Raw genomic sequence first — 1,153,433 nt, 5'->3', positions numbered from 1 at the left:
TGGAGAGGCACAGGACTAGATGCCTGTTTGACACGGGCAGCACTGAGAGTTTTATTCACCCGGACACAGTGCAACGCTGCGGACTTGCAACGCGGCCGGTCAGTCGGAGGTTCCATTTGGCCTCTGGGTCGCAGTCCACAGACATCCGGGCGGGTTGTGTAGCGACATTGGTGGTGCAGGGCAAAGAATATCGGAACTTTGCGCTACTGGTCATGCCTAAACTGTGCGCACCTGTGCTATTGGGGCTGGACTTCCAGAGCCATCTCGAAAGTGTGACTATGGTATATGACGGGCCTCTCCCACCACTCATGGTCCGGAATCCTCAGTTTTGTGAGACTTCATCACTACTGACCACACACACACACGAGCCCACACATCCCACCCAGCACCATGCCGACAGCTGCGCTACTGACACCACTTGCAGCATCTCCACCCTCAAGATCCCTCCCCCACTGCTGTTCGCCAACCTGACCCCCGACTGTAAACCTGTGGCAACTAAAAGCAGGAGGTACAGCGCGGGGGACAGGGCCTTCATTCAGTCGGAGGTGCAGCGGCTGCTCAGGGAGGGGATCATTGACCAAGCACAAGCCCTTGGCGGTCACAGGTGGTTGTTGTTCGGACCGGGCAGAAAAATAGGATGGTCGTGGACTATAGTCAAACCATCAATAGGTTCACGCAGCTTGACGCGTACCCCCTAAACCCGCATCACGGATATGGTCAACCAGATAGCTCAGTACAAGGTGTACTCGACAATAGATCTGAAATCCGCTTATCACCAGCTCCCCATCTGCCCAGAGGACCGCCCCGACACCGCCTTCGAGGCAGGCAGCAGGCTCTATCACTTCCTGCGCATCCCTTTCGGTGTCACGAATGGTGTCTCTGTCTTCCAGAGGGAAATGGACCGGATAGTGGACCAGTACCAACTGCAGGCCACATTTCCCTATCTGGATAACATCACCATCTGTGGTCACGACTGGCCAGATCACGACGCCAACCTCCAACGATTTCTCCAAGTGACCGCAGCTCTGAATCTTACTTATAACAGGGACAAGCGTGTGTTCGGAACCACCCGCCTTGCTATCCTTGGGTATGTCATGGAAAACGGGGTCATTGGCCCTGATCCCGACCGTATGCGCCCCCTGTTAGAACTCCCTCGTCCCACCACTCTCAAAGCCCTCAGACAGTGCCTGGGCTTCTTTTCCTATTACGCCCAATGGGTCCCCCATTACGCAGACAAGGCCCACCCCCTGGTCAAGTCTACCACGTTTCCCCTCTCTGCTGAGGCCTGCGCGGCCTTCAGCTGCATTAAAGGGGACATTGCCAAAGCTACGATGCATGCCGTGGACGAGACCGTTCCCTTCCAAGTGGAGTGTGATGCCTCCGATTTCGCTCTGGCTGCTACCCTCAATCAGGAAGGCAGGCCTGTAGCATTCTTTTCTCGCACCCTCCAAGGCTCTGAAATTCGGCACTCCGCGGTGGAGAAAGAAGCCCAGGCCATAGTGGAAGCTATTAGGCACTGGAGGCACTATCCCGCTGGCAAAAGGTTCACCTTGCTGACTGACCAGCGCTCGGTTGCGTTCATGTTCAGCAACCAACAGCGGGGCAAAATCAAAAATGATAAGATTTTGCAGTGGAGAATAGAACTCTCCACCTACAACTATGATATCCTGTACCGGCCTGGCAGACTCAATGAGCCCCCCGACGCCCTATCCCAGGGAACATGTGCTAGCACACAGCTCGACCAGCTGTACGCCCTTCATGCACAACTTTGCCATCCAGGGGTCACCCGATTTTACCATTTTGTGAAAGCTCGGAACCTGCCGTACTCCCTGGAGGACATCAGGACGATGACCAAGGACTGCCAAATTTGCGCTGAGTGCAAACCGTACTTCTACCGTCCTGACACGGCGCAACTTGTCAAGGCCACCCGCCCTTTTGAGCGACTGAGTGTTGACTTTAAGGGCCCCCTTCCCTCCACTGACCGCAATATCTATTTCCTCAGTGCTATCGACGAGTACTCACGGTTCCCCTTTGCCATTCCCTGCCCCGACACCACTGCCATGTCTGTCATAAAAGCCCTGTGCCAGCTCTACACTCTGTTTGGGTATCCCTGCTATATCCACAGTGATAGAGGGTCCTCCTTTATGAGTGACCAGCTGCGCCAGTACCTGCTAGCTAGGGGCATTGCTACTAGTCGGACCACGAGTTATAATCCCCGGGGTAATGGACAGGTGGAGCAGGAGAATGCCACGGTGTGGAAGGCCACACTTTTAGCCCTTAAGTCAAAAGGGTTGCCGGTCCCTCGATGGCAGGAGATCCTCCCTGAGGCACTCCACTCTATCCGCTCTCTGTTATGTACGTCCACCAATGCCACCCCTCACGAATGCCTATTCTCTTTTCTCAGGAAGTCTGTCACTGGGACCACCCTACCAGTTTGGCTGACGTCCCCGGGGCCAGTGCTGCTCCGGAAACATGTGAGGAGCAATAAGTACTCCCCGCTGGTCGAGAGGGTTCACCTTCTACATGCAAACCCCTAGTATGCCTACGTGGTCTTACCAGATGGGCGGGAGGACACAGTCTCCATCCGTGACCTGACACCCGCAGGTGCAGCAGACCACTACCTTGAAGACTCTCCGGTAACTATGAACCCTGCACCTGAGGTGACACCGTGCTCACCAGGCCCTACACAGACTCCTCACGACACTTGTATACCGGGCGTTTCATACGCATTTATACCAGGCGCCTCGCACATGCGTGAGGGATCACTGGCGCCTAGTGGGCTGGAACAAGCACAACCTCCGTCTCCTGTGCAATCACCAATGTTGCCGGCATCTGTGCGATCACAGCCGGTGCTACGTAGATCGCAGTGACAGATTCGACCACCTGATAGACTTGACTTGTAAGAAACTTCACCACATGGGGACTCTTTTAAACAAAGGGGGGGTGAATGTGGTGAACTATGTGCCTGTCTGGACACGCCCCCTGCTGACTGCTCCTGTGGCTCCTCCCACAGGCCCCAGTATAAAGGCGATCTAAGGCCTGATGCTCGGCCTCAGTCTCCTGGACGTAGTATGATGGTCACTCACTTCTGGTTCCTTCTTCCAGTCAATAAAAGCCGATATCTCGCCTTACGTCTCAGAGTGAGTTATTGATGGTGCATCACTCCACCACCCCGTTTTCTTCAGGCAAATCAATTCTGAATCTAAACTACAAAGTCACCAAAGACCCAGCATCTTAATCTTCTAGATCTGATAGCAAAACTGTGCCTCTACACTCTTGGAAAGGTTATATTTCATTAGGATTTCAAAGAGATTTGATTTGTTAACTAAAACACTTGAAGATTTCTGTAGATGTGCTGTGGAGAGCATTCTGGCAAGCTGCATCACTGTCTGGTATGGGGGGGGGGCCTAATGCACAGGGCCAAAAGCAACTATAGAAAGGTGTAAAATTAGTCAGCTCCATCTTGGGCGCTGGCCCTCCTTAGTATCTAAGACATCTTCAAGGAGAAGAGTCTCAGAAGGTGACATCCATTATTAAGGACCTCCATCACCCAGGGCATGCCCTTGTCTCATTGTTATCATCAGGAAGGAGGTACAGAAGCCTGAAGGCGCACACTCAGTGATTCAGGAACAGCTTCTTCCCCTCTGCCATTCGATTCCTAAAAGAAGGACATTGAACCCATGAACATTACCTCATTTTTTAAAATATATATTATTTCTGTTTTTAATCTTCTATATATATATACCAACAGTAATTGATGATACTGTGAGGGATTTTTTTTTTCAATACTATCTGGTATTGCATTGAACTGCTGCTGTGAAGTTAACAAATTTCACAACACATGCCTGTGAAAATAAACCTGATTTTGATTCTTGGTCATGTATAATGAAGAATCAGAGTACATTCTTTGCACTTACCAATTTTGGAGCTTTTTTCAACTGTTGTGCAACATGAAGTGTTCACTTACCAGTCAGCAGAGGGTGAGGGCCAAAGAATGTTTCCTGACCAGCTTTGATCTGACGTCATGGGACTTGAATTTGAAGCTGTGGATTTCTAGTGCTTTCCCTGCTGCTTGTATAGTTCTGTGTCACAGCTGCTCGTGGATCAAATCGGCCACCATGGGGAGGTCTGGCATATTGTCAGAAAGATAGGATTCTCTGAGAACAATTGTGATAGGATGTTGTGTGACTAGTTCATGGAACATCTTTCTGACCTCATATACCAAAGTCCCCAGCTGTTTGTGACAACTCAGCTGGACTGGGAGTGACTGCCATGTTCAAATTTGACAGATGGATTCATTTACAATATCGGCCATTTAAAAGTCAACCAATTGTGGGTCTGGAACCATAGAAGCCAAGCCAGGTAAAGATGTGTTCTCCCTTACCAACCCAACCCCCATCCGTTTGGATGGCATTAGCAAAGCAGAAACACTTTGACTACAAGCCGATAATTTTGTGATCAATAATGAGTTTTTGTTTTAAATTCCATATTATTAATCTGAATTTACAATCCAAATTTGCCTTCGGAATTGAGTTGTATGTAGGATTGTTATTCCAGGTCTTAGGAATACCAAACTAGACTTTTGTGTGACTGCATCTACTCCATTTACACTGGGAAGTTCCTATATGAGATGATAGCTCAGTTTAAGAGCAGAGACTGCCTTTAAATTTTATGGGTCAAGTTACAAAATTGAACCAGCTGCCTATCTATGAAGCAAATCACAGTGCCATCAATGCTAGCTGGACACAGAAATTATTCAGATGAACAGGCTGGCAAGTGCCACCAAGACCTTTTCTCATACTGCTCGATGCATGGTAGATTGGCGGAAAATCTTGTTATGACAGCTTGGTGAAAGGAGGTGACGTGTGAAATCTTACACAGAAGAAGAAACTTAAGTGGCAAAATAGGCCCTGCTGCCCCTGTACAGCAGTCACTTGGGATGTTATCTGAATGTCAGGAAATACAGTCCACACACTTTAGCCATGCCTCATAACACCCCATACAATCTGTTCAGGTGCACTGAAATCCACGAAAAGACACTCCTTGATATGCTAAATCACTGTTCCTGGCATGTGAATTGGTCTGATGACAGCAAGATATATTGGCTTGAAAGGGGTGGGGGGGTGGTACAATGGCACAGCACTGCCATTGCAGGAGTTGTCAACATGTTACTCATCAGTGATCAGTACATTCTAGTGTTAGAGTAACCAAGGAAGGACAGTAACATCAGCCAAGTGAATGCTAGAAAGAATCAACACAGCAACTGATTGATGGCTTCCTCCCCTGTGCTTCTGCATCAGGGCCTTTGCCATATGTTGACTTTAATGATGTGTATCCTATCTGCTTGTCCACTGTTATATTGTATTGTCCCAGTTGCTCATGGGTGTGCTGTCATCCCTTCATATTCACAGAGCAGGCAGAGGCAGTATGACATTTTAATTAGTAGCAACATTTACTTAACACTAATGTGCATTACTGTGCAGACGCCTGTGTGTTGTGATGTTCTTATATCTTTAGCAGAGAATATATTGTGATCATGATCTGCAAAGCAGTTTGTTTCTGTGCAACAGTTTGTTTATAAGGTACTGGAAATAGATGCAACTAAGCGAGCAGGAGTCAGATATTTCTCAAACTATGCATCTTCTGAATTAAGTCATTGGATGTAATGACTTCAGGAGGAGGAAACCAGAAGTCCATGAGACAGTTCTTAACTGAGGATGAGAGGTGGAGAGGGTCAGCAACTTTATATTCCTCAGTGTTATTAGTTCGGAAGACCTGTCCTGGGCACAGCACGTGAGTGTGATTACAATCAAAGCACTGTACTGCCTCTACTTCCTTCAGAGTTTGCAAAGATTCAGCAGGACAGCTAAAACTTCTATAGATGTTTAGTGGAGAGTATACTGACACAGCCTAGAATGGAAACACCAATGCCTTTGAAGGGGAAATCCTACAAAATATATTGGATACAGCCCAGTTCATCACAGGTAAAGCCCTTCCCACCACTAAGCACATCTACATGAAGCATTGACACAGGAAAGCAGCATCCATCATCAGGGACCCCCAACACCGAGAACATGTACTCTTCTCACTGCTGCCCTCACACACACCAGGACGCACACCACCAGGTTCAAAACCAGTTATTACTCCTCAACCATCAGGTTTTTGAACCAAAGGGGATGACTTAACTCTACTTCACTTGCCCCAAAATTGAAATATTCCCACAACCTAAGGACTCACTTTCAAGGACATTTCATCTCATGTTCTCAATATTTAATGCTTATTTATTATTATTTCTTTCTTTTTGTATTTTCACAGTTTGTTTTGTTGTCTTTTGCACACTGATTGAATGCCCAAGTTGGTGTGGTCTTTCATTGATTCTGTTATGGTTATTATTTTATTAAGGATTTAAATTGAGTGTTCCCACTAGAAAATGAATCTCAAGGTTGTATATGTGAAAGGTATGTACTTGGATAATAAATTTACTTTGAACAAAATGAAATATATATGAAGAACAACTCTCCAAATGATAGTTTTACTGCTTGGAGTTTCTGATCACATCTGACTGTGACCAAATGGGACAAACAAATGGACTAGTTGGGCTGAAGAGACTGTTCCTATGATTCTGTGTCAGGGTATCATAATGGCCACATGCGATAAGCAGATTGCATATTTGTGATTTCCCTGCAGTCAATGCTTCAACTTTTTTTTAAAAAAATCACAGCTTGTAGGTAATAGCAGCACAATCAGATTCATTGTCCTTCCCAATTCACTCTTCTTCTGCCCTGATCGTGTGGTTCTTGCTATTGGAGATAGGATGTTTGATGGGCGACGATGATACTGGTGGTTTGTTGCAAGTGATCTGATCATTCCTTCTTGAGGTTGTCTAATACTGATGTTGCACAGATGGTGCCTGTCACATGCCTATATATTACTGCGAACTTGCATTAAGCTAGCAGTCTGCTTAGTTATTACAGAGCTGAGTGGTACTTTTTCTCTTACACCCCTGACATGAGTTTGGTGCAGAGTATCTGAGGTGGTCATATACAACATTAATCTTATGGCAGCCATCAGGTAGTCTCACAGTGGAACACATAGGTAGATAGCGAAACAAGTCAGAGAGGCACAATTAGACTGTTAGTGATAAAGTATGTAGGAGTACACATTGACCAGTATTCCAGAACATTATTTTCATGTTAATTTTACCAATCAGAAAAGTGTACACTTACAGCAATACAAATCCCCTAAGCTGCAAATAATAAAAGAGAGCAAACACAAAGTGCACTGCAGATGCTGTGGTCAAATCAAGATGTACAAAAAAGCTGGATGGACTCAGGAGGTCGGGCAGCATCCGTTGAAAGAAACAGTCAACGTTTCGGGTCGAAAACCCTTCATCAGGACTAAAGGAGGAGGGGGCAGGGGCAACGTTTTGGGTCGAAACCCTTCGTCAGAACTAAAGGAGGGCCCCTCCTTTAGTCCTGATGAAGAGTTTCGACCCAAAACATTGACTGCTTCTTTCAACGGATGCTGCCAGACCTGCTGAGTTCGTCCAGCCGTTTTGAACATGTTAATAAAAGAAAGCGAGTTTCTGGAGTTACTCCTCTGGTCCAACAATTTCTTTAAAGCAAAAGAAGAGAATAACCAGGGTTTAGAAATTCTTCCTACAGAGCAACTTCTTTTTGTGAGTGTGCTATATGGACTAAAGGATGATCTGTAATGATCACAAATTCAGTATATTGTTTACAGCTCCTCGAGACTGGCATTGACAGAAGCTACGTGCAAGTGTATGCCACAACCATGGGCTCGGCAGTGCAACAGATTCGGCAATTGTGAATATGCACATGTCAGCTAATTATTATTTAATTGTGACAGTATTTACAGGTAACTCCCTTTTCCTTGTAGCACTTGTTGAGACTTGAGCCAAGTACAGCAATGTCTGCTTCCATTCAGCCTTGCCCAAGAAAGATGACTACCGAGTTGACTGATGCTAAACACTAACAGTTTTATATTTAGATATTCCCTTTCAGCTGCAGTATTGGCATCTGTCTGAGTTTTAGTTAATGGCCTGCTGAAGGATCTCGGCCTGAAATGTCGACTGTACTTTTCTCCATGGATGCTGCCTGGCCTGCTGAGATCCTCCAACATATTGTGTGTGTTGCTTGGATTTCCGGCATCTACAGATTTTCCCTTGTTTGTTATTTAATGGTCTGTTTGGCTTAGTATTTATTGTTCTCTTTTCCCTTAAAATACTGTTCACATTAAAGTCCGTGATCTATCGACCTGCTTCAGTGTCTCTCTCTCTCCAGACTTGGGCCATGGCCTAACGTACTGACAGCAAGTCTGGACCACCCACAAGATGAACCCAGCAGAGAGAGAGCAGCTGACCTTGGCCCTGAGATTCATTGGTCAGGTAGGAGTCAATTGGTCAGGCATTTGAATCTATTCTGGGTGAAGTTACTGAAACAATGAGGCAGATAATCTCATGCTGTCAGGTCTCATCTAGAGGAACAAGTATCATCCCTCAGAACCACTGTTCAGCAGCTCACTGTCAACAATCGGAGTCCGACTTCTGTGATCTCCACTTTCACAGCCACCATCCACAAACTCACTGCAGACAGCCAGCATCAGCTGACAGCAAGTAGCATTCTTGCCAATGCAATTCAGCAGCCTCTAGCCACCTCAGTCCCACTCCCAGAATCTCACAGGTCCTCCTTTCCTGCTGCCCCGATAACCTCTGCCACTACCGATCCCGCTCCCACTCATGATACAGAGCTGACTCCCACTTTCGGATCATCTCAGACTCGTGCCTCCATACAAGAACCGAGAATTCCACTGTTGGGCCGATACTTTGGAGATCCCGATGGCTACTGTAATTTCATTATCCAATGTGAGCTGACATTCCAAGCCCAGCCTGGTCGTTTAGGTGATGATGCGTGAAAACTGGCGTATGTGGTCGATTTCCTGGAGGGACCTCCACTCAGCCTTTTCAACACCTTACAGGAGCAAGGATTCTGACAGTTCATTGCAGGGCTTTTGACCTGCCAGCATGGGGTCAGGAGTCTGTCCACCGACTCCTAGACCCGTGCCAAGGCCAAGGAATGGTGAGGACCAATGCAATCAAATTCCACGCGCTTGCAGCAGCGACGGGATGGAATGTGATATCTCTCATCACTGCCTTCCAGTGTGGACTGACCGCAGGGGTTTGGCACGAGATCACGAGCAGGATAGCCTGGATGACCTGATTAATCTGGCTATTTCAGTTGACGACCGGGTAACTGAGCGGTGCAGGGAAAGAATGTCTTGAGGTGCCCTCTAATCACCATCTTTCCTCACCCTCTCCCTCATCACCCCGTCCATGGAGGAGCGTGTGCAAGTGAAGTGCATGCACCTCAGGAGGAATGAGAGCTTCACAGAAGAACAGGTTCCTGCCTCGGTTGTGGTGATCACATGGCCATAGTGTCCGGTGAAAGTGGATGCTCATCAGCAGGGAGAGGAGTCCTGATGTGTCGGTTCTCTCTGCTATCAGCTTTCCCTGACTGTGGTCTGTTTGCAGCTTCCTTGTCATGGGGGGTCTCAAACCCATGAAATTAAAGTGATTATCGACTCTGGTGCAGCCGGGAATCTCATGGACATCTCTTTAGCTCAAAGATGGGGAGTTCCGACTCAGGAATTGAGAGAAAAGATCAACGTCAAGGCCCTGGATGGTCAACCTTTTGGCAGCAGCCAGATCCACCTATCGAACCCCTCAAATTTGTGCTCAAAGACAACCATAGTGACGAACTCTCCGTCCATCTGGTTGATTCGCCTGAACTGCCACTTGTGCTTGGTCTCTTAAAGCGCTCCAAGTACAGGGACTGGAATGCTTGTCTACCTGTCGGAGTCCAAGCTCCATTCCATGAATCCCCTCCTGTGTCAGCTGAGGATGTGGACCCGTCTGGGATTTCGGCCGAATATGCAGATCTCCTTGAGGTTTTCGGTAAAAGGAAGGCTACCTTCCTGCCCCCACACAGCCCGTACAACTGCACCATAGACCTTCTACCTGGCACTAGTCCTCCCCGGGCATGTTCTTTTCCCTCTCTCATCCAGAGACAGCGGCCTTGGAGGAATACATCAAGGAGGCTTTGACCACTAACCGCACCGGCAGGAGTAGGCTTCCTTTTTGTAAGCAAGGATGGGAAGCTGCCGTGTTGATTATCGGTCCCCGAACAACATCGCTGAAGAACCGCTGCCCTCTTCCCCTGCAAGCTCCTGCATTCGAACAGCTAGAGGGAGCAACCATATTTTTCAAAATTACTCTGCACAACGCTTATAATCTGGTTCATCAGAGGGAAAGGGATGAGTGAGATACTGCTTTCAACACCTTTAATGGACACTGTGAGTACCTTGTGATAGCTTTTGATCTGGCCAGCACCCCCACTATTTTCCAAGCCTTAGTTAATGATGTTCTCAGTGACATGTTGAACCAGTTTGTTTGTGTGTATTTAGACGACACCCTTAACTATTCCTGCCCTCATCAGGAACGTGTCCAGCATGTTCAAAATGTCCTCAGATAGCTCTTCAAAAGTAACCCATACACCAAGCCCACAAAATGCGAGTTCCAGAAAGACCAGATTTCATTTTTGGGCTACAAAATTACCCCATCCGGTGTTCAAAAGTTCAGACAGTTACAGAGTAGCCCACACCATCCACTGTCAACAACTATGGCAAGTCATGGGTTTTGTGAATTTTTACCACCGCTTCATCAGGAATTTCAGCTCTATCGCAGCTGCCATAAATGCACTCGGCAGGATTCCAGTGGACTGATGATGCCAGCCAAGCATTTTCGGAGTTAAAGCGACGTTTCACCACTGCCCCCGTGCTGCAACACCCAGACCCGTCACAGCCATTTATAGTCGAGGCGGATGCATCCGATGTCAGAGAAATGGCAACACTGGCTGGAGGGAGCAGAGCATCTTTTTCTTGGTTTGGACAGATCACAAGAACTTCTCCTACATTCAGGATGCGAGGAGACTCAATTCTTGTTAAGGCTGGCAGGCTCGTTTCTTCACCCAGTTTATTTTCATCCTCACCTGTTGTCCCTGACAGCATGAATTCCAAGGCTAACATTCTCGCCTGGCAGTTTGACAGATCTGAACACAATGCCGATCCAGAGCCCACCCTTCCTCGCTCAAGTATCGCTGCTCCAGTGATCCAGGGAATAGAGGCGGAGGTGAGGGCTGCCCAGCCATTGGATCCAGGCCCAGATGGGGGACCTCCCAACTGGCTGTTTGTCCCTGCTGTTGTGCACTCCAAAGTGTTGGAATGGAATCACTCCCCCCATCTGGCTGGACATCCTGGAATTCAGTGGATCCAGGAGTTTATGAGGAGACAATTTTGGTGGCTATGTCCCAGCATGTCCAGGACTTTGTATCTGCCTGTCCCATCTGCGCTCAGAACAAGACATCACACCAGCATCCTGTGGGTCTGCCATGTCCACTGCCAGAGCCCCACCGACCCTTGTCCCACCTCTCAGTAGATTTCATTTCTGGGCTGACCCCATGTGATGGATATGCCACCATTTTGATCGTTGTGGATTGATTCTCCAAGGCTGCTCACCTCATTGCCCTCCCCAAGCTCCCATCAGCTTGTGAGTGCCAAACTCATGGTTCAACATGTGTTCAGGCTCCACAGCTTTCCTTAAGGCATAGTATCTGATCAGGGACCACAGTACACTTTTCACTTTTGAAAGGCTTTCTGGCCTCTTGTAGGAGCAACAGCCAGCCTCTCTTCTGGTTTCCACCCCCAATATAATGGCCAGACAGAGAGAGAACCAGGAGTTGGAGACAACCCTGCACTGCCTTGCCTTTTCCAACTCCATGTCCTGGAGTTCCCAATAGGTCTGGGCAGAGATCGCCCACAATTCCCTCCAGTCATCCTCCACAGATATGTCCCCCTTTGAATGCCAGAAGGGTTTTCAGCCACTGCTCTTCCCTGACTAGGAGATTGATGTAGGAGATCCTGCTGAACCAGCACTACAAGTGCACCTGGAGATGAGCCAAAGCTTCTCTGCTACATACCCAGAAACAACATGTTTGGCAGGGTTAGGGTGCCAGACCCTAACCTTAATCAACTCCACCAATAGTTAAGGCCATTTAAACCACGAGAAGAGATCTGGTTGGCATCAAGGGATCTTTCCCTGAAAGTTGAGAGCCACATATTGGCTCTGCACTATGTGGGACCATTTGTAGTGGAAAAGGCTCTCAGGTCTCCTAGAGATTGCATCTACCAGCATCAATGAAGATCCACCCAGTGTTTCACGTTTCCCAGCTCATGTGAGTTACTACCTCCCCCCTCCTCCCTGCTTGGTAGATGGGTCCCTGGTCTATAAAGTGCAGCACCACCTGACATCTCACTGGGTACACAGTAAGGTCCACGAAGATTGGGAAGGGTATGGTCCTGAAGAACATTCTTGGATCCCGGTGAAGGACATCTTGGACAAGTTGCTCAACTCCACAATCTTACCTCTTCCAGCCCCACATATACATCTGCCATTCCCACCCTCAAACCTAATCCTAAGGTCCAAGGGGGCACATATCCCCACTAACCCAAGGCACACCCTGATTAACCCTGGCCACACCCCCACAAACCCTAACCTACACCACCACCCCATCCACTAGAGCCCCACATGCTCACCACACAAAACTCCACAACCTGATCTCTCCCAACCCAGCCCTACCCTCAAACCTAATCCTAATGTCCAAGGGGGCACACACCACAACTAACCCAAGGCACAACCCAACTAACTGCGGCCACACCCTCACAAACCCGATGATTTGTGTAACAAGGGTCAAAATCCAGTAAAGGGAAGTGTTGGACCTGGTTGATGAAGGCGTGGGCCAGATCAAAATGGCAGGATTGCATGACACTGAATCTCAAGTGATGAGATCGACAAGCACAAGAGGGCCGATTCGCCCACTGCCCAAATAATCTCTTGTGAAAAATCACTAAGCAATTACCATCAACAGATCACTTGCAATTCCAAAAGAAACAGCACACTGGACTATTGTTACACCACCATCAAGAACGCCTACCGTACTATTCCACACCTTCACTTCGGGAAGTCTGATCACCTGGCTGTACTTCTACTCCCTGAGTGTAGGCAGAGACTGAAGACTGCAGCACCAGTAGTAAAAACCAAGAAGGTTTGGACTAGGGAAGCACAGAAGCACCTACAGGACTGCTTTGAATGGGTGGACTAGACGAGGGGTCACCAACTTTTTTTAGACCGCGGACCGGCCGACAGGGGGCGGGGTTGGCGGTGATATACACGACTGGAATACAGTGATACTCGAAGGACGTTCCTTATGTCCAGTCTATTCCACAATTTAGTTTATGTGGCCATCAGCACTTGCTTCTGTCCCATTTGCTCATGTTTTCTTCCCCACTCAAAAAACTCACCTGCACCCTGCACTGAAGCAGTTTTGAGGGCTTCATTGCCTCATTTGAGGGCCTCCGGGCCTGAACGCCAGCTTCCCGCCCGCCCGTCGCCTTGACCAGGCGCAGCTGGTTGTGGGTGGGGTGAGAGGACAAGGTACGGACTGGAGGTCCCCATGCCAGGGCCGTGGCAGTCGCAGTCCGGAGAGAGCGACCGAGTGAGGAGTGCAACAGGGCACGCGCCCGTCCCTCTTGTAGGATCTATCGGCTGATAAGTTTGTTTTGGGGGATGACTTTCAGTCGATCACAGTGAGGTAACTGCTCTGCTACTTACGAAACCCTGAGCTGGAATTAGGTAGTCTGAATATTTTAGCACTGAGTTGCCCATGAACACGCGGTGATATAAACAGGCTTAGAGGCGGTGTCAATCTGTCTGTGCTCCAGGCCAGTAACAACAGCACTTCTCAGCGGCCGCGCAAGGTGACCGGTTACCCGAGGCCAACCAGTGATACCTGGCATGAGGGTATCACTGTGTTTAGGCAATTGATGACTTCATGTGGGCATTGACTTCACGTGTGTAATGACCTTGCGTGCATTCAGGTTCAACAGCGGGCATTACAGGGAATGACGAAAGGTGCAGCTGACTCACATCATTTCCTCGTGACCCAGTAGCACATACTTTGTGGCCCGGTGGTTGGAGACCACTGGACTAGACTGTATTCAGGGATTCATCTTCAAATCTGGATGAGTATGTTGCTGTTGTTACCGACTTCAGTAAAACCTGGGTGGATGAGTGTGTGCCTACTAAGACTTACTGTACATTCCCAAACCAAAAGCCATGGATGAACCAGGAGGCACATCATCTGCTGAAGGCTAGATCTGTGGCATTCAAGTCTGGCAACCCAAGCCTGTACCAGAAAACCAGGTATGATTTTCAGAGGGCTATTTCAAGGGCAAAGGGACAATTTCGAACGAGGTTGGAGGTGATATCAGATGCACAGCAACTTTGGCAGGGACTGCAAGTATTTCTTCCTACAAAGCGATAGGAATGGCAGTGATGCTTCACTACCGGATGAACTCATCGCCTTCTTTGCATGCTTTGCAAGAGAGAACACAGCTACAGCTGTGAAGATCCCTGCTACACCTGATGACTCTGTAATCTATTTCTCAGAGGCCAATGTTAGACTGTCTGTAAAGAGAGTAAACCCTCGCAATGCTGAAGGTCCCGATGGAGTACGTGGTAAGGCTCTGAAAACCTGTGCCAACCAACTAGCAGGAGTATTCAAGGACATTTTCAACCTCTCACTGCTACAGGCAAAAGTTCCCATTTGCTTCAAAAAAAAAAGGCAACAATTATACCAGTGCCAAAGAAGAATGTGGGCTGCCTTAGTGACTATCACCCAGCAGCGCTCACATCGATAGTGATAAAATGCTTTGAGAGGTTGGTCATGGCTAGACTGAACTCCTGCCTCAGCAAGGACCTGGACCCATTGCAATTTACCTATTGTCACAACAGGTCAACGGCAAATGCAATTTCCGTGGCTCTTCATACAGCTTTAGACCACCTAGACAACACAAACACCTATGTCAGGATGCTGTTCATCGTCTATAGCTCAGTGTTTAATACCATCATTCCCACAATCCTGATTGAGAAGTTGCAGAACCTGGGCCTCTGTACTTCCCTCTGTAATTGGATCCTCGACTTCCTAACCGGAAGACCACAGTCTGTGCAGATTGGTGATAACATATCCTCCTCGCTGACGATCAACACTGGCGCACCTCAGGGTTGTGTGCTTAGCCCACTGCTCTACTCTCTATACACATGACTGTGTGGCTAAGCATAGCTCAAATACCATCTATAAATTTGCTGATGATACAACCATTCTTGGTAGAATCTCAGGTGGGGACTAAAGGGCATACAGGAGCGAGATATGGCAACTAGCAGAGTGGTGTCACAGCAACAACCTGGCACTCAATGTCAATAAGACGAAAGAGCTGATTGTGGACTTCAGGAAGAGAAAGCTGAAGGAACACATACCAATCCACAGAGGGATCAGAAGTGGAGAGAGTGAGCAGCTTCAAGTTTCTGGCTGTCAAGATTGCTGAGGATCTAAACTGGTCCCAACATATTGATGTACTTATAAAGAAGGCAAGACAGCAGTTATACTTTATTAGGAGTTAGAAGCGATTTGGCATGTCAACAAATACACTCAAAAACTTCTATAGTTGTAACGTGGAGAGCATTCTGACAGGCTGCATCACTGTCTGGTATGGGGGGGTGGGCTACTGCACAGGACTGAAAAAAGCTGCAGAAGGGTGTAAATCTAGTCAGCTCCATTACGAGCACTAGCCTATGTAGTACCCAGGACACCTTCAGGGAGCAGTGTCTCAGAAAGGCAGTGTTCTTTATTAAGGACCTCCAGCACCCAGGGTGTGCGTGCGTCTCTCTCTATCTATATATCTATATAAAATTAACCAGATTCCGATTCTGAGACTTCCAGCAGGCAGAGGTCTGTGGTGCCGGGGGTGGGGGGGGGGGGGGGGCACCCCAGCACATCCATGGACTCGGCTGCACAGTAGATTCATCAACTGCGCTCATGAATATGCACATGTTAGCTAATTATTCTTTCGTTATGGCAGTATTTAACTCCCTTCTTTTCATTATAGCACTTGTTGAGACCTCAGCAAAGCACAGCAGCATCATGGGGCTGCCTGCATTCTGCCCTGCCTGGGAAAGTGGACCATCAAATCGACAGACGCTGAAGACTAGCAGTATTCATTTTAAATTCAGACACACCTTTTAGTCACTGTGTTGGCATCTAGTTTTCCATTTGAGAAGTTTCATTAACGGCCCTGTTAGGCCTAGTGTTTATTGTTTTCTTTCCCCTTAAAATATTGTTTGCTTTAAAGTCTGTGAACTATCCCACTTCAGTGTCTCTGTCACCACACTTAGGCAATTTCCCAATGTATTGACAGGGTGAGTCTTCACATGACAAGTGAAGAATACTTCAGTTCAATTTAAAGAAAATCTGCCAGTGCATGGGATCCTCCATGGCTCTCTCCCCATTGTTCTTTTTAAATAGAACTTTCCCCCCACTCCCAATTCTCCCTCCTCACACTATAATTATCCCTCCATCACTTCCCACCATTATACTTCAGCCTAATGATATACCTGGCCACATCCCCAGCAGCTGACAGTGACTAACTTTCCAAACTTAATTCTCAAATGGCAATGACAATGACACTGTGGTCCTGATTCAAGTCACATACCTGTATTGTAGCTCAAGCATTTCTGTCCACTGTTCTTTCTCAATAGCACTTGAATTGAATTGACTTTACTTTTTACATCCTTCACCTACATGAGGAGTAAAATTCTTTACGTTAGGTCTCCATCTAAATGTACGATGTGCAATCACAGTAATTTATAATAAATAGAACAGTCAATGTAGAATAGAGTACACTCAAGTCAGTGTGAATTCATCAGTCTGATGGCCTGGTAGAAGAAGCTGTCCTGGAGCCTGGTGGTCCTGACTTTTAGGCTGCGGTACCACTTCCTGGATGGTAGCAGCTGGAATAGATTGTGTTTGGGATGATTTTGGTCCCTAATGATCCTACAGGCCCTTTTTACACACCTGTCCTTGTAAATGTCTTGAATCATGGGAAGTTCACAGATGTGCTTGGGCTGTCTGCACCACTCTCTGCAGAGACCTGCAATTAAAGGAGGTACAGTTTCCATACCAGGCAGTGATGCAGCAGTCAGGATGCTTTCAATTGTGCCCCTGCAGAAAGTTCTTATGATTTGGTGGCCCATACCAAACTTGCTCAACTATCTGCAGTGAAAGAGGTGCTGTTGTGCCTTCTTCATCACACAGCTGGTGTGTACAGACCACGTGAGGTCCTCGGTGACATGTATGCCGAGGAACTTAAAGCTGTTCACCCTCTCAACCCCAGATCCATTGATGTCAATAGGGGGTTAACCTGTCTCCATTCCTTCTGTAATCCACAACCAGCTCCTTTGTTTTTGTGACATTGAGGGAGAGGTTGTTTTCTTGACATCACTGTGTTAGAGAGATGTCTTCTTCCCTGTAGGCCACCTCATTATTGTTTGAGATAATGCCAATCAATGTACTGTCATCGGCAAATTTCATTTGCAGATTGGAGCTGTGGGTGGCAGGGATATACAGGGAGTAAAAGAGGGGACTCAGTACACAACCCCGAGGAGCTCCTGTATTGCAAGTCCAAGGGTTGGAAATAAGGGAGCCCACTCTTACAACCTGCTGGTGATTTGACAGGAAGTCCAGGATCCAGCTGCACAAGCCAAAGTCAAGGCTGAGGTCTCTGAGCTTCTTGTTGAGCCTGGATGGAACTATGATGTTGAATGCTAAACTGTAGTCCAAGAACAACATTCTCACATAAGCATCCTTCCTCTCCAGGTGCGCAAGGACAGTATGTAGAGCAGTGGCTATTGCATCATCTATGGATCGAATGTGTGGGAAGGCAAATTGTTGGGGTCCATTTTGGGTGGTAGCAAGCAAGGTAAAAACCTTTCAAAGCATTTGTTTATCATTGATGTGAGTGCGACAGGACCAGTCATTCAGACATGTTACCTTGGCCTTTTTTGGTACAGTGACAATGGTGAATAATTTCAAGCAGGAGGGCACTCTACACTGGAAGAGGGAGAGATTAAAAATGTCTGTAAACACACCTGCCAGTTGTGCTGCACACATCCCGAGTACTCGCCCGGGGATGCCTCCAGTCCCACAGCCTTGCAACTGTCCACTCATTGGAAACATCTGCGTACCTCAGCTTCAGAGACGACCGGGTTGTAGTGGTGGCTCTCAGAGGCTCAGAGTTAGCGACATCAAACCAAGCGTAAAAGCGATTGAGCTCATCTGGGAGAGAGGCCCTGATTTTGGCAGCACCACTAACTTTGGCTTTGAAGTCTGTGATGGTATGTAACCCTCACCACAAGTCACGTGTGCTATTCATTGTGAATCTTAACTCAATCTTCTCCCTATATTGCTTCACAGCCTTGATAGGTTTGTGCAGATCATAGCTGCTTTTCCTGAGCTCTAGTTGATCTCCAATGACATAAAGCTCGATGTCACGCTGTAAGTGCTGGTCGCATGGAACTATTGTTTCCACATGCAATCAGATATCCAAGGTCCCCAGCAAGCTATTCTGTGGAAGAAAGTGGACTTCTGTGTGCCTTTAGACAAGCAAGGGCTGTTCTCCTGCAAACAGAATGTCAGGCCTTAAGCACAATAGAAAATTGCTGGGACCACATGCAAAGCTTGTGGCACCTCACTGGTTTGAAGATTCTTCTGAGGGTCAGAGTAAGTACCAGAGACAGAACTTGAGATAAGATGTAATTTGAAACCAAATGGAGAGCATAAGCAGCAAATAAATGTTGAGACAGAAATGCAGATTTGTCAGAGACAAATAGTTTAGGGTTTAATGTAAAATAAACAAGATTGATGGAGGTATTTTCCAAAGATCTATCCAATTTTTTTTCTTTTGAAAATGTGAACAAACACATCCCTCTTAGGAAAACAGCTTCTAATCTCCAATTTGATTTGAAAGTAATTAATTTTAAATATGACTTTCTTGTAGTCTGATCAACGTCCAAGTCAAACAGGCTTCTGCAATTTATTTTAGTTGGTCCTCTTGGCAATATAAAGATATGGATATTTTTTCCCTCTCAATCTTTATATTTATCTACATAAAATGAGTTCAGTCTTCTTCCATCCATTAATTCTTTCTTGTAACCACTCAGCAATGTTTGCCACAAACATTGACATGGTATCTCTCACCATTTGATTCCCCTAATCCAAGCTGGTTCTTCACCAAGATGCTCCACTACTATACTTTACCAAGTTGCATTAGAAATATTGCATTGTTTTCCTTTAATTATTTTTTTTTCACGTATGCAATCTGCTTGTTAGCATACTTTTTTGATTTAAATTCAGTTCAGGATAAACACGTTCACATGCTACAAGAGACGTTAACATTGGTCAACAATCATTTCATCACACAGCTTTCATAAGTTGGCCTGCCAACCCTATTTTCTCAATTAAAGACTACACGTCAAATTTTATCCAAGGTTGCAGAAAGTAACAGATGCTGCTGAAAATTTCAAAGAATTTGTCAATTGACCCAATATCTTTTAAAGTGTAATTTTTAAATCCTCTGGCTTCTAACTGTATAATAAAATGGTATCTGGACAATACCCAACTGTAGCAGGCAATAATTTTAATATAAAATGATATAATGACTCAGCAATGATGGTATTCCCAAAATAGTTGGAGGAAGGGCTGAATTACTTGACCAATTTCCCTCTTCCAATTAATGTCGTTTGCAGGAAAGCAATTGTCATGGTTTTAGGTCCGTATGAAGGGCTTTAGGATAAAGTCAATATTAAATAGGAGTTTCCCCAAACCACATGTTCAGAAGAGGATATTAAAGGGACAACTTTCTAAAGGAGGTTAATGGGTATGCTCCTCTCTTGCTTTGTCCCAAGATCCACCTGACTACTTACTCTGGAGCTGTGACAGCAGCACAAGTGGAGAATATTCTCAGTAGCAGAAATTCCTCTGGCATCCAACTGACTCATTTCATGATTCAGAACTGGCTCTGAGCCTAAAATCAAGGAGAAGCTCCTCCCTGCCACTTTACTCTGCCCAGAGAATAGCTCTGTTATGAATTCTGACAGTCAGAAAAATTACTACATTGCAACTTAACATTTTAACAAAGATTTAGAGATCAGCTTTATTTTTCATATTTACACAGAAACATCAAAACAGTGAAATGAGTTGTTTTGCATCAACATCCAACATAGCCCAAATGTTCTGGGAGCAGCCCACAAGTGTCACCATAATTCCAGCACCAATGTAGCATGCCCACAACTTACTAACCCTAGCTCGTATATATTTGGAATGAGAGAGGAAACCAGAGCATCTGGAGGAATCCCATGTGGTCACAAGGAGAACATATAAACTCCTTACAGATAGCAGCCAAAATTGAACCCCAATCTTACAGCTGGTGCTGTAAACCATTACTCTAGCCACTATGCCATCTCTTTATCAGAGATTGATAAAGATCCAAAATAACAGAACTACAAATTTTGGCCGAGAACTAAATTCAAAGCATTTTAAGTGTTGAAAGCTGGCTATCTACTTTAAAAAAAATAGGCAGTCCCCGAACGGCCACATTTGAAGTGCTATATTTGGTGCCCTCATGTGGTTGAATAAATAAATTATACAAAATATTGAGCCAAATGATTTCATAATCTGGAAAAGTTTAATAACTTAGTGAATTTATCAGTAGTTTGAACATCAAAAACATCTAGTTAACAATTGAAAGTTAAGTTAATGAGATATAAAGTAAACATTATGTGATACATTTGGTATAGTAAATAGACATAGTAAAGTGCAGGCTTGTGGCGTAACTCTCAACTAATATTCTCCTATTAACATGGTCCCCTCAAAACTCCTTATTATAATGGTCTGCTATAACATATTCCAGAGATGCCCATCCCCTTTATAATTACTGAGCACATATGGATCAATAATTCCTCTGATTTGTCATTTCAGCTTCATAAAAATGCCAAAACCTACTGTTGATGCATACAAACTCAGCCCATATTTTCTACCCACATTAGGACAAATCTGATGTGGATTCAGCTAATTTTCTGTCCTCTCCAACTAGCTTGGTTCATCAATACATTAGGATGCTTGCATCAGGTCCAGAATAACAGTGTTACATAAATGTATTCACCACCCCACCCCCAGATGTTTTCTTGTTTATTGTTTTATAACATTGAATCAGTGAATTTAATTTGGCTTTTTTGACACAGATCAACAGAAAGTGTTTTGTATCAATGTGAAAACTGATCAATGTTTTAACATAGTTATGTTCCACTGAGGCAGGGAAAGGCAGTAGGGTTTAAGAACTATGGTGGACGAAGGATGCAGAATCTCAGGTTAAGGAGAAAAGCTTACGAAAGTTTCAAGAAACTAGGTACAGTTAGAGCGCCAGAAAATTACAAGTTTTCTAGGAAGGAGCTCAAGAATGGAATTAGGAGAGCCAGAAGAGGCCATGAGAAGGCGGTGAGCTGGATTAAGGAAAACCTCAAGACGTTCTACAAGTATGTGAAGAGCAAGAGGATGAGCAGTTTGAGAATAAGATCAGGTGTTATAGTGGAAATGTGTGCATGGAGTCGGAGGAGGTAGCAGAGGTACCTAATAAATACTTTGCTTTAGTATTCCCCAGGGAATAAGACCTTCACAATTGTGGGGGTGGCCTACAGTGGATTGAAACACTTGAGCATATAGGTATTAAGAAAGAGGATGCGCTGAAGCTTTTGAAAAGCATTAAGTTAGATAAATCAGGGACAGGATGAGATATACCCCAGGCTACTGTGGGAAGTGAGGGAGGAGATTGCTGAGCCTCTTGTGATGATCTTTGCATCATCAGTAGGGACAGGGAAAGTACTGGAGGATTGGATGGTTGCAAATGTTGTTCCCTGGTTTAAGATAGGGGGTGGAGATAACCCAGGAAGTTATAGACCAGTGATTTTGACTTGAGTGGTGGGCAAGTTGTTGGAGAAGATCCTGAAAGGCAGGATTATGAGCATTTGGAGAGACATAATCTGATTAGGGATAGTCAGCTTGGCTTTGTCAAGGGCAGGTTGTACCTTATGAGCCCGATTGAATTATTTGAGGATGTAACAAAACACATTGATGAAGATAGAGCAGTGGATGTAGTGTATATTGATTTCAGTAAGGTATCTGATAAGGTTCCCCATGCAAGGCTCCTTCAGAAAGTGAGGAGGCAAGGCATCCAAGGAGAACTTGCTTTGTGAATCCAGAATTGATTCCAGAACAAAACAAAAGAGATGGTTGTTGACTTCAGGAGGGCATGGAACAACCACTCCCCGCTGAACATTAATGGCTCCTCAGTAGAGATCGTTAAGAGCACCAAATTTCTTGGTGTTGACCTGGTGGAGAATCTCACCTGGTCCCTCAACACCAGCTCCATAACAAAAAAAGGCCAGCACCATCTCTCCTTTCTGCGAAGGCTGAGGAAAGTCCATCTCCCCACCCCCCCCCCCCCCCCCCAATCCCCATTGCATTCTACAGGGGTTATACTGAGAATATCCTGAGCAGCTGCATCACTGCCTGGTTCATAAATTACACCACCTCAGATTGCAAGACACTGCAGTGGATAGAGAGGTCAGCAGAGATCATTGGGATCTCTCTTCCCACCATTACAGACACTTAGACTACATGCTGCATCCACAAGGGAAAAAGCATTATGAAGGACCCCATGCACCCCTCATACAAACTCTTCTCCCTCCTGCCATCTGGGAAAAGGCACCGAAGCATTCAGGCTCTCACAACCAGACTATGTAACAGTTTCTTCCTCCAAGCTATCAGACTCCAGAGACTGGACTGACACCAACTTACTGCCTTCTACAGTGCCTATTGTCTTGTCTATTATTTATTGTAATACCAGCACTGTTTTGTGCACTTTATGCAGTCCTTGGTAGGTATGTAGTCTAGTGTAGTTTCTTTTTCCTGTGTTGTTTTCACATAGTTCAGTGTAATTGTTGTACTGTTTCATGTAGCACCATGGTACTGAAAACATTGTCTCATTTTTACTGTGTACTGTACCAGCAGTTATGGTCAAAATGACAATAAAAAGTGACTTGACTTGTCCACAGAAGGCAAAAGGTGGTTGACCTCCTCATGGAGGTCAGTGACCACAGGGATGTTCTGGGACCCTACTCATTGTGATTTTTATAAATTACTTGGATGAAGGAGTAGAAGGGTGGGCTAGAAAATTTACTAATGACACAAATGTTGGGGGTGTTGTGGATAGTGCAGAGGGTTGTCTGAGGTTACAGTGGGGTATTGATAGGATGCAGAACTGGGCTGAGAAATAGCAAATGGACTTCAACCTAGATAAGTGTGAAGTGATTCATTTTGGTAGGTCCAATTTGAAGACATTATTAATAATAAGTCCCTTGGCAGTGCGGAGGATCTGAGAGATCTTGGAGTCCACACCCGTAGGACATTCAAAGCTGTTGTGCAGATTGACAATGTTGTTAAGAAGGCATATGTTGTGTTGGCCTTCATCAACCATGGGATTGAGTTCAAGAGCCATGAGCTAATGTTGGAGCTGTACAAAACCTTCGTCAGACCCCACTTGGAGTACTGTGTTCAGTTCTGGTCACCTCACTACAAGGAGGATGTAATATTATTGAGAGAGTACAGAGGATATTTACAAGGATGTTACCTGGATTGGAGGGCATACCTTATGGGAATAGTTGAGTGAACTTGGCCTTTTCTCTTTAGCGTGAAAGAGGATGAGAGGTGACTTGATAGAAGTGTATAAACGATGTGGATAACCAGAGGCTTTTTCCCCCCAGGGATGAAATGGCTAACACAAGGAGGCATAGTTTTAAGGTGCTTGGAAATAGGTACAGAGAGTGGTGGGTGCATGGAATGCACTGCCAGTGGCAGTGATTGAAGCAGATAAAATAGGGTCTTTTAAGAACCTCTTAGATAGGTACATGGAGCTTAGAAAAATGGAGGGCTATGCGCTAGAGAAATTCTAGGCAGTTTCTAGAGTAGGTTACATGGTTGGCACAACATTATGGGCCGAAGGGCCTGTAATATGCTGTAGATTTCTATGTTCTATCTCTACGAAGTGATCTAATTTAATTTCAAATATAAAACACAAAATAATTGCCTTTCATATGACACACCAAATCACCACTGGTGCAGCATTAGTTTTCGAAGTCATGTAATTAGTTAAATGGAGATCTGTTTTTGGAGACCTGTGTGCAGTCAAGGTGTTTTAATGGATTGTAGTAAAAATACACCAGTATCTGGAAGGTCCAACTGCTGGTGAGTCAATATCCTGGTGAAAACTACAACATGAAGACAAAGGAACACTCCAAGCAACACCACGAAAAGGTTATTGAAAAGTACATGTCAAGATATGGATACAAGAAAATCTCCAAGTCACTGAATACCCCTTGGAGTCAATTATCAAGAAATGGAAAGACTATGACACAGTTGTAAATCTGCATGGAGCAGGCTGTCCTCAAAAAGAGTGACCACACAAGGAGAGGACTAATGAGAGGCCACCAAGAGACAACTCTGGAGGAGTTGCAAGCTTCAGTGGCTGAGATGGGAGAGACTCTGCATACAACAACTGTTGTCCGGGTGCTTCACTAGTCGCAGCTTTATGAGAAAGTAGCAAAGAGAAGGCCACTGTTGAAAAAAAAACTCACATGAAATCTCAGCTAGAATTTGCCAAAAGGCATGTGGGAGACTGGTCAACTGGAAGGAGGTTCTATGGTCAGATGAAACCAAAAGAGCTTTTTGACCACTAGACTAAATACTATGCACATCATCAAAAACACACCATCCCTACCGTGAAGCATGATGTTGGTTGCATCACGCTGTGGGGTTGCTTCATTGCAGCAGACCCTGGAAGGCCTGTGAAGGTTGAGGGTAAAATGAATGCAGCAAAATACAGGGAAATCCTGGAGGAAAACATGATGCAGTTTGCAAGAGAACTGGCTTGGGAGAAGATTTGTTTCCCAGCAAGCATAAAGCCAAACCTACACCAGAATGGCTTAAAAACAATGTTAAAGTACTAGAGTGCCCAAGATAAAGTCCAGACCTCAATCCAAATGAGAATTTGTGGCTGGACTTGAAAAGGGCAGATCCCCTTGCAATCTGACAGAGCTTGAGCAGATATGTAAAGTAGAATGGAGAAAAATTGCAGTGCCCAGATGTACAAAACTGTTAGAGACTTATCCACGCAGACACAGGCTGTATTTGCTGCCAAAGGTGCATCTACTAAATACTAACTTGATGGGAGAGAATACTTATGCAATCAATTATTTTGTGTTTTATACTTGTAATTTAGATATCTTTGTAGAAGATATGTATTCACTTTGACATAAGACTTCGCTGATCTGAGTCAAAAACAAATTAAATCCACTGTGATTGTTGTAGAACACTAAAACATGAAAACTTCCACTGTATTTACCTTAAATTGACCAATACAGCAGAATGTTCTCTCAAGGGAGCTGGAGGCATGAAAGCTGAGGGGAATGAAGGCCTGGACTGCTTTGACTGTTTTTTCCTGCCACAAGTGCAGAGATGTTTGCAGCAGATGGCATAATTCTATCATCGTTTTCTGTGAATCTGAGCTTAAATTGTGAAGACAATTTCCCACTAGCATTATCAGACCTGTGCCCACAGCAGTAGAAAGGTTCATGAGGAATTGGCATTTTGCAGCAATCATCACTGGTTCAATGGGATCTTCTCTTTTTTAATCCTTTTCTTCCAATTCAAACAAATTGAGGAAGAATTGTCTAAACCTGTCCCGATAACTTTCACATTCAACTGCAAAAGCAATATGCAATATGATCCAACTTCAACAATTGACACTGAACTCAGAATGCAACTGGCCTTTATATCTGGAGTAGTTGGGGGCACTCCATTCACAATTTGAAACCCTGGGATTCGAACACACTGCAGCTATTCATGCTTTTGCCTACACTGAACTATTTAAAAGAGACCTATCCACTCTGTATTAAAGTAGTAATCACCACTAGCACACCAATTGTAGACTTAAGGCAACCACTGACTAACAGCAAATTCAGAAACTGTCTCTTCTGCTGCTCCAAGTTTTACAGACTGAAAATTTAGACAGTTGTCTTGTATGACATGGACCGGGAGGGGCAGATGTGAGTCTGTCCGTTCAGGAGCCAGGGTTGGATCAATCATTGTCTGACATCTCATCCACAGCTGTTCCAACATAGGTGGCCCTAAACTGACATTGCCTGATGAAGTCATTGAAGCACACAAGCCTCCACATGATGTCAACATGTTGATCCAGGTCATGGAGGAATTAGACAGTAATATTAAGTTACCAATAATAAAAATTGTAAAATCAATGTACGAGGTTTATCATTTACTGGTTTAGCCACATAGGGCCTAGTGATCTGCAAGACCAGCCATTGAGAAGAATTGCTCGTAAAAGCACAAGTCATCACTTTCAAAACTGAAATATCATGGCCGTTGTGAATTTTGCTTTCTGACAGTAGGCAAAGTCCTCAGCAGCTCCATTCATTAAGTGGTATTGTTATAATACCTCTCAAAATTACTCTAAAATTCCTCCCATTTGGTTAAAACAGTGATAGGAGAATTTGGTAAGGGTCTTCTGTCTTAGTACATGGAAAACTGGTTTTAAATTTTGTTTGTTTACAAGACCATATGGGATAGGAGCAGAATTAGACCATCTGGCCTAATAATTTGGCTCCACATTTGATAAGAACATTGTATCAATTCTGTCATCCAGCTCATTAACATATAATGTGAAAATTAGTGGACCCAACACCAACTCCTAAGGAAGATCATTAGTCACTAGCTGCCAACTAGAAAATTCACCTTTATTTCCATTCTTTATTTTCTGCCAGTCAGTCAATCTTTTATCCATTTGAGAATCTTTCCTGAAAACCATGGGCTCTTATCCTCTTTAGCAGCCTCAAATACAGCACATTGTCAAAGGCCTTCTGAAAATCCATGTAAACCCATATTGTTCTGATAGATATTCACTTCTGTCTTATGCTTGAGATGCTTACTTTCAAAACTGCTGCCATTTGAAAGATTAAAGCCTGATGTAAGTAAACTTCCAACTTTTGGTTGTAAAAGGAAGTCGGAGTTCAATTCATAAAATGTAAATGGGTAGCAGTAATCAGCTTGAAGTTGGAAACACAGCTTTGCAAATAAGCTCTATATAAAGCACAGACTGTGAGAAAGCAGATGCTTTATTATTGAACAAGAGTAGAGTATAAAACAGAGTTATTTAACTTGGTTTGTTTCAAACAGGCTGACTCTTAACACAAACAGGAGAAAATCTGTAGATGCTGGAAATCCAAGCAAATAAAGTCCTGCTGAAGGGTCACAGCCCAAAACATTGACTGTAGATGCTGCCTGGCCTGCTGAGCTCCTCCAGCATTTTGTGTGAAGCTAATAATTCCAACAGATTTGTCAGACAAGATTTTCCTTTTGGGAAACCATACTGACTTCAGCTTATTTCACTGTGGCTCCAAGTACCCCAGCAACTTTAATGGACTCCAACATCTTACTAAGAGCTATAGTCAGGCCATCTGGCCTATAATTTCCTTTCTTCTACCTCATTCCCTTCTTAAAGAGTGGAGAGAAATTTGCAATTTTCCTGTCATCTGCAACTATTCCAGAATCTAATGATTCTTGAACGATCACTACACAATCTCTTCTGCTACCTCTTTTAGATACCTCAGGTGAACACACCTGGTCCAGGTGATTTATATTTTTCAGACCTTTCGGCTACCCAAGGACCTGCTCCTTAGTATTAGTGAGTACATTCACTTTTGCCCCCTGACACTCTTGACTTCCTGGAATGTTGCAGGTGTCTTCCATAGTGAAGACAAACATAATATACTTACTCAGTTTGTCCTCCATTTCTTCTTCCCCCCCCCCCCCCATACTACCTTTCTAATGTCATTTTCCAGCAGTCTGATAAATGCTGCCATCTTCTCTTTTACTCTTTATATATCTGAAAATAAGTTTTGATATCATCTCATATTATTGGGAAGCGTATCTCCGGTTTCACCTTTTCTGGCGAAATCTACCTTCTAATGGTTTTTAAAAGCTTTGCAATCCACTAACTTCCCATTATGTTTTGTTATATTATATGCCCTCTCTTTCTTGTACGCTGTCTTTGACTTCACTTGTCAGCCACAGTTGCATCATCTTCCATTTAAAATGGATCTTCTTTTTTGGGATGAACTGATCCTGCATCATCCGAATGTCTCCTAGAAACTCCAGTTTTGCTGCTCTACTCATGTCCCCTTTTAATCGACTCTGGCCAGCTCCCTGCTCATACCTCTGTAGCTACCTTTTCACAACTGTGATACTGATACATCCAACTTTAGCTTCTCCCTACTGAACTGTAGGGTGAATTCTATCATTTGACTACTGTCTCCTCAGCATCCTTTGCCAGTTTTAATTTTATTTTGATGATACAGCATGGAGTCGGCCCTTCCAGCAGCTTGAGCCATGCCACCCCAGCAACTCCCAAAAAACTTGATTAACCCTAACCTAATCATTGGACACTTTACAATGACCAATTAACCTACCTGGTACATCTTGACAGCCTGATTTTTATAACCTCTTATTCAGAATGATACATTAATCAGCAATTATCTGAAAGTTGTTACTTTAATGTAGAACAATCATGCAATACAAATGTAGACATTTACTACAGAAAAATTTCAAAACAGACGAATGTAATTAGCAGACTTCAGTATACATGGTGTTTGGCAATTGGCAGTATGGATTTTAAAATCAATCTTCAGTGAAAAACTGATGCTATCAGCCATGTTACAGTGCATTTGATTTTTACTGTTAATGATTTTATTGTGTTAAGGTAGAAAATAGCTAATACCATGTAACAAGTATACAGAAAAAGAATATAAAGATAATGCTGCCTATTTAAACTCTTGTATTTCAGTTAGTCTGCTTGATTCAAATACAAGATCCAAGTATTTTCCTTTTACAACTCCTGATATCATGTCTTTCAGTTTCAATAAGTCTAGCCTTCTTGATTACCACAATCCTTTGGGATGAAGAATTACAAATTTCAACAAGTTTGAAGAGATTGCTTCCCGAGTTCCCTCCCAAATAGTCCAATTCCAATCTTTGGATACATCTACAAGAGGATTTTTGTCTGAAATGTTAATTGTTTTGCCTCCAAAGTTGCTGCCTGACTCACTGAGTTTGTCCAACAGTTACCTTTTTGCCCCAGTGTTCAGATACATTACTGATCCAGAATTGAGCATCCCATTAAGTGTGCAGTGAGCTTTCACATGCAAGACCAGAAACAGCAGTACCTAGCCAGATTAGCAAACTAGAGCCCCAGTCTAGTGATATGGAGCCACAAGTTCAAATTCTAATTCAGCAACTTCAAAAATTTAATTTTTTAAAAAATAACATTAATACTGGTGAAAATGAAACAACTTGAATGAACAACTTGAAAATGAAACAACATGAGGTTTAACAAAGTTCTTCACAGAATAAAATCTGCTGTCCTCACCTGATCTGGTCAATATGGTTAATTCTCAACTATCCTTCAAAATGGTCTAGCAAACCACTCAGTAATGAAATATATTCTTGACCATCTCCTCCAGGGCACCAAAGCATTGCCTCACTAGTGATGTCCTCAAACTGTGAACTAACAGATATGGCCTATTTATTAATTTATTAACTAAAAATCCAAGAAAATCCAGGAAAAGATAAATATTTGGAAATACTTCTGTTATATTTACTTTGTACTAATAGCATATCAGAAACCACTCTTCCTTTCTTGTTCAGAAAAAACTCAGGTAATTAATTGTGAAGTATAATTGAAAAGTTAGCAGTTATAATTTTCTGTCACTGAGTTTAAAGCTAAAGCAGATTTGCTAGATGTACTTCAATACTGATGAAAACATGAATGCAGTGTCCATTATTTAGTATCTTAAAATACAGGAAGGGAAAAATTAACTTCTGCTTTATCTGTCACATGCAGTTGAAACATGACAAATGGAGACAGAATGAGAGTGCAAACCGTGAAAAGACTGTCTGCAATATCCAGCTTGCAGCAGGATCCAAAGTAATATACAGAAATAAACTTTAAGACTGTAAGAAAACAGCTAGAAAATTTCAGTAGATCAAACAGCATGTGTGAAGCATTAACTTTTCAAGTCATATCTTTACTGATTTCACAGTTTATCAGTACACAAACTCATTCAATTGTATTTCATTTTGAAGAACGAGAGTGAAATATATTTTTACCCACAGAATGGCCATGTCTAAAGCATTCCAAATGGTCTCATAAAACCAATACAGATTACAACACTAACTGGATTACATCGCCAATGCCTTTGTAGAATCCATTGTCTTTAATTATCAGAATCAGGTTTACTATCACGTGTTCTGAAATTTGTCAACTTAGCAGTAGCAGTTCATTGCAATACATAATATAGAAAATAATAAATTACAGTCTACATATATTGAATAGATTAAAAATCATGTAAAGACAGAAAAAATATGAAAAAAGTGAGGTTCAAGGGTTCAATGTCCATTTAGGAATTGGGTGGCAAAGGGGAAGAAGCTGTTCCTGAATCACTGAGTGTGTGCCTTCAGGCTTCTGTACCTCCTGCCTGATGGTAGCAGTGAGAAAAGGACAAGCCCTGGATGGAGGGCATGACCCTAATAATGGATGCCGTCTTTCTGAATCACTGCTCCTTAAAGATGGCCTGGGTACTTTGTAACTAGTACCCAAGATGGAGCCAACTGAATTTACAACCCTCTGCAGATTCTCTCAGTCCAGAGCAGTAGCACCCCCCACCCCCATACTAGACAGTGATGGGGCCTGTCAGAATGCTCTTCATGGTACATCTATAGAAGTTTGAGTGTATTTGTTGATATACCAAATCCCTAATGAAGTATAGTGCTGTTTTGGTTTCTTTATCACTACATCGATATGTTGGGATAAGGTTGGATCCTCAGAGATCTTGACACCCAGGAGCTTGAAGCTGCTCACTGTCTCCACTTCTGATCCTTCTATGAGGATTGGTATGTGTTCCTTTGTCTTATCCTTTCTGAAGTCCACAATCAGTTCTTTCATCTTACTGACATTGAGTGCCAGGCTGTTGCTGCAACACCACTCCACTAGTTGGCATATCTCACTCTTGTACACCCTCTCATCACCAACTGAGATTCTACCAATAATGGTTGTAACATCAGCATAGGTGGTTTTTGAGCTATGCCTAACCACACAATCATGGGTATAGGGAGAGTAAAGCAGTGGGCTAAGTACACACCCCTGAGGTGCACCAGTGTTGATCATCAGCGAAGGGGAGATATTATCACCAATCTGCACAGATCGTGGTCTTCCGGTTAGGAAGTCAAGGGTCTAAGTCAAGTCACTTTTTATTGTCAGTTCAACCATAGCTGCTGGTACAGTACATAATAAAAATGAGAATGTTTTTTTCCAGGATCATGGTGTTACATGATAGTACAAAAACTAGACTGAACTACGTAAAAAACAGGAATAAAGAAAACACACTAGACTACAGACCTACACAGGACTGTGTAAAGTGCACAAAACAGTGCAGGCATTACAATAAATAATAAACAGGACAATAGGGCAGTAAGTTGGTGTCATTCCAGACTCTGGGTATAGAGGAGTCTGATAGCTTGGGTGAAGAAACTGTTAAGTAGCCTGGTCATGAGAGCCTGAATGCTTAGGTGCCTTTTCCCCCAGACAGCAGGAGGGTCAAGAGTTTGTATGAGGGGTGCGTGGGGTCCATCATAATGCTGTTTGCTTTGCGGATGCAGTGTGTAGTGTAAATGTCCGTGATGGCGGGAAGAGAGACCCCGATGATCTTCTCAACTGAACCTCACTATCTGCTGCAGGGTCTTGCGATCCGAGTTGGTGCAATTTCCGAACCAGGCAGTGATGCAGCTGCTCAGGATGCTCTCAATACAACCCCTGTTGAATGTGATGAGGATGGGGTTGGGAGATGGACTTTCCTCGGTCTTCACAGAAGAAAGGGATGCTGCTGGGCTTTCTTTGCAATGGAGCTGTTGTTAAGGGACTAGGTAAGATTCTCCGCCAGCTGAACACCAAGAAATTTGGTGCTCTTAATGATCTCCACCGAGGAGCCATCGATCTTTAGTGGGGAGTGGTCGCTCCATGCCCTCCTGAAGTCACCATCTCTTTTGTTCACATTCAGAGACAGGTTGTTGTCTCTGCACCAGTCCGTTAGCCGCTACACCTCTTCTCTGTAAGCTGACTCATCGTTCTTGCTGATGAGACCCACCACAGTCGTGTCGTCGGTGAACTTGATGATGTGGTTTGAGCTGTGTGTTGCAACACAGTCGTGGGTCAGCAGACTGAACAGCAATTGCAGAGGGAGGTAAAGAGGCCCAGGTTCTGTAACTACTCAATCAGGATTTTGGGAATAATGGTATTAAATGCTGAGCCATAGTTGATGAACAGCATCCTGACATAGGTGTTTGTGTTGTCCAGGTGGTCTAAAGCTGTGTGAAGAGCCATTGACATTGCATCTGCCATTGACCTATTGTGGCAATAGGCAAATTGCATTGGGTCCAGGTCCTTGCTGAGGCAGGAGTTCAGTCTAGTCACAACCAACCTCTCAAAGCATTTCATCACTGTAGATGCAAGGGCTACCAGACGATTATTACACCATCAGGTCTTTCCAGTAATCTGTAGTCAGCTGATTTGCTGAAGTGACATGTTTCACTTTATGTCCATGAAGCTTCAACTTCGTGGAAAAATGGGTGAAGGGGAAAGCTATTTTAGGAGTGAAAAATAATTCCAATTGAAGCTAGAGATGGAATTGGATGCACGTCAGCTCAGGCAGGGGTTGCAGGCCATTACTTCCTACAAAGCAAAAATCGAACATCATGAGTGACCATGATGCTTCACTCCCAGATGAGTTCAATGTCTTTTATCCATGCTTTGAGAGGGAGAATTAACCTACATCTCTGAAGCCCTACAGTATCTGTTAATCCTGTGATGTCTCAGAGGATGAGGTCAGAACATCTTTCAGGAGGGTGAACCCTGGCAAGGTGTCAGGCTCTGATGGTGTATCTGGTAGACCACTGAAAACCTGTGCCAACCGACTGGGAGGAGTATTCAAGGACATCTTCAATCTCTCACTGCTATAGTCGGAGAAGTTGGTCATGTCCAGAATCAGCTCCTGCCAAACTAAGCATGTAGCTGGACCTGCTGCAATATGCCCATCACCACAATAGGTCTACAGCAGATGCAATCTCACTGGCTCTCCACTCAGCCTTGGATCACCCGGATAATAGGATTACCCAAGTCAGGATGGTGTTCATTGAACTCTAAGCTGTAATCAACACAGTTGTACCCTCGCTACTAATCAACAAGCTCCAAAACCTGAGCTGCTGTACCTCCTACATCTGAATCCTCGACATCCACATCAGGACAGCACAGTCAGTGCAGATCTCCCCCTCGCTGACAATCAAAACCAGCATACCGAGGATGCATGCTTAGCCCACTGCTCCACTCTCTCTACAGCCATGACTGTGGGGGTAGGCACAGCTCAAATGTCAGATGGTGACAAGGAGGCTGAAAGGAGTGATATAGATCAGTTGGTTGAGTGGTGTCACAACAGCCTTGCACTCAACATTAGTGAAAACAAGGAATTGCTTGTGGATTTTAAGAAGGTGAAGTGAAGACACAATCTGTCAAGTCATCAGCAGTTCCAATTTCTTGGGTGTCAATATCTTTGAAGATCTATCCTTGGCCCAACATATTGATGCAATTATGAAGAAAGCATTACAGCAGCAATATCTCATTAAGAGCTTGAGGAGTCTTGGTATATTACCCAAGACTCTTGCAAATTTCTACAGATATACTATAGAGAGCACCCTAACTGGCTGCATCACCATCTAGTATGAAAGGACCACTGCACAGGAGAGAAAAAAGTTTCAGGAAGTTCCAAACTCAGTCATTTTTATCATGGGCAGGAGCCTCCTCAGCATCAAGGACATGTTCAAAAGGTGATGCCTCAAAGATGGCAATGTTTATTAAGAACCCCCATCACCCAGGACATACCAAGGAGAATTGAAAGCATTTTTGGGCCCTTTACCTAGGAAAGGATGTACTAGTATTGGGAAGGGTCCAAAAGAGGCTCAGGAGAATGATCCTGGGAATGAAGATTATTTGATGGCTCTGGGCCTGTGCTTGCTGGAGTTTAGAAGAATGAGGGGAGATCTCATTGAACACTGAAATATTGAAAGGCTTAGAGTGGTTGGAGAAAGAATGCTTGCTATAGTAAGGGGAGTCTAGGACCAGAGGGCCATCTTGTATCCATCTCCTAACCTGTGCATTTCAATTACCATTTTCCAGAGTTATGGTGATAAGCAAAACTGCAATTCAAGCTGACATCTGCATCCAAAACAACAAGATCGAACAAGTGTCCTCCTTTATATCCCTTGGGATAGAATTAAATGACAGAAACGTAAGGAAATAAGGCGAAGGCTAGCAATGGCACGCACAAGCACTACCAAACTCTGGAACTTCTGGAAAGATAGATCTGTGAACACTGATACCAAGATACAGCACCTTAATAGTCTCATCCAGCCGGTGGCCATATTATGGCTGTGAAACATGGACCCTAAAAGCAGCCGATGAAAAGTTGACAGCATTTGAGATGCGGACATACAGACGGATCCTCACCGTATTATATATTGAAAGGAGACCAAACAATTTCATCCTAGAAAAGATTGGCACAAAACCAATACTTCAGTATCCAAAACCGTTATCCAAAGGAAACTTTGCTATTTTAGATACATCTCAAGAACTGATGACACACTGGAACACACTGTGCTTGAAGGCAGAGTAGAAGGAAGCCACTTGTGAGGCAGAGGACGACTTGGATCAACAACATCAAGAAGTGGACCAGCCTTACCGCCAGAGATGCAAGAGGTTTGACTGCCGACAGATCGCAGTGGAAGAAAGTAGTCACTGAGGCTCTGGTAGAGTGTGGCATATGATGATGATTCCCCCCCCCCCCCAGAGTTGCTTGGAGTGTTATTTGTCTTCATATTGTAATTTTTGCCAGGATGCTGTCTCACCAGCAGTTGGACCTTCCAGATACAGGTATATGTTTACTACGATCAATTGAAACACCTTGATTGCATGCAGGTGATTTCCATTGAACAAATTATATGACTTCTAAAACCAACTGGCTGCACCAGTGATGATTTGGTGTCTCATATTAAGTGGGGTAGGGAGGGTTGAATACGTATACAATCAATTATTTTGTGTTTTATATTTGTAATCAACTTAGATCACTTTGCAGAGATGTTTTCACTTTGACACGAAAGTCTTTTTCTGTTGATCAGTGTCAAAAAAGCCAAATTAAATCCACTGTAATTCAATAAAGCATGAAAGCTTCCAAGGGAGTGACTACTTTTTATAGGCACTATACACTTGGGTTGCAAGCAGTCTGAAAGACTAGTTTTTTTTCCATCAGGAGAATGTAAGCAATAGTCATTATTTGCCATTGTTAATAAACATTTGGCTGACCATGTTGCAATGAACACTGCTTTCAGCTCTACTGTGCTGCACCATTTGTCCCTGCCCACACTGGAAATGCTTGGACAGAAATTAATCTGATGGGTGGTATGGAATGCCTTGGAGACCTTGTGGAAGAAAGAAATATTTAAAGCATTCCCTGTCAAGTCAGTTTGTAGAATGCTTCATCATCAGAACTTTCAAGCACCAGCCTTTGCTCGGCTAGTGATGAGATAGGCAGCACAACAGCTCTATGGGAAAAGACCACAGTACAGGGTCACACCTATCATTGAACACAGAGGCTGGGCACTGTAATCTTTCTTACTTACCATGGATAGAATGCTTGGAATGAAAAAAAGTTGCCATTTTGACATAATGTAAATAGTGCAAGTAACTGTAATGACATAGCCCACCTACAAAATCCTGAGAAACTTCGACAGAAGGCAAAACTCTGCCATCAAATTATTCAATATTTTGACTAGGATCAACTGAAAATTCTCAAAATTCCTTTTTAAATAATTAAAAATACACAAGACAGATAGTTAAATGTAATATAACATACCTTCTACTTGCATACCCACAGCACCAGAATCACCAGAGAATGACTGGCAGTGCCAGACAGCACATGAGAATGTTACAGAAGTGTAGATGAGAAATTGCACTGAATCAGAACCATCAGGTTGAATATCACAGGCACATGTCGTGAAATTTGTTGTTTTGCTCAACAGTACATTGCAACACAATACAAAAACTATAAACTAAAACAAGGAACATATATTAAAATTTAAAATTAATAAAGCAAAAAGATAGCAAAAAGAAAAATTAGGCAGTTCACATGGGTTAATTGTCCATTCAGAGAATGTGATGAAGGGGACGAAACTGTTCCTGAAGCATGGAGTGTATATCTTCAGACTCCTGTAACTCCTCTGATGTAATGAGAAAAGGGCATGCCTTGGGTGATGGGATTTATTTAATATTGGATGCTACTTTTTTGAGGCATTGCCTATTGCAGATAAAATCAGAATCAGGCTATTTGGCCCATTGCATCTGCTCTGGCATTCTATCATGGCTGATTTATTATCCCTCTCAACCCCATTCTCCTGCCTTCTTCCAGTCACCTTTGATGCCCTTACTAATCAAGAACTTATTTTAAATACTATTAAATACTCCACTTTAAATACTGAACCCAATGACTTGGCCACCATAGCTGACTGATGTAGTAAATTCTACAGATTCATATTCTCTGACTACATAAATACCTTCTCATCTGTTTGAAAGGAACATTCTTCTATTGTGAGGCTGTGTCCTCTGGTCCAGATTCCCTTACTATCCACTATCACAGACTTACAATATTCAAGCAACACACACAAAATGCTGGTGGAACACAGCAGGCATTTTAATTCACAAAAATTTTCATTCCTTCAGATAATTTATTTTTTTGAGGCATTGTAAGTGTTGTTACTTCAATGTACTTGTACTATTTTTGAATAATAATAACAAGATTTGGAAAAAAAATAGGTCTATGTCATAAGGTGGGCACACTGGGAGCAGACCCAAATGCAAGACACAGACACTGAAGTACTAGGAACTGGACTGGCCTAGAGTTAGGGATGGGACAGGAACACAGACTTGGGCTAGGACTTTGACTAAGAAAGCAGGCCCAGGACAAAGAACTGGGAACTAGGAGCCTGAGTTTGGATTCCAAGCCAGAGACTGGACAAGGACCCAGAACCTGGGTCTTGACTCAGGCTCAGACCACAGAACTAGGTGATGACATGACATGGCTACAGGACTGGACATGGCTTGGGTTCTTCAAGACTTGGCTACAGGACAAGGTACATGGACAGGACAAGAACCCAAAGCCTTGACTCAATCTTGGGACACCTAAACACAGAGCCTTGGTCTTGACAGAGACAGGAACAGGACTTGGGGCCAGGGCTCTACATAGAGTCAGGACCCCTCCTAGGGAGCAGGACATAGGGCTGGGACCCATACACAGAAATGGTAGCAGCAAACAACCAGACCTACCTAGCAAAAGCATGGACACAGAGACAGTACCTTATCTAGACACAGCAATGCAGGCAAAGGCTTCAGGATGAAATTAAAGGGATGGGAACAATCCAGCAAATGAAGCTTCTTTCTTGAGTTTTTACAACAGTTAGCATCCATACTGTTATATTATTGCCAGCAAATGAAGCTGAACCCAAGAGTTATTTATGTAGCCAGCCCAAAAAAAAAGTCAGGTGCCTCAATTAGAGCACCCAACAGAACAAGGGAAATCCAGAAAACCTGGAATAAGGATCGATGGACCAGACTGTTAACCAGAATACAGATTTCACGGACCGGACCATGACAGTCTAGAGGAATTGTGTCTCTGGCTTGAGGGGGGCAAGAACCTATCATATGGACAGACCACAAGAGCCTAGCTTATATTCAGGAGGCCAAGAAACTAAATTCTAGATAGGCCAGGTGGTCTCTTTAACCACTTTAATTTTCTCCTGACCTATAGACTGAGGTCAAAGAACAAGAAGTCAGAAACCTTGTCCCATCAGTTTGATGAACCAGAACAAGAAGAGCAGCCTATGACCATTTTGGCTCAAGCCACGATGATAGCACTGATTCTTTGGGGGTTCAACACACTTGTTTGTGAGGCCCAAGCACAAGGGGCGATTCCTAAAAATGGTCTTCCAGGTTGGCTTTTCATCCTAGGTTCCATATGGTCTCAGATAGTCCAATGGGGACATGCATCAAGAATGACCACTCATCCTACCACTGTCAGGACCTTCGAGTTCATTAAGAGAAGCTATTGGTGGCCTGGAATAGTGAGGGTGGTCTGTCAATACGTGCAGGCATGTGAGGTGTGTGCCCAGAACAAAGAACTCTGCACCCAACCTCAAGGGATCCTTCACCCTCTGCCTGTTCCAGACAGGCATGGATGCACATCTCCATGTATTTTGTCATAGGTCTTCCTCCTTCCAAGAGGAAGACCATCATGAAGGTAATTGTAGATAATTTTTGGAAGGCCTGCAAATTCATTGCCTTGGATAATCTACCATCTGCAGTGAATACGGCTGAGATTGTCCTGCACCCATCTTCAGATTTTCTGGTAGACATTGTGTCGAATTGCAGTCTACAATTTGCAGTGTATTTTTGGAGGGCATCTGTAAGCTGACTGAGGAAACAGCAAGTCTTTCCAATGGGTTTCAAATGGCTAGATGGAGAGGGTGAACTAAGATATGGAATGAACTCTAAGAGGCCTGACCTCAGAAAAAGATGAGTAGCGTGACAGTTTGATGTGGGCAGAGGTTTACCACAATACTTTACAGCATTCAGCACATGGGATGTCTCCACTGAAATGCAAATTTGTTTTTTCTCCTCCTCAATCTCAGGAAGCCAAGGTTGGAGGTCCTGCAGCCGAAGATCTCATCCAACACTGCAAGGAGAGATGGACTAGGGCAATGGAGATTTTGGTGACCTCTACCTGGAAGACTGAAATAAAGGCTAACCACAAGAGAAGGCAGGGACCAGTCTTGCAGCTTGGGCAATGGGTCCGGCTGTCGCTACACAATTTTCTTCATGGTGTAGTCTAGGAATTTGGCACTTAAGTTCATTGGACCCTTCAAGACTCTCAAGAAAGTAAAACCAGTGGCCTACACCTTGCAGCTCCCCAAGACCCTCAAGATCAATCTCACTTTCCACATTTCCAAATTAAAACCCATGAACACCAGCCCCTTAGCCCCACCACCATCAGTCCTGCTGCCACCCAGGCTTGCCATTGGGGAACAGGTCTTCACCATCAAAAGAATTTTGGATTCACAAACTGTGCAAGGTGTTTGACAGTTCCTTGTGAACAGGGAACGATTCAGACCTGAGGAATGGTGCTGTGTTCCTGCGAGGGACATCTTGGATCTGGCGCTCATCCATCATCGTCTCTCCATGTAGTCAGCACTGTCAAGAGTCATCCATAGGGGACAGGGTCCTGTTTTGATATACTTTAGGGATTTAGATGCTCCGACTTTCCAGAATATGGATAGCTGCAATGACCCCTTTAAGGATTTAGGTCTGCTCCATTAATTGGCAACCATGTTTTGTTGCCAGGATTTCAATATTTAAGAACAGCTGAACTGAGGTCCGGTCTCAATTGTCAACTTTACTTTGGATTCTTGACTAGTGTCTAGTTTTGTACCCTGACCTCCTTTAGTGTTGACTCTAGTCTCGACTAATCCAGCACCGGGGTCCTGACCATCCTCACCAAGGTTCTTGTCACAATATAACTATTGGGAAACCCATGGCCTCATTAGGCAGCGTCAGTTTGGATTTAAGCATGGCAGCTCATGCCTTACTAACTTCATTGAGTTCTTTGACAAGGTGACATATAGGGCAGTGGATGTTGTCTAAGTGGATTTTAGTGAAGCATTTGGATGCATGGGGTCCACAGTGAATTAGCTGTTTGGATTCAGAACTGGCTTGCACATAGAAGACAGAGGTTAGTGGTTGAAGGGACTTATTTGAGCTGGCGGTCTGTAATTAGTGGTGTTCCACAGGGATCTGTGCTGGGACCTTTGTTGTTTGTGATGTATATAAAGGACCTGGATGAAATGTAGATGGGTGGTTTAGTAAGTTGGCAGATGATGCTAAGGTTGGTGGAGTTGTGGAAAGTGTAGACTGACAAAGAATACAACACGATATGAATCAGTTGCAGATATGGACAGAGAAATGGCAGATGGAGTTTAACCCAGATAAATGAGGTGTTGCACTTTGTAAGGGCAAATGCAAGGAGACAGTACACTGTTAAGGGTAAGATCCTTAAAAGTGTTGCTGAACAGAGAGAATGTTGGATTCAAGTTCATAACTCTTTGAAAGTGGCTACACAGGTCGAAAAAGGTGGGTAAGAAGACTTAGTCAAGGCATTGAGTTCAAAAGTTGAGAGGTTATGTTGCAAATTTATAAAAATCTGATTTGGCCACATCTGGAATATTGCAACACACACACAAAATGTTGAAGGAACTCAGCTGGCCAGGCAGCATTTATGGGAAAAAAATGCAGTTGATGTTTCAACAGCATTTTGTGTGTGTTACCCGGATTTCAAGCATCTGCAGGTTTTCTCCTGTCTGGAGTATTACATCCAGTTCTGGTGACCCAACTACAAAAAGGATGTTGAGGTGTTGGAGAGGATGCTGCCTGGTTTAGAGGGCATTTGCTACCATGAGAGGCTGGATAAACTTGAGTTATTTTCTCTGGAGCGCCAGAGGTTGAGGAATGATCTGATAGCGGTTGACAAGATTATGAGAGGCATAGATAGAGTGGACAGGGGGTATCTGTTTCCCAGGGTCGAAATGTCTAATACCAGAGGGCATGCATTGAAGGTGAAAGGGGTAGGTTCAAAGTAAACATGAGGGGTGTTTTCTACTCAGACAGTTGTGGATGCCTGGAATGCATTGCCTGGTATGGTGTTAGAGGCAAATACCCCACAGGTTTTTAAGAGATGTTTGGACAGGCATGTGGATGTAAGGAAGATCGAGTTTATAGGGACATGGTGTAGGTGGAGGTTTTATATGCTTTTTAGCTGGTTCAATGCAATATTGTGGGCTGAATGGCCTGTTCCTGTGCTGTACTGTACTGTTCTATTTTCTACCCCCCACCGCCCCAAGCCTCTTCATTAATAATGGACTTCAACATCTTAACAACCTCTGAAGTCAGGCCTCCTGGCCTATAATTTCCTTTTCTTTTACCTGCCTCCCCTCTTAAAGAGTGGAGTGAGATTTGCAATTTTCTAGTACTCTGGAACCAATCCATATATTGGAGATTCTTGGAAAGATCATTAGTAATGATCCACACATTCCACACATTCATTAGCTACCTCTTTCAGAACTGTCGGGTTTAGTCCTCCTGGTCCAGGTGACTTAACTACCTTCAGACCTTTCAGCTTCCCAAGCACCTTCTCCTTAGTAATACGAACCACATTCATTTGTTCCCCTGCCACTTTTGAATTGCTGACATACTGCTGGTATCTTCCACCGTGAAGGCCTGTTGCAAAATGGTTATTGAATTCAACTGCCATTTCTTTATCCTCTGGGACTACCTCTTTAACATCAATTTCCAGCAGCACGATATCCACTCTTGCCTCTTATTGACACTTCATATATCTGGAAAACTTTTGGGATCATCTTTTCTACTATTGATTAGCTTGGCTTCATATTTAATCTCTTCTCTCCTTATTGGTTTTTCAGTTGCCTTCTGCTGATCTTTAAAAGCTTCCAAATCCTCTAGCTTCCCACGTATTTTTGGTGTATTATATGCCCTCATTTTTGCTTTTATGTTGCGTTTGACTTCCCTTGTCAGCCACAGTTGACTCATGTGCCTTTTAGAATACTTCTTCTTTGTGATGTAGGTTGAGCATGGTGGGTCTGATGTTCTGAGCTACATATATTTCAATGTAGTATTATAGGAAAGGCAGATGAGCTTAGGGCATCGATCAACACATGGAATTATGATATTGTAGCCATTAGCAAAACTTGTTTACAGGAGGGGCAGGACTGACAATATTCCAGGGTTCCATTGTTTTAGATGCAACAGAGTGGGAGGGATTAAAGGGGGAGGGATGTCATTACTAGTCATGAAAAATATCATGACAATACTCAGTCAGGACAGACTGGAGAGCTTGTGTAATGAGGCTTTATGCTTAGAACTGAGGAAAAATAAAGGTATGAACATGTTAACTATGTTTTATTACAGATCACCCAATGGTCAGCAGAGGTAGAGGAACACATTTGTAGAGAAATTGCAGACTTGCAAGAAACATAAGGTTGTGATTTGAGCTTTCCACATATTGACTGGGACTCTCAAACTGTAAAAGGACTAGATGGGATAAAGCTTGACAAATGTGTTCAGAAGTATGTCCAAGGGAATGGTTTGCCTCTAGTGATCATAATGCCATCAGTTTTAACATGAATGTGGAAAAGGATAGGTCTGGTCCACAGGTTGAGATCCTAAATTGGAGAAAGTCCAGTTCTGATGGTGTCAGAAAGGATCTGGTAAGTGTGGATTGTTTTCTCACAAAGGTGTACTTGTTAAGTGGGGGAGCCTTCAAAGGTGAAATTGTGAGAGTACAAATCATGTACGTGCATGTCAGAATAAAAGATAAAGATAACAAGTTTAGAAAACCTCGGTTTTTAAAAGATATTGAGCCCTTGGGTAAAGAGAAAAGGGAGGTGCTTTGCAGGTATAGGCAGGTAGGAAGGCATGAGGTACTTACGGTGAATAAGAAATGCAAGAAAACACTTAAGAAAGAAATCAGGAGGAATAAAAGAAGGCATGAGATTGCTCCAACAGACAAGATCAGGAATATCCTAAGGGATTAGAACCAGAATCAGAATCAGATTTAATATCACTAGTGTATGTCATGAAATTTGTTAACTTTATGGCAGCAGTACAATGAAATACATGAGTAATAAATATAGAGAACAAAGAAAAAATCTGAGTTACATTAAAGATATATATATATGTGTGTATGTCTATTAAATAATTGTTAAAGTAAGTGGTGCAAAAAATAAAAATTAAAAAGTAGTGAGGCTGTGTACAAGGTCCAGGTACAAGTTGATGGAACTATGCTGTTTAAATGGTTTGGCATGGGCTTGATGGGCCATTGAGCCCATTTCTGTGTAGTACTTTCCTGTGGTTCAATGACCCTGTCTATCATGCACCTTCTGAATTGTTCCCAGAAACTCCAGCCATTGCTGTCACTGCTTGGGTCTCCTTCCATTCAAGTTTAGCCAGCCACTCTCTCATGCCTCTCTAATTCCTGTAACAGCACTGTGTCACTGATACTTCTGATTTTGACTTCTCTCTCTCAAACTGCAGGGTGAATTCTGTCATATTATGATCATTGCCTCCTAAGGGTTCCTTTACCATGAACTCCCTTAACAAATCTGATTCATTACACAACGAACAATCCAGAAAGCCATCTCACTGGCATTCTACAAATTCAAAGGATCCAGCACCAGCCGAATTTTCCCACTCTACCTGCATATTGAAGCTACCATAACATTGCCCTTTTCACATGCCTTTTCTAAGTTCCATTGTGATTTGTACCCCCAGTAAGATCCCTATTCTTCTGAATCCCAGCTAGTATAGGCCCAGAGCAATCAAACCCTTTCCATATGTTAACCCTTTCATTCCAGGGATACTCCCAATATAGGGGATGCTAGTGTGCATGATGGAGCTGACTGAGTTTACAACTTTCTGCAGCTTTTTCTGGTCCTGTGCCAGGGCCCCTTTATACAAGATGGTAATGCAACTAGTTAGAATGCTCTCCACAGAAAACATTTGAGAATTTCATGAGAATACCAACTCTAATTCCAACTCCTAATAAAGTATAGCTGTTGTTGTGCCTTCTTTGTAATTGCATCAATATGATATGATAGATCTTCAGAGATGTCGTGTCTTCAGGAATTTGAGACTGCTCTTCTTTCCATTGTTGATCCATTGATGAGGACTTCCCCTTCCCGAAGTCCACGTTTGCTCTGGAGTCCAAAGTTGCTGGGTTATTGTTGTTACACCACTCAATCAGCTGATCTATCTCACTCCTGTATGCCTCCTCATCACCATCTGAAAGTCTGCAACAATAGTTGTGTCATCAGCAAATTTATAGATGACATTTGAACTGTGCCTAGCTACATAGTCATGAGTATAGAAGAGTAGAGCAGTGGGCTAAGCACATGTTCTTACGGAGTTCCAGCATTGATTCTTAGCGAGGAGATGTTATTTTTGGTCTGCACTGACTATGGTCTCCCAATGAGGAAGTCAAGGATTCAGTTGCAGAGAGAGGTATTGGAGCTTGTTGATTAGTATTGAGTGTATGATTGTGTTGAATGCTGGACTGTAATCAATAAACAGCAGTCTGATACAGATATTGCTATTGTCTAGGTGATCCAATGCCATATGGAGAGCCAGTGAGGCTGCATCTGCTGTAGACCTATTGTGATGACCAACAAATTACAGTGAATCCAGGTTCTTGCTTAGACAAGTGTTTTGGCCATGACCATCCTTTCAAAGGATTTACTCATTGTAAATATGAGTGCAACTGGGCGATGGTTGTACAGGCAGCTCACCATGCTTTTCTTGTACACTGATATGACTAACACCCATTTAAAGCACATGGGACTGCAGCAATGAGAGTTTAAATATGCCCTTGGACAATCCCACCATTTGGTTGGTACAGATATTCAGTGTCCTACCAGGTACAGCATCAGCCCCTGATACACTGCGATGGTTCTCCCTCTTGAAAGACGTTCTGATGACAGCTTCCAAGACAGAGGTCACAGGGTAACCAGATGCTGCAGGATTTTGCAGAGGTGTAGTTTTATTCCCCCTTTCGAAGCATGCATAAAAGCATTGAGCTCATCGTGGAGTTAAGCATCACAGCCATTCGTAATGCTAGGTTTCATCTTATGTGAAGTAATGACCTGCAAACCCTGCCAGAGCTGACATGCATCCGATTCCATCTCTAACTTTAATCAGAATTGTTTCCCCGCTCTTAAAAAATAGCCTTTTATATGTTGTAGCTGGGCTTCTTGATGGGTTAGTGGGGCTGGCTTTGACATGATAGGCTGAATGGCTTTGTTCTATTTTGATTTAAGTAAGTAAATTCCTCCTTATTTCCATATGATCATGGTGACCACTGGTTGAGCTTTTAAATTGGACAAATTGGAAACTATGTGGTTAGTTAAAGATACACCCTAATTAAGGAAGCAACCTCAGTGTTCAACCTCTCAATGCCATTCTGAATCTTAAATCCTTCAATAAGATCACCTTTCATTCTGCTAAATTCCAATGTGTAAATGCCAAATCTACTCACTCTCTTCAAGAATCTACACTTTTGTCACAGACATTACTTCACTGAATTATCTCTAGAATCCAAAGCAAGCACAGCATTCTTGAAATACAGACACCACGACAACACACATTACACTTGGTGCAGTCTCACCAACATCCTGCGAATTTGCATCAAAACTTTTCTCCTTTTATACTTGATACATTTTGACATTAAATCTAACATTGCCTTTGCCCCTTTATTTTTTGAGGCACCTGCATGTTTAACTTTTTGTACTGCTCTTTAGGTTACCTCACTCCATTTAAAGATAAAATTTCCCATTCTTGCTTTCCAAGTGGTTAACCACTTACTTTCCTACGTTATACCTTATTTGTCAACTCCATCCCAGAGATAGTTTCTTAAACTAATATCCATTCAAAGCCCCTGGACTCCCGTACATTTCTACCGTCTGTAAGGTCTCTATTCCATTCTCGCAATTTCTACAACTGCATCAAATTTGCTCAAATGATGAAACTTGCAATATCTAATGCCCCTCAATCAAGGCTTCCCCCTCCCATGGATGACAGGGCTCTCACTGCATCTCCTGCATTTCTGATCTCACTCCCTCTCCTCCCAGCCAGAAAAGTAAGACACCAGCTTTAATGTTCAATTAGACATCATCATTAATTTTTTCTACCTTCCACCATGGAACACACCTTCCCTCTTCTTTCATCATCGCAAAGGAACTTTGAGACTCTCTGACTTGCTCTTTAATGTCCACCCGATCCCTGCACTTTACTTTACCTTATCTCATCATCCTAGCACACAAATAGCCTGCCCAGGTAAAAAAGTAATTCCACACAAGCTATTGTTGGAAAGTCTGTGTTCTCAGTGTGGTCTCCTCTGTATCAGACTGGGTAAAAATGCTTTACCGAACACTGTTTTCATTGCACACATGGTTATCCTGTATTTCCAGTCGCTTATCACTTTAGTTCTGCCTCCCACTCCCACTCGTACCTGTTTTGTCCTCTGATGCTGTTCCAGCAAATCCTAATGTAACTGCAAGGAACAGCACCTCACTCTCAGTCCAGTAATGTTGCGGTGCTTGGGATTCAATACTAAATTCCACAAATCCAGATAATCCTGCTTGTTCCAAAACAGTGCTTGCTTGTCGCCACTGATGCTGCTTGATCTATATGGTATTTCCAGCATTTTCCATTGTTTCTGATTTCTAGCAAATGCTCATTTCTGTCTCAATGTTTCAACACAGATTAGTGCTTTTCATTCACTTTCCAACTATCTCATTCATCTCCTTAGCAAATGACTTGTCCCTTGGACAAGTTCATCACCCCATCACAGACAATGTCTCCTGGACAGCAAAAGTCTCCACCCCAAGAAAAATGTTTTAAGAAAAATCCCAGAGCATTTTATGTTTATTCAGTTTACATTGCCACAATACAGCCACGCTGACTATTATTTGCCATCCACGCAATTGCAACAGCCACTGCAGACCCTACCAGTGGCCTGGAAATTAGCAAAATATACTCTTGTTATACCTTTGTGAATAAAATAACTTCAGATTCTTGCAGTCAAATCACAGTATGTAATGTTAGTCACTTGATCTAACAATTGCAAATCCTTTGCTCCCATAACAACTATAACTGTCAGCAAAGAATTCCAGCAATGGGGGGTCTATCAACACATATATTAAAAGCTGGATTGTTTTTGCATAGCTCAGATGTTGAAACTGAGGCTTGGAATTTCCTGAAGCATGACTTTGCTCTGTCCCCAAAATAATTGCTGGATTTATCTGGGGTATGCAGTAACAATAGTGTGGGAAAGATTTTGAAAGTAAAGTACACATAGTTTATGCTATGGAAAATGATAAGCTGTCAACAACATACTGAGAAAAATGGAGACACTTTAAATTATGTAATTGATCTGGCATCATATTATCTGCCTTCAGTCATGTTTTGCAAATGCTTGGTGTAGTTTGGCTGAGGTTGTTTGATGTTTATTCCATATGTCAGAATGTTCCCAAGATTCATTGATCTCTCAGTTAATTTGATGCAATTTTACAAAGTTTTTTTGTACAGCTTTTCATTCTGAGGGAATTTTGTCAATCATATTGTACTCATTTCATAACTTTAATTAGTATTCCTCAAGACATACAAAGAATACTAATCTTAATAGCCAAATTATTTCACCTGCATAAATGAAAATAAAAAGAGGTTAAATATTAGAGGCAAAAACTCAGTTCCACTGTTTAAGTTTACACAATGTAATAGGCACAGGAGTACAGTTACTAAAATGGCAGCCTGTAGATACAGAGGACTGCGTTCAAAGCAAATTTGAGTTAAAATAACTGAAACAAAATGTGGATTTTCAACGAAAGTTAGTATCACCAACAGTACTCATGCAACTACTGGACTGTAATTTAAAACCTAATATCATCTAGTCAGGTAAATTTGGCATCAAGGCCAAATCTGTCTTGCACATGGCTCTAGAATTATCAATAAGCTTTATTGTTGGTATTGCCAGGACATTGTTAAAACCATTGAAGAACAGCTCTGGCAAATCATGTGGTGAACCAAAGACTCTGCAAATTTCTACAGATGTGCAGTGAAGAGCCATAACATGCAAGATTGAAAGAGGCTGCAGAGCGTTGGATACTCAGCCAGTTCCATCACGGCATAACCTTCCCTGCCATTGAGGACATCTTCAAGAGGTGGTGCCTCAAAATGGTGGTGTCTATTATTAAGGAGCTTGGCCATTTGGGACTTGCTCTCTTCTCATTGAGGAAGAGGTACAGCAGCCTGAAAACCCATTCTCAACATTTTAGGATCAGCTTCTTTCACTCTGAAATCAGATTTCTGAATTTTTCTTGAACCCAAGAACACTATGTTACCATTCCTCTTTTGCGTTATTTAATTACTTGCTATGGTTTATAGTAATTTTTATATCTTGCACTGTATTTTTCGCAATGTCAGTCAGTAACAATAAACCTGATTCTGAGAGCTTAATGCAGTCTCCGTTAGAATATCCATTTCAATGCCTCTGATGGTGCTTATTCATTGCATCAAAGGTTGTAATGACTCCTGCTACAGGTGTAGCTGAAGTCAGGTCTTTATATCTAGACTGCTCACGGTTGGCCTCCAACCCCATACTCAATGTCTTTCACTGAAAGTCAGCTGTCTTCCAACAGCTGTGCAATAACCTTTAGAATAGTATTACCTTATACTAAGTATCTCAAAGCACTGGAGACATACCACCATATGTCTACAAAATCCTCCAGATCCACTGACAATCTAAATCAACCAATATCAGCATCTTCTCTTGGGCCAACAAACTCAGTGTTAACTCCCTAATTACATAGACTTCAATATGGAGGTCATATTAACCACATACCCAATATCAGACCTTTGAAATAGACAGGCTGTTCCATCCTCTGTCATATCAAGAGATTACAAGGTGGAGAGGGGAATAACTTCAATGATATTCTCAAAGCCTTCCTCCAAAATTGTAACATCCTCCCCAACTTGTGGGACCCTCTGGCACATAACTTCTCAAAATTAAGGAGAAACATTCACAATGACTTTGAAGTCCATGCATCTGGAGTACAGAGAAGCACAGCATAAAAATGGCCTAATCTCATGGACTACCAACCCACCTCATCCAGCATCTCTTATACCCTGTGGCAGAGTCTGCAGGTCCAACATAAGGCTCATCAGTCACCTCTGAACCCACAAAACAGGAACTGAAGGAAGTCATCCTCAGTCTACGGTCAATGAAATGCAAATGGAAAATGGATGGCGGCAGGAGGAAGGCACAATAACATCTGAAAGTGTACGGGACATTGATATGCATAACATACTGCCGGTAGTCTCTGAATTGCTCTATAGTAACAGTGAAATTCTTCCAGGTTGAAATGGTTTGATAACAAGTGGCTAATTAATATGCAGGCATTCAATGGCACACTGTATCGTTGTGTGGCTGAAATTCCATCACAATCAGCAACATAAATATATAGGGTGATGAAGAAAGCATATGGCTTACTTGACTTCACCATTCAGCGCACTTAGTATAAAAGTCAGAAAGTCGTGTTACAGTGTATAATATTTTGGTTGGAGCACATTTGTAATGTATTGTTATGGGTGCTGCATTACAGGAAGGATGTGAAGGTTTTGCAAAGGGTGCAGGAGTGGTTCACCTGGATTAACAATAAGGAGAGAATGGACAAAATTTTACTTGTTTTCTCTGGAGCGTCAGAGGTTGAGGAGTGACCTGAAAGAAGCATGGATGGGGTAGATATTCAGAATTTTTTGCACAGGGTGCAAATATCAAATACTAGAGGGTGCAATTTTAAGGTGGGAAGGAACATATTAAAAGGAGCTAAGCAGGGTAAATTTTTAATACAGATATTGGGGGGTCCCAAAGATGCACTACCAAGGAAATTGGTGAAAACAGATATAATAGCAACACTTAAGAGGTTTTTAGACAGGAACATGATCGGGCAGGGAGCCGGGCAGATGGAATTAGTGTGCATTGGCATCATAGTTGCCACAGATACCATTGGTCGAAAAGCCTGATTCTATGTTGTATGTTCTAGCTTCATTATCAAATATTGAAAGCCTAGATAGAGTGAATATGGAGAGAACATGTTCTTTAGTGGGGGAGACTTGGACCAGAGGGCACAGCCTCAGAATACAAGGTGTGATAGTATTGAGTTTGCTCTCTGCGAAGTTCTAAACTCATATGAAGCCCTTAAGCTGTATCGGATATAAATAGCCACAAGTATTTTCAATAAAGGGAAATAATACTGTAACTATCCAATCTTCAAAGACTAGTTTGCTTCCCTTCTCCATGGTGAGCTTAGCTGCTAATTCCCACTATCCAAGCAGTGAGTATCCTGTACCTACCAAGAAGATACTACCAGATAACAAAGTAGATTAAATCTATTTATTTATTTACAATGATACTCATTTAAATCCACACATTCCTGAAATACATTTAAAACTCACAGGGTATTTCTATTTTAAACAGTTACAATTACAAACTATTTCCAAAGCACAAAGTACAAAGCATTTCTCAAACATAGAGGATTACAGATTTGTAAAACACAATTACAATTCCTATAAATTAAAAAAATACCACAATGTAGACAAATAAGATGCCCATCACAGAAACCAAAGCTGAAGGATTGGGTTCTAGTTTTTCCACGTTTATTGATATTCTTGGCCCCATTCCTAACAAGCCTGAACTGCTCTGTCCATTTTACACCCTTTTCACATGCCACAAGCATGTGATATTTCCTCAGTTATCCTTTTAACACAGATGGTCTAAAAGCATTTTTGGAGACATAGATCTTAGCTGGTCACCAGTAATGCTGTAAAGCTAACTCTGAGTACATTAACCTCTCAACAATAAGCACACTAGCTGTTGATATGCTGAACAATATTATCCATCTGGTTCTGCAGCTTCCTTGATCTAAGCAACTTAAGAGTCAGCTTGTCAGTTTGAAGCACCCCATTGACTTATACTCTACCTTTGAGCAATTATAAAGCAGATTCAGTGACTCTTTACAAACAGAGAATCTACAAAATACAGAGCCTAATGGAAAGCTGTTCTATAAAAAGTGCCATTTTAACATCAGGTTGATTAGTACTTTCCATTTCCATTTTAAGAACTGAAGACTGACTTCCATTTATGACCAGAAGTTAAACAAGCTGGTAGTTGGAGGTTTACTTACAACTCTTTGTGACATTTCAAGTGACAGCTGCTATTTAAAAAGCAAGCTTAGCAAACTTGGGATACAAGTGAAAATCTGTCACAACGGAAATCTATATCGAACAAAGATAAGGAGGAATTTTGTTTTAGCCACAGATGGTTGTGGAGGCCAAGTCATTGGGCTTTAGTGAAAGTGGAGGGTTGATATGTTCTTGATTAGTAAAGGTGGCAAAGATTAATGAGAGAAGGCAGGAGAATGGGGTTGAGAGGGATAATAACTTAGCCATGATGAAATTGCGGAGCAGACATGATGAGCTGAATGGCCTAATACTGCACCTTTGTCTTATAGTCTTAGGGTTTTCATCAACTGTTCTCTGGCAAGGAAAAATGTAATATCATCAGCTCTATTTGCCTAAAATCATAGAACTCCTATAGTTAACAAATGGGAACTAGCTCTAGTATGTTGCGAGCTTTAATTTGGTAGGATCGAATGGTAACATCAACAATATTGACAATGTGTCCTTCCCCTGCTTTGGTATTATCCCTGTAGTAAGAGCAAGAGGCATATTTCAATAAGTGCCTTTACTGCAAGAGTGGTCATGCAAATTATCTCTTTAGACCATAAGACATTGGAGCAGAGTTCAGCCATTTGGCTCATCATATCTGCTTGATGGATGAGTTATTATCCTTCAACTCCATTCTTCTGTCTTTTTTCCATAACCTTTGATGCCCTGACTAACCAAGAACCTATCAACCTCTACTTTAAATATGCTCAATTTCTTTGCCTCCACAATCACTGTGGCAATGAGTTCCACAGATTTACTATGCTCTAGCTAAAGAAATTCCTCTTTATCTCTGTTCTAAATGGAGATCTGGTTTCTGGCCATGTCTCCAATGGTCCTAGACTCACTGACTATAGGAAACATCCTCCCTACATCCATTCTATACAGACCTTTCAATATTCGATAGGCTTCAATGAGATCCCCCCTTATTCCCTAAACTCCAGCAAGCAGAGGCCCAGAGCTATCAAACATATGGCATATGTTAACCCTTTCATTCCCAGAATCATTCTTGTGAACCTCCTCTGGACCCTCTCCAATGCCAGTACATCTTCTCTTAGATAAGGGGTGCAAGGTTGCTCATAACATTCCATGGTATGTGCTAGGTGAAGGGGGTCCTGAATGAAGGATGCCACCTTTTCAAGATATCCTCCATGCTGGGGAGGCTCATACCCATGATGGAGTTGGCTGAGTTTGTAGCTTCCTTCAGCTCCTCCCAGTCCTGTGCAGTGGTCCCTCCATACCAGATGGTGATGCAACCATGGTGCATCTGTAGACATACTAAGTCTCCTCAAACTCCTAATGGAATATAGCTACAGTAGTGCTTTCTTTCTAATCGCATCACTACCTTAAAAGTGTGTCCTCTGCTGTTTAATACTTCTACCTTGAGGAAAAGAGTCTGACTGTCTACCTTATCTCTATGCCTTTCATAATCTTAAAAAAACTCTCTCACGTCTCCCCTCAGGCACTTAAGGGAGAATTACTCAAACTGTCCAATCTTTTCTTAAAGCTTTTATCTTCTAATCTAGGCAACATCCTGGTAAAACGCTTCAGCCCCCTTTCCACAGTTGCTGTATCTTTCCTATAGTGGGACAACTGGAATAGCACACAATACTCCAAGTGCACTCTGACTATAGATTTATATACTATTACTGTAGTATGACCTCCTTACTTTTGTACTCAACACCCCTGATAATGAAGGCAAACATGCCATACCAACACACACAAAATGCCAGAGGAACTCAGCAGGCCAGGCAGCATCTATGGGCAAGAGTACAGTCAACATTTTGGGTCGAGACTCTTCAGCAGAACTGGAGAAAAAAAAGATGAGGAGTCAGATTTAGAAGGTGGGGGGGGGGGTGGTGAAGTGGAATAAACACAAGGTGATTGGTGAAAGTAGAAGAGGGAGAGGTGAAGTAAAGAGCTGGGAAGTTGATTGGTGAAAAAGATAGAGGGCAGAAGAAGGGGGAATCTAACAGGAGAGGGCAGAAAGTCCATGGAAGAAAGAAAAGGTGGAGGAGCACCAGAAGGAGGCAATGAGCAGTCAAGGAGGTGAGGTGAGAGAGGGAAAAGGGGATGGAGAATGGTGAAGTGGGAGGTCATTATCAGAAGTTCAAGAAATCGATGTTCATGCCATCAGTTTGGAGGCTACTCAGAAGCAACATAAGGTGTTGTTCCTCCAACCTGAGTGTGGCCTCATCATAACAGTAGAGGAATCCATGGATTGACATGTTGGAATGGGAATGGGAAGTGGAATTAAAATGGATGGCGACTGGGAAATCCCGCTTTTTCTGGCAGACGAAGCATAGGTGCTTGGCGAAACAGTCTTCAAATCTACATCGGGTCTCATGGATATACAGTAGGTCACACCCAAAGCACCAGATACAGTAGATGACCCCAGCAGACTCACAGGTGAAGTGTTGACTCACCTGGAAGGACTGTTTGAGGTCCTGAATGGTAATGAGGGAGGAGGTGCAGGGACAGCTGTAGCGCTTGTTCCATTTGCAAGGATAAGTGCCAGGAAGAAGATCAATAGGGGTTGGGCATAAGGCCAGCAACCGTACCCTGTAACATCTTTACCGCTACAGAATCCGATACAAAGAAATTTATTGATGCTGGTGAGAGGAGTGATGCAGAAATGGGAACAGAAATTATGATGGACGGAGATCAAAGCCACAAGGGCATCTCTGGATTGAGAGCTAAACTTCTTTCACCAAAGGAAACTTTCCATATTGGATGCTGGAATGTTCGAACTTTATATCAAACTGGAAAGCTTGCACAGACTATCAAAGAGATGCATAACTACCGACTGCAGCTGCTTGGAATACAGGATACACATTGGACAGATTCTGGAAAGTGACCCCCAGCATCTGGCGATACAATTATATGATCAGGCCACAAGGACAACCACCATTTACAAGGTGTGGCACTCATCATGGACAAGGATGCCTCGAGGGCCTTATTAGAATGGAACCCCATCTATGAAAGACTCCTGTGTGCTCGTTTAAACTCTAAGTTCGCTAAACTGTCCATAATTGTGGTATATGCACCTACTGTGGAGGCAGAAGAAGAAACTAAAGATGTGTTTTATAACAGCCTTCAAGATGCTGTGGAAAAGATCCCAAAACACGATGTGCTCGTTATAATGGGGGACCTTAATGCAAGAGCTGGGAGTGAAAACAGCAATTGTGAAAGTACTGTTGGAAGGCATACTGTTGGAATGACAATGGTGAAAGACTTTGTGACTTTTGTAAAAAGAACCATCTTACAGTAGGAGGCACCATTTTCCAGCATAGAGATATCCATAAACTCACGTGGAAATCCCCAGATGGGAAAACAGAGAGTCAGATTGACCGTATCATTATCAACAACAAATGGAAGAGATCACTCAACGATGTTCGGGTAAAAAGGCGAGCAGATGTTGGCAGCGATCACCATCTCCTTGTTGCAAAAGTGGAACTAAAATTGAGGAAAGTGAGAATGGGCTTAGGCAGAGGCTGAGGCTTCGATTCTAGCAAACTTCAAAACTTCGAGATACAGAGAGAATTTACATTCAAACTTACAAACAGATTTAGCACACTTGGCAAAGATACTGACGTGACAATCCACGACTTTAATAATGTGATGAAGGAGACTAGTAAAGAGATCCTGGGTTACCAAAAGAAACAGAAAGAAGAATGGATTAGTGAGACAACCTGGATGAAAATAACGAAAAGGAAAGAAACCAAGAAAAGAATGTTGTGTACAACTTACCGTCGTCTGAAGGAGAGACTTGCTGCTGAATATGCCGAGAATAACAAGGATGTTAAACGAAGCTGCAGAAAGGACAAGTGACAGTATTTTGAGACATTTACCTCAAAAGCTGAAGAAGCTGCAAAAAATATGGATATGAGAACATTATACAAAATAACCAAGTGCATGAAGGGGAGCTATGGAAACAAGCATGATATTGCTATAAGAGTAAAGAATGGCAATATTATCAAAAACGAGAAAGGAATAACCACCAGATGGAAAGAACATTTTGAAGCAGTTTTGAATAGACCAACACCTTGAGAAACCCTTGAGATTTGTGAGAGTATTGAAGATCTTGATATCTTCACAGAACCACCCACAGTTGAAGAAGACCAACAAGCCATTAAGAAAATGAAATCAGGAAAGGCATCCAGAGAAGATGAGGTAAGTGCAGAAATGCTTAAGGGAAGTGGCAGAGAAATGTGCTGTGTGCTGTGTCAAATCTTTAACACCATCTGGAAAAATGAAGAAATACCCGAGGAGTGGAAAACTGGACTTATTGTAAAACTGCCAAAGAAAGGAGATATAAGTACATGCGACAACTGGAGAGGTGTTATACTCCTCACAATTACAAGCAAAGTTTTCAGTCACATCTTATTAAATCAGCTCTCAGAGGTTGTGAAAGATACCATCAGGAAAGAAAAAGCTGGCTTTAGAAAAGGTCGATCTTGCATAGACCATGTATTCATACTAAGACAAATTCTCAAACAATCTGCAGAGTGAAATAGCAATCTTTATGTACTATTTGTGGACTTCAAAAAAGCATTTGACAGTATCCATTGAGAAACACTCTGGAAAATTTTAAGAAGATATGGATTTCCCCAAAAAATTGTAAACATTATCCAAATGATGTACAGCGACTTTCAGTGCAAGGTGATTTGTGGAAAGCAATTGACAGAAAGCTTCGGGGTATGCACAGGAGTTAAACAGGGATGTATCCTATAACCTTTTCTCTTCATTTCAGCAATGGATTGGCTCATGAGGGAAACAATCACAGAAAAGAAATGGGGTATTCAACACTTAAGGACCTAGTTTTTGCTGACAATATCAGTCTGGTCTGCTAGCGAGTCATCATTGTGACATTCAAGAAAAATCAGATAGACTTACATCATATGCATTGCATATGATCACATTGGGATGAACATTCAAGTGAGAAAAACAAAGATCATGAAGATGAATACTTCCAACCTCCAACCAGTAATCATCAATAATCAGCAAGTGGAAGAGGGAGATGATATCACGTACCTTGGGAGTAAAGTCAGTACTGATGGAGATGGTGGTAAGGACGTATTAGCAAGACTATCTAAAGCAAATCAAGCTTTTGGCACCCACAATGCAGTTTGGAAATCCACACAACTCAAACTTAACACCAAAATCAGAATTTTTACAAGCAACGTCCTAAGCATCCTACTTTATGGAAGTGAATGTTGGAAGACGACAAAAGACATTAGCAAGAAACTTGACACGTTCCAGACAAAATGTCTACGATGTATCAAGAAGATCTTCTGGCCTGAGAATTATCAGAAACCAAGACTTGCTTACATCTTGCAATATGCAGTCAATCTCAGTTTGTGTGAAAAGAAGATGATGGAGATGGCTGGGCCATGTAATGAGAATGCCAAATGATCAACTAGCAAAAGTAGCACTAAGGTGGACCCCACAGGGAAAGTGAAGTAGGGGCAGGCCCAAAATGACGTGGCGAAGATCTGTGGAAGCAGAACTGAAAGAAGTAGGCATGAACTGGGTAACGGCGAGCAGCAGAAATGGAAAGACCCTTGTGGAGGCCCCATGTGCCACCTAGGCATGAAGGGTTCAGACAACGACTGTGACAGTACCCCCTCCCCCTCAACAGGAGGCTCCAGGTGAACCACCACCAGGCTTGTCTGGATTGTCTTGATGGAAATCACGGAGGAGGGAAGGGTCCAAGATGAAGGGGCGGGGAATCCAGGTGCGCTCCTCAGGACCGTATCCCTCCCAATCGACCAAGTACTGGAGACCCCTGCCTCGGCGGCGCACATCCAATATTCGCCGGCTGGTGTACGCTGGGTGGTCATCAATTATCTGGGCGGGTGGAGGAGGTTCAGCAGATGGGCTGACAGACACAGATTTCAATCGGGAGACATGGAACGTGGGATGAATGTGCATGGATCCGGGCAGTCTGAGTCTGACCACCGAGGGGTTGATAATGCTCTCAATCTCGAATGGCCCAAGGTAGCGAGAGGCGAGTTCCTTGGATTCGTTCTTGAGAGGAATGTCTTTAGAAGAGAGCCAAACACTTCTGACCAGCCCGATAATTGGGTGCAGGAATTCGATGGCGATCGGCAATCCTCCGGTTGCGGTCAGCTGAGCGGAGCAGGGCCGCGCGTGCACCCCTCCAGACCTTGCGACACCGGTGGAGATGGGCCTGAACTGAAGGCACAGCAATATCATCTTCATGGGCAGGAAACAAAGGAAGTTGGTAACCGAGGGAGCGTTCGAAGGGAGACATTCTGGTGGCGATGCTGACCATGGAGTTGTGGGCGTACTCTACACAAGCGAGAAGGGTGCTCCAGGATGATGAGTTGTTGGCGGTTATGCAGCGCAGTGCTTCTTCCAAATCCTGGTTTGCTCATTCTGTTTGACCACTAGTCTGAGAATGGAAGCTGGAAGACAGGCTTACTGAGGCTCCAAGGGCTTGACAAAAGGATCTCCAGACTTGAGAGATGAGTTGAAGGCCCCGGTCAGAAATGATGTTAGAGGAAATTCCATGAAGGTGGAAGACATGATGGACAAAGATATCAGCTGTCTCACGGGCTGTAGGGAGTTTGGGAAGGGCTACGAAGTGCATGGCTTTGGAGAAGCGGTCCACCATGGTGAGTACAGCAGTGTCACCATGTGAAGGGGGTAGTCCAGTAACAAAGTCCAGCGCAATGTGGGACCAAGGGCGGCTAGGGACAGGTAGGGGACGAAGCAATCCAGCAGGTGGCCGATGGGAGGCTTTTCTATGGGCACAAACAGAACAGGCAGAGACGAAGGAGTGAGTGTCAGCATCCATGGAGGGCCACCAGAAATGTCTCTTCAGAAGGGACAGAGCTCAGTAGATTCTGGGATGGCAGGCAAAACGAGAAGTATGCCCCCACTGGAGAACCTGAGACTGAACAGAGTCAGGCACGAAGAGTCAATGGGGGAAGGGGGGGTCCATTCCCTGGGTCAGGTTAAGTCCATTGGGCTTCTTTTGCTATGGATTTGATCTCCCAGGCGAGGGCAGCCACCACACAGGATGGTGGAAGGATGGTCTTGGGGTTGGGAAGACCCTCCTCAGAGACATATTGACCAGGGCATGGGGCTTCCCATTGTTGGAGCCAGGACAATAGGTGAGTGTGAATCTGAAATGGCCAAACAATAATGCCCAACGTGCTTGGCGGGAATTCAGGCATTTGGCTGTTTGGATGTATGCAAGGTTCTTGTGGTCTGTCCAGACGATGAATGGATGCTCAGCTCCCTCCAGCCAGTGCCTCCACTCCTCCAGAGCAAGTTTGACAGCCAGTAACTCCTGGTTCCCAACGTTGTAGTTCTGTTCGGCGGGGGATAGATGACAAGAGAAGAAGGCACAGGGATGGAGCTTTTGGTCTGAGCTGGAGCGTTGGGAGAGGATGGCTCCCATCCCAGAGTTGGAGGCGTCAACTTTCACAATGATTTGGCGAGAGGGGTCTGGTTGGACCAGGATGGGAGCAGAGGTGAAATGCCTCTTTAGCTTCGAGAAGGCGAGTCCCCTTTGGGGTCCCAGTGAAAAGGGGTCACAGGAGAGTTGAGTCAAGTAAGGGGCACTGCCACACTGCTGTAATCCCTGATGAGGTGACGGTAGAAATTTGCGAACCCCAGAAATCGCTGGAGTTACTTGAGCATCGTGGGTTTTGGCCACTCCGCCACCGCCCGGATCTTTTTGGGATCTGCCCTCACTTGCCCACTCTCAGGAAACTGACAGAAGGGACATGGAACTTGCACTTCTCTGTCTTAATGAATAGCTTGTTCTCCAAAAGCCTCTGAAGAACCTGACGGACATGGTGGGTGTGCTCCTGAAGACTGTGAGAAAAGATTAGGACGTCGTCCAAATAAACAAAAAGGAAATGGTTAATGAAGTGCCTAAGAACATTGCTTACCAGGGCTTGGAAGACGGCAGGGGCATTGGTGAGATCAAATGGCATAACCAGATATTTGAAATGACCAAGGGGGGTGTTAAAAGCCGTTTTCCACTCATCTCCCTCCCTTATCCTGACCAGGTGATAGGCACTCCGCAGGTCCAACTTTAAGAAAATTGTGGCTCCATGAAGGGGCTGGAAAGCAGAGTTGATAAGGGGCAGGAGATACTTATTCTTTATGGTGATGCTATTCAGGCCACAGTAGTCAACGCAGGGGCGCAGTGAGCCATCTTTCTTCCCCACAAAGAAGAAACCTGCGCCTACAGGGGAAGATGAGGGTTGGATAATACCAGCCATGAGAGAGTCATTTAGGTGAGCCGCCATTGCCTCCCTTTCTGGCCGGGACAGGTTATTCAGCCGACTGGTGGGTCGAGGGGCTCCGGGGGAAGGTCAGTTGCGCAATCGTAAGGGCAGTGTGGAGGCAGGGAAAGAGCCCATTGTTCTCCCAGATTGTGATACTCTACTGGATCCTTGGATAAGTCGGGGGTTCAGAGGCAGACGAGGTTGCGGTGACTTCCGATGGGGAAAGGGCTGGTTGTAGGCAAGTGGAGTGACAGAACAAACTTCGGCCGACTATCCTCCCGGTGGACCAGTCAATATGGGGGTTATGACAGCTTAACCAGGGGTACCCAAGAACTATAGGAGCTTGAGGGGAGGAAACTAAATTGAGTCGTACCTGTTCCCAATGGTTCCCGGAGAGAGTAAGAGACAGGGGTTCTGTGCAGCGTGTGACTCGGGCCATTAGTCTACCGTCCAGTGCCCAGGCTTCCAGAGGGGTACTCAATGGCTCCTGAGGGATTCCGGCCTGGGAAGCTAAGTCTTCATCCAAAAGGTTTCCCTCAGCGCCGGAGTCTACTAGTGCTGAAAGAGGCAGGGACTGTTGGTTGTAACGTAAAGTAGCTTGAAGCTGCATCTGGGTTCAGGGAAAGAAAGGGAATGTTATCTGGCTTACCAGAATCCTCCTTTCTACTGGTGAGCCTTCCCTTTTGGCTGAAGGAGACAGCTAGCACGGAAGTGGCCAGACTGGCTGCAATATAGACACTCACCCGCTCTCAATCTCTGGAGTCGTTCTGTGGAGGAAAGGCAGTTTCATTCCAGCTGTATGGGTTCCTCTCCTGGGGCAGTGGAAATGGCTGGGCTGGAAGATACTCGAGGAACAGGAGGAGGAGAGAGGCTTGGTCTTACAAGAGGCGGAAATGAGCGCCGTGGAGTGGCCACAGGTGGTGGATGACCAGTTCTTTCTCTATGGCGTTCTCAGTGACGATTGTCCAACCTGATGGCTAGGCAGATCAAGGAATCCAGGCTGTCGGTGTTGTCTCTTGCAGCCAACTTGTCTTTTACCATGTCGCTGACACCATTCCGAAATACCCCTTGGAGTGCCTTATCATTCCACCCTGAGTCGGCCGCTAACGTCCAGAACTCCACGGAATATTCGGCAACACTGCGTAAGCCCTGACTGAAAGTGAGTAGACACTTGGCGGCGTCTTTACCATGGATGGGGTGGTCAAAGACCTTTCTCATTTCTGTGATAAAGGTGGCGAAACAAGAGCAGATATCTGGTTGATTATTCCAAACAGCTGTGGCCCACGCTAAGGTACTTCCCCGCAACGACTCCATGATATAAGCAATCTTTGACTTATCCATGGAGTAGGAGGACAACTGCTGTTCGAACACCAAGGAGCACTGAAGAAGGAAGGCCTGGCACTGCCCCAAATCCCCAGCATAGTGCTCACTTGGCAGGGGTGGTGCTACAGTTTGTCTGGGCTGGTTAGACAGGGTCCCAGGAGTGGGTTGAGCAAAATGAGTGGATACACGGTCCACCTGGTCACCGATCTACGTTACATCAGCAGACAGGGAATGGAGGTTCTCCATGACCTCCTGGAGGAGTTGGTCGTGCTGTCCCAGTAGGGAACCCTGGCTGGCTAGGCCTTGTTGAAGGGTATTCGTGTCCGCTGGGTCCATAGTGGCCAGATCATTCTGTTGTAACGAACGAGGCAAACCCAAACACAGGACACAGGCACGGAGTTTTAGTTAGGATGCAGACGTGGCCGTGAGCATTGAATGGCAAACAGGAGAGAGAGCAGGGAGGCAGGAGACAGGCAGAATTTATCTTGACTTGGAGAGACTGAGTTTCACAGGTAAATCTCGGTACTGAAGCAAAACTCAGAACACACAATCCTAAGTGGCCGGGAAGCGTTAATGAGCACTCTGGCAAAACCAATGGTCTGGCAACTAGTGGGTGCAAAGCCGGGGTTCTTATGCTGCAGGTCTTGATGAAAACCAGGTGTGCCAGGACTGCGACATCCCCTGCCAAAAGATTGCAAAGTGTATATCTGCTGGAAATAACTCAGAAGATGTGAAGTTCAGGAGATTGATGGTTAGGTTGAGTTGTTCTCCAATCTTGGCAATTTAATTGTAAACAATCAACTGCCCATTGATGATGTCTTCTCACATTGTTTATTCAAGCATTTGCAAGTGAATTGCCAAGATCAGTATAACTGTTACTGAGGGAAATGGACACAGGAGAATCCTGCACTGTCTACCTATTCCTTTTACTTCTCCTGGAGGTAAGTCACTCATCTTTCTGTAGCCTCTACCTGAGATATGACCACCTCACTAAGACTCTTAACTAAAATGTCCTTGGTCTCCCTGATGACTCGATGTAAATCTACATGCATCTCCAGTTCCTTAGTGTTTTTCCTTGTTCAACCTTGTAGCATGTCGGGTGGCATTTTTGCTGTTTCCATAGCATTTGACTATTTCTTACGAGGCTGAGTTGCTCGCTTGATGCTCAACGGAGCATGGATGGAACGTGTGCAAGGAGCCAGCCGGATTCAAACTCGGGACCATTTGCCTTGAAGTCTGGTGCTGATGTCATTACATGACCAGCCAGCTTCCAGTTCCTTGACCTGATCTGTAAGGAGCTGTAGGTCGGTGTACTTCTGACCAATGTAGTCATCAGGGAGACCATGAGGGTCCCTAACTTCCCACATCTTGCAGGAGGAGTATTCTATTTTGTCTGCACTAAGTCCTTTGTGCCATGTTTCTCCTTTGGAATCTCCTTTGTACCAATTTTGTACAATTTATGCATATCAAAAATTAATCAAATCCAGGTGGCTCCTGCATTATGGTCATTTGGCTAATAGAAATTTGCTCTTACAAATTTCATAAATCACTACCCAAATATCTGAGATACAGAATAAAATTAACTCCTATTGAACTTGCATGAAAAAAGATAAATAAGTAAACATTATATTGTTTTTTTTGTCAACTTATGTTTCTTTACACACACTCACATGTGCACAGACGATGTGGCTTTGCGTTATAGAAAATTGCAATAAGGATAGTGTTCTATTGACTCGCTATTCTTGGTAAAGGTGCCAGTGATTTACCTCGAAAATCTCTCGTTAAAATTGGAGATTTTGATGTTGTGGTAATGTTATGATTGTCATCGCCCACTCGTATTCTAAAAGTGGAAGTGACTCCTGGAGCCTTTTGTTGCATAATTAATTCCAGAAGCCGTAATCAATGTTACCTTGCTCTTTCACAGAAGGAGTTGTTAGAATTCTCACAGAAACTATATTCTCTTTGAAAGATTTTGATAAGATTAAGATTTACTGAGTAAGCTTTAAATGAGTTTTATCAATGTGCCCAGCATAGTTAAGTGCTGATTAAGATTATAAATCCTGCAAAAATGTATATAATGTTGCATTTTTCTATTCCACAATAAAGTTTCACAACAATTTTTTAAAATACATAATCTTTTTACAATTGCTTTATGACTTTATAGTGTTTATTTTTAACCCACGTGTATGGAGTTAAAATTTCAATCTGCAAGTTTGCTAGAATGCACGTAACATCTGGAAAAGTGGATTCAATGTACTTGAGATCACTCAATTTTTGAGGACAACTTTCTTCAAGGTCAGCAGCAAACATTGTCACCTCGCTGCTGACTACGATTTTCAGCCTGTGTCATACCCTGAGAATGATGTATGAACTGGCCCTTTCGTTGAGCTCTTACACACAGAGTCACTGACCCCACTTTGAAAGAGGAGGTTATCTGCAGTAAATGCTTGCTTCCATATCTTCTGCAGTATTTCAATGGTATTTGTGTGGTATAAATGTAGAGCTCCATCTGGAAATACATATTGCCTCAGGTGTAACATTAGGAAAGTAATTAGTAGACATTAGGCTGTAGTAACTTCCTGAAGAATTATTATAATACATGTAGAATTGTTTCAGAACAAAGCTAAGGGCACATAGAGGGAAAAATCCCCCAGTCCCCTCAATTAAAAGCAACTTCTATATTATATCCTTTAATTAAAATGATGAACATAGATTAAGTATCAATTATATCATTGTTCTTATGGTGTGACCCTGGGGAAATAACTACACTTTATGTAAAATACTCTTAAACAAAAGAAAGCATATGGGATTAATAAATCACTCATCCCCTTAAATTAAACCAATGTGTGTGCTGGTACATATAAAAATCTCTCTGGAAAAGCTTGCCTAAAGGTAGTTCACATTCTGCTTAGCGACATTTATTTATTTAAATTTTGATGCAAGATAGTAACTGGAACTCCTGACTTGTTGAAGAACCTAAATCAAAATTACACTGTCTTTTGGTAAAGATGGATGAGAAATTTTGCTAGTTTCAAACAGAAAAGCACCTTAAATAAATCCCACTTATTTTGGGATATTCTGAATAACAACAATTCTCTCAGTGAGAATTGTGTACAAATTAGAGGGATAAAACAGACCATCGTTTTCACATTCCTACAAGTGCCTGAAAATGTTCTCCATTGTTTAATAGAAGTAGTTAGATGTTAGATACACCAAGATTTTTTTTTTGTGTGGAGACTTTTATCAATATAAGGACGTTAGCAAGGCCTTTGCCAAAGTCCTGCATGGTAGACCAGTCTGTAAGGTTAAAATAAGAGATCCAGGGTGAGCTGGTCAACCAGATGCAAAATATTCTTTGTGAAAAGAGTCAAATGATTGTAGCGGAGGGTTGTGTTTCAGATTGGACACTATTTCCAGTGGTGTGTCCCAGTAATTGGAGCTAGGTTGTTTATCATCTGTATCAACAATTTGGATGAAAATGCAGCTGGCATGGCAAGTATGCAAATGACAATGAAATTGGTGGTATAGTGGATTATCTTAGAATTCAACAGGATCTATAGTAGATTAATTAGTAAAGTGTCCAAGGAATGGTGAATGGAATTTAAGTTTGACAAGTGCAAAGTGTTACATTTTGGTAAGCTAAGTCTGGTGAGGACTTAGCAGTAAATGGCAGGGACCTGAAGCATGATGTAGGACAAAGAAACATAGAGATACTAGTACATAGTTCCAAGAGGTGACACTGGCAGAGAGGGTGGCGAAGAAGGCGTATGGCACATCTGTTTTCATTAGTCAGGACACTGAGTCAACCGAGTCATCGATGAGGCCTCTCAAAGTATTGTGTTTAGTTCTGCTAACAGAACAATAAAAAGGATGCCATTAAGATGTACAGTGTGTAAAAAAGCCTGACAAGTTTGTTATCGTGACTAGAGGGTTTTCTCCTTGTAGAGCAAGAGGTGAAGGGGTGACCTTGCAGAGATATATTGAAAAAACATGAAGGGCATAAATAAGATGAACAAGATATATGGGGAGGCTAAAACTAAAGGGGATAGATTAAAGGTGCAAGGGGAAACATTCAAAGGAGACATGAAGGGCAATGTTTTCGCTGTGGTTGGTAGATATGTGAAAATGAACTGCCAGTGGAAGTGGTACACATGGGTGCTAATAATGCATTTAAAAGACGTTTGGACAGGCTTGTCAATAGAAAAGACTTAAAGGGATGTGAGCAATTGCAGGCATAAGGGACTAGACAAGCAAGGGAACTTGGACGATAAGGCCCTACTGTACATCTGTGCTCTATAGCTCTGTCACTCTATATTTTGCTGCTGAAGATAGTGGAGAAGAAAAGTTTTGTTTTTAGAGAGGATTTTTTTTTGTTTTGTTTTAGAAAAATTTTCTTATATTCTACATAATATTTGCAGAACCTTTTACTTAAAATGAATTACGGAGCTCATATCTCAGGGTAGTAGAAAATTCTGTCCAATGAATATCCTTACATTATGTGAAGAGAAAGGAGAAACAGGAATAAAAAATGAACAGATTAACCAGCCATTTCAGAAGAGAGACAGATCATCTTACCTATTCAGCAGGTTGTATGGAACAAAAACTACAAATTGCAATACCATTTTCTGAGAATTCTGCCTTAGCATGAAAGTTTTGGATGACCTATACTTGCAGACAGAGCAGTAATCAGAGAAAATAACCGGAGTTCTTAACACCACAGGCCCTTTTCAGGAAGCTATAGGGAGCATTGCCAGATGAAACAAATTTCTCTGCATGCTTCTATAACACAGGCCATCCATGCCATCTTTGGTCTGCAGAGCTCAATCAATTCAACTTGGCACTGCCCAACAGAGATGACAGGAATTTCATAACAACTTGTAATAATTGCTGAGTTCCCCATGATTGCGGGTACCGTTAGTTACACTGGTAGGACACTGTGCCCCAGATGTAAACAGCCCACCTGACCAATAACTCCCAACCCCACGTCGACAGCGCTTCTCCCTATAGATGCTGCCTGGCCTGCCATGTTCCACCAGCATTTTGTGTGTCGTTGTTTGAATTTCCAGCATCTGCAGATTTCCTCATGTTAACTCCCAACCCCATATCTGTATGAAGAACAGTCTTCCTTCCCTAATTACATTGCCTATTTATTTTATTTAGAGATACAGTGTTTCACAGGTGCTTCTGGCCCAATGAGCCACACTGCCTAGCAACCCACCTAACTAGCCCAATCACAGGACAATTTACAATGATCAATTAACCTAATAACCGATATGTCTTGGACAGTGGGAGGAAACCGGAGCACCTGGAGGAAACCCACACGGTCACATTGAGAATATACTGTACAGGCCCTTTACAAACAGCACCCGAATTGAACTCCGAGCTCTAGAACACCTCGAGCTGTAACAGCATGAGACTAACTCTTAACGTCAGGTGGAGTTTCTTACACGTGGATTCTGGATATACTGAGAAGTAACTTCATTCAGTTCTGCATCCCTGCTCCACTTCAGTCAGATGGCCAAGAGACACTGGTGACTGTTAGGGCAATAGGTAACACAGAAGTTACTCTTGGTAGGAAGCAAGCACTTAGGAAAAATGTAACAATGCACTTCAGATGAGATAAGCACGTGGATCCTGATTACACAGACAACAAAGAACAGATCAATCAAACAGATCAACATTAGAAGGCTTGGGCTACAAGAGTACTGAGAAAGAGGGCAGAGGTTGGACTTACAACAATACACACAGGATGCTGGTGGAACACAGCACGCCAGGCAGCATCTATAGGAGAAGTACTGTCGACGTTTCAGGCCGAGACCCTTCGTCAGGACTTTACCCTTTTTCTTTCCAGCCCTGATGAAGGGGCCTAACCTGAAATGTCAATTATTCCTTTCCCTCCATAGATGCTGCTGGACCACCTGTGTTCCTCCTCCATTTTGTGCACATCACTCCAAATCTCCTTCATCTGCAGCCTCTCTTATGTCGAAAGGAATATACAATAAAGGCCCCTGATGAAGGATCTTGGCCCGAAACATCGACTGTTTACTCTTTTCCATGGATGCTACCTAGCCTGCTGAGTTCCTCCAGCCTCTTGTGTGAGTTGATACAATAAAGGGACTACATTGAATGCAAAGGAAAAACAGAGAAACACAAGTCCAAGCATTCTTCAAGACATCAAGATAGTTAAGGTAAACAAAAATGCATAAAGCAAGCTTTCCTTCATTGGCAAACCATAGAATATAAGAGAAGAGAGTTCATGACAGGACTGCAAAGTTGATCAACACTTTGAATATACCATTCAGGTCTAATCTTACAGAAAAGGCTGCAGAGTCGAGAAGATGAGGAATTTGTATGTAAAAGAAAGGATGAATAATCTGGGTTGTTTTATTCATAGCAGGTAATGCTAAAGGGAGAATTAATTTCATAAAATACAGTATGAGGGGGCCAAGACAACATATTTAGTAAGAACATAGTAGAGGGATTAAAAGTGATTAAAGTAATTACTATAAGGATTAGCCGAGAGAGGAGGTGGTAAAGTCGGGAATTTTCTGTGTGACAGGGTGGTGGAGACAGGAGTTTTTATCACACTGAAATAATCTTTGGCTGTGTGCCTGAAGAGTTATGACTTGCAGGATATACAAATTAAATGTTGGAAAGCAGGTTAAAGTTAGTCATTTTTTTTCCAAGTGGTAGAAGCACAATGGGCTTAATGGCCTTTTTCTGTGCCGTAAATTTTCTAGAAGTCTACAATAAGTTTCCATAACATTGCTGCAACTGGAGGTTCCCATCTGCTTCAAACGGGCATCAATCATACCAGTAGCCAAGAATAGCAGGGTGAGCTGTCTGAACAGCTATCACCCAATGGCACTACCATGTACTGAGTTGAAATATTTTGAGAGGTTGGTCATGGCTAGAATTAATTCCTTACCTGAGCTGCACGTTGCCTCCTGCCACAACATGTCTGTAACGTTCTCCTTCGGGTGTAACGAAACGCCGAATTTAACGTCCGGATAAACCACAGTTAATGCAAACCAGATCGCAGTAAGATTAACCATTTACTGTTCACTCTTCACATTAACATATGGTGAAAACTGTTGATAAAACAATACAAGATTGATACAGTATTTGTTCCTTCCTTAATATCACATTTCAAGTGTAAATACTTGCAAAGGTGACTATAACTACATTACACTAAGGTGCAGTATACAGGGAGAGTTTACCTGCTCCATTGACTACTTTAAATACACTTCCATGCAAACTATCCGTGACTCTTTAACTAACGAAAGCATAAACATTATCTACCGTCGTTACCTCTAACAGGATCAGCATTAACATCTTAGTTCAATATATCGATTATCTATTAACTTACAGCGTTGCTCTCACTGTGATTTCTCATGCCTGCAAAACTGCTTGTGCTCAGGTGAGCCTCGTGGAAAGCCCCCACCCTCGCGCTAATTTCAAACCGGTGTTTTCCCACAAGACGCGGCGAAACCGGATGTGACGTCATCGCATGCCGATATATTTTACATGCAATGAATACACTTTAAACACTTCTAATTCTAACTAGAAAATACTATTGAATGAATTACTAAGCGAAAATATTATAAACTAAATAACTGTCGTAAAGACAGCACAATGTCTATAGCAGATGTAGCTCATTGGTTCTCCATTAGACTACCTGGATACCAGCAATACATAAATCAGGCTGCTGTTTGTCAAATACAGTTCAGTGTTCAACACCATAATCCCCACAGTACTAATCAACATGCTTCAAAACCTGGGCCTCTCAAACTCCCTCTGCAACTGGATCCTTGACTTCCTTATCGGGAGACTACACTCAGTATGGATTGATACTGACATCTCCTCACTGACAGTCAACACAGATGCACCTCAGTGATGCATGTTTTGCTTACTGCTCTACTCTCATGACACTCATGACATTATGGCTAGGCACTGTGCTACCACCACTGTTTTCAACAAGACCACTACTGTTGGCAGAATCTTAAATGGCAATAAGGAGGGATATAGGACCGAAATAAACTGTCTGAATGAGAGGTGGGAACAATAACTTTGCACTTGACATTAGCATGACCAAAGGTTGGATCAATGTGTTGGGCCCAATCTTTGATGCAAAACAAAGGCAAAGTTTCTGCACCCATGCTGAGCTCATCAAGTTAATCAGCTTTACTTCCAACTTCCACCCTGCCCTCAAATACTTGGCCCAATCTGACAACTCTCTCCCCTTTATCAATTTCTCTGTCTCCATCTCAGGATACAGAAAATCTGCTGTTGCATTTTACAAACTTCCAGACTCTCACAGCTATCTTGACTATACTGTACTTCTTTACATGCTGTCTCTTGTAAAAATGCTATGCCATTTTCTCAGTTCCACCATCCCCACTGCATCTGTTCTCAAAATGTGGCTTTCCATTCTAGAATATATGAGATGTTCTCCTTCATCAAAGAATGGGGTTTCCTGTCTTGTGAGGGCAATTAAATGTTGTCTTCCTGTCTTCCTGTCATCAATGTTGCCCTCACTATCATCTATTCCATTTCCACACATCTGCCCTCAACCCATCCTCCCACTGCCATAAGGGGGACAGGATTCCCTTGTCTTTACCTATCACCCTGCAAACTTTCCTATCCAGCACATTATTCTCCATAACTTCCACTATCTACATCAGGGATCCTACCACTAAGCACATATTTTCTTCATCATCCCCCACTATCTGCTTTACATTGGGATCACTCTCTACGCTACCCCCTTGTCCGGTTATCCCACCCCATGGATCTACTTACTGGCTCTCATCCTTGCCCCTATACTCTTCTGTCACCACCATTCAGGGACCCAAACAGCCCTTCCTAGTGAGGCAACACTTCATCTAAGCAGCCAGGAAACAAAGTTATCACACAGGAATAAACCAACAAACTGACAACTAGTGGTTGTGATGTAGAGGTTCTTATACCGAGTCTTTGATGGAAAACAGGTGTGCTATCATGAAAGAGAATTGGAAGCAATTAGGGAAATTAATGATCCGGACCATGGCATAATTAAAGAAAATTAGGAGCAAGATAAGGAATTAATGATCGGGACCATGACAGAAACGTTAACTGTTTATTCATTTCCATTGATGCTGCATGACTTCTGTGTTTCTCCAGCATTTTATATGTGTAGAATTATCTTGTGTTTAGCTTTTTATCAAGTCTGAGGACTATCTTCAAAGACAGTTTTCCTCACACAGTCAATGGTTGTGAGGGTGAACTGAAAAAATGTTAAGTTTCATATGTTGTGTCTGTCTGCACAGAGAAATGGCCCCTGGGATATGGTAAGTAGTTCCTGTTTTCCAGCTAGTCATTGTCAATGATAGTGTTGCACAGTGGGGGCAGGTTCGTATCAGGCACTGGCACCTTCCACTGCCAGTCGTGACCCAGGCTGTCAGGACCTTTATGGATGCAGCAATAGATTAGGAGGCTGCTCTGAAACAAAGATGCTCTGAACTGACTTTGTAGCCCTGAGTCATGCACAACGTGTAGGATGTGGTAAACTCGAGCAAAATTAGGGATACGCATTCTTCAGGAAGAGCCAGTCTACCAACTCTGCAATTTTCTCGTTTTGGATTAAGCAAACATCTCACGATCTTCCACTTCATTCCAACACAGAATCAGCATGTTATGACTGTAAGAACATATGAGGGGTGATTAATACGTTCATGGCCTAAGGTAGGAGTCAATTTTAGAAAACCTAGCACATTTATTTTTCAACGTAGTCCCCTCCTACATTTACACACTTAGTCCAGCGGTCGTGGAGCATACGGATCTTGGACCTTCAGATAGTGCCCACAGACGGGTGATTGATTAGTTCGTGGCCTAAGGTAGAAGGAGATGAGTTATACAGCTCTTGTTACATGCACATGCAGGTCAACCGTATGAGTGATTATGCAGAAAGTTTGAAGTTAATAACTCATCTCCTTCTACCTTAGGCCACAAACTTATCAATCACCCCCAATAAGTTATAGTCTGTGGACACTATCTGAAGGTCCAAGATCCGTATGCTCCACGACCGCTGGACAAGTGTGTAAATGTAGGAGGGGACAATGTTAAAAAATAAATGTGCTAGTTTTCTAAAATTGATTCCTTCTACCTTAGGCCATGAACTTATCAATCACCCCTCGTATAACCCTATCTTACAAGCTATGGATAAGACATAGCTTCTGTTGCAATCTTATAAATATTCTAACCTCCAACCCAGAAAGAAACAAACAGATCCTCCTAGTTGATGCACACTTTGAGGTTGCAATGCAGCACTGGCCATGAAGACTACCCCGGGTGAGCAGTCTATAACAGTAGCAGGTGTGAGAAGGACTCTGCAGAGAGTTAACCACTGTAACATGGTTGGGTCAGACAACATCCCAGGCTGAGTGCTCACTGAGTCTGACAATAACAGTTCACTGACATCTTCAACACTTCACTCAACCAGGCTGCTGTCCCCATGTGCTTCAAATCAGCCATTATCATCCCTGTACCATAGAAAAAGTTCAAAGTAAATTTATTATAAATGTATATATATATCATCATTTTCAACCCTAAGATTAATTTTCTTGTGGGCATACTCAATAAATGCATAAAATAATAACCAAAACAGAATCAATGAAAGACCTTACCAACTTAAGCATTCAGCTAGTGTGCAAAAGACAACAAACTGCAAATACAAGAAAGAATAACAATAAATAAATAAACAATAAGTATCAAGAACATGAGATGAAGAGTCATTGAAAGTGAATCCATAGTTTGCTGGAATGGTTCAATGATGAACCAAGCAAAGAAGTTGAGTGAAGTTATCCCCTTTGGTCCAAGAGGCTGATGGTTGATCTGTTCCTGAAGCTGGTAGTGTGAGTCCTGAGTCTCCTGTACCTTTTTCCTGATGGTGGCAGTGAGAAGTGAGCATGTCCTGGGTGCTGATGATGGATGCTGCTTCCCTGTGACAGCATTTTGTGTAGATGAGCTCAATGATGGGCAGGGCTTTACCCCTGAAAGACTAGGCTATATCCATTACATTTTGTAGGATTTTCATTCAAGGACATTGGTGTTTCCATACCAGGCTGAGATGCAGTGAGTCAATGTACTCTCAACTACACACCTATATATGTTTGTCAACGTATTAGATGACATGCCGAATCTTCACAAACTCCTAAGGAAGTAGAGGCACCATGGTGCTTTCTTTGTAATTGCACTTGCATGAAGTGTCCAGGACAGTTTCTGCAAAATAATAACTCTGAGGAATTTAAAGTTGCTGAGCCTCTCTACCTCTGATCCTCCAATGATTGTTCACACATGGACCTCTGGTTTCCTTCTCCTGAAATCAACAATCATCTCCTTGGTCTTGCTGACATTGAGTAAAAGGTTGATGTTATGGCACCACTCAGACAGATTTTCAATCTCCCTCCTTTATGCTGATTCATCACTACCTTTGATTTGGCCTATGACAGTGGTGTCATTAACAAATTTGAATATGCATTGGAGCTGTGCTTAGCCTCACAGTCATAAGTGCAAAGCAAGCAGAACAGGGGCTAATCACACAGACTTGTGGTGCTCTAGTGCTGTTGGAGATTGGGGAGGAGATGCTGTTGCGAATCCAAACTGACAGGGATCTGTTAGTGAGGAAATCGAGAACCCAATTGCACAAGGATGTCTTGAGGCTAAGGTCTTGGAGCTTATTGATAAGCTTTGAGGGGATGATGGTATTGAATGTTGAGCTGCAGTCAATAAGGAGCATCCTGTTGTATGCTGATTGGCACTTATCAGAAACTCCCTACTGTCACATTATTCTTACTGACAGAACCACTCCATAACAGAAACACCTGGAAAATAAGGACACATGCCAGAATGCTGTGTCTGGATTTCAGTTCAGCATTCAACACTCTTGTTCCATGGACCTTGGCGAACAAACTCCTACCCCTCTGTCTAAATGCACCACATGTGCAGCTGACTATTGGACTTGCTACCCACCAGATCTCAGATAGTCAGGATGCACAACTGCTCCTTCCTCCCCATCATCCTCAACGTTGGTGCCCCCCAGGGCTGTGTGCTGAGCCCATTGCTGTACACTCTGCTCACGCATGTCTGCATGGCCAAACACCAGAGTAATCACATGGTCAAGTTCGCTGATGACAGGACAGTGATGAGACACGTCACCAACAATGATGAGATGGCCTACAGAGAGAAGGTGGAAGACCTTGATGCCAGGAAAATAGCCTCTTCTTTGGTGTCAACAAGGCAAAGAAATTGGTTATTGACTTCAGGGGAACTCACAACATCAAACCCCTCTTTACGTTGGTGGTACAGCAGTAGAAACTATGAGCAGTTTCGAACTCCTGGGAGTGCATATGTTAACCAACCTCTCATGGCCCCAGAGCATATCTTACACAATCAGGAAAGCTCTCCAAAGCTTGCACTTCTGAAGAGACTGAACAGAGCCGGACGATTCACACCCATACTCACGTCATTATACAGATGCGCAATAGAGAGCTTCCTAACAAGCTGATCACTACTTGGTTCGGTAAGTGCGCAGCAGTGGACAGGAAGCTCTACAATGGGTAATAAAAACTGCCCAACATATCACCAACACCAGCCTAGCAGCCACCTGGGACATATATAAAGAAAGGTGCTAGAAAAGGGCCAGTCACTTCATGTAGGATCCTACCCACCCTGCTCATAGACTGCTTTTCCCACTCCTGTCAGGGAGAAGGCTACATAGCATCCTCTCCAGAACCACCAGACTCAAAAACAGTTACTTTTCCCAAGCACTATGGCTGATTAACACCTCCACCCACCAAACCAACCCTCCATGTCCCCAAACACCACTACTTTATTATTTCCTGTCAGTCACCTTATATATAGATACTCCTGTGCTGAGCATCACTTTATGGGCATAAAATCAATCTACTTATGTAAGCTATCTTAAGAATTTATAGTTATTGTGCTTTTTATTATTATTATTGTGTTCATTATCGTTTGTGCTTTTCTTGTGCTGCAACAGATCAGGAGTAACAATTATTCCATTCTCCTTTACACTTGTGTACAGAAAATGACATTAAGCCATCTTGAATCTTGAATTACCAGTATACAAATGGATGCAAATTGAGAAACACATGTGAGTACTGCACATTTCAGGGAGTAACAAGTGTGAGTACTGCACATTTCAGGGATTAACAAGTGTGAGTACTGCACATTTCAGGGAGTAACAAGTGTGAGTACTGCACATTTCAGGGAGTAACAAGTGTGAGTACTGCACATTTCAGGGAGTAACATGTGTGAGTTCTGCATGTTTCAGGGATTAACAAGTGTGAGTACTGCACATTTCAGGGAGTAACAAGTGTGAGTACTGCACATTTCAGGGAGTAACATGTGTGAGTTCTGCATGTTTCAGGGATTAACAAGTGTGAGTACTGCACATTTCAGGGAGTAACAAGTGTGAGTACTGCACATTTCAGGGAGTAACAAGTGTGAGTACTGCACATTTCAGTGCACAGCATGTGATATATCAATTTAAAAAAGAATTATGAAAATCTACACTAAAATTCTGATTATTCCTTAAGCTTTTGCAAAAATACGATATCATAATATAACCAACCGAAAAGGAGCTAACAAAGAAGAAAACAAAAAAGGAAGAAAAGTGAAAAGATAACCTTGCTTTATTAAATCAGTATTGTTTCAGGAAGAGGGAAAACAAACAAGTATAGGCCAGACAGCTCAAAATTCATTGTTAACAAGTTAGTAGAGATAATGATTAAGGAAAAAGTGATTGGACAGATTGATGTTTTTCAGTTGATCAGTGAGGATGCATATAGACTTATAAATATTAGGCCAAGCTCAACAAAATAGCTTCTTTTAAAGGGAATGTATGAGTGAAGAGAAGTAAAGAAATATCCCACTGGATTCTGAATTCTTTACACACTAGAAATAATGATCTATTTAGAGAAGCCAATAATATGTATAAAATAAGCAGAAAGTACTTGCTGTTACGCGAGAGGAAAAATGTCAGCAAAATACACTTTCTGTGATTTGATATGATTCAAGCAACTAAGCCACTGTTTAAGGAGAACAACAGTCATTGGCTGTACAGCACAGAAGTAAGCCACCATGTCCATGCCAATAGTTTTGCCCATCTAAGATAACCCCATTTACTCAGATTAGAACTGTATTATTGTGCATCTTGTACAGTTAAGTGCCGAAATGTATCGTGAATGTAATAATTGTATCTGATTCTACCTTCTCCTCTGGTGGCACATTCAAGTAATCAACCACTCTCTATGTAAAAAAAAAACTACCCCTCAGGTTCTGTTTAAAGATCCATCCTTTCATTTTAAATCTTGTTTACCATATCATGGAAAAAATATATCTACCCTATGTCTGCTTATCAGGTCACCTCCTCAGCCCCCTGAGAAAGAAAATAAATCCATTTTATCCAATCTCTCCCCATAACTAAAGTCTCCCATTCCAAGCAACATCATAGTTAATCTCATCTGTACTCACTCCAGCACAATTACATCCTTACTAAAGAGTGCTGAGCAAAAATAACACAATATTCCACTTTAAGCTTAAACCCATCACCCTTTTTGGGCTAGGCTGCTGACAGCAGCTCACTAGTGGCTTCAGTCCTGGGCCAGTCATCCAAGTTATTCCAGGTGTAGCTTTCCTCTCCCAGGAATGAGGTCTTTGGAGCTTCCGTTGGCATTTCTGTAGCACTGGGTTTTTACGAGATGGGGTTGCTAGCCCCATGCCCAACCCTCCTTCTTTTGCACCTGGACATGAGACTATGCATGGTGGAAATAGTATTCCAAGTGTGGCCTAAATAGTTTTTCCAGAAGAAGCAGTGATTCACTTGTACTTCTTCCAATCTAGTGTTCACAGCATAGTGTCCACAACATTTGAGAAACCCTACACAGATTGAGTAATAACTTTGGGGAACACCAATTGTATATGCAGTCCATATTATCCTGTTAAAGTCATCTGTCTCCCCTACTCAAATTGCTTCAAATTGCTTCTCAGATCGGAGTTCTGAGAGGCAGGACTGCGCAGGCGCGTGAAGGAGGCCTGGGAAGGAGGGAAGATATAAAAAGGAAAAAAAGAGTGAGGTAGTTCTCTTTTGGAAGAAGACAGCGAGGCTTTGAGAAGAAGTGCGGCGGTGGCCATTTTCAAATTGCTTCTCAGATTGGAGTTGGGAGAGGCGGAACTGCGCAGGCGTGCGAAGGAGGCCTGGGAAGGAGGGAAGATATAAAAAGAATGCAGCCTTAAGCAGCGGGCAGCTTGTTTGCGGGCAGCAGAGTGAGCCGGGAGCAGAGTGTAGGGCTTGGGCTCAGAGGGATTAGGCGGAAGAGGGCACAGTAGGCTTATCTTTTAGTTCTCCTTGTTATTTTCAGTTATTCGGGAAGTATGAGTGTGAGGACAGCTTGTTGTTCTCGGTGTCGGATGTGGGAGATCCTGGAGTCTCCGAGCCTCCCGGACGTCCACATCTGCGCCAGGTGCGCCGTACTGCAGCTCCTGAGGGACCGAGTTAGGGAACTGGAGCTGCAGCTCAATGACCTTTGCCTGGTCAGGGAGAGTGAGGAGGTGATAGAGAGGAGTTACAGGCAGGTGGTCACTCTGGGGCTACAGGAGGCAGATAGGTGGGTCACGGTCAAGGAGGGGAAGATGCAGGTACTAGAGAGTACCCCGGTGGCTGTACCCCTTGACAATAAGTACTCATGTTTGAGTACTGTTGGGGGGGACAGCCTACCTGGAGGAAGTGACAGTGGCCAGGCCTCTGGCACAGAGGACGGTCCTGTAGCTCAGAAGGGTAGGGATAGAAGAAAGAGGACCATAGTAATAGGGGACTCAATAGTCAGGGGCTCAGACAGGCGTTTCTGTGGAGGTGATCGGGAGTCCCAGATGGTAGTTTTCCTCCCTGGTGCCAGGGTTCGGGACGTTTCTGATCGCGTCCAAGATATCCTGAAGTGGGAGGGTGAGGAGCCCGAGGTCGTGGTACATGTAGGTACCAATGACATAGGTAGGAAAGGGGAAGAGGTCCTGAAACGAGAGTACAGGGAGTTAGGAAGGCAGTTAAGAAGAAGGACCGCAAAGGTAGTAAGCTCTCACACGACAGTGAGAGTAGGAATAGAATTAGGTGGAGGATAAATGCGTGGTTGAGGGATTGGAGCAGGGGGCAGGGATTCAAGTTTCTGGATCATTGGGACCTCTTCTGGGGCAGGCGTGACCTGTTCAAGAAGGACAGGTTACACTTGAATCCTGGGAGGACCAATATCCTAGCGGGGAGGTTTGCTGGGGCTACAGGGCAGACTATAAACTAGTAAGATGGGGGGGGGGCAGGAATCAATTTGAGGAAAATATGGGAGAGGAGGTTAGTTCACCAGTAGAGCAAGTAAGTAGACTGTGTGTGAGGGAGGAAAGGCAGGTGATGGAGAAGGGATGTGCTCAGCCTGAAGATGTAGGGGAGAAGAAAGAAAAGGATAATAAATTTGAATGCATTGTTAGGGATGAAAAGAGAGGAGGAGGTGGAGAATATCTTAAATGTATCTATTTTAATGCTAGGAGCATTGTAAGAAAGGTGAATGAGCTTAAAGTGTGGATTGTTACCTGGAATTATGATGTTGTAGCTATTAGTGAAAAATGGTTGCAGGAAGGGTGTGATTGGCAACTAAATATTCCTGGATTTAGTTGCTTCAGGTGTGATAGAGTAGGAGGGGCCAGAGGAGGAGGTGTTGCATTGCTTGTCCGAGAAAATCTTATGGCGGTGCTTTGGAAGGATAGATTAGAGAGCACCTCTAGGGAGGCTATTTAGGTGGAATTGAGGAACGGGAAAGGTGTAGTAATGCTGATAGGAGTGTTTTATAGGCCACCTAATGGGGAGCATGAGTTGGAAGAGCAAATGTGTAAGGAGATAGCAGATATTTGTAGTAAACACAAGGTGGTAATTGTGGGAGATTTTAATTTTCCACACAGATTGGGAAGCTCATTCTGTAAAAGGGCTGGATGGTTTAGAGTTTGTGAAATGTTTGTAGGATAGTTTTTTGCAACAATACATAGAAGTACCGACTAGAGATGGGGCAGTGTTGGATCTCCTGTTAGGGAATGCGATAGGTCAGCTGACAGATGTATGTGTTGGGGAGCACTTCGGGTCCAGTGATCACAATAGCATTAGCTTCAATATAATTATGGAGAAGGACAGGACTGGACCTAGAGTTGAGATTTTTGATTGGAGAAAGGCTAACTTTGAGGAGATGCGAAGGGATTTAGAGAGAGTGGATTGGGTCAAGTTGTTTTATGGGAAGGATGTAATAGAGAAATGGAGGTCATTTAAGGGTGAAATTATGAGGGTACAGAATCTTTATGTTCCTGTTAGGTTGAAAGGAAAGGTTAAAGGTTTGAAAGCACCATGGTTTTCAAGGGATATTAGAAACTTGGTTCGAAAAAGAGGGATGTCTACAATAGATATTGGCAGCATGGAGTAAAGGAATTGCTCGAGGAGTATAAAGAATGTAAAAGGAATCTTAAGAAAGAGATTAGAAAAGCTAAAAGAAGATACGAGGTTGGTTAGGCAAATAAGGTGAAAGTAAATCCGAAAGGTTTCTACAGTTATTTTAAAAGCAAGAGGATAGTGAGGGATAAAATTGGTCCCTTAGAGAATCAGGGTGGTCAGCTATGTGTGGAGCCGAGGAAGATGGGAGAGATTTTGAATGATTTCTTCTCTTCGGTATTCACTAAGGAGAAGGATATTAAATTGTGTAAGGTGTGGGAAACAAGTAAGGAAGTTATGGAACCTATGACAATTAAAGAGGTGGAAGTGCTGGCGCTTTTAAGAAATTTAAAAGTGGATAAATCTCCGGGTCCTGACAGGATTTCCCCAGGACCTTGAGAGAAGTTTGTGTAGAGATAGCAGGAGCTCTGACGGAGATCTTTCAGATGTCATTAGAAACAGGGTTTGTGCCGGAGGATTGGCGTATTGCTCATGTAGTTCCATTGTTTAAAAAGGGTTCTAGAAGTAAGCCTAGCAATTATAGACCTGTCAGTTTGACATCAGTGGTGGGTAAATTAATGGAAAGTATTCTTAGAGATAGTATTTATAATTATCTGGATAGACAGGATCTAATTAGGAGTAGCCAGCATGGATTTGTGCATGGAAGGTCATGTTTGACAAACCTTATTGAATTTTTTGAAGAAGTTACGAGGAATGTTGACGAGGGTAAGGTAGTGGATGTAGTCTATATGGACTTCAGCAAGGCCTTTGACAAAGTTCCACATGAAAGGTTGGTTAAGAAGGTTCAGTCATTAGGTATTAATGCTGGAGTAATAAAATGGATTCAACAGTGGCTAGATGGGAGATGCCAGAGAGTAGTGGTGGATAATTGTTTATCGGGATGGAGGCCAGTAACTAGCGGAATGCCTCAGGGATCTGTTTTGGGCCCACTGTTGTTCGTAATATACATAAATGATCTGGATGATGGGGTGGTAAATTGGATTAGTAAGTATGCCGATGATACTAAGGTAGGAGGTGTTGTGGATAATGAGGTGGGTTTTCAAAGCTTGCAGGGAGATTTATGCCGGTTAGAAGAATGGGCTGAACGTTGGCAGATGGAGTTTAATGCTGAGAAGTGTGAGGTTCTACATTTTGGCAGGAATAATCCAAATAGAACATACAGGGTAAATGGTAGGGCATTGAGGAATGCAGTGGAACAGAGAGATCTAGGAATAACAGTGCATAGATCCCTGAAGGTGGAGTCTCATGTAGATAGGGTGGTGAAGAAGGCTTTTGGAACGCTGGCCTTTATAAATCAGAGCACTGAGTATAGAAGTTGGGATGTAATGTTAAAATTGTACAAGGCATTGGTAAGGCCAAATTTGGAATATTGTGTACAGTTCTGGTCACCGAATTATAGGAAAGATATCAATAAATTAGAGAGAGTGCAGCGACGATTTACTAGGATGTTACCTGGGTTTCAGCACTTAAGTTACAGAGAGAGGTTGAACAAGTTAGGTCTCTATTCATTGGAGCATAGAAGGTTGAGGGGGGATTTGATCGAGGTATTTAAAATTTTGAAAGGGATAGATAGAGTTGATGTGAATAGGCTATTTCCATTGAGAGTAGGGGAGATTCAAACGAGAGGACATGATTTGAGAGTTAGGGGGCAGAAGTTTAAGGGAAACACGAGGGGGTATTTCTTTACTCAGAGAGTGATAGCTGTGTAGAATGAACTTTCTGTAGAAGTAGTAGAGGCCAGTTCAGTTGTGTCATTTAAGGTAAAATTGGATAGGTATATGGACAGGAAAGGAGTGGAGGTTTACGTGCTGAGTGCGGGTAGGTGGGACTAAGAGTTTGGCACGGACTAGGAGGGCCGAGATGGCCTGTTTCCGTGCTGTGATTGTTATACGGTTATATGGTTACTCTCCCTGTAGTTTTAAAACATTCTTTGTTTCCATTTCAGTTCTAATGAAGGATTCAACTTGAAATGTTGAATCCAGATGTCTTTCCATGAATGTGGCCTGATCTGCTGAGCATTTCAATTACTTTTTGTTTCTGTTTTAGCCTAACTTATGTTTGTGATAATAAGACCATCATATGGCAAAATATAAATATTGTAAGTATTATTATCTGACCCATATATTTTGATGTTTGATTGCCTAGGAACTGCAGATGTAAATACCTCTAGGCAGAAATACGCTTTCCTCATTATCACTTGCTCTTAGAAACTGAGCGTTATCAGAATCAGAATCAGGTTTAATATCACTGGCATGTGAAGTTAAATTTGTTGCTTTGTGGCAGCATTACATTACAATATATAATAATAATTTAAAAATCTATAAATAACAATAAGTATATACAATATTAAATTGAATAAAATGTGCAAAAAGAGAGCAAGAAAAAAGTAGTGAGGCGGTGTTCATGAGTTAATTGTCCTTTCAGTAATCTGATGGCAGAGGGGAAGAAGCTGTTCCTGAAACATTGAGTGTGTGCCTTCAGGCTCCTGTATCTCCTTCCTGAAGGTAACAGTTCTTATTGTGTCCATGGACAGTCTATACAAGGCCCAGATAAAACTGGACATATTTTTGTGCCTTATTGATGAATTCGGCAAGATCTGCAACAGTACAGGGTTCCTCTAGTGATGGGCATTGCAGGAGATGTTGCATAGGTAGCAGTGAGGAGGAGGCATGTCCAGGGTAATGGGGGTCCTTGATGATAAATATCAGCTTTTTGAGACATAGCCTTTTGAAGCTGTCCTCAATGCTGAAGAAGCTGGTGCCCACGATAGAGCTGGCTGAGTTTACAAGTTTCTGCATTTTTTTTTCAATCCTGTGCAGCGGCCCCTTTATACTAGAGGGATATACAATAATAGATTTCCCTCCATGATACATCTGTAGAGAACGTTGCATTAGTAGTGAACCAATACAGATTTCTGGTTTAAAGAAACATTGCATCAATAGTACAGTAGCTTCCAATTATTTAAATTGACTCTATGAAGTAAAACAATTTTGACCACACTGCCGTGTTTATGTGTTTAGAAAGGGCATTTCTTCCTGGAAGAAATAACGAGGGGATTAGATGATAAAGATCAACACTAATGAGATGAGGAACTAGTCCTAAAGCACATTAAATTACCATATTTCCACATAATTAGTTTGTTCTCCACTTGAAATCAGAAAGTGGTTTGACGTTGCAGTCAATGCCTCCGGTTGATGGATTCAGTAGGATTCTCTTGCTAGTGTTTCATCTGTTGAATAATTAGAGAGAATAATCTGTCTGAATCAGATTTCTATTTGCTGTAAACATCTTTCAGCTCATGAATACTGAATGTAACAAACAAGCAAATTAAACCAAAATAAAACAAAACTAAGTGTCTAGAGAAATCAGGTGACTCCTCACAACATTTATTTAATCACCATCTTCCCACCACAGGAGAGAATGCAAATTTTAGCATACATTATCAGTAATGAGTATTTAAAAGAATATAATCAATTATGTAATTATGCTATACCTGCTCAGAGAAATAATCATTGCCTGGAGAATCCATTCAAAAAGCTTTTTCATAAAGAAATGTGTATATAGGCACTGGATTCCACAGTGTAGATTCCATTGTGTAGTTAAAGAAAGAAATTGTATGGTCTTGACAAAGCATAAATTTAACCCTCATGTGTGCAGATCAGAAAAATACAGTTTAACTTCACAATTTGTGAAGTTAAATGATTTCAATTCATACAGATTTGATTGCTGTTGTCTTCCTTTATTTATTCAAGAGATGTGGATGTTGTTTGCACCCCATCACTTCCTGAAGGACACAGTGAACTAGATAGCTATTACAACGATTCAATGGTTTCATGGTTACCATTACTGGGAATAGTGTGTAAACATCCATATTTTCACACAATTACTTGCTTAGGTTTCTCCCGTGATGTGGTGAGATTTTACTTCATGTATGTGTATCAACCACATATTTCATTCAAGGCAACACACACAAAATGCTGGAGGAACTGAGCAGGTCAGCCAGCATCCATGGAAATGAATAAACAGTCAACATTTCAGGTTGAGACTCTTCATCATGAGCCTTTCAACTCTCCCCCTAATGCTTCCGATTAGCACCTTCTAATCACAACAGATTCCATCACCATAGCCTTGTGTTCCTGTTTATCAGCCTCCAGAGGCTGCCATTTTTATTATTTCCCCCCTACCTGCACTATCTGCCTAATTTTCTTTGACTTTCCACCCATAATCCATCGCCCTTTTCCATTAGCTGGCTCGATCTGCCTATCAACCGCCACCATCTCCCGGTCCACCAATCACATCTGTTCTGTCTGACCACTCACCCTCTCCTCCACATTCTGGCTATCTTCCCTTTCCACACTTCAATACAGATCTTTAACCCAAAATATTGACAACTCCACCTCCCCTTGCCCACACTTCCATGGATGCTGCTCAACCCCACTGAGTTGAATCTGTAGATTATTTCTTGCTGAAATGTTCTTTATAACAAAAATGTGAATTATATTAGAAAATGGAGAAAAATGATAGAACAAAAAAATTCTTGAAAACTTCTGTCAGTTCTGCAAGAGGTTCATATCAGGTAAATGAAAACTGAAATATGTCAACTCTGGTTAGCATGGGAAAGCTGCTGTGATTTTTTTTGGTTCCTGTCTTACACTCAAGCCACTGGGCTGACAAGTAGGTTGACCTGCTTGCACCTAAGAGCATCATCCATGCTCATTCATTCTTGCTCAAGTTTTCTTTCTTTTTAATACCAGGGCAACATAGAACATAGACTGGTACAGCACATAATTCACTCGGGTTTGCCAATTCAGCGTTAAAGGCAGCAACTGATGGCAGTTTTTTGAAACTTTGAGCAGTGGCCAATCAGGGTTCAGGATTGATTAGTAAGAACACATTAAAGTAAGGCAGGGAGGCCAGCATTGCAGTGGCCTTTGATGGAGTAGACAGAGTTTTGAAGCTTTAGCTCTTCGAGGCTTCAGCAAGGAAGGCTCCAGGCAGAGAAGGAAAAGTACCTGTATATGGAGTTTTTATTCCTCTCCCCCCGCCCCCGGCTTCTTTAGATTTGCTCAGTTAGAACAGTAGAGATGCCATGCAGGATAGTGGAATGCTCCTTTTGTGGGATGTGGGAAGGCAGGGAGACCTCCAGTATCCTTGACGACTACACCTGCACGAGGTGCATCCAGCTGTAGATTCTAATAATCCACATTAAGGGCAAGGGACAGGTGACAGAGAAGGAGATCCAGAACGGAGGAGCAGTGTGAGTGCAGACATAGTAAGCCTTGAGACAGCAAGCAAGGTCACTTAATTTCAAACCATTGGTTTATTGATTATTACAGAATGACTCTCTGGGGTTTCCCACTCCCTCCCCCCTTCCTTCCCCTTTTCTCAAACATGATTTCCCACTTATTGCCTCCTTTTCACACTTGGACTATTTTTGTGGCAGCAGTACAGCGTAATACATAAAATTACTACAGTCTTGTGTAAACGTCTTAAGCACCCTAGCTATATATATGTGCCTATGACATCTGCACAGCACTGTACCAGTACTCTTTGCAATTGGTCTTTAAACACTCTCCTCATATCAGATGTGGACTTGCCCAAAAATAGCTGTTCCCAATTTACTCTCCCTAGTTCCTGCCTAATGCTCTCGTAATTTGCCTTGCTCCTATTTAATACGCTTCTGCAAGTTCCACATTTATCCTGAGCAACAGACTCAAAATACTGGAGAAACTTAGCAGGTCAGAAAGCACCTAGAGAAATGGATAAATATCAACATTTCAGGTTAAGACCCTTCTTCCAGACTGGAATAGAAGGGGGAGGACTCTAGAATGAAAAAGTGGCGAGAGGGGAAGGAGGACTTGCTAAAAGGTGATGGGAGAAGCCAGGTGAGTGGGGAAGGTAAAGGGCTGGAGAATAAAGAATCTGGTAGGAGAGGAGAGTGGACCATAGGAGAAAGAGAAGGAAGAGGGGCACCTGCGGAAGGTGATTGGCAGGTGATGAGAAGAGGCAAGAGGCCAGAGTGGGAAAAAGAAGAGAGAAGGGTGATGAAAAAAATTACCAGAAGGAGAAATTGATGTTCATGCCATTAGGTTGGAGGTTACCTAAGTGGAGTATGAGGTGTTGCTCCTCCACCCTGAGGGTGGCATGGACCAACATGTTGGAACACAAATAGGCATAGGAATTAAAACAGTTGGCCATCAGAGAATTCCACTTTTGGCAGATGGAGTGGACGTAATTGACAAGGCAGTCCACCAATTTACGTCGGGTCACACTAATTTAGAGAAGACCACAACAGGAGCTCCAGATACCTCTTCTCCTCACCTGCTTATCACCTCCTTCTGGTGCCCCTCCTTTCTCCCTTTTTCCCATGGTCAGCTGTCTCTCCTCTCGTATCACATACATTTTGCACCATCCCTTTATCTTCCCCACCAACCTGGCTTCATTGATCACTTTCTAGCTAGTCCTCCTTCCTCAACCCCATCCTTTAAATTCCAGCATCTTCCCCTTCCTTTTCTGAAAGAAGATGTCAGCCTGAAACGTTGACTGTCTATTCATTTTCAAAGTTGCTGTCTGACCTGCTGAGTTGCTCCAGCATTTTGTTGTTTGTTGCTCTAGAGTTCCAGCATCAGTAGAATTTATTGTGTTTATCTATACTTAGCCATCCTAAAACTTAAGGAGTTGTGGTCACTGTTCCCCTTTTCACCCACTAAGTGGTCAGTCACCTGGCCAGGATCATTGCCCAACACCAGGACCAGTACAGCCACTTGTCTTGTTGGACTATCTACATATTGATTTAAGAAATCCTCCTGGAAATTCTGCCCCATCTAAACCTCTTGCACTTAGAAAGTCCCAATTTATATGAGGGAAGTTGAAGTGTCCCATGTCAACAGTTCTAATGCTTTTATACCTGTCCTTATTCTGATTGCATATCCGTTTGCACAGTGGGAATGTGGAACCAGCAATGTATAGCATGGGCTTTCTCCACAAATGGCCATCCAATGCAAAATTGGTTATGTTAGATGCAGCAGATGAGAATCATGAAAACATTGCAGTTCACTGTAATGTGCAGAGATGTTGATATGTAAATATGCTAATGAGTTATGAAATGTCAAATTTGCATACTTAACTGCTCTGCACTGTTCTTTTACCTTAGAGCAAAGTAACATATTCGTGACCACTGAAGAACTTCTGAAGAAAGGCCTTGCATACATAAGGATAGCTATGTCACAAAAATTTATTTTATAATTACTTGAAAAAACAGGGAATGATCAGAGCTGTCAGTAAGCCATCTTGAACCTGATCTGATTTGACAAATGATGTTGGTTTTGAAAGGGTCAGTAGTTGTTAAGGCTCTTATGGACAAATAATGCCTTGCAGCACAACTGAGATCTGAATACTTAAACAGTTCTTTATGTAAATTCGGCCTCTACCTGTCACTTATCTTTTTTATAACCTGGGACCGTATGAACAAGTATAAGGTCATCGTATGATTTAATTGGGAAACTCAAATAATGAAGGGATTTGCAGGGTCTAATCTGCAGTATGGAGAAACAACATTATAAACTGCAGTTATTTGCCTTTACAACAAAAATAACAAACTGGGTGCCCAAGGCTTAATTCAGACATGTCATGGTTGTTAAACACTATGTAATGAATACCAAGATTTATTAATTGCATATAATTGAAAGACAGGACTCACTTGAAAGAAATACCGTAGAAACTTGAGACTGGGTAGTTTTGTTGTTAATCATCTAAAATGCTTTTGATTCTTTTTGCAATCTAATGTGAATAGGACACTGGAAGTAATATTATTTTCCCCTCACTACCAAATGCCATGCTTTTATCCTACCACTTCAGATGTGGAAAAGACAAATTAGAATTAATTTGACAGTACCTTTCCAGTTTTCCACATTCTCACTGGTATGCTTCCTTGAATGGTTAATAAAAGACTGTCTTGAATCCAAATAAGGACATCTGGATTTGTATCACTTTAACAGAGTATAATTTTCCAATATACTTTCAAACCATTGTAAATGTTTTTTAACCAAAAATAATCTATGTGTATCCATCCATTTTCCATCTATTTTTAAATAAAGGTTGGACAAAAAGTTTGTGCTGTAGTGAGCCCAAGAGAAGTTCTATGAGTCTCAGGGGTAGATTTTGTCAATGCAATCATGGGTAATTTATACTTCTGGTGTGTAAGAGGGTCGATGCAACTGAACAGGAGATCTCTGATCTCTAATACTTATATTCTTGTCCTTTTCAAAGTCCATCACCCATCATAAATGTCACACTGATCTTTGATAACTTCTGATTTTTTGATATCTTAGCTTTAAATTTCTCATTTGCATACTTAGTTTCTTCTATGTATCCTTACACATCTGGAGAAGAAGGATGCTTATGTGAGAATGCTGTTCTTGGACTACAGTTCAGCATTCAACACTATAGTTCCATCCAGGCTCTTCAAGAAGCTCAGAGACCTCAGCCTTTACCCTACCTTGTGCAGCTGGATCCCGGACTTCTTGTCAGATCGCCAGCAGGTTGTAAGAGTGGGCTCCAACAAAAACAAATTGAGAAAATTGCCAGGAATCCCATCACTTATTTGGGACACTACGCCACTTAATTGGGGCAGGAGACTTGCTGAACCAATGTCACTTGCATGTTTTTACAACCAAAAACAGAGATTATGTTAATAAAGACGTATACTAAGCAGTAAGAAAATTCCAATTTGCTGAGGTCACTGCAGTGTCAAACACTTAGGCTTGGAGATGCCAGAAATAGACGGAAGTGAAAATGAAATGATTTCACCACTTCAACAAGTTAGAAACTATGGAGAATTTGAAGGTATTGACAATCATCTTGAATGTTACAAAAAAATGAAGACCATAAGAAAGACCATAATGGGAGTTATCTACAGGCCCCCCCCCCCCCCAAACAGCAGTCTGGATGTAGGTTGTAAGTTGAATGAGGAGTTAAAATTGTCATGTCGCAAAGGTAATGATACAGTTGTCATGGGGGATTTCAACATGCAGGTAGACTGGGAGAATCAGAATGGTACTGGACCCCAAGAAAGGGAGTTTGTGGAGTGCCTCCGAGATGGATTCTTAGAACAGCTTGTAGTGGAGAAGGCAATTCTAGATTTAATGTTGTGCAATGAACCGGATTTGATCAGGGACCTCGAGGTAAAGGAACCATTAGGAAGTAGTGACCATAATATGATATGTTTTAACCTACAATTTGAGAAGGAGAAGGGAAAATCGGATGTGTCAGTATTACAAAAACAAAGGGAACTATGGAGCTATGAGGGAGGAGCTGGCCAAAGTTCAATGGAACAATACCCTAGCAGGGAAGGCAGTGGAACAACAATGGCAGGTATTTCTGGGAATAATGCAGAAGGTGCAGGATCGGTTCATTCCAAAGAGGAAGAAAGATCCTAACGGGAGTAAGGGGCAGCTGTGGCTGAGGAGGGAAGTAAAGGGCAGTATAAAAATAAAAGAGAAGAAGTATAACATAGCAAAGATGAGTGGGAAACCAGAGGACTGGGAAGCTTTTAAAGAGCAACAGAAGATAACAAAAAAAGGCAATACGCCAAGAAAAAATGAGGTACAAAGTTAAACTAGCCAAGAATATAAAGGAGGATAGTAAAAGCTTTTTTAGGTATGTGAATAGCAAAAAAATAGGTAAGACCAAAATTAGGCCATTGAAGACAGAAATGGGTGAATTTATTATGGGGAACAAGGAAATGGCAGACGAGTTGAACAGGTACTTTGAATCTGTCTTCACAGGGGAAGACACAAACAATCTCCCAAATGAAATAGTGACCAAAAGAACTAGGGTAAAGGATGAACTGAAGGAAATTTATTTTAGGCAAGAAACAGTGTTGGATAGACTGTTGAGTCTGAAGGCTGATAAGTCCCCGGGACCTGATGGTCTGCATCCCAGGGTACTTAAAGAGGTGGCTCTAGAAATCGTGGATGCATTGGTAATCATTTTCCAATGTTCTATAGATTCAGGAACAGTTGCTGCTGATTGGAGGGTGGCTAATGTTGTCCCACTTTTCAAGAAAGGAGGGATAGAAAAAACAGGGAATTATAGACCGGTTAGCCTGATGTCAGTGGTGGGAAAGGTGCTGGAGTCAATTATAAAAGAGGAAAATACGACACATTTGGATAGCAGTAGAAGGATCAGTCCGAGTCAGCATGGATTTATGAAGAGAAAATCATACTTGACTAATCTTCTGGAGTTTTTTGAGGATGTAACTATGAAAATGGACAAGGGAGAGCCAGTGGATGTAGTGTACCTGAACTTCCAGAAAGCTTTTGATAAAGTCCCAAATAGGAGATTAGTGGGCAAAATTAGGGCACATGGTATTGGGGGCAGATTACTGACATGGATTGAAAATTGGCTGGCCGACAGGAAACAAAGAGTAGCGATTAACGGGTCCCTTTCGGAATGGCAGGCTGTGACCAGTGGGGTACCACAAGGTTCGGTGCTGGGACCGCAGCTGATTACAATATACATTAATGATTTAGATGAAGGGATTAAAAATAACATTAGCAAATTTGCTGATGACACAAAGCTGGGTGGCAGTGTGAAATGTCAGGAGGATGTCATGAGAATACAGGATGACTTGGACAGGTTGGGTGAGTGGGCAAATGTATGGCAGATGCAGTTTAATGTGGATAAATGTGAGGTTATCCACTTTGGTGGCAAGAACAGGAAGGCAGATTACCGTCTAAATGAAGTCAAGTTAGCAAAAGGGGATGTACAACGAGATCTAGGTGTTCTTGTACATCAGTCAATGAAAGCAAGCATGCAGGTACAGCAGGCAGTGAAGAAAGCTAATGGCATGCTGGCGTTTATAACAAGAGGAATTGAGTATAGGAGTAAAGAGGTCCTTCTGCAGCTGTACAGGGCCCTGGTGAGACCCCACCTGGAGTATTGTGTGCAGTTTTGGTCTCCAAATTTGAGGAAGGATATTCTTGCTTTTGAGGGAGTGCAGCGTAGGTTCACAAGGTTAATTCCCGGAATGGCAGGACTGTCATATGTTGAAAGATTGGAGCGACTGGACTTGTATACACTGGAATTTAGAAGGATGAGAGGGGATCTGATTGAAACATATAAGATTATTAAGGGATTGGACACGCTGGAGGCAGGAAGCATTTTCCCGCTGATGGGTGAGTCCAGAACTAAAGGCCAAAGTTTAAGAATAAGGGGTAGGCCATTTAAAACAGAGATGCGGAAAAACTTTTTCACCCAGAGAGTGGTGGATATGTGGAATGCTCTGCCCCAGAAGGCAGTGGAGGCCAAGTCTCTGGATGCATTCAAGAGAGAGTTAGATAGAGCTCTTATAGATAGCGGGGTCAAGGGATATGTGGAGAGGGCAGGAACTGGGTACTAATTGTGTATGATCAGCCATGATCACAGTGAATGGTGGGGCTGGCTAGAAGGGCCGAATGGCCTACTCCTGCACCTACTGTCTATTGTCTACTGTCTAAGACCATAAGACAAAAGAGCAGAACTCAACCATTCGGCCCATTGAGTCTGCTCCGCTATTTTATCATGAGCTGATCCATTCTCCCATTTAGTCCCACTCCCCCACCTTCTCACCATTACCTTTGATGCCCTGGCTACTCAGATACCTACCAATCTCTGCCTTAAATATACTCAATGACTTGGCCTCCACTGCCACCTGTGGCAACAAATTCCACAGATTCACCACCCTCTGGCTAAAAAAATTTCTTCGCATCTCTGTTCTGAATGGGTGCCCTTCAATCCTTAAGTTATGCCCTTTCGTACTAGACTCACCCACCATGGGAAACAACTTTGCCACATCCTCTCTGTCTTTGCCTTTTAATATTCAAAATGTTTCTATGAGGTCCCCCCTCATTCTTCTAAACTCCAAGACATGGAGGATGCAATCATCGATAGACTTGTATGAAGGCAGTCCATTATCAGCTCTAAATGTCTGCATTGTTTTTGTTCATTGTGAACACCGGATGAATTCCTCCATTGATAACCATTAGAACTAATACAAGCTTTATAGTACTGTACTGCAGAGTGGCAGGGTGGAGATATGTCTCTACCAAAGGAGGTATAAGTTGCTCCTTCCCTTTGTAACCTACAGGTCACCCTTGGGCAAGGTGTAGCGTCTTTGTAGCTGCTCAATCAGGGTCATGTGAAGCCATGGGAGCAGGTGGTGAATGGCCGTATGAGCAGCTGGTGCATATCACAAGTCCTGGTTATGCGATCTCTGACACCAGGCACTCAATATCTGAAGAGTATTGATAACTGCTGGTGTCATCTGTCTTGTAAAGACACTGCTCAGAAGAAGACAATGCCAAACCACTTCTGTAAAAAAAAATTGCGAAGAACAATAACAGTCATGGAAAGACCATGATCACTTACAGCATACGACACCGCACATAATGAATGTACAAGTGTTATTCATAGTGTTCTAATTTGTTCTGTATCTCATTTAAATATATAATTTGTTACTCAGTTTGTTATTTTTAAACCTTTGTAACTATTTCCATGAAACTTTGGCTAATCAGACAGGGGCTTAATTGGGCCAAAATGCACTGGTCCTGATGTGTCCCAATTGACTGATACACTGTATTAGAGGAGAAAAGCTTAGAAAAGTAAGATCAACAAAAATATATTTAATTATGGCAATACAGTGTTGACAGTGCTTCGGTGAGTTTTCCAAAGCTCCTTCTGTAATTAGCAGTAACTAAAAAGAAATCATGCCAAACAAAATCATCGCATAAGCAGTTATTTGAATATATCTGCAAACATAAAAAATTTGGAACAGTAGCAGATGATATGACCCTTTGAGTTTGTGCAACTATCCGAACCTAGTTGATCTTTCTTTCTTTCTTTTTCAATTTTTTTTATTGATTTTCATATATACATATAAAAAACCTAGTTGATCTAATCACACCTCACGCAAATGTCCCACCTCCCAGGAATCAGTTTACTGGCATTTTGTAGCACTCGCTTTATAAACCTTCAGAGCTAGAGAGATCAAAATCACACATAATACTCTAGGTGTGGTCTCACCACAGCCCAGTATTTACATCTATAAATCTTCACCTGCTGAATACATTAAGTGCCTATATACAATCTACTGATATCTATTACAAAGATTCTGATTCTGAATATTCAATCCTAACTCATTTTATGTAGTTTGTTAAATACTGTGTTTGTGTGTAATACACCAAGTTAAAATCAAATGAAAATGCAATAAAGACAAACAGGCAGTCACCTTGATCATAACCATATGTCAGTTATTCGTTGATGTTATAATTAGTCTAAGTGCTGCCTATTATATGGATGCAGTAATAGTTCTTATGGCTTCCAAATGACTTTCACAGCATGCATGATGGCATCTTGGTGAACAGGAAAGCATATATGCATTTAATACCTTACATAGGTAAATAGAAAAAAGTTTATGATGGCTGCCCTGGTGAAGGGTTTCAGCCAAAATATTGACCGTGCTCTTTTCCTTGATGCTGCCTGGCCTGCTGAGTTCCTCCAGCATTTTGTGTATGTTGCTCAGATTTCCAGCATCAACAGATGTTCTCTTGTTTATGATGTCATTCAGTTTATCAATTCAGCAACTGATACCACCAATGATGCTTTAAAGATCCAAGCTTCAATTGTCAGTGTCTATAACCTGAGCACACACTAAACCATCCATATAAACCAACACTCCCTCTGGTGACTCTATCTACACTTCCTGCTACCTTGTGGAAGCAACTGAGATGATCAAGGACCCCTTCTATCCCAGTCATTCTCTCTTCTCCCCTTCCTGTTGGCAGAAGGTTCAAAAACCTGACAGTATTAACCACCAAACTCAAGAACAGCTTCTATCCTTCTGTTAGCAGATTCATGAACAGACCTTTCTTATGCTAAAAGTTAGAGCCAGTCATAACGCACTACAGCACGGAAATAGGCCCATTTAGTCCATGTCAAACAAGTATTCTGCCCTCCATACACTTCCCATCAATGTACTTAACAAAGCTTCTTTTAAATGTTGAAATCAAACCCGCAACCGCCACTTCCACTGGAACTTTGCTCCATGTGCTCACCACCATCTGAGTGAAATTCCACCTCATGTTTCCCCTTAAATATTTCATCCTTAACCTACGACCTAAAGTTTTACACTCACTCAAACTCGATGGAATAAGACTGCTTGCATTTCCCCCATCAAATCACCCTTCATTCTCCTAAGCTCTAAGGAATAAAGTCCTAACCTATTAAACCTTTCCATATAACTCAGGTCCTTAAGTGCTGGAAATATCCTCTGCACCCTTTCAATCTTATTGATACCTTTCCTGTAGGTAAATTACCAGAGCTGCAAGCAATACTCCAAATTAGGCCTCAGTAACATCTTATACAACTTCAACATAACATTCTAGCTCTTATACTCAGTACCTTGATTTATAAAGGCCAATGTACTGAAAGGTCTCTTTACCACCCTGTCTACCTGTGTTGGCACTTTCAATCAGTTATTCCCAGATCACTCTGTTCTGCTGCACTGCTCAGTGCCTTACCATTCACTGTGCAATTCTTCCCCTGTTTGTCCTTGAAAAGAGCAACTCCTTACACTTGTCTGCATTAAATTTCACCTGCAATTTTAAAGCCCATTTTTTCAGCTAGTCCAAATCACATTGCAGGCTTTGATAGCCTTCCTCACTGTCCACTATGCCCCCATTCTTGGCATCATTCACTAATTTGCTGATCCAGTTTACCACATTATGAGTCCATAAAACCATAAGATATAGGAGCAGGATTAGGCCATATGGCCTATTGAGTTTGCTCCATCATTCCATCATAGAACCATAGAATGCTACAGCGCAGTAAGGCCCTTCAGCCCTCCATGTTGTGCCGACCCATATAATCCTTAAAAAAAAGTACTAAACCCACACTACCCCATAACCCTCCATTTTTCTTTCATCCATGTGCCTGTCCAAGAGGCTCTTAAATACCCCTAATGATTTGGCCTCCAACACCATCCCTGGCAAGTCATTCCAGGCATTCATGATGATCCATTTCCCTCTTATCCCTAATCTCCTACCTCCCCCCTATGACCTTTCATGCCCTGACTAATCCAGAATCTATCAATTTCTGTCTTAAATATACTCAGTGACCTGGCCTCCGCAGTCACCTGTGGCAATGAATTCCACAGATTTGTCACTCTCTGGCAAAGAAATTCCCTCTTATCTCCGTTCTAAGTCAATATCCCTCTATTCTGATGCTGTGTCCTCTGGACATAGACTCCCAAACGGTAGGAAACATCCTCTCCAAATCTACACTATAAAGGCCTTTCAACATTCAATAGGTTTCAATGAGATCCTTCTGAATTCCAGTGAGTACAGGCCCAGCAAATGTCCCTCATATGATAAGCCTTTCAATCCTGGAATTAATTTTGTAAACCTTCTTTGAACCCTCTCCAATGGCAGCACATCCTTTCTTAGATAAGGGGCCCAGAACTGCTAACTTCATACTTCAAATGAGACGTCACCAGAACCTCATAAAGCCTTAACATTACATCCTTGTTTTTATATTCTAATCCTCTCAAAATGAATGCTAATATTACATTTGCCCACCTCACCCACTGCTGACTCACTCTGCAAATTAACCTTCAGAGAGTCCTCCACAAGGACTCCCAAATTCCTTTGTTCCTCAGATTTTTGATTTTCCCTGTTTAAAAAATAGTCTATGCTTTTATTTTTAATTCCAAAGTGTATGGTCATACTCTTCCTGACACTGTATTCTATCTGCCAATTCTTCACCCATTCTTCTAATCTGTCAAAGTCCTTCTATAGCCTCATTACTTCCTCAAACTACCAACCCTTACACCTATCTTCATATCATCTGCAAACTTTGCAACAGGGCCATCAATCCATCATCCAAATCACTGATATATTACGTAAAAATAATCAGTTCCAACACAGACCCCTGTGGAACACCACTAATCAGTTAAAGCCAAACAGAAAATAGACCCTTCATTCTCATTCTTTGTCTTCTGCCAATCAGCCATTGCTTTATCCATGCTAGAATCTTTGCCATAATACCACGGGCTCATAGCTGGTTAAGCAGCCTCATGTGTAGCATCTTGTCAAAGGCTTTCTGAAAATCCAAGTACACAATATCCGCTGATTCTACCTTGTCTATCCTGCTTGTCATTTCTTCAAAGAATTCCAACAGATTTGTCAGAAAGATTTTCCCTTGTGGAAATCATGCTGACTGTGACATATTTTTATCATGTGCCTCCAAGTAACCTGAAACCTCATCCTTAATAATCAACTCCAACTTCTTCCCAACCACTGAGGTCAGACTAACTGGCCTATAGTTCCCTTTTTTCTGCCTCTCTCCCTTCTTGAAAAGTGGAGTGAGATTTGCAATTTTCCAGTCTTCCAGAACTATTCCAGAATTTCGAGATTTTTGAAAGATCAATACTAATGCCTCCATAATCTCATGAGCCACCTCTTTCTCTTAGCTATGAGTGTGTCATCTTTCCTTTAGAATGCTTCTTCCTCTTTGGGATGTATATATCCTGTGCATTCCAATTTTCTTCCAGAAATTCCATCCATTGCTTTTCTGCCATCATCCCTGCCAATGTTCTTTTCCATCAATTCTGGCCAACTCCTCTCTCATGCCTCTAGTATTCCCTTTACTCCACTGTAATACTGACACATTTGACCTTAGCCTCTTCACAAATATCAGGGTTAATTTGATCATATTATGATCACTTGCCCCTAAGGGTTCTTCTACCTTATGGTCTCTAATCAATTTTGATTCATTGCACAACACCCAATCCAGAATAGCTGGTACCTTGGTAGACTCAAACACAAGCTGCTCTGAAAAGCCAACTCATGGGCACTCTAGAAAAACCTCTCTTCTGGAAGCCAGCACCAACATGATTTTCCCAATCTACCTGCATATTGAAGTTCCCATGACTATTGTAATATTTCCCTTTTAGCATGCATTTTCTATCTCCCATTGTAAATTGTAGACCACATCTTTTCTACTGTTTGGGGGTCTGTATATAACTCTCATCTTTTTACCCTTGCAGTTCCTTAGCTCTATTCACAATGAATGAACACCTTCTGACCATATGTCACTCTTTCTAAAGAATTGATTTCATTTTTTACCAACGGAGCACGGCCACCCCCTCTGCCTTCCTGCCAGTCCTTTCTTTGCACAATGTTTATCCTTGGACACTCAGCTCCCAGCTATAATCTTCTTTCAGCCATGACGTCAGGGATGCCTACAACATCATACTTGCCAATCTGCAACTGTGCTACAAGTTCATCTATCTTATTTCATGTACTGCACACATTTAAATACAACTCCCTCAGTCCTGTATTCACCTTTATTGTTTTTGTCCCCCTCTTACGTTGCAACTCATCTTGTTGACTGAAATTTTACCCTATCAATAGCCCCTCTTCACTACACATTGCCTCCATTTATAAACCAGCTACCTCATCTTCAGCACTATTATCCACCTCTCCTATGATACTTCTTGAATCGAAATATACTGTAGGCAGCTCAGGACACTAGTCACATGATTCTCAACCTTTTGATTCCTAACCATGTCCGAGGTCTTACCAACAACATCTCCACAAACTGATCTGGCACTCTGGTTCCCATCCCCCTGTACCTCTAGATTAAACCCCACTATGCAGCATGAGGAAACCTTCCTGCTAGAATATTAGTCCCACTCCAGCTCAGGTGCAAACCGTCCCTTCTGTACATCTTCCCTAGAAGAAAGCACAATGATCCAAAACTCTTATGCCCTCTCTCCTCCACCAACTCCTTAGCCACAAATTAAACTGTATAATCTTCCTAGCTCTGGTCTCACTAGCATGTGGCATGGGTATCAATCCTGAGGTCACAACCCTGGAGATCCTGCCCTTTAACTTTGCATTTAACTCCCTGAACTCCCTATGGAGAAAATCATCACTTGTCATGCCCATGACATTGCTACCTGCATGGACCATGACCTCCCACTTAAGAATGCTAAGGACTTGATCCGAGATATCCCGGACCTTGGGAATCTTGTTCTCACCCACAGAACCTCCTGTCTGTTCCCCTATCACCACAACTCACCTCTTCTCCCTCTTTCCCTTCTGAGTCACAGAGGCAGACTCAGTGCCAGAGACCCAACCACTTTCCTCTATTAGGTCATTCCCACCCCCCACTCTGCCCTGATGGTATCATACCTATTGTTGATGGGGATTGCCACAGATGTACTCTGCACTGGCTTCCTAACACTTTTCCCCTGCCCATCCATGCCCGTGCATGTAGACTGGAAAGCTGGCAACTTCAAATGCTGAGCTTGGCAACATGGAAATATTTGGCATTGTACGCTGATCAAATAGTCCCTGGCTTCCCCCTCCATATGGCCCCCAAGTATGATAGTGGTTGACACCCATGTGGTAATTAAAGATGCCATAATGAGGCCACCAACCCCCATCGTTACCCAGTCCCACACATGCAAGATTTTTCAGCATGTTTTAGCACATATGGGCTCCCTTGGTGTATTGTACCTCAGTTGAGAACTCTAATATGTAGGCCAAATGGTGTTGCTGTCATGCAGACTAAGGGGATCATATTTTGGCCATTGCATGCATACGGGTTGGTGCTCAATGAACACTGTGAAATGGTGACCCTCTAGAAGAAAACGAAAATGGCAGACAGCCAGACAGAGACTGAGAAGCTCACGATCAAACATGCTGTTCTTCCTTTTGGGGCGATGGAGCTGCCGGTTGAAGAAGGTAAACAGCTGCCACACATCTCCAACCAACTATTTGTACACAGTATCCACAGCAAAGGCTGAAACATCAGTAATAATGGCTATAAGTGCATTGAGGAGGGGGTACACACATAGAGTTGCGTTAGAAATAGCTCATTCAGTATCATCAAATGCCCTGGTCATGTTCACTGCCCAGACCAGCACATGACCAAGAGTATTGCCTTTAAGTGCACTAAAAGGAGAAGCATAATTTCTCTGTCTGCCAGAGAAAGCAGGATCTCCCAGCGGCCATACATTTTAATGCCACATCCTGTTCTCATGCTGATATGTCTATCCATGGCCTCCTCTACTATCAAGATGAAGCCACACTCAGGCTGGAGGAACAACACCTTATATTCCATCTAAGTAGCTTCTAACCTGATGGCATGAACATTGATTTCTCTAACTTCCGTTAATGCCCCTCCTCCCCTTCTCACCCCATCCCTGATTTATTTATTTCCCCCCTCCTTTTTTTTCTCTCTCTGCCCATCACTCTTTGCCTGTTCTCCATCTCCCTCTGGTGCTCTCCTCCCCCTTTCTCTCTCCCTAGGCCTCTCGTCCCATGATCCTTTCCCTTCTCCAGCTCTGTATCCCTTTTGCCAATCACCTTTCCAGCTCTTAGCTTCACCCCACCCCCTCCGGTCTTCTCCTATCATTTCGGATTTCTCCCTCCCCCTCCTACTTTCAAATCTCTTACTGTCTTTTCTTTCAGTTAGTTCTGACAAACATCGACAGTGCTTCTTCCTATAGATACGAACATCGAATTCTCCAACTTCCAGTAATTCCCTCCCCCTCCCTTCCCCATCCCACTTTCACTCTGCCTCCTCTTCCAGCTGCCTATCACTTCTCTCATGATTCTGCCTTACATTCCTTCTTCACCTTTCCTGTCTATCCTCTCCCTGCTTCCCCTCCCCCACCCCTTGATCTGATTGGTTTTTCACCTGGCACCTTCCAGCCTTCTCCTTCCCACCTTTCCCCCACCTTCTTTATGGGGCCCCTGGCCCCTCCTTCTTCAGTCCTGATGAAGGGTCCCGGCCCGAAACAGCATTTCCACAGATGCTGCCTGGTCTGCTGTGTTCCACCAGCATTTTGTGTGTGTGTTGCTTGAATTTCCAGTATCTGCAGATTTCCTCATGTTTGTGAGCATAAGTTCAGCAGCTTGCAGAATGAAGCAATGATAGAAATTTACATGCCTAAAAATTCCTGTAGTTTTTTAGTAGTGCAGGGTGATGGAATAAAACAACAGGTCTGAAAGTAGGTAAGTCACCTATGTGGTGATATCACTTGCAATGATGTGCAATGACTTGCAATGAAAGACGAGAGAATCAAGAATCGAAGATAATCAAGAAAAAATGAAGAGAAAAAGTTTGAACTGTAAATGGTAAAATGGAAGGGTTATAACCTTCATCAAAACTTCAGCTTGATGGAGATAATTTCAATTTAAAGTCAATAATGGACAGATTTGAAGTATTTTGTATACCTAGCCATAATTCAACATATGAGCAATGTAAGTTCTTCACATGTGCGCAGAGAGCTACTGAAACAATTGATCAGTATGTTACAGAGTTAAGAAAGTGTAGTAGAATGTGAGAGTTTGGATTGCTCACGGACTCTCTCATTAAAGATAGAATTGTTTGTGGCATTCGAGATAATGCACTGAGAGAAAGGCTGTTGAGAGAGCAAGATATAAATTATGAAAAAGGTTCGGCGCTTTGCAAAGCTTCTGAGACCGTGACATTGCAGGCTGAAGAGATTTTTGTTGAAAACTGCAATGTAAACGCTGTTAAAAGCGCGAATATATCAAGAAATATAATAATACGTCAACAAAACTGACAGAGAAAGACAGTATTTGAAAGAAAAAAGTCATGTGATGGCTGTGCGCGGGAACATCGCCCAAATCAGTGTATTGCATATGGCAAAATTTGCAATGGCTACGGTAAGATTGATCATTTTTCATGCTGTTGTAAAAGTAGAAAGAAGGAAAATATAATGAAACAATAAGTGCAGTGATTGAAGAGGAATGTGAGGAATTTTACATAGATGCGCTTTGTGAAAATGCTGACATGGAGAATGTAAAAGCAGTAGCTGCAGTGTCAGAGAGGACCAAACAGGAGGCAATTGATGATGTGAAAAAGCAATGGCAGGAGGAGGTTGCATCAATGCAAGTAATAATGAAGGAGATGCTGAGAGAATATGAGAATCAGTCTAATCACCGTCTAGAGCAAGAATGCTCACAGTGAGCACAGCATAAGGAAGACTTGAAAGCACAAGTAATGGAATTGATAAGTTTTATTGAAATGATGAAGTCTCAGCAGAAAAAAGAGATTACATGGTTATTAATTAATAAGATGAAGAAAAGAAGATTCGTATTTCATTACAAATGGAAGTGGAAGGAATTAAGAAAGCTACCGTACTTGAAGAAGTACGACCCAGGTCATACATGATCCAAAGAAAGGAAGGAGCAGTGTTAAAAAGAAATCGCAAAGAAAAGAAGAAGAAGCCAACTTCAGAGTTTCATTTGTCTTGGATTTTTCAAGATGGTGGTGCGACGCAGCTTGCAGTGGCCACTCTGGAGCTGATTATCTGTTATTTGTGAAGCGGGGTACCGTGCGCAATCATAATCGATTGAAAATGGACGTGGGAGCACAGAGGAACATCGGGAAATCTCCAGGAAGACCTTCTTCATTGCTGCTGCTGCTGCTGCTGTGAGGTCCGGGACTCTGCTGGGAAGAACAGGCCCCCAGTCCTCGGGGTCGCGTTGCCGATGGCCATTGGCAGGGCCATCTTAATACGCTTGGCAGAGGATGGTGCTCGGAGAAGCTGTGCCGGAGGGGATGGTCGTCGGCTCGGAGGTTCGTCAGACTCGGAGTCTGCTGCGGTCAGGTCGCTTTCGGTTTGTGCTGCATCTGCGAGGCTGAGTCGGGCGGCGCCGTGGAAGTCCATAGCGGGGGTATTCCCTTCTGCTGCTGACATGGGATGGTGAGTCTGTCAGGACCCTGGGGACTTGTGGAAACTGTGTGGTGATTTCTTTTGAACTTATAGTCCTTTAACATCTTTGGACTATTTTTATTGTGCCCATAGTCTGTTTTTTATCAATTTTGCTATTGTTTGCACTGTTGTAACTATGTGGTTTTGTGCAGGTCTTGTAGCTTTACTTTGGTCTTGTTTTTATCTGGTGGATTTGGAGCTCCTTTCCAGGGAACGCACTAAGACGGTAGCGTGATATTAATATGCAGCAACCTCTCCGGACTCTGGATTGGGGATTGCCAAATGTTATGTGGATTTTCTAGGGTAGTCTGTTTTGTCATATGCTTTTGTGATATCATTCTGGAGGAATGTTGTCTCATTTTTTAATTGCATTGCATTTGTGGTTTCTAAATGACACTAAACTGAATCTGAATCTGAGATGCAGGTTTGTTTTATGGTTAAATAATGTATTTGCTTTGATTAACATTTTTAATTGATTTTCTTTTTAAGGAAAAGAAGATGTGGTGATATCATGTGCAATGATGTGCCAGTACGTGATTGGACAGAGCACTGAGCATGCGCGGAATTGCTAGAATGTTCCAACAAGTGGCTGAGTTAAGACGTGTTTGTTTATTACTGTAAATAAAAGTTTTCTAATTCTTCCAGATTATGATTTGTCACTGTTAACCCACAGTACGTTTAAACAGAAGTAACATAACAGCCTGAACCAGATGGTGTACACCCCAGGGTTCTGAAAGAGGTGATTGAAAACATGACGGAGGTATTAATAATGATTTTTCAAGAATAACTAGATTCCTGAATGGTTTTGGAAGACTGGGAAATTGCAAATGTTACTCCACTCTTCAAGAAGGAAGAGAGCCAGATGATAGAAAGCTATAGGCCAGATAGTCTGAGCTCAGTAGCTGAAAAGAAGTTGGAGTCGATTATTAAGGAGGAGGACTCAGGGTACTTGGAGACGCATAATAAAATAGACTGTTGTCAGCATGGTTTCCTCAAGAGAAAATCTTGCCTGACAAATCTGTTGGAATTCTTTGAAGAAATTACAAGCAGGATAGACGAAGAAGAATCGGTTAATGTTGTGTACTTGGATTTTCAGAAGACCTTTGACAAGGTGCCACACAAGAAGTTGCTTAACAAGCTGTGAGTCCATGGTATTTCAAGAAATATTCTAGCATGAATAAAGCAGTGGGTGGTTGGGAGGAGGCAAAGAGTGTGAATAAAGGGAGCCTTTTCTGGTTGGCTTCTAGTGATTAGTGGTGTTCCACAGGGATCCATGTTGAGCCCGATTCTTTTTATGTTATTTGTCAATGATTTGGATGATGGAATTAATGGCTTTGCAGATGATATAGATATGTGGACAGTAGGTAGTTTTGAGGAAGTAGCGAGGTTACAGAAGGACTTTGACAGATTAGGAGAATGAGCAAAGAAATGGCAGATGGAAAACTGTGTTGGAAAATGTATGGGCATACACTTTGGTAGAAGAAATGAAAGGGTTGACTATTTTCTAAATGGAGAGAAAAGGACGTAATGTTGAAACTTTATAAAGCACTGGTGAGGCCTCACTTGGAGTATTGTGAATAGTTTTGGGCCCTTTATATTAGAAAAGATGTGTTGAAACTGGATGGGGATTCAAAGGAGGTTCACAAAAATGATTCCAGGAAGGTTTTCAAAGCTTGCAGAGGGATTTGGACCAGTTGGAGCAATGGGCTGAAAAATGGCAGATGGAGTTTAATGCAGACAAGTGTGAGTTATTGTACTTCGGAAGGTCAAACCAAGGTAGAACATACAAGTAAATGGTAGGACACTGAGGAGTGCAATAGAGCAGAGGGATTTGGGAGTACAGATACATAATTCCCTAAAAGTGGCATCACAGGTGGATAGGGTCGTAAAGAGAGCTTTTGGTACATTGGCTTTTATAGATCAAAGTATTGAGTATAAGAGTTGGAATGTAATGGTGAAGTTGTATAAGACATTGGTGAGACCGAATTTGGAGTATTGTGTGCAGTTTTGGTCACCTAATTACAGGAAGGATATTAATACAGTTGAAAGAATGCAGAGAAGGTTTACAAGGATGTTGCCAGGACTTGAGAAACTGAGTTACAGAGAAAGGTTGAATAGGTTAGGACTTAATTCCCTAGAGCATAGGAAAATGAGGGGTGATTTGCTAGAGATGTATAAAATTACGATGGGTATAGATAGAATGAATGCAAGCAGGCTTTTTCCACTGAGGCCAGGGGAGAAAAAAAACATAGGTTAAGGGTGAAGGGGGAAAAGTTTAAAGGGAACATTGGGGGGCTTCATCATGCAGAGAGTGGTGGGAGTGTGGAATGAGCTGCCAGATGAAGTGGTGAATGCAGGCTCACTTTTGACATTTAAGAAAAACGGACAGGTATATGGATGAGAGGGGTTTGGAGGGATATGGCCCAGGTGCAGGTCAGTGGGACTGGGCAGAAAAAATGTTTCGGCACAGCCAAGAGCCTGTTTCTGTGCTGTAATGTTCTATTGAAAGGCTTGTTATATGAAGTGTGTTTGATTGCTCTGGGCCTGTATTCCTTGTAGTTCAGAAGAATGAGGAGTGACCTCATTGAAACCTATTAACTGGTGAAAGCCCTTGATAGAGTGGAGGTGTAAAGGATGATTCCTATGCTGAAAGAGTCTAAGACCAGAGGACACAGCCTCAGAATAGAGGGGCATCCTTTTAGAATGGAAATGAGGAGGAATTTCTTTAGCCAGTGAGTGGTGAATTTGTGAAATTCTTTGCCACAAGCAGTTGTGGGTGCCAAGTCTTTATGTGACCATTGCTTTTCACATTGTTTGTTGATGATTTAGTTGATGGAATTGATGGCTTTGTGGCAAAGTTTGTGGATGATACAAAGATAGGTGAAAGGGTAGGTAGTGCTGACGAAGCAATGTGATTACAGCAGGAATCAGACAAATTGGAAGAATGAGCAAAATGTGGCAAACAAAATACAGTGTTGGGAAATGTATGATAATGCATTTTGGTAAAAGGAACAATAGTGTGGAATGTTATCTAAATGGGGAGAAGGATCAAACATTAGAGGTGCGGAGGGACTTAGGAGTCCTCGTGCAGCACTACCAGAAGGTTAATTTACATGCTGAGTCTGGGGTAAAGAAGGCAAATGCAATGTTGGCATTGATTTCAAGGGGAATAGAATATAAATGCAAGGAGATAATGCTGAGTCCTTATAAGACACTAGTTAGGCTGCACAGAGTATTGTCAACAGTTTTCTTAGAAAGGATGTGTTGTCATTGGAGAGAATCCTGAGGAAGTTCACAATTATGATTCTGGGAACGAAGGGGTTAAGATATGAGGAGCATTTGGCAGCTTTGGGCCTGTACTCACTGGAATGTAGAAGAATGCGGTGGAGGGGGGGGGGGATGGGGGGGAATCTCAGTGAAACCTACCAAATGTTGAAAGGACTAGATGGAGTAGATGTGGAAAGAATGTTTCCTTTGGTGGGGGTATCCAGAATTAGGGAGCACAGCCTCAAAATTGAAGAGTGACCCTTTAGAACAGACGTAAGGAAATATTTTTAGCCAGAGAGCAGTAAATCTGTGGAATGCTCTGACTCAGACTGTGATGGAGGCCTGATCAGTCAGGGCATCGAAGGATATGGCAAAGAGGCAGGTGTTTGGGGTCGATTGGGATCCAGACCCAATGAGCTGAACGCCTAATTCCGCTCCCATGTCTTACGGTCTTCTGGTGTAGAGGTTGATAGATTCTTGACTGGTCAGGTCCTGAAGAGATATGGGGAGAAGGGAAGAGATTTGGGCTGAGAGGAAAATTGGAATGGCCATGATGAAATGGTGGAGCAGATGCAATGGGCCAAATGACCTAATTCTGCTCCAAAATCTTCTGGTCTTATGGAGTATATCCATAATAGCAGCTGTTTTGGTGGGAGGTGTTTCGCACATTCTGTGGAGATGCAATGGTTGACAACCCAGACTGGCATTTAGCAGGGTTAATAATCAACCCTTGTTGGCTTCAGCACTCATAAATTGTGTGGAGATGAGATACTTGTTTGGATTTGGATGCACTGACAACAAGTATGTCAACCAGGCCAACAAAAAGAAAACCTAAGTCTTTTAATATAGTCGAGTCAATCAGCTGTTGGAAAGTCTGTGCTGCATTTTTCAGCCCAAATGATGTGCACAGAAACTCAAAAAGGCCAAACGGAGTTATCACAGCCATTTTGGGAATGATCTCCGAGCATGCAGGCACCTGATGGTAGCCCCTAATTAGATCAACTTTGGAAAATACTAACTCTCCAGCTAACCATGACAAAAAGTCTTGGATGTATGGGACCAGGTAACAATCGGGAGTGGTGGCCTTGTTAAGGTGTCTGTAATCACCACAAGTGGGGCAACCACCATCAGGCTTAGGGACCATATGCAAGGGGAAGCCCAGGGACTTATTGACCAGTGTACAATGCCAAGTCTTGCCACATTGGCAAACTCAGCCTTGGTGGTTGCCAGCTTTCCTGGGTCCAGTCAACGTGTGCGGAATGTCCAGTGGAGAATGTGGGCTTTGTGTGGTTTGGGAAAATTGCCCAGTAGTCAAGTAAACTCACATGCAGTGGTGCATGTGCCTGACAGCATCATTGTGGGGAACTTACTGAGAGAGCAGAGCAGCAACACAAAGTCCTTGACATTCATAAGCTGGCTTTACTTAAGATCAGCTAATAGTCATTGGGCACACAGGAAAACTGCACCAAACAGTGGTCTAGTCACTTTAGTCAGGACGAAGTCCCATTCCCATAGCTGCCTGTAAGGAGACTGTACGTTCTCCGTGTGACTGTGTGGGTTTCCTCCGGGTGCTCCGGTTTCCTCCCACAGTCCAAAGATGAACCAGTTAGTAGTTTAATTGGTCATTGTAAATTGTGCCTCGATTAGGCTAGAATTAAACCGGGGGGTTACTGGGTGGTGTGGCTCAAAGGGCCGGAAGGGCCTATACCATGCTGTACGCCAATAAATCAATAAATGAATAAAAGTGTAATGTTGCCCCCTGAAGCAGAACATCACCTGTCATGGTCCGTAAGTGTGCATCTGCTTCCATTGCTGTGCTCCAGCAAGTTTTGTCACTCTTTGCCTTCTCATCAATAAGCGATGCTGGCAGCACACTCACCTGAGCACTCTTGACACAGAGGAAGCCTCGCCCTGCAAGGGTGACCGTAATGAACAGGAGATGGCCCTGGCAAGTGGAATCCATGGTGTTCACAGACCTCTGATGTCCAGATGCGCTGGCGCTGTCGAAGCTGCAAGGCAATCGGTACACTTAGCGTTCGTACCAAAGCCAATATGGTATAAACACAGGCTCAGCGATGTCTGTTTCATAGCTGCGGGTGTCTTTAGGTTGAGGGCCTTGCTGACCAGGCTTATTGAAGCGGGGGAAAGAGGAGGAATTATGCACCTCCTTCTGGCCAAGTGCAGATCGTCAGCCATTTTAGCAAGCTCCCTGTCATCTTTCACCATTCATTAGTGAGGGCTGTGCAAGTTTGAACAGGCATTTACTGCATGAAGAGTTCTTTAAAAATAAAACAAGGATGGTGATTTCCCAGGAGAGACAGCAATTGGACCGTTAGCTCCAATGGCTTAGCATTGCTGAAGCTGAGCATGGAGAGCAACTGTTTGGCACACACTGACTCCGATAGTCCACAGGTCTGAAATAGGTGAGTTTTCAGCAATCAGTATTTATCGTGTTCAGACAGGTGTTCTAGTTGCCTCACCACTCTCGCTGTCATGGAATTACAAAGTGATGCTGATATATAAAAATATTTGGTACTGTCGGCGGAGGTTTCTCAAAGCACAAATTGGGGCTCAGTTTGTACAAACTGAGCAATGATATTTTGCTCCCTAAACTCTGGCAGTTTCAAAGTAACTGCATTAGCCAACATGTTCAATAACTGGAATTATCCTAGAGCATCAGGGTCACCAATAAATAGAATGGAGTGAGGCATTTTATGTTTAAGAAAAACCATAACATATTTTATTGAACTCCAAAACCTGAACACAAAAGCTCGTTAAAAACCCTTTATGAAATTATGTCATCACATCAGACCAGCCTCTTAAAGTGAATCCCAACTGGTTGTGAATTATGTACATTTATGTTACCTTACACCTTGTGGTGACTTCCAGCTCTATGCAGTAAAGCTGAATATGGGTGAAGTAGTGAGCCTTCCTTTGAGACTCATGCAAAATAACCCATCTGCAGGAAGAAAGAAGATGAGGCTGGAGAGTGGGACAGTTAGCAGGAAGTCACACCTACCCATGGTGCTCAAGCAGCATTTCTCCTCAGTGTTGAATCAGGTACTTGACTCATCTTTGTTACATCATTGACATTTACCGAACTCTGTACCACTACTCCAACAATCACATACAAAGTGCTAGTCAGCTCAGCAGACCAGGCAGCAGTTACGGAAAAACATATGGTTGACGTTTCAGGCCAAGTCCCTTCATCGGGACTGGTGTAATAAGCTTTCAAATTCAAAATGATCAGTTATATGCCATTAGTTGCTTCCAGCCTGATGCTCAAAATATGAGCAACATCGAGCCATGTGCAATACAGTCTCAGAATTGAAGGAGGTCTCTTTAGAACAGAGGTGAGGAGGAACTCTCTTGCCAGAGGGTGGTGAATCTGTGGAATTCATTGACACAGATGGCTATGGAGGCCACATCATTGGATATATTTAAAGTTGAGTTTGATAGGTTCTTGATTAGTAAGGGCATCAAAGGCTACAGGGAGAAGGCAGGAGAAAGGGGTTGAGAGGGATAATAGATCAACTATGATGGAATGGCAGAGCAGACACAATGAGCCGAATGGCCAAATTCTGTTCCTACATCTTATATCTTACAGTTTAAAACTATACAACAAAATTAATTTCAGAGTTCTGAGAATTTCTAGGCTATTAAGGCTGCAAAGGAAAATACATAATTCCACAAAACTTAGAATTAAAAAAATAGAAGGAAATTCAAAGGATCAATAGCACAAATAAACCAACAGCAAGATAAAAACGAATCATCAAGGACACCTGGATAATGAAAGTAAAAGTTTGATTCACTGCTTAATGTTATCAGGTGCACAGCAAATCCAAGATGGATACCTAAAGTTCAGCTTTATACTCAGCGCCTCTTCATTAACCAGCACCACTTTCACCTTGATGTTTCAATTGCCCTCATCAGTTTAATTAGCGAACAATGGAAGCTGTAATCGGCGAAATGGGATCAAACATCAGCTTACATGCCATCCTACAGCCTTTTCGCCACAAGGTTCATTCAAGCTGCCTCTGTCTCCCAGAATCCACTTCTGGAGACTGCAGAGTGCTAAAACACCTGATCCACCATCAATAACTCACTCTGAGATGTAAAGGCGAGATATTGGCTTTATTGACTGGAAGAAGGAACAAGCAATGAGTGACCACCATACTACATCCTGGAGACTGAGAAGCCGGGCTCAGGCCTCAATCGCCTTTATACCGGGGTCTGTGGGAGGAGCCACAGGAGCAGTCAGCGGGGGCATGTCCAGACAGGTATATGTAGTTCACCACAACACCCAAATAATCTCCAACCAGCACAAGACTGGTTCCAACAGTACCAGAATCACATTCAAGTCAAAGGACAGATGTAAAAGACATAAGTGAAGAAGATAGTTTCAGGATCTAACAAGAAGATGTCAACCAAAGTTTTTACACAGGTGCCACTTTGAACAGAATGATCAATTCGATTTTGACTAAAACAAACTACTAAGCCACTGTCTCATTTTCATTTGTAGGTGCTTGCAGTGCACAATTTCACCGCTGTCAAACTACATTACCAAGGCAAACGTTTTGCTAAAATATTTCATTAATTTTGGAACATCCTGGTATTGTGAAAGCTATTACACAAATGTAAAGCTTCCTTTTCTTTCTAAAACTTCCTTCCAGGTTTATAATTTCTGAGTTGTAGGCTAAGATTAGGAACTTTGCATGCAGAAATTATACATGTCACATCAATTCCAGAGAAGGCACAATGAAGAATCCAATTTCCAATTAGATCTACCCAGTGCACACATATTGAAGCATTTAAGGAAGCTTTCCATTCTGTTTTTCCATAGCCTCTATGCACTCATGTACATCTGGTATGATTCTGGAAGCCAAGTGCTGCAATTAATTATTAGCTAATAAAGCTGACAATTTATCTTAGGGGATGTACATCATAAGTTGAAACATTTTCATCACTGCTTGATGAAATCATCCAAGGAAATGATGGACCAGCAGATGTTTCAGTTAACTGATGAATAAGAGCTACTTGAACTTAGTTCATCAAGCAGAACAAGGCCTAGCTGTCCTTGATTTGTATACATACCCTTGATTTAGAGAGTATGTTTAGGACTATAAATAATTTAGTTATGGTGGTATGTGAGAAATGTCCTTGAAAATTTTCAAGATTCAAAATTGTTTAATGTCATTTCCAGTATATAAGTGTAAAGTCAATGAAATAACTGTTAGACCAGATCCAACACAGCACAAAAAAACAACACAATAAGATAAAAAACAAAAAAATTAAAAATACAATAAATACAAATACAAAAGATAACTTCTATACATAGGTTGATTGTATGTGCATAAAGTAATGGTAGGCACAGGAGTGTCTGTACATAATGTGGCACTGACAGGAAATGATGAAGTAGTGGAAGTGGGGGAGGGGGTTATGGATGGGTGAGTTAGTGGGTGGAGGTCTTGATCAGCCTTATTGCTCCAGGAAAGTAATGTTTTTTGAGTATGATGGGTCCTGACGTGGATGCTATGTAGCTTCCTACCTGATGGGAGTAGGAGAAACAGTGCATGAGCAGATTGGGTAAGATCCTTTATGTTGTTACTGGTCCTTTACTGGCACCTGTCTCTATAATGTATCCTTGATGGCAGCTAGGCTGGTGCTGGTAATGGGTTTGACAGCTTTGGGTACCCATTGTAGAGCCTTTTTGTCTGCTGCAGTGCAGTTTCCATACCATGCGGTGATGTAGCATGTTAGGATGCTCTCTACTGAGTGACATGAGTATAGATGTGCGTATTCTAGATCTCTTCAGCCTCCTCAGACAGTAAAGGCATTGGTGAGCCTCCTTGATTGTGTGGTCCAATTACAAACAAGAGAAAATTTGCAGATGCTGGAAATCCAAGCAATACACACAAGATGCTGGAGGACCTCAGCAGGCCAGGCATCATCAATGGAAAAGAGTTAGCAGTTGATATTTTGAGCCGAGACCCTTCATCAGAACTGGATGTGTAGGATGAGTTCTGGGATCATGAGAGTTTGTGCGAGATATGCACTCCCAGGAGTTTAAAACTGCTTGTAGTTTCCACTGCTGTATCACCAATGTGAAGAGGGATATGAAAGGTACGAGTTCTCTTGAAGCAGATAACCATCTCCTTTGTCTTGTTGACAACAGACACTGAGCTCTTCCACCTCCTCTCTGTAGGCCATCTAATTATTGTGTTTATTGTGGCAAGAATGGAGTTTTTGACATCATGATTGGCATAAGTGCCACTGGACAGCATTCATTTAGTTCTGAAGGTGCAGAGTTCTTTGGTACAGGGCTAATGGTGGCTAATTTGAATCATGTTGGGACAGCAGCCTGGATGAGTGAAATGTTGGAGATGTTCATAAAAAAAATCACTGAGCTGGTGTGCACACTGCCTGTGTACTCAGCCTGGGATGTTGTCCACCTTACTGGTGTTGACTCTCTGCAGAGTCCTTCTCACACCTGCTGCTGTTACTTTCGCTGGCTGTTCACCTAGGAGCATGGTAGCTTCTGTACCTGGCATTGAATTGCATGCATCACAGCTGCCTAAAGCATCGGGGAGGGAGGCGTCACTGGTACAGTCAACTCTGTTTTTCTTTGCATAGTCAATAATACCCTTGAGGCCTTGCACCTCAGCGTTTAACCAGGGATCCTGGTGGGCATCAAAAATGTGACACAGAGATTCTGCAGAATGCATTTCAGATTTTTTTTCCACATACTTTAAATGCAGTTGTTACATTTTCAGTAATGACAATTGATTCTAGCTTCAGTAGTTGAACATATGAACTAATCATAGTCAGTAAGCACATTGTCTTTAAAATTCTCAGATATATTGTAAGATAATCAAGTTAGTGAGGAGAATGTACATTCCCTGCAAGTTTGTTAAGTTGTTTCTTTTTTATCAGCATCCCAAGCATGTTAGATATATAGGTAAGAAGAACCAATAAAACTTTTATATTTATAAGGACAGAGAAGGGGATCGTTCGGTATTTCAGTTCTATGCCTGTTCCAGAGAAGTTATTACATTAGTCCTTTCCAGAGGGCCTTGTAAACTTGCTTCATTTCAGACATTGCAGCAATATCGCACTGTCAGCATGAAAGAAACAAAATGAAGGATTGTGATGCCCTTTCAAAAATCCATAGGACATGGCTTGACTGACAGCTTTGAGCAATTGAAGCTGCCAGATGCTCAAGCTGATTCCAGACCTTAAACCCCCAAGTATCACCTTTGTATTATCAGCTCTTAAAACACTGTCCAGTTTATTTAGCTTTTGTAAAAAAGCAAAATGTTGCAGATCTAAAATAATATGTTCAAATACTCAGCAGGTTAGGCAGCTTGTGTGGAGAAAAAGATTTAACATTAATTGTAGGGGCTATGAAAGGCTATGGTCCCAGTGCAGGTTGATGGGAGTACACAGTTTAAAGGGTTTCAGCATGGATTAGATGGGCCAAAGGGCCTGTTTCTTTGCTGTACTTTTCTATGACTCTGTGACTATTTCAAATTGATAATGTGTCATCAGAAATTAGCAGACACCAATGTGTTTCTTTCTATGTTCATCAAATTTGAGGTCCAATAAAATTTATAGACTGCTTTGCTTATCAAGGGAGAGGAGAATGTAGTTTGTATTTTGGGGAATTTCACCAGACGACTGAAATATTTCCTCATTCACTTGTTTTCACACAAAAAAAATGAAGAACTTCTCCTTGGAAAGTAGTATGTGCTGCTTCTTTGATGATCAATGGGGATTATCAAGATGCTGCACAAAAGGAATGAATTGCCTGGTTCAGGTTGATCGACTCTAGAAATAGAATGAAGGCAAGTTTTCTTGTGATTGTAGCCTTCTAAGATACATTTCTCCAATAATGAAAGTCCATATAAATGTATAGTTAAGGAGAGGAAGATGTAAAGTACATCTGAGATTTTCTTGCACCCAATACTCATCTTCAATATACAAAGTTAGGAAAAAAGAAGGGAATACCCAATGGTATACATTACCAGAGCAACACACACAAAAATGCTGGAGAAACTCAGCAGGTCAGACAGGAATAAACAGTTGATATTTTAGGCTCAGACTCTTGATCAGAACTTAATCGACATTTCAGGCTGAGATCCTTCATCCTTGCATAGATGTTCCCTGACCTGCCAAGTTCCTCCCACATTTTGTTGCTTTGGATTTCCAGCATCTTCAGAATCTCATGTGTTTATGTTTTGAGTATATCCAGTGCCTACAAAAAGTATTCTAACCCCCCACCCCCCAATATCTTTTCATGTTTTATTATTTTACAACATTGAATCACAGTGGATTTAATTTGGCTTTTTTTGACACTGATCAATAGAAAAACTCTTTCGGGTCGAAGTGAAAACAAATTTCTATAAATTGGTCTAAATTTTTTACAGTTATAAAGCACAAAATAATTGGTTGCATAATTTCTCATCCCCTTCAAGTCAGCATTTAGTCGATGCACCAATTACAGCCTTGATATGTGTCAGCTTTATACATCTGGACACTACAATTTTTCCCCACTCTTCTTTAAAAAACTGCTCAAGCTCTGTCAGATTGCATGGGGATCTTAAGTGAACAACCCTTTTCAAGTCCAGTCACAAATTCTCAATTGGACTGAGGTCTGGACTCGGACTTGGCCACTCCAGGATATTAACTCTGTTGTTTATGAACCATTCCTGTGCAGCTTTGGCTTTATACTTGGTTCACTGTCTTGCTGGAAAGCAAATCTTCTCCCAAGTTACAGCTCTCTTGCACACTACATCAGATTCTGCTGCATTGATTTTACCCTCTTTCTTCCCAAGCCTTCTAGGGCCTGATGCAGTGAAGCATCTCCACAGCATGATGTAGTTACCACTATGCTTCATGGTAGGGTTGGTATGTTTTTGATGATGTGCTTTGTTTGGTTTACATCAAACATAGCATTTCGACTGATGGCCAAAAAGTTCCATTTTGGTTTCATTCGACCATAGAACCTTCTTCCATCTGACTTCAGAGTCTCCCACATGCCTTCTGGCAAACTCTCGCCGAGATTTCATGTGAGTTTTTTTTCAGCAGTGGCTTTCTCTTTGCCACTCTCCCATAAAGCTGTAACTGGTGAAGCACCCGGGCATCAGTTGTATGCAGAGTCTCTCCCATCCCAGCCACTGAGGCTTGTAATTTCTCGAGAGCTGTCAGAAGTCTCCCTCACTAGTCCCATTCTTGCACAGTCACTCAGTTTTTGAGGAAGGCCTGCCCGAGGCAGATTTACAGCTGTGCCATATTCTTTCCATTTCTTGATGATTGACTTAAGGAATATTCCAAGGAATATTCAGTGACTTGCAAATTTTCTTGTATCTATCTGCTGACTTGTGCTTTTCAATAAACGTTTCATGGAGTTTGGAGTGTTCCTTTCACTTTGTGGTGTAGTTTTTGCCAGAATACGGACTCACCATCCGATGGACCTTTCAGATAGAGGCGTATTTTTACTACGATCAATTGAGACACCTTGACTGCTCAAATGTGATCTCCATCTAACTAATTATGTTACTTCTAAAACCAGTTAGCTGCACCAGCGATGATTTGGTGTGTCATATTAAAGGGGGCAAATACTTATGCAATCAATTATTTTGTGTTTTATATGTGTAATTAATTTAGATAATTTTGTAGAGATCTGCTTTCATTTTGACATAAAAGTCTTTTTCTGTTGATTAGTCATAAAAAGCCAAATTAAAGCCACTGTGATTCAATGTTGTAAAACAATAAAATATGAAAACTTCCAAGGGGTTTGAATACATTTTATAGGCACTGTACTACTATTTGCATCACTATTCATATCATTTACTCTTTCAGTACTGCATCTACAGGATAATCACAAACACCTCAGATGAAACAATTACCCTTTGAAAACAAATGAATAAAGTCAATGCATTAAAACCAAATGCTAAACCTGTAAAATTGCAGTGCCTGCTGACCAATGAGACCACTTCCTAACTTCGGCACAGTAGTGTACCAGGTAGTGCTGCTGCCTCACAGATTCGGGGACTTGCAACTTTACATGCTGTCTGAGTGCAGCTCATGTATTCTCTCCAGTTATGTATAGATTTTCTCCAGATGCCCTCATTTTCCTCCCATACCTCTAAGGTTTGCTGGCAGGTTTACCATCACAAAGTAGCAAAAGAATCAAAGGAGAGTTGATGAGCATGTGAGGAAATAAGGATACATGGGAAAATAAGGAAAGGAGGAGTGCAACAAATGAACTTCCACTGCTTTGAGCCTGCATGCATCCTGATGGGCCAAATGGTTTCCTGTATTATAGTAACTCTTCACCTCTCAAGTTTACATTTGATCATCCTGTGATAAGGTGAGTCAAGCATTGTGGAAAGATTAAGGATCGGGACCAGGATGCAGTAGGTCACCATCTCCTGTAGATTCCACACCGTCTGAATCACATTTTAGCAATCTTCAGGCCAACATGTAATAGGATAAAGACCTCATTTGTAGGTTGATTTCTATTTTTGGAATCCTGCCACTCTGTTATTTATTCAATATTGTGAGTTGGTAAAGTCTTTTACTGATTCAGTTCTTGTTAATCTTCAGAAGACTTTTCAATTACTTAGAATAATTTATTAACATCAACCATTTCATTTACAAATTAGCTAATTAACTCCATTGCTACATTTAGCACTCAGCATGTAAATTGTTAATTCATAGTATTGCAATTAGTATCTCAGAGGTATTGTTATGAATATTTCTGTTTCAAACAATCCACTGCGACTACTTTCAAATTAGCAGAGTCAGTTATCTCTTTTTTTTCAAATTTATGATAATTACATTAATGTTGAATATAAATTTTTTAAATAGATACCTGTAAAGTAACTTTAGGCATACTGTCTCAATAGGATTTTGTGGCAATTCTAACCTAGATGACTCATCTCCAGACAGGACTTCAGCTCCAGTCAAACCTCTTCATTTCCTTCCTCATCTCTTCTGTTACCATGCCCCTCAGTTCAATTTCTGCCCCCCCCACCACATCCTCTGCCCCTCCCTAATTGCTAATCTGGTAATTCCTTGGAGATATTACTCCCTATAAATACATTCTGTGTTATACTTCCTTTCTCCCTCAGAATCGATGGATGTCCTTTCAGAATAGAGATGAGGATTTTCTTTATCCAGAGGGTGGTGAATCTGTGGAATTCCTTGCCATAGACTGTTGTGGAGGTTAAGTCATTGGGTATATACAAAGCAGATTTTTGATTAGTAAGGGTATCAAAGATTATAGGGTGAAGGTAGGAGAATGGAGTTCAGGCTGTTAATGAATCAGCCATAATGACTGATGGAGCAGATTTGATGGACCAAATGGTCTAATTATGCTCCTATGTCATATAAAATCCCTTGTTTTATTCCTTGGTGATTTTATTAATTGATCATCTCTAGTTTAATTCATCTCTCAAGTGGAGCAAGTGTACAGTCTTGCAAGATATCTCATGGTGTTAAATGTTCTCCACTTAGTCATCTCCTTTCAGCCTTACCCTTTCAGGAAAAAAAGCAACCCACCCAACTCAGCCCAATACATTACTGGCACATCTCTTCCCACTATCAGTAATATCTACGTGAGGCACTGCCTGAAGAAGTTGACACTTGTTATCAAAGATCCCAACCACCTGGGCCATGCCATCTTCTCATAGCCACCATCAGGAAGGAGATGCTGAAGCCTGAAGTCTCACAGCACTCAGTTCAAAAACAGCTACTTCCCTTCATCTGCTCAGTTCTTGAACCATCCTACATAATTCTAATTGTTACTTCATTATAACAACTTAGTATGGCATCTTTGCACTACAATGGACTTTGAACTTTTTGATCTATTCATGTTCTTTCTTGAATAGTTCATGTTTATACCTGTGAACATTGTTGTCTCTAATACTATCTACCTGCAATGCTGCTGCAAATAAGTTTTTCTTTGCAATTCTGCATACATATATTTGTGCATATGAAGATAAACTCATTTTCAACTTTACTATTCATAGCTCCTGGTTAGGTATAATCATATACACTTATTCGTCTCCTCATCCTGACAGCTTTCTTTCCATTTCTTGTTCTTCCCTGAAGGGCCAGATGGCTTATTTCTTCTCCAACATTTGTATTTTTTTATGACAATGCAAAATCAAGGGAGGATATAGTTTCATAATTTTTGTTTCCCCTCAGGTTCCTTGCCCTTGTCATGCAATTTGTCATGTGACAATTGGCAGTGATATTCAACACCATGGGCATGCTGTATCCCTATGTTAGATCCTAAGAGAGCTTAACAGCATGGGAATTGCCACTTGAAGAGTCACAAGCAAGGGGACATATTTACAAAATAAGGAACAATAATTTAAACTGAGGTGGATAGCAATTTCTTCACACTGGTGGTAGTGAATCTCTGGAATTCTCTCCTCCTGTAAATGGTGAAGATAGATGAATATGTACAAGATCAGTAACTTGAGGGTTAAAGGGAATTGGCACAGAAGAGCAGTTGAAACTAGCATAGCTCACCTTGAATAGTGGGGGGAAACTTGAGGGCGTGACTGAGCTATTCCTGTTTTCTTGAATTCTTATGTACACATGCATCTCTGATCAGTGATCAGCAGTAAGAACCATGGCTCTCTTTATTTTCACTTCCACTTTGCAAACATTACTAATTCCAATTTTAGCCTCGAAAACAACATTCAGACTGACACCACATAAGTTATCATTGACCCTGTTGGGAACTGGGCAGTATGTGGTACAGCTTAACAATGATTACTTAGACATAATAAGGCACTGAAGAAGGTTTTTGTTTAAATACAAACATGGAAACATTTGTTATTTTCAAATTCAGAAGTAAAATACTGCAGATGCTAGATATTAGCAGTTCTATTTTTTTATTCATTTTTCAAATATTGTTTTTGAAGAGGAAGTAAAGAAATTATACAAAGCCAGTTGACCAAACCTGGAACTGAACTTTACTAAGAAGAAAGACTCTAATCAAGTAGCTGTAGGTGTAGACCAACATCAGAAAAGAATGGAAATGTATGCATTACTGAGTTTGAAAGGAATGATACCAGTATGTATTATGACCCTACTGTGTTAATTTAAATAAAAACCTAATCTGAATATATACCCCACAGTCCTGTACTTTAGCTGAATGAGTAGATAAATAAGAGATTAGTACAATTGTAATCCCCTGATCATAACTAACCCTATGATTTATTGCTAAACATGAGAAAGAAGAAAGCACCGGGAAGACCACACACAGTTACCTAGCTTCCAGCTATAAAAGTGGTAGAAAATCAATTTTGTTTAATCCCACATTTACTTAGAAGTGTTTGTCGTACAGGTTCCTTGAAAATTTAAAATGTGTAATGAAGTGTGCTGACATATGCATTTGTTAATGTGGATCCAGCCAAGCTGGGCTCGTTCTAACCAGGCTCATGCCAATTAATTACCATATCAAGGATATACACCAAACGGGAGACAGACAGCAATATGAAAAGGTTCTTAGTCTTTAGTTTATATAAAAACTAAGTACCACATTTTCATTTTACTCTGTAATATTGTGTGCAGAATTCTAGATCATGACTCGTGTATGTGCCAAGCATGAGTTCAGTATTCTGGCAAACAACTCTGATGTAGCCAAGAGTCTCAGAAAAACTGACAATGCAGAAAACATGGTGAATCCAAAAACAAGGGACCAAGACCTTTAATGAACATTAGGTCATGCAATTGCCTTACAACTGCAATAGCCAATAGAGTCAATAACAGTATTCCAGTATGGTGGCAATAACCACATTTTAAGCTCTATATAAGCTGTGGTTGTGCCATGTACTGACCTCACTTATAAGTTATGATTTGTACAGAAATTCATCATTCTCACACATTCATCAAGCAGAACAGGCTGGAATGCAGGAAAGTCACATCAAAATAAATTTAAGATCTTTCATGAAGTTAGCCTCTGATACCACATGTTGTTATTTCAAGCAGGTGACCATAGCTACAGGCTTTATACTGTCTAATGTTGTATTGAGAGCCATAATCCATTTACTTTAAGTAGGCTAATTTTTTTTTAAATTGAATAGTATTCAGAGAAAGTCTGGTATTGCTAGCGTACGAACATAAGTGTTATGACATAAAATTAAAAAAAAATATTATACCCTCCAGCTCTGTTTGGAGAAATATAGGTTCCAAAATCCCATAACTTTATATTCTCAGAATCTCTAATGGTGTGCTGCCACATTTACACCAAATAAAAGATATACCCTGTCAGCTGTTCACCAGGTCCAAGGATTGCAAGAACCACAATATTCTGAACACACAAGTCTATTTCCCCGTTGTATAATTACCCATTGAAGAGGCTTGTGACGGCTTTGCTGGTACAAACTCTTAAAATCCAATAGCTGTTAATTTGTCCTGTTGAATATATGGCAAGAGTCCACCAGAAGAACAAGTAATTTTGGCTAATGCTTGCACAGTCACAATAATGAATGCCTAATTTTAAAATGGCCTCCTTAATATGCTAAAATACATTGATTAACATATTTAATACCTGATATGATATCTGAATTTACAATTGGTAATGTTTTCATGAAGTACAGCTGTATAGTAATTTGGTTAGGCAAGATTTGGAGTATTGTGTATAGTCTGGTGACTGCATTACAGGTAGGATGTGGACGCTATGGACAGAATGCAGAAAAAGTTTACTAGGAAGTTGGTTGGGTTAGAAAGTACTAGCTAATAGGGGAGGCTGGACAAAAATAGATTGTTTTCTCTGGAGTGTTAGAGGCTGAGGGGAGAACGGATAGATGCTAATAAAATTATGAAAGTCATAATTGGCTAACTAGACTGACTCTTTTCCCCCCCAGGACAGAAAAGTGAAATACGAGTAGGGAATAAGATTATGGAGAGAATGTGATTGTTCAAAGATGAGCAAGGACTTTATTTTAAACAGAGAATGGTAGATGTCTGGGATACACTGCCATTGAGAGTGGTGGAAGCAGATACTGTACATTAGTGATGTTTAAGAGGCACTTTGATGAATACATAAATATGCAGGGTATGGATCACTTGCAGGCAGATGGGATTACTGTAGTCTGGCATCATTGACAACACAGGCATCATGAGTTGAAAGGCCTGTTTCCATGCTGTGTGATGCACCATCAATAACTCTCAGATACATGAGGCGAGATATAGGCTTTTATTGGCTGGAAGAAAGAACAAGCAGCAATTGACCACCACACTGCATCCTGGAGACTGAGGGCCGGGCTCAGTCTCCAATCGCCTTTATACCGGGGTCCGTGGGAGGAACCACAGGAGCAGTCAGCAGGGGGGGCATGTTCAGACAGGTATATGTAATTCACCACACTGTGATTTTCTTTATGTTCCTATAAGTGCCTTGGATATATTATTGTATTAAAGCTCATATATAAAAACAAACTTTTCTTTTCAATTAAGATTTATGTTTCTATCCTGCAGTTTTGGCTCCGACCTGTTGATTTGGGTTCAGATTCAGATAAATTTATTGGACTGTACACCAACGTGCAACAAAATTCCATGCTTGCGGGAAGCTCATAGTACACACCTATACATGGTGATAATAAATACAACAATAAATATAGCAACAATCACAAAACAAATGTTGCAAAGATAGTAATGCAATCTGAAGTAGTGAACAAAGCGGTGTGAAATTGATAATAACAAATAACTAAGAGGTAGAATTAAGAGTCTAAGAATGGGAAGGCATCACTGGGAAGGGATGTTAAAAAGATAGTTGGTTCAGAAGTCTGTTAGCAGTGGAGAAAAAGCTTTTCTTAAATCTGGTCATCCAGCCCTTCAAGCTCCTGGATCTTGTCCCAGAAGATAGATGAGAGAAATATGAATGGGTACTTGGTATGCATCCTTGATGATACAATTAGCCTTGTGAAGCAATACATTGTGAGGATGGATTGGGTGGAAGGAGGTGATAAACCTGTGATGGACTGAGTGCTGTTTAGCATTCTCTGCAGGTTCTGTCACTGTAAAGCAGAACAGTTGCCATACCAGGCTGAGATGCCACACATAAGATAATTTCTATTGCACATCCCCAGATGTTTGAGAGAATCCTTATGGATATGCCAAATCTTTTCAGACACCTAAGAAAGTACATACTCTGACACGCTTCCCTGATCACCAAATCAGTGTTGGTGTCCAGGAGAGATTACTGGTTCAAGGAACTAAACGTTTGTGATTATAACAATAGGCACTCAAGAATAATCAAATTAAGTACAGAAATTGTAGATAAATACTAAGAATGAATGAATTGATCTTGTAGCTTACCTCAAGAATAACTGCCCACAATGTCCTTCCCACTGGTCTCTGTAGTATGGACCTTATCATTCTAATGTCACTTTCCAATTGCATCCTTCCATAGGGGATGTTCTGCACCCTGCAGTGATAGGCAATCATAAAACTGGTCAAGTAATCTAGGTATCTTCAGAAATGATAAACCAAGAAATTTTAAAGAAATTTCAGTGCTGAATAAAAGAAAAACATTGAAGTCAGTTGCCCCTATGCATGCCTTTCTTAATTCCCCTGGGTTAAGGGAGAAATTATTATTTTTAAATGCTCTATTTCAGTCATTCTCCAAAGAGATGAACAAACCTACAAAATTACTTTTTTTAGCAGCAGCATAATTATGATTTACTGTTTATTAAAGAACCCTATTTAAACACGGCTTAAATTTTACTTAGGTACTTACTGTAAGAAGAAAGCAATTGTCTACCTTGTGAAGGAGTTGGGTTGCCTCTGAACACAAGTTCTAGCTGTTCTATGCCACAACAGGAATATATGGACTTTCAATTTCAATGGCAGTGTTGTTTGATCATTTCTGAGACTATGACACTTAATCACTAGTAGTCCCTTGCTAAGTCCACATGAGACCAACCGTCCCTGTGGCTATCAGTTCTACCCAATAATATCAACAAGCACTGCCAACCTCGCAGTCTTAACGATCATGAATTCCAGGATTGGCAATTTTTTTAAAACAACAAAATTGTTTGAGTTGAACCAAAATTAAGCCAGAAAAATAAATCAGCTGGCATAAATTCTCAGTATTGGGGAGGAGGGAGTTTGTGGAATGCAACTTTGTTTTGGGAGGCAGGAGAAAATCTGCAGATGCTGGATATCCAAGCAACACACACAAAATGCTGAAGGAACTCAGCAGGCCAGGCAGCACCTATGGAAAAGAGCAACCGATGTTCCAGGTCGAGACCCTTCATCAGGCCCGAGACATTGACTGTACTCTTTTCCATAGATGCTGCCTGGCCTCCTGACTTCCTCCAGCATTTTGTATGAGGTTCTTTCTCTTGAAGTTAATGGAGGTCTCATTGATGGGGTCTGTGTTTTCTTAATATCGACTTGATTCTCCCTTTTCAGTGAAAATGAATATTGCTGGTTCTGAGTGGTGGAGTCAGAGAGGTTCTGTATATTGGGGCCAGTGGGGTTTTTTGATCCTGGTGTCAGTGTGGTCTCACTCACATCATCCACAGGATTCTCCCTGTTAGAGAACAGCAAGGATTTCAATGTTGGGTTCAATGACTTTCTCAATATTGGTGGACAGCACAGTTCTCCATTTTTGGATCAGTATGATCCTCAGTGTTGGAGGTCAGAGGGATTCTCTTTGGGTCATTGGGGTTCTTGGTGTAGGTGCTCAGTGAGGTTCTGAGGGCTGTGGACTGGCATGGTCCTCACTGTTGGGTTTAGTGGTTTCCTCATTGTTTTATTTAGATGGCATTCTTCCTTTTAGGGGTGAGTGGACTTTCACAACTAGAATCAATTAAACCGGGTGGGGCCCTCACAGTTGTGGTTCAATAAGGTCCTTGCTTTTGAGGGTTTATGGAATCCTTTTTACTCGGACTGAGCAGACTTCTTGCTGTTGAGTAGTAGTTGTGTTCTGATAGTTTTCAGTGCTGAAGTTAAATATCAACATTAGTCACCCTCAGCAAGGTGCTTCCAGCAACACTTGGGGAGAAAACATCCTTTTAGTTGTGTGTCATATATTACAGCATTACTCTTTCAGTCACCTCATTGCCAGTGGCAATATGTACTCTAATATAAATGCATCTCATCACTTGTAATGTACTCATCTTCTATCAATATCCAAGAGATCTGAGTTGCTGAAATTCTCCCTACATTATAAAGCATTAACATTATAGGATAATAAGTTAACCACATCATACCTGCAGTTTCTGGTACAAACCAAAATATGCTAAACTGAACTATGTTAATAAATTTTACTATCAGCATGAGCATGAGAGCATGTTTCGGTTCCTTCATGTAATTACCACTGTTGAATCATTTTAGTTTGGAAATTATATTTATTAATTATAAATAGCTATCTAGAAACAGTTACTATTCTTAATAGGAGGATCCTTAATCAATTAATTGATGTTCTTGGTTGCAAAAAATTGAAGTCTGACAGTATAGTTATATGAATAAATTGATATTTAGACTTGGTTAAATTGATTCCTACCTGAATAATTTAGTAAGTTTTTTTCATAATTATTTTATTTATGCTTAAAAGGTCTGCTGCTTTTCATCCCAACCCACCCCCATATGGCAAGTTCTGGTACAGTCCCTGAGCCATATGGTTATAGACTATTTTGGCATTGTTCCCATCCATTTGCATTACTCAGAATGGTCTTATAATTATTTTTCTTTAATTCTGATTTGAGATTATCCTCTGATTTGAAATATACTAAAAGTGCATCACAGTTTAATATTCATCCTCAAGCTGATTTTGGTAGGTTGAATTTAAGTAACCACAAAAAAAACTGGAAAAAGTTTCAAAATTAATATGTTGTGAATTTGCCAATTTAAAATTTTAAAAAACACTATAATGGCAATATTAATGGTTTCTTCCACACAAGCTAATTGAAGCTGGAAGCGGAAGGTCAAATGCTTTTATTATACAGTACAGCTCTGCTGTTACAGGCAGCCCTGACTATTGCAATACTATAGTACGATTGAGGAAGGGCTGTTGTCGTCTCAGAGTGTAGCTCCTCTAGACACAGTGTTTTGGCTGAGATCAGGTATAAAAGCTGAATCTTGCTCGTTGGACTGGGGGCAACATCAGCTGAAACCACAACAAGGGCACAAGCTGCGAAACTGAATATTCATTGATTTCAAGCTAGAAATCTGAAATAGCTTTCAAGTTTACACAAAATGAAGCTTATTTTAATCTCCCCTTAGTTGTAACTCATCTGGATGATTTTTCGCTGTGAGTCGCAAAAGCCCCCTAGACCAATACAATGCTAGAGTAAAGGGCTGCAGCATTGTTAAAGGTGCCCCTTTCAATAAAACATTAAACCAAAACCCCATTTGTATTCTTAGGTTAGCTAAAAGATGCTCAACATCCTTTGAAGATGACATCACAAACAATATTGATCCCTCAATCCTTAGGGAAAACCCTAAGCTCGTGAAAGGTACTATATAAATGCAAGTTTTGTTTGGTGTTTTACTGTCTATTGGAATTGTTGGACCTCTGGTGTCTGTTCTTGCTTTGGAGCTGTTTCCTTCTGTCCTACTCCTGAGCTGTAGAAGCACCAGTGCACTAGAGAATAAAGAAACCTGCATTGCCAAAAGGGGAAAAGCTTGTCTGCATAATTCCGATTTGTTGGGTAAACTGCTGTCAACATCAAATACTGCAATACTATCTAGCTCTTAACACCTGTTTTCCCAAATAGCACCATTTTATTGCATTTGGGAGTATTCTAAATTTAAGAATCTGAAGAAATATGTAACCGATTAGTTTTTGTTCCCCCCCCCCCCCCCAGTTGAATTCATGAGATCTGCTAAGCTGAATTCAATAGCTAGGAATTCAAAAAGAACTATTAAATACGTAACATAAAATATCAATGTAATCTTTTCCATAATAAAGGAAAGTTAAAAGACATTGTTACCTTTTTGGAAATAGAATTGCCATGGTTTAGTTCTTCCTATCCTATGCCATAATACCATCAAACAAAAGCTACACAGTAATGAATAATAATGAATAATTTTTTTTCAAGGATTGGCATAATTATAAAATCACAAAAACATCAAGTATCTCTGTCTAACAAAACTACACAAACAAAAGAGGTTTTAGTTTTGACATAACCATAATGTAACAAATAGTAATATAATCCAGGACTGAACATAGAAAAATATCATTTGGATAATTTACAGTTTATTGTTTATTAATAATAAGTGACGCTGAAATTATGCTCAAATTAGAAGTCATAAATATTTATTGGTTTTCAGTCTTAGTTTTCTGACAGTATATGTTTCATATCCTTCCTTCTGCTCATTAAGATCCCAGGTGAGGTTGGCATACTTACCTGTGTGGGCTCAGTTATCAGCTGATGTATCACTAGAGGGGGTTCTTATGTTTGGATTTTGAGCTTCCAACACACCAATCTAATTTCTTTCAAAGGAGGTTCACCTTTTACCTGCCAGTGCATAAGTACAAGCAGCCCTGTGATTGGAGCTAATTATTTTCATGTACACTCTCAATTCATGCTATTGGTTGAAGGTTTAATGTGAGAACCATTTAGAATAAAGTATTAGAAGGAACATTTGTTAAATGGTGATGTTCTGTTCTGTACTGAAAGGTAATCACAGTCACTCTTTCTCAATGACATCACACTGCATAATCGTCTTATTCAAGTAATTAATTTCTTTTCCAGTAAATCAACCTTTGATCTTAGTGTTGTTTAAAAATATCACTTTGTAATATGAAGATTTTCAGTCCCATCATCAAGACCTTTTGTGTGGGATGAAGTTGGGAAGAAAGGGATATTTCTTTAGCACACTGCATCAAAAACATGAGAGTACGTAATTTTAAAAGCTTAAGATATTGTACGAGCAAATTTTATTTTATTTTATAAAAATGCACACATACTTACATAAATAGTTAAATTTCATTTCTGAAGGAGTAAGCATCTGGTTTTGTGGCAACAGAATGGTGACTTCCAGCTCTGTAGCAGCTGCTGTCACATTCTACATGAGAGCATATTTGCAGCATCTTGTCTCAGCCACACATCAGTGCCCACTCCTGCTGCCTTTATCCCAGAGGATAGCCCAACACCTGCTACTGGCAACAGGCCCTACCTTGAGGGAACAAACGTTCCATTGCTGCTGGGTGATGGAACAGGACAGACTCTACCTTTCACGTGCACTGGCTAAAGACACCTTGGGGCTTCATGCACCCTCTACTCTCCGCATATGGCTGTCATTTCAGGTAGAATAGGTTTTATTAGTGAGTTGCATGCACAGCTTATATCAACTGGGATGTATATTGATTTGCAGATGTGTGTGGAATTGAGGCACCTGCATATGCATAGTCATAATGAAATAATGATATAATATTCTACAATGTTAAAATGCACTTTAATAACACCATTCAATACATTAAAACAGTCTTTGGAAGATTGCTCACAATTTATTTTGAATATCCAAGATATTAAATAATGTATTTAATATTATTCACTCATTCATATTATTCACAAAATACAATATATTAATACAAACTCCATGTTTGTCAATAACTGGTGGCTACTATTATTTCCATGAAAATATGGGTAAAAATTTGACCATGATATCAATTGTTAATCGATTTTCAGAAACACTGTTATGAACACAATACACCTGAAGAAAAACAATTGATCAGTAAAGCTCTTAAAATAGAAAAAAACAATGCAACTGTAGATACTTCAGAGTTATTTCAAGCCTGTATTGGCTGTAACACCTACCTAGATTCTGATGTTTCATTTCCTCAATCAGATCACTGGAATACAATACCAAGTCAAACTTCATGCCCACACAAAGCAGCTCCCTACATTGGTGTTCACGTGCTTCCAATTTCTGTTTATTAATTTCCACTTGTGATAGTATGCTACTTTGCCACATTCAAAGTTGCAGGAATATTTTAAACTCCTCTAATCTATGAGTTACTAATGACTGAGACATTCATGCACAGCTGACCTTTTTATAAAGCCTGTTCAATGTCAAATATCTGTATGTGAACCATTAATTATAGAAATGAAAATGTCAAGTACCTGAAGATGTACTTTATGTAAATGCAGATAGTTTTTTAATCATTGTTAGCATTTTTCTATAGACTAAAATTTGTTACTATAATAATACAGGTTAAATTAAGCGGAATTTTTAAATTTTAAATGTATTGAATTAGTGACCTGTCCCAGGAATATCCAGACTACATTATGCTTTGAACTAAAATCAGAGTGGCAATAAAATCAATCTGAATCAAAATTATGAATCAAAGGACAGTTTAGCAGCCTATATACTTACTTATTAGATTATGCTAATTACAATCCTAATGAGTTTTTAAATGCTGCACAACATAAATCTTCAGGTGAATGACAGCTTTCAGGACAAAAGTACAGCACAAATAAGAATTGACAATATCCTACATAAATGGTGAAAATTATAGTCACAAATGTGCAGACAGATTAAAAGTAAAAATGAAAATCCAAAAACCTCAATAGGCTATATTGACAGAAATACTCACTAGGTCACTCAGAATCAATGCAGATAAACAAATAAATATCATTAAAAATGGGATAAACAAACAGAAGGAGACATGCAGAGTTCTTCAGCACAAAATTAGGAAGATGTTAGATGATTTAAATTATGTTAAAGTGTATGCAAATATATTTATACTTTATATATTTATGTAACCCTCTCATTGCAAACTTGACTTAATCACTAACTCGGCTAAAAACCATGGGTCTCAACAGCGAGAAGATCACCTTTATAACAATATACATCTAGGGTCGTTATGATTTGGGGTTCATCCAAACAAGAATGTTGTGATGTTCTGATTAAAGAAACCTTGATTTGACCAAATTCTGTTTAAACACTGCCCATACACAATTATCAGTTGGGAAGAAATGTTATACCGCATAAAATTATAAAGTATATTTGCTAATTTCAGCTGTATCAAACAGTTATTAGGAAAAAGAAAAGAAGAGGGTCTATTAAAATAAATCTGTCCAATGTGCACTTAGCTGCTGCAGCTCACACTGGAGTACTCAGGCATGTATCTCTTTCTCACCCGCTAGACCAAAAGTGTATGTGAAGACACCTGCCACATTTTTGAACTTCCCTTAAAGACCGTTTCAAGCAACTGGCTCTCTCTTAGGAGTATTGTCCTTCCTCCTTGGAGCCATTCATCCGCACAAAGCGCTTCTTGCAAAACAGCATCTTTCCTTCTGCCCCGCTCCACAGCTTCCACCAAAGGACCTTGAACCAGATTACCATTCTTTTCTTCTTTTCTCCTCAGTTTGATTAACAGCTGACTTATTTTTCAAAGATTTTCCTGTCCTTCACAGTCTCACTTGAAACGTCCATCTTCTCCACAGTTGTAACAGAAAATACCGGTCACCTCTTTGGTCAAGGAGCCCTTTCCAGCAGAGTTCCTCTGCATCATAAGTCCTACAGGTTAGTCAGGTTTCTCAGTCACGTTGAGCTGAAACATTAGCATACATCCATCGAATCAGCTCAGCTCGAAGGTTTTCCACCTCATTCCTCAAAAGCTCTGTCTCTGTGACAGCAGGAGTAACTTTAGTAGCAGAGATTACCATTGAAGACACTACTCAGCTTTTAGAAATGTTTCGCTTCTCAATCACGTTTTCCTCCTCTCTAGCTTCTCTGAGTAACCAGGTAAAAGATGGAGGAGGGCGCATCTTGCAGGTTATTCGAATACGTACAGCAATCATGTCACATGACAACATGTCCTTTACAACATGTTCCAAACTCAAGCAATTTCTTTCAGACAGTTGAATACTTTCTTTGTGGCACAAATAATGCAGCAGTTTCTCCAACCTGAAAAGGTAGGCAAACCCTTCTCTCCTTCCTCCTGGAATGTGTACCTAAACTTCATCCTAAGATCGGCTGCACTTTCAACAATGCCAAAAGCGTTTCCAGTGCTTGCAAATAATTAGCTGATATGGCTAAAGGGTTTTATGCCTGTAGGAACCTCACTGCATCAGCTGCTAGAATCTTTAAACTCTCTACTGGCCTCTGTGTTTTTTTCATATTATCTGAGCACTGCCATTCATCCATTAACTGAGATATCTGCTAGACACAAACCTCATACTCTTCTTCCCCATCAGGTATGGGCTTGACTCCAGAGAACACTCCCAGCCTATGATAACTTTGGCATTTATCAACCAGTGATGTAATTACTGAAACCAGTTCAGAATTTCCGTCATCCGTTGAAGGACCCATTAGACTTTTCACATCAGATAACTCCTTTCCCTCACTCTGCAGAAATGAGAATAACTTGTCTTTAAAGTGTTCGCCATCCTTCCACCCTTCTCTGAAGGTATGGATTTCCCACAGCCACACCTCTCCAGGGTCTCCTAATGTATGGGGCAATGCAGCTTCAGTTACATCACTGCTAACATCCTTACCAGCTGATTGGTCAGAATACTATTCAATCAACGTAACCTTTACTGAACGCAGCACTCTGAGAAACAGTTCATTGGGACTTCAAATATCTACCCTGCTCAGAATACAGTAAAAGCATTACTTGTGGATAATCTCTTCAAATCGCACCAAACTTAATTCCTGTGACGTCCGTAATAAAGTACATTAGTCACTTTTCTTCGCACTAGTTTAAACACGGGATTAAATACACAAACCGCTTAGTCAATCCTAAAAGAGCATTCAGTCTCCAGATGAAGACCCAATAAAATGCAACCCTTTCACTGAGCTTGTATGCAAACTTGGCTTGATAGCTAACTCCACTAACAGCCACGGGACACAGCAGTGAGAAGAGTTGGTATAATTTAGGGTTCAACCAAACAGCAAAGTTGGGATGTTCTAATTAATGGGACCTCGATTTGAGCAAATGCTGTGTAAATACTGCCCATACAAAATTATCAGTTGGCAAGAAATAACACATCATACACTGCACAAAATTATAAAGAAAGTATATTTTCCAATTTCAACTTTATCAAACAGTTAATAGGAAAACGAAAAGAAAAGAAAAGAAAAGGGCCCATTACAGTTAAACCAGTACAATGTGCACATAACCGTTGAGCTCATCCTAGAGTATTCGTGAAAGTATCTCTTTACTCACGTGCTGGACCCACGGTTTGCATGAAAACACCTGCCATATTTTTGAACCCTCCTTGAAGACCATCTTGAGAAAACCGGCTCTCTCTCTCAGGAGCATTGCTTTTCATCCTTGGAGTCATTCATCTGCACAAAGCACTTATTGCAATGCGGACTCTCCTTCCGATGGCATTCTGTGGCATCTTCTCTTCTGTCCTGCTCTGCAAGTCCTGCCAAAAGACCCTGAACCAGTCCTTCAGCAACCTCTTCCCCACAGCTCTCTAGAACCTTTTCTCATATCCCACAATCTTGATTGGCTGACTCGCATTCCTAAGTTGGACAACATGGCACCTTATCGTAGCTGATGCCAAAATACACTTTCCAGCCTGGCACATTGCTTTTACAGAAAACTGGTAAATTAAACTACCTCACAGCATAGCAGTATAAATCTTAACCAGGACATTACATTTATATATACATTTGCACAGTCTGTTGTTCATTAATCTTGTTTAGTTACTGTTTTATAGACATGCTAAGTATGCTCACAGGAAAAGAATCTCAGGGTTATATGTGATGACAATCATGTATTCTGATATTATATTGTACTTTGAACATTGGGGTATAACATAAACCATTAAAATAATGTAAAAATACACATCTAAAGTAATGAGTAGATAAACCCTTTTAGTGCACATTGATATTGGGTTCATTTTTTTTAAGCTGCAGTCTTCTGGGATTAAAGATAACTTGATTTAATTCCAGTTCTGTAGACTATGAGATGGTTGAAGAATCTTACTTCGGATCTGCAAACACTGATGTAAGTGGAGCAGGTGATAATTGATGGGACCAGTGGAAATTATCCTTGGGTTGTTGTTCACTCAACTTCTTTTTTGCAGTTGGTCTCTGCCCATTTTTGTCTTTGAGATTCAAAGTGAATAGTGGCTTCCTGGCTGTTTATTCTTTATTTTGATTGGACACATGTCAGGAATACTCAAAAGCAAGTTGAGTTATTAGATTTTATTCTGAGAATATCCTTGAAGGGTCTCCTTTATTTCTGAGCAATCACCGTTCTGGAGCTCAGAGTACAGTGCCTGTTTCAGGTGTCTAATGTCAGGTGTAGCACAATGTAGGCATGGAATAGGCCCTTCTGGCACTTCGAACTGTGCTGCCAGCAATCCACCAATCGAACCCTAGGGGAATTATGGAACAATTTACAATGACCAATTAAGCTACATCTTTGGACTGTGGGGGGGGGGGGGGGGGGAACCAGGACAGCTGGAGGAAACCCATGTATTCACAGGGAGGATATTCACACTCTTTACAGATGACATCAGAATTGAACTCCAAACTCCAATGTCCCGAACTCCAATGGCATTGAGCTAACCAGTATGTGACCATGGTGCCCAACATGACAGCATTTCAAGTTCAAGAATACCTATGTTTATGATTAATTAGTTCCTGCACCTCTTTTCATGTAACATTTGAACTTGCTGATGTACTAAGGTTAGAGTCAGAAACAGAAACAGAAAAACTACAGCATAATTTTGGCCCTTTGGCCCTCAATGCTGTGCTGAACATTTACTTACTTCAGAAATTACCTCGGGTTACCCATAGCCCTCTGTTTTTCCAAGCTTCATGTAGCTATCCAGGAGTCTCATAAAAGACCCTGTCATCTCTACCTCCACCACTGTGACCACCGGCCCATTCCACACACTCACCACCCTCTGTGTAAAAACTTACCCCTGACATCTCCTCTGTACCTGCTTCCCAGCACCTTAAAAATGGGCCTCTCATGCTAGCCATTTCAGCCCTGGGGAAAAAGCTTCTGACTATCCACACAATCAATGCCTCTCATCATCTTATACACCTCTATCTCTGACAATCCACCGCTCCAAGTGTGAGGACCAAAAACTCAATTCAGGATTAGTAGAAAATGTGAACTCTCTGTTAGAGCCTCATACAATAGCTGGAATCACCAACGAAGTTATAGATTAGGCATTGAAACACTAAGGATATCATGTACCCACTACTTAACTGGAATAAACAATGTCTCATTCAAGAGCAAATATCAGCCTAACGGTGTGGAGGGACAAAGACAAGATTGGAAAAGTAGGGCTGCCTACTTTCAATATACCTGTAAAATCTGATCTCATGTATGAAATTGTGTTGTGAATGAGCAAAACATAAATTAGAATCATAGATTGTAGACTTCAATTGTAACAATAGATAAAAAGTGAAGCACATTCACAAGATGTTTTGTCTGCAAATAGAAAGAAAGCTAAAAGTGGAACTAACTGATGAAAACAGAGAAAAAGTATTGATGGTGGGTAATGTTGCTAACCATGTCATTTGACAGCAGAAGGGAGTGCTGGAGGTGGGCTGGTAGAGTAATGTAGGCTGGAATGTACTTCGGCCTCTTTGAGGAGCTGCTTGATGACAGTGGTTCTAAACGAGAGAATAATAGTGTGAGGAGTGGTGGGTATTTGAAACCTTAATTAGTAGGAGGATGTGAAAAGAAGAGCAGGGTGGAGATTAAGACTAGATATTAGAAAGGCAACTGTTGTGTTGGAATAGAATTGAGCTGATTGCAGATGACTCTCAAGTGCAAGAGTGCTGAAGGACAGAAAACGAGCAAGTTCAGGGCTGAGGTTGGTGGGGACCTGCTGAGAAATTTGTAACTCAGAGATGGAACTGAAGTAGCAGTTGAATGGATAGCCCTGAACTTAACGACAGAAACCCACAAGCTCTTTCACCCTGTGGAACCTGAGAATGGAGGGTATGGTGGGAGTGTTTGAACATGATGATAGATGGAAGAGAAAAGAGCTAGGGCAAGAAGGTGGAACTATTTTTGCTCTGGTGAGTCATACTAATGAACCTTAGCAATGGAGAATAAAGACTATATGCTTCTTTGTGGTCTGTGGTGAAGCATAATTCAACCAGTTGCTAGTGGTCTGCAGGCAGTCCCTTTATAGATCATTTCTTTGGCCATTCTATATTTAGTAATATTGGATATTCTCTGCTACTAAAGTATCAAAATTACAACATACTTTTCCATAGATGAAATAACTGTGAGAGGCTGAAATCTAGAACTTGATAACATAACAGAATCATAAGGAACCTGAAAATGATATGAATTAATTATACAAGAGAGAAAGGAATAATCGGAAATGCAGGTACAATAAGATGAGGTAGGATTGTAAGGGGTTCCTCGAACACATAAAATTTGCAGCCTTTAGTGAGCCAACCACACTTACCATTGACCTACAGAGTATGATTGCCCTTTCCTATTACATAGTTCCTGAGGGAACCTTGCTGTGCCTGTCTCTTTTTATGAACACCTTAGGTCACTGCAGGGCCCTCCATCATGAACCCCTTCATGTCAGAAGAGAGAAAAAGCTCTAGCCATGAAAGTATATTGTCTGGCCATCAACCTGTTAGATCATGAGGAGCTTTTATATATTTCTACAGGGGGGAATAGTAAAATCAAAATGCTCAAAAGAAACAATTCTTTAAACAAGTATTTAAATTCAAATATTTTTAATTTAAGGAGTCCAGTATCATAACATAGACCTTCTCCTGCCTAAGCAGATCCTTAGGATCAACAATGATTTAATTCCACTTCTATTTTCTTCTCCATTTTGGGAAGTCATAGTCAAGAGATTGCCTAGAGTCAATGGTTGGTTACATCTTCTCATGGAGGCTTTAAGCATGTCCTTAAATTTGGCCATCAGTTTGTCCAGTAACTCCTTCCCATGATAGAGACTGGAATTAAACATCTGTTCTGGAAGTCCACTGTTGATGTTACAAATTACAGAGCCAGATTAACGTTGCTGACTGACTGTAACTGGGAATGTTAACCTGGAAGAGGTCACTGACAATGTAGTCACAGCAAGCATTCATGAAAATTCAGAATTTACAGAAAAGTGTGAATTCCACAGGGCCACGCAGGGAATTTCTTGCATTTCTCTGTAAGATGCTTGCCTTGCTACACATTTCCAACAGGCTCAATAGGATGATATATTCGGAAGGACACTTAAAAATTTGCACCACTCCCTACTTGTCACCAGTCATAGAAGGTTGGACTTAGAACAAAAACAAATTCCTATTAAATAAAAACTGAAAGAATGTCAGTTTTTATTTAATAGAGCAGTGGAGCAGAATTTTGATGGAACAAGTACTACTAATAGTCAGATAATGGTAATTGCAGTTAATACTTTACTGACCTGAATAGAGTAATTAATACAACAGATCACTATTTAAATTATTAGAAAAAAATTAATGTTGCTCTCCTCCCCAAAATGTGGACTTTATTGCTACTGGAATTGCTGTGGGTAGTGCTCATTAGGTTGTACATTAATGGGTTAATTCTCTAATTGGAATGCAGTACCAAATGCAGATTTGTAGCTTTCAGAACGCCTGAAGCCAAAATTAAAGTCACCTTCCATATGCCTCATAATGCAATGTTGAGACATCGCAAAAGATTCTTGATTTGTCTCCCAAGACTAATTTCTTCAATGCCAGTGATCATTTCAAGAATCCAGGGACAAAAAACTGTTCCACATTATCATTTTTTTTTTCTTTCTATATCTGCAGAAAGTTGGCTTTTTATCTGGTCCGGTCATTTATACAGTAAGTTTCTTAAATCAAAATAGCAATCAATCATAAAATAGTTGATGTGTCAGAGCAATGACAGGACTTTCATTGGAAATGTGATGTATTTCTTTGACAGAAAAACCAAAAAAGATGTCAAGCCACGCATAAATCAGGGAAGGTATTGCCTCTGATCATTTATTTTAACTGGTGATAATGTTGTACTCTCTCAGTGCAGCACCATTCAGAGTAATATTCCAAGACATGATATGATTCTATCATATTCAGTCAAGTTCTTGCCATGGATTGGAAGTGATATAATCGACAGACAAGCCCAGACCTATGATCCTTTTCTTATACTTGAAATGATACATGAAAAGGCCATACATCACATTGATTCTTGCCACCTTCCAAACTGGCATTCCCATTAGTCCATAAGACCATAATATATAGGAGCAGAGTTAGGCCATTCGGCCCATTGAGTGTGCTTTGGCATTCCATCATGGCTGATCCCGGATCCTGCTCAGCCCCATACACCTGCCTTCTCACCATATCCTTTGATGCCCTGACTGATCAGGAAATGATTAACTTCCGATTAGACTTCACCTTATTTCCCAGTACCCTAATAACTTATTGTCTCATGTATGCCCTTTGCTTTTTTTCATCATTCCATGCACCAAGGATTAACTTACAGTCGTCAATTAAGCAATAAGCATACATTTGGTGCAAAATCCCCTTAGACAGCACTTGAGGTCTCAAGTGACCCTGGCCTCTGGAGCTGAGAAACATTAGTACTGATTGCTGTTCTACTATGCCACCCATCCGACAGACATTTTAACAGTTAAATGATTGTCATTCTCCAAGTTGGACTTGCAACTTATCAGAGTTAAGGAAATCTGAAACAACTGAAGCATCACTTGAGAGTAATGAACTGAATCACTTCTAAGCTTGTGCTTCAGGGAGCGTTATTGGAACTACAGAAGAGCTACTTTCTTGATGATTGTCAGAAGTGGTCATGTCCTGTCAGCTTGAGACAATGTGATATGCAGAGAAAAGGTTCACCGCCACATATTAAGAGGTTTTGAGACTAGTTGTTTTCCTTGTTTGAAAAATCAGTGAAATTGAAATACTGCATCCTTTTTATGTTCCATGTCTCCATAGATGTCTTGCCCTTTTGCACTATCAACTTGAATTAACACTTTAAAGGTGCCACAGAAACAACCAGGAGCCACCAAGCAGACAAACAATATAGTTGCCTTAGTCTTGTCAAGTGCACAGTGGTTACCTACAACTCTTCCTCCTACTACTTCTGTCAGCATCATTTCCATGGCCCCTTCTGCATTTTTCATATGGAAGGTGCTTTCACCTTGCACTAGTGCGTATGTGAATTAGCTGACTTCACAATCTATATGGTGGAAGATGACTGGAGATAGTCGAGACTGAAGAGAACATTTGGAGAGGAAATTTGAAGGGAATTATCATGGACAATGCTAATATGAGCTTTTAAGGACCTCAGATTTAAAGTCCAGCAGTTTGATCGAAGCTCTCTACCTCGTACGTATGAGCTTTGGAAATGCTGTCAAGGAGTTCCATCACTATGGTTGAAAAGGCAAAGAATTCCACTTGTGCAATGCGATGGAATTTGCCACAACTATAGAACTGCTGTTTGCCTTGGGGCATGGGGTTACTATGAGTTAGGACGTGGTAACTTTGATACACATTCAAATATTTGATATAGATTCAGGGCTCAATTCTGTGTTTGATCTTAAATACCTTGGAAGAAGTTCACCAATTAATAGTTGCTTCCACAAATAAAGACTTCTGTATTCTGCTCTATGAGAGACAATGAAACTCAGCTCCATGTTACAGTGGCACTGTGCCTTCATTAGGATCTCAGCACATTACAATTCCTGCAGCTAATTACCAGTATCCTGTCTCTATTACTGCTGGACTCCATGTCCCAGCTGGAAGATGAAGCACAGTGATCTATATCCAATTTGTTGAATACCTGTTCATCGGCTGCAATGAACTCGTGGTTTCATAAGAGGCAACATTGGCAGTGTTCCTTGTGGCTGTAAAAAATCAAAAAAATCTAATAATAAATTTACTATCCACTGAGTTGTTGGAAGCTACTGACATGATGCAGGAAGCCCTGAACTCTACCAGAGTTGGAAGACCTTCATTGTTGTCCTAAATGCAAATGGTATAATGGGCAGTAGAGAGAGATACAAAGTTGTTAGATGTCAACTTAATTTTTTAGTTTATTTTTCAGTTTGTAATTAAAATCGTCTTCTTCACATTCTGAAATTTGGTGGTTAGCATCTTTACATTGATATTGGTGGATGGATATTGTCAAAAAGATGCTGAAATGGAGATTGGATAAATGGTTTAACTGTCCTTTAAAGCAGGGTTATGTAGTAATGGAAATAATGCTCATTCACAACTTTCAGGATGTTGATGGGAAATTCAGTGAGAAGAATTCTTCATCAATTGATCCCAAGGGTCCCTAGTCTTTCTGGATGGCACTTCTTTAGGCTCAGCTGCTAATTTGCAGACACAAGAGATGGCAGATGAAGAAATCTGGCACAGATGCTGGAGGTGAGACAGCATCTGTGGTAGGAAATGGGTAGTAGATGTTTCAAGTCACGATCCTTCACTTGCAGCATGGCTCTCAAAGTCCAATGAAGGGTCTCGGCTGTCCATTTGCCTCCACAGGTGCTGGCTGACCCATTAAGTTCCATCAGCATAATTTCTTTCTTCAGCTGCACAGCAGCTTGGCTATTTTGGCTCTTTTGGCTCTTTTTCCAATAGTCCCTTCAATCTTTCATGAAAAGCAGAATGTGTTCATATAAGCTGTATGAAGTCAAAAGAAGAAAGAATAAATTATATGTAGGGATTCGGAATACCAATAAACACTCCAACATAAGATTCATATTAAACTTTTGCTTCAAGGAAACTCCTCTGTTAAATTTTTACAGAACCTCTGGCAGTGATTATTTGAAGCCAGTTCCTTAAAGCTCTGCTAAATAGGTTCTCTATTGGACCTAAATTTGGTTTTGCATTGCAACCAGCAACAAGTCCCACATGATTTGAAACTATTCACTGCGCACTCATCTGTTGTAGCAGATACTTTATTTAAAGTGATAACCAAAGGAGTTAAAATTAGGACAGTTAAATTCAAAAGGTACATTATCATGTGCATTGGATTTGGGAACAAACTTGACTGGAGGATTAGAAAGGGTCTGATTGGATCTGAAAGTCCCTAAAGCAGATTTTGAAATAAAAGGGCTACATCCAATGATCACTGTGCTATCTGTCAGTATTGAAGCAACACACACAAATGTTGGTCGAACACAGCAGGCCACGCAGCATCTATAGGAAGAAGTACAGTTGACGTTTCTGTCCGAGACCCTTTGTCAGGACTAACTGAAAGAAGAGATAGTAAGAGATTTGACAGTGGGAGGGGGAGGGATGAAGCTAAGAGCTGGAAAGTTGACTGGCAGCTGGAGAAGGAAGAGGATCATGGGACTGGAAGCCTAGGAAGAAAGAAAGGGGGAAGGGAGCACGAGGGAGATGGAGAGCAGGCAAGGAGTGATTGTGAGAGGGACAGAGAAAGAAAAGAGAGAGAGTGAAAAAGAAAAAAAGGGGGGAAATAATAAATAAATAAATATTTGTTTCATTCCATTCCAGGATGTCTTCCTTTTTTAAAGAAAGGGGCTTCCCTTCCTCCACCATCAACTCTGCTCTCAAATGTATTGTCCCATTTCACGCACATCTGCTCTCACCCCATCTTCCTGCCACCCCACTAGGGATTGGGTTCTCCTCATCCTCACCTACCACCCCACCAGCCTCCGGGTCCAACATATAATTCTCTGTAACTTCCGCCACCTCCAACAGGATCCCACCACCAAGCACATCTTTCCCTCCCCCTACTTTCAGCTTTCTGCAGGGATCGCTCCCTACGCGATTCCCTTGTCCATTCATCTCCCCATCCCTTCCCACCAATCTCCCTCCCTGCACTTACCCTTGTAAGTGGAACAAGTGCTACACCTGCCCTTACACTTCCTCCCTCACCACCATTCAGGGCCCCAGACAGTCCTTCCAGGTGAGGTGACACTTCAGCTGTGAGTCGGTTGGTGTGGTATACTGTGTCCGGTGCTCCCGGTGTGGCCTTTTATATATTGGTGAGACCCGACGCAGACTGGGAGACCGTTTCGCTGAACACCGACGCTCGGTCCACCAGAGAAAGCAGGATCTCCCAGTGGCCACAAATTTTACTGCCACGTCCCATTCCCATTCTGATATGTCTATCCATGGCCTCTTCTACTGTCAAGATGAATCCATACTCAGGTTGGAGGAACAACGCCTGATATTCTGTCTGGGTAGCCTCCAACCTGATGGCACGAACATCGATTTCTCTAACTTCCATTAATACCCCTCCTCCCCTTCTTCCCCCATCCCTTATTTATTTGCTTGTTTGTTTGTTTATTATTTTTTCCTTTTTTTCTTTTTCTCTCTTTTTTCTCTATCCCTCTCACAGTCACTCCTTGCCTGCTCTCCATCTCCCTCTCGCGCTCCCCTCCCCCTTTCTTTCTCACTAGGCCTCCAGTCCCATGATCCTCTCCATTCTCCAGCTCTGTTTCTCTTTTGCCAATCAAATTTCCAGCTCTTAGCTTCATCCCTCCCCCTCCTGTCTTGTATCATTTTGGATTTCTCCCTCCCCCTCCCACTTTCAAATCTCTTACTATCTCTTCTTTCGGTTAGTCCTGACAAAGGATCTCGACCCAAAACGTCGACTGTACTTCTTCCTATAGATGCTGCCTGGCCTGCTGTGTTCCACCAGCATTCTGTGTTTGTTGCTTGATTTTCCAGCACCTGCATATTTCCTCGTGTGTTTGTGTCAGTATTGAAGGTGAGATTGTATAGACTTATTCATGAGTCGCAGAACAATTGAAGGTTATGGCAAGAGCTACAATAAATTGTCCTGAGTCTCTGCGGATCTCCTGGAATATGAGCTCTACTAAAAGTCCAATTTCTATCCCCATTTCAAATATTAAACTGCTATACATTTGTATATATGAGCCCAGGAGGTACATCTATAGTCCAGACCATAATTTCTTACCTCAGTTGTTACTGAAATACATTTTGGAGCAAAGTTATTGGAACTTGATGACAGATGTCAAGTAAATCTTGGAAATTAGATCCTTGAACCTTCTTGCTTTTAAATGTTGTAGAGATTTACGTCCGTGTACAATTGTATACACAGGCTTAATCATTAGACTATCTTTTGTAAGAATTATGGGAAACTCTGTGAAGAGTTATGAAAAGATTCTTTGTAAGCAATGAAGAAATAAAAGACTAACTTGGGTAGGATTGATCTTCCATAAATCCTACTCCCAAAGGAACATCCCTAAAAAAACCACATTCATTCAGAGCAGCAACTAAAGGACATTTGTTATATATATAATGCTTTGAAATAAAACAATGAATACAATGGAATTCTCACATGCAGTGGAAAAGCTGAAGGCTGATAAACTGAAGCAGAAATGATTTACTTACTGAAATGATTGATATACAATGCCTGAATGAAGTAACAGTACTCTTTCATAGGAAACATTTATTCCTTTTTGACTGAGACCAATAAGATGAAATCCAATGCACTGACAAATGATGTTAAAAACGAAGGTCACAAAAATATTACTTACTCTTGCAAGCTTTAAGTTTGAACAGATATTATTGTTCTAGTTAAATTTCCCATGAATCTTCACCCGACTACTAATTCGTAAAGGACGGCTTGACTACATGCACCTGCTCAAGCAGGTAGATGTATTCTGCAGGCTGAGGTTGAAAGGAAAATAATTCTTTATAGGATAGTGAAATGAATTGTTCTAACCTGCCGTTATTTAATATCTATATTGCTGTATTTTCCAGTAAAAGGCCTTGATTAGAAATAGTGATTTGGAATTGAAGTAATTGTATTCTGAACACTATGGGTTAACAAGAGCTGACTCAGAACTTCTCCACTACTAACACAAATCAAGAAACACACAGCTTATTTTTCAAATTATCCTTTTTGCACCTCCTATTGAATACTTCTAATATTTGATTAAATCAGAAAGTCAAGTGATTACAGTTGTTAAACCTGGGCAGAGGTAATCAGCAAATTCAATTGTGTACTAAAAAAGATACACAGTATTTAAAAAGATGAGGAAAAAGTTGAGAAAATATATCAGAGAAATAGAATTCAATGTAAAATCTAAATGAAGAGATACAGACTGATTACACCTTATCCCAAAATTCAAAAAACTCGGAAATTCGAAATTTTTTTGAGCGCTGACATGGCATCACAAAAGGAAAACTCCACAAGGCACTGGGAAGGTTTCCAGGCCAGGTGCAGGTCCCTACACACCATAGACAATTCTAAGAAATGACCTCAAATATGTAATGAAGAGTAGTTAATGAAAAATAGAAAAAACACTGTATAAAGCAAAAAATGAATACCTCGATTGAAAGAGTGGATTTGTCAGCGTCAGAGTGAACATATGCCACTTAATAGTATACTGACCACGAAACAAGCAAAGATCTATCATGACAAACTGAAAACTGAAGGTAATTATCACTATTTAGCAGGCTGGTTGCAGAAATTTAAGAAAAGGCATGGCATTATTTTTTTTTTAAATTTGTAGTGATAAAGCATTTGCTGTTCAAGATTCAGCAGAGAAATTCATTGATGAGTTTGCCAAGATCATCGTTGATGAAAATCTAACACCAGAACAGTCGACAATGCAGACTGTTTTTATTCCTATATAAAATCTAAGAAAAAAGTAAAATACAAATACAGTTCAAATCAAATCAACACAAATCAAATCACAACATTGTAAATGGAGACTGAAAGCCTGCTATTGTTTAGAATCATGGAATCATAAAAAACTGCAGCACAGAAACAGGCCCATCGCCCATCCAGTCTGTGCTAAACCACTTAAACTGACTAGACCTATCGACCTACATTGAAACTGAAATCACATAAAATCTATTTCCCCAATTTTTGAAGCACAGAAACAGGCCCGTCAGCTCATCTAGTCCATGCATAACTATTTAAACTGCCTACTCCCATCAATCTCCACAAAAAGAACAGCAATAGAGTTCCTTTAGGCCTGACTTGTTCACCCCACCATCCTTTGCAAACAAAATATTCTATTCAACCATCTCCAGTACAGTCCCACCACTAATCACATTTTAGTCTCTTCTATTGATTCTATCTATTGAAAAGGAATTTTGAAGGCAGAGTAGTATGTGCTTGTGTGACTACTTGTGTCTATGCACAACTACATTTGATGAAATTAAAGCACACATGCAGCAGATGGCTTTAACTGGTGTATTCACATCGCAACAAGAGAGAGAGAAAACAATGCAGATGCATACACAACAGCACATGTGCAGACAATGGATCAGTATGCATGTGTAGACAACAAGCCATAAGTAGTGCTAATGGGGTGGGGGGGCGGTTATTGCTTTAAAAGAAATAGATCCATACATTACACTTCCTCCCCTTTTAGATTAATGCAGCAAAACATTCAATTTCTCTTTCATAAACCCGATTTCCAAATAAACATGGTTTCAAAATAACAGTCCATAACTAACTCCATGGTTCTAAAGATTCAGTCTTTTGGGTGGCAGTCTGTTTCTTTCCAGGTAGTGTCTCTGGACCTGTAGAGTGGCTTTAGATTTGGCAGGTGTCTTGTCCAAGAAAACATTGGAAGTTGTCCATCTTGTGCTGTAGAGAAATGTCTTCCTTGTCCATCACTTTAATGGGCCTCTTGAAGGTTTGGATAAACCTTTCAGCTATCCCATTCGTTGCTGGGTAGTGAGGAGATGACATGAAAGGTCTGGTGCCATTTTTCTTCATGAACTGTTGGAATTTTTCGAGAGTGTATTGTAGTCCGTTGCCACTCACAATTTGTTCCTGTAAGCCATTTCTGGTGAAGATAGTCCTCAGAGAGGAGACAGTCTTTGCTGAGGCGTTTGACTTCATTGGTGTAACCTACAGCCACTTCAAATGAGCATCCACTGGAATCAGGATCACGGAGTCCATGACTAGGCCAGCAAAGACAATACGTATTCTTTGCCATGGTGAGAACAGTCACCGCCAAGGGTGTAATAGTGCCTGTGAGGGACATTTTTAAGAGCTTTTAGCCAAATGTCCAATCTGTTTATCTATTCCTGGCCACCATGCATAGCTCCCAGCGAGACTCTTCATCTTGACTATACCCAGGTGTCCATCATGCAGATTTTCTAACACTCTGGTGCACAGTTTCAAGGGAACCACAACACGAGATCCACACATCAGTGTTCTTTGACGTACCAACAGATAGTCTCATCTCGTTGAGCACTTTGGAAACATAGGGTTACTGTGAGCTGGCCATCCTTGCCTTTCATAGTCTTTTGACAATGTCAGGTTATTTTTTTTGTTTCTCTTTGTATTTCAGAATTTGTTACCATCCACTGCTACACCAATGTGATATGGAATATTTCTACTGGGTCACAGTATGAAGACTTTTCTTCTTCAGTCACCAATAGTGGAATATGTGACAAGCCATCAGTGTTGCCGTGTTGTTTGGTGCCCTTGAAATCTGCATCATAAGAGTGCACTCCTAGGACTAGTGCCCAGTGTTGTAACTGGGTAGCAGTCATCACTGAAATTCCCTTCCTGGGATTTAAAATGGATGCAAGGGGCTTGTGATCTGTCAGTAGCATCTTTAAGGTCTTTTGACTGTAGAAGTAGTGATGGAACTTCTTTATTCCCCATACTAGACTAAGGGCCTCTCAGTCAATCTGTGCGTATCTGTGTCCACAATGTGAGATTTCATTCTTTAAAAACTCACATTTCTTTCTCTTTGCACACAGACCATACTCACTCAGCCCTGCAAGCACTTTATCATAGTTCTGGAGGTGTGCCTCATCATTCTTGCCAGTCACAATGATTTCATCAAAGTAATACTGTGTTCCTGGGATATCTTGGAGCACTTGCTTGATTGCTCTTTGCCAAATTGCTGGAGCTAATGCAACAGCAAAGATGAGGCTATTGTACTGGAACAGTCTCTTGTGAGTGTCGATTGTGAGGAATTTCCTGCTTGATTGCTCAGTCTCCAGTTGCAGATGGGCTTGTGACAAGTCAATATTTGAAAACCTCTCCCTACCTGCCAAAGATGTAAAATTGTTTTCTATTCACAGCAGAGGACACTGCACAGTATGCAGCACCAGGTTGATGTTCACCTTGAAATCCCCACATATACAAACGGCTCTGGTCTTCCCTTTCTTGGTTACAAGGACAATGGATCTATTCAACCTTGGAGAGAATTCCAGACATCTCCAAGTTTTGCAGTTCAGCATCTACTTTAGGACATGGTGTGTGATATATCACCATCAATAACTCTCTGAGACGTGAGGCAAAATATTGGCTTTTATTGACTGGAAGGAAGAACAAGCAGTTGTTGACCACCATACTACATACTGGAGACTGAGGGCAGGGCTCAGGCCTCAATTGCCTTTATACCGGGGTCTGTGGGAGGAGCCACAGTCAGTGGTCAGCCGGGGGGGGCGGGGGGCATGTCCAGACAGGTATATGTAGTTCACCACAGTGTGTAAGGCACGGGACATACTTTACGGAATCTTGGTGTTGCTGCTTCATCCAGTTCAATTCTGACATTCATGCCTTTGAGGTTACTAATCCTCTTCTCACATACCTTCTCATGAGTATTAATCAGCTGTGACTGTCTCTGGTTAGTGCTACCATTTGGGCTGCCATTGCCTGTTGATGTCACACTTAAAGCTTTAATTGAGTGCAGGTCTCGTTGGATTTTTCTTAACCATTTATGTCTGAAAAGTACTGGCCCTCCACTTTTCAATATATAAAGCCCTAACTGTTGTGTTCGGCCTCCATATGTCACATTTACTTTCAGTTTGCATTTGGGAGACACTTTTCCACCTGTGCAAGTCTTTAGCATTACTGAGGTCTCTGTTATGGCATCTTTGAAAACAGTCTGTTGTTGTCATCAGCCTCTGGAAATATGGACAAAGCTGACCCTGTATCTTGCTCCATTTCCGGTTTTACACCGGGCAGATCTATTGTAATATAAATGCTTTTGTGATCTACTTCAGTTAAAACCATGCAATTCTATGCACAACAATTCGCCTTTTTCAGACTCTATTTGTCTGATTCTGTTTTATATTCAGTAACTTTATGCATTTGCTCAGTTTTGTGTTTGAGACTTTTCACTCAGTTGTGCTTTTTGTCTGCTTTGCACACTCTCTCTGTGACCTGGTCGGTGACTCTTTCTGCAGACTTTTTCTTTGAAGCAATATTCATTTGGAACATGAGAGGATCGATAACACCTTTGGTTTTTTTGCACCATTCAGGGACATTTTGTGCATTTCATATTCTTTTCTGTAGTTCTGCTGCATCCTTTGCTGTAATCTCTAATGATTTTGCAATGATCAATGCCCGTTCTAAGGTTAGGTCTCTTTCAGATAGTAGCCTCTTTTGAGTGCTTTGACTATGCATGCCACATATAAGGGCTATCCCTTAATGCGTCAGAAAGTCCATCTCTAAAGTCACAGTACTGGGAAAGTTTGCGCAGTTCTGCAATGTGTTCAGAACTGCTTTCATTCTTTGAGTGGTTCCTTTGGTAAAATCTAAATCTCTCAGCTATTACCTACAGTTTAGGGCTCACATGATTTTGTAAAATTGTAACAATTTCGTTGAACATCTTGCTGCTGGCTTTGCAGGGATTATGAAGTTGCATAAGAGACTGTAGTTCTTGTACCCATTAAGTGTAGGGACTTTTTTTTCTCCTCCACATTGTTCATGTTACAATACAGTTCTACTCTCTTGATTTACAACTCAGCCTTCATTAGCACTTTCAAATTAATCAACTTTCCTGACTGAAGCCAGTGCCACGTTATTTTCACTTTAAGTTCAACGCGTCTTTCACTGTTAGAATGCACTGTACACACGCCTTTGTTAGTGTCCATGACAGCCTTCTCTGTACTGTTTAACTCTCGCTGTTTTCTCCCGTAATCATGCTGTAACTTTCAGTGCAGCTCATGATATTTTCTGACATTCAGGTTTGTACTTGTCCCCAATTTGTTGTGTCTGTGCACAACTACATATCGATTAAATAAAAGTACACATGTGGGAGATGGCATTAATCAGTACATGCACATTTCAACAAGAGAGAACAATACACATGTGTAGACAACAGATCAATACACATGCAGAGACACAAATTAATGCACATCTGTAGACAACAATCCATACGTAGTGCTAAGGTGAATCATTGCTCTAAAAATAGATCCATACATTACACAGTGGATGAATCATAATCTGCAGAATTTTGTGTTTGAATATATAAATACTCCACGTTATAACACTTTCATCAAAATTCTTCCAGAACTTCAATGATATAGTTAGATTATTTGAGCCTTTTATGTGGATTGCTTCTTAAACTCAATCATTAATGATTGATGAAAGGGATTAAATTTTGTTAATTAAGCAATTTGATTTTTGTTTTCTTAAACAACACATTCAAAATGCTGCAGGAACTCAGCAAGTCAGGTATCATCGAGGGAAATGAATAGATGGTTGATGTTTCAGGACAAGACCCTTCTTCAGAATTGAGAAGGAAGGAGAAGGTGCCAGAATAAAAAGCTTGAGGGAGGGGAAAGAGGCTAGCTTGAATGAGATAGGTGGAACCACGTGGGTGGGAAAGGTCAAGGGCTGGAAAAGAAGGAATCTGATATGAGAGGAGAGTGAACAATGGGAGAAAGTGAAGGAGGAAAGGATCCAGGAGGAAGTGATAGGCAGGTGAGAAGAGATAAAAAGTCAGAGTGGGGAATAGGAGAATGCGGGGGTGAGGGGGAATTTATTTACCAGAAGAAGAAATCGATATTCATGCCATCAGGTTGGAGGCTACTGAGATTGGATATAAGGCGTTGCTCCTCCACCCTGAGGGTGACCTCATTTTGGCTCAAGAGGAGACCATGGACTGACTCATCAAAATGGGAATGGGAATCAGAATTAAAATGTTTGGCCACCAGGAAGTTTCACTTGTGGTGGAAGGCGCAGAGGTGCTCAACGAAGCAGTTCCCCAATTTACAACAGGTCTCACCAATGTAGAGGAGGACACATCACGAGCACCGGCGGCAATAAACGGCCCCAGCAGCTTCACAGGTGAAGTGTTGCCTCACCTGGAAGGACCAGCTGGGGCTCTGAATGGAGGTGAGGGAGGGGGTGTATGAGCAGATGTAGCACTTAGCCACTTGCAGGGATAAGTGCTTGGAGGGAGATTACTGGGCAGGGTCCAATGGACAAAGGAATCGCAGAGGAAGCAAACCCTTCACTATTAAGGTAGCGAGAAGGTGAGGTGAGCTCAGTCAATGGGGGTAAATAAATGAAGTTTCATGTGCATTTAGTATAGGTATGGATTAAAACAAGCTCAAACAGAAAAGCTTTTTCTGCTGATTTTTTTCCCACATGGGAGATTTGATGGAGTGAAATTAAATAATGAGGTGTGTAGATAGGGTAAACGCAAGCAGACTTTTCTCACCGAGTTTGGCTAAGTCTACAACTAGAGGTTATGGGTTAAGGGTGAAAGGTGAAAAGCTTAAGGGGAACATAAGGGGAAACTTTATCATTCAGAGGGTTGTGAGAGTGTGGAATGAGCTGGTGGTGAATGCAAGCTCAATTTCAATACTTAAGAGAAGTTTGGATAGGTACGTGGATAATAGGGATATGGAGGGCTATGGTCCCAGTGCAGGTCGATGGGAATAGTCAGTTTAAACGGTTCTGCATGGACTAGATGAGCTGACAGGCCTGTTTCTGTGCTGTACTTTTCTATGACTATGTAAAGTGATTCTCGAAATAGAAGACATAGCTTCAAAATTTGGGGGAATAGATTTAGAGATAAGAGAAATTGCTTTTCCTAGAAAGTAGTGAATCAGTGGAATTCTCTGCTCAGGCTGACTGATTAAATATACTTAAGGCATAGATAGATCTTTGCACAGCAGGGGAATTAAGGGTGATGGGGAAAAGGCAGGTAGGTGGAGATGAGTCCATGGCGAGATCAGCCATTATCTTCTTTAATGATGGAGCAGACTCGATTGGCCAGATGGCCGACTCCTGCTCCTATTTCTTATGTTCTTATGTTAACTAATCTTTTGTTGTATTCCTTCTGACTATGATTGCTGCAATCGGTAAACAGATGCTACTACTAAGTGTCTAAATGAGATAATTAATGATGCCTGCCTCATGGATTCATTTGATTCCATTAACAGCACACAGTCAGAATTTACTGTTTAATCCCAGTAGATATTTTTTTCCACAAATGGAATGTTTCTTCTATTGTTCAAACCTGTTACTCATCCCATTGAATGACGACAAACCATTTTGAGATTTTAAACCTTCAGCACTGATTGCATCAGGTCTGATCACATATGAAGGAATCTGAAAGTTTAATGTGATAATTCTTCAATTTAAATTTAGTTTTTAATTGAGTAATTATCCATGTAAGAATTTGTTCTAATCCAGATTATTTTGTTACGACTGAAAGCGTTTCCAACAGTGGTGCAGAGTAAATACCACACAGCTCCAGTAACCCAGATTCAATATGAACTATTATGCTTTCAAAGTGGAGCTTGCATGGTCTGCCTGTGATTGTGTGTACTTTGTGCGGTAGGTTATTTGATTACTATAAATTACTCATAGTGTAGTCGAAGAATTTTGTGGGAGTGGGCGGTGTTGATTGGAATATGTGAGAAAACAGGTTGCAGGGAAATAGGTGGGGGAATTGGCCTGATGGAGAGACATCAATAGATGTGATTGGTCAAATGGCCTCCTTTCTAAACTGTGAGATATACATTCACTAGGCTGTACATGGTGAGCAACTCAGCATTTCACACTGGCAATTTGCCAGTAGAACTGTCTTTTGTTCCATGCCAGAAAATGGAGCTGTTGATAGAAAATCATTTTTCTTTGATGTTAAGATTTTTTTAGGTGGAATAAATTGCCAGCTGGTTGAAATACCAGCTACTTAAATGGGAAATTTTAAAAAGTAACCAGAAGCAGTCACTGGTATAATTGAAAAAAATCACTTGGTTTATAAATGTCTTTTAGTAATGGAAATCTACCCTGCTTACGTTGATAAATCTGAATTATATTCAGTGTTCCTTACAGCAGTATGCTTGATTCTTAGTTACTCTCTGACATGGCATAGAAACCAGTTAGACCAAAAGCTGCAAACTAAAGAGAATAAAATAGATCAGATTACTTAGCATGGAATTAGGTGCCTTGCATGACAAAGACACTCCATGCAGTAAACCCTACAAGATCTTCCTCAATGTGCTGCACTTGGATTCCCACCAAAGCCCATTATCCATCAGAAGTGAAACATTGTCTGTAAATGTTTCCCGAGCTAGCTGAGTGCTCAAGGACTCAGCCATGTTGCTGGATTAAGTTTGTGGCAGATAGTAAGAGGATTGATGCAAGGGACAATCAGCCTCACCTGTCCATCAGTCAGAGATGTACCACACAATCCTTGTGAAGGAAAAGTTACCACTTCCCATTTGATGACACTGCTTGGCACATTATACGACACTGAACTCAGCAACTCAAGGGTTAACTCTACTTTAAAGAAATTCCAGGAGTATGTCTATTAAAAAAAGGAGACGCCAACATTCAGTTAATTTCAGTCTCAGCTGGTTCCTGAGGTTTTCACCGTCAAAGTCGTTTACCTTTTAATTAATTTTCAGGATATAAAAAAGGCTGAGTGCAACAGGTAGATAAATTACTGTACACATCAACATCCTCTTAATGCAATGAAAGCATATGCCAGATCTAGTTGTGGCTTTTACATTCCAGGACCGTTATTTCAATACAGCTACAATGTTAGCCTTAACAGCAAGGTGTATTTCAACCAAGTGTGACATCAGGAAGCCCAAGTAATAATGAAGCCAATTGGAACAAAGAGGAAGATAGTCCACTGACAGGGGTCATTCCTGACACAAAGGAAAAATGTTATTGTTATTGGACATCGACTTTAGCAGCTCTGGTGTTACTGAGTGCAGTGTTCAATGATCAAACCAGCTGCTTCATCAATGATTTTCTCTCCAACGTAAGTTAATGGATGAGAAGATTTGAAGATACTGCATAGCCTTCAGTTAGTGAAGAAATCCCTCACCAAAGGCAAATGGTAACTTTCAGACTTGCATATTTAGGAACAAGTGCTAGTAATTGACCATTCCCCAAAATTAATTTCTAAGCAATTCATATTGATACTTAACAGGATTGCCATTGTCTAATTCCCTTTCTTCAAGTTCTGGGAAGTTGGAGGAGGTGGCAGAATTGACCAAAAAAAATCACGCTCTTTCACCAGGCACATAAATGCAATGAAAACCAGAGTAGGTCAGTAGCTCTATGTTCTATAGAGACACCCACATTTTAACGCCTTTCCTTCATTGATTTGTGGAGGAGTTGATGAGGAAGAGTTTTGATGTCCATCCACCTAGCCCAGGTTTGAAGTTGGATTCCTCCAAATGCTAAGCCGATTTGGTGAGATTGAAAAAGGCTTTGTGGTCCATGTGTTGCTGTGCCAGGGCCCAGGTCCTAGAGTAAGGCACTACTCAGTGTTTGGACAACTTAATCGTTGGCCCAGATAGACTGGAAAGTCCAAGTGTTGGGACTAGAGTCAAGGGTCAGGATGGCTTTGTTCACTCTCCTATGATGCTCATTCCTCTCTCCAGCAGCTGTCATCTCGGCGAGTTTCACAATGTTTGTACCCTGCTAATATGGCAAACTGAGATTGAGGCTTGGGGAGCGGATCTAATGACTCAGTCTGGTTCGGAATGCTGACCTTTGCATCTATGTTTGCATGGTGTTTGTCTTGTCCCCTCTTTCTCTGTGTAGTGGTTATGGTCTTTCTTTGTTTTAATTGAGTTCTTCGGGATTCTTGCTTTGTGGCTGCCTGTAACAATAAGTGATGATAAATGTACTTTGATTCTTTTAATCTGGTTGAGGACAGTTCTACTGGTGTCTACTAGTATGTAAGAAGTATCTAGTAGTATGTAAGAAGTTTGATAGAAAGAACCAACCTGTTTAGTAGGGACTCCATCAAATTATCATTGACTTTTCCCAACATGTGTACACTGGTCACAGATTTTACCAACCTCAAACATACAACCGCAATTTGCCAAGAGGTCTTCAACAGTACCTCCCAATCTCACAATTTCCACCACTTCGAAAGGCAATGACATCGGCGACACACCTCTCAATTGACTTGAAAGTATATCATTTTTTTCATTCTAGATGTGTCAAAATGCTAAAAACATAACCAGAAATACCTTCACCACTCAGACTGGGTGATTGAATAGAATAGTTCATCATCACCTCATTCAGGCTAACGAGGCTGGATGGACACTTTCTGTTGGCCTTTCTCGTGAGATCCAGATCCAATGTATGAGTAAAATAAAAGTCAACTGAAGTGATTAATGATTCTTCTCCACCTTTTTAGCATATTTTCCTCATTAATCTATTTTTGCTCACAGCTTTCATAATCCTCTGGCTCCAGGTTTCAGCACTACAAAGCAAGACTTTGGTCTTGGCACTGTGCTTTAGTTAGTATCCTTTCATATTGTTGCAAATCACAAAATTCTGCCAAGGCTAGTTTAGTCTGTGGTTTTATCTCCACTAAACAGTTGTTGTTTGTCTATTTGAAAACACTGCCCAACCAATTGAATTCTGACACATTTCCGTACTGTTTGCTTTGCATAAAAAAACAGTGCTTCTCTGTGACACCTTAGCAAAAACTATTGTCTGGATCTTCTCTGCATCGGTGCCCAATTTTTCATTTACTGGCCTTCACAACTCTGTCTTTTAACTCCTTTACTGCCTTCGACATAAAATTAATGTTATCAACAAATGCGAAGTTGTTAATAATTCAGTCTTTCACTCCCTCCTTGGCACTCTTTAAGAGCATCAGTCGTGATCTTTCCAAGTATAAGTCAAACAGATGGAAAGAAAGTAAAGTGCCTTGTCTGCATCCTACTGTTGTATAAAGCTCATCTGCTGAGACCTGATTCTCCAAAAGCCTGATTGTATAATTGTTGCAAAAAGCTCTTTGTTTCCATTGAAGCATCATATGGCTTTAAGACTGCCACCATTTAGGGCTTTCTAGGCTAATTCAAGGTTACATTGGTATAAAACATTTACGTTAATTTTGCCAGTCGTCTGCCTTCATTGTCGAGTCGAAATCCTATTCACATTCACTGGTTCCTGATTGAAATTAGCTTATTCATCTCAAATGCAAGTGGGAAGCTTATTTCCAGCCTTCAAAACGTATCAAGGCTGATTTCCATATTGATCCAGGATTTGCTTTTGGATTTACTGTTTTATTATTATCGGTGTAATTTCTCTTTCTTTTGGAAAAGTCATGCTGAGTTAGTCAGATTGATTTTAGTTATCCCTCAAAACATCAACTTGGCTCTGCATCAGTTTTGTCAGACTGGAGTGCCTTGGGATGTTTCACTTTATTGAAGGTGCAATATAAATACAAATTGTTGTTGCATATTAGAGAGAACAGATTGTGCATTAAACTCACTGATAGAGGTCGCTTTTATTTCTTTTAGAGATTAAGCTCAGTAACAGGCCCTTCTGGATCGATGAGCACACATCACCCATTTACACCATGGGACCAATTAACCTACTAACCCATATAGCATGCCTTTGTAATGTGAGGGGAAACCAGTGCATCCGGAAGAAAACGACACAGTCACAGGGAGAACTTACAAACTCCTTACGGACAATGTTGGAATTGAATGCAGGTCACTGGTGCTGTAATAGTGTTGCACTAACCTCGATGCTACCTTGCCACTTCAAATGTTCCATGTTCTGAGAATGTATTATTTAACTAATTTCGTAGGATATTGTTGACAGGAAATAAGAACTGGATACTTAATAGCACTGACATTACATTTATCTTTAGCTTCCTTTCATTTTCTACTTTTCTTTTTTTCAAATATGTCTGAGAACATGAAATGAACAAATTCCAAAGCATTAGCTCAGAAACACTTAGTATGTTAGAAAAGGATCTAGTGCCTTCCCGGTGTATATGATGAATAAACTCTCCTTGGGCTCCCAGCTGGGTACAGGTATCATCCCTGATGAAGATGGCTGAGTTTGTCATCAAAATGTCATCTATAACCGATACTTGCACCCAGCTGGAAGCCCAAGAAGAGTTTATTCATATAGTCTGTTGTTGGGTGACCTCACTGTTCCTCCAATTGCATGTGTGCATGAAAAAAAAGGAAATGTGGAACTATATTAAATAAATCTGACATTTCCTGGCATCTCTGAGATTCTGTATCAAAACGGCCATCAGTCTGTTTGATAAAAATCAAAAATCCCATTGAATTCTCAAAGATCTGCAGAATTACTCATTTTGCATTAACCAAATACAAACTAGACATTATTTGTAGGACAGTTCCAATAAAACTGTATTTAGACGTGGCTTGGTTTGCAGCTGCACCTTCAGCTCAATAATTTGAAATGTGAATTATTGAAACAGTGCCAACAGGTAAGCCGTGCATCTGGGACACGATTAGTTAGAGCCATGTATATCCATAACAAATAAGCATGAAGGACAGAAAAGCGAGTGAGAAAAACTATAAAGTAATATGTAAGTATGTAATCAAACCAGGAGTGGAGCAGAGTGATGATAAAGAGTAAGAAATTTTAATTTTAGAGATAAAGAAAAAAGTGGCAGGAAAAAAGTTAAACTGAGCATCCATCAACAATTAATACCTGAAGGAAGTTTGGTACTTCATTTGTTATAGTTAATTTTCAATGTCAGAGCAGTTGATTGATGTTTATTTTCATATGACACGGTGTTGAGTTGAAATTAATAGAATTGACTTTATTTCTTACATCCTTCACATACATGAAGAGTAAAAATCTTTACATTACATCTACATCTAAATGTGCAATGCGCAATTTATAGTAATTTATATTAAATAGTATGTACAACAGGAATGTCCATATAACATAAAAGCACAATTGTATCAGCATGACTTAATCAGTCTGCTGTCCTGGTGGAAGAAGCTGTCCCAGAGCCCGGTGGTCCTGGCTTTTATGCTGTGGTACCACTTTCCGGATGGTAGCAGCTGGAACAGTTTGTGATTGGGGTGACTCGGGTGCCCAATGATGTTTTGGGTTCTTTTTATACACCTGTCTTAGTAAATGTCCTGAACAATGGGAAGTTCACATCTACAGATGTGCTGGGCTGTCTGCACCACTCTCTGCAGAGTCCTGCGATTGAGGGAAGTACAGTTCCCATACCAGGCAGTGATGCAGCCAGTCAGGATGCTCTCAATTGCGCCCCTGTAGAAAGTTCTTAGGATTTGTGGACCCATACCAAACTTCTTCAACCGCCTGAGGTGAAAGAGGGTATTTACTGCTTGTGGTAAAAAGACTGCAATGTCTGCAGTAGTTTAATTTATATCCACAGCATAGTTAATATCTAGATATTATTTGGGTAACTCATTACACCAAGGTACAACTACAATAGGATATTTGTTTTCTAATTGCTTTTCAGTCTCTTTTGAAAGCAGCCCCATTAGCCCCAATCCTACTTTCTCTCTGAACTTATACTTATCATACACACTCTCTCCCATCCAATACTGACCATGTAGTGTCAGCCAGTAGATCAACTTTTACTGCCCCTCTCTATATATCTCTCCAGAACACCCAATGACTGATGAGCACTTGCTATCCATGAGCTTACTGTGCGTAATCATACTGACACCGTTCCCTTGAAACCTTTACATGTGGTTAGAACTAGCACAACAGCCCTGTGCAGCTTGCCATTGAGGCACTTTACACCATACCTAACTCTCTGTTTCTCCAGCACTTTCCTTTCTTCTAACCATTTCACCTCTCATGCCTCTTACTTTTCACCTCATACTCAAGTATCAGAAAAAAAAATTCTTACAGGATAAGCTCACAATTTTTCTCTGAGTGGACACATTACAACTTTCAGTACTGAACATCAAATATAATTTCAGTTAACCTCGTATTTTTTTCTCTCCTGGTTTTTCAGATTTCATTTCTCTCTTCTTTAGTTTTCCTCTGTCAGCCTTTTTCTTCAACCATAAATGGTCTCTCATAGTTTTCCCACACCATCAAAGACATAGCTCCTGCTGAGTACAAAATCACTCTCCTATCATTCTCTCTTCTCTTCAACTTGTTTCATTTCCATTTTCCCCACTTTCTGATATAAGATTACTGGGCTGAGATGCTGCCTCTCTTCCTCTTCACAGAAACTCAGTTATAGGCTGAGTACTTCTGCTCTTATGAAGTTATTATTTTTGAGCACAGCTAAACTTTCTAGTTTTTCTTAATTTTTCCAACATCCAGCAATTCAACAAAACCTTTATATAACTATTGCAGCATCCTCTGTCTTGTTATAACCCAAAAATAAGTAGCCATTTGTTATCCCATGCATGCCTTCTGCCTCCTTAACTGCAGATTCCTATCTTTATGATCCATGACCAGTGCCATCTCCCTTTCTATTACTTTTATGCTTACGGGATAGTGTTGGATTGCTTTATCTTCCTTTTAATATACAACGAATAGTTCTTTCTCCTCAGACACCAAACTAATGCACAATCTAGGCAAGATATTGTTCCTTTGTGCCTGATGTCATTGTTGCTTTAGGCTATAAATATTAGGGATTTAGAAGATGTTGCCAGCTAAGCCTTGTAAACTTGCTGCCTTGTGTATTGTGTTGCACAAGCAAGGTAGTTACCGTGCTTCAGTATTGGAGGAAGTGATTGTTTTGGACTTATAGATGATGTAGCAATTAAGTAGGTTTCTTTGCTTTACATTGGTTATGGACCATCTTGAGTGTTGTTCAAACTGTTCTCATCTGAGCAAATAGACTATATCCATTATTCGCCTTAAGGATAGTAGCAAGGTTTAAGATCTGAGTCAGTTGCGATAGAATAATCTGCCATCTTCTAATTTATTAATTTATGTATTTAGTGTATGTGCATTTGCCTTATGTTTGTGGTTAATTGTGATGATGAGAAATACAGTGATGATAATATTTCCAAATATCCAAGGGAATTCACTAGACCCTCCCTTGCAGAAGGTAACATTGACTGAAACTTATTATCTGCAATTTATCACTTCAAATCTGTATGTTGTCTGGGTGTTACTGCACACAGATAAAGGTTGTTTCATTATCTGAGGAATTAAACACGTACAATCATTGGTAAGCATAGTTATTTCTGGCATTTTGATGGAAAGAAGATTACTGATTGAGTTTTTGAAGGTGTGTAAGCCTTGACCTTTGTCCGAAGAAAATTCTGCTGCAAAGCCCTATGCAATGACGATTGATCTATGACATCATCATGTACGGACTATCGCCCCTTTATCCCTGTTAGCCTATTTTATTCAAGAACATTGATGCTACAATCAGAGATTAAGCAAGGGTTGGGTTAGGCAATTGGGCAGACATTGTTCAGTTGATGGATGGTTGTCAGGTAGAAGATGGAGGATACCTTGGGTTGTGCAGATGATCAAGGTAAGGTCAAGCCTGGGGCAGGGGCAGATTAACCAGGTTGGGCTGATGATATGATCAGCCTCGAATGCAAGGGGGTAGTCAGGCAAAGGTTTCTTAAGGTTGTTAATAGCTGGGGATGGTGGTGGGAATAAGCTCCTACTACCTATTAAATTACAAACAAGGGGAAATCTGCAGATGCTGGAAATCCAAGCAACACACACAAAATGCTGGAGGAACTCAGCAAGCCAGGCAGCATATATGGAAAAAAGTACAGATTTGGGCCAAGACCGTTCAGCAGGACTAACTGGTTACAACATATTAAATGCTCCCAATTGGGTGTGTCTCAAATAGCCTCTGATAACCATGTCCAACTCTTGGCCTTCACCTGTGGCTTAGTTATTAAGCCCGGTGGAAATGCTTCTACTGACAGGAAAAGGGGCAAAGGTGGTTACTGGTGCCTTGAAACCACTTGCTTCATGCAGATGGGGTCATCAGCGACGGTTGGTAGCTCACCTACAAGAAGGAAATCTCTGCTCTCAAACCTCTGCTGTCTTGCTCATGGTGAAGGTTTTGGGAGTTAACACCAAGGAAAAAATCCAGAGCTGGATTCTCTAAGGCAGTCCTGTGTTGAGTTAAACGCTACCTGGCAATTCCTGCAATGCTGCTGGTGCCAAACTATATCAGTCCCTGCCGTTCATTTGCGTTCATCAGTTGCATGGAGAGGGTAAGTGTACTACATGACCAACAATTTGTTCTCCATATTGTACTACCCTGATTTGCGAATCATGCAGACAGCTGGACACAGCATCCATTGTTGACTCCAACCAACGGAGGGTCTCATTAGTCAGGCAAATAATGATTGCACTGGGCAGCCAATGTCACTGGATGTTGAGGACCAGCAGCGAGGTTAATAGGCGAGTGTGGAGAATGGTCGCGACAGAAAGTTAATGTAGGCACTTACTTGGAGGAAGTTTAATGCCTCATTTTCCCTGACTGTGACCGAGTTGGAGGAGAGGTCATTTAACTCCACAGAGGTAGACTTTGACCCACTGATTGAGATCAGCCAGAACTTTTCAGGAATTTGTTCAGAAGTGGAATTTTGCACAAGTGAAATAAGCATTGTGTACCAATTGACAGCAACACACCTGAATACAGGGCTCTGCGTGACTGCACATCACAAAAATGAAAGTACCTGCAGAAGTTTCAGCCGCTCATCTTTTACTCAACCCTAAAAACAACAAACTCAGAAATAACATTTGCTCACTCCTGTTCAATGGCATCACCAAATGAGCTCTCTCAATGTTCTATCATCACCAAATTAATGACTTATTCTATCCTACAGGGGATGGGTAAGTCTCAGACAGGACATCCTGCTTACTTAAGAAAGGTGAAGGGTCTCTCACAGCTGCTGCTTTCCAGGTGTAGTGCAGCCACTGTTTGGCTTCCTATGCAGGAGGTCACTTGCTTATGACCTTTTCTATACTACTGTGCCCATAGTAACGCCTTCACGCGGCATTCCTGTTTTTACTGAGTTTGCTATCTCATGGTAGGACCAAGTGTCCAGTGGTATAACGGGGCGGACAGGCTGGACTCATCAGTCTTGGTTGGCACCCGGTCTGAGAAAAGGACAACTGCAATTCCAAACCCAGGTAGATGGGACTTGTTGGCCTAGACAGTCTGCCTAGGAGAAGGAAAACTCCGATACTCAACCTACAGTCTTGCGGTCGCCACAGTCGTCAAGCTCACTCTGCCATTCTGGACATCCCCCTGCCTGAAGAGTGGAGTCGGTCTGTGTGCACCAATCCTCAGTATAAACCTACACAATGCAGGCAGGAAGAAAAATTCCTACAGCAATGGAGAAGGGCGCCTCTACGGTCACTGATGATCGTGCCATTGCCCCTGAGGACTCTTTTTCCCCGCTGATCTTCTCAGATGAAGAACTAGCCATCATCATCATGATCTGTCATACGGCATCATCTTTTGGCATCTTCTTTGAAGCAGGATTGGTTCCCTGTCTTAAGAATAATGAAATACTGTATTATGATGCAATAAAATTCTGTTGCTTCTGATGGCTCAAACTGCCTGAAGGATTCTCAGTTTTGGTTAGTCGGTTCTGTTGTGAATCAAAATGAGAACACAGAATTAAAAATGTAAAAGAGTCTGTATTTCATGGTGGTGACCATTTGTCGGCACTGAACAGGAGACAGCAGAAAACTAAGGTAATCCTGGGGCATCAGAGACATCCTGCCATCCTCTGCTCCCTGTGGCTTTGTAAGTTTGTTTTTCTCCTTCTCAGTTCTGACGACACCTCCGACCTGAAATATTCACTCTGCTTATTTTCCCATAAATGTGGCCTGACCTGCTGAGTATCTCCAGTAATTTCTGCTTTTGTTTTGTCTTAGATTTCCAGCATCAGTAGATTTTTTTGACTTTTATTGTTCAGGATCTTTAACCTTAGATGTGTTGAGTATAGGAAGCAGATAATTTAGCAACATGGCGTTATGACAAAATCCTTTCCCTCAATTTCAGCAAAACTAGCGAGCTGGTCATTAACTTCAGGAAGGTGGGGAAGGGGACAGCTCACATGTTTCTGTCTACATCAATGGTGCTGAGGTCAAGAGGGTAGAGTTTCAAGTACTTAGGAGAGAAAAGTGTCCTAGTCTAACAACATACCAGTAGATGCCATGGCCAAGAAAGTTGACCAATGCCTCTACTTGCTCAGGAAGCTACATGTCCCTATTGACCCTTTGCCAGTGTTTTTATTGATGCATCATAGGAAGCAGCCCACTTGGATGAATCACATCTTGGAATGGCAACCGTTCTGCCACGACTACAAGAAAATCCAGACAGATGGGAGCTTAGCTCAGCACATTACAGAAACATGTCTTCCATCCAAGAACTCTGTTTATACTTCTTACTGCCTCCATAAGGCAGCCAGCATGATGAAGGACCTTGCCCACCCTGGACATTCCTTCTTCCCCCTCCCCTATCAGACAGAAGAGACAAGATCCTGAAAACACGTACCACCAGGCTCAAGAAAAGCTTCTATCCCACTGTTAAAAGAATATTGAATGCTTCCTTAGTATGGACTCTTGACTGTTGGATTCTTGACCTGACAATCTGTTTTGTTATGATCTTGCACCTATTGTCAACCTGCACGGAAATTTCTTTATAACTGGTATACTTCCTGATATTGTTTTACCTTATCCCACCTCAATTCATAGTGTAGGACAATTCATAATGATTTGTGTATGAACAATATGCAATCAAGCATTTCACTGTACCTCCGTACATTTGACAATAATAAACTAATTCCAAATCCAGTTAGTATAGTGACAAACTCATACCACACAGTGAAGAGTGCCCAGAATATGAAGATGGGATTTTATCTCAAGAAAGGCTATATAACAGTCACTCTCACAAATACTGGGTAATAAGAAGATTAAAAACTGATTAAAAACTGCTCCTGCCACTGGCCCAGCCTGGTGTATCAGTCTATCAGCATAGATTCAGTCTTCCTGTTGATTATTCAGTTCCTCTCCCAGGTAGAATGACAAGAATGTTTATTATGCCTTTCAAAACCCCATGAAGCCCCAAATTGATATACAAGCAATGAGGTGCTTTTTTGAAGTGTCATTACACCATGAGGTGTACAGTCAATAAGACCCTGAAATTAGTATAAGCTGCAATTTAGGTGAACCATAGGTATTTACGGGAGAACTTATGAATGGCTGCATGCTTGGTACCATGCACCAGCTGCCCGCTGAATAAACGGAGGAATTGTAAATTGAATGATGTTTTCTGATATTCCATGTGACAGGCAGAAAATGACCAGAGGCAAAGAAGCTCAGGACTGCAATGACATTACCTGTAGCAGCACAAGCATTGGTATAGAAGCAGAGTGATATCGTTAGTAATCCAGTAAACCTCAGGAGGTGAATTCAAAATCCCACCACAGCAGTTGTGGAGTCTATTTTCAAGTCATTTAGAACAAACTTTGAATTAAAGGTTACTGCTAATTGTAAAACTACTAGACTATTATAAAACATGTCTGGTTCACTAATGTCCTTTTCGGAAAGGAAATCTGCCATCCTTACCCGATGAGCCCATTTGCTATCTGACCAACAGCAATGTTCCTGACTTTGAGCAGTCTGATGATCATACAACTAAGAATGGCCAGTAAAAGCTGACCTGCCAACATTGTCCATCTCCTTTGAATGAATGTAATAAATGCAGATCCTTTGGCAGGTGGTCACACAATTCTGTATTTGTTTTCCTGAAGGAGCATGGTTTTTCTCTTCACAGTTTCATAGGTATGTGTTTCCGGGCATATCCACTCTTTTGGCAGAGTGAGGATTTCTGTGAGCCTGTCTCCTTCCATTTGGTTTCTCTGCAGCTGTAATTCCATTTGCTACAGTTTCCTGCTGTTTCCTCCTCCACCTGCCAGAGTGGGACGATCTCCGTCTGGACCACCGGAGGTGCTACTTCCTCTTTTGGCTGGCTTGACTGTTTTTACCCAGTGAGAGCCAAGGATGTGGGAACTCCTGAATTGGCAAGTCTCTGGGATTGGTCTTGCTTTGCTCCCACAGTGGTCGCATAAATCCACTGGTATGCATAAATGCAACACAGGGCAACAAATGACCCTTTGCTGCCTACCAACTTATCTTTGAGACCAGCCATGAGGTATAGCAGGAGGGTGTCACAACAACCCCAAACTTACTGCCTTGATATATTACAAATCCTCCCATAGTAATTCATTCATTTATTGGAATGAACATTCTATTGCCGTTTTACAGTATGAACAATATTATGGATTAATAATACACCTGTAAAAATCAATAGGGTTTATGATGTCTATTAATTTTTGAGAGAAACAAAATAAATGTTGTGATGACAGTTCACTTCCCTCTGTAAAAATCAACTCTTTAAGGATTTTAGTAGACTGCTCCCATTCTGCATGGGGACTTTTCAGTTGGCATCAAAGAAATAGGATGAACATTTGGTTTAAATTTTTGGCTCAGTAAATCCAATATGGTGGCAGGTTGCAAACTTGTCACATGTGCATCTGAATTAACATATGGGGCAAGGTGCTTATGCACAGAAATGACATGCAGTGTCACACATAGCAATTAATAGAGGAACAGATCTCAGGAAGTTAGTCAAAACTGTGCTATGATCCACAAGTTTAATGCTTGTGCAGGCAATAGAAATTGCTAATATTTCCAGATGGGAAAGAGATTAACCAGTCTCTTAAATATCTTATTTCCTGGCCTTTTGTTAAGCAAAACCGTAGCAAGCTTGTCCTTTGTTTGTATTTCAGCAGTTGTTCCCTTGTTTGTATTTGGTGAAGTAAGCTGATTTAAACTGTGTTGCATTATCTGTTGCGACATATTCTTAAAAGTCATTGATTAATTTCAATTTAGAAATTTGGTAAGCAAAATAGTAATTGGAAACTTGAACTCTTGGGGTAATAAGTGATTATGTATCCAGTTTTTATTCTTTTTTTAAAACAAATACCTGCATCTCACACATATGTGACGAAGTCTTCTAGCCCCAACTGGCAGATATACAGCACATCATCAGCATGAACTCCATTCTGTCCAGTTCAGCAGGGCTCTTACCCAGCAGCAGATCACAGCAGAATGGTTGGGGGGGGGGGGGGGAGAGAGTGGGGGTAAGGAAGGGGTAAGAGGGGAGGGATGGGTGACTTCTCTGTATTGCCTGAAAATCTGTTTTTTTTAAGCATAACATTCTTTTCAGCAGAGCTTTCAACAACAGTTAAATGTGTTTATCAACATTGAAAATGTTCTGGTATTTAGATTCCTTGTTTTTTTTTGCTGTGTAATTTACCACATCATCCGATTGAACACACATTTTTACATTTGGGTTTATTTGTAGGGGTGAAGTATTTTCTTTGTTTTTTTGCCATGTTTTGTTTTACATGGAAATCAAGTAAGATGAAACAGACAAAAAGAAATCACTACTTAAGTTGTTTGCCTTCTTTCACAATTATCACTTGAGGTAAAGTGACCATTGATTATAAATGACACATTTAAAGTCAAAGTCAGGTTTATTGTTGTATGCACAAGTGCATATATACGTACTTACATTGAAAATCTCACTTGCCGCAGCATCACAGGTGCAAGGACACAACATTCACAAGAAAACATAAATTATACAAAATTACTCAATTGGAACAAAACTTATAATCAAATATCATTGTCAAAATTGTGCATGATATCATAATGATTGCTTCAGGAAAAAAAATCTTGTTACTTTAATGTACTTATTCCTAGGTAAGTCTGTGTCTACTTCTAAATATTTGTCTCACAGTATGCCTAGGTTATTTGCTAGTTTATATGATTGCAGGCATCATATGACATGGGTATTCATTTAGAAAGAGTTGTCACTGTGGGTACAGGAAGGAAGATTCAGGCACTGTCTGGATAGACAACTATAGAAAGACGTAGGAGGTGATTCAAAGCTGAATACGTCTGTTGCGCTTTGACCTGGCATACTGTCAGCAAGCTGCTTGTAGATTTTGGTCTAGCTCAGCAATCAGAAGGGCAAAATTTAGCATCCCCAACCCAGAGCCTGAAGTACAAGCAGGTGTAAAAGGCGAAGTATCTCAGGAAATGGCCACTGATGCTGATGTTTGTGGGTTTCATCCTTATGTCTCTGTCCACAGTTAGATAAAAGTTTATCTTTTTAGTGTTCTGCAGAGGTTTTATCAGGCCGGGTAGCTGAGCCAATCAATACCTGATTCCAGCAGGTACAGAGTGTGCAAGTAGTGCTCAAAAATTGAATCAGAATCCTTCCTTCAACATTAACAGTAATGTAAGACCAAAATCCGTTTCATGTAGACCAGTGTATCACTCGGTCCTGGCATGTTTGAAATTTTAATTTACTGACTGTCATGATTTTAGAAACATAGAAACACAGAAAACCTACAGCACAATACAGGCCCTTCAGCCTACAATGCAGTACCGAGCACGTACTTACTTTTAACATTACCTTGGGTTACCCATAGCCCTCTATTTTTCAAAGTTCCATGTATCTATCCAGGAGTCTCTTAAAAGTCATTATCATACCTGCCTCCACCATCACCAGCAGCCCATTCCACACACTCACCTCTCTGCATAAATAACTTACCCCTGACATTTCCTCTGTACCTACTTCCAAGCACCTTAAAACTGTGCCCTCCCATGCTAGCCATCTCAGCCCTGGGGAAAAAACCTCTGACTATCCACACGATCAATGCCTCTCATCACCTTATACACCTCTATCAGGTCACCTCTAATCCTCCGCCACTCCAAGGAGAAAGGCCGAGTTCACTCAACCTAATCTCATGAGGCATACTCCCCAATCCAGGCAACATCCTTGTAAATCTCCTCTGCACCCTTTCTATGGTTTCCACATCCTTCCTGTAGTGAGCCGACCAGAACTGAGCACAGTACTCCAAATGGGGACCTTCAGTGTGAACAGCTTGGCAAGTGACACTATCCATCTGAAAGACATCCACTGCCAGGCCACAGTGTTGCATATTGAAATATTTACTTTAGTACATAGCTACCTAAATTGAATTTCTAATTTCCACGGAGTTGCACTCGTCTCTTTTTTAATTACAGAATTCATTCTAATTTCTAGTGTCTATAGAAATGCTTAGCAAATCTTTGCAATAATTACATTTAGAACATCATTTTGTGATGCCTAAAATAGGAATAGCATAATCCTGAATTGTTTATAATGATTTTAACTATTATTTTGTAATCTTCTAGAAGCTGTTCAAGGATTATTTTAAATAATCTTTTTGCCTCTTAGGGACAAACATTTTACATTTTTCCTATTGTTTAGGTGCCAAGGCCAGCAAAAATCCCAATTTGGTAGTGAAATAGTTTGCACTCAACTGTAGGAACAAATTGTTTCAATGAGAAATATTGCATTGAACTTAGGCATGTGCAGATGTGGATAAATACAAATACTAAATAACAAATTAAACCTCAAAGTAAAATATAGCCAGATCAAATCCAGAAGTATAGTATCTACTGATCCTCTTGTTAATCTTTTGATCTAAAAATATGTGTCCAATAGAATCTGATAATAAATTACATAATTTTACATATAATTGTGGAATAAGACAGATTTGATATTGCAAAGGATATACGCCAGTGCTTATGCATAATGGTGTTTTTCCCATTTTTAACAATACATTAGGCATTGTGCATAGCAGTGAGAGGGAAAAACTAAGAAGATTACACGTTGATTACCTGTGTTTCTCTGAAACAAAAGTCAAAAATCAATTTAAAACTACATTCCCACATAATGGATATTTATATTGCTGGCATCGCCGTAACATCATGTAGAATTCAATTCAGAATCATGATGAGAATACTTTTTGAGTGTTTAAATTGAAATTCACAGTTCTTAAGTGTTAGTTGCTTGCTATGAATGTAACTTTAAGTAGGAGAAACAAAGGAAGCACTTTGGAAAGGAACGAGGAAGAGCTGGATTAAAAGCACATTTATACAGATTGTTTTTAATAACCGTGAATAAGTGGATTTTACAAAAAAAAATGCAATCCTTACTCTTGGCTAGGTGTGACTGGTTTGGTTAGCTGTTAGCTTTTAAATAAAGTTGAATGCCAGCTTTTATGACTAATGTGACCAGAATTAATCTATTAGTAATCTAGGCCATCCTTTCTAAACATTGTTTCTTTCAACCTACAGAGTTACAGTTTGTTGTCTCTAATCTAAATCTGTAATTCTCTATATTGCTCCAGAACACTGCTCAAGCACGGTATTATGGAGAGGACGATAGAGTACCTCTAACCATAATAACAAATGCCACTAATTTTCATGATTGAAAATTGACAACTTGGAAGACTTCCCTGGTGTATATTTACAATATTTATTTTCATGATTTTCCAGCCGCAAAACTGGAAAGATAGTAGGTGTTTTGTTTGATTGTTTCCTTATTGGAAAAATGGTTTTCATTAAAACTAAGATCTGTCTCTATTGTTACATTCCTGACAGAATTCACAAGTCATAGCCAAAGGAAATAATTGTTTTTGCCAAGTTGCTACTCTAAGACCTGATGCCTTGGTTAGGAATATAGATGCCACAGCGAACTGACATATAAATTGCGATGGTTGTCGGAAACCTGCAGACAGGTTTACATGATGAGCTGTATGAGTTCGCAAATCAAATGTTCAAGAAACTCAGGAAGAGAAATCACTTTTTATAGGCAATGTTCCAGGCTATTGGTGAGGCTCACACAGGGAATTCGCACATCAACAATGAAGCTAATTCAGACAATGGAACCTGTGAATAACTTCCACTGTAATTGGGAAAAACCTTCACTGTGATGAATGTCAAGTGTTCTCTCACCTACCAGGTTCTATCTGTGAAGATTCAAGTTTCAAGATTGTTTATTGTCATTCTTCAGTGCACAAGTGTAAAGGAGAACAAAACAATTGTTACTCTGGATCCAAATGCAGCATTAGTAAAACACTATAAGTGTAACAAACACAATTAAAATGTGTACACACACAATAAATATAAAAACACAATATTAGCTTATATACATAAAGTGGCACAAGGTACAGGAGCATGTATACAGTGACTGACAAGAACTGATAGAATAGCAAAGGGAAAAATGCTGTTGCAATCTGGAACAGCTCCATGAGGCAAAATTAATAGTATGTTCTGAGCTGCATCACAAAACTCAATCTGCACTTCGTGAATACATTAGACAGCTTACTGCCTTGCTTTTTGTTTATAAATTTCTTTCATAAACAAATTTATGAGATTTTCCTGTGGATAATAAATAGAAACAGGGTACCAGTGTTTCTGTTTTCAAAGTTGCAAAACTTTTCAAAGCTCACAATGTATTGGATCACCAACACATTGGCCAGCATTATCCAAGGAAAAACAAACATAATTAACTACTGAGTGTTCATATAGTTATACACAGGAATGTGTAAATCAATGATCACTTCCCCCTGCAGATGGTCTGCCAATTTTCAACTTGAATAAAACATTTTTAGACCAAAGTTTCCCCAACATTTTGGTTCATTGCACTTATGTGACAGCTGCTGAGGACAGCATCCTAGTCGAAGCATCTTCGGCTGTTTCATTAATAACCTTTTTCCCACCATAGGCTCAGAATTGGGGATATCTACCGATGATTGCACATTATTCATCTCCTCGGCAAATGATGCTCACTATGCCTGCCTGTCACTACACGAAGGCAACGGTCAGGCATGTATGGAGAAATAACACTTGTACCACAGAACTGCAGTAGAGTAATCTCCAACAAGAGATTGCTTCGTCATCGAGCATCAGCAGTAAATGGCATAAACTTTGTTCGATCTCCAGAATCAACTTTCTCTGAGTTACCATTGACTCTAAACTCAACTGGAGCAGCTGCACAAGAACCATGACTATAAAATCAGGTCAATGGGTAGCCATGCCATTAATGCACACTTCACCCCTGACATCGCAATGGTAACCAACCAAAGCAGCACCTGAGGAGAGGAACTCCCTGCCTAAAAGCTCTGTAGAAGCACCTTCACCAGAAGGACTACAATGGATAAAGGCTGTGGCTCACCCTTCTCAGTCAGAGATGGGCAATAACTGCTAGCTTTCCTAGCAGCTGGACCAGAGAAGTATTGAAATCCTGCTAAGTACAGGCTTAATGCAGCGCATGCTTATTTGAAAGCTAATGCTGGCATTTACTGTCATTGATATGGAGAAGCAAATATTTCATCACAGTATAAGGAACTACTTCTGATGCAAATTCATCTAACCTATGCTGAACCATCCATAATATTCATTAGTGATGGCTGAGTTAACTTCTGTCAACTGAACTTAGTGGCCACTTTATTAGCTACACCTGCACATCTGCTTGTTAATACAAATACAATATCTAATCAGACTATCATGTGGTAGGAACTCAATGCATAGGAGCACATAGACATGGTCAAGCGACTCAGATGTTGTTCAAACCAGACATCAGAACGAGGAAGAAATGTGATCTAAGTGTCTTTATAATTGTTGGTGCCAGAAGAATGGTTTGAGTATTTCAGAAACTGCTGACTTTTGGGATTTTCACACACAGGTCTCCAGAGATTACAGAGAGTGGCGTGTGTAAAAAAAATCATCTAGCGAGTGGCGATTCTGTCATAACCAAATTCTCTCATAAACAAATTACTTGGGCCAGACTGATTCAAGCTGACAGGAAGGCAACGGTAATTCAAATAATCATGAATTACAACAGTAGTGTTCAGAAGAGCATCTCTAAACACACAGCACATTGAATCTTGAAGTAATGGTCTACAGCAGTAGAAAACTACATTGGGTTCCACTCCTGAACTAAGTAAAGTACCCACTGATTGTAAACTAAAGAGAGTTAACTCTTTCTATTACTACTGTTACAAAATCCCATAACTGGATCACTTACCAGCAAAGATAGAGAGGTCCATTGAAGTCTGATGGTACTATTTTTAAAAAATCTTTATTTATGAAGGGGCACAAAATATGATTAATACAAACATTCAGATAATATACGACATCACTACTCAATCTAAAAGCTCGGGTCTAATAATGACCATCAATAAGAAACAGCTCGATCGGTTATCTAGGGGATAATATATTGTCCGATGGAAATATAAAAGTCACTCAGGTCCTGCAGGCTTCAGCCTTTTGGGGGACTGCTGGGTTTTCACTTGTTGGAGAGAGAGAGAGATTGGTGAGAAAAGAAGCTTGCCCGGGTCTTTTATGAAGCAAATCCGTTGAATCAGGGGAGCGGGCTTCCCCGTTGTTAGCTAAAAGCTGGTTTCTGTGGTTCCAGTCACCGATTCCAGCAACGGAATCAAACACACGTGGCTTCCTTCAAATGGCTTCCCGCTACTACGGGATTGTTAGCGTTTCTTCTGGTGCGTCTGAAGGGGTTGTTCCCCCAGACCCTCTTTTATACTTCCTCACGGGGTCTCAGATGTCAATCAGGTTGGGATGATGCAATCTCTCTCTCAACCAGCCCACTTTGCCCGAGGGCTTGCACGTAGCATAGTCCCCAATCCACAAACGTGGTCTCCAGGAGACAATGGTCAATGTCGCATTATTTTGCATCGCGGTGGAACGAGGTATTCGGCACGTCTCTCTCTCCCATTTCCTGGGTCTCCTGAACGGACTCAATAGTGATCTTGCGATTCTCACAAAGGAGGGGGCTACCCCGCACCCTTCGGCCCCTCAGAGCTGTGGTACATTCATAACACAACTAATATTGCAGAATTCCCGTTAAGCATAAAGAAAAGTAGCTTACAGGTTAGAAGGAATCTTAATATTTAAATATAATTGGTTTCTTTTTTTTTAAGATAACTCTGTGCAAGGTATCAACCTTGAATATTCAGAGAGGATGGGAATTAATGTCAGCACAGAGACAATGTTCAGGAATAATGCAACACACCTCCTTTACCAGCCATTTGCTAAGCTCTGATTGAAGATATTTTCCCAAAGTTATTCCATTAAAAATGTGTAGATTGATTTTAGTTCCAATTGTGCTATCAGGCATTCTGTTTATACCACCTGCTGTTGTATTATTCATCACTAAAGTGAGTGTTTTGGACTCCCTGCAACTCTGGGTGATAAAATAAATATGGGCAAAATAGAAATCAAGGGTGCAGTCACACTTTATTAGTACATTCATAAAAGAAACTTAAGTCAGCAGAACTGTTCAAGTTTTACTTAATTTCAAAAATCTGGATAAAGGCCAAACCCATATGCAGGACAACAGCAATTTGAAAAGAATAGGTGGCAACATGAACCTTGTTTGTCTCACTTTTCCTACATTAACTCAGAGTTAGCAATCCCTCCTACTCCCAACACCATTGAAAAATAGTTACCAATAAAAAATGACAAGATTGATTTGCATCAATTCAGAACAACAGTACAAACTTCTGTTTCCTTCCTGTTGCACCATCCTGTTTCAACAATAGCAGGTCTAACTTTCTATTTTTGTTGCTCCTTTCATTCCAGTTCTGACCCCAGGAATTAGCCCTTTAATGGATCAAATAACAATCCGATCAGCTACCTTTCGTTTTCACAAGGAGTGAATGATTACTTGCCTCACTTTTGGGAGTGAGACCTCTCAGGAGGCCATTTGCTATGGAAAGGGCACATAGCAGGAAGTTGTCAGGGAAGTAACTGTATTGCTGTTAGTAGCCTCTGTGATGGCCTGCATTTTTGCAAGCTTGTAGTTTAGTCAAATGCTCCTTCAAAGTGTGGATGCAAAAGTTGTATTAATTGAATAGAGTTTGGAAGAGAGATAACATTCATAACATAGACAATGTGGACCTCTTTTCCCAAAGAAAAAAATTATAATGGCATAAGTATTGGATTGGGCCCAAAAGCCAGGACACAGGCCGAGATGTAGATTAGGTTGCTATCCAATAAGAAAGAGAGTAATATATATACTACTTACAAATTAAAGTTATTCACACAATTAGGCAATGTCACTCTTTTGCTATTGGCTCATGTCTAGCAGGGGTGGGGCAGTCTTGAGACTCTATTACATGTCTTAAAAACAGCCAGTGCTTGTTAATATTAGGAAACATTCTAACTGTACAGCGTATAGAACTGTTGAGAGAAATTGTTGGGGAAGGATTAAGGAGGCAGCAAGGTTCTCTGACACTGCTCTAAAGGTCTAAGGGCAGGATATTGAGTGAACAAAATTCTACAATTCATATTTCACTCTTATTTTCAGCTGTTCCCCTAGCTGGACCCTTCAACTACCAGGCACTTCACAAGACCTTCAGTCCCATGGAAGGTTTTCTGGCAAGAGGAGATCTTATCTGCCTTTTGAGAAGTAAGGGCCAATCTACTCATAATTATTCCTGCTCTCTCCTCCCCACCCACCACCACCCTCCCGGACTCTCCAGGCAATCATTAGAGAGAGAGTGCAGAAAACATGCCTCTACTGATGCGAGAGGAAAGAAATGACTGGTTTCTATTTCATACTTCACTCTCCCTTACTCTAAGACGCTTGCATGATAAGCTGCAGGAACTTTCATAGCTATATTTTCTTCTCTGTTCTGCAGACACCACATGCTGGCCTCTTATGTTTAACTTCAGATGCTGGTAATGGCAATGAAAATCTGGATCAAGAAGAACAGAGAGTCCCTGAAGATGAAACTAATCTGATGGAAAGCAGAAGAAATGCAAACAGTGATACCACACAGTCTATGAAACTGAAGTTACACAGGACTACTCGTGGGGACTTACTGGTGAGAAAAACATGGGGTCAATAAGATGTCACAGATATTTGGAGCCAAATAAGCAGATGGATGAAATTAAAAACAGAAATAGACAACACTAGAAGAAATGTTAAGCTAAAATGTCAAATTTGTTACTCTGCCTAATGTTGCTGAGTTCCTCCAGTCTTTCTGCTTTTTGTTTAATATGTCACAGGTACCTTCTTATCCAATGCAATATTAGTGAAAGGCTTTGCAGCAAATGTTGGCCTACTTTACAACGATTCTCTTGACTTATCTTTGGTGCATTTAGCACCCTGTCAGAGAGTTCATGAGCACTGTTACTCTGCTATGTTATTCTTTTCTTGTAACTCATGTTAGAACATCAATGAGAAAAACACCTTTCTTGTGGAGGTTAGGTTTTGAAATATTGCTATGACTGCAGACTCAGGTTGTGAGTTCAATTCCCCTTTCAAAAACAGAAGCGGGCAAAGTGCACCTGTAGGTACCATTGAAATGCAGAGGCCTTGAACTCTCCACTCCTGACTATCCTGCTGGCAAACGTATAGTCTCTGGAAAATAAAATTGAAGACTACAGAGTAAGATGCTGTACAAGAGGGACATCAGGAACTGCTATGTACTTTGCTTCATGGAAAAATGGCCATCCTCTGCCATTTTGAACTCTGAAACATTGCATCCTGATGTTTTCACCATTCTCCGAGAAGACAGGACAGCTTTTAAAGGCAAAGGAGGTGGAGTATGTATTATGATTGACATCATGCCATGTGGTGGGTCTGTCTCAGTCCTTGTCAACCGACCTGGAATATCTGATGGTCAAATGTCATCCTTTTTTTCTGCCGAAGGTGTTTTCCATTATCGTCTTGGCAGCTGTGTATATTCTACCTCAGGCCATTGTCAGGCAGACACTGAAGGGGCCTAGCACCATAGTCAGCAGGCATGAACTAGCACACCCTGATGCCTTTCCTATCATTGTGCGGGATTTCAACCAAGCCAGCTTGATGAAATCTCTGAACAACCATCACCAGCCAATCACCTGTGGAACCAGAGAAGCCAATACACTTCAACACTGTTAAGCCACCATTAAGAATGCTGTATCTTGTCACCCCATGCCCATACATTGAAAACTCCATTCATCTGGCTGTATTTCTCCCGCCGCATAAGCAGAGACTGAAGACCACAGCACCAGTGGTGAGAAATATAAAAGTATTGTCAAGGGAGGCAGAGGAGTGCCTACGGGACTGCTTTGAGTTGATGGACTGGGCAATATTCAGGGATTCATCTTTGGATCTGAATGAAAACGCCACAGTTGTCATCAGTTTCATCAAGATCTATGTGAATGATTGTGTGCCTCCAAACATACCCAAATCAAAAGCCATGGATGAACCAGCAGATTCATAGTCTGCTGAGGGCTAGAACTGTGACATTCAAGAGCAGTGATCCAGTGCTGTACAAGTCCAACTACAACCTATGGAAAGCCACCATAAGAGTGAAAACACAATTCTGATTGAGATTAGAGATGGAATGAGATGCATATCAGCTCAGACAGGGTTTACAGGCCATTACTGTGGTGTTCATTAAGTATTCATTAAGGAGAAGGATATTGAATTGTGTAAGGTAAGGGAAACAAGTAGGGAAGCTATGGAAACTATGATGATTAAAGAGGAGGAAGTACTGGTGCTTTTAAGGAATATAAAAGTGGATAAATCTCCAGATCCTGACAGGATATACCTTAAGACCTTGAGGAAGGTTAGTGTAGAAAAAACAGGGGCTCTGACAGAAATATTTCAAATGTCATCAGAAACAGGGATGGTGCCGGAGGATTGGCATATTTCTTTTGTGGTTCCATTGTTTAAAAATAGTAAACCTAGCAATTATAGGCCTGTCAGTTTGATGTCAGTGATGGGTAAATTAATGGAAAGTATTCTTAAAGATGGTATATATAATTATCTGGATATACAGGGTCTGATTAGGAACAGTCAACATGGATTTGTGCATGGAAGGTCATGTTTGACAAATCTTACTGAATTTTTTGAAGAGGTTAAGAGGAAAGTTGACGAGGGTAAAACAGTGGATGTTGTCTATATGGACTTCAGTAAGGCCTTTGACAAGGTTCTGCATGGAAGGTTAGTTAGGAAGGTTCAATCGTTAGGTATTAATGTTGAAGTAGTAAAATGGATTCAATAGTGGCTAGATGGGAGATGCTAGAGAGTACTGGTGGATAACTGTTTGTCAGGTTGGAGGCTGCTGACTAGTGCTGTGCCTCAGGGATCTGTACTGGGTCCAATGTTGTTTGTCATATACATTAATGATCTGGATGATGGGGTGGTAAATTGGATTAGAAAGTCTGCAGATGATACTAAGGTAGGTGGCATTGTGGATAATGAAATTGGTTTTCAAAGTTTGCAGAGAGATTTAGGCCAGTTAGAAGAGTGGGCTGAACGATGGCAGATGGAGTTTAATGCTAATAAGTGTGAGGTGCTACATTTTGGTAGGAATATTCCAAATAGGACATACATGGTAAATGGTAGGGCATTGAAGAATGCAGTAGAACAGAGTGATCTAGGAATAATGGTGCATAGTTCCCTGAAGGTGGAATCTCATGTGGATAGGGTGGTGAAGAAAGCTTTTGGTATGTTGGCCTTTATAAATCAGAGCATTGAGTATAGGAGTTGGGATGTAGTGTTAAAATTGTACAAGGCATTGGTGAGGCCAAATTTGGAGTATTGTGTACAGTTCTGGTCACCGAATTATAGGAAGATGTCAACAAAATAGACAGAGTACAGAGAAGATTAACTAGAATGTTACCTGGGTTTCAGCACCTAAGTTATACAGAAAGGTTGAACAATTCTTTGGAGCATGGAAGGTTGAGGAGGGACTTGATAGAGGTATTTAAAATTATGAGGGGGATAGATAAAGTTGACGTGGATAGGCTTTTTCCATTGAGAGTAGGAGACATTCAAACAAGAGGACATGAGTTGAGAGGGGGCAAAAGTTTAAGGGTAACACAAGGGGGAATTTCTTTACTTAGAGAGTGGTAGGGGTGTGGAATGAGCTTCCAGTAGAAGTGTTAGAGGCAGGTTCAGTATTGTCATTTAAAGTAAAATTGACTGAGAGTAAGCATTCGGCATGGACTAGAAGGGCCGAGATGGCCTGTTTCTGTGCTGTAATTGTTATATGATTTATATGGTTTCATTCCCAGATGAGCTCAACACCTTTTATATATGCTTTGAAAGGGAGAACCCCTGCGGCATCTGGTGACACTACGATCTCTGTCTTGGAGCCCAAAGTCAGAACATCTTTCATGAGAGTAAACCCTTGCAAAATATCAGGCCCTGGTGAGGGCTGTGAAAACCTGTGCCATCTGACTAGTGCCAGTCTTCAGGGATATCTTCAAATTCTCGCTGATGCTGTGTCCAGGAGGAAATACTGGAACCTAAAGACACACACTCGGCTTTTCAGGAACAGCTTCTTCCCCTCTGCCATTAGATTTCTGAATGGACAATAAACCCATGAACTCTACCTCACTATTTTTCTCTCTTTTTGTACTGCTAATTTAATTTAATTATTTTATATTCCTTTTATTGTGATTTGATTTTTTATTATTATGTATTGCAATGTATTGCTGCCACAAAACAACAAATTTCATGACATATACCAGTGATATTAAATCTGATTCTGATTCTGATTAACATTTAACACAAGAGATTCTGCACATGTTGGAAATTCAGAGCAACACACACAAAATGCTGAAGGTACTAAGCAGGTCATGAAGCATCCATGAAAATGATGAAGAAGTTAAAGTTTCAATCGCTTCTGCTGAATTCATCCTGCATTTTGTTTCTGTTGCTCTAGGTTAACATCTGATATAGCTTCAGAAACCCACCAACCTTAAAGTAACTTCTATACATAATAGCTTGTATATGTTAGCTGAAAACAAAAATTTATACATCACAGTCATGAAGTACTGGAATATCTAACTCTAAGTTACATCAAAACTTAGTGCTGAACATTAACATCGCTTGCTTCAACATAGCCCAAGTTGTTAAAACCATTATCGCCTTCATAAAAGCCATCATGATCGACCTTCTTACGGTGTTGCTGAGTTTGTGCTGGCACTGTCTGCTATGGTTGTGTGCACTGCTGTGCAACAGACTTCTGAATCAGTGTCTCTGCTTTTACACTACCAACCCAAGTGAAAATGTTCTTCCATTGTGTTCCAACCGTTTAGTAGTTCGCCAACCGAAATCTCTGAAGTATCAAGCAATACCTAATGTTCACCTTTGGAAAGGCTGATCTTCATTGTTCCTGAAGAGACTCAAATGACAAGTATGTTTGGGAGGGAAGCGTATTTTCAAGATACCACTGACTTTTGCACTGCAATATAAACTTTGTTCAGTTCTGAATTGGAGTTTAGTTAACAAAATCATGTTGTGTCGAACTAAAATTCTCAACTTTGAAGTAATTGATTAGCACTGTCACCAGTGAAATAGTAAGTGCAGAATTTCAAACAACTCTGAAGTTAATTATCTTCTCAACAGCTAGACCATCAGAGTGCTGGAGAGAGTAGTATTCTTGGTCCTGATGCTGTATGTATCTTGTCAATGACATGGCCTCCACAGCTACTGGTGGCAACAAATTCCGCAGATTTACCACACTCTGACTGAAGTAATTTCTCCGCATCTCAGTTCTAAATGGACATCCTTCAATCCTGAAGTTGTGCCCTCTTGTCCTAGAATCCCCTACCAGGGGAAATAACTTTGCCATACCTAATCTGTTCAGGTCTTTTACCATTTGGAATGTTTCTATGAGATTCCTCCACCCCCCATTCTCCTGAACGCCAGGGAATACAGCCCAAGAGCTGCCAGATGTTCCTCATACGGTAACCCTTTCATTCCTGGAATCATTCTTGTGAATCTTCTCTGAACCCTCTCCAATATCAGCATATCCTTTCTAAAATAAGGAGCCCAGTACACCAAGTACAGTCTCATGAGTACCTTAAAGAGCCTCAACATCACATCCCTGCTCTTATATTGTCTGCCTCTAGAAATGAATGCCAACATTGCATTCGCCTTCTTCACAATCGACTGAACCTGGAGGTTAACCTTTATGGTATCATCCACAATGACATCCAAGTCCCTTTGCATCTCCGCATTTTGAATTCTCTCCCTATCTAAATAATAGTCTGCCCATTCATTTCTTCCATCAAACTGCATGACCATACACTTTCCAACATTGTATTTCATTTGCCACTTCTTTACCCATTCCCCTAAACTATCTAAGTCTCTCTGCAGGCTGTGTTTCCTCAACACTACCCGCTCCTCCACCTATCTTTGTATAAACGGCAAACAGCAATCCCAACTCCGACTTCTAAGAAATTCCACTGGTAACTGGCAGCCAGCAAGAATAGGTTCCCTTTATTCCCACTGTCTGTTTTCTGCCGACCAGCTAATGCTCCACCCATGCTGGTAACTTCCCTGTAATTCCATGAGCTCTTTTCTTGCTAAGCAGCCTCATATGCAGCAGATTATCAAAGGCCTTCTGAAAATCCAAGCACACCACATCTACTGCATCTCCTTTGTCTACTCTGCCTGTAATCTCCTCAAAGAATTGCAATAGTTTGTCAGGCAGAATTTTCCTTTCAGGAAACCATGCTGGCTTTGGCCTATCTTGACACGTGCCTCTAGGTGCTCTGTAATCTCATCCTTATCAATCGATTCCAACAACTTCCTAAGCACTGATGTCAGGCTAACAGGTCTATAGTTTCCTTTCTGCTGCCTCCCACCCTTCTTAAATAGCAGAGTAACATTTGCAACTTTCCAGTCATCCAGTACAATGCCAGAATCTATGGATTCTTCAAAGATCATCGTTAATGCCTCCGCAATCTTTCCAGCCACTTCCTTCAGAACCCAAGGGTGCATTCCATCAAGTCCTGGAGATTTGTCCACCCTCAGACCATTAAGCTTCCTGAGCACCTTCTCAGTTGTAATTTTCACTGCACAAACTTCACTTCCCTGACACTCTTGAATGTCCGGTATACTGCTGATGTCCTCCACTGTGAAGACTGATACAAAATGCTCACTCAGTTCCTCTGCCATCTCTGCATCTCTCATTACAATATCTCCAGCAACAATTTGCATTGGTCCTATGTCTATCCTTGACTCTCTTTTACCCTTTATATACTTAAAAAAAGCTTTTAGTATCTTCTTCGATATTAGTCACTAGCTTTCTTCCATAATTCATCTTTTCCTTCCAATGACCTTCTTAGTTTCCTTCTGCAAGTTCTTAAAAGATTCCCAGTTCTCTATCTTCCCACTGGTTCTGGCTTCTTTGTATGCCCTTTCTTTTGCTTTTACTTTTGGCTCTGACTTCACTTATCAGCCACAGTAGTGTCCAACTTCCCTTTGAAAGTTTCTTCTTATCTGGAATATATCTGTTTTTCACTTCCCTCTTTTTTCACAGAAACTCCGACCATTGCTGCTCTGCTCTCCTTCCTGCAAATGTCCCTTTCCAGTCAACTTCCGTCGGTTCCCCTCTCATGTAATTTCCTTTATTCCACTGAAATGTTGACACATTGGATTTTATTTTCTCCCTCTCAAATTTCAATGTGACCGCGATCACATTGTGATCACTGTTCCCTAAGGGTTCCTTAACCTTAAGCTCTCTTATTACCTCTGGATAATTGCACAACACCCAATCTAGAGCAGCCAGTCCCCTAGTGGGCTCAACAACAAGCCGTTTGAAAAAGTTGTTCTGAACATCCGTATGCTTATCTGGTAATTTTGGAATATAGTTGGTAACTTGTCACGAACACTGTCTTCAGACAGTGACCTTTGCCATGGCTATGGAGAGGGATAGGAGCAGATGGTATGGGAAAGTATTTAATTGGGGTGGGGGAATTATGGTATCAGGCAGAAACTTGGGAGCGTAATATGGGAACAAATGTACTCAGGGAAATGCACAATGGAAATCTGGAGATTGTTTAGGGAGTACTTGCATTGAGTTCACATTGAGGTTTTTCACATTGAGGCCGAGAAAGAATAATAGGGTGAAGGAATCCTGGATGACAAGAGATGAGGAACATCTTGTCATGAGGAAGAAAGAAACATACTTAAAGTTTAGGAAGCAAGGGTCAGACAAGCCTCTAGAGAATTACAAGTTAGCCAGGAAGGCATTTAAAGATGGCCTTAGGAGAGCTGGAAGGGAAAATTAGAATGCCCTGGTGAGTAGTATTAACCATAAGGTGTTCTACATGTATATGAAGAGCAAAAAGATTTCCAGAGTACTAGTAGCACTGAACTATGAATCAAGAGGTTGCATAGAAATGGAGTCAAAGGAAGCAGGGGAGGTCTGTAATGAATACTTTGCTTAAGTATTCGTCCATTGAGAGGGACCTTGACAAATATGAGAACAGCATAGAACATACTGATATGCTGGAACATGATGACATTAAGAAAGAGGACTTACTGGAACATCTGAAAAACATTAGGATTGTTAAGTCACTGGAGCTAGATAGGATATTCCTCAAGTTACTACTGGAAGCCAGGGAAGAGGTTGCCACACCATTGGTGATGATTGTTGCATCCTTACTGGCCACTGGATTGGAGTGTGACAAATGTTATTCCTTTTTTTGACAAAGGTAACGGGGATAATCTTGGAAATTATTGACCAGTGAGTCATATGTCAGTGGTAGGAAAACTACTGGAGAGGATTTTTAGAGACAGAATTCACAAGCATTTAGAGAAGCATAGTCTTACTAGGAATAGACCAGCATGGCTTTGTGAGGAACATGTCATGTCTCACGAACCTGATAGAATTCTTTGAGGAAGTGTCAAAGCAAATTAATGAAGGTAGAGCGGAGGACGTGGTTATATGGAATTTAGTAAGGTGTTTAACAAAATTCCCTATAGTTTGCTCATTCAAAAAGGCATAGAATCAGGATTAGCTTGCCCTCGGAAGGCGGAGGATGGTAGTAGATGGAGCAAATTCTGTCTGGAGTTTGGTGACCAGTGGTGCTCCACAGGGACCTCTGCTTTTTGTCATTTTTATAAATTACCTGGATGAGGAAGTCGAAGGGTGGATTAGTAAGTTTGCAGATGGCATGAAGGTAGGTGCTGTTATGGACAGCATAGAAGGTTGCTGAGGTTACAACAGGATAATGATAGGACATAGAGCTGGGCTGAACAGTGGTAGATGGAGCTTACTTGAGAAAAATTTGAAGAGATACACTTTGCAATGTTGAACTTGAAGCCGAAGTGCAGGGTTAATGGCAGAATTCTTAGCTATGTGGAGGCATAGAGGGTTCTTGGGGTCCAGAGATCCCTCAAATTTGCAGCGTAAGTTGATTGGGTGGTTAAGAAGGTATATGTTGTGTTGGCCTTTATTAGTCAGGGGGTTGCTTTCAGCAGCCTCAAGGTGATGCTGCAGCTCTGGTTAGACCAGACTTGGAATATTGTTTTCATTTCTGGTCACCTCATTACAGGAAGAATGTTGAAGTTTTAGAGAGAGTGCAGAGGAGATGTATCAGGACGCTTCCTGGATTGGAGAGCATGTCTTATAAGGATGGTTTGAGTGGGCTAGGGCTTTTCTCTTTGGAGCAGGGGGTAGTAGGCAATTTGATAGAGGTATAAAAGATGATAAGGAATAGAGTAAAGTGGACAGCCACACCCTTTTCCCCCAAGTGCAGAAATGACTAATATGAGGGGGTCATGATTCTAAGATGATCGTAAGACAGTATAGGAAAGATGTTTGAGGTAATTTTTTTTATATACACAGAGAGTAATGGGTGCTTGCAATGTGCTGCCAGGAGTAGCAGAAACATTAGGGACATATAAGTGTTTCTTAGAGAGGCTCATAAATAGAAGAAAAATTGGGATCCACGAGGAAAGAATGGTTAGATAGATCTCAGAGTAGGTTAAAAGTTCAGCATAACATCATGGGCTGAAGGACCTGTACCCCTATGCACTATAGAAACATAGAAAACCTACAGCACAGCACAGGCCCTTCCCGCCCACAATGATGTGCTGAACATGTCCCTACCTTAGAAATTACTAGGCTTACCCATAGCCCTCTATTCTACTAAGCTCCATGTACCTTTCTAAAAGTCTCTTAAAAGACCCTATCGAATCCGCCTCCACCACCATTGCCGGCAGCCCATTCCACGCACTCACAACTCTCTGCGTAAAAAACTTACCCCTGACATCTCCTCTGTACCTACTTCCAAGCACCTTAAACCTGTGTCCCCTTGTGGCAACCATTTCAGCCCTAGGAAAAAGCCTCTGACTATCCACACAATCAATGCCTCTCATCATCTTATACACCTCTATCAGATCACCTCTCATCCTCTGTCACTCCAAGGAAAAAAGGCCAAGTTCACTCAACCTACTCTCATAAGGTATGCTCCCCAATCCAATCAACATCCTTGTAAGTCTCCTCTGCACCCTTTCTATGGCCTCCATATCCTTCCTGTAGTGAGGCGACCAGAACTGAGCACAGTACTCCAGGTGGGGTCTGAGCAGGGTCCTATATAGCTCAACATTAGCTCTCGGCTCCTAAATTCAGTTCCACGATTGATGAAGGCCAATACACCGTACGCCTTCTTAACCACAGAGTCAAACTGCACAGCTGTTAAGAGCGTCCTATGGACTTAGACCTCCAGATCCCTCTGATCCTCCACACTGCCAAGAGTCTTACCATTAATATCATATTCTGCCATCATATTTGACCTACCAAAATGAACCACTTCATGCTTATCTGGGTTGAAATCTATATGCCAATTCTTAGCCCAGTTTTGCATCCTATCAATGTCCCACTGTAAACTCTGACAGCCCTCCACACTATCCACAACACCCCCAACTTTTGTGTCATCAGAAAACTTACAAACCCATCCCACCACTTCCTCATCCAGGTCATTTATAATAATCACGAAGGGTCCCAGAACAGATCCCTGAGGCACCTCACTGGTGCCCGACCTCCATGCAGAATATGACCCGTCTGCAACCACTCTTTGCCTTCTGTGGACAAGCCAGTTCTGGATCCACAAAGCAATGTCCTCTTGGATCCCATGCCTCTTTACTTTCTCAATAAGTCTTGCATGGGGTTCCTTATCAAATGCCTTGAGCACTATTCTATTTTCTAACACAGTAGTATCTGACTAACTAAGTTCAGTCAGATACATAAAGATTGGTAGCTTTGGTTGACTTTCTAGATAGCAACAGTAAATGTGGAAACATATGACCAGTTCAAAAGATTCAGACTAAGAAACAAGTTTATTAACATTGAAATGCATCATGAAATTTGTTGTTATGTGGCAGCAATTAAGTTCGAGATATAAAAATTACTATATGGTGCAGAAATAAGTGAGAGTGCAGAAGAGAAATAGTAAGGTAGTGTTCATGGACCATTCAGAAATACGATGGCAGAGGTGAAGGAGCCGTACTAAAATGTTAAGTGTGGGTCTTCAGGCTGCATGGGCCTCCTCCCTGATTGTGGTGACATGAAGAGGGCATGTTCCAGATGAGAATGTCTTTAATGATGGATAATGCCTTCTTGAGGCACCACCTCTTGAATCTGTCCTTAATGTTTGAGAGGGTTGTGTCCATGATGGAACTGGCAGAGTCTGCAGTCCTCTGCAGCCTCTTGTAATCCTGTGCATTGGGGGCTCCATACCAGGCTATGATGCAACCAGTTAGAATGCTCTCCACTGTACATCTGTAGAAATTTGCAAGAGTCTTTGGTGACATATCAAATCTGCTCAAACTTCTAATGAAGTTAAACTGCAGGCATACTTTCTTTGTGATCATATCAGTCTGTTAGGCCCACAATAGTCTCCTGAGATCTTGATGACCAAGATCTTGAAGCTGCTGACCTAAAGTTAACAAAAAATTTTGATGAAATATGATCGACCCTTAGAATTACCTCTGTTCCTCTTTCCATTATTGCTGCCTGACTTGCTGAATATTTCCTGTATTTTCTTGCTTGTACTTGATGTAACATCAGCAGCATTTTGTTATTTCTTAGGTAAATTCAATACATTTGAGAGAAAGATGATGAAAAACAGGAAAGTAACCTTTAGGGAAATTGAATGGACATCTCAATCATAATAATAATAGCTATAGGAGAACTGTGCTCAGAATGATGAACCAATTGCATTAATTTAGTCATGATGCAAATAATTCAGTATAATTGCAGAAGAAATCCCATGTGACGATATTGATTTCTTTTAACAGGATTGATGAAAGAAGGTAGATTTTCTGGCATTTTGATGAAGAAAAAAGATGTAATGAATGAAGGTTTTCAACATGAGTGGCTTATCCCTGGGGTGAAGAATTTTAACAGGCTCCTGATTTATTTCTTTGTGCAGGATAATACCTCAGGACAGCAGTAAATATGTACTGATGCCTTTCCACCTGCTGTCTTGGAAAACTCTGTTGCTTTTCCAGAGGCTTTAACTGCAATAAATGAGCCAATTTTAAAAAAGCCACATGATAATTTCTACTAATCGTTCATCACTGGGGATTTTACAGCAGCACAGCTGTTCCACTGCAGGCATATCTGCCGAAATAGGAAACTGCTTTCCAGGTGAAAAAATAGGAGGAACAGAAAGAGCTGTTCATAGGTCAAACCATGGCTGCTTCTCCTCCCAGATGATGGATTGGAGAATCAGCAACACAGACTAAGGCACGACTCTTCTATACACCAGAGAAGGTATCGAGTTAAGAACCTCGGACTATATTTTTCCATTTGTCTTGAAGTTACAAAGAATGCAATGAAGCTGATTAAGTGGGAAACTGTTACATATGTTTAATCCTTGTTTTGTCAGATGTGAAATTATAGCAGGGACAAATGGGAAGATGGCAAACACTTTTGATGTTGATACATCACACATGATCTTAAATGCAGGCAGTTCTACTGGCGTTAATGAAAGATTCTGTATAGTGTCATTGCCAAGATGTTTGGCATCTTTCGGGGACCATCTCAATTATAGAGATAGTTTGCTATTGCAATTCAAAATTGATATTGAAGTACAATTACCGAAAAGGAATATTCTTGTAGTGATTAGGGAGAAGGAAGTGAAGGAATTGTTAAGAAATGAAGATTGAAAATTGAGGATTTAGAACCATAGAACATTACAGCATAGAAACAGGCCTTTTGGCCCTTCTTGGCTCTGCCGAACCATTTTTCTGCCTAGTCCCACTGACCTGCACCTGGCCCATATCCCTCCATACACCTCTCATCCATTTTTGATTTTTGATTTTCTTCTTGATGAAAGTTCTCCACATTCTGTTTTTTTTTCAAAACATTAGAGGGAACATTAGGGGTGGCTTCTTCACACAGAGGGTGATGGGAGTGTGGAATGAGCTGCCAGATGAAGTGGTAAATGCGGGCTCACTTTTAACATTTAAGAAATACTTGGACAGGTACATGAATGAGAGGTGTATGGAGGGATATGGTCCAGGTGCAGGTCAGTGGGAATAGGCAGAAAAATGGTTCAGCACAGCCAAGAAGGGCCAAAAGGCCTGTTTCTGTGCTGTAATGTTCTAAGGTTCTATGATTCTATTGCTAATTTCAACCAAACCTTTTAAAGAGGAGCTGCATTATGGGCAAGCACATGTCCATGTATACAAAAGACAATGCAGATGCTGGAATCTGTAGCAGCATATGCCCCTCGTAAACTCCCCACAATAATGAGTAACAAAGATCTCGGAGCAGGTCAGTTGCTGGGGTATTGCTGCATGAACATGGCTGTAATGCAAAATATAAAATTAATGACTTTAGATGGTCATGTGAGGTAAGATTGAAGTATCAGATCTAGAAAACTTAGAAAACCTACAGTACATTACAGGCCCTTTGGCCCACAAAGCTGTGTGGAACATGTCCATACCTTAGAAATTACCTAGGGTTACCCATAGCTTTCTATTTTTCTAAGCTCCATATACGTATCCAGGAGTCTCTTAAAAGACCCTATTGTATCCGCCTCCACCACCCTCACTGGCAGCCCATTCCACGCACTCTGCTTAAAAAACTTACCCCGACATCTCCTCTGTACCTACTTTCAACAACCTTAAAACTATGCCCTCTCGTGCTGGCCATTTCAGCCCTGGGAAAAAGCCTCTGACTATCCACACGATCAATGCCTCTCATGACATTACACCTCTCATATGTCCTATCAGATTCCTTTTTCTTCAGCCCGTCTCCTCTCAGCTTGCTACATTGTTCCCATTAGACCTCTACCCTACATTCCTGCCTTCTCCCTCTCACGTGGATTTATCCATTACCTGATAGCTCAAGTCTTCCTGCACTCCCCCACCCTTTTATTCTGGCTTCTACCACTTTTTTTCTTTCCAGTTCTGATGAACGGTCCCAGCCCACAATATCGATTGTTTATTTTCCTGCACTGGTGTTGGCTGACCTGCTGAGTTCCCCCACCACTCCATGTTTGTTGCTGTAAGATTCAAGTTTATATGTTTCACAGCGTAGTTTTGTAATCTCAGCTCACAAAAGAAGTAAGACTGGACCTGGAGAAGTACATAGAACGTAGAAATCTACAGTACATTATAGGCCCATCTGCCCATAATGTTGTGCCAACCATGTAACCTACTCTAGAAATTGCCTAGAATTTCCCTAATGCATAACCCTCTATTTTTCTAAGCTCTGTGTACCTATCTAAGAGGCAACTAAAAGACCCTATTGTATCCACTTCCACCTCCGCTGCTGGCAGTGCATTCCACGCACCCACCACTTACCCCTGATATCCACTCGGTACCTACTTCCAAGCACCTTAAAACTATGCCCCCTCGTGTTAGCCATAAACTATAAAATTTTGATCTCCCTCTTAAAGAATAATATACTGTACCTCAGATAGACAATTAATTGCTGAAATGGGAAATTGTCTTATAAGAAAGTTTAAACAGGTTTCTCCTGCACTCTTTTGAATTTAGATGAATGAGAGATCATTTCATTAAACCATACAAAATGATTACAGAGCTTTTTAAGACAGATACAGCAATGATGTTTTCCTTGGCTGGATGTATAGACCAGGATTCATAGACTCAAAATTAAGTGTTTGCCATTCAGGATTGAGATCGGAGGACATTACTTTACCCAGACATTTGTGAATTGTTAGAATTCTCTGCCCAGAAGAGCTGTGGGGGATTAGTCACTGAAATTATTCAAGGCAGAGATTGATAGATTCATCCATCAACCTACCACGTACAGAAACTTAATGCAAGAAAATGCTGATTTTGAAAACCTGAAGTCAAAGCATAAAATCCAAGAAATACTTGATATTCAGGTGAGGCAGCATCAATGGAATAAGCAACAGAATTAATGTTTCAGGCAATATTAGTACACATTAGAGATATCAACGTTTTAAGTTGCAAGAATTAAAACAGCAGGAAGGAACGAGTGAAATGGTAAACACAAAGTACACTGCAGATGCTGTGGTCAAATCAAGATGTACAAAAAAGCTGACTGCTCCTTTCAATGGATGCTGCCCGACCTGCTGGGTTCAACCAGCTTTTTTGTACGTCTTAATGAGTGAAATGGAATGTCTGTGTTAGGATAGAACTTCGTAGAGATTAAATAGCAATTAAGATGATGATACAAATCAGAAGAGTTAATAAAGGACAAATAAAGGAGCAGACTATGGCTTGAGAGAAAATATGAATGGAAACAGCAGAATCATTAACAGTAACTGCTGAGCCAAAAAGGTCAGAGCAGCACGGTGAAGCTGATGAACTCATTCAATCTCTCAGGCCTTCCTTGTGCTTCCTTGGTGAAAGTAAGAGAGCAAGGACACTGGGGTCAGAATGAGAATGAATCAGATTTGAAATAGCCAGAGGAAGGAGAATCAGGACAAGAAAATCAAAGGACAACTGAAGCTTGATATCTGAAGGCAAAATCAGAAAATGCTGGAAAAACTCAAAACAGGTCAGGGAGCAGCTGTGGAAAGTGAAAGAGTCTATATTTTGCACCCATGACTTTTTGTCAGGCACATAATGTTGACTATTTCTCTTTCTGTAGATGCTGTCTGATCTGAAGGAAATTCAGGCCTGGCTTGTCTGAATAGTGTGTTCCATATCCCAGTTTCCTTATCTGCATTTGATTGTTCTAATGTAGGAGAGACCACAAAGTGAATAGCATATGCAGTACACTAAATTGTAAAGTGTACAAATAACAGAATTCTGACACGTCACTCCACGGCCTCCCCTGCTGCCACAATGAAGCCACAATCAGGCTGGAGGAATAATGCCTTATATTCCGTCTGGGTAGCTTCCAACTCGATGGCATGAACATTGATTTCTCAACTTCCGATAATTGTTCCCCCTTCTCTTTCACCATTCCCCAATCCTATTTCCCTCTCATATCTCATCTCCTTACCTGCCCATCACCTCCCTCTGATGCCCCTCTCCTTTTCCTCTCTTCCATGGCCTTCTGTCCTCTCCTATCAGATTCCCCCTTCTCTGTCCCTTTATTTCTTTCATCAATCGAACTCCCAGCTCTTTACTTCACCCCCTCCTCTTCTCCCAGGTTCACCTGTCATCTACTACCTTCTATTGAATATTTATCCTCTAATTTGTCTCATCCCATTTCTTCAGAGTCCAACTATAGTCAGTCCCTAATGATTCAGATTCAGTTTATTGTCATTTAGAAACCACAAATGCAATGCAGTTAAAAAATGAGACAACGTTCCTCCAGAATGATATCACAAAACCACATGACAGAACAGAAAATTCACATAACGTTTGGTAATCCAGAGTCTGGAGAGGCTGCTGCATATTAATATCGCGCTACCATCTTAACACATTCCCCAGAAAGGAGCTCCAAATCCACCAGACAAAACAAGACCAAAAACTGAAGCTACAAGACCTGCACAAAACCACATAGTTATAACATATAGTTACAACAGTTCAAACAATAGCACAATAGATTAAAAAAATACAGACCATGGGCACATTAAAAATATTCCAAAGATGTTAAAAGACTATACGTTCGAAAGAAACCACCACGCAGTTTCCACAAGTCCTCAGGGTCCCGACAGACTCTTTATCCCACACAGGCAACAGAAGGGAATACCCCGGCTATGGATGTCCACAGTGCCGCCCGACTCAGCCTCGCAGACACAGCACACACTGAAAGCGCCCCGACCGCAGCAGACTCCGAGTCCGTCGAACCTCCAAGCCTCCGAACATCCCCTTCGGCACAGCTTCTCTGAGCACCATCCTCTGCCGAGTGTATTAAGATGCCTGCCCCCGCCAACGGCCACCGGCAACATGACCCCAAGGACTGGGAGCCTGTTCTTCTCAGCAGGGACCCGGACCTCACAGCCGCCGCAGCAGCAACGAAGAGGAGGTTTCCAGGTGTTCCTCCGTGCTCCCATGTCCGTTATTCATCGGATTAGGATTGCACATGGCACCCCCGCTTAACAAATAATATTTCAGCTCCGGAGTGGCCTCTGCAAGCTGCATCGCACCACCATCTAATGAGTACCACTTCCATGATGAAGCACTTCGTGGGTACCATCAAAAGAATAGACTGTCACACAAGTTTGATAAGTTTTATATCCCAAGTATTCTCTAGGATGAGACTTCAAACTTAGTACAGGCTGATGGCCAAATGTCTTTAGTTGAACTATTCCATATCAATAATACAGTATATCATATAATGCTTTAGCAGCTAACCTACAGATGGGGGTTATTATTGTTTAATTTAAAATCCTACCTCTATACTATCATCTGCAGCGAAGTGTAATTTTTATAATGAATATTGCAAGTTCTGTTTTCACAAGGGCTACTCTTTGTAGTCAAATATTGTTACTTTTAACTCTGAATACTGAAATACTAGACTAGGAATTTCAACAGAATGTAAAACGATAAATTCATCTTTGATTTGCCTTCTAAGTAAGTTCCCCTGCCATATTTCCCAAGCTACGTTCTCCTAAATTGTAAAAATACAGCTGTCAAAACATTTATGTTTTCAGAATGTATGCACATCACAGTATAGTTTTAGCTATATGATTCAAAGTTTACATTACAATTAATTCAGTTAATGAAATTCCTTCACAATTAGTGTATTTGTTTTCATATTCTTAAAAGTGAATAAGTTGCTCATTTATCTCACAGTAAACAATTCCTGCTGCTGGAACACAGTGGCAAATATAACATGATAAACAATACAGTTGAAGAAATCCTACAACCTCATGATGTAGCTTTACGAATATAGATCTCTAATACATTTACAACATAATTTCTTGTCTGTCTGTGGAACTTGAGAACTATTTCATAATAATATTAATCTTTCTGTACTTTTAATTGTGAGACTTAAATGCTAATCACACTGTAATCTGTGAGTTCAATATAGTTCAAGGATTTGTCCTACTGTAATTTTGATGTAAATATTATTCTAATTGAGTCAAAGTAAGTTTCAGCTTTGCTTTCACTGTGATGAAGTGCAAGGCATATAAAGTGAAGATTAGAAGTCCCTATATAATTCTTTTAAAAGTATATTATTTTAGCTCTCCAACACGGAATATACAGTATATGCATTCAGCTCCACTGACTTTCACTTATTATGTAGTTGTAGTATAATATGGATCTCAGAAAGTGATGGTTACAAATTAGTGTTTTATTCTAATAATCAACTGCCCATATTTTGTGTATAAATAAAAAAGATAATTGAATTTTAAGTCTTTAGATATTGAGTCTTTTTGTGCATTACTTTGCCATAACAAATAATCTTGCTACACATACTACACTACTCACTAATAATTTGTTTTCAACCTCCTTTTAAAATAGCCATGAAAATGCACTTAAGGATGATTAAAATTAATTTACCTTATTAAAGTATTTTCTTCAGATGATCATTTTCAAGATACGCTAATGAAAAATTGACATTAAATAATGTACCCGAGGTTTCTCAGTTGAAGTTAACTTTGGATCCTGTTTTGAAGTTAATGTGTGATCCGCCTTACTGTTTGGCAGTGAAGGATAAAAGTAAAAGTAGATTTTGTTGCAAGCTGTGCTGATCAAATTAATTTTTCTAAACAACTCAAAATAGACAAAAATACTGCAAAAAGTGTCCTGCATGGAGTGCCATGGGATTGACCAATGGACCAAGATCACCTCATATTGGTACCCTGATACTTACACACATGTCACACCCTTCAGGCAGTACCCAATGAAACCCAGTACCTATCAATAAAAGTTCAAATACCAGCACAATGATTTAAACATGACAAGTGGGACATGCATGGAAGACAGCTCACAAAAAACATTGGCAAGGGTGATGAAGCACTGGATCCTTCTGCTTGATGTTATACCAAGTGGTGTACAGCAGTGCATGCAATGATTTTTAATTAAGGAACACATTGTCTAGTACTGACTGTGTTTCGCGGCTGCAGCTTTTCATTTTAAGGAAGCAAAACAATAAAAATGAACCCTGTTTTTGAAGATTTATGATCTCTACTTCAGAATCTAGGCTGTCCAATGAAAACAAAGCATTCTTTTTATGAGAAAAAAGGTTTTCAAAAACAGTTAACCTACTCAAACAGAGCAAATATACAAGCTGGATGGTTTCCAATAGTAGTTTACGGTATTTCGCTTGTTCCATTGACTGTTCCTAGTAATTGGGAACTGGTAGTGCACAATAATTGTATAATCCATGGGCATCATTGTATTGCCGTTACCAGTTTGAGATTATTACCTGCTGAGAACAACATGGAGCCAACAGACCTAATTTACACCACAGGCTCCATGACAAGAGCTAGCAAGGAGCTGCAACGCTGCTTTCACTGACCATTGAACAGCTTTAATTTTAATGTAAGCAAACAGCTAACGATCCTACTTAAAACTTTTAAAGCACCTTCTTTGTATTATTGCAGTCAATTTTCAGGATGACGCATAATGAGATGGTCCACTGCAAGTCATTGTGAAACACACACTACAGTCTGTAGTGATGAAAGGCTGAATCTATTTAGCATGTATGTGAACTGACTGCCCTTATTACTTACATTGCAAAAACTAAGACCTAGGGAGCATGCTGCAACTTTAATAATTTTATTTTAGCATATGTACATGCTAAGATTGATCTGATTATTGTTTTCTATAATGCAGTTGTACTTGCATTGAGGAACTTGTAAATTTCCAACATATGTTTTTCTTTACCACTTCGGTATGTACAATGAAATTTCGATGAGATTTTAAAGATATAGTTTTGCCCATGTATACAAAAATCAGTGCAATTGTCAAGAAATTTATTCAAAACATTCCTTAGAATCTTCTCTTAAAGGTCATTATTAAAAGGGAAAAGATGATGGTGTAATTCCAGTTCGGTGCCAGCATTATTGTGGTCTTCAATGATGAACTCAATGGGGATGCATAGCAGTTAAGAATACACGATATGACTGATGCAATTTGATACATCATATGATGATTCTTTATACTTCCTCCCTCCCCCACTTCTCCTGCAACCACCCACTTATCCACGCCCCCACCACAAACATCTCCCACCCTGCCCCCAGTCATCCTCCAGCACAGAGGGAAATCAGACTCCTGATTTTATGCCTGAAACTTAAAATCAGAAGTCTGCATCCCCTCAGTGCTGGAGGTACCTCTCTCCATTCACCTAATGGAGAGATAGGATATCAATGCTTGTTCATAGTTGAAGATACCTTTCATTCACTCTTTAGTAAGAGAATTTGATTAAAATCATTGGTTTTTATTTCCATCCCCTCTTAAATCTGTCTACAAAGCAACCTCTCTACCACTACCTTGCATGATTCTCAACTACTCAAATGAATAAATCTGAGCAGTATAAATGTTATGATTATGTTAATTAAATGTTAATTAAATGTTTTTATTGTCTAATTATCTGGGTATCATATTTTACTCCTTATTAATTTAAGAAAATTGCAATTAAATTGCAGGTTATGAACCTCCTTCTCTTCAAGGTAAAGCTAGTCATGTCTGAACATTATGAACTGGATGGAAATTTAGACTGTTGATATTTATTGGGATTTATGTCTGAGCACATCGCAAGATGTCACACTCATGTTCAATTGAACTGATTGAACAAAGGGAAAAGCTTTATGAATGAATATCCAAACAGAGAATATGCACTAGCCATGGAAGCATTGTGTTACAAAAAATAACTTTATGAAGGAGCAAACACATTCAATCTCATTTTTTTTAGATTTCCACATTGTAAATTCCTATGATGAAAGGCTAAAGTTTTGGCATTGAAAGCTTAATGATTAAAAAATAATGAACTATAAGTAATGGTGTAGTTTCAAAAGCAACAGAATAGTATTTTTAAAATAGAAATCTTAGGTTCTCCTAGTTCAATTTAAATCTCTCGGAAGTAGTTTAGATTTATTTTGATTGATGGACCAGGAAGTTTCAAAGACTGATTGCTCTTCTATGTTTAGCTCTTACAATTAAAATATGACATTGATTAATCCCGCCCTCCTATCCACTGAACTTGAGTGAATCACGGATGACACACTTCATAGTTTAAAAGTACAGCAAGAATCTGAAAATCAGTTTCTGTACAAAGTTTAGTAGAACTTAACCTATCAAAATCCATATCAGCATGCTTAAAATACAGAAGTGTTAGTTAATAATTACTTGCTATTATTAACTTGCTGAATTTATTATTTAGATACTGAAAGATTCAATTCTTGTTGTTATAAATGGCTTATTCATCACAGTAATTTTAATGACAGAATAGTTTCTATTTTGTGTTCGGTCGAGTCAGGGCTGCTTTTAAACCAACAGTACAAATGGAGCTTTTCTGCCTTTTTGTTGAAAATTTTGTTGGGTAATATTTTAAAATCTTGAATGCACAGTTATTATTAATTTAGTATTGTGAATTCATAAAAGGAGAAAACTTTAATCATGTTTGATTTTTGTTGGAAAATCTGTTCTAAGTTCCCTCCAACTACCAAAAGTTTTCCAAAGCAGATACATTAATTCCTTAAGGGACAGGTGATTTCAGCCCTTTGTCACTGAACTAACCACTAGGAGGTGTAAAAGACAACCTGAAAAAAAAACTAGAATTATTTTCTCAAATTAGAAACGTTTATGACCTCCATCAACCCTAACCGTGCCATCGGCAATCAAATGACAATTGCATTCGGTATTATCATGTTAGCCTTAGTAACATTTTGAAAAATTCTATTTCTCATAGAATCACTGATAACTACTGCAGTTACTTTAGCTATACCATCTGCATCAATGTATTCCATTTAGACATATATACTGACATACAATTGTGCAGTTTGAGGATTACTGTTAAATAATTTCATTCTTTGGCAATTCAAATAGTTTTGGAAACCTTTCAGCAGAATAGAGCTTGCCAAATATTTGTGGAAATCAAGATAATTTTATACCCTAGGCTACATCAGTCTGATTACTCATTATTTGCAATTGCTGACAGCTCATGCCAGGCAACTCCAAAATTCCCAGTTCCTTATTTCTTGATCACAAGCAAGGAACTAGAATAATAATTTATGTAAAGAGATCCAAATTGTGGAATTGCTCTGGTTTCAATTAGTAAGTGAGTAAGCACGAGCTCAACTCCATATGTTTGATGGCACGCTGGGACAGGAATCTAAACATTTTTTAAAAAACTTTGTACATTCATCAGTTATTAATCACAAAGATCACCAGCAGGTTTTATTTTGCAAACATGCTGCATATTTTCCGTTGTGTTTCAATGAAAGAGGCAAAGCTTTGTGTTGCAAACTCATTGCCCTCTGTCCACACTGCCACTCAGACTCAATGCACTTTAATTTGAATACAGATTGAAGCATTAAAACCATTTTACTAATTGACTCAGTGATGAAATAATTTCTTTTTAAGTTTATAAAGTAAGTGCAGCTTTCCTGCCCGCTCGAGGTGCATTACACATGCGGATATGCAAAAGCGAACAACACCCCAACAATATAGCACTGTTTAGAGATTACCCTTGGGCATCGTACCGTTTGATCTGAAGGAAGACAGCAAGAGTTGGTTATAGTGCAAAGATGCAACTTGCTAGAAGGTTTCAATCTGATTCTGAATCCCTGAATAAGAGAGGCCAAAGCATTAGAATATAAGAAATGGAAGCAAGAAAAAGCCATGATCTGTGACATCTACCCTGCCATTCAATAGCATCACGCTAACCTTTTACTTAAGTATCATTTTCCTGAAGCAGCACTTAATCCCCCAATTCCATTAATATCCAAAAACTTATTATCTATATTTTGAATGTACACAGTGACCCAACTTTCAAAGCCTTCATCATTGTCTAAACGATGAAATTTCTCCTCAAAACAACACATTTTTTGAAATTGTTACCCCATGCTAATTCTCACATGATAAACCCTCTTTCCAGAATTCAATCCAGTGGATTTTCATTGCATTCCTTCTCTGCAACTCCAACATGTATCAAAATTCCTCTGGTTCTTTCTGTATTTTAGCCAAAATAGATAACCTTGTATTTTTTTTCCACACCATGTTCCATCTACCATGTCTTCACCCATTCGCTTAGATTAACCATATCCCCCTGAAGCTGCCCTACGTCTTTTTTACTATTCTCAGCTTTGTATCATCTGCAACCCTGTATTTACTACAGTTAGTGACCCTATCTAAATTGTTAATACAAGTTGTGAACAGAATCAGAATCAGGTTTGTTATCACCGGCATGTGACACAAAATTTGTTAATTTAGCAGCAGCAGTTCAATGCAACACGTAATCTAGAAGCAAGCAAAAAAATAAACAAAATAATAATAAATAAATAAATTACGGTATACATATTTTGAATAGATTAGAAAACATGCAAAAACAGAAATACTGTATATTAAAAAAGTGAGGTAGTGTCCAAGGGTTCAATGTCCATTTAGAAATCAGATGGCAAAGGGGAAGAAGCTGTTCCTGAATCACTGAGTGTGTGCCTTCAGGCTTCTGTACCTCCTACCTGATGGTAACAGTGAGAAAAGGGCATGCCCTGGGTGCTGGAGGTCCTTAATAATGGACGCTGACTTTCTGAGACACCGCTCCCTGAAGATGTCCTGGGTACTTTGTAGACTGGTACCCAAGATGGAGCTGACTAGTTTACAATGCTCCGCAGCTTCTATCGGTCCTGTGCAGTAGCACCCCACCCATCCCCCCCCCCATACCAGACAGTGATGCAACCTGTCAGAATGCTCTTCATGGTACATGTATATAAGTTTTTGAGTGTATTTGTTGACATGCCAAATGTCAACAAACTCAAATCAAATCAAACTCCTAATGAAGTATAGCAGCTGTCTTGCCTTCTTTATAACTACATCGATATGTTGGGACAAGATTAGTTCCTCGGAGATCTTGACACCCAGGAACTTGAAACTGCTCACACTCTCCATTTCCGACCCCTCTATGAGCAATGGTATGTGTTTCTCCGTCTTACCCTTCCTGAAGTCCACAATCAGCTCTTCCATCTTACTGACGTTGAATGCCGAGTTGTTGCTGCTGCACCACTCCACTGGCTGGCATATCTCACTCCTGTACTCCCTCTCATCACCACCTGAGATTCTACCAACAATGGTTGTATCATCAGCAAATTTATAGGAGCCTCAGCAATGATCACCCTGGCGCCCCACTAGTCACAGACACTCAATCCAAAAAATAACATGTTTATCACTACTCTGTGTTCTGGATGTTATCTAATCCTTAATCCAAGCTGGGATATTGACCCCTAGCCCATGTGCTCTAATGTTGTTTGATAACCTCTTGTGTGACACATAATTTCAGTCGTTCTGAAAATCCAAATGTACCACATCCACTGGTTCTGCCACATTCATCATAGAAGGTGCAACTTCATAAAACATATTCTTCATATGATTTTTCCTTTCATAATTCCATGTCAATTCAGCCCAGTACTTTTGTTATTACAATATTTGATTACTGCTTTTTCAATAACAGATTAATTTACATTTCCATGCTGTTATTGTCAGGCTAATTGGCCTTTTTTTCTCTCTCTTTTTGTTTTTAATCATGGGCTTATATTTACTGCCATCCAATGAATAGAAACTATTCAAGAATCCATGAAACTTTGGAAGATAACAAACAGTGCACTGTCTATGTCCAAGAGCACTTCTTCCAAAATTTGACATGCAGTTCATCTCGTCCTGTGAATTTATTGTTTTCAGTCTCATTAATTTCCCCAATACTATTTCCTCCCACATGCCAGTTTCTTTCTAGTCTTCATTTATTCCAGTCCTTCATTTGTCTTTTATTTTTGTAATGTCATCTTCTGTGAGACAAACAGAAACCATTTCTTCCCTTTCCCTTCATTATCAAAAAGCTGGTGTTTCCATTCTCCATAAAGTGATAGGCACAATGTAGAATCAGGAAGAAACTCACAATTCAGTGGAATAAATTTAATTCACAACAGACCATGATCAAGTGTGAGGCCGTGTTGATGCATATCTTTCCAATCTACACAGAATTGTGCATTTACAAGTTATTTCATTACAAGAGCTTGAAATGAATTGGTATCTATGCTGACTTCCTTGCATTTTAATTGCAATTGCTGTTACACTTAATTAAGATTTTGAATAAAAGTAATTACAGGAAGATACAGGAACATTGCATACAATGTTTTGTTAAAATGATAACTATGAACTTCCTAATATTTGCACATATTTTTAGAATAAAAATTGCCTTTTTCTCAAAGGTATGTGGCATAAGATACAAAACTAAAAAAAATACAATCTAATACTGGGAAATAAATTATTTATTTCACAAACATTTAGGAAAGGGTATTTATTGAAAATATAATGAGGGACAAATTAGGTCGTGGCAATCTAACAGGAAACAGCAGAGTCAGTACTTGCAGATTTAGTGGTGAAGAACTGTGGATGATTAACAATTCTATACTAAAGGGGGAGTCACATTGTCTCATTGGTCCAGTATTCTGGTGAAAGGATTTGCACGATCACCTAACAGCTGTCAGTTGCTTGCAGATCAGACAGATTATGGCCTCAGCCATTTTGTTATGTCATATGTCAATCTTACACAGCTAAAAATGCACGAAAGACCCTCCCCTCCAGATTATTGAAAGGAAGCAAGAAGTACTTAAAGATTTTCTTCTGGATTATTGCATCTAACTGTTGATGGAAGTCAACTCTTTTGTGTTGTATATAATTATAACCATCAGCAGCGTGTGTTACAATTGGTAATGGGCTACTTGATATGTTGATTTGAATATTTGTGCTGAAACAAGTAATTTAGAGCCAGAGCTACAATCCAGTCTAGCCTTACCCTTGGAGTCAGGCCTGATTGGAAGAAAAAAGAGCTGAAGAGGGAGGAGAAGGTCAGAAAGGATCGCAACAAGAAATCATAACCTTGAACTAGACTTCCATCTTGTATCCTTCTGGCTCAATCCAGGCTACTGCAGAATCTTCCTGGTGTCTGTTGAGAGCAGCATCGTTAGAGTGTGGACTTTGATGATTAATAGGCTGTTTATTTCTGTTTTAAATATTCATTGGTTTAATTTAGATTTACAACTAAGTTCTTTACCTTGCATCATCACTTGGAGGGCAGAGCAAAGTCAAAATGTCGCTAAATGGCAACTTCTTTACTTGCATCTTCAGAAACATCTCTATTTCCATATTTCCTATCTCATTTTTTCCATTTTCAAGGTTCTTTTGAAGACCCGGACCTGGAGTTATACTCTGACTTCTGATCTTAGCAGGAATGAGACCCACTCTCAGAGCCTCACAACCGGCCGCTTTTTGACATCACCAGGACGCAGCCCGGAAGACTAGCATGCATTTAGGGTACCAGATTTTCATGGCTCTGGAGGTGGGCTGATTCAAGACCGGTGCCCCTGACCGAGGTGTTGCGGGAGAACACAGAACATCAGGAGCAGTGGGTTAGCTGCTGTAGGCTGTGTGTCCAGAGACCTGAGCTCTCTGGGCCCAGAGCTCGGAAAAAGCAATGCAATGGTCTTTTAACATCATAAATCAGCAAGTCGTGTGTTATGTCTCCCCTCTCGCTGTGAAATGGGGACACCTCTTTTTTCCTTATTAGGGAGAGAGGAAGAGCCTGTGGTATATTGAATTACCGGGCAAACTAGAAGTCCTTGTGATACTGCAAGTCTGTGGCTTTATTGATGCTTTGCTGCACGCTCGAGTGCTCGGTGGAGGGCGCCAGTGCTTTTTTGCTGGTGGGGTTGATTCATTGCCTTGCTGCTGCTTGTGTGTCGGAGGGGGAGCTGGGGGGGCTTTGGGGTTCTAATGTTTAACTGTCATTCATTCTTTGGGCCACTGCTCTGTTTTCGTGGATTGTATACATTTCCCTGACATTAAATGTACCTATTGAACCTATTGAAACTCCAGTAAATAACAAAGTAGCTAAGAAGCCTTAGTCCCTCAGGTAATTGGGTAACCATCTGGAACAGGTTAATTGAAATTAAATGACAAAAATGAAGTGTTATCTGGGAATATATATCTGTCTGGTCAGCAATACACAAAACATGTCCTCCATGCACTGATTGTAGACTTCAATGAAGTTAGTGTGACAGATCATGAATATAGACTGTGGAACAGTACAGCACAAGGACAGGCATGTTGGCCCTGCACATCTATGCGGACCATGATGCCATTTTAAACTAATCCCATCTGCTTACACGTGATCTGTAAGTGTCCATCCGCTGTCTGTTAACTGTCAGGAGACAGACAGATCTAAATGCTTCTCAAACATTCCTACTGCATCTGATTCTACTTGCTCTTCAGACAGTGTGTTCCAGACACCAACTTGCAAAACAAAATCTTGTGTCGTACACCTGCTGTAACTCTTTGCCCATCTCACCTTAAACCTATGTCCTCTAGTAGCAGATGTTTCCATCCTGGAAAAAAGATCCCAATTGTCCGTCCTCTCTTTGGCAGTATTGCAATGAAGTAAATAGACTAATTTAAATAAGCACTGTAAGGCACAGGGAGGTATATCCCTACCAAAGGAAGTGTAAGATGCTCTTTCTCTCTGCTAACCTTTAGGTTTCCCTTGGGCAGGATGTAGCTCCTGCTTAGATGCTCTGATCAGGGTCACGTGAAGCCACAGGAGCATGTAGTGCAGTTGTATGAGCAGCAGGTACGTATGTTATGTGACCACTGACACCAGGCAGACAGTCTCTGAAGAGTATCGATAACTGCTGACTTCAACTGTCTTGTAAAGACACTGCCCAGGAGAAGGCAATGGCAAACCACTTCTGCTGAAAGATTTGCCAAGAACATTCATGATCATGGATAGAGAAAAGAGTAAGAACAACAGATGGAAGACCGTGATTGTCCACGTAATACAGCAAGGCATATTCTGATGATGATGAAGGCAGGTTAGGTCAGCAGAGATAAGGTACTGCAGCCATAGTAGTTCGGAGCTATTGGAATCTTTTGGGATCTATCGCAAAACAAGCAAAACTTAAAATGTGGTAGTATCTCTGAATTACTCTAAAATAATGCACATGTTAATGAAGGGTAGTTAAATTCAGACAATTGGATGTATGGTTAATGTTGGAGAAAGGCATTTCAATTCATGGCTGCTGGGAAAGACAGGTTGAAGTAGACTGGACCAATGTCCTGGCAAATTAAACAAGCAAGGTGCATGCAAAGCTTTAATAAATGTTTTTAAAATTATTTATAAAGTTAAAAATAAAGAACAAAGCAATAGTGTTGTGTAGTAGCATGGGTAATGATTATTTATGGGTTGGTCATGCAAACATAAGAGCACGTGCGATTAAATTCAGAGAAGGGAAATCATTTACTAAGACAAAATTGAATACTTTGTCCAAATGCTCACCACATTTGTAACACCACAGGTAAACCTTTGCCCAAACAAAAATAAATGGATTTGATCTACAGCCAATAGAAACACTGTTGCAAAGTAATCATGGTTGGAAATTAAAATATTCTAGGATAGTTAAATTCTCAGGGTGTTTAATTACTTTATCAATGAATTTCCTTCCATCATAAGCTCGGTATGATGGAAGGAAGTTAATTATTACATAAGTGCGTGTAGGGGAAGGAGTGATCATAATTGCCTTAGTTTCAAGATAATGATAGTAATGGATAGGAATGATCCTCAGGTTGAGATTCCAAATTAAAGAAAAGCCAATTTTGAAAGCATTAGAAAGGAATTAACAGGTGTGGTAAGGGATAGACTGTTCTCTGGCAAAGAAATGCTTAGTAAGTGGGAGGCCTTCAAAAGTGAAATATTAAAAGCACAGCGATTGTATGTTCCTGTTAGAATAAAAAGCAATACTAACAGGTTTAGGGGACATTGATTTGTGAGAGGTACTGAGGCCCTGGTTAAGATGAAGGAGGAGGCACATAGTAGATAAAGGCTGCAAGGAACAATTCAGGTTCTTAAGGAGTATAAGAAACACAAGAGAGCACTTAAGTCAGGAGGGCTAAAAGAAGGCAAAAGTTTCCTCTGGCTGACAGGTCAAGGTGAATCCCAAAGGCTTCTACAGATTTATTAAGGGACAAAACTGGTCCATTTGAAGATCAGTGTGGTTCTCTATGCATGGAGCTGATAGATATTGTGGAGATCTTAACTGGATTTTTGTGCATCTGTATTTACTCTGAAGATGGATGCAGAGCCAATAGAACTGAGACAAAATTGTAGTGATGTCATGGACTTTATCCAGAATACAGAAGAGGGGTGTTTGCTGTCTTGAGACAGATAATGGTGGATAAGTCCCCAGGGCCTGACAAGGTGTCCCCTCAATTGTGGGAGGGTAGTGCAGAAACTGCAGGCAGAGGTTTTTAAAATGTCCATAACTATGGGTGAAGTGTCAAAGGACTGGAGGATAGGTAATGTTATTCCATTGTTCGGGAAAGGCCCTAGGAATGAGTTGGGAAATTGGAGTTGGGTAAGCCTAACAGCAGTGATGAGTAAATTATTTGAAGGTATTCTAAGGGCCAGGATATATAAATATTTGAAGACAGGGCCTGATTAGATAGTGAACATAACTTTGTGCATGGTGAGCTGTGTCTAACCAATCTTATGTTTTTTTTGAAGAAGTTACCAAGAAAGTCAATGAAGGAAAGGCAGTGAATGCTGTCTACATGGACTTTAGCAAGGCCTTTGGTAAAGACCCACATGGAAGGTTTAGTCATTTGGCATTCAGAAATAAGTAGTAAATTGGATTCAATATTGAGTTAGCAGAAGAATCCAGAGAATAGTAGTAGATAGTTGCCTCACTGATTGAAGGTCTGTGACTAACGGTGTGCCACAGGGATCAGTGCTGGGTCTGTTGTTATTTGTCATCTATATTAATGATTTGGATAATAATGTGGTAAATTGGATCAGCAGATTTGCGGGTGATACCAAGATTGGGAACATAGTGGACAGCGAGGGAGGCTATCAAAGTTTGCAATAGGATCTGGACCAGCTGGAAAAGTAGGCTGAAGATCGCGCCAATGGAATTTAAAGCAGACCGGTGTAAGATGTTGCACTTCAGAAGGACAAACCAGGATAGGATATGAACAATAAACAGGAGGGCATTGTGTCTGAAAACAAAAGGGATCTGGGACTACAGATCCATAATTCCTTGAAAGCAACATCTCAAGTAGATAGGTAGGAAAGGATTTCAAGAGAGCTTTTGACACAGACAGTTAAAGAAGTTTGGCATGAGTCCCCAAATCCTAAGGACTTTATACAGGGACACAATTGAGAGCATCCTGATTGGTTGCATCACTGCCTGGTATGGAAACTGTACTTCCCTCAATCGCAGAACTCTGCAGAGAGTGGTGTGGACAGCCCAGCATATCTGTAGATGTGAACCTCCCACTCTTCATAACATCTACAGAGACAGGCATGTAAATAGGGCCCGAAGGATCAATGGGGACCCAAATCACCCCAACCACAAACTGTTCCAGCTGCTGCCATCTGGGAAATGGTACCACAGCATAAAAGCCAGGACCAACAGGTTCCAGGACAGCTTCTTCCACCAGGCCGTCAGACTGATTAATTGACACTGATACAAATGTATTTCTATGCTATATTGACTGTCCTGTTGTACATACCATTTATTATAAATTACTATAAATTGCACATTGCACATTTAGACAGAGGTGTAATGTAAAGACTTTTACTCCTCAAGTATGTGAAGGATGTAAGAAATAAAGTCAATTCATTTCAATTCATAAATCAGAATACTGAGTACAGGAGTTAGGGTGTTTTGTTGAATTTATGTAAGACATTAGTGAGGCCAATTTGGTGTATTATGTTCAGTTCTGATCATCTACCTATAGGAAAGATATCAATACGATTTAAATAGAACAGATAATATTTATGAGGATGTTACCAGAACTTGAGGACCTAATTATAGGGAATGATTGAATAGGTTAAGAATTTATTCCCTGATGCGTAGGAGAATGAAGGGAGATTTGATTGAGGTATACAAAAATATGACAGGTACAAGCAGGCCTTTTTCAATCAAATTAGGTGAGATTGGAACTAGAGGTCATAGGTTGAGGGTGAAAGGTGTACTATTTAAGGGGAACCTGAAAAGGAACTTCTTCACTCTGTGGGTGGCGCAAATGTGGAATGATCTGTCAATGAAAATGGTCGCTGTGGGTTTGGTTGGGAAGTTTAGATATGAACATCAATGGAGGGTTATGGGCCAAGTGCAGGTCAATGGGACTAAGCAGAGTATCAGACTAGATAAGCCATAGGGATTGTTCCTGGGCTGTAGTGCTCTATGACTCATGAACATGACTTCATGCATATTCACTGATGGTTGCGCAATATTAAATTCAATGTGGAACTTCTCAACAAATGAAGTAGTCCATTACTGCATGAAAAAATATTAAGACAACATTCAGGCCTGGACTAGCAAGGGGCAATTAATATCTGCACCACAAAATTAGTAGGCAATAACCATCTCCAGCAAGAGAATTTAAACATATCTGTATGACCTTCAATGGATTAGCAAATTCACCACTATCAACAGGTACCTATCAGAGTTACCTCTGATTGGAATTGCAGCTGGGCCAGTACCTGTGCAGCCTGTCCACATGAATAAGACAGAACAAAGCGTGGCAGTTTCAGATTGAACTGCAGTTCTTAGACCATCATTGGATACTATGTGTACTGCAGTGAAACTCCCTAGCAAAATGTAGTAATGATGGACGTGCCAATGGACTACAGGGTTAAAAAAATATTAAAACACTATTAGATATAGGAAAGTTCAATTCATAGACACTGCTAGATTCAGGAGTGTTCAATTGATAGAACTTGCTGGCACATCGCCATGTAGTGGGAAAAATGTTTCAGCTTATAGGATGTCTCATTTGAAGGTGAACTTAGTGAGCTTGACAAACTGCACGCATTGTTAAATTTCTTCCTACTTTGCAACCAGTTTCTGCCCTATCTTCATTTGTTAATTAATTTCTTCCCCAATTAGTCTAAGGCTTTGCAAGTCACCAATTTTTTGCAATCTAAAGCTGAGTCTTAAGTTTTAGCATTACAAAATCTGTAATATTAAGAACATCATAATTTGAAATATTGTGGAAGAGCTCTGGCAGTGGAAGCAGTATACCATTAGAAATGTAACTTCAAAACGGTCGTGTTGGATATATATCAATTTTGACCTTGTACATTAGTGGAACATTGTGTTCAGTTTCCAGTTCATAATTTTGATGTCCAAAAGATGAATGTGTTGTTCACAATCTCAAAGGTGAGTAAGCGGTTTACTTTAACATGTAAAATCCTGTCAATGGGTAAAGCTCTATGGGTTAAAATCTCCATACTATTACTGCCTGGTCTTCCTTTGCACCATCTTCATACATCTGTGTAAAGGCTATCAGGTGAAGGGCATTAAGAATTCCAATCAACCGTTGACATGAGTTCCAATGAGTTCCAACAAACTCATTGATGAAGGTAGTGTAGTAGATGAAATGTATATGGATTTCAGCAAGGCATTTGATAAGGTACCCCATGCAAGGCTTATTGAGAAAGTACGTGGATCCAGAACAGGCTTGCCCACAGAAGGCAAAGAGTGGTTGTAGATGGGTCATATTCTGCATGGAGGTCGGTGACCAGTGGTGTGCCTCAGAGATCTATTTTAGGATCCCTTCTCTTTATTAAAAAAAAATTATAAATGAACTGGATGAGGGATGGGTTAGTAAATATGCTGATGACACAAAGGTTGGGGGTGTTGTGGATAGTGTGGAGGGCTGTCAGATGTTACAGAGGGACATTGATAGGATGCAAAACTGGGCTGAGAGGTGGCAGATGGAGTTCAACCCAGATAAGTGTGAGGTGGTTCATTTTCGTAGGTCAAATATGATGTCAGAATATACTATTAATGGTCAGACTCTTGGCAGTGTGGAGGATCAGAGGGATCTTGGGGTCCCAGTTCATAGGAAACTCAAAGCTACTGCGTAGGTTGATTCTGTGGTTAAGAAGGCATATGGTACATTGGCCTTCATCAACCATGGGATTGAGTTTAAGAGCCGAGAGGTAATGTTGCTGCTATGTAGGACCCTGGTCAGACCCCACTTGGAGTACTGTGCTCAGATCTGGTCACCTCACTACAGGAAGGAAACTATAGAAGTGTGCAGAGGAGATTTACAAGGATGTTGCCTGGATAGGGGAGCATGCCTTAGGAGAATAGGTTGAGCGAACTTGGCCTTTTCTCCATGGAGCGACGGAGGATGAGAGGTGACCTGATAGAGATGTATAAGATGATGAGTTGTTAAGACTATAAACCGTGCCACCCACATCACCTAAGTGAATACTGCTGGACCCTTACTCCAACTACTCACAGGGTAATTGGCACAAAATTGAAGACAGCAGTAGCAACTGTTGCCTGGATTGGGGAGCATGCCTTATGAGAATATGATGAGTGAACTCAGCCTTTTCTCCTTGGAGTAATGGAGGATGAGAGGTGTCCTGATGGAGGTGTACAAGATGAGGAGAGGCTTTGTTCATGTGGATAGTCAGAGGCTTTTTCCCAGGACTGAACCGGCTAACACGAGAGGGCACAGTTTTAAGTTGCTTGGAAGTAGGTATAGGGGAGATGTCAGGGGCAAGATTTTTATGCTGAGTGGTGAGTGTATGGAATGGGCTGCCAGAAGCAGTGGCAGAGGCAGATACAATAGGGTCTTTTAAGAGACTCCTGGATAGGTACATGAAGTTTAGAAAAATAGAGGGCTATGGGTAATCCTAGGTAATTTTTAGGTAAGGACATGTATGGTACAGCTTTGTGGGCTGAAGGGCCTGTATTGTGCTGGAGGTTTTCTACGTTTCTAGTTTCCAAATCAGTTCTGCACAAAAAAAATGTATTGCAGGCTGGTTAAGCAGAACCTTCAGTGCTTGCTGTCATTTACTGAGTTATTTTCATAATTAAGTTTCTTCTGGCTGATTGGTTCCATTATTTGACAAGTTGTTGAGATGAGATTAATGGGCCTGTAGTCAGTGGGGTTGGTTTCCTTGTTGCTGACTCTGCTATAGTCATACCAGCAATGGGGGGCAGCCATTTCATGACCATCACTTTCAAAAAGTTCTTCTGTTCATCTGAGGCAAATTATTGAATAGGTTAAAAGAAACACATTTCCCCTCTTATTCTTAAGGGTAATAAAACCTTTAGCCTGCAATCATTCCACCATATCTCACGAATATCTCAGAAATGATAACTTGACTGTTTGAACCTCGTGGCATCCTATCACTCATAAACCAACAGAGACTTTAAGGAAGTCTCTTCTAGAACCAATGTACCAGTAAAGACAAATGACAAAAGCAATGTGGTGTACAGGGTCACCTGTGGAGACTGCAACAAGATCAATGTCGGCCAGACAGGATGCAAACTCTCCACTCATTTACAGGAACACAAACTGATGATACGGAGACATGATCCACAGTCGCTAATCCTGGTAGGTGAAAACCAAGAAGGACAGCACTTTAACTGGGATACCACAGAGTTTCTGTCACAGGCAAACAAGAAGCAGGCATGAGAATTTTTAGAAGCGTGGTTCTCTTCTGATAACTCCATAAGCAAACATGTCAGATAGATGCCATCTATGAACCCCTAAGAAACAAAGAAAAGCGGCCCAATAGAAATCAAAGGTCAACTGAACGGGTAGCCAGTCAGGACTGAAGCTAGTGAATGGGGCCACATATAAACACAAGCAGTCCCAGAGACAAACAACAACAACTGTGCACTGAAGATGTGACTTTGACTGGTGATGAAACATCTGCAAGCTAATTGCCAGGTTCAGCAAATACTGCAGCATCACCACTTCACCATGTCCGACCAATCATCCAGTAGAGCTATACAGTGGAGCAGGGGCAGCTCTGAGTGGAGTCCTTCTCTTTGAGTTTCTCTCATCTGCAAAAATAATCCTGACCCCAAAATTCAAAATTCCCTGTCTCCTATAGAAACAGTACAAAAATGAGATTGTATCTTGTTTAATCTATTCTAAGAATTATCCTAAATTGTTGAACTACATCAATGCTCCAGTGGGAAAGGTTCCAGTCATTCTAAAAGACCTTTAAATGCATCACTTTCTTTTCTGGGGAACTCATTATTGGCATATACTTCAGTATTGCCTCAAGCCTTTCAGAAGGAGAATGGAACTGGACAATGGTGTCATTGTCCATTTGACTGACAGAAATTTGATAACTACTTGCTTTATTAAGTTTGGTCATTAGAGTAAAAATGTAGTATAACAATCAAATCTTCAATCTCTGTGCAGCAATTTTCAGAAACTAAGACCTCATACAATGAACTCAGATGGATGAGTTCATTCATCTGCAGCAGGCAAAAAAAGCATCTAAGTTCCCAGTTGATACTGCTAATGCTGAGAGAATATTTTAAGCCCATTAAATGTTTATTCGTTATACATTCAAAGTTAAGAGAGTTTATGACCAGATGGGAATCAAGGGTTATGGAGATCAGGAGGGCAAGTGAAATTGAGGCCAACTATTGGATTAGCCTTGATTTCTTTGAAGGGTCAAGCAGCTGAATGGCCTTCTCCTGCTTCCATTCTTCTGTCCTTTTTACAGTATTTTCATTAAAGAATACTTACCACTTGTAATGCTCATTTTGGATCCTGCCCTGTCAACTGGAGATGTGAAGTCATGGGATCATTTGCTCCAGTGATATGTGATTTCACCTTGTCTCAAATAGCCACCTCAAAAAGGGAGAACCAGCCATCACTGATCTTGGAACATAATTAGAAGTCTGCACCGAAGCTGATAATAAAATGTACTATTTGCAATAGAATTATAAAAAATATATATCCTATAATTAAGATATATATATTACTACCATTTCTAGGTATGTAATGTACTGTGCTGCCGCTGCCAGAATCTACTTTTCATAGTATTTATATCCTCTGTGTGTACACCTATTACAACAATAAACTTATCCCTCCCTCTGGTCCAGTGCATGTAGAGTCAGAGCTTATTCCCTACAGTGTAATACAAGTCTGCAGTTTTGTAAGGATTTGGATCAAACCTAAATTACCATGAAACTGCATAGACAAAATAATACTATGTAAGTCAGAAATATTCCTTCTGTGGGCATTTAAATTATAAATCCAGGCTCTTGGTGGCATTTTTTAAAAAAAGTTAAGAAACAGCAGAATGTCTATTGGACTTCACCGTGATAAACCACAAACAATAACCTTCCCACAACCAACTAACCCTCCCCACAGGTTTCTGCTGAAAACTAGTTAGGATGAATATTTTGGCATCTGTTATTCCTGACACATTGAAAGCTTTTCCTACTTCCACATCACCAGAAAATCTAGGTCAAAACACTTCACTGCAAAGGTTCTGAGCAGAGTTAATATCAAAAGGACAGGTACAAAATGTCTGCTTATCCACATTGTGGATGCCTGCAAAGCCTCAGCTGGTCGACTGAGGTGATTCAAACACAGAACGTGAAACAGTACAGCACAGCAACAGGACCTGCAGCTTACTGTGTCTGTGCTGAACAACTAGCCAAATTAATCTAACTCTCTTCTGCCTATACATGATCTAAATCCCTGCATTCTCTTCATATTTACATGTCTATCCAACACCACCACCCCTAGAAGCCCATTCCAGAGACCTACGACTCTCTGTAGTGAAAACTTGCCATGCACATCCCCTTAAACTTTTCCCTTCTCAGCTTAAATGTATGTTCTCTACTACTTGATTGTGTGGGGGAACTGGATGTTGGTCTTTGCCTTCAACTATGTCTAGATGATGTTGAGATGTGTTCGAAGGTTCTTTCCATGGAATATATCCCTGCTCAGCTTCACAATTCTCTTCTAAGTACAGTATAGTAGATAACAAAGGTTGTTATCATCTGATCTGTATCCTCTATCTATGCAACCTTTTATACATCTGGAAGTTCTCCAAAATCAAATAGACCACTGTTTTGCTCTGTCGGGCAGCACAAATCTTGGAATCACCACTGAAGTTCAGGGTGTTGAACAACTCATTCAATGTGCATAAAATAGTTAAATTGTTCCCTTTCAAAGAAGTGTTCCAGCTAGTTCCTCTGAAGATTGAACTACATCCTTTAAAGAAGCACTGCACAACCTGGTCTCGCTCATCCAGCCAACCAGACAGCAGAATGACTTTACACAGAGGCTTTCCATTGAAATGAGAGGGAGACATAGGATTCTAGAACATAGAAACATAGAAAATAGGTGCAGGAGTAGGCCATTTGGCCCTTCGAGCCTGCACTGGCATTCAGTATGATTATGGCTGATCATCCAACTCAGAACCCTGTACCTGCTTTCTCTCCATACCCCCTGATCCCTTTAGCCACAAGGGCCATATCTAACTTCCTCTTAAGTATAGCCAATGAACCTGCCTCAACTGTTTCCTGTGGCAGAGAATTCCACAGATTCACCACTCTCTGTGTGAAGAAGTTTCTCCTCATCTCGGTCCTAAAGGCCTTTATCCTTATCGTTCTGGACTTCCCCAACATCAGAAACAATCTTCCTGCATCTAGCCTGTCCAATCCCTTTAGAATTTTATACGTTTCAATAAGATCCCCCCCTCAATCTTCTGAGAACTGAGTCAGAAAATTTGTTAAATTAATCTGGGTGCAGAAAAAAAATGAAAGCAATAAAACTTCTGAGGAAAACTTAAATTGCAGAAGACATTAATTAAGAAATGCTGATTTATTAATAATTCTTAATAACATAAGACCATAAGATATAGGAGCAGAGGTAGGCCATTGAGCCCATCAAGAAGGCTCCACCATTCAATCGTGGGCTGATCCAATTCTTTCAGTCATCCTCACTCCCCTGCCTTCTCCCCATATGCTTTGATGCCCTGGCTAATCAAGAACTTATTTATCTCTGCCTTAAATACACCCAATGACTTGACCTCCATAGCTGCTCGTAGCAACAAATTCCACAGATTTACCACCCTCTGACTAAAATAATTTCTCTGCATCTCTGTTCTAAATGGATGTCCTTCAATCCCGAAGACATGCCCTCCTGTTCTAGACAATTTGCTATATCTAATCTGTTCAGGCCTTTTAACATTTGAGATGTTTCTATGAGATCTCCCCTCATTCTCCTGAACTCCAGGCAATATAACACAAGAGCTGCCAAATGTTCCTCATACGGTAATCCTTTCATTCCTGGAATCATTCCCGTGAATCTTCTCTGAACCTTTTCCAATGTCAGTATATCCTTTCTAAAATAAGGAGCCCAAAACTACACACAATACTCCAAGTGTGGTCTCATGAGTGCCTTTTCGAGCCTCAACATCACATATCTGCTCTTATATTCTATACCTCTAGAAATGAATGCCAACATTGATTCACCTTCTTCACCACCAATTCAACCTGGAAGTTAACCTTTAAGATATCCTGTACAAGGACTCCCAAGTCGCTTTGTATCTCTGCAAATTCTTGAATTCTCTCCCCATCTAAATAATTGTCTTCCCATTTATTTTTTCCACCAAAGTGCATGACCATACACTTTCCAACATTGTATTTCATTTGCCACTTTTTTGACCATTCCCCTAAACTATCTAAGTCTCTCTGCAGGCTCTCTGTTTCCTCAACACTAGCCACTCCTCCACCTATCTTTGTATCATCAGCAAGTATAACCACAAATCCATTAATCTCATTGTCCAAAGCATTGACATACATCGTTAAAAACAGCAGTCCCAACACTGAGGAGCTCAACTGGTAATCAGCAGCCAGGCAGAATAGGATCCCTTTATTCCCACTCTCTGTTTTCTGCTGATCAGTCAGAGCTCTACCCATGCTAGTAACTTCCCTGTAATTCCATGAGCTCTTATCTTGCTAAGCAGCCTCATGTGCAGCACCTTGTCAACGACCTTCTTGTTTCTTAATATCATTTTAAAATCTCTCTATTCTTTTTCTTCTGTAAATAAATGTCTTCAGTGATGAAAAAAGTAAAGCTAATTGCCGTAATCAAGCAGTTCCATAGAGCAGAATTGGTACCATGAAGGTGACCCATTATACATTACCAACTGGAACTACCAGGCCCAAGGCTACTTTGAATTTGGCAAACGTCCATAGACATGGCCCAAGTCCAATCACATAAAGCAGTGTCATTAAATATCATTTGACAAATTTCAAACTGAGAAGGTAAGTAAATGAATATTTGAACTAAATAAGCAACAGTCACAAAAGAAGTTATGGTGACACTTCAGTTTCACACGTCGTACAGCATGTTTTCATTCAGTCATTTGGTTTTTCATTCGTAGAGACAGAATTAGTGCACAACAGCTCTTGCGAGGTTTACAGGCCATAACTTCCTACAAAGTGAAACCTAACATCATGAATGGCTGTGAAGCTTCACTCCCTGATGCTTTGCAATAGAGAATAAAACTGCACCTGTGCGATTCCCTGCAGCATCTGGTGACTCTGTGATATCTGACTCAGAGGCTGATGTGTTGGTGAACCTTCACAAGGCATCACGCCCTGATGGTGCACCTGGTAGTGTATGGTAAACCTATGCCAACCATAGCGGGAATGTTCAAAAACATCTTCAGTCTCTCAGTACTGCAGCCAGAGATCCCCGCCTGCTTCAAAAGGGCGAACATCATACTTTTACCCAAGAAGAACAGGGCAAGCTTTCTCAATGACTATCGCCCAGTTGCACTCACATCTACTGTGATGAAGTGCTTTGAGAGGTTGGTCATGGCCAGAATCAACTCCTGCATAATGAAGGACCTGGACCTGCTGCAATTTGCCTGTCTCCACAATAAGTCTACAGCAGATGCAATCCCACTGGCTCTCCATTTGGCCTTGGATCACCTGAACAGTAGCAATACTTACATCAGGCTGCTGTTTACTGATTACAGCTCAGCATTCATCACAGTTATACTCTTAGTTCTTATCAACAAACTCCAAAATCTGGGCCACTGTACCTCCCTCTGCAAATGGATCCTTGACTTCCTCACCAGGAGACCACATCAGTGCAGATTGGAAATGACATCTCCACAGCAACAATTAACACTGGCTTGTGGTGAACTACATATACCTGTCTGTTCACGCACCCCACCCCCCCGCTGACTGCTCCTGTGGCTCCTCCCACAGACCCCGGTATAAAGGTGATTGGAGCCACACACCCTTCCTCAGTCTCCAGGATGTCGAGTGATGGTCACTTGCAGCTTGTGCTTTCTTCCAGCCAATAAAAGCCTACCTTAACCCGCGTCTCAGAGTTATTGATGGTGCATCATGGCTCACACCAAGGATGTGGCCCACTGCTCCACTCTCCCTACACACATGACTGTGTGGCTAAGCGCAGTACAAATGGCATCTCTAAATCTGCTGATGATACAATTTTTGTTGGCTGAATTTCAGATGGTGCCAAGGAGGTCAGTTGAGTGGTATCACAACAACAACCTTGCATTTGATCTTAGTAAGACCAAGGAATTAATTGAGGATGTCAGGAAGGGAAAGTCGAGGAAGCACACAATAGTCCTTATCGAGGGACCAAAAGTAGATTGGTGAGCAGTTTCGAGTTCCTGGGTATCAATATCTCTGAAGATCTATCCCAGGCACAACACATTAATACAATTACAAAGAAGGCATGATAATGGCTTTATTTCATGAGGAGTTTGAGCAGACTTAGAATGTCACCAAAGACACCCACAAATTTCTACAGAATCGCTGCAGAGAGCATTCTAACTGGTTGCATCACCATCTGGTAAACAGAGTCCATTCCACTGGATCAGAAAAAGCTGCACAACACAGCCTGCTCCATCGGGAGAACTAACTTCCCAAGCAGCAACAACACCTTCAAATGGTGATACTTCAAGAAAGAGGCATCCATCATTAAGGACCCTTGTCACTCGGGACATGCCCTCTTCTCAGTGCTACCATCAAGGAGGTGGTAATAGAGCCTGAAGATACGCACAGGAACAGCTTCTTATCCTCTACCATCAGATTTCTGAATGGACAATGAACCTATGAACAGTGAACCTATGATTTATTTTTTGTTCCCTTTTTGCACTACTTTATTTAAATATATTTATCTGATTGTAATTCATAGTTTTTAAAAAATTCTAATGTATTGCAATGTACTGCTTCTGCTAAGCAACAAATTTCATGAAGAGCCAGCATTGTTAAAGCTGATTCTGATTCTGTAACAGAGGCCAAATAACTGAGCCTGCACTTTGTTGAGATCAGGAGGGATACTAGAGCACGCCAATGGCACAGTACCACAGTGGTTAGCACAACACTTTACAGTACCAGCAACCTGAGTTCAATTCCCGCCTCTGCCAGTAAGTTGATTGTACATTCTGCTCCATGCTCCCATGGGTTTCCTCCGGGTGCTCCAGTTTCCTTCCACAGTCCAAAGGTGTACAGGTTGGTAGGGTAGATGGTCATTGTAAATTGTCCCATGATTAGGACAAAGGCTAAATTTGGGGTTGCTGGGTGGCACAGATAGAAGGGCAGGACCACAAAGCCATTGTGGTCATGGAGAAGATGTAAACTCCTAACAGGTACAGCTGGAAGTCAGCTATAATCATGGGGTGTGAGGCAGCAGCTCTACTAATTGCATCATTGTGCCAGCCCACATTTTGAGAAACTTGTCTGCATATTTTTAGCAGAAATTCTGCTGTCCTTAGCACAATATTGTTAATGTTGTTCCAACACTGTTCATGTTGGAATTCTTTGAGGAAATAAACAAAGAAGAGTCTGTGGACATTGTTTACTTCGATTTTCAAAAGGCCTTTGACAAGGTGCTGCATGTGAGGATGCTTAATAAGATAAGGGCCCATGGTATTAAAGGAAAGATACTGGCATGGTTGGAAGATTGGTTGATAGGCAGTAGGCAAAGAGTCAGAATAAAGGCGGCCTTTGCTGGTTGCCTGCTGGTGACAAGTGGTGTTTCATAAGGGTTTGTATTAAGACTGTTTATTTTCGAATTATATGTCAACAATTTGGATGATAGAATAATTGTGCCTTTGTGGCCAAGTTTGCGAACAATACAAAGATAGGTTGAGGGGCAGGTAGTGTTGAGGAAGCAGGGAGTCTGCAGAAGGATAGACTGGGAGGTTGGTCAAAGAGACTGAAGGAATATAGTGTTGGGATGTGTATGGCCATGCACATTGTTAGAAAGAATGAAGGTATAGACTATTTTTAAAATGGGGAGGTGCAAAGGGATTGGTAGTCCTTGTGCCAGATTCCCTAAAGGTTAACATGAGTCAATGGTGAGGAAGGCAAATGCAATGTTAGTGTTCATTTTGAGAGGACTGGAGTATAAGAACAATGCTAAGGCTTTACAAGGCATATATTGGTCAGACCACATGGAGTGTTATGAGCAGTTGTAGGCCTCTTATCTACAAAAAGATGTGCTGGAATTGAAGAAGGTCCAGAGGTGGTTCATATGAATGATTCCAGGAATGAAAGGGTTAACATATTAGGAGAGTTTGATGGCTCTGGGCTTGTACTCACTGGCATTTAGAAGAATGGAGAGGGGAGGGGGGATCTCATTGAAGTCTATCAAAAATTGAAAGGCCTAGATAGAGTGGATATGGAGAGATATTTCATATAGTAGGTGAGTCCAGGACTGGAGGACGTAGCCTCAGACTAGAGGGATGTCAATTTAGAAGACAGATGGGAAGGAATTTCTTCATCCAGAGGATGATGAATCTGTGAAATTCATTGCGAAAGACAGCTGTGGAGGGCAAGTTAATACGTATACTTAAAGTACAGGTTGATAGGTTCTTGGATAATCAAGGTGTCAAAGGTAACAGGGAGAAGGTAGGAGAATGGGATTGAGAAGGAAAATAAATCAGCCATGATAGAATGGTAGAGCAGTCTGGATGGACTGAGTGGCCTAATTCTTCTCCAATGTCATAATTCTTTCAAATAACAAGCACCAAAATTTGAATTCAGTGATACATTTGTGTGAAAATGTCAATCTATTCACAGAACAAGGTTTATAAACCCATTTGTTAGTGAAACCTTTTTTTTAACAAGGCATCTCTAGAGTCACAGCTAGTTAGCCGCTCACTAACAAGCCAATGGACTCAGCGGTGAGAGAACCACCTTTCTCGAACTCCAAACGTCTAGGGTCAATATGATTTGGGTCTCACCAGACTATGAGAACTGGGATGTTTTAACCACCTGCACCCCAATCTGAACGAGCACTGTGTAAATGCTGCCCACTTGCAATTACCCATCAGCAAGAAATAACAGACTGGACACTGCATACGATAAGAAAGGTGTATTTATGAATATCAACTTAATCAAACAGTTGTTAAAGAAGAAAGAAATAAAATGAAAAGGGCCCATTCTAATTAAAACAGTCGAGTGTGCACAAAGCTGGAGCTCAAATATTCCAAAAGCTGGAGGTGTCCTTGTACTCGTGGCACCAACAGCTATTCACCAATCACTGATAGAACTTTCCATCTTGGACTCTATTGAATCACTCATTCCAATTGGATTGAATCCTACCACCAGTTCTGTTGATCTTCTACTCTCTACGTTACCCACCCCCCCCAAAAAAGGACCTCTACCCCTTTGGTGTCCATCACAAAACCTCGCTGCCCAGCTTTCTCTAGAAGCTTCTCCCAATTCCACCAACATCATTGGCTGACCCAACACTCCTAAGCTGAACATCACAACCCCTTATCTTTAACGGTAACCCAAACAAACACACTGCTTCTATAGAAACTGCTATTTGAAATACCCTACGACATTAGCAATAAAAGCTTAACCAGGGCATTACACTCTGCCTCCCCACCAAAAACAGTCATATCCTCATGACTTTGAAATTTACCAGTCTATCATTAATAACACAGTTTTCAAAGTAAATGGTAGTGACATATCTCACTAGGGGGATGCACCCCCGGTGCATTCATAGGCCAACCTACCTGGGTGTTTCCTAACTCTTTGAGAACTCCTTATCCCTTCTTCAGCCTTTAGCACTACTTGGGATCTTTCCTGTCTACTTGGGGATGCCCCTCCCTGTCCATTACTCGTGCCTTCTGACAACTTAGGTCCCACTGAACCTTGACTGTGCTCAGCTACATCCCCAATCACAATGGAGCTTAGCTTCCCTTCATTGTCTAGCATCGAGTATGCCTGCCCACTGCTAGTCCTCAAACCACTCCCCCACCCACCAGTAAACCTGTCACCTGTGGCATCTGATTCTCCACTACTAAGGTGTAGCCACCCAGTAATCAGCCACTTTATCCTTCCTTGGTAGCCCCATATTCCTTCGTAAGACTCTCTCTCCAGGCATCAGCTGGGAGAACCTAATCTTTTGATCATATCTCCTTGTTTCCTTGATTCTGCATGGCAGTAGGATCCTCTGCTAGTTCACAAGTCTTCTGCAGTTCCTTCCTCATATCAGACGCATACTTAAGATAGGTCTTCCATGGCAAGTCTTCCCCACCAGGCCCTAAACAAAGGTCTACAGGGAATCTCGCTTCACGCCCGAACCTCAGATGGTATGGCAAGTATCCAGTAGCTTAATTCTGTGTACATTTGTAGCAGTGAACTAAATGACCAATATGTTGACTCCATTTGTTCTTCTTGCTGATATCCAGGGTCCCAAGCATGACTGGTAATGTCTGGTTGAACCTCTCAGGCTGGGGATCACCCTGATAGTGATAAAGTGGCCCTCGACTACTCGACTCCATGTATACTCTTAAACACCACCAGGAGAACACACTATTTCTACAGAAAAATATTAAATGAAATACCCTCAGCATTAGCAGTAAGAGCTTAACTAGGCTGTTACACTAGGAATGGTACTCTTTATGCAACCAAAATTCAAACTACATCTTTATCCTCAGAGAAATTTTTGTCTTCATGCAGACTTAGAAGAAAACTCATATACGAATCTAAACTGCTTTGCTCGTGGATGTCAAAGTCACGATCATTCTCAGCTTCCTATCTTCAGAATCATTATAGGCTGCTGTTCCCGATCACTGGAAAATGTCACTGGGTTGCTCTTCACTGCTACATTAGGAAGGCTTAGAGGTGTGAGGCAGCTGCTCTCCTAGCTACTGCATCGTGCATTCCAACAGTTGGGGGCTTAATCAACTTTTCCCACAACCTGCATATGCAGACAGAGAAGGCACTGATGCTTGGCTGCAACAGAAGTCTGTCCAAATGGAGGCATTCATAAATTACACTCATGTCCTTGCAGATAGAGCAGAACACAGACTGGCCTGGAAAATGAGCTCTTATGGGATTCAAAACTGGCTTGATGGAAGGAATCAGATTGGTAGCAGTGAGCTGCTTTTCAAATTGCAGACCTGTGGACAGTGGTGTGTCTGCTATATGTCCCCTATGTAAACAATTTAGATGAGGATATCACTGGCATTATTAGTAAGCTTGCAGACGACACAAAATTTGGTGATGTGGTGAAGTTGTCTACGTTTATAACAGGATCTAGATCAACTGGGAAAGTGGGAACAGGAATGGCAGATAAAATTTAGCTCAATCAAGTGCAAAGTGATCTGTGACAAGGCCCTGGGGAGTATTGGAAAACAGAGGAATCTGGGGTACAAGTATATGACTCCTTGAAAGTGGTGATGACACAGACAGACAAAGAGGTGAAGGTGGCTGATGGCATGCTTGCCTTCATTGGACAGGGCACTGAATACAAGAGTTGGGACATCTTATTGCAGCTGTATAAAACATTAGTGAGACTACACTTAAAATATCGTATATAGTTCCTTTTTACTTAGTATAGAAAAGATATGATTACTCTAGAGTGCATGCAGGATGGTAAGGATGGTGTTGGGTTGGAGGGCTTGAATTATAAAGAGAACTAGAGTAGCCTGGAACTGCTTCCCTTTGAATGAAGGAAGCTGAGCAACAACCTTGTAGAGGTTTGTAAAATCATGGAAGTGGATGATCATTGTCTTCTACCAAGGGTAGGGGAGTCTAATGGTTCCCCTCCATGGGTTTAAGATGAGAGGGGAAAGATTTAAAGGGGATTTGAGGGACAACTTTTTCACACACAAGGTGATGATACAGTGGGACTATACTGGGATGTGGGAGTTTTCAGAAGTGCATATTATTGGGTAGATTTATCAGGATCAACAACAGAGATATGCTGGGCTGATAATACTGGGAGAGTGGAAGTGGCATGAAACAACTGAGTTTGTGTAGCACACTGCAAAACCTTAGAACGGTTTTGAGGCATGCACTGAATCTATGAATACAAAGGTAGCAAATCCCATGGTTGGTGAATAAGTCCAGTGAAGAGTTGAATCAAGTGTCCAATGGAAATATCAACTTAAGCACGGGTTGAAGGTAGTGAAGACAACTAAAAGCTCCTCCCTCTCCTCTAGAAAAGCTGTGTTCTTCATCATCACTTTCTGACAGTTGCATTGATACGGTGAACTTATCTTTTAAATGCATTGAAATATACTCAGTGACAATCTTTCCTCCATCCTGCGGGAGATGGTACGTCATTGCTGCCAGAAGCAGCAAAGGAGTAAGATGGGACAAACACAAGTCTTTCAGTTCTGCAGCCTTGAGTGGAGCTATTAGAGCTACCATTACAGAATCTTAGACTGGAGGCTGTCACTGAAGATAATCATATCCTACAATAACCTATTGGCTAACTTACATTCTTTCAGCACCCCCCACAACAACCATCCTTTTCATGTTGTGGGGGGTGCTGAAAGAATGTAAGATCAACATCCTGTGATCTATCAAGATTAATGGAGATTCATTGCTGATCTCTCCAGCTTGCAGCTCTATGAGGCCTGATGTGGGAAGGTTGAGAACCCCTGTGATCGGTCCAGCTGTAGGCATAGTGATCCAGCCATGCTTTCGCAGTTACAGCAAATCTTGGAAGATCTCCATTAATACCTCAGAGGTCAGCTTCCACTCAGGACCTTGCTCTTTATGATCACTTTGCCTGAAGGTTCTGCTCAGATAACCCTTCCTACTTGGAACATGTCCTCCTCCTCCCGCTGGTTGACTATGTCTTCAGGCAGTCTCTTTCCGCTTGCCATGCTACCTCCAAAGAATCAATTCCCTCAGAAGTCCCTTTATCTTTAGCGACCACACTGACATTACAGTTGTCTTACCTGCTCCAACATTCTCAGTCACCATAATTCTTTCTAAGCAGCTCTACTCGCTTTCACTTCCTGAAGAATTTTCATGCCAAAAAGGGTCGCTTTAAGTAGTACATTTTGGCAGGGGTGGGGGATAGTTGGCTACAGACTGAGTTATGATCTCATGCTTCTCCCACTTCTGCAAAATCTTCCAAACTTGCATGATATTAGTCTGAACTTAACATGTAAGAAGAGTTCAATAATTAAAATCCCTCTTCTAACAATTAAAATGCTGCACATCACTCTAAGCACCCAATGATCAATAAAATTGTAAATGTATTGGCGCTACTATTGCAACAGGTTTAGATTGATAACAAGAGTCTTGGCTTGGAGCAATTGTTGATTATGATTTTCACCACTAAGAAATCATAAAACCCAAAGCACTAGCAGCATATATTTCTAAAATGTGCTTTCAGGTCTTTGCAAATGCAATCCAAATACTAATCCCAGAGCCTGCTTCCTCTCCATAGTCCTGTAATATCCGCTATTTCAACTTTTTATCTATAATGTTTCAGCATCAGCCTGTTTTTGTAGATTTAGTCCCCTCATTCCACTGGGATCAGAGATTTCCCCTCGATGATACAATCACTCTTCACCATTAAACCAAAAATGGGAATAAAATGAAAGGAATGTCGAAAATGGACCGAATTCATTTAAAAGGACCCCTGCTGATGATGTGCTCTATTTGAAAGCCCTGCAATTTAATGGCTTTAAAAATCAGATGAGCACAAACATTGGCTTGAGTACAGTGTATTCAGTACTAATTTTATAGTGCAAATCCCTTTTAGACATGTTCAGTGGCAGTTCTGCTTGAGCATTATGAGTTCAATTAAATAAATCTGTTAGCAGGGACTGGTGGGGCTACAATGATTTATGGCAATGATTCAGCAAGTTTCCTACAGAATAGTATTTACAGAGCACTGTATTGGTAGAGGTGTCATCTTTAGCATAAGGTACTTAACAACTGGCCTAATTACTTTCTCAGTGGGATATATTAAGTTGTTGCAGTCTTCTTAAAGACAGAGAATTCTCTCAGTTTCCAGGACTACATTTATCCTACAAGCAGTACCATAAAATAAAAAAAAACACTAACTTGTTATTCATTCTCTGACCTGCAAACCTTTTGGTGTTGAAAGTAGATCCTCCAAATGTGCTTTCACTTTATGGAGACGACCATTTTACTTTATAGACTGAATCATAATTAAACCCTAGTTTGTATGGAAAGCTCTTACCACTAACTTCCTGTTTCTGTGTTAAAATCTAATAAGGGATTGATGACAATCCCATTGATTTCTTAAAACACACATAAAAGTGGCTCAGCCAATGGGCTTCATAGGCTGAGCCACTTATTTTTGCAGCATTAATACAGTGCAAAACACAAAATTATTACAGTAGTGTGCAAAAGACTTAGGCATCCTGGGTGTGTGTGTGTATATATATATATGTATGTATATGTGTGCCGAAGACTTCTGCACAGTACCATAGCAACTTAATGCATTGCACTTATGCTAGATCGTGTTGCTGCCTATTGAAGGCAATGCTGGTTCGAGACGCTTCCCTTGGAGTGGTTGCTGGGTCCCAAAGCTTTCGGAGAGGTTATTGAAATTCTAAGATTCATGGATTGGCCTATAGTTCATATTGGCCTCTTTCAGTTTTCCGTTCTGTTTTTGTCTTCATCTTCTCACCCATTCTTTTTTGTTGCCGATGGGCGGGTGGGGTTTGGGTGAGCTGTTAGTTTTTGTGTGAGGGAGGCGTTGGGGTGGTTTGAGGTTTGCAAGTTTTTTTCTTATTTTTCTCTTCACACAGGGAGGAAATTGATGTCTTTCTTTCAACTACTTCTTGGGTTTTCTGTATTTTGTGGCTATCTGGAGAAGACAAATCTCAGAGATGTATTCTGCATACATACTTAGATAAAAAAAAATGAAACTTTGAGCAAATACTATTTCAATAGCATAGACCAAAGCTCATTATGTGTAGCTTAGCTTCTTAGATGCCACGTTAGTGGTAGGTGCGTAAGACATGCTATCAAGGATTATGGAAGAGACAGATACATTAAAAGCATTTAATAGACTCTTACATAGGCGCGTTATATTATTATTATTATTATGTGCCAATCAGCAACAAGAAAGAATGAGTAACACAAAAAAAAACAGAACTGAAAACTGAAAGAGGCCAATATTATTGACAATCCCACTCATCCATCCAGCATCCTCTTTGATGTCTCAAGTAGGAGACAATGATACATTAAAACAAGAGTGGTTAGGATAAGAAACAGTTTCTTTCCCAGGCCATTAGACTTCTGAACTCCCTACCACATCATATTCAGAGTGTCACTGGTTAATCTGTTCCATATCTTACAATATTTAATATTAATGCACTTTAGTTTGTTATTTCTGTGTGATTCATCTGTAGATTTTATCCTACCTTCACAAGTTATGGTGTGTTATGTATACTACTGTTGTTTATACCCTGGTTTAAAGAAACCTTGTCTCATTTCCATATAGTTTATGTGGTTATATACATCATATACATGTATATAGTTGAATGACAATAAACTTGACTTGATGTAACAGAAGGAAAAATGGAGGGCTATCCGGGAGGTAAGGGTTTGACTGATCTTAGGGGAAGGTTAAAGGATTAGCACAACATTGTAGAGCAAAGGGCATGCACGGTTTTATGTTTCGTGACACTGAGCAATCCGATTAGCTACTCCATTTGATTTGTGGGATATTGGTAAAAAGAAAAGAGATTCATCAACAAAGATTTTTTTTGGCTGCTCAGATTTGAAAGTAAATTTATTATCAAAGTACATACAAGTCACCACATACAACGCTGAGATTCACTTTCTTGTGAGCATACACAACAAATCCAAGAAACACAATAAAACAATGAAAGACCACACCCAACCAGACGGACAAACAACCAATGTGCAAAAGACAACAAATTCCGCAAATACAAAAAGAGAGAAAAAGTGATAAACATCAAGAACTTGATATGAAGAGTGCTTGAAAGTGAGTCCATAAGTTATGGGAACAGATTAGTCGTGGGGCCAGTGACGTTGGGTGAAATTACCCCTTTGGCTCAGGAGCCTGATGGTTGAGTAGCAATAACTGTCCCTGAAATTGGTGGTGTGGGGCCTGAGGCTCCTGTACTTTCCTCCTGGTGGCAGCAACAAGAAGAGGACATGGCCTGGGTGGTCAGGGTCCTTGATAATAGATGCTGTTTTCCTGTGACTGTGTAGATGTGCTCAATGGAGGGCAAAGCTTTACCCATGATAGACTGGATCATATCCACTACTTTTTGTAGTATTTTCCATTCAAAGGCATTGGTGTTTCCATACCAGGTCCTGGTGCAACCAGGACTTTCCACCACATATCTATAGAAGTTTGTCAAAGTAGATTAACACAAAAAACCTCTCAGAATAGCTGCACAGAATTTGAATGTAATCGATGATCAGATTTGACAGGCCTGTGGAGCAGAGTCACCACCTTCCGAGTGAAGACATTTCTCCTCATCTCAGCGCCAAATTGCACATACTCTTTTTCCTTTATCATAGAACTTCTTTCAGAATTGAGAATGACTAACTTATTCTTCAGTTTTGTAGCTTCTGAAGTAGCAACTGAGGCCAGTGTGGAACTTGTACTCTCTGCCTCAGGTGAGAAAGAAAGAGCAGATGAGCAGTTACTTTCTTGGGTGGTGTATTTCTTCAATAGAACTCTGCTGCCAATACACAATCCCAAAGTTCTTTAAGAAAGTTTTGAATCCTTAGATCTTTGGCAGCAACACACAGAAAATGCTGGAGGGACTCAGCAGGTCAGACAGCAACTATGACACTGAATAAACAATTGATGTATCGGGCTGAGACCCTTCATCAACATTAAAAAGGAAGGGAGAAGAAGCCAGAAACCAGACGGTAAGAGGAGGGGAAGGAGTACAAGCTAGCAGGTGATAGGTATACAGGCAGGAAGCAGTGAGAAAGGTCGCATTCATCTCCCACCAAAGAGAAGATTTAAACTTCTTCAGGATAGGAATACCTCGAAGACACCCATTTTCTCATTTGACCAAAAGTTGTGCTGGCACATTGAAGACAGTGCTGAATTCCATTATTGGTATCTGTATCATTAAACTGGAAGTGGTCCACATATTTACTGTCAGGGTATGGTATATCCTTGGCTGGTTGCTAGATCTTTCCCTAAATGAATTTGAGTGTAAGGACCAATCTATGACATAAGGTGGTTCAGGATAATCTAAGTGATGACTTTATGTGGGTTGTGAACATAAAAAGTGGACATCTGGATGACTCAGGTTATGCATCTTGATATGCCATTGAAGCAACATATAAGGTATGTACCAATAATATGGGTAGGACGAATGGCGAGATTCTGCATAGGGAGTTCAGGGAGTTAGCTGCTGAGTTAAAGGGCAGGATGACCAGGGTTGTGATCTCAGGATTGATACCCATGCCACATGCTGGAGAAGCCAGAACTAAGAAGATTATGCAGTTTAAAATGTGGCTTAGGAATTGGTGAAGGAGGAAGGGCATAAGGTTTTTGGATCACTGGGCTCTCCTCTAGGGAAGGTGGGACCTGTACAGAAGGGTTGATTTGCTCCTGAACTGAAAGGGAACTAATATCCTTGAGGGAAGGTTTGTTAGAGTTGCAGGGGGATGGGAACCAGAGTGCAACAGTGAGTGGAGAAGTTGCAGAGGCAGATGCTAGTAAAACCTCAGACAAAGTTAGGAAGCAAAGTTAGGAAGCAGGGTGCAACCAGTATCCCGAGTCAAGTCACTTCTATTGTCATTTCGATCATAACTGCTGGTACGGTACATAGTAAAAATGAGACAACGTTTTTCAGGAGCATAGTGTTACATGACACATTACAAAATCTAGACTGAACTACGTAAAAAAAAACAACACAGAGAAAAAAAACACACAACTACACTAGACTACAGACATACCCAGGACTGCATAAAGTGCACAAAAAAGTTCAGGCATTACAATAAATAATAAACAGGACAATAGGGCAAGGTGTTAGGCCAGGCACTGGGTATAGAGGAGTCTGATAGCTTGGGGGAAGAAACTTACATAGACTGGTCGTGAGAGCCCAAATGCTTCGGTACCTTTTCCCAGACAGCAGGAGGAAGAAGCGATTGTATGAGGGGTGCATGGGGTCCTTCATAATGCTGTTTGTGTTGCAGATGCAGCATGTAGTGTAAATGGCCGTGATGCTGGGAAGAGAGACCCTGATGATCTTTTCAGCTGTCCTCACTATCCACTGCAGAGTCTTGTGATCCAAGATGGTGTAATTTTCAATGCAAGAAGTATCATAGGAAAGGTGGATAATAGTGTTGAAAATGAGGTAGCTGATTTACAACAGAGGCAATGTGTAGTGAGGAGAGGCTGTTGATAGGGCAAAATTGCAGTCAACAGGATGAGTTGCAACGTAAAAGGCAGAAAAAATCTATAAGGGTGAATACAGGACTAAAGGTGTATCTGAATACGCAGAATATACAGAATAAGGTAGTTGAACTTGTAGCACAATTACAGATTGGCAGATATGATGTTGCAGGCATCACTGAACCATGGCTGAACGAAGATTATAGCTGGGAGCTTAATGTCCAAGGATAAACATTGTATTGAAAGGATAGGCAGGAAGGCAGAGGGAGAAGCATTACTCTGTTGGTAAAAAATTAAAATCAAATCTTTAGAAAGAGGTGACAGAGGATCAGAAGGTGTTAAATCATTAAGGGAAGAGCTCAGGAATTTTAGGAGTAAAAACGCCCTAATGGTAATTGTACACAGTAAGGATATGGTCTACAAATTACAATGGGAGATAGAAAATGCAAGCCTAAAGGGCATTATTACAATAGTCATGGGGGACTTCAATATGAAGATTGTGAAAATCAAGTTGGTGCTGGATCCCAAGGAGGGGAATATCTAGAATGCTGACAAGATGGCTTTTTAGAGCAGCCCATGGCTGAGCCCACTAGGGGATCAATTATTCTGGTTTGGGTGTTGTGCAAAGAACCAGAATTGATTAGAGAGCTTAAGGTAAAAGAACCCTTGGGGAGAGTGATCATAATATGATGAAATTCATCCTGAAATTTGAGGAGAATCTTAAGTCAGACAAATCATTATTACAGTGGCATGAGGGAGGAGTTGCCAAAATTGATTGGAAAAGAACACCGGCAGGGATGATAGCAAAGTAGCAGTTGCTGGAATTCCTGGGAGCAATTCAGAAAGCAAAGGACATATACAGACCATCCCAAAGAGGAAGTATTCTAAGGCAAGATGACACAACCATGGCTAACAAGAGAAATCAAAGCCAACATAAAAGCCAAAGAGAGAGTATACAATAGCGCTAAAATTACTGGAAAGCTAAAGGATTGAAAAGCTTTTAAAGACCAATGGAAACCAACTGAAAAAGGTCATTAAGAAGCTAAAGAGGAAATACAGAAGTAAAAGAGAAGTGAAAGTGGATATGGGACCACTGGAAAATAATGCTGGAGAGGTAGTAATGGGGGACAAGGAAATGGCAGACAAACTGAATAAGTTTCAGTCTTCACTGTGGAAGACACTAGTGGTATGGTGGAAGATCCAGTTGTCAGGAGCCAGGCAATGTGTGGTTACCATTTCTAGAGAGAATGTTCTTGGGAAGTTGAAAGTTCTGAAGATAGATAAGTCACCTGGATCAGATGGTGTACCTCCCAAGGTTCTGAATGAGGTGGCTGAAGAAATTGTGGAGACGTTAGTACTGATCTTTCAAGAATTATTAGATTCTGGAATGGTTCCAGAATACTGGAAAATTGGAAATGTCAATCCACTCTGCAAGAAGGGAGAAAAGCAGAAGAAAGGAAACTATAGGCCAGTTAGTCTGACCTTAGTGGTTTGGAAGGTGTTGGAGTTGATTATTAAGGGTTTAGGTCTCAGAAGGGACATGATAAAATAGATCAGAGACAGCATAGTTTCCTCAAGGGAAAATATTCCCTGATAAATCTGTTGGAATTCTTTGAAGAAATTATAAGCAGGATAGACAAAGGAGATTTGGTCGATGTTATGTAGTTGGATGAGGCTGCTTAACAAGCTACAAGCCCATGATATTACAAGAAAGATTCCAGTATGATAAAGCTGTGGCTGATTGGCAGGCAGCGAAGTGCAGGAATAAAGGGAAGATAGGTGGAGGAGCAGGTAGTTTTGAGGAAGTAAAGAGGCTAAAGAAGGACTTAGACAGAATAGACAAAGAAGTGACACATAGTATGCAGTGATGGGAAGTGTAAGTTAATGTACTTTGAAGGGAGAAATGAAAGGGTAGACTATTTTCTGAATGAAGAGAAAATACATAAAAACTGAGCTGTAAAGGGTCTTGGGAGTCCTTGTGTAAGATTTGATTCAATAAAGGCTAATTGGCAGTTTGAGGCAGTAATGAGGAAGGCAAATGCAATGTAAGCATTCATTTCCAGAGGACTAGAATATAAAAGCAAGGTTGTAATGTTGAGGCTCAACTAAGCATTGGTGAGGCTTCACTTGGAGTATTGTGAGCAGTTTTGGGCCCCTTATCTTAGAAAGGAAATGCTGAAACTGGAGAGAGTTCAAAGAAGGTTCATGAAGATGGTTCCAGAATTGAATGGCTAGTCATATGAAGAGTGCACTCTTCATCTGCACTCTCTTTAGCCAGAGACTGGTGAATCTGTGAAATTCTTTGCCACAGTCAGCTTTAAGTATATTTAAGACCTAATTCTGCCCCTATATCATATGGTCTTATGGTCCAAGAAGAATGTGAAAAATAAAAGCAGGAAAAGGTCATTCGACCCCCTTTGTGTCTGTTCTACCACTCAAGAAAATCAATGCTGTTCCACCTTGAATCCTTTTCTCTGCACTATCCCACTATCTTTTGATTGCTCTAATGTGCAGAAAGTTATGTTATGAATGCAGATCCCTGTGGAACACCACTAGTCACAGATCTCCAGCCAGAATAAGTCCCAGCAACTGCTACCCACTGCCATCTCTGGGCAAGCCAATTCTGAAGCCAAACAGCCAATTCACTGTGAATCCCATGCATCATAATCTCTGCTTGAGCATCCCATAAGGAGCCTTGCCTTACTGAAATTCATGTGGGCAACAATCACAGCTGCATTTTCATTAATTACATTTGCCACCTCCTAGAAAAACACATTCAAATTAGTAAGACATTTCTTGCCCCACAGAGAGCAAAGCTGTCTGTCTCTAATCAAGTTATGATTTTTAAAATGGCCATAAAATCTCCTCTCCAGTACCTACCCTACCACTAATGTAAGGCTCACCAGCCTAGAGTTTCCAGGATTATCCCTATTCAAGTTGCAGGTGCAATATGCATATAAAGTAAGGAACTTTGCCAGTGACTGATGAAGTTCAATACTCAATCTTTATGTGGGATGAGTAGCTGATGATAGTCATGTGAGCACTGCCATTTTGCTCCATAAGAATGACTAATGTCTTGCTGTCTGACTTCCTAATAGTAGGAAGAGGAGAAGATGTTGCTGTAGGTTCTTTAGGAGTTTGTCACACCATTGATACCTTCTGGTTCTGTAGGTAGGTGACCTTGAGGGAAAAAGATATCTGCAGTTGGCAACATATTTGTCAAAGGGATATTTTAGCCGCTTAGTTTATACAGTACATTGAAAGGGTTTCATGTCAAAACAAACATATTCACTAAATTTGGTAACAAGATCAACAGCCACAGAAATCGCCCATCCCACTACTAATGTGGTCTCTGTGAAAAATAACACACGTCGCATTTGTCTACAACAGCTATCTCAAAGTTGTTTGATTGCTATTACCTTAAGAAAACTTGCAGCTACAGTTAAAGCTACTGTATATGTGCTTTACTTGATGCACATCTGCTAAGTGTGTTAAAGTAATATGTTTGGTTCAACTTAGAAAATAGAACATAAAACATAGAACATTACAGCACAACACAGGCCCATGATGTTGTGCCAACTTTTAACCTACTCAAAGATTAATCTAACCGTTTCCTCCAACATAGCCCTCCATTTTCCTATCATCCATGTGCATATCTATGAGTTTCTTAAAATTATGTCCCCTTACTTTAGCCATTTCCACCGTAGGAAAAGGTCTCTGGCCACTCACTCTATTTATGCCTCTTATCACTTTGTGCACCTCTATCATGTCACCTCTTATCCTCCTTCACTCCAAAAAGAAGAGCCCTAGCTTGCTCAGCAATTTTCATAAGACATGTCCTCTAGTCCAGTCAGCATCCTGGTAAATCTCCTCTTCATCTTCTCGAAATCTTAGAGTCATAGAGAAGTACAAACTAGAAACATGCCCTTCAGCCCATCTAGTGCATGCTGAAACCATTTAAACTGCATACTCCAATCGACCTGCTCCGGGACCATAGCCCTCCATTCCCCTACCATCCATGTACCTACCTAAAGTTCTCTTAAATGTTGAAATCGAGCTCACGTGCCCTACTTGTGCTGGCAGCACATTCCACACTCTCACAACCCTCTGAGTGACGAAGCTCCCCCTCATCTTCCACAGAGGTGCCCAGATCTAAACACCGTATTCCAATTGTTGTCTAAGTGGGGATTTATAGAGCTGCAACATTATCTTGTGTCTTTTGAAGAATCAACAATATATGACACTGTTAATGAAGCAGGAGATTATGGAGTGCAAGGTTACAAAAGGTAATAGTCAATGCGTCTGTACATTTACAAAGGAATGTTTTCCTCAAAGTCAAAATAAAAATCAGCACATGGAAAAAATGTTCAGAAGACATGTGGGCAAATATAAGGTCTGTACTAGACCCTACCTAGTCTGATATTTGAACCTTCTCACTATTTAGATAATAGTCCAAACTATTTTTCTTTTTACCAAAATGCATTATCATACATTTCCCAACACTATATTAGATCTGCCACATGAGTGAATCTGCAGATGCTGGAAATAAATACCTTTCATTCTAGGACAAAGGAGATGTCTTCCTTTTTTAAAGAAAGGGGCTTCCCTTTGTCCACTATCAACTCTACCCTCCATTGTGTCTCTCGTATTTCATGCACCTCTGCCCTCACCCCATCCCCCCGCCAGCCCATCAGGGATAGAGTCCCCCTGGTCCTCACCCATCACCCTACCAGCCTACAGATCCAACACATAATCCTCCGTAACTTCCGCCACCTCCTACGTGATCCCACCACCAACCACATCTTCCCCTCCCCCCCACTCTCGGCTTTCCATAAGGATCGCTCCCTACGCGACTCTCTTGTCCATTCATCCCCCCCCCCCATCCCTCCCCATGGACCTCCCTCCAGGCACTTATCCCTGCAAACGGAAGAAGTGCTACACCTGCCCCCACACTTCTTCCCTCACCACCATCCCAGGCCCCAGACAATCCTTTCAGGTGAGGCACCACTTCATCTGCAAGTCAACTGGGGTGATATACTGTATCCGGTGCTCCCAATCTGGCCATTTATACACTGGGGAGACCTGCAGCAGACTGGGAGACTGTTGCGCTCAGTCCTCCAGCAGTGGCGGGATGTCCCTGTGGCCACATACTTCAATCCCACAGACCACTCCCACTCCGACATGTCTGTCTATGGCCTCCTCTACCGTCAAGATGAGGCCACACGCAGGTCGATGGAGCAGTACCTTATCTCCCACCTAGGTAGCCTCCTACCTGCCGACATGAGCATCCAACTCACTGAGCTCCGTTGATACCCCTACCCCCCACCCTTACCCCCATCCCTATCTATTATTTTAGTCTGGTTCTCTTTCTCTCTCTTTTTCCCCCATCACTATAATCTCTCTCCCCAGCCCTACCTTTCTTTCTTTTTTATTTCCCATAATTCTCCACCTTCCCCCTAGCCCATTTCCCTCCAGCCTATCACTTCCCAGCTCTCTACTTTATCCCTCCCCCACTTCTTATCCCCCCTCAACCATCCCATGTTACTTCACTCCTGATGAAGGGTTTCGGCCCGAAACATCGGTATTACCTCCTCCCATAGATGCTGTCTGGCCTGCTGAGTTCTGCCAGCATTTTGTGTTTCTTATTCCATCTGCCACTTTTTTTCCATTCTTCCAATTTGTCTAAGTCCAGCTGCAATCGCTTTGTTTCCTCAGCACTACCTACCCCTCCACCTATCTTCGTATCATCCGCAACCTTTGCCACAAAGACATCAATTCCGTTATCTAAGTCATTGACAAACAATGTGAAAAGCAACAGTCCCATCACTGACCCCTGAGGAACACCACTAGACACCTGTGACCAACGAGAAAAGGCTCCTTTTATTCCCACTTGCTACCTCCTGCCTGTCAGCCATTCCTCTATCCATGCCAGTATCTTTCCTGTACCACCATAGGATTTCATCTTGTTAAGCAGCATCATGTATGGCACCTTATCAAACGCCTTCAGAAAATCCAAGTAAATGACCCCACTGCCTCTCCTTTGACCAACTTGCTTGTGATTTCCTCGAAGAACTCTAACAGATTTAGACTATTATACCATAAAATATAGGAGCAGAAATAGGCCATTCGAGTCATCGGGTCTGCACCATCATTCAGTCATTGGCTGATCCAATTCTTCCGGTCATCCTCACCTCTCTGCCTTCAGCCATACCCTTTGATGCCCTGGCTAATCAAGAATCTATCTATCTCTGCCTTAAATACACACAATAACTTGGCCTCCACAGCTGCTCATGGCAGCAGATTCCACAGATTTACCACCATCTAAGTAAAGTAACTTCTCCATATCTCAGTTCTAAATGGACGTCCTTCAATCCTGAAGTCATGCCCTCTTGTCCCAGAATCCCCTACCATGGGAAATAAGTTTACCATAGCTAATTTGTTCAGGCATTTTAACATTCGCAATGTTTCTGTGAGATGCCCTCTCATTCTCCTGAAGTCCAGGGAGTACAGTCCAAATCATTGACATACATCGTAAAAAACAGTGGCCCCAGAAAAGCCCTGTGGAACTCCACTGGTAACGGACAGCCAGCCAGAATAGGATCCCTTTATTTCCAATTTCTGTTTTCTGCTGACCAGCCAATGCTCCACCCATGCTAGTAACTTCCCTATAATTCTATGGGCTCTTGTCTTGTTAAGCAGCCTCACGTGCAGCACCTTGTCAAAGTCTTCTGAAAATATAAGTACACCACATCTACTGCATCTCCTTTGTCTACCCTGCCTGTAATTTCCTCAAAGAATTGCAGTAGGTTTGTCCGGCAGGATATTCCTTTCAGGAAACTGTGCTGGCTTTGGCCTATCTTATCATATGCCTCCACGTACTCCATAATGTCATCTCTAATTATCAATTCCAACAACTTCCCGACCACTGATGTCAGGCTAACAGGTCTATGGTTCCCTTCTGTTGTCTCCCACCCTTCTTAAAGAGTGGAGTAACATTTGCAATTTTCCAGTCATCCAGTACAATGCCAGAATCTAATAATTCTTGGAAGATCATTTTTAATGCCTCCATAATCTCTCAAGCTACTTCCTTCAGAACTTCAGAGTGCATTCCATCAGGCCCAGGACATTTATCCACCCTCAGATCATTAAACTTTCTGAGCACCTTCTCAGTCATAATTTTCACTGCACAAACTTCACTTCCCTGATATTCTTGAATGTCCAGTGTACTGCAAACAAAATCCACTGTGAAGACTGACACAAAATACGCATTCAGTTCCTCTGCCATCTCTGCAACTCTCATTACAGTATCTCCAGCATCATTTTGTACTGGTCCTATATCTACCCGTGACTTTCTTTTACACTTTATATACTTAAAAGTACTTTTAGTATCTTCTTTGGTATTAATTGCCAGCTTCATTTCAAAGGTGGGGTCAGTGGGGTGGAGTGACCGTGGAAATGGGGAGGGATCATGGAATTAGCTTCAAAGTATTTGGGAAAAGTCAGAAACCCTAGAAAAGGTCTCTGGAAAGAAACCAAAGATGAACACTTCAAATCAAAGCTTTGGAGGGGAATGAGTGAAGCAGTGTAGGTGAGACTGAGAATGTGATTATGTATCAGAGTACTGAAGATACAGAAATCCTCCAGACATACGTAGTACAACAAATTAAAGGAGTATGCAGGGTTTTTCAAAAGGATCCAAGAAAGGCAAATGAGCCAGCAAAAATGTCAATCGGTATGTAATTGAAGTGGATTAGGTCACATGAAACATGCTACCATGAGTAGTTTTCAGAAGATTATGTCTTGGTGGCATTTTAAAGACATTGCCAGACATAGGTTATTAAACGTAACTACGTTTACTATTGTTTAACTTACCAATTTTATATATTGTTAATACATTCATTTGTCACATTTACTTTTCTCACAAAAGAAAAGGTACCAGAGTGTTTGTCTTTGTTGCTTCCTAAGGGTTGTAACATCTATGAGGGAATATGGCACTCTGTTGAAAGTTGACAAACGCAGCAATGGTTTTGTTTTACTTGATTTTCCATGTTCAAATATATTAAGGTGATTTTAGAGCAGTTCTGAACTCACAGTGCATTACAGCTAATATTGACAAATGATAACTACTATAGATCTCATAACAATAATTTGATTACTGTTATAAGAAAGTAAGAAATTACACTGGTTATTTTCAGGGAATTCCAGTCATATATATCCAGAACCCTGCCCCCCTCCCCAAAATATATTATTTCACTCCCTGATATACTGACCACTTTTGAGATTATGGACACATGCCTTTCTGAAATCACCGTTATTCTTGTCAGTGATTCTGTCATTATATACGTTACAATTGTGTATTCAATGCTTCTCAATACAGATTCATACAAACTGTCATCAATTAGATACTGATAGATTGCAGCTACCTACATGCCAAAAAAATGAAATACAAATGAGGATATACAATATAATTACATTCATATAGTCACCAAAATTTATAGCATAGAAGGAGCTAGTTTATAATGCAATTTCCAATTTCAATAAACTGGATTTCCATTTTAGTTTGAAAGGGATTGAACAATTTGAAAATTGTTATTGTCCTTGCCAGTGAACAATACAACCGAAGGCAATGTCCTTCAGTCAGTTCACAAAATTACTTCTTTTACTTCCATTTCCTCTTCTTCTTTCAAAATGGTTCAGCTACTATTGGAGCCTGTGATCTACAGTTTGATAGTGTGTTTTTGGGCTGATTAGGTGATGTGGCGCTCTGCTGTCTCTCAGGGTGCTCAGTGAGGTTTCGAGTGAAGTGCAGGTCAAGAAGCCTGGAGACGGGGCACGGGCCCATCATCGACTCCTTTTCTCGCCAATCTTGCCGATTAAAGTGGCGAGGAAGATCGAAATTAACAAGGGTAAGAGCAGAAGTTGAGCAGGTGTTTGGCACTGTCAGCCTGCGAGTGTCTTGTCTCCCTCTGCCTCTGACTTGCTGAGGCTGGAGAAGATGCCTACTTGTGACCAATCTCTATCTCGCGCTTGCTTGCTGCTCTCGAAGAAAGGTGTGTGCGCTTGATTGCTCTCTTGCTCATTGATGCCAGAGCTTGGGCAAGGTTTAATTGACACGGTTTGAGGATTGGACTCTGTAGTTCATGTTATAATGTGCTACTGATTTCTGCTTGCTCCTTTTTTTTGGTGCAATTTTGTGAGATTTTGATCAGGGAGGACTGGTCCTGAAGCCTGCAGTCAACAAACAACACAGCGCTAGATTGAACTGAGCTGAGTGGAAACAGAACATTCAACTGCTTTGTTGACTTTGTGGTTTGATGCTTTATATTCAGAGCTTTTTGTTATTTTTTGTCACTTACATGATTTGTTCTTTCTTTTTGCAGAATGGGGTGAGGGGATTGATGTTTTTCTTTGAATGGGTTCCATGGTTTTCTTTATTTTGTGGTTGTCTGTGGGAGGATAAAACTCAGGGTTGTATATTGCGCACATACTTTGATAATAAATGTACTTTGAATCTTGAATCTTTAATTTTGTTCATTTTGCTTTAATGGGTAAAAAGGATCCCTTGATTGGTAAATCCAGTATAACATAGAATGGAATGGAACAGATCACCAGTTCCTGTGATGTGATAATGGCTGATATTGGGCAATTCCAATTGGTCTTAAGATTCGGTAAGGAGAATTTGCTCCTGATTCTGCTGTCTATTAGTTTCTCCTGGAAGAAAGCACTTGTGGGCAGCAGATGAGGTCGAGATTAGGTTCATCTGCTGTCACCACAACTAAGACTCTTCTGATAATTGTTATCTGACTTATGCTGATGGAGATTCCTTTATTGTGAACATTTACTCAGCTGTCTTCAACATCTTCTGAAAAGACTGGAACACATTGGAGGAGGGTTTGTTGAGTTAGACTTTCAATTGTTTGATTTTAAAATGTTTGATTTACCTGCATAAGTGCAGATGTGAAAGTACTATTTATAATTGATTTGTCAGCTAATTGGTCCTACCAAATTCCCACCAAATGATAGTTATACAAAGCAATAAAATTGTCCCTTTTGAAATTATCTAGCCTTATTAATTGTTCCTACTAAGTGCCTTCTGTTAAGCCCTTTTTGAATACGTGCAATAGTACTACTACTTCCTGGGAGCTACTTTTCCTGCTTGTCATGTACTCAGACAATCCAATAATTGGCATTGCTGCCCTCATGGTTTTGAGTACAATAGTAGGGAAGCCATGTTAGAAAATGTACAAAATGTTGGTGAGATGGCACAAATTATTGTCTGAAGTCCTGAGGCCTAATTATAAGAAGAATGTCATTAAGCTAGAAAGGATGCAGAAAAGTTTTGCAAGAGCAGCAAACAATCTGCTGGGGAAACTCAGTAGCTCAGTCAGCATGTGTGAACGGATAAGGAATTATCCATATTTCAGGTCAAATTACTACTGTGGGGCAGATGCTGGTCAACCCACTGAGGTCTTCCAGCAGATTATTTGTTGCTCCAGATTCCAGCATCTACAGTCTCTTGTGTCTCAATAAGAATGTTTCCTTGACGAGAGGGCTTGAGTTATAAGGAAAGCTTGTATAAGCTGGGGCTTTTGAGAGCTGACCTTATAGAGGTATATAAAATCATGAGGGTCATATATAAGATGAAAAGTTACAGTCTCTTGTTCCAGGGCAGGAGAGTCTACACCTAGAAGGCATAGATTTAAGCTGAGAGGAGAAAATTTTAAAGAAGACTTGAGGGGTGTAATTTTCATCAGAAAACAGTAAGTATTGTATGTTAAACAGGCTGATAGAGGAAATAGTAGAGGCAGTTAAAAGAAATTTGGTACACAGAGCCCATACGTCTAAAACTAAATTACCTCGCATTTACCCAGATGTTAATCCCTGCTGCAACAGATGCAAAAGGGGTGAGGCTTCCCTTATTCACATGTACTGGACATGCTCTAGCTTGGAAAAATACTGGAAAGATGTTTTCCAAACTCTATCCCAAATACTTAATTGCAATCTGGAAATGAACCATTTGATTGCTCTTTTCAGCACTTCCGGAGAGGGAGACATGCACCTAAGTCCAACCAAACGTCACACACTGTCTTTTGCCTCTCCTTTGGCCAGGTGGAGGGATGCTGCCCCGCCCACCCACGCTCAGTGGCTCAGGGACATCATGACCAGTCTACACCTTGAGAAGATCCACTACACAATCCTCAATTTGGACATGGAGTTCCAAAAGGTGTGGGGACCCTTTCTTGAATATTTTCAGAATTTCCAGCCAAACCAAATTTTCATCCTTACTTCCTTCCCTCTGCACGTAACTCTCTGACTTTCAGCATTCTTCGGTAAAATTCTACAAACTCAGACGTGTAAACATACAACAGTTTATGTGTTAGGAAAATACACCTTCTCTATAGCAATACAGCTCTGTGGGGATAAAGGTTCTGTTTAACCCTTTTTGCTGATGCAATGATGGCTTGGAGATGGGAATTGGGAGGGGTAGATCGGGGCAGGGAGGAAACCAAAGCATGATTGTACTATGGGTGCATCTCTTTCATAGATGTGAATTGTACATTTGTTATGTACTGCACAAACCTTCTTTGTACTATGCTTTCTTGATTTAAAAAAAAATAAAAATATTGCAAAGAAAAAAAAGAAATTTAGACATTAAGGAAAGATAGCAACTTGGCTGGCATGGATGAATTGGGCTGATGGACCAGTTTCAATCTACCCTCTATAACTTTATGACCCAGTGAATGAGAAAGAATTTGTCAGTGTTGGCCACCACTGTGGCTCTTCATTGAATGTTTGAAAATTAGCAATATCCATCCTCAACTGATGCAAAAAAATCCATGTCAATATTTTGAAAGTTAAGATACTATTGATTAATAAAGGGAGAAGTTACAGTGTTATAAAAACATCCTCCTTCTCTCTGGTTTATAGTTCCATGCACATCAGCAGCGCAAACAATACTAAAGCTAAATAGTCAGTCTTCTTGCAAGAACATGGAAAACGAACACTTTGATAGACTATTCCACAAAGTAGGACATCACAGAGAAACTACAACCTACACAGTGGGTACAACAGGCACCGGATGATTATTCGGAGTGATTGCCTTTCCTTCTCTCAATTTATGGCACTCAGAGCCATTGTAACAGTTGTAGAGCGATGTCAACTAGACCTGGATCAGACCAGATTTAGGAGGGTGTAGGATGGTTGTAGTTGCCATCACTTTAAATTACAAGATATCTAAGGATGTGAAAAACTGTCAGTGCACTAATCAAAGTATTGTTTTATATTCCCACATTGCTTTTAAATATTCGACTAAATCTCCCCTTATTGTCCAAAATAACCTCGGAATCTTGGTCAACAATTTGCACTTTTTAAAAATGTTCTATATGATAGGTGCCTGAAGTTTATCAATTAGATCAATTTAATTCAAGGTTTTCTTGCTCACTGCTGAAGCTTTTTTTTTGACAAAAAAAAATCTGTTTTTCCAAGCACAATGTGACATTATGGAGGGAGGAGGGGGTGGGGTGGGGAGGAGGATGAAATGAACAGAAGCATATCTTTGTTCTGCAATGAAATCCAGCTACAGAGAAACCATTGAACTTCCTGCAGACTGGAAACGAGCACGCAGGATGAAGTATATAGCGGGTGCTCTGTTGCTTCTGCCTTTAGTGACACGATAAGAACGACATCTTTGTGCTGAAGTGAAAATGATGCTGCTCAGCTTTCCCATGAGGTGACTTACAGCACCCCCACTGTTTGGAGAGATAATTTCACTTGTAACGCTAATAACTTTAGTGGGGTGGCAGGCTGAGCCAGCGAGGACACTTCACTGCACATCTTGGCTCAGTCAGAAATCGGAAGCAGATGGTTCTTTCGGCTGACTTCCCACTCAGGCCTGTTACTGCAAGCCTATGGTTGTTTGCTGGTTGCTGCTGGCAGTTTGTGACTTGAACAATGGTAGGACAGCAGTGAAAAATCAAATCTCTTAGCAGACCAGCACATTGTGATGAAATTTGACAGATCTGATATTCTATACCTGATGCATATTTAGATTATATTAACCTTTGCTTTCTTTCAGCTCTTTCTCCCCACAAGTTGTTAAAATCACTCATTTTCACCTGTGACATTATATGCAATGTTTAAAGAGACAGTGATCAAATTCACTTGCAGGACAGTTCTCTGAGTGAAGATATTACTATTTTTAATATGAAAAAGTTACAAATGAATCGAGGGATGTTGTTTTTCTTTTAAATCATTACAGTTCTCCATCAGTAAAGCTGAAAATTAAGCATGAGGATATTTTCATTTCACACATTTGAAAGAGAAGCTGTCCACAAAAAGATTTTTAGTAAATGTAATAGCAGTGTGGATCTTTGTCATAATATTGGAGATAATGCAGTGATAATTTCTCATGTGTTAGACAAATTAACTATTTTATAATTAAAGGGTTAAAATATTTATTTATAGTTATTGACTTTAATCATTAGAATCTCTTGCACCAATAGTGATGCTTGACAACTGATTTTACAGTAATTACATTGAAAATATGATACTTATTTTGAAAATTTTCACTGCAATGAGGATTATATTAAGAATTACACTGTACTTCATAAAAAATACAGATTTTTAATTCTTTACCTTCCCAAGCAGAATTTGTTTTCAGAATCAATTGTACAGATTCGGAGATTTTTTCTTTCCAGAAAATGTGAAACAAAATGAGATTTTACCTTTATAAAGGTTTTGCTAACCTACAGGAGAATAGAGTTTGTGAGTAGCAGTTACATATTTATGCCAGAATGGTCAATTCCCAGCTGTCATACTTATAAATACTGAACTTTCTCATTTCCTTAATAAACATTTTAATTTCTCATTCTCAAACAGCATCATTTTCTCTGATTCCTAGTGTGTTACTTGAAAGAAGTAAAAGACATCAGCAATTATAACCATAAGGAATTGATTAGACTTTGGATAACTTAAAATGGATGTGCATGATTGATTCTCCTGTTTCAAAGACACCAAGATGATATTGATTTTGATTCAACATATTTTGCCAGTAAAGAAGGGGGAAAATACTGTGGGATTTTTTTTGTTTTGATTGTAGTTAATTCAGCTCCAAGAAAATATTCTGCTTTCAATTCCCGAGCCTCTATGTTGTCTTAAAATTATTCCATCTTTTTGTACTGTCAGTCTTCAAATTTCTCTAAGGGCAAGGAATTTGTAATTAGGGGAAAAGGGGGTTTGATTTTAATAAAACTTGAAGTAACGTAAGCCTGTAAGTGTTCCGGGTGACTTAACACAAGGATGCTGTTTATCATATGCCAATTATGTTTCTAATTGTTGATCAGAATTATACATGAAAATATGTAAAGACTGCATGGCAATTTGGCTTTGTGTTTGGAAAAGTTATGAAATATTTTTTCAGAATTGTAATCATTACAGGTTAATGGATTTTTCATTGTTATTAGCTGTCTGGAGTAAATGACAGATCATTCCCACTTTCTGGTAGATTATTTTTTTTATTTTGAAGATAGTACAATTATACTTTCATTAATATTGGACGCAATAAAAAGCTGACACAGGAATAAAAGGTAAAGGAAAAACAGCGTATTTTTCTTCGTGTTGAAGAAAGTTAGCTCTTTATGCATGCTTTGTAGAAACAGATACTGCATCAGCCTCGAAGTCTGTAAAAACAAAACATTGCATGATACTCTAAACAGTTCCATCTGTCATGCAGAAATTTTCGGCTAATAGCCTATGGCATTCTCAGTCCATAGTCCACTACCTGTGTTTCTCGTATTAATTCCCCATGTTCACCAAAAGCTTGCAGGCTTGAATCATCTCAGTGTTGAAACCCTTATTTTTGCTGCCTCACTTTGATGTTGTGCAGTGGGTTCTTTTTTTCTAAGCGAAGACAGTACTGAACAGATTACTCTTCAGTTCCTGTTCACCTTGCCACTGGGTCTGTGAGATTGGTTCATTGTCAAGGAGACTTTACCCATGATTCCATATGGTATGGATTGGGCTACAATGTTGCCCAACATGCCATTGCAAATGTTTTCTCAATTAGGTGTCTTATCTCCCGTGAGCTGCATCAGATGAAGGTTGTTGACAGCATAATGGCCGGGAAACCCTCCGACAGCTCCATCAAATGGCAGCTGTGCTATGACATCTCAGCCAGGACATGGTGGATGGTGAGTTGGCAGCAAAAGCTGTTTTTTTTTTACTTTCCCTCCCTCTTTGACTGAATGTCCCAGACCTTGCATTCATCAAATTAACATTTGATTTTCACACTATTCAGAGCTGTAATCTCACACTTTCAGTTTCTCCTCTATGCTTTTTGAACAATGACCACTGCACAGTAACCTGCCTATCCTGGAATCGTGCAAGAAAGTACAAGTGATTGACAGGACAAAGTGTTAATTTTGTGTTTTTTTATATAAAGCATGAAATTAGAGCTGTACTATTTAGATGTGTCTGTTGATCACGTAGACTTGCATGCAAGTTGGAGCACGTTTCAAAATGCTAGTGATTAAGTTTTTCAGTGACTTTGAAACTTAAGTTGCATTTATTGCTTTAAAACAGCTGCAAACAAAACTTAAGTATTTTCTTGCAACATTCAGAGTTAACTTGAGATTTGATCAGTAGTATCATGCTCTGCTTCTATTAGTTACTATTTCTACATACGACTGATCTATAGTATTCTGTTTGTTTTCATTATAGTGGGATAATGTGTTCCTGTCAGTTTAAGTCATGTGTTTTGGAGCTTCTTTACATTATGTAGATTGTTAGCAACTTTACCTGTGGTTTGAGTCGTTGAATGGCTCCGGTGTGTAGCGCGGAGAGGTTAACATAAAATTCACAGTCAGTCGGGCCACACAACCTTTGACTTGCTGAATCTAAAAGGATACACGGAGTGCAGGAGGATGCACAATAGTCCATTGTAGCACGAGGTACAAATGAGTTCTGTTGTGTGGGGAGAAGGAGATGTGAAACATAATTGTGTGCTTCAGCCTCTGCATTAGCTTGCGATTCATTAAAAGTGATTATTTATTTTGGTCATTATTATTCTCGAGGCACACACAACTTCTGCCAATGCGAGGAAGGGAGGGGAGGGGTATGAGGGAAGAAAGAGAAAAGGAGAAAATAAGTTTGTTGTTGGGACAATGAATGCATTATTCTTTCACAACTGGACCGTAAACTTACTTGTTCTGCATCAATATCAGGATGGAGCCTGGCAAGAAAATCTGTACAGCAGGTTTTGCTCCTTTCTCTGCTGGGAGGCTGAAATATTGTTGAATTCCTGGACAAGTTTGAGATACACTTTTGGAAATATGTTGTCTCATGGGGGGAATTAATGTGAAGAGTTTCAAGTCAAGGTATTCATGACCTCTCTCTCAGGGCTGGAGTCATGTCCATTTGTGTTCTTTCAAACCTGTGCTTTAAGATTGCTGCTACATCCTGGGTTTTGCCAGGATAGTCAGGAAAATACATGTCTGCTACTATCTTCTTGCTATAATCAAGACGAATGGTAATAATACAAGTTCTGTTATGTCACTGCTAGATAAATTACAATGTGATAGCTATAATTATGGTAGAATTTATTTTCTGTAGGAGCTTTTGCTCCCTCCCCTGACTGCTGCTGTGAAAGGAGAATTTTATTTTTAATGAATCGTAAACATTTCAAAATAGAAAAGGAGGCGTTCCTTTTTTTCCTCTGCATGTGCTTACCATTTCTTATCATTGTATTTCAATGGTGTGTTGTGCAAAAACTTTACAGAGGAGTGAACCATGTGAAGTTAAGGCACAGCTGTTTTAAGGAAGATGTGCATGCAGTATTACTTTCTGGAGCACTTTTAACAACCTGCTTCTCATTTTGCCATTAAATTCAATGGGGGATAAAACTGATAATTATGTTGATTTCCATTGGATGACTGCACCTTTGGATTGAACGAATATTATGCAGTGCCTATATTTATTACTGCATGATTAGTGTTTAATGTCCTGCATATGTTAAATGCTGGGAATGAATGCTGTAATGAATTTTGTTCTTTTAAGGACTCAATAAGGTGCGGTATGCAGACTATTTTCTGTCTCTTAGAGTTTAAACGACATGGAAAAGAATCTAAACATGCTGTGAAAACAAACCTCTTTGCATGAAAAAATTTCTGAATTGATTTTTTTGTGGTCAACGGCAAAATGAGACTAAATTTAATAAGCGCTGCACACCGTTCAAATGACCTGTACGCTCAGCAAGTATCTACACACAGCTGTGTTATTCTTATGAACTTTTTTTCATTCTGTGTTTAAAAATGTGTTTTTAGTTTTGTTAGCAATTGGGAAGCAGTAAAGTTTAAGATGCCTCAGTATTTCTTCCTGTGAGAAAGACTATTGTTTTCAGAATATTACAGTTTGAATTAAAGTCCTGAAAGATTTTCCAAATCATTCTCTGAGTGAGTTATTTGTATTGATGTTACTAGTAGGATGGTGTTGACATTTTCCCTCTTTTCATCTGTTCTCTTCCGCTTCATTGATAAACATGTTGTAGAAGTTATAACAACTAATTTTAACCCATTAAAATATCAAAGTGGTTATTTGTTCCTGAATAGGTTTTAAGTTAACTGCATTATACTTCTGACATTCTGTTTGCTGATGTCTGCCTTCCAAATAATTTCCCGTGAATAGAGATTATTGGTTATTTGATTCTAAATGTATGAAATTGACCTGTGATTTACACACAAATTCAAGCAGAAAAAGGGAGCAACTACAGATTCAGAATGCTAAAGACTTGAAGAATATTTGACTGACTTGCAAAAAATGTAAAATATATTGATTTTATCAGATATGACACATGTAGAAAGGATTAGATGATTATATGCATTACATATTATGATCAATTTGGATGTCCATTATGCCTGTAAAATAGGAACAGAGCCTAATATTCGTAACATAGCTAATAACAAAATTTCTTTCTACGCATGGAGTTAATAGCATGAAGAAGAATGGGCATTCTTGACCATTAAGTAAAATTATTTGTTCTAACATAGGGAACTGTTGCAAGGAAAGCACTTGCCTAACACTAAATATTCATAGAATTATTGTTGCTAATAATTCCAATGTGCACCTTTGTTACAAAATTGTCTAGGTAAGTGTGACTCAGATAATCTGATGTTATCCAGTTATGGCATTACACACAAATATAGCACATTCTAGTGCACAAAGGTATACTTGTGTGAGATAAAAATGATATTTAATTGGTACCAATACTTTACAAATTAAAATTCAGCTACAAACATTTGGAATTATTCATATGCTACTTCTGTATACAAAAAAAATGCAATATTTCCAGCACGATGTAGAGGCAGATCAGGTAATGTATTTGCTCTTGAAAGCATCCACTAACCTTATTGTTCACAACATTGTGTTTTGTTTTCTTTCAGCCTAAGATATGATTTGCTTAAATGATTTCTGTTTTCGTTAGGAGAGCTACGCCTCATCACCAGATTACCTTGCTAGGAGATTCACTATGATAAATATGATTTACTCAGATTTCCTCCGTGATACCGGATGGAACTCAGGCAGATGTATATTGTATGGTCAAAAACGTTTCGAATATAAACGACTGTCAGTTCATTCAATGCAGAAACGAAACAAATTTAAAAATAATTTCCGCTGGAAAAAAAGCAGCGGAACAAAATATTTTCTGCTGTCGTGTTTGTTGTGGGAGCACAATAAAAATGGGGTGAAGGTTCAAACTTAAATGTGGCGCTGACATTTGATCGACGGTAGTAGATTGTCGGACACCACTCTTTATCTGATCTTTTGCAATCATTTTTCCCTCTCTCATTTTCTTTTGCGCTAGACATATTCATTATGATTACCGTCCTCCCAGTACGCTTTCTTTTGTATGTAAACAAACCATTCCGTGTATTGGAACGTTCTCAGTCATTTCTGAGCAAGCTTCATTCATTTTATTACCTGTGATGTTTGTCCCAATAGATAGTGCTAAGCACTGACCCAAGGGTCCAACTGCATATGTGATGAAGCTAGGGATTTCAGCAAATGTTATTTGAATACGGGTAACTTTGGTCTCCGTAATTCAAGTTTTGTGTAGCTTTTCCTTTGAATCTTTCCCGGCAACAATCAGGTATCAGAATTACAGTGTTTTTATCTTTCCATTCTGCTTGGGAATTATTCCATCTCCTTTACTAAGACAATTGTACAATGAGTGGAGATCGTATCCCTGTCCAGAGAAATAATTATATTTCGAGCAATATTTTTTACAAGTTTTAATCTCGCTTGTCCTTCTTCCAATTAAAGTTTCGAGTCTCCATGTTATCACTGAAGGCGCGGTGTTGAACTCTTTGCAATTTACACGAATTTCGTGCAAAACGTCACGAGCAGAGAGAGGGGAGTCTTTGTCTGATACTGAAGTCGCTACACTCCGGGCTTTTCAGATTGTAAGCGAAGACTTAAATTAGACAGCATTCCGACGACCAGTTTCTGAACAAAATACGAGGTCTTTTACCAATAAATTAGGTACAATTTGTTTATTCATCCTTTGACTCAAAGATGTGTAGAAAAATACTTAATAGTTGTCTGAGCTGCTTATGTAAATATTTGGCGGCACGCAGTGCCCTAATATCAATTTGATAACGGTGCATGACAGCTGCATGCAAGGAGTTGCTCTGATGCATTCAGCAGGATGTTCCAGTTATAAGGTTAATAACTACACCGACACTAAGAGATCCACGGGCACAGAGAGGCAATTTCCCGAAGTCTAAAAGAAAACGGTTCTAATTCCGCCCTCCCCCACCTGCTCCAAACTTTTCTTACTTTGCGGATAACCAAGTCTATCCAAGCACGGGATCGCTTCTGCTGTGGTGGGCAATCTGAAGCAGCCATGGGCACAGAGATATAGTCTCATGCACTTTGAAACGCTGTAGGAAGCTAGAGTAAAGGGAAAGAAAATTACCTCTCTCTGATCACCATTGTCACTCCACGTTAAACAGTGGCCCTATCTTAAATCTGTAGATTGCTGTTATTTCCACGCCATTCTACTTTGAAGGGAACTCATACACCGTCATGAAGGTAAATTACTTTAAAATATGAAAACAGTAATTAAATCCGAATATAGAGAATTGTGAAGGAGGCTGATATCCCAGCAGTTAGTTCTTCTGGAGAAAAGTTCTGCATCTAATTGTTGCGTTTAGCTTTGCTTTAACCCCTAGTGTGGTTGCCTACACTAGAAACACATTTCTTTTCAGTTTAATCTATTTGCGAGTTCTGTTTTAAATTCCTACGTTTCTGGCAGGACTGTGGAGCAGCTGTACTTTGTAGCTGGATCTCTCCCTGCCAGTTGTCACAATTTCCTTAAATGCAGTTCGGTCCTCGTCTTTCTTTTCCTGCCTGCTTTTACACTTATTTCCTGATTTTTTTTAACGTGGATTTGTTATTCCAGTTTGCTTTTGTGCCTCAGTACCCGCTTTCCCTGTCTCCCTTTCTGACGGCTTTTGGCTGTGTTTACCTTCGGCCTGAAGCGAAGGTTTTTGCATAAATAAAGAGCTTCAGTCCGGCTTGGTCGGAGGAAATCTTCCTCTTGCGCCAGATAAGCTCTGAATCTAATTTTACATTGTTACTGGGAATTTCCTCAGGGATTCTCCTGATCGAGTACCGTAACCTGAGCGAAACATCGGCGGCAGCTCCTTTTAAACTGGCTTTTCCACCAATCTTCTGCTGCTTACGGTGAGTGATGAGGACATCCTCTTCCCCACCATTCACCCGCATGTATAACTTTGGAATGAAATCAACGCATCGCAATTGCTTCCCACTCATCTAACTGTCTTCTTCGCCCTCTGTTTCAGTGCCTTATTTTTCATTGCTGTCTTTAAAATGGTGTTAACACTCTTCTCCCTTTTGTTGCTCTCTAGCTCTCAAACTTCAGATTTTAAGCTGCCCTCCTCAGTATCTATGCACAGTGCCACGACAATGCTTGTGGCTGTCTTATTCACTTAAGAAATACAAGTTGTCATGACATCGCCAGCTGCTTTGCCAGGCAAGAGTTTACTCCAGATTTGAGGTTAATCAACTGCAAATTCCATTAGCTTCATACAGAGCAAAAACTACCAGGCAGATGGATCCATATGTGAGCCAGCAGTCAGGTGCAAGTGAACAGAGCTGTCCATCAGGTGTGCTCTGCAATCATCGGAACATACACTAACCAGCATGACTAGGAGGATGAGCAGGACTCCATTGAGTTTAGGTATGACAAGTACCCTCACACACAGACTTTCATATGTCTGCATTCACACTGATTTCTTTGCCTCCTTTGATACCTGTGAGCATTATTGTCATATTTGTAATCAGTTATATATCATGAAAAGATTCCAATGTTCCACTGCGAATTCTGCTTTGTCTTATTGCTGGAAATATGTTTCCTGATTGATAGATAGATAAAGAGAGGGTAAGAGATACTATTTGTTGTTAATACCATTGGGATGATTATTGTCCTCCAATATGGATCATATTGTTTTGCACCACTAATTGAGTGTAAATACCGGGCTTAAATTCTGCGTCTTTTCAAGAGTGGCATGGGAGCTATCATAATATTTGCCTGAATGAAGCAGCAAGAACTCAGGATTAATGTACACATCACACAGGTGTAGTCTGGAGCTATACAGCAAGATTTCCTTTGAAACTTAGTACCTTTATAGTCTAACCTGATAAATGTTTTTCATTGCAAGTCACATAAATGAAAGGTTATTAAGAGAATAGGAAGAAACTGCAGATGATATCAGGTTCTAAATTAATTGTAACATGTTAAATAAAATCCCACTTAGAAAATAAAATGATGCCAACATAGAATGCCCACAAGACAAGCTGCCTTGAAAGGACTTTTTAATTTTCACAGCAGTACAATTTTTACTCTCCATTGGCACAGGAAAAAAAATCTTGTTGGAGTGTAATCAAATAAGAAATGGCCTCTGAAAAGGTGATATTGAGGCTGATAACTAAAATGTTGGTCAAAGAGGTAAGCTTCAAGCAGCATGTTAAAAGGGGCAAGGGGGCAGAGAAGCAGTACTGTTCTGAGGGGGAATTCCAGACCTTGCCAGTTTAAAGCACAGCCATCCTGTGATACAGCAATTAAATTTGGGTTAATACAGAGCCAAACCTGAGGAGCACTGATATCCCGGAGAGTGCTATAGAGGAGAGAAGAGGCAAGGTCATAAGAGGGATTTGAATGCAAAGTTTAAAATTAAGTCTTTGATAACCAGATGTCAGTGTTAGTTGGCAGCTTAGGGTGACTTCAAGATATGGAATATGGAATACTGGGGTCCAGTCAGGATTGCATTCGAATTGATGTTAGATCCATTGGGATTAGGTATATAGGCCTAATGTGGGCAAATGTGATTAGCATAGATAGGCATTGTGGTTGGTGTGGGTATGGTGTGTGGAAAGGGCCCAATGTTGATGAATTCAAGGGATAACAGAAAGATGTTTACAGCAGCAAATGAGATGAAACAAGAACATATTTGGGCAGTTAAAGAGATAGAAAGTAGTGATGGGGCCAATATGATATTTAAAGCTCTACCTTAGGTCAATTATTAAGCCACACTTGCAAGCGATCTGATTAATTTTCTGATTGTTGCCAGGGATAAGATATAAATTGGGGCTCAAGGATCTGAGTATGTCATGGGAAATTCAGCTCTGCTATTGCTGTCCCTGCCACCATAGCATCTTTCCACAGGCCTCCCATTGGGCTGATTCAGGTGGTCAGTCCAGTTGAAATACAGAGGATACCTGCCTATCTTTTTTTTTGTAATGTATGAATATGAGCACCTTGGGCTCACTCTGACTGGAGTGCCCTCAACTAGAAAATAAAAAAAATCTTGAATTTTTCTGGGATTGATGAGCTGGGATCATGGTGTATCAATTCACCTTGGAAAATCCTTTCACCTGTACTTTGTTATTGTGTCAACTCAGAAAAATTAAACTTCTGAATCAAGGATAATTTACCTCGTTCTAATTTTGAATTTTATGAAGTACCAAGCAGGTGAATGTAGGAACCCCTGACAGTGCATGAGGTGCCTGGAGGGAGGGTGTGTAATTCCTAAGGTGATGCATTCCTTCCAATACCTACACAGGAACAGGAATTCTCTGTTCTCTGGATGCATGGCCACTATACCATCCTTACTTTGCCCCATAAACTTTAAGAGGTTATGGATCAGAGATTCAAAAGATACTGCATTTTTTTCAAGGAGACTTTGAGCTCATCCTTGGATATTTTCCTCTATCCACCTTCTAGTTTTTGATTCTTTTGATTAGCGAGTGAATGATCGGCATTGTACTGGGGCAGGAGTCATTTGAAAAGAGTAAGTTTCATCGGGAGTGAGCTTTATTTTAGCCAATAAAAACAAAGGAGGTGTAAGCAGGGCGGCCATTGTTGGAGTCCGTCAGTGTTAGAATGGTCAGGCTTTGGCTCAATAGGCTTCTGTGAGAAAAGGCAAGTTCTGTGTGAAACTCAAAGATTTCAGAGGAGAGGCATAGGTAAGAACAGGTGAGCTTTTCTATCTTCTGTAAATCATTAGTCTTTAGTTCAATGTAGGCAAGATAGTTAAGGTGGTGGAATGCTCCTCCTCTGAGATGTGGGATTTCAGAGTACCTGACAATCTCCTTGACATCAAAGGCTGGGATGCACATTGGCATTAATGACGTAAGGGGAAGAGGACCCACCCAGAGCATAGAGAGAATTAGGAAGGAGGATGGAAGATTTGGACCTCCACGGTAGTAATCTCTGAATTACTCCTGGTGCCAGATGCTAGTCAGGGTAGGATTAGGATAATAGTACAGATGAATGAGTGGCTGAGGAACTGATGTAGGGGTCAGGAACAAAAGGGACAGATTGCCCATACATGAGAAAATCTGCAGATGCTGTAAATCCAAAGAAACACACACAAAATGCTGGAGTAACTCAGCAGGTCAGGAAGCATCTATGGTAAAGAGTAAATAGTTGAAGATCCTTCTTCAGGACTGAAAGGAAAAGGGGGAGATGCATGAATTAAAAGGTGATAAGTGAAGCCAGATGGATGGGAAAGGTAAAGGGGGAGAAACATTTGCACTACTAATGAGAAACAATATCATGGCTGTACTCAGAGGGGACATAATGAAAGGCTCATACACAGGGTAGAACTCAAAAACAGGAATGGTGCAATCTCTCTGATAGGATTGTACTATAGACATCCCAGTAGCCACAAGGACACTGAGGAACAAATGTGTAGGCAGATTATGGTGTAAAAGCAATTTCCCTAATATAAGCTGGGACCTTCTTAGTGCAAATGGTTTAGCTGGGGAAGAACTTGTTCGGTGCATTCAGGAAGGATTCTAAAATCAATATATAGATAATCCAACAAGAGGTGGACTGTATTGGAGCTGGTGTTGATTTATGAGCTGTTTCTTTGAGCTGTTAGGGAGCAGTAACCAGGACTCCTTAACCTTTTAAGATAGCTATAGATAAGCTAAGCATAGAGCTTATGAGAGAGTATTAAATTGGAGCAGGGCAAATTACAAAAACGTGAGGTAGGAATTAGGGAAAGTGCATTGGGAACCCTGTTTTTGGGCAAGTGCACGTACAACATGTGGAGAGTGTTTAAAGACCAACTGCACAGGGTATAGGATGGGTATGTTCCAGTCAGAAGGAAGGACAATGATGGTAAGGTAAAAGAAACTTGGATGTTGAGGGAGGTATTGTAATGCAAGGAGTATTATGAATAAGGGTGATGAACTTAAAACATGGATCAGTACATATTAGGATGTTGTAGCTATTACAGACACTTGGTTGAGAGAGGGGCAGGAACGGGTGTTATAAGGATAGGAATGGTCAAGAAGAAAAAGAAGAAGTATGTAAACTTTTGGAAGCTACAATCAAACAGAGTCCTGGAAGATTATACAGAAACCAGAAAGGAACCCAAGAAATGAATTAGGAAAGTCAGGAGAGGTCATAAAAAGTCTTGGCAAGTAGGATTAATGAGAATCCAGAAGTATTCTATATATAAAAGAGCAATAGGATAACTAGGGAGAGGGTGAGCACACTGAACTATAAAAGGTGGAACATTTGCTTGGGTGCGAAAGACATGGATAAGGTCCTTAATAAGTACTTTACATCAGAATTTACCTAGAAGAAGGATGTGGAGGATAAAGAGATCGGTGCTGAGAGTAATAGTGCTGGGGCATTTCAAAGTAAAGGTGAAGGAAATGTTGGGTCTCTTAAAGAGCTTTAAGGTGGATAAATCCCCAGGGCCAGATGGGATATACCCAGCTTATTGAGCAAGGCAAATGAAGAAATTGCTGGAGCTATGACCAGTATCTTTGTGTCCTCTATAGCCACTGGCAAGGTCCCAGAGGAATGGAAATTATCTACTGTTGTTCCATTGTTCAAGAAGGGAAAAGGGGATAATCCTAGAAGCTGTAGACTGGTGAGTCTCATGTCAGTGGAAGGGAAGTTACTGGAGAGAATTCTTAGGGATTTAGCATTTAGAAAACAATGGCCTAATTATGGAGAGCCAGCATGGCATAGTACAGGGCAAGTCATGTCTCACTAAATAGATCGCATTTTTTTGACGATTTAACACAGGCGATTGATGAAAGTAGAGCTAAGGATGTTATCTACATGGATTTTAGTAAGATATTTGACAAGGTCCCTTATCAGAGGTTCAACTAGAAGATTAAGATGAATGGGATTCATGGTAAATTTGCTGTTGGATTAGAATTGGCTTGCCCATAGAAGACAAGGGGCACTGGTTGAAGGGAGGTCTGTGATTAGTGGTGTTCCACAAGCATCTGTACTGGGATCTCTGGTGTTTGTAATGTATATAAATGATCTGGATGAAAATGTACATAGGTGTGTTATTAAGTCTGCAGATGAGATAAAAATTGGTGATGTTGTAGGTTGCACAGATGACTGGCAAAGAATAGAGTAGGATATAGATCAGTTGTAGATATGGGCATAGAAATAACTTAAGCTGGCCAACTGTGAAGTGTTGCACCTTGATAGAAATATTACACTGTTAAGGGTAAGATCCTTAACGGAAACACACAGGAAACACACATGGAAAGAGAAGTCAATATTTATGCCATCAGGCTGGAGGCTTATAACCCAGATGGATTATAAGGTTTTGCTTCTCCACCCAAGGTGTAGCTATCCAAGTAAGACCCTCTGTATATTGACTCAGGAAGCCTTCTTGAACACATTTCACTAATTCCACTCTTAACACTCTGGGTTCCGGACCAGTGGGATTAGTAGGAGATTTAAATTTCACTGGGGAAAATAAAACCCACTAATTACAACCCTGTTATTCTTACAACTGTGAGCAATTTCTCTCTGCACCTGCTTCTCAAGACCTGCTGACTATATTACAGCCCCACTAGAGTGACATTCCCCTTCTTGCTTCTAAGCTCTACCCATTTGACCTCACTGGATATTTCAAATAATTTCATCTCTAAGTACTGCCATTATGTCCTCCCACCTCAAGTAGGCTACACCTCTCCTTGCTTACCTGTACCTCTGTCATGTGTGTAGCATCTGTATCCTGGAATATTGAACTGCCAGCAGTACCTTTCTCTCAACCATTTTTCTGTCTCGGTGAGAATATCCTAGTCCTCAGAGGCAATCCAAGCTCTGAGAGTGTCTATCTAACCCATTAACCTCATCCACTGAAATAAACATAGGTTAAATGAGTATTCCTTTCTCTTCTTTGACTGTGTCCTTAGCTATCATTATTACCAAACTTGCTGCTGCCATGTCCCATGACATACTCCTGCTCAGAGTTCTGCACTCCTACCAATTTAGTTAGTCTCCCTCAAGTAGCACAAGTAAATTTCCTTGCCAGGACACTAGTTCCTCTCTGCTCAAGTGCAAATCATCCTTCTTGTACTGATTGCCTCTCTCCCTGAAGAGATCCCAAAGGTTCTGAATCCTGAATCTCTGCCCCCTCCATCATTTGCTCAGCCACAAGTTCATCTGGCCTATTCTATTTCTGACCTTCCTAGCACTTGGCACTGGGAATAGTCTAGAGGTGGCCATATCAAGTTCCTGCTTCTTAATTTACTACCTAACTCCCTATGTTTTTTTTCTGTAGGACCTCATCCCTGATTCTACCTATGTAGTTTGTACAAACATGTACAGCAACCCTTGGCTAATCACCCTCTCCCCTAGAGAATTTTCTGCAGCTGCTCAGAGACTTCCTTGATCACAGCACCTGAGAACCACACACCATCTTGGCATGGCTTCTACGGCCACAGAATCTTGTGGCTGCATCACTTTCTGTCGAGTTTCCTGTCACTATCACCCTGTCTGAATGCACTCTTTCCCTCTGAGCATCAGAGCCAATCACGGTGCCAGAGGCCTGATTACTGTTGCTAGACTCTGAAAGAGCATCTCCTTTCAGGATATCCAAACTATACTAAACTGTTGACATATATGACAAATTACAGGGGTCCCATTACTGAAACTTGCAGCACACTACTATTCATACAACTCCAAGCCGAAGAACAATCCTCCATACCATCTTTGGGTTCTTTCCATCAAGTCAATTTTGTGTCCATTGGCTTGCTCACCCTGGATACCATTTGATCTAACCTCCCAGATCTACCTATCATGAGAGACTTTGTTGAAAGCTTTGCTATGTAGTTTATTGCTTTGCTATCGTCAATCCCCTAGGTCCTTCAAAAAATTCAATCAAGTTTGTGAGACTCTCTCCCATACACAAAGCCACACTGACAAGGATGGACCGACGCAATTTCAGCCCCACTTTGTAGTCAATTACTCTACCCTTGTTTTCAAAAAGATTTATCTTATTTATAGACGGCTAGAAAGGGAGGCAAGTGCAATATTATCAGTTATTTTGAGAGGATATAAAAGCAAGGATATAATGCTGAGGCTTTATAAGGTATTGGTCCGACCAAACTTGAAATATTGTGAGCAATTTTGGGCTCCTTATCTAAGAAAGGGTAAGCTGGAATTAGAGAGGGTCCAGAGGAGTTCCAGGAGAATGATCCCAGGAATGAAAGAGTTTACTTATGAGGAGCATTTGGTAACTCTGGGCCTATAGTCACTGGACTTTAGAGGAATTTGGGGAGATCTCATTGAAACCTATTGAAAATTGAAAGACCTAGACAGAGTGGTTGTGGGGAGATGTTTCCTACAGGAGATGGAGTCTAGGACCAGAGGGCACAGCATCAGAATGGAGGACATCCCCTTAGAATAGAGATGAGGAGGAATTTTTTTAGCTAGAGGGTGGTGACACTTATTGTGACAGATAGCAGCGGAGGGCAAGTCAATGGGTATATTTAAAGCAGAGGTTGATAGGTTCTTGATTCTTAAGGGTGACAAAGGTTATGGGGAGAAGGCAGGAGAATGTGGTTGAGAGGGATAATAAATCAGCCATAATGGAATGGCAAGGCAGACTCAATAGGTCGACTGGCCTAATTCCACTCCCACGTCGCAGAGCCTTACGCTAAACTTATGAAACTTGATTATGATAGAAATACAGCTGATTAAAGACTAGAATCTCTGCTGGACAGGCGCTGGGCATTGCAAATCTCAAAGTCCACAGCCTGTAGACTTAATGTGATTTATTTACAAATGAGAATTTAGCACAGAAGAACAAACAAAAAAAAACAGAAAACAGAATTTGTGGTTTTGAAGACAGAAAAGATATATAGATATAGAATCTAGGATTTTTTTTTAATAAACTGTACAACGCTGAGGTAGATTTTTGCTTTCAGGGTGAACCAACTGTCCAACCAACTGTCAAGTGCATCGACCAGCTGCCTGATGTGTCAGCTGGAGGCTCAGCCCATTTTGAGCACTAGGCTTCATTAACGTTTATTTCAGGAGACCGTATAAACTCAACGAGTCACTGTGCAGTGTTCTATCTTCAGGCTGCTGCAATAGCACAGGACCCAAATAGCACAGGACCGAACCAGGAAAAGTAGTTTGGAGTTGTGACCATAGTAAAAGATGGGGTTTGTAAACCTGTGCAAATGGCCAAATCCTACTATATTTCTGAACCATGGAGAGGTTATCTCCACTCCTCCTGAGCTCACAAAGCTATAAAGGTACTTTCTATTAATTTGAGTGTTCCACCATGGAAGATGTTCTGTTCAGCAATTCATTAACTTGGCCCTGGAATCTCACATAAACATAGGACGATGGTCTGCACATATTAATGAGGCTTGCTGCTGTGTCATTCCACTCCCTTGTCCTGTGAAGGAAGGCAATTGTTCATGATGTCTACCACTACCACACCTAGAACTGTTCAGTTTTTACTGGATGAAAAGAACTGACCCTCTTTTTAAATACTATACCTTTGTGCCCTGGAGCGAGATTAATTGAGAATCTTCTGATGACTGTAAAATTTCTGCCTTGAAAATTGCGAGCATTGAATCCATGTTTGTCCATGTACAAACTGTAGGTGCTTTGGGATGATTTTGTACAAGTAGGCAATACACTTCAATAAACCAGCAAACTGCTCAGCACAGGGCTGGTTACAATGTAGGTAACCTTCTAAAGCAGGGACTTTGGAGGATTATTAAGTAGCAGGAGAATTGTTTTGCATGTATCATGCATGCAAGATGAATTTTCAAGAATATGAAATTGAAAAACAGCAAAATAAAACAGTGACTGCAGTTCAGTAGCAAAGCAGTTAAGTGCTCTGCGTAGCTCCTGTTAGCCAATGCATCTAGCTAACATTGGCATCCCTTGGTCGGGTAAACAGAGCATCCAGATTCTATGACTACTGCATAATTTAGCAATAACATTGTACCCGTGCAACTCAAGAATACTTCTTACGATTAGAGATGGCATTATGTGTAACCCATCTTTCTTTGTCACACAACAAAAGGCCCCATACAGAGACACTGGCCGCTGAGTGACACTTGTGGTCTGTACCAGACAGTTCCATAGTGCCAGATGCTTCAGCTGGTAGTTAACAAAAAAGAAAACTGGTTGCCAAGATATGCTATACCAAGGCAACTGTGCCAAGAAAAAGTTTCCTTCATGTTCTCCAACCTCTGACCCATCCTCATCACTGCAAGGGGCCCACATTCATAACCTACAAACAATTGCATCATTCATTCTAAGTAAGTAAACTGTCTAGAGTTTAACCATCAAAGGCCTGAATTTACTTTAGTGATTGGTTACAGCAAAACTGTAAATGGGAACTGAAGTCACATGTTTAAACAAAGTAGAGGTGGAAAATTAAATAATTGATTCTTTGACTGGGTAACAGGATGAATCACATAGATGCCATTTCGTAGCAATACTCCAGTAGTGAGCAAGCCAGTGTGGATTTTATAGAGAATGAGATCTGAGAGCCCGAGCAACTAACTGGTTTTAAATACACAGGCAAACTGTGTTCTGAGTAATTAATTATGGCTAATCTATTAATTAATTATGTTACTGTCACAACATCAGCACATTGGTGTTGTATTTGTTTTGGTTCTTTGTTGAACCCTGAAAAATGAGAAGCAGTTCTTAATTCTCAGGTGCTAACCTCAGTGAAGGCAGACATTGCCAATGAAACTCACTGACACTTTCAACATGCAAACATAACTTGTAGACAAATGGAAAAAAATAATTTTGAAGGCAATACACTGACTGAACACAAAACTCATGGGCTACTGGGCAGCAATGATCCCTGTACTTTATGGTCCTAGACCTTGTTTACCTGTAGTAGGCATGGCAAGGCATTCTAAAGACATCAGAAATGCTGTCTCTGCAATATCTCCTAGGTTAATTGGAAGGATAATTGATTCAACATTAGCATTCTCTCACAGGCCAACACCCCCAAGCACTGAGACCCTAATTACATTCATTTGGCTCCACTGGGCAGATCATATTGTTTGCATGCTCAATGTTGGACTCCTGAAACAGAAAATCTATTCCAAGCTCTGTCAGAGGAAGAGATTATAGTACATTGCAGCACAGAAAAGGCCCTTTGGCCCGTAATGAGGTACTAAACCAAATAAATTAGGAATCAAGTGGCCAAATAAGCTAATTCCTTCTGCCTACACAACATCCATATTCATCCATTTCCCTCATATTCATGTGTCTCTCTAACTGTCTGTTAAAAGTCCCTAATGTATCTGCCTCTACCACCATCCCAGGTATCGACCACTCTTTGTAAAAACCCTGCCCCTCATCTCCTTTAGAATTACTTTCTCTCACCTTACGTGCATGCTCATTGAAATTAGACATTTCAACAATGGGGAAAAGACACTGTCTGCCTGCCCTGTCACTGTCTCCCATAAACTGAAAAAACTCCATCAGTTCTCGCCTCAGCCTCCACCGCTCCAGAGAAAATAACCAAAGATGTTTCAGCCTCTCATGATAGCACAAGCCCTCTAATCCAGGCAGCATCCTGGTAAACCTCTTCTGCACCCTCTCCAAAGTGTCAACGTCCTTCCTATAATGAGGTGGCCAGAACTGTATGCACTCCAGATGTGGCTTAATTAGAATTAGACTTTTTAATTCAATGCCTCAACTAATATATGCAAGTGTGCCATATGTCTTCTCAACCACCCTAGCAACTCATGTAGCCACTTTCAGGGAGCTGAGTACTTGGATCCCAAGATCCATCTGCTTATCAACACTGTTAAGGATCTCAAACATGAGAAGGTCTGCAGATGCTGGAAATCAAAAGCATCACACAAAATGCTGGAGGAACTCAGCAGGTCAAGCAGCATCCGTGGAAATGAATAAGCAGTCGACATTTCAGGGCAAGACCCTTCTTTTGGACTGAAAAGGACAGGGGAAAATGCCAGAATAAAGAAGGTGGGGGGGAGGGGAGGAGAACTGCAAGAAGGTGATAGATGAAGCCAGATGGACAGGAAAGATAAAGGGTTGGAGTTGAAGGAATTCAATAGGAATCTGACAGGAGAAAGGGAAAGAGGACGGGATCCAGGTGGTGGTGATAGGCAGATGAGGAGGAAAGATGCCAGCGCAGGAAACAGAAAAAAGATGGGAGGAGGAGGGTGAAGTTGATATTCACACCATTAGACTTGAAGCTATCCAGATGGAATATACTGTGTTGCTTCTTCACTCCGAGGATGCTGTTCCTCCACACCTTGGTACAAGAGGAGGCTCTGGATTGGCACTGAGAATCAGAATCAAAATATCTGGCCACTGGGAAGTTCTGCTTTTGGTGGATGGAGCAGAAGTGCCCAACGAAGCAGGCTGCATCAGGAGCACCGGACGCAATAGACAACTCCAGCATATTCACAGGAGGTGAATGGGCAGGCGTAGCACCTTGACTGTTAGCTTCCTTCATCTCTGCCGCATTTGTTCCCAGGGTGCAGCCTTCTTTTCCAGGACATTAGAGATGTCCACCTTCTTCAGTGAGCAGGGTTTTGTAACAACACAATCTTGATCAGCTGGGAAACGGATGGCAACTGGAATTTAACTCAGAAGCCATGCTATAGGATGGGATTATGCTGAAGGGGGTATAAAAAGATTCACAAGGATGTGCTGGGAATGGAGGGCTTGAGGACAGACTGGGTCAGCTAGACTGTTTATCCTGCAACAAAGGAGGCTGAGATGCTTATAAAATAATGAGGGTCATAGATAGGGTAGATAGTCACAGTCTTTATCCTAGTGTAGGGAAGTCCAAAACTACAGGACACAGCTTTAAGGTGAGTGAGGAAAGGTTTAAAGGAGGCTTAAGGGGCATGTGTTTCATACAAGGTAGTGGGGTCTATGGGATTAGTTGCCATAGGAGCTTACAGAAACAGGTACAATTACAACATTTAAGGAGGTCTGGACAGTATATGAAAAGGAAAGGTAGGAGGATATGGACAAAAAAATGAGGAAATGGGACTAACTCTGTAGACACATCAGTCAGAATGGGTGAGTTGGGCTGAAGGCCTTTATCCATTCTGTATAACTCTATAATACTATAGATGAGTTTCCCTTGAAGGCTGCTCTGGTTATTAGTACCTGACTTGCAATGCCATGGAAGAACAACTGGTGTGTCATCCTTTGTAGATATTGTGACGTTATTACTATGATTGTGATACTGTCTTCTGTATAGTCATTATAATATACAGTATACTTATATTATAATGAAGGTACATAATTGGTCTCACCATTAGAATCATAATACCTACAATGCCTTGTGTTTATAATATATATAATAATTACAGTATGTACTGGTACATTATCATAATGCATGCTGCTATATTGTTACAATTATAAGATGGTATAAAACATCATAATCAGAATTATAATCAGTTTGTATCCTGATATGAATCTATGGGAGCCTTTGTGCAGTTCAAATGAAGAATTCTCGACAGAATTTTGCTGAAATGTTTTAAGGTGATGTATTCCTCAAGTCCAGAGAAAGTGATCAGGCTTCCAGAGCCCTTTGTTCCTATTGAAGTAAAATGTTTGTGTTATAAAATGAATACCATGATTGCAGGTTTATTTAATGTCTGAGCCATTCATTTCAATGCTTCCTACTACAATGTTGTAAAGCTCCCCACGTAACCCACACCACTGGATGGCAGTTCTAGTGCCATTGATGACATCTTGAAAAGCATGAGAAAATAGAGAATTTTGAATATGGCTTGAGTTATAAGGTTTAAAATCATTTTCACAAGCAACAATATTGTCAATTTTTGAAATACATTTCCTAATATATATGCATAAAAATGTGTAATTGGCATCTCATATGTATGAATTAGTACCTAAACCATTTAACATAATAAATCGTAAGCTATGAACACTAACATCTAACTCTATTTACAAACTATAGAAGCCTTGTAAAGCTGTCTTACTTGTCTAAATCAGGATTATATCATTAATTGCTCTAAATATTGAAGCTTTATCATCAGAGATATCAAAACATTCACTATTTGAAACCTTACTAACGTTCTGAGAAATATTGGTGGTGTCATATTTTCGGAGTCAGCTCTGATTTGCTTGAAACTATGTTTGAAAAATTAACACCAGTTTCCATTTAGCTTAGCAAATCTCAGCAACAATGAAAAAAGAGTAGCTTTTTATTTTTTCTTGGCAAAAGAACCCATGAGAATAAGAATCTTCTCTTCCACCTAGTTGTTATCCAAATTGCTTGTTATGCAACACTTAAACTGATTGCTTGCAGCATATTTTCAAAATAAGAAAATTGGTGTAACATGCTCTAAACATTGCAAATTTGTTCATCTTTGTCAAGGCAATATCACAAAAGTGGATTGCCATTGTCCTGGGAAGGCGTACGAGGAGGAGGAGGTTTGGATCTGGAAGCAGGGGGACAAATCACAATATATTAAACACATTGTGTATACATGTGTATGATTACAATATGCATGTACACTTATTAAGCTTCTCTCAAGGTAAATAAATTGAAATCACAGCACATTTGAGAAATTGTGCAACTGGAGATTGCTCGTTATCGCTTTTTTGCACTGGGCAGAGGCTCAAATGACTCAATGGGCTGCAAGAGAACTGACTGAATGAAACTACACATTTCCTGATGTTTCACTTCTCCGAGGGTGTCTTCCAAATCTAGGTATGGAAGAAGCAGGGTCCTCACAACCCTTACCTGATATCTTCTTGTTACAACATCTTCTGCACCACCACATTTGCTAAGCATGCTCTACATCCTTAAAGATTTATTGAATTGATCCACTATACCCTTTCTTCACCACTTGCACAAAAGATTTTTTTTGTTTTAAAAAATAAACTCTTCTGTAGTCTAAACTTCCAGAATCTTTGGCTCTTCAGCTAGACACGGAGGATAAGTCATTTCTGATCTTTTCCTCAGAAGAGTTAGCTATCTACTCATTTCCGTCTTCCCACTTACTGGCATTTCCTCCAATTCTGTCAATTGGGATTGACTGTAATTCACATTGTCCAATCTCTGCCATAATCATCTGGCACTCAATATGCCATATATGTTGGAGATTTGGTCACAGCAGATACAACAAATACTGAGCCTAATATCTTATTTTATTTTAATGCTATTCCTGTAATCTCATGAACTGTACTTGCAGAGTAGAATTTTCTGAGCTTTAGGGCCTGCAGCAAGATTATTATTCCTTTCTCCTCCCAGTACAACAATCCAATTACACCAGCAGACGCAGAGCATACCAACAGAGTACAACAGGATTTCCACTGCAAAAACATGTTGCATTGTAGGTTATGCTTTCTTCCTCTTTCCTCTCAGGCTGGAAAGAACGGTGGTTAAAGGCACAATGAATGAGTCCCATCCTGCTGTGTTTTTAATTGGCCCTTAAAAGGCTAGACAGAAGGGGTCTGTCAAGGATTTATTGTCTTCACTCTCTGTCTTCCCTTATTGTTGTCATTCACTCTCTATCTCTCTCCCTCCCTCTCTTCTCTCTCTGTCTCTTTCTTCTCTTTTCTCGTCGCCCTGTCTCTCCCTGAATCCATCTGCTTCATTAACATGGATTGCTGGCAGGTCTCCTTGGCTTTGCTTTCCACAGCTGCTTGATGAAACAAACACTGGGAACCAAACATTCACAGAGGCCCAATGAACCACGTCCTAAGTACCAGGCTGCTGACCAAATCAACTCCACAAACAAAACCAGAAAGTTCATTTTAAATCCTGCAAAGCTGATTTTGACTTACAAGCTTAACCTGACTGAGCTAAGATCCAGGACACACAGCAGGAAGGAGTAGATTGTTTACTTGAATGATGTGCATTCGTCAAATGAAACAACAGCATTATAAATGTGAATTACAGTGTGAAAATTGCCGTAACATGGTGAATTATGCAAATAAATTATTTGTGAGACAAATGGCATAGCTCAATTGCACTGTTATGCATATCAATCCATAAACCATTATGTCCTGGCACACACAGACAGTAGTGCAGACTGGCAACAATATATTATACAGCAGAAGACTTGTATCTCAATGGCATAGACTATGTTATCTTATGATATTCAGGATTGTTATTTTGCAATTGTTCGAGCGTGCTTCATTCACAGTTTTATTCAAACATGCTCACAGCATGATATAAACAGGGGTATGATCCAATAAAATTTGTTGCTTTTATATTCTGTGTCTTTTCATATTTTTCTCTCTGTCCCTGCTAGAATTAACTAATGTCGGCTTATAATTTCATAGACATTGAGAAAAACTGTGAGGAAAAGAGGGAGCAATGAATTTTAAAAGGTAGTAGTTGAAGGAAATAAAAAAACGAAGGCTCATATTTCTTCTTAAAGCAGTGAGCCATTCTGAAAGAGAACAAGATTTTTTTAAAATTCTTTCGATGATTATCTCACTGAGAGTTAATAAAGGAATTACAATGTGAGCACTGTTTTTCTGGCCATCATTTACTCCAGCAAAATTTGCCACACAGACATCAGAGTGGAGGATTTAATCAGGAGAGAGAATGAGGAATAAAGGAACAAGAGAAATTAACAGAAAGGACACAAGTGAGGAAAATGAATAAAATGAAAGAGAAATGCTGAATCAAAGATAGAGGAGTGTAGTCAAGGAAACCTTGCTGAGTTTTGCAATACTTTTTGCAACATTTCTGAGAGAATCTATTTATCATACCTACTGCAAAAGATATGTGTCATACACACCACTTGAGTGAGAATTGCTATGCCTTATAATTGAATATATACTGTTATTATTTTGTGAAATAGATTTGAAAATGTAGGCTAACAAGCAAACACACACTGATTTTCAAAGTTTTAGTGCATTTGAACAGCTGGAATTTTCATCAGAGACAAAGTTTAAGGGGCTTTATTGCCCCATAATTTGATCAATTCCACTTACCAGGGATTTTTTTATTGTAGCACATGTCCTCTAATCTAGGCAGCATCCCGGTAAAACTCTTCCGCACCCTTTCGAAAGCCGATAATGGGGTGAACAGAAGTGTGCGTGATACTCCAAATGCAGCCTAACTGGAGTTTTGTAAAGCTGCAACATAACTTCCTCACTTTTGAACTCTATGCCTCATCTAATAAAGCCAGGCATGCCATATGCCTTCTAACCACTCTATCAATGTGTGTAGCTGCTTTCAAGGAGCTATGAACTTGCACCACAATATCCCACTGTACATCAACCCTGGTTAGGGTCTTGTCTCTTCACAGTTGCCTTATCAAGGTGCAACACTTTACATTTGAGCAGGTTAAACTCCATCTACCATTTCTCCCACCATACCTGCAACTGCTCTATATCCCGCTGTAATCTTTGCCAGTGATCCACACTATCTACAACAATACTAATCTTTGTATCATCTGCAAACATGCAAACCCATCCATCTACCTTTTCATTCCAGTCAGTTGTATACATCACAAGCAGCAGAGGTTCCAGAACAGATCCCTACAGAACAACATTAACCACAGACCTTCAGCTAGAATAAGTCCCTTCAACCACTACTCTCTATCTTCTATGGGCATTCAGTTCTGAACCAAAACAGCCAAATCACCATGGATCCCTTGCATCTTAATTATCTGGATGAGCCTCCAATGAGGGACCATGTCAAACGTTTAAATCCATGTAGATAGCTCAACCTTCATCAGTCACCTTATTCACCCTGTCAAAAAATACAATCAAAATAGTAAGACACAACTTGCCCCAAACAAAACCATGCTGGCTCCCTCTATTTAAGCCAAGGTTTTCCAAATGCTCATAAATCCTGTCCCTAAGAATTATCTCCAGTAATTTCCCTACCAGTGATGTGAAACTCACTGCTCTATTGTTTCAAAAATTATTCCTGGTTCATGTCTTAAATAATGGAATAGCATTAGTTACTCACCAGTACACTGGGACCTTGTCTTTGGCTAGAGAGGATATGAAAATATTGGTCAAGGTCCCAGAAAATTCATCTCATGCCTCTCTTCATAACCTGGGGTTTATCCCATCAAGCGCTGGGGATTTAGCCACCTTAATGCTCTTTAAGAGACCCAACACTACTTCCTTCTTTACCTTGAAATGCTCTAGCTATTAATACTCTCGACATTGATCTCCCTTTCCTCCACAACTCCTTGATTAATACTGATATAAAGTACTCAATAAGGACCTTACCAATGGTCAATAAGGACCATCCTCCACATTCAAGCAAATGTTCTCCCCTTTATCCTTAAATAATCTCCTCCTCTCCGTAATTGTCCTTTTGCTCCTGATGTATGTATAGATTGCCTTCATATTCTCTTTAATCCTACTTACCATGAACTTCTCATGGCCTCTTCTGATATTCCTACTTCCATTCTTGAATTCTTTTCTGGCTTCTTTATAATCATCCAGGGCTCTGTCTGATTGAAGCTTCCTAAGCTTTCCACATTTCTCCTTTCCTTCTTGACTAAATTCATCAGCTTCCTCAACATCCAAGGCTTTCTTACCTTGCCATCCTTGTCCTTCCTTCTAAGTGGAACGTGACTGTCCTGGAGAGTGTGCATTAGTCTTTAAACACCCTCCACATGTTGGCTATGACTTGCCCAAAAACATCTGTTCCCAGTTAATTCTCCCTAATTCCTGCCTAATGCTCTTGTAATTTGTCCTTCCCCAATTTAATACTCTTATTCAATTCTGTACTTATCTTTATCTGTAACTACCTTAAAACTGAAGGAGTTTGGTCACTGTTCTTTAACTGCTCACCCACAGAAAGGTCAGTCACCAACATCGCGTCCAGTACAGCCTTCCTTCTGTGGACTATCTTCTGTGCGTATTGATTTAAGAAACCCTCCTGGATGCACCTAATTAATTCTGCCCTATCTAAATTTCTTGCACCAAAAAGTCTGAATTTATATTAGGGAAATTGATGTCCCCCATGATAACAGCCCTATTGTTTTTACAGCTTTCCTTAATCTGTCTGCACATGTCTGTTGGGGTGTCTATAGTCAATCGCATCAGTGTGATTGCACCCTTCCTACTTTTGAGTTCTACGCATATAGACTCTGTGGACCAGCCTTCCATTGTGTCCCCTCTGAGTGTATGTGTGATATTGTCCCTGATTAGTAGTGCAACATCCCCCCCATCCCCCATCCACCTTTTTATCTCCCTCTCTAACTTTTTGGAAACATTGAAACACCGAGACATTACGCACCCAATCCTGTCCTTCTTTCAACAAAGTCTCTGTAACAAGCACATTCTAATTCTATGTATTGATATATGCTCTAAGTTAAACATCTTTACCCATAATACCCTTAGCATTAAAATACACACATTTCAAACTATTCATCCTATCATATCTATTGCATTGCTCCTGCCTGTTTTTAGAGGTCCTGACTTCTACCTTCCTCTCCATCCCTCTACTTTCTGACCTGGTGCTTTGATTCCCATCCTCTATCAGCCTAATTTAAACCCTCCGAAGGAGGATTTTATACATTTCACCTCCTCTCCTTCCCTCCTCTACTTAAAACCAACTAAAGTTCTCTCTCACAAATTACTGATCTGAGATTTTAAGTCAGATTTTTGGAACTTAGAAAATAGTCTACCCTTTCATTTCTTCTACCAAAGTGCATGACCATACACTTCCTAACACAATATTTCATCTGGAGTATCTTTGCCCATTCTTCTAACCTGTCCAAGTCTGTCTGTAGCCTCTCTACTTCATCAGAACTATCTGCCCCTCCAACTATCTTCATATCATCTGCAAACTTGGCAGCAAAGCCATCAAATCATTGACATATAACATAAAAAAAATTGGTCCCAACACGACCCTGTGTGGAACACCACTAGTCACCAGCAGCCAGCCAGAAATGGCTCCCTTCATTCCCACTCTTTGCCTCCTGCCAGTCAGCCACTGCTTTATCCATACTAGAATCTTTCCTGTATTACCACAGGCTCGTAGCTTGTTAAGCAGCCTCATCTGTGGCACCTTGTGTCAAAGGCCTTCCAAAATGATATTAAGCATTCTCCTCCCTCACTGCCATTCAGGGCCCCAAACAATACTTCTAGGTGAGGTGACACTTCACCTGTGAGTCTGTTGAGGTAATCCACTGTATCTGGTGCTCACAGTGTGGCCTCCTGTATATTGGAAAAGCAATGTAGATTAGGAGACTGCTTCCCCGAGCACCTACACTCCTTCCGCCAGAAAGCCACCCACTTCAATTCTACTTCCCATTCCCATTCTGACATGTCAGTCCATGCTCCCCTCTTCTGTCATGATGAGGCCACACTCAGTTTGAGGAACAACACCTATAGTTTGTCTGGGTAGCCTCCAACCTGATGGCATGAACATCGATTACTCAAACTTCCAGTAACTGCCTCCCCTTCACCATTCCCCATTCCTGTTTTCTCCTCTCACATTACCTACCCATCATCTCCCTCTGGTGCTCCTCCTCCTTCTCTTTCTTCCATCATCTCCTGTCACTTTCTATAAGATTCCCGCTTCTCCAGTCCTTTATCTCTTTCACCAATCATCTTCCCAGCTCTTTACATCACCCTTCCCGCCTTTCCCGGTTTCACCTATCATCTGCAACCTTGTACTTCTTCCTTCCCTTCCCCCACCTTCTTATTCTGACTTCTCATCTTTTTTCCCAGCCTTAATGAAGCATCTCAGCCCATAACAATGACTGTTTTCTCCTTTCCATAGATGCCGCCTGACCTGCTGAGTTCCTTCAGCATTTTGTGTGTATTGCTTTGAATTTCCCATGTTCGTTAAATATTTGATATATTCTGTGTATTTTACAATATCGATGCTACGTTTCTATCTTCTATTCCAATTTGTATTAAATATTGCAAGTCTATGCTTCACACAGTTATTATTGGAATCAGAGTGCTTTCTGACACAGCCAGGAAATAGGAAGGCTGACTCATTCAATGTACTATGTTCTCTAGTGGTTTATTAAGTTAAGCACTACAAGATGAGACTCTAACATTTGGCCACCATTTCAAGGTGACAAGTTTGATGTCTGCCAATCAGAGTCAAGCCAATAGTTGGCACAACATAAAATAAAAACAGATGTCTTCTGGGAAGTAGATCAGACGGCAACTGTGGAGAGAAGGAAATTATTAAAGTTTTGACTATAAACTTCACAAGAAGTAGAAGATATTACAGAACAGTTTATAACCTGGGGTGACACAACTGGGCTTCACTACGCTTGGGCTGAAGAGGAAGGAATCAGTTACTATTTTGTTATTGCTATCTGGTGACACATACTGGAAGGTACACAAATATGAATAGCAGATTAAAAGACTTGGATAGCATCCACTGTCAAACAATCTGCTGAGACTCACTGCCCCGCCTAGCACAAGGCTGGGCACTTTGATGAGATACTAGAGAGCTGCATCCATCCATGAAATCATGTCCCAGCAAGAGTCTGGGAAACAATGGAGAAAACTGAGCAGGAAATGTTATTCATATGAGAACGTAGATTCAAGTTTTCATGAGGGAAAGCATTTTAAGTATCATGAAAGACAGGAACCTTAGGAACCTTTCATTAATTTGGGCAACTCTGTTTCTCTGCCCATTGGGGTTGGCTTGCCTGCTGTATACTTCCTGCATTTTGTGTTTTTATTACAGATTTCCAACATCTGCAGTTTTGTTTTGTTTCAGTTCATTTTAAGAACATCACATTTATGCCGCACAATGCAGCTTTGAAACTGAGTTCTTCTTTGCAGCCAGGTCACATTTCAGAATGAAACTATAATGTTGATAGGTACATACAATCTCATACATGGTGAGCAAGAAAATTTGTAGAAGTTTCAAAAGTAAAAATATAACAATTTAAAATGCTTCTAGTAAAAGTTATGATTTGAAGGAGGTAATTAGGCTGAAAGTGCAGTAGAACACTAAGAATCAAGCCGTAGAGATCTTCAACATCTTTCAGTATTATATACATGAAATCTTTAAAGGGAGTACACAAGTTGAAGAGATAGTTTTTATTTTCTAATTGAAGCCTGCCTCAACATCATTTTATTTTTCATGCTTTATTTCATCTATAAAGGATGTAACCTTTGCTGAAAAGCTACTTGGCTATAGCTTGTAACTAATCATTTCTGTTTATATTTAAATACATCTGTGTTTCAATTTGAGGAAATAATTGATTGCTGGAAATTTCCTTCTTAATCCTTCTTTTAAAAACTGCATTGTCACAAATGGAAAATTTAAACCCACCAAAATCAAGCAGGTGGTCAGGGTTGTGAGAAGTAAGTGTATTAATCATTATCTCTCCCCATTGTTCAGAACTGGACAAGTGAACCCCTGCAACATGTTAAGAACTGTGGTCTTGATTGTTTGAATATTTCACATTTAATTCTATTTCATTTTTTGATTAAAATTTTAGATTAGATGAAGTTACAATAGTGGCATTTAAAAGGCTGTTAGGCACATTTATATACAGGGAATGGAGAGATAAGGATCACGTACAGGCAGATGAGAATTAGTTTAATTCGGTATCATGTTCAGCACAGATATTGTGAGCTAAAGGGCAAAATTTCCTGTGCTTTACTTTCTACCTCCCATGTACTAAATATAAAATATTGTATTTTTCTTCAATCATTTGTATTTGAAGCTTCACCTACTGTCTATGGTTTTTTTCACAAACTTTTGACTCTTATTGTATTAACTACCTCCCAATTCTTTTACAAAACTATCCCTTGAATTATAACTTTGGCTACCTCCTCTAGTTCCTTCTACCTACCCATGCCCTTATGAACCTCCTTGAGACAATTTGCTTCATTATATATGTCCTAAATTGTGATTGGTGTAGAGCACTTTTGCAATAATCATCACTGCATTGTGTAGTCCATATGAAGCCATCGGAATGAGAATACAGAATATGAAATAATATAACTTTATACATTAATATTTCATATATAGTCACTTTAATTTTAACTCTTTCAATATAAACAAGTGTTCCTTTCAGCACTACGCTTAACCTGTGGTTGGATGCAAGTGAATATCTTCCAGGTCAGAGAGAAATGTAAACCAGACAGTATTACTCCAGATCTGCCAGCACCTACTTAGTAAGTTCCATTGTCATGCTGGTATCTACAGTAAGCTGATGACCTAAGTGATTTGGTTCATCATTATGTATTTACTGGTCTTAAATGAATTCTGGAACACCCTTTTGCATTGCCCTTTGGCATGCTGAAGTATTGGACTTGGCAGTACAAAGTAATAATGCATGAGAGCCAAGGGCAAGAAATCTGCCTGAAACAGGTGGAGAACTAGCATGATACCACTGCACATAATGTCCAAGAGCAGTGCCTCCTGTTAATTGGGTGGTCAAGATTGGTATATCATTAAGGAGTGAAAAGGTTCTTGCTGTCTATGTAGCAATACAGTACAGAATTGTTGAAAATCCTTTCTTTTAAAAATTAGCTGTTTTTCTTCTTTTCTTCTGTTCAACTGCTCACCTGGAAAGCAATATCACTGCATGGTGTATTTGCTCAATTTCCTTTCTGATTGGCCTACCACGACTTCTGGTTCATTGCTGTAACCGATGGCTTCAATTGCCTGAATTGTAAAATACAACAAAATCACAATTAGTTCTTGTTAATATGTACATACTGTGCTCAAAAGTCAAGGGGTAAAACTTGGAGATTGCATAGTTCATTCATGCAAGAACTTTCTTTATTATTAAGTGCTATTTGCCTAATCAGTTTTTAGTCAATGTTAAGTAGGTTGACATTTTGCCTCTTAGAGAGTAGACTTCATGTTCCTGATTTACTTTGTATTTTTACTTTCAGAAGATATGGGTTAGATTCTTTAAAAAATTACAATTACACCTCTATGTCTTGTATTTGATTTTATTAATTAAATTATTTTGATGAGGAACAATTCTGTCTGTTGCTTGGTTTCTGGCCAGTTTTGAGAAAAAACACAAAGATATTAACTGGAGGAATAATATACAGTATATATAGTATTTTTGCTAACAATTTTCATTTCAATAGCCATCAAAGCTCTTTGTGTGTATACTTCTAGATATTTATCTTATAAGCAGTCTTTGCCTTCTACCAACTCTACTTTAGTCATTCTCTGTTGCTTCCATAACTCTCCCAAGCTGAAGCCATGTTGTTCTTCCTCACAACGTATGTCTCTTAATCCAATACTTTAATTTCCCTGGTAACCATGGCTAGATAATTAACTAGAATATCAAAAGTACTACTTTAATATCCAATAGCTAATAAACAATATATATTTCATGACAATCAATGATATATAGGTATAGAGTTGTGTTATGTAATTGTGGGAAAACATACAAGAGGCTTTTTCATTCAAAACACTGCAGTTCTATAACCTATTTAAAATTCTTTTGGCCACATCATTGATGCTCTCTAGCTCTGGTTTCAAAGTGGAGGTTGCAACCCTTATGTGGTTGTGGGATATGAAAAGTTGGTTGTTATCTACACTTCTTTAAATAGACTGAAAAACTTGCTATTATTGGGTCACTTGGGTGAATCATTTGGTTAAAGTCAAATAAAAAACTACTATTCTAGAGTATGGAGTCTGCTGTGGTTGTCCAGCTGTGCATACCATTTTTTTTCTTTCGGTAAGGTCATCCACTGTGTTAGTGGACATTGTAGGGGTTAACAACTTTTATTTCATTTTAACCCTATCATTATTGATGAATCAGTAAATAAAAGATCTGTGCAGTGTTGTACTAAATCATGCAGCTCAAGAATGCATCTGTTTTGATTTACAGTAAACCAGTCTTTACAGTAAAACTTCGGCAATACCTCCTGCATCAATCAAGTTTACTGCTCCTAATTATTAGCTGTTCAATGGTGGAATTTAGTTTCTTAATCACACAATGATGATCCCATAGTTGGAAAATCCTCTTAGATAAGCGTATATATTTATTTCAGTACAGTGCCATAAGGTATCAGGCTTGAACAAAACGTAGTCCTTGCTGGAACTTAACCCTCATTTATAGCTGCTCCATTTTTTGTTGATGGAAGCTCCTCCTCATTATTGAACAGTTCTGTTAAAATGGGATGGCAGTGAAATAGAGACATCATAAGACTCTTTTGTAAAACCAGAACTTTATCAGCCCTCTAGAAAAAATCCAGCCATCCGTATTGCATCAGTAGTGGAAGACTATTTTAGCCATTGAACAGTGCTGTTGCTCATTTCTTCAAACACAATGGTCTGCCTCATTTTCTGTAGTTGCTAAATTGGACTTGTCACAGACTCTTGGGATTGAGCATCCAGTTCATATCCTTGTTAGAATACTTAAAGCATTGGAGAGAAGTACAATTTAAGGGAAGCTACCAAAAAACACCACTCGCTTTTTAATGCTGCTTCCTATATAATTTATAACTCTCTCTCTTTAACTTTCCTTCTCTTTTATATTCTCTTTTCCTTTTCTCCTTCATAATTTCTCTCACTTTCTCTCTCTCTCTTTTCTCTTCCTCTTCCTCTTTCTCTCTTGCTCTGTCCTCCCAGAAGATACAGTGCTGAGACAATTGTTAGCCCATGGCAATTTACTGACAACAATCGAGCAACTAAAAGAAACCCAATTAGATTTGACATCTTGTCACAGGTCATAGCTGTACCTTAATAGTATAGTTCATTTTAGGGCATTGGCTGACAAAAGTTTAATCATTTAGGATAACAATAAATTTGGGGAGATGCGTGAAGTAGTGCGGTTTACAAATTCTGCAACACACAGAGAAAAACTCTGAACTTTTATGAATAAATTGCCCAACCTTATAATCCTATCTCTCCCTTTATTTTTACCCAAACTATTTGGTACAGCTCGATAACAGCTATATATATACTGCACCCTCTCACATCATTATAATTTTATCCAAGGTTCTTCTTGGCTAATTAATTATTTTTGAACTTCACTTATTGCTTATAAGTTGACAAATGACAGCACCCATTATTCATAAACTAGTTTCCCAAATACAGAAAATGAAAACAATTGCTTGGAGTTTCTATAGTAATGATGGTGAAACTATTGGCATTTGGCACTGCTGTCGTTATACTGTGAAACTGGCAGCAGCTTTGATATTCCCATGCATGCATAGGTTAACATGGAAATCCCATAATTCCTGTGGAAGAATCTGTCCTGCACAGGCAGTACTGTTTTACAGCCATTTCCACAACAGTCAAGGAATATAAATTAGCATGAATCTAATGTATTTACAAGCCAGTCTCATTCTGACCCTGAAAAGGATATGCCTTGTTGCATGAAGTAACAATTTTTAAATGAACGTCAAACCATAATTATAGCTTGGCAAACTATTTTACCTAGCTATAATTAATTTTAAACTTATGAATTGTAATTCCCTCAGACAAGCACTTCAAAATATAATAGTTCAAAATAACCATTTTCATAAAGTTATATTTCAGTTTATTACCCAACTCATTTTCCTTCTTTAAAATTACATAAATTTTTCCAAATATTAAATTAAATAGTTCTCTTTCATTCCTAGTTTGCTGTCTGTGAGATATCTTCAATGTGATTGTCTGCTTAGCTAACCAGCCAACAGCAATTTCTGAGTGTTTAGCATACGGTTGAACTGACGACTGATAGTAGAGAGCACTGGAAAAAAAAGGCAAGTTTTCCCATAAAGATCCTAAATCTTTGAGTGTAAAGGTCAGTGCCAGACCTGCCTCCTTGCTACTATCTGCAAAATCCTGGGGTGGGGGATGGGGGTAATATTGGTTCCCAAGGGATTTTGATGCTCATTTTCATATGCTGCCATGGAATCATTTAAACTTAAATTGAACCACTGGAATTAGTAGGTTTGGTTTGATGTTTAAATTATTAACAATTCATGAGGTCTCCACTGAGCTATCAATTTATATTAGAAAACAACATCCTCCTACCTCAGAGGCATGATTGCAACTTGATGTTATGTTACAGGAGGATGATAATTCATTTGCCTAATGACATTAAATGCTACAAATACTTATTAGGACAGGGAGCATCAAAGCAAAGAGAAGAAAAGCAAACATTTCATATCAAATTTTGAACATCATTAGAACAGTGTGGTAGCATACAAACAAACACCATTCAGAAGTGGGCCACTCAGCTTCTCAATGTCTGCACTCCCATGTAACAAGGTCATGCCTGATATGATGTAACGTTGCATTTACATCTACCCTGCAGACTTTACACCTTCCTCTGTCTATCTCTGCCTTAAAAAAATTAGAAACTCCATGTCCACAATCCTTTGAGGGAGAAAGTACCAAAGACTGATGAGCCTCTGAGAGAATAATAAGTTACTTCATTTCTGTTTTAAATGAATGGTCCCCTTAGTTTAAACAGAGGCCCACAATTCTAGCTCCTTCCACAATAGGAAATATTTTCTCCACGACGCTCCTGATAAGATCTATCAGCAAATTTAATCAAGTTCCATCGCAACTCTACAAACCTAGCTTGTCTGATCAGACATTCCACATGTTAGTCTAATAAGTTTCTTAATTGTTTCAAATGCATTCTTTCTTTAAGTAAACCATGTAATACAGTCAACAGTTCTCCATATGTGGTCTCACCAATGTCAAATATAATTAAAGCATAATATCTTTTTTATTGAATTCCTCTTCAAAATATGAGATGCTGTTAGTTTTCCTAACTTTTCCCGAGAGACTGAGGACAAAGTTGACCGGTAATAAATAATTAACACATCAGATCGGAGTAGAATCAGAAGATTCAGGGTGGCATTGGAGGGTGGCATTGTTCAAGAAAGATAATAGAGGTGATCCTAGGGATTATAAACGAGTGAGTCATATGTCAGTAATGGGCAACCCATTGGAGAGGATTCCTACTGATAGGATTCTAAGAACTTTCTATAGGGGCATGATTGAGAACATCCTGACTGCATCACTGCCTGGTACGGGAACTGTACTTCCCTCAATCGCAGGACTCTGCAGAGAGTGGTGCAGATAGCCCAGCATATCTGTAGATGTGAACTTTCCACTATTCAGGACATTTACAAAGGCAGGTATGTAAAAAGGGCCTGAAGGATCATTGGAGACCCAAGTCACCCTAACCACAAACTGTTCCAGCTGCTACCATCCAGGCAACAGTACCGCAGCATAAAAGCCAGGACCAACAGGCTTCTCAATGTCTGCACTCCCATGTAACAAGGTCATGCCTGATATGATGTAACGTTGCATTTGCATCTACCCATCCGGCTGCTTAATTCATGCTGACACAACTATATTTCTATGTTATATGGACTATCCTGTTGTACATGATATTTATTATAAATGACTACAATTGCACATGCACATTTGAACAGAGAGGTAATGTAAAGAGTTTTACTCAATTCAGTTCGGTTCAATTTATGAGCATTTGGAGAAACATAGTCTGATTAGGAATAGTCAGCATGGCTTTGGGAGAGGCAAGTCATGCCTCACAAACTCAATGAAATTCTTCAAGGAAGTGACAAAATAAATTGATGAAGATGTTGTATAAGGAATTTAGTAAGGCATTTGAGATGGTTTCCCATGCTCATTCAGAAAGTCGGGAGGCTAGGAAAATTTGGCTGCATGGATTCAGAATTAAATTGCCCACAGAAGGCAAAGTGTGGCAGTAGATTAAATGTTTTCTACCTGGAGGGCAGTGATCAGTAAGCTGCTATGAGGATCTGTTGTGGGACACCTGCTCTTTGTGATTTTTATAAATGACTTAGGTGAGAAAGTGGAAGGATTGGTTAATAAGTTAACAGATAACATGAAGCTTGGTGGTGTTGAAATAGTGTAAAAAGTTGTTGTAGGTTACAACAGGACATTAATAGGATGCAGAGCTGGACTGAGAAGGGGTAGGTGGAGTTCAGTAGTGGCAAACTTGGAAGATCAAACTAGAAGGTAGAGGAGGGGAATAACGGCAAGATTCTTAGCAGTGTGGAGGAACAGAGGGATCTATAAGTCCACGTCCATAGATCCCTCAGAGTTGCCATGTAAGTTGATAGGGTGTTTATGAAGATGTTTGGTGTGGTGGCCTTAGTTAGTCACGGGAATGAGATTAAGAACCGCAGGGTACTGTTGCAGCTCTTTAACACTGGGTAAACCACGCTTGGAGAATTGTATTAATTTCTGGTTGCCTAATTATAAGTAAGGATGTGGAAGCTTTAGAGATGGTGCAGAGAAAATTTGCTAGGATGCTGTCTGGATCAGAAAGCATGCCCTATGAAAATAGGTTGAGCAAGCTAATGCTTTTCTTTACTGAGGGAGGGAGGATATGAGGTGTCTTGGTAGAGGTGTATAAGATGATAAAAGGCATAAAAAAGAGTGGAGAGCCAGTAACTTAATACAAGAGGGCATAATTTTAAGGTGAAAATATAGGGGAGCTTGTCAAGGGTAGGTTTTTTTATTCAGTGAGTGGTGAGTGCATGGAAGACACTACCAGGAGTGGAGACAGAGGCAGATACATTATGGATACTTAAGAGTCTCTTATGTAGTCACGTAGATGAAATAAAAATGAAGGGTTATGTGGGATGGAAGGATTAGGTTGATCTTGGAGTAGGTTAAACAGTTGGTACAACATCATGGGCTGAAGGGACTGTACTGTTCTACATTCTATGATGGCTGAAAGCTGATGTATCGACATTACACTCACTCATTCTGATCTGTGAAATGCAGTGAACATAATGTGAAAAACTACAAGTTGTCCAAGTAATGCACTGGAAAGAATGCTGAGCAATTGAGAAATGGAAAGGGAGTAGGTAGAATAGCTCAAACACGAGGAAATCTGCAGATGCTGGAAATTCAAGCAACACATATAAAATGCTGGTGGAATCCAGCAGGCCAGGCAGCATCTATAGGGAGAAGTACAGTCGACGTTTTGGGCCGAGACCCTTCGTCAGGACTAACTGAAAGAAAAGATAGTAAGAGGTTTGAAAGTGAGAGGGGGAGCGGGAGATCCAAAATGATAAGAGAAGACAGGAGGGGGAGGGATGAAGCTAAGAGCCAGGAAATTGATTGGCAAAAGGGATACACAGCTGGAGAGAGAGAGGATCATGGGACGAGAGGCCTAGGGAGAAAGAACGAGGGAGGGGAGCACCAGAGGAAGATGGAGAGCAGGCAAGGAGTGATTGTGAGAGGGACAGAGAGAAAAAAGAGAGAAAAGAGAAAAAAGGGGAAAAGAATAAATAAATAAATGAGGGATGGGGTAAGAAGGGGAGGAGAGCATTAACGGAAGTTAAAGAAATCAATGTTCATGCCATCAGGTTGGAGGCTACCCAGACAGAATATAAGGTGTTGTTCCTCCAACCTGAGTGTGGTTTCATCTTGACAGTAGAGGAGGCCATGGATAGACATATCAGAATGGGAATCAGAATATCACCTACCACCCCAGCAGCTTCTGGGTCCAACATATAATACTCCATAACTTCCGCCACTTCCAACGGGATTCCAAAACCAAGCACATCTTTCCCTCCCCCCTTTTTGCTTTCTGCAAGGATCGCTCCCTACACAATTCCCTTGTCCATTCATATCCCCCCATCTCTTCCCATTGATCTCCCACCCAGCACTTACCCTTGTAAGTGGAACAAGTGCTACACCTGCCCTTACACTTCCTCCCTCACCACCATTCAGGGTCCAAGACAGTCCTTCCAGGTGAGGCGACACTTCACCTGTGGGTCGGCTGGTGAGAAATACTGTGTCCTGTGCTCCCGGTGCAGCTTACTAAATATTGGTGAGACCCGACGCAGACTGAGAGACCGTTTCACTGAACGCCTGTGCTCTGTCCACCAGAAAAAGCAGGATCTCCCAGTGGCCACACATTTTAATTCCACATCCCATTCCCATTCTGATATGTCTATCCATGGCCTCCTCTACTGTCAAGATGAAGCCACACTCAGGTTGGAAGAACAACGCCTTATATTCCGTCTGGGTAGCCTCCAACCTGATGGCATGTACATTGATTTCTCTAACTTCTGTTAATGCTCCCTCCCCTTCTTACCCTATCCCTTATTTATTGATTTCCCCCCTTTTTTCTCTTTTCTTTCTCTGTCCCTCTCACAATAACTCCTTGCCTGCTCTCCATCTTCCTCTGGTGCTCCCCCTTCCTCTTGGCCTCCCAACCCATGATCCTCTCCCTCTCCAGCTGTGTATCCCTTTTGCCAATCAACTTCCCAGCTCTTAGCTTCATCCCCCCCCCTCCAGTCTTCTCCTATCATTTTGGATCTCCCACTCCCCCTCCCACTTTCAAATCTCTTACTATCTTTCAGTTAGTCCTGATGAAGGGTCTCAGCCCAAAACATCGACTGTACTTCTTCCTGTAGATGCTGCCTGGCCTGCTGTGTTCCACCAGCATTTTGTGTGTGTAGGTAGGATAGCTCCTGCTTCAGTCATATAGGAACCCTTCATGGAGGAGAGAAGTATCAATGGTGGTTGAGAATATTTGTGTTTCTTAATTCGTCACCTTAGCACATCCTCTTGAAATCCAGCATTTAAACTCTCCTGCTTTCCAAGCCAATACAGTTCTTCTCTTTAGTTGCTCCTTCCAATTGCAATTTTTTTTTTGCATCTTAAAGTATGTTTCTTTTCTCTGTAACTTTTTGCAGTTTTAATAAAAATGATCTTTTATTTACTTGTCTCTTTTGAGGTGGTGTCAGTCCTGCTGAGTATTCCCAACATTTACCGCTTTTATTTCAGATTTTCAATATTTGCATTAGTTTGCATGAAATCTCAAGTGAAAAATAACTGTTTTAATCCATGCTGGGAAAGTATGTTTTTACATCCTTTAAAAATAGAAGGCAGAATATCTTGAGCTCTGAGTGTAAATGCTCTCAATTTGGCTCTCAAAATATGGAGGAAATCTCTTCATAAAAATTGTTTCCAAAAATCACTGGAATATGTTCCTTGTATTTCCAGTTGGACTATGCCTGCAGGTAGTTTTAGCATTGAGCTGTTGCAGTCTGAAAAGCCCATAGTGCTAAAACTAATTCACATAATATCTACAGGTATAGGCACTGATGGAGAATCATATATGAGACACTTATTCGTAGAAAGTGCAGCACTCAAACAGGCCTTTCATCCCCTCTAGTCCAAGCTGAACCATTTAAACAGCCTAGTCCCATTAACTTGCATCTGGGCCCTCCATACACCTGCCAGCCATGTACCTATCCAGACTTCTTTTAAACATTGAAATCGAGCTCATATGCAACTCATCCCATGCTCTCATGACTCTCTGAGTGAAGAAGTTTCCCCACATGTTCCCCTTAAACTTTTCACCTTTCACCCTTAAGCCATGACTCTAGTTGTAGTCTCACCCAGCCTCAGTGGAAATCACTTGCTGTCACTCATTCATACCCCTCATAATTTTGTGTACCTCTATTAAATTACCCCTCAATATTCTATGTTCCAAGGAATAAAGCCCTAACCTTTCCAATCTTTCTTTATAATTTGGGTTCTCCAGTCTCAGTGACATTCTAGTAAGTTTTCCCTGCATTCTTTCACCCTTATTTTCATCTTTCCTGCTAATACGTGACAAAAACTGCACACAATCAGAACTTGAAATACTTGCCATTTAGCCATTTATTTACTGAAGAGAGAGATTACTACAATCATAACAACAGCCACAGCAATCTTGGCCACTGTGGCAAAACATAAAATGTATATTAAAAGACTGCAAGTTCTAACAATGCTATAGACAGCCAGGGTGGAGGTAATTCTTTCATCAGTTAAGTATAATGATCCTATGGCTATAAATGGATTATAATGATTTTAGTAACATAATTTACACATATATATATTCAACACACCACATTTCAATATGGAAAACAATTGTCTTTTTTTGTTTGAAAATTCTCTTAATTGTTTCCTCTGCTTTTTCAACAGACTTTGAGTATTTGACTTTACCTGCTGAAATTTGTCTGTGGGTAATATTCCCTACTTCATATCCCCTACTTTATATCCAATGATCATTACAATATTTATAAATGTCTTTCTCAAAACTCATCCCTTTCTTTAATGGGTCATTGAATTTCTTTGGCTAAGCTCTCAACGAGTGTCCACTTTAGCACATCTGGAAGGCCATGAGCTGTTCTTCAAGATGGCCTCCAGAAGCAACACTAATAATATTAGCTTTGTGAAGGGGCAAATAACTTTTTTGTCCCATACAACATATGTCAGAATTGTCTGGTGCAGGAGCTCTCTGGTATTTTCCTGTGATGCCCTGCTGAAGAAGAAATGGTGGGGGAAACTATCAGATGCCCTACAGAATTTCAGAGTATATTAGTTTTAATAATACAGGTAAATAATTAGAACTGTGATTAATGTACATTAAAAACCACACAATTGAACAGAAATCATAGATTAGAATAGATAAATCAGATCTTTCCTTTCATTCTATCCCCATCCCCAGAATGATGTATAGTCCACATATAACTTCCCTCAAATGCAAATAAAATTATCTATTTCTTTACAAGATAAGTACTGTATATTTTATATAAGGTATATTTTTATTTTAATCTGACAATGCATGCATTAGAATAAATTTACACTTTCATTGAAATGTATCTTCCCTTAGATGACAATACCTTACCATCTTTGTTACCTGTAAGTACTAGGTCCTATAATAAATAGTTCAGTACTTGTAGGGTTAATACAGATGCAAACCTCAGCTCTTTTGTGATCAGACAGAGGCGGAAGAATGCATTAAATACCTCCATCCTGTTGCAATCAACCATTTTGAAAACAACTTATCTGCTTGATGAAAACTGCTTTTCCCGTTTCACTGATCCTACTTCTAAATTATTGTTGCCCTGCTGACAAGCCAATGTATATTATTGGGAGAAGGCAGTATCCACTTACCCAGTATATCCCATTATTTGATTTCCTTTGAATTCCCTTCATAATTAAATTGCCGTGGGGCAATCTAATGGTTGAACATTTGACTCCTGACCAGGAAGTGGATAGTTTGGCCCTAAGGCTACATTTTTCCCTTTTCATTTTGTTCATCTTTGATAAATAAAATTAAAATATATTGTCTCCTTCTGTTTGTATTGTGTTATTTTTGTCCATTCAGGAAAATGAACATACATATAACTTGTGCTTTCCTTTCTGGTAGTTGGGGAAGAAAGATATTTTATGAAAACTCTGTCCTGAACTGTAGCAGTTACAGAATTATAACATTCCAATTGCAATTGCATAGTGCAATATATGATCTGCAAGGAAAGAAAAGTTATTAAGTAGCCAATATATTGGCAGTATGATCTTACCGTAGATGTATCCTGAAACATTGGTTCCAAAACTTTGCCGCCCCTTAGAAAAGAAACAGAGAAAAAATGGATCTTCACTACTGCGAGAATGAGGAGACTTTTCAACATTTCCTGGCAGCCCTTTCATTCTTGAAACTGTGGTAATAATCATGACCTAGAACTGACATTCCAGCATTGTTTTTATATAATGTCTTATTTTATTTGATTTTTCAGCTATTATTTTATCTACATTAACTTCATAGGATACAATACCCATTATATTTTGTGAAGAAAAATATATCTTACAAAATGGTGTGTTATGATACGGCAACAATGAATATAGAATTGAGATAAGTTTTTATAAACAAATAAAACATTTATTAAACACTGCTCATTAAAAATCCAAAAGTAGACAAACAACTAACTTAACTAGAAGTTAACTGCTATACGGCAACTCGAACAGTTCTTAAAGCGAAAAATGCAAAAGTCGAAATCATTTACACAGTCAATTAGGAGACACTTTCCTGAAGTAACAAAATCCTTGATGACTTGACATTACTGCTGATCCCAGCCGAAATATGCCTTGCCCGAAGGACTTATGATGAAGGAAATAAAAAGAGCTTAAAGGCAATGACCTTTCCTTGGCAAATAACCCTGCTCCAGGCCTTTCTGCTCTTATAGCAGGGACTACCTTGGATGCAAGTTACTATCTCTTCTGAATGAGGATTCAATAAGGTTGACCCTGTACTACCGATGACGACACCAATTTTACTCGATCGTTTGGGTTTCCATACTTCCATAAACCTTAACTCTCTGACTGGATTAAACTGGCAGCATTTGGCGAGACTGTCAGCAATAACCTTTGGGACTTAAGATAGAAAGCAAAACTCCACTTTAAAACAAAACTGCATCCTAAGACGAATACACAGCAAAATGGATTCACTGATGAATTAAACCACAAACTGACCTATGTCACAGCAAAGCTTTCCCCCTTTATATCTGTTGAAACAGGCCATCACATGACCTCTCATTGGCAGGAAAATTACATCACTCCACCATCACAAGACCATTACATCATGCCCAGCAGAGACTCAATTTCATCATGGTTATGTGACAGTCACAAGCTACCCATGGGGTATGTGACAGGTGTAATTTGTAAGAATCTTTAAAAATTCTAAAGGCGGAGAACAGAATGTTATATGGAGTTCCAAAAAGCAAGCTTTGGTACCTTTGAGAATTACGTAAGCTCTGTGCCTTCCAATACATTGTTGTTGCAGTCACTGCTGTTAATTGAATGCTTTGAGCTGTCATTCCAGGATGGTTAGCTAGAAACCCTCTTGTTCACTTGCCTTACATTGGCAGGGAACTGGGGATAAAATAAATGAAGTGGGAAAGAAGAGAGGCTTTTTTAGAGAGAAGATGCTCCTGGGAGCAAATTTGTATCATCAAGTCTTTGACCTGAGAACAGAGCAATGCAGCCAATTGCATAAAAAGGAATGCAACACCTCTGCTTCTGATAGCACAAGTAAACTTATTAGCACCTTGAACCGTAAAAGAGATTGCTTAGCAAGTGCTGGTAAGAACTTTGATGGTACATTTAATCCAGTGTCTTCAGATATTTTCATAATTTTCATGAATTACATACTTAGTATGAGCAACCAGGAAACAGAAGAACCTGTGGGTGAGAAGATCATTACAGCTTTTGGACATTGCACATCAATAATATGGAATAATTTGGTACATGGAATGTCAAATAAGGGATCTCAAACAAAGTTGTTATGCTGATACTGCCTTTCAAGAGACCATTGGTATTGAAGTGTTTTTCAGTCACATGGTGGCGATGCGTTTTCAAGGATCAAACTCACAGAGTGGGTAATGGCAGCATATCCCTTTTCTCTGAGGCCAGGTCAAGTAGTTTCCTCAGCAGGAAAGCAGTCAATCACCTGGATGCCAAAGTGAAGTTTGTGAGTCTTATGGGCAGAAAAGGCAGGAAACTTTCATCTGGCTGCTATTGCAATTATTTAGCCCAGTGGAGCATGTTACGTGACATGTAGGTCTTTTCATAATGGCAACTAACTGTCATGGTAGCACTCTTAATCTGCCTTGGCCACAAGCTGATCAGGAAATAGAATGATCTTGATGAAATACCATCTTTGTGCTGAATCAGAGAGCAGAGAACCGTTGGGGTTGTCAGATGGAATTTACTGTATGCATGTAAACGTAGTTATCAATAAACATTAGTGGCCTCCAGATAGTTCAGAGCATTATGATCATTAACACTGCTTTAAGGACCATAGAAAACATCTGTTCTGAGATTATCTGAAGCGCTTTGCATTATGGCAGAGTAAACTGGTGTCAACTTGCCAAAATCAAATAGTTGTGTTCTAAATTGGTAATGACAAAGAGTCGTGTACCTGGAATCATGGGCATTGATTGGATCAAGTTCCTGAGTAGATGATCCTGTGCTCATAATGCTGGAGGAGAAAATCTCAGTTCTATTACATTGGGGTCAAAGTTATGTTTAAGGAGATTATCAAAGCATTGACATAACTTATTATTGCAGTACAATGATAACTATAAGATGTGCTGGGGTAGTCTACACATTTTAGAAATAACAACTTCTAAATTAAAATGTTCCCTTCTGTTTCAACCTTCCATGTACTGTACCTTGTATACTATTCGTCACAAAATATTATGGGTATTGTATAATATAAAGTTAGTTTAGAAACAAGAAGCACAATAAAATGATAGCTGATATGGTGTCTGAGGAAGTGATATAATTTAGGTTATCATGTGAGTGAAATATACTGTACAAGACTTTCTGGAGAGAAGGGAACCATAAAAATCCAGTCAGTGCACACCAACATTATGTGCCAAGGATGGTTTGAAGATACAGCAGTATGGAGCTGGAGCTCTGTGTGACCACACTGAAAGCAGAGCTATAGTGTGAGTTTTGAAAGCTAATGAATAACTATCTTTCTGAGACATTTCAAGACTTTTTTTTTTAAATTGCAGTGATTTACAGTGCTAACTGTTTGGATTTACAGCTAGAAATGCAGAGCAGATTGAAGAATATTGGATGTGGAGAGAACATTTACAACAGTGGGGAGTCTAGGACCAGAGGGCACAAATTCAGAATACAAGGATGTCCCTTTAGAACAGAGATGAGGAGAAATTTATTTAGCCAGTGAGTGGTAAATCTCTGGAAGTTATTGCCACAGATGGTTGTGGACACCAAGTCACTGGGTACACTTAAAGTGGAGGTTGACAGGGTCTTGATTAGTAAGGGTGTCAGTAGTTACAGAGAGATGGCAGGAGAATGGGATAGAGAGGGATAATAAATCAGCCATGATAGAATGGCAGAGCAGATCCAATGGGTTGTATGGTCTGCTCCCATTGTTATGGTCTTCAATGTTTGGCAGTCATAGATGAGTGTCTTGAGTCTGGAGTATGAACAGGACTGTAACCATGATTTTTCTGAGTTCAGATGCAGACTCTGTGATTTAGTTGGATGATACAATGCAATATTATCGGTATCAGGATAGAGGCTGTATTATTTCCAACATGGATAATTTCAGTCAACTCAACATTACAGTGATTCCACAAACAATGGATTCACATTCAAGGACTCTGCAATATATCTATGTATCCATCTATTTATTTTTGATTGATTGATCAATTAATTGATTATTAGTTGTTTATTTTTATATTTTCAGTTTGTCTCCTTTTGCTCATTGGTTGTTAGTCTGTTTTTGTTTGTGTGTAGTTTTTCATTGGTTCTATTGTATTTCTTTGTTCTGTAAATGCCTACAAGAAATTGAAACTCAAGGTAGCATATGGTGACATATAAGTACTTGTATAATAAACTTACTTTGAACTTTTGAACTTTGAAAATCACTACAACACTGGAATATGAAGAGCTGGATCTGGGGTGCTGTGGAAAGGCTATTTCAGCCAAATTGAATAGTTCTATTGTGGTGAAAGATCACTACCCCTTTTGGAAAAGGGTATGCTGTCTACAAGGATTCTGCTGTCACTTAACTGCTCACTGGCCTGGGCCAGTCACACCTAGAGAAAGGTTTGTGTTATTATGAGCAGGGAATATAAGGAATCTAAAGCTCCCATGAATGTTTTCTTGTATTTGTATTTACTGATGTCCACTCAGTACACTAAAGACAATGTATAGCAAGAGAGGCTTAGGAACTGTAACGCTGAACTGCAAGTATTGGAAACTATCCAGTGAGGCATGGAAAGAGATTATGACTTCCTAATTTAAAAGGGTCAGCTGAAAAAAAGTAAAGATCTGTAATGTCCATTGTGAGAGTTGCAATGAGATACAAGGTATGTGTAAAATTGAAACAGTAGGGAGATTTTCAATTTAGAAATGGTTATTACTTTGGTTTGTGATACCTTGAACATCATGTACAATTCAGAATAAGAATCAGATTAGTTGTCACTAACAGAGGTCATAAAATTTATTGTTTTGTGGCAGCAGTACAGGGCAGGGATAACAGATTACTATCAGTTATAATAAATAAAAATAAATAAATAAAGAGTGCGAGAGAGGAATAGTAAAGTAGTATTCGTGGGTACATGGACTATACAGAAGTCAGTTGGCAGAGGGGAAGAAAGTTGAGTTTCAATCTTTAGACTCCTGTATCTCCTCACTGATTGCAGAATTGCATCTCCCATAGTAAATAATGGGATTTTGGTCCAAATTAAGTTTCAAGAGCCACAATTATTATTAATTTATTGTTTTTTATGATTATGTTTAATTAAATAAACTTTTTCATGCAAAATATCAAATTTGATACATGGGAACCATGTTAGATTTATTGGCACTGACAGAATAATTAATTATTTTATCAAGTATTTATTGTAAAACAACATAAAATGGGACAATCGAGTGCAAGCTTATCTTGTACTTATATAGTTAAGTGATAAAATATTTTAATATATGTGAAACAGTTTAAAGTTTGTAATATTTTCAAAAGGACAGCAATGTCACCTATTGACCATTCTCCAGGGTCAGTTGCAATCTGACCCCTCAGCTTTATGCCTCCCAAGATGCAGCTTAAAAATTCAGACTCAGCTGGATATAAATGATAGGTGAAGGTAAGTGGTTTGTGTTTTTTAAAATTTTCAGTAAAAATATATATATTAATTATTTTACAACTACTAAATGTGCCCGAAATAAACAGATTACATTCTAATTTGTTTGCATAGTTCTTGAATATTTTGTATTACTGAAACCTATGCCTACTTTTTTCAATGTCTTGTCAAAGGGCCTTTGATAATATCTTTGGCACAAGACTTCAGGGCATCCTGGGGTAAGATAGCAGGACATAGAACCTGAAACTTAGCAAGTGCTAACAGCCTGCTCTTGTCCACAGGTCAACCACAAATGTGAGAGCTCCAGATCTACTAGAGGCATGTTCCTGCAAATTATGTGTGTAGTTGTAAGAATTCTATGAGAGTGGGTGGTAATGAACAATTGTAATGTATCAGGCCTGATGAGCGTGTGGATACACCAGAGATTGCAGATGCTGGAATCCAGAACAATACATAAACTGGTGGAGGAACTCAGCCAGTCATGCAGCATTTATGGACACAAGTATTAAGTCCTGTACAGATGAAGACCCAACTGTTACTTCCTCTCCATAGATGCTGCCTGATCCATTGAGTTCCTCCTGATGTAAATCAGCGTTAGATGGTGAGAAGCTTCATGCCAATGGATCATGGTTAGAAGAAAAGTTGGGAAATGCCAGATTCAAGTCCAGGACTATCTTTCTGGGCAGACTCAGGAGACTTTAATGGGACCTAGTTCATTATACAATGGTGCTTTATCTCAGATTGTTTCTTCAATACTTTGCAGATGATTTGCATTTTACAAAACAGAGCCATAGTACAGAATGTTTTATTCCATACCGTATAGACTCAATTTTTTGATCTGCTAAACAAAGATCAAATTTCCATGTAATCTATCATAAACTCATGCTTGTGCATGAACACAATTACAAAATATAACATGATGAGTAAATGTTAAATCAAAAAATTTCTTTTCCTTTGAAATGGTGATGAGAATTTTTTTGTGTCCATTATATATTGAACAGCTAAATATGGAACTATTGTCAGATGGTAGGTTAATTTTCACCAGCAATAAAGATTACAAGTAATGATCATGCTGTAGTAAAGGGTAGGTGATCTGTTTCTTCCTTTTCCTAATGAAAATAACTTTTTTCCTTCAGGAGCATGAAATGTAGTATGATCTAGCCTGAGGTTACATACATACCGTAACATTCATACTGAAGAGAATATATAATTGTTTCCTACTGGACTCAGCTTCAGACAGCAATTTCCAGAAATATAATACAGCTTTCCATGTCTTTCACATGCTGTTGTAACTTCACGTTTTTTAGTTGTCGCCCTGTAAATACAATAAACCAGTATATTGTAGTTTTTACCAAACACACTGTGGAGTGTTTAATTGTCCAAGCGCATGTCTCTTTACCCACTCACAAAAAGAAATGCATTGTGAGTTAAACATGCTTTTACCAATTAATTTATTCCATCTGTTTTTCCATGTGAGTTGACATCATGCAATCCAAGCTTCCTGGATGAACTTTCTCCTTGTTATCAACAAAACGGGAAATTAAACTGTTTATTTATCATTTAAAATATGTAAGGGTAAGAAAGTTAATCACCGAGTTACATATGCATATTTGTAAGCATTTCTTCGAATGTAATGAAGAGAATGAAGAGAAGTTTTACGCTTAAATATAATGCTGTCTATGAAACAAACCCTATGAATTAAGTTTTAGATGTGCTCATTTTAATTCTAGCTAATTGTAATGGAAGGTTTTTCCTAAAAGGCTCACTGAACAACCTCGTAAATGTAAAACTTTGTATGCCACTTGTTGCAGTAATTGTACAGTCTGCATGAAGAATAATGTTGTTTAAGTTACACTAATGCTGAACTTCACACCCAATTAGAACATGAACTTTATATTGATCGAAAGCCAGCACTGTCTCGCATGATATTACTGCCAAAAGATTTTTCATGTAATACTCTGTTTTAACAGATAGTTCAAACGACAACCAGATCCTGCTCATGTTAGTATGCTTAGGCTTCAGAAAGATCCATTAAAAAGATCATACCCAAGGTTAAGCGTGGATAGAGGAAAAAATAATATGATCCTTGGGGGCAAAAGGTGGATGCATGAATGAATCAGCTATCTTGCATGAGTGCATATTATCACCATATTCTACATTACCAGCTTTGATGTAGTGGGGTTGGCTTTTTCCATATAGAGTTTTTAATGGAGCCACACAAGTGTTCATCATTATCATATTGTACTGCATAATAAAAGTGTTGTAAATTGATAAATATCAATATAAACTGCAAAAGGATCAGGAATGTCAACCACAAATCCTGTTAGCTACACAATTTGTTAAAGCAAATGTAATCTTTACATGAACCTAAATTTACAGTAGGTTAAGACAAATAAAGTAGGTTATGACAAACACCAACTTTCAGTTATTGAATTTGCACAATGAGATTTCTTTTAATTTATTCTTGTCCTTCCTAGAATAATGCAGAATGATATTATAGTTGTTCATTGATGTCATTCTTATTGTGAATATTTGCTTGTTATCCAAAACCATATTCTATAAAAAAAGACATATAGTCAGGGTTTTCCTTGAGACTGTGGCACCTTATGAAAAAGCAGTAATAATTTGAAATATTTTCAAGTTTGTCAGGAATTATTGGTCTAGAAGTACAGTTTTATCATGGCCACAATGGAAAAGAGACTTGGTTTTCCTAAAGTCATTATTTTTATTTTAAATAAGTCTGCATAGATTAGTACAGCATTAACAAGGCCGCGGGTAATGGTGCATCTTTGAAAAGAAGGAAATAGCTTAACACAAATTAATCATCAGAAAATAATTTTCTTCCAATAAAAGAGAAGGATGTAAAAAAATCTCTATCTTAAATGCAGAGAATTCCAGCTGCAAGCACAAGGTTCAATCTCCCCTGAGGTTGTTAGGGTGAATCAGGAAATAGCGATTAGTTTGCTGGCTAGACTGCAAATTAAAAGCCTAGGATTATATGATGAGTTTTGAACGTTTTTTTGGAAAGGGTAATTTTAGGCAGAATTCAGCATCCAGAACTGCCTCTGGCTTCAGTTGTACAAACTAAATAGCAGAAGCCCAATAAATGGCTGGCCATTGTGAACTTACAAAGGCTCAGAACCTAACAAGTTTTTTTAAAACTTAATTCCATTTTCCTCCTACCTGATACTAAAATAGTAAGAGCAAACTCATTTTGAAACATTTTAACTTTATTCAATTTCATCAGGAGTATTCAAAAACAGTAAAAGCAACTGATATTACAATTCTTAATCACTACTCAACAATTAATGGAGCTGATAACGAGCGCACACCTAGATGTTTGGAGTCTTGATTGTGAAATTGACAATATTTAGATGAAGCAACAAATTCAAAGTGTTGGTTTTGCTCATTGAATCCAAGGAATGGTGGGAAAAATAATAAATATCTATACGAGGGGAACTTTCAGATTTCCAGTTTACCTAGAGCTCATCACTTAGATCAGTGAGAATTATAAACAGAGCTGGCTTGCACAGCGTAGCAAAGCACTAATGTAAGCATGAATGTAATGACTTGGGTAAACAAAGGTATTTGAAGATATGTAGCCACTCAATGGAACGTTTATAAGCCCTGTAGTTCTTCAGGCATCAGAATGAGAGAGAGAAGCCAAAATAATCATTGATAATTCCTGTAAAGATATTCGTTCAAGGAATATCAACATACTTCAAGGAATTCTTAGGCCTTCCCAGACCAAAGTCATGACTGTCCACAGAATGAGGAACTTTTGTAGAAACCATGACCTCTTCTGTAAACTGTTCCAGAGGGCTTGACAGTTTCTTATAAAACAGCTCACTCAGGGACAAGACAGCATTGGGATTCCAGGTGAATTTCTGCTCCTATATTCTGATCTCAAGCACACTTTTATTGCATTTCAAATAGGAGACAATTTAGGATAATTCAAATGAGGCCTTGGAGTTTAAATAACATAGTCCCCTTGTTCAACACCTGTGAGAGTTTCACACTCACCTCCAATGTTGTCCAAGTTAAAACTAGAGCTAATAACTTGGAATTGTTGTGAGAATTTAGCATTCCTCTACCATAACCTCAGTGGGGAACAGGCAGAAACACAGAGGAGCTGATGAGAATAGCTCTAATTTTTTTAGGGCTTCATGCAGGAACATCACCTTTGAAATTCTATCCCAGACATTAGCTTTTGACATGGCAATAAATTTAGTTTCACTTTGAATGTTTTTACTGTTCTATAGGAAACATAAGAGAGCGTGACAAGATAGATACATTGAGGATGTTTCCTCGTATTGTGGAATATAGAACTGAAAGTGAGGAGGAATTTCTTCTTTCAAAGTGTCCTGAGGATCTGCAGAGACCTGTAGAGAAGCCAAGATTAGATCCACCACAATCTCATTGAAACATTGATTGGCTAATCAGAATCAGGTTTATTATCACTGGCATGTGCCATGAAATTTGTTAACTTAACAGCAGCGGTTCAATGTAAAACATAATATAGAAGAGAAAAAATATATATAAATTGCAGTATATGAATATTGAATAGATTAAAAATTATTCAAAACCAGAAATAATATGTAGTAAAAAAAGTGAGATAGTTCATGGGTTCAATGTCCATTTAGGAATCAGATGGCAGAGGGGAAGAAGCTTCTGTACCTCCTGCCTGAAGGTAACAGTGAGAAAAGGGTGCCAAAGGTCCTTAACAATGGATGTTGCCTTTCTGAGACACCGCTCCTTGAAGATGTCCTGGGTGCTTTGTAGACTAGTACCCAAGATGGAGATCAGCTAAATTCACGACCCTCTGCAGCTTCTTTCAATCCTGTGCAGTAACCCAACCACACCCATAGCAGACAGTGATGCAGCCTATCAGAATGCTCTCCATGGTTACATCTATAGAAGTTTTTTGAGTGTATTTGTTGACAGACCAAATTTCTTCAAAATCCTAATGAAGTATAGTCACTGTCTCACCTTCTTTATAGCTACATCGATATGTTGGGACCACATTAAGTCCTCAGAGACCTTGACAGCCAGGAACTTGAAACTCTCCCACTCTCCACTTCTGGACCCTCCATTAGGATTGATATGTGTTCCTTCATCTTACCGTTCCTGAAGTCCACAATCAGCTCCTTCATCTTACTGACATTGAGTGCCAGGTTGCTGCTGCGACACCACTCCCCTAGTTGATATATCTCATTCCTGTACCCCCTCTCATCACCATCTGATATTCTACCAACAACAGTTGAATCAACAGCAAATTTATAAATGGTGTTTGAACTATGCCTAGCCACACAGTCATATGTATATAGAGAGTAGAGCAGTGGGTTAAGCACACACCCATGAAGTGCATCAGTGTTGATTGTCAGCGAGGAGGAGATATTATCACCAATCCGCACAAATTGTTAGGAAGTTGAGGATTCAATTGCAGAGGGAGGTACAGAGGCCCAGGTTCTGCAACTTCTTGATCAGGATTGTGGGAATGATGGTATTAAATGCTGAGCTGTAGTCAATGAACAGCATCCTGACATAGTGTTTGTGTTGTCCAGGTGGTCTAAAGCCGTGTGGAGAGCCATTGAGATTGTGTCTGTCATAGACCTATTGTGGCGATAGGCAAATTGCAGTGGGTCCTGGTCATTGCTCAGGCAGAAGTTCAGTCTAGTCATGACCAACTTCTCAAAGCATTTCATGATTGTTGATGTGAGTGCTATTGGGTGATAGTCATTAAAGCAACTCACATTATTCTTCTTAGAAACTGGTATAATTGTTATCTTTTTGAAGCAAGTGGGAACTTTTGCCCGTAGCAGTGAGAGGTTGAAAATGTCCTTGAATACAACCTGTTGGTTGGCACAGGTCTTCAGAGCCTTAACAGGTACTCCCTGGGGCCTTCCACCCCCAAGGGTTCACCTTCTTTAAAGTCAGCCTAACGTCGGCCTCTGAGAAAGAGATCGGAGGGTCATCAGGTGCAGCAGGGATCTTCACAGCTGTAGTTGTGTTCTCCCTTTTAAAGTAGGCGTAGAAGGTGTTGAGTTCATCTGGTAGTGAAGCATCGCTGCCATTCATGCCATCCATTTTGCTTTGTAGGAAGCAACATCTTACAAACCCTGCCAGAGTTGCCGTGCATCCGATGTCGCCTCCGACCTCGTTCGAAATTGTCTCTTTGCCCTTGAAGTAGCCCTCCGCAAGTCATACCTGGTTTTCTGGTACAGGCCTGGGCTGCCAGACTTGAATTCCACAGATCTAGCCTTCAACAAATGACGCACCTCATGGTTCATCCACGACTTTTTATTTGGAAATGTACAGCAAGTCTTTGTAGGCACACACTCATCCACACAGATTTTAATGAAGATGGTAACAACTGCAGCATACTTATCCTGATTCAAAGATGAATCCTTGAATACGGTCCAGACCACCAATTCAAAGCAGTCCTGTAGGCGCTGCTGTGCTTCCCTTGCCCATACTTTCTGGGTCCTCACTACTGGTGCTGTAATCTTCAGTCTCTGCTTATACACTGGGAGTAGAACTACAGCCAGGTGATCAGACTTGCCGAAGTGAGGGCGTGGAATAATACGGTAGGCATTCTTGATGGTGGTGTATCAATCGTCCAGTGTGTTGTTTCCTCTGGTATTGCAAGTGATCTGTTGATCGTAATTGTTTAGTGATTTTTAGTGATTTTTTTTCAGACTGGCCTGGTTAAAATCCCCCCAAAGCAATGCTCCTCTGCCCACTTCCTATATTTTTATTTAAGTCTTGAGCACAAAAATAGTCAGTTATTCAAAGAGTAAAGTGAATGTTTGGTGTTTTCTAGAAAACGATAGATAAAGAAATATCAGCATTGGTTTAACATATAAGATAAGAAAGAATTCCTAATTAACTGGAATGCTGTGGATTAAAATCCCACTTGCATCCCCTGCTGCGTAACATTGGCCTGATAGCCTTGTATAACTCCTATTAGCAATCTCCATCTCACCCACCCCATCCCACTCAACCAAACCCAAAACCTAGAGTGAAGCTTTCAGCAATTCAACATTATCCTACATGTAACAGTAAATTTATTAACATTATCTGGGCAGATTTCAAATCACTGACTTTTCCAGGAGTTTTCAGCAATTCCAATAGATGGTACATGGTACCTGTACACCAGGATATCTGCTCGTCTTTGGGCTATAAGATTGCTTCATGATACCATCCATTTCAAATATTATTGCACTTCATATGACAAGAATCCCTCTGAAAGAATTCCGGCAAATGCACATAATTTTCTGCTGGAAAAAATGGAGGAGGTGGTATAATATTTTTATTTTGACATACAGATAAGTATTGCAAATTAAATTTACCAGGGGATTTTTGAGATGCATGTGAGTGGTATGTGTATTAATCATAAGCCTCATTTGCAGCTTTTCCATAAAGTGTATCTATGTAACATATTGTGTGTGTATTATATTAATTTTGGTAATGCTCTACTACCTTAAGTAGCTCAAAGGGAAATTGTCCTTGTCTGGCTGAGCTAAGTACCTGCAGGAACTTAAGAAATAAGTCAAGGAGTATGTCACATAGCCTTTCAAACTTGTCCATTTAATACGATCAAGCCTGGTCTGACTTTGGCCTCACTTTTCTACCTGATTTCCACAAACCTGAAGTCCAAAAATGTTTTCATCTCAGCCTTGAATAAACGTGATAACTCAGTATCAGGAGCTAACTTGGGTAGAGTATGCCTAAGAGTCACAATGGTTTGAGAGAAAGTAAATTCTTCCTCACCTCCATCTTAAATGGACAACTCCTTGGCTTGAAGCAATGTCTCTTTGTTGTGTACTCCACCATCAAGGAAACAACATTTGCTCTATGAAAGACACTCAGAACCTTATTTGGTACAATGAGATGCCTTTCAGTCTTCTAATCTCTGTAAACATAAACCCATTTTGCTCAGCCTTTTCTCAAGGGGCAACCTGCTCTTGTCAGAAACCAGTCTATGGAACCTCCGCTAAGCACCTTTAGGTTTAGTGTGTCTTTCCTTAAAAAAGACCAGTCAAACCAACATGCAGTGTAGTCTCAGTAAATCCCTAGAAAATTAGAGCATGGCTTCCTGATCCTAGATCTCCATCCTTCTTACAATAAAGACAAGTATTCCACTTGTCTTCCTCATTACCCTTTCTATCTGCATGCTCACTTTCCATTTTTGGTGCAACACCCAACTTTTTTTTCTGAGAGGATCACACAATAAAAATAATATTCTGCTTTTCCATGTTTCCTGACAAAACAGATAATCTAGCAGTCCACCTCATTATTCTCCTTCTCACAATTTACTTTCCCACTTACATTTACATTTTGAGCAAACTTGGTTGCATTATATCCATAATTTTATCAGAGCTATTAAAATGGTTTGTGAGTAGATGAGGTTGTAATCCTGATCTTTTCATCATTCTATTAATATTTGTCTGTTAACCCATTCTCCATCCCAAACTGAACCACAGTAGTCTTTAAAGTAGCACCTTCTCGATACACAAATATATCACATATAACGATAGCCTGTACCTGATATCAGGATCTTTAAAAAACATTAATTAATATATAAAATGTTATATCCCTTCCATAGAACAATGTTCAATCTTCCCAATTATGATTTTATATAAGTGTCTTATTAATAATTGATTACTGTGCTTTGTCTAAATTGCCTACATTTGCTATCCTCTTATTCCTTTCTTGAATAGTGAAGATGAATTTCCTGATTTCTAATTCACTGTGACCTTTCTGAAATATAAAGAAATTTTATAAACCAAATCAATGCATCTACTAGTTTTGCAACTATCTCTTTTATTTGTCCAGGGCAATCTATCCGTCCAAAATCCCGTTCGTTGGCCGAGAACTTTTTATTTAGTGACATCAATGGTGGACGGTCACCCTCTGCTTTGCTGATTGTTACCTACTATTATTGATGAGCTTTTTGTGTATTTAACTTTGAAGACAGACAAAAATACTTATATAACATCTCTGCCACCTTCCCAATAAAAACAGAAATATCTCAGTTGCAGAAGGATCGATATTTATTTTTTCACCTCTCTTAGTTTGGTATATGAGTAGAATCTTTTGCAATCTCTTTATAGGCTTCTTGTAAATTTTTACTTGTTTTCTATTTTCACTTTATATAATCATGATTTTCATATTTTTTAATTCTCCAAATCTTGAGGCCAAACTACCCTTCCTTGGTCAATCATAGATTGATAATTTTTCCCATAAAATCTCTCTAAATATATTGTGCTTTTTATTGAGAATTGTGAGGTATTCTTTTGAAATTTTCCCAACTTATCTACCATCAAACCTCCTAATCTAATTTCCAAACCCACATTTGCCAATTCATTCATCATATGAATGTAACTTTCCAAGTTTTAAAGTTCTAGTCTTTCACTTAATTTTGTCAATCTCAAACTGAAAGTGATATTACATTATGCTCGCTATTCACTGAAGAATCCCAAACAATATATTATGAAACATTCCTTTCTTTTTGTACACTGGTGCAAGGCCAAATAGACTATTTTTTGGTTAAACCCAGAAAATATTGTTCTCAGAAATAATCTCAAATGCGTTCTTCAAGATTACCTTTGCCAATCTGATTTACTCAGTCTACATGAAGATTGACATTGTCCATAATTACTACATTACTTCTGCTTCGGGATTCCTTTTTGATTGATGCTGTGGCCAACAGTAAAGTTACTATTTAGGGAGCCTAAACGTCACTCCCACCAGTTTCTTTGCCCTTTGTAATTTTTCTATCTCCAAGCAAACAGGTTCCACTCCCTGATTTTCTGAGTCAAGATCCTCTCTCAATTCCTCAGAGCATCATCCTTTAATATTAGAACTCTTCTGCCTCATCTCCGTTACCATTTTGTCTGCCCTTCTCAAAGATGAAATACCTTGGAATAATCAGATCCCAGCCTTGGACATTTTGCAGCTTTTCTGTACTGTGGTCATTAGATTAAACTCACATATTATTATTTACATCACTGGTTCATCTATCTCAATAATAGTGCTTAATCCATTGAGAAAAACTCTTTGATTTTGTTGCATATAACATTTCCATTTTGATGCTTTTGCCACTAGGATATATGTTTTGGCACACACTGTAATTACCCATATTGCTAAACCATGCTGCTACCTTGTGCTCTCCCTTTAACTTTTTGTAATTTTCCTACTGGAATCACATTGCATTGTCCATTATTGCATGCTTGCCTTCAAAGGCCAAGATATTGAGTGGAAGGTTTGGGTTGTCATGTTGCCACTATAGAAAACATCGGCTTTGTTTCACTTAGAGCATTATGTGCAGTTCAGGTTGTCAAAATACTAAAGTATTTGGTAGGAGTGGAGAGATTGCAGAAGAGATGCACCAGGATGCAGTCTGGAATGGAGGGCTATTGTTATAAGGAGAAATGGGATAGGCTGCTTTAATTCTTACTGAAACATAAGAGGCTGAGAGGTGACCTTTCTAGGATTTATACAATTATGTGTGGCATTAACAGGAAAAATGATCAGAGTCTTTTTCTCAGGGCAATGAAGTCCGCATTCAGATCAGCCTGGTTTTAAATGCAGATACAAAAGACAAAAAAAAAACTCCCAGCAGCATGTACAACACTTGTTGGAAGTATAGCCAGAATTTTATATTGTTCCATTGATGTGGGCAAGTTTCCTTGCCTGCTGTTCCAAATTGATAATATAAATAATGAGAGCAGATGATAACAAAACCTATTTATGGAAGTTGGAAGAAGACAATAGTTTTTTTTTCAGTCAAGCAGTTCTGGACTGGAATAATATACCAGAAAATGTAGTGTCAACTGTTCCAGTGGTAACAAGGCAAGGAAACTAGATAAGCACTTAGATTGGTAACTATTTGGGGCTATAAAGACATGGCAGAGATTTGTTAGGATCCTTTGGAACAGGAGTTCCCAACCTGTTTTATGTCATGGAGCAATACTATTAGGCAATGGGTCCGTGGACCCCAGGTTGGGGACCACAGACTTAGTCTGAAGGAGGGTTAGTCCCCTAAGACACCATGGTTTATAATCAGACAACTACCTGAGTTATTTTCCTGTCAGCAGCACAACGATGCTTATATATCTCTGCTTTCTCATTGGTAATAACAAGTAGCATGAAGGGATACCAAAAATGTTTTGCTGTGCAAGTCATGTTGTCTTTGTCTGGTATTGCATATCACTTGTGTGCCCAAATAGAAGCCAGATGGTTTCCCATCCAAATTCTGACATGTCTGTTTTACTATTCAATACATACAGAATCTATTCAGCTGGGTACACAGTGAGCACACCTAGGATGCTGTAAATACGGTTCACTTATCTACAGTGAGGCACTGCATGATGACCAAATACAGTGAAAAGTACAGTAAAAGATACAGATGCTATGAAATTTTTGAAGATTGGTATCCTTTTCCTGAAACTGTAAAGAAAACTTCTCTAATATATCCACGAGATACGGCAGGGGTTCTTTCGAGGTTGTGGAAGTGTCCAAACTGAAATACAATAATTTTGGAAATTATTATTCTATCCCCAGTTGATTCCAACAAGCCTCTCACAACTGTTTAAATGTTTATTCTATTAACCAAAGTTTATTTTGATATTTATACCCAAATATTCATGATTTTCAGAATCCCCATGGCCTCAAAGCAACAGCAGTTTAAATCGACAGCAAATCTTCAAAGGAGCTTCATAAATCTAGGTCCTAGCAGTTGAACATTTTGGGCCCATGCAACTCAGAAGTGCATATTGAAACCTTGACATACTGCATTTTTCAGTTTGCCTTGTTGGGTATAAAATAATGTTCAGTTATTAAACAACATTTCACCATGAGTGGAGCTCGCTCATTATGTGATTACAGTCTAGATAGCGAAGTAGCACATTTTTCAACAGATGAAAGAAGGGGAATCAGAAAGTAACTGAATCCAAGCGTAGTAACAGTGCCAAAGTTCAGAACGGAAAATATCTGAAGCATCTGTTGCTCTTCAGTGACTTTCTTTGTGGACCTGAAAGATTTCTTTTTTCTTTTGAAAAGTGCTGCATGAACTTGAGAAGTGGTATCTAATTGAAATTTTACAAGAAAGACTCTATCCTATGAAGGTGGTGTCAAATAACGTACATGCATGCCTCAGTGTTACGTAACTGAGGTCACGGTTGAAAGATGTTAGAGTGTTTTGTTCCTGGTTTTAGATTTCTTTTCATTTCTTCAGACTAGAAGGTTGCACTAAAACTGAGGCTTTCCTTTCAAAATGGATTAATTGAAATTATTTTGTCATTTATAGGGGAAAACTGTATAATCACAGAAGACAAAATTTCACAATCTACATCACAGTAAACAATGAACATTTATAGATAATGATAATCATTTCTGTAATAATACGCTTTGAATAATTTCAGGTATATTAAGAACTGTTTAAAGACAGGGTCATTGTAAAATGGCAGTTCTTTGCAGGATTTGATAATCATTGCCTTTATTTTCTCTTATTTTGCATTTTAGAACTTCTGTCTTTCAACCAGAAAACAGCAGCTTCTACTCAAATGCACACCCAGACCCGTAGCAGACCTAAAAATTCATGATAATTACTGTGGAATAAAAATTTCCATAAAATAGCAAACTATTTAATTGGTGGAGACATTATAGGCAAATCTGATGAGGCTCAATCATCAGTATGCAGTTGCTGGGGTAAATGCCTGGAATGGCTTATTCATTTATCTATCTATCTATTTATTGTGATACAGCGTGGACTAGGCCCTTCGAGCCCTACGAGCCACACTGCCCTGCAACCCCCAATTTAATGCTAGCCTAATCATGGAACGATTTACAATGATCAATTAACCTACCAACTGGTATGTCTTTGGACTGTGGGAGGAAACTGGAGCACCTGGAGGAAACCCACACGGACACAGGGAGAATGTGTGATCTCCTTACAGGCGGCAACGGGAACTGAACCCTGGGCACCTGAACCATAAAGCGTTGTGCTAACCACTATGCTGCCGTGCTGGCGCTTTTGTTTCCATTCGGGAGGAGGTCAGATCTGTGGAGTATTATTGGAAGGTGGAATCACACAGACTTTATGCCAGCAGGCGGTCTTCACCATTCAGTGATTCCTCCACCACTTGACTCAATAGTGAGAGATGAGAGGCCTTTGGCTGAGCAAGACCTCAGCAGGAATTGAACCCGGATCCCTGACTTGGTCCTTGACCTTGGTTAACGTTTATCCAAAATACTAGCCAACGAAGTAGAGTTATTATAGATAAATGGCTAAATGAAAGCAGAAGCATGTTTCTTCCGGCATTATTGATGCAGAAGCCCCAGTGTTTTCACACCACTATATGTTTTCCGGGCTGGGAAAGGTCACATAACATTCCCATGCCAATTAGCTATGAAATGGAGGAAATTATGTCACTAGCGTGTGCAAAGACTTGTAACATGACCTCCTCATTGAATACAAAATAATTTGGAGTTCACCACAAGGTCAGCCTGTCAGGAGTTTGGAAGCCTCCTTAAAGAAAACTTCATGTGATCGTGTGGGTAGTCAGAGGCTTTTTCCCATGGCTGAAATAGCTAACATGAGAAGGCACAGTTTAAAGGTGCTTGGAAACAGGTACAGAGGGGATGTCATGGGTAAGTTTTTTATGCAGGGAGTGGTGAGTGTGTGGAATGGGCTGCCAGAGATTGTGGTGCAGGCAGGTACAATAGGGTCTTTTAAGAGACACCTGGATAGGTACGTGGAGCTTAGAAAAATAGAGGGCTATGGGTAACCCTAGGTAATTTCTAAAGTAAGTACATGTTCGGCACATCATAGTGGGCCAAAGGGCCTGTATTGTGCTATAGGTTTTCTATGTTTCATCATTTGCTTTATTGGTGCAGCTTACTAGTAGGTGGACAACAAGGAAAAGGATCAGAACTATTCTATCCTTCTCCATATGGGCCTAGAGAGGGAGTATCTTATAGTTAATGTAAGTGGAATTAAAGGGATTGGTGATAATGTTCATTGAATAGCAATCAGCAACAAACACTGACTCAGAATCCAATATTAGGGTCGTCACCTACATTCACTGACCATATTCTTCATGTTCAAACACCAAAGCCTGACTGTGATGCCCCATTTAGTCGCAGAGCCCGGTGGCCAAGTCCAAAGAACCAGGCGGACCTCTGATAATAAAATCAGGTGTTGTCTGGATGGAGTGAATCCCCACTCACAATGCCTTGACATCTGGCAAAGCTGCACCTCTAACATTGCTGTCCTTCAAACCGATCAGATATTTCCATTATTACTTAACAAAAGTTTTAAAAATACAGCAAAATAAGGACAGTTAAAAATACAATAATTTTAAAATGTTAAAAGATTGAAATAATTTAAAACATTGAAAAAAATCAAAAAGCATCAACAGTAAGGCATTCAAATTTTCAGGAATATTTTGCCATTCAATAAAAATAGGGTTGATCCTCTGTCTCAGCTCCATGTTCCCATTCTCTCCCCACACTCCTCAATGCCTTTTATATCTTCTCAAATACATACCACAATTTGCAATAGAGAATTCCAAAGACTCACCATGCTCTACATGAAATCATTTCTTCTTATTTCTGTTTCAAATATCTTAACCATACTTAGACTATGGCTGCCTGTTTATTCTAGATTTCCCAGCAACAGAACATCCTCTTTGCACCCAGTCTGTAAAACCAGGTCAAACTTTTATTTATTTCTATGCGTTCTTCTCTCACTCTTCTAAACTTTGGTTAACACAGACCTCGTTTATCCAACTTCTCTGCATTTTGCCATCCAAGTGCATCTGATGAACCTCTGATGCACTGTATGGCAAGTATGTCTTTTCTTAAGTATGTGCATCAAATTATAAACAATACTCCAGGTGCAGTCTCACCAAGTTCGGTATGGGTCTAGTGTGCTATCCATGCTTCTGTACTCAAACACTTCTGCAATGAAGGGCAAAGTTCAAGTTGACTTCTTAACTGCTTGTTTCACACATGCTATCTCTACACCCTCTCTGAAGCTTGCTTCATCTGCCCATCTCTTCACCTGGATCCAATTCCTTGTCTATTCCTGTTCACCCCTCCTCCTCACCTCTTTGCTGGCCGTCTCACCTCAAATACTCTCAGTTCTGGTGCAGTGTCACAACGCAAAACGTTGACCATCCTTTTGCCACCACAGATACTGCCTGACTCGCTGATTTCCACCAAAAGTTTGTTTTCTGAAGCCATCTTTGTCTACCTCATAATTCGCAATTGCACACTTTTCTTTTTAATCAGGACTTTGGGATTTAACAGCTTTCAATGCCATTAATTTCTTCAGTAGTAGTAATTTAGTAATATTAGTATCTTTACATTCTTCCTTTTTATTAGGCATTTGGGAAGTTACTCCTGTATTATCTTGCAAAGGACAAACCAATCCAATTGTTCAATTATTCTGACATTTATTTGTTCCCCATTATCAATTCTCCCATTTTTGGCTGTCATCACTAATATTGTTCTATTTACAGATTCAAGAAAGCTTTCTAAGTCTATTTTTTACATTGCTTGTGAGTTTACTTTCATTACATTTGCTCTCTTAATCAATGTCTTGTTCAATTTGGTGGTAAATTTTAAACATTTTTCAACCTTTAGGGTAGCTACTTTTTTATCAAACACCTCTTTGAATGTTACATTATCTTTAATTACTTCTGTTAGCCATGGCTGGCTCGTTCTATGAAATTCCTCAATGTACATTCTGGCACAGTAGCTTAGCGGTTAGTGTAATGCTATTTCAAAGCCAGCCACCAGGATTTAATTCCCACTGCTGCCTATAAGGAATTTGTATGTCCTCCCCATGACTGAGTGGGATTCCTCAAAGTGCTCCAGCTTGCTCCCACATTCCAAAGACTTGCAGGTCAGAAGGTTAATTGGTCACATGGGTGTAATTGAGCAGTATGGGCTCATTGGGCCGGAAGGGCCTGTTACTGTGCTGTATCTCTAAATTAAAGAATACATAAATAAGTGCTGCAGAACCTCAGTGAAGCTGCTGATTCACAGTTGGACAAGACAGGGAGCGCAGGGCCAAAGCAGAACCAGGAAATCACCAGTAGGGGTCAGCCAGTTAGTCTGGGACTTCACTAAGCACAGAAATCCTGAAAGGTATCCGCACTTGCATTGAAAAGCCCTGACAGTACTGTGTGAAACTGTCAGCTAAAACTAGGCTACTAATTAAAATTCACCTCTTAACACAAATTATGAAATTATATTTGAAACAAATTATCAGCTCTTACTACTTGTGGATTAGATCAGTTAGCTCAGGTCATACCAAATATCATATCTGGAAGTTTTCTGGTTCAAGACTCAGATACTTGATTTAAATGTGTGTGTGTGTGTATAATATATATATATATACATATATAGATATGATACTTTGGATGAAAATATGTTTCTAAGAACCACATATGCAGAGTTATTATCCCTGAGGTTGGCTTTTCTCAGGAATGAAGCCAATCCACAATATCCTTAAGTTTTATTTATTTTGCTGAAAATGTTGAGAGAGAGACATGACAAGGTTTATTCCAAAATTGCCCTGTTTTCTTTTGTATTGATGTCTTTCCTGTCTGATTGCTTTCAGCAAAACAATCAGAAAATGTGGTGTCCTTATATCTTGTCTAAATGAGGCAATCAGAAAATACATGATTGGCATTCCCCTCCCTACATTTCATATGTTTGCATGTAATTGACAGACAAGTATTTCTGAAATGATTTATTTGTCCTTATTTCCACTAGTAGTTCACAGAACTGAACAAGAAACAAAAATGTCAGGCCAGGGATCATTGCTGAATTTAATTTTAGTGTTTTACATATTGAATCAAAAATAGAATCAGAAATTAATTGCCCACCCAAAGAAAAATATAATTTTGAAATATGAACATAATTTTAAGAAATTCCACCTGGAACTCAATGCAAGATTTCACAAGTGTTTGTCTACAAATGATCTAAATTAGACAAAGCTTGAACTAACACTTTACTGCCACTAATGAAAAAAATCATTAAAATATTTTAATATGAAACATAAAGTATGCAAGGTGCTTATTTAAAATATATAATTACTTGATAAAGTTAACAGTGAACCATCACAAGAGAACCAGCATCAAGATTGATCAAATCAGCTTGATTCATTTATGGTTAGACCTTTGTATGGGTGACAGGTTAGCAGTATAAATGGCATTTTGTACTGAATGCATTTTGATCTTTTTCAGGATAAGACTGGAAAGCTCTTGGCTTTAACAAAGACATGCAAATACATTGTGTATTTTATAGTCAGTGCAGTGGAGTTGGCTTTGTCGCCTCCCTCTGGTCAATTGCATCCTAGAGCATCAGAATAATTTACTTCTGACAGCAGAATTATCTTTTCCCTTGCAGCAGTTTGTCTCTCGGGACCGTTATGTGTGGCACATCAGAAACAATAGATTAGAGTTGGTATAAATTTCTATTCCTTTATTTTTAAGGAATCTTGCAGACAAATTGTGCATTCCGGCTAGACATCACAAACTTGAACTCTCATTATTAATAATTCTATGTACCTGCATCCTAAATGCCTCCCTTCTTTTTGGCTTGACTCTTTGCTTTTATGTTTTCATGGACACTTTTTCCTTCTTCCCCTTTTATTTCCTTTCATATCTCTCATTCTCTATTTTTATCTTCCCCTTCTGTTTCTTCACCAGCCCTGCTCCTCCCTCTGTTTTAATAATCTATGAACTTCTAAGCATTACAAATGCCAACTTTGAAAATTTTAATTATGAAAGAAATGCCTCTCTTTTCTGTGAGTAACTCAATCTGCATATTATTTAAAGTTCATCATGTTGCATTTATCAATGTAAATGGAAGGCAACCAAGGACCTAAAATTATTGAATTTTACATATCTAAGTAAAAGAGAAATCTTGCCTAGCTAGTAACTCCTAAAGCATTTCAGTCTTCATTGACAAACTCACTAGATAGCATCCAAAGTTTAGTGCAGTTAAAAAGCAAAGAAGTAGTTGAAAAAAAACAGAACATAAAGTAAACCTGTGGCAAATCAGGGAATAGTTATGGAAACTGAATCAGAATTAACAGAGTAAGCTGAGTAACCTTTCATTGGTACTCAGAAAGATGTTAAAGTGATCTTGTTAAATCGCTAGTAGCTATTGTCAATGCCGCACTTGTATGATGATGATGGATTAGGATGGGGGATGGGATAGAGTGAAGGGCATCAATATGTAAGCAAACAGGAATATAACACTACACTCCATCAATTTTGGTTAAAATAATATGTGTAATGTCTATGGCCAGACATGCGCATATTCACCCCATTGTGTTAAATATACCTTTCTACAACAGCCAGCAAATATAAGTTTGTTGTATGAGAGGTTGTGTGCTTCTGATTCCAGATCAGCCTTTCTGTCATCGAGATCAGCTAGCTATTCTCAAAGTATCACCTGTTACCAGTCTTGTTTCATAGAGTCATAGAGGTGCAGAGTACAGAAACAGGACCTGCAGCCCAAATCGCCCATGCTAAAGAAGATGTCTATTTGAGCTAGTCATATTTGCCTTCATTTGGGCCATATATTTCTCAACCTTCTCTATTCACATTCCTATTCAAATATATATAAAACATTGTAATTCTATATTCCTCTACAGCAGGGGTTCCCAACCGCTTTTATGCCATGGACCCTTACCATTACCTGAGGGTTTTGTGGACCCCAGGTAAGGAATCCCCCTTCTACAACATCAGGTTATTTACTATCGATGTGATTCCTGTATCTCCTATTTCAATTATTCCAAGGCTGTCCTGGTCATTCTCTAATCCTCATCAACAATACATTTTGTACTCAAAACTACACAGCAGTTTTCGAATTTTCACTGTCCCCATGACTGTGATCTGTATTAACTGCACCTTCCGTAACATAAATTCACCTTTCTCCAAACCCTCTCCTTTCTTCACGCTGCAGCAGTTTCACAATCCAGGTGTCACCTTACCAGTGCAGGACTCTGTCGTGCTACCAGCTAAAGTAGCAAAAAGTAGACACAACTAAGCAATCACACAAACAATAGATCAGATTAAAGTTCCACCACATCTGAGTGTTAGATGTTATTAAAACTTTAAGAAGAAGGAGCAGGATCTAAGAGTAACCCCATCCTCAATGATGCAGAACCCTGTGTGTAGATGTCAAAGGCATATTTGCAACCATATTTCAGCCAAGGGCGAGAATCAGATGGTCCACATCAACCTCCTCCTGAATACATGGACAGCTAGACTTCAACCACTTCAAATCACTCAGCATTATATCAATAAATGAGACCATAAGCTGTACGACATAGGAGCAGAATTAGGCCATTCAGCCTATCGAGTCTGTCCTGCCGTTCCATCATGGCTGATCCCAGATCCTACTCAACCCCATACACCTGCCTTCTCACCATATTCTTTGATGCCCTTAGGCCAAGTATTGTGAGCAGTTTATCTGAGAAAAGATGTGGATCTAAAGGAGGTTCACAAGAATGATTCTAGGAATTAAAGGGTTAACATATGTGAAGCATTTGATTGCTCTGGGCCTGTGCTCACTGGAGTTTAGAAGAATGAGGGGGGATCTTGTTGAAACCTATTGAATATTGTGAGGCCTAGATAAAGTGGATGCAGAAAGGATGTTTCCTATAGTGGGGGAGTTTAGGGCCAGAGGCCTAAACCCCGGGAAAATACAAAAAGTAAAGCCGTTAAGAACTTTACACTTAATAATTCTGGACACCAGCATAATACATCACCCACCAATGAGCAGTGCCTTCAATGAGCTCTAAGCTATTAAATATCTATCCACGATCCCTCCATTCTTCTCGTTCTCTCAACCTACTCTGCCTTTGGCTGAATGCCAATTAATTGTCTGATTACACATACAATGGAAAAGCTTTACACTGAAAGAAAGCTGTTAATATTAATTTCAGTACTTTTGTATAGAAGGAAAGATCAAAGTTTAGCTGTCTTATTTCAGCTGCTCAGAATTTCTGTTTCCTGATAGACATTTCTGTTATCAGACTGAGGCAGCTATGAACTTGTATAGTGTGTAAGTGGTCTGGTGTGCTTTGTAAATTGCTCTTGTTGCTGGAGATCACATGACTACTACCTCCAAGCCTCACTCAATTCTTCTGTCTTCTTCAAAAGCTGAAAAACATCATAACATCAGCTGCTCATGTTGAGACACTAATAGCCAGATTTATGAACAGGTGGCATAGCTGCTTCCAAATACTGAGCAACATAGCTGAAGACATTACAGAATCAAAGTACACATGATCTGCATACACTTTTTCAAGACTTTTCTTATCCAGCTTGAACCTGGTACGGTTTTTGTACATTCTTGTGTGGACTGCCTCAGTCATGTGATGTTTGATGTATTTCCCACATGACCAACAGAGTCCAGATTTCCAGGCTGAAATAAAGCATGTGCATAATTTCTGCAATAATTAACTTAAGGAGATGAATTTCTTCTTACCATCAACCATTTAAAGTTAATGGTTATTCAGTGTTATCTTCAGTGCTCAGGGTAAAAGCCATGCCATGCTGGAAGTTAGTCAGTCACATTGGCCATAAGCCTTTCAACTGCAATGAATGGACAGGTACTTAAAGAATATGTCAATTAGGTGCCCATTATCTGGGTTAAATTAATTGCTTTGACCCGACAAAGATCAGACATCACAAAGGACATAATTAGAAGGATCACATGGGGGCTTCAGGAGAGATTTGTAAATGAAATGAGCGGAGTTCTGAGCAGCAGCAGTTTATAATCTTCTTCAGTCCATAAAGCAAGTTCTGTGCAACTTTTTAATGTGCTTCCACGATATACCCATGTACCTTAGACTGGTCATTGGGCAATTATGACAGAATCAGAATCAGGTTTAACATCACTGGCCTATGTCGTGAAATTTGTTGTTTTGCAGTGGCAGTATAGTGCAATCCATAAAATGTTTGAAAGACCATAAATCAAAATTACATACAAATTAAATGAATAGAGCAAAAGGAGAGCAATAAAAGAAAGAGAAATTAGTAAAGTAGTGTACATGGGTTCATTATCCATTCAGAAATCTGGTGGCGGAGGTGAAGTGGATGCTCCTAAAATGTTGAGAGTGTGTCTTTAGGCTCCTGTACCTCTTCCTTGAATGTAGCAATGGGGAGGGGAAGAAGCTGTTCCTAAAACATCGAGAGTATGTCTTTAGGCTCCTGTACCTCTTCCTTGAATGTAATAATGAGAAGAGGGCATGCCATGGATGATGAAGTCCTTAATGCCAGTTGCCATATTTTTGAAACATTGCCTTTTGATGACATCCTCAATGCTGGGCTTCACACTGTTTCAGTCAAAGTTCAAAGTAAGTTCATTATCAAAGTACATATCTGTTACCATATACGACACCAAGATTTATTTTCTTGCAGGCAGACTCAATAAGTCTATTATAGAATAATAACTATAATAGGATCAATGAAAGTTTGTACCAACTTGGGTATTCAAACAGTGTGCAAAAACAACAAATTGTGCAAATGCAAATAGAAATAAATAATAATAAATAAACAAATAAGCAATAAATATCAGTAACATGAGATAAGAGTCCTTGAAAGTGAGTCCATATATTGATTGAACATTTCAATGTTGGGAGGAGTGAAGTTGAGTGAAATTATCCACTTTGGTTCAAGAGCTTGATGGTTAAGGGGTAATAACTATTCCTGAACCTGAGTCCTGAGGCTCAAGATTCTCAGTCTGAGAGCTAAAACGCCACTTTCCGCATATTCAAGAGACTTTTGCCTGAATTTCAAATACTTTTCATAACGAAAATAAATAGGGATCTGAAAATATGCACATAATGAGAAACAGATGATTAATGTACTGGTATTGTTTTAATTCACATTCCATCCTGTTCACCTCAGTAGTGGAAAATAAATTCCCTTTTCATTCATATTTATTACTCCCTCCCTTCAAACCATTGCACTTAACCAACAGCCAAATCGTTACAGAGACCAGAAAAACCATAAACTACTCTGAGCAATTTACAAATGCAGCATGAGATTTACTTGATCTCCTTCAAGGAAAACATCTTGGATTTTCACAAGAAGCAAAGTTATTAGCCAATTTATTACCATAAGACCATAAGACATAGAAACAGGATTAGGCCATTTGACCCATCAAGACTGCTTCGCCATTTTGTCATGGCTGATCTATTTTTCCTCTCAGCCCTAATTTCCTGTCTTCTCCACATATCCCTTCATGCCCTGACCAATCAATAATCTGACTACCTGCAGTTACCTTTGAAGATCCTAAGAAACCCCACTTTAATCCTCAAAATTATATATCAAACTTCTTTTTGTCACCAGTTCATTGATGGCAAGAAAGACATTATCATAGATGTGGAAGGAGGAACTGGATAATCCTCTCAGCAATGAGAGAAGCAGACCGATGTCCAATCATGAATCGAAGGGCAGATGGACAAAGCAGGAAGAAAGAAGAAATATCCCCAATGGTGTGGCCCTAAATCATGAAAAAATTGCATTTGTCAGTTGTGCTCTTCATCAGTTCAAATATGCTAATTTTCCAAGATTTAATTGGTGCGTCTGAGGGTGCATAAAGACAGAACAAGTAGTTTATTAGTTTCCTGGTTGGAAGCTGAGGATTTACCTGTGACTCGTTTCTGTGAGTGCAAGTCTTTGGATACTGTATGAAAACAAGATTGTGAGGCCTGCCAGTACAGGGGATCTTTGGCTCTTGTGCAGTAAAGTAATTATATGCTTGAGATAGCAGATGGATAGAAGCATTGTTCATATGTTCCCGATATATTCAGCCATTTCAAAAAACAGGGGTTAAGGGAGGAAGACACAAAAGGAGAAAAGGAAAGAAAGCATTCAAAATATCTACACTGCAACAACTAAAGACTTATCAGTTTTGCTACAAGAGGAGTATAGCAATAGGACATTAGAAATAGGACAGGAGTATATCAAATGGTCCCCTGTTAATCTTAACAAATGGTCTTCTATTAATTAACCTTATGGTTGATTTGATCTTGCCCTTCAATTCACTTTCCTACTGATCCCTGTCATCTTTGATTCACCTTTTGTTGAATAATTTATCCATCTCTTAATTCAGCCTCTATGCTCTCCAGGTTAGAACATTCCAAAGATTCACAACCTTCAAAGTTTAAACTGCAACTATCTATGTTTTAAATAGACAATCCTTACTCTAAAACTGGATTTCCTAATTCTAGAGGGAAAACGTTCCCTCAGCCTCCACCCCTGTTGAACCCGCTGAGAAACTAAAAACAGAAAACTGCATATGCTGTGGTTGTCCACCATTGATTTCATTCTCCTCAGGAGGTAAAGAAAATAGACAAGCACTTGAGTTGCTAATGCATTGAAATCTAAAAAAAACAAATCTCCAAAATCAAAAATAAAAGAAAAATCCTAACTGGGCATTGTTTGTTGAAAGGATAGACATTCTCAACAAATAAAATAAAACATAAAATAAGAAACAAAATGAGACTCTTCTGGAGCTGGAGGTATTCAGGGGCATCCCGGAGGTTGAAAAGTTCATTGGCATGATTTTTATTGAGGTGGTCACACCCAGAGTGCTGGCTTCAGATAGTAGGTGGGTAAAAACCAGGAGAACTAAGGGGAGTGAACATGGTTCCTCTGTGGCCATTCCTCTCAGCAATGAGTACACCCTTTGGATACTGCTCAGGGTGGGGTGATGACCTATCAGAGCACAGTAGCAGCAGTCAGGCGAGTGGCACTGTGGCTGGCTCTGAGGTTCAACAGGGAAGGGCAAAGTCAGGCAGATGATAGTGATAGGAGACTCAATAGGGGGATGGACAGGAGATTCTGTGGCCGCAAAAGAGATACCAGGATGGTGTGTTGCCACCCAGGTACTAGGGTCCAGGATGTCTCAGAACAGCTGCAGAAGATTCTCAATTGGGAAGGTGAGCAGCAGAATAGAGTGGAGATCTGACAGAGGTTTATAAGATTTATTGGAGCTGAGGCAGAGTAGATAGACAGTATCTTTTTCCCACATTGGAGAAGTCTAATACCAGGGCCATGCATTTGAGGTGAGAGGGTAACTTCAAAGGCAATGTGAGAGGCAAATCTTGCACACAGAGAGTGCTGGGTGCCTGGAATGTCCTGCCTGCAGAGGTGGTAGAGGCAAATACTTTACAGACTTTTGAGATACATTTAACTAGGCACATAAACGTGATGAAAAGGGAAGGATTTGTACATTTTGTAGGCAGAGGGGTTGAGATTAGTTGGCTCTTTGATTACTAATTTCTTTTCATTCAGTACAACATTGTGTGCCGAATCACCTGCTCCTATGCTCCACTGTTCTGTGTTCTATGGTCGAAGAAGATAGGATTAGACCACACAGCCCCCCAAGCCAGCCTTGCTATTCCACATGCCCAATCTGATCTGCCCAATGCCTAAGCTCTTCAGTGCCAGTCACACATAGTCTGCGATCCAAGGCTATACAGCATATCAGAAAGATATGTCAGTAGGCAGAGGGGGTGGTGTGACCCTGTGTGTAGAAATAATATTAAATCATTAGAAAAGGATGACATAGGACACTGTAGAGTCTCATGAGTTGAGTTAAGTAATGGCAAGGGTAAAAGGACCCTAATGGCTTTTGTATACAGGCCTCCAAACAGCAGCTGGGATGTGGATTACAAATTACAGCAGGAGACAAAAAGGTGTGTCAGATGAGCAATGTCATGATAATCATTGGGGATTTTAACATGAAAGTGGATTGGGAAAACCAGGCCAGTACTAGATATCAAGAGAGAGAATTTGAAGAGTGTCTAAGGGATAGCTTTTTAGAACAGCTTGTTGTTGAGCCAACTAGAAGATTGGCCGTGCCAGATTGGGTGTTGTGCAGTGATCCAGAGGTGATAAAACAGCTTAAGGTTAAGGAAAAACACAAAATGCTGGCAGAACTCAGCAGGCCAGACAGCATCTATGGGAAGAGGTAGTGATGACGTTTCAGGCCGAAATCCTTCATCAGGAGTGAAGTAACATGGGATGGTCGAGGGGGGAATAAGAAGTGGGGGGAGGGATGAAGTAGAGAGCTGGGAAGTGATAGGCTGGAGGGAAATGGGCTAGGGGGAAGGTGGAGAATTATGGGAAAAAAAAGAGAAAGAAAGGTAGGGCTGGGGGAGATTTAGTGAGGGGGGATAAAGAGAGAGAAAGAGAACCAGTCTAAAATTATAGATAGGGATGGGGTAAGGGGGGGCAGGGGTATCAACGGAGGTCTGTGAGTTTAATGTTCATGCCGGCAGGTAGGAGGCTACCTAGGTGGGAGATAAGGTACTGCTCCATCGACCTGCGTGTGGCCTCATCTTGACGGTAGAGGAGGCCATAGACAGACATGTCGGAGTGGGAGTGGTCTGTGGGATTGAAGTATGTGGCCACAGGGACATCCCGCCACTGCTGGAGGACTGAGCGCAATGGTCTCCCAGTCTGCTGCAGGTCTCCCCAGTGTATAAATGGCCAGATCGGGAGCACCGGATACAGTATATCACCCCAGTTGACTTGCAGGTGAAGTGGTGCCTCACCTGAAAGGATTGTCTGGGGCCTGGGATTGTGGTGAGGGAAGAAGTGTGGGGGCAGGTGTAGCACTTCTTTCGCTTGCATGGATAAGTGCCTGGAGGGAGGTCGGTGAGGAGGGATTGGTGGGGGGGGGGAATGAATGGACAAGGGAGTCACGTAGTAAGCAATCCCTGCGGAAAGCCGAGAGTGGGGGAGGAGGGGAAGATGTGTCTGGTGGTGGGATCCCGTAGGAGGTGGCAGAAGTTACGGAGGATTATACGTTGGATCTGTAGGCTGGTAGGGTGATAGGTGAGGACCAGGGGTACTCTATCCCTGGTGGGCTGGCGGGGGGATGGGGCGAGGGCAGAGGTGCGTGAAATACGAGAGACACAATGGAGGGCAGAGTTGATAGCAGACGAAGGGAAGCCCCTTTCTTTAAAAAAGGAAGACATCTCCTTTGTCCTAGAATGAAAGGCCTCATCCTGAGAGCAGATGCGGCTGAGGCGAAGGAATTGAGAGAAAGGGATAGCATTTTTGCAGGAGACAGGGTGGGAGGAGGAATAGTCTAGGTAGCTATGAGTGCGTGAAATACGGGAGACGTGATGGAGGGCACAGTTGGTTACGTGAAATACGGGAGACGTGATAGAGGGCAGAGTTGATACGGTAAAGGAACCCTTAGGGAACAGTGATCACAATATGATCGAGTTCACTTTGAAATTTGAGAAGGAGAAACTGAATTCCAATGTGTTGATATTTCAGTGGAATAAAGGAACTTGCAATGGCATGAGATGGGAACTGGCCAACGTTGACTGGAAAGGGACACTAGCAGGAAGGACAGCAGAGCAGCAATGGCTGGATTTTCTGCGAAAAAGGAGGGAAGTGCAAGACAGATATATTCCAAATAAGAAGAAATTTTCAAAGGGAAGAAGGATATTACCAGTCAAAGTCAAAGCCAAACTAAAAGCAAAAGAGGGCATACAAGGAAGCCAAAGCTAGTGGGAAGATAGAGATTTGGGAAGCTTTTAAAAACTTGCAGAAGGCAACTAAAAAAGTCATTAGGAAGGAAAAAATGAATTATGAAAGGAAGTTGAAGATACCAAAAGCTTTTTTAAGTACATAAAGGGTAAAAGAGAGTTGAGGGTAGATATAGGACCAATAGGAAATGACGCTTGAGATATTGTAAAGAGTGATGCAGAGATGGCAGAGGAACTGAATGCGTATTTTGCATCAGTCTTCACAGTGGATGATGTTTGCAGTATACCAGACATTCAAGAGTATCAAGGAAGTGAAGTATGTGCAGTGAAAATTATCACTGAGAAGGTGCTCAGGAAGCTTAATGGTCTGAATGTGGATAAATCTCCTGGACCTGATGGAATACACTCATGGGTTCTGAAGGAAGTAGCTGGACAGATTGCATAGCCATTAACAATGATCTTTAGGATCGATAGATTCTGGCATTGTATCAGATGACTGTAAAATTGCAAAAGTTACTCCGCTATCTAAGAAGGGTGGGAGACAGCAGAAAGGGAACTATAGACCTGTTAGCCTGACATCAGTGGTTGGGAAGTTGTTGGAATCGATTGTTAGGGATGAGATTACAAAATACCTGGAGGCACATGACAAGATAGGCCAAAGCCAGCTTGGTTTCCTGAAAGGGAAATCCTGCTTGACTAACCTACTGCAAATGTTTGAGAAAACTGCAAGCAGGGTAGACAAAGGAGATGCAGTAGATGTGATGTACTTGGATTTTCAGAAGGCTTTTGACAAGGTTCCGGTCATGAGGCTGCCTAGCAAGATAAGAGCCCATGGAATTACAGGTAAGTTAATAGCAAGGTAGAGCATTGGCTGATTGGCAGAAAACAGAGAGTGGGAATAAAGGGATCCTATTCTGGCTGGCTGCCGGTTACTGATGGAGTTCCATAGGGGTCGGTGTTGGGATCACTGCTTTTAACAATGTACGTCAATGATTTGGACTATGGGATTACTGGATTTGTGGCTAAATTTGCCAATGATACAAAGATACGTGGAAGAATAGGTAGTGTTGAGGATGTATAAAGGCCTGAACAGATTAGTAATGGCAAGGTTATTTCCCATAGTAAGAGAGTCTAGGACTAGAGGGCACGACTTCAGGATTGAAGGTCATCCATTTAGAACAGAGATGCAGAGAAATTACTTTAGTCAGAGGATGGCAAATCTGCGGAATTTGTTGCATCGAGCGGCTGCGGAGGCCAAGTCATTGGGTATATTTAAGGCAGAGATAGATCGGTTCTTGATTAGCCAAAGCGTCAAAGTGTACAGGGAGAAGGCAGAGGAGTGGGGATGTCTGGAAGAATTGGATCAGCCCAGGATTGAATGGCGGAGCAGACTTGATGGGCCAAATGGCCTACTTCTGCTTCTATATATTATGATCTAATGGTCTTATGGTCTAATTCCTTGATCCTTCAAAAAAGTACTTACTTTCTCATTTGATACCCCCACTGATCTACCTTACTATTCATCCAGGGTAGAGAATTGTGGAGATTCTGAGAAAGGATGTCTCAGTAAGAAGTGCCTTTATTACTTAAGCACCAAATCTAAACCTGCATATCCATCAAAAAGGCAGATCTCTATTAATGCTCTTTATAGAACATTATTGTGTACTATTCTATAGCACTAGCCACCTTTCAAATTTGAAATATTGCTTTCAAATATAAAATTATAAATATATTTCATGGCAACAAATAAGCAACAACTAAAGGCTGTACTTTTGAGATTAATATGGTGGTTAATGCATTTTATCATTAATGGCAATTCTTAACTGTGCACAAATGTGTGTGCACGCTTTTCCTGAATTCCAACATGTTGTAGCTGCAGCTTAGACTGAGTGGCTATGTGACAAATTGTCTAGAATTCAGTTGGTGGAACAAATTATATGCCATTAATTAACTACTTGGTTCCCACTGATATTGGTGATCATACCAGTTCTCGTGGAGGATGCAAATTACTATAAAAGAACAAGCAGTACTGGTAGAACAAGATCCATGAACGATTCTATTGTGCATGTATAATTGGTAATCAAATCATAAACACAAGAGATTCTGCAGATGTTGGAAATCCAGAGTAACACATTCAGAATGCTGGAGGAACTCAGCAAGTCCGGTTAGAAATGTGATAGTAGAAATGTGGACCATGGCAGAAAGGGAAGATGGAGAGGTACCAGGGGAAGGCGAAAGGCAGGTGAGGAGAAGAAGTAGGAGGCCAGTGTGGGGCATACAGGGAGAGAGAAGGGGAAGGGAAAAAAAGAAATTAATGTTCATGCTGTCAGTTTAGAGACTACTGAGATGGAATCTAAGGTTTTGCTCCTCCACACTGAGAGTAGCCTCCTCATGGCAAAAGAGGAGGCCATGGACTGACATGTTGGAAATGGGGAGAGGAATCAAAATGATTGTCCACTGGGAAATTCCATTTTTGGTGGATGGACGGATGTGCTTGATAAAACAGTCTCACAAAATGTAGAGGAGGCCACTTTTTGAGCACCAGATGAAATAGACAACCCCAACTGATTCACAAGTGAAATGCTGCCTCACCTGGAAGGACTGTTTGGGGCCCTGAATGGAGATGAGGGAGGAGGTGAATGAACAAGCTTAGTACTTCTGCCGTTTGTAGTGGTAAGTGCCAGGAGGGAGATTAGTTGGAAGGGACAAATGGACAAGGGAATCACAGAGGGAATGATCCCTGAAAAAGGCAGAGAGTTGGGCAGTAGATAAAGATGGGTTTGGTGGTATAGTTTCGTTGAATATTGTGGAAGCTGTGGGGACTGATGCCTTGGATGTGGAAGATTATGGGGTGGTAAGTAAGGACAAGAAGAACTTTATCCCAAGAAGAAGATGGGATGAGAACAGATGTCCAGGAAATGAAGGACATGTGGGTGGGGGCAGAATTAATAGTGGAGGAAGGGAAACTCCTTTCTTTGAGGAAGGAGGACATCTCTGATAACCTGGAAAGGAAAACATCCTCCTGGGAATAGATGTGGAGATACAGAAGAACTGAGAAAAGGGAATGGTATTTTCACAGGAGACAGGGCGGGAAAACATATAGTCAAGAAAGCCATGGCTCTCACACTTTTTCCACTCCTCCCACTTTCTCTCAATTCACAGCACAGCCATGGGCACCTGCATAGGCCCAAACTATGCCTACCTTTTCATTGGCTATGTGGAACAGTCCATATTTCATGCCTTCCCTGCTAATGGTCTCCAACTGTTTCTGTGCTTCATTAACAACTGAATTGGGGCTGCTTTATGTACATGTGCTGAGATCATCAATTTCATCAACTTTGCCTCTAACTTTCACCCTGCCCTTAAATTCACTTGGTCCATTTCTGACACCTCTCTTCCCTTTCTTGATTTCTCTGTCTCCATCACTGGAGACAAACTGTCCAACAATATCATTATAAACACATCTAATCCCAATGCTATCTTGACTATTTCTCATCCCACTATGTCTCCTGAAAAATGCCATTCCCTTTCTCCGTTCCTCCATCTGAACCCAGGAGGAGGCTTTCCTTTCCAGGATGTCAGAGATGTCCTTCTTCTACAAAGAATGGGAGTTCCTTGAAGAAGAATCTCTGCCACTTAGTCCTGAAGAAGGGTCTCAGCCTGAAGCATCAACTATTCATTTCCATGGATACTGCCTGTCCTGCTGAATTCCTCCATTATTTTATGTATATTGCTTTGGATTTCCAGCATCTGCACAATCTCTTGTGTTTAGGGTTCCTTTCCTACATCCATTGATGCTGCCCTCACCCGCATCTCCTCCGTTTCCAGGACTATTGTGACATGACAAAAAGTGGAATTTTCTGGCATCCACCCGTTTCAGTTCTGCTTCCCATTCCCATTACAATTGTTCAGTGCAAGGCCTCCTCTAGCACCACGATGAAGCCACGCTTAGGATGGATGAGCAATACCTTATATTCTGTTTGGGTACTCTCCAATCTGATGGTATGAACGTCAATTTCTTGAACTTCCAGTAATTGCCTCCCTCTTCAACATTTGCCATTCCCATTTCCCTCTCTCATCTTATCTCCTTACTTGCCCATCACAACCCTCTGGTGCTCCTCTCCCTTCCTTTTCTTCTATGGCTTTCTGTCCTCTCCTATCAGATTCCCCCTTCTCCAGCCTTTTGTTTCTTTCGTCAAACAACTTCCCAGCTCTTTAGTTCCCCATTCCCATCTAACCGTTTCACCTATCACCTGCCACCATGTACTTCTTCCTCTGGTCTCCTCGCTTTCTTATTCGGACTTCTCATTTTTTTTTCCCAGACCTGATGAACAGTCTTGGCCTGAAACATCAACTGTTTACTCATTTCCATAGATGCTGCCTGGCCTGCTGAGTTCCTCCAGCATTTTGTGTGTGTTGCTTGGGATTCAAGTTGCCTTGATAGGAACCAAATATACCTAGCATCAAGACAAATAGACTACAAAATAAACAAATTCCATGTGGGATTAAAACCTATTCTAAAATTGAGAAAGTTAATATTGTCTAATTTTTTACTGTTCAGATCAACTTATAATGGTATTGATGCATGTGGTGTGGGATTCCTATGTCCTGATGTTGGAAACCTTTTGGTGATCCAATGTTTCAGTATTAAACTAGCACAAGGACAAAACCAAAAGCTGTATACATCTGAATGCATGTGACTTTTAAGAAAAAAACAAGTGAAATAAGAATGAAAATAGAATTAAGTATAGTCTGAATGCCACTGCAGAGACTTGGCTGCAAGTTGACATAGTCTGATTATTAAAAGGTGCATAGCATTTAGGAAGGACAGAAAGCCAGGAAAAATCATAAGTTTTCAAATGATTCTGATGTGAAACGACATTTAATATTTTGACAAAAAGTATGTCAGGTAATTTTCCCCCTATCTCTTTGTCCTACAATCTACAATAAAGTTAAGAGTTTCTTGTATCAGGATTTTTGAGGCAATCCCCAATGCTATGGATTCACAGTAAGACCGTGTCCTGACACTGGACTCCATGTCAGCCCTTTGAGGATGCCAACATATCCCATATTTTTACATTTGATACCACATATCCAGAACTTAAAGTTTCAAAAATGGAATGACAGTGGTTCAAATCTAAATGACCCAGCAAGGGTTGGCCTGAATTGGCCATTATTGTACATCTCTAAAATCTCTCAAATTTACTCAGACCTCAAATAGTATGTACAACTGTGGAATGTAAGAAAGCACTCATGACTCTGCCAAATCCCCAGATTTCTGCCAATGCTACACACTTGTCTCCACTCTCACAGCTAACATAAATCAAATACCCCACCCTCCCTGTACATTCTCTCTTCTCCCCTTCCCATTGAGCAGAAGGTACAAAAGTCTGAAAGGACGTGTCAACTGGCTCAAGGACAGTTTCTGCCCCACTATTATTAGACTGTTGGTAATCTCATAGCTTGAAAAGGATGGTCTCCTGACTTCACAATCTACTTCATTATGGTCTTGCACCTTATCGTCTACTTGCATTGCATTTTCTCTGTGACTATAACACTTTATTCTGCATTCCATTAGTGTTTTTTTTTCTGTACTACCTCAATACACAATGTGATGTAATAATCTGTGTGGATGGCATGTAAAAGAAAGCTTTTCACCATACATGTCACAATAACAAGCCAACTTATCACTTGTATGGACTTTACATATGGCTATGATATATGTGTGAATGTGGTGTTGTGGGAAAGGGGTTTGTTCCCTTGGTCTTGCTGTTGTATGTTGGCTGTGCGATGTTGTTGGTTGTTAGTGCAAACTATGCATTTTTCTGTATGTTTCGATGTACATGTGATTAATAAATAAATCAAATCTATTATAATGCATACTGCACATGGCTTGGTTGAGTGTTTTACCACAAGTAATAACAGCATGGCAGGAGGACTAAAGAAGAGCAAAGAAAATAAATCATACTTTCACTTGAGTTTTCACTTCGGACTATTTTATATGTTTTTACCACACTAGGTTATTGATCATGTATTCTTCATGCCCTATGAAGCACAAATAGCTGAATGTGCACACAGCTTCTGCTGGTGGTTATGTTTACACATAAATTGGCAGCTATTGTTTAAAGAATTTCTTTCCCAGTGATTGCCATTCTTCTTTTGTTTGTACTTTGACCTGTAATTTTTACATTCATTGCAAGATGATGTTGTCTCACTAGGAAAACCAGCTGACAAATTTTCAGGATCACATCCAGGCAATGACAATGCATCTCAACAATATACACAGTGTATTATATAATGCTACTACTATATACAGACTCCAGAAGTGAATAGCAAATTAATTAAAATGAAATTGGACATCGGTTCGGTTGTTTCAGTCATTCCACAAAATGACTTTGAATAGCATTTCAAAGATATTAAACTGAAGCCTGAAGATATCCAATTAAGAACTTACACTGGAGAAAAGATAACTCTGTGGGAAGACTTCCGTAACTGTGAAATACATCAACCAACAAGACATATTGAGCTTGTATATGGTAAAAACAGAAGGACCAGAATTGTGGGGGCGTGATTGGCTGAGACAACTACAACTTGATTGGAGATCCATCCAGAATTTAATGCCAGATCCCCTGCAATGAAGCCAACCGAGAACAAATTAAGAAATGCACGGAATGATGTTGCAATTGTCTCCATGCTAAACACCATGAACAGTTGCACAACGGAGGACAAACAGATGTTGGTGCCAACTTCTGTGCCTCTGGTTGGTTGGACCAAGGACGGACTGTGCTGCTCAGAGGAAGCAGGAATGTGACAAAAGCAGTAGTCTGATTAGAACAGTTTTTGTAGGCAACATACAGTATCTTAGAAAGCTTCTGATATGTTAATCGGGCAGTTACATTAAATGTGGCTTGGTTTTAAACTTGAAGAGAGTTCAAGGAGCTTTAGGAAAGTTGCAAGCTTTCAGCTTTTGTGAGTATAAGGAACCAGAATCTACTCTGCGTGCATAATGGTTATGGTATGAACTGCAAGTGGGAGACAAAAAGCTACTTGTCAAAGTGTATGCAAAGACCAAAGCCCAGGCAGGTGAAAGGAGGGCCAAAAAGAAAGGAGTCAATGGAGATACTAAACAGGGGATTTGTCAGATGATGTTGTGGATGATGAAACCAAGAGGAGAGATCAGATCGTAAAGGGAGCAATAGAAGGATTAATAAGAGGAAACTCCAGTGAACTAGACACAACTTCCAAAGATCAAGGTGCCCAAACTACTAGAAGAAGAAGAAGGGAAGAGTTGGAGAGGAAGAGAGAAGGAACATGAAAAAGGTAAAGAAAGGAATCGAAGTATATTTAGACAGAGAAAAGGAAGAAGAAAGGTGGATGCCGCTGTCAGAACTACTTCTTGCAATCTCGGAGCCAACTCCTACAACCACCAGAAAGGAGGCCACAGACCCACAAGAGTGAGGAATCCGGCACAACGATTGAATCTTTAGGTCTGAATGGGTCAACTTAAAATGTACTATGCTGTGGATGTCATTATATAGTAGTTGTATTATTATATAGTACACTGTGTATATTGTTGAGATGTATTGTTGTTGCCTGGATGCAATCCTCAAAATTTGTCAGCTGGTTTTCAAAGTTGTCTCTTCAAGCCAGGCCTCCAAAATTTGCTTGTCCCAGTTCAACTGACACTTGCAATCCTCAAGTTTTTAAGTATACTATAAATAATATTCTCCATAACATTTCCCTACTGGAAAAATGTTATCCCATTCTTGTCAACAATGTTATGTTTTGTAACTTCAAAACATTAAATTTATTCAATGGAAACATGGAAGTCTGGGAATATGGGTGTGGTTTCAGTTTACTTTAAGCAAGGTGTGCACGTAACATGATGTATGCAATTAATGCATTATTACATAAAAATCCCTAATTAATTATTCAAATGAATAAAAATATTTCATCAAACAATATATATACAAGATTATTCAATTATTGTAATATTAAGTAGATAATATATGTCCCCTCAGATTTTTTTCTTTGCATTTGATGATCATATTATGTGTCTTTAAAAATCAGTTTGTGTTTTTTTTCTGTATTTCAGAATTCCACAGAAGGTTGTGATGAATGCTATTAGATGGTTTGTGTTGCTATTACTTAAAGTACTTTTTGACTTTAGGGCCCAAATCTGAGCTGTGAGTGAAAACCCTAATCGATGTTATAGGAGATCACCCTTACCACATTTCAAAGTCAAGCAATAGGACCTTCACTATGATTGGCTACTCAAGATCACGCTTGATTATCATTCAAAACAAAATGAATGCTTATAAAGGAAAACTTTAAAAAGATGACGGGAGATGGCAATATGAAAAAACAAAGCAGCACCAACATCTACACCAGAGGTCTTTGTTTAAGTTTAGGTCGATGAATCTTTTGAAAAGTCCCCAAACATGAAGTCGTTGTGCGATCTTGGTTCTGCTTACTTTGTTTGTAGCCATTGGAAATGAGTCAAAGCACACTTCAGCTTCACCTTGAATGCTTAAGTTCTCAACCTTATTTCCAAAGTGTGTAATCTTTACCTGGGTGAAGAGAATACAGAATTGCATTCCAGATCTGGCCATGCATTTAACTGATCTATTCCAGTAGAGCCACAGTATAGGCATCTCCCCAACAACATGAAAAATTGCCCAGCTGTTTCCTGTTCTCAAAAGCTGGGCAAATCAATCTGTCCAGTTAATACCCAATCCATCAAAGTGATAGAAAGTGCTGTTGAAGTACTATCACTTAACTGACAAATAATCTTCTCGCCAGTGCCCTGTTTGGGTTTCACCAGAGCCACTTGATTCCAGTTCTCATCAAAACCTTGGTTTAAGCATTGACCAAAGAGCAGAATGCCCAAAGAAGACATGAAAGTGACTACCCTTAATTTCAAAGCAGCATTTTAATGCATGAGACATTAATAAGCCCTGGTAAAACTGACATGAATGGGCATTGAGAGGAAAATTTTTCAGTGCTTGTAGTCACACATCACTGATTGATAGGAAATGGTTGTGATTGTAAAGTTCGATCACCCCAACCCCTGGATTCCAATGAAGCAATTACTCCAAGCAGTGAACTTGGCTCAATTAAATTCAGCTACTTCTTCAATGATCTTCCTTGATCAGAAGCAGGAATGTTTGTGGTAACTGAACAATTTCAATTCCATATACAAACTCAGAAATGAAGCAAACAGTGCCAGTATGCAGCAAGACCTGGACAATGTGTATGGACTAGTATGTGGCATTACAAAAGTGCCAGGCATTGATGATTTCCAACAAGGAAAGACTCGCAATAAAATAAATAGAATTAAGAGTTAGCTATTCAGCCCATCAACCCCTGTTCTGCCATTCAAAAGGATCAAGAGTGAAATTTTTCTCATTTCTAGCTTGCTGCTTAACTACCTATTACTTGGTTCCCTTCATTTCCAAAAAAATCTCTTGAATGTTCTCAGTGACTGAACCTCAAAGAGCATTGGGTAAAAAATTCCTAAAATTCCATTCACTCTGAAGTCTAGCAATCCTACAAGTTACACTTTTATAACTACTTTCTCAATCTGTCCGGTTACTTCCAATAACTTATATATATCTACCATAGACACACACAAGGTCTCGGCCTGAAACATCCACAGTGCCTCTTCCTATAGATGCTGCCAGGCCTGCTGCGTTCCATCAGCATTTTGTGTGTGTTGCTTAAATTTCCAGCATCTGCAGATTTCCTCGTATCTACCACAGATCTCGGATTGTAATAACCCTTTCCGAATTGTCCCCTCTGCTTTATATAAACTTCCTTTGTTTTTTTCTACATGTAACACTTTTTGCATTAGATCTCACCTGCCATAAATCCACTCATTCCACCATGTAGTTCATTTCCTCTTGAAGTCCATTAATGAAGAGTCAGTCGTGGAGTCATTAAGTTATACAGCACTGCCCTATAACCCAACTTGTCCAAAATGATCATGAGAACCATTTATGCTAATCCCCTTTGCTGCTAATAAGCCAGTATCTCTCACTGCCTTTGCTATTCAAGTACCTGTCTAAACACATTATAAATGTTTTAATTGCATATGCCACTACTGGATGTGAAGATCTTGCCCCTCAGATCTCCTTGAACTTTATTAAACTTTATTCCATTTCTATTTAAACCTATGGTATGGAGATAAAGCTCCCCTATCCTGGGAATAAAGATTCTGACTATCCACTTTATTTATGCCCGTCATAATTCTATGTACTTCTAGTTTTTTAATTTGATTTAGAGATACAGAACAGTACCAGACCCTTCCTGCCCAATGAGCCGATGCCATCCAATTACACCCATGACCAATTAACCTGCATGCCTTTGAAATGTGGGAGGAAACCAGAGCACCCAGAAGAAACCCACACAGTCATAGGGAGAAAGCACAAATTCCTACAGACAGCGGCAGGAATTGAAAATCAGTCGCTAGTGCTTTAACACAACGTGCTAACAGCTACACAAACATAACGCCCACTAACCACTCACTACATGGTCACCACTCACCCTCCTACACTCCAATACGAACAAACTCAGTTTATGCATTACTTCCTATAACAAAAGCCCCTCATTCTAACCAATGTACTGGTTAATACACACAAAATGCTGGAGGAACTCAGCAAGCCAGGTAGCATCTATGGAAAAAAGTACTGTCAACATTTTGGGCCGGGACCCTTCGGTGGGAGCCAGTGTTACCAGATCCTTTTTGTTTTGCAGCAACCAGAGCTGAACCCAACATTATAAATACAATCTATGAAGACAAGCTTGATAAATATGTTTTTTTACTACCCTGTCCATCTGTGTCACAATTTTCAGGGAACTCACACCAAGGTCTCTCTATAAATCTACAGTCCTGAGGTCCTTACCATTTACAGTTTCTGTTCAGTTAATGTCAGACTTCTCCAAATGCATTACCTCACACTCATCTGGACTAACTTCTATCTACCACCACTCAGACCAACATTCCACCTGATCTATGTCCTTCAGTCAACCTTCTTTGCTACTTGTTCCACCTATTTCTGTGTCATTTGCAAACTTAGTAATCACTCTCATCCAAGTCATGGACATATATGACAAAAAACAAATGTCCCAGCTTTGTACTCTGTGGTACGTTACTAGTTACAAATGTCTTGTCAAGAAACAACCCTCCACCACTATCTTCTGCCTCCTGTCAGCAATTCTTTCTGGATCAAATTTGCCAATACTCCTTGGATCCCTTGTGCTTTAAATTTCTGAATCACCCTATTGTGCAGGGCTTTGTCAAAAGCCTTGCTAAAATCTACGTATGCGCTGTTTACCACTATACCTTTCTTAATTTTCCAAGTTATGACAACAACCTATTTGAGACTACATTTCCCCTGCAGACACTCATGCTGATGCCCATTAATTAGTCTCAATATCCATGTGAACATGAATTTTTCCAATAATTTCGCTACTATAGATGTAAGGGTCACTATTATGGATTACCCCTACTGCCCTTTTCAAATAAAGAAACAACATTTGCTATCCTCCAGTTCCCATTAGCTAAGGCAAATAAAAATGCAAAAATTTCCATCAGAGCTTCATCAGTTTCCTTCTTTGTTTACCTTTGCACCCTAAGATAAATCTCATCCAGATCTGGGGATTTAGCCACCTTAATCTATACCAATATCTTTCACAATTCAAAGTTCAAAGTAAATTTATTATCAAAGTACATATATGTCGCCATACACAACCCTGAGATTCATTTTCTTCCAGGCATACTCAGGAAGTCCAAGAAACAAAATAGGATCACCCAATTTTATCAGTAAACCAATGTGCACAAGACAACAAACTGTGCAAATATAAAGAGAAAACATGATAGTATTAACGAATAAAAATCAAGAACATGAGATGATGAGTCCTTGAAAATAATTAGATAGCTTGTGGGAATAGCTTAATGATGGGGCAAGTGAAGTTGAGTGAAGTTATCCCCACTGGTTCAAGAGTCTAATGGTTGAGAGGTAATAGCTGTTCCTGAACCTGGTGGTGTGAGTCCTGAGGTTGCTGTACCTTCTTCCTAATGGCAGCAGTGAGAACAGAGCATGACCTGGGTGATGGGGTCCCTGATGTTGGATGTTGCAACAGCATTCTATGTAGGTGTGCTAAATGTATGGGAGGGTATTACCCATGAAGGTCTGGGTTGTATTCACTACTTTTTGTTGGATTGTCCATTCAAGGGCATTGGCGTTTCCGCACCTGTCTGCGATGTAACCAGTCAATATACACTATATACTTCCTCTTCCAGATGAAGATATATTCCAGAATATCAGCATATCCCTCCCTAATTATCCATGCTCCACATCCTTCTCTAAGGTGAATTTACTCTTCAATATTTACTCTGCTCCTACATTTTGTATTATTTGTAAACATGGGATCATATATTAAAGCAGTGATCCTAACACAGACCTCTTGAGATCTTGCACTTTCCTTCAATCCAAGAAGTAATCTTTCATTGCGACTCTTTACAACTTTTACAAATTTCCTATCCACATCACTACAGCCTTGTTTATTTACTAGGTTCATTCAAACCAGTAATGCAGGATTTTATCAAAAGTCTCTTGAAGGGTCATATACACATCAGCAGTTTTTCTCACATTAACCCATTGATACTTTGCCTAAAATCAACTTCACATTTCTTAAATATGATTTATTTTAAATATTTCCATGTGAATTTTAGATAATTAAGTGACTGCTAATTCTGTCATTGAATATCATTTCTTAAAAGTTTCACCACTGAAATTAAACTTACTGGCTTCGTTCTTGCAGGACATTTTTTAGAACTAGCTTGCAGCATTAATTTTTAGACTTCAGGCACCATCCTGTATCTACCCGTGTTTTAAATTCTCAGCTACTTTCCTTCCTTCCTTCCTTCCCTTAACAATGATGATGCATTGGACCAGATGATGTATTCACCTAAAGTGTAGCCAGCCTTTCAAACTCTCCTTCATCTCTCCAGTACCTCTGTGGTAACTTCCTGTATTGGAACTCCAGCAGCACCCTCTTCTCTGTGAAAGATTGATTTGAAGTACACACTTAGTATTTTGGCTATGTTCTCTGGCTCATGAATGGATCTCTATCTTGTACCCTGTTTGATCCCATCTCTCCGCTTCCTATCTTTTTGCTATGTTGGCGCCAGAATATTTGGCGACACTTACAACTGCCCCCCATTGCATCCTCAGATTATGTTGGTTGCTAATGCAAATGACAAATTTCACTGTATACTTCAATGTACATGTGATTAATAAATAAATCTAAACTAATTTGATCTAATCCTGTACACACAGCTACTGAAACATTTTGAATTCCTTTACATTGTTTGTTGCTGTTCTCTTGCCATATTTCTGTGCTCCTCATATGCTTTTTAACCTTCTCTTTGAACATTCTATAATCAGCCAGGTTCCTACATACATTATCAAACTGGCATCTGTTATAATTTCAGAAAATCAGCCATTCCCTCTATCCTTTTTGATCATCTCTGATTTCATGTATCTCCTTGTAGTTACTCCTCTCTGGCCCTACCCTTTGTCATTCACCAGTCTCTATCATTCCTTCCAGCTAGCTACACGCTTTTGTAAAGGGTATTTCCAATCTAACTTTCAGTCTAGATGGTCTTGACCCAAAATGTCAATGGTACATTTCCCTCCATTTACACTGCCTGACCAGCCAAGACCTTCCAATGCTTTGTTTTTTCAGTTCCACACTTGTTCAATCCAATCTCTTCTTGTCTCGGCTAATCATAGACAACCCCTTTTATTAATTTGCCTGTCTGCTTCTCTCTCTCTCTCTCTCTCTCTCTCTCTCTCTCTCTCTCTCTCTCTCTCTCTCTCTCTCTCTCTCTCTCTCTCTCTCTCTCTCTCTCTCTCTCTCTCTCTCTCTCTCTCTCTCTCTCTCTCTCTCTCTCTCTCTCTCTCTCTCTCTCTCTCTCTCTCTCTCTCTCTCTCTCTCTCTCTCTCTCTCTCTCTCTCTCTCTCTCTCTCTCTCTCTCTCTCTCTCTCTCTCTCTCTCTCTCTCTCTCTCTCTCACTCTCACTCTCACTCTCACTCTCACCAAATGAGTATTGTAAGCTTGCTTCTGTTTCTTTATCTGTCAGAAACCTTGTTTTGTTTTTGCTCACTCTCCAAACCCTGGTCGTATTTCTGTAGCTTTTCTACATTGTGGGAACATGCCTAAAATATACTTTTCCTCCTTAAAGTCTCTACTGTTCAATTGGTTTGCTTGCCAATCTTTGGTTCCAATTCACCTGCACAGATCTGTTCTCATCCCATTTAAACTGACCCTTCTCAAATAGATCCCTTTTACTTTAAGCAGTTTATATCAGATCCATAATCATAGAAACACAGAAACATAGAAAACCTACAGCACAATACAGGCCCTTCGACCCACAATGCTGTGCCAAACAGGTACTTACTTCAGAAATTACCTAGGGTTACCCATAGCCCTATATTGTTCTAAGCTCCATGTAACCATCGAGGAGTCTCTTAAAAGACTCTATTGTATCTGCCTCCAGCACCATTGCTGGTGGCCCATTCCATACACTCACCACTCTCTATGTAAAAAACTAACCCCTGACATCTGTTCTGTACCTACTTCCAAACATCTTAAAGAAATCTAAACTCAGACTGGGAATAAGACAACCTCTGTAACACCATGAGCAAGATCAGAGAGTTTAGAACAAAATTTGGACAAATATTCAACCTTATGCCCCTTACCATAAACGTGATGCAACAGGGTTTGTGTGTTGTACCCTAGGACAGAACTATTGCACTGTTTTTGTTTCACAGACTACCATAGACTCTGTGGTATGATCGATCTTGGACATTTTCTCAAGGGACAGCTAGGGGGTCAATATTAGACGCAGTAAAAGCCACAGCCCAAAAATAATCTTTAAAACCTTGCATGTGTGGTGGGAAACAGCCAAAGCTAAACTATCCATTTAAAGTCTTGTGGATGCTGACCTAGGCAATTCCAAATCTTCTCCAATAAGATGGAGAAGTGAAGCCAGTGTAGTGGTACACCACCACCTGCAGGTTCACCTTCAAGTCACACACCATCCTGCACTGGGAAAGAATCGCCATTCCTTCATTCACTGCAGGGTCAGGTTGGCAAAACTTCCTTGCCAACAGCAATGACGCTTTGCTGGATTTGTGGGTGTTTGAAAACACTAGCTGTTCATTACCGAACTGCTGGCATTTTACAACTGGTTTCGGCCCACTGTTTAAAGTTTCATCGCATTAACTGTTACTATAACAGAAATTCTTTGGCTGTGAGTTATTCTTAGCAAATGCAATGAAGGAAGTGGAAATTAAGAACGTTTTTCAGTTAAATTAAACTTTAAATTAAATAATGTGGGAAAACCGCTAAGTTGTTTGCCTGAGCGGGTTCATTTTACAAGGAATGGCAGTAGCGATGAATTCTGATAGTTCATTTCATAGTCTCAGTCCCTACAACCCTTCATAACAAAAAGACACATTTTACTGCCAGGTTTCTTTAGCAGAGGCAGGACAATGATGGGATATCTACTCTCACTGATGCTGACTCGTGAGTAAGTCAGGTGGAAGTGTAGATAGGATTTATCTCCCAAAAATGTGGGCAATATTTGAAAGGAGAGGTGAGTTGTCACTACTGGTTTTGAGCATGGTTTCAAGTAGCTTGGCAAGGATTTGGGATAGAAACATAGAAACACAGAAAACCTACAGCACAATACAGGCCCTTTGGCCCACAATGCTGTGCCAAATATGTACTTTAGAAATTACCTACGATTACCCATAGCCCTCTATTTTTCCAAGTCCATGTACCTATTCAGGAGTCTCTTAAAAGACCCTGTCATACCTGCCTCCAACACTATTGCCAGCAGCCCATTCCACGCACTCACCACTCTCTGTGTAAAAACTTACCCCTGACATCTCCTATGTACCTACTTCCAAGCACCTTAAAACTGTGCCCTCTCACGATAGCCATTTCAGCCCTAGGAAAAAACCTCTGACTATCCACATGATCAATGCCTCTCATTAACTCATCCACCTCTATCAGTTCACCTCTCATCCTCCATCGCTTCAAGGAGAAAAGGCCAAGTTCACTCAATCTATCCTTATAAGGCATGCTGCCCAATCCAGGCAATGTCCTTGTAAATCTCCTCTGCACACTTTCTATAGTTTCCAAATCCTTCCTGAGCGCAGTACTCCAAGTGGGGTCTGACCAGGGTCCTACATAGCTGTAACATTACCTCTCAGCTCTTAAATTCAATCCCATAGTTGATGAAGTCCAATGAGAATATGCCTTCTCAACCAAAGAGTCAACTTGCACAGCAGCTTTGAGTGTTCAATGGACTCAGACCCCAAGATATCCTCTGATCCACCATGCTGCCAAAAGTCTTACCATTAATACTATATTCTACCATCATATTTGGCCTACCAAAATGAACCACCTCACACTTATCTGGGTTGAACTCCATCTGCCACTTCTCAGCCCAGTTTTGTATCCTATCAATGTCCCACTGTCACCTCTGATAACGCTCCAGACTATCCACAACGTCCCTATCCTTTGTGTCATCAGCAGATTTACTAACCCATCCCTCCACTTCCTCGTCCAGGTCATTTATAAAAATCACAAAGAGAAGGGGTCCCAGAACAGATCTCTGAGGCACACTACTGGTCACTGACCTCCATGCAGAATATGACTCGTCTACTGCCACGCTTTGCCTTCTGTGGGCAAGCCAATTCTGGATCCACAAAGCAAGGTCCCCTTGGATCCCATGCTTCCTTACTTTCTCAATAAGCCTTGCATGGGGTACTTTATCAAGTGCCTTGCTGAAATCCATATACACTACATCTACTGCTCTATCTTCATCAACATGTTTAGTCACATCCTCAAAAAATTCAATCAGGCTTGTAAGGCATGATCTGCCTTTGACAAAGCCGTGTTGACTATTCAAAATCATATTATACCTCTCCAAATGGTCATAAATCCTACCTCTCAGGATCTTTTCCATCAAATTACCAACCACTGAAGTAAGACTCACTGGTCTATAATTTCCTGGGCTATCTCTACTCTCTATCTTGAATAAGGAAACCACATTTGCAACCCTCCAACCCTCCGGAATCTCTCCCAACACAATTGATGATGCAAAGATAATTGCCAGAGGCTCAGCGATCTCCTCCCTTGCCTCCCACAGTAGCCTGAGGTACATCTCATCTGGTCCCGGAGACTTATTCAACTTGATGCTTTTCAAAAGCCCAGCACATCTGCTTTCTCAATCTCTACATGCTCACATTTTTCAATCCATTGTAAGTCATTCCTACAATCGCCAAGATCCTTTTGCGTAGTGAACACTAAAGCAAAGTATTCACTAAGTACCTCTGCTATATCCTCCAGTTCCGTACACACTTTTCCACTGTCATATTTGATTGGTCCTATTCTCTCACATCTTATCCTCGTGCTCTTCACATACTTGTAGAATGCCTTGGGGTTTTCCTTAATCCTATCCGCCAAGGCCTTCTCATGGCCCCTTCTGGCTCTCCCAATTTCATTCTTAAGCTCCTTCCTGCCAGCCTTATAATCTTCCAGATCTCTATCATTACCTAGGATTTTTAACTTTTCATAAGCTCTTCTTCTCTTCTTGACTAGATTTATAACAGCCTTTGTACACCATACTTCCTGTACCCTACCATCCTTTCCCTCTCATTGGAACGTACCTATGCAGAACCTCACGCAAATATCCCTTGAACCTTTGTCACATTTCTTCTATTCCTTTCCTTGAGAGCTTCAGTTTCCAGTTTATGTTTCCAAGTTCCTGCCTGATGGCTTCATACTTCTCCTTACTCCAATTAAACACTTTCCTAACTTGTCTGTTCCTATCCCTCTCCAATGCTATGGTAAAGGGGATAGAATTGTGATCACTGTCTTCAAGATGCTCTCCCACTGAGAGACCTGACACCTGACCAGGTTCACTTCCCAATACCAGATCAAGTACAGCCTCTCCTCTTGTAGGCTTATCTACATATTGTGTCAGGAGACCTTCCGGAACACACCTAATAAACTCCAACCCATCTAAACCCCTTGCTCTAAGGAGATAGCAATCAATATTTGGGAAATTAAAATCCACCACCATAACAACCCTTTCCAGAATCTGTCTCCCTATCTGCTCCTCGATGGCCCTAATACTATTGGGTGGTGCATAAAAACACCCAGTAGAGTTATTGACCCCTTCCTGTTGTTAACTTCCACCCACAGAGACTCAGTAGACAATCCTCCCATGACCTCCTCCTTTTCTGCAGCTATGACCATTCCTGCCCCGACCATCCAAGTCTCTGTAATGGCCACAACATCATAGCTCCAAGTCCTGATTCATGCTCTAAGCTCATCCGCTTTTTTCATGATGCTTCTCACATTAAAGTAGACACATCTCAAACCATCAGTCTGACCATCAGTCAGTTCGGTTCCGACCCCCAGCAATCCTAGTTTAAACTCTCCCTAACGGCCTTAACAAATCCCCCAAATAGCCTTAGTGTAAACATTATGAAACTATCATCACTATGCTCTGAATATCGCTGCTCTGACACTTCGCTCCGCTTGTCATGCTGCATTTCCAAACACCAACTCTTAATATTTTTCCTCGATAAGACAGAAGTATACTGGTCAAGAAATTCCTCGGTCAGAAATTCTTCTCTCTCTTACTCCTTATGCTATTACTTAGCCAGTCTGTATCAGGATAGTTAAAATTCCCTGTTATACTCTATTGCAGAGTTCTCCAACCTTTTTTATGGACCAATACTATTAAGCAAGGGGTCCATGGGCTTCAGGTAGGAAACCACTGCCCTGTTGCTTTTACACATCCATGTAATTTCCATGCATTTATTTTTCTCTATCTTTCCCATTAGCTGAATGCCTACAGAAATTGCAGTTGCATAAAGATATATCTTTTGCTTCTTAAGTGTCTGAATAATAACATCACAACTGCTCTAGCACATTCTTCCTTCCAATATCACAATATTTTCAATGTTGTCCCTTAGTACCTTGCTACCCTCCATTGTTTCCATTTCCTGCCTGTCTGTTTCTCCCTGATCTCTTTCTTTCTCCTTGCCCTGAGGTTACCACAGTATTCTAATCCCCTATGGCTCATAGCACTTACAGATCTCCCAACGTGTGCTTCTTACAAGGTGTCAGGTGGAAAGGGGTTAAAGTTACATGCCAAAAACTATAACACTCAATTGTATCTGACTTTGGAGGCACTCAGCTGTTGCAGATGCTATTACCTAAAATAAGAAATCTCAGAGAAACATACCCGAGAACAAGTCTTTATTCAAAGATTGTTCTCATCACTATTTATTGCTTGTTCAACCAGCACCATTAAAGCAAATTAACTGACCAATCTTACATTACCATTCATAGATGCTTTCAATAAAGGAACTTTTTGCGGTACAAATGTAGCTGCACTTCACTGGCCATAAAATGTTGAGCATCCTGAAGTTGTGAAAACATTCTTTTTTCTCAACACTTCTTTCTCCATTAACTGTTTAATCTTGTAGCACAACAGAAAGGTTCAGATAAGCAGAGGTGAGGCAAAACTAGATTTAGCCACGACCCTGATTCAAAAGGTCTGCCTTCTTGTTTGCATCTACAATGCCAAACAAGCTTTCTGCTGATCCCCAACTCCCACCACCACGAATCAGTACTCCTTCACGATAAATCATCTGGGGGAAACTGAGGCAAGCAGGATCACACTGCATCCTGCTTGGGGAGTTTCACTATTCACCACGAACTGAAGCCTCCAATGAACAAAATATTCAAACCACAGAATAGTTCTTATCAAAGTAGAGTTTAGGTGTGAATTAGTGTACCAATGTTGATGTGGGACCGTATTTCATGGTATGATGAGCATTCCCCTTTAGCTCAAATTAGTTGCCTCGTATGCAATATAAATGGGAGTAAAACTTTAAGCTGCATTTCAATGAAAATGGATAATAGTACAGTAACATACAACACCACAATGTCATTCTTAAACAATTAGTTTCTTCTACAAGGTTTCTACCTTCAACTTAGTAAAGTTTGATACTAGAGCCTCTCGGATATTTAGGCTACATACAGTAAATGATATTCTTTGGGTCTTTGGCTAGAACTTGGTAAGCTGCTGGAAAAAATCATTGTTCTTGCAAATAATATGTGCCCTACTTACATGACTCACAATTTGGCAGCTGTTTAATGACTGATCTCAGGCACAAACACTTCAAAAATTGACCCTTCAGTCCAAAATGTAAATTGTTCAATTGATTTGATTAGATCTTTCCAAGAAATTCAGGCAAGCATGGTACACGTTTTTTTCAGCTATTGTTCCAATGAGCTTGATAAATTGTTACTTTTTTATATGAAAAGGCAAACATATTTTGAAAGGCAGAATTAAACCTTGAAACTCTTATGGTGTCTGGCTGGGTAAGTGCAACAAAATAACCTAAAATAATCTTAAACTCGAATGTTTACTGCTAAGGTTGGGTGGTTAGTCCTACACCACAGGAAGGTTCCATCTTCTCTACCACAGCCCTACCCTCAACCCATGCAAAGAGACCAGGAAAAATTACATTTGAGTTTAACTGCAAGAGTGGGGATCTGGCTTTCAGATGCTGAGGCAGGATGGCTAATCTGAGCAAAAGGCTCATTCCATTCAGAGTTAAATAAAAATACAGCACATTTTCTGTGAATACCTGATGTAATTTTAAAACACTACTTGATGGATGAACAAAAACATTGACTTTCAGATGGAAATTTCTATGTTTATGATCACCTGCTGAGGTCGCTGTATAGCCAAATGTATTTATAAAAAACCAAATATTCATACTGATGAATTTTGGATCTGATAAAAATTCTGCCATTTTTGATTCTTCTTTTGTACGGTAAGTTCCCATGAAAGAGATTAGATATGAATTAATCAAAAGTTTGCTTCTGTTTGCAACTTTCATTCTGCAATATCAGAAGGTTGGACACAAGGTTAACTGTCGAGAGGAAAAATGGAGAAAATAAAAGAGAGGAGTGCAGCACCACATAATTGATGTGACATGGCTCAACCCACTTATCACTGAGCCTGAAATATGTTTGCTGCATGTGCAATAATGCATCTCAGTTTAGTAGCTGAAGACATTACAGAGTCAGTTAAAAAAAAAGTGTCAAAGCTCTGATGGTAGTGTTATTGCCAAAATAGCTGACTCGCAGGAATAACAAGCAGGCTGTTTAATGGAATGCATTAAACTTAATAAATCTGTGAGCTAGAAAATTGGGTAAAAGGACAATTTTCTGATTTGCTGGTCTATAATAACTGGTTACTCAAGTTAAAGTTTCCCTTTTCTTAAGCATTAACTTTCAAAATGTGCTTTTCTCTTCTTTTATGTAACATCTGTGAAAGCAATTTTCTGTAAGTTTATGGGAAGCATAATAAAGTGGATAGGTCTGCTGGGCATTTTTAAAATTATTGCCTTTTTCTGAACTAAGCCAAGGATTTGACTATGTTTTGATTTTGCAGATGAAATGTTACTATAGTCCCCAAAACATCAATAAATTAATATTGAAATCTGAATAAAATAATCCTTCCTTGAATTTCCATAACCTTTTAACTGTTTGTGATATTAATCAGAAGTATTGAAACATATAAGATTATTAAGGGATTGGACACACTGGAGGCAGGAAGCATGTTCTCACTGATAGGTGAGTCCAGAACTAGAGGCCACAGTTTAAGAATATGGGGTAGGCCATTTAGAAAAGAGATGCGGAAAAACTTTTTCACCCAGAGAGTGGTGGATATGTGGAATGCTCTACCCCAGAAGGCAGTGGAGGCCAAGTCTCTGGATGTATTCAAGAGAGAGTTAGATAGAGCTCTTATAGATAGCGGGGTCAAGGGATGTGGGGAGAGTGTAGGAACTGGGTACTGATTGTGTATGATCAGCCATGATCACAGTGAATGGCGGTGCTGGCTAGAAGGGCCAAATGGCCTACTCCTGCACCTACTGTCTATTATCTATTGTACTGTATTATTAATTAAATATCCAGAGAGGTCTTCCCTGGCTGTAAAAAAAAAACAGCTGCCGGAGGAGCTCACCAGGTCAAGCAGCATTTGTGGAAGCAAAGCACATGTGAAATTTTGGTTGAAGAAATTTTGGCAAACCATCTCTTTGCCTCCACAGATGCTGCTCGACCTGCTGAGTTCCTCTTGGGGTTTGTTTTCACACTCTCTGTTCCAGCATCAGCAGTCTCTTTCATCTCCATCATACTGCTCTTTGCCAAAGCCTCTCTGTCAAAGAAAACTGACCTTTGAGGATGTGGGTAGAAGGGTCCACTCATGCAAGGCAATGTTGTAATCAGAACATAGGCCAGCGGATAATTATAACTGGTCCTCAGATCTGTTTGGGTGCTAACTATTTGCAAGGCTGCCTTTTGTGATGTCAGCAGATTTCTGAAACCCTGTGCGATACTGGTCCGGAATTCAATATCAATAAATTGCTGACTGAAAAGATGGATGCCTCTACTGAACTAAACGCAACTATGGAGACAAAGTGACTGTAAATAATGGGCGAACTCAGTGGGTCAGGTAACATCTGTCATTGAGGAAGGAGGAAAATTATCAATATTTCTGATAACTCAACCCTGTTGCAGGGTTTGGAACCAAAATGTTAACCATTCTCTTTCCCTCACAGATGCTGCTTGACCTACAGCAGATGGTTTGCTGTTGAACACTAAGTATGACCGGCATAAGATGACCAATATAAGAAGGATAGATGAATATATTTTCTTCTTGTGGGGTAAACCAGAAGAAAAATGCTATCTTTATGAAGTGAGGCTTGCCATCAAGGAAGAGCCAGTCTGGCGTCTCTGTTAAATTCCTCTGTGGAATTAATGAAAACATTATGACCTGGCTCACTCCAGCACAGGTATCACAAACTAATCACCTGCACTCCTCCACCATCTCAATCAGGCTCCTCTGGTTACATCTGTGGAGGAGTCTGCAGATGTCAGGAAGAAATCAAAGATTATTCAGGTCAACAATGGCAGTACCCATGCGCTGGTACAAGAGGATGGAACTCCCGCCAGCTCACAGGCTGTTCTGATGCTTGAATACCTCTCAGAACTGACTATAGTTGAACCCACGTCAATCATTATATTTTTTGTAATCAGGATAAATGCAATGCTGCCAAAGAGATATTTCTCACTCTTTTCTGTCACCTGAAAATGCAGATATAGAGCTCCTCCTTGAGTGTTGATGATGCATGTATCCCTCATTGGTGCTAGCCATGATAAAAGGACATTTATGCATGTCGGGTTGGGCTTGATTAAGGACCTGGAGCTGATGCTTTGTGACCATGGTTTCAGTAACCTTCTCTGTTGAGGAAGCAAAGTGTAAGTCAGGAAGATGTTGTTGGTATTAGCTTTATGAATTGCTGCAATGTGTTCTAAAGATAACGCCTGACATAGCCAGATTGCATCAGTGGTGGAGAGATAGATTCAACATCTCTTCTTAATATATAATGGGAGATAAGGTGATTTACTAAACTAAAGAACATACAGGAAAAGACAACATTTCTTCTGTGTACCTACACCTGAAGACAAACGGGGAACTTCAGCACAAAGAGATGTTCTGGACACTTCTCCCTAAATGTGGCTGTAACATATACTAAAAACATTTATTCATGTGCTATAATCCACGATATTACATAACCACAAATGCCACAAGTTACTAAATTCATCATGAGAACTATCAATACCTGACAGAAGGATATTAGAACATAGGAGCAGGAATTCAGCACCAGAATACAAAAGCAAGGTTGTAATGCTGAGGCTTTATAAAATACTTGGAATACTGTGAGTAGTTTTTGGCCCCTTATTTAAGAAAGGATGTACTGACATCAGAGAGGGTTCAGAGGAGGTGTTCATGAGAATGACTCCAGGAATGAAAGGCTTATCGTATGAGGAGCAATTTATGGCTCTGGAATTTAGAAGAATGAGGGGGGATCTCATTGAAAGCTATCAGATGTTGAAAGGCCTAGATAGAGTGGATGTGGAGAGGATGTTTCCTTTGATGGGGGAGTCTGGGGCCAGAGAGCACAGCCTCAGAAAAGAGGGGCATCCATTTAGAAAAAGATGAGAAGAAATTTCTTTAACCAGGGGGTGGTGAATCTGTGGAATTTATTGCCACAGGCAGCTGGGGAGGCCAGGTCATTGAGTGTATTTAAGGAGGAGGTTGATAGGTACTTGATTAGTCATGATGTGATAGATTACAGGGAGAAGACAGGAGAATAGGGTTGAGAGGGAAATGGATCAACCATGATGAAATGACATTTCAGACTCGAGGGCCCGAATGGACTAACTCTGCTCATGTCTTATAGGCTGCCAGGCCCCTCAAGCCTACCACCTTATTCTAGATGATCATGTCTGATCTCGCCAGGCCACATCACCTCCTCAATGCCAGCCACCAGCAGACCTTGCCAAACACTGGCACCTCAATGTTGTGCCTTGGTCGCTGTGGAGTTCCTCGGGGGTGCTGACGTGGCAGAGGAATTCCTTCACAAGTCTCTCAGTAATGGTGGTAGCGCTCTGGTCTGGGACTGCGTATGCCTCTGGCCACTTCATGAAGTAACCTATTGCCATGAGAATGCAGCATTTCATGGCATTGGTACAGGGAAGGGGCCCAGGCTGTCTAACCGTATACACTCCATTGGGGCCCCCACCAGGTATTGCTGCACTGTGGCGGGATGCTGTGAGACTGGTGCCGGCTGTTGCTGAGCCCCCTGGTCTGCTTCCTGGAGCTGCCCTGCCAGAGAGCCATGGCCTCAGTGCCCAGTGGAGTGTTGCCCCCAGCACATGCACACGGGCCCCAGTGGAACAGCAGCGCCAGGCCGGTGAAGCAGGAATCCCAGATGTCAGCCAGCTACACCTCATGCTCCACTGTGTTTATCCCCACCGTGGTGTGCAGCCTCCTCTTCCCTCTCTTCGCCAGTGACTGTAGCCAGGTGGACCGCCGTCGTTGTCCACCCCAGCAGGGTTGGTTGGTCCGTGATGATGAGGACACCTGGATGGATGACAGTGATGCTTGGCCCCATGTCCACAAATGCAGGGCATCTGATGCCCTCTACCACACAGTCCATGTGTAAGCTTCGTTCTTCTCCAACCGGTCCAGCCGGAGAAGCGACAATGGAGGGACTCTGCTAGAGGCCTTGGGCAGTGCTGCCCACTCAATGTTTACTGCTGGGAGCACTGGGCACTGGTGCAGAGCAGCTCCAGACCTCATGGCCTGCCTTGCAATGCCAGAGGCAGAGATCACCATGGCACACGGCGGTGCTGATGTGATGCTAGTTGGACCTGTCCCATGGGCTCCTCCTGTTGGTTTCCTTCTCTGCTTCGGTGGCACAAGCCCTGGCTCATGGTGTGCAGGGCGATGCTTGAACACCTTGGGGGCTAAAATTGCTTCTGCCGTCTCTGCTTCTGCCAGCGATGATGGTGATGTCTGGCGAACGTGTTGCCGAAGGCGCTCCGGCATCAGCGCTTTTACAAAGCCACAGAGGGAAAGCTCTTCCCAGGCCACGGAAGGGAACAGGGGGTGGTCATGCCGAGAACAGAGATGGAGATCTGCTACCAACATCCCCAGGCTTTCTCCCACATGGTGCCGTCTGCTACCCAGTTCTTCCCTCAAGGCTTGCTCCGAAGGCCTCTGCTCAAAACAGCACATCAGTATCACTACGGGGGCCCTGTAGTCACACTGCTCAGCCAGTGATAGGTCGAGGAGGGCCTGCAGGGCATCCTCCTCCAGCACCAGGGCAAAGAGCACCACCGTCTCACCCTTTGTACCATGCGGCAATTTTGACTTTCACCAAGTAAGGCTCCGGGTGGCCAGTACCATTGTATCTGGGGAGCTTCAGGTGGATCTTATGGCATTAATTCCTGGGGCCCATTGGTCCGTCTCTTCCTCCCACAGTGTGTGCCTGCCACATCGCCCGTCCTCCCACAGCTGTGGTGTCTTGGGTTCCCCAGCCCGGGTTGCAAGCAAGGTGGTCTGCTGTGTCCCCTGGGTTGGGGAGCCAGGGTATATTCACCCCATCAGAGTTCCCTGCGAAGGCAAGATGCTCAGTTCCCAGGTTCTCTTTCCAGGTCAGCGACCCATCTTCAAGAGCCGAGAAGAGTAAACTGCCATTTTTATTGAGACAAGCGCAGTAACAAACAGAGGGCAACAGCTCAGTGAGAACCCGCTCAGTCACGTGTGGACGGGTGAGGCGATTATTACACACCTTGGTTTCATTCAGGGTGCTACACCCACACACAAGCGAACAACTGTATAACCTCAGCCAAAATGTAACTATAAAGGAACTTGAACATCTCACCATGATTCAACTGAACATGCACACCATGAACACATCTTAAAAACAACAACAATAAATAGTGCTGGCTGCTAGGAATGCTGGGGCGGGTTGTCGAGTACACCCCTGGAGCACCTCAATATGTTCAATTATATTGTCCCTTATTCTTTTAAATACGAAAGAATATAGATCTTTATATAGGTCTTTAGTTGTTAGGTCAAACCTTAAATGCCATTCTACCTCTTCTTAAATAAAGGAAACAAAATTGTGGACAGTACTCCAGTTGTAGGTTTAGCAGTTCCATGTACAATTGCAGCAATACTTCCCAATTTTGACTCCATCTTGCAAAAAGGTTAATATGCCATTTTGTCATTTGCTTTTTTTGGCATCTTGCCTGGTAACTTCTTGTGATGCAGGGAACACCTAGATCCCTCTGCACTTAGCTCATCTGCAATCTTTCTCCATTTAGGTCATCATCTGCCTTTAAGTTCTCTTACTGAGATATATGACCTCACATTTTCTCAAATTAAACCGAGATGATAGAGGTAATTGAGTGTTATGATGATGGCATTCATCCAAATGAATACTTATCACATTCTTCAATTCACAGTTAAAAAAGAAGCTTTTAATTGAAAAGAGTTGAGATAACTTAGATTGAATACTAAGTCCCCCAGAACTGAGCGTATGGAAGCAAGTGCCACCCATGAGTGATACCGCATGCACATTCAGCCCCAGTGACCAAAGAAAACAATTCTGTGATTCCATTGGACAACTTATTGATATGACTGGATTCGTTAAAATGAAGGTCAGTAGTAATCCTTAGAGGTGTTGGACACAGTTATAGTAATATGATGAAGATTATAGTGTTTACACTTTCTTAATGGTGCTCACATGTTAGTTGATTATATAAATGACTGCCTGGATGTTATCCTGGTCCTTTAGAATACCTGCAAACACTAAGAGAGGATGTGAGTGAAGCTGGACATAGCAACAAACAGCAGACTTTGTCACTCTCTCTCTTTCTGACAACGTTTTAGTGAACCAGATCCAGTTGACAGATTTATCCAAATGAACTTCAATATCGGTCTATGTCAGACACTGCAAAACAAAAACAAGGATTCACATCAGAACATAATACCATCAACTGAGTGAATACTGGAGGCAAAGTACAATGCAGAGATACACTTAATAAATTTCTGGGCAATTATTTTGGAATGAATGTGGCATAAACTGGAGCAATCATTCACTAAAATTTAAAGAGTAGTAATTATGATTGGCCACAATCAAATTCAATAACCGAAGAACAACACACAAAATGCTGGTAGAACACAGCAGGCTAGGCAGCATCTATAGGGAGAAGTACTGTGGATGTTTCGGGCCGAGAAGGGTCGAAGGGTCTCAGCCCGAAATGTCAACATCGCTTCTCCCTATAGATGCTGCCCAGCCTGCTGTGCTCTACCAGCATTTTGTGTGCGTTGTAGTTTGAATTTCCAGCATCTGCAGATTTCCTCGTGTTGCTCAATAACCGAAGTTTGTTTTTATTCTAACATGTAAATTAATGCATTGCTTTGAATTGAATTGAATTGACTATATTACTTACATCCTTCACATACATGAGCAGTAAAAATCTTTATGTTATGTCCCCATCTAAATGTGCAATATGCAATTTATAGTAATTTGTAAGTATGTATAATAATATTACACAGAAATACAGTTGTGTCAGCATGTATTAATCAGTCTGATGGCCTGGTGGAGGAAGCTGTCCTGTAGCCTGGTGGTCCTGACTTCTGTGCTATGGTACCATTTTCCATATGCTAGCAGTTGAAACAGTTTGTGGTTGGGGTGACTCATAGAAACATAGAAACACTGAAAACCTACAGCACAGTACAGGCCCTTTGGCCCACAAAGCTGTGCCGAACATGTCCTTACCTTAGAACTACCTAGGCTTACCCATAGCCCCCTATTATTCGAAGCTCCATGGATCCTTCCAGCAGTCTATTAAAATACCCTATTGTTTCCACTTCCAAAGCTGCCGCCAGCAGCCCATTCCACACAGTCACCACTCTCTGCATAAAAAATTTACCCCTGACATCTCCCTTATACCAACTTCCAAGCACCTTAAAACTATGCCCTCTCGTGCTTGCCATTTCAGCCCTGGGAAAAAGCCATCCAAATGATCAATGCCTCTCATTATCCTGTACACCTCTACCAGGTCACCTCTCATCCTCCGTTGCTCCAAGAAGAAGAGGCCAAATTCACTCAACCTATCTTTGTAAGGCATGCTCCCCAACCCAGTCAACGTCCTTGTAGTTCTCCACTGCACCCTTTCTATAGCTTCCACCTCGTTCCTGAGCACAGTACTCCAAGTGGGGTCTGACCAGTGTCCTACATAGCTGTAACTTTACCTCTCAGCTCTTAAATTCAATGCCACAGTTGATGAAGTCCAATGCGCCATATGCCTTCTTAACCACAGAGTCAACCTGCACAGCAGCTTTGAGTGTCCTATGGACTCAGACCCCAAGATCCCTCTAATCCACCACACAGCCAAGAGTCTTGATATTAGTACTATATTCTACCATCATATTTGACCGACCAAAATGAACCACCTCACACTTATCTGGGTTGAACTCCATCTGCCACTTCTCAGCCCAGTTTTGCATCCCATCAATGTCCCGCTGTAACCTCTGAAAGACCTCCAAACTATCCACAGCACCCCAACTTTGGTGTCACCAGCAAACTTACTAACTCATCCCTCCACTTCCTCATCCAGGTCATTTATAAAAATCACAAAGAGTAAGGGGTCCCAGAACAGATCCCTGAGGCACATCACTGATCACGAGCCTCCATGCAGTATATGACCCATCTACATCCACTCTTTGCCTTCTGTGGGCAAGCCAGTTCTGGATCCACAAAGCAATGTCCCCTTGGATCCCATGCCACCTTACTTTCTCAATAAGCCTTGCATGGGGTACCTTATCAAATGCCTTGCTAAAATCCATATACACTACATCTACGGCTCTACCTTCATCAATGTGTTTAGTCACATCCTCAAAAAATTCATTCAGGCTCATAAGACATGACCTGCCATTGACAAAACCATGTTGACTATTCCTAATCATATTATACCTCTCCAAATGTTCATAAATCCTACCTCTCAGGATCTTCTCCATCAACTTACCAACCATTGAAGTAAAACTTACTGTTCTATAATTTCCTGGGCTATCTCTACTCCCTTTCTTGAATAAAAGAACAACAACCACAACCCTACAATCCTCCGGACCTTCTCCTGTCCTCATTGATGATGCAAAGATCATTGCCACAGGCTCAGCAATCTTCTCCCTCACTTCCCACAGTAGCCTGGGGTACATCCCATCTGGTCTCAGTGATGTATCCAACTTGACGCTTTCCAAAAGCTCCAGCACATCTTCTTTCTTAATATCTACATGCTCAAGCTTTTCAGTCCACTGCTAGTCATACCTACAATCACCAAGATCCTTTTCCATAGTGAATACTGAAGCAAGGTATTCATTAAGTATCTCTGCCATCTCCTCCGGTTCCATACACATTTTTCCACTGTCATGGTTGATTGGTCCTATTCTCTCACATCTTATCATCTTACTCTTCACATAATTGTAGAATGCCTTGGGGTCTTCCTTGATCCTGTCTGTCAAGGCCTTCTCATGGCCCCTTCTAGCTCTCCTAATTTCATGCTTAAGCTCCTTCCTGCTGGCCTTATAATCTACTAGATCTCTATCATTACCTAGTTTTTTGAACCTTTCATAAGCTCTTCTTTTCTTCTTGACTGGATTTACAACACCCTTTGTACACCACACTTCCTGTACTCTACCATCCTTTCCCTGTCTCACTGGAACATTTGCAGAACCCCACACAAATATCCCCTGAACATTTGCCACATTTCTTCCGTATATTTCCCTGAGAACATCTGTTTCCAATTTATGCTTCCAAGTTCCTGCCTGATAGCCTCATATTTCCCCTTACTGCAATTAAACATTTCCCTAACTTATCTGTTCTGATCCCTCTCCAATGCTATGGTAAAGGAGATTGAATTGTGAATGCTATCTCCCAAAAGGTCTCCCACTGAGAGACCTGCCACTTGACCAGGTTCATTTCCCAATACCAAATCAAGTACAGCCTCTCCTCTTGTGGGCTTATCTACATATTGTGTCAGAAAACCTTCCTGAACACACCTAAAAAACTCCCCCCATCTAAACACCTCGCTCTTGGGAGATGCCAATCAATATTTGGGAAATAAAAATCTCCCACTACAACAACCCTAATATTATTAATCCTTTCCAGAATCTGTCTCCCTATCTGCTCCCCAATGTCCCTGTTACTATTGGGGGGTGGTCAATAAAAAACACCCAGTAGAGTTATTGACTCCTTCCTATTCCTAACTTCCACCCACAGAGACTCCATAGACAACCCTTCCATGACTTTTCTGCGGCCATGACACTATCTCTGATCAACAGTGCTATGCCCCCACCTCTTTTGCCTCCCTCCCTATCCTTTCTGAAACATCTAAAGCCTGGCACTTGAAGTAGCCATTCCTGCCCTTGCACCATCCAAGTCTCTGTAATAGCCACAACATCATAGCTCCAAGTGCTGATCCACACTCTAAACTCATCCACTTTATTCATGATACTCCTCACATTAAAATAAACACATCTCAAACCATCAGACTGACCACATCGCTTCTCTATCACCTGCCTATCCTCCCTTTCGCACTGTCACAAAGCTTTCTCTATTGATGAGAATTCTCTATCCTCTTTCCTCCATTACTTCAGTTCGGTTCCCACCCACCCCCCCAGCAATTCTAGTTTAAAATCTCCCCAACAGCCCTTGTAAAACTTCCCCACCAGGATATTGGTCCCCCTCAGATTCAAGTGTAACCTGCCCTTTTTGTACAGGTCACACCTGCCCCAGAAGAGGTCCCAATGATCCAGAAATCTGAATCCCTGCCCCCTGCTCCAATCCCTCAGCCGTGCATTTATCCTCCACCTCATTCTATTCCTATACTCACTGTCACATGGCACAGGCAGTAATCCCAAGATTACTACCTTTGAGGTTCTGCTTCTCAATTTCCTTCCTAACTCCCTGTATTCTGTTTTCAGGACCTCCTCCCTTTTCCTGCCTCTGTCGTTGGTACCAATAGGTACCACGACCTCTGCCTGTTCTCCGTCTCACTTCAAGATATTGTGGATGCAATGAGAAACATCCCAGACCCTGGCACCTGGGAGACAAGCTACCATCCGAGTTTCTTTCCTGCGTCCGTAGAATCACTTGTCTGACCCCCTAACTATAGAGTCCCCTATCACTGCTGCTGTCCTCTTCCTTTCCCTACCCATCTGAGCCACAGGGCCAGACTCTGTGCCAGAGGCATGACCAATGTTGCTTCCCCCAAGTCGGCCGAATCCCCCAAAGGTACTCAAACAGGAGTACTTATTGTTAAGGGGAACAGCTACTCGGGTACTCTTTAGCATCTGCTTCTTGCCCTTCCCTCTCCTGACTGTTACCCACTCATCTGTCTCCAGTTCCCTAACTGCATCTCCAGTTCCCTAACGCGGTCCTTAAGGAGTTGTAGCTCGACACCCCTGGTGCAGATGTGGCTGTCTGGGAGACTGGGAGTCTCCAGGACCTCCCACATTGGGTCCCCAGTGATCCTTCGGGCCCTTTTTATAGACCTGTCTTTATAAATGTCCTGAATAGCAGGAAGTTCACATCTACAGATGTGCTGGACTGTCTGCACCATTCTTTGCAGGGTCCTGCAATTGAGGGAAGTACTATTCCCATACCGGGCAGTGATGCAGCCGGTCAGGATGCTCTCAATTCTGCCCTGTAAAAAGTTCTTAGGATCTGGGGGCCCATATGAAATTTCTTCAAATGTCTGAAGTGGAAGAGGCACTGTTGTGCCTTTTTCACCACACAGCCGTTACGTACAAACAACTGTTCACCCTCTCAACCCCAGATCCATTGATGGCAGTAGGGGTCAGCCTGTCTCCATTCCTCCTGAAGTCCACAATCATGTCCTTTGTTTTTGTGACTTTGAGCGAGAAGTTGTTTTCTTGACACCACTGTGTCAGTGATGACTTCTTCTCTGTAGGCTGCCTCATTATTATTTGAGATTAGGCCAATCAGTGTAGTATCATCAGCAAATTTAATTAGCAGATTGAAGCTATGGGTGGCAACACAGTGATGGGCATACAGAGAGTAAAGGAGGGGGGCTTAGTACACAGCCCTGAGGGGCACCTGTGTTGAGGGTCAGAGGAGCAGACTCTTTAAGACTTGTTAAGAGAGGGAGCCACTCTTAAAACCTGCTGGAGATCTGACAGGAAGTCCAGGATCCAGCTACACAAGGAAGGGTGAAGGCCAAGGTCTTTTGAGCTTCTTGTCGAGCCTTGATGGAATTATGGTGTTGAATGCTGAACTGTAATCCAAGAAAAGCATTCTCACATAAGCATCCTTCTTCTCCAGATGTGTAAGGACGGTGTGTAGAGTTGAGGCATCTGTCAATTGGTTGTGCCAGTAGGCAAATTGTAGGGGGTCCAGTCTGGGTGATAGGATGCTGCAGATGTAATCCTTGACCAGCCTCTCAAAGCATTTGCTTATGATTGAGGTGAGCGTGACAGGATGCCAGTCGTTTAGATGTGCTACCTTGGTCTTTTTAGGTACAGGGACAATGGTGGATATTTTGAAGCATGAGGACACTCTACACTGGGAGAGGGAGAGTTTAAAAATGTCTGTAAACACACCTGCCAGTTTCCCTGGCTGGGAAGATCATATGAGACAGAGTAATTGCTCTAGCAACTGCAGAAGAGGGACAGGAGGTCAAGGTGTCTTTCTCTGTGCATATCAGCTTTTTCGCTTTTGGGCATTCTCCATCAGACTGTGCACTGCCACAACTAAGAACCTGCACACCTCTATTTTGGTTCCTGATCCAATAATAGGTCACTGTATTCAGAATACTGCAAAACTTCAGTGGAAGTGTATGGAACCCACATGTACTTCGCCATGAAAATTGGCTCTAATCAGCACAGCAGCTGCCTGGTTAAGCACCTCCAGGCAAGTTCAAATCAAACTAACTAACAATTAGAACCATAATTATTCAACTGGACTTCCAAACAGACTTGAATAAGCACACCACCTGCACCTGTTTTCAATCTTTTAATTCAAAGTTACTCCGCACAATGACAACCACCAGGTCCATAAGTCAAAAGTAGCTGTCCATTGTACATTCTTTTAAAACTCTGGTTCCGGTAAAGTCTGAGGAACTGATTTTTTGAAACAGAATATAATAGTTAGCAATTGGAAGTTTAGCACTATTGACTGAGGATGAATTTCTTGCCCCCTTCCCAAAGATTAATTGTAACTGCTTCCCAAGTTGTATCATTCAAATATTGCTCCTTGTTGCTTTTGGTTTTTTTTAAATTTCACATCCAGGCCTTCTGAGCTATGCATTCCACAATATTGAATACTCAGTGCATCCAACAGTTAAGAATGACCCTGACCACGGAAGTGATGTTAATTTAGCCTCGCACATATTGTCTCAATGCATTAAGGCAACAAGGCCAGCTCATTGGAACAGATAAACTGCAGATGCTAAAGATCTAAAACAAAAACAGAAAACACAGGAGGAACTTACCCAGTCAGGCAGTAACTGTGGAGAGGGAATCAGAGTCAGCGTTTTAGATACAGGACCTTTCATCAGAACTGGAAATTTGAGGAAACAAGGTTCTTTTAAAATTCCAGAGAAGGGAAAACTGGAGAGATCAAAGAAATCCCTGTGGTGTAGTGCAGAACAAAGTTGTTGAGCTAACCATTATTTCAGATAATGGTAGTTAGAGACAGAGGGAATATAAAAAGTTAGCATGTGAAACCAAGGTACAATTACATTTGGAGAAAGAGAAAGAAAAGATGATTCCTCGAAAATGTTAAATTCAGTATTAAGTCCTGAGTGCTGTAACAATCATCATAACAGGCAAACACCATACTAATTCCTCTTTTCAAGAAAACAAGAAAGACCCAAAAATGTACAAAATATCATAAACAACATAGAACAAGACAGCACAGAATGCACCATTGTGTGCTGATCTAAATAACCCTACTCCATGAACAATCTGATCCAGCCCACAGACATCCATTTTGCATACATCTGTGTTTTGTCTGTTATATACAGAAGTGGGATTGCAATATATACATCATAATTAGTAGTCAGCTTTCACACAGGCAGAAGCAACTTTCTGTGATTCCGACTATTGATCTGACTTGTGTGTTGCCACTTTCTGATCTTTCAACCTTCAGCATCTCTTTAGAAAGAGTAACAGTTAACATTAACAATTGCAAATTCTTCCCACCTTTCCACTCCACTCAGAAGTACAGTTGCAGTGATAAGCCAATTTCCCCAGAGCCTCAGGATCAGCTCTTTGACTCTTCAACTTTATTTTGAATTTGTTCTGTCCTATGAAAATTACACCTTCCCATCATCCTGCAATGGCTGTCTCTGCCCCTCCCTTCCTGAACTGAGAAAAGAACAAATCATTTACTCAAAGATTTCTGCATTTCCCAGTGATTTGTATAACATAATTCCTGGCCCAAGATCCCTACCTCAATTAATGCATGTCTGAGCATGCTCAATTCATTGCATATCATGAACTTCCTATCCAGCTTCACAACCAGTGCCATCATCTCAGGCTTTTCTTCTTCTCTATTGATTCCCCAAACTGCGCTGTAAAGGTTTCAATTTTTTTTCTCACAATTGGGAGCCAATTGGAGTTTCCACTGAACAAGAAATGTGATAAACAGAGATATTGCATACACAATATGAAACAGTGTCTAGATAGGTTGAAATTGTTGTTCATGTGCTATATTAGCGTATAAATACATGGAAAGGTAATATGGTTAGAAGACTTTGATCTACCATTGTGTGTTTATACAATTTAAACACCATGTGTACTGATATACTGCACCATCATTCAAAGCCCCTGTGCCCTATCACTGCTTTGTAAGAAATATTTACCAGAACCTCAACAATATACAGGTCTGTAGAATTCATATATTTGTTTTAAAAAAGGATTTAAAAAACAGACAAAAATAAAATTAATGTTGCATCATAGGGTAGCGGCTAGCACTTTGCTTTACAGTACCAGCTTTCGCCAATTGGTGTTTGATTCCCACGTTGCCTGTAAGAAGTTTGTACATTCACCCCACGATCAAGTGTGTTTCCTCCAGGCGCTCCGGTTTCCGTCCAAAGGCACACAGTTAGGGGTCCTGAGTTGTGGCATGCTATGTTGCTGTCAGAAGTGTGGCTTCACTTGTGGGCTGTTCAGCACAATCTTTGGTGATTTGATTTGACCTAAACAACAAGTGTTTCAATATTTCTGTGTGTTTCAATATTTTGGTGTACATGTGATCAAGAATCTTTATTCTTAAGACAGCATTTTTATATTTTGCATTCTGTGAAAACATGCTTAAAATGATAGAAACAAGACTCTGAAGATAAAAAAATAAAACCTCACATGTTGAAATCTGAAAATAAAAGCAGAAATATATTGACACTCAACAGATCAGCCTGCACTTGTGGAAAGAGAAATAGTTAAATTTCAGCTCTGGAACCCTTCACCAGAACGAAGGGAAACAAATTAGTCTAGTTGAAGAGAAGGTGAGGGAGGTGCATTGGTGGTACTAATAGGATGAAATAATGCCGCCATATGGGGATGGTTAAACTTTATCTGTTCAGTGTGTTACTGGTGTTGCAAAGCCTTCCAGGTGAGGTAGCACTTCACTTGTGAATCTGTCAGTCTCATTCACTACATCCAGTGCTCCCAGTGTGGTCTCCTCTACATTCATGAGTCCCCACATGGATGGGGAAGCTCTTCATAGTGGACCATCTTTTGCAACAGCCAAGATCTCTCAGTGGGCACCTAATTTCACTTCCATTTTCCACATTGACTTGTCTGTCCATGGTCTCCTCCGTGCCACATTGCCATATGCAGCAACACCTCATATTCTCTCTCAGTTGTCTCCATGAACATCGATTTCTCTAAATAATGCAAACCACTCTCTTTTTTTCCTCCCGCCCCCATTTTATCTTCATTCCTGTGGCCTCCTTGCTCCTTCTCTTTCCCTTTCCTGCTCTCACAAACTGCCCATCCCCTCTCCATAGATCTTCACCTGTTTCCCTTTATTCTATGGTCAACTCTCCTCTCCAATTAGATCCCTTCTTCTTCAGCCTTTTGCTTTTTCCACCAATCACCTCCCAGCTTCTTACATTTGATGTCATTCCCCTCCCTCACCCACCTACCAATCCTCTCTCAGCTGACTCACCTATTACTTGCCAGCTTGTGCTGCTTCTCCCTCACCTCACTTCTTATTCTGACTTCTGCTCTCTTCCCTTTCAATCTTGATGAAGAGTCTCAACCTAACATCTTGACTGTTCATTTCCCTCCATAGATGTTGCCTGGCCTGCTGAGTTTTTTCAGCATGTTCTGTGTGTAGCTCAAGATTTCCAGTTTCTACAGAATCTCTTGTATCTCTGTTGTGAAAGATTGATTTTCACACTCCATTTGGCAGATGTGGACTTCCTAGTTACAGCCAAAAAAACTGCTCAAAAGTCCAAAGAGCCTTGTTAAACTTGTATGTTTGAAGTATCAAGCAAGCAAAGATTTTTAAAATTTAAATAACAAATTGCCATTCCAGGCCCTCACAGGGAAAAGATTTCAAGTGGATTAAGTACTGAATACACCAGAATATTAACATAAAAGTCAGGAATTTTGTGCATTGGTTGATATATTGTTAGAAAACAACAATCGTGTCAACAATACAAAACCACCAAAGACATAATCAGGTTGCTGAGGGAAGTCAGGAGGCCAGACAGCATCTATAGAAAAGAGTAAACAGTCAACAATTCGGGCCAAGAGTCTTCATCAGGACTAGAAGAAGGATCTTGGTCCGCAATATCAACTGTTTACTCTTTTCCATTAATGTTGCCTGGCGTGCTGAGTTCCACCAACATTTTGAATGTGTTGCTTTGGATTTCCAGTATCTGCAGATTTTCTTGTGTTGGTGAAAGGCTCTATCAGGAGCATGAAAATGCTCAAATCGGCCATCCCAACATGTCAATGTCAATTTTTATCTGAAGGCAAATCATCATTGATAAATGCACAAAATGGATAGGTCAGACACGTAGAACTTGCATTGTATTGTTCAGATGTTTGCTATTTATGAATACCTTCCTTCAACAAAGGACCTCAACTGTACTTATTTAAATTTTATGCAAAGCTGTGGTGTCTAGCATCTTTTGACTGACTATTATCTGCCAATGGCCAGAATGTACATAGGGGAAATCTTGAAGAAGCAAGTATTCCAAGGACACTCTAGCTTCACAACGAATCATTGATTAGCTAAGTCCTTGCTTAATATCATACTCTGCTACTAGTTTTACTCTGGCTGATTTATTAGTCCATCCTTGTCTTTGCACATGATTGAGTTTGATATAGCTTAATTTAAAGGGAAGAACTAAGAGACTAGGATTGAGACAGAGGTAATGTGTTATGAAAATAAATTTCAGCTGAGGGAGAAATAGAGTTATCAAACCAGTAAGCAGGTGTAAGATATAACAATGAGACATTTGATGAAGTAATCATGTCATGTACATCTACTTAGTTAAAGTAATCAGGAGAGACAGATCAGTGGATATTAAAGTACATTAGTTCATGCCATTCACTGTTTTCTGTCCACAGATTCACATACTTGTCCTATCCCAAATATCTTTGACAAAATATATCCGTACACATTTACACACTAATGAGCCAATTATTTTCTATATTACATGAGCAATTTCCAAACAGCTTGCGTCAAGTGGCCAAAATGGTCAAATATCATCACCAACTCCTAGCAGACATGAGAGTGGCTTATTGCAAGCTCCCTCTGCTTTGTTCTGCCATCTCCTTTAGAAAATCCTCAGCGACAGCCCATGCTGTAAAGATCTCAGGCTCAAATTTGCACATTACTAATCCAAAACTGCAAGAGCATTGTAGCCAAGAGCTGTAGTTGGCTGGCTCCCATAGTTGGAATAGACAATTTTGCCACACGTACCAGGTGAGAATTATGATCTGTGATTGAGGTGCAGGGACATATTAGGATAAAAAAAACTGTTAAAAAAAACAAAGGACTCCAATAAATATAGCCAGAGCTTCTTTCTCAATTTGTACATAATTTCAATGGAAGTGTGTACCGTGCATGTATAACAGGGAATCTGCAATGGAATTTCCATCACATGACATCGACTATCCTTTTTCCTTCACAGATTCTGCCTGACACAGTAAGTTCTTCCAGCAGATTGCTTTTTGCTTTAGATTCCAGCATCTGCAGTCTCTTGTGTCTCTAGCAAAGCAGTTACCTCACAGCCCTAGTGATACAAGTTCAGTTTTGACCTTTGGTATTGTTTTTGTGAAGTTTGCATATTCTCCTTGTGGCCATGTAGATCTCCTCTGACATACCAAAGATATGTTGATAGTATTGTTAAGTGGTCACAGTAAATTACCCGTTATGTAGCAGCAGCAGTAGAATACTAACCGATTTCTGAACTGTGTAACTCTATGACCTGTAAGAAGAAATGGAGCTCTGTCACATTGCTCAGCTCTCAAACATTCACAGTCATTGTCATTGTTCCCTCAGCTGTTCTTAAACCAACTCTACCGGCATTGAGCCCCAGGTCCACAATGGATTGCATGTAAACTCTCTTAAAGTGCTTTAGGGAAGTGTTGAACCTCCTTCAGCAGATCTTCTCGCACATTAGGCATTTTCTCTCATGCTCACTCTGATACTAGATGTCATCTTGATTCTTCAGGCAGTGGGAAACAGTCAAAAGCAATTTGTCCGTCACAACCTGAAATATTGTCGAGGCAGATTTGACCCTAGAGGACAGTAATATGTAGGCATAGAGCCCCTTGCGAATATTGACTGTTAAAGCCCTTACTGGCCTGATCTACCATATCTTCGGGCATAGGGATATGTCTGAAATAGATCCAACTGACTGGAAATCCTGTTTTCATTTTTTTCAAATGGATCCTGAGGTATCCTGATGGTTATTGTTCATCATCAATCTTTGTCTTGTTTTCACTGCATAACCCCACCATCCTGTCCAACTCTGGGACTATCATGTAGAACTGCCAACTAGTTGTGCCAATCTTACTGCAGCTCTCATTCCTACGCCATGTTACTTGATCCTCTTCCCCCTGTACCTTTCATATAGGAACCAGTCATAATACTGAACCTAGGACAATATTAACGACTATGCTGAAGGGTTTTAAAATAGGTGCTGAGGTGTTTTTAGTTACCTTTGTTTTTTACAAATCTAATAATCTTTTTTTTCTATTATGTGTTCAGATTTGAAAATTCTGAATAATAGAGACATGTAAAGATTAAAAACTCACGTGCAGCCTTTCCAGCTGTAAAAGCTGGATGGGGAAGTTGTATTCATTATAGCTATCAAAGCTTCCAGGGTGATTTAGGGCAGGGGTCACCAACCTTTTTTGCACCGCGGACAGATTTAATATTGACAATATTCTTGCAGACCGGCCGACTGGGGGAGGGGGTGTGGGGGATTGTTAATCACAACTGGAATATAGGTGGTAAGTCAACTATAAGTCACTTATAAGTAGCTAATACACTCAGTTTCATTTCTAAAAGGATTATCTAACAAATTTATTAATAACCACACAGCGCATATTTTCCTCACATGAATATAGTGATAGGTCAATTATAACTCACTTATAAGTCAATAGCATCATAATGTTTTATGTAACATTTGGATATTAAACACACAGTGCATATTTTCTTCATATGAACATATAAAATCATCACAACACACCAATATCCCTGAATCAGTGGGAGCCCTAGCCTTGTTTCCCTGCAACAAAACAGTCCCATCGTGGGTTGATGGGAGACAGTGATACTCGAAGAGGGTTCCTTATGTCCAGTCTATTCCGCAACTTACTTTTCGTGGCTTTCAGCACATGCTTCTGTCCCGCTTGCTCACATTCTTTTCGCTCAAAAAATTCAAAGGGTTTGTCTTTAAGTGCAGGGTGCTTGGACTCAGGATACTGGAGCAGTTTTGAGAGCTTCATTGCCTCATTAGGCAGCCTCCGGGCCCAAACTCCAGCCTCCCGCCCACCCGCCGCCAGCCGCCTTGGCCAGGTGCTGCTGGTCATGGGTGGGTTGAGAGGACAAAGTAAGGGCTAGAGGTCCCCATGCCAGGGCCATGGTGGTCGCAGCCCAGAGAGAGAAACCGACCGAGTGAGGCGTGCGACAGGGCGTGTGCCCACCCCCCTTGTAGGATCTATCAGCCAACAAAAGTTTGTCTGGAGAGATGACTTTCAGTAGAATGCAGCGAGGTAGCTGCCCTGCTACTTATGAAAACCTGACCCTGAATTAGGTCGTCTGCAAGTATTTTAGCACTGGGTTCCCCACGAACATTCGGTGTGCTAAACAGGTTTAGAGGCGGCGCCCATCTGTCCACAATCCAGACCAGTAGCAACGGCATTTCTTGCCGGCCGCGTGAGGCGGCCAGTTACCCGAGGCCAACCAGTGGTCCCTGGCGCAAGGGTATCACTGCGTTTAGACGACTGATGACCTCATGTGCGTTTAAGTTCAACAGTAGGCTTGACAAGGAATAAGGAATGGTGCAGCTGACTCATATCATTTCATATCACTAAATCATGTTGTTTCCTCGTGGCCCAGTACCTGTCCGTGGCCCGGCGGTTGGGGACCACTGATTTAGAGTGCAGCTTGTCACAGTGTCGCTGAGGATCTGGCCCAGCAGGGCTACTGAGGTGGTGAGAAAGTAGGGCCTGCATCCACAAACCAGGCATGGAAGGAACACTGTTGTGACTAGCTGGGCGGGCAAAGCAGCAAGATCTGAAAGCTAGCTAAAGCATTTCTTGCTATACAAAGCAATTTGTCACATGTGTACAGTACATGATGTCCAGTCACTTGCATTTTTCTAATAGGTATGTGGATGATGTTATGTTAATGCCAAAAATCTTTTCTTACAATAAAATAAAACCACAATGTTAAAAGTTCCGATATATTTTCTTTTAACAGTTGAATTAATAGCACCTCCTATTGTGACCCTTTTAATGTTAAGATTCTCATTTGCCTCAATGATGCTTTCAGTTACAGGTAAAATATTGCAAATTGATACAATCATCAAGAGAATAAGCACAAGAAGTCTGAGAAACTGGAATAATTATTCTTTCTAAATATTTCCTGAGATGACTTCCCTTGTCTAAACTTGTTATAATATAGAAATTTATGCATATTTCAGATGGGATTGCAGCATTACCTGATCAGACAGCTTTTAAATGTGAGTCTGAAGAACAATGGAGGCATTGAACATTTCAGGCCTCTCTTCCAGATTTTTCCACCATTCCATAAATCTGGTTTTGCTGCACATTAACTTCTGATGTTTCATTCAATTCCATCTTCGGAGTGTCATTCAAGCAAGATCCTTCCCTGCTCTGTGTCATTAACATGAAGCCTACTTGTACACTGTAGTCAGAATAGATGTGTTGAATACTGCTGTAGAGCTTGGACTCCCTTCCAGTTTTAAGTCACAGCAGTGCTCTGAAACCATGCACCAAGATAACCTGCTCTGTCTTTGCTGTGCAGCTGTAGATTATTCAATCTTGCAGCAGGTGGTGTGGTTGCTTCATATTTTTTTAACATTTGAGAGTCTTTGCAAACAATGGCAGTTTCTGATCAATGTAAGAGAAGAAATTACATAACTCTTGACTTTGGTTAACTGACCCTTTGGTGAGATAAGTTCAATTGTGTTCTTTTTGTTGTTTCCATTGTTCTGGATGTTTTTTAATAGTGTTGCCAATTTCCCAAATACCTCATCAGCAAAGCCATTCACAATGCCTGAGTCTCCATAATGAGGCTCTCTGCTCATCAGCAGACGAATTACTATCCATTCAGTCCAGTGACTGGCGTATCTGGGAGAGTGGCAAGTGTGCAAGTATAAAATCTCAGTGAGTTTTGTCATAGTGGTGATTACCAACAGTTCCATCTATATCCGGCACCCAAGCTTTCATTTTCCAGGATGAGTTACTATAGCATCTCATAACTCCAGAGACATAGTTTCAGTCCTGTCTTCCTGTGGCTGTCGGTGTGGACTTTGCATCTGCCCCGTCCCTCACAAACTATCTCATTAAGATCTTAATGTAACTTTGTTTAGAGATGCAGCACAGTAGCAGGCCCTTCTTGCCCATTGAGCCACCCAATTACACCCATGTGACCAATTAACCTATTAACCCAAACATCTTTGGAATGTGGGTGGAAACTGGAACACCCGGAGGAAATCCATGTGGTCATGGAGAGTACGTACAAATCCATTACAAACAGTGGCAACAATTGAACCCCAGTCATCAGTGCTGTAACAGAGTAACACTGTTATTCTACCATGCTGTCCACTGCATTTTCTCAGTAGCTGTTGCACTTTATTCTGCATTCTATTATTATTTTAGCTTGTTCTTCCTCGACACACTGTGTAATGATTTGATCCACATGAACATAGGCAAGACTAGCTTTTCACTCTATCTCAGTACATGTGACATTAATAATCCAACACAGCGAGTGCTTCCCCCAGGTGCTCTAGTTCCAAAGATCCCCAAGACGTCTGATGTGGTAGATTAATTTGCCACGGTAAATCATTCCTAGTGCACAGGTCAGTGGTCGAATTTGAAGAAAGTCAATGGAAATATAGGAAGAATTTTAAAAATGAAATTGTGGATGTGGGTGCTGATAATTGTCATGTTAGTTGTTACTAGTTTCCACTGTGTACGACACAGGACCAGTTTGTGCCACCACCATTGCAGGTATTCATTGTAGTTCCAGACAAGTACTCTATCTCCTGCTGTGCAGCTTCCTATGTTGATCTGGCACATCTCTCTGCTTCAGCTTTCTGTCCATTTAGCACAATCTGTTTTGTGTTTGGGGTCTAAGCAGGTCAAGCCATGTGCAAAGCTGCCTTTTCATTAGTGCTGTGTCTGGAGCCATTTTGATGGTGGCATGAAGTGTGTTGCAGTATGTCAGCAAGAAAGTGCTGAGTCACTGGTTGAGGGATTCACTTCCCACTGAAGTATTGAGGGCTTGTTTTATTGTTTGTATGAATCATTCAGCAAGGCCATCAATGGCTGGATGATATTGTACTGACCTGATGTGCTGAATGCCATTTGCTTGCATAAACAGTTCATCAGCATTCAAATGGTGCTCGGAATTCCTGTACTCTAAGTTGCACTGATGTGCAGATAGTAACCGAGCCCAACGTTGCATTTGACTAGCAGCCAGGGAGGAAATACCTGCATGTAGACCAAACATTGACGTTAAGTGCTGATGATCTGCCAGTAGTGTAAGTCATTAAACAAAGAGGAATTGATAGAACTTCTTAACTCCCAGGACAATTGAGAGAGCTTCCTGTTCAATCTGGGCCTAGTGCCTTTCTGCCTTGCTTAATGACCTTGATGCAAAAGGTATTGGACGCTCTTCCCCCAATGGCACAATGTGTGTGATAACTGCCCCCAGACCATAGGGTGATGTTTCACAGGCCAGCTATATGGGCAATGAACGGCTGAACTCTGTGAGTGCTTCAGATTGTGGCAGAGCTGTTTTGGTCTTTTAAAAAGCCTCTTCACAGCAATCTGTCCACTGCCAGATGATTTATTTAAAAGCTGATCAAGTGCATTCAGACTACCAGCTAGGTTAGGAACAGACTTTGCGTAGTATGTTAGTAGTCCTTAAGAAAGATCTTAATTGATTTATATTCTCTGTTAATGGAGGCTCCACAATTGTCTTCACCTTTGATGGAGCCTTGCAAAGCTCTGAGTTGTCGATCACATTACCCAAATATTCAACGGAAGGTCAAAAGAACTCAAACTTGTCCTTCTGGATCCTTTGCCCATATTCCTTGAATTATTGTGGGGTAGTATCCAAGTTTTGTAGGTGCTCATGCTCAGTTTTCCCAGTAATGAGTGAGTCATCAGAATACCGTCAACCCACTCAGGATCTGGTCCAGTGCTCACTAAAAACCTACGGAAGCCCAGGTGATGCCAAGCAGAAGCCTTCAGTACCTGGACAATCCTTTGTAAGCCACTATGGCCAACAGTTCCTGGCACCACATACATCAGCAAGTAATCTGGACACAAGTCAATCGTGCTAAACATCTGACCTCTGGCCAGTCTTGCAAAAAGGTTATCACTGAGAGAAAGAGGGTATTTCTCAGCTGTAAGAACCGAGTTAATGGTTGCCTTGAAGTATTCACAAAGCCTTAAAGACCCATCCCTTTTCAGGACAGGAACCATTGGAGTTGCCCACTTACTTACATGCGCTGATTCCAATACCTTACTCTGGTCCAGTCTTTCCAATTCAGCCTCTACCTTTGGTTTGAGGGCATATGGAACAGGTCTTGTCTTTGGACAGTTAGGTGTTATGTCAAGTTTAACAGTGGTTCCTTTTATTCTGCCCTGTACCCCATTGAATATCTTGGCATGATTCTTCAATACCTCTTGTAGACCAGTGCTCCCACCAATCAAGTTCACATCGTGCATCAGCTCCAGTTGAGTTGGAGCTGCTCCAACCACAAGCAGCCCAAAAGTGCTGGATAACTAACTTTAACAATATACAATGGAAGTTTATTTCTCCGTTCATTAATCTCCACTGTAACATTACTACTCCCCTAATTGGAGCAACTTCCCCAGTGTAAGTCTTTAAAGTCAGACTTGCCCCTCTGGGATGAGTTGCTGCAATTTCTCCTTGTAAACTGTCCCTGACACAAGCGATACTGTTGCAGTGCTGTCTGCATGAATCCTCACTGTAGCCCCATCCAGCCACAGGGTCACACAAGAGCCATCTTTGTGCCCTGAAACAAATAAAATATGCAAATCTCCGTGAACCACTGAGTGAGTATCACTCAGTCCATCCTCAGTCTGCTCCATCTTGTTCACACGTTTCAATTTGTTTTTGCAAAAGTCACTTTTCTTCATTACAGTGTTTTTGGTTGACCATGCCTTTTTACTTTCACAGGCACATTCAAAATGTCCCTTTTTACCACAGCTTTGGCAATCTAAATCCTTATAGAAGCTTTCTTTTGCTAGACGCCCAGTTTTGCAACAGTGGTAATAAAGATGCCTTAATGCATTTAAACAAGCTATTGCTGCTTAAAACTGACAGAAACCCTGATTGTGGTTGGAAGCACCCACGTATGATACCTCAGAAGAAGCACAGGTGTAGATCGGGGTTACAAGTGCGTTTCAGGAAATGGGGTTTTAAACTCCCTATTCCGACTGTCTTGCTGGCAAACGTGCAGTCTCTGGTGAATAAAATCGATGATCTCAGAGTTAGGGGGCTGAATCAGAGTGACATTAGGACTGCGTGTGTCCTTTGTTTCACTGGATCTTGGGAATCTTGTTTCACCATCATTTTGGGAGAATTTTAACCAGGCCAGCCTGAAAAAATCACTAAGCAATTACCATCAACAGATTACTTGCAATACCAGAGGAAGCAACACACTGGGACATTGCACACCATCAAGAATGCCCACTACCCTATTCCACGCCCTCACTTCAGGAAGTCTGATCACCTGGCTGTACTTCTACTCCCTGAGTATAGGCAGAGACTGAAGACTGCAGCATCAGCAGTGAGGACCAAGAAGGTATGAACAAGGGAAGCACAGGAGTGCCTATAGGACTGCTTTGAATCAGTGGACTGGACGTATTCAGGGATTCATCTTCAAACCTAGATGAGTATGTTCCAGTTGTTACCAACTTCATTGAAATCTGTGTGGATGAGTGTGTGTCTACAAAAACTTATTGTACATTCCCAAACCAAAAGCCATGGATGAACCAGGAGGTATGTCATCTGCTGAAGGCTAGATCTGTGGCATTCAAGTCTGGCAACCCAGGCCTGTACCAGAAAACCAGGTATGATTTGTGGAGGGCTATTTCAAGGGTGAAGAGACAATTTCAAACAAGGTTGGAGGTGATATTGAATGTACGGCAATTCTGGCATGGTTTGCGAGACATTACTTCTTACAAAGCAAAACCCAGTAGCACGAATGACAGCAATGCTTCACTACCAGATGAGCTCAATGCCTTCTATGCCTGTTTGGAAAGAGAGAATATGACTACAGTTGTGAAGATCCCTTGCTACACCTGATGACCCTCTGATCTCTTTCTCAGAGGTTGATGTTTGACTGTCTTTAAAGAGAATGAACCCTCACAAGGCAGAAGGTCCCGATGGAGTACCTGGTAAGGCACCGAAAACCTGTGACAACCAACTGGTGGGAGTATTCAAGGACACTTTCAACCTCTCACTGCTACGGGCGAAAGTTGCCACCTGTTTCAAAAAGGCAACAATTATACCAGTGCCTAAGAAGAATAATTTGAGCTGCCTTAATGACTATAGCCTGGTAGCTCTCAGATCTACAGTCATGACATGCTTTGAGAGGTTGGTCATGGCTAGACTGAACTCCTGCCTCAGCAAGGACCTGGACCCACTGCAATTTGCCTATTGTCACAATAGGTCAACAGCAGATGCAATGTCAATGGCTCTTCACACGGCTTTAGACCACCTGGACAACACAAACACCTATGTCAGGATGCTGTTCATTGACAGTAGCTCAGCATTTAATACCATCATTCCCACAATCCTGATCAAGAAGTTGCAGAACCTGGGCCTCTGTACCTCCCTCTGCAATTGGATCCTCAGCTTCTTAACTGGAAGACCACAATCTGAGTGGATTGGTGACAACATATCCTCCTTGCTGATGATCAACACTGGCGCACCTCAAGCACACACTGTGTGTGCTTAGCCCACTGCTCTACTCTCTCTATATAAATGACTGTGTGGCTAGGCATTGCTCAAATACCATCTATAAATTTGCTGACGATACAACCATTGTTGGTAGAATCTCAGGTGGTGATGAGAGGGAGTACAGGAGTGAGATATGCCAACCAGTGGAGTGGAGCTGCAGCAACAACCTGGCATTCAATGTCAGAAAGAGGAAAGAGCTGATTGTGGACTTCAGGAAGGGTAAGGCGGAGAAACACATACCATTGCTCGTAGAGGGGTCAGAAATGGAGAGTGTGAGCAGTTTCAAGTTCCTGGGTGTCAAGATCTCTGAGGATCTAACCTTGTCCCAACATATCGATGTAGTTATAAAGAAGGCAAGACAGCGGCTATACTTCATTAGGAGTTTGAAGAGATTTTGTAAGTCAACAAATACAGTCAAAAAATAGTATAGATGTATCATGGAGAACATTCTGACAGGCTGCATCACTGTCTGGTATGGGGTTGGGTCTATGCACAGGACTGAAAGAAGTAGCAGACAAAATTTAGTCGGCTCCATCTTGGGTACCAGCCTACAAAGTACCCAGGACATCTTCAGGGAACGATGTCTCTATGAGGTAGCATCCATTATTGAAGACCTCCAGCACCCAGGCCATGCTTGAACCCTTGGACACTACCTTACTTTTTTTAAATATACAGTATTTCTGTATTTTTGCATGTTTTTAAAATCTATTTTATATATATATATATAGACAATAATCAAATTATTTATTTCTTTCTTTTATTTTTCTCTTTTCTGTATTATGTATTGCATTGAACTGCTGCTGCTAAGTTAACAAATTTCACGTCACATGCCGGTTCTGATTGCCAATGGTTGTCTTCTTATTAAAATCAGTAGGAAGATGGGAAGATGCGCTTAACAGCTATACTTCTTTAGTTGCCATCTCCATAGATGTACCAATTTTGAAATATTCAGGCACAGTCTGAATGAAAGGGGATTATTTTTTTAATTACAAAATGTTTCATTACAGAATATAAATTATCAAAAGCATAATTACACTATTTACGTGATACAGAAACATACCAAAGTTCTCCCAACAACTGAATTTTAGCTAGTGTGGAGTGAACTTGTGTTGTTATAATCTTGGACGTTATAAGGTTACAAAACCATTGAATGTACTTTTGGAAATATTGGTAAGAAATCCACTTTGAACATAACATCCTTAAGATGTTTCTAAAATCAATAAATACTTAAACACATGACATTCTGCAAATGCTGTAAATCCAGAACAACACCAGGAAACATAAGACATGTAAGCAGAAATAGGCCATTCGGCCCACTGAGTCTTCACCATTGGCTCATGGCTGATCCATTTCCCTCTCAACCCCATTCACCTGCCTTGTCCTCATAACCATTCACACCCTGACTAATCGAGAACCTATCAACCTTGAATGGACCCAATGACCTGCCTCCACAGCTGCCAGTAGCAACAAATTCCATAGATTCACCACCCACTGGCAAATGAAAGTCCTCCACATCTCCATTCTAAATGGTCATCCCTCTATTCTGAAGTTGTGCCCTCTAGTCCAGACTTGCCCAGTATAGGAAACATCCTCTCCATATCCATTCTGTCTAGGTCTTTCAACATTTTATAGGTTTCAATAAGATCCCCCCCTTTATTCTTCTAAATTCTAGTGAGTACAGATCCAAAGTCATCAAACACTCCTGACATGATAAGCCTTTCACTTCAGGAATCATTTTCAAGAGTCTCCTTTGAACCCTCTCCAATGTCCGCACATCCTTTCTCAGATATGGGGTCCAAACTGCTCACAATACACCAAGTGAGGCCTCAGCATTGCCTTATAAAACCTCAACATTACATCCTTGTTTTTGTATTCTAGTCCTCTCAAAATGAATGCTAACATTGCATTTGCCTTCCACAGTACTTAGCTTGCAAGTTAACCTTTAGGGAATCATGCACAAGGACCTTTGCACCTCCGATTTTTTAATTTTCTTTCCATTTAGAAAACTTCTACCAAAGTGCATGACCATACACTTCCCAACATAGTATTCCATCTGCCACCTCTTTGCCCATTCTCCCAATACCCAATATATCTAAGTCCTTCTGCAGACTGTCTGCTTCCTCAACACTACCTGTTCCTGTGGGTTGTTGATTTCAACTTAGCCACGAGAGTGGAATAATAATATACTTCTGCATCTGGGTAAGGATAAGCTGGAGCTGATGATATTCCACGTACATCTTCTGTCTTTATCCTTAAGGGGCCAAAACTATGTGTATAGGTTAAATCTGTTCACACAATTCTTCTTCAACACTGTATTGATGAGTCAACCTAGCCTTTTTTCGCAGATCCTGAAATGCAGCCAGAAGCATATACGTCTAACTAATCAAAAAGAAACAACCATATCCTCATCTAGACCCAGTTCAAAACCAGTTCATATCCTGATAACATCGTCATGTCCGAGGAGCCATATGTAAAGAAGGACTTTGCTGACTGTAGTCTGTTGTGTGGTTGCGTGATGAGAGATTTTTTTAAAAAACTGTTAGTCTTAGAGGAGCTAAGCAATTACATATTAAAGGTTTAGGGGCATCTGCGGTAAATGGAGAAGACTTGATGGGCACCTTGGCCAGCATAGACAAGTTGGGCAAAAGGGCCTGTCCCCAAGCTACAGTATAATGACTTAATGGCTCTATGACTTGTTACCGTCTGCTTAACTGGTTCCACCAGAGTGATGGGGTTAAGTATGACCCACAGGTAAATAATTAAATAATCAGGGACAAAACAATTTTATGTATAGATCATGGACATAGGACATGAGGTAGTCATTCAATCTTTCTTCCCTGTGTTGAACATAGACCCACTTGGGAGTTAATTTTACTTCTTCCATTTTCCTTTTTCTGTCATAAAATACTTTTCCTGTCTTCCTGAGGAGTATTGTCTACTAAATTCTTAGTCATAGACATAGTGTTATACAACTAAAAATAGGCCATCAGCCCTCCATGACCATACTGCCCTTGAGCCCATCCACACTAATTCAGTTCACCCAATTATTGCAGTATTCACATTCCCTGCTCCACTTCCAACCATCCTGCCCTTCTTGCTTCACTTGGCCACCAATTACTGCGCCCATTTGCTCTGTCCATTTGTTCTTGGTTCTTCCTGCATGGTCTTCCAGGCCATCACTCTTTTAGGTGTGCACCCATCAACGACATAAAAACATAGAAAACCTACAGCACAATACAGGCCCTTCGGCCCACAAAATTGTGCCGAACATGTCCCAACCTTAGAAACTACTAGCGTTACCCACAGCCCTCTATATTTCTAATTTCCATGTACCTATCCAGAAGTCTCTTAAAACATCCTATCATATCCGTCTCCAGACCCGCTGCCGGCAGCCCATTCCATGCACTCACCACTCTCTGCATAAAAAACCTACTTCTGATATCTCTGTACTTACTCCCAAGCACCTTGAACCTGTGCCCTCTTGTGGCAGCCATTTCAGACCTGGGAAAAAGCCTCTGACTATCCACATGATCAATGCCTCTCATCATCTTATACACATCTTCCTTCAGTAGGCAAGCTTCACACTGCTTCTCCCTTTCAAGTCTTCATAAGCTCCACTCCGCACTCAGACTGGCGAGTTCCCTCAGGGCCATCCTGCTTCCTCTGTATTCCCTACAGCCTTCTACTTCCGTGCCTTCATAGTTCATTCTCCTTTTGATCTGCACTCAAAGTAAACTGGTTCACCCTTCACCCTACCTGGTACGCTGGCTTACCACCCTGCATTTCCTCACATTTTGCGGACCATTTCCAACCACTAGGCTTTCTGTGCAGCTAATTACCATTACGCATTCCTTAGTGTACTGCCCCTTCACCCTGTCCATCTGTTCAAACTATACAGTCAATTTGGGCATCACCTTTTCAGGTCATCATGAGCTTCATCCTGATATCTGACTTCCAGGTCCACCTGACCCAAAACTTGCCTTCTCCTCTTAAAATAAACAATAAAACCAAGGTTAAAAAAAAGAAGCATGGGATGGTGGTTATGGAGGGCATTTTTACTCATAATGTTGTCGTTTTACAGAAAAAAAAACAGATAATTTTTTTATGTGTCTGTAAAATTCAGCTCTACCAAAGCAATTCAACAAGAAACAGAGAATAGAAACCAGAAACTAATCCACAATACAAGCCTTGAAGAGTCATTTTTAGCTAAAGCTGAATTTTACTAACCTCCAGAATTTCTGCAGTGAAAACAGTTACTTGCGGAGAAGTGTCATAGACTCAGTCATGACAAAGTAAACTTAACTTGGAAAGATTTGGTGATCTCTTCTGTTCTAGTGGGGAATAGCTTCTACAGGGACACTCCTGGGAAACAGTTGTGTGCAACTCCTTGGGATTGCAGCATCACCCACTCATCCTTCCTTCCCCATTAGTGTTAGGTGGCAGCCAGCAATTACTACTAAAATGATAAATTGCAAGATTGTGTGAAATTACCAAATGCTTGAGCAATGCAATAGAGGCAGTGATGTTGTCTTAAAAATTATACATTTTAACATGTGTTTTCACCTGTGGTCTGTGGGTGTTGTGAAGTTTGAATATTTTGATTCTAATTTGGAACTTATTGCAGCCTGAAGTAAATGTCATCTTTCCTTTTACGAGGTGAATTGTTTTACATATACTAATTTAACTTCATCACCAATGCAGTTTCAAAATACGTAAATTCAGAATTCAGTACAAGTCTCTATTGTTCATATTTACAGGAAAATGAAACTATTTTTATGCTGTAGAATCAATATAAGTGGATTCATGTCCTACTTTGGAATGAAAAAGAACAGTTCATCACATAAACTAAACAGTAATTAAGACGACTTTTGAAGTCTTACTAATGTATGACACACATAACTGGCTTGAAAGTCTTGCAGAAAACAATTCTTTAACACACTATGCTTGTTGTCAGATAGCATCTTGTAAAGGTTGAAACACATCAAACAAAATGTTCCATCCTGCTTTCAACTCCAAGAGGTTTATGCTTTCTTCTATAGAACTACTCTGTGTACAGAAGGTTTCAGTAGAGTATAGATTGGAATGCTTATGAATATAACTCCAACAATAATTTTTTTTTTATCTGCTTTATCTTTGTTCATTAAGTTTTGAGTTTCTTTTCCATTTGAACACAAAAATGATGAATCATTAGTCACTAAGAATTTTTGAAAGGAATGAAAGGAAAATTGATAGCAAAAAGGCACTTGTCATTCATAGATTCCCATCACTGGACTAAACAATAATAGATGACTACATGCCATACTCCACCAGGCTGATGAATTTGAAGGCCAAGTACTTCAGCCAATTTATTGTTGCCAAGTTCTCGCTGAAGAATAACATAGTGTGATTGTTGTTGTACGATCAGCTTAGTTTGTATGATAAAGCATTCGCAAAATGTTTCTGTACATGTTACAGCCTAGAATGTGCAATTGAAAGTAAAATATTGCAGTTGGACATTACCCAAGTCATTACCTTGACCCCTGTATTAACAAATAAGAGGTCAAAGAGCATGAAGTAAAAGAAACACAAGGACTCTGCTGAACTTCACGAGAAAGCCTCAGATAAATTTGATAACTAGTCAATTTGGAGATGGTTAGCCATGAAGAAGGAATGTCAGGGCAACTGAATATGATGGTTGTGGTCAGAATGGAGTGAGCTCAGAATGTGGACAGAGTGGGGACTGGGTAAGAATGCTGAGGAAACCTGTAAGGTTCTAACAGCATGAGGCAATTATCGAGTCAGAGAGGAGACATAAGAAACAGAAGCAGGAATAGATTACATGACCCCTTGTGCCTGCTCCACCATTCAGTAAAATTATGGCTGATATTTTACCCTAGTGCCACTATCCTGAACTAATTCTGTGCCACTTGATTCACTTAATATTAAAAACCTATCAATTTTGGTCCTGAATATCTTCAATAATTTCACAAGCTCTTTTAGGCAGAGAACTCCACTGAATCTGGGTGAGGAAGGTTTAGATTATTTAGCCTGTCCTGAATAGTTACCCCTAAAATGAGGCTGTGAACTCTGTAAAATTGTTGAGCATTTCAATGACATTACCGATGATGCTTGAAAGTCAGAACACAGTTAATTTAACTTCTCTGTTCCCAGAAATATGCCATTGCAGGATGCAGATCAGAATGCTAACAAATCTATCTGAATTAATCTCGACTTCCTAGCTTGAGTGACAATTTGGGAGTGCAATGGTGCTGCAGTTGGTGGAGCTGACTCACTCCTCCAGGGGCTCGGTTCAGTTCCAACCTTTGGTAAGATTTGTGTGGAGTTTGCATGAGACGGCTTGGATTTTCTTTGGGTTGTCTGGTTCCCTTCATCATCCCAAATGTATTCTACAAGTTAGAAGTAGAACCTCCTGTACCTAATAAAATGACCTTGGATATTTTAAAAAGATAGTCCTCTGTGAGTTTTAAATATGTTTTAAGAATTTTATCTAAATTTGAACATGCATCACAAAAAATATTTGAACTGTGTTCAAACTACTTAATTAACTGGAAGTATTTCCTCCTTGATAGGAAGGGAGGACCTACTGCACAAGTAATGCATATTGGCAGTGAGACACTGTGGAGGATAAACAGGGAAGCAATCTATCCTTTGATGAATAGGTAGCTACTGCTTAACCTTCCTTAATGAGGTTCCCATAGCTATCGATATCAGCTAGGACTTAAGATCTTTGTCTGAGTTCAGAACTTTATGCACAGTGAACTCAATACCATCACAGTGTTATTGGGGAAGGTCATGAGGAGATCTTGGGAATAAAAGGGTTAATGTATGAGAAACATTTAATGGCTCTGGGCCCGAGCTCACTGGAGCTTGGAAAAATGAGGAAGGATCTCTTTGAAATCTATTGAATATTGAAAGGACTAGATAGAGTGAACATGGAGAGGATGTTTTCAATAGTGGGAGAGCCTCAGAATAGAAGGACATCACTATTAAACAGAGCTGATGAGAAATTTCTTTAGCCAGAGGGTGGTGAAGTTGTGGAATTCATTGTCACAGATGGCCATGGAGGTCATCAGTGGGTATACTTAAAGTAGACGTTGACAGTTTTATGATTAGTAAGGGGGTCAATGGTTATAAAGAAATGGCAGGAGAATGGAGTTGAGAGGGAAAATAGATCAGCCATAAATGAATGGCAGAGCAGAACTTGATGGGCTGAATAGCTTTTTCTCTCTGAGTTCAATGGTGTGGCAGAGAGTTCATCCCTCCTCACCACTGCAACCCCCCTCCCCACGTTCTCACTTAAGTTTATAATTGTCCCTTCTCTAGGTTTAATAATAACTGAGCAACAGTTTGACTAGCATGACAAAGGTCATATGATGATCTCTGGAAAGATCCAGTTGCAAAGAAAATCAAGGCAACCTCAGCTGCCACAGACAATCCAGATGTCCCAGTACAAGGTCTTCAGCCAGCTTTTCATGCATCCTCAATTAATGTAAAATAAATACTCAGGAACGTAACAGCACTGTTCAATTCTAGGAACCAATTTGCCATTTTAGTACCTTGAGTGGTTTCATTTACTGTACACAATGTTACAAGAACATTACCAATATCCATTTGTCCTTATTGGATCTGCACTGCCATTTTGCCATGTTTATTCTTTTGTGTTTTGAAAAACTGCTTGGAAAATCAAAGAAACTCCAGGAAATATTGCAGATATTGTTGCATGGAATTGGGCCTCTGAATCTTTATGACACTTATTAGTCAAATACCCTGATTTCTTGGCTGTGTAAGCAGAGGCAAGACGACCTCTGGCCCCGACAAACATGAAATTGAGGCGCGCTCGATCCCTGGTTTGTGTGGATGCTGTGTCATTTGCCACCCTGTTACAAATTAATGCCACAAAATAACAGACAGTACACTGCAAGACAATTAAATGAATTATATTTAAGAATCTTAACTGAAGAGCTGGTGAAGAATAACAAAAAGAAAAAGGCCCATTCTAATTAAACAGTTAAATGTGCACAAGTTGGAGCTTATCTTGAACTTCTCTGTGACTCACACGTTGGGCCCTCAGTCAATGTGAAAGCATACACCACCTTCTGAATGTCACTTGCGATCCATCTTGAACAAACTGATCTCCCACCAGTTCATATGCTACAACCGGTTCTCCCCAGCATCTTCTCTCTTCATCTCCTCTCAAACAAAAGCTCCAAGCACAACCTTAGTGTCCCTCTCCAGAGAAACCTCCCCTTAATCGGACCATCCTAATTGTATGGCACACGTTTCTACTCTCTCTTATCTTCAGCAGTAACCCAAACAAACATGAAAACAGAACAGACTGCTCTTACAGATTTGCTAAAATGAAATACATACAGCAAAAATATGAACCAGGGCATTACATTGCATAATATTGTCCTAATATTGAAAGGAGCAATTTGTCCTTGAAAATAAATCTAAGCACAATTTTGTAACTCAGCTGCCTGCCTAATAAAATGATCTCCCAAAGATTCACACCTCCTTTAACATCTCGTTGGAAAGGTCTTGGGACCTAACTTTGTTTGTGGGCTGTTAAAAAGTAGTATTCAGCCGCTGTCCACATGTCTGAACTCCCAATACATCTCTCTTTGGGACCTTGTTTCATTTTCTGCCTAATATCTCACTATTCAACCAGTTAATTACTGCTACTTAGAGACTCTGCTGTTACAGGCTGAAATCCTCTCAGCAGAGTTGTGCAGCATGCTGCTTGCAGAGGACTGCTGAGACAGCAGTCTGAGGGAGGCCACAAAGAAACCCAGCACCTCCCTTGGCTCTCTGCAACAGCAACAAACCCGTAGGGAGGCAGCCAACAGAGAAGAAGGCATGGTATTGCGGTAGGAACAGCAACACTTTGCATAAGATTGCCAATCCCACGACACACACATATTGTGGTGGGATCTGTGCAGTCCAAAAGCCATGCATGATGCATCAGTTGTAAACAGTTAATAAGGAGTAAGTACCTGTGGAACTGGATATTGAGTGACAAAAATAGGCTCCTCAAGCAATAAATTTTATTCATATGTTGTATTCATCATGAGGGGAGAGCATCATTTGTTTATATAGGTCAGATTAAAATGGTAAAGACAAACATGCATTTAAACCAGAAGGCTCCCACATTTTTTCTCATGTGAATGAGGTTTTTGTACTAATTGTTGCCACGTGTTTAATAATGTTTCACTTTCCCAATGTAAAGTTGCACAATGCTGTGAGATCAACATTTTTTCAAGGTTTTGCTGTAAATAGCATGACTTGTTTTCTTCATACCATGCATAACTTCTGAAAAATTTGATCATTCAAGTACTATTCATTCCATATGCATAGAAGATACAATTGCTAACTAACTGTCAAGTCTTATAGTGCACTCAACGTTCTATATTTTTTATGGCTTACAGGTCGGCATATCACCACTTCCACAGTTGGCACAGCTCCACCTGGTTAATAAACTTAATGGACCTTTTTAATTAAGGATGACAAAAAAAGCCTTATTTATTAAAAACTTAAAAGTCTTTTATTTTATCCAATGATTTTCAAAATGATCTGACAGTGATCTATGGTTAATATTACCCTTCATATCTCAATCTTTAATTACTATCAGCAAAGATAATGGAAAGTATTTAAAATCAATGCTGTACTTTTTCTTTAATCTGAGTGTGCTGACAATCCTGGGACACTCTTGTCCCTGCCCCATCAGAAAATGTGACCTTGTGTGTGTATCCAGGGTAGGAGAGGGATTTTGGAACAGTACCTGTGTCCAGATCAAGGATTAGATATGGTAGGCATTAGATGATGAAAGTATATAAAAATCTCAAGAATACAACATTGTTATTGATAATATGAAAAAGCTCGTTCATGTCTTGCCTCAACGGTAGTACTTTTCTCTTTGACTGTCAACACTAATGACCTGCTCTGTTATGTTTTCTAATTCCAAAACATAAAACTAATTCAAAGGAAAAGACAGAGTCCGAAATGCATCTAACTTGAATTTTTGCTTCAACTGCACGTATTACATGATGGTGTAATTATATGTGACATTCATGTACTATTACATACCTATATAACCCAAATGAATTATTAAAGCAAACAAAGAATACTTAATCAAACAATATATTTAGAATATTATTCAAATATTATTGAAATATTAAATACACAACACTCCTCCTCCCTGCTGAGCTATAAATCCAAATCAATGTGGAATGCATCTCAACTATTTAGACAATATTTTATATAATACCATTACTATGCTGACATCCACAACATTGTAAATTTAAAGTTGTCACATCCAAGCCTGAAGATTTAATTACTGCGGAGGATTTCTTATTCTTGTGGAATAATGTCTTTCCTGATAAGGGAGGTCTCTCTGCCTGGCAGGTCAGACTTGTCATTGTGAAAACAATCTCAGGCTCTCGGGTTTGACTTAGGAAGTGGTTTTCTGGACACCTTTCTTTTTCTTTTTTTGGACACCTTTCTTTTCCTTTTCTCAACTTCTTGCTTCTCTTCTGGTCCTGGCTTCATTCTCTCTCTTTACCCCGTTCTTCATCTTTCTCACTTTTACGCTCTTCTCTTTCTCGTTCACAATCTTTCTCTCAACCTCTTCTCTCCTTGTCAACTTCTTGTCTTTCTTTTCCTTGCCTTCCATTGTTTTCTTCTTGCTTCTTGGGAGTTTCTCAGCTTTTGCTAATTTATTGAGAAATTGGATTTTGTTTACCCTCTTTCACTTCCATAGAATTTATGTCATCATCTTCTCTCTTTTCCTTTTCTTTTCTTTGTAGTTTGTGCATCTTGATCTTGGGGAGGTGCATTCACTTTACTAGATTATTCACTTATTATTCCTATTGTTCTCTTTACAATTTGATCTCTCCTCTTAGGTTCCTCATTCACAACATCATCTCATGAATCCTCAGTTTTTGTATCTCATAGAAACATAGAAAACCTACAGCACAATACAGGCCCTTCGCCCACAAAGTTGTGCCGAACTCATCTCCACCTCAGAAATTACTAGGCTTCCCCAAAGCCCTCTAATTTACCAAGCTCCATGTACCTATCTAAAAGTCTCTTAAAAGACCCTATCGTATCCACCTTCACCACCGTTGCCAGCAGCCCATTCCATGCACTCACCACTCTCTGAGTAAAAAACTTACCCCGACATCTCCTCTGTACCTGCTCCCCAGCACTTTAAACCTGTGTCCTCTTGTGGCAACCATTTCAGCCCTGGGAAAAAGCCTCTGACTATCCACACAATCAATGCCTCTTATCATCTTATACACCTCTATCAGGTCACCTCTCATCCTCCGTCGCTCCGAGGAGAAAAGGCCGAGTCTCAATTGACTGCTTTCTTTTTGGCCTTCCATTCATCCATCTGGGCTTTGGGCTTTGCATCTACTTTTATGAGCAGCTTTTTGTCTCCCCTTGAAGTTGATAAAATAATCTTAATGTTCACAGAGTAGATTCTGGCTCTATATACTGTCAAAAAAATGAGTGCTTCCAATTTTCCTGAAGATTTTGTTTAAAAGTTTAAAAGCAAGTCATATTTCACCAGTAATTGTGCCTGATTTACATAACAGTAGCTTTCTTAGATACTGCATGTTGATTTAAAAAATGTTATGGTCAGACCACTATTTTCTCACTTTCACAACCCCTCTGAGCAGCATGGTCCTTCCTTGGTCCGGTAACCTTTCCAAACAAAGGAACAGAGGTTGGCACCAACACACTCTGTTGCACTTTGTTGGGCAGTGAGCAGCATGGCCACAGCTGTAGCATCATCCAATACTTTCTTAATTCACTTTCAGTTGACTCTATTGCAGGGGATGTGGCATGCTGATGGTGGATGGATCTCCAGTTAAGTTATAGTTGTCTCAGTCATTTATAACCACACAATGCCGGCCCTCCTGTTTCTAACCATATAGATGATTCCTATATGCACTAGAATTCAGAAGAATGAAGAGTAATATTGTTGAAACTTATTGAATACTAAAAGGTCTTGATAGAGAAGATATGGAGAGGATGTTTCCTATGGTGAGAGAGTCGAAGACCAGACTCTCAGAATAGAGAGGCAACCTTTTAGATTGGAGAAGAGGAGGTATTTCTTTAGCCAGAGAGTACTGAATATATGAAATTTGTTGCCACAAGCAGCTATGGAGTCCAAGTCTTTATGTATGTTTAAGACAGGGGTTGATAGATACTTGATTGGTCAAGGATTTACCATTCACTTCTGGTTTAAACCATATTGTCTCCTGTTAGTTTTCACATAGTAAATCGCAAGGCTACACAGTCCTGTGTCACTCTCATCATTATCAGATTTTTCATCAATAACACTCTTTCTGAAACTGCAACTTGACCTTTTACCTTTATCTCTTCTCTATGCAGTCCATGTATTTTTGCCTGACCAAAATGTGCTTCCTGTGTGTCCTATTTTGTTGCACTTTCTGCAAGTTTCTCTGTTAAACCTGCATGTTTGTTCAGCCAGACAAGCTTCTGCTTAGATGTTGCAATTTTGTTCATGTTCACTTTTATTCCTGATTGCAACTCAGTTGCATCCATTGATATAGCTATTTCAACTGCTTTTTTAAATGTAAGTTGTGCTTCAGCTAGGAGCTATTTCTGAAGGCCTTCTTGTAAGATTCCACAAACTAAATGATCTCTCAGTGCATCATTAAGCCCAGTACTGAACTGATAATACTCAGACAATCTCTTCAATCAACTATCTATGCTGAAAAGGATTCCCCTTCCTTCTGATTCCACTTATGAAACCTAAAGCATTCTGCAATCGACAATGGTTTCATTTCTAAACGTTCCTGCATTACTTTCACCATATCAGCAGAGTTCATTTTCAGCTGGTTTTGTTGGAGCTGTTAAACTTCTGAGAAAACTGTATATCTTTAAATTGAATGCCCTCAGCAAAATAGGCACTCACTTCTCATCTCATCAGCTATTTCATTTGCTTTAAAATTCCTCTCAATTCACACAGTATACAATATCCAGTTATCTTTTGTGTAACTAAATGTGTCAATCTTTCTGATGTAGCCAGTGATTTCTGCTTACTTTATGAACATCATCAACCAGTGCTCACCATTTGTGAGCCTGTGAATTCTTCTGTTTTCTGCCTTTTTTAACTCAATCATCTTTCTTTTAGCTAAGAAAATGTGCTGCTCTGAAAAAAACAAAAACAAGCTACAATTCTTTTTAACTCCACCATTTTTTTGCTGTGCTTATTTTTACTCAAATGTCTTGCTGCTCTTCAACAAATAGGTAGTCGTCTCAGGTTCATTTAAAACTTCCTCGTTGCCACTGTCATGTTTGTAACTCCAGAACAGAAAAATAATCAATATAAAATCATGGGTGTCCGGTAAAAAGTATCTAACTTCATTCTTTACTTCAAGCAAGTCGCTCATGTATGACATGGTGGTAAGATGATGTATGCCATTCACATACTGTTACATATAACCCAAAATGAATTATTTAAACAAACCAAAGAACACCTAATCAAACAATATACTTACAATATTACTCAAATAGTACTAAAATATTAAATACACAACACATTCATGAGATTTAAGTTCAAGGTTAAGGCTCATAATCTGATGTAGAAGTGCAGGAGATGTCTTTTAGATAAAAGTTAATCCACCTGTTCTTTCATATGAATGCAATAGATCCCATGTCAGTTAATAGTGTTACAACATTATGATTATACTCTCAGTCCAGGGACGGTAGTGTTATTGAATTTACATGATGGCGAGAAGGGGGGGGTTGCAATTATGCAATCCTTTTCACATAGGAATATCCAGTATCCACCATGGGGGCTTGAGAAAAATTTTGACACTTTAGTAATTAAGGAAAAATTAGTCAACACAAGAGACTGCAGATGCTGGAACCTGGAGTAACAATTGATCTGCTGCAGAAACTTTGCAGTTCAAGTAGCATCTACAGGTGGGGGAAAGGAACTCAAAGTTCAAAGTGTTACACTCAAAGTACATGCATGTCACTATATACTACCCCGAGATTCATTTTCTTGTGGGAATTTACAATAGGTACTAGAAAACGCAATAGAATCAATGAAAAGCTACATGCAAAGACAGACAAACAACCAATGTACAAAAGACGACAACTTGTGTGAACACAAAAAACGAAATAATAAATAAAGAAAGAAAAATTGAGAACATGAGTTGTAGAATCCTTGAAAGTGAGCCCATAGGTTGTGGAACCAGTTCAGTGTTAGGGTTGGTGAAATTATCCATTCTGGTTCAGGGGCCTGATGGCTGATGTATAATAACTGCTCCTAAAACTGATGGTGTAGGATCTAAGGCTTCTGTACTTCCTTCCTGGTGGCAGCAAGAAGAGAGTGTGGCCTGAGTGGTGGAGGTCCTTGACAATGGATGTTGCCTTCTTATGTAGGCTTTTCCATTTAAGGAGACTGGTGATTCCATACCAGGCCATTATGTAACCAGTCAGTATGCTTCCCACTATGCAAAGAGTCTCTCGAAGTTTTAGGTGACAATAGTTCAATAGTTCCCATTTTATATCAGAAAAATGTATGCAATTTACATCCTGAAATTCTTGTTCTTCACAGACATGCACAAAAAACAGAAGAGTGCCTCAAAGAATAAATGACGGTTAAAACTTTAGAACCCCAAAGCCCTCCCCTACCCCCTACCTCACACACAAACAACGACCCCCCCCACTCACTTCCGCAAGAGGCATCAGCACCCTTCTCCCACCAAGCATGCAATAGCAAATGCTCCAATGCTGAATATTTGCAAACTCCTTAGGAAGTAGAGGAAATGCTGAGGTTGCAGGTTGAAACTCTGCATTGGGAAAGATGAGTAATAATAGTGAATTAGTTAATTGCTTGCAGTTGCAAAGTCACTGTTACCAGTAACAAAGGTAGGAAAAGGTAAGATACCTCAAGAAGACACACGCATGAGAGAAATGAAGATTTAAAGGAAAGGCTAAATAGGTGGGGCAAGAGTTAGGAAACCAATGTGTGCGTCCTCCCCATGGTATGTGTGGGTTTTCCCTGGGTCCTCCAGTTTCCTCCCACAGTCCAACAACATACCAGGTAGGTTAATTGGTCATTGTAATTAGATTAGTGTTAATTGTGTTTGTCAGGGGTTGTTGAGGCTGCATGACTCAAAGGGCCTGAAAGGGTCTACTCCGTGCTGTATCACTAAATTAATTAATTAATAGATTTGACGATATGACTTATTTGATTGGCATCACAGTCTACACAGAAGAAAATATAGAAAGCAAAAGCAGCATGGTTGGGAAGTAGGATTTTGGTGAGGAGCAACATCTGATCAGCTGTGAATCAGCATTCATACTAGTGATAAAATCTACACCTTTGGGCTCTGTATGGGTCTTGTGTACAGGAGAGAGCAGAAACATTGGAGGAAAGTGTGAAGCAGATCTGCTAAACCTGGAGCAGGCTGATTGGAGAGCACAGGGCAGAAGGTCCTGTAATGTTATCTTAAACACCAATAACGGTGGTTATCAGAGCAGCTTAGATTGCTGTACTTCAAGGAAACTGTGTTAAGTATCACGATTCACTGTTCGTGTTTGCTAGGAGAAGAATAGAGGGCAGGAAAGATTCATTCAATGGAGATTTCAGCTAAGGAAAAAATATTGGGCGATAAATCAGACTGAGGATCAGCAGAAAAAAAAGAGAAATTATAATTCACACCATTGACATCATTACTGATTATCTCCTTTACCATAGGCAATAATTGTAAAGATGACACTTAGACCACACCAAATCACTCGATTATGTTGTGTTTCAGTGGCCATTTAGGCTCTTTTTAGTGGGTCCTCATTTCCTGTAATTTGTCCAATATCATTTCAATGCAGTTGAGTCACTTGATTAGTAAATATGAAATACAATGGATTCTGGTTAATTGGGCTCAATTAAGCAGCTGCTCTTAATAGCTGAAGTTTCATGGAAATAGTTAGAAAGGTATAAAAAAAGACAAACTACATTTAACTGAGTAACAAATTATGTATTTAAATGAAATACAAACAAATTAGAACACTACCAATAGTACTAGATTACTATAAAATTGTGTATTAGTTCCTAATATTATTGGATAGGGAAATATCAGCATACATTGTCACATTCTTTTGATTAACAAAATCAGTGCTGTAGGTAACGGAGTGCCTTTATACAATGCTATCAATGATCGCATCCTCCAAATATTCATTTTCATTGTAACATTCAAGATGATTGGCATTACTGTCAGGTTCTTTGTAACTTGTTGAAGTGGTGAAATCATTTCATTTTCACTCCCAATCATTTCTGGCAACTCCAAGCCTGAATGTTGAAACTTCAGTGAGCAAAACAGTTCTGAATTGTCTTACTGCTTACTTTTCACCAACTATCAGTGGCAGAAATCACTGCTTTTTGAACACAAGCACATGCAACTGACGCTATTTTAAAACTGTTCACTCTAATCACAGTGCAGTGTCTAACGGCCATGTAAATTCATGCATCTTTCGTAAGCTAGAAACTATTTGTCACATGTCCCCTGCCCCAATTCAATGTCTTAGTGTCCCAAATAAATGAAGGAAACCCCAGCTATTTTCTTGATTCGTTTTTGTTCATTAAGAGTTGTCCCAAATAAGCAGCCGCCCTGATTAAGCAATCACCCAATTAACCAGAATCCACTGTATCCTGAAATTGATTGGAACACATTCTGAATCTATTCAAACACACCAAATCACTAAAAAAAATTCCAAGAAGATAGTTTTAAGTTTCCAGCAAAAAAACAGCTGCTTCTTTTCGTCCTTCCACGTAAGTTTCATGTTTTGCAAGCATTAAACAGTACCATTCAAGTCAAATTCAACCACATGAATCATAGTTTTCTCTAAATTAAAAGGAGAAAAAGTTGAACATTTTCAGCTGTTCGGGCAACATCCATGGAGAATAAAAATACCAGGTTGATGACCTATTTTCTTTCCTTAAACTGGGAAAGAAAATATCAGTAAATGGTTCTAATGTTTATGTTTAAATTGCAGAACAGGAGAAAGGATAGAAGGAATAAAGGGATTATTCATGAGAGGGCAGAACCCAAGAGAGTTAGCTGAGAGAGGGTGGTGAAGGCTTCTCGAACACAGTTGTCTGCAGGAAGTGTATGTGGTCAGAGATAAGTGAGAACGGAGGGGAGAAAAAAATTGCTGGAACTGTGAGATAGAACATATGGCAGTTTCTAGAAATCTGATATTTAAAAGGAGAATGCTAGTAATCCCCAGTAGGTAAACCAGCATCTGTGGAGAAAAAATACCATTACAAGTTGATGCCATTACTGGGGGCTTAGGATCAACCTTGCAAGCTGAGCAGTCACTAAACCTGTGGTTGGTTTCTACAATACAGAAGACACCAGATCATGAACATCAATCCCAGTACATTAAATAGAAAACAGGGAATGGAAACCGCAACTTTACCTGAAAGCTCTCTTTGGGTCTGGAAGAGAAAGAAGTGCAGGTGTTGTGCCTCTTATAATTGAATGGGAAGGCACTGTGAAAGGGGATAGGGTGTTGATGGATATGGAAAAATGATCTTAGGGATCAGAGAAAGAATGGTCCTTTCAGAATATTGAGAAAGTAGGGGAGTAGAAGTCATCTAGTGGTGGCATCTTATTGACTGTGGCAGGAATTGCAGAGGGTGACTCCTTGAATGTGGAATTTGGTGGGATGGAAGATTAGGCAAATGGGAATCCTATCCTTCTCTGTGTGAGAGGAGTGGTAGTGAAAATAGAATTGTGGGAAAAGGAACAGACATAAAGGTGAAGCCTCTCCGCCATGGTGGAGGGAAAGCCACTGTTAAGGAAAGAGAAAGAAAACCCATAGCATTGTTGTGAAAGGTTTGTCATGAGTGTAAATATAACACAGTCACAGAAACAGGAAAAATAGGGTCTTGGCCCAAAACATCGACTGTACTGTTTTCCATAGATGATGCCTGGCCTGCTGAGTTCCTCCAGCATTTTGTGTGCGTTCATCGGATTTCCAGCATCTGCAGATTCGCTCTTGTTTATGCTATGGTCAATGGCCATTTGCTTTGTTCTCCATCGAGGTTTCAACCCTGGTTTGACCTATGGCCTGACTTTCAGATTTGCATGGAATTCTGACTTTCATGACTCCCGTCTGTACCTGAGACTTGCTGCCCATAAGGACCTCCAGCCCACTGGCCTGGTGATGGCTGATCTCCTCAGTGCCTGCTGACCTGACCTCCGAGGTTGCTGATATTTAATAACGGAGTGCTCTGACCTGAACTTGAACTCCTTCCCAAGCTCTTCATTTACTGCCCTGACCTGAGACCTGTCACTGGACCTTAACCTGACCCTAACTCCCTGCGCTGTCTCCAAAACTAACCCTACAAATCAACATGAAATAATTAAGTCTGAGCCACAATGTCGGTGGATTTCATATCTCGAAATCACCTGAACTGATTACTGCCCAGGGCAGGTGTGCAGAAATACTGTTTTCTCAGGTTACAACCTGTACTCAGCTTCAGAAATAACATATCTGGAACTATCATCTCCAAGATGTGCCAGTCACACTTTATATAAGATGTTAAGACATTTTGGCAGACACTGATGTACTTCCCCAACTATTGCCCCCCTAATCCTGCCCGAAGATCTTGTCATGAGTAGATAAATTATGGTTGAAGCTACAGGAAAGTACCCACCAGGATTCTTCATCATTCATTTTTGTTGACAGCTGATCAGGTTTGTGCTGTGAAGTAATGTTTAATTCAACAAATGGCTTACATAGATAGAAATGAGGTTCTTACCATACCAAGAAGCAATCATAGGGCAGCCCTTAGGAACTCTCTTGCTTGGTACACCTGAATAAATTTGGGGCAATCTTACAGCACACCTGAACAGGGATCTCAAGATTGATGGAAGATTGCTGCAAACACTCATGTGGTGGTAGTCTGAAAAACCAGTACATTACTGGAATTGTGTGAAGTAATGTGGATTCATTCGCAGGATAAAAGTTTCAGTTGGGGGTGTACGGTTTTTAAATCTGCTCTGCAAGGAAGCTGAGAAAGGGATGTGAGTTGGTTTCCTATGATTATGCTGAATGCATTGAAGCATTATTTCTGACTGTTTTATAGACCTTTTCTGTAATTGAACCAGATGTATCTTGCTTTGAATCAAAGCACTAATTCTTAGGACTAGGATGTATAAATTCTATTACATACTCTGGCTAAATTTGAAAGACTTGTGTTTACAAACCAGCACCTCAAACAGAAAACTCTATTTGAAGGAGAGAAATACCAATTAGCTATTTCAACACCATTATGAACATGCATCTGGCAGAATGAACCCCCTAGGTGTGCTTTTGAGGTATGATTTTGTTATTTGCAATAACTAAAAACATGAAATGATAAATTATGTTTGGTTGGACAGCATTACCTTGCAAATGAATCAAGCAAACACCACAACTATATAATATTAGTTCACAGATAGCAGGTTGAAGTTAAGCAGTTATCAGGCTATTTCTTTTGAAACCCCTCAAGTGAAAATTTTATTCCACAGCTCTAGAACAGGTGTGTTACTTGGGGTGGTACTTGGATTTAACCTGTGCAGAACAGCCAGTGATCCTAGACCTGAGTGTACCTGTGGTGAACTATATATACCTGTCTGGACACGCCCCCCACCCCCCACCCCCCAGCTGACTACTCCTGTGGCTCCTCTCACAGACCTGTATAAAGACAATTGGAGGCACTGCTTCTCCCTCAATCTCCAGGATGTTGTGTGGTGGGCTCTTGCTGCTGCCGCTGCTGACGGTGCTTTCTTCCAGCTAATAAAAGCCTACCTTGACACGCGTCTCTGAGAGTTATTGATGGTGCATCAGTACCCTATTAGAAAAATCCTGTATGTCTATGATCAGGATTGGGATATAGTTGTAAGGAACAAGTGGCATCTCTATCCAAACTCACATAAAGAGAATGGCTCCTAGATAGGGGGCTGGGTGCTGCAGGGAACAGAAAGAGTGGCCCATGGATTCTATTATGTGGAAAGGATAAAGAGAAATGACACAATTCGGAGGGGATCCTTGAAAATGCTATGCAAAATGTCCATCAGAAAGCTGACCGCTGCACATTTAACTCTTTGGCTTCATGCAGTTTTCATTTCAAAATGACACATCTTGTTTAATATTGGAATCAATCAAACCCTATGCTCTTCTAAGCAAACCATTTTTATTTAAGAAATTATTGGGCTAACACCACTAATTCATTATGACACAGTGTATAAATGCCTGTGCTATTTTAATGAGTCAAGAAAAGAAAGAAATATATCATGTACAGAAGTAATTTAACTTAAACTTTTAAATTTTCTCAGCATGGTATGAGTCAGTTAGTCCAGAATGGCAAAATATATTCTACCTATTTTACACATCATAGGAAATAAGAGTATTTCAAAGCATACCCGCTGACTGAGATATCCCGCAACAATATATGATGAAGGTGCTTTGGGGAAAGTGTACACATACGTTCAGGTGAATTTTTCTGCCTTGGTTTAATGTAGGCACTGTCAAGTCCGTTTAATGAGTGGTTCTCTCTGGTGTATCATGCTTTTACTATATGAAAGCCATGATTATTTTGTTTATATCCAGAAAGGGAACAGTAATGGTCTGTGTACAAGGTGATACTTCGTCACAGATAAATCATTCGTCTTGTAAATCACTTGTACTAGGAGAGGTCCATTTGCGGCATCCAGCAGGATCCAATATTTTATTGGGAAAAAAGTCCATTTAACTTCTTATTTTTTCATCTTATTTCCTCTTGTTTCTTAACCATATCATGGGAACAGAAGCCATTGTTTGCTCCTCCTGTACCTTCAAAACTACTCTCTGTGACACCAGGATATATAAAATGATTCAGGTAATTTTGTATGTTATAACTGGGAGCATAAGTTTCATCAAATTAGTGACAGTAGTTTAATTTATGAAATGTCATTATTAAATCAATAATTTCTACTTAAGCTATTCTTCTGCTGTTCAGTTCTTCTGATTGATAAAGCTTTCAGCAGACCTGACTAGTGCTAGTTTTGTGAGAAGATGGCAAGGGTATTAAGGCTGTGTCTCCATTCAAGAATGAAGTAAAGGGCAAATAAAGTCAAAGTGGATGTCAGTCCTGTATTTTAGTAGTGATAAACTTCTAATAGCATTCGACAATATTAGTGCTCAGCAAAATATAAGTTAATTAAGCAGCCAGAAGAAAGCCACATCTAGCAAAGTTAACAGTGATGACAGGATAAGAATGCATTAATATCATGAAATACAAAGGATATTGCAGACATTAATTGTCAAATGATTCCCATTGAGGTCTCTGCAGAGACATGGGTGGAATTGAGATACAAGGAGATTATAACAAATGTGGCAGCTTCTTAAAAAGTTGACTAAAGTAGAAGGGTGTCCATGAATGGTTTATTAAATTACCTAAGTCTGTGTTGGGACCACTACCCATGTAAAACAAATAATATAGCTTACAGTATTGAGACTATGTTAAAAACTGCAGACAACAGTAGAGTTCAAGTTTGTATCGCAGTCAGAAAAATGAAAACCTAATGTCATAAACAACAAAGACGGAGAAGAAATTGGTAATCCTTCAAGGGCTGCAGAAGGATAATTTCTCGAGACTGACAACCTCACAAAGGTTAGAAATACTACTCATGCTTCATTTACAATAAGTAATACCTACAATATATTTCTGTTTGGTTTTAAATAGAAATCTGCCAGACTCTAGTTACTTACTAGCTGAGATGTTTATCATTGAACATAATAACCCGCCTATTTAAAGGAAAGGCTGCTACTAGTTTGTGTATGGAAATTTTGGAATAAAATTAACTATAAAACAAATTATTAAGATTAATTTTGGTTGAATTGATTATAATCCTTTAATTCATATGCCCAACAATATTATTGTGACAAAAGTCATGAATATAAAAGACAAGTTTTATGACTGTAATTATGAACTAACTAAATCATGTTTCCTGTAATTGAATAGTGCATTGTATTTCAATTTATTAATGTAAACATGCATAATAAGTATAAAATGGCTGAGATTTAATCTTTAATGATGTGTGATAAATACAACATTTTTACTAACCTTGTGTTCCTTTCATACCTTCACTTGTGATAGTCTTTTAACTGAGAGCTATGTATAATTTATTTGGTGTTCTCAGCAGCCATATCATTGCAATGGCACAGTGTCAAAAGCAAGGGCTTGGTAATGTTATGGTCGGGTGAATGATGGGTAATTTAACAAAACCAAGTCAATGTGCCCTGAAACAACTACCAACTTCTATGAAAAAGCTTTCTCCTAGATTCTCAGCTTTCTCATTTTGTGTTAAAACAGTGGATTAAGATGTTAAGGCAGAAGTTCAACACTTTCTTTTGGTGTCTATAAACAAACACTTTGAATGATAAGTCTTTTGTGAAAGTGAAAGAAGCATTCCTGGGGAAGAATCCAAAGACAGTGACTCTCTCCAGGGATCACAGATTCAAGCAATAAATATTCAGAATATCCATTGACACTTAACTGCAGTCACCAAAGGAACATGGAAAAACTAGGATTCTTCTACTCCCAGCAATATTGGCAAGAGGTAAGAGGAATTAAATAATCACTTGGTTCATCCAAGATCATCTTAATTTGCCTCTGTTCCATTTTGTCTCTATTCTCCAGAACAAGACAGAGGCTGATTGTTGTAGTTTAGTAGCAATGAAACCCAGATATCAGCTTGTCTAATAAAAATGTAATTGAGAATTAAATTAAAGGAAGAGGCATTATTATCACTTCTAAATACAGGAGCATATTATACTGTAAAAACATTAAAAATATATACCATGGAGAAGATTCATGTGGAAAGCTGCCTCATCCAGACAGTTGAAGTGTGAGATCAGGTGGCGTTTCTTTTATTCTTTGTGAAGAGTTAGAAATAATATAACACTTACCCCAAAAATAAGTCTAAAATAATTTACTCCATTTTAAGTTTCCAACCAGAAGAACGGACAGATTTAAAAGGGACTAGACTGGCCACTTAAGACTCATCGTTGTCTTGGAATTTCTAGTAAATATCATAATATTCCTATCAAAGTATCTGTTTGTCTAGATCTGATTTCTAATATGCTGTGTGTTGAAAAGTGTCCATGCATTCAGTCTGTTCCAGAAATGGGCCTCCTATTGTATTTCCCTTGTTTATAGGTTGCATTGAAACTTAGGAAGATGCATTTAAAATACATATTGTGTTATTTAAATAAGGAGTCCATGTCTGAGCTTTACCTGGTCCACCACTTGAAGCTGGACATTTATTCTGAAATTAATCTGCCTTGACAATTGCCTGTGACAACTCTATCCAGCATGAATCCTTCGGTGTTTACCTTCGAAGGGTTCACTCATACCATTCAGATTGGTTGCTAGTTTATCCTCGGAAGCTGCAATAAACTGTCTTGTATTGTTTTCTGCTTCTGTGACTGTACTGTTTCTGCTGGTGTGGGACAGAATGAGGGACCAGTGCTTATCAGCAATGCAGCACCAAGAAGTGTAAGACAAACAGTAATCTGAAGTGTAGGAGAAGGTGAAACCAGGACCACCAGACAGCCAAACTACTTGAGGTCATAGGATAGGAAATAACTCAAGCAAAACAGTTTCACATGAGGCACCCCCATCATTACATCAGTGACCCGTTGCTTAGTGCCTTTGAAACTTTCTAAGTCGCTTCAGTGGATGTCACCGTAATCTTTGTCTTGATTGTATCAATTAAGCAGTAGAAAGAGAGGAGATTGCAGGATATAAGAGGAGAGAGAAGTGGGAGAAGGAATATAGGATGGAGAGAGGGATGTATTTGGGTCATTGACCTGCAAAGCTGTGATTTATAGATAAGGCCAGCATTATTTGTTTAAAAAGCCTCAGTGAATTTATGAATGTTGCTGTCAGGCAACAAAAGCGATAGCAAAGAGTTTTTCTAGTATCATTCCTTCAATCTCCAACTGGTATTTGTTTACCACCAACATTCCCTTTAACTTTTTTTACTAAGACCATAAGACATAGGAGCAGAATTAGGCCATTCAGCCCATCAAGTCTACTCTGCTATTCCATCATGGCTGATTCCAGATCCCACTCAACCCCATACACCTGCCCTCTTGCCATATCCTTTGATTCCCTGACTGATCAGGAAACAATCAACTTCCTTTTGCTTGATTTTTCTTTCCACTGTTTTCTATGTGTATACCCCATATAAATACTTTGTGGAGATTTTGTGATATATATGATTATATGATATATATGTACAATGTCTGAAATACATCTTATGGAAATGTTTGTTTGATGAACTTCAATAAAAAAATAAATTACAAAAAATGTATACACATGGACTTGGCCTCAGCTGCAGCCTATGGCAGAGCATTCTACAGATTTACTACTCTGACGTTAAAAGAATTCCTCCTTACCTCTGTTCTAAACAGTTGCCCCACCATTTTGAGGCTGTGCCCTCTAGTTCTGGATACCCCTACCAGGGGAAATATCCTCTCCACATCCACCCTATCTAGTCCTTTCAACATTCGGTAGGTTTCAATGAGATCCCCCCTCATTCTTCTAAATTCCAGTGAGGACAGGCCCAAAACTGCCAAGCGCTCCTCATCTTAACCCCTTCATTCCCAGAACCAACCTTGCGGAGCAACACATATGTTTACATGAACCAACCATTGCGCTGAACAGGAAATTTTTACACAGCCTAAAGACTACATGCCACTTTAAATGTTTCTTTTTGTAATATGAATGCTATGAATCTTTAGAATAAAAGCTGAAAAATCACATTTTTTGATTTCATTTATTAATAGATGGGTATAATGAAATACTGTACAATAAAGAAAATCTTTCATGCTTTGTAAACTGTTTCTATCTGCTTCCAATACCAGCAGCGTGACAACAAAGGCTATTTATGCAGGAGCATTTCAGTAATTGCGTGGCCACGCTCCCGGGCAGCTTAGAGGGAACAGTGATCACCACTAAAGAACTATCTGTGTCTATGTTTTTTTTGACAGTTTATATCCCGTCCTTTCCTCTGCATGAGTGCCATAAAGTTTTGGGTGGGGCAAAGAAGATCCTAACTTGTGACAACCCTCCGCAATTCTACATGCATGAGTAGCATAGGTACTCTAACAGAATTATCATTGCAGAATTGTTATGGCACCGATGGAAGCTGTTTGTCCAATTGAGTCTAGCTATGTCCTAGCGTAGAGATCTTGTTCATCCCAGTAGGATGTTCGTTCCTGATAGCCTGCAAATGAATCTTACACTGGTTATTACTTACACAAATTCCCTTATAAGGCACTAATTGATTCTATTTCCACCTATTCAAAAGGCACAGAATTCCAAGATATAGCTGTGTGTTGCACAAGATAATTTTTCCTCACATCCTCTTAATACTTTTTGCCAGAATTTAAGATCATCTCCCACAATTTACTAACAGAAACAGCATTGTTCTGTCATTTCAGTCTGAATCAATTCTAGCTGTTCTACTTTCAATGTTTGTTTCTCCAAGGAGAACAACACAAACCTCTGCAGCTGAATCTTGGAGCTGAAGCCATTCTAGTGCAGCTCAAGCACCTTTGTAAACATAGGTGACCACAAAACTCCAATTGTAGCCGCCGATGCTATTTATTTTATGAAGGTTCAACAGTATTTCCATGCTAATGTATTGTATGCCTCTATTTATGAATCACAGGATGCAATCTGGTTTACCAATTGCACTCTCAATATGTTCTGGCACTTTTACAAGAGTATTGCTGGGATGATGTAACATGTTAGGTGCTAAGGATGATGCAACTGTTGAGGGTGCTGGGGATGTTGAAATGTGTGCTGGGGAATGATAATGTGATGGTGCTGAGGAGGATGTTGTGGTGAATGATGATGCTGGGGGGACATGTTGATGTGTGTGATGGTGCCAGAGAGTGATAGCATGATTTTGCTGGGGGGTAGGGGACTGCAGTATGTGATGCTGCTGAGGATACTGGATGTTCTGATGCATAGCAACATTGTGAAAGAGGTCCTGAAATACATAGAGTCATACAGCACAGAAACAGGCCCTTTGGCCTATCTAGTCGGAGCTGAGCCATTTAAACTGACTATATAACATTAGTGTATCCCAGAATGTTATGGGACATAGGGAAGGAAATTTATGGGAATTTATAGACTGATAGAGATATTGTAACTTTGTTAACCACCATTGAAATACCAGAAGATTGAAAGACAGTTCATATTTTGCCTTTGTTGAAGAAATATAGCAGGGATAAGGCAGGGAACTATAGGTCATCACTGTGTTATATAGAGGTTCTGTTTGTTTTTTATGTACCTCTATTAGTTGTTTTGTCTGTAAGTAAGAAAATATACAAAATCACTTGATTTGGTAAACGTATTTTCATAGAATTGTAATAAAGGGTGTCAAATCACTCAAGACAGATAAGTAAGAATAATTACAGATGTGGAGAGAGAGAATACTATTTCTGCCAAGAGTAGGAACGAGCCTACATAATAGTTTTGAATTTAATAATATAATGGGGAGCTCATTGGTATTTATAGGCTTCCATGGGTTGGGCGTTTGTAACCAGAAGATGGCCTATGCTGGTTGGTGAGTTTTATATCAGTGCTGGGAAAGTTAATGGAATAGATTCTGAGATGTAGGATTTATTAGAACAAGACAAAGGCAGATTGGGATAGTCGGCATAGCTTTGTACTTGGGAGATCATTCTTGATGAGGAGGCCAAAAGGACTGATGAAGGCATAGACATTAGCAAGGTTTTGCACAGTCAGCTAGTCCAGAAGGTCAGGATACAGGTGGGTTGTTGGAGGGGGGAATGGGTAGTGAAGGGGGTATGTTATCTTGGTATCCAAAGTGAGCTAGCCAATTAGACACAAAACCAGCTTGGCGATAGGAGGCAAAGGAGGGAGTAGTGGATGCTCTATTATCAGTTTGGTGGCCTGTGAACGATAGTGTACCATAGGGTTGATGCTGTATCCTCTGTTGTTTGTGGTATATATTAATGATTTGAATGAGAATATGGTTAGTTTGGAGATTACACCAAAAGCAGTGGTACAGTGGACAGTGAAGAAGGTTATCAAAGGTTACAGTAAGATATTAATCAATTGGGGAAATGGACAAAGGAATAGCAGATGGAATTTAACACAGACAAATGTGAAGTGACACATTTTGGGGAGTTAAACTAGGGCAGACATACACAGTGAAAGGCAGAGCCCTAGTAATGTTGAAAAGAGAAAGACATTGGGGTGCAAATACCTATTTCCCTGAAAGTGGAAGCACAGGTAGACAAGATGGCGATGAAGGCATATTGTTTGCTTACCTTCAATGGCCAAAGAGTTGAGAACAAGAGTTGTGGTGTCATGTTACAGTTATGCGGTTGGTTAGGCTGTACCTCAAAGTTCAAAGTAAATTTATTATCGAAGTACATATATGTCACCATATGTAGGCTTGAGATTCATTTTCTTGCAGGCATACTCAGTAAATCCAAGAAACACAATAGGATCAGTGAATGACCATACCCAACCAGATTGGCAAGCAATCAATGTGCAAAAGACAAGAAACTGTACAAACACAAAAGAGAAAATAATAATAATAATAATAATAATAATAATAACTAAGCAATAAATATTGAGAACATGAGCTGAAGATTCCAAATTAAGTCTAGAGGTTTTGAGAACAGTCCTGTGATGAGACGAATTAAATTGAGTGAAGATCCCCTCTCTGGTTTCAGAGCCTGATGGTTGATGGGTAACTACTGCTCCTGAACCTGGTAGTGTGTGTCCGGAAGCTCCTGTACCCTCTTCCTGATGGCAGCTGCGAGAACAAAGCATGGTCTGGGTGGTGGGGGTCCTTGATAATGGATGCTGCTTCCCTGCAACAGAGCTCCATGTAGATCTGCTCCATGGTGCAGAGGGCACAATTCATGAAGGACAGGGCCGTATCCACCACTTTTGTAGGAATTTCCGTTCAAGGAAATTTGACATATTCTGTGCCACACTAGTAGAAAGTTGTGATTAAGCTAGATGGAGTGCAGAAAAGATCATAAGGATATTGACTGGATTGGACAACTTGAGTTATGAGAAATGGTAAAGTGAATTGTTTTCCCAAGAGCAAAGGAGGCTGAGCGGTGTCTTAACAGAGCCATATACAATAATGAGAGGTGTAGTTAACATAGATTCCCAGAGTCAATTTTCCATGGCTGAGCTGCCTCAAACTAGAGGGTATAGACTTAAGGTGAGAGAAGGAGGCTTAAAGGGATTCTGAGGGGTAAACCTTTCCCAAGTAGGGTGGTTGGTCTGTGTAACGAGCTGCTGAAGGCAGTGGAGGAGGTAGGAGCAGCAGCAACATTTAAGACCTATCTGGACCAGGTATACAAGACATGGAGGGGTTTGGAATTAATGCTGGGAGGTGAAATCAGTGTAGGTTGGCATGATGGTGGGCAGTGACACAGTGAGCCAAAAAGTCCTGCTTCTCTGTTATATGGCTCTCTGACTATTTGTGATGGTGGATGGGATGATTGAACATGTGAGATACAGAGGGGTGATGTACAGATGATGCTGCTGGGTTATGATGGAGTATGTGGTGGAGTGTGACGTTGTGCCTCAGAAAGATGATCCAACACTATTATACCAGATTGAATGGCTATAGAGAAACTCCTAGATTATGGATTAAAACAAGATTTAATTCAACCTTGGGAGACTAAATAATTCAGGAGACATAAATCACAATATAGTTTGAAACAGGCATACCCACTGAATCTGTGCTTTGTTATTGCTTAATGAAGGCATATTTGTCAGAAGACAGATTAATTTAGGGGTCCAGCCTTTAAATTCCTGGAGTGGCTCACTTGGGTCATCTCTATAAAGAATCATAAGCCTAGCTTGTCGTTCCCCAGGCTGGCTACATCACAGTAACTGTACCAGAAATAGATGACAAGAAATCATGGGAAATTGCTAAAGAGATGATGTACACAGCTTGTGCTGGTGGTTCGTGTGGTCAGAGGGTGCTGAAGCTATAATATAACCAAGTTGAGCAGGTGTTGAGTGGAATGTGCGAATTTGGAATGCATGGAATGATTGGGGCTCCTACCTAGTTTTATTCCGCTTGCGCTTGTGCAAATCGTCATTCCACCATGACAGAACTCGTTAACTCGAGTCAGTCAGCAAATCACCAGACCACTCTCATCTAAACAATTGGAGACAATTCCATTGTTACCAATAACACTAATAGATAGTGTCTTCTTCCAGAAGTGAACTAAAAATTTTAAACTGCAGCTCTTTGCAGGACATCCTTTCCTAATTTTTATTTTTGAATCATTTATGTTTAGATGCTAAGTTCTTTTGAACAAGACAAACAAGAAATTGCAATGACCTAATCTATGAGAAGGCACTGATTTGTTGAAATTTTGTTAACATTTCATCCCATAATGGGTACAAATACATAATTATTATTTCTTTATTGGCACAAAACTATCAACTGCTCTGTGAAATATCGATTTTTCCCTCAAAGAAGCTTTAGATTGTTGAGAGCTTTAGTCAACCATTGATGATATAGTTCCTTTAAAATGGATATCCCGACGGCTGGGCAGTAAATTCACTTTGGTGCACAGGGTAGAATAGAAAGTCTGGAACATCAGTGTGGAGCTGAATGTTTCCATCCAGAGCAGCAGTCACAATGTCACATCAGATCTCAGCATCCCTCCTGCCATCCCGGGGAGGGAAAAATGCATCTAGGTTTGTGTTCTGTTCACAGTCTAGTGACCCTCTGCTAGGAAGTGAATGCTTTTAAGCATTGGCTAAACACAGGATTGGGCTCAGCTGTGATAGCTGCCGCTGAATAGATTGCCAGCATTGACTGTTTAGGCTCACAAATGAAGAATGGTCACCTGGGCAAAATAATGGAGAGATGCCAGTGCCTTTTGGAATTGTACCCAGTAATGAATCACTGCCTTCAGGGTAGAAGAGAAATTCGGATTATAAAAAAAAAACATCAAATGAATGAAAAATTGTAAAATTAAAAACCCATGCTTTTTAATGTGGCTCGAGAATGTGTATATTATTCTTTCTAAAAAAAATCCTTCCTACCCTGACTCATTGAGGAATACTAACACAACTGCTTAAAATAAATAGCTAATGGTACTTCAATTCCAAATAAAATAAAAATAGTAAAATTGTGATGGTGTAAGGAGAACAAAATAATAAAATAGAGGTTCAGAGATGTTACATATCTATAGTAAGATTTGATTTGGATTTTGCATTATGTCATAAATAAATCTCCTTTATAACAGACGGTTTACTCAGTATCAAGAGAACTAATTTTTTTTTTCATTTACAGTAATTTTGATATTTAGACTTTTATTTCTATAAGACCCACAGAAAAAAAAGTTGAGGATTTAACAGGATTTTTTTCCTCTGTTCTGTTGAATGTAATTAGATCCTGCAGGACATTCCAAGCCCCTAGAGAACTTTTAGTAAGGAACGTTAATCCTCTAACTCAACCATTTCTACTTGCCAAAGGAAAAGGGATAATGGAGTCATTTGGTTAAACTTTCTGCATACAGAGTTCTGCTTTCAGATGGCAATGAGACAAAAAATAAATACAGGAACAGCAGTTGTAGTGTGAAATCTGTTTATGTGGAACAGATGGAAGAGAATAAGGAAATGCAGAAATGTGAGAAACGCTTGGAGCGATCTCCACATGAGGGCTACAGTGAGATACAGAGTCAGAACAAATCCTGGAAAATAAATCTGAGAGCTGACAGTGGCAGGGCAGTAAATCAAAACAGGAATAAAAACTGAAGAGCATTTTTCTCAGTAGGAGAGGAGGATTGCAGTTTTCAGTTATTTCAGAATAAAGTACAACTGAAGGGCAGCTAAAACAAGACACCTATCATTCACCTCAAATATCCACAAATCTTACTTATGTGTCAAATACATATAAAGACTCATAAATAAATCCATGTAAGAAAAACATACAGGACATACACAACATACAAGGATATATCTACAATTTGCAACAGAATCAAACTCCTACCAGTTACACATTCTTCACATATAACGCAAATAAAAATGCACTGCACACGGTGGTATACATTTTAATGCATGCACCATTTCCACTTGCTCATACACACAATACTCAAACTTCTATTGACAAATCACATATGGGCACATCTTTTAAGTGTAAGCCCATTACATTATAGCAAGATAAACATACTCATATTTTATGCATGTCTTACAAAAGTTAATATCATATGTCCACACTAGTTCTGAAAAGTGGTTGTGAGGATAAGTAGGGGGGAAAAGTCCAATAATTGGGAGTATTGTCAGCATATCAACAAAAAATGGCTTCTTTCTCTTGTAATAATGTTCTCACTTACCCATTCTCTGGGACGGTCTCACTGTGCTTGGAAATGCGTGTATCATTGGTATTCCAGAATTGCCTGCTCAGAGAACCACAGGAGTAGTACTGAATGGCTCTTCCTTTGATTTTCCCAGAGAAAATGTGTTTTCTTTTTATTAAATAGCTTCCCACAGAAACATGGCTGACATTAGGAGCTGAAGGTACGATCGTATTCAATTTCCGCTTGCAACATTACAGAAAACCTCTTTCTGCCATCGGTACTAAGTACTATTCCAATCATTCTAATCTGGAAAGTGTATGGTGTTATACAGTATATTAATGGTAATGTCTCCTATTCATCATGTTAACTATTTGGTATGAAAACATGTGCAGATCACAGCATGCAGGATCCAGAGATGAAGAGCACTTTTCCATTGATATGCTGACAGAGGGACCTTATTATAATCAATTGCTGGCCAGGTGTGTATGGAAACTTAAGGCCCATTTTGATCAAATTTGGGGAAAGAGGTGTCAGTGAGCAGCAATGCTACTATGACCACGTCTGGGTTGTTGAAAGCTGATGAAGTGTTCAGGAGAATAGTTAAAACGCAGTGCTAGGCATTGAAGCAATCAGAGTTGATTGGGAAGAATCAAAGCAGAGGAATCAATAGTTGCATACTATGTGATTAGTTTTCATTCCTGAAATGGGTTAGATGATTGTACAATGGCAGGATTGGGTCAGCCTCCTGAAGTCAGCAAAAATGTTCCAAGCTGTTCAGCTGAACCTATTGCATATCATTATAGAATCTCTTGGGATTTTCCTTAATAATACAAAAGAAAAAAAAGAAGAAATTGGAAACAAGTATAAGTATATTAAATGTAGAAGAACATCTCAGGAGAGAGTAGGTCCTCTCAGAGGTCAGGAGGGCCATCTATGACTTGAGCTGCAGGAGGGGGATGGGGTTTGAAATGAATATTTCTACTTGAAAACCATGGAAAGTTAGTTAGGTGGATTCAAAATTGGCTTAGAGGTAAGAAGCAGAGGGTGGTGGATGAAGGCTGTTTCTTGGAATGAAGGCCAGTGACTAGGGGTGTGCCACTGAAGCTGGAGCTGGAACCCCTGTTAGTCGTTATTTATATACCGTAAATGATTTAGATGGGAATGCACAAGGCGTGATCAGTGAGTTTGTGAATGACTCGCAAATAGGAGGTGGTGTCGATAGTCTATGGTAGATTATAAAGGGATCTTGATCAGTTTGGGAAGTGGGCTGGGAAGTGGCAAATGAAGTTCAACACAGGTAAGTGTGAGGTGCTATACTTTTGGAACGTTATAGCTTGTTGAAAGCAGTGTCGTTGGTAGATGGTGGTAAGAAAGGTGTTTAGCATGCTGTCCTTCATCAGTTGGGGCATTGAACATTGGATTTAGGACATTCCCGTATGTTGCAGTTGTTTAAGTCTTCAGCGAGGCCCTACTTAGAGTACTGCCTACAGTTTTAGTCACTCGCTTATAGAAAATATGTAGATAAACTAAAGAGTGCAGTAAGGATTTTCGAGGATGTTGTCATGCCTAGAAGGCCCGAGTTATAGGAAAAGGTTGGCCAGACTAGTTCTTTATTCCTTGGAACACAGGAGAATGTTTAAAGTTATGAGGTACATATGGATGACAACAACCTTTTCCGCAGGGTAGGTGGGTCAAAAGCTGGGAGGCATAGAATTAGGGTGAGAGGGAAAGGCATACATGGGACCTGAGGGCAACCTTTACACACGAAGGGTGGTGAGTACAAAGAATGAGCTACCAGAGGCAGCAGTTAAAGTTGGTCCAGTGGTATCATTTAAGAGGCACACAAACAGGTACATGGGGGTGGGGCTTAGATGGATATGGGCTGAATGCAGTAAATTGGGACTGGCTGAGTGGGCACTGCTGTCAACATGGACTCTTTGGGCTGAATGGCCTGCATTCACACTGTATTGCTCTATAACTCTACAACTCTACAACTCTATAACTCTGGGCCAGGATCCCTCTCGATGTTCATTTTTCTGGTTTTCATACGGTGAGGGGACCTGCAGCACTCAGAAAGGACCGCAAACAAATGGAAAACAAAATGAAAACCTCCTTAAAGTGTCATAGAAAGATATAAAACAGAAGCAGGTCCCTGAGTCCACAAGAACCATTGATCACATGGCTTTGCACCAGTCATTTTCTTCTCCCATCAACCCTTCCCCGATTCTGCTTCTCACCTACACACAAAGGCATGATTTACAGCAGCCAATTAATCTACCAGCCCCCGCAGTTTTGGGGTGTGGGAGCACTCATGGGTCAAAGGAATTTGCAAACTTCGTGCAGACATCACTGCAGGTCGGAATCGAACCCACATCATTCGAGCTGTAAGGCAATGGCTCTACTAGTTGCACCACTCTGCCTCCCCATGGTGGTTTCTAGTAATTGCTTCTTATAAATGTTTTTGATTAATAATTTATTTTCCTTAACTTTCTGTTTGTCTCAGCTGAACATGAAGCTTACTCTTGATTATAATTGAAGTTATACTGTCATATGTAAAAGAACATTTATATTTTTACGTAGATATAGAAGTATTTATAATACATGTTTTATTTTATTTCATCCCTACAGAATATACAGAATTAAGTGCAAACAAAGGCTGATATTCTGACCTGCTTATCTTTCACCCTAGCTACCAGTGAGTTTCCCCTCCATTATCTCTTGGCAGCAAAGCTTCTTTGCATAAGGTTCTTCTTCAAGGAATGCTGAGATCAGCAACTTTTGTACAGGTGGTGAAACCAAAGCTTTCATGGTGAAATAGCCCAGCATTTCCAGTATGTGCTAGCTTTGTAAAGGTCCTGTTTACAAGATGTTACACCTGGAACTAACTCTCTATATAAAAACAGATATTTCAGGAGCCTACTAAAAGGCTTGTGAATGACCACAAGGATCCTACGTCCATCTAGGATTTGACTATGAACCCCAGATGGATTTAACATTCAAAATACTGTACGGAATTACCATTCCTGCATTGTAATGTATGTCCCTTCCATTTTAGATAGGAATGCATTGGCTATCTATTATGAGATCTAATAAAATTTTTATGCTTTTGCAAAGAGTGCAGCCTTCAGTGATTTCAAAGTTCAAAGTAGTTTTGTTATCAATATATGCGTATGTCACCATGTGTTGTAGAAGTTGTAGAAGCCTTGAAAATGAGTCCATAGGTTGTGGGATCAGGTTGGTGTTGAGGTGAATGAGGTTATCATTACTGGTTCAGGAACCTGATGAACCCTAGGTTCAGGAACTTGGTGGTGTGGGACCTAAGGCTCTCATACCTGCATGGCTTGGATGCCTCGAAATGAGATAATAGCATTAAAGCTGAGACGATGAGACGAGAGATGGACAAGGGAACTAGTAGGGCAAATCAAGCTCTTTTTTATTCAAACAGTCAATTAACCTATCTCCCTTCTCATTGGTATAGTTCCGAAAACTCGGAACCTTCTGCCTATCTTCTATTTCAGGGAATGCAGCAGGACTGATGATCTGAAGAACTGCAAACAGACAAAATGGGGGAGAAAAAAAAAAGTACTTCCTGTTCTGGCTTTCCCAGTCTGGGCACAGCTTGAAGTCAGCTCTACTCCTGATATGAATCCCACCTTACATAGTAACAAGTTTAATTCGCCAGCTGCACAAATCACATTGATCTTTCTCTTCACAGTCTGTTCAGTTGCAGACTGCAGAGGGAAGATCATTTGAAGGCAGATTTAAGAAAGCCAGACCTGGACACATTCAAGCATAAAATTATACCAAAAAATGTATTTCTATTTTGTGTCATGTTGCCAACATAAACTTTCTAGGAAAGACAGTGACACATTTATTAGAATATGTTGTGACATTTTGAGCCCCTCTGGTGGCTGCAAAGTTCATACAGGATTATTCTGTGTTTTTTTTCTCTCCTCACGTGTAGAAAGTTAACAGAGTTTTATATTGCAAAGGGGCCTTCCGAACAGTGTGCAACTAGATGCAAATTGTAACAGAGTTTCTTTTTATCAATTCTGGCATCTTCTTCATTTGAAAAATATTAAGTGAGAGAGTTGAAGGTAACATTTCTCAGCTGAACAATATCATCATAAAGGACTGCTATACTTGCAAAGAAGCAATAAGTCAAATAAGAAAAAGAGAAGTGAGTTTAAAAAAACCCATACATTTTCCTTGCAATTTTTATGACATTCAGTTAACTCTGAATTCTCTAATGAAGGAAAGAGGGTGGAGTTGCTGGGAGTGAGCGAGAGGCACTCCCAGGACCCTGCCAACACTGTGTTTGAGATGATGTTGAGAGCTCTTTTGTCAGTAGTGTAGATTAACTATTGTTCTGATTATTTCCCACTTATGGCCAGACATTTGTCCTGCATACCCTACTTACATCACAATTGTGCATCACATTTCAAAAGTATCTCATTGACTATGAATCACTTTGGGTTGCTCTGAGTTAATGACATTCTCATTATAAGTGCCTAGATTTTGCCTGAACCTTCAAACATTTATGAGTGCAAAGGCATATACATTACAGATGTTCGTTTCATCCGCTAATAGAACTTGAAGAAAATAAACTACAGTGGGAAAATCTATCTAGTTTATGCATAGACAGGATCCTACCTATCTGCCTTACCCAAAGGTGGCAGGATTTACTCTTCCTGGTTTACCTTTTCCATTGTTATTAATATCTTATGTTTAGAGGAAATCAGAGAGTCCCTGATCATAATATTTCAAACATCTATCAAATCAGTGATAACAGATGGATACTGGAAAACTCTTGTTCAAATAATGGCTTAGTAATAGATCCAGTAAGACCCATCTGTCTAACTTCAATGGAGGGGAATATTATTGAAACAGTATTCTGTTGCCAAGAAAGAGAAGTCAGGATAGTGTGTAGCCTCCCAGGTGTTGGAGTCCAAGATGTCTCAGAGCAGCTGCAGAAGATCCTCAAGAGGGAAGGTGAGCAGCCAGAGGTTGTGGTGCACATTGGCACCAATGACATTGGTAGAAAGGTAGAGGAGGTCCTGCACAGTAAATTTAGGGAGTTATTGAAAAGGCTGAAGAAAAGGACCTCCAAGATAGTAATATCCAGATTACTCCCAGTGCCATGCGCTAGTTAGGGCAGGAATAGGATGATGGTAGTGATGAATGAGTGGTCTTGAAAGTGGTGCAGGGGGCATGGTTTCAAATTTCTAGATCATAGAGATCTCTTCTGGGGAAGGTATGACCTGTGCAACAAGGACGGGTTTACACTTGAACCCAAGGGAGACCAAAGTCTTTGTGGGCAGTTTTGCTAGAGCTGTTGGGGAAGTTGGTATACAAGTCAATACAGTATATAATGAAACTGTGAGGATAGACAGGCAAACAATAGGGCAAAATTGCAGTCTGTGGGGTCAGGTGAAGTGTAACATGGGGGCAAAATCAAAAAAGGTGATGAACACAGGACAGAAAGTGTTATATTTCAGCACAAGCAGAATATGTAATAACATAGATAATCTTGCAGTGCAGTTAGCGATTGGGCAAGACTGAGGGAAAGATCATAGTTTGGGAGCAGATCATAGTTGAGAGCTTAATGTTCAAGGATGCACCTTGTATAAAAAGGACAGGCAGGTAGGCAGACGGGGTAAGTGGCTCTGTTGGTAAAAAATGAAATCAAATTCTTCAAAAGAGTTGACATAGAATGAGAAGATTTAGAATTTTTGTGGGTGGAGTTAAGAAACTGCAAAGGTAAAACGACTCTGATGTGAGTTATATACAGGCCTCCAAACAGTAGCCAGTATGTGGGATATAAATTTCAATGGGAAATAGAGAAGGCATGTAATAGGAGCAATATTACAATAGTCATAGGAGATTTCAATATTCAGGTAGATTGGGAAAATGAGAGGGAAATTGCAGAATGCTTATGAGATGGATTTTTAGAGCATCTTGTGGTTGAGCCCACTAGGAGAAAGGCAATACTGGATTGGTTGCTTTGTAATGAACCAGATTTGATTAGGGAGCTTAAGGTAAAGGTACCCTTGGGAGACAGTGAATATCATAGAATTCATCCTGCAGTTTGATAGAGAGAATGTAAAGTCAGATGTATCAGTATTAAAATGAAGTAAAAGGGAATTACAGAAGCATGAGAGAGGAGCTGGCCGGAGTTGATTGGAATGGGACACTAGCAGGTTTTACAGCAGAACAGCAATGGCTGGAGTTTTTGGGGGCAATTCAGAAAGTGAAAGATAGATGCATACCAAGATGAAAAGGTATTCTAAAGGAAGGATGAGGCAACCATGGCTGACAAAAGAAGTCAAAGCATAAAAGGGCAAGACAGAACATATAATATAGCAAAAATTAGTGGGAAGTTAGAGGGTTGGGGAGCTTTTAAAACCCAACAGAAGGCAACTAAAAAAACCATAAACAGAGAAAAGATGAAATATGAAGGTAAATTAGCCAAAAATATCAAAGAGGATACCAAAAGTTTTTCTCAGATATATAAAGAGTAAAAGAGAAGTGAAAGTGGATATCGGAACACTGGAAAATGACGCTGGAGCGGTAGTAATGGGGGACAAAGAAACGAAGGTCAAATTTAATATGCATTTCGCATTAGTCATTAGTATGCAGGACATACTAGTAGTATGTGCAAAATTTGAGAGGGTCAGGGCAGAAGTCAGTGCATCTGCTAAGGAGAAGGTGCTTGGGAAGCTGAAAGTTCTGAAAGTCGAAAAGTCACCTGGACCAGATAGACTACACTCCAGGGTTCTGAAAGAAGTATTTGAAGTGATTGTGGAGGCATTAGGAGTGATCTTTTAAGAATCACTAGCTTCTAGAATGGTTCTAGAGGACTAAAAAATTGCAAATGTAAGTCCAGTCTTTGAGAAGGGAAAGAGTCAAATGAAAGGAAATTATAGGCCAGTTATCCTGATTTCAGTGGTTGGAAAGACATTGGAGTCCATTATTAAGGATGAGGCTTCAGAGTACTTGGAGGTGCATGATAAAGTAGGTCAAATTCAGCATGGTTTCCTTAAGGGGAAATATTGCCTGACAAATCTGTTGGAATTCTTTGTGAAAATAACAGGTAGGATAGACAAAAGAGAGTTAGTGGATGTTGTGAGGCTGCTTAACAAGATAAAAACCCATCATATTACAGGAAAGGTACTAGCAAGGATAGAAGATTGGCTGATTGGCAGAAGGCATAGAATGGAAATAAAGGGGACCTATTCTGTTTGGCTGCCGCTAACAAGTGATGTTCCACAGGGATCTGTATTGGGTCCAGTACATTTCTCATTATATGTCAATGATTTGGATTACAGAATTGATGGCTTTATGGCCAAATTTGCAGGTAATACAAAGGTAGGTGAAGGTACAGATAGTATTGTGGAAGCAGGAAGTCTGCAGAAAGACTTGGACAGAATGGGAGAATGACTGAAGAAATGGCAGATGGAATATAGTGTAGGAAAATGTATGATCATGTACTTTTCTAGAATGAATAAAGGCATAGACTATTTTCTAAATGGGGAGAGAATTCTGAAATCAGACGTGCAAAAGGACTTTGGAGACCTTGTGCAAGATTCCCTAAAGGTTACCTTGCGGATGAGTTGGTGGTAAGAAAGCCAAACACAATATAAGAGAACATAAGAGCAAGAATGTGTTGCTGAAGCTTTATAAGGCATTGGTCAGAATGCTTTGGAGAAATGTGAGCAGTTTTGGGCCCCTTGTCTAAGAAAAGATGTGCTGGCATTGGAGAGGATCCAGAGGATGTTCACAAGAATTATTACAGGTACAGTATGAAAGGATTATCATATGAGGAGAGTTTGATACTCACTGGAGTTTAGAAAAATGGGAGGGTCTCATTGAAACCTATTGAATATTGAAAGGCCTGGACAGAGAAAATGTGGAAAGAATGCTTCTTATAGTGGGTGAGTCCCAGCAGAGGGCATAACCCAGAATAAAGGGCCATGAATTTAGAGCAGAGATGAGAAAGAATTTCTTTAGCCAGAGCATACTGAATCTGTTGATTTAATTGTCATGGATGGCAGTGGAGGCCAATTCATTGAGTATATTTAAAGCAGAAGTTCATAGGTTCTTGGTTAGTCAGGGTGTCAAATGTTGTGGGGGGTAGGCAGGAGAATGGGGTTGAGAAGGATAATAAATCAGACAAGATGGAATGGTGGAGCAGATTTGATGGGGCAAATGGCCTAATTCTGTTCCTATATATAGTATAATAGAAACAGTAACAGTAATAGGTATGAACTGATTAGACAAAACCTGCATTCGTTAAGAATAAGGTGTGTCTAAATAATTTGTTGGAGCTTTTTTGATGAAGTCACAGGGTGGGTTAATAAGGGAGTTATGCTCGATATGGTATATATGGACTTCCAAAAGGTATTGATAAGGGGAATCATAATAAACTTGTAATTAGCAATGAAGGAATAAAGGGTACTGTTGCAGCATAGATTGAAATTTGATGAGGTAATACGAAGCAGAGCAGTTGCAAAAGGCTATCTTTCAAACTGAAAGAATATTTCTCCTGTGGACTGGAATGGCAATCCCCAGGACCATAACTTTAGTTAGCAGATATTATTGGATTTGGAATTGGTTTATCATTATCACATGTACTGATATACAGAGAAAATCTTGTCTTGAATACTGTCCATCCAGATAATAAAATTACACAGTGCATTGAGGTAGTACAAGGTAAAACAATAACCAAATGCAGATTAAGGTGTGACAGCTACAGAGAAAGTGCAATGCAGGTAAAGAATAAAGTGTAAAATCATAATGAGTTAGATTATGAAGTCAAGAGTCCATTTTTTTGTATGTACAAGTACCCAATATCATAATTGTTTTAATTCTTGCAACACTGAGCTGTGTCCATAACTCTTTTAAAAGATTTGGAAACCAAATCAAACACTAAATGAATCTAAAACAAAAGTGGAAATGCTAGAAAAAGTCATTGACCGTGGAAGGAGAAACTAGTCAGTATTTTGGGTTTTGCTTCTCACAGATGCTGCTGAAATGGCTGAGTTCAACCAGCATTTCAGGTATGTCTTCTTCCTACCCATTGCATCACTGACAATTAGTGCAGCAATGAAGGTCTTTCACCTCTGTCTATCTATACCGTTGCCTGCAGATATAGAAGGATTGTTGATTGCTGTTTCCGTAACAATTTTGTTTGACCACTCAGGGTTGATAGTCCTGAGCTGAACTCCTGAATGTGGAGCAGCAGTGGACCACTCTTAGTTTGGCCTCTAGCCTTTGACCTGTTTGGCATGGGTGACCCTACCAAGAGCCAAAGTGCAAGACCCTGACTCCAGCCAACATAGCTCTCCAGGTCAATGAGGCACACAAGGCTCTAATCCCTAAGACAAGTTTGTGGTCCTCTTGGAGGTTTCAAGTATGTAGATGGTACTAAACTCTTAAGTTTTTTAACTGTAAGGAGGATTTCAAGGAAGTATTTACATGCTATGAGCTGAAAGGCAGTAGATGGAATTTAATGCTGAAAACAGAGAAATTTTACGTTTTAGTCAGAAAGATGAGAAGAGGCAATTTTAAAATGGTGGGATAGTTTGAGAAAGTAAGTATAAAAAGTCCCAGGCTTTATAAGCAAAGGTATTGAGAATGAAAGGAAGGCAATTATTATATAAGTTTATAAAACACTGGATAATTTTATCAAATTCTGTCCACCAGACTGAACAAAAGATGTGAAAACTTTGGAGAGGTACAGAAGAGATTTACTGAAATTATTCCAAGGGCGAAAGACTTTAGTATAGATAGATGGAAGGAGTTAGGGTTATTCTTGAAACACACAAAATCTGATGGTGCTATTTAAGTAGATAAAGTGGGATTATAAATAAGTGAAAAAATCCTGAAACCCTCATGAGACAAAGGGAGAAGATTGGCTGTCCTAGAAGAAATTTTTAAATCTTTACTTGCCACAGGTGAAATGCCAGATGATTTGTGGATAGCAAACGTGGTGCCTTTATTCATGAAGGCAGCAGGGATAAGCTAGGACTGTATGTCTATCATCAGTGGGAGGAAAATGACTGAGTACTTTCTATGGGTTATGATTAATAAAAAGAAAGGATTAACCAAAGTTAGTCAGCATGGCTTTGTTCATGGGCAATCCTCTTTGACCAATTTGATTGGATTTTTCAAAGAGATAATAGGTGTGTTGATGTAGACTAGTACAAAGAGTTAGAGTGCATGATATCTAGGATAAATTGGCAAATTTGTTCCAAAATTGGTTGATAATAGGAAGCACAGGATGATGGTGGAGGGTTGTTACTGTGATTTTAAAATTATATCTAACTGTGTACCATGGAGATCAGTGTTGAGAATTTTGCAGATTGTAATTTATTGCAGGTTAATAATTAGGATGTAAATGCTGGTGATATAATTAGCAAATATGTAGATGACACAAAATTATGGCTATAAGATGATATTGTTGAGCTGCAAGGATGGGCAGAGCAATGGCAGGTGCAACTTAAACCTGATAAGTGAGATGATTCATTGGGGTAGGACATATACAACCAATAGTAAACAAGGTGGTTAAGAAATCATTCAAAATACTTCATTTATTAGCTAAGAAACAGAATATTGAGAAAGTTGATTATGGTATTATGATATAAAATGCTGGTTTGGCCACAGTTTGAGTTCTGGTTGTGGATGTGTGTGACTGCACTGAGTGCAGTAGATTCACCAGGAGTTTGCTTGTAATGGAGAGCTTCAGTTATGAGGAGAGATTGGATAGGGTATGTTTGTTTTCCTTAGAGAAGATGAGGGTGAATAGGGATCTGATTGAGGTATACAAAATTATGAGGTGTATAGGTAAAATAGATCCTAAGAAACTTTTCTCCACAGTAAGAATATATAAACCTGATGCCATAGGTTCAAGAAAAGGCAGGAAAGGTTTGGAGGGCATCTGAGGAAGGCTTTTCTCACCTAAAAGGAGATTGAAATCTGGAATGCAGAGGGGATGGGTGGAGGCTGAGATTCTCACAGCATTTAAGAAATATCGGGATTAACAAAGCATAGTACTAGAATGTAAGGTAACTGTGGATGGGTACTTAATAGTTGGCCTAGACATTTAGACATAGTATAGATATAGTTCAATAGCATATGACTCTATAGAAAGAGAGAAACTATATTCATTGATTGAGGTATCCAGAACTAGAATTGCTAAAAGAACCAGAAAAATGAAAAAGTAAAGCTTAATCCCTAATCCCTGATATCCTGAAGACATTTCGCACCTATCAGATGTCTACATGCATGTATTTTCCAGTATGTGTTATTAGTTAGAGAAAATAAATGGAAACCTAGCTCATCAATGGTCACTATAGTGCTGAGAATGTTTTGAAATTAGTTCTAATTTTCCTCCCAGTTTAAGGAAGATCTAAATGCTAAACTAAACAAAATGAAACAAATGTGAATCCCTGACCTCGATCTACTCTTCAGGGTGCAGGGCACAAGAGGTATATGATTATAAAGTAGCTAAGAGACACAAGAGAGACTGCAGATGCTGGAAAACTGGAGCCACATACATACACCCAAAGTGCTGGAGGAACTCAACAAGTCAGGATATGGAAGGTAATGAACAGTCAACATTTTGGGTTAAGGGTTGTCAATGATAAAATTATAAATGCATTTAGAAAGAAGAGCTCATACATTCGATATCTTGAGTACACTGACAATACATTCCTCTAATAAAATTATTTATTTTCAATTGATAACATAACTTCTTCAGGCAGATAGAGAACAAAATATTTTGCTTTTCATTTATGTCTTTTTTATGCAGAAATAAAAATTTAAATATTGTCTAATCCCTCAATTTTTATCTCTGACAAACAACAGTCATTATCTCCCAGTTAAACAGACAGGTGGCAGCAAGTGTATGTGCATGTAAATTTTGATTTGCTACCAACATAATCTGTGAAATCAATCACAAACCTACAAAGCAAGCAAGGCAATACTTATGCAGCTGGAGGTGGCATGTATCATTAGTCAAGGTTTCTGATTACAGAATAAATGCAATCTTGTCTAATATTGGAGACGGTTGTGGTTGGAGAGGGTTTGTGGGGGGGGGGAGGGTGGTTAGAGATGGGGAGGGTAGTTCCTGAGAAGTTGAAAAGTTCATGTCCAACCCATGTATGCCAGCTGAGCGCTATTGCCATCATGAGGAGATTTGTAAGGAGATTTTCACTGAATAAGTAGTGAATCCATTGCTGTTTGCAACTTTCAAAAAAAAAAGTAAAGCAGTGTGTACACAGTTACTGCTTACTGCGATGGAAACTATCCTGGAATATACTGTAAGTACACTGTGGTTTCCATAGAAGCAAGAGTATCAGGCAGATCAGTTTATAACGGTATAAATGCAGCATTATATGACAGACTTAATGCAATCCAATCCTCCTGCCCTTCAATTGACTGCACTTCCCTGGAAAGTTCAGTTAACCATTTGTTATGCTTTCACAAGATACTTTGTTTCAATTTTAATTGGAATAGTTTGCTTAAATTACACATCCAAATATCAACAGGACTGCACTCAGTTTTTCCATTATAAATCACTACATATTTAAACTTATTTCTTGTATAGTAGAAAATGAATTAGTGGGGCCAAGTTTTTAGCTTTTTCATGTAAATGTTTTAATTGATTTGACTTTGATTTAATGTCACTATCTTGACTTGACAGTTTTATTGTTGAAAGGTAGATTGAGACTGTTGGGACCAAACACTGCAAATATCTTCCATCTCCTGCCTGAAGTATCACAGCTCCAGACGTTGTACCAATAGTCATTAAATTGGGGAGAGGTCTCATCTTATGCATAATGAATGGGAAAAGATGAATAAATAGTATTGTTAACTCTAGGCAAGTCAGATTATTTAATATCATTCAAACCTGTGAATCAAATTGTTCTGTAAGCAAGATATTCAACATATCATTGGTTGCTGCAGGGCGCTCTCAGATCTGTACTGACATATCTCAATGTAGTCATTCAATTGTATTAAAGAAATAAGCATCAGGCAAATCGGTTTTAAATAATTCTCACATCTCCCCAAACAATACCACAGTTTTCAGCACAGTTAATCAATGTAAACTCGAACCGTTTTGAGTTGTTTCTCACGTTGAGTTCCTTAAAGAGTAAAGGAAAATCAAAACTGAAACCTGAAGCTGGAATTCTGAACTAAAAACAGAATGAGCTGGAAGTATTTACAGTCCTGGCAGCATCTGCGGAGAGAAAAACAGAGTTAATGTTTCAAATCAATAGTTGTACAAGACACTAATGAGACCTCACTTAGCTTTTAGGTTTCAGTTTTGGTTACCATGCCACACGAAAGATTAAACTGAAAAGAATGCAGAACATAATTATGAGGATGTTGCCGGGACTCGAGGGAATGGGTTTAAGGGAGAGTTAGGCAATTAGTGCTTTATTCTTTGCGAAAGATGAGACTGAGGGGTGATCTTATAGAGGTGAATAAGATCACGAGAGGCACAGAAGAGCACACACAGTCTTTACCCAGGGTTTGGCAATCAAGACTGGAGGGCACAAATTTAAGGTAAGAGATAAAAGATTTCATAGGAACCTGAGGAGAAACACTTTCACACAGAGCGAGATGGTTGAGGCAACCTCAACAATAACATTTAGAACATAGAATAGTACAGTGCAGGAACAGGCAATTGGGTCCACAATGTTGTGCCAAGCCAGCTAAAAACCAAATCAAAAACACCCCAACACTAATCCCTCCTACCTGCACGATGTCCCTATCCCTCCATCTTCCTTACATTTATGTGCCTATTTAAACATCTCTTAAAAGCCTCTAATGTATTTGCCTCTATCACCATACTAGGCAGTGCATTCCATCCACAGCTCTCTGAGTAACCTCACATCCCCCTTGAACTATCCCCTCTCACCTTCAATCCATGCCCTCTGATATTCAACTTTTCAACCCTGGGAAACAGATACGCTCGTCCACTCTATCTATGCCTCCCATAATCTTGTAAACCTCTAACAGATCTCCCCTCAGCCTCCTGCGCTACAGAGAAAACAACCCAAGTTTATCCAAGCAACACACACTAAATGCTGGTGGAACGCAGCAGGCCAGGCAGCATCTAAAGGAAGAAGTACAGTCGATGTTTCGAGACGAGACCCTTCGTCAGGACTTGTGCTTGAATTTCCAGCATCTGCAGATTTCCTCGTGTTGGCCAAGTTTATCTAGCCTCTCATGATAGCACATGCCCTCTAAAGAATGCAGCATCCTGGTAAATCTTCTGCACCCTCTCCAAAGCCTTCCTATATTGGAGCAACCAGAGCTGTATGCAATACTTTTGGACAAGCACATGCATAGGAAAGGTTTAAAGGCATTTGGGTCAAATATGGGCAAATGGAACTAGCTCAGATGGCATCTTGGTCGACACAGATGAGTTAGGCCAAGAGGTTTGCTTCCATGCTGTCTGACTCTCTATGACCTTCACTCCAGTCCTTCAGCAGAATTCAGTTGTGCTGAAATGCTTTTGAAAAATCACTGATTGGAAATGTAAATTTTGACTCTTCTTCAATAAAACACAGCTTGCTCTGTTCAATTTTTCAGGCACTTTATGTTTTTATCTCCCATAGATAAATCTAGGAATTATTATCTGTGATAATCAATAATTCCATGATCAACTAATCATGAGATTGTGGCGACCCACTTTCTGCACAGGCGAACCGGCTCACAAATAGCCCGCACGTGGGGAGGGACTTTGGTAAGGCACCTCTGATGTCATTTCCGCCCGGAGAGGGCGGGAACTAGGGATTAAAAGCCAGCGCCGCGAAGTTTGAATAAACTAGTCTCGAAATGACTTACCGACTGCGTGTCGTCTCTAGCTCTGTATGTAGTACATTGCTACAAGATCATGAATTAGATGTAATGTGGATCTTGTTTACTGCATAGCCTCCATGTACCCAAAGCCTCTGAGCTCAGATTTTCCATCAGGATAACCACTTCTTAACTTGGAGTATGCCAACAGTTAATGGTTCAACTGTACAAATATGATTTTACTTTGAATTACAACAAAACATTCTTGTAATATGAATTTGAATGGCAGCAGGCCAAAGGGTAATTAGGTCAGAATTTTTCACAATTTTATATTCTGCTTCTCCAGTGAGATGATGACTCAGAACACTAGAACTGTGCCACCGGCCTCACAAATTAGTTTTGTATTTTGTCTCTGCTACTGACATTCAATACTAATTTGATACAAGTACTTGATGGCTGTGAAAATGGTTTAAACAAATAAATCTCCAATGGTTTTATTTCATTCTATGTTAAAATATTAAAAATAATTGTCAGTTTATTTGAAAATTCACTGTGTGATGAGAAGCTACTTAACAGAAGTAAAATTCAAAATTAGAAATACCTTGCCTGATTCACCTCCTCAAGTTCATTGAGGAAGTGACAGTCTAAGTGAATAACTGGAAGTCATGTGATGCAACCTAACCAGACTTTCCTTATATATTGGACAATTTCACAGGAAAGATTATGGATTAGACATTCAATTATTTGGCATACCATCTTTATGAAGTGTGATGAATTTAATCTAAAACATGATGGCAAACTGTCTTCAAGTCATGTATCTTGTGGTTTAGAAAATCTCAAATTCAACCCACATCAATTGGGCTTACACATGAAGTCTACAGGGCCAATGCAATGACATCAAAGGATATATTTTTAGATCACTTGAGTAAATTAATTTCTTCTGCATTTGAGGTTGTGGGCTGTGTTTATAAACATGAGGTTCAACTGCAGAGTTGAGGTCTGCTTGAGCTTTTGTTAAAGTGGGGTTGACTTTACTGATTTCCTTCAAGGCATCTGGTGTCTTGTTTTGGTGGTGGTCTTCAAGTGGATTCTTGGGATTCAGTTCCACTCTTTCTCACCTTACTTCCAATATCCTTAGGAACCCTGCTCGCTTGTTCAACTCCATACCTCGAGAAAATGATTATAAACTACCCGATACTATCCCAATACTCCCAATACCCTGCCCACTATTCTTCCCTCTCCCAACTCCCTGCTGCAAGTGGAAAGACTATGTGAATTTCCCCACTGCTCCATATTGGTCTTTCTTCACAATCTGTGCAAGGCCTAGGCTACTGTGGGCTATGCTTTGGGATAATAAATAGGCTGAGGAAAGAAGGAACAAAATAAATGTCCATTGGAAGAACAGAATACAGTAAGGTCAATGCTGGTAGCACCATAGGCACGCAAATAACTCAAGCACAATTGATGACAGTAAGCAGAATAAGTCAAATGATGGAGAAGGTTACTTTCATTGAAATACTGAAGGGAGGGAAAGGAGCACATGTAAAATCATTAAAAAAATAATTTAGCATTGATGTCTACAGGAAATATTATTACCCACAAAGACACCAACACATAGAATAAACTTCCCAGAGGAACAGAGGGAACAGAAGCTTTGGAAACTTCTAAAAAGCAATTGAATAATGAAAATAAGTAGCTTTGGGATTTTTCAAGCTAAATTAACCAGGATGATCCAAATGGGATTCTCCATCTATAACTATGCCATGAAAGCATTGCCTCTGGGCTCAAGCACTAAAATAGACTGCTGCCTGATAGTTAGACAAAGATCCCTCCTGGAAAGCACTGGAGGGAGGACAGAATTGTATTTCGCTATAAAGCAATTATAGGGACTCAAAATGAGTTACCCTCTTCCCTTAACTCCCTCTTCCAAACCCCCACCTACTCAAAGTGGCACTGTCCAAGTGCTAATATAAAAGAATGATGTCTATTGATTCAGCGTATTGTAGTGAGAGATCAGGAGGGATGCTCCATATTTCAGTAAATAGAAAACTGTGCCCATAAATGCTAAAATTTAGTAACAAGGAAGAATCCCACTACTTCCATAAGAAAAGGTCTGTCAGTTGTTTGAACAGGTAGCTGTGGTTACATAGGGGCATCCTAATGAACATAGTGGTCAACAACCCTCCTCAGTGATTTAACCTCATGCAATCTGTGATAGTAATCAGCAATGTATCATCATGCTTTTACACTCAAAAAACAACTGAAACAAGTTTCAAATGGTGACAAAAGAGATTCAATATGACAAAATAGCTCCTTTCACAGCTTAATAAAAGGCATTATTATCTCTGCATTTCAGCAGATTGGCTCCATTTGTATTCTCACCTGAGCCATGAGATTGTAACCAATCCAGAATTTTAAATTGCAACTCAAAAATTAAAAATGCTAGAATGTGTTAGTGGTTTTGGAAAGAACAAGTAAGTTAATGGATCAAGTGTGATTATCTCTTCTAGGGCTGAAACATTCTATTTTATCCCACAGTGTTTTAAACAAGAGGGAAAGTGCTGTTTGAAAACAATGTTTGAAAACAATATATATATATGTGTGTAGTATACAGATACGGAACATCCAGAGGAATCAAAGCTCCTAAAATAAAATATCTCTTTGACCAAATTTCTGGTTACCTGTCCTAATATTTCCTTTTGTGGTTTGGTGGTAAAGTTTATTCATTTTATTCCCCCAAGACACAAAATGGAAAGATACAAATGCCTATTTGTATAAGCTTTTTAGAGTAGTTTGTTGTCGTGCCTACTAGGAGACTGGCTATACTGGATTGGGTATTATGTAATGAACTGGAGCTTAAGGTAAAATAACCCTTAGGAGCTAGTGATGACAATATGATTGAGTTCAACTTGAAATCTGATCCGGAGAAAGTAAAACCTGACATAGCAGTATTTCAGTGGAGTAAAGGAAATTACAGTGGTATGAGAGACGAATTGGCCAGAGTAAACTGGAAGGAGATGCTGGCAGGGATGACAGCAGAGCAGCAATGGTGTGAGTTTTTGGGAAAAATGTGGAAGGTGCAGCATTGATGTAATCCAAAAACAAAGAACTATTCAAATAACATTCCTCTGGATGTTCCATATCTGTATACACTACATATATATATTGTTTTCAAACAGCACTTTCCTTCTTGCTTAAAACACTGTGGCACTGTGGGATAAAATAGAATGTTTTAGCCCTAGAAGAGGTACAACTGTGGCTGACAAGGAAAGTCAAAAAGTCAAAGCTAATGTAAAAGCAAAAGATTAGTGGGAAAGCAACAAAGCAAAAATTAGTGGGAAGACTTTTAAAAACCTCTAGAGAGCAACTAAAAGAGTGAATAGGAGGGAAAGGATGGAAAATGAAAGCAAGCTGACAAACAATATCGAGGTGGATACTTAAAGCTTTTTCAAGTATGTAAAGAATAAAAGAGTTGAGGGTGAATAAGGACCACTAGAAAATGAGGCTGGAGAAATAATAATGGAAGACAAAGGGATGGCTGATGAAATAAATGAGTATTTTGTATCAGTTTTCACTGTGAAGAACACTAGCACTATGCCAGGTGTTGTAGGGTGTGAGGGAAGAGAAGTGGGTGCAGTTACTATTACAAGGGAGAAAGTTGCTCAAATAGCTAGGAGACCCAAGGGTACATAAGCCACCCGAACCAGATGAACTGCACCCCAGGGTTCTGAAAGGGGTAGTATTAGAGATTGTGGAGGTATTTGCAAAGATCTTTCAAAAATCATTGGACTCTGGCATGGTGTCAGAAGACTGGAAAATTGCAAAGGTCACTCCACTCTTTAAAAAAGGAGGAAGGCAGCAGAAAGTAAATTATAGACCAATTGGCCTGATGTCAGTGGCTTAGAGGATGTTGGTGTCAATTGCTAAGGATGAGGTTCTGGAGTACTTGGTGACACAGGACGATAGGACAAAGTCAGCATGGTGTCCTTGAGGGAAAATCTTGCCTGATGAACCTGTTGGAATTCTTTGAGGAGTAGGATAAAAAAAAGGGATACAATGGGGAAAGGGGACAGCCTCCAGATAGTGGGGTGTCCATTTAAATCAGAGATGCGGATGGTGAACTTGTGGAATTTATTACCATGGGCAGTTGTGGAGGCCAGGTTGTTGGGGGTATTTAAGATAGATATTGATAGGCTCTTGATTGGCCAGGGCATCAAAGGTCATGGGAAGAAGGCCGGGGAGTGATGCTGAGGAGAGGGAAAAAGAAAGGATCAGCCATGATTGAATGGTGGAGCAGACTCGGTGGACCAAATGGTCTAACTCTGCTCCTCTGTCTTATGGTCGTGTGGCCCTTTGGCACACCAAAGCAACGTTAACAATCATGAATCCAATTTTACACTGATCCAACCCTATCGTATTTTATTCTCCCACATTCCCATGAACTCTGGGGCAACTTACAGTGGTCCATAAGCCCAACAACCTGCACATGTTTCTGACTAGAAGGAAGGAAAGCTGAGCACCCTGTGAAAATTCACCTGGTCACAGAGTGAACATGCATATTCCACACAGACAGGACCGGAAGTTCAGACTGCAGGAGTTGTCAAGCCCCAGCCCTACTAGCTGCACCACTCTACCACCCTGATTCTGAGGTGCATTGTTCTTTAGAAATGCAAATTATTGTTGCAAGTCATTTTAACTTTGGCCTAGAAATTTTTCTGTGCCACTCCCATTTGCATTTGAACTGCAGTGCTAGTCATCTGTCACTGTAGCATGTGAATGTTGCATTTAAAACAAGACTTTCAAGTACGAGATTGATGGAATAGCTTTGTGAGATTTCTTTCTACGATGGTGCACTGTGACTGAGACTGCCAGTTCCTGCATTCGCTGTGGATGTATTGTAAGTTCCCAACAACTGTTGCAATATAGCTGTACAGAGGCACTTGTTCCAGCCAGATCTTATAAGGACAAACTTTATCACTACACAAGCAGCTCTCTTCCTGCTACTGGACAGTATCACCAATGAATGAATGGGTGCTGTGGCTTGAGATTTCTCAGTACTCGGGTGAGTTGGGGAGTCTAGGAAAAAATAGATTCCATTACAAGCATTTCTTAACTTTGGCGTTGTTGTAGGGATCAGGATTTTTTGGCAGGAAGTTAACAAGGAGGTCTCTGTAAGAACGTGTGGAGTCTCTGAATGTGTGTACTTTGGGAAGGCCTGCAGTGCAGCCATTGCATAGGAGGAAACAGCAAATAATGGGATGTGGCAAAGAATATTAGCAACTTGGTTCAGTCATGAGGAAAGGAAGCTGACCTTGACATCCATGGGCAAAACAGTCCAGGCACACATGTAAGATTGCATTTAAGGCTGTATGAGGTTACAGATGACAGTGAAGACAAGAAATGCATTTTAAGGGCTAGCTCCTAAAATAGTGTGGACAGGTGGAAACAGTGTTAATAACATGATTAGTTGCTCCACAATGGCATCAAGTTAGAGTAGCCGCTAACACAACACAAATACAGCACAGGCAACAGGATTCAGAGTTCAATTCTGACATCTTCTGTAAACAAGTTGGAGCATTTCTTCATGTGTGCGCATGGGCTTCCTCCAGGTTTTCCAGTTTCCTCCCACAGACCAAAAGCATAGTGATTAGTAGTTTGTTAATCATTGTAAATTGTCCAAAAATTTGGCTAGGATTAAACTGGTGGGTTGCTTGCTGGTGTAGCTCAAAGGACCAGAAGGGCCTATTCCGCGCTGTATGTCTAAATAAATAAAGCACATAAAAGCTTTCATTTTGCAGAACAATGAGGTGAAAATATTACTGGGAATGGAATTTGTTTGTGCATAATTAGAGGAGTTTTACTCGGATGAACAAAAATCCCTCCAACAAATCAGGAGACAAATCAAGAGACAATGGAAAAAGTGTGTGCTGAATTGTTCACCTCCAATCTTACTCAATTTTCAACTCTACAACACTTTTCATTTGGACTTATTCAGATTAATTTCTTTCTCTCTCACTGTAGTATTATAGTGTTATATTTCAACCTTTAATTTTCTGAAGTTTGGTGAAGTATGATTATATTCCTAGAGTGAGTGTATGAAGCAGAAAATGATTTTTTTTATTTGAAAATTAAAACCCCTGCATTCTTTCGGGTTCATGCTGAGAAGTATTGAATATCTAATATCATCACCAGTTCAAGCCAATTCACTGGCAGAAGAGTAAAGGAACTCTGCCTTTAAAATGTAGATCACAGAATAGAGATAGTTTTATCTAACTTAAAGGTAATCGATGTCTGTGATGAAATACTAACTTTATACTGCTCTGAAAGTTTTTGAAATATTATTCAAGAACAACCTATCCCCTGCACTGCAGGTAGTATGTTAAACATGAGAAAAATACCAAGATGTTAAATTTAAGACCAACTAGTTTCAGGAACACACTTGCCCTGAATGTCACTGAGACCTCTAGTCATAAATGAAAAAATCAAAGTGCTGGGGAGGAGAGTCAGCAGGCCAGGCAGCATCTCTGGAGAGAGAAGCAACGCTGACATTTTAGGCCTTTCAGAATGGCTTTCTTCTGCCTAATCTTTCTCCCTTATCTAAAATTTAAACCACACTTGTTTTTGTACTTCCCTCATCTTGATGAAGGGTTATTGAGCTGAAACATTAAATCACCACATATACTACCTGATCTGCTGTGTATCATCACCAGTTGTTGCTTTTATTTTAGATATTTTGTTTTTTTTTTTCAGTGATTGCCTCTAATTAATTGCTTATTGCAATAGAGTGAAGCCTTTTTGGTTCCATTTCAATAACTGAAACTTCCATGGTGATACATTTCTAATGATCTTGTCTCAATATGTAATACCATTAACAGAAGTTTTGCTGGATTAATTAAAGATTATTTCCTCAGATGCTCTTGTTCTCTTTTCTTCATTTTTTACCCTTCTCTCTGGAAAGCTTTGCCTCCTGCAATGTCAAGGTAACTCAAAGTTCTCTGACACTTGACCTGGTCTACATCACTTTTGTGAACAATGCATCATAACATTCTTGCACTTTCTAGTTACAATCATTTCATGATCAAAGTAGAACTTTGTTTGATCTTTTTACAAAGACATTCAAGAAGGCCATTTGATTCATCAAGCCAGTCCAGTCACCAGAGCAATCGTCTTCCTCCACTTATTGTTTTTTTCTGCAGTCCACTCTCTCATACATGCTCAATAATATTCAATCCTTGCCAACTCCTCCCACCACTATTCATCTACATTCACTGGCTACTTTATAAAGTACAATCTGCCAATCATGTGGAAGCAACTTAATATATAAAGGCATGCAGACATGGTCAAGTTCAGTTGGTGTTCAGACCAATCATCAGAATGGGGAAGTTGATCATGAAATTATTGTTGGTGCCAGAGTGGTGATTTGGGTATCTCAGGAACTGTTGATCTCCTGGGATTATCACATATAACAGTCTCTTGAACTTACAGAGAATGGTGCAAAAAAAAATCAAAAAAGAGCATTCAGTCCTATGGGTGAAAATGCCTTGTTACTGAGAAAGGTCAGAGGAGACTGCCAGACTGGTTCAAGCTGTCAGGAAGAGGTGACATGATTGAAACTTTTTGAATATTGAAAGGCTTGATAGAATTGATAAGAAGAGGATGTTTCCTTTGGTGGGAGAGTCTAGGACCAGAGGACACAGGCTCAGAAAAGAGGGGCGTACTTTTAGAATGGAAACAAAGAAGAATTTCTTTGGCCAGAGAATGATGAATTGTGGAATTAATTGCCACAGGTGGCTGTGGAGGCCAAGTCTTTGTGTATATTCAAAGCAGAGGTTGATAGATTCCTAACTGGTCAAAGCATGAAGGTATCTGGGGAGAAGGCAGGAGATTTGGGATGCGAGGGAAAATGGATCAGCCATGATGAAATGATGGAGCAGACTCGATGGGGCAAATTTTAGAATTCTGTTCCTATATCTTATGGTCTTATAGTCTACTTAACCATGTGTTACTGCAATGGTGTGTGGGAGAGCATGCCTGAATGTGTAACACTCCGAACCTTGTAGTGAATGGACTATAGCAGCAGAAGACCACAAACACACACACCATGGTCACTTTATTAGGTACAGGATGTTGTACTTCTAGCTTCTAGAATTCATTTGGGATGATGAAGGAAACAGGACAACACAAAGAAAATCCAAGCCGTCTCATGCAAACTCCACACAAATATTACCAAAGGTTGGAACTGAACCGAGCCTCTGGAGGAGTGAGTCATCTCCACCAACTAAAACACCATTGCACTCCCAAATTGTTACTCAAGTCAGGGAGTCAAGATTAATTCAGCCAGGTTTGTTAGCATTCCGATTTGAACCCAGTGATGGCATTTTTGTGAGCAAGAGAAGTTAAATAAACTGTGTTCTGACTTTCAAGTTATAAGAGATGAGGTCATTGAAATGCTCGACAATTTTACAGAGTTCACAGCCTCAAATTAGAGGCTAAAAGAAGCTAAACCTTCCTCACCCAATTCTCTGCCTAAAAGAGCTGATGAAATTATTGAAGATATTCAAGACCAAAATTGATAGATTTTTAATATTAAGTGAATCAGGTGGCATGGAATTAGTTCAGGATAGTGACACTAGGGTAAAATATCAGCCATAATTTTACTGAATGATGGAGCAGACACAAGGGGTCATGTAATCTACTCCTGCTTCTGTTTCTTATGTTCTTATGATCTCCTCTCTGACTCGATAATTGCCTCATGCTGTTAGAACCTTACAGGTTTCCTCAGCATTCTTGCCCAGTCCCCACTCTGTCCGCATTCTGAGCTCACTCCATTCTGACCACAACCATCATATTCAGTTGCCCTGACATTCCTTCTTCATGGCTAACCATCTCCAAATTGACTAGTTATCAAATTTATCTGAGGCTTTCTCGTGAAGTTCAGCAGAGTCCTTGTGTTTCTTTTACTTCATGCTCTTTGACCTCTTATTTGTTAATACAGGGGTCAAGGTAATGACTTGGGTAATGTCCAACTGCAATATTTTACTTTCAATTGCACATTGCTGTAAAATGTACAGAAACATTTTGTGAATGCTTTATAATACAAACTAAGCTAATTGTACAACAGCAACTGCACTTTATTATGCTTCAGTAATAAGTTGACAAAAATAAATTGGCTGAAGTACTTGGCCTTCAAATACATCAGCTTGGTTGAATATGGTGTATAGTCATCTATTATTGTTTAATCCAGTGATGTGAATCTGTGAAAGACAAGTGCCTTTTTGCTATCGATTTTCCTTTTATTCCTTTCAAAAATTCTTAGTGACTAATGATCCATCATTTTTGTGTTCAAATGGAAAAGAAACTCAAAACCTAATGAACAAAGATCAAGCAGATAAACAAAAAACATTATTTATTGTTGGAGTTATATTCATAAGCATTCCAATCTATACTCTACTGAAACCTTCTGTACACAGAATAGTTCTATAGAAAAAAGCATAAACCTCTTGGAGTTGAAAGCAGGATGGAACCTTTTTGTTTGAAGTGTTTCAACCTTTACAAGATGCTGTCTGACAACAAGCATAGTGTGCTTAACAATTGTTTTCTGCAAGACTTTCAAGCCAGTTATGTGTGTCAAACATTAGTAATTCTTCAAATGTCTTCCAAATAATGTGACGAACTGTTCTGTTTCATTCCAAAATAGGATATAACAGATTGTATCATTTCACCATAGTTCTGCTACTTGCCAGACATGAATCAATTCACTTGTCAGAGATTTTGACTTAGTTTTATTTCCCCTGCAAATTAATTATCATCCAATGGTCCAAACAGCATATTTGGTATAATGTGGCAATGTGAGTTATTAGCAGTTGAATTAGTTGGATACTCAAAAATCCTAATGACTCGATGTCTGTATAGAAGTTAAATCTTCAGTATTTCACATGTGACAAAAGTGAATTATAGGACCAGGTAAATGTAAAATAAGTCACTGTTGGCCTGAGTAATGCTGCTGTGACACTTGCTGTTATTGCTTTTAATAATGACATAGAATTGAAATCTATTTTATTTCTTTACCTTCTAGAACTGATCTAGAACCATCAAATAAATGCTAGTTTCTTTTGCATAACTCATGTTCTGTGTCCTTTCCTTCATAATACATAAGATGAACAAATCATTTCCAAGCACAGATGGTAAAGGTTGAAAGTGTAAGGTAATCTGGCTTATAAAATAAAGGTTCAACAGATGTTTCAACTCTAAAATTATAGAAAGTTTGAGAGTCAATGATAGAAACTTTAGATGACCAAATGACCAATCATATTGGTCATTTTAAAAACAAGTCAGATGCTTTAGCAGTAACCTGTTCATCATGATTTAACCCAATGAGATGCATTTATAAATAGATTTGTAACTAAATTAATTTTGTTCTGCATAACTTCAGTTCAGCTGTTGGTTATATATTCATGCAAAGATCAAACTGGTTTTAAAATTTGTTCTTTCACACTTCATTAATTATTGATGTTTGGCACTTGTGTGATTTTGAGCCTCAGTTCTGGGAACTGGTGTGCTGCGGAGTAAATGCTGCACTGTTCCTCTGCAAAATCCCAGTCCAGACTGGTACTTTACTAATTAGAGAGCAGTCATGTGCTCATTCTGCTCTTTGATGCAGTCTGCTGATGCTATTGGCTACGGGTCTTCCTACAAATGAGAAACTCGATTACAATGATACTTTTAAGCAAGTGAACTTGCCACTTCAGTCTTGTGTCATCATTTCACTACAGCTGAAAGTGCTTGGTAGAAAGACAATGGATTCTCTGTATGCCAAGTTCCCATCCTCCGTACTCCTATACAGAGAATAGGGATTTCTTTTCTTTATATACCTCCTTGCTTGAATAGATGATTTATGCTGAAGGACAGATCCACAGGTGCCAACAACCATCCAAAATCTCCCAAGTAGACATTATTCATGGATGAGCCTGGACACAAATGTTATTACATTAGGCAGAAATCACAGCTGAGCCTAGTTTCGTTCCTTACCCAATGTCCACATGTGCACAGTCCAGTAGGGATTACCAGATCGCAGTAAAAGATGGAAGCGCTAGCTCATTTTGTTTTGTTTCCTGTCCCAGGAGCATGGAAGCCAATTGTACTGCCTGTTATGCTGCCCTGGCTGAGAGCAGCTAATTCAGCTAATTTGGAAGACTGGGGATTGAATTCAAGACCGTTCAGTCTGGTTCAGCAGCATACTGGAAGGTTTACATACCCATTGAGCAGCTGTAAGGAAAGAGGGTTAATTACTCCTGGCTGCCAAGCAATGTTAACACTCAGAATTTCTCCAGCTACCATGTTGGCAATGTGACCTAGAGAAGGGAGATAATAACTAATAAATATATGGGGGTTAAAAAAGATAATAAATGAGTCATGTGAAACACAATTATGCTGACTATTGCTGGAACAATTATTAGGTCAAACTTTTCACAGTCCGTAAGCCACCCCAGAGTTCTTTTAAATTGTTCTTGTTCAGGTTAGTAAACAATGTGTTCTTGGATTGGCTGATGAGTCAAAATATAATTCAGCATGATTTCTGCCGCAACAAAAATAGGGAAATCAACATAGGTAGCAAAGTAGCTTTAACCTCTTCAGCTACATAGTGTAAAATTTTGAAGTACATGATAATGGTGAATAGATCAAATTGCTAAATTCAGAGAGAAAGTATTTCAAAATTTAGAAACCAGGCAGACTGTTGAAACATTTTCTACTGGAAAAATATTTCATATGGTGCATGGTTTGAGTCATAGAAATAGGAGAACTGGGAGTCAATTATTGATGCTTTGCATAAGGAATGTTAACAAAAGTAAGATGACATGTTATTTTGGACTTCTTCTGACCCTGACTCCTCTTTTTGTTTGCTTGACCTGACAGGAAAACCACAAGCATATGGTTCTAGTTAAAACAGCAATCAAGCCCAATCTTGTCATTGGATTGCAATCCACAGAGTTAAACAAGGATCTTACTGGTTTCAAATGAGTCTCCTTGCTGTCTGTTTAGAAATGTGGGTCAGAAAGGGAAGAACTGGGATCTCAGGTGCTAAACTTTAATCTCTTACTGTGAACACCTTCCAACAGCATGCATTTTCCTTTCTTTCTTAAAATGTAAAATGTTCCCCTGTTTGCTTTATGAAATATGAGGGAGAGAATAATTGAGCAAAAGAACACTGTTGCAGAACAAGATAGTCAAACCAGGCATAGTGACCACGTAAAGTTTTGATTTATGGTCTGCCATTTCTTTTAAAGTTTGTGAGATTTTAAAATTAAAATGTGACAGCATTTCAAATAAATAAGTGAGAATGTCTTCTTGGCAGTGGAGAACCAGGAGCATTTTAAGGCTCAGGGCTCATAAATGTAGAACCAGAAATGACTTCATCCATATCAAACTGCCTGATGCCTCTCGAGTAACTCACACAAAATGATGGAGGAACTTGACAGGTTAGGCAGCATTTTTGGAGAGGAATAGGAGTTGATAAAATCCTCCATCAACACTGGAAAGGAAGGGAGAACAAGCCAGAATAAGAGGATGAGGGAGGGGAAAGAGTACAAGCAAGAAGGTGATAGGTGAAGCCAAGTGAGGGTCAGGGTAGGAGAGGGATAATGAAGTGAGAAGCTAAGAGTCTTGATAGATTCAACGTGCCACAGTATTGGGCATCAAGGTAAAGACAAGAAAGTTGGTGGTAGAGGTTGGGGATTGTTTTGTTAGGTAAATAAGTTTGTGTGTGAGATCATGGTTGGCAGGAGCCCAGGACTTTTTTTTAAGTCAAAACTCTGTTTTTTTGGGTGCCATTGCATTTATGGGAAGTCTGCAGCTCTATCATTATGAAGTAGGTCAGTACATGCGTGGTATGCATTCCATTAATTTCTAGTCAAAGAGAGAAATGAGCTTTTAAACACATGGTGATCTAATTTAACACATTAACATGGGCCTGAAACACATCAGCACTTTTCCCTCCCAATAATGGAACCTATAAAAAGAACTGTTGCTGCAACGTTGGCCGCACAACGTATCACCAACTCTGTTGATTGCCAAAGACCAGGCTAAGTCAAAGTCAACTCCATTTTATGATTATTCATCTTATTATTTCATCTTATGGTTAATAGATCATTGAGTCCTTTAGTTAGTAACTGGACCAAAGTTCAATAAATTAATTTTCAATAGGCTTTTGCAATGAGGCAATTTTAGTACTATAAATTTAAGCTATCCTTAAAGAACTGCCATTATCATTCAGGCTCTTTCTGCATGAGTATTCAATGATATGTTGATTGCCAGAGATTAATGACAGCAGACTCTTTAATGAATCTGATTATATGCATTTTCAGTTTTATTAATGTTCTGAACTATTGAATTGTTTTATAGGATTTTTATTTTTAATGGCACTTCTCAGTCTACAGATCATGATCTTAAATAATAATAAATAGAGCTTATTCTGAGCATTTATTATTTATAATAAAAGAGTATCTGCTATATCTGTGAGAAATAGATTCCACACACACAACAAATATTCCCTATTTTCCAGGGAAGAATGGCAATATCTCTTATTCATTTCTCTCTGAAAAGAAAGCATTTCAGAAGACTTCAATCATCTCTAAAAGATTCAGCAAAGCATACAGAATATTTGATGTTATCATTTAATAGAAATGAGTAAGAATGATAATACTAAGTTTTTCTTAAACAGTAAAAGGTATCGTTTCTAAATAAAACTTGATCAGATTTTCAGAGCAGGTGGATTTTGAATTTAGTTGAAAGTTCACTTACTAAGATTGACTTGGGTTATTATAATTCCCACCTTTCATTATTATCTCACCGGTCGTTTTCTCAACCCAGATCAGTGACCCAACTGGAAGCCAGTCACATCTGGGATGCCATTTCTCAGCAGATCGGCTAAAGGCTTATTTAATGGAAGCAGCTTCTTGGAATGAATTTTCATTCCCTTACATCACCTCTCATTTCCACAGTGCATTGAGAAGAACCTTTTCAGATGTGATAAGAAGGCAGATGCCGAGGTGTATTGAAGCTTTGAAACAGGTGCATCTGAAGAGAATTGCACTAGTCTTCCAGGGTTCTTCCAAAACAGGCAGTGTCAATTTTGCTTGAGGGCCTTGGGGAGGATATTCAATTTATAACTGTCTTTCCTTGCTGGAAAATATTGTGTTAACCATTAAAAATCAGACGTGGGAGGTGCACTGACCTCTCAAAGACCATCTGACAGATATATGGTAAATTACCACACTCCTGAAAGAAGACTGCTTAAGTATGAAAATCGAACTTCATACCAGTTGTATGGTTTCCATTTTTGGATACGTATAAACAAAGTTTGGACCATGCACTTTCCATTGAGTTATATAATTGTTAAGCAGTCTAACTTTGCAACAAATGGTGACTTCTGCAGTGAACAAAGCAGATACGTCAGAAAAGGGGTATGGAATTCAACAGAGAAAATTACAACATAATAATCTATGGTGCCCAGTAAAAGTATTCAGCCCCTAACCCTATGTTCACATAAATAACTGTTAAACCAGGGATTTTCATCAATTTAACTGAGAATTTTTATTTATAAATCATGTGCTCCTTTTTTCACAGTGCAGACCATGAAAAAGCATGAAAAACAAAATATTCAGGAAATGAAATGTAAACAATTCAAAAGTATTAATCCCTCTTTGCTCAGCACTTAGTTGAACCATCTCTCCCAAGTATTACAGCCAGTAATTGTTTTGGATTAGTTTCTAATACCTTTGCACAATGTGAAGGATTTGCCCATTTTTCCTTGCAAAATTGCTCAAGCTATGTGAGGTTAGCTGGGGAGTGGCAGGGAACAGCCATCTTGAGGTCTTGCCAAAGATGTTCAATCATGCTAAGTTCAGGACTCTGACTGGGCCACTCAAGCACAATTTTCTTCATTTGAAGCCACTTCATGGTTGCTCTGGCAGTGTGCTTCATGTCATTATCCAGCTGAAAGACAAACTTCCTCCCCAGGATAAGCTTTCTGGTAGAGGCTAGCAGGTTTTTATCCATGATCTCTGTATTTAACAGCATTCCTCTTCCCATCAACCCTGACCAGATTTCCAGTCCCTGCTGCAGCAAAGCATCCCCAGAGCATAATGCTACCTCGACCATAATTTACAGTAGGAATGGTGTTGCCTAGCTAGTGTGCAGTATTAAATGTATAATGCACGTATCGCTTAGAATTGAGGCTGAAAGGTTCCACTTTAGTCTCACCCAATTACAAGACCTGCTTCCACAACTTTACAGTATGTTCTAAATGATGCTTAGCAAAGCCTTAACAGGTAAAGATATTTTTTTTTTAAGCCAGGGCTTCTTCCTCGCCACTCTTACATAAGCACCCTTTTTGTGTAAGAACTTAGAGATGTGCAGCCACAAACTTCATCTCCAGTTGCAGCCACTGACGTCTGCAGTTCACTCAGAGTGTCTGTTGAAATCACAGTAGCCTCTCTTACATTCTTCTCTGGTGACTAAATGTAGACAGACAGCCTGACCTAGGTAGTATGATTGTGGTTTTATATTTTCTTCCACTTTTTCGCAATGGACTGCACTAAGCTCCAAGCTATGTTCAGTGCCTTTGAGATGGTCTTGTATCCATCTCCAGATTTGTGCTTCTCTATTCTCACTTCCTTGACTTGCTTGGAATGTTTTTTTGACTTCATTTTGGTTTGGTCTATTGAAAATCTACCACATTGTTGTATCTTGCTGGGGAACAGGGTATTTATTCCTATGAATTCATTGAAAACAGGTGATCCTCCAATTCATCAACAAATTGGGTAAGTGGGCAAGGTAGGAAAGTTAGTACAGTAACTACAAAGAAAATGCATACTTTTTCAGTCTCACAGTTTTGGTTTTCTATTTTTAGTTAGTTGTTGACTGGGTTTGGAATTTTTCTTTTGATTTGACATGATGCGCAATGTTTTGTAGATTAACTCAAAAAATCCTATTTCATTGTTTTTTAAATTTGGAAATTGAGATGGTAAAATGTGGAAATATTTGTGGGGGCCGAATACTTTTGCAAGGCACAGTACTTGCGAAACTGATGAAAGTCAGATCAGATTTCTGAATTCCATCCTCCCAAAATTAATACAGATTTTTATCTTGAAATAGGGTATACATGGCCAATTTCCGATTGTTAACTGACACATGTGCAGTGTATAAGGCTTAGAAAGTAGAGGAAATTTAAATTGGCAATCTGATTCAGAGTATTTTAATCAGTAATATGAGATAGAGCTTCTCATTTCTCAAGTAGGTTCAGCTTTTGTTTTGCATTCTCCTGTGCCCTTCTTTCCCCATGGGAAATGCTTGCTAAAGTGAAAGGACAGTCTGGTTGCTTGCTTGCTCTCTAGTCGCTCTCAATGATGTTCTATATTCAGCCAAGGAGAAGGACACGTGAAGCTCACAAGGTGAGCTGACTGCATTCATTAGTTTCCTGATCATCAGATGGAGCAGGGCGGCATGGCACGGCACGCCACCTAGCTGTCAGGCTGAGAAGTTGCTGCTGAGTAGCTGCAGACAAACTTGAGTGACAGCCAGCCCTAAAGCTCAGACCATTAGACATATGGTTGAGGAGGTAAGCACAGCGCCATGCCTGTCCTACGGAGTTGCTTCTGTACATTTTGTCTTGCTATTCAGAACAATTAATTTTCTTGTCTCAGTAGAAACTTCAGCTGTCGTATAGATTGGAACACTGCAGTGATCTTCCTCCTGCAGATGGAGACAATCTCTAACTATTACCAAATCATCCAAGATTTCCTACACCTTTGTATTTCCCAGATTTGTATATTGCAATCCAAATCAGGAACTGAAACTTATTACTTCCGTGCCATTTCAAGAACTTAAGATGAATGCAACGGTGATTTCTGCTGGTATTCTACTGCAAGATCAGTAGAGTGCCTGAGTTTTATACTGCTTTGGCCTTCTCCATGATCTTCCTATTGAATTCCCTATAGAATTCATTAACAATTACACAAATGGAGACCAGTGCTTTCAGATTTACAGCTATGCAGTGCACAAGAGGAATTCAATGCATTCTTTATAGTAGGCTTGTAGCCACAATCCATTGAAACTCATGGAAATGAGGCCATTTTAGGACAGAAGAGTATGGAAATATGAGGCAAGATTTTACGCCCGCCTCCATCCCAATGCAACGGAATGGGTTCACAAAAAGGGTTAAAACATTGATAATGTGTGATCCATCTTCTTTTTTCTGCACTCACACCCCCACACCACTTTTAACAGGTGAATTTTGCACAGCTTCATGCAGTCTCACTGAAAGAAGCTGAGAAACTTATTAAAATGTGAAATCACATGGTGAAGGCACTCAATCTTATTTTAATCCTGCTACTCCCGGAGAGGTTAGTATGAGAATGATGCAGGACCTGTGAAATTCCAGGTAAGTAATAAGACCATTTAAATATAAGTTTGTCTTTTTCTTTATGTCTCAAGCAAAAATACTAAAATCAACCTCTTTACAGGGTATTTTGTTCTCAATCTATCAAGTGTTCTTGTAAATTACATTGAAAGAATTAAAGCATTTTGTTATCCCCTTCAGTAGTCTGAATTGTTTTCTGAGTCCCCAGTATTAGCTACTTCGGAATTCCCCTTCAAGACTCAAGCCTTCATATCATTAAAGTAAAAGCAAGCCTGGAAAATTCCAATGGGACCCAAGAGTTCAAGGTGAATTACAACAGGCCAATTACCTAGCTGGCTTGGGAATGAATCCCAGAATTTGAAGTGGGACTGGGAAGGAGACTTTAGACCAACAGCTTTGCTTCATTCCACCTCCAATCCACTCTATGAAGCCTTATTCTCTCCTATCATATTGAAGATGGGAATGCCTGACTGTATGTCTCTCTCAAGTAAAAAATTCTAAGTTCCAGGAATGGGATTCCTAAAGAGTATTCTTTTCATTGCCATTATCAATGGTCACAGTAAGTTACAAAGTAAGAGGGTTTACCTATATTTGCAGCAATGTAAAACCTTGGTTAGACCATACTTGGAACATTCTGTGTAATTGTGGTTGCCACATTATGGGGAGGATGTTGAGGATGTTAGCATACATTTTGAGAAGATTTGAATATAAAAGCAAGAATGTAATTCTGAAGCTTTATAAAGCATTGGTCAGACCGACCCCACTTGGAGTATTGTGAGCAGTTTTGACCTCTTATTTAAGAATGGATATACTGGGATTGGAGAGGGTTCAGAGGAGGTTCACAAGAATGATCAGAGAAATGAAAGGGTGTTTGATAACTCTGGGATTGTACTCGATGGAATTCAGAAGAATCAAGTGTGTCCATAGAGTATTGAAAGGATTGAATAGAGTGGATGTAGAGAGGATGGTTCCTATAGTGAAGTAGTTTAGTACCAATGCACACAGACTCAGAATAGAAAGACGTCCCTTTAGAACAGAGATGAAGAGTAATTTCTATAGAACTCATTGCTACAGACAGCTGTGGAAGCCAAGTCTTCTGGTACATTTAAATTTCAAGTTGATAGATTCTTGATTAGGAAAGACATCAAAGGTTATGGAGAGAAGGCAGGAGAATGGAGTTGAGAAGGATAATAAATCAGCAATGACAGAATGGCAGAGCGGAATCAGTGGGCTGAGTGACCTAATTCTGCTCCTATGTCTTATGGTCGTACGGTTTTGAAGCTGCTTACAATGAGGCTGCCTGGATTGGAGGATTTGAGAGGTTGGACAATTTTGGTTCATTTTCTCTGGAGCATTGGGAGAACTACATCCTTGCTTTTATATTCAAATCTTCTCAAAATGTATGCTAACATCCTCAACATTATGAGAGGCATGGATAGAGCAGGTGATCAGAATCGTTTCCTTAGAGTAGGAATGTCAAGCAGTAGAAGTGACAGTGAAATTTAAAGTGAGAAATGTGCTGTTTTAAAAGTTTAAAAAGGCAAGTTTTATTATACTGAGAGTGGTAGATACCTGGAATGGCCTGCAGTGAGGGAGCAGTTGAAGCAGGTATAAAAGGATTTTAGATAGACAGCAGATGGATGGATATGGTCATGGACAGGCAGAAGAGAATTAAGTTAATTTGGCGTCATGTTCAGTGCAGAAGTTGAGGATCGAAGGGCCTGGTCCTGTGCTGTACTGTTCTATATTCTATGTAATCCATTAGGAGAATACACCAGTTGCAAGGGTTCCCAACCTGGGATCTACGGGCCCCTTGCTAAATGGTATTGGTCCATGGCATAAAAAGTAATAATCCTTCCCAAAAAAATTCAGGATTCATCAATCCTGTCAATGCCCAAAGAGGTTTCATGTTAGAAAAGCCCACGTACCAAAGGATAAAATTGAGGATTTGTAGATACAACCTCTCTCCCCCTCCCAGAAAACTCTGCCTGCAGCTGTGAAAGACAAGACTGTTTGCAATTTTTATGCCATTCAATGACTTCAGGCAGTGCTATCAGCTAAGTTGCCATCATGGTTATTTTCATATAACTTCATTTTTGAAAACAGCAGGAGACTTTAACCACTTTAGCATCACAGGGAGGAATGAATAGCATCAATCCATCTAGCTTTATGGAGCTGTAAGGTTTCAAAAATAGAGAAAAAATAAATAATACCTGCAGAGCTTCTGCAGTCAAGCCCTTTAAGTTTAAAACAGAATCAGGTATAATTTGCTAAAAATTATATTTTTAATCATTACTTAGAAACAATCTACAATAACATGGTATTTACAGGAAATTAATTTATTTTATTGGTGCTTCACAACACCCACCTCCTCCCCAAGTTCTTCAAGGACAAATGGATTTTGTTCAGCAAGGCATTACCTGTGCCTTTAATAGTGTCTTGAAAAAGTATTCAGTCCCCAAAACTACTTTCACATTTTACTGACTCATTTTCTAAATTTAAAATATAGTGCAGCAGGATTTTTTGAGCTAATGTACATTGTGCATTGTGTCAAATCAAAAGAAAAGTTCCAAAACCTTTCAAAAACGAACTAAAAATTAAAAACCTAAATTGTGAGGCTGAAAAAGTATTCATCCCCTTTGTAATTACTATGCTAACTATCCTACCTTGCCACCTCTCCCCATTTGTTGATGGAGAAAATTGGAGGATGACCTGTTTCCGATGAATTCAGAAGAACCTTCTCACAGCAAGGCCCAACAGTATGGTAGATTTTCAACAGACCAAACCAAAATCAGAAGAGGACGTTAGGAGTATACAGGGAGACTTGGATAGGCTGGGTGAGTGGGCAGATACTTGGCAGATGTCATTCAATGAGAATAAATGTGAAGTTATCCACTTTGGAAGCAGGAACAAGAGGGCAGAGTATTGTCTGAACGATGTAGAGTTAGGTAAGGGAGAAATGCAAAGAGACCTAGGAGTCCTAGTTCATCAGTCAATGAAGGTGAATGAACAAGTGCAACAGGCAGTGAAGAGGGCAAATGGAATGTTGGCCTTTATTACAAGGGGGATTGAGTACAAGAGCAAGGATGTCCTTTTGCATTTGTACAGGGCCCTGGTGAGACCACACCTGGAATACTGTGTACAGTTTTGGTCTCCAGGTTTGAGGAAGGACATTCTGGCAATTGAGGAAGTGCAGCGTAGATTCACTAGGTTGATTCCTGGGATGGCAGGGCTGTCTTACGCAGAGAGATTGGAGAGATTGGGCTTGTACACACTGGAATTGAGGAGATTGAGAGGGGATCTGATTGAAACGTTTAAGATAATTAAAGGATTTGTTAGGATTGAGGCAGGAAATATGTTCCAGATGTTGAGAGAGTCCAGTACCAGAGGGCATGGATTGAGAATAAGAGGTTAATTATTTAAAACAGAGTTGAGGAAGAACTTCTTCTCCCAGAGAGTTGTGGAGGTGTGGAATGCACTGCCTCAGAAGACGGTGGAGGCCAATTCTCTGGATGCTTTCAAGAAGGAGCTGGATAGATATCTGATGGATAGGGGAATCAAGGGATATGGGGACAAGGCAGGGACTGGGTATTGATAGTGAATGATCAGCCATGATCTCAGAATGGCGGTGCAGACTCGAGGGGCCGAATGGTCTACTTCTGCACCTATTGTCTATTGTCTATTGTCTAAAATGAAATAAAGAGATCATTCAAGGCAAGTTAGGGAAATGATAGTAGAGAAGCACAGATCTGGGAAAGGGTACAAGAGCGTCTCCAAGGCACTGAATGAACCTCCGAGCTCAATGCAGTCCATCGTGAAAAGTTGGGAAAAATATGAAACCACAGCCACACTGCCCTGGTCAGGCTGCTCCTCTAAACTTAGTTGCCAGAGAAAAATGGTACTTGTAAGTGAGGCTACTCTGACACCAAAAGTCACTCTCAGTGAGCTGCAGACATCAGTGGCTGCAACTGGAGATGAAGTTCGTGGCTGCTTATCTCCAAGGCCTTGCACAAAAAGGGTTTCTATGGAAGAGTGGCAAGGAAGGAACCACAGTGAAAAACAAAACTTATCTTTGCCCATAAAGATTTTGCAAATCGTCACTTAGAAGATCTTGTAAAGATGTGGAAGAAGGCCGTATGGCCAGATGAGACTAAGTGTAACTTTTTGGTCTCAATACTAAGCGGTACATATGGCATAAATCCAACAGTGCACATCAGTCAGGTATCACAATCCTTGCTATAAAGTATGGTGGAGGTAGCAATATGCTATGAGGATGTTTTTCAGCAGCAGGGACTGGAAACCTGGTCAGGATTGATGAGAAGATGACTGCTGTTAAATACAGTGAAATAATAAAAACCTGCTTGTCTCTGTCAGAAAGTCTAAACTGAGGAAGATGTTCATCTTTCAGTGAGGGCAACAACACGAAGCACACTGCCAGAGCAACCATGGAGTGGCTTCAAATGAAGAAAATCCTCCTTGCGGGACCCAGTCAGAGTCCTGACCTTAACCCGATCAAACATCTCCGGCATAACCTCAGGATTGCTGTCCACCACTGCTCCCCAACACAGCTTGAGCAACTTTACAAGGAGGAATAGGCAAATCTTGCTCCATCACATTGTGCAAAGGTATTAGAGATGTATTCTAAAAGACCACTGGCTGTAATAGCTGCGAGAGTTGGGTCAGCTAAGTACTGAGCAAAACATGGTGAATACTTTAGAACTGCTGACATTTCAGTTTTTGAATATTTATTTTTTCATGCTTTACAATTTTCCTTTTTTGTCGACGGTACAGTGAAATAAGCATCAGGCTGACTGTCATTCCTGAGTTATTGCTGCGAGAGCTATCAGGAACACAAACTCTTTGTAAGCCTACATCCAATAATCAGCATGAAATGTGCTGCCGTTCCTGCATGACTAATCTCCAAAAATATTTGATGTAAAATAAGTGCATATGGTTCTTTATAAAAATCTATATGACTATAAAGGAAACATAGTTTTCATGCCGGCAGGCTAAAATACAAAAAGAGAATGCTACAAATATACCACAGTTCAGGTAACATCTGTAAATCTGTAACGAGAGAAAGGGGTTAATATTAAAGAGAATGTACACATCTCCACTGATGCAACCTGTGTTTTTCTGTGCTTACTGTAAACTAATACATCTGCTTTGCTCTGCAATGAGCCCAACTTTCCTCTATTCATGTCTCAGGTGATACTTCAGGGGCAACATCTTGAGATGTTTCCCTATTCTATTTCTCATTGCCCTCAAGGTAAGCAGAAGGCACAGCTAGTTCATAGCTGGTGAGGTGGCAGAAGGATTTACCTTATCTCCCTGCTTTGAAAAATATCTCTACAAGTGAAAGCTGAGTATTTCAAATTCATGCATGCATTTGTTGCTGCATAACTCAATCAGCTTATGCATGTTATGTCCTCAATGCTATAATAGTTTTATAAGGAAGATTGAAAGATTGGTATGAGGAAAAGTGTGAGAATGCTGTGGAATCTTACAAATCTGAACCCAGTTACAGATCAGTAGTCACGACTCCTTTGGCATTTTGCCAATTCTGTATTCCTTCCATTATTGGTAAGAGGGAGAACACCTAATGTAAGATGCATCTCATCTTGGTGGGATGTAAATCATTCTGAATGAAAACTTCAGTCTTTCTTCTCTGCCTCTGTTTTGTCTTCTTGGGTGCCTCTACCATGTCTTCCACTTAAAGATAAAAAGTGGCAGAAATAGAGGGTCCAATGCAATAAACCCAGTCTGGCAAACAATTTAGTTCTTTGTCTCACGATGCCCAAGTGCCTGTTGAAATCCTCAGCTATTCTTAGCGTGCTGAATGCTATAAGCCAAAGAGCCAAGATTTCCTGTATGATATATCCATATTACGTAGAATTTGTCAAAATTGAACTCCATCCAAGAACATGAAAATCAGCTGAATTTTCTAATTACGATGTTAGTTCTGAACAATATTGGGGTCTCCTACACAAATTGATGGAGGAACTTAGTAGGTCAGGCAGCATCAATGGAAATAAATAAAAAGTCAGCATTTCAGTTTGAGACTCTTCCTCAGGACTGGAAAGGAAGGGGGAAGATGCCAGAATGAAAAAGTGGAGCAGATGGGGGGAAGGAAGGAGGACTAGCTAGAGGATGATAGACGAAGCCAAGTGGATGGAAAAGTTAAAGGGCTGGAGAAGAAAGAATCTGATAGGAGAGGAGGGTAGACCGTGGGCTAAAGGAAAGAAGGAGGGGCACCAGAAAAAGTAATAGGCAGGAGAGGAGAAGTAAGAGTCTAGAGTGGAGAATGAAGGGGGAGGTAAAAATATTACCAGTAGAAGAAATTGATGTTCATGACATCAGGTTGAAGGCTACCTATCAGAATATGATGAGTTTCTCCTCCATCATGAGTGTGGCCTCATCATGGCAGAAGTGAAGGCCATGGGCTGACATGTTGGAATGGAAAAGGGAATTGGAATTAAAATGGTTGGCCACCAGGTAATTCCGCTTTTGGAAAAATACCAGTCACGTAGAATCCCTGGAAAAGGAAATAAAGATAATAAATTATTAACTCTGTTTATTCTTCCTGCCTTGTGTATCATAGAACTTGCCTGAGGTACTTGGTCAACAGAATTAGACCAGTGGGAGACTATGCATGAAATTAGCATGGGCAGTTCTGCAGTACCAGCTTAAGTACATTTTTAGGTGCAAAATAATTATTAGACCTAAGTTTGTAAATACAAACTATTTGGTCATGACTGTCCTTAAAAACAAAAGCTGCATTTGTCTGCTCTCAGTCTTTGCAAAGTACAGTGCTCCAACTTAGTTGGCTTAACAATCCTCTTAAAAGGATAATCCAAACAAGTTCAGGAAGAGTTGAATGGTTTTCAAGCTATCAATGGAAACAGTCATCCACATTTCTTGAGGGCATGCATCTTCCACATGTTGCCCTCTTTTATTGTACTGTAGGCAAGGTTTGTATTTACCATCTGCAAATCATGCAAGATGTGGGTGAAAATCTGTTTCATGGTTTAGATATGCTGCTATGGGTTGAATATATTTGAAAATATCCCCAGGGCATTTGATCATGGTATTTCTAAGCCATGGGTTATCAAGCAAGGCATACATGATTGCTTACATTCACTTCCCGTTCTTGTTCTTATGATTTATCATCTCTCCTGGTGGTGCACCCCTCTTCTGTCAGCAAGGGTAATGAGGTCTGGTGGGGAGAAATCAATGTGTTTACAGTGCTCAAGCATGAGATGCTTTTTATTGAACCATTCTTTGTGAAAATGCATGCCATGGTGGTGGCAGGGCATTTAGTTGCTGAGCTGCTATTCAAGGACACTGGAGGAGCAATCCAGGAGACTTAACCAAATGTCACTTCGACAGCTGTGCTTTTAAATTCAGTTAAATTTTTTTGGGAAAAATTAATAAGGATGACTACATAACTAGGGGATATTTGTAAAAAGCATCTGGCTCATAATGTGTTTCAAGGGGGAAATATCCTGCTGTCCATAGCAAGCCAGTCCAATCCTGGTCTTCCCAAACTTCCAAATGCCTGACCTATGACCTATGACAACCTGCACACACATGCGAGTTTAGGAAACCAGGTGGATGGATTTGTCAGCAGCTGCAGGATTGCAGTGTGGGAACTTGACATTCCCGACTTACAAGCTGCTTAGGTTATGAACAATTCACAGGGGTGGAGCTCTGCCATAACCTATATATGATTCCAGACCTAACAAAGTGGCTAACACTTTGCAGCCTCTGATTAAGCAATTCGGGTTCAAGGAGAATTAAGGGTGGGCAATAAATACTGGTCATAATGACATCCAGATTCTGAAAAGTCAATTTAAATAAAAGGCCACTATTTAGCATTTCATAAAAGTAAAGGATTCATCTATGTGCATCAACTGTCTTGTGAAAATCAGACTTGGGTTGGTGAGCTAATGTCCAATGATTTGTCGATAAAATACTGCTTTCGTCTCTCTGATTTTCTGGTCTGATATCATAAGGGAGTGGCTGAATTAAATGTTCAACATGCTGAGCCACTTGTTGGATGATCATTCACATAAGGAGGCAGCTGTTATGATGAACACAAAGGAAATTAGTTCTAAACTCCCAGCTGTGACTTAGAGGAAGCCTGTGATGATAGGGGGCCTTTCAAATTACTAAAATTGTGCAGTTGTGTAAGTTTTACCCTCCACTAACAAAGTAAATCTGAGAATTTTCTTCCAAATTATCCCACTCCCTCTTCATCTCTGATAGATCTAGTTATACAAACATACAATTATGAACAGGAATATCCCCTTCAGCATGCTCCATCATTTCATAAGTTTATGACTGATCGGTTTATAACTTCAATTCAGTATTTCCATCTAACCATGGTAGCACTTTCACCCTTGCTAATCCAGATCTATACATCTCTGCCTTAAATATGTTCAGAGGCACTGCTTCCAATTCTCATTGAAGAAAGTTCAAAAGAATTATAACCTTCTGTGAGAGAAAAAAAAATCTCATATCAGCCTTAAATGACAAAGTTTTATTTTCTAAACAAAAATCCTTATTTCTAAATTCAGGGGTAAAAGTTTTCTGCCTTATGACCCCTCAATAGACTAATGCTTATTCCATTGCTGATCTTGGCCCTTTACTAGTGATGGAGACACAATTCTCCTTAGCAAACAGACCACAAAGGTTTATATGTGATGCAGAATAATTCAAAGTTTTCTTTCACTTTGATACCTGTAAAGCTCCCCACATTTTTTATAAGCATGGTATTAAGCATGGACAATGTAGCAATCTTTTCACCTACTGTATGTATTGCAACATGTAACATAATAGGAGAGGAGATTGAATGATGGATGTCGAATTCAAGCCTGCTCATGGTCTGATTCATTCATACATTCATTCATTCATTCATTCATTCATTCAATTATTCAGTTTTGCAATGTGATCCTGAATGATGCTGGGGTGGACTCTGCATCTGCAGTAGCTAAGAATTCACATAAACATTTTTGGCACAGGACTGCTGAAAGTGGGTTTGTCTTGATTCCCCTGCCTACCACCTCCTTATTGCTTTCCCGATTCTGGATGTTGGTGGAGGACTTTTTCTTCTTTTCTTTGTCAGCATTACCTCCGCTATATGTTTCAAGAACCATTGCGCATTGGTTATTGAAGTTATTCTTCTTCTTCATCCTCCACCTTTTGCCATTGCTTTTCTTCTTCCAGGTAAAATTCCAGCTTTTCCTCTCCTTTTGCCTTTCACATACTGCAGCTGCTCCCAGCATCCCTCACAGAGAAGCAGATGTCCATCAAGGAATTACAGGTCCATTATTCCAGCTCCTGTACCACCCCCCTCTGAAGTCAGCCACTATGTCATTGAACATTCAGTCAACTATCCAGAAGGACAGGTGAGTGGTTAGCTTAAGGTCAATTATTCAGTTATTTCAGTAACGTCCAGGCTTGCCTGCTTACATGTAATTTGGTGTAATCTATGCTGGGTTTTGGTCACCACAAGTAAAATTTTATTTTTTTTATAAGTAGGAGGATGGAAAAGAAAGATATTCTGAAGTGAATTGAAGATCATTGTTACACTGGCTCTGATCACTGGAAGTTTTCACCACTTACAGTGGACTCTGCAGTAGTCACACAGAGCATCATTGTTAGAAGTATCTCATAGGTTTTTGTTCCATTTCTGATTTCAGCAAACTGATGGACAGTAAAAATGCTAATACACAATATAAAAAAGCATAGACAATCTTTCATGATGATTTTGCATCATTCTGTCTCTTCCTGAGCATCAACAAACCAGATTAGCTCATCATTAAAACTGTTCATAGAACTTCGTTAGATGAAACTGGCTGCTGTGCTTGTTACTTAATGACAATTGCTCATCAAGATGAAATTTATTAAGTATGGAGAACTTTACGATGTCCTGAAGGCACACTACATTCAGGATTTCTGTTGTTTTCATATGCAAAATTGAAAGGAAGATTTGTTATGTTTTTTTGTAGCAATCGAAGTGGTTTGGCATATGCATCTTCATGGGTTTCCTGTAAAATGCCTAGAATGAGATGTTTTGAACCATGTTTATGGCACAAATGGTAAAGATAGATCAGCAACTAGCATAATAGACATTCATTATAGATATGAGTGAGATAATCCAGCTGGATGTAGCTGAGATAAATACAGTAAAATTGATCATAGATGCACCGTACTGTATACAGGGGGAGAGAAACACAAGATAATTTTCAGCACTTTAGCCTTGAAAGAAAGTTTCAGAGAGATGTTTATATAATGATACATAATGAATATCATGCAAAGGAAAACAAATTAATTTAGGCTTTGGGAAGTAAGAGGACACAGATTCAAACTAACAAAGCATTAAATTAAACTGAATGCCAGTATGGCCTTTGCGTGAATTCTTGACAACAATCAAATTATTTGATATCAAAGCATCTCACACAAAATGCTGGAAGAACTCAGCAAGCCAGGCCGCATCTATGAAAATGAGTACAGTTGACGTTTCAGGCCAAGACCCTTCATCAAGACTGGAGAAAAAAGGATGAGGAGTTAGAGTAACATGTGAGATGCCCCCCTCCCTTCTTACGCTGACTCCTCATCTTTTTCTCTCCAGTTCTGATGAAGGGTCTCAGCCCAAAACGTCAACTGTACTCTTTTCCTAAAGATGCTGTCTGACCTGCTGAGTTCCTCCAGCATTTTGTGTGTGTGGTTTACATTTCCAGCAGCTACAGATTTTCTCTTGTTTGCGTTTGATATCAGCATGATTTGTTATCAAAGTAGACAAAAATCTTGAAATTCAATCACAAAACTTCAAATATCAAAAATACTGATGAAAAATCAGATAAGATGGGTTATGGTCATTTCTGTATACCTCAGCAAATGTCAGAAATTAGTTTTCTTTCAGTTTTGGAATTTCATTCTCACTAACATTTTTTTCTGGCATTGAACTCCCCAGCGGAACATCAGCAACATGCAGCAAGAAATATTTATCTGCATTAAGATTTCTATCTCACTTGTCTGAAAAACAAATATTCCTATTTACTTGTAGAACAAGAAGATAGCACTGACCATGTTTGCCTGAAATAAAACAGAAAATGCTGAAAAAATTTCAGTAGGCTAGGAATCATATAAACCAGAAAAGCTAGTTATCTGAAATTGTTGAATTCATTGTTAGACCTTGAGGGCAGGAAAGTGCCTCATTGGAAGTTAAGATGCTGCTTCTGGAGTTTACTTTGAGACTGTGCCGTTTAAAGAAAGAACTCAGACTTTTATTCCACTGAAATTTGCGACTCGTGTGGCTTCAAATATGATTTCACCTCTGTTCCTTGACTGTGTTCTCCATGGGCATCAGTGTCTTGGTTACGGTCAGCAACCTAACTAGGTTGCCACTGATGTCCTTTGCTATATTTCGTATCCTTTTTTTCCTCAGGACAGAGAAGCATGCAAAGCCTGCACTCATTTGTCTGACTGCACAGGAACACAGAGTTCACCTCATGCACCTCATCCCTTATAACATTATGCCAGAAATGTCTGGATGTAGTCCTTGAGACTCTTCATGGTGGCTTTGCTCAAAGCACATGCCATAGCAGTTACAGTATCACTTTGCAGTGCCAGTGATTATGCTTTAATTGTTGCCACCGTATGTAAGAAGTTTGTACATCTTCCCCATGGCTCTGTGGGTTTTCACTCATAGAGTTAGGATTAGTAAACTGTGTGCATGCTGTGTTGGTGCCAGAAGCATGACGACACTTGCAGGTTGCCCCAGTGCATCTTCGAACTGTGTTGGCCATTGACGCAAATGATGCATTTTGCTGTTTATTTCAAGGTTTTGATATACATGTTACAAATAAAGATGTTATTTAATCTCATTGTGCTAAAATCCCTCTGGCCTTTACAGGACATTTTTCCAAACTGCTCCCATCATTGCGGCATCTATTCAGTTAGTAGAGACATTGCCCTGGGACTGGAAGGGTTTTGCCTGTAAAATGGTATGTCCCTTTAAGAGCTGACTGCAAAGATTACATCTGCTGTGCTCCATCCTGAGACCTCTGAAAGCTTGCAACACGTCAATAGGGGAAACTATGCTGAGACATTACACATGGAAAGCTACCACTTGAAGTTTAGTTCTGTATCTGACTTCACAAACACTGTTAGAAACCCATGGCCAATGACCCATGTTTAAAGGTCAAAAATGTGGAAAACAGATTCTAGGCCAAGAACTGCAAACTCATAGAAAACAAGTGCTTGTTAAAAGGGGAATGGTGATTAAGATAAAGCTTCTATGATGAAAAGAAGTGCTCATCCCTAAGAAACATAGTTACTGGATGAAACAGAACTTTAAGGAAAAGAACAAAAATATAACAGAGCTAGTTGAATGAATCAGAAGTGGAAAGTCTATGAAAATAAAACTAACTGAATTAACATAGTACTTCAGTGCTTTAGTCATGAAAAATGGTGGCGCACTCATTTATCTTGTTTAATTGTTCTAAGCCCCCACTGTGATATTCTGGAGAAAGATAATTAGAGTATGTGTCCAAATTTCTGTAACTTCACTTGCATTACAGATTCAAAACAGCTGTCACAGAAAGAGGCAATCAGCCTTCGTCAATATGTTATCCAGTGTAATAGCTCAGAAACAAAAACTTAAATAAAGAGTATTGTTCTGTAATGCTCAGACTTAGCTTTAAAAAGGTAGGCATCAATATGGCATGATTCTACCACATGAAACAACTACAAGCCTAGCATCATTCTATTCATGCTCAGGCAAGTGGCTTCGTGAGACGGATCATTTTATTTTTACAGATCCATCCAAAAAAATCTCATTTTACAAAACTAATGAAGCCAAATTATTGTACAGTCCCAATTGAAGATGTAATTACAGAATTATCTAGTCAAGATTATGCCATTTCACTCTAATCATGTTTTATCTACATATTGCACTTTATAGTTACATAATGAGGGTAATTATAGGTGGCAATACAAAATTTAACAATCTTACTAATTTGATGACACTTTGAGCAGTTAAATTGTACAGAATGGAATATGTGGCTCATTATAAAGAGAAAATATTACAGGAGACAGTGAAAACAATGCTTTTAAAGAAAAATACATTCTGATTGTGATGTTTGTAACTATCTATAGGTATCATCATATCAGTTACAGTCACCAGACAGCAACATTTCATTAAGGATTACCTCATGAAATACTATACATACCACCAGAGATTCTATACAGCATGAGGTGAGGACATACACAATAAATGCTGGCATCCCAGGCAATATTGAGGAACAGGGGGACTTTGGTGGGCAAGTTCAACGACCTCTGAAGGTGGCAGCCTAGGTAAATCAGATCATGAAAAAGACAAGGTACTTGCCTTCATTAATCAGGGCATAGAACAGAGACAGGATAGGCTAGAAATAGAAAATAAAATGGCAGATGCAGGAAATCTGGAAGAACTCAGCAGAGATGAACTGTTTTTGTTTTCATTGTATCAGAGGAAGCTGAAGAGGATCTTGATTGTGACATACAAAATGAAGAGGGGTGTATAAAGCATATAGGGTAAGAAACTTCTCCCCTGAGTAGAGGTGTGAAAATTATAGAGGTTAGGCTTAAGGCAAGAGTATAAAGTTTGTCGGGGATCTGAAAGAAAGCAAAATTACCAAGGGCGTGGTTGTGTTCTTGAAAACACTGCCTACAAAGATGGTAAAGACTGAGACTTTCGCAATATTTAAGAAATATCTAGAGCAGCCTTGAATTGCCAAGACATAGAGAGCATAGGCCAATAGTTGCAAAATGGGTTCTTCATGAGTGCATTGGACATGATGGGCCAAAGTGCTTGTTTCTGTGCGATATGGCTCTGAGTATTTAATATTGGAGATTCTAGCACCTAGATCTATTAATTTTAGCATGTTGAGTTCAGAATAGACTGTATAATTGTCTCCACTGGGAGAAATTAAAATAAGTAAGTTTGGCAGTTATGTTAAATTTCTGACTTCATTTCACAAACATCCTGGTTTTTCCAGCCTTTTTAGAGATCAGATGTAAAACATGGAGTGAATTATTGCTCTGCTGCAGTTCCTACTTGTGAATAAACAGCTATAAAATCTCATACCACATTGAGATTTAATTGTCAATATTATATCTTAACTATGTCTTAATATCTGAGGTATCACATGAGCATCCCTTTGAAGTGGGGTTTATTGCTTTATTAGTTATTTTTCAAGCTCAGAGTTTTAAGTTTGTAAACTACAGAAAGAGACCAATCCTTAATCTGGATTTAACTGACAAATGATTGGCTTCCCCATCTTCTGTCATTTATTCCTTATTAAACAGTTTGGTATTCTGGCCAGAGGTAATTTCAATCTCAATCATTGACTGGATATGGAGGTTTCATTTGGCAACGCATAACTCTGCAGCTCTATTCTTTAATGTTTACGTATTTCCAACAGAAGTAAAGAAAAATACTGCATTTATATACAATTATCCTTCATCATTGTGAGTGCCAAAGAAGTGTTCTTTAAAATTAATGCAAGATTATTTGTTTATTTAGAGATACAGCATGAAACAGGCCCTTCAGGCTCAATAAGCTGTGCCCCACAGCAACCCACTAATCTAGTCACCGGACAATTTATATACAATGAACAATTAACCTACCAACCAATATGTCTTTAGACTGTGGGAGGAAATCCACTCTGTCTTGGGGGGGGGGGGAGGGGGGACATACAAACTCCTTACAGAAGATGCCAAGATTGAACCCCGAACTTCGAACTCCAACACCCTGAGCTGTAATAGCATTCTACTAACTGCTATGCTACCGTGACACCCATTGGTATGTTTATTCTATACCAGGACTATTCCCAAATTCTTTGGGAATAGTCTTGGTGTGGAATAATAGAACAAACTGTTTAGATAAGTTTTAACTAGTCAATCTGTCTTGGAAATTTGGTGCTTTCAGAATTAAATTGACAGAATTTCTGTGCCTTCGCAATAAAAATCTGCTTTAGAACAGAACATATTTGCATCCCATTGACAAGTCTCTACTGTCATCTCAGATAAATGATATGTTATCCTGTCACACCTCAACTTCCGATTAGTCGGCAATCATGCTAAAACTGATTACAATATGATATTCCCCGCACGTCAGTTGTACAGCTGTTCATTTCAAATACTGTTCATACTTGTATTATATCAGGTCAATGTTACACAAGGTACCTGAATGGAAACAGTCCTTGTTCTTTAATATTATTGACAATCGCCAGTTGGTTAACTGCTGCAATAATGTATCAGAGATGCACAACTAGGTGGATAAGTGAAGGCTTCTTTTTAGTTTTGTCAGAGATCTGAAATTGCCTCTGTGAACAAAGTTAGGTCAAAGATATTGTCTTTTTTTGAAGGAAAGGACAGTTATTTTTTGCTGCATTCATGCTGGTGTTACTTGTAACACAAAATCCTTGGGAGTGGAGTGTAGAAAACATAGTGTTGTTTATCTTGATGCTGACCACCGTTTCTAATACATGTAAATTAGCTTTTGGAATCAAGACATAGCTTTGGCTTAGTTCTTTAGTCAATGAACAAAACACAGCTCAATGCAATTAATTTTAGAGTAAGCTTGGCTTAGCTTTTTTTACGCAACTATTTTTGCTTCTGTTTTGAAGATGTTTATCACTTGGGCTACAGCTACATATGTGGGACGATGAACCATCTCACCCACTTTTCAAGTACAATATTTAGTTGGTAGTGGCAGATTTGATTAACTTTCTCTGCTAATTATTCAGTCATCAAGGAACTATAGAGTTAATAATAATCTTTTAAAAGTATTGAGGTAAAAACAAATTCAGACATATTGCTGTAGCAGGGGTTAGGTTCATGACTGTAATTGATGCCTGCTGAGTTTCTAGCCTTAAATATGGTATCCATTACATCATCCTTCACTGACGATGTACAAGCAAAATCAGAAGAGCAGTGTTCAAGAATCAATGTCATGCACATCTTGGCACGAGGATAAAAGATGAATGCTCTGTTTCCCTAACAGAACAGTTACAGCACATAGCATTGATTATTGATGGTCCAGAGAGACTGATTCATGAATATTTTCAATTCAGGCTTAGCCCTGAGTCTGGGATAACTGCATCTTCCCTCTTTTGAATTATACATGTACATGTACCACAAATTCCAGTTAAATGTAGGTAATTCATCTTCATTTTTGAGCTTGTTACATTAATTTACTAAAAACAAATCTGATCACTACCATTAAAAAACACATGTAATCTCTTAAACCAATTCAAGTTCAGGTCATCATTATCTTCAAATTAACATATTTTAAACTGCATTATCTTAACAATGAATTTTCTGTTAATCTTATTTATAAACATTATTTGGAGATAGCTGTTTTATAATCACTGAAATTAATCTAAAACAAGTAAGCATTTCAGAGAGAATAACACGATGTTGTGGATTTTACATCAGTAATCTGGCTGTAATAGATGGTGTGGCCAAAGGGATTGTCATATTTTGGTTCTATGAATTATTAAAACATCTCCATCTTTCACACCAATAAAATCATCTTTCTTGATGAATCTTGGCAGACAAACCCAGCCACACACCTAGCTCTAAAACATCATCCAAATGCACTCATTTGAGGATGCTCTCAATATGGCAACCAAATAATCCTTTGCTTGATCTTCTATGCAATTTATTATTTTTTTTAATGAAATTATTATCTCTTGGATATAGTCCACGTCTTTGATGCTAACACATTTTTATTGCCAAGTATCAGGAAAAAGCAAAACTGAAAAATATTCATAACTGTGACTTTTTAAAGATATTGGCTTGGAAACCAGATTATGTGGTTTATTTTTGCACTACAAAATTGGGAATGTTTTTAGCCTGGTGTGAAATACAATAACAAACATTTCCAGGTTGTTTCTATGTCAATTCAGGAAATTTGACTAGGATCTTCCTATTGTGGGTCACAGATGTGCATCTAACATGACTTCATTGTGAAATGCATATTAAATTATGTCATCCCAATACAATTACCCTTTGGAAGCTTCAGTGCACAGTTCAGGACCTCTTTTTATTCTTTGGTGGTTCAACACCCCTGCACTCTCCTGACCCTGACACTCATCAGCAACCAACTTCTTCCCACTCTCTAATCAGCCCAGGTCCAAGTACCTACTGCCATCCTCCAATTACCACATGGACCCAGAAATTCTCCACCAAGCTTCCAACCTGGTGTTCCCCTCCTGGAAGTGCTGACCCCCAATTCCTCTGCTGTTGTTAATTTGATCAACATTTCCCTCTCTCAGTCCTTAATTCTTTGGCCTCTCTTCCACACCAGATCCACCAAATCTGGCCTTAGACCTCAGCTGCAACTGAAGCTTTCAATGACAAGCCCACAAATAAGAAAGCTGTTGATGTCCCATTGCATTAACATAACATACCCATTGTCATGCGATAAACTTTGCAGCAGCTATGCTTGATGTAAATTAGTGATGGGTAAGTGAGTGGAAGCTTACATTTCACATTTCAAAATAGAAATACACTCTAAGTTTAACTTTAACATTCCTTGGAGCTCAATTGTTTCAACTCATTTACAGTGGTGGTTCTTTTAAATATGAGTTTTTCTAATAAGCGTGCACGAGTACTTGGTTGAAACTTCACATTATCAAAATGGTGTGAAATTGGACACAGTTTCAAGACTAGCTGTCTGCCTGCACCCAATCATTAAGCTTGAAAACAATAGGTCTCTTATTTTTTTCTGTGCCTATTGCAAAATTCACAGGAGGTAACAATTGGAAAGTGTGATCAGATTTCTGTCTCGTTTTCAAATCGACATGTAACATTTTCAGAGATTTTCATCTGAGAGTGAGACAAAAAATGTTTTAATTAATTAACTTAAAATGGAACTGTACTGGAGCAATCGTCAACTTCAAGTGAAAATACAGAAACATTAGACATTACAAAATTAAGTTTTTTATATTTTTAGATGAAATATTATTGTACAAATTTGATGCCAAAAGATTATGAAGTCAAACATGCTACAAAGTTGCAGATAATGTTTTTGTATCATTTAATTTAGGACTTTTGAGAAATTGGATGTCACTCAAGTCAAGTATTATTGAACGAATCTAATTACATCTTATTTCATGTGCTTATGACAAGGCCTATATTTCATGTCACTGGAAAGGATGCTAGTGTTTCAAAAAGGGATAAGCTAACATTTGTTGTTTATTCATTAGTTCTGGAGGTTGCTATTTCTGGCCCAGCAACAATCTGTTACAGAATGTGATATTGTAATTACCTGAAAGTATAGAAAAACTCCTTTCTCAAATCATTGTAGAGGATTACACTTGAGCATTGTCCCTGGCTGAGTAACAGGTGTGTGTTTCAGTGCCACTTTTTATTGAGTCTTACTTTGGGTGAGATTTTCTGGCCTATATCATGTTATCAGGGTTTGTGCTGAAATTAGTAAAAGGCACTCTTGTTTCCAGGTACTAACTTGCAATGCTTTGCTAATCACACTTCAGTTGGATGTGGATTGAAAGCAGGTGCTAAAGTCTTAGAACCATATCACCACAAGTGATAACCATCTAAATGATGCAAAAGTATGTGGTTTGCCATCCGGTTCATCGCCAAGTTTCTTGTGTACATACTACTTTGATTGTTTTCTTTTCAAACTCAGACTTCCGGAAGATAGTTTTCTTGAATAAATTGCAATCACTCGAATGCTGCTTGTATACAACATGAATCTTTATAGTAAATGAAGCTTTATAATCTGCTTAGGTGCTCTATTCCTGTTTCTTTTATACTTGCGTTGCCTTTTGTCCTTTTAATCCTGTTCCTTGACATTTCCTTCTCACTATCTTTCCTTATCCCATTTTTATTCCCTTATTTTACAGCAGTGTTGATGGGATTATGCAATACAGATACATGCTGTGTGCAGTAAAACATTCTGAAATTACAATTTTAAATCAGCATTTTTTTCCTCATTTCCTTTAGCTCTTGTATGGCATTTAAGGTAAATAATTTAGTTACGTGCCTATTTCTGTACCCCTCGTGATTCTTAACTGAAGTAATGACTTTCTTTTTCTCTTTCACAATACCAATGCCACTTTGAAGGTAGGAAACAGAAAATTTCATATAAACCCATAAGGCCTTACTGATTACACAATGTAGGTTATGAGTATTTGTTTTGATTTATAATCAAATGTTATTGAGATGAAATCCAATATTTGTTATTATGTATATGGATGCAAAAACATACCTTGGCCTTGATTCCATTTTAGGCATTGCATTAAAACTGATTTAATTTGGCCTACAGCATCTAGTAAAATTTCGGGTGATAAAATCCAAACATTGCTTACTAAATTTAATTGTTACATGTGGCATTAGAACACATATATATTGATCAGATTTCTCCCTCAGGAGTATGCTGGATAACTCTGAATCTCCCCTTGTCTTGAATAGATCTGTACTACATTTGAGAACATTAATTCAGTAAGGTATTTTGCTAAAATGTCACAAAATTTCATTTTATTTTTAGGAGATGCAATTAGGCAAATACTGATTTGTTCCAAGTTTGATATGCAACTCTTAGGACATTTTGAATAAGGAAAATGTTTCATTTGCTACTGTTGAATCTAACCATTTATCTATAAATCCTTACTAATGTAACTATATATCCCTAATGCATATCATCTTAATTTTGGAAGGTAGCCACATTAGCAGCAGTGGTAATGCCTACCAGAAGAAGACAATGGCAAACCACTTCTGTAGAAAATTTTGCCAAGACTAATCATGGTCATAGACCAGGATCACCCACGTGATATGACATGGCATATAAGGATGATGATGATAAATGCCAACCAACACAGTCTCTAGGGTATTACCTCAGTATCTGTGGAGGTTGCAGAAAATTTCACAGTACTTTCATTCTTTAAATTCAAGAGATTGTATCTATCTTCATCTCTCCCAGATAAATTGCTTAAGGAAAAATGCTTGTTATGCCAGAAGCATGATGTTTTACCACAGACAAAATATAAAAGCATATACTGTATTATAAGAATCCATAATAGAAGGAAAGAGTATATTCCTTCAAAATAAGAACTGAATTACATCTCCCTTCCTTGATCCAATACCACTCTTGGTCCTTATGTAACCTCACCTAAAGATTGCCCTACACCTAATTCATTGTTTGCAGAGCCAAATCCAATTCAAGGCAATGTTATAATTGCGATATGTTGCACTTCCAGTTATCACCATTTGCTTTTCAACTGACATAATTCCTGTTATTAAATTCCCCTTTATATTTAAAATATAAATCACCAATGTAAGTATGATGATTATCTCCCTATGTCCCCACAATTCTTTCAAAACACTTTTCTGAAAACATATCATTCATTGTCTTTTTTTATTTATTGTGACTAATTAACTTTCTTGTATCCAAAATATAGGTAGAACCAAAATGAAAAAGATAACAAAAAGTAAGAGAAACAGGAAGTATTTCAAAGTTGAGACATAATTGGAAATTAGAAATTGGCAAAGAAATTGAATTAAAATTTTGCATTTGCTTTGACGGTAGGGGAAACTGGGAGTGGGTATGGTGTTGGAAAGGAAGGGAGAATTTGAAACAACCACGTCACCAGAGAAAATGTACCAGGCAATCTCAAACAAGAAAAAATCTGCAGATGTTGGAAATGTAAGTAACACAAACAAAATGCAAGAGGAACTCAGGAGACTAGGCAGCATCTATGGAAAAGTCAACATTTCAGGCAAGACCCTTCACCAGCACTTTACGAGGTGTTTTGTCCTGAAACATTGACTGTACTCTTTTCCATTGATGCTGCCTGATCTGTTGAGGTCCTCCTGCATTTTGTGTGCATTGTACCAGGCAATCCTGATGAAAAACAATCAGGATCCCTGGACCTGCATCCTTGGAGCATTTGTTGTGATCTTCTAAAATTTCCTAGATTCTGGAAAGTCCCAAGTGAGTTGGAAAACTGTGAACATTATATATTCCTATAAGAGAGGAGGGTGACAGAAAGCAAGAAACTGTGAGTAAATTGGTCTAACATGTGTCAGTGGGAAAATGCTGATATCATTAAGGAGCAAGACATTTAGAAAATCATAATACAAGCAAGAAGAATCAATGCGATTTTATGAAAGGAACACAACAAATGTATTAAATTACTATGAACATATGAGTAGTGTGGACGTAAGGGAATCGTATCTACAAAGTACAGTATTTGGATTTCTAGAAGGCATTTGATAAAGTGCCTCATGAAAGGCTACTGAATTAACATCACACTAGGGAATATATTAGCTGGGATAAATGATTGTCTAAATATCAGCAAACAATATTGGCATAAATGAGTATTGAGTTACTGGAGAGATTAGAAGTGAGCCAAAATAGCTTACAATCAATATTACTGACTAAATTAAGGGACTGAATATATTATAATCAGATTTGATGACAATACAACAGATAAGTGATAAAAGCAAGCTGTGAGAATGTCACAAAGGATCTGCAAGAGGGTTCAAATTGAATAAGTGAGGGGCAAATAATTGACGGGTTGGAATACGAAGTGGGAAAAATGTAAGGTCAGCTAGATCAGTAGAAGAACCAGAAAATCTGAGTAAGTTTGAATGTAGTAACTCACATAAAATGCTGGAGGAACTCAGCAAGTCAGACAGTATCTATGTTTACGGAGAATAATAAACAATCAAAATTTTGGGCCGAGATCCTTAGTTTATGCTTAAATGGAAATAGATCACAGAATGCTAAGGTATAGAGGGGTCTGAACTCAGGATGTACATAAACTTAGCTCACCAATGCAATGAGAAAGGCAATGTTGGACTTTGTAAAGGAGATGAAGTGTGAAATTAAGGAAGTCTTGTTAGAAGAGAGCAAAGCAAGTGCTCCATTCAGCTTTTGTACTTGCATATATCCTTCCTTGTGGTTCAAAGGTGATTCACCAGATTATTTCTTGGATGAAGGAGTTGTCTTACGAAGAAAGCAAATTGAGCCTATACTCAATGGAGTTCTGAAGAATGGCAATGAAATTATATGCATTCTGAGAACATATGACAACTTGGACATAGGAAGAGTCGTTCCCCATAGGGCAACTAAGTATTATGCATTGTCTCAGAATAAGAGAATCAGAATCATGTTTACTATCACTGACTTGTGTTATGAAAGTTGTTTGCAGCGGCAATACCATGTAACACATAAAAATTACTAATAAATTAGAAAAATGTATAAATACTGCAAAGGGAAAATAATGAAGTGGTGTTCTTGGGTTCATTGGTAATCTAATGCTGCAGGGGAAGAAGTTGCTTAATGAAAAGGATTATGGTTTCTCTCAAAGGATCATAAATCGTGGGAGTTCTCTTACTTAGAGAACTGCAGAGGTTAAGCCACTGAAAACCTTTCAAGGTGATGCCGGACAAATATTAGGGCAATAGAGGTGTCAATGATTATGGATAAAGGCAGCAGTGTGAAGCTGAAACCAAGAGCACATAACTCATGATTTTACTGAAAAGTGGAACTGACCCAAGCAGCCACTTGGCCTAATCTTTCCTATTTTTCTTACACTCATGAAAATAGGATTCATCTATTTGATTATTTTTGTATACTTAAAATTCTTCATTAAGATTTCTACTTGAAGACCTCATCTACTCCCAAATCCCATGTCTTGTAGATGTTTATCCCTGAATTTTGTAATGAGTATATACAGTATGTGCAATCTCTCTGGAGAGCTGTTCAGTCAGCCTTTCCGAAGGAAATGCTTTCCATAACTTCTAGCCAGTTTCTGTTTGAAACATTATTTTAAAATAACTTACAAGACAAGTTTCTCAAACTTCACTAAGAAAAATGTTAACTAATTTTTTAAGTAAAGGACTGCATACGTGTGTCTTCAAGGATTTGATTACATAACTGCTGAAGCCATTAAACCATGCTTGAATTTAACTCCTGATTGCAACAATTATGACACTTGAAAATTTCTTTGGCTGCAAAGAACTTTTTCATTAAATGTTGGAAAGAAAAATCTAGTAGTGAGAACAATGGAGATGCATTGCTTCAGCTGATGTTGCTAAAATGTAATGTGAAATTGAAGTTGGATTTTATTACTGTTACTGGTGTTGCTGTGTATAACTCTAGGCTGTTGGAGGAAGCATTGTGCAGAATGCTTCAGAGGCAAGGGTTCTACAAAGAGGCAAAGAGATAAAGAGAAGTATGCAAGTAGAAAACAGCAGAAAAACAGCTTCTCTTCACAGTCATACTTGATTTTTGGAAAATGGTTAAATTTGGATAGCATGCAAAGCTTCGTGGAGAGACAGAAGTAGGAGAGTAATAGGAAATTTATCAGTCTGTGTTTTTCATGAACGCAACCCTTGGGATAGAAAATTCTAGAGGGTCACCGCGCTCTGACTGGTGAGGTTTATCCACATCTTGGTCTTAAATAGCCTTTCCCTTATTCTGAAATAATGCTCAGAGAAAATACTTTCACTATATCTAGCCTGTCAAACTTGAGATTACAGAGAACATGTAACTTAGCATCAACTTTACATCTCCGTTTTCTATATTAGTTCACATTTTGTCATATGTTCACACAATATAATAAAGGGGTTATACACTATATGAAAATAAATCAAAATGTATGACCTTAAAATCTCCTCCAATACTCTTCACATTAAAATGTGAATTAGCTTCTGAAGGAAAGGTCCTTGACATAAATTAAATACATTTGCCAATACTGACTAAATTAAATGCTGTATTTTAACAGACAGATTATGACTTTACCTCATCACCGTATGGCAAGTGTCTGCATAAGGAGGTGAGGAAACAAGAAGGGAACACAGCACCATTCTCCAATAATCATTAGAAAGAAAAATATCAACCCATTAAGGATATGCACAAAAAAATAGGAAGTTCTAATAGGAATAGAAAATACAGAATGGATGGGTTGACATTGGGGTTTATCGAGGAACTAAGGAACTTTGGTGTACAAGGTCATCTTCCATGATGGTGGCAGCACAAGTAGATAAGATGAGTTAGAAGGATTACATGATGGTGATGTGACCCTGCCTGACATCTTTCCTCCTTATGCAGGCTCTTGGAAGTTGATGAGGAGGCAAAATCATAATCTATCTGTCATCTGTGTCACAAACAAGAAAAAATCTGCAGATGTTGGAAATCTGAGCAACACACACAAAATGCTGGAGGAACTCAGCAGGCCAGGCAGCATCTATGGAAAAGAGTACAGTCGACGTTTCAGGCTGAAACCCTTCATCAGAACTGGAAAGAAAAAGCTGAGGAGTAGATTTGAAAGGTGGGGGGAGGGGAGTGAGAAACACCTGGCAATAGGTGAAACTTGGAGGGGGTGGGATAATGGGATGAAAAAGAACCAGGAAGTTCATTGGTGAAAGAGACAGAAGGCCATGGAAGAAAGAAACAAAGAGGTGTGGCGGAGTACCAGAGGGAGGCGATGGGCAGGCAAGGAGAAAACATGAGAGAGCGAAAAGGGGATTGGATGATGGTGGTGGTGGAAGGGGTAGGCATTACTCAAAGTGTGATGTTCATGCCATCAGGTTGGAGGTTACCCAAACGGAATATAACGTGTTGTTTCTCCAACCTAAGTGTGGCCTTATCACGACAGTGGAGGAGGCCATGGATGGACATATCAGAATGGGAATGGGAAGTGAAACTAAAATGGGTGGCCACTGGGAGATCCCGCTTGTTCTGGCAGATGGCATGTAGCTGCTCAGTGAAGCAATTTCCCAGTCTACATCGGGTCTCCCTGATATAAAGAAGGCCACACAGGGAGCACCGAATGCAGTATATGATGCCAACAGACTCACAGGTGAAATGTCGCCTCACCTGGAAGGACTATCTGGGGCCCTGAATGGCAGTGAGGGAGGAGATGTAGGGGTGGGTGTAACACTTGTTCCACTTGCAAGGATAATTGCCAGAGGGAGATCAGTGGAGAGAGATGAAAGGAGTCGCATAGGGAACAAACCCTGTGGAAAGTAGAAAGTGCAGGGGGTGGGGAGGAGGGTAAGATGGGTTTGGTGGTGGGTTCCAGTTGGAGGTGGCAAATGTTTCGGAGAATTATATGCTGGACGCAGAGGCTTGTGGGGTGGTAGGTGAGCACGAGAGGAACCCTATCCCTGGTAGGATGGCAGGAGGATGGGGTAATGGTAGAGATGAGTGAAATGGAAGAGTTGCAGTTGAGAGCAGCATCAATATCTCCTTCATTCTAGAATGAAAAGCCTCATCCTGAGAGCAGATGCGGCAGAGATGAAGGAGACAAAGGAGAAGTTATTTAGAGTGAGGACAAGTTCCACTAGGTGAAGGAAAGTGGTGGTGGAGGGGAACTGGTTGGGTCTGATGTCCAGAAAGAAATGGAGAGCTTTGAAGCCTTCTTGGTGGGGAATGGATGTGTATAGGTACTGGATATCCTTAATAAACATAAGCTGATGGGGGCCAGGGAACCTGAAATCCCTTGAAAAGATTAAGAGCGTGTGAGGTGTCATGGATGTAGATAGATAGGGACTGAACTGGGGGGATAAAACAGAGTTAAGGTCATTTATGTGATACCTGCCTTCATTAACCAGAGAACACAGAGAAGTTACATCGAGATGAGCTCTTGAATTGTCCATTCAGGGAAGGCTGAAGACCAAGTACTGAAGGAGATACATACATACATACATACATAATGGTCAGTATTGACTTGGTGACCGAAGGATCTGTTCTGTACTATATAACTCTATAACAATGAATTGAAATAAGGCAGAAAATGCCAGTATAAACACTAAAGAATCTGCAGATACTGGAAATCCACAGTAACCAGAGTAACACAAACAAAATGCTAGAGGTACTCTGCAGATCAGGCATCATCTGTGGAAGGGAATAAACAATTGACAATTCAGACTGAGACCCTTCATCAGAACTGGAAAAGAAAGGGGAAGGAGTACAAGCTGGAAGGTGATAGGTGAAACCAGGTGGGTGGGGGAGGGGGAGAAGGGGAAGGAGGAGCGGTATTGGGGGAGATGATAAGCAGGTGAGAAGAAGGGAATAAAAAGAGAAGGAAGGGGGAGGGGGATAAATTACCGGAAGTTAGAAAACTTGATGTTCATGCCATGAGGTCAGAGGTTATCCAGGCAGAATATAAGGTGTTGCTCCTCCAACCTGAGAGTGGCCTCATCGTGGCAGTAGAGGCCATGGACTGACATGTTGGAATGGAAATGGAGATTGACATTATAATGTTTGGCCACTGGAAAGTACTTTCTGTTGTGGATGGAGCAAAGATACTCGACAGTGCGGTCTCCAGTCCATGTTGGGTCTCATCAAAGTAGAGGAAGCCACATCAGGAGCACTGGATAGGGTAGGTGACCCCAACAGATTCATAGGTGAAATGTTGTTTCACCTAGAAGGACTGTTTGGGGTCCTGAACGGAGGCAAGGGAGGAGGTGAATGGGTAGGTATGGCATTTTTTCCACTTGCAGTGACAGGTGGCAGTAGGGAGATTAGTGGGAAGGAACAAACAAACAAGGAATAACAGAGAGAGCAAATCATAGAGTTGTGGGGGGGAGGGGAGGTAAAGATGTGTCTGGTGGTAGGATCCTGTTAAAGATGGCAGAAGTTGTGGAAAATAATGTGCTGAATGTGGAGTTTCATGGGGTGGAAGGTAAGGATAAGAGGAATTCTATCCCTGCTAATGCGGCAGAAAGAAGGGGTGAGAACAGATATCCAGGGAAATGGAGGAGATGAGAGTAAGGGTAGCATCAGTGGTGGACGAAGGAAAACACCATTCTTTGAAGGAGGGGGATATCTCTGATGTTTCGAAAAGAGAACCTATTCCTGGGAACTGAGAAAAGGGAATGGCATTTTTACGGGTGACAGAGAGGGAAGAGGTATAGTTAAGATATGTAGCTGTGAGAGTTGGTAGGTTTGTAAAATTTGTTCCCAGTGATGGAGACAGAGGGATCAAGAAAGGGGAAAACAGTGTCAGAAATGGACTGGGTGAAGTGAATTCAGGGTGGAGGCTAGAGGAAAAGTTGGTGAGGTTCATGAACTCAGTATGGGTGCATGAAGGAGCACCAATGCAGAAAGAGCTGGGGAGCATTATCAGTGAAGGCTTGGAACATGGACTCTTTCATAAAGCCAGCAAAAAGGCAGGCAGAGCTGGGGCCCATGCAGGTGTCCATGAGTTTGGAGAAAGTGGGAGGAGCCGGACGAGAAATTGTTGAGGATCAGAAGCAACTCCACCAGACCAAGGAGTATGTAGTGGTAGAGAACTGGTCAGTTCTGTTGTTGACAAAGAAGCAGAGAGCTTATAGGCGTTCTTGATGGGGGATAGAATCTATAGGGATTGGACGTCAATGATGAAAATGAGGCAATCAGGAGCAGGGAATTGAAAATTATTGAAGAGATTGAGAGCATGTGAAGTGTTGCAAATGTAGATAGAAGTCGGCTGAGCCAAGGGGGATAAAATGGAGTCAATGTTCTGGTTACGAGTCCAGTGGGGCAGGAGCAGGTGGAAACAATGGGGCTACCCAGACAGTCAGTTTTGTGGATCTTGGGTAAGAGGTAGATGTGAGGAGTGCAAGATAAAGGAACTATGAGGTTGGTGGCTGTGGATGAAAGATCTCCAGAACTGATGATGGTATGGGAGAAAATGGTCTGATGACCCTGAGTAGGTTGTTTCCAATGGTAAGTAAGAGGAGGATTCTGGCCTCAGCAAGGCAGAGGTGAGTCCATCAGACTGCAATAACACTCCTTCATCTGATGGTGAGTTTTGGGTTGATGCTGAGAGAATGGCGGTCAGTGCATTCAGATGGGGTAATGTTCAAATATGAGAGAGAAGTGCCGAGGTTGAGATTGTTGATATCTCATTGGCAATTGGGGATGAAAACATCCAGAATAGGCAGAAGTGGGGCATCAAACAAAAGGAGGACAATCGGAGATGGTAGAAGGAGTCATTGGTGCGGAGTGGGGAACCCTTGCCAGTGAAACAGGCTCAAAGAGAGAGGCGACAGAAGAAGAGCTCCAAGTTGTGCTGGGTGAAGAATTCACTGAAGTGTGGGCATAGGGGAGCAAAGGAAAGGCCATCGCCTCAGAGAGGGAATGGTGAAGATGCAGTAGGGATTAGAGCAGGGATCTGAGGGAGGATCGAACTGGGATGCTGAAACTGTTCTGTAGGCCAGGTAGCATCTATGGTCACTAACAACAGAGTTAATGTTTCATTTTGTTGATATATTAATGATATTGGTAGGATCAGAAGGAATGTACGTGATGTAAAAATTCTGGTAGAACAAGTATAGGTGTGGACAAAATATGAAAGATCAGCTGTAGGAAATTCTATGGAATTAACTGTACAGCTAAAAGTGAAATCAAGCAAGGAAAGTTCCACTCAAGTGGACAATTTTGAGTGTTGGAGCAAATGCCAAATCTGCAAGAATATAGTTCAGTACAGTCACAGTGACATACAGGTCATTTTATAAAGTTGCTTTGGATTTCCATGGTGCTCTATTAGACTTTGAAACCTCCTTGCAGGAATTTAGTTATGGGATTGTAAGAAAGATGAATATGGATTGGTGAAGCAACAGTAAGATCAACCTACTCAAGATCAAAGCAGAATTGAATATCTGACAGGAGAGTGCAAAAACAGAGGGACTAGATCAGGGGTTCCCAATCTTTTTTATGTTATAGACCAATACCATTAATTAAGGACCCAAGTTCAGAGCCCCTGGGTTAGATTTTGAAGAGATTGGGAGATTAAAAGTGAAAATTATAGTCTCTTAAGATATTGAGCCATTTGTGAATCAGAATCAGGTTTAATATCACTGGCACGTGTTGTGAAATTTGTTGTTGGGTGGCAGCAGGTGAATTCTTGTGGGTTGAGCTAAGAAACTGCAAGGGTAAAAGGACCCTGATGACAGTTATATACAGGCCTCCCAACAGTAGCTGGTATGCAGACCACAGATTGCAACAGGAAATAGAAGTGTGTCAAAAGGGTAATGTTATGATAGTTATGGGAGATTTTAATTTGTAGGTCGATTAGGAGAATCAGGTTGGTGATGGATCTCAAGAGAGTGAGTTTGTTGAATACCTAAAAGATGGCTTTTTAGAGCAGTTTGTCTTTGAGCCTACTAGGGGATCAGCTATACTGGATTGGGTGTTACGTGATGAACAAGAGATGATTAGGGAGCTTAAGGTAAAATAACCCTTAGGAGCCAGTGATCATAATATGATTGAGTTCAACTTGAAATTTGATAGGGAGAAAGTAAAGTCTGACATAGCAGTATTTCATTGGAGTAAGGGAAGTTATAGTAGGATGAGAAAGAAGTTAATCAAAGTAAATTGGAAGGAGATGCTGGCAGGGATGACAGCAGAGCAGCAATGGCGTGAGTTTCTGGGGAAAATGAAGAAGGTGCAGGATAGATATATTCCAAGAATGAAGAAATACTCAAATGGCAAAATAATATAATGGCAAAATTGACAAAGGAAGTCAAAGGTAACGCAAATGCAAAAGAGAGGGCATACAACAAAGCAAAAATTAGCAGGAAGTTAGACGATTGGGATTGATTTGCATCAGTCTTCACTGTGTCAAATGTTGAAGCATGTGAGAGAAGAGAATTGAGTGCAGTTACTATAACAAGGAGAAGGTGCTCAGAAAGCTGAAAGACCTAAGGGTACTTAAGTCCCCTGGACCAGATGAACTGCACCTCATGTTCTGAAAGAGGCAGCAGTAAAGATTGTGGTGGCAGTAGTTTATGATCCTTCAAAAATCATTGGACTCTGGCATGGTTCCAGAAGACTAGAAAATTACCAATGTTACTCCAGTCTTTAAGGAAGGAGGAAGGCAGCAGAAGTGAAGTTATAGACCAGTTAGCCTGATCTCAGTGGCTGAGAAGATGTTGCAGTCAATTGTTAAGGATGAGGTTATGGAGTAATTCGTGACACAGGAAAAGATAGGACAATGTTAGCATGGTCTCCTTAAGCAAAAATCTCACCTGATGAACCTGTTGGAATTCTTTGAGGAAATAACAAGTAGGATAGATAAAGGGGAAGTAGTGGATGTTGTATATTTGGATTTTCAGAAGGCCTTTGAGAAAGTGCCAAACATAAAGCTGCTTACCAAGTTAATAGCCCATGGTATTCCAGGAAAGTTACTGGCATGGTTAGAACATTGGCTGATTGGTAGGAGGCAGCAAATGGGAATGAAAGGATCTTTTTCTGGTGCCAATGACTAGTGGTGTTCCATGGGGGTCGGTATTGGGACTGCTTCTTTTTATGCTGTATATCAATGGTTTAGATGATGGCTTTCTTGCTAAGTTTGCAGATGATACAAAGATGGTGGAGGGGTAGGTGGTGTTGAGGAAACAGGTAGGATGCAGAAGGACTTAGAGAGATTAGGAGAATGGGCAAGAAAGTGGCAAATAAAATACAATGCTGGAAAATGCATGGTTATGCACTTTGGTAGGAGAAATAAAAATGCAGAGTATTTCCTAAATAGGGAGAAAATCCAAAATTTGGTAGGGAGAAAGTTAACATTCATTTCAAGAAGTCTAGAATACAAGAGCAGGAATGTGATACTGAGGCTTTTTAAGACACTGGTGAGGCCTCACCTTGAGTACTGTGAACAGTCTTCGGTTCCTCATCTAAGAAAAGATGTGCTGGCATTGGAAAGGTTTCAGATGTAGTTCACAAGAATGATTCTGGAAATGAAAGGGTTATCATACTAGGAGTATTTGATGGCCCTGGATCTGTACTTGTAGAAGGATGAGAGGGTATCTCATTGAAACCTTTCAAATGTTGAAAGGCCTAGACAGAGAACACAGGAAAAGGATGTTTCCCATGCTGGAGGACCCTAGGACAAAATGACACAGTGTCAGGATAGAGGGACATCCATTTAAAACAGAGGTGCAGAGAAATTTCTTTAGCCAGAGGTTGCTGAATTTGTGGAACTTATACCACAGGCAGCTGTGGAGCAGTTGGGTGTATTTAAGACAGAACTTGATAGGTCCTTGTTTGGATATGGCATCAAAGGTTACAGGGAGAAGGCCAGGGAGTGGGGTTGAGGAGAGGGAAAAGGATGAACCATGACTGCATGCAGGGCAGATTCAATGGCCCAAATGTCCTAATTTGCTCCTATGTCTTATGGTCTTATAGTCTTATAATAAAAGTATATGAATTATAGTAAGAACAACATAGATATGAAGAGTAAATTAATTAAGTAGTGCAAAAAGAAAGCAAAAAAAAGAAAAATATATAGTGAATCAGTGGTGATACATAGGTTCATTGTCCATTCAGAAATCTGATGGCAGTGAAGAAAATGTTTCCAAAATGTTGAGTGTGTGTCTTCAGGCTCCTGTACCTCCTCCTTAATGGTAACAATGAGGAGAAGGCATGTCCTGGGTGATTGGGGGGGGAGGGGTTCCTTAATGATGGATGCTGCTTTTTTGAGGCACCACCTTTTGAAGATGTCCTCAACGGAGGCTAGTGCTCATGGAGGAGATGGCTGAGTTTACAACTTTTTGCAGTGTTTTCCAATCCTGTGCAGTGGCATTTCCGTACCAGACAGTGATGCAACCAGTAAGAATGCTCTTGTGTACATCTCCAGAAATTTGTGAGAGTCTTTGGCGACATACCAAGCTTCCTCAAACTCCTCAATAGCCACTGTCATGCTTTCTTTATAACTACATCAATATGTTGGGCCCAGAAAAGATCGCCAGAGATGTTGACACACAGGAACTTGAAACTGCTCACCCATTCCACTGCCAATCCCTCATTGAGGATTGGTATGTGTTCCCTTGACTTCCCCTTCCTGTAGTCCACAATCAGTTATTTGGTCTTGCTGACACTGAGTTTAGACATCACTCAAAGAGCTGATTTATCTCACTTCCGTATGCTTCTTTGTCACCGTCTGAAATTCTGCCAACAGTAGTTGTGTCATCACCAGATTTATTATCAGCAAGGAAGGGATGTTATTTCCAATCTGCACTGCCTGTGTCTCCCAGTGAGATTGTCAAGGATCAACTTGCAGAGGGTGCACAGGTTTTGGAGGTTGTTGATTAGTACTGCTGGTTTGATGGTGTTGAACACTGAGCTGTGATCAATAAACAGCAGCCTGGCATTGGTATTGCTATTGTCCAGGTGATTCTAGACCGAGTGGAGAGCCAGTGAGATTACATCTGCTGTAGACTTGTTGTGATGATAGGCAAATTGAGCAGGTCCAGGTCCTTGCTTAGGCAGGAGTTATTTCTCGCCATGACCAACCTCTCAAAACACTTCATTACTGTAGGTGTGAATGAAACTGGACGATAGTCATTGAGGCAACTCACCCTGATCTTCTTAGGCACTGATATGATTGTTGCCCATTTGGAGCAGGTGGGAACCTCCAACTACAGCAGTAAGAGATTGAAAGTGTCCTTGAACACTCATGTCAGTTGATCGGCATGGGTTATAAGTGCCCTATGTGATACTCCATCAGGACCCAATGCCTTGCAGGGGTTCACCTTCATAAGAGATATTCTGATATTGGCCTCCGAGACAGAAATTCAGGGTGGCCAGATTCTGCAGAGACTCAGACAGGTGTATGTTTATTCTCCCTTTGAAAGCATGCATAAAATGTGTTTAGCTCAACTGGGAGTGAAGCATCACAGCTATTCAAGATGTTGGGTTTTGCCTTGTAGGAAGTAATGGATGGCAAACCCTGCCAGGGTTGGTGTGCATCGCATTCCGTCTCTGTCTTCAATTGTATATTTTTCACTCATAAGATAGTGTTCCGTAAGGCACACCTGGACTTCTTGTATAGTTCTCAGTCACTGGTCTTAATTTGCACAGATCTAGCCCTCAGCAGACTACAAATCTCATGGTTCATCCACGTATTTGGTTTGGATACAAGGATTCCAGGAAGTTGAGTGTTCTGCAGTTTTGTGGAAATAGATATTTGAGAATGCTGCAGGTGGATCTCAGAGAGAAAGCATACAGAAAAGAAAGTGAGAAACCAGAGAATAAGATACATCCAAGGCTAAAGCTGTTGAATTCCATGTGCCAACATTTACCTCCGGTCATGTTACAAAGTATGAACTTATTAACTTCATTTTTTTCTACTATAAGACAATGTTTTCCTTTCAATAGGCTCATCCTGAAGAAGGTGCTATTTGATTACCAAAGTGCCCTGCTCAATATGCACTAGAAAATGTACATTTTCCAGATATTTTTCCAAACTCAATAACTTAAAGTAAATAACCGGTGATGCATAAGTTAAACTAAACACCAGTTTTTGAATCTGTCATTTATTTTCTTTCTCCTGTTTGCATTTACAGTATTCCAAGCCATATGTCCCATGAGCCTGTTTGGTTTCCAGATGGTTTGTACTCCGGCAGAGGTGATTCGCAGTAGTGTTAAAAGAGCGCCCCTTACTGTCAACCTTATAACAAACAGAAATGTCACTGACGTGGACGTTCTGTCCTCAGTTTAGGCACACTTCGTGTCCAACAATGAAAGATCCTTCAACGTGAACTTGAAATTTGTCATCACTGTTTCTATTGGATCTTTTTCTCTAATAACAACTGACTATCTAGTTGAAATCTAATTACGTCACCAACCGCAGCATTAAGCTGTTAATTCCTAACATTTTATTTAGTGTGAAATTGAAAGTAGGTGGTAAAACTGTGGCAAAAGTTTTATTAATAGTTTCGACCCCCCCCCCTCCCCCCGAAAACATAGATCTAGATACAGTACCCTAAAAATAATAGCGTTAGTTTTGTATTTGGCCTTCAAATGTAGTTTTGTTACTGACGCGCGAATTTAAGGCATTCAAAGCTTGGGTCTTTCACGTGTGTATGTATCAATGTTCCAGGTAGTAGTTATAGAAGGGATCACTTACAAGGAAATCTGAATTCACAACATAAAAGATTAAAATTCACCTATCTGAGCATTATCTACAGGCAGACTGTAAACAATGTTAGGATAAGAGAGGACCCGCCAGGCATTTCTACCTTTTAAGAGCATCAGAACAATCAGCGATAACTTATTTATCCTTCATCTGTTATTACTACCTTGTCTAATATAATTAGATTCAAACCAACATATTAGAAAACTTGTTTTTTTAATTATTTTGAGTAATTACACCAAAACTTGGCTGGCTTCAAAACATAGGTCTTCAAACGAACGTAACCTCTCGGTGCTGTAATGAGCAACAAGTAGACGCATTAACTACTGCTGTAATTACTGGTGTTCATTCCTTTCATCACCAAAGAGTAGATGTCGTTTTGAAAAGAATGAGAGAACAGTGTGTTGGGAAAGGAGGAGAATAGACCAGAACTCAGATACAAAGAGTTACACAGCGGCAATTTTGTTTGCCGCTGTAAGCGATCACGAAATACGCATTTAGTTGTTTAAAAAAAACGAGTTACTTGGAGCTGCAATCATTGATTTGGCTCTGGTACGTTTTAAATAAACATGATTAGAAGCCGAGGTAGAATATTAAACAATGGAACCACAATAATCTAAATCTATTTTAGTTATAGGTTTATTCTGGATAATGATGTTTTAATATATACTACTTAAATTTGAGTTTCCTGATTTGAAATACTCGACGTTTATTTATCCAGCTCATTTTTCGGCCAAAGTCTGAGTTTATTTATGTAAAATTTGGGTGTGGGTCTCTGTTTATTTACGTCAAAGTTGTTCTGACCGTTTTTATTTAATTTTCTTGATTGCCCAGCATCATTCTGTTAGCCCAACTTTACCAAGTTCCGCCAATTCAACTGCATTATTTAAATATATCATTTTCTAAAATAACAAACCATACTGATCGTAGAATGAACGCTGAACGTTAGCTATTCCGAATCAGAATTAGAGAATTCCTCCGTTAGGTACATCGTCTTCCCTTGCCAACGCGCGTTTCTCGCGGGCTTATACCTTCTGAGCAACACCCGCAGGATGCCGGAGGAACTCCGCTGGTCAGGCAGTATCTATGGAAATAAATAAACAGTCAACGTTTCGGGCCGAGGCCCTTCTTCAGAAATTTCTGTGACCGTTTCCAAGTTTCTTATGGTTTTGTGAAACTGTTCGTTCTTTTTAACATTCTTCTGTTCATTGGAACGTAGAAATTTACCACACCATAACAATCATAAAGACCCGCACGCTGGGCAATACACGGATATGCTACGATTAACCATTCTTGGAATGTCAAACTGGGCCGATATTTCTGCATATAATGAAAACGTACTTGTTGTAAAGCGGAAAGGTGGTTTTCCGATTCACTGCAAGTAAGAAGGAAACTGCAAAATTGTGTGTTTCTTAGTGCAGGTGGACAAAACCAATGTTTCTGAAGAGTGGGACGCCAGGCTCCAAAATAATTGCTCCGGGGCCAAATTCTTTGTGCATTTCGTTGTTAGCTGTAGCTAGGAAAATTAAACTAGGCTGATGCTTATTTCCATCAATGAAATCAAAGTGATATATCCATTCTCGCGGCTGAAGTCTAAATGCGTTTTATACGCAGTGAAGTGTTTTGGAACCCGAAGTTTCTAGTGGGAAATTGTCTTGAACCCCTTATTATGCCCCCACTATTATTGTTATCTAAAACGATGATACCTACACTTCATACATAGTTAATGTATCTTTCTCTGGCTCTCACGCATACAGACACACACTCTTGCTAATGCAGATGATTTAAGTTACAGTTACAGGTGTCAAACTCGTATCTGTCCAGAGTGCTGGTAAATCCTCAGATTTCACCTTGATAACAAAGGAAGTCTTTGCGCATCGTTGCTTTTAAAAATATAAGTAGACAATGGCCGGGACATTTTTCCCAAAACAGTATATCTAAAACAACCCGCCGAAGCATTTTTAAAGAAAAAAATGCAATTTTTACAACGGGGCTTTGTGTTTGGGCTGAATTTATTCTCAGCCGATCGTGAGCTTACTGATGTATGAAGACTTCCTGTGGGGCAGCTTGATTTCAATGAACTTTGGAGTTAGCTCAGGTGCTGAGAACCAATGATACTGTATACACGAAGTAGTTTCGCTTCGCTCCGCAAGTAAATACGAGCTAGTTATGTACTGTCAGCCGGTACTCACACACACTGTCACTTTACAATTTTCCCGGCAAGGTGTTTGGTAGCAAAATAGCACTAAAACTCGGTACTTCGATCAGAACATACCATTTGTCAAATTTTAACAGAGCATCTGGAAACGTTCAGACCTTACATATAGTTAAAAGCTAGAAAATGATACTCCCGCCTTGCCCTCCTTTCATTAAAAGGGTCTGTGCTTCCAAGCACAGAGAAAAGTGTCCTCAGATATTGTTGAGGCCAGCGGTTTCAGTACAACTACCGGCTTAGAAAACCACAAAATCAGTCGCGGGCGTCAATGGTCACAAACATATATTCATTCATACGTAATGACATCCACTCATTCATATTCATATACGTGTCCACACTTTCACACTACAAATACACATTTTCATATTATATATCCTCTCAAGTGGGAATTAATGATATACACTTTGACAGCCACTTCCATTTACAGACATTTTCAATTTCATTGAATTGATTTGTGTGCGTTCCTAGAAGTACATCCACTTACACATACGAGGGCGCGCAAGATCGGGAGCGCACACGGAAGCTCACGCCACCAACACTCCCCCTCCCCGCACCATTGCACACCCATGCTAACGATCAAGCTTTCTTTCTCTTTCGTGGATGGAGGCTGCAATCCCTCCCTCGTACACTCTCAAACGGAGACACGCGTTTCGCACACAATCTGCCACACATATGCAAAAAGACAGCATACATCAGCACACGTTTTTCTGACGTCTATAAACTCACTATGAATACACACACACACACACTCACACACACACACTCACACACACACACACACACACACATACACACACACACACACACACACACACACACACACACACACACACACACACACACACACACACACACACACACACACATCGCAAGTAGAAATATCCCGTTCCTCTCCCCTGCCTCTCACCATGCGCTTTCACGTACTGTACAGTGAATTTGCCTCTACCTCTTAGTGGCGCTCTGGCTCTCGAGTTATCAGAAAGTCTGAACCACTTCACCGATTTTACTTACCCCACTATCAGAAATTAAATGAGCAAGAGCCAGTGGACACATACTACATACCTATAAGGCCATCCTCAAAGCTCGGAAATTAAACAATTAAAACTTTAACGAGGCATAAGTAATAATTGTTTCTGTACTAACCGATATAAAAAGCAATCTCTAATCAATAGCCCACAAATTCAAACTCAACATTTTACTGTCAATAATTTGTAGAAGAAACAATGCAATTGAATAAATTCACAAAATGCATCAGGTAAGTTTAAAATAAGCGTACAATTCTAGTCAAAAATAAATCAATTACAGAGTTCCTTCACTGCACGAAAATAAAAGGCAAGAATTACTAAAAGTCACAATATATCAAAATGCATCTAATCTCAGAGTGTGACAATGCATCCGCTGTCTCTACTCCCGGTGCAAGATATTTTAGAAAACGTATCAACAAATTAAATCGAATATACACCAAGATGTTTTCTAATTTTCAAGAACTTTCTGGATAAATCTTATATGTACTAATAATTAGATTGACGTATTATATAACTTTCCCAAGCTCCCTCTTTGTCATAGGCATTAATTCATTCTGGGTATTTTACTACATATAATCTATAAATAGCCGCGAATGTCAACAATTCATCCTAATGTCTACTTATCCTCTTACTTCAGATATTTTGCTGTATAGTTCACTCTTGCACAATTGCAAGAGTCGCTGGGGCTCACTTTATCTGCAATGATATCAAATGTATCTTTTTTGGTTATAGTGATTTACTTTTAAATTGACTGCAGGATATTACACCTATCTGTCTGAATTGAATTATACAATACAATTACAGATAAGGAAAATATCTAGTTATACCACCTTCACAGAGTTAAACTCACTAGAAGAGCTGTTGTGGGGAGGCAGATAGTAACTACTAATCCTGACGTTATTACGCATACTTAATCTCATGATGTTTGATTTTGAATATATTCGGACACAGTGTGCACAACTTTTAACTTAAGTTGTAATCTGAGCAGTTTTACTGTCAAAAAGTGTGAATTGTGGCACTTCAAAGCTGATGAAATGAACAGCAACGCAACAAATAGCTCCAACTACATATTACGAAATTAAACTCTGGTGAAAGCATCCTATACCATGCGTCCTGAAACACCTCCAACCTAGACCGCACTTGCATTCCAGTAACACAAAGTTGGTGTTATAGAATCGTGTATACTGCTCTCGATATTGAGAAACAACATACAAAATTAATCCCCCTGTGGAATCAGAATAACAGAGAAAACACAAAGTTGAGGTGGTTCAAAATGTCCACCGACTTTAAAGTAGAAATAGTCAGAGTTGTTATTTTCAGTACTTTGAAATTTAAATAAATATTATTAAGCACAATTTTCATAAAATTAACGCAGATGTATTTCAAAGTGTTACGTGTAATAGAATGGATTCAAATAAATATAACTTCAGGTTAGAACCTAACCAGATGTTTTAAAGTTTTCCACCTTCAACTTACCACGCTCGTATTGTAAGTAACGGATCCCAGTTTAGTATTCAGAGTATATCATCTTATTTGCAATTAGTAATGTAATAATTTTCTTTAGTTTTTATATTTTCTTAAAGGAAATGTTGTTAAACATTATCTTGGACTGGTAATCATCAGCTACAAATACTTTATCTTAATACTCAGAGTTTGGAAGCTAAGTTTAGGATATAGTTAATATTTTAAGAGTTTCAAGTAATATTCGTTGCAGGCCAGTATTGCTGAACTCTCATTTTATCGTTAATATCGGGATTATTTACGCAAAATAATGTAAAATTGTATTATGCAATATTTCAGAAAGAAACGGAGTTTTAAAGTAAACGTTATTACTGTAGCCTAAAACAGTATTATGTGATTAGCCAGATGAATATTAAAATGAATGTGGTTTGATGAAATCATCCCCTATCTGTAGCCAGTCTGAATCTTTTATTTATTTCCATGACATTTAGTTGTCAATCTAATTGTAACGATTGTGGCATTTACTAAGTTCTTTACGAAAGTAATATTAACGAATAATACATAGTTTTTCAATCGTTATGCAAGCCGTTTTTACATTTAGTTTTTATTGAATATAATGATTAATTTATATATGAAACGAGTACTTATAGAAAAAAGTCCCGAAAGTGTTCATTTATTTTCTCATTCTGCATATAAGTACTTTGAATCTATTATAAATTTGAATTTGTTTCCTCTGAGACACAGGTGATTATTGAAACTATGTATAACTGTGTCGATTCAGTTTTTTTTTTAACCGAGAACAAAATAAACCAAACGAAGCAAATACACTAATTAAAATGAAACGAATAAAATTAATCACATTTGAACCATAATGAAAGGCTTACTTTAATTCTAGTACATTACAAACAGGTTGAAGTACAAACCTATCAGCTTCTCGAGATTAGCAGAATATATAATAAAGAATTGAAGGTGGTGATCATGGAGGAATCTGATGTGGCAACGTTTCACCTTCAAGCGCTCCACAGTCACATTCAAATATGAAAAATGTTAGGAAGAACAACGAAGGAATTTAGTTGTGTAATTGGAACAATTTCGTGTCTCCCTTAGTTTTATTGTAAATCTGGGATCAGATAACTAAATTCGCTTCGAGCTTCTTGATGTTGACTATACATAGGTTAACTGTACTAGAAGAAAAATAGAGAAAACGAACATCTATTGGAATATTTACCAGCATAATGCCAAGGCTGCCGGAGACCAAAACAAACACGCATGCAGAATCACAGTATTACTGTCATTACACGAATGTCTCTGTGAATTTAGCTTGATCTTGTGACAAAAGTAAGATAAAATTAAGTTTCGAAACTTGCAATTCAGTTGTGCTTTTTTTCTGATATGCTCGCAGCTATTATCAATAAGTAGTTCCTGGGAATGCAATGCGAGGTTGATAGATTACATTGATACATATTAATTCCAGTATTTTTGGAAAATAAAGAAATGCACCGTTGAATATTGCAGTCTTTAGACTGATTAGAAATTTGTCACTAATATTTGTAGGCGTGCATATTAAAGTCAGAGGTATCACGAAAAAGTCTGTATCTGATATTGTCTAAAAACTTAATTGGTTATATATCCTCAAACCTGTACTGTCAAATAAAATATCGTTACTTCAAGTTTGTTAGTGTGTGAACACAAAAAAAGTAACACATAAGAGTTTTATTTCTGAAATTCAATTTGTTGTAGTTTCTTATTAACAAATTAAAGAGTTTACAGATTAAAATTTTTGATATTGCTTGCTCATATTCTTAACACCTCAGCTTTTCATAATTACTCAAGATTCAAACTATTTGTGCCAGCATTCTTTCATTGTTCGTCCCGATTTCAATCAACTGCTTTAATCTTTATTTTACTGTTTATTTTGTACTATCTACAGTATTAAAATTCGTTCTTTCAGCATATCATTCTCGCCTCCTGGTCAAAATAGAGTTACATTTTGTAGGTGAATAAATATGTTTTTTTATCGTTACATCCCTCTCTTTTGTATTATCTGCTCGTCTTATTGGAAAAATAAATAACCAAAATTTGCTCAACGAGATTAGTTTTCAGCCATTATTTTATCACTCCCTTTTGAAAATTTTATATTTAACTATTTTCATGAAATTTGATGCAAATTGGAAAAAATTCGAATGAATTCCATGAAAAATAAAGACAGCAAAATGTTTTAGAAATAAATGTAGGATTTCCACACAGCACATATGGTCACAAGTCTTAAATGTGTCCTTTTGGCTGTTAAGTTACACGTGTAATGAAAAAAGTGTATCGTAGAATGTATCGTAATGAGAGTTTCCGATTATTATATATTACTATTCTTATGTAAATTTAGTTATCAATTGCGCAACCTGTAATCATGTTTTGCTGGAATAGTTATAAACCTCCTATCTTTCAACTGAACGTCATCTCATATGTACCCAGTAGAATTAATATAAAACTAAATTCTTGAAAACTATGTTTCACTTAATTAATGCAGATCTAAATATCGACTCTTTAAGCTTCTCTTTACAGTGAGCTCTTTCGCTAATATATGAGTACTAAGGGGGGATTCACAGAATTTAATTTTATTTGAAGTTTGTATTTTGTATATTAATTTCCTAATTGTAAGTATTAATGAGCAGGTTATTAATAACATTTCCTATTTGGTCCCTTGTTCTATGTTGAAGTTGTTAACTATACCGATTAAATTTTGAATATGTTCAGTTTAAATGTAATTCACATTCAATTTATATTTGACTTCATGAAAAAAGTTTACATGCACGTGGAAACCATTGGGTAATTTCATATGTACTAAATAGTCCTGAAATAAATACATACATTTTCTTTCTGGGGTTAATTGTTTATAATTATCTAAGCCACGTATACTAAAGTTAGTCGCGAGTAATTAGTGGAATCAATATTATAATTTACGGTATAATTTAAGAATTAGTTAATCATTGTGTTCTTCTGATTGATATATAATTAACAAAAGCACGTTTCATTAATTATGATCATATTTATTTAAAAAAATCAAAACCAGTACAATTTCTGCAGGCACTTGCATTGCTGAAAGTAATAGTTCAGGTATATTTTATTTACGCTTCGTCCAGAATTTTACAACAAACGGGTGTCAGTTTTCCACCACCGATCGATAGAGACCACAGAATAAAATTGTTGCACCTTCTTTTACAGTCATTCGCGCAAAAGATAGTTAACTTTCCAATCACAGAAATATAAATTCGCAAGTTGTTTCAACGTTGAAGGAATTAGAGTTGCTGAAGTAACCGTTTCCAGTAACTCATAAAAGATTAAGATTATATTCAAAAGCCACTGAGTCTTATTTTTTAAAAATAATAAATAATTAACAGAAACATTTATAGAATTCTGATGTAATACTTTATTTCAAGTACGACACGCAGGTGCGTAAGCGAATTCAAGAAACACTTTAGTTACAAAGGCTAAAAAAGAAACACAGCTAAATATTCTTTTGAATTTCATTTTTTGGGCTATTTTTGACTGTGAGACAGAACATCGGCAACGTATGTTTTGCGCGTTTATCATAACCAGGCGGATATTAAAACTTCTTTTGGTGTTGCATCATTTGACCTTTTGCAAGAGTAAATATTAAATAATAATTTAATTTGAACATGTTTAGACTACCTATGCAAAACTTATAAAATATGTAACAGCGACTAAATAAAAAAAACATAAAGCGAAGGAAGTTCTACTGAACTTGCAAAACTTTACTCTAGATTATAAGTGAAGTATCAGTTTAAATCCTAAAGGCAAAGGATCGAAAATCATTCTGTGAAAAGAACCATGAATGCAAAGCACAGCTTTAAATACTGCGACTTCAACTCCGAATCTGAAGAAAATCTTTTATCTCTGAAAGTTTTTTCAGATTAAAAATTAATTATAAATGTAATTATTTCAACAATAGCGGTGGCTTAGCGCCGAACCATAATGAAAATGTTGAACTTGTTGGTTACATTCAAATTAATGGTATACTCTTCCTATTGATAATTTTATTCCTGCTTTCATTATTTGTTATAGTTAATGGCTATGATTTAAGCAGTTTCGTCCCTCCTCATATATTTCATATTTTAACAGGGAATAAATAAGCAATTGTAAATATTCATTCAGCTCTCAACTCCATTTCAGCAAGTAATCCGTCGAATACCCACTTCGCAGAACTGTCGAAAGAGTGAAACAGAACCAAGTTTTCTTTTAAACTTTATTTTAAACACTTTTTTCTAGCTCTGCTTCAGAGCAATGCATATAAAGTCGATATTTCAAGAGAAAAGAGAAAAAATACGGTAATAAAGGCCAAAAAAAGATCGCGACTTGATGGAGCGCACCATTCTAAGTGGGGGTGGGCATTCAACTCCCTCGCAACATTTTCCAAAATCAGTAAATCACCTTTTTTTTGTTGTTGCTGTTAGAGCCCTCTAGTTGTGGGACTGCATGGTGTTAAACAAGAGATCTGGGATCTTAACGTTAGGCTTCGCAAAGAGCGGCGGAATAATGCACAAAGACTTTCTCTTTCGCACTCCCTGTTCTGGAATGTCTTCAGATCAATATCTGCAGCGCAAAATCAAAACGGACATCTTCGCGAGTGACATGTATTCAGATCATTAGGGGAAAACGCAATGACTCCTTGTTTTAGAATAAATCAATGCTACATCTTTTCAGAGAGAGAGAAAAATCGGGCAGATTTTGCTTTGTGATCACTTTCTGTGAACGTCAGCTCGCTTTGTACGTGCTGTCGCGGCGTCTAGTTTTGTTGAGACTTTATTTTTTTCCATTTAACTCTGTTTTATTCATAAAGCGCCGGATCGTTTTATTAAACATTGCGATCGCCTCGACCATAGAAAATATTCAGTTAAAAAACACAGATATCTGATTAATGTCAAGGTGACATTATTGAATTAAGGAGTGGCGAAAACATAATGACTGTCATCATGGTAGTAGTCGTCGGTAGATTGTATTTTCAAAAGTTCGTCTGGGTGGTTGCTGGCCGATCGAGACTGCAGTGAGTCTGCATTGGGAATTTTATTAAAGACAACGTATCAAACATATTCCTGAATGCCGCAATTGTGGTTGGATTAATTTGTAGTCATCAAAAGGGAAACTATTATACCATTCGCATTTGCGAACTTCTGAAATGTAAATAAAATGTATGGGAAAATCTATAACAATTAACAGCAACTGCAGCTATAAAACTATGTGTCAAATATAAGGCTGCACCAGTCTTTATTTGCGGTATGTCAAAATGACAAATCCAAAACTTCATGCCTTTCTCTACTTAATCAATGCACAAACTGAGATCAGTTAAAGTTCGGAACATGATTGGTGCAATGAGGTGTTACATGATGTCTACCTAAACAGATGTGCAATTGAATGAAATATATTATTCCAATTTCAATTTGATTTTTGTGTATGCTAATAACAGCATTTTCAATCTTTCTGTTTAAAATAAATCGCAAATTATAAGTTTTTCCCATTTGCGATGTTTTTTTTTAATTTCAAAGACATCCAATGTGGGTCCTTTGGAATGATGTTTTATTTCAACATTTATTAATTGTGTACACTGTTCAAACGCACCATACATTCAGCTTCCCCACTCACACTATACTGTATGTGCACGCATTTTATTGGTCGAACAACATGGCATATGATGTGTACACAATGTCTAAATAACTCACACATTTGCAAGAAAATGACGACTAAATAATCAATAAGTGCATTGGTCAAATTTGAAATATTGAATATAATTATTAAATAAAATATTATACATTATAGTCTATTTTGAGTAAGACACTTCAAATTCAGAATCTCACAAGTTGTTATACACAAACAGTTAAATAATATTTATGAAACCTTCAATGGCAAGATGGCTTGTATTGATATGATTCGCATAGGGGCCTAAGCAGGTGATGTAAGTTACGAACGCGAATGTCAATTGCATTCAGTAGGTGTGTAACCGCATCATTAAAATGCGTGAATATATAATAATTACCGAGAGAACGCGCGCATTTGACTTACGCTGATGATCTAATTTAAATATAGCATCAAAAAATTTGATTTTTGATGATAGTCTGAGTAATTAAAACAGGTATACAGTATACATAAAATAAAAGAATTGTCATTAGTACGTGCTTGGGTGACGACATTTGTTTCGGATAATGAATTAACATTGCTTTGCGCGTGCTTATTTCCTCTTTGATAGTAAGTAAGATAAATGACACATTCTGTGAAGCACAATCTTTATTGGATGATGTAAGAGAATATACCAATGTTAAACTGTTCAATAATTATGCTTCAAACACAACTGCGCTCATTCACAAATTTCAAATGCAGTAAACTCGCATTCTCTTAGCTCTATCGATATATATTTAATGAAACATTACCAGCATTTTCCCCCTATTCTGTAATTATTGTTGCTATTTGAGTACATTAAAACTGGTAACTGCTCATTTTCTTAAAAACTCATTCTATATGCCTATAAAGGTCAGTAATATCCCAGCAATATTCTTCGACACATTTCTAAATTAACAGATTATTTATTTATTTATTTATTTGCAGTGATATTCCAAGGTTACCACCTCCTTTTTGCTTCGGTATTATATTATCAATCTGTTATAAATGTTAAATAAAAATAGGCCAAGATCTGTTGAACTGTGCACGCAAATTATCGGGTAGACGAAACATAAGTTACAAAAAAAATCTATTGTGTTCTCTTACCTATTTCTGCTATTCAAAAAAAATCACAGCAGATTACAAATGCCTTCTGTATATACATATAAAATGAAAGAAGCTTCACACCGTGCAGACCAAAACGGTGAAGGAATAGAAGATTGGCCCGGGAATGGATTCCCAGGCCAGACGCTCGCGCGACTTACGTCTCCCGGGATTCTGGATGCCGATTGGTCAAACGTGCGGTCCCCTCCGTGCGTGGTTTCTATGCAAATACCGATGCGGAAATAAACAGTAAGGACTGCAAATCGATTGCAACTTCTCAGGGCGCTCCACAAAAGTGCTCTTTCGCCATCACCACTGAGCCAGAGAGCTGTGAGCGATCTTGGAACGCTTTCAAAGGGGCTTCTTCTTGGGAAACAAAAACCCTCAGGCATCATTCGCCGACTTTTTTTTGCAGTGGCTTTTGCATGGTTTCGCTTCCGGTTTGCAACGGTTCCCAGTTTATATATTAAAACCAAAATATAATCAACAAAAAGACGACAACAATGAAGCTAAACGTCTGAACAATTTAAAGTTTCTCACGTACTCTTTACATGGCAATGGTACGTGATACATAATGAACTTTATTTCAATTATGATTTTATTAGCGATATTCTAAATTTGAATGCAAAATATTTTAGGGATATTTAAAGTATATTTAATATTGTTTCAGCCTGGTATTTAATGACAGATGTCTTTTTTATTCACGCCGGTTCCAGTTTGCGTCCATGTAGAATATGTCAATTATTGCGCCAAGATTGGGCTGTCGAAAAGCGCTGAGCTTGGCAATTTTCCCCCGTCGCTGCTTGGTGCAAGAGCAGGAAAAAAATGTTGCGCGCTCGCTGTGTCGAGACGTGTGATTTAGTCTCAAAAACCCTTTTCTTCATACGGCCAGCCAAAACGTGAACTTGAACCGACGTGATAGGCAGATGCTTCTACCAATTGAAATTTCGGTGGGCACCTCCGTGCTGCGCTGCGCCAATCGATGCGCTTTAGATGTAGTTTCCGCTATCAAGTTTGGTTTATTTGCAATCAGATACTTTGATAGAGTATTTTGGGAACTGTAGTTCGATATGTACAGTACTAAAGCTAGATCAATAAATTTAATAAGGACGAGTAGTACAAGATTATATGCCATGTTTTATTTTCGTAGATTATAATACGGAGTGTGTCCGAGTATACACCGTGTAGACAAAAAAACGCATTACAACGTCTTTTTCCCATAAAAGAATAATTCTTGCAAAAGTGCTTTTCACTCTGGTCCATGTAATTGCTTTAAATGAGAACAGATCACGGAATAAATAAATTGCATTGCATTTTAATTGTACATAACGTTTACACTTCTACATAATTTGCATTTATTGGAATACTTGCCATAATAAGCTCTAGTATTATAATGCTTTGGCATAGCATGTCATCCTGTAAGTGGCCTTTAATTTGCAATGGTGATGTGGGTATAGATACCAGATCCAGGGTTCTGATAGGAAGTCACGGCAGTTGATAATCTTTTCTTGCCTTCAGCAGGAGGGAACACTTATCTTTGAAATGTTTGTCCGTCATCTGATGCAATGTTGTACATCTTTAGATAAAACGATTTTCTAAGGTGTTAAATGAATTTGGACGCTCAAAATAAATTATCGTTGCCGCAGGGATTTCGGCAGCAAGTGTACTTAAAAATTTGGATGGTGGGCGGGGAATAGTCCCGGAGTAATTTGGCTTTAAATTGCATTGGAATAATGATTGATGGCATTTTGCGTTGTTTTGTGTATGTATTTATTGTATGATAACCAACCCAAACGTGGAAATGATGGGTGTTGTGACTCTTTTTTATTGTAATTCCAATCATCTTCCTTGCCACTACAATGAAAGGCTTTGTCCATGCCGCTTTCTTCATTGCCGGGGAGCAGACACATTCCATTCTATTGACGGTCAATACCAGGCTTTGCATTAGCTTAGCATTCTAGAAGTATAGTATTTTTCACCAAATAATGAGTATTGAATTTTTGATCGTTATTAGAGTGGAACATTATTACACCAATGCCCTTTGTAATATAGATCCTTAAGTATTTTAAAATGACTTTTTAATGGGAGTCTTGAAACCCCATATAATCAACTAAAATGCTTAACATACCATCAGGCAGAAACTACTGCAGATCTATCCGAATAAATCAGTTCACGTGTCTTAAATTCTACGACTGCAAAGATGGGTGCGTTTTATTTGAGGATAATTGAACAAACACGTGCCTCTGGAAAAGAACCCGTGCTGTGTTTTCGAGTTATTGTTAACGTTGCTAACATACTGAAAACTTTCATGGATAACAAGTAGGGTTGTGGTTGCAACATGTTGGAATATTTTGCACTGTGATGAGAATCTAACCTTCTGCACATGTTTTTACTCTGCTGTATTTCGGTTCTGGTTTCGATTTGTGATTTTTTTTAAATTCAGAGCGGCACTCAATTTACAGACGATTTCACCAAGCTGTTACCCTACTCCCTTTTTATTAGCTAAACAAACACTTCCAACCTGATTGAAAGTGTAAGATAGAAACTCTGCAAAGTATGTATATTTCTTTGGAAAGAGATGGCTGTTTAAAAAAACAACAATATATCATTCAAGTTGTGTTATAACTAAAATGCGCTGCACTCTCAGAATTGATCCTTAAAGTAAAGTTGCGCAGTTGAAGGAATGAAAACTACAAGGCCCAGAAAGCATTGCATTGATGCGCACGCGTACTGGGCATCCAATCGTTTACTATTCAGTGTTACATATGGGTCACTTGCGCAGGCAAAGAAAATGTCAAACAATGACCGGCAGGCGGGCGGAGAAGCGGTGGACGTGACTTTCGACTGGGTGACGCGAAGAAGAAAAAAAACAATAAATAGACACATGATTCTTAGTTATTTATTGTGATTTATTGCTGTTAGAAAAAGGCGCCAAAGCGTGAGTGTGCTAACAAAACATGGGTTAGGGAAAGAAAAATACGAAATAATTTCGCAACTAACTTTGGTGCTGACAAGCTCTATATTTTATACAAGAAAGTTGCACGCAGACTTAGAACTTTCTTAATAGATATGGCATAGTGGTGGGCATTTGTGGCGGAATTTCTTTTCATTTCTGGGCCGTAAGAAAGAAACGCACTCAGTCTGCCACAAGCGCTCAAGTCCAAGTTCATTGTGGGCTCTCCAGATTGGCCGCTGTATCCAGCCACACTGTCCTGCTGCATTCGGGTGTTGACGCAGAGCCTCGGGGCTGGGTAGGGGATCGGGTTTTATTTAAGGATCCAGTCGTTCTGTTTCTTTCTCTGTCTGTCTAAAACCTTCTCAGAGAGAGAGCGATGTTCGCGTGGCGCCGGGAGCTGCGGAGCGTTCGAGAGGGGTGTAGTCCAGTCTGGCTCGGAGAAAGCCAGCGCTTCCTTCATTGACAGGCGACCGCCTGACTTTTCCCCGTTAAATTCTCTAGCATAATCTCAAGCCCGCTGCCCTAGAAAGCAGCTCACGAGCGGGCGGGAAAAGATATCTCTCCTCGAAAGCAGGTGTGAGACCGAGGGAGAGGAAGGTGTGCGTGAGGCGGCCGCCCGACTGTCACACTGAGAGAGGCAGAGTTGCGATGTGGACTATATAGTAACTATAGGCGGGGTTAAAGTTCAGGATGGAGAAGCGAGCTGGCTTCAGTTCGAGACTGAAATGTGAAAGCCGGCTTTTCCTCTCACCACCACCAGCACCGCCACAATAATGTACTCTCCGCTCTGTCTCACCCAGGTAGGATACATTTTTGCAACATTTGTATCCCTTTAGAGGCCAGCATGGAATTTTATTAAACTTTTTCCCCCTCTCTTTTTTTCCTGCGTTCTGCTGCCTCTGATCAGTGAGTGGGCTCAGCGATCTGCCCCATTGAGGCACATGGCTAATGGCGGATACGTATTAATATTTATTATTTTGACTGTAATTTTTTTAGAATATACTTTTACAAATTATACAAGTTCCAAGAGCGGTTTTTGCATAAGTGCTGTGTATATCTGAAGACTTTCCCAGGCCAGCGAAGTGTGGCGATGGCTGCTGTTATTTTTTTTTGAAGGGGGGTGGGTGGAAAGCGAGCGATGGGGAAGCACGCTTTTGTTTTGACTGTAAGGTACCGAGTTTACTCACAACAGCAGTGCAGGGAAGTTTGATTTAAATAATATCTTTGATAACAATCCCGCTAATGCCTGCTCAGCACGCCGCAGCGCTTGGCCAGCGGGTTCGGCTTGCACTGCGCTCCGAGTGCTCGCTGTCGAGGCTGGTTTTCCCAGGCTGAAGTAGACTTGACGGCGAGAGTTTCTTGGCGGGGCACCGAGGTTCCGTCAGGTGTGGAGTATCGTCTAGCCAAGTTGCTTTCCCTAGGAGGTTGAGCTGCTCTAACTTTCTGAAGCTCTTCTGCAAACACTGCGATTTGATGGGTGGTTGCGGGCGTTGTGGTTGAGAAACGACATCGGCTTCCCTTTCGAGTTTCTTTTTATTATTTGCCTTTAACAATTTCTCCCACCCATCACCTATGTCATTACTCTCTGGAAGTTGGGACCTTTCAGTTGGCGACCCCAAAGGTTTACCCCTTTGACAGTGTATTATTGATGCTCCTTTTGAAGAAGGTCGGGGTTTCCCCGGTGAAAGCGTTGGCTGCTGGCGGGCCGCGTTTCTTTACACTTAAGTTTCCAGATTGCGGTTTTGCTTTGAAATCTGTTTTATTTTATCCTTACACACACTCGAGGAAATTTAACCCACGGTAATTCCAAGACTTTTATTTAAAAACGTGAGCTGTATGAAGTGGAGTCGGGATTCCCGATTTTATAAAACAAATCTAGATACGGATTTTTGTTTTCAAAATATGGTCATTTCCAATATTATCAACAAACAGTTTGCGTATCTTGCCAGTTACTCTGTCTCTTTTTTTAAAAAGTTGCACGTGATTTAGAAGTTTCCAACGCTTTATCAGCAATGGACATTCTTTGCCATGTTTCTATGAATCTACTTAATTAATAACTTTCCCTTATGTGGGTGGGGGCAGCATCAAGATCTTCACAAAATCTTTTAAAATCTGCTAAGCAAACCGTGGGAAAGATTCGTGTTATGACTCTAACTTTGCATTAACAGCAATATAAAGTCAAAGTCAACATGACCATCTTGAAGTAACTGTTCTATTTCTCAAGTTGGCGTTCCCCATGAACACATCAAATTGTTCGGTGTTTTACTATCTGCTCGAAAGTTATTATTTTAAAATTAATGTAAAAGTTTAATGTAAACTCTACACAGAATTTAGTAACCTGTGTGTAACAAAACATTTCCCACTTTTCCTGTATCCATTAACTGCGCAAGTCATTCATTACTGGTGTTATTCGCACTGTTACTGTATTTCGGGATACTTTCTAGTATTGTATCATTTTTGAACAATGGAGTTGTTAGCTGTAGGTAACTTAAGTACTTAGGCCTTCAGTTTTAGATCGACTCTCAGTCTCAGATTTAATAGCACATTCTTTGAGGAATCTGTTAAAAGTGTTATTTTAAAGGATAAATACTCCAGAGAAAAAAAATGGTGTTTCTTAAATTTAAGAGGGTGTTGGTACAGTATTTATTGTATAGAAATAATTGATCTTTCGAATAATAACCATTTCCAGCATCTACAATATTTACCTTTTGTTCTGTGTCTATTGAATATATATTGTTTTTAAACAGAACACCTCAATAAAATATCATAGGTGCTTGAATGTATAAATTTTAATCATGCCACTTTTTAAAGAAAGGACTTTTAATGACTTCTAAAACTTCCGTTAAAGTAAGTTCTGCTAGTTTCTTTGCTAATTTTAAAAATTTGCACAGAAGAGAAAATGTTCATCAAATGCATTAGATTGTTTTTTTTAAAAAAAGTAAATGTTGATAGGAAAGGTGTGGAAAAGACGTGAATTAAATAGCAGCAAGCAGAGTGTTGGAGTTTCAACAGTCAGTTACAGTTGTTTGTAAACAAAAAGGAACAATTATCAGAGCTGTAATATAAGTCTGCAAAGTTTTTGACCACTTAAAGGAAGGTTGGTGCTATTTGTTTGCTTCAGCATTTTGGACTGTATGCACTAATTGATGTGGTAGTGCCAAAAGAAGAATGTGCTTGCTAGACTGGAGTGCAGTGCTGAGGTTTATATGAAAATAGACCCACAACAAAACCACAACTTCACTGATTGTCACTTAAGGAACTAAGTGGTTTGCCATTCAGAAATGTAAAATATTTAGAAATCAGCACAAACTGGGCATACTTGTTAAAAGTATAAAGGGAAATAGTCTTTATTTGGGAGAAAATATGTTTTTGGTTAGAAAATGCAACTTAACACACTTCACGCATCAATGTTGCATGTCATGGAAGCTGCCATCAAATTGCAAAATGTACTGTAACTACCCCCAATCTTTTCACAATATAATGATGTTTAATTTGTAGATAATAAGGAGCAACTGCAGGAGGATAAATATACTAATGATGGTTCAACCTCCTAGCCTGCGGACTTCCTCACTGCTGTAAAATTCACTTTTCATAACATTTCATTTTTGTTTGCTAAGCAGGTTTTCTTTTTGCTTAAAATATGTTATGTATTTTTATTTCACATTGAGATTGAGAAGGAAAGGTGACTGGCATCTTGGAAGATGTAGGGTTGACGATGACGTGGATTAAAGTAATTTAAAGCTTTTTTTCTGAATTGGCAGTATGGGAGAGTAAGGAAACTGTACGTTGGACGATTTCCAACATAAAGTCGATGCAAGAATATATAAAACTTGTAGGCTTTGGACTGAATTAAAATGTAAATATACATATGCAAATTATTGTAAAATCATAATGTACCACGCTCAGAACTTAAACATTATGATAATAGGTAATACACAATGTAAATTTTCCTGTCAATCAGTCAATTTTTACATTTTTGAGTAATAATCTATATTTTATACAACTGTCATTTTTAAATTACTAATTTATTATTTTACCTTTTCCCTCCCCAACTGCAAATGTTTTTTATGGACTTGAATCCTGTTGCAATACAAAGCAGCAGAGGGCAGATCTGAACTAGTGGCATCTGAAGGCCACAGCAAAGGACATCAATGTGGTGACATAGTATCACCACACTGGCATCCCTTGTTCCATGTATGCACACAACCAAGGTCAAATACTGACACTACAGTACATCTGTACTGTATCTATATTCACTCCAAAAACTGACTTTTAGTCTGGGTTGAGTTCTTTATCTTGGCAATTTGTGCCATATTTACAAAAAAGTACTTTGGTGCAAATTTAATTTCTGAATTCAGAAATGGAGAATGCTGAGAATGTATTTTAAGAGATTTCTTTTACCATATTACATACTTTGATCTAATGAAACCTTTTAGTAGAGTTTATCTTAAGGAAATTTAGGTCAAAAACTTTAAATTGAGGTGAAAATGTAACAACAATATTAACCCTTTTAATACTTTATGAAATTAAGTTGTTAAAATTGTGTTCAGGAATAAATAGATTGTCTTGACTCTCTTTTCCACCTTTTGACACACTATAGGAGGAGATGTGTATCTGCTTAGGTAGTCACTTAATAAATTTGAGCATCATTATTTGTTTTGGCAGTTTGAAAATCTCCTTTACAGGACAGATTGTTACCTACGTGTAGATGATTTTAGTAAAGGAATTCAATTAAGCTTGAAGAATTACAGGCCAGATGTCGTGTGGCTGGAAAAAGGTTGGTAAATGAAAATTCACTTTAATCTAAAAATCCTCCAAATGTTCCCACCAATGCAACATTTTTTCATTAATTTATATCATTAGCAAAATCCTTTCTAGCCTGAACTGCTGTGGCCTAGTTTAGACCATGAAAATCCACATCTTCATTGAGCAAAGAGAATGTGAAATACACACTATTTCAGAATTTTATTTTCTGCTGTTAAAACAGATTTAGCATCCTCATCATCATAAAAGTGATACTACTTTTGTTTTATTGTTTAAAGACACTTTATGCAGCATTTGGTTTAAACAAAAGAAAAAGACAGATGGCAGTTTTGGTCAGAACCCTTTTTTCCATTCGTTGTTTGTGGGTTTTTGATACTTAAGTATTTAATGTTAAATTTATTATTATCTATTAAAATGTATGAATTTGACAAATAAATAACATACTAATAAGTATTTAACAATGCTTTGTTATTGTTTACATTTATAATTCCTGTGAGTAGTTAACAGTCATCCCCGTCACTTTTATGTTATTGATTAAAAATAGGATTTCAAAGATCGATAATGATCACCATTTACCCTCTGGATTTACAGATTTTTTAAAAAATGTATTTACTAGTTGAGTAAAAGGGGTGACACAAATTTATTTCATGTTATTATTGAATAAGGATTGCAAATAAATTACTTTATAATAACTATTCAATACTTCTTATTTGGCACTATCTGTATACAGATTCAAATAATGCGTAAGCGTGTTTTTATTTTTAATTTTTGTTCACAAGGGCACAGCTCAATGTGACATTTCTTGTGAAAATAGCATGAATTCACAATGAAGAATATGCAGATTTTTTTCTGACTGTACAGACTTGCTGTGTTTGAAACCATCTTGTGGAGGGAAGAGGGGGGGTTGTCCTCTCTTGCTTAGCACAAAGCCCCCTCGTACGAGCTGTTGATTGGCATTCTAGTGTGTGGAATTTGCCAAATAGGCGGGCTCATGCTGGCTACACCACATGCAAAGGGGTTGGGGACGGAGAGTGTAGAGATCTGCGTTTTTTTTTAAAGCTGGCGAAGGTTAATGAAAGCACCCATGCTTTAGTCGAGGGATCTTTCTCTACTGTTTTGGGAAAGCTCTTCATAAACAAACCAAGCACACGCAGGGAATGTCTTGAATATTGGCAAGTGTTCTGGACTTTACCTACATGGGTGCTTTCAGTTATGCCGTCGGCATCTTTCTGACTGTTCCACACAAAGAATTCTCACTGTACATGGCATAAATTTTTCTAAGTCCAGCTTTGAGCAAAATACAGTGCTGGTCTGAGTTTACAATGGTATTGAATCAAATTTCTTATTTAAGTGAAATGTCTCTTGATTTTTCAATTTATTATTCATTTGTTTACTTTATAAGAAGCCAATTCTGATGAATGTTCATGTGTAGTACTGGTTCTTTTGTCAGAACTTCATTTTTGCTTATTCTTTCTCTTCTGTTTTATTTTACTTTTTTTTAGGATGAATTCCATCCCTTCATTGAAGCACTTCTGCCCCACGTCCGAGCCTTTGCTTACACATGGTTCAACTTGCAAGCCCGAAAGCGAAAATACTTCAAGAAGCATGAGAAACGCATGTCAAAGGAGGAAGAGAGAGCAGTGAAGGATGAGCTGCTGAGCGAAAAGCAAGAGGTGAAGCAGAAATGGGCATCCAGGCTCCTGGCAAAGCTGCGCAAGGACATCCGACCTGAGTATCGAGAGGATTTTGTGCTGACAGTCACTGGGAAGAAACCTCCTTGCTGTGTGCTTTCAAACCCAGACCAGAAAGGCAAGATGCGGCGGATTGACTGCCTGCGGCAAGCAGACAAGGTCTGGAGGCTGGACCTGGTTATGGTGATTTTATTCAAAGGTATTCCACTCGAAAGTACTGATGGTGAACGACTCGTAAAGGCCTCACAGTGCTCTAATCCTGGGCTGTGCGTGCAGCCACATCATATAGGAGTTTCTGTTAAGGAACTCGATTTATATTTGGCGTACTTTGTGCAGACACCAGGTAAGTAAAATTTCTGGAAGCATTTCTTAAGAATCCCTTATAAGGAATACTACATTTGATTTTACTTTTTGTGAAATGGTTATGCTGCATGTGTCCTCACCTTAAATGTATCCTTTCATAATGGTTGTTCTGTGTATGTACTTTTTATAAAGTTAACTTTCTTCTGCATGCTCTTGAAAATAATCTAGATCCTATCCTGTTGCAAATGTAGCCTAAACTTGTTAAAGCAATCTGTGATTTTGATCAGCATTTTTGTTTCTTTTGTGTAATGGTCATAAATGCTCATTACAGGCCGGATCTGCAAACTGCTGTTAAACTCTCCAGCTGTGTTTCTCACGCCCTTCACGATCAAACCAGCATTCTCTTTCTTTCCTCCCTCTCCCACCGTTAATAGACCAAGATGGAAGATGAAAATTCCCATCAGAATTGCATTTAGTTTACGAGTAAAAGAGAAAATTACCTTTATTTTAGTGTGGCTATGAGATGTACAAACCAAAATATACGGACCACCCGCAACTCAAAAAGCATGACCAAAAGTTTGAGAATTTGGGTCAGCCAGTGCCCCAGAGTGCTGGCACAGGACATATGCCAGCTTGGGTCCAGCAGTGGAATTCTGCAGCTGAGGGCTAAGGACTCTTGTGTTGTGAATTATCTGCTGCCCAAGTTAAGTGTCAAACTTTGGATTCTACATAATGCTTATAGTGGCAACGTAACGTAGTTTATGGCTGCTCTCCACCAGCTTCCTGGATAAAGTTCTCGTGTGTTCTTTTAAAGATTCTTATTTACAGGTATACCATGAGAACAGGAGATATGTCTATATGTGGTAAATACAAGTGGTGGTTATAAAACATTAATGTGGAAAATGGTTCCTGAACACTTTGATTTTATTTCTTATGTTAGTTGCGTTTATCGAAAACTCGAGTAATTCTAAAGTCTTTGATTTCCTCCTATTTTAATCATGTCACTACAAATCACTGGTCTTCAGAATGGCAAGTACTTAGAATATGTATCATACAAATATTATACTTCAAAATGACAGTCATTTGAAGCTTTGAATCTGTTGTGAAACGTTTTGCTTTTAGGTAATACTTTTGCGACTGCCAGTGTCGCTTTTCATGGTTTTGTTTGTCCTAAGTCAGGATCTTTGGCAGATTAAAAACTAATGGCCATTGGCTCTTAAAATAATAGAGATAATTGCTACAGGTCCAAATACATTGGAAAATATATTCTGTTCCATCCACATATAGCATATTACCTTTTATATCAGCCATGAAGTGACGAGGAACAGGTCAGTATTAACCGGAAATATTTACTCAAGTGTTCACCAAAAGAAGCAAAATGAAATGCACACAATGCTTTTAAATAATATACATTTTAAAATGAGATGCTTGCAGAGAGTTGTGCACAGAAAATCTACTGGATCCAATTTTGGCCTGCTTGGAAGGTTTAGGAGTTTTCAATGGACTGAGCAGCTGCCAGTTCTGGCAGAAAGCAAGAACTCTAAAAAGTGCTTTGTCCAACATGCCAAAGCCAACATGGGAATACGTGGCCACTTTTCTCTCGCTGACGCTTGGCTCTTTCCTGTAGTCTGATTTTGAAGTGCCATGTTTTGGGGAGCAGATTATATCGCTATTAAAATTTTTTATTCATTTAATCAAACAATTTTATTCTAAAATTGAAAAGGGGTGTTTTTGATACTTTCTGCAGGTAACTGAGTTTTTTTTTTAGCAAGTGCTCAATGCATTGAGCGGTTACGAAAACTCAACTCTTTTTCAAAATAAATTTAGCAATTTAGCAATGCAGAAGCCTCCTGAAATAATAGAAAAGCTGTATTAACTAAGGCAACTAATTACTGATAATAACTGTTGAAGTTTGGAAATATTTTGCTGTGAATATTTATGGACAAAGTGCAGTTGTAAAAATAAATCACTTGCTGGGAAATCTCAAGGTAAAGCATGTAACTTTTTAAACAAATTTAATTGTAACTGTCGTCAATAATTGCCATTGATTTTTATTTTATATTTTTACATACTATTTGCTTTAATAGTTGTTTAGGCCTGAATTCAGGGATTATTTGTTTACAGTTAATTTAAATTAGAATTGATAGAAACATCCTCAATATAGAAATATAGACTTGTATTCAATCAAATGTTCTGAATTTTTTAATTGTTCAGCAGAAGTATTTAGTTCTAAAGCAGTAGGAGAACATTCTAAATCTATTCTATGGAATATCCCTTTGTAGAAGAAGTGTAGCAGTGGAGTAATTAATGGCCACAGTGTAGCAGCTCAGAGAAAAGCATGACATTTTAATCTACTATTCAGGATTTCAAAGTTGTTCCACTTGAATTGGTTGCATCAGAAAATATAAAAATATCACTAATTTTAGCAGTCCAAGTTCTGGATGACAAAGACTTTTATGACATGCTGTCAAAAGTGTAGTTGAGAGTACTATAACTATCAAGAACATTTTTCAAAGATTAATCTAATTCAGATTTTAAATATTCAGAAATTATCTGTTTTAAGCTAGTGGTTGCTGCCGCCTTAAGTACACAGAATAGTTTTTGGAAAACATGTATTTTAAAAAAGCTAGAGAAATAGGATTGAACAGTCCCAATGATCTTGTGTTCCTTTGCATTTAGTTTGTAATTAGTGGATGAGCTCTTTGTCTATCCAGCATCCCATGCACATATCGATTTAAAGTTAGAAATACACAACATTGGAGGAAGACAAACTTTCTTTTGAAAAGGTGCAAGGCACAAACTAATTTATGGCCTGTACCATTAGCAGCTGACCCAGGTCAAAGTGGCATCATTCCAGGCACGTGTAAGGGTCATGACATAAGTTGTTTAGGTCGTGACCCAAGCCAACAGGCATTTGACCCCTTAGATAAATGGTGATCTTTGCTTATTAGTGGGCAGTCATGCGAATGCTGTCTTCAGCTTGTCAGTATTGTTGTGACCCACTGCCTATGCAAACAGTTTGTGGAAGGGGAATCTAGACTGAAATAGAGTCCGAGTTGAGAGAATTCTCCATAGTCAAGTTTAAGTGGAAAGAAAATTTAGACCTTGATCTTGCTGATTTTTGTTTTTAAATCTAAGTTTCTTCCAAAGTTCTTGTTTTTATTCCTAGCATCTGTTTATTTTTGTTTCTTCTGTTTAGTGGGATCAAAGCAAACTACAAAAAATGTATTTTGACCTTCAGTAACAATAGAAATTTTTAGAAGTGAATATCAAATGTCAGCTTACTTATCATGTAACTCATTTTTATGTAGCTTTTACTCTAATTTACCCAATAATGCATCTACCCAATTCTTTACCTAGCAACGAATTGTGTAATCCATAAATCAGATCAAACTGATTAAATGAGGTTACAGATCAAAATTAATCTTTAATGTAAGTTCTTATTTACTTACCATGTCTGGTAACCATTTGATTACTAGAATTACTTTACCTAACCTGAAGGCCTTTCTTTCCTAGTACCTCTTGCTATCTTCAGAGAGACATTTAGTTAGAACTTTTGAACAGTGTTTTGATTGAGCAGCAAACTAAAATTTGATGATTAGAAAACTGTGCTGCTCAATGCTGATGTAAATCCTGAAATTATTTTTGGACCTATGCAGGTTTCTATATTCACAACTAGCAATTGTAGGATACACGAACATTGATTACTGGGAAGGCTACAGGACCAAAGGTGCACGAGGGTGGGTTTAGAAGCAAGTAGAAATGTTAGTGACAATTAAACTGGGGGAAAAAACCAAGCAATTCAAAATATAAAACCTCTACTGAACAATATGCTGGATTTTGTCACAGACTGTAATCTAAAGAGTTATATGCTCAAGATTTTCAAGGTTAGTGACAGTTTAGAATGTTATTTTATGCAGAACACTTGGAAAGGAATACTTGAGGAGGCACATAGTGTGTATAAAGAGAAAAGTGGAGCAAGAATGATTGAATTGTTTTTAGTTTTTAAGATTGATTTGATTATAGAACCTTTTCCAATCTCATAATGTCATGTGTTCTTTTGAATGTGATTGTAAATCACTTCTCAATTATAATTTCAATATTATTGTATTATTTATAATAAAATAACATGTCTAGTCAATGGCAAAGTATTTATTTAGATTGAGAATGGAAAACTGAATGCTGTGCAGAAATAAACTTCTTACATTTATTAACTACAGTATTTGAAACTTGCTATTCATAGTTGTCCCAAAAACTGTAATGTAGCTAAAACAATATTTTAACGAGAAAAAAAGTGCAAACTGCTGGAGTTCCTATGGATCAAGGGTTCCTAACCTGGAGTCCACAGATTCCTTGCATAACGGTATTGGTCTATGGCATAAACAAAGTTGGGAATCCTTGCTATGGATACTTCATACATAAGTCAACAGCAGCTATGATTTATCTAGTATCTAAAGGATACTTTCCACCTCTTTTCAATGGCAGCAGTTTTATATTTCCTTTTCTTTCGATGGCGTGATGAATAACAATAATTTTCAGCTATTTAGGATGAATGTGGTAGAAACCACAATCTTTGTTGTGGTCAGTGCAGTACACAGCAGGATTCAATGTTTCACTAGGTTAAAGCTTTGGCTTCACTGCTGGGAGACCCCAGCTACTTGGATAGGTACAAATTTTGACATCAGCTCTAATCCACTTCTACTGCTTGTTATAGATGAAGTCAGTGAATGAATGCTGTAGTTTGGTTTTGGAAGCTGTTAGTGTTAATATTTTCGATTGAAACCCTGGCAATAGTTCTTTAAACGTTAGTGGTTTCTTTCAACCAGCTGCAGCAATACTGTCTTCTTTGTTGCATTTTCGTGTCTTTTCAAAAGCCTAGCTTCACTTTCAAATCTCACTTTAAATAAATTAATTTTTAAAAAAAGATTTGTAAGTGAATATAGTTTGGAATCTTGAAAATGCATGCATCAGCTTGATAGCTGAATTTATTTTGCATAGATTAGTTCTTTGAAAGGAGGTGATATAGGAAAAAGTAAATTATTTCTGATTATATTTCTTTCATAATTGTATAAAAACTTGAATCAGCCTACAGCACCCCCCACCTTCCACAAGAAGGGTCTTTTCCTTGCTTAATAGATTATTGGGTTTTTTTGTGTTCATTTATGTCTGTGGAAGTGGGGGGTGGGGGTGTTGGTCAGTATAGAAGTGTTAATTGAACAAGTGGGGCAAATCTTCATTCCACATTGAGGAGTTTTGTCCTGAAAGAAAACTTGTGCCAAACTGTCCTACATCAGACATATTGAATCTTTATTCCCACCTACCTTGCCTTTTATTGCTTTAGGCTGACCACTTTTTGAAGATTATACATACATAAAAACAAAGTTAATTTGGAAATCCTCTTGATGGATTACAGAAACTGAGGAAGAAAAGAGGAGAAAAAACTGCAAATTTTTGTTTCAGCATCTATATATCTTTTGCTAAAGGATGGCCAAAAAGGGTTAAGCCATTCTCATCTTTTAATAATACTCAGTAAATGTTATTTAAGAAAATATTTTAATATTTTCGAGTATATTTTTATGGGACTGTAAAATAAAACTTCAGCAACTTTGCCATTATCTGCTTTGATTGACTTTTTATTATAAGCCTTGCAAATTCAATAAAGTGTGTCTACGTGATGGCTGACCAGTATTAAATGTATCCCTTGTAAGAATACAACATGGATACTGTTTCGTTTTATAGAGACAAAATCTCTTTTGTTGCATGCAGTAATCAAAGTTTTTTTTAAACTCCGTTTTCTGACTTTTCATGGACTTCCAGCATTTTTTTCTAAAAACAGCTTTGATTTTCTTAAATAAAAAAACAAGATCAAAAGCTTGAGTTGAGATTGCACCCCTTCCTACAAATTAAGAGTGAGTATTTTAAGGTCTTCTCACTGCTCTTAAATACAGGTATCATATTCTCAAAATTAATTGTAATTAATGTTAACATGTTTCTTACCTCATTTGCCTCCTTTTGCATAGTTTTGTTAAGTTTCAGTAAGCAATTAGCATGGAGAGTTTGCACAATTAAAATGATGATGAGTTATGCAATGGGATTTTGCCTACTGATTCTCCTAGCATTCACCAAGCATTGCAGTATTGATGTGCCTCCCATTGAAACAATCCATGACAGGGTTCATATTCAGTAACACTATAACCAATGCCCTTGATGAAATTAACAATTTTGTTTTCCTAGAAAAAGTAAAATTAGAAAGTATTGTTTTATATGGATCTCTTTTTTTATATAAATAATAGGTTGTCATCTTAATACCTCATTTTAACCTCAAATAAAGTTGACTAATTATACATTTGTATTGAATTGTATCATACTACGTTGGTTCTGTTATGATGTAGTGCCTGACTATAACAGCTGCCAACTAACATATCGTATTGCCTATTTGAATAGTTAGGAAATCCAAATATTTCAATAACTCGGTTTGCTTCTTATAGAAGCTAAGGACAAGGTTAGGTGCCGAAGCTTTACTTTCCCTCATTGTGAACTTTTTTTTATCTAAAATTTAACATGATAACGCACTTTGATTTTTTTTTTGGGTTGCATTGACGTGCTCATGTATTGGCACATCCTAACTTTACTCTTTTGTGCAACCGTCTACACAGCCAACATTTTTAAAGCTTCCTCTATCCCTTCTTGGCAAATAGAAGCTCTAGGTAGTCTTGCCATAAATGTTGGAGAGAACAATATGGTTTAACGCTTTTGGATTTGCTAAATATTGACACTCCCAGAAGGAAAAATGCAACAATGAGTGGCATTCAAAAACATTCAGTGGCACATGTATATTGCAATTAAAGAACAGAATAATGTGAAAGATCAAATGGCAATTTCTTTAATACAGTTCTAACATTTTAACAAACTTACTCTGTCCAGCAAATTAGCTGGAGGGATCTTCAATCAACTTTTGTGTTTCAGTCCTCAAATCAGTAGAGCTTGTGAAAGTGGCATGTGAAATATTTAATTAAACTGGGATTTATTTTCACTGTGTCCCAATGTCTGTTCTCTGCTTTTTTCCTTTTGTCTGCTTGTCTATTTTCCATCAATTCAATTACACCCCGATGGCTGTGAACCTATACTGCAATCCTTTCTCCAAATGTTGGCACACAGCATTGCGGGCGTTGACATTTTCGATGGATTTCCTACCTTAAATTCTCCTTTATAATTAATTGATAGTAAATCACTTTAACTTTTGCCCATCATACATTGTTAGCAACCTTCTCCCTCAAATTACCCCACCTCAACTTCCCATTTTACGAGGCCTGTTTCCATTAGTTGCTCCATCTTGTGGTCTAACTGAGAACCAGCAATAAAAAATTGTTTTACGAGGTTTACGGGAATAATTTAAGTAGAAGGTAACTTTACTCTTTTGTGCAATGAGCTCTTTTTAAAATTTCCCAATCTTTTGCCAGTTGTAAACACCAGGCAATGGTTTACATCATGCACCAGTTAATAACTAAATATGCATCATTTCAATGAAACAATTAGATAAAGTTATTCATTTTTATATTTAAAATGTTGTGATGAATTTTTAAAACAGCTGCTTTGACCTAAACACCAACTACTAAATCTGGAGAGTAAAAGAATCCATTTCAAATATTTTGAGGTTCTTTGGTGATATTTCAGCAGATGGAAAACTGTTCAGAAAGAGTAATTTTCAGAATGGGTATAGTGTGGGGCAGCAGGAAGGGATTCTACAGGTGAGGGGGTGTTTTTGTTGATATAAAGAATGCTGGAAAGCGTGACTAGAGCTATACATGTTGTTTTTCAGTTAGGTTTGTGTTCTTGTGGTGGGGGACACACAAATTTTACTGATTCATTGTGTTAGTGATTATAGAGAGGTTGGCTTTGGTTACAAGAAGGAGTGAAAGTGAGGTACTGCAAAGGAATTCTATGTTTAAGTTCAATACTCTACTCTCACACCATCCAAGGTCATTCTTTCACTAATGCCCAATGTGGGTCACTACTTCAAAGTAAGTGAGTTAGTTCCATTTGGATTTCTATGGATATACCCTTGTGCAATGTAAAAGGCAAAACTCTTAAAATAAAGGCCTATTGCTTCTTTCAGTTACTTGTATGGATAACTTAGAGGAAGCAAAAATTCAGCAAGGACTTAGAAAATAATGGATGTTACATTTTATGCTCATTATTTAAAATCTTCCAAAACTGCAGAAGAAGGTAAAAGAGGTCATTGAGTAAAATGTCTCATGAACAAGTAACTGTAGAATTTAAGTTAACTCCTAATGATATTGACAACCTTCTCCCAAAAATTTATAGTTTAAGTGAGTACCTGCACCTCAAGAAATGCTCAGTTCTCAATATCAGCAATATCAACTTTATGCAAATATTTAGATAATTAATCCACTAACAGCTGCATGCTTATGCTTGTTTTTTGATGTCCCTCAACCTTGGTGTTGTTCAGAGTTCAGCTGCTAAGTGTTATGGTAAGAGCTTATTCTTTTGTAGCACAAACCTATGGAATATGATTATAGTACTGATGTGGGTAGAATGAAAGTAATATTTACTGTTGGCCATTGTCCCTTGTGGTTGAAATAAAGCTTTTGAACTGTGGAGGCCTACTCCGTGGCTTTTGGTGTTTCATAGTGGTTAGCTTTGGAGTACACCATTCAAATAACTTAGACATTTTTATAGATGGCAGTAAACCAAACTCTGAAATATATTGTATAATTTTCTATTTTGCTTTTGTTTTGGTTTCAAATATGATGTGGGATTAAAAGCTGCACAATTCCCCACAAATGACTTAATCGTTTCTTGGTGAGCCACATGGATTTTGGGGGAAAATAAACTTTCAACTTCTCCTTCAATCAAGGATGTACATATAAATCAGATATGTGGAGTGCTGTATATTCAATCTAGACTGTTGCTGTCCATTCCGATTTTTATCATGTTCACCTGGCATAATTCCAGTGGAGACTAACAGATCAAATGTAGTAATTCACTGTAAATATTTCAGTGCAGTAGTCAAATGTTTTGAAAGTTCTTATAAGTGAAGAAAGTAGTTCTTTAAATGTTGGGAAAGGTTACTGCTAGTAACATTAATGGTTATTATATGTTAATTTGATATATATTGATGACTACCCCAAGTAACAGTAGAACTCTGGTTGCACAACTAAAATCATTACTTACTTAAAGATCTTGAAAGCTGAAAGAAAAAATTTGAATGTATTATTTGAGGAAAAGCTGAGGGTTGTTTTTTTTTTGCCGACATAAAATAAGAAGTTTTTATAAAAGCCTCCATAGTTGCGAAACTGATTTTCATTGTAACTCTGTATCCAACGTAGTCTTTATGTCCACCTAAGACATACGTTTGATTGAGTATCACAAGAGGACTTTCAGAAGTGGATGTCTGAACTTTAGGGACAACATAAATAGTCTGACGTCACTGATTACTAATAATTTAATGTTGCCTCCTTCACTGAGGAAAGTTGGTGATAGCTTTTATCGTTAAATGGGTGTCCAGTGACAATACTTCGTATTTTCTTCTTAAATACTTTATTGCATTTATGCAATTAGGCCTATAGAGTTATTATTTTGGAAGATTTGCATTATTTGTAACTTAACACTGTTCAAGTGGATGAACAGATTGCTGCATGGTTTGTTTGGTGTGGCTGTTATCACTGTTCATGACAGTAATGGGTATTGTAATTTGAATACTTCAAAAAAATTGAACAACTGGATGATTCTCTTGAATGTTAATCTCTCATAGAGAGAATAATTGTTGTTTATTGGAGAACAAATGTAGTTTTCTCGTTTGCTAGGCGTATTTTTTTTAACAATTTGGATGATCTTTGGTGTCTAGATTGAATTTTTCGTCATTGACATGATTTCTTGAATTATTATTTGACGCAATTTATGTAAACCTTGGTTTCTTTTATATAACTAGATTGTTTCTCATCAGGGGATAGATATGTGTGGATAACAGAATGGGATTAATGTAGGGTTCATGGCTGGTTGATGGCTGACATGGGCTTGATGGGCTGAAGGGCTTGTTTCCATGCTCTATCATTCCATGACTCCATGGGCATAACATTCCTTGTCAAATGTAATAAATTAATTGTTCCTCAGAAAACACCAGGAAATTTTACTAATAAATTCTTTACTTATCCCTTTCCATGACATGCAAAAAGATAACACTGCATTAAAATTATTATTTTTATTTAACAAAGGCTAACATCTTAGAATATGGTTCCATTTAATGCTGTCCTAGATTTAACAAGGATTTTTCTCGATACCTTCTTATTTCAGATACAGGAGAATTTTAGCTACAAATCAGGACTAATGTGACCTTTTTAAGCAATTGCAGTGATTAGTATGGATGCATTGTCAATATTGTATGTCAAAACCTGATCTGTTTAATGGAAATAGATTCCCTTAACTTTCAGCTTGATTATACGTTAGCACGGCTAAAATTAATGTTTGTTTTCTTCATAACTGATGTATTTTAGTTTAGTCAAAATCAGTTATGGTTTGAAGATTATTTATGCAATAAATTTAAAGAAATAAGAACTTTGCCTATATCAATAATATTGTATCCCTTTTAAGCTGTAGAAAGAAGAGCATAAACTATATAAAGATTTGGGTAAGCTGCCCCCTTTCAGTTACAGTTCAATGCCATTACACAAGTGCTTGTTTAAAATTGACATTGAACGGAAACCTAAATGAGAGTGTCTTCGGGTAGGACTGATCATTTCCTCTTGTGTGCCCACTGGATTTTTATTTCCACTTCACCAGTTCCTTGAGCGAGTAGTTTTAATAATTGTATAATGTGCTGGTAGCATGTCCATTTTAATTCTCAGTAAAATTTATAGAAGATTGTTCTAAATCTGTCTTTTTAAAATCCAATTTTACTGGTGACTAAGTGTGAACATTTAATTATTTTAAAGACCATTGAACCCACTGTTCTCTTCACCTATACATGTGAACCTTATTTGACTAACAGCATGTTGCTCCACTCTGTATCATTATTTAAAATGTACAATGTTACAGAAAACAATGAAAGCATGGAGCACAGGTCAAGGAACTGCCACGTGTCGAGGATTTTCATGCAGGAGCTTAATGAAAGATGAGAAATGGATACATTAGTTCCCATTAGGTCATATAAGAAAATATGTGGGAGATTCCTATGAGAAGTAGGAGACTTTGCTGATCCAAAAATGTATTAGGTATTTTAAAATCATATTTTTGAAATGTGTTTAAAATTTCTGCGTCCTCTTAATTCAAGCAGTGCTTAGTAGAACCACTAACTGCTGGTTAAAGGGGAAAGATATGAATTACCATTGTAAGCACAGCAGTCTGGTTTGACCACCTACTGACAGCTGAGAATTCTATTTTCTCATTATGCCTACTTTCAGTCTTTTCACAAGCTTTAAGTTTGGTAGTTCCTCAGTAATCATTTGATTCCCAGGCATTGACTTGAAAGAAATACTTTGACTGTTTTGATTTTTCTACTATTGAATTCCATGTTTCATTTAGTTTTTTTTTAACGTGAAGTAAACTCTTGAGTCGTTTCAGCAAAGGAGGGCATTTGACCTATTAGATGCATGCCACCAAACAGAATTACATTTCCCTACAATCTTCTAAATTCTTAATTTCAAATATTTACCCCTTATTTCAGAAAGCTGCAATGGAATATACATCCATAGCACCTTCAGGAAATCTTTTCCAAACAATAATTATTTACACAAAGTATTGCTTTTCTTCATGATGTTGTTAAACTTTTGCTTATTGCTTTAAGGCTGACTCATCTGGTCTATGACCCCCTCTGCTATGGGGAGGGGGGGGTGGGATTCTCCTTTTACGTTTTCTAAACTTCTATCAAACTTTCTCTGAATCTTTTCTGCCGCAAGGAGAACAGCCTTGTCTGTAGTCTGTACTCATAATTGAAAATCCTCTTTCCTGGAAGCATTCCAGTAAATCTTGTCTGTGCTCTCTGGGGCCTTCAGAACCTTCCTAAAGTGTGGTGACCAGAGTTGGGCACAATACTCTAGTTGTGGCCTAATGAGTATTTTTTTTATAAAGGTTCAACAAAACGGCGTTGTTTTTGTAATTTATGCATGTGTTTATGAAGGCAGGATCGCAGATGCTTCATTAACTGCTTTCTCAGCCTGTCCTGCCAGTTTCAAAGATTTATACATATATAGACTGGGCTTGGTGTCATTGTCGAATCTACTACTATACTCCTCATTGCTTGCCACACTTCCAAGCTGTGTAATCCATAAATTTGGAAATTTTACCTGGCACCTCCATGTCTGAGTCAATAAAATATATCAGCCAAAGCAAATGTCCATACACTGATCCTGGGAGAGCACCACAGTTCATGTCTATGCAACCAGATTTTTAAAAAAAGCCACTTACTATGACTCGTTGCTTTCTGTCTATTAAACTGGTTCTTACTTTGATATTTCTAATCTATTTATTCTACAGCCTTCAATTTTTCTAACCATTCTTTCATTCAGAATTGCATCAGATGCCTTCTGATTACAGCTAATTGAGCTGCTACCTCAGGCCTCCAGTGAACTGGACTGAAAACTGACCTTTGGTGCCTGTGTGGAATTTGCAAGTTCTTACTGTAACTGCATAAGTTTTCTCTGGGTACTTTAGTCTTCTCCCACATCCCAAAGGCAGATTTCTATATTAATTGACCACTGTAACTTCTTTCTTGTTAGGCAACTGAGCAGATCTGAGCAGACTTGATGGTAATGTAGGAAGAATAGATTATCTGGGGGATGTGATTGTGCAGTGCACTGAATTGCTTCCTTCTATGTTGTTAAGAAATATGATGATGAATTCTTCTTCATTAAATAAACTCTCTAGTTTTTTTTTCCCTCTTGTTCTGCTAAAAACAGTACTGACTAAAGAGCATTATTCCTAATAATGGGGAACTGCACCACCACCCAAATTTCTCAATGTATTTAAAAGAAAAATTGGAATTCACTGCCTGAAACCAATAATGTGAGTGTTGGTCAAAAAAAATCTGATTGCACAATGTATTTGTATTTTTGTAATAATTTAATATTGTAGAGAATTATGATGGTATTCACTAAACTGCCAATAAACCCATTGTTCTCAGAGTTGTCGAATTTTAGGTTGATGAGGAAAGGCATATAACTTGGCAAAGTAATTGACAGCAAATAACTGTATAAATTTTGCTGATTATTTTGCTGCATCGTAGCAGTTTGACATTTGTCAAAGTGCACCATAATATTTGGGACAAATGAACATTTCAACAAGGTTTATAGTTCACATGCTTTGGCAAGTTTGTTGATGTGTGACTCATGAAGTGGCATTTTAAGTCCACAATTTTTAAGTAGAAAAAGATGTTCTTTCATGGATTATAGTGATAATGAATACAACAAATTGGGTATGTTCCCTAAAATAAGTAGATTACATTCAAGCATCACAAATTTTGGTTGTACTGGAACATCATCATATCATGATTTTGATTAAAAGGTTGATTAATACCCATCATAAGGAAATTATTGTTCAGAATGGCAATTTACAACCCTTATATCTGCAAACATATTCTAATGCTGTACTGGAGCACTCAAAACATTTGTTTTTCTTTACTGAATTCTTATTAATTCCTCACCTGGCCATCAGTTGAAGGCTTGTATTGATCTGCCTTAAAGAGCCAAATGTGAAGAAGCCAAAGCCAGGCTTTAATTTACCATTAACATGAGTAGGTTTATTTGGAAAGACCAACGATTGTTTCTAAATTTCTGCTTGTTGAAGAAATCCCAGTTGCCTGACTCCAAAGAGGAAAAGTGCTGACAGTTTGTTTTAAAGACATTGGGAATGAAACTCCCATGTAATAGCAGAAAAACAGACTGCGATGTTGACAGGTTCTTTCTCCCCTTCCCCTCCCTTCATCACAGACAGGTACTGAGTCCATCCAATAGTTTGTTTTTTTTTGCTCCAGTTTGCAACATCTGCAGTCTCTTGTGTCCCTATTTAATAGGTTGTCTTCATTAACCCCCAGTGAGCCGCAATGAGACTGGTGCTGTGGATAGAAAGAAATCATCAGCCAGTGAAAGGTTAAGTAAACCCATGTGTACAGTACTGATTTAAATACAGTTGGAATTACTTGGCACTGGAAAGAATGTTCCCATTGATTGGCATCGATTGAATGACTTCAAATCTACCCACAAGACAACTCTTTGGAACAGCTTTGGATTGTTTCTATGGCAACTGCACTTATCCAAGCATTAACATTATGTTTGGGTCAGGAAGGGGAAAGAGAAAATAGAGACCAGTTGATGGAAGTGGCTAGGGGGAGGGTTGGAGAGGGGAAGGAAGGGGAGAGCAGGAAAAATAATTTTTTTGTTGGTCATTTACAATGTGGAAACTAATCCTTTGTCACATATTTGATGTTTTGAAAGAGAAATGCTTGGGAGCAGAAGATGCATAAAATAATCTATTTCAGTGACCATTTGCTGTAAAGATGGTTGATGAAATTAACTACTTTTGGCATTTTTGCAATAATTAAGATTATAGACAATAATGTAGTTAAATATAATAATGTTTTATGCATGATCATTGTAGTCATATGGATTATAGGATAATACCAAGCAGCTATAGATCTAGATCCACAATATGAGCCCTCAAACTCTTAGTGTAACTATACAATGTTAGAAGTGGATTGTTTAGAGCATGCCACTGTTCTGAAAACTATCCCATTTCTTGATAATATAATATATAATAGGTACAAAAATTCACCAGGATATCCTGGTATATACTCAATTTAAATTGAACATTTTGTGTGCTGTACCTTAACCGATGTCAAAAGGTGGATTGCCATACCCAATTTACTCCTTCACTCGTGATTTCAGGGTTCAGCTCTGCATTTCTGCTGGATGTTTGAATTAGGTATGTTTGTCACATTCAAGTACAAGTTTTATGTATCGACTGAGAATCACTGGCCAATTCAACATGCAGTGTCTGGCTGCTTGAATAACTATTGTCAACTTCATAAAGCTCAAATCTGTGCTTGGAGTAATTCAGAAGATGTGTGAATTTGGTATATTGAATACTTATAAAATATGTTAATTTTTTAATGTCATTCAGATTTTGAATCTTGTATCTCTTTTGGTTTTCAGCTATATTTGCTCCATCCTTATCTAATGTTATCTATTGATAGAATGATTTCCTTAAAGCACGAAAAATAACTTTTATACAGATTCTATTTACTTCCAAAATTTATAAAAATATTCTGATAGTCATCTAAATAAGAAAAAAAAGTTTAATAATAGTGAACTTGTGCCTATGGTACTGTTTCTGTATGTTGCGTATTGGAAATATATCTTTATATTACATATAGACCTAGTGACATTATTTTATTGATGCTCCTTCATAGATCCTAATTGTCATAAGTGGCATTTGCCGCATGACTTGAATAATTTTCTTCCATGAATTTAACGTTTTTGTGATAAGATTGCATTCGGGGCATGTCACATAATGCATGTGCCTATCATAATTTACATCTTTTTTTGGATATGAATATGTCTTAGGCTTCCTGGAAGTTACTTAGAACATTTTGATTTTTTCATTATTTGCCTTAACTAGTTATTACAACTTTTTAAACTTTTAAAAGTAAGGTTGAATTAAGATGCAGTTAACATTAGAGCCACTGATTTTAATTTGCAGTGCATTTTAAAAAAGAGAAGTGGGATTTGGACTCAGCAGTCATTGACATTCCTACTCCCTAGGCAAACCTCATTTTTATTTCTTCTGGGGTATTGAGGGTTATATGTCTATTACACATTTCTGGGGGAGGCTTTCATACAAGCTGAAGCTAGTCGAACCTTAATGGATTGGGATTTTTTTTCCCCATTTCTTAGCAGCTTCAGCTAACATCTGAGAATAGACTCTTTGTATTCAGATGCCTTCTAACAAGACGCTCATTGTCTTAAGCCTTTGCCAGGAGAAAGCGAGCCACTGCGCAGCCTTTATTGTGAAGACTTTGATTGTATTTGAACTTGCTGAAGGCTGCATTTGAATTGTAGTCAGACAGTTCATCTGTAGTTTTGCATAGGCTGAGAACTAGTCAGAAATTGCTGTGTTTGTCTAATTACCACTTTAGATAAGATGAGGTGGTGCTGATGTGGTGTTGGTTGGGGAGGGGTGAGAGTGGGTGTAATTGATGAGAGCAGGTGATAAGAAGGTAGTAGAGAGAGGGATAATTGAAGCATATCATATAGTATGAGAAGCGATGTGATTGAATTGCTGTGGGGGTTTTGTGTATTCTGATCAGATTCTTGCATTAAAGAATAGTGATGTTTTGCAAGTTCTGAATACATGGTAGATTATTTCCCCATCGTTTTATAACCATTCCCTACAACACTCCCTCCCCCACTATCTCACCTCACACAATTGAAAATATTAAGACCACATTGAATAAGCAGAGAACACATTTTATAAACATCTTTAAGTTATTTAGATGAATGCATAATTGATAACATTTATATATTGAAACTTGGCTCTGCTGCAGAGTGTGCTTGAAATATTATTGATTGCTTTGAAGTATTTCAATATTCATTTTCTTTCTTCGTCTTCCCTGCCACCCTAACATTTAGGTGAAATAACAGCTACCCTGTGTGGCATCAATTGATGCCACAGAAAGCATCAGCTGCAAAAGAAGTGCTAATTCTTGTACTGCATTCGTCAATTGGACTTGGGGAAACGGCGTGGTGTTGGTGATGATGGGAGGAAGTGGGGATATGGGTGAGCAACTTGATAAGATAGCTCAGCCTTTATTCAGTCGACTTTTGTTAATTCATTCATGCATGTTGCTGCTAATAAAGTGTCAGACTTCATAAACCACCAGTAGCTTAAGAATTTGGAGCTCTAAAGTACGAAGCATATGGTTTTAAATGTTAAGTCCTAACCACTTAGAAATTTATTTTCGAGAAAGAACCATTGATTACTTGGTACCGTCTTTCTGTAACAGACAAACTAATGATGCACTTTCTATTGTTTTTTTTGCATTTGAGCATAAGTTGTCCACTTGGTTGATCTGATTCTGTTGGGTAATAATATTATCATGTTAAGATGTGACTGAATAGTCTGTACTGAAATAGATTTTAATCAGATTTTACTTGCCATTCCCTTGAAATAGTTCAATCCAAGAGATGGTAAGCAAGGAGCAATTAGGCTGATGGCTTACAAATCTATACAAACAAAAATTAAGAATTGTCTTTGCAATTGTACAAAAGTACATTTCATATTATATATGATATTCTTACAAAGAATGGATTTTAAAGAAAATTATATAGAAAATTAATTTTTATTATTGTTTAAAGTGTATGTCATGTAAATCAAGAAAAATCATATTTTCCCTAATGATCTGAATTTTTTAAAGTAGATGCCTTACGTTTAAAGAAAGGGAGATATTCTGCACTGTCAGCATTAGGAAACTGATTAACTGCTGTACCTAAGTCTAAATCAAAGAATCAAGCGCTAAGGCTTTTAGCAGCTCCATCTGTTTAGACAGCAGCAACATTGACTGAGCTGCTTTTTAACTTACAGTGAACTAAAGCAGGATCATGATGCAGTCCGAGTCCTGGTTTATTCAGCATTGTATGTGTTTAAAAAGCAGCACTTGGGCAGATGGAGCTGCTAAATGCCTTGTCCTTTGATTTAGAGTTAGGCAGATACTTCTGCATGTACAGCTTGATGGTTGCAGTCAGAACAATCAGTACACTGTAAAACACAATCAACAGAAGAAATGTAAAAGAGCCTCTACTTGGTCTGTAATGCACAACACTCAGAGACTTTGAGATGAAAAGATGCCTTGGCATCCCACAATGCAATGCAGTGCCCGCAGCTGCTGGCATTTGGGAAGAGAGCTTTGGTACATTGTGTTTCATGTACTCCAAAAGACTTCAATATTAAGGATCGCTTTACAGATTTGCAATAGGCTCCACGAACAAGACTTAGGTCTGTTATTAGCATTAACTCTTTCCCACCTATGTTTTATGCTGGTTAGGATTTATTCTTGAAGTTTGGATAACGCAAAATAATGTTGGACATTTACATAGGAAAGATTTGCATCATTTCTAAAAAATTTTCATGAGGCAAGTTTCTGATTTCATCCAAGAATATCTGGGAACACATCATTTGGAGAAAAACTTGAATGCATGAATAATTTAACATTGGCCCTCTTCCATTTGTATGGTGTTCTGACGTAATGATGTAAGATATAGAAAGAGTAGGGGAAAAGGCCCATCATGTCTGCTCCTCTCTTCTTTAGGACCTTTTGCTGACCTTGTCTCTCTCTGCCACTTTCCTACACTAAACCCATATCACATTATTTCCTTGATAATGTTTTTTTAAGAGTACTCTTTTGTCTTGAATATACTCAGTGATTATGCAACCACATATCTCTTGGATAGAGATGTCCAAAATTTCACAAGGCGTTATTTCTGTAGGCAACTCCTTCAAAAACTTGTTAGACGAGTCATCAGATCCAGCATTGTTTTGGACTTTGAAATTCCCAGTTCTAATATTTTACTAATGCTAATTTCTTTAAACTCCTCATTCATTTGGCTCTCGAGGTTTACTGTGTCCAGGAGTTTTTCTATAATCTCAGGCACCAAATATATCTTTTTACTTACTTATGGTTTTTCCCAGTACAATTTCTCCTCAATCAGGAACATTTCATTAAAAACTTTTGGTGTTTTGTTTTTATGTTTCTGGCTATTCCATTATCTGTTCTCTTTTCAATGCCCTGGACCTCCTTGCAGAAATGTTCCTATTCCTCTGGATACTGCACATTTTGGCGATTGTAAAAGCATTTTTCTTTGATCTAATACTTCTCATGGTAGTAACTGCTGCACCACTCTTCCTGTTGCTTCTTAGCTATGTGTTAATCTTTAAATGTTTAATGTTACACCTTTTAATGCTGTCACTGCAAAATCATGCCTCCTATCTTCATGGTGTACCTTATTCAGATTTAAGACACTGGCCTCAAATCGAACTGATATAACACTTCATATATAAAATTTAATTGCATTATGATCGATATTCCGTAAAAGATCTGTGATAACCAGGTCATCAATAACCTTTTGACATTGCAAAACTAACTCCAAAATAGCCTGTTCCTTCATTGGCTCTTGCAGATCTAGAGCACCATTTGATTATGTCCTCACACCATTACTCCAAAATTGGTTTGTTAGTTCATTCCCTTTAATAATTTTATAAAATCCTTGCTGCATAGATGGCTAATGCCTTCATTAATAATGCATCCATGGAGCCTATAGACAACTCCCACCAAATATTTCCTGTCCCCTTACTGTTTCTTAGCTCCACAAGCTTGATTTTCTGAGCTAAGGTCTTTTTTAATCTGTTGTCTTTGAGTTTAGTATTAGTATTAATGTTTGTACTCCTCTTTCTCCATTTTATGTACTACTTCTAAAAGTCATGTACCCTGAAATATTTAAAACCAAGCTTTTGTGGTGACTATTAGATTTTATTTCATGTCGGTATGTAATCACCTCCATTTCTATGACTGCTACATGCATTCAGTTAAAGGGCATTATGTTTTACCTCTGTACCATTTTGTTCCTTGGAGGTATATTTTTGAGTTTGAATGCATGTCATTTCTGGACATGCCCTGTTTCCTTTTTTGGCATTGCATTGTCCTTTCTTCTTAAGTTTCCAAATTTCCCCTTGCCAGAATCTAGCCCAAAGTAAATGCTTGTGGGTTAAAGGACCAGTCAGAGTTATTTGCCTTTGATGACGAGAGAGGGAAAGACAGATAGTGTTAATTTAGTCTTTTCACAAATTATACACTATGTTTTTGTTTGGTCCATGATTATTAGCTTATTGGCTTGAGGCACCTTTAAAGAAATAAGGTCTATATTCTTTCTGAATTTTATTCAAGTGATTGAAGAAACATACACATAACTATCAACAGGTACAGTAGTTTCCTTCAAAACTGCATGTTCAAGTAGTAAGATACCAGCAAGAGTAATATGTGTACTTGAAACGTCACCAGGAAGTACAAAAAATTAGATACAACAAAATGATTGGGAACTAAGACAACTCAGAGTTAGTTATACTCTTTTATTTGCTGTTCTTTCAATGCACAAAAATGACAAAGTGACACTTTCCTGGTGTTCTGGCTAACATTTATCCTTTAATTAAGGGTTGTGAGAAAAGATTATCTGGTCATTGCTGTTTGTGGGAACTTAGTTTGCTCAAAGTGTCTGTTACATTTCCAAAGTTATAATGGCACAAACACTTCAAATATATTTTATGATATCTTAGTAAATGACACCTGGAAGTTATATTGGGATGCCATAGAATTTATTTAAAATAAGCATAAATAACAAATGTCTGGCAAAGGAGAATAAAAATACAACTAAAAGATCTAAGATATTAAAAAAAAACTACAGCTTGAGCTAAGTATTTGATCATCAAGCAATTCCACTGACTACTGTGAAGCTAGTTCAGCAGCATATTGGTAAGTGTAAAATATATAATAGTACAGAAATGTATACATACAATTTAGTTTTCCCATTAAATAACATTAGCTTGAAATCACTTTATAAATTTTGCCTTAATTGACATGTTGGTAGTAACTTCTAGGTCCGTTTCTGCCTTAGTACCAAATCTGTCATCATCTGTGCATGCTCTGAATTGGGAGATTGCCTGTTAGACATCCAGGACCTGATGAGCTGAAATTTCTGTCCATTAAATATTTTGAAAATTGAAATCGTTGCCTTTGGTCGTTGGCACAAATTTTGTTGTCACTGAATTTTCCCGTTTGGTAATTGCTTGAGGTTGACTAAGACTGCTTTCAGTCTTGGTGCTGTACTTAAAGCTGAGGTTCCAATAACATATCTGTGCCATCACTAATGCCACCTTCTACTTCAGCAATATCTGATTTGGCCTCATTTCAGCTCATCTGTTGAAAATTTCATTTGTGCATCTTAACCTGCATGAATCCATTTAATCTGCACACCATTGTTGCTAGCTTAGCTAGCCAGCTCCTCAGAAGAGTAGTGTCTCAGCAATTTCTGGTTAAACTCTGATCTATTTGCATTTTTCCCCACTTGTTCTCTCTAAGCCACATCTCCACTCTCAATCCAGTCCTCCTCCTCCTCGCCCCCTCACCACTGGTCCAATATCCCTTGCAATATCTGAGCACATCAATACTGATTGTAGCATGTACTGTATTAAAATAGTAGTCTTGGTGATAAACAAAATATTTAAAAATAATGCAACACACACCGAAATCCTTCGGCAGGATGGGAGGAGTAGATCTCCGCAGCTTTTTTTCTCCAGTCCTGCTGAAGGGTTTCGGTCCGAAAAGCCGACTGCACTTTTTTTGATAGATGCTGCCTGACCTGCTGAGTTCCTCCAGCATTTTGTGTGTGTTGCTCAGATTTCCAGCGTCTGCAGATTTTCTCTTGTTAGTGATTTAAAAATAATGAGTGCTTACTTAAATTAACTTTTGATTTTAATTTTGAATAGCACTGCTGTTAAATGATTTTAAACTCTGATTTTATCAACTTCAATGAAACTGAATGTGTGAAGGGAGAGCAGCAGATGGGCAAGGCAACTGTGTCTATTTATCACAAAGAACCAAAGACAATTTTCTATCGCATAAGCCTAGAAATATTTTGTTTCTGCATCTGAAAATCAAATGTGATTGTTTCTGAATTGATTGTACCATACCAGGAACTCAACAGTAGACTTCCAGTTCCAATGCATACGGAATTTCCATTTCTGTTGTATGTAGCATGAGGTGGTTTCCTGTGCACAATTCCTTTTGTGATACTGTGGGGTAAATTTAATGAAGTTTTGACGTGGACAAAATTCAAATGAAGAAATAAAATTAAATGAAGGTGAAATATGACAGTAGGGACTGAAAAGGAGCCAAGTATAGAAGAAGGCAGAGCATACCTTCACTTGTTAAGGGACATGGAAAGAGCAGAAGACTGAATTGCATCTATTTTAATGCAAGAAAATCTGCCAAGCAAGGTAAATGAATTGAAGGAATTGACTAACACATGAGAATGTGCTTTTGTTGCTATGACAGATAGCTTGGTTGAGAGTTTGACAGGACTGGTGACTCAACATTCCCTGGTATAGAATCTATAGATACGATAGGAAAGTGAGGTACAAAAGAGCAGGTGGCATTGCAATATTAATCAAGAAGTGCATATCTGTAATAGGGAGGAAGGGAAGATTGTATAATTGAGGCCCTGCTGCCCAAATTCTGCTTGTACTCCCTGATTTTTCAAAAGCTCTATTTCTTTTAATATTGGTATACACATTTACAAATCCCTATTTGGAATATTGTCAGCTTGAATGTGGGATTGTTATGTTTCAGGTTTTTGAACTACAACTAGAGTTCTTTCTGCAACTGACTTTAGAAAATTTTGTACTTTTGTTGAGGATGGCTTTGCATTGCACATAAGGCTTTCAGTGGAGCTTTGTCTTTTCTTAGGTCATTAGTGAATAGAGATGACTTTACTTTAATATCATATCCAAAAGCTGGGATCTCTACCTATGATGAGGTGAAGTAGCAGCCTATCTAGGTCGTAGAAGTGAACACTGACTGAAATATTTGCCAGTGGTTACATGTGCAAACCATGTTGAATAGATAAATTCACTTCCAAAACACTCTCCAATGAGACAAAGCAGGTCAGACAGCAGCTATGCAAATGAATAATAGTCACCGGGACTGGAATGGAAGTGGGGAAGATGCCAGAATGAAAAGGTCGGGGAGGGGAAGCTAGAATATGATAGGTGAAGCTAGGTGAATGGAAAAGGTAAAGGTTTGGAGAAGATGGAATCTGATTGTAGAGGAGAGTGGACCATGGAAGAAAGGAAAGAAGAAGGGATAGGGGGAAGTGATAGGCAGTTAAAGAGTAAAGGTAAGAGGCCAGAGTAGGGAATAGAAGAAGGAGGAAGGGGAAGAGAAAAGAAGTGTTACCAGTTGGAGAAATCGATGTTCATGCCATCAGGTTGGAGGCTACCTAGGCGCGGAATACAAGGTATTGCCTCTCCATCCTGAGAGTGGCCTCATCATGACAGAAGAAGAGGCCATGGACTAACAGGTTGCAATCATCTCCCTTTTGATATGGTTGTGAGAGTGTGGCCATGAATGAATGCGAGTAAATGAATTCAGTTATTTTGTAAACAAAATGTCAACGCTGTAGTCTTTGTTCTCTCTTAGTCGTACTCTGGCTGCAGGTAACCTTGCAAGTATTTGAAGGTTTTAATTTCTACATCCTCTTCTTTATAAATCATACTGGTTAGTCACCGTTTGCGGAGAACCTCGTCGTTTTTAAAATATGTTTACTGACAGTAGAAGAGCAGCTGATGGATTGATGCCAAATATAATTTCAAATAAGAAATGCTGGATGGGTTTAGAATAAAACTTCCAACTCATAATGAAGGGTGACACTGGTGCCATGCCACCGTATCTCATGCCTTTATGTTTTGAAGCAAATAGGACATATGGTGTCCTTCTGTTGTGCAGTTTCATTCTTGAGCATTTCCATTTTGCTTTTGAGTTTTAATAATTAATTATATTTTTGCATAATTTTTTCAAGATTTTGAAAACTAGTTTCTGTTATCCTTTATCAACATATTCTGCTGATATACTATGTATTGGAACATTTCATTATAAAACAAGAACAGGATCAGTCCCTCCTTAAGCTGCCCAGAACAAAAGGGACACAATAGTTATAAATATTTCAGAATTGTTGACGAGCTATTTGGACAGAAAATAAAAGGAACTGAACACATTACACTGGACAGCTGCAGCAGTCTGTGGGGAAAGTTGGTACAGATGGTATTAAAAGTGGTAAAATGAAGAGCCTTATGGCTGCTGTGTGTGTTTTTAAAAAAAAGGTTCGTCGATCTAAAGTAAGAATTTTTTTTCCCTGGGAAAGTTGGAATACTCAGGCAAAATGAAGGAAAGCATTACCCATGCCAGTAGTCCTATATTTCTGTAAAACAAAGTTGGAAATTCATTATTGAATATTTATTAATTAAAAAAGCTGAAGACCATGGTAATAGTTTTCTAATAAGGGCTACAATCAAAATATTGCACACCTTTTTTTTGATCTGTGCTTGTGTGTGTTAGGGAAAAACAGAAAAGTGGAGCTGATTCTAACTCGGTGCCTATTATCTTTCATATGGATTATGTAATAGTGTAGTTTAAGTCCTATAGTGTTGCACAATCCTGCTGAAAAGTGCATCTTTTTCTCCTCTTCCATTTGACAAAGGTTCAGACTTAGACCTATCAATAATCAAATTTTCTTCCTTTTAATTTGCTTTTATCTATTTGGAATGGTATTTGATTATGTTTAGTGTTCACTGTTTAAGTTAAATGTACCATAGAATACTAACTGCCATTATAATAATTTACAACATTTTTACCATAGAAATTTCCGATGGAAGGGGTGAACTTGTTAATTTACCAGTACAATATCCTGTCACAGTAGAACAGAGAACGAGGAGGCACTAAGGTTACATGCGCATGGATTTATAAAACACTATTTATACTATATGATCCACAGTACTTAATAAAATGAATGACTATAATTCTTCAGCTTATCATGGCATACTGTATATCACTATCTTTTCATCAGCACATAAAGGACTGGAAGGTAAATGCATTTTATCACACTGTAATTTTGATTGATGCTATGCTGGCATCTTTGTAAAGACTACACATTTACAAAAGGAATTCCCTGTTGTGTACATATCATACATGATAAGAGAAAGCTACAGGTAAATGTAAAACAATCAAATATTGTGGGTCTGATGAAAAACAGGAACAGCATGCAGATTTCTTCATATTATCTGAAAGCCCCTAATTCATATTTCACCATTGTATCTGTGCAGATGCCAACTGAGCTGCACATAGTTTTTGTTTGGGGGAACGCTTTTGTCACTAATAAACATTGCTAACATTGGTGATGCTCTAGAAGATGGACAAATCTAAGTTACAGAAAGATGTTTAGAACATCTTCTAAAACATTTCTTTTCACTCGTACTAGCACATTTCAAGCTGACTGACATAGCCACATGGGTGGAAATTTCAAGAAGACTTGTAAACTTTGCACTGATTATCTTTTAATCATAAGACTGTAGGTCTAAAACTTGATTTTTTTCCCTTCTTTTCTCACCAGCTCTTCGTGTGTATCCATTTCAACCCATATGGTAAACCTTATGTAGATTAGCCAGTTGTGCATTCATGTGTGTGTATTTGTGCTTTCTTGTTTTGCTGTTCTGAAGCTACTGAACTCAATCCATTCTGGCTTGGAATTGGAATTAAGCATTGCTGACCAGTGCCTACAGTCAGGTGAGCCAAGAGCCAGAAGGAGTTATGGATCCAGAACTAAAGAGTTCATTGGAGCAGATGGTACACCGGTGTCTTAATGACTGTAACATGAGGATCAAGGGAGGTCTAGTTGCCGGTACGCCAAAGAAGATCCAATTTATGTTTATTAGACAGTTGGGAAAGAACCTGAATATATAACATCAAGTAAATTCAATGAAGGGAAATACTTTCAGAACCAAAGTAGAGAAGGAAATCCTGGAAGATTTAATGAGTCCAATTTAAGCCAAGTTTCTCCCTGACTGGAGAAGTTCACATCCTTAAATGTAATTTTGTGTGAAGTAACTTTCCAAGAGCATCTGGGCAATTGGGGATGTTACAAAAATAAGGCAAACAGAGTTGAAGGAGGTTGTGACATAAAATGAGAAGGAGTCAGTGACTTTGGAGGAAATTATATGGTCAAAGAGGTGGGATTCTGTTGGCATTGTCTTAATGGGCTGCAGAAAATATTTGACATATTCTGTTCATATTCCAGAGTAATAGCAATTTGTGTGAATAGACATTATACAGTAGCTTACCTGAAACCACAGTCCTGCATGTTATTTTGTTCTTGAGTCTAACAATGATTAGGATAATGGTGTTAAGTGGCTTTAATAAACATTGCAGGCCAGGTGATAAATCAGAGTGATGTTCATTTTAGGGAAGTTGTCTTCTACTTCTAAATGGGAATTACAAAGCAAAAATGTTTATGTTGATAATGATAATAAATTATTTAAAAAGCTTTAAAATCTGCATTGTTTATAGCGAGATGTTTTGGTACATAAGTGAAAAGATCCAAGGTAGATTGAGCAGAGGGGTGCTACCTAAATTGCCCTTGGTAAGGTCACAACAGATGTAGTGTATCATGCAAGTGTTTTCTCAGCATCAATATGCTGTTCTATTGTGGGTAATGCAGTGTAATCAGATCAATACAACATTCTTTTTCTCTGCAAAAAAAATGTCCTCAGTGGGGAGTCAAAATGCCTCTGGAGATAGGATTTTCCCAGTTGTCAACCCCCACATCCCCCCCAACCAATCAAAACCCAGATAGAAATTCAAACTCTCAGCATAATTGCACTGGATTTTGAAAGAGGTGGTTTTGCATTGCTGGGTCTGTAGAAGCAGAGAGAATACGGGAGTATGTGATTGGACTAATTGGTGAATTTGTCTAGTAAAATGCTCCACATCGCACAATAGGTGAGAATTCAGTCCGTCCTTCTTTTGGTTTGAAGTGAACAATCACTTTTCTTCAGGCTAATTAAAGTGCTTGCAGATTAGTTGAGCAAAGACGAACTTGAGCTCACTTTTTAGTGCAGGGATTGAAAGAAAATGTATAAATGAGGTCTGCTAGTTCTGGATAGTGGTGCTGTATAAGAATGTAATTAATTTACAAAATTATCAAATTTCATAAAACTTTTATTGTCTATTTTTGTGTGTTCTTAATTGGATGATTAATGTTAGACTTTTTTCCTTGTGTACAGTCCCTCTTTCCAGATGGCAAATGGTAGGTCCCAACTCTCTTTATACACAAAGAGGTCATGGTTCAAAGTCAAAGATACAGAGATACCACAATAATCAATCATTGGAACTTGCCTGCTTGCTGTGACCAGCCAGGCAAAATTGAGTCTCTTGTTAGCATCAAAACTACATGAGAGTTTGTGTGTTTTTCCTTGTACATTTTAAACAAAAAAGTGATGGGGGCATTCACATTTTACTGTAATAATTTATAGTTGAAAATTATGGGGAGAGCATTTGGCTTCCATCACTATTCAGAATGGCAGTTAAAAAGACATTCTTTGCAAGTCTTCAGTCGATAGCTTCTCATTTCACTCTGCGCAGCGTGCTGTTACTCTGAGCTGCTTAACTAATTAAATTCAATTGCTATCCATTAGACTGATGGAATGAGAAGAATCTACAATGCAGCTGACTCAGTGCAGGCCTACAGTATGTGTCCAGATACAACCTTCAGTATCTGCCACCAGTTCATTTTGATACAGCTATTGTCATACAGTACTCTTTGCCCTAGGCCTCAAAACAAATATAGAGGCATTCCTCATACCTTTCCACATAACATCACGTAATTTCTGATGCTTAGGTCACTTTATGCCTTATGTATGAAATATCTCATTGTTATTAAATCTGTTTTCCCCTAGAGGTTAATGTGTATATATTTTTCAGAATAACTTTTGTTGATTTCATGGTACTTTTCACCTCATTGAAGTTCATTATGTAGCAGCATTCTCCATTCCATTCCTTTTAAAGCCCCAAATGTAATCGGAGGCCACATTTCCACATAGGGCTAGAAAATAAAATCAATGGCTGAGTCATAGCTTCTCTTGTCCATTAGACTACTGAAAAATGACTGTGACAAAAATATGGTGAGAAACTACCTGCAGGTATGTTGTGGTATGTATACTAGAGCATGAATCAATTTTGATGAAAGATGATCAACCTGAAAAACTGACATAGTTTCTTTTTCACAGTTACAATTTGATCTGCTATACATATTCAGTGTTTTCCAGTAGTATATCATGAAAGCAGAGTGGTATAGTAAAGCTTTGCAATTACAAGTGATAGTTTTCATTTAAAATCTATTTCATGTGAACCTGTCTTGTCTCTATGAGAGCAGAGTAAACCCTCCGGGCACACCACTTATGCCAGTAGGAAGAGGCCATCAGGAAGGTTAATGACTTGAACTTGACTCCCAAGAGATGACTGCAGTGAGAGGAATTTTAAATGACCTCACTAGAATAATCATGGTAAGAATCTGGCTTCCAAAAGCAACTTTTCTCTTTACACCTGTGTTATCTGCAGCTTCCCCTTGAAAATCACATTCTCCTACTCCTGTTTAGGAGAATTACTGAAAAGCTCTCTACATGTAGAGAACCTCATTTTGTCATTATGCAGACTATTTGAACTCCACCAGCACATTTTCAAAACCAACTCAGTTGTGTGACCATTACGATTACTTTCTTGCAGAAGGATGTTACTATTAAGCAGGAAAACAGCAGAGGTAGTTCTTACAAGAATCCAACATACTTTGAAAATTAAAAAACAGAATTTACAATTGGAAAATTAGAAGCAAATGCAGCATAAGTAGTACAATAATTATAATAGACTTTAGGGCAAACTAACTTATCAAGAATAGTGTACATTCATACAATTTGGTTTTCTAGATGAGGAAAATGCAGAATTTGTATTTTTATATTGTGCAATGAGACAGGATTAATTAATGATCTGCCAGTTAAAGAACTTTGGGGGAAGAGTAACCATAATATTATAAATGCTCTTTTTAAATTAATAACATTAATGAAAAGGGAGATTCAGTGAACAATACAGTGGGAAACATAGATCCAGACTGTAGAAGTTATAAACATGTAAATAGGAAAAGATTAGAAGTTAGTTACAGACAGGGACAAAAAAAATCAATTGTGGAATAAGGAAATGGCAGAGAAATTGAACAAATGTATGTTTTGTAAATGATACATTGAGTCATTGTTTTCACATGTACAGTAAAAACCTTGTATCAAATCTGATCAGTCCTTTACAATAGTTCATTCAGGTATTCAAGTTAAAAACAATAACAGTGCAGAATGAAGTGTTACTTTTACAGACAAAGTGCAGTGCAGGTAGACAATAAGACGCAAAGTCATAACGAGGTAGATAGTGACTTCAAGGATCCATTCTTTATGTACTAGGCAACCATTCAATTATTTTATAATAGCAGGATAGAAGCTGTCGTTGAGCTGGTGGTACCTGCTTCAAACTTTTGTATCTCATGCCTGATGGGAAAAGGAGATGAGAGAATTTTCAGGGTAGGTAGTTTTAAAAAAAAGTTTTGCTGGTTGTTTAACTAAGGCAGTAAGAAGTGGACACAGAATCTATGGAAAGCTGGCTGGTTTCTGAGATGCACTGAACTGTGTCCATAACTGTCTGCAATTTCTTGACCTTGGGGGCAGAGCAGTTGCTATATCAAGCCATGATGACTCAAGATAGGATGTTTTCAATGGCGTATGTATTAAAAAATTGGTGAGTGAGTCAAAGGAGATATGAGTAATTAGAAGCATTAGTGAACTTATTAGCTGGGGCATCAGCATTGTTGAGCAGGGAAGGCTACTGGTGAAGTTCACTCCTAGGAACTTGAAGCTCTCATTCCTCTCGACCTCAGCATAGCTGATGTAAACAGGAGATGTGCACTGCTCCCCTTCCAGCTCTTTTGTTGACATTGAGGGAAAGATTGTTACCATGACACCACATTACTAGGACCTTTATCTACTTCCTGTACTCTGACTCATTGTTATTTGAGATGCGGCCCACTACGGTGGCATCATCTGCAAATTTGTAGATGGAGTCTGAGCAGAACCTGGCCAGGCAGTTTAAGAGTAAAGGGAGTAGAGTAGGGGACTAGAGACGTAGCCTTGCGGGGTCCCAGTGTTGAGGATAATCGCGGCGGAGTTCTGCTGCCAATCCTCACTGATTGTGGTCTGTTGGTCAGGAAGTCAACTATCCAGTTGCAAAGGGAAGTGTTGAATCCCAGATTTAGGCATTTGGAGATGATTTTCCTGTGAATTGTAGCATTGAAGGTAGAGCTGTAGTCAATAAATAATACTGTATTGTAGGCGTCTTTACTGTGAGCTGTTTCAGAGATGAGTGCAGGATCAAGGAGCTGGCCTCTGCCATAGGCCTGATATAGCAGTAGGCACGTTCAGTGGGTCAAGGTTGTCTGAGAGGCTGGAATTAATGTGTCTCATGACCAGCCTTTTGAAGCACTGGTGGATATCAGAGAACATGGGGTGGAAGTCATTAAGGTGCATTACCTTGCTTTTCTTAGGTATGAGGATCTTAAAGCTTGTGAGAAACTTAGGCTGAAGCAGGGAGAAGTCAATAGTAACTGCAAGTCCCCTCAAAAGCTGATTTACTTAGGATCTAAGGACACGACTAATGACACCAAATGGTCTAGATGCTTTTCCAGAGGTTCTTTTCTGGAAGACTGATATTGTGTACGCAATGGTGACCATGGGTTTATGTGCACTGGAGGTGGATGGCAACATTCCAATCCTTTTCTCTGTCTCAATGATGGAAGCATAGAAGACCTCCCTCCCAAAAGTAGTGGAGAATAACAAATCCAATGTATATGAGGAGCTGAAGGAATTTATTACTGATGTAATAAAAATTATCAAAAGATCTCAAGACAGTAGTGACTTACACTGAGTGCTACTTTATTAGGTACACCTGTATGTTACTGCAGATATCTAATCAGTTAATGATGTGGCAGCAACTCAATACATAAAAGCATGTAGACATGGTCACGATGTTCAGTTGTTATTCAGACCAAACATCAGGATGGAAAGAAATGTGATCTAAATGACTTTGACCGTGGAAAGACTGTTGGTGCCAAACAGAGTGGTTTGAGTATTTCAGAAACTGCTGATCTCCTGGGATTTTCTTGCACAGCAGTCTCTAGAGTTTATAGTGAATGGTGCGAAACGCATACAGTGAACGGTAGTTCTGTAGGTGAAAATGCTTTGTTAATGAGAGAGGTTAGAGGAGAATAGCCAGACTGGTTCAGGTTGACAGGAAAGCAACAGTAACTAAAATAACCACCTGTTACAACAGTGGTGTGGTGCATACAGAAGAGCTTTTCTGAACACACAACTTGTTGAACCTTGAAGTGGATGGACTATTGCAGTGTACATTTGCAATTTTTGAAGGAAGAGGTTCTGTTAGATGCATTGGTTGTCTTTTTTTAGAAGCGAAAATGTTTGAGCCTATTATTAAGGAAGTGGTAAGAAGGCATTGATATTAATAGTCAGTGTGAAAGGAAAATCCTGTTTGGGAGATCTGTAAATAAAGTTCTAAGGATCTAACCAGCAGAATAAATAAGTGGGAATTTCTGGATGTCGAGGACTTGGCCTTTAAGAAGGCATTCAATAAAGTGCCACGCAAGAGATTATTAAACAATATTTCCTTAACTAAAGAGTAATGAGTACCTCTGCGATTCACCAAAAAAGTTCAGTTGGTCAGTATAATCAAAACTTAGATTGATAATATTTTGTGATATTAAAAATAAGGTAAGTTTGATTTGCACAAGAAAGGTATAGTGAAACAAATCTTCAACCATGATGTGAATGAGTCGTGGAGCAGGTTGGAGCGGCCAAATTGCTTGGTGCATTCTCTATTTCTCAAATACTTGTATTCTTTTTTTTATAATGCTGTGTACATTCTGCATATAAAACTGCAGCTGCTTTTAGTAGCCAGTCAGCCGTTTTGTGCTCAGGAAACTGATAATAACTTCATAAGTTATAATATTTAGCTCTTTAAGTGCCTCTGTGTTTCCAGGATACTCACAGAAGAGCTGAATCTAACATTCTCTGTGCACCACTCATTAAATTGAAATCTTAGGTACAGGGACATGGTCTTTGAAATGAATTTGCTGGAGTGGCAACCTATTGCCACAGTGAATACTGCGAGCACATTTCTCAGTTGTATGGCCATATGTTCACTGTGAAGCTGCAGCATCACATCGCTGCCAGGTCAGAAGTGTTTCCAATGTACTAAGAGGAACTAAAGAAGCAGGCTGATATAGAGGAATTGTTCTGCCTCTAACAGTCATGAGTCTCTACTGTTAAGTCCAATTTGAGGATAACTTGTGCGTTCATGCTGGTTTCTTCTGCTGGATGCTCCGATCTTTAGCAAGTTTTAACACACAATTCCACACCTGTATTTCTTGGGAGTAAATGCAAATGCATGAAGTAATGTAAGTTACTTTAACTTTACCCTTGGAACTTGAATTTCTTTATGATGAATTTAATTAAGAAAAGGTATCCTGAATATAATTTTCTCATTTCATACACCATCCACTCCAATGTTTCTTTTCATCTTCCTTGGGGAAGAATATCCTTCTGCACCATATCTCCTAGAGTTGTCTTATAACTAAGATGAGAATGCTAGAAATTCTTGGAATCTTAAAGAATTGTGATACCATATCTTCTAGCATGAAACCACATTGCCTCTTGCCATTAGAACTATTCATCATATTTAATAAGTTCAAATAGATACCAGCACAAATCCACAAATGGCACATTCCTTAAAATTTAAGATCTGTTGTGTCATTGGTTTAACTCTAAATTTCCCTCTCAAATGTCTTTGGGAATAATAAATGCATCTTTTTTCTTTTGTATGCTGGAGCATAATCCCAGTGGTTTTACAGAATAGTTTTTTTCAGCATCTAATTTTTAATTTTTTTTACCCCAGGTGAACACCAAAATGGTATCTTTATATCGACAGATTTTGAGAAGAACTTAAAAAGAATAATTTTATTTGTGAACAAATTTCATTTTACCATGCAAGAGTATGCCTTCTTTTATAACTTTTGCACCAGCTGAATCAGAATCAGGTTTAATATCACTAGCTTGGGTCATGGAATTAGTGGTTTTGTGGCAGCAGTACATTGCCATACATAATAACTATAAATTATAATAAGTATATAAAGTAAAATTAAGTTGTGAAAGAAGAGAGGAAACAAAATACTAAGATAGTGTTTATGTGTTCATTGTCCATTCAGAAATCTGATGGCAGAGGGGAAGAAGCTGTTCCTGAAATGTGTTTGTGTCTTCAGACTCCTGTACCACGTCCTTGATGGTAGCAATGAGAAGAGAGCATGTCCTGGGTGATGGGGATCCTTAATGATGGATGCCCCTTTTTGAGGCATTGCTCTTTGAAGGTGTCCTTGTTGCTGGGGAGGCAAACACCTGCGATGGAGCTGACAGAGTTTACAACTTTCTGCAGCTTTGTCCAATCCTGTGCAGTGGCCCTTCTATACCCCTTGGTGATACAACCAGCTGGAATGTTCCCCATGGTACATCTTTAAAACTTGCAAGTGTTTTTGGTGACATGCCAGTTCTCCTAATGAAATATAGCTGCTGTTGTACCTTCTCTGTAATTGCAAGATGGACCCTCAGAGATGTTGACACCCACAAATATGAAACTGCTCGCCCATTGCACTCCTGATCCCTTGCTGAAGACTTGTGTGTGTTACCTCGACTTCCCCTTCCTGAGGTCCACAACCAATTCCTTGGTCGTACTGATACTTAGTGCAAGGTTGTTGCTGTGACCCCACTCAACCAGCTGATCTAATTTGTTTTTCTCTGTCTCCTCATCGCTGTCTGAAATTCTGCCAACAATAGATGTGTCATCAGTATGCACTATGCACAGCCACACAATCATGGGTGTAGAGAGAGTAGAGCAGTAGGCTAAGCATGCTTTCTTGAGCTACAGCAATTTGATTGTCACTGAGGAGATGTTATTTCTGATCACACAGACAGTGGCCGGTAATGAAATATAAAAATTTTCAACAAAGTCAGACAATAATATCATTAATTTTCCAGATAACTGATTGGTTGAATCTTATTTAGTTTTGATGTAGAAGTGTTTAGGAGTTGCAAATACCTAATGGCTCTTTTGCTGTACCATTTAGTAGTTGAAATGTAGATTACAAGATACCATTAATCTGGAAACTGTAATATTGAAAAAATGTCTCAAGATGCTTCAACCAGAGTTAACAATCAAAAATGAATTCCAAGCCAAACGAGGAAATAATAAATAAATGACTAATAGCCTAGCTGTTGATAGGATTGCCAGTGTAGAAGAGCTAGAAGACAGGGTTAGAGAAGAAAGGAGGATTGCTGAGAATGAATCAACACCTTGAACTAATTTTACAAGTATCAAGATCAATCCCATGTTTTCTATCAATTCTTTTAAAGCTGAGTTTTAGAAACTGATTATGGAGAGCTCCTATTCATGACTGAAAAAGAATGCAATATGGAAGATGTGTATAGATGTATGCATTAAAATAAGATTGCTACCCCTTTGTGCAATCATAACATTCCTGGTGTTAACTATGTTCATTTGTCACATAGAGCAGTTATAAACAGTTAATACAATTTTTTCTCAGATACTCTTTTTTTTATATATTTAAAATCCAAACTACTTCTTGAACCATGACAGTTGGGTTAAATAGTTCTTTGATTTCACACTAACATTGCAACCTCAAGTTGGAGGGTAAATTGTTACTTTTAACATGATTTTTTAAAAATTTGTAGTTAACAATGCATAGCAAGACTATTGATGTTGTCTCCTTTGTTTAGTCAAACTAACATTACAGCAAATAATCGTTCACATCATTGATTAAGATGGGATCTAACAGCTGAGTAGGGGTATACAAGTAGATAAACAATAAGAACTAAGAAGCAGGGCATTTAGTGAACAGCTGAGGAATTTTTTTTGGACTTTTTGAGCTCTCTTCCCTAACTAGCTGAGTCAATTTGATGATCTCTGATTTCATTATAAGTGTTCAGGTTTTTGAGCATTTTCATGCTTGCTTACTTGCATTGTTGTCTTGAGTCTTTACACTGTCTTTTAAGTCATACTTACTAACTTGGGTCCTTATCACCAGGTGGAGCAGAAGGCATCGATAATCTCCCATCTCCATCATCCTCTGGAGTCAATGGAGTTGGAGTTCATCAACGCTTCTGCATTCACAGTACAGGGGATTGGCTTCACCAGAGTCCTGTTGCCTGGCCTTACCCATTTCCACTTCTCACGATGGGAACATGGGGTTAGAATTTTGTCATAACATAGAAATATTTTGAAAAGATCTTTCAAAATCAACATATAAAATAAAAGAAACCCTTTACAGAGATAAGGATGTTTCCATGCATCTCATCAGCACCTGATCTCACCATCACAGTGAGGTTTTTCTCAGGGCACTGGATGGAATAGTGAAAATGGCATTGTTGGTAGTGAGTTCTGCCTTTTTGTTTGTTGCTGTTTTCCTGGCCCTGTTGATATCTGCTTGCCATGAGAAAAACAATGTATCCACTGTAAACAAACCCTAGCTTATCTACGTTGTCTGTTTGACCATGTTCCACTTTGAAGTCTCAATGCAGCTGACCTTTTGAGAAACTCTGTCAGTCGTACATAAATGTGAAAAGTTTCCAAAGATACTGTTTGAGGAATCAAGGGAGAATAAATGTATGGCTGTACCAAAATGTTTTTCCCAATTTTTTGTGCCTCCAGTTCACCGTCCCAATTGGCCAACTTATCCCCATCATCCAACAATTTTATGTCTACTTCTTATTCTTCTCTATTACCATCCTCTTCCTGATGCACAAGCTTTAAGGTAGCATTGGCAGCTTGCTTCAAACACTCAAATTAGGTCCAATCATGAAAACTGCTCAGGCCCCTTTTGCTTATTTTATTGTGTGTACTCAAAAGAAAGAAAGGCCTGGCAATCTACTTTAATATCTTGCTATGAAAACCCTATGGACAATACACTATCCATAGGGTTTCCTTGAGTCGATGACGACTCGACAGTACTCAACAAAATCACTCAAAATAAAAATTGGAACCCATAGTTTTAAAACTACCAACACAAGAATGCTAGTTTAAAAACTGGCAGGCCCATCACTTCACCAACATAAAACTTATAGTATTCCAGTGTAGTGAGGTGGATACAAAAGCATGCAGGCTTGACAGTGTCATTCATTGCTGCTAGCCCTTAAAAAATAACACCAACCATAGTCAACCTAGCAACTCCAATCTAAAAGATCAGTAAATATAACATTCTGTAAATTACTGACTGATGTCACTCAATGCCCATAATACTCAAGTTTGTTTTTCAAACTGGTGTTTCATCACACAATATTTGATTGACAGGTCTTGGAAGCTTTTATTGTTCTGAAGTGTCCCTAATACCTGTTGGGTTGTGAAGATGAAAAGGATTACACCATAATGTGTGTACATGACAAAATGCATTAATTTAATGTGCTAGCAAGTTTTCCTCAATTTATTGGCATTGTGTAAAAATCAATTAGCTGGTTTCTTTTTGTTAATTAAATAGTATCAGCTAGCTTTTCAAAATTAATTGATACATTTTGATAAACTTCTTTGATGTGGACAAGCTGTATATGAACTGCCCTCTCTCTTTGTGTTTTGTAAATATTTTACCATCAAGGGTTCTGTGAAAATGAAGACTACAGAAACTGTTGATTGAAAAAAAAATTAAAATATCCAAGTTTATGATCTTGTGGTTATCATTAGAAGTTTACAAAATTGGAAATCTTTTGTTAGTTTTAACGGAAAATACTGCAAAAACTAGAAATCTGAACAGCCAAGCGGGTCAGGGAAAGTACCAAAAACCTGGAACAGAACTGCTACCTTTCTTTCTCTAGAGATGCAGCTTGGTTTGCTGAGTGTTTGTAGTATTTTGATTATGGTTGTGTGTTTTACTCTTTTTAACACTTCTTATTGAATTTAATTTATGCTTCACAAACTAACTTTGAAGAATTTTCTCTTTTGGGGCATATTAGCCACTTGTGTGGTCATGTTGACTGGTCCAGTTGTTCATGCACTGTGTTACACTGCAGGGGGGACACCGAATACAAATTGGACCAAGGGTGGAAATTAAGGCAGTATGGTTACGTGCAGAAGAAATGTGCCACATCAGAAGGAGAATGCAAGCAGTTTCAGCTGAAAGGACAGGACAGGAATAATAAATCTGTTGATACTGCAGAAAACAATATGGTGCTCCCCAAAGAAGGGTTATAGGGACTGATTGATGACAGCTCAAAGGATCACTGACTAACTATAGCTTGGGGATTATGGATACGTAGCACTGCTTTGTTGTTCATGGGTAGTGATGCCAACAATTTGTAGATTAAAAAAATCAGCTCTGTGGACTTTTTAACTGTTGATATTTATTTATTTTTGTAATGTAACTTGTTTTAACCCTGTCTTGTAAAATAATACCATATAGTACATTAAATAAGTTTCACAAGAGAGAAAAGGGAATTTGGTTATGCTAATGCATGTTATAATATTTTCAGTATTGAAAACAAGGTGCAATTCATAAATTATATTCTCTTAATTTAACCTCATGTTCTATCAATTAGAGAAAAGAGGAATGCTTGTGATAGAATTCTTTTTATTTCTATCACCAAGTGTTGAGCTTTAATGTTAAATATCACAGTCATACATTTAACATTCTGAAATGAAACTTTAATTTCAGCTTCCAAGGGAACACTTACTTATTTTGAAAACTTTTAAGGTTCCAAAATGAAATAATTAACTGAGTAATAGTTTGTATAAATAATCAGAAGTCAATGTATGTAGTGCAAATCTACTTATGCTGCCTCAACTTATTTAAAGTAGAAAGCCAGATAAACCTCAACATTTACTTTAGATGTTTCCAAAGCCAAAAGTGAATGGGGGCCAAGTATGATAAGGAATGGGATAGATTGCAATTTGAGGCTTTGCTTTTGTTTAGATAATAATTCATTGAAAGTATTTGCGTAGTGTTTCAATATTACAGTAATATTAGAGTAATATTGTAAATATATTGTTTGATTAAGCGTTCTTTGTTTACATAATTCATTATGAGTTTTATGTAACATGTATGAATGGCATATGTCATTGCGCTGCCATGTCATATGTGTATGCATCACTAAAGGAAAACTAAGCAGACAAAACGTATTCCAGGTTCCAGGGTTCTATTTTCAGTATGTGTTTGGAGTTACAAAGTATAACAGTGCCAACGAGGAAATTTTAAAATGAACCTGAGACAACTACCTACTTGTTGAAGTGCAGCATGTTCTACTTTGGAAAGGGGGAGTTTTAATAAAAAGCGCAGGATACATTTCTTTAGAAAGGAGGAGAGATGGTCAAGTTAAAGAGAAAAGGTGGAAATGGACAAAATTCATGGGTAATAAATAAATAAATACAGATCTGTCTCTCTACGTTGGAAATACAGACTTGTTTATTGCACAACAGATCACTGGATGAAGTCTACTGAATGAATTGAGCAGTATTTTGAAGCAAATTAAATAACCAATGAGAAATGAGTGCCTGTGTTACTGAGTGTAATAGGTGGAAAACTATACAGCCTGCTCAGAAATTTAACTGCTCTAACCAAACCAGCCAAAATGAGCTTTGCTGATATAACAAATAGAATGCAGGAACATTTAGAACGAAAACCATTATTGTTTGCAGAACGTTTTAAGTTTCATAAGCAGAATCAAAAGGAAAGGGAGTTCATTTAAGCTTACCATAAAACCATAAGTTATAGGAGTAGAATTAGGCCATTTGGCCCATCAGGTCTGTTCCACTGTTTCATCAAGGTTGATCTAATTTTCCTCTCAACCCAAACTTCTGCCTTCTCCCCATAACCTTTCATGCCATGACCAATCAAGAGTCTATCAAACATTGCTTTAAATATATACAAAGAGTTGGCCTCCACAGCTGCCTTATGTGGCTGAATTGAGGAAATTAACAGTATTGTCAGTTCAGTGATGGGCTTAATGATACACTGAAAGATTGTTTAACTTGTGGAATTTTACAAGAAAGCATTCAAAAATGGCTCCCAACTGAAGCAGAAATCACATTTAAAAGAGCAGTTGAAATTACTGTGTCAATGGAAACAGCAGCCAAAGGCACAAGTGTGTTGCAGTCAGGAAGGAATGTGAGTGTGAACACAATTGCAAAGTCTAAATAACAACCTGCCTGGCCAAACAAAATGTGTCACCGCTGTGGCAGAGGCTCACATGCAGCAGACCAATGCAGGTTTAAAGATGAAACTTGCAGAAAATTCTACAAAGTGGGACTCATACAACGAGCATGTCGGGTAGACAAAAATAAATGGATTGCACAGGGAAGAGAAAAAGGTTAAAATAAAAGCTAAGTTGCAGTTTGAAAATGAGCACTGATCTGCGTGCTATTTGATGAAAAAAAAATCAGAGTGACAGGAGTGTATCGCCTTGAAGTTTACAAAGTGAAAACAAACAAGAAACTAACAAATATGGCTTTCACCAGAAATGAACAGCAAATTAATTAAAATGGAATTGGACCCTAGCTTGGCTCTTTCAATCATCCCACAAAAGTGAGTTTGAACAACATTTCAAAGATACTGAACTGAAGCCTACAGATATTGAACTGAACTTAAACTGGAGAAAAGATAACTCCTGTGGGAATGACTTGTAACCGTGAAATACAACAGCAAACAATCAACATTGGGCTTGTAGGTGGTAAAAACCAGAGAGTTAGCATTGTGGGTTGAGATTGGCTAAAACAACTACAAATTAACTGGAGATCCATCCACCATTCGTGCCACATCCCCCTGCAATAGAGTCAACTGGAAGCAAATTAAGAAAGGTACTGGATAGTGACTCAACAGTGTTCAAGGGTGACATTTGAAAACTCTAAACATTATTTAAGGGTAAAATCATATTAACTGAAAATGCCACACCCAAGTTTTACAAAGCCCATTCAGTTCTTTATACCTGCTATGTTAAAGTAGCTAGTGAACTATATCACATGGAGGTTGAATGGAGCCCATGGACAACACCTTTGGTCCTAGTAGACAGGGTCTATCAGGATATGTGATGATTTTAAGGTCACCGTCAACCCAGCATTGATAGTAAATCAATATCCTCTGCCAAGGGTTGAAGATACCTTTGCAAACCTTTCTGGAGGGGACCACTGAGGCTTACCAATAGATGGAGATGGAAGAAGAGTCCAAAGTGTTTCCCAGCATAAACACTCACAAAGGGCATTCTTGCTTTAATAGGCTTATTTTTGGAGTCCCATCTGCACTTTGTTAGAAAGCCATGGATGAGGTGCTGCAAGGCAATGCTGCTTGAGTGTTATGTGGATAACAACACTGTTACCAGTGAGGACGACAAAGAACATCTCCAAAATATCAAAACAGTGTTAAACAGATTAAAAGATTCTGGACTCTGCAACAAGAGTGAATTCTTTAATCCGAGCATCACTTAATGTGGTCACACCATTGACACACAAGATTTAAACAAGTGTGCTGAGAAAATTCAAGCAATGGTGAAAGCCCCAAGGCCAAAGGATGAGTCACAGTTGCAGGCTTTTTAGGGTTTGTCATTACTATAACAGGTTTCTGCTGAAGTTGGATAACATGCACCATCCCTTGAACTCATTACTACTGATCGGGAAGAAATGGCAATGAACAAAGCAGAGTCAGGTGGCTTTCCAAAGACAAAGGAAATGGTGATGTCAGACACTGTACTCGTACACTGTGATCCACATCATCCATTGAAGCTTGCTTGTGCAATGTCACATGTTGTGAGTCATAGCCTTTGCATTGCATTTCCTTACAAAGAAAATTTACACTTAGATTTACAGAGACCCCTTAAGCCTGTTTTGTGTTGCAAAATTTTTCAACCAATACTTGTCTTGGGAGAGAATTTACCATCATTACTGATCATCAACCACCAGTGTCCATTTTCAATCCACAGAATTGTGTTCCACTAACAACAATAGTACAAATGCAGATATGGGCTCTGTTTCTTGGAGGATACAATTACAAGATCAAATTCAAGAGGATAACTAATTGTGGAAGTACTGATGGATTGTCCTTTTTACAAAGGAAACACCTGAAAAACTTACAAAAGAGGACACTCCTTTTGGTGTATTCTCCCAAATGCAGATATGATTCAAATGGAAACCAGAGAAAACCCAACACTGTCTCAGATTTACATGGCAACCCAAAATGGCTGGAATGTGCAGCTGAAATTCCAGTTCTCCCATTTTTGCCGGAGCCGGGATGAACTTACCCTTGATGGGGTTTACCTTGTGTGGGGATTGAGAACTGTAAGCAGTACTTGAATGCCATACATCAGTACACCATCACGTCATATGTGTGTGCCTTACTAGAGGGAAAACAACATAGACAAAACATATTTTGGGCTCCCATATTTTAATCCTTCCACACCAAGATATAATGAAAAGCGGAAAAATTACTTTTATCAGTATGGCAATGTGAGAATGCTTTTTGTTTTCAAGTAAAGACTCTGTGGATTGGTGCATATAATGTCAGCAAAAACTTCATTGCAGCTAAGAGACTGTTTCTTGGATAAACTATTAAAAATGACTCAAATGATTACAGTGTTAAAAATGAAGAATCCTATGCCTGCTTAATGAAGAATGTTGTTGTTCTCTCAATGTCCTGATGAACATGCAACCTACTAAAGCTTCTAAAACAGCTTAACTCCTTTCTCAAAGAAAGGGGCTTCCCTCCCTCCACCTTCAGTGAATCCCTCAAACACATCTCTTGCATTTTGTGCATGTCTGTACTCACCTCATCTTCCCACCACCCTACGAGGGATAGTGTTCCTCTTGTCCTCAACTACCACCACACCAGCCTCTGTGTCCAGCACATAATTCTCCGATACCTTTGCATCTCCAATGGGGTCACACCACCAAGCATATCACATCTTTCCCTCTACCCCCCCCCCACCCCACCCCCAATTGCTGATTTCTACAGGAATTGCTCCCTGTGCGACTCCCTTGTCAATTTGTCCCTCCCCATTGATCTCCCTCCTGGCTGTTACTCTTGCAAGTGTAACAGGTGCTTCACCTGCCCCTGCACCTCCTCCCCCAGGACCATTCGGAGCCCCAAATGGTCCTTCCAGGTGAGTCTCTTCAGTGGTCACCTACTGTATCTGGTGCTCCCAATGTAGATTGGGAGACCGCTTCACCGAGCACCTACACTCCATCCGCCAGAAAAAAGTGGAATCTCCCAGTGGCCACCCATTTGAATTCCACTTCCCATTTCAATCCCAACATGTCCATCCATGGCCTCCTCCACTGTCGCAATGAGGTCACGTTCATGTTGGAGGAACAATACCTTTCCAGCATCTGCAGATTTTCTCTTATTTGTAACTATTCATTCATTTTGTTTGTGAATTGCAAGATCTCATTATTCAGAATTCTGCCTCAAACTGGTGACTAAGGTACAAAATATTACAGTAATGGCAGCATCATTAAATACAGTACTGTGCAAAAGACTTGGGTGCATATATATAGCTAGGGTGCACATTACTGTGGTAATTTTATGTATTGTACTATATTGCTGCCACAAAGAAAAAACAAGTTTCATTCATGATGTGTGAGTGGTGATAAACTGGATTCTGATATGGGTCTCTATTTGATCTGAGAGTGGGAAGGGCACAGGGAGAGGAAAATCTTGGTTGAGAAAAGGGGATGGGAGAGGGGAGGAAGCGGGAAGCACCAGAGAGACATTCTGTAATGATCAATAAAGCATTTGTTTGGAATCAAGTTACAGTACGTCCTGTCTCAGGGCTGGGTGTGTCTGATCCCACCCAGCACCTCACTGCCACCTATCCCACACCCCTCTAGTGGCACTCCAACCTCACCATTCCCAACATCCTTTGCTCCTGACAGATTTACAAACTCACTCTTTGCTCCACATTGACATGATACTGTGCAAAAGCCTTAGGCACCCGAGCTATATATCTGCACTTGAGACTTCAGACAGTGCTGCTACTGCAGTAGATTCTCAGAGATACATGTTAGAAATAGTCTGAACTCACAGTTGCCCCCAATCTGCTGCGATTCAAGAAGTAGAGGCAGACTGAACCTGCAGGTTGAGTAGGGACAAGAAGTTAAGTTTTTGATGGGAAGTGTATATTGATTATTAACTCCTTTGTGATCAGTTATATTTGAGTTTGTTATGAGGGTGCTTCAGTACATCCAGAATAGGGCCTGGTAATGCTTTATGATGCAGATTCTGTTATTGGACGCATCCAACAGAATTTCTTGTTTGCTTGAAATAACCTCACCAACTTGTACAGCTGTTCTGATGTAGTTTTGTGGGGCTACAAAAAAAAGAAAATAATTGTTTTTATTGCTTTTATGTAGTGGGTGTTCATGTTCTTTTTAAGTGGTTTAAAATTATAAATTCCAACCCAAATTCCAGCTTTCCCTGCAGCCAGAATTTCAGAATCTTGGGATGTGATTTCTTGGGTTTGATGACTTCTTGTTACGAAGCCAGCGGTCATCCTGCTTAGCAGGTTTTCAGTGCCGAGTCAAACCATTCACATGCTGGGTCTTCCTTTTTCCTAGTGCCTAAGATGTAGCAAGAATATTATGGCTTCTGGCATATTCTTTTAATAAAGTGGCAGGGATCTTGTACACAGACATTTTCCAAACTTCCTTGTAGGTCCCAAAAGTTAAATGAAGCAATTAATATGTTTGACGTGTCAGTTATTTGAAAAAAATTGTTGGCTTTCAGTCATGTTTAAAGATGACAGATTTTTAACAGTTGTCTCTGTACATGTTGTACGTTAGTTAAAGAAATACAGTTTTCTTTAGGGAAACCTTGATGGAAAGAGCAGGTTAATTAGGAATCCAGTAATCTTGCAGATACTTAAATTTGGCTTAACCCCAAAATCAGTCTTTTTAAAAATTCCTTGTCCTCATTTAGTTTTGCATTCATTGCTGGTCAGTCTTGATACACAGCATTGAGTGAAAGTTTCCTCATTTGCATATGAATCTCTATTCAACAGTTAATGTCCATTACAGACAGAACGCTCAATTCTTGTTTTCTGTAAGCCTGTTGTAAAATGTCGGTCTGTCACTTGCAATATAAAAAAGCAAAAATGATGGCATTTGTAAAAATGTTATCACCTCATAAACACAAATTGTAAAGACATGAAAGCGATCTCTTCCATGCTTTCAGTGGGAGTTAGTACAGCTGCCTTTTTTAAAAACACAGTTGTCCAGATTCCCACAGCTCACTACCAACAGACCAGTTTACACAAGCATATTTAATTCACAGTTCCCCAAATTAACATTTAATTTGCATAATATGTGATGCTCTATACAACTTGGACTTGCTCAGGAATTTAAATCCTTGGCAAATTTCTTCAAATATGCTCTTGAAACTTCAATAATTTACTTCAAACCAGTCACATTTTGTCTTATCCAGATAATATTAACAAATGTTCATCTATTTAATGATTTTATTATTATTATTTTTTTCTCAACTTTAGCTGGTAAAACTGGAGGTATGGGTATAGCCAAGCATGCTCATTTCTCAATTGCTTCGAACTTTCGGACTATTCTAGTGGTGTTTAGTATTGTGGCTTTCTGAAGATTTACATAGATATTGTTGTGTTGGCCCAATTATTTAATGCTATTGTGTAGTGTGTTTGGGATGATACAAGTTGTAGACAGGGTCAATGTTCGTGTTCACAGAAACAAGTCTTTTGACCCATCTACTCGGTGCCAAACCATTTAAAGTGTCTACTTGCATTGACCCGGATCCGGACCATAGCCCTCCATATCCCTACCATCCATGTACCTATCTAGGCTTCTCTTAAACATTGAATTGAGCTTGCATACTCCATTTGTCTGTTATTTCTCTTCCTCATTTGGTCCTAGGTTGTGTTAATCTAAGTGTGCTCGAGTGTACCTCGTGTTTTCTAACATTTGTCATTTCAGTTCTTATTTTTCTGTGTAAAATTTTCAGATTAATTTTGGACCAATATATTATAACAAAGGAATATGTTAATATGGATAGCGGAAAAGTGTTTATTGCCTTTGTTATATTTTCACTATTGAGCTTTGGCAGATTTTCTTAAGCCTGGAAGTAAATTCTGTTGAGTTTTCCTTTTATCATATCTTTATGATCTATTTTCATTGCTTTTTGATATCCCAGATACTTGTATGTTTGATATTCATCAATTGGTGGTATCGGATCCTGCTGCTCTGTTTTATATTCTATTAGCTCTTTTGCACCTTTCTTTATGTTTAATGTTCTACACTTATCTAGACCAAAGTTCATGTTTATATCTTAAGAAAATAGTTCTACTCCTGGAATTAATTGCTTTAGCTTTACTGATGAAGAAGTGTATAATTTCAAATCATTCATATATAAAAGGTGTGCCAAGTTATAAATCATTTGGTTCTCCCTGATTTGATACCCTATTTTCATTTGATTCAGTCAATTAGAGAGTAGTTTTAAAACCACAGTGGACTTAAAAGTGCCATCTAGTAAAATGCCTCAGCTTATTTTGATAACTGCCGTTGTTCTTTTTCAATTGTTAATAGATAGGGTGATTATAGTATGTCAATCCTCCATCAGATGTTGTAGGAATTTAACTAGTATTGGGTGTAGTTCATTTATGTTAAGAGCTTCTATTAACCATGAGAGTGAGACAGAATCAAATACTTTTTGGTAGTCAATATAACGACATGAAATATTTCTAATTTTCTGCCAGATATGATTTAGAATTACAAAATCTATTATCGGTTGTTCTTTTATATACTTACATACACTTATGGCATCCTTCCTGCTCTTTTGTAAGTATATTGTGGTGATCAAAATGAGTGGTGATTAGTTGTGAGATGCATGATGTTACATTTTTATATATAATTTTTGAATGAGTAATAGGACAGTATTTTGATGGTTCATTTGTAATTTTTTCCTTTAGGTAAGAGATATGTTTTACCTTCTGTCAAAAATTTGGACACTTTTTCAGGATTTTAAAGAAAATTGTTGCTATGTATTAATAAGTATGGACGAAGGCAAGTAAAGTTTAATACCAATAATTATGAATATTATCACTGCCAGTACTTTTCCGGTTGTGGTTATTTTTCATAACTGCTTAGCAAATCCATTGTAACTTCAGGTGTTTTCATGTCTTCAATTGTGTGTGTGTGTTTTCTTTTATCCCTAATCCAGCTTGCTTCTTTATTATACATTGTCCTGGTTGACCAGCTATTAGATCAAAAAGTTAATTTTCTCAGTGTATGTTGGTAATTCTGTGCTAGGGCTGGTGACATTTCGGTGCATCAAATTTAGTTTCAAAGTCCTGTATAAATCTTTTCCATTGTTCCTGAACTGATAATCATGTTGTTGTTGTTGTTGCTGTTATTATTGTATCCTTGCTTTATCTCAGCTCAAACTGGCAAACCCTGAGGTATGGTTATAGCCAAGCGCACTCATTTCTCAATTGCTACAAACTTTCAGACTATTCTAGTGATGTTTAGTATTGCATAAATCTTGCTGTGTAGGCCTAATTGTTTAGTCCTATTGTGCAGTGACTTTGGGGTGATACCAGTTGTAGATATTGCTATTAGGACAATGTATACTCTATTCATGTTCCATAGTTTTTTAATTTCTTCTTTTAATTCAGCATACCTCTGGTGTTTTCCACTTACTGATTCTGGTATGTTATGTGTGTTTGGAATGGCTATATCTATTAAGTAAGTTATTCTTGCTTGTTTATCCTGTATTATTGTATCTGGACAGTTGTTATGGATTGTCCTATCTGTAATAACAAATCGGTCATAATATAATATATGGGACTCCAACTCTAAAACTAGATCAGGCTTGTAATAAGATGTGGTTTCTATTATGAGTTTGTATTTTAAAGCAATATTTTGGTGAATGATGTTTGCAATTTGATTGTGCCTGTGTAAGTAGTCAGATTGAGTTAAACTGCTACAGCATCCTGTAATGTGTTGGATTGTTTCTGGTTTCTCTTAGCATTTTCTCCATTTGTTGTCTTGAATTTGTTAGCCTTTTATTATGTCTTTTTTGATAATTTTGTGTGTTAAGCACCTGGTCCTAACCACAAGGAATCCTTCTGTTTTGGGGAAGAGGTCTCCAACTCGGAGCCAGACATTTGACCTTCTTTCTTCTATTTTCTGAGTGTGCTTTCATTTAAGTGTTATGGTGTGTACTTTTTAATCACAATTGCATGTGCTTGCGTGGAGTGCTGAATCCTCTTTTCATTGATGATGAAAATATATCCTTCGAAATCTTATCTGAGTGCTGTTTAAATTTTTTTATGTCTGCTATTCCTCTTCCTCCTTCTGTCCTAGATATTGTTAATCTAAGTGAGTTCTACTATATGAGCTGTTTTCTTAAATTTGTCATTTCATTTCTTATTTTCATTTGTAAATTCTCCAGATCTGTTTCGGACCAAAATATTAAGCCTAAAGAGTATGCTATTATGGGTATAGCACAAGTGTTTATGGTGTTTATTATTTACTGTTGAACTCTGTTGGCAGATTTCCTTAAGCCTTGAAGTAAATTCTGTTGGATGTTTTCCCTTTATCACACTATGATCTATTTTCTTTGCTTGTTTACATGTTTCATATTCATCTATCAGTTGTATGTATCCTGCTGCTCTGTTTTTATTATTTATTATAATTATTATTACCAATCTCCAAAGTCAAGCTTTAGTTGCTGCAGACGGTTCAAGACAAATCTGTGTTCAGAAATGTTCATATATTTTGTACCATTGCTAGTGCTGAATCTGGGTCAAAGGTCGAGCTTTGCAGAAATTTTGTTACTGCTGCTTGGAACAGCTTGTCAGGTCTACAAGCTAGTTGTTACTGTATGGAGGACTCTATTTAGTTTATGAAAATAAAATGTATTTTTGGAGACATGCCATTCCTCTAACTCCCCCCAAGCCATCCAATTCCATGTGGTTTCCTTCAGTAATCCACTTCGCCATCTGAGAGCTTGCTTGTGTAAACTCTTCTTTAGAAGGAAGGAGCATTAACAGCTACATTAGCATGTGATGCTGCAGTTCCATAATCATGCAATCGCTTGACAGTACACCATCATCAGATCAGATTAAATGTCACATACTGTTAGGTCTGAAGTGCAGCGTACCACAGGACAACACAGCAATTGAAGAACGTAATTTGTAAACTAGAGAAAAGCCTCTGTGAGAAGTATTCACAGCAAGATTACCCTGGTAGCCTTGAGGTTTGGTGCTCCTGATCCAAAACATTTTGCTTGTTACTCAGACTTGATGTAACAAGACCATTGTTAAAAATGCCCAAATCTGAGGCATAAGAACAATATGGAATGTGTAGGAACTCAGCAGATCATCCGGCATATATAGAGGGAAATGAACATTCAGTGTTTCTGGCCAAGACCCTTGATCAGGAATGATGAAGCTGAGCGTTTGATGGCTCTAGGCCTATATTCACTAGATGTCAGGAGAATGAAGGGTGACCTATCGAATGGTGAAATGCTTTAATAGAGTGGATGTGGAAAGGATGTTCCCCATTGAGGGAGAATCTAGGACCAGAGGACACAGCCTCAGAATAGAGGGGCATCCTTGTAGAACAGCAGTGAGGAGGGATTTCTTTAGCCAGAGAGTGGTGAATCTGTGGAATTTGTTGCCAGAGGCAGCGGCGGAGGCAACGTCTTTATGATTATTTGAGGCAGAGGTTGATAGATTCTTGATTGGTCAGGGCATGAAGGGATGCAGTGAAGAGGCAGGGGATTAGGGCTGTAGAGGAAAAGTGGACCAGCCATGATGAAATGGCAGTGTAGACCAGATGGGCCAAATGGCCTAATTTTGTTACTGTATCTTATATGGTCTTATGGAATCATCTTGGCCGAAATGTCAGCTGTTCTCTTTCCTCCACAAAAGCTGCCTGTCCTGCTGAGTTACTCCTGCATTTTCTGTGTGTTGCTCAAGATTTTTAGCATCTGAAGAATCTTTTGCATCAAGGAAGATATAGCCTTTACCCACCATGTGACTAAAAGCAAGTCAGTAATGAAATGGTCATTTTAGGAGAATGTAACCAGAGTAAACCATTATTTACCTTCTAGAGCATGTTTCAAGTGATTATTCTGGTTATTTTCTTGAATGCTTTTACAAAATGTCTAACCTGTCAATGGCAGAAGGTTCCCAAACTTCTATCACCCTTTGCACCTGGCAATGTTTATGGTGTTCTACATAATTGAATGTCCATGCTGACTATTGAACACTAACCCATCTTACCAGTAATTTCCTTCAGATCCCCTCAATCTCATCTCTTACTCTAAACCTATGCCTCTAGTTTTAGACACCTTTGCTGTGAGGAGCATTTCCTAACTTCAACTCCTCTCATAATTCCATAATTTGATATATCTTAATCAGGACATAGCCCCCCCCCCCCCCGCCCCCCATTTCAACTAACAGTATTCCGGAAAGGCTTGTTTAGTTTTTAACCAAGTCCTGCTTGCAACAGGCTGCAGACATTGTCTCCCTTCATTGGGCTTTTTCCTAGGCTTACCTAAGGTTAGTGTAGGTAAGAGATTTGGGTCCCATGAAGTAATTGGAAGTGAATTTTTAAGGCCAGTTATAATACTACTTCAGCACTATCAAGCAAAGATGAACACTTGGACATTATCTTTGCTTTGTGTCAAGTGCTGAGGAATGTGCTTGCTGGTGTATTGGTGTATTTGGTGTATTATTCAAGAAAACTTAGAAATGAAGGAACTATTTGAAGTTCTTTCGGCCTCATATTCTCTTGCCAATCTCGACCCTTGGGAAAATCATGAAAACCTCATCATTTGGGCCACCAGTTAAAGTAGTTATGGGAGTCTGTTGATCTTTTTAGCTTTAAACCACAATACAATTGAGGTAACCTGCTGGCTTCAGATGGGCAGGGAGTACGTGAAGTGAGAAAGCCCATATAAATGTCACCATTGATAATACTGTCAGTGTGCTAAACCAAACAAATACTTTGATGGGTAGAGAGTACATAAAGTGAGAAGGCCAATATAAATGTCACTTTTGTACTGTCAGTGTGTTAAACCAAACAAATTCTTTGCCACTGCCTGAACGTACTTTTAAGTGGTAGGAAATGGAATTTAATAGTGATAATAATGGACTATAAAGGCATAATTCTTAAGAAATTGGGCGTAGCAGTGAGAATTTTGTATTATTGATCTAGAGAGGGTTTCAAATTCCACCATGATAGCTGTTTAGTATAATTAAAAATTCTTATGTAATTTTGGAATTTCAAGACAAAACCTAGTTCTAGTAACTTTAACCATATATCCCCTGGATTGACTTGTAAATTAAAACCATCTGATTCATTAATGCCTTTCAGAGAAAGAAATCTAACAACCCAACTCACTCCACCAGAATTAGGTTCAGAACCACCGAAGTGGTTGACATAACTGTTTTCTCTTTCAGGATCAATAAGTTGTAGATATTAATTGCTGGCATTGCCCACATCCTGTGAATAAAAAACTTAAAATAATCTTGGAAAGCGCATTGAATTTTAACTTTATGTTAATGTTTTTTTAAAAAATGGGTAGTAGCAGAAAAAGTGAGATTTTTCTGTCTGGTAATGTGTTATTCAGGAGTCCTTCTCAGCCGCTTTTGGAAAATGACAAGAGCTGGTAAGCACAGTGAACAGTTTGCGCATAGTTAGGTCCCATAAACAGTAAATATATTGAACTGTGTTTAGTGATGGATGATATGGAAGAAAGAAAATTTTTTTAAAAATCAGATCTTTTATTAAAAGATTGTCTTTTCTGTTCACTTGAAAAAACAATCAGAGTCTTAGTTTAACTTCTAAGAGGTAATGGCCCCACTGCTGCACTGATTCCTTAACTATGGCTTCTTGGTCTCCAGTGTGAGGCGATCATTATCTCATGATTCAAGTAACCATTCGACACATGAAAGAAAAGGCTTATCATATTTTACTGATCATTGCACATTCTATTTGATTGTCAAAATTTCAATGGGTAATTTTAGAGTTAATTTGTGAGTTTTTAAATCTTTGCTTTTTATATGACTAATTACAAAAACTATTGCAGTTTCTCAGTTTTATAAATAACTATTTTACTATAAATACTTGGCTTTAGAATAGGAAGCTTAAGGAAAGGAATTCTGTCCTTCAGACCTAAGGCACTTAAAACGTTAAGATCTGTGAACAAATTGGATTTGAGATTACCATGCACTTGGCAGTTTCAATTACTTTTATTTAAAGTCAGCAGAACAAAAGGCTGTCTGCAAACACTTAAATCATGGTAGTCTATTCCCAGGAAAATTGACATGAGTCACTTGAGATTCAAGATTTGCAGGATATTAATGGCTAAGCTACCAACAACATTGGTTCACATATTTTTAAAAATATATATTTGCAAAGAAGTAGGTTCCTTATACAAAATGAGGGAAAAGAAAATGTAAACATTAATTATTCACTCCACTTTGATAATAGCCTTGGGTTATTGCCTGTAATTTTTGTTTTGTTTTTTAATGAAGGAAAGACATAATTATCTTTAATTTGTTGTTTTCTTTTCATTTGAAGTTGATGTTTGTATTTTAGTTGGAATAACTTTGATTTTAGAAAAAGGCACAATTACTATCCAACCTCCACTTTCACTGTTTGTACATATATGTTTGGACACATGCCAGCATTCTCTTGATTTCATTGCTAACAATTTTTTTGGTAAACTGGTTTTATTCTTTTCCATGCCAGTGAAAAATTATCCTGTTAATATCTTTGATATTAGCTGGTCATTTTAACCTTAGCTGTTCTGAGTTGGCCCATAAATGGTGAATTTAGTTTAACTTCCTTGAAGGGATGCACATGCATTAATGGTGCAGTTGAGAAAGGGCTGGGACAAAACATTGCAACTAACAATAAGCTTAAAACGTTTTCCTAATTTATCTAATATGGTAATAAATAATAATATTTCCATCAAATGAAGTTACTAAATAATAAGATAGGAAATAGCCTTACGGACATCTGGTTAAAATATTTGGCAATAATCTGAATGCAAATATCAATCCGCTATTATTGTTTATAAATTGAAAGCAAAAAGATAAACAACTTCAAGGAACTAATCTCTCATAAATATATCAATAATTTTCTATGAAAATTGTGCTTAATCCACTCATCTGTGGAAAATTGCAAGTGTATTACATCCTTTCATGGTAAATGGGAATTACTTAATTTCTTAAGTCATGCAGTTGAGTTTTAAATAGAAGATGGGCTGGTTTCACACAGTACATACAATTCTGTGTGAATGCTGCCTTTTGCTTTTCAATTTTTACATCATTACTTGCAGTATGTTGAAAAGCTGGAGGTTTGTTTGTTACTTGATCGTTATTTTAGATATTCTATTTTTCTTAATTTTTTTCTGCAGTCAAGAGGACAAAAAAGATGGTAGGAAATAGTTTCCTCTCTCAATTTTAATTGGCAACCACCAGCTTGCCACTCCTGTGCCTGCCATCCTCATCTCCTTCGTAAGTCAACGTGCCATGGTTCGGAGAAAAAAGATAAATAATTTCCAGCTCACAAATAAGAGAAAATCTGCAGATGCTTGAAGTCCAAGTAACACACACAAAATGCTGGAGGAACTCAGCAGGGCAGGTTACATCAATGGAAAAACGTACAGTCAACGTTTTGGGCCAAAACCTTTTAGCAGGAATTCGGCAATTTTCGTCTGTCTAGTTTATGTTCAGTTTATGAACTGAAATGCTAAGAAAATAGGTTCCCTCAAATTGTGCCTGTTTTATTACGTATGTCCACAATAAGGAAAGAAATTGTAAAGCTATTGATAATAGCCTTTTATAAAATATCAGCGCTTTCAAATTGTGGCATTCTACTGTTTGAAGTTGATGTTGACCATAGATGTTGTGTCCTACGCTGTTGGTGCAGTGCCACCTGAGGCTGACGAGACCAATGGAAGACTGGCAGTCTCTGTACAGAGGTCACATCTATAAGTAGTCTCAGCTCTGCTGCATTCCATTCTGTGGGCCTGTTTGTCTTTTGCCACTTTAAGGATTTCTTTTCCTTGCCTGACCTAAGTTGCTCTTTCAAGGTGCTTCTCCATCTGGTGCAGTCGGATGCATTTTACTCCCAGAACTTGATGTTGATGTCCAGCACCTTCATGTCCTGCTTGCAGACATCACTGTAGCACAGTTGCAGGTAGCCAGCAGTTCTCTTTCCTAAAGGCAGCTCATCATAGAGGATATCTTTTGGATGCGGCCATCCTGTACGCGGCAGATGTGGCCCAGCTAGTGCAGCCTATGCTGCCTGAGCAGGGTGACCATACTAAAGAGGGTATCACGAGAAAGAAGCTGAGCATTGTGTGCTCTATCTTTCCGGGGATGTCCAAGATGTGACAAAGGCACCTTAAGTAGAAGGTGTTGAGCCTTCTCTCCCACTTAACATATGTTGTCCATGTCTCGCTGCCATATGGCAGTGTCCTGGCGACACAAGTGTTGCACACTGCCAGCTTTGTTTTGACTGCAAGTTTGGTATTCTCCCAGACTTGTTTGGTGAGGCAGGCAAGAGTTGCTGCAGACTTCTCAATGTGCTTGTCCATTTCTGTATCCAAGGAGAAGTTGTCACCCCAGGTGTGTGAACTGATGGACAACATCCAGTTCATAGTTATCAATGGTAATGACTGGTGAGGCCTCCACATATTTTCCCAAGATGTTTGTCTTTTTCAGGCTAGTAATCAGTAATTCTTTGCAGGCCTGGGAGAAGCGATCCATCAATCTCTGGAGGTGCTGTGGAGTGAGGGTTGCGACTGCTGCATCATTAGAAAACAGCATGTCTTTGATCATAGCCTCACGCACTTGGGTTTGGCTCTTAAGTGAGGGAAGTCAAGAAGCCTGATATCTGATCTAGTGTGGAGGTAGATCCCCTCTGTTGCATTGCCAAATACATGCCTCAGGAGAAGGGCAAAGAAGATCCTGAAGAGAATTGGGTTGAGAACACAGCCTTGTTTAAGCTGCTTATATCAAAGAGTCCAAAGTGCTGCCCTTGTATTATACAGTCACCTTCGTGTTGTGGAAGAATTTGATCATGCTCTGTCGTCTTAGAGAGGACCTGAATGAGCCCATCTCTACTGTACTGACCAAGTCAAATGCCTTGGTGAGATTCATAAACACAACATAGAGGGGCCTCTTTTGTTCTCCGCACTTCTCCTGAAGTTGGCAGAGAAGAGAAAATCATGTCCACAGTTGACCTTCCAACATGGAAGTCACTCTGTGACTCTGGGTAGACAGATTCCGCCAACTTCTGTAGGTGGATCAAGAAGACTTGGGCAAAGACTTTGCCAACAGCATTCAAGAGGGAGATGTCCCTGTAGTTGTTACAATCACTCCTCTTACCATTGTTTTTGTAGAGCGCAATGATCTTTGTGTCCCTCATATCCTGTGATATTGCTCCTTCCTGCCAGCACTGACAGAGAACTTCATGTAGCAGATGCTCTAGGGTGGTCATGCAGAGCTTGATCAGGTCTGGGGGGAGGGTGGGATCCCATCATTGCCTGGTACTTTCCCTGAGACCAAGCTGCCAATGGCTTTGCTGAGCTTCTCTAGGGTCGACTCGGCATCTAGTTCTTCCTTTGTTGGCAGGAACCAGCGACGTTCAGGACTGGTGGTGACAGTGTTCTCCCTGGAGTAGGGGTCAAAGTAATGTTCTACTCATCTCTCCATCTGTGTGCCTCTGTCTATGATTACTTCCCCATTAAAGGATTTGAGGGGAGCCATCGTGCTCTGAGAGAGACGAGGGCTGTTTTGATGCTACAGCACATACCCATGATATCGCCTGTCAGTGTTGCGGCCCAGATGTCTTCACTGAGCTGCATATAGCTGCATACACTGCATCCAGGCGCAGTGCCTGGCAGTCTGCTGAACTTTACTTCGAGCCATCCTGAGGGTCTGTAGATTCCTCTCTGTTGGCGAACCCTTATTCTCGCTAGGGCAGCATGTTTGGCTTCAAAGAAGAGGGTCATCTTGTTGGATTTGGCTTTGAACCAGTCATTTGTTTTCGAGGTCTTCTTCCCGAGATAGCCAAGGTCCGCAGTGAGGAAAGAAATTGTAGAACTATTGATAATTGCCTTTTATAAAATATCAGCACTTTCATATAGCATACATAAATCATTCCAAGGGGCAGTTAAGTACCATAAATCCATTAGATCTAATTAGGTACCCTTGACCTATAATTAATTATGCTTTCCAGACACAATCTCATTAATATTATGATGTCATGCCTTGAAGGCATTCTTAACTGTTAGATCAAAACACTTATGACAGTGAAATTTGGAGAAAAAGTACAGGTGAAATACTTAATTAAATTATAATTCAATTTTGTATAGCACACACGAAAGAATCCCATTTTGACAATAACAATGGGTTATGGAAGACTGGATAAAGGATTAAAAGGCTTTGGGTTCTGGCCTGAGAGGTGCGAAAGTTAGGTAAACTTCATAATGCAAAGAGACCATGGCTGTAGTTCCTTTTTGTACAAGGGTAAATGAGCATTCATGTGTAGGATACAAAGAAGGTATATAGATGCACATTTTTAATTTAAAAAAAACAATCTTATTTATGGTATATAAATCTACAGACAATGGAGGGATCACTTTGCGAGTTGTTGAAAAGGAAACAAACATCTAATCGGGTGATGGCTAAATCACTATTAACCATGTCATTGCATATCTTCTACTGCACATGATAAGGCTTTTTAGTGTGTGTGCTTATAGTATCACAGAGGAGCGTTAGTAAAAGAAATATGTCAGCAATATTAAATAGTAGTGCTGATAATGGTCAAATTACATTATTGCATTAAATAAGTTTCTTTATGTACAACATGGATTATATCAAATATAATCTCAACTCATTTCAACCAATGGACTGTGAATATTTTCCTAAAATCAATGTCTTACAGCAGAATAAATTGCTATTATTTCAATAAATTCAAAACTGCTTAATGATGAGATTTGGAAAATGCCAGACGGAGACCGGTTAAAATGTGTGACATAATTTTGAATTTGAGAGCTCTCCTGTTCTTTCAAAATGAAGAAAGGGAAGGAAACTTAATTGTATTGTGATAACTTACTGAACTCTCCAGCAAAATTACAACTTGGGAAAACAATGAATTTGTAGTCTTCTCTAATAATCATTAATTCTGCATACAAACTTCCATGGTGCAATTTTAGTTAAGGATCTCGTTGGCTTAGAAGTTGGTTTTGATAACAATAAATCACAGATAATTTTCCTCTAATTTAGTCTCACAATTTCAAAGCTTTTTTTCCACTCTAAAATCAGTGCTGGATTTTTAAAATTCTTCCATTCAAAGATTTATTTTCCTTTTGTTTTAAGGATGTCCTTCCATTTTCTTATAGTCTTCTAATGTTCTTTTAAATTGTGTTGGTAGAGATTTAGCAAATTTAAGAGCAGGAGTCTGAATTTTAAAGATTTATACAACTTTGAATATTGAATTACCTGTTTTTTGAGAACCATCAATTAAATTGAATATTTAAGGAATGAGTTGGATTTAATATTTTAAATGGATCTAAACAAAACTATTTTTGAATCTTGTATTAGCAGATTTTCAGGTTATTTATTTTCTCTAAAAAAAAAGCCAATAATAACATTTCTATCCATTCTCATTGAGAAGGATTGTGTGATTGATATTGTTGTAAACATCTGCGATTATATCCAGTAAGTGTTAAAATACTTTGGAAGATCATCCTAATCTGCCTTGGATTCTAAAATTATATTCTTAAAATGTATCACTAAGTGCTGATTACAATGACTCAGAAATCAAGGTAGTTATTTTTACTGATGATTGCAGAAGCCTTAATGAAAATGGTAGCGTTTCTTGCTGCATTCGTCTGTAATAACACTTTTAACACTTTTACAGTTGAGTCTTATAAATTTTCGACAATGGAAGCAAATTTCAAATGTAGTAATTTGTATTACCAGCTCCCTTCCACATTTGTGGATTAGCTAACCTATGATTTTTTAATAATAACATTATAAAGGGGAAAACATTTTTTAATGTATCTTATGCACACTGTATGACTGAGATTCTAATACAAGGCAAACTTCATCTGAAATGTTATCAATAACGGACTTCATTTGGTATAAAAATAGTGAGATATAAATTTTATTACAGTGTAAAATGAATATTAGGTCAGATATCGGAAAATGTCTACTACTTAGATTCTCGTGTAAACGTTAAAAAGTAAAAGTAATATATATTTTATGTTCCAACCTTACTTCATCTTTGAATTAACCTTTACAAAAGGAAATTCTGCCAGTTTGCCTTTCCATATCTTCTAGCCAGGAACGTAACATTGGCCTGTACTATTTGCAGTCTAGCTTTTGATCCACGCTAGCAGCAGGTGTAAATCTACTGAATAAAATACACACAAAATTGTTGGGATGCAACGAAGTATGGCAAAGTCACTGTAAATACTGGCTAAGTTAGCATTATCCAGTGGTAAAAATAAAAGCAGTGAGCTTTGTTCTCCTGTCTTTGTTTTGTTTGCCAAAATGCACAGCGCAGTACTGGGCACGCCATTAAATTTCAATTTCAGCCTTATGAATGCTAGATAAAGGGAAGCGAGATTATAGTTTTAATTTTTTTTAAAAGAAGATACATGGTAACCTTTTATGAGGTTAGATTCCCTACAATGAGCAATGTAATTTTAGTATCTACTCACTATTCATGTAGATTTTTTGGCATACTGACGGGTACTAAGTTTATAAGAGAGAAAAAAGTGCTGTACTGCCAATCTAATGTGTTTGTGCAAAGTAAATTTTGCTTTTTAATGTAAGTTAATGATAATTTACCAGCTGTACATCTTCAAATTTGTTTCTTTTGTGTTTATTTAAATACAAAATAAAAATAGTTCAAAGACTTACACATGGGAGAATGCAATTTCATTTCATTTCATCTTCCTGCTTGCAAAATGTTTCAATTTCAGCATTCTTTAACTTTTATTTCACATTTTATTATATCTCAGTAACATATACAGCACAAAATTAATTGTAAACAGAACAAATCAAGATAGTACACATTGGTTTAGTTTTTAAGCACTAGGCACATTTTCATTTTAGTAATTTTATGATATATGCTGGTGTAGATTGATGGGTACATGGCGAGTGTTTGTAGTTTGGACCATAAAGGAATCTGATCTGTTTCAAAATATTAGTTATTGAGATAGAACTATAGAACAGATGCAATTTAAAAACTCTAAATTGAAATGATTATTCCTGTAAATGTGGAAGAAAGAGAACTTATTCTTTGCAGAAAGCAAAATGGATTTAAGATCATTGTGGGAGCTTTGTAATTGTGAAATTGAATGAATGGCGGAAACATTTTGCAAGCAGGAAGATTAAATGAAAAACATAATGAAAACAACAAAAAAATCAAATACCAATGTGTTTGATATAACATGCTCCTTATTCTTCATCTAACCTTTTAATTTTTTCATTAATGATCCTGAAGCCTATGACCACTTTTCAAAATGTTGAAACTATTCATTTAAACCTTTACATTTGCTGTCTTGTTCATGGAGGAAAAGTTGATCTTACGCTTTCTAAAACAAAGCTAATATTTAATTAGGAAAAGAATGAACTGCTTGAAATTTTTCACAATGCATCTAGTAAGATGTATTTAAGGAATGAATTCTGAAGCAGTGAAGAAAATATAAAATGTAGTATTACTCTTGAACCTAGTGCATTTATGTACAGATATTTAAGCATGCTTATTTTGATATAATATAGTGGTTGGAAAATACGAGGAGAAGTACCTTTGTTGGCTTTTGAAAGTTTTAGGTAAATTGTACTTTAAAAAAATAACATCTTTGGCTTTCAAAAATGTTTCTTTTTGTACTAAATTTCAATAAAAAGGCCACAGAGGAGAAATGTGGGTTCAGGCACCAGGATCGTCTAAGTTTCTTGCGTGTCACAATATTGGACATAATCCATCTGATTTGAAATGGAGGGATTATTGACTGTCCAAACCTTTGAGTTTATGGGTCATTTCCACAGAATTCTCCATTATTTTTTAATTACAGGCTTACACATTAGTTGTTTTTCAACCTTTTCTAGAGCACCCATATTGTCGAAATCAAAAAGTATTTGTCATGATGGGGAATTGATAGCCCAATTTTCACTGCAGCTTATCATATTTCAAGTACCTGCTTAAGGTAGTTGCAAGTACAAAGTAATTTTATTTACCTGTTTAATTGAAGCAATGAATTGTCTTTTCCATTGAGATCATTGTTCACTTTTGGAAAAGGACTAATCTGATTTCATCTCCTAACTAATCAGCAGGTACTATGTTCAAACATAACATAAACTTGATTTACTTTCTAGAATTTTTTGATGATGGTTTTAAAAGATAGGCTGAGGAAATGTAACTTCAATAACAGAAGTAAAGACCTTTTATTTAAAATGTAAATTACATTTAAAATTTAAATTGCATTTAATTTAATGAATACCATTACATTATGCAGTCATTCCCTATCAAATATTTTATCAGCTAACTTCAGTATTAAGTAGTTAATAATAAGCTATTGTGTTTAAGAAAACATTAAATTTGACAATGAACGAGTGTGAAAAATATCTTTCGCACCAAGAGGCTTTTACTTTTGTAGCCTGATACTCGTTTTAGAACAAAGAGCCAAATCAAATAATTCTGCAGCACTTTTAATAAAAAGCAGGTGTTTGAAGTGGCTCCAGAAGACAAATTAAACTGAATTTAATTATTAATTTTATAAGTAAATGTGACTTAAATTTCGATTGTACTTTTTCTAGAAATTATCTGCTGGTAAAAGCTGGCATGTGGATTATAATTCCCATTGATTTGGGTGAATGATATTAACTATTTTCAAGTTGTTCAACCAACTGCATTTGATTTCTTATTTTTGCACAACTGTTTTTTGGTTCATGAATGCATTTACACGATATTAAAATATTTAATAATTGTGATTTTACTACATTACATAAATTACAGGAACATAATTTTTCATAGTTACTTATCTTGAATAGACTAATTGTACATTTGTATATTAATCGCCTTATCTAAATATTTTTATTGTCAATGATTATTGATTTGGAGCTAAGATAGCTTTGTGTATTTGTTTTCTTGCATTTATTTTAAAATCAGTGGTAAAAACTGAATAGGTTCTTTATTTTAATTAATATGTGGAGTTTAATTGTTCACTCATTGCATCAAGCACCTTCTAAATGCTTTGAGCCATGAGATTAGCACTTTATACCTGTAAATAAAAACTTGGATAATTGCTGCGGGTATTTATGCAGTTTTTAACTCTTTAATCTATAGAGTGCAGAGTATTATTTCATTGAAAAATAATGAGGGATTTATTCACGAAATTCTCAATTAAATAAAATGAACTAGTATCGCATTGCCTTATGTTTGGTAATTTGTTAGCATTGTGTAAGTCTTCCTATTTTGGTTACGTTGCTTTGGTTTTCTTTTCACAATTTCCAGGACTCTTAACTTTCTTTTTGATTTTAAGTCTTTTATTTAAAGTTATTTTTTTTTATAAAGCGACTTTCTTGCATGAGCCACACTATCGCTATTTGTTCCTTACAGCTTCCCTGTGGTTTAAGCAGAAGAAAGGGCAGAATTCAGACATAATCCAGCTGTGCGAGTGTAACTATAGAATGGGTACATAATGCAGTAGAGGACTATTTTTAATGATTTTTTTTTAATGTGCGATTCATACATTGCATTTCTTCAAATTTTATATTTTTATCTGCTGTTATAAATTTTCATTGTTGTTAGTGTATTTCTGTATCAAGGCATAATACAAATGTTGTAATAAGACTCTTTGCTATTGTGTGTCAGCCTTGTATTTTAAATATCTGGACTATGCTATAACAAATAAATAGTAAATGTGTTTTAAATGTAGTTAAATAGAAATTATTGCATATGTCACAGCTTTGACCAAAGTCCTTTTTATATGGCACATTTATAACTGAGTTCCTCTACTGGAGAAAACAAAAAAAAAAGATTTCAAAAAAGCTAATGTTTGGATCTTAACAGTGAGCCAATATCAGAAATCTTGCATAAACAATTGGTGTGTACAGTGCACACAGCCCTCTCGGGCAAAGTTTTTCCTTTGCCTTTTAGTCTGCAGTGGCCAATGTGAAAATGTTGCAGTAATTTATTTTATTGGGGGAAGAAGTGCTAAAATCTTTTAATTCAAGAATGTTTTAATTTCCTAATAAGTACCTCTCTGATTGTTTCCTGAATACCTTAAATTTAGCTAACCAGTGTTTGCAAAACATTGGGGTGAGTACTGTGTATTACCCTAAGCTGTTCATTTTCTCTGAATAATGTTACCATTCCTAGCTTAGTTTCTTGTATTCCTTTCTCCTCCACAATATGGTTAGAATTAAACCCTTAAAGCAATTGCCCACATTTCCAGTTCTCACAGTTAGCTCGGTTTACTACAGAATTCACATTAATTTTAGCTCATAATATTCAACTTTGTTTATCAAGGAAGAAAAGTATGCTGGACAAATATGTTTGTTTTGTGATGTAAAATCTTCAGAATACCATCACTATTAAGACAGCCAGAGATTTTTGAGCATTATATACGATGTCAGACCACAACTGAGGCCACTCACTGTTACGCCTATTTGCTATGTCACAACATACAACCTTAAGATTGGGGGATGGGGGAGGAAATGATAATGCAATAATAAAAAAAATTACCATTTATATTACTGTTATTAATGGATTATGTGGTAAAGGTTGACATCTTAATGTAAATATTCAAAATGCTGTCATGTTGCTCTAAGATAGTTCTGACTTTTTTAGTTTCGCAAGTGTTTAAGCTTCTACCATAATGATAGTTTGGTTGAACTTTAGTCCAACCCAATTTCTAATAAAGGCTCCAATCTAATAAGTTACCCAGGCCCTCCATTCCCTTTTCCTAGCTCCAACTTAAGCACTTATTTTTCCAGTAAAATGGATTTCAAAAGCTGCAATTCAAAGTTGCATTTAATCTAAGTTACACACACACACACACACACACACACACACACACACACACACACACACACACACACACACACACACACACACACACACACACACACACACACACCACCACCGCCACCACCACCCCCCCCCCTCCCCACCAGCCATCCCCACATCACATCTGATACTTAATCCATCATCTTTGTTTTCCCCAAACATCGTGCAAGCTGTTCTTGATGATGTTGGCATGGGTTTGAAACTGATGGTCCATCTGGATAGCATGAATGTGGGCCAGGAAGAAAGAGAGATGAAGAGTGTGTGTGTGGAAGGACAGATAACGCTCAGCTGTCGGAAGACCCTGCGGTACTGTCACAGTCTGGCTGCCAACATGATATTTGATGTTGCAAACTTCTGCTTCATTAACAATTGGAGAATTATTTGACATCTTTAAATTTAAAATAAGCATTGTTCACCAGCTTTTGGGAAATGCAGCTTATTTCCTTTAATGACAACAGCAATGTTTTAGGTAGTCAAATAAAGAGTCCTTCAGCACATTAGAATGCACATTTAAATCCTTAAATAGAACATTCTGTGTTGACATCCACAACTAACCCTGGTTTATAGTTTTGAATATGAAATTAAAAACATGCCTCAAAAATTGATACAAAAGTGTAGAGGGCAATGATGTTTCTGGATAAAGTTGTGGCTCTGTCACTAAAGTGGGAAGCAGCTTAAAGAACAAGTGTTTTGGAAAAAAAATATTTTGAAGGATGCATTTTTGATATTTCTATATTCTAACATTTCACTTGGTTCTAACACAATACAGTACATTTTAAAAGCATATTGAGATTTTTTTTGTTCAGTTGTAAATATGTTTGACAATAGTGTAAAATTAGGCCAAATTTAGTGATTTTATTTAGCAGTAAAATAATAATTCCAAGTGAAGTGATAGTTGCAGAATAATATATCATGGAATAAAAATCAAAATATGCCATCACTGAAATACATTATATCTGTTGTAGTATGCAATAACTGTTACTGTTTTGTAAATTTTTTGAGAACATGCGATTAGTCTCTGGTTGAAAATGTAAGCATAAGGTTCTGTAAGGCCTATTCGAAATGGAAGAGAACAGGTCCAGTTTTGCAAGTAGTTGTTATTCATAAACAAGCTGTGCCAAATAGTATGTTTATATTTCATTATCAAGACTGATAAATTGTTTCTTAACCCTTTTCATCCTGTCTTGGCCAGCAAATATGCCAAAGCTCTCATCCCTTTCAGTGGATCTGGGAACCTAGCCAACCTCTGTTTGTCTTCAAAGAACCCATTGATATTTGCTAATGCATCTTCCAAGACATGTTAGCAGATTTATAAATGGAGGTGTGTGCATTGACATCATGGTGCCTGGTCCTTGAGATTTTTTGAAATTTAATTAAAAATTGTGGAAGGGAGATCTCATTGCAAAGCTCGGTGCTGCTGTAGAACTTGCATGTAGCATGAACGACGAATGCTATTGTGTGCAAGGGAGCTGTCCCTTTAGCCAGGAATGCATCAGAGTTTGCCAGGAATGTAACAGTGCCCCTTAACATGGGAAATTATCAGTTTAATAAGACTAACAAGATGCAGTGAGCTCATTGGAAAGAGAAAAAAAATCAGTAATGACTGAATACTATTTTAAAATTTGTTGTGGATGGTCAGTTTTGGGACTGGCATAATTTGTGATATCCTTTACTTGGTTGGAAGCATTAGCTCTGCCCCTGTATGTGCCTCACCTATATGCCTTAACTCTGTTTCTATTTTCCATGTTAGTGAAGTTTGTGTCTTGATCCAGCTGATCTGCTGATACTCGATAAGTGCTGGGGTACTTCACTCATGAGGAAGTGTATTGTAAATATTTATTGCATGTAAATATCCTTTTATCTATGAGAGTGGATGATTTTCATTTTCGCAAACTGCAGAAGTGGCTACAGCTCAAAAACATAATCAATTAACTGTAAATCATATTGCGAAGCCCTGAGGTCACAAAAAGCATAATAAAACATGGATCTATCCTTTCTTCTTTTTGGCCTGTATACATTGTATCTCAAATCCCTGAAGTGCAAGATATATTTCTATATTATTATATTTACCCAATCCTATTGTGGAGTATTTTTATTGTAGACTGTAGTTTCTGTTTGATTATTTTACTTACTTTTTTGAGTTTGATATCATTCAAGGAAGACATTCAATTATCATGTGTTGGCTGGAAATTTTACCTTTCAAAAACGCACTGTTTACTCCATCAGATTGTGGTGGAATAAAGGAAGACAACTGCTAAATCAGAAAGGAAATCCATGCAGTCTTTTTTTGAATGCAAGGCTCTTCAGACACTTCAGCAACAATCTATTTCATAAAGTTCCTGTCTCTGCTGATTTTAAAGAAGAGGTTGAATGCTGTTTTTACTTTTCCTGTACTATAATTATTAAAGACCAGCAATATTTGCCCCAAGGGGGACGTACATAGTTTAGAATGTTATGGCTCATAGGATTACTTTCATTGCTTGACTGTGACTTTTTGTTACTTTTAAAATTAATTCCATCTTGTGTAATGGAGAACATATTCACACATTGTAATATTTGTGCCTGGTTTTTGAAAACTTTCCCAAATGCATATAACAAGTATGGTACAATCTCATTTTTGTTTGTGTGTCTTTTTAAAAATCCATTAAGTTTTTTAAAAATGCAATTTCGATTTATGGTAGGCCCTGCATTCGTTCACCATCTACCCTCTTTTACTTCATAAGATTGTCTAACCCTGCACTAAACTTAAAACTGAAAAATACAACTGAAAGGACAACAGAATTGCAGGACACTATTTTTCCTCCTCAACACAAGGACATTAATCTTTCTCATGAGTATATCTGCTTTCTGATGTCTTGCCTAGATGACCATTATGTACCTCAATCAAATATCCTCTCAACCAAGTCTCTCGAATGGGATGTTGATGTATTATCTGTAAATTATAGTCAAATCTGACCATCCACCCACATGACACATATCCATTAGGAATGAAACTGTCTTAATTTCTAATTATATCACCAGATATAATGTATAGAAACCAATTTCAGAGTCTCTGGCTGAGATGGGCTAACTCAGCATTGAGCAGATAATGATCCCAGGATCTTCTTCCTTGTACTATTCAACTGCTGAAGCCAGCTGAGCCATTAGAAGAGCATAAATATTTAATGTAGTCCTTATACAGTTTGTAAAAGGTGGAGACCCAGAGGAATTTTCAATCTCATGAACCTAAGTCACTGCTGGTCCTGTGATAAGTACAAATCGATGGCCTAGGGACTCCAACCTGTGGCCATCTGGATAAAAAGCTAGTTCTGAACTCTCAAAGCTACTGGGCTGCCTAAAGGGTATGAACAGATTTCATCTTCTTTGCCAGAAGTGGAATCTAGCATGATTTAAAAATGATTAATAAATCTTTAATTACCACAAAGCGTATCAATTATTAACAGATTAATTGCACATAATTATGACTTATTCAGCATTGTAGCTGCATAAACATACTAACACAGTGCCAGGTCTGGAAAGTTTTCATTCTAATGATGTATACAATTTTATACCACAATTCTAAGATATTTTAATTATTCCAAATAAATGAAATTAATATGCTGAGGGATTATTGCTATTGTGCAAGCAACTTCAGATGGGTAAACCAGGCTTGGAAAAAGTAAATTCAAATTGAGTAACCTTTTGTCTAAAGCCAGTGTCCCTGGTTTAGCACATAATGGAAAGGAGTTTATTCCTCCCAGCTTTCAGTAAGTATTATTTTATAAATGAGTAGCCATTTTGGGGGAAAAATGGAAATTAATATTGGGACAAGGATGAGTTGTGTAATATCACTGTATGCTAATGAAGTAATGTTTTAGTGCAAATTTGGAAACTATTCTAAACAAAAATGCTTATGATTTTGCCTGAGATCCTCTTGGTCATTATGTCTCATGGCCATTGTACGACAGTGATCCAAAAGAAATCCCCCACCCACCCGCCATTTTGATTATATGAGTGTCTTATTATAATAGTTTTGCTTCTTGTTCCTAATTAAACTGCCATGGCTAAGGAAGAAGAACCACAATGCTTTTTGTTTTCTTTGTATGGCTGGTCAGTTTCTGCATGGAATATCTGGGTAATTCCACATTTAATTGGGATGGTGATATTACATTCTGATTAATTGACACAGACACTTATTTAGGACAACTCTAAAAGAACAAAAACTAATCAAGAAAATGGTTGGGATTCCCTTTATTTATTTGGAACACTATGCTGCTCAACAGAGGTGGGAAACTGTTGAGCAGTTTCTAACTAGCCTCAGACTTGTGTACTTGTTCAAAGTTCAAACGTAAAATATATTATCAGAGTATGTACAACCTTGTGATTCTTTTATTGTGGGCATACTTAGCAAATCTATCGAATAGTAACTCTAAACAGGATCAATGGACAACAAACTGTGCAAATGCAGATAGTATATAAATAGTAATAATGCAAATAGTAATAAATAACAAGCATGAAATAACAAGATCAAAGAGTCTTTGAAGAGAGACCATTGGTTGTGGGAACACAAGCAGTAGAATAAGTGTAGTTATCTCCTTTTGTTCAAGAGCCTGATGGTTGAGGTGTAGTAACTTTTTTTGAACCTGGTGGTGTGAGTCCTGAGGCACTTGCACCTTCTACCTGATGGCCGCAGTGAGAAAGGAGCATGGCCTGTGTGGTGAGGATCTTTGATAGTGGATGTTTCAAGAAAATGTTTCTTTGGCTTTTCTGTGGCAATGTTTCATGAAAATGTGATCAGTGGTTGGGAGGGTTTTACTCATGATGTACTGGGCTGAATCCACTGCCTTTTCTGGGGTTCTCTGCTCACAAGGGATTGGTGTTCTCGTATCAGGCCGTAATGCAGCCAGTCACCAAGCTTTACTCCACATATCTATAGAAGTTTGCCAAAGTTTTCGATGACATGCAGAATCCCTGCAGACTCCAGAGGTGCTGTCGTGTTTTAGACATTACACCATGCTTAAGCAAACAGGTTTTAAATAGCATTGGTTGTTTGCGCTTGTGTTTGAAAAGCAGTGATTTTTGTCACTGATGGTTGGTGAGAAATAAGCAGTGGGACAATTCAGAACTGTCTTGCTCACTGCGGTTTCAAGCATTCAGGATTGGAGATGCCAGAAATGGCCAGGAGTGAAAATGAAATGATTTTTACTAGTTCAACAAGTAAGGACCCATGAATAATTTGAAGGTATCAACGATCATCTTGAACGTTACAATGAAAATGAAGGTTTGGATAATGCAATAATCAATAGCATTGCATGAAGGCAGTTTATTATCTACATTAGATGTCTGTACTAATTTTGTTCATTTACAATCAAAAGAGCATGGCAGCATACGGTTACACTAGTTGAATTCTGCCATCAATAATACTTGGGAACTAATGCACAGTTTTATTGTACTGTACTAGTATTGATAGTCTTGTAATTCATTCTGTATCTCATTTAAATACATAGTTCATTACTCAGTTAAACAGTAGTTTGTTGTCTTTTATATCTTTTTTAACTATTTCCATGAAACACAGGTAATTGGGCAGCCATTTAATACGGCCAAAATGTACTGGTCCGCATGTGTCCCAAATAACCAGAATCCACTTTACTTCTGTAATAGTTTTTTTTTCTGGCCAGTGTTATTCACAGTGGGTCCTACTATGACCTGTTTATAAAATATGTTTCGGAAACTCCATGAGACCTAATCCAGTAACACCAGAGTGAAAATTGACCAGAATACAATGGAGAATGGGGTATACTGTACTTGATTATGTTTAATACAATATTAAATCAAATCTATTTGAATCTTGTATAGTGATACATTCATTCAGTAGAAACCCATTAATATAGAGGATTTCTTTACTTACCAAATATGAGCTCTTTCTATCACTGTAGTACTATAAGTATTATCTTTTAATAGACAGTCATACTCCGTTCTGAAAATATAGTGAATATTTTAAGTTCCTATACAAGGGGGTGGGATAGTAAAAGCAACCTTGAAGTACATGTGTATTTTTGGCAACATAATGGAATGGAAAACTACATGCTAATGGAAAACACTTTAAATAACGGTGAAGAAACAAAGCTATTGTGCTACATTGGCATATTGATGTAAAAAAGATTAACATTGAAAATCGATACACCTTACTGTAATAGCAACTTAAGTCATTGTTTTTCTTTTATGTAATGAGCTGTATTGTCCTGTGTTTGACTTCGCCTAAGCTTGCAGCCTGTGGTGCCCCTTAGCTCACACTAACCTGGTTTAGATACGAGGGATCTGACTGAGCTGAACCTCCTCACCTGGATTCCTCCAACAAAACGTTGTGTGTCCCATCTCCAGGGAAGCACAGATGGCCTTCTAACACTTGCAGCTGCTTTTTGACACCTTTGAAGCACATGTAAATGACACTGATAATAGAAAGTTTAAACAGAGATCAAATAGTCTCAAATAATTGTAAAAGTGTAAGCTTAATTAAAACGTTATAGAAATTAGTTGAAGACATTGAGGTAATGAGAAATAAATAAATAACATGCAGAGTCAAGGTCAGTGCCTGCTTTCAAACCATGGAGGCAATGCTTCTTTTGCCTGCCTTGGCTCTGTGATCTACCACTGAACTCACCCCATTCATGCTGCAACCAAATTAAAAATTGTCTTCATAGATATAAGGATAAATTTGTAAGCACATAGCAAAATGGATTGGCTGCTATCAAAAATAAGCCTGGGCATCTGCAATTTAATTAGAAAATATTCTGAACTGAATATAGTTAAGAGTACCGACACCAACATAGTCAACAGTGTGTTGTTGAACTGATATAATCTGCTGCAATTAAAGTATTTGAGATCTTGCAAAGAGCTATATTACTGTGGATTATCATTTTATATTGGCTAGCTGGAATGAATAGTGGAATCATAGTTTTGATTGGCTTCTAAATAAGTTAATAATACTGGCTTCTAAATAAATTAATAATACAAAGACAAGATATTATATGAAGTCATTCTAATAATTGCTGATTAGACTTTTACATGGCTCATTTTAAGGAAATTAAGGCTGCATTATTACCTTTGTTTGATTCTATAGTCCAGTTCCAAAACCATCAAAATATGTCATTTCAATCCTCCTATGAATGGCATTCTGTCACTATTTAATAAATGGAACTCTTATGTGGCTTTTATACTGCTGCTGGAATGAAGGCAATTTTGTTTCAATCTTAAACCTTTGTTGCTAAAGCTTTCCAAACTTTTCATTTCCATGCTTTAATGAACCTGTCCTTCCGCTCTTCAAAAATTATTATCCCTATCTGATAGAAGCCGTATTTGAAAATTTTGACTGTAGGAATTACCATTTCGCATTTAATGATTGGGTTATGATCAAATAGATTTTGACATTTCATGAGTTCACTGGAGAGATAAATTGTTTTCTTTTAAATAATAAATCTTAATGTTTTCCATTAGAATTTTCCCCCTTCACAAAATTATCTTCATTTCCAATCATGAATGGCCTTAAGTTCAGCTTAATCCAGCCAGATCTGGTTTCAGGCCTAAATTGTGCCAAAGATCGTCAGGAAGAGTCCATAGTCTAGACTCAGTTAGCTTACATCCAGTGAGAATTTCTAGTTTGTTGCTATCCAGGTCTGAAACTCTGTTTGTGAATGTAGTCCTACATACCTTTATCTGGTCTTGTTATTTTGATCTGCTTACAGTGTGCTTTTCTTTCCTTATTCTGAAGTAGTACACTTGAGAATTTTTACATTACTGTGTGAAAAGGAAATATCTAGCCCTGTATGAGGCGTAACGTGGGCATAATTATGTAACTACAGCAAGCTTCCAGCTATTTAAACAACGACTGCAATGAATTTACGGTTTGAAGTGGTATAAACTGTGAAGAGCTATCAATACGCCACTGAAAATAATTTAAAATATTGTAGTATTTTTTTCTATTTGACTCCTTTTTAAAAATAAACCTTCATCACTGTAAATAATTCTAGTTAGGTTTCCAATGTCAGTTTAATAGTTAAATTTATAGCTCTGTGAGCTGGTAAGCTATGCAAGGCGAGACACTTCTAGGAAGATTCTCAGTCTATGATAAATTAAACTAGCTCAACTGCCATGGCATTAGGGACAAAATAGCTTGCACCAACATACACAGTGTTGCTCAGTTAAAATATAAATTAACCCATTCTGTTCATTCTTGTTTTGCATTGTCAGAACAGGATACTTTTGGGCTGGATACCGAATAGCTTGTAGCACACTTTATTCAGATTCATTAGCAATAGACACCTGTGGGCAAATGATGAGCATGGGAAGCATGGAAAATTCATGCCCATCTCATATTTCAGATGAAAGGTTGGAGGGAAGGTGCTGTTGAGGAACTCATTGAATTGAGGTGATGCCCCCTGTAAATGGTGTACTCTCAGCAATGGTACTACTTGTGGCTAAGGCCATGGATTTTAGGGTAGTGGACAGGGTGCCATTCAGATGGTATGTTTTGACTTGATGGTACACATTTCTAGTTCTTTCATTGGAGCTATACTCACTTTTCAAGGTAAGTAAAAATAACATTTTGATATTGCTTAAGTGCAGCTCATTAATGGTGGAAACAGAAGGTGAACCATTCTTTGATGAATATTCAGCATCTGACATGCTTATAATGACATTATTTATTTGGCTAGTCTGGTAAAATTTTGATATGTAGTGGGGTCCATGATATTAATGGCAGGGGATTCTTCAGCAATAAACAGTAAGGAAGGTAAATGCAATAATTTCAAGAGGACTAGAAAAGAAAGGATGTAAAGCTGCGGCTTTACAAGAATTGGTCAGGTCACACTTGGAGTATTGTGAGCAACGTTGGACTCCTTATCTAAGAAAAGATTTGCTGACATTAGAGAGCGTACAGAGGACATTCACAAGAATGAACCTAGGACTGAAGAGGTTAACACATGAGTGTTTAAAGGCTGTGAGCCTGCACTCACTGGAGTTTAGAAGAATGAGGAGGGATCTCATTGAAACCTATCAAATATTGAAAGTCCAAGATAGAATGGATGTGGAGAGGATATTCCCTAAAATGCCACAGTCAAGGACCAGAGGACACAGCCACAAAATAGAAGGACATCGCTTTAGAACAGATTTGAGGAAGAATTTCTTTAGCCAAAAGTTGGTGAATCACTGTGACAGATAGCTGTAGGGGCAAAGTCATTGGATGTATATAAAGCAGAGGTTGATAGGTTCTTCATTAATAAAAACATCCAAGGTTCTGCTGAAAAGGCAGGAGAATGGGGTTCAGAAGGATAATAAATCAGCCATGATTGAATGGCAGAACAGACTTGATGGGCTGAATAGCCAAATTCTGCTCATATGTCCTGTGGTCTTATGATCTAATTCTGTTGAGTTTTAAAGAGTGTTGACTGGGCTGTCATTTTATGATCATCCTTACCGAGCACTTATTTGTATCAGTGCTTTATCAGCCTACTTCTGATTCCAACAGATCCAACCACTTTTTAATGACCAGCAAACTCCATACATCCAAGTTCATAAACAGTTTAAGGTTGTTTGGCACACGACATTGCCCTTGAGGAACTGCTGTTTAAGCTAATCTCTCTTACTCAGCATGATAGTACTGTATCACCTAACAGAATGCCTCTTCTGTTGATAGCAGGGCTTTGCCTCCATAGAGCATTAATACTAACAGAGGCAAATAATTGTGGAAGGTAGACTATGAGGACCAGGTTAAGTAGGGGTTTAGTAAACACAAAGTATGCTGCAGATGCTGTGGTCAAATCAACACGTACAAACAAGCTGGATGAACTCAGCAGGTCAGGCAGCATCCGTTGAAAGGAGCAGTAAACGTTTTGGGGCACGACCCTTCATTAGGACACTTGGCCCAAAACGTTGACTGCTCCTTTCAGTGGATGCTGCCCGACCTGCTGAGTTCATTCAGCTTGTTTGTACGTGTTAAGTAGGGGTTTGCCTTGTAATTTTTTTAAAACTTTGGCTACCACAGTGGACATAGTATATGCTCTTCAGCACTTGGCCAACCTACTCTGTGATGCTGTAGTGTTTGTATTGAGGAGATTTGAGGGAAGTTCATAGTGCTTCTTCCATATCATGTTCAACATAGAGGAAGGCTGATCCATCACCTAAGGGAGAGTGCCCTGTAGGTGGGATGGTTTAGACCCAGGGATGGTACTGGAGGAGTCCGAAACACATAGTGATAACCTGATTCAGTTTCAGTCAGTCTATTGTTTGACTTGTCTAAGGAATAGCTCTCCCAGTTTAGCAAGGAGCTCCTAGATGTTAGTGGCAGGATTTGGCAGGGTTAATTTGTTTGGGTTTGCCTTTGTCACATTCAAATCCAGTGCCTAGGATATCTTTTTCTTAATTGTAGTTTATCAAAATGTCGTGGTATGAGTGGGTTGGTGAGCTATTTCATATGGCATTTAAGGGTCAGCCACAACATTATTGGTCTGGAATTACATATACGCCAGACGAGATAAGGACAGCAGGTTTCCTTTGCCTGAGGATAGTAGTGAACTGGAGGTGTTGTTCATGTCAGTTCAGTAGCCATCGTTACTGTTGCTGTCTCTGTATTTATTAAATTAATTGAATTTACTTCATCAGCCGCTATGATGAGATTTTGACTTATTCTCCAAATCATTACTTGAGGCCTTTGGAGTATTAATAATCCAGTAAAGTATCCATTGATGCTATCATACTCATGCACTTCAGAAGATTTTTTAACAATTATGTGCCATAGAGATAACTGTGTATTCTCACATTGTTAAACAGGGTCACATTATGAACTTTAGTAATAATTTCCTAACTGTTTTAAAATATATTTAGTTGAAAAGTTTTTTTGTGTTTAAGTCTTAAGATGGTGAAGTGTTTATACTGTAAAATTTAGAGTTCATGTAGTTGGAGTCTGCATGCGACATGGCAATGCTGTGTGCTTGTAAACTTGGTGGGTCACATGACTATAAGCCCTTTTTAAGGAGATTAATAGGTATGGTGCAGTTCTGCTGAGCCTTGATGTAGAGAAAACTGTGTGTCATATATTGTATCCTTGGAAAGCTCTGTACCAGCGAAGAAGCAACTCTGTCTCTTTCTGAGTTGTTGCCAGGCAGATGTAGGGTTCTGGAACCTTCCCAGCAAACTTGACCTAGCTAATACTTCTGTGAGCTGACCTTCATCCCCTCTGTTCACTCAGTTCTATTCAAATGGCTGCAGTATATTATTTATTTTCTGCTATGGCAGGGAAACTACAATTATGTTTACATTCCTTCTGAAAGACAACCCTAAAATTTTGGGAAGGTACTTTGAATTAACCCCCTTCCTTGGATTGCAGCATCTAATGTTTAGTAGACGGGGAGTATTATTACTTTAGTTATATAGGTCAAGAGCTTGATGATAACCGATGAAGAAAGGAAGCTGTCTTTCGGTTGAGTAATCATTATGAAGTGCATGAGAATGGTTGACACAATTGTTTTCATTTTTACCTACTACTATTTAATTAAAGATACTTGATAATCTCTTGACTGAAATCACTGAAAGAAAGACCTAGAAATTCAGATGCCTAACATTGTTTGTTTCAGTGCTCCTCATAATATTATTTTTAATCCTTCAGGCACCTTCCTGCCCTTACCATTCCACCCCTTATCCCATCACACTCATTTCACTCCTGACCTCACAAGATCCAGACGATAGATGAATCAAGACTTTAATGGCACAATGCTCTGAAGTTACGTGGATACCCTAGTAATCCTGAGCTTTACTTATACATAAACCCAATCCTTCAAAGACACAACACCCTGAGGCTATGCTCTCTTTCTACTATCAGTTCCTTACTAACTCCAGTACCAACTCCTCTTCATTATCCATCCTACTGGGCCCTGCCTCCAAATGTACAGCTTCTGTTTGTCACCTGTCGCCACCTTAACCCATGGTCAGTTGCCCAGTGATATTCTCATTGAGGTGTTAACAGTGGAAAGAGTGAGCTGTTTTAAGTTGGTGGGTGTCAACATCTCAGAAGATCTATCTGGGGCGCAATATTTTGATGCAACATCTTGAAGACACGCCAGTGATGATACTTCATTGGGAGTTTGATGAGATTTGGTATGTCACTAAATTCTAGCAAATTTCTACTGATATACTGTGGGAGCATTCTGATTGGTTGCATCACCATCTGGTGTGGAGGTGTTAATGCACAGAATCATAAGAGGCTTCTGAGGGTTGTAAACTCAACAAACTCCTCACTAGCACAAGCCCCTCCCCCACCACTGAAGACATCTTCAAAAGGCATTGCCTCAAGAAGGTAGCATCTCTCATTAAAGATCCTCACCATCTGGGACATGGCCGCTTTTCATTACTACCACAAGACAGGAGGTAGATAAGCCTGAAGACCCATACACAAAATTTAAAAACAGCTTCTTCCCCTCTGCCATCAGATTTCTGAATGGTTCATGAGCATTACCACACTGTTCCTCTTTAGCACCATCTATTTATATATTATTTATTTATTATTGTAACTTATTGTAATTTGTTATACCTGCATTGCACTGCAGCCACTAAACAACATATTTCAGAATTAATGTGTGATAATTAACCTGATTTTGATTTCAGACAATCCTGATTTTGTTTTCTTACTGGCAGCCATTTGATTTCCAACCATTAGTACCTCCTGACAACTGCCTTCCCCTCTTCCTCAGCCTGTCTTCTTGTCCAGCTCTGAGTCTGCCTGAACACCCCCGTGTTCCTTTACATGCCCATTTTATTTCCCAGTAACCTGACCTCACTGCCCTCCATACAAATTTAATCTGTTTCACAAATATGTTTGTGAGTTTGGTTGGGACTGAGGCACAATTGAAATTAGCAGTGGAGATGCATGATTAAATATTTTTAGTTGAAAAACTGTTCAATAAATCTATGATAATCTGCTATCCATTTGTTTGGAACTCTTTTGATGGTTTGGCATCTGGATCACTCATTAGCCCAGAATGTAGTAGGGGACCCACAGTGCAAGTGGAATGTGCAGGCAGTTTGAAGTATAGTTTGGTCTGGGGTCCTGATTTAAGTGCATTTGGATATTAATATGATGAATTTCCAACAGTTTCAAGAATCTTACTGTGGTATCCAAACAGGACCGCACAAACTGTTGTTGAGCAAATAGGCAAGTATTCATTTCATCACTTGACCCTGGATGCACACTGGAAATAATTAGCTATTTGTAACAGATGCCAGTTTTTAGCGTTCAGAATGAGAAGTGCCTTTTGTTGCAAGTTTGATTATTTTGATAAGTTTGCCCAGTGAATATTTCCAAGGATTGCAAGATGCTTTAATTACAGATCTCCCAAAGTGAAGTATTAATTAGTAGAAATAACCTGCTGAATTTAGTTCTGAAGAAAAGGGAGGGTGAACTGCTTTCTTTAGTTTATCTATCTCAGACTGATAATTTTCATTTCCTTGTCGCCTGAGAACTCTCAATGCAAATATTTCTGAATCCAGGTAGTTTTGTGGCAGCATGCAATTCATTAACATTATAGCTATAAAACTGTCAGGAACAGAGGATGTCCATCCCTCATAACGAGACTGGATTTATACTCGGACCTCGGGGGCAGAAGAACTAGTATCATAATTCAAGTCTTAAATCAATTCACTGGGTAGTCCTTTTGAATTTTTTTTTCCTGGCTTGTTGGTGTTGGGAAAAATATTCTAGCACCAAACAGTGCATTAGAATCTTTACTCCATCCACCACACTGAATGATTTGCTCCTTTGTCATAATGAACTTTTTACTAATGAAAATTAAGCTATTTGTTACCAAGTCATCGTGAAAACATTCATTCTACAGCTTGAAATTTAATAAAACTGAAGATAATCTTTTTAATTACAGATGAGGAAATTTGGTTCCTCTTACCTTTGCTCAATGGTTCTAAGAAAGCCTGAACCAATGTTCAGGGTAAGGAGGCAAGGCAAACACAGGACCAAAATAGAAAATGTGATGTCTGGTATTTTGAACAGCTCTGAACATAAAAATTGTGTAGTTTAGTTTAAGTTTGCATCTTGTCTTGACAACAATTGGTTTATTATATTTAGCTCACCTTGCCCCCCTCCGTGAAAACTCACATATTGCAATAGAACCTGGCTGTTTCTGCTTAGATATATGGCAAAGCTGAGAAACAATTGATTTTGGGGCTGAACTTTTTGCCTTAGAACAGTTGATGTGGGACCACAGTGGCTTAATTTATTTTAGGGCATACTTAACAAAAGGAGGGGCCTCATAGGCAGTTTGTTTGCCACAAAGCATGAGGATCCATGTTACGCCATTACCTCAGAAGCGTCAGCAGGAGGGGCTGGAAGGATTTTTCTTTTTTGAAGGTAAAAGGGAAGAATGTTGAACTCAATACTTTGTCATGAAGAGAAGTAAGTTCCAAATTAATGGATGCCAGAAATTTAGAATTATTCGTTGATGGTACTCGTGTTTATCACTTAACTCTTTCATCAGCTGTAAAATGTTGCCAAGAATTGGGGAAACAATGTGTGCAGATAACACAGGGTGTTGACTGGACTGAGGTATCATTTTTTAACCTAGTTGGTGAGGAGGAGTACAATTGTGTAATGGGATGCGGTGGGGTGAATGGAGTACTGATATAAAGAGTGGTAAGGAAATGGTTATTAGTGGCTTAGGTAAGAGGAATTATGAGATGATTTTGTGTTTGTTTGTACTAATCTGCCTCTTGTGACCGGGATTGGCAAAGTACTTACATATATGTAACAGAATATTGTTAGAATTAATATTCATATGTTCTAAACAACAAAATATTTAAAAAATAAAATTGATGTTTATATATATTCAATAAGCTAAAAATAAATGTTTAACAGAACAGCACCTATAAGAAAGAAAACAATAGCTCTGAAATCAGCAGCTCTGTTTTTCTTTGAGCCTTAAACCGTGTTCAGCCAATGGAAGAAATCTGTGTCATGTTACTATGAAATTTAAAACATTGTTGCACCCTTTACAGGCAAGATTATCCAGAGAAAATTTTAATATAGTAAATTTTAGGGAGAAGATGAAGGCTCCTTTTTGAACTTCTGTGTACTCACATCTGGGCAAGAGTTCTCTGTCAGAGGAAACTCAGTACTCAGTACTTAATTGGGCTAAGTTTTGAGTTCATAAAGTACAAAGGATTGTTTTAAAGTTTCGTGTAAATTATGCAAATTTCCTCACCTCACTTGAAGATAAAAAGTAATTACTTCTGGGGTCTTCTATTCTCAAACATTGTTTTACAATAAAGATCTTATTATCAGATCTTGAAGTTGGCAAGCAACTTTGCATTATTTTCATTGAATATCTCACAGATTTCACTTTCCTGCAAAAGCCAGTTACTTGTTGAATGCAGAACTGTTCATTTTCTAAAAACTCCGAGCAGATATCTTAGTGTATTTTCCAAATTGCTGGAGAGATGTTGCAAGGTTGCCTTACAATATTAACACTGGGATGAGAATGTTTAGTCTTTGGTATATAGCTTTAATTAAATCATTAATTTGGAATGTGGCTGCATACATATTTTCATTGGAAGCTGAGCTATGCTCTCACTGCAATATACAAGTGAACATTATCCAAATTATTTGTGCTTTTAGAACACAGAGCAGTGTAGCACAGGAACTGGCCCTTTGGCCCACAGTGTTGTGCCAAATTAATTAAATTAGTTATCAAGTGGATAACTGATCTCTTCTGCCTACACCATGTCCATATACTTCCATTTTCCTCATATTTGTGTGTCTATCTGAACACCTCTTAACAGTCCCTAATGTTTCTGCCTCTACCACCACCCCACAAAGCACATTCCATGCACCCGCCACCTCTCTTGTGCAAAAATACTTGTCCCTCACACCTCCTTTGAAATAATCCCCTCACCTTAAATGCATGCCATCTGGTATTAGACATTTGAACCTTAGGAAAAAGATACGGTCTGTCTACTCTATCAAAGCCTCTCATAATCTTATAAATCTCTGTCATACCTTCTCTTGGCATCATCTGTTCTAGAGAAAATAATCCAAGTTTGTCCAGACTCTCATTGTAGCACATTTCCTCTTATCTAGGTAGCATCCTTCTGTACCCTCTCCAATGCGTTAGCATCCTTCCCATAATGGGGTGAACAAAACTGTATGCAGTACTCCAGAAGTAGTCTAGCTAGAGTTTTATAAAGCTGCATCTGAACTTTCTGATTGTTGAACTCAGCCTGGAATAATAAAGGCAAGTGTGCCATATGCCTTCTTAACCATCCTATCAACCAATACCACCACTTTCAGGGAGTTATGAACTTGGATCTCAAGATCCCTCTGCTCATCTATATATCCCTCTACTATTAAGAGTCTGGTCCTCAACAGTATACTGTCTCTTTACGTATGACTAACCAAGATGCAACACGTCATATTTGGCTGGGTTGAACTCCATCTGCCATTTCTTCACCCATATCTGCTACTGATCAAGATCCCACTGTATTCTCGGTCAGTTTTCTATGGCTCCCCACAACACCACCAAACTTCATATCATCTGCAAACTTACTAACCTATCCATCTACATTTTCATTTATATACATCACAAACAGCACAGGCCCCTGCGGAACATCACTAATCAGAGACCTCCAGCTAGAATAAATCTCTTTGGCCACTATTCTCTGTCTTTTATGGGCAAACCAGTTCTGAGTCAAAATAGGCAAATCACCATGGATTGCATGCATCTTAATCTCCCAGATAAGTCTCCCATGTGGCGGGCCTTGTTAAATACCTTACTAAAATCCGTGCATAACATCCATAGTTCTACCTTCACCAAACACCTTGTCACCTAGTTAAAAAATTCAATCAAGATATTAAGACACAACTAGCCCTGCACAAAACCATGCTGGTTCTCCCCAATTAGGTCATGGGTTTCTAAATGCTCGTAAATCCTATCTCTAAGAATTCTGTTCAGAAATTTCCTTAACACGGAAGTGAGACTAATGGGTCTATAAATTTCCAGGATTATCCCCAGTTCCCTTCTTGCATTTTGCAACAATATTAGCTACTCACCAATCCTCCAGGGCCTCTCTTGTGACTGGAGAGAACCAAAGATAATGGTTAAGGCTCCAGCAATCTCTTTTCTTGACTATCTCAATAACCTGGGATATATCTCATCAAGCCCTGGGGACTTATCCACACTAATTCTCTTTAAGAGATCCAACATTACCTCCTCCTTTACCTTGAAGTGCCCTAGCATATTAATGTTCTCGGCAATGATATCCCTATCCTCATGCCCTTCTCCTTTGTAAATACTGATGTAAAGTACTCAGTAAGGACCAGACCCTCATCCTCCACAACCAAGCAAATGCCCCCCCCCCACCTTATCCTTGAGTGGTCTACCCTCTTGTAGTTACCCTCTTGCTCTTGATGTATGCCTTGGGATTCCCTTTAATTCTACTTGCCAAGGATTTTTCATGTCCTCTCCTGGCTTTCCAAATTATTTTTCTGGAGTTCTTTTCTGGCTTTTTAATAATCCTCTTTTGATTCTAGCTTCCTAAGCTTTACATAATTTTCCTTTTTCTTCTTAACTAAATTCATCACCTCTGTCAACATTGTGTGTTTTTACCTTGCCATCCTTGTTGTTCTTTCTGACTGGAATATACCTGTCCTGTACTCTTTGCAGTTAGTCTTTAAACACCCTCCATATGTCACATGTGGACTTGTCCAAAATCAACTGTCCCCAATTAACTCTCCCTAGTTCCTGCCTAACACTTGCATAATTTGCCCTGCTCCAATTTAATGCTCCTTTGCAAGGCCCATACTTGTCCTTATCTATAAGCTGTCTTAAAAGGTAAGGAATTGTGGTCACCATTCCCTAACTGCTCAACCACTGATAGGTCAGTCGCCTGGCCTGGCTCATTACCCAATACTAGGTTCAGTATGGCCTCTCCTCTTATTAGACTATCTACATATTGATTTAAGAAAATCTCTATATAAATCTCTTGTACTCTGAAAGTCTCAGTTTATATTAAGGAAGTTGAAGCCCCCGTGATAAAAGTTCTTTTTTCCCCCCAACTTTACTCAGTCTCCATATATTTCTGTTCCTCAATGTCCCTGTGGCTATTGGGTGGTCAGCAGTATAATCCCATTAAAGTGATTGCACCCTTCCTATTTTTGTGTTCTACCAGTATTTACAGTAGACTCAGTGGACGAGCCCTCCATTATGACTGTTTGAATGTAGCTGTGATATTGTCCCTGAGTAGTACTGCAACTACCCACCACCCAATTTTACATCCCCCTCTATCTTTTCTAAAGCATCAAAAACCTGGAATGTTAAGCACCAATTTTGGTCCCTCTCTCAACCAAGTCTCTGTAATGGCTGTAGCATCATAGTTCCATGTACTGACCCATGCTCTTAAGTTCATCACTTTTGCTTATAATACACCTAACATTAAGATACACATACTTCAAACTAACTGTCTCATTGATCTTCACTGTGGAAGATGCTAACAGTATTGTGGAAGTGCAGATGTCAGGTGTCATGAAGTGAGTAAAGTTATCAACTCTAGAGAGAAGTGTTTTGGAAAACCGAAAGGTCTGAAGGTAGATAAGTCACCTGGATGAGATGGTGCACACTCTGGGGGTCTGAAAGAGATGGCCGAAGAGACTGAGGGGGCATTAGTAATGATCTTTCAGGAATCGCTAGAATCTGGAATGGTTCCAGAAGACTGGAAAATTGCAGAAGTCATTCCACTACTTTAGAAGGGAGAGAGGCAAAAGAAAGAGAACTATAGGCCAGTGTTTGGGAAGATGTTGGAGTCAGTTATTAAGGATGAAGCCTCAGGGTACTTGGAGCACATGATAAAATAGACCATAGTCAGCATGGTTTCCTAAAGGGAAAGTATTGTCTGACAAATCTGTTGGAATTCCTTGAATAAATAACAAACAGGATAGACAAAGGAGAATTGGTTGATGTGTATACTTGGATTTTCAGTAGGTTTTTGACAAGGTGCCACACATGAGGCTGTTTAACAAGCGACTGGTATTACAGGAAAGATTCTAGCATGAATAAAGAAGTGGCTGATTGGCAGGTGGCAAAGAGTGGGAATAAAGGGAGCCTTTTCTGGTTGGCTGCCATTGATTAGTGGTGTTCCACAAAAGTCTGTGTTGGGACTAATTCTTGAGTCATACGTCAATGATTTGGATGATGGAGTTGATGGCTTTGTTGAAAAGTTTGCAGATGATATGAAGATGGGTGGAGGAGCAAGTAGTTTTGAGGAAGTGGAGAGGCTCCATAAGGACATAGACATATTAGGAGAATGGGCTAATAAGTGGCAGATGGAATAGTGTTGGGACTTGTGGTTATGGACTTTTGTAGAAGAAGTTAAAGGGCTGAATATTTTCTAAAATGGAGAGAAAATATAAAAAACTGGGCGCAGAAACTGACCCTGGTCCAGGATTCTGTAAAGGTTAATTTGCAGGTCAGGTCTGTGGTGAGGAAGGTAAATGTGATACCATTTGTTTTGGGAGGACTAGAATATAAAAGCAAGGATGTAATGCTGAGACTTTATAAAGCATTAGTGAGGCCTCACGGAGTATTGTAAGCAATTTTGGGCCCTTAATTGTAGAAAGGATGTGCTGAAACTGGAGAAGGTTCAAAGGAGGTTCACAAAAATGATTCCAGGATTGAATGGCTTGTCATATGAAGAGCATTTGATGGCTCTGGTCCTGTATTCACTGGCATTCAAAAGAATGAGGAGTGACCCATCGAGTTGTGAAAGGCCTTGACAGAGTGGATATGAAGAGCATGTTTCCTATGATGGAAAAGTCTAAGACCAGAGGACACAGCCTCAGAATAGAGTGCTGTCCTTTTAGATCAGAGATGAGAAAGAAAATCTTAAGGCAGAGAATGGTGAACTTGTGGAATTCTTTGCCAATGTCATCTGTGGAGGCTAAGTCTTTAAGTATAGTTAAGGCAGAGTTTGATAGGTTCTTGGGCAGGGCATGAAGAGATACAGGGAGAAGGCAGGAGACTGGGGCTGAGAAGAAAATTGGATCCACCATGATGAAATGGTGGAGCAGACTGGATGGGCCAAATGTCCTAATTCTGCTCCTATATCTTAGGGTCTTGTGGAGTGATAGCTGGCAGGTGAATGGAGGACAGGTCTTTCTGACATACCTCATCATTGATGGGGGGTGGGGGGAGCTTTAGAAGTTAAGTATTGTAAATTATTTTAAATGGTGCTACATTTATCAGAATGTTTTCAGGTTTACATTACAAGTAAAAAAAGTTAGAAAAATGAGAAATAGTTTTGTTGAAACTTTCTAAATATTGAGAGAAATTGATGTGTTGGACTGAGAAAACAAATTTTCTGGATGGTGTTTAGGACTAGTGAATAGATCCAGACCTTTCAGGAAAATTAGGGAACACTGAGAATGGAAAATATTAAATTCCCACAATGAACAGTTGGGTAAACCTCTTATTGGCATTATTAATTTAAAGTTAGTTTTAAGGGGAGACATTTAAAATGACATTAATCATCTAAAGCAGGCATGGCTTTACAGTTTCTGATGAACCTGAAAACTTTAACGGGTTTTTTGCTTTCCATCAATAAAAATCCAGCCATAATATTTTAAGAATAAGCTTTTCAGTATCCATTAGTTTCAAAGGAAAGGGGTACAGCTGGAGGTGACTGCTTTTAGATGCAATAAATAGTGATTCTCTAAAAAGAAATCTGATATTATTTATGACTGTGTTTAACTAGGAGATTCTGCTGGAGGGTTCTAATGATAGATTTTACTGAAGGTCAATTGTACATGGTTTGGGTCCGTGTTCTTTTTCTTGATTAACTTTAATCAAAGTGCATGCATTCCATGACCCCAATAAGGCAATTTTTCCTGACAAATGAAGACTGTCTTAACAAGGCTGGCCCATCTTAACTAAACCAAAGCTGAGGTAAAGTGATGTTTGAAGCCTCATTAAAGGCCGCAGCATGAAGTCCAAGGAGGGGGGCTGATGAAACAGTCCTCTATAAAAATAGCCCTTCTTTAAATTTAATTAGACAAATTATACGCAACCCAGTAGCTACCCTGGGAATGGCTTAAACTCAGTAGATGAAAGGGGTTTAAAAAGACCTAAAAGAACAGTCAAATGGAGGGGGAAGGGAATGTGAAAGAGGAGACCGCTCTAATTTACATGAAGGGCCTGTTGCCTGTAAAGACTATATCATGCATATATTGAAAAGTATTAGATAATGCTGAATCACAAGGATTATGCTGACTTTAAAATAATGTCACTCTGGTTGATTTATCAGGATTATTCAAGCATATTTTTCAATTCTGAGTAAGGTATTATGATAATGTTGTGTTTCTTTTATGTGTCCAATCCTATTTGTTTTAAGATTAATATGAATGGATCCCTAAAATTATAGACAAATAAATGACAGTTTCCTCCAGCTGATCCATTTGGGCAAGTCTTTGTTGATATTGACTGTTTGATCCTCCAGATAACCCAGTGGGTAGGGTATTTCTGACTGCTAGCTATGACCTCAAGGACATCTGTAAACCAGGGCATCACTTGATTACCCTTGTTGACTAATCTGTCAGTATACAGAGTGAAATCTTTGGGAAAGTTACAGCTGGTATGAGGGCACATTTGCTCTGTTCAAAATTGGAAAGGAGAAAATGGATAAGGATAGAAATGGAAAATGGATAATCTGAGAATTACAGGTGAGATTGTAGAATCTACCAACATGAACCTTTTCTTGTTCCTGAGCTTTTTTGACAACATATTAAAGTAATTTCCTCTCCAACTTTCTAGTTTTAGTTTGGCATCCACTCCTTTTGTGAATGTAGCTACTGTATTTGGTTTCCAATCAGGCACAGGACCCAACAATGGGTGACCAGTTTCCTGCACCTGAGGTTCTGTAAGTGTAGAACAGGGGTTCCCAACCTGGTGTCCATATACCCCTTGGTTAATGGTAGGGGTCCATGGCATAAAAAAGTTTGGGACCCCCTGAAGTCAAACTTTATTCATTTTTGCTATAAAGCCTAAGAACCGCTCATTGAAGCATATTATGTAAGTCATTAGTGGCTAGTGCTGAAAATATTTGGAAGGCAGAAGCTTTATTGTTGCTTTTTCTTTTTGAAGACTGAGGAAAAGACAATTGGATGAGTTTTATTCAGGTACTTTATATCTCTTCCAAGAATGTAGACTCACTATTCAGAGTAATGAATGAATCAGCTATTAAGGGACACAGATTTAAAAGTTTGTCATAGCTTTCAAGAAGATATTACATTAATTTTAGTTTGTTTAGAACATCATGATCTGGGATAAAATATGTGAATGAGTGGAATCAATCAGTGTCTTCAAAGAGGAGTTGTGCAGACACACGAGAGAGTAGAATACACTGGGTCTATTATGAACTTGCGTAGAGTTAAATAGCCTTCTGTGTCAATAACAAATCTTTGAAAGACTGTTTGAACTTTTTAGTCATTACATTGTAGCTTTTCCATTGTTAATGTCTAAAAACGAGCCTAACCAGGTTCCTGGTTGAAAAAGAGAGCCTATATCTTCTTATTGTCAAAGCTCAGATTTGGCTTTGGACCATGCGACAGCAGAATTCAGTGACAACAGAAGAAATAATTATCTATATAGACCATCATTCAGCAGGTTACATGAAACTTGTCTGGTCTAGCCATAGTGATGATGAAGTTAAATTTAGAAAGAATAAAGGTGGAAAAGAGACAACTCAACAGGTAAATCAATGCCCTATTTCCTTTAAATATTTTATGTTTCCTTCAACTTGTCACTGCATCGTAACACCTATGTTTCATGGCCAAAAAGTTCACATGTTTTTCAAAGATTTTTTTATGGCATCGAAGAAAGCCATTCAGCTACAAGTCTATGCCAGCTAATGGCTTTACTCTATTGAGAACTGGTCCAATTCCCTTTTGAAGGCACAGATTGATTCTGCACTTTCAAACAGTTAATGTGAGAAGTCTCTCTGCATCCCGTTCTCTCACACTACACAGATAATAATGCTGCGTCTTCCACATTTAGACACTGTGGAGAAAGACTGAATCAGCCTTGTCTGTGAATGATGTCACTGGCTTGGCAAAGTGCTCTGGAATCAGCTGCCTGCAGATCAAGTGTGGTCAAAACCACCCAGAGTGGATAATGTCCATCACAATTTATGAATATTGTGTCTGTTACTTGGCATATCAACTAAAAAGCCAAAAAGCATAATCTGTGGTTTTACTGTTTCTTTTGGATGGAACCACAGCAAACAGGCTAATCTAATTCATCTCATTTTGTGTTTTGCTTGAAGACGCGTTGCTTTTGTCAGCCGTGGGATGTGCCGTAGGACCTGCATTTTCTCTCCAAGGACATTTTGTGGGATGGCTCTGGCAGACTTAGTTACATTGTAAATTTAGGGTTATTTAACACAAATAGAAGATTTGTTAAGTTTTATTGCAGAGCAACAATTATAAGGCTCAAAATAATGAGACAAATTGCTGTGAAGATTTGTACCCAGGTCCTAACAAAATTAAAAACAAACACAGGTTACTGCTGTCTCATTTATAACTTAACATTTTTTATTAATATCAATGTTATGATTTTAATCAATGTACTTTCAAAATGTTTTTCCTTGTGATAATACCAAATTGGTAAAATTAACTGAAAATTATGTAAATATTTTTACAAGGAGTATAAGTATACCCAGCTTCTTATCATGACATAGATTACTTGTGCATTACTTCTTGGTCGAGGTAGAAAGTTTTATTTTCTTCCTGTTTAACAGAAATGCTGTCAGTTTTAACTCACTCTGTAGACCTTGGTCTCTGAAGGGATGCCCTTATATAGAGTTTATGTGGATATCAATAAATTAGACTGTGGTGGAAGAATATGTGAAGCTAATAAGTTGCAAACACCTGGAGAATAATGGGTATTAAATATCACAGCATTAATAGTAGAATTATTAGATGCAGTCTATAACTAAGTAAATTAAGAAAGGCAGGGTCAATTTAATTGTATCACATTTTGATTTATTAAAAATAGATAGTGTCCTTATGTATGACTCAGACTGTTTGTATGAGAACACATTCATCCAAGAAAAGGATTAGGAATGAAAAGTGAACTTTTTGAATGAAGTAGATTAAAAATTAAATCTAACATTTAGTTGATGTGCTGTTATAACAATCTAATATTAATTCAATAACACAATCACTAACCTCATCAATTCTGGAGATCTTCCATCCACTGCCACCTTTCTCACAGTTTACATGGCCCACACTGCTCATTCCTACACCGTACCCAAGATCCACAAACCTGACTGTGTGGGCAGGCCTATTGTTTGTGTCTGCTGCTGCCCAACCGAACTCACGCTCATTCACGTCAGCTCTATTTTGACTCCCTTGGTTCAGTCCCTTCCCACCTATATATCCATGACACTTCACATGACCTCAATCTTTTTAATCACTTTAAGTTCCTTGGTCCTGGTTGCCTCATTTTCACTATGGATGTCTAGTCCCTATTCACAATTATGCCTCATCAGGAAAACCTTGCTCTCTGCTTCTTTCTGGACAACAGACCTAACCAGTTTCCTTCCACCACCAATTTCCTCCTTCTGGCAGAAATAGTCCGCAACCTCAACAATTTCTCTTTCAGCTCCTCCCAGTTTCTCCAAACCCAAGTGGTAGCCATGGGCGCCTGCATGGGCCCCAGCTATGTCTGCCATTTTCTTGGCTATGTAGATCACTCCATGTTCCAAACCTTCAGTGCTAACTCTCCACAACATTTTTCATACTACATTGAAGATTGCATTGGTGCTGCTTCCTGAACCCATGCTGAGGTCTTCAATTTCATCAACTATGCCTCGAGCTTACACTGCACCCTCAGATTTATTTGCTTCATCTCTGACTCCTTTCTCCCATTTCTCGAACTCTCTGATTCCATCTGTGGAAACAAACTGTCTACTGATATCTTTTATCCTAGTAACTTTAAATCTTACTTCAACCAACACAAATTTATAAAGTATTATGAAGGCCAAGCTATCCCACAAGTCTTCAATATGATGTTCGTCATTTTCAAATTTTAATACAAAGCCAATGTTACCCCTGTGTTAAAGTTTCCTTGTTTCACTATCCCAAATACTGCTCCAATTTCACTAACAGAGATAAAATGATTTTGGGGAGTTACTCTTGTTCTTACTAAACATGCTGCCTTAAAAACCAGGTTGTGATAATTGACATAAGATGGAAAGTGACTGTGTATTTGTCTCAGTAGCACAATTCACCACTCAGAGTAAGAGGGTGTAGGTTCACATATTTGACTATAGAGGGTTTCTGCTTCCAAATTTACCCTTTAATCAAATGTAATTGAATTTATAATTTATAGTTTGGGCGAGTGGTTGGAAAATCTCTTTCCTGTATTGAAATGTGAAAACTGCAACTGGGGAATCCATTTCCATTACTCTCCTCGGCACCAACCAATCAAAATACCTACACCTTGATTGGTGCAAATTTACTTTGTTCTTTTCAATGCCATGTCAACTTTATAATCAAACATAAAACTGAGTTTGCCCAGCTGCCCTTGTATTAGTCAAAGTAATTATGAATCTCAGTTGATGGTCAAAATGAATATATTCTTTGGCCAGTCCATTCTGTTCTCATTCCGAAGGGATGATGGGAGAGTTGGCAACTTAGAGACTGTAATAATTTGAGCAAAATCAAACAAAAACATGTATATTGTAAAGAAAACTGACAATGATGTGAAATGTCTAGTTATTCCAAACATTACTCACAAGAAAACTTCTTGGACCAATGTTGATTATCCTTATCTACACACATTAAGGCAGACTTAGAAATACATCAGGATTTGTAGTCCACAAGTATTTTTTGTAAAACAAGCGCAAAACATTCATGTTAACCAGCCTTTAAAACTTTCAGCTATATTTATTGTTAAATATTCCCAAATGTGTTTAGATTTTGCTCAGTTTCTGAAGGTAAATTTATTTGGAGTGCTTTTAAACTCAATCCTTTTACAAAATGAACTGAGAGCTTTAGGATGAGCATATGTGCCAGATGTTAATGTCAAGGATTTGAACTTACAAAGTGATTTGTTGTGTAACTAGATGTAGTCACTGTACATTTTAGTCAAACTAGCCAAGTAATAAGCCTGAAATGAGCACACTTTTCTACCGCCTGCATGAACTGATTAATTAACAGTTTTGAGATAATTCTGCCACCCAGTCTGTTTTCTCAGTCAAAGTTTGCCTTTTATGTATTCTCCAAAAATGCCATCAAAAGAATACCCGCAGACCAGATCATTGCTCGGTGGCCCATGTGTGTATTAAAACTAATCATGGTGAAGTTGGTAACCCTAAATCTTTGATTTCTAGACTAAGACAATTATATTTGTTAAGGATATAATTCACTGGTGAAAAACTTCATCATAAAATTGGAAAATTGTTTTAGTTTTTTAAATATTGTGCCATTCTGGATCAGAAATTGTTCAGGCCACGCCATGTTATCTTTAGTGAATTTCAATCATCATAATATACATCTAATATAAGTAGAAAGTGTTAAATATTCAAATCAGAATCTTATTGCACTTAAATGCAAAATTCAGGTGCATTGAGCAGTGGAGCTTCTGCTGAGAATGTTGCACCTATGATAAAGATAAGGATTAGCTTTATTTGTCACTTGTACATCAAAACATTGAAACACACGTTGTTCATGTCTGCAACCAACACAATCCAAAGCTGTGTGCCATGCTTCTAGTGCCAATGTGGGAGAAACCACAGCACTTGGAGGAAACGCATACAGCCACGAGGGGATGTAAAAGCTCTTTAAAGGCAGCAGCGGAAATTGAACCTTGATCTGTGATCGGTGTTGTAACATGCTATGCTAACTGCTACACTACCATACTACCCTCAATCGCAAGAGGCTGACCGTCAGGAGAAATTGAAAAACACAAATGCTGGAAACTCGCAGCAGATCAGGTAATATAGGAAGAAACAGAGATGTCAGAAAACTTGCAGCAAATCATAAAAATAGAAAGATAAATCTGAACATTTGGGGCCCCACAGTGTTTCTAAAGACAGTTAGGTTCAGGACTATAAAACCTATAAAATTGTGTTAGGCTTTAAAGTAAACAAGACCAAACAGAAAGGCTCTTCATTACTCAAAACAAACTCAAATTTTGTAACCCGATTTTGGGTTGGCCTGAAGTGCTTCTGAAAGAATGAATCTTGAGCCTGAAATATTTGCTCAACCAAAAACTATTGAATCAGATGGTCACCTAGAATCTGATGGAATGGAGCAACAAACTCTAAGATCTTTTATAAGGCAAGGGTTTAAGTAAAGTAGGGAAGCAACTAGATGAAGGTTTAGGGACCATGCATCTTTCTCCAGAGATTGAGACTGAAATTGCAGTTTGTATAATTCCATGAATGTCACTGAACAATCCTTAATCAATACAAAAGGAAAACACAGCCCACCCATTTTCTAATGATCTTTTGTCTGGAAGATAGGCAGAAATAGAGCCAGTCAGCTATCACTCAAGTCAAGTCAGTTGTTAAACTCTACAGAGCTTTCTTATATTTAGACCTTCTCACAGGAAAAGTGTCTAATAAATAGCCTAACAGGCACTGGACTGATTATTAATTAGCTGCTAAAATTATGTTGCTGATTAATCACGTGCAATACAAGGGGATGGAAACTAGTAGACATATAGGTTCCTAATATAATAATATAGTCATTATTTGAATTTTATTTTACCTTTTATCACTGTTTGCATTAAATACCTTGTTTCCAGTGTTTAGGTACCATTCTGTTAAAGTGAGAAAAACAAATAAGCTGTAAAACACACAATTGTTGAAATTTAAAACAATTTAGTAGCATCTTGTTCGTGTGCGCTACTAGGTTCAAAGTAAACATCATCAAAGTACATACATGTCTCTATATCCAGCCCCAAGATTCATTTTCTTGCGGGCATATTCAGTAAATCCAATAGCCATAATAGAACCAATGAAAAACTTCACCCAACAGCGCAGACGACCAGTGTGCAAAAGTCAACAAAGCTGTGCAAATACAAAAAGAAAGGGAAAATAAGAAATGACAATAATAATAAATAAATTGAATAGTTAAGTAGATAAAGGAATAAGTATCAAGAACATGCAATGAAGAATCCTTGAATGTGAGTCCATAATTTGTGGGAACAATACAGTGATGGGGCAAGAGAAGTTGAATGAAGTAATCCCCTTTGTTTCAAGAGCCTGATGTTTCAGGTGTAATAAGTGTTCCTGAACCAGGCTCCTGTAACATCTTCCTGATGGCAGCAGTGAGAAGAGAGCATGACCTGCGTGGTGGATCCCTGATGATGGAGGCTGCTTTCCTGCAACAATGCCCCGTGTCAATGTTCTCAGTGGTGGGCAGGGCTTTTACCCATGATGGACTAACTTTCCAGAATAAAAGTGTTCAAGAGAAACACTGAAATTCTTAGGGTATGATTATATTACCATCATGAAAGACACCTGCATTATACTTACATTAATCACAACAGAGAGTTCAGAAGGGAACAATCTTCGGTTGATATGAGTTTAATCTATGATTTGATTCAGTTTCATGATATTTCCCTTTAAAAATGCAATTCTAATGGTCTTCATTGGCAACATAAATGCAAAATGTTCCTACCTAGTCTCAAGTCATGAATAATACTGTATGGTTGTTATGTTCTGACAGCAGTCATTTAACTGACAAACTGTGGCTGCATTAGGGTAACACTTCTTTCCTTATTGTTCTCCAGTATTATCTTGGGAATACTGTAATACTTTTAAGACTTATTTTCTTTCATGATTGGAAAGATATGCTTTATTCAACAATGCTGCTTTTTAGCCAATCTTCTATAAAGGGGAGTTGGAATTATAAAAATTCTCCTTAGTATTGAAGGAGCTTGCTGAATATACTTAGTTTCTTAAGGATGTTTATTTCTCAGCTAAAGAAGACCGAAACAGATTTGCATATACCAGTGCAGCTTTTCCTCCTAACATACAACATGCCTCTATTTGTCTTTGAATCATTTTGTTCTATCAGCTTAATTGTAAATGTTATAGATTTCCTGGAACCCACAATAGGATGTATTAACACACACAAAATGCTGAAGGAACTCAGCAAGCCAGGCAGCATCTATGGAAAAAGTGCTACCGACGTTTCAGGCCAAAACTCTTCAGCAGGGCATTTCGACCCAAAATGTGGACTGTACTTCTTTCCATAGATGCTGCCTGGTCTGCTGAGATCCTCCAGCATTTCGTGTGTGTTGCTTGGATTTCCAGAATCTGCAGATTTCCTCTTGTTTTGTGATGGGATGCAGTTGTAGCTTTATTTGAGGATTGCCTGTTTTAAGATTGCTATTGAAATTAATGGCCTGCTTTAGAATCCTTTAAGCTTGGCTTTTAAGGGAAGGATATCGTAGCAGTGATCCTGAGCTTTGGGGTGTCTGCTGCTTTAACTCACTGTCCCATGCCCACTCTGAGCTCTCTGTCTTATGGCTTTTTACATTAAAACAGGCTCAGTGGTTGATGAACAACACCCAATCTTCTGTCTGAGCATGTTGCGGCCTTCTGGACTCAAGATTAAATTTTCAAACTTTAGGTTGCTTGTTCTTTTTTTTCCCTGTATTAGAACAGGCCACTTCTGCCCATCATTATTTTGGCTCAGTTTTTATTTTTGTTTTAGTTTGGTTTGGTCTGCTGGGGTTTCCCACAGCCTTACTGTTATACATTGTACAGGCAGATTAGCTTCTAAATGCTACTTTAACTTTCTCCACTAAATTACTTGATCTCACTCTATTCACCGTAATTCTCTGTGTACTATTCATTCCTCTCTCCTATCCTTTTCTACAGAAATTGACTTATTTTTCTTCTTTCCTATGCTGATGTAGGGTCCTGGCACCAAAGCATCATCTGTTTTTCTTTACACAGCTGCTGCCTGAATCCCTAGGTATTTCCTGCAGATATCACCTTTTAGGATAATCTGGCTAAGGTCAACGGAATTGTTGTTAATAAAATTCTTCATTAATCTGTATATATGGAAAGTAAAGTGGCCAGGGTGCAACTATTCAGTTAAAAGAAAAAAATCACTGAGGTGATTCTTTAAGGCAGGTTTAGTTGGAATGAGCACTAAGCTGAAAAAGATGAGACTTCATGCTTTAGAAGCAAGTAGCTCAATGTTATAGGGAAAGCACTGAATTATAAGGAAAGGTTGAATAGGTTAGGACTTTATTTCCTGAAGTATAGGAGAATGAGGGGAGATTTGATACAATGTATAAGATTATGAATGCTGTAGACAGAGTAAATGTAAGCAGGCTTTTTCCATTGAGGTAGGGTGAGACTAAACTAGTGGCCATGGGTTAAGCGTGAAAGGTGAAATGTTTAAGGAGAGCATGAGAGAGAACTACTTCAGTCAGAGGTTGATGAGAATGTGAATGAGCAATTTCAATATTTAATGGAAGTTTGGATAGGTAAGTGCTAGGAGGAAAATGGAGGGCTATGGTCCAAGTGAGGTCAATAACATAGACCAGATGGGCCAAAGGACCTGTTTCTGTGTTGTAGTGCTCTATGCTTTAAATATTGGGTTTGTTTTGAGTGTATTTGGGCAAATGAATTCAGTGGAAATTGCACTGTCATTTTGAAACCCTCCAGTGAAATAAATACTAAACTTGGAGTACACAGCACCCTTTATTTGAGTTGGAGTAAACCTGAGATCAGGTTAAAGTGTCTGATCTTCCTAATTGGATTGCAATTTTCCAGTATTTTAGTATTTATTTAGTTTTTAAGTAGACTTTAAAATGATCATTTCTTGTTCAGTATTTAGTTAATTTTTTGCCTATGTTTCATAATTCACTTCTGATCTGTGATGCCCATTTGTTCCTTAGTTATAATCAAATTGAACTAGTTAACTATATGTCAGGATCCAAGAATCGAATAGATAAAATTCACAATTGGAGTAAAATCTTGTCTGGGTAAAGAAAATATTGTTATCAGACTTTTACTTTCCTTTGAGATGCAGTTTAATTCCTGTTGCTGCTCGTAAGATGTATCAGTTTTGTAATAATTTGATGAGCCTGCTGTTCTCTTACCATACCTCAAGTTCTCAGTCCAGGGTTCAATTCCTTCACAGAGAAGCCTTTCATTTTGAATAGAATAAGTATGTTTTTATTCGATTGCGTGCTAAGAAATATTAATGCTTGATGTTAATTTGGTTAAAATGGAGATTTGATCATTTGTATCTGGACACCTGTTGGTACTCTTAAACACAAAGATTAAAACAAAATTGTGTTGATTTGGATAAAACATTGAATTCGAAATTGCTGATTTTCAATTAATATTTATGTGTAGGCAAGGCATTCCTTTAAAATTTTAAGATTATCAGAAAGACAAAATAATGATTTTTTTTTACCTTGTGCTGACTTTTAAACAAGTATTGGTCAGCTTTCCATAATTAATAACAAAATATGGTCAAATAATTATAATAAATTGTTACATTATTTTCACTGGAAAAATGGTTGAGAGTTTGATCGAAAAACTTTAGTCTTAGTTTATAAAATTGCAGAAATAACTGTCTTAAAGAAATGCTAATAATGGGAACAATTGAATGTGAGACAATGTGATTAACAAATAATGGACTGAAGCTGAAAACGGTGATGGCTTTGATGCCAATGTATGTATGAATATGAAATCTATATTTTGTTTGACTATGGTCTGGTCTTACTTCTTGCCATATGAGTCTACCTTCAGCTTTTGACACATAGAAGTGAAGACTATTGATTATTCCCACTAATTTATTCAACCTTGTTGGCTTTTTTGTGCTTGTGTTAAACTGGCATTCTTGACTGAGCTGTCAATGCACTTCATATTGTTGTCAGGCTTTTATCCCTGTTATCCTTCTTGAATAAAAGGACCACAGTTTCTTTCATCTGGTATTCACCTATGTCCTTTTAAATGAACAGGCAGGAATTTGCTTAAAGAGCTCATCTGAAAGTTATCTGTTCATCAGTCCAGTGCCATTGCACTTGTACTCTAACATGTTAATCAGATCATGGAGCAGCAGCCTAACTCACTGAGAGAGCAGAATTTACCAATGGGCAATGTGATGCCTGTTTGCATCCTATTCAATATTAATAGAAAGAAAAACTTGTGTTAAGTTGCTAAAGGAAATTATTACTAAAGCTCAATAAAACTTTGAGAAACATAAGAATACATGGGAACATAAGAAAATAAGACCAGGAGTATGCCGCCAGATTTTGTAAACCTGTTGCATCGTTCAATATGATCATGGTGGATCTGTGTTATCTTTAACTGTTCTGTGCCAGTTCACCATTACCCTCATTTCATTAATATTTCAAATATTTATTTTTCTCCTTCTTAAATATGCAATGATCTGGCCTTTACCAACCTCGAGGGCAGAAAGTTCCAGAGATTTAGTGCCCTCTCGGAGAAGAAGAAATTGCTACACACCGTTCAATATCCTCTGAGAGAAGCAAGTTCTCGGTTATTATCTTTTTCTTTGATACGGCTTTTCTCAATGATTGTAATTTAATTTTAAATGACATGTGTATAAAATTTGTAAAGCATTTACACTTGTGACAATCCATGTTGTTTAATTTGGAGACCATACTTACTGCCCATTATGCCATTGGCATTAAGGGCAGCAGTGAAGATCCTCCATTTCTGGCAGTGTTCTGGGCTTTCTTCGTTATGTCAGTAGCTTCCTTGCAGTTTTCACGCAAGTTCTGGATGGACACTCAGGAATACCATCGCAATCCGATGTAGAAGGATTCTTTATTGCTGTTCACATGACAATATTGTTTTACCAGTCAGAGTTGTTAGCCCTGAGCTGAATCCCCAAACCTGGAGGACCAGTGGGTCATCTTAGTCTGGCCTTTACAGTGTGACCTGTTTGGCATGGGTGACCCTACCAGGAGTCAAAGTATAAAGCCCTGTCTCCAGACAACACAGCTCTCCAGGTCATTTGAGGCACGCAAGCCTCCAAATCCAATGAGAAGGTTATGGTCCTCTTGGAAGTTGGAGACCACAAAGCTGGAGTTTTTGGAGTCAACAAGTTGATTCCAGTAGTTCGAGTAGCCAGTTCCTGGGAATATGGATGTTTGCATACGACCTCTCACCTCAATCTCTTTTGAAGCTAGTTCCATGTCCATGCTCATGTTCATAGTGGCCACATAATTACAATTGTAATTATTCTCCCTTAACAACTTTTCTACTATCAGAAGACACTTCTGCCTTATGTGCATTATATGTGCCTTGTACAGTGTATGACTGTTGGTTACACCTTGGACCCGGAGGAATGCTGTTTCGTTTGGCTGTATTTGTGGGTATCATGTATGGTTAAATGACTTAAATTTGAACTTTGCATATTTAAGTCCAGTTCAAATTGGGTCTTGATTGGTGTCAGTAGTCCTCATCATAGACATACCCTTTTTGTTTTGTAGGATAGAGCAAGATAATTATATAGCCCATCAGAATTGTTTGGAAAATTTCTAAAATGGTGAAATACAGCCCAATTGAAGTTTTATTATTTTCTTGTGGTTTCCACATGACTATCAGCTTAGTTGGATAGAATCCTGAATGGTTTTTCAACTACCAGTCAGGCATCACAATTTTAATGTATTGCACTGTAACACTACCACAAAACAGCAAATTTCACAACCCATGGCAGTGATACCAAACCTGATTCCAATTCTGCAATCAACACAGCCATTTTTTGATAAGAAACAGAGACCCTCCAGTACATTAGCAAGAAGGATAGTAAGGAGATGTGGGGGTGGGGGGGGGTCCAGTCAGGGCCCTACGTTTCAGTTATATCTGGAGCCTTCCCTGGCAGCCTTGTTTTACAAGACAGTCGTAGAGGAGGAAGGAATATAGAGGCCAGCTATTAAAAGGTAATGAGTAAATCTTAAATCAATAAGTGGCTGTTGCTGGTGTTAATGATTAAGTGCTCAAATTAAACAAATAAAACCTTCTGTCGAAGTAAAAGAAAAGGTGAGGTTTGTTCAACATTTCTGAGAAGTGCTAGTTGGATAATGTCCAGAATAATTCCATGATAAATATATAATTGGCATTTATTGCAGACAATGGAATGAAAGCTTCAAGTGAAATTTTTTTAAAGCATTTTAAAATAGTGTACGAATTAATGAAAAATATTTTTTCTTTAATTTGAAATTTCTGTTTATTATGATGCCCTACAAGTCAATACATTATTTTTGTTACAAGCTTGAAGTACTACATTGTAATAGTGGGAAATGTATTGCCATGAATAGAGGGAAACTAGAAGATTGGAGGCACTTTAAAGCACAACAGAGAACCACTAACTGAACAATATAGAAAGATGCCGTAGATTATGAAAGCAAATTAACACAAAATATAAAAGCAGATACTAAGTTATAGTAGAGACATTTCTGACAGTTTGCCAAAATTGTCTGGGCTCTGGGCAGGTCCTGACAGATTGGAAGACAGCGAATGTCACGCCACTGTCTGAAAAAAGGATGTATGCAAAATGCAGGTAACTATAGACCAGTCAATTTAACTTTTGTAGTTGGGAAAATGCTTCAGGCTATCATTAATGAAGAAGTAGCTAGACATTTGGAAAGAAAGGGTTCCGTTAGACAGATGGAGCACAGATTAGGAAAGGGCAGGACAAATTTACTGGAGTTCTTTGAGGATATAATCAGCACAGAAGATATAGGGGAACAGGTGTATGTTTTATACTCAGATTTCCAGAAGGCATCTGATAAATGTTACATAAAAGACTTATCCATAAAATAAGGATGTGTGGATTTTGGATAATCTATTGGCATGGATAGAGGATGGGTTAATGAACAGCAGGCAGAGCTGGCTGTTGGCATTTCTTTGGTTAGCAATCAGTGGTGAGTCGAGTGCCACAGGGATCTGTGCTGGGCCTCCAGCTATACACAATAAAGATTGTGGTATAATCGGGTGCAACTGTTACCAAGATGGCAAATGGAATGTTGGCGTTCATTGCTAGAGAGATTGAATTTCAGAGCAGGGGGAGTTATCCTGCAATGGTATTGGTTATTGGTGAGGCTGCACCTGGAGTACTGCATGTAGTTCTGGTCTCATTATTTGAGGAAGGACATACTGACTTTCGAGGTGGTTCAGAGGAGGTTCACTGGGTTGATTCTGCACATGAAGAGGTAAACCTATAAAGAGAGATTGAGTCACATGGGACTTTACCCTCTGTAGCTCAGAAGAATAAAATTATGAAGGGGATAGATAGGATAGAGGCAGATAAGTTGTTCACATTGATAAGTGAGACTAGAACTAAAGGACATAGCCTCAAGATTTGTGGGAGTAGATTTAGGGTGGAGACAAGGAAGAACAGTTTTTCGCAGAGTGTAGTAAATCTATGAAAATTTCTGCCCAGGGTAGCCGTGTAGACCACCTCATTAAGGATATTTAATGCACAGTTAGATAGATTTTTGCACAGTATGGGAATTGAGGGTTATAAGAAAAGGAAGGTAGGTGGAGCCAAGTCCACAGCCTGAGAAGCCATTAATCAATGGTGGAGCAGGCTTGAAGGCCACTCGGCCTACACCTGCTCCTATTTCTCATGTTCTTATTTTCAATAAGATTAGAATGATCACTGCATATAGAAGAGAAAACTATGGACATTGGAGTCCTGGTCTTTCAAGATGACTCTAGTCTTTTACAGAATGTAATTTCATCGTGTGCTAGGAGTCAGCAAAGAATATGAAAACGGTAGCTTTAATCCAAGCATTGTTAAAAATGCCTTCACAGAAATTGTTTTCACTAATGGGGAGGGATGGCAGCCTACACACCAAAATAAGCTCAATAGAAGAGCAAAAGCGGATTTTTTTTTTTGTTGTTGTTGTTGTTATTGCCCAGACTTGGACTGTTTTCTTGTGTAGTCAGTATATGATTGATTGGTTCTGTGGCTATAGTTTCTTGCAGATTTATTTGATGATTCTTGTCAAATTATTTAATACTTATCTGTATGTTCATTAAAACAGGACTGATGATCATGGTTTGATATCTTCATTGGCAGCAAATGCAAAATGCAATAAGTTATAATTCATTGCATGAGTAATCCACTGATAATCCATTGATTTGTCATTGTTTCATAAGTTTTTGTTATTATGAGACAAAACTATTAAGTAACTGAACCTAAACCAGCTGAATGAAAGCTTTCTTTTTAAAATAACAGTTCTACAAACTCATATCTATAACTGAAAGTTGATTGTTGTCTCTTAATTACTGCAACAGTTTTAAATGCTTGAGGACATTTCGCTCATATGAACATTTTAGGTTATCTTTTATTGTAATTGATGTGTTCTTTATTCACTGTGTTCCTCCTATTTAATGTATTTCTCAAACTTGTTTTACATTTTGACTCTGGATTGGCAATAGTGATGCTTTAATGGAAAGTGTGCAACTCCATGTCATATTGGCCTTAGTTTACTCCATACAACTATTTATAAGACAGAAGAACCTATAACATATGTGGAGGTTTTAAAAACATTTTCAACTTATGTTAAGCTTAATAAGTATATGAGGAGCAGACTGCATCTTCCCCCACAGTTATTTTCAATTCTATCTCAGTATAGAGCTTAGCTCCATTTCCTGGTAAGTTGATTCATCCAAGATGACTCTTCCTACTGGAGACTGACAGATTCCTTGGCTTTGAAAGCTGCAATATGTTCCATAAGTTCTTTAGACTAGCAATGTTCCTTTTAGAAAATTAAGGATGATGCCAGGAATATATTTTGGTGGCCTTAGTGCAGAAAGCCTAGACAGAACTTGGAAACCTGCTTATCTGGACTAGATACTATAAAATACGCTCTTACCGTGGTAGCAAGTTCAAATAAATCACCATAAAGAAGTAGTGCCAGCCGAAATGAATGCTAAAGTAAGTGTCTTTGTTCAAGTAAGTTTGTTCAAGATCCTTGCTTCAGTCATACCTGAACCTCAGGTGTCGTTGCAGTTATCATTCAATTTGTGGTCATCCGTAGTGTCTGATGATGATGGGAAACATTTGCAGGAGAGTTTTAAAGTGGGAAAAGTCTTTGCATGGAGGGGCAGTTCCACTCTCTCGACCTCCAAAGTCCAGGTCCAATGGTACAAATAAGCATCACAAACTGGGGTCTTCCTTGGTTGTGTGGATGACCATGATGACTTCTATGCCTTGTCATGCCCTTTACTCTCCACAGAGTATTACAGTACCACTTTCCTGGCTGTTGGATCTCATTGTAGATCTCATCCACCCATTTCACCAGAGTTGACTTAGCATGCTTGGACAGGCATATGCTAGCCTCACCGGGGTATGAGTCCACTGGCTACCCTCACCTGGTTTAGCCTGCCTGTCAAAGTAGTGTACCAGGTTGTGGCGTCTTGGAGCTGCAGGTGAGAGGCGAGTGTCCGGTGAATGAGCTGCCCTTAGATACAAAACTGAACTAAAGATGACAATTACTCATACAGTTGCTTAAACAGGAGCACTTATAGCCTTAGTAATCAAATCTCCAGGGCAGTAAGGCCAAAATAACAAGGTAACACTGTAGAATTTGATTAGAGAGTTTTAAAAACATGATATTGCTTTTAGTTATTAATAATTCTGATGCAAATATCCTTATTAGTCCAAGTAAGCTGAACAGGGTATTGCACAGTTCCCTTAAGGGCAATGTGATACTGCCTTTCCCATCCAAATTATATACTCAAGGATGTCAGAATAAAATGGCTATTTTAATAGATGCTTGCTCAGCCTCCCATCAGGTTGTATAATTTCAATATTCTATCTACTGATGCTTACAGATTGTTGCCATCACAGTATTGTGGTGACTCCTACAAAATTTATAATACATCTTAATTTATTAACTATAAACAAAAGAGATTCTGCAGAAAAGCTGGATCAACTCAGCAAGTTAGGCAGCATCAATGGAGGAGGATAAAGAGCTGATGTTTGGGGATGAAGCCTTTCGCCAGGACTGGAAAGGAAGGTGAGAGAAGCCAGTATATAAAAATATGTACGGGGGAGGGGAAGGAATACAAGTTGCCAGGTTAGAGGTGAAACCAGGAGAGGGGGTGGGTGGTTGGGAGATGACAGGTGGAAAAAGTAAAGCACCGAGAAAGAGAGAATCTGATAGGAGAGGACAGTAGACCATGGAAGAAAGGGAAGGAGGATGGGCAGCAGTTGGAGATGATGGGCAGGTGAGGAAAAGGAGTGAAAGGGTGACCAGAATGAGGAATGAAAAAAAGTGAGAATGGTGAGGGAGAGTAATTACTGGAAGCTTAAGAAATCCAACATCAGGTAGGAGTTTAGCCAGATGGAACGTGAGGTGTTGTTCCTCTAACATGACTGTGGCCTCATCATGGCAGTAGAGGAGACCATGGACTTGCATGTCAGAATGAGAATGGGAAGATGAATTGAAATAGGTGGCCACCAGCAAATTCTGTCTTTTGTGGCAAATGGAGCAAAGTCCCCCAATCTATGCCAGGTCTCACTATTGTAGAGGAGGCTGCACCAGGAGCAGTGGATACTGTAGATCACCCCAAGAGTCGTGCAGGTGAAGCTGCACCTCACCTGGAAAGAGTGTTTGGGGTTCTGAATAGTGGTGAAGGAGGAGGTGCCTGCAAGAAAATGAATCTCAGGGTTTATGTGGTGATATACTATGTGCACTTACTTTGAACTTTGAAATTTACTTTGAACTTTCATTTTAACCCAAAATATCTGTTGTGAAACAGATATTTTGCAGAAATTCAGAATGGGTTTCTCTGTAAAGCATACGTCTATGTATTGAACATACACACACACACAATGCAGCTGTTAATCATTATCTACCTCAACGAAGACAGAAATTTGATTCTTTTTACTTCTGCCCCCTCTGAGTATAACACCAGTATAGTCTTCACTTATTGGACAGACTGTTAAAAATTCTTCAGTGTAGAAACTACCCAAATCAGGTATATTTCCATAATGTTATTAAAAATATGTACTCCTGCTGATTTCCTTTCTGAAGTTTTTATCAGAGTTTTTATGCTGTCGACTTGTCATTATAAATTCCTCTGCTCACAGTTGTAATGGAAAATGCTCATGTAAACATATGCTGCCTTCTCAATCTTCCGCCACTTTAGTGCTCTAGGCTTTTTCTTTGACATCTACTAACATAGAGGTACTCAATATTTTTGTCTGAACCCACTTCATTAAAATTTTCTCACCTCCCCCGCTAATTATAAATGTTTAACAATTTGTTTATGTAACTACATGCCAGATCTGACTTTACCACATTACCACTGGGAGAGATAGGTTAAGGGAGATCAGGGGTTTATAGGGTCGGGGGGAGGTACCTTTCTCCAAGTTTGTAAACCAAGCTTTTAACTCTACTGATATAGATATCTTTGGTTATTCAATTTCAAGAAATTCTCAGATGACATAAGGTTTCTGTTCCTGAGAACTGACAATAAGACATTTTTCCATGTCACGAATATCTGTTTTCTGTTGTAACTCATATGGCATTGCAGTACATACACCTGTAGATGGGTCAGATTGTGTCTCAAATACTTTTTTTTGTTATTTTAACTGCTAATAATAAAACTCAGTGAGAAGGATGTATAAAAAATTAGAACACAGTGATGTCACAACATCATTTGGTCTGGACATTATGTATGGAATTGCACTAAACATTCCCTTTTACTTAGATGCAATCTTGCTGGCTCTCTTTGTAACCGTGGACCACCTAGAAAATAGCAGTACCCCTGTCAGGCTGCTGCTTATGGATTACACCTCAGTGTGCAACACTATCATGTACTCAGTACTAATCAACAAGCTTCAAAACCTGGGCCTCTGTACCTCCCTCTGCAACTGGATCCTTGACCTCATCAGCAAACCACAATCAGCACAGATTGCAAATAGCAACTCCTTCTCACTGACATTCAACACCAGCGTGCCTCAAGCACGTGTGCTTAGCCCACTCTTCTGCTCTCTCTATATCCTTGACTGTGTGGCTAGGCACAGCTCACACGGCAACTGTAAATTTGCTGATGATACGACTAGTGTTGGCATAATCTCAGATGGTGATGAGGAGGTGTGCAGGAGTGGGATAGATCAGCTGGTGGAGTGGAGTTGCACCAACAACGTGGTTGGACACCAAGTAGCATAGCAGTGAGCATGACACTATTACAGCTCCAGAGTTCAGAGTTTAATTCTGGCATTGTTCCGTAAGGAGTCTTTGTACATCCCACCTGTGGATGCGTGCGATTTCCCCAGGTGCTCCGGTTTCCTCCCGCAGTCCAAAGCTGAACTGGGTAGGTTAACTGGTCATTGTAAGGTTAGGGTTAATCGTGTTTGTGGGGTAGCTGGGGTGGCGTGACTCGAGAGGGTAGAAGGACCTACTCCATGCTGTATTACTAAATAGATAAAACATCCTTGCACTCAGTGACAGTAAGTCCAAGGAATTGACTGTGGACTTCAGGAAGGGGAAGTTGAGGGTACACATATCAGTCCTCATTGAGGGACCTGCAGTGGAAAAGCTGAGCAGTTTCAAGTTCCTGAACGCACAATATCTCTGAAGGTCTATCCTGGGCCCAATGAATTGATGCAATTACAAAGAAAGCACTTGAGCACTGTATTTCATTAGGAAATTTGGTATGTCATCAAAGATTCTAGTAAATTACTTCAGATATATCATGGAGAGCATTCTAATTGGTTGCATAGCCATCCAGCATGGAGGGGCGACTGCACAGGATTGGAAGAAGCTACAGCAAGTTGCAAACTCAGCCATCTCCATTATGGGCACTCACCTCCCCAGCATCAAAGATAACCACAAATGGTAATTTCATAGTAACATTTACATGGGCAGTTTCGTAAAGTTGTGTCCCCAATCTAACTTGTTTGAAAATATAGGGAATTTAAACGTTTGTAAAATATATTAGAAGAAACCTAAGGAATAATTTGAAAAATACCTTAAATAATGAAGAGATCATACACATACATTTAACACTATGTACCTGTTTGAAATATTTTAACTTTTTTTCCTTGCTTATACTATTTCTGAGGATCCTTTGAAATGATTTACTGCACAATCAGATGACATCAGAACTAAGAAAAAAGGTAGGCTTCAGAACTGTTGCTGACAATAACGTGCATCAAATGATGGGAAGTTTTCACCTTGGAAATTGCTGGATTTTTGTGAGGAGCTTTATCTGCAATCCTTTGTGAACAGGGTTGCTTTGCTGTCAATGGGATATTCTTGGCCAAAGTCTCAGTCATGGAAACAAAGTACAGTATGGATAGAAGCACTGAGCTCTGAAAGTAACTTTGTTTCCCTTCCTCATAGACACAGTGCTATTCTTTTAAAAATAACAGAAAAGTAACAAAAATGTTGTTACAAATAGACTGTTTGGGTTGGAGATGGGGAAATTGGGTGGGTGTGGGTGGTCTGGCACTTGAGGCAATTTGTACTAATCACTGATGCAGAGTCCCAGTTGGAACTAGCATGTTTATACAACACAAAAGTACTGAAGAGTAAATGAGACCCACCTGGGAGAGGAGATGATTCCCAGGTGTACAGTTGAAGCTTCAGGAGTCCTTACACAAAAGGAGCTGTGATCTAATCCTCCTCTCGAAACAAGGTACCTGATATTTAAACAGTAGTCACTGTCAACTGGTGAAAGCATTTGGGAACCAGAACAAGCAGCAGAGCATCCACAGCCTTGTCTATTTTTTTTTAGATTTTCAGTATCAGCGGGGTTTGCTTTTGCTTTTCAAAAGCAATGGGTTGCCTGAATGAACAGCAAAATTTATTCTGGAAACTAAATTTAGAAGAGGGATTTTTGGAATTGCAGAGCACAACACTGTGCTTTAGTAACTCAGGAGCCTCCTTGTTTTTCATGAATTGCAGAGCACAGCTGCTTGAAAACATCATAAACCTTTAAATAGCTTACAAATTGATGTACATGCCCAAGTTAATGAAAATTAATATTGAAACATGACTAGTCAATATTGTTGTATTTCTTGGGATCTCCTTTTATTGCAAGTATTTTAAAAAGCTCATTGAAGTTGAACATAGAAAATGTGGAGGGAGGGATGAGGAAAACTGATAATAAATTTAATGCCTACTCCACATGATGGTAGAACAGGGAGAAAACCAATGGAGGTATTAAAATTTGTGCTCCCTTCTAAAAGCCTGGGATACCGGCTTCATATCTGGAGACAGAACAACTCTCAGAGCAGTCAGGACAAACCTCATCTGGGACATCAAGTAGGAAAAGACCTCCTATGCACAAAAAAATATAGGATCACCTGTGCGATAACAATCCCCGGTGTAAGTGGCTGGGCATCAAGGGCATAGCTGACATAAAAGATTAAAACTGCATCAACTGTACCAGTGATGCCTTCCTCCCTGACTTTTATGCATGCTGTAAATACCACACTTTGCAATTGAACGTTGGACTTCCTAACCAAGAGATCTCAGGTAGTCAGGATGCACAACCATTCCTCCCTCCCCATTGTCCTCAACATGGGTACCCCCCAGGGCTGTGTGCAAAGCCCAGTGCTGTACACACTGCTCACACACAACTACATGGGCAAGAATCTGAGTAATCAGATTGTGAAGTTCACTGCTGACACGACAGTGGGGGAGACCATCACCAGCAAAATGAGATGGCTTACAGAGAGGAGGTGGAAGAGCACAAAGCTAGGTGGCTGGCAAAAACCTCTTCCTCATTGTCAACAAAACAACGGAGAGGGTTGTCAACGTTAGGGGAACTCACACCTGTCTTTGCATCAGTGGCACAGCAGTGGAAATTGCGAGCAGTTTCAAACTCCTGGGTGTGTACATCTCACACAACCTGTCATGGCCCCAGACCTTATGCTAGACAATCAATGAATCTCACCAATGCTTCTATTTTCAGAGGAAGCTGAAAGGAGCCAGACTATGTACTCTTATACACATATCCTTGTACAGATGCACAATAGAGAACATCCTAAAATGCTGCATCACTGCACGGTACAGAAACTGCACTGTGCGGACAGGAAAGCCCTATAAAAGGTAGTCAAAGCTGTCCAGTGCAACACCAGCACCAACCTTCTGACCATTAAGGACACTTTATACTGAAAGGTGCTGTAAAGTGGCTAGTAACATCATGAAAGATCCCATCCATCCTGCTTAGAGACTGTTTGTCCCATTCCCATCAGGGAGAAGGCTATGAGCAATGATGCCAGGACCACCAGACTCGAAAACAGTTATTTTCTCCAAGCAGTAAGGCAGATCAACATGTCCACCTACTAATCCTCTTCTTCACACCCTACCCCCCCCCCACCCCACTACTACTTTATCATTTCCTGTCACAGTCACCTTATATACAGACACCCCTCTGCCTGGTGTCACTGTATGGACATACAATCAATCTATGCATATGTTATCTTATATATTTATATTTAATGTATATTTTTATTATTGTGTTTTGTATCTTATTGTGTTATTTTGTGCTGCATTGGATTTGGGGCAACAGTTATTTTGTTCTTTAAACTTGTGTACTGGAATTGACACCAAGCATTTTTGAGTTACTGGAAGAATCTCTTTTGCATTCTGTAAAGCTGACAAGATTATGATTTTGTGGGCTTTTGGTACAAAGCTTTATTAAATTTGAAGAATTGTTGAATTGTATCAGAATTAGTTCTTACTAAAGGCTGTTTCTTTTTGAAGAATGGCACTTACTAAGTATGTTTGCATCTTGCAAGGTGTGACATGGAGCTTTGCTTTATAACCCTTTACATAGAGTACCAAGCATCAACTGGAAGTGCAAGAATTATATTCTTCATTTCTTTAATGGCTCAAGAAAGGCTTCTTGCATGGAATGAAGACTCTATGATAATTTATTTCCTCTAATGAATGATCAGATCATTGAGACAAGTGATAAATTATTCATGCAGATTGGCTACTGGCTTGTGAGGGAAAGACTGAAAGTTTTTTCTAAGTGCATTTACAAGTTGAAGTAGTGATCAAGGAATGTACCAGCCTTCCAAACCATCTTTTCCATAGCTGTTGTTTTTCTTTGCAGAAGTATTCACTTCCCAAACAATTGCTAAGTATTTTTTCATAGGATATAACTCCAGATGGATAGCATTCATAAAATTTCCTTTCATTATTAAATTGCCATTCAAAATGACTGAATATTCCAGTTTTCAATAATAGAATTGTAGTTTTCAAATTTCAGTTTCCTGAAAGAAAGCAATATTTGTGCTTACATGAAATTAATGAACTACAACATATTATGAAGCCTTTGATCCTGACTGTTGTTCAAGTAACAGAACAGCTAAAATCTTACTAAGTAATGCACTGTGATCCATTGTAATCTAACACAGTTACTACTGAGATGAAATGGTGCAAATACCATATACATGATGTCAAAATACACATTTTATTTGAACATTTTCATGCCACTGCATGATAGAAATTCTTTAAATCACTTCCATTGATTAAAGGAGATTGGTAAAGCTGATGTAATTATTAGTTTTGTGTGGTACAGCAATAAATGTCCACCTGCATATTTATGTCTACCCTTTACACATGCAATGCAGCAAAAGATTAACTGAGCTACTTTTATATTGCTGTAGAATTTAACAGGCTATAAATTATGATCTAAATTTAGGGAGCTAATTGCAATTTACTTGATTCCATTAAAGTTATAATTCATGAAATGTTTCTTGAAAATGATGAGTCATGGGTGAAGAGGCAAATTGGCTAAGTTGAATGGCTTCATAGTTCTTAAAAGTATTGCAACAGAAACTCCTGGATTCCTTTATACTTCATTCTGAGGGATAAAGAAAAGCTCAGCTGTGGTCTGGACAACCTGCTCTACAGTTAGTTTAAGCATATATGGATGCAAACAAAAACAGCTCATGATTGAAGTCCTGATGAAGGGTCTTGTCCTGAAATGTTGACAGTCTATTCTCCTCCATAGATCCTGCCAGATTTGCTGAGTTCCTCCAGTATTTTGTGTGTGTTGATCAAGAATTTCAGCCTCTACAGATTCTCTTGAGTTCACAATAGGACATGCATATTGTGCTCTTCCGTTTCAAACAAATATGCGAAGGTGTGTTTCTGCAGATAATAGGGAGAGAAAGCAGGAAAGATTCACGAGTTCATTGGCTGATTTACCCATTTCCCTTCGTACACTCATGTAACTGTAATGATCAATGGAACCTAATGTGCTGAAGTGAATACTGTTGAGAGCGTATGCTCTCGTAATAACTGAAAGCCACTAAAGACTAATTCCTCTCCTAATATCTTTTGATAAAATAACTTTGAACTCATCAGCTCTCTACCATTCTAGTACAAGTCTGGACATTTTTCAGAGGCTTAATGATTACAGTATGAACTCTCATTTTCTAAGTTCTGTTTAGATTCCTGGCATTTTACATTGGTATATTAGTGACTTATTTAAGTCTTCTGTTTTATTCAGAACTTAGCTTTAAAGCTTGGTGTAACAGGACAATTTATCTAATGAAAAATTGGTTCTATAATATTACATTTTCTTTCTTGATATGCATGATGGAAATGGTAATCCTAACAACTTCCAATATTTTTCTTATTTCATGTTTATATATATCAATGCAAATTTATCAGTTTTAAGGTGAAAATACATTAAACATGTTCTTATAAATAGCTATTCCTCAATTTGCTAAAAGAATATACCTCTGGAAAAATATTCTTTTAAGCAATAGTGTGTAACACAAAGAGGCTGGATGATTTGCACTGCTGCAGTGTATTGCTCTGCATGAAGAGTGTGTGTTATTTATTATAGCAAAATAGCCTCATAAATGGAAGACATGCATCCCTGCCAATCAATAGCACTATGGTGAAAATTCATAAATTGAACGTTTGTAAATCAAGGAGTTGAACATGTATCTGTTAACTCTAAAAACGTGAGCATGAAATCTTACCCTTTCTTAGATGTTTGCACATAGTTTTCTTGCTTGGAATCTGCCTGTCCCAGAAACTATCGAGGGAATTTTCCTTTATAAGATGGTTGTGGTCAGTGGACAGAATTTACAAATTTGCCTCTTGACCATTTTCCAAAAGTATTGTACACTGTATTCAAAGACTTTCTGTCATTCATAGTGGTTAAGTGGCTTATTAGCTGTTGCAAAAGTGTTCATTAATTCAAGAGCATCATTACTGGCTGATTTTTTTTGGCATCAATTTTGTTCAGAATTATTCTGTGTAAAAATTACACATGTTTTTTTTATTTTATTATTTGAACATTTAAAAAAATGGCTTTTGGAACATTAACTATTTTACTACCAGGAGCCAAATAAAACTTTTCTTTTTTTTTTGATCAGTATTTTCACATCTGAGGTCATTTCTTAGCAAAGTGATGTATTGCTTAAATGGACAATGTAAGCACATTTGCATAAGTTGATATAACATTAATAGGAATGACTGTCAAAACTGAAAAATAAGATGGAAGTGCTTGTCAGTTAATGGTGTCTGGCACAAAGATGCTTTCAATTATTTACCTCTTGTATTGCCAGAATCATCTCAGAGTAAGGACCACACAGTAACATTCCCCTTTCAGGGAGATTGTTTTTCATCTTTTAATGATGATCAGCTGGCTGTGGGCGCTGCTGTTATAACAACTATTTTTTTTTCCCTTTGATTAATAGTCCCTTCATTTGCAGGTCATTTAAAGGAACCAAAGACAAGAACTGAGGGCTTTCCAAGGTCAATAGTTGTAGAGATTATGTTGGATGCATTGAAGACGCAGAAACAGAAAACTTTAGAAATACTCAACAGGTCAAACTACATATGTGGAGAATGAAACAAAATTTTCGGTCAATGGCATTTCATCATGATGAGGATAAGTGAAAAAAATCATTTGTGGTTGCAGAGAAGGATGAATAGAGACTATAAAGTTAATTTCATTGACAGTGTGGAGGAAATCAACAATCACTTATCTTGAAGCATTTTCCCATGTCAATTTACCACTTCTTTTCCCAACTTCCAGGGACGTAAGCTCTCTCCTTCCAATGAAGCAGTTATTCATTTTTACTACTCTAATTCAGTTTATTGCATTTGATTTCTTCCACGATGGACAGCACAAGTGCAAACTGAATGATTGATTTGCAAACAGCTTTGTTCAGTTGCATATTCACTCTGAGTTTCAATTCTACATCCCACAAAGACATTGATTTCAGCGTTTTTGACCAATGAAGCCCAATGCAAATTTAAGGGCCATCACTTCATCTTCTTTGAATGCATCATGTAGTTCAGAACTCCAAATTAAATTCAATGATTTAATATAATAAACCTTTGAGTTTGTATCAGAACTTAATGACATTAACTCATTTATTTACTCACCATAGACACTACGTGCATTGTAGTGCGCTTAAGTTTTTTTTTACTTCAGATTTTTAGCAAGCATTATGTTCTGCAACTCATGCCCAGCTCTCTTCTTGTTCATGTCCCTATATCCATACTTTAAACAGTTCAGACATGACTAATAAACCTTCACTATTCTATCATAGACATCCCCTTTATTTTTTGTACAGCTTCTGCGTTCTGATAAAATGTTATAGACCTGAACTGTTAATTCCATTTTTTCTCTGTTGAAGTTGCATGGCATGTTGCACATTATTTGCATTTTTTAAGAATTTATTTCAGATTTCTAACATCCAGATGGGCCTTATGAAGCAAAAATTGTTCCAGATTTTGCAATAGGCCATAACAAATGCAAGTTGCTTAAGTAAATATTAATGTGAGAATCACTCAGATGCATTTTGTACAACAAATAATTCTTCTGATAAAGCTGCCTGAAATGTGTTGACCTGAATTAAACCTGTTAACTCTTTTTTTTTAAGAGTTCAGTACTATTTCATTTAGAACTCTATGATCAGATTGGATGGTTTTGGTTGAAAGTTTGTATACACAAAACCTCAAAATATAAATTATTTTTGTCCACGGTTTCTCTCTACCCACTTTATAATCATTCAGTGGTTAAGTCATTTGAATTTATATTAGACTCAAAGTGGCAAATCCTTTTAAAATATACTTCAGTGAAACTAAATTAAGAATTTTATGAAGGAATCTGTGAAAACTTTAGAGTTGAAAAATTCTGCATTCATGGTATAAAAACAAAAAAAAAAAATGCAGTAAGTGTGTGGAAGACCAATTAGTATCTGAAATGGAAAGATAGGTTAACATTTATGATATATCATTCATCACAATATTTCTTATTATTTACTCTGTTATTTATGATGATGGTGCTTGGGTTGTGCATGAGTCACCTATTCCAGGCTGCAGCACTGGACTCTTTCCAAAATACATTTGCCCATGTAACTAACTTCCCACCGCACGGAAACAATGGAATTGTGGGCCCTTATAGTGGCTGTTTGGCCCCTACCATCTGCTAGTACATTTAATAAAATCATGGCTGATATTTTACCTCTGAACTAACAAAATATTTGTTAACATCCCTAATTAAGGGTAGTATTGAAGTCCATTTTATTGGTACCTCACTGTATTTGTGGAAATGACAATAAGCTTTACTTGAATGTCACTTGATCTTTGTCTTGAATAAGCTCAGCAGTTGAGCCTTCACAATTCTTTTGGGTAACAGGATAAAGAAATTTGGTCATTTCACTCCTGAATGGATGACATAATCCAGAGGAATCGCTCCTGTCAATGTCCATGTAATTATTTTGCTTGCTTCATGGTTGTCATGTCTCATTCTTATATACTTAGGAGAGGATAGGCCTAGTTATTTAATCATTCCTCTAAGAACACTCTTATCCACCCAAATTTAATCCCAAGAATCAATTTGATGAATGTTCATTGCACTGCTTGAAGTTTATTACTGCTTAGATGCGGAGAAGAGACCTGTACGCTATTGAAGATGCAGTCGCATTATGGTTCCATATAATTGCATTCGTATACCTTTACTTTTGTACCCCAGTCCTCTTGCAGTAAGTCCAGTGCACTGGAGACACGAGACTGCAGATGCAGAAATCTGGAACCTTCAGGAGGAACTCAGTAGTTTAAGCAGCATTGGATCAAGGTCAACAATGTCTTTCCTCCCACGGATACAGCTTGACCTACTGAGTTCCACCAGCAGATTGTTTGTTACTAAAAAGTCAGTACATAATTTTCTTTCCAGATTGCTTTCTATACCTGTATGATAACTTTTATACAACACCTAATTAAAGCCATTTAGGAGACTAATACATGATATTCACTTTATCTAAACTGGTAGCTTTACACTCAAAGAAATATCTCTGATGGATTTGTCAAACATAATTTCCCCTTCATAAATCCACTTTCATTCTGCCCAGTCTGGTTGTTATTTTCTGTGTCTCCTTTCTGGCACTTTGAGAATGATGGATTTTAGCTTTTTTTTTCCATATTAACTGGCTTGTGGTACCAGTTTTCTCTCTCCCCCTCTCCTCTTTCTCAAATAGTGGGTGCCATTTGCTATCTAATAATTTGAGTGGCCTGTTTTAGAATCAATTAAACTTTGGAAGATGACAACCACCATCTCCATCACAAAAATTTCATGGTCAATATTTTCATGATGAAAAATTCTTTATTTGTTAAGGATTTGGGATGTGCTGCCCTCACTAATGACTTATAATTGCTGTTGCCCTGAACATAACTGGTTAGATTAACATAGAAAATCTTGTAGGCTGAGGCCATCCTGCAGCTGAGCTGAGGCCTGTGTACGTGAAACAAAGTACCTGTAGCTGGGGTGCATGGGCATTCCAGAAGAAGCCCTGTCTACAATGCTCTTCCAGAAATTTGATAGCTGACTTTATACTGTTGATGTCTTTATAAGTCATGCGGAGTACAAAACATCCAATTTGTTATTGAACATCAGGGCATCTGGTGGAATGCAAAATTGCACCACACTGTACAACTTTTTTGGCTTCCTCACTCAAAACAGTCAATGCAGTTGCCATTCCAAAATTTCACCAGAGTTAAGTTTTTCTCCCTCTGCCGTTACAGCAAAATCAAACCATGTTGTTTGCTAAACCATGACAAATTCCATTCAGCCTTATAAATTATGACCAATATTTAAGTGAGTTTAACTAAAATGTTTCCATTATATCTAAAAATTTACATTAGGTTTCTTCAGTTAATCAAACCACAAGGAGTAACCGCTATTAATTTAACACTATTATTGCTTTTAAAGTTATCAGTATTTATCAAGCTCATTTCAGCCTGAATAGTAATTTAGTTTCAAATGACTCCACTGCCTTGGGCAATATGATGTTAAGGGAGGGAGGGGTGTTGGCAGGCCAGGGGAACTCCTTCATCAGAGTGCCCGACGATGCTCCACTTAGACAAATATAACACATGTAAAGACTGCTTAAATTCAGCTGCGGGTACCTTCCTTCTTCACTCAGCTGACTTGCATCCAATTTCTGAGTTGACATATGAAGGCAGTTATAAGAGAATGATTCTTGAGGTGCCCGTGTTACAAAAGCCTGCCTTTATAAATCATGCCATTTACTGGAAGGGTTTTGAGCCACTTTTGGCAAATGTAGCAGACCAACCTATAGGTAAATATTGAGCTTGACTAAATAACCAAGTAGCCCTATTGGGGGGAATGTTTGCGGAATTAATGTTGACTCGAATGTTTCATTGATTTTAAACATGATCCATTACACTGTTGCAAGCTAAAGGCTGGATAGATTCAAAGAACTGGCCCAGAAATTGTTTTGTTTAATCAGAGTAAGGTTCAGACTGGGGTTGTTTGATATTTAGTATTCTCAAAGAAAAGCTTCTGAAGAAAAAATCCTCTAGCTGTTTCCCAATGCCAATCTCCATGGTCTGGCTCATGTCAAGAACATACCCTCTAACATAAGAAAAAGCAACACTTCTAATGATGGTGAAAATTTGCTTATGGATGAAAAACTCACATAAACACGTTCCATGTTTGTGACTGAAAAGTGCCTAAGTGATAACCAGCTGTGCTTTGTAGGCCATTACATACCTTTGCTTGAAACTGTTGTTTCTTGCTATTCACATTTAAAATAAATTGAGAGCCAGGAGGGAAAATCATGGACATATTTTTTCAGGGAAATTTTAGAGAGTGGGGATTCCTGGTTACTTTGGTAGTGATAGTCCAGGTTATGTACTGAAATCCTGGACAAAGAACACATGGCTTGTTCAATTTGGCAGGATCCCCAAATGAACAAAGGTGACAACAAATGTAGAGGTTACTTGATTAAGAGTGATACAAAAGATAAAGACTTTTTCTTCGTGATCTGCTTCTTGTAGTGAGCAAAGTGCAAAGAGGATAGGGATTCAGAATAGTTGATTTCATACCCAGTGAAGTGGGTGAAAATATCTGAAGTTTCTTATATAGTTCCAAACATTAATATGCATTGTGGTTAAAGGAGTTGGTTTCCCTAAACTTAATTTATATTGATAGACAAAATAAATCTGACATGCTTGAGTAAAAGCCAAGACAGGTAATTAAATTGCTAAATCTTGTGATTAAAAAGGGATTAAAGTTACAAAGGAATTAATGTGCAAAGAATTAGTTGTTGTCCATTTTGGGAATTAACAGAGTTGGCAAACCAGTGGATATGTGATAGCCTATGATGAAGTCTATAGTTCCTGCATGAAAATCTTTAAAATTGGTTAGGGTTAGAATTCAATTACTTTCTCTCTTCAATAGAACATTAAACTTTAAAAACTTAAGATTGAGAATTGTGCTTTTATTTACAATACTAATATTTACTTAATTTCAGAATACTATATTTAATTTGCAAATACCTACACAATGCCTTTGGAGTATATTTTGCTAGTATCTTTTCCAAAGCCAGATAACCAGGAGTACTTCAAACTTTTTTTAGCTACTTCTACATGAGAAGGTGAGCTAGGCAGCAAGAATGAGGAAAAGACCAAATTTCTTATGTTCCTTACTATGTAGAGTAAGTGAAATCACTACAAATGCTCTTGAAAAGAACTAAGGGTTGAATTTAAGCATTGCTGCTCTTAATAGCACAAACAAAATACTGTTGCCCAGAAGTCCAAAAGGTAGAGCTGAATAGTCTGTATTGTCAAATCAGTGCAAAGTACTTGGCTTCATAAGTTCATTGCATTGAAGTCAATAGAATACCTTCTGAAGATAGTTTAGAACTTGCTGCCACATTGCCAACTGCAGATGAATTTTTATGGATATTTAGCCTTTGTTTTGCAGAAAGGTCATGTGCCAGAAATGTCATCTCTGCTTCTCTTTCCACAGAAACTGTCCAACCTCCAGTTTTGTTAATTCTTTTTTCCTGCTGTTACTGTGCTTCACATTTGCTCAGTATAGCTTCAGAGGATCCAGTTCAGATTTTCATTCAGTTTAAATTCTAAAAAGTGGAACCACTGAGTACTGGTGCCAGAATTTAGGATTTAGACTAAATAATTCAGGAGTATATTGCCTGAATCATTGAAGTACCATGTGAGGTGTAACAAACACAATAAACATTCGCAAGCAATGATTTCACCTGGAAGACCGTACCAAGGTTTAAAATAGAAAAATCTACCTGCACCTTATCTCAATAGCTGTCATGAATTTTTCCACAGATATTTGTCTAACTTTGTGCACAGAAACTTGTTTTTGTCAGGAATTAAATTGCACTTGGGTGAGAGCTAACCACTTATGTTTCATACAGATGTGTGTGAGCATTGAAAGATACTGAGTGGTTGTACATCAAATACAGTTCATTATAAAACATCGCATTTGTGGCCACCTAATCTCTTACCTCCAAATAAACTGATGGTAACTTTAATGCAATGTCACATGCAAAGGTAATCAAAGTGATTTGGATAAATGAAAGAAAGAAGAGAAATAAGTGGTTTATATTGAATAGCATCTTGTCTATGGCCATTTCACTGCAGATAAGAAGATTTACATTAGGACAGTCCCTAAAGTTTATTTGACAGCAGATTTTGTATTTCTTCATGGCAATATGTACTTCTGCTTTAGGAAAACATTAAATTTAGCATTGCTTTGACAGGAAAACTTTCTATTGACATTTTAGAAATGCTGTTAAAATATATTCTTTAGTTTTTCATGCTTAAGTGCCTGTGTTCTTGTAACTTCAGATGGCTCAAGCAATTGGAGTTGATTCCTTTGCTACTACCATTACATTACAACATGTATGGAAATGAGTAAACAGTTGATGTTTTAGGCTGAGACTCTTCATCAGGACAGGGTGTTGGCCCAGAATGTTTACTGTTCACTCTTCCACAGATGCTGTCTTACCTGCTGAGCTCCTCCAGCATTTTGTGTGCTGCTTTGGATCTCCAACATCTGCAGACTTTCTCATGTTTGTGACCATTACATTACCTTTTCTTTTCAGTGTATTTGTGTGGATGGCTCCTCTGACATTGGGTGTAACTAGGCAGTGCCCCAAGAAGGTTTAAGTACAAACTGATATACTGGAACAAGGAAAAACTTCTTCAAAGAAGTAGTTTCCTTTTTCTTAAAATTTATTATTTCACATTCTGAATCTGTGTGCTCATATTCCATTTCCTGATTTTAGGGCTTTTATCATTCTCTTCCATACCCAAGCATGTACACAGAATTGACACAGAGATTGACAGAAATAGTCTTTAGTTGTTAAGTGTCAAACATGGAAACTGATAGGGATAGAGTCTGAAATTATGGAGAATGACTGAAAGAGGCAATTATTGATATAAAATATTCAAATTGGTTAATCTCTGAGCTTGGTTTTCATTGATTTTACTCTTTTTTTTAATTGTTTCAACTCTTTGCATCTTTTTGATTCTCATTGTATTTCTCTTTCTCTCACTAATACCTTGCAATTGATTCCAGAGGAAAAACAATTTAATCCAAATTCACCACCAGTAAGGGCAAAAGCTTCTGTCATTTGGTGTCAATTTTCAGAAAAAGAAACATGAGCTGTAAATTTATAATTTCTAGGGTGGGTTTCCTTTATAGGTACTCTGGAATAATCTGGCTCTGCCTATATATTTTATTAATTCATTCATTTTTTCAAGTATGCCTACTGAAAATTGACACCTAATGACAGAAGCTTTTGCACTTGGGTGTGAGCTAAACACTTCAGTTTCATACAGATGTGTAAGAGCATTGAAAGATATTAATTTACCAAGCAATTTACCAATTTTAGAACAGAGGCAGGAGAATGGCATGTGGAGTTTTGGTGACTTGTATTTTATTGTTGCAGGGACTGATTTGGGGAGGGACTTCACCAGTGCAGAATGACAGAAAGCATATGTAGCTGTGAAAAGTTTGATGTTCAAAGTAAATGTATTATCAAAGTACATATATGTCACCATATACAACCCTGAGATTCATTTCATTGCAGGCACTCTCAATACATACAATAAAAATAATAGAATCAATGAAAGATCGCGCCAACAGAGCAGACAACCAATGTACAAAAGACAACAAACTGCAAATACAAAAATAGAGAGAAATAATAATAGTAGTTAATAAATAAATAAACAGTACATATTGAGGACATGAGATGAACAAACAATGCAAGTTCGTCCATAGGTTGTGGGAACAGTTCAGGGGCAAGTGAAGTTATCCCCTCTGGTTCAAGAGCCTAATGGCTGAGAGGTAATGATTGTTCCTGAACCTGATGGAGTGAGTCCTAAAGCTCCTGTATTTGCAGTGTCCTAAATGGTGGGCTCTCTTATGATGGATGCTGCTTTCCTGAGACAACGCTCTGTGTAGATGTATGTGATGGGTGTGACCAGAGCTTTGGAGATTGACAGAATGAGTCTTCAGTTGTTAAGTGTCAAACATGGAAACTGATAGGGATAGAGTCTGAAGCTATGGAGAATGACTAAAAGAGGCAATTATTGATATAAAATATTCAAATTGGTTATTTCAGCTGGAAACTGGCATTTTCTATTGCATCACAAAAATTGCTTTGGTTGAATCTGATTCTTTTGCTTATGCCAAAGTTGACAGTGCAGAGATTATGTGAGAATATGATTGAAAGACAGTGGCTTCTCATTCTAGGATCTGATTGGATTAGAAATATTGCGATTGTTAGTTTTCACTCACTGTCACTTCTACGAACTTGCAAAATCTTTAATACGGTGTGCAGGTAAAAACATTCATTGAAGCTTTACCTTTATTTAGTGTTCACTATAGGCAGAAAATATAGTTCTCTTGATGCACTGAGGTTACTGTGGAGGGAAGCAGCATGGATTCCATAGTGAACTTTGTTTAGTCAACCGGAATGTTTTACTGACTGCATATTAAATACAGTTGGTTTAAAGTGATACCATGTCCACACAAACATAAATTAATCACTTTAGCAGGTGATTTAATAGCCAAGAAGATGATCAGGAATTATTCACAGCTGAACCTCATGGGTATTGTTCAGAACCCCAGAGTGACTGAAAGTGCATCAGTACTGAGTTCTAATTATCTACTCAGGAGTTATCTGGTTATTAGTTTATTACTTCAGATGAATAAACATTGGTTGGGCATTTTAATGCGCTTGTTCAAAACAAATCACTAAAAATCTAAATTTAACCCCTGTAGAGTTTGTGGAAGAAAGTGATAAGAAATATAGAATGATGGAAATTGATACTGTGAGGGACAGTGACTTGAATACTTGAGAGGCTCGAGTAAATTATAAGGCTTGTGACTGATTCCTCTTCCGATTCCATTCTAGTTTTTTTCAGGTCTTTTTACATGTTTAAAAAAGTTATATTATTAAATGTATAATATAATCTCTGATTATAATTCCCTTATCAGTGAGATTTAGGTGTGCGATGATTACTTTGGATGAAGCAACTATTGCATTCAGTAGAAAATTTGATTTGGGGGCTACAACATTTTATTAGACAACTAAGAGATACTCCTTCTGTCATAGGGTTGTGAATCTTTTGAATTCTCTGCATATCTGGTGCTGATAAGTGGCAACACTTTGCATGCAGCTCCAAGGGGAATCATCCAATATTCCCGTTTAGGACTACTACAGTTGAAATCCACAGTCACAGCCATGGGTACTTCAGTAAGCAATATTGTTTTAAAATGTTTTTTAGAAATCTATTGCTTCTTAAAATCGGCAGATCGTGGATTGTGGGTGCAGTTCCCCTTTGAGAAAACAGAAGTGGGGACAGTGCACCAGTGTACAGGTATGATTGAAATACAGATTCCCACTCCCACATTCTGGTGAATGTGTGGTGTCTGGAAAATAAAATGGAAGAACAAGTTTGCCATACCAGAGGGACATCAGAAACTGCTGTGTACCTTGCTTCATGGGAATAAAGCTATCCTTCACCGTTTCAGACGCAGCGCTGCAGCCTGTTGTCTTCACCATTCTCCGTAAAGACAGGGAGGCTCAGTTTTTAAAGATAAAGGAGGTAGAGTATGCTTTATGATTACTTATCGTGGTGTACAGATGTGGCAGTTCAGTCTCAGTCCTGCTCACTCGACTTGGAACGTCTAGCGGTCAAATGTCATCTATTTTATCTGCTAAGGAGGCTTTCCGCCAGTATCCTGGTAGCGTGTACATTCCACCTCAGGCCAACATCAGGCAGGCACTGGATGAGCTGAGCACTGTGATCAGCAGTCACAAAACAGTGTACTGTGATGTCTCCCTGATTATTGCGTTGGATTTCAACCAGGTTACCTTAAAGAAGTCCCTGAACAATTGCCACCAGCATGTCACCTGTGGAACCAGAGAAGCCAGCTCATTTGACCACTGTAATACCACCATCAAGAATGCTTACTGTACCATCCCACGCTCACACTTTGTAAAGTCCGACACCTGGCTGTACTGCTACTCCCAGCATACAGGCAGAGACTGAAGACCACAGCAGCTGTGGTGAGAACCAAGAAGGTATGGTCAAAGGAAGTGGAGGAGGGCTTACAAGACTTTTTTGAGTCAGTGGACTTAACAATATTCAGAGATTCGTCTTTGAATCTGAATGAATAGACTACAATTATCACCGACTTCATCAAGACCTGTGTGGATATGTGTGTGCCTTTGAGAACATACCGGAAAAACCCAAACCAAGAGCCAAGGATGAACCAGGAGATTCATAGACTGCTGAGGGCTAAATCTGTAGTATTCAAGACTGATGATCCAGAGCTATAGACGAAATCTAAATGTGACTTAGAGAAGAATATATTAAAAGTGAAAACTTAAAAAAAATTATGGTTGAGATAGGACATTGAATCAAATGCTTGTCATCTCTGGCAGGGTTTGCTGGCCATTACTTCCTCTTAAGCAGTGAAACCTAACATCATTAATGACTGTGGTGTTTCACACCCAGGTGAGCTCAAAAAGGGAGAATAACACTACATCAGTGTGAAATTCTGCAGGAACTGGTGATCTCAGTCTTGGAGGCCGACATCAGAACATCTTTCAAGAGTGTGAACCCTTACAAGGCATCGTGCCCTGGTGATGTACCTGGTAGGAACCTGAAAGCCTATTGCAACCAGCTGGCAAAGTGTTCAAGGTCATCTTCAATCTCTCACTGCTGCAGTCAGAGATTTCAACCTGTTTCAAAAGAGTGACAATTAAACCATTGCCCAACAAGAGCAGGGTGAGCTGCCTCAATGACTATCACCCAGTGGCACTCACATCTACTGCAGTGAAGTGCTTTGAGAAATTGGTCATGGCTAAAATCAGCTCCTGCCTAAGCAAGGAACTGGACCTGCTGCAATTTGCCTATCGCCCCAATAGGTCTACAGTAGATGCAATCTCACTGGTTCCCTATTTTGCCGAGGATCACCTGGAAGATGGTAATAACTATGTCAAGCTGCTGTTTATTGATTGCAGCCCTGTATTCAACACAATTCTACCCTCAACAAGCTCCAAAACCTGGGCCTCTATACCTCATTCTGCAACTGGATCCTTGACTTCCTCTCCGGGAGACCACAGTCTGTGCAGATCGGAAATAATATTTCCCCCTCAATGACAGTCAACTCTTGTGCACCTCAAGGATGCATGCTTCGCCTATTGCTCTACTCTTTTGTACACCTGTGAATGTGTGGCTAGGCACAGCTCAAACACCATCTATAACTTTCAGATGGTGATGAGGAGGCATACAGGAAGGAGTTAGATCAGCTGGTTGAATGGTGTCACATTAACAACCTTGAACTCAATGTCAGTAAGTCCAAGGAATTCATTGTGAACTTCAGGAAGGGTAAGTTGAGGAAAAACACACCGATTCTCACTGAGGGTTTGGCAGTGGAAAGTGTGAGCAGTTTTAAGTTCCTGAAGGCACAACATCTCTGAAGATCTATCCTGGCCAAACATATTAATGCAATTACAAGTCAGGCATGATCGTGGCTATATTTCATTAGGAGTTTGAGGAGACTTGGTATGTCACCAACGACACTTGCAAATTTCTAATGATGTACCAGGGAGACCACTTTAACTGGGTTGCATCACTGTATGAGGGGCCACTACACATGAGTGGAAAAAGCTGCAGAAAGTTGTAAGCTCAGCCAATTCCATCATGGACGCTAGCCTCCCCAGCATTGAGGACCCCTTCAAAAAGTGATGTTTCAAGAACACAGTATCTGTATTAAGGACCCCCTTCATCAAAGACATAGCTACCATCAAGGAGGAGGTACAGGAGTCTGAAGGCACACACTCAATGATTTAAGTTCTTCCCCTTTACCATCAAATTTCTGAATGGACAATGAATCCGTGAACTCTACCTCATTATTCTCCCCTCTCTTTTTGATAACTGATTTAATTTAATATTTTAATATATACTTACTGTAATTTTTAGGTTTTTAATTACTATATATTGCAATGCAATGCTGTTGGAAAACAAGAAGTTTCATGACAATGATATTAAACCTGATTCTAATTCTGATTCAGAATAATTTTCCAACATGCAAAATTGTAATAGACTTTAGTTAATTGCTGGAAATCCTGGTTATGGGTTTTAAGCAGGACAGTGGAGTTAAGACCACCGATCAGACCCGAGGGGCACTTCAGCTTGCACCTGCTCCCATTTACTGTTTTGTTACATTTACTAAATACTACTGATGTATGTAGACAACATCAGACACACAAGTCTCTCGCATTCATCTGCACTCCAAAGTGTAAATGATTTGACATTTATGGGATTGACTATATCTGAAGCCCATGAAGGTGTGGATTTACAAATATGCTGTCAGGTTAAAGCTGTTTGTTGAAGAGATTAAACATGGAAGAGTTAATTTTAAACATTTGCACTTTGGATCTCTACAGTGAATACAAACCCAAAGCAGCTTTGCATTCCAAGTTTGAACCAGAATATGATAGAATTATACAATTACGCCTCTCAAAATGGGAAAAAAAACTGTTAATAATTGGAACTAAATGTCATCTAGTTCTAAAATCTATTTGCTGTAAGCATGTTTTTCCTTCATTATAGTAAATTCAGATATTCCCTATCTTATGTAATATTAAAAAAATACACAGCAGGGACAGATGAAACAACTTAAAGTCTGGCATTTTTAAACAAAAACAGTTGTTGAATATGATTCTAGATTTACCTTACTTGAAGAATTTTATGGTTTATGCTAATTAAGGTTAATATTCAATTTACAATGTGTCTTGGAGCAATTTGGTGAATTGGGTTAACAAAGAGAGATAAAGAAATGGACAATTAACACACTGCATTTCAAAGTGAATATGGATTTTCTTTTGCATGTGGTGTGAGTAGTATATAAGTGGTTGCGTGACTGCCAGTAGTCAGGCTTAACCAGGGTATAGTGTAGTGAGTGATCAGATTTCTTTGAGATGGAAGTACTGTACAGAGAATTTTCAAGCAGGGTCAGGTCTAATCATCTCAGCTGCCACGAAGTCTGCTTTCTGCATTGTATCTGAGCACTGCCCACAGGGAATGATTTCCCAAAATGAGGACCTTACACCTAACACTGCATATGGAATAGTATATGGCAGTGTGGAGATTAGACAGGAATGCTGAACTTGGAAACGTGGCAGTTTACAGCTTGGTATGGTTTGAATTATGACTCCTAAGCCACAATATGGAAAGACAACTGCAAGCTGTGGTCTCTGCACAGTTTCTTTGAAATAAAAAACAAACCACTTTCCTTATTTTTGAAAAACCGACCAATTTTCCTTTACTTACCAGAACATATGCTGCTACTAGTTGAATGTTCAGCACTTCGATTGACACCACAAAATACTCGACATGGTAAATGAAATTCAGACCTATAATTACTACTTTGAGAAACTTTTTTTTTCACCAACTGATTATTTGAAACGTTGCTGCAACCTGGCATACCCACACGCTTTGCACGCTTTGAAGGGAGAATAATACTACATCTCTGCGAACCCCCATAGCATTTGGTGACCTTGCATTTGCTGTCCTGGAGGCCAATATCATGGCTTCCTTCAAAAGGATTAACCCTCTCAAGGCATCAGCTCTGATGTACCTGTCTAGGTACTGAAAATCTGTACTGACCTAATGTCTGGAGTGTTGAAGTACATCTTCAGCCTCTTACTGCTGTGGTCTGAAGTTCCCACCTGCTTCAAAAGGTTGGCAATCATACCAGTGCCCAAGAAGAGCAGGGTGAACTGCTGAATGACTATCACCTGGTAGTACTCATTTCTACTGCAGTACAACTGTGGCCATTCCATTCAAAAATAATTATACCTTTTTTGATACTGCTAGGCAGGATGACCTATTAGAGGGGAGCCACAGCAACTGGTTCCCCGGCATAGAGTCTGGCGTTTTTGCTCAGAATGGAAGGAAGAAAAGAGGAAGACTGTAGTAGTGATAAGGGATCCCATAGATAGAGGAGCAGACACGAGATTCTGTGGACATGTTAGAGACACCCAGGTGGTAACTTGCCACCCAGGAACCAGGGTCAGGGACATCTCAGTTCGGTTCCGCAGCATTCTAATGCGAGATGGTGAGCAGCCAGATATCTTGATATATTTGCACCAATGACATAGGTAGGAAGAGTTCCTGAAGAGAGAATTTAGGGAGCTTGGTAGAAAGCTGAAAAGCAGGACCTTCAGAGTAGTAATATCTGGATTGCTTCCTGTGCCAGGTGCCAGTGAGGGTGAGAATAGGATGATTTGGCAGATGAATACGTGGCTTTGGAACTGATGTTGGGGATAGTGTTTCAGATTTCTGGATCATTGGGATCTCTTCTGGGGAAGGGATAACCTGTACAAGAGGGATGGGTTACATCTAACCCCGAGGGAGACCAATGTTGCTGCAAGCATGTTTACTAGAAGTATTGGGAGGTTTAAACGAATTAGGCAGGGGGATGGGAAACTGAGTGATAGGGCTGAAGATGGGTCGGTTGGTATACAAGCAGAGGCAGTGTATAATGAGACTGTCAGGAAGAACAGGCAGATGATAGGGCATAATCACAGTCAGTGGGATTAGTTGCAGTGAAATGGGGACAGAATCGAACAGCATGATGAATTCAGGACTGCAGGTGTTACATTTGCATACATACAGTATACAGAATAAGATAGGTGATTTTATAGCGTAGTTAGAGATTGATGTTGTGGGTATCACTGAATCGTGCCTGAAAGAAGATCACAGTTGGGAGCTGAACATCCATGGATACACTTTCTGTCAAAAAGACAGGCAGGCGGGCAGAGAGACAGTTGGCAAAAAAATGAAATCAAATCCTCAGAAAGAGGCGACATAGGATCGGAAGATGTAACATTGTTGGTGGTTGAGTTAAGAAACTGCAAGGGTACAAAGACACCGGTGGGAGTTGTACACAGGTCGAAGAACAGTAGCCAGAATGTGGGCTATAAATTACAATGGGAGACAGTAAATGCACAACAGAAGGACAGTGTTATGATATTCACAGGGGATTTCAATGTGCAGATAGACTGGGAGAATCGGGTTGGTACTAATTTTGGGCCCAAAGAAAGAATTTGTAGAAGGCCTACAAGATGGCTTTTTTCAAATATTTTGTGGTTGAGCCCACGAGGGGATCAACTGTTCTGGATTGGGTGTTGTGTGATGACCTGGTTTTGATTAGGGAGCTTAAAGTAAAGGAACCCTTGGGAGGCAGTGATCATAATATGATATAATTTACCCTGCAATTTCAGAAGGCAGTGCTGAAGTCAAATGTATCAGTATTACAGTGGAGTAAAGGGTATTACAGAGTTGTGAGACTGGAGCTGGCCAAAACTGATTGGAAAGAACTCTGGCAGGGATGATGGCAGAGTAGCAATGGTTGGATTTTCTGGGAACAACTCGGAAAATTCAGCATATTCCAAAGAGGAAGAAGTGCTCTAAAGGCAGAGTGATGCAACCATGGCTGACAAGGGAAGTCAAAGCTAACACAGAAACATAGAAAACCTACAGCACAATACAGGCCCTTCAGCCCACGAAGCTGTGCCGAACATGTCCTTACTTTAGAACCTCCCAGGTTACCCATAGCCCACGATTTTTCTAAGCTCCATGTATCCATCCAGGAGTCCCTTAAAAGACGCTGTCATTTCTGCCTCCACCAGCGTTGCTGGCAGCCCATTCCACACACTTGTCACTCTGCGTTTAAAAAAAAAGAAAAAAAAACTTACCCCTGACATCTCCTCTGTACCTACTTCCAAGCACCTTAAAACTATGCACTCTCGTGCTAGCCATTTCAGCCCTGGGAAAAAGCCTCTGACTATCCACACGATCAATGCCTCTCATTATCTTGTACACCTCTATCAGGTCACCTCTCATCCTTCGTCGCTCCAAAGAGAAAAGGCCGAGTTCACTCAACCTATTCTCATAAGGCATGCTCCCCAATCCAGGGAACATCCTTGTACATCTCCTCTCGACCCTTTCTATGATTTTCACATCCTTTCTGTAGTGAGGTGACCAGAATTGAGCACAATACTCCAAGAGGGGTCTGACCAGGGTCCAATATAGCCACAACATTACTTCTCTGCTCTTAAACTCAATCCCGCGAATGATGAAGGCCAATGCACCATATGACTTCTTAACCATAGAGTCAACTTGCGTAGCAGCTTTGAGTGTCCTATGGATCCCGGACCCCAAGAACCCTCTGATCCTCCACACTGCTGAGTCTTGCCATTAATGCTATATTCTGCCATCATATTTGACCTACCAAACTGAACCACCTCACACTTATCTGGGTTGAACTCCATCTGCCACTTCTCAGCCCAGTTTTTCATCCTATCAATGTCCCACTGTAACATCTGACAGCCCTCCACATTATCCACAACACCCCCAACCTTTGTGTCATCAGCAAATTTACTAACCTATCCCTCCACTTCTTCATCCAGGTCATTTATAAAAACCACTAAGAGTAGGGGTCCCAGAACAGATCCCTGAGGCACACCACTGGTCATTGGCCTCCATGCAGAATATGACCCATCGACAACCACTCTGTGCCTTTTGTGGGCAAGCCAGTTCTGGATCCACAAATCAAGGTCAGTTGGATCCCATGCCTCCTTTCTTTCTCAATAAGCCTTGCAGGGGGTACCTTATCAAATGCCTTGCTAAGATCCATATACACTACATCTATGGCTCTACCTTCATCAATGTGTTTAGTCACATTGTGAGGGCATATAATAGAGTAAACATCAGTGGGAAGTTAGTGAAGTGGAAAGCTTTTAAAATCAACAGAAGGCTACTTAAAAAGCCATAAGGAGGGTAAAGAGAAATATGAAGTTAAGTTAGCGAATAATATCGAAGAGAATAACAAAAGTTTTTATCAGATATATGAATAGTTTTCAAAAAAAACAGGTGAGAGTAGATATCGGACTGCTGGAAAATGATGCTGAAGAGGTAGTAATAGGGGACAAGAAAAGGCAGGTGAACTGAGTGAGTATTTTCCATCTGTTTTCACTGTGGAAGACACTAAAGGTATGCCAAAGTTCAACAGTGTCAGGGCAGAAATGAGTGAGGTCGCTATTACTGGAGAGAAGGTGCTTGGGAAGCTGAATGGTCTGAAGATAGATAAGTCACCTGGACCAGATGGACTACGCCCCAGGGATCTTTTAAGAAACGCCAGATTCTGGTGTGGTTCAGGACAACTGAAAAATTGTAAATGTTACTCCACTCTTCAGGAAGGGAGAGAGGCAAAAGAAAGGAAATTATAGCGCAGTTAACCTGACCTTAGTTGTTAGGAAGATGTTGGAGTCGAGTGTTAAGAATGAGGTTTCGGGATATTTAGTGTCACATTATAAAATGGGCCAAAGTCAGCATGGGGAAATCTTGCCTAATAAATCTTTTGCAATTCTTTGAGGGAGTAGTAAGCAAGGTAGACAAAGGAGCATGTTGTAAACTTGAATTTTCAGAAAGCCTTTGATCAGGTGTTGCACGTGAGGCTGCTTAGCAAGATAAGAGGCCACGGTATTATAGGAAAGAATCTACCATGGATAGAGCATCGGCTGATTGGCAGGAAGTGAAGAGTGAGAATAATGATAGTCTTTTCTGATTGGCTGCTGGTGACTATGGTCTTATGGTCTTAAAGATTAATGGTGTTCTGTACGTCAAGCTGTTGTTATTCAATATAATCATCCCCACAAAATTAAGCACCAACCTTCTAATCCTGGACCTTTGTACTTCCCACTGTAATTGGATTCTCAACTTCCTCATCAGGAAACCTCAGTCAGTGAAAATCGATGGTAATATCTCCTCCTAGCTGATGATCAAGACAGGCATACCTCAGGATTGTGTGCACAGCCCACTGATCTGCTGTCTCTATACTCATGACTGTGTTGCGAAGCACAACTCAATGCATTTATACATTTGCAGATAACACTACTGTTGCTGGTGAAATCTCTGATGGTGGCAGTAAGGAGCTGTCCAGGAACAAGATAGATTGGCTGAGTGCTTTTGCAACAATATCCTTGCACTCAGCATCATCAAGACCAAGGAATTGAATATGGACTTCAGGAAGAGGAAGTCTGAAGAAGAAACACCAGTCCTTATTGAGTGGCCAGGGGTGCAAAGGGTGAACAGCTTTAAGTTCCTTGGTGTCCATGTCTCAAATTATCTGTCTTGGGCCCAACACATTGAAGCAATCCTGAAGAAGGCATGCCATTGGCTGTACTTTGTTAGGAGTTTCAGGAAACTTGGTATGTCACCAAACACTTTTCCAATTTTTTATAGATACATGTTGGAGAACATTCTGACTGGTTGCATCACAGTACTCCAGATTGAAAGAGGGTGCAGAGGGTTGTAGACTCAGCCAACTCCAACACAGGCATAGCCATCCCCAGCCAGTGCCTCAAGAAGTTGGCATAAAGTTATTGAGGATCCTCATCATCTGAGACATGACCTGTTTGTGTTACTACTGTCAAAGAGGAGACACAGGAGCCTGAATACCCATAATCAGTGATTCAGGAAATGCTTCTTCCCCTCTGCAATTAGATTTCCAAGTGGTCCATGAACCCATGAACACTACCCCACTATTCCTTTTTGTTCCTGCACTATTTATTTTGTAAATTATAGAAATTTTATGTCTTTGCACTCTACTGCTGCCACAAAACAAGAAATTTCATGTCATACAGCACAGACAAAAATAGGACTCTTGATGAAGGGTCTCAACCTGAAACATCAACTTTTAATTTGCCTGCATTGATGCATGCCTACCCGCTGAGTCCCTCCAGCATTTTGGAGGAAGATTTTCAGCTACTGCAGTCTCTTTTGTGTCTATAAATTTCCATGTCATATAAAACGGTAATAATAAACCTGATTCTGAAGCTACCTCGATCTCCTCCTTGTGTGTCTTTTCCACATCTCATAGACTTATAATAGGTTACCAAAGTGTCATTGTCTAATTATTTTTTGGTGTTGGAAGCAGCAAGATGGTCTATCATTTGTGGGACACCAAAGTTTGCTACAGATGGCAGTCTCATGAGACTCCCTGAAGAAACAGATTCTGTCAGGGGTGATCATTGCAACAACAACTTCCAATTATGCAACTCCTTTAATGTTTGTGTAATCAAAAGAAATTCTGTTAGTCATTATGTAGAAGATGGCAATTAACACACAATATGGAGATTGGATATAGCTGAAGAATAAAATAGATTAAAATGTGGGTTTTAGGAAAGACTAAGGGAAAAAGGAGAATTTAGCTTAAAAAATTCAAGATTGGGTTTATTTCTCACATGTACATCAAAACATAGAGTGGAATGTATTGTTTGTGTTAGCGACAGTCCGAATATGTGTTTTCGGGCAGTCTACAAGTGTCACCATGCTTCCGGCGCCAACGTAACGTACCCACAACTTCCTAACCCTAATCCATGCTGCTTTGAAATGTGGGAGGAAACCGGAGCATCCGGAGGAAATCCACATGGTCACAGGTAGAATGTACAAACTCCTTGCCACACTGGCAGGAATTGAACCCTGATCATTGAAAGCAGGCACTATAACAGGTTTACACTAACCACTGTTAATAGGTAGTGGAATAATGAATTGCTGAAGGGTTTTGAAGAGAGTATGGTTTTGGAAGGACGGCTCTGGACTGAATAAGACACCAGGTTTTTACCAGCTAACTTAACTCATGGACAGAAGTTTGGAATCAGTGACAAATACACAGTACTGTGGCAAGAAATAAATATGATCGCTTTAGTATTATCAGTCCTTAAGTAGATAATACTAGATATTGAACAAATATTTCGGAAGTAAGGAGATGTTGATGGAGTTAACGTTAGTAGTGAAGAGGTAAGGTGATTATCATCCACTGACTTCATACTTGCAGGTGACAATATCAAAGCACAGCATATAGATGAAGAAAAGGAGGACAACAAGGTTGAATTTTTAGAAGACTCTGGAGGTAATGGAGAGGGTGAAAAAGGATGCTTTTGATGGAGATCTATAGTCTGCAAATGTTTGTTTAGAATGGAACTGAGCAACACTCACATTAAATGGACAACAGAAGGGAGACATTATAAGTGGACAGTAGAATGGTGAAAAATTATGTACAATTCCTGATCATAGTGATCTGTTAAGTAGATATAAAACAGATAATTCTGACATTTTCAAGTCATTGTAATTACATTGTAATTACAGATTTTATTCGGTTTTATCATGAATATGAGAGAAATGGAATTAAACGGTCAAAAATATGCAGAGTTAGTGTTCGCCTATATGTGTTAATTCGTGCCTGACCCCACTGTTATTTTTTCACAATTACTCATTACTTTGAGTATGGTTTCCTCCACATTTATTATTTTGTATCTATAGTTCACTCCTCTGTTCACTGTTGATTCTGAGTTAATGGTGATTATGCATGATGAGCGTTAAGTCTGTTACAGTTCGTTTATCTTTATTATCCTTTTTCAACCCTCGGGGTCTCAGCCTTTACTTCTTAAGTCACAGACATATGTTGTATTGTCAAATATCCCTCTGGTGAGATATTAAACAGTTGACCTAAGCAAATTATGGCAGTATTCAAAGAAAAATGGAGTTTTCCTAACTTTCTGGCCAACATTCATCCTTTGGTCCACAGCTAAAACAGATAACCAAACTATCTATTTCATTACTTTGTGAAACCTTGCTGCATACAAATTAGCTGCCATATTTCTTGCATTACAACAGTAATTACTTTGAAAATTATTCATTGTAAGGCACCTTGGGACAAACTGAAAAGAATGCTGTAAATACTATTTGTTTCTTCCTTAGCATCACATATGTTAGTAGTTAAGACGTGATTTGCTAATTGTACATGCCATTTGATATTGTTGAAGGTTTGCATTGATAATGGCCAAGAGACAAATATGTACAAATCCAGCAGCAACTGGTATGAATAAACTGTGTTGATTCTTTTGTGAGTTTTCACAGTTTTAATAAGATTATTAGAAATCTTGTAGTGTTAACCTTTTGCTTTATGTGAAGCCTTGTCATAACTTTAGAGAGGAGAAAGTAAGCTATGAGTTTAAGCAATTTTTCCTTTAAAAAAATCTTGAAAGAAAATCAAAAGGGCAAAGGGAGGACAGTATGGGGGTTGGTTCATAGTAACCAATAATCAAACTGCAATTCATTTCTGACATTTAGCAATGATTTATGACTAGATTACAGGTGGGATGACAGCAACACTCCAGATTGAGTAGAGTGTTCAGTTGAACTAATGTCACAAGCTTGGGTATTCAACGTTTATAGACTGGCACAGCTAATTGGTTTATTTCTGGATTCAGCTTCCCTCAGTATTCAATAGAATCTTGAGGCCTGTGACACAAATTTAATGTTTTTGTGGCAATTTAATTATGATTTTTTTGAAGGAGAGTAAAATATATTTTGTCCAATTAAAATTCAATGTTTTGACAGCTTTGTAGAAAACTTAAAAGATATTTTTAATTGTATAATTGGATCCAAAATTGTTTTGGTTATTAAGTGTTTTTGCAGTAAAATGTAATTTAGCAAGTTGAAATCTAATTGCTGTATTTTAACATAAAAGGGCATGAGATAGTTATCTGAGATCAAATTACAGTTGTGGACAAGTAAATGTTCTCTTATTAGATTTGGAGCAAAAGAAGGTGTGGTTTAAGTTTTGGTTTTTGCTATAGTAGGAAAAAATAGCTTGTGGGTTGGCTTGACCAGATATTTTGGCCTTGAGTACAAATGCTGGAGAATTATTAAGTTTTTTTTGTTCATAAGAGGTGACTGACAGTCTCTTTTAACTTATACTTAAAAATCAAGGTGATTGAAATAAGTGCCAGGAGATAATATAAATCACACAAGGCTTCCAGCCAGGCTGAAAGAGCTGTCATTATATGATTTCTTAATATGCAGAGTGAAAAAAAATGCAGTCTCTGCATTAGTCTATGAAAGACGTCACCAGGTTAAAAATTGAAAGCGCTCATTGTACCTTTTTGAGAAAGCTTAGTACAGTACACTCTGAATTAGTAAAGATCAATGCCTGCATTACAGGGTCCCCAGAGCAGCCAGACTAGTGAACTGAGTTCACTCAGCTGTTAGATGGACTTCATTGAAACGCAAAGAAAAGAGACAGGCAATTTGTAATTAGCATGTGTCTCATATCACTGTTGACATCTCTCACAGTTCAATCTGACTACTTACATTTCTTCATCTTATTCATTTTTCTAAAACTACATTGTAAATAATTAAATCCATTGATCACTGTCTTGTATATATTTTCTCTCGACCTATAATGCTTTTCATCTTTTGTACTGTCACATTTGACACAAAAATGACTTTACTAAAATGTTCTGAATGACTTTGATGACCAAAGGGCTGGAGTATAATTGAGAGGTTGCATTAATGATCTACAAAGAATAAACATAATTTTTCTCTAGTTATAGTATCTTGTATACTCTAAGAGAAATTAACAAAAAAGCACAATATTTTTCTCTCATAACCATCAGGATAGCATAGACTATCTCCTGCAAAAATTTTAAAATGCAAAATTTAATTTTGATGGGTTACATCAAGTCTTATGCATTCGTTAGTATTTACTGGTAATAATTTGCATTATATTTACCAAAATTACCAATACAGTATATGAATAATGTCTCAATTACATACCCAGCCAAAATTCCCCTTCCTCACTCGTAACTACTGAATGCTCAGTTAATGCAATCTTGCCTGAAGACTGAATGTTAATGTTGGGATCTATGCATTTCTTAAGGAGGACATTGTAGAGCTGCTCACCACAAGTAATTAAAGATTTTATAATTACTGCCATGCGGTATCTAATTGCCCTGAAAGAAGGCTAAATGTCTGATTGAAACGTGATACTTGGTACAAAACTTGGGGTAGATTTCACAATGATTCTAAGATTGTATTCTGATTCAAAACTCTACAAGACCCTTAGCAAATCGATTTATTATTTTGGTCTGGACTGTGCTCAAACTGGCCCACATCCTATGTGTGACCCTGTGCAATGTCTGTGACCACATGAATACTTTGTGGGCTTGTGGGACAGACAAACTCAATACCTCACTACCACACTACCACAGCCATCCTCTGAAGCAGAGTAATCCATAACTGGTCTAATAGTCTTCTGACAGTATGTGATGGTAAAGAGTTTTTAGACTGTTTCTGCATGTCTCTTAATTAGAGAAGTTTCAAGTAGTTGACAAACATCTATAAAATTTGAAGAAAATTGAAACGAAATTAAAAACATTAATAGAAATCATTCTAAAAATACAACCACATCATTTTCAATCTACTGCGCTGCTCCATTTGGATTAGTGGGTTTACACTAGTAAGAGGCCCTAAATGAAATGTATCTGGTTTCACAACTCTATATATATGCTCCTTCCCAGGATTTGTTGCTAATAAACAGAATTAACATTTCAGGGTCAGGCCTTCCATCAGAATTTGGATAGGCCCACAGCTGAAGACCAACTTGCCAAAAGGACTTCATGTCCAATGTTAACTTTCTTTCCTCTTATGCTGCCTGACTTGCTGAGTGTTTCCAGCATGTTCTGTTCTTTATTTTAGATTTCCAGCATCTGCAGTAATTCTTTTATATTTTTTAATTGCTAATGGTTTGCTGGGAATAAGGGTGGAGAGAGCAGGTTGTGCACTGCAAGGCCTAACTTTGAAGCTGTCAAGGGGAGAGATTTTTTACTTATATTTGCACGAGGGCTGAAATGGGTTTTTGAAAAATGTGAGCATTTCAGAAATAATTATCCATTTGGGCTTCCAGCATGGCCAGGTGAGGAATTGAGAGGAATGGCCTTTCATTGCTTGTGTTGTTACTGCTGTTTTCATTAATTATCATCGTGCATGTGCGGCCAAGACTGCTTCAGGTCCATAGATGTTGCTCTTTCTGTTATATTAGATCATAAGACCATAAGATATAGGACCTTTTGGCCTATTGGGTCTGCTCTGCCATTTCATCATGGCTGATGCAATTTTCCTCCCAGCCCCGATCTCCCTTGTCCCAAAATCCCTTTATGCCCTGACCCTGACCAATCAAAAATCTGTTCATTGACCTCCAAACCCATTTCATGCCCTAAAGCATGCTGAACCTATCTAATGAAGGTTCATTGACCGGAAATGTTAATTTGACTTATCTTATCACCGATGCAGCCTGACCTGCTTAGTATTGCCAGCATATTTTAGTTTTTATTATGCTAACTCTCTCCTCGGTCATCAGCTCTTTAACTTTGATTTTCAGTGTTCGGTCTGAAATTGGATGCCTACCTACTCTGACATCTGCTTCAGCATTATAAAGCTGAATGTTCCCTAAATTGGTCAATGAGGACTCAGTGGGCCAAATGGCCTGTTTCCATGCTGTATGAATCTTTACTGTGCAATGACATCAACTCGTGGATGCGGTTGGTGATTAACTTTCCTGAAAGAGATGTTGGCTTGGCTTCAATCAGCTTCAATTACATTCAGCTGGTGGTAACAATTCTTGAAATTATTCCCCATTATTGTGCACTAAAGCATCAGAAAACCTGGTGGCTTTGTTCTTTTCCAGCAACCTGGTGTTATTTGCAAGCTGCATTCTGCAGTTGATTTGACCAAGGTTTTCTCCTGGGGAACTCATCTGCAAAATTAGAATTGGAATATCCTGGAATCTGCTTTTAATCAACTCACATTACTCTGCTTTACATTTATGTGTACAGAAATACTGGGGTCAACTCCATGGTATATGTTCATCACCTTGATTGGCATGGCTTTCATTAACCAGGACTTTGTTACAAGATAAAAACAAAGTTACATTTATTGCACCTCCCAGCAATATTGCAAAGCATTTCCCTGTGTAGTGAGATACCTTGAAATGCATTTCCAATTATGTCATTAAACACAGCAGTATTTTGTACAATAGAGTCTTGCAAATAGTGACTAGGTGGTTCTTTAATTGGTGGCGTTGATTCAGGGAGCACTGTTGACCAGGAAATTAGAAGAAACCCTTTCCTTTGAATGGTTCGTTATAACTCAGATTATTGAGATATGTAGGTAATACAGCGTTTACATGGTACTGTAATCGATACTGAGTGTTCAAATCTGAAATGTTGCCCAATCTTTTGAAGCAGGTGAAACTGCTGTTAGCTGAGCCTGAGCTCTTAGATTCAGATACTGCAATGTTATTTTAGTACTTGTGGTAACTTATTCATAATAAATGCCTTACTGGCGTCCTCTAAACCAATACCGATTAGAAAATTCAGATATTAATAGTCACGTTTTTCCCCTTTAACTGAACACCACGCTTATCCTTCTGTTGAGGTGCGCAGTGTGGATGAACTGGTATTTGTAAATTATATGCCTGTGAATTTCCTTGAAGTCCAATAAAATTAGGTAGGAGAAAATAAAGGCCTGAATGTAATAGATTTTGTGGAATTTTTGCAACTTGGCTTTGCCCATTTAAAAACTAACTGATGTCAGGGTGATAAGTGAGCTCAGTGTACAGCCCAGCTCAGTGTGATTCCCAGATGGTCTGTTGCATCGAGGGTGCCAGGGCCCATGACGTCTTGGATTGAGTCTTTGCCATTCTCAAGTGGGAGGGTGAGCAGTCAGAGGTCATTGTCCATGTCGGTACCAATGACATAGTTAGGAAGAGGGACGAGGTTCTGTACAGTGAGTATAGGGAGCTAGGTGCTAAGTTAAAGGGCAGGACCACCAGGCTTGTGATCTGAGGATTGCTACCCATGCCACATGCTAGTAAGGCCAGAAAAGGTAAGATCATACAGTCCAACACGTGGCTAAGAAGTTGTTGTAGGAGGGAGGGCATCAGACTTTTGGATCATTAGCCTCACTTCCGGGGCATCAGAGCCCTGTACAGAAGAGACAGTTTGCACCTGAACTACCGAGGGACTAATATCCTGACAGGAAGGTTTGCTAGTGCTGTGGGGGCGTGGTGGTGGTTAAGCTAGAGTTTCAGGGGTATGGGAACCAGAGTGCTAGAACAGATAATGGAATGGTTATGGAGACAGGTGTTGTTAAGACCTAAGAGCAAGTCAGGAATCAGAAGGTTGAACGTGGTTTAACCAACGTCCTGAGCTGCATATATTTCATTGCAAATAAGTATTGCAGGAATGGCAGATGAGCTTTGGGCATGGATCAACATATGTAATTATGACATTGTGGCCATTAGTGAGACTTGGTTGCAGGAGGGGCAGGACTGGCAGCTCAGTATTCTGGCGTTCCACTCTTTTATATGCAACACAGCAGGTGGGATTAAAGGAGAAGGGGTGGCATTACTAGTCATGGCAGTGCACAGTCAGGACAGGCTGGAGAACTCATCTAGTGAGGCTTTATGGGTTGAACAATTTGTAGGACACGTCAGTCAGGATGATGGACTATTTATGTGTTTTTTTGTGTGACTATGTTTCATTTTGCTTGCTATTTTGACTGTGCTGTGTATATTTTGCAACTTGGCTCCAGAGGAGCACTGTTTCTTTCTGCTCTATTCATGTATGTTTGAATGATAAATAAATTTGATATGATTTGAGTAAGAAGGGTGTAACCACGTTAATGGGGGATATATTATAGACCACCCAACAATCTGTGGGATTTAGAGGAAAAAAATTGTACAGAGATTGCAGATTGTTGCAAGAAACATAAAGTTGTTATAGTAGGTGATTTTTACTTTCCACGTATTGACTGTGACTCCCATAATGTAAAAGGACTAGGTGGGACAGAGTTTTTCAGATGTGTTCTGGAAAATTTCCTTAGTTGGAACATAGAAGTCCCAATGAGAGAAAGAGCAATTTTATTATTTTATTAGGGAATGAGACAGGGCAGGTGGCAGGCGCTTGTTTAGGGGAACACTTTGTATCTACTGATCATAATACCATTAGTTTCAAAGTAAAGATGGAAAAAGATATGTGTGCTCTGGCCTGTGAGTTGAGATTCTGAATTGGAGAGAGGCCAATTTTGATGGTATTAGAAATAGTCTTGCAAGTGTGGATTGGGACAGTCTGTTTTCTGGCAGAGATGTGCTTAGCAGTTGAGAGTACAAAGCTTGTATGTGTCTGTCATAATAAATGGTAAAGATAACGTGTTCAGGGAACCTGGATTTTCAAGAGGTATTGAAGCTCTAGTTAAGGAAAAAAAGGAGTTGCATAGCAGGTATAAGCAGGTAGGAATAAATGAGGTACTTATGGAGTATAAGAAATGCAAGAGAACATTTAAAAGAATCAGGAGGGCTAGAAGAATGCATGAGAATTCCCTAGCAGAAAAGGTGAAGGAGAATCCCAAGGGATTTTACAGATATGTTAAGAACAAAGGGATTGTAAGGGACAAAATTGGTTCTCTGGAAAATCAGAATGCTAATCTATACGTGGAGCCAAACAAGATAGGGAGATCTTAAATGGATTTAGTTGGAAGGTGGACACAGAGTCTAAAGAAGTGAGGCAAAGCAGCAGTGATGTCATAGACCCTATATAGATTACAGAGGAGGAGGTATTTGCTGGCTTGAGGCAAACTATAGTGGATAAATCCCAGGGCATGACAAGATTTTTCTCTTGGACACTGTGGGAGTCAAGTGCAGAAATTTCAGGGGCCCTAGCAGAGATATTTAAATCATCCTCAGCAACAGATGAGGTACTAGAGGATTGGTGGATAGCTAATGTTTGACTGTTTAAGAACTGCTCTAAAAGTAAACTGGGAAATTATAGGCCAGTGAACCTGACATCAGTTGAGGGAAAGTTACTGGAAGGTATTCTAAGTGACTGGATGTTATGAGTATTTGGATAGACATGGACTGATTAGGGATAGTCAGCATAGTTTTATGCCTAGTGGGTCATGTCTAACCAGTCTTAGAGTATTTCAAGGAAGTTATCAGAAAAGTTGAAGGCAAGGCAGTGGATGCTGTCTACATGGACTTTTGCAAGGTAATTGACATGGGAGCTTGGTCAAGAAGGTTCAGTTGCTCAGCATTCAAAATGAGGTAATAAATTGGATTAGACGCTGGCTTTGTGGGAAAGGCCAGAGAGTGGTTGTATATGGTTGCCTCTCTGATTGGTGGCCTGTGACTAGTGGTGTGCCATAGGGATTGGTGCTGGGTCCATTGTTGTCATCTATATCAATGATCTGGATGATAATTTGGTTAACTATCAGCAGATCAGCAAATTTGTGGATGACAGCAAGACTGGGGGTGTACTGGATAGTGAGGAAGATAGCATACAGTGGGATCTGGACCAACTGGACAAGTGAGCTAAAAAAATGGTGGATGGCATTTAATGCAGACATGTGTGAAGTGTTACACATCAGTAGGACCGATCAGGGTAAGTCTTATCCAGTAAACGGTGGGGCACTGAGGAGTATGGTAGAACAAATGAATCTGAGAATACAGGTCCATAATTCATTGAAAATAGTGTCACAGATAGAGAGGGCCATAAAGAAAGCTTATGGCATATTGGGTTCCATAAATCAAAGTATTGAGTACAGGCGTTGAAATGTTATATTGAAGTTGTATAAGATGTTGGTAAGCCCTAATTTGGAGTTTTGTCTGCAGGTTTAGTCAACTACCTACAGGAAGGATATATTAAAAAAAGTTTAAAGAGTACAGAGAAAATTTACAAGGATGTTGCTCAGACTGGTGGACCTAAGTTATAAGAAAAGGTTGAATAGGTTAGAGCTTTATTCCCTTGAACATAGAAGATGGAGAGGAGATTTGATAGAGTTCTACAAAATTATGAGGAATTAATGCAAGCTGTTTTTTTCTCTCACTGAGGTTGGGCGGACTACAACTAGAGGTCACAGGTTAAGGGTGAAAGTTGAAAAGTTTAAGGGGAACATGAGGGGAAGTTTGGTCACTCAGAGGGTCATGAGAGTGTGCAATGAGCTGCCACTGCAAGTGACACATGCAAGTTCGATTTTAACGTTTCAGTTAGGTTTGGATAGATACGTGGATGATAGGGGCATGTAGGGCTATTGTTTGGTTGCAGGTTAATGGAGCTGAGCAGTTGAAATGGTTCAGCTCAGACTAGATTGGCTGAAGGGCCTGTTTCTGTGCTATATTTTTCTATGACTCTGACTCTATGATCTGATTCATTATTATACCCTGAGTAAGATGGTATTTGGCAGCCGTGAGGTGAGCAGGGAAGATGGTTAGAAATCTCGGCAAGATGAATGGGTCAGAGCCCAATAATTATCTGGAGATGAGAGATTAATTGAAAAGGGTCACCATAAAGTTTTCAGCTTTTTAAGAATAACAGATTGCTTCTAGTTTTTTCTAGTGTTGGTGCAGGAGTAGGTGTTGAGGGAAATGTATTTATAATGACAAAGGTGCTCTATGAAAATGGTGTCTTTCTCTATTGATTATGCAACTTTGGCAGATCCATTACTCAAGGGCAGGGTGGGTGAGTGGAGGTGCATGAATCAGGTTACTTTTGGTCCGCGCACACTGGTATCGCAGACTTCAGTCCTTTGAAATGTGTCCTTTATTTCTGAAAAGTATTGTGCAGTTAATATTTTATTAATATTTGAGTAATATTGTAAATATATTGTTTGGTTAAGCATTCTTTGTTGTTTACATAATTAATTATGGGTTATATGTAATAGACGTGAATGGCATACATCATGATGTTACCGCATCATTAGTGTGTGCTTCACTAAAGTAAAAACTAAACATGGATGTGTTATCCCCAGCTCTGTGTTTTTCTGCCAATTAGTTTTATGTTTTGGAATTACAAAACACAACAAAAAATAAGTCAACATTTTTATGATACTTAAATTTCACTACTAGGGGAAGGCTAATCAACTGTCTATCTGTTTTATGCCAGTGTAGTTTGTTTTCAAAGTTTGATTGTCTTCCTTTACGATCACTCAGCTGTTATCTTGCCTGTCCATTAATCACAAAATTAAGTATTCAAATCTACTGTAGAAATGTGATAATGAATTCAGGTTGATATTTAACAGAGGGTCAGCTACAGATTCTGAAATGCTGACTTTAAAATGAAATATTACATAGAGAACCCATCTCCATTTTGTGATGAATACGAATGCTTATTAAACACCATTCTGATGAAAAGACCAAGTGTTCTAACACATTCTGCCTAATGTTTTTGCTCTGCATGAGTATTTTCTTTGCAAATCTGATTATTTGGTTGTTATACTTGTTCATGTACTGGAGCAATCTGGAGAAATTTATAGGAAAGTTGGTGCTACCATTAACAATTCTAAACCATATTCTAATTTATGTGGCCAGGTTTAAATGTCTGAAAAAGTCATTTTGTGAAGCGACAAAGAAAACAGACCTTCAATCATTTGATGACACAGCAACTTCAGCACCTGCTACGGAATTGAATAGGTTAATTTGAGCCAAATTTAACTGGTTATGATTGTTATCTCAGAAAAGTAGGTACAACCTCAGGTTTTAAATTCTTTACAAGCAAAGCCAGCTGTTCTCTTGATTGTTTTTTAAGTATTGGCTCTTGTATTGCTTGTCTATTTTAGAAGTAGCCTAGCAGATTATGGGAGCTGCTGATAGCTCTAATTAAACCTTAATTACTCTGATTCTTGCCGCTGCAATAGCCTGAACTAATTTGTTTGTTTCACTGCGTAAACTTTGGGAAGCACAAGATAATAGATCTATTTTACTATTGACATACATGGTGTTCAGTGAGATTAAAGGATTGCATATAAACCACTTTATCTAGCAAACCTTAAATATGCAGTGAGGTTAAATTATAGACCCAATTGTAGCTGAATTAACTTTGACCTTCTATCTTGATGCTTTCATTGAAGATATGCATCATCTAACTTTGAGGGAGAAGTGAATCCAACATCAGAGAATTCCAGTGTTTTTTTGTTTACCTTTTCTGAGCAAGATAAAAATTAAAAAAAGTAACTTAGCCATGTGAATATACAGTGTGCCAGTGGGTGATAATTCAGTATTTATTATACAACAGAAAACAAATGTCTTTAAAGCAGTATAAATTTCTTTGTTGGATCTAAGTTTAAGAGTAACAGCCAGATGAGTACCACTTGTACTTCATTTTCAGATAGTGATTCGATTTGACCTTGGAATATGAAATATGGTGGTGGTATAAATGCAGTTACTCTTCTGTAAGAGTTGCTGCTATATATGTTAGTTTCAACAAACATAGAAGCTAAAGATGTTATAATTTTTCTGATGTTAATTTGAAATTTTCCTTTGCTTTACTGATTTCCTATTTATGTCTCTCATTGGTGAGCCAATGTTTGTTTTTCATTAAATTGCTGTTCCTTTAATTTATTTGCCCAGAGAGTAGAGAATCTTCTGAGTTCTGCATCCAAGAGGGCTCTGGATTTCAGTTGCTGATATATTCAAGGCAGAGATCAAAATATTTTTTGAATATTGAGTAAGTAAAGGAAGCTAGGATTAGTACAGAAAAGTGGTACTGAGGTAAATTATTATCAGTAATCTTATTGAATGGTGGAACAGAAAAGGGGGGGGACAAAATAGACCACTCTTGTTTAGTTTTCGTTATTGTTTACCTCTATTTAACCTAACTATACAAAAATGCTACTTGGTACTTGAGCATTAATGTAATTCTTCATCATTGGTGAAATCGTTGGTCTTAATTTTTTTTTGTTGTTCATTGAAATGCATGACATGATTGTCCCTGTGGTGGTAAATACAAAAATCATAGATCATGAGTATTGTTTCTTTTATAGATAATAGAAATCCTGGTTTGATGAATATAGCAGTCACTGTGATATTATTTCACAGACAGGACACTACACTTGGGAGCGATACTGCCCAAAAACCCATACAATATATTTGTATCTCAAAAAGATAAGGGGTATATAAGAATAAGTGTACTGTGGAGGTGTGAGAGAAGAGGGGACACAGAAGAAAGCGGAGTATAATAGGAAGTAATTAAACATAATAGTTTCATACCAATTTGCTGGTGAAAGGTATGCAGTTTAGAGTAGCCATTTGAAAGTTCAAGATTAATTTACACAGCAAATATGATTAATTGGTATGTATTATAGTTTACAAGATGGATTTGCATTGATTAATTTACATTTGTGTATGTGCTCATTGTCTATTTTGTGTAGTGAGACTATTGATAAAGGATTAATACTTATAATACCAATAATAAATATTTCCTGACATTATCAGCATTTTTTAAATTTTTCATTTTTATTTAGTGATGATAGTAATAGTGAACTTTGTTATGTACAGTTATCATTACTGGGAGATAATTTAGCCAAGTACTGATTGCATCTTATCTATAATAAACTGCAAACTATTACACTGAATTAAGAATAATAATTTTAAGGTCCCAAAATATTTATCAGACTGTGGAATGACCATTTAGTCAGTGCAAGTTTCAATGCTTCTGCTGACAGCATGTTATCCCATCAAACTCTCTTGTTGCGCAGATGCAGTCACAGATGGGAGTCTTGTACCTGCATGCATAGCAAATGAATTAGAATGACAATCTTCTTTATAAAGCATAAATATGTAATTTGTTCAGCTGCTGTAATTAAATATGTATGTGTGAAACAGCTACCGTTCAGGTCATTACCAATGCGCCACACTGAATTAGAGAGCCCTGAGATAGAAATTTACTGTGAAATGTAGCAAGGGAATATAATTGGCAGTATTGTAGGAAAGCTGAGGCTTCTTGACTCTTTGCTAAATGTTCTACAAGTGGAGGTGTGAAATTGTAAGCAGCAAAGAATGCAGTGGGAAAAACAAGCGATTGCAAAGGTGTAATTTGAGAGACCATTCAATCATTTGTCAGCCCACTTTTCATTTACTTATAAATAAAACTATTTATTTATATCCATTTACATTTATCATACTGTATGTAGCACTTTAAAAAAAGTTCCAAGGTATTCTTAATTGTATTTTAAGCATGATGAAAAATAAGTAAGGCTCTTAATATTGGAATGGTTTGTCACTAAAATGATATTGAATACTTTATTGCATTATATGATTAGTATGATTAATTTCATGAAATTCATTAGTACAGACAGTACATATTAATAGAAGGCAAATAAAAAGGGAAATCTCTATTACCAAGTGATTCAGTTTATACCAAGTAATTTGCCAATATTTTCTACTGCTTAGATTAATATTACAATGAAGCATAAAATTATGGTACATAAGTAAATGAAAATCAAAATAAATTTAAAATGTTTGAACAATTCCACGTTAACTTGTGAAAGTAGACCACTTGTGTACATACTTCTTCTTGCTATAGGGGCAAGTGTAAATAGCTGATAAACTATATTTTGGTTAGTTCAGAGTAGGGATAGGTACTGTGTCAACCGATTAAAAATCTAAAGGTTAACATATAGATTCCAATGTTGCAATGAAGCCCTTTATTTAAGGATTCAGTTTATTGTGCTGTAGAAATTTTAAGTAGTTTTCTTACTGCAAGAATCCACTCCAAAAGCTCTACGTAAATTTTGATAGCATATTAATCTTGTAGTCAAACACAAATTACTAAAGCAAATTTCATCTTCTGAATATCTAGGACACATAGATCAAGATAACATTTGATTTCCATCTTGTAATAATTGATCTCAGTAAGAGTAACGTTAGCCTCAAGAAAATTGGTAGTAGTGTCCCCCAAATCTTTAAATAAGTATTTGGGGAAGGGAGGCTTTTCAGTGACTACTGAAATGCTGAGGATAATCACAACTTCATTGCATTGCTGTCCTTTGTCACTCACTGGCGAAGTTTATGTGTGAATAATCCAAGTTGGCTTGGGTGTTTGAAGATAGCAGTGCTCTTACAAATATACTGCAATTAAAGGGAACGTGGGACAAACTGTTATAAACTATTCATGGATTCATTACGACAGAAGATATACTCCAACTGCAATATTTTTGTGTATTGACAAAAATTGTGAAACAGGTAATGACGCTGTCGAAAACTGTGCACAGTTGAACGCACTTTCGGAGACTAAAATAACCTTTTCAGAGTCAGATATTATCATTAATATTGGTCTTAAAGTTAACAATGCACTTTCAGTTCTGTCCACCCAGTTTTGCCCATTGGTGCCAGCATTTGTTAAAATAAAGTCAACAAGTAGATCAGGGTTATCTAGTTTTGCAGCGAGTATTATCTTACTGATATTCATTTGTAACATGATGGAATCATTCCACATACTTAACTTTCTTTTTTTAAATAAAACATTTTGCCATGACATGAACATCATGTTTTCCAATATTTACCAAATACACATGAGTATGATAAAGCTGAAGTCAATGGTAATTATAAATGACAGTTGCCACAAAATTATTGTAATATGTAAAATACATTTTTACAAAGGATGATGATTATAAATTTGACAGGAACTTGTGTATCTCAGTCTACACAGCATTAAGTATAGGCTACCCCCAGATGATGAAGTTGTGGACTCCTGTGCAAAAAGCCAAGTTCTCATAGTATAAAATTCAGAGCAATACCATCCATGTACATCAGTTCATTCAGGAACTACTGTACTTTCTCCTCTTTCTTCTTTTTCATTTTTATTGACCTTGTATGGTTTTGATGCCATTAGTTGCAATTGTATGGGGGTATGATTATATTTGTTTATGAGAAAACTGACTTATGTATGATTGTAAAAACAAAACTGGTTCATAATCTACTGCTAGCCTGTATAGGATTTTTTGGAATTGATACCTTTCTGCATTAGACATTTCATTGGCCCCAATCCAAGAGAACACCACAACTGTCTCTTATACAGAAACTGTTGATCCTTGTGCAGCACCATTTGATGAGCAGGAAGTGCAAAAATTAAAGTTTATGCCCTATATCAGGCATTCAGATATTTTCAGGGTATCAAGTATCTTCAGTGCCACCAAAACCTGCTGAAATAATGGCTGCTTTTGATTCTTGTATAGAGTCTTTTCAGGATTTGGCTTACCTTCTGATTGATTTTGTATATAGTTCCATGACCGAGCAATGAACCAGAACAGCTGGTTCAAAATTCTGTAACACCATTTTTACTCAGGGCATGAGATCTTTTATTTTGCTGTACTATCTGTAAAGTTAAATTCTTAATTAATTTTTATTCTTGCATGATTTTCTATCTCAACTATTCTAATTCTGTTTTTGTGTGCTGATTATTTCATTCCAAATAATGGTTTATTAATTTTAGTAGGGGTGTAAAGGCAGACAAGTCATTATAACCTGATGGACTTCACAGTAGGAAGTGACATAATAGATTATGGATCCATAGGCTTAGTGTTTTTAAAACTCAATTTTGAAAGGATAGACAAGGAATGGAAAACAGCCAGTATGACTTCCTTGTTCAAGAGTGGGAAAAACAGAAGGTTGGGAAATCCAGACCAATTAGTTTAATCACTATTACTAGCAAGATGCTAGAGTCAATAATAAAGAAAAATTACTAATCATTTCAGAGAACTAAATATAAGTAAATATCATAAACATGGTTTTATGAAAGCTATTATGGCTATTTCTCTTTTGGCTCCACCCACTTTCTCCAAACTCAAGGTTTAGCCATGGGTATCTGCATGGGCCCCAGAGAAGCCAGCCTTTCCATTGGCTATATAGAACAGTCCATGTTCCAACCTTCCCTGGTAATGCTCTCCAACTTTTTCTGCACTGCTTCATGCACTCCTGTTGAGCTTGTCAATTTTATCAACTTTGCCTTCAACTTCCACCCTACCCTTAAATTCACTTGGTCTACTTCTGACACTTCTCTCCCCTTTCTCTGTCTCTATACCAATATATTTTATAAACATTCCACTGCCGACAGGTATCTTGAGTATACCTCTTCCCACCCTATCTCTTGTAAAAATGCCATTCCCTTTTCTCAGTTCCTGCATCTCCACCGCACCCATTCGTAGAATGAGGCTTTCCTTCAGCTACTACCCAATGAGACTCTGCATGAAGCACATCATTCTTTGCCGTCTTCAATGGAACCTATCATCAAACTCATCTTTATCTCCACCCCTCCCCCACTCTCTACTTTCTGCATGGATCACTCCCTCAGTAATTCCCTTGTCTATTTATCCCTCTTCACTAATCTCCCTCCTGGCACTTACCCTGCAAGTGGAAGAAGTTCGACACATGCCCATTCACTTCCTCCACTCCATTCCAGGCCCCAAACTGTACTCCCAGATGAGGGAACACTTCACCTTCCAATCTGTTGGTGTCATCTGCTGTATCCGGCGCTCCTGATGCAGTCTCCACTACATTAGTGAGACCCTACATAGATTGGGGTATGCTTCGTTGAGCAACTTCACTCCATTGGCAAAAATGAGAATTGCCCAGTGGTCATAATTTTAATTCCATTCCCCATTCCCGACATGTTCGTCCATTACCTCCTCTACTGCCACACTGAGGTCACTCCAAGTTGGAGGAGCAACACCTCATATTCTGTCCAGGTAGCCGCCAACCAGATGGCATGAACCTCGATTCCTCCAACTCCTGGTAATTTTTCTCCCTCCCGCTTCCTCCTCCTTCAATTCCCCACTCTGGCTCCCTTCTTCCTTCTTCTCTTCTCCTCACCTGCCTATCCCCCTCCTCTCTCCCTCTCTCCTATGGTCTACCTATCACCTTCTTGGTTCAACCCCCCTTCCCCCACCCACCAGGCTTGTACTCCTTCCCCCCCCCCCCCACCACCCCATCTTATCCCTGCTTCTTCGCCTTTCATTTCCAGTCCTCGTGAAGGGTCTTCACCTGAAATATCAACTGTTTATTCATTTCCATTGATGCTACCTGACCTGCTATGTCCCACCAGCATATTGTGTGTGTTGTTCTGGATTTCCAACTTCTGCAAAATCTCTTGTGTTTATGAAAGCTAAACTACTTTTCACAAATTCACTCAAATTCTGTGAGGATGTGTTCAAAGAGAGTTAATAAGGGAAGCTGTTGATATAGTGTATTTAGATTTCCAAAAAGGCACTGAAAAAAATTGCCTTTAATACAAAACCAGGTGGAAGGGCATATTGTGATAAAGGTAGTGTGAATCTGCAAAGGGATACAGATAGTTAGAATGACTGAGGAAAATTCAGGCAAATAGACTTTAATGTGGGGATGTACAAGGCCATGTATCTTTGTATCAAGATTTTTTTAAAACAGATCATTATATAAATGGAGAGAGACTGCAAGTGACTAAAGTACAGAAGGATCTAGGCTCTCACAAAATCGCAAAAAGTTAACAAAGGTTCAAAAAGTAGCTAAGAAGCAAATGGCATTTTGGCCTTTGTCACAAAAGAGTTGATATTTTTAAAAAAAACATAGGTTTTGTTGCAGTTGTACAGGGGATTGAATAATCCTTACCTGTAATCATGCACAATGATGTGACCTTAAGGAACATAAGACATAGGAGCAGAATTAGGCCATTCAACCCTTTGAGTCTACTCCACCATTTCATCATGGTTGATCCCTCTCAACCCCATTTTCCTGCCACCTCTCCATAACTTTTGACACTGTTACTAATCAAGATGCTTTACCTGAAACATACCCAATGATATGTCCTCCAAAGCCATCTGTGGCAATAAATTCCACAGATTCACCCATCTCTGCCTAAAGGAATTCGTCCTTATCTCTTTTCTAAAGGTACATCCTGGTATTCTGAGGCTGCGTCCTCTGGTCCTAGATTTGATTCTCTTACTTAAAAAAACATACTGTAACCTTGGAGGCAGTCCAAAGGAGCTTCTCCAGGCTAACTGCTAGGTTCTACCAAGAGTGACGAAATACTTTGTGCCTATGTTTCTTGGAGGTTGAGTGAGGGATGAACAGATCTGGTTAGATGACATCCTAAAGGGAATTGACAGGGCAAATGGTGGAATGTTTTCCAGATACAGGGTTGGTCATTTAAAGGTGAAGTGCTTAAAGATTTATTCTCATAAAGAATAGAATTTGCTGCCCTGAGAGGTGGTGTAAACTGGATCATTAGAAGTATTCTGAGTGGAGGTGACTAAATAGTTAATAGATCAAGCAAAAGAGGGGTATGGAGAAATGATGAGGCCAGCTCAGATCAGCCAGTATCATACTAAATGGTGGGGCACACTTAAAGTGCTTGATGGCTTCCTCCTGCTTTTATTTTCTTGTGTTCTTGTGTTTGATTTCACTATCTTGGTGTAACTGCATCTCTCACTTTCTTTATAAACAAAAGAGCGAAATGGCAATTAAGTTAATAATCTGTGGGAACAGCTGCACTTTAAACTAATGCTGTTGATTATAAATTATTGAGATTTTGCGCTGGCATGCATTTATAAACTCATTAGAGAAACCGTGCATTCTCTTCAATCGTAAACTTTCTGGGATAATTTTGTTTGATTCTGTTGTATTTTGTAGTTGGCATTTGCAAATATGCACTATCCATTTAAGAAATGAATTACAATTTATAAGTTCAGCTACAATTTTCATCACATAGATCACTATATGTGTAATGTCATGAAAGCGAAAATGAAGAATTAACAGATCTTTTTTGAGTGCACAGATAGATTACACTTGGAATTCTCCTCCTTTAAGTGATGTTTTCCTGAATATTGATTTTAGAAAAGATATACAATTGGGCACTGTTGATGTTAGGGATTTGTCTTGAAGGAATTACTGAATCCGTCAGTATAATAGAGCCAGATTAATTTGCATACAATGAAAATAAATCTTCAGAACCTTATATAAATAATGATCAGCTAGTGTTAATTTAGCTTCTACACACTGTCAAGCACAGTAATTTATTGCTGAGTGGGCAGTAACCTTGATAATGACACACAATTAAAAACAGAAAATAATGAAAAAGCTCAGCAATTCAGGCAGGACCTATGGAGGGAGAAACTATTAATATTTCACGTTGAATATCTTTCCTCAGTCTGACGAAAGGTCATCAACTGGAAATATTATTTCTCTCACCATAGATGCTGCTTGACCTGGTGTTTGCACCCCATCTTTCAACCAGCATTTTTGTTCTTATTTTCATGTCTTGCATCTATAATTTTTTGACTGTGAGAATATTCAATGTATTTTAAGCAATGTTTCAAATTCTGAACTGCGATACTTTCAGGAACATAGTAAATTATTTTATATTATTATTATTGTTCAATGTGTTAAAGGTGCTGATAATACGTTTCTCTCATGGAGACGCAGAACTTCTAAAAACTGGCAAATTAGAATTTATTTGAAACTGTGGAGAAATGAACATTGACTTGCCTGGATCTCATCAGCCTGTCTGGGTCTTCCGTGAATCAGGAAAGATTTGTAAATGGTTCTGCCACTTTTTTGTAGCTGCCCCACACAGAGCTGAACATTTTGCTTGTTGGAGTTCACTGCTATCACAGGTATCTGTAACAGTATCTTGGGAGAGCAACGCCAGTGGCTTTGTGCATATCTTTTAGCACACTTCTATAGATGGCAAAGTCCTAAAGGCGACCGGTAAGCCAGAAACAATATTTATAGCTTTGTGTAACTACTCTCCATTGAGCTAGCTTTGCAAATATAATATTCGATTGTGTGTTTATTGATGTTGAAAGCATTCCATTTCTTAAGTCACCATCTCCGTTCATGTCTATAAACAAATTTGCAAGAAGGTTTGGAAGTGAAGTATCTTCTTGACAAGGTGTCTCTTTTGGGCTATGCTGCAGATTTATTCTCATTGTACTGGTTCTTACTGTCCACCCTATTTATTTATTTCCAAACATTAGGAGAATAATTCAATGGGGTATTTGTTTGCAGAATTTCTATTCACTCTCTGAATTATGAGGCACATTTAGAATTTTTGGACAACAATTCCATCCTGCCTGAGGGACACAGAATGTTCATTCTTGTCCTCTAACTTATTCACTGGATTCTCATTGTTTCAACCCAATGCATTTAACACTAACCACTTGGGTAAACCCATGTGGCAGACTCACTGATTATTGTGGTTTGTGGTAAAAGTATAACACAGCAGGAGACAGAGACAATCTGGTTAGCAGGATCTTAAAAATGTACTGCAGAAGAGAAATAATTTAGATTATTGAAGAGATGCAGAGGCTTTTACAATGAAATCTTTGTATCCCTTTAATAATCTAAATTAACACATCACCCTGCCCCAGATCAGTCTGCCCTTTTGCAGTTGAAATACAAGATGTCAACTTGACACAATTTTGAAAACCATCTTATTATTTTTTTCTCTTTTGTAATTGCACAGTTTGTTGTCTTTTGCATGTTGGTTGTTTGTCCTGATGGGTGCAGTCTTTCGTTGATTCTATTATCTATTCTTGGATTTACTGAGTATGCCCGTAAGAAAGTGAATCTCAGGGTTGTATATAGAGACATACATATACTTAGATAATAAATTTACTTTGAACTTTGAACTCTGATCTTGCTTTTATTCATGTATCAATAACAAGTGTATATAATGGACCATTGTAATGAAGCTTCATTCCATTTTGATACTCCACACATTAATGTATTCACTTACTTTCCAACATGGTTTCAGTACTTGATGGCCCATTCCATGAAGTGAAATTAGAATCATTTACTTAATGTCTCTGTAAAATATTTGTTAGTTTCAAATATGAGGGATTTCTTTGCCATCTTTGCATCAAATTAGAGTCTAAACATTCAATGCAGTAAGCCTTTTGGATTTGGGTATGTGGTAGTTCCATGAATTTAATAGCTTGAAAGATTTTGGGCTTTTTAAATTGGTACTCATAACCTTGTGTGTTGTTGAAGCTGTATTCTTCCGGGAAAGTGAATAATTTTTTTGTTGTATCTTGACTGTGCTTTATAGATTATGGATTGACTTTAGGATTTTAGGTGAATCGGTGAGAACAGTATATGCAGCCAGAGACTTGCTCTTGGAACCACAATATTGATGTGACTTGTCCAAATGAGTTTATGATCAGAGGTCACTTTTAGGATGCTGATATTTGGAAACTATGATGCTCATGATAATAAATGTCAAGGATAAATGGCTATACTCACCTTATTGGAGTTGGTCATTGATGGCACTTCTGTGATACAAATACTATTTATCAACCTATGCCTGAAAGCTATTCTGGTCTTGCAGTATGCAGACATGGATGGCTTCATTTTCTTCATTGTACAATCATTAGGGAATATTCTCCACTTCTGAATTTATGGATGATTTTTCTGAAGAAACTGAAGATAATTGGGACCAGGGCAATTCCTGGTGGATTCCTGCAGCAGCATTCTGTGTTTGGGATACTGTATCTAAAAACTGTTTGCTTTTGTGTACGGCATGAGTTGTAACCGCTGAAATGTTTACTCTTTGGTCCATTTACTTCAGTTTTATCATGTATCCTTAGTGGAACATTTACTGACAAATGCAGATATTCTAGAAAATGTCTCCTGGTAAATTTTGTAAGGATGTTGCCTAAATGGGTGATTGGGGAGCAGATTATTGGTGAAGAAGTGTGACTTGATTCCACTGTTTATGAAACTGTCCATCACTTTACTGGTGAATAAGAGTAAACTGATTGATTTGACAGGAATTTACTAGACTAGACTTGGCCTACTTGTAAATATAAATAAATATAAATAATTTATATTTATGTTATTGCAAAAAAAATTGTGTTTTATTCAAATGTATTTCAACCAGCTGAAGGGTTTGTGTTTGTTAAAAGTGATTAATTGAAGTCCAGGGCAAGACAATTTTAAGAAACTACTGGTGTAAAAAGTAACTCCTGTCATGCTCCCAATATTGGCATAGTGTTGCTTCAAAATCCGGAAGTTTGAAAGATTATGGCTGTGCCTAACTCTCTCTTTAAAGTTAGATTTAATCGAATACCTCTATAACAGGGGTGGGCAAACTTTTTGACTTGTGGGCCACAAAGGGTTCTAGAATTTGACAGGGGGGCCGGACCAGGAGCAGATGGACGGAGTGTTTTGGTAATACACCTCATAAGAGAAAATAAAATATCATGGGATATGTAGAAAACATGTGTTTTAATTTCAATTGAAAATGAACAAATGCATTACAACAAAATATCTGTCTTTGAAGTCCCATGGTATTTAGTTATTTATTGAAATGACTTTTAAAACACTGAAAATTAAATGAATAAAATACAGCTTTTTTTAATAGTAACAGTTATTATTTTAAAGCACTGAAAATTCTGTTATCCTTCAAGATATTATCATCATCACTCTCCTCCTGACTGTCTTTATTTCAAAAACAGTAGGAGATGCAGGTCTACTTGTCCTGCTCCTTCTTATTCAATTGTCCCCTGTGCCAAAACTCAACAACGACCCGCACAATGACAGAACAGTGACAGCGCGCCAGTATGCGGAGCGCGTTATTTGATCTGGAGCGCACTTTTTATTTTGAGAACGTACGTGCACCTGCTCACTACTCATGTCCATCACTTAACAGAAATGACATGTAACATGTAAGGCTTATTAAAAATATATTTTCAAATGCATTTTTTACATAACACAACGAAGAAACTTATTTTTAATTTCAGTGGGAACAGTGTTGTTGGTCTCCCTTTTTAGCCAGCGCATCAAAATCTGGATTTAGTTTTATTGTGGCAATTCTCAGGATGGATCTGAGGTGTTGGTCAGTTAACTTGGATCTGTGGCTGGCTTTGTTGATGTTCATGACGCTGAACGCCTGTTCACACAAATAGGTCGAGCCGAACAAAGAGTAAAGCGCAAATGTGGAGTAATACGCTGCACCTCAACAAAGGTCAATGTATATAGAGTGCGTCATCTATTGGGAAAACGCCAGAATTGCGTGGAAAAAACGTTAACAAGGTTTACTAATATAATTTCATCAAGTTCTGCCGGCCGGATTAAAAAGCTTAACGGGCCGCATATGGCCCGCGGGCCGTAGTTTGCCCATGCCTGCTCTATAATCAAGTTGTTGAATTTGAATTCCAAATTTTGCTTGTGGAAATTCCTTGAAAATTCTGACCACAGGCAATCTTTGAATTTTATAGGATTATTAGCCTTAAAGCTATTAATATTACTTGCAGTTTTCATGAAAACTTTGATTTTCTGCTATTCTATTTGTTTATATTGGCAGCAGGCAAAGGGAGCCTTGTAGGCTCATATGCACCCTGTTATCACTACTGTCAAGTTGCAAGCAAGATAGCTTGTGGAGACTTGCAGAACCTTTTGGTACGTGTTTGGCTATAGAATTCTGGGAAAAAACAGTTAAATATATGATTTTTAAAAATTAGCGCTGAACCTGTCAAATAACTTAAAGTACTTTCTGGTTTAGAAAGAACATTTTCTTAAGTCCAAAATAAAGTAACCCTTCACATATTTTGCAACAATATTATTTACCAGCTGTAGGATATTGGTAGCATTCTTAAATTTATTAGAAGCTTCTGGGTTTAAGTCAAACTTCCTAAACAGGAGATATTATTGAGGCTCACATTCCAGTGCAGGAAAGAGATTGTTTCACTGTTGGAGATAATTTCTTTCATCGGGGAGATTAAATCCATCCTTTCTCATGGACACACAAGGTTCAGTAATGTTGCTGAAAGTAGTCCAGCTAATAGCTGCTTCATGTGGAATGTTTACCTCTTGACTAATATAATTAAAACTACTTATTACATTTACAATTGTGATCATTTGCTGTGTGCAAATTGACAACTTTTTTTCCTACATTACTGCAGTGACTACACTTCAGAACTGTTTAATCATCTATTAAGTACTTTAAGAGATTATAGTACATTCACAATTTCCTCCGTGATCTAATCTTCATCACAGTGTCATGGGGTCCCAAGTAGTGTTCTTTAATTTTGTCAGACCTATGAACTATCTGTAAATGCCTCCAAACCAGAGCCATTTCCTGGTGTTATTGTAAGCTGCAGAATTCTCCTATGCTAACTTGGTACAATCAGGTCTGGACTCTGGGATCCATTCGCCAGTCATCTATGGAGATATGGGAGCTGATCAATGTTAAGGTCAGGGACTGAGATTGGTGATATGTTATCAGATGAGGGAGACAGAGATCCCGTTCAGTGGTTAGCTAAAGGACTGAGAGATCTGGTTGACATTTAGTAAACATTGGTCCACTTATTTAGTGTCCCTATTAATGAAGATAGTGCTGAATTCTGGCATCAATGTGCACTGTGATTAAAGTATACACTATCAACAGTAGATACTTCACCATCCTAGGATCAAGGTCCTTAAATTCCAAAAAAGAAACTATATAGTGTGAGTATGCACACCAGAGGTTTAGCAATATTGAAATTTGTAGCACTCTTTGGAAAATACTTCGCAGAGAGTGACTTGATAGGGAACATCACAGTCTCTCTTCATTTGTAGTCACATAATTCCAGGAAGGGTCGTCAAAAACCAGTGAAGAACTTTTCAGGTTATCCTACTCATTCTCTGAAAACATGAGCTGAGCCATTGTTTATTAAGAGACTTGTATAAGCAAACATTGATGCTAAGTAAAGAAATAAAGAAGATTGTAGGATTTACAATAGTAGACATGTGGAACTGAATTTGTTTACTTTCAAAGAGAAAAAGATATTGAGCTTGATTTAAACTTGGTGTTAATTTGGCAGACAGGTGAACACCAGACTGTCGCATTGTAAGGAGCTCTTGAGCAAGACATCACAGTTGTTAAAAAGGCCCAGATCACCATGCAATATAAGCATACAAAGAGAATTAACACAAAGGAAGAGCTGCAAGCACAGTTAGCTGTGTGGAGCTGTGATGCAACAAACCTGGAGATTGGGTGAAAAAATGGGCGGGTTTGTGTCCTAAATATTCTTGACTGAAAGTTTTCAAGAATGATAGGAAAGGGAAGAAGGTAGATATTAATGGATGAAGAAACTGCTGAAATCTTGTCAAAGAAAGATGTGGCTATGATAATCGACAGGCCAAAAACAGTAAATATTGAGAAGGCAATTAAAGTGGATAAATCAACTCCTTTAGATGACATATATCCCAGATTGCTGAGAGGAATAAGGCAGGAAATTGTGGAAGCGTTGGTCATTATCTTCCAAACAAGGAATGGAGCCCAAGGGGAAAAAGATACAAGGATATATCTGCAAACAACAAAGCCAGTTGGTTTAGCCATTCAGATAGGGTGGAAATCTTAAGAAATTATAATCAGGACAGAATTAGCAAGTTTATCAAGCCAACATCAATGTGTTAAAGGCAAGTCAACTAACTTGCTAAAGCCTTTCTGTGGGGTAAGCAGAGAAGACCAGTGAGAGAGTGTAGTTGATATGTTATATGTGGACCTCCAAAAGGCCTACAGTAAAGTGTATCAAAACAGACTTATCATCAACACTAGTGAAGAATAGTGTCATGAGGGATCAATACTAGAACCACATTGTATTTCCATTACTTAACGTCAATTTCAAAAGAAGTAGGGAAAGCAAAACTTAAAATATACTGTAGTGAACTCTGAGGATAATATGTTTCAAGAGATGGGCATTCACGTGGCAGAAAAGATCATGGCAAAATATTATATTTTAGTAGTGAGAAAGAGATGATCTAAGTAAAGGCAACACACACAAAATGCTGGAGGAACTCAGCAGGCCACGCACATTTATGCAAAAGAGACAGTTGACATTTTGGGCTGAGACCCCTCATCGGGACTGGAAGAAGTGATGAGGTCAGAACAAGAAGGTGGGCGGACGTGAAGAAAAAGAACATGGATGTAGGTGATAGGTGAAACTAGGATGGGGAGGGGTGAAGTAAAGAGCTAGGGGTGATTTGTGAAAGAGATAAATGGCTGGAGAAGGGAGAGGGTAGAAGTCCATGGAATAGAGGAGGAGCACCAGAGGGAGGTGATGGACAGTTAAGAGATAAGTTGAGAGAGGGTAACGGAAATGGTGGGGGGGGGGGGGGGATCAATTACCAGAAGTTCATGAAATCGATGTTCATGCCATCAGGTTGGAGGCTACTGAGACGCAATATAAGGTGTTGCTCCTCCAACCTAAGTGAGGCCTCATCATGACAGTAGAGCAGCCCATAGACTGACATTTTAGAATGGGAATGGGAAATAGAATTGAAATGGGTGACCATCGAGAGATTCCGCTTTTTCCGGTGGAAGGAGTGTAGGTGCTCGGCAAAGTGGTCTCGGGTCACACTGGGACCACCAGATACAGTAGATGACCACAATAGGCTCACAGGTGAAGTGTTTCCTCACCTGGAAGGACTGTTTGGGGCCCTGAATGATAGGGAGGGAGGTGGTGTAGGGACAGGTATGGCACTTGTTCTGCCTACAAAGAAAAGTACTAGGAGGGAGATAAGTGGGGAAGGACAAATGGACAAGAGAGTCTTGTAGGAAGCAAACCCTGCAGAAAGCAGAAAGTGGGGGACAAGGAAAAGACGTGCCTGCTGGGGGGATCCCATTGGAGATGGCGGAAATAATGGAGAATTATGTGCTGGATGTGGAAGCCACACCAGCAGACTCCTCATCCAGTACATAATTCTCAGTAACTTCTGCCATTTCTAATGGAATCCTAGCACCAAGCACATATTTCCCTTCTGCCCTCTTTCTGTTTATATTCTATCTGGGTAGCCTCCAACTGGATGGCACTGTCATCAATTTCTCGAACTTCCGGTAATTACCCCCCCCCCCCCCACCTGACTTCACCATTCCTCCATTCACATTTCTCTCTCTTACTTTATCTCCTTACCTGCCCATCACCTCCTGCTGGTGCTCCAACCTCCTTCCCTTTCTTTCATGGTCTTCTACCCTCTTCTATCAGATTCCACCCTCTCCAGCCCTTTATTTCTTTCACCAATCAAACTTCCAGCTCTTTACTTCACCCCTCTCTCGCCCCCCCCCCCCCCGGTTTCGCCTATCAGCTACCACCTTGTGCTTCTTCTTCTTCTCTGAACCAACCTTCTTGTCCTGACTACTCATCTTTTTTACCCAGTCCTGATGAAGGGTCTCAGCCCAAAACATCAACTGTTTACCCTCTTCCATAGATGTGCCTGGCCTGCTGAGTTCCTCCAGCATTTTGCGTATGTGCTTGGATTTCCAGCATCTGCAGATTTTCTGAATTTGTGATCTAAACAGAAGACACAACCCTAGTAGGAGTAAATTTCCCAATCCTTTGGGGAAAAAGAAATGTAGAACAGTGGGAAAGGATGGGTGATAGGACTTGCAGAATTGTTCTTACTTTGATCATTGTAAACTCAATGTATTGAACCCTTTCTTTCCATGCTGTAACCTTTATGTGATTCTCTTGAATTAGCAAAGCATAAATGTTGCAGATGTGCATCAGCTGCTCACCTGAGAGCAAGAGTCATTGGGTAATACAACAAGGGAACAGGTTGCTCAGCCTAACTGGTGCCTAATGACTACAGCATACTTCCTCTTAGTTCCAGTTACCCATATTTGAGCAATAATCCTCTAAACCCCACCCCTACATGTACCTGTGCAGATGTCTCCAATTGTACCAGGTTCAACCACTTCCTCTGACAATTCATTCCAGGTATTCAGCTACCCTCTGTGTAAAGAAGTTACCTCTTGGGTTTCATTTAAATCTTTCCCCTCTTATATTGCATCTGTGCCCTGTAGATTTGGACTTTCCACCTTAGTCATACCCTTTGCTGTTTTATTAACATCTGTGAGGTCATCCTTCGCTTTACTATACTCTGCGGAATAAAGATCCAGCGTGGCCAGCCTCTCCTTATACCTCAGGCCCTTGATTCCAGGCAGCATCCTTCCAAATTTCTTCTGTATTTCTCCAGCTTGACAATGTCTTTCCTTTAACACAGGGACCCACAGACCCCTTCCTTTATGGTACTGGCCCATGGCATAAAAAAGTTTAGGGACCTCTGCTGTAACAGGGTGATCAAAACTATACACAATGCTGCAAGTGTGGTCTCTCTAATTCATTTAATAACTGCAATATAATGTCTCTCCTTCTAAATTTGACGTAGTGACTGATGAAGGTCAGTATGCTTAATGCCTTCATTGCCAGCATATCTGCTTGTGTGGCCACTTCCAGTGAACTCTGTACTTGTATGCTCAGGTCCCTTTGTTCCACAATGTTCTTCAGTGCCCTGCTGTTCACTGTACAAGTCTTATCTTGGTTTGACTGTCCAAAGTGTATCTTTCACACTTCCATATGTAGAAATCCATTTGCTATTCCTCAGCTGATCTCCCTGACCGATCAAGATCTCATTGTAACCTGCTTCATGACCAGCATGATCCCCCTATCAGCAGCAAATTTGCTAATTGTGACATGTGTATTCTTATCAAAATCATTTACATAAACAATGATAACAAAGGACACAAGAACTGACCTCTGAACACCCCACGAGTCACAGGCCTCCAGTTAAGGCTTGCTGTCCTTGATCAACTTCTGAATCCACCTTTCTAGCTCCGCCTGATTCGTATGTGATCTAACCTTCCAGATCAAACTGCCATGTGGCACCTTTCCAAAGGTCTTATTTATGTCCATAAAAGCAACATCCTGTCCCCTACCTTCATCTATCCCCTTAGTTACCTCTTCAAAAAATTCACCAGACAAGATCCCATTCCCAAAAACTATGCTGACTATCCTTGATCAGTTGTTGATTATCCAAGTGATGGTAGATCTTGTCTCTCGGAATTTTCTCCAATAAGTTCCCTACAACAGTAATCAGACTCATCAACTGTAGTTCCCTGGCCTGTCTTTGTTGCCCGTCTTGAACAATGGAGCAATGCCTCCTGTCTGCTGGAACTTCATCAATGGCTAATGACAAAGCAAATGTTTCTACAAGGGTCTCTACGGGTTTTATTTTCCCCATTGTCTCCCATAGGATCTCATTCAGGCTCAGAGATTTTCCCACTTTAATATCCTTCAAGTCTGCAAGTACCTCCTTCTTTGTAATATGCATTTTATTCAAGACCTCCCTACTTATTATCCTCAATTCTTTGGCATCCAAATATTCTCCTTGGTAAAGACCGAGCAGAAATTAACATTAAAAATCTCAGCTATCTCCTGTGGTTCCACAGATAGGTGGCCCTGATGGTCATTAAGATGATCTTGTCTTTTCCTAGTTACCCTATTACTATTGATATATCTGAAGAAACTCTTGGGATTATCTTTAATTCTTCCTAGCAAACCCATCCCAGAGCCTCCTTTTGCTTTCCTAATTTTCCTCTTAAGTCTGATCCACAACTTTTTATATTTGTCAAGGGACTCATTCATACCCAGCTGCCTAAACACAATGTACGCTTCCTCCTTTTGTCCTTATCAGAAGCATAATATTTTTCATCAATCATGGTTCCCTGAACTTTGTCCATCTTCCCCCAACAGGAACATGCTGTCTCTGGACTCTTGATATGACTTTTTTAAAAGCCAACTGTTCCATTGCCTTAAAATAGAGTTTTCCAGTTGGCCCCAACTAGTTCCTGTCTAATGCCTTCAAACTTGGTCCTACTCCAGTTCAGGCCTTACCTTTTTTCTGTTTCCATAACTGTTTAAAACTAATATAATTATTGTCACTGGACCAAGAGTGCTTCCCAATTGCCGATTCAGTTACTGTCCCTGCCGTTTTACCCAAGAATATTTCTGATATTGCTCCTACCCAAGTAGGTTCCTCTATAAGACCATAAGACAATAAGGCAAAGGAGCAGAATTCAGCCATTCCACCCATTGAGTCTAACATGGCTTTGACTGTTATCCCACTCAAACCCATTCCCCTGCCTTATCTGCGTAACCTTTGACACCCTGACTAATCAAGAACCTATCAACCTCCACGTTAAATATACTGAATGACTTGGACTCCACAGCCGTTCATGGCCTTGAGTTCCAGAACCTGCATCCTCTGGCTAAAGAAACTCCTTCTCACCTCTGTTCTAAGTAGACATGCCTAACAGGCTATGTCCACTGGTCCTGGAGTCACCCACTATAGGAGCTATCCTCTAGGTGCACTCTATCTAGACCTTTCAGTGTCCGATAGGTTTCAATGAGATCCTCCCCCCTCATTCTTCTAAATTCCAGCAAGTACAGGCCCAGAACCATCAAACACACATCATAAATTAACCCTTTTATTCCCAGAATAATTCTCATGAGCCTCCTTTCAAAACTCTTCAAAGCTAGCACATCTTTTGTTAGATAAGGGGCCCAAAACTGCCTTCAATACTTCAAGTGCAGTCTGACCGATGCCTTATAGAGGTAGCATGGAATGCAGTGGTTATCACAATGCTTTACAGTACCAGTGACCTGGGTTAAATTCCCACCGCTATCTAAGGATATTTATGTCCTCCCCATGACTACGTGGGTTTCATCTGAGTGTTCTGGTTTCCTCCCACAGCCCAAAGACATACTTGTTAGGTTAATTGGTCATTGTAAATTGTCCCATGATTAGCCTAGTGTTAAATCAGAGAAGTGCTGGGTGGTGTGGCTTGAAGGGATGAAAGGGACTTGTTGCATCTCAATTTTTTAAAAAAAGGCCTCAGCATTACATCCTTGCACTTATATTCTAGTCCTCTCAAATGAATGCTAACATTACAGTTGTGGTCCTTCCAACTTTAACTTGTAGGGAGTCCTGCATAGGACACCCAAGATCCTTTGTGCCTCTGATTTTTGAATTTTCTCCACTTTTAGAAAATTGTCTATGCCTTTATTCCTTCTACCAAAGTGCATGGCCATACACTTCCCAACACCATATTCCATGTGCCACTTCTTTGCCCACTCTTCCAATATGTCTACATCCTTCTGCAAAGTCCCTGATTCCTTAACACTACCTACTCCTCCACCTATCTTCATATTGTCCAGAAATTTGGCTGCAATGCCCCCGACACTCTTGAATTTCTGGCACACTGCTGGTGTTTCCACAGTGAAGACTGATGCAAAATACTTATTCAGTTTGACAGCCATTTCTTTATCACCCATAACTATCTCTGCAACATCATTTCCCAGCAGCCTGATATCCAGTCTCACCTCTCTTTTACACTTTATAAATCTGAAGAAACTTTTAGTGTATTCTTTGAAATGATTGACTAACTTACCTTCATATTTCATCTTTTTTTCTCCTTATGGTTTTTTAGTTGTCTTCTGTTGGTTTTCAAAATCTTCCAATACTCTTAACTTCCCACTACTTTTTGCTATATAATATATTGCCCTCTCTCTTGCTTTTATGCTAACAGCCATGGCTGCCTCATGCTTCCTTTATGACACTTTTCATCTTTGTGATGGTTCTATCCTGCGACTTCCGAATTGCCCCCAGAAACTCCAGCCATTGCTATTCTGCCGTCATCCATGCTAGTTTCCCCTTCAAATAAACTTTGGCCAGCTCCTCTCTTGCATCTCTGTAACTCCCTTTACTCCATTGTAATACTGACATATCTGCCTTTATCTTCTACCGTTCAAACTGCAGGGTGAATTCTATCATATTATGATCACTACCGCCCAAACGTTCCTTTTTCTTAAGCTCCCTAATCAAATCTGGCTCATTACACAAAAACCAATCCTGAACTACCTTTTCACTAGTGGGCTCGATCACAAGCTGCTCTAAAAAGACATCTCATAGGTATTCTACAAATTCCCTCGTTTGGGATCCAATACCAACCTGATCTACCTGCAGATTGAAATCCTCTATCACTATTGTAACATTGCCCCTTTTTAACATGCCTTTTCTCCCTCCCATTGTAACTTATATCCCAAACATTCTGGTTACTGTTCAGAGGCCTGTATATAATTCCTATCAGGGTTTCTTTTAATCTTTGCCGTTTTTTATCTCTACCCACAACAATTCTACTTATTCAAATCCTATGACACCTCTTTCCAACGATTTATTACTGTAAATATGTCTATCCTGATTGCTAGGCTTAATCTGTTTGGTTGATGCATGTATCCTGTCTTCTCACTGACTTTACTGTCTCAAGTCCCAACTCCCTGCCAATCTCATTTAAACCCTCCCTGTTAGGATATTGACCTTCTTCTGGTTCACATGCCGCCTGTCCCTCTTGTATCTGTTTGCTCTACCCCAGAAGAGATCCCAGTGCTCCAAGAACCTGCCCTCTGCACCAGCTCTTCAGCCACACATTCATCTGGTCTAAATTTCAGTTCCCAGACCCACCAGTACTGGGAGTGATCAGAATATCACTTTCCTTGAGGTCGTACATTTTAGTTTCTTGCCTAACTCTCGATTCTCATTCTGCAGGACCTTATCTTTTTTCTACCTACGTCATTTGAAACATTTCTACCAATGTCATTTGGCTGAGCAGCCATTCATTATTGACCTTGCTACCTGGGAGGCACCACACCATTCTGGAATCTCACAAAATCTCCTGTCTGTCCCTGTCAGTATTGAGTGTAGATTGGATAGAGGATTGTACCTTGGATTGTGAGTCAGAAGATTCAATTAAAAGTAAAAATGTTCAAGGGAGTTGTGAAGTGGGGGAAAAACTACTTTTTGAAAGTGAAAATGCAGACTGCATTACCAGAAAAAAAATCTATTTAATTCTGTCATTTAATTTCTAGTTAAAAATAAGTATGGGTTATGTATGAATAGCAATAGATTGAGAGCACCGAGGATTCTCTGGGTGAAAATGATTCTAAACATCCACTAGTTCCATGTCATTGGATAAACAGGTTCAAGCTTGAATAGGTGAGATAGAGGATGGATATTTCTGCTGGGTTTTATTTTATGTTCACTGATTAGGAAGGAGGTTTGGAAGACCTTCCCATAGAATACCAAGTAAGTAGTATGGAGTCTATGATAATTTTGCAAATTATTGTAATAAATGGTTTTATTTTGGTCCATGATTTCTGCCTGCTTGTGCTCCTCCCCTTCCCCCCACCTTTTTAATCTGGCTTCTGGCCCATTTCTTTCCAGTCCCATGAAGGGTCTCAGCCCAAAACATTGTCTGTTCATTTCCCTCCATCAGTGCTGTCTGATTTGCTGATTTCCTCGCATTTTGTGTGTGTTGCCCATGCTTTCCTATGTTACATTTTTAATCCAATATTTCCTAATGCCTTTGTGTAATACAATGTGGTACATTAAGTTCCTGCCAGATTTTTACCAGCTCTAATATAAGTACTAACAAAATCATTCATGTTTCTAATCCCACTAACTGTTATTTATTTTAAGCCACTATCTATTAATGATTACAAATTATCAGGTTAAAAAGGGCAGGATTTTCCAACAGTTCATATGTATTAGAAGTACAAAATCAAAAGACTATTAATGGAGACACCAACATAAACTTACAACTTCCCAAATGCATAACAGGGTTCCAAGGCATGTGATGGAAGCAGTTAACAATTGAAATGAACAGTTACTTCTGACAGGGAACCTAACTTTCTGTGAGGTCATGGAGATAGGTGTGATGATGAAGTGTAAGTAGAAGCTCATGTGGAACATAACTTGCCCCTTAAAAAGTTGTAAGGAGTCTATGACTTAGAAATGAGGAAGTTTCAAAATGTCATAGACAAGTAAACGGGACCTTTGGCCCATCTAGTTCATGCCAAAACTATTTAAATTGCCTACTCCCATCAACCTGCACTGGGACCATTCACCTTCATACCCCTGCTATCCATGTACCTATCCAAACTTCTCTTAATGTTGAAATCAAGCTCACATGGACCACTTCTGCTAGCAGCTCATTCCACACTCTCCTGACCCCCTGTGAAGAAGTTTCCCCTCATTTTCCCCTCAAACTTCTCATCTCTCGCCCTTAAGTTATGTCCTCTGGTTGTAGTCCCACCCAACATCTGTGGAAAAAGCCAGCTTGGATTTATCCTATCTATACACTTCACAATTTTGTATGCCTCTGTCATTACTCCTGCAGGTTCTTTCTGTCTTTCATTAAGAATATTGGATCAGTTTACTGGTTAGATGAATAGTTTAAGTTTTAACATTTTGTCTTCAGTTACTGGAAATGAAATTGTACAAGTTTCACATGGATCTTTAACACATTATATTTTCATTTTTAAGCATATGAATATTTCTATTAAATAATTTACAGGAATGATAGAAATCAATCATGACTAAAATCATAAGCTTACTCATGGTGTTAACCATCTGACTCATTCAATTGAAGTGTAGTTTAACTAAAGCAGAGAGAATTCTGAGAGACTAGTTCTTATCCTTCGATTTGGAACATTTGGAAACCATGTGCATTAGATATGTTGTTATGTTTTATTCTGCAACCTCAATGTGAAACCTAGTTTGTGAGGGAAATTTTGCGTTGCTCTTTAAGTCTGCAGCTGATAGGCATTAAATTGTCACTGATAACCAACACACAGCTATTTGTTGCAACATTGAGTTGAGACTTCCAGCACATGGCCTTGCAGTTTCTTTGGAAGAGTCTGGAGATTTGCAATCAGCTGGTGTAAATGCTGGAGGCAAATTTCCTGTTTGCAGTATAAAATACAAGTGCAATACATCCGTCCAACCTATAACTGACAGTGCTGTGCACACAACCTGAAAATCCAAAGCAAACTCAGTTGATTCGGGATCACCCTCACATGAACTGAAGGTGACCTCTGTAAGGGATGTTGTATGAACAGGATATGCGCTTTTGAATAATGTAAATCTGCTGTCTCGTTCTTATCTAGCTGTGCCTGGTGGAAGCATGCCCCATCCACGGGAGATACCAGTGTCAACAGAGTATGATGGTTTTGATATGCCATGCATTGCATTCTGGTAATCTGCTCTTGAGATTTGCCATTCAGTTGATCTTGAAATGTACTTATTCTAAAAGGGTTAATTGTTTATCCTCATAATTTTGCCCTCATAGGTGTGAACACAGCCATTTGCAAGCTAAGAAATGTGTTGCAGCAAAAATAGATTACAAGTTTGTTGGTTAGCTATTAACTGTGACAAGGCTTCTTGTTAGGGAGATTAACCACAAATAACGGATGGGAGCACCTTGTGACTGGTGGTTAGCTCATGCAACAGCAAAAGCCTGTTGGAGATCTGCAAATCAGTGCAGATTGTTTATCTGCCAATTGCCCTGGCTGGGATACTTTCTCTTGATTCTTGTTTCACTGTTGTGTCTGGCAGCCTCTTTCGACAGTTTGAACTTCAGCCAGAGGAAAATATTTTGACATAAAGATGTGCATTTTTCGATTGGTCAGGTCTGTGTTGGTGATTGTGGGTTTGAGCCAAGGTAGATGTGCCACTTTATTAAAAAAAACTCACGAGTGCCGATGGTTTCATATAACAGACAACCTTTTAGCTCTAAATGGCAGACAGTCAAAGTGATTCAAATTCACTGTTGCTTTTATTCTAATGTTGAAGTACAGTAATTTTTTGTAATGAGGTCAGTGTTCTCAGTGTCTTTCACCTACTCCTTTCAACTGAAGCAGATTTTGGAACCTTGACAGCACTCATTTCTGTGTGCTGTGTTGTAATTTGAATTCTGAGAAAATCTGGTTTTACTCAGGTCTGTTATATTTCCCACTCTCTTCCCCGAATCTTGTTTTTTTTTTGCAATAAGTTTCAAAAAGTGGCTTTGGGCTCTCTTGATCCATTTTACTGAACTACTAGGCCGCCATTTTAAGTCCCCAGAACAGAATACAGCTTGCAGCTCCTTACATGGCGGCTGTACTTAGCTGAAAACCTAACCAATTGGGTGGACTTTGTCAGGTCATGTGATATGCCACGAATGCACTTGCAGCCGTTACCCAGTCCCCAGCACATTTCTTTTCTCTCTTCCTCTCAGATACTTTACCGTGTTTTTGATGCCAAATTTCTCAAGTTATATGTGTCTAGCTAGATTGGCAGTTGTCCATAAGTTATTTTAAGAAGGCAAAAAAACTGTCTCGTAAGAGTTCTTGTGCTGCGTGCATTCTTCATGTAAAATGGATTTCCCTTCCTGGCCCCTGTCCAAGAGTGCAGAGTGCTTGCTGGGTGAGATGAGAGCTTCACTGTTGAAAACTAGTGGAATGACGCAAAGTAATTTCTGGCTTCCAACCAAACGAAGGGAGATTAGTGCCAGAATTCAACAAAATAACAAATTATTATGTAATCAAAAGTTGATCTGAATGATAGTTTTCGTTACTGCAGCCTGACAGTTGCTGAGCAGTTTAGCTAGATTTAATAGATCCTCAGTTAGATGCTGGATTGGGAGTGAGTTGTGAGTGTTTTGCAATCAGGGTCTGCTCATATTGGATTTATTAAAGGCAGATTGTCATATCTGAGCTTTTCAGCTTTCTGTGGTGTTGGCTGTAGTCTAGACTAGGCAGCACTAATCCAATTCCCTTTTAAGAGATTTTTGTGGGAGGAGAGGAGTGAAGTGGTGAAAGAGAAAAAGAGATGAGGATACTAAAGTATTTTAAATGTTTTGGTTACTTATATGTAAAAAAAAGCAATTAAACATCTTAAAAGCTGCTTCTGTAAAAGTGTAGTAATTCTTTCCACTCCTGTTATATAGCTTATAAGACTATAACCCTTTTTACAGTGCTGTATCTATTTCAAGGCTTTTTAAGCAATTTCTTAACCCTTTGAGCACTGAAGGAAATTTTCAGTACTTAAAGGAAACAAATCTCTTTTTATGTAACTGGTTTCCTCAAGGAGAGCCCACTGGAATGTATGCTCATGAACTGAGCTCCACCTCCTCCATTGCCACCCAAAAGTGTTAGGATAGGATAATTAGCCAATTTTCATCTGGATTTACCTGCAAATCTTTCCTTATCCTGAAAGGAAATGGGGCTAATGTTCGTGTAAGTCAGGCAGGTCATCAGCAACACTGAGCACATTGCCAGTCTAGTAGTGTGACTGAGCCATTTTTATAACCGAGCCAATTTTGCATATGGCTGGCGAACTGCCAGCACTCAAGTAGTCTAGCTGGGCAGTTCGCCGATCTGGGTGCATTGGAAATCCAACAGATAAGTTAGAAATCTTTATTTAAAGGAAGGAAGTAAGTGATTCTGGGGAATGGGGATGGGAGTAGGTGGGGAGGTTCAGAAGGACTGGAGGCAGACTTGATCTTTATAGATTCTGAGTGGCGGTCCTTGCTTTCCCGATCCTTAACAGATCATTTAAAAACCACCTGCAATATGTTCAGAGCAGTCTCCAACATCTCACTGTGAACCACTGATCAGAATGCTTAATGACCTGCATCAGTGGCTGATCCCTTTTAGCGCACATTTGTCCAGATCTGGGAAACTGAACAGAGGAGCTAAATTATTGTATATGCCAAACCTTAAAAATGCTTTGGTTTTGTGGTCTCCATTGAAATGACAATGCTCACAGTTTATCTTTTTTTTAAAAAATCAAAGATCACAAAGATCTGTCTAAACTTACACTGGTATGGATGTGATCATTCATTTTTCAGCTACTGTCAGGCATCCATTCTCAGGTGTCTAACAACAGGGTTGACAAAGTGCCACACATGGGGTTGTTTAATGAGTTACGAGCCAATGGTGTTGCAGGAAAGACACTAGCATGGATAAAGAAGTGGCTGATTGGCAGGAGGCGAAGTGTGGGAATAAAGGGAGCCTTTTCTGGTTGGCTGCTGGTGACTGGTGGTGTTCCACTGGGATTGATTGCTTTGTTTTATGTTTTTCTAAAAATAGCTTGGATGATATAATTGATGCTTTTGTTACAAAATTTGTGGATGATACAAAGACAGGTGGAGGGCAGGTAGTTTTGAGGAACTAGAGAGCCTGCAGAAGGACCTAGGTCAGAAGAATGGGCATAGAAGTGGCAGATAGAATACCACGTCGGAAAGTGTATGGTCATGTACTTTGGTAGAAGAAATGAAAGGGTTAACTATTCTCTAAATGAAGAGAAAATACAAAAAAAACAGGTGCAAAAGGACTTGGGAGTCCTTGTGCAGAATTCCCTTATTAAGGTTAATTTGCAGGTTGAGTCCGTGGTGAGGAAAGATGTAATAAGGCTTTAAAGCATCGCTAAGGCCTCACTTGAAGTATTGTGTGCAGTTTTGGGCACCTCATCTTAGAAAGGATGTGCTGACACTGGAAAGGGTTCAGAGGAAGTTCATGAAAATGATTTCTGGATTGAACGACTCTTCATATCAAGAGCATTTGACTCTGGGTCTGTATTCACTAGAATTCAGAAGAATGAGAGTTGGCCTAATTGAGACCTTTTGAATGGTGAAAGGTCTTATTAGAGTGGATGTGGAGAGAATGTTTCCCGTGGTGGAAGAGTCTAGGACCAGAGGACACAGCCTTAGAAGGGAGATGAGGAGGAATTTCCTTAGCCAGAGAATTGTGAATCTGTGGAATTTGTTGCCACAGGCCATTTGAGAGGCCTTTTGTTTATGTATATTTAAGACAGGTTGATAGATTCTTGATTAGTCAGGGCATATATGATACGAGGAAAATGCAGGAGATTGGGGTTGAGAGGGAAAATGGATCAGCCATGATGTAATGGCAGAGCAGACTTGATGGGCCAAATGGCCAAATTCAGCTCCTATATCTATGGTCATGATCTTATGTACTATATAAAGAGTATATGTAAGGCAAGAGTAGATATTGTAAAATGATGCTGGAGAGGTAGTAATGGGGAACGAAGAAATGGTGGATGAATTGAATAAGGTTTTTGCTTTAGTCTACACTGTGGAAGACAGCAGCAAAATGCCAGAAATTCAAGGGAATCAGGACAGAAATGAGCATAGTCATTATTTGTAAGGAGTAAGTACTTGGAAAGATGAAAGGTCTGAAGGTAGATAAGTCACCTGGACGAGATGGAATACACTCCAGGTTTTTAAAAGAAGCAGCTGAAGAGATTGTGGAGGCATTAGCAGTGATTTTTTTTCATGAATCACTAGGTTCTGGAATGGTTGTATCATAGGTACAGTTATACTTTCGATGTTACTTCTCAGTAAGTACATTCCCTTCTCCTCCTCAGCAGACTCCCTTCAGCCTCCTCTCCTCAACCCTCCAAGACTGAGGATGATTTGACTCCATTCTGGTTTTTTTTTGGTTCTGGAGTTAGATGGGCAGAAGGTGGCTGATTGGGCAAGTGGGTGAAAGGAAGGAAGGAAGCTTTTTTGACTGCTTATGCCGTGCTTCCGATATGTAGCCCCAAGAATTTCATGATCACTTTTCTCTGCTGTGAGGTTCTCAGGAAACAGTGAGGGGTGTTGTACTTCTTCCAGGAAGCTTTGAGCATTCCTTGATGAGTACTCTTTGTCCACTTGTAGAAATACTCTACTTGATTTCCAGTGGTTAAATTTCACTTGCATGTTGACTACAGACCCCTCTGTTTTAAGTATTTCACTGTTAATTTCAAGCCCACAAATTTTCTTAATCCACCAGTGTACGAATGGCAAAACAGTACAAGCAGGTTTGTGGATCAGAGGTTGTGGAAGCAAAATTCTCAGGAGAGGACCCTGAAGGATACCTGGAGTTTCACCTGCATGCGAAAAGGAGAAAGTGATGTAGTCATAGTTCAATACAAGTCAGAGCAGTGTACATCAGAAGAAAACAGTAAACAAGCAAGCAGCAAGGCTGCAGAAAGGCTTGAAGTGGAAGCAAAGTATGACCACTCCAGTAAACATGAATAACTCTATAAGGTATGTCTAGTTTATTCAAGATTTATCTTGTGCTGCATGCATATGCACAATAATACACACATAATAACACGTGTCATTCAGAAACATCACACGTATCTATGTGTACTAAACAATGTTTAGTTGAGTACCCAGCCAGTGGAGTTGAATACAGAAGGGAAAAGAGTATACAGGATTTTGAACGGGAATGAACTTGGGCACCAGCATTCTGTATTAGAATGGAGTCCTTTCAGGTGTGATGAAGGTACATTTGAATACCTCTCCTTTCTTTTGCACTATTCGTTTGATATTCAGGTGCAGAATCACTTTTCACTGTCAGTTACAGTGCCTTGTAAAAGTATTTAGTCCTCAACCCTTTGTTCACATAAATCAGTATTACAACCAGGGATTTTGATCAATTTAACTGAGAATTTTTACTTGTGAATCACATGTTCCTTTTCTCGCAATAGAGTCCCCCCCAAAACACAGGGAAAATTGTATATCATGAAAAACTTAAAAATTCAAAAATGGAAATGTCAGCAGTTCTAAAGTATCCATCTCCTTTTGCTCAGCACTTAGTTGAACCACCTCTCACAGCTATTACAGCCATTAGTCCTTTTGGATACGTCTCTAACAGCTTTGCACAATGTGATGGAGCAAGATTTGCCCATTCGTCCTTGCAAAATTGCCAAAACATTGCCAGATTAATTGAGTAGTAGTGGTGGACAGCTAATCTGAGATCTTGCGAAAGACGTTCAATTAGGATGTCAGGACCGGGCCACTCAAGGACATCTATAATCTTCATTTGAAACCACTCCATGGTTGCTCTGGCAGAGTGCTTTGGGTTATTGTGCTGCTGAAAGATGAACTTCCTCCCCAGTTTAAGGTTTCTGGCAGAGGCCAACAGTTTTCTCTCCAGGATCTCTGTATTTAGCAGCATTCATCTTCCCATAAATCTTGACCAGATTTGCAGTCCCTGCTGCTGAAAAGCATCCCCATAGCATGATGATACCTCCACCATATTTTACAGTAGAAATGGTGTTAACTGGCTGATGCGCAGTATTATATTTACACCACATGTACCGCTTAATGTTGAGGCCAAAACGTATCCCTTTAGTCTCATCCGACCACAAGACTTTCTTCCACATCTTTACAGTATATTCTAAGTGAAGCTTTGCAATTTCTTTGTGGTCAAGGATATGCTTTTTTTTTAACCAGAGCTTGTTCTTTGCCTCCCTTCCATAAATACCGCTTTTGTGCAAGGCCTTTGAGATTGTGGAGCCATGGACTCCATCTCCAGATGCAGTCACTCTTTTTGCAGCTCACTTGGAGTGACTGTTGGCTTCATAATAACCTCTCTTACAAGTGTGCCATTCTTCTCTGGTGACAAAGTTTAGAGAGGCAGCCTATCTAGGCAGTGTGGCTATGGTTTCATACCTTTCCACTTTTTCACTGAGCTCCAAGGTATATTCAGTGCCTTTTGAGATGGCCTTGTACACTTCCCCAGATTTGTGCTTCTCTATTATCATTTCCCTAACTGGCCTTGAATGCTCTCTTGTCTTCATTTTGGTTTGGTCTGTTGAAAATCTACCATATTGATGAACCTTACAGAGAGAGGGGTTATTTATTCAGCTGATCCTCCAGTTTTCTACATCAGCAAATTGGGTAACTTGGTAAGGTAATATACAGTATTGCACCTGAGGAAAGTTAGTGTAGTAATTACAAAGGGGATGAATACTCTTTCAGCCTCTCAAATTTGGTTTATAATTTTTAGTTAATTGCTGACAGGTTTTGGAATTTTTCTTTTGATTTGACATGACGTTTTGTAGATTAGCTCAAAAATTCCTACTCTATTTTAAATTTAGAAAATGAGACAGTAAAATGTGAAAGTAGTTGTGGGCGCTGAATACTTTTTCCAGGCACTGTGTATGCCTGAATTATTTCACAAATAATTTCCCATCCATTCATCCCTCAGAACATTTCAACACAATATACATACGTACAGATATTTCCAGAATGTGGATCCATATATTTATCAATGTACTGAGGCAAAAATATGTCATATGTCACCAGGTGCATAAAAATAATGTCCAGGCATTTTTATCTACTTCAAGTAGAAAAAAAGTCTGGTTAGTAGCTGAGTGTTGAAAACTTACGAAAACCTAGTCTCAAATTTTTCTGAGGTGGAGGAGAGAAAGCACAAGGAGAGGTGACTATGTTTGTCTGGTTTGATTTTAAAATCCTGGAGGCTAAAATTCTATTACTGCTAGCTTTATTGTACACTCGGTCACTATGTCACGAATGGTGCCTTTAATGTTGCTCAGTCAGCAGCTTTTTAGGCCTTGAAACTTGTATTTTTGTTTCTGTTTAGCAAATTTGCAAATATAACTTGTGGGGAATGCCCTTGGAGAAAAACACTTGAGTGGAAAAAAAGCATTAAAATTTATGCACAGTGACCTAACTATAAGGTTCTATTGCTCCTTGGTAAAATTTGCATGACAAGAACGACCTCTATTCATTGACACAACTTAATCTGAGCAATTTTCTGCAAGGTGTATCTCCTTTCCATTCAAATGAAGTGTATATACCGGATTAGTTGAATGTTGCTGTTTTCTTCATTCAGTGTTATTCATTTGAAATTCTGTATTTTCCAGATTTTTGTTTAAAAAATTGACTTCATTTCTTTCTAGCCTTTTCCACATCAGATCCAACACTACTCTGGATCATTGCAGGAAATTGTGGACCATATTCAAAAACAGTTACTTCCCCTAAACAGTCAGACTGATCAACTCTCTGCTAACCCAGCCCACTAATCCCCATCACCATCACTGCATGCACATCACTACACATCACTTTATGTGCATACAATCAGTCGGTGTATATAACAGTTACTTGAACATTGTGTTGTATAGGATAGCCTTAATATTGTGTTTTTAATATGTTCTTTATGCTTATTATGTTGTATCGAATCTGAAGTAACAATAATTTTGTTCTCCTTTACACTCGTGTACTAAAGACTAACAATGAACAGTCGTAAATCTTGAATATTCCTCAATGGGTGGGGTGGACACCCCAGGGATAATATGGTCTTACTTGTAGTGGGCCAGGGTGTGAGGATTGCAAAGGAAATAAATTACTCCCCTTCTTCCTTGGGCCATTTTCTACAAACGTTTGTACACTGCAAAACCTTTACTCTGCATTTGCCCCAATCTGAGCCAGACTGGGACAGACTTTAACTTTTTAAATGTAGATCTTACCAATCACTGGAGGATCTAGCTAGTTAGAACATAGAAATTTACAGCACATTACAGGCCCTTCGGCCCACAATGTTGTGCCAACCATGTTAGAGAGAGACAACCAATGTGGTTGTATCAGTCATGGAACAGTTCTTTACTTCTGTGTTCTTACAGAAAATCTGCATGATGCTAAGCTAGGGCACATCATCAGCGATGTTACCTTTGGGTTGTCAGGTGTTTCAGGTCTTTCAACATCATATACCCTCATCCAGGCCACCCGACTGGGGTTTGGTTATTTGAATAAAATAAATTGAAATATTGTAGTTACAGGGTTACAAAATGGCTTCATACTCAAATCCTCAGAGGAGATTTCAAAAGATTATTGTTTTGATCCCTCTGCGTCCATTTATAATTGAATCCTAAATTTTCCTCAGTCTGGATGGTGGTAGATTGTTTTTTTTTCCTAATGCCCAGACAAATTAGAAAATTGAGATTTAGAAAGGGTTTGTTTTCACTTAGGTGAAAACAAGTGTAGCACAATGCTCAAATGAAATTCATGTATTCCAAGTATACTGGAATGCTCAGATGAAATGTATTTATACTGTCCGTCAAATCTTTTGCAAATGACTTCAAAATTTTTCCCCTAACTAAAAGTTGCATCTACCTTCAGCTTAATTGAATAAATAAAGCAGACTCTGAGGGAAGATCTCACTAACAATGGAGGTTAAGTGCAATAGTGACCTCACTCTGAGAGAAGTATTCTGAGCTTTATGATCCTTCTGATACAAATCTAATGGCCTCCTGGAAATTAAATTGAAGAATCTCACAAAGCAGCAGTCTTGTTCCTTTGGCCATGTAAAACTAAAATACCTAAGTGCCTCGGTTAACTTCAGTGCTGCGTAGGCCTTTTTAAAATATGTGTATTTTAAAGTCTCTGAATGTTTTAAATTATGCATTGGTTTTGATCTAAATATTTACATGTAATGAATGGTTAATCTCAGAGAATTTCAGAACTAGACAGAGTTTCTTAAAAGGCTTTGAGATACCTTTGGAATTAGAAATCTGCAGGGTAATTTTCTTACAAGAACAACCCAAGTTTTGTGCAAATGAAATGTAACTCTGTTAAAATTTTGCATGTAATTTTATTCTTGGCAATCTGGGCTCTTCCTAATTGTTTCATAATAATAGTATCAGTTATTCTTTTGCACCAGCGAGTGAGTGTGACCAAGTTAATTGTCTGTTACAGTCTACGGATATGCCGATGGAAATTGAAAGATGTGTAAGAAAAATAGTGATCCGTGGTATCCTTTTGGAAGAGTAACTGGCATTGTGGAATCATAGCTGTGTGCGCACAAAGCTACAATCTTAAGCACAAAATTACTGCTCAATTGTCAAGGTTGGTTATTTTATATAAAAACAAGTTTTTTTTTTGTAGATTTGAGAGAAACAAACTAAATCCAAAAGTGGAAGGACTTAAGAGGATTGGTAGAAGCAGAAGATGATATTGATACAATACGATCACCAGGGTTTGAACAATAATAACTAGTTTGAAAAAGAGCATAAATGAACTGTAATCCTCATACTCTGCCGGCGTTAATCTTGGTGAACTTCATTTTTCTCAGTTAGTTGCAGAACTATCAAATTGTAATGTATTTATACAACTCTATAAATGAGGAGGATATGCCTTGTTAATCTAGCTGTGGCAATACATACAAGTCTCCTTGTTGGTTCATGCATTTGATGTATGCTTATTTTTGTCTATATATTGTACTACAGCATGTCTTGCATTGGTAGACCAATTTCATGAATGGGATATTTCATACTGCAATTTCCATTCAGTTGTACTTTTTTTAAAAAGTGGTTAGCAAAATATGTAATTGAGAGTTATAGTTTGCGGTTGCTGAGACTGGAAACCCCCATTATAGTACTCTTCAGTGGCTGTGAACCACCAGAGGACTTCAACTAACTTTTACTTTTTATGGGGAGCAAAATAATGCCTTCGTCATAGTTCAGTGGAAAATCACAACTAGTGGTTACTGTCAGACACTAGGTACAGTCTGAAAGCTGAGGTTTCAAGGAACATCTTTTTGAAGACACTGAACAATTTATCATTGTGTGAATGTCCTGGGTTTGAACCTGTATTCTACGTCTGAGATTTACATTTATGAGAAGATTAGAAATTTGTTGAAATAGCTGATGAAGATTAAATGTTTTATTTAATATGCAAGCCTTCAACTTTATTTTAAGCACTGAAGAACTGCTATCATAGTAAGTTTGCATAGTGAATGTAAAAGATTATAAAAATAAAGTTTGTGTCCTCATTTTCAGTAATTGAAGGTCACTAAACATCTGCAATCCAAATTAAAACATATTCAACAGGTCAAGCAGCACCTGAAGAAAGAAAAACAGTGTTTCTCTTCACAGATGCTGTGTGACTAGTTCAATATTTTCAGTATTAGTCGTCTTTTAATCTCCATTTTCAGTGGCTAATGAAACAGATATAGTGGTGCCTCTACCAACTAATTTGCATCCATAGGTAATTTGCAGTTTAGATTAATGTTTAATGCGTATCACCACCAGTACCATACCCAGTTTAAATATATTTGATTAGTTGAGAGATTCTGTAAAATATAGTCTAGATTATGAACTATATTATAAATTTTCATTGTCTTTTTTTATTTTCACTAATTGAGGAAAAGGATTTTTACTGATATTGGTTTCAGCAGAGCATGAGAATCTTTATTTACTTTTTAATGGAACTATGGTATTGGTCATAGTGAGTTGAAGTTACATCAGAATGTGACATCTAAACCACTAATGTGACAGGAAGTGGTAAGATTATTAAAGAGAGCATGTGTTTTATGTTAGAATGTTAATATACTCAAGATAATTGTACTTTGCAAGTATGCACGCCTGCCATATTCTGACATCAAAATCAAAGAAAATATTTCCTGCTGATGTTTCTGATCTCAGCATCTTTGCCTCTCACCAAGAGCAGCTGATGTGTAAGCAAATAATTATAAAATAATTTTTCTACTGTTATTTTGAATTTTACCTTATTACTTCCCTACAGAATAATTTTACAACAATTCAAAAAGTACAAAATGAATGAATGCCACTGATATTATTAACATTAAATGTTAAGGAGATCTTAACAGTTTGTTAATTTTATGCTATATATAATGCAATGCAAATTAATCTTAAAACCAAAGAAAAAACTGGGTACTTCTGATTCAAGGTTAGAAATTACATACATTCCAATTGACTCAATTGACCTTGTGAGTATACAGGCCAAAACCTTCCTTCTTGGTAGCCAGTCAGGCCAATGTGTTCCCTTGTTTAAAATTAATTTTACCTCCCTTTTCAAGCATTAAATCATGTTATTTCTTTCAGAAAGTTGGCATAACTTACAGACTTTCCATTGTTAATTTTGAATGATTTTGCAGGGTTGTTTACAACAGAAGGTTTGTTGAAAAGGCATAACGAAAGCAAACATTTATATGCTTCTCCTGTCCTTGGGAGCATCCCAGAATGCTTCACTCACCGAACTATATTTTAGTTACTTGAATACATGTGACAACTGATTTGCACACAGTGAAGTCCTGCAGATGACAATGAGATGGAAAAGCTATAAATATTGTTGCTTGAAAGATTTGTTGGCAAGAATAGCTCCATGTTCTTTACTTAACAAAGAACTTAGAATGTTGATTTAAGTGGGCAGATAGATTGATTTAATATCTCAAATAAACGGCTGCTCTTTTGATAATATACTGAAGTGAAATGTCAGAAGGATTTTATGTGCAAGTGTTAGCATTGGATATAAACTTGCAATTTTTTCACACTAAAGCAATATTCCCATGACTTAGATCAGCTCAAACTTAATAGAATAAGTAGTAGAATTATCTAAAAGAAAAGCAGGTTTAGAATGTGTCGCAAGAATTTTCATGCAGTGATAAAGATACACACGTGGATTTCTTGTCCTAGCTGCTATTGGATGTCTTCTGTTTGTATAATGTCTAGAGAACGCTAATGCTAACTAGATAATGTCTTTTTTTATTAATTTATAGAGACCTGGTGCACGCAAATTGCTTTTATACTCAGATTTCTGATTTTGGCTCTTGATGGTATATCTTAAAATTATTTCCTAATAAATCAAAGGCTACTTTTCATAAATTAGGTTTTAATTGAGCAGCATTCTGGAGGTATTTTGGCAATCACCCAGTTTATAAAATTATTGTGTGTTTGCTAGGCTAAAGGCTACGTTAATATGGGAAAGATCTTTATTTTTGCAAAGTCCATCAAAGCCAATCCTAATAGAGTTCTTTATGTTCCATGCTGCCAAAATACATATTGTATTCAGCAACATGTGCATCTATGTGCTGCTGGATCAGATTATCAGCCTTTAAACATGGGGGAGTGGTGGTGTTGTTCCAGCTTGTGTGGGTATACTGTCATGTACATGGATGGAACTACTGCTGTCCTTGCTCTTTGTGGAGTAATGAAGAATGTGAACTCTTAGTATAGTGTGTTGGACCTTTGTATTGTTGACATTTGGAAACTATGAAATATTTTGTTCACTTTTGCCTCTGAACATGCAACATAACAGTGGTGTTGCTGTCTCTCAAGGGAGTTGGAGGTCTCCACTGACTACACTAGCAATGAATTTCCATATCCCACTCCTCTAAAACTTTGATCTTTAGTGAAAAGATGCTTTGTCCTAAAATGGTAATCTAAGAAAATAAAACACAGCAGTTTTAAGATTTTAAGTAACTTATTAAAACATTGTGGTAGAAACCTGGTGATTTTAGTTTATAAAAATTCCATGTCTAATGTATAGTTTGGCAGAGTCTTATCTCACAGATGGAACAGGTTTTCAGTGTTCCATCTCTACAGAGCAGAAGGCCCTCACTGAAGGCTGGCTGCTTATTCCCATTTTTACAAATATTTGTTTCAGCTGAGTGTATATGGGTATTATAATTACAGTTTCTCCAATTGTCCATGCAACCTGCCAGCATTAAATGAGTACAGTGTTGTTTACTGTGAACAAAGAGGTAGGGTTAAGGCCTGATTGCATGATGTTTTCATTAGACTGTTTGAGGTTTCCCTATTATGCTTGGCATGGGCTAATGCCTGCCATCTCCTGAATGCAGCTATGTGATTTCATTATTTCTGGTATTTTGCTCAAGTTTGCAGTTTCCCTATTTGCATTACTAAGCCAGTAAAGATATGCATGTCCTTTGCATATCCCTTTTTCACTATTAGTTTGAAATTCTGTGGTTGCTTCCTATAAACTGTGTACAGAAACTTTGCATTGACTGGGGACTAAACCTGGCAACCTGTGACCCATTTGGTTTAGTACTGAATCTGTTGATGCATTTATATAGTGAACTATTGGGACATTCTAACTACCTTATTCGGGCAGTTTTGTGATCCCAGGTTGCTATCTGTGCAACATTCAGTGCAGCTACGTGTGTTGTGTTAATCTTGTACTGAGTGAATCACATTGGATTCACTCTCCTCTCTGATTGGTATTGCCAAGTTGTTCAGCTACTCCTAATAATTTAAGAATCCTCCCTGTGAATGCTGAGTTTATGAAATGTGCAATGGCAAGTTCTTCCATATGGGACCTCCATATTAAAGGGATGCATCCATTTTAAATATATGTCACCATTTATGGAAATAAATAATGTTGGGATTATATACAAAGTGCCAGAAAATTCCAGGCTTTACAGTAAAAGTCTAATGGGCTTTTAAAACAGTAAGCATGAAACATAGAGTATGTGACTGAATGACACATTCCTTGATGCACAAGTGAATAAGTATGAAGAGGCTGGCTCACTTTATCAGTCTAGGCCAGCCTCTCCAGAAGCTGGCATTTAGTATTGTCATCTTAATTGATTGTTTTCTAGGTTTTACCAAAAGTTATTTTCTAATATCTTCAATTTCTTTTTAAACTATGGCACTATGATTTTCTCTCAAATGGAGGGTTTCTGCATAATTCAGTAGTGTAGTGACCCCAGTTGGATTTGGTATTCAGACAAGACATTGCTTATCGTACCATTTAACTGAGACTCTTAAGGATTTATGAAGTTAAATCTAATCGACGGAATCGAATACCAGGTAACTGGCACAAACAGAAATTGGAATTTATTAATCTGTTTCTCATTAACATCATGTCACATTTTCACATAATCCAGAGCCCTTTCACTCAGTCTCGCGGCTCTCCCTATATCAGGGTACGTGCCAAGCTTGAAGTAGATGGGCCACTGGCATGTGGTGGTGCCAAGGTTTGGAGAAAGATCTGGCTCCAACTGATCCTCTTAGCTTTGAAAACTTGAATGACTTGTACTCTACTTGAGTGGATTTATAAATAAATTTAACATAAGGAATAAAAATTAGCTAGAAAAATGGAATTCCTAAATGTATTTTAAAGTACTTAAGTATGTCAGGAGGAAGCTGTTCCTGTAGAGAGGCAAACTTGAAAGGTGTGATCAGTAAGAAGGAGAATAATGAAGGGTGTGACTGGGAGGGGCATGATCCTGTCATTAAGAAAGCTCTGAACAAGGAATGGGTGCTTATGAAAAATGAGTGCCATTCTTCATTGGTTCTTTGTATAACATAAGCTGACAGGTCTCTTTTTCACGCAGACCTTTAGGTTGACTATCAGAAAATAAATCATAATTATAGGAATAAAATGCTGCTATCAATAACCCATCAACAGTTGCATGACTGGTATTTTTCTTTGGGAATTATTTAAAAAGACAATTTATGAACAGAGATTTGACTTTGGCTTGATTTGGATAACTTTTTCTGCAGCTGTGCTAGATTTAACAATGTTTCTCTTACAGTTTGATAATAGAAATGAAAATTAGTTTGGCCGTGAAAACCAGCACTAAATGAAGGAATGGTTGTCAGTGCTGCAGGACTTGAAATTAATCATCTTTAATTTACCAATGTGCTGATTATTTATATAGCAAAATTCTGTACTTATTTTGCACTGAATGCATTAGTTTCGGCAAGTTCTGTGTCCTGTTGCTTTCTGTTCTCATTCTTTTAAACATTCATTGAAGGGTTAAACACATATTGGGTCAGGCAGCCTAATTCCCCTTTATTTATCATAAAATCACAACGGCATACTGTTAATTTCAGCACTGTAATTTGGAAGTGCATTCTGGGCTGAGAAGGATTGTAACATGAGGAAATGTTTTAAAGGCTAATCATGAAAAGAAAGGGGTCTTTCATAGCCCATATGATGCTTCTGTCAGAGCTGTAGCCAGATAATGATTCAGTAATAATAGGACATTGTGCATATTTCAACTGAGTACAGCAGAGCAAATGAACGGATGTTGCTATTTTTCCAAACTATGCTGCATGTCTCTAAGGCACTCTCATGGCACTGAAGAAAGACCCTGGGACTGGATTTATTGTGTACAGTTCCTTCGATTGTATTTGCACGTTTTTGGTCTGTTAGCATTAGTTCTTTAAACATCTGTTTCACGTAGCTTTACGGAGCCATATCTTCCCATATGTTCTGGGAATGTTACCAAAAGTGCGCTTGTAGCTTGACCCCTTTTCCCAACCCCCAACACAGCTTGGTACCAGAGGGAGCAAATGCACAGTGCTGTGTATTTTGAAAAAAGATAGAAGAAGGCAAGCAGTATGAACTGCAGCTCATTTATTTCAGAAGAAGGAAGTATTTTCTTTGTTGTTTTTTTCTCATTTGAGGTAATGTTATTTGATGATTTTTAAAAATAACAGTAGCAACATAATGGAGATTTTTATTTGTTCAAAGGTGAATTTTAAAAGCATATATTTTTGCTAGAACTTAAGTTGCAAAGTTTGTGACATCTCACTTTGCAATTTACTGTCATTGTAAAATGAATTACTTCTCACAGTGGTCTTTAAGCTGTGCAAAATGTCTGCATGATTGACTTTTCAGAGCTTTAAGTTTTAACAACTACGTAATCTATCACAAAAATAACATTTAGTGAAGTATTGCATAAAGAAAATAAAACCAATTTTTTTTCCTCTGTGGTTCTGATTTTATGAGTATTCAAAACAATTAAAATAATAAATTTGATTCATGAACACGCATCATGGTGTTCATCTATACCTGTTAATAGCATCTTAGAGGAACACTAGAATATAAATTACATGCTCGGTGTCTGTAGTGCATAAATATTCTTCATTTCTATAGATTCTAATATGGTCAACTGAACCATCCTCGTTCAGTTCCTCTGTCAATTGCCTATGTTGGTGGGCCTGCCCCTTGGAAAGAAAATTCCTGTAACATCTGCTGACTTGGAATCAGCTTCCACATATAAACAAAGAAAGAAAGAATCCATTTCCTTTGCACCTTCACAGCCTTAAGGACTTCTGAAGTTGAATCACCATTGTAATGAATGAACCTCAGCAGCCAATTTGTATACAGCAAGCTCCTGCAAATAGCAGTGTGATAAACAGAATCATATTTAATATCACTGGCAGATGAGATAAAGATCAGATAATGTTTTTTATTGCATTATTTGAAGGAAAAATATTGGCCTGAACACAGTTTAATTAAGCTGTTCATTGAACTTGTATCTGAGGATTGTATGTGTTCACCTAAGAGGCCAGAAGGAGCTTTTGCTTAATGCAAGATGGAATTTCATTGGCATATGCATAAATGGAATTGAACTCTATTGTCAGCCTTCAAACCATTCACTGCTCCTATTTGTTAGATCACTTGTTATCATTAATTTATAAATAAATTGCAACATCCTTCAGATAAATTGGAGAAAAGAAATAAAAACTCCAGTTTCAATCTATTTCAAACTCGGCATCCTCGTCCTTGGACATAGGGTCTGGCTGAATCAGTTTGTTTTTGGTCCTAATATAGGGGTTCTCAACTTTTTTTTATGCCACAGAACCTTAGCATTAACTGGTAACTGGTGTGTGGACCCCAGGTTGGGTACCTCTCCCTTAATGTATTCTCACCCCAAAACTCTGCTCTTGAACTTTATTACCCCTATAAAAAAGCTTGTCTTTTACAAACTGTGTAATATCACCTATTTTCATCCCCACTTGTACCGTCTTTTGTTGAATACCAGAATAATGCCATGATCACAAATAAACTCAACTACCGTCTCTGTGGCTGCATCTTATTCTTTACAGTCTCACTAATCAATCGCCCCTTTCATTGCTAATCAACATTACTTCTCTATATTTAGAAATGTACGTAGCCTGAAAGTGCCCACAACTCCTGGCTCATCTGACTCCAGCTACATGTGAATCCCCTTTACTGCCCACCAGTTGAGACCAGGTCTTCTGCCATCCTCTAGACTATCTTTCTGAAAATGGGATAGCAATGCAGCTTCTCTTAAGCACAATATGAACAATGCAGACAAAGTCAGATGAGAGAAACTAAGAATTTGCTAATATTGTGCTGACGTTGGCAAGCCAAAGCAACTTCTAATAAGGCTACTTTTTTTTCTTGAAGAAAATCTATATTGCGATAAATCCTGTGATTGCACTAAGATTATTTGCATATTTTACAAAAAAGGACCTGGTTACATGATCAACTTGAAAAAAGTCTGCTCTAAAGGGGCCACTGAACAGGATCGATAAAAGCTACAGAAAGTTGTAAACTCTGCCAGCTCCATTATGGGCGCTAGCCTCTCCTCCATCGAGGACACCTTCAAAGGGCAATGCCTCAAAAAGGTGGCATCCATCATTAAGAACCCCCATCACCCAGGACATGCCCTCTTCTTATTGCTACCATCAAGGAAGAGATAGAGGAGCTGGAAGATACACACCCAATGTTTCAGGATTTGCTTCTTCCCCTCTGCCATCATCTGAATGGGCAATGAACCCATGAACACTACCTCAATATTTTTTGTTCTCTTTTGTGCTACTTATTTAGTTTATTTTATATACTTATTATTATAATTTATAATGTTTTTATTGTTGTTTTGCAGTGTACTACAGCAAATTTCATGACATACGCCAGTCATATTAAGCCTGATTCTGATTCAAAAAAATATTAAGAACAATGTGCAGAATGCAATGCATTCACTTCCTTCCAAGTGGAATATGATGTTCATATCTTAAACCCATTCTCTCCGTTTAGAAAGAACTACATATGAAGAAACAAATTATTGTGAGGGATAGCCCACTCTGCCCTTTGAGCCTCCTCTGTCATTCAATACAGTCATGTCTAACTGATGGTAACCTCAACTCATATACAAGTGTCAAATTGAAAAGGTGAATAGGCAGCCTGACTTCCGACAAAAAAAATTGTGAAGATGGCCTGGTAAAAATTACAGCCCAAAAAAATAGTTTGTTAATTGAAGTAACTTTCTCTTTCAAGCTTGACACCAGCACTTAACTAACAAACTGTATGTGAAGGTTTGGATTTGAATATTGATGATTGGTAGGATTGATCTGCACGAAATGTTAACCTCCTCTTGTACTACAGTCTGACATATCCTGTCATCAGACTCCAAATTAATGTACAGTATCATGACTCCCTCATTAATAAAGCTCAGGAAAGACCAACCACCAGCCCTCCCAACCCCCCACACCCCACCATCCCCCATCACCAGTTAGAACACACCCAGTCCTTTTTGTATAGCTTTCAAAGACATTAGTTTTGTTTTAATACATTGAATCATTAGGCGTGAAATTCTCATTGGGGAAAAATAATGGATGTTGAATGGAGAACAGTTTTAAACACTGGAAGCACACACGGTGTTAAATGAAGTAAGGTAACATTTAGAAATAAATTAGGGACAAGCAGGCTTCCAACATAATTTATATCCAAAATTCAAGATTTGAAATGCTTTCCTGCAGTTTACTACAGACCTCCTGCACTGGTATAAATAACACTGGGGGTCTGGTATTTCTTTTATAAATATACTTTTCATCTGCAGTTTTATACAAAACCTGAAACTACACAGAGACTGATGAAATCTATAATCCATTCAGTGGGAGGCAAGAAAAGAATTTTCTCTTTCAATAAAAGTCTCTGGCTGTGGGGGAGCTGGGGGTGGGGTGTGGGGGTAGGATTATTTTAACCTGAAGGCAGAGTTTAAAAGAAATAGGGAGGCTAGGTAGGGTTTATGGTCTACATGCTGTGAGGGAGTTGTAAAAAGATAGGGGATATGTCTTGAAGTTTTTCTGTTATGCATGAACAAAGAATAAGACAATGGGATATTTATTAGAACTTTGATTTAGTGCTGAAAGCTGCTCTCTGACCTGAAAGAAATTTGTGTTCACAGTCTAAAAGGCTTCGTGGGGAAAGACCAAAGTGATGCAAGCCATCTGCATTGGGCTCCATGCCAGTCGTTTGCCAGTATGTTTAGGCCACCTGGCTCAATACACAGCCAAGTATGCCAGTGACTAGCCAGCCTCACCCCTCGGGCCGCTGGCTTAAATCTCTTTTGAAATGCAAGGAGCCAGAAACTGTGTTCAAACTCTCCCTTGCCGACATCTTTGTCTGTTGGTAGACAGACTGTGTAGTCATGAGCAGCAGACAGTAAGCTGGTCTCACTCTGAGTGAGCTCATTCTTTGTCTGTGGAAAAATTCAATATTGGTGCATTGTCCCTATACTATCACCTGGACCATGGGACTGGCACAGAGCAATAGGCAGAAGACGGTACCATTTGCTGTGATAAAGGACATGTTGAATGATTACAGGCTGAATGCCAGCTGCTTTGAATCCCAGTTGACTTGTTAACTCCTTAGGACTTCAGCACTTGGTAACATCTTGTTTCTTTACATGCTAAAAATATGGGGAAAAAGTTTTTTTTAAGCAGATGTAAAGGCAGTTTATTTATTTCCTATCTTATGTGAACTTCATATTTAAAAAGCTGTCACACCTCGTAAGCTCTAAATTAGTTTGTTTTGTAGGTTTTTGTTTTGAAGAACAATTATGTTATTTGATAGGAATCCTTAAGTACCTTCACTACAATTTAAAATGGGAATGCAATTTGTAGGTAATGTTATCATGATTATATATTGATTGCTATGATTCTGTGACATTGTTACGTTAATAGTAATAGCAATTCTTTCATGCTCATTGCAGGTCCTTTGTCCTGAAAATAAATGCAGACTAATTTGCACACAGGATTAAAAAAAAGTTCTGCCATTTCAGAACTGGGCTGAAAGTATGATGGAAGAAGGAGAGGGTTGCTTCACAAACTGATAAACATAGGGAGGGAATTTTTTTCTTTTCATCATTAAATTGCACCAGTTTTCTCAGGCCAATAGCTCTGATTCTAGACAAGCATTACACATTTTTACTGTCTAGCCTAAAGTTCAGGTCTACTGCTCAAGAGAGAGCTCTAAGCATGCATAAAGGGAGGACCCTTTTCACCAGATAAATTTTAAAGCCTTGAAATTTCAGTTGATTGCTGTGGGAATTATTTACACAAAATGGCCAAGCACCTGCTTCTTTTGCATAGCTTATTGATTATTGGGGCTGGAATTCTCAGGATGGATGGGATGCTGGAATTTAGCAAGCTGGAGTGCAGTTGGCAAAGATATAACTTTGAGTTATATTATAAATTTGGTTAGGCTGTCATTTTCTTAATTTGCTGCCTTATGGAATGGTAAAATGGGTTGGACAAGCGATACTGCAGATCTAAGATGTTTGCATCTTTGGCATTTCAGATGGAAATTTGGGCAGCCCAGTAGAGTTGATCAATCCCACATCTAAATGAGACATCATAAAAAATAGGGTGGAGGAAATGACTAATTCCCTTTAAATAGATTTCTTTTCTATATGGGAGATATCTCAGTAGGAAGCCCTGATGCAGATTAGTTTATTGTCATATGCATTGGGGCGGAAGTTCCTTTCCTCTATTTTGTGTGTTTTCCACAAAAAATGTGGTGTAGAGAATTAGCACATTTATACAAATATATCGAAATAAAAGTAGACCATTTGTCCTATCTGGTATGTTTACTCATTAGTTCACATAAAGGCTGACTTATATCCCAAACCCCATATCTCTTGACTCATGTGATTAATTGAAGATTAATTAAGATCAACAATTGACAGAAAAATTGATCATTGATTTTATGGAGGACGGCACTGAACTTATCCCACCCTATTGTTTATATGATGCAAGAAACAGTATTTAAATTACTTAGAAGAATTAATTCCCAATGGCTTCTTGAGCAATTTATGCACTCAATTTGGGACTGCACTGAATTTACAGTCTATAAAATTTAAAAATTAATCAATATGGGATTTTGCCCATCAGAAATTCTCACACGTTTTCATTTTGGAGTCAGTTTGGGCCCAGACTTGGAACTGATACTACATGAGTTCTCCAGGATTGGCAGGATTCCATATCTGCTGGAAGGGCTAATCATAAATTTAGGCAAACTCATTGCACATTTTAATGTGGGAGTCAGAAAGTTCCACCAAGGCTAGATTGTTTTAAATAGTCTGAAGCTGAAACTACTATTCCAATCTATCTTGGTAAACTTCTTTCTTAGCTACACACACAAAATGCCGGAGGAACTCAGCAGGCCAGGCAGCATCTATGGAAAGAAGTATTAATTGGATGTGGATGCCAGTGACAATGGTATTATGGTTAAGTTCCTAGACTTGCATCCAGAGAATTTTGATTTGAATGGTTTGGTAAAGTATTTCAGGGACAACAGCACAATGTCAAGCACATTGACGGCAACACTGAGTGAGGGTGAATTCCTTTTCTTAAGAAGGTTAGTTGATTGTTTTTTAGAACTATTGAGTAATTTCATAGTTTACATTGTACTAAATGTGCTTAATTACTTGAATTTGAACTTCCAGCTTTTGTAATATCAGTACATGTCTCTGGATCAATACTTCCATCCTCAAGATGCCAACTCAGTTATATAACAAACATAGCCACTGCACTCTTACTGTATTGCAATAATGACGATGTTAAAAAAAATTATTATTATCTTGGAACACTCAGTAATTTGGGAAACAAATCACTTGAAAAGTGCAAATCTCATGTTCAGCACCATATACTGTGCATCTTTAAAATGAAATTTTGAGGATAATACATGAATTGCCTCGCACTGGCTAATGCTGGCAGTACTGAATGTTAGTGGCAGTAAATTTGGACTCCAGGCTTGTGCTGTGAAACCTGAAAATCCCTAACTTTCTAACCAACTTGTAATGCCAAAATTGTCAGTTCCCTTCACTGCTGGGTGGATCCAAAGAGCATTTCAATCTTGCTGAGATTAAATTGGGCAAATGTATCTTGGACCCTTTATCAGGTTCGATAAGATCCAGATGAATAAGCCCACTGATTTCAGTGAACATTGTAGAGCTCTGGGCTAGAACCAAAGAACAGTTAAGTTTCTTTTCTAAGACTATTTTGCTTAAAACTATAGTTTAAATGAAATATAACTATATATTTGTAATTATAAGCTAATAATCATGTACAGTAATTTACTTTAAATATTAATAGCTTTAAATTTCAGAAAGTAATGGTACCCAAATAAATTATCCTACCAACCTTTACAAACTGCTGTACCTGGGGCTTTACCCACAGTCAAAGCTTACATGAGTACTTTAGGGGTGAGGTAACTTCTTAATGTATCTGAGTTCCTGCCACTGTTCAGGTAATGTCACTGGAGTCCAGTATATTTAGAGCCGGTGAGATGCACAGTTTATGACTAGATGATTGAAGTATAGATAATGGGAGATTATGAGTGATGATGGACTAGGCCAGGAAGATTTGGCCCCATGTTTCTGCTGAGGCGTTAATGTGGTTTGTGCTGCGTAAAGCATTAAAGATCTTTATGCAAAATTTTAGGTAGATTTGAATACATCCTCTTATGATAGCTTTTAATGTAATTTATAGCATTTAATGTAACCTGTAGCATTGAAAGAATGTATATAAAGCATGCAGAATCTTGTAAGTTAATATTGTGCTGCATAATAAACAATAATATCTGAATAATGTTTGAGATATTCTTCAGCTGGTTAAAGGCCTTAATTGGAAAAAAATATTTCATTTGATGTGTTGCAGTGTTTCCCTCCTGTAGATATTTGAGAATGAAGTGGGGAAGAATTATTTAGAGTATAAGCTGGAAGCCACTTTTCTGTTATCATTGGCCCAACTCAGTTTGTAGAATTTGGTTTATCAGGCTGCCTTCTTTTGAAGAAGCTCCTGTCACAGATCAGACAGGTCAAGTTGCAAGTCAATGGCTAATCAGTTCACACAGCAGATTGTCTGCCTTCAGCTTGAATTATCTCAGTCAGACATCCTGGCTAGTTCCGTCAGAAATGTCTGATGGCTTAAGCCTGGAAGGACCCAGAGCTTGGCAACCATTAAGCCTGAGATGAAAAAAAAAGAAATCCTATCTCGATTGGTACTTTTCCCATCTTGGTTCCCCCACTGTAGATCGATGGACTGATCAATAGCTGGTTTTGAGTTGTTCATCCTGCTGCAGACTGTTTTTAATGGAAACCTTGTGGCTCAGCACAAGCTTTTATCGTGTGTCAGAGGGGTTTGATTTCTACTGCAGCTGGCAGAGGCTTGATTTGATTCCCAGTGACAGCTTGTGTAACTTGAGTAGGGAAGGGAATCAACATTAACAAGTACTGATCAATCTCAACACCATTTCTTAGTTGAAGCAAATATTGCTGTTTGGATAAAATATATGAATGTGGATTTATTAGACTGCTTTCTGAACATTAATGGGTTGCAAAGATTGTGATAAAAATGATTCAGTGTTAGAGCAACATATATCATTGTTTACTGAGTCTCCAGATTGAATCTTAAAGTTATGAATTGCAATCCAGGAACCGTGCTTATGAATTGGAGTTTTTAAGGACAATCATGTAACTATTTGCAATTTCAAGTAATCTTTGTTGCTAATGATGTAATACTCAAGGGAAATCTTTCTTCCACACATAAAAAATAAATCTGCAGTTTTTATGAAAACATATTTGTTACATCCCTGCCTCAGAGGAGTGAAAAAGCTGATACATCCTGAAAGATACAGTAAAGTTTGGTTAGGTTTTAAACTAGCCATTTATTCTCCAAAAGCACAAGATGCTTTACACATCTGTGTAAAGATAGATTCCTATGATTAACTATTCAGGCTGTGTCTAGTCAGGTAGAGTTAAATAATGGTCAATTCATCTAATAGTTTATTGCAAAGAATTTATGTCACTTTCTGCAATAAAACAATAATTTGGAATAACTAGTACAGTAAACTATGTATTTGTAGATGTGTTGTTCCTTTTGCCAGGGGAAAAAAGAAACATAATCGTGAAGTATTCATTGTTAATAGAAACGTGTGATAATCACTGGTAAATGCGTAATAATTCAGGAGAAACTTGCTGATCTAGAAATGGTTAGTTAGTGTGTTGAATTTGCTACCCTGAAAAGATAGTGGAAATTGATAACATAGATGTATTTCAGAGAAAGCTAGAAACAGAAAGGGATAAAAGGAAATACCAATAGGGTGAGATTAAGTCAGGTGGAAGCAGACTTGTGTGAAACATAAAATGTAGTACATATCAGCGGGCAGAATGCCTTTTCTGTGTTGCTAATTCTCTGCATTTCAACTTTGTATGAAAATGCCAAAGATACAATAAGTATAACTAGTCAATGTTTTCACAGAGGTAGAGGAATGTTAGATTTATCTGCAATTAAGTAATTCAAAGTTCAAAATAAATTTATTTTCATATACTTCATCATAAACTACCCTGAGATTCATCTTCTTACAGGCATTCACGGAAATACAATAAAATCAATGAAAAACTGCAATACAATAGATTAAATATTGTTGTTGTGTTTTATATCATCATTTCCTCAATACATAACAAACTTGTCAAAGTTTCATTCTAGATATTGTTTGTATTACCGGTTGCTATTGTTGGTCTGTTCTTATGGAGCTTGGAAGAATATCTGATGCCCATTATGATGTCACCATTCTCACAATGGAGCTTATTGCATGAAAATCTGAATCTTCATTTACTATAAAAACAGATAAATATTTACTTCTTGGATATATACAGCCATTAGCTTCAGGCTTTATACGCTCCAGGGAAAGTTATTTGCATGAGGGATATTACTACCAATAGACTCAATAAATACTTTCTTTGGAGTTAACTAGACGGGATTGTGGTATGTATGATCAACATAATATGTGAACCTGTAGTTATTGAGATAAGAAACATCAATGCGGTCATAGAAGGACCTTGTATCAAGCATACCATATTTGCTGACTACTCGTTCAATATCCAGGAATTGTTTTTATCTGGTACCATTGAGGAACCATCTTCATAAAGAAAACACAAAGGTTGAGAAAGGAAACCTAGCACCCAATGTCAGAAACTGTCTTCAGATTCTGAGAACAAGTAATAAAGTATCAAAAATAAACAACAAAATACTGTAAGATTCAAATGTAAATAAAATGTGATGGTAATTCTCAGCAGACCAGGCAGCATCTGAAGAGAGAAAATAACAAAAGTTTTATTTTCAGGTTAATAACTTTTCTGAATTGTTGTTCTTTCCACAGACCTTCTTGATGTTATTTGTGTTTCCAACATTGTCCATTTTTTAAAAAATTAAATAACAAAACATGAAAAATGTGCTTAGAACATTCAAGAGAATAATAGTTTATAGTTTAATAATAGTATAATGCTTTTACTCACTGTCAAAAGTGTAGCAGACAGCATTGGAAGTTATGTATAGTGAATGGAGGCTGGAGTGGCTCTCTAACATACAAGTTTTTTTCTGTAAATATGGTCACTGTTCAGGCTCAAAAAATATTAAATAATGTCAAAATTTAGAAAATGACAGAGCTGTTGAGCCAAGCAATATTGAAACATCAACTTTATCCCAGGTTATATTGGTTTCACTATGGTCAAGCACCAAATGAGCTTTTGATCTATTTTAACAATAGAATCATAAAATAAAATTGTTATGAAGAAGAGGCCATGCTGTCCTTTCAATCCATCCTGGCTCTATGGAGAACAGTACTACTACTACTCCACTTTTAATCTTTAGTTCGGCAACTTATTTCCCTCAAGTGCATGACCCACACAGCACAAATTGGCCAGGTACCCAAGCCTAAAGTTTTAAAAGTGCGTATGTCATTTGATACAACTAAATGCTGTATGGTACTTGCCTTTAGTAACTCCATTTTACATATTTTGGGTTTTGTTCCAACTTATTGATAATGCATGCATGCAACTTGTTTCAGTGATATTGATTGCCTTCAGTAGATTGAACAGAAATCGGCTGAGTTTTGTTGCACCAGTTGAGTTTATTAACCTCGTGGGGAAGTGATTTTAAATAATCGTGCTCTGGGCCAATTAGAGGACATTTGGCAATTATGAAAGGAATTGTGTAAATCCCAACTACTTCCCTGGGAAGAGGGAGGAAATGAAAGTGCAGTCAAACATTGGCTTTCTTGGTTCAGAGCACGTGTCTCTCTATTAAAGGTTGCCCGGTTACAAATTTCAGGGAGAGAAAATGTATTTCTACCAATTTGGTGATAAAGTGGCTGCTTTCAAGCCATAAAGAGTTATAGTCATACAGTACAGAAACAGGCCCTAATATCTACTGTGGAGATGCGATTGTCAAACACTTGGTCCATAGCTGTATATACTTTGACAATTCAAGTGCTCATCTAAATACCTAGAGAGTATGAGAGCCTCTTCTTCCATTGCCACCATCCCAGACAGTGTATTCCAGATCCCAGTCATCTTTTGACTGAAAAGATTCTTACTCAATTCCTTCTAAACCTAGCATTGCTTATCCTAAACCTAGGTTTAGATTTAAAGTTTTTAAATTTCCTGATATCTATCCTACCTATGTCCTTCATCATTTCATTTAACTGTTAGGTCACTCCTTAGACTACTGATTTCTAAACAAAAATAAGCACAGCTGATCCATTCTTTCCTCAGAACTAAAAGACTCCATCCTTAACAATGTCCTAGCAAATTTTCTCTGCATCATCTCTAGTACAGCTGTTTCACAACTTCCCTGTTCCTGTATTCTATGCCCAGCGAGTATCATTTATTTCTTCTTTACCACCTCATCCATGTACATTCACTGCCTTCAAGGATCCTAGACCCAACGTCCCACTGCTTCTCAATGTTAATGCACTACCGTTCCATGTACCTGTCTCATCCTTAGTAGCTCCCCAAAGCACATCACCTCGTACTTACCAAGATTAAATTCTATAGAAACATAGAAAATAGGTGCAGGAGTAGGCCATTCTGCCGTTCTAGCCTGCACCGCCATTCAGTATGATCATGGCTGATCATCCAACTCAAAACCTTGTACCTGCTTTGTCTCCATACGCCCTGTGATCCCTTTAGCCACAAGGGCCATATTTAACTTCCTCTTAAATATAGCCAATGAACCGGCCTCAACTGTTTCCTGTGGCAGAGAATTCCACAGATTCACCACTCTGTGTGTGAAGAAGTTTTTCCTCATCTTGGTCCTAAAAGGCTTCCCCTTTATCCTTAAACTATGACCTCTCGTTCTGGACTTGCCCAAGATCGGAAACAATCTTCCTGCATCTAGCCTGTCCAATCCCTTTAGAATTTTATACATTTCAATAAGATCCCCCCTCAATCTTCTAAATTCCAGTGAGTATAAGCCTAGACGATCCAGTCTTTCTTCATATGAAAGTCCTGCCATCCCAGGAATCAATCTGGTGAACCTTCTTTATACTCCCTCTATGGGAAGAATGTCTTTCCTCAGATTAGGGGACCAAAACTGCACACAATACTCTAGGTGTGGTCTCACCAAGGCCTTGTACAACTGCAGTAGAACTTCCCTGCTCCTGTACTCAAATCCTTTTGCTATGAATGCCAACAAACCATTTGCCTTTTTCACCGCCTGCTGTACCTGCATGCCCACCTTCAATGACTGGTGTACTATGACACCCAGGTCTCGTTGCACCTCCTCTTTTCCTAATCGGCCACTGTTCAGATAATAATCTGTTTTCCTGTTCTTGCAACCAAAGTGGATAACCTCACATTTATCCACATTAATTTGCATCTGCCATGAATTTGCCCACTCACCTAACCTATCCAAGTCACCCTGCATCTTCTTAGCATCCTCCTCACAGCTAACACCGCCGCCCAGCTTCATGTCATCCACAAACTTGGAGATGCTGCATTTAATTCCCTTGTCTAAATCATTAATATATATTGTAAACAACTGGGGTCCCAGCACTGAGCCTTGCGGTACCCCATTAGTCACTATCTACCATTTAATCTGCCCATTTTACCAAATGGTCAATATTGTCCTTGAGTCTAAGATTATCCAACTCCCTGTTTAAAAATACTACTGACTTTTCAGTTGTGTGGAGCTGTAGGTAGCTGAAGTCAGTTTGGGTGTCTGAAAACTTAAATGTGTAAGATTCCATATAATTCACCTCTGGTATTTGTATTTTTTTTTCCAAAGATAAAAGAAATCTTAATTCATCCAATTAATTCTTGCTAATTGAAAATTAGTTATAATGTAAAAATAGAAGAGCAATTCCACTGCAGAGTGGCAACGTTTTCTTATACCATTGTCCAAATTAACTTTGTAATCTCTATTTTTGACTGACATTTTTGTAAACTAATAATTTGGTTTGTAATCTGGATGTTACATAATCACACGAATTAGAGAGAAAGTAATCTGCTTGTCATTAATTCAATCAGAAAGAATAACAGCATTTTATTGATACTAATTAGTGATTAACAAGGGCTCAGAGTCCGCTGCTTATCTTGTAAGTGAAAACTATCAAAACTTGGCACGCTTTATGTTTGCTTTCAGTTCTGTTTTATAAGCAGTAAGACAAATGGCAGCATGGCTGGGCAAGTTTGCATGCAGAAGAGAGGTGAGAAGGAATTTCTGCCCGTCATTTTATCCCCACCATTCCCTAAGCTAGGTTCCCAGCCACTATAGCAAGAAAAGCCAGAGGTGTTACCGCATCAACTGAGGTTTAGGGACTGCAGAAGATTCATTTTTTGTGGCTATCTCTTAACTTCCACAAAGTCTTGTATTTGCATCTGCCAAAGTCCTGTGGAGTTCCCTGTGTGAGTGAGGGCATAGCAATGAATTAAGAAACAGATGTGTTTTGGGAGCACATCTCCTTGCAATTACTTTCATGTTGTCTGGACCCTGCCACTTTCTCTTGTAACAGGAGGGAAGGAGAAATTCATGTTGGTGGTGTGAAGGGGAGAGATGCTGCAATAGGTCTTCCAACCATTTTTTAGTGACTGGTATAGCAAAGGAAACCAACTCTGGGCTAATGGACTAATAAAACCAAATGCAAAGCTTTTGACATGGTCTGTAATAAAAAAGATGAAAGATGATATGGTAGAATTTTAGCACAAAGACAATTGTTCACTGTATTAACATGATATGAAAACATCTTTGAAAACATAATTCCTCCAAAACCTCTCTATCTGAAAACATACAGTTTCTTTGCCTGTTATAGACTTTCTATGCACTACTTTAATCTGCATTATAAATGTCCTGCTTTGATGTAATGTTTGGGGCCTTAAAGTATTCAAGACATTATTTTTGAAAATAGCTTTCTTTGGTTGAGGTTTGGAAAATGCAGCTGCTGTCTACATTTTGTGGAAGATATCCATGATGAGCCATGGCTTCCAACTATTTCCCTTTTGCACAAATTGAGGATCTAGCATGTAGCTTGCCCGTTACCCCAGCTCTAACTCTGTTCACACCCCAGCTGTACATTAGTATTCAATGTGTAATTTTCTAGCAGCTTTTTCTCCAGTGCATGCTAACAGATGCGGTTCTACTTTATCCTGACTGCCATGGCAGTTAGACCCCCGACCTCTCATTAAGGAATTTATACAAAGCTGCACATCAGGAGGACTTAAGTTGGCATAAATAGTTGATGTGAATATCCTGCTTATCTTCCTCTGGGAGAAAGACAGTGGACCTCACGTGACAGGCTGGTAATTTCAGTGCCAGCCCTTGTCCAGACTGATTCTGAGTAAAAATTGAGTGCAGTGGGAGGGATCCCATCAGAGTCAATATATTGTGACTAACATTGAATAGGATGCTTGATGCGGTTTTAGTGAAAGTGGTACAAAACTCAAATTGGGTCAGTAAAGGGGTTAAATACAATTAAGTTTGACACTCGATCGGAATAGAATTTTTAATTCTAATATCCCAGAATACCACACTAACTACCAGCACTTATCCAAAGCAAAACACATCACTCATGCTATCCATTACTGTGCTATAATTATGTTAAGTGAAGCAGAACTGAATCGATACAGTAATTTATCAGTTTCCTGACTGAATATTCTTACGTGATACAAATTGTAGGTACAGTTGATTCCTGCTAAGTGATTAGCCTTTTTGCCACAAATTTTTATTCACTTTTGGACTTTTCTCTTCATAATGCTTTCCCCATTTTCTACTGTGATGCAGCAAATTCTACTTTGATAAAGAACACTCTAACAGTAAATTCAATTTGCAATATTCAGGAAAGTATGCAAAATGCAACTGAAGGCAGCATAGAATATGACAGCAAGTAAACACTGGGCATAGAATAAACTAAAGGTGTTCTTTTTTAATGCAAGATGATGAACAATAAATTGTACATAATAAATGAATTTTATATTGATATATGGACCACTTAATTCCTGATATTTACATAGTAATTTATATTTTAAAGTTTGCTGAATTTTCATATATTTTATATCATGTGTTGCTTATTAATTATGTTTAGCAGTTGGACATTACTGCTTTAGACTCAAATTAATGTGAAGAATCAGGGAAGATGGCAAAATACGTTTTCAAGTGTAAAACTTGAAATTATTTTTACCTGTTGTTTCACCTTCTAAAATTTTTGACTGCAAATAGGCTGCTCCATAACTAAAATATTTTATGTGTTCATTCCTAGTGTGATGTGACTACCAGGATGATGGGATATGTCTGTGTACTATAAGTTATTACTTCAAAGAATGATCTGATTATTTTGCATAGAAAGGATTTTTTATTTTTTGGCAAGCCTTTTTTACACTGTGTTTGTACCAGCCTCCAGTAGATTAATCCTGTACGTCGTTGCTGTATGAAAGAGGGAGGAAGGTTGCTGTAAATATATAGATTGATTTTCTGATAGAATTCTCCTTTGCATATATCAGAGGCTCACTGTTTACCTGTACTGCTCCACAGCACAGCATGCTGGTGTAATCTTGTGATGTGGCCCATGTAGATCTGAATTGTTGTTTGGTCAAACAAAATGCATTTTTGATAATAGCTGTTTGACTGAGGAGTTGCTGTGATCTTGATTGTAACCTACTGCCATTTAAAAGAGCCAAGTTTGGTATCAGAACAATACAGGCGGTGTTACGTTTTTGCAATGTGCTATTTCACCATAAATTTTTTTTGACATCTTACCTCAATATGAAGTTGGATGTGCCAAATACAGATTTTATTTCCTGGTTTAACATATTTTTGTTATAGTTCTGGTCTTTCATGAGAATGGAACCAAATATTAATGAATAGGGATGCCATTGCATATTAACCAATGCTTTGGTCTGTTTACAGTCTCCTCAATTCAGTATTTCACGGATTAATATTTTAACAAACAAGTAGTTAGGCATGAAAAAGAAAAATATTCAACAATTTCATTTGTCAGTATGAATTAGAACTTTCTTTTAGCTGTTGAGTTAGTTATGTACTAATTTTGTTGGCAGATTATATCATGGAAACAGCAAAAGACTATTACTGAAATCAGAATTCCTTTAGCTCTTGTAGCTTAGAGTTGTATAATGAGTTGCTGGGCTTGCTTGATTAAGTAAATTTGAATTTGTATGTAGCCAGGATTATACCTATATTACCTGCCCTTGATTAATTTGGACTAAATTAATTTCTTACCTGCTGTTCACTTAAGGTGTGATGGCGTGAACAGTGGCTGTGCCAGAGAAATTCTCAAAATGGTTGCCAAGCTCTAAAATGGCTGCCAAGGGCAAAGCCGAGTGCAGGTTCAATACTGTAACTGCGTTCTCAGGATTTTGTCTGCAGTTTTTTAAGCAGAATGTGGCTGAATTTGGCAGCTGCTCCTTGGCACAGACAGCAATAATGTCATCCAGCAATTCAAGCAGTAAATATACAATTCACTTGCAGTAGTTGACAAGCTTGTGTACAGAGCATGAGATTGAGGGAAGCAAAGCAGTTGTAACATGGCTGCCATTTAAAGGCCTTTGTCCTGTGTAAATGACCAGAATAAAAGTTTCAGATTTTCTTTGAAAATCTGAATGTTGAACGAAAGTTTGCTTTGAGATCCATAGCTTTCAAGCACAACCAAAATGAACTAAATCATATAACCTTGTACTTGAAATCAGGCTTCATGAATGCGTAAGATGGCGTCTGCTGCTACATAAAATGGCTGATATGAAGCCACGTCAGGGTAGCATGTGTTGAAGTGCAAAGTGTTTTGCGCAGCCGTAGTTTACTTCAAACTTAAAGCCTGTTTTATTTCACTGCTACAGTGTGGAAATACAGACTCTGACTTCAGCTCTTTTGTTTCTTGGCACATCATTAACAACTGGTAAATATTAACAGGAAAATAAATTGACAAGCTGTTGTATTTTAGCCAACATCTATTTTTGTGTCAGAGGAAACTAATGAAATATAAGTGATTAAATCACATTGACGCTAGAGATGATTAGGATTTTAGCACAGTGTAAATGCCAGAGACAGTGTCCAACTTCACAGTAAGTTGGCGATGGCATAGAGGGGATTCCCCCGTCTGTGTAGCGCACAACCTGAACTTGGACATTGTGTTCAGATCTTGGATGTCTGCAGCTCAGAGCTTCTGCTGGTTTGCCTGGCACCAGTCCCAGAGTAGAATAAGGTGCTAAAATGGCAGTAAAGCCGAAAAAGGAGGGCAAGGAGCAGCATTTTACCTTGAATGAAAACTGGATCAAGTTCAGGTTTTGCAGTGCAAACACAGTATTTCCGTGACTGAAGAGTTGGCTGTGAAGATAGTTTTTTAGGATTATTGTGGCACTTGGCATGGAGTTGATGCTTTCAAGATACTAGATGCATATACACAAAGTTGCTTGCCAGAGGATGGCTTGTGTTGTACTGAATCTTGCCAAATAGAGCACAGCTTGGAAGAGAAATGAGAAATAGGGCAGTTCATTAGAGGTTAGCTTGCTGGATATTCATCTCATCAGTTGATCAGTCAGGGTCATCATAAATAAAAGAGACATTGTTTGTTTTTTGGCTTGCTTATTATTGTTTTCAAAAGTCTCTGTCATGTAGTTCCAGAATTGTTCTGTTAGCCCTACTATGTTCCCAAACTCCTATCAACCAAGTTAGACACAGTATATTTAGGTAGTTATATAGCAAGGACACCTCTTGGCAGAAAGTTGCATTGAGCAGAAGTTTAAACATCTGTAAGCCCATTGACAACTTGAGTAATTTTTTTTAAATATTATGAGACTGTTGTAAATAGATTAACAGCAGTTGGCTTTAGCAGAAATGTAAATTGCCCGGATGAAATACAGCAACAGGCATAAAAGGCAGACAAAGTACAGGAAGAAAAGATGTGTGAGAATACAAATTTTGCCTGAGTATAAGACAAACACCTCCACCGACACTGGAAAGGAAGGAATCTGTTCATTAATGCTCATCAGACTGGTAAGTGTTCAATACTTTCTTTAAGTGTCTTCTCTATTAGTATAAAACAATTGTTCATGAAATTTGGATTTAACAGGGTAATCAGACATAAGATAAAAAGTTTCACATAATTAAGATTCTCCAAATTTGAAACCCAGCTACCATATGCAAATAATGTTTGTGTCGTTTTATGCCTGTACATTTCTGTGTATACGATCTTCAAAGTTACTTCACCAACACTTGACATCTATCAGCAATGATGTAATCTATATCTGACCATAGATGAGTCAGCATCATCAATCTCTCTTGAGAGGACTCTTGTCAATAATCATTTTAGAAGAGCATGCCAGACTGAAGTTTACCATTAACATTTCAGTCACAGCAAAAGCAGCATTCCAAAGCATACTGCTTAGAAAACGGGAGTTAATTTTCTTTTACTGGGTAATGGAGAGACTGATGGTTGAACAACATTTATACAGAACACTGTGTAAGCAGTGAGCGAGGCAAAATCAGAATGTGTCTGATACCCTATATATAGAGGATCCAAGTGAGTTAGAGAATGAGGATCAGCAGCAATTAATCCTTTCTGACAGGTTTAATGTTTTTACAACCTGTGGGGACTCTAAACATTATGGGAAACCTGACCAGAATAGAACAGTTAAAGCTGGAAGCTGTGCAAAGAAGAGCGGAAGCATAATATAGCAAATAGCAGGATTCAGTAATCGTGGGCATTCTGAATTGGGAGGGTGATAGTAAAAGTTATGTATGGTACATTGTCTATCTGAAACTGGGTTAAGGAAACATTTTTGGTGGGAAAGATGAATTGGCAAGACTTTATCTTGGACAGTGTACATGGAGTTTCTTGCTTGGAAGACATAAGCAGCTGAATTAAATAACTGTCTTTCAAAGGTTCAAAGGTCAAATTTAATGTCAGAAATATATACAATATACATCCTGAAATGCTTTTTCTTCACAAACATCCATGAAAACAGAGAAGTGCCCTGAAGAATGAACTACAGTTAAACGTGAGAACTCCAAAGATCCCAACCAGTTCCCCCTTCCTGTGCATAAGTGATAGCAAGCAATGATCCCTCCTCTCCCCACCAGCAAAAAAAACACGCATCGGTACCATCACTGAACCCAAGCGTGAACTAAGCAATAGCAAAGACACAGACCAAAGTTACCCCTAAGGCTTTGCATTTCATCCGACATTCAACAAACCAAAGGTTTTCTCTCTCTCCCTGGCAAGGGAGAGGGAAGTCCCCCCTATTTTCACAGCAAGCGGGAGACATAACTATAACCCACTGGTTTACGATGTTATAAGTCCATTTCATCACTTTTTTTGAGCTTTGTGTCCGAAGATCGCAAAGACCTCAGGTCTTCAGGCCCACAGCGAAAGATTTTCCAGTCTCCCCGATGACACATGAGTCTCCTGCTGTGACACCGACCCTCGATCATGTGTCTAAATTTGTGGTTATCACTTTCAACAAGAAAATTAACATTGTGGAAGGAAGCAACACACACAAAAATGCTGGAGGAACTCAGTAGGCCAGGCAGCATCTATGGAAAAGAGTACAGTCAACAGTTTGGGCTGAGACCCTTCATCAGTACTGGAGTTCCTCCAGTGTTTTGTATGCATCTGCAGATTTTCTCTGGTTGTGATTGTGGAAAGCAGATTATGTAGGCAAGTGCACCAAAAAGAGTGGTTTGAGAAAGATTTTTTCAAGGGATACTAGCACAAATGGGGTGGCACATTAGCATAGAGCAACACCTTGCTGTGCAAGCTGTAAGATCAAGGTTCAATTCCTGTCACAATTTATAACAAATTCATACATTCTCCCCACATAGATTTCCTCCGGGTGCTCTGGTTTTCTTCCATATTCCAAAGATGTACGGTTAGGGTTATTGAGTTGTGAGCATGCTCTGTTGCTACTAGAAGCATGACGATACTTGTAGGCTGCACAGCAAAATCCACAAAAATTCGATTTGCCGCCAGCAATTCATGTCACTGCATATTTCAATGTACGTGTGACAAATTAAGCTAATCTAATCTTTTAAAAGGTGCTGGGGTGTTTGGAAGGGTTAATAGAGTTTCTCAACATCCTACCATTTACTCTATATTTCTTCCCCTGTTAGATGTCCCAGAATGCATCACCTTGCACTTGTTGGGATTCAGTTCCACCTCCCAATGTTTAACCCATCCTTCTATCTGATCTATATCTTGCCTCAGGCATCCATCCTTGCTATCCATAGACCTATTGAATTTTGTGTTGTTCAGAAATGTGTGAATCAGAAATGTAACAGGAGCAAAAATGGGTGATGGGGGACTGGGAGGAGTCTATGGAAAGGGGGATGTTGTACTGGCTATCTTTCCCCTCTGCTCAGTCCTGAAGCAAGTCTTGACCAGAAACATCAACAGTCCTTTCCCACTACAGATACTGCTCAATGTGATGAGTTCCTCCAGGAGTTTGTTTCTTTTTAAATATTACTGAACTCTTGCTCACTTTTAAAAGACTTCCCCCCCCCCACCCCCGCCATCTGTCATTTTAATATAGGAATCTGCTCCCAATTTATTTTCATCAGCTCCTCCCTTATTACATCAAATTTAGCCTTACAACTGTTCAAGACCTTAACTTGAGGACCAACATTATTTCTTTCCGTAATTATGGTCAGGGTTCCTAAAGTGTTCCCCCCCCCCCCCAGTGATACTTTCATTACTTGACCAATTACGTTACCTAAAATGACAACTTTCTCTAGCAGAACTCCACACATTGTCCCAAAAGACTTTCACTCTTTGGCTTACATATTCATTCCTCTGATTCCCAGTGACTGTTGGGAGGGTGAAAGTATAATTCCAGCAAAGTGCTCATTATTCTCTTATTCCTTACTTCTACCCATATGGTCCATTAGATGATTTCCCAAGGATTGTGAGTTTGTTGAGAATAATTTTCAACACATTATCCTGGAACCAAGAGATAGACTGAATTAGATTTAAATATGAGGAAAGAGGGAGATTTAGTTAATAACTTAATGATGTGCAAATACTTATCTGATACACTAAATATTACACTCTAGCCGTATGATTTAGGGGAGAGGAGTAGGCCATTTGATGACTCAAGCCTGCCCTACAGTTTATAAGATCAAGGCTGATCTGATTCCCACATTCCTGCCTACAATGGTAATCTATTAATTCCTTTCTTATTGTGAACCTACCTCTGCCGTAAAAACATTCAGAGTCTGCTTCCACTGCCCTGAAAAGAGTTCCAGCCTCTTATTTCTCATTAGTGACCACTTAATTCTGAATTTCCAAAAGAGGAAACATCTGCTCCCAGTAAACATCATCAGGGTCCATCAGGATTTTATATATTTCAAATTAATGCCTCTTGTTCTTTTAAACTCTAAATGGATACAAGTTCAGCCTGTTGAACATTTCTTCAGACTATTTGAATCGAAATCATTTTATTACTGTCACATGTACAGAGAAAAACTTGTCTTGTATACTATTCCCACAGATCAAGTCATTACATTGTGCATTGAGGTAGTACAAGGTAAAACAGCAACAGAATGCAGAATAATGTGTAACAGGTCCAGAGAAAGTACAGTGCAGGAAAACAGTAAAGAGCAAGATCATAACAAAGTAGATTGTGAGGTCAAGAGTCCGTCTTATCTTACTTAGGAAATTCACTATTCTTATAACGGTAAATGCTATCCTTGAGTCTGTTGGTACATGCTTTTTGAGGCTTTTGTATGTATCTTCTGCCTAATGGAAGAGGGGAGAAGAGAGAATTCTAGGGTGGATGGAACCTTTCATTATGTTGCCTGCTTTACTGAGGCACTGAAAAATATAGATAGAGTCCATGGAGGGGAGGCTGGTTTCTGTGATGTGCTAAGCTGTATTGACAGCTCCCTGCAGCTTCTTGCAGATACAGGCAGAGTCGTTGCCTTACCAAGCCATGATGCATCAGGATAGGATGCTTCCTGTTAGTAAGCCTTGTCTAAAGTACTTCCAGGGCATTTATATCCTTCCTCAATAAGGATATCAAGTCTATATGCAATACTCCAAAATGTAATCACATCAATACTCTACAAAGGAAGTGTATCCTTTCTTTGTTTGCACTCAGTTCCCCATCAATAAATTCTGCCTATTTACCCAATTATTTGCTGTGCCTACATACTGAACTTCTGCAAATGATGCAGCAGCATATCCAGATCTATTTACATCTTGGGGCACTCTAACATTTCACCATTTAAATAGGCTTTTAAAAAATTTCTCCTCCCATCATAAATAACTTCACAATTTTCCTACAATATTCTCCATTAGCCTGATCCTTGCTCACCTGCATATTTGATCTATATGCCTTTGTATCCTCTCTATATCCTCTTTACAACTTGCATTCATGCCCATCTTTGTGTCATTAGCAAATGTAGCAATATTATCTTCAGAGTTTTATCAAAATCATTGAAGTGATTGAGGTTACAGTTTTTGAAAGGTAGAGCCATAAATTCTGGGATTCTAAGTTAAAATGAACTTCAGTTTAATGAAATAGAAATATCCAAAGTAAATTGAAAAAAAAATCCGTTGATTGATAAAATATCACAGGCAGGTAATTTAAAAAGCTTATTTATTGTGATCTTTACCATTTGTATTTGTTGAACCAGAGTGAACAAAAAGTTAATGCCCAAAATGCAAAAATTAGAGCAAACTGTGCCAACCAGTAGAGCTATGAACACAACAAATATGATTAAAATTGTGTAGCTGCGAAAGAGAGCATGAAAATAAAATTATAAACATTTTTCACATGAGAAAAGTAACAGAAAACCCTAGAAACTTTCTACATGTTAGAAAAAAAAGGGTGATCAAGAGCAATGTGGACTCAGTGGAAAGCAGTAATAGTAAGGTTGTAAACGAAAATAAGGGAGTAGATATGTTGGTCAATTACCCTGAGTTGGTATTTATGTATAAGGGAATAGTTTGTCAGATATGCCAACAAAACAGAAGTGAGTTTTTCAGCAAGTAAAATATAATGAAAATACCAACATCAAAGTAACAAATCCCTTGTGCCAAAGTAATTTATATCCAAGGTTAAAGCATATTGGTTAGGATGTTGTAGATCCTCCTACCATAACCTCCACAGTCATCTCAACTTGTACAGATCTCTCTGCTAAATAAGTAAGGTGATGCAGAGAACAAGCAAATTATACAACCAAAGGAAGTACAGTATAGAAACAGGAACTTCATCCACCACATCCAGATGGTCAAGCACCATTTTTACACGAATTTTATCCTAACCCATTTTATTTTCCCCATATTCCCATCAATTCCCCCAAGATTCTACTTCTCATCCATACCCCAGGAGCAGTTTGCAGTGGGTAATCAGAGAGAACCAGATGGATTTGTAAAAGGAATGTCTTACCGGACAAGCCTGCTTGAAATTTTGAAGATGTGCTTATAATAATGGAAAGGCAATGATACAGAGTATCAGAAGGTTTCATACCCTTTCAGAAACATTTAGTTAAATTGGAAGCTAACTAATATTGACAAATTGTTGTCTTGGCTAAGAAGTTAGCTGAGTAGCAGGAAAATGAAGATTGGAGGTAATGTCAGTAAGTGACCAGCGATACTTATCAGGTGCTGGGGTCTCAGTTATTTATTAGCAATGTAAATTATCGTTTTGAATGGCATATATGGAGCAATACAAATCAAGGCAGTATTGTTGATGGAAGCATAGCATTACAAATAGATATGTATAGATTAGATGATTGGACAGAACTATGGCAAATGATGTCATAATGAGGAAACCTTGGCCATTCATCTGCATAAAAATGTATTTTTTAAAAATTGAAAAACCAAAAGCTAAGATCTGGAGAGGTCCTAAGAAGCCTAGTGGCCTATTAATATCAGCTATTAAAATACTACAGACAGGAAAAGAAAACAGACTGCATCTTCCTACACAGAAGGCCAATAGTACAAGGAAGTAACATTATAAAGTACTGGTGAGGCTCACTTGGAGTATTGTGAGCAGTCTGACCCCCTTATCACAGAAAGGATGTGCTGACACTGGAGAGAGTTCAAAGGAGGTTCATGAAAATCACTCAAGGATTGTATGGCTTGTCACAGAAAGAGGGCTTGATGGCTCTGGGCCTGTATTCATGAGAATGAGGGGTGACTTCATTGAAACTTATCGAATGGTGAAAGGCCTTGATTGAGTGGATGTGGAGAGGATGTCTCCTACGGTGGAAGAGTCTAAGATCAGGAGGACACAGGCTCAAAATAGAAGGGCGTCCTTTTAGAATGGAGATGAGGAGGAATTTCTTTAGCTAGCATGGTGAATCTGTGGATTTCTTTCCCACAGGCAGCTGTGGAGGCCAAGTCCTTTATGTATATTTGAGGCAGAGGTTGATAGATTCTTGATTGGTCAGGGCATGAGAGCATATGGGGAGAAGTCAGGAGATCAAGGCTGGCAGACTCGATGGGCCAAATGACCTAATCTGCTTCTATACCTTATTGTCTTATAGTCTTATTATGTAGAGACCTTTAAAACGCTGGAAAATATGGAGTATTATAAGAGTTGCTAGCACCCTGGCAAAAATGTACTAACCTTTAAGGTATGCATTTACCAGCATGATATCTAGACTGCTGAGGGTTATTATGAAAAATTACATAAATCAGGGTTGTGTTTCCTGTAATTTTGAAAGCTAAGGCGTAATTTGTTTTCTGCTTTCAAAATCTTTGTTTTCCTTGATACTTAATATAATTGATAATGTTGGTGGTGATTGCAATATGAGTGTTGTATGTCATTTGAAAATTTCCAGTTTATACTCCTGTACAAAAATCCAGAAAGGATGCAGCATTGCACATAGATGACAGAGACAGAGATCTGGAGATTTACAGGACGGCAAAAAGAACTATGTGGAATATGGTGATTTTCAGACAGGATAGAGAAAGTGCAGATTTTGGGGTGCTGTTAGTGAATTTGATTTGACAAATAAGTCTCATTTCTAACGGATACAAATTTATGTTTCTTCTTATCATGTTTTTTAAGTAAGTAAATCACGATCCCCTATTTTTACACGTAGACAGGATAGCTATGACAAAATTAGGAGCTAAATTTTCATGCCTTTACTGTATCCTGATGGTTGAGGCCTTATAAAGGGATCATGTCTCTGGGCAGATACAGTATCCTTCTATCCTTTGTGTGAACCTTTTAGAGCTTATTTCAAAACAAGTCAGAGTTCTTTGAATTAATTCAGTGCCTCGACTGTTCTATCTAACTTTTGGTGGTCAAATTTTGGCAGGAAAAATAATCAGTAAATCTAATTAAACAGAAAGATGCATTAATGCCACAGGCTCTTAGAGTATTATATCAGTGGTAATCTGTCTAAAGTATTTATAGGATTGTATGTGTTCATATTAAATCAGTTATTTTTGATGATTCCTTTTATTTATTATTTCTTATAGATTTTTAAAATGCTTTTAAGATGTCAATAAGACCGTGAGATATAGGAATAGTATTAGACTATTCAGCCCATCGTGTCTGTTCCCCCAATTCATCATGGCTGATTCATTTACCTCTCAACCCCATTCTCCTGCTTTCTCCCTGTTTCCTTCCATACCTTGAGTTATCAACTTCCACCATAAATACACCCATTGACCTGGCCTCCACAGCTGCCTGAGGCAACAAATTTCACCCTCTGGCTAAAGAAGTTCCTCCTTATTTCTGTTCTAAATGGACGTCCTTCTATTCTGAGGTTGTACCATTTGATTGTAGACTCTCCCACCACAGGAAACATCTTCTCCAAGTTCACTCTATCTAGTCCTTCCAACGTTTGATAAGTCTCCTTGAGATCCCTCTCATTTTTCAAAATTCCAGCAAATATAGGCACAGAGCCAACATCCACTCCTCATATCACAAACCCTTCATTCCCGGAAATATTTTTGTGAACCTCCTTTGAACCCTTTCCAATGTCAGCACATCCTTTCTAAGATAAGGGGCTGAAAACTGATCACAATACTTCAAGTGAGGCCTCATAAATGCCTTATAAAGCCTCAGCATTACATCCTTGTTTTTATATTCTGGTTCCCTCGATATGAATGCTAACATTGCATTTGCCTTCCTCACTACCAACTTACCCTGCAAGTTAATCTTTAGGAAATCCTGCATGAGGACTCCCAAGTCCCTTTGCACATTGAACTTTTGGATTTTCTTCCTGTTTAGAAGATAGTCTACACTTTTATTCCTTCTACAAAAGTACATAATCAAACACTTCCCGATACTGTATTTAATTTGCTACTGCTTTGCCCTTTCTTCAAATCTGTCAGAGGCTTTCTGTAACCTCCTTGCTTCCTCAGTACTACCTATCCTTCCACCTAAGTTTGTATCATCTGCAAATTTGGTCACAAAACCGTCATTTCCATCATCCAAGTCATTGACATACAACATAAAAAGAAGCAGTCCCAACATGGACCCCCGTGGAGCACCACTTGTCACTGGCAGCCTATCAGAAAAGGCTCCTTTTTATTCCCACACTTTCCTCCTATCAAATAGCCAATGCTCTATCCATGCTAGTAGCTTTCCTGTTATACCATGGTCTCTTAGCTTACTAAGAAGCCTTGTGTGGCACCTTGTCAAAGGCCTTCTGAAAATCCAAGTAAGCAACATCCATTGATTCTTCTTTGTCCACTCTGCTTGTTATTTCCTCATTAATATAGTTTATGAAACTAAAATTGTTCTTACTAACTTTAACATTACAGAAAGAAAAATAATACTTTTTGGGCTTTTGGTCCTACTTCACTGATGTCCATAAGTCGGTTGAAAGATGCTTAATGTTTTATTGACTCACATGTACAAAATGCTGGAGAAACTCAGCAAGTCTGGCAGCATCTGTGGAGGGGAACAAACAATCGAAGCTCCAGGCTGAGTTTCTTCATTAAGACAGGAAAGGAAGGGACCAGGAGCCAGAATAAAAAGGTGGGATAGGGGAAGGAGTTGAAGTTGGCAGGTAATAGACGAGACTAGTTGAGTGGGAAGATGCATCAGTGGATGAGGCCTTCTCGGTCTTCAAGATTGCTTAATATCATTTCCAGTACAAAAGTGTAAAGGAAAATGAAATAATTGTTACTGACGAGTCCTGACGAAGGGTCTCAGCCTGAAATGTCGACAGTGCTTCTCCCTATAGATGCTGCATGGCCTGTTGTGTTCCACCAGCATTTTGTGTGTGTTGTTTGAATTTCCAGCTTCTGCAAATTTCCTCGTAATTATTACTTTGGATCAGATGCAGCAAAAAAGAAATACAAAAAGATAAAGAGCAGAATCATAACAATCACAATGTATGTAAATACATAAGATAGCTTGTATTCATAAATTGATTGTATGTCCATAAAGTGAGGCTAGGCACAGAGTGTCTGTACATAAGGTGACTCTGACAGGAAATGATAAAAGTATTGGAACTGGGGGATGTGGAAGGGTGGATTTGTGTGTGGATTAGCCTTACTTCCTGGGGAAAGTAACTGTTTTTGAGTCTGGTGGGCCTGGCATAGTTGCTACATAGTCTCCTCCCTGATGGGAGTGAGATGAACAATCCATGAGCAGGGTGGAGGAATCCTTCATGATTTTGCTGGCCTTTTTCTGGCAACTTTATATATGTCCTTGATGGTGGGTAGGCTGGTGCCAGTGAGCATTAGGCAGTCTTGACTGCGTGTTGTAGAGCCTTCCTGTCTACCACAGTGCAGTTTCCATACCAGGTAGTGATGCAGCATATTAAGATGCTCTCTACTGTATATCTGAAGAAGTGTGTAAGTATAGATGTACATAGGGGATGAATTAAAAAATTGGGTGGAGTGGAAGAGATAAAGACCTGAAGGAGGAGGAATCTGGTAGGAAGAAAGGGAAGGAGGAGTGGAACCAGTGGGAGGTGAATGGGCAGGTAAGAAGAAGAGTAGATAACTAGAATGTGCAATGGAAACAGTAAGATGGGAGGGGGGGTGGTAGAAATTGATGTTCAGGCCATCAGGTTGGAGGCTACTCAGGCAGTATATAAGGTGTTGTCTCATCATGGCATTAAGAAGACTATGGACAAACATCTCAGAAGAGGAATGGGAAGTCAAATTGAAATGGGTGGCCATTGGTATATCCTGCCTGTTGAGGCAGACAGAGCAAGAAGTCTCAATAAAGCAATCCCTTAATCTGTGTCCAATCTCATTTATGTAGAGGAGCCTCAACGACCTGAGACATTGACTGTTTATTCTCCTCAATAAATGCTGCCTGACTTGCTGAGTTCCTGCAATGTTTTGTGTGTGTTGCTCAAGATTTCCAACATCTGCAGAACCTCCTGTATTTATGATTCACTGCATTGGATCTGCCAGTTTTTATTGAAGTATTATTCATGGCTGCCTCTGATCGAATACATAGTTAGTGCTCTCACCCACCTCACTAATCCCCGCTAAGAGAATGGGCAAATGCCAGGTGAACTCTATCCTAGATCCAAAATATTCACTGGTCAACCACCAACAGTTGGCACAATTTTTAAAGCAAATTTAAGTACCAGAAGGAAATATTGTCTGGTAGGTCAGCAGTATAAATTCTACAATATTCCAAATTATCAGCAGCCACCACTTCCCTCCCTGGACCTCAGCCTCTCCTCCAGCTTCCTGGGATATTCCTGCAACTGGGCCAGCTGCCTATAATAGCACTAAAGAAATGAACAGCTCGACCATTTATTACTAATGAGGCTCTTGCTCACTTTGGATCAAATTCAAATCTTTTACTTCCCAGTCAGTGCAATATTGAAGATTTGCTGTCATGGTGTGATACACCAAACTTCAGTCACAGCATCACTGTTGACTACCCACTTGGTTTTGCCAATCTTTAAAGATTTATCGTCACTGCTTTGAAGAGGCAAACAACTTTTTCTGGTGCCTTGACCTACTTTTATTGTCAAAATACGCAATCAACTTCATGTTGTTTGTAGGAACATTGAAGCTGCCGATAAAGATATTCCTACTTAATTTGTATGAATTAACATGTGTTATTTTTTCTGAGTGATGGGCTAAGGCAATGGATAATGGTGGTAATTGATTTATTGAAATATAAACTCAACTTACTTTAATTTTTTCCCTATATTTGTTTTACAAAGAACTTCTCTTCCATTTCTCTACTGTTGCAGTTGTCTTCAGCTTTTTTTTGTATTTATAAACTTTCAGTTATTTTCCTGGAAAACCAACTAATATATTTAAAATGGAGTGAATCTTAAATAAGGTACTCAGTGGAAACCGTATGGAGTAGGATTGCACAGTCATTTCATTCATTTTTATATTTTAAAGCAAACAGCACAGGGTTTGAAGATATGCTGTGGCATAGGTATGCTAACTCAGTGTCTAAAAATAAATGTGAGATGATGGTATACGGCTAAGCTACATATCTTGTTTGCAAATCAGGCTGCATGGCAATTTTGTGCAGGTTACCTATTAGAATCATTACATTGTCTAGCCAATGCTAAGTATGCTATTGATTAGCTGTGGAATCAGCACTGACAACACCATGAGTAGCACACACCAGTGAAAGCTTGCATGCTATTGCTAAAAACTGGTGTGTATCTCGTAGATAGGACATGTCTTGTGGTTGAAAGAGATACATGTTACACTGAATGTTATAACTGAATCTAATATAGGAAATACTGAAGAATTGCATAGTGTGAGAAAATGAGGGACTCACAGATTTTTGATACTACTTTGGAGCCTTGATAGAGCAATAGGAAGTAAAGAAGTGCTTATTTGCAGGACCAGGACATGCTCCAGATTCATTCAAAAGACACCTGGATTCAGAGCTGTAATATCAATGGCCTGATGGTGCTCAGGTATGGCACTGCACAATGTGCAATAGCCTCATGTGAGAAGTCAAAGTTGATGAATATTTTTAAAATACGTCTGTATTCTACCAGTTTCACTGCAGTTACACATCCAGTCTTGCTAAATGCACCTCATTCCATTTATCACGATACATATCTAACATTGATACTCTCTGCTGCACACTCAGACATTTAGAACAGGAACACATACCCACATATAGCCACATCTCACAGTTTTCACATACTGTTGGCTATTCAAGCAGGCATAGCAGAGATAGCACATACTGTGATACATTCCTGTCTCTTGGAGAGCAAGCAAGAGCTAATTGGTGGGGAGTAGATGGAGCAATGCATGCAACACTTCTATGGCCTGCTGTGGAGCTAAATCAATTGAAGGAGGTGGTGGCTTCCTAATCCTCACCTTCCCATTCTACTACCACCTTTCCCCATAGACTTGTCTGGTTCATATCCAGCAGACAGGGCAAGCCAAAACCTCCCTGCATCGTACTTCACCAGTGTAACTTGTTCCTTTCGAACCAAAAAGTTCAGCTTGTCCAGAAAATAAAGGAATAGCAAGGAGGACTGTGATGATGAAGATGATGTAAATAATTCTGGTACCAATCTTAGAGGACATTTTAGAATGTAACAAAATGGCAAGATATGCATGAGGCACACCTAGTAGGGCATTCTCATTATAATGGACTACAAATTCATCCTGTGTGTTAAGGAACATAAGACTTACTTTCCTGATGGACTGAATGTCTTTTACACTTGATTTGATGCATAGAACGATGAGCTGCTGGAGAAGCCCATAGGTTATTTTAGGTCGCTACCATTGTGGTAGTTGCCTTGCTCTGAGGGTTCCATTGTGACTGTAAATTTCAAAGATAATTTTACTGAAACCAAATCTCTTTCAAGCAAGGATTTCTCATGCATTTTGTTCCAAAAGGCTTGTAGCTTAAAAGCATATCCAGAGTGTGAAAACCCTCATAAAATTCAAGCAACATCAAGAAACAACCTGTTAGTAATTGTTGATGCCTTTACACAATACTGATGTAAATATAGGATGCAGAAAGAGAGAAAACAAAGGAGGAGAAAGATTGTTTGAAATCTAAAACTAACAAAACAGTTGCAAAATACCCAGCAGACTCTCAGCATCAATGAAGAGAGGAAAGCTGAGTTAATCTTGTAGGTTGATATGATAATTAATTGGAAACTGGTCTATTTTGATTCAAACTTGAAAGGCTGGCGATCTGAAATATTTGCCTACTCAGGAGGTGCGATATTTTTCTTCATGCTCTTTTTTGGCTTCATTGGAACAGTGAAAGAGGCCAATGATAGAGCTCAATGTGGATAAGGGATAGAAAATTATAAAGGGCCTTTTTCTTCCATGACTTTTTCCCAGCTCATGGTATCTTCACACTAAACTGTTGGGACAACTACAGCTACCCAATTCTTGCTCACCAGATACTTGACCAGGTGAACCAGGCCTTCACTTGTACTTCTTCCAGTTTAGTGTGATATGTTCAATGCTCATAATGTGGTCTTCTCCCATAAAAGAGAAAGCAAATACTCTTTGCTGATTTCTTTATAGTTTAGTCTGCAAGAATGAGGCTTAGGTTTCAGTTTGCCTAGCATTTAACTTCACCATTCCATTCCCATTTTGACCACTCTGTCTTTGTTCTCTTCCACTCATAACGTAAAGTTCAACGTAAGCAAAAAGAGCAACATTTCATTTTCAGTCTAGTCGTACCGAATCCTTCAGAACTCAATATTGAATTTACCAGTTTACAATTGCCAGCCTTGTCATATTGTATCAGAACTAACTCGTTTGATGTTTGTCACCAACTTGTAATCTCAACTCAATTTTTGGTTCTCCTTGCAGATTTTCCCAAATCCATTGGATCTTTCTGAGATGCTCTTTTATTTCAGATTTCTAGCAACTGCAGTGTTTTGTAACCTACCATCTTCCTAAATGTTCACATTCATCTCCGTTTACCTGCATCTGCTCTAGATAGATCAGTCTAATTTCACTTGTCTTCATTGTCTTCTTTCAGGCAGCAACAGCCAACAATAGACATCCACTTTAATCTTTCCATCGTGCCCCAATCTTTGCAACTTAAAACATGTGGAGTTTCAAGCTTTGCCTGGTTATGCTGAAAGGTCATCAGTCTGAAGTGTTAACTAGCTTTTTTTCTCTCTACAGATGCTGCTTGGCCTTTTGGGAATATTTGGCATTTTCCGTTTTGTTTCTGACAGAGGCCAATAGCTGGAGCATCAGGCAACAGAATGGCAATACTGGTGTCAGAACTGCATTGCACACTGATTGATATCATGATCTTCCTGCTCTGCATACTTCTGGCAGACATATGCTGTGCATAAATTAATATCTACTCTTATATGACATCTAGCATGAAATATCCCACATGTATGAGTCTGTTGTGAATACTATTTTGGAGTTCGAAGGGCTCCAAAGAAAGAGTGCAAGCAATGCCACTTCCTGGCCTGATTTCTTTTTAACTTGACTGCATAAAATTAATTGTCCACTTTGTTTTTCTTGGCTCTTTCATTACCCTGTCACCCTCAGGTTCTGCTGTATGTGCTGCTAATTATTTCAGGATTGAATGACTTGGCAGGCTGGCTTCTACTGTTTTGACCCTACAGCATGTGGCCCACTGCAGTGGACCAGAGAAGGAAGGATACATAACTTCCCTCCTTAAATGCTCTCATGCTCGACATTGCCTGCAGTTTTTTTTAAAGACAAAGTACAGAATGCATAGATATAAGATTTCTATGGCACCACATAAAACAAAACAGTCAAGTTCTTCCTAGTATTTTGTCCAGTGTTAACCCCTAATCAGCATCAGTGAAAGGAAATATCTGGTTATTATCATGTACAAAGTGTGCTGAAGTATTTTGGAGCAGGTTATGCAATGTATTGTACAGTGCACGTTATTTCATGGCTGGCTTTTTAAAAACTACTTGTCATTACCTTATAGAAACATTTAAATAAGTGGTAGAAAAAAATTACAAAACAGATTTCAAAATGAAAAAGAAAGTCAAGCAGATGTAAAAAGTGTTATTGCCCATTGTTATTGGCAAGTTTAAACCATTGTGATATGTTAACTTCACTTCTATCCTTTTACTCTTCCACGAGGCATTAATTGCTTTTCCAGTTCTACACAAGAAGTTTAAAATGGTGGCTTACAGTAATGGTCGCACTCAATTCAAGTTTGAGACTATGATCTCTTCTAAAATGTGAAGCCAGGATAGTGAATAAGTGACCCATCAGTTATGTCAGCTGAGAAACATGGTGAAGGGAAACTGGAGGAGGAGAATAGTTCCCCTGTGAGCTCTCATTGTCTCCCTGCTTCTAGAAAGGGATTGCATCTTAATGGTTATCTTAGCTATTTTAATCTTACCATCAGGAAATGGACGACAGTGACATACAGGTGTTCCCCCAATTCTACAAAGGTAGAGCGTTCCTATGAAACCTTTCTTAAGCCGAAATGACGTAAGGTGAAGAACCATTAATTTATATGGGAAAAATTTTTGTAAAAGCAAAAATCCTTTTTGTTATGCAAAAACAGGTTACTAATGTAGGCCTTTTGTAAAAGTGAAGTAGTGTAAAGCGAACATTCATAAAGTGGGGGACACCTGTATTTCAATCTGTACTATTTTTATTTCAAGACCATCTTGGCCTCAATGCAATGCTGGCTTTAGTGTATTCTGTAACTTCTTCATAGTATAGATGCAGTGAGGCTCCATAATGCTTTAAAGTAATCAACTTTAAAATGTTGTGGAAAGGGAGAGGCTTCAACTTGTGCTTCGGAATCTATACCTGTTTGTTTTCTTGGAGATATCCACATTGACAGAAATGTTGCATATCCTTTTAATATATTTTTAAAATACTTTGTGTGCACAAATGTTCATAGTTTGCCTTGACTTGCTTTCCAGATGAAATTCATTCAGCTGCAAGATAGGATATGATAATTTTAATATACAATCCTTGTGTATGTTACATCAAAAACTGAACATCCATCCTAAAATAACAACATTAAGGATAGCAGATGTGTCAAAGATTCTTACTAAAAAGAACATTACATCCAATTTACTTACCACAGCATAAGTACCTAGACTAAGAAGTTTCTTATGCAGTGTTAACCACTGCAATGAAAGTTTTAAATTTGCTATAAAAATTCCACTAATTGAAAAGCCTTGGCTTTAGGTTAATTGTGATGATTCAGGAAGTGTTGCAATAAAGACTGTCATAAAGCAAACAAATCATCCTTTAAATTGTAACATAAATATAAAAAATGTCCTGAATTACTGCATATAATATTACAGATACAATTCCCATTCATGAGGGAATATCTCTTTAACAATATTTCTTTGGCAAATAAAGAAATGTCAACAAAAAGGTTTTAAAAAAGGCTCTAGATGCTTTTGCAGATAATACTTATGATGTTTCATGGCTTGGCAATAACCATGGGATTCCTTTGAGGCTCTTTGCCAGAAGCTATGAAGGGTTTGAGGTAGACTGCCAGAATGAGTCACTGCTCACTTTTTTCATAATGTCACTCTGCCAAGGACTTGGACCTTTTCTATTTTCATTCTTTGTGGGCTTTCCTTCCCACAACAGTGTGGTTTTGCTTTAGCCAGCTGAATGCTTATTTCATGGTAGGTGCTATTGCTCTCAAATGAAATCCTTCCACAATCAGCCCACAGTAATTGTTATAGTGTTTATCAAATCAGAAATTGCTTTAGAACGATTGAAAACAAAAATGAATTGTGGTTTGGCCTGGTATAAGGGTCAATGCTACCATCTTTGATTAATTTTGGAGTTGCTTATTTTTTCTTGTATTGTTCATTGTCCTGTTGCATTTACCCGGAAGTGGGACACATTAGATGGTAACAAAATATATCCCAATGATGATTCAGTGAATTTCCACCAAGGAGTTTTAAATGCTACTAAAGACTAAGAAAAAGCTCTACTTTGATACTTGCACAAATTTTATAGCTTCATCATGTGTCCATTACAAATTCCCCTTTGTTTAATGATACTTTCCCTTCACTAATCTGTGAAAATAATCAAAAAATAGCCCTGGATTCTAAAGCCTGAGCTGGAAATTTTTATTGCAATTGTAATACAATAAAGATTTTTTTCTCAGCAAATGAAGTCTTTTCAATTTGCACAGTAAGTCAAAGGTTCAAAACTGTTGTCTGTCTTCACAGGGTTCACCTCTTAGATATATGACTTCTGTATTTTTAACCTTTATTCGACCATTTTTTTTCCTGGTGAATAAATAGAAAAATACACTTCATATATCTCTCAAGGGCTAATACCCAGATACTCCATTTAGTATAGTTCTCCAGCCTCTACTTTTTTAAAAAAAGATTTATTAATGGTGGTGACATAGAATGGAGGCATAATGAACTGTGAGGGGGGTAGTGATTGACTTCAGAAAAAAATAGTCTGGAAAGAGTTCAGAGTGTCAGCTGAAACTTAATAGTAAGACGTGAAATGTACATTTTGGCATGAAGAATGTGAGGAGATGATTGAGAGAACACATTTCTAAAAGTGGTATAAGAACAGACAGATCTGGGAGTATATGTATGTAGTGTGTGTTATTATTTCTTTCTTTTTGTATTTACACTGTTTGCTGTCTTGCACACTGGGTGAACACCCAAGTTGTTTGGTCTTTCATTGATTCTTTTAGAGTTAATATTCCCTTATGGATTTATTGAGTAAGACCACATGAAAATGAACCTCAGGGTTGTAGATGGTAACATATATGTACTTTGATAATACATTTACTTTGAATGTGGCAGGATAGGTGGAGAAAGTAGTTAAAATATATGAAATCTTGGAAGGTATGAAAAGAAGTACAGAATATAAGAGCAAGGAATCTTAGTGAAACACTGGCTTGGCTATTGCTACAGTACCCTGTTCTCTGTGATTCACTTTAGGAAAAATGGAAGGGGTGCAAAGAGATTTACCAAAATGATTTATGGGAGTAGAGATTTTAGTTATTTGGGTAAACGGGAGAAGCTAAGATAGTTTTGCTTGGGATAAAGGAGCCTATGACGGTATTTTATAGAATTATTTAAATTTCTAAAGGTTTGGAAGTTCAGATAATAAAGAATTGTCAGGTTACATCCAAAACATCTGAGATATGGATTAAAAATTCACTTGTACAATTTTTATGTGTAAAATGGAAATAAACACAAAATTTATTATTTTCCATCTTGTGACATAGCATGACAGATAAATCATGATATGAAATGTAACTCCTCATATCACAGCAGCTGCTTGTACAGACAGGATGGAATGAAAGAAGGAGAGATAGAATGAAGGTGAAAGACAAAATTGATATGAGGAAGAGTTACATTGCCAGGAGTAGCTGTGGAGATGAATTCAGTTCTAGCATTTAGAAGGGAGATGGATAATTATCTGAAATGAAAGAATTTGCAGAAGGTTGGCTGGAAATATGTAGATTGCTATGAAATAGAGCTAGTGTGTATGACAGGACAAATAGGTTTGTTCCGTGCTGTCACCAACCTGTGATTCTGTAACTGTAACCTGAAAGCATTCCACTCATTATATCCTCCGGCTCTGATTCTCCAAGACTAATATTCTTTTGTTTGATGCATGTATGTTTAAGATGCTGCGACCCTGGGAGTTACTGAGGAAGAGTGGGCCCCTGGTGGATACGTCCTAACGGCAGCAGTACAAATAGATCAGTAGATCTGGCATACAAGATGCTTTCTTTTATTAACCAGGGTATTGAACATAAGTACAAGGAGTGTATGGTAAAACTACATTGAACATTGGCTAACCCATAGAGTACCATGTACAGATCTAGCTGCTGGACAATAATACCATAAAATATACATTGGAGTGACATTTGACCACTTGGCCCAAAATGTCTGCTCTGCCATTTGACCATTGCTGATTTATTTTCCCTTGCAACCCCACTCTCCTCCCTTCTCCCCATAACCTGTGCTGCCCTTAATAATTCAATACCTATCAACTTCTGCTTTAAATATGCGATGACTTGCCCTCCACAGCCGTCTGTGGCAACCAAGTCCACAGATTCACCACCTGCTGGCTAAAGAAATTCCCCCTCATCTCTGTTCTACACACTCAACTTTCGAATTCAGAGATTGTGCCCCGTGGTCCTCGACTCTCCCGCTATCTAGATCTTTCAATAGAATATAATTGCACTGGAGAAGAAGAACTAGGATGTTGCCTGGGATGGAGTGAATCAGTTTTGAGTAAATACGGAGTAGGCTGAGTTTATTTACCTTGGAGCATGAAAACTGCGAGTGGCCTGATTGTAATATACAAAATTGTTGGGGGCATAGATGGGTAGATGTGAAAACAATTTTCTCCTCAAAATTGTATCTATAACCAGGGGACCGTGTAAATATGGAAGGTTTAGAAGTGACTTGAGGAGGACGTTCTTCTGAAAGCAAGCATGTTTGAAATCTGGAATGCATTGCCAAAGGAGAGGGTGTGTGATGGAAGCAGGTACTCGTAAAACATTTAGGAAGTTGTAAAAAGAGCACTAAAGATGACTTGGCATAGGAGGTTTAAACACTAAGTGGAAAATGGGATAGTGTAGAACCATTGATGGCCAGCGTGAGCATGGTGTGTCAAAAGGCCAGTTTTCAGACTATAATGCTCTATGACTCCATGCAGGCTTTGATGGAATGCAAAATCGACGCAGTGCAGAAGCAACCATCTTCATAAAATAAAGTCGGGAATGGCCCAAACAATATTCAGGCATGGACTGACCAGACGCAAATAGCATTTATGCTGTGCATGTACCCAGCACTGGCTTCAAAAATGGTCAGAGCCTGAGTATCTATGAGTCGCTTAAGTAATGGCTCATCATAAGAACATCAGAAAAGAGGAGCTTGGTTCCTCAGGCCTGCTCATCTTTCAATATGATCATGGCTGATTTGCTTCAGGCTCTCTCTTCTATGCCAGTATCCTTAATTCCTCAGTCTTTTAATAAAAATCTACTCGGCCTTTAGGCGCCCCAGATGATCTGACCTTCACAACTCTCTGGAATAGAGAATTCCAAGAGATTCACTGCACCTGGAGGAAAAAATTCCAGCACACTTCAGTTCTTAATAACCATAGCATAATCTTGTAGCTGTGTACCCTCATTCAAGATTTGTCCATCATTGGAAAAAAAATTCTCAACATAGATCCTGTCAGGTCCATTAATAATTTTAGCTTTCAATAAGATCACCTTTCATTCATTTTTGGAAGTCAACATTTAGGAGGGTGATGGAATACTTCATCTGCCCAGATGACTGCAGATCCAATAACACTCAAGAAGCTCAATACCAACAGGAGACAGTTTGACAGGCGCTCCATCCATCACCCTTAATATTCATTTTCTCTGTGTTGCAATATCTACTCTCTGCCAAATGCTCTGCAATTACTTGCCTAAGCAGCAGCAGCTCCCCTTCATGTAAACTCTGCCACCATAATTGAACAAGTGGAGCTGGCACATGGGAACACTAGCACCAATAGGTTCCCCTGCAAATTACATATCATCCTGACTTGTATAGACAACTCTGCTCTTTCATTGTCAGTGGAGTGTAAAATTCCGGGAGCTTCCTTCATATTGCCACTTTAAGGGCTCAAGCTTCAAGGAGGCTTAGTGCAACTTCTCAAATGAACTAAGCAGAAAGGACACTGACTTTGCCTGTGAGGTTGACAGCCTGTCATTGATTTTGGGGAAAAGAAACCTGTAAAACCCTGCATTAATTCTCTACCTTATAAAAAGAAGAATGCCCTGCTTCCTCACCCTCTGTCCTTTTCCTTCCAATAATTGTTTCAAAACTCCATCCTCAATTTTCTGAACTACTGTAAGATCATTTACTTTTGACCAGCACCCAGGATGATCACAGTTTCCCTGGCCCTTTAACATTTACCCTGTGTCTACTCACATTTTCCATTTGTTTCCCTGTTTCTATACAAACAGTTCTTAGCCAGTTCCCACTTTAAAACTGAATATGTGTACTCCAAAAGGGAGTTCAATTACGTTAAATTAAGCTCGTACATTCATGAGCCACATTATTTTTAATTGAGACATTTTGCCAGCGGCTAGCAAGATTGAGATGATTTTGGGCATTGCTGGAGTACAGTTACTGAATAGGTGGTGCTTTCAATTTGGAAGTTGTTTCTTTTCCTGAAACTACAATGTTTCAAGTTTCTGTTTTTGCCCAGGGCTCTGACAATAGCAGGAAGCCAGTTTTCAAACAGCCCCAACATGCAAGGATTGCTTAGAAACTTGTGTCTGGACTGCTTTTACCAGACGATCCAGAACTATCTGGTAAGAGGCAATTAGAAAAGCTTTCCTTATAACTCAATAGACAGAGCACACTAACAGCAGGCAGCATGTTTGTGCCAGAAAGTACTGTCTTTCAAATGCAGGAATATTCCACATAACTAAATTGAATGGAGCCCCACAAGCTATATATTTCATTAGATCCCAGGGGAAGTGTGGGACGCGGCTTCCTTCTGCTTAGCTGGGATTTAGCCAAGAACGTTTTCCAGGCCTAGTTTCTACAATAGGCTTGCCTTAAAAAAATATTCTACCAATCACCCAAAGGGCTATAAATTTGACATTTCCCACAGATCCTTTACTGCAGTTATGTTGCTTTGTCAGCAATATGTATAAGCTCAAGTGTTCTCTATTGTTTAACTGAGAACAGTTGAAAGTTTAGTTAAACCAAGTGTTTTCTTTCACTGTCTTCAAAGTTTCGCACTGAAGATGTGAAAAGTAGCAGAGAAATTTTAGTAGATCTGTACCTCTTGTCCTCTGACAACAAATAAACAAATTGTAAATCTTTTTGCTCAAAAATGTTAACAACTATAAATGTGTCAAGAGATTTATGCTGCTTCTTTCTTTTTAAAAAATACTTAACCCTCACCCTTCCATGAAAGGAGCTTACTTTGTTTTCTTGAAGGAATTAATGAATTGTGGGTTTGGCTGTAAAACTGTGGAGATGTTCTGGAAGCAATTACATCCTACAGGGTCGGGGACACCCTGCTTACTGGCCATAAAGTAATGGAACTCATCCCACAAACACAGTGTCAAGTGGTTTGGAATAGCTTTAGGCTTAGCCACATGCTTCCAGTGCCCAGTGCAGTGATGTTCCATCAGTTGAATGTATGGGTTTCCGGATTAATATTGGTATTTCACCACTAGATGCTACTGGTATATTTAATAAACACCAGAGTGTAACTTGTGTAAGAGACATAAGAGCAGTAGATGATAATTGCATTAGCTTACTCTTCATTTGGGAACTTCAAAACTGATACTGAATTCTTCACAAGCTGAGCAATAATGTTTAAATGCTCCATTTTGACATTTTAAGATCTTTCCATGAATAGACTAATTTTGTTTTGATATTGGCATTAGGCATTTCTACCAATATTACTGGCTTACACACAAAATTAATCAATGCTGAAGCAAAAGTCTAACAAGGTAATCATTTAAGTTTATAGAGAAAAGCATTTTAATATAATATTACTTCTCCTTTGGACATGAAATGAACAAAAATTGTACTTTCTTTTTCCAGAGGGAAGATGAATTACAAATTTCAACAAATTTACGTAATCATATTATGAATGATTATTTTTCCCTTCCAATGAAGGAAGGGAATGCCCTGCATTACTGGTGTAGTTTATTTAATATAATTTTGGCACTAAACTATAGTTCTAATTTATTGTCATGTATATGTTTTCAGAATTCAGAATTCAGAAGCCGGCATTTATATTTTGCCTCCAACTGCCCTTGAGAAATTGGTAGTGAGTTGCCACCTTGAACTGCTCCAGTCCTTCAACATGGAGTTTTTGGGAGAGTTCCAATATTTAGATTCAATGATGAAGAACCAGGGATAAACTTCTAAGTCAGGTTGGGGTGTGACTTGAATGGGATCCTGAAATTGTGAGATTCCCATACCTCTTTCCTTCCTGGTGAGAGATGTTGCAGGTTTGGGAGTTGATATGAAGTAGTCTCATCAATTGTGTAGGAGGATTTCTTTGTACGTTGTCAGTAAGGTATGGTTCTGTATGTTAGGCTGTTGCTTGACATGTCTATGGGACAACTTTTCTCACTTAGAAGTAGGTTCCCAGGAGTTGTGAGAAATACTTTGCAAGGATGACTGGGCAGTGCTTGGTCATTTATCCAGTTTTATTTACAAAAATCAATATTTTAAAAATGCAGATGTCAGAAAGCCAAAATAAAAAGCAGAAATTTGCTGGAAACATTAAGCACTGAGGACTGAGAAACAGTTAATGTTTCAGGTCAAAAATCTTCCATCAGAACTGGGAAGAATGGAAATAGTTGCAGGGAATAAATATGATCAGGTCATGCAAAGTTGCCATGTGAGCAGATTGTAAAGGTCCTCCAGTCAAATGTGTCCTTGAAATGTGTTCCTTTTTTTTGTTTTTACCATAGTTTACAAAACACTTGATTACATTTCATCCACATCTTATAACATTGCTCTCACCTTCTTTCCACTTGGAAGGAGATAAACAGAGTTCTTAAAAACAAGAGATTCTGCAGATGCTGGAAATCCAGAGTGAAATGTATTCAATATTTCAGTAATATTGTAAATATATTGTTTCATTAAGCATTCTATGTTTGTTTACATAACTCATTATAGGTTGTATCTGAATGCCATATGTCACTATGCCACCACATCATATGTGAATGCCTCAATGAAAGAGAAACTAAGTACACGAGTATCCCTGGCTCCTGTGTTTCTCTTTTGATTAGTTTTTGGAGTTACAAAACATAACAGTGGAGATGAGAAAGTTTCAAAATGATCCTGAGACAACTACCTACCCATTGAAGAACAGCACAACACAGTACATTCTCTTCAGAAGGCGAGAAGGTTATACAAGTTTTAAATAAAAAGCATAGGAAGTGTTTCTTTGGAAGGGAAGAGAGACGGTCAAATTTAGAACAAAAAGGCAAAAAAAAACTAAAATTAACAAGCAACAGGTATGACCAGGAGTTCATAAACAGCGAGTACTGGGTAATAATAAAAAAAATCAGAAATGGCTGGCTACATCAGAAAGATAGATGCATTTGATTGCACAACGGATAACTGGTTGATAACTGAATAAATTGAGCCAATGAAAATCTAATGAATGTGTTGCTGAGTACATTAGGTGGAAAAGCATACAATTTACTTAGAAGTTTAACCGTTCCAACCAAACCAGCCAAAATGAGCTTTGCTGGTATCATGAATGTAATACAGGAACATTTTGAACCTATATGATTGTCAATTGTAAAACGCTTTAGGTTTCAAAAGCTAAATCAAAAGCAAGTGGAGTCCATTTCAGTTTATGTGGCTGAACCCTTGAACCTTTTTGAACCTTTGAATTGAAGAAATTGTCCAAGCATTGTCAGTTCAGTGATGAGCTTAATGATGTACTGAGAACATTTAGTTTGTGAAATCTTACAAGAAAACATTCAAGACTGGTCCCTAACTGAAGCACAACACACATTTAAAAGAGCAGTTGAAATTACTATGTCAGTGGAAGCAGCGGGCAGAGACAACATTGACTTGCAGTTAAGAATGAAAGTGAGAACAAAATTGCAACATCTAAACAGAAACTTGTCTGACCAAACAAATAGTGTTATCATTGCAGAGAGGCTCATGTATACCAGATCAATTCAGGTGTAAAGACGAAACTTGCAGAAAATGCAACGAAGTGGGAGACATACAAAGAACATGTCAGGCAGTGAAAAATAAATGGACTGCACAGGAAAGAGAAAAAAAGATTTAAAAAAAAGTCAAGTTGCATTTTCAAACAAAGCACTAATCTGCATTCTGTTGATTAAAAAAAACCTGATAATGATCCAATTGACACAGGACTGATTGGCCTTGGGATTTAAAATGTGAAAACTAACAAGAAGCAAGAAGTGTGGCTTAAACCAGAAGAGAACAGCAAATTAATTAAAATAGAATTGGACACTGGCTCGGCTGTTTCAGTCATTCCACAAAATGAGTTTGAACAATATTTCAAGGATACTGAACTGAAACCTGCAGATATCCAACTAAGAACTAATACTGGAGAAATTATTACTTCTGGGTGAATGACATTCACAACAGTGAAATACAAGAACCCACAAGCCACATTGGGCTTGTATTTGGTAAAAAAAATAGAGGACCAGCATTGTGGGGCCATGATTGGCTGAGACAACTACAAATTGATTGGAGATTCATCCACCATTTATACACCACATCTCCTGCAATAGAGTCAACAGAAAGCAAATTAAGAAGGGTATTGAATGATGCCACAGCAGTGTTCAAGGATGGCATTTGAAAACTCAAACATATCAAGGGTAAATTGTGTTAAACTTGAGTGTGGCATTTTCATTTATGAAGTCTATCCAGTTCCTTATACCATCCGTGATAAAGTAGTTAGTGAGCTAGACTGGATAGAAGTTGAAAGAATTCTTTCCAAGGTTGAAAGAAGCCCATGGGAAATGCCAGTAGTTCCAATAGCCAAGAAGGTTGGGTCTGTCAGGATCTGTGGTAATTTTAAGGTCATCATCAAGCCAGTCCAGAAAATTGCCCTGGTTTAGGATTCATGTGGATCTTGTCAGACACAGATTTCTTGGTAGTGGATGTAGCCGCGAAGTGGCTAGAAGTGCTCCCAATGGCCTCCACTACAGGTTCGCACACTGTTGATGTGTTGAGTAGCCTCTTAAAGACTGATGTTCCAGAACACTTAGTCAGTGACAGTGGACCACAGTTTGTTGTGGAATAGTTTCAGTCATTCCTGAAGATGAATAGAATAAGACATATCACATCTGCACTATTACCACCCTGCTAAAAACGGCTTAGCAGAAAGGTTTATTCAGTGTCTAAAGAAAGCACTTCCAGCAATGTCAGCAGAACAAACTACACTGACACTGTATCAGAAGCTCTCCAATTTCGTTGTGTATTGCACAACAGCACACTCCACATCCAACAACTCAAACTATGCTGTGCCTGGGTTGTCGCTTATGCTCGTGTTTGGATCTCCTCAAACCCAGTTTTAGAAGGAGTATGCAGGACAAACAGCTGAGACAGATTGAGGACTCCTCAAACAAGAAGATTTGATGTTTCACTCCTGGGCAAGCAGTTCTTGTAAGGGACTGAAGAGGTGACCAAAAATGTGTACTTTCAAAGATTAAGGACAGAACTGGGCCACCTTCCTACACAGTGGAGAATGTGTCTGATGTCATTTGGAGACAACACATCGATCAGTTGAGAAGAGCAGAGTCAATTCTTAGAGAAGAAAGGTGTCCAGAGCTGTCAGACCCACTTTCTGCAGTCCCAGAGTCAACTGCTACAACTACCACAGAGGAGGCTGCAGAACATGAGATGGTTTCATAGCCACAAGTGTCACCTGCCAAGCAGAGTGACTCCATTTGTCAGCAAAGATGTTATCCCACAAGAGTAAAGAATCCTCCACATACATATAGGCTAGAGAGCACTACATTATATATTTGAGTTAAGATGCATTCTATGTTGAGTTAGAGTTTATTGCAAACCAGGAAGGAGTGTAGTATACTTAATGTTTCAAGTTATATTTAAGTAATATTGTAAATCTATTGTTTGATTAAGCATGTTTGGTTTACATAACTTATTATGGGTTTTATGTAAGAAGTACATGAATGGTTTTAGGCCCCCATGTCAAATGTGAGTGCCTTACTAAAAGAGAACCTACTGTAACTACACAAGTATCCGTGGCTCCTGTGTTTTTCTTTCGATTAGTTTTTAGAGTTACAAAGCATAACACAGAGTAACACTCAAAATAGATGCATGACCTGCCAATAAACAGAGCTCTCTTGGTCATCACCTTTCATCCACCAGTCTCTCACAACTTCCGCAAGTTCCATCAAGATTGAACCACCAGATAAATCTACTGCTTCCCTCTGTCTTCAGCTGTTTGAAGGGATTGGTTGCTTTGTGACTTAGTGCTCTACTCTCTCATCCTCACCATCACTCCTGCACCTATTTCACTTTCGTCTGAAACTACAAGAGAAGCAACACCTATCATCTCATATCTTCAATTCCCACCATTAAGGGACCCAACAGTCTATGCTGGCGATTCACTTGCAATTCTCCATCCTTGAGTACTACATTCAGTGTTCAAAATGTGGTGTCCTCTATACCCATAGGCAAGGTCTTAAAGGACTGTAGAGAAACCAGTAATATTCTGTTGTTTACTAAAACAAAAGAGATTATCCAGAAGATTATTGGATGGTGAGTCTTGCATCAGTCATAGAGACTCTATTAGAGAGTGTCCTTTTATGATTTGGGAAAGCACAGGCTTACATGGGATAGCCAGCATGACTTTGTGTAAGGCAGGTCATACCTTACACTTTTGAGTAAGTTTTTTTAAGGAGGCGATGAAAGTTGTTGATAGTGGTAGGCTAATGAATATTGAAGATATTTGACAAAGTCTCTCATGATCAGCTGAGGCAGAAGATGAAGACACATAGGTTCTTGTCTATGTAGATTGGATTTGAAGTTGGCTTACCTGTAGAAGTCAGGGTAGTGGTGAAGGAGTAATTTTCTGACAGGGTGTCTGTGATTAGTGGTTTTCTGTAGGGCACCCTTGATTCTAACATGTGAACTATTTGGACAAAAATGTAAATGGACTGCTTGGTAATTAGTAGAGTTGTGTATAGCGAAGAAGTTTGTTAAAGGATACAGCAGAATATAAATCAGTTGGAAGTATTGTGGAGAAATGTAAGGTGGAGTTTAATCCTGTCCTAGCAAAGACCTGGATCCACTGCGAATTGCCTATCGCCACAGTAGGTCCATGGCGGATGCAATTTCTTTGGCTCTTCATGTGGACTTGGATCAATTAGGCAATACAACTTCCTATGTCAGGATGCTGTTTATTGACTACAGCTCAGTATTAACACAATCATTTCTACGTTCTGATCAAAAAGCTCCAGAACCTGGGCCTTTGCAACTCAATCCTTGACTTCCTAACCAGAAGTCCACAGTCTGTGTGGATCAGAAGTAATATCTCCACCTCGCTAACAATCAACACTGGTGTACCTCAGGGATACGTGCTTAGCCCACCGCTGTACTCTCTACACCTATGATTGTGTGGCTAGGCACAGCTCGAATGTCATCTATAAATTTGCTGATGATACAACTATTGTTGGCAGAATTTCACGTGGTGACATGGAGGCGTACTGGAGTGAGATAGATCAGCTAGTTGTGTGGTGTCACAGCAACAACCTTGTACTCTACATCAGTAAGACCAAAGAACCAATTGCGGGCTTCAGAAACTGTAAGATAAGGGAACACACACCAGTCTTCATAGAAAGATCAGGATCAGAAGTAGAAAGAATTTTGAAAGATTATTTATAATGCCTCCACAATCTCTTCATCTACCTCCTTCAGAACCCTGGGATGTAGTCCATCTGGTCCAAGTGAGTAATCTACCTTCAGACCTTTCAGCTTCCCAAGTATCTTCTCCTTAATAATACCAACTACACTAATTTCTTCCCCCTGACTCTCTACAATTTCTGGCTTACTGCTTGTGTCTTTCACAGTAAAGACTTATGCAAAGTATTTATTAAGTCTGTCTGCCATTTACCTCTCCAGCATAATTTTCTAGCAGTTGAGTATCCACTCTTGCCTCTCTTTCACTCTTTATATATCTGAAAAAGATCTTTGTTATCCTCTTTTATATTATTTGCTAGCATGCTTCATTTTTCATCATCTCCCTCCTTATGGCTTTTTAGTTGTCTTCTGTTGGTTTTGTAAAGCTTCCCAATCCTTTAACTTCCCACTAAGTTTTGCTAGATTATATGTCTTTCTGTTGCAGTTATGTTGTCTTTGACTTCCTTTCTCAGCCACAGTTGCATCGTCTTCCATTTAGAACACCTCTTCATCTTTGGAACAAATCTATCCTGTAACTTTCGAATTGCTCCCAGAAACTCCTGCCATTGTTGCTCTGCCATCATCCCTGCTAGTGTCCCCTTCCAATCAATTCTGGCTAGATCCTCGCTCTTGCCTCTGTAATACTGATACATCTGACTTTAATTTCTCCTTTTCAAACTGCAGGGTGAATTCTATCATATTATGATCACTGCCTCCTAATGTTTCCTTTACCTTAAGATCCTTAATCAAGTCTGGTTCATTGCACAATACCCAATCCTGAATTGCCTTTCTACGACTGGGCTCAACCACTATCTGCTCTAAAAGGCTATGTTGCAGGTGTTCACTAAATTCCAACTCCTGGGATCCAGCACCAGCCTGATTTTCCCAATCCACCTGCAGTCAGAATCTTTTTTTCTCAAATGAAAATGTCAAATACAAAGTGACTTCAGTGGGGTTTTTTATAAATCATGGTCATCGGTACTAACTCTAGTTGGTGTTGTTCTTCCCAAATACCTGATTATTAACTAAATTTAAATTGCACAGCTGCCGTGGAACTCTGATTTCTGGATTGTTAGTCCACGCCTGTTGATTATGTCTGATTATGCTACTGTGCTAATCAGACATGATTAATCTTTTTTTATTTAACAACTATATACAATGATTGAACTAATATGGAGGGGTATGAGAACTGGAGTGATAGTGCTGAGGATTTTCAGTTGGTAGACAACTAGATGCAGTGTGTAGTAAGACAGTGAGGAAGGCCAGGCAGATGATAGGGCAAAATTGTAGTCAGTGGGGTGAGTTAAAGTGTAACAGAGGGGGCCAAAATTAAAAAGAGTGATGAATACAGGACTGAGGGTGTTATATTTGAATACACACGTATATGGAATAAAGGAAATGATGTTGTGACACAATTAAAATTTGGCAGTTATGATGTTGTGGGTAGCAGGGTGTCATCAGAAGGACTTAGACAATGGCAGAATGGACAAGAAGTGGCTTGGCATATAGCGTAGGTAAGTGCATGGTCATGCTCTTTAGCAGAAAAAATAAAGGCATGGACTATTTTGTAAATCGGGAGAAAATTCAAGAGTCAGAGGTGCAAAGGGTCTTGGGAGTGCTCATGTAGGACTCCCAAAGGTTAACCTACAGGTTGAGTTAGTGGTAAGGAAGGCAAATGCAATGTTAACATTCATTTCGAGAGGAGTAGAATACAAAAGCAAGGATGTAATGCTGGGTCTTTATAAGGCATTGGTCAGACCACACTTGAGTATTGTGAGCAGTTTTGGGCTTCGTGTCTAAGAAAATATGGTATATGGAGGAATTTAAGGTGGGGGGTTATATGGGAGGCAGGGTTTAAGGGTCGGCAGAACATTGTGGGCCAATGTGCCTGTACTGTGCTGTATTGTTCTATGTTCTCTGTTAAAAGATGTGCTGGCATTGGAGAAAGTCCAGAGGAGATTCACGAGAATGGTATCATATGAGGAGCATTTAATGGCTCTGGGCCTGTACTCATGAAGTTTAGAAGAATGAGGGGGTATCTCATTGAAATCTATCGAATATTAAAAGGTCTGGATAGAGTAGATGTGGAGAGGATGTTTCCTATGCGAGGTGTCCAGGACCAGAGTGCACAGCCTCAGAATTGAAGGATGTCCATTTAGAACAGAGATGAGGGAAAATTTATTTAGTTAGAGGTGGTAAATCTCTGGAATTCATTGCCACAGACTTCTGTGCAGACCAGGTCATTGGGTATATTCAAGGCAGAGGTTGGTAGGTTCTTGATTTATATGGACATTAAAAGTTACAGGGAAAAGGCGGGAGAATAGGTTTGAGAGGGATAATAAATCAGCCATGGTTGAATGACGGAGCAGATTCGATGGTCCAAATAGCCTAATTCTGCTCCTAGGTCTTATTTATGAGTTCATTTTGTGCACTAGTTCACTACTTTGTAGTTTAGTAAATTTTAAGTATTAAGTATTAACATTTAAGGATTGTCCATTTATGCCAAATAAAAGTCAGTTTGAAGAGCCATATCCAACAGCTGATTTTTATGGGATCTCAACATGCTTGCTGATTGTTCTGGGGGATGGTCAGTTTTATGGGGAGGCTGTGCTAATGTTTCCCCCTAAATTTACCATAATTAATGCTGACTTTGACAGGTATGAAAAAGTACACAATCTCCCGTGATATTTTGCTGACTGGGGCAATCAAGCAACTTTTACCTGATATGTTCAGAAGTCTCAATTCATACAAATCTCTGTGATACAGATGATTTTCAATACAGCCATTAATGAGACTTTGGTGCTTAATAGTGATCACACCTGCTGCCCTTTAGCATTGTTCCAGATAGATGAATTTCCATGGAAGTCCAGATTATTCAATGGGATATGAAAAGATGGGCACAATAAGGGAGAAGGAACTCTTGTTTTTAATGAATGTAGAAGCCCTCATTTGCCATTGATTCAAAGAGTATTCTCAGTCGGTGACACTGGCACATGTAGAATATATGTATTGACTCCTCTAAAGCAATTTGAATAGCTACCATGAAGCTGTACTTGTGCTCAAGTTTCATACTGTAAGTTGGAGAGCAAGAGTTTTCCGTAATAGCCAATGGAAATGTAGCTTAAAAAGATGTACTGCCAGTGCAGATCTGCGGACACATTACAATGTTATGGCACTGCTGGTACCAGTATTTAAGTAAAGCTTTACAACCATTCCATAATACAAATGTGAATGATCAGTTATTTCAAGAATTTCAAGGAAGAAGATTGTAGAAGGTTTGGATTATTACCCTTGTGGGTAGTGAGGAGCCAATTGTGAGAGGCTACAGCCAACTTGGAAAAATTCTGTGTTAATGAGATAGAAGATCACTGATCTCCACAAAGAGAGCAGATCAGGCATGAGAAGATGGGCAAATGGCTTCCCCAAGCATATTAGGTACCTTGATAAATGCAGCCTTGGAAAATCTGGGCCTGAAAATATATTATTCATTAGGGAGGAGCAGGTATGTGAGCTCTCTAAATCTTGTCCGGGTGTAGTTTCTTTGCTAATGGCATAGTTTTGCTTCATACCTTAAGGTGGTCCACCCACCCTACAGTTTCCGAGTAAAGCATGCTGCCAGTGGTGTCAATACTAATGCATCCCTTATGAGGTTCTCAGCAGCTAAATGCGGAAGGACTCATTGTTGTAGCACTCTGTAGGCTTAGAAGGTGCTTGATGAGTTTTCCAGTTTCCAGTTCTGGTCACTGGATGCCAAAGTATGTCACTTTAAATAGCAACAAAGCACATGAGGAGATCCTCACTGCACTAAGACTGTACCACAATGGTTGTTCTGTGGGGCTTTCTGTATAGTTTATTTGAGAATCGGAAGAAATATGTGTAACACAAATAATGACACCAAAAGAACATCAGACACAGTGCTATGAAGTGAGCACAGAAGCATTGGTCCAATTTTTTTGATTGACACAACTTCACCTGGAAAGAAAACCTGTTACCCAGTGCCTTCCCAATGCAGTTAGAACTGGATTGCTTTTCACCTAAAAATGGACATCATGTGATCCATTTTGTTCTGTTGTGTTGTTTAAATTGACAATGCTTGAAATCATGTTGTTTATTCCTTAATATCTTCTTGCCTGTTAGGAGGGGCCCAACACAGTGTTGTATTAATATTAATCTTAGTGTGGTATTGATAGTTTTGCAGCTGTTAAAGTGCATGTGTTTAAGTTCCAATGCGTTAAAGACACCAGTGGCACTTGTCATTATGAAGAATGAATCTTTCAACATGTTGTGGCTGAAAAGGCTGAGTAAAGTGGTTTATGGTAGGATTGTTTGTCCCACAGACCATGGGGTTAATTAGAGGTTACCATTGCCTCACCCCTTCCCTTCTCTCCTCCCCCAGCTGGAAACACAACGGGACTCCAGTCTGCAGTCATGACTTTGACCTAAACTGACAGAATAGTATAAGTTTCCTTTACCACAAGTGCATCGCTATACATATTAAGAGATTTTTATCAATCAATCTTAGTGTGTGCATATACTATGTTGTATATTTAAATGTAATTTATGCATATACAGATGCATGCACTTCTGTTAGCGTATATAATGAGAAATCATGTGAGGAAACTGCTTTTAAATTGTTTATTCTTTCTGCTTGAGGCATATTGGATTTTTAAATGTTTTCTATGCTGCTTATTGACTTTAATTGAGCATCAGAGTCTTGATGAAGGGTCTCGGCCCGAAATGTTGACTGTACTCTTTTCCATAGATGCTGCCTGGCCTGCTGAGTTCGTTTAGCATTTTGAGTGTGTTGCTTTGATTTCTTGCTTTGATCTGCAGATTTTCTCTTGTTTGTCATTGACTTTCATTGATGTATGCAGATGTAAATTATTAGAATCAGATGTTTATATTTTGGTGTTGCCTGAAATATGTAATATAGATGTAAACATTAGTATGTAGAATATTGGATGGCTTATGGTAGGTACCTCATTTAGGAGCTTTCTGATTGTAAGGTTTGGCAGTGCAGCTTGCTTTGGACAGTAACTCAGGGGGCCCCTATTAAGTATTCAGGAAAAAATGCAAAGATTTTTCAGTGTATTTTTATAATATTTTAATAGTTCTAGTTTCATAAATTTTGAAGTGAAGCATTAATATTTCTTATAGTACCCTTGATACATTTATTAACCTTGAAAAATAGTTTGTGAAGCTGCTTATTCAACAGAATTGTCTTCTCTGAACCCGTTGAACTTGCTGTTTTACTTGGTCAGATTGTGTGGCTCTTGAAGACAATTCTCTTGTGGTTCAGTAAAGGGAGAATTGATTGTTTCCTGTATTTAAAAAAAAAAGTTGCAGCATAATTTTGTTTAGATGAGTTAGCAATACTTAATTACTATATATTAAAGAAAATTAAAATTCCAATTTAATAGCATTTGCAATTGACTGCTTGATAACTGCAGGGGCCAACCTGTTGATGCAACAATTTAAAACCCTGATTGTTATAGCAGTTACTTACTTTCTTTTTTCCTGCAAAAGTTCTTCAGCTTTAAATTATTGGAGATAGGATTTTGCAACCACACTAAAATTTGTGGGAAGCACAAAAATGAAAAAGTCATAACATATTTCAAATTTGCTTTTCATTATTTAAGTTCAACAAAATATGAACAGGAATATTTTTTAGTTACATCTTTTTCTTCAATTCCTGAGTCTTATTATAGCCCTTTTGATGGTCCATTATGACAGCATTGCTCTTGGTATCTTTAAGTTTTCAATTGAGTCTAAATTCTCTTTTAGGAAGGAAGTTTATAGCCAAGTCAATGAGAAAGTTGACTCAGCACCAGCAACAACTGCTGAATGTACTATGTTGCTTAGATTTGCATAACAATGGGCCCTAGGTTAAGGGGAGTATCCCAAATTCAATGTAGAGCTAACAAAATACAGGCACAAAGTGTTATTAAACACTGCACAGAATCCTCACACCTCTTACCTTGCTTCCAATGAATGAAGATTGTGATAAACCAATACCCCCTTTCCCTCCACTATCACCACTACTACTCTCCCTAAGACTAGAGTTAGTCCCTAGTCTGTTGCTGCTTGTTTCTCTTCTCACCGAAGGGGAATTGACATTGGCTAATATAATCCATCTTTCTCTATCTACTGTTTCCATTCTCCTCTACCGTGCAGTATCTTCTGAATCTCCTCCTTATCAACCTCTTCTTTCTCATTTACCTTTCCCCTCAAAGAACAAGACCATGGCTCCCCTTTTGTAGACCTCCTATTCTCCTCCAACACATTGTTCTTCACCCCATGATGTCTCCTGCTTTGATAATACACTACTTTGTCTGTCTCTCTTCCCCTTTCATTCTTCTCCTTATCTAGCACCATTTGCCCATCTATTACCATTGGCACCTTCCTTGATTACTCAACACCTAGTAATCTGTTGTGCCTGAATGCTGGGCTTTATCTTTACCTTTACTACAGTGCAATCACTTGTTGGCAATTGAGCTGAGAGTGGATGGGTTAAGAATTAAACTCTAGCAAAAGTGATGAAGGCAATGAATGTACAATGACAATACCCAAGAACTGATTTAATTCAGTGAGAGCTTTTAGTGCGTATTTGGATTACTGGAGCCATTATTTATTGCAGGAGATTATTCTATTGGATTGATAGGACCCATTCTCTCTCTAGTAAATTTCCAAAAGGCTGTCTGTAGTTACAAACACAATAAATCATTGCAATAAATTTATGGTACTAAATCCACTATTTTATTAAATAGTGTTATGATAACCTTCAAAAAAATTGTTGGATTTGTTATATCGTCTGAGAAATGCCAATCTAGCTTCAGTACAAAACCACAAATGCTCTCAACCTTTTGACAAATCTAATCCTTGAAATTTTGCAGTTTTAATAGTCATATTTTATAAAAGTAGAATGACTAATTTTGAAAAAGGGGATGTGAGAAAATAGTGGGCAGAATGGGTGAGCCATTTGAATTTTTCTCAAAGCCACAGATTGAACTGCTTGATGGAATAAAACTGAGATCTTGTTTGATTTATACAGATGTTAATGATTTTCCTCTCTCTCTCTCCACCACACCCCATGTGTAGTAAGTTTGGATAGTCTTGACTCGCTCAGACCATAACAAATATATAAAGCTACAACTCATTTCACATTAAAGAGACAGTATCTTTTTGGAAGATCAGAAAAATAGGCTGTGTGTGAAATTCTTGACATTGGGGTTGAGGTCCCTGATTGAAACTAATTCATGGAAATTCATCTGTTGATACTACTGCATACTGATACTAAACTAACAATATAGAAAGACATTCCACTCCCCAGCTCTGAAGTGTTCACTTTAGTGTGCTCAAAGTTCAACCTCTGCTTCAATGCTTTAAAAAAATATAGTCTGGGAGTTTGCAGCCCCACAGTGACTGGTATGATCAACAGCATTATTTCAGTTCATACATGTAATAAATTTAAATTCTAAAATTCAATTATTGACTTTAGCTTAATTCTTTTCAATTACTTTTTTGGGGGGAAAGTGTATTTTTGAATTTTCACTGGAATAGGTTACCTCCCCTTGCTATTTTCTTGAAAAGAAAGTGTAGCATTAGTAGGATTTGTCAACTGTTTCCTCTCAAACTAAGAGAACGCTGCATGGAAAGGATTTTTTTTAATAAATGAGAAAATGATTGATGAATTTTGGTTATTGAGGGAAGATATGAGAGGAAAGAAATGCTTCCTAAGTTTTGTGAAGAAGTGGCAGTTTACTTTTACTTCTATTTCAACTATGGAATCAGAATTAATAAAATATGATCAGCTTGTAACCTTATTCTTTTGATGTTGAATACTACAAGATCCTTTTGCAATCTCTGTAGGTTGGAGCATTCTTGATCCAGGCAATGTTTCATGTTCAAACACACATGACTCAAAGACTCCAAGGATCTCATCAACTTCAAAATTTTGTCCCTGGGGTCAGGGTCATCCTGTCAGTAGTGACTAGGCCCCAGGTGATGGATCTCAAGGCATTACTTCTCTGTCCTGTGGTGCCCTAATGGTCTGATAGCTTAGGCATTTCTGTATGAATGATAAATACGATTGAAACAAATCTAAAAGACTTTTAAAAAATGTTCCTGTGTTTAAAAATAAATCTTATGAATATTAAATAAAAATCAGTAAAACAAACCACTTCCCTTTCTTGCTTTTTCCATCTAGGTTGAATGGGGCAAGGCTAAGTATGTTAGTAATGGCTAGCTTAATGCTGAGGGGCCAGGTGCAAAGTGTATCATTCCTTGGCCAATACAACTGAGTTCACCATCTGGACCAGCATTTGATCTCCAGTACATCACTACTTCTACCCTCCAGTGTGCAGACATGGAGGTCAAAGGCGTATGAAACAGCAGGGGATAGATGGACAGCAGTTGCATAAGAATTGTTACCAACAATGAAACACGATCCAGTATTGTTCCTCTTTGTAAATATAAATATAATGGTTTCAGAAAATTGCATCAGCATATTTATGCTAAGTGCTGCCAGTCAAATTTAGTTTTGGTAGAGATGCACAGAACATTATGAAATATATTTTTCTCCTTTGTGCATGGTATCTTCAAATATAAGAGGAGAATATTCCGAAAAGACAGATCCTGCGGACAATGCCATTGGAGTTCCAATAGGAACTACATTCCTTTATTTTTTTCTTTCCTTTTCTTCTGGGCACAAGTTGTTTGGTTGCTGCTGTTAAGCAGTTCATGGCAACCTGCAGATTGAAGATTTCTGTACATTCACCTGTATTTTTACTTACAGTCATTCTTTCTTTCTGTTCTTTTTAATGGTTCAGCTGAGATAAATCTGATGAAGCTCATTCATGTGTTTTCTTCCAATCTAGGACATGCCATCTGAGACCAGTATAACTCAGCTCCAGGAATTAGGCACAAGGGTTTTGGAGCTTTTGTAAATGAGAAAACCAGCTGTGGAACACATACCTGTCCTATTACATGATGAGTAACTGCTTCAGAAAGCCATTTATGGGATTATTTCATTGAATATAGAATGATTTCAACTGGAAACCTTGTGGCTTACTTCTTTTATTAATTCTAAAGTATTTTGCAAAATTACATTTTTTGAAAACTTTGTTCCCTTTCTTATTCAGTTTAGTTGCCAAGATAAGGTGATGTAAACTTTATAAACTTTTTTTATATCTGGCCTTGGGCTGTTATTGCAAAATTATTATGAGGCTTTATGTTCCTTGCCCAACATTACAAAGTATGATTGACAACTGTGAAGTCAAATAGGATAAGTTTTGTTTTTTTTAATATCGGTAATTAAAGAAGATTTTAAAATTAGATCTCACCCCCCACCCCCAACCTCTGGGAGATGCAATATGCCACTTTTGTCCACTGCTCCATCTAGCGGACTGAAATAGAACTGAACAAGCTCACCTGTTATGTCAGTAAGCCACCTTGGCATTCGAACTTGACTGTCATCTGGTTGGACGTAAACAAAATTAATTATTTTTCATGCTCTGGCAAGCGTTCACTGTCTTGTATTTACTTAGGTATATATTAGGTGTATGCAGAATCTGTAGTTATTACAGCTGTAAAGAACATCATGTATTTTTTTTTACTTTTAGCAGTTATCTCAATTAAATTCTCTGCCATTAAGCTGATTATGTCAGTTTACTGAAACTGTATTAATAATAGCAATATAAATTCTCTTTAAATTTGTACTGTTTGGTCAAGCTAACCTAAATATGTTATATGCCTGACAAAAGGTAAAAAAGGAAGGCCTTCTGAAACTAAACTATATTAAATGGAATTACACATCTATAGATGGATACAATCTTATATCATTTGAGTAGACCTTTGCACCCTACAGATGGTTCCTGCATGCATAATGAATCTCTTTAATGAGACTGAGAGCTCTCAATGTTCCCTAATTTCCCACATGGTCCATAAATGACCACTGTAATCAGCTGAAGTTAACATGGGCAACAAGGTAAGTGTCCTTGTTACACAGGGTCCAGAGACTGGCAAAGACCATTGAGGAATGGAATTTTTCCCTAGGCATATGTTCATTAGTTACTCCCTGGCAGATCCATTTTAGTTTCAGTGAATGATTGCAGACATTCTTATGGATAATGCAAAAGATGATGATCTGTGGGACTGAGATGCTATCTTCAAGCAAACTTCTTGCCTCCGAATTCATGAAAGTTTCTATTGTGAGGCTCAGCCACATGAAATGCATCCTTCAAATGCAGTCTCTGATAAATTGGTCAAACTAATACTACAAGTGACTTTAGTGTTGACTTGAAGAGCTGAATTTTGCTGAAAGGCAACCATAAATACTCTGCAGAGAAAATTACATGCAGCTGAAGGATGCTGCCTTGAAATAATTAGCAGGGATCGTTCACCACCTAAAAGCTACTCCACCTGCTTTATTTTTTTCAAAGCCATACACTTTCAAGGCCAGGCAATGTTCTTCATTTTAATTACAAGTATGGCTTCTGCCATTCTTACTATCAGAGGGATCTGGGTTCAGTTATGAGCTATTTTGTCACTCTTCATCCATATAGAGATTGCTGGCATCAAATTTTAAAATTTGTGCTTTTTGGGGGTGGCAGGGTATTGGACCTCATTAGTAGGACTTGGATTAATTGCATATCCTTGATTGGTTTTGAGACTGTGGTGCGAACTGACCTCTTTAATCACTGCAGTCATTCTGGTGAAGGTATCCTACAATGCAATAGAGAGAGGAATACTACTGGAGTAACACATTAAGTAGATGGCATATACTGAACCACTGTGCAACACTCGTGTGGGGAATAATTGTTTAGCATGTTCAATGGTGTGTCAATCATCTGAGTGCTTTGTCTTAATTGTTGCAACACATCTTGAGACTTGTTTGATAAAAACAAGTAAAGAGAATTCCAACACAGATTTAAGTTGCCTTATTGGGAGGTGAGTTGCTCTGATCAGCTTTTGTAGCCTAGGTATTAGGGTGGCTGGACCTGTGGAGCTCTGGACAATTGTGATCGTAGTATATTGATTGTGGCACAATTTTTAATGGTAATAGTACATAGTACATAAAACAGTACAGCACAGGAATAAGCCATTCAATTTATACTGTTGTTCCAAACATTTTAAACAAGTAATTGAATGTGTAACTAATCTCTTCTGCTTCCACAATGCCTATATTCCTCATTCTTTGCACATTCATGTACCTAAGAGCTTCTTAAACATTGTGAAGGTACTGTTTGCCTTCATGATCATTCCTGACAGCACATTCGAAGCAGCTTACACTCTGTGTGTTTTTTAAAAAAAACCACTTGCTCCATGTACTCCCTTTGTATTTACCCCCCACCCCCTTACCTTAAATGCATATCCTCCAATACTAGATTCTGGAGGAAAAAAAAGATACTGGTTGCGTCTCACAATCTTATAAACTTCTATCCGGTCTCCCCTCAACTTTTGTCATAGAGTAATGTTCAAGGTGGTAATTAGGCTTGCTCTTATTGGAGTTGGTCTTTACTCATGCCTGAATGTTGCTGCATAAATTGTTTCATATGCTGATGAATTATGAATAACATGAAAAATTGTGCAGTCTTCAGCAAACAACCCCATTCCCATCCCTAACAGGAGGAAGGTCATGGATGAACCAGCTAAAGGTGGTTGGCCCTAGGACACTACCCTGAGGAACTCCTTCACCAGTACATTAGTTAAGTCAGGTTTATTGATTACATACATGTATATAACATATATAACCATACAGTATATAGAAATGAGACTATATTTCTTCGAACCAGAGTGCAAAGCACAGTAGTACACGTAACACACATAACACGAGGTAATTTATGAAGGTAAGGATAAAATGTACAGATGAATCACACATAAATAACCAACTAAAGTGCATTAATATTAAATATTGTAAGGTACGGAACAGATTAACCAGTGATAATACGACGTGGCTGGGAGCAGGCCTGAGATGGTTAAATTCCAGCAGCCATGAACATCGTCCTTTGCCTCGTGATGTCAAGGGCTGTCACTCTCACCTTGTCTAGGAATTCATCTCTATTTTAAGCAAGGTGTAATGAAATCTGGCATTTGAGTTTTCAAAATATAAACTGGACATTGATGCACAGATTGTTGATGAGGAAGTGCCATTTGATAGTTCTCAGGATGAGATATTCCATCACTTTGCTGGGGATTGAAAGTCAACTGACTGAACCTAATTAACTCCATTGGATTTGTCCTGTTTGTGTGAACCTTACATAGCTGGAGGAATTTTCCACGTGGTTGGGTAAATTCTGATGCTGTAAGTGTACTTGATCAAATTGACTAGAGGTAGTACGATTAGACTCTTTCTGGAATACGGGACTTGGGGACTACAGTTGATATAGTGTTTGGCCCCATTGTCAGTGGACCGTTGCTTTTTGCAAACATGACTGTTAAATCAAATTGGCTGGTTATTGTATTGGTCAGGAGAAAGCTAACATACAGTAGGCCTTCCATTTGACATTTTTGGTACAGCATGTTTGCAAATGCTTCAGAGCGATAGGTGAGGATAAGGTCAAGTATGTTTAGCCCTCACATTGTTTCATTCACTACTGCAGCTGTTACACTTCATCCTGCATTGTTATTGTTTAACCTTGTTCTACCTCAGTACACAGTGTAATGATTTGATCTGTATGACAGTATACAAGGCATGCTTTCACTGTATCATGATACATATGGCAATAATATACCAATACCCACCAAGGGCCCATTCCAGCAGCCATGTTCTTTAGGACTCAGCCAGTCAGTACAGGTGCTACCAAGCCTCTCGTAGTGATGGGCACTGGATACGATATATTCTGAAATAAGTACAATGGGAAGCTTCCTCTCACCTGTAGTCCACTGTACTGCCCCTTCTCTTGTATCTGTTTTGCCCACAGGACTGGATATAACCAGACACTTTTCCCTGTTGAGGTGATATGGTTACTTGGACTGGGTGCTACTTGGTCATTGTGGTATGATGTGTACAGCCTCACATTTCTTATATCGTATGACCCCCCCCCCCCCCCCACTATCTCTCAGCCCCTCTTCCATCAACAAGAAACAAAATATCATCAGCTTCTTTTGAAGAAAGAAATTTCCTGGTCTTCTTTCCCCAGCAGTGGAGCAAAAACTGTGCAAACTTGTGAACAGCTCAAACTTTAAAAGATTAATGATCATTTCCACAGACAGCTTGATAGCCATGGGCATTAACATTCTTACACTCATCTCAGATTGCGTTAGTGGCTGCAGCAGATCTCAGATTGAGAAAGCATTCTTTCAAGGTTCATGTATTCTGTCACATAAGGTAATACTTGTTGAGATTTAGCTAGGAAATTTGCTCCCTGTCTGTCCTGAGCTGATTTCACTTCCTGATAACTGTTCTTCCCTCCTGCCTCTTCCACCAATTGTCATACACAGTATGATTTCTGCAACTGAACTAACTCAGAGAAGAAGCAGCAGGAGATGAAGGAAGCTGAAAATACACAGATCTATCAGAAATGTGTTTAAGTGTAAAATTTCTGGGTCTTCTGCTGTTTGTTATTTATGTAAATGATTTGAATGTGAAAGTACAAGGCATAATTCACCAATCTGCAGTTGATAGTGAAATAGGTAGCATCATAGTCAGTGAAGGTTACCAAAAATTGCAAGGGTGTCTTGATCAGCTAGGTATGTGGGCCAAAGTTTGACAAATATTGACAGATGATGTATCTTTTTCATTATGCTTGTGGCTTATTTTGTCTCTTAGATTACCTTTAATCACAGGAAACCAAAAATCAGGTTATAGCAGTATTTTTGCAAAACAGTCAGTGGATTTTTTGTACAGGATGTATTTTTTACTGACCCTTGCTCAAATATCTTGCTTTATAGAGAGAAAATCCAGTTTATTTGAAGTATAACGAGTATTATTCTAAAGTTAAAGGATTAACTCACCAACCGGTTTTAATTCGTGGTTACAATGACAGAATTCCTCAGACATTAAGGAGAACTTTAGAACTGGTTGGAAAGCAACATGAGATAGAGCTCAAAACTTTAGAGAGAAAGTAGAAAACAAATAACAAGTGAAGTGAAGGAAGGAAGTGGTTATGCTATAAGAAGCACATCCACAAAATGTGAAGTTACTTTTATATTAAACCGGATAGATAAACTTTGGGAATAATGTAAAGTTATGAATTTTAGATTTTGTAAAATTTTGGTTGCTTGGAAGGGAAATCTATGATTTGTTTTTGAAGGAAAAAATAGGGTATTCAAAAAACAACTGGAGGAAAAAATAGGTTACAGGTACCGTGGATTCCATTTAATTGGGGCACTTTTTGGCCCAATTAAGCAGCTGCCCCAATTTGCCAAAGTTTCATGGAAGTAGTTAAAATAGTTATTAAATAATAAAAAAAGACAATCTACCAGCTACCTGAGTAATGAATTATGTATTTAAATGAAACAGTGAACAAGTTAGAACATTATCAGTACTAGTGGTGGTTGTACGTCCTATTCAACGATGACAGGAAGCCTCTGTGGGAGAGTTTTTAAAGTGGAGGGGCCATTGCACTGGGGCAGTTACACTCTCTGGACCTCAGAAGTCTAGGTCCAGTGATAGTTACAATTGGTGTCTTCCTTGGTTGCAGTGGATGACCAATTCCTCATCATGCCTGACCATTAGATTTCACTGTAGATCTCATCCGCACAGTCCGATGGAGCTGACTTTGCATGATCGGACAGTGTACCTATCTCACAGGGGTATGAAACCTACCAGCTGCACTCACCTGATTGAGCCCGCCTATCAAAGCAGTTTTCCGAGGAGTGTCTGCTGTCACAGGCAAACAGCTATTGGAGCCACATACCAGAGTTGAGTGTCTGCTGGGGACCAAAGTTAACATTCATGATCGTTGATACTTTCAAATTCTTCATAGTTCTTAACTTGAAGTAGTGAAATAGTTTCTGGCATTTTCAAGCCTGAATGCTTGAAACTACACTGAGCACATTAGTTCTGAATTGTTTTATTGCTAATTTCTTGATAATTATTACTGCTTTTTTAACATAAGCGCACACAACTGATGCTGGTTAGAAACTGTTCAGCAAAAGTCTCCTGTCTTAATTAAGCAGCACAGTCTTCCAAACAAACGTAAAGAAACCTATTTTCTAGATTAGTTTAAGAGTTGTCCCAAATAAGTGGTGGTCCTGACTAACTGATGACCCAATTAACTGGAACCCACTGTATATGTATTTCCAAACATTTACAACATGAAGGAAAAAATGGTGAATGTCGAGGTAATGGCACTGAGGATGGTTGACAAATCAATCAATTGGATTTCATTTTGTAAGAACTTTAAAGATTTCTTTTCTTAAATTCATATATGAGGCAGCATTGTTGCAAGTTTGGTCTTGATGTGATTGACAGGAAGATCCCATAATTATGTCAACCAGCCAAAAATGTATTGTAATATAGCATGCATGGCAGGGATTATTTAATATGTAAATTAAAAAAATCACATCTGCAGTTATGTAGGCTTAATGCTAAGAGATAAGTGTTAAATGCAATTTGTTCAGAAAGGAATAATCTCTGCATAATCTCTGGTCTATTTTTATATGGGAGCTATTTGAAATCAAATCTGACAATGTTAGAATGCCTGTACTTCTTTGCTTTGCACTGCTCAACTAGTTCATCCTGTAACTTTTAGCAGAGTGTGGTGTCCGTCTAACAGTGTATCTGTAAATGTTCCTGTGCATTCTTTGGCCCGTTCACATAGCAGCCTAATCACTAAACTGCAAACCTAATGTAACAATTTTGACCATCAGAATATGTACTGCAAATATGAGGGAGAAAAGTTGCCAATCTCATTTTACTTCGTTGATGCTTATTCAAGTCTCCAGTAACATTTCTTTTTTGATTTCAGAAGATCCTGCAGTAATTGTAGGCAAAGTTATTAATTTGAAAAGTGAAGAATTATTTGCAATGATGTTGTAATGAATGTAATTATAACCCCAACTCTAATGCTGTACTGTCCACTGTCACCCACTCAGAATCACACCAAATTTTTTTCATGATTACTTATGACTTTATGGTTTAGCTTGCACCTCTTACGAGTACTGTATACATTTCTTTGTCTACATGATTACCTGCAAAAGCTAAGTGCACTTATAATCTTTTAAAGGAGTGCTGCCCCCTACCCTAGTTAAAATCAGTGTAGCCACACTAATTGTTTATTCACAATGTACTTCTACACTTCATTGTATTTTATGTTTCTGCATTTGCTGTGAAGGTTAGCAACCTTTAGAAGGTATCACACCAATAAAGGGAATGTGACAGATTAGAAGTGCCCCTATATCCAAGATTGTTACAACATTATGTGAGTTTATCTTCTTGTTTTTCTATCTGTGAGTAGTGCAAACGAAGATACATTAGTTAGTGATATTCTCTGATACTGCACCCAAGTGGCCATTTTTCAGTAATAAAAGTGTACAGCAAACTGCCCTGTCCCTGAACCATTATAACTGATCTCAGTTCCCTCCTCATGTCCACGTAGATTGTCGGTTAATTATCAGGAGTTGGGCCTGGCTTAATTTTTTTTAAACTGATGATTAAGCAAAGCACCATTAGGAGACATTTTCTGTCTGCAGTCAGAAGTCAGCAATAAAACACACCATCAATATATGTCAGTTTATCCATTCAGCTTTTGTGGGAATAATTGCCTGGAAACTTTTAAAACATTTTTTTCACTGTAATTGTTACTAAATGGAGAAAAATCAAATTACATTATATAAGATGATGAGCAACCAGCTGCCCCTATTAACATTACATTCACAATGATTAAAGTGTAGTGTATTAGAGCCTAATAATGAGTCCAATTAACTGATTTCACCTGAGAAGGAACAGGATGTTAGTGCAAAGGGGGAGGCAATGAAGATCATATCTAAACAGAAGAAATCTTTAAGAATCATTGACAACTTAATAGCTGTTTGAACATGCAAAGGCAGGATTGTGCTTTGATTTTTATGAGGATTAAAGACTCAGCCAGTCTTTACAAAGTTTCTGAGGGTCATTGCCACTGCACAATTTTGTCAGTTGACCGAGCTCATTGCCAACTGGTTTAATTCCTGTGCTATATCAGGATCACCCTGTTATCTTTAAAATGCCCAGCCCACAAACGTTCTCATTTTCAGGTCTGTTTGCGTACTCTACTAGAGATGCATATCCTTCTGCCATTTTGATCAAATATGTGCCAGAGGCTGTGCAGGTTACTTGCGATGCTGTGTCAAAAAACAATCCGCTACTTCAGATGTTTTCCCTCCATTTCTAACTTCTATGGCAATGTGGTCCCATTGCAATCCGCCATGTCAACCAAGTGGTCAAGCATCATGTGCAAACTTGCACAGCAAGAATTGGCCAGCTGTCTGACAGTAGGCGATATCATAGCTGAGTTTTGCTTTTAAATTCTTTTCAGCAAGGGTCACAGGATAGAAATCAAGAGCTGGAATGCCCTTGCCCAAGGGCACCGAGACCAGTTAAGATACTTAACTGTAGCTTGGGGTGAAATCTAAGCAGATTTTTTTGAGCGATTTTAACAGACAAATTGGACACAAAACCCTCTTCCAATGCAGTCATCTGGTAATATGAATTTCATAAATTAGAGGAATTTCTGAATATTACATGCCAAATGACTTATTCCTGGAAATAAAATGTTATTGATTTTAAATTGTCCTATGCATATATCAATAATGCAGACAAAACTCATCTTGCATTCAATATGTTGCTGCCTTAAAAATTTGTGACTCTTATTTTTGGACTTTGGCTTGTGCATTTCATTGTGTCTGGATTCTATGCTTTCTTTTCTGCATAGAAAATCTAAATGCTTTAAAGTTCTACTGGTCATACAGGGATGGAGTTGGGATTGGTGGTGTAGAAGTTAATCGGCAGCAAATAAAATTGAAACAGCCCTTTGCTTTAAAACACAGCCTAGTTGTACACAAAATTAATATCTGGCTATGCAGTTTTGAGGATATTTAACATTGCACTGTGTGGTACTATGATTCTACATTTTACAGTGACATCATTCCAAACATTTTTGCTGATAAAGTAGAGTTCAATCTAGGTATAATAAGTCCCACTTTATTGCTTTTAGATTGGTACAGTTTACCTCTTCTGTATTTATTAACCTTCCCCAAAGAAGGGGACACTATCTAGGGAGGCCTGCAGGGTTTCTCTTTTCTGTTGTATTTTACTTCCCTCTGAGACTTGCAGCATCAGCTTACTGTAGGAACTAATGCCATTGTCTTGTCTTTGTCGAAAGGTCAAAACTGAATAAAAAGCACAATATCCACCATCAGAGTACAAAGAAAATATTGACTTTCCTAATCCAGTTTCGCTGAAGGGTGAGAGAATTAAATTAGTTATCTGGGTGAAGGAATCGAGAGCCTATGAGAAAAGATAAGGAGGCAGTTGTGTTTTCTCTGGGAGCTTTCGGCCCAAGATGCGCAGGTGTGTCACCCGATCCATGACTTGCATCGATCGAGCTGTGCAAATGCATATTTAATTAGTGCAGGGACTTGGATTGCATTATGGCCCTGAAGTTCGCATTGAACGGACTGTCAGGCTTTGTGAATGTTCTCCCCTGGTTCGTTGTTCAAGGCGCTTCTGCACTGTGTCTGAGCAGCTAAAAGTTTCTTTGTTTTTAGCTGCTGATGCGTAGCACACTGCTGAGGGGAATACAAACAAGTAAAGTCTTAAAGTGTTTATTTTTGTCTGGAAATAAGGCTGAGGCAACATGATGAGAGACGAGGGATGTGAGGCTGATGCCGAATACTGATGAGATTCCGATTGGAGTGAACACATTTTCCCCATTTTACAAAATGACATTCTCAATAAAAATGTGTAGCCTATCATTTGTCTATTTTAATTCTTACATTTATAACATTTTAAACCTTTAATATCCCACAGATTTCCCATAAGACTTACAGTATGATTCCCATATCCTTCACCAGTCTGGTGGTCTCGCTCTAACTTTTGTCTGGAGAAACTGAAAGACAGTTACAATAAAAAATAGTTTCTGTGGACTGACAAAATAAGATGTTTGAAAGGGATTGTGATTACTCGGTTGGCAAGGACCATCATCTTAGTCTTATGCAGAAAAACAATGATTTAGTTTGCAAAGTCACTAACTCTGCAAACAGATTCTATTTCATGATAAATGCTGCATCATGTTTCTCAGTTTCTTCTGATGTGTTTTACTAGTTACACAACTTCTGACAAAGAAAGCTGGTGGAACCATTTCATGCATTTTTAGCTATGATTGTATAGAATGTCTGAATAAAATGTTAATATTAAAGATTTTTATGGATAAATTGATGTAATTGGTTGTTGAATTGCATCTTACGCAATTTAAAGTGAAGATTTATTTTTTGAGAACAGAACAATTTTTAACAAACTTACAGTATTTTGAAACCTTTTTTAAGCACAGCTGTATTAAATCTATTAATCTGTTTCTCAGCCTACTCGGAGATACACATTCTGGAATGGTTCTAATCCCCAGACAATTTGTATGCCCTTTGATACTCTAGCCGAATCTAGTATAACCACTATTAAAATAGACTAACTGAGCACCCTAATAAATACTCAGATTTAAGTCCATGTCTTAAGGCTAATAACCCAAACTATATGTGTATTAGCTGCTAAAAAATTGAAAAAGTAATCTATAGAGAAGATATTGCTCTGGATATGGTTTCAGATGGTTTGGAATAAATATTAGGATCATGTTAACAGAACTGCTATTTAGGCACACTTCATCCGTCATTAATCATTGCATGTCTTTTTACAAAAACCACAAAGCTAATTGTAAGTGGTTTAAAACTCCCTCAAAGGTTAAGCTTCCCCCTGCTACAACTACAAATTTAGATATGATCAGATGTTGAAATTTTAACCACAAATGATTCAATTTTTGCACGGTGCAAGTTAACAGTGTAAGCTTTATTAGAATGTGTGCATCAGATTATGTATATAGATCTAGATTGTAATTCATTATTTTATGATTTTTGAGCAGACTCTAAAGATGGGATAAAACAAGACTCTAACGTTGCACTAATACTGCATCTCACTTCCAACAAACTCCCTACTGGATTGGTGTTACTGTACTGAATGAGGAGTTAGTTGTTCAATCTTTGTTGCCTCAGCTTTAGCTTGAGTAGTTGAATTACAGTACACAGACAACACTTGTACATATACACACTGAGCAGCCAAGTCATCATTGTCTCCTTCACTGAAGCGTACAAGAAGGTTCCGAGGCATACAAAAGGGTTGGCCTTGTGCTGACCATATGGAAGACTCTTTCATGTCACACAGTACCATTTCCAGCCAGTTGCTGTTCACAAGGCTCTAGAAATGTGGGTAACATGTTCTACGTCTTGGGAGTGACCACCCAGTAAAATAAGACATGAATTTAAAAATTCACCACTGACTCCAGTGGATGAGGGCAACCTTTGTCTAAATATAGAAAAAATTACTTGAAGATCAAGACCTCAAATCTGACACATTTGTTCTCCTGAGCAGCAGTGATTTGAACAAACTGAGGTCATCATCATTATGTGTCCTGTCATATTACATAGGTGATCATGGTCTTACATCTGCCTGTAATCAGCCCATGGGGAAGACCCCCTTCGTGCTATTGTACTTACTACTATCTTCCCTATGCATGACCATGATTGTTCTTGGCAAGACTTTCTACAGTAGTGTTTAACCATTGCTTTCTTCTGGGCAGTATCTTTACAAGACAGCCATTATTAATACTTTTAAAAGATTGTCTGCCTGGTGTCAGTGGTCACATAACCAGGAGTTGTGATGTGCACTAGCTGCTCATATGACCATCCACCACCTGATCCCACAGCTTTTCTTAGCCCTGATTGGTGGGGGCAGGCACTAAGCAAGTGCTACACCTTGCCAAGTATGACCTGCAGGCTAGTGGAGGGAAGGGATGCCTTACACCTCCTTTGATAAAGACTTATCTGCATCCCACAGCCCAGAAGTGAGGTCCTCCTAACTTTGCCTGTGTCATCCCCCAAATCCATTGTCAGATTAGGCAAACTTACGTTTGTGTCCTCTCCCAGGCCAACATCCCCAGCATCAAAAATCTGATTAGCCTGAACTAGCTCCAGTGAGCAGGCCACATCATCCATCAGCCTGACCCCAGGCTCCAGTATGAACAATCTTATCTAGGTTCCAAAGATTTTCAGGTCAGAGGAAATATTTCAATTTCATTTTCAAAGTCTCTGGGGAAAAATGTAACTTCCTCACCTGTTCAATGGAATCTCTAATGCATGACCATTAAACTGGAGACAGATGTCAGGTCAAGCACCTCCAGTCTCTATGGTAAGGGAATATGGATGCCATGTTAATGCAGAAGATTAAGTGCAGGATCTCCCAAACAGTTTTCCTGCCCACTCTGGAAAGCAGCAAGTGTTCCACCTGTGGCAGGCAGAGTCTGCAGTTTTATATTGGACTCTTCTCCTAACTCAGAGCCCACAGAACTGGGATGAGACCAAATCGCTGTCAGCCCTGAAGAGACAAAAAGTAACCTTATAAGTACAATGATGGAGAATTCATAGATTTACCAGGGTAGCATGGATGGTGATTTGTACAGATTGTCATGTTAGAAAGAGGAAGGGCATTCAGGTGAGGAGTGCTGATAACTTGACTGGGTTAACGAGATTGCTAAGTCCATATAGAACAGATGTCTGCCAGGAAATTACTGAACATTTTTTGCTTAATTTGACGTGCTCCACAAAGCTGGTTTGTAGGAGTGCTACTCCCGTTGTTTGTTTAACCTCCAAGCAGGCAGAGTCAGCAGATCTAGTTTCATCTTGCCCATCTCCGAGGAGCTGCTTGCTTGAGAAGAACTCCAATTTGGAGTGAAGTCACTTCCAGAACTGATACTACCAGTGCTTTACCACTTCTTTGCAGATTGGGCCATACGTACAATCCAAGCAGCACTGAAGGGCCACGCATAAGAAACATGTTTTAATGTTAACTGAATACAGCCAAGCATTGATACTTGCAATTGTATTTAAAAATACATATGACATACTGTTCATTTACCCCTCACCACTCCACAGATTTCTCCCTCACAGCCTCACTCACTCTCTGTCATTGATTTCCCTGTTCTATTCGCTCCTATCTCACTGTCCTACCCACCTCCTCACAGCCTCAGTCGCTCCCTATTCACTTTTCCAGTCGCTACCTATTCGCTCTTCCAGTCATTCACTTTTTACTCCCTCCTCAACTCACTATTCACCTCAGTCCCTCATGACAGCCCCTCACTGCCCCACGTGTTCACCATTGTCCCTGTGCCCATTCATTCCTCCCTCACTTCACCACTCATTCACCCTCCTTTGCTCTCTGTACACCCTCCTGCTCTCCTACTCCCTCCTCTCACTTCCCTGTTCCTGCCTTTATTATTCCTCCATTCACAACTTTCTTGCTCCTCCACTCACTCCCTCCTCAATGCTGAACCGTACAGAAAATTGTGTTTATACTCTGCAGGTCGGGTAGAATGTGTGGGCAGAGAAGCAGATACAGCATTTCAGGCCATTGTCCAAGCTTCATTACTGAAAGGTCTTCAAGCCAAAATGTTAACTATTCTCTCGCCACCAATTCTTCCAGACTTGCTGTATATTTCCTGTGTTCTGTCATAGATCGGACTTCTAGCAGCTGCAGTATTTTGTGTTCCAATATCAACAGTACAACTGATCATGCTTTGGATGTCCCTGTGATAGGTGAAGAAAAAGTGGTTTTCACTAGAATGGCTTCGTGCCACTGAATCCCAGAAACCGGTGTAAGCTCTACAATCTGAGATAAACTCCGAATTCAATATCTGAGCAATTCAGAAAAATGAAGCAATTTGTTTCAAAGCTAACTGTTGATAGCTTCCTCTCAGAGGGCAATTATTTCTCACTCCTTAAAGTCAGGAAGTCAGATGCCTTTCCTGCCCGTTCACCACTGTGGTTTGTACTACCAGCTTTATTTGGGAGTCTGTCTCTAACAGGAGTAAAACCTAGTAGGTGGACTGTGACATGGATGATAATTCAAAGAATTTTATAACCCATTGTGCCTATCCAAATCCTTAAATGGTGCACTTTGAAATTGCAGTTGCAAGTGAGAGACATGCACACCCCACGAGTACCCTACATCTGTGTTGTACAGTCTTAAACTGTGCCCAACAGTATTACTAAATAGTGACTAGCGGCCAGGCAATGATTAACCTATGACTTCCAGCAGCGTCATATTATGTGGTGACAGATCTGTGTCCATCAATACTGTAGCCCACTAGTATTGTAGTTCGTATTATACAGTGACGGATCTCTACCCACAAGTACTATATCTGAGTTTTATAAATACACCTCTGCCATTGAGTACTCCAGCCCAGTGTTAAACAGTGATAGATCTATGCCCACAAGAATTGTAGCCTAGTGTTATACAAAAATGGATCTATGTCCACCAGTTCTATATCCAAATGTTAGGAAGTAAAAGACCTTTGCTGTCCAGTGCTGTAATCCAGCTCGTCTCAGCAATATGGTAGCACAGGTTATACAGTGATGGTTCTATGCTTGTCAATGCTGTACTCAAGTAAGAGGCTTTTACCGATTATTACTGCCACTTAGTATGATATAGTATACAGTATTATTATATTATTATAGCATTATATTATAAAGTATTAAAACAGAATGCTATAAAGAAATCTTTACCCACCAGTGCAGTAACCTTCAGTTATATAGAGATACAGTGTATCTATGCTAATTGGTATTCAAGTGTACTGTATACTGACAGATGTGCGCCTATCAGAACTGTATCTTTGTTACTTCTGTAGCAAGCAGTGGGATGGGATAGAGTACATCTTGAAAGCTACAGGGGTTGTAAGTGCAGGAAGGCTGATTAGACCTGTGGGCTGAATGTGACACAAGAGGCATATGCTATACTCTACAATTTGAAATATTATAATGATTCATAACAAGAGTTTATTTTATTTCTTTAAAACTCGTAGCATGAGTGCACTTATCTCTTGGCACCAAGTGTTCTGAGTTTGCAGATATTTATATTGCTTTCACAATAATCAATAAATAATTCAGCAAGATATTCAAGCTGATTCCTTGATGCTCTGTTTCTGACAAGGCAGCCATGCCTTTGCAAGTCAGGAGCTGGTGATAGAACTGCACTCTAGCTCCAATTTAATAGTTGATAGTGCTCATTCAGCAATTTCATTTTGTGTGAAGACAAATATCCGAGCACTGTCAACCCATTTGCTGATGATCTGATGCAGTGGTTTTGAATTTAACTCTCCTGCAGGAACCAGTGTTGTGTCCCTCTGAATCTCACAATAAAGCTTTGAGCTTTGTTTAACTTCAGCCTGAAGTTACACCCAGAACCTCCCTACTTAATATAAGCAAGCCTGAACTACCAAATGATGCCTTAGAATAGCTCGGCTATTCTCGGCTATGCTAATCTCTCATCTATCCTGTCTACACATGAATTCCATAAACGCACAGTTTACAGATTTTCAGGGCCTACATTTTCAGATTTGAGAAATGTCTCAGGTGGAGCCATTGATGCTGAAAGATTCTTATTTACAAACTGCATCCCTTTTACCTATGCATATTAGAAAAATTGCTTTCCACTGTAAAAGTCATTGTCAAGTTATTCCATTTATAACTACCACACTTTTGTAAAGATTCACAGACTGAAAAATATCTTTGCATAGCTGCCAAGGTCACTACACCATTAATCTGTAATGCAACAGAAACCTTTCAGGCCACTGCAGGGAACATGTTTTAGATACGCAAGAAAGCATTTTATGATAGCATAAGGCCGGCGACTGATACCAAGTTTTCTTTATCTTTTTAGTTGTAAGGTTGCACATTAAGAAACACATGGGCAGATTTGCTGTTAATTCCATTTGTACAGTGAAATTTCATCCCAAATCAGATGATGTTGAATATTGGTGCAGAATGAATCATTCTTGATGAACTTTGGAGGATATGAGATGAGTTTTGCCTCAGCATTGCCATAGTCCTGAAGCATTGGGCTGCCTGGCATTTGCTGCAATAAGGGTCCCAAGTCTATGTATATCTAAGCTACCCATTTTAAAGCAATTGAAGAAGTAAGTTTACTGTCTGGGCTCAAGATATTACAACACCTTTACTCACTCTTGCAGTCCATGGGAATCTGCAGTAAATTTTCCAAGGTAGTACTAATGAGTGCTTCTTGATGCATAATTATTTCCAACAGTTCTTGGAAGCCCTGTGAAAATATCTTATGGGGAACATCTATTGCAACGTTCTTAAAAGTCATCCCAATGGTGCCAATTTCTGTAGAAGTTCTTCTTCACCATGTTAATGTTGCAGCATTCACTCGGGCTGATAGGGACTGAAGGAATTCTGCAAATTGAAAGACATGCCTGGAAGTATGTTGTGAATGTATGCAGTGGATTTCCTCTGGCCATTCTTTACTTGTGTTAACAACGTTTTGATGTCAATGCTTCTGAGCCACAGTTATCATTGTTGTTTGACTTTTGGAACGGGGAGCTCTACTTCCAAAGCTCCACTTTCTAAGTTGAAATGTATATCTATATAGCAAAGCTACTGCTGCTTCCTTTAGATAATCATCTGTTTGTTGTCTTTCTGTGATACGTATTGTTTTTGTTCTACTAATATGGAATAAGAGAAGGCAATATTTCAAAGCTCTATGTGCAGTAGAGAATTCTCCCATATGATTTGATAATGAGTATTGAAGATCACCAGAGCTGGCAGCTGGTAGAGTAAATTCAAAGATGTTAAAAAAAGTCTATTTGAAGTTTATAGGCATTACTGTCAGGACCATTTTTATTAGTGAACCACTGCCATGAGCCACTACAGTCCATAGTGTGAAGGTACTCCCATCAAACTGATGGGTAGGAAGTTCTAAAATGTAGACCTTCTATTAATGAAGGACAGAAACATTGCTGAGAGTCAGAGTGGTGTTTGACTCAGAGGTGAAGTTGCAGGGGTGATGTTGTTAATGTGTCTGCTGCTGTTATATTCGTTAAATGTGGTGATAGGTTTGAAGGTGCTGCTGAGGTAGTCATGGCCTGTAACTGGTTTAAAGAATGGAGCTATGTATACTATATATATGTTGTCATTTTCCCTGAGACCCATGTGCTCAAAGGGAAAACATTTGCCCAAAGGATGGACTTGTCTTCCTGTGTAAAGGAGGTGTAGATGGGATGGAGCAGCAAATGTTCTTGTGGTTTGGGTATTGGCAGTCCTTAGAGATCTGAGGTTTGCAAAGCTTTATAAAGACCAATCCCACAACAGTAGCAGGATATAAATGGTATAGAAATAGATACACTATCACTCATTCGGATTGGTTTTTGAAACCTTTGAATGCAAAAAAGTATGATAGTAATTAGGTTAGAAAAAGAAGTGAATGCATCTTCTAACTTCAGTAAGCTTTGGTTGGATACAAATTTCCAACTAGCTAAGTAAAAACTTTCCCTTTAAGTAGCCTTGGCATAATTGCCTAAAAGTGTGAATGCCTTCAAAAGAAGATAAATTGTGGATACAAGTCCTGGGCTTGCCTTTAGGCTCAAAAAGTCCATAATATTTATTCCAAGGTTCTATATGTGTATGCCGAGTAACTCTGAGGACTGTTTCTGGGAACCTCAAAGGAAAACTTCTGGAACAGATTCCAGTCTGATGCTGAAATTTCATTCCAGATTATTTTTCAAAATAATCTCTATTATTTAAATACTAGCCTTCCTCTGGATCACATGTTACAATCACCACAATGTCACTGACCACCGACCAATGTCTCATTCCTAAAGCATTTATTAGACTCGACTTCCTCGCCTCTAACCAGTCACCTAAACAGATTGTCCTCTTCCTACCTTCCAAACATCAGACCAGGTTACCACTGATCACTCCTGCCATTCCTTGTGATTCACTTACTTACTCACTAAATCACCCAATACCCAATATCACTCCAACTAATACTTGTCAGTACCCTTCAGCGGATCCTCTCCTTGACCTCCCCCATCTCGCCTGCCTCAGCAATGACCAACTAGTACACAGCAGTCTGGATTCTCCACACTAGCCCAGCACCCAAGGGGAAGACCTTATCTCATCTAAGGCCACTATAGAAGCATCCATAACTCAAAACAGTTATCAGCATGCTATCCAGTAACCATTTAATGTGTCTTTGCAGGCACCAAAGAAATTCTAGGTCAAACGATTTCCATTTGAGCTGTTACTCACGAGAATGTATGAAAGTAGGCTTTGGCTTATTCCCTGGGCCAACAACTCATTGAGCTTTGAGAACCCACTGGAGTAACAAGCTGCTGTGCTTCAATACCTTGTGCTCCTGTGCACTCTGCAGTGCAAGGTTTACAGTCAATCAAAATAATCAACAATCATAAAAACCTCCATGATTTTATTGCTGTTTAGAAAAGAGAATGTATTTGATGCCATTCCCTTGTTCTGATCTGATTTTCTATCTCCCTGAGATTATTCTAAGGAACCCTTTCCTGAGCAAAATGCTTAAGATGGTAGAGCGCATCGCATAAATAGCCCCAAGTTGTCTATGACTATGGAAATAAGCACATGAAAAAGGAAAACACAAAATAATGTGGGGGAAGGACAGGAATTAGATTCAATGCTCCCTCCCCTGCTAAGAAGCTTGCAGTGACACAAGGTCTGCTTCTTCAATGTAGTCTCCATGATCCATTCTAATAGGTCGGCTTATATTTTCTGTCTTTCAGATTCAGGTCAGTCTGAAAGTCCTAGCCAGGCAAGTGAGGATATCAAGGACCAGCCAGAAAATGGTATGTATTAATTTGACATGGAGCAGTATTAATTTTTCTGATGGATTCTGCAGAAGAACAACTATCTTTTTAAAATTAGCTTTCAAAGAGCAATGTACTCATCTTTAGAGAGGCTGGACGTAAGCATTAAATTCCATTCAAAGCTTAGAACAAAAAAATTACATGTATGGTAAAGTTCATTTGTGTAATTTTGACAATAGGGCTGTGTGCAAATCATGAAAACTGTATATGAGCAAGTTGCTTCTCCTTCTACTGAGGAATTAAGACCTTAGAGAGATTGAAGAGGAAAAGGTAGTCATCTTAGTTTCTATTAAGATTGCTATACAAAACACTTGGTATCAGTGATCATGGCATCATTTGTGTAAACACATATTTTGCATGGTAGGTAAAAGGTTGGTGGCACACGAAGAAGAGGATACCATGTTCAATAAGGAGCTATTTTAAGTGATAATTAGTATTTGTTTTTAACATCTTAACCCTTTTCTAGAAAGGAGTTTTCAGAAAAGCTTCTGATTCCCTGCCTGGAGTCACTGATAAGCTGAGTATTAAAGGTGCCATGTCTTCACTGGAAACTGGATTTATAATATATACTGTGTTGATTTTCTGTTCATTTGTGTCTGACACTAAAATTGTAAGGTAGAAACTTGAAAATAGTGTTCTAATTAACTTTTTTCCTGATATGTAATTTATTTATTTTAATTTTATTTCAAATGTTTATAAATACAATGATCTCGATATTCCATCGTACAACACAATATTGAGATTTAGAACATTAAAAATTACAGCGCAGTACTGGCCTGTTAGCCCATGAACTGAAAATGTCTGTGCTGAAAATTATTTGTGTAAGTAATCAGTATACTACATAAGAAATAGGCATCTAGGGCCTGGATCAATCATCGGAAGTTCAAGGCCAGGGTGTTTGGGAACTGGCTCAACTGCTCCACTGTACCTTCACAGTTAGGTATGACTACCTGAAGGTGTCAGGGATCTAGTTTGGAGACCTGAGATGTGTAACCAACTTTGGCTGGAGCGGACAGGCAAAGACTGGAACTGTGAGGGTTATGCACCTTCTCCATAGCAGGCAAGAAAATGGCCATCAGATGAAAGGTGGTTGGACCAATCAGTGCTGTTGTACTTGGCGCAGGTATGCACCTTCTCGCTGCTTGGCCCTGGCAGTCACCTGAAACATATTCCAGTTTATTTGCTAACGAAATGTAGAACAGGTCAGAAGAGTTGCAATGCACAGGTCCCTGGACAATGAGGGCAAAAGTGTACCCAGCTGCACCCTTAATCTTGCTGGACATTTTTGTGTGTGGCTGCAACAGGCTGTGCTTAGAACCCGAATGTACAGTCATCAAGGATAAATTCTATTTATTGAGATACAGAGATAAAGCATGGAATAGGCCCTTCCAGTCCTTTGAGCTGCACCGTCCAGCAATCTCTGGATTTAATCCTAGCCTAATCACGGGATCATTTACAATGACCAGTTAACCTGCTAACCGGTATGTCTTGGACTGTGGGAAGAAACTGGAGCACCCAGAGGAATGCCACACGGTCATGGGGGAAACATACAAACTCCTTACAGGCAGCAGCGGGATTTGAACCTGGATCACTGGTACTGTAGAGCCACTATGCTACTGTGCCGCCCATGGGATAAGCCTGGCTCCATTGTAATGGAATGTTCCAGTCTTTTGTGCATTGATCCTCTGTGGAAAAGTTCTTTCAGAAGAACAGTTCACCAGGCCGTGGTCAGCACTGAACTTCCTGCAGGCACTGTGGGCCAGAGACACAATTCTGTAGGAACAGGTAACCAAATCAATTGGAAGAACGGTTCATTGCCAGAGCACCTCAGCAGGCATCAACATCTTATTTGACTAGTAATGAGAGAGACCGTTCCTGTCAAATTCATCAGTAGTGTGGTAATCTCTCTTCTAACACACGTTTCCCATGTAGCGGCTGCAATGAGGAAGAACCAGTCACCCATCCCTTTGTAAATAGTGTAAGTGCAAAGAAGGTCTGGAGAAGGATGCGAAGTGCCTCCCTTGGTTCATCCTGGGAACTTTCTGATCTATGAGATGTTACCAGAGATGTATCTAGACGACGTGAATCCACATGAATTCTTTGTTATTCCCTTTTTCTACACTATTTACTTATTTTGTGATTTCTGGTAATGGTATGTCTTTGTGCTGTACTGCAGCCTCAAAATAATTAATATCATATCATATAAGACAGTGATAATAAACCTAATTCTGCTTCTGATTCTGTATACCTCGGTACTGCTAGAAAAACCATCAACTTAGTGAAAGACACATTTAGATCTGCCCAAACTTGTTGGTCTTCCAATTCAATGAGATGCCCATAACTGAATGCTGCCAACTGGCACATTCCAGACAGCAGGAATACCTGATGAGGGGCACTCTGAAGATTAGTGCAACCAATGCAAAGGCTTTGTAAGGAAGAACTGTAGTCTAAGGTCCTTGTGCTACTACATATTAAGGGACTAATTCCAGAGTAGAAGCTGCTCAAACACTTGAAGTTTGTATCATCCCAGGAGGCCACATGAGAAACAATGGAGGTTATAAGTACAAACTGTGCTAACACTACCAATGTAGTACAGTACTATAAAGTAACACTCTGAATGACACTATGAATGTAAGGGGAATCGTGCACTGTGTTTTTTGTACTTACATATATTTTTAATAGTGTTTATTATTGAAATTTAAAGAATTTTATTCTCTGTGAAACATATGATCATCATTGGTGTTGTAATGTTGAATGCAGGAGCAGGCCTTTACTAGTTGATGATGATTGCTTCTAGCATTTGTTGAAGGTCCTGCCTATAACTGGGCTGTTCTCAAAGTCTCTGCCAGAACAACATGCCCTAGAACCGTTTCAGCTGACCAATTCCACAGGAAATTCCAGTAGAATGGTGGCCCACTCAAGCACTGCAGCATCTAGAGGGCCAACCAAATGTGTCATTAGCTTTTTTAAATGTATTTTTTATGATCGCAAGACCCTACTGAACATTGAAAGCCTAAAGTACTGCGGGTCTACCCCATCAGTGAGTTGCTCGTTGGCAGGGATACTGAAGGAGCTGGATTTGGTGTGGATTGTGCTGCTGCCTGCTTTAGAGAGTTGGAGTCAATGTGAGGGAGGTGTGCAGTCTAACAGCAACTGATCATCCTGGTCACTTTTCTTGTGATCGCAGGACCAAGTTCAACATTGGTAAAGTGGAATACTGCAAGTCAGATATGCTGATTTGTTGGTGAATGGCGGGGGAGCTGCATAGCCTCGGTCATGACGAGGTCTGGCCCTCAAGCTGCAGTGTTGTCCGTTTGCAGCCACCAAGGGAAGAGGTGTCAGAGTTGGTGCTCGCCACTCGGGTTGTTGTGGCATGGTGTACATGTAGGCTTCAGTGCTGCTCTCCAGTGTTCGCTCGGCAGAAAATAAGATGTATTGTACTTGACTGCAGACTGCTGCAACATTCAGGGATATGGACAGTGTTTTATTAGTGTTGTCTTATATGTGCTACTTGTGTGCCTTGTGCTGTGTATGACTATTAACACAAGAGTTTTGCACCTTGGCCCCAGCGTAATGGCTGTTTTTTTTGGCTGTATTCATGGGTATTTATGTATGGTTGAATGACATAGTTGAAATTTCTCCTTTCTTGAAAGCAAGGTAAGTAACTGCATAGATCATTGCCTTATGAACCTACCTTCCATGCTGCAAGCTGAAGAGTATTCATATCCATTTCTTAACAACCAATCCAATATGACTATACACAAGAAATTCTGCAGATGCTGGAAATCTTAAGCAACACACACAAAATGCTGGAGAAATTCAGCAAGTCGGGTAGCATCTATGGAGAGGAGTAAACAGTCTATGTTTCGGGATTCTGAAGAAGGGCCTCAGCCCAAAATGTCGACAGTTTTTCCCCTTCCATAGATGCTGCCTGATTTGCTGTGTTTTCCAGCATTTTGTGCATGTTGCAATAAGATAGAAGCTATCTTAGATCTGCATCCCTGCTGCCCTGGTGCTACTTGCATCAGATTATTACTAATTTTGCAACTCTTGTCCAGCCTTGGAATGATGCAAAGTTTTTATGTGCAGTCAAGGCTAATGATTCTTTCAGTTGCAATGAATTGCACATTGTGCAGTTAAGAAAATTGTAGCCCAGCACAAAACTGGTACAGGTTTGAAGAGAGGCATCACTTTAAGTCAGGGAAGAATTTCTAGACCAGTGTATATACTACTTCTTATTATACAATTGTAACAAACAGCACACCATTCTGAATAGTTGTGAGACTTTTTACAATTGAAAATCCAAAGTCTGTTGGTTTCAAAATTATAATGATGGTGAAGGATTTGATTGGACTGTGATACGGTTCAATGTTAAATTAAAGTTAAAGTCTGTCCCGAGCCTTACAAGCTCATCAGGCCGGTGCTTATGCCGGTTTCCGTGGCGTGAATTGTTCAATGTAGACAGCTTCATTTCCAGATATTAAAAGAATAATGTAGGAAGACCTCTGCACAGTATAGTTAAAATAAATGCTGTTTGGACAGGAATGTGTGCTCTGGGCAGCTATATTTAGAAATGTAGATTCTTGGTGCTCAGTTTGAAAGGTTCCCCACAGGAAATGGATGGGTGGAGGGATGTTTAATCCTCAGAGGCATACAATTCGACAGTTGTGCACATTAACATCGTTAGTGAGCATCTCAAAATAATACTTCCATCTATAATCACAAATGGAATTTCCAGCTGTAGGAGCATTCATTATTGGTGTGGTTTTGCTAAATTTACTTGAGATCAAAACTAGTAAGGAAAACTAAATAGCTTCGCCAGAAGTATGAACTTTTTAAAAAATTAATTACTCTGTATCGTGAAATCACTTAACATTTTGTGTTTAATGTAGGGATGTTATGATTTTAGTTAATCTCTCAATAATTATGTAAGTGAATATTCAGTCATTTCATAGATTGTAATTTTGTAAAATGAAACTGTATTAATACAATGTGAAATATTACACAAATGCACTTTGTGGTGAGTTTTATACAAAATGCATTTAAGTTTAGACAAATTGATAGTTAATTGGACACAATGAAAACTTCTGGAAAACAAAGGGATTGATAACTAATTAATTTTATGGGGTGTGTGTTATTGCCAAGACCAATATTTATTGTTAAACTCTGCTCTTCACAAGGTGTAGAGGAGCTGCTTTAATGAATTGCTGCATGCAGTCTTTTTAATGAATGTACTTTCTCAACACCATGCAGGAGGGAATCCCATGATTCTTATATTTCTAAGCGAGGTAGGTGCATAATTTGGAGGGGAAACCAGGGCCATTGATGTTCCTATGCACCTGCTGCCTTGTTCTTCTTGGTGTTGGAAGTTGTAAACTTGGGAGATGCTGAAGGAGTAGACAAGGTAAATAACAGCAGTGCGTTTTGCAAATTCTACCTGCTGCTGCCTTTGTGCAGTGGTGGCAGGAGAAATTTATGTTTAGGAGAGTGGATGATATTTCAGTCCAATGGGCTTCTTTGTCCTGGATATTTCTGAGCATCTTTGGTGAAGTTGGACCTATGCTCACCCAGTCAAGTGATGATTATTCACCTTCCTGAATTGTTCTCTCAAAATGGCGGAAAGGCTTTGAAGTAAAAGAATGTGGATTATTTACTGCAGTATATCTAGTGTCTGACCTGATCTTACATCCTCACTCTGTGGATGATCCAACTGAAAGAATTGTTAGAGTAACATAATGCACTTTATTGTTAAAGCTTTTGACTTTAACATATTATCTTTTTAAAATAGAAACAGGCAGGAGTTAAGCAAATAAATTTCATTAATATGCAGGTTCCATTTTGTAAAAGGTGGGCTTCATTAGAGCACCAATTGTGACTTGCTTTGAGTTCCTTTGCTGTAGTGTGAATTTGATCTCAGAAATGAAGTGCTCATGTTGAAATATAATATTTTCCCATATCATTGAGCCATTACCTTAAGCTATACAGACCAGTTATAACTTGACATGATGATAAATTTGCTCACTTTATATACTTCCATCACTCCACTTCCTTTGTTTATTTTACATTTTAGTGCGAGATTTAAAGGAAGAGAGAACAAAAATGCAGAAAAATCAGTGAGAGACTGTAAAGGAGACAAATGAAAATGTGGAGTCAGCAATGGTTAGAAGACAAAAAGTAGAAAGATCGGAGGAAATGGAAAGCATACGACAAGCAGAGGGGCAATCGTAGGAAGGGAGAACATTCAGCAGATGTTTTGTCTGTGTTGAGTATTCTGAAATATCAAGTAATGTTAAAAAAACAAAACAAAGCTAATGGGCCGGATCATTTTGGATGCAGTCCATTACCAAGACTTGCTGCCCGTGATCCCTGCCACCTGGGCTTAATTTTTCTGAACCTAGTGGGCCAGAGGTTTTCTACGAGGTGGAGAAGGCTCACCATCGAGTAAGGCTCAGGCAACAGAACACAAGAGCCTGGCTCTAGCATTTGACAGCTCACGGCTGTCAAGCTTTTGAACAGTTTTTAAATGATTTTAATAGTTAAAGACATTCCAAAACTATTTGAGTATTTTAATTAAAAGTACAATTAGATCAAATCAAAATTTAAAAAATGAATTATAAGTACTTTGTACATTAAAAGACTATCCAGTACTTAGAAAGGAAATGAAGTGAAATAATTCGAACATTTACCTGCATGTTTCTTCTCCCACAGGGTTGGCAAACTCATTCAAATGACGTGTTGCCTTTGGGCTGGAACTCCCTCCTGGGGTAAAGCTGAGGGGCCGGATGCAAACTGCATCCAGACCCTCCCGTTAATAGTGAATTCAGCAGTGGGGTGGGTAAGGTGTACAGTCATCTGATCTTCAGGGCATTTCAGCTTCTGTGTCTCATTATACGTACATGGGTGTCCCAGGTGCCCTGGAAGTTTAACAGCTGATTGCTGACTACTCACAATGAAACCTGGCTGCAGCTTAACTCATTTCAGCCCAACATACTCCCTCTTTCCATCTTAATTTTGGTTAATCAAAAAAAAACAAGTCAAGGACAGGAGCTTAATTGAGTACCATATTTTATTGCTTAATGGCTCTGTACATGTGTTTCCCCAAAATCCTAGTCATTCAGCTTGCAGTATTTAACTACCACCAGCTACTCTTCCTATCGAGAGTAATTCTTTATAGTATATAAACATCTTTTACTAGATAGGAAGTGTCTTTTTCACCTACTGTAGGATGCAGGAGGGGTGGATGAGAACTCTGTGCGTTGAAAAACTCATTGTAATAAAATTATTTTCATTGTGTTTGGTTAAATGATTGAACCAGCAATTAAGTCTCTTCCAAAGAGGCTTCTTGGAACTATTTCATTGTTAGATTAATCTTACCTTTTCCTGTATCTATTTGCTGTTGGTGATGTTTCCTTTGGCAATGAGGAAAAAGAAAGGACAAGAAAATGACCAGAATAAATGACACATAGCAAGGTAACAAGATCAACCACTTCAGATGACATGGGATTGAAGGATTCTAAATATCAGATGAACTCTGATATTATAAATGACTGTCTTTTTCCTTCACCCCATTCCAGATAAAAAAGGTTAATTTGATTTTTTTGCCTTTGTGGATTGCGTAGTTATGTTTAAATTCAGATTCACATTAATTTGCCCATATGTCAACTTGCTAATGGTAGCATTTCTCAATGTTCATATTAGAATTTGTCTTTCATTTAGACAAAGATAATAGAAAGGGGCCTTTGCCAATCTATAGGCAGAACAAATCAAGTGCTTGAATTTGCTTTTGACATGAACCATTGAGCTTGTAGTTTTAAAGATAATTGGTGGGACTTTTTTCATTTTTTTAATTTGATTATGAGTTGAACTGGTAACCCTTCAAATGAACAATTTTCCTTGCAGTATACTAACTCAAGCAATGAGAAAATGATCTGTGTTCATACAACAGGCAGTAAGGTAGCAATTCACGTTGCAGAGAATTGCATGTGAGGCCTTAATGTGATGGACCAATATTTTTGTGTGGTTTCTACATTTGTTAACCAGTTCATTTTAAAGGCTGAAAGTCCAGGCAAATATAGTACACAAAGCAATGGCATAATGGTGCACAAATCATTAACAGTTGATCTTCAGTCAAAAGCTTTAACCTTTATGTACCCCATATAAGACTCTGTAAGAAAAGGTAGTTTAGTCAATAGGGCCACTAGGTGGAGCACAGCAGGCAGGCATAGTATTTCATCTCCTGGGAAGGAAACTGCACTGGAGTCATTTTCAAATTAGATCTCTTGAAGTTACAAGGCAGACTGGTATCAACCCTAGCAAATTCACAGTTTAACCAGTACAGGTCCTCAGCCAGCAGAAAGATACGTGATGCATTGCTCATTTTCAACAGGCAGAGGTTTGGAGTAAGAGACCAACAGAAATATACTGTTTGGAAGTTTGCCATTGATTTATCTGTGGTTCAACAGGGATGTCCTTGCTCCAAGAGGCTTTCCAGAGCATCAAATAAAAATATTTTTATGTTTTTATACAGGGAATTAGCAGCTGTGACAGGCTTAATTCCCTCAGTTGATTGGTGTAATCAAATAAATGATTTAGTGACATTTGAGCTAATGACAGCTTATTGTTAAAGGTTGTTTCAGTTTATAAAATAACATGTTAAAAGGTTCTATTTCCTCATTCCCTACTAGTTAGCTAGTTATTTTATGGAACTAAAGTCTGAACTTTATAGAAACAAATGTTGTTTCATTTCAGTATTTAAAAGGTGAACTGTCTTGAATTGGAGTCAGTGTAAATTAATGGAAATTGAGAATATTCAAAAAAGGCTACACAAGTCATGCTCTCATGCAAGGTGGTGTCAAAGGATTGGAATAGCAAATGTTATACCACTCTTTGAAAAAGGTATGAGGGCATATTCTGCATAATATATCAGTCACATTTAATTTGGTGGTGGGGAAGCGATAGGAAAGATAAGTCTCGCAGAGTATGCGTGAGACAACATGGATTTGTTAAAAACAAATCATTTTTAAATGAATGTATGTTTAAATGGGATAACTAAGAAATTTGGTGCAGAAAAATTAGTGGATATTATCAACTTGAATGTTTGGAAGTTTTGTGCTAAAGATCCAGAATATTAAAAAATGCACATGTTTTTCAGACAGAGAGAAGAAGTTATTGTCTTTGTTGTTATATATTAATGGCAGGGTAAACTTTCAAAATTTGCAGGTGATTCAGTGCTTGGGAGTATGTTAGACGTTGCAGAGGGCTGTTAGAATGAGCAGACACATGGTGAATGAAATGTAGTCCAACAAAGAGAGATAGATAGATACTTTATTGATTCTAAAGAAAATTACAGTGTCACAGTAGCGTTACAAGTGCACAGATATAAATATTAGAAGAGAAGTAGAAAGAATAAAACCAAGTTACCACAAAGAGTCTAACAGGAGGGGGTCATCGCTTCCCTGGCTATAGGTTGACTCATTATAGAGCCTACTGGCCAAGGGTAAGAATGACTTCATATAGCACACTTTGGAGCAGCACAGTGATTAAGTGATGTACTCCGATGGTAAGTACAGGTGGAAAAAATATAGACAAGACAGAACAATTCCAAAAAAGAGTGCAGGAACAAAGAGACTCAGCTGTCAGTGAGAAACCTGACTGTGCAGTCTACACAGATATCTTCCAACTTGATTAGACAGAGCTAAAGCTAACTGTAAGTGCTTTCTTTCCAGTATTAAGTGCTGAGGCATTCATACGAGGGTGCCTCAGTGACACTATGAGCAGCATCATTACAGAAAACATTGCTGTGTTTGTAGTCTGTGAGTGGCCACAAGGTGAGTTATTGGACCTCAGGTCAGGAGGCAAAGATGTATCCAACAAAGAGCCTGCTCTGACAAGGGATATTCACAGAGTTGTGTTGCCTCTCTATACTAACCCCATTTGCCTGGATTATGCCATTCCTAATTAAGCACCTGATCAAAGTTCAAAGTATTTGAATATTGTATTCAAATATTAGTAAATATTTTCAAAGTATATACAGTGCCTTTAAAAAGTATTCACCTCCCACAACTATTATCAAATTTTACTGTCTAATTTTCAAAACTTAAAATAAATTAGGATTTTTTGGAGCTTATCTACAAAACATTGTGCATTATGTCAAATGAAATGAAACCTGTCAACAATTTACTAAAAATTAAAAAACAAAATTATGGGGCTGAAGAAGTATTTATCCCCTTTGTAATTACTACACTAACTTTACTCAGGTGCAATACTGTGTATCACCATATAACATTGGCATTATTACCTTACCCTGGTTGTTGATGTAGAAAATTGGAGGATCACCCGTTGTTAATGAATTCAAGGGAATAATTAACACCTCTAACTGTAAGGTCCAACAGTAGGGTAGATTTTCAACAAACCAAACCTAAAGGAAGACAAAACAACATTCAAGACAAATCAGGGAACTGATAATAGAGAAGCTGAAATCTGGGCAAGGGTACAAGTTCATCCCAACAGCACTGAAATACTTCAGAGCTCAGTGCAGTCCATCATGAAAAAGTGGAAAAAATATGAAACCACAGCCAGGCTATCTATGTTCTTCTAAACTTAGTTGCGGGAGAAGAATGGCACTTGTACGAGAGGTTACTGTGATGCCAACAGTCACACCATTGAGCTGCAGACCTCAGTGGCTGCAACTGGAAGTGAAGTTCATGGCTCCACAATCTCTAAGGCCTTGTGTAAAAAGGGTATTTATGGAAGAATGGCAAGGAAGAAGCCCTGACTAAAAAAAAATCTTTGCAAAGCATCATTTAGAAGATACTGTAAATATGTGGAAGAAGGTCTTATAGTTGGATGGGACAAAGCTAAATTTGGTCTCAACACTAAATGATACTTGTGTCATAAATCTAATTTCTGTGCATCATCTAGGTAACACTATCTCTATTGTAATGTATGGTGGAGATTGTAGCATCATGCTGTGACCACAGACCATAAAATATAGGAACAGAATTAGGCCATTGGTTTTTAGCATGTAGGGTCTGGAAATCTGGTCAAAATTGATGGGATGATGAATGTTGCTAAATACAGACAGATTCTGGATAAAAACATACTATCCCTGCCAGAAAGCCTAAACTGGGGAGGAAGTTTGTCTTTCTGCAGGACAGCCACCTAATGCATGCTGCCAGAGTATTCATGGCATGGCTCCAAATGAAGAAAATTGATTTCCAGTCAGAGCACTGACCTTAACCTGATCGAACATCTCTGGCAAAACATCAAGATTGCTGACCACCACTGCTCCTCAACTAACCTGGAACAGCTTGAGTAATTTTGCAAGGAGGAATGGGCAAATCTTGCTCCATCGAGTTGTGTCAAGCCAACAGAGATTTATCAAAAAAGAGAACTGGCTGTAATAGCTGCAAGAGGTGGTTCAACTAAGTGCTGAGCAAAAGGGGATGAATACTTTGGAACTGCTGACATTTCAGTTTTTGAATTTTTCACTTTTCATGCTTTACAATTTTCCCTTTTTAGTGAAAAAAGGAGCATGTGATTTGCAAATAAAAATTCTCAATTAAGTTGATCAAAATTCCTGGTTGTAATACTCAATTATGTGAATGAAGAGTTGGGGGCTGAATACTTCTTCAAGGCACTAGACATGTCACCACATACAACCCTGAGATTCATTTTCTTACATGCATTCACAGTAAATGCAAGAAACAGAGCAGAATCAATAAAAGACAGCTCCCAAAAGGATAGAAAAACAACTAACGTGCAAAAGACAACAAACTGTGCAAATACAAGATGAAAAAAAGATAATAAGCAATAAATATTTAGAAAATGAATTCCAGAGTCCATGAAAGTGAATCTGTCAGTTGAGGGATCAGTTCAGTGAAAATTGTATTTCCATTTCTCTCTACCACATCCTGTGGAAGTTCACTTCATATAAGCACCTCCCTCGTGTGAGAAACTTACCCCTCAGTCCTTCTTTAAAATTCTCCCCTTTCCCTTTAAAACCATGCCCCAAAGTTTTGAGCCCCACCCTATGGAAAGATAGCCATCTATTCTATATTTGCCCCTCAGAATTTTATAAACATCTAAAAGGCCATTGCTCAGCCTCCTATATATTCCAGTGGGAATAAACAAAGCCTATCAATATCCCCTCATGCCTCCAATTCTCCATTCCAGACAACATACTGATGAATCCCAACTACTGTCTTTCTAACCACATCTTTTCTGTAGTGTAGTAACCAGAACATATACATATTCTTAAGTGTGGCCTCACCAACTTTTTGTGCAGCTGCAATCTGACATTCCAAATCTTATACTCAATCCCAGCCCATGAAGAGAAGCATGCCAAATTCCTTCTTCACTATCCTATTCACTAGTGTCACAATTTTCAAGGAACTGTGAACTTGCATATCTGTGTCCCTCCATAAATCAACCCTTCCAAGGTCCTTGTTCCTTGTTGAAAATGCCCTATTTGTGTTTGACCTTCCAACTTCCCAATTGATCCATGCTCTTTTGTATCCATTCACAAGCTTATCTGCTACTTCCAACTTACACTCTCCTCTAGCTCTGTGTGCTCTTTGGTAGTGATATTGTGCGTTCCTGGTAGGGAATGTCTCTTTCACATCTGCTGCTACTCTAAGTTTGATATGCTGTAATTTTCAGAACATGCTTTCAATTCAACCAGATTCCATTGGAAATCTTGTAGATCCTGTATTGTGTGTGTTTTTATGCATGAGTGATTCAACTGCTCTATCTACCATCCCTTTGGCTGATTTCTCCAATTTCTGCCTTCAATTCTGGTCAAGGCCATTTAGAAATTACCAGAAAGTCTTAAAGAAGGTGCAAAACAGATTAGTCCAGGGATGGGAGAATTACATGGATAGATAAGAAAATCAGGAATAATATAGAATAGAATTTTATTTCTTACATTCATCTCACAACAAAGGAGTAAAAACCTTTATGTTGTGTCACTGTCACAAGCTACAAGCAAAAAGGAAGGGAAATATGGTAGGGTATTGCTCAAACACTAAAATTATGTACATAATTGTTTTGTATATGTGTATGTACAGTCAGGTACAATGTACAGTCAGATATGCAATCAGATCAATGTGTATTGAGAATTCTGATGGCCTGGTGAAAAAAGTTGTCCCGGAATCTGTTGGAACTGGCTTTAATGCTGTGGTACCATTTGCTAGACGGAAGCAGCTGAAACAGTTTGTGGTTTGAAGTCCCTGATGATCTTCTGTGCCCTTTGTATGCTGCTGTAAATGTCCTGAATAGAGGAAAGTTCACATCCACAGATTCGCTGGGCTGTCCACACCGCTCTCTGTAGTGGCCTATGATTGAGGATAGTACAGTTCCCGTACCAGGTGGTGACACAACCATTCAAGATGCTCTCTATGGTTCACCTGTAGAAAGCCCTGAGGACTCGGGGACTCATGCTGAACTTCTTCAGCCATCTGAGGTGAAAGAGGTGCCGCTGTGCTTTTATCACCACACAGCCAGTATGTATATTCCAGGTGAGATTTTTGGTGATGGGTATACCAAAGAACTTGAAACTACTCACCCTCTTGACTACAGTCCCATTGCTATCAATAGGAACTAGCCTGTCTCTGTTCCTCCTATAATCCACGATCAATTCCTTCATTCTTTAGATACTGGGGGAGAGGTTGCTTTCTTTAGAGGAGGCTATGAAGTGATTTTTGTTAAGGTAAGTAGAAAGAAACTGTGCCAGTTACAGAAGGGCCAACAACCTGGTGAAATGAATTTTAAAATTTATAATTCATATATAGGATGATGTGAAAGAAAGCTTTCTATACAGCAAGTAAATAGTGTCTGTCAAGTAGTACCTGAGAGAGTGATGAATGCAAATTCAATTGTGACCTTCAAAGGAGAGCTCAATAAATATTTAAAGAAAACAATTTTACGCAGCTATGGAGTGCTGGGTGCGAGAGGATGATGTGCTACATTGCTCTGTTAAAAGCTGGAAAAGACTGGATGGGCTGAATGTCCTTCTGTGCTATAAAGATTGAAAAGTGCTAAGCTGCATGCATACTCTGTACAGACCCAGATTAGTGTGGTTGGCCCAATTTGAGTCAATCACTTCCAGAGAATCACAATCAAATTTCTAACACTAACACATCACGTGCTCAGTTCTGGTTACCTCACTACAGGAAGCATCTGGAAACCATAGAAAGGGTGCAGAGGAAATTTACAAGAATGTTGCTTGGATTGGGGACCATGCCTTATGAGAATAGGTCGGCCTTTTTTCCTTGGAGTGACAGAGGATGAAAGGTGACCTGGTAGAGGTGTATAAGATGATGAGAGGCATTGATCGTGTGGATAGTCAGAGGCTTTTCCCCAGGGCTGAAGTAGCTAGCATGAGAGGGCCTAGTTTTAAGGTGTTTGGAAGTAGGTACAGAGGAGATGTCAGGGATAAGTCTTTATGCAGACAGCGGTGAGTGCGTGGAATGGGCTGCCATCGATGGTGGTAGAGGTGGATACGATAGGGTCTTTTAAGAGACTCCTGGACAGATACATGGAACTCAGAAAAATAGAGGGTGATGGGTAATCCTAGGTAATTTCTAAGGTAAGGGCATGTTTGGCTCAGCTTTGTGGGCCAAAGGGCCTGTATTGTGCTGTAGGTTTTCCATGTTTCTATCATGAAATACAGATTAATTTATTAATCGTGTACATCAAAACATACAGTGAAATATGTCCATTGCTTTGGCAACTAAGGATGTGCTAGGGGAAGCCCGTAAGAGTCACCATACTTATTGCATGCCCACAATGTTCAGTGAAGCAACAACAACAACAACAGCAGCAAAACAAAAACACGGGAGATCCTCCAGATGCAGGAAATCCAGAGCAACACATACAAAATGCTGGAGAAACTCAGCACATCAGGCAGCATCTATGGAAATCAATAAACAGTTGACGTTTCAGGCCAAGACTCTTCATCAGGACAAAACAGCAAAACAAGCCCCTTTCTCACCCACAGACAGTCCTCCCACCTCAGGACCGGATGATTCCAGACCTCCGACCAGCAGCCCTTGGTCCCAGAATGTAAGCCTCTCAGGTAATGGGCCTCCAACCTCCAGTCCCTGACCCAGGATCCCGACTTGCAGACCTCCAACCTCCAGTCCCTGACCCAGGATCCCGACTTGCAGACCTCCAACCTCCAGTCCCTGACCCAGGATCCCGACTTGCAGACCTCCAACCTCCAGACATGCCGATTCAGGGGTTTTGACCTGAGTTTAGTGTAACACAGAAAATTTACTATTTGTTACAAAATAAATAAATGGTGCAGAAGAGATATATTGAGGTAATGTTAGTGGTTTGATGAACCATTCAGAAACATGATGGCAGAGGGGCAGAACCCCTTTGTAAAACATTCAGTGTGGGTCTTCAGGCTCCTGTACCTCCTCTCTGATTTTGGTATAAAGAAGTGGACATGACCTTGATCAGAGCTTCCAAACTTTTAGTATGCCATGGACCAATACCATTAAAGGAAGGGTTCTGTGGGTCCCAGGCAGAGAACTCCCGCCCTAGCTGACAAAGTTCTTTAATTATGGATGGTGCCTTTTTGAGACAGTGCCTCTGCAAGATGTCCTCGATAGTAGGGAGGGTTATGTCTGTATGGGCCTGGATGTCTACAACCCTCTACAGTCTCTTATGATCCAATGTATTGGTGGGAGGCCTGAAAATTGCTTTATTTCCTTTTAATGCCATTAAAGCAACATTGTACCTCACTCCAATATGGTCTACAGAAGTCTCTTAAAAATCATGATCTTTAGTTGTTATGTTTCTCTATGCAACACAGTGGTGGGTTAGTTTTGGATGCAGCATGTTTAACCTCTGGCAAGTTCTTGCAATTACTGGCATTTCGTCTAGCAACTGTAATCTTGGGAACCAGCCCTTGCAGGGACATGGGAATCATTTAGACACGTAACTAGCTTATCAAACAGTGGAATATCAAAAAGTGAGGCAAAGCCAGTTCATTTGTATTTGCCCTGCTTCAGATTCCTTACCAGCATAGCAACTGACTGTCATATTGGTGTTTACGTCAAAGTGGCGTTTACTTTAAATGTCAATGTGAACATGAGGCTCAACAAAGAATTCCATTTTACTACTTACTGTGTTTCCTTCACTAAAGCAGGGTTTGCAGTCAGACTCTGACAGGTATCCGTTCAGTAACAGTAGTCACAAATGAACAGGAGTGGTGGTGACTTCCTCAAGTTCCAAGAACAGGAATGAATTGGAAAAGGGGTGGTAACAGTGAATTGTAAAATAGAGAGAATGCCAGTAAATGGAAATCAGGGAAAAGAACCTCTATATTTTGCTGTTTTAATACAATGCGATCTCCCTTGGATCTGGCAGGCATATAATCTGTGGTATAGCCCTGCCTTGGGAAATGGGTTACACGATACAGCAGCAAGGAGAAGGTGGTTTCCCTCCATTGTTTAACCTTTTGAGGAAAATAACTTTTTATTTGTTCTGGTCTGGTGCATCTCCCAACAGAGTAGCCTTAAGGATTGCAGAATGTCATTTAAGATATCTGAGCAGAGGTAAACCACTGAGGATTGCAGTGTGATTGAATAAATTTGCAAATAAATAGCAATATAGAAAATGCTTGACTTGGGCAAAAAAAAAGGTAGTTGATAATTAGTAATAGCCTGCTGTACTTGAACTGCAGATTGCCTGGGTGTAGACAGCAGTCTTAGGTAAATACAGTAATTTATTGATAATTAATACCGTTTATGTTGCAGAGTAGGTCATTCCTTTTTGCTTCTTAAAGCATCTTAAAAGTTAAATGTATAAGGGATATTTTATAGCCTTGGGTTGTGGTTGGATTCAAAACAGAACCCATTGGTTCACCTACAAGTTAGCAAATTTATTTGAAATACGTAGCTATTTTTTTCTATACTTTAACATTTAAGTAGATTAAATATTCTACTTACACATTTGAGTGACTCACAGATGTTCAAAAATTACAATGAAGGGCAAACACGTGAATATTTTATCCATTTCTATGTTGTGTATCTATTATAACAGCATTTCCCCTTCCCTTTTTCCTATATTTTCTCTGTTCTTCTATTGAAAATACTGACCTTGTTCCTTCTACATGACATGACAATTTCTACATAGTCCACATCTGGTGAACACTTTCTTAGTGAAAAATCCTTAGTGTCTTATTCAGTGATACAGTATGAAGCAGGCCCTTCAAGCCATGCCGCCTTTGCAACCCCAGGAGCCCGGATTAACCCTAACCTAATCACAAGACAATTTATAGTGACCATTTAACCTACCCAGTACGTCTTTGGACTTTGGGAGGAAACCGGAGCGCCTGTGGAAAACCTACACATTCCACCAGGGGGACATAAGTCAAAGTCAGCATGGTTTCTGTGAAGGAAAATTTTGTCTGACACGTGTCAGAGTTCTTTGAGGAACTAACAGGCAGGGTGGAAAAAGGAGAGGCAGTGGATGTCACTTACTTGGATTTTCAAAAGGCATGTGATAAGATGCCACACATGACGCTGCTTAACAAGATAAAATCCTATGGTGTTACAGGAAAGATACTGGCATGGATAGAGGAATGGCTGACAGGCAGGAGGCAGCAAGTGGGAATAAAGGGTCTTTTCTGGTTGCTTGCCAGTGACAAGTGGTGTTCCTCAGGGTGTCAGTATTGGGACCACTGTTTTTCACATTGTTTGTCAATGATTTGGGTAATGGAGTTGATGGCTTTGTGGCAAAGTTTGCGGATGGTATGAAGATATGTGAAGGGATAGGTAGTGCTGTGGAAGCAATGTGATTGCAGGAGGACCTGGACAAATTGGAAGAATGGACAAAAAAGTGGCAGATGGAATACAATGTTGGGCAATGTATGATGATGCACTTTGGTAAAAGGAACAATAGTGTGGACTGCTATTAAAATGGGGAAGTTCAAACATCAGATGTGCAGAGGGACTTAGGAATCCCCGTGGAAGACTCCCAGGAGGTTAATTTACAGGTTGAGTCTGCGGGAAACAAGGCAAATACAATGTTGGCATTTACTTCAGGAGGAATAGAATATAAAAGCAAGGAGATAATGCTGAGCCTGTATAAGACACTAGTCAGGCTGCACTTGCAGTATTGTCAACAGTTTTGGGCCCCCTATTAAGAAAGGATGTGTTGTCATTGGACAGAGTCCAGAAGACGTTCACAAGGCTCATTCCAGGAATGAAGGGGTTGACATATGAAGAGCATTTGGCAGCTTTAGGCCTGTACTCACTGGAATTTAGAAGAATGCTGGGGATTCTCATTGAAACCTACCGAATGTTGAAAGGACTAGATAGGGTGGATGTGGAGTGGATGTTTCCCATGGTGGGGTATCTAGAACTAGAATATACAATCTTAAAATTGAAGGCCAACCTTTTAGAATGGAGGTAAGGAGGAATTTTTTTAGCTGTTGAGTTGTGAATCTATGGAATGCTCTGCTACAATCTGTGGTGGAGGTCAAGTCTGTGAGTATATTTAAGGCAGAAGTTGATAGTTTCCTGATCAGTCAGGGCATTAAAGAATATGGTGGGAAGGCAAATGTATGGGATTGAGTAGGATCCGGGATGGCCATGATGGAATGAATGGTGGAGCAGACTCAATGAACTGAATGGCTTAATTCTGCTCCTATGTCATATGGACATCCAGAGACACCTTACAGATGGCACCAGACATCCTGAGCTGTAATAGTGTCATGTTAACCACATTATTACCTTGCCTTCCTTCAGTTTTGTGATGATAATTCTGAGTTCATACTTTAAGCTAACATCACTCAGTTTGACTTGCTGTCCATTAATTTTCTTTATGCTCCTGCTCCCCAAAAGTACTATCTTGTCTCCAATTTGTGCCTTTCCAGCAAAGACTAATAATTAATAAAGTGCCAGAGCAAGCTTGATGTTTTATTCCTTTGTCATCATATGAGTTTGGTTCCTGGCTCCCGATAAATTTGTTTTATTAAATTAACTTTTCATACAACAATTTATTGATCCATTCCTCATTAGTGTGGGATCATGGTGGCAACAATAGGCAAGTGTAAGCGTATTGCTTTGCAGATTATACATACTGAATTTTCCAGATAACACAGGTGTTCTCAGCTGGGATTTATTTCCCAACAAATATCGTAATACACTGAAGTATTTATGGCAGAGAAGCACAAAAGATTGTGCCTATATGCTATACATTACTCAGACAGAATATTTATTATGACAAGAAAACATCTGGTTTGCAGCAGTTCTCAGCTGTGAGTAGTCTGTACAGCATTTGGAACCAGGTTTTCTTCTTTCTCGTAAAAATTAGAGAAAGAAGTTAACAAGTGGGATTTTAGATGCTCAAATTCCCTTTGTAAATAGGTCTGAGTGATTCAGATTTGCCAATGTGCCAACTAGCATATTTGACGGTGAGTTCAAATATGTTCTCAGCAATATTTGTTCAATGCTAGTTTTTTTTTCTTATGTTTTTCTCTTCTTATTTTAAACTTAATACACTCTCCTCATCTGCTATGAATTTGGATGTTTCGTGACTTGCACGGCAACTTATTGTTTTTTTAGTTCATTTAATAACATCATGAAATGCATCTGACTGCTAGCAAACCGTAATGCCATATTTTTTCATTTTAATTTTTTTTACAAGTGATATGACAGCTTTTTGGATTTTGCTCTGAAGTAAAAATTAAAGAGGCAATCAAGTTACTGAGTTTCAATGTTCTTATATAATTGGAGAATATATTCTGATGTCTTTTAAGTGTCCCACGGTCAGTTAATATAACAATGTGCATATTCATAACATCATTTTGTTTTAGTGAAATATTTATAAAAAATTATTATTAAAAATACAGAAAATTATTACAATAAAATAAAATAAAACTTGAAACTCCTCAACAAATCTCTGGAGCCAAAGTAAGAATAAAAATAACAGTGATTTATGGATAATCATTGATTTTAGTGCGAAAGCCACCTTTCAGTCTCTGCGACAGACTTGGGTAGTAGTCGACTGGAATTTGGGTAGATGAGCATGTCTACTGTAAATTCCACCATTACTGGTCATCTCACCAGGGATGTGGAGCCAAGGGATATCAATAGCATTGATAAAGACTGGAGTGAGTCCGAAGTCCTTTGGTTAGTGCCTGCATCTGGAGAGTAGGCTTGTTGATAGCCTGAAACTCAACTTTTGAGTTGGCAGCAGTTGGTTATTTCAAGATGAGCTGTCTTCCTTCCTAATCAGGCTGGCATATCAGTGTAGATAATTGAGCTAAAGAGGGCATTCATCATTCAAAGCACATTCCTTCAACAAAACAATCAGTAGAAGCAATTGGCTTGCCCATGGGTTATTCTGGGCCATTACAAAAGGAACCCAGACAGTCCTGCTGGTTTATTCAGCCAGTTTACTGAATTGATTTGTGCCTCCCATGACTAGCAGGACGATATAATCCTTCACTGTAATTGGGTTTTCCAAGGAGGTTGATGATATTTTAATCCATATCAACCCACTGTAAAATCAGCTGTTTATTCCAATGGAAGAGAAAAAAAAGAAGCTTGACTAGCTAGTTAATTATCTCTTGTTTATAAAAATGTAAAACTGTGAGCCCAGTAATAATTTAGCCATTTATTTGATAACTGATAATCTGCTAAAACTATTAAGTATATATTTTTACCTGCAGTCTCTAGATGTTCTGATTGTGACAGGGAGAGGCTGATAAAACCTTTCACTCTAAGTTCTTAAGCCTATGGATCTATTCGAACAATTCATGGTGCCATGACTCAAGTTACGTCCAGTGATATATTAATCTGAAATAATAGTAAGATCATGCTATGTCATTGACCATTAATTCTGCTTACCTTGGATCACGTTACCATTATTGATATTTGTTGCAAATTTGGATTTTTTTGTTTGTTTTTTGGCATCCATTTGGCAGAAAACACTAGAAGTTCAACCATTGCCATAAAACGGTTTCAAAGCAATCATTCTCTTTATCTCAAGAGTGATAAAGAGAAGCAGGAGAACAATCATCTTAGAACTGAAGGGACTGTGAATTATGTTTGCCAGGTTTCTTTCAGAAGAAGCACTTCTATTTCTTGGTATTCCATCGAAATAACAGGGAGTTTTTTTCCCAATTACAGTAAGTGTTTGCCTGTAATATTTTTTCAATTACAGTAAGTGTCTCCTCTCCTCCCTGTTTAACATCATGCAAGAAAATGGAAAATATTTCTAGCACTCAATCCATAGAAGGTAGAATTATACAAAGCCATTTTGTTATTGTTGACCCTGGGGCTAATGGCGGTAGCAAAACAAGAATTGAAAGAGCTAGTAACAGTAGAAATTAGTGCTAAACAAAAACAAAGCTTAAATTAATAGCAACTTATTTATGAATAAATCTGTAATAATACTGCACATAAACAGAAGATGGAAGAGCCAAATTCCTCAGTTCCATTATTAACTTATTTGCATATGTCGTTGCAATGACAATGACTTCAATATGAACTGCAGCCAGACTAATAACAGTTTCAAAAAAGAAGAGCACTAGTATTGGCAATATCATCAGACTATAGCAAACTCTTGATGTTCCTATTGCCAAGCATTGCCATGAAAAACCATTCACATTGTAGACTGAAAGGCATCTAAAGTGGGTCTCCAACAATCAGAACTGCCATAGATATGGTAGATAGCTTTGAGGTAACCTACAGTATAGAACATTGACTATTGACTAACATTAAAATGTTGACAGTATCCTTTGACATCACTGTTGTTCACAAATTTGAGGTGGTTATTGCATTATTTGTCATCCAGTAATAAAACTCAGGGTTCCAGAAGTTAATTCATGGTTGTTTCATTTTCACTTTAAAGCACACCATGGATCACACAAACCCTTTTTATCAAACTTACTTAAGGAGGGAGAACTTCAACTTTGAGGTTCAGGAAAAAAAAATAGTTGGATTTTTTTGTGGTGCTGTGGTGAAGCTGATGTTCCTTTCTGAGCATGGCATTACCCATCGATACATGGCAAGTTCTCATAGGTCTCAGCATGCAGCAGCATATTTCACATCCAGCTCTTAAAGGGCCATGCCACAATATAAGTAGTGCTCTTCCAGCTGCAGGTAAGTGGTCCTTCTGAATGAATGGATGCTGTAATCATAGGTAGATTGGATGTAGGGAGGGATCAGAGAGACCTGGAAATCTGGTGGAGAGCAATGGCAAAAGAGTTATATTTTCTGTGCAATGGAGCGAGAGATACCCTCCAGGCTATATCCAGGAACACTTGGCAGTAAGTTGTCTGACAAAAGTGCAAACCGCCAATGCCTTTGTGTAGTCTTCAGTGCTGCCAAATGGCAGTGCCAAATATAATAGATCCTGTGGATAATAGATGAATTCTTCTGTTTTTGATTATGGGGTTTGGGTAACTGAGGTATTGCAGACATTGGCAGACATCAGCAACATCAGCTGGGAATGATCCTGAAAGTTGGATGCTGTGTGATTAAGACCGTGATTTCCAGGCACTTGTGGAAGGTTGTGATTTTTGCTGGAGGTCACAAATCTCAGTGAAGACAGTTTGAGTGGTGCCCCTCTAAATAGCATCAGGAAATGGGTTAGTAATATCTGGTTGTTCTGTGAGTAAAGAACAAACATTGTCAGACCAAAGAGGTGGGGAACCTCACTGCAGGAAAAAAAATAGGGGAGGTGATGACATTTGGGAGTCTTTTGTTGAAAAAATTTTATAAGAAGGAATTGAATTCCAGTTGAAGATGAGGGGCTGAATTTCTCCATGGTTGGTAAAAGGCCTTGAAATCTGTACCAACTTTGCTCACTCCAGCTTAATGCAACATTTACAGTACTAAGTCCAGTTTTGGTTGAAACTGTATAGGAAAGATGTGGAGGCTTTAGAGATGGTACAGAGAAAGTTCAGTTCCCCTCCTACATTTGAAATCTACTCCTCAGCATTTTTTCTTCGGTCCTGCCAAAGGGTTTTGGCCTGAAACATTAACTGTACTCTTGTCCATAGATGCTACCTGGCCTGTTGAGTTCCTCCAGCGTTTTGTGTGTCTTCACCAGAATTTTGTCCAGATTGGAGTATATTAGTTATGAGAGAATGGGCAAACTTGGACTGTTTCCTCTGGAGCTCAAAGGCTGAGGGGTGATCTAATAAAAATACATAAAATGATGTGAAGCATAGCTCGTGGAGGTAATGAAAGTCTTTTTTCCAGTGCTGAAATGTCAAATACTCGAGCAAGAGTTTAAGGTGAGAGTGAAAAGGTTTAAATGAGACCTATGAGACTAGTTTTTATATACAAAAAGTAGTAGGTTCCTTGTAGGTAAGAAACAAATACCTTAGTGTCAAGAACACTTGTAAACTTCTACAGATCTACTGTGGAGAGCATTATGAGTGGACGCATCACCAACTGGTATGGGGAGGGGGCTACTGCACAGGATTGAATTAAGCTGCAGGGAATTGTACAATTAGTCAGCTGCATCATAGGTACTAGTCTCCATAATATCCAAGAAATCTTCAAGTAGCAATGCCTCAGAAAGGTGGCACCCATCTTTAAGCACCTCCATTACTCAGGATATATCCTCTTCTCGTTGTTTTCATCAGAAAGGAGGTATAGAACCCTGAAGGCATACACTCAGTGTTTCAGGAACAGCTTTTTCCCCTCTGCTATCTGATTCCTAAACAGACACTGAACCCATGAACACTACCTCACTACTTTTTTAAAATTTCAGTTTTTGCACTACTTATTTTAACTTAACTATTTAATATATATATATACTTGCTGTAATTCAATTTTTTTCTGTACTTATCATATATTGCATTGTACTGCTGCCGCAAAATTAACAAATTTCATAACATATGCCGGTGATATTAAACCTGATTCTGATTTAAGAGGCATTTGGAGAAACACATGAACAGGCGAACAGGCAGGGAATAGAGGGACACATCCATCTGCAGAAAGTTGGGTTGTATTTAATCTGGCATCATTTTTGGTGCAGACCTGATGGTCCAAGCGGCCAGTTGTTGTTCTGCAATCTTCTTACATGTTTCTATGCTTTTTCTGAACAACGTGTTGATCTAGTTAATTTACAGGTAAGTAGGATGCTTTTGTACCAGATTTTCTACTGCATCTTTCTTAACAAGCATGGTTTTTTACCTCCAGTTGAATTATAGTTCACACCTCAAAAGGCTTCAACCTTGAATTACTCTCAGTAAGGTAAATCATAATATTGTAAATTCACAGTGAGAACCTATGAATCAACTTAGCATCTCTGCTATCTTGTCTTACTTGCCAATGATACTAGGTCAGCAATGACTTGATTTACATTCACATTTGAAATCAAGAGCATTGCTAAACAGCAACCTTTTCATTTTATATGAGACCAAAATTATACATAGTATTTACCAACAAAATAATTATTGAATAGTTCCCAATTATACCAGGATAGGAATAGTGAAGAAAACACAAAGTTCGTCATTTTTGTTTCACATCCACTTTATCAGCCAGGGTGCTGAAGGTTTTGCTTGGTGCTTGCTGCCAGGCAGATACTTGTATTAACATATGCTTTCTCCAAGTGGTTTCCCTTATTCTTGTACCAAATTCCATTTCTTTAAATTGTGCTTATGAATTCACCACAAGCAAAATAATTCTTAACAACTGCTGTTTTGATCTAAGTGGTTTCAACACTGTGTTTCTACTAATGTCTGAATGACATCAGCCAAATTTTTACTAATCCAGGTCACTGCTTGTGGACACTCCATGCCTTTATTCACCAAATCCAGATAATACAGTGGTGCACTCTGCCTAGAAATCGAGCCTGTGGTGTTGCAGTGAAGAGGAAATTGCCATAACCTTGCCCCACCTTTGCAAGCTGTGATAATTTGTACAATAGAGACATTTTAAAACTCTTGAGATTGAAATAAATATTTGTTGTAATTTAATGATGAGTAATATATGGAAAAATCTAACTTAAAAATACCTTAAAACACATAAATAATGAAAAACATTAACCTAAATGGAAGTACTTTAAGAAGCTTCCTCTTTGCTTCCTGATCTAAGCTTTTGATAGGCTGAATGGCTCAATTCTGCTCCTGCGTCTTATGGTCTTTACAAATTCCATTGAAATCAACTTGTCTTGCATTCTGACAGAGGATATGAGAGATTATCTTGGGCATGATGCTAGAAAATGTCAAATAAGAAAGTTGTAAAATTAGTCGGCTCCATCTTGGGTACTAGCCCCTGTAGTATCCAAGCCATCTTCAAGGAGTGGTGCCTCAGAAAGGCGGCATCCATCATTAATGATGCCCACCACCCAGGACATGCCCTCTTCTTATTGTAACCCTCTGGAAAGAGGTACAGAAGCCTGAAGGCACACACTCAGGGACTTATGAACAGTTTCTTATCTGCCATCTGATTCCTAAATGGACCTCAAAACCATGAACACTACTTCACTTTTTTATTCTTTCTGTTTTTGCACTACTTATTTTAATTCTGATTCCAATTCTGATTCTGACAAGAGAAAGATCCAGTACTGAATTCAATGTGGAGTCCAACCATGGATTTGACCTTATGAATTTGTCAGCAGATTCAGGACTTCCATGTGCCATCCTGAATATACTGTATACTTAGTTTAAGTAGCAAAATATTAGTGGTTTTTGTAACCATTAGCACAAGCCAACAAAATCTGGCCCCATCTTGTGTTCTGGATTGTTTAGGATTCATAACTCAGTAAGGAAAAAGAACTTTAGATTATCTCCTAAAGTAAGGACAAAGATAGAGAATGAGAACAGGCTAGTAACAAGCAGAAGAGTGAATTGCTGAGTGTACCCTCCTTCTTCAGAAAAGAGAACACGTAGACTCAACAACAATAGGTAGCCAATTTAACCTGAGTAGAGAGCAAACTTTTAGAAACAGTAATAAAGTACAGAATTAGAGATCACTTGGACAATTACAATTGAATCAGAATCAGGTTTAATATCACCAGCATATGTTGTGAAATTTATTAACTTTGTGGCAGCAATACAGTGCAATACGTGATAAATGTATAAAAAACTGAATTATGGTAATATATGTATTGTATATTAAATAGTTAATTTGAAATAAATAGTGCAAAAACGGAAATTAAAAATTGTAGTGAGGTAGGGTTCATGTGTTCAATGTCCATTTAGGAACTGGATGGCAGAGAGGAAGACACTGTTCCTGAATCACTGTGTGTGCACCTTCAGGCTTCTGTCCCTCCTTCCTGACAGTAACAATGAGAAGAGGGCATGTCCTTGGTTGTGGGGGTTGTTAATAATGGACCCTACCTTCATGAGGCAGCACTCCTTGAAGATGTCTTGGATACTATGGAGGCTATTACCCATGAGGGAGCTGACTAATTTTACAACTTATTTCAATCCTGTGCAGTGCTCTCCCCCCACCAGTCCCAGCCTGCGATGCAGCTAGCCAGTTAGGAGCACCAATTTTTTTGTTGTTCACCTGGCGGAGAATCTCACTTGGTCCCTCAACACCAGCTCCATAGCAAAGAAAGCCCAGCAGCGTCTCTACTTTCTGCGAAGGCCGATGAAAGTCCATCACCCACCTCCCATCCTCATCACATTCTACAGGGGTTGTATTGAGAGCATCCTGAGCAGCTGTATCACTGCCTGGTTTGGAAATTGTACCATCTCGATCACAAGGCCCTGCAGCGGATAGTGAGGTCAGATGAGAATATCATTGGGGTCTCTCTTCTCACCCTTCAAGAACATTTACATTACACGCTGCATCCGCAAAGGAAACAGCATTATGAAGGACCCCATACACCCCTCATACAAACTCTTCTCCCTCCTGCCGTCTGGGAAAAGGTGCCAAAGCATTCGGGCTCTCACAGTTTCTTCCCCCAAGCCATCAGACTCCTCAATACCCAGAGTCTAGACTGACACGAACTGAGCCCTGTACTGTGCCTATTGTCTTGTTTATTATTTATTGTAATGCCTGCACTGTTTTGTGCACTTTTTACAGTCCTGGGTAGGTCTGTAGTCTAGTGTAGTTTTTTTCTGTGTTGCTTTATGTAGTTCAGTCTAGTTTTTGTACTGTTCCATGTAGCACCATGATCCTGAAAAATGTTGTCTCATTTTTACTGTGTACTGCACCAGCAGTTATGGTTGAAATGACAATAAAAAGTGACGACTTGACTTGACTTGAGATTGCTCTCCACCACACACCTATAGAAGTTTTCAACTGTTTTAAATGACAAACAAAATCTCTTCAGACTCTTAATGAAATATAGCCATTGTCTTGCCTTCTTTATAGCTGCATCAATATGTCGCAACCAGGTTTGGTCCTTGATATTGACACCCAGGGACTTGAAATTGCTTACTGTCTCCACTTCTGATTCCTCTGTGAGGACTGGTTTGTCTTCCCTTATCTTACCCTTTTGAAGTCAGATTGATTTGAGAAACCCAGTATAAAGTTGTAAAGAGAAATTTGTATTTAACTAAGCTGATAAGAGAATTTTGATGAGATGGTAGATGGGGAAGTTTTATTGAAGTGTAAGTAGAATTTTGAAGGCATTTGATAAAGTCCCTGTTACAGACCAAAGCCTATTGAATAAAAGGTGTAGTTACAACATGTTCACAAATGACTAAGTGACAAGAAACAGACTTCAGTTTTGAGACTAGAAGGAAGTGTACAGTGCTATACCTTAGGAGGTGCATCCTGGGCTATTGTTTTTGTTAATTTGCATTTGCAACTTGGGATAGAGGTACAAAGCACAATTTCCAAATTTACTGATAACATGGGAGAATAATAAACTATGAGGAGGATGCAGGTAGATGCACAATTATTGGAATTCAAAGCAGTGAAGTGCTTCGGTTATGTTTCAGAAGGAAAACTGTGGAGATCCTATATGAACAGAGTTCCCATTCCTGAACTGCAAAGTGGAGGGGCAGTCTGGAAAAAAGTAGATACAAATTAGATACATTGCTTTAAAAATTGATACAGTGACTGTTAGGCCAAGGAAGTCATGACAAACCTTTAAAAAAGCACTGGTTCCACTCTAACTGGAATGGTGTATTCTGGTTTGAACATTACATTTGAGAAAGATAAAGGGTGCAATAGAAATCAAAACTTTTCAGAGATCTCAGACCTTGTTCACACGAATAGATATGGATTGGTTATTCTCCTTGGAACAGTGGAAGTTGAGAGGGACACTGATGAGGTATTTAAAATTAAGAAGGTTCTATACTGTAGGTGGAATGAAAGGTCAAGAATAATGGAGAGCTATGGAAAGCAAATTGAGAGGTATGTGGGAGGGAAGAGATAGACTGTTCTTGGAGTAAGCTAAAAGGTCAGCACTATATCGTGGTTTGGATGGCCTGTACTGTGCTGTACTATTGATATTCTGTGTTAATAGGATGTAGGTGATTGGTCAAAGAACCAAAAGTAATATAAATAGTGAGTGGTTAGAATCTGGATTGTTCATTCAAGGCTGCACTGGAGGCGGATAGAAATACGATATTCAAAAGAATAAGTGCTTAAATATATAAGCCTGCAGGGTTTACAAAGTCTTGGGAGAGAGCAGAACAGTGAATTTAACCAAATTGTTCTAGCATAGAGCTAGAACACACTAATTAGGCAAAATGGCCTCCTTCCATCTTGTAACCTCACCATCTGTGAGCTGCCTTAATTCTCATTTGAGGTTATGAGCTGGCTTTCACTTTCCTGCTCTTCTTTGCATCAGTTAGTTGGTACATTGTTCATGGATGGAAACGTTTAAAACAGGATCAGGAGAAGACTGCTCCACCATTCAATATGATCAAGGCATTTCCAGATTTCTTCCCGTAATCCTTAATCCATCAGGTCCTAGAAATATCTGACTACTTCCTGAATATATTTGATCCCCAAGTTCACCACTCTGGGAGAAGAGATTTCTACTTAGCTCATTCATAATTGGCTTGCCCTTATCCTTAAACTGTGAGCCTTGACTCTGGGTTCCTCCATTTCTTGAGTTGTTTTGAGCTTTTGCAAGTTTCTGTAAAAATCCCCTCTCATTCACTTAAATTTCATGTCACATGCTGGTGATAATAAACCTGATTCTGATTCTAGTGAATATTAGCCTAGTTGACCCATAAATCATAAATTAGCTCTGAAAGTCAAGAAATCTGTCAGATGGATTATCACTGAACTCTCCCCATAGCAAGAATGTCCTATCTTAGATAAGGAACTTATACGATACTCAGTGTGCTTCCTCAGCAAGGTCCTGCACAATTGTAGCAAGGCATCCCAGCTCCTTTACTCAAATCCTCTCACAATGAAAGCCGGCAGACAATTTGCCTTCTTATTTACCTGCTTGCACCTACAAATTTATCTTTTACAAATAATGCACAAGAACACTTTTTATACATCCACCTTTCCCAATTATCAGCATTCAGATAATCTACTTTCCTTTTACAGTCACCAAAGTGGATAACCTCATATTTATCCACAATGTATTGCACCTGCATGTATCTACCTGCCTCCTTAATATGTTCTGATGAACCTAGAGCTTCTTGGCATTCTCCTCCTCCTCAAGGCTCATTCTCCATAAACCCTCCAGTGCTTTGTGACATTCATAAACTCGAAGATTTATATTTAATTCCCTCATCCAATACAGGCTGTTCCCAGGTTACAAACAGCTGGCTTGTGGACATTCTGTATATCCAAATAAGCACTTGGGTGAGCCAGCAGAACTGATTGGGAAGAATATACCGGCCACTGTAGGGCTGCGGGCATCTTTGCCACGGAGAAAGGGGCAACTCCATATACCTTCCCTGTCCACCACCCCCAATATCTAATCTCTCTGCTATCTAACGAGTCATTGCCTGTCACTTGGAAAAAGACCTTTGTCTTTGTTGACCTACTTTCATTTCCTTTCTGCTATCCAGTTCTCTGTTCATACCAGTACTTTATTCTGTGCACTTTATTCTTGCTCACTGATCTGTGGGACTTTATCAAAAGTTCATTCAATCTGAAATATCATTCAATATCTCTGCTGTCTTCTTTAATGAAAAAATGCAGGTCAAGTTAAGTATTAAGTGAAGATATTTTAAAAAGCTGTTTAATTGATAGCACATTCTCAGAAATAACCTTGTGTTTTGAAGTGACTTTTTTCCCCTGCTTCCCCCTTCTTAACAGAAAATTGTTACTGTGTGTCATTCTCCATTGGTTTTTGAGTGGAATCATAGCTATACAATGTGATACAATGTTTTATTTTAATTGTATAGAGATCAGAGTAAAAAGTTTGGAGTGAAATCAGATGTTTGCTTTTAATGTTTCAACTTTGCAAGATGTTTTTGACATTCAGATTTGCACACAAATGTTGCTTTAAGGTTTAGTTACAAACATCAAGTCCAAACCAGTAGAGTCAGCCCTTTGAGTTTCTCAGAACCTTCTTCACTCACTTTCCTGTGAGATTTGTTTTTCTTCAATAAAGAATAAGCAATTAAATTAACAGGGGTATCAGTAACATGCAGAAGATTTAGTTGTGCTGGATAAATAAATCTACTATCATACTTGATTAATTTTAAACACAGTTAAAATCATATGTAATATAGCATGCTGTTAATTCAGCTTTTGTTCCATCCTGATTGTTGGAGCTGCCCACCCTCTGAATTGATCTTTCTCCAGCTCCCTGAGTATCAATAGCTGCTGTAGGGCCCAGGCAACAGAGGGCAGAGTTCAGTGGGGCATGAAAGTTTTCCAAACATTTCCTCAATTAGCCACAGGTCTTTCTAATCCAAGTTCTCCCACTTTCACCACGTTCCAATTAAATGGAACGTGTAGCTTTGTTCTTTTTACTGATTCCCCTTTGTTTCGCTGTTCACATTTATACTTGTTCATCTCATCAGAATACCGCAGAATTAACATGTTAACAAATGGTTTTCTGGCATGTTACTGGCTGGATGCATTTTTGTGTGTACCCTTCAGCCTCGTTCCTCTCCTATATTCCCCTGAACTCCTTCCTTCCCTCTTCTTTGTCCCTTCTTCCACTCCTCTGTTCCTCCCTCACTCTCTCCACTCTACTCTCCCTTCCATCATCCTCCAGTGCTACCTCCCTTCCTTCTCATCCAAACTTCTTTCCTACTAACCCCTCTATGCTCCCTTCCACTCTCTATTCTTCCTTCCAACTTTGAATCACCGTGATTGGTCTCAGAACGTTGTTTACCCAGTCATGCCTTCTGAATGTCTTTTCTTAGATCCATTGGTTGCTGTATTTTACCATCCATGGAAAAAACGTTCCTTCTTACCATTTTTTACAATCTTACTTCCAGTTATTTTTAACTTTTCAATATGTTTCTGTTTTTTTCCTCTCTCTAAAACATCTGGGAATGTCATGTACAAAAAATGCAGCACATAAATACAAGTCAGTGTTCTTTGTGGAAAAAAAAGACCTGCACACATGCTCAAACTCGTGTTAAATGTCACATACAAAAGGCAGAGAATTGTTATTATTGAGGAGTTTATAAACCACACAAACGAGCTGTGTTCAAATCATACATATGACACACAAAATCCATATAATATTGACAAAGTTTTCATATAAAAGGCACACACATTTTATTTTAAAAGATATAGGTTAAAAGGCACAATTCTCTAATTCTATGCATTCCACTTTTGAGACAGGGAAATGTAGCATTGCAAATCACAGATATTTCAGTAGCACTAATGAATATCCAGTAGTCTTGCTCTCAGAGCAAGGTTGTTTTATTCAATTGAGGCTGAGGCCTTGTACCATCTGAAAAGATACGGAAGTACTTTGAGAGAAAGATGTGAATAAGTATTTTCTGATCAGTTCTTGAAAAATAGGGGCTAAAGTTGGATATCAAGTAATACCTATTAAACCTCCGCAAGATAAATGCAAAACAGGCAGTGTTTTCTTGGCATAGTCTGTCATTCGGGTCTGTGAGTTCCTGTTCATGCCATCTCTTAACTCTGAATAGTTGTGGACAGGTTCGGCAATAAGGAAGGGCAGCACCAGCAATGGATCGTTAGCTGTTTACAGTTTAGATATTTGTGATTTTTGTTTCTGTACCCCAGCACAGTACTGCAATCTGGGCAGGCTGGCTTACGGACAACAGCAATATTTCCAGCAGAAGGATGTAAGCAAAAGGACAAATGCTATCTTCTTGAGGACGGATACTAGTTTGTCCTTGATGGAGTCATCGCTACTTCCCTGGAGTGACGACTCTACAGACCCAGTAGTCCATGGGGACAGCCATTGAGTCTCTATGAATGCTGTAATATACAGCCATTGGAAGCTGACTTTGCTTGTCAACGTTCTGAACTCCCACTGCAGCACTCAGACGCTGGTGTCAAATCCTTGCACTGCAATAAAACTGCAACATCAGCCATGAAATCCTTTACTCTGGTTGAAAATGCAAATGTGCAAATAGAGTTGATCACAAATTCACTGCTGGAATGGACAGTAAGGGCAGTATGTTCTGCATAAAGCCCAAACTTCTGTCAGGCATTCTCCTCAATGTTCCTCAGCTTTGAATGTAGCTTTCTGTGCAAATTGCCAATGTATGTTTTTCAAAGCCTATATCTAAAAGCCTCCTCCTTTGCTTCATTGAAGTTTTTAATCAGAAGAGAATGCAGTAGAGTTGACATTCATCTTTACTATCTAGCATGCACTATTCTTGCACCCTGGTTGCATGACACAGTTGTCTAGTGACTCCTAATCCGGAGGCTTGATTTTCTCAGCTTTATCTAGTGTCAATATCGGAATTGATGGCAGTGCCCCTTGTCACTGTCTTCTTACTGTTTCCTGCTTCTTGACCAGCTCATAGTCCAAAGAAATAGAAGTGTAAAGTTATGGTGAAAGCAACATGGAGAAAGTAATGATAAATATGAGAAATTCTGCAGATGCTGGAAATCCAAAGTAACACAAAGAAATGCTGTGGAACTCAGCAGGTCAGGCAGTGTCCATGGAAATGAATAAACAGTCAACATTTTGGGCCAAGACCCTTCTTTTGTGAAAAGAAAGAAGCCATCCTTAGAACAGCTGCAGTTTGTAGATCAGAAGAGAGTATGAGTGGAGAGGAAGATAGGATATGCTGTATTTGACAGTTTCAATCCAACAACTTCCCATAGTCTAAACAATAGATGCCCCAAAAACACTTATGCAGGCTTGCTTGTCCTTGCCCAGTTATCACCCATTTCTAGTGATGCACCACTTTGTCCTGGAAGAGGAAGCGAAATGTACCCATGAGCTTCATCCAGTGGGTTTAGTTTGTGTGAACATCGTGGTTGGAAGGCGCTGCAGCTCGTGAATTGTGAATGTGAGGTTTTTCAGAATTACTAAACGAATGATACAATTACAAAGGAGACACGACAGCGGCTGTATTTTATTAGGAGCTTGAGAATGTTTGCATGTCACCAATGACACTCACAAATTTCTACCTATGTACTATGGAGAGCATTCTAACTCATTGCATCACCATCTGGTATGGAGGACCACTGCAAAAGCTGCAGGAAGTTGTAAACTCTGCCTGCCCTATCATGGGCACGAGCGTCCCCAACATCCAGGATACCTTCAAAAGGTGATACCTCAAAAAGGTTGCATCTATCACAAAGGAATCCCATCACCCAGGACATAACCTCTTCTCATTGCTACTATTAAGGTGGAGCTACAGATACACACTGAACTGGAACACTGGAGCTGAAGATACACATGTAACACTTCAGGAGCAGCTTCTTCCCCTCTACCATCAGATTTCTGAATGGACAATGAACCAATGAACACTACCTCACTACTTTCCCCCCTCTTTTCCACTACTTTTAAAAATTCCTTTGTTTACTTAAGTTTCTTTTTATAATTTATAGTTTTCATTAATATGTATTGCAATGTATTGCTGCTGCAAAACAACAAATTTCATGACAGCTGCCAGTGATACTAAATCTGGTTCTGATTCTGAAGTAAAACATATGATTGTAAGGTACTAGTGCTGTAAAAGTGTTTTTGGTAGCTGAGTGATGATGCAATGAAAGATAGCTGCGACTAGCGGCACATTTTGCATCTGGCACTGATCTTAGGACCTTGGTGCTTGACTCCTTCTGTTGACCACCTGATTATCTGTCTTCACTGCTTTCTGTGAATCAGTTTCTGCAGAGTTGTATTGCAGCCCATGTCCTTTCATTTGTGTTTTTCTTCACAATTTCCTGGGTCAGAATCCCTTGTAGTTCATCTGCCAGCACCTGCTTCATCCATAGTACACTTCCCCTTAAGTGGTTCAGCTAGGTTTAATTGGTGCTGAACAAACAATATTGGCCCCCTGAGAATGCTTTCAGATTATCAACAGCACAGTTAGTTCAGGCTGGACATTGAAGCCATTCTAATGATCAGGCAGCATGAAATTGGTGTGTTGCCAGCATTACAGTCAGCAGGCATGGGTTAATTGCTCATTACGATCCTTGTGCCTTTTTCTAGGGGCTATCAAATTTATCCCCATTTGTGCTTTCTTTACACACTGAAGAAAAAGATGTTAACTTGTTCTTCAAATATATTACAGCTATATATGTAAGTGAATCTGTTTCTTCATGAGAGTCTCATGAACTCTAAATGAACTCAAATTAGGCTTATCAGAGAGGCATTTAATGGAAAATGTTAAACACTTTTAAACACAGAACACTGCCAGATCACTAAGCTTAATCACTTTTTATAATTTGTGTAGCATTTTATGGCCCAGAATTTCCTCGGAGTTGCTCCCACCCCGTCAGCATAACTTTGATAAAAGTGTGGCAGGAAACATATTTAGCACATAATAATGTTTCTACATTACAGCAATGACTACACTTCAGAAGTGCTACAGTAGATGCAAAGCAATTTGGGGTGCCCTGAAGTCCTGAAATGAGATATGGAAATTTAAGATTTTCCTTCATAATGGGGATCCTGCTTTGCTTATGACAGTAGCAACTCCAAAGAAACTTCTTTTTTATGTCACAAATCATGACCTACAATGCACATATCTTTTCAAGTGGTTTATGAGCATAATTTTAAGTATTATTTATTATGCTGCATCCTGAAATGGATTTTTGTTGAATTCAAAGTGTGTTGCACATTCCTCCTGTGTATTGCACAGGGCTGCTGGGAAAGGTTAGAACACTATTCTAGCATTGGAGTGTCCAGAATACATGACATTCAGCAGCTGGGTACAAAGCTAATAAATAATGAGTTAAAAGGGGCATATTCTGTCGTCCAAAGTACTTTGCAGTCATGGGAAGTAATTTCTGGAGTTGTCAGTGATCTCCAGAATGCCTCTTATGGGGCATGGGATTTTCACACAGTGAGCTCTGAGGGACTAAGGTTATTTCAGAAATTGGAAAAATATTTTTTCCACTCTCCAATTAATTCAGAGGTTCATAGGTGCAATCATCAGATCCTCAGGGACCATTCACCATTGTTATTTTAGTAGAGGAGGAAGGACAGCATGAGACAAAAGAAAGGAGGACGAGACAGCATATGGTGAGGAAGTATTTTCTGGCCCTGCAGATAACAAAGTATTGATGAGAAGCACTGCGTAAGAAGCTCTTAATGCACTTTAGGATAGTGAGATGTTTGTGCCACCACTGACATAAAAAACTACTGCTAAGATCATCAACAACAGTAAAGATTACCAGAGAATGCTACTTTTAGTTACCAACTCACTTCAAACATAACCAGGGGAATGATGTGCTATTCACAGATGAAGTCCTAGAATCCATTAATCAAATCACTAACATTATTTTCAGTATAACTATCAAGAGGTAGCTTTGTGATATTGCCAAAATATTTTAGCAAATTGCTGGATTGCCAAAAAAAACAGGGTTCAATTGATGGCACTGGCATAGCATTTTGATATCTTCCAGTAAATTGCTTAAACTTTATGAATAGAAAGGCCTGCGTCATAACAAAGTGCAAATTGTGTACGACTGGATGCAATGAGTTGTGCAGGAGGGTGCCAGATTTTCTGCAGGTTACCATATTGTATTGAATCTTGCTCTCTGATCCCCATTTTTAAAAAAATTGAAGCAATAAAAGGTTTGTTATGCAGAGTAAATTTGACCATGCACGCACCTTCACTTCAATCAAATGCAATGTCAGTAACAGAAAGAGCTGCTGAGTAATTTTACAATTTCAAGTGGGGCTCTTATTCATCTGTAGTTATTTTCTTACATTTAAGCCAATCATATCCATTTTCTGAAAGGTACATTTCACATTGGTTCAGTTTGAATTTACTGTGAATGAATAAAAAAGTTGGACCCTGGCAGGTTCAGATTACAAGTTGAGCATGACATAGAGTTAAAACTGCACTAATTGCAAGACTATACAAGGATCCATGTAAACAAATTGTGCATACAATATGAAGGTCCTCATGCTACAAGAAAGCAAGTGGGTTAATTAGGAGTATAGATCAATGTAAAGCACTCTGGATTTTTAAATGATGAATTCTGGTGACCAGAAAATTGAGTGTCAAGAGAGCTAATGTCAATGCCAAATAAGGCTGAGTATTGACTCAAAGTATGTGCCTTCATGCTTATTACAGAACATGTTATCCATTGTTATTATCACCCTTGTCTAGCTAACATTAAAACATAATAAAGTAAAAGAATGAGGCACAAGGTATGACATGTTACAATGTAGTCATTTCCTAGGAAAATAGCTAAGAAACTATTGATAGCTAAGGAAGTATGGAAATGAATAAAATTAATTCAAACCTCTTAGGCAAATTAGTCTGGTAGAGTGCTCAAAAGGTGCACTGCACAGAATCCTACTGAGGTACAGTAGCAGATTTTATATGGTGCATATGTGAATAGAGACCTACTATCCTTCCTGTAAGAGGATTTAGATTTAGTATTGACGACATATATTATCTGTATGTTTGCATTGATATTATTTTTGTGTGCTTTTATCAATAAATACTGTTAAAAATAATACCATCAGACTTCAACGGACCTCTCTATCTTTGCTGGTAAGTGACCCGGTTACGGGGTACGTAACAGTTGGGGTTCTCGTCTCGGGATTTGACACCAAATTGGGAGGCCAGTGAATCAGGCTTGTAAGTCCAAACTTGGATCTGGTTGCGCGGGTAGCCAGACAGGAAACCAGCAAAGATGGACGTGGATGAATTTATAGAAAACCCGACTCTAGAGGCGCTAGAGGCGGTCACCAAATCGGATTTGATAAATCTGGCAAAAGGGCTAAACCTCGCAGAGGTGAGGTTGTCAATGAAAAAGCGGGAGGTGCGAAGGGCAATAACTCAGTATTATATTGGGAAGAATGTGTTTGCAGCTGAGGTATTGGAAAATATCCCTGAAAAGGTACCAGCTAGTGGAACGGCTCAGTTCGAGTTGGAGAAATTAAGGTTGGAATATGCAATTAAGTTAAAGCAGCTGGAAGCAGCTGAGAAGGAGAAAGAAAGAGCCGAGAGAGAGAAAGAGAGGGAAAGAGCTGAGAAGGAGAAAGAAAGGGCAGAGAGAGAAAGGGAGCATGCGCTCCAGCTAAAGGAGTTAGAGGTGAAACAGGAGCAGGAAAGAGCTGAGAAACAAAGAGAGCATGAAATTCAGTTAAAACAGCTGGAAGCAGCTGAGAAAGAGAAAGAGAGGGCCGAGAAGAAGGAGGCAGAGAAACAGAGGAAACATCACTTGGAGATGGAGAAGTTAAGGCAAGGGCGAAGTGATCAAGGGTCAGACCGAGAGGAGTGGTTTAATGTCAGTCGGGAGTTGAGGTTAGTACCTCCGTTCGAGGAGACGGATGTTGATAGTTATTTCTTGCTTTGTGAGAAGGTGGCAGTGAATTAGAAGTGACCCAGAGATCAGTGGGTGGCGCTGTTACAAAGTGTGTTAAAAGGGAAAGCACAACGAGCATATACGGCGTTGTCCATGGAGGAGGAAGAGGCGGAGAGTTATGACAAAGTAAAAGCGGCCATTCTCCGGACTTATGAATTAGTACCTGAAGCGTATAGACAAAAGTTCAGAAATTTAAAGAAAAGGTGGAATCAGACGTATACCGAGTTTGCCTATGAGAAGGGTGTGCTCTTGGATCGTTGGTGTACAGCAGAGATAGTGGAAGAGGATTTTTGGCATCTCAGGGAGTTAATTCTGATCGAGGAATTTAAAAGTTGTGTTTCGGAGGATATCCGGATGTATTTGAATGAGAAGCCGAATAAGTACATCTCAGACTTTGCTAGGTTTGCAGATGAATATGCCCTAACCCACAAGACAAAGTTTTCCTCGAATAAAAGTTACCAGAGAGACCATGGGAACGATAGAGATAGCCCGCCGGCTGAGTCAGAGGTCCCGCCAGGAGCTAGTGGTAAGATTGAGGGGGAACGGCAAGACGGCCAGAGATTTCCGGGCTTGACCTGTTTTAATTGTGGAAGGGGGGGGGGTGCATATTGCATCTAGGTGCTTTGCTCCAAGGAAGGAGACAGGAAAAGGGAAAGCAGCGGTCCCTATCGGATGTGCCATGGTAATCAGTAAATCGACAAGAGAGCCCCGGGTAGACAGAGTACAAGAAGGGTCTGAGACTAGTCTGTCAAACGGAACCGTGTCTGTGAGGGAGGGAGACACACCAGTTCCAGTACGGATCTGGAGAGACACGGGGGCTGAGCTGTCGTTGATCAGCAGTAAGGTACTAGATTTTGGTCGCAAGACAGGAATGGTAGCTGTGAAAGGAATAGGAAAAGGGATGGAAATGGTGCCCTTGCATAGGGACATTATGAATTGTGAGCTAGTCTCTGGACCAGTTGAAATGGGGGTGCGATCAGAATTCCCGAGAACCGACGCGGACGTCCTTCTGGGTAATGATTTAGCTGATGGTAAGGTTTGGGCAGCAATGACGATGACAAGCCGGCCGGTGAGTGCTGTGGCCCCGCCCCTAGATTCCAAGATCTACCCCGCATGCGCGGTCACTAGCAGCATGTCGAGAGAGGCAGCTGAGAACGAGAGCAGTTTAAATCCGGCCAGTATCGATTTGGCCGAGACGCTTTTACCGACCCTGTACCAGGAGGGTGGGAAAACAGAGAATAGGAAAGTGAAAGAGAGTAAGGGAGAGGGGGTAGACCTGCCCTTAGCGAGGAGAAAAGTTTTAGAAGCATGAAATAAAGATGAGAAACAGATAGAGCTGTTAAAAGGTCCAGAATTGGACATGGATGAACTGTCTGGTTTGGCAGAACTGTTTGAAGAAGTTGAAAATTCTAAAGGTGTTCCTGATAATGAAATGAGGGCAGTCCTAGATGAAAAGGGTGCCCTTACCTTGAAGAAGTCTGCTGGGTTGGCAGATGAGGTTGTTTCAGCCCGCGGGGTCGAGTTTACTCCGGAAGGGAGTTGCCCAGAGAGTAGCTGGGAGAATCAGGGGAATTTAGAATTTGGACCGGGTACGGGTATTGAAAGCCTGGAAGAGGCAAATGTCCCGTTTGAGTGTGTCCAAGATGTGGATGCACGTGGTACTGAACCTAGTAATGGAGCTCAGAAAAAGTCTGAGGTATTTGATTCAGTTGAAAAGGAATGCAGTCCTTGTGGGTCAGATAGACTTGGTTCAGTGAAGAAAGGGTTAACCTTGGTAATAGTGGGAAGTGAGAGTTCCCAGGTGTTTGTGCTCGAAGGTGTGTTAAAAGTTATTGGGGAGATAAATATTATTATTGAAGGAAAAGGGAAATATGTAGTTCCCAAATTGAATGAAGAAAATTTAAAGGCTGGATTGATATCAAAGGCAGCAACCAGGCTACAGAGACAATGGTGTGGTACCACAAAGCCTGTAACAATTTGTAACGGGGCCCCACATGCTATTGTTATTCCAGAGCATGGTGTGAAAAGGCAGAATTTGAAATGCTGTTTGAACAAAGAATTTGAACTGAAAACTAATAGCCTGAAGGTCCTGAAGAGAAAACTAGCAACTTGCATAAAATTAAAGAATTGGGTGGAAATTCAGAAGATGGTCGAAGTTTGGGACACATTGTTGATAAAATAACTCCTATGGCCTATTTATAGGCGAAAGCCTATTTCGCCAGGGTGCCCAAGCTCCCTACGTGGGAATTAACCGGAAAACATGCAAGGGTTAATGGGGATGCCATTTTTAAATAGCAAAAGTCGGTTTTACGGGATTTCGACAAAGCATGTGAATAATAAAGACAACCCCATGGAAGCCTGCCTGTTAAGTTTGAAAGCAACATAAAGGTTAGTAATTGCATGAACTTTTGTAGTATAGCCGTAAGCTAAGATCACAACTCTTTAGTTTTTGTTTGCTAAAGAAAAATAAGACCTACAAATAGGTGGTTACTAAATTGGAGTCTGATGCTACAAGACTTTAGTAAGGTATAAGATGTTAAGATATTAAAGGAAGTGCCAATGTAATCGGTAATAATCTAGATACTGAATTGAATGTATAACTGTATTACTCTGTAGAAAAAAAACTTTGGTATTGTGTTAGATTCTAAAATCCTGTAAGACTCTGTATTACTTCGTTTTTTTCCGATGGTAAAAAACGCGTTGAAGAAAGGGGGTGTTACGCCCGTGGCCCCCTCCTTTTTGAGAATCCCAGGATCGCTATTGATTCGGGTCAGGAGACCCAGGAAATGAGAGAGAGACACACAGATTCTTCAAGGTTTGGAATGTGTCCTGGGCCTCCGAGAGACAAAGCCACGGATAACGGCCATTATCTCTTGGAGACGGAATTGTGTATTGAGTACTGTACGATTCATCGAAGCCCCCAGGCAATGAACAGAGGGGGGGTTGGTGGAGGGATTGCATCTTTCCACCCTGATTGACATCTGAGACCCTGTAAGTCAGGATAAAAGAGGGTCTGGGGAACAGCCCTTGAGACGCACCAGAAGAAATGCTAGAACTCCTGTAACAGCGTAATAGCGAAAGCCGGTGGAAAAGCCCACGTGCGTCCTTTTCCATTTGCCTCGGAATTGGTGGGCCTTTACCATGGAAGCACGGCTTTAGCTAACCACAAAGGGGAAATCAGCCCCCAACGACTCTCGAAGGATTGACATCATAAAAGGAATGGCCAAGTTAAACATCCGTCTTTCTCTCCAACCAAAAGCTGCAGCTTGAATGAACTTGAGTGACTTTTATATTTCCGGCAGACAATACATTATCCCCCTAGACAACGATAGAGCTATTTCTTAGTGATTATTATTATACCAACGCTTTTAGATTTAGTATTGATGACGTATATTATCTGTATGTTTGCATTGATATTATTTTTGTGTGTTTTTATCAATAAATACTGTTAAAAATAGTACCATCAGACTTCAACGGACCTCTATCTTTGCTGGTAAGTGACCCAGTTACAGGGTAAGTAACACAGTGCATAGTAAAAATGAGACAACGTTTTTCAGGACCATGGTGTTACATGACACAGTACAAAAACTAGACTGAACTACGTAAAAAAAAAACAACAACACAGAGAAAGCTACACTAGACTACAGACCTACACTGGACTGCATAAAGTGCACAAAAACAGTGCAGGCATTACAATAAATAATAAGCAGGACAATAGGGCAAGGTGTCAGTCCAGGCTCTGGGTATTGAGGAGTCTGATAGCTTGGGGGAAGAAACTGTTACATAGTCTGGTCATGAGAGCCTGAATGCTTCGATGCCTTTTCCTAGACGGCATGAGGGAGAGGAGTTTGTATGAGGGGTGATGGGGTCCTTCATAATGCTGTTTCCTTTGCGGATGCAGCGTGTAGTGTAAATGTCCGTGATGGCGGGTAGAGAGACCCCAATGATCTTCTCAGCTGACCTCACTATCCGCTGCAGTGTCTTGTGATCCGAGATGGTGCAATTTCTGAACCAGGCAGTGATGCAGCTGCTCAGGATGCTCTCAGTACAACCCCTGTAGAATGTGATGAAGATGGGGGGGGGGGGGGGGGGTGGGAGATGGACTTTCCTCAGCCTTCGCAGAAAGTAGAGATGCTGCTGGGCTTTCTTTGCTATGGAGCTGGTGTTGAGGGACCAGGTGAGATTCTCCACCAGGTGAACACCAAGAAATTTGGTGTTCTTAACGATCTCTACCGAGGAGCCATCGATGTTCAGCAGCGAGTGGTCACTCTGTGCCCTCCTGAAGCCAACAACCATCTCTTTTGTTCACATTAAGAGACAGGTTGTTGGATCTGCACCAGTCCGTTAGCCGCTGCACCTCCTCTCTGTAAGCTGACTTGTCGTTCTTGCTGATGAGACCCACCATGGTCGTCTCATCGGCAAACTTGATGATGTGGTTCGAGCTGTGTGTTGCAGCACAGTCGTGGGTCAGCAGAGTGAACAGCAGTGGACTGAGCACACAGCCCTGGGGGGCCCCCGTTCTCAGTGTGATGGTGTTGGAGACACTGCTTCCGATCCGGACTGACTGAGGTCTCCCAGTCAGGAAGTCTAGGATCCAGTTGCAGAGGGAGGTGTTCAGGCCCAGTAGGCTCAGCTTTCCAGTCAGTTTCTGAGGGATGATTGTGTTGAATGCTGAACTGAAGTCTATGAACAGCATCCGAACGTATGTGTCTTTTTTGTCCAGGTGGGTTAGGGCCAGGTGGAGGGTGGTGGCAATGGCGTCATCTGTTGAGCGGTTGGGACGGTACGCAAACTGCAGGGGGTCCAGTGAGGGGGGCAGCAGGGCCTTGATATGCCTCATGACGAGGCTCCCGAAACACTTCATGATGATGGATGTGAGTGCAACAGGACGGTAGTCATTGAGAGAAGGCACTGAAGACTTCGGCACGGGGACGATGGTGACGGCCTTGAAGCACGTTGGAATGGTGGTGCTGCTCAGGGAGATGTTGAAGATGTCAGTGAGAACATCTGCTGGCTGGTCTGCACATCCTCTGAGCACTCTACCAGGGATGTTGTCTGGTCCAGCAGCCTTCCGTGGGTTGACCCTGCACAGGGTTCTTCTCACATCAACCACGGTGAGAAATACCACCTGGTCCACCCTGGACATTTGCTTCTTCCCTCTCCCATTGGGAGAAGATACAAAAACTTGAAAGCACATACCACCAGGCTTTAGGACAGCTTCTATCCAACCTCTCTTGTTTGATAAGATGGACTCTCAGAATCTCGATCAATCTCATTGTGCTCTTGCATTTTATTATTCACATGCACCACGTTGTTTCAGAAGCTTTTTCTCATTTTGCATTGTTATTGTTTTACCTTATTTTAGCTCAATGCACTATGCAATTATTTGATCTGTATAAACAGTATGCAAGACAAGCTTTTCACTGTATCTTTGTGACAATAATATGTGACAATAATAAACCAATACAGAGACAGCAGACATTAAATGATAAAGGTATGATAACGCAGAGTGCAAGAGGATGGTAATGAATTTAGTTAGTACAAAATGTAAGTATGGAGAAGATGGAAATAGGTGAAAACAATTATCTCAAATTACCGATAGAGAAGAAGAATATGTGAAAGTCGAAAATATGACATATAAACACCAGAACTGCTGACTCTTTGATTTGTTGAAGTGCCTAGGGTAGGAAGTTTTGTTCCTTGAGTTGACATTCAGCTGCATTGCAACAATGCAGGAGGCCAAAATCAGAATAAGAGTGAAATGGGGAGCAGAAACATACTCTGTTGCTGAGGCTGTACAGAGATGCTAGTCCAGCTCCAGCAATGCAGTATGCCCCCTGGAAGCTCACAGACATGCTTGAGGACAGAATTCAGTTATCCAAGATTAGTTTAGCACTGGAATAGATTGATTTGTCTGGAGATATTTTAGGGCTCTGAAAGGAGTAAGTGAAGAGCTAAAAGGAAAGGTGTGACATCTCCTGTAGTTGCCACAGAGGTGCCAGTACAGGCCCAGTAACATAGTTTGTTCCCAATCTCTGTTAGGGACCAATTTTCAGATTTTTTTGTGTAGTGTACATAAACAATGTGTTATGCAACAGTGTTTCAGGGCTATGTTCATGTATCTTCTCACCCCTCATGGCCTGATACAGAAATAATTTTTGACATATCCTTTTCGTAAGGCATAAAAATAGAATTGTTCTTTATGGTGGTGATGAATATATGCAATAGTCATGGATCATCTCATAGATAGAGTAAAACAGAATGAACTATTCCAGTCAAAGACCTTCCATAAGAAGACACAAATTGATTTTAATTAATACGGCCTGCATCTATACTACTTAGACATGTCCACCTAAATTCTAGATCCATGTCTAAGTTAACTCCTTTTGAAATTATGGAGGAATGTTTGGAGTTTTTGCTGAATTTAACTGAAATTTCAGTTAGTTGATATCACTTGCTCTGTGTAAAAGATTCTTAAAGAAGTTCCAATCAAATTTTAGGTTTTGACCAATTACAAAAGAGCTTGAAGAGGAGATGGCTATCTGGTACATTTCTCATGGCTTTCTTAACTTTGCCTTCCTGCAATATTGCCATCTTCTTTGATTCATTTAACATCCAAAAATCTATCAATTTTGCCCTGTGTATATTAAATAACTCTAGTGTCAAGAATTATAAAGATTCACAGCCCTACGAGAGATTATTTTCTTCATTCCTGTCCTTGTGTTGTACCTAACACGTGTCTTGGATTTTGCTGAAGTATTAAACTTTACATAAAATAATTGTTAGAGGATGCAAGAGTTTGCAGCTTTAAACAACTCCTAATAGTTAGGAGCTCCCTATATGTGGTGCTTACATCATGTGTGTGCATATTGAATATATACAAATGACGATGTGTCTACATTCTCTCACATGCACTATACACCATTATCTCAATTGGCAAATCCCTTATTTTGAGAATGTAACATCATGTTATGACACAGCATATAATGAATGACCAAATGAATTAACTTCTTCTTGTAGTGCATCTCTTAGGAATGGAACACAATAGTTATACTCCGAAGAAATGTCATGTTATTGAAAAATATGATATCTCGGAAAAGGCTGTAGTTTCCTTCAATGCACAAATTTAAACAAATTTTCCGTATTGAGATTGCATTAGTTCAAATGTGGCCTCATAATACATACCGCATAATACTTAGCAGACCTGAGGAAGGGTCTCTGCCTAAAATGTCAATAGTTTGTTGATGTACATGGATGCTGCCTGATCTGTTGAGTTCCTTGTGCATTTTGTGTGCTTTAATACAAATAGTGTTCTCTGATCTATCAATGATGATTTAACCAACTCAAGTCATGGAAGTGCATGTTATAACAGAATTGCGACCTGTATTCTCATTTGTATTCAGCCAGAGAAAGTGACTTCTTATTATCTACCGTGATGGGCTGCATAGGAAACTTTACAAACTTCAGTGAGGTCAGTTTCTTCTATAGTCAAGAGTATACAAACCTTGTAAGCTAAGTCTGTGGAACCAAATTCAAAAGGGGAGTAGATGCACATATACAACTATTTAATGCATTTAATACCACAAACCAGTGACGAATTTAGAGGCAAAATTATTTTCTCTGTTTGAGCCTAACTAAATGCCCATGTCTCAGGCTTTTTCAGTCGAAACGTCAAATATCCTGGACTGAAATGGCTTGTAGGCAATACTAATTTGCCAAATCTAATATGCAAACATTCTTTATGTAATAATGTAACTTGACATTGTGTTTTTCTCTTGCAGTACCAAAGTCCTTTGAGAAATTATGTTCCTTTATTAATGCTATTCTTGCAGAATACACAAATTTGTGCAGACTTGCAGGGTTACCCGTTGTATTTCCATACTACTTGCCAGAGCATTAGATATTAGCCAATGCCAATGAAATGTTAAATATTCTAGAAGTTAATTTTATAGATTTGATGATATTACGATATCGGTAACGCAGTATACAGGGTAAGGTAAATGACCTTGTAGCACAGTTAGAGATTGGCAGGTATAATGTTGTGGGCACCATTTAGTTGTGGATGAAAGAAGACTATACTGCAGTTGGGAGCTTAGCAACCAAGGATACACATTCTATCAAAAGGACAGGCAATTAGGCAGAAGGTTTGGGGTGGCTCTGTTAGTAAAAAAATGAAATCAAATCCTGAGAAAAAGGTGACATTGGTTTAGGAGATGTAAAATCCTTGTCCATAGAGTTAAGAAATTGCAAAGGTAAGATAACCCTGATGGGAGTTATATACAGGCCTCTGAACAGTAACCGGTATGTGGGCTACAAATTACAAATGGAGATAGAAAAGTCCTGTTAAAAGGGCAATGTTACAATAGTCATGGGGGATTTTAATATGGAAGTAGATTGGGAGAATTAGGTGAGGTGCTGCATCCCAAGAGAGAGAACTTGTAGAATGCCTACTAGGTGGCTTTTTAGAGCTTCGTGTGTTTGAGCCCACTAGGGGGAAGGCTATTTTGGATCGGATGTTGTGCAATGAACCAGATTTGATTAGGGAGCTTAAGGTAAAGGAACCCTTAGGAAAGTGATCATAACATCATAGAATTCACCCTGCAATTTGAGAGGGAGAAGTTAAATTGACTGTATCAATAATACAGTGGAGTAAAGCAAATTACAGAGGCATGAGAGAGGAGCTGACGAAAGTGTATTGGAAGGGGACACTAGCAAGGATGACACATGAACCACAATGGCAGGAGTTTCTGAGAGCAATTCGGAAGGCACAGGATAGATACATCCCAAAAAAAGAAGTAGCATTCTAAAGGCAGGATGATGCAACTGTGACTGACAAGGGAAGTCAAAGACAGCATAAAAGGTAAAGAGAGAATGTATAATAGAAGGTATTCTAGCCAATAAAATCAAAGAGCATACCTAAAGGTTTTTCAGATAAATAAAAAGTATAAGAGAGAAAAGGGCAGATATCAGAACAATGGAAAATGATGCTGGAGAGGTAGCAATAGTGGACAAGGAAACAGCAGACAAACTGAATAAAGATTTTGCTGGGGAAGACACTAGCAGTATACTGGAAGTTCAAGAGTGTCGGGGGGTGGGTGCGGAAGTGAGTCAGTAGCTATTACAAGGGAGAAGTGCTTGGAAAGCTGAATGGTCTGAAGGTGGTTAAGTCACTTGGAGCTGATGGACAAAACCTCAGGGTTCTGAAAGGGTTAGCTGAAGAGATTGTGGAGGCATTAGTAATAATCTTTCAAGAAAATCTCTAGATTCTGGCATGGCTTTGGAGGATTGGAAAATTGAATGTCACTTCGTCATTCAAGAAGGGAGGGAGGCAGAAGAAAGGAAATTATAGGCCTGTTTTCCTGACCTCAGTGCTTGGAAAGATGTTGGCGTCAGTTCTTAAGGATGCGGTCTCAGGGTACTTGAAGGCACATGATAAAATAGGCCAATGACAGAATGATTTTCTTTAGTGGAAATTGTGCGTGACAAGTCTGTTGGAATTCTTTGAGGAAATTACTGGTAAGATAGACATAGGAGAATCAGTGGACGTTGTGTATTTGGGTTTTCAGAAGACCTTTGACAAGCTGCCACACTTGAGGCTGCCTAACAAGATATGTGCCCTCGGTATTACAGGAAGGATATTAACATGGATAGTGGATTGGCTGACAGGCAGGAGGCAAAGGGTGGGAATAAAGGGATCATTTTCTGGTTGGCTGCCAGTGCCTAGTGCTGTTCCACAGCTGTCAGTGTTGGGACTGTCCCTTTTTCTCTTACATGTCAGTGACTTAAATGATGGATTTTGATGGGTTTACAGCCAAGTTTGTGGACAATACAACAGTAGGTTGAGGGGCAAGTATTGTTGAGTAAGTATGGAGGCTGAAGAAGAACTTAGACTGATAAGGAGAATACAGAAAGAAAGGAGTACAATGTCGGGAAGTGTATGGTCATGCACTTTGGTAGAAGAAATAAAAGCATAGAATATTTTCTAAATGGAGAGAGAATTCAAAAACTCAAAAATGTGGACTTGGGAGTCTTCATACAGGATTTCCTTAAGATTAAGTTGATGATGAGAAAGGCAAATGCAATATTACTATTCATTTCATGAGGACGAGAATATAATCACAAGATATATTATTGAGGTTTTATAGGCACTGGTGAGTCCTCATGTGGAGTATTGTGAGCAGTTTTGGGCCCCTTATCTGAGAAAGGATGTGCTGACGTTGGAGAGAGTTGCAGGGAGGCTCATGAGAATGATTTCACGAATGAAAGGGTTATCATATGAAGAACATTTGGTGGCTCAGGGCCTGTACTCGAAGCAATTTAAAAGGATGAGGGGAGATCTCATTGAAATCTATTGCATGTTGAAAGACATAGATAATGTTGATGTGGAGAGGATGTTTCTGATAGTGGGGGAGTCTTGGACCAGAAACCAGAGCTTTGGAATAGTGCAATGCCCATTTAGAATGGAGATGAGGAGAAATTTCTTTAGTGGAGGGTGGTGAATCTGTTGAATTAATTCCCACTGCGGAGGCCAGATAATTGGGTGTATTTAAAGTGGAGATTGATAGGTTCTTGATTAGTCAGGGTGTGTAAAGTTACAGAGAAAGGGCAGGAAAATGGGGTTGAGAGGGAAAATGGATCAGCCAGACTTGATAGGCCAAATAGCCTATTTCTGCTCCTATGTCTTATGGTCTTATCCTGACAAAAACTATTTATCTAAAACATACAAAATTTCTGCATTGCAGTCCCACAATGCTGCACATTATTGTCATATTTTATCTTTGCTCACAGCTTGTAAAAGAGTGTCATAAGAAATCTGACTATGGTCTGGCAAAACTCCAACATTTTGCAAAAGCATTCAACTAATTATTTGTAACTGATTGTAACATAGCACATTTGTAAGGTGTTCGATTAATCTTGTAACCAAAACTATGTTCAAGCAGATTGACATGATGCCAGACCATACTGAGGTCTGTATGATCCTGCCTTTGGCTTTGACAATGCAGTTTTGATTTTTGTGTTCAAAAGTGTTGCGGCAGACCTTGAAAACATCTAATGTGACCATTACAAATTGAATTGGAATCATTTAGTTTTTGATCTTTTATTATTTAAGTACTTCAAGTCAAGTCAAGTCGCTTTTTTATTGTCATTTCGACCATAAACTGCTGGTACAGTACACAGTAAAAGACCATGGTGCTATATGAAACAACACAAACTACACTAGACTATGTGAGACAACTCAAGGCTACACTAGACTACGTAAAACAACACAAAAAAACTACACTAGACTACAGACCTACACAGGACTACATAAAGTGCACAAAACAGTGCAGGGCAGTACAATAATTAATAAATAAATAAATAATAAACAAGGCAATAGGCACAGTAGAGGACAAATCTCAATATAATACTAAGTGATGTAGTTGTCAGTCTAGACTTGTCCATACCAAAGTGATCCATCAATTATTGTATCCTCAGTGAAGCAGAATCTGTAGAAAGAAAGATTAGCATTTATCAGATGCTTTACACTGTCCTTTTTGGATGCCCCAAGGAGTATAAGAGCTAATGGACTACTTTAGGCAAGTAGTCACCATTTAAATGTAGAAAACATGGCGGCCAATTTGTATACAACAAACTCCCATAAACAGTATTACAATAAGGACCAAATTATTCATTTTTAGTGATACTGAGTGAGACTGAAGCAACCCCTGCTTTCCTGCAAAAATATTTAATGATGTACTGTATATTCACCTGACACTGCAGATGGGTTTAACACCTCTTCAGAAAGATATGACTGCAGGAGATTTGGAGTAGAATTGGGCTAGTTGTCGATTGAGTTTACTCTGTCATTCTATCATGGCTGATTTATTTATCCTCTCAACTCCATTTTACTACCTTCTCCCCATGAATATCGACAGGTTAGTTCGAATCTAACAGTCTCTGCTTAAATATACCCATTGACTTGGCCTCCATTACCACCTGTGGCAATGAATTCCATAGATTCACCGCCCTCTGGCTAAAGAAAATTTTTCTCATCTCTGTTCTAAAGGCACATTCTTCTATTCAGTCTATTTTCAAGCCAAAACCTTTGGCCTAAAAATTTCTTGCCACCTCTTAAATTGTCAAAATTTCTATAAAACTGTCTACTCACATAGATAATGAATTGCAGGGCCCTGGAGATTTGAACAGATAGACCTAGAAGGACAGCCATATAACCCTCAGAAAGAGACAACATGGCTAAACAAGGTGATGACGAAGGCATATGGCATGCTTGCTCTCATCAACTATGGCTTTGAGTGGAAGATTTAGGACATCATGTTACAGTTTTACAAAATGTTAATTAGACTGCACGTGGAGCAATAGGAAGGATGCAATTAAGCCAGAGATGGTGCAGAAAAGATTCACAAAGATGTTGCCTGGATTTGAGTTATAAGGAGAGATTGGACTGAGTGACACCAGCTGGGAAATGACCTAATAGATGTTTATAAAATTATGAGGGGCATAGATAAAGTGAATAGTCACAGTCATTATCCCAGGGCAGGGATGTCCAAAACTCAAGGGCATAGGTTAAAGATGAGAGGAAAATGATTTACAGGGGATGTGAGGGACAAGTTTTTAACACAGAAGATGGTGAATGCTTGGAACAAAGTACCAGAGGAGGTAGTAGAGGCAGGTATATTTACATTGTTTAAAAGATATTTGGACAAGTTCATAAATAGGAAGGGTTTAGGGGAATATGGTATTGGTTCAGCTAAGCATCCAGGCACAAATGTGTTGAGCTGCAGGACCTGTTTCTATGCTGGATATCTTTATGAATCTAACTAGAGCCGATTCTAGCTTTGTAATTCAAGCTGCCTATGATTCCCCACATATTCTGGAAGGAAACAAAAGTTATTATGGGCAGTACTTGTATATTTCAGTGACAGTAACTGATCAGAGCAAAGGTCGTTAGCTTGGTTTAGTTTTTAGCAACATGTAGGATAGCAGAAATAGGTGCAGGGGAGAGGGCTTCATGGCTTTGAGGTGGGCTGGATGCTGGGACTTTAATGAGAGATACATTAAAAAAAGAGGTAAATATTGAAGATGAAAAATATTGCATTATGCTTTATTGTTTATGCTTACAGAAGTACTTGAAAAATTGTACTTGTATGTGATAAGCATGGTGGAATGAAACTGTGTTTGATGTTGTAGCTTACTGAGATACCACATACATATTTAGATTTTTCCAGTGGATTTGTAATCAAAGTACAACAAAGACTGAAATCTAAGGTCAATTCTTAAATTGTTGATTCAGACATATCATGAATGTGATGAGTCCATGAAGAGTAAGTGAATGAATTAACTGCTTCCAGTGAGATGACAGCACATTTCCATGCAGTGGCATCTACAGAGCCAAACAAAGGTATTATTGTCTTTTTTAAACATACTTGTTATGATCGCAAGACCTTACGGGTCATTGAGAACTTAAAATACTGCAGGTTTACGCCATCAGTGAGTTATTCGTTGGCAGAGAAACTGAAGGAGCTGGATTTGGTGAGGATTCTGCTTCTGCCAGTGTCAGAGAGGCATTGGTGCACAAAGGCAGTGACCAGTCTAACAGGGAGTGATTGCATTAGTCGCATTTCTTGTGATCACAACACCCTGTTGGACATTGATGATGTGTGATGCTGCATTTCTGATTCACTGCGTTATTGGCAAGCTGCAGGTGAGCTGCATAGCCTCGGTCTCAGCAAGGACTGGGCCCCAAGCTGTGGTGTCACCTCTTTGCAGATGCCGGCAGGAGAGAGGTACTGGAGCTCGTGCACTCCACTGGAGACAGGGTGACACAGCATCCATGCCAGAGTTGGTCCTGTCTCCCCAGTGTTCGCTCAGAAGAAAACAAAATGTATTTTGTTTGACTGCAGACTGCTGCAACTTTCATGAACTCAGGGAGTTAGACTATATTTTTTTATGTGTGACTGTACTTTACTGTTGTGTTATATGCACTATGTGTGCCTTGTGCTGTGAATGACTGTTGGTGCTGTTTTGTACCTTGACCCCAGGTACTGTTTCATCTGGCTGTATTCAGGGGTATTCATGTATGGTTGAATGACAATTGAACTTGAACTTGCATTTAGTTTCTGCAATCATGCTGATGAGTAATTAAATCTCTGACTTTAAGTTGATTAACTAGTTACTTTAGCCCTATTTTCACTTTTTTTTCAAAATTTTCAATTATTACTGTCTATTAACTCAAAAACGGGAAGCAATTTTCTATCAGCACTTTGATCTGGGCAGAGATTCTGCTGCCTTTTATTGTTTGGGCAGTGATAATTGTTCCCTATTCAGAAATACTCAGGTCTGACTGCTATTATTGAAATCCTCGATAATTTCTTCGGGTCAAAGAACAGTCAACCATGACCACAGCAGTTAAAAGGTTATCCTGATTTAAGTTGCCAAAATCATTCCTTTTTATTTTCTTTGCTGAGTGATCAGTCCCTTCCTTAGCATTTCATAACCAGAAAAATATAGGCATAAAGTGTTTTTGGAGTTGTATATCTATTACACCCATCTCTTCTCAATTATGCAGGCTCTGACTGAAATAGCAATACAATGTATGCAGTTTGTAATACAGTTGCTGCAGTTTTGTACGGGTGAAGTGCATTTTAGAGGGTTCTTGCTGCCACAGATACAGTACAGTGATTGTGCTGTAGCCCACTTGTTTCCCAAAAGCCATAGCAATTTAAAAGCATTTCTATCAAAGGAGAAATCAAAGAATGCGTCCTTCGGCTTAACAGTCAGTTTGTTTCATTTAAATGTGTAAACAAATCACCAGTGATAGGTCAGAATTATCAGGCACATAACAATTTTAAAATTGTTCTGTGCACCACTTTTAATTTGTTGCTGAACCAATTCATGTGAAATTATGCAATGCACTATGTTTATCGTCAGTAAATTTTTTAAGGTAGCTGCAAGTTGATGTTAGTGTCATTAAGGATAGGATGTGATGGCTTTTAAACAAGTATAATGCAACTGAATGAAACAAGATTTACTTACCTTCAGTGGTGGCCTTACAAAAAGATCAAAATGTATTGATTGGACCATTATATTGTAAGAGATCTGGTGGTTATAAATGCTGAGAGCATGCAATCTGAGCAAGATGTTGAATGTAAAGTGCAATTATCAACAATGGAATGGAAAAGTTATGGAAAATAAAGGGGATCCCTGATATGAGGAAGAAATGATGTCACTGAACAATACAGCACAGATACTTTGGCCTAACGAATCCAAGCTGGCGATGTTGCCCATCCAGCTAGTCCTAATTTCCTGCATTGGACTCATAGCCCTCTAAACCCCCACCCCCTCTACTTACCTATGGAACAAACATTGGCCAGTTCAGAACAGTGTAGACCCTTTGGTTCAAGAGGATGCACCGTCACAAAGTGTCAGGTCCCAATGGTGTATTTGGTAGGGAACTGAAATTCTATGCCTACTATTTGGCGGGAGTGTTCAAGGATATCTTCAGTCTCTCACAGATACAGTTGGGGGATTTCCACCCACTTCAAAAGGGCGACAATTATACCAGTGCCCAAGAGGACCAGTATACGCTGCCTCAGTGACTATTGCCATCAAGATTGACCTTTCATAGTGTAGCACTTCACACTTCTCTGGACTCCATCTACTGCTTCTCAGCCCAGCTTTGCATCCTATCCATGTTCCGTTATAACTTATGACAACCTTCTACACTATCTACAGCACCAATCTTTGTGTCATCTGCAAACTTATTAACCCATCCTTCCACTTTATCTTCCAAATCATTTATAAAAATCACAATGAGCAGGGGTTCCAGAACAGATCTCTGCAGAACATAACTAGTCACGGTCCTCCAGGCAGAATATGCTCTATTACCTTCTACCTTCTCTGGGCAAGCCAATTCTGAACTTAACCCATGCCTTCTGACTTTCTGAATGAGCTTACCATGGGGAATGTTGTTGAATGCTTTGCTAAAATCCATATACACCATATTCACTCTTCTACCACCAACAATTTGTTTTTTCACTTTGTTGAAAAGTTAGTCAAGCTCATAAGACACAGCCTGTCCTTCACAAAATCATGCTGTCTATCCCTAATCAGAGTTTGCTTCTACAAATGTCCATAAATTCTGTCTTTAAAAATCCTCTCATAGTTTCCCCGCCACTGATGTAAGACTTGCTGGTCTAAAATTCCCAGGGTTATCCCCGTTATCTCTCTTGAACAAAGGAATAACATTTGCAATCCTTCAAACTTCTTTTACAAGTCCTGTGTGCAGTGAAGACACTAAAAATTGCCAACAACGCAGCAATTCTTCGTTCTCTTCCTATAGCAACCTAGGATATTAAAAGGAGAATAGATTGATATGACTACAGTTTGATAGAAAAGAACATGATGATAACATTTTTATATATTTTATCAGTCCCATAATATGCAGGACCACAAAATAATTAATCAGAACTCTGAATGGTCCCCTAAAATTAAAGCGGTAGTAAAACAAAGTATTTATTCAATATGAAATATGCTAACCTGTGTCAAAACTTTTGAAATGTCCAGGATAAATGAGCCAGTGAGTTCAACCAAAATTCCATGCTTGCAAAATCACCAGTCAAATAGCTAAATAAAAACCATTCTTTAGAATTACTTATTAGATTATTGAAGAAGACGTGTACTAATGTAAAGGGCACAAAGTCAAAATGGTATGAGACATCAGTGATATATTTCTAATGTATTGGACATCCATAACTATCTGACTTAATGACTATTAGCTTTAAAACAAAACAACACTTTCTGCTGTATGTATCCGATTAAGTTAAAAGGTTAAATAAGGTTACCCTGTAAGGTTAAAAGGTGCAGTGGTACATACTGATTAATTTTCTGGGATCATAAATCAGAGGTCTGGGCATAGTTTCCAGAGACCCAAGTTCAAATCTTACAGTGGGATCTGTGAAATTTAAATTCAGTTAATAATATGAAATTTGGAAGGAAAATGGAAACCATTTGGGTTGTCATAGAAAAGGTGCTATGGTGCATAAGACAGAAACAAAACTATATTCAGATTAAAATAATGTTTTCACATTGATTCCTGCAAAGTAACTTAATGAGCGTCCTTTCTCTGACCATTTCCCCGTTCCTTGCTGCACGAATGTAAGATTATAGTCAAAGGTTACAGGAAGAATGCAGGAGAATGGAATTAAGAGGGATAATGATTCAGCCATGATGGAATAATGGTTCATACTCAATAGGCTGAATGGCCTAATTGTGCTCCTATATCTTACGGTCTAAGATTGGAATAAATATAAAATGACAATACAAGATCCATTCCGTTACATGTCTCTCCTGAGTTTTCTTAATAACACGTACCCATTTCAGTTTGGCATCTAAACTTATGTTTAACAATGTACCTTCATCTTGATAGAAGAGTACTGCTTGTATGATACTCAATCACCACCCTAAAACATTTACTTTTCCACCACCATAGTTCTGCACTATCACCTACAATAGGAATTGCAAGTACTTGACTGGGTACCTTCACCCATGTACTCCATTCAAGTTTGGTTAGTGTGCTTGTCATTAATTCATCAGTTAGGGGAGGACAGTGGATGTTCAGCAGCAGGATCCCTTGACTTTGTTTGAGATTCCATAGAGTCTGCAACATTGGAAACTGCAAAGGTAGTTTTGGCTGTCTGAATACCATTAATCCTCCACATCCAGTGCATTGTGAGACAACATGAGGATTGTGATGAAGGAGTTTGGCTTGCTGTCTGTAATGTTTGATTCTGTATGTACCAATGCACTAGGCTGTTGGTGGATCCATCTGTAAAAAAACCCTTCCAGTTTAGACACCAGTCCCTGAATATTTGTCTGGACAAGCTTGCACATTCAGCTGGGTTGGGAGTGACTTCACTACCTTACTTACTTGGGCCCTTAGCTCCCAGTGGAGCATAGGCAATTGATGACTTCCTGTCTCCATCATTCTCTGAAGTCAATGGTATGCTTGGAGTATGCTCTGCTACTCATTGCATCCACTGTCCAGGGGATTGGTCTATACAGCTTTATCAGAGCCCTGATGGTCAGTCTTGCCCATTTCCACCTCCCACGATGGGAACGTAGGGTTGGTCTCTGAGAAGCAGGAGTGACTTTGCTATTTCCAAATTTTGTGCCTCTGTCAATGCCAGGTGTTCCACATGCGTTTACTCTTTCTTTGATTGAATGTAGTGGCAGTGGTTGCACTAAGTGGCTTAATGGGCCACTTCAGAGTGCACTTAAGAAATAACCACAATAGGTAGCTCTGGTGTTCCATTTAGGCCAGACTGAATGAGGATGGAAGATTTCCACCTTGATAGCACCAGATTGACTAAGTATGTCCTGCTCAGACAAAAAGGGCAAATCCAATTTAGCTAAGTGCCATATAATCAATCCCCAACAAAAATAATCTGTCATTGACAGTTGAGTTTTGCCAAGACCTCTCACTGTGGATATCATCACAGACTGAATTCCAGCAGTGAGATGAGTATGACTGCCCTTGACATCAAGAGAGTATTTAATTGCAAGTGCCTTCAAAATATTCTGGTAAGATTGAAGTCAATAGACATGAAAGAGAAAATGCTGCAATGTTTGGAGCCATACCTAACACAAAGGAAGGTAGTTGCGTGTGCTTGTTATAGATTGATAATTCTGGCAGCAGGGTTTTACTGCAATAGGTTTTAAGACCTGTATCCTAGGCCCAGTTACCTTTAATATTCAATGACTTTCTTTTAGCATTCATTCAGAAATGTGAGTGTTCACAAATGAATCCATAATATTGAACTCCATTTACAAATGTTAAGGAAATGAGCAGCTGATGATCTTGGCAGCTGGAGGTAGGCAATAGTCAGATACAGGCCAACAAGTGGAAAAATAACGTTTCTACTACAGAGGTAACAGGCAGTGTCTGACTTTAATAAAAGCTGTACCCACCTACCTTTGAAATACAATGACACTTCCTCAACAAATATCCCAACCTTCAATATCCTGGTACTCATCAATGAATAGGCACTCAATGTGACTCACTATATAAATACCATAATGAGAAGAACCGGTCACAGACTGGGCATCCTGTCGTGAATGACTGGTTCTCCAGACTCCCAATGCTCTTCTACAATCTAGAAGGCACAAGCTAGGAATGTGATGCAATTCTCTCCATTTCCTGAAATGAGGTTTGCATCAACTCTCAAGAGACTTGACACCATCCAAGAAAATCAGCCCACTTAGTTGGTACCCAACATCTACCCTAAATATTAATTCTGTCCTCCACAGTGGCTGTAGACTCTGCTAGCTCCACAATTCACTGCAGTTGCTCACTTAACTCCCACTGCATCGCTTAAATCCATGACTTTTACCACCAAGGGAAAAAAAAATATATTGGAACACCACCACTACTGGGTTCCTCACCAGTCTTTAACTGTAAATGTAACTTTGTTCCTTCCACTTGGACCTAAGCTCTGGTACTCCATCCTCAATTACACATTCAAGATTAATGATTCAAGTTTATTTGTCGTGTATGCATCAAAACATACGTTGAAATGTGTTATTTGTGTTAACAACTAACACACCCAAGGGTGTGCTGGGGGCAGGGTGTGTTGGCATGCATTCTGGTGCCAATAAGGCATGCCCACTTTACACAGCAGAACAACACAGAACATAACAAGTAACATTCAGCTACAGCAAAAACAAGTCCTGCTCCTCCTTCGCACCCACATCTTTCCACAGTCTTTAACCCCAGGCCAGGCCTCCAGCAAACATGTGCTTGGTCCTGCTGACACCAGGCTTCGACCTCCCCAGCGAACACAGAGATTCGTAGACTCAGCTGTAGCCAATGAGCCTCAACCTCCAGACTTTTCATTTGTCCTCAGGCTCTGATCATGGCATCAATTCTGGAACACACTAATCACGGAGCACCAGGCTTTGAAATCCGGAATCGCTGATGGTGGGAACCCGAACACAAGGCTTAGTGTTGCAGTCTCACTGATTCACGAACCCAGAACTCATTTCTCCTGCCCACATGGAGCTCCAACTCCGGAACCTGCCGACAACTCATTGATCTAGGGGAGTTCCTGTTCTCTCTCTGCCAGTCTGACATCCAACGTCCGACCACGGATGTCCCATATCAACGTCACCGGTCTTCGTATGCAGAGTATAGACTTAGCCTCTGGCCTGACCTCTAACTCCCCACCCCCCCCACCATCCCTGACCCTAAAACCCTAACCTGACTCCTAACTTGCCCTTTCTGTCTCTAAAGCCATCTTTATGAACCTGAAAAAATTAAACATTTAAAAGACAACTAACTCTGAGCGGTGACTCAATGGATGTTGCAGCTCTTTGCCGCCTTAGATCCACATGAGAAATATCATCAGTTGAAGCACTGCACCAGGGCAATTAGGAATGGACAATAAATATTGTGCTATCGAGCACTGCCCAAATACCAAAATTAAATTTTGAAAAATTTGATCCATCAGAGCTGGAGAGGAAACTACAAAAGATTAACTGTCATGCCTGTGGCATTCTCCATATTTTGTAACCTATATCTGGAGATCGATACTCCTGATGTTATCTCACCGATAACTTACATAACTAGGCCTACTTTTCCATTCCTGTCACAATGAGCCATAATATTCAGTTACTTTTCGAGTTACTTTGTGAACAGCATTCCAGCCTTTGGCAAATCATTCACCAAGACTCTGAGACCCTTCTGCATCTCAGAACTCTGCAGTTCCCTTTTTATAATAAAAAGGCAGATAAATATATATAAATTGTAAAATGATGAGTCCCAGCATTGATCCCTGTGAGAGACTACATTACATCTCATCAGCCAAAAAAGTTCCATTTATGTCTGTTCAGTTCACACCAACACATTACATCTTACACCACAAGCTTTTATTTTCCACAGTCACCTTTCATAATGCACCCGATCAATTGTCTTCTGAAAATCTAAGTACTGTATAATACATCCAGCAATTCTCCTTTATCCACAGCACATCACTTCTTCAAATAAATCCAATAGATTAGTCAAACATAGTTTCTTTTTCAAAAATCACATTGATTTTACCTGATTACTTTTTCTTCACACCCTGCTGAAACATCTATAATAATAGCCTCTAACATTTTTCTGATGACAAATGTTAAATTCAGTCGAATCATGAATGATCTGATTGAAACCTCAATTCTGCATTCTGTTTTATCCATGTTGATTTTTCATCCCTTGCTTCTCGAGTATCTGTTTACCTTTGCTTTAGAAATATTCAGATTATTCTTTCATCATACTTTGAAGAAGAGAATTTTGAAGACTCTGAAAGCATTCAGGACAGTGCACCAGTGAATTGGTATCCAGATTGATTGCCAGGAAGAGAACAGTCACTCCAATCAAAACTATCCACTTATTGCAGTACTGACAGAATCTACAAATTTATTGTCAAGAGTCCAAAGTACTCCATCAGCATTCACTAAGTGGGACCTAAAACAAAACTAAAAAGATGAAGGATGTCTATCTGAAACACTGACTGTCAATTTTCCTCCACAGATGCTACCTGACCTACTGAGTTCCTCCAGCAATTCATGTTTTGCTCTGCATTTCAGCTGCCTCTTGTGTCTGTCTGTAAAGGAAAATGTTTGATTGGGCATACTGTTCTGCCTGTTGTTACCTCAATCTGCAGATGTTTGACTTCGTAATTTTTCAGTAATGGTCTGTGCAACTGGAATCATGGTGGGTCTCTCTTGAGAATTTAGTACCTACGTAGTTTGACTTCTGAATTTTAGTTTCGTTTTGTTAACCTTATTTGGCCACATTATTGCATTTCAGACAGCTGAAAAGACCTGTAATATCATTGTTGTATCGCAGTGAACAATGCTCCAAGAATTTCCCTTGTCATTATAAAATGTGGATGAGTTCAAAAGGAGTTTTTGCATAGTAGGGGAACTAAGGGTTATGGGGAAAAGGCAGGCAGGTGGAAGTGAGTCCATGGCCAGATCAGCCACGATATTATTGAATGGCAGAGCAGGCTCAACAGGCCAGATGGCCTACTCCTGCTCCTATTTCTTATGTTCTTAAAATTGCCCCAGTAATTCTTTGACAGCTCTAATAAACAATACTTCCTTGCATTGACTGTGAACCCCCATCCTCCAGACCCTAAGTCATGAATGCAAACACTGAACCAAATATGAAGTCTTGTTTATATTTTGTTAAAGTGCATTGCCAAGAGATGTTGAACTATGATAGTAAGTTTCAACATGCAGTATTGTATTTCTTAAACACTCTGAATATAAGAAAAAATGGAACAGAACAAATTGACATTGATGATTGTACTATCAGGAATTTCATGATCTTCAATCCTACATTCCTTTCTCAGGGACTGGACATTAATTTATGGTGAAGGTGTAAAATGAGTGAAATTTGTTTGGTTGACCATTATGTGTGGTGTTTGGTCTTTTTACTCCACTGGCAGTAATGAATTGCATCACTCTCCTGCAGAAATAAAACAGTTTTGCAGCCAGGGAAATTTAGGAAACTACAAGTAACCAACTTATCTTGAAAAACATGAATGAATCAGAGGTTATATATACATCATGTTAATAGCATCAGTTAATAAATATCATTAACTTTAAAATTTCTTTCAGGAAAACAATGGGGAAAGTGTTACAGAGAGCTTTCTTATTTTAAAAAGATCTCAACATGGAGCTGTAATTTTGGAGAACATATAGCAGTGATTATCTTTTTGTCTTTGATCTCACCAGATTGCATTAATCAACCCACTTTAAGAATCATTGTTCTGTTTCTGGACCATTTTCTTTTAAAACATTAAATCATGCATTTGACTGGGTTATGCATTTTATTTGGTTTATTGAAAGCAGGGTCACTTTTAATAACAGTCCACATTTTGTTCTTTAACTTAAAGGTGGCCACACTTTGTTGTGAAGCACCTTTTAAGTATGTGATCTGTAACAGCTTACTTTGCTTTATTTTGCAGGGCATTTGGGCTTCCAGGACAGCTTTGTTACATCAGGCGTGTTCAGTGTTGCTGAGCTGGTGAGAGTGTCACAAAGTAAGTGAAACCATCTTCTTCTAACAGATATGACCCTAAAGCAGCAGTTTCCAACCTAGGGTCCACGGACCCCTCGTTAATGGTAAGGCTAGATGGCATAATACTGGTTGGGAACCCCTGCCCTAAAGGGTCTAAAACAATGGTCGGCAACCTTTTTGCCTCTGTGGACCAAATTGCATATTAATGAGCGGACGGTGGGCCAGATAAATGCCATAAAAAAACTTGAAATATGGGAATTATCCATTTAAATACATCTAGTTATGTTTTGCCTCAAATTATTGAATAACGCATGCTAGAAAATCATTTGTGCATAACCAAGGATGCCAATTAGTAATCAAAGAACTCCGTTTACTTGCAATTTATTTCAATCAAGGCATCTTTTGAATCTATTAAAAGGACACAAAGAATCTTTAAACATAAAACATATGAACATGATGCATTGAATGGTGGTAAATTAAGTATAATAAAAAAGAAAATTTTAATGCAAACAGTCGATAAATCAATGTGAAACTTGATGCTATTTATTGCTTGAAAGCTTCTCAATTATTGGGTGTCAGACTTGTTGATGCCAAGAGCAAGACATTATCCAGATGGGCATCAGTCAATCTTGTTCTCAAATGGTTCTTGGTGTGCTTCATTTTTGAAAATAATTGCTCATACAGATGAGTGCTGCCAAACAATGATGCCATCTTTTTTGCATGATCCACTAAGTTAGGATACTTACCACTTGGATGAATATATTTTCTATAGGAGTCAAGCACTGACACATCTTCAGAATGAAATTTCGATCTCAATATGTCGTCACACTGCATCTTAATCAATTCCATTTGAATATTTCTGATGCAGTGTCCACTTCCACATCAAATGGAGTAGCAAACAGCTTGAGTAACACACACAAAATGCTGGTGGAACGCAGCAGGCCAGGCAGCATCTACAGGAAGAAGCACAGTCGACGAAATATTTTGTGTATGTCGCTTGAATTTCCAGCATTTGCAGGTTTCCTCATGTTTGCGAGCAAACAGCTTGAATTCATTTGCATGCAAGCAAGAATCAGCAAAATGAGATGAAAAAAAATAAAAAACACAAAATGCTGGCAGAACTCATCAGGCCAGACAGCATCTATGGGAGGAGGTAATAACGACGTTTTGGGCCGAAACCCTTCTCCCATAGATGCTGTCTGGCCTGCTGAGTTCTGTCAGCATTTTGTGTTTTTTATTTATTTCCAACATCTGCAGATTCACTCGTGTTGCCTGCAAAATGAGATGAAAACTCTTTTCTCAATTTTTCCTTCATTTTCACTGCTTTTCTTGTCAAAAAATGACATTTGTTTTCCAAAACTAGCCTTCCTTCACTCAACTTCATCTTCCCTTGCTTGTCCAGTAAACTTCTTAAAATTTCCACTATGGTGGGTCTTGTAATGTCACCTGATATTTGCCACCTTCTTCACAGCAACATTTTCTAGGCAAATGAGACAAACTAGTTTTCCACCTTGCTCGATGAAGAAGTAAACTAGTGTCCAAGTGTCTTGGAAATTTCGGTACTCAGTGTCTACCCTCCTGTGTTTTGCATTCATTGCCATTGGAATTTTTTTCTTTGATTTTATTTCGAAATGCGAGTTATTCAACAAGTATCGTAGAACAGTGTAAATATCTGGATATTTAGCGTGGATTTCTTGTTAAAACTCAGTGACACTGTTTCTGTTTACAAATTTGAATGATCCCATCTGAAAACCTGCGTGTGCACGGAGAGTATCTAATACATATTAATAAGGTAGTCTGCCTTCCCGTCATTAGTATATACCAGTGTTTGGTTTGGAACAAAACGGAACCTGGGGCCAGTGTATCAAGACGCCATGCATGTCCATCAGTGTGGTCATGTGTAACACTCAGAATAAGGAAAAATCACTCACGGGCCGGATAAGCATAGTATCCCAATATTTGCACGTGGCCGGTCAAGGCTGTAAGTTGCCTACCCCCAGTCTAAAATGTCAAAATTGCTGATGGGATGGGTCTGAACAGACATAGTGTACCACTGCCACTGGCACTCAGACTATTTCCAGTCCTGGAGTTAGGTTATGCATTTGTGGTGGACATAGAGATGAAATTTTATATCTTGTTTTAGTTCAGATATCTCAGTCATTAACTATATGCCTGTACTTTAAAAAAAAAGTTATATTGACATGCATTGTTTACTGTGGCCCGCTCCTGAGCTGTACTGTTCTGCCTTGTTCATATCATTCACAGTATTCACTCAATATAAACAACAAGAATCCCGGCACTGATCCCTGTGGAAAATCAGGTGTTTTAGTATCCAGGTCTGCAATTACAAGGCTTTCCCTGCTGCCTTTCCTGAAAAGAGGAATCCTGTGCCACTTTCCAATCATCAGGTACCTCACTAATGGCCAAAGAAGATTTAAAAAATCTCACCAGAGCTGCATCAGTCTTTGACCTTGTCTCCCATAGCAGCATGGGATAAATCCCATCAACTCCTGGGAATTTATCCATCTTTAAACCCACCAACACTTTGAGTACTTACATTTTTATCTATAGAGACTTCAACAAAAAAAAATTTCAATGACAATGTCCATTTTCTTTCTCAATTTGAGTGAAAAGTATTCATTTATGACCTCACCTATACCTTCTGACTCCATGCACAATTTGCCTCTGATGTCCATAGTAGCCCTTACTATTTGCCTGGCTTTACTTTTGTCTTTAAAAATATCTGTAAAATGCCTACAGGTTTGCATTAATTCTGTCTACTAGTAATACTTCAGTACAGTCGGCCCTCCTCATCCGCAAATTCAACCAAACGCGAAGCATGAAAACCCGGAAGTGCTCTTCCAGCACTTGTTGTTCGAGCATCTACAGACTTCTTTTCTTGTCATTATTCCCTAAACAATGCAGTATAACAACTATTTTACTTAGCATTAACATTGTATTAGGTATTATAGGTAATCTAGAGATGATTTAAAGTATATGGGAGGATGTGCGTGGGTTATCGTGGATCGGGATCGTAAATAATCTTAAGTTCTCTTACTAAGTAAGCCAGAACAGGTACATCCGGTATTATTTAGTGTCAGTTAGTCAAATGTTTGTCTTAGTATATAGTATATATTTTACCATTCTGTGCATATAAAACACTTAAGAACATATGTTTCAGAGCCAGGCTCGGGAACGGAAGTTCCCGCGTTCGATCCAGTAACAGATCACTATCGAGCACGCCCTCCACCGTGTTGGGTTGATGTAGAGGATCAAAAACCCAAAACCCAATAATTAAACCGCTAGGTTGCTTAATAATAATCGTAGCTTTCATTGGGGCCGGGCCTTTCTCACTCTATCTTTTAAAATTGTTCCAATCGTTGACCGACGTAGCCTAACGCTTTTCCAAAGTCCGATGGCGTTTCACCTCTTTCCAATCACTTTATTATTTCCACTTTATTTTCAATCGTGATCGTGATTATTTTTGTGAGCAGAAACACTGCGGATTCAGAGCCCTGATGCAGTGTCCTAATGTCCACCGCATTGAGCCAGGTTAAATAAGGTCTGGGGTTCCGCTGGGTCCTAAGGCTCACCTCATTGAGACAGGTTGAATAAGGGGCTTGAGCATCCGTGAATTTTGGTATCCACAAGAGGTCCTGCAACCAATCCCTCGTGGATAAGGAGGCACAACTGTATTGTTTGTTTCAGTTCCATATTATTTCTTCTTTTATCTTGCACTCAATCTAACCTGAAAATTTACCTGAGTTTGGCAACAGTAGTCTTTGAAAAGAATAGGCATTCTTTAAATATGTCCTCAGGGCATGTTAACAAAATAGATACCTAGTTAGAAGAGACAGCTGCACCTGGAGTGTAGGCTTGGCACTGACACAAGCCCAGCTTTTTAGAAAATGATAGTTTCCTGGACAAGACACAGGAGCTGTGTCTGTGCCACTTATACATCAGCAAGAAGATAGTCATGGAATATTGCCATTTCCTGATGATAGACTTCCAAACTTCCTCCATTATTTAATTAGCCCTGCCTACAGACATTAAAGTCATGCCTTTCATGTCAGAGAAATACATATGACAAAGAGCAGGAAGAAATCTGGGCTATTTATCCTGTCCAGTCAGTCGTGTGTGTTCAGCTTCTTTACAGTGGAGCTAGCCGATCTCTGTGCAGTTACGGTGTTGATGTGGCTAATTTAGTTACACTTCTGAGAGAGATGCTTGCAACGTGTTCCACTGAAGATTAAATGGAGTTGACTGAGGGTTGTCTTAATTGGCATATTTGTTAACCAGCATGTATGCGCTGCCAATTATGCCTCCACTTGCTAGACTACATCTGAATGTGCTTCATCAGAGGACAATGCAACTCAAAACTAAATGCTCATACTGACAGCAAAAGGCAGCAGAAGGAAAAATCGTTAACAAAACAACAGAAGAATGTTTGGCTAAGAATAGTTTTTTCAGACCGTAGTCACGATAGCTGGTCCCCTGATCGTCCTAAAAAGCCAAATATGGCATGCCTTTTTGTTAACACCTGCTTTCAGCATAATTTCCAGACATCAGAGAATCCAGCAACCCTTCTTCCACCAACAGCACAGGCAGACTCCAATTTCACCTCGCATCTCCTGCAACAAAGTGACAGAGATCAATTTCTAGCAATCAGAAGCTGTAGCTGCTGCTTCAAGTCTCAATCAATTCAAAATGAGACCACACCTCTGCCCGTGAGAAATGTAGACTATAACAGGGCAAACAAGCTTGGATTGCTATTGCAGAATGTTTTCCTCAATGTGCATGAAATCAGCAGTGAACCTCCGTTCTTATTAGCTCTTTAGTGGAGCAACTTAGGATTTAAAATTCCTTCTCCACCGCACTATGTTTACCAAATATTTAACTCTATTCTGAATAGGTTTATCAAGATCAAACCTGCTAGTACCAAATATGCTGATCTAGTCACAGAGTAAAACAGTTTCTCCAAGAATATTCATGTTATTTTAACTTGAGCATCATAAATGTTTGATACCCTTTCATTTGAGCAGAGCTTTTGTGTTGAAATTATTTTTGCTTAGCTCTTTCTGAATCTCACCAATGACCTTGAATACCATTTACCCCCAAAGTAGAATTGGTATCTATTCACTTACAGCAGTGAAATGCTGCCCATTCTGTTGACACAAGCTGACCTGATGGTCTTTTTGTTGCTCAACCTGAAACATTAAACATTTTTTAAAAAAATCTCACAGTAATAGCCAAAATCTCCTGAATGTGCTTATTGTTTATTGAGACACAGTGCAAAGACTTGAGTTTGAGTGGTCAGGCTTTGGCTTGACAGGCTTCAGTGAGAGCAGGTTCAGGCTAGAACTTAAGTTTGAGAAGTTATAACAAGTGAAGGCAGTATAGTAGTCCAAGCAGTAGAATGCTGCTCCTGAGAGATGTGCAATTTCAGGGTACCTAGTGGTCTACCTGGTAACTACATCTGCACGTAACTTCACATCAAGAAGCTGGAACTGGATGTACTCAGGACCATCTAGGAGGCTGAAAACCTCATAAATGAGACGTTTTCTGAGGTGGTCACACGCAGACTGCAGGTTTCAGATTGTTGATGGGTGACCGCCAGGAGAAGTAAGGGGAGTAAGCAAGATGCCCCTGTGGTCATTCCCCTCAGCAGCAGGTATACACCTTTGGATACTGCTGGGGGTTGACCAGCAAGGGTATAGCTGCAGCAGCCAGACCAGTAGCACTGGGGCTGGCTCTGAGTCTTGGCAGGGAAGGATAAAGTCAGGCAGAGCGACAGTGATAAGAGAATTGATAGTGAGGGGGATGGCCAGCAGGTTCTTTGGCCACGAAAGAGAAGCCAGTATGGTATATTGCCTTCTAGCAGCTAGGGTCCAAGATGCTGCAGAGTAGCTTCAGAAGATTCTCAAGAGGAAGGGTGAGCAGCCAGAGGTCATGATGCAGATTGGTACCAATGACTTAGGTAGATAGGGGGAAGAGGTCCTGCACAGTGAAAACAGAGATTTAGCAGAAAGGCTGAAGAACAGGACTTCCAAGATAGTAATTTCTGGATTACTCCCAGTAGCATGTGTTAATCAGGGCAGGAATAGGCTGAGGAACTGGTGCAGAGGGTAGGGTTTCAGATTTCTGGATCATTGGGATCTCTTCTGGAGATGGTATGACTTGTACAAAAAGGACAGGTTAAGCTGAACCCAAGGAGGGCCAATATTCTTGCGGTTTGCTTGAACTGTTGGAGATAGTTTTAAGTAACTTGGCAAGGGGATAAGACCTAGAGACATAGGGCTGAAGATGTGGCAGTTGGTAAATAAGCCAATGCAGTCTGTAGTGAGACTGTGAATGAAGTATAACATGGGAGGAAAATCAAAAGGGTAATGAATACAACACTGAAGGTGTTATATTTGAATGCACACAGTATGCAGGTGAAGGTAGATGGCCTTGTAACACAGTTAAGGATTGTCAGGTATGACATACTGAGCATCACTGAGTTGTGGCTCAAAGAAGATCATAGTTGGGAGCTTAAATGCAAGGATACACCTTGTATTGAAAGAACAAGCAATTAGGCAGTTGGGGTGGTGTGGCTCTTGGGTAGAAAACAAAATCAAGTCCTTAGAAAGAGGTGATATAGGATCAGAAGCTGCAGAGCCCTTGTGGGTAGAGTTAAGACACTGCAAGGGTAAAAAGACCCTGATGGGAGTTATATACAGGTCCCTAAGCAGTAACTAGGATGTGGGATGTCAATTTCAATGGGAAATAGAAAAGGCGTGTAATAAGGGCAATGTTACAATAAGCATGGCGGATTTCATGCAGACAGATTGTGAAGATCAGGTTGGTGCTGGGTCCCAAGAGAAGGAGTTTGTAGAAAGCCTTAGGACATGGCTTTTAGAGCCATTTATTTGAGACAACTAGGGAACAAACAATTCTGGATTGGGTGTTGTGTACTGAACCAGATTTGATTAGGGAGCTTAAAGTAAAAGAACCCTTAGGAAGCAACAATCGTAATATGTTAGAATTAACCCAGCAGTTTGGGAGGGAGAAGATAAAGTCAGATGTATCAGTATTATAGTGGAGTAAAGGGAATTACCGAGGCATGAGAGACGGGCTCTTCAAAGTTGATTGGAACAGGACAGTAGTGGGAATGTCAGCAGAACAACAAAGGCAGGAGAATCTGGGAGCAATTCGAAAGTTGCAGGATAAATTTTATTCCAGAGCTGAGAAATATTCAAAGGGAAGATGAAAGCAGCCAGTGAGTGAGTGGGCCAGTGAAGGAATGGAGATTTGAGGCTTTGACTTGAGAGGCTTCGACGAGAAGAGGCTGAGGACGAGCTTCACTCCAAGTGAGGTAAGGCTGGTTAAGTTCCTTTCAAAGGAGAAAGTTTCAAAAGTTGAGGAAAGTATTGGTTAGGTCATGGCAGCTGAGATCAGCCCCGTGGTTTGTTCATCCTGCAGCATGTGGGAAATCACGGATACTTCCAGTGTCCCTGATGACTATGTGTGGAGGAAGTGTGTCCAACTGCAGCTTCTGGCAGACCGCATTGAGCATCTGGAGCTGCGATTGGATTCATACTGGAGCATTCCCGATGCTAAGAAAGTCCTGAATAGCACGTTCAGTGAGTTGGCCACACCGCAGATAAAGGTTACACAGGCAGAAAGGGAAGGGGTGGCCACTAGACAGTGTAGCAGTAGGCAGGTAGTGCAGGAGTCCCCTGGGGTCATCTCCCTCCTAAACAGATATACTGTTTTGGATACTGTTGGGGGAGATGTCTCATCAGGGGAAGGCAGCAGCAGCCGAGTTCATTGCACCATGGGTGGCTCTGTGGCACAGGAGGGAAGGAAAAGGAGTGGGAGAGCTATAGTGATGGGGGATTCAATTGTAAGGGGAATAGATAGGCATTTCTGCGGCCGCAACCGAGACTCCAGGATGGTATGTTGCCTCCCTGGTGCAAGGGTAAAGGATGTCTCTGAGCAGTTGCAGAACATTCTGGAATGGGAGGGTGAACAGTCAGTGGTCGTGGTGCACATAGGTACCAACAATATAGGTAAAAAACGGGATGAGGTCCTACAAGGTGAATTTAGGGAGTTAGGAGATAAACTAAAAAGTAGGACCTCAAAGGTAATAATCTCTGGATTACTACCAGTGCCACGTGCTAGTCAGTGTAGAAATAGGAGGATATTTCAGATGAATACGTGGCTTGAAAAATGGTGCAAGGGGGAGGGATTCAAATTTCTGGGGCATTGGAACCAGTTCTGGGGGGGGTGGGACCGGTATAAATAGGACGGTCTGCACCTGGGCTGGACTGGAACCAATGTCCTAGGGGGAGCATTTGCTATTGCTGTTCAGGAGCTTTAAACTAATGTAGCAGGGGGATGGGAACAAGTGCAGAAAGACAGAGGGGTGGAAAATGAGGGTCGAACCAAAAAGTAGTAAGGTGAAAAGTAAAAGTGGCAGGCAGGCAAATCCAGGGCAAAAAACAAAAAGAGCCACTTTTCAACATAATTGTATAAGGGCTAAGAGTGTTGTAAAAACAAGCCTGAAGGCTTAGTGTGTCAATGCGAGGAGCATTCGTAACAAGGTGGATGAATTGAATGTGCAGATAGTTATTAATGAATATGATATAGTTAGGATCACAGGGACATGGCTCCAGGGTGACCAAGGATGGGAGCTCAACATCCAGGCATATTCAATATTCAGAAGGGATAGACAGAAAAGAAAAGGAGGTGGGGTAGCATTGCTGGTTAGAGAAGAGATTAACACAATAGAAAGGAAGGACATTAGCCTGGAGGATGTGGAATCGATATGGGTAGAGCTGCATAACACTAAGGGGCAGAAAACACTGGTGGGAGTTGTGTACAGGCCACCTAACAGTAGTGGTGAGGTTGGGGATGGCATTAAACAGGAAATTAGAAATGCGTGCAAAAAAGGAACAGAGGTTATAAATGGGTGACTTGAATCTACATATAGATTGGGTGAACCAAATTGGTAAGGGTGCTGAGGAAGAGGATTTCTTGGAAATGGTTTTCTGAACCAACATGTCAAGGAACCAACTAGAGTGCAGGCCATTTTAGACTGGGTATTGAGCAATGAGGAAGGGTTAGTTAGCAATCTTGTTGTAAGAGTGACCATAATATGGTGGAATTCTTCATTAAGATGGAGAGTGACACAGTTAATTCAGAAACAAAGGTTCTGAACTTAAAGAAGGGTAACTTTGAAGGTATGAGACGTGAATTAGCTAAGATAGACTGGCAAATGATACTTAAAGGGTTGACTGTGGATATGCAATGGCAAGCATTTAAAGATCGCATGGATGAACTACAATTGTTCATCCCAGTTTGGCAAAAGAATAAACCAGGGAAGGTAGTCCACCTGTGGCTGACAAGGGAAATTAAGGATAGTATCAAGTCCAAAGAAGAAACATAAATTAGCAAAAAAAAGCGGAACACCAGAGGACTGGGAGAAATTCAGAGACCAGCAGAGGAGGACAAAGGGCTTAATTAGGAAAGGGAAAAAAGATTATGAGAGAAAGCTGGCAGAGAACATAAAAACTAACTGTAAAAGCTTTTATAGATACATAAAAAGAAAAAGATTGGTCAAGACAAATGTAGGTCCTTTACAGTCAGAAACAGGTGAATTGATCATAGGGAACAAAGACATGGCAGACCAATTGAATAACTACTTTGGTTCTGTCTTCACTAAGGAGGACATAAATAATCTTCCAGAAATAGTAAGGGACTGAGGGTCTAGTGAGATGGAGGAACTGAGGGAAATACATGTTAGTAGGGAAGTATTGTTAGGTAAATTGAAGGGATTAAAAGCAGATAAATTCCCAGGGCCAGATGGTCTGCATCCCAGAGTGCTTAAGGAAGTAGCCCAAGAAATAGTGGATGCATTAGTGATAATTTTTCAAAACTCCTTAGATTCTGGATTAGTTCCTGAGGATTGGAGGGTGGCTAATGTAACATTAAAAAAGGAGGGAGAGAGAAACCGGGGAATTATAGACCGGTTAGTCTGACATCGGTGGTGGGGAAAATGCTAGAGTCGGTTATCAAAGATGTGATAACAGCACATTTGAAGAGGTGAAATCATCGGACAAAGTCAGCATGGATTTGTGAAAGGAAAATCACATCTGACGAATCTTATAGAATTTTTTGAAGATGTAACTAGTAGAGTGAATAGGGGAGAGCCAGTGGATGTGGTATATTTAGATTTTCAAAAGGCTTTTGACAAGGTCCCATACAGGAGATTAGTGTGCAAACTTAAAGCACACGGTATTGGGGGTATGGTATTGATGTGGATAGAGAATTGGTTGGCAGACAGGAAGCAAAGAGTGGGAGTAAACGGGACCTTTTCAGAATGGCAGGCAGTGACTAGTGGTGTACCGCAAGACTCAGTGCTGGGACCCCAGTTGTTTACAATATATATTAATGATTTAGACGAGGGAATTAAATGCAGCATCTCCAAAGTTGCAGATGACAGAAAGCTGGGCGGCGGTGTTAGCTGTGAGTAGTATGCTAAGAGGATGCAGGGTGACTTGGATAGGTTAGGTGAGTGGGCAAATTCATGGCAGATGCAATTTAATGTGGATAAATGTGAGGTTATCCACTTTGGTTGTAAGAACAGGAAAACAGATTATTATCTGAACAGTGGCCGATTAGGGAAAGGGGAGGTGCAACGAGACCTGGGTATCATTGTACACCAGTCATTGAAGGTGGGCATGCAGGTACAGTAGGCGGTGAAAAAGTCAAATGGTATGTTGGCATTCATAGCAAAAGGACTTGAGTACAGGAGCAGGAGGTTCTACTGAAGTTGTACATGGACTTGGTGAGACTGCACCTAGAATATTGTGTGCAGTTTTGGTCCCTTAATCTGAGGAAAGACATTCTTGCCATAGGGGGAGTACAGAGAAGGTTCACCAGATTGATTCCTGGGATGGCAGGACTTTCTTATGAAGAAAGACTGGATCGACTAGGCTTATACTCACTGGAATTTAGAAGACTGAGGGGGGATCTTATTGAAATGTATAAAATTCTAATTGGACAGGCTAGATGCAGGAAGATTGTTTCCGATGTTGGGAAGTCCAGAACAAGGGGTCACAGTTTAAGGATAAAGGGGAAGCCTTTTAGGACCGAGATGAGGAAAAGCTTCTTCACACAGAGAGTGGTGAATCTGTGGAATTCACTGCCACAGGAAACAGTTGAGGCCAGTTCATTGGCTATATTTAAGAGGAAGTTAGATATGGCCCTTGTGGCTAAATGGATCAGGGGTTATGGAGAGAAAGCAGGTACAGGGTTCTGGGTTGGATGATTAGCCATGATCATACTGAATGGCGGTGCAGGCTCGAAGGGCCGAATGGCCTACTCCTGCACCTATTTTCTATGTATCTATGATTCAACTGTGGCAACAGGGGAAGTCAAAAACAGCATATTAGCAAAAGAGAGGGCATATGATATAGTGGGACATTGGAGGAAAGGGAAACTTTTAAAAACCAACAGAAGGTAACTGGAAAGAGCCATAAAGAGAGAAAAAATTAAATATGAAGGTAATCTAGCCAATAATGTAAAAGAGGATACGAAAGATTTTTTTTAGATATATAAAGAGTAAAAGAGAAGCAAGAGTGGATATTTGACCAGTTGAAAATGACCCTGGGAAGATAGTAATGGGAGATAAAGAAATGACAGACAAAATTAATAAGTGTTTTTTACATCAGTCTTCACTGTGCAAAACACTAGCAGTATGCCAGAAATTTGAAAGTGTCAGGGCACAGAAGTGAATATAGTTATTACTAAAGACAAATTTCTTAGGAAGCTGAGATCTGAAGGTAGCTAAGTCACCTGGGCCAGATTGACTCCAGCCCAGGGTTCTGAAGGAGTTGGCTGAAGAGATTGTAAAGGTATTAGTAATAATCTTTCAAGAATTACTAGTTTCTGGAATGGTTCCAGATGACTGGAAAACTGCAAATATCACTCTACCCTTTAAGAAGGGAGGGAAGTATGAGAAAGGAAAATATGGGCCAGTTAACCTGACTTTAGTTCATGGGAAGATGTTGAAGTCTATTATTAAGGATGAGGTTTCAGGTACTTGGAGGTGCATGATAAGTGTCAGCATGTTTTCCTTTAGGGGACATCTTGCCTGAAAAATCTGTTGGTGTTCTTTGAAGAAATAACAGGCAGGATAGACAAAGGGCATTCAGTGTGTGTTGTTTACTTGGATTTTCAGAAGGCCTTTGTCAAGATGATGTACAAGAGGCTGCTTAACTAAATATGAGTCCATGGTATTACAGGAAAGATAGCAGCATGGATAGAGCATTGGCTGATTGGCAGGAAGCAAAGAGTTGGAATAAAGAGAGCCTATTCTGGATTGGCTGCCAGTGACTAATGATGTTCAGCAAGAGTTGGTATTGGCCCCTCATCTTGTCATGTTATATGTCAATGATTTGGATGATGGAATTGATAGCTTTGTGTCCAGGTTTACAGACAATACAAAGATAGTTAGAGGGGCGGGTAGTGTTGAAGAAGCAGTGAGTCTCCAGAAGGACTTGGACATATTTGGAGTATGGGAAAGATGTAACACTGGAATATAGTGTAGGGACGTGTATGGCTTGCACTTTGGTAGAGGGAATAAAAGCACAGACTATTTTCTAAATGGGGATAACATTTTAAAAATCAGAGTTTTAAAGGGTCTTTGAAGTCCTTGTGCAGGATTTCATAAAATTTCACTTGGATGTTGAGTCGATGCTAAGGAAGGCAAAAACAATTTTAGCATTCATTTCAGGAGGATGAGAATATAATAGCAAGGATGTGATGCTGTGGCTTTGTCAGGCATTGGACAAATTGCACTTGGAGTATTCTGAGCACTTTTGGGTCCCTAATCTTAGAAAAGGTGTACTGACATTGGAGAGGGTTTAGAGGTAGTTCATGAGGATGATTCCAGAATGACACTATAACATCCTGTGAAGAAGTGTGGCTTCCTAAAAATATCATTATGAGGTATAATAACAACAAGCTGTGGTTCAACAAGGGTCTGCAAAGGAACAAGCCTACAATTTGGAAACTGAGAGAAATACAACTTTGCAAAACAACAGTTTAATGAAGTCCTAAAGGTGACAAAAGCCACTTACAAGGATCAGCTGGGAAGATACTTCAGCAACAATATCTGGGTAGTGCAGAGTTCCCTGCAAAGACTTACCAACTTCAAACAGAAGTGCTCCCAATACTCCCCCTCCCTCCCCTTAGGTCAGACTAACTGCTTGATCATTTTCTTCCTTCTGCCTCTTTCCCTTCTTGAAGAGTGAAGTGACATTTGCAGTTTTCCAGTCTCCTGGAACTATTCCAGAATCTAGTGTTTCTTGAAAGATCATTACTAATGCTTCCACAATCTCTTGCCACTTTACAGACCCTTGGAGTGTACGTCATCTGGTCCTGGTGACTTAACTACCTTCAGATCTTTCATTTTCCCAAAAATTTTCTCTCTAGCAATGGTAACCTCACACTTCATGACCACTGATGGTCGGAAATTCCACCATACTGAGTGTGTCTTTCACAGCGAAGACTCAGTTCATCTACCATTTCCTTGTCCCCCATTACTACCTCTCCAACATAATTTTTCAGTATCCAATATCCATTCTCCCCTCTCTTGTCATACTTTATATATCTGAAGAAACATTTAGTATCCTCCTTAATATTCTTGGCTAGCTTACTTTCATATTCCATCCTTACCTTCTTAATAACTTTTTAGTTGCCTTCTGTTGGTATTTAAAACCTTCCCAATCCTCTAACTTCCCATTAATTTTTACTCTATTATATGCCCTCTCTTTGGCTTTTAAATTGGCTTTGATTTCCCTTGTTAGCCATGGTTATGTCATCTTGCCATTCGAGTGCTTCTTTCTCTTTGTGTTGTTCAGTGATGCTAGAAAGTTTGTGAAGCCTGTAGAATTTAATCTATTTCTGCATTAAATATGACATAAAATGTGATCAAATTTTCACATGTCTGAGAACAAGATAAAGAGAATCCAATTAAATAAATAACACAAAACCACTATATTTGTTCATTTATTTATTGAAAAATATTGATCCAATATTACATGTATTTGTTGGAAAAAGTATGTGAACCTCTAGGGTATTGCGTTCTAACAAAAGCTATTTGGAGTCAGATGTTCCAAACAGTAAGATGAGATTGGAGGCATTGGTTATAGAGGTGCCCCACCCTATAAAAAAGACTCAGTCAAGTTACTGACAGAGCCCGCTCTTCTCAAGAAGAAGTTTATGTGCACCTTACCTCAATCAAAGCAGCTTTCAAAGGACTTTAGAAGAAGAATTGTAGAGATATATCAAGCTAGAAAAGGCTACAAAAGCATTGCTAAAGACCTGAGTGTTCATCAGTCCACAGTAAGAGAAATTGTCTACAAACGGAGGAATCTCAGTGCTTCTCTCCCTAGGAGTGGGCATCCTGCAAAGATCACACCAAGAGCAAAATGTGCAATGCTGAAAGTGGTGAAAAAGAACCCATGGGTAACAGCAAAGGACCTGCAGAAATCTCCAGAACTTCCTAAAGACTTTGTCCATGTGTCCACTATAAGAAAAACACTGAACAAGAATGGTGTTCATGGAAGGACACCATGGAGGAAACCACAGCCCTCAAAAAAAAAATCACCGCACATCTCAAGTTTGCAAAAGACCACCTGGATGTTCTACAATGCTTCTGGGACAGTGTTCTGTGGACAGATCAGATGCAAGTGGAACTTTTTGGCAGAATGCACTTTGCTATGTTTGGAGGAAAAAGGGCACTGCACACCACCACCAAAACCTCATCCCAATTGTGAAGCATGGTGGAAGGAGCTTCATGGTTTGGGGCTGCTTTGCTGCCTCAGGGCCTGGATAGTCACAATGAATTTAACATTGTATCAGGACATTTTCAGAAGAATGTAAGGCTAGCAGTCTGTCATCTAAAGCTTAATAGAAGTCAGATAATGCAACAAGACAGTGATCCAAAAGACAAGAGTAAATCAACAACAAAATGGTATAAAAAGAAGAAAACTTGTGTTTTGGAATGGCAAAGTCAAAGTCCAGACCTTAATCCTATAGAAATGTTGTGGAAGAATCTGAAGCAAGCATTTCATACAAGGAAGCTCACAAACATCCCAGAGTTGAAGCAGTTCTGTAAGGAGGTGTGGCCTAAAATTCTCTAAGGTGATGTGCAGAACTGAACAACAGTTACTGGAAATGTTTGGTTGAAGTAATTGAAAGCAAAGGTTCACATACTTTTTCCAACAAATGCATGTAATATTGGATAACTTTTCTCATAAAAATGAACAAATAAAATGTTTTTGTGTTATTTATTTAATTGGGTTCTCTTTATCTAGTTTTAGGACTTAAGTGAAGATCTGATCACATTTTAGGTCAAATTTATGCAGAAATAGAGACTATTCTACAGGGTTGGCAAACTTTCTAGCACCACTGTATGTATCTTGTGACTTCCGAATTCCAGAAATTCCTGCCAACGCTGCTCTGCTGTCATCCCTGCCAGTGTTCTTTTCCAACCAATTCTGGATAACTCCTCTCTTGTGCCTCTAGTTCTGTATTCACACATTGCAATTTTGTCTGCCTTTTACATTGCAATTCATCTTGTTGACTGTAATTTTGCCCTGTCATCAGCCTCTCCTTGCTAGGAGCCTCACTACACATTGCCTCTGTTTGTAACTCAACTACCTCATCTTAAGTACAATCACTCCCATTCCCATCCTCCTGCCAAATTAGTTTAAACCCTCCTGAACAACTCTAGCCTGGAAGGATATTGGATCCCCTCGGGTTCAGGTGTAAACCATCCCCTTTGTATAGGTCATATCTTCTGTAGAAGAGATCCCAATGATCTCTAAATTTGAACCCCTGCCCCTTGCACCTGTTCATAAGCCATGTATTCCCCTGCCAAATTATCCTATTCTTACCCTATTTGTCACATGGCACAGACAGCAATCCAGAGATCACTATCCCGGGGGTCCTTTTTCTTAGCTTCCTACCTAGCTCCATAAAATCTTTCTTCAGGATCTCCGCATATTGTCTACCTATGTTGTTGATGCCAATACGTGCCGAGACTTCTGGCTGTTCACCCTTGCCCCTTAGAATGCCGTGGACACGATCCAAGATGCCCTGATCCTGGCACCAGGGAGGCAACATACCATCGTTGTGTTTCTATCGCGCCCACAGAACCTCATCTCTGCTCCTCTCAACACTGCAGTCCTCTTCACCTCTCTGCTCTCTTCTGAGCCACAGCACTAGACTCAGTGCCAGAGACCCGGTCACTGTGGCTCCCCCTGGCGGGTCGCCCCTTCAACAGTATCTGAAGTTTACGTATACTTATTATTATGATACTTATTAATCAACTATCTCTTCTCACTTCCTCTGATCCTGATATGCTGAGCCCCTACCCATCTCCCGTTCATAACCACTCCAATGTCACCATCCCCCCTTCAACCCAGCCCCATTCACCTTCTTCAGCCACCTCCCCTTCTTGACCCCTCCCTGTATCCCATTCTATCTGTGAAGCAAGAAGGCATTTGCAATCTATTTGGAAAAGAGAACATTAGGAAAACTGCAGGCCCCAGTGGTATCTCACCTGATACTCTCAGGCACTGTGCAGATCAGCTAACACCTGTCTTCACTGAGATACTTAACACCTCCCTGCAGTTATGCATCATTCCAGATTGCTTTAAAATGGCTAAAATCATTCCAGTTTCCAAGAACAGCAAGGTCACTGGATTTAATGATTACAGACCTGTCACTCTGGCTTCAGTAGTTGTAATAACCTTTGAATGTCAGATCTTGGCCTACTTTAGGTTGATTACTGATCTTCTTGACTCACTATAGTTTGCTTATAGAGTAAATTGCTCAGTTGAGGATGCAGTTAATTTTAGCCTTCATTACATTCTTCAATATTTGGACTCCCCCAACTCCTATATGAGTACTTTGCTTTTGGATTTTAGCTCTGTCTTTAACACAATTGTTCTGGAATTGCTCCATAGCAAGCTAACCCAGCTAACAAGACAGTGGAAATAAGAATTGCCCTATGCCGACAACACCCTGCCTTCCCCCCCCCCCACCTCCCCCTTGGAAATTAATGGACATTCTGTGTCTGTGGTTGAGTCATTTCACTTCCTGGGACAACCATTACCAATACATTGAAGTGGGCCAACCATGTTACACTCATCTCGAGGAAAGTCCAGCAGATATTATTGTTTCTGCACCAGTTTAGGAAACTTAACATCTCTGTGCATGTCCTGATGAATTTTTACTCAGCCAGCTTTGTGAGTTTTGTGACCACCTCTATCACCGTTTGGTTTCCCACCACATCCTCCCTCTCCAAGTTCGGGTTGCGGCAGGTGGTCCACTCAGTGGAGAAGATCACTGGCTGTTCCTTGCCAGAGCAAAGATAAGAGCTGAGAAATTACTACTGACTCTACCCACCCTAGCAGTCTTCACTGAATTGCCTTCAGAGAAACGTTGCACATCCATAACCATCAGGACTACACATCATCTCCAAAGCCTATTATCCTGTAGCTATCCAGCTTCTCAACAAAACTCAGGTGTAATACCCTCCCTGTCCCTGCACAACATCTGTTAAATGGTCTTTCCTGACATCCTTGTTCTGTTGATAATTATTGAGCCTGCTCATACATTCACATTTATTTAAGATGATTATTGATGCATTTGTAACCATCCTGCTAGTTGCTGATAGCTCATAGCTGTTTGCACTATTGTCTTGTAAATTGTTGGTTGCTATTGTATTGTCTGTTATGGTGTTGTCCTGTGTTTTATGCTTGGCACTGAACCACAATCAATTCTGCTATGTTTCACATATTGGCAATAAAGTGATTCTAATTCTGATTTTGAAAGGATTAACATATGAGGTGTGTTTAATGGCTTTAGGCCTGTACTCACTGGAGTTTAGAAGAATGGGGAGTGAAACCTGTTGAATATCGAAAGGCCTAGATAGAGTGGATGTGGAGAGGATGTTTCCTATAGTGGGTGAGACTAGGACCAGAAGGCACAGCCTCAGCATTAAGGGGTATCAATTTAGAGCAGAGATGAGAAGGAATTTCTTTAGCCAGAGGGTGGTGAATATGTAGAATTCTTTGCCATGGATGGCTGTGGAGGCCAAGTCATTGAGTATATTTAAAACTGAGGTAATTTGTCCTTTGTTAGTGAGGGCATCAAAGATTACGAGGCAAGAGAGTAGTGTTAGGAGGGATAATAAATCAGCCATGATAGGATGGCAGAGCAAACTTGATGGGCCTAGTGGCCTAATTCAGCTCCTATATCTTCTGGTCTTAAGGTATTCATGCACTTGGATTTCACAAATGGCTTTCTCCCATTTGAGAGATGGATTTTTTCATGAGATAGAAACAGCTAGAACATTTCTTCACATTTTCTGTTCTTTTGGGAGCTGAATCCAATTATTGCTTTGAGTTGAACATATCAACTACTCCCAGGTCCTTGGTTCCCAGGAAACAGAAAATATTAATAATAGTTTGCTGACCTACTAGCATTTAACATATAATGCCTGACATGAAAGAGTTAAAATCTTGGAGTTTAGAACCTTTGTTGAAATTTGCCCAGCTAGAAGCATCTATAAAAGCAATAAAAGACCTCATGATTTCTTACACTCTGTTCAAACCAACATCGATGGAATATTTAACCTTGTTAATTTTCCATTTGTTCATTTTGTGCACAGTCCCTTCCATCTTCCTCCATCATCCAATATCATTTGTGGTTGATCCCATCACCTTCACCAGATGTTAAGTTTCAGTCAAAGTCTAGATACTTCTTGTAACTGAACAAAAATAGCAGCAACTCACAGATATATAGTGTCCTTACACTGAAAAAGCACTTTATGAAGGAAAAACATGAATGGACAGTTTCATGTTGATTGCAGGTTTTTTAAATGTCTTCATTTATGGGATATAGGTGGTGCTGGCAAGGACAAAGTTTCTCAAATATCTATTTTAACTGAGAAACTTAGCAAGCCATTTCAGGCGAGTTGTTGGTCTGGAGTTAAATTTAGGCCAGCCTGATTAAAGATGTCAAATTTCTTTTCCTGAAGGATATTAGTGAACAGGCTGGGTCTTACAACAGTCCAGTAGTTTCATAGTCTTCAATAGTCATACTAGCTTTGTATTCTAGATTTAAATTAATTTAAACTACCTCATATCCATACTTTTATTCAAACTCATTTGGTTGAGTACTTTGGATTCTTATCTGTTAACTTCACTACATTTTCATCACCTCAAAGCTTTGTCTGTATATTTAATAGATTTACCTCATCCAAATTCAAAGTATTATCTGAAAATTGCACAATTCTGCTATTAGTGTTTCACTGCACCCTATCAATATTGTATATATTGATGGACCCTAACTTTTCTAGTAGTTTTTTTTTGCTCCTACCAGGGAGATATCATGCCCCCCAGTATTTCTACTACCCAAAACCAGGGCCAACAAGGAGAAAGCTCAATATGAAAGATATTGTAACCAGCATGCTGGAGTGCCTTTTCTGAGCACTGTGGTCTCCTATAACACTACAGTTAATTGTATATTCATCGAATTGTTTTGTTATAACACTGTGTAAAAGAGAGGTAAAATATCATAGTTCCTGTAACTGTCCAATGACCTCTGTTGAAAGTTCCATGTGTGTGGCAATCTGGTCTGGGAAGATTAGACAACATTGTGACCTCTTTCACAGAAAAGTAATTTTTTGCTGCTTATTTTCTGAGCTGTCAAAAATGGGCCCTGAGGGCAAAGTACAGAATGTACATTATGGGACGCTTGTGAATATAAAACATAGAACAAGTTGCCCTATTCAGGGTTTTGGAAAGAATGAACTGAAAGCAATAATATTAGAAATCACAAAGTGTTGCATTTCCTTTGTACAATGGAAGGTATTGGAATAACCTAGCATGCAAATCATATACTGAATTGAAATAGTCAATCAGTAATAAAAACAGCTTATATAACAGACACTGGCTCTAACCAAACCTCAAGATGCCTTATTATTTCTATCAGATATTCAATAGCACTGATTAGCACATCAAGAACAATTTGTTGCTGGGCCTTTGGGATCAACTGGCCTTTTCATTAAACCAATGTTGACATGACAAGCTAAATAAAGTGGATTTTTAAAGAAGCAGGATCTTTGTGTCCAATAAATCTTTTTTGTTCAGGTGGAAACATGTAGCATGTAATTTTTGATAGGGAATCATTCACATCAGCATCATGTATTTGAAAATACATGATAAAAAGATGAAACAGACTTTTTTCTTTGTTGCCCCATTCTCCCTGATTATAACAGTCAATCTTCATTAAACTGAATGGGCAGATGACCTCATTTAATAACATTGCTCATGAGAGTCTGAAATGGCTGCAGCAGGAAATCAGCAGTACACCTCCCATTGTCATCCTCCTCTGATTCTCCTTTGAGTTTTTACTTGTTTGGAATTATCAACATTCAACTGTGTGAGGTGTGTTCCAGGTGTGTGAGGCTGTAAGTCTGAAATATTCTGAATGATAGATATGTCTGGCTTTCTCGCTACCCTCTTCCCCTTGACTCCATGTGGAGTCCAGCAGTGGGACTCGGTATAGTTCGATATTATGTGGGGGAGTCTATTCACGTTTCCTTTGCTAGGTTAGACCTGCTGCAGGACTGGATTCTTGACCTATGAGCTATTCACCAAGATAAGTTACATATTTAATCATCTTATTGTGTTTTAATGTTGTTATTACATTTCATGTAATGTGGCTTTAATTAACTTAATAGTTTTTTAAATGTTTCTGGTTATCAGACATAAAAACTGTTGAAAGGTCTTACACTTTGAGGCAAAATCTGTGCAGTTTGCTTATTAGCAAAGGGTGGAGGGGCAAAAGGCAGTTGCCGAGGAGTGGGGCGGTTGTTGGGTTTGTCAAGCTTCAATAGTACGTCATTTGAGATTTAGGTACAGCAACGTAGGTTGCAGAAGGCCTGTGAGATCCTCCATCCTCAGTCTATACTGGATGTGAGGAACAATGTGCAGCAGGCTGGATCCAACACTCAGGAGCCTTGGCACACTCTAGATGCGATTCCTCCCTCTTTCCTCCGGATCTCAAAACAGTGGACCATGTTACAGTCTCACTGCAGCATCGGCTGCACTTCCATTCATTTTCCTTCAAAATAGACCAGATAGTCGTTAGACATTTGGGGCATTGTTTCATTTCTACAAGTAAGTTAGAGATATTTAAATGTTTAAACTCTACTATTAAATAACATTTTAGCAGTCAACCGCTGTGTTATCATTTACTTTTGAAGAATTGTCATGTGTTGATGCTGTATTATGAAAAACTAACATTTTAGCATAAATTAACTTTGCAATGAATATAATGTAATGCTTTTCACTGAATGCTAAGGTTTTGTCTGTGATTGACAGAAACCCCTTTAACAAGGCTAAGGGATCCACAGATGTTCATAATAGGTTTTCAACTTAACCAATCATCACCCTGTTTGCCAGATAAAATGTGAATCAACAGCGTAAATTCCTATCACTTTGGATCTTTCATCTCCATCAGCAATAGCACAGTTGGCCAACTCGGTCAATAATCTTTAGAGGTTCATTTTCAATGAGTTCTCAAGCTTGATGCTGTTGTGCCGAGTTCCCCATGTGGAATTTGTCGGCTTGTGTCAGACCTCACAGAAGTTGCTCAACACTCATTATGTTCAGATGATTCAATTCAGCAAAAATAGGTTTCTTCTATATTGCATTGTTTACATTCTTTTTATGTGAAGTAAATTGTAAAAGAAACATAAATTATTTAGTTAAGGATCAAAAAGCATCAAACTGTAACAAAATGTTTTAAAAAGAGTAGAAAAAACATTGGAAAAATCTTTTCTGCGAGGAAACAGAAATATAATGCCACGGCAGAAGCATCATTGATATATTCGAAAATTAAGCTGAACTAGGGTATTCAACCCTTTAAACTAGATCTGGCATTCAATATGACCAGCATTGATCTGAATGTTGCTTTTAAGCATTGGATTTGCTGCAAAGAACCGTAAGCAAATCCCATCTGAGTTAGCAATATTGTTATTACTGATACAATGACAAGATTCAGACTCTTTTTCATTATAAAGTTAGATTTAAGTTTAATCACAAGAAAACACATTTTCATTGGTTATATTTAAGTTCAATCAATGCAAAGAAACATATTTTCCTTTGGAAACCAGTGAGGAATACTCAGTGGAACTCAAATATTCTACCAAGTCTAATTTTTATCCATCAGAGAAAACTTCAATTCTCACGCACTTTATTACTACATGATTAAAACCTTGTATATTCACAATCATAGATCATAACTCCTCAGCTGCAATCTCTAGAAAATTGGTGATTCTCCCTTGATCCTATTCCATCTCCAGAACCTTGTTCCTTATCTTGACTTTGGACTCTTCCTTATGGAGTGGCTCCAGACTTTTTTATCCTTTAAACCATGATTAATACAGCCTTTAGCTGTCACTGCAATTCACAAATAGTTTTTTTCCAAGAGATCCAGTCTTTTATTTTGAGCTATCTCAGCATCTATCCTTCATTGGCACATTAGAGTAAGCAATTTGTCAGTATCATGAATTATGAAATACCACATTTGAAATTCTGTCATTTTTAGAACATTGTGGCTTGGAACGATTTGGTTTCACACCAAGACATGGCACAAGAACAAAGGTCACATTTTTTCTATGTATTGGTTATTCTGAAATACCCACTTTAAGCCTTTGATGTTACTTTTTCCTTTGTATTTTAACTAGTTACCACTTAATAACTAACCATGCATTGCACTCTATCAACAAGTACACAATCATTACTTCATTGATATATTGGATATACTAATGATGTAATGATATCTATTAGTGCTTCAGATGTGATGATTTTGGAACCAAATAAACATTAAAATATTTATCTTTGTTCTGCTCAGCTTTTGACATTTTCTACATCATGATCAAGTTATACATTCACATGCATACTGCTTGTTTCCAGTATAGATTACATATAATACAGATATTTTTTTTCCTTTGGTGCTAGTATATTCTCGGTTGTTGGTCAATTGATGATGCCTTTCTTTACCAATTCTTTTTTCATTGACAACTTGTGGATACACTTCCTATGCATATGGCGCATGTCAACAAAAACTTCTTTCATTAGAGTCATAGAGAGCTGCAGTACTGAAACAGACCCAAATAGTCTTTACCGAACTCTTATTTTCCCTGGTCCCATAAACCTGCACCTGTATCATAGCCTCCAAGCCCATCCCACTCATGTACTTATCCAAACTTCTCTTAAGTATTACAATTGAACACACATCCATTATTTTGGTCAGCAGCTTGTTCTGTACTTGCACCACCCTGAGTGAAGAAGTTCCCCTTAAATAACCTTTCATCTTTAACCCTATGGCTCTAGTTGTAGTCGCACCCAGCCTCAGTTGGAAAAGCCTGTACATTTCTATCAAATCTCCCATCATTCTCCTATACTCCAGGGAATAAAGTCCTAACATATTCAACCTATTCAATCTTTTACTGTAACTCAAGTCCTGGCACCATCCTTGTAACTTTTCTCTCCACCCTTTCAATCTTACTGAAATCCTTTCTGTAGGTAGATAACCAGAACTGCACACAATACTCCAAATTTTGTCTCGGCAACATCTTACGCAACTACAACATAACATCCCAAATACTGTGCTACATACATTGATTTCTGAAGGCCTGTGGGCCAGAACCTTTCTTTATGACTCCGTCCACCTATGGCACCACTATCAAAGGAATTATGGATCTGTATTCCCAGATTCCTTTGTTCTACTGCACTCTTCACTGCCCAACAGTTCACTGTGTATGCCCTACTCTGGTTGACCTCCCAAAGAACAACAGCTCACACTTGTATGGATTAAATTTCATCTGCCATTTTTCAGCCCATTTTTGCAGCAGGTTCAGATCATGCTGCAAGTTTTGATAGCCTTCTTTGCTGCCCACTACGGTTCCAGTTGTGAAGTCATCTGCAAATTTGCTGATCCAATTGACCACATTATCATCTAGATTGTTGCTTTCGATGACAAAGATCAACAGACTGATCTCCAGTCCCTAGGCATACCATGAGTTACATGTCTCCAGTCCGAGAAGAAACCATCTATTACCACTCTCTGAGATCTCCCGTGAAGCCAGCTTCGAATCTAATTTACTATCTCATCATGAATGCCAAGTTGCAGAACCTTCTTGACCAGCTCCTATGTGGGACTTTTTCAAAGGCCTTGCTAAAGTCCAATAGACAACATCCACTGCCTTCCCTTCGTCAACTTTCCTGGTAACCTCCTCAAAAACAGAGATTAAGACACATTGATTAGCCCTCATCAGTTCCTGTCTATCCAAATACTTATATCTCTGGTTCCTTGGAATACCTTCAAATAACTTACCCACCACTGACTTCAGTCTCATCAGTTTATAATTTCCCGATTTATTCTTTGAATCTTTCTTGGGCAACAGAACAACATTAACTATTTTCCAGTCTTCTTGCGCCTTGCCCATGGCTAAGAAAATTTTAAATGCTTCAGCCAGGGTCCTTGCAACATTTGCGCTCACACAATGTACAAGGGAGCACTTTATCTGGGCCTGGAGTCCTATCCATCCTAGTTTGCCTCAAAAGAGCAAGTGCCCCCTCTTCTGTCTTCTGATTAAATACAAATGGAAAAAAAATCCATTTTAGATCTCCTTCATCTCTTTTTAGCTCCACTCATAGATGACCACGCTAATTCAGAAGTAGATCTACTTTGTCCATTGCTACTCTCTTAACATATCCGTAGATACCTTTGAGATTCTTCTTCCACTTGCCTGCTAAAGCATCCTCGTTCCTTCTTTTAGCCTTCCTGATTTTATTCATACGTGTTCTCTTTCATTTCTTACACTCCTCAAGTGCCTTATTAGTTCTTTGCTGTTTATACCTGTTATGCACTTTCTTCTTCTTAACCAAGGCTTCAATATCTCTTGAAAAACAAAGTTCCCTAAACTTGTTATCCCTGTCTTTTATTCTAACAGGTACACACAAACTCTGTATTCTCAAAAATTTCTCTTTTGAAGGCTCCTCTTTGCCAGAAAACAGCCTATCCCAATCCACACTTTGATGGTGTCAGATCTTTTCTGACACCATGAAAATTGCCTTTTCCCCAATTTAGAATCTGAACCCAAAGACCAATCATATTCTTTTCTATATTTATCATGAACTATTAATCCAAGCTGTTCCCCTGCACACACTTCAGAAGAATGAATGGTAGCTCTGTTGAGGTATATAAGATCCTAAGGGGATATGATAGGGAAAATGCTGAGATATTGTCATTAGTGGGAGAGTCTCAAGCAAAGAGACATTGTTACAAGTTAATGTACTGGCCACCAAAAACAGGGGTTCATATAAATTTATTTTTTGCAAAGGGTGGTAAATATTTGGATTTTTTTTTTACCTCAAGAGGGTATATCTTAAGAAGCATATAATGTAGAGATTGATAAAACTTTTAAAGATCAGAAAATTCAGGGCTGTGGGGAACCAGCCCAGAGGAAGAGTTGAGGGTGGCATGGATCAGCCATAATCAAGTTGAATAGTGGGGCTGGCTTGAGGGACCGAGTGGGCTGCTCCCACTCTTAGTGTCTCTGTTCTTGGAGAGCTCTACTCTTCTTCAGTTTTAAACCTTAAAACCAGATGTCTGGGGCTGTAACCATTCTTGTTCTTCAACACACTTGTGGCATTGTTTTAAATTATATCCTGGGCATTTTTACAACTCTTCAAAATAACACACACACATATATATGTGTATATATACACAAATAGTATAAATGTGCTCAAACCATTAATAATCCTGAGGGAAATATCTCACAGCCACAACTTTCATTTCTTAAATGCCTTTAATATAGTAATATTTTGCGAGTGCCTCTTAAGAACATAATCAGTCGACAACTGACTTTGAAGCAAAAGAAGTATCATTTGATAGGTGACCAAGGAGTTTGTACAATAGACAGAACTTAAGCAAAAACTTGATTAGTGCAAAAAATAGTGTATACTTTTATTTGTGAAAACCTTTGAATGTGGTAAGCTGATTTCAATAACATTAGTCAAAGTAAATCTCTGCAACCAGGTTTAATCTATATTTCGAGCATATATGAGCATTTAGCGTTAGTCACCTGCAACAATTGCACCGCAATATATTAATGATGGAAATGTATTCCTTAAGGAAGGAGAAGGAAAGAAAAACTGGGATTTAACAATGGTATTCTAGATGTAAGGGCTTGACATCAAGGGTAGAACTAAGGAAATGGGTCAAGCACAAAAGTCCAGAATTGCAGGAATGCAGACGGTTTGCCATTTTGCAGGGGTGACTGGAGTTACAATGAATAAGTAAAGTCATGGAAGTTGAATTTGAAGGTGAAAGATTTGAAAACAAAACATATGTTGACTGTAAACAGATATAGGTTAGGAGAATGGGAATGAGTAAATCAGTGCATGTTAGGATAGCGTTGAATGGAAGAGATTACTGTTCTCCATGTGTGCATCAAATGTTTAAGTGCATCAAATCCCTTTTTAAAATGCAGCACAGTGGCACATTGGTGAGTGCTACTGCCATGCAGATCCAATGATCCAGATTCAATAGTGACCTCCAATGCAGTGTGTGTGGATTTTGCATGTACTACCTGTGGTTGCATGTGTTTTTCTGGATGCTCTTCTCTCAAGAACATGCTGCTTTGAAGGTTTTTAGGCTTTACCAAGTGTAAGAGGTGGCAAGAGAATCAGGGGAAGATTAGACAGGAATGCAAGAGGGAAACAATTAATATTGGACATGGGTGCTTAATGGTGAGCATGACCCTGTATCCATATCCATATTATTCTGTTTCAATAAGCATTGAAATTATTATATCAATCCCTGTCCTTGACTCATGTCTGCATACAACTTCATCTGTGAAGTTATTATCTCCTGATGGTGATACACTAATCAAAGTTTCCACTACTAGATGTTCCATGAACGTTTGCAGTCTTAAATCATGTTAAGCGGGAAGTATAGCTTTGGGTATAGGTCATCCCAATTCTGCCTGAAATACAAAAGAGCAGCAGAATATTGAACGCAATATGTCATCAGTGCAAATTTCTCACTCTTATGCAATAATCTTAAAACATTCTGCAAAAAAACAAGCCCTTTCCATAAAACTGACCATGTATTGAAGATGAATTGACCTAAGTTGGGAATTACCTTCAGTGTGCACTTATTTGCAGATTTTAAAGTGGGCTCTAAAAATTAAGCTGATTCATTTAGGAAAAATAAAACTATCAAGTACATTTTAATATTTTTCCATTTTTGGAGAAAATTTAAAATTTTTGGAAAATATTTTTAAATTATTGTACATGAAACACTGTCACAGGAAAGCAGCATCCATCTTTAGGGACTGCCACCACCCAGGAAATGTTTTCTTCTACCATCAGAAAGAAGGTACAGGACCCTCAGGACCCACGCCACCAGGTTCAGAAATAGTTATTACCCTACAACCATCAGGCTCTTGAACCAAAGGGGATAACTTCACTCAACTTCACTTGCCCCATCATTGAAATGTTCCCGCTCTCAAGGACCTTTCATCTTATGTTCTTGGTATTTGCTGCTTATTTATTTATTATTATTATTTCTCTTTTTGTATTAGCACTCTGGTTGACTGCCCAAGGTGGGCAGCCTTTCATTGATTCTGTTATGGTTATTATTCTATAGATTTAATAAGTATGCCCCCAAGAAAATGAATCTCAGGGTTGTATATGATTACCTATATGCACTTGGATAACAAATTTATTTTGAACTTTGAATTTAGGTTCCAAATAGTTGTGTGATTCAATAACTTAAAATTGGCTTGCTCAAAAGAGCTAGAATTTAACGTACTTACAACTTTTAGTTGTGTTAATAAACCAGTACAATTACTACTCTTTGATAGATCAAGGAATACATTTTAAAGCATTTAAAAAAGTAGTGTTTCAAGATTGCATGGAGCACAAGGGGTGATAAAATGAACACTTCCCAAAACTAGTGCAATTTTAAATGAAATTCACCGGAGAATCCCATTGCTTTGGAATTCAAGCACTTATTGCTGCTTTTTTCCATATAGTATATTTAAAAATCTATGTGCACCAGAATGAAATGTGATAATGATCATTTCCATGTGGTTTTTGGCAATCTGGAAATACGATTGGGCTTTTGTGCTGCTGAGTTAGTCTGCACAGGATGACATCATTATCTTGGTAATGATTCTTTTAGAGCATTACAGGGAAAAGGAAAATGTTGTCTTGGGAACAATCATCATCGTTCACTCCTTAGACAACTTGATCTTCCTTCTGCAGTGCTAGACAGGGGACTCAAACTGTAGACCTATTCCTGCACTACACTAACAACCCTTCCTCCTCTTCCTCTGATAACAAAGTAGGGAAGTTATGACTCTTCATTAAAACATAAAGTTATGAGGTGTCTTAGTTGGTCCAGGAGATTAGAGACTCTAGGATCCAGAGCAGAGTGACAAATTGGCTTGCTAATAGTAGGCTCTGTGGTTGTGGACATTTGCTTTTCAGACTGGAAGCCTGTGACAAGTGATGTACCACAAAAACTGGTCTAGTGTTCCACAGTGTTTGTAATATACATTAATGGCTTGGTTGACCATGTGGATGATATGAACATTTCTGATGTTGTAGATGGCAGAGTTATTTATACAGCGTGATATAGATCAGCCGGAAAGTTGGGTGGTGCAATGGGAAATTAAATTTAATCCTGAGAAATGCAAGACGATGTATTTTGGGAAGATAAAGACAGCTAGTACAGAATAAATGGTATGGCCCTATGCACCGTGGATGAACACCTGGAACATCGGGTGCAGTTCTGATCATTACAGGAAGGATGTGCTTGCACCAGAGTGGACGCACAGGAAATTCACCAGGATGTCACCTAGATTAGTGCATTACAGTTATAAAAAAAAGGCAGGATAGCATAGTTTGCTTTTCCTGGAGCAGAGCAGGCTGAGCACTGGCCCATTATATGGAATTAAGAGAGGGACAGCTAGGATTAATTTGATGATTCTTTGCCCCTGGTGAGATGTCTAAGACAATATGGCATGGGTTTACTTGAGATAGGATGTTTAGAGAAGATATGAGAGGGATTTCTTTACTCACAAAAGCTGGTTAGAGTCTAGAATGCCTTGTCAGTGGAGCTGGTGGGGCAGATGTTCTCAAGGCATTTAAGAAACTTGAATTACATTTAAGTACTTGAATTGCCGAGGCTGAAAGACTCTGGACTTTATGCATGTAAGTTGGATTAGGATACAATAGGCAGCAAGGATATCCTGAACTAAGAGCTCTTTTTTATGTTGTACAACTCTGTAACAGGATGGATGTGAAGAGGTTATTTCCTTTTGTGGGAAAATCTAAAACCAAGGATCACTATTTAAAAGTAAGCAATCATCCATCTGTGCCAGAGCTGAAGTGAATTCTTTACCCTCAGAAACTCATGAGTCTTTGGAATTCTCTTTATCAGAGGGTGGCAGAAGCAGAGTCTAATTATGTTTATGACAGAGGTAGACTGATTCTGGATAAGACATGGTTGAAAGAATGTGGTGTATAGATAATAATGCAATGTTATTAGTAGAATCAATTCAGTCATGATCTTGACTGATGAACCGGCTCCTGTTGAATTTCTCGTGAAGACAGGAAAGATAAAGAATTATAGCATGGAAAACCAAGTGGTAGAATCAGCACAGTTAGAACTTGAAACAGCAAGTGGCAAAAACATAAGTGGGTGTGGTCAGTAAGCCCCCAAATAATAGAAATAAAGTATGAAACAGATAATTAGTGATCAGTACAGTACAGTACAGTAATCGGAGAAGTGTTTCATCTACATATACGCCATGCATAACTAAATTAACTCTATTGGTGCAGAGGATAGTTTCATGGATAGGGTAAGGGATACCCTATAGATTAGCATGATCAAGAACCAACCAGGAAACTGGATATTATTAAATGAGAAGTTGTTAAACAATGATGTTGTTAAGGGAAAAGTGTCATCATTATATGATAGAATAATGTTTAAAAATGACTTAATTCAATATGAAACCATTGTCTTAAATCTAAGCAAAGGAAATTGAAAAAAGTACAGGGCATAAATTAGCTAAGGTAGATAGGGAAACTACATTTAAAGGTAAGACAATAAACAAGCCATGACAAACATTAAAAAAAAAGTTTTACAACGCAGATTTATTCCTGAAGAGACAAAAACAGCAGTGTCTAACAAGACAGGTTAAAGATAGTATTAAATCAAAGAAAAAGGTACATAAATTTTCTAGAAAGGGCAGTTATGCCTGTGGATTAGAAACATTCAGACAATGTCAAAGAAGGACCCAGACTTTGAAACAGATAAAGTATGAGTAATCAAGCAAGAAGCACAAAAAAGAACCAACCATAGCAGTTTCCATACATATGTGAAAAAGAAAAATGTTATACAAAGTCAAACTGGCTATCTTACATATTAAGAGAGAAATTATATTAAGGAATAAAAATGTGACTGAGAAAAAATATATATGTTTTTGTGCTAGTGTTGCTGGAAGAAAACTGAATGCCTGATAGAAATAGTGTAGAATAACATGTCAAAAGTGAATGACAAACTGACAAATTTTTTTTTGGATAAGTTAATAGTACCAAAACATGATTCCTTGGAATTGATGACCCATAATCAAAGATTCTGGAGGAGTGAGCTGTGATGTTTGTGAATGCATTGGTTGTCATCTTTAAGATGGAAAATGGCATTTATAATCCCATTATTCAAGAAGGGAGGGAGAGGGAAAACAGATCTACAGATTAATTAGTGTGATAACAGTGACAGAGATAATACCTTTAAGTAAATACTAACTTAGAAAGTAACAATTGGTTTGGTCAGATTCAGCATTGATTCACTATTTATTCAACTAAACACTTTAAAATTCAGAGAGTTTGTAGATTTAAAAATAATACAAATTATGTATAAAGTAAAAAATGGACAGCTACCACAAAGTATCCAAAGGTTGTTTAAGATAAGAGATAGTCAATATGATTTGAGAGGAACATGTATATTTCAAAAACAAAGAATAAGAACAAATGTAAAAAATCATTTATTTCAGTCATGGGTGAATCTACAGAAGAGTTATAAGAATTTAAAAACATGCACTACACTTAACAAGTTTTTAAAATTATTTAAAAATTATTTAATGAACAAATATAAAATACATGATTTAAAATGAATGGGAGTAATGTAAATAAATGATATTAGGAATTGGATTTTGTGTTAAAAGATTATGAATTTTTTTGTTTTTGATGTGATGATTGACACCAAATATGTTGTATAAGTAAGAGGGGTAGGCGTAATAAGCTGTGGCTTCAGCCTACACCCTTTCAGTCTGTTTTAAAGAATATCTATGTTTTTTTGTTGTAATTTTGTCCTATGAAATCATTATTATGAAATTATCATTGTAAATGATGTGTTTTGTTATGTTTGTACTGACCGAAATAAATTCATTTTATTCATTCATTCATTTAATGAAGGGAAAATCATGTTGTACAAGATGACAAGGGTAATCCATGGAATAATAGATCAGTGAGACTTACATCAGAGGTGGGCAAACTATTGGATTGGATTCTTAGGGACAAGATTTATAAACAATTGAAGAAACATTGTCTTATTAGGGATAGTCAACATGGCATTGTGAAGGGCAGGCCATGCCCCATTAGCATAATTGAGTTTTTCAAAGAGGTAACAAAACAAAATGATGAAGGTAGAACTGCGGATGGGGTATATGATTTTATTGAGTCATTGGCAAGGTTCAATATGGTTGAATCATCCAGAAAGTCATGAAGATTGGGATCCATCGGAATTTAGTTGAGTGGTTTCAGAATTGGCTTCTCCACAGAAGCCAGAGATGGTAACAGATGGAGAGTATTCTAATTGGAGGTTGGTGACCAGATGATTTACATAGATCTGTTCTGAGGACCTGTTCTTTTTGATTTTTATAAATGACTTGGATGAGGAAGTGAAGGTTAGACATGAAAGTTGGTGGTATTGTGGATAGTGTAGAAGATTATTGTAGGTTACGACAGGATATAGTCAGGATACAGAATTGGATAGAGAGATACACTTTGGAAGATCAAACTTGAAGGCAGGAGTACAAGGTCTGTGGTAGGATTTTTAGCAATGTGGAGGAACAGAAGGATCTTGGGGTTCGGGTCCAAAGTTACTACACAAGTTGATAAGGTGGTTAAGGAGACATATAGTGTGCTGGTCTTCATTAGTTGGGGGATGGGGTTATGTTGCAGCTCTACAAGATTCTAGTTGGATCACACATAGAGTACTGTGTTCAGTCCTGGTCAACTTATTATAGGAAGGATATAGAAGCTTTAGAGAGGGTGCAGAGGAGATTTACCAGGATGCTGCCTCGATTAGAGCACACATCTTCTGAGGAAAAGTTGATTAAGTTAGGGTTTTTCTCTTTGGAGTGAAAGAGGATCAGAAGCAACTTGACAGAGAAGTTTAAGAATATGAGAGATACAGACTGAGTGGACAACCAGCGTCTTTTTCCCAGGTGCCAACGGCCAGAGCAACTGTTTAAGGTGAGTGGAGGAAAGATAGGGTAGATGTCAGAGATAAGTTTTTATTTTATACAGAGAGTGTCTGGAATATTCTGTTGATAGTGATGGTAGAGGCTGATAGACAAGAGACATTTAAAAGACTTTGATTGGCACATATATATAAACAAAATGGAGGGTTGTTGCCTTTTTATGAGGGAAGTTAGATCGATAGTGGAACATGTTTATACAGGTCAGGACAACATCGTGGGCCAAAGGGCCCATACTGTGCTGTACTGTTCTATGTTCTCTTTTGAGATTGCAGCATGCAGAATGGATAGGTTGCAGGATCTAACAGGTGTAGTATACTTGGATATAAAAGGAATTTGCTACGACACTACGAAAGAGGTTACTAAACAAAATTGGAACATATAGGATTGAGGATTTGGCAAGGAACAGTAACAAACTGAAATGAGGAAGTTGCTTTCTGGATTGGGTGGCGAGTGGGTTGGGGTGCTGTGCCTAGCTGTTCACAATTCATATCAGTGTCTTCGATGAGGAAATTAAGTGTAATTTGTCCCAGACTCCTGATGTGACAAAGCTGTGTGGTTGGGTTAATGATGCAAAGAGGCTTTGGAGAAATTGAGACAGGCCAAGTGAAATGACATTAAGATGGTAGAAAAGCTATAGAACAGTGCAGCAAAGGAACAGACCTTTACCCGCTCAATATACATATATTGACCATGATGCTAAGTTTGACTATTTCTTCCTGCCTGCATATGATCTTCATTCCTCCATTCCTTGCACATTCCTGCCTAAATTCTTACTAAAAATAACTATCACATCTGCTCCTACCCCACTCCAGCAGGTACTCAATTAATTCAGAAGGCAAAGGCTTTGTTAGGGTTTATATAAAAAAGGTTTGAATACAAAGGTAAATAAGTTGTACTGCAATTATAAAGGACACTAGTGATACTGTGCATGGGTCTTGTCTTGACATCTTTGAAAAGGATGACTGTTCACCTTAGCAATTCCTTGGATATTGACCTATGCAAGAGGTTAAGCACCTCACACTTTCTAGAATCTAAAAGCTAAACATGACTTCTACACACGCAGAGAGCAATGAATCTTATTTTCTACCCTTGAAGGCACAGTTGTTGAATAATTCGAGAAATACATAAATAGATCTTCAGATGTAAACATAATTAAGGAACATGGTATTACTGGACGAGAGATGTGCTGACCTTGTTTTGGGCCAGAGCAGTCACTGGAGGTAGAATTATCCACTCCTTGCTTCCATCTCATATTAACTCATTTAGCCTTTCCACCTAGCCACCTCATAGAGATGCCAATACCAATATAATTACACAGCCTTTTCTCCCGGAACCACGCTTCAGTACAATAGAAACTCCAATTCCTTCATTGCCCTGTTCCAGCAATGCCCAATAAACTTATAGCTTTGACTACCCGCATCCATAAACTGGTTCATGATTGTCTGATGTACATCCTCTTAGGCTCAAATTAATTTCAAGTGGGGACACAGTGATTAAACTGGCCATTGCTACCTCCTCCCCTCCCATGGAGTTTATCCAGTAGATTGCTCTAGAACTTCTTGTCTCATACTCCTGAGGGTTCCTACTGCTGCAAATATGGGGGACAATGCAATCTTCCCCTTCATCGTGGTTATAAATATCCACCATTTTGATATATGTATGAGATCCTCCACCTCTCCTTCAAGAATTATTATATTCTGAAATGGTTTTGGAGTACTGGAAAATCATAAATGTCATTTTACTTTTGAGAAAGGAGGGAGGCAAAAGGCTGCAAATTGTAGGTCAGTTTGTCTCACTTCACTGTTTGGTAAGTAAGTAAGATCCTAGAAATAAAAGAGTTCTGTATGAGGAGCGTTTGATTTCTCTGGGTCTGCACTTGACTGGGTTTGGAAGAATGAGGGGGCAATCTCATTGAAACCTGAAGAATTTTGAAAGACCTGGATAGAGTGGACACAGATAGGATGTTTTCAATAGTGGGAGAATTTAAGACCAGAAGGCACAGCCTTAGAATAAAACAATGTCCCTTTATAACAGGGAGGAGGAAGAATTTCTTTAGCTGAATAGTGGTGAATCTGTGGAATTCATCCCATACAAAGCTGTGGAGACTGTCATGTAAAGTAGAAGTTGTAAGGTTCTTGATGAATAAGGGTGTCAAATATTAAGGGGAGAAGGCAGGAAAATGATGGAACACACTCAGTGGGCAGAATGGCCTAATTCTGCTCCTATATCTTACGGTCATCTGCTTTGCAAGCACTCCCAACCACACTGAACCTAAAATATTCATTTACTCTTGATTACTTGCACACAGTATCAAGGGAGAACAGCTAGTTTCCAATTATATTAATGGATGACTTTATTGAACAATGAGGAGGTTATCTATTTGAGTGTATACCATGGGTGCTTTTCAGTGACTTTGCATCAAGCTTTGATTTTGCAATGTATCCTCATTCTACTGAAAACTTGCTCAATCAATAACCTATTAGACTTGCACAGAAATCTCCATGAAGTTGGTGGATTATTGTGTTTGTAAATGGAACTCAAGATAATTGTCTGGTCAATAAGTACCAGTAATTTTAGAAATGAGTTGCACACAATCTTATTCAGGCTAGAAATTGATCTTGTACTGCAGAGAAGGCATAACAGAATGGATAAATGGCAGCATCCCATAATAAATCAAGAAAGTATTTAGTGGGAAACTTATTTGGATTATAGGATATATGTTCCCTGCTATAAGAATAATAGAGTTTGGGTGCTCATAAGGTGCAAAATAGCAACAGATAACCCTGTAATATTAATGAATAAGTTTTATTTTGCTTTCCCTACAACATATCTACCAATTTGAACACTATCAATTTTCATCCCTCTTTATTTTAAAGTATTGATTCTCACTCATGGGTGATTACGCATGCACTATCAGCACTGCTCAATTGACCATGTTTTATGTTTAAGCCCAATTAGTAATTCTAAAAGCCTAAATTAGGACAAAGAATATTTCCATCAGGATCACTCCTGATGTTCAGACGTGTGCATGATAATTCCAAGTCCTTCCCAATCCAAGTGTTCTCTAATATGTCTGGTTCAGGGATGTTGAGACCTCACTGAATTTGATCACCTAATTCAGCACTAATCAGAAATTTGTTTTAATATATTTGCCTTCAACAGCAGCTTCAGGGTCTTTTAGTTATAGTGCATGGATTCAATTAACTGAGTATTTCCATGATTGATGCATCCAGCATGTGTTATTTGTTGGTTAAAGTTAACCAAACGTGACTTCATATTGGCTCTTTATTTGGAGTGGACCAGGGATTACAATATAAGGAACTTGAAAATGTTTCAAATTGTTGCAGGGAAAGTAAAGTGAAACTTATATTAGTTGTTACATTATTGTAACTATAGAGCTTAAACTTTGAAGTCAAAAACTACAAAAGGAAGAAGGCTTAAATAACTTGGCAATTTTGACAAAGGAGTTTTAACTTAGAACAATAATGCTTTCTCGCTTTCCACAGAAGCTGACTCGTGCTGATGTTTTCAATAATTCCTGTTTTTATTTCTAAATTATGGGAATGAAGTTTGAATTCTACTTTCTCAAAAGACATTAAGAGTAGGATATATATTTTAAAAATCTTGATTTCAATACAGTCAGCACCCTGTTTTTTTGAGTAGAGAACAGTGCTGGAAAATAGTGTTCTGGTAAGGATGAACCATTACTTAATGAATGGTGCAATGGACTCAAAAGTTTGTATGAGTTGGCCCTATTTCTTATGAAGCCATGAGAGACCCTTGAACCTGCTCAATGAAATGAGTAATATCACCACCACTTCTCTGCATTAACCTAATATCCTTGTGACATGATGCCATGACAACAACCTTCCCTGCAACATCAGCAAAAGAGCTGGTTATTGAAATTAGAAAGGGGCTAATGCAAATGCTCCTATTTCCATCAATAGTGCTGAGGTCAAGAGGGTTGAGAGTTTCAAGTTCTTAAGAGTGAATGTCACCAAAGCCTCTCCTGGTCTAACCACATTGACAGCATAGCCAAGAAGGCTCACTAGCATCTCCTTCTTCTCCTTCTTCTTCTTCTTCTTCTTCTTCATCCTCCTCCTCCTCCTCCTCTTCCTCCTCCTCCTCTTCCTCCTCTTCCTCCTCTTCCTCCTCTTCCTCCTCTTCCTCCTCCTCCTCCTCCTCCTCCTCTTCCTCTCCTCTTCCTCTCCTCTTCCTCTCCTCTTCCTCTCCTCTTCCTCTCCTCTTCCTCTCCTCTTCCTCTCCTCTTCCTCTCCTCTTCCTCTCCTCTTCCTCTCCTCTTCCTCTCCTCTTCCTCTCCTCTTCCTCTCCTCTTCCTCCTCCTCTTCCTCCTCCTCTTCCTCCTCCTCTTCCTCCTCCTCTTCCTCCTCCTCCTCCTCCTCCTCCTCCTCCTCTTCCTCCTCCTCTTCCTCTTCCTCCTCCTCCTCTTCCTCCTCCTCCTCTTCCTCCTCTTCCTCCTCCTCCTCCTCCTCTTCCTCTCCTCTTCCTCTCCTCTTCCTCTCCTCTTCCTCTCCTCTTCCTCTCCTCTTCCTCTCCTCTTCCTCTCCTCTTCCTCTCCTCTTCCTCTCCTCTTCCTCTCCTCTTCCTCTCCTCTTCCTCCTCCTCTTCCTCCTCCTCTTCCTCTTTTCCTCTTCCTCCTCCTCCTCCTCCTCTTCCTCCTCCTCCTCCTCTTCCTCCTCTTCCTCCTCCTCCTCTTCTCCTCCTCTTCTCCTCATCTTCCTCCTCCTCCTCTTCCTCCTCCTCTTCCTCCTCCTTCTCCTCTTCCTCCTCCTCCTCTTCCTCTTCCTCCTCCTCTTCCTCCTCCTCAAGAAATTTGATATGTCATCTTTAACACTCACCAGCCTTTATTGATGCACCATAGAAAGCATCCTATCTGAATGCATCATGGCTTGGTAAGGCAACTGCTCTGCCTTACACAGCAGAGAGTTGTGGACACAGCTCAGCACATCACAGAAATCATCCTACCCTCCATGCATTCTGCCTACACTTCTCACTGCCTCACAAAAGCAGCCTGCATAATTGAAGTTCCCACTGACCTCAAACATTCTCTCTTCCCTCCCCCCACCGCCCCCTTTGGGCATAAGATACAAAAGTTTGAAGCACATACCAACAGGTTCCAGGACAGCTTCTATCCTGCTATCATAAACCTATTGAATGGTTGCCTTGTACAATAAGAATGCATTCTAGAACTCACATCCTAAATCCCTGTAACCTTGCACCTTGCGTTTATCTGCATTGCACTTTCTCTGTAACGGTAACGCTTTATTCTGAACTCTGTTATTGTTTTACCTCGCACTACCTCAATGCGCTGTTGAAATAAATTGATCTGTATGGACAGCATGCAATACAGATTTTTCACTGTACCTCGATACATATAACAAAATTAAACTAATTTACCAATTCATCTCTCAATTCCCTTAATGTCTAAAATATTATTACTCTCTTTCTTGCCTATATCTTACAACTGAGCTTTTGTAGCCCTCTTGGCTAGTGATTTCCAAATATTCACCAGTCTGTGGATGGAGAAATTTCTTATCTCTGCCCTGAATGATTGACCATTTATTATGGAGATCTGCCCCTAGTTCTAGACACAACAGCAAAGAAAAATAACTACACTGTTAAAGCTTGTCTTAATTTAGAAAATCTCTTATTTTTCTATGCTATGATTTAAAAATTCATGCCTGATTTTGAACTCCCTACCTCCCACTACACTCCCCCCAATAAAGTGGCCATCTCTATACACTCTCAGTCCAGATGCAGGATCTGAACCAAAAAGGTTGACTATTTCTTTGCCTCCACAACTGCTACCTGACCTGCTGAGTTCCTCTAGCAGCTTGTTTTTTTTTAGTTTCAACTCACTGTGATAGTCCTGCCATCCCAGGAATCAATCTGATGAAACTTGACTCCATTCTCAATCACATATCTCATTTTCAGATGGGGAAACCAATCCTGAGTGCAATATTTTATCTGAGTACTCATCAAAAAACTCTATAATTTGAGCAAGATGCCTCTGTTGTTGTACTCAAATCCTCTCCGAGAAAAGCCAATATATATTTTTAATACTTAATTCTTTGCTGTACCTGGCTGCTAAATTTCAATGATGTGTTCAACGACTTCAGGTCCTTCTGAGGATCAAAACCCTTCAAGCTGGCATCTTTTAAAAATACATTGGATTTATTTTCTTTTTGGAAATGGATAATTTCACATTCTTCAGTAGTATTTTCTTCGCCCTTTTTTTTGGCCCATCAGATGTACTGACTGCAGAGTCTAAATCTTGTTCACTGTAAGCCTACTTAAAAAGATATAGTGAAGCAGGACAAAATTGATTAATCTTTGCAATATTTCTAAGAGCGTCGGCTTCCTTGTGTTCTATAATTTAAAGCCTCTGTATACAGAACTTGGCAAAAAAAAATCCAGGTCTGAAAAGGTTAAATTTGCAAACCAAACTAATCCTGTCAATTTTAATTAGTATACATTTACTTTATGGTAGAAAAGTGGCCATTTATCAAATATTTTACGGCTTTAACACCTGAGGAGAAAATGTGTGAAGCCACAGAAGGTCATTCTTGAAGCAGTCTACTTCCTAAAGATTGCTTTTCATTCTTTTTTTCTGCTTTGCAAGGAATTTTATATGAACAGCTGCAGGGAACAGTTTTCTTTTGTTTTTGTCACCTTTTGATACCTAATTGAGAAACTGTTAGACAAAGCAACCCCTGCAGAATTCAAGATTTTCTTCAAAACACTTAGGCTTTTTAATGATTCTTGACATGCCATTGTAATTGTATAACATCTTGATGCTCTTAGAGATAAAGTGAGGCTTTACCAAAAATTCCACAAGTTGAATAGGCTAATATATCTGGTATGAGGTGAACAACATAAAATGAATCGGAATCAAAATCAGGTTTAATATCACTGGCATATGTTGTGAAATTTGTTGTAATGTGGCAGCAGTACGTTGCAATACATAATAAAACCAGTGAATTGCAGTAGGAAGTATATATATTAAAAAGTTAAATTAAATAAGTAGTGCAAAAAAAAGTAGTGAGGTAGCATTCATGGGTTCAATATCCATTCAGAAACCTGATGGCAGAGGGGAAGAAGCTATTCCTGAATCATTGAGTTTGTGCCTTCTGTCTCCTGTACCTCCTCCCTGACAGTAGCAACAAGAAGAGGATATGTCCTGGATGATGGGGGTTCTCAGTGCCACGTTTTTGAGGCATTGCTCCTTGAAGATGTCCAGGATGTAGGGGTGGTTAGTGCCCTTGATGGAGCTGACTGAGTTTACAACTTTTTGCAGTTTATTTCAATCGTGTACAGTGGACCCTCCACACCAGATGGTGATGGAGCAGGTAGAATACTTTTCATGGTACTCTTATAGAAATTTACAAATGTCTTCGCTGACATACCAGATCTCCACAAACTCTTCAGGAAAGATAGCCACTGTTGTGCTTTCTTTGTAACTGCATCAATATGTTGGGCCCAGGATAGATCCTCAGAGATGTTAACACTCAGGTACTTGAAAATGCTCACTCTTTCCACTTCTGATCCCTCAGTGAGGAACTGAGTCTGTTCCCTCGTCTTACCCTTTCTGAAGTCCACAATCAATTCTTTGGTCTTACTGATGTTGAGTGCAAAGTTCCTGCTGTAACACCGCTCAACCAACTGATGTATCTTGCTCACATACACCAGTTAAAATGAGATATTTGCATAAGGTAAAAGTGGAAGGTCTAAGAATGAATTATGCAATGACTTATATCCTTTTCCTTTGAGTGAGGAACTTAAGGGCCACAAATGAGGCCTGGTTGTAAAATTCCTGGTGCCTTTCGAGCATCATGGGTGGATGAGCAGCTGTCACAGAGGTGCTTTGGATGGGAGGCTGCATATCTGTGTATCGCTGCTTGTGTAAGTGGATAGGAACAATGGCTTTGATCTTGAAATGCAAAAAGAAGCATGATTATGTTCTTGGATATTTGCTTTTGAAAAAATAGAGCAATGGTTTAACAGTTTTCCAAGATAATATTATGAAGTTATTTCCCCATTATTAATCTGCAGCAAAATTTATTTGCCACATATATAGTAGATTATCAAGACTATCAAGATTATCCCCAGTAAACTGAGTGTATCAGATTGCTCTGATCACTACTTTCAATTATTACCCAGGCTTCAACAGCATTTTCTGATATTAGAATAGTACAGTATGAAGTAAGCTTTGAAACCAGATAAGGATTTTGACACATTTCAATAAAATATTTGCACAACAACCCAGAGTTTGTGCAATCATATTTGCCAGATTAATATTTTCTTCCAGTTGATTATAATGAACAAGAAAGAGATTGACAAAGAGATCACTTTTCCATTATGTGTGACACTTGGTACACTACATTAACTGTTTTGTGAACTACACAACATACCTATGAATTGCAGTATAAGGTTAATAAGTTGCACATTCTAGTGATTTGATAACTTTTGCACCTTCACTCTGTCTCCTCTTCTAGATGCCTATCACCTCTCATGACTGCCTTCTTCTACTACCCATAGTGCTTTCCCCTTAGATTCCTTCTTCTGCCTATCCCCTCCCCCACCGCTTGATCTTTTCTGATTGGTTTTCCACCCTCCCCCCACCTTCTTTATAGTGCCCCTGCTCCCTCCTTCTTTAGTCCTGAAGAAGGGTCTTGACCTGAATCATTGACTGCTCCTTTCATTGGATGCTGCCTGACCTGCTGAGTTCATCCAGCTTTTTTGTACGTCTTGGTTTGACCACAGCATCTGCAGTGCACTTTGTGTTTCCTATAGATGCTGCCTGGTCTGCTGCGTTCCACCAGCATTGTGTGTGTGTGTTGCTCAACCAATGCATGGTATTTTTATTTTATTTAGAGACACAGATGGCAACAGACCCCCCCCCCCGACCTTTCTGCATTGATCGATTACACCCAAGTGACCAATTAACCTACTAATCTTTATGTCTTTGGAATGTGGGAGGAAACCAGAGCACCCAGAGGAAACCCACTCATTCACGAAGAATGTACAAAAGCCTTACAGACAGCATTGGGAATCACTGGCACTGTAAAATATTATGCTACTGTGCCTTTCCAATACAATAAAGGAAACCTTAATTATATGGTGTATCTTTATCATCTTTCAAATGTATTCACAAATATTATTCATCTTGCAGCTTTTTTTAAATTCTAAGTTCTGTTAACAGATAGAATTTAAATTTAAAACAAAATGCTGAATATCTCTAAAAGCAGAGGGCCTTGCTATTCAAGCTTAAAGAAGCAATTGATAGCACCTTAACATTAGGCTTTAGAGATTGCAGCTTTGATTGATTTTCTTAGAAGTCAGCGGGGCTGAGATGTGGCCATTTTTTAGTGCCTTATTGCATATATACTGCATCAGCTTTCTTGCTGAAAGGTGTCTAAATTGTTATAGGTACGATCTCAGGTCACATTCTACACTAATCAGTCATGCCATTTCCAACAATTGCCTCACATTTAAAGTACATTATGCATTTTTTCATTAAAAGATTGCCTAGCACAAATTAGAAAAAATGAGCTGACGGCAATCTAATGCATATCAATTGTAAGTTTTTATATTCTGTATCATCTTGAGAGTTTTTGTAATAATTCTTTATCTTTACTCTTCCCAGTACCAATAGCTGTCGGAACAGGCCCAAACTTCTCCCTCTCAGATTTGGAGGGATCTTCGTACTATAGCATGAGCCCGGGGGCTATGAGGAGATCCTTGCCCAGCACGTCCTCAAGCAGGTAATCTAAATATATATATGAATTATTAAAGAATTTGGGGGATTATGATTATGAAGAATATTCAATTGAAAATGAAATATTCTCAAAGAGATTCAGATTGCTTGAAATTGATAAATTGTGTTAGATTGTTGCAAAATAATTTCACACAAATATTGGCTAGAATGATACCAGTTGCTACTTGCACTTACTTTTTGAATAACCAAAGGGAAAAAGGATGCTATACCTCAGTATTTCAAGAATGAATCATAATGGTCAATACACAATATCACACAGAAATACTGCTTCCCCGGTCTGGCTGGTCATGACTCTAGAAATTAGATTGGGCCACCACTTTTTTAATTGCCCAGATTTCTCAGCAATCTGCAAACTGATTGTAAACCATTTTTACTATTTATTCAAGCTGCAGAATGAGTTGGCAATGGAAGTGGTAGATATGGGTTCATTTGTAACATATAAGAGTGGTTTTGGGTAAATATGTGAGCGAGGGATGTGTGGAAGGTTATGGACCAGATGCGGGTAAATGGGACTAGGTAGAAGATGGGCTGAAGATCTGTTTTAGTGTAATGCTCTATGATTATGACTGTTCATTGTCACATTACAAGCCAAACTTCAACCATGATGTAAATCGAACACTATTGCTTTGTTAAAAGTACTGTAGCTTCACGGGCTATCTTAATTCTGGTTTCCAATTCAACAATTCTTTCGTTCATCATGTGTGGGGATTCATGCACCCTTAAGTTAAAATCATGTTTGAATGTTAACACTTCAATGAGGTTTGTATCTGTGAAATATTGATAATACTAGTAGGATTATGCAAAAATCTGCTTTTATTTGAAAATCCATTACAATTTATTTCAAGATTGTAACAGGTTTGCATCACAGTAGTTTTACTCTCTTTTACAACATGAATTTCTTCCTGCAAGCAAGTTACTGGGCCGGAAGTTACTGAAAAATATCAATGAAGTTTATGCCATAAAATGAATAAATTAAGCCCATTATGTGGATGTAATACTCCAACTACGAGAAAAAGAGAAATAGAAATAGAGTTAAATGTTTATTAACAAGGAAGTAAAAATAAATGGGAGGAGTGATGGGAGTGATTTGGTGAGGGATATCAGCTGTGCGCCAGCAATGAGAGAGAGGTCAGCAGAGCAAGACTCAGTACAGTGAGAGGATGGAGAGGCCCAAGTATTAAAGTACATAAATTTTCTAGATGAGAATAGTGAGGAATCATGTTGTCCCAGGAATGCCTCTTAAAATTTCAAAAGGTGAATTGCACCTTGAAACACATCATGCATGCAAAAGGTGAAACAGTTGAATTCTTTGAAGGCCTGATTTGACCTGCAAGTCACTGCATTTCTGATTTACTCTGGGCAAGATTCCTGTGGTGCTGATAAATCTTGTTCTGTGGTATCTAAATTCTGGGTATATTTGAGTTATTTAAAATCCAAAATTGTTGTGAAAGGCCCTTTCTTGAAGTAATTTCATGTGCAGCTGATTAGGTACTTAAATAGCACAACAAACTAGCCTTATTTACAGTTCTCAGATGTAGGAGGTTTAGTTACAGATAAAAATGATTAAATGAAAGGGCCAGGGAGAATAGCTCTGATTTATTTGCATCCTCCCTTATTCCCTTTGAAAATTGCTGTGCAGGTATCTTAAGCTTTGTATAATAAGAATAAAAGGCAGAAAAGTTTGGATCCTGTCTTAGAAATATGGAAAACCTACAGCACAATACAGGCCCGTCGGCCCACAATGCTGTGCCGAACATGTCCTTACTTTAGAAATTACCTAGGGTTACCCATAGCCCTCTGTTTGTCTAAGCTCCATGTACCTGTCCAGGAGTCTCTTAGAAGTCCCTATTGTATCTGCCTCCACCACGGTCGCCAGCAGCCCATTCCACACACTCACCACTCTGCGTAAAAAAAAAACTTACCCCTGACATCTCCTCTGTACCTACTTCCAAGCACCTTAAAACTGTGCCCTCTCGTGTTAGCCATTTCAGCTCTGGGAAAAAGCCTCTGACTATCCACACAATCAATGCCTCTCATCATCTTGTACATCTCTATCAATCCAGGCAACATCTTTGTAATTCTTCTATGCACACTTCCTATGGTCTTCACATCCTTCCTGTAGTGAGGTGACCAGGACTGAGCACAGTATTCCTCTTGGCTCCTAAACTCAATCCCACAGTTGATGAAAGCCAATGCACCATTTGCCTTCTTAACTACAGTCAACCTGTGTAGCAGCTTTGAGTGTCCTATGGACTCGGACCCCAAGATCCCTCTGATCCTCCACATTGCCAAGTGTCTTACCATTAGTACTATATTCTGTCATCATATTTGACCTACCAAAATGAACCACCTCACACTTATCTGGGTTGAACTCCATTTGCCCAGTTTTGCATCCTATTGATGTCCCATTGTAACCTCTGACAGCCCTGCACACTATCCACAACACCCTCAACCTTTGTGTCATCAGCAGATTTACTAACCGATCCCTTCACTTCCTCATCCAGGTCATTTATCAAAATCGTGAAGAGTAGGGGTCCCAGAACAGATCCCTGAGGCACACTACTGGTCACTGACCTCCATGCAGAATATGACCCGTCTGCAACCACTCTTTGCCTTCTGTGGGCAAGCCAATTCTGAATCCACAAAGCAATGTCCCCTTGGATCCCATGCCTCCTTACATTCTGAATAAGCCTTGCTGGGGTACCTTATCAAATGTCTCGCTAAAATCCAATTACGCTACCTCTACTGCTCTACCTTCATCAATGTGTTTAGTCACATCCTCAAAAAATTCTATCAGGCTCATAAGGCATAACCTGCCTTTGACAAAGCCATGCTGACTAGTCCTAGTCATATTATGCCTCTCCAAATGTTCTTAAATCCTGCCTCTCAGGATATTTTCCATCAACATACCAACCACTGAAGTAAGACTCACTGGTGTATAATTTTCTGGGCTATTTCTTGAATAAGGGAATGACATCCGCAACCCTCCAGTCCTCCGGGACCTACCCCATCCCCATTAGTGATGGAAAGATCATCACCAGAGACTCAGCAATCTCATCCCTCGCCTGCCACAGTAGCCTGGGGTACATCTCGTCCCGTCCCAGTGACTTATCCAATTTGATGCTTTCTAAAAGTCTTACTTTTGTTAATTTGACTTTTATTGCCAACTTAACTTTTGCTAAACTTTCCTGCAACATGTCATAGGATGTTTATCTGATGTGTGGTAGACCATAGTTTTATATTCTGAAGGCACATAAATAATTTGTGTGTCCTTATCCCACCCTTTATTCTTGCCAGGTGAAGAGATAACATGATTACTGGAAGGCAATATTGATATTAATGGTGTTGCACTAAGTGCACCAGCTATGGCTGGCACTTCTCTGAGGGAAATAGACATGAAATGCACCCGATTAGTTAGCTCAAAGATTTACTTCTGTGCTGTTCAGGAGCAGGCTAACCTGCATCCTTTTAGCTGTGAAGTTACAGGTTCAGGCTGAAAATGTATGCCTAGATAATTTTTGATGGACTAAAGTGATGTGCTTAAATTTACTGATTTAGAAGAGAAATCAAATTTGTGCACCTCTATTTAGTTCCAGCTCTATATAATTTAATCCAATCAGAACTGAAGAAGGCATTAATTGCATCCTGCTTTTTTGATCCTGTGCAATGCAGTAAGGAATGTAAAGCATGAAAGGCCTGTTGCGGATGTACCTGTCCTCTCCAAGCACATCTGAATTCACTATTAAGTTGTATAGCTTGCTGAGCTAACTAATCGGGTGTATTTCATGTCTATTCCCTCAGAGAAGTGCCAGCCATAGCTAGTGCACTTAGTGCAACACCATTAATTTGAACAAAGTTAAGTAAAGGTAAATGTTTTATGTATTTTTCTTCATTTCATTATCTTAAAATAATTAAGTGCATCACCTCACATATCCCTACTCTGCTTTCCATCTGCTAGTTCTTTGCCCATTCTCCTATTCTGTTCAATTCCTTCGTGCTTCCTCAACATTGGCTGGCCCTCCAGTTATCTTATATTATCTTCAAACTTGGCAACAAAGCCATCAATTCAATCATCTAGATCATTGACATGTAGCATAAAGAGAAATGGTCCCAACACCAACCTCTAAGGAACACCATTAGTCACCGGCAGCCAATCAGCAAAGCCCCCATTTATTCCCACTCTTTGCCTTCTATCAGTCAGCCAATCTTCTCTCCATGCTGGTATCCTTCCTGTAGTACTGTGGACTCTTATCTTGTGTAGTAGCCTCATGTGTGGGATCTTGTCATGGGCCTTCTGAAAATTCAAGTAAATAACATCCACAGCTTTTTATTTCCTCAAAGAATTCCAACAGATTTGTCAGGCAGGACTTCCCCTTAAGGAAACCACGCTGAATTCCACCTATTTTATCATGTTTCTCTAAGCACTCCAAAACTTCATCCTTAATTGTGGTCTCTGACAATTAATATCCACGGAAGACAGGTTAACTGGCCTAAAATTTCCTGGGTTTTTTTCCTCCCTCCTAAAAAGTGGAGTGATACTCTACAGCGACCTCTTCCAGAACCCCAGGTGTAGTCCATTTTGTCCAGATGACTTATCTACCTGCAGACCTTTCCGCTTCCCAGTATCCTTCTTAAAATAACAAATGCACTCACTCCTGTCCCCCAACACCCTCAGATTTCTGGCATACTGCTGCTGTCCTCTACATTGAAGACTGAAGCATTATTGAATTCTTCCACCATTTCTTGATCTCCGTTACTTCTCGCCATCATCAGTTGCCAGTGGTTGGATATCCAATCTTGCCTCTCTTTTACTCTGTAAATCTGAAAAAAAAACTTTTGGAATCCTGTTTTATATTATTGGATAGCTTACCTTCATATTTCATCTTCCCTCTCACTGTTGCTTCTTGAGTTAACTTCTCTTGATTTTTTAAAACTTCCCAATCTTCAAGTATTCCCACTAATGTTGCTATATTGTATGCCCTCTCTTCTGCTTTTCTGCTGTCTTTGACTTCTCTTGTCAGTCACATGGATTCCATGCATTGGCCACATCTTCCCCTCCAGCATTCTGAATTGATCATTTCCTCTGCAACTTGTTGTATCACTCATCTATCCCTGCCAACCATGATCATTCTCATTGCGGTCTGCTATGCAGCTGTACGAGGTGTACCACCTGCTCTTCTGCCTGTCTTTTCTCACCATTCATGGACCATCTGGGTGAAGCTGTGATTTACTTGTACTTGTTTCGTTTTCGTGCATTGCATTCTGTGCTCATGATTTAGGCACCTTTACAGGACACCTCCATTCAGTCAACTTTCAATCACCTCTCACTTTGATACTCTGAAACATTTTTCCCTCTCTGTGTCTGTTCAATGAAAAACGTCTCTTCTATCTGGATAGGCTGCAGCCATTGGAACTGACTATTAAATTCAACCATTTTCGATAATCATTTTTCTCTACAGATGCTGCTGGATATTTCAGTTTCAATGTATTATTTGTTGTGTATTTAATATATGAGAAATACTGCAAATGTTGTTTGATTAAGCATTCTTTGTTTTTTACATAATTCATTATGCTTATATGAATGAAGTATGTGAATGGCATCCACCATCATGATGCCATGTGATATGTGCACTCCCCGTTTAAACTAAAAACAAAGCAAAAACAATTTCTGCTGGGCTCCCATCTTCTTGTTTTCAATTATTTTTTGCAGTTACAAAACATAATATTATTTTGTTTCTTTTCTTTCTTTTTGCCCACATCTGCCAGAATTTAAACCCATGGTTGTCTTGACAACATTGGTTTGCACCATAATATAGATGTATTCTCCCTTCTGTCCATTCCTCACCCTCCCTAGCAACTTAAAACAATTTTTTTCCAGTTCAGGTGAAGGGTGATGAACTTGAAACGTTTACTTTTTTTTGTCTTTGTGGATGCTGCCTGGCCTGCTGTGTGCTTGCAGCATCTTCTGATTTTGTTTTTGGATCTCTAGCATCCGCAGACTTTTTGCTGCAAGACACCCGGTGAGATTGGAAGGCTTCTGAACAGTGCTCCGAACATTTCATAAGTTATTTGAGGCTTTGAAATTGTTCTTGTTCTATGGAGTTGGCACAGACCAGTTCCTAAAGCTACCTGGTGCCAAACAGGAGAGTTGAGGAACATAAGGAGTTGTAGCTTTTTGTGTTTATTATTATTCTTTAAATGATAGCAGAGTCAAAATCAATCAAAATGTAATGGGGTGTTCTAATGCATGTGCCAGTGTCAGAAAACCTAATGCAAGCTTGCTAAGATTTACTGGGTTATGCTTCTTGATTACACAAAAAATAACAATTGCTGTACATCTCAAATAAAAATGAATATGCTGAAGAAAAACAGTATGATATTACTTAATGTAATTTATCAACACTTCTCTTGTGATTCCTAATTTCAAGAAACTGTGCTGTAATTCTTAATAGGCTTTCTTTTGTCATTTCTCATTAGTTATTATCAGACATCTGTAATTAATAGCTAAATGATGTCATGTGAATAGGGGTTATATTGTATAGCTTTTATTGCCCACATCTTGACAACATTTTTTGAGCCCTTGGGAGCCTGGGATTCAGCGTACTGCAACATAGCCTGAATCCCCTCAATGGATTATGCCTTGCCATCTTCGTCTGATTGAAAAAAATGCTGAGAACTTAGAGGAAAAGAAAACATTTTATATTTCTTTCTCTGGCCTTAACACCCTTGAGTGGCAGAAGTTAAAGACATAGTTAATAATGATTTAAAAGTGATACAAAACTGGAAGGAAAGTAAATAACTAGAGAAGGTAGTTTGGTAGAATAACCCAAGTACACGTGAGTAGAACATTTTATTTTGCAGTACATTGTAATAATACATTAATGATAGTTAAAGCAAGTTCTTTTTGGAATGTTAATTAAGTGTTTGGATGAATACATAAAAGGAAACAAAATTGAAGGCATATGTGGAAAGTACAGGAGTATATCAATGAGCCAGCCCAGGTATGATAGACAGAATGGCCTTCTGGACTACATAATCCTACGGCAAAAGCAGGTGGGTGGTCTGCATCTGAGCTATTGCTACACACTGGGTTTGCACACACTGGTCAGTGGTGATTATTCTCCGAGTCTTTTTTCTTCTAGAAATAATTTACTTCCTCCCTATGATAATGACCAGAAGCAGTGTCAGAATGATGGCTGTCAACCATTCAGCACCTAGCTAAAAATCACATTGAAGTAAAGCCACATTAAAATGGCAAGGCGTCCCAGTTTACTCTGATTTCTTTGTTATATGCTTACCTGTATTTTGCTGTGTGGTATAACTCTGTTCATGTCATTGCAAAAATGCATCCATTTTGTAAACAAGCAGATCTTAAAAAGCTAGAGTCTCTCTGGCTGGTTTCATCATTTAAGAAAATGAATATTTATACATTGTTTTTATATTTTAAAGATGTGTGAGATTACTACTGTTTATTGTCCTGTGTCAGTAAGGTTAAATTCTGTGATAATTGATCATAAATCACACTTGTGGCTTGAAAAATGCAGAAAAATCAAGAGTACAAAACAAGAGCTTTATCAATGTGGTTTAGTTACTGGAAGAGTCAGCAAGAGTCTGATCAAAGAACTTTCATTAGGGTTTAGCCTTGCTGCAGAATTCTTAAAATGTTGAAAAGGGAACTGGAATGATATTGAATTGGAGCGAGAAGAAAAATGACCATAGCTACAGTAGATACACAGGAGCTGCCATCTTTAATGAAACCAACATGCTCATTGGCATTCAGGGTCAGTAAACCTGGGGGAATTTCTTGTACCTAAGTTTTTATTTGTGAGTTTCTTCTACTCTTGCTAACTTTTACTGTTCAAAGCTACAGATATTTCTAAGTTTTGTTCATTAGTACCTTTCTTTATTAATTAACCAGCTCTCCACCATCCTTTATTTGACTTTATTCTCTGTATCTTTCTGAATGAAAAATACCTGTGAAGGAATTTTGTTGGCTTTACATTTCAAGCCTCAAATTATTCATCATCTGCAAACTATTCCACCCATTTAAGCATATCTGCCACAAATTTCCTCTATTGCCATGTCAGTTAGGTGCAATATACGTACCAGGGCAAGAGAGTTTTCCATGGAAAGGGAGAATCCCTTGTCTGCAGCTGGAGATTCGTTTTAAAATGAGGAGAGGCCTAATGTGTTTGTATCATCAGCTTCCTGATTCAATAAAATGTTAGACACAGTGAAACATATATGCAGTTATTCAGACCAAAATCCATGAAACCGGCAAATCTTTCATTTTAAGATTGTGAATAGAAATAGCTCAGTATAGAAATCAGAGATCTTGCAGCTATTGTTGTCAAAAGAACAGTTTGAAGTACCTCTAAGCAATCTATTCAACTGCTGCCTGCAAAACTCTGTTTTACTAAGCCCCTTCAGCAAGCACCAAGATATCTAGATGTTGAAACAAGTGATCACCTGTTTAATGGAAATTAATTAACTCCAAAAACCTCAAGCTCCGATCCCCTTTACTGCTGGTGGAATGTAAATTCAAATCTGTTGCGTCCTGTTCACTAAGCTTCCCTGTGAGTGGTCTCCGCTGGCTTCTTGTTAAGCAGCGCACCTTTGTTACCTTTGCCTATCGAATCTTCCATAGACTGATCATCACTGGCTATGTAATCTCCACCTTTACAAACCTCAATTAGGTGTTTCTCCCCTTGATCAACTTTGAATGACTTTCTCCCACATCATAAGCTGAGCCATGGTCCTAAACTCTGGAATTAACTCACTTAGCTGTAACATCTCACAACCTCTTCCTTTTCTTTCCCCCTTTCTGACAGTCTATTTCTTTTCAACCAAGTATTTGTTTATCAGTTGTGATATTTGATAATCACTCATGTAGTTTGGTGTCAAATAGTGTCTTATGAATGGCTTTGGGAAGCAACATACCAAGTTAATTTTTTGTAAATGCAAACGGCTGATGCCTTCAGTGTTGGCACAAGAAAGTTATTCAAAACTTTCCAGATATGAGGAACTGGTTACCAACTGTTGGAGGCAGGAATGGAAGGCAAAGTGTCTGCCCGTTGAGGGGAGCTGCTGCCAGAACTTTGCTAGACTGTCTCTTCACAGAGCTCTCGGCTCATTGGGCATTGCTGGTACAAGGAGGCAGGGAGCCCTGAAGCAGGGAAAGCCTCAAGATGGCTCCGGATAAAGAGAACAAGTCCATGGGGATCTGCAGCACCTGCTACCTGAACACAAGTCATGGCTTGATCAACCATGGCTGGGTCACCTGGGTGAGGGTGTGTGATGTTGAAAGACCCAAAACATCCAATGACTCCAGGTTACATCACTGATGATGTGTTCAGAGCATTGTGAGATGCATTCTTCAAAAAAAGAGCAGTACAAAATATTTACAGTAGAGAAACAGACCAACAGATGTGTGCTTCTATTTGTGCTACACGTGGCCCTTTTCATGCATCTAAGCTATTTACCTTTCTCTCTCAAGTACTCACCTAGCTTCCCATCACATATATTTAGACATTCGGCTGATTTGTTCTTAGCTATAATTGCAAAAGAGCAATTTATGTTATTTGACTCCACACTTGGTGCTTCACTGTAATTGTTTTCAATTACAATAACAAGAGCAACCTATTATCTGTGTCAAAGCTGCTTCTGGGTTCACTTTAGGGAGGCTTTGTCCAACAGCTCAGCTAAAGTTAAGACCTGAATAAACTAATGTTATTCATGCAAGCAACATTGGTGGTAGTGCTGCAGTTTTTCTCAGCAGCCATTGGTTGGGAATGAGGAAATTGGCTGGGGTTCCTCTCTAGCAGCATCTTCTGAGGATTGCATGTGTGGGTAGCAGGTATCTGTGTTAATTCCTGCATGTGAGTGTACTGGTTATACTATCAGGGTCACGTATGAGGAACCAACATCTCAAGGTGAGTTGCTGAGAGAGGCAGAAAATTGATTTTTGCAATGAAGGCAAAGGAAGGGGAAATTCAGTTACATTATTACAAAACAGTATTCAATATTTACAACACAAGACAGACGAGCCAGATAGACCAGTGCTGATATCAGTGCTCCCCATGCTCCTCTTTCTACATCTAACCTCATCAATACGTACTCATTTTCCGATCTTGTTCATGTTCTCACCTTGCTTCTCCACATATTTGTTTATACATTCTATGACTCTTCAGCTGCTTTTAGCTATAAACACAAAAGAAAAATCTGTTTTTAGCTCCATTCTTGCTGACCATACTGCTGTGTAATAAGATTGTTTTTTAAAAGAAATTTAATCTAACCATGCAGTAACTATCAATCTGTTATTGTACAGATAACCCTTATAACAAAATCAAGACAGTCTCTTAAAGATTATTCATTAGATCTGTTGCACAAGAAGTACAGAGATGTGAATGCATCTGGTGGCTAAGTAAGCTGCTGCTGTGCTATTTGACAAACAATAGTGCTATTTCTGTACTACTTCTGCTCAGAGGCATTTAGCTGTATTATTGGTGCTTTCATTTATTAACAGATATACCTACTAGTTTGAATTCTTCTTTCTTTTAATTCAGTAAACAAAATTATTAAAAGCTTCTTTTCCTAAAAATTTAAGCAGACAACCTTAATTCAAAGAAATAAATTGTGGTTTTCTTGAAGCAATTCATTTTGCAACAATGCAAACTTAATTTACAGGTAACTTTTCTGAATATTGTCTGAGGTTCTCTAATTTTAAGAGAAATTGGAATATGGGTCTTTCTGTGCATTTATTGAACTGCATATCCTCCAACAGAGATACCTGTTAGTTAAACATCACCTGCCTGCTTAATTCTCACTCATAAACATTATCTCAAAAATAAAACTTATGATGATAGCTTACAAAAGGAATGATCAGGAAAAGTGTGAAGAGATGGATCGTTACTTTTGGAAAGCCAAAATAATGATGTTTACCTGAAGTACAGAATATTTCACCATATCTGTGCTGTGTTGACTGCTTCCACTATAACATTCTGTGATGCACCGTCTGTACTTCTCTCTATAATTGAAAATATTGAGCATAGAAATTTGATTTGTGCAATTCTTCCCTCTAATGTGATGCACAATATAACATCAATTTTTCCAGGACTGGATTATATATGTGATCATTGATAGGTAATTTGCAACAATTGTACAAATGGACCAGAGTACCAACATTAACATGTCAGATTTTCCTCAGCTCCAGCATAAACCTAACAGTTTTACCCTTATGAATATGAATTGTTGGAGATTTTCATGAAACAAATTTACTGGAGCACATGTTCTTGCTTTTTTGTTATTTAAAGGGATACTTTATGAATATCAGGTGATCTTGCTGGGCAGACTCAGATATAACTGTAGGCTGCTCTCTGAACTTCACCATCTTTACAATCAATAACCCCAAGCCTTTATATCATCATCAATAAGTGCCATGTCATACAACTTTCGCAATCATGACCGTGATTGTTCATGGCAAATTTTTCCACAGAAGTTGTTTGCCATTGCTTTCTTCTGGGTCCATGACGATGATGATGTAGATGGACAAAAAATTTGGCATGGATGGGGGTCCATTTCTGTGCTGAACAACTCTGTGACTAGAATAGAGATCTGTAACTGTCCGACCATATCATTGTGATAATGCACCAGCACAGATGATAATGAGGAAGTGTATAGTCGATCAATTTAATTGGATATAATGAACACAATGAAAGACAGTTAATGAGCAAATCTGGCAGATTCTGTACAGCTGCTGCTAGTAAGATGTTTTGTACCTCAGTTGTTCCTCTGCCCAAGAGCAGGAGGATCATTTCCAGCAGCCTGATAAATTGATCCTCCTTCCAAACTGGACTCTCTGTTTTTCCTCACTGAGTGAGGAGACTTGTCTGCCAGCAAAGACTCTAGCTAATTTCCATAGATGTACTGCAGAGAGCATCCTGATTGGTTGTGACATTGTCTGCTACCCTCCAATTGAAAGAGGCTGCAGAGGGTTGTAGACTCAATCAACTCCATCAAGGGCATAACCGTCCCCAACATCAAGTTTATCTTCAAAAGGCATTGCCTCTCAAGAAGGCAGCATCCATCACTGAGAACTTTCAGTATCCAGAACATGTGCCCTTCTCGTTACCACCACTGGGGAACTGGTACAGGAGCCTGAAGATCCACAATCAAAAGTTGACGAATAGCTTCTTTCTGTCCACCTTCAGATTTCTGAACCGTCCATAAACCCATGACCACTACTTTATTATTAATCTTTATTAATTTGTTCATTGTAACCTATAGTAAATTTTATGGCTTACACTATAAAGCTGCTGCAAAACAACAAATTACATAACATATCAGTAATAATATACTTGATACTGATTTAGCTTGAATGGACGTTTTGAAAGACATAATCCTACATTTGGTAGTGTTGCATGGAGGCTCTGAAGGTAGAATGTCTATTCTGATGAGGGGGTGGTGAAGTATTTGGAAAGGGCATGTGTGTGGTGGGGTGGGGATGCCCAAATAAAACTTCAAGGCAATAGTATTTTTAATAGTCTGTGCTTGACATTGTTACATTTTGTGAGATGAAGAAATCATTTGCAGCATTGTTTATGGATTTTCACTTCTGGGCACTTCTGAAGGAGACGGCTTAAGCCACTGTCTGCCAGGTTCTTAGTTATGGTAACCCTGGCTGGTCTTCACAGGATCTCCATCCTGATATATATCTCACTTGTGAGCAATGCTAAGGTTCTTCATGTGAATCCGGGTGCCCTTTTCCTCTCCCCTGCAGCCTTTTTCTCCTCCATTATAACTCTAATGTGAAAGAAAATAGTTATGCTCACTTCAAAAAGAGATTGAATGATTTTTGGCCATGAAGGGAACCAAGGAATATGTTTGTGTGGTTAGAAAATGGCAGTGAGGAAGAAGGATGAGCTGTTCTTTTGATGAGTAACAGAACAATCTTAAAGTCTTGGGTTGCCTATTCCTGCTCTTAAATTTTATGTGCTTATGTTCATGTTATCCTCTATTGAACATTTCTTTCTAGACATTACTACTCGGCTGCTGTTTGAAAACTGATTTTATGATATATTTTGAAGGAAATGCTAAGTAGCTCTCCCTTTGAGCACTGCAGTGTTTGAACACATCACAAAAGTTGATGCAAACAATTACCAAGTTTATATTTACAACAAAAAAATGTAATTTCAACTACAGGCTATTAGACTCATTTTTATGTCAATGCAAATCTGGTGTTGAATGCGAATGTAGTTTCCACAAGATCAAGCATTTTCAAGCTGAATATAACTCTGATCTCCAGTGAATGTGGATTGAACACTAGCCTGCAGGCTGTGACAGCTTTAACGTTGAAAATATGATGCTGCAGTCCTAATGTGTCTTTTAAAAATGGTGAATTTAGCATAACTGTTGCTCTGACACTTAATTCCCCTTTTACAGTTCTGCAAAACGCCACAAATCTATGGAAGATGAAATGGACAGCCCTGGTGAAGAACCCTTTTATACCAACCAAGGTCGATCTCCAGGGAGTGGCAGTCAGTCAAGTGGTTGGCATGAGGTGGAGCCAGGTAAGCAGTACAGTTGATACCCTGACTATACCTGATTGATTGTGGAAGGAAGAATGGCATGAATAATAGTTTTGTTTTGTTTTGACAATAATGTAAAATTCATCACGATAAATTAAGTGCAGTTCCTTTTTAATACACTGCTGCAGTTGCTTAAAATGATAAGTTAACTGAAATGGTAAGAGGTATGTTTTTAAAAGAGTTATAAGTTATTTTTGGCACTCATTTTGAACTACTTTTCTGAACAATTGTTTGAATCACCAGCAAATTCAGAATCTACTGTTAATCTTCAAATCTGTTTTTGGTTTGGAAAATTACTTTATAACCAGTTTGTGTTGTTACGCAATGGCAAGTCACTGTAAGTGACAATCCAATTCAGTTTGTTATTTTATCTCTGGAACAGTATTTTGAACTGTCTGAAAGCCAAAAACAGACATATGATGATTTTGTTTTATGATTTGTTGTCTTTCTTTTAATGTTAAGTAAGTACAGCCTGTGCAAGATGATGATGTATTTGGTGCTTCCACTCGGAATTTTAAAAGCTAATATATTACGGTTCATTGAAGTTGGTATTTTGTCATTTCTTCCTTTTTGAGTTTTGGATCCAGGAATTGATTATGCTTGCAAGGAAATGTAGATATCTATTGATTCATACAAGACAAAAAAATGGCTTGTCATGGCCAGAATCAAAGATGTGTATCATTATAGACTATAATAGATGAGGGAATGACTTTGGTTTGTTTTGGATTCCATGACAATGAATGCAGTAGCTGAAATTGTATAGGTTCCCGATAGTACAGTGGTACGTAAATGTGCTACACCATGGAAGATGTGCAGCAGGAAACTATCTATCTGATTCTTTCCCAGTGAACTTTTGATTGCAGCCAGGTTGTTTCAGGTAGGATGGTAAACTGTGCTTCCCAGAGGAAGGTGAGGTATATAGATTATTGGATTAACATGCATTCTTTTGTATTTTCCATCCATTGTTTTGAATGAAGGGGGCAAAATTTAAAGATCTGGCTGACCGTTGTTGAAGAGGAAGGGAATTGATAAGTAACAAGGCAGAAAAATGAAAATCACACAACTTGGTAGAAAAATTATTCTTATTTTTATAATGTTGTTAGTATCAACACATGCTGTTGAATTTTCAAAGTCATTATGTTTTTAAGACTACGTAATCAAATGAAACAAAAGAGTGCCAGACCAGTAAATTTTCTTCCATGGTATAGCATTATTCTTGTCAATTATGTGAATGCAGAAAAGGAACTATTTTACGATGAGTGTACAATGCTTTGACATAAAAACATTATTTTTTATATGTAAAGACACAGCCATCTCTGGTGTGTAGATTTTACTTTTCCTTATTTCAAATACATATCAAGTGTTGCCTATAGGCAACTTCTGCTGTTTAGCCATCAAACTAAAAACCAAATGGAAGAATTCCCACAGGTAATAAAACAAGAAATATAGAGCAGATTTAATCACTCACTTCTACTAATTCTGAAGAAATCAGAACAAAGTTAGAGGTAGTTTTTATGCATTGTTCAATTAAAAATAGCTTGTTTGTGTGTGAAACATAATACTGGCCATTTTTAGGTCATTTACTGTCACTCAGAAGATTCAATCAAATGCTTGCGCGGAATGCATCATTTTCTGTCCTTAAAATATTGTAATAGAATTTGAAGCACTCTTTCGTTTTGACAGCTGTCATTCGGCATTCTCAGACAACAGAGATGTCCGAGGAAGTGTGCAAATATGGAATGTATGCAGAATCATTGAGTAACACAGCAAGGAAACAGGTCCTTCGGCTCAAGCTTTCTATTCTAAGCTAGTCCTATTGTCCAACATCAGGCCCATGTCATTTTAAACTCTTCCTATGCATGCATTTATTTTTTTTAATGTCGTTGAAATCCTGGACAACTCTTTGAATTAAATGAACCGTCCAAACAAGCATGATCTCCTTCTTTTGTGCACTAAAGCCTCTGGGCTCTGAAATTTTACTCCACTACTGATATGGCAGTTAAGATCCTTCTTACCATCACTGTCATGCACGGATTCTGGACTAATCCATTTCCTCACTTCCTTCTACACAAAAGCATGTATAAACACTGCAGACTGCCATCATGCCCCAAACCAAAATCCTTCACCACTTTTGATTCGGGCAACTTCACAATAACTTAAGTAATCTCCACGAACCAAGTCCTTCAGCCTCAGTTACAACCAAATTTTGTTTTGGTTTAGCAACTAGCAAAACATTCAAAGACCCACCACAGTGGTACCATTGTTTTAACCATTTATCGTGCCTTATATTTTAAATGTAGTATAATTCAGATTGATACTATGATATACACAAATATCCAATGAATTTTTGCAGAGTCAGCATAGTGTTCTACAGTATGGCTCACTATTCTATTGCAATCTTAGATGGATCTCTTTTGAAAAACGTGTTACCTTTTATGGGGAGAATACTCCAAGGAATTTCATATAGTGTTCTGTCCCAGAGGACTTCAACATCACATCCTGTGGAGGACTGGAGAAGCACAAACAGTAGCATCAGCCTATCAGCCTTTGACCATGTCAAGTGCAATTTCAGAACTTCTGTTAGATTCATAGTGCAGTGACACCAAATGCTGACCAATACACCATCATTACAACCAATAGACCCGAGCAATAGCAAATGTGACCAATGCTCTTGCTAATGGAATATTATTACTCAGAATTCCAGAAAAGCACACTGGATTATTTTGGGACCTGATGATAACACTCCATATTGTTACTTACCTACTTTCAAAATACATAATCGATAATTAATTAAGGAATCACGCAAAGTATTTATGCGGACAATATCAAATTATGACCGGTGCCATTAATTCTAAAACTAGCATGCATTAATATAAAAAAGTGACATATAAATCTTGAAAAAGTATATTTCTTATCCACAGAGTGACAAGGTTGAGAAACTATATTGAGGTTAAGACTATATGAATGTGAGTAGTAACTAGATATACATCAGGACTTGTACTTAGTGAAAGAGCTGGTTCAGATAAGTTTTGGAGAGACTCTTAACCTGGAGAAAAAGCACTGAGCTGTAGCTACCAAGTAGTAGGGATGATTACGGAGGCTCAACATTATATAGATGAAAATGGGTGGGTCTATTTCAGTCACACACTTGCCCAAGAAGGACTAACCAGGTATTCATTTCTAAGACTTAACTGCAACTGATAAACTCAGAAATACAAATACTCTAGGAAGGTCAGAACTGTGCCAGCCACAGAATCCTGACATCTGATTAAAAACTCAATATTAAGATCCCTGTAGCTGATCCGCATGAGTTACTGTTAACGAGGGCTGACTACATTTGTTTCACTGTAACATTAGCCGGAGTCGGCTGTCTGTAAAGTGCACTTAGTAATACATGCAGTCTGCTCTCAACACCTGAGTAGGCAATATGCTCTACAACAACTAATAGCGGTTTGCTTTCTCCTGTGATATTAAATGTCAGTGTTTACTTTCTATCTGGGAATATAAAAGCTCTTCTGTGTGATAAGGCATTGAAAAGCATTCATGTGTACCCAAGATGAAAGTACTTGACTTGCCTGCAAACCTTCAACCAAATTGTTGTAAGGTTCTTCTGCCACCTTGTCTTCCCTTTCCTCATCTGTAGGGAATAGTTCTCGAGCTACTGCATACTTTTCACTTACATTAACTGTCCTAGCTGCTTTCATGTAAATATATTTAAGACAAGGTTGGATAGGTTTTTGCATAGTATTTGGAATTAAGGGTTATGACGAAAAGGCAGGTAGGTGGAGATGAGTAACACACACAAAATGCTGGTGGAATGCAGCAAGCCAGGCAGCATCTATAGGGAGAAGCGCTGTTGACGTTTCGGGCCAAGACCCTTCATCAGGTGGAGATGAGTCCATGGCCAGATCAGACATGATCTTATTGAATGATGGAGCAGCCTCAACGGGCCATATGGCCTTCTCCTGCTCCCACTTCTTATGTTCTTATGTTCATGTGCAATAACTGAAAACAAGTGTTTTGAAGCTATTTAAATTTAAAGGATTCTAGGGCAATGCTACTTTTATAAGAATTTAAATTCATTTCCTAACGTGTGTCACCAGAATTTTAGACGCAGGTTACCAACAGTATTGATTTTCCAATTTTGTCCCGAGTTGAGACGCAATGTCAACTCACCACATAACATGCAATTTGATGCAAACTAAGTCAGCCATGGACTCTTATTGTACTGTGAAACACAAAGACACACTAGGCAACTTGCTTAAAACCTGAGTTATTTGGGGTAGTATGTTTTTACTTACATGGAATTAAATGGTAACAAATAAAGTATGTACATAATTTATAATAATATTTAATTAACTAGAAAATGATAAGTTTGTAAAACTTATTAATATGACATGGTGAATGGATCCCATAAGTAGAGACCAATACTTTAGAGGAATAGTAATAGTCTCGGTAGATTCTGATGGATTCACACATTCTGATCATATCTCAACAGATGAATACATAATGCATAAGTATGATTCACACAAGTGGAGCAACCTTTTGATTAAGTTATTGGCCAAACTGATCAAAGTGCACCATCACTGATATTCTCAACATGAAATGTTCAGCTAGCTTCAGAGATTTCAGGGAAAAAATAATTCAAATAAAATGTTCTGTCAGTGTAAAGGAAGTTTTAAAATAGAATTCTTATTACTTTCATAGAAAAGTGCAGTAATTTTCAAATCACTCAAACTTATTCTACAGTTCCCTTAACCTGTTTGAGAGATGATAGTTTCAGTGAACATTGTGCATTTTATGCTGCAGGAACAATCAAGTGGTATAGCTATTAAAGTGTAGAATACTTTGCATGATTACAATGAAAATTTGAAAATAAACCATATGTGGAAGTATGGCATGTTATCTGAGTGTCCTTGCTTGTTTAAACCAATTGAAAACTGCTTGGATGTGTCCAACTGAAAATCTACCCTAGGTGAAACAGCAAACCTGTGTACGTCTTAAGTTATCGTTTGATTACTAAGGAAGAAGAACTATCATTGATTTTGCTATTTTCAGTCAATACTTCAAAATCCAAAGAGAGAAGTAACTCTTCCTAAGTGTCCTTTGGAGATTTGATAGATGTTTACCAAATTATGAGGATAATAGATAGGATAAATGCAAGCAGGCTTGAATGGGACTACAACCAGAGGTCATGGGTTAAAGGTGAAAGTTTAAGGCGAACATGAGGGGAAACCTCTTCACTCAGAGGGTCATTAGAGTGTGGAACGAGCTGCTGGCACAAGTGGTGCATGGAGCTCTATTTCAATATTTATGAGAAATTTGGATAGGTACTGTATATGGATGGTAGGGGTATGGTCCCTGTGTACCTTGATGGGAGTAGGCTGTTTAAATGGTTTGGCATGAACTAGATTTGCTGAAAGGCCTCTTTTTGTGCTGTACTTTTCTATGACTATGACTGTAAAGTTAAATGGTGATACAGGAACAAACTTGTAACATTTAACTGCTGGCAAGGGTGAATTGGCTAGAAATTCAGATGTGTAACCCACCTGTTTCCAACCATGAAGTGAAGCATTTTCAAATCTGCACTGTCATTAAGCGAATCTGTTTGTCAGGTATATATACTCAATGCCATGAAAATTAACTCTTTGCAGCAACAGCACGGTACTTTGCAGGCACAATAAATGTACATTAGCATAAACTTAAGTTAACATAAAACATCCATAATTTACACAATAAAATAAACAGAAGTAAACAGAGTCATAGAGCACTACAGCACAGAAACAGGCTCTTAGACCCATCTAGTCTGTGCCAAACTTTTAATCTGCCCTGTCCCATCGATGTGTACCTACACCTGCGCAATAGCCCCCCAAACTCCTCCCATCCATGTACAGTATGTAAATTTAGATAATTGCCTGTAACAGGTATCTAGCATTGAGTTCTTATGATGTTTAATTATTTTCCTACTGAAGTTACATTTGGCAGCTCTGAATGTTCAACTTACTCCTTGGTTTGGCATGTGAGCTTTTAGAAAGAAGTGACACCAATCTAACCCTTCTACCAATTACTTCCCATCTATGGCATATGTGTTTTTGATGTCTCTGCTTGGGGAGATGGTTCCTTTCTATTTATTCATCATTTTCATAATTTCCAAGTTATGTCTCCCTGCAAATACTTTACTGGATATTTCCATCTGAAATTATTGAGACAGGGTTGTAGGTTTATTTTCTTTTAATTTTAATACACCACCTGCCCTTAGTACTGTTAAGCAAGTATGGCTTTCAGCAATAAACTTGCTTGGTCAGTAATAATGATACAGAGTTGCCTAGAATACATTCTTCTTCAAGCTGCCCACAATCTTTCTGCAAAATATTCATCAGCATGGTGGGCTACTGAATTTGTGTGCTAATGAAGCATGGCAGATAGTTAAACAGAAAGGAGGCTTGTCCTGAAGAAAATAAGTTCATAGGATCTGTAGTTATTATCAAAATTTTTCAGATCCATTCCCTCCCAAATGTACATCATATGGCACCTCTTGAGTCTCCTCAACTGTTGGCACAGTACATGTGCCATGGATCATAGTGGGGGTCAATTGTTGACTGGTAGTTTTTGTGAGGGGCTTTGCCAGGCTATCCTTAAATTGCAGTACAGTCCCTCATGATTTTTCCTTTATATGGGAAGGTTAAAGGGGACATGATGTTTCCATAATTTGAGCAGGAACGTTAAAGAAGTTGGCTATTCCCTTACCATTTTTGAATCCTAATTTTTGGTTGTTGCTGATTGGAGGCCTACCAGGTTTTATTATTCTTATATTTGACTGTTTTATCTTGGTAAAGTCATTGAACTTCAGTAGAAATAGTACAGACTTTCTTCACTGCAAAACAATTTCTTTAATCTTTCCCGCAGTCTCAAATAAATCTAACCTTTGTCCCCAAATCTGAACCAATAATGCTTAAGGAAAAGTCTGGAAGCCAGAGTTACTGCAGTTTTCATGTACGCTTGCAAAGATTTATTGAGACTTGTGCCTTGATATTGCATCAGTGATCAGCATTTTCCAATTGTTGAATGACACTTGCTTCCCATTTCTCAGTAACAGCATCCCTGTAGTCACATTAGTAATCCAACAGCATTATGGTGACCCTGCTTAAGTAATCTGAGGCAGAGTCAAAGTCTGCACCCAATGAAGAGAAAAGGTATCTTGGGCTGAGATGGATAGATACCTCAACTATTGGGAAAATAGACCAGGAAAGTGAGGCTGAGGTCAATAATCAAGTTAGCTGTGATCTGGATGATGGAGCATGATCAACATTCTACAGTCCACTCTATTTCTTATGTTTGAGGTGAAATTTATCAGAAGTAAGTCAACTGCAGTTTTATTTCTCTATCTAGTAACAGAAGCTCAAGGATTCCATCTTGAGAACTAAGATTTTCCCCAAAACTGACCTATTAAAAAATTATTTTGAGCTCCCTGTTTCACATACTTTTCTCTTGTTACCAGAAACCTGCTTAACTTCGCAATGTATCAGACACCTGAACAGATGTAATGGTCTTGCTCTCTGGGCCAATGACATATACCTCTGTAGCGAATCTGTTTCATTTGTGAGATGATCTGCAAGGATAGTGATACCAGCTCTTTATATTTGCTATATATGTCAGTATTTGAGATGGCACTGGTGAGACACAGCGATGCTTTACTGACAGCAAACAAAACTACTAACTACTCTATTAATCGCACATTTTCTGGACAATGATCACTTACAACCAATAGGCTGTAACTTCCCTTTTGGAGTTGTGCTCTGGAATCACCTGTACGACCTGGCATTTTTGTGGCGTTCAGGGAGATTCAGTGAACTAGAGTCTCAAAGGTGCAGTGCGGGAATAGACTGAATCAAGGTGGTGGGGCCCAGATCTAAGAGTGAGGGACAAGCCCTTGCTTGGCCATTGCTGGAGTGAATTTGTGGCCTAATTAAGATGGTGAGGCCCAGGCCCAGAGTGAGGAATGAGCCGATGATTGGCCAACGTAAGCACAGGTCCATTTTGAAAAGGTCAGGGTGCAAGGTCCAAAAGTGAGAGACAGGCCAGTGTTCAGCTCGCCACTCTGCAAGGTTTACTTATCTCTGTGCTGAACTGAGGTTGTGGCCTGCAACTAACAGGCTCCTGGACCAGCTGCAGCCATGACCTGGCTTCATTGCTGTGGATTCACTTTCGTGAACTTTAGTACTGAGTGTTATCTGTTTTCTTTTAACTGTTTGCACAATCTGTTCTTTTTTCACACATTGGGTCTTATTTATGGATTTTTTTGTGTTTCTTTGTTTTTGCGGCTACCTGTAAGAAATATGCAAATAAATTACATATTTTGATCATAAATGTACTTTGAACTTTGACTTTCCAAATATTGTCATGCTTCTGACAAACCTGGTTATAATTTTGTACATTCAAACTATTCTGGAATTATTCAAATTCTAAAAAAGACAAATCATAGTTCAATTTTAAAATAACCCTACATTTCTATATATTGTTATTTCCCTCTGTAACATGATCATGCTGTGTTTCAGAGTTAGATGGGGGTGCTTAAAACCACAAAAGCAAAGACTGGAACCTCAAAGATTCTGTTTGCTATTTCCATTTCCTTCAAATACAAGGATGACTGACAATTTATATCCGGTTTGTACCAATTTACTTGACCACAGGCAGACTGAAATTTGGAGAACTACAGTAGTTTCATCAATCTTTAGCAAAGAAAGGGGAGAAGCTACTGAGAAGCCCTGATCTCAAGTGACCAAATCTACTTAACTTGATAGCTTGGGTGATGCCCCAAAAAAGTCCCACTGCAAACATATTTCACCATGACAAGAGGCAAGTGAAAACTGAGGAGTGTACAAACCCCAGTATAAAATATCAATTTTACCTTGGTTATTAAAGAGTTAATCAACCATGTGGAAAGACCATTTTGCAGCTGTAGTCCCTTTGAGAAAATAATGATAAACTGTAACTAAAACAAGCTGAGCCTTTTCCATGGGTCAGAAGGCAGAGAATGTTTACATTTGAGTATTTTATGGAAAGAATTTAGTTTTCTTAAATGGGACTCCAGTCAAACTATTTAATTGGAGTCTTTGGTTTAGGAATAAGCCATGTAGATGGTGAATTTCTGAAGAGGTTTTTCCCACACATTCCTCATAACCTGGCCATAGAAACCACAGGAAAATGGCAAAGAAGGCAGTTGTCTAGCATTTCTGCAACAGTTCCACGATCTATAGAAAACGCCACCAGAAGTCATACTGATAGCCATAAAACTTGTCTCTGCACAGTTCTAGGTTTGGATAAATTTTAGTTAGCAACCTGAGAGTGGGGGGCCATTGATACTCTGAAAGTTGTCAATAATAAGTTTTCAAACAGAATGATATAGCCCAGAAACAGACATCATAATTCCTTCAGAAATAACAAAAGTACCATTTTGTAAGCCTCACCTCCACACATGTTGAGTTATTGTTTTGTAATTTGCTTCCCTCAGTTCCCCTTACTTGTGATAGTGATCTTTTTTCTCCACCACACTAGTTAGTTAATAGCCTGTAATGTTAAGTCTTGTTTATAAATAGCTATAACTATGCTTGGTAACTTACTGTATATTTGATCCAATCCTATCCCTTTATATTACCTATTTAATTTACTTTTGCTCTAAATTCTCAGGCAAGGTAAATATGCACATTGGTTCAGCAACTGGAAACTGAACAAAAATATTGTGTAGATCTGATTGAATAAGAGTCGTTTGATGTCTGAACAGGAGTTGTATAGGATCTCCCCATACTGCCCTCAGAGAAGACTGCGAGGATTTCATTTGGTTGACGATGTGTTTTAAGCAGTCTTCAAGTGCGATGATATGCATAATCCAGCATTCAACAGAGCAAATCAAACCAGAACTGTTATTAAGCAATTAAATTAAGCTATTTAAAAATAAAACTGCTCTGACAGGTTAGGCATCTCTTGAAAGAGGCAGATATGTTAACCCTTCATTGTTGTTTCTTTTTGTTCATTCTTGGGGATATGAGAAGACTTAGTGGTTAGTGCCCTCCCTAATTGCCCTTGAGAAAGGTAGCAATGATCCACTTTCTTGAAATGCTATATTGCGTCTGTTGAAGATGCTGCTGTGGTGCAGTTGTCAGAGAGCTTCCCGGATTTAGACCCAGTGATGATGGAGGAGTTTCTTTGTAAACTAGCACTCTTTTCTAGTAATGATGATTTTGCTCAGTGATTTGATATGTTTTGCCCATAATTTGATTTACTCATTATTTGTTATTTTAAATATGATTATACTAAATCAAAGATTACCAAAAACTCATGAAGTTGAAACTTCTTTGCTTTGTAAAATAATTATCGTGGTTGGAAGCAATATATCCCAGGCTTCAGTAAAGATGAGGGGGAAATGTTCAGAGAGGAGAGGTGATAAATCAGATATGATTGTAAGGAATAGGTGATCTAGTCTCAACATGGAGCAATGTGTTTGTAGCCTGAGCTACAAGTGGTCACATGCATTGAGAGTGAAATGAATGCCGGGGCATCAGATCACATTATCTTGCACTGAGATGCACAGCGTAGGGATGCTGCAGTCTGTGTCAGCACCACCTGCGCTGTAATGATCACAAATAAAACTGAATGTGAGAAGTCTTTGCTTATATTAAACATGACCCTGTGGAGACCTTCTAATTCAAACATGGTTCATGAATTGTTATGTATTTTGATTGATGCTTTACTGTAACTGAGCAATGAAGATTGGTCAAGACCATTTTGTCTAATTTCTTTCAAAAAGGAAGTAATAAGTGCTGTGCAACTTGATGATGTCATCATGTGTGTCTGGAGATGGTACCTAGGCTAGGGAAAAATATACCGATAAATGTTTGGTCCAATTTCCTGATGGATAAGAAATGAACACAATTATTTGAAACACTGCACAAAATGATCTTTATGCCTATTTCTTCCTATGAGGTAGGGATGTATGGTTCCACTATGTATGCATTTGGGTTTGCAATTACAAACATGCTCTATACAATGGTAAATTTCATAAAACAGCATTAGTAAATGCATGTCATATCACTCCTATATTATGCTCAAACCTTTGCTAATTCTAATGAATGGAAGTCATTTGAAGTTCCATCATCTCTGAGGAAATCTTGACCGAAGATGTAGCAGTGGGGTTTGCGTCTTTTTTACTTCTTGGTGGGGATAGCAGCTGCATGTGTGTCATTACTTTGGAGTGAAATCTTTATCTCTGGGGCAATATTATATAGTTTTGTACTCACTTTAATTTTCTCAAATATTATTCAGACTGCAATAAATTTGAACAAGATCATCTAATTCAGTAGATCTCTTTATTTCACAGTCTTTAATTCACCAAAATAAAAACCTCAGCTTCCCACAATCCTCTAACTAAAGATTTTGTAATAAATCTGCAAAAGCAGCAAGGGCCTACTACTCCACTTCTGATTTTCACTATCCTTTGTTAATTCTTTCCTCCCTCTCTTCAGTTGTTTTGATCTCATATTTGTTCCTTTACTTTTATTATCCATTTTCTCTGCCCTGCCATCCAAGACATACATTTTGGGACAATAGAAAGCAACCTAAAAAACATACATGACATCTTCAGTGAGCCAGGGGCTTGTGGGTATGGTGTGGTCTGCTAAGAAACTCTAGACAATGTATTTTCATTGTAGTACAAGATGAGGAATAGAACTGGATAATTAAAACCTACATACATTAAGCATTGGCTTGAACTATGGAGCTTTTCTGGGTGTCTCCTGTTGATATCACATCTGCCATTACAATTGCTTTAGCTTCAAAGTATCATCTTATGGAAGTTGCATTTTGTTACACTGGGGACAAAAATGGCATAGGTCAGTTTTGATGGACCAGTAAAGCTGATGTTGAATTGACCCAGTGTCAGCTAATAAGAACAAGCCTAACAAGCATCTCAAGAGCAGCACCAATAAGTCAGCATATAGACCAGGGAAGCTAAAACATGCCAAAATAAGTAGTGAAGTCTTGATAAAATCAAGAGGAATCTCACCAAGTAAATAGTTTGATACAAATTCACAAAAATGTCAATTTGCAACAGGATAACTCCCAGGAATAGAAAAAGACTTGTCTGATACAACTTTTCACATTAATGCTTAGCTTCTGGACGTGGTCTTAGGGTAGCTTGCAACTTAGACTCCCAACTGCATTTAGCTTGAAGGAATTACAATTGAGTGGGCATGTTTAGACTCAGTAAATGCAGAGAGATGTGATTTATAAGGTTATGAATTCTGAAGACTTTTTGACCTATATTCAGATTGTAGAAATAACAGATGTTGTCCTTCACATCAGCGAAGAATGTAGCCAACCGGTGCGGAATGGTTCAGCCACCTATACACAACAGGGACTACTTTAAACACTGACCCAAGTATGACCCTAGATGGCTTGATTATATTTCACTGTAGAAATGTTGCAAATGCTTCTGCGGTAAAGGATTTCTGCAGCTGATAGCATCAGATTATGTTTTTGTTCCCACATCTCATATCCCCAACTTCGATCATATTGACTGCCTGGGCTTAATCATAGCAATTCCCAGTCTTGTTCACATTACAGCTGAGTTGCAGTTTTCATCAAATCTTGTGGATTCCCAGTGCTGGAGCAAACATAACAAAGCAAGCATTTACTAAACAATTACCACACTCTTTTTATAGATCTTTAAGGAAGAAATTGTTTAGGCATTTTAAAAAATTTGTTAATAATTATTTATTAGTAATAAGCCTGTTAAAGTTAATTTATGATGTTTTGAAGTTTTATGTTTAAAATAAAGCAGGGTTTGCATAAAACTGCAAGTATGCAGTAAATTGAAACTGTTCAATTTAGAAGCAAAGGTTTTCTAGATACATTGTGAGCAGCATAAGAAAAAGCATTTCATATGAAGCTGTTGGAAAAAATTGTATAAAATTATCAATTATACTGGAATATACCATTCATATTCATTTTTTTCACAAAAATGTATATTTTCATAGATTTTCTACCCAGTAATGAATTATTTGTTGTTTCATATTTTGGTACAATTAGACAACTTTCTTTTTTAATGTTTTCTTTTGAAAACATACTTATGGAATTTTGTAGACATCGTTAAATCCCTCTGTTTATTAAATACTGTTGTAGATGAATAAACAGTTTTATCACTTATGCTTGTACACCAATGAAGGCAATTTGAAAATATGTGTTGCTCTCCATTTATAAGTACTAAGGAGATGAACACACTGGTGTGAATCCTTACCACCAATTCTGAGTTGAAATTGAAAAATGTACGCATGAATGGAGACAGTCCATGGCAGCCCACGACTTGATTTTTTTTACATCGAATTGTCCCAACATTCTTGAATGCAGTTTTCAATTAACTGGCAATACGTGGTTTGCAAACTATTTAACTGGCATAAGGATCATGGCACGTTGTCTGTTTAGGTGATCAATTAAATTAGTTGAGGTGTTGGAACTTGTTAACAAGTTGCTGTAATAGGAAGAAATGTTGAATTGGATGCTCCAGTGATTGATGTTATAAACCCTTACTCCTACAACTTTAAATACTTGTTGCAAACTAGACAAATGTGCCGATGATTCCAGATCAAGATGAGCAGATGAAATCTGAGCAAACAGGTCAAGAGCTACAGAAAGATTAAAATCACGCATGGAACTTTGTAGAACAATAAAGGATGAAATTTAAGATAGAAATAAAATGAAAAAGCAGAATTATGCTAGTTCATAAAACCCATGCTGTGCTGAATTTGAAGCTCTCCTGAGTGGTGATAGTAAAGCATTCTACCCCAACAGATCCTGATTCTTCTGCAGCTGGAGGGAAATAAGGAATTGCCAGAATTTAGAAGGGGCTAGAAGAGGTGATATTTAATTAAAACAGACACAGAAAATTGGATTATATGGATGTAGCAAAATTCTGGTATTTTCATTTCACCTGGGTTTATAGTCATATTATGTAAAGGTCAAAGTTATATTTTTTCTGTTAGTTATGACTTCAGAACTAATTGGATAAAGAAATGTGTCAATTGAAAAGAGCTTGGGGAAATCCCTTCCTAGATAATGGACTGAAGATAATAAATTGCGCACTAGGATTATTGCAAGCTTAGTTTTACTTTACTCTCTGGCATGAGTACTGCCAGGATTGTTACCTCCCTCTTGCCTGTATTTTGTTGTCTTTTCCAATGCTAAAAAATGTTCAACACCACTAGATGTTTGATGTTAGAACAAGGGCATCAAAAACATGAGAACATGGAAGTTGTTATCAAACTTTTATGATGAATGTCAATTTTTACAATGTATGTCAATGATTTGGACTATGTTATTAAGGGATTTGTGGCTAAATTTGCCAATGATGCAAAGATCAGTGGAGGTGCCGTTAGTGTTGAGGAAAGAGAGAGCCTGCAGAGAGACTTAGATACTTTAAGGGAATGGGCATAGAGGTGGCAAATGAAATACAATATTGGAAAGTGTATGGTCATGCACTTTGGTGGAAGAAGCAGACAGGCAGACTATGGGGAGAGAATTCAAAATGCAGAGATGCAAAGAGACTTGGGAGTCCTTGTGCAGAATACCCTAAATGTTAACCTCCAGGTTGAGTCGGTTGTGAAGAAGGCCAATGCAATGTTGGCATTCATTTCTAGAGGTGTAGAGTATAAGAGCAGGGCTGTGATGTTGACGCTTTATAAGGCACTCATGAGACCACATTTGGAGTATTGTGTATAGTTTTGAGCTCCTTATTTTAGAAAAGGTATACTGACATTGGAGAGGGTTCAGAGAAGATTCACAAGAATGATTCCAGGAATGCAAGGGTTACCGTATGAGGAAAGTGTGGCAGCTCTTGGGCTGTATTCCCTGCCGTTCAGGAGAATGAGGGGGGATTTCATGGGAACATTCCAAATGTGAAAAGGCCTGAACAGATTAAATATGGCAAAGTTTCCCATGGTAGGGGATTCTAGGACCGAGGGCACAACTTCAGGATTGAAGGACATACATTTAGAACTGAGATGCAGAGAAATTACTTCAGTCAGAAGGTGGTAAATCTGTGGAATTTGTTGCCACAAGCTGCTGTGGAGGCCAAGTCATTGAGTGTATTTAAAGCAGAGATAAATAGGTTTTTGATTAGCCAGGGCATCAAAGCATATGGGGTGAAGGCAGGGGAGTGGGAATGACTGGAAGAATTGGATCAGCACATAAGTGAATGGTGGACCAGACTTGATGGGCTGAATGGCCTGCTTTGCTCCTATATCTTATGGTCTTATATCCTAACTTGGAAATATATTCAAAATGCTGGTGGAACACAACAGGCCAGGCAGCATCTTTGAGGAGAAGCACTGTCGACGTTTTGGGCCGAGACCCTTCGTCAGGACTAACTGACACCTTTCAGTTAGTCCTGACGAAGGGTTTCAGCCCAAGACATCAACAGTGCTTCTCCTCATAGATGCTGCCTTCCCTGCTGTGTTCCACCAGCATTTTGTGTGTGTTGTTTGAATTTCCAGCATCTGCAGATTTCCTCGTGTTTGCTTTTGGAAATATATTGTTGTTCCTTCAAAATTACTGTGTTGAAATCCTGGAACTCTTTCCTGAAAATTATTGTGGGCATACCTGCACCTCAAGGACTGCAGTAGTTCAAGAAGGCAGCTCATGACCACCTTCTCAAGGGCAAGTAAGGTTAGGCAATTAATTGTTGTTTCAGCTACAAAGTTCACACCTCTTGAATAAAAGAAGTGTAATCAAAGTACCTGCATGTCCATTATCTGGCAACTCAGGAATCTTCTGTTTGGGAAGGATAGCAATCTAGCAGTGCTTAGAGATATAATGTCAGATCTGTCACTAGATCACTCAGCATCTCCTAAGGGCAACATTTAGGAAGGAAGAAGGTAATTATGGTAATTGCAGTGAACAGATCTAAACCTAAGAATATCAGATGCCCCAAGTGACAAATAGAAAAAGCATAACAAATTAATAAAAACTAGAAAAGCATATCTAATAAAGAAAGCTTGATAAAGTTTAGGGTGAAAAGGATGAGAGGGGTATGGAGGGATATGGTCTAGGTGCAGGTCAATGGGACTAGGCAGAAAAATGGTCCGGCACAGCCAAGAAGAGCCAAAAAACCTGTTTCTGTGCTGTAATGTTCCATGGTTCTATGAAAGGAGTGTTGTCAACCTATTAGCCCAGTTTTCATGCTTAGATACTGATAGTTTCCCAACAATTTCTATTTCATTGCAAAAATATACAAATTTACAAGTTAAAAGTAATACGTGTCACCATCAATTGCAGAAAGAATTCCTATTTGGATTAGATTAATATAAATGTACAGGTCTGCTTTATTATAGGGCTGGTTATGCTAATTTACAGGACACATTTGAATTCTGCTTTGGATTTCTTTTGAAAGATCTTAGATCAAATTAATTCTATCCTCCTTTAAATGTAAGCATTGGATTTGTTCATTTGCCATTCTCAATCCCATCTACTGAACTCATTCAAAAGTTGGGTTGTTATTTTGATCATTGTAGTTCTGTAACTGATCACGTGATTATCTTACAAACTATTGGTCCTCCTGCTGAGGAGATCAGAGTCTGGCCTTCAGTTAGCAAATAGAAGGAAATTGGTATTGTAAGAAAATAGGGAAAAATCATTGCTCGCCATTTGCCCACAGACCAAACAATCAGTGCACAGTCACATATATCTGACTGACCTGTGACATTTTATAACCTTTGAGCTTTTCTCAGTAGGAGAGAAATACAGGTCCTCTTCTGGATATGACAGAATTACGTTCAAGTGAACTATTCGACTATTCGTAATCCAGACAAATCGGAAATATGGCCACGCATCATGTCTTAAGGCAGTAACTGATGCTTGCAACTCTGGCAAATTTATCTTGCCAGTCTCCCAAACACTGATTTGTATGCATTGGCTATACACAAGTCACACAGAATGCTGGAGGAACTCAATGGGTTGGGCAGCATCTATGGAGGGTCCATTTCCCTCCATAGATTCTGCCTGATGCATTGAGTTATTGTGCCATTTTGTGCGTCACTCCAGGTTTCCATCATCTGCAGTCTTCCTTGTGTCTGTACATAAGTTAGGAATTTGTAACTTGGGGAGAGCCTGTGTGTTGTTTCTAAACACTTGCTTAAGTATTTTCCAAGAAAGAAAATTTTCATTATACACTTAAAACATTAGGTTAGCTGTTCTTGCTTGCTGCCTTTATAAATATTTACAGGAATATTGTTGAAACAGTGCCAGAAACTGGAGAAACTGATCCTTACTCTAGGGGCTGTTCAAAGGCATCACTTTGTAACTGGTACCACAGGATATTATACCATAACTGTGCCAGTCTATGCAACTCCAGCACAACATTCTATCAATAATTAAAAGAGATCTGTTACTCTGGATTCTTCTAATAGTGGTGTTACTAGCAGTAGAAAGGTTTATGTATAATAGTTTTAATCTTCTCTCCCTCTCTGAATCAACTACAATGCTAGCAAGGCCTAAGATTATTGTGATAAGAGTTAAATTCTGTCTCTGTATCAGGAAAATAACAGGTTTCTATTTCCATTGAGTTCAGTTAGAAAAAACATTGATACCAAAGGTCAAAATGTGAATGTGTTGGCAGAGTTGTACCCACTTGATATTTTTGAAAGAAATTGATTGAAATGAATATGCAAATTTACCAAATAATCCAAAATGAATCATTGCTGTTTTCCTTTGACCTCTGTGGCTTAGATCTGAGTTGATGTTACTCGCTCACTCTGTCAGAATGAAATTCAATAACACTTGGTTGCCCATCGATCTGTGAAGTATGAGAAATTATGTCATTTGGCCAACAAATATTGATCGCCCCTGCAACTCAGAGTTTAGAATTAACAATTTGGATACTACTCACCAAATGTTCAAGTTATTTGCAACTTCCAGTATAATCTTTTAATCTTCAGTTCTGTAAGAGAAATACACTGCTTAATTAAAAGTGCTGCAATAATAATTCAGTAAGAATATATGGATGATTGGTTATGGCTGACTAAAATATCATTTGCTGTACTAACAACTAAAAAAAATGAAAGAGCACCAATGAAAATTGGTAACTGCAGCAGAAATTTATCATTTGAACACTTAATGTTTGCATATAACAATCTACTACGCTTTAATCAGATTACTTCCTCTGCAAAGGTAGCAGGTGATAAAGCATGAACATCATTTAAGTATTCATCTGCTGGCATTGACTTTCATAATTTTGAACAATAGCTGAAAAGCCTTCAACACAGGCTGCTCCTAAAAATGCTTCATTGATGTTCCTTATTTATCTTAGTCAAGAAACAAGTTAGTGACCTGTTTCAAAATATTATCAGCTGATGAGTTGTTCAGCAAAATCAAAAGCTGGTCCTGGATTCTGTAGTCATGCAGACCACTGAAAAGACTGATGGAATGTCAGAGCAAGACCAAAATATGTGAAGAAGGCAGTTAAAGTTATCCTTACTGTGCTGGAAGAGTGAAATTTGTGATATTTGTGTGGGTCCAGTCTTTGAGTTTATCATCTTGAGTTGTTATTTTGCATTTTACTAACATTATTGCCTTGGCCTCCCACCATTCCACTTGCCATCAGTTCTTGTATTCAGATTTTCTTTAAGTTTTCTATTGTGTTTTGGTCATGAAAGCAAGCCTGGTCCTAAAATAGAAGTGGCATTCTGTCATCTTCCTTAATTTGGAATAAACCAATCCGGTATTTGCAAATGGAAAACATTCAAAAAATATTATGGAAGTCTAGAAGTATGGGTCAAGTTGGAAATTTGACAGCACGGAGAGCATACTCTTGCTATTTTTGGACTTCTGGCTATTTTTAAGGTTACGTGTATATTTTACTTTTTGTTCAGTTCATTTGTGGTAATATTACTTTACATGGTGTGTTGTGAGTTATATGTTGTGCATCCTGGTCCAGGGGAATGTTGTTTTGTTTCACTATATACATATATATGGTTGAATGACAATAATCTTGAACTTGAAATGTATGAGATGTGGTGTCCTGCAGAAAGCTAGCACCCATTGCCTATCCAACACTTCTTTTGAACCTCAGATGGCCAGGGAGTTCCAGAATACCATCCCAAAGAAGATGAGATTATATATTTCCAATACAGAAGAGGTTACAGCTCAGCTGCTACCTGCATTTGTGATGATCTTCCCGGGAGTTCTCGATTGGAACAGTTTGCGGAATTGGAATTGTGAGGGTGGTAGAGAATGACAAGGTTACCACACCATTTGGAGTTTGTAGTAGGAGTCCCAAGGGGATATTTGGGGAAGTTAGTATACTTCAATAAGAGTAAGCCTTTAAAAAGTGTTTTGGTAGTCTCATGCAGGGATAGATTGATGGTAAATTTTGCAGAGGGATTTGCTAGGAAAATGCTGCTTTCCTCTTCCTCACCATGAATTTTGTTAAATGAGAATGTATCAGCTAAATTCTTTTGACTGAGATTAAAAGAGTTGTATTTATCTTCTTTGGAAGCAGAAGCTTTCTTGTCCATCTAGATTAGATAAGTAGCCAGAATCTGAATCTTGTCCAGAGTCAGGATATTGATGAATGTCTCAATAATGTGAAGTAGTTGGGATACATAAGTCTGTTTTATTTCTTGCCATGTTATTTATATCCGTGTCTCAGGTGTTTCTATAGAAATCCTGCGAGCCAAGGTAATAGACCTTTTCATAACTTCGCAAGGTAGTTCTTTATCAGATTATTTCAAAATAATTGTGGTGTGAATTAACATGTTCTATTCAGTTTCAGGAGGGAGGTTCATGCTTGAGCAATCAGGTTATAGTTTTCAACTATACAAGCCTATAAGGGAGACAAGCATAACATGATAACAATATATTTGTATTATCGGAAGGCCTTTCGTAATTTAGATTGCTGCCAAACCATCAGGATATATTGAGTCAAAGGAGCCGAGGGCACCAAAGTAAAAGCAAACTGTGTGTAAAGCAGGAGATAAAATTGTGGTTGAAGATGCAGGTAGTTCCCAATTCTCTTTGATCTCTGTGCCTTACATTGGACTTGATGAAGAGATATTATTGTTCACCATTTTCATTAATAATTTGTACTTGGAAATTAAACTTTTACAGTTCGTATCAACACAGGATAAAGTAAGGAAGATAAACATGGGGAGAAATTGAGAAAGACAACACTGAGTGTCACAATAAGTAATAGGCATGCAAAAATTATGTCAGTAGTATATTCATTTGTATATGTACATGAATGTGGGCCAGTGTACACTAAGTAGGCTAAAAGACAGTAAAGTTATTACACAGCTTCAGAATTCATTTCTAGAGGAATAAAAATGAATGTCAGAAAAGGTATTTTGAACTTCTGCAGAATCTTGGTTAATCCACACATAGTAATACAGAATGCGTATCGATTCTTAATGGATTTCCAGGGTTGTTAACTATATGAGAGGATGCAGCTCTCTAACAACACTGAAACTCTTCTCCATATGGTAGAAAGCTGAGGAAGGACATAAAAGAGATCTAAAGATTAAGAGTTTTCACAGAATAGATGTTCATCTGAAATTAGAAGTTGTGTATATAAGATAGGCTAATAAGGAAGCCAGGAGAAACCCCTTTGAAAGAGATTTTAAAGATTAGCTTTATTTGTCACATGTAGTGAAACATGCCATTTGTTTCAAATTAAATCAGTGAGAATTGTGCAGGGCAAACCACAAGTGTTGCATTAATTCCGATGCCAACATGGCAAGTGCACAATTCCATAAGGCACAAGAGCAGAATTAGGCTATTCAGCACATCAGGCCTGCTCTACCATTCCATCATGGCAGATTTATTATCCCTCTTAACCCTATTCTCCTGCCTTCTCCCTGTAACCTTTGACATTCTGACTAATCAAGGACCTATCAACCTCCCCTTTAAATATACACAATGATTTGGCCTCCACAACTGTCTGTAGCAATGAATTCCACCGATTCACTAGCCTCTACTAAAAAAAATCCTCTTCATCTCCGTTCTCCCTCTATTCTCAGGCTGTGCCCTCTAGTCCTAGACCCCCCCCCCCAATATAGGAAACATCCAGACCCCATCCAATCTATCTTGGTCTGTCAACATTCAACAGGTTTCAATGAGATCCCCACCCCCATTCTTTTAAACTCCAGTGAGTACAGGCCCAGAGCCATCAGACGTCCTTATACATTTACCCCTTCATTTCTGAAATCATTCTTGTGAATCTCCTCTGGACCCTTTCCGATGTCAGCACATCTTTTCTTTGATAAGAGGCCAAAAACCGCGTACAATACTCCATGTGTAATCTGACCAATGCCTTATAAAACCTCAGCATTAGAGCTTGCTTTTGTATTCTAGTCCTCTCAAAATGAATGCCAGCAATACTACTGACTCGACCTGTAGTTTAACCTTTAATAAATCCTGCATAAGGACTCTCAAGTTGCCTTGCGCCTCTGATTTTTGAATTTTCTCCCCACTTAGAAAATAGTCTACACTTTTATTTCTTTGCCAACGTGCATGACCATGCACTTCCCTACACTATCTTCCACCTGCCGCTTCTTTGTCCATTCTTCTAATCTGTCCAAATATTACTTCAGATTTCCTGCTTCCTCAATACTACCTGGCCCTCCATCTATCTCTTGAGCCAAAACCTTAAAGTCCCCTTCCTACATTATCCCAATCTGCAGACTCTCTGCTTCCTCAACATGACCTGCCCGCCACCTATCTTTGTATCATCCACAGACCTGACCACTAAGTCGTCAATTCCATCATCCAGAGCAACACACACAAAATGTTGGAGGAACTCAGCACATCTGAGTACACAAACATGAGGAAATCTGCAGATGCTGGAGATTCAAGCAACCCACACAAAATGCTGGTGGAACACAGCAGGCCAGGCAGCATCTATAGGAAGAAGTACATCTGACTTTAGCTTCTCCCTCTCAAACTGCGGAGTGAATTCTATCATATAATGATCACTGCTTCCTTAGGGTTCACTATCACTAACCTGACGTATTGGAACATGGGTGAAAACCAGAGCATTGGAGGAAACCCACACAGTCACAGGGAGAACATACAAACCCCTTACAGGTAGTGATGGGAATTGACCCCCAGTCTGTGACAATTGTAAAGTGATGTACTAACTCCTACATGCTGCTCCTTACAATAACGAGTGTTCATGTGACAGTCCCTGCCAGGCAAAGTGAATCAAAAGATATAGATGCACTTTGTGAGAAAACTAAATAAATCCAAGTAGAAGGTCTAAATCATTACACTGATGTGGTTAGATGAAGTGGGGTACATGGAATAAAACCGCCAGTATAGACCTCGTGAACTAAATGTCATAAGCAATTGTCTTTGAAATGTCAGTGACAATATTAATTTCTGTCATACATATGATAACTGGTTGCCTCAAATAGGTCACCACTGTTGTGGCGTGGATGAAATCACCAGGGAGAGAGAGAGTTACTGGTAGATACAAAGCAGCTTCTTTATTCGACAACTTAAGGTTCAGTAGACATCACACGGACAGAGTCGCTTTCGGTGGAAAGGTCTGCCAGCCCAATGTGGGCTCGATATTTATTCGCTAAACCCAAAGGACAATTCATATTTACAATATAGATAATGCTTTCTTTTGAAGCTACATACAAACTTCACACCTTCTGACTTCATCCATTCCTTCTGACGCCAACATATCTGGGGCTGGTATTCACATCCTTTAGGAAGCAAGTTAAATCCACAATACATTTATTTGGTATCTTACGTGCGAACATAGAGGACAATACATTTTTACAAAATATAGATAATGCTGTCTTTGAAACTACCTGGAAAATTCACACTTCCGTCCGCAACATCTGGGCTAATATTCTGGTATTCACAGCTTTTAAGAACAGTGTTGTTACAAATGAACTGAGTTCACTGCTTTTAGGAAATGCATTGTTATGAACTCAATCCACAGTACTTTGTCAGAGAACAGAAGACTGGTTGCCAAAGTCATTTAAGTGTAAATGAATCATCTACCCAAAAACTCACGCTAACAACCACATCACAAACAAATATTTAGAAGAGGTACCAAGCTTTCAGTTAGGTGCATACTTCCAACCAAGCATACATTACTAACAACACACACAAAATGCTGGTGGAACACACACGCTGCCTGGACTGCTGCATTCCACCAGCATTTTGTGTGTGTTGTTTGAATTTCCAGCATCTGCAGATTTCCTCGTGTTAATACATTACTGAACTGGGATTGTGATGGACACACACATCTATTCAGGTTTCCTAATCAAGCTCTTTGACTAATTGTGTTGTGTCATTTACCATGGATGTTCATTACAGGGAGCAGTGAATATGTGGAACATTTCTTTTACAAACTGCTGCCAATTGTAGATGAAAAAAAAAGCCACTAAGAATTCAGCTGGGTGAATGACAGGTTGAGGACAAGTTGATTTGTCTGTTTAGTTAGAAGACTTAGTAGAGGGAAAAAGAAATCACTGCTGTACAGTAATAAGGTCTGGAGAGAAAATGCTGACACAGCTTCAATTTGATTTCAGCCGACAAAACCATTGCAGGAATTCATCATTCAAGTTTGCAGCTCAGCTCATTCTGGAAGGCTGGAGTATTAATGATATTACTTTTTGTTTGAGGTATTAGGCCGCTTTCCACCTAAATGAAAATTGTCCTCCTCCCCCGCTATAAATATAAGCAGCATTCCTGATGAATGTGCACAAAACTGCTAAGACTTAATTGAAGATTCCCACACAATATCAGCTTTCCTTCGAATGTGCACCGAATATTATTGTAAATAAAATTATTCCTGGAGACAGTAATTCCATCAAATAATTTGCCATTAAATAAAATGTTTTTATTCAGCGATTTGATATTCTGATAAATTATATTTTTTTGTTTATGATGAACATCCCTGCCATCTGAGTCTTTCAGCAGATGTGCTGGTTGGGATTTTGCAGGTCATTTGTTTAAACATTCAAAAGGCACTCTTTGTCTAGTTATCTCTTTTAACCTTCTGTTGGAGACTTGGGACTTGGTTGCCATCCACTGAAATGCTTAATGGTGCTCATTATTGATTGGTTAGTCCTCAGTATGTTACTAAGTTCCGAAGTTAACTTTGTTTATGAAAACTATGATACTGTAGCGGTGTGCTACACGCAGCGCTAAAGTAAGGACACGGAGTCAGTAAACTGCAATTAAAGATGATTTTATTCGAACTTCACAGCCTTGCTTTAAAGCCTCCCTCATCCCGCCCTCCCCGGGTGCGGATGCTGTAAGGGACATGTACTCACAAACCCCCACAGGCTTTTTCCCTTTGTTGCGGACCTGGCCTTTGTGCCGGCGCGCTGGCTATTTGTGAGCCGATTCAAGTGCGCTAGGAAGTGGGTCGCCACAATACTTCATGTTTATCTCATTTTAAATCCTGGCTTAGTCCCTCTATCTCTCATACCATGCTGATCTATGTTTCTATCTAAAAGTGGGACCTCCCTGTGACTGTGTGTGCTTCCTCCAATGCTCTGGTTTTCTCCCACATTCCAATACATACTGTTAGGGTTAGTGAACCTTAAGGAGGCAGAGATCATAATATGATAGAATTCACCCTGAAGTTTGAGAGGGAGAAGCTAAAGTCAGATGTACCAGTATTAAAGTGGAGTAAAGGGAATTACTGAGGCGTGAGAGAGGAGCTGGCCAAAGTTGAATGGAAGGAGACACTGGCAGGGATTACGGCAGTACAGCAATGTCTGGATCTTTTGGGAGCAATCTGGAAGGCCCAAGATAGATACATCCCAACAATGAAGAAGCATTCTAAAGGGAGGATGGCACAAAGGTGGCTGATAAGGGAATTCAAAGACAGAAAAAAAGCTAAAGAGAGGGCATATAATATCGCAAGATCTAGTGGGAAGTTAGAGGATTGGAAAGCTTTTATAAACTAACAGAAGGCAACTAAAGGAGAGAAATGTTGAAATATGAAGGGCAAGCTGAGCAATAAAGTGGAGTAAAGGGAATTACTGAGGCATGAGAGAGGAGCTGGCCAAAGTTGAATGGAAGGAGACACTAGTAAGGATGATGGCAGAGCTCTAAATGAAAACTGATGTGACTACAAAGCTTCCTTGTAGTCCTGTATTTACTGGGAGGCACAACCAGACTGTCCAAACCCTTAACACATAGGGATTCAAGTCAACAAAGCAGAAATGATCAAATATCAAAATATTGCAACAGAGAAATAAAAAGAGTACAGCGTAGTTCTGTGCCATTGTGATGTATCCTCAGTAGTGGTCACTAACCTCAGTAGGATGCTAACCATACAACTTCTCTGCTAACAGTGTGTCGGTTCAATACTGCTTTGAGTTTGAGAAACAGCTGCAAAAAAATAAAGTGACACAAATTTAAAGATGAAAGCCAAACCTGCATATGACTTGTACTATGAATGGTGGACAGTAGGGAGTATAATAAAACAGATGCACATTGGAGTACAAGAGCATAGTTCATTGAAAGCAGTGTCACAAGTAGACAGGGTGGTGAAAAAGATGTTTAACACGCTGGACTTCATCAGACAGAACACTGAGTAAACAAATTAAGAAGTCATGTTGCAGTTGTATAAGTCATTAGTGGGACTGCACTTGGACGACTGTGTACAGCTTTGGTCACCCTGTTATAGGAAAAAATGTGGTTACACTGGAAACAATACAGAAACAATTTATAAGGATATTGTCAGGACTGGAGGGCCTGAACTATAGGGTGAGGTTGGCCAGGCTCAGTCCATTGGAATATGGGAGAATGAGGGATGACCTCTAGAAATATTTAAAATTATGAGAGGCATGGACAGGGTGGATGGTAACAGTCTTTTCCCAAGGTGGGGAAGACCAAACTTAGGGAGCTTAGGTTTAGGTTGAGAGGGCAAAGATTTGCAAGGGACCTGAGGAAGCTTTTCATGCTGAGAGTGATGAGGAGATGGAACAATCTGTCAGAAGAAGTGGCTGAGGCAGGTACAATCACGTCATTTAAGAAGTACATAGGTAAGTATATGGAGGGACAGGACTTGGAAGGATATGGGCCAAACGCATGAACGAAATAGGTTGGAACTGTGGTTGGAATGCACTGATTGGGTCTGAGGCCTTACATCTGTGCGGTATTGCTCAGTGACTGTAAGTTGGGTATGGCTCTGTTTATTTATTAGATACGTGAACAATTACGATAGTGAAGAATGTAATATGAGCAAATGGTTGGAGAATTGAGAGTTGGTGTTTATCACATTCCACAATTTGTTCAGCAATTTGACCTCAGGAAATCAGGGAAATCAGTAAATTGTGGAGAAATTAAGTTAGGAGGCTTCCTTTAGACCTTAACAAGCTCCTGCCATTTACCAGTTTTAATTTTAAGAGACTGAATGTTAAACAAATGAAGTTATTGTAGATGTTGAATGTTCATTTGGGAAAAATAACATCTGGTCATACTTATTCACTGAGATTGATGTCTGTTTTGTACTCTATTTATGATATTCCTCATCCCCCCAGCATGAAAATCCCTGAACGTCAGCAATAAATATAACTTCCAATGCAAGGGTCAACAAGTACAGTGACAGAGTAAATTTTCATAAAATTGCCAGTTCGGAGGGAAAGCAATTGTAGCTTTCATACTTATAATTTCATATATTTTATTACAGCTAAATGGAGTAGGAACTTTCCATTGCTTACTCATTCAGATCCATTAATGATGCAAAAAGATATCCCACCATCACTCACAGTGATATTGATGAGGTTGGTTTGTCTGTCAGTGTTCTACTGCAGGACTCCTTCAAATATTCCTTAGTATTTTCACTGGGGAGTTCACCCTTGTACCCTGTCTCCAGGCTAGTCCTGGCATGATGACAGGTTATTCTGCACACAAATATGCGCAGGTCTGTCACTATCAGGGTATAGAAAATATTGTCTGACCTTCTAAATATTTTCCATTCTATTTTAGATTTTCAGCAGCAATAGTATTTTGTTTCTGTCTTCTGTGTATAAGATGATGAGAGGCATTGATCATCTGGAGAGCCAGAGGTTCTTTTCCCAGGGCTGAAATGGCTAACACAAGGGGGCATAGTGTTATGGCGCTTGGAAGTAGGTACAAAGGGGATGTCAGAGGTAAATTCTTCACACAGAGAGTGTGGGTGCGTAGAATGCACTGCTAGCAAAGGTGGTAGTGGTGGATACAATCGAGTCTTGTAAGAGACTCTTAGATAGTTACATGGAGCTTAGAAAAATAGAGGGCTATGTGCTAGGGAAATTCTAGGCAGTTTCTAGAGTAAGTTACTTGGTCGGCACAACATTGTGGGCCAAAGGGCCTGTAATGTGCTGTAGATTCTATAAATTGTTTGAAAAGGAATGTCAGTAAAGCTGGAGCCTGGTGACCTGACACAAAACTAATGGAACCAGAGAGCATGGGTTGGGTCAGGTTTCAAAAGAATTTGAAGAGCCTCAGTTTAAGTTCAATCAGGCCGGGCCAGCTCTTTAGAAATAATGCTCCAAGACTCGGTATTTTAATTGGTGCCTCGTGGTCTAGTTCCCAAGCCTACCCGGATCCAACAGTATGTATTGGATTCAAATCCAGGTCAGGTATCAAAAAAACTAAAAGTCCCTTGAGTTGCCGGATTTGGGTTGCCAGATTCAAGTTGGTATTTAATTTTCTGCCCCAGAAGACCACTAAGCAAAGCACTGGGTAGTTTTATTACCCATAAATTTACATCTCCAGGATTGGAATAAACTACCCATTGGAGATCTTTACTGAGAATGAAGGGAAAAACTTACATCATATCTATACGGGTTGAACCATTTCCCTGAGGTAAGTCAGTTTTAAACTGCTTTCTTGAAATATCAGTGAGTTAAGTTATTTATCATTGTTTTTATTTATAAATAAATCCCACTTTTGCTGGATATACAGAAAACAATGTTATACTGGCACTAGTTTTTTCCGCAAGGAATTATTTTCTTCAATTTTATTTTGTTGAGATTGTGAGGTAGTCAGTGCATTTCCTGGCTGCGGTTTCAAGCTGTTTAACCAGCTGAATAGCTGTATTTTTTCCCTTTCTGTTGCTCAACATTCAGCCCACTTGCAGCACATTTCCAACATGGTTTGCAATACTCTTGTGATAATTTGTCTCTGTGCAGATGTTGAACTAACACAGGCTTGAGCATTTATATAGTGTCCTTTCTATGCATGTTGCCCACCATTCAGATTTTGTTTCCTGTTATGACAGCCTGAACCAAGAGTTTTCCAATTACTGTCCAGAAATACATTTTCTGAAGTAAAGAGCTGAAAATGTCTGCCTTAATTACTTAAGTTTGCAGACCAGATTGCTGCCAAAGAATTTTTTTTTACTGTTTTTCCTGATCATTCCGTAATCTATTGTATCCCTGTAAAAAATATTTTTAATTGCTTGTGCCACTACAAACATTACGTTTAACTTTACTGCCATCCAATATGTCTTTAATTGAATCTTCATTTTATCACATTCCTTCCTGTTCTTTTCTAGGACCTCAGGACCATGACATATATACTTAAACCTAGTCTTGTAGTTCCCATGACCATTAATAGTTCTCTAGCGCAGTCATTCTCGATGTGGGCTATGCTGTATTTCATAAGGGCTGCAAGTAATTATCAAGAAATTGGGGGCCACAGGATTTTCTGAATGGAGCATGATTCATTTACCAAGATGTAATTTTAATTTATGTAATTTTATCAGAGTGCATATAAAACTATCCAAGCCATCCCCTTGAGCAGCTCATCAGTATCAAGGTGTATTGATTAAGTGTCAGATGATGTGGAAAAACAACTAGTTGCGCAACTGCAAGTTAAGAAGTTTTTTCACTGCAGATCGATAAAAGCACATTACGTGATAATGAAGCCCTTCTGATGACATATATTAGGTTTTTGAATGATGATCAGGCTAGTGAGGAAATGCTTTTTGTCCAAAAGCTTAAGACAGATACCAAAGGTGAAACTATTTTTAAAGAAGTCAGAGCTACTTCTTGGGAAACAATAATCCACTAAGAAATATAATGGCTTGTGCAACTGATGGAGCTGCTTTGATGTTAGGAAGGTGCAGAAAATTCATTTCTCATTTTAAGAATGCTATGTCAGATGTTTTTTCACATACACTATGTCATCCACTGCCAGCATTTATTTGCAAAATAATTGGGAGGACGTTTGCACGATGCTCTTGCTGCTGTAATATTGGCTGTCAATTTCATCAAATTGATTGCACTTTCAGATCATGTTTTTCAACAACTTTCGGAGGAAAACAAAGAAGATCTTGAATGCCTACTAATGCATACAGAGGTCTGGTGATTATCAAAATGAAATTGTCTTCATTGCTTTGTTGCACTTTGGGATGGTATTGTAGCATTTCTAAGTGATAAGCAGTTTGGAGAACAAATTGTCACTGCTAAGTCTGACATGTTTTACTGGTCAGATATATTTGAGAAACTGAATTTATTAAACAGTTACAATGAGAAAAAACTGCATTCTCATATCATGCAATGAGGCTCTTATAGCTTTTCTTGGAAATCTCAAACTTCTCAGCAGCAAAATTGGATATCACAAGTTTATACAATTTCCTTCACTGGAAATAAAATTGCTGGAGATGATCTGATTGCATACCTTGATCATTTGAAACAACTGCACACTGATATGGAATTTTAGTCAGAATCGTGCTGGAGATGCATATTCCTGATTGGGTGGTGGATCCATTTGGGGTGAATGTGAATAATGTTGAGCTGCAGAGTGATACAACAGCTCAAGCAAAATTTAAATGCAGCTGCAAAATTTCTGGATAACTAGTGATTATCAAAATAAGTTTCCACAGCTTTTGGAGAAAGCAAAGTTGTTTTTAATTGCACTTTCCACCTCTTATCTAATTGTTTGTGGTTTTAGTTAAGTTCCTCACCTGCTATCAAAAGCTGATAACCGTCTTGATGTTGTAAAAAGAGGTTATCTTTGATTACTTTTAACCAAGTTACAACCAGATATTCAAAAACTTGTTGGTTTGGATCAGTCACAAGGATCTCATTAAATACCCAAAGTAACAATATTAAGTGCTTTTTCATTGCCAGTTGGAATATTATATAAATTAAAAATGAAGTATTCTATTCACAGCTTTGAAATAGTTTTACTTTCATATACACCAGTAACATTATATTTAACATATAATAATAACTATAATCTGTGAAAACATAAATATTGACTGTATATTAGAATAATTAGTACAGTTGTCCAAAAAAACTTTAGCAAATAACAGAGACTATGGAGAGTGGGTGCTACAGAGGTAAATGATAGTCACAAATGGTCCATGAGCAGTTAAAGATTGAGAACTACTGCTGTAATGAATATCCAGATTAGATACTTTGCAACTTTAGAAATGCCCTGCATAGTGAAGCTTGAGCGTTTAGCTACTTCCTCAATCTAAATGCCCATTGTTAATGATTTTGACTCTGCACACTTCTAGCCTTGCAATTCCCTCACTAAAATGTTTCAATGAGTTCATCTCTCTTTCTCCCTTTACACTGATTATTTATACCTATATCTTTTACCAAGCATTTAGTCATCTTGCCAATATTTCCTTTTGTTTGGCTTTGTGAGAAAATTTGATTGTCATCACCCTGTAAATGCCTTAGGGTATTTATTAAAATTCATAAATTTATATTTGCATTGGAACTGTGGGTTGACGCGTCTCTAGGCCCTCATAAACTTCGTCCTATGGTCGTAAAAGAAGTCACTAATGAGATGGTTGATGCATTGGTTTAATTTACCAAAATTCCCTAGATTTGAGGATGCTTCCATTTGATTGGAAAGTAGAAAATATTTTAATCAAAAACTGAAGAGAAACAAACTTCAAGTCAGTTAGATTAGTATCTGTCTTAGGGGAAATATTCAAAGCTTTTATTAAATATGTTATAGTATTTCACAGACAAAGTCAACACAAGTTTGACCACTTCATTGGAGCTTTTTGAAAAAGCAATGTACTGTGGATAATTGGGTGAATATGCTATATTTTGGTTATTTGATAAGGTGTCACATGAAAGGTCATTGCTGAAAATAAAACATGATTTGGAGGTAAGTTTTATTTATAAATTGATGTTCACCTTGCAAGCAAGAAAAAGAAAATAGAGAATGGGAATAAAATACCTTTTCTCATTGTCAAAATGTAACACATGGGAATCAGAGCATGGTCCTCAATATATTACAATTGATATCAATGGTCTGGATAAAGATGTAGGTTCTGTGATTTTCCTGATGGAAAAGTACATTGTGAAGAGTCTTAAGAGGAAGTTAAGTAGGAATACAGACAAAATAGAAGTGTTCAGAATCCAAAATCAGACTCACTGACATATGTTGAGAAATTGGTTGCTTTGTGGTGGACAAACAATACAAGACTTTAGAATTTACAATAAAAAAGTAAATAAATAGTGCAAAAAAAACTGAATAGCAAGGTAGTGTTCGTGGACCATTCAAAACTCTGATGGCAGAATGGAAGAAACTGTTCCTAAAACATTGTGTATGTAACTTCAGGCTCCTGTACCTTAATCTATCTCATTGCTGTACGCATCCTTGTCACCATCTGAGATTCTAGTGACAATGTTTGAGCCATAGGCAAATTTATGGATAGCATTTGAGTTGTGCCTAGCCACACAGTCATGAGGGCAGATAGATTAGAGCAGAAGGCTTATTGATTAGTATTGGGAGATGATGATATTGAATGCCCGACTGTAAATGATAAACAACAGCCTGATATAAGTACTGACTTAGTCCAAGTTGTCCAAGGCTAAGTGGAGAGCCAGTGATATTGTATCCACTGTTGATCCATTCTAGGACTAGGCATGTTGCAGTGGGTCCAGGTCCAAGCTCAGCATTAGTTAATTTGAACCATGAACACCCTCTCAAAACCCTTGTTCTGACATCGACCTCTGAGACAGCAATCACAGGGTTGCCAGATGTTGTGGGGATTTGCACAGGTGTAGTTTTATTCTCCCTTTCAAAAAACGCATAAAAGACATTGAGCTTATCAGTAAGTGAGGCATCACAGCCATTTATGTTGTTAGATTTTGCCTTTTAGGAGTAATGGGTTGCAAAACCTTGCAGAGCTGTTGTGCATCTGATGTGCTGAAATCTAGCAAACAGTGTATTAATTGGGGAAAAGTAAATTTGAAAAAACTACAAAATGGTGAAAGATTGTGGAGCTTTGGAGTTTTTAGAGATCTGAGTGTCTTGATGCATGATTTGCTGAATGTTAATGTGCAATCCGAGTTAGGAGTTAGGAAAGCCAACAATGTTATTATTTATTGAAAGGTGAATTGAATCCAAATGTTGAGGGGCTGATTTTTTTTCAGTTATATAGAGCATTCATGAGACAACAGCAAGTATACTATGCAGTATTCTTAAGAATAGATGTTGGTGCCTTTAAAGTAGTGTGGACAAGTTTTACTGAACTGCAATATAAATGGTTGGATTAGCTGAAGTGAATGTTTGGATAACGGGCATGTAACTCCTGAAATTTAGAAGAGCAAGGGGGAATTTTATTTGAAACATATGGGATCCTGAGGGTTTGACAGAATGGATGTGAAGAAGATGCTTCCTCTTGGAGAATCCAGAACTGGGTTCACACCTTAAAAATAAGAGATCACCCACTTAAGAGAAATTAGGTAACAATTTTTTTTCGGTCAGAGAATTATGTTTCTTTGGGGTTCTCTTCTTCAAAAGGTGGTGGAAATATTTTTAAGACAGAGATATTTATAGACGGTATAAGACAACACAGTGATTCTAGATATCTAATAATTCTTCTCTGAACTGCTCCTAGTGCATTAACATCCTTCCTTAAATAAGGAAGTAAAAGGTTGCAATGGATAGATAGGTATGCAGAGTTAAGATTAAAATCAGTCAGTAAAGTAGAAAGGATGAGTGGTTTACTCCTCCTCTTAATTGGTATGTTGATGTTTTTCAGTTTGTTCCTGCTTCACTGTTCCCAGAACTCAAGAATTAGATGTCTTTCTATCCATTAGGGCAGGGCAGATAGAACTCCTCTGCACTTCTTTACAAACTTACAGCTCAGCATCTGAAATGAATGCATACAAGGAACATCAGTTGGTGCCAACTTTGCAGAAAAGCTAAGCTAATAAAATGTGTAAGCAGGAATCCAGAAGCAATGCTAGATTACTGTTATATATAAATTTGCAGTGTCCTCAGCAAAGGTATAATACTCAAGTGTTGTGTAATTGAGTTCATTTTTCTTTTGCCTCCCTCCCCAAGTTTAGTTTACATGTGCTTCATTTCATCCATACAGTCACAGGAATAATAATGGAAGAGCATGACCCTCCATGGAAGACTTCCCCATGATCTGAGCAGACTAGATGTTGACAAGGAAACATCGAACACCTGGCTCAGAGTTAGAGACCTCTTTCCAGAAACAGAGGAGTTATTTGTGGCTATACAGAACAAAGAAATATATATAGAAATATATTACAAGAAATATATATAAAAAAATACACAATAAAAGGCCAACAAATTCAAGGTGATAAATGCAGACAATCCAACACATTACAGCATCCTGCATTGATCTAACTCAATCTGATTACTTATACACCCACAACCAAGTGGCAAACTCCGTCCAACAAAATCTTGCTTTAAAATGCAAACAGATAAAATACACCATATTTTATAAATACAAACCTGATCCAGTTTTAGAGTCAGAGTGTTACAAATTATATTACAACTGATCCATTAATACAGATAGGACAATCCACAATAATCATCTGGTTATAATATTGCAGGAAAAACAAGCAAGAACATTTTACTTAGTAGATACAGCCATGCACACATAACATACAGAAATCAGTAAGTGAAAGACAACAGAAATATGATGAATTCAAAGAGTAAATTGAAAGACCATGGAACATGAACAGGGTATACATTGCCCCAGTGGTAATATCTACAACAGATATCATTTCAAAGTCACTACACAATAGCATTAAGCAATCGGCTACACAGCAATATCTATGTAAATCTCCAGAAAGCCGCAATACTAAACTCCACTAGAGTAGACCAAAGGTTCCTAGCAATTGAGAAATAAGTGTGTTTGGCTATGCCTGCACCTCAGATTGTACCTGCTGGGCTGAGAAAAAATAAAAATACAGTAGTAATAATAATAATAACTTATTTATAGAGCACTTTTCATACAAATGATGTAGTTCAAAGTGCTTGACAATGGGACAAAGTGCAAACACAAAAATAAAACACACAATGATGTTAGTAAACAGCAAAGTTAAATCGATAGATTTTGAGCTAGCATTTAAAATTGAGTTCTAAAATTGTTTATGCATGCCATTGGAGAAGGCAGAGGATTAGACTTGGATATGAAATGCATGTGATTGAATGAGCTGCATTCTTTGAGTTCTCTGATTTCAGCTGCTTTGGTCCAAGAAATGGAAAGCTCATCTTTTTTTTATTTACAAGATACTTCTTAGAGCCTTCTCTTCTTTAATCAAACCTTTGTTTATGTCTCTTAATAGATCCATTTATAACTCAGTGTTAAATTTTGATTAAATGCTCTTTTGAATGGCCTTGACTGGATTTAATATATTGAAAAGATTATACCTATTCCAGTTGCTTTTATAATATGCTACATATTTGAATAAATACCCCTGAACATATTTAAGTAAATTATGAGCTGTTGCAATTTCAGATCTGCCATTGGGTACAAGAATGGATTTGGTGGAATGTAATATTTTGCTGTCCTTAATGTATATAGCTGTACATTTTTCCAAAGCTCTTAACAATACACAAAAGGATTAGTGAGATGAGTACAGGTTGGCTGAAAAGCTATTAAATTTTATGAGGCAAACATATTTTAGTTACAAATCATTTCATTTTTTCATTGTATTCAGTTTTTGCAAATATCTGCAGCACATATTGGATTGCACAGCTATTTGAATAAGACATAAAGAGAAATCAGAATCTCAAAAGGCCAGAGATTCTGCCTAAGGAAGAAAAGAATAATTTCCTTATATCCTTCTGTTTATGCTTATCTGCCTTTGGGAAATGACTTGCATAGAAATAGCAGTAAAACTGAGCATCAATCATAGCACAAATTGATTTACCTCTATAATGTTTTCCTGTTGTATATTAATTTATGGAAAAAAAACTTTCCTTTAAATTCTGGTGGATGTACTGTAATAAAATGCAATCTTGCATTTGTAATCTGCATAACTAGTTCTTGTTTGGTATTTCTAAAAGTTAAGATATTTGGAGAAAATTTTTTGTCTCCATTATTTAACAAGAGAAACTTTTCAAAAGCCAATTATTAAACCTTTGTTATTTGCATAATTAAGTGTTTAAGGGAATTCTACATGCTCCAGTAATGAAGGACTGAATCATAAATTAGCTGTACATTACAGTTTGTAAAGGATTGTAATTTATTGCAGTGTTTAAAACTTCAGGTGACTTCTTCCGTGTGACCATTGGTATATGCCTCCAAAGTTTCCATGTTGTTATCTTGCCTAACTGATTTGGTATTAACCATCATCAGGAAGTGGTATGACCCTGTTCTGATAGAGATCGCTGTCCTTTGCTACCTTCAGACTATTTGGTCTGTTCCGAAAATGTTTAAAATACTTTTAATACCATGGAATTTGAGATTATGTAAAGTTTATCTGGTCAAAAGAAACCCTTAACTCTGTCACCTTTTCATATTGTGTGAATATTGGTGATGCATTGTAGTCTAAAGCTTCCAGACATTAGACACATCTAAAAAGGCAGCCAGCAATGGATATGTTGCATGACTTGTATTTTAATTGGATAAAAGGTTAATATGCACACAAGATGCCAAAGTGTCAAATGCCTTTTAAAGATGTTATTTAAAGCACAATTTAACATAAAACTGGAGCAGCTGTCCTGATTAACCAGTTTCATGGAATTAGTTAAAAAGTATAAGAAAGACAAACTGCCATTTAACTAAGTAACAGTTTATAAATTTAAATGAAATACAGAACAAATTAAAACAGTATCACTACCTCTACAGTACTGTAAAACTGTGTATTAGTTCCTTATAGTTATTGACGGAGGAATTTATTAGCCATATTCTTCCAATTGACTGTAAGTGAACAAAATCAGCATTGACACGTAGTGCAGAGTGTCTTCTTACAATACTTTAGACAATTGCGTCCTCCAAATCTTCACTTTCATTGTAACACTGAAGATGGTTGTCAATACCTTCAAATTATTAGTAGCTCCCAACATGCTGAAGTAGTGAAATTGTTACATTTACACTCTGGCTGCTTTTTTTGGCATCTCCAAGCCTGAATGCTTGAAAGCACAAGGAGCAAAACAATTCTGAATTGTCTTACTGCTTATTTCTCGCCTACTATTAGTAACAAAAATCACTGCTTTTTGGATGCAAACAAATGCAAATGATGCTGTTTAAGCCCTGTTCTCTCTAAGCACTAGCCTAACAGCCAAATAAGTGTACACAACTAACACTAATTAGAAACGGTTCGGCAACATTCTCCTGTCCCAGTTAAGTGGCATAGTTTCCCAAATAAACTAAGGGAATCCCAGTTATATCGCTATTGTTTTTTGTTATATCTCAATTGTTTTTTTTGTTCTAAAGTTGTCCCAAATAAGCAGCTACTCCAATTAACTGATGGCACAATAAACTGGAAGTGTGTGTGTGTGTGTGTGTGTGTGTGTGTGTGTGTGTGTGTGTGTGTGTGTGTGTGTGTGTGTGTGTGTGTGTGTGTGTGTCTGTCTCTCTCTCTCTCACACACACTTTCACTCACACTCTCTCACTCTCTCTCTCTCTCACACTTTCACTCTCTCACTCTCTCTCTCTCTCACACACACACACACCACATACTATACAGTGGATCAGTAGTTTTTTATATTTATATATATAAATTTGCTCCTTTACTCTGAGCTGCTTTTCTTCCAGATCTGGAAAAATATTTGTTTAGTGACCTCACAAACTCAAAAGTCACACAGCAGAAGTCTACAGATGTACATTGAAGTGTTTTTCTTACAAATATTGCATTGTTTATCAAATATATGAAACAAATATTTGAGAATGAAATGTAATATGCCTGTTTTAATTCTCTGAAAAGATGAAAGTTGGACTTCTATTGAAAATAGCAAAGATAAGTTTAATGTAGCTTTATTATCTACTTACTGTTTCATAGGTGTTTCTATACTGTAATAGTATGCCAGTGAACCAGATAATAATGCCAATTGAAAACGCAGCAGCAACTAACTAGAGCTTTGTCACAGTGAGTGTCTGATGAGGGATCATTGGGCTGCTTGTGTTTGAGCATAACAGTACAATGTGTTTGGCTTGATATTAAGTGGATCCTAGCAACATGTCACATCAACAGTGTAGTGTCTCACGTGGGGCTACTTGGAGCCTAGTAACACATCACAACAGATTGCGTCTGGCTTGGTGATATGTAATGCATAACAACACTCCATAGAAATGGTGTGACTCAGGGACCCTGGCATCTTAGCAACATATCAGACTGGCAGAGTATGTCTGCCTTGAGGATATTTGAAGCTTAACAGTGCACCATGACTTTGTTGTGTATATGGTTACATTAGTCAGCACAGTTGGATATGGGTAACCCTCTACTTCCTCAAAAGTAGCTGCCCACAAAGCAAAAACCTTTATTAAAAAAAATCAGACATATCCAGAATACCAGTATTTCCTGACACTTAAGCTGGGCTAATTAGTATATTATACATTCATGCACTTCTGACCTGACTTCTGTTACCAAACTGTAGCCTGCCAATCATGGTTTATGAGGCCAACTCCCTAATATAGTACTTTGAGTGTTTCCCAGATGGCGGTTCAGTATCCTTGATTGTGGTGTTAAATAAATGTTCTCTGACCCCCCTAGAAGCAAGTGGAAGTTTGACACTTCTGGCACTTTCAGTTTCAAAATCCAATGAAATTCTTTTGCAGGTTTAGTTTAGATACAGGAGCTTGGTTTATGAATGTAGCTCATCCTTGAAAACATTTTCTTGCATGCATACTCTTTTCTCTATTATTAACCTGACAAGGAATGTTGTTTGAAGTTGCTAAGTAAACATACTGAGGCCATAGAACGTGTATGATGCAGAATGCTTTTTGCGCTGCTTAACTCTTTCTGTCTGCAATCTCTTCCCTCTCCCTCCTCTTCTCTCTTCCCCCCACTCATGCTGCTTTTGCACCCCTTTCCCTCCCCCTCCACATTGCACAGGCTGTCGTTTCATGACCTAGCATTATTAAAATTGCAATTATCAATCATTCTTGCCAGGAATGTCATCGCCTACTACATTAAAGAAGTCAGAGAAGTCTGGTTTCAGCAGTCCCACGCCTTCGCAGACCACCTCCCCTCGAACGGCATTTACACATCATCATCGGCCTGTGATTACAGCACCCAGAGGTGAGGCACGGCCGCTGAGAGCCCTTCCCTGTAGCTCCTACTAAAGAGTCTAGGGTCTTGGCCAAGTAGCTTGTAGTTTGGTGCCTTGAATTACTGCTGATACAGAAAATAAATACTCTAGGAAATAAAAATCCGTGTGTGTGTTGTGGGCTGTAAAACTGAGAGGTGATGGTTCTTTTTTCCAGTTTGATTGTAGAATAAGAGGGAGAGGATTCATAGTATTGTCTTTTAAATATTTAAAATAAAATAAAAAATAATTGTTTTGTTAACAGCTGGTTACTTCCCATGTTTTCTGTCAATTCAGTGATTTTTTTTTCAATCAACTATTTTTATCCAAGCTATATTTGAAAACCTCTTTCAATGACTTCATTATATGTACCAATTATAATTTGCTGTGTCTGGTTGCTGTAATAATTAATGACACATGTCTTAGCTAGGTCATTTTCCCATCTAAATCTCCTTTCATCTTGTTATTAAAATTAAGAAATTACAAAACTGCTGAGGATAAGTGACTGCTAGATGCATTTTAGCTCTCGATATTATGGAGCATTCAATTATCAAACATTTACAACTTTAGCAATTAAATATGAATAACACCACATTTTTCCAGAATTTGGAATATATTCAGATCCTGCTCCTTAGGACTTAAATTTAAAACGATAACTAAATTAAAAAAAAATTCAATCCCCATGAACTTCTGCATTTTGAAAATGCTAGGAAGTATTCCTCAAAGATAAAAGGTGTATCCAAATTACCATAACGCATGTCTTTTGCTTTTCATAGGTATAGCCTTCAGGCCAATTTATATTTTCATATATATGATAGTATGCAGCTATTTCTGTCAGCAGAATCAGAGACCACTCATATCAACTAGTTTCAAGTCATGTGGAAAAAGTTCTAGTTCAGAATAGTTCTTACTATTGAATGGAGTGTGCTGAGCATTGGAAATTGGTGCTGAGTAGGCACCAATATCTGCCAATAAAAAGTAATGGGGTGAGACAAATCTCCAAAATGGCATGATTGGATAAAATCTCTACTGAACTCTATAGACCAGAAATGGCATGCTCCCTGAAGGGCACATGGCGATGAGAGTGAGGTCACTCTGTGGGTATGTAACACTGTACTAATTCATTCTTCCAGTATAGCTCCTGTGTCTCTAAAGGATTATTTGTTCATGATAGGTGTGTTACTGAAGCTGTGCCAGTATTGGGCTGCAAGCTTTTAAAATGCCATTCTTCGCATGGAGATTCCATTAATAGCCATTTAATGGATGCCAGTCATGCCCCTAAGAAAGAAATGGCGGAAAATATTTTGCAGCACCTTTTCTTGCATTATTGGAAACATTTTAAGATAAAATGCAACTTCAAAGTAATTTAAGAAGGATCTAAAGGAGTCACTAAATGGAAGACAGTCATTTCCTTAAAGAAAAAACAAGGTCAAGCTCATTTAAACAAGTTCAGTTATCATTGGCACAAACATCATTCCTTAACTTCAAAAAATGAATTGAAGTTAAAGCAAATGTGGGGGCGGAGGACCGCCTTGGGAGTGTAAACAAAAAGGTGGTATTCTCCATTGAAAATTAGACATCTGTTCAAACAGTAATGATTTGTATCATCGGCCCTTTTATTTATCAGAACAGTTCCCTGCCATATATTTCTGATTTTCCCACATGCTTGTGATAATAGTGAGGGAGTGGGGAGAGGATTATGTTTACATGTGTGAGGTCTGTTCCCAAGTGGCAGTTTGATGGGTGATCGATCGTCTGATAATTGTAGGGATAAATAGATAAGTTTCTGTCAAACTTGTCATTTCTCCTTGCCAGCTTGTGTTCAGCACCTTCCTTTAGTGAGATGATAGAAACTGGAAACCAAGTGGAACAAAGAAAATTAAAACTTGACGTCATGTGTCATGGTTCAAATGCTACTTATCATTTTGAAATATATTTGTGAATGATCAGGTTCATTTAAGTATCATGCTATTACAAAACCAGTTTATGAAATTTAAAACTGCTGCTGTAGAAGGGAAGTGAGGCTAATTAGATAGCTCTTCATACAATGAGTTGAATGACTTCTGCCTTTACTGTATTGATTCCAAAGGTACTGAGTAGATAATTTTAAATTTGAATTGTTGAACAAAAAATGATTAGCTGAAATGTAATACCAGTTATCATTTCTATAAAGCATATTTTGTTTAAAAATGCACAAATACTAAGATCCATTTTCACTTTTTTGGTACCGAGGTCATCACTGACAAAACCATGAATGTGGTCATAACTTCTAGCAGAGTAAACAAGCTTGAAGTATGCTGGTTAAGTTTTTTTCTGTAATATTGAAGAAAATAAGTATGAAGTTTATTAGTAAGCATCACTCTGCATGGCCTTTGCACTTTTGCCTCTAAGTTAAAAGGTTGTGGATTCAAATCATACTCCAGGACAGAAACACTCAATTTGCCACCTCATTGAGACATGAGTGCAAACTCCATTACTGAAGCTCTTTGTTGCCTTTCAGAAGAGATGTTAGAATAAAGCCCCATCTAATATCCAGTTGGATGTGAAACATCCCACTGCACCAGTTGACAAGCTGGGGTGCTCTTGTGTTATTTTAGCTAACACTTTTCCCGAAGCATCACTGCCAAGATGCAATGAACTGACCATTTTTACCAATGGATTTTTGTTGTGTATAAGTTGGCCATTGTGTTGCTATATGTTGCTGTTCTTATTTTATTAGACAGAAGTGTTTTTTAAAATTTTCTGTGATATGAAGAACATGAATTTGATGCTATGGAAAAACAGTTTAGAGTTAGTTCGAACCTCGTGTGTTCAAAGTGTTCTTGAACAACATGATTGTGTAGCAATTTTCATGAAGCTTCCAGTTTGAGCGTTCCATTCTAAAATCTGCAGATCCCACGGTCAGTGAGTAATCTGAATTAATTTAATATATTTACATGCTCTTTTATATCAAGTATCAAATTCATTTACGATTCAGCCACTCTGTCAACGTCTAAAACTGTTTCATGGTTAGTGTACAGCTAGATGCAGGATATGCAATTTAAAAGCAAAAAAATCTAATGCAAACAACATTTAAAAAAATCCTGTCTAAAAAAAATCTAGAGTGGAGGTTGCATATGTTTAGATGTCAGGGTATATAAATGTATTTATTCATCTGGACCTAAAAGTGAATATTTAAGCATGGATCATTAGTCATAGCCTCCTAATCAATTAGTTCTGTAACTGTCATAATAAATGACAGGCCTTAAGTATTCCCTATGCATTTCAATCTCCGACTAGGCTATTACCAGCAATTGCCATCATTTTCCTGGATTCTGCTACATTCTTGAATTCTAAGATATTTATATTTGCTTTGATTTACAAGTAAAATTGTGTTCATGGACTTGGCTTTGTTTGTAATACCAGCAGTCCAACACTTGGAGTTGTTGGTGACATAGTTATATTAGTTCTTGCCTTTTGTGCTTGTGTTTATGCTGCAGTGATTGGAAAGTTCCAGCTGACCTAGGGTTGAGATGGTTCAGTACTCAGAACAGCACAAAGTTATTTAAATTTTCCTTCAGATATATGATCGTAAAAATCCCTGGAACAAAAATGACTACTTGGATGCTATAGTTCCAAACACCATTCCAGAACTGGTTTATTATGTGTTTGAGAGGATAGGACACTTGGAAGGAGGGGTGGGAGATCATCATCTTTGATTGGTGATTTTCTGTAGAAGAATCTTTTATTACTTAAATGAGACTGCTGTTGATTGGTTTCAAGTTGCATTTGACAGATAAAAACTAATCTTGACAGCATAACTTCCTGGATGCCAGAGGCAATGATGCTACTGTGATTGTGATTACTGAATGCGCAAGGGAAGGACTTGGTCTCACGAGAGGGAAATGCCGGACAATTGACCTACCAGATGTAGCATTATTAATTTTAATCCCACCCTTGCGTTTCTTTTTCCTTTACCACACGTAGCCAAGCTGATCTCACTGCATTTCTGCAGTCTCTGCATGCACCCTACTATTGGAATATATTTTAAAAAGTAATCAAGCAAATTTTAAAATAAAGCTGGTTCCTTGTACATTAGAAGCGGATTCTGGTTAATTAGGGCACATCAGGGCGAGTTCATTTTGGTCCAATTAAGAGCCTACCTTAATTAGTCACAGTTTTATGGCAATTGTTCAAATGCTATAAAAAAGGCAAACTACCGTTTAACTGAGTAACAAGCTATGTATTTAAATGAAGTGCATAACAACTTATAACACTACCAGTTCTACTTCAGTATGTATTGGTTCCTACTAATTATCCACTGAATAATTCATCCAGTGTACGTTGCCATACAAAGTTATGGTTTGGGAAGTATGGCCTACTGGCCTCACAGGACTTGTTCTGCTTTTTGGGAGCTCTCTTGAGTGCAGAGGTTCAGATTGTTAAACCTTTCACAACTGGAAGGAGTAATTTTGAGCAGGCTGCTCTATGTCCAGTGAGATCCAGCTTGATCAAGCTCATTTTTTGTTTGTATGGCTGACAGGTTTGCTCAAATATTCAAAGCAAGGTAATGAAACAATAGCAGAAACTACCATTTTACATAGAAACATAGAAAACCTACAGCACAATACAGGCCCTTCGGCCCACAAAATTTTGCGCTTATATGTTGAACACCCCTTACAGAGACCCTAGTTTTTCCATTGAATGATTTTTAACAGGTTACTCTCATCATTTTACACATTTCAGTTGAACTGAGAGATAATTAATCTAAAAAAAAATGTTGACAATTACAAACTTTTCTGTATTTTAAGTAGCTTCAGGAAAATTATTGGAATGAGTTTGTATCATTTCAGCACAGCACTATGAAAAGAACAATGATGTTTTAGCTTTGTTGTAATGTTGCCTCTGACAATGCTCTTTCATTCTTGCTCTCCCGACAATGAAATTCAAGCAATCATCTGTCTTGGCTGGGGTTGATACATTTCATTTAACATCAACAAAAGGAACTATAAAAATATCCTATTGTTCTGTTTGGCCAAGGCTATGGCATTACTTTGGTAGTCATCTCATTCCCATGCAGTTATAAAGGTGAGATCCTACTTTACCAGTAATCTTTATGTAACCTATCTTTGGGAAATTTTTTAGTTTACATTGTATAATTTCAGCCCCAACCCCCATCTTAGACTATCACTCAAGTAACATGGCTTGCTTCATTGTAGTTCCACAACAATAGTATTTAGGGTAAAAGCTGTAACAAGGCGAGTTAAAATTATTTCTTGGCATTACAGCTAAAAACAATTACAAAGGGCCTGATTTGAGATGATCTAACACACTGCATGAAATTAATACTGGTGGTATTCCCCCAATGAGATGTCCTCATAGGAATAGGCTCCATGCAGCAAGTAGAGCTTTGGTGCGGTTCCTAAGGATCTGCTCCTAAAATACTCTGACGGCTTTTGACAATTGCCTTTTGGAGCAGCTTTATGATGCCCTTGATAGTGGTATCTAAATCTCTTTAAATAATTTCAGAATTAAACTTAAATTTAAATTAAAACAGCTTAAAATGTTAGCAAGTAACAAAAACAAATGTCAACAATATTTACAGGGTACTAATTTAGAGCTAAATCAAAAATAGCTATTTTGCTTTTTGGCTAAATGTATATTGGATTGACCAGACAATGAAATATACCATATTAGACAGATATTAATGCTCATCGCCACCTTGCTCCCCTCCTCTCACTCTCCACTGGGGTCTACGAAGCTGCAGACTAATGGACTAGATTATACTCACCTCTACTAAGTGGTTGCATTAGGGAAATGACAACAATCTGCTGCTTGACGCTCAACAGCTCCTAGCAAAAGTCAAATTACTGAATCCTTTATATAGGCTTAAATTTTTATATAAATAGAGGTTCAGCAATGCCATTCAAATAAATGGGGTCATGGTTCTAAAGGCATACAAACTTAGCTTTAAGGATGAAAAACATATCTGGACCCTGTCTCCAGCATAGCATGGTAGCACTGTTGGGTTCATCAGCACCACCGGCAGTGGAGCAGGAGATCACAAACAAGGTCCAATCCCTTTGGAGTTCAGTGATCTAGATTTTTTTAGACCACAGCATGGAGAGACAAAGTAAAATGAACCAAGCATTAGGAAAAATCGAATAGATGTTTCAACAATTCATCAATCCAATATATATTCAGTTCAAAAGTGCACAAAAGTTTTTTTTGATTTTGCACTGAAATATTGGCATGTTTATTCTGTTGTTGTATTGATTATCTTTAACAAAATTCAGTAAGATTTTAATTTTTTAAAAATAAATTAACCCAGATGTCCCACATATTTGACGATAACTGGACAAATGGCATTTTCATCTTCAAGTGTCTACTTTGGCACAATTCCACTCAGCTGCATGGAGATGTCATCTCTGTTTCTGTTTCAATGTTACCTCAGTCAGCACACTTAATAAGCAACTGAACAAATGTCAAACTTCTTTCCCTCCCACGCCATACTGCAGCAGAAGGTTAGCACTGTATCATATCACCACCAGTCTTGAAATAACATCAGTCTTGGTCTGTTTATTGAAACCTCATTTCTAATACATTAGCTGATATTAAAAATTTGTTAGCATCATGGATAGTTTGACAATTTATAAAATTGTTGAATATTATATGCAAGAAATAGGTCACCTGGTCTGTCAAGTATCAGATAATTGCCTAGAAATTGTTCAGGCTTTTCTGGCATGCAAAATGACCATTGTTTGTTGTGCTAGTACCAATCAGATTAAAGGCAACAAAAAATACTTAAGGAATTGGTGAAAATCTAGTTTTCACCCTGAATCATGAGGTGAATCTTATCCCCACGTCTCACAATGGCAGGCATATACTTTTCTGATACTGGTGATCAAATCGTAAAGAGTAGCCATGTAAAAATAAAAAATAATACCGAGTAGCCTGGTAGCCGTGTAAAAATAAAACAGCAAAAGAGGCTCCAACGGAGGAGAGGGCAACTGAGGGGTGAGGAGCAAACCTGTCTCTGTATGTCCGGTATCTTTCATGCACTGGTCAGGCACAGCAGGCATGTGTGTCATGACGGGCCCAAGCCACTGTGAAATACAGGCTCAGCAGTTAGCTATGGCTGCAGCATTGTGCAGTGAGGGTAAGGCTACAGAGATACCAGAGATACCGCAGTCCCTGTCAGTAAAGCTTGTGGTTAAAAATGGACACAGATGAATAGCCTGATAGAGGCTGTGGACAAAACAGTATCTCAGTGGGGATCTTTCAATCTGCATCTCTTTGCCAACTTGCTGCAGAATTTGTTTCACTGTGAGTTATAAGTGCAGATTATAGGTCACCTTTCACAGTCAATTTCCTTCAGTAAATGGATAAACTGCCACTGCACACTGTATGATGTCATTAGATACTCAGGGCAATCATCAAGCTTGCAAAACTATAATGTACCAGGAGGTGGGGTCAATTGGAAGTTGGGTTAATTTTCCAATAGTTGTTAATTGATGCAGATTAGTAATCAAACATGCACAAAATGAGTTTTCAATGCAAAATGAATCATGCTCAAGTAAATCCAATTTCTAGCCAATATTTCCCACCCCCACCTTTCATATTACTCCTTAATCTAAACTGTTTTTGAATCTAAATGTGTTAAATATTATATTATTGATTTGAATTCGTTATGTTGAAGGGCAGTACACAATATATGAGGTTAATTATTTTAGACCTGACAATATTGCATACAAGGGTATGCAAACCTTGATTTATTAAGATGCAGATAGGTTTAATGTGCTAATATCAATTGAGATGTACCTATTTATAGAACACTTCTTGATTGGTAGGACAAGAGTTATTCTCCAAATATCCTTGCAGTTGTCAGGGAATGGTTAATCACTTAAATTAATTAAGGAAATTGTAGCCTTCGAAAAATGCTTGTATGAATAGGCTTCAAAGGAAATGGAATGACACATCTGGGTAAATTCAGTTCAGGGTCTGTCATCTGAAGCTTATAGAGAGATTGTGCTATCCTACTATCTCATACAAAAAGACCAAATTATATTCATGGCTCATGTAACACAGATCTGTATTAAGGCACTTCGCAAACACATGGGGGCTTTTTTTTGACCAAGAGGAAATTATAAGTATTATTAGTCAGATTGAGGTTTTCAAATTTTCTTTTAAAAGTGTTGGATTTAATGAAGGATTGCTTTATAGCCAAGGTATAATGCCTTGTTGCAACCTTGTCAAAGAAGAGGCAAGATTTTGGGCATGTAAAGGCACATTTCACATTGTTGAAGACATGAAATGTATGTACAGATAGTTGGCAATGTTAAACAGTAAGTTGAGAAAAATAAACAGTAGTAAGCCATTTTTACTTACAGCTCTTCTATCATCCAAATATATTGTGGTCAATATTTTACTTCAGCAATGCTTTATAATGCCAAACCCATATCTTTAGATTCCTTTAATACTCTAAAGTCCATCAATCTTGGTCTTAAGTATACTTAGTCATTAAACTTCCTCAGCTCCCTTGGTGAAGAATTCCAAATATTTACTATGCTCTGGGTGAAATAATTACTCGGTCGTGATGGCTGGCTCTTTATTTAATATCTGAGTCCTGGTTTTAGATATTGCATACAGGGGAAGTATCGTCTTTACTGTCAAACACTGCAATTTATATCAAGTTATCCTGCAAGTGTTTACATTATAGTGCAAAATAACACACCACAGTCAAACAAAGCCATATACAGTGGCATGCAAAAGTTTGGGCAACCCTGGTCAAAATTTCTGTTACTGTGAATAGAGGAGTAGAAGATGAACTGATCTCCAAAAGTCATAAAGTTAAAGATAAAACATTCTTTTCAACATTTTAGGCCAGATTAGTGTATTATTTTTGTTTTGTACATTTTTAATGTGAAAAAAAGAAAGGAGCACCATGCAAAAGTTTGGGCACCCCAAGAGATTTAAGCTCTCAGATAACTTTTACCAAGGTCTCAGACCTTAATTAGCTTGTTAGGGCTATGGCTTGTTCACAGTCATCATTAGAAAAGGCCAGGTGATGCAAATTACAAAGTGCTATAAATGCCCTGACTCCTCAAACCTTGTCACAGCAATCAGCAGCCATGGGCTCCTCTAAGCAGCCAGCAGCCATGGGCTCCTCTAAGCAGCTGCCTCGCATTCAGATAATTAAAATAAATGATGCCCACATAGCAGGAGAAGGCTATAAGAAGATAGCAAAGCATTTTCAGGTAGCTGTTTCCTAAGTTCATAATGTAATTAAGAAATGGCAGTTAACAGGAACAGTGGAGGTCAAGTTGAGGTCCGGAAGACTAAGAAAACTTTCCGAGAGAACTGCTCATAGAATTGCTAGAAAGGCAGATCAAAACCCACGATTGACTGTAAAGACCTTTAGGAAGATTTAGCAGACTCTGGAGTGGTGGTGCACTGTTCTACTGTGCAGCAACACTTGCACAAATTAGACCTTCATGGAACACTCATCTGAAGAAAACCTTTCTTGCATCCTCACCACAAAATTCAGCATCAGAAGTTTGCAAAGGAACATCTAAACAAGCCTGATGCATTTTGGAAACAAGTCCTGTGGACTGATGAAGTTAAAATAGAACTTTTTGGCCGCAATGAGCAAAGGTATGTTTGGAGAAAAAAGGGTGCAGAATTTCATGAAAAGGACACCTCTCCAACTGTTGAGCACTGGGGGTGGATCGATCATCCTTTGGGCTCGTGTTGCAGCCAGTGGCACGGGGAACATTTCACTGGTAGAGGGAAGAATGAATTCAATTAAATACCAGTAAATTCTGAAAGCAAACATCACACCATCTGTAAAAAAGTTGAAAATGAAAAGAGGATGGCTTCTACAACAGGATAATGATCCTAAACACACTTCAAAATTCACAATGGACTACCTCAAGAGGTGCAAGCTGGAGGTTTTGCCATGGCCCTCACAGCCCCTCGACCTCATTGGAAATCTGTGGATAGACCTCAAAAGAGCAGTGCATGCAAGTCGGCCCAAGAATCTCACAGAACTAGAAGCCTTTTGCAAGAAAAAATGGGTGAAAATCTCCCAAACAAGAATTGAAAGACTCTTAGATGGCTACAGAAAGCATTTACAAGCTACAATACTTGCCAACGGGGGTGTTACTAAGTACTGACCATGCAGGTACCCAAACTTTTGCTTCAGGCCTTTTTTTTTGTTATTTTGAAACCGTAAAAAGATGGAAATAAAAAAGTAATCTTGCTTAAAATATTAAAGAAATGTGTCATCTTTAACTTTTTGCCTTTTGGAAATCAGGTAATCTTTTATTCACTTAGCTATTCACAGTAACAGAAATTTTGACTAGGGATGCCCAAACTTTTGAATTCCACTGTATTTACCCACATCATTTCTCACAATATCTTTGGCTACATTGATGCAACACATCTCCAGCAAGCTTCTCACTGAAGAGGAACTAATCTACAGGAAAAATTGGAAAATATTCAACCTCCCTTGCCTCAATCACAGAACCATATTCACCACAACTCCTACCATCGACTTGTGTTGTGCAGCCACATGTTCAGAGTCTACCTTCAAGTTATTGTTAACATTCACTGAACTCACACATATCTAAAGAGTAAATAAAAACACAAAACCCTTTAGGGGTTCGGCCTGAAACATCATCACTACCTCCTCCCATAGATGCTGTCTGGCCTGCTGAGTTCTACCAGCATTTTGTTCTTCTACAATCTTTTTATTATTATTATTAATATCAACAAAATAAAATCGATACATAGATAATAGGATTACAAATATACACATTTCAACTGAACATGAAAGAATACATAAGCAATGGTTACAGTATAAATGAGTATTCCCAAATCATGGACGATACAAGTAACAAATAAACAAGGCAAACCTAGGTATATCATAATAAATATTTTTAAAAAAACAGAAAAAAGAAAAAAAATTATGCAAAAAAACTAATCTAATAATCTAATAACTAATAAGGAAAAAAAACAAAAAAAGAAAAAGGAGAAAACGAAAAAATGGAAAAAAAGGGCTGTTTATAATATCTCACAAAAATACAAAATTATCAGTGTCGTCAACTCCGATCCTCTCAACATATATAAAATCGAAACTGGAAAAACAAATAGGCTTGAAACAGGGTCATATTACATCATATGAAAATATTGAATAAATGGTCTCCATATCTTTTCAAATTTAATAGAAGTATCAAATACAACACTTTTAATTTTTTCTAAATTTAGACATAACATAGTTTGAGAAAGCCAGTGAAACACGGTAGGAGGATTAATTTCTTTCCAATTCAACAAAATAGATCTTCTAGCCATTAATGTAAGAAATGCAATCATTCAACAAGCAGAAGAGGATAAATGGAGTGAGTCCATCATTGGTACACCAAAAATTGCGGTAATAGGATGAGGTTGTAAATCAATGTTCAATGCCATAGAAATAATATCAAAAATGTCTTTCCAATATATTTTCAAAACTGGACACGACCAGAACATTTGAGTTAAAGATACTATCTCAGAATGACATCTATCACAAATAGGGTTTATGTAGGAATAAAAATGAGCCAATTTATCCTTGGACATATGAGCCCTATGCACAACCTTAAACTGTATTAATGAATGTTTAGCACATATAGATGATGTATTAACTAATTGAAGAATTTTATCCCAATTCTCAAAAGGGATAGTAAGGTTAAGTTCTCTTTCCCAATCATTTTTAATCTTATAGAAGGGCTCTGAACGTATCTTCATAATTATATTGTAAAGTTTTGATATTAGCCTTTTCTGAAAAGGATTTAGTTCAAACAAATTCTCCAAAATACCTGAAGACACAAAATTTGGAAAAGTAGAAAGTACAGTATTTAAGAAATTCCTAATCTGTAAATATCTAAAAAAAAATGAAATCTAGGCAAATTATATTTATTAGATAATTGTTCAAATGACATAAAACAATTATCCAAAAATAAATAGGAAAATTGTAGTAATCCTTTAGTCTTCCAAGCTGAATAAGCTTGGTCTATAATAGAAGGATTAAAAAAAGCAATTGGATACAATAGGAATATTTAAAACAAACTGAGTCAACCCAAAAAATTTCCAAAATTGAAACCATATATGTAAAGTATGTTTAACTATTGGGTTGTCAATTTGTTTCGGCAATTTAGAAAGAGCAAAGGGAAGAGAAGTCCCTAAAATAGAACCCAATGAAAATCCTTGTACAGATTTAATTCACCCAATGAGGGCTAAAAGATATATCCCAATCCTTTAACCAACATATCAAATATCGGATATTAACTGCCCAATAATAAAATCTAAAATTAGGCAATGCCAATCCACCTTCCTTCCTTGCCTTCTGTAAATATTTTTTACCTAATCTAGGATTTTTATTCTGCCATATACATGAGGAAATTTTTGAATCAACATTAGCAAAAAAAGATTTCGGAATAAAAATTGGTACCGCTTGAAATATATAAAACAACTTGGGTAAAATAACCATCTTAATAGCATTAATCCGAACTATCAGAGATAAAGATACTGGTGACCATTTAGTAAACAAACATTTAATCTGATCGATTAAGGGTAAAAAATTAACCTTAAATAAGTCCTTATAGTTTTTTGTGATTTTAATCCCTAAGTAAATAAAAGAGTCATTAACTAATTTAAAAGGTAAATTTCCATAAATTGGAACCTGTCTATTTAAACGAAACAATTCACTCTTATTAAGATTTAATTTATACCTGGAAAAATTACTAAATTGAGCCAACAATGATATAACTGCAGGAATGGATTTCTCAGGATCAGAAATAAATAATAATAAATCATCTGCATATAATGGTAGCTTATGTATATCTGTCCCACGATTAATGCCAAAAATGTTCTGTGATTCTCTGATAACAATTACTAAGGGTTCTAAAGCAATATCAAATAATAATGGACTAAGAGGACTGCCTTGTCTAGTACCCCGAAATAAACGAAAAAATGGAGATCTTTGAGTGTTAGTAAACACCGAGGCTACTGGAGTATGATATATCAGTTTAATCCAGGAAATGAATGTCGGACTAAAATTAAACTTCTCAAGCACATTAAATAAGTATGGCCATTCAGCTCTATCAAATGCTTTCTCCACATCTAATGAAATGACACATTCTGAAGTGCTATGTGAAAGAGTATAAACAATATTCAATAATCTCCGAACATTGAAAAAAGAATAGTGATTTTTAATAAAACCAGTTTGATCTTCCGAAATAATTTGGGATAATATCTTCTCCAGCCTGGATGCCAGTAACTTGGAAAGGATCTTGGAATCTACATTCAATAAAGCTATTGGTCTATAGGATGCACAGTCAGTAGGGTCTTTATCTTTCTTCAATATTAAAGAAATAGAAGCTCTATAAAAAGATTGTGGCAGATTGCCCAATCTAATTGCTTCTTCAAAAACCCTGCATAACCAAGGAGAAAGAGTAGCAGAAAAACATTTTAAAAATTTTACTGTATACCCATCTGGACCTGGTGCTTTCCCAGAATTCATAGAGGAAATAACCCCTTTAATTTCTGCATCTGTAATATGAGTTTCTAATATTGAAAGATCATCTGATGATAATTTTGGAAAATTCAATTTCCCAAGAAAATCACACATGGTATTATGATCATGAGGGAATTCAGAATGATACAGGGAGGTATAAAAATCTTGAAATGATTTGTTTATCTCATCATGGTTAACTGTCAGATCCCCATTCTGCTGACGGATCTTAGTAATTTGACATTTAACCAAAGTATTCTTCAATTGACTAGCTAACAGTTTACCCGATTTATCACTATGTATATAAAAATCAGATCTGGTTTTCATTAATTGATTTTCAATCGAAGATGTAAGTAATAAACTATGTTCAGTTTGAAGTTCAACCCTTTGTAAAGTTCCTTACTAGGAGTAGTTAAATATTTCTTGTCAATCTCTTTAATTTTATCAACCAATAAAAGAGTTCCCTTCTTAATGTGTTTTCTCAGACCAACAGAGTAGGAGATAATCTGTCCATGTATATATGCTTTAAAAGTGTCCCAAAGTGTTCCACAAGAAATATCATCCGTGGAATTAGTTGAAAAGAAGAAATCGATCTGTTCCTTCATAAATTTAATAAAATCCAGATCTTGCAGTAAGGTAGAATCAAATCGCCATTGTCTAGCACTAGAAGCTGTATCCGGAAATTTAATAGAAAGTTTTAATGGAGCATGGTCAGAGATGGCTGTAATATTATAATTACAGCCAATTACCGATGGAATAAAACAAGAGTCAATAAAAAAATAATCAATTCTCGAGTAGGAATGATAAACGTGAGAAAAATGAAAACTCCTTGTCCTTAGAATGCCGAAATCTCCAAATATCAAAAATTCCATTATCAGTCAAAAAGGAGTTAATACAAGTGGCCAACTTATTAGGTAAAGTCTGAGTAGTTATAGATTTGTCCAACAAAGGATTTAAACAACAATTAAAGTCACCACCCATTATTAACTTATATTCATTTAGATTAGGTAGAGAAGTAAATAAGGACGTAAAAAATCGGGACAATCCACATTTGGAGCATAAACATTAACCATAGCAACCTTTTTGTTAAAAAGTAAGCCAGTAGTTAACAAAACTCTACTATTCGGATCCGAAAAGATATCGTGTTGGACAAATGCAATAGAGGAGTCAATACAAATTGAAACTCCCTTTACTTTAGCATTCGAATTCGAATGGTACTGTTGACCCCTCCAAAACCTAAAAAACGATAATTGTCCTCTTTCCTCACATGAGTTTCTTGTACAAAAATAATATGAACATTAAGTCTTTGGAATACTTTGAAAATCTTTTTCTGTTTAATCGGATGGTTTAAGCCATTAGTATTCCAAGAGACAAAATTAATGGTCTGAGCCATATTTCTGAAATCAACCCTTTGGTATATAAAGGGTCAACCAAATTATGAACTCATGCACCCGGAAGAGGAACAAAAATAAGGGGTGGACCTGGAAGTGACGACATCGCGGACATTTTAGTAGTTTAAAATCAGCCCAAATGAAGAAACTAAAAAAAACTGATGTAAGGAACATAAGATTTAGAAAAAAATATCCCCACCCTCCCACCAGGAGGAGAAAAGACCACCCCAGCCAGGAAAAGGCTGGGAAAAAGGAGAAATGAAACTAAATCTACCCCCATATCAGCAGAAGACAACTTCGTATATAAAGGATATAAAAAAAAGATCCACCCAAACTCTAAAGAAATAATAATCACTATACTAAAACCAAACTTCTTAATATAATTGGTAGTAAAAAAAACAAAAAGAATATAATCACTAGTAACTTATAAATCGGGTTAAAACCCAAACAAACCAAAAAAAATTTAAACTGTGATAAGAAATGCATTATAGGAAGAAGACGAGAGAAAAAAAAATGGCGAAATCAAAAAAAAAGCCAAAAATATTTTAGAGAAGAAACCGCCATCTTAGTAAAAAAAATTAGCCTTCGAAGGATTAATAATAATGACCAAAGATAAAGTACAGTGATTGAAGTAAGTAAAATAAAAAGATTAGTATGTCGAAAAAAAAACTTTAAAGTATAAAATATAGAGTAAACCTACACCAATAGCCAGAAACAAAATCTGGTTTTGGAAACAAAAACCATCTTGCACGATCAAAATTACTCATTTATTAGAGATGAGAATCAATAGCAGTAGGGAAGTTCTCATTCAGAAAGCTTCTCACTTCAGATGTCGAAAGGAAAACACGCCGTGGTGCATTGGGAGGCGAGATTCTGAGCTTCACAGGGTATAAGAGCACAGGTTTTAGATTTTTCTCATAACATTCGGACATCAGAGGTTTAAAAAGAAGCCTTGCCTTCATTACTTCTGGACTAAAGTCTTCCTCTAATCGAAAATTGTGTTCTTGAAATTTGACCATCCCTACACGCCGAGCCACATGAATAAGTTGCTCTTTAATATTCACATAATGAAATCGGACAATTACAACCGGTGGTTTAGCTGAAGCACTTGGTGATCGACGCATAATTCTGTGAGCACGATCGAGTAATGGAGGACTGTCTGGGAATACAGAAGGGAACGCATCCTTTAAAAGTTGAGCAAAGTACTTCGAGGGGTCCCCTTGTTCAAAACCTTCCGGGAGACCAAGTATGCGTAAGTTCTGTCTTCTGGACCAATTCTCAAAGTCGACACTCTTGGCTTTAAGTGTTTCCACCTGTTTAATCGTCGAAAGTAATTTCTGCTCCAGTTTTTCAATTATCAAGTCTTGCTTTCGAGCATCCACTTGCAAAGTTGCGATTAGAACTTGCTGCTGGTTAACTACTGAATCAGTCTTATCCATGTAATCCTGAAAAGCCTTTATATCTTGTTTGAAAATTTGTCGTTGTTCTTCAAATTTTTCATTTAAAACCTCCAATAACATTTCATAAGTCAATTCAGTGCGCTTAGGATCGGTCTTTTTCTTCTTCCCATTCCTGTTAGGATCCTTCCCAGGTTCTCACCCTTTAGATCTAAGAGCCATTTCTGTATTTATTTCTTCAAAAATTCACAATAAACTCTTAAAGATAAGTCCAAAAAAGTAGCAAGAATTTTTTGGAGTAGGTAGAAGTAAGTTAAATAAGGGTGATCATAGGTAAAAAAAAGTAAAGGTTATGGAGCGAATCTGTAACAGTGCGCACTCCATGAGCGTCTCCTGCTGACCTCTACCAGGATTTTGTGTTATTTATTTATTTATTTCCAGCATCTGCAGATTCACTCGTGTTGCCTTTGAATTCACATCTAAAGAGTGCGTCTTACATTTTAATTCCAACAAAGCACAGTTTCTCAGCCAAACTGACTACTGAGTGATTTAGCACTTTTGATAATGAAAGTCCCTGACAACTTCCCTTATCTCAGGAGGCAATTCCCAATGTAGGCAGACATGTGATAGCATTTACCATTCAGTGCATCAGAACAGCGTTTTCCCATCTATTGAAAAGAATGGCTGAAGATTAAGTCTTTCAATCCAGCACCAAGTTCAGTTTCTTTTGGGCAGACTTCAACTAATCAGAGTGGGCAACTCATGATGGAAAGGTGCTACCAACATCGTCTGCAGGATTCTCCAAGTCAACACCTGCGGCGTTCCAATCCCAGTTACATTCATTCACATCTAATTGAAAGGCAACATCTTCACATGCCCAACAGCAGCTTCCTGAAACAGACACTGGATGGACAAATAAACTAAATCAAAGATTAACATTGAAACCTCCTTGAAAAGGTATAATGTTTCGTCAACTGAGTGGAATCTCTGTCCTTGAATTACTTAAAATGGAGAAGGAACATCTGGAATGGCATTAAGTCCATGTGTCGGGAGCACACTGGAAGAAGTCTACCAACTTGCCAGCTCACCCATGCACATTGTCAATCACCTCTTGTCCCAACTGTGACAGAGCCTCCCATCCAAAATAGGACTCATCCATCACCTGAAAAAGAAATGAAATGGAAGTAAGGCAACTTCAATCCAAAGGGGCCACTTAAACTGATAATTAAAATATAAGCCCCAACTACTTCACTCTGTTTTATGTCTTGTCCCTCCAGTCTATTAGTGAATTTCAACTTCAACTTTTCCTTTTGTTTGTTTTTTAATTGGATATTTAACACTATACATTGTCATTCAATTCAGATCCAAATAACACTCTGCAATTCCAACATTATCTTTCTGTTAGTATAAAGGCAACCTTATGGGCATTGAAATGGAAATTCACTCTTGCAGAATTTTCAAATCACAACCAAAAAGATTGATCTATGGAATAAAACTCACTTGCGTTGAATCTATGAGGAAAAATTGAAAATTTATATTTTTCAACTTGTCTATGTGACACGTGTAGATAACACAGCTATGTGTTTAGAAAATCGCAGTAAGAATCCTTTTCTGGAAATGCAACTCCCACCATGGTAACATATTACACATCTAATTACCAAACTAAATATTTAGGTTTTCTTTTTTATAATTATTTGTATGTGATTCTCTCCCTGCCCCTCTAGCAGATAGATTACTTTTGAATTTGCTTTCCAACTTTTCCCCTGCAATTATTTATTTACAGTGTTCTACACTGATTTGCAATGTCTGCTCTGACTGTCCTAGTGCTTCTGCAGCCTTAAACAAGGTTTATCCAATCTGCTATCAGCTCAAATCTTCCTCTTTCCTTTATTTGCTATAAATAGAAAGTTTCAAATGTATTCTTTTACTTCCTAAATTCATGTTTGTAAGCAAATAAAGGTGGTTCTAAATTTGTTATTGCTGAAGATCATAGTAGGCCTGTTCAAGAAGCTTCCTCTCGTTTCCATTATCTTCTTTCTGCCTTCCCAGCATGTCTCCTTTTCTGTTTTGTCCAAATCTATCTTAATTCTATAACTCCTTTGTAAAAGTCACTTATTTCTTTTGAATTGTTGAATTGTGTTACTGTTTTCAATCAGTACAAACAATATACATTGTTATTTTCTCAAGCTCTTCTACTCAGTTCTACAAATGAATATTAATTTCAACCATTAATGCTTACTCTTCACAACTTTCGTCAATAAACCTCAAGAGGTCATTTTAATTTTAAAAAATGTCAAAGAATATATTTGTCATCTTGTGGAAAGTTAACCAAAAAGCATAATAAATGCAGGTGCTGCAAATCAAATAAAAGCTATCAGACTCCTCAATAGCCAGAGCCTGGACTGTCACCTTACCTTATTGTCTTGTCTTGTTTATTATTTATTGTAATGCCTGCACTGTCTTGTGCACTTTATAAAGTCCTGGGTAGGTCTGTAGTCTAGTGTAGTTCTTTCTGTGTTGTTTTTTACGTCGCTCAGTCTAGTTTTTGTACTGTGCCATGTAACACCATGGTCTGGAAAAAACTTTGTCTCATTTTTACTATGTACTGTACCAACAGTTATGGTCAAAATGACAATAAAAGTGACTTGACTTGACTTGAAAAACACAAGATGTTGGCAATATCAATGGATCAGGGAGCATATTTCCCCTCCACAGATGCTGCTGTGGGGGAAATGGAAACAACAGTGCCTAGAACTATGCCTTCCCCAACCTTGCAAATTCCTTCTTGTGCTTGAATAGAAGTAATAGCAGAAGGTAATATTATTTTATTACCATTTAGATGCTGAACCAGGTAAAAGTTATTCAGTAGTAGCATCACTGAGTGAACCAGCTAAATCCTAAAGAATGTGGTCCATAGTAAGAGGCAAGAGAACTAAAGGACAGGTAAAGTTTCTTCATCTTGTCCTGGTCAATCTATCTGCTATGTATCTCCATGTCAGTGTTGATGGACAGTGTGAGACTGAACCAAAGGTTATGTCTTCTCATAGGGGCCACCATGCCAGGTGGTACTATTAACAGCATGGAATTGTGGTGCATAATGTGCTGTGCCTCTGGTTGACCTCGTCTATACTAGCAACATCTACCTGACAGTATGGAAAAACTATAAGGCAAAAAAAAAGCATAAAGTTCTGGAAAATGCAGCAAGTTAGGCAACATTTGAGGAGCAATAGAAACTGGTCAATAACCTTTCATTAGAACTGTGAAAAAATTACCTGTATTCCCTGTCCTCAGAAAATGGACAAATTCATTTAAGCTACTTATCACCTCATTTCTCAGCACTCCTCCATTAAAAAAGTGATGGAACCTGTTTTTGACGATGTTATTGAATAGCTCACCCTGCTTACCAATACTCAATTAAAGTTTTGTTTCAATCCCTCTGTTTTTGACTATCTATGACACCACAATAAAAAGTGCAATTCGTAGCAACATTTTGGATATTTATCCACCATCTAGAAGAAATCCTCCAAGGAAAGTATTTCAACATATCATTTTAAGAACAGTTTCTTCCATTCCACCATCTGATTTCTAAATACTTCATGAACACAACTTTATTGTTCACCTTTTGCACAATTTATTTATGTAACTTGCACAGTAAAAACATCGATGATAATAAATCTGATTCTGATATGGTTGTAGTTGTTAGGATCTATTATCTCAGCCACACAACACTGCTGCTTTTTCTGAGAGATGTGTCAGTCATCTTTAGCTGCTTTCACGATGGCTTTTCCTCCATTATGAGATCAAATTTGGAGAATTCACTGTTTTCACGGTACGTAGTTCCATTTGCAACTCGTCAAAGAGTGAAACAGTACCCCCTTACATGCATCAGCACCTGATAAGACCTTGATAGGAACTGATAAGCAGCAAGTAATATTGGCATTAAATACATACTGTGTGAGGCAATGGTCATCACCATCAAGCCTGGCATTCCACTGCTGAGTCACTGTCAACATCCCTGGGTCACCATTCTCCAGAAGCTCGACTACACCAGCCACACAAATGCTGTAGTTGCATGTACAGGCAAGAGATTAGAAAACCTCTTCAGTGTAAGTCACCTTCTGACTCCCAATGGATTTTAGCTGTCTGTGGGGCACACCAGGAATGATAGAATGCTCTCCACTTGCGCTCATGAGGTTAGTTCCAAGAGCACTATAAATCTTGACTGGGAATCAAGTCTGATGGTTCAAGAAAGTGGCTTACACCAATCTTTCAAGAGCAGTAAGAGATAAATTATAAATGCTAACCTCGTTAGGTACTCATCTTCACAATGAATTAACAACGTTCACAGTCTTTATACCTGTGATTGATTTTTATGAAATATATGAACTAATGCTTTTATGTTTTCATATTTGTCTCTGACTGAACTCCTTAGAGGAGCATAATCATAGATTACCAGAAGGTTCTCCTACTGAGAAAGTATCATAGAAAACCATGATAGCATATTTTTATGTTGTTGTAATAGCTCAATAATTACAAGGTAAATGCATAAGTAAAATATTTATTATACTAATCTTGTAGAATGATTTGCAGGGCACCATGCTGGGTAAGTTTGTTAATTTGCAGCAAATCTCTGAAGAGGGGTTGTTGGGGATGTGAGTTGCATTTATATGTGTCATGATGTAAGAGGCTGAAGAGACAGAGATCCCTCCTCTTAGAGAAAACAAAGCAGGGAGGATTAAATAAATAAAATTCATCAAAGCTCTAACTTAGTATAATATCATACCTAGTGTACTCCTGTAGGAAGCAAATCAGATTTCACTTTTTCACCCACACGGGCAAGTATTTTCTTAACCCGTTCATCTTTCTAATATTGCTGCTTCATCTCAAAATTAATAAATATATCTGCATTGTTCTGAGGAAATTACTTTGAATGATTTCTCTATTACAACCATTATTCTCAATGTATCGCACTGTTGAAAAACAGATTTTGTATTGGGTTGACATTTTATAACACTCGAGCTCCTAAATTTTTTTGAAATATGGTCTCATATATGAGAATTGATTGCAGTATATCTCAAACTGGTGAGCTTCAAAGCTGCTGCTTTGAAGCTCAGTATCAAAATCTATAAATTATACAGATTCTGCAATATCACCATTCCCGATGGAAGAGAAATGGTTGTTGCATTTATTGTATCAGGATGATAAAAATCACATCTACAATAGTAAACAATATTTGTAAAAAGCAGAAATGTGAATAGGCCATTCAATCTCTATCATCTAGTTTAATAAATCAATTAGGAGCTTGGACTATCTTTTTTCTAACCTTTATAACCTTGTCAGAAAAATCTGTCATTTTTTGTTAAATATTCAGTTAACCCAGACTTGCATGTTTAAAGTAAAGAGTTCCAAACTTCACCGAACTCTATAAAGAAATGCTTCCTGCCATCAAGCCTAAGTAGTTGAGCTCTAACTTTAAGGTTACGCCCTCTAGTTCTCAACTCTCACCAGAGGAAATGGTTTCTCCCTGACTACCCCATAAAATCCTGTAATCTTTTTAATCACCTCAATTATATCACCTATTAATCTTCAGTACTCAGAGGAATACAAGATGAATTATTTCAACATGCTCTCATAGCTTAACCTTTAAGCCAGGTTTTCAGTTTGGTATATCTGCTAAGTTTCATTTGCCTGGATTTGAAAAGGGTTTGTTTGGGAATTGAATTTTCATCCCTTCTCTCTGCCCTGTTCTGAAATTAGTACTGTTGTAATAGTTCTTACAGTACTGATTAGGTTGTGGGTGGATCCAGCTTTACACCATAAAATTATCTAGTACACATCGTAACAATTTAGTTGTAACTGTTTGAAAAAATGTTTTGATGTGGTGGTATATGGCATAGGTTAAGCCTGAGAATTGATTGTTTTAAGATGATGTGTGACCTTGTGATAAAAATCAGGTTCTGCCTGACCTGCTGCATTCATCCAATGTTTTCTGTTTTCATTTGTGAACTGCGATTATTTCTCCATAACCTCTTTCATGTGCCAATATTATCACGCTCTAACGTTATTTAAGAATAGGCATTTCTGTTAGAGAATCCCATAGCACAATACAGGATAATGGTATCCAAGACAAATTATTTTTTGCATCTCCTATGACCTGCCTAGAACGTAATTAATAACTAACAGAAACGTAAACAAATTGGCATTTTGATTGAAGCATCACTGTATTAATAAAAAATTTACATTTGTGGAACTTGTAAAAGGTACATACAGTAAGCAGTGAACCCTTTCCTCTGTTCTCTCTTTCTCCCTCCCCACCCCACCCTCAGCTGAGATCATTGAAAAATGTTTAAGAACATAAGAAATCGGAGCAGGAGTAGAATATGTGGATCTTGAGCCAGTTCTGCAATTAAATAAGAATAGAGCTGATCTGATTTAGGTCTCAATTCTACTTTGCTGCCTTTCCTCTCAATCTTTGTTTCCTCTGTAGTCTGAACATCTCAGACTCCACAGTTACCTGGAATAAAATATTCTAAAGTTTTGCAACCCTCCAAGGAAATAAGTGCCTCCTCACCTCCAGCTGAAGCACACGTGGAGTCCCTGTATTCAGAAATATCCCCCACCCCCTAGCTCTAGATTCAGGCCACAAAAGGAAATTTCCTCTCAACATTCAAGAATTGACCTTGCAAACCCCCTCTGAATTGCTTCAGTGCATGTGTGTCTCTTGCTAAATAAGGAGATTAAAACAACTGTCGCCTGACTTCTGTATTTCAATATTCCACCACCCTTGCAATAAAGGTGATTAAAAATGTGAAAAGCAGATATTTTGTACTGTAGATTTTCTGGCACTGATCAACTTGTCCAACTTTCCCTTTCCCCAAGAAATATGAAAACATCACTCCAGCAGCCAATAACAACGGGCTGAATGAAACATCTACTCTGTAACCTTTTGAGTTACAGACTTCAAGACACTGCAGTGACAGCCCCATAAATCATCCAAATGTTAAGTGAATTACTGTAGCCCCAAATTCTAGCTTTTATGTTGTTTATGTAGTGTCATCTTACTGCTTTAAACATGAAAAAGAGGGGCTTGATGTGCTGTATCAGCAATTCTCTGCCCTTTCTGCTACTGCCATCTGGCAAGACAGCTCACAGATGCAGCAAATGTGGTTGCCACAATGCATTTGGTACAATGAGAAGAAACTGTAGCTTAAGTTATTTCTCTGGGTCTCCAGCCCTGTCTTTTAACTCCTACCTTCTGCCTGAAGATAAACCTGAAAACTTACTTCTCTTTTTGTTCGAGTTTCATAAGTCGCATTTAATTAAAATTATGAAAAAGTATGCCCCATTTGGTGGATGTTGTTCACCCACAATATAAGTAACAGGTTTAATCCATTTTGTAAATGAATGCTCATATATTCTTGTCATGTTGCAAACATTCACCTGAAACAGAAATAAAAAAGGTACAACTCCTTTTATTAGTTCTTTAATTGTACATACATTAGATTTAAATTTAGCTGAGAATAAAGGGGTCAAAGTTTACTGTATTTCAACATCCTATGTGAAATCAAGGTTTGGACTTCAGTGGTGTGGACAATCGTGCAAGCTGCTCGTGGTTTGGCGTTGATTCCCAATTCTAACATGAGATTTCACAGGATATGAAGAGGAGCGTATTGTTATAAGGTTAAACCAGTCTGAATTACATTAAAACACAGTCAAAGGAAATTTACTTCACATCTTGTGTCTGCAATGAGTTTTCTCAGACCAGAAAATCTAGCTAGACAAATGTGCCTTAAATTTTATGCCTTCTATTCCAGCACTTCTATCTCTTCACTACAGTTACTATGGTAAAAGTAAATGAGGGATTCTTGTAAATTCGGATGGGATCTTAAACTCACCAAGTATATTTTGAAGTATTTACATTGGGCTTTGTTGGGTCAGCTGCAGCAGAGTCCAAAGTTCAAAGTAAATTTATTATCAATATAGATATATGTCACTATATTCTACCCTGAGAATCATTTTCTTGTGGGCATTCACAGTAGAACAAAGGAAGAAAGTAGAATCAATGAAAAACTGACAAATAACCAATGAGCAAAAGAAGATGAACTGTGCAAACACAGAAAGTATTTAAGTAAACATTATAAATAAAAGGTTATTAGATAATACTGAAAACATGTGTAGTAGAGTCCTTCAAAGTGAGTCCATAGGTTATGGAATCGGTTCAGTGTTGAGAGGAATGAAGTTATCCATGCTGGTTCAGCAGACTGATGGTTTAAGGGTAATAACTTCCTGAACTGGGAGTGCGGGACTTTCGGGTCTAGTACCTCCTTCCCAATAGCAGCAGCAAGAAAAGAGCGTAGCTGGAATGGTGGGAGTCCTTGGTCATGGGTGTTGCTTTCTTGAGGCAGGGCTCCTTGTCAATGTACTTATTGACGTGAAGAGCTTTTTCTGTGATGGACTGGGCTTTATGCACCACTTTTTTGTAGGCTTTTCTATTCTTGAACATTGGTGATTTCATACTAGTGTTACGCCTGTGCCCAAATCTGAGGGGCCGAAGGGTCCAAAGTAGCCCCCTCCTTTTTGAGAATCACAAGATCGCTATTAATTCAGGTCAGGAAACCCAGGAAATGAGAGAGAGATGTTTGGAGTGTCCTGGCCCTCAGCGATACAAAGCCACGGAAAACGGTCATTGTCTCTTGGAGACGGAATTGTGTATTGAGTACTGTACTTCATGGAAGCCCTCAGGGAATGATCAGAGGGGGTTGGTTGAGGGATTGCATCATCCCGACCTGATTGACATCTGAGACCCTGTAAGTCAGGATAAAAGAGGAACAGCCCCTTCAGATGCACCAGAAGAAATGATAGAAGTCCTGTAACAGCGTAATAGCGACAGCCGATGGAAAGCCCACGTGCGTCCATTTGCCTCGGAATTGGTGGTCCTTACCACGGAAGAACGGCTTTAGTTAAAACAAAGGAGAAATCAGCCCCCAACGACTCTCGAAGGATTGACATCATAAAAGGAATGGGCAAGTTTTAAACTCTCTCTCTTGACTCCAACCAAAGGCGGCAGCCTGCATGAACTTGAATGAATTTATATTTCCATCGGACAATACATTATCCCCTAGACAATGATAGAGCTATTTCTTATTGAGTATTATTATACCCGCGCTTTTTAGATTTAGTATTGATGACATATATTATCTGTATGTTTGCATTGATATTATTTTTGTGTATTTTTATCAATAAATACTGTTAAAAATAGTACCATCAGACTTCAACGGACCTCTCTATCTTTGCTGGTAAGTGACCCAGTTACGGGGTACGTAACACTAGGCCATGATACAACCAGTAAGGATGCTCTCCACTGTGATTCTATGGACATTTGTCAGCATTTTCGATGACATTGCTGAATCTGAGCAAACTTCTAAGAAAGTAGAGGCGCCTCTGTGCCTTATTTGTAATGGCACTTAACGTGCTTGTTGCAGATCAGATCCTCTGAAATGATGATATCAAGGAATTTAAAGTTACTGACCCTCTCCAATACTCTGAATCGCTAATGAGGCCTGGCTTATAGACCTCCAGTTATTATTGTGACACCATTTAAGTCTCTCTCCTTAAATCTGATTCATCACCACATCTGATTCGGCCAACAGAAGTTTCTGGCAGCAGTAAATTAATTCGTAGTGAACCTGGGATGAAGATACTGTGATGAAATACAACACCAGTATCCACTGGAGCAAGCGAGTTCCATTTATCTTCTAAAGGGGATGCTCTACTGATAGGCTGTGGACTGAAACAGCCTCTGCAAGCTATTTTCCTGCAGCTGCACCATCATTGTACTGGGCAAAACGAGATTAGAGAACAGGAGCTGGCTCCAGTGATAAGGGTCATACAATATGCTCATTAGATACAGTTTCAGAGAGACAGAGATGCAGTGAAAAGATTAGAGGGTATCCTTGTACCTATCTAACAAATAACTTTTCCAGACCATGCTCTGTGTCATTGATTATCTGGCTGAAAAGGTGAAGTGTAAAGGAGGTATCTGCACAACCCCAGTTTCAGGGGAAATCCCCAGCTGCAATATTCTATCCACTGCCAAAGAACATTCCTATCAGTGGAGATATCTTTTGCCCCTACAATTTACAAATGCAACTGGACATCCCTGAGTCTGGACACTGTGGGTACAACTCCACATGAAGACTGGATGTGCTGCTTTCCATCCCATATCCTGCTCCTATTGCCCAATGTACTAGAATGAGCGAAAGTAGATATCTGATCTGTCAAAATGGCCAGTTGCAGGCCAATTCCTGTGGCTATGAACAACGCCAGCTGAAAAGAGGGAAGAAAGAGAGGGATTCATTAGAGCTCCTTGTATGCTGTCTCCTTACAGAAATTCTTAAAATCCAGTTTATTGTCACCTACTTATTCAAAGATTCAAAGAATATTTATTATCAAAGAATGTATAAATTACACAAGATTTGTTTGCTTACAGGCAGTTGCAAAGTCAGAAACCCAAAAGAACCTATTAAAAAAAGACAAACCTCCAATGTGCACAGAGAAAGAGGGGGGAACCCCACAAACCATGAAAACAGTGGAAGCAAGCAACAACAACAGCATTCCAAACCATATTCAGTCCTCAGAACCAAATTCCCAGAGCAGCCTGGAGTAGGCCTAAAGCCTCAGTATTCAGTTCATCATTAACTTAGTGGGGCAAATTGCTGCAAAGTTCACAGACATGAAGCACAGCAACCGGGGGCAATCTCACAGCCTCAGCATCGTGGAGAGAGGAGCCCCAGTCTATTTGGGCCTGTGTTTAAATTGTCTGAACAGTAGGTTGGATCTCAGAATAGGATACAGGCTTCACAATGGCGAAGAGCTCCAGGCCTAGGTTTCATTGCCAAAGAAGCTGTTCTTGACCTCTCCAGATCGCCTCAGTGCCCAGAGCGATCCTATCTCACCTGACTCTCAACACCCTGCCTTTCCAGTCTATCTGGGCTGGCATTTAAATTGTCCAATCAGCGGATTGTACCTCCGATTAGGGCCCAGGCTAGAATGCGCCGCCCAGTGATTCACTTTGGACCTAGATATCACTGCCAAAGAAGCCATTCTCGACCTCTCCAAATGGGCTTGGTGCTCAGAACAATCCAGCCTCGCTCCTGGGTTAGTTGGACGGGCATTGGAGATCCTCTGCCTCATCTTCTCCTCTCCAATTCAGCACGGCTCCAACTCCAGGGGCATCAATTTTGCAATGCACCAGCAGGGCATATCGCTTGAATTCGCTTTGCCTTCGCTCGCCTCTTCATTGTTTACAGTGGTAGTTTACCACAATTTACTTCAAAAAATTTTTTATTGGTAATGTTTTTAATCAAATTCTTCTGCTTTCAAACCACCAATAAGTCATGGCACACCTTTGGTAGCGCCATCTTATACTGGAAGTATGATGTATAATTTACTGTTTTGCCGCAGCAGTACGGTGCAAGGTGTAGAAGTTTTTATAAATTACAAATAAATAGTGCAAAAGAGGAATAGTGAGGTTCATAGACCTTTCAGAAATCTTTGGTAGAAGGGAAGGAGCTTCCTGGAAGAGAAAGGTTTGGGGTTAAAGAAACATCAATTTGAGAGAGGGTTCCACACTCAGGTTGGAGGAACAACACCTTATATTCCATCTGGGTAGCCTCCAACCTGATGGCATGAACACAGATTTCTCTAACTTCTGTTAATGCCCCTCCTCCCCTTCTTACCCCATCTCTTACCTATTTATTTATGTATGTATTTATTTGTTTATTATTCTCTCCTTCCCTCCCCCCTTTTCTCTCTCTGCCCCTTTCACAATTACTTCTTGCTTGCTCTCCATCTCCCTCTGGTGCTCCCTCCCCCTTTCTTTCTCCCCAGGCCTCCCGTCCCATGATCCTCTCCCTTCTCCAGATCTGTATCCCCTTTCCCAATCAACTTTCCAACTCTTAGCTTCATCCCTCCCCTTCCTGTCTTCTCCTATCATTTTGGATTTCCCCCTCCCCCTCCCATTTCAAATCTCTTACTATCTTTTCTTTCAGTTAGTCCTGACGAAGGGTCTTGGCCTGAAACGTTGACTGCTTCTTCCTATAAATACTGCCTGGCCTGCTGCATTCCACCAGCATTTTGTGTGTGTTGCATCAATTTGAGACCCACGTTCCTGCAACTTGATATTTTTCTGCTTCAGATATAGGCAAGATTTAATAGTTCCTTGAATATAATGCACCAAGTGGTTTCCACAGTTTCCTCCTGCTTTGCATTTTCTTTCCAATCGAACCAACAGTATTTACTGGGGGTATGGTTTCTTCCTAGCCTTCATGTAAAAATGACAAATACAGGTATTATGAATGAAGTAAAGTGCAGTGCTTTAGTTGATGTAGCACAAAGACAAGGACATTTGAAGATGCTGGAAATCTAAAGAATGCATGCAAAATGCTGGAGGAACTCAGCAGGCCAGGCAACATCTATGGAAAAAAGTCCAAAATGTCAACTGTTTATACTTTTCCATAGATGCTGCCTGGGCCACTGAGTTCCTCCAGCATGTTGTGTTTTACTCAGTTGATGGATGTGCTTTATTGTATATGAACAATCATCTGCTGAAAACAGTAATTCTGTGATAGGAAGCTTCGAAAGTGTGCCCCCTGCTGCTGTAAGAAAAACTATGTCTTATCTCTGGTGATCTGGGAGAGCACCCATACCCAACAAGGCTGGCATTACAGATCTCTGACCACTTTTCTGTGCTACTACAGCTAAACATCTGAAGCATAATCAATATTAACGACATGGAAATTAATATCTCTGATTCAAAATAAGAGATCTATGATTAAAATGCTATTTCATTGTTATAAAAGGCATGTCATTTTTGGAAGCATTCCATTAGTTTATATTCTAGAAGTTTTTTGTCAGCCGGAGTTACCTACACTTGGTATCCTTTCTTGTGGCTATATTCAAATGTCTAGGTCGAGAGCAGTGTTTCTTTGGAGATGACTTGCATATCAGGTTCCTTTCCGTAGGAAGTCTGAATCACAACTCAAATTTTTGTCTTTATAATATACTTAAAATTTAAATCGAAACAAATAACAGGATCGTGCCTCACTCAGCATGCAAACCTTGATTCAGATCTAACAGAAAGAGTAATCTTATGAGTAAAAGTTTGATTCAGGAAGAATTCTCTGCTTGTCTATTTAAAAAAATGTTTTGAATTGGAAAATAAAATGCACTGTCATCTCTTACACAGTACGTATTATCGCTGAGGTTCCATAAGTGCCAACTGCACATACTTTGTGCTCACATAACATTCACTTGGTGGATGTGATCGAATTATTGTCTTAAAATGATAAATCATTTCAGCCGGTTAGAATCAAATAGCTACTTCTTATGGTTGAAAATGCAGAACAAGTGGGCAAAATAAGATTGAATCAAGGCTACACCAGGAATTTCTGATACTGCAGTGCTGGAATGAAGTAGGAGATACAGGGTTAAAAGCATAGCTCCATGCCAAGTGAAGTCATAAATGATATACCTGAACTTCAGACTGGTTAAAGAAATGATGCCTTGGAATTTTTAATACATCAGAACTACTGTTTCAGTTCAAGTTTTCGTTGTGACAGTAAAAACAATTACTTTAATATTCAATGTGTTGTCAAAGACCAGATGTTGGATAAGCAACTGGACAGCATAGCTGCGCTGAGCTCAGTGGTGTGGCTGTGGATTCTGTTGTCTTTAGATGATACAAAGGGGCAATATGTAGGTAAGGAGAAAGAGGGAACCATGAACAGATACTAGGAGGCTCCAGAAAGAGCAGTCCAAAGTGGAAAGAGCAGTCAGTACTGAAGATTCTATAACTATGATTAGACTGGGAAGAACAGAACTAAGTGAAGGAAATGCAGCTCAGGTGGAGAGCAGAAGAGGAGCAAAGACATGGGGAATGATGCACATACAACAAAGCATTTAACTTGTGATTTTAATCAGGGTTATCTCAATATTATGGTAGGAGTGGAAGCCAAATGGACAGATTGAAACTTGAAATCGGAAGGTTGAACTCTGATAGTGCAGGAAGTTAAGGTTCAGTGGATTAAAGAGATAAAGTTTGATGCTGTTACCATATTTCAGCAGTTTGCAGATATGATGACCACATGGAGCTAAGAGCTTGAATGTATTAGACCAACTAAATCCACAAGTTCAGCAAATATTTGTATTGTAATGTACACTCAGTGGACAATTTTTTAGATAACCTTGTACACCTGCTTGTTAATGCAAAAATCTAATCAGCCAATCATGTGGCAGCAACTCAGTGCATAAAAGCATGCAGACATGGCCAAGTGGTTCAGTTGTTATTCAGACCAAACATCAGAATAGGGAAGAAGTGTGCTCAAAGTGTCTTTGACCATGGATGATTGTTGGAGTCAGAAGGTTTGTTTGAGTATCTCAGTAAGTGCTGATCCCTGCAATTTTCTGGCGCAACAGTCTCTAGAGTTTACAGAGAATGCTGCGAGAAACAAGAAATAGGGAAGTATGAAGCAGTGATTTTACAAAAAAAGCCTTTCAATAGATGTGTAGTGGGAAGTCTGCTGACCGGCTGCATTATGACTGTTATGGGAACACCAATGCCTTTGAGTGGAAAATCTTACACAAGGTACTGGATTCGGCCCAGTACATCACAAGTAAAGCCCTCCCAACCATTGAGCACATCTACATGTAACACTGCCATAGAAAAGCAGCATCAATCATCAGAGACCCTCACCACCCAGGCCATGCTCCTTTCTCATTGCTGCCATCAGGTCAGGTGCCTCAGGAGTTGCTCCACCAGGTTCAAGAACAGTTACTACCCCTCAACCATCAGGCTCTTGATCAAAAGGGGATAACTACTCTCATTTAAGGACTCTGTTTTATTGTTATTGCATGCTCGTTATTTGTTGCTATTTATTTATATCTGCATTTGCGGTTTGTTAATAGTTAAGAGTTCCTGATGTTTACAGTTTACATCTTCTATTCTATAGATTTGCTAAGTGTGCCTGCAGAAAAAGAATCTTAGGGTTGTATGTGGTGACATGTATGTACTCTGATAATAACTTTTACTTTGAACTTTGAAAATCCAGGAAGAAAGATAAACAATCCTCAAATTTATCAAGACAAGCCAGAGATGAAGTTGAAGTGCAAGTTGGATTGAGATGTCAGAGTTTAGAGGCCAGAATAATGGAGTTTAGGGATCACAAGTGTCTGCAGCTCAGAGCGGAAGCTGTGAGCATTGTGTGCCTCATCTGTGGCATCTTTGTTGTACTGTTGTGTTGTAGCCTGGATTTCTTGTATAGCATTGGATAGCGCGCAGTGCGACTGAGTGTCTTGGACAGTCATATTGTGATTGCAAGTCCCTGTGGGACATTGGTAATGTAGAAGACAGCATGTCTGGTTCACTGGTTCATTGGCAAGGACCAGGCCCACACCGCAGGGTAGCCTGTTGAGCTGATCGGGGAGGAGATGCTGAGGCGGTGTGAGAGAGCCTCCGTGGTGCTGCCCCCCGGTGTCTCGCAGTGGAAGAACAAGCTGAGCCAGGACAACTTAGCATCACTTCTACAGTCATGCTAATCAGCTATTTTTTTCATCTTTGTAACTGCATGTTTTTCTGAAATCATAACTATATGCACTATGTGCAATGTGCTGTATGCTGTTGGTAATGTGTTTTGCACCTTAGCCCCGGAGGAACACTGTTTCATTTGACTATATTCATGTATGGTTGAATGAAAAATAAACTTGAACTTTTAAATAGAGTTGAAAAGGAAGTGGGTATTCTCTGATACCACACCTAAGGGCCAATATGAGCACTGGCAGATTGCACACTGCATTCTTGTTTAATGTATACTTATTGGGGTAGGAATATTGTATGATGTTTTGGAGTACTGAAGCCAATATAACATCCTTCTATCATCAGTGAAAATGGCATGTTCTCTAGATCCAACTTGGGAGTTGTATTAGATTTATGGCTGTGCTGCTCTTTATATTAAAATTATTAAAACATCGTGGCAGCAGTGAGATATGGTAAATAAAAATGTTAAAAAATTACTTCACCTGTGATCTCATTCTGAGAACAGTATGGCTAAAAGTCATTCAAAGTTCAAAGTAAATTTATTATCAAAATACATGTATGTCACCATATACAACCCTGAGATTTGTTTACTTGCAGGCATACTTAATACATCCAAAAACGTAATAGAATAAATGAGAGACCATACCAACTGGGCATATAACCAGTGTGAAAAAGACAACAGAATGCAAATAAATAAATTAACAATCAGGCAAGCAATAAATACAAAGAATATGAGATGAAGAGCCCTTGAAAGTGAGTCCATAGGTTATGGGAGCATTTCAGTAATGGGGCAAGTGAAATTGAGTGAAGTGATCTCCGCTGGTTCAAGAGTCTGATGGTTGAGGGCTAATAACTGTTCCTGAACCTGGTGGTGTGAGTTCTGAGGCCCCTGTAACTTCTTCCTGATGGCAGCAGTGAGAAAAGAGCATGACTTGGGTGGTGGGGGTCCCTGGTTATGGATGCTGCTTTCCTGTGACACTGCTTTGTCAAACATTGATTTTACCTGGAGTTTGTGCAATTGACCGCTGCAGAGTGCAGGTAAATTGACCCAGCATTTCTAATCAGTGTCATAGAGTCCTAAAACACTACAGCACAGAAGCAAGCTCTTCAGCCTATCCAGTCTCTGCTGAACTATTTATCTGCCTTTTCACATCAACCTATACCCAGGCCACAGCCCTCCATGGCCCTCCTATTCATGCACCTATCTAAATTTCTCTCAAATGTTCAAATCGACCCCACATCCACCACTTCTGCTGGCAGCTTGTTCTACACCCTCACTATCTTTTGCATAAAGAAGTTCACCCTCGTTCTTTTAAACATTTCACCTTTCGCTCTTAACCTATGACCTCAATGACCAACTGTCTCACCCAACCTCAGTAGAAAAAGCCTGGTTACATTTACCTCGTAATTTTATACACTTCTGTCAAATCTCTTATTTGCTTAGAAGTCCTAAGTCCTCAAGTCCTAGCAAGGTCTTTGTAAATTTTCTCTGCATAAGGGATTAGGTGACTAGACTGAAGTCAGAAATAGTGAAGTACGAATTTTGAGTGAAACTGTGTTACGTATGTCATTTTCATAGAAGTTATTGGCCATTCACAGGAAATAGTGTTATCAGAATGAACTTCTATGCCACTGCATTAAGAATAGCTAATCAACTTTGTGTTTCTTCATGCGAATGCCTTAAAGATTTTTCCGCTTCCCTCTTGCTCTCACAATCTCATAAAGACCAGCCCGTTCAGTGTCCTTTTTAAAGAGTGGCTCTGATGGATAACCACAAGAGCATTGTTCTGGAAGGCCAGCTGGTGGATACATTGTCAGAGCAAGGAGCTGGTCTGCAGTTGCTAACATCAGGCAAGGACTTGTATATCACCTGAAATCTACTGGAGGAGTAGTGATGACCATTCTGAGATAAGAAAACTTTCAAGCTCGAATAAGGTAGTGGAACTGCCCTGGAATCAGACATGCAACTGTCTTGTATTTGCCATGACCAAGATCTTGTATCTGTCTTTAAATCCAACAGTTCCATTCCAATATAGACAATAAACTCCTACAAGGCAGCTGCATATTCCTATTTGTCAGTCTTTTGTTGTCGCAGAACAGCAACCTCCTCCCAGACAACTAAGAGGAGGCACATCATCCTAGGTGGTCTCTGGCTGACCGTCATGGAAGTTGAAACATGCACAATCTCTCATACCCTCAGGGACACGTGCCACTTCCAGGCTGATGTTTCTTCACATCTCCCACGTTCTTTAACACAAGCAGATTATTGCAACAAGTATTTCTACATACATCTGTGCTAACTTTCCCATGTATACTCCTGTATCCTCTATCAAATAATTTTTTTTCTGATATGTGACCAGGCATTCTTCACTGTCTGTCGAGTACAACTGCAACCTGCACTGTCGGGAATTCCCTCCTCGTGACACACGGGCCACTGACCTAGCTTATCCAGTCCTTACACTGCCACTTAGAGATGTTCTTCCTCTCTGGCTTGGTCCTCCTGGATAGGATTGGTGTGGGATAAAGCAGACTGGGAGTTATTAAAGCTTAGGAATGGTATTAACATAAAGCAGAGCATGGTACGAGTGGGCTCTCAGAGTGGTCAGCACACTTAGAGACACATACAGATAATTAATTACATAGGTAAATTACACAGATACCTGTACATCTAGGTTACTTATCAGGCTGAATAAAGGGCCATGGCCTGAATTGTGCTAATGCCAAATGATAAAGGGGTCCTCTCCTCTAGCCTGGAAATCCATTGTGAGTAGAAGGATTTACTTTCATTCTGCTGCTCCAAACATTTATTGTGGATGCCATTAGATTGGAACATGAAAGCAGAGCTTATTTTCAAAGTGCTGTGATGTTGCCTTAGTTTTGTTTGTGTGTGTGTGTTCAAGAAATTTGTTGGGACTATTGGCAATGGTTGCCATTATTTATCTGTGAGGGGAAGTCTGGAATGGTGGGCGGGGTCATGGAGGGGTTGACAGTGAGTTACACTGAAATCGGAATAAACTGAGAGTACTGAACTTGACTTTTCCTGAAGGCCCATGGGATTTCTTGTGCTACTGTCCCAGTTTAGGAGAGGGAAGTGGAGGAAGGGCTGAATCTGCTGCCACCCTCTGTCACTACCTCTGTGTATATGTCCATGGTCTTTCTGGAAAATCTTTGGAGCAGGCGGCATGTTCTTTGCTCTCTGCCATAGCCATGAAGTCCCCCAAATGAGAATGCTCCTTCCCTGCTGTGCTCCATCCGTTACCCCCACTAACACAGCAGTGCTGTGGCTCAGCAGAGAGCGCTCCATGAGGACTAAAACCCTGGCATTAATTAGCACAGGAATGTGCCAACAGATGTGTTAAATTGTGGCGGTAATGATTGGGATCTGCAACACAACACACAATTCAAATGCGCCTGCAAATTTATAGGAGGAGCATGATTGAATTTATGAATAGGAGTGGGTTAATATGCTGCCCAGGATTAGTACTCCTATTTAACAGCGATCCAATTTCTAGACAGCTATGTCTCGTACTATTAAATGCTTTGGTATTGGATTAGTATGCAGAAGTTTTAAAATTGCCAGATTCCCAAAATAATTTTATTTCATAAATGGTGGTTTGTACAAAAATGTGTGACCTATCCGGCTCTATAATGCACCATGCAGCCATTATAGACAAATGGATGCAGCATTGATATAATTTATTTTTTTCATATCTAATAGCACTTTTAAAATGATTTATGCCTCACTTGGTCAAGAAACAAGATGGGAAATATTACTGCAGTATAAATAATTTACAGCAGTACATTTAAATTCAGTTTAGAATTGCAATGTGAAGACATTATTTCCTTGATGCTACACATTTCCCATTTCCACATGTGCTGCTGGCTATTATAATTTCCCTTTAGGGAGAGAGTAGCAGCAATTTGAAACCTGCTCAGCTTTTACAGCAACCAACAGTCCAAACGAGTGTTGGGGTAAAGTCTTTCTGCATTGCCATTGAAGCCAGATTCATTGTATCATATCAAATAAGCATGAATAATTGCAATATTCCGATGCACCTCAGACATTGACACAAGCTGCTTAAGTTCCAAGGACTTTAATCCTCCCAATGGCTTTAATGTTTGGAACTGTGTAAGCTAGTTACTAGTGGTGCTGATCTCATTTTGCTGGTCCCTGCCTCTCTACGTGGAGAGGAAAATGGTGTAGAGACAAAGGTGGTCAACAAAGCTGTCTTCAACATTGGTGATTTGAACACCTTCACTTTGACCACAAAAGGCATGTTCTCTCAGTGGCAAACCATTTCAGTTCAATTTCCCGTTCCCATTCCATCATGTCTGTCCATGGCCTCCTCGGCTGCCAAGATGAAACCAAACTCAGGTTGAAGGAGTTGAAGGTCCAACCTGCCATAAACATCAGCTTATACATTAATTTCTCCAATTTCCAATAATCTTCCCCCCCCCATTCATTCCCACTTTTTCTATTCCCCATTCTGGTTACCCATTCACACCTTTTTCCCTCACCTGTTCAAAGTAAATTTATTATTAAAGTATATATATATGTATATATATAGATGTCACCATATACAATCCTAAGATTCATTTTCTTGTGGGCATACTCAATAAATCTATCAAATAATAACCATAACAGAATCAATGAAAGAACACTCAACTTGGGTGTTCAGCCAGATTGCAGAAAACTACAAACTATGCAAATACAAAACAAAAAAATAGTAAATAAATTAACAATAAATATCAAGAACATGAGATAAGGAGTCCTTGAAAGTAAGTCCTTTGGTTGTAGGAACATTTCAGTGATGGAGCAATTGCAGTTGAGTGAACTTATCCCCACTGGTTCAAGAGCTTGATGGCTGAGGGGTAGTAGCAGTTCCTGAACCTGGTGATGTGAGTCTAGAGGTTCTGGTGCCTTTATCCTGATGGTAACAGAGAGAAGAGAGCATGCCCTGTGGGGTGTGGATCCCTGATGATTGATGCTGTTTTCTGTGGCAGCATTTCATGTAGAAATGTTCAATATTTGGGAAGGCTTTAGCCATGATGGACTGGGCTGTATCTACTACGTTTTGTAGGATTTTCCATACAAGCGCTTTGGTGTTTCCACACCAAGCTGTAATACAGCCAATATACTCTCCACTGCACATCTATCTGTTAAAGTTTCAGATGTCATGTTGAATCTCCACAAACTCCCAAGGAAGGAGAGGTGCTGCCGTGCTTTCTTTGTAATTGTAGTTATGTGCTGGGCCTACGACAGGTCCTCCAAAATAATAACACCAAGGAATTTAAAGTTGCTGATCCTCTCCAGCTCTCATCATCCATTAATAACTGTCTCATGGACCTCTGGTGACCTTCTCCTGAAGTCAATAATCAGCTCCTCAGTCTTGCTGACATTGAAAAAGAGGTTCTTTTTATGAAACCACTCCCTTCCTATGTGCCGATTTATCAACACCTTTGATTCAGCTACGTCAGTGTTGTCATCAGCAAACTTGAATATGGCACTGGAGCTGTGCTTAGTCTCACAGTCATGAGTATAAAGCAAGCAGAGCGGGGCTAAGCACAAAGCACTATGGTGTACCTGTACTGATGGAGTTTGTGGAGGAAATGTTGTTGCCAATCCAAACCGACTGGGGTCTGCAAGTGAGGAAGTCAAGGAACCAATTCCACAAATAGGTATTGAGACCAAGGTTTTGGAGCTTACTGATTAGTATTGCGGGGATGATGGTTCCCCTCCTCCTTCCCTTTCTTCCATTGTCTACTGTCCTCTCTTAATTAACTTTCTTCTTCAGCTGTTTAACTCTTTCACCTTTCACCCCCAGCTTCTTACTTCATCCCACCTTCCCCCCTGACCTGGTCCCACCTGTCACATGCCGGATTGTACTCTTTCCCCTCTGCCCCCTTGGACACTACCTCACTTTTTTAATATACAGTATTTCTGTTTTTTGCACTATTAATCTATTCAATATACATGTAAGGGGTTTCTTCTTTATGTTACTGCGTATGTTAATCAAAATGGCTTCTTTGTTATGTTATAATGCTTCTTTTTTATGTTAACTGGTGAGAGAGTGCTTTCTCTCGCAGCTCGTTTGGGTTATAATTACTGATAACGAGAATTGTATTCATTTGTTAACCAATTGGGATAGATGCTATCCTTTCTTGTGAGACTGTAAGCTAGTGTTGAGTGAACTTTTGGAGAGTTGGAGGGGAGATCGTGAGGAAGACAGATGTGCTGGGAGAGCTCTGGTCGATCATTTCGGGTAGCCCCGAGCTACGAGTCGTGGGGTCGGAGCGGATCGCAGGGGAAGAAGGAAGGTCCCGAGCTCCAACTGTGTGTGCATGAAGAAACTGAACTTTGATAAGTCTGGCACCTTTTTTTTGTTTCCCTTTGTTCCTTTTTGTATTGTATCTTTATTAATTTCATGGTCCAAGTAAGATTTATAAAGTGTAATTTGTAAAATGTACATTGTGTGCTGGCTGATGATTGATGTTTGAGGCCGTATCAGGTGGCATTGTACAGCCGTGAGACAAGGTTGGGCAGGGGACGGGGTCTCCCCTAGATGCGTACGAGCCAATATTGCTGAGCGTTACATTCGTGGGAGCTTGTCAGGGATTGAATTTTCGGTAAGCTGTGTAAATCACCACGTTAAGTAGTGCGGAGGTGGATCGAGATAAGATTGTAAACTGGTGTGAGTTAGAGGACATACTGGTGAATCATGCATACAGGTTAAGCAGGGTGGATTTCTGCATTTCGGGAGATGCATTAGTGCAGGGGTTGAGTTTGGTCAAAGGTATGGGGCAAGTAGAACTGGTAGCTAGAAGGTGCGGTAAAGAAGTGCAGCCTAGCTGGGTGTTGGTTCGTAAGAGTGCTGACGTCATGACGTTGGAACTGCCAGCGACGGTCAGCGTCCCGGGGGAAGTGGGGCCGTGGGGCCTCCACACCCTCCTGGAGGAGACACCGGAGGAGGAGCTAAATGAGACCCCGGGGAGGTGCCAGTAACCAATGGGGGTGGTGTCAGAGTGGGAAGGCTTGGCCAGGCCCTGCCCTCTCAGCCAGAGATGAGACCTTTTAGCTAGCAGCCGCCTTTATCTTCCTAGTGAGAAGGGCCGAGGGGCCGAAGCTGAGAATTTTCTCAGAAGCCGCACCTACCCCGGAAGGGGAGGATGACTAGGATACCTGGATCGAAAACACGTCCCTGTTGTTAGAGGCTTGGCCAGGCTCAGATGCGGAAAAGAGACAGCAATTGATGGGAAGTTTGAGGGGCAGGGTGACTGGAGTTGTCCGGGAGCTAAAAGCTGAACAGCCCTTGGCTTCGCTGGCAGAGTATTTAGAAGCCTTGGAGGGAGCGTTTGGAACGTCAGGGGATCCCTGGGAGCTTGTATCAGAGTTTCACCACATGGGGCAAGGTAGAGGGGAAAAGCTCTCAGAATACATATTTCAGCTGGAGAGAATGCTTACTGGGTTGTGGTGCTGGGGGGTAGTGAAGGCAAGGGTGAGGATGAGTCAGATACTTAGTGGTTCCCTGGAGGAGGACAAGGTGGCTTGGAGTCTCCGGCAGTCCTATAAAAAGGGACTCCTCCATCATTTGGGCAGCTGATTAGAGAGGTGCGGGAGGAAGACAGCGCGTTTGGCCAAGAAAGGAGCTCGGGCCACCGGGGTCAATCCTCGGCAGTACTGGAAGTGGTGGCCGGGTTGAGGACCGAGAAACCCAAGGGGTCCCAGGGGAGTAGGGATCCCCCCTTTTGAGGGGATGGACAGGGAGAGTACCCCCTTCGGGGGACGACCCGCGATGTGGGCTGGGAGTGGCAGGCGACCCGGGAGAAGGGGGCGGCGGGTAGTGTGTGCTATAACTGTGGGAAAGTGGGGCATTTCTAGCGGGAATGTGAGTGGCCAGGGGTGTGCTACAGCTGTGGGGAGGAGGGACACTTTCGGAGGGATTGTGAGAGATAAGGCGCCCTGCAGAGGGGAAGCCCCTGAGCTACTAAGAAGGGAGAGGTGTCAGGAAACTTAGGAGAGACTCACTAAGGGAATGGACTGGAATCTCTGGAGGAACACGTTCCCAGAAATCAGCCAAGGGACCACTGAAAGCCCAAGCCTTTATTCCGGCTGGACTGGTGGGACCCCGTTCCAGCATGTGCCTACGGATAGAGGGAATTCATGCAAAAGCCATCCTCGACACAGGATCGCAGGTTACCTTATTGTACTGGTCGTTCTACAACAAATATCTCAAGCACTTGCCAGTAACCCCATTTAATGCACTGGAGATTTGGGGTATAAGTGAGCGTGATTATCCGTACGATGGGTACCTGTCAGTGAGATTGGAATTCTTGGCGGGCGATGTGGGAGTGCAAACGAGGGATGGTGTGGTCTACTCAGGTGAGGCCTAAAGTGATATGGCCAGGGAAGGTGGCACCAGTGGTGTACTTCTGTCCTCTCCTATCAGATTCCCTTTTCTCCAGCTTTGCATCTCTTCCACAATCAACTTCCCAGCTCTTTACGTCACCCTTTTTCCCCCTCCAGATTTCACTTATCACCTTGTGTTCCTTCCCCACCCCCCCAACCAACCTTTTAACTCTGACTCCTCATCTTTTTTCTCCAGTCCTGATGAAGGGTCTTGGCCCAAAATACCGACTATAACTCTTTTCCATAGATGCTGCCTGGCCTGCTGAGTTCCTTCAGCATTTTGTGTGTGTTGCAAGGGTAGAGACAGAGTCTAGATGCTAATAGTGGCACCTGATAAGTGAGTGATGATGGGCAGATAAAAACAGGTGGTGGAGGGGATAGAAAAGGCGAACCAAAGGAGAAGAAACCCAGCCAGGTGCATCTATGTGGGCAGATGTAACCAGGTGGGGATGAGAGATAAGTTAAGGAAACTGAAAGGCAAGGGGATGAATGGTTACAGGAAGAAGGGGTAATAGGGTAAAGAAAAACAGCCATGACTGAGTATGGATTGGGATAGATGGGCAAATACTTTATTGCCTTATAATCTGAAGGATGAGGGTGAGAACCTGGGTGGACTGAATGAAATGAAAAACAAACACAGAGTTATGCATAACTTGAAATGGGAAAATTCAATGTGTACACTATTTGGTTGTAGGCTATTCAAGTGGAATATGAGGTACTCTTCTCATTTGCTTTCGGCTCATTATAGCAATAAAGAAGATTGAAGTCAGGCAGGTCACTGTGACAATGGGAAGGAGAGTTCTAATAACTCAAAGCTGCTGTGCAGGTTGACTTTGTGGTTAAGAAGGCATACGATGTATTGGCCTTCATCAATCATGGGATTGAGTTTAAGAACCGAGAGGTAACATTGCAGCCATACTGGACTCTGGTCAGACCCCACTTGGAGTACTGTGCTCAGTTCTGGTCGCCTCACTACAGGAAGCATGTGGAAGCCATAGAAAGGGTGCAGAGGAGGTTTACAAGGATGTTGTCTGGATTGGGAAACATGCCTTATGAGAATCGGTTGAGTAAACTCGGCCTTTTCTCCTTGGCGGAGGATGAGAAGTGACCTGATAGAGGTGTATAAGATGATGAGAGGCATTGATCATGTGGATAGTCAGAGGCTTTTTCTTAGGGCTGAAATGGCTAGCACGAGAGGACATAGTTTTACGGTGCTTGGAAGTAGGTACAGAGGAGAGGTCAGGGGTAAGTGTTTTACGCAGAGAGTGGTGAGTGTATGGAATGGGTTGCCAGCAATAGTGGTGGAGACGAATATGATAGGGTTTTTTAAGAGACTCCTGGGCAGGTATATGGAGCTTTGAAAAATAGAGGGCTGTGGGTAACCCTAGGTAATTTCTCAGGTAAGGACATGTTCGGCACAGCTTTGTGGGCCGAAGGGCCTGTATTGTGCTGTGGGTTGTCTATGTTTCTATGTTAATCAAAAGATAAATTGTACAAAACAAGAGCAAATGGAGGAGAACCTATTGGGCCCTTGGTCCAGAAAGAGGAAGACCTACCAGAAGGAGGATTTAGGTTTATAGAAACTAGACATCCATGATAAACCATCTATGAGGCATTTTGGACCAGGAAACTGGAATTATCAAAATGGGGAGCACATGAGAGGTGTTGTGGATGTTCATAGGAAGGGACTGGACAAGGGGGAAACAGAATGGAGTCCAAGTATGAAGAACTCAGTTCAGTGGGAGAAGATCAAGCAACTTGTCTATGAGTGCAGTCCAGTTTGTGGATCTTGGGTGAGAGAAGTGGGAAATATGGGGCTGGGGCATTATCAGGTCATAAGCTGTGAAGGGGAAATCCCCTGAGGTGATGAGATCAGTAATGGTGTTGGAGGCAGAGGCCTGCTGTTTGTTAGTGGCATCATGATCCAGGGGAAGATATGAGGTGTCCAAGATCTGCCATCTAACCTTTACATGGCAGACATCAGTGTGTCAGGCCACAAGGGTATCACCATTATTTCCACTCAATGTATAAAATCAAGGAGGAACAGAATGATTTTACTTCGCCTTTTTCCATCAACTCCTAATTCCAGGTTATGTATCAGGAGGACAGCTGCGGCCAAGCCTCTGGATAAAAATAGTGAATGGATGATATTGGCATTATACAAATGATGTGCATAAAATCATACAAAAACATTAAAAGGAATCTTTATGTCGATTGTAACATTCTGACATCCCTTTAGGATACCAGTTGTGCATTCACTTATCTCCAATTTACTCTATGAAGAGGTTTAAGTTGAAAATAGTATCATAAATTTTGAAGTGTGCAACCTCTAAAAAAATTTGCCTCTGTTCAAAAATTATTCTATTTTTGAGATGTTTTGTAGTAAGATGGTTGCGGACTTGGACACAGCAACTTCTACGGAGTCAACCAAAGATGCAATTGTCTTTTAAAGTATGTTTTCTATGATCACAAGGCTCTGCTGAACATTAAGAATTTAAAGTACCACAGGTCTATCCCATCAGCGAGTTGTTTGTTTGCAGAAAAGCTAAAGGAGTTGGATTTGATGCAGATTGTGATGCTGCCTGCTACAGAGAGGTATTGGTGCACGATGGGAGTGTGCAGACTAAGAGCAAGTCATTGTCTTAGTCTTAGTCACTTTTCTTGTGATCACAAGACCCTGTTGGGCATTGGTGGTGTGGAACGCTGCAAGTCCAATTTAGTGGTTTATTGGCGAACAACATGGGAGCTGCATGGTCTCAGTCGTAGCAAGATCTAGACCTCAAGCCATGGTGTCACCTGTTTACAGCCACCCAGGGTGAGAGTTTAGAGTGGGGCGCTCCACCGAAATGCTGGAGGTGTGTGGTGCAGCGTCCATGCTGGAATCAGTGATGCCATCCCAGTGTTTGCTTGGCAGAAGACAAGGTGTATTGTGTTAAACTGTAGACTTCTGCACTGTTCATGGATTCAGGGGCGTGGGCTATATATATTTTGTGTGACCTTGTTTACTGCTATTTTATATGTGCTTGCTATCTTATATGTGCTGTGTGTGTGACTGTAGGTTTTATGTTTTACACCTTGGCCCCAGAGTAATGCTGTTTCATTTGGCTGTATTTGTGTATGGTTGAATAACAATTAATCATGAACTTGAACTTGAGAATCATTGATTGCTGAAGCACACTACTGCTCTTTACCTTAAATATAACTAGTAGATTAATTTTCATCTCTAGGATTCTTCAAGGCATCATTACATTTAAGACATTAAAGAAAGTTGTTCTAATTCTATACATCGTCCTGTACTTCAAGATTGACCTAAAGTCCAGAACTCAATTATTTGTCTTTTTTCAGTGGCCCGCATTTTGCGCAATTAGCAAGTGCACTGTTCATTAGCCTTGACAAATGTTCTACAACCCTCAACAAATTTTCTAGTTAATAGAGTTAAAGAACAAACTGATTTTCTTTGCTTTTTCGTTCCAAAGCACTTTCCTTCACTTTAATTCCCAGAAAAACACATGCTCATGAAACAACATATAGATTGCTGGAAATCTGGGGAACAAAACTGAAGATACTGCAAATATTCAGCAATCCAGGCAGCATTTATGGGGAGAGAAACAGAGTTAATGTTTTCAGTCTGTGACTTGTCATTATAAAATTTGCTTTGCTATTTCATCAGCCAAACTTTACAACTGTCTTTTAATATTCTTTACATTTGTTTAAAGATCTTTCTGGATTTCTACATTTTTATGTTACAGCATTTCATGTTACATTTGTGGTATTATAATGTAGCATGAGTTAAACTTAGCTCCCTCCTTAATGGAACAAGGCAGATATTATTTAGCTACTCAGATATAATTTTTGAAACTGGGTGTGATTGGATTTATAGTTCTTGTTATGAAATATTGTCTCCTATCTGTCAGGTGGAATAATGTTCAATGTTTCTAATTGAAAATCATGCCACTTCAGAAGTGGCACATGCAGTCTCTTTATTCCATGAATTCTTCATTGGGCTTTAATTCTTTAGTTGTAGAGTTCTGTTCACCTTCAACTGTGCAACCAGATGAAAACAAAACTGATCTGCATATTACAATATCCAGAAAGATAGGAAATTATTCAAAATGACTAGAATTTGTTTATATTCTTCAGGAGGAGGTAGCTGTCAGAACAAGGATTCTTGGAAAAATATATATAATTAGAGACAATATTCTGAGCAATGTTGACAACTATGAAAGTGAAATGTCAACATAATGTGCTACATTTTGTAACATTCTGGTTTTGGACATACTGTAGATATTACCATGTTTCTCAAGATGAAAATTAACTAAATGATGATTTCACTTATAACATGTGTAGCTTATAATAGTTAAATCTGTCCTCAACATCCGCAATATACTGAGGTTGCAGTGTATTTAGTTTTAAATTTACAATAACAAATAGTTTTGTGTTGATTTGTTGATCCATTTGAAGAACGCACATTCTACATTGGAACATTCTGAAAGAGAGTGAATTGTTTCTACAAATATTCTATAAATAAAAGTTAATGCATGGTAAGGAAAATTTCAATGTGGTAATTTTCTGTAAGGCATTTAACTATAATTATGTTCACAAATGGCATTTATTTCTGTAGTTTGTACCCTGAAAACAATGTTTGATTACAGTAACATTTTGAGCTGATATGGTTTATAATATTTTCTCTCTTTTTTTTTACAGCAAGTCCTCATGCAACAGCCTCAACTCTACATTTTCCAACATCTCCCATCATCCAGCAGCCAGGTCCTTATTTCTCACACACTGCCATCCGCTATCATCCACACCCTAGTCAGGAGAGCCTGAAGGAATTTGTTCAACTTGTCTGCCCTGACACCAGCCAGCAGTCAGGACAGGTGGGGTTCCTAAATGTAAGACCACTTTTTACTTTTCATGTCGATAGACAGACATATTGATAGAAAGTTCGAGCTTGATGCACTAAACAATCTGCATGTTGATATCATATGTCCCTTTTAGTTATGGCTGCTGAGGTCTAAGTTATAAATCACTAAATGCTGTAAGCTCTGAAACAACAAAAGTAAGTTTGCGCCTTTCCCTAAATAAGCTTCCCAAGATACTGATGTTATATCATTTTCTTATATTGTGTGTATTTGAATTTCGTTTAACCTGTGATATTTACTCCCCCAATAGCATTTATTCAGCATGAGTGTTACCTTATGATGGTGCAGTTAACAATGAAAAATAACCTATCAATTACGTATATAAATGCTGCAGCTTTAATCTCATATCGTCATGTCAAAGATCTCAATCTTTGTAGTGTTTCATAGTAGTTCATTCATGACCAGGAGAAGCCATTCGATGAATCAGGTATGATCATATATTTGATGAAGCAGATAACAAAGCCCTGCAGTTTCTGAAATGGAAGAACAGGATCAATATTCCTGACCCCAGTGAGAATACTGAAGTAATTAGATATCATATTTCATCTCTTGAAATCATTTTATTTGAACTCAAATGACCGTATTAGCAGGCCACATAGTAGTTGTGACCAGATAAGGAATCTTTCTCCTTTGCTGTATAGCAGAGTAATAGGAGGTATTCAGCAGTGAATTCCGAATGGCCTTTTAGCTCTTCCTCCTATAGCCAACCCCAGCATTGCTGAGAGTAAGATATAAATACCTTCATTCATAGGTTTAGAGTAGCATTTGCTGACATGCAGCCAGGGCTGGAGACAGAAGACTCCCAAAAAACATATTAATGATAATATATTAAAGTCCTGCAATGCTATTACTTCACAAAGCTCCTCTATTGCATATCTCAAAGGAATATGATGCCACATGTGTGTCAGAGAGAGAAAGCATTTGCATTGAACTTCCACACTGACACTTTATTTGCAGGTTGTTTTTAAGTTAATCTCTCTCCATTTTTCAGACAGAAGGAAAAGCCAGATGTGTTAATGCATTTGTTCTACTATGCCACGCAGGCCACTTTATTGAGGCCAGACATACAGTACATAGCCAGCTACGATATCAGATGTCAGATTCAACAACATTTGCAGCAACCTAAAGCCACAGAAATATCACATTTTTTGTTGGATTATGTAAAATTGAAAATTCAGATGCCAGGAAGGAGCAGTAACATGGGAGGGGATTTAGATTAGCATCAACATGCAATAGCCAGCTAATGGATGGACCAATTTACAGCCAGCAGAGGAGTTAGAGTTATATGGGTAATTTATTCACAGTCATAGAAAAGTTCAGCACAGAAACAGGCCCTTCAGCCCATCTAACCCATGCTGAACCATTTATACTGCCTACTCCCATCGACGTGCACCAAGGTCATAGCCCTCCAAATCCCTACCATCTATATACCTATCCAAACGTATCTTAAACATTTGCATCAAGCCCACATGCATCACTTGTACTGGCAGCTCATTCCACACTCTCAGAACCATCTGACTGAAGAAGCTTCCCTTCATGTTCCCCTTAAATTTTTCACCCTTAACCCATGACCTCTGGTTGTAGTCCCACCCAACCTCAATGGAAAAAGCTTGCTTGCATTTACTTTATCTATACCACTCCTAATTCTGTATCCCTTTATCAAATCTCCTCTCAATCTTCTATGTTCCAAAGAATAAAGTCCTAACCTATTCAACCTTTCCTTATAACTCAGATTCACCAGACCCAGCAACGTCCTTGTAAATTTTCTCTTTCAAACTTATTTTCATCTTTCCTGTAGGTAGGTGACCAAAACTGCACACAATACTCTAAATTAGGCCTCATCAATGTCTTTACAACTTCAACATAGCATCCCATTTCCTGTACTCAATACTTTAATTTATGAAGGTCAATATGCCAAAAGCACTCGTTACGATCCTATCTATCTGTGACTCCACTTCAATGAATTATGGACCTATATTGGTCATTGGTCATTTTGTAACAAAGGAAAAAACGTGAAGCTTGGGCTACCAATGAGAAGAAAGTAGTGGTAGTGAGGGAGGAAGAAGAAAAATGATCTTGGCATCTAGTTGGTGGTTTGAAACAGGAAATGTAAATGGTGTGAATTGGAATTAAAACTTGTGACAGTGTTAATCATGTGTTGAACTGGTGAGCTCTTTTATGACTTATAGCTCATAAATGTTTAATATTCTCATTGGTCTACCTTGATTTGCTCTTTCCCATCTTTCCTTTACCAGTATTTCTTAATGGAACTACTTTCTCACAATTTAATAGTGATGCTGGAGGGTGGGGTAGTGTGGCTGGGCTGGAGGCTAACTACACAGTAGGCAATGGATCAACATGACCTTTCAGTTGATCTATTGAGATTTTGCAAACATTGACTGAGGACTGGGCATGGTGTAAAGGCATCATTCAAGATCAGTTGAGAATAAAGAAACACTGAATAGTGGAGTCTGACTAAGAAATGTTCATCGTATGGTAAAGTTGTATTCCTTTTGGGGAATATTTTTTGTTCATTCATGTGATATAGAGGTTGTTGGAAATTCTGATATATTGCTTTTTCCTAATTGCCCCTGAACTGTGAAGCTCTTAAAGAATTGATGTGGACTCTAAATTGAGCCAACAGTGGTGATGATGGCAGGCTTCCTTCAATGAGGAAACCTTCAAGCACTTTTGTAAATCTCTTGAATTTTCACCACAATCCAATGGCTTCATGGTTTCCACTGCTGAGATGAGCATTCAAACATACAGTTGAGATCTACTTTGTAAGATGAACTTGAATTTCCCAACTGGCATTTTTGATATTGATCACAGGTCAGTCTTCAGATTAATGATCCAGATTTTCGTCTATTCTCGAATGATTTAACCTCAACTGTACCTTTAAGATCTAGTAAGTGTGTTGAGCACCTACATGTTGCCAAACAAAGGTACTCATAAATTTGATCCCACTGTTGTTGGAAAAATTTGAGATGGCAGCAAGGAGGCGTGCAGGTGTGAGTTGAGTAATAACCTCGCACTCATGATGAGCAAGACCATGGATTTGCTAGTGGACTCTTGCAAATTTCTGTAGATATACAGTGGAGTGCATTCTGACTAGTTAATAAGGGGGTATAAGAATAAGGGGTAGGCCATTTAGAACAGAGATGCAGAAAAACTTTTTCACCCAGAGAGTGGTGGATATGTGGAATGCTCTGCCCCAGAAGGCAGTGGAGGCCAAGTCTCTGGATGCATTCAAGAGAGAATTAGATAGAGCTCTTATAGATAGCGGGGTCAAGGGATATGGGGAGAGGGCAGGAACGGGGGTACTGATTGTGTATGATCAGCCATGATCACAGTGAATGGCGGTGCTGGCTAGAAGGGCCAAATGGCCTACTCCTGCACCTACTGTCAATTGTCTATTGGTTGCATCCCAGTCTGTTATGGAGACTCCAATGCACAGGATTGCAAGAAGCTACTGACTTAGCCTTCCTCCATCAGAGGCACAGCCCTCCCCAAATGTGGAGGATATCTTCAAGAATCAGTGCCTCAGGAAGGTGACATCCATCATTAATGACCTTTACATAACTTCTCATTACTACAATCAGAGAGGTGGTGCAGGAATATTGGAAGACCCACACTCAACCAATCAGGAACAGCTTCTTCTCCTCTGTTATCAGATTTCTGAATGGTCTAATAACCCATGAACATTGCCTCATGTAATCTATAGTAATTTTTCATCTTTGCACAGTGCTGTTGCCACGAAGCAACAAATTCCACATTATATAAGACAGTGATAATAAACCTGATTCTGATTCTGAGTTTACGGAGCTGAATGAATTTCTGCCACTGAGGTTGCTCTTACATCCCATTTCTCAGTAAGTAGTCTTGTATAGCACTCATTTGTATGCCGTCTGTTTAGGACGAAGTTACATGCTAGTCCTTGCCTTTAGCAGCAATATCTGTGAGACATGATGGGCCAAAGATATTGGAGCAAACTCTGACTACCTTGTCAGTTATTTTACAGTTTTGGCTATGTGCCGGATCAGCTTTGCATGTGAAACTTCATCCAAGTTATTTATTAGATTGAAAATGCAAGCAAATCCACATGTATTTAACTATCACTTTGATATTGATTATAAATTGGAGGAGAGTAATCTGTAAATTTGAGAAATGCATGCTTTTTCAATCCATAAATTTAAAATTGAAACTGCTGTTATGCCATATGAATCTGTGCTATTTTTCACATTGCGAGCAAGTATCAATTACACCCTTAATAGTTGCATATAATTTAGTGGCTAATTATGTATTTTGGTAGTTATGGCTAAAAGACCAAAATTTGAAAAATATGTTTGCGAAAATTTCTGGAGGTAATTTTGAGATTTTATTTTCACTAGATTGGGAAAAATACAAATATCACAATGTTTGAGAGAAGCTGTTTTACAGGCATTTGTAAGATCCTTCACAAATGACTCTGATGCTTCACTCCCCGGTGAGCTCAATACCTTTTATGCACAATTTAAAAGAGGGAATATAAACTAAACTGGTTGAATCCCTACAGCATCTGCTGACCATGTGATATGTGTCTCAGAGTCCAAAGCCAGAACATCTTTCAGGAGGGTTAACCCTCAAAAGGCATCAGGTCCCAATGGCCTACCTGTCAGGGCACTGATATCCCGTGCAAAACAACTGGCTGGAGTGTCAAGGACGACTTCACTTCTCACTGCTGCGGTCATTGGTTTAAACCTGCTTCAAAGGGCATCTATCATGCTGGTGCCCAAGAAGAACAGGGTGATCTGCCTCAATAACCATCAGAATTAGATTTATTGTCACTGATATACATGCTGTGAAATTTGTTGTTTTGCAACGGCAGTACAGTGTAATATATAAAAATTACTATTAATTACAATAAGTATACATAGAAATAAATAGAGAGCAAAATAGTGAAGTAGTAATAATGTTTATGGATTTTTCCCAAAATCTGATGGTGGTGGAGATGAAACTTTTCCTAAATGTTGAGTGTGCATCTTCAGGCTCCTGTACCTCATCCCTGATGGTAGTAATATGTAGAGACCATGTCCTGGATGGTGAGCGTCCTACAAGATGGATGGTGCCGTCTTCAGACATCACATTTTGAAGCTGTCATCAGTGGTAGGAAGGCTAGTACCCATGATGGAGCTGGCTGAACCTACATCCTTCTGCAACTTTTCCAAACCTGTGCATTGGCTCCTCCGTACCAAGCAGTGATGCAACCAGTCAGAATACTTTCCACAGTACATCAGCAGAAAATTGCCAAAGCCTTTGGTGACAGACCAAAACTCCTCAAACTCTGAATGAAATATAGCTGTTAAAGAACGTAGAACAGTACAGCACAGGCCCTTCAACCCATGATGTGCTAACCTTTTAACCTCCTCTAAAGTCAATCTAATCCCACCATCCTACACAGCCCTCTGTTTTTCATTCAATTCACATGCATATCTAAGAATCTCTGAAATCTTCCTAATGTATCTGTCTCTACAACCAACCTGGCAGTTTGTTCCATTCTATGCAGCTACAACTCTATGCGAAGAAGAACTACCTTTGATGTCTTCCTATACTTTCCTCCAATTACCTTAAAATTCTACCCTTTTCTGCCCTGGGAAATAGTCCTTAGCTGTTCACTCTATCTACATCTCTTATCATTGTGTAATTGTCACCTCTCTATTGTCACCTCTTATTCTCCTTCACTCCAGAAAGAATAGCCCTAGTTTGTTTAATCTATCTTCATAAAACATGCACTTTAATTCAGGTAGCATCCTAGTCAATCTCCTCTGAAACCTCTTTAAAGCTTTCACATCCTTCCTACAACCCTTGGGCACCACAGTAGCGTAGTCATCTGTGGGACGCTATTACAGCTCGGAACATTCCAGAGTTTGGCGTTCAGTTCCAACGCCACCTGTAAAGAGTCTGTACATCCTCCAACATGGAATGCATGGGTTTCCTCCCACAGTTCAAGGATTACCAGGGTAGGTTAATTGGTCATTGTAAATTGTCCCGTGATTAGATTTGAATTAATCGAGTTTGTCGGGGGTTGCTGGAGTGCCATGCCTCGAAGGGCAGGAAGGACCTACTCCGCACTGTATCGCTAACAAAGGAAATAATGTTGCGACCAGAACACAATGTTCCAAGGATGGTTTAACCAGGGTTTCATGAAGCTGCATCATTACTTCACGGTTCTTGAATTCAATTCCTCAACTAATGAAGGCCTACACACCTTACACCTTTAAAAAAAAATTTTATTGAATTTTCAAATAGGTTACAGAAAGAAAAAAAATTATCAACCCTTCCCCCCTCCCCACTAACAGATCCCTATGGAAAAAAAAGAGAAGAAAAGAAAGAAAGAAAGAATGCCTGGATATCGGAAGATCCCCACATGCTCCATGGAGTTCATAATAGCTTTAATATGTATATTTATTTCTTTCCCCAGATAACCAATAATTTTATCTTTGGAGCACCTATATATTTAATCCTATTTTTTGTAAATAAGAGTGCCAAATTTTCAGAAATATTTCATACTTATCTCTTAAATTATAAGTAATTTTTTCAAGTGGAATGCAGCTAAAAATTTCATTCTTCCAACAATCTATACTTAAGTATGAATCCAATTTCCAAGTAACTGCAATAGCCTTTTTGGCTACTGCCAAAGCAATTTTTATGAATTCTTTCTGATATTTATTCAATTTGGATTTCAATCTTATCCCTTCAATATTGCCTAGTAAAAATAATGTTGGATTATGTGGAAGTTGTATTCCAATAATTTGTTCCAGTAAAACTCTTAAATTTGTCCAAAAAGGTTGAATTTTAAAACAAGTAGAGTGCAAAAAAGTACCAATTTCTTGATTACATCGAAAACATCGATCAGATAAATTTGTTTAATCTCTTTATTTTTTGTGGTGTAATATATATTTGATGTAAAAAGTTATATTGTACTAATCTTAGACAAACATTTATTGTTTGTCACACTGTCAAGACATAATCTTGACCAACTTGTTTCATCAATTTTAATATTCATATCAACCTTACACCTTCTTAACCACACTGTCAACTTGCGTAGTAACTATACACATTACTCTGAGATGCCTCTTTTGCTCCACACCTCCAAGAGTCCTGCCAATAACTCTGTATTCTGCCTTTGTTTATCCTTTCAAAATTATGATAATTGTCTTCTGAACTCTGGTTGATCTTCCATTGAGACAGTTATAGTTATAATTCTATGGAAATGTTGAATATTCCAACACGAAAATGAATCTTGGGGTTGTATATGGAATAGAATTAGGCCATTTGACACATTGAGTGTGTTCTGCCATTGCATCATGGCTGATTTAATTTCCCAGCATTCTCCTGCCTTCCCTCCATACCCCTTCATGCCCTGACTAATCAAGAATATATCAACCTCTGCCTTAAATATACATTAAGACTTGGCCTCCACAGATGCCTGTGGCAAAGAATTACACAGATTCACCACTCTTTGGCTAAAGAAATTCCTCCTCATTTCCATTCTAAAAAGGGATGTTATTTTCAGTCCTTACTCTCTGTGCTCTTCTGATGAGTAATTCAAGGATTCAGTTGCAGGGGGAGTGCTAGGACCTGGTAACACTCAGATCTACTGTAATGAAGTGCTTTAAGAGGTTGGTCATGGCTAGAATTAACTCCTGCCTGAGCAAGGACCTGGACCTACTGCAATTTGCCACCCGCCACAACAAGTCCACATCAGGTGCAATCTCACTGGCTTTATACTTGAAATTGGACCACCTGGACAACAGCAGTACCTCCGATAGGCTGCTGTTTATCATTTATAGCTCAGTGTTCAACATTCGCATTCCCTCAGAGCTGATCAGCAAGCTTCAAAACCTGAACATGTATACCTTCCTCTGCAACTGGACCCTTGGTTCCTTAACTTCTGGACCTTCTCATTGAGAAACAACAGTCAATGCAGATTGGAAATAGCATCTCCTTGCTGACAATCAACAAGGATGCATGATCAGCCCACCGCTCTGCTCTCTCTACACTCACGATTGTGTGGCTGTCTGGCTCAGTTGTCATCTGTAAACTGTGACACAACTGTTGTTGACAAAAATCTTAGATGGTGATGAGGAGGTGTATTGAGTTTGATGGTATCACAACAACAACTTGCACTCTACATCAACAAGAGCAAGGAATTGATTGTGGACTTCTCCAGGGAAAGGTGGGGAAGCATGCAACAGTCCTTATTGAGGCTGTCATCATTGGAAAGGGTGAGCAGCATGAAGTTCCTGAGTGTCAACACCTCGGCGGATCTGTCCTGGGCCCAACATATTGGTACAATCATGAAAAATGCACACCAGCTGCTGCACTCCATTAGGAGTTTGGAGAGATTTAGAATAAGACCGTAAGACAAAGGAGTTGTATTAGGCTATTCGTCCCATTGAGTCTGTACTGCATGGCTGATTTATCTTCCCTCTCAAAAGCATTCTCATGCCTTCTCCCCATAACCTTTGGTGCCCATATTACTCAAGAACCTATCAACCTCTGCATTAAATATATCCAAGATTTTGGCTTCCACAGAATTCCAATTAATCTAACAGATTTAACATCCTCTGTCTGTATTCTGAAGCTGTGCCCTGTGGTCCTAGGCTGTCTCACTATCCAGATCTTTCAATGTTCATGAGATCCACCCGCAACCCTAGTCTTCTAAACTCCAGTGAGGACATGCCAAGAGCCATCAAATACTTCTCATTCATTAAGCTTTCCATTTCCAGGATGATTATTGTAAACCTCTTCTGGGTCCTCTGTAATCCCAGCACATTTTTTCTTAAATATGAGACCCAAAACTACTCACAATACTCTAAATATGTTCTGACCAACTCCTTATAAGCCTTAATGTTACATCTTGCTTTAATATTCTAGTCCACTTGAAGTGAATGCTAACATTGCGCTAGGGCTCCAAAATCCATTTGCTCCTCTGATTTCTGAATTCACTCCTTATTTAGAAAATAGTCTATGCTTTTATGCCCTTTACAAAGATGCATGACCATGCATCTCCCCACTCGGTATTACTTCTGCCACATCTTTGTCCATTCTCCTAATTTGTATAAGTCCTTCCGTAGACTCCCTGCTTCCTCAACACTACCTGTCCCTCTACTCATCTTTGTGTTATTCACAAGCTTGGCCACAAAGCCATCAATTCCATCATCCCGATCATTAGCATATAACGTAAAAAGTAGCAGACCCAACACCAACCACTACAGAACACCACTAGCAACTGCCAGCAAACTAGAAAAGTCCACCCTTATTCTCTCTCCTTGCTTTGTGCTAGTCAGCCAATTTTCTATCCATGCTGGTATCTTTCCTGTAATCCCATGGGCTCCCATATTGTTTAGAAGCCTCATGTGTGACACCTTGTCAAAGGTTTTCTTAAAATTCAAGTAAACAACATCCTCAGAGAATTCCAATAGCTTTGACAAGATTTTCCATGAAGGAAACAATGACTTCAGCCTATTTTGCCATGTGTCTGTAGCTGTCCCTTTATCCTCATTAATTACATCTTCCCAACCACTGAAGTCAGGCAAATTGGCCTAGAATATCCTATCATTTGCCTTGCTCCCTTCTGAAAGAATGGAGTGACATTTGACACATACCACCAAAAACTGACAAATTTCCATAGATGAACCATGGAGAGTACTCTGAATGGTTCCATCACAGCCTGTATAGAGGTTTCAATGCATAGGTTCGAAAAAAGCTGCAGTTGTAGACTTATCCGGCTCCATCATGGAAACTAGCCTCCCCACCATCAAGGACGTGTTCAAAGTCCAGTACCTCAAAAAGGCAGCATCCATCATTAAGGACACACACCATCCAAAACATGCCCTCTACTATTCTCTACTATCAGGGAGCAGGTACAGGAGCCTGAAGACACACATTCAACAATTTAAAAACAGCTTCTTCCTCTCAGACATCAGATTTCTGAATGGCCTATGAACCCATAAATAATATTTCTTTTTGCACTATTTATTTATTTTTGAAATATTTCTCATTGTAACTTAGAGTAATTTTTGTGTATTTCACTGTGCCTCAAAACAACAGATTTCACAACATTTTGGAGTTGATAGTAAGCCTGATTCTGATTCTGAAGCTATTGAAATTATCTATGAGAAATGCAGAGATTTAATAGTCATAATATCTGACTAAGCTAGTTGCATGTTTAAGAAGCCATGAAACTGATGGACAGGGAAGTATCTACAGACATTTTCCAAATGTTCTTCCAAAAAGAATCAGCATAAGTGATTATTAGCAAAAACTGAGAGTCGATCAAATTTATAGTTATCGTTTAACATGGTTGACAAAAACGAAATGTGTAAAAAAGGGAAGGGACTACACAGTCACAAATAGAGGGTTGAAGATCTGAAGTTGTAGGACAAGTCATATGAAGGGGAACAACATATACAGATATAGCAAATGGCAAATTAGAAAAAAGGGTTATCATGTCATCAGCAAAAAGACAAAGCTAATTAATATAACACATATCTATTGATTATGCTTGTTGTAACTTGAATCTATTTGTGATCAAGCTTTTTCAACAGGATAGTAATCTTCAATCACGACATTAAAATAGAGGATTTTGACCCAATCAGTAGTGTTCCATCAGTACAACTGCGAGATCAGTCCTGTTCAACCAATCTGTATTGAGAGTCCACAAAAGGGACACCTCTATATAAGCTTACAGTTTGGTCTAACCTGGATAAAAGTAAAAGTTTTCTGGTGCAGTTGGTCTTACACCTTAACTGAGTAACTCTGTTGATCTAATTGTGTTCAGATGGGAAAGACTTGACAGATTTCTGCTCAGTCTTTCCCATTTAAATAGTAAATAGACTTGTGACTTTTGTGGATAAACTTCCCAAATCTCTTTGAAACAATTTTCACTATAGTGCATATGTTTCTATATTAACAATCAAAATTATAAATTTTAAAATGATTAGAATTCCTCTAGTCTCTCATCACCTCTCTGTACATAGCTTTGTTTCTCAGTCATAGTTTTCAGGAAAAATCTCATTTGGGAATATTCCATCTTTTGAGATTTTAAGGTCAGTGAGTAAGAGTTATTCTTTTGAACAAAGATAATAATTTCTGCAGTAAACTTGCACTGCATCTGGCTAAAGAAAGCATTTAAATAATCTATCAATTACTTAGCGTCAGAGCACCTAAAGTAACAAAGCATCTTTTGTACTGTGGGCTTCTAACTGACAATTTCTGATTCTGTTTAAAGCAGGTGTATAAAATATATTACACTCAAGGCATTATTTTATGTAATCATGCTTTCAGACATACCAGACAACACGTAGTGGATACTGTCTGCAGTGAGTTAGAAGATACCTACTTATCCAGACATCAAATCAATATACCAACATTCATGCCTGAGGATTCATTTGCTCAGATCATCTGAAAACTCATGAATTATATAATAGTAAAAGTGCAGATTCAATATTTTAAAACTCATTCAGTTAGCTTGAGCTCCCCCAGTTGTGTGTATAAAAAAAAAACAACCAATCTTCACAAAGGTATTCATGATGTAGATTTGCTGATTGACTGTGGATTAAATAGTATCAGTAAGGGCCGATCTCCTACAGTATCCTGTTTACTCCATGTTAGCTTAAAAATTTCAACAGTAATATTAGGATAGATTTTTTTTTAACTATAAAACATTTCCAGGCCCAGCAAAGAGGAAATGCAGGAAGAACTCAGCAGGTCAAGCAGCATCTATGGAAAGCAATAAAGAGTCAACATTTCTGGCTGAAACATCTCAGCCCGAAGCATCAACTCTTTATTCCCCCCCATAGACGCTGCTTGACCTGCTGAGTTCCTCCAGCATTTGTGTGTGTTACTCTGGATTTCCAGCACTTACAGAATCTCTTGTGTTTGTAAACATGAAATGGGCCACATCTCTCCCTAGAATTTCTGTTGTTTTATCCACTTGGCATCCCTAGCCTCACTAAAGACTCAAAGAAGTTCTACAGATGTACTGTGGAGTGCATTCTAACTAGTTCCACCATCATCAGATATGACGAGCCATTGGACAGAATTGGAAAAACTGCAGAAGGTTGTAAATTTGGCCATTTCCATCACAGATACAAGTCTTCCCACCATCACAGACATCTTCAGAAGGCTATGCAATAATAACCCCTACTAGATATATATTTCTTATTGTAATTTATAGTATATTGCATTGTACTGCTGCCATAAAACAACAAATTACATGAAATATGCTTCTGATAATAAACTTGATTCTGATCATACTCTTATGTAAAGCCAATCAAAGTGCAAAGTAAATTTATTATTAAAATACATTATATGTCTCCAGAAACAACCCTGAAATTCATTTTTTGCAGGCATACTCAATAAATCCAAGAACCATAACAGAATTAATGAAAGACGGCGCTCAACAGGGCAGACAAAAACCCCAATGTGCAAAAGATAACGAACTGCACAAATACAAAATAGACAATATTAGCAATAAATAAATAAGCAATAAGTATCAGGGACATGAGATGAAGAGTCCTTGAAAGTGAGTCCATAGGTTGTGGGAACAGTTCAGTGATGGGGCAAGTGAAGCTGAATAAAGTTATCCCCCACTGGTTCAAGAGCCAGATGCTTAGGGGTATAACTGATTCTGAACCTGGTGGTGTGAGTCCTGAGACTCCTGTACCACCATCTTGCAGTAGCGAGAAGAAAGCATGACCTGGGTAGTGGGGATTCCTGATGATCCCTGTGACAGCGCTCCTTGTAGATGTGTTCAATGGTGGGGAAGGCTTTACCCGTGATGGATGAGGCCATATCCACTACTTATTGTAGGATTTTCTATTCAAGGGCAGTGGTGTTTTCATGCCAGGCTGTAATGCAACCAGTCAATGTACCCTGCACCACACATTTTTAGAAGTTTGTCATTCAATATCTTCATAAACTTCTAAGGAAGTAGAGGCCCTGCTGTACTCACTTCATAATTGCACTTACATGCAGGGCCTAGGACAGGTCCTGTGAAATAATAACCCCAAGGCATTTACAGCTACTGACCCTCTGCAGCTTTGATCCCCCAATGTAGACTGGCTCATAGACCTCTGGCTTCCTCTTCCTGAAGTCAAAGACCAGCTCCTCGCTCTTGCTGACATTGAGTGCGAGGTTGTTGTTGTTGAGATACCACTCAGCCAGACTTCAATTTCCCTCCTGATTTGTCACCACCTTTGATTCGGCCTACGATAATGATGTCATCAGCAAATTTAAAAATGGTATTGGAGCTGTGCATAGCCAGACAGTCATAACTTTGAAGGGTGTGGAGCAACAGGCTAAGCATACATCCTTGAGATGCACCTGTGCTGATGGAGATTGTGCAGGAGATACTATTGCCAATCTGGACTTACTAGGGTCTGCAAGTGAGAAAATGAAGATCCAATTGGACAAGGAGGTACTGAAGCCAAAATCTTGAAACTTATTGATTAGTTCTGGGGGGGGGAGTGATGGAAAGTGGGGGAAGCATTGAATGCCAAGCTGTAGTTGATAAGGGTTAGAGTTAGGATCCTTGAAGCTTATTTGGAATTTCCTCAGGTATTGAGCAATTTGAAAGAACTTTGAGGCATAACTAAAGTATATGTGAGAATGTTAGGATTTCTTCTCCTCTAGTAACCTATGTGTGTTGCCCAACAAAATCCTGTCTGTCAGGATCATAACTAGATCAAGTGCACTCGGTTTTACATCAGCATGCATTGCCAATCTTGTATCCAGTGGAGGGCAGGAGAGGACAATTCCGCCCTAAGCTTTGACCATGTGCAAGATGATGCAGTCAGAAAATTGAATTTCTCACTCTAGACTTCATTGACTTGCCATCTGTTCCATATCCAATCCCAAGCCGTTGCTTTTAGCACAAAATGCCAGGCACGCATCCAGCCATAGTTTCCAGGTCATCATGGTATTACTAGACAATCTGTCACTGCATTGCTCTCAGGAATCAATACCAAGTGCAATCTTCAGGGGCAGCAGACATTTGTATTTGAAATAGCACACCCTAGGCTTATACAAAAGCTCGCACTGCCCTTGCTGAGTGAGAAAAATTGCGACAGGTTTACAAAGGCGGCATCCATTATTTATGTTGACATGGGAATCTATAATGGAACAAATTGATGCAAAGTTGTCACAATATGATGCTAGGGCCTGAAGTTTTGTACTTGAGCAAAAGTTTGTGGATCACACTTGTGCAGTGTGCACCCACAATTCTTTGGAGTGAATAAAGCAATGTCACCCTACTCTTACCAAGTCTTCTACCCAGGAAGTTCCAGGTTGCCTTCACAATTAGATAGATAGATACTTTATTCATCCCCAAGGGGAAATTCAACATTTTTCCAGTGTCCCATACACTTATTGTAGCAAAACTAATTACATACAGTATTTAACTCCGTATAAATATGATATGCATCTAAAATCACTGTCCCAAAAAGCATTAATAAATAGCTTTTAAAAAGTTCTTAAATAGTTTACTAAAGTGCATTGAGTGGTAACTTAAGCTCAGTCCTAACCCCGGCACTTTAACATGTCTTGCCCCTGGTGGTTGAATTGTAGAGCCGAATGGCGTTGGGGAGTAATGATCTCTTCATCCTGTCTGAGGAGCATTGCATTGACAGCAGCCTGCCGCTGAAGCTGCTGCTTTACATTAAAGGCAGGGTATTGCTTGCTTGTACAAGTTTAATAATTGTTATAACAGTTTAAAGTTTCAAATGCAAAGCTGTGTTGATTGTAAAGCAACTTCCAGGGAGCAGCTGACCAGGGAACAACAGGCACTGCTGAAGTCATGCTTGAAGGATTAATAGAAAGGGAGGAACATCTCTGACATGGAAATGTACTGAGTGCTCTGTAGCAGTGTGAATGAGGCCATCACTTCTTCCATTGCTAAGTCTACCACTCAGTTAAATGGAGCATTATTGTTAGAAGTTAAATGAATTTAACTGAGTCAAACCAGCTGAAGGGTTAAATGTATACCTTCCATTAATGCAAAGTGTATATGACAGTTGTTTTTATCTGATTCCAGCACTATCCATGAGAGCAGCAGAATGTTCTTCCTGCATCCACGTCATCTGATGTTACTGTCTGCCTGCTCTGAACATGTTTACAGTCATTCAGTGTATAGGGTCCTTGTTGTTTAATTCAATTATCTGTCATTTACAGCAACTGATCAGCACATTCTTAATAAATAAGATTTGGATAGTTAGGCTTTACAGAATATCATTGCCATGATAATTAACTGGCTATATAGAGTATTTAATGTGGTTTAACATCACAATAATTGTTCATAAAATTCTGTACTTAATTTTGAAGTGAAGGCTACATTGCAACACAAGATGGAACAACAATGCAACTTATGCTTACATTCTGAAATAATTTTTGTCAGATGCAAATTGGTCAGCGGGCAGCTTGTGTGCAGCAAGTGCCCTCCCTCCAGCAGGTGCAGGTTGCACGGCCAGTTGTTCTGTTTGCCGGTGGTGGTGTCACCGAGTAGCAGGCAGCAAGAATCCAAGAATATTTCACTGGCTATAGTCAGGAATAGCTCCAGACTCATCCAGATGTACTTGTTAAGATTGCTGATGGTGTATTTTTGTAACTCTGGCCATCCCCTATATCTCATTATGTTAATGATCAGTTTGTGTGTTGGGAAATCCAGGAAGTCAAATGGCCCAGGAGTTTGGTTTGAGTCTCCAGCAATCAGGCTAATTCAGATTTCCAGAGACTGTGGGTGATTGAAACTGAAGGTGTTGCAAATAATGTTGAAGAAATATACATATTTATTTCTTGTTAGTTACAGATGCATTAGGAGGGGAAGAGAAATCTTTGTGATTTCTATAAATAGTGGCATACTGTAACGGAATATTTGAGTCATGTGATTGCAATCAATAATCATGCTGATTTTCAGGAATCCTGCCAGCCTTAGTTGCAGATCTCTGTTAAAGTGTTGTTGAATGTACAGAAAGGGAGTGAGATATGATGATAACACAAACCATGCCGGAGACCTGCTTCACATATCTATTACACAATTGATCGTTGCAGTGTTCCTCGTGGCTGTTTGAAGTGATCTTGATATGTTTAAATTGGTGCAGTTATCAGTGCGAAAGTGTCTGCCTGTAAGCTTCCTTCACAGTATGATAATGCTTTTCATCATTGCTTCTTTGATGCAATAGATCTCATTCTTGTGCAAGTATATATGCACTTACCTGAGCATTCCGGTTTTGAGCTGCAAGCAGATGGATGCCAGTACCCTGAAATGCAACATGACTTTCCCAGGCATGTTTCTTGTCCTTTTAAGAAAAGCAGAGATTCAATTGATTTCCCAGCACCACATCAGGAGTTAGGAGTTGCAAAAAGCTCTTCAAACTTCAGTTACAGCAAAGCTGAAATAAATGCAAAGAAGCTTTAAGGATGGGTCACTATTCACAATCCTCCTGTTGTCTAGTTACATACAGTATTTTATTTAGAGTCATAGAAAATGAGCAGGCTGTTCAGCCCCAAAGAACCTATCAAAACTATCTTTTTTAAAAAGGCCTACCCAATTGGTCCCTTTCAAAAGTAAACCATTATGGAAGCTGTAAGTCTGATAAAAGGTCACTGACCTGAAACTTTAATTGTTTCTCTCTCCCTGTTGTCTAGCCTGCAAAGTATTTCTAGCTATCCTCTTTCGATTCTATTAGTCTATTCCAGTGTTTCCCAACAGCCCCCTAAAGAACTTTTATACTTGCCTATGCCTCCCTAAACCAATTTCATACTTTCCAAAGCCCATCTGAGGCATAATATACTTTCTGGCATACCCATAGTGTAAGAACATGTCTACCATATGCTAACATGAGAAAAATGATTCTGCTTTAAATTTTCAATCACAAACAAGAGTAAATCTGTAGATGTTGGAAATACAAGCAACAAACACAAAATGCTGGAGGAACTCAGCAGGCCAGGCAGCATCTCGGAAAAGAGTACAGTAGATGTTTCAGGCCGAGAGACTTCAGTGGGACTGAAAAGTCCGGAGAGGCCTGCCGAAGGATTTTCGCCCAAAAAGTTAACTATATTCTTTTCTGTAGGTGCTGCCTGGCTTGCTGAGATTTTAGAGCTTTTTGTGTGTGTTGCCTGCTTTAAATTTTTATTTGTCTTTAAACCTAGCTTACACATTTACCTATGCTGTACAGCAGCGTCAATATCAATGTGATCCTTAAGCTTGATGGTTCATAGCAACAGTTGAAATATCTGGTTCAAGTTGTGACAATAAAAGTCCCCACACGTAATAATGTCCAAGGAGTTTCAGTTTTTTGTGAGTATGTGGATCTCTGCACTGAAGTCTCTTTCAACAAGGTAGGAGGATGGAAATGCAATGAAGAGCAAATTGGATCTTCTCCAAAGAGCAGTAAACTTCGTATGAAAGTATAGCCGCATACCACAAAAGCTGACATTTTTGAAAAGCATTTTGTTTCTTCATCATTCTGAATTTTGATAACTTCTTCTTGCAAGCTTTCTTCCTGTGCTTCCACCTTGCAAAGAAATGGGTTAATTACCCAGTCCGGAATTTCCAGATTGTTCAGAATCGATTCTGAAAATCCTTCTTCAGCGACTGCAGGTGTGAGCAGTACTCTTGGAAATCACCATCAGTGAAAGAGAGTGCCATACTGTCTATGCAGGGAAACTGTGAGAACATTCTTCTTCCAATGTTTTGTTTATATATTTTCAATTTTCCAATATAAGAGGACATGGCACTTTTTGCCTGAATTAAACTGGAATTCTCACCCTGCAGTTTCATATTTAGAATGCTCTTTTTGTTATATAGACTGGTTAGGTATGCCATATCTCTACGTTAGAAATTCAATCTTGTTTCCCAAGTTCTTGTCCACTTTGAACAAAAATTCACCATAGTATCAAAAAGATCAAAGAAATAATTTAAGCAGCAGCCTTTTGCTAGTCAATGCACTTCAGTGTAAGAAGCAAGCATTCATCATTATCTGCCATAACTGGTGAAATATTCTGCTATTTAATGGATGAGCTATAATTTTGTAGATAGAAATTGTTATAAGATTCATGCTTGAAAAATGTGACTGGCCAAGGTTTTTGGCTGCGAGATGTTGACGATGAATTACGCAATGGATTGCAAATAGACTCGGAAGATATTTTTTCATAAATGCCACTAAACCAGCATGGCGGCCTGTTGTATATAGTGCTCCATCTGTTGAACAAGAAATCATGTTCCTAGTTGGAATAGTTTTGCACTCAATATACATTATGAGCTCATTGTAGATTGATTCTCCATTAATATTTGTTTTTTATCTTTTTACAAAAGAGAATCTCTTCATAAACGTTTGATAAACCATACATATGCCATTAGCAATGACTCGTATTCTTGCACAGTTAACTCATCCAGTTGTATCCCAAATTTTGTCTTTTGTAGATCTGTGTATAGTTCATGCTCAATGTCTTCACTTATTTCATCACTACAACAAGCTATAGAGTTATTACTCATAGGAATTGATTTTAAAATACTGGTATCTATTTTGAGAACAGTGGTGACCACTTCTGATATAGCAGGCGTTATTAATCTTTCACCAATTGTATGAGATTTTACACACTTTGCTGTCATTTTGGAAATGTTATAAGAAACAATGAGACCACTATCAAGGTCATTTTTAACTTTCTTGGCAAAGGACATGAGTGTGCAATGTATCTTAAGTGCTTCTTTCATCTTCTGAAACTGAGTAATATCATAAGTAGCCTTTACAGGTTGTCTTTTACTGAAGTGTTCCTGTAATCGTGATAGTTTCGTGGCTTCATTAGACAGTACAGTATTTGCAAATAAGATACATGGGGCATTGCTGACCAGATGGAAACAGAGTAAAATCATACTCCAGATATGTAACATTGTATTGACACATTTTTCTGTAGTTTTTATTTCTTAGCAGGATTAGAATTCAAGGCTTCACCACCTTCAGACTTATAGAGATCACGCCGTACATATTTATAATAGGGCTAAATTGAAATAAAAAATTAAAACAAACTGTGAATGTCTATCAAAAGTTGATGATAGCAACAAGTTGACATGATCGGTTGGTCAGGTCTTGTGCCTCAAGTTAGGGTACCACTTACCGCCCCTCCCAGAATCTTGAACACCCTCCAACGACTTCTATTTCCCTAAGCCTCCTTAGGACACATAACTGCACCCCCCACGGTGGGGGGGGAGTGATACTGCCACCCCTTGGGAATCACTGATCTATTCCTTCACTCTTTTCTTGTGTTCCTGCATTCGTTGTCCTAAAAGCACTTTTCCAGTTTCATTTTCAAGAACGCTGCTGAATCTAGGCAGTCTGGTACTACTTTCCAAGTCTTTCCCAATGTAGCATTGAAAAGTTATCCTCATCTTGCCTCTGGCACAAACATTTCCCCCAGTCTTCGTCCTTTGGTTCTTCAGCTTCTTGAAACAACTTTACTTAATTTAGCTGAGCTTTTAAATGTATGTAAAATACCTCCTCTTAAACTCTTGCTGTTAGGAGAGTATCTGCTGCTTCTCCATTGTATAATGTATCATCCTTGAAAACATTCTGCTCCATCTATAGGTTCCTGAAACTTCAGGGTCCATCTTAAAATGAGGCACCAAAATTTGATATTATGGAATAAAGATTTCTATTAAAAGGATTAGTAATGCTTACAGGCAATGAAAGTGGTGGCTTGGCAGTCAGCGGTAGTGCTGCTGCTTTAAGCTTCTATTAGTTCTGTACTGATCTTTGATGCTGTGTATGGAATTTGCGTATTCACCCTCTGACTCTGCAGTTTTTCCTGCACACTGATTTCTTCACACATCCCAAAGTCAGTTGCTGAATTAATTAACCACTGTAAATTGTTACTCATGTGTGTGACTGGTGGGTAGAGTTATGGGCATTTGAAAGAAAATGTATCAGCGAAATGCCTGGAGGAATGGAATTGATGGGACTGGTCTGAGATCCAGCATAGTCAGTGTGCCAACTGACCTCATCCTATGTTGTAAGGAAATATAATATTCTTAGTATATTAGTAGTTTATCCTTAGTGATTAGTTGACCACCTTGCTAGAATACAACTTTTACTTCAACACTAAAGCTGATGGCATGAATTGGATGAAACTGACTGGAATTTGGGCTGTTAAGTTTCAGTAACGTAATGCAAAGAGGGAAAACTGCCCATGATTAAGACAAACTTGGATAGATCTTTGCATGGTAGGGGAATTAAAGGCTATGGTAAAAGGCAGGTAGGTGGAGATGAGTCCATGGCCAAATCAGCCATGATCTTATTGAATGGCAGAGCAGGCTCGATGGGCCGGATGGTCTACTCCTGCTCCTTCTTAGGTTCTTATGTGGTAAATCCAAATTAAGCAGGAAATTCTAGAAATGTCAATAAGTCAAGCAGTGTCTGTGAAGCAAGAAACAGTATTAATATTTCAGGTTGATTATTCTATTTTGTTAGATCGCCTTGTTGGACAAGAAATGACATAAATTCAACAGTAATTGAAAAGCAAAATACACAGACCTGAGAATTAATTCACCAATATTTCCAGCATATTCCACTTTTATTTACATTTTTATGAAGTGTTTTTCTTCCCTCTCTTCATTAGAATCCTATTTTATAAATCTCCAAACTGTTTTTTTTTGCTCAAAGCGTAGTCTTCAACTTTCATTATAGGTTTCACTTTTCAGAATGTATTGACTTCTGTTTAATATTGAATAACACATGATGAACATTTGTCTTGATGAATTAACTTAGACAGAAATGGCCAGGATTCTACAAGAGTTCCAATAGAGGTAGATAGTGTAATGTAACTATCACCTCACAATAATGGCATAAGCATCGTCAGTTTGCTGGTAACAACCATGGAGTAGGAAGAACTATGTGTTGTATACAAACAGGAGGGCAAACTATTGCAGTAGATGTAGGTACCTTGATCACACAAAGAACAACACACAATGAGGCTGAGATTCAAAGGAGAAGTTCTGATTTTTAGGGTACTTATTGCTTCATGTTTTCTCTCAGGGGTAGTCATTCATTTATTATTACATAATGTCACCACTGCTATGTTGTGTTTGAGGTAACACCGCAGAATAGCATCCCTATCCATTGTAGCAAATAAGTTTTAACTGATGTTTTGGTTTGTTCCAGGTTGACCTACATCATTATCAGCAGGAACTACTTCTTGTAGCTTGAGAGGGAGCCCTGTTTGCAATGGCTCATTCTCCTAGATTACAGAGCATTATTGATTGTCACCTTCTGTGTATTGCCAACAATCCTTTGGCATACTTTCAAGAATTATTACCTGAGAAACATGTAAACAGAGTACATTATCAGCACAAGCCAAATAACTCACAGATAAAACATTTGAGATTTGAAGTTTCTCTCTTCTGATACAGTTTTGAATAATGATAGTCAGTGGATGAATGGGCTGAGTCTCCTCTTTCACTGATGATCGTTTTGACACAGTGCCACACAATATTGCCATTGTTATTTGTAAAGGAACTAATTAAGAAGCAGTTCAATGGTCAATAAGTTAATATGCTTTAGGAGATCTTTCATTGTAGAAAAGGAGAAATGCTTGAGTGTCTCATTGTTTCATTCATTCTGAGGTCTCTGCATTAAATAGGCACTTTCATATATTCTTTTGCCCAGATCTATATCTTCTGAAATCTTACTAGTATAGTATTACTGTATTTTTCATTGTATGCACTGCTTATGTCAAGTGTATTATTCTCTTGGTTGATAAACGTTGTTTTCTCACCAGTGTTTAGATGATAGACTGGAATATATATTTGCAAGTTAAATAATTTCATAGAAGTGGCTTGTGATTCTTAATGGCCTGTGATTGTACCTTATTCCTATGTTTGCCATTTTTGGTTTACATTCTTTTCTTAGCTTTGAAGGATATACTAAATTACACATTCAAATAGTCACAGAGTTGGCCTTCAGCCTCTTAGTCCATTCTGACACTTTTCACCATTGATGCTAATTCTATGTGCTTGCATTAGGTCCATATCCTTCTAAACTTTGTTTATTTAAGTACCTGTCTAAGTCTATCTTAAATGTTGTGATTCTATCTGTCTCTATTACCTCCACTTGTGTTGGGTTCCAGATATTAACCACTCTCTATATTTAAAAAATAGAAACTTTCCCCTCAAGTCTGCTTTAAAGTTCTTCCTCTCAAGTTAAACCTATCCCTCTTACTTTCGATGTGCAATGTGTGAAAAAGTGTCTGAGGACCTACCCTATCTGCATGTTTTGAAATTTAATATAACTCTGTCAGATCACCCTCAGCCTATTTTGCTGTCAGGAAAAGCAAACCCAACTTCTCTCCCCATTACTGAAGTCACTCAATTCATGCAACATCCTGGTGAAATTAACAATCTGCTTCAGGAACTCAATAGGTCAAGTAACATTTGTGTGCAAGAAAAGGGGATTTCAGGTTCTCCAGCAGATTGCTGTTGCTCCAGACTCCAGCATCTGTAGTGTTTTGTGTCTCCAGCATCCTAATGAATTTCCTCTGCATTCTCTGCAGCGCAATTACTCTTCCTAGAGTGTAGCAACCAAAACTCCACGCAGTACTACAATCAAACGACAGAATACCAGGACTCTAATATTCTGTGTCCTGCTGTATAAAGACTACCATTTCATATACCTTCTTCACCACCCTATGCATCAGCGTTGACACTAACCACAGTCTAACTACAGAACACCACAATTCTTACATCCTGTGTTGTGATGTATGAAGACTACCATTTCATATACCAACCTATACATCTGTGTTGCCACTTTTAGGTAAATATGGACTTGAACTCTAAGGTCCTTCATTCATTGACATTCCTTAAAACTCTATCTTTGATTACATATGTCTTACCTGTTTTTGACTTCCTGCATATTGTTCCTGCAGTGTCAATTGAAAATGTATAGTTGCCTCAGAAGCCTTATTTGCGAAATATTGTTAAGATTTTTATTTATTCAACTTCTGTAGAGCCAGAGTTTGAGCCACAAATTTGAGAACAAATAGTCTGTACAAATTGCCGTGGGTAGAGGGTGTTCGTTTATTTATGTAGCCATAGATAGAAACACCTCTGAAAGACTGTTTGTTAAAAATTTTTGTTGGTCTTTGAGAAGCTGGCATGAGTCATGCCTTAAGTAACTGCCATCCTTGCATTGCCTTGTGTACCTATTGAAGACAGAAAACTCCAGGATTTTAACCCAGTGATGATTAAAAGAACAGCAATTATATTTTCATATCACTTTACATCTGGTTTATGTGAATGCTTGCAAGTGATCTAATATTTTATTCCACTGGATGCACTGTATAAATCCAAGGTATTGTCACGTTGGTGTTCCCATGCACCTGCTGTCATTGACATTCTGGGAGCTTAAGGTTACAGGTTTATAAAATTGCAAAAGCTACCAATAAAATATTGGTGAGTTGGTGCTGTGCACCTTGTGGATAAGATATGCTGCAAGTCAATCTCCAAGTAGTGGGCTAATGAATGTTTTATGGTGGTGAATCATTGTGCAAGAAGCAGGATGAGGGGTGTAATTGAGACATTTCTCACTACCCTTTCTCCTCTCTGAAATGAAAACATACTTTTTTCTCACTTTTCCATTTCCAGTGAAAAATCCTTAACCTGAAACATTGAAATCTCTATGCATTAATGCAGCTTGGTCGCTCAGCGCTTCAGGCTTTTGACTTGGATCGTGTTGAGTTTCTTGAGTGTCAGAGCTGCAGTCACCGTGCTGAGAATAGTTCATTACACTCTTAAAGTGATGGAAAACTTTCCATGGTTCTGTTGATGAGTGGGAGTGGGGCATCAGTAAAGTTTGTATCTTTTATGGTTACTTGCAGCCATACAGAGTGTAAGCTATACAGAGAGTTTAACCTTCAAGCTTTCTTAACAGCCCCGAGAAGTAATCATTTAGGCAGGGATCTTCGTGCAGTGAGAGAAAGACAGCTGAATCCTTTTGAGCATTTGTGGGCCTCCCTTTCAAATATAGCAGTGCATGCCATGACAATATGAGATTATTGTCCACATCACTACTTTGGAAAGTTCTGAAGTAACACTAAGACATGACCTGATTAATGTGATCTCTCACTAAAGGGTATTTAATAGGTTCCATTTTACTGCATTACAGTTATGTGTACCTGATTGGAAATTTTTTCTGCTAGTAAGGATATCAAATTTCACAGTCAACATTTTGTGATAAATATAATTTGAACTGTACTTAAAGTAGTCAAAAGGTGCATTTTTTTCCTTTTTTAGTATATGATTTTAAGAAATCTGAGTCTGTGGGGTTGGCTCCAGATTTTCTCATGTTTTGCATGACCATTCCCAGTGATATTTCATCCAGAGTATTATTATACAATATGTTTAGTGAAAGTAAAGATGTTATTAAAATAGTAGTGCTACAATGTATAAGGTCTGTTATTAATATTATTCTATCAAATATATGCCCCTTGCCTGACCAGACTAAAATAATACATTATGTTCAGTTCAGGTGTGTGGAGGATTTGATTAAAAACAAGCTTTTGTTTAATTTTATGAATGCCACAGAATTGTGCCTGGTTTGAGAAAGAAACTTTGTTGTTTAGCTTATTATCACATTTCTTTCACACCGATGCTGCCTCCATTAACTATAATCATTGCTTACAAATCCTTTTCTTTAGCTGTGGTTTTGACTTATTCATTATTATTTTTACTCTGTCCCACAGCCAAATGGAAGCAGCCAAGGCAAAGTCCATAATCCATTCCTTCCCACCCCAATGTTGCCACCCCCACCTCCTCCACCTATGGCTAGGCCTGTGCCTCTGCCAGTGCCAGACACAAAACCAACTACCACATCTACAGATGGAGGAGCAGCTTCACCTACTTCACCCAGTAAGTGTACTTTAGCAAACCCCATGTATGTTATATGAACATAGAAAGTGCTGACCTTCTAAGGTGGTCCAAACATTAGGTCACGCAACTAAATGTATAAAAATGTTAATGTGGATAGCCAGTCGGTTAATCCTTTTTTGTTATAAAGTTACTTTGCATCATTTTCATGCATCTGAATGGAAGATATCAAGCTGTACTAATATTCTTTTTCACTATAGCATAAGGTTTTTTTAAATTTTCTCCTGCAATCATCTATTTGCTGGCTTCCAGATAAATCATGCTTTTATTTCAGTCATTAATTGACCATTTTCAATGGTGTTTTCTCCCTTAATAACATGAAATGTGAAAACTGTTCAGGGTTTTCTTTGCATCTGTTTTCAAAAATAGTCCCATGATAAAGAACTTATTAGCAATGTGCCTTTGTCCATGACTTGGAATGAGCCATACGATTCAGGCTTGTAAAATGGGAGGTTGATACAAGAAAGTATAATGGGCAGCTTGGACTCCCATCTTGGTACCTGATACAATTTCCAAGCAAGTCAATAAATACTTATTACCATTAGTGCTGGAAGTAAGACCCTAGTTCCAATTTTACTATATTCGTGTCCAGAGTTTTCTCAATGAATTTTTCCCAAGGATTGTTGGGGACCTTTAGAAGAGAGGTGAGTTTCAGGGAGCTCACTCGTGTCCACTTTCAGACTATTACTATGCATTTCCCCACCTTGACATCCCACAAAGGGCACTGGGACACTGGCAGAAAGGAAACTCCATGCAAGTGTCAGCTGAATTTTGCGTTCAGAAACCTGCAGCCCTAGTATTAAAAAGAGGTTCAATTCCTGAAAATATCTTCCCTGATTTGCAAATGCAGGGGTGCACTGCTAACCTCGTGCCCACTTTGGGTTCAAATGGAGAATCACCCCACCCCACCCTCTTCTCCACCCATGCACCCACGTGGCTCTCAGGCTCTCTTTTCTTGCCATTCATTCATTCGACAGTATAGTACACATACTGCTCAGAATATTTTAAAATGTTGATCTATAAACTTCCCAGAAACATTATGCCCACAGTATAAGAGAAGTCAGCAGTTCCATATATGGGAGACATAGAATCATTGGTGATTTTAAACCGAGATGCATGCCTTTATGCTTTTCAGTTAATAAAACCATCAATATGATAGACTAGAAGGCATAAGCATAGATGGGATTATTGAGACTTGTGACAGTCATGTGTTAAACCATCTCACTATTTCATAAATAAATCATGCATGCATGATGTAATCATAGATTGAAACTTGCTATTCTCTTGCGAATGGCAGTAGGTTTACAATACAAGGGGGGAAAATGTCTTCTGAAGTAAGTTGAGACTAAGCATTATGATACATTGCAAAATGTTTTCCAAAGAATTCTCTCAGTGCTGCTGGTAGCATAGTTGAAAATATACTCAAAAGATATGTTTCTTTGCCTCTAAAATTGAGACAATGAATGCATTTATCTATTTATTTGAAAAATAAATAAGTATATAATAAATAGATAACAAAAATGAGGTAATAAGTGTGGTTATCTATTCCTTGCAAACTACATTACTGCTTCTTCATTTGCATAGATCAAATGTAAGATTAATTGAACCTGCCTGCAATTTGGAAGGAAAAAAATTTAGAAGATGTTACTTTTCCATATTTTACTTCCTGTTGAGGACATTTTCAATGTGACGCTTGGTGTCCTAACACTGGAAGTTTCACCTCCTAATTTGTAGCTCAGCTGTTGTAATCAATAATGAGGAGCCATTCTGCATCTTGTCAGTTTGTCTCTAACTGAAGGTGGGTAGTAAAGGGTGGCTGCAACCAGCTTGGTTCACTACATCCAGCAGACATCCAGCCTTGGCAGGGGTATTTTTAGAGGAAGCAATTGAGAGGAGAATTCTTCTGACTTTAGTGTGTAGCGACATTATGGAGATCAGTGACTATTCCTCACACTTGCATCAAGTGTTTCTCTGATAGTGTAAGAAATACCCAAAACAAACATTTTGAAGTCTATTTGCAATATTGCTTAAATCTCCAGAGCAAATCTGACCCCAACATTTGTAATATTTTACCAGCAATTTTTGGTTGAGCTTCATTAAGTATCAGGGACTTATAAAAACAATGACAAATCAGGTGAATTCAAACTGTAAGATCACCTTTTTGGCCCATTATTTACCTCCCACTGTTTACATGAAGCATGAAAGAAATAGCCCGAGCAGTTTTCAACTTTCTAAAAAAAAAGACAACTTGTTTGCCTTTATTGTTATAAATAGTTTTAATAGTTACATTAGCAAATGCCTACCTATGTCCTGTATTGAAATGTTGCCTTTGCTGTATACCTTTAGTGACACTTCCGCTTCTGTTACTTAAGTTCTTTTAACTCGCATGCTCATGGTGCTTCCTCATTGCTCAGTTCCTTGCAGTGCAGATAATAGTTGATATTAATCAGAAGCATTTTCTATGACCCTTGGCATTTGTGTTTCCACAATAATACATCTTACAAGAAATGAAGTTCCATTATTGTTTTGCAATGGAGGATTGTTGCAGGACTGTGATTATCACCCACAAAAAGAAAGGGTTGTGCCTTTGTACGCCTGCTTTTTTAAAATGCAAACCGAAGTCTCTCAAGCTTCAAGTTCATTATCAGGGGGTTAAAAGGAGTACCAGACATAAATTTGGGTGAGTGCTTCTACAGACCCTGCTGTCTTTCAATCAGGCTTAAGATGTGTGTTGTTTGCGTGCAACCCACTGCTGCTTCTTGAACGCATGTATCCCTTCCCTTCACAGCCTATTCGACACCCAGCACCTCCCCTGCAAACCGATTCGTGAGTGTTGGACCACGGGATCCCAGCTTTGTAAATATCCCTCAACAGCCACAGGTGGGCAGCTTTGAACCTTTTTGTATCCAGTTTAGCTTTTTGTGGTCTTGTTTCTACGTGCAGAGAGCTGCAATCATACTGCATAGTAGGGATCTTTCAGAACTGACCTTATGCTCAATCTGCAAAGCAGAAGTATTTTCAATAGCCTGCTGTCTGGAAGTAAAATCCATGTATTCTGTAATGTTGCTTGGCAAAAAATTAGTACTGTGAGTAATTACAATATGGTAAAATGTTGTCGCTTTTTTATTTTAAAAATTCTTTTCAGATGAATATTTTCTGAAGTACATCAGTGGGCTAGTTTTGAATGTATATTTTTTGTGCTTTAACATTTAATGTCCCAATAGAGAAAAAAATAGCAGAAGTCCCATTTACAATATGGATTACTGGCTGCACATTCTGACTGAAGACCTATAGGAGTTCATTCCACTTACTTCAGAAGACCAGTGTTAGTTTAGTTAATTATTTGAATTTGTATTTCTCTAAGAAGGAAAACTCTGATCTCAAGCCTCTGCTGCCTTGCAGCTATACCCACTCATGGGGAAGGCTTTGGAAGTAAACCCCGAGGGAGAAATTTGGAGCTGGAGTCCCTAAGGCAGTCCTACATTGACTTCAATGCTGACTGGCAACTTCTGCAATGCTGCTAGTACCAAACTGTATGGGCCTCTTTGAGTCCATCAGTTGCGTGGAGAAGGGGAGCTTGTAGGTGGACAACAGCTTGCTTTCCATACAATACTGCCTCAGATTTCTCTAATACTTCTAAGCCTACATTGTATATTCAAATTGATGGGCTTGAGAGAGATTCTATAATGTAATAATAAGAATATGAATGTTCAGAGCACATCATCACAAAAACCTAAGAAAGAGAAGAAGGAGCAGGCCATTCACCAATACCCCCCCCCATGCCTCCTACCCCAATCAGTAAACTTGTGAGAACATTGACTCAATCTGCATAATCTCTCTCCCAAGGGCAATATTCTCATTCCAGGAATCAATCTTGATATTATTTCCTCATCACAGGTGGATCCTTGCTTCGATAATGTGGCCAAACATGCACTGTACATGGTTTTGCAGGTGCAATCTTGCCAAGTGCCTGTATAATATTAGTGGCATGTCTTCTTATTTTACCAAAATGTTCTCACAATCAAAGCCGGTGTTCTGTTTACTTTCATGTTTGCCTGTTGTACCTCTGGGTTAACTTTCAGTGATTCACTTACAAGGACATTCAAGTCCTTCTGAAAACCAGTGATTGTTTAAATCACTTATCACAATTTTTCCACAATATCTTCTCCCATTTATTTTGCTTGGCCATATCCCCTTGAAGGCACTCTGCATCCAAATCACAACCCACTCTGCCATCCAACTCAAACTATATTATTAAAAAAAAAGATTTTCATTCTATCGGGTACATTTTTTTTTAGTGTGGCAGTGAGCAAGGGAGTGTTTTAAAATACCGAAATGTGGCAAATGTTTGCATGACAATATCAAGCAAGTGCCATATGATTCTATTCTCACAACTTTATCATTAGTACTTTATCATTATCAAGAATCATTAATACTTCTTCACAGTCAGATGGTACAATCTCTAACAAAATGGGGTACTCAGTTGAAAAGAACTTTTGCACAATATCTTACAAATTATTATGAATTCAGTCTGTACTGAAATGTTTTGTTTTTAATCTGGAAGATTCCTATGTCTGAGGGAACGCAGTGACAGCCTTAAACTACTTACTAATGCTAGAAAGTCAGGATGATTTCCCCTTTCATCCTGTATTGGACCAGAGCTGATTCTACAGATAAGCAGTGATTGATGACCAGATAGTCCAAGGAGTTTTAATACCATCAATTGCCTACTGGAGTGCCCTAGAAAATGGAAGTGCTGTGGTTTATAAATTACATTTTAAGTGGATAATTGAACCTTCTTGTAATCTTTAAAGAGATGGTTCATGCTGGTAGTATCAATTGTTTCTGACAAAACCTTGTTTGATTTCTGTATCTGTAGAGTTATCTTTTAACTAAATATATATTTAAGCAACTCTTAATCATTGTAACAGTGCAGGGTTTCCTAATTTATAAAAAAGTACCTTTCCTAAGAAGCATTTTGTATTGTGAAAATTTATAAATCATAAATGCTGGGCTGTAGTTATAGGATTTTGGGTACCATGAATTCCTTTGCACAGAAAGTGAGATTCCATTTGTTACAGTAAAAAAAAGCTTCCTACAATGAGAACGCTGACCTTTAATGATCTTTGGTGTTATCATGAAAATATCATGTAAACCAGATGTTCATAAGCCAAAGGAATTCATTAGTAGGAGAAGTTCTATCTGAGCAAAGCTCATTGAGACTGCGTATACCCTCAGACCATATGCAAAAAGAGTAGCAGGACAGGACAGACAATGTATATGTCTATCAGCACAATAAAATTGTGAACTCAGTGGTCTTCAGGGCGGAGCAGGTGACACGGATCTATGGCAGTTTTTTTTGAAAGAGTAAAAAATGAAAACAATGAACTGCTCCCAAGTTTCTGTAAAAGTCACATCAGACATATTAAAAACAACTAGAGTTTAGACTAGGGGACCAGTTTGGCTAGGGTATCTGAGACAAGAGAAGAGAAGATATTTAAAAAATTGAGTCTGAGGAAAGGAAAAGCAGCCAAAATATTTTATATAGAATTAAGATAGCTTTCAATTGCCAGTTTTCCTGCACTGTTCTATTCTCTATGCAAATTAGAGTCATGAAATCATAGAGCAGTACAGCATACAAACAGGCACCTCAGCCCAGTACAATTATGCTAACCATTATGTTTATCCGTACTAACCCCATTTTCCATCATTAATTCCAGGTTCCTTAATGTCTCATTCATTCATGTACCTTTCTAGATGCCTCTTAAATGTTGGTACTGTTCCGGCCTTCACTACCTCCTCTGGCAGCTCATTCCAGATACCAGCTACTCTGTGTGTGACAAATTTATGCTTCAAATCCCCTTTAAAATCTATGACTCTGTGATTCTCCTGATAACTCAAACAAGTCAAAATCCTTGTGAACCTTTTCAGCATCCTCTCTTCCTTAATAATATCTTTCCTACAGGGCAGGATCTAAAATGCACTCTCAGAATGCATTCAATGTTTTGTGTAACTGTTACGTGATGCTCCAACTCTTATACTAAACAGCTCAGCTGAGGAAGCCAAGTATGCCATACACCTTTATCACCACCCTGTGTCTACCTGTCATCCCATTTTCAGGGAATTGTGAATTTTTACCTCATGTCACAGACAACTCAGGGCCTCTGCATTTACCGTGAAGCATGTTACTTTTTAAAAAACTGATCATTGTTCGAATGTATTAGTGCACTATGGGGGGATAATTTGATACTTCCTCTGCCTTTCTAAAGTATCTAATTAGATCAATGAATTTTCTAGTTAATTTTAACAACCAATTTTTTAAAGTAATCTTACAACACATTACATGAAAGTATGATGTTAAAAATACACGGAATTTACATTTTAGTTGTGTCGTATTTGTGACATTTTCTTTCTATCTCTATGTTTGGTAACTGCTCAAGATTATAGCAATTTGCTCAGTAGATATTAAGCAACATCTAAATGGAGTGGGTTTGGATGAGTCACTGCAAGAATCCTCTGAATTGCAGGATTCATTCCAGGTACTTTATGTTAAATCAAAAATTCAATTTGCATTGAGTAATACATCTTCTTACTAAATCTTTGTTTAGAATTTATTATGTATATTTTTTTAAAAATGCAATAAATTCCAGTTTAACCAGAGAATGGATCTCTCTGTTTAGCTGTTAACTTTCAGTTATTACCACATAAATAAATCAAATGCCAGCAGCAGACACCATAGAGGTAGGATTCACTAGCCAGTTACAGCATTTTCTAACTTTCCTAATTCTTATATTGATCTTTATTGACTTCTATGCTTATATTTAGTGTTTAAAAGTATATTCTAAGTGCTTTCTCATTTTTTTAGTTTACTTCAAACAATGTCAACTATTTATTGAAAATGTCCTGTCTGTTGACATAGAGATCACTGGGTAAATGCACTTGACAAGTGACCTAAATTGATACATTATAAAGAAGCTGAATCCTTAAGGTAACTGAGAACAAGTAGCAAATATTTTCCAGCTAACCAGGCAAGGCAGAAGCTGGTGTTGCTATTTTATTAATAGTTCCATTTTATATGTAAGTGCTAGAGACACTTGTGGTAGTTTATGATCAGCCGATGCTGCATTTCTAAACTCAAATTGGACACGTGATCTGACTTCTAGACTGCAGCATGTTCATGCTGACTTACAAGCCTGGATTACTGTCATAATAAGCAACGCCTATCTCCGAGGGTGATTTCACACAAATATTTATTCAGAAACTAATTTAGTGCCATCAGGTGATAAGCACATCTTGTAAGCCCTCTGCCTTTTTACTATTCTGCCATGCTTGATACTAGCATTTAAATTTTGTTTTAATTGTCATTGAGGGTGTATATCTGAGAATTGCGCAGCATCAAAATGTGGTCCCTTTATCAGGTGTGCGATGAGGAGTTCTGAAGGTGGATGGCATAATAGAAGCCAATTTTTAAACTTGCCTGTTTGGCAAAACACAAGTGCATGTTGGAAGGGATGGAGTTGGTGGTGACTGCTAATTTAAATAGTGGGTTCTTTTCCCATCATTTGTAAGATGGCTGTGGGCATATGAAGGATCTCAGTGGAGTGGAGTGGGATTTGGTTTAAATATACAATTCCAACTGCAATGATGTTGGCAGCAATTGACACCACTTTTTTCTGAAACTGCCTTCTTAGGCCAAGATGGCTGGAGCAGGAAGCTCAGAAAATCTTTTTTGATCACCCCTATGGGTGAAAAAGAACAGAAATGAAATCTGATGCTTTCTCTTTCTTTGGACTTATCTCCTATGTTTCCCCCACCCATATACAACTATATCCTTACAACCCACTATCCAAATTCACTGACTGACAGGCAAAGACTTCAGAGGGAAGTCTTATAACATCTATCTGCTAGCAGAGATCATGTCTTAACTTATCCATTTTATGTCTAACATTGTATCTTGTACTTTTTACTTACCTGCCACTATGTTGTCTGCAGAAGCACACTGCAACGACTGTCCTTGTATTGTCAGTCTTACATGACAACTTGGAAAGATCTGCAACATGAAGTTTAATGATAAATACAGTTGCATGGTACTAATTTATTGTTGTCAATATGGCTCCGGTTGATTCTCCGCTGTGAGAATGATGAAATCTACATCACAAAGACCTAGCCAATTGTTTTCTGTTTTTATCAGAACCTCATCCAGTATTAATTAGCCATAAGTTCATTTGGTAACACTGCATCAAGAAGTCCTTAATCAGCACCTTTGGTTAAATTGGCATAGTTGAGGAATTGATATAATTTTAAGACTTGACTGACCATAGATTAGTGCCAGAGGAGATAGGAGATGTACATGTATTATTATTGTTTCTTCCATCCATCTTCTCTGATTATTTTTTACTGCAGATAGCACAGTATTGGATTAGCTTGCTGTATAGCACATCAGGAGGAAGATCAATTTATTGACTTTGTCATCATAGTAAGTAATAGTCAAAGAAAAGAGATAGAAGGCAAGACTGCATTGCATCAAAAATAAACGTGCCATCTACTTTTCTATACCTTATGCATCTTTAAATGTTTACATAGGAAAGAGCACTTCAGTAATTCAGGTGGTTGTACATTATTAATTAACCCCAGCTCCGAGCTCTGCAGAATTGCATGGTTTTTAGAACTGCACTGTTTGATTTCTTGTAGGTGATGGAGACATTGACCAACTTTCAGCGTTTTCTTTCCCTCTACTGCTTTCCTCAGACTGCAATCAGATCACATTTTGGTTCAAATGGCATTATAGTGTTCAGCCTATCAATAAAATTGATTCATAGTTCACACATTAAGCAATGTGGCTAGACAAGACTGGCACATCTTCTTTCCCCGGTGTTTTGAAATGAAATCTATCCCTAATAACACCTCGTGACCTACAGGTGAGTCAAGATGGGCAGTTTCAATTCTGTATGAAGTTTAATTCTGTGCATATTCCACTGCAGAAAAAAATCTCAATTTAATTCTTCTACCTTATTAACTTCACCAAGTTACATGTGATTAGTTTGAATAGCTGGGCTCTAAATTATGAAATAGCCTGTCATGAGTTATATTGTTTAGGAAGTTAGATTCTAATACCCCTTAACCATCAGGCTCATGAACAAAAGAGGACATCACACCTTCTAATTCTGTTGTTCCCACAACCGATAGTCTCACTTTAAGGACTCTTTATCTTGTTTTTATTACTATTTATTTATATTTACATTTGTACAGTTTGTTGTTCATTGATCCTGTTTACAGATTTACTATGTATGCCTGTAGGATAAAGAATCTCAGGGTATTATATGGTGACATGTATGCACTCTGATAATAAATTTTACATAGAACTTTGAACTTCTCTAGTGAAAGGCATAGCTCCTGTTACTCTAGTCATCAACCTACCCATAAAAGGTTTTGGGATATGAGAGAAAACAGGAACACTCAGGTGAAATTCATGCCATCACAGGGAGAACATACCAACTGCACGTGGATGGCACCCAGGGTCAGGTTGCTGATGCTATTAAGAAAAAGCACCATTGCTGCAGCACAACTGTGCCACCAACTGTAAGGAGATACACATCTATTAGAGTCTATGGTGGAACTCTTCTGTGACCAAATGTGGTATCTTTTCTGCTGAGATGAGATTCTGTCACCCACACAGAAACATACTGTACCTACATCACTTTCCTTCCCTTTTTTGTTAGCTTCTTAATGTTTAACATAAGTTACTAGTTGTTAGTAATGCCTTTTGGAGCTCTTAATGGCTCTTAATATGAAGGCCTTCCAAATAGTCAATCCTATTAATTGTTTACAACTCATTCCTACCACTCCACTATTCATTTACCCTTCACACAGATCCAAAACTGTCTCTGAAGTTTTGCTAATGAGCTGACCATGGAAAGTTGAGTATAGCTTCTTACAATTTGAAAGTGACTTATGTATTTGTTTATTTCCTGATCATCATCTTTAGTCTCTTCTTTTATGGATGAATTGCTCTATAAGATGGCAACTTTTCATAAAGTTTAAAGAGTGGTGATAAATCTTGCAGTTTCTACTACAATTCTCTGAACTCTTTGCTTTAGACCAAAAAGTCTCCTACAGTGTTAACTTCAGTTCTTCTTGCTGCTTCTGCTGCTCTCTTTCCTCTTGTTGGGAGTGAGGAGGACAAACTGGCACTCCAGTTCTGTGGGTTCTGGGGTGATTGAGGAGCCCAAGGTGGGATGTGTAGACCCACCCACAGGTGGGTAGATGGCCTTTAATGGGCTGGGTGGAAGTGTGGGTTCTTGGATGTTGCCATTCATTTTGATTTTTATCACTGGGATTCTGTAATTCAAGGTGCTTAGTGCTTTCCCAGACATTCTTGTCTATTTTTTAAACACTCATGAGCTAAGAATTCTGATGGGCTAGTAAGGGAATTACATTCCTCACAACAGATTTTGAGAATGTCCTCAAACCATTTTGTCTGTCCTCCCTGAAATCGCAGACTGAGCTATCCTGTTTAAGAAGTTTGCTTCAGGATTGCTGATGATACAGGCTATTCACTGGATCTAACTGCACTTGACTGATGTACCAAATGTTTTTCTGCAAGAGATTATTAATATTGATTTGCCTATCCTACGGATTTTGCTGGGATTGTTTGTGGTATCATGCATGTGTTGTGGGACCTACTGTAGCAATCCCATGTTAGTGAAGGACAAGGATCAATGCTGATTAATTGACTATGACCTCCAACTTTTTCCAATACACTTTCCCTCAATCAGCCTGGGTCTGTGCTGGAGCAGTATACTGTTTGGAGGAAGTAGCTTTGGCATTCCTCTGCATTTATTCCAGACCCCCATGAAGTGAAATGACATCAGGTCAAACATGGGAAATGAAAGTCCTCCCAGTTATTATCTGTCATCCTCTCTTTATATTCCTCCATGTTGAACAACTTGGAAGACTAATCTTCACATTGAGGATGCATTCTTTTGTGTTGTCTAGCTCAAACCCACTTGGGATCTGTGTTGACGTTAGCGTGGGGATATGTTCATATCATATGACAGGTTACCAGTGGGATATTTGTTTTGTAAGTAATGTACAGTCTAGGGTTTAACTCCAGTATTGCATTGAGAGATCGAGCCATCCCATAAATGACCAACAATGGTCACTTACAGGACCACTTTGTGCACTTCAGGTTCCCTCATTGCACCCTAACAATGAAATCAGTTCTGAGGCCCATGAGAGATGCTGTCCAGGATTTGCGCAGTCAAATTTCAGGAGAAACACAAAAATGGACATTATTATGTTTCACTGCAGAAAAAAATCAATTTTCATTGCATAATGCTGAAAAAGCAGCAGTTTACGATTGAATTTCTAGCTCACTGTGTTTCACATTGCAGATCACATTTGAAGTTCCCAATATACAATATCTAATATTATGAATAGTAACAAAATATTCCCTCACTTCTGCCCCTAAAATATTAGTGATTCAAGCAACAGCATTATCTTCAGAGGTTTCTCAGTTGTGTTCTCATAATCAATAATAGCTGTTACAGAATTTAGTGCAGCGATGGAGAATTCTGCCTTCCTGCCAAGTTTAATCTTTCAAAAAGTCCTTGTGATCATCTAATGTGGAATTATTAGAAATAAGTGAAGACTCATTCAATTATTAATTAATTGAATTGGCAACACAAATATCATTATTTTTCTACCTTTAAACAGAATCTGGATGTGTACATCTTTTATGGAAATCTGTTGTTTTTGAGGGTCAGATAGTTTTTAGTCTTTGTGCAGTTCAATAAGTTTTTACACAGCACTTGAACAGTTTTATAAATATTCTATCGTATTTTACTCCCAATGAATCATAGGCTGTGATAGCATGACACCTAAAGAGCTGAGTTAATTTATTAAATGTCAATTAAAAATCTTAACACCTTTTAGAAAGGCAGAAATAATTTACTTGCCCCTATGAATCAAATCTCTATGAAACAGGTGACTTCCTTTAAATTTGAAAGTAGCTCTTTAATGGCTTAAGCTCTTTCAATTTTCCATCATGTCACACGATTGGTAATCTCTCAGCATCTATCTAGTATAGGCCAGGAGTTTATCATGTGTTAATAACAAGGACAAACCTTGAGCAATCATAAAGGTTGGTCCAGCGTAACATTGGTGATCACTAAATTCCTCTGCACTCCGGTCTAGTCAACTGAGCTGGTGCTGCAAATCTACAGTTAGATTCAGAAGGTGTAAGCTGTATACAAGTGTTAATTTCTCTATTTTTCAAAATGGATTTAGTTGTTGTGAGTAAACCCTGTTAGAGTATAAATTCATTTTGTAGTGTTTAGTTCTACTAACCCTTATATGTTTTGTGTAGTAAGTAACTACAACATATTTGATGTAATAATTGAAGTTTTTAAATTCATTACTTACATAGGAAAGCTGTGGTTAACCAGTGGTAACCAGAGTTATTAACTAGCTCCTGGGGCCATGCTTCTCAGATTTTGTGCTGATAGTTCTTTAAACACAAGAAAATTACTTTCAACGATGCTAAAAACAAACTCACTTTTAGATAGCAGAGGTTCAGTGGAATCACATGCAAATTAGTTCTCATGGCAAGCAGCTCAAGAGTGTCTTCCTGTGGTATGACCTTGAACTTGTTACAAAGCTGTATCGCTCAGCAAAAGAGGCTGTAGAATTCAGGAAAAAAAAGTGTAAGTGTTTAGCATAAGAATTAATTTTGGACCAAAGTGCAATCAGGTTGTCTCTCAGGCAGTCTAAATCACAGCTCTAATAGACACGGCATCACTGTGGGACAATGGTTAAAGAATCGAACAAAACAAGTATGCGGAACAAAAATGTTCAGACATTTCAGAACTTGGAATCAGACAGTACAAATACTATTAGAAATTAAGTAAAGGAAATGGTACAAGATTAATCTTTTTTGAGACTAAACCTGGAGCTGAAAATGTTAATGTTATGAAAATGTTAATGTTCTATAAAATAGAATCATATTTTAATTTACACTGGTGGCCAATATTGTTAGCTGAATGTGGTAACTGAATGATCCATATGGCTGTTGTTATTGTTTATGACAAAAGAAATAAGCAATTAACAAGAGTAAGCTGCCCTTCCTGGATCTAATTGCTCACCTAATGCTGACCATATTTTCTAAAAACTAAAACTTCTGAATTGCTGCGCCTGTTAATCACAGTTACATGTTTCTTGCTCTTTGTGATTAACAGGAACCGTGCATTTTCCCTGTCATTCTGAAGCTATGAATGCAATTGTTGTAATCATTTTCCAACAAGACCGTAATCTTTTATTTCAAAAAAATAAAAGAGAAAAGCAGGGGAAAAAGCAGGAAATGAGCTGTCCTTTGTCAAGAGATTTCCGAAATGTAATGACTGGTGAAATATTTGTGTTGAACTGGCTTGTCGGCAGGGGTCTTTCACTGCTGACACTTGGATTCTTTAGAATTTGCACCGCAATATCCTCAAAAACCCCTTCTGGTAGATCAGGTAGGCCAGCGGTGCTCTTTGATGGTTTTTCATGAGCAATGGAATGGCATAATGAGAGGAAGCTATTACTCAAGCATAAAATACTCTTTGAGGTAGCGAAATGGCAGAGTTAACACTGTCTAAGAAGCTTTTTCTATCCTTTATTTCTCATTAATTTTTTTGTCCCTGTGCATGTTCCATGATGGGAGATGTTTTGTCTGCAAACCATTTCTTCAACTTGCAGCACCTGCCTCTGAAAGAAGCAGCTCTTGTGGCTGCACTTGAATCAACAATAATCAGGGAATCAGTGAATGCACCCCAGTGCGTATGCAGCAAAAATTGAAAAAAACAATCAGTTGATTTGTGAGTAATGTAGTCTTTAAACTTCATTATTCAAAGGACAATTGGAATAATCAACGGTGTTTGAAGAAGAAGAAAAATGTCTGGGTCAAAATTGAAGGGATCTCAGTGGTTGCTTGGTTGCTACTAGAAAGTAACCATGAACCAAATTAAATTGCCAAATTGATCCAATTCTTAGCCTTGTAAACTAAATTACAAAGATCTGAAGTATGGGATTATTTAGGCAAGGAATGCCTGTAAAAATATATAGATGACACATACTGAGGTGCTTTTGTGCAGTTTTTGTGTAGTTTTTCTACTACATGTGCTTTGGTTGGGTGTTTAGCCATAAAAATGTTAGTTTTAGTTGTTTTAGTTGTTTTTGGTTCCTTTGGGAGAAATTAGCTATGTTGCCAATCTCAAAAATATAGTCACAGAAAAACAGTGACAATATTTTCTGTTGGAACAAGAAACAAAGCATCTTGAAGCAGCTGGACTGTTGAGCATTTCTACATATGCTTCTTTTTCTCATTTTTTTATTATCCAATTGAGATTGCCTGGAATACAACTAATAATAATCTGGAATACTAGAGGGAACATCCAAATAGAATGGCCACCTCCAAACCTTCATGAATTTATATCTCTATGTTCCAACTTGTCATGCCCATCTCCTCCTGAGTCAGGAACACTGTTTGTAAAGTCACTGTTTCACTTGGACACTAAAGCTAAGTTACATCATGCTAGTACTAAGTTGGGGAGTATCTACGCCAAAGACTGTTAACAGTAATGTTCACTATTGTCCTGAACTTTGTGGTCTCTGAGAGTATCAGTGCATTGTTGGTGTAGATGCATTGTTTCTTTACAGAGCAACTTAGTGTAGCAAGACAAACCCAGTGTGTCTACCTGCAAGTGCTGCTGTATGAGGAGGTCACCGGTGCTGAGGTGGAACTGGCCAAAGGCAAGTGAAATTTCTGAAAGGGAGCTGAATGATGATTCATGAAACTGCTTTTATATGAAGATTTCATGTACCTTTCAGAAATTATAACAGAGCTGTGTGGCTCTTGACATCTGGGTAGATCATCAGTTCCTTATTCTATCATTTCCATCTCCACCCTAGAATTAAAGAGGTGTTATGCAAGGAGATCCTTGTCACAGTTCCTCTTCTGCAGTACTATAGCCTGGTTTCCCAAACAGGAGGAGTAGTAATTCTGAGGATTTCCATGCCACTTTTACATTGTACCTTTGCAACATTTTCCACTGCCAGGTTCTGTCACCATACCTGAAAGCAGGTGGACATTCACCCTTTCTGTTAGGGCTGTTCCTTACCTTTATGCACAATAGTCAGTATCAAGCACAAGGGAGCTATGCATTCATATTTTTACATGAGTTTGTAGATAGAATGCATTGACCATCCATCTGCCTGGATGTGGATTGTAAGTCTCAACATTATTGTCCACTCAATGAATTCTACTCAGGTTATCAATTTAAGTTCTTGTAAACATCATCCATTTTTAACATGGCTTGCAGCAATTGGTTTTACCTTGTCCATTCACCCTATTCTGTCTCTTGTTGGTCAAATTAGTGATTTGGATTTATAAATTGTATCGTATAATCTTCCCTATCTGTCAGAGTTGAGAAAATTACATAAATCGGCCTGATAATAAGAGATGGGATTAGGATTCACCATGCTGATGATCATGATAGTGAAACAAGGTGTGGTTAATTGATAAGCGGCTGCCATGAAGACTATGATGTCCAGAATACGCAGAATGGGCAGTTTCAGCCATTGATAAAATAAACTATGATACAAAATCTACAACTATATTCTAGCACTCCATTTTTGTTTTTTTGTTCCATGTTGTGACACAACCAGAAAAATTATATAATGGAATGGGTGACTTATTGGTAACTTTGCAAAGAAGTGTATAAATTGTTACTTTTTTATGAATAGGTGGCTTTAAAGTGGAATAAGGGTTGCTTAAACCAGCAAAAGTTAAACCTGTTTTGATCAGAAATTGTTCTTTTGATACAATGGTAAGAGATTGTGGAAGAGAATTTTAGGTTGTCGACACTCATCAGCTGAACTGTACAGCTGCCAATAGCAAAGGGAGTAAAATCACTAGAAGCCAGAAGTAGAGGAGCACAGAGTGATACAAGGGATGGTTGGAGAGAGATCACCAGAGACAGAGAGCGATAACAGAGGAGATTAAAAGTAAAAATGAGAAAGGATTCCTGTTGCAATATGTAGGTCAGTGAATTGCAGTGATATATATAGCAAATTGTTTGACCTGCAATATAGGCATTCATGTTTTGAGTGAGCTTGAATTGATAGAGGCAGAAGATGTGAGACTGGCAGAGAAAATGTGAGAATACTCAAACCTAAAAGTAATAAAGCATGGGCAAGGATCTTGGAAGCTATAATTCTGACAATGAAAGCAAGCCAATTTATTGTGGAGTAGTTATGTGGTTTGAAGCTAAGCATCAGCATCATGAACAGGTCAGGGAGGGAGAGAGGAAGACAGGAGGGGGACAAGGGGAAAAAGAAAGAAAAATAATGTATTTGTGTAAGGGACCAGAATTTATTGAGGAATTAAAAATAGTGGCTTACCAATAACAATAAGAAATTTCTGCTCGTCCACCATTGCTGTCAACTAGTTAGATAGTTTAGAGACACCATAGAATAGACATCTGTTGGCTTGCGGCATCCTAGCCTTAAAATTTATCTGCACTCAAGTGGTAAATAAAAAATGTCCATTTACTCTGAGTCCAATTAACAGCAAGAAGAGGTTACTCGGCACCTAGATCCAGTTATGCTGCTCAGTTAGGTCATGATGGGATTATGTATTCCATTTACCTCTCTTAGTTCCAGAATCCTTTTCATCTTGGAAGAAAAAATTCTAAAATCCCAATTTTGAAAATTAGTTCACCTTAAGAGCAAGTAGAAGTTCCACTTCTAGTATGATATGTATGAAAAAGTATTCTTTGATATCACATCTGATTGGCCAAGTTGGAAGCTGAAGATTATCCCACCCTCCATTGCATGTTTTCCCATCAAGTTAAAAATTTCCTTCTGTCTACTTTATCCTCTATACTGAAGTAAATACAGACCTAATCTATACTACCTACTATCTTAATTTACTTATTGTCATAGTGATGTACATACACTGTACACCTTCCAAAAGCAATCTGAACTCTCTGTGCTATGGTGCCCAAAACATCATGTAGCTGTAGTGTAACATCCATCTCTTTTTGCCCACGATGCCTTGATGGGAGATTAATTACCAGCAGCGCCTTGCTGAGTGTGGCTCACTGTGGTACAAAGTTTGTATATGGAGCTAATCCATTTTTCACCACTCAAACATTATCACGTGTACCGAGTTTCAAGCCAACCTAATTGTATTATCCAGGCTGAGGGAAGAATTATTACTTCTATAAGATGACAGATATACATACATCATGTGGCTAAATGAAATCATAGGACTCATTATATCTGCAGAAATGTTCCATTACTCAAAAGTTATAGATGACAATATTTCAACCACGTGCCTAAAAAGGAGTAATGTTAAGTGACACAGAAGGATTTGGTAACAGCCAATAATATTGATCCAGTGGTAGATGAAGATGTAAATAAGGCAATGAATGGTTTTATTCATTTGACTGTGCATAATTATGAGGCAGAACAGCTTAGGGTTTTATTTTAGAAATTTGTAGCACTGCATTTAGTTTAAAATTTTCTCAAAGCAATTGTGAACCATAAATAAACTATGAAAATGCTACTTTGGAATGTTTTTATTTTCTAAGATGTGCCCAGATGCTCTTCTGTCTGAAGGTTTATTTTCTCTAAGGCTGGTTGCAGCTGCTTCTTTGCAGATAATGAAGATGTTTCTTGACATAAATAGATTACCTGGCTTTATTTCAACAGTTTTGTCTTTGCATTACTCGTAATTCCAGAATGTGTAAATATATGTGATGCATTTTAAAGGTAAAAATAGTCTTATACCTAAGTTTTAATTCCTACACTTTGTGGTTTATTCCATTGATTTCTATTCATTGTAAATCAACAACAGCAATCAGATGACACCATGCCTTTAATTTTACCTTTAAACAAAGTAGTGTGAATGTAAGTGTTGAGAAATGGGGAGGTGCACTATTACGTAGTGTCTTTAGCATGATGTAATGAAAATAAGCATGCCGATACTGAAAAGGCAAATGTTGTGCAAGAGATTTGAATAAGAGAGTACAGTTGTAATTGCAGCAATTAATATAATGTTTAGAAAAATTACAATTTCCTGAGAGGACAGGAGAGACCAGATACAGATTTATTTATCTATCACCTGTATATTGAAGCATACAGTGAGGTACATTGTTTGCATAAACAACTAACACAACAAAGAATGTGTTAGGTGCAGCCTGCAAGTGTCACCACCAAAATGATGTGCCCATAACAGGGTAGGCTATTTCTATTGGTGTGGAAGTGTAGAAACCTAAGAAAGCAATTTAAAAATGAGATAAGAAAAGAGTTCCTCACACAATGAATTCTATACCACCAATCTTTAAATATATTCAAAGAGTGGTATAAATGGTCTCTATAGCTTTAAAGTGATTTGAGGAAAATGCAGGGACACACTAACTTCAATGAGCAGCCATGATTATATTACATGACAGGATTGACTCAAATGCCCGAATTTCCTGCTCCAACACTTTTCTGTGTTTCTGTGAAGCTGTCCATTATTAATTTGTTATTTTCTAATCATGATTCCAATTAGCTAAGCCTACTAGATCCCCAGTTTGACTGATTAGCCTATGAACAGCCCATCTCTGTGCATGGGCTAACCTCTGTTCTTTAACACTGATAGTGCTTTTTATTTCTGTCTGTTTATGTAGAGGTAGCCAATTTGCTACTGTGTGATTAAAAGAATGCCAGCCAAGATATTCTTTAATTAATGAGGCCAAAATCCATGGGGAAGCATGAGAGTGACATCAAACACCTGAGGAGAATAGATTTAAAACAATAATAAGGTAATAAAAAATGCATTTAAGGCTGGGTGATAACTGCTAGTCTTGCCAACAGTGCCTTAATTCCATGGATAAATACAGGCAAAGTCCAGTGCATAAACCATTTTCACAAGATACCAACAGCAAATACTAAATTCTATGGCAAGCTTTTCTTGCAGCAATCATAATTTTGTATTATTTAATCACTGTAATGAACAACAATTTTATTCTTAGTGCAATAATATGTACATTTTGTGTGCATTAAAAATACACATTCAGTAATAGCAGTTAATTGCTTAATTTATTTGTGTATCACTTTAAGGCCCAGGTCAAATAAAAATTTCAAAACTGGTGTTGATTTTTATTTTACAAGGGTATTGAGGACTACAAAGCAAAGCAGATAGATGTTGAAATATTGATCAGCTGTGATCTAGTTGATTGGCAAAACACTTCAATACTTGCTTTTGTTAATTCCTGCTGTGTACTTCATGGGAAGGTGTAGTTTAGACATCAGATGTATTTTCTAAAATATCTATAATTTGCATGCAAATGTTGATGTAAAATAATAATGACCTGGCTATATACATCAACACAAAATACTTGAAAATAAATTATATTTATTTAAAACATGCAAATGAATTCTCCACTCACCTCCGGGTTTTCCTTGGACCCAATGAAGATACTCTGAAATAGATCCATTGTTCATTGAACTACTTTTATTATCAACAGGTGCCTGAGGTGTCAGACTGGTACTTGCACATTCCTTTAAGAAAAGTGCTTGAACAATGCAATTTTTAATTCATCCCTTCTGCAGATGTAGAGTAAGTTATATCTCATAATATTAAAGTGTGGGAGTACATTTGTTCTAACCAAAAGATACTAGTATAGTGTAGATTTTCACTTCTGCAGACAGAATTTAACTCAGAAGTATGAAGTTACACCAGTGTAGGGCATAGATAGTGAATGTGTTGAACGGAGAGAAAGTGAATGATATGTGTAAGTGTTTGCCGGAAAGTGACAACACAATTAAACAGGTTTGAGCTTATTGATTGGTACTAAGGGTCTGATAGTGTTGAACGCTGAACCTGGACAATGACATAGTCATTGCTGTTGCCCAGTGAATCAACGGCCAAATGGAAAGCCACTGATATTACATCTGCTGGAGGCCTATTACAAATTGCAGTAGGTCCAGGTCCTTTGCTTAGGCAGAGTTGATTCTGGGATGACCAGCCTCTCAAAGCACTTCACAATAGATGTGAGTGCAACTCAGTGATAATAGTTAAGGCAGCTCACCCTGCTCTTCTTGAGCACTGGTATGATTTGTCTCACTTTTGAAGCAGGTGGGAAACTTCAACTGCAATAGTGAGAGAGTGAAAGTGTCCTTGAACACTCCTGCTGGTTAGTTGGCTCTGGATTTCAGTGTCCTACTGGGACCATCAGGGCCTGCCAGAATCCGATTCTGTCTCTGACTTCAATTGGAATTGTTTTTGCTCTTAAAATATCCTTCCATTGGATATACCAGGACTTATCGTATAGTTCTCTATCACTGGTCTTAAATAGCATAGATCTAGTCCTCAGCCAAGTATGAAACTCCTGGTTCATCCATCACTTTTGGTTTGGGTAATTCTGGTATGCTCACAAAGGCACACACTCATCCACACAGGTCTTGATGAAGTTGGTGACAACTGTGGTGTATTCAGTCAGATTCAAAGATGAATCGCTGAATATTGTCCAGTCCACCAACTCAGATTAGTTCTGTAAGTGCTCCCCCACTTCCCTTTGACCATACCTAAAAGAAAGCTTTTGTCATGTGGCTTCATCAGTCATAATACTGAGTAAAAAAGTTGAGACATCATTTTAGGGTTGTACAAAACATTCATTAGACTGCACTGCAGCATTGTATACAGTTCTGGTCACTAGAAAAAATGAAATGATGTAATTATGCTATAGAGGATGCAGAAAAAATTCACAAGAATTTTGGCTGGACTGGAGGGACTGAATTCTAAGGAGATTGGATGGCCTGGGACTACTTCCTCTGGAGTTAAGGAGACTGAGAAGTGCTATTACTATTATTATTTGGGGCATAGATAGGGGAGTAGGAGTTATACCCTTCCACCCCCCACCCCCCAGTTGAAATTCAAGTTCAATTGTAGTTTTCATTCAACCATACATGAATATAGCCAAATGAATCAGCCTTTTTCTGGGGCCAAAGTGTGAAACACATTACCAACAGCACACATAGAGCAAATAGCAAATACGGTTACGATTTCAGAAAAATACACAGTTACCAAGAGAAAGAAAATAATAAAATAGCCCAAGTCCCTGTGTGGCATGATTAGATTGATGCTAAGTTGACCTGGTCCAGCTTGTTCTTTCTTTGAGCGAACACTGGAGGGCAGCACTGCCTTAGTGTATTCTCCCCTGGGCGACGACAACAAATGACATGGCAGCCATGACATCGAAGCCTAGGCCTAGTTCTCGCTACAACTAAGGCAATGCAGCTCCTCCACCATTAGTCTCGCCAAAGAACTAGTGGACCGGACTTGCAGTCTACATTGCCCATGTCAAAGAGGGTCTTGCAATCAGAATAAAATCATTGAAGACAGTCACTCACACTGCACACCTCAGACGATGCACAAGTTCAGGTGACAACACAACAATGGTATGCGGTAAGTCCAGCTTCATCACTTTCAAGCAACTCCTGCAGTACTCGGTTTTCTTAATGTTCAGTAATGACTTGAGATCTTAAAAAAAGATGTACAAGACAAACAAATGCACTTTTAATTGGACCTGAAGTGACTGCTACTTCCAAGCCTGCTGCTATCTTACCAGAAGCCAGGAAGCATCTATGGAGTGAGAAAACAGTTGACATTTCAGGTTGCCTAAAACATCAACTTGCCTGACTTCCTGAGTTTCTCCAGCATTTTGTGTGTTGCTCAAGATTTTCTGCAGCAGCAGAACCTGTTCCATTCATTAAGGGGACATTATTTTGACAAAGTTATTGGAAGAAGTTATCATCCAAAGAGGACAGAGGAGCTTAGTAGATATAGGAGCTCATGGATTTAAAAATACTAGTTTTACATAGAGGAGGATTTGCTATTTAGTGGCATAAAGAGCTCATTTGTATATTGGCAACCCACGAGGGAGGGATCTCTGCCTTTAGGGATCAGTGTTGGAACTGCAACTGTTCACAATATGTATTGACCATTGAGAGGAAGGAGCTGAACATACAAAGTAGGTACAGATGAGCAGTGGGGGAAATGCAGACAGCTTACAGAGCAATCGATTAACTTATTGGGCACAATATTGGCAGATGGAGTATGATGTGAGAAAATGTGGAGCAAGAATGACAAAGAACATTGTTGTTTAAATGGAGAAGAGCTGATGAATGCTGAAGCATCAAGGCATTTTGGAGCCCAAGTACATGGAACACGGAGAGCTGTAGGAAGTAACTGGAAAGGTTAATAAAATGCTGTGTTTTCATTTCAAGAACAAGCACAAAAGCAGGGAAATCGTGTGCTACAACATACAAGACACTAGACAACAAGGAGGAGTTTTGGTTTCCTTAATTTTGTTCCTTAAACGTTAAAGGCAATTCAGAGAGGGACCTCTAGGATGATCCAGGGTATGAACGAACCATCTTATGAGGAACATTGAGCAGATAGGGTCTGAAATCATTGTTGTTTAGAGGAATGAGAGATGACCTTACTGAAACATATGAAATTCGTTGGGTGTTTTACAATGTTAAGATGGAGTAAATATTTTTCTAGGATATAGGACCAAAGGTCATAATCAGAATAAAGGGGAGTACATGTAGAATGAGATGAGGAAGAACTTCTCTTCTGAGGGTCTTTGAAATTTGTTATTTCAGAAATCTGAGGAGGCTAAATCCATGAACGTAATCAAAGCTAAGATAGATATTAAAATAAATAAAATAATCATGTTATGGGGAAAAAGCAGGACAATGAGGAAAATTGGATAAGCTGTGATCTTCCTGAATGGCAGCATAAGCCATTGTTGTTTTTAGTTATGGTACGGTGGTACACAACCATGGCTGATCTTGTATTTCATCACTGTTCTCTTGCCCTGTCTCAATACTCCTTGACTCCTCTAATATGCAGGTTTATCTGTCTCAGACTTGAAAGCAATCAATGACTGAATGCCTACAGGCCTCTGGGTAGATTACTCGGAAGATTTAGCACCCTTGAATAATTTTTTCTCTCATTCCAGTCCTTTGTTGTATTGTCTGTGTAGCATGCGTATCCTTTTTAAGTAAGAGGATCAAAATTATGCAGACTACTTCAAGTGTGGTCTCACCAAGGCTGATATAATTGAAGTGAGATATATTTACTTTTATACTTAAATGACCTTGCAACAAAGGCCAACATACCATTTGTCTGCCTAGCTGCCTGCTGCAACTGCCTATCAGCTTTCAGTGACTTCTTTACAAGGACATAAGGTGCCTTAGCAGATCAACATTACTCAGTCTTAAGACACACTCAGTTTTAGGTGTATTTTTATATATTGTAGATAACCTCACAGTTTTTTTCCATATTTTACTACATCTGTTATGTTGTTGCCCCTCATCCAGCTTGCCAATGTCCACTTGAGGCCTCTGCATCTTCATCACCACTCATATTCCATACAGTACAATGTCTTCAGCAGAATTTAAAATGCTACATTGGTTCCCTCAGCCAATTTATTGATGCAAGCTATAACTGGTTTGAGTACAAATACCGATCCCAGTGGTACCCACCACTCAGAGCCTGCCAACCTGAGAAGAACGTAGTTTCCAATTCTTTGTTTTCATTCTATTTTTAAAAATTAACAGTACTTTCTAGGACCTTGCTGTCAATTCCACATGCTTTAACTTTGTTCAACACCTTCCTCTTTGATATTTAATCTAAAGCCTTCTGAAAGTCTGTGTTTATTTTTGTTAGAGATAGCAGCACGGAATAGGCCCTTCCAGCCCTATCAGGGTGCGCCACCCAGCAACCCACCGATTGAACCCTAGCCTAATCACAGGATAGTTTACAATGACCAATTAACCTACTAACCAGTTGGACTTTGGACTGTGGAGGAAACCGGAGCACCTGGAGTAAAGCCACGCATACACAGGAAGGAACGTACAAACTTACTTAGAAAGGACGCTGGAATTGAACTTCAAATTCCGATGCCCCAAGCTGTAATAGCATCAAGCTAACTACTGCACTATGTTTGTCATATCCACTGGCTCCCCCTCTGAGATATATCCTCAAGGAATTCCACAAGATGCCCCAAACATGATTCCTTTTGTAATCCATATTGGCATATTGTACCCAATTGTTTTTATAAATTGCCATAATTTCCTAATTACAGATGTCAGGCTAATAGAGCAATATTGCTTGTTTCCTCTTGCTATCCTTTCTTAAATAGCAGGGTCACATTTGCTAATGCCCAACAAATAAAGAGAAACGCTAAGACCAGCACTTTTCTTCAAAATTTGCAAGAGTTTTAGAACCTTTCTTCTTTTCCAGATACCTTTTCAGTTCTTCCCAAGTAGGTCTTGGTCGACTTAAGTAATCTTGCATAGACGATCCTGATAATGGAGCAGGACCATAAGCTCTTGCAAGAACAACTGGGTTAACAACGACCGCTTAATTATCCTTTGTCCACCTTCTCACCTTCCATGCCTCCTCCAGTGCCAGTTATCACTAGAGCCAAATGAGCAAAGCAGATCCCCACCAAGACCACTGGAATGGTAGAGGAACTCCATCCCTGCGAGCCCTCATGGTCACCATGGTCCATAGTGGTCTGCAGCTGAATCCAATCATGGTGCTTGTCCATCCACACATACCTGTACCTGAGTAGAAGCAGAGAACAAAATAAAATGACCCAGGAAGGAGGAGGATCAAGAGGAGGATCAATGCTTTCTTCAAAATGGGAAATTTGGGGAATTCATTGCAGTTGTTGACAATTCTTCACATCTTAAAGAATATTTTTTCCACCACTTTGCCCCGAATTTGCTGTAAAATAACTCAAATTCACATATCTTCTTGGAGTTGGAGCCCCGGCCAAAAGTCTTCACCTTGGTTCAGTTCCTTGATTTGTAAACATTTAAGAACATCAATAAATTATTTTAATTTCTCATTCTACCTGAACAGAAACAACAAGATAAATATGACAAAGTTGCCCACTACACCACAGAGCAACAAAGAAATATTAAAACATATCCAGAAGTAGATCAGGCACAAGAGTATCTGCAGATGCTGGAAATCCAAAGCAACACACACAAAATGCTGAAGGTCTCAGCAGGCCAGGTAGCATCTATGAAAAAGAGTGAACTGTCGATTTTCTGGGTCAAGTCCCTTCATCTGGAAAGGAAGCGGAAAAGTCAGAATAAGATTGTAGGGGATGTGGTGAAAGAAATATATGGCAGCAGGTTGATAGGTGAAACTGGGGGAGGGGTGAAGTGTAGAGCTGGGAAGTTGATTGGTGAAAGATAAAGTAAGACCATGGAAGAAAGGGAAGTGGGAGGAGTAAAAAGGAGAGGTGATGGACAGGTAAGGAGATAAGGTGAGAGAAGGAAACAGGAATGGGGAATAGTGAAGGATAAGGGTTGGGGGAGGGGGTGGTCAATTACCAGAGGTTTGAGAAATCGATGTTCGTGTCATCAGGTTGGAGGATACCCAGACAGAATATAAGGAGTTGCTGAGTGTGACCTCATCATGGCAGTAGAGGAGGCCATGGGCTGCCAGGTCAGAATGGGAATGGGAAGTGGAATTGAAATGGGTGGCCACCGGGAAATCCAGCTTTTAGTGGCAGATGGAATGAAAGTGCATGATGAAGCGGTCTCCCAATTTACATCAGGTCTCACTGATACTTTTACAGTATATACCCGTGCACTATGACTTAGAGTATCATCTGAGAAAAATCAGCAGTAGCTGCTTAATTTTCCTTTCATTTGGTTAAATGAAAGGAATACTGGATGTGTCATTTGTGTTCCCGTTTGTCAGATTGTTTTCAGTTTTGTGAACCTCCCTCTTGTGCCCCGAATAAATTCTATGTCCTAGTTTTGCTGAAAACATTCTGGCCAATGTGACGAACAAATCCAGGGATCTGAATTGATTGTAACTGAGACCCAAGCACATCAGCACTATCGTTACTCACTTGGATGTTTCAATAATTTAAAATTTCATTTATGAGTTTATTTGAGAGCGAGAACTTCTGCAATCTATTAGTATTCAGTCTTTTCACTTCTAAACATTTGGGTTTAAACTCATTAGGGTTGGAACAGACCTCTAGAACGTTGACTGATGAACAATATAAACTGTTGTTTTATTCAGCATAGCAATACAAGATCAGTATTCACGATTAAAACAGTGTTTTATCAACATATTCTATGTGGTCTGCTTTGCATTACATGAGCTGAATACCTTTGAAATGACACACACACGTGCAGGCAGTTATTAAAAGCTTAGTCAGCACTTTTGGCGAGGATGAGATTACATTGCTTTCTGAATAGCTGTAGAAGAACTAAATCTGCATCTTAAACTACAAAATTTCCACTCACGTTTCACCTTGAATACTGAGGAAGGGCAGCCAGAAGATTTTTAAGATGGGATTCCTGAAAGATCCTTTGCTGTAATGTGATGGTGTATTATAGTACAATTTGAAAAGGAAGCTAAGGTTGTTAAAGGAGTATCCCTGATTTGAAAGATGCTATTAGTGAATTGCTTCCAAAAGAACAATTTTCTGAAGTGCATACATAATTGTTTTCCATGGAGACAATTTGGAACCATGATAAATATAACCTTATTTTCATTTACTTTTTAGTCAAAACCACACAGATGCTTTAACTTTGTTACTGCATATAAATCATATAATATTCACATATGTATTTTCTCATGCTGATTGAATGCATGCCATTCTTTAAAAGGTTTGACAAGAGTCCGGTACCATTAGTATGCTTATTTGTATTCTTTTAAGAAAAGACAGCTCATGTTATTATATGAATTTATATTGAAATATATTGAAATTATATATATTTTATGAATATTTTAAATCCCTTGTTTCGATTAACTATAAATTAGCTCCTTACAGGTGCTTTTTGCATCTGTATCGGGTCAAAATCTTCATTAGGGTAGTGTGTGTTACATTTAGTCCTCTTTACTCTGTGTAACTTCTATGTTTATTTTCTTAGTTTGTGCCAACTTGTTCTTTTGTTCAAGCTAAATGGAGGGTTTTGACCTGTAAACATTGACTGCCCATTTCCCTGCATAGAAGCTGCTGGGTTCGCTATGTTCCTCAAGCATCCCGAGTGGTCTTCTTTGCCCTCGTTTAGCTTTATCCTGTAACATTTTCAACAAATATTAAGAACTTAAACCTGGTTAGAAGTTGCTGTACTTCATCAATTTAATGTACTTCCACTCGACAAATGGGTCGAAATAGTTTCAATTTAATCCCTTGTTCAAAAGATATTACCTCATCAGTTTGCACTGAATCAGAATCAAGTTTAATATCGCTAGCATATGTTGTGAAATTTGTTGTTTTGCAGCAGCAGAACACAATAATTAATAAAACCTATAAATTACAATGAGAAGTATATACAAAAATATGAATTGAATAAGTACATAGTGCAAAAAGAAATCTAGAAAAAATAGTGAGTGAGTGAGTGCTCATTGGGTCATTGTCCATTCAGAAATCTGATAGTGGAGGAGAAGGTGGTGTTCTTGAAACATTGAATGTGTATCTTCAGGCTTCTGTACCTTCTCCTTGATGGTATCAATGGGAAGAGGGCATGTCCTCAGTGATGGAGGCTCTTAGTAATGGATACCACTTTTTTGAGGCATCGCCTTTTGTAAGTGTCTTGGATGCAGGGGAGGCTAGTGGCCATGATGGAGCTAATTGAATTTACAATCTTCTGCAGCTTTTTCCAATCCTATTCCAATCTCCTCAAACTCCTAATGAGATAGACGCTGTCATCTCTTCTTCATGATTGCATCAATGTGTTGAGCCCAGGATAGATCTTCAGAGATGTTGATCTCCAGGAACTTGGAACTGCTCACCTTTTTCACACCATATCTCTCAATGAGGAATGGTGTGCATGATGGTTTCACCATCTAAAATTCTGCCAACAGTAGTGGTGTAATCAACAAGTTTATAGATGGCCTTTGAACTGCGCCTAACAACAGTCAAGTGTGTAGAGAAGAGTAGAGCAGTGGGCTAAGCACGCGTCCTCAAGGTGCGCTGCTGTTGATTATCAGTGAGGAGGAGATGTTATTTCCAATCTGTGCTGACCTTGGTCTCCCGATAAGGAAGTCAAGGATCCTGTTGCAGAGGGAGGTATAGAGGCCCAGGTTTTGGAGTTTGTTGATTAGAAGTAATGGTATGATTCTGTTAAATGCTGAGCTGTAGTTAATAAACAGCAGCCTGATGTAGGTGTTACTCTTGTCCAGATGATCCAAGTCCAAGTGGAGTGCCATAGAAATTGCATTCTGCTGTAGACCTATTGTGGCAAAAGTCAAATTGAAGCAAGTCCAATCCTTACTTAGGCAGGAGTTGATCCTGGTCATGACCAACCTCTCAGAGCACTTCATCACAGTAGATGTGAGTGCAACTGGGCGATAGTCATTGGGGCAGCTCACCCTGCTCTTCTTGGACTAGTGTGATTATCACCCTTTCGAATCAGGTGGGAATCGCTAATTGCAACAGTGAGAGATTGAAGAGGCGCTTAAACACTCCCGGTGGTTGGTTGGCACAGGATTTCAGTGCCCCGCCAGGTACCCCATCAGAAGCTGACAATTTGCAAGGGTTCACCTTTTAGACAGATGTTCTGAGACAAAGATCACATGGTCACCAGATACTGCAAAAAATAGCAAAAAAAATAGTTAAGACCAAAATTGGGCCATTGAAGACAGAAACGGGTGAATTTATTATGGGGAGCAAGGAAATGGGAGATAAGTTGAACAGGTACTTTGGATCTGTCTTCACTAGGGAAGACACAAACAATCTTCCAGATGTAATAGTGGCCAAAGGAACTAGGGTAAAGGATGAACTGAAGGAAATTTATATTAGGCAAGAAACGGTGTTGGATAGACTGTTGAATCTGAAGGCTGATAAGTCCCCGGGACCTGATGGTTTGCATCTCAGGGTACTTAAAGAGGTGGCTCTAGAAATCATGGATGCATTGGTAATCATTCTCCAATGTTCTATAGATTCAGGAACAGTTCCTGCTGATTGGAGGGTGGCTAATGTTGTCCCACTTTTCAAGAAAGGAGGGAGAGAGAAAACAGGGAGTTATAGAGCGGTTAGCCTGACATCAGTGTTGGGAAAGATGCTGGAGTCAATTATAAAAGAGGAAATTATGACACATTTGGATAGCAGTAGAAGGATCAGTCTGAGTCAGCACGGATTTATGAAGGGAAAATCATGCTTGACTAATCTGGAGTTTTTTGAGGATGTAACTATGAAAATGGACAAGGGAGAGCCAGTGGATGTAGTGTACCTGGACTTCCAGAAAGCTTTTGATAAAGTCCCACATAGGAGATTAGTGGGCAAAATTAGGGCACATGGTATTGGGGGCAGAGTACTGACATGGATTGAAAATTGGCTGGCTGACAGGAAACAAAGAGTAGTGATTAACGGGTCCCTTTTGGAATGGCAGGCTGTGGCCAGTGGGGTACTGCAAGGTTTGGTGCTGGGACCGCAGCTGTTTACAATATACATTAATGATTTAGATGAAGGGATTAAAAGTAACATTAGCAAATTTGCTGTTGACACAAAGCTGGGTGGCAGTGTGAAATGTCAGGAGGATGTTATAAGAATGCAGGGTGACTTGGACAGGTTAGGTGAGTGGGCGAATGTATGGCAGATGCAGTTTAATGTGGATAAATGTGAGGTTATCCACTTTGGTGGCAAGAACAGGAAGGCAGATTACTATCTAAATGGAGTCAAGTTAGGAAAAGGGGAAGTACAATGAGATCTAGGTGTTCTTGTACATTAGTCAATGAAAGCAAGCATGCAGGTACAGCAGGCAGTGAAGAAAGCTAATAACATGCTGGCTTTTATAACAAGAGGAATTGAGTGTAGGAGTAAAGAGGTCCTTCTGCAGCTGTACAGGACCCTGCTGAGACACAACTGGAGTATTGTGTGCAGTTTTGGTCTCCAAATTTGAGGAAGGACATTCTTGCTATTGAGGGAGTGCAGCGTAGGTTCACGAGGTTAATTCCCGGAATGGCAGGATTGTCATAGGTTGAAAGATTGGAGTGACTGGGCTTGTATACACTGGAATTTAGAAGGATGAGAGGGGATCTGATTGAAACATATAAGATTATTAAGGGATTGGACATGCTGGAGGCAGGAAGCATGTTCCCGCTGATGTCCTGAACTAGAGGCCACAGTTTAAGAATAAGGGGTAGGCCATTTAGAGCAGAGATGCGGAAAAACTTTTTCACCCAGAGTGGTGGATATGTGGAATGCTCTGCCCCAGAAGGCAGTGGAGGCCAAGTCTCTGGATGCATTCAAGAGAGAGTTAGATAGATCTCTTATAGATAGCAGGGTCAAGGGATATGGGGAGAGGGCAGAAACGGGGTACTGTTTGTGTATGATCAGCCATGATCACAGTGAATGGCGGTGGTGGCTAGAAGGGCCGAATGGCCTACTCCTGCACCTACTGTCTATTGTCTATTGCAGGGATGTGCACAGGTGTAGTTTTATTCTCCCTTTTAAAGAGTGTATAAAGAGAGTTGAGCTCATCTGGGAGTGAAGCATCACAGCCATTCATGATGTTAGATTTTGCTTTGTAGGAAGTAATGGCCTCCAAACTCTGCCAGAGCTGACGTGCATTCAATTCTGTCTGCAACTTCAGTTGGAATCATTCTTTGCTCTTAAAATAACCTTCTGTGATCCTACATAATGGAGCTCGGGTGAATACCACAGGTCTTAAACAGGCATGGGTGGGTGGATGAATTAGGTATAGAACTGACAGAGGAGGTCGGGATGAGTGTTTAAAGTGTATACATGATTGTTCGGTCAATGTCAGACACAGACTTATACAGTTTGAAACAATACATAGACTCCATTATTCCAAAGAGAAGTTGCACAGCTTCTACCCTGATGTTTCACCAGTTTGTAATAGATATAAATCTGTGAGCAGTAACTTGTCACATTCATTCTGGTCATGTTGTAAGCTTTATGCATACTGGAAAAGTATTTTTCACTGTTTCTCTAAGGCTTATGGGAAGCGGTGGGAACCGGACCCACTCATAGCCATCCTTGGAGCAACAAACTCCCTATCTTCAGCCAATAAGTATGAAAAAATGGCTGTATTGTTTGGAATGGTGTTGCTAAGAAGTTAATCCTGGAAATGTGGAAAATGGACTCTGTGCCAATGTATGATCTGTGGCTGAGAGAACCAGGAAATACTTTATATTTGGAGAGACTGAGACCATGTAATGAGGACAGAGGGGACATCTTTGAAAGGATATGGGGCCCTGTATTGGACTTTCTTACAGGGTGAGGACTGAGGTTTTTTGGTGCGGTGCACCTCTGCTGTGTATGTTTACTTTTGCTTTTATATTTTTCTCCCTTTTGCTGCTCAATATTTAATTTGATTTTGTTAAGGTCGTAGTTTTTGTGGATGTGCTGTATTTTTTTTGTAGAAAAAAAAGAATAGAAAATATATTTTAAAAAATAGCCTTCTGTAGGTTGTACCTGGACATCTTGTATAGTTTTGGATCACCAGTCTTGAATGCCACAGATGTAGTCCTCAGCAGACATTGTATCTCCTGGTTATCCATGGCTTTTTGTTTGGGTATGTCCGGTGCAGTCTCAATGGCATACACTTAACCACACAGTTCTTGATGATGTCGGTGATAACAGTGGCATATGCATTCAGATTCAGAGATGAATCCTGAATATTGTGCAGTCCACCCATTCAAAGCACTCCTGTAAGTGCTCCTCTGCCTCCCTTGATTGTACCTTTCTTGGTTCTCACCACTGGTGTTGCAGTCTTTAGTCCCTGCCTGTACACTGGGAGTAGAAGTACAGCTGGGTGAGTGGACTTTCACAGTATGGGCTTGGCATGGCACAGTAGACATTTCTGAAGGTTTTATGACAGTGGTCAAGTGAGTTGGCTCCTTTCATTCCACAGGTGATATATTGGTAGTAGTTGTTCAGGGACTTCTTCAAGCTGGTCTGATTGAAATCCCCTGCAATGATAGGGAAGGCATCCAGGTGTGCTGTCTCTTGTCTGTTGATCTTGGTGCTCAGCTCTTCCCATGCCTTTCTTGCATTGGCCTGAGGTGGAATGTACACAGCTACCAGTACGATGGCGGAAAACTCTCTCGGCAGATAAAATGACCAACATTTGAACGCTATACATTCCAGGCCTGGTGAGCAGAATTTCGACAGAGTTGTCACATCTGTGCAGCATGATGAGTTAATCATAAAGATTACTCCACTTCTTCTACCTTTAAAAGATTGAGCTGTCCTATCTTTTCAGAGAATGGTGAAGCCATCGAGCTGCAGCACTGCATCTGAAATGGCGGCAGTGAGCCATGTTTCCGTGAAGCTAAGTACACAATATCTGATGCCCCTCTGGTGCCACAGTCTTGCTCTGAGGTCTTCAATTTTGTTTTTTAGAGACTGTACATTTGCCAGCAGGATAGTTGGGATTAGGGGGTCTAAAGCTTCTGCATTTCAATCATACCTGCAGACTGGTTCAGCTTTTGTGCTTACGTTTTCTTAAAGGGAAACTACACTCGTGACCGAGTCTGTAGTCTGTGGTTGGCTGATTTTGAATATTCGTAGTTTTTTTTAACATCTTGAGGAGATACTTTGATTCTGATTCTAATTCTGAAAAGGAATATCTCTGATAGGATAAGTTAAACATTGCAGTTAGAATCTCATTATGCTTCTTTGTCTTTGTACTGTGTTGTAAATAGCAGGGCCAAACTCTAGCAATGCAAAAAGAAGAACAATGCCAATTGCTGTAAGATAGAAATGGCCAGGCATGATACAGTCAGAAAGTAATTGGTAAATTAATTTATTATTGTCTTGTGTACAGTAGTACAGTGAAAAACTTTACTTGCCATCTGTAAGGATAATCTCATTACATCACATCACATTAAGTTAGTACAAGGGAAAATAATGAACAAATGCAGAATTAAGTGTAACAGTTACAGAAAAAGTGCAGTATAATGCATGTTAAGGTGCAAGGCCAAAGTTCTGGTTACCCAAAGTTGAGTATTTTGATACTGAATCCAGAAAACTGAAATATGTCAGATGGAAAAGAGGAGTTCTTCAAGCTTACATTGCGTGTCATTGGTGTAGGAAACTATAAATTGGTTAGAGTGAAAGTGAGATGGGGAATGTAATCTTTCATTCCCATTTCAGTTGATTTTTATGCATCTTCTATAAGATCTTGAGATCCTAAACAAAGGAGTTTGAAGTAAAAGCTTCTCTTCAGCTTAGGCTTGAAAGTGTGATATAAATATTTACGCCAAAGTCTACTTAAATTCAGGCTAATCTGAATTATATTTTTACGTTTTTATACTTGCCTTATCAGTTTAAAATATATGTATTTCTGTTGAACCAGAGTCACTCTTCATACCCCTAAGAATTAAATTTTACCTGCCACACATGTCCTGGTCTTTCTGAGAGTTTTAATCTCCTATAAGCAAATATTGCAATTATAGCTTTATATCTAATCTCTGGTCAATAATATTTGTCAGAAAGATTCAACATAATCCATTTACATCAAATTTATCTCCAAAGAACTCAGGAACATAAGCAAGTTTGTCCCTCCAGTCTGAAAAAAATAAATATACATTCAGTCCTTCAGCTATTTTTCTAACTATGCCGTCATTCTGCCTGTAACCACATAGGATTTAATTTTGTGAACAATTCTAATCGACTGGACTTAACTTCAAATTTCAAAATAATCACACACACACACACACACACACACACACCTCCCCCCCCCCACCTTACTCTCTCCCGTAACTTTATCAACAAGTTCAAATTCATTGTCGATTAATTATTATTTCCCATTTCTGACATTATTTATTCACACAATTTGATTTATGTCTCTTGTTTTTTTCTTCTTTTAAATAAGCAAACTTTCTGGCTTCTGCCACCACTCACTCCCTTGCTTCTCACTTACCTGGTTCATGTAATTTTATGTATTGCCAACCTTTAGATGTACCTTCTCTTTATCAATTTCTATCCATTTTATGTTCTTATACAACAACCTCATCCTTTACTGCCACATTGGTACCATTTTTGTATAGAAGATAGATTCAAAGTACCCATTTAGTACCTCAACGAGTCTGCCTACACAAAATCACCTTTTTTTTTGTCCTGTCATATCTTTACCATATATGATTTTAAATGGTTTTTGATTATCATTTATGTTTGCTACTTACTTGTCTCTATATGTATGGTTTCTTTATTTTCCCTTTTTCCTTGAAAGATCTCATCTAACTTCTATATTCATCTTCTTTATAGTAATCCTCCTTTACTTATTTTATTTTAATCTTATTTAGTTCATTCAGCAGATTTGAGTTTTGAATGCCTTTGCTTTCCCCCTTGAGTTTTCTCCATCCATTCATCTATGTTTTGCCATTTTGAAGGGTTTTCATTGATTAACTGCTGTATTGCCTTTCTGTTTTGATTTCAATGCTTCTGGGCAAGATCTCCTTTTAACGCATTGATATTAGTCTTCCTACCGTGTGTTTGGAGCTGACCTTGGGATAGACCACAGTTGACCTAATTGTGTACAGATTGGCCTGATCTCAAATATCACCATTCTGACTGTGCTCGACAGGGCAGCATATTCAGATCGAGTTACCTAGTGGTGTCCCATGGGGTTGATACTCTCCTGAAAGAAAAAATTGAACAATGCGATTATCACCATAACTTTTGGAGCTCTCTGTATCTCTTCCACTATTGTGTAGCCTGGTCATGCAGTCCTTTATCCTGTATTTGTATTGATCATCCTACAGCACTATATGGTTATGCTGTGAGCACTCTTTGCTAAACACATTTTGTTGCCTTTAAAGGCACTCACCTCCACTTTCACTCACCTTTAGTTTAAGTAAATAAATGTGGCCCATTAGTCTCTCCCTCTCCTATCTTTTGTACAAAATCACTCTATTTGAACAGCAGATTTGCTGCAGTGGGCGCCACGGTACTGTAGTGGTTAACTCGACACTATTACAGCTCAGGGTGTCGGAGTTTTGGAGTTCAAATCCAGCGTCCTCTGTAAGGGGTTTGTTCATTCTCCCCGTGACCACGTGGGTTTCCTCTGGGTGCTCAGGTTTCCTCCCACATTCCAAAGATGTACCAATTAGTAGGTTAATTGGTCATTGTAAATTGTCCTGTGTTTAGTTAAATAGGTGGGTTGCTGGGCAATGTGGCTCGTTTGGCCAGAAGGACCAGTTCTGCACTGTATCTCTAAATTAAAATTAAATTCAAACAGTGTGTTCTTTTAGTTAATAGGAATTGTAGCTGGAAATTCTTTGTAGTTTGTAAATCTTCTATAATTCAGAAATCCTTTATAAAACAGGTTAAATGTGTTTTAAGAACTATTTGTCTAAACTTAAATGTGTGTCATTAAAGATCAAATAAACAGTGTTTAAACTACTTCATTAGCTGGAAGTATCTCCTCCTTGGTAGTAAGTGGGGGACCCACCACTCAAGCAGTGGGTGTAGACAACCAGATTTGGCCACAGAGACTAGACTAGACAAGGAGGTAAGCTAATACTTGAAGAGTAGGTGGATACAGTATAACCTCCCTTGTGTTAAGAATACCCTATCGGAGAGGGCTCTTTATAATTTAGGGCTTTGCAGACAGTGAGTCCAATACCATCACAAGGGTAAAGGAACTAATGGCAAAGGCAGAAGAACATATGTATGATATAAATGCTATTATGTAAATAAAATTGATCAGAATCAGATTTAATATCACTGGCATATGTCGTGAGACTTTGCAGCAGCAGTACAATGCAATACGGTGAATTACACTATATATATTTGTACAGTATGTGAAAGATAAGACAAAAGTAGTGAGGTAGTGTTCATGAGGTCAATGTCCATTCAGAAGTTGAATGGCACAGGAGAAGAAATTGTCCTGAATTGTTGAGTGTAGCACTTTGCAGGTTATACAGCATCTGTAGAAAGAGAAATAAGATTAACATTTCAGGTTAAAAGTCCCTTCACCAATGCTGGGGAAAACAATACTTTAAAAACACTTAAAAGTTTTCATTGGTTGAAAAAAAAGGATAAGACTAGCAAGGGTAAATGTAAGCCCCTGACAGACAGAGTTAGGAAAATTTGTATTGGTGAATAAGGAAATTGCAGAGGAAGTAAGCAATTTCTTCACAATTGTCTTCATAGAAGAAGATACATAAAATCTGCTGAATATATTCTAGAAACAAGGCTCTAATAAAAAAGAGGAAACCAAAGAAACCAAGTATCATTCAAAATCGTACTAGAGAAATTGTTGAGCTTGAAAGCAAATGTATCTAAAGAACCTGATGATTTACATTCTAGAGTTTTGAAAGAGTGGCTGTACAACTGCTCTGGTTATCATCTTCCAAAGTTCCAGACATGCTGGTATTGTTCCTGTGAAATTGGACATGGCTCTGTTAGTTTAATGCCAATAGTAGGGAAAAGTGTTGAAATCAGTAATGATGTAATAACTGAATGCCACAATAAGAGCAAATGGGATAGGCTGAGGTAGAATTACTTCATGAAATCAAAATCATGTTTGATTAATCTGCTAAGACCAGTAGAAAAGTAAGAGGAACCAGTGGATGTATTAAAAGACTCTTCATAACTGATGGGGAGAAGGATATTTAAAGCTTCTATAGGTATATATAAAAGAAAGAAAAGACTGACAAGAATAAATATAGCCACGTGACAATTACTGGGTTCTCACTTCATCCCCCTTCCCCTCCTCCATCCACCTCCTTGTTCTGTCTTCCTTCCCCTTCTTTTTTCAGTCCTGCTGAAAGGTCTTGGCCAGAAACGTCAGTTCTTTATTCCTCTCCATAGATGCTGCCTGACCAGCTGAGATTCTCCAACATTTTGTGTGCATGTTATTCTGGATTACGAGCATCTGCAGAATCTTTTTGTGTTGGTAATTGATGAGGTGGTTTGTCACTGGGATAGATCACATGGAATTGGTTACTGAACTGAAAGGAAAGAAAAAGAATAAGGTTTACTGTTACGGCCAGAGGGCCTCAGCTTTCCACAATTTGCATCAATAGTTCGGCTATGGTGTGGAATGAAATATCATATTTCCAATTTTTCTTAAAATACTTAGAATTCTTAAGTGTTGTACTTAATTCTTAGAATTGACGAAGATCTAAGGGGTCTCATAGTCCTTCTTGTACAGATGAGCTGAGGGAGTGCCGGTGAAAATGACAGGTGAAAAATAGGGGTTACAAAGCATTAACATGTGATTCTGCAGATGCTGGAATTCCAGAACAACACACAGAGTGCTGGAGAAACTCAGCAGGTCAGGCAGCATCCATTGAAATGAAGAAACAGTCAATGTTTCAGTCCAAGATTGCTCTTAAGGATTGGAAAGGAAAGGGGATTCACTTTGGGTCATGTAACAGTGAAGAGAGTGTTAATGTGCAAAATAACCTAAGTGTGCTTGTACGCAAGTCACTAAAAACTAATATGGTGGGACAAGTGATTAAGAATGCAATTGGTATACCAACCTTTATTGTGAGAGAGTTTGAATACACTAGTAACAAAGTCTTATTGCAGTCATAAAATGACTTGTGAGTTTGCACCTAGAACATTGTGTTATGACCTCCTTACCTAAAGAGCATGTGTTTGACATAGAGCAGAGGTTCCCAATCTTTTTCATGCCATGGACCTCTGCCATTAACCAAGAGGTCCGTGGACCCCAGTTTGGGAACGCCTGATATTGAGGAAATGCAGCAAAGATTCATCAGTTAGTTCCAGAGATAGTGGCTCAGCTATACAAAGAGTGATTGAGTAGATTGGGATTGTATTTAGAGTTTAGAAGAATGGGGGAAGATTTCCTTGTAACATACTGTACCCTATTTTTAAAGCTCTTGACAGGTGAGATACGGGGAAAATATTACCCCTGACACTACGGCCAGGGATTAGAGTTTCACAATAAATGTTAGGCTACTAAGGGTTGAGTTCAGGAGTACTTTCCTCACTCAAAAGTTTGTAAACCTTCAGGAATTACCTACGTTAGGGGGTTGTGCAGGGTCATTGAAAACAGAGATAGGTTTCTGAACTATAAAGGTGTCAATGACATGGAGATACAGCTGGAATATGGTGCTGAGATAGAAATGAGTCATGATCTTGACAAATGATGGAGCAGGCTCAGGAGGGCGAGATGGCCTATTGGTGTTCCTATTTCTTATGTTTTTATATAAATGTATTTGTTTAAAATAGCCCAGTTTGGGAACATAAAATTGGTTAACATTGCACAATAAGTGAGAGGTAAACTGTTCAATCTAACTCCCATTGCACACTTTCTAAGAAGGAGCCTTTCTCCTTGAATGGGCTTCTATTTGTCACAATTAAGGGTACAAAAGGGTGTTAATTACAATGAATCATTCAAATCATGATACTGAATTGCATTGATTGAAATATAAGTGGGTGGTAGGAAAAGAGAGACCACGCAGGAGGGAGTAACACTGGAATGTAGAATAATGCTGTGGAAAGTGCTGCTTGTTTTGTACCAGAAAAGAGTTATTTTTATTTACTTGGTAAAAGTCATTTCACTCTGCCATGTATGTAAGCAGTATTTCAAACGACATTTTGTTATTCATACTGTAAGACATTTCGTAACGTAACAGGGAAACAAGTGCCGATGAGCTGTGCTGTATGGCAAAAAGTATAGAGTCAGCAACTTCTATTAATTAAACACTAACTTTAAAGTGGCTTTGAGCATATGAAATGAAATGCAAAGTTGGAAATTTATTTGTAGAGCTTAATGAAGTAACCTTTACTTTAAAAAAAGATGCAATCAAATAGCTGAAGTGTTTCATCAAACATCAACAGTTTAAAATTCAAGGAAACCAGCCTCTGGCTTAGTAGTTCTTTTCTAGTGCAAGTACTTTTTTTTTGGGGGGGGGATGCATTCACTGCTGGGGGGGGGGGGGGGGTGGCGGTGTTCCGTGGACAAGCAGGAGACTTCTTGTGTGTGTTTGGAGAAAAATGCAGTAATTGAGCCATTGTCTAATTTACCCACATCTTTGAAAAGGGCTGATTAATTAAATATACAACAGTGTTGCTCTTTGGACTGTATTCTCATTTACAGCATGGGCCATAAATTAGACAGAATAAATACTTCAATGTGTTGACCAAAGAGCTGCTACGTCAGAACCGCTTGAAGGCTGGTGGGTGGAGAGCAGAGTGTTTCTTGATAATGATAGTCACGTCTGGGTCTGTCTGGTAACCAATGGAAACCAGACATGATGTAACACCAGGATGAACTTGAACTTGGGGGACTTAAAAAGGGAACAATAGACCAGAGTAATCAATAAAGCAAATTTCTGTGAAGGATTACAGGACTGCTCTCGGGTAACCTTGCCTGCCAGGCAGTGAATAGTAAGGAGTGGGAAAGAACCTTGTTTTAATTTAAAAGGGTGGGCAAAAGCACTGCAGACTTTCGCTGTGCAGTTGGGAGAGGAGAAAGGTGCTGTGTACAATTGCACCCCCTGTTGACAGAAGCTAGTATTATTTGGCAGGGAACATCGTTCTTTTTTAATTAAGGAAGCTTGCAATAAAAAAAAGTTTTCACATTACTATGTGTCCTCACCTATTTTAACTGTAAACGCAATTTAAAAAAAAAACATCTCAGCTAACGTAGTGTTCTTTGCTTGTCTTCTGGCTTTAGATTGTTCACTTCTGCAGACAAATCTTCAAAGATCCATGGTTGGCCAAATACGACTGTTACATAAGTGTATTTTTCCTAGTTGGTTAAATAAAGTTTTAAACAAAAAGCTGTTTGAAAATAAATACATCCTCTTAACGTTTAAAATATTTTAGCTGTGATACAAGAATTGTTGAAGTCCTTTCTTAGGTATTGGATGTGGATCAATTTATTCAAGATATACAGTATAAATATACATTGCTTATAAAATATTAAATAACATTCCAGAACGAATCTTTCTTTCACTATAACAGTACTTTTTTATCAATTAGCAAAGCAGCTTAAACAGCAGGATTGAATACCAATTTTCCAAGCATGCAGACTAAATACCGGCCATCTGCGGCTGTGCTGAAGCTGCAGTATTCCCTTTGCATTGATCTGCTAATTGATGTTGAGTTGCATTAAGGTCTGTGGACTCGTGCTGGTTTTGAATAAATAACCTCATACTTTCAACTTTAACCCTTTCCAGCACACACTTCACGATGAAGTAGTGTTATGTTTTACTGGAGCTGAGACCTAGTAAACAAGACGCCTGTTTGAGAAATTTGATTGAATATAATAACAAGGAATAAACCTGGTAGTGTTGCTCCAAGTTCCATATCTACACTCCTTTGTGTCTCCATTCAGGATCCAAAGTCTGGACAGCAGCCCTACAATCCCAGTACTCCCTCTCCAGATTGACCTTTAGGTCATTCCAGTCCCACACTGCAGTGGTTGATTTTGAGCTTTTCTCTGAAGTGATCAAGCAAACAATTAATTTGTTAATAACCGTTGCACAACCTGAAGTTGTTCTAAGTCGTGTTCCGCCAGTATTTTCCCAGGATTAATATGGATGGGTAATCTGTTTCCTTAAGCAGTCCCAATGAGAGTTTGTGCAATACATGATCTGGATTGAGACAGAGCAAGTGACAGCAGTTTGTGTAGGGGAACATTTTGCATCTAGTGACTACAAAGCCATCAGTTTCAAAGTAAATAAGCAAAAAGATAGGTGTAGCCCACAGGTTGAGATTTTAAATTGAAGGAAGGCCGGTTTTGATGGAATCAGAAATGATCTGGCAAGTGTGGATTGGGACAGGCTGTTTTCTGGCAAAGGTGGGAGGCCTTCAAAGGTAAGATTTTAAGAGTACAAAGCTTGAGTGTGCTAGTGTTATAGAAGCTTGGTTTTCAAGAGATATTGAGGCCCTGGTTTGGAAAAATAGGAGGTGTATCACAGGTAGGAACAAATGATGTGCTTATGGAATATAAGAAATTTCTTTTGTATTCACCTCCACAACCGTTGCCGATGACGAAAAAAAAACGGATATGATAGGGTCTTTTAAGACAGGTACATGGAGCTCAGAAAAATAGAGGGCTGTAGGTAACTGTTGGTAATTTCTAAGGTAAGGACATGTTTGGCATAGCTTTGTGGGCTGAAGGGCCTGTATTATGCTATAGGTTTTCTATGCTTCTACTTAAGAAAGGAAACAGAAATGCCAGAAGAAGGCATGGGGATTCCTTAACAGACGAGTTGAAGGAGAATCCTAAGGGCTTCTACAGATAGCGTGGTATGCAAAACTTTGGGCACCCCATCATCAAATGTGATGGCAGTATATAGTATTAATGGTAAGACTCTTGGTAGTATGGAAGATTAGAGGGATCTTGGGGTCTGAGTCCATAGGAAGCTCAAAGCAGCTGCGTAGGTTGACTCTGAGATTAAGAAGGCAATCGGTGTATTGGCCTTCGTCAATTGTGGAATTGAATTTAGGAGCTGAGAGGTAATGTTGCAGCTATATAGGACCCTGGTTAGACCCCACTTGGAGTACAGTGCTCATTTCTGGTCGCCTCATGACAGGAAGGATATGGAAACCATAGAAAGGGTGCAGAGGAGACTTACAAGGATGGTGCCTGGTTTGGGGAGCATGCCTTATGAGAATAGGTTGAGTGAACTCGGCCTTTTTTCCTTGGAGCGACGGAGGATGAGAGGTGACCTGAAAGAGGTGTATAAGATGATGAGAGGCATTGATCGTGTGGATAGTCAGAGGCTTTTTCCCAGGGCTGAAATGGCTAACATGAGAGGACACAGGTTTATGTTGCTGGGGAGTAGGTACAGAGGGGATGTCGGGTAAGTTTTTTACTCAGAGAGTGGTGTGCGTGGAACAGGCTGCCGGCAACAGTGGTGGAGGCGGATACAATAGGGTCTTTTAAGAGACTTTTGGATATGTACATGGAGCTTAGAAAAATAGAGGGCTATGAGTAAGCCTAGTAGTTTCTAAGGTTGGGACATGTTTGGTACAACTTTGTGGGCTTATTGTGCTGTAGGCTTTCTATGTTTCTGTTACTGTGAATAATTAATTGAGTAGTAGATGAACTGATCTCCAAAAGTCATGAAGTTAAAGATCAAATATTCTTTTCAACATTTTAAGCAAGATTAGTATTACTTTTGTTTTGTACAATTTTAGAGTGAAAAAAATGAAAGGAGCACCATGCAAAAGTTTGGGAACCCCAAAGAGATTTGAGCTCTCGGTTAACTTTTACCAAGGTCTCTGACCTTAATTAGCTTGTTAGGGCTATGGCTTTTTCACAGTCATTGTTAGGAAAGGTCAGGTAATGCAAATTTCAAAGATTTATAAATACCTTGACTCCTCAAATCTTGTTCCAACAATCAGCAGCCATGGGCTCCTCTAAGCAGCTGCCTACCACTCTGAAAATTAAAATAAATGAGTCCCACAAAGCAGGAGAGGACTATAAGAAGATAGCAAGGTGTTTTCAGGTAGCCGTTTCCACAGTTCATAATGTAATTAAGAAATGGCAGTTAACAGGAAGGGTGAAGATCAAGTTGAGGTCTGGAAGACCAAGAAAACTTTCTGAGAGAACTGCTCATAGGATTGTTAGAAAGGCAAATCAAAACTCCTGTTTGATTGCAAATGACCTTCAGGAAGATATAGCAGACGCTGGAGTGGTGGTACACTTTTCCACTGTGCAACGACACCTGCACAAGTATGACCTTCATGGAAGAGTCATCAGAAGAAAACCTTCCTGCCTCCTCACCACAAAATTCAGCATCAGAAGTTTGCAAAGGAACATCTAAACAAGCCTGATGCATTTTGGAAACATGTCCTGTGGACTGATGAAGTTGAAATAGAACTTTTTGGTCGCAATGAGGAAAGGTATGTTTGGAGAAAAAAGGGTGCAGAATTTCATTGAAAGGACACCTTTAAAACTGTTAAGTGTGGTGTGTGGCCAAGTGGTTAAGGCATTGGATTAGCGATCTGAAGGTCGTGAGCTCGAGCCCCAGCTGAAGCAGCGTGTTGTAGTCCTTAAGCAAGGCACTTAATAACCACACATTGTTCCAGTCCACCCAGCTAAAAATGGGTACTGGCAAAATGCTAGAGGTTAACCTCACAATAGACTGGCCTCCTATCCAGAGGGAGTCTCATACTCTCAGTGGAAAACGGCATAAGTACCGGCGTGAGGAGCCTATAAGGCTCGGGACAGACTTTAACCTAACTAACTGTTGATCGGTCATGCTTTTGCTTGTGTTGCAGCCAGTGGCACAGGGAACATTTCACTGGTAGAGGGAAGAAGGAATTCAATTAAATACCAGCAAATTCTGGAAGCAAACATCACACTGTCTGTAAAAACATTGAAGATGAAAAGAGGATGATTTCTACAGCAGGATAATGATCCCAAACACACCTCAAAATCCACAATGGACTACCTCAAGAGGTGGCCTTCACAGTCCCTCGACCTAAGCATCATCGAAACTCTGTGGATAGACCTCAAAATAGTAGTGCATGCATGATGGCCCAAGAATCTCACAGAACTAGAAGCCTTTTGCAAACAAGAATGGGCGAAAATCCCCCAAACAAGAACTGAAAGACTCTTAGCTGGCTACAGAAAGTGTTTACAAGCTGTGATACTTGCCAAAGCACTGACCATGTAGGGTGCCCAAATTTTTGCTTCAGGCCCTTTTCCTTTTTTGTTATTTTGAAACTGTAAAAGATGGAAATAAAAAAAGTAATCTTGCTTAAAAAATTAAAGGAATGTGTCATCTTTAACTTTATGCCTTTTGGAAATCAGGTCATCTTTTACTCGCTTAGCTATTCACAATAACAGAAATTTTGACCAGAGGTGCCCAAACTTTTGCATGCCACTGTATGTTAAGAGCAAGATGATTGCAAGGGGCAAAATTGGTGTTCTTTTAAAAATCAGAACGGTAATCCATACATGGAGCCAAAAGAGATGGAGGAGATCTTAAATGAATTGTTTGCATCTGTATTTACTCAGCAGCTAGATACAGTCTATAGAAATGAGGCAAAATGGTATCAACTTTGTGAACCCTACATGGATGACAGAGGAGGAGATGTTTACAGTCTTGAGGCAAATAAGGGTTGGATAAATCCCAAGGGCCAGACAAGGTGTTCCCACGGACTCTGTGGGAGGCAAGTGCAGAAATTGCAGGTGCCCTAGCAGAAATGTTTAAATCATCCTTAACAACAGGTGAGGTACCAGATGATTAAAGAAAAACATATGTTATTCTTCTGTTTAAGAATGTCTCTAAAAATAAATTAGAAAATGATAGGCCTATGAACATAACATCAGTAATGGGAAAGTTATTAGAAGGTATTCTAAGGGACTGGATATATGAGTATTTGGATAGACAGGCACTGATTAATCATCATGGCTTGCATGTGGTTAGTCATGTTTAACAAACCTTACAGAGTTTTCTGAGGAAATTATCAGAGAAGTTGATGAAGGCAAGGAAGTGGATGTTGTCTACATGGATTTTAACAAGGTCCCGCATGGGAGGTTGCTCAAGAGAGTTCATTTGGTTGGCATTCAAGATGAAGTAGTAAAGTAGCTTAGACATTGGCTTTGTGGGAGAAGCCAGAGAGTGGTAGTAGATGGTTGCCTCTCTGACTAGAGGCCTGTGACTAGTTAGTGTCACAGGGATTGGTGCAGGTTGATGTTTGTCATTTATATCAATGATTCGGATGTTAATGTGGTAAACTGTTTCAGCATATTTGAGCCTGGCACTAAGACTATGAAAGCTCGCAGTGGGATCTGAACCAGCTGTAAAAATAGGTTGAAAAATGGCTGATGGAATTTATCACAGCCAGTGTAGGTCTTACATGGTGAATGGTAGGGCAGTGAGGAGTGTGGCAAAACAGAGTGATCTGGGAATACAGGTACATAATTCGTAGAAAGTAGCATCACAGGTAAATAGGGTCGTAATGAAAGTTTTTGGAACATTGGCCTTCATAAATCAAGGTATTAAGTGCAGGAGATAGGATGTTATGTTGAAGCTGTATAAGATGTTAGTGATGCCTGATTTGGGGTATCGTGTTCTGTTTTGGTCACCTTCCTATAGGAAGTATGTAAAAATGTTTGAAGAGAACAGAGAAAATTTACAAGGATGTTGTTGGGTATGGAGGACCTGAGTTATATGGGAAGATTGATTAGGTTAGGATTTTACTCCTCGGAACATAGAAGATTGACAGGAGATTTGATAGAGGTATACAAACTTATGACGGGTATAGATAGGGTAAATGCAAGCAGGCTTTTTCCACTGAGGTTAGGTGAGACTACAGCTAGCAGTCATGGGTTAAGGGTGAAAAGTTTAAGGGGAACCCAAGGGGAAACTTCTTCACTCGGGGGTCTTGAGAGTGTGGAATGAGCTGCCAGCACATATGGTGCATGCAAGCAGAATTTCAATTGTTCCAAAGATGTTTGGATAGGTACGTGGCTTGTAGTGGTATGGAGGGCTGTGCTCCCAGTGCAGGTCGATGTGAGTAGGAAGCTTAAATGGTTCAGCTCAAACTAATCACAAACAAGAGAAAATCTGCAGATGTTGGAAATCCAAGCAACACACACAAAATAGTGGGGGAGCAAGTGCTTCACCTGCCCCTACACCTCTTCCATCACTAACATTCAGGCCCCCAAACAGTCCTTCCAGGTGAGATGACACTTTACCTGTGAGTCTGTTGGGGTCATCTCCTCAATCCAATGTTCCGTGTGTGGCCTCCTGTATATCGGTAGATTGGGAGACCACTTTGCCGAACCCCTACGCTCCGTCAGCCTGAAAAAGAAGACTCTCCCAGTGGTCAGCCATTTTAATTCCACCTCCCATTCCCATTCCCATTCTAACATATCAATCCATGGCCTCCTCTGCTGTCGCACTAAGACCACACTCAGTTGGAAAAGCAACAACTTGTTTTCCGTTCAGGTAGCCTCTGAAGCATGAATATTGATTTCTCGAATTTCTGGCAATGCCCCCACCCCCCGCACCATTCCCTATTCCCATTTCCCTTTCTCACCTTATCACCTTACCTGCCCATCTCCCACCTCCCTCTGGTGCTCCTCCCCCTTTTCTTTCTTCCATGGCCTTCTATCCTATCCTATCCTATCAGACTCCCCTTCCACCAGCCCTGTATCTCTTTCACATCCCTGCTCTTGTATTCTAGACCTCTGGAAATGAAGCTAACATTGCATTTGCCCATCTTTTATTTAGAGATATAGTGCAGAGTAGGTCCTTCTAGCCCTTTGAGCTGCACTGCCAGTAACCCACCAGTTTAACCTTAGCCCAATCATGGAACAATTTACAATGACTTATTGGCCTACTAACTGGTACGTCTTTGCTCTGTGGAGGAATGTGGAGCACCCAGAAGAAACCCATGCATTCCATGGGGAGGATGCACAAACTCCTTACAGAAGACACCAGAAATGAACTCTGAACTCCGTAATAGCGTTGTGCTAACCATTATGCTAATGTGGTGCCCTTTTTGTCTCTTTCCTTTCTGGAATAGTGGTTTACCAATACTCTATTAAATCTTTTTCAGAATCCAGGAAATCCAATTCATTCACTTTCTCTGCCAGAGAGGAGGCTGGGGGACTTTTTATTTGTTAGTTCTATTGAAATATTTTATTTTAGTGATAGAGATTGTCTGTACTCCCTGTAGCTTCTTGGTTATCTATTACTGATTTGCTTTTACTGTCTTCTATTATGAAAACTGATCCAAATTACTGATTCAGAATCTCTGCTGTTTACTATTTCCAATTATCAATTTTCCAATCTCATACTGGAAAGAACCAATGTTTACTTTAACTCTGTTCTTCTTTCTGATGTTGTTGCAGAAGCTCTTATGGCCACTCCCTCACAATTCAGCCTTGGTCCTGCAGATCTTAATTTCATACAATAGACTGAGTATTGAGTAAGGACCTTGTCTATAATTTACCACAATTCAGAGATTAGAATGTTTGTCTGTTAAAAGAAGACCCTGTTTAGGAATTAGTCTGTTGTTTGCCAGAAAAATAAAGTTAACACTATGGATTTTATGAGCAGCAAGCTTTAAAGAGGGACCTTAATTTTTTCTAGGAACTAAAGTGACTTCTTACCTGTTTTCAAGTGTTAGAAATGCTCAAACAGGTTGAATGGAGTAAAATTAAGAATAGTTTAATTTGCACTCAATCATTGAGAGTCTTTTAAGCACCAGGAAACGGGATTTAAAATGTATGGGAGGATGAAATGGTGATTTTTTTACATCTGAATGGTGGAATTAGTTGTTGAAGTTGCACGAATATACAAACATATTGTCCTTCAAACATAACTACTGTTTGTATACAAATGTGGTTAATTTGATTGTCGTTACCAGTTAGTGCAGTAACTCTGCACTCCCGTGATGATCAAATATCTAGCTCAGAAATATTCAAAGACACTGCCTTTAAGGAAAAAATTCTGAAAAATTTCCTTCTGAGGGAAAACAATGCCTCTTCTCCGCCTTGAATAGGTGTCATCTTATTTTTAAACTCTATCTTCTGTTTCAAGAGAAAACATCCACCCTGTCAAAGCCACTTTGGATGTTAAGTGTTTCAATCAAGTCCCTCCCACTCTGAAGAACTCCAGTAAATTCAAGAACAGCCTATCCAAGTGTACCATGTAAAGCAACCCACCCATTCCACATATAATTCTCCCTTATTTGCTGCAAGCAACCCTCTCTGAAATGCTTCCAACATATTTACATAAATAAAGGCAGTACTGTATAGAATGCCCCAGAAGTGATCTTACCAGTACCCTGTATGTTTATTTTCCTAACACTAAACAATGATGCTCTGTTACATTTCATAATTACTTGTGCCTGTTAAATAGCCTTTTGCAGATCACTAGTCACCCAAATTCCTTTGCTTTCTCTGAAATGCAAACAGATAATGATAGAAGCATACAATCAGTTTGGCAGTACCTGTGGAAGCAGATACAGATTTAATGTTTCAGGATGACCTTAAATTATTCAGCATGAAATTCTGCTTCCCTTTCCTACTGTGTATTTCTATCACTTTGTATTATTTTAGATTTGAGCATCTACAATTTTCGTTTGATTTTTTGCCTCTGCATCTCAAATTTCTGTAGTCTCTCACTGTTTTGATAGGCTTTATTTTTTTCTGACCAAAATGGAGATTTCACTTATTTTCTTTAATCATATGTCAGTTGGAAAGTGTATGGTCATGCACTTTGGTGGAAGAAATAAATGGGCAGTCTATTACTTAGATGGAGAGGGAATTCAAAATGCAGAGATGCAAAGGGACTTGGGAGTCCTTGTGCAGGATACCCTAAAGGTTAACCTTCAGGCTGAGTCAGTGGTGAAGAAGGTGAATGCAATGTTGGCATTCTTTTCCAGAGGTATAGAATATAAGAGCAGTATATGTGATGTCGAGGCTCTATAAGACACTATTCTGTGCAGTTTTGGGCTCCTTATCTTATAAAGAATATACTGACATTGGAGAGGGTTCAAAGAAGATTCACAAGAACGATTCCAGGAATGAAAGGGTTACTGTATGAGGAACGTCTGGCAGCTCGGGCTGTATTCCCTGGAGTTCAGGGGAATGAGGGGGATCTCATAGGAACATTTCGAATGTTAAAAAGCCTGAACAGATTAGATATGGAAAAATTATTTCCCATGGTAGGGGAGTCTAGGTCAAGAGGGCACGACTTCAGAAATGAAGGATGTCCATTTAGAACAGAGATGTGGAGAAATTACTTTAGTCAGAGGGCAGTGAATGTGTGGAATTTGTTGCCACTAGAGGTTGAGGAGGCCAAGTTATTGTGTGTATTTAAGGCAGGGATAGATAGGTTTTTGATTAGCTAGGGCATCAAAGGGTATGGGGAGAAGGTAGGGGAGTAGGGATGAATGGAAGAGTTGGATCAGCCCATGATTGAATGGTGGAGCAGACTCAATGGGCCAAATGGCCTACTTCTGCTTCTACTTCTTATGGTCTTATAGTTTTAAATCATTTCCCTTTCACAATCTATCAATATAACCTTTTAAAGATTCTCAGCCCTCTGTTAGCATTTATTTCAAGAGAACTAGAATAGAAAAGCAAAGATGTAATGTTAGGGCTTTATAAGGCACTGGTGAGGCCTCACTTGGAGTATTATGAGCAGTTTTGGGCCCCTTATCTAAGAAACGAAGTGCTGACATTGGAGAGAGTTTACAGGAGGCTCACAAAAATGATTTCAGAATTGGAAGGCTTATTATATAAGGAGTGTTTGATAGCTCTGGGCCTTTACAGAATCAGAAGAATGAAGGAGGGATCTGATTGAAATTCATCGAATGCTGATAGGTCTTGTAAGAGTGGATATGATGAAAATGTTTCCAATGGCGGGGGAGTCTTAAGACCAGATGACATAGCCTCAGAATAGAGAGAAGTCCATTTAGAATGGAGATGTGGAAGAATTTCTTTAGCCGGAGATTTGTGAATTTGTGGAATTCATTGCTATGGGCAGCTATGGAGGCCAAGTCATTAGGTATATTCAAGGCAGAAGTTGACAGATTCTTGATTAATCAGGGCAAGAAGGAATATGGGAAGAAAGCAGGAGATTGGGGCTCAGAGGGAAATGGATCAGCCATGATGGTTCAATTGACCAAATGACCTAATCTTGTTCCTATATCTTATGGTTTTATGGTCTTTTAAAGCCTTCTCAGTTACTGTTTACAACCGTTCCTATCCAACTTTGTGTCAATGACAAACTTAACAATCATATGCATTTATCCTAGAAATTTGCATCAATTGTCGATTTCTATGTTACTGTGATATTTTCAACTTCTTTTACAATAAGTAGTTAACTTTTCAAAGCTGCAGAACAGAATGAAAGCATTTAAAAGCTGTGTCTTGATTGTTGCTCTTTCTGTGACTGCTTTTTGTGGAAGAGAATGTTTTGAAGGTAAATTTAAAACTTAAATAATGTGGTTAATGTGCGCCAGTTCATTTAGCATCTATAAGGGAAAGCTAAGTTGATAATTCAAATTTGACCTATCAGCAGAATCTTTGAAGTGAGGCAACGACCTGCTACAAGAATTTGAAAGGGCAAATAGTAATGGATACTCATCTCTGCCAAGAGCCTTTCTTTTAGGATCTTGAATGAAGTACATTTAATGTACAATGTCAAAGCTTTTGCATCTGCAGAGTGAAGTGAGTCATAATTGTGATTAAAATCAATATTCTATTCATATTTCATCTTCTCTGATTCAAATGCTGAAGAAATTGAATATGATAGGAAGAAAAACTAAGAAAGAAGAAACTAGCTTTATTGCATTGCCTGTGATTGATTCCCATTTAGCTTAACACTGTGTCTTTGTGTCTTCTCTTCCAGTCCTGGTACCTGGGATAAAGGCCATAGCTTCCCGCCACCCAGCAGACAGACCACCTGACCCCTTCCCAACTCTGTAACATGGGAGCAAGACAACTTCACTTCAAGCTGTGGGGGGAGGGGAGATCAATAGAATTTCAACAGAGAAAATATGACATGAAACAGCACGCCTAAAAGCTGAATGATGAAGACCATAGCAATGGATTTACTTAATAAGAACTGGTCATACTCGTCATTTATGTTATCGTGCTATTGATATGTAAGGGTCTGTTATTGAGGTACTGAAATATTTAGGCTCTATTAGAAAACTCTGAAGTGTTTTAGTAGTAGAAAATAGGCATAGCAAGGTAGTCTCTCATACCGGATAGAACTAGTCCGCTATCACTTACCAACTGTGTGATTATTACACAGTTTATGTAGAGTCTAACTATTTCAGGCAATCTCTAGCTAGCAGGAGACCCTCAACAGATAAAATATTAGTGAAAGATAATGAAACACATGTATTTTGAAGTTCCATAGCTAAATCCTGCAAGATATAAAATACTACAACACCATGGAAATAGCTAGGGCAGCTTTCTCTGCAACATATCACAAAATACAGCTCTTCTTTTTTTCCAGAGAATTTATTAAACACAATCCAAGCTATATACCGATGCACATTAATTATCATAGCTCCGATAGGCCTCCTGAAAGGTATACAAAATCCAAACATCTCACACCAAGAAGGTTGAAATGCTGCATTCACGCCATTTTAGTTTTGTTTTTTATTTCTCTCCAACAACAATAAGATAAATTGTTAAAAATGAGAAATCCATGCAAACTGGGGAGGATGGTCTGCTTTGATTGAAACTGACAGGAATCAATCAAAAAAGGTTTAATTTTTTTGATTAATTGAGTAAAGTGCAATTTCATTGGATAGTTAAATATCTTTGTATGATAGAGATTGTTGAAAATTCTATTTTTGTTTTCCAAGTCCTCCCACCCCAGGACTCTAAACTATCGGGGTAAAATCATAGCCTTGCAAGAAAAAAAGGGGAGCTATTTTTTGCTTTTTTTATTTTTTTTAAAATAAACTTGCATCCCTCAAATAAACTGAAGGAAGATTTAAAAAAAAATTAAAAAAAAGCTAATGGTGCTTTTACCAGATCATGTAAACTACATTCAAAATTATAGCTACTCATTGTTTTAACTAAGCACATAATAGAAAATCGCCACATCGTACTATAAGTAAAGTTCTTTCTAAATTCAAAGACACAGTACACAGATTAAAATCTTGACGAGTTTTTCATTGTTCCACCTTGGAACACTAGAATTCAGATCCACATGTTGTATCTAGGAATTTATCCGTATCAATTTAAGTAACTTGTACATGTAAGAAACAAAAAAAAAACACTGCATTGAAATAGATTTTTGACCAAACAGCAAAGCAAACCCTCATCCATGCTATGAGGCATGCTTCGCAAATATTTAACAAACCATTTTCCCATGGTATACCAACCGTATATATTCTCTGCTTGGCTTGCCAGCCAATCAGACATTTAAAATGCATGATCTAGTGTTAGTGACTAATTTTTATATAGACAATGTAGGAGAAATGTATAGTGCATTAAGACACAAGAAATATAATCCCTATTCCGGGCACTTGCCTTTTGAACTGTACTTGTTGGGCCTACAAAAAGGGCCTCTACTACTGTCCTATACAATCAGTAAACAGAAAGTCTTGGGAAGACACTTTTGCTCCTCACTTTTTCCCTAATGGAATAAGTTTCTTGATTTGCACGAATAATATAAAAAAATTCCGCATCAATGTGCCTTGCCCTGGATAGCAATTATACGTGGAATCATTGCACATGTTCCTATAATGTAACAATCCTCTTGGGTCTTTTCCTGGTGTAGCAATCAGAGACACTTTTTAAATGCGACATTGATGTCAGCCATTGTAAAGTTAGAACATGTAGAAAACAAATCAGTTTTGCCGCAGATAGGATTAGATTTCATTGTTCTTTACGGTCAGTACTTTTGAAATTTGTAGATGCTAGTGTATCAGTATTTTTTTTTGGATGTTGCTACATTTTAATATTATTTGGCGTCTTCCTTTGTTTTCCCAGATATATGAAAAAATATGCAATACCTGATTTATCATGTAGAAATGCTTAGCAAGTTTTAATTTTAATTTTTTTTTATTTGACCAAAGTTGGTGCTGCTGTTAATGCAGTCTGTTAGGTGTTTGTCTTGTAAATTGTAAACGCTGAATGCACAGACAGGAAGGGCTCTCCTTAGAGTTGCAGTAGAACTGTGAAGCACTAAGCTGAACCCTGCTCCAACAAATTTCAGAACAGTTTGTTCACATTTGAGCCTTAAACTTTCATTCAAACCCCAGACCCATATTTTTGTCAGCATAGCAGACTGCAAGGAATTTGCATTCAAGAAAAACAAAAAAATGCCCATTTTATATGCACATTTGAAACTTCCAAGTTTTCAAATTGTTTACTGATTATGTATATTAAAATGATTAAAACAAGTTTCTGGATTTTGATAGGTGTCTACTAAGTGGTGAGTAAGTGTTCCACAATACCGTATTGTGTGATTGTAATTGTTTGATGTAATTTCTTGTAATCCACATCCTTAGCCTTCCTTTAGCACGTAGCTGGGCATTACATTGACATATGTGCACTATAAAGAGCAGCTTGCAGTGCTTCACAGTGAAGGGAATAGCACGGACAAATTTTTTTGTAGGAACCTTGTTAAATGCCAAGGTTTATGAGTAGAATTGGTTGTACATACAAAATAATAAGTAAAAAAAAATGCACCCTGTTTTTAAAACAGTTTTTAAAAAAAAGCAATAGTTTGGGCAGTTAATTTTTTTAAATTTTTTTTTGTTGGTGAGTGTGATTAGTCATGGCTGCAAAGCAAGGAAAGAGAAAAAGTTGAGCTGCCCATTCAGCAGATTTGTAATTTGTATGTTGTATAGTTGTATTAATTACACTGATTTAATCTGCCCTATTTTGTAATGCAGGAACTTTTGTAACATTGTTAAAATGAGAAAAAAAATCTGTCAACTTAGCTTAGTGGATCTTCTGATTGTTGGTTATAAGGCAGCATTCGTAGTATTGCTATTCCTCTGGGAACTGGATTTGAGTTATAAACTTTCCTGTTTCCTTTTTTGTATGTATTTAAGTACTTTATTTTTCTTCTTTGATTGGTATGGCATATTCCTATACTTATAAAGTATAGGCTACTGAGAAACCATTATAAATGGACATTACATGCTGTATTTTTGAAGGTATTTGTCGTTTCAAGTATGAAAGATGCTAAGGGAACCTGAACAAATTTAAAGTTTAAAAAAAAGGAAAAGTTTTTTAAAAGGTTTGGAAAAATGATAGTATGTAGGCAAAAGGGTAATGGATGAAACAGACTGTAAGTATTATTAAGCTAACTCTCTTTCACAATATCAAGAACACTACAAAATGAGAATTTGGTTTCATTTAGGAGGTATGGACAGCATGTCATTCTTGTAATAGAAGGGAGGTGTGATTATTTTTTTCTTTACTCCCCACCCAACCGTCAGGCTGGGTAGATGTAATGTTAACTTAACCCTTTGATTATTTAATTATGTTTGCATCCTCTTAGAATGTAACCCTAAGAATGTTGCTGAGGTACACAAAAAAAGCAAGCTTAGAGTATACAATACTTGGTTAGAAATGTACGTTTCTGTTTTTAGTTATTTTGCAAAACAGTGATCATGGGTTTTTTGTCTGCCAATAAGTTAGCAGTTCTGATTGACTGAAATTAGTCAAGTAACAGTACAGACAGACTAGAAATTGCCTAAAGCTCTAGATCAGCTATACTTCACAAGAAAGGATGGGAGAAGAGATAAAGACCACACAAGAATGAAAATTCCTCTCGAAAGCATAGTTTGCAGAATTCAGTCAGCCCACAGTAATATTAAAGTTCCATGACAGGTTCTCTCACCTTTTTTCTTCATGCATATTGCAGCTTTGTAGTGGCAGTGTTGATAAAATATATATTGGACAAAAAAAAATCAGACTCAGCTTGAAACAGTTTTTTTTCCTTGTAGTGATTTTTTTGAATGTCAGACAATATTACACTTTGAATTGTGTCTCTGGAAATATCTTTGATAGAAGGCCTCCATGGAACAAAATACCATAAGAACATGACTTTGAGATTGGCTTGATAATATAAGGAGAGCTTTAATGGCACCTGGCAGGATTCAGATGCACTAAAATAAAAAAAAAGTCTTGTCTTGAGAGTATTGCATGCATCAGCGTTTGACAGTAAAACCCAGCTTTGCATTTGCAAACCGAGGCTGTACAACAGCTCGGCACTTAGAAAGCCTTTTTAATTAAAAAAAAGTTTAAAAAAGTTTGCAAACAATACTGAAAATTGCTTTGATGTGTAGCAGATAACATTGAAGCTGTCCCATAGCACTTAATTGTAATGAATACTGTGTCACCAAGTTTATTCTCAAATTTACTGTTAAATGCAAATCCATTACATGGTGCTATTACAGGCTGGCAACAAAATGTGACAACTTGGGCTCACTTCACTTGCTTTATGACAGTGTAAATGCGTAGCAGTGTTTTCTGCATGAGAACTATGCACAAAATCTATGGTTAACCTTGGTATCTATTGAGTTTACGTCAATCCTTGCCTTTTGTCATTATTATAAATGCCAGCTTTAGATAAAATAAAGAAATAAGAATACCAGCATATTACCTGAAACATTACAAAAAAAAGTGGTGCCTGTGAAATCTGTATTATATGAATCTTCTGAACTACAATTTTCTACAACGGTCGCCTTCGCTGTCTGTCAGAACCTTCTCCTCATGATGATTAAGCAAATGTAAAGTAACCGTACAATATTACTGCATGCTATTCCATAATGCTTATTGAGCTGTATAAATATTACTCAAGTTTATGTTAGTCATTTTTTTTTCCTGACTTGGTTCTTGTCAGATAGTTTAAAGATATTTCACTGAGAACCCATCTGTCTATTTTTGGGGGTGTTTTCAGGTTTTTTTTTGAGGTAATACATTTACTTTTAAAAAACATTTTCAGTATTACTTATTTTTGTTTGTTTATTTTGCTTCACCCTAGGGGGTGGGCACAGTTCCAAATTTAGAAACTGTGTACCCAACAAAACTTACCTGACAGTTATCTATAAGTGGCATCGCACGCGATTCAGTTTAATTTTTTTTAATTGACGTCTGTGCATTTACCGTCCCATTACTGTGCAGCAGTGCTGTTTTGTCCGGGTTAGAAGCTCCTTCCCTAGCAGAAGGACTAAAAAGAACTTCAGTTTTTTTTGGGAGCAGGTAGCACTTTAACAGATGGGAGAATGGGTACCCGTGCCCACCCCTACCTTCACACCAGAGCACGTATTTTTAAAACGAGAATTAAAGAAATGGCTGTTTAGTTTCATGCACGGTTGAACATTTACTTTAGATGAATTCAGTAAAAATGTTGTGCCTCTGGTACTGGCAATGATTCTGTTCTCGTGGTCATTTTTTAAAACAAACGTGTATGTGAAAGTATGTTATTGGTTGAGAAACACTGTGGGCATCAATTCTTACTCAACTAAATCTCTGCAAGTTTTGAGCTGGTGTGGATTAGTTTAACTCTTGTATTCAACCATTAGTGCTACCACCTTCTCACATTACAATACAATTACTGGAAGCAAATGCTGCATTTCCTATGCAACAAAAAAAAGGAAAATAAAATGCTAATGCTACTGTACCCTGTATTCATGACTTATTATTACGGTGTCTTTTAGTTGCAGTGGCAAGCAACGTCATTGAAAAGTGGTGAGATGGTGGTGGAAATCCCTCTGCAGATAAGAAAAGCAGGAAGATAGTAATAAGAGGCAATTTGTCAGCCATTAGCCCATGTGCTAAAACTGAATGTTATTTGTAATGTCTTCTGTTGCTTTCAGATTGCAGTACTGATAGGATAGTCCCACTTGAGTTATTATAGAGCACTTCACTGATTAGTTTATGGTAGTCTTTAATTATCTCTTGTGAAATGGTTTTCATAGAAAAGTATATCCAGTGCAAAATGGTTCAAGATGTCTCCAGGAGACATGATAAAGTGCCATGCAAATTACTCTGCACACCACCGCCCCACCCAATTTTGTTACTGATTCTGGACCCCACCTATTCCGCACCTTGTCACCACACTCCAAAGCTTAAGTCCATAACAATAGCCATATCTTTAAATCTGAGCTCCATCTCTGCACGTTAATTGATTGCGACCCATTCCTTCCCAGTGTTGACTTTGATTGCAGTCCTCTCTGGCCAGCAGTGACCTTGCTTGCCTTCAAAAACACTTGCCTTGCACAGCTATCAGACCCCAGTCAACAGGCACTGTCTCAGCCAACACATCACCTAATGAGAGCCAGCCTCATTTTCAAATAAGTGGCATATGATGAATAAACTCTTCCTAGGTGTCCAGCCGGATACGATACCTGGCTGGAAGCCTGAGAAGATTTTATACATCATATACTCTGGGAAAGCACTAGATTCTTTTTTAAGTGGCATAATTTCATCAATGATGACATGCAGTACCCTTTTTGTCACATCTGAGGACCTGGGCTCTAATGAAATCTGAATGCACTACAACTTGTTTCACAAGATATAACCATAAGATATAGGAACAGAAGTAGGCCATTCAGCCCATCAAGTCTGCTCTACCATTCAATCATGGGCTGATCTAATTCTTCCAGTTGACCTCACTCCCATGAATTCTCCCCATACCCTTTGATGCCCCGGCTAATCAAAAACCTATCTATCTGTACCTTAAATACACCCAATGACTTGGCCACCTCAGCCTCTAATGGCAACAAATTCCTCAGATTTACCACCTTCCGACTAAAGATGTGTTAAATTCTGTCCACCTTCTCGTGTTATGCGACTGATGTCTGTGTATCATATATGCTATTTATCTGGTAACATTTATATTTCAGATTCTCAGTTATACGTACTGTAGTATATCTTCACGAGTCACTGGTTCATATGTTAAATATTATTCTGCATCAAAGTTTGGGCTAACTACTGAAGTTCAGTTTTCTCACACAGACTGAAAAGTTCTGAACTTTTGCACAGTGGATGGCTGGCAATTCTCTGAATGCGTCCTGATGTTAGATTCCTCATGGAGTCTGGGGAGGTGTCTGAACCTGAGCAGACTTTCCAGTATTTCTACTGGGAAACCTATATGTTGGTCATTTGCTGGTTTAACCCTGGCCCAAGTTCAAGAAAACCATTTACTGATTTTTCTTTCCAGAAGAAAGATTTTATGAGAGAAAGGTACGTCTTAAGATTAACTGAAATATATATTTTAAAATAATAATTTCAGTGTAATTATTTTAAGTACTTGGTTTTAATTTTTCATGATTTTAAGTTTTTGTAAATGGTTAATATAATAGCTTTTAATGATTTTGTCAAAGACACTCACAAAGATTCAATCTCTTTGCAAGTCTTGACATACAGTCAACCTGGGGGTGTGGCTCAACTGTCTGTCAAAGTATTTCTATGGGTGGGGTTTGCCAGGTAAGTGTGTTTAGTGGATGAGCAGCTTCTCTGGAGAAGATTCAGTACAAAGTACCTTTAGAATGCAGCTTTTGCTGTTGTTATTTATATATTTTCTTTAAATTAAGAACATTAATAGACTTACCTTTTCTGTGACATTGTGTATGTTTCTAATTCAGATGTACATATAGTTTGTTTGATGCAACAACTTGTCTTCAAAGCATTGCATATGTTATTTCACATGAATATTCAAACTATCAGAATTAGAATCAGATTTATTATCTCTGACTTAGGTTCAAAGATTTAAAGTAAATTTATTATCAATGATTTATAAATTATCCAATCTTGAGATTTGTTTGCTTACAAGCAGCCACAAAGCAAGAAGATATGAAATTAAAAGTTTTTAATCATTAGAATAATTGAAAAAAATTATAAATTCTATGCAAAGGTACATGTAACAAGAAGCAAAGAGGATCAAGTAATTTGTGGAAGGGCAACAAGAAAATGTGGCTTGTTATAGAGAGGAATTGATATGATTGAAACAGTTGTGCTGCCTTAGAACTGGCAAATGTGAAATGAAATTATTTGATGCTATTATTGCTGCTGAATAGATGGGTGACAATTTAATCACAATTCTGTATACACAGGCCTCTATAGAGGGAAACATTTTTTATTCACTTAATGAATCACTTGTGAACCATTAAGTCAATCAAAAAATTAACCTCAATTTTTTTAGCTGTCAGATTTTAAGTGACCTATGAGAAACACATACTGTAGCTTGAAAAATTGTATTGCAAATACCACCAATGTATGTCCATAGCACCTTGGAAATTCTGCACTTTAAAAGTTTGTTGTATTTATTAAAAAGGTATGATTACAAAGTATGGTATGGTAAGTGCATGAGGGCTTATCTTATGGGACCACAGTTTAGTGCCTTTAGTAGTTCTCTAGAGCCCTCCAATAACAGACATATGAGCACTGAAATTACATTAAGGTACTTTAAGATCTACTACAAACCCCTTGATATCCCCTGAAGATCTCCTTCCAAACTTTTTATTAATCTGAAATAATTATGAGCAGGTAATGTAAATTAAGCAGGTGGCTTTTATAATGCAAATAATGCTAATGATCTATGGAAAATATACATAAAACATTGAACAAAACAGCACAGGAACAGGTTCTTCATCCCATAATGGTGTGCAAAAGTAATTAAATTAGTTATCAAATGCTGACTAAACTAATATCTGCTGCCTACGCCATGTCCATATCATTCTGCTTATGTGCCTTTCTAAAAGCCCTTAAACACCTCTGTCACATTTGCCTCCACTACCACTCCAAGCAGTGAATTCCAGACATCCACCATAAGACCAAAGGATATATGAGCAGAATTAAGCCATTTGGCCCGTTGATTCTGTTCTGCCATAACATCATGGTTGATTTATTTTCCCTCTCAACCACATTGTCCTGCCTTCTCCCTGTAACCTTTGGCATCCGTGCTAATTAATAATCCCTATCAACCTCTGCTTTTTGGCCGCCATAGCCACCTGTGGCAATGAATTCCACAGATTCACCATCCTCTGGCTATATATAAAAAAAACTCCTCCTCTGTTCTAAAGGGATGTCCTTGTATTCTGAGGCTGGGTCCTCTGGTCCTAGACTCCTCCGCTATAGGAAACATACTTTTCATGTCCACTCTATCTAGGCCTTTCAAAATTTGATAGATTTCACTGAAATACCCCCCTCATTTTTCTAAGCTCCAATGAGATCTATCAAACAGGGCCAGAGCCATCAAATGCTTCTCATATACTGTTTTAAAAAGAATCTTATCCTGCACAATTTCTTTGAACTTACTCTTTTTCACCTTAAATGTATACACTTAAATGTATTAGGCATGTAAAAAATATACCAGCTTTCTATCTTTGCCTCTCATGATGTTATAAACCTCTACCAGATCCCCCCTCAGCATCTGCCACTCAGTTGAAACTAACTCAAGTTTGTCCAACATTTCCTTATAGCATGCAACATCCTGGGGAACCTTTATGCAATTTCCCCAATGCCTCGATATTCTTCCTATAATGCTGTGACCATGACTGTATGCAGTGCTCTAGATATAGCCTAGCTAGAGTTTTATCAAGCTACACCATAACTTCCCAACTCTTGAACTCAATTCTTCAACAAATGAAGACAGGCATGCCATGTGCCTTCTTTATCACCCTGTCACTCTGAGCCACTAAACAGAGATCAATGGACATCCGAAATAAAAGCAAAACAAAAATATTGCTCACACAGAATCTATGAAGGGAAAAAAACAGGTTGACATGCCATGTGCTGTATATTAATCCTTCAACACAATGGATGAAGATGTCCTATTGACAAACATGTCCTTTTGGAAGCAGAAGTGGTGGTGAGGGAAAGCAGCGTTTAATAAAAATGAAGACAATAAAGGACAACTCTGAATTTGCAGTATTGTTTATTTTCATCACCAATTCAATTGCAATTACAGAAATTGAGAGGACATGTGTTTAAAAAAAACGAACACATGATTTTGACAGGTAATGATTATTTTAAAAAGCACAATAATAAAACCTGAAAAATTCAAGGCATACATTAGTTTTTATCATTGTTACCATTAGGAATATTGTTGTCAGTATCAGCTGTAGGAAGATATCCCAAGATGAATAAAAAAACTACCTTATACCCTAATAAATGAAGTTCAATGATCACTTATCTATATATATCTAGTTCTTTGCCAATACAGCAAAGAGATTTGCTACCTGTTTTATTTGGCTTGGTTCAAAACATTGTTTTCACTGAGGCCATGTATTTAAAGATGAGTGGGTGAAATTGTATGCTCTCTGCCAGTTTTCACAGATGTGCCAAAGCCCACTCGCCAAGTTCTATGGATGGGAAAGATTTCTTGTTATCAGCTTCTTAAGAAAACAATTATATAATTTCCCTGAAAATTAGTTGAAAATATCTTAAACATCTGTCTGAAGACCTGCAGCCTACCTCCGTCAGAAAAAAAATCAAGCCAGACCTACTTGAATTTCATTTCCATTGGGTTCTGTATGTAGTACCAGCTAGCCTGTCTAGATTTGCTTGATGTCCAAAATTCTAAGGATTCTTGATGTTGCTAATGCTAAAAAGAGCAGTCACTGATTTACTGTTGAGTTTAATAGCTGCTCTTTAACTGACATCGACCTTTTAAAGATTATATTAAAAGTGTTCTTCTCACCCTGCCTGTGGTGCTAAGTCTATAAAGTTACTGTGGGAGTCCATTCGGTGACGTAAATGGAATTGGAGAGGTTCAGGAGTAGATCCACTGCCAGTACTCACACTCTGTCACTAACTTGATGAAAGATTTAACATTCATCCTGAAGATCTAAATAACAGACATAGGTTTTAAATATCAAAAAGTAAAGATAAATGAATTCAAAGTACATTGGACTTCATGTAATTTGGCTGAATTAAGATTCTCCTACCAAACATTGCATTTCAAACCAAAATAAAATGGCTCATAAAAATAACTATTGCAAGCTTGTTGAAATAATTATTGCTTGTATGAAAACATTGGTTAATAACAATAATACATAGATTTAGCTACTAGTTTAGTTGCTCGTATGAATAGTTGATAATTAAATTCTTTCTTGCCATCCATTGGAAACAATTTCATGCCTGCAGGGAAAATCAAATGTTTTTCTAAGTGTGAATAAATATAATTTAATTATACTGGCAATTATTCAGTATGGGCAGATTAAATGCTTTCTCATTGAACAGACAGTAGTTTTTCCAGACAAGTCCTGCTGGAGTTTATTGGAGATTTTGGGCAGACAATATTGGAGCTTAATTTTAGGTGGCTTAATGTTCCTTCAGTTTACTTCATCTTCAGTACAATATTCCCTTCACTGCCAGCATTGGTAATGTTCTGCGCTGTAGCTTTACACATCATTTTCTTAATTGAGACTAATTAAGATATATTTCCTTAGTCCCATTTAGCTTTACCATTCATGCAGGAAATTCAAATTTATGAACTTAGATTTGTAAAATGTGTCTCTAAAATTTCAGGTGATTAATAGGATAAGTACTAAGAACAAAGAAAGCATATCACAGAACACTATCTGAAATACGTTTGTAGAAACAGAAATCCTGGAAATACTCACCTGTTGAGACAGGGTTGACATTATGCATCAATTACATAACAGCAGACATAGTAAGTGCTAAAACTGAATAAGTATTTACAGCCAAGAGTTTAGGAATGGGAAGGGTTTGGTAGGAAAGGAATACTAGAGTGAGGTCTGCTTAGTGGTTGGAGAGGAGGATTTATGAAACAAAATGGAAGCTGAAACAAACCAAAGTGAACTAATAATAAGATAAATGTTGAAACATAGCCTGGGCCCTTAGAAGAAGTAAATGTTTATAGCACAATAGAATATCTATCAATGAGGAGTCTACTCCTACAACCTGTGAAACAAGAAAACCTCTGGTCTGTGAACGACTACGTAATTCATTACAGGTTGTCATGTAAGGAATATGTGAATGGAATACATTATTATGGCACCATGTCATTTGTGAGCACCTCATTAAAGTAAAACTAAGCCCATACGTCCCGGATTCTATGTTTTTCTTTCAATTAATTTTGGACTTACAAGATAAAACAATGGCGATATGATGAAGTTTTAAAATGAACATGAGATAACTACCTACCTGTTGAAGCACAACACAGATAAGATTTTTTTTTAAAGACAGAAAATGGATGAAATTCACAGGTTCATAAACAGTGAGTACCAGGTGATAATTAATGAGTTAATTAGCAAGCAAGCACAAATGGCTGGCTACATTGGAAAGGTTGATGTATACTGAATGAACCATACAGTATTTTGAAGCAAATTAAATCATCAATGAGAAACAAGTGCCAGTGTTGTTGCTTAAAAGTTTGATGGCTCCAACCAAGCCAACGGAAATGAGCTTTGCTGATATCATGAACGTAAAGCTGGAGCATTTAGAATGGAAACCATTGCTGATTGCTAAAGGAAGGGGAGCCCATTTCATCTGACATGACTAAATTGAAGAGATTGTCCATGCATTGTCAGCTCAGTGGTGGACTTAGTGATGCACTGAGAGACCATCTAATTACAGGAAAGAATTTAAAAGCGGTTCCTAACAAATCACACCTCATATTTAAAAGATCAGTTGAAATTGCTGGATCAATGGAAACAGCAGAGAGAGCTGCAATTAAGTTGCAGTCAGGAATTAAAGCATTAACAAAATGCTTTCCTGCAACATCTAAATGGAAACCTGCATGGCCAAACAAATTTTGTTACCATTTTGTTGGGATTCACATACACCAGACCAATACAGGCTTAAAGGTGAAATTTGTAGAAAATGCAGCAAAATAGGACACATATAAAGAGCATATCAGGCAGACAGAAATAAATGGACTGCACAGGGAGGAGATGAAAATAAAAATTAAAGTTGCAGTTTCAAAGAGATCACTAATCTGCATGCTGTTGATGAAAAATGTGATGGTGATGACAGTGACACATAGCTAAGTATCTGAGATTTACAATGTTAAAACTAACAAGAGACACCAGAGGTGAATGGCAAATTAATTAAAGTTGAATTAGACATTGCTTCGGCTGTTTCAGCCATCCACAAGTTTAAATGGCATCGTAAAGATACTGAACTGAAGCCTGCAGATATCCAACAAAACTTACACTGGAGAAAGGTAACTCCCATGAGAATAACATTTGGAACAGTGAGATTTAACAACCAACAAGGCACATCGGGCTTGTATGTGGTAAAACCAGGAGAGCCATTATTATTGGACTGTGATCGGCTGAGACACCTAAAACTTGATTGGAGATATATCCACTATTTACATGCACAGCAGTGTGAAAATGCCACAAGCAAGTTTTACAAAGCCCGCCCAGTTTCTTATACCATCCGTGATAAAGAAGTCAGTGAGCTAGATCGCATGGAGGCTGAAGGAATTATTTCTGAGGTTGAGTGGACAGTGTCAGTGGTCCCAGCAGCCAAGAAGAATGTATCTGTCAGGATCTGCGGTGAGCTTAAGGTCACCATCAACCCAGTACTGAAAGTAGATCAGTACCCTCTGCCCAGGATAGAGCATATCATTGCAAACCTTGCAGGAAGGAGACACTTCAGAAAAGTGGACTTAGCTGAGGCTTACCTACAGATGGAGTTGGAAGAAGAGTACATAGTGTTTCTCACCATGAACACTCACAAAGGGACCTATCACTATAATGGGCTTATATTTGTAGTAACATCTGCACCTGCACACTGGCAGTACATTCTGGACCAGTTGCTGCAAGGCTGGCCAAGCACTCAGTGGTTACCTGGATGAGATCTTTGTTACTGATCAGAATGACAAGGAACATCTCCAGGATTCCAAGACAGTGTTAAAAAGATTAGAAGATTACGGGCTCAGAGCACGATGCAAGAAACGTGAATTCTATAAACTCACTTACTGTGGTCATACCATTGAGGCACAAGGATAACACAAATGCTGAGAGAAGACAAGCAGTGGTGGATGCACCAAGGCCAAAAGATGTGATGCCATTGCAGTCCTATTTAGGATTTGTCAATTACTACAACAGGTTCCTACCAAGCCTGGCTACTGCATCTACCCCTTAAACTCATTACTACAGATTGGAAAGAAATGCAATGGACAAAGCAGTGTGAGATGGCTTTCCAAAAGACAAAGGGAAAGGTTATACCAGACACAGTACACACACATTATGATCCACATTTTCTAGTTTTGCTTGTCTGCAATGCCCCACCTTATGGAATATGTGCAGTACACGGTATGAGTAATGAAATGAATGCCCCATAGCCTTTGCACTACGCTCCTGTACCACTGCATTGAAAACTTATGCACAGATTGACAAGAAGTGCCTTCTGTCTGGTTTGGGATATAAAACCTTTCAGTCATTTCCTGCACGGGAGAAGAGTTTACTCTCATTACTGATCATCCATCACTAGAGTCCATTTTCAATTCACAGAGAGTGTTCAGCTAACAGCAGCAGCACAAATGTAGAGATGTGCTCCCTTTCTTGGAGGACAATTACAAAATTGAATTCCAGAGGACAACTAATCACTGAACTGTTGATGAATTGTCCTTTTTACCCATGGAAAAGGAAATAGCTGGAAAATTTGTGGAAGAGGACATTCCTTTTGGTGTATTCTCCCAAATGCAGATCCAAAGGGAAACCAGAAAAAGACACTTCACTGTTTCAGGTCTACATAGCAACCCAAAATGGCTGGAATGTGTAACAGAAATTCCAGTTTCCTCATTATTACCAGCTCCGGATGATCTTACCCTTGACAGGGGTTGTTGTACCATCTAAACTGAGAGCTACATGTTGGTCATCTAGGCGTGGTCAAAGTAAAAGCTCAAAACTTTGTCAAGCGGCTTGTGGTAGATCAGCAGATCCAACAGCTTTCCATGCAATGTTTGGGATGCCAACACATCCAGAAGATGCCAAGAGATGCACCTCTTCATGCCAGGGAATGAACTACATTACCCTAGCAGAGGATTTATTTCGCTTTTTCATGACCATTCATAGCTACAAATTTCTTGGTAGTTGTGGATGCAGAAACAAAGTGGCCAGAGTCTTCCCAATAGCCTCCACTTCAGCCTCACACACTGTTGATGTGTTGAGAAGCTTCTCCTCAGTGACTGGTGTTCCAGACTCTTTAGTCAGTGACAATGGACCATTGTTTGTTGTGGAATAGTTTCAGTCATTCCTGAAAATGAATGGAATAAAACATCTTACATCTGCACCGTACCACCCAGTTACAAATGACTTGGCAGAAAGGTTTGTCCCTCGACCAGCAAACACTGCGAGCAGTGTCAGCAGAACACATCACTGACTCTAAATCAGAAACTCACCAATTTCATCCTTGCATATTGCAATCCAGTACACTCCACAACTGACAACTCACCCAATATGTTGCTCCTGGGTCATCCCTTGCATTCATGCTTGGATCTCCTCAAATGCAATCTCAGAAGGAGTATGCAGGACAAACTGAAGGCTCCTCGAACAAGGAGGTTCAATGGTTCACCTCTGGACAACCAATCCTGGCAAGGGACTATAGAGGTGATCGATATTAGGTACTTGGAAAGATTAAGGACAGAACTAGATCACTATATGCAGTGTATATATTCATAATATATAATATACATACATATATATAACTAGGAAACAATGTATTACATATTTGAGTTGTGATGCATTCTGTAATGAGTTGGAGTTTATAGCAAAGGAGGGAAGATTGTAGTGTGTTTAATATTTGAGCAATGTTGTAAATATATTTGATTAAGCATTCTTTGATTGTTTACATAATTCATTGTGGATTATATGTAAGAAGTACATGAAGGAAACATGCAATTACGCTACCATGTCATTTATGAGTGCCACACTAAAGTAAAACTAAGCACATGCACCCCAGCTCCCATGTTTTCCTTTCAATTAGTTTTTGAAGTTACAAAACATAACAATAGTACCTGCACCATCTACTTTAGAGAAAGTGTGAGGTGGTTTAGATCCAGAATTTCAAGTCTAGAAAGTTGCAGTGGAAAAAAGAATAAGCCATTCTTCAGAGAATGCGGAATTAAGCTGATAATAATTGAATGGCTACAACACAGGAAATCAATCAGCCTGACAATTTCAAACCAATTCTTTGTAAAACCAATCCAGCTAGTTCCAATGTCCCATCATCTCCCCATAGGGCTGCAATTTTCTTTCTTGCAAATATGTATCCAACTCCTTTTTGAATACTACCACTGAATGTGCATCCATTTCTGCCTCCAGCTGCTTCTAGACCCTAAACAAACATTTCAAAAGGAAGTTTCTCTTTACATCACTTCTGCTTTTTTTTTTCTGGTTACATTAATTCTATGTTTCCTTGCCCTAGTCCATTCACCATTGGGAGTAGTTTCTCTCTATGTTGATATTTTTCATGATTTTGAAAGCCACTATCAGTAGCTTGATAAGTTTTTTTGATTATCTGGAGAAGGTGTCGTTGTTCTTGTTGGAACAGAAAAGATTGCAAAGGAATCTGACAGAAGCTTTCAAAATCAACAAATCAGTTGATTTTATGTCAGCTAGTAAATCATGGTTTAACTAATACTGTTTCATTAAAGTTAATGATTGTGGTCACTTTGACCATCATAAATATTGATCTACAAATAAATGGCTACATTTTCTAAATCAAAATGGGCTGGTGACTGGCTTCTGACTAAACAGAAGCTTTCTGAAGCACTGGTTGAGGTCTATGAATTGCCTCTAATGGAATATGTTTAATGAAAAGTGTGGCCAGATCATTTACTTCTTCACTGAATCATACATCCTCATCCTTGGGAGGAATACATGCTCATAGAAAAATAGAAGAGGGAGAGACCAGCATAGAAGATCAGTTCGTGAAGAGAATCTCCATGATGTCTATCAATGCTGATCCTATTTGTTTGCATTTGGCCTGTATCTCTCTATGCTCCAGGTGCCTATTCAAACACAGATATTCACTTCTTTCAATGTGTTTTGTCCTCCCATTTTGCCTGGTGTGTTGCTGAACTGTCTACTTCTACACTTTCTGTACTTCTGCTAAAATCATGAAACACCATATTCAACACATAGGCAGTTAAAACCCAAAGATCTACATCTTAAAAAGCTCAGATATACTACATTGGCTATTCTGAAGTTCAGTTCAAACCAAAAAGACCATAAGACATAGGACCAAATCAGGCCATTCAGCCCATTGAGTAATCATAGCAGAGTTGCTATCCCTCTTCTCCTGCCTTCTCCCTGCAACCTTGGATGACCTTACTAATCAAGAACCTATCAACTTCCTCTTTAAATATACCCAATGACTTGTTGCAATGAATTCTACAGATTCATCACCTTCTGGCTAATGAAGTTCTTCCTCATCTCTGTTTGAAAGGGAATTCCTTCTATTCTGAGCCTGTGCCCTCTAATCCCAGACTCTCACACTAGTGGAAACTTCCTTACCACATTCACTCTATCTAGGCCAGGGGTTCCCAAACTTCTTTATGCCATGGACCAATACCATTAAGCAAAGGGTCCACGGGCCCCAGATTGGGAATCGCTGATCTAGGCCTTTCAATATTAAGTAGGGTTCAATGAAAAGGAGCAAAAGTAAAGGAATTTTCTATAAGTTCAGCTAAATTTACCAATTACGATGATTTAACTTACTAAGCTGCAATAAGACATAGGATCTCTGTCAATATTCCATTTGCTAGGGAGAAATTTTGGATAATCTCTAACATTTAGGCCAATGCAATGCCATTCCTCTCATTTAAACTACTTTGACCAGACATTGTACAGCTGCAATAATTATGGTTAAATGCTCAAGTAAGCTTATAATGAATCACTTGAAACTTATAAATAGCTGAAAGGCCAGATTTATGTATGCTTGAAATTCTTCAACATGTTAGTTACGGGACACATGGACCAAGTGTTAATGCTGAGCAATTTCTCATGTTTGAGCTAATATAGCACTTATACACCACATGTGTATTGCAGAAAATTACTTGCTGGTATTTCCACCTTTTACACACAGTACCATCAGTTTCTGCTGCACTCACGTTTAGCTCATTAAGTTCTTGGTAAAGGCAGCATTGTGCAAATTTCTACCACCATCACACTCTCTCATGCTTGATAACAGTTACTATAGAAGCAATAATGAGTCATCTGAGGACAAGGAACAGAGGAGCTATGGATCTAAACAAGAAGGACTTAAGTCATGTCCTCTACTCAGTGAAAATTCCTGAAATGATAAATGACTGAACAAAAGTAAAACAAACCAGTTTGGGGGGGGGGGGAGCTTTTGGAGGGATTCTGAGGGAGATGATTTATTTGCATAAAAAGGGTGAACAGCTGCAAGTTCCTCAGTGTCAAAATCTCAGAGAATCTATCCTGGGCCCAACACATTCATACAACCATGAAAAAGGCAAGCTGGCAGCTCTACTTTGTTAAGAGTTTGAGGAGATTCGGATATGTCACCAAAGACTCCTGGAAATTCTACCGTTGGACAGTGAAGACCATTCTTACTGTTTGCATCTTAGCCTGGTATGGAGCCTTGAATACACAGAATTGCCTGAGGCTGTAAAGGGTAGTAGACTCAGCCAGCTCCTTCATGGGAACAACCTTCCCACCATCAAAAAGGCGACATCCATCATTAAAGATCTTCAGCATCTGGGACCATATGACAATAAGATATTGGTGCAAAATTAGGCCTTTTGGCTCATCGAGTCTAATCCGCCATGGCTGATCCAATTGTTTTTCCAGCCCCAATTTCCTGCCTTCTGCCCGTATCCCTGACCAATCAAGAATCTATAAACCTCTGCCTTAAATATAAATAAAGACTTGGCCTCCACAGCTGCCTGTGGTAAAGAATTCCAAGGATTCACCACTCTCCATCTAAAGAAATTCCTTCTCATCTCCGTCCGGAAAGGACGTCCCTAATTTCTGAGGCTGTATACTTTGGTCTTAGACTCTTCCACCATAGGAAACATACTCTCCACATCCAGTCTATCAAGGCCTTTCATCATTCAATAGGTTTCAATGAGGTCACCTCTCATTCTTCTGAATTCTAGTGAATAGAAGCCCAGAGCCATCAAACACTCTTCGTATGACAAGCCATTCAATCCTGCAATCATTTTCATGAATCTCCTTTGAACCCTCTCCAGTTTCAGGACATCCTTTCTAAGGTAAGGAGCCCAAATCTGCTGATAATACTCCAAGCGAGGCCTCAACAGTGTTTTATAAAGTTTCAACATCACATCCTTACTTTTATATTCTAATCCTCTTGATGGCATGTTCTCATCATGTTACTACCAAAGAATAAGTAGTAAACACAAAATACACTGCAGATGTTGGGGTCAAAGCAACATGCACACCACGCTGGAGGAACTCAGCAAGTCGGGCAGCATCTGTGGAAACGGACCACGGATGCTGCCTGACCTGCTGAGTTCCTCCAGTGTGTTGTGCGAGGAAGTAGTAAAGGAACCTGAAGACACCTACTCAATATTTTAGGAACAGCTTCTTCCTTTCTGCCATCAGACTTATGAAGGCCCATGAACACTACCTCATTATTCATCATTTGCACCATTTTATTTACTTGTAGCTTTTATGTCTGACATTGTATTGCTCCCACAGAACAACAAATTTCACAACATATGTCAGAGATAATAAATCTGATTCTGATAATCAGGATAGTTTTGTGCATGGGAAATCATGTCTCACAAGATTGATTATTTTGAAGAGTGACTAAGAGGATTGACAAGAGCAGAGCCATAGATATTGTCTACATGGACTTTCCGCAGGGTTGTGTAGTCTGCAAGGTTTTAAAATGTGAGGGGACCTGTCGAGACTTGCCTGAAGAGCAGGAGATTGCTTGGGTTATTAGTAATATAGCAAGGGCCAACAAAAGGAATTGAGGTGTAAGTGAAGTGGCCTTTGTGGCCTAAGTGAGCCAAGGTTAGACTGGGAGCCTTTGGCTCAACAGGCATTGGTGAGAACAGGCAATGACTCTAAGTAAGTTTCTAGTAAGTTTTTTTTCTCTTTCTTTGGGTCTCTGGTGGCTCAGACAGGAAAGGGAAGAAAAGGGGAGAGAAGAGATGTGCAGTAGTGGTAGTTGGAGGAGCAGACAAGAGACTCTATGGATGTGAAAGGAACACCCAGATTGTATGTTGTCTACCAGGTAACATGGTCACAGATGTCTTGTATGAAGTCCACAGCATTCTAAAGGGGGAGGATGAACAACCAGATGTCTTGGTACATATTGATAACAACAGCATAGGCATGAAAAGGAATAAGGTCCTGAAGAGAGAATATAGGGAGTTAGATAGAAAGCTGAAAAACAGAACCTCATGGGTTCTCGTGCCAGATGAATCTACGCACTATACAGAATAAGGAAGATGCTCATGTAGCGCAGTTAGAGCTTGGCAGAAATGATGTTGAGGGCATCACTGAGGCCTGGCTGAAAGATGATCATCATTAGGAGCTCAACATTGAAGGATACACATTCTATCAAAAGGACAGGCAGGTAGGCCATGGTTGTTGGATGGCTCTGTTGGTAAAAACTGAAATCAGATTCTTAGAAAGATCCTTAGGATCAGAAGATGTAGAATCTTTGTAGATAGAGTGAAGAAACTGCAAGGGTTAAAAGAATCTCTTGGGAGTTATTTATTGACTTCTGAATACTAGCCATGATATGGGGTACCAATTATAATGGGAGAAAGAAAAGATATGAAAATATGGTAATGTTACGATATTCATGGAGAATAGCAATATACAGGTAGATATGGAAAATTAGATTGGTGCTGAATTCCAAGAGAGAGAATTTGTTTGAATGCCCACAGGATAGCATTTTAGAGCAGCTTCTGGCTGAGCACATTAGGGAAAAGGCATGTCTGGATTGGGTGTTGTGTAATGAACTAGATTTGATTAGGAAGCTTAAGGTAAAGGAACCCTTAAGAGACAGTGATCATAATATGACAGAATGCACCCTGCAGTTTGAGAGGGAGAAGCAAAGATCAGATGTATCAGTGTTACAGTGGAAAAAGGGAATAACAGAGACATGAGAAACAGCTGACCAAAGTTGAATGTAAGAGGACACTAGCAGGGATGATGCCAGAAGAGCAATGGCTGGAGTTTCTAGAACCAATTTGGAAGACGCAAGTTAGATACACCCCAAAGATGAAGAAGTATCCTAAAGAGCAGATGACATTTCTGTGGCTGAGAAGTGAAGTCAAAAACAGCAGAAAAGCGAAAGGGAGGGTATATAATATAGCAAAAAAAATTAGTGGGATGTTAGAGGATTGGGAAGCTTTTAAAATGAATAGACAGGAAATTTTAAAAAGCCATACAGAGAGGAAAGATGAAATATGAAGGTAAGGTAGCCAATAATATAAAATGAGACAGCAAAAGATTTTTTTCAGATGTATAAAGAATAAAAGAGGGGTGAGAGTGGATATTGGACCACTGGAAAGTGGTACTGGATAGGTAGTAATGGGGGACCGAGAAATAGCAGATGAACTTAATAAGTATTTTGTGTCACCGCGGAAGACAATAGCAGTATTCCAGAAACTCGAGACTGTCGGGTGCCAGAAATTAATGTAGTTGTTATTATTATTATTGAGGATGAAGTTTGGGGGTACTTGGAGGCAACTAATGAAATTGGGAAAAGTCAGCATGTTTTCCTTAAAAGGAAATCTTATCCAAAAAATATGCAGGAATTCTTTGAGGAAATAGCAGGCCAAATGGACAAGAGGGTCAGTGGATGTTGTTTACTTGATTTTCAAAAAACCTTTGTCAAGATAAGAGCCCATGGTATTACAGGAAAGATACTAACATGAATAGAAGATTGGCTGACTGACAGGAGGCAAAGATTCAGGATAAATGGGGCCTATTCTGGTTGGCTGTGGGTGACTAGTGGTGTTCCACTATTAGGACTGCTTCTTTTTGCATTATATGTTAACAATTTGGATGAAGGAATTGATGCCTTTGTGGACAAGATTGCAGATAATAAAAGATAGGTGTGGGGCAAGTAGTTCTGAGGAAACACGGACTTCAACAGATTAAGAGTATGGGTGAAGAGTGCTAGATGGAACATAATGTAGGGAAGTATATGGTCCCGCACTTTGGTTGAAGGAGTAAAGGCATAGACTATTTTCTATACAGGGAAAAAATACAAAAATGAGAAGTGCAAAGGGATTTCGGAGTCCTTGTGCAGGAATCTCAAAAAGTTAATTTGCGGGTTGAGTCAGTAGGAAGGAAGACAAATGCAACATTCGCATTCATTTTGGAAGGACTAGAACATAAGAGCAAGGGTGCTATGCTGAGGCATTAGTCAGACAGATCTTGGAGAATTGTGAGCAGTTTGGTCCCCTTATCAAAGAAAAGATGTGCTGGCATTGGAGAAGGTCCAGAAAAGGTTCACGAGAATGATTCTGGTAATGACAGTGTTATATAGTAGGATCAGGGGAATCTCATTGAAACCTATCAAATATTAAAAAGCTTAGACAGAGTGGATGTGGAGAGATATTTCCTATCATGTGTGAGTCTAGGACCAGAGGGCACAACCTCAGAACAGAGTGACATCCATTTAAAACAGAAATGAGAAAGAACTTCTTTAGCCAGAGGGTTGTGAATATGTGGTATTCAATGCCATGGACAGTGGTAGAGGCCAAGTCCTTGAGTATATTTAAAGCAGTGGTTGATAGGTTCTGAGTAAGTCAGTGCATCAAATGTTATGGGGAAAAGGCAGGGGAATGTGGTTGAGAGGGACAATAAATCAGCCAGGATTGATTGGTGAAGTAGATTCGATGGTCCAAGTGGTCCAGTTGTGCTCTTATGTCTTATAGTCTTAATGCAGTGGAATTAGTAGGCCTGAAGTTAGTCTTGATAGACCATGGATTTGCGCCTTGGAAAGTTTCCAGGGCACAGGCCTCGGCAGGGTTTTTTTTTAATGGAAGACTGGCAGTTGTCCAAGCTGCAAGTTTTCCCTCTCTACCGATGATGTCCAAGGGAAGGGCATTAGGATCCATACAGCTTGGCACCGGTGTCATCCCAGAGCAATGTGTGGTGAAGTGCCTTGCTCAAGGATACACACGCAGTCTCAGCCAAGACTCGAACTAGCAACCTTCACATCACTAGACGAACTCCTTAATCACTTGGCCACGCACCAACACAGTGGAATTAGTATAGGCAGGCTCAATGGACAGCATAGACATGATAGACTAAAATGTATCTTTCCATGCTGTACAACATTTTGACTCTAAGTGAAGGCAGAAAGTTAGTAGCCCTTCAGAAAGTGCCCACACAGGACCTATTTAGACCCAGCAGATTTCACAAAGCCAACTCACAACACCATTTAAATACATTACAAGTGGTAAATTACAAAGGTGGGTTTATTGAATTGGAAGCATACAGCCTTGACCTGCTGATTAAGAATTAAGGAATGCAGTTGCTGAAAGTCAAGCAAAATGTGTGAACCTTAATGACTCATTGTGCTGTGGCTAGATTTTCAACTTTTGCAGAAGAATTGGATATGATTTCACAAATGAGACTGTTCACAGGCTGCTAACTGGTGGGAAGAATTTTAACGTTGTTCAAATATGAACAGCATTGATAAAATGGGGAATAACAACTATCAAAGTGCAAAGTTGGATAGCAATAACATGAGAGGCATGAGTTTCTGAAGTGTATTAAGTACAACTTACTTGAGTTGTATTTTACTGGACCATTGAGGAAGATGGCAGTTCTGGACATGGTTCAGGGAAATGAGTCAAAGAAAGTGAACTTTGAGCATAGAACATAGACAACTATAGCACATTACAGGCCCATCAGCTCACAATGTTGTACCAACCATGTAACCTACTCTAGAAACTACCTAGAATTTCCCTACCACATAGCCTTCTATTTTTAAGCTCCATGTACCTATCTAAAAGTCTCCTAAAAGACCCTATTGCATCTGCCTCCACCACCATCACTGGCAATGCATTCCATGCACCCACCACTTTCTGTTTGAAAAAGCAAACCCTGACATTCCCTCTGTACTTACTTCCAAGCACCTTAAAACTGCCCCCTCATGTTAGCCATTTCAGCCCTGGGAAAAAGCCTCTGGCTATCCACACAATCAATGCCTCTCACCATCTTATACACCTCTATCAGGTCACTTCTCATCCTCCATCACTCCAAGGAGAAAAGGCCAAGTTCATTCAACTTATTTTCATAACGCATGCTCTCCAATCCAAGCAACATCCTGGTAAATCTCCTCTTCATTCTTCCTATAGTATCCACATCCTTTGATTAGAACTGAACACAATACTCCGACTGGAGTACCAAGGTCTTATATAACTGTAACATTACCCCACGGCCCTTGAACTCTATGAATGGAGTGGTGTAAAATGGGAAATGTGTCACCAAAAATTCTCTCAAGAAAGATGTGAAAGCTCTTGCGATCCTGCAAAGGAGATTTACCAAAATGATTCCAGGGATGAAGGACTTAAGTTAATGTGAAAAAACTGTGATTGTCTTCCATGGAACAGGAAATGTTGCAAGAAAATCCAATACATGTATTTAAAATCATGAAGAACGATTGATGGACCGAAAGGATAGAACTGTACCCATTAGCAGACAGACCAAGAACTAGAGTACAAACAATGAAGTTGACTGATAAAGGACCAACAATGGTACAAGAGATTCTGCAGATGCTGGAAATCCAGAGCAACACACACACAAAGTGTTGGAGGAACTCAACAGGTCAGGCAGCTTCCATGGAAATGAAGAAACAGTCAATGTTTCAGGCTGAGACCCTTCATCATGACTGGAAAGGAAGGAAGAAGAAGGCAGAATAAGAAGGTGAGTGGTAGGGAGGCTGATAGGTGAGAGGAAAGCCAGTGTTGGGGGGTGTGAAGAAGAGGGAGGGGTAAAGTTTTCCAGAAGTTAGAGAAATCGATGTTCTTGCTATCAGGTTGGAAGCTAGCTGCCTATCACTGCCCCCTGGTGTCCCTCCTTTTCCTTTCTCCCATAGTCCACTCTTCTCTCCTACCAGATTCCTTTCCCATCTATCACCTCCCTGCTTCTTACTTCCTCCCCCAGCCACTTGGCTTCATCTATCACCTTCTAGCTTGTTCTCTTTCCCCTCCCTTCACCATAGTATTCAGGCTTCTTTCCCCTTCCTTTCCAGACCTGCTGAAGGGCTTTGACCCGAAACATCAACTGTACTCTTTTCCATTGATGCTGCCTGGCCTGCTGAATCCCTCCAGCATTTTGAGTGTGTTGTTTATACAGCTAGTAATTAGGGCCAGGAATGTGTCTGCAAGATTTGTGGTGGGGACACATTCATCTGTAGTGTCAAAAGGTAGCTGAATAAGTATTTGTGAGAAAAAAAAGTGCAGGGCTATGGGGAGAGGGCTGGACTAAACAGCCTTCAATGTTGTAATTATTCTCTGAGTCTTTGTGGAGAGAAATCATTGATAGACCTATGATTTCACTCCCCTGGCAAGCATCTTAGAATATTCTTGTTGACACAGGCACTAAATGAAATCATCTATTGAAAAGATTCAAATCTCTGATCCATGGATAACAGGCAATTGTATTCCAGCCATTACACCAGGAGGTACCAGAGTCAATGTTTGACTCTATGTATAGTTAAAAAAAAACAATTCCATGTCACGGCCAGAACACTGACTCTCAATCTGTAATAATCTGTAATTAGGTGCTGCCTAATTATTTTGTACTACCCACAGAAGAAGACTGGAACAAATGGAAGAGGGTGATAATCCAAATAAAGCAATGTACAAATTATCGCCAATCATAGGGCTAAAGGAAGCAACTGGTATTTTCTGAAGAGCTTACGCCTGTTCTTGGCTGTATTGTGTTTAATGAACCAAACTAAAAGCAGTAACCCAAGACTGGCGTGTCAGTAATTTCATCCAAAATACTTCATTTCGCTTCAGAAGGGAGCCAAATGTAAGCTGCACCTTAACAGTAAAATTATAAAACAGTAAATGTAAAAATTGGAACAGTCAAGACTGAACTGCAGTAAAACCTGAATCAGAGAGGGCTTACAGGCATATTCAAAGTTCTTTCTATGCATACTAACCAATGGCAGTGGTGAAAAACTGTTTCTGAATAAAGATGGAAATGTATTTATTGTTTAGAAAGCTATATTATATTCAAACATGACAGTAACTATGAAATCTCTCCAACGGATAGGTTGAACCCTATCTCTATTGGCAGCAAGGAAGGCAGGGGTTGTCATAAGTAATCATTAAAAAGATCAAATATAAGTTAATTCCAAGAAGATAGCAACAGCATTTGAATGTATCACAAAAGCACAGAGGTAAAGAATAAGAAAAGTGAGGAAAGGATAACTTGTCTTAATCAATAGAACAAAATACACTGTAGCAATGGCCTATTTGGGAACGACAATAAATCACCAGTGTAAAGAAATAGCCAGTATAAGGGATAATTGTCAGGACATATTTTAAATGGAAAAAGTTTCACAAACTGACTGGGTAAAAGCTTTAATACAGAGTTCAGTAAACTTAAATAATCAAATGTGAAATAGCATGTACTAAGGACATAATATGCAAATAAAAAAGGATGAAGCAAAGAGCCTGAGAAGTGCAGTAAAATATTAATGTAGATACAAAAGGAAGTTCTTCAGTTGTTGCCCAGAGAACTGCTCGATAAACAAAGGAAATTAAATCAATTTAAGAGCCTTTTCAAATCTTTCAGAACTTAACTATAAAAATACACGATACGGTGTGTGTAGTACTGCATTAAAAACAATAATCATTGTCCCTTTTCAAAGGGTTGATCCTGATTTCGCACCCACCTGAACTGTCACTTCTATATCTAGCTACATCACTAGGTTCTTCAGAAATCATAACTGACACTTGCATTCATACCACATAGGACAGTAGAAATCCTAGACAAGATTGAAGTTAATACTGCCAAGGACAGGTATACAAGTAATTCCGTTGTTCAATACAGAGAGCTCGTTAGATGATGCTATATGGGTGAAAATGAGGAATAAGAAAGGAATGGCCACATTAATAGGATTGTATTATAAACCACCCAACTGTCTCTGGGACTTAGAGGAGCAAATTTGATGAGAAATTGCAGACTGTTGCAAGAAACATAAGGTTGTGATTGTACATGATTTTAACTTTCCACATATTGATTGGGATTCCCATACAGGTTACAGAGGAGGAGCTGTTTGCTGTCTAGAAGAAAATTAGAGTGGATAAATCTCCAGTGCCTGACAAGGTATTATCTCAGACTCTGTGAGAGGGAGGCTACCTCAGAATTTCAGAAGCCCCAGCAGAGATTTTAAAACGTCTTTAGCAACAGGTGAGGTGCCGAGGGATTAGAAGATAGCTAATGTTGTTCTGTTGTTTAAGAAAAGCTATAAGAATAAGCCGGGAAATTACAGGCTGGTGACCCTGACTTCAATAGAGGGAAAGTTATTGGAAGGTATTCAAAGGGACTGGATACAAATATTTGGATAGACAAGGAATGAGTAGGGAAAGTCAACATGGCTTTGTACATGGTAGATCATTTCTAACTAATCTTTTATAGTTTTTTGAGGAAATTACAAGGAAAGTTGATGAAGGCAAGGCAGTGGATGTTGTCTGCATGGTCTTTTAGCAAGACCTTTGATAAGGACCCTCATGGGAGGTTGGTCAAGAATGTTCAGTCGCTAGGCATTCAGGATGAGGTGGTAAACTGGTTAAGACATTGGCTTCCCTGGAGAAGTCAGAGAGTGGTAGTAATCACTCTCTAACTGGAGGCGTGTGACTAGTGTGTATGCTGCAGGGATCGGTTATGGGTCCATCTGTGGTGAACTACATATACCTGTCTGGACACGCCCCCCTGCTGACTGCTCCTGTGGCTCCTCCCACAGACCCCGGTATAAAGGCGATTGGAGGCACAGCCCTTTCCTCAGTCTCCAGGATGTTGTGTGGTGGTCACTTACTGCTTGTTCTTTCTTCCAGCCAATAAAAGCCTCACATCTCCGAGAGTTATTAATGGTGCATCGCCATCCTCATCTATATTAATGTGGTAAACTGCTTCAGCAAATTTGAGAATGACACTAGGACTGGGTGTGTGGTGGACAGCGAGAAAGCCTGTGAAGGCTCAGAGAGGGATCTGACTCACCTGGAGAAATAGGCTGAAAAATGGCAGATGGAACTTTTTGCAGACAAGTATGAGGTGTACTTTGTGAGGAACAACCAGTGTAGGACTTACAGTGAGCAATATGACATTGAGGACTCTACTGTAGAAGCACAGATGGATCATGGAATACAGATCCATAATTCCTTGAAAGAGGCATCACAGGTAGATAAGATCGTAAAGAAAGCTTTTGGCACATTGGCCTTCACTGAAATATTGAATGCAAGAGTTGGGATGTTATGTTGAAGTTGTATAATATGTTGGGAGGCCTAATTTGGAGTGTTATGTGCAGTTCTGGTCACCCACCTAAATGCAAATAACAATGAAAGAGTACGAAGAAACTTCACAAGGATGTTGCCAGTACTTTAGAGCCTGAGTTGTAGGGAAATGTTGAATAGGTTAGGACTTTATTCCCTACAGCATAGAAGAATGAAGGGAGATTTGATAGAGATATGCAAAATTATGAAGGGTATGAATAGGGCAAATGATTTCTTCCCCCACTGATGTTGGGTGAGATTACAACTATAGGTTATGGGTCAAGGGTGTTTAAGGGAAATATGAGGGGTATCTTTTTCACTCAGAGGGTGGTGTGAATGCGGCATGAAGTGGTGGGTGAGGGTTCAAGTTCAACATTTAAGAGAGGTTTGGATAGGTGCATGAATGGAGAATATGGAGAGCTGTGATGTGGAAGCAGGTCCGTAAGACTAGGCAGGTTAATAGTTTGGCATGCACCAGAGAGGCTGAAGTGCCTTTTTCTGTGCTGCAGTGTTCCATAACTTTATGACTCTATATGATCATATAATGATCAAATCTTTTTTTAAAGATGGGCACAGGTTATAAGATAATTAATAGAGTAGGGTGCACCATTCTGAAATTATCAATTCAGAAATGGAAAAGTAAACAATAATAACACAATATGATGACAATATATACATAATATAAATTACCATATAAGTAAAACAAACGAGGAAATAGAACATTTGGTGTTAAAGTAATACAGGTAATTATAAGGTGGCTGGTTCTGTTGATACCAGCTATGGCTTCTCTCTGTACTCATACAAAGTGGAAAATATAATATAAATTGGGAAATGGAGAGTTTAGGAAAACAGCTTTCTAGTCCAATTAAAACATACTCTATTTGTAAAACAACTGGAAAAAATTTAGAGCCTCAAGTAGTTTAGATTGATTGATAAATTACAAGTTAAGATCCCCCTGGAATTGTGACAATCCCATATGCTGGTGAACTGGAAATATTCAGAGGGAGCTGAGTGCTACCACCTGGCAACAAAATGTGGAAGAGCTCACAAAGGAGACAGCATCATGCTGCTGCACAGGAAGGGAGAAAACAAGACTAAATCAAATACAATAGTGTTTAAGAAGAACATGATGCTCATTCATAGGGTAAATACAAGTAAAAATAGAGTAGTCTCGAAGTAGAATGAATCAGAGACTTATTATGTAACTATATGGATCTCAAGCTTGCACCGGTTGTGTTACATATGAAGTAATTTATCACCAGGAAAGGAATTATTCACAGATTATAAATAAGACATTGGAAGAGTTGATAAAGATATCATTTAAAAATGAGAAATCTAAATTTGCAGAGGTAAAAGATAAATAAAGATGAAGTGAATTAGAAAATAGAACAGTACACCCCAGGAAAAGACCCTTCAGTCCATGCTGTCAATACCAATCATGAACCACAACAAAACTAATCTCATCTGCCTGCAGGTGATATATTTCCTTCATTCCCTGTCTGTCTAAATGCCCCTAAATGTTACTATCATATTTGCTTCCACAACTTCCGTTGGCAGCGCATTCCAGTCACCTACCACTCTGTGTTATAATAGTTAGTTCAGGTGCTTTTGCCATTCGGCGTGGGCGATCACGTCTCTCCATCCATCACGGTCCCTGACCCTCCGAATTGTATTTGTTGCCTCCTGTTTCTAACCATGATGTTAATCCATCTCTCGTTTTCATTCTCTGTCAGCCTCTGCTTCTTTTTCCTTCCAGCTTTCCAGTTGTAACTGGTTGGCACAACATGGTGGGCCGAAGGGCCTGTACTGTAATGTGCTGTGTTGTTCTATGTTAAATGTTCTAATGCCTCTCTTCGCTTGATGTGTCCAAAGAATTTTGATTGTTGTTTTCTGATTTTTTTAAAGTAATGTACGATTTGTCAGTCTGTGACGTCAGACTATCCCCGGAAGGTCCGCCCCGAGCGGGTAGTTCCAAATGCGCTACTGCGTGTCTGCCCGCGGCTCCTGATGGCGGTTCGAGTCCTGCGTGTGTGGGCCGCCAAACCCCCCACTCAGAAACGTCCATCGGGGGAGTGGAGCCCCCAGTCTGTGTGGCTTGCCTGGGTGGCCGGCCTCACTGGCGCGGTGCGGGTCCCTCACTGGTTGCTCAATGTCCAAGTGCGCCGGTTTGAGGCGGTCCACTGTAAAAGTCTCTTCCTGTCCACCCACCTTCACAACACACGTGGTTCTGTTGTGCCGGCTCACCTTGAAGGGTCCCTCGTACGGCCGCTGTAGAGGTGACCTGTGCATGCCCCTGCGAATAAAAACATACTCACAGTCTCGGAGGTCTTTAGGGGTGAAGGATGGCATGGGACCATGCCTGGAGGTTGGGACCGGTGTCAGGGTCCCTACCTTGTCCCACAACCTCGTTAGCACCGCTGCTGGAGTTTCGTCTGAACCTCGGGCCTCTGGTATGAACTTGCCCGGGACCATCAGGTGGGCACCATAGAGCAATTCAGCCAAGGTGGCCAGGTCCTCCTTGGGGGCTGTGTGGATGCCCAGTAGGACCCAGGGAAGCTCATCTGTCTAGTTGGGGCCCCTGAGACACACCATCAGGGCCAACTTGAGATGCTGGTGGAATCGCTCTACCAAACCGTGGAACTGGGGATGGTACGCTGTGGAGTGATGCAGCTGGGTGCCCAGGAGCTGTGCCAGTGATGTCCACAAACCAGACGTGAACTGCGCCCCTCTGTTGGAGGGGATGTCCATTGGGTGGCCGAACCTGGTGATCCAGTTTGCAATGAGCGTCCTGGCGCAGGACTCAGCGGACGTGTCTGTGAGGGGTACGGCTTCCGGACATCTGGTGAACCTGTCTACCATGGTAAAGATATACCTGGCACCCCGGGAGACTAGCAGGGGACCGATGACGGCCTCATGGATGTGTTGGAACCTCCAGTACGTCGGCTGGAACTGCTGGAGGGGAGCCTTCACGTGCCGCTGGACTTTGGTGGTCTGGCAGTGTATGCAGGTCCTGGCCCAGTGTCCGACCTGTTTGCGCAAACCGTGTCAGACAAATCTGTCCGCTACCAGTTTGACGGATGCCCGGATGGACGGGTGAGCCAGGTCGTGCAGCGTGTCGAACACCCGGCGCCTCCACACCGCTGCAACCACGGGTCGGTGTTTGCCGGTAGACACATCACACAGGAGTCGATCCACTGCCGGCCTGATGGAGACTTCTTCCAACTGGAGCCCCGAAACAGCGGTGTGGTAAGCCAGGATCTCGGTGTCTGACCATTGTGCTTCCGCCAGTGCTGCGTAGTCTATTTCTGAGGACGATATGCCTACTGAGTGGAGGCAGGGGTGAGACAGTGTGTCGGCGACGATGTTGTTCTTCCCCATGATGTGGCGGACGTCCGTGGTGAATTCTGAAATAAAGGACAGGTGCCTCTGCTGCCGAGCCGACCATGGGTCTTCTTGGCCAGTGTGAAGGTGAGGGGCTTGTGGTCCGTATACACAGTGAACTCCCTTCCCTCAAGGAAGTACCGGAAATGCCGGACAGCCAGGTAGAGCGCTAGCAACTCTCTGTTGAAGGTGCTGTACTTCACCTCTGGTGGCCGTGGGTGCCGGCTGAAGAAAGCGAGTGGTCGCCACTGGTCCTCGACGAGCTGCTCCAGGACTCCACCGACTGCCGTGTCAGAGGAGTCCACTGTGAGTGCCGTGGGTACATCGACTCTCAGGTGCACTAGGAGGGCCGCCTTCACCAGCGCCTCCTCGGCCTGCTCGAACGCCTCCGTGGACTCCGCGTCCCATGCCACCTCTTTGGCCTTGCCGGCCATGAGGCAGAACAAGGGTCTCATGATGTGGGCCGCCGCCGGTGTGAACCGATGATAAAAGTTGACCATCCCTACGAACTCCTGCAGGCCTTTGACCGTGCTGGGCTTGGGGAACTGGCAGATGGCGTGGACCTTGTCCGGTAGGGGAACTGAGCCATGTTGGTCGACTCTGTGGCCCAAGAAGTCGATCTCCATCAGCCCAAACTGGCACTTCACCGGATTGTTTGCCAGTCCATGGTCGCTCAGGCATTGGCAGAGCTGGCGCAAATGTGCCACATACTCTTGGTGTGAACTGCTGGCCACCAGGATATCGTCCAAGTAAATGAAAACGAAATACAGGCCGCGTCCCACCGAGTCCATGAGCCTTTGGAAAGTTTGGGCTGCATTCTTGAGATCGAAAGGCATCCTCAGGAATTCGAACAAGCCAAACGGAGTGATTAGGGCTGTCTTGGGCACGTCATCGGGATGCACTGGGATCTGATGGTATCCCCTGACCAGGTCGATTTTTGAGAAGATGGTCACTCCGTGCAGGTTCGCCGTGAAGTCCTGGATGTGGGGTACCGGGTATCTGTCGGCAGTTGTGGTGTCATTGAGCCTTCTGTAGTCTCAGCAGGGCCTCCATCCTCCTGCGGACTTGGGCACCATGTGCAGTGGGGATGTCCACGGGCTGTCTGAACAGCGTACGATTTCCATCTCTTCCATCTTATGGAACTCCTCCTTGGCGAGGTGGAGCTGGTCAGGTGGGAGCCTGCGAGCTCAGGCGAGTCCTTGTGTGGGGATGTGGTGCTGCACGCCGTGATTGGAGTCGGCCGTGGAGAACTGCGAGGTGACTATGGAGGGGAATTCCGCCAACACCCTGGTGAATTCATTACCCGAGGGGGTCACGGAATCCAGGTGGAGGGCCGGTAGCTTGGCTTCTCCGAGCTGGAAAGTCTGGAATGTCTCGTCATGGACCAAACGCCGGCCTTTTAGGTTGACCAGGAGGCAGTTGGCTCGTAGGAAATCTGCCCCTAGTAGTGGCTGTGACACCGCTGCCAACATTAAAGTCCAAGTAAAATGGCTGGACCCAAAATGCAGTGAGATAGTTCGCAGGCTGTACGTCTGAATACTGGTACCATTTGCAGCAGTGAGTTTGGGGCCTGGGACCGCGTTACGAGTGTCCATGTTTGAGGGGGGTGTACACTGACTTCGGCCCCGGTGTCTGCCAGGAAGCGCCACCCGGAGTGTCAGTCCCAGAGGTACAGGAGGCTGTCTCGGTGGCCAGCCATCGTAGCCATTAGCGACGGCTGGCCCCGGCATTTCCCAGAAAAGCACATGGTGGACGGCAGCAGCAAGCACCTGAGCCCCGTCTTTGGTGATAAAAACACCATTGTTCCGAACTTTAGTCTTTCTCCCCCATGAGTCTCGATGGTTTCAGTTGCGGGGCCTGGGCTTTGGGGTGTGCGATCATCGCTAGGCCAATGGAGGCTGCTCCATGTTGCTTGCTCTGCCAAAGGACATCTGCTTTAGCTGCGACCCCGCATGGGTCGCTGAAATTCTCACTCATGAGGAGGAGGCAAATGTCCTCTGGCATTTGCTCGAGGAACAACTGTTCAAATAAAAGGCACAGCTTATGGCCGTCCATGAGCGCCAGCATATTGTTCATGAGCTCGGATGGCGAGAATCTTAAGCTTAATGTACCTGTCCTCCATTGGTGGCTAGTGTAGGAAGTCGATGATCCGGCCTGCTGTCTCCTGGTCGTGCGTGCTGACCACGTAGTAGTACTGTGTGGCATCAGCTGTAATGTCTCTGATATTGAACTGGGCCTCAGCCTGCTTGAACCAAATGTGGGGCCGAGTGGCCCAGAAAGTCAACAGCTTCAGAGAGACCGCGCTGTGCGACTTGCTCGAACTCATGGCTGGTCACTGAGTCACCAGCTCCAGATGCCATCTGGAACGTTGGGGTCACCAGTGTTGTCGCTTGCAAAGCGCTACTAAAGAAACACAGAGGCAGAGAGAGCTGGACTCAGAATCCCTTTACTGATTCAAAATAACGCGCTTAAATCTCCCCTCCCATGGGCCCCTGCAACCCGCGGGGCAGACTGTCCCCGGAAGGTCTGCCCCGAGTGGGTAGTTCCAAACGCGCTACTGCAGCTCCTGATGGCGGTTCGAGTCCTGCGTGTGCAGGCCACCAACACTATAAATAATTTTGATTTATGATGCACAGTGAAAGAAAATAGGAACAGAAAATTCAAAGCAATGACAAATAATTGCAAAAATTAATCAAATTAAAGTTACAAAAATTATTTCCTTATTTACTTACAGTAACTACAATTTTAGAGTATACATTAGTAATCCTATTATTCAGTACTTCATTGTTTCTCACCTTTCACTGAGATGGATGGGCTTGGAGAAATGATATCAGCTTCTGAAAATCAGTCTGAATTCACTCAGATGGAGTCTCAGATTCCCACGTTCAGTAATTTGTAGTCTGTTTCATTGCTTTGAAAGAAGTTGTGTAACTTCACTGAAACCATGCTCCACTAAATAATGATGTTGGAAAGGCAGTAAAGAACATCTTGACCCTTTTCTCCCCCTACAGTGCAGGACAGTGTTCAGAGATTTATTTCTGCAACCTAAAGTCTTGATATAATTGTTGAATCCCGGCTTCAGCTTAAAGTCGTTTGTAATGTCATCAGTTCTTCCTCCATCCTTCCTGTTAATTCTTCATTACAAGTGTTAAGGAATGGGTTTATTTCCCAATCTGGAATTTGGATTAAGAGAAGATCCTGAAATCTCTCTGACATATTTTTATGCAGCTCACCCAAGTGGGCACAGTACTTGAAGATGATCATCTGGTTTTCTTTCTTTCGCTTTGAACTCAGAGGCTCGGAAACTGGAAAAGATGGCCAATGTTGCACTTAAGTAGGGTTAAGTTGGAGAGGAATATGGAGATGACTGATTTGACTTTTGTTAAGAATCAAATCATTCCTTGAAACTAAAAATTGATTTCATTAAACTTTGCAAATAATTCTGACAAAGAATCAATGTCATGCCTAATATTCTTGAGTTCAAAGGTTCAAAGATTCATTTTGTTGTCAAAGTATGCATGCACAATACAACTCTGATATTCGTCTTCTCAAGATAGCCAGGGATGCAGAGAAACCATGGTGGTTGCTGGAAGAAAAAGATATCTACACCCCCCGGCATGAAAGAGAAAAAGAAACAAAACTTGTAAATCCCAAAACACGCCACTCCTTCCATCACACAGAAAACTAACAGATCATCCACATGGAAAGCTGCAGGTGGAACATGATAAAACCCAGACCCCCCAAACCCCCTCCGTCGCACAAGTAAAAACAGTGATGAAAACTTCAAACCCCCAACTTCTTCCTTCACAGAAAACAGCAACAATAGCATGAAAACTCCCAACCCTCCCTCTCTCTCACACAAAAAAAGTAACAGATGGCCCACACAAAAAAGCACCAGCAAGAACATACAACCCTAAATCTCCAACCCCTCCCTCTCAGAAAAAGTAAAATATCACCCACCAGTCGGCAACAGGAAAGAAAACACTGAAAACTGCAGGAGAACAATATAAAGTACAGTTGAAATATCACATAAGTCTCAGAATATTGGAAACATCTTCTGTCAGCACTCAAGGAGAGCGGCCACAGGACCTCAATACTTCCGTGAAGAGTGACCACTGCACCGAGTCAGAACATGCCAATCTGGTTACCTGAAATATTGACTCCCCTTTCATTATCTTTCTATTACCCTTGGAGATGACAATACTTGAACTATATTTCCATCTTTTATAAATTGAACATAACCAAGAAGCAAAGATTCATTGCCTGGAAAAGTTGGCTCACCCAACAGCAGAGCAAATTCTATTGCCCCAATTTCTCATTCTCTATTCATCTTTGAAGAGTTGTCATTGAGTGGAATCCCCTTAATTATTTAATCAGAGATTAAGGGAGCTAGGGCTTTACTTTTTGGAGAGAAGAAGGATGAGAGGAGACTTGATAGAGATGTACAAGATATTAAGAGGAATAGACAGAGTGGACAGCCAGCGCCTCTTCCCCAGGGCACCACTGCTCAATACAAGAGGACATGGCTTTAAGGTAAGGGGTGGGAAGTTCAAGGGGGATATTAGAGGAAGGTTTTTTATTCAGAAAGTGGTTGATGTGTGGAATGCACTGCCTGAGTCTGTGGTGGAGGCAGATACACTAGTGAAATTTAAGAGACTACTAGACAGGTGTATGGAGGAATTTAAGGTGGGGGGATATATGGGAGGCAGGGTTTAAGGGGCAGCACAGCATTGTGGGCCAAAGGGCCTGTACTGTGCTGTACATTCTATGTTCTACGTCTGGTGACTTAAGCAAACAGTACTCAGAACCTCCGTTACTGCTGGCAGAGTCAATTCTCCAAATGTATGGGGCTTTCCAGATTTAGCAATGAGCAAGTTACTGTTGTATGAAGGATGCAAATCACCACCGTTTTGAAGTGAAATACTGGCAAACATGTTTCGAGGCACTTTCCATTTCTGAAGGTTTTCACAAAGAAACTGAAAATAAGCTCAGTTCTTGTTTACTTTATCAGAGTTCATTCTCTTCAATTGTTCAAGGATCCTGGACAGCTTCATTGCCTCACTTGAAAAAAAAAACGTTTTCACACAACAGACACATTGGCCACCATTGGTTGCTTGGAGCTGATATAAATCCATATTTCAGGTATACCACACCATACTGTCCACACTTCTCTTTTGTTTGCTCTGCTTCTTCCATTTTTGTAATGGATTAATGACCACAGTCAATCGTCTATTGTTTAACGCAACTGCAAGCACTGCGATCAATAAAGAAGAAATTTATGGTGTCATCGTAGCTCAGGAAAAAGCTAACTCCCTGCCTGAGGTACAGAAAATGGGCAGCAATATCTTGGTTGGGCCAAGGGCTAGAGAAATGCAGTCAAGACCATCAAAAGGGCAGATTCTGAACTTTATTCCATTGCACGTCATACCCTAATTCACAGGAACTGCATCACTGCATAATTAGAGTATGGGAATTGTATTGGCTTACAATGTACTACAGTAGTGAATGACAATGCACGGACTGGGCCCAGGAATAACATGACTTCTTCCATCCAAATTTCTCATTATATGCCCAATACGGAAGTGTCACCTTGCTTTTCAACAACTATAATGAACCTTGAGCAAAGTCTAAGAAAACGATAGGTTAGTAAGTGATGAGATGATGACAATAATCAGTTATGAGGCACCGATGATCAGATAATAAGTAATTAATATCTTAAATTAGGCATGTAATCCCTTAGCTGCCCTCCTGGCTACCAAGTGCTCATTGCCCACTTAGAAACTGCCACTGCTCTGGGATGAGGGGGTCAGTATCGCCCATTTTGGGAAGCACTGATCTAGATCCTGTTGTAAACTCAGTAAACCTTTGTCACTACCCCCATACCATTAATTTTGGTTTCCTCTGCAAAATTTACCAACTATGTTAAGATTGTCATCTAAATCATTAATATACATATGACAAAGACAGGTGGACTGATTGCTGCAGTACACAGTGGTTATTAACCTCCTATTTAAAAAACAACCCTCCAGTATCATCTTCTGACTAACTGATAACAGTTGGCTAGCTCACCCTTGATCCCATGTTATTTAATCTTGTAGATAAGTCTACCACAGAAGACCTTGTCAAAGCCTTGTTGAAGTCCATGCAGACCAAGTTTACCACTTTGCCTTCATCATTCATCTTTGTCATCAGTTCAAACAGCTAAATTAAAATCTGAACGTGATTTCCCTCACACAAGGCCATGGTGGCTATTCTTTATCAGTCCTTACCTTTCTAAATGCTGGTAGATCTTGTTTCTCTGAAACATATCGAGTAACTTTCTCACCACTGCTGTTAATCTTGCCAGCCTGCTGATCTATGGCTTGTCTTTGCAGCCCCATCTGAAATAAGGGTGCAATATTGACTATCCTCCACTCTTCTGTTATTTCACCGTAGCTAAAGATGATGCAAGCATCTCTGCCAGAGCCCATGTAATTTCTTCCATAGCTTTTTCTAATGTCTTTCTATGATACATCTACAGATCTTTTCCTCTATTTCTCTCTGGCTATTAGGAGGCCTTTGATCTAGCACCATCTTAGTGATTGCACCTTTCCTATTTCTGAGTTCTGTCCATATTATCTTACAGGATGAGTGCCAGAATATCCTCTCTAAATAGAGTGGTGAAATCCTTACTGATTAATAATGCAACTTCCCTGTTTCCTTTATACGCCTTTCTAAAATATTTCAAATACATGAATCCTGGTTCACTGAGCTGCCCATCCTGCCCTTCTCTCAGATAAGTCTCTGCAATAACTATAACATTATCATGCCATACACAAATCCAGGCCCTAAGTTCATTTACCTTACCTGTAGCATTCCTTGTACTGAAATAAATACTCTGCTGACAGTCAGCTCCACCACGTTCAAGCCCTTCTCTTGCCGTTCTGGTTCCCACCCCACTATGCTAGCTTGAATCGTCCCAAGTAGTCTTTAGCCAGCCGGTGGTGTAATGATATCTGCACCGGACTTCAAGGCGAGTGCTCCCAAGTTCAGATCTGGCTACCTCTTTGCACGCTTTCCATCCATGCTGAGTTGAGTGTTGAACTAGCAATTCAGCCTCGTGAAAACAGACAAAATGCTAAGAAACGGCAAGGTTGCTGCCCGATGCGCTACAAGGCATGGAGAGGGACAACGAGAAAAACCTCTCTGAGAGCATACAAGTGCCTCTCAGTTTAGGTGCTGCACTTTATTCTTATATAGGTCCCATCTGCCTTGGAAGCAAGCACAACGATCCATATCTCAAAATCTCCATCCTGCATCAACATCTTAGCCATGGATTGAATTACACTATCTTCCTAAGTTTCTTGACTCACTTGCACGAGGCTCAAAGAGTAATCCTGAGATTACTACCCCCGATGGACTTTTTTTAAACTATCTACTAACTCCCTAAATTCACTTCTGTGTTCCTGCCAGCACTAATTCAGACCACAACATTTGTTTCTCACTCTTCCCTTTCAGAATGCCTTGTACCTTGGCCCTGGCTCAGGAAGGCAACACACCATCCCAGAATCTCTCTAATAGCCACAGAAACACCTATCTATGCTCCTCACTAATGGGTTTCCTATCTGGACTTTATCCTAACTTTGCCGTATAGCCAGAGACTTGTTCCCGGGTGGAAATGGTGAATACAAGGGGGCATAAGTTCAAGATGATTGGAGGTAAGTAGAGAGGGGATGTCAGTTATGTTCTTTACACAGTGAGTTGTGGGTGCATGGAACACCTTGTCAGATATGGTGGTAGAGGCAGATACATGAGGGGTTTAAAAACTCTTGGATAGACACATGGATGATAGAAAAATGGAGGGTTATGTAGGGGGGAGGGGTTAGACTGATCTTACAGTACGGTAAAAGGGTCGGCAAAACTTCATGCCCCATATTGTGCTGTAATGTTCTATGTTCAATAGAGCCCGTCATGGTTGCTTTGATTAATTAATAGAAAAAATTTAAATGAGACCTCCTAAAGGTAGAACAATGATCTATAGCAGAGCTTGCAGAAGTAATCAAAAAGAAATAAATGCAGATGCAGGAAAACAAATAAAATCAGAATATAGTGGAACAGGTGGGGTAGCACCTGTGAAGAAAGAGTTAATGTTTCAGGAAAATGGCCTTTCTGAGGAACTCAAACATTAACGATCATACAAATAGCTAAAGAGCTATCAAAGGCTCATTGTTTGTGGGTCCTCCAGAATATATTAGGCCAGATCATGCTCATTTTTGGCCTGGTCCTTTCAAAAGGCTCTACTCCATTTTGCAAATACCTACAACTGCATCTTTGCTGGTCTGCAGTTTAATTAAGCTCCTGCACTTGCTGTCACGTCTATCTCACAATCAGTGATCCACAAGTGAAAACCTGGCCTCAGGTGCTGGGCCTCTCACAGACCACCATGAAGGCCTAATGAAACCTTGTCGTCAAAAGGCCATTTAACTTTTAAACTGTCTCTAATGATGAGCTATGGAAAATATTTAAAAGGATTAAAATAATATAAAAATGAAGCTTATGTTGAAAACACATTTAACTGATATAAATTAATGAGGAAAAATATTATAAAGTAAAATTCGCACCTAATACCATGCATCACCCTGATTAGCAATCTTATTCAAATAGGGCCAGATGCAAAACGTATTTTGCCCCGGAGCACAACTGAGCTCAGTGCTGAGTCCAACTGCACAGCTGCAGGTGATCAGATTTAGGCAGCCCTGACTACCACAGGGCAAGGTTCAAGCATGTAGAGCAGGAGCACGCTGACTGGTTCCCTACAGAACTGCTACTATACGGTCACTACAAACCAGGACAAAATTTAATTTTGCATGAAAGTGTAATGGGATTGCTGGAGATAAACATTAGGACAAAAGCCCTCACTGTGGACATGCACTGCCAATGCTTGTGAAGGTTATAGTTACTGTGATCTTCAGCATCAATGTAATGCATCACAATAATAGCACATGTTGGTTTGCCATCAATGCAACTGTCAAATTATATCCTGAATGTTTTCTCTGCAAGGAGAAGCTATCTGTGACCCTTCTTGTTGAAAATTCCCCATCAAAATGAAAGTTTATTTTTCTATATTCCTTGACTTTCATGGGTTTAATGCCTCATTGGCAACATGCAAGCTTCTAACTTCAACATAAAGCAGCTATATTTTACAAGGGGAAGAACTCCACCACTTGAATGTTCAGCTGTTCTGTGACAGAGTTACTGCAGAGTTATGCCCAGTAATGTGGATGCATTCACATTGGGCTAATCCACTATCTCACTGTCAAATCAGTCTGGATCAATGCAGGCAATCAATATTACCTTTGGCTCAGAATTCCTCAAGGCCCTGGGCACAGATGCCAAGCACCAGGACAATGACAGCCAGTGTTCAAATTGAGAAACTCCCTGGTCATCTCAGATTGAATATTCTGGTGCCTGACCAGCCCAAGTGAATCTTGTGGAGTAGTTGTGAGCAACTGTACAGATTAGCAGTAGCTTGTTGCATGCAACATTTATGACATTAAGAAGGATCCAAGCCCGATTACTTCCCCCAGGTCCTGTGGTGAACTACATATACCTGTCTGGACACGCCCCCCCCCCCGCTGACTGCTCCTGTGGCTTCTCCCACAGACTCCAGTATAAAGGCGATTGAGGCCTGAGGCCTGAGCCCTGAGCCCTGCCCTCAGTCTCCAGGATGTTGTGTGGTGGTCAATTACTGATTGTTCTTTCTTCCAGTCAATAAAAGCCAATATCTCGCCTCACGTCTTGGAGAGTTATTGATGGTGCATCAGGTCCCCTCCTCCTTCCCTTTCTCCTACGATCCACTCTCCTCTCCTATTAAACTCCTTCTTCTCCACCCTTTGACCTTTCCCACCCACCGGGCTGCATTTATCACCTTTCAGTTAGTTCTCTCCCCACCCCCCCCCCCCATGTTTTTATTCAGACCTCTTCCCCCTTCCTCGGCCTGAAACGTCAACTGTCTGTTAATTTCTGTGGATACTGCCTGACCTACAGAGTTCCTCCAGTATCTTGTGTGTGTATCAAGAATCTAAATGGCTTTCAAAATAACATTCTCTTCATTTTGTCTGTTATATAACTTTAAATTTTAAACAAACACTATTTGTGTATCTAATATTGTCCAGGTAGACTTCATCACTGTTTCTGTAATTCAGTTTAGAACTCCGACCTGTGCAAATACTATGGAGCTGCTACTTTAAAAACTTCTTTTTCAGCTGAATATCATGGGAAGGAAAGGGTAAATCGCAAAATAATGCAAGAACAAAATCAGTACCAGAAACTCGGCTCGATTTTTTAGTCTTGTTTGTTGCAATCCTTGTGCACCTCCAGTGAACTTCAATTCTCTCCAGAGAAATTTAAGAAAAGATCTCGAGTTACAGTAAAAGAATCAATCTGGCTTGGCAACTAGCAGTGCTGCAAGTCTTTGTGTAAATAATTTACTGTAACATGGATATTCTGTTTCAAGGATAGAAACTGCCAACATCTGAATAATGGAGTAATGTAAAAGTACCCCATATGGCTCCTACAAATATTCAAAACTGTGTGTGTGTGTGTGTGTGTGTGTGTGTGTGTGTGTGTGTGTGTGTGTGTGTGTGTGTGTGTGTGTGTGTGTGTGTGTGTGTGTGTGTGTGTGTGTGTGTGTGTGTGTGTGTGTGTATGTATGTGTGTGTATGTATATGACATCCTAAGTTACTAGAAACATTAAAATCAAATGCAATTACTAATGGCTTTCTTTACTCCTAGTTGAAATATATTGGTTCACCATCTTGGCAAAGTTTATTAAATGCAAGTCCATCTTGAAAGGCACAATAATGGAAATCATGTGCAAAATATTTGCACATTGCGAAATATTTAACTTAAATATTTATCATGCAGCATTAATAATATTCAATTAGTAGTTTAATCAAGGGTTTGCAAATACCATACCAGAGAAATTATCCCTATCCTATGATTAGTTTCCATTATACTCTTGGATTTAAGGGCCAAGTATAATTTTTCAAAGCTTTAATGAAATATGTATACATTTTGTGTGAAAGTTCACTTGATGCTTTCTACTACGCTTCTTTAGCAAGAGAAGTTAAAATTAATAATCTAAGGGTTTTCAACCTTAAATGTTAACTCTGTTTCTCTTCATACAGATGCTCCCTGACATGCTGAGTATTTCCAGAATTTTATATTCTTATTCAACATTATTATTCTTTATTTTGAGGGGACACTATAGTCTCAATGGGATGATTTTAACAGGTATTTTATATAAAATAAGTGAGATCAGTTTTATTAAAATTGATATAAAATATTACATTAACCTTTGGACTGTTGGCAATTTTGAAACAACATAATTAATTTGATTATATCCATAGTTCAAAACTGAGAAGAGTTTCTTAACTAAAATACTCTAGGTACAGCCCTAGGCTTTTACAAAATATCTTGTTAGCATTCATATGCCAGTTCTAGTATAAAATTCATCAGCTCTGTTGAAAATTCTACAGAATTTATCTTCCATTTTCATCAATAGATTATGTCCAGCCTATGCTGGTCTGTTTCATTATGACCAATGAAATGAAAGGTAGATGAGAATCCAAGCTGAAAATCTCAACAAATTTATATTTTTCTTTACATGGTGGAATTTTTATCCGGTTTCTTGTAAAATGGCAAAACCTGCATTATTTTTGCCTCATTCTGAAGCATATTCTAATTCACTGTTCATAATCAACATGATTGAAGGAGTAAATTTTCATGGAGACTTTCTCATTAATTATTATAACTTTTACAAAAATGAAAACCCTAGGTGACATAACATGTATCATAACAATTTTGCCAATGTTTTATGGAACATTGGCTCATTGAAATTCTGTTCCCCCTAAGGTCAATGAGTGGAACAGAATCAAATATGACGAATTCATTACTCCTATTAGTATATCTTCCATAATATTTCTCATAAGAAGTGTTGTGGAGTAGAACTGTCAGGAAGAGAATGAAGAGGACATAAGGAGCAAAATATTTGGCTAGGAGATGTAACAGTGAATGAGGCTTGAATTTTGGATCAGAGATGATCAGTGTATGGGTTAAGCCTGTCTGTATCTGGGAAATGCAGTGGTCTGGGGATAGGACAAGCTGGTGATGATAAATTGACAGCTGGGAGAGTGAAAGAACGGTCAGCATGAATTTTTGGCCATAAAAAGAAACTGGAATGAATCTTCAGCCTCACATTCTGTTTTCCACTCCATGAAAGCATCAGAATCACTGGCCAATAGTACTACTACCAAAATGTACTGCATAGTTGCCAGGATAAAGTTAGAATTCTTCATGTAATTCCATGAATTTTAAGATGTAATAGCTAGCTCAATATATAGTCAGGGCTATCATTTTAAGAAGAGAAATCTGTAAAAATAAAGATTCATGTAATTTTCAGAGTTAATGCTTAATATGCTCTTAATGTTGCAAATTTGTCTGGAAGTCAACAGATAACATTTTCAGTAATCTAACAAATAATGATCTACTCTCCAACGTAGGCCTTTATATGTGATAATTTTTAGCAATTTTCAGCTACAATCATAATTCACATTTGTCCTGATCTAATTGTTCACCATCATTCTTTATTATAGGGTGAAATAAATATTACATTCCCACATTGTGATTGTTGAATCTAAATTGTAATTATAGGTGCAGTTAAAATTTACAGAGACAATTAATTCTGAAAGATGATCTTTGGTATCTTTCATTATTACTCTGAGCTGCTGCAGTACTTGCCAAGTTTATTTGTTTATAGGACAAAATTTGTTTAAGAAAAATGAAAGTAAACAAAACTTCATTCTGCAGCACCCTCTCATACCCTCTATATTGGGTTAGCTAATATAATCCCAAAAATAAATCATATTTCAAACTCTAGCATTTGCGCATGTCTGTTTGCTTCAAAGGCAGGTCCATGATGAACATTTTGCAAATTAAACTGTCAGTACCTCCATTTGAACTCTGTCTTCTTGTGTGCTTGCCCCGGCTGTCAGTCTGTGGTTTTGTATCGCCATGTGCTCCTATCCCCGCGCCTGCTCGACTCTGGCCCCTGTATTACTGAGTATTCTGCCTCTCCTCTGTTTCTCAGTATTACCTGTATTGCTGCCACCTGTGTCTCATTGTGCTCCACCTATCATCTGCCTATGTTTTTTGCTCAGTGTATTTCAGCCCTGTGTTTTCACCTGTTAGTTGTCAGATTGTGCCAGTGAATTTTCCTGAGCCTTTCCAGCATTTGTATCTGAACTCAGACTGAATATCAACTCTGCCTGTTTCCCAATTCTGGTATTTGGATTTCTCTGGATGTTTTGATCTCTACCTGAACTTTGATGCCGACTTTGTTTGCACCTCAGCATTTGTTACTCAATTAATATCACTGTGCACAGTACTGAGTCTGCGAGTGGATCCCTGCTCCAGTGTCCAGACAGAAACACACATCAATTGATACCTATAACTGTTAGTAGCTTACTGCCCTTTGAGCCTGGGTGAGATAATTCAGGCTTCTCAGAAGCTGCACTAAATTCCTTCTGGGAAACTGAGGCTCCATCGTATGTTCAACACTACCCTCCCACTCTTCTGCATCAACAGCAATACAATTCCCTCAGCCACCTTTTGCTCAAACTCATAGCATTTACACTTCTTATAGCAAAATGAAATCAAAGCAGTAAGGGAACAAACTTTGACATGCCATTTTGTTTTGAATCCGTGAGAGACAGCTAAGCTAAACAAAATACAATATAACTGTTAAGACTAAACCATGCAGCTAATGCAGGAATGTCCAGTGAAAAAGCTAGGAAATCAGAAACTAAGGAGCACTGCCATGTATTCAGGGGCATCTTTTAACACTATGCACATAAAGATAAGATCAATCTAGTGTCATTGAGAAACAAATTTTTAAGTCTATGTTATGTTAACATTTTCAGTATATTTGTATGATTTTGTTGGCTGCTTCCATTTGAGAAATGTAAACTTTTCTAAAAGATCTTCTAGGGAAAGTTTTGTAAAGCCAACAGAAGAAAGCCCATTTTTTATAAATATTTTGGTAATTATTCTTCATTAGACAAATGACTGCTGAAGATAAATAAAGATCTAAACAACTAAAAAAGCTCATAATGGCAGAAGCTTGAACTAAAGTCAATGGCTGTATATTAAATGCTGAAGGATTTAATGTTACATACTGAAGTTATTAGTGTAAGTACGTACGTAAGCTCCAGAAAAATGTTAACCTTGATGTGTTAGATAGGCCTAATAGTTGGAAGTAATGTTATAGTTTTCCTAACTTAGCTTATGCCATATGTTTAAAGTTCAAATAGATTAGAATTTGTAAAGGCAGAACCATAACTGTAGATGAGTAGCAATGAGTAAATAAAAAGGAAAGCAAATATTTGACACATTGTTGGTAAATCTTTGTATACTCTTAATTTTAAACAGAAATTGTAATTTGGATGATATTCTTGAATCTTTTACTTCCCACTCACATTTAACATTTTGAATTTATACCAGGTGGTAACATTTATAGCCAAAATGGTTAAAATCTCATTAATTCTATAATTACCAGGTTAAATACAGCTATTTATTGTTTTTCAATAGTAATAGGTAGTATTAAGTCCTAATTTTCATACGATGCTGAAGTTTAATACTTAGCACTGTAAGATAATTGCTTACAGACAAACCTTATTGTTTTCCTTTCCACGTCTAACATCGAAGACTGCTTCAAAGTATAGGAACTCCTGGTGATGCTTATTGTTGAGGAACTTTTTTTCTACTCTTAATCAACATCTAACCAGATACTTTTCAAGAAACTGTCACCAAATACTCCAGAACTAGAAAGGAGAAAATCATTCCACAGCAAATTAAATCAATCTAAAATCACACCAAAGATGTGAAGTACAGAGACAAAATACTTCAGAACACAGGACATAATTCACTGGAAATTAGTTATCAGGTACAAGGCTAGCTTGCAACACACTTTAAAGATCATAAGTGTCAAATTATGTTACTAATTTTTACTAATCAATTTTCCATTACTTTGTTTAAAGGGATTCAGTAGCAATAAGCTCCAGAAAAAAATTTTGTTTCCAACTTTCTAAAAAAGCAATGTTGTAGCAGTGTGCTACACACAGCGCTAAAATTACGACACGGAGTCGGTAACTGCAGTCGAAGGAAAAAACTTTATTCGAAATCTTCAGCCTCACTTTTAAGCCTCCCTCAACCTGCCCCCCATGGCGCAGAGGCTCCAAAGCTCTGTGCTCGCAAACCCCCATAGGCTATCTAATTGTGAGTCGGTTCGGATGTGCCAGGAAATGGGTCGCCACATAACCCCCCCCCCCCCCCAGAACCGGCGATACACCCCCCAATGTCCACAGTCTGGGCCAGAACCTGCTTGGGAGGTCGGCCTCTGCGCCGAGGTGCCGGAAACTCGGCCGGTAGCGCCAGGTCCACATGGGCCGGTTTGAGGCGGTCCACCGTGAAAACCTCCTCTTTCCCCCCAACGTCCAGCACGAATGTGGACCCGTTGTTCCGGAGCACCATAAACGGCCCCTCGTATGGCCGCTGCAGCGGTGGCCGATGCCCGCCCCTTCGTACAAACACAAACTTACAGTTCTGTAGGTCTTTGGGTACGCAGGTCGGGTGCCGCCCGTGCTGTGAAGTGGGTATGGGGGCCAGGTTACCAAGCTTCTCGCGTAGTCTGCCCAGGACTGCTGCGGGATCTTCCTCTTGCCCCCTTGGGGCTGGTAGGAACTCCCCGGGGACGACCAGGGGCACGCCATATACCAACTCGGCCGACGAGGTGTGCAGGTCGTCCTTGGGCGCTGTGCGGATGCCGAGTAGGACCCAGGGAAGCTCGTCCACCCAGTTGGCTCCTCGCAGGCGGGCCATGAGGGCCGACTTCAGGTGACGGTGGAAACGCTCCACTAGCCCATTCGACTGTGGGTGGTAGGCAGTTGTGTGGTGCAGCTGAGTCCCCTAAAGGCTGGCCATAGCTGACCACAGGCTGGAGGTGAACTGGGCGCCTCTGTCGGAGGTAATGTGGGCTGGTACACCAAAGCGAGATATCCAGGTGGTGATCAGGGCTCGGGCGCAAGATTCGGAGGTGGTGTCGGTGAGCGGGACCGCCTCTGGCCATCTTGTGAACCGGTCCACAATAGTCAGGTGCCTCCATGTGACACTGGCAGGGGGCCCACGATATCCACATGAATGTGGTCGAAACGCCGGTGGGCGGGATGGAACTGCTGCGGTGGGGCTTTGGTGTGCCGCTGCACCTTGGCCGTCTGGCAGTGCATGCACGTTTTGGCCCATTCACTGACCTGTTTGTGGAGTCCGTGCCAAACGAACCTGCTGGAAACCATCCAGACAGTTGTCCGGATGGAGAGATGCGCCAAGTTATGAATGGAGTCGAAAACGCGGCGCCGCCAGGCTGTCGGGACGACGGGACGGGGCTGGCCGGTGGCGACGTCACAGAGTAGGGTCCTCTCACCCGGGCCCACGGGGAGGTCCTGGAGCTGCAAACCGGAGACTGCGGTTCTGTAACTCGGAATCTCCTCATCCGCCTGCTGCGCCTCTGCCAGTGCCTCAAAGTCTACCCCTTGGGAAAGGGCATGAACGGTAGGGCGAGAGAGCGCATCCGCCACGACATTGTCCTTACCCGAGACGTGCCGGACATCCGTTGTGTATTCAGAGATGTAGGACAGGTGGCGTTGCTGGCGGGACGACCAGGGGTCGGACGCTTTCGTAAACGCAAAGGTAAGCGGTTTGTGGTCCGTGAACGTGGTGAAGGGCCGACCCTCTAGGAAGTACCTGAAATGCCGGATTGCCAGGTAGAGCGCCAACAGTTCCTGGTCGAAAGCACTGTATTTGAGCTCGGGTGGTCGCAGGTGTTTGCTGAAAAACGCCAGGGGTTGCCAGCGACCTGCGATGAGTTGCTCCAGCACCCCACCGACTGCCGTGTTTGATGCATCCACTGTGAGGGCGGTAGGGGCGTCCATTCTGGGATGTACTAGCATCGCGGCGTTCGCCAAAGCTTCCTTCGTTTGAACGAAAGCGGCGGCGGACTCCTCGTCCCAGGTAATGTCCTTGCTCGGACCCGACATCAGGGCGAACAGGGGGCGCATGATCCGGGCAGCTGAAGGGAGGAAGCGGCGGTAGAAATTGACCATACCTATGAATTCCTGAAGGCCTTTGATCGTGGTGGGTCGGGGAAAGAGGCGGACCACATCTACCTTAGCGGGCCCCGTCTTTAGTAATCCTGTGGCCCAGGAAGTCAATGGTATCGAGTCCGAACTGGCATTTGGCGAACGTGGAATTGGGCTTCGGCTTGCTGGAACCATAGGTTCGGGCGCTGTGTCCAGAAACCCAGCAGTTTCAACGAAACCGCATGAACAGAGGCGGCGTCGGTCATTTCTGGTCCAAAAATCGTTTGGACTGTCGGGGTCACCAATTGTAGCAGTGTGCTACACACAGCGCTAAAATTACGACACAGAGTCAGTAACTGCAGTCGAAGGAAAAAACTTTATTCGAAATCTTCAGCCTCACTTTTAAGCCTCCCTCAACCTGCCCCCCATGGCGCAGAGGCTCCAAAGCTCTGTGCTCGCAAACCCCCGTAGGCTATCTAATTGTGAGTCGGTTCGGATGTGCCAGGAAATGGGCCGCCACAATGTGACCATAAAGTTAGGATGTATAATGCTAAGTGCCATTAATTAATGGAATTAAATGAGAAATAATTTTCCGGTTATGTATGTCATAATCAAAAATATAGGATGAAAAGTACAAATAGTAACGTCACCACTCATTTGCAACTATGAAGTTTTTTGCTAAACACTGAAACCTAGCTAATCAGGCCCTTGAATATTAAATTGAAAAGAACAGCTTATTTAGCAGGTAATATATAAATTGCTAAAGGTTCATGCATAAAGAAACTAAAAGTACAGCAGCCGCTTTAACAAAACAGAAAAAAACTGGCTCAGACAGGATACCAGACAGAGTACTGAAGACCTGTGCTGATTAACTAGCTGGAGTGTTGGCTGAGATCTTCAACCTCTTCCCTCAGCAGTCTGAGTTACCCACCTGCTCAAAGCAGGTTTCAATTATACTAGTAGCCAAGAAGAACTGGTAACCTGTCTCAATGACTGTAGTCCAGCAGCACTAACATCTACTGTGATGAAGTGTTTTGAGAGGTTGGTGATAAAATATATCAACACCTGCCTGAGTAGAGGCTTGGATCCACTCCAGCTTGCTTCCCGTCGCAACAGGTCAACAGCAGATGCCACTTCATAGGCTCTTCACTCAATGCTGAAAATCTGGAGAGTGAAGATTGCATACTTCAGGACTACAGCTCTGCATTCAGTCCTGTCATCCCCTCAAAATGAATCAATGATCTTCAAGACCTCAATACCAGGCTACTGTGGGAAGTGAGGGAGAAGATTGCTGAGCCTCTGGCGATGATCGTTGCATCATCAATGAGGACAGGAGAGGTTCCCGAAGATTGGAGGGTTGCGGATGTTGTTCCCTTATTCAAGAAAGGGAGTAGGGATAGCCCAGGAAATCATAGAGCAGTGAGTCTTACTTCAGTGGTTGGTAAGTTGATGGAGAAGATCCTGAGAGGCAAGATTTATGAACTTTTGGAGAGGCATAATACGATTAGGAGTAGTCAGCATGGCTTTGTCAAAGGCAGGTCGTGCCTTATGAGCCTAATTGAATTTTTTGAGGATGTGACTAAACACATTGATGAAGGTAGAGCCATAGATGTAGAGTATACAGATTTTAGCAAGGCATTTGATAAGATACCCCATGCAAGGCTCATTGAGAAAGTAAGAAGGCATGGGATCCAAGGGGACATTGTTTTGAGGATCCAGAACTGGCTTGCACACAGAAGGCAAAGAGTATCTGTAGACGGGTCATATTCTGCATGGAGGCCAGTGACCAGTGGTATGCCTCAGGAATCTGTTCTGGGACCCCTACTCTGTGTTTTTTCATAAATGACCTGGATGAGGAAGTGGTTAGTAAATTTCCTGAGGACACAAAGGTTGGGGGTGTTGTGGATAGTGTGGAGGGCTGTCAGAGATTACAGCGGGACATTGATAGGATGCAAAACTGGGCTGAGAAGTGGAAGATGGAGTTCAACCCAGATAAGTGTGAGGTGGTTCATTTTGGTAGGTCAAATATGATGGCAGATTATAGCTTTAATGGCAAGACTGTTGGCAGTGTGGAGGATCAGAGGGATCTTGGGGTCCGAGTCCATAGGACACTCAAAGCTGCTAAGCAGGTTGACTCTGTGGTTAAGAAGGGGTACGGTGCATTGGCCTTCATCAATTGTGGGATTGAGTTTAAGAGCTGAGAGGTAATGTTGCAGCTATATAGGACCCTGAACAGACCCCACTTGCAGTACTGTGCTCAATTCTGGTCACCTCACTATAGGAAGGATCTGGAAACCATAGAAAGGGTGCAGAGGAGATTTACGAGGATGTTGCCCGGATTGGGGAGCATGCCGTGTGAGAATAGATTGAGTGAACTTGGCCTTTTCTCCTTGGAACGACGGAGGATGAGAGGTGACTTGAAAGAGGTGTACAAGATAATGAGAGGCTTTGATCAATCATGTGGCTAGTCAGAGGCGTTTTCCTAGGGCTGAAATGGCTAGCACAAGAGGGCACAGGTTTAAGTTGCTTGGAAGCAGGTACAGAGGAGGTATCAGGGGTAAGTTTTTTTATGCAAACAGTGGTGAGTGTGTGGAATGGGCTGCCGGCGGTGCTGGTGGAGGTGGAAACGATAGGGTCTTTTATGAGACTCCAGGATGGGTACATCGAGCTTAGAAAAATAGAGGGCTATGGGTAAGCCTAGGTATCTCTAAGATTCAGCACAGCTTTGTGGGCCGAAGAGCCTGTATTGTGCTGTAGGCTTTCTATGTTACCTCCTTGTGCAACTGGATCCTTGGTTTCGTTCAGTCAGTTCAGATTGGCAACATCTCCACTGTTACCATCAACACAAGTGAACTACAAGGCTGTGTGCTTTGCTTCTTGCTCTACTCACTTTATACATGATTATGAGGCTAAACACAGCTCCAATGTCACATTTAAGTTTGCAGACAACAACACTGTTGTTGGCCGAATCAAGGCTTGTGACAAATCAGCATATAGGAGAGAAATGGAAAATCTGGCAGAATGGTGCCACAACAACAGATTTTCACCTGTTGCCAAGGAGCTGATGATTGATTATAGGAGGAACCTGGGAATCCATGAGCCAGTCCTCATCAGGAGATCAGAGGTGGAGAGGGTCAACAATTTTAAACTCTTCGACGATATCATTTCAGAGAATCTTTCCCAAGTCCAGCACAAAAGTGCCATTACAAAGAAAGCATGGCAGCACCTCTTAGAAGTTTGCAAAGTTTTGGCATGTCATCTAAAACTTTGACAACCTTCTACAAATGTACAGAGAAGAGCATACTGACTGTTTCATCACAGCCTGATATGGGAATGAAAATACCTACAAAAAGAAGTGGATATCCATCATCATGTAGGACACTCACCATCCAGGACATATTCTTTTCTCATTGCTGCCATTAGGAAGGTGGTACAGGAACATCAGTACCCATACCAGCAGCTTCAGGAACAGTTATTACCCTTCATCCATTAGACTCTTGTTCCAGTAGGTATAACTTCACTCAACATCATTAACTGCAACACTGGACTGTCCACACAACCTATGGACTCACTTTCAAGGACTCCTCATCTCATGTTCATGATATTTATTGCTTATTTGTTTATTTATTTATTTATTATTATTATGGTAGTTAACTTTTATTTGTATTTGCACAGTTTGTTGGTTAATGCACATTGGTTATTTGTCCATCTTGTTGTACGTGGCTTTTCATTGGTTCTGTTGTGTTTACTGTGAAAACCCACGAGAAAATGAATCTCAGGGTTGAATATGGTGACATTTATGTACTTTGATAATAAATTTACTTTGAACTCTTGAGCATTGAACTTTGAAAATTATTAATATATTGTGTGAACCAATGCATGGTAAGTATAATAACTAAAGGTAAATTAATAACCGAACAGGAAGAGGAAATTATATATTCATATGGCCCCTGTGACTAGTGGTGTGGGATCAGTGCTGGGTCCATTGTTATTTGTCATCTCTTTCAATGATCTGGATAATAATGTGGTAAATTGGATCAGCAAATTTGCTGTTGATACAAAGATTGGAGGTATAGTGGACAGTGAGGAAGGTTTTCAAAGCTTGCAGAGGGATTTGGACCAGCTGGAAAAATCAGCTGAAAAATGGCAGATGGAGTTTAATACAGACAAGTGTGAGGTATTGCACTTTGAAAGGAAAAACCAAGGTAGAACATACAAGGTAAATGGTAGGGCACTGAGGAGTGCAGTAGAACAGAGGGATCTGGGAATACAGATACAAAATTCCCTAAAAGTGGCGTCACAGGTAGATAGGGTAGTAAAGAGAGCTTTTGGTACATTGGCCTTTATAAATCAAAGTATTGAGTATAAGGGTTGGAATGTTATGGTGAGGTTGTACAAGGCATTGGTGAGGCTGAATTTGGAGTATTGTGTGCAGTTTTGGTCACCAAATTACAGGAAGGATATTAATAAGGTTGAAAGAGTGCAGAGAAGGTTTACAAGGATGTTGCCAGGACTTGAGAAACTGAGTTACAGAGAAAGGTTGAAGAGGTTAGGACTGTATTCCCTGGAGCATAGAAGAATGAGGGGTGACTTGATAGGGGTACATAAAATTATGATGGGTATAGATAGAGTGAATGGAAGCAGGCTGTTTCCACTGAAGTTAGGGGAGAAAAAAACCCAGAGGATTGGGTTAAGGGTGAAGGGGGAAAAGTTTAAAGGGAACATTGGGGAGCCTTCTTCACACAGAGTGGTGGGAGTGTGGAATGAGCTGCTAGGAGAAGTGGTAAATACGGGCTGATTTTTAACATTTAAGAAGACCTTGAACAGGTACGTGGATGAGAGGTGTATGGAGGGATATGGTCCAAGTGCAGGTCAGTGGGACTAAGCAGAAAAATGGTTCAGCACAGCCAAGAAGGGCCAAAAGGCCTGTTTCTGTGCTGTAATGTTCTATGGCTCATGCCTTCCAAGTGATAGGGGAATTGTTCTAAGTGATAGGGAATCAGGAACTGGGTTTTGAGCAGCTGAACACAGAGACTCACCAGTTCTTATACCTATGACAATTCTGTGTCCAATTAGTTGGCCCTCTCTTCCAGAACCCACCATTATATTAAATAGTTTAGTCTAAGTATCCATTGACTGACACTCCTTTGTTAGCCAAGAAATGGCAAATGAAGTTGAGTGCTGTGTAACCATCATCAGATATTACCCCTCTGATCATTTGTTGACCTCTCAATCCAGATATGATACAAATAAATGTGCTTGTAGACACAAAGATTGATGATGCTGGAATCTGGAGCAACAAACATGATTCTGGAAGGAGCATCCTTAAGGTGATTGTGTGTAGGACACTGCTCTGATCAAGTCCCATGATAATATCCTAGAGCTGGGATGATTGGCCTCCATCAACCATAAACATTCGCTTTTGATGCCATTTATGTCTAATGTCAAGGATACTCTCACCCCACTGCTGGAATTCAGTGATGTCCATGTCTGCATTAACACAGTATAGGGATATGAAGCTGAGTGGGTTAACAAAATCCAAGTCAAACATTGACATCTGTGGATAATAATTTGCTTGTTCCAAAGCACAGTTTCTGCATTTTCCTGATTACAATATTCCAAAATGGCTGATCCACTATCCAAAGGTAATAGGGATAAACCTGGGAATTATAGACAGTGAGCTTTCTATCAGTTTTGGGGAAATTATTGGAGAAGGTTCTTAGAGACAGGATTTGCAAGCATTTGGAGAAGCATAGTCTGATTCTGGATAGTCAGTATGGCTTTGGGAGCGTAAATTGAGAATTTGAACTTGGCTTGGATTCTACTAACCCACTCAGCTCCATATCCTTGTACCGATGTAATCAGGAAAATGTGGAGGTTACTCAGGGAGTGTCAGCTTGGGGTTCTGGATAGATTTGCCCCAAGGGTGGAGAGTAAAGGAACGGTGTAAACAGTAAAGGTTTGAAATGTTCCAAAGGTATAATTTAATGTCAGAGAAACGTATACAGTACAATGTACATCCTGAAATGGCTTTTCTTCACAACCATCTATGAAGACAGAGGAGTGCCCCAAAGAATGAACGACAGTAAATGTTAGAACCCCAAAGTTCACCCCAGCTCCACCCTCCTGCATGTAAGCAGCAGCAACAATCCCCTCTCCCCCACATCGACACCTGCTACCGAGCACTCAAGCTTGAGCAAAGCAACAGTAAAGACCCAGACTTTGGGGAGAAAGAGGCGTCTCCATTTTCACAGTGAGTGGGGAGGCAGAACAAACAACTCGCTGGTTTGCGATGTTAAAAGTCCGCCACATCGCTTTTTATTTAGCTCTGTGACTAAAGATCATGAGTCTCTGGGGACACATCCACAGATATCCCAACTCCCTGATGATACATGGTTCTCCTGTCGTAACACCGACCCTCGATCTGCCTGTCTCCAGAGGCCCGAGATCATAGGCTTCCAAAGCCAAGCCAAGTACCAAGTCCTTGGTGTGCTGAACAACAGCCAGTCCTGAAACACCGAGAGTGGGTCCCATTCCCACAAAGAACCATAGTCAACGTGCAACTCCAGGTCAGGGTCTTCAAAAGTACCCTGAAAGGGAAAAATAAAGATATTATAGATGGAAATAGAGCCGTTTCTGAAGGTGTAAGCAAAGGAGTCGCCGTTTAGAGCTGTCATTACTCTGCTCCACCTTCCTCAAGAACCAGTAAAGGACAAAACATTGACTGTTTACTCTTTTCCATAGATGCTGCCTGGCCAGCTGAGTTCCTCCAGCATTGTATGTGTATTATAGTGTGGACGCAGAATTGGCGTGCCCATAGAAGAAAGAGAGAGAGTGGTAGTAGATAGGGTATTCTGCCCAGACGTCAGTGACCAGTGGTGTTCTGCAGGGATCTGTTCTGCAAAACCCTACTCGTAGTGAATTTGATAAATGATCGGATGAGGAAGTGAAAGCGTGGGTTAGTAAGTTTGCAGATGATACAAAGACTAGTGGTGCTGTGGATAGTGTGGAAGGTTGTTGTCGGATGCAACACCATTAACAGGATGCAAAGCTGGGCTGAGATGTGGTAAATGGAGTTCAATTTGGAAAATTGTGAAATCATACTTTGGAAGGTCAAACTTGAAGGCAAAGTGCAGAGTTAATGGCAGGATTGTTAGCAGTGTGGAAAATCAGAGACATCTTGTGGTCCACATCCATAGATCCCTCAAAGTTGCCATACAAGCCGATAGGGTGGTTAACAATGGACCAAAGGACCTGTACTGTACTCTTCTATCCTCTATGTTGTATGACTACTGGAAAGTGTTGAAGTGAAAAGGCTTTAAACCCAGTATTTGGGACTTTCATTTGGTAGATTCTTCTGCCAATGGAAGGTAGGAGAATGTTATAGTTAATAGTAGTGAAACAAATAGTGGGATTGAAGAGACTAACAATTTTGAGCGTGGATACAGTATAGATTTAAATTGTAATCCATTCAGTGTTGGGAAATTGAAGAAACTGTAAAGTTGAAGGAGTAATGATGGTGAAGATTCATTTTTGTGATGTTGAGGATTTATGTTTTTCACCTCACCTCTATAGCAAACGAATCTTACAAACAGCTCCACTGAAGCTGGAATGCAGACCCAAGAGAAAATCTGAACTATTGTTCAGGGATTAGAGACCAAAGGAGTCATTAGAAAATTATGGTTTTAATTTTTGATTTGCTGCATTGTTGGCAATATGTCTTCCTTGTCAAGTGTCTGCAAATATCCCACAGTTCCAAATAAATGCATTGCTTTCAGTGACTGGCCAAACAATTAATATTCACTCAACAGAACTGACGTGGATTATGAAGTTATTTGTTTCATGTTATGGGCAAATTAACTTATTTTTACAGATATTAAATCAGTGAATACATTTCAAAATGATATGATTAGTTGTACTGTATTTCGGCATACCCAGAAGATGTAAAATGCAAGTTGTTTCTTTGTTGTCAGATTATATAAGAATAACTAGCTAGTATTCCAAGATAAGTGCATTTAAGAATATAGGATGTTAATACTGAAAAGAGAAGATAAAGGTAATAAATTTGTGGCCAATGTTTTGAAAAGATTCATTCTTTCCGCATATGCCTGTACCATCATTTATAAATTTAAGATCAAGTTTCAGAGGTCACTTTTTGGAGTGGATGTTTCAAAGATAGTGCCACTGAACTTGAATCAAATATTTTCAAACCACCATCGTCCCAAAAAAAAACCCAAAAGCAATATAATCTGCTTTAATGCCTACTGCCCAGTGGCTCTGACGTTTACCATTATGAAGTGTTTTGAGAAGCTGGTCAGGGCTGGTTCTTCTGCCAATGGAAGGTAGGAGAATGTTGTAGTTAATAGTAGTGAAACAAGTAGTGGGATTGAAGAGATTAACAATTTTGAGCATAGATACAGTATAGATTTAAATTGTAATCCATTCAATGTTGGGAAATTGAAGAAACTGTAAAGTTGAAGGAGTAACGATGGTGAAGATTCATTTTTGTCAAAATGCTGGTCAAAGCACACAGTATTGGGGGTATGGTATTGATGTGGATAGAGAATTGGTTGGCAGACAGGAAGCAAAGAGTGGGAGTAAATGGGACCTTTTCAGAATGGCAGGCAGTGACTAGTGGGGTACCGCAAGGCTCAGTGCTGGGACCCCAGTTGTTTACAATATATATTAATGATTTAGACGAGGGAATTAATTGCAGCATCTCCAAGTTTGCAGATGACACGAAGTTGGGCGGCGGTGTTAGCTGTGAGGAGGATGCTAAGAGGATGCAGGGTTGACCCACTGTAATTTGCCTACTGCTGAAACAGGTATACAGTGGATGCCATTGCCCTGGTTCCACTCTAATCTCTGGAGTATCTAGACCAGGGTTTTTTTTATGCCAAGGGTACTTACCACTAATTGAGGAGTCCGTGGACCCCAAGTTCAGAACACCTGATCTAGACAGTAGGGGCATTTATGTCAGACTATTGTTTATTAACTACAACTCCACCTTCAGTACTTTAATTCCAAGTGAACTCAACACCAAATTCTGGATCTTGGAAGTCAACATCTCACTTTGCAACTGGATTCTTCATTTCCTGACCAAAGACTGCAATCAGTATGGGTAAGAAGCAACAGCTTATTTACAAGGCTGCATCCTCAGCCCCCTCCTCTACTCTCTGTACATTAATCACGATGTGGCCAGATTCTGCTCCAACCTGATGTACCAATCTGCAGTTAATACCACAGCATGGGCTATATCGCAAATAATGACGAGTCTGAGTACAGGAAGCAGATAAGGTCTGGTGGTGTGCTGTCATGTCAACACCCATTCCGTCAACATTAGAAAACTGGCAATTAATGTCAGGAAGTGGTGGGGGGGGGGGGGGTTCTGTATATATTCCTGTCCGCATCAACAGTGTTGAGAGCTTCAAGTTCCTAGGAGTGACCATCACCAATAGCCTGTCCTGTCCCAACCACATTGATGTGATGGCCAGGTAGTCTCGTCATTGCCTCTACTCTCTTGGGAGGTTAAAGAAATTTGGCATGTGCCTGTTAACCCTTACCACTTGTTAATCAATGCATTATAAAGAACACCCTTTCTGAATGCCTAGCGGCTCTGTGTGGCAACTGCCATGCCCGTAACCTCAAGAAACGAGAGAGAGTTGTGAATGCAGCTCCGCACATCACGGAAACCAGCCTGCCCTCTATGACTCTCTTTATACTTTTTGCTGCCAGCATAATCAAAGACCCCAAGCACTCCATGCACTCTCACTTCTCCTCTCTTCCATTAAGCAGAAGATACAAAAGGCTAAAAGCATGTACCACCAAGTTCAAAAAGAGCTCCTACCTTGCTGATAAATGACTATTGAATGGTTGCTAGTGCAATAAGGACTCACAATCTACCTTGTTATGACCTTGCACCTTACTATCTACCTGCTCTGCACTTTCTCTGTAGCTGTTACATTTTAACATTCAAAATTCAACGCGAATTTACTATCAAAATACATGTTACCATATACTACCTTGAGATTCATTTTCTTGCAAGAATTACAATTAAAAAATGTAATAGAATTTATGAAAAACAATACACAAGACCATTAGAACATGACAGAGTAGATATGGGCCATTCGAGACTGCTGTGCCCTTCCATCATCCTTCTCAACCCCATTCTCCTCTGCCTTAAATATTCCAAATGAACTGGCCTGCACAGCTGTCTGTGGCAATAAATTCCACCAATTCTCCACCCTCTGGCTAAAGAAAATTTTCCTCATCTCTGTTCTAAATGGACAGAACTCTATTCTGAAGCTATTCCCTCTGATCCTGGACTCACCCACAATTGGAAATGTCCTCCCCACATCCACAATCTATCTAGGCCTTTCAATATTCAATAGGTTTCACCGAGACCTCCCCCCTCCCCACACTCTCCTAAACTCCAGTGAGTACAGGCTCAGAGCGATCATACATTTCTCATATGTTAACTCTTTCACTCCTGGGATCATTCATGTGAATCTCCTCTGGACCCTCTCCAATGCCACCACATCATTTCTTAGATAAAAGGCCCAAAACAGCTCACAATATTCCAATTGTGGCTTGGCCAATGCTCTATAAAACCTCAGCATTACATCCTAGGGTTTTGTATTCTATTCCCCTTGAAATAAATGTTAACATTGAATCTGGCTTCCCTACCACTGACTCAACCTGAAAGTTAACATTTAGGGATCCTGTATGAGGAGTCCCAAGACTCTTTGTACCTCTGATTTTTTAGATTTTCTTCCCATATAGAAAATAATCTATACTTTTATTCTTTCCACCAAAGTGCATGACTTTGTACTTCCCTACACTATATTCTATCTGCTATTTCTTTGCCCATTCCCCCAATCTGTCTAAGTCCTTCTGGAGACAACTTTACCTGCTCCTCCACCTATCTTCATATCATCTGCAAACTTGGCTACAAAGCCATCAATTCCTTCATCCAAATCATTGATTTATAACATGAAAAGAAGCAGTCCCAACACCAACATCTGCAGCACACCACTGTCACTGGCAGCCAGCCAGAATAGACCCCATTTATTCCAACACTTTGCCTCCTGCCAATCAGTAAATCTTCTATCCATGCTGGTACCTTTTCTGTGATACCCTGGGCTCTCATCAGTGCCGATCTTTTGTTATCTCTTTCTAAGGATTTGATTTAGGGCAGAGCCACCCCATCCCTTCTGCTTTCCTGCTTGTCCTTTCAATACAATGAAATTGTATGTTAAGCTCACAACTATAAACTTCTTTCATCCATGACTCCGAAATACCCACAACTTCATACCTGCCAATCTCTAACTGTGCTAGAAGATTATCTACCATATTCCGTACATATCCATAAACAAAGTCAAACAAAAAAAAAGCAAATAAAAATAATAATGAAAATATGAGTCATAAAGAGTTCTTGAAAGTGATTCTCTAAGTTGTAGAATCAGTTCAGAGTAGTAGTGATTTAAGTTATCCACGTTGGTTCAGGAGCTTGATGGATGTATGGTAATAATTTTCAGTAATTTTTCCCCGCTCCCTTCCTTATACTTCCATTCGCCACTCTAGCTTCCCTCTTACCTCTCCTTCACCTCATCTGCCCAACACCTCCACCTGGTGCCCTTCCTGCAATCTGGTAGGTTCTGATGTGCCCTTTAGAGCAGGTACGTAGTGTGGGAGCTGGTGTGCTGCGTTTTCTTGACAAAAAGTCTCAACGTTTTCTGTACCACCCCAAAAGCTTCACCTCTGTTTTGTGTAATATATATTCAAGGGTGTTTTGTGGAATGAAAAACAGCGTCAATGCTTCAGTTTAGAGATCCTTTGTCAGAACTGGAAAGGAGAGGAGAATGGGGACACATCTCATAAGGTAAAACTGTGGTGACCACAAGAGACCCCAAGATTATCTGATCAATGAGTGAATGGGAGCAATATGAATGTGAGAAGACAGACAAAATAACGTGGGAGATGGGAAATATAGAATAGGAATAAAAGTCCATCGTCAGGCTGGACACGTCCTCTAAACCAAGAGAAAAAGAAAAAACAGAATATTACAAATGGATGACTGATACAGACAGAGAACTCAGTATCGAGTCCAGAAGGCTGCAGTATGCCCAGGCAGAAAATAAGGTACTGTTGCTCAAGCTTGAATTGGGAGTCATTGTCAAAGTAAAGGAGGGTATATGCTAATAATTAGAGTGGAAGTGGACTGAGGAATTAAAATGGCAGGCAATAGGAAATACAGGATGCCTCTCTGATGAATGAATTCAGGTGCTCTGCAAAGCAAATAGCCAATCTGTGTTTAGTTTCTCAAATGTAGAGACTGCATTTTGAACTCCAAATTTAGTTAATTTGATTGTGAGGGCAAGTGAATTGCTGCTTCATCTGAAAAGACTGTTTCAATCCCTGAATGACTGAAAAAAAGTGTATGAAAGGAATGTGCTGGATTACCTGGAGCTGCAAAAGAAAGTGATGCTACTTTGGTGGGAACTAAAGAATGGACAAGGTCCCAGGAAACAGTCCTGGTGAAATGTTGGAAGGGGAAGAGAGGGCATGAGTTATCTAGCAGTGGATCTCTTTTTAATTTTGGTGGAAAATGCAGAGAATTATCAATTGAATGTGAAGGCATGAGGGGCAGGAGCTGAAAACTAGGGGAATACTATCCTTGTTCTCTCCCAATTCTGTGAGTCATGAAGAATCAGACTAATGTTAGATGTACAGGCTCTAGTACAGATGGGATAAGAAATATTTGACAAGCTGAGTGAACAGATAGTATGGGTGGTACCTCCTTTGTGACATGTGGCTTCTATGAATATTTTATAAATGGACTCAGCATCTTCAATGCTATTCTGCATGCTCCTTCTCTACTTTCAGTGGTAATGGATTGCAATGATCAGTAGTGTGTGCAAGGTGTTACCCTTTTTCAAGGAGGCTTCGAGAAGTCCCCTGTATCACAGTAATTCTGCTGTACATCTGATAACATCTTGATTGATGGAGCCTGGGAACTTGTTGTCAAATGATGTAGGCTCCCCATCAGAATTATCTGGGTGTAATTTTGGTCTCAAAACTGGAGATATTCACCTAGAAGAGGCCATTGATAATGGTTTATTTACCCTGTCAGCTAATTTGGAAGAATTGTACAAAGGTGGAGCTGTTGGCACCTCTCCCTTCCAACTATTTAACAAATTGACAAAGAAGCAAATTGCTGATGTCATAATATATTTTTCCATTGGCTCTGTGCATTGTTTCTAATTGCAGATCTGTGTTTTGTTCAACAGTAAATACCAGGATCAGTATAAAAATTGCTAGCATGGTAAATGAGAAACTAAGCATAACTTTCGACCTACAAGACAAACTTGAGGATTTTTCATTTAGTGACTATTTCAGAGACGGAAAGACAAAACAAGCTACTCTTTATGGAGCATTAAGATCAACACTCTTGAAAAAAAAATGGGGATTGTACATTAAATTGTTAATTACCAAATGTTTCAAATACTCACACTACTTACTCTTCAAGTTCCACAAGTAATATTTTTACAAAATTCCAAATGGTTTAAAGAACTGTCATATGTAACTTACAAAATTTATTTGGTGTTAATTGAATCCCTTCATAAAGGCATTTTTGTTTTCTGGTATGTTCTAGATGCAGCTACTCAGACCTCCAGGATATAGTACATATACAAGTTACTCACTTTGTTCTGCTTAAAGAGTAAGGTTACCATGTTTGGATGCAACACCAAGGACATAGCTTCAGATGAACAATAGCTCTTTAAGGTTATGTTGTAAAGGAAGATAAAAATATCAAATTCAATTCATAGCCTCATCTGCGCCAACAATGCAGATCGTTCTCTGTCTTTGATGCTGTTCAACACCAGTCCCAGAAGTGAAAACATGGACTGTTGTCACAACATTGCCAGAAATGTTGTGTACATGATAACAGAAAGAAGCAGTTGTTGCAGTCAAGAAGGAAAACCATTGGACAAAAGAAAACAAACAAACCAAAATGCTGTGTGACTTTTAGTTCCACTTCATTTCAGGGAAAATTAAAAATTCTGTCTAACATATGCTGCAGATATCCATATCCTGATAATATAAATAAATGAATATAGAAGCACTTTATAAAAGTATAGTTTTAAAACATAAAAACAAGTAAATATAACTAGATAAATCAATTTAAAGAAGTGTATGTTAGTGTATTCTCACTCTGGCGTGGTCATTTCTCTCCATTGATATGACTGGAGCAGACAGATTTTCTACAGTTTTAACTGATGGAAAACTTTTGTATTTTACACCTGGAATCCAATGTTAGTGGCGGTGCCAGCAATAGTATAAACACCAGCAAGAACCTGTAAAGAAGTCTGGGGCTCCATGTTTGTTTCCAGTTAGAGATGAAGGGAAATGCTCGCAGTTCTACGTGGAACTTGCAACATTTTAAGTAAATCTAACCTAATATATTATTGCACCTAAGAATTTCTACTCTAAGTAAAATGTCATATATTTCATAGCCCAAATATGTACACTTATTATGACGTGACTACTATATGTATACTGGTACACTATAATTATCTAAAATGCATCAATGAAGGAAACAGAATATATTCCAATCCACAGCCCAGCTGTACCCTGGGAGCCTTTTGGAAACAATTCAGTACTTTTGAAAGCAATGATTGATAATATTTAACTACCCTGTAAATGTGAAAATACTTTTGCAACACATTTTTAGCAGCCGTTGGAGATGTTTGACAAGTCTTTCTGGATTCATGGGAAAATATGTATAAAAAATGACTCAAATGTCTTGTGAAATATGGCTTAACAAAAAAAATATTTTGACTTGTTCTAAGCCATATATGGTCAATGGTACTGTATTCTTTATCTTTGCATTTTAAAGTTCTGTGCAGAAAGTTTTTTATTGGAATATTTTTGGAAAACATAGCTGGCCTAGTTATGAAACCCGAGAAGATTTTTGTTACATTTTGGAATATTAAAAAAATAAACTTACCACCAATCGAATTTGCTGCAACAACACAGAAATAAACTACATGAAGAATCTTTAAAAACTCGTTATTGCCTTTAATTGTCTGAAAATAGAACATTCCAAGCTTAAAGGCAACTTGCTCAGCTGGAAACATTTTGTGTTGTTCCATACAAGAACATAGATGGGCAAATTGAGAATTTGTATTCTCAAATGATTTTGACTTGTAAGTCTAAAGTAAAAGTTAATAAAAATATTTTAAAAATATTACCACCAAGCAATACAATAGTGTGGCGTTTTGGGAGCAGAAGAATAAACACTTGTGGCCCAGTGAAACTTTCATTCTATCGTTCTCAACAAGCCAGCAGATGATATTCAGTTCAACAAAGAATTTAGAGGCATACAGGCCTATCCAGAGCAGCTGTAATTTATCAACATTGCAAAGCTACAGATCTTGTCACATCTAGTCAGCAATAGTAGTGGACCATTAAACAAAGAGGCTTGAAGTACATCTCCATCCTTACTGAAAGCAGAGACGAGAAAAGTTTGTACAAAAGAGATTTGCAACAATTTATAACCAGAAGTGTTGGGTATGCAATCCAAAAATGGCAAGTACCATTTGTACCCCCAAAGTGTCAGGCCTTCTCCAACAAGACAGTGTGCAATTCCTACTTTTAACATTTAAAGCCAACACTGAGTTCAGCAAATCATCAACATGCCAATGGTCACTATTAACAGGAGGAGACATAATAAATTATGATTTCAGTTGGAAGCTGGGTTCCTTGTGAGAAGTGCTCATTGAACAATTAATGCTCATCAAGCATTTAAAGATCACATGGATGAACTACAACAACTGTTCATCCCAGTTTGGCAAAAGAATAAACCAGGGAAGGTAGTCCACCTGTGGCTGACAAGGGAAATTAAGGATAGTATCAAGTCCAAAGAAGAAACATATAAATTAGCAAAAAAAGTGGCACACCTGAGGACTGGGAGAAATTCAGAGACCAGCAGAGGAGGACAAAGGGCTTAATTAGGAAAGGGAAAAAAAGATTATGAGAGAAAACTGGCAGGAAACATAAAAACTGACTGTAAAAGCTTTTATAGATACATGAAAAGAAAAAGATTGGTCAAGACAAATGTAAGTCCTTTACAGTCTGAAACAGGTGAATTGATCATAAGGAACAAAGACATGGCAGACCAATTGAATAACTACTTTGGTTCTGTCTTCACTAAGGAGGACATAAATAATCTTCCGGAAATATTAAGGGACCGAGGGTCTAGTGAGATGGAGGAGCTGAGGGAAATAATGTTAGTAGGGAAGTGGTGTTAGGTAAATTGAAGGAATTAAAGGCAGATAAATCCCCAGGGCCAGATGGTCTGCATCCCAGAGTGCTTAAGGAAGTAGCCCAAGAAATAGTGGATGCATTAGTGATAATTTTTCAAAACTCCTTAGATTCTGGATTAGTTCCAGAGGATTGGAGGGTGGCTAATGTAACCCCTCTTTTTAAAAAAGGAGGGAGAGATAAACCGAGGAATTATAGACTAGTTAATCTGACATCGGTGGTGGGGAAAATGCTAGAGTCGGTTATCAAAGATGTGATAACAGCACATTTGGAAAGAGGTGAAATCATCGGACAAAGTCAGCATGGATTTGTGAAAGGAAAATCATGTCCGACGAATCTTATAGAATTTTTTGAAGATGTAATTAGTAGAGTGGATAGGGGAGAGCCAGTGGATGTGGTATATTTAGATTGACAAGGTCCCATACAGGAGATTAGTGTGCAAACTTAAAGCACACAGTATTGGGGGTATGGTATTGTGTGGATAGAGAATTGGTTGACAGACAAGAAGCAAAGAGTGGGAGTAAACGGGACCTTTTCAGAATGGCAGGCAGTGACTAGTGGGGTACCACAAGGCTCAGTGCTGGGACCCCAGTTGTTTACAATATATATTAATGATTTAGACGAGGGAATTAAATGCAGCATCTCCAAGTTTGCGGATGACACGAAGCTGGGCGGCAGTGATAGCTGTGAGGAGGATGCTAAGAGGATGCAGGGTGACTTGGATAGGTTAGGTGAGTGGGCAAATTCATGGCAGATGCAATTTAATGTGGATAAATGTGAGGCTATCCACTTTGGTTGCAAGAATGGGAAAACAGAGTATTATCTGAACAGTGGCCAATTAGGAAAAGGGGAGGTGCAACGAGACCTGGGTGTCATTGTAAACCAGTCACTGAATGTGGGCATGCAGGTACAGCAGGCGGTGAAAAAGGCAAATGGTATGTTGGCATTCATAGCAAAAGGATTATGAGTACAGGAGCAGGGAGGTTCTACTGCAGTTGTACAAGGCCTTGGTGAGACTGCACCTAGAGTATTGTGTGTAATTTTGGTCCCCTAATCTGAGGAAAGATATTCTTGCCATAGAGGGAGTACAAAGGAGGTTCGCCAGATTGATTCCTGGGATGGCAGGACTTTCCTATGAAGAAAGACTGGATTGACTCGGCTTATACTCACTAGAATTTAGAAGATTGAGGGGGAATCTTATTGAAAAATATTAAATGCTAAAGGGATTGGACAGTCTAGATGCAGGAAGATTGTTTCCGATGTTGGGGACATCCAGAATGAGGGGTCACAGTTTAAGGATAAAGGGGAAGCCTTTTAGGACCGAGATGAGAAAAAACTTCTTCACACAGAGAGTGGTGAATCTGTGAAATTCTCTGCCACAGGAAACAGTTGAGGCCGGTTCATTGGCTATATTTAAGAGGAAGTTAGATATGGCCCTTGTAGCTAAAGGAATCGGGGGTATGGAGAGAAAGCAGGTACAGGGTTTTGAGTTGGATGATCAGCCATGATCATACTGAATGGCGGTGCAGGCTCGAAGGGCTGAATGGCCTACTCCTGCACCTATTTTCTATGTTTCTAACAATCCAACAACCTTTGTACTACCTACATGAAACAAAGTCAGGAAGATATTGGTGTACTTCCCACTTACCAAGATGAAAACAACTCCAATAACACTTGAAAAGCTCAACTGGTTCCACTTGGTAACTCAGGCACCATCTTAAACATCAACTCTCCCCAGAACAAGTGCACTTTGGATGCAGTGTATATCATCTACAAGATGCATTGTAGTTACTTGCTAAGACTACTCTGATAGAACTTCTAAACACTGATCTCACCGCTGAGCAGCAGTTATTTGGAGGCATCACCATCAGCAGGTTTCCCTTTCAGTCACGCGCCCTGTGGAAAGACCTTGTTCAAGACGACAAATGCTCCCAACTTCTCAAGGGCAACATGGGATGGACAATAAACACTGATACCCTAACTGAATTTTACTAAGTGAGCATGCTGCAGGCAGAAAATATACATCTTGGGATCAAATTTAGTTGGTGTTGCAAAGTTCAGCATTTTTATCTTCAATAGATTATAAAATAGTTGCTTTCTGTTTCCAATACCTACATGCAGCCTCAAATCATGCGATATTCAAATGACATCAGTTTTGAGACACAAGGCAAAATTTATTTGTATCTGACCTAGAAAAATACCGGTGATTTCATTATTTCTATATTTTTCCCCAGTGTATTTCCTGATTATTGACATTGTTCATCCATTACTGCCATGGATGATTAAATTCTTGAACACATCCCTTCCCCAACAATGAAACATTCAGCTATCGTCTCTACAGTGCAAGGATGATGTTAAACAATACCCTTGTTTGACAAAAAAAACACATTCAAATTGTGCAATATCTTAAATCTTTTTCCATGTAGTGGTCATATAATGAGTTGTCCACATCTATGACTGATAGTACTGGTTTCATCTCTGTAGTATTAACAGTTGTTCAGAATGTGATTGCACCCACACATCATGGCTCTAAACTTTAGCACAGTGAAAAGCACATGGAAATTTCTAAGATGGGAAAAATCTAATGCCACAAACCCCAATGTTGTTCTATGCTTTGATATATGGTCCTGTGGCATATGTAGATGAAATGATAAATGAGCTGCTGTCTTGATTGTTACCAAAAATAATATGCAAGACAGAATGCACTGTACAAAGAAAAGATAAACATGAGTGACCATTCAAATGTCAAGGAAAATCGGATTTAATTTATAAGTTATTTTAGCCCTGAGGACTGATCAAACTGATTGTATTTCCATGGATTCTACCAAACCTGGCAAGCATTTCCAACGCAATATCTTGAAAAATTTTTAATTTGTGCTTTGCCATTTCTGGGTAAGAAGCAAAGCTTAAACTCCTTATACCATACAGAAAAATTACATCTCTCCAAGCACTTATATTGCTAAGACAAATAAGTGTGGGAAACAAAGCTACTGAAAAATGAGTCTTCCACAACACCACACACATGAAGTCAACAAGGATCAGATGATATACTTTACAGTCACAAATGTAAATGTTTCACTAGGTTGCTGTTGCTATGAATTTCACTATGAATTTCTGCAGCCTTTTCAATTGGGTCTACTGTGGGCTTATCAAAACTGCTGGGAAAACTTGGTGCAACTGCACTTAATATAACATTAAGGGTCATAACTGCAACAATATATATTACCTAGGACAAAAGGCACAAATTTGTTAAAAGATAATTCCATCTCCTTCAAGTATTATATGCAGCAGATAGTGTCAAGTAATGAACAGTGGAAAAATTGTGCTAGTAAAAGACAGGTGATGGAGTACCATAACCCAATGCAGTGACTGGGAAAGTGACATTTGCACACTGAGTGCAACGAAGGATAATTTTTTTTTATCTGTATGGAACACCACATGGAAGTCAGAGCCAGGGCTGTGTACAATAAATGACTAGCTTGGCAAAGGAAATAGAAACAAAATGGCATACCTCAATAATACCCTCAAAATACTGTAGGCATTCAAACAGGTCAGGCAACGTCAATGCAGAGGAATAAAGAGTCAGAATTTCGGGCTGAAACCCTTCACCCACAAAGGGGGCTGGTGCACAAGTTACTGTTTTCATCAATTTGCTGAGGTTGAGAGGGTTGGAAGCTTCAATTTCCTAAGAGGGATCATCTCCAAAAGCCTGTGATCCATTCACATAGACACAACAGCCAAGAAAGTGCTCTAATGCCTCAAATTCCTCAGGAGGCTAGAGAAATTTAGCATGTGCCCATTGAACCTTACCAATTTTTATCAATGCACCTTAGAAAGCATCCCATCCAGATTCACTATGGCCAATATGGCAACAGCTCTGCCTGAGACCATGAGAAACTGCAGAGAATTGTGGAAACTAATCTTTCCTCCATAGACACTGTCTACACTTTTTACTGCCTTGGTAAAGCAGTCAGCATAATCAAAGACCGTACCCACCCCAGACATTTTCTCTTCTCCACCCACCTATCCGACAGAAGTTACAAGGGCTGAAAGTTTTACCACCAGGCTGAAGGACAGCTTCTATCCCACTGTTACAAGACTATTGAATGGTCCCCTAGAATGATAAGGTGGATTCTTGACCTCACAATCTACCTTTTTATGAGCTTATGCCTTGTTGTCTTCTCCACTGTACATCCTCTACAAACTGTTATTGTTTGGATGACATTCAAAATCAAGTTTTCTCTGTAGCTCAGTATATGCTCCGATAAGAAATTAATTTACTAATTGATTGGTAAATTACATGGACACACACAAACATGTCAGATCACATTATCATACCTTTAATTATATTCATTTATAAACTTAACTGAATGAAACAGTTACTTACTGATACATGGAACCTGATGCAGCTGATAGCAATGTTGCTGTCTCCCACAACCTTGCCAAATATATTAATTTACTGATCACCTTTGTCAAGATTTGTTATTATTGAATGCTTATGAAAGTGAATGTATTCATCATGCTGAGCTGTGCATCAGTCAAATGTTTAATCAATTTTGTGATTAACAATTGATTGATGTTGCAGATAATCCCATTGCCATCCTGAACTGGTGCAAGGAAGATGGATTGAAAGGGTTGTTTTTGACTTTCATCAACAATCCTCTGCTTTCGTTATGGGTTAGCAACTCTCATGAGACAAATCCGATTGACTTAATGTTGATCAGAAACTTGCAAAACTAGCTTAAGATGATTATTAAAACATCAGCTTAGCAGGACATACAAATATAGTTCATAGGCACATGTTCCATTATGATGTAAACTCAACTCATTCATGTTTCTTTTGCATCCTTGCATGATTTCAATAGTGGAATTATAAAGACATAGTTACTCTTTATTTTACTAACTAAAATGTTAATCAAATTAAATTGCTTGTTATTTCCTGGCATTGGCAAATAGGTTTATAGTTGTGATGTACTGAGGTACAATGAAGAACTTATTGTTACAGAGAAAGCACAGTGCAGGCAGACAACAAGGTGTTAGGCCATAAGAAGATGGATTGTGAGTTTAAGAGTCTATCTTATTGTAGTAGGGAACCACTCTGAATTATATTAACAGCATGATAGAAGCTGTCCTTCATTTGGTGATATATGCTTTCAGGCTTTGGTATCTTCAGTCCAACTGGGGGGTAGGATGTGTGCATGTCTGGAGTGGGTGGGTCTTTGATTATTCTGACTGCCTCGGTAAGGAAGTGACAAGTGTACACTGAGTCCATCGTGCAGAGGTAGGTTTCCATGATGCACTGTGCTGTGTCCACAACTCTTTGATGTCCTTTTTATGCCCTATGAGTACCTTCTTTTTTGCTTCCTTTTGTTGATCAGCTCTTCTTATTCTGGAGGATTTCCAAATCTTAAGCAATTACAATTGTTTTTTTAGCGAACTAAACAGTTTAATGTTTGACTATCAGGAGAAAGATTGGAAGAACAAAACAGTTCAAAACTAAAGTCAAATAATACCTCAAAATTTGCCAACAAAAATTAATAGCAGAAGACAGAACAAAAACAGTTGGAAAAATCATGCTTGGTGCATATCTGACTTTCCGGAGCAGAATCAGATTTTCCAGACCCTCGGGACATGTTCCACTTCAGTATCACTGGCCTCAATGATTAGAGATGTTTCCTAGTGTTTCATAAGGATGGAAGGGTTGTTTTAAATAAATATGTAATTGAGAATATATTAGCACAGTTAAATTTCTTCAGTTTAAAACAGCATAAGTGCAAAATTAAAATAAATTTTACATAGGAATTGCTTATGCTAATAAAGCACTGAGCATGTCTAGTATTTTTATGTTTTTATGTGTTAATGATCATGTTAAATAAGTTTTGTAAGTTTCAGTTTGCATATGAACTAATACCAGAATGTCCTGCATAACAAATACGACATAAAATGTATCAAGGGGGTGTATGAGATACATATATCAGCTTGTCCTTTTCCTGCAGTATTCCAACAAAGATCAACATAAACTTGAGGAATGCTGTTACAGTTTTGAGTGAGCAAGTTACGGCCATTCAGATTCAAATGTGAGCTCAATAATTTCAGCAAATCAACATTTTTATTTCACATCCCAGCATTCACTCTACGTGTGTGGTAAACTAACATAATGATTCTGCAATTCCATGTGCTCCAGGATGATCCTTTATTGCTTTCATTATCCCATTACCACCTTTTTCAAATTTGCAATCATCTCTTTTGTCATTTACCCTCTTGCATGATGCTTTCTAATTGTTCTCTTCTTGCATCATAAAACACGTTTAATCTCTACCTTTTCTCAGTTCTTAAAATCATCAATCTGAAACTTCATCAGGAGTCTGGTTTCGGCCCGAAACGTCGTTATTACCTCCTCCCATAGATGCTGTCTGGCCTGCTGAGTTCTGCCAGCATTTTGTGTTTTTTTTAATCTGAAACATTAGTTGCTTCAACCCAAGTATGTCTAGCATTTTCTGTTTTTATTTCAGATAGTCAGCATCTACCATGTTCAAAACTGTGGAGGTTTTAGCCATAATATTTCAGCTGATTTAGACATTTAGATATCACTGGGGGAATGGAAGGATTACAAATGTTATATCTTGTTCAAAATTTACAGAAAAATATGCCCAGCAAATTCTGATAAGCCAGCTGTTGGGAAACCATGGGAAAATGCGATTTGGTCAAAATTACCTGTCAATGTCGGCTGGTGGCATAGTGGCATCAGTGCTGGACTTCAGGTCCCGAGTTCGAATCCAGCTGGCTCCCTTGCATCCGTGCCTGGGTTGAGTGTCCAGCTAGCAACGCGACCTCGTTAAAAAAAACCCGGAGAGGGTTGGGCTCTGCCAGGTTTCAGATGCTCAAGACACACCATACGACAGGCAATCACCGAAAATAATCGGTGCAAAAAGCTTGTCATCACTGCACCCCGACACCAGGAGTTAAGGGTGCTCACGCACACACACACACACACCCGTCAATTATGAATTAATTGTGGAAAATTAAACTTTTAAAAGGCAAATCATGCTGATATTGTACACATGGACTTTCAAATGAAGTTTGATAAAATAGGATATAATGGGTTCGTCAGCAAAACTGAAGCCACTGGAATAAAGGAGGTAATAAAAGCGTAACATGAGTAATATGAAAGTTCTCCAGAAACACCTCCACTCATTTCCCTTCTGAGCAACCATGATTATCCCCTCAGTAAACACCAAGAAGGAATATGCATTAAACATCACACTCATCTCCTGTGGCTTGAGTCTCAGGTGGTCTGTAAGGGGGCCTACTCTGTCCATAGCCAAAATGTTACTCTTAATATCTCTAAGCAATCTCTTCAAATTTTTCTTAATCTTACCTACCAGATCTACCTCAGAACTCTCTTCCCCCCCCCCATTTCCTTCAAGTGTATCTGTAATCTTTTTATGGTCTTCAAGGGGTTCACTTATCCAATACCTCTTAAGACTAATGTCCGCTTCCTTCTGTTTCTTGACCAGAGCTTTAATATCTCTCATCAGCCAAGGTTCCCTAAACTTGCTTGCAAGTCATATCAAATTGTAATAAAACATGATATTAGCTGCTTTTTAAAAATGTTATTAAGTGTTCATTATAAGCACCTGCTGTGTATGTTCAGAATATTACATCTCTACAAGGAGCAGTCAGGTAGGAAGCGTCCATTAAAGGTAAAATTTCTTCTTATAAAGGGAAATGCTATCAAGATGGAAGACGTGGGAATGTGTAGACACATGATTATTTTTAACTCATTACCAGTAATATTTGATATTAATCTAGTGCCTTATTAACACACTCAATAAATTCCCTAAAGCACAAGCCTAGGTAACTGAAAACTGCCATGTTGTCCAAGTTAAATATTTTATTTCTAGTCTTGTAAGGTAAATGTTCTTCACACAGAGACATCTGAGAGATGACTGAAGCAACAATATAGCTTCAACATGGCACCTCACAGCTCTGAGTACAATAGCAACAATGAAAATAGCACGCCAGATAAGTCCAATCTGAAGAACAGAAAGTTGCAATAAAAATGATACATTATTTGATAGGTCAGCAATTCATGGTGATTTTCTTTACACTCTTCATGCAATATGGCCAAGATCATTAGAATTTTATAAGGATATTGTCATTTGTTTGGATATCAGCAGCAGTGGTTATTACTAATACCTTATAGTGGTCTTTGATTACTGAATTCAACATCATTACAATATTTAAAAGTACACATTTTCTGCAATGATTTTTATTATGCTCTTGAGGTTGTTTTGAAGAAACAAAAGCCTTATTGTATCCTCCAGATTACCTTTTAATTATAGTTTCTATATCCACCTAACCATGTCAGGTCATGCTATTTAGACTAAATAAAGCTTCTAACAGGATAAACATAGAACATAGAAATCTACAGCATGTTACAGGCCCTTCGGCCCATGATGTGCCGACCATGTAACCTACTCTTAAAAACTGCCTAGAATTTAGAGGTATAGCCCTCTATTTTTCTAAGCTCCATGTCTTAGATAAGAGAACTATCTAAGAGTCTCTTAAAAGACCCTATTGTATCCACCTCTATCACCTGCGCTGGCATGCATTCCATGTGAAAAACTTAATCCTGACATCTCCTCTATACCTATTTCCAAGTACTTTAAAACTGTGCCCTCGCGTGTTAGCCATTTCAGCCCTGGGAAAAAGCTTCTGGCTTTCCACAAAATCAATGCCTCTCATCATCTTATACACGTCTATCAGGTCACCTCTCATCCTCTGTTGCTCCAAGGAGAAAAGGCCAAGTTCACTCAACCTATTCTCATAAGGCACACTCTCTAATCCAGGCAACATCCTTGTAAAACTGCCCTGCACTCTTTCTATAGTATCCAAATCCTTCCTGCAGTGAGGTGACCAGATCTGAACACAGTACTCCAAGTGGGATCCAATCAAGGTCTTATATAACTGTAACATTACCTCACAACTCTTGAACTCAGTTCCACGGTTGATGAATGCCAACACACCGTATGCCTTCTTAACAACACTGTCAACCTGCACAACAACTTTGAGTGACCTAGGGACACGAACTCTAAGGTCTCTCTGATCCTCCTCACTGCCAAGAGTCTTAACATCAATACTATATTTTGCCTTCAAATTTGACCTACCAAAATGAACAACTTCACACTTATCGGGGTTGAACTCCAACTGCCAGTACCCTGGGGTATATCTCTTCTGGTCCCGGTGACTTAACTAACTTAATGTTTTTTTAAAAGCTCCAGCACATCCTCTTTCTTAAAGTTTATATGCTCAAACATTTCAGTCCGCTGCAAGTCATCCCCACAATTGCCAAGGTCCTTTTCAGTAGTGAATACTGAAGCAAAGTATTCATTAAGTACTTCCATACTACCTCTGACTCCATACACACATTTTCACTATCACACTTGATTGGTCCTATTCTCAAACGGCTCATCCTCTTGCTCTTCACATACTTGTAGAATGCTCTGGGGTTCTCCTTAATCCTGCTCACCTGACTTTCTCATGGCCCCTTCTACCTCTCCTAATTTCATTCTTATGCTCCTTCCTGGCAAACATGTAATTTTCTAGAACTCTATTGGCACCTAGTTCTTAAACCTTTCATAAGCTCTTCTTTTCTTCTTAACTAGATTTTCCAAATCTTTTGAACACCATGGTTCTTTTACCCTACCATTCTTTCCCTGATTCAATGAAACATCCCTATGCAGAACAACATGCAAATATTCCCTGAACATTTGCCACATTTCTGCCGTCCATTTCTCTGAGAACATCTGCTCCCAATTTATGCTCCCAAGTTCCTGCCTAATAGCATCATATTTCCTCCACTAGAACATTCAGGAATCAGGCTATATAAAGGAGAAACTACCAATCCTATCATATTTTCACAGCTTGTTCAAAGTAAATAATGTTAGGTTTCAACAAGAATTGTTATTCACTGTGCTTTGAGAATCAAAAGTTAAAAATGCAACACAATCAGCTGAAAGACTTTTACAGTATGTACAGAACTATCCAAGTTAATGAAAAGGTTCTGGAAACAATGTCCAACTTAGGCAACCTTCAGAAATAATTGATAATTTGGTTGAACTCCAACTGCTATTGTGACTCCGTCAACTTAATTGTTTATTTACTGTCACTGCTCAGTGCCTTGAAGTGTTCCCACATACCCACCATTTCCTTCCTCAGATAATTATTGAACTATTTTAGTGCATATAATGTCAGTGTTTGAAAACTTGACTGATGCAGTTAAACCGCAGTTGGTTTGGAATGTCCTCTACAGATACCATGTGGGTTTTTAAATAACTTTTGTCATTGCTTACATAGTCCAAGGGAACATAATAAGTAAACTTGATAAAACTATGGCTTGTTTAATTATTATGAGCTTACACCACAGTGTAAGTTTATAATAATTAACTTCTAACAAGTATCATCATAATAAGATACACTTCTCCGTGGATTGTCACCTTGTCGTGGTGGAGAAGCTTGTGTGGTTCTGTGATCCCGAGAACGATGCCGTCTGGAGCTATGCTCCTGGTCGGGTCCCCCATGGCGGTAAGATCGAGGGTGAGGTTCCTGACAAAGAACAATCGAACCAAGACCTCAACGGTGGAGCAAGCAGACAAAGTTACTTTGAACTCAATGGCTGTGAAGGCGGATGAAGGCTGGATCAAATCTATCAGTTCCAATTGTTGTGGTTTCCATGCCATTGGAATCAGTTGGTTGATTTGTGAAGTATCATGTGCTTCTTGGAATGCAACATCAAGTACACGTTAAACAAATACACACACAGGCATCTTTGCTCTGTGGGCCTGATTGGACTCATAGGCCACTTGAGAGCCCATCAATAGATCAACGGAATAAAGACCATCATCCTCGACCTTGAGTGATAGCTACGACAACAACGACGAATAAAATTCAGTTGTAACTGCACAATGATGCATCTCAAGTTTGAAAATGCAGTTCAGTGGTCTGCTGTCAACCGGAGACTAGCTTCCTTAGCATGTTCAAACATAACCATGTTGGGTTCAAGTCTGGGATAATTATCAAAAAAATACTTGTGTTTGGTTACACACACAAACTGGACTGGTAATGGGTGTCGGCCTGAAACGTAAACTGTACTTTTTTCCATAGACGCTGCCTGGCCTGCTGAGTTCCTCCAACGTTTTGAGTGTGTTGCATGGATTTCCAGCATTTGCAGGTTCTCTCTTGTTTTGGGTTGGGTTATATCATTTGTGGTCTACTTGGCCTTTAAGCTGATATCTACACAGATCTCTGCTATTGAACTGACTGTCCATATAATCTCACTTTTGTTAGTCCTGACGAAGGGTCTCGGCCCGAAACGTCGACAGTGCTTCTCCCTATAGATGCTGCCTGGCCTGCTGTGTTCCACCAGCATTTTGTGTGTGTTGTTTGAATTTCCAGCATTTGCAGATTTCCTCATGTATAATCTCACTTTATAGTGATCTGAGAAAATGTTAGAATTACTAACTTAACTGTCAAATATACTGTAGAAACTAGTGCTGGTCAATTCTAGCTCTGTAAATCAGAACTAATATGCACTGAAATCTGTATAAGTGTCAGTAATTATCATTCAAGGAATAATTTTGACTGAGCCACTACAAATAACTCACACCTTTCTGACATCAGACAATCAGGATAGAAGGTGGCTATTTAACCCCTATGGTATTCAAAGATATCACTGCTAATCTGTGATCTACCTCCATATTCCTTATTAGCAATGATTAACAGTAATCTGTGAATTGCCCCACATGTAAAAGTAACAATTCTTGCAGCATTTTTTTCTATTTGTGTGAGTCTCTAACATTCCTGACACAGCAAAAATATTTTCTTCCTGTCTACCACAAGTTTTCATTAATAGACTAAATGGTTCAATCAAATTATTCCTCAATTATGTTTTTTCTAAATTCCATAACATTTAAATTAGATTGTGAAACCTTTCCTTGTGGTGAGCAGCACATTAACATAGCGGCTACTGTGACGCTTTACAGTGCCAGTGACCAGGACTCCTTTTCTGCCACTGTCTGTAAGGAGTTTTGTACTTCTCACCATAACCTTCTGGGTTTTCTTCAAGTGCCCCAGTTTCCTCCCACTTTCCAAAGGTGTATGGGTTAGGGTGATTAAGTTGTGGGCATACTATGCCAACACCAGAGGCATGGTAGTGCAATACTTGTGGGCTGTCCCTAGCACATTCTGGAGTTCTGTTGGCTGTTGATGCAAGTGATGCATTTCACTGTTATGTTTTGATGTACATGTGACAAATAAAGCCACTCTCATCTCAAGATAATCAATCTATCCTCAGATGCATAGTTGAACAAGGTTTTAGTTTTAGCTTTTAATTATAGATTTTCCTAAGGCTGGGGAATCAAGAACTGGAGGGCATATGTTTAAAATGAGAGGGGAAAGATTTAATAGGAAGTTGGGGGCCAAATTCTTCCACCCAGAGGGTTGCCCGTGTATAGAACAGGCTGTTAGAGAAAATGGTTATGGAAGGAACAATAACAATGTTTAAAAGACACTTGGACAGGTATGAAGTTAGAAGCAGTTCTGAGGGGTGTGGGTGAAATGCAGAAGAACGCAGATGGGTATCTTGGTTGACATGGATAAGTTGGGTCACAGGTCTACTTCCATGTTGTATGGCTCTGTGACTGTGAGTATGACTATGACACTAAATCCTGTAATCTAATTCTCAAAATAAAGGTCAACATCAGTTAGCCTTTTTACTCATTTTTGTGGTGGTCTAGTACATTTAACATCATATTTGCAGATCTATAAATCTCATTAGGCTTTCAATGAATGCTTCATAGTCTGCACCATTCAGAATGTATTCAGATTCTTCCATTTTTGATAAAAATTGAATGATAGTCATATTTCTTACACTGAAGTACATCTATCACAGTTTGAGCTCATAGCACTAGATGTTTCAATCCCTTTGATAAGCAGATCCTAACTTGGGTCATTGCATAGAAATCCCGAGGTGGGGCTTGGTGGGTGGCAGGATGCTTCCCAGGGGTCATCGGGTGGGCATTCCCGTTCTTAGATTTTTAAAATCAGTTTAAGCCCACTACATCTCCAGAGGGCACAACAGTGTGACCCCAGCCACTTCACATCTGGCCACTCATGGGCCATTTTAGGGCCCAGCTGCCATCACTCCTCTTCATCCATAACCAGTGGCTGCTTCGCTCGGCTACCTCTAAAAATTCCTTTGTACCTCGCCACTGGGCCTGGCCTCAGACTCCCAAGCCCTTCAGCAATCTGACCATGAATGGAGTCTGAAATCCTCTGCAGCCAACCTCTACTGGGAAAATCTGCACCAATACAGTTAATCTGTTACCAGCTTTTGTAAAGCTGTTTTCATCTATACAACTCACCTAGCTCTGGTGCCACTGGCAGTTGTATATGACACGTAATTATCTAAATCCTTAGTAATCACAATGAATCACAGGAGGTAGTAATGCAGATCCATAGGAAATACCGCAGGTCACATCTTGACAACTATAGTTCTAGCTCACCTTCTGTAATCAAGCCTACCTGCTGCTCAATCATTTAGCCAATTTCTTAAATGGCTAGTTTTTGAATCATCCTCTGTGCAATGAAGGATATACTCGAAATACAGGGAATGAAATAAAGATTCGCAAGATCAGTGCGTGAGAATAGGAAGTAAGTCCAATGAGGAAATATTTATTTTTAAGTGGCTGTATACTCTCGAGAGTTAAGAGAAAGATGAACATCTTGAAACATAATATTCTTAAGGGACTTGACATGGAAAATGGAGGGATGATGTCTCCCCTAGCTGGGATATCTAGAACCAGGGGAATGGTTTCAAATTAAACAAGTAACCATTCAGGGCTTAAATGAGAAGAAATTCTTCATCCATAGCCATCATAGGCTGTGATTCTCAAAGATCTTTGATATTAAGAAAATTAAAGGGAATGGAGCACATACAGTAGTGCTTAAGTAAAAGATCAGCCATGATGTTATTGGAGGTCCTTTCTGCCAAATTCACAAGCTTCAACTATGTGTTTTATGAGGAACTTTTATTGCCTTCTAGTAGTGTAAATAATATCTTCAGGCCCATCCCTATCGATTGTTTTAATCGCCCACGTTAAAAACTTCCATCAGGCTCATGGGATGTGTTACTATTCTCATTGGGATTGTCATTATGGGGGAGGATGTAAGGGGATATGGGCAAGCCAAGCGAGTGAGCCAGAACATGGCAGATGGAAGATCACATTGTGGAAAATATGAAGTAATTCATTTTGACGCATGTAACAGAAGAGCAGAGTAATTTATAAGTGGTGAGCTTAGGTAGTGTTGATGTTCAGAGAAACCATGGTGTGCTTGTACAAAAGTCAGGAAGGCCAGCCTGCTGGCAGAGAAAGGAAATGGGAGGTAAAATAGGATGCTAGACTTAATTTAGTAAGGGAGTCTTATTAAGACTTCTATTTCTCTATTGCTTTGCTGCATTGCCTCTATGTAAAGGATATGCTTACCATAGGGTGCATAGCAAAGATTTACTAAATTGTTTCCAGGATTATGTGTTTGCCATAGGAGGCGATATTGAGCAGCCTGGAACACTTTTAGAGTTTAGGAGAATGAGAGGAGATCTCATCAAAACTTATAATTTGTAAATGCTCGACTCGCTAGGTGCAGGGAAAATATAAGGTCACATAGGGCACAGTTTCAGATAAAATGATGGCAATTTGCAACTCGCATGTGAATAAATTTACTAAGAACATTCAATAATTTTCAAATTGTCTACTGTAAGTAGTTCTGTAAGCTCACCTGTTCATTCAGAACAAATAGAGATTTCTGGCTATTTAAGGAATGAATGGATTTGGGTATAGCACTGGAAAATTATGTTGTGGGAAAAGACCAGCCACCATCTTGATGAATGGTGGAGCAGGCTCAAAGGGCAACATTGCTTACACCTGCTTTTACTACTAATTTTCTCATTTTTATGACCTTCTCTTTACAAATCCATGGTGGTTCCTTTAATATTGAAGATGTACAATCCTCCACATTTGACACATTCCAAGAACAGATGATAATAGTGGTTGACAAAAGGTTTTCCCAATATAAATTCAAATTCCAAGCCAACTTTGTAGGTGCAGTCTTCCTGAATTGCTAGAAATTCAGAAGACATAATGGCAATGAAATAGAAACAGTGTGGATATACCAGAATAGTATGTTGTTTAAAGAAGTGCATTGGCATGGTTTGTATTTTGTGTTAGATATTAAGAAGGTGAGGGGTAATCAAATCACAGATTTCAATTCAAATCCCACATAACAATTGCAAAAAGTGCACTTAATAAAGCATATCCTTTATGAGCTGGTACAGGTAAAATGATGTGTTGTCCAGAGGTATAATGGATTTTCCAGAACAGTAAATTGCTACAATTTCCCATGTGATAGTTCACATTGCTTAGTGATTTTTAATGCACTCAGATACGGGCAGCAGATGCAACCTTGCTAGTTACAGTAAACTTAGTTTATATGAATTTCCAGAAAACTTTTAAAAAGTCCGTACAGAGAGGAGGTAGAGCAGGTGGGAAAATGGTACAAGCACAACAACAGAGACAAGGCCAAAGAGATGTTTGTGGACTTCAGGAAGGTGCATGCTGACCACTCTGTACTGCACATACACAGCTCCTCTGTGGAGAGAGTTAGGAGCACCATGTTTCTGGAATGCAGATAGCACCTGCTTCCTCAATACCTTTGGTCAAGAAATGACAGCAGCGTCCCCACTTCCTGAGAAGTTTGAGACAATTGAGGATTCCCATCCCCTCCTCCCAATTTCTAATCAATTTTTACAGGAGCACCATCAAGTGAGTCCTGAGCAGCTGCATCACTGTCTGGGACAGGAATTGCAAGGCATCTGACCACGAACCCCTCCAAAAGATTGCACGGACTTCTGAGATGATCATCAGGGTCTCTCTTCCACCCATCATAGATATTTACCTGGAGCGCTGCATATGCAGGGCCCTGATCAATGCTGATGATCCCTCCCAACTGACAGATTACTCAAGCAAGTTTTCCCTTGAAGAAACCATGATGACTTCAGCCTATTTTATCATATGTCTTCAAGTACTGAAAAATTCATCCTTAATAATAGGCTCTAATTGCTTACCAAACACTGTCCAGAGACTGGTGTTGGGTCCATAGTAATTACTCATATCGGGGATGTAAGCCACCATTTCTAAATTTGTGTATGATATGAAGCTCAGTAGTATTATGAATGCAAAGAGCAAAGTGATAAATTGCAGCAGGAGATAAATTGGCTGGTGGAAAGGGCAGATGAAACTTAATCAATGAACATTAGGTAGGAAGAATGTAGAGAGGTAGCATCAAATAAAGGGATTCAGGAGCAGAGGTACCTGGAGTTACACCTGCTCAAATTAGAGGTAGTGGAAAGGCAGGTTGCAAAATTAGTTAATGCAGCATTCACAGTTCTGCCATAGAGTAACACTGTATAAAAACAGGGAGGCTATTTCTAACTGGTCTAGCCTCAAGTGGAGTATTGCCTTCAATGCTGGTCATCATATTAAAGAAAGGATGTGAAAGCATCAGAGAAGAGCAAGAAGAATGGGTCCAGGGATGATGGGATTATAGTTATAAGGGTGGAGAGGCTGGGACTGTTTTCTTTGAAGAGAGCCAATGAAAGATTTGATTGATGTATAAAAAAGGACAGGGGGTTTGGACAGAATGGACTGTAGTGACTATTTGAGCTAAAAGGAGGATCAAGGAAAATGAAAAAGGCTGTAGAAAAAGGGCCAGTGAGTGGAATCATAAGACCATAAGACAGAGGCAGAATTAGGCCATTCAGCCCATCAGTCCACTCAGTCATTTCATCATGGCTGATCCCAGATCCCATTCACCCCCATACATCTGTCCTCTCACCATATCCATTGATGCCCCAACCAATCAGGAATCTGTGAAATTCCGCTTTGAATATACCCATGCACTTGAACTCCATCACAATCTGTGGCAGAACATTCCACAGATTCACCACTCTTTGGCTAAAAGAATTCCACCTTACTTCTGTTCTAAAAGATTGACCCTCAATTTTGAGGCTGTTCCCTCCAGTTCTCTCCCCATCCTCATGTAGTCCTTTCAACATTTGGTAGGCTTCAATGAGATCTCCCCTCATTCTTCCAACTTCCAGTGAGTACAGGCACAAAACTGCCAAACATTTCTCATGTTAACCCTTTCGTTCCCAGAATCATCCTCGTGAACCTCCTCTGGAATCTCTCCAATGACAATTCATCCTTTTAGAGATCAGGGATTGATCCGAAGTCCCTGATCCAAAACTGTTAACAATAATCCAAGTGCAGCCTGACAGTTTCTTATAAAAGCTATAGAATTATCTCCTTGATTTTATATTCTATTTCCCTTGAAATAAATGCCAACATTGCATTTGCCATCTTTACTACAGACTCAACCTGTGGATTAACATTCTGGGAGCCTCTGATGTTTGAATTTTCTCCCCATTTAGATAACAGTCTGCACTATTGTTCCTTTTACAAAAATATATCATACATTTCCCAACACTGTATTCCATCTATCATTTTTTTGCCCATTCTTCCAATTAGCCTGAGTCCTACTGCATTCGCATTCCTTCCTCAGCACTATCTGCCCCTCCACCTATCTTTGTATCACATACAAACTTTGCCAGAAAGCCATTAATTCCATTATTTAATCATTGACAAACAAGGTGAAAAGTAGTGGTCCTAATACCGATCCCTGCAGAACACAACTAATCACTGGCAGCCAACCAGAAAAGACCCCCTTTGTTCCCACTCACAACCACCAGCCTGTCAGCCATTCCACTATTCATGCCAATATATTTCCTGTAACACCATAGGATTTTATCTTAAGCAGCCTAGACCATGTGAGGCACCTTATCAAATACTTCAGAAAATGACAACTATTACCTCTCCTTTATCCATCATGCTTGTTACTTCCTTAAAGAACTTAAACAGATTCATCAGGCAAAATTTCTCTTCACAGAAACCATGCTGGCTTTGACTTATTTTATCATTAGTCTCCAAGTACCTCAAAACCCCATCCTTAATAATGGACCCCAACACTTTCCCAACCACTGAGGTTAGGCTAACTGGCCTATAATTTCCTTACTTTTGCCTTCCTCCCTTCTTAAAGAGTGGAGTAACATTTGCAATTTTCCAGTCTTCTGGGACTATTCCAGAATCAAATGATTCTTGAAGGATCATGACCAATGCATCCATTATCTCTTCAGCAACTTCTTTCAGGATTCTGGCATGTAGTCTGTCTGGTCTAGGAGACTTGCCACCTTAACAGCTTTGAGTTTACCTAGCACTTTTTCTTTTGTAATAGCAATGACACTCACTCCTTCTCCCTGACACTCACGGACCTCCGGCATACAGCTAGTGCCTTCCACAGTAAAGACTGAAGCAAAGTACTTACTAAGTTCTCCTGCCATTTCTTTGTCCCCCCATTATTACCTCACCAGCATCATTTTCCAGTGGTCCAATATCAACTCACACCTCGCTTTTATTCTTCATACAACTGAAAATACTTCTAGAATCCTTGCTTTATATTAATGGCTAGTTTGCCCTCATATTTCATCTTTTCTCTTCTTATAGCTTTTTCAGTTGACTTGTGTTGGATTTTAAAAGCTTCCCAATCACATTTGCTTTCTGATATGTCCTTTCCTTGGCTTTTATGCAGTCCTTAACTTCCCTTGTCAGCCACAGTTGCCTAGCCCTGTCATTTGAGAACATCTTCTCCTGTAGGACGTATCTATTCTGCACCTTGTGATCTAGTTCAAGAAACCTTAGCCGCCATCCCACCATTATCCTCCTCCAATCCACTAGGGAAAGCCCCTCTCTTATGCCTCTGTAATTCCCTATATTCCATTGTGATACTGATACATGTGACTTATGCTTCTCCCTTTCAAATTGCAGTATCAATTCAGTCACATTATGATTGCTGCAACACATACAAAATGCTGGTGGAACACAGCAGGCTAGGCAGCATCTATAGGAAGAAGGACAGTCGACGTTTCGGACCGAGACCCTTCATCAGGACTAACTGAAAGGAAAGATAGTAAGAGATTTGTATGTGGGGGGGGGGGGGGGGGAGGGGAAGTACAAAATGATAGAAGACCAGAGGGGGTGGGGTGAAGCTGAGAGCTGGAAAGGCGATTGGCAAAAGGGATACAAAGCAGGAGAAGGGAAAGGATCATGGGATAGGAGGCCTAGAGAGGAAGAAAGGAGGGGAGCACCAGAGGGAGATGGAGAACAGGCAGAGCGATGGGCAGAGAGAAAGGAAAAAAGAGGGGGGAAGAAAACAATATATCAGGGATGGGGTAAGAAGGGGAGGAGGGGCATTAACGGAAGTTAGAGAAGTCAATGTTCATGCCATCAGGTTGGAGGCTACCCAGCCGGTATATAAGGTGTTGTTCCTCCAACCCGAGTGTGGCTTCATCTTGACAGTAGAGGAGGCCATGGATAGACATATCAGAATGGGAATGGACGTGGAATTAAAATGTGTGGCCACTGGGAGATCCTGTTTTCTCTGGTGGACCCAGCGTAGGTGTTCAGTGAAACGGTCTCCCAGTCTGCATCGGGTCTCGCCAATATATAAAAGGCCACACCAGGAGCACCAGATGCAGTATACCATACCAGCCGACTCACAAGTGAAGTGTCGCCTCACCTGGAAGGGCTGCCTGGGGCCCTGAATGGTGGTGAGGGAGGAAGTGTAAGGGCAGGTGTAGCACTTGTTCCGTTTACAAGGATAAGTACCAGGAGGGAGATCGGTGGGAAGGGTTCGGGGGGGGGGGGTGAAAGAATGGACTAGGGAGTCGCGTAGGGAGTAATCCCTGTGGAAATCAGAAAGGGCAGGGGAGGGAAAGATGTGCTTGGTAGTGGGATCCCGTTGGAGTTGGCGGAAATTACGGAGAATTATATGTTGGACCTGGAGGCTGATGGGGTGGTAGGCAAGGACACGGGGAACCGTATCCTGAGTGGGATGGCAGACAGATGGGGTGAAGGCAGATGTGTGTGAAATGGGAGAGATGCGTTTGAGAGCAGAGTTGATGGTGGAAGAAAGGAAGCCCCTTTGTTTAAAAAAGGAAGACATCTCCTTCATCTTGGAATGAAAAGCTTCACCCTGAGAGCTGATGCGGCAGAGATGGAGGAATTATGAGAAGGGGATAGGGGATACTTGGGATAGGGTTCCCCTTGTCCTCACCTACCACCCCACCAGCCCTGCATTCTTTGCCCTTATTAATTTTGCTTCTGTGGTCCAACTTAACTCTTTTCTCTGTCTGCAGTTGTACCCAATCTTGTCTTGTCCTTCCTTACATTCATCTACTAGTAAACCTGCTGGCTCATCCTCAGCTTTATCATACCGATTTCCATCCCCCTGCTATACCACTCCCAACAGCTCTAGCAAACTTACCCACAAGGATATTGGCCCGTCTCAGATTCAAGTGCAACCAGTCCCTGTTGTACAGGTTACATCTGCCCAGAAAAGGTCCCAATGATCCAGAAATCTGAATCCCTGCCCCCAGCTCCAATTCCATAGCCACACATTTATCAATATAACCATCTAGTTCAGATAAAAAAAAAACAACGGACAATGAAGGGACAAAGTTCCTTTGCTTGCCTAATCATCATGCAACAATTCTGTGAAATATGAAAACCCAGTATCAAAACCTGTGGATTTACAGAACACCACCCATACTACAAACAGGCATCAACTGTGTGACAAAGGAAATCCTCAAGATCTAACATTTGGAGAAGCGAATGTGTGATAGTTTATCTGGGGTTCATTCACCATCACTAATCTTCCCCTCAAATACTTCAGCAGTAGAGAAAAGAAACGGTGAGTGAGTGAAGCAAAAAACCTTAGGCTCCATTAAATTGACAAAGACTCTGCCATAAATTATGTTAAGAAAAATCCTTCTTGTAAGTGAGTTAAGTGTTAATCTGAATTGATCATTATATTCTGTCTAATGCACCAGTCCTGTATGTTTCAAGTTCCATTTGATTTTTCAGCTCATGGATAAACAGAAATATTTACTTCAATTGGAAAAATGCTCAAATGAAAAGTAACAAAATACACAAACGATTTGCATTCATGAATGAAAAGCACAATTTGTAAGAGGTATGAAATCAGAGATACATTGAAGGACTCCAATGTAATAAATCTACAGACATCACAGGTAGTTGCAACTTGAATTTCAAAGCAGATCAATGCTAAGTAATACAAATTGATGGGAAAATATAGTGTGGCCACATATTCCATACAAAGTAAGTAGATGAATGAGTTTATAACAGAGGGATTAAGGATACAGATCCCCAGCTCACAGAATAATAGTCATTAATGAAAATCAACATGGTTCAATTATAATAAAATGCATTGAAAAGGACTTTACAGAATAATGGCTAGATCAGATTTAGTACAAGAACAGAAGACATATGAGCAGAATTAGGCCTATCGGGTCTGTTCTGCCATTCTATCATGGCTGATTTATTATTGTTCTCAACCCCATTCTCCTGCTTTCTCCCCGTAACCTTTTATGCCCTTGCTAATCAAGAAGCTATCAACCCTCACTTTAAATATACACAATGACTAGGCCTCCACAGCCATCTGTGCCAATGAATTCCTCAGATCCACCACCAACTGTTAAAAGAAATTCCTCCTCACCTGTTCTAAAGGGATATACTCCTATACTGAGGCTGTGTTCTCTGGTCCTAGACTGTCCCACTATAGGAAACATCCTCTCTGTAACCACTCTGTTTAGGCCTTTAAATGCCCAGTAGATTTCAATGAGATCCCTCCTCATTCTTCTACACTCCACTGAGTACATGTCCTGCCATCATATGCTAACCGTTTTAATTTTATTATCATTCTTGTCAACTTTGTCTAAATCCTCTGCAACACTAGCACATTCTTTTTTAGATAAAGCGCCCAAAACTGCTCACAGATATGAATTGTCCAGTGTCCAAATAATTAAAATATTTAGGGACATATCAAAGAACACAAAATAAAACAGTAAGTTAACTGAAAATGGCTGAGGGAAGATTGATATTACTTTCCCTTATTAAAATTAAGGGGCGACCTAGCAAAGCTCTTCAAGATCATGACAGAGATTACTGTAGTGAATGTCATGTAATGTGAAAGGAATGAGGTGAGTCAAAGAGGGGTAGGCTATCGGATTTAGTGTCCCATTTCTGTAAATAGTTTGTCATAGTTAATATTAGAAAATCCATTTCTCAAGAATATTTTCATTCAGCCAATAAAATCCAGAATATCAAAGAGGTTGAGTACATAATCACAACAATTAGTTTTGCTGTCATTGCAAAGTGAAAAATGAAGAAAGCAATGATCACAGTTCATTGAATTGATAATAAATTTAAGACAAGAAAATGATGAACAGATATTAATTGATGAAGACTGAGCAAATTTACCAAGTGTAAAGAGTCAGTGATATATTTTAGTTCAGATTCTGGAAGCACTCTGATTTGGGAAGGTTTGCTTGGAATAAAATGTCAATACTAAATGGAAAACAATGAATACATTTTTTTCTGGAATACATTTTGCCTCAAGATGTATTGGAAACATTATAGCCAAGACATTGATGCATCATAAATGTCCATAACTTTTCTTCAGTTTTGTCTGCTGAATATATTTTTCTGGCCATTATTTACAGCTAATTTGTACATGTACATTGAAACCAAAAGATTAGGTGGAACTATTAAAGCAATGAATCCTAAAATTATGAAATCACTCTAGTATTTTGATATAGCAAGATATTTCTTAAAAATTTAATCCTATTATCAAGTTAACCCACAATTTGTATATATTTGTACATATTGTAATAAAAATAAAGATTGACATAAGTACAGCAATATTTTAATTAGAAGTCACTTAGCTTTGATTGTTGTCTGGTTGTCAACCTTTCTTGTTCAGTCATTTTTTACTTTATGTAATAACTAAGCACATTTGCAAAATGTCTTCATCAATTAGTATGTGTACATCGTTATCAATTCTTCAGTGAACGACTGATGCAGCAAATTGTCATTGCAGTCATTTTCATCAAACTTGCAGTGACAAACAAAATTTTTCAACAGCACAGTTTCTAACACATCCATCCATGTTTATCTCCATCAGAGTTAAAGCCTAGAGTTGGAGTTTTCATGTCCTCAATCACATTCATCTTCCAGATGAAAAGTTAAACTGAGAACTTGGGTGGATGCAATTGTGAAGGGAAAAGGGGAGTTATGCCTATTATCATGTTCAATGTTTATCCCTTTATTAACATTAGCAGTACTGAATAATTGTTATATCACTGTTTGTGGGAGCTAGATGTTTGAAAACTGGCAGCTGCATTTCTTGTATTGCAACAGATAATACACTTCAAAACTGTATCAACAACATATGGGACATCCAAAAATCATGAAAACTGTATACAAGCAAAACAGCACTCTTTGAAAGCAAAGAAAAATCCCTCTTTTTCTTAAAACATTCAGTTCATACTTCGCAATGATCCATGTGATGCCGATGTAGCCTGTTGTATCCTTGCACAGAAGAGGTGATAGCATCATCCATCATGGCAATATTAGACATCCTAAAAATTTCATCTCACTAATATTTATGGACTGTTTGAGCCTCGTCATTGACAAGATATATACAGATATGATGGGAGATAAACCCAGAACTGAGCTACTTCTAACTCCATTGTTACATATTTTCCAAAGCTCAGGCTGGGAACACTGTCTGTCGAGCCTCCTACTGGCTAGATGACACACATACCACAGATCTTTTTAAATGAATAGGTAACACTAGTTACCATCTAAAGAATAAGGAAAATTATTTTTTGATTTAAATTGGTTATGTATTTTAATTATCCTTTTATCAAGTTAATATATATTTTTTTTTTAAAAAAGGATGTTATATTTTATAGTCGCCAAATGATTTTGAATGTGAAAATCATGGACATTATGTTCCATCTGTAAATCAGTTGAAGTGCTCTTAAGAATGGACTTTACAACAGAGACATTGAACGCCTTTTCTTATCAATGATTCTCTCCAGTGCTTGGAATACAAAATGTTAATTGTTGATGTTTTCATCTTTGGCCATGAAATAAATAGTTCAGTTATGGAAACTTTTCAAGTAAGATAAAAAAAACTTTAGTAGAAACATCCTCTCAAATAGGAATAACATGCAGTTGTGCATCAATCTTTGGTAATCTCTGTCATGGAAAAGTTTGTTATTGACAACCACTCTAAACACCATTCTACTTTTAAAATTGTGAACGCTGCCTTGAGAGTCATTCTCTGCACAGCAAAGTGGGCAGAAAAATGGCTAGAGCAATGGGCCTCTTCACTTGGATGTACCATTTTTATAGCACAATCGCAGGAATGGATGTCTTCAGAGCTTATTGTCATTTGCACAAATACATGCATGCACAGGTGCAATGAAAGGCTTATTTGCATCAGCATTAAAGGCACATAGCATCATATAAGCAGCATTCTCAAGGAAAACGAGCTGTACTGAACTTTTACAAGGAAAGTCCATTTTAGTGTAAAGTGGTCATAGTGCTGCTAAAATATAGTGACTAGGATTTTGCCTGTTAGTTTGAGAATACTGACAAGGTTCTCTGCTGTTTTATGACAACAATAACAGTGTGTTTGACAGGTACTCCATAATTTCTTTTCACTGTTGCAAGGTTATCTTGTCAGTGGCACCTAATGTTGATGGAATTTCCATATGCTATTGTTTTGCTAGTACGCTTAGACAGATTGTGATGGCAAAGGAAATCAAAATCAGATGTGATATTATACGTCACGTGGAAACTGGAGGCTGTAATCTAGTTAAAAATGACAAGTCACATGCATACTAACTGTCATAATTGGATTTCAAATGACATGTTATGTGCTCACTGTAAATCATTTGCTGAGGTTAGTAAGATTTAATAAAGTATCCTCTGACAAGTAAACCCCAAGGCACCAATAGGTGCCACACAACCATATTAACTTGATGATCTGTCAATATTATAAGAAATAGGGTCAGCAACAAAAAATTGTTTTTCCAAAATCAAGATATAAATATATAATGGGATTAAATTGATAAAACTGACTTTTAGATGCTAGGATGCTATGCCAGGGACTGCATTGCCAAAACTTTCATAATTATTCAGTCCAATTAGAAAATTTGTTACCCTTCAGTGGACTGGATGCAGTGCTGAATTTGAATGAAATAGCAGAAGGGAGATCATATAGTCCAAGTGATGTTTCTGCAGCATAATGTTTTTTTTAAAAAACCCAGCCACTGAATTAACATTCGACATCTTGTTTTCCTGACAATTGATCTGAACAAGCATCACTTACCATCAGATCAGGAAGAGTGAGGAGAGCTGATTTGCTTAAAACCAGATGATTCTACTACTCCAGCCCCCTCAGTCTGTCCCCTGCCCCTCCGCTAGTGGGCCAATCCTCACATCAACTCACCTTGCATATGTTTATATCCCCATCAAACAAATTTCACCTCCCTTCTAATCACCTGCCTTCTATTCAGCTGGAGGTTAGTGTGGGGCAACCTGAATGTTTCTTTTTCAATGTTGACTTGATCCTCTAAGACCAGAAATATTTCAGGGCAAGCAGCATTTATTAGCTAATGAAAGATGAAAAGTGCAGTTTAGTTACCTGCAAAGTGCAGAGACTGAATAGCCAAGAATCAGATTAGTGCTAATCAAAACAAAATTCGCTTGTGTTCTCCAAGAGACTTACTAAAACGTAGTGACCATTTCTTTTTTTAAAAAATACAGAGAACATAGAAATCTACAGCACATTACAGGCCCTTCAGCCCACAATGTTATGCCAACCATGTAACCTACTCTAGAGAATGCCTAGAAATTCCCTAGTGTACAGCCCTCTACTTTTCTAAGATCCATGTACCTATTTAAGAGGCTCTTAGAAGACCCTGTTGCACCCGCTTCCACCACTGCCACCGGCAGTGCATTCCACACACTCACCACTGTGTGGAAAAACTTACCCCTGACATACCCCCGGTACCCATTTCCAAGCACCTTAAAACTATGCCCCCTCGAGTTAGCCATTTCAGCCCTGGGAAAAAGCTTCTGGCTATCCATGCGATCAATGCCCCTTATCTTATAAACCTCTGTCAGGTCACATCTCATCCTTCATCACTCCAAGGAAAAAAGGCCAAGCTATTCAAAAATAGTTATAATGCATTTTTATTGACACCTTTGCCCCTCATTTCTTCAATTCTTATCACATTATCTTATCTGGTATTCAATTAAAGGTTTGAAGAAAATTGGAAATTATGCACACTCTGATTGCAAAAAAATTCCTCACGAGTTATTAACATTGAAAATGGTAGCCCGTCTTTCCTGAGCAATTTGTACATATACAGTCTGACATGTTCAGGCTAAATGCAGGCATCAGCAGGTTAGGAGGCAGCTTGCTGAAATGCTCCCATATACAGTGCATTTAATCTTAAAAACCCACCCACATAAATTAATATCCAGACCACTGGATCAGTTAGCTTCAAAAGCAAGAGACAGTATTTTTCCAGATTCATCCTGTCTCTTGACTGAGTTTAGTCCAATAGGGAAAGCAGTTCTGATATTCCCTGAACTCTATCCCACCACCTCACTGGAGGTTGAGAGCCAAGCTTACAAGTTCAAAAGAACCTTTAACACTGGAAATAACTCATCATAATGATTTTGATTGATAATATTTCCATACTGATCCAATTAGAATGACTTGTTTCATCAAATATTATAACCTGGAATCATCAGTTTTGAGCATACACACTGTAATAAGTGAAGTTTGATCAAACACATATGGCCTGTAACCTCACATGAATATTTAAAAGCCACGACCTACTATGAAACATTTCGAACAGGCAAAACAGGACGTTCGAGGTTGGGTATGAAAATCAATAACAGCTGTAGAATATAACCATGGAATTTTTTTTTGTAAAGGTAGCTAACAAATATTCTATTTAAATAAAGCACTTAAAAAAACAATTCAGCTGTTGACTTGTAGTCAAAGTTATACAAGTTTAACACAAAGAACAGTTAATCTTCAATTAGTAACATCTGCAACTTCGGATGCTAAACAAGAATTTTTAAAGTGAATCTGAAGCCAGTTGAACAGGATTTTGAAACGAGTTCCTATCTATAGCATTAATAATCTGAGAGCCAGATTTGGAAAAGGAGGATTACGTATGAGGACAAAATCATCTTCTATGTTTTAGCCCCTCCAGTGGTAATAGACTCATTGCAGAATGGAATACTTGGGGAATTGTCAGACTGTGGAAAAATCTTTATACATTAAGTGAGATAAGCGAGTCTGGAGCCAGTCTAGAAAGTTCTGGACCCAACTAGAATGCAGCATCTGATAAGCTATATCCCAACTTCCATTAAGCCACCCACAATCGATCTCAGTGTATAGGGGAGCTCAGTTTCTGTCTCATAAGCTTGGCTTGCTATCAGATGAACTCAAGCATTTCGATGGATTTGTAGAACATTGCAGAAGTCCATGTGAGTGGTAGTGGGTCAGAGGACCGCGGTTTTGTGTTGTTTCTCAGGATACCAGCTGTGGTTATATGCAAGTAATATCGGTTGTGTTTGTTTATAGCTGTCTTGTGATTAACAACCATCTGGTCTGAAAACATCTGTAAAAACAGGTCCAGAGGTAGCTATGAAGACCCTCTTAATAAATTGCATATGTTTTCTTTCAGCTCTTTATGTCTAAAGAGCAGTGGTCTATACACAGCAAAGGACTTTGCAAAGAGTCACAGTTCACTTTGGTGATGAGGATGGGTTTGTGAAGAATCATAATATTAAGGTAGTTAGCATCTTAGATAAATATCAAGGCTTGGGTGAAATATATCTCTATTTGATAAAGTAAACAAGTGAGGATATTCCAGAGGCTTTGAATTTTTCCAAAACATCCAATCAACAGGAGTGGTGTCAGAAGATTGAAGGACTGCTACCATTGAATTTATATTTTAAAAAAAAAAGGGAGGGAGGTATGAATGGAATATCCACAGGAAAGCTAGTTTACTTCTGATGGTAGGCAAATAATTGGACATCATTATAAGGAATCAAGTTATTTTGAAAGATTAAGCAGGGATAGTCACCATGTGTATGCTTAAAAAAGTTATGTCTGCGTAACAATTGATGTTTTTGAGGAGTGAACACCAAAGGTAGATGATGTCAGTACATCTGATGTTGTCTACACTAATTTTAGCTTTTACTTTAGTGTAACTTTCCTCCATTAACAGCATATGCCTTGATGTTCTTAATATCAAAAAAAACTTCTGATCTCCATCTTGACTAAATTCAGTTACTGAATCTCTGCAGCCAACTAGGGCAGAGAATTTCAAAGGTTCTTCTCATCCCTGTCCTGAAAGGCTGATTTTATTTTTAGACAGTACCTCCTACTAAGCCAGATATTTACTCCGCATCAACCCTCATAAACCCATATGAATTTTGTGCATTTCATTTAGATCATTTCCTCATTGTATTAGACCCAGAGTGTAAATACAGAGAAGCAACACTTGCCCCTTAACCTCAAGCCTTCTCACCATTTGGGCCCTCAAATAGGTGAAGCAGAGATTCAGCAGCACTTCTGTGAATTTAGTGCATAATGCCCATTACTCACCATAAGACAATAAGACACAAGAGCAGAATTAGACGACTTGGCCTATCGAGTCTAGTCTGCCATTCCATCATTGATTTATTAAGCCTCTCTCCCCATTCTCTTACCTGCTTCCCATAACCTAGGACACCCTGTCTAACCAAAAACCTATCAACTTTTGCTTTAAATATACTCAATTCCAACTCAGACCAATATCAAACAGGCTCAAGATGTGATCAACAGACATGAAACAGCACACCACGAGGTTTCCCCATCATTTCAAAGGAACAAAGGAACATTTAATGTTAGAGAAATGTATGTAGTATACATCCTGAAACGCTTTTTCTTCACAACCTTCCACGAAAACAGAGTAGCGCCACTGAAGAATGAATGATAGTTAAATGTTAGAACCTGAAGTTCCCCCCAGCTCCCATCCCTCCCGTAAGCAGCAACAAGCAGCAATCCCCCTCCCACCACCGAGCACGCAAACATGAACAAGGCAACAGCAAAGACGGACTTTCAGTACTCTAAAGACTACATTGTTCACCTGACATTTGACATACCACAGGCTCTCTCTCTCTCTCACTAATGAGGGAGAGAGAGATGCCCCTGTTTCACAGTGAGAGGGGAGACATAACAAAACTCTCTGGTTTATGTTAAAAGTCTGTTGCGTCGCTTTTTCCGAGCTCTGTACCCAAAGATCTGAAGTCTCTGGGCATGCAGCCTTAGAACTTTCATCTCCCCAACACACCAGTCTTCTTCTCAGATAACGAGTTCCAATACCCGCTACCAGAGCCACAAAAACTCTTGTCCTCCAAAGGCGAGCAGAACTCTTAGGCCAAGCCATTAGCCAGTTACGAAACCCTGAGAGCAGTTCCCATTCCCGCAAAGAACCATAGTCAGCACGCAACTCCAGGTCAGGGTCTTCAAAAGAACCCTGAAAGGGAAAAATAGAGAATGTAAAGATGGAAATAGAGCTGTTTCCGAATGTGCAAGCAAAGAAGTCACCATTAGGTGCCATTAACCCTCCTACACTCCACCTTCTTCAGAGGTTGGTCATGGCTAGAACTTTAGAGGATTTTAACCACACCAGATTGAAAAAGTTGCCAAGTAATTGTGATCAACTAATCACTTATAGTACCAGAAGAAACAACACACTGAAGTACCTGGAAAGGCTCTGAAAGCTTGTGCCAACCAACTGGCAGGTGTATTCAAGGATCTTTTCAACCTCTCATTGCTATGGTTGGAAGTTCTCACCTGCTTCAAAAGGGCAAGAATTATACTAGAATTATACCAAGAGGATTAGTGTGAGCTGCTTTAATGACCATCATCCAGTTGCACTCACATCATCACGATGAAATGCTTTGAAATTGCCTATTGCCACAATAGGTCTACAGCAGATGCAATCTCAATGGCTCTTCATGCAGCCTTAGATTACCTGGACAATATAAATACCAACATACATCAGGATGCTGTTCATTGACTGTAGCTCAGCACTTAGCATCATCATTCCTATAGTCCTGATTGAAAAACTACAGAACCTAAGCCTCTGTACCTCACTCTGCAATTGGATCCTTGATTTTCTGACAAGACCACAAACTGTGTGGATTGGTATTTACATCTCCTCCTCACTGATGATCAACACTGCACACTTCAAGGATGTGTGCTTAGCCCATTGCTCTACTCACTCTATTCCCATGACTGTGTGGCTAGGCATAGCTCAAATGCCAACTGTTAATTTGCTGATGATACCAATCATTGTTGGCAGTATCTCAGATGGAGATGAGAGAGCATACAGGAGCCAGAGATATCAGCTATTGAGTGGTACAGCAACAAACTTACCTGGACATTAGTGAGACTAAAGACCTGATTGTGGACTTCAGAAAGAGTAAGATGAAGGAACACAAACCAGTCCTCATTGAGGGATCAGAAGTGGAGAAAGTGAGCGTTCAAGTTCCTGGGCGTAAATATCTGTGAGGATCTAACTTGGTCCCAACATATCAATGCAGCTATAAAGGAGGCAAGACAGCAACTATGTTTCATTAGTGTTGCAAGGACATGGCAGTGGAACAAACTCAAGTGCAGAACCCAGGCATGGAGGTAGAGTCGGGAGGCATTATTAACTTACCGAGCCTGGAGTCAGTATCCACAAGCGATGCTTGACCTAGAACTGGTAGCCCTAAGAACCATGAAATGAGGTTACTCACAACAGAGTCAGCCAACAAACTCACAGCTCCTTGTTGTGCTCACAGGGCTTTTACCCTGCATTTGCTGATAGAAAGCAGGTGTTTGTAGTTAGTGGAACCTAGGAATGATTGGAAACTAAACCAGGTGATTGAGGCCCAATTCCTCAGGGAAATGGCCAGGTGAGCGACTGCCAGAAGGGAACATGACAATTAGGAGTTTCAGGAGATTTGGATTGTCACCGAAAACACACAAAAACTTCTACAGATGTACCATGGAGAGCATTCAGACAGGCTGCATCACTGTCTTGTGTGGGTGGGGGAGGGAGGGGTGACTACTGCACAGGATGGAAAGAAGATACAGAAAGTAATATAATTAATCAGCCCTGTCATGGGTACTAGCCTCTGTAGTATCCAAGACATCTTCAAGGAGCGGGTGCTGAGAATGGCTGCATCCATAATGAAGGAACACCCCTCCACCATCAAGCCTGAAAGCACACACTCAGTGATTCATGAACAGCTTTTTCCCCTCTGCCACCAGGTTTCTACATGGACATTGAACCCATGAACACGAACTCATTTTTTTTATTGTTTCTGTTTTGGCACTGTTTTTAATTTAACTATTTAATATGCATATATAAACTGATTATAATTGATTTATTTTTTCTATATTTATCATGTGTTACATTGTACTACTGCTGCTATGTTAACACATTTCACGACATGTGTGGGTGATATTAAACCTGATTCTGATTCTGACGACTTTGCCACAGCTGTCAGTGGCAATGAATTTCACACCTTCATCTCCCTCTGGCTAATGAAATTCCTTCTCATCTCAGTTCTAAATGGATATCCCTCTATTCTGAGTCTGTGCTCTCTGGTCCTAGACTCATCCACTATAGGAAACACCCTTTCCACATCCAATCTAAGGAGGCTTTTTTAATATTCTATAGGTTTCAATGAGACTCCCCCCAGTTTCTTCTAAACTCCACCAAATACACACCCAGAGTAAATAAAATTTCCCTCATACATTAACCCTTTCATTCCCAGAATAAGTTAAAGGGCCGGACCTCCAGGGCTGAGATCTCATGATTGCCATGTGCTAGTGAGGTGTGTACTAGGAAGATTATACAGTTTAATACGTAGCTAAGATTTTGATGTAGGAGGGAGAGCATAAGATTTTTGGATCATTGGACTCTCTTCCAGGAAAGGTGGGACCTGTCTTGAAGGGATGTCTTGCACCTGAACTGGAGGGGGACTAATATCCTGTGGGAAGGTTTGTTAATGCTGCAGGGTGGGGTTTAAACTAGAGTTGCAGGGGGATGGAAACCAGAGCAGTTAGTGGAGATGTTGTGAAGTAAATGATGATAAGACTTCAGACAAAGTTAGGAATCAAAAGGTTGAGCAAGGTGCGACTAGCATCCTGAGCTGCCCATATTTCAATGCGAGAAGTATCATAGGAAAGGTGGAAAATAGCTTGAAGATGAGGCAGCTGGTTTACAAACAGTGGGAATGTGTCATGAGGAGAGGCTGTTGATAGGGCAAAATTTCAGTCAACAGGATGAGTTGCAAGATAAAAAGATGGACAAAATCGAAAAATGTGAATACAGGACTGAAGGTGTTGTATCTGAATGCGCGTAGTAAACAGAATAAAGTAGATCAACTTGCAGCACGGTTGCAGATTGGCAGGTATGATTTTGTAGGAATCATGGAATTATAGCTGGGAGCTTAATGTACAAAGACACACATTGTATCAAAAGGATAGGCAGTAAAGAAGAGGGCCGAGACCCTTTGACAGGACTTCCTCTTGAGGAAGGGTCTCGGCCCAAAATGTCGACTGTACTTCTTCCTATAGGTGCTGCCTGGCACACTATTCCAAGTGTGGTTTGACCAATTCTTTATAAAGCTTCAGCATCACATCCTAGCTCATATATTCTAGCTCTCTTGAAATGAATGCTAACATTGCATTTGCCTTCCATATCCGACTCAGCCTGCAAGTTCACCATTATGGAATACTGCACAAGGATTTCCAAGTCCCTCTGCTCCACTGATTTTTGGAATTTCTCCGTATTTAGAAAATACTCCATGCCTTTATTCCTTCTATCAAAGTGCTTAGCATACACTTCCTTACTCTTTATTCCATTTGCCACTTCTTTGCCTATTCCTCCAATTTGTTGAAGCCCTTTTGCAGACTCCCTGCTTCCTCAACACTACCTGCCCCATAACCTATTTTTGAACCATCTGCAAACTTGGCCACGAAGCCATCAATTCTGTCATCCAAATCACTGAAATATAATGTGAAAAGAAGTGGTCCTCATACCGATCTCTGTGGAGCACCAGTTGTCACTGGCAGACAAACAGAACAGGCACTGTTTATTCCGACTCTTATCCCCATGATATAATCTTCTCTACATCAGAGAAACTAAATTGATAGGATGACCACTGATAAGAAGAAAATCATTCAGACTAAAAGAGTCAACCTAGGTGACAGACACTCACACTGTGTTCCTATCTCACCTCCACTCTGACTTCTCTGTCTTTGGCCTTTAATATTCCAAAGAAAATTATTCTAGGTGTAGTATCATTAGCATCCTTTATAATTGCAGTACTTTACCCTTGTATTCAAACCTCTTTAAATAAATCCTGACAGAATTGTTGCTTTCCAAATTAGTTGCAGTACCTGCTGAAGTGGAGGTGGGAGCAGATATATGATAGTTCTGTTTAAGAGGAATTTAGACAAGCACATGGAGTTCAGGGAATGGAGGGATAGTGATCCTGTGCAGATCAAGTTGGAATTAGTTAAATTTGGCATGATGGTCGATATGCACTCAGTGGCCAATTTATTAGGTACAGAAGTGGAACCCAGTGTGTTCTTCTGCTGCTGTAGCCCATGCACTTCATGATTTGATGTCTTGTATGTTCAGAAACGCTCTTCTGCATTCCACTGTTGTAATGCATAGTTGTTTGAGTTACTGCCACCTTCCTGTCAGCTTGGACCAGTCTGGCCATTCTCCTCTGACCTCTCTCGTTAATTTCACTGACAGAACTACCAGGCACTGGATGTTTTTTCCCCACTTTTTGTACCATTCCCTGTAAACTCTAGATAGTGTTGTGTGTGAAAATTCTAGGGGATCATCAGTTTCTGAGCTTCGCAAACCATCCCATCAACAATCATTCCACAGTCAAAGTCACTTAGATCACATTTCTTCCCTATTCTAATGTTTGGTCTGAACAACAACTAAACTTCTTGACTATGTCTGCATGCTTTAATGTGTTGAGTTGCTGCCACATGTTTGGCTGCTTAGATATGTGGATTAATGAGCAGGTGTACAGGTGTACCTAATAAAGTGGCCACTGAGTGTATATCTTGACTTATTCCAAAAGCATGGCATCATAGTATTTCTAAAGGTGGATCAGCATTTTTAGAAATGTTCAGGAAAATTTTTATATGTGAAAAACAAATAAAAAATCAGGTTTTTCCAGCTAACATCATTAAAAAATTTAAAGTTGTTAAATTGTTATACTTAGTTAATATAAATAGTTACTTAAATTGCAATTAATATTACAAATAAAATTCCATTATAAACTATACACTCTTGTAATTATGCAGATAGTAACTACTGAGTTATTTATGAAGGAAAAGATTCAATTAGTTAAATTGAATCTGCACACAGATAGATCATAACTACATCTGGCATGTGTGTCTGGATGTAAGGAAAATGCATCGGGAAAAGTTTTAAAACAAGCCTGTTTTGTAAACACCAGAAAAATGGATTGGAACCAAGCTACCACCAAGTTAGGAATGAAAAGGCAACAAAGTCATTTATAGAAATGGAAAGTAGCATCAAATATAGAGAACACCTTTTGCTATTTTTTTAATATTGGTGAGGAGTTAAGAAAACCTGCTGAGTCAGGTTTTAGTGTTGTGAACTACTTATTTTGATGTAGAAAAGGAGCTACAAACAATTAATAGAAAGAGGACAAATCTTTACCTCATGTGGAGCAAATGTATATGCATAAATGCACTTCTGGGATATTTACAGGAAAAAATGTATCAATATTCTTTTAGGATAACTAGAAACTCAATACATTCTGGTGGGAACTTTCAAAAGAGCTATATTGTTTAATAGAATTTTCCTAACTTTTAATCTTACCATCAGGATATATGATCTGAATTATACACTATATAATTTAATTTTCTTAATGAACTGTGAATAGTGCCACATGGTGATAGGACAACTAAGGTGAGTAAGGAAAACAAGCACATAGTCCTACATCACAATCCCAGTGTACATTGCCCATAAAAAGTATTCAGTCCTCTTGGAAGATTTCATGTTTTATTGTTTTACAACATTGAACCACAGTGGATGTAATTTGGCTTTTTTGACACTGATCAACAGGAAAAGAACCTTTCATGTCAAAGTTTAAATAGATCTCTACAAAGTGATCTAAATTAGTTATAAATATAAAACTCCAAAGAATTGATTACATAAGTATTCACCCCCATTTAATATGACACACCAAATCATCACTGGTGCAGCCAATTGGTTTTAGAAATCACATAATTAGACCATAGATCATAATAACATGCGACAGTTGAATGGAGATCTGTTTATAGAGACCTGTGTGTTTCAATTGCTTGCAGTAAAAATACACCTGTATCTGGAAGGTCCAACTGATAGTGAGTCAGTATCCCGGCAAAAACTACACCATGAAGACAAACGGACACTCTAAGCAACTCAGCAAAAAAAGTTTTTGAAAAGTACAAGTCAGGAGATGGATACAAGAAAATTTCCAAGTCAGTGACAATTAAGTCAATCATCAAAAAAATAGAAAGAATATGGCACAGTTGTAAATCTGCCTAGAGAAGGCCATCCTAAAAAAACGGAGCGACCATGCAAGAAAGGTACTAATGAGGTAGACCGCTGAGAAATCTCTGATAACTTTGGAGGAGTTGGAAGCTTTGGGACTGAGATGGCAGAGACTGTGCATACTGTTGTTCAGGTGCTTCAGTAGTCACAGCTTTATGAGAGAGTGGCAAAGAGAAGGGCAATGCTGAAAAAAAACCTCACATGAAACCTGGGCTAGAAATCGTCAAAAAGCATGTGGAAGACTCTGAAGTCAGCTGGAAGAAGGTTCTGTGGTCTGATGAGAGCCAAAATTGAGCTTTTGGGCCATCGAACTAAATGCCATGTTTGGTGTAAACCAAACACCGCACACCATCAACAAGATGCTTTCCCTATTGTGAAATATGGTGGTGGCTGCATCATGCTCTGGGATACAGGCCCTGGAAGGCTTGTGAAGATAGAGGGTTAAATAAATGCAGCAAAATCCAGGGAAACTCTGGAGGAAATCTGATGCAGTCTGCAAGAGAACTGTGATTTGGGAGATTTGTTTTCCAGCAAGACAATGACCCCAAGCATAAAGCCAAGGCTATATAGGAATGGCTTAAAAACAACAAAGTTATTGTCCTGGAGTGGCCAAGTCAGAGTCCAGACGTCACTCCAATTGAGAATTTGTGGCAGGACTTGAAAAGGGCTGTTCACTCACGATCACCATGCAATCTGGCAGAGCTTGAGCAGATTTCTCAAGAAGAATTGAGGAAAACTGTAGTGTCCAGATGTGCAAAGCTGATGGAGATCTATCCATAGAGACTCAAGGCTGTAATCGCTGCCAAAGGTGTGTCTACCAAATACTGACTTGAAGGGGGGTGAATACTTACGCAATCAATTATTTTGTGTTTTATATTTGTAATTAATTTTGATCACTTTGTAGAGATCTGTTTTCACTTTGACACGAAAGAGTCTTTTTCTTTTGATTAATGTCAAAAAATGCCAAATTAAATTCACCGTGATTCAATAAAACATGAAAACTTCTGGGGGGGGGTGGAGGCAGGGTGAGTAATTTTTATAGGCTCTGTATATTCTGTCATCCTTTCCCATGCACTGGGTAGAACCACTATGACAGGGAGAGCAAAACGGTGAGGAACAGAGCTGAAGAGAGTATGGATGTAGGGAGGGATTTGACTCCAGACCTCTTAAAAATTCATATCATTGGGTCAGATATACACAAGATAACCTACTAATTATTATCTCCTTATCCAATTGAACCAACACTGAACAATATTTGCAAGAAGCACTGAAAGCAGCATGTGCACAGATCGTGCTCTGAGATGGGAAACCTCAAGATTTGAGTACATTTATTATCAAAGAATGTATAAATTATACACAACCTTGAGATATTCTTTCTCACAGATAGTCACAAAGCAAAAAACCCAAAAGAACCCAATTAAAGAAAAAAATAATAAAAATAAAAAGACCAATATCCAATGCAAAAAAGAAAGAGAAAAAAAATCATGCAAACAATTGAAGCGAACAACAACATTCTGAACCAAAATGAGTTCTCAGATCCGAACCCTGGAGCAGCCCAGAGTAGTCCCAAAGCCTCACTTATCAATTCATCATATTAGTGATTATGTAGCGCAGTAGCCAAGGCAGTCTTCATAGCTCAGGTGCCATGGAGAGAGGAGTGACCATTGCAAAGAGTGAATAAAATTGCCCTGGATCCCAACTCCCTGTCTTTTCAATCTATCTGGGCCAGTGCTTAAATTGACTAAGCAATGCAACAGTGAAAGGTTCTGGCAACAAGGAGAGAGGAGTGACCATTGCGGAGAGTGAGCAAAATAGGCTCTCGCCTCTGATCTGGACCAGTGTTTAAATTGTCTAAACAGCAAATCGCATCTTGCACTAGGACCCAATACCCATCATCAAGCACAGCTTGGTTCCACTATTACTAACTGGGTTGGCCAGATCCTGAAGGTCATGAAGTAGTATCAAATGCCACCAAACCCTGTAATTTCAAAGCCCAGCATCTCTTTCAATCTACTGTTAAAATCAGGCCAAAGCTCAATTAAGAGCACTGGTTCAGAACCAGGAGCAGCACAATGCATATCTAAAAATGAGGAAACAACCTGGTGTAGCTGCATACTAGTTAAACAGATACAACTAGGTGAATGCAAAAGGCAAGGGTAAGAGATCTTACAGCAAACAGATCACCTCAAAGCCTTACAGTCCTGCTACGGTTTAGCTGCAAATGATGATGAACAACTTGACAATGGAAGAGACTTTCCAACCTCACCAACATTAGGGCCAGAAGATCACTGATAAAGACAAGGACGAAGCATTTGTAATCATGTTCTGTCAGACGTGCCAAATGATTCCACTCCTCCTGAGATCCCGACTATCTTAGAAGCCAGCTTCAAATTATTCAATTTACTCCATACGATGTCAGAAAAAGACTGATAGAGGTGGCTACTGTAAAGGCTATGCACCCAGTTAAAATCCTACTGTGATAATGAGGACTTCCAGTAAGATGCGTGCCAACCAAAGGTGTTTTTTGTCTTTTTTTAATGCCTTTTTTACAATCGCAGCACAATGCTGGACATTAAAAACTCCAGTTACTGCAGGTCTGCCATATCAGCGAGCTGCTTGTTGGTGGAGGAGCTGGAGGAATTGGACTTTGTGCAGATCATGTTACTGCCTCCATCAGAGGCAATGCGCAGTTCAACTGTGAGCGATTGTCTTGGGCATTTCTCTTGTGATCACAAGACCCTGTTGGACACTGTTAATGTAAAGTGCTGCAAGTCTGTTTCCCTTGTTTATTGACAAGACAGACACTGGGGGAGTTGTGTGGCCGCAGTCGTAGAGAGGCCTAGGCATCAAACAGAGGAGATGCTGAAGGCAGTATAGTGCAATGGTAGGAGACAGTATCCATACTAGGACAGGGCTGCCCCCCGTCGGTGCTGCCCTCCGGTGTTCAGTCAGTGTAATGACAAACTAGATTGTATGCATGCGTGCATATGTTCAACTGCACACTGCTGAGTACCACTTGTTCTTGCATCTCATAAAGCCATTCCAACACAATCACGACATCGTCATCTACCCAACAACATGGAAACTTTCCAAATTTTCCATCTACAAAAAATTTAAAGCAAATCAAATCTGGCTAATTTTTACCGAACCATATGGATGTTAGCTGTCCATAACATGATGGAGGATGTCATCAACAGTGCTAGAATATGGCACATACGCACCAATTTCCTGGTGGGTTTCACAGAACTATGTGGTTCTATGTATCATTATCATCTTGATACAAATGCTGACCAAAGAGTTGAGTATCAGAAGTGAAATGAGACAATGGAAGCTACCTGATAGCCTGGGGCAATCAGGTAGAAATACCTTTGCAGTGGCTGTGTGTACTTAGCAGATGATTCTTCATAAAGCTTAGCACCCCTCTACACAATATGGTTTGCTGGGATAACAGAAGGATGTGAAACAGACCTAACAACTAAGACTCTGTTGTCTTTACTAACTTCAAAATATCATCTGCTGTCTGCTCGAAGTTTCGATTGACTTTAACACCTCTATTATGAAGGTGATTCATCTTTCGAGTAAGGAATTCAAATACATACAATTTACAATAATCAATATCGCAGATTTCTGTTCAGACTTCAGAACAGTGTGGGTGACAGGGGTCCAAGCTATCCTTCCTGCGCAAAACAATTGTTGCAAGATTGTAACAGTAAGTCATTCCCTCTTGTTATTTTTGCTCTCTGCGTGGGTCCCAAAGGTGTTGCTGCTGCTGTAAAGTTTACACCCATTTTGTTTTAAACACTGCCTGATGTGAGCCCACACTTTACCCTTGATGTTGCACCATCGAATCGCTCATGGGATTTGGGACCCATGCTTAATCATTTCCTATATAAGCCATCAGAGTTTAATCATGCCCAGTTGGAGGGAACTCTTTCAGAATTTCCCCAGGCAATTGTCTTTCTATACTTACAATAACCCTATTTCCTATTCAGCTGAATTTGAGCATCAAGTCTGAAGTCTCTCCAAGCTAAGTGATGATGAAACAATGAAACACTTGTTCACTCAGGTACCTGAAACATGGTGGGTGAAAGAAAGTAATAATGTGGACCAAGTACGTCTGCAGAACATCTGAAAGTACTGTGTGATTGGATTCATCAAAACCCCTTGCATGCAAACCTCAATATCCTTTGAATTCGGAGGCAGAGAAAGGTATTAAGCCTGTATTGGAAGCATTCCTACAAAGGGGAATTTGTCATTCCAACAGTGCTGAGTTCTGTTCAGTTGGGCAGTGCAAACATTCAGTAAGGATGCACACTTTCTCTGTTGTGGGCATACACATGGGGGGAAGGTGAGTGTTGTGAGTAGAAAGATAGTGGCCCTCATGTATTGACAGTGGACAATAAAAGTAAAGTTGTTTAAACAAAAGGAAAACTTGTCTTTGAGTGAACGGTGGTAGCAAAAGATGGTTTCCAATTATGGGATCCCGCTGGCATGTGGCACGAGCCAGCCTTACCAAAGCTGGAAAAATGGAACTGGAATTATGGACTTGTGTTACAAAGCTCAAAAAGAACAAGTAGACCCTTGCAGTTGGGCTGTTGCTTTGGGGAGCAGTGAGAGTTACAGTGATAGGAATTTCGGTGGAAGACTTGAACAAAGATGGCAGTATAATTACGCTAATAAATACACTTGACTCAGTTTTTCTGAAGAAAAAAATTGGATTTATGAGACATATTCAGATGTTGACAAAATTTCCAGAGAAAATTCTAAAAATGTGGCTGATTATATTATTCATTTTGAACAAAAGTACAATTGTATGTGTAAATACAAACTGGAACTTACTGATCCAGTATTAGTTTTTAAATTATTGGATACTGCATGTCTGGGCATAAAGGACAGACAATTAGCATTAATTACATGTACAGAACTTACATTTGCACTTATATAATCAGCACTGAAGAGGAGTTTTGGAGAAAAGGCCACTAAGACAATAGTCAGAATTAGTCAGGAAATGGCATAATTCACTGGACAGAAATGAGAGTATAGCAAGCGTAGGTCCCAGAGTGACCAGACAAGGGTGCCATTGCCTTGTACAAATACAGCAGGTGATTGAAATATGTGGTATGTCAACGTACTTACTGTTGGGCAAGAAACTGTCCACACAAAACTAAACCACATCATTAATGAGTTGACATGTTTCAGTGCCAGTGGCTTTGTAAATGCAAAGTGACCCTCAGAGGTAGTAAAAAACTTCATCCATTCCTAGATAAGTGTGCAGTGGCCCACTTCAGAAAGTATTCAGTGATAATGGTGGCAAATTTGATAATGATGAATTCAAAGATACGGAGGAGAACTTTAACATTGAAAGTAATATATTTTATTACACCCTCTCAGAAATCCCATTATGATAGTAACCTCCCTGTTTGCTGGAGAAATTGTGGAAATCAAAATGCAAATCATTATCATATTTTTTGGGACTGCCCTGTTATCAAAAACTATTGGAGGGGGATATACAATGCCCTACATGACATCTTTAAATGTGAAATACCCTTGGAGAGTGAGACCATATATTTTGGATATATACCTCAAGAATGGTTGAAAAGAGATAAATATTTAATGAATATACTGTTGGTGGCTGGTAAAAAGACTCTTACTAGGAAATGGTTATCACAGGAGAGCCCAACTTTAAATACATGGATGGAAATTACAATGGACATTTACAAAATGGAGAAGATATCAGCATCTGTTAATCATAAGCTGGAACAATTTGATTTATACTGGGAAAAATGGTTTAACTACATAATGCTTCATAGGCCTGATTTTATTCTCACAAATCAATGAATCTGTTGTAAAAAAAAATCACTCCCTACTTGTACATAGTTCTTTTCTTTTGCTTGTTTTTTCTTTCCACTCTTTTCTATAAGTGTATACCTCAGATAAATACTTTGTGAAGATTTGTGATATATATGATTATATGATATATATGTACAATGGCTGAAATACATCTTACAGAAATGTTTGTTTGATGATGAACTTCAATTTTAAAAAATTACAAAAAAAAGAAAGAAAGACAACAGTGGCATACAGTCCTTGGAGAAATGAACTTCTAGAGTGATACAGTCAAACGTTTACTGGAATAATGCTGAAGGTAAAGAAAAGCAATGCTTTGGAACACAGCCCTGGACTGGGCCCATATGGTGAAGAATACCATACACAGTGTCCATGGCTATAGCCTATATCAATTGGTGTTCAACCAGAATTCAAACCTTCCCTCTGCACCGGTTGACAGGCCACCTGCTCTAGTGACTGGGTTGGGGAAACATATTTCAGCACTGCGTGTATCAAGGAGGGCTTTCACTGAAGCAGTGTTCAGAGAGAGTTCAAGAGCACTGAGGGCACAGCTCCATCCTCCAGAGACAAGGGATAAAGTGTATTACAAAAGAACAGGCTGTACAGAATGGAAAGGTTGTGGAGTTGTCATTGGTCAGGGTGGAGTTGTGGTATTTGTGAGACATGGAGATACAAATGTGAGAGTCCATCATTCCAGACTTGGTAAAGAACAAACTGAAGACAATCAGAACTCCATGGAGAAGGGCACAAAAAATTAAAAGCACTTACCGGATACAGTGTCACATAGCACAGACAATGCTGCGGAGAGTGCAGCTGAGGACCCGACAGAGTTGCTCACAGCGGCCAGGACAGTGCAGAGGAGAATGCAGTTGGGGATTCAACAGACAGAAATCCTCAGACATACTTGCTTGTCACATAGATAACTTCATATGGGGAGGCTCACAAAGCTTTGCCATAATAGTTAACCCTCAGCTAAAATCAGCCTTTCAGGTTGGACGGGAAGAACATGACAGATTCTGTTATGTAGGGATAGACATCCTTGTTGTTGACAGAACAGTAGAATTGTATCAAGAGAGCTACATCAGGATCTTCAGTCTGCATTGTATCCTCACGTGCTGTACAGCAGGATGCATGGCTCATTGAAGTTGAAACTGAGCAACTCAGGTCAAAGATAGGTCAGAGTCTATGGGCAGCAAGACGGAGCAGACCTACCATGTTTGATGGCTGCAACTTAGCATCCAGCAGAAAAAATACAACAGTACAAACTTTGCATAAGGCAAACAAGATAGTGCGCAAAATTTGATCTGGAAAAAGTAGCCTTGAAGTTTCAGTGGCTTAGTAAAGATAGCACAGTGAGGTTCGTTGTTTTTTCAGTGACACCTCACTTGGAAATATTTCCAGATGGAGGCACTGAAGGACAACATCTTATTGTACTGGTTGGAGAAGAGGGAAGATTTTCACCTCTCTATTGGCAATCAAAATGGATCTGAACAGTTGTACCCTTCTCCAGCTCTGTATCACTTTTGCCAATCACCTTTCCAGCTCTTAGCTCCATCCCACCCCCTCTGGTCTTCTCCTATCATTTCGCATTTCCCCCTTCCCCTCCTACTTTCAAATCTCTTAGTATCTTTCCTTTCAGTTAGTCTTGACGAAGGGTCTCGGCCCAAAACGTCGACAGTGCTTCTCCCTATAGATGCTGCCTGGCCTGCTGTGTTCCACCAGTATTTTGTGTGTGTCGTACAGAGTATGCTGGCAGGAGAAACACTCACAGCGTCTGAAGGTATTGACAATGCTGTTTATCTGACTACACTCTATTCAGAGCTTGTCCATGCTGACCCAAAGAAGGACACTCTACAAGTAACTTGTGCCAAAGGCAACCACTTTTTGGCTGATGCCATCAAATCCACTAAGTCTGTTACAGAGAAGATGTTTCATCTAGAGCTATGCAGCATCAAAGTACTTGTCCAAACACAGAAAATTCAATACATGCTTTATCACATCCACTACAAAGGAACAACAGCTTACTGTCCCACAAAGAAGGGATCATCAGCTCTTCTGCTACTAAAGACACTTAGGAAAGGCATTTCATCATCGTGGCTATCCCTCGAGGATGAGGATGATTGTCTTCATTCCGTTGATCGGATGTGGCCCACAGAGTGAAGACGCCTGTGTGTGTGTATTTGCTTAACATGTACTTGATGTTGCACTCCAAGAAGCACACGATACTTCACAAATCAACCAACTGATTCCAATAGCATGGAAGCCATGACAATTGAGGTATTTAGTACCTTAAGAACTGTATCAACATCAAGAGTTAGAATTAATTCTATATCCTAATGGGCGTTTGAATTGTTTTTAAGTTTTTTTTTAAACTATACAGTACGTGAAAAGGATGGGAGATTATTGAGTTCTGTTCATTTGGGGCATTTAAATACTTAGTAGGCATAAACACTTTCCCTTTATTGGGTATGTGCGCAAAGGGGAGAAAGAGGGTGTAATGGGTAATAAGATGGCGGCCCTCATGTATTGAAGGTGGACAATGAAAGTAAAGTTGTTTAAATGAAAGAAAAACTTGTCTTTGTTGTTTTAGCGTGAACAACAGTGAATCCATGTAATACATCGTATTGCCAGCATGGAAGCCAGGAAAGGACACCTGGCGTTTTGTCCAAGAACAGAGGGCTGTTAATAAATCTGTGATGTCAACACAGTAACTATGACACCAGAGTTCTAAACCAAGCTGCGATCTTCAAGTGCATTCCACAAACACTAAGTACTACATTTGTTAATTTATGTGAGCTTTTTTTTTAAATCCTAATTCACCCAGATTAACTAGAGTTTGCACCCTTGCATCTGGACCTGCTGTGAATATCTACACAGTCTCATGTTATGCCTTTGGAGAGCCACATGATTATGAACAATTATGGAAGCTACATGGATTTCTCAACTCTTTTGGAACTCTAATAAAACATGGCAGGTTGATTCTCTCTGCTATTCAATTATCTTCTGCTATTGCAGGTAGTAAGTGTATGGCTCACACTAATGGAAGTGATGAAATATCTAAAGATATTAATTGGGCTGATTCCACTGCCAGGGCACTAGCATTGGATCCTTACAGGCACCTGGTATCCCAATGTGTTCAGGCTGCTAATTCTATATCAAATTCTATTAATGAATTCATACAATTTCAATGTGACGCACCAAAAGCCACAAACATTTCATGGACTAAAACACAAGCACTAGGATTTCTGGCCTTAGCAAGAAAAATGATGGCAAAATGTATGATTTGTCAGAGACATAATCCCGGAAAAGTACCATTGGTACCAGCCATTGTGGACCCTTCCCCTGGGGGACCATTCATGGATCTCCAAATGGACTTTATGCAGTTACCCAAATATTTGAGATATAATTATGTGCTTGTTGTTGTAGGTTTGTTTCCTTGTAGGTAGAAGAATATCCAACTCATCGAAATGATGTTATAGTTGTTGCTAAACTCTTATTATAAGAATTTATTCCCAGGTTTGGAAACCCGGAAAAGATCGAGTGATCATAGCCTAAACTTCATGGGCAAGGCAATAAAGGAACTAATAAAAGCCTTGCAATGTAAGCCCGATTTCACCTGTCCTTCCCCCCCCCCCTTAATCTTCTGGGGCAATTGAAAGAAGGAACAGGGTCCTGAAAAGCAAGCTGGCTAAATTGTGTGGGGAAACTGGGCTAATATGGCCAGAGGCACTTCCACTGGCCCCCATAACAATGTAATCTGTGTAATGGGACTATCTCTGCATGAGGGAGTATTGGGACAGCCCACGCACTTGCTAGCCACTCATCCCATTTCAGTAAAATATATGGACCGTGATACTGTGAGGAAAAACATGTTGTAGTATTGTGTGGCAACTATACAAACACTTTTAAAGGTTTCCATCACCAGGGATCAGAAGCTCAAAAAGTCCTGACAACTGCCGAGTGCCACACCTACCAGCTGGGTGCTGGTGAGAGGCTACTGATGAATTAACTGCCGAGAACCTTCCTCGGAAGGTCCATTCCAAGTGTGGAATGAGGAATTGTATTTGAGTCTGTCCTCCTAGCCCGGGAGTGAAGTTGGATCGTTCTGAGTGCTGAGCCCATTTGGTGAGATTGAGAATGGCTTCAGGCTGTGAAGCCACGCCTGTTGCGGGTCCTGGAGTGGGGCACTGCTCGGTGCTTGGACAGTTTAAACATCCGTCCAGGTGGACAGGAAGCCCAAGTTTCGGATATGGAGGTGAAGTTTGATCAGACTTCTTTTGCTCTTCCATCAATGTTTATTCCTATCTCTCTGGCACCAAAGCTGTGAACTGGTCTAGCTGCTAAGTGTTTCTGCCCCATTGGGGTGACGTACTGGGGACCAAAGGTTGGTCCGACTCCAGCTGCTCTAGGAGTGGATCTAGGACTCAGTCTGGTTTGGGATATGTTGGCTTGGTTCTATTGTTTGCATGATATGTGTGTGAGTGTGTGAGTGTGCGAGTGTGCGTGTGTGCGTGTGTGCATGCGCGCGCGTTTCTCTCTCTCTTTCTAAGTTTAGTGGATTTTGTTTTTTTTAAATTGGGTTATTCAGGTTTCTTGCTTTGTGGCTGCCTGTAGGTAACCGAATTTCAAGGTGCAAGATTTATCCATTCTTCGATAATAAATGTGCTTGAAATCTTTGAAGTGTTGCTGACCATGTACACTGTTTTAAAGGTCCAAGGAAAGATAACGTGGATACACAACTCACATTAAGCCAGTGGTGTTGCTAGACCAGGGAACAGGAGGCCAGAAGCACATTGATGGTAAACACTGATTGACTGAACTCCTCATCTCTGCTATTTGTCACCTTAAGTAATCAATATGTATTATATGATTTGGGTAATCTGGACATCTATTTCTGCCTAAATGCAGAGGTATCCCACAACACTAATAATCCTTCTCATCACCTTAATTATGAATATAGTAACTGGTCAGGTTGTTGGACTCATATTAGAGGGACAATACATTCAGAAAGTGGTTTGCCAATATGCCTTGTACCACTGAATCATAGTGAGTTTGATTCTATGTTTTAGTTTGATAATGAAATCAGAACTGTAGAGGAAGCAGGAACTCAACAGTCCAGAGGAGTAACTCTTGCCAGTGCAGCTGCTTTGAGGGTTGGTGTGCTGAAGCTGCTTCACAAGGATGGGATGAAACACATGTAACATCCTGGTTAAGATTTTTACCGCTATGCTGTAGGTATTTCATTTTTGCAGTTCTGTAAGAGCATTCTGGTCTGATTTTAGCATGTTTGGGTTTGAGCTAAAGATAAGGGGTTTCATTGTTCAAATTAGGAATATTGTGTCAGCCAGTCAGGATGGTGGAATTGGGAGAAGGTTCTAGAGAATGCTGGGCAGAATGATATTTTTGTGACAGAAAACTGGTGTGGGTCAAGGTTTTTTTCGGCAGTAGCTGGGAGAGGACAGGAGGGAAGGTGGCTGAGGATGCCATCCCTGTTGCACAAGGTGCTTTGTGCAGATGAATACCTTCAAGGAGGAAGGACCGGTGCTCCTGAGGGGTACCTGTTTGTTCAAGATGGATTTCGAGTGACATTACATTAACTGTAATGGGCCCTTTTTATTTTATTTTCATTTCTTTTTCCTACTAAGTATTCGATAAAGCTAAAATTTGTAAGCATACTTTCTTTATAATTGTATGTAGTGTATGATCTGTTATTTCTTGCTGACAGCTACTTACACAGTATTCACACAGATCGGGGTTGGGTGGTTGAGTCATCCCGACTTCCTGGTTTTGGTGGGACCCAAATTATACTGACGCTAGGAGTTCAGAGTCTGAGAAAGGTGGTTTTCTCACTGGTGAGTCTAATGGTTGTTAGTGAGGGGCTAATGAGCCGCATCTCTAGGGACACCCAGTAAAAAGGGGCTTCTTACATTGCTGTAACCAAAACAGGATGGTGTAAGGTGATGTAATTGGGAGAAATGTACATAATTCACATTGAGTTGGGGTTCACTTTAAAAGCCTGGTCCAACGTGATGACATGGATGTGTAAAGATATTTAGCTCAGTTTTGTGTTTAGGTTTTGGATTTCAATAAAAGGTGTTAGAGATTTCATCAAACATAAAAAGCTTCACTTCATTTTATTTGCGCAAACCTACATTGTTTACCCTGATGCTCTAGGACAATTCTAGAGTTATTGAACAAGTTGCTTTGAAACTGCCGGGGATTTGGGAGCAAAATGCCATTGTTTGGTTTGTACAAGCTGAGGCCCAGATCACCCACCGACAACACCAAATTTTACTATGTGGTGGCACCACTCAGCAATTTCATGGCTGCAAGAGTGGTGAGTCTTCTTGAACACCTGCATGAACACAATAAATGCCAATTGCTGAAAACTCAACTTTTACAGCCATTTAGACTATCGGAATATGAGCCCTAATCTGGTCTCAGTGACTCTAGACCTTTGGAGCTAATGGACTACGTGCTGTCTCTCATGGGAAATCACCATCCTTGTTTTATTTTTAAAGAACACTTCATGCAGCAAATGCCTGATCAAGTTTGCTTAACCCTCACTAAAGCACCCATGAAGGACTATAGGGAGCTTGATAAAATGGCTGACCATCTACACTCAGCTGGGCAGCAGTGCATCATTCCTACTTCTTTCTCTACCTCCAAAAGCCTGGTCAGCAAGGCCCCCAACATAAGGACACCGGTGGCTGTGAAACAGACGATGGCGGGTCTATGTTTTTACCGTGCTCGCTTTGTTACAACTGCTAGGAAGTGCCAGTCACCTTGCAGCTTTGACAGTGCCAGTCTGTGAACACCATGGCTTATAGCAACAGGGTCATTTACTGTTTGTTACAGACACCCTTTCAGTGTGACTCTTCCTATGTGTCACAGGTGCTCAGGTGAGTGTGCTGCCAGCATCATCTATTGATAACACAATGTACACTGCGGATGCTGTGGTCAAATCAACATGTACAAACACGCTGGAGGAACTCAGCAGGTCGAGCAGCATCCATGGAAACAAGCAGTCAACGTTACGGGCTGAGACCCTTCATCCGGACTCACCTATTGATAAGAAACCTCGCTGGAGGTTCCAACAGCAGCCGGATCCAGACTTACAGGACACAACATGTGATGCTCTGCTTCAGTCAGTGGGTGATGTTACACATCGGACTTCATCCCAACACCTCAACAAGCCCACATTCTCCACTACAGTCACAAAACATGGGGTTGAGCCTCACATTCACACAACTGGCCCACCAGTCCATACCCACACATATAGACTGGACCCAGAAAAGCTGGCAACGATAAAGGCTGAGTACGTCAACATGGAAAAACTCAGCATTGTACACTGATAGAACAGTCCCTAGGCCTTACCCCTCCATATGGTCCCAAAGTATGATGGTACTAACGCCTTAATGAGGACTTCACTCTCGATCGGTCCCACACATCCAAGACATTTCGGAATGGTTAGCTGGAAACTTAATTTTTCTTAAGTCTAGTTAGGGGCATGCTCGTTTGCTCAAAGAACATTCATAAAGCAGCCTGTTTAGCCTTTTCAAGTTTCTGTGCATGGTGTTTGGACTGAAAAATGCAGCACAGACTTTCCAATGGCCGATGGACTCTGTATTAAAAGATTTAAATTTTCTTTCTGTTTACTTGGATGACATACTTGTCGCCAGTGCCTCGAAGTCTGAATGCATATGTCATCCCTGCACACTTTGAGCACTTAAAATGAAACAGGTTGGTTATTAACCCTGTTAAATACCAGCCTGGTTTGTCAACCATTGACTTTCTCAGCCATTGCTTCTCTGCCAAAGGTGTGAAACCCCTCCCGTCAAAAATAGCTGCTATTATGGATTTCCCATTGCCACGCACTACAAAAAAACGGCTGGAGTTATTAGTTGTGATGAAATGCTTCATTCCACGAGCTGCTGAACTTATGTTCTTCTGTAGAACCATAGAACAACACAGCACAGAAAACAGGCCATTCAGCCCTTCTAGTCTGTGCCAAAACTTTATTTCACTAGTCCCATTGACCTGAACCCAGTCCATAACCCTCCAGATGTCTCCCATCCATGTATCTATCCAATTTATTCTTAAAACTTAAAAGTGAGCCCACATTTACCATGTCAGATGGCAGCTCGTTCCCACTCTCCCACCACTGTCTGAGTGAAGAAGTTCCCCCTAATGTTCCCCCGAAACCTTTCCCCTTTCACCCTAAAGCCATGTCCTTTCGTATTTATCTCTCCTAATCTAAGTGGAAAGAGCCTACTAGCATCTACTCTGTCTATACCCCTCATAATTTTGTAAACTTCTATCAAATGCCCCCTCATTCTTCCATGCTCCAAGGAATAAAGTCCTAACCTGTTCAATCTTTCCCTGTAACTCAACTCCTGAAGACCTGGCAACACCCTAGTAAATCTTCTCTGCACTCTTTCAATCTTACTGATATCCTTCCTATAGTTAGGTGACCAGAACTGCATACAATACTCCAAATTTGGCCTCACCAATGTCTTATACAACCTCACCATAATATCTCAACTCCTATATTTTGACATGAATACCAAGATGCCAAAAGCCTTCTTTACCACCCTGTCTACCTGTGACACCACTTTCAGGGAATTATGTATCTGAACTCCCAGATCCCTTTGTTCCTCCGCACCCCTCAGTGCCCTACCATTTACTGCGTATGTCCTACCTCGACTTATCCTTCCAAAATGCAACACCTCACACTTGTCTGCATTAAATTCCATCTGCCATTTTCTGGCCCATTTTTCCAGTTGGTCCAGATCCCTCTGCAAGCTTTGAAAGCCTTCTTCGCTGTCCACAACACCTCCAGTCTTAGTGTCATCAACAAACTTGCTGATCCAATTTACCACATTATCATCTAGATCATTGATATAGACAACGAACAGCAATGGTCCCAGCACAGATCCCTGAGGCATACCACTAGTCACAGGCTTCCAGTCCAAGAAGCAATCATCCACTACCACTCTCTCTTCTCCAACACAGCCAATTTCAAATCCAGTTTACAACCTCTCCATGGATACCTAGTGTCTGAACCTTCTAAACTAACCTCCCATGTGGGGCCTTGTCAAAGGCCTTACTAAAGTCCACGTAGACAACATCCACAGCCTTTCCGTCATCTACTTTCTTGGTAACCTCCTCAAAAAACTCTACAAGATTTGCTAAACATGATCTACCATGCACAAAGCCATGCTGACTATCCTTAATCAGCCTTGGCTGTTGTGGTGAACTATATATACCTGTCTGGACATGTCCCCCCCAGCTGACTGCTCCTGTGGCTCCTCCCATATACCCCGGTATAAAGGAGATTGGGGCCTGAGCCCTGCCCTCAGTCTCCAGGATGTAGCATGGTGGTCAATTGCTGCTTGTTCTTTCTTCCAGTAAATAAAAGCCGATATCTCGCCTCACGTCTCAGAGAGTTATTGATGGTGCATCAGCTGTCCAAATACTTGTATATCCGATCTCTCAGAACACCTTCCAATAATTTACCTACTACTGACGTCAGGCTCACCGGCCTGTAATTACCTGGTTTACTTTTGGAGCCTTTTTTAAACAACAGAACAACATGAGCTACCCTCCAATCCTCTGGCACCGCACCCGTGGCCAAGGACATTTTAAATATTTCTGCCAGGGCCTCTGCAATTTCTACACTAGTCTCTCTCAAGGCAGACATCCCACCCTACAAAAACTCATTTCAGGGAGGTAGCACCCCTGCCCACTGCAACCCATATACACCCCCACCCCCGGATGACCACCAAGGGTGTACGTAATACTTTGTTTAGTGATTTTGTCTAAACTGTAAACCAAGTTGGGTATATGCAGAAAATGTGACATTAAAATGTGTACTTATATTATCATGGAGTCATTTTTTTATTCTGTTACAACTTTAAGCAAGTCTACAGGGAGTTTGGCCTCATCACGTAGGACATCAATAGAGTAGCTCCTTAGCAGCTAGCCAGCTAGTTTAAATAATGTTAGCTATGCTAATGAATGAATGACACCTGTTAAACTCACCTCAACATGTCTTTTACAGTCATTTAACCCACCATGGGCAATAGAAAAGTCACTGTTGCAAACAGTGCAGTGAGAAACACTGTCATTATTTTTGACCACTATTAGGCAGGGGTACACCTTAGTGCAGTCTGGGGTGAAATACGTTTTATATTTTCTTTTTTTGGAACACTGTCATGGCGCAGCAGGACACTAAACTGAACTGATGGATGAAAGAGAGAGAAGTTGACTGTAAAGCCCGCCCACAGAGAAAACTGATAGGTCTCCTTAGCATGAAGAGAGACCAATCAGGATGCTCCTCTTAGAAAAAAAACTATTTCCGGGATATCGTATATAATTTGCGGGTGTCAGGGAGCCGCTATCAATATCTGGGATAACTGGGATGTCTGCTCAAGGTCTGAGGAAATATCATGTCAGGCCCGGGGAATTTATCTACCTTTATTTGTTGTAAGGCAGCAAGCACCTCCTGCTCTTTAATCTCTATATGTTCCAAGACACTACTGCTCGTTTCCTTTCCTTCCATATACGCTATGCCAGTTTCCTGAGTAAATACTGATGCAAAAAAACTGTTTAAGATCTCCCCCATCTCATGAGGCTCCATACATAGATGACCACTCTGATCTTCTAGGGGACCAATTTTGTCTCTTACTATCCTTTTACTCTTAATATACTAGGAGAAACCCTCTGGGTTTACCTTCACATTATCTGCCAAAGCAACCTCATGTCTTCTTTTTGCCTTCCTGATTTCCTTCTTTAGTATTTTCTTATATTTTCCATACTCTCCACGTACCTCACTTGTTCTTTGTTGCCTATACCTGCTATACACCTCTCTCTTTTTCTTAAACAGATCATCAATATCCCTTGAAAACCAAGGTTCCCCATGCCTGTTAACTTTACCTTTAATCCTGGCAGGAACATGCAAACTCTGCACTCTCAAAATCTCCCCTTTGAAGGCTTCCCACTTACTGAACACATCCTTGCCAGAAAACAACTTATCCCAATCCACTCTTCCTAGATCCTTTCTCATTTCCACAAAATTGGCCCTTCTCCAATTTAGAACCTTAACTCGAGGACCAGACCTATTTTTATCCATAATTAACTTGAAACTAATGACATTATGGTCACTGTGCCCCAAAATGTTTGCCTACATATACTTCTGTCACCTGACCTTTCTGGTTCCCTAATAGGAGATCAAATATTGCATCCTCTCTTGTAGGTACCTCTATATATTGATTTAGAAAACTTTCTTGAACACATTTGACAAACTCCAAGCTATATAGCCCTTTCACAGTGTAGGAGTCCCAGTCAATATGTGGAAAGATAAAATCCCCTACTATTACAACTTCCTGTTTCTTACATTGGTCTGCTTTCTCTCTACATATTTGCCCCTCCAATTCTCTCTGACTATTAGGTTGTCTATAATACAACCTTGTTAGTGTGGTCACACCTTTCCTGCTCCTCAGCTCCACCCATATGGCCTCTGTAGACAAGCCCTCCAAGCTGTCCTGTCTGCACACAGCTGTGATAATTTTCCTGACTAATAATGCCACTCCTCCCCCTTTCATCCCTCCCCCTCCATCATGTCTAAAACAACGGAACTGCAGAACATTAAGCTGCCAGTCCTGTCCCTCCCCCAACCAAGTCTCACTAATAGCAATAATGCCGTAATCCCACGTGCCAGTCCACGCCTTAAACTCATCTGCCTTACCTACGATACTCCTTGCATTGAAATAGATGCACCTGAGAACATTTCTATCACGTACAAACCTTTGATTTCTGTCTATACATGCAATCCTCACATGACCTTTGTCCTCTTCCACTTGGTTATCTGCTCTAACACTCTGGTCCCCTCCCCCTGCAAATCTAGTTTAAACCCCCCGGAGCAGCACTAGCAAATCTACCATCCAGTCCCCATCCAGTTCAAGTACAAACTGTCCCGTTGGAACAGGCCCACCTTCAGTGGTAAACATGCCCTCCTTCTGCACCGTCTTCTTAGCCACGTATTTAGCTGCATTATCTTCCTATTTCTAGCCTCACTAGCAAGTGGCATGGGTAGCAATTCTGAGATTGCAACCCTGGAGGTCCTGTCCTTCAACTTTGCACCTAACTCCCTAAACTCTCTTTGCAGGACCACCTCCTCCATCTTATCCATGTCATTGGTCCCCACATGGACCACGACATCTGGCTGCTCACCCTCCCTCCTGACAATACCAAGAACTCGATCTGAGGTATCACGGACCCTGGCACCAGGGAGAATCCATCCAGGATTCTCGACCTCTCCCGCAGAACCTCTCATCTGTTCCCCTAACTATCGAATCCCCTATCACAACTGCTCTCCTCTTTTCTCTCCTTCCTTTCTGAGCCAAGGGTCCAGTCTCAGTGCCAGAGATGCGATCACTACAACTTGTCCCTGGTAGGTCATCCCCGCCAACAGTATCCAAAACAGTATACTTATTGTTGATGGGAACTCCAGGGAATACAGCCCAAGAGCTACCACAGGGGTGCTCTGCTCATTCTGTCTATTCCCCTTCCCCCTCCTGACAGTCACCCAGCTACCTGCTTCCTGACTTTTAGGGGTGACTATCTCCCTGTAACTCCTGTCTATTTCTGCCTCTGCCTCACAAATGATCCAAAGTTCATCCAGCTCCAGTTCCCTAACATGGCTTGTCAGGAGCTGCAGCTGGATGCACCTTTTGCAGGTGTAGTCATCAGGGACAATTGTGCTGTCCCTGACTTCCCACATCCTGCATATGGAGCACTCAACTGCCCTAATTGCTGCGTCCATTACCTACTCTTAAGTTAATTAAATTAATTAATGGAACCCGGCCTTACCTCAGTGGGAGGAAGCTCGTCCTCAGCCTCTCAAGCCAAAGCTTCAAAAGCTCCACTCCTACCCTGAGCCACTCACACACTGGCCACTCCTCTTCAGTTACCTCTCCTTTTATTTGTCCCTGACAGTTATCTCAAGTACTCACTCCCTCTAATCAACACTCTGTTTAACCCTTCAGTTGCCCTCCGCACTTCTTTTAAAGCACACTCACCTCAGCTCCTCAGCTGCTACCCAGCACTCAGCGGTCTCCCGAGCCCCTCGCTCCTCCTCCTGCTGTGACGGTCCCGCAGTCACACTGTATAGTGTGCTTTAATGAAAAGCCCATTATCAAGTGCTTGACTGGACAGTGGAATAGCCAGGACATTTGATGATACCAAACAAGCTCTTTGTAACACAACTCTGCTGGCACACCTGCTCCCCAATGCACCCATTGCCATTTCTACTGAAGCCTCAGACTATGCTGTGCACGGACATTTGGCAACGGGTATGTGGCCTTCTTCAGTTGGTAACTCTGTCCACCCAAAAAGAAGGGCAGCACGTTTGACCGTGAGTTCCTTGGCCTCTATCTGCTTGTTCATCATGTGTGTTTTCTTCTAGAGGGTCGCCATTTCACAGAGATCGTTGACCACAATCCCCTTGTGTACTCAATGGCCAAAATAATAGGCCCTTGGTCTGCATGGCAACAACGCCAACTGACCTACTTACAGTATGCAAGTTCCCAATGGACGTACAACATGTCACAGGGAAAAATAATGCCGTGGCCAATTGCTTCTCATGGCCAGCCATTGAGGCTGTACACATAGAGGCTGACTACGCCAGCATGACAGCCAACCAAGTTACTGACACAGAGGTCTGAGCTTACCAAACAGCAGTCATGAGCCTGCGGTTGGCTGACAGTAAGTTAGGGGGAAACTGGGGTTTCTCTCCTGTGCAAGGTCTCAACTGGTTACCCTCAGCCCATTGTGCCCGCAACTTGGAGGAGCATTGTTTTTAACTCCATATCTGACCTCTTGCATCCGGGCCGGACAGCCTCACAGAAACTGGCTGTGCAAAGTTTGCTTGGCACGGCCTCACGAAGGATGCATGTGATTGGACTGCAGCTTGTGTGGTGTGCCAGTGGGCAAAAGTTAACCGTGATGTTCAGGGACCACTGGCACCTTTTGAGCTCCCTGAGCGATGGTTTGACCATGTCAGTGTGGACTTTGTTAGTCCTCTTCCACCCTCCCGTGGTTTCACACACGTCCTCAAACCAGTGGACCGTAAACCAGGTAGCCAGAGGTCGTACCTCTAGTATCAGAGATGGCTGCAGATGTGGCTCAGGCATTCATCAGTACCTGGGTTGCTTGACTTGGCACCCCATCCGATGTTTCCTCTGACCACGGTCCCCAATCCATATCAAATCTCTGGGCTGTGATGCACAGAACCTTGGCATTAAGCTGCATCATAACACAGTGGATCACCTGCATTCCAATGGCCTATGCAAGCTGTTCCACTGCTCTTAAAGACTGCTCTGAGGACTACCCTGACCGATAAGTGTTGTTGTGATTATCTCCCGTGGTCCTTTTGGGGCTCAGAACTGCTCCAAAAGAGGACCTGCAGTCATCCGTGGCAGAGTTGGTATAAAGCCAGCCGTTATGAGAGCCAGGTGATTCCATTTCTGATGCCACAGCCGTCTGGTCAGCCTCTCAACAGTGTTCCACCCTTCTCAGTAAATTCCTTTTCACCTTTCCTACCTCCCATCATGGTGTACAGCACTCTTGGGTTCCTGTTGACCTACATTCCACCTTGTTTGTTTTCATCCATCATGTTGTACCGCTTAGACCCCCTTACAATGTCCCATTTTACATTTTGGAACAGGGAGAAAAGACTTTTATCATAGATAAGAGGGGTAAACATGAACTTATTTTGGTAAATCACCTTAAACCAGTTCACTAAGATTTGGAGGATTCTGTTGCCATGCCCCTGACATCACAACATGACAATGAGCTTGTCAACACACTTCTGGACAAGCCACAGGCACCTGCGGATCCTCCACCCAAGGAACACAGGACCTGGGCCATGTGGCTCGTCCGAGCCCCTGACAGATTCGCAATACCAGTTTCAGTGAATTCTGGTGGGGGGAGGGGCTGTGTAGGATATCGTAATTGGGAGAAATGTACATAATTCACAACCAACAACATGGAGTTGGTGTTTCAATTTAAGAAGTTGGTCTGACATGACGACTTAGTTATGTAAAGATATTTAGAGCAATTTTCTGTTTAGGTTTTGGAGTTCAATAAAAGGTGTTAAGGGTTTCATTAAACATAAAATGCTTCACTTCATTTTATCTGCAAAAGCCTACAAAGGGACTAGACTCAGGTAACACTACATGCAATGCCTATACAACTGGTGACCCTCCAAATCCTGTTAATGCTACTTATTATGTATGTGGCCACCAGTCGTATAGCTGGCTGCCAGGAGTACCCAAAAAATGGCACCTTTGGCCTGAGCCAAAGCTGTAGTGGGGTTGTTGCTATTTGCCCATCACATGTATCACATGTCCACTCGCTACATCCCACAGTGCAGGGCCACCATCGAAAGAGGGTTTCTGAATAATTGCACACTCATTGTGGAAACCTGCCAGACTCATTTGTGAGAGCATCAATATTACCTCAGCGCTGGAGAAATTGACTAATAATACAGCCTCATAAGACCATAAGATATAGGAAAAGAATTAGGCCATCTAGTCTGTTCCGCCATTCGATCATGGGCTGATCCAATTCTTCCACTCATCCCCACTCCCCTGCTTTCACACCATACCTTTTGATGTCCTGGCTAATCAAGAACCTATCTATCTCTGCCTTAAATACACCCAATGACTTGGCCTCCACAGCCAGTCGTGGCAACAAATTCCACAGATTTACCACCCTCTGACTAAAGTAATTTCTCCAAATCTCAGTTCTAAATGGACGTCCTTCAATCCTAAATTTGTTCCTTCTTGTCCTAGACTTCCCTACCATGGGAAATAACTTTTCCATATCTAATCTGTTCAGGCCTTTTAACATTCGGACTGTTTCTATGAGATCCCCCTCATTCTCCTGAACTCCAGGGAATACAGCCCAAGAGCTGCCAGACATTACTCATATGGTAACCCTTTCATTCCTGGAATAATTCTCGTGAATCTTCTCTGAACCCTCTCTAACGTCAATATATCTTTTCTAAAATAAGGAGCCCAAAACTGCACACAATATTCCAAGTGTGGTCTCATGAGTGCCTTGTAGAGGCTCAACATCACATCCGGTTCTTATATTCTATACCTCCAGAAATGAAAGCCAACATTGCATTCAACTTCTTCACCACTGACTCAATCTGGAGGTTAACCTTTAAGGTATTTTACACAAGGACACCCAAATCCCTTTGCATCTCCACATTTTAAATTCTCCCCCCAATCTAAATAATAGTCTGCCTGTTTACTTCTTCCACCAAAGTGCATGACCATACACTTTCCAACATTGTATTTCATTTGTGACTTCTTTGCCCATTCCCCTAAACTATCTAAATCTCTCCGCAGGCTCTCTGTTTCCTCAACACTACTTACTCCCCCATCTATCTTTGTATAATCGGCAAATTTAGCCACAAATCCATTAATCCCATAGCCCAAATCATTGATATACATCATAAAAAGCAGCAGTCCCAACACCGACCCCTGTGGAACTCCACTGGTAACCAGCAGCCAGCCAGAATAGGATCCCTTTATTCCCACTTTCTGTTTTCTGTTGACCAGCCAATACTCCACCCATGCTAATAACTTCCCTGTAATTCCATGGGCTCTTATCTTGCTGAGCAGCCTCATATACAGCACCTTATCAAAGGCCTTCTGAAAATCCAAGTACACCATGTCCTCTGCATCTCCTTTGTCTACCCTGCTTGTAATTTCCTCAGAGAATTGCAGTAGGTTTGTCAGGCAAGATTTTCCTTTCAGGAAACCACGCTGGCTTTGGCCTATCTTGTCATGTGCCTCGAGGTACATCATAATCTCATCCCTAACAATTGATTCCAACAACTTCCAACCACTGATATCAGGCTAATAGGTCTATAGTTTCCTTTCTGCTGCCTCCCACCCTTCTTTAATAGCAGCGTAACATTTGCAATTTTCCAATCATCTGGTACAATGCCAAAATCCATCAATTCTTGAAGGATCATCATTAATGCCTCTGCAATCTTTCCAGATGCTTCCTTCAGAACCTGAGGGGGCATTCCATCAGGTCCAGGAAAAGTATTCATTAAGCTTCCTGAGCACCTTCTCAGTTGTAATTTTCACTGCACAAACTTCACTTCCCTGACACTCTTGAATGTCCGGTATACTGCAGACAACTTCTACTGTGAAAACTGATGCAAAATACGCATTCTGTTCCTCTGCGTCTCTCATTACAATATCTCCAGCGTCATTTTCTATTGGTCCTATATCTACCCTTGACCCTCTTAAGAAAGCTTTGAGTACCTTCTTTGATATTAGCCACCACCTTCCTCTCATAATTCATCTTTTCCTTCCAAATGACTTTCTTAGTTTTCTTCTGCAAGTTTTTAAAAGCTTCCCAATCCTCTATCTTCCCACTATCTCTGGCTTCCTTATTTGCTCTCTTTTTTGCTTTAACTTTGGCTTGGATTTCACTTGTTTGCCAGGTTAGTGTCCTTCTTCTGTTTGAAAATTTCTTCTTATTTGGAATCTATCAGTCTTCCACTTCCCTCATTTTTCACAGAAACTCCAGCCATTGCTGCTCTGTTGTCTTTCCTGCAAATGTCCTTTTCCAGTCAACTTCGGCCAGTTCCCCTCTCATGCGATTGTAATTTCCTTTATTCCATTGAAATACCGACACATTGTATTTTTTTTACCCCTCTCAAATTTCAATGTGAACTCGATCATATTGTGATCACTATTCCCTAAGGGTTCCTTAACCTTAAGCTCTCTTATCATCTCCAGATCATTGCACACAGCTGATCCCCTGGTGGGCTCAACAATAAGTTGTTCTAAAAAGCCATTCCTTAGGTATTCTCCTGATGTCCAGTACTGACTTGTTTTTCCCAATCCACTTTCATATTAAAATCCATAACAATTATCATGACATTGCCCTTCTGACACACCTTTTCTATCTCCTGCTGTAGTCTGTAATCCACATCCCGGATGCTGTTTGGAGGCCTGTATACAACTGCCAATAGGGTTCTTTCACCCTTGCCATTTCTTAACTCATAGACCATATACCTTCCAGTCAACCTTAGACCATACACCTTCCAGTCAACTCTTTCCAGTGATTTAATATTATTTCTTATACACAGAGTCACACCACCCCCTCTGCCTACTAACCTATCTTTCCAATACCATATACCCTTTGACGTTCAGCTCCTAATAGCAGCCATCCTTTACCCAAGTTTCAGAGATAGCCAAAACGTCATATTTGCCAGTCTGTAGCTGAATTCAAATACAACACTCTCAGTCCAATATTTGTTGCTTTCTGTTTTAACTGCACCGCACCTCTACTGCCCTGTAACTCATGCCACTGGCTTTGATTAAGCTTCACCTTCTGCCTGATACAAGTCAGGTCATCAATGTCATCACCATCAGAATAGTGGCAATTCACACTGTTGCCCTTCAAAACTGAATTGACCTTCTTGTTGGGTGGAAAGGGCGATACTTGTGCTATCATTAGCCAGGAATGTTGCACATACATCCCTGGTATATCTAAGATTATCACCAATTTAGCTGGGCACATTTGAGCAAAGGCTAATAAGGTTAGTGGGATTGAGAGAGAACTGAACAAGACTCCATCTTCACCTTGGGGACCACTTAACTGGGAGACCCAGAGTATCCCGGGGAACTACATCTGTGTGAAGTGCATCTGGCTGCAGCTCCTTGAAGACTGTGTTGGGAATCTGGAGCAGCAACTGGATGACCTTTGGCTTGTATGGGAGAGCAAGGATATAACTGATCAAAGTTACAGGGAAGTATTCAACCCAAAGTTGCAGGAGGCGAGTAGCTGTGTGACTGTCAGGAGAAATGGAAATAGGCAGTTAGTGCAGAGCACCCCTGTGGCCATTCCCCTCTAAAACAAGTATACCACTTTGGATACTATTGTGGGGGATGACCTCCCGGGAGAATGCCATGGTGACCGGGTTACAGGCACTGAGCATGGGTCCATGGTGCAGAGGGGAAAGAGAGAGAAGAAGGGAGTGGTAGTGATGGGGGATTGGATAGTGAGGGGAACAGACGGGAGATTCTGTGGACATGAACAGGACACCCAGATGGTATGTTGCCTCCCAGTGCCAGGGTCAGGGATGTTTCAGAACATTTTGGAGAGGGAGGGGGAGCAGCTGGCTGTCTTGGTACAGATTGGTACTGATGACATAGCAAGGAAAAGCAAAGGGAGCCTGAAAAGAGAATTTAGAGAGCCAGGTGGAAAGCTGAGAAGCAGGACCTCCCGGGTAGTAATTTCTGGACTGCTGCCTGTGTCACACACCAGTGAGGTTAGAAACAGGATGATTTGGCAGATAAATGTGTGGCTGAGAAGCTGGTGCATGGGACATGGCTTCAGATTCCTGGATAATTGGGATCTCTTCTGTGGAACGTATGACTTGTTCAAAAAGTAATGGGCTACACCTGAACCCGAGGGGGCAGGTTTGTTAGAGCTGTTGGGGAGGGTTAAAGCTAACTTGGCAGAGTGAAGGGACTTCAGGAAAGGATGGATGGTAAAAATGTGAAGATAGCTTGCAATCAGATTGTCAGAGAGGGCAGGCAGCTGATGGGATTTAGTTGCAGCCAACAGGCTGAGTATCAAATCAATAGGGATGCAGAGTCAGAAAGGATAGCAAATACGGTACTCAATACGGTATCTCAATGCATGTTGTATAAGAAATAAGGTGGATGATCTTGTGCAATATTACAGTTTGCCAGGTATGAAGTTGTGGCCATCACTGAATCATGGCTGAAGGATGATTGTAGTTGGGAACTGAATGTCCAAGGTTACACGTTGTATCGGAGGGATAGGAAGGTCGGCAGAGGGGGTGGCGTGGCTCTGCTGGTAAAGAATGGCATCAAATCAGTAGAAAGATGTGACATAGGATTGGAAGATGTTGAATCTTTGTGGTTTGAGTTAAGAAACTGAAAGGGTAAAAGAACATTGATGGCAGTTATATACATGCCTCCCAACAGTGGCTGGGTGGGGGACGACAGATTAAAACAGGAAATAGAAAAGGCGTGTCAAAGGGGCACTATTGTGGTAGACGTGGGAGATTTTAACATGCAGGTCAATTGGGAAACAGGTTGGTAATGGACCTCAAGAGAGTGAGTTTGCTGAATGCCTAAAAGATGGCTTTTTAGAGCAGTTTGTCGTTGAGCCTACTAGGGGATCAGCGATACTGGATTGGGTGTTATGTAATGAACTGGAGGCGATTAGGAAGCTTAAGGTAAAATAACCCCTAGGAACCAGTGATCACAATATGATTGTGTTCAACTTGAAATTTGATAGAGAAAAAGTAAAGTCTGATGTAACAGTATTTCAGTGGAGTAAGGGAAATTACATTGGTATGAGAGAGGAGTAGGCTAAAGTAAATTGGAAGGAGCTGCTGGCAGGGATATCAACAGCAATGGCGTGCATTTGTGGGAAAAATGAGGAAGAAATAGTCAAATGTTAAAATAGTACAACTGTGGCTGATAAGTGAAGTCAAAGCTATTGTAAAAGCAAAAGAAAGGGCATACCACAAAGCAAAAATTAGTGGGGAGATAGAGGATTGGGAAGTTTTAAAAAACCTACAGAGAGCAACTAAAAAATCATTAGAAGGGAAAAGATGAAATATGAAAAGAGCAAGCTAGCAAATAATATCAAAGTGGATAGTATAAATCTTTTCAAGTATGTCAAGGATAAAAGAGAAATGAGAGTGGATATAGGGCTGCTAGAAAATGAGGCAGGAGAAATAATAACGGGGAACACGAGATGGCAGATGCTCTTTATGAGTATTTTGCATCAGTCTTCAGTGTGGAAGACACTAGCAGTGTGCCAGATGTTGTAGTGTGTGAAGGAAGAGAAGTGGGTGCAAGAGAGAAGGTGCTCAAAAAGCTGAAAGATCTTAAGGTATATAAGTCACCCGGATCAGATGAACTGCACCCCAGGGTTCTGAAAAAGGTAGCATTAGAGATTGTGGTGGCATTAGAAATGGTCTTTCCAAAATCACTGGACACTGGCATGGTGCCAGAGGACTGGAAAAATGCAATTTTTACTCCACTCTTTAAGAAAGGAGGAAGGCAGCAGAAAGGAAATTCTAGACCAGTTAGCCTGACCTCAGTGGTTGGGAAGATGTTGGATTCAATTGGAAGTGATGGCGTACTTGGTGACACAGGACTAGATAGTACAAAGTCAGCAGGGTTTCCTTCAGGGAAAATCTTGCGTGACAAATCTGTTGGAATTCTTTGAGGAGATTACAAGTAGGATAGATAAAGGGGATACAGTGGATCGTGTATATTTGGACTTTCAAAAGGCCTTTAACAAGATGCCACACATGAGGCTGCTTACCAAGTTAAGAGCCCATGGTATTACAGGAAAGTTACTAACATGGTTAGAGCACTGGCTGATTGGTAGGAGGCAGTGAGTGGGAATAAAATGATCCTTTTCTGGTTGGCTGCCAGTTACTAGTGGTGTTCCACAGGGGTTAGTGTTGAGACCACTTGTTTTTATGCTGTATATAAATGACTTAGATGATGGAATAGATAGCTTTGTTGCCAAGTTTGCAGATGATAGGGAGATTGGTAGAGGGGCAGGTAGTGTTCAGGAAACAGGTAGGGTGCAGAAGGACTTAGACAGATTAGGAGAATGGGCAAGAAAATGGCAAATGAAATACAATGTTGGAAAATGCATGGTCATGTACTTTGGTAGTAGAAATAAATGTGTGGACTATTTTCTAAATGGGGAGAAAATCCAGGAATCTGAGATGCAGAGGAACTTGGGAGTCCCTGTGCAGAACACCCTGAAGGTTAACTTGTAGGTTGAGTCAGTGGTAAGGAAGGTAAATGCCATGTTAGCATTCATGTCAAGAGGTCTAGATTATAAGAGCAAGGATGTGATGCTGAGGCTTTATAAGGCATTGGTGACACCTCATCTTGAGTATTGTGAACAGTTTTGGGCCCCTCATCACAGAAGAGATGTGCAAGCATTGAAGAGGGTCCAGAGGAGGTTCACAAGGATGATTACTGAAATGAAAGGGTTATCATACGAGCAATGTTTGATGGCTCTGAGTCTGTACTCGCTGGAATTCAGAAGGATGAGGGGGTCCTTATTGAAACCTTTCAAACGTTGAAAGGTCTGGCCAGAGTAGATGCGGAAAGGATGTCTCCCATGGTGGGACAGTCTAGGACAAGAGAGCACAGCCTCAGGATAGAGGGGCACCCTTTCAAAACAGAGATGCAGGGAAAGTTCTTTAGCCAAAGGTTGGCAAATTTGTGGAATTTGTTGCCACATGCAGCTGTGGAGGCTAGGTCGTTGGGTATATTTAAGGCAGAGATTGATAGTCTCTTGATTGGACATGGCATCAAAGGTTACAGGGAGGAGGTCCAGAACTGGGGTTGAGGAGGAGATAGAAAAAAAGGATCAGCCATGATTGAATGCCAGAGCAGACTCAATGGGTGGATGGCCTAATTCTGCTTCTATGTCTTATGGTCTTAACTGGCTTCATTCTTTACTGGTGGTTGGGCCAATTCCATTGTACAGTGAGCAATGAGAGCTGTATTCTTGTTAGTTCTTTCAGTGTCTTGCCTGAGATTACTTTGTGGAATGTCTCCACCATAATAGAACAGCTAATCACCTCTGACAAGACTGTTACAGAGCTTCAGAAACTATGTGCTATTGAAATTCAGTGAGATTTATGTTGTCTTGTACAGGACAAAGAGGAAGGAGTATGGAAATTATAGTAAGGCAAAGATAAGCCGGGGCAGTTGTTCCTGCCGAAGGATTTTGGCCCGAAACATCGAATGTACATTTTTTCCAAAGATGCTGCCTGGCCTGCTGAGTCTCTCCAGCATTTTGTGTGTGTTGCTTGGATTTCCAGCATTAGCAAATTTTCTCTCGTCTGGAACAGTTGTTGTCAAGTGAGACCTTTGAAGTTAGTCTGCCAGAGACACCTCTGCTGGAGTAGTGTGTACTCAAGCCAAATAAGTGAAGCCTTTATAGTGAGTGTTCTCCAGAAAGGTCTTCCTAAAACTTAGCATCCCCTTACACAATAGATGGAGACAGACGAGATGCAGAAGGATATGAAAGATACCCAACAACTAAGACTCTGTTGTCTTTACTGACTTCAAAATATCATCGACTGTCTGCGCAAAGTTTTGACTGACTTGTAACACCTGTATTGTGCATGGTGATTGATCCTGTGGGAAAAGAATTCAAACAAATTCATTTTACAATAATCAATATCCATAACTGATAAGCCAGCTCTGAATTAAAATTGCAGTTTTCTGTTCAGAATTCAGAATACTGTGGGTGACAGGGGTCTGCCTTTCTCCTTGTGCATAAGTTAAGTAATAGGAATGCTACAGTCACAAGAGTGCGTGTGTCCTGGCTCCATTTAGTTTAGTTATTTATTTTATTATTGGCAATGACAGTTATGTTGTCAAGAATCTATCTTTGATAGAATCTGGCTCAGTGTTGCATCGAAGTAATGTTTCAAAACTGAAGTCTGATAAGCCATATGGTGTATTCTTGCTTCTAATGTGTACAAACACGTTTCCATGATCCATTGAAGTTAATGCCTGCTTAATATCATGAAGCAAAATGAAATTTCATCCCCCACTATCCCAACTCCTTTCCTCAGTTACTCTGCTCTCACTTCCACCCCACATGTTGGAAAGGAAAGACTAAATTTAAAAAGAAACTGTATTAGAAAGATTAAGGTAAGAAACACTATTTCTAGAATTTCTCCAGGTAGTTTCAGTTCCAATGCCAGAAATTACAGAGAAAATAATGGGGGATGTATTAAGTTTGTGAATTCCATTTTACAACTTTAAAACCACTTTCTTCAGTTTTCAGTGTTATTAAATTTACCCTATACTGATCATGAGAGCTGTAAAACTGGTACATTATGTGTATCTTCTCCTGTGAAAGCAAATACAAACTAATTTCTGGCTCTGGATTTCACTTATCATTTCCAGACCACATTTATTTTTCCTACAGTTTTGTATTTTTTTCTTGCCCATTTCCTGAAGCTCTTACAATATATTTTAATACTTGCAAATTTATTTTAAAATCCAATGCATTAAGTTTTTGGTTATAGATATGTTCTTTTTAAAATCACCCAATCTCAAGCTTTCTAGTCTTTTTTTTAAACAACATTATGAACTGGTACCAGCTTTGACATCTTGTCAGTCACAGATGAATCATTCTTACTTTGGAGATTTTCTCAGTGGAATGTGAGTTCATTGGAAATCGTGGAAGGCTTGCTTCAATGACTACTACACATTGTGTACTAAGCAAAGCTTTTAATTTAATCTCTCAGTCTACTTCAGCCATTTATCCCATATACCTATATACTTGGCAGGAATTGGCAACTCCATTTGCTAAACTGTTCAAACTTCAAAAAGTCTCCAACTTGCATGCATGCGTTGTCAAACACAGTAGGCTTTGAGTTTATGAGACATACTGAGTGACAGATGGCGCCACATCTGTCACTGCATTCCTTCACCATTCTCCTGTCTTACTGGGAGTCCCCAATGTTACACTTGGGAAATCGTCACTCTGTTCACCTGGTCAGAACTGGCACAGGATCTGACATCCCTCTGATTGCAATGCAGATTCTAGGTCTGTGAATTAGGAAGCAAAAGGCAGGTTTGTTAATTTTAAAATTATATTAATGTGTTTAATTATTGCTTAATGTGCTTAATTATTGCTAAGAGTTTTGAAGTGCATGTAATTATTCTTATATATTAAACATCTTTTTCCAATAATTTACTGCCAAAATTGTTAAGTTTGAGAGATTGAAATGGTCCTCTGTCACATGCTGTCAGCATTGTTTCAAGAGCACTTGATTATTTTACCAAACTCAATGCCCGGCTCCAATGTGCAGGAAGCAGAAGATCAGCCTTCTATTGTCATCCCAGCATAAGTGTATGTGGGGTGGGGGGGGGGGGGGGTGGGAGTCAGTGTCAGATCAGTAACTCTGTGTGGTTGGATAGATTCAGTGCAATTCACCAGCAAGACACTTGCTTCAGATTTGCATGCATACTGCAAGAATTGACTGTAATATCCTGTAACATGGCAATCACATCTCCTGGCGAACCCTTTTGAGAGTTGTGCCTAAATTGGTGTTAGTCTTCTAAAAGAAGTCTCTTGTCTGCCATGGTCATTTTGACCAGAAATTATTGGTTAATGACTTATGGAAAAAGAGTAAAAATAATTAAAGATTCAAAGAGCATATATTATCAAAGTATGTATGCAGTGTCCAACCCTGAGATTCATCTTCCTGCGGACAGCCACAAAACAAAGAAACACCATGGAATTCATTCAAAGAAAACAACCAACGCCCAATTCGCAAATAGAAGAACAAATGGCAAAAAGCAAGCGAAAAACACAATATAAAAAATCAAACTGCAGAAGTCATTGATACAGTCTAGGAATATGGAGGCAACACACATAAAATTCTGGAGGAACTCAGCAGGTCAGGCATCAGCTATGGAAAAAAGTACAGTTGATATTTTGGGCTGAGACCCTTCGGCAGGACTAAAGAGTTGCAGCCTGAAACATCGACTGCACTTTTTTCCATAGATAATGCCTGGACTGCTGAGTTCCTCCAGCATTGTGTGTCTGTTGCTTATTTACATGTATTCATTGTTACTTTATAAATAGAAGTATAACAGAGACAAATTGAAATAAATGAAGCATTTTAGAAAACCTATTCAATCATTAAAAATAATCTTTAAAAAAACAATTGAAAAATAACAATTTCTAGATTATATTGTTATTGTACCTGAGATATAACATTAGAAATTACAATGTGAAATTAGAAGCTTTGGTGAACACGGTATATATAGAAAATCAAAGAAAGATAAATAAAGACACTTTGCTCTCAGTGAGACCTATGTTGCTGCACTAATGATGACAAATATTTCCTATCCGGCTTGTATTTGGTTGTTTTGAGAGTGATGCATGCAGCACTGGTCCCATCACTGAAAACAATGACTTATGAATATTGATGGGTATTTATCATTATCATTCTGCATTCACTCACAAATGACAGAAAAAAAATGAGCAAAGTGAAGCCAATGCCAACTGGCCTAACCATTTACTCCAGCTCTGCCAGGATTTCCAAATGTACCATCCAACATCATTTGTTCTTGCACCCATCTAACTGGGCCAACCTGGTGTGAGACATTTCCTGTGAAAATATTGCACTGCTCTATGATTTTAAAAAATCACTTGTTGCTTCATTTGACAGTGAGATAATCATTATGTATCTTTTTATATGGGTGGGTTTTAAAGAATCGAGGGGTGGCTTTGCATGCTGTGTACCAACAAAATGGTATTTCGCCATCTTGGGTGTGTGTGCCATTGGTTCACCACCCCTGACAGTCCCTTATTATTTACTAATTAACTCAATCTTGTTACAAAAACTAATGCAAATTTGAGATATATGATCATGCAATTGTACAGCACATAAGCCCAATGGCCCGCAATCTCCATGCTGGCTATTGTGCTATATAGATTAGTCCCATTTACCTGCATTTTATCTTTGGCCTATTTGCCATTTGAGTGCATGTACTGTATAAAAAAATTGAAAAATAAATGAATTGAACATAAATTAGAGACTCTTACCAAATTAATGAAGTGGATTTTTGGAAACTTGGAAGTACTGTGAGCATGTTGATCATTCATCAAACAATTGTTTTAAACTTAGCATATTTCTGCCAGCAATTTGTGGCACTTCTGGGGGGCTGTGGATTCAAGTTCAACTCCAGAAACATAAGAACAAAAATCTAGAATGATGGCCCAATGCATGTTTCAGGGATGCTGAAGTCAGATGTGCTTTTTTCAGCAGAGATATTCAACAGGAGTCCTGCCTGTCAATCAGGTTAACATTAACAATTAAGTGACACCATTTTGAAAGAATTTAAAGGAGTTCATTCCGAGTGCCCTAACAATACAACCCTTCAATCAAAGTCATTAAGAAAACTATGTATATTTGTCACCAACTGCATTGAGGATGTTGTCCCCCAGAAATCGGTCAGGGTCTATCCAAACCAGGAACATGGATCAACAGTTCCGTGCAAACAGTACTTACCGCACAACACAGAGCTTACATTGCCAGTAATCATCAGTCGCTCAAGAAATGCAGCTACAATCTGCGCAGAGTCATCAAGGCAGTGAAACAACAATACAGGGACAAGATCCAGACACAACTCTCCACCAACACACGCAGCTTATGGCAAGGTCTGCACACAATCACAGGCTTCAAAGCTAAATGCAGTGGTGATGCCAACATCACTGCCTCTCTCCCAGATGAACAAAATCTTTGTTATGTTCAGGTCGATATTGCCAACACTGACCCCCTGAGGAGAGCCACCAAGGCGACCTTAGTCACTTCTGAGGCTGAAATACACAGGTGTTTCCAACAAGTGGACAGTCGCAAGCGGGACCGGACAGCATCCCAGGGCAGGTACTCAGGATGTGCGTGGCACAACTGACAGTTGTGTTTACAGATACTTTTAATCTCTCCCTCTCCCAGTGTAGACTGCCCTCCTGCTTCAAAACATCCATCTTTGTCCCTGTACCTAAAAAGACCAAGGTGACATGTCTGACTGACTGGTGTCCTGTCACACTCACTTCAATAATAAGCAAATGCTTTGAGAGGCTGATCAAGGATTACATCTTCAGCATGCTACCACCCACACTGGACCCCTACAATTTGCCCACCGACACAATCGATCAACAGATGATGCAATATCTATCACTCTACACACTGCCCTTACACATCTGGAGAAGAAGGATGTTTATGTGAGAATAATGCTCTTGGACAACAGTTCAGTGTTCAACACCATAATTCCCTCTAGCCTCAACAAGAAAGCTCAGAGACCTCGGCCTTCACCCTCCTGGTGCAGCTGGATCCTGGACTTCCTTGTCAGATCACCAGCAGGTGGTACGAGTGGGCTCCCTCAACTCTGCTCCTCTGACCCTCAACACAGGTGCCCTTCAGGGCTGTGTCCTAAACACCTTCCTTTACTCTCTGTATACCATGACTGCGTTGCCACCCACAGCTCCAATCTGCTAATTAAATTTGCTGACAACACTACGTTGGTTGGCCTAATCTCAATAACAAGGCAACCTACAGAGAAAAAGTCATCACCCTAACTGTCAAGAAAACAACCTCTCCCTCAATGTCACAAAAACAAAGGAGCTGGTTGTGGACTACAGAAGGAATGGAGACAGGCCTAACCCCTATTGACATCGGCGGATCTGGGGTTGAGAGGGTGAACAGCTTTAAGTTCCTCGGTATGCTCATCACCGAGTATCTCACGCAGTCTGCACATATTGACTGTGTGGTGAAAAAAGCACAACAGCGCCTCTTTCTCCTCAGATGGTTGAAGAAATTTGGTATGGACCCCCAAATCATAATAACTTTTTACAGGGGCACAATTGAGAGCGTTCTGACTGGCTGCATCACTACCTGGCATGGGAAATTATACCGTAGCATAAAAGCCAGGACCAACAGGCTCCAGGACAGCTTCTTCCACCAGGCCATCAGACTGATTAGTTCACACTGATACAATTATATTTCTATGTTATACTGTCTGTCCTCTTGTACATACTATTTATTACAAACTAGTATAAATTGCACATTGCACATTTAGATGCAGATGTAACTTGAAGATTTCTACTCGTCATGAATGTGAAGAATGTAAGTAATAAGGTCAATTCAATTCAAATTACTGTCTTTGGGAGTTTGTTGTGTGCAAACTGACTGTCATATTTCTGTATTTAAGTTATTACCTTGATTAGTAATATTTTTAGTTGCAATCTCCCTATGATGTCCCAGAGGTTTGAAATGCACTAAACAAATGCAAACTTGGATTAGTCTAGCAAGTTTCTACAAAGAACCATCGTGTCACAAACGCTTGCACTTAGAGAAGTGGCTAAATGAATACATAAGGTAAACTGACAATATCAACATGGTAAGTTTGTGGTTTTGCTGGCATGCCCTTTAAAATCTGAAAATATTCATTTGAGCTAGAATTTATATTTCTAAGTTATTCAAGGATTACTTCAAGAAGGTATTGGTTGTTATTTTGAACCGACACCTGAGGAAAATGCTTAAAAATTCTTACATGTACTGCAAACCCCTGTGACACAAAATTGAAGTCCCTTTGTTTTACTCTTTTGTTCCTTCACTCCACTGGTGTCTGTTTCTTGCTTGTTTATGTCTCTGACCGCTAGTTTTTAATGGGATTATTCTGCAACCTATCACAAAATTGACTCTGTTCTCTCCACTTCCTCCCATTCTGAAAAATAAAAGCAACACGTACAACTCAGCAGGCCGGACAGCATCCTGACGAAGGGTCTTGTCCCAAAACGTTGACTGCTCGTTTCCACTGATGCTGCCTGACCTGCTGAGTTCCTTCAGCTTGCTGTTCATGTTGCTTTGACCACAGCATTTGCAGTGTACTTTGTGTTTACTGAAAAATAAAATACACTTGTTTCTCAATTTCCTGGTTCAAATGAATGGTACTTGGCTGTAAATGCGAACCCCATTTCCCTCCTAAATTCACTGTCAATGCAACACCTCAACCTTGAGTTAATTAAAGACAAGGCTATTTGAAGACAAAGACCTCAAAACCTGGCACAACCTTCATAGTCTACAGGGATCAGTGGCTCCTGCCTCTTATGTGCTTCTGATGTCCAGTTTAGCAACAGCTGGTATCACAGGGTACTGGAGAAAATGCAACCAACTTTGTTTCTGCACAATCATCCACATTTGTTGGAAGGATAAGTGAACAAAAGTCAGTACCCTCTCGGAGACTGTCAAGCTCAGCATTGTGTCCCTCGATCCTCTTGTTTGTCTATGCTGACAAGATGATCTCACTGATGTGCCCAATATTTGACTCCCACTATGGACACTCCATTTCAAGTTTTGTTGGGGGACAGACTGCAGGACAGAGAAAAAGTTTCAAGCATGTGCATAGCACGTTGATTATTCTTAATGCTGGTGCCCCACAAGGCTGCATACTTAATCTCCCCTACTCTACTCACTATACACTTACAGGTACATGGCCAGATTCTGCTCCAACTCCATCTACATGTTTGCTGGTGACAACACCAAAATTGGCCAAATTTCCAATAAACATGAATATAGGAAGGAGAAAGTGCAGTTAGTGGCATGCTGTCATAACAGCAACCTTTCCCTCAGTGTTAGCAAAGTAAAAGAGCTGGTCACTGACCACGGGAAGGGTAGCAATCCACGTGCTCCTGTTTACGTCAATAGCTCCGAGGTTAAGAGCTTCAAGTTCCTCAGAGTGAATATCACCAGCAGTCTGTCCTAGTCCCACCAAGTTGATGCCATGACCAAGGTGCATCTACTTCCTCTGGAAGCTAAAGAAATGTGTTATGTCCCCTTTTGTAATCTCAACAATTTTTAATCGACGCACCAAAGGAAACATCCTATCCAGATGCATCATAGCTTGGTAGAGCAATTGCTCTGCCCAGAATGCGAAGAGCCTGTAGGGAATTGTGGACATAGTTCAGCACAATATGGAAACCAGCCTCCGTTCGTCAACTCTTCTCACTGTCTCATTAAAGCAGTGTATATAACCAAATACCCAAACCAACCCAGACATCCTCTCTTCTTCACCTTCCCAGTGGACTGAAGATACAAAAAACAGAATGTATGTACCAGAAATGTTAAAGACAGCTTCTATCCTGCTGTTTATAAGATTACTGAATGATCCCCGATTATGATAAGCATAAACTCCTGACCTCACACTCTACCATTAAGGCCTTGCACCATATTGTCTGGCTGCACGACACTTCATTCATAACTGTAACACTTTATTCTGCTTTCTGTAATTGATTCTCCTTGTACTGCCTCAATGCACTGATGTGATGAAATGATCTGTATAGATGACACGCAGAACAAAGGTTTGTACTGTACCTTGGTACATGTGAAACTAATAAACCGATTTCCCAATTAATAAAATCAAGAAGTCCAAAATCCCCACTGCCTCCTGGGAATCGTTTGCTTCTGACTGCTTAAAGTGGAGACAGCACATGTGTGATAATATTAAGGCTCAGCATGAGAAGTACTCTGAGTAAGGAGTGGGGAAGGAACACCTTACATTATAAACTGCCTAAAAGTAACACACACAGAACACAGCAAGTCAGGCAGCATCTATGGAAAAGAGTGAACAGTCCATGTTTCAGACTGTGGCCCTTCTTCAGGACTGAGAAGGAAGGGGGAAGATGCCATAATAAAAAGGAGGCAGGGCAGGGGAAGAGGCAAGCGGGTAGTTGATAGGTGAAAACAAGAGGGTGGGAAAGGTCAAGGGCTGGAGAAGAAAGAATCTGATAGGAGAGGAGAGTGGACAATAGGAACCCAGGAATTTGTTCACCCAAAGGAGAAATCAATATTCATGCCATCATCTAGAGGGTACCCTGATGGAATATAAGGTGTGGCTCCTCCACCCTGAGGGTGACTTCATCCTGGCAGAAAAGACAGTCATGGATCAACATTTCGAAATGGGAATGGGAATGGGAAGGAGAATTAAAATATTTGGCCACTGGGAAGTCCCACTTGTGGTGGATGATTTGGAGGTGCTTGATGAAGTGGTTCTCCAATTTAAGATGGGTAAGGCCACATTGGACACAGTAGATGACCCCAGCAAATTCACAGGAGAAGTGTTGCCTCACCTGGAGGGACTGTTTCAGGCCCTGAATGGAGGTGACAGAGGAAGTGAATGGGCAGGTGTAGAACTTAAGCTGTTTGCAGGGGTAAGTGCCAGGAAGGAGATTGGTGGGGAGGGACAAATGGATAAGGGAAACGCTGAGGAAGCAATCCCTGCAGAAAGTGGGGGGAGGAGGAAGAGGTAAAGATATGTTTAGTGGTAGGATCTCTTGGGAGATGACAGGAGGATAATGCATTGGATGCAGAGGCTGAGGGGATGGTAGGTAAGGAAATGGGGGAGTCTATCACAGTTAAGGCACTGAGAAGACGGGGTGAGTGTGGATGTACGGGAAATGGAGATGCGGGTGAGGGCAGCATCCATAATATGGGGAGGGAGACCACATTCTCAAAGGAGCAGGGCATCCCTGATTTCCTGGAATGGAAAGCAGCATCCTGGGAACAGATGTGACAGAGATGAAGAAACTGAGAAAACGGGATAACATTTTAGCAAGAGACAGGGTAGGAAGAAGTATAGTCGAGATAACCATAGTATTAGAAGGTTTATAGAAGATGGTGATGACAGTTTGTCTCCAGAGATGGAGACAGAGAGATCAAGGAAGCAGAGGGAGATGCCAGAGATGGACTAAGTGAATTTAAGTGCAAGGTGGAAGTTAGAGTCAAAGTTGATAAAATTGATGAACTCAGCATGGGTGTATGAAGCAGCACCAATGCAGTCATAATGTAGCAGAGGAAGAGTTGGGAAGTATAACTTGTGAAGGCTTTGAACATGGACTGTCCTACATGGGATGTAATGCTAAAGTTGTACAAGGCATTGGTAAGGCCAAATTTGGAATATTGTGTGCAGTTCTGGTCACCGAATTATAGGAAAGATATCAATAAATTAGAGAGAGTGCAGAGATGATTTACTAAGATGTTACCTGGGTTTCAGCAATTAAGTTACAGAGAAAGGTTGAACAAGTTAGGTCTCTATTCATTGGAGCGTAGAAGGTTGAGGGGGGATTTGATCGAGGTATTTAAAATTTTGAGAGGCATAGATAGAGTTGACGTGAACAGGCTGTTTCCATTGAGAGTAGGGGAGATTCAAACTAGAGGACATGATTTGAGAGTTAGGGGGCAGAAGTTTAAGGGAAACACGAGGGGGCATTTCTTTACTCAAAGAGTGATAGCTGTGTGGAATGAGCTTCCTGTAGAAGTAGTAGAGGCCAGTTCAGTTGTGTCATTTAAGGTAAAATTGGATAGGTATATGGACAGGAAAGGAGTGGAGGGTTATGGGCTGAGTGCGGGTAGGTGGGACTAGGTGAGATTAAGGGTTCAGCACGGACTAGGAGGGCCAAGATGGCCTGTTTCCGTGCTGTGATTGTTATATGGTTATATGGTTATATATGGTTACATAGCTGACAAAGAGGCAAGCATAGCTGATGCCCATGTGAGAGCCCATGGCTACCCCTCGAGTTTAGAGAAAGTGGGAGGAGACAATGGTAAAATTGTTCTAGGTGAGGATGAGTTCCGCCAGATGGAGGGTGGTGGTAGTGGAGTGGTAGTTGGTTATTTGATCAAGAAAGAAGTGGAGGGCTTTAAGGCCTTCCTGATGGGGGACAAAAGTTTAAAGGGACTGACACCCAAGGAATTGAAAGTTACTAAGGAGATCGAGGGCATTAGAAGTGAACTAAAAGTAAGTTTCTCTCAGAACCTATGCTGCCTGATTGACTGAGCACTTTTTGATTCTGTTTTAGGTTTCCAGCATCTACAGTCTTTTTGTTCCAATTTTAAAGCTTTTTAATATGGAAGTAAATAATTAATAATTTCAACTTATCAGTATTCTATATTATTTCCCTTCCTTTGTTTGAGAAGTTGCAAAATGTATACAACATCCTTATCCTTTATAAAGTGCTTTTGAAGAGTATATAATGACCAAAAAATTATTTTGATTCGGAACGGTGTTGCAGGGAATTGATTGATGTATGCTTGTGTTAAGGTGTGGTAGAAATCACAGGTGCATATCATGTATATTTACAGCCTAAGTGATTTAATCCCCATCCACACTTATAAATGTTTTTAAATAGTGAGGGGAACAGACAGGAGATTCTGTGGATGTGAACGAGACACCCAGATGGTACGTTGCCTCCCAGGTGCCAGGGTCAGCGATCCTTCAGATCGTGTCCACAACATTTTCTAGAGAAAGGGAGAGCATACAGAAGTCTTGGTACATATTGGTACTAATGACATAGGAAGGAAAAGCAAAGAGGTCCTGAAAAGAGATTTTAGTGAGCTTGGTGGAAAGCTGAAAAGCAGGTCCTCCAGAGTAGTAATTTCTGGATTGCTGCCTGTACCACGTGCCAGTGAGGTTAGAAATAGGATGATTTGGCAGATAAATGCGTGGCTGAGAAACTGGTACAGGGGTCGGGGCTCCAGATCCTTGGATAATTGGTATCTCTTCTTGGGAGGTATGATCTGTTCAAAGGTGACAGGTTGCACCTGAAACCAAGGGGGACCAATATTCTCGCAGGCAGGTTTGTCAGACTGTTGGGGAGGGTTTAAACTAATTAGGCAGTGGGGTGGGAACCAGAGTGATAGGTTTCAGGATAGAACAGATGATAAAAAAAAAGTAAAGACAGCGTACAGCCAGGCTGTCAGGAAGGGCAGGCAGGCAATGAGACATAGTCACAGCCAGCAGGGTGAGTATCAGTATATTAGGGATGCAAATCAAAAAGTGTAGCAAATGCGCTACTCAAGGTGTTATATCTCAATGCATGGAGTATAAGAGATAAGGTGGATAATCTTGTTGCACTATTACATTTTGCCAGGTATGATGTTGTGGCCATCACTGAATCGTGGCTGAAGGATGACTGTAGTTGGGAGCTGAATGTCCAAGGTTACACATTATATTGGAGGGACGGGAAGGTCAGCAGAGGGGGTGGCGTGGCTCTGCTGGTAAAGAATGGCATCAAATCAGTAGAAAGATGTGATATAGGATCGGAAGATGTTGAATCCTTGTGGCTTGAGTTAAGAAACTGCAAGGATAAAAGGACGTTGGTGGCAGTTATATACAGGCCTCCCAACAGTGGCTGGGAGGTGGACCACATATTATAACAGGAAATAGAAAAGGCGTGTCAAAAGGACAATGTTATGATAGTCATGGGAGATTTCAACATGCAGGTTGATTGGTAAAATCAGGTTGGTAATGGATTGCAAGTGAGTGAGTTAGCTGAATGCCTAAAAGATGGCTTTATAGAGTGGTTTGTCATTGAGCCTACTAGGGGATCAACTATACTGGATTGGGTGCTATGTAATGAACTGGAGGTGATTAAGGAGCTTAAGGTAAAAGAACCTATAGGAACCAGTGATCACAATATGATTGAATTCAACTTGAAATTTGATAGAGAAAAAGTAAATTCTGATGTAACAGTATTTCAGTGGAGTAAGGGGAATTACACTGGTATGAGAAAGGAGTTGTCCAAAGTAAATTGGAAGGAGCTGCTGGCAGAGATGTCAGCAGAGCAGCAATGACGTGAATTTCCAGAAAAAATGAGGAAAGTGCAGGACATATATATTTCAAAAGTGACAAAATACTCAAATGGCAAACTAGTACAACTGTGGCTGACAAGAGAAGTCAAAGCCAATGTAAAAGACAAAAGAGAAGGAATACAACAAAGCAATAATTAGTGGGAAGATAGAGGATTGGGAAGTTTTTAAAAACCTACAGAAAACAACTAAAAGAATCATTAGAAGGGAAAAGATGAAATATGAAAGTAAGCTGGCAAGTAATATCAAAGTGGATAGTAAAAGCTTTTTCAAGTATGTAAAAAAAAGAGAAATGAGGGTGAATATCAGACCGCTAGAAAATGAGGCAAGAGAAATAATAATGGAGGACAAGGAGATGGCAGAATAACTAAATGAGTATTTTGCAACATTCTTCATTGTGGAAGACACTAGCAGTGTGCCAGATGTTGTAATGTGTGAAGGAAGGGAAGTGAGTGCAGTTACTATTACAAGGGAGAAGGTGCCAAAAAGCTGAAAGACCTAAAGGTACACAAGTCACCTGGACCAGATGAACTGCACTCCAGGGTTCTGAAAGAAGTTGTGTTAGAGATTGTGGCAGGATTTGAAATGATCTTTCAAAAATCCATCGGACTCTGGCATGGTGCCAGAGGACTGGAAAATTGCAAATGTCACTCCACCCTTTAAGAAAGCAGGAAGGCAGCAGAAAGGAAATTATAGACCAGTTAGCCTGACCTCAGTGGTTGGGAAGATGTTAGAGTCAGTTGTTAAGGACGCGGTGATGTAGTACTTGGTGACACAGGACTAGATAGAACAAAGTCAACACTGTTTCCTTAAGGGAAAATCCTGCCTGGCAAACCTGTTGGAATTCTTTGAGGAGATTACTTATAGGATCGATAAAGGGGACGCAGTGTATGTTGTATATTTGGACTTTCAGAAGGCTTTTGATAAGGTACCATACATGAGGCTGCTTACCAAGTTAAAAGCCTGTGGTATTACAGGAAAGTTACTAACAAGGTTCGAGCATTGTCTGAGTAGAAGGTAGCAAGTGGGAACAAAAGGATCTTTATCTAATTGGCTGTCATTGACTAGTGGTGCTCCGCAGGGGTCTGTGTTGGGACCACTTCTTTTTATGTCATATATAAATGACTTAGATGATGAAATAGATGCCTTTTTTGCAAAGTTTGTAGATGATACGAAGCATCAGCAGTTTCTATTTGTTTTCTAAAGCACACAAGCTTGTTCTGACTGGACTGCATGAAAGGCAGTATTTCACATGATATAGCATAAAGCGTAAAATAGCTAACTGAAATCAGATCAAATTAATTTCTTAAGCAAATTGGCAACTAAATTTATTCTCACCTCAGTTGATCTTGTCTCTAAAGATGTGGGAAGACTTTTAATGGAACTGTCTGATTCATTTTCCAAACCTGAAGTCAGAACCACCGAATACTGTAATAGCAGGAAATTTATTGTTGGATACATTAAAGTAAAACCCTTCAGTTGTTTTATCAATTTGCATCAGAATCAAAACCAGCTTCACTAGCATTATCTTATACGGCTTGAAATTTATTGTTTTGTAACAACAATACAGTGCAGGACATAACATTACTACAAATTACAAAATGAGTAAGTAGTGTAAAAAAGTGAATAATGAGTTCATAGACCATTTATAAATCTGATGACAGAGGGGAAGAAGCTGTTCCTGAGTCATTGAGTGTGGAATGCACTACAAAAGCAACAAAAAATGACTTCAGTCAACACTGCACCAATACCAATTCACATTAGTAAGGCGGCTATAAAGCAAGCTTATTAGAATTTCAAAATCAAAATATGTGAATGTTTTAATATGGGTGGCATTCTTGTTAAAGAGTATCTTGAGTACTTCTGGCTGTAACAATGAAGAAAATATAGTTATTGCTATAACTAAAGTAAAAAAAAACTTTCTTAAAGTATCTTTAACTTAGTCTAAAACCTACATCATGCAAAATTTGACACAGAACCACTTAGAAAGATCCAAAGCAGATGGCATAGCATGGTTAAAAAAGGTTTAAAAGAGGGATCCAGGAGATAAAAAAGTGAGATAGAAAGATGAAGATGTTTTGACAGGGAACTGTGAAGAACAATTCATGAGGTACAGAGGACGTGGCGCATACATTGCAGTGATTAGAAAATGAAAATTCACATGAGACCAGAATTGAAGTACTCTTATCTTGGAGTGTTTTAGGGATGCAACAGTTTAAAGTGGTAGGTCACAGAGGATTTGAAACAGAATCTTTGAAACTGATGCTGTTGCTTATTGGGGCACAATGTACATGATTGAGCAGTTTATTCGACTAATTAACAAAAATTGTGTTGATTAGTTCGCTATTTGCTAAATTAACAAAGCATGGGTGAAATAATTACTCCTTCAATTTGCTTATTTTTAATTGTTATAACTTCTGTTGTTCAATATTCTGATTTTACAGAAATAATTCTTATCCATCATATTCACTTGGAAATGTTATAATGTTCTCAAATCTACCCATCTGTTAGTCTTCTTAATTCAATATGAACACATTTAGCTCCTTTAATCTTGTCATGTTTTGATGATTTACGTGATAAAATGTTTTAAACTTTTTCTCAATTTTTCCTAGTATCTTTTTAGTAAGTACATTGACCCTAACAATAATACTTAATGCATATAACTTAACCTTACATTTGTCAGTACCTTTGCCTTAGGGATTCCAGCTCCGGATTTGTCCTCAGGGTTTACTCCCGAAGCCTTTCCCATAAGTGGGTATGGCCGTAAGGCAGCAGAGGTTTGAAATCAGAGTTTTCCCTCTCTGAGATGGACTACCTTCCCAGGCTGACGAGCTCCATCTACCCATCCTTTGCGACGTCACTGATGCCAAGCTGTACCTGCCCTTGCCCTTCCCTTGGACAACATCGGTGGCATGGAGAGAGGAGACTTGCTGCTTGGGCAACTTCTGGACTTCCATAAAACCTTGCCCAGGCCTGCGTCCTGGAGAGGACACTCCAACAGATTTTCGAGGCGCAGATCCATGGTCTCGCAAGACTAACGGATGCCATCACTGTTGGTACCTTTTCTTGGGCCTCTATTAATAATGGAAAATTTCAAAATTATGCTATTACCGTAATAATTAAACTGAATTCTATAGAAAGTAAGAAAATGTTTTCCATTTGGAACTTATTACCAGAGTCCCCTCTCCAATTTCCCAGTAAAAGCAATAGAATACCTGACAGCCACTCAGCTCCTCAATGTTTAAAGATGTTTTTTTACCTGAAAATGTACCTCTTGCCAAAGTTCAGTTATACTCCCAGGGAGAGATTACATTGGATGTTGTAGTATTAGAAAGAGACAGACCAAACATTCCACATTCTTTTCATGAATATGTCATCCTTCTTCCTCTCCCATTACCAATCTGCAATCTTTTTCCATTATGAAAGCTTTGAATCCACTTGATACTATAATGGTACTGTAAATCAGAGTCATCCAACACACAAGACAAGAAAATGTTGCACTATTTGCATATAAACCATGTGGTAACTTTAGAATATGGCTCTTTTTGATATAACACAATACCATTATTACAAAAGAGAATCACATTCTTATTCTTATACATTCTATCGCAAAATGTTGAATCTTCCAAAAACCCTAAACATTATAAACAGACTTTCAAAGTTGCTCATTAAAATATGTTGAGACTGTAATCTGAGAATTTGGCAGAGTAATTGCCCTGGAGAAGACAGCCAAGACCATAGCAGCTTGATGCTTTCTCTATTAGTTAGCCTTAGAGAGGATATCAGAGGGTGGGTGGGGTAGGGGAAGGAAAGTAAAATAAATCTGTAACCAGCGTATGTTTGAATTTGGATGTAGTTGTGTTTGCACTGTTTAGTATTCTTTTCCAAATTAGATCAATTTGTATCTGAAGCTGTTATGACATTTTTATGGTTAATTGTGCAGTCACTGGCTACAAACAACTGGAGCTGATGGATTCAATAAATATTAGTTTGGCTTTCTTTTGAATGGTACAAGTGAGTAATAGAAGATACTAAACACATGATATGCATTATACATAACTGATTTGTACAGATGAAAGCACTAAAAAAAAAATACTTCTTAACAATATGAAAGTATTGCACTGCCAGCTGCATATCCAAAAAAAATTTGCACTGGTTTTGAATATTAGATAGAAACATGCATTAAAAAATTACATCATGGCCTCAATACCACTCCCGTTCACATATCCAGCATATGCAAAATGAAACACAAACTATATGCTGGACCACGTCCTTAACATAATGTGTATTAACATTACCAAGTCACATATGTGCTGCAGACACTTTCTGGTAGGAGCCAAAAGGCCTCCAGAGCCAAAATTTTAATGGATCTCAGAGTCTGTTGCCTTTAACTTTGCAGTCCATCCAAAAACATTTCACTGTAAATAAACTCTGTGGAGGTGCTCAGCTTGTCTTTGAACTTATTCATATATGAGCTGCTTGAAGATCACGATTCTCAGGGAGCTAGTGGTTGAGGTAGAAATACTTGAGTAAGACTGTAAGACTATAAGATAAAGGAACAGAATTAGGCCACTCAGCCCATCAAGTCCGCTGTGCCATTCCATCGTGGCTGATTTATTAACCCTCTCAGCCCCATTCTTCTGTCTTTTTCCCTGTAACCTTTGACGCTCTGACTAATCAAGAATTTACCAATCTCCACTTTAAATCCACACTATGACTTGGCTTTCACAGCCATCTGCTGTAATGAATTCTCCAGATTTACTCCCCTCTGGCTAAAGAAATTCATCATCTCTGTTCTAAATGGATGTGCCTCTATTCTGAGGCTGTACACTCTGGTCCTAGACTCCCCCACTATCAACATCCTCTCCTCGTCCACTCTATATAGACTTCTCAATATTTAATTGGTTTCAATGAGATAAGATCATAAGACATAGGAGCAGATTTAGTTCATTTGGCCCATGAAGTCTGCTCTGCCATTCAATCATGGCTGATCCTTCTTTCCTGTTCTCAACCCCATTCCCTTGCCTATTTCCCGTAACCTTTGATGCCGTGTCCAATCAAGAACCATCAATCTTTGCCTTAAATACAACCAATGACTTGGCTTCCACAATTGCCTGTAACAAATTCCACAAATTCACCACCCTCAGGATAAAGAAATTTCTCAACATCTCTATTTTAAATGCTTCCCCTCTATCCTGAGCCTGTGCCATTTTGGCCTAGACTCCCCCATCATGGGAAACATCCTTTCCATCTCTACTCTGCCCAGGCATTTCAACACTTGAGATCCACCCCTCCCTCATTCTTCTAAGTCCCAGCAAGTACAGACCCGGAGTCATCAAACTTCCTCGTATGGTAAGCCTTTCATTCCCAGATTCTTCCTTTTGAACTGTTTCTGGACCCTCTCCAATACCAGCACATCTTTTCTTAGATAAACAGCCCAAAACTGTTCACAATACTCAAGATAAAGCCTCACCAGTGCTTTATAAAGCCTCAATATCACATCCATGCTCTTGTTTTCAAGATTTCTTGAAATTAATTTTAACATCCCTCTCATTCTTCTAAACTCCAGTGAGTACAGTCCCAGGGCCATCAAATGCTCCTCATATGCTTAAAGTGCAAAGTATATCTATTATCAAACAACACATATGTCATATCAAACCCTAAGATTATTTTTCTTGTGGGCTTTCACAGTAAATACAAGAAACAGAATAGAATCAATGAAAGACCACCCCAAGCAATGTGCAAAAAACAAAAAACAGATTTTAAAAAACAATAATAATAAATTAATATTGAGAAGAAGAATCCTTGAAAGTGAGCTCAGTTTGTGGGAACAATTCATTGATGGGAAGATTTAAGTTATCCCCTCTGGTTCAAGTGCCTGATGCTTGAGGGGTAATGACATTTCCTGAAAGTGGTAGTGTAGGTCCTGAGGCTCTTGTACCTTCATCCTGACGACAGCAGCAAGAAGAGAGCATGACCTGGATGGTGGGGTACCCTTGATGATCTACTAGTACTTTTCTTCGGTGACTTCCTTCATGCAACAACATGCACCATGTAGATGTGCTCAGTGGTGGAGACGGTTTTGCCTGTGTTAGACCAGGTCATATCTACTACCTTTTGTAGACTTTGCATTTCAGGGCACTGGTTTCCGTACCAAACCATGATGCAACCAGTCAGTATATTGTCCACCACACATCCATAGAAGTTTGACAGTTTTAGATGGCATGCTGAATTTTCACAAAGTTCTAAAAAAAAGTAGAGGTGCTGCCATGCTTTCTTCGTAATGGCACTTACTTGCTGGACCCAGGACAGATCCTCTGAAATGGTAGCTCTGAGGAATTTAAAGTTGTTGACCTTCTTCGTCTCTGATGCCCCGATGAGAACTGCTCATGGACCTCAGGCCTCCTCCTCCTGCAGTCAATAATCTGCTCCTTGGTCTTGCTTACATTGAATGAAAGTTTGTGGTTGTGGCACCACTCAGCCAGATTTTTATTCTCCCTCCTATATGCTGATTCATCACCACCATTGATTCATTCAATGAAAGTGGTGTCATCTGCAAACAAATCTGTCATTGAGGCTGTGCTTAGCCTCACAGTCATAAGTGTAAACGTGATTAGAGCAGGGGCTAAGCTCACTGCTTTGTAGTGCACCTGAGCTGATGAAGACCGTGGAGGAGACATTGTTACTAATCCAAACTGACTGTAGTAACCCATTCACTCCTCCAATTATTCTTGTGAACCTCCAATGGGCTCTCTCCAGTGCCAGTACGTTTTCTTAGAAAAAGGGCACAAAATTGCTCACAATATTTTGCGTGGTCTGACCAATGCCATATAAACCTCAGTGTAACAGACAGACATAGTTTATTGATCCCAGGGGAAATTGGGTTTCATTACAGCCACACCAACCAAGAATAGTAAAGAAATATAGCAATATAAAACCATAAATAAATAATAAGTTAATCATGCCAAGTGGAAATAAGTCCAGGATCAGCCTATTGGCTCAAGGTGTCTGACACTCCGAGGGAGGAGTTGTAAAGTTTGATGGCCACAGGTAGGAATGACTTCCTATGACGCTCAGTGTTACATCTCGGTGGAATGAGTCTCTGGCTGAATGTACTCCTGTGCCTAACCAGTACATTACCGAGTTAATGGGTGTCATTGTCAAAAATGGCATCCAATTTGGACAGCATCCTCTTTTCAGACATCACCGTCAGAGTCCAGTTCCACCCCAAGAACATCACTAGCCTTACGAATGAGTTTGTTGATTTTGTTGGTGTCTGCTACCCTCAGCTTGCTGCCCCAGCACACAACAGCAAACATGATAGCACTGGCCACCACAGATTCGTAGAACATCCTCAGCATTGTCCAGCAGATGTTAAAGGACCTCAGTCTCCTCAGGAAATAGAGACGGCTCTGACCTTTCTTGTAGACAGCCTCAGTGTTCTTTGACCAGTCCAGTTTATTGTCAATTCGTATCCCCAGGTATTTGTAATCCTCCACTATGTCCACACTGACCCCTTGGATGGAAACGGGGTCACCGGTGCCTTAGCCCTCCTCAGGTCCACCACCAGCTCCTTAGTCTTTTTCAGATTAAGCTATAGATGATTCTGCTCGCACCATGTGACAAAGTTTCCCACTGTAGCCCTGTACTCAGCCTCATCTCCCTTGCTGACCTTACATCCTTGCTTTTATATTTTTCTTAAAATGAATGCTAACATTGGATTTGCCTTTCTTACCTGCAAGTTACTCAACCTACAAGTTAATTTTTTGGGAATACTAGACAAGAACTCTCAAGTCCTTTGGCATATCTGATTTTTGAATTTTCTCCAATTAAAGATAATCTATGCCTTTAGTCCTACCAAAGTGGATGACCATACACTTCCCTCACTATATTCCTTCTGCTACTTCTTTGCCCATTCTTCTAATCTGCAAGTGCTCCAGCAGACTCACTGCTTCCTCAAGACTACCTGCTCTGCACCTATCTTGATATCATCTGCAAACTTGACTACAAAGCTATCAATTTTGTCATCCAAATCACTGACGTATAACATGAAAAAAGCAATCCCAACTGACCCCTGCTGAACATTACTAGTCACCGGCAGCCAACCAGAAAAGGCATCCTTTTGTCTGCTCACTCTTTGGTCTTGCCAATAAGCAAATCTTCTATTCTTCCATGATGCGAGGCTAAAAATGACAGACTTTCCAAGCACAAAACATGGCTTAGTTGCTCCAATAATACACACAAAATACTTTTAAATAGTATCTCAGTTAAATTGTATCGCATACTGTATCAGCAAGTGGTTTTAATCATTTGCAATTCTTTATCAGAATATCAATGATGCTCCACAGGTGTAAATTCAGATTGACATTAAAAAGTACAGAATTGGAGTGTTGATCAAAAGATTGGAGAAAACAAGTGTACATATGTGTGAGAAGATGAATGGGCAATGTTAGTGGGATGGATATACTGTAGCTGGTTTCAGATGTGTACGGTACATGGGGCTGGAATTTTGGATGTGTGTTACAAACAACACTCACCTTCCAATTTCTGGTTCAGTCTGAAGCTGAGACTAATGGAGAAGTTGAATTTATGACTGGGGATAATCTGAATTGGACTGGATTGGATCCCAATTTCAGCTGGAGGTTTCAAATTCATGGAAGCAAGCTGCATGCTTTTCTAGTTAATGGACAGCACTCAAAAATGAGAGTTCAGACAAATGAAGGAATATGGAATTTCAATGCTTGTTTTAAAGGCTAAAGCCTAAATGAATGTACAGCCATGTCCTCGAGTTGATCTTAATGCCATTTTATACAAAATGCCCTACAGTGTGTTAGCCATATCCATGCAGCTATTTAAAAGCCACTTACTCCGTCAAACTGCCTGTTTTCAACTACCATCCATTCCAGGCACCTTCCACTCTCCACGCAACAACTTCACTGTCCTAACCTCAAAAATCCATCCTCTGGTCTGATATTTCTACCCTGGAAACAGTTTCTGACCGTCTACCCTACCTATGCCTCAATCAGGTCTTCCCTCTGCATCCAACTCTCTAATAACAACCTAACATGTCCTTATATCTCATACCTTCTAACCCAGGCTGCCTTCTGGAAAAGTTCTGTACCTTTTCCAGTCTCCACATCATTCATATAATCTGGTGACTAAAACTGTGCACTATAGTCCAAGCGTGGTCTAACTAAAGTTATAACTATAGAATTACTTCCTTATTCTTTGCTCAACACCACTACCAATGAATATATGTATTCCATACGCCTTCTTTGCCACCTGTTCACTTTTGTAGCCACTTTCGAAACTCCAAAAATCTTCTGTACCTCAATGTTATTAAGAGACCTG

At 39.4% G+C, this 1,153,433-nt stretch overlaps 1 protein-coding gene and 2 long non-coding RNA genes across 13 annotated transcripts; 1 reads left to right on the top strand and 2 right to left on the bottom strand.

Moving 5' to 3' along the window:
• Positions 1-463,187: 463,187 nt before the first annotated feature.
• LOC132401933 (nuclear factor 1 A-type) lies at positions 463,188-1,007,521 on the top strand. 11 transcript variants are annotated; one of them, XM_059984293.1, is made up of 12 exons: positions 465,668-466,720; positions 470,606-470,697; positions 472,187-472,718; positions 725,693-725,755; positions 786,585-786,659; positions 829,003-829,120; positions 842,575-842,702; positions 881,078-881,206; positions 926,233-926,420; positions 951,222-951,387; positions 954,194-954,285; positions 970,959-971,041. In XM_059984293.1, the coding sequence occupies exons 2-12, from the start codon at positions 470,677-470,679 to the stop codon at positions 971,025-971,027; spliced, it is 1,581 nt and encodes a 526-aa protein (XP_059840276.1). In that variant the 5' UTR covers positions 465,668-466,720; positions 470,606-470,676; the 3' UTR covers positions 971,028-971,041. The 11 variants fall into 11 exon arrangements, with proteins under 11 accessions (XP_059840278.1, XP_059840283.1, XP_059840282.1 ...); XM_059984295.1 differs by lacking the exons at positions 465,668-466,720; positions 470,606-470,697 and adding an exon at positions 463,188-463,524; XM_059984294.1 differs by lacking the exon at positions 470,606-470,697 and having other exon boundaries at positions 465,562-466,720; positions 926,233-926,405.
• On the bottom strand, positions 835,981-880,071 carry LOC132401934 (uncharacterized). Its single transcript, XR_009514754.1, has 6 exons — positions 879,958-880,071; positions 860,653-860,703; positions 860,441-860,559; positions 845,151-845,229; positions 840,076-840,160; positions 835,981-839,334 (listed from the first exon to the last, which is right to left on the bottom strand). It is a non-coding gene; the product is annotated as an uncharacterized LOC132401934 (long non-coding RNA).
• A 125,719-nt stretch (positions 1,007,522-1,133,240) lies between the features above and the next one.
• On the bottom strand, positions 1,133,241-1,149,392 carry LOC132401578 (uncharacterized). The gene is made up of 3 exons (XR_009514624.1): positions 1,146,769-1,149,392; positions 1,145,421-1,145,510; positions 1,133,241-1,133,475 (listed from the first exon to the last, which is right to left on the bottom strand). It is a non-coding gene; the product is annotated as an uncharacterized LOC132401578 (long non-coding RNA).
• Between the last annotated feature and the right edge of the window lie 4,041 nt (positions 1,149,393-1,153,433).

Source organism: Hypanus sabinus, chromosome 11 (genome assembly GCF_030144855.1).
Source record: "Hypanus sabinus isolate sHypSab1 chromosome 11, sHypSab1.hap1, whole genome shotgun sequence".
In the NCBI taxonomy this organism is placed as follows: Eukaryota; Metazoa; Chordata; class Chondrichthyes; order Myliobatiformes; family Dasyatidae; genus Hypanus; species Hypanus sabinus.
Note: the sequence above shows the minus strand (reverse complement) of the source record. Positions and strands in the feature narration are given on the sequence as shown.

What these genes read in the sequence shown, in the direction of transcription:
- LOC132401933 (XM_059984291.1), top strand. Translation starts at nt 466,694, where the DNA reads ATGTACTCTCCGCTCTGTCTCACCCAG. An exon ending in CTCCGCTCTGTCTCACCCAG is followed by an intron (nt 466,721 to 472,186) that starts GTAGGATACATT and finishes ACTTTTTTTTAG; the next exon opens with GATGAATTCCATCCCTTCAT. An exon ending in TGTGATTACAGCACCCAGAG is followed by an intron (nt 881,207 to 926,232) that starts GTGAGGCACGGC and finishes TTTTTTTTACAG; the next exon opens with CAAGTCCTCATGCAACAGCC.